The sequence below is a fragment of the Eretmochelys imbricata genome, chromosome 5 (assembly GCF_965152235.1).
Source record: "Eretmochelys imbricata isolate rEreImb1 chromosome 5, rEreImb1.hap1, whole genome shotgun sequence".
Classification (NCBI taxonomy): domain Eukaryota; kingdom Metazoa; phylum Chordata; order Testudines; family Cheloniidae; genus Eretmochelys; species Eretmochelys imbricata.
Window position 1 is genome coordinate 67,794,682 of NC_135576.1, and position 1,026,158 is coordinate 68,820,839.

The following is a 1,026,158-nucleotide window of genomic DNA, read 5'->3' on the forward strand; positions in this document are numbered from 1 at the left end:
TTAAAATGCAATGTAATTAAGGGTAATTACCTGGTTAAAGGGAACCTCAATTTTACTTTTAATAAGAATGATTTCACTTGTACAATATTGACAACAGAACAGCTGCTCTGATTTTCTCAGTATTAAGGGAGTTCCCTTGCTTAAATGAACTGTTCTGCTATAGACTGGTAGTTAATCCATTTGGGAATTGGATTATTCCCTTGTAAAGCAGAGGATTTCTCCTATTATCCCTTAAATACCTCCACAGTATTCCACTGTAAATCAGTAAATAAACCCTCCCCTCCCCCTGCAACACACCACACTCTGTGGTGAAAGGATCATCACAGAGAATTTATAATTATTAATGAAATGTTCTGAAAATGTCATTCAGAGAAAGATGTCTGTTTGAACTTATCTAGTTTGGAGTTTCCTGCATTGGGGTTTTGTTCTTCTAGCTGGTATTAATTTATTATAGCCAGTTTCAGTCAAATGTTATGTTTTTTTAATTTTTTTATTTAAGCTACCAGTCTCAGAGGGGAGAAATACTATCAGATGTCAATTTCAGGACAGCAAGGATTTTAATGTATTTACCTACTATTGATTTTATATTTAAATGGAAATGATGCTAAACCAAGACTCCTCTTCTTCCAATTTTTTAAACTTCTCTTTCTATAGAAAAGCATCTAGGGAATCAATATTTCACTGCAAGACTATATGCAAAACACAAAAGGTTAGAAGGCATGTGAATTATCGTTACATATGGTCTGGGATTTTGGCATTTTTTAGACGTAGAAATCTGAAGTATTTCATCTTGATTATAAACCCCCAAGGAACGCTCCAGGTGTCTCACCACGTGGTAGAAAAGATGGGAGAAACTGGCAAAAGTTCTCTCTTCCCACCCAGTTTAACTGATTCAGACAGGGCAATTTTGTTGGAAGAGTCTGCTGGCAATCAATATGTCTCAGCTTGCTCCTATATGCCTTGCAGAGAGTGAAAGGGCTGTTGGAAAAGAATCAAGGCATGAAACTTTTTCTACTCTAGTTTAAAGCTTATGAAAGCAAATGATCTCCAGGGCACTAATCCTTTCACCTTGGTAAACATGCAACGAATCTAAATGAAAGACAAATGGAAGGGCTCCTCCTACAGCAGCACAGATACCTACAGGCTTTAGACGGATACATGTCTTATGAGTCTCTGCTAGAGGTGTCCTATAAAACTCAAAGGCGAGTTTACAAAAGGAGAGAGATGAATTTCCCATAAAGAAAGCTGAATCTGTTTTCAGAAGAAACCCACTAGTTCTTCACCCCTGCAACAAAAGAAGAACAGCTTGACAAGGATGGATTGGGTCTGCCAGACACCTTGTTACATTTACTGAAACAGGGCACACGCTTTTACTGACACCAACTCTAGGACTATGTAAAACAGTTAGACTTTGAAAAGCAAACCACGGTACATTCCAGTAGTTTCTGAAGAGCTATTTAGCATTCTTAAGTTATTGACTGAATATTATTTGCACAAATTAAAAGTAAGCCCTATTAATTGAGGCTCATAAGGTATTACGAATGGTCATATTTTTGCTTGAGTCGGGCACTTATTTAATGATATTGTTATTAACTGTCAGTAAATTTAGTGAAAGTCAGCTTCTCAGATGGAAGCTTTCACCTCTGGAAATCCACTATCAGGTCAAACAAGAAAAAAATTAATTCCCTTAAGCAACAAGTGGTAGCCCAAAAAAAAAAAAAAATAGCATTTGATATATAGTCTCCTAAGGTTAAAAGCAAGGCAAACTAGCAATGAATTTTACAAAAGCTCTGATCAAACATGTTGTACCTGGACTTTAATCAACAATATTGTACCTTTTCCACTGCGGGTGGATCAGTTAGTGAACTGTCCCAGCATGTTTAGGAAACACTTTTCCAAGAAACAGGGCTCTGGCAGCTCATTCTGCCCTGCCCATATCTAACCCACACTGATTTCTTTTGAAAGCTGAATTCAGCGTGGGTCTAGCCAACTAGAGGGGGTAGACTTAAGGGCGAGCGTTAATCAACATAGCTCCACTAAAGTCCACGGAGACATGCTGATTTACAGAAGCTGAGGATGAGGCCCAAAATTCAGTGTATCCTATTTTGCCATGGGTGGAGAATGAAGGGTAAGAAGTGAGATTTTGATTGAAGGGAGAGAACGAGTTATTGTCCTACACTCTATGTGGAAGCTGAACTTTCAAGTCTTCCTATTTTGTCTTCTAGTGTTGGTCAGTGTTTTGCTGCTGATCCCTGTGGTTTAGGACGAATCTGTTTGGTCCAACCTTGTGTGTCTCTTATATTCCCTAAAGAATTGCATAGGGTTCTCTCATGAGGAGTAGTTATTCAGTGGGGGAAAGAGTGTAATCACTGTCCCATACAGCAGATTTTTCCACTATGCCTGATTTATGGGATGTGGTGTTTCTTTTCAATTTGTTTGCTTTGTCGGTTTCTATGGCAGCTGCTCTCTATTGAACAGTGTGCATGGTGAAACTGATAGAGGATCAACTTCAGCAAAACTGGCACAGGGTACTGGAAATTATGTAGTCCTGTACAATATTCACCCCAAAGGACAGAGTCCTTCTTGGGGTAGCCTCTGAAAGGCAGCTTCATTTCCCATAATTCAGTGGAAGCCTTTATGGGGAGATGCTGAATTAGGGCACAATCCAGCTGCCCTGTCCATGTCCTCTTCCCATTTATCAATGTCTGATATAAGCACCCACCACCATGGTATTTTGGGCATTAACACAAAATAAAAATAGATTTATTTTTTGCTAGAGCCACCAACTCTATGAGCTGTGCCAATCTCTCATAGCTTCCCCCCTAATTCAAAAGATAAATCTGACTGAATTGCACTGCCACTACCTGATCTCTCAGGGGAGTTTCCACCACTGGCAATTTCCTCAAAAGTTTGAATCGGTGCAAGAAATCTAGTCTGAGTGAATTATGCTGTTATAGCTACTCAGAGTGAAATTCACCTTGATGTGAAGAGTTGGTAGAAAGTCCTCCATGCCACTTAAGACATGCAATGGAGGAAAAAAGGCCACAGGGAAAGTGACAATAAAATGGGGTTTCTACCCTTGCCTGCATTGCCAATTTTGGGGGATGCCATATCGGTTCTGAATAGGCCAGCATGGAAAGGAGTTTACATAGGAACTGGGAGGCAGGGCTTTTGGATCCAAAATAATGCAGATTCAGTAGCAAAGAACCCCCATTTAGAGGCCACTAAATAGCTGGGGGCCGTATTGCAGGTCCATGGACTGCTCCCCTCTTCAGCTCTCCGAAGCCCCATATAGCACATCCATGTAAAAAACTCTATTCTGAAATTATTCCCTCATCATTGTCACCTATAACAAACATGCTCAAGAAAACCATATAAAACTCATAATAGCTTGAGCTGGTAAAGTATGTTTGTGGATGAAATAATAAAAACAAACCCTACACCCTATTTCAACAGATGTCAAACATTTTCTTTGCAATTCAGAGGCATGCAAGCATAACAAAAGTACTTAATTATGTAACCCCACCCATACACACATCTGAAACAGTCCCTGTAGCTGAAGTTTTGGAATCATGCTTGATATATCTTACAGGCTGCAGTACCAAGGCATGATGAGGCAAGTGAAGAATGCCAGTTAGGAATGACAAAAATTTCCTTGCTTTATTGAGTTGTCAAACACTTCATACAAATTTAACGCTAACCTTTGTTCAATTGCAAAATAGGTAAACAATCAAGCAAATCTGGCATGGGCTCGCCATAGAAAAGCTGACTAGTTCCACAAGCCACTCATACATGCCAGTTATCTAATCATCTACTTTCCTTTTATTATATACTCAAAGAATCAAATCTAAAAAAACAAAAACAAACAAAAACCACCAGAAATTTAGCAACATTTTCATCATATAACTGGTAGAACTTTCATCTGTTACTATTCTTAATTATTTGCATTACACTAGCACCTAGACAAGAGAGAAGATCAGGGCTGCATTGAACTAGTCCCCGACAAACAGAGAAAGTGCTTACAGTCTAATGGTAATTGGTTTTAACTATTTATTAGCAAAATGGGTTTTATGTTTTGTGTCACAGTATTTTTCCCACACGTCTTTGTATTAAGAATGACAAACTTGATTTGAGGGGGGTGGGTGAGAAAAAATTCTGTTCAAAGAAGTGTATGAAAAAAGTTGATAAATGCTTCTTTTGTGGAGATTATGGTTTACCATATAATCCAACTTTAGCTATGAAAGCTACAGTCTGATTGTTCTGTGTTTAGACAATCCAGTTTTCACCTAGTTTGGAAGGAAGAATGAATTTACCAGGCTGGATCAGCTCTTTGATCCAGCTAGTCCCATATCTTGTCTCTGAAAGTGGCCAGAATCAGATGCTAGATACCCTGAAATAGGCATATGTGGGGTTATCTGCCCTCCATGAAAGCCTCATCTTAATACCTAATATCAGATTTAAAATATTTCTTAGCAATAACTATAACAACTCTGGATATTTTTGATATCCATATAAATATCCCATCTCTCTTTGAATCTTGCTAAATTCTGGGCCTCAATGTCTTCCTGGGGCAGTGAGTTCCACAGTCTAACCACACATTCGGAAAATTCATTACATAAGAGGAAATACTGTTCACACACTTTCTATTTCACTGAATAACCCCTCATTCTTGTGTTTTCACTAGATCTGCCTAGATCTCTTGATTGATTGGGGAGTCAGGAATTTACCCAGGAATAATTGCTGCACACTGCTATATATCACTGCCGTCTAGTGGGCGGGGACAAAACGACAATCAATACAAGGGATCGTTGTGAGACTCCTAAAGGAAGTCACACACATAAACTCAGTAATAATACAGTGTCCCTAATATTTGAACAGAATAAATCCTAATTTACCTGACAAATAGCGCAAATTGCCATCCAGCCTCAGTCTCTGAGCATCCCAACAGGGCACCTCCTGCCTCTGGTAGTGATCACCAGTGCTTGGGTGCAGTATGAGCTCAGTATCATGAGTCCTAGTCTTCATAGTGTCTCCAGATGTCTCTTCCTGTATTCACTTTGCCAGTCCAAGCTTCCTCTGCTCATTCTGGACTATTCTTCACCTTGGCTACAGCTTTGCACCTGGACTCAGCCCTGGGTTCATATGTTCTCTGCCTAAGACATGCACTTTCTCCCAGCACTGTCTCTCTTGAAACTAAATTGACCTAGGAGGCCTACAAACAATCAGAGCCCCACTTGGGCAGGTTAAACTCCCACTCTGGAACAGCATTTGCCTCCTCTAATGGGCAGTAGGCTGGTGGGGACAGGAAGTCAGCAGTGGGATTTCCTATCAGTCCTCTAACCTGCAAATAGGAGTTAGTGGTGGCTCTTTCCTTTTGCTGACATGTGGAGTAGGAGTTCTACGAGAAATAATAAAATTTTCATGAATGGGTGATCAAAATTAGGCTCCAAACTGGGATTTTCAGTGGGATTTGTGCTCCTAAGTCACTTTAGGCTAGATTTTTTTTAAAAGTTGTTTAGGCAGCTAAAGATGCAGATGCCACCCAGTGAAATTCACAGCCCTGAGTAGGGTGCCCAGATTCCCTGTACAGTCAACAAGGAAAATCAGACACTTGAGAAATGGGATTCACAAGAGTCAGCATGCTGAGCAAGGAGCTGCCTAAGCTAGCCAATAGGAAATGCTGAGGAGGAATGTGACCGAAACACCATCCCTCAGAGTAAGTTAGGTGCCTCCCCCTGGGCTGCATGTAAACTCCACATGGAGCAGGGGGAATAGAAGCTGGACCTCCAACCTCTCAGGTGACTGCTCAAACCAGCAGGCTACAAAGTCACACTCTCTCACAGGCACAATGCATAGTTAAATTACTTAAACACAGTGAACAGCTTCAGTGGGAGAGATTTAGACACACCCATCCCAGAATATCTGATGGCCCAGTGGTTAGGGCACTCTCCTGGAAGTTGAGAGACCTAAAGTTAAATCCCTTCTGCACATCAAGCAAAGGGGAAGTGGGAACCTAGGTCTTGTAGCTCCTGGGTCAACCTCCTAACCACTGAACTAAAGTTTATAAGGCTGCACCTCTTCTAGGTGTTGTGTGTAGGGTTGCCAACTTTCTAATCTCAGAAAACCGAACATCCTTGCCCTGCCCCATGCTTTCCCCAAGGCCATGCCCCCACCCTGCCCCTTCTCCGAGGCCCTGCCCCCACTCACTCCATTCCCCCCTCCCTCACTCTCCCCCACCCTCACTCACTCGCTCATTTTCACCAGGTATGGGGTTGGAGTGCAGTAGGGGGTGAGGGCTCTGGGCTGGGGCAGCGTCAAGACTGAGGTGGTTGTGAACGTGCCCATGCACAGTCGCTAATATTTAGGCACATTGAAAACTAACTGCAGAAACATAGGTACATAGGATGCTTAAGTGCCTTCAGGATTAGGTGGCATCCGTGTGGGAGGGGGAGTGCTGAATGCCAATGGTACTTTAATGTTAGACTTAGGCACCTAGGATACTGGTGAAATCCTGGCCTTATTGAATCAATGACAAAAATCTCACTGACTCCAGTAGGGCCATGATTCTACCGTAAGTCCATTCTTGGGTGCTGAAATAAGAGGCCTGATTATTTAATACTAATGAGCACCTAGCATCTCCCATTCACTTTAGGTCACTTATATAAGTATCAAAATATAAATATAGAAGTCTAACTTTAGGCAACCATTTTGGAGACTCAGTGTACACATAGCAGTAAAACATTTTCTGTATCTTAGCCATTAAAAAAAAAGTCCATCTAAGAGAGATGTGCAAAGTTGCGTATATTTTATACATACACCCCATCTATTAATTTGGATATTTCAAGAATAAAGGTGAGTAAGTGATGCAGTGAAACCATTTCTGAAGGTGCTTTTTTGCATCTTATTTTAGGGCTTCATGAGTGAAAATGAGCTGGTTGTACAGTGTATCTGGAAGAAAGAAATCACAGGGCTGCACGCGTGTGTGTAAGTACGAGTGACCCATAATTGGAATGGCCTCGGTGTTGCGAGTCAGACTTTCAGTGCATTGACAGACTTGTATATGGAAACTTGGGCAACACTTGTCTTTCCTTTCCCTGGCTCTTGTTCCCCACCTCTACAGGATCTTAATACACTCCCAAAATTAAAAAAAATAAAAGACAAAACATTTAAAACAGTTAAACCTCACTATTAAATGGCTGACTTTTTTTAATGGTTGAATTTTTTTAAATACTTAGTTTTAAAGAGTGCTCTTGCACTAAGGCCTTTGTACACATTTCTGTCCAAACTGATTTTTACTGCTGAAATGGCCCCTGAAATACAGAGCTTATAGGGGGTCCAGTGATAGACCCTAAATAGCCAGGCTAGAAGGCAGCACAATAAAATAATAAAACCCCTAGGATTACAGCATTTTTCTTTGCTTGTGTGTGTGTGTGTGTGTGTGTGTGTGTGTGTACACATGCCCCTAAAGATAAATGCATCCCGGTTGCTCTCTTCCATTAATAAGTTTTAGAAATGAAATTGTTTTATTAATTTGATTAAGTCAAAGAAAAATCCAAGGATCCCATGAATAATTCTGATTTCCATCATATCCTCGAAAGTCATATGTAAAACATTGTTATACCTCAAAGGTCCCTTACAGTCTAATGTACATTTAATTTTCAATAATGTTGATTTATAGTTTTATAAAGCAAAATAATGTAATAAATTGCCCCTATATTTCCTGATCTGTCACAATAAAATAACTGCTGTAGTTTTATATTTCCAGTGTGAAATATTAAATGCATAAATCACAACAAGATTATTTTTCATCTGGAAATGGAGACTGGTTCCTGAGACCGACAAATTCATTTTAGTTAAAATGAATGTTTTAAGAAAGATCTCTACCAAGTCCCGACCAGCTCTAAGAAAAATAAGATTTTTGCATTCTAATATCCTGTCTTTGTTGGCTTCTCTATGACAGGTATTTTGTGTTTCACATGAACAGTTTAAAGGAATCCCAAAACTTAACGGGAGTGAAGGTATACGTTTCTACATTTTCCTTTTCCATTTTTCTTGTTCTTTACTTTCTTGTCCTTTTTCTTTTAATCTTCATCACCCACACAAAGATAGCTTTCACTACAACATACAGATGCAGTCCCACCAGGCTGGAATTCTTATTACTTGAATATTGTAGTTGTGGGGTTTGGGTTTTTTTACATCCATAAAAATAATTGTACACTGAGAAGAACATTATGGAATAATAAGAATAATTCAAGAGAGATGCAGAGTTTCTAATAGGCACAAGCAGATTCATTTATTGTTACATATCCTCTGTCTCAGCCAGAAGCTTCATTGGGAGCAAGAAACACTATTTTGCATACTTGATTAAAAAGAGTAAATCTAATTATAAGGATTCATTACACCATTTAAATACCTTTCAGCTCTCAGAGTGCTTAAACATTCAACCACAAGAAGCTTTCAGAAGGAGTGATGATGGCTGAATACTAAAGAATTTCAGGCCATATGAAGGAATGGATAGTACCACACTAATGACCCGGAAGAAAAATAGAATCCACCTGAAGTTCATGATATTGGAAATCTGAACCAAACCATCAGTTAAGGGCTCTCTCCATGATTTTGCTTAAAACCTGGGAAAGATTAAATCGGCAGCTTTTTTGCATGGAATTTAGTGCATGGCTCTATGCACATGGCTTTTGATTTTTAAACATTCACATTGTAGCACAGTCATGTGGTCAGAGATAGCAGACATTGTTGATGCAACTGAGAACCAATGTGTGAAAGCAGCCAGTCTATCAATTAATGTGTAGGCTTCAACCTGCTTAGCGTTCAGAAAACAAAGTGGCAGATGCTGAATCACCATCTGATTTTGGAGAGGTTGAGGAGGTCTCTCTTCTCTCTCCCCCCAGTCTTTTATTTAAAAAAAAAAAAACACATTAAGGTGATTGACAAAATGCTGTGATCACCCTTGTCCCTCCCACACGGTGAGATCAGCAGCAACTATAACACCAACTGGCCAATTACTGACTGATTTTAAAGGTTGGCAAATTGATGCATTACCCAAAGATGCAAAGATGGGCCTGCCGATTGACTTAGCCCTATAAATAACAGGGCAGCAACTCAAGGGCCCATTTTGCTGTCTCACTTACTCTAGCTAATAGTTTTTACACACTAATCCATGTGTTGGAGCAAAGGGATTGTGGGGGAAAATAAGAGAATTTGTTATTAAGATTAAGTTTGTTAGTTGAAGCAGCTATGTATGCACTGGTACGGTTACTAGCACCAAATGTTTATGTTTTCTTTCTTTGCAGTGACATTGGTTTTGTTATTGCTATGTACTTCCTTCGTCATTGCTTGGCAGTGACGTTTTAATGGTTTTACCCCTGACTGTATTCGGATTCTCAATTCTGTGTTCCTTTTTGCAATTGAGAACAGATCTTACTGAGAACTGAGTTTATATATACAGCCTTTTGGTGTATGGGAAGGTGATTAATCTCCAGTCTGAATCTGTGGGAGATTGTGACGTCAAGATTTCTCTGACATGCCATGAGATTCTTTAATGGGAACTAACTCTCTTCACTGACTCGGAGCCAAATCTTTATTTGGGCCTTATTGAGGCAAAACTCTACTAAAGTCAATAGGAATTTTGCCTGAACAAGGCCTAAGTAAGATTCAGGATCGGTCTCATCTGTGGTCCCAGCCAGATTGCCTATCCAGACTACCCAGGTCTGGGTAGACAATGAAGTCTTGAGGTCTTTGGAGTCTACCCAGTTTGGTTTGACTGAACCCAAAAGGTGGCCTGAAATCTGGCCTAGAATGCAGACGTGCATGTTCATTCTGGTTTCTGTTGTGTCTTTGTTCAGAAATGTGCTATCAAAGCACAATTTTAAAATTTTTTGTCCTTGACAGCCAAGTTCACCGAAGAGCTGAACAGTGTGCTTTTAGGAGATATTAAATGTGTAAATGGAGAAAAATATGCCAAAAATAGATGCTAACTATTGACTCTGGAAAACCCATTCTAAATTAACGATACTAGAAGCAGCAATTAACTTCCATTATTGCAGGTAGAATCCTGTCAGCTACCTCAAGGGAACGAATAGCATCTCAATGACTGAGTCAGTCAAGGGGCGATTACTGGTTGTGACATGCAGGCAAAGACACAGCATTTAGATGCCCAAGAGCTACCATATTTGGACCTACTTTCCCAGAAATCTTTGGTCTTCCTATATCCAGCAGTCAGTGTTCCCTGCTAATCCCACACCTCTGACCCCGACTTGCAGAGGAAATAGGCAGCCAAACTTAATGAGAACAGAACCCAGGGGTTATACCGAGAAAGTCATTTATGTATAAAAAGAGACTTCATCCTAGATTGGTGTCTCTCTCTCACACACAGAGTACATTTATTCACGAAGAACAGACAGATTTGTAACGGCTTTAGCATCCCAAAACAAGTTATGTGGCACTTTAGCTGGTAACCTTCGCTGGAACTTTAATCCCATGCATCCTTTTAAATTAACATTTGTACTCTGACTAGAAAGAGTGTAATAAACAAAATAATTGATATATACTGCTGAGAAATAGCTATAAAATGTTGACCTCAGACCAGTTACTATTTAATATTTTATGATTGTGTAATGAGTACTGTATCTGTTTATAAATATATGCATATATTACATATAGGTACAGACACTGATAGTAAGTGGACATAAATATAAAATTGCAACATCTGTTCCCTCGTCCAACATTTTGAGCAGCCCTAAGTAGTTCTCCATCTCCTTTTTATTTATTTATTTAGCTTTCAACTAATATCTTCTGCTGACTTTAATGGAAAGAAATAAGAGCAGAAAACTGAAAGCAGATTCTTTTCTGTATATCTACTTACCAGCTGTTTATGCATTAGACCATCCATACAACATGTTTATTTTTATCGTTCTGTTTGAATTGCTTTTCTTTTACATAAGACTATTATACCATACTTCAAAGCATTTTCCCACAAATTATTATTCTTTTTTCCTTTTCCCCTCTTTACAGGGGCTGCTTCATAGATTTAAAGGAATTGGGTTTCCAGCAAGACACATGATTAATATTTGAGATTTAATGTCCTCCTGTCATTTAGGAAAAATACATTAAAAGTAGAAGGGAACTGTAATAGAAAAGGAAACTCCAAGAAAAACAATATTAACTGTGACTTGAACAGGGACTCTTTTTTGGTGTTATACAAATCAAAATCAGATTCAGTCTCTCAAGCACAGGGAACTCAAAACGCTGTTAGAATGTGGTCTACAAAAAGGAGAGGGAAACTAGAACAAAGAAATTTAGAAAGCCTGGAAAAGTTAGCCAGACTCCTATGCTGAAGTGTTGGGAATGCAGTATGGCTACAATATTTTCTCTAGTACTGTGTCTCTGTACTCAAGTACTCATGGTGAGGAAGAGGGTAATGCATTGTACTGAAGAGAACAGTTATGATAAATTAAATGTGGGGGTCGGAATGAAGATAACAATGGGTTAGGAGTATTATATTAGAAACTATAATTAAATGTTGATCTTTTATCTGGACAAGGAGAAGTGAAAACTTTGAACAGACTCCACAGAATAGTTCCAATGCGGGGTAGGGGGGGGAGGAGAGGGAATATAGATGGAACAACTCCAGAAGACGTAAAGCTGTTCAGATGGGATGACTGCCAAAAGTAGGCCATTTTGGAGCCTTAACCCTTTCACCCACAGCATTCAGAGTCTCTCGTGTTTCTTCAACAACCATATTGTATAAATAGTAATGTTAGTCACAAAGCTAATCCCCTCTTCTAAACTGGCAGGGATCAAATATAACTGACATACATAACCACTTTACACCAGAAGAAAAACTTCCCAGAAGTTTCTCATTTGTGCATTTAAGGTAATGCAAGTTACTCTTCAGTAACGTAGTTAACCTTATAGTAAATCTTTGTGTGGATTCTGTCCATATGCATGGCTCAGCTAGCGAATAACCTGCTCTAATCACAAATCCACAATACCATCCTCGTAATTTTGAGACCACCACAGCAGGTTCTGCTAGATCATTCAGTGGCAGGATATGCTCTGTACACAGACTCCCATCATTCAAGTATACCATTTTTACTTCAAGAATTACTGACTATGCACCCTGGAAGTATCACAAAGTATTCTTAGAATGAAGTAAAAAAAGAAAAGTGATCATAACTAAACCAGGTTTCAAAGTAACAGCCGTGTTAGTCTGTATTCGCAAAAAGAAAAGGAGTACTTGTGGCACCTTAGAGATTAACCAATTTATTTGAGCATAAAATTTCATGAGCTACAGTTCCCTTCATTGGATGCATACTGTGGAAAGTGTAGAAGATCTTTTTATACACACAAAGCATGAAAAAAGCATGGACCAGACTGAGGTTGATGGTGGGATGGAAATTGTTGAAATCTTGGTGGAATTCCTCAAGGGCTTCTTTTCCAGGGGTCCAGATGATGAAGATGTCATCAATATAGTGCAAGTAGAGTAGAGGCGTTAGGGGACGAGAGCTGAGGAAGCGTTGTTCTAAGTCAGCCATAAAAATGTTGGCACACTGTGGGGGCATGCGGGTACCCATAGCAGTGCCGCTGATCTGAAGGTATACATTGTCCCCAAATGTGAAATAGTTATGGGTAAGGACAAAGTCACAAAGTTCAGCCACCAGGTTAGCCGTGACATTATCGGGGATAGTGTTCTTGACGGCTTGTAGTCCATCTTTGTGTGGAATGTTGGTGTAGAGGGCTTCTACATCCATAGTGGCCAGGATGGTGTTATCAGGAAGATCACCAATGGATTGTAGATTCCTCAGGAAGTCAGTGGTGTCTCGAAGGTAGCTGGGAGTGCTGGTAGCGTAGGGCCTGAGGAGGGAGTCTACATAGCCAGACAATCCTGCTGTCAGGGTGCCAATACCTAAGATGATGGGGTGCCCAGGATTTCCAGGTTTATGGATCTTGGGTAGTAGATAGAATATCCCAGGTCGGGGTTCCAGGGGTGTGTCTGTGCGGATTTGATCTTGTGCTTTTTCAGGGAGTTTCTTGAGCAAATGCTGTAGTTTCTTTTGGTAACTCTCACTGGGATCAGAGGGTAATGGCTTGTAGAAAGTGGTGTTGGAGAGCTGCCGAGCAGCCTCTTGTTTTTTCCTACCCCCCCTCAAATGTTCTTGTTTAAACCCTGGATTTGTGCTGGAAATGGCCCACCTTGATTATCATACACATTGTAAGGAGAGTGATCACTTTAGATAAGCTATTACCAGCAGGAGAGTGGGGTGGGGAGAGGTATTTTTTCATGCTTTGTGTGTATAAAAAGATCTTCTACACTTTCCACAGTATGCATCTGATGAAGTGAGCTGTAGCTCACCAAAGCTTATGCTCAAATAAATTGGTTAGTCTCTAAGGTGCCACAAGTACTCCTTTTCTTATAACTAAACCATAAAGTGAGTTTAAAAGTAAAGGCCCAACCCTGCAGCCCTAAACCATTTGTCAGAATCCAAGGGGAGTTTTGACTCTACAAAGGCTCCAGGAAATGACTCTAAATATTCAGCTTTACTCATCCAATATGGGAGATATAACCTCCATGATCCTAATGGAAACACATCAGATTAGCTTTTAAGGATTGAGAAAAAACAGTAACATTCTGTGTTAGGGCAGGGAAATAAAACATAAGGTCAGTAAAGGAGGAGTCAGTCACAACAGAAAACTAAATATGCTCAAAATTAAATAAGCAGAACTAAAAGTGAAAAATGTGAATAAATACACACAAAAATTACTGCATCAGCATACCAGTTTGGATTAGAGTTAAAATGGATTTAGCGTATTTACCATTGCATCATCTGATCCAAGATATTTCTTTGCAGTACAGGTCAATACCATATGATCATGACAAATATTCTATTAGATTTTGGTTCTTATACCATGCCCAGCAGATGAGAGCTTTTTGACAGACTGAGCAACTAACATAGTAGTAAACAGGTCATAGTAGTAAACAGGGGTTAGAGATTAGAAGAACATAGGAGAATGGTCATCCAATCTATTTCCACCAATCAGCCCTGGGAGAACTACAGATGAAAGCCTACAGTACTAGGTGACTATAAAGCAGAGTGATTCATTCCCCTTGTAGAATGTGTGTAACATCTTCTTCTAATCTTCCTGGCACAGCAAGAACCATTTTGTTCACCCAGGGTGACTGAACCACCACAGTTATACTCACAACTACACTGACAGAGGCCCAGATCCTTAATGAACTGGAGTACTTCAGGCACTAAAAAAGGTGGTTTTAAAAGGCTGTGAAGGTTTTAAAATAGCAAATGAGCATCATACTGGTCTTAGCCACATAATGAGTCATAATGAATCACTTGGAGAAGGCTGCAACTAAACTTCAAAGATAAAATACAGTCACTAGTGTTTTGGAAACTTTGGGTGGAGGAAACTATAAATGGATAGTATCAGAGGGGTAGCTGTGTTAGTCTGGATCTGTAAAAGCGGCAAAGAGTCCTGTGGCGCCTTATAGACTAACAGACGTATTGCAGCATAAGCTTTCGTGGGTGAATACTCACTTCGTCGGACATCTGACAAAGTGAGTATTCACCCACGAAAGCTTATGCTCCAATACGTCTGTTAGTCTATAAAGTGCCACAGGACTCTTTGCCGCTATAAAAGGATAAATATCAGCTGTTTTATATAAGAAACTCATTAGAAGTCTCACCATGAGACCACACTCACTATCTCACAATTCAAATCTACAGGCTCTTCCTATAGCAAATGGGGGCTTTTCTACCACCTTACTGTTTTTCCATGCCCACCTCATTTTAACTTCAAAGGTAAAGGTAGTATGGCATTAGGCAAGAGATTGTCTCTCTCTGCAGTTCTCACCTTTTCCTGCCCTATTCATCTCATTCTCCGAGGTCTCTCAGCAGCTTTTGGAAACTCTCTGTTTCTCCAGAATCCTGCAGCAGGTATTTCCACAAGGGGTTTATTGAAGTACACACTCTCAAATCACATTACTGACCTTCTCTGGAGTCTGTCTCTCCCACCACTCTTGATCAATGCTCACTGCACTCCGCTGTCCGCTATTCTGTAATCCTTCCAGCAGCAGTCAAAACACTAGGGGCCTGAGTCTCTTCTCAGTCACATGTGTATAAATTGTAAGTAATTGAACTGAAGTCAATGAAGTTACTGTAATGCCCAGGAGTCAGGCAGGTCACAGGGCAGACAGTGGGCAGAGTTCACACAAAGGGTCCAATCACCAGGAGATCCAATCCCAGGGGAAGGTACAATAAGGCAGCTGGTGGGTAGGTAGGACAGCAAGGCCAATTTGCCAGGAGGAGGGGTACAAGGCAGAGTCAGGTTGCTGCAATAACATGTTGCCCTAACAAAACCAGACTGGAAACAGGAAGTTTATATATAGTCACCAGCCAATCAGGGTCAAGATCATGTGGCCAATCAGGAAGTGGGTCGCAGAACCCTGGAAGTTGGCCCACCCAAGTCTGTGAATTTGCTAGTAATCTTGTATGTTGATGTGGAGCTACAGCCAAGGCTACCTCATGAAAGGACTGTGTTTGAGACCAGAGTCCTGAGAGTTACTCAGCATAGAACTGGTATGAGTGAGGAACTTCCTGTAAAATTCCCTAGAACATGAATCCCTTCTTCTCCCTGCTCCAACAGCAAGCTAGAAAACTGTAAAGCCATCCAGGAGCCGCTCAACAGATTTTAAAACTCCCCTAAATATCAAAGAAACCTAGATTCTTATTCATGCTCAGGTTTTCCCCAGCATGCTGGCAGTGTAAAAGAGTCATAAAGTGAATGTAAGTGACAGGTACAATGCCAAAGTTATGTAAAGAGGCCTCACTGTACTTAGGAATCAGGCCCATGATGCCTCAATCTTGTACAACTCAGCTAGACACATATCTGCAAAAACTAAGATTCAAATAAAAGTGAAACTGGATTAAGAAGAAGATAGCTAACCACTTAAAACCAATTTAACAAATGGAGATGACAATAAATCAGCTTGCCCACCTTAAAAGGCAGAGGGCTACACAGCTCACAAAGGAGAAACAGCCAAACTACTGCCATCCACCCTCCAGAGAATAAAGGAGGACATCTGTGAGGAATCCTCCCCTCCATTTCTACAGCGCACCAAGAGCAGGATTCCAGCTCTTAAAAAAGACATTAATCACAGTCTGTTCTTTGTACCTGAAAAAAATCATGATATGAAGGATAAATATAACTGAGGAAAAACACCTACCTTTGGGATCTGATTTCATGCTTAAAAGAGAGGAAAGCTTTTTTTATTTCTTGATTAAATATAACCATCCTTTTGCCATAAAAGAGCTTCTAAATTCTTAAATGTATGTAAGTGGGAAACAGACTATAGATCTGTATTCCACATGGTAGTGGGAAATAAATCAGAGAGACCCCCATTATCCCTTCCTATTTCTTGATATCCCACTGATATGAAGAACACACAAACTCCTCGCAGCTTCAATGTACTCTATAGCTATCACTTCCCCCACCACAGAAATGTATAGCTCCCATGATCAGCCCTGCTGTCCTGGCCAAATTCTAAGCTGGGTTATTAGATCTCACATATGTTGAGAGCCCCGTGTTGTAGTTTCAATTGACAATGATTTATACTCTTCACTTCCTGTCTCAAACTGTTTTGTTGTGTTGGTGTGCACAGTTAAGCAGCTGACACCTCAAGGTAGCTAAACTTCAAGCGGTGGGTGAAGTGATTCATATACCCTGTGTGTATAAAAACACTTTGGGTTTCTACAGGATAAAAGACACATTTATAAATGAAAGTCATCATTATCAATAAACTAGATGTTGGAGACACAATAACTGAATTCAGCAGCGTGAATATTTTTGTGGTTCATTTCTATCTAAAAATATGGGATAGCTATTCCACAGAGCTCATGAAATTCTTTTAACTGATTTTAATAACAGTCATTATGTTAAAAAATTAAATTTCTCCTGGTGACAGAGATGAACTGGGAAGAAACAAAGAAAAAGAGGTAACTAGTGCAGCACCCCTGTGCCCTTCCAGAATTGCAGCTCATCATTCTTTCTTTCAGCAGTTAGATTGCTCCTTTTGTGCAAAAGGTACCACTGTCTAATGAAACAATTAAGGCTTAACAGTTTAAATATGCTATTCTGTTCTTTTCAGGCATAAGTGCCAGCCATCAAGACAAACTATACCCACTCTTTCACTATCAGCAGAGTCATTGTTATCCCAGATAGAGTGCCCTAAAAATAAAAGCCATTCAGTATGTGCAGCTTCATCAAGTCAGGTCATGTCAGCCCCACTGGGCAGATTGAACTGTACTAATTTTATTATACTATTTTTAAACATGGCCTCCTTAGATCCTTAGTGTGTCCTACATAACAATACAGAATCGACAGTCTGTCCTCAAGATTTTAATCCTAACCACCCCCAACTCCTAAATATCCCAACCAGTCTGTAAGTCCTATCCACAGTAAGAACATAAGAACGGCCATACTGGGTCAGATCAATGGGGCATCTAGCCCAGGATTCTGTTTCTGATGCTAAGTGTCCAATGCTAGGTGTCTCAGTGAGACTGAACAGAACAGCGCAATTTCAAGTGATCTAGCCCTGGTCATCCAGACCCAGCTTTCTGTCAGCTGGAGGTGTAGGGACACCCAGAGCATGAGGATGTATCCCCGACCACCTTGGCTAATAGCCATCGATGGACCTATCTATTTCCTTTTTGAACCCATTTATAATTTTGGCCTTCACAACATACCATGGCAACGACTTCTACAGGTTGACTGAGTGAAGACGTACTTCCTTTGGTTTGTTTTAAACCAGCTACCTATTAATTTCATTGGGTGACCTCTGGTTCTTGTGTTATGTGAAGGGGTAAATACCATACCATTTTTTCCATGCCATTCATGACTTGTGGATTTCTATCATATCCCCACTTAGTCAACTCTTTTCTAAACTGAACAGTCCCAGTCTTTCTAATTTCTCCTCATATGGAAGCTGTTCCATACGCCTAATCATTTTTGTAGCCCTTCGCTGTATCTTTTCCAATTCTAATATATTTTTATGAGATGGGGTACCACAACTGCATGCAGAACTCAAGGTGTGGGCATACCATAGGTTAGTATAGTGGCATTATGATATTTTCTGCCTTTTTATCTATCTATCCTGTTCCTAACATTCTGTTAGCTTTTTTGACTTCTGCTGCACATTGAGCGGAGCCTTAAGTAAAATTATCATTACATTAGCTACCCTCCAATCATCTGCTACAGAGGCTGATTTAAGTGCTGGATTACATACCACACTTAGCAGTTCTGCAATTTCATATTTGATTTCCTTCTGAACACTTAGTGAATACCATCTGGTACTGGTGAGTTATTACTGTTTAATTTATCAATTTGTTCCAAAACCTCCTCTATTGATGCCTCAATCTGAGACAGTTCCTTCACATTTGTCATCTGAAAAGAATGGCTAAGTTGTGGAGTTCTCCCCCATATTCTCTGCAGTGAAGACGGATGCAAAATATTCATTTAGCTTCTCCACAATGGCCCTCTCTCTCTTCCTGGAGTGCTCCTTTATCACCTCGATTGTCCAGTGACCCCACTGACTGGCAGATTTCCTGCTTCTGTTTTTCTTTTAAAAAATGCTGTTATTTTTGTGTCCTTAGCTAGTTGCTTTTCAGATTCTTTCTGGGCCTGCCTTATTACACTTATTATACTTTTACACTTGTCTGGCCAGAGTTTATTCTATTTTCTATTTTCCTTAGTAGGATTTGACTTCCAATTTTTACAGGATGCCTTTTGCCTCTAACTGCTTCTTTTACTCTGCTGTTTAGCCATCATGGCCAATTTTTGGTCCTCTTAACATTTGTTTTTATTTTTTATTTGGGGTATACATTTAGTCTGAGCCTCTATGATAATATTTTTAAATAGTGTCCATGCAGTTTATAGGCATTTCACTGCATGACTGTTTCTTTTAATTTCTATTTAAATAGTTTCCTTATTTTTGTGTAGTTCCTCTTTTTGACATTAAATGCTGCTGTAGTGGGTTTCTTTGGCATTTTCCCCCTACTAGAGTGTTAAATTTAATTACATTATTGTTGCTATTAATGAGCAATTCAGCTATATTCACATCTTGGAGCAGATCCTGTGCTCCACTTAGGACTAAATCAAGAATTGCCTCTCCCCTCATGGGTTCCAGGGCAAGAAGCTCCAAGAAGCAGTCATGTATGGTGTCTGGAAATTTTATTTCTACGTCCCTTCCTACCTAGTCAATATGCGGATAGTTGAAATCCACCCTTATTATTGCCCAGTTTTCTACCTTTGTAGCCTCTCTAAGCTCCCTGAACATTTCACAATCACTGTCATCATCCTGGTCAGGTGGTCAGTAGTATATTCCTACTGCTTGCTGTTCAAGCATAAAACTTCCATCCACAGAGATTCTATGGTTATTTTTACTAAATTTAACTCTATGCTTTCTTTCACATATAGTGCTAACTGTAACAATGCAGTGGTTACACCTGGCTTGATGTCACTGCTTGTGCATTGCTTAAAGGTCACAAGATCAAATCAGAATTAGTATCCATAAGATCAGTTTTAACATATTTATAACTTTGGGCAATATTTCACTGATAGAAAGCCACCTCCAAAAACTAAATTGAGTTTTACAAGCTCTTGAACAGAATGTCAGTGGGAGGATTTTCATTCAGAATTATTTCAGTTGCACTCAGTTAGGAGACATAAATCCTCATGCCATCTTGGTATCTTTAAGGAATTTTGACTCTAAGCACTAGATCACTGCATCCCAACTGTGAATCACATTTTACAAGAGGGTATCAAAGTTGCTCAGAGAAAGTAAAATGCTAGGCAGGGAGCACACCATATATGTGAGCTGAGTCATTTATATTCTCCTCCATTGGTGTAAATCAGTGTAGCTCCAGTGGCTTCAGGTGAGGTACAGAGATTTACACCAGCAAATGTCTTTTAGTTTACATGCTAATATGTGAATCTGTTCTGACCATTCTTAAGCTATCTGAGCTATCTTAAATCCTTTGGATAGCTACTAAATGTAGAAGGATATAACATCCAAGATGGTGCTACTTGGATCCTTTCTTGACAAGAGATTTGAAGCAATTTCAATCCAGATGAAAGATGCAGCAATTGGTGCCATGGATCTTGTAAATTCTTCTGCATATGAGACACAGTTATTAAAGAAATAAAAAATGGTCAGTACTTGGCATGGACTTGTGAAGAAATTACAGTTCTCTGTATGGTGTGCCATAGATGGTCAAAAAAGGGGGACTGGGGTTGTTTTCATTAGCTCGGGTGAAAAAGTTTCTTGGATTGTAATTCTTTATGTTTAAATTTATGTTTTCATTTCCTCATATGATTACTATAGCCATATGGATTGACATGGTGAGTTTCCTGAGCACTTTGACCTGAAATCTCAGGGTGCTCAGCAGCTCTCATATGGTGTTCAACACCTTGCAACAACAGGCCCTAGGATGGTCATACTTTCCCATGTCATCCTACGTACTAAGATTAAAATCTTCTGAGCAGGTTTTGCAGGGGATGGTGATGTCACTGTGGATACTGGCCTCTAGAGGGGATCTGGAGATTGTTTTGTTACAGTCTTATTATATTTTGTTAGACTATCCTCAGCTAGACTTTTTCTAGAATGGAAGATCAGTAATAAGGCCTGTTCATTGTCCTTGATGATTAGTAGGTGCACTGATTCTTGTAACTTTTGTGTGTTTTACTTGCCTGAGTTTTGGCCTCTGTTGTGATGTTCATCCACTACTTTTATTGTAAATTACTAATTCTAGTTATTACTTAATCTAACCTTTCCCCACACACCCCACAGAATTGGGACCTAGACACCTCCCTCAGATGTAGGACATCATCTCTGACCCTGGTTGATCATATATGTTTTAATTAAAGACACAATACCATACCTGTCTGTCTACATATGATGATGATGAGCCCCAAGTGGGGAGATACAGGAGGTTTCCTAGTGGTAAGATTCACTCAAAGACTTTCTGCTGCAACAAAACTAATAGGGCAGTTCCAGATATTATAAAATCAATCCTGTCAACTAAAATGGACAACAAAATATCAGTGTCAATAAGTCAAATAGAGCCTGAAATGCTATTCTGCTCAGAAGCCATGCAAACTCATACTTGCCAAAAACTCTCTATTTCAATTATCTATTACCAGCTTTTTTTTTTTTTTTCTCTGTATCCTGGCTGTTTCCATTCTATCCATTTACAGGCTTTGCTATGAGACATAGTCCAAAAACTTTTCTTTTTACTAAATAGTACAACTACCTATGTAGGAAGAAACCCCAGTGCATGCTATGTGACATGTTGGATCAATCTGCCACTTTAACAGATATATTATTAAAAAAATCTCCTCCAAACTCTACTTTTCCAGAGTATATGCATACAATAAATGGGACACCAGGAACTTTTCAGAAGTGCGAGTACTACCTGTCCTTAAAGATGTCATCCAAATAGCCAGAGCAGCAATGCAGAAGAACAACATATCACTGACGTGGTAGTATTTCACTGTTGTGAAACATACATAAAAATCTATGTTAGTGATGAGCACATAGGATCAGTGAATGTTTGGCACCGGCTGATCCAGTTAAAACTTGTTTAAACCTCACTCACCAGGAGTGATAGTAGGAATGCATGCTTCTGTGTAATGCAATGATAAGATGAGACAGCTCCATGGGATTGTTTATGCAATATGAAGCCTCCACAGCCTCTGAGAATTTTGTTCAGGCAATCTCCAACCCAGCACAGTCTCAGTTGATGTAAGATTCAAACCTGTTGCTAAGTAGCAATTCCACTGTAAGGCAAAGACGTATCTGGGCCATTAGAGCTTAAAGCACTGAAAAATACAATGTGCAATAAAATGACCTTTTATCTAGTTTGCTCCATTGGTGCAGTCTCCTAATGCGGTGATTTTCAGGCCTGGTGACTGACTATTTTTGCAGGATATTAGCATTTGGTTTCTAGTTCTTTTTGATGAATATGGAAACGTCAAAGAGTATTGTGTTGTTTTAACTGATCTGCAGGTGGTCTTAATTCAAATATGTGATATGTGTGCATATTTTGTTCCTATCAGTCATTGCAAAAGGTTTTGCTTTGTTTAGTTAAGTGGGAAAAACAAGAGCATTGGCAAGTGAAGCTTCTAATTCAAGGAGGCTGGAATTATCATATCATACGGTGTTCTAAACATATGACATTACAATGTCTCTTCATCTCGTGTGCTCTTCTGGAACAAAAAATATATGACTTAGCCATGGTTTTCATACAAATCACATGCCCCAGTGAAAAACAAGCTTGATTGTTATGAAATGGCTATAAATCCAGCCAGTGAATTATAACAGTAAAATATGTTATGCAAATCATAGCTAATGTTAAAATAGCCCAAGCTGACTGCTTACAGTGCAGGGGAAGTAGTGTTGTTCAAATGTTCTGTTTATTTTTCCCCCCCATCAAATGAGTCTCATTTCTTGCGACCTTTTAGATTTAGCAAGCACTGAAAAAGGATTTACAGTACCACATTCAAAAAATGGGTAGCTCTGTGAAGCATTGTGTGTTAGAGAATTTATCGAATTAACATTTCTTATTTGCCCTAGCTGGCTAGGTAGCGAATGCTTCTCTTCATACACAGAGAGTTTCTGGTTTGTTTACTACATTAGAAGGAAAAATTTACAAAGATGCAGTTTGGCAGAATATTTTAAAGAGATTTGTTTTAAGATGAGTGTTGCTTGAGTGTGAGGTATCACAAGTGGTTTTCGCCTCCCAGCTGTGTTCCACAGTAGATGGAACTGGCAACTGCTACATGTGATGTGACAGCACAGAATTACGTTTGAAACAACACTTAAAGAAAAGGTTTGAAGAAGAAAATAAGGTCACTATCCATCTGATAGAAATCACATTGGATAAATATTTTTAGTGAGAGGTCAATGAATTCTACTTAAAAAAAAAAAAATCAAACCCAAACATTTGGACTGGCAAGAGAAAGTGCCTGGAAGCCATTTAAAGAGCATATTCTACTTTCCACTGTCCTTTTCTTGCTGAGTCTGTCCTCCACACTGTGCAACATGTTCTTATAAGGAGAGTTGTCAGAGCTGGGGAATAATCCATCTGCCAGGAAAAAGTTTCATTTCCTCCTACCCCTGCAACTCCTCCCTCCTTTAGAAAAAAAAAAAGGCGAGCCAAGTTTGAGAGCCAAGAGAGCGTTAAATTATAATAAATGGTGTGTTTCAAAGAAGATGAAGTGTGGGGGGAGAAGAACAAAGACACTGAAATTATATATTAAAACCCCTTTGAAAAGCAGCTACGAGTTATTCCAATCTCTGATCTGAAAGCTGATATCAATTAGTCATAGGGGGTCTTATTGGCCATCTGTTTCTGTTAGGGGAGGGGTGTCAAATAAGGTGCATCTGGGAAGGGATGGGGCATCGAAAGAAAAAAGTACCAGCTCAGCAGTGTGATCTTCCCCACCACACACACAAACATACACACACAGTAGAGCTGGGAGATCAGGGCTCTTTTTTTAATTTACGGGTAGGGCTAGATTGGGATGGCCCTGGGTAGTGGAGTAGTATTCACTTATGCTCCACACCTATATCTCCCTCAGAGAGAGAGAGAGAGAGAGAGAGAGAGGTTTTTTGTTGGTTCAGGATGATTGATGAATGCAAGATCCATCCAGGCAAGGGGTAGCAGGATCAGAGTGGCATCACTGCCTTCATGGGACTGGAGCTTCTTCTGCCTGTGGCTATGAAGGGTCTGGGGGGGTTGGAAGTCTGCAGTCCCTGCCTCTCCCACTTCTGAGCAGACCTCTCTTCTGGCTTGGGAGAAGATTTGTCAGAAACTCAATAAGCATCATGGAATTTTCTGGGCCCTCTGACCCTGTCCTACAAGCATTTTCATGGAAGGGTACAATATGACCTCCGAGATTGGGTGTGAATGCACCCTTCATTTAAAATAACTGTAAGAAACACTTAAGGCCTAATACACAGGGCCTAATAGGGTCTGTCTACACAGTAAAGAAAAACCCGCTGCTGGCCCATGCCAGCTGACTCAGGCTCAGGCTGCAGGGCTGTTTCACTGCTATGTAGTCTTCTGGGCTCGGGCTGGAGCCCAAGCTCTGGGACCCTCCCGCCCCGCAGGGTCCTAGAGCTCAGGCTCCAGCCTAAGCCTGGAAGTCTACACAGCAATGAAACAGCCCTGCAGGCTGAACCCTGCAAGCCCTAGTCAGCTGGTGCAGGTTTTCCTTTCCTGTGTAGACAGACCCATGGAGTATGCCGAGAAATTAGCAGCTGAGAACAGATAGAACAGAGACAGGCAAAAAGTAAGAAAAGCAAGCAGTAGCCTGTGAGCATGGTGTCTGACACTGAAAAAGCTAGAGAGAGAGCTTTCAGTTTGGTGTTGGCTAAAGAAGCTTGGGGAGCTAAGCTAAGAAACAACTCCATTTGTTCTTGGTTCCTCCTGCGTTCAGAGAAGGTGGTCTTTGTACATTCTTTGTAAATAAACAAGGCTGCATCAAAGAAATACCAGCCTTCATCAATGTCTACTTTCAACTGGAGCATCTCCATGGCCCAAAAGTTTTGATTAGCCACTCGGGTCAAAAAGGGGCAATAGTGTTGAGGCAAGTTGCTGGATGGCCATGTTTGTTATTGAACTCAGTGCAGCGTAATTATCTATTTAGAACATTCTTAGTCACTAGAGACCTGGCCCACGTTAAAACTTTTAACTGTGAATTTGTAACAGATAAGCGTCATGGTCACCTCAGCCTGTTACATATGACATGGCGCGTGGTTCGATTTGTGTCTCCGCAGCAGTTTTTCTGCCACCACAGGAGTTTTTGTGCACCTACCTAGCAACCTGCCTAAACATTTTTGTACCAGTGCATGGTCTCTAGACACCCATCCCATAGTATTAAAGTACACTAGTGGCACTGATTGAGGATCTCCTCTAGTCAATGGATAGACATTTATTCTCATTCTCCTGGACCTCTCTGCAGCATTCAGCATTGTTGACCATGAGATACTGTTGTCTCACCTGAAAGAGTGGCAGGGATCCAGGGTAATGTACAAAAATGGTTTGAGTCCTTCCTGGAGAGATGCACCCAAAAAATAGTGATAGGAAACTCTACCATGAACCCCCTCACTTGTCCCACAAGGAGCGGTTCTCTCTCCCGTCCTTTTCAACAGATACGTGCACCACTAGCTGAACAGGGAAGATGAAATGGATTCAAATGCCAGCTTTATGCAGATGATTCACAGCTCTGCCTAGCCTTCACTACATATGACCACACCACTACCACCAAGCTGGCCCAGTGCTTAGATGAGATCAGTTCATGGATGGAGTACTAGCTCAAGTTGAAGCCTCTCAAGACAGAGGTGATACTGGTAGGTGGAAGAAAGCATTCTGAAGAATTCACAGCCATGCTATAGCCTCTTTTGGTTGAAGATACACATCCACAACTGCTCAATTCAGTCCATAGTCTAGGAGAACTCTTGGATTCCTTGCTGATGCTAAGTACTCACCTAGCAGCAGCCATGAGTAATGCTTTCTAGCATCTGTGTTTAGCTAGAAGATTCTGTCCCAACCAGACAGATGGTAACCTGGCCTCAGGTATACACACTTTTGTCACCTGTCATCTGGACTACAGCAATGTGATAAGTCTTGGCGTTAAGCCTTCAGCAGTTAGGAAACATCACCTAGTCCAGAACACTGCAGAGCATCTCTTCAGCAACACAGGCTGCCATGAGCACATCAAACTGGTCATCCATTCTCCACAGTGGCTTCCCATATCAACTTCAAGGTTATTCTCCACAGTGGCTTCCCATATCAACTTCAAGGTTTCAGCCCTCATCTTCAGAGCACTCCATGGCCTAAGCACAGGGTATCTAAAAGACCTTCTGGTGCTCCAGGTGTCATAAATATAAAGGGAAGGGTAACCACCTTTATGTATACAGTGCTATAAAATCCCTCCTGGCCAGAGGCAAAATCCTCTGGTTAAAGGGTTAAGAGGCTAGGTTACCCCGCTGGCACTTGACCCAAGATGGCCAATGAGAGGACAAGATTCTTTCAAATCTGAAGGTGGGGGGACAAAGGGTTTGGGCTGTCTGAGTGATGCTTTTGTCAGGAACAGATCAGAAACGCAAGCCTTACAACTCCTGTAAAATTAGTAAGTAATCTCACTAGAAAATGTATTAGATTTTCTTTTGTTTAATGTCTTGTAAAATAAGCTGTGCTGAAGGGAATGTGTATTCCTGTCTTTTTGTAACTTAAGGTTTTGCCTAGAGGGATTCTCTATGTTTTGAATCGGATTACCCTGTAAGGTATTTACCATCCTGATTTTACAGAGGTGATTCTTTTACCTTTTCTTTAATTAAAATTCTTCTTTTAAGAACCTGATTCCTTTTTCATTGTTCTTAAGATCCAAGGGTTTGGGTCTGTGTTCACTTATGCAGATTGGTGAGGATTCTTATCAAGCCTTCCCCAGGACAGGGGGTGTAGTGCTTGGGGGGATATTTTGGGAGGAAGATGTCTCCAAGTGGGCTCTTTCCCTGTTCTTTGTTTAACACGCTTGCTGGTGGCAGCATAGGGTTCAAGGACAAGGCAAAGTTTGTACCTTGGGGAAGTTTTTAACCTAAGCTGGTAAGAATAAGCTTAGGGGGGTCTTTCATGCAGGTCCCCACATTTGTACCCTAGAGTTCAGAATGGGGAAGGAACATTGACAAGCACGCCAGGATGAAAATCACAGTTGTCAACTCTTCTCTTTAGGCACAATGAAACTCATTACAATAAAGTTCTGGGCCAGAAACAGATCCTTCTCTGGTGGCAGGCTGAGACAGTGGAATGAACCATCACAAGCCTCATAACTTTCCACACCAAGTGCAAGGTGTGTTTCTTTGATTTTGCCTACACAAATACATAACAACATATATATATATATATATATATATATATATATATATATATATATATATATTAAACAAACAACCCCCACCCTAACCCCCCCAGAAATAATAATAAAAAAAACCCTTCCCAAACAAGACACTCCACTGCACATACTTCTCACCCTGGGGAGAGGCTGAAAGAATAAACAACACCAGACAGTTAGTTGTCACATTGCTTAATGCATGACTGGAAGGTGCTCAGAAGCTATGGCGATGAGTGCTATATAAGAATCTATATAAATACAATGCAATGGAAATGTTTGCAAATCTAATTCTTTGAACATGACTAACTAAGGTCTCAAACAAAGCACATTCAACACCACGGCAGGAGGCAGAATGGACTGAGGAAATAGGACCCAAGAAGTGGCAATAAAAGAGGAGTAAAAGGAACCAAAATATTTTTCTTAATTGTACTATAGATTTGCTCATGATTTCTACTTCAAATCCACCAAACAGCCCTGCAGCCTGTAACTAATCTATCTGCCTAGGATTTTATGCCACACTCATCATACTAGTATTTGAACAGCTGTTTGAAAATAACCAAGAGGTGGACAAATTTTACAGCTATGTATGGATAGAGTGGCTATATGGCACAGTGGCATTTGACTATGTTTGTTAGTAAGGCAGCCAGTTGGAGCTGGAGTAAAAGCATAGTTCACATCATAAAATGAAGTTATTTAATTCATAACAGAATTGCAATGCACTTTAGGTTTTATTTCTAGGTCAGGACACTACTATTATCATCACAGGAGTTCTCAAACTGGGGGGTCATGACCCCTCAGGGGGTCGCGAGGTTATTACTTGGGGCAGAGGCGCCAACTTTGTGATTTGCCAGAAGGTGCTCAACCCCCCCGCTCTGCCCCAGGCACTGCCCCCACTCCGCCCCTTCCCTCCAAGCCCCCACGCCCCCCACGTCTTCCTACCCCTGCTCCACCCCCTTCCCCAAAGCACGCCCACCCCCATTCCTCCCCAGCACCTCCTGCACGCCGTTGAACAGCTGATCACTGGTGGCCAGGAGGTGGTGGGAGGTAGGGGAAGGAGCTGATCGGCGTGGGTGCTGAGCACCCACTATTTTTTTTCTGTGGGTTCTGCAACCCCAGAGCACCCACGGAGTCAGCACCTATGACATGGGGGGGTCATGAGCTGTCAGCTTCCACCCCCAAACCCAGCTTTACCTCCAGCATTTATACTAGTGTTAAATATAAAAAAGGTGTTTTTAATTTATAAGGGGGGGTTGCACTCAAAGGCTTGATGTGTAAAAGGGGTCACCAATACAAAAGCTTGAGACCCACTGATTTATCACTTGTGTTTTCAGACTGACTGGGGGCATGTATTATTGGTTACTGTGACTGTAGATGCACCATCATGGCTTCCTGGCTTCCCCTAGCTCACTAAATGCATGTCACAAATGGCCTTGGCTAGATCTATTGTGTTGATGTGGACAATCCCCAATGTTGCATGTTAATGACTTTCCGGTGACTTTTTCCATCAGGTGGAAGCTGCCCATCCAATGGGGTGACAGCATCATTAACCTGTTTTCTCTCTCTCCTTCAGATGATTTCTTTTAATTGCTATCACTCCCTTCTGGTCTTAAACGTGCATGGCTTTGTTTTCATCAGGAACACTTTTCTCTTCATCCTGAAGACCACCCCTTTTGTTTGTTTGTTTTTACTTCTTTGCAAGACCAAGAATGTCATGTCTTCTCTGCTGATAGCATCAGTTGTGCCTTAATCACAGATTTAGCATTTGGGGGTATATATTCGGCTGCCAAAATCTGAGCTGCATCTGTCACTGTTGCTGCAGAGTGCTTCAAATGGCTGTGGTACATGCTTTAGTTCTTATCTCCTCAGCAGCAACTCTTAGGTCTTCACATTTTATTCAGTAGAAAAAGAGGAAAGGGTAGTATAGTTTCATAGTATAACTAGTTTTCTATAGCAAAGGCAGTTGGCTGTTAGAATTACCCTTCACAAAAATGCTTTGCTATTCTTCAGTGTTCTTAAACTAGTCAGCTCTCCCAATAACACTTAGACATTTCCATGCCTTTCTAACTGAGCTCTCCTGTTGGCTGTACAGTTCAGGAGAGCAGGACCTAGGCCAGTGGTATGTCTATTAATTAATTCCTATGTCTGAGCTTGAGACCATGTAGCCTTTAACAGTGGGTTGGGGAGTCAACTTTGCATCAAAAGATAGAAAAAGAAAAATGTGTGCAAAATGACAGTGACAAGGTTTCTTAGGCACTTGTGATGGAGTTAAAGGGCATCGCTGCATAAGGCACATGTATAACACAGACAGAGCTTGCTATATTGTATGGACAGTGTATGCTTTGTGAGAAAACATAGCTGCAGCAGCTCATTATCAGCCACATTTGTTTTATGCACTCAGTTTGCTACATGTTACAAAAAATTAATGGAACCATTGGCATTTAAGCACTCCAAGATTTTTTGCTCCCCCTTAACTGGTATCAGGTATAATACAAAATAAACTTCCATGTGGAGGATGGGGAAGCAGTGACTTAAGCTCTGTGTTTCTTTATTTGATTTGGAGCCCAGGACTAAAGTCTCTCTTTTTTATTGCCCTGACTGGCCACCTGTATAAATTAAAACCTCTTTTTTAAGAATGCACCCTGCTGTGACCTTTTTCCATTCACTTCACGTTCACCCTTTTGTTTTACATTTTCTTCCCTGTTTTTTGGGGAGGAGGCAGGAAATGGTCTCACAGTATAACAACTGCTCCCTCAATCTTTTTGCCTTGTCTGCATTGTGTCCACACGCCCCTCCGCTCTGTTATAAAAAATTCCGAACCTCAGTAATCTCATTCTAACACTACCTACAGCTCTTCTAGCACTTGCTTTGGTAGAGAAGCTGCTCCCAGCGTCAGGGGCACAATTTCAGGCCCACTCTTCATCAAACGTCTAATGAGCTATGTCAGGCAGACTCACAATGAAGAGCAGAGCTGAATGTCAGCTTTGAGGGAGATTTGGCCAAAGGTGAAAACTCAGGCAAACAGTTTGTCATATTTCCAAGTAGAAGATTTGTGAACTGGATCGTCAGCGACTAATAAATTGAGAAATAATGGTCTCAGTTCATCCCTGGGGTACCTCCACTATCTGTAAAAGAATTAACCAGGGATGAATTTGGCCTGCCATAGCTCAGTAAGCTTACAAATCTTTTAAATACACTTTTAAAAGTGAGTATTTTTGGTGTTTGACTTTAGGTTCCTTAATGTAAAATCTATGTTGCCTACCTGCTTCCACATAATCAGGTCAGCACAACAGGCAGGATCAATACACAATCCTGATTCTAAAATGTGTCCTGAAAATAAAATGTTCCATTTTTCCCCACAGCATATCATTAATGTGGCCTTGGAGCAGCTCTCCATGATTCTAGAGAACTCAGCCCTTTGGCAGTTGAGGCTACAGATAGTTACAGTGAGTGTTGGAGTCCCCTGGAGTATGTCTACACTGCATCCGGAAGTGAGCCTCCCAGCCTGGGTTGGCAGACTTGTACTAGTGAAACTTGAGCTAGTGCATTAAAAAGAGCAGTGTAGACATTGCTTTTGACATTGTGGTTTGGACTGGCTCTCGGGCTTTGCTGCCGGGAGGGGTGGGCTTGAGAGCCCAAGCTCCAATCCAAGCTGCGATGTCCATACAGCTGTTTTTGAGTTTACAGTTTGAGCCTCACTAGTACAAGTCTGTCCACCCAGGCTCCTCATGCCCAGCTGCAGCGTAGACATACCCTAGCGGTTTCCTCATAGTAAACTACAAGGTGATTTTACACAAGACTGCTTTTTTACGGGTTGTTGAACTAAGAAGGGGAGCACTACCCCACCCCCAGAGAAAAAGTCTAACAATCCTCTACTTATGTGCTCCTCCTTTAACATGATCTGTTTGAGAGCAGCCTTCCCCTCTGACACCATATGACAATTGGTCTCCTTTGACTTTAGTTATGTACTCCAGTATCCTGCACCCTCAGCCTCTTGTAAACACTTTTCAGTTAGTTGCTCCTACAAAGACTGGAAAAGCAGCAGCCTCAGCCTGTACTCAAGATGTAAATGTCACCCTGAGAATATCTAGGATAAAAAGTTGAAGGTTACTTTATTGTTGAAAACCTTGAACTTCCTCAAATGAAGCATGCAGGAGCTGATGACTATGGCATAAAGAACAGATAAAGCGCCTGCTTTCTATGAAGCTATTTAAAAATCTGTGTCCCCCTTCTTAGTATTTTTTGGTTTGGGTTGCAGAGGAAGGGGGAGGGCCGAGAAGCTGAATAGCCCCTGCTGCTCTCAGTGGGGTCTCCGCACCAAGAGGTTCTTGTGTTAACCACTTCACTGTTTTGTATTGATCTTATCTGTTCTTGTTAAAAATCTTTATTATTCATGGATGCAAAAATCACATCATTAAACCATCATAAATATTCATAACACTTTGCCACTGTGTGCATTTCATTTAGCCACTTGGCAAAACTTCTCGAGAGCACAAGAGTTTGGAGGAAAGCTGGCTAATGAGACCAGAGTACAGGAAATGGGTTCAGGTTTTCCTTTTTACCTGAAAACAAATGCAGAATAAATATGTTTTTTTACATAATTAACCAAAAAAACCCCACCAGAGACCACATTCACTGGTGATGAAGATTCATGCCCTCACTAGCTTGCTTACTTTTTCCTGTGTGTTATAGGGAAGCAATAACACAAAACACTTTGCACTACAAGGGTATTATGGAGACCAGGAAGCTGTAAGACTAAGGGACTTAACGCCAGTGCTGCAAAGCCAGATCAACATCACTGCATCGGTTTACAGGGAACTGCTTCTCATTTGAAGTATAATTATTGACATCATGCATGATTTAAGATCAGAAAACCCCATTTTAAAGCAGAGCAGCCATCCTGTTCTTTGTAGTGTTCTTGGGTGCAACTTTAGCAGTTGTCTGACTCCTTTAAGCCAGTTTATCTATGCTCTGCATTCCTGCCTCAGCACTAAGGTCTTTTTAATGACACAAAAAGGACTAAACCTACTACGATGTTTGATGTGTAGAGTGCTCAGCAGCCAGGGGGCAGCTGTGCATTCCCTCATAAGGCTCTGATCCTGCAAAGATACTGAGTACGCACCCATGCCCTTAGCTCCAGGTGCAGCCTGAAAGAGGTGCTCAGCTCCTTGCAGATATTAAGAGTTAACAGCTGAGTGGTTCAGATTTTGCAGAAGGTGATCTTTTAAGCATGATGCATAACTAGAATATATCATTCTATACTGTACCCTCCTCCATACAAATCCCTGATAAAACCTAGTGCTCCAATATAATTCACAAGAAATGAATCGTCCTATTTTAAAAAAGGGTGGAGTGAATGAAATGGCATATTTTTGAGTAACCCGTGCTTATGGTATTCCTGGCCTCTCTTTACCCCATGGCTTATTGTTTGCAACTCGCTCCCTGAGCATTGTTTCACATGAGGCTGTTAGCTCCAGTGGTAAGCTATGGCTCTTCATTTGCTCTCTAAAGCACCTGGCATATTTTGGGCTCTTGTATAACTAATTAATACCTCGCATTTCTAAATGCATTGAGAGTGGGATTTTTCAAAATTGCTCCCGGTTGGCCTACGTCTGCTCTCTGTGACACAAATGATAGAACATCTATGGACTTCACAGGAATAGAGTTAGGCCAGTGATGAGCAATTTCAGAAATCCCAGCCTCACGTCTTTCTGGCTTATGACTTAGATTGTTATGCATCCTCACAATTAGAGGAAGACTTTTTTGCAGGGATAAACTTGAAAGAGAATGTTTTTACCAACAGTAATCTCCTTTGTTTGGAGTCTATCCCACCTTGCTCTTACTGATGACATTCCCGATTGAATGAAATCTGGCTTATAATAGTGGAAAAGTGGAAGCATTAGGATATACATAATGGTCCATGATGCACATCAATCCAAATTTCCCTTAGGCTTTCACACCAGGCCCGGGGCCTGATCCTGACCTTCCTCAGACAAAGGATAGCAGCTACAATATTTTTATTTCTAGTCACCATTAACATAAAGGGAACAGCTCGACAATTTCACTTCTGGCTTGCTAATCAGGGTAAAATATATTTTAATCACATGTTCTTCTTGCATTTGATTTTTGGTCATTTTTCTACTGCGCTGTTTCTTTGCCATGGGTGAAGTAAAAGTGCAGAGATAAAAACCCTTCTTTAACTGTTTGGACTAGGAGGCCGGTTATTAGCTGATCTCTCTGTGGAACCTTTAGTTAAGGTACTGCAAGTTACAGTACATGAGAACAAAGACACTACTGGTTCTCAACAGTAGGAGTAACAGAGGGATGCTTATATCTACAGTATGCTATTGATTTCTTTGACCTTTCCTTTTACAGATACTGTACAGACAAAAACTGAAACACATTTCTCCCCCCAGAGATAAAAGTACTGTGGGCAAAACTTCAATGTTAAAATCAGAACGAGTAAAGACAAATACAAGTCACTGAGGGGGCATGTGCGTGCCACAAAAGAGAACTTAGAGCAGATAGAGTAAACTTTGAACACGAGAATTGAAAGGCAGGAAGAATGCTCTTAAGATTAGAGGGAGAGAAAGAGGGATTAGCTTTCCTTTAGTAAATTATAAAATGTATGAGTTTGTAGGAACTACTCTGGCTACCTTATCTTAAATACTATGTACAGTCTAGCCATTCCTAGCAAAACATGGAAGCATTCCATTTCTTTTCCCCAGTGTATGTATCTAGTTTGTTTCTTGTTCTTCCTTAGTTTTCTTGTCAGGATTGACAAGCATCCTTGTGTAACCAAGTGACACCTGCACTTCCTGAAGTAATCATCACAGGAAAATCCGGATATTTCGAAGTGCATTATTGACTGTACAAATCACCCGTTAGTCTGAATTCTTCTCAATTAACCAGGACTGACAGTGTTTTACCTGAAAAAAATCTGTCTCTGCCTTTTATATTTCTGCAATAGTGCTGTGCTTTGGCTCACTTCACAGGGCTATATTAAACCATTTGAATTGGATTTGAAGTAACATACTGGCATTCTTTCATCTAGGAGACACTTTGTATGTTTTTTGTAGGTCCCTAGTTAGTCTAGAATAGTATTTTAATCATAGTATTACTACAGTGTGGCCCGATTCACTCTTGAAGGCCAAAATCATGTCAAAAACAAAGCTACACGATGAGCTCTCTAGAACAGGAACAGTGTTCATTTTACATGGTTGTAGTATAACAGGAGCCTTATTCCCAATTGTGGCTCCTAAGTGCCACGTAATATACTGTTTATTAGGAACTATGTTTAAACCAAGTTTCCTAACAAAGGCAAAACATAATGAAAATGGGACTAAGAAAAAACAGGGGGAAATTTATATTACACAAAATCTGGAAAAACACACACCCAACCACCCTATTTGGTTGCCGTGTCTCTAAATGAAACAAAATAACATGTTTTGTGTAATGTACAGCAAACTGCACCAACACTTTGCTGTATCAGAATGATGTGAGGAGTGTCAGAATATTCTCAGTAATGCCCACACTGGTATTCTGGGAATAAAATTATTCTTGGGGAAAATAATGCAGAGACATCTCGTGTAAAGCAGGGTCTAGAAATGAAATCAAAGGCCATTCTCAGCAAACGCAGAGTGACTTCTGAGCCAAGACTATTAGCTGCGTCAGACATGGCTATTATGTTAAGACATATTGAACATGTGTCACTTATAATCATGCCCTGGTTGTAAGATCACACATCCATGGGCAAACGTCCAGAGCACCAGTTCTTTGGACTAAGCACTCGCATACACCGCTCCTCTTCCCACAAAACTGTCACTCCTTATTTGTAAAAGAGGTTACGGTAAGTTGCAATTAGTACTTGCTGCCCTGTCAACTAATTGCATGTAATAAAAAGCTTTCAGTGAGTTTCATGCTAACATGGTGTAATTAAAGCTGAGTTTTGAAATGCATAGTGTGTATATTAGAGGTTTCAGTATGTATCCCCCACCTCCCACGTGACTTAATTTCTCAGGTTAAGCTGCTGTACCTATCATGCGATCCCAGAACAGGTACCATGAAAAACAGTTTCAGAGCTGAGTACAAATCTTTGCCAATCCAGTCTCACATAATTTTAGAGGCACTGCAAGAATGGCTGGGGGAAAAGGGAAAGAAGCAACTCGTCATTTCACTTCCCCTCCATCCCATGAGGAGGCACTACTGCTCAAACTCTCCCTATTTCCCATGAGGCTCCCACAGCTCTCACTCCTTTTTTATTAATAACATTTATTTTAAAGCCGCTAATACAAAGGGAGGGGGGGTAAGTCAGGGGGCATCATGGTTAAAGGGGGGCCATGTGTGACTGCCCTGTTTGTATGTCCCTTGCACCTGCTCGGATCCTCTGTAAGCAGAATACTTGCTTTGGAACTTGTGACCATCTTAGCAAGGGCCATAAAGGCGGCTATTAAAAAGGTCCAGCATGGGGCAAAAGCAACAACATTGAAATCTGGTCTTTTGTATACTATACAGATTTCACAAGGGAGACCAGCATTCCTCGAAATGGGGGTCCTGACTCAAAAGAGAATTGTGGGGGGTCACGGTATTGCCATCCTTACTTCTGCGCTGTCTTCAGAGCTGGGTGGCCAGAGAGCAGCGGCTGCTGGCCAGGCACCCAGCTCTGAAGACAACGTCCTACCAGCAGCAGCACAGAAGGATGGTAATACCATACCATGCCACCCTTATTTCTGCGCTGCTGCCTTCAGAATTGGGTCATGACCCCTATAGATATAACACTGTGAAATTTCAGATTTAAATAGCTCCAAGAATTATATTTGTGATTTTTAAAATCCTATGACTCTGAAATTGACCAAAATGGACCGTGAATTTGGTAGGGCCCTAAATATAAAGCCGGTAAGAATATTCTAGCACTTGGAGGACACAATTCCTTACTCTCCCAAGTACTCTGAAAAGCTATTAACACATACATTAGGGGTGAAAAATCTCACAGCTGCCAGAGTTTAGTACACCAGCCAGGATGTTGGGGGGTACAGATCCAGGCAGTTTGTCATTGCACACATGGCTTTCCTCACATTCCATAGCCTTTCCCTATTATACTCCTTACTGCCGTCCATTGCCCACAAATACGTAAGACGAAAGTCCCTGAAATAAAGGCATCATTCAGTGAACAAAAATGTAGCCTAAGAGAACCAATTAAAATGATGAAAATCTTTAATTTTTATTTAAGTATAATTGTACGGACACGTGTATATACAAATACAGATCTTATGGGTTGTTTTTTTTAACATTTTCTTTTAAGTTCATATAATGTAAGCATTTCAAAAACAGCACTCAATGAATAAGTGCAAAGAAACTGCAAAGCAGGGCAGTACAAGCACAGGACCACACTGAGCTGGACTTTCATACCCAGATGCACACACAATGAGTGGCTTCAATGGGGTGTCAAGAGTAAGCATGGAAAGCGGATTTTGCAGACTCATGGGTAACCTCCAACATGCCAGCATCTATTAAACTGTACAGACAATGGCAGCAAGCCTATTGTAGGGAGATTTGTCTCACATCCGAGAAGCTCAGGGGCGAATGCATGGGAAAAACTCAGTGATGCCAAACCAGAAACAGATCTGCCCATTCACTGTTCCAAATTAAAAGAACGAGGGAGAGGGGGAGGGGAGGGGGATGGGAGTAAAGTGAGGAGTTGTAAAGTAAAACTGGTGAGCACAAATCTGAGTGGATGGATGAAGGGGGAAAATTAAATTATTTTCTAATTTTCTGAAACTGAAAGAACAATTGCTCTCATGAGGCAACAGATAAAGTTCAGTTTCTAGGAAAAATCAACAGGTACAAATACAATCCCTTTCCTTCCACAAATATACAGGAAAGGAAATAATCCACATTTGACTCTCCCAAGTCTGTTGCTTGTTGTTTTGGAATCAAGTCCATGCACATGTCACACATGATACTGGCAAGATCCCTTCTGGGGGAAAAAAACTATCCATGAAGGGAGGGGAAGGAAAAGACAGAAGGAAAACAGAAAACAACAAAGAATAAAGAAAACAAAGGAATAGAAGAATTTTTCGATCCCCAAAGCCTTTTAGAAACCAACATGTTAAAAAACCCCAAAACAAAACAAAACAAAACAAAAAAACCAACACAAAAAACCACACGCTGTAACATCAGACCTTTAAACACTGAGGACAAAACATTGATCATCAAAAGTCATGTTGTTCCAGGTCTTGACATTGTGAAGTCTTGAGATCAGGTGAACAGTTTTCACAGATGAGTCCTGTATGATGCAGTGTCATGGCCCCTTATAACTCAGTTCTCAGCCATGATTACACTTGATGCTTCAAAGCTCTGTCTTATAATCAATGCATGTTTTTAATATCCTGAAAGTCTATTGTTCTCACTTACAAAAGACATAAGAATCAAATTAATACTTTATTATCAAACACTATATACAACAGAGGTTGCTAAATACAGAATTTAAAGAACATACCTTTTTTTTTAAGTTTTACTTGTCTTTCCTTTGCCATTCAAGAAAGTACAGTACAAAACAATATTCTAAACTAACACGAAATGTTACCTTGTCTATTAAAGGATACATAGTATCCACTAAACAGACTGATCCTTATTTCCCTGCTTCACGTTGCAAAGCCCTTGGCAACCAGGAGTGCAGGTCACAGGGGTGAACTATCTGGGCTGAGAGATGTCTGTTGCGGAATTAGTTAGTCCCTCAGACTTCACAGGGTGGGTGCATGTGTGTGTCTGGGGGGGGGGGGGAAGAGCTGCTTACACTTGCACCAACATCCTTCAAAGCTTCCAGAGTCTTGTAACTCTGCACAACAAAAACCAAAGATTCAATGGTTTGCAGCACTTGCTTACTTGATATGACTGGGATTGCCTGATGCCATCAAGTATCCAAGCTGATGTCTGGTAAGCTTGCAATTCACAGTTATATTGTTCTATGTAGTGTAGTAGTCTGTCCGTTAGCTGTGATAGTCTTGCTATTATTAATTTAGTTAGCGCTGATAATGTGGTAAAATAAAGGATTGAATTTCACTGTGGAAAACACTAGTGAAAAAAGAGTTTTCTGTTGATAAGTGTGGCTTTTGAGCATAGGCATAATTTGGAGATGGGGGGCCTTTCTCCGCCTCCGCCCCCTGCCAAACTGCAAGCCTGGGCAGGCATGGAATTTCCCCCCTGACATGCAATCCTATTGTCCTGACTGGAGTTGTCCCTCCCCAATACAGAAGTTAAACTACACCTACGGTTGTGAGAGTCCATTGTCATGGATAGACAAATGACAGAACATAATGAAATTCACTTCTGAAATAAAATCAGCACTATTAATATAAGTATGACTAAGTGCAGCCAATGTGAATCTTTTTAAATATGCTTACCTAGCAATATTATCTTTTTGCTGTCTATTATAAGGTGTGTTTTCATCCTTAAGCCCACCTCCCCCAAAGTTCTGTAATTCTTAGTTGAAGGAAACATTAGCATGTGCACCAACTATACATGCTGGAGAAAGAGAAATGTATTGACTATTTCGTAATGAAATGGTGAGTTTCTTCAGTGTCTAGACTGTGGTTTTTGATTTTGTGTGTTCAATATTAGTAGAAATTTCCTTGATTCTATCTCAAGGGCAGCTTCTGCATCAATATCCATACTGTATAGTATCAGGCAACCCCACAATTAAGTTTAACATGTGTACAATTTCCTTTTCTCTTTTTTGGATCATGGACTGTTCAAAATTCTAGGAAGCAGCTCTTTTTAATTTAATTTAATTTATAATCATTTTCACAAAATGAAGCCCATTAACAACCCCTATTAATTTTTAACTAATACATAAAATCCCTTGTTTTGTTGGAACGTGTTCCATTTTTTTCCACATTCAACATAATCATAATCATCAGTTTTTGTTTGAAAGGCTTTGTTTTGATATTGGCCTGACATATTTCAGATTTCAAAGATCATGGCAGCCTCACCAATAGAAACCCCAAGTCTTGCATTTCCTGGTGAATGATTTCTCAAGTCCTTTCCTGGCCATGCTCAGATTCCTTAAACAGGGTCACCCCCCAATTTCATCAAACAAAACAGTTCCCATATTCCTAATTGCATCAAGGGTTACCACTTTTCTCACGTTTAAATAGGACAAGCATATATACTCACTCTCAGCATAAAGTATATCTAAATAATGTATTTTCTATTCTAGTGGATTTTTAAAAAAATATTTTGTTAAAGTCTTTGGGAGCCCATCTGGTTTATCTCCTGCTGATAAACATATTTCCTCTACTGTTCAAACTGTGTTGGAAAGGGAGAAGATATAAAATCAACATTTCAATTTGTATTCCTTACTTTCAAACACTTTTCCTTACCCCCCGCCACCCCCAAACAATGCCGATTGGCTGTCCTGGCTTCTTCTGGCTTTTTTTATTCCCATGATGGTGGAACTTGCAAGGGAGACAAAGAAGTGAGCTATAGCTCACAAAAGCTTATGCTCAAATGAATTTGTTCGTCTCTAAGGTGCCACAAGTACTCCTTTTCTTTTTTCAAGAACACACTGGATATCCTGTGTCCCAAAAAATGTTTCCTCTGGCCACTGAAGTCCTCTCCTTAGAGCATATTGTCACCCAGAGCTGCATACAAAGCTACCAGCTACTAAGTCAGCCCTGGGGAAGGTCACTTTATTCACAAAAAAATGCCTCTTTGCATTTCAAGAAAAAAAAATTGTAGCACCATGGTGATTTGTTTTGAAAGAAAATAATCTGGTGTGCACTACCCACTTAAATGAAAATAACAGAGGCACTCGTACCCCCAGTGAAGTTTCCTAAATCTGACCTTGCTTGCTGTGTGCTAACATTCCTAAATATTAATATTTTTTTTTCTAAAGAGAGCTTCTATTATGGAGCACAGGTTTTTACTGTCAGTGATGTTTCAAGACAGTCTTATAAGAAACTGTGTCTCTTCCTTTTAAAAGCCTGTTCATTTAGAAACTCCTAGAGGAAATAGTGTTATATCTGTTCTTAATATTTCCCCTCCAGTCCTGACATGGTGACATGATGCCTTGCAGGATCATCTTACAGTACTGAATGAGAAGGCATAAATATTGTATTGGAGAGTAATACCCTGGTGGGCTTCCACTCGGGTTCCTTATCCTTCACTGACTGCATCTGCCACTATTCTTCCGTATCCACATACAGATGATACAGTGAGCTAGCAGAAGTGACTTCTTAAAGGAGAATGAAGAGGAAAATAAGAATCACTAGTATTACTGTTATAATTTGGCATTTTCATTTTGAGTCCTTTGATTTTTGGAGGGGTCAAGGAAAGTCATGGGGAAGGTTGGGAACTGAAACTAGTTATTCCCCTCAAATTCTTGCTCATAGTTCAGGCTGAAAAGAAAACAAACAAACAAACAACCAAACAACCCCTCCCGCCCTCCCCCCAAAATTTGACATCTGCAAAACCAATATAAAGTCCCTTTCCTGGGAGGAGCAGTTAGGTGGATCTTTGATGTTCCAAGACCCTGATGTTTTCTGTGAGAAGGTTACTGGAATATACTGTGCTATAATGTCAAAAGCATCGCCAGGAGGAACAATAGGGTTGCCAAAAGCCGGCTGGATATCCTCGGTGTCTGTGCTGCATTCTCACCGCGGGATGGCTCGGCTGACTCATGTACGGTATCATCTGTTCAAACAGAAAGCACACATTCCGATGAGGTTTTGCATCCTTAATAAGGTCTCTTTCAGCAGTCTGCAAGTAGATTTCAGTATCCTCTGTGAAGTAGGGCAGTGAACCTTGTGCTAGCAAATTGACTTCCACAAGCGTGTAATAACTCATTATGTAACAAACTTGGGGTCAAATCTTGTGTTCCTTACTCATTCCTTTTTCTGGCAAGACTCCTACTCAAGGCAATGGGAGCAAAAATGAGGGCCTTGGTGGTTTTGCCAAGGTAAGGAATGCAGTGTTCCCCTAAAATAAAACAGTATGGTGCACACTTACAGAAGGTCTGACTAGATCGGGGTGGGCAAACTATGGCCCATAGGCTGGATCTGGCATGCAGTTCCCAGAAGCAGTGGAGGGGCCCCCCTCTGGCTCCTCCATGTAGGGAAAGCCAGGGAGCTCTGCTCCGCATCTGCCACGGCAGGTCCCATTGGCTGGGAACTGCAGCCAATGGGAGCTGCAGGGGTGGTGCCAGAGGATGGGGCAGCATGCAGAGCTGCCTGGCCGCACCTCCATGTAGGAGCTGGAGAAGGGACATGCTGCTGATTCCGGGAGCTGCTTGAGGTAAGCACTGCCTGGAGCCTGCACCCCTGAACCTCTCCCCAGACCCCAACCCCCTGCCCCAGCCCTGATCCCCCTGCTGCCCTCCAAACCCCTCAATCCCAGCCCAAAGCACCCTCCAGCACCCCAAACCCCTCATCCCCAGCCCCATCATAGAGCCTGCACCCCCATCCGGAGCCTGCACCCCTTCCTGCACCCCAACCCCCTGCCGCAGCCCTGATTTCCCTCCCGCCCTCCGAACCCCTCGGTCCCAGCCTAGAGCCCCCTCCCACACCCTGAACTCCTCATTTTTGGCCCCACCCCGGAGCCCGCACCCCAAACCAGAGCTCCACCCCCTCCCACTCCCCAACCCCCATTCTTTGAGCCTTCATGGCCTGCCATACAATTTCTATTCCCAGATGTGGCCCTCGGACCTAAAAGTTTGCCCACCCCTGGACTAGATGATCACAATGGTTTCCCCTGGTCTTAGAATCTGTGAAAACTTGGGTATCTAACTTTAGCCACCTAAATCCATATTTAGACACCTAAATAAGAGTGCCTGATTTTCAAAGATGCTTCAATGGGAGTTGCAGGTGCTTAGCACATTTGAAGATCAGATCCCTTACTTAGCTACCTGAGTATAGATTTAGGAGTCTACCTTTAGGCTCCTAAGTTTGGAATGTTGGCCTATGAGTCCACTCCATGTGCAAAACTTCCAGTACAGTTAACTGGAGTTTGGGGTGCACAAGGAATGTATTTTTTCCCCCAGAAGTATGAATGAAAGAAAAAATGCTAACAGGTTACAATCAGTGATCTGAAAGAGAAAACATGCAAACCTTGATAACTCTTAGTAAATAGTTATTTGCTATCTATTGTATCTAGCAGATTACTCATATACTCTGCTAAATCTAAAACTAATGTAAATCCGCCAGCATCACTGGAAAAAACAGTTGCAAAGTACATGTATGTTAGTAGTAGAACATGATGGGCAGAACATTTTTCTCTCTTTATAAGCTTTTAAATTTCTGACACAATTTCGTATTAACACAATAAGACATCTTAAAGAAACTGTACACAGATCACATTAAACTATCTTTGATATACCTGTAGTTGTGGATGATTTTACCATTTCCATTACTATGTATCTCAGAGTTTAAGTTATCGAACTTAGATATTTTAATTTTCATCTCTCCTAAGGTGGGGATAAAAGCATCAGTCTTGGATGTGAATTTTCTTCCAAATAAATGGATTAAATCAGACATCTTTTTAAAACAACGAAGTGGTCTAAAAAAATGTACTGTTAACTTGAGACGTTTCTTCTGATCCACCCTAACTAAAAAAGAACAGGAGGACTGGTGGCACCTTAGAGATTAGCAAATTTACTTGAGCATAAGCTTTCGTGAGCTACAGCTCACTTCATCGGATGCTTATGCTCAAATAAACGTGTTAGTCTCTAAGGTGCCACAAGTACTCCTGTTCTTTTTGTGAATACAGAGTAACACGGCTGCTACTCTGAAACCTAGCTAAAAAAATTTCACAGAAAACTTCACAGCCACTTACAGCTTAGTGTAATAAACAACTACTGCATTTCATGCAAGATGTGTCCACATTTCCATGGTGAGTCAATTAATTCCTATGTATACAAATTACATTGCCAGGATTGTATACAATGTGAGCTGCACAACTCTCCTTAATGATGGGGGAAGTAGTGCTAAAAATGCCACACTGTTTTGAAAATGTACCCCTTAATGTTAGTTTAAAAGCAGTTTTTAAGAAACCCCTATATTTGCACTGTAATGGCACCCAACATGCAAGTGCACAGAATGTTAAAAGATAAAGGAAGTACGATTTTGGGTCCATGGGCTCTTCATACCCAATCTGAAATCACTGGAATCTGTATAGTAACTTTGACTAGCAATCTATCAAAGGTTTGACTCCAGGACAAATTGCCAATGGAACAGTCTCAAGTTTATCATGACATGTTTTCAGTGTTGTTTCAAGGTATAACTATGAAGAGCATGCACGCAGAGTAACTGAAATTCAAATATAAATATTTTATTATATTATTTATGTTACATGATAATGGGACAAACACAGTCTTTCATTCAAATGAAAGTCCCGCTGAAGTCAGAGTAATGACTTCAGGACTCGACTGAACGACCTACAGTTTATACATGGCAAAAGCTCCCACTGACTTAAATGGGTTCTGAATCAGGCCCACAGTATCTTTCTATCCAGCATCTTTCATTTCAAAACACCATACAAATTACACTATGTAACTGCAACAGATAATTAAAGAACTTCACTAGTTCCAGTGATAACAGAACTGGGTCAGAAGGGCATATGGCCCAAACGCAATGCACAATTTTTACTTATGATTTACACACTTATGTATTTCACGCTGTTACTTTATGAATGGAAGATTTCTTAAAAGAGCCTTTCATTGAGAAAATACTCTGAAAAGTTTCTGTGTAAGAATAGCATCTTCCTAATCATCAGATCTGCTCTCAGTGTCTATTCAGAGTCCCTATCTGCTCAATTCAGAGGAAAAGTTTACTTATTACTGTCAAACCAAAACTCCTGGGGAAATGAAACTGATTCTCTTCTATCTCATGTATCATCAATGAAATTGCAAACTAAGTTCCGTTTCCTGGGCCGCCTATAATTCCCTGTACAACCCTCACTGTCATGAAATTCTGGCCTCAATCACACACAGGCCTGCCTTGGTGTAAATAAAGGCAGAATTTGTGAGTGGTGATTATACAAATGGCAGCTTGAGTTACAGATCCCATGGTGAATGCAGCACTGGCAATTTGGTTAAAACAAAACTCAAATCCTTTTTACCTGTAAATGAACAAATCTGGTTTGGAAATCATGGAGACCTAATAGATGAAGGACCCTATGATGCCATTTTTATAAAGCCACTTTTCAAAGTAGAACTTCTTTTTTCATGTAAGATGAAGGGGTACTTTTTCAAAGCAGCATCTGGGCTTTTTGGCAAGATGATCCCAAGGTCTCTTTGCACTTGTACAGTAGAGCACACTTTTTATCCGTGGCTCCCATATTGCTTTATAAATATTATTATTAATTGCATTTGTGCAGTTAAAACCGTGCACAATCTTAAATACTTAGGGGAAAGAGGTTGGATTATTTTAGCAAAAAGGAAAGTTAAACTAGGAGACTAGGACCTCACTAGTAAAAACTAGAATGTCACTACCATCGTAGAAGGTAGGAAATGAAAAAAGACCACACTTTAGTACAACCGTCTCAAATATGAATTTTCTAGATACCATCACTTTAAATTATACCCTGGGGGTCTAATTCTGGCCTGAAATACACAGTCTCAATTTCATTTGAGGGAAGAATTTATTTTAACTTTGCCTTTTTGAATTTGATACATTTTATGGCTTCTGAAGTTTTTATGTGGTTTTATGGCTACAAACCCAAATTCTGAAATTAAGAAGTGACTTTTCACTTGTCGGTTTCCCGCCATTTCCCGATTATGAACAAACACTGTTTGAAACCAGGAAGGTCATCACATAAGTGCCCAATTTTTACAAGAATGATTTCTAGATAGAATGATTGGCAATTGTACAATGTGCCCCTGACCTGCCCCAACCCTCGTGTCCTTTATTGACAGAACATGGTGGCAGACAACGTGAGAAGACGCAAAACAGACAAATGCATTCCAAGGACAGGTAAATTAGTACACAGTGCAGACAGCATGCCACAAGATCCACTGTCTTACATCCTAACAATAAAGAAGCGCATCAGCAAACTGTCAGCTCCAGCAATGGTTAATTGTCAACTGGGGATTAGCTCAAATAATGTTGTGAATATGCAATGCTCGGGAGGGGGGTGGGGGGAAGAGTATTTTGGTAACTGATGTGTTCTAAATATAAACTTCTTATTAAGCCCAACTTTCATCCTCATGGCACCACTCCACTTCATCTCTGTCTGCAGGATGCCCACCATGTGGTTTAGTCTCCCCATTGCCTGATGTCTTAATGGTTTGCTTCTGTTACTGTGTTAAGTAGGCGCTACGGAGTCAATGGGAGCTGCAGGTGCTCAGCACTTTAGAAAATTTGACCCTCTATCTTTACTGAAAGCACTTCTTTGTTATTGGTCTCACCCAGACTAAAGTCTTTGCTGCAAACCATTAACAAAGGGTGTATGTATTAATTAGCCAGTATTCACTACATTTCATATCAGGAGAAAACACATAGGGCTTCTCGATTCTTAGGTTAATGAACAATTAGGGAGATATTGCCCTTATGGCCTCCTCTAGGAGTATGCTAAAATAATAAAACTACTACATTTATTGTGACAAAAATACATTGCTTGGAGTCAGCATGCATTTAGATGCTCATTTGTTTTGAGAATCTAGTCGGTTTCCAAAATCAATACATTTTAGAGAGCCCGGAATATCCTCTTGAGTAAAAAATAATGAAAGACAGTGTATGTCCACAGGCATATCATATAGACTAGTAAATTTCTTAAAGTCTTATTTATTTTGCTGCCTAATAACCTAGTTCAGCTGAAAGTATCAGCAAACATATTCCATTACAAAACAGAGCAAGGAAAAAATAATTTGTTGCTTCATATCAAAGGGAAGTTCCTTTTTCAAGTAACCTAAAAAAAGAGAGGTTCTTCTAGTGTGCTCTCTGAATTTGCATTAAAAATTGTGTCTGTGTAATTTTTTGGTATAGTGTGTTTAATTACCCATTTTCAATTAGCAGTGCATTACTATGTGTGCATGTTTCTTTCTATACAATACACATCTAGGCCCTGATTCTCCAGAGCCTTACACACATGCTTAATTTTAATCATGTGTAGACCCATTGAAGTCAGTGGGATTAATAATTTTCTTAAAGGTAAGCATGTGTCTAAATCTGTGCATGGTCTGAACCATATATAACCCCCCACACACACACACACACACTTTCATGGCTGACATTAATTTGACTTATTGCTGACTGTGCACTTGGGTGGCAGGGGCGGGGAGGAAGGGAAGGGGAAAGGAAATATTTGGTGATATAAGCATTCTCTCTGTTTTTAAGGCTACAACACTTGGATACAAAGAGAGGCCACAAGATTTTAGAATATATTTGCTCTCGTATTTGGACCAGAAGATGACATGATTACAATTCTCTTGTAAAAACTAGATGGGAAAATTTATAACACCACTTTGCCTAACTAAATGTACAAATGAATTATTTAGGAAAACACTAACTTTTATCAGTTACATGCCTTTGTCATGCATTAGTATTAAATAAGCAGTACCCAATTCCTTTTAAATGTGCATATAAACCACATGAAACCAGAGTATTTACAGTTCAGACATTTGCTATCTTTCTAAAACTCTGGACCCATTTAGAAGATAGAGTGGTTTGTCAGCATGCTTGGGGTGTGAGATGGAACAGAAAGTGGCTTCTGGACATGTCACTGGAGATTTTAAATTTGGGCACTGCATTTTATTAAACCATATGCCACAAAAAAGCAACATTTTGTCTCCCATGCATTACACAAGGATACTGGAAGAATGAGGTATACCATAAGCAATATTAGCACTGCTAGAAATGAGCCAAAGCAGAGCAATTATACCATGCAAAGCATGCAGAGAGAAAGAGAAGGAAAAAGGTACTGAAGCACCAGAGGGATAGACGCATTTGTTAAAAGAGATTCTCTAAGCATACTAACCTGCTGGTTCTAATGAATTTTCTACTTTGTCGTTAACATCGAAAACACGATCATGAACACCTATAGTTTTCATACAGCTGTCTATAACAAAAATAGAGATAACAGCCAAATATGTTAGTGAGACACCCTTAAACTCCCCACTTTCCTTTTTTTTTCTATCTTTTCTCTCTATTTTTTTTATATATATCTATATCTATATATATATTTATATTTTAAAGTCTCTGGCACTTGTCCAAATGCCAGTATAGTCGTCCATTTGTACAACAATTTAAGAAACAACAAGTTAGCAACTGCTAGGTAATAAAACAAAAAGCTTTATGAAGGATGATAAGAAAATATGGGGAAAACTGAAACACAAATGTTGCTATACAGAACAAATACCACACAAGATTTAACAGTAAAAAAAAAACAAAAAGGTTTATTGCTGTTTACCAGACCACACAATAAAGCATGCGCTATTAAGCCACCCTCTAAAGCTTGATCTAAAGAACTTACTTGCTGGCCGCACAAAGACTTTAAGCTTTAGACAGGACCTCCTTCCATTATCTGGGATTGCAGAAGCTGTAAAAGAAGAGAAAGAGAGAAAAATACAATTATTCTTTATCTTAAAGGCAAATATTCCAGATCTTCTGAAGGGAATATACATATTCCAGGCTCTGCCATACAAAGAAAGGAACAAAAAAGTCAAGTACCCGGGTTCCCTGGCTACGCAAGTGCATGAAGAGAATTGCAGGCCAGACTACATTAAACAAACACCTGTCAGGAATGGTCTAGTTATTATTTAGTCCTGCCTTGAGTGCAGGGGACCAGACTAGATGACTTACTGAGGTCCCTTCCAGTCCTACACTTCTATGAGTCTATGTCCCTATTTTAAAAATGGGAGAAACAAAGCACAGGATATTCTTGAAAGTTTCAATCTCCCCTCTCTCCCTTCCCAACCCTTGTTCTCAACAGCCTATTTAACATTAATTTGTATTCCAGGTGCTTACCTTGGAAAATGACACATTACAGTATTTTCCCCACACTCACAATGAAATGGATTCTCCTGAGTTCACCAAAGGAAAAGCTAGTCTTGATATTGGTCGGTTTTAGAATTAGTGCCACAAAATGGGGACCAAATGATAACAAAATGAAATGGTAGGGGATGACTTTAAAAGAATAATCAGAAGAAAATTAACATAACCTGACTTTACTAAGGTAACATAGTGCTTATGTTCCTAAAACTTGTTTGCCAGTGATACAGAGGATCTACTCAAAACTTCACCCCGCATCCTATACAACTAAACTAAAATAGCCACCTCCTACTTGCCATTCAAATTATGTCTTTATAGAGGTAATACCTGAAGAGAAAAATATGAAATTAATAACAGGGCCATAATACTAAATTTCATACTGTGCAAAAGATAATTTGGGGAAGACAGTGGTTAGTATCTACTTGTTTCCCCATGACAAATGCAGCTCTACACAGTTCTGTCAGTTAAGGGACTAGCCTGTCCTTAAAATGCATGGTGACTACTGTAAATTAAACATCCACAAGAAGAGAATATAGATCTCTCGAGGTAAATTTTCTACTAGTTTCAAATGATCTTTGGCACCTGCATAAATGTTTGCAACTACAAAATTGTAAGCACACCTGTATCTGTGCATGTAAACTGAGAGTCAAGTCACCTGCATTCAGTCCCCACGCAGACAGCACATTCTTTATGTGCAAACACTTTTGGGCACTTTTTTGTGGCCACAAATATCAGCGGTTGTAGCTGAAAGCACAGCCCATAGTGTTGCAAATAATTTTTATTTCAATACACAGAATCCACAGTGATTTAAAGAGCTATGTATTGGCTCATAGCAAGTGGTTCTGTGTTCCAGAAAATGACAACAACTGGGAGCTGTCTTGGTTTACAAGAAGATTTTTTGGGAAAAAAGTGATTCTGTCTCTTGCTCCTGTCTCATCTGTTTTTATTAACTGTGTCCTCCTCTGTGTAACAGATAACTAAAATGATTTACCCACGCAGACACAAACTCACACACTCTCTGTAAGGTAACAGTGTACTTGAAGCACTCTGAACTAACTTAAAACAAATTCTCCTCACTCCTAGATTCCTTGCTTCCTGGGCTGGCATCAGTGCGAAGAAACAGCAAATTCACCATGCAAACAAGAGAAAGAAATTAAGCAGAACTGGTGCTCTGATTCTGTGCCTGTTGGCAAGTGCAGGAGATTGTCTCCTCTTAATCACAAGACAAAAATATAGAGAAATGATGCTTTCCCTCTCTTGTGCACAATGACAAGTCGTTAAGAAGTGCTAACAGCTGGCTCTGCTGTAGGCTCTCACTAAATCAAACTCAGAAAAACTCCCCCTGCTGACATTTACAGTAACTGGTGTGTTATTTTTAGGGCACAATATTTGCACTCTGTGGTTACATCCAGGAAATTATGTCCTTCCTATGGCCCCGTGACTGTATACATGCAAGTACTGAATACTTTGCTTAGACTACACACATAGTCATGGATTATTCATAGAAAAAAAGCTATATCTATTCCTGCATTACTAATATAGATGTGGTGATACCATTGTACATATAACCATTTCCACTGCTAGCCTAAGCAAAGACCAACACATACTTGATTCACCACTTACAGTTCTATCTTGTGTAGAAAATGATTTTAGAAATGATTCAGCAAGGTACATATACTTATTCAAAGGCAGAATGTAGCCCGTACATTTTAAGTCTGGAAACTGTTATTCAGTTTCATAAATGAGATTGCATGGACTTGCATACATAACTGTTTTTTATTAGAGCGGTTTGCTAACTGTGATGAAAGTAGTCCTGTGATAAATAGGATTAATATTTCATCTGGGAAAATAGAAAAGTGATGCTTTGAATACACCTCCAATGTTGACTATATCCTGCACTGCCACAGCTAGAAGCAAAAACCTACAGACACAATTAATATTTGATGGTCTGCGTCTTTGGAAGAAAAAAAGGGGTATCCTATCTAGCCCTCCTTCCTCAGAAGAGCCTCACAAATGGTAACATGGGTGTGGTAAACAATTTTCTACTCCACCAGCTGATTGATATTTCCATGATAAAAATACAATGACTACTATGTAACAGCGATATTAAATTCCTCCTCCTAGGAACAGATGCACACTTTGATGATAGACATGAGGTAAGAGCTTCCCCCTCTCCTCTCCAAGGAGGTCATTTATTTTGTATGCTTACAGTAAAACAAATGCATAATACTCCTCATTCCCCATAATGTTTTATTACCTCAGGAGGACAAAAATTCAATTGAGTTATTGCCCTGCTCTTACATCTGCGTGAACTACCAAGAATAAGGTGATTAAGGGACACACTGTAATCTCTCTGCACTTCCGGAGAAATTAAGAATTGCCTGCCAAACTGGGCGACTGCAATCAGTTTTTATTTCTTCCCTTCCTTCTCTCTTTTCATCTTAAAGAAAACAAAAAAAGAAATCCCCAAAACCCAACGACCAGTTAGTATACACTTTAGATCCAGATGTATTACTCACAGGATGGACTTAAGGTGGCTCCTATCATCTGTCCTCTTTAAACGTACTGCAGCGGGCATGCTAGTGTCATTGCATCTTCCAAGACCTGTTTTCTTCTTCTTACTGTGAAATAGTTTGCCCACTCATCTCGTGAAACTCAGATACTGAAAATCTTTGGGATTATCTTAATCCTTTCATTAGGACACAGAAGTCTGGGCTGAGATGGTAACATATGACTGGCTGCCTCTGGATCCTCTCTTTCTGAATGGTGAATATTAGCACATCACAGATGTTGTCTTGACTAGGAAACACTATCAGAGTTTTTAGATTGAGTCTAGTTAACACTTGCTAGCTAAATCTGACCTAAACTTAGCCTGTTTCCCAATGCAAATGCATGGTACCACCCTGAAGTTCAATTTAGCTAGTTGAGTTGTTGCATAGGCTCCCATCCTGCTGTTTAAAAGTAGCTTTATTGAGAGTTTTTAGCTTCACATAACCTTCAGTCCTTGGGGTGATTTAGAAGTAGGCATTGCGAATCACAGCTACACAGAAGCTCTGCCAATGTGACCAAAGTCTACCGCAGAAGAGGAGAAGATGTACAACGCATACTGCTCAGATTAAAGTCTAAATACGCTCTTTATTTATGAAGAACACTGCTAATCAGATTTTACGATAACTTTCATGGGCAAGGGAGGAGGAATAGTATTTCAGCTAGGACTCCAATGAAGTTAAAATCTCAGAATGCCTCAATACACCCAAGAAGTTAACAATCCCTGAGCTCCAGGTGAGAAGCTTTAGGCACCGGTGATCAGGATTAACCAAAAAACCCTGTTGCACCAGGATTACTAGAATCATAGAATATCAGGGTTGGAAGGGACCTCAGGAGGTCATCTAGTCCAACCCCCTGCTGGAAGGATCTATTGTTTGACTTCCACATCTAACTGAGGAGAATAGGAAAGCCATAGTCATCAAAGTGCTACTGGAATGACCACTGCCTTGTCTTTGTATATTTTCCTGGCCATTTTTCCTTTCCAAGGGAAGGTGGAAAAACTTCAAGGAGACTCTTGCGCTTACTTGTGGACGATTGTGAAATAAGCAGAATCTCTGAACTCTGCAAAAGGAGAGAGTGAACTAGCCCCCATGTAGGAGAAAACTATTCAATTGGCATCTGTAGCATATCTTCAGGATAAGATGCCATTTGCCTGTTGCTAGCATCTATTGAAATTAGACATGCTGCTACAAAAAAAGTCTCTTGTCTGGACAGTACCTGGGAAAATACCATTCTCTTTGGTTGCAGAGAACCAAGTTCATCTCTCAGGCCTTGCTATAGGTCTTTTCTATTTGTACTCTGTACTATCAGAGATGTACAAATAGAGGCCAGTCCCAAGAGCAAGAAGCCTCTGATACGAATGGAATCTGTCCTCAGCAATGTCCCCCATTCCACATGGCAAAATTCCTGTGGGGGAGAGGGAAATGAAGAAAACTGTATTGCACAAGGAAAAGAATCCTTTGGAAAAGGATCTCTGACAAAGAGCAGAAGTTGTATCTTCTCCTCTCCATGTAGGTGAGAAAATGGGGAGAGTTTGGTCACCTGAGTAAATGTCAGCAAGAAGAGTTCTGATTGAAAAAAATAAAATAAAAAGGAAGAACTCTGCCTTGTTACCAGCTCTTGTGATTTTATTGCAATTTACATAATATTTGGTGTTTTTCTCTCAAGAGGCTGCATGATAATCTCAGTTTTCACTGAAAAAAACCCAATGGTTTACCTGTCATGGTTGCAGAGAAAAGCTTGAAAATGAGAAGCAAGTGTATCCTAAGGGCCCCAAAGTAAGAAGACACATAAAAAGAGCCAATAGGTTAGTTCATTTGTTTTCTTAATTTCTGCATTTCTAAAATAATCTCATGATTTTGGGGGGCCTGACTCTTGATTTTGAATGCTTGAGGCTGACAATACTCACTTTACCTCCTTTCAGCTACATTAGACAGAAATATCCATGGCAATAGATCCAACATGGGACATGAAATTATAGCCCAGAATGACAGAATGAGTGGGAAAACCTCTCTTGTGTGTATCATTTTGGCTGCCATTTTTTATGGCTTATAAGTAAAATTAAGTGAATGAGAAAAGATTCCACATTCTCAGCATCTAGAATCAAGCCACAATATACAGCACACATTTTCTGTTTGCTAGCCATACCTTCTTTTTCACCCCCAAAACAGTGAAATGTTAGTCTGTTAGTTCCTTTGGCAACGATGGAAATCATTGTCTCCAAAGAGAACAGTTAAAACTACCTGTGTGTGTGTGTGTGTGTGTACATATATACACATATGTAAATACACATGTACGTACACCTCCCCATCCTTTGTGTTCATACTGCCTTAAATAGAAAAAAACAACAACTTCCATTCCCCAACTGAGAAATTCAATCAGACCATATTACACAATGGATACAATTTAGTGGATACAATCATATAACAGATATAATACCACAGTTTAAATCCTAGTTGGCCAGGGTAATCTTATCAGACTTACTTTAGATCTGCAGTAAAGTCACAGAACGACAACAAATAGGAACAGGCACCAAAACATTTCTTCTAATAGATTTGTGGTTGAATCAGTGCATTAAGCTCCCCAAATCCCCTATGTGAGTTGCAGCAAGTCAGAGAATGGTCTTAATTAAAAGCAAAGGGAAAAGTTTTAAGAAAACAGGACTCGAAACTTTAAAAATAACTCACAGTTACTGCCGTAAGCTAAATGTATAGCACGAGCGGGGGCTACACTAACTTCTTTCTTCAGACAAGTAGCAGCACTTTAGCTCCTACCTATTTGAGTTTCCATTTCTAATTGAGCTGTACACTATTTACGACCATTTAAAAGTTTCTCTACAATTCTACCATCCAAAAGTATCTACTGACATTCATGTGTAATCAACAGTATTTACTGCTTTCCTCAGAGTTCAGCACTGGCTGTCTAATTATAACATTGCAACTTTTAGAAAAATGCAAGTCAGGGAACACCCTGATGTCAAAAAAATTCGTGACTGCAGTTTAAATCTGTATTTTGCATTACAAATTCATTTAATATTCAATGCACAATCCACCATGGGCCCTATTAGCCAGGCAGAGCAAAAGGACACTGAAACTGTTCGGTACACAAGTGGAGTCTCATATTTCAGTCACCTTCTTTTCAGAACAGGAGGGCAGTGACACAGAAGTATTCCTTATTTAAATAGAACGACATTCCTCCAACAAGTCTTCACAGCCCTGTCATACCATGCTGAGGAGGTACTAGGAACTACAAGATCTCTTACTACTCTGTAAGCTTCTATTACAAATCCACTTAGAATATTCCTTGAAGGTAGATAATTATAAGCTGCTGTCTATGAAACACTCCCAGAGACAAGTCTATTTGTTCTCACTACATTTTAAAAAAACTGTTATTTCATCTCTTTCCCCCTGTATCTGAACACTTGTGTTTTGCTAATATGGTCACCTGGACTATCTTGTTGCAGTGCAGACTTTTGTTTACTGTAGTTCAATTTAGAATTCCACAGTCCAGTTCATGACAGACCTCAAAAGAATAACTGCATATATGTGAAGTAAACCACAGAAACTGAACAGAGTGTCTGACCCATGAATACCTAACAGAAATATCAGATCAACCAAGTGGTCTCTCCTTGCTGAGAGACAGAAATCTAAACCTTAAAATGTCTTGTAATTTTAAATAGAAAAGCTGTCCAAAAGGCAGATGTAGCCACCCAGACATCACTAAGCCCAGTCAAAAGGGTTGTTATGAGCATCTTTTGTAATCACCTTTAAAAGTACCAAAAGAGGAGAACATGCAGCAATTATGCAGAACATGTATTAGAGGGGTAGCCGTGTTAGTCTGTATCCACAAAAACAACAAGGAGTCTGGTGCACTTTAAAGACTAACAAATTTATTTGGGCACAAGTTTTCATGGGTAAAAAACCCATTTATTCAGATGCATGGAGTGAAAATTACAGATGTAGGCATTATTATACTGACACATGAAGAGAAGGGAGTTACCTTACAAAACATGCAGAACACGGTAAATATGAAACTCAAGTTTAGGCAATCTTTCTGCTCTTTTAGTTTTGTAACTTATAGATAATCTTTGGGGGAAAAGTATGTATAGCTATGATTTTCCTTGAGACCTTTCAGGCACAATGCCACTCCCATTAGTCAAAAAATAACCCTCAAATCAAAATTCCCACAGCTAGAAGCATTTAGTTTCCAATACCCTGTATCACTCCAAGAGCTTTGGCAAGTTTTATTTTTTAAGAATAGTCATCTGCTTTCTTCTTTGTAAAGAAATGAGTATGTGTGGGAGCATTAAAAATGCAGTTTTCCATTATGTTTGCCACAGGCTATATTTCTCAATTTGTGCAAGTCTAAAGAAAAGATAGCCTATTAGTTGTCAGCAGAGCTGAGACTTTCCCCTGTAGGTTTTCATGTGATTTACCATACAACACAAATATATGGAAATTAGCCAGGTAAATGCAGAATTAGACATTAATATTTCTCTCACAATGCACATTGAAAAAAGTTTCAAATTTGCATAAACGGTACTACTGAAATAGTCTGCTGGAATTTAATAAATCAGTAGAACACCACTTTATGTGTGTGTGTGTGTAGAGTGGGGGCTATGTTGTAAAAAAGAAGTGAGAGTTTTATAAATTTATTAACTAAAATAAGAGACTTCTTAAAAGAATTTACAGATTTTTCTTTTCAGGATAAAATTTATAATCTATAAGAAAAAATAGCTGTGTTCTCTTCCTACAGAAATCTTAGCCTCTACCAATTTGAGTTGAGTCCTTTAAAAATATTTATGCAGATATGCTCTTTGACTCCATTTTCAATGCAAAAGTGAAATGTCACGTTCTGCGGTGGTCATATAAATATGATTTCTCTGCTCATGGAAACTTAAAGTTTTGTCCATTCATTGCTTGCTCTTTCTTGGTACCTGATTTATCAAGCATGCATCCTGAGTAAACTGCTTTGCTACGTAGCCAAATGTGGTGACTAAACTTTCTAGCACATTTGATCTCACTTAGCCTACCGTATCTCCACATTAATCATCGGTAGGATCAGGTCACACACAGAAAGTATAATCAAAAGAAAAGGAGTACTTGTGGCACCTTAGAGACTAACAAATTTATTTGAGCATAAGCTTTTGTGAGCTACAGCTCACTTTATCAGATGCATTGAAGTGAGCTGTAGCTCACGAAAGCTTATGCTCAAATAAATTTGTTAGTCTCTAAGGTGCCACAAGTACTCCTTTTCTTTTTGCGAATACAGACTAACATGGCTGCTATTCTGAAAAAAGTATAGTGCAAGCTGAGGACTTTGATGTCTGAAAGTATCAGACAGGAAGATTCCATTTGCTTTAACATTGCTGGGGGAAGTCAAAAACCATGTCATGATGCCTTTGTGTCTTAGAAGGACCAGTGAGAAGGAAAAAAAACAGATAAAAGAACCTCTCATATAGCCTATAGACTGGTATGAGACAAGGTACTGTGGGTACTAACTATTGTTTTCGGTCAGGGGACGGGTTCTTTTAATATAAAATATCAGAGGGTACCAAATCTAAACAGTGGATCAGATTCTCCATTGCTTCACACCCCGGGTAACCATTTATACTTGTGCAAAGTGCAAAATGGAACTAAAAGCATAATTCTCCACTCACTTACATGGGTGGTAGCAATTTGCACTCACTTTTCACAAATATAAGTGACTACACACAGTACAAAGCAATGGAGAGACAGGCTCATTAAACTAGATGTGCAAAATGGCACAGTGGATCTAAAATGCTACTATTTGGATTTTTATACCCAGTTTCCACTCACTTTGCATTGGTGTAAGACAGTGAATTATCAGGCTGTACATTATAAATGGCTATTTCCCCCTTATGAGCTAAAAATAGTCTAGTAAATGGAAATGGCTTGCCAGACATATGCAAGAATGAACTGTATTTCAGAGAGAGTTGTTGGAAGAAAGTAAAGGCATTTACTGTTTGTGCATTAGCACTTACTGGTGAACCAACTGTCCTATTTCCACTGCTTGGTCAGCAAGGATATAATTTATCTTGCAGACTCTAATCCACTGCAGCCTACAGATCTGGTTGAAAACGGAATGGATTGAAATTAAATTTCATATAAAAAGTCAAAATCAAACTATCTACATAGTGAGGGATGTAAACTGGGGCTTTCCACTGTAATTAGATCATTAGTCCAATATTTCCTCTATTAGGAATTTAGTGTGGTCTAGTCCTAGATTTCACTCAAGAAGGCCTCTTATCTGCTCTACGGGGTGACTTAATACCAAGGCTTCTCTGTTGTTAGATAACTGCCCTGCCAGTGCACTTCAGTCAGAGTTGTTTTTTTGTTTTATTTTATTGCGGGACAACTTAAAAGCACCCAATAGCCCAATCCTTCAAGCTGCAGAGCACCTCCTGATGTCAGTGGGAGCTGAGGGCTCTCAGAAGGCACTGAGTTTTATTGCAACCTCCCCACTTCCTGCCCCAAGACACAGAGTTCACTTGAGTAGGGAAGATACGAAATCATCCCAGTGCACCGTAGTCTGTTGCCTTCAGACCTCCTTCAAGAGAACAATAAATGGCAAACACATATCATCTATGAAAATAACCCTATTTGAACGGTTTTCCCAGACCCAACCTTGGCTACAACAGCCCAGTTCAGCTGTGCTTTGCAAAGTCTTCTTCACAAAAGAAAGAGCTCTTTTATTTGTTTGCAGACTGTGGTGAGGTCTTATTGCAGAGGAGGGATGCTAGTCACTAGTGTGCTCTCACTGCTTTACTTTGCCAGAGAAGCACATGCTAACCTGAACTTACCAGTGAATCTATCCTGTCTGGACAGTACTTCCCCTCTTTAAAAATAAAACCCAGTTAAAATTTAGACATACCACATTCTGGACAGGCTTACAGCTGTACATAGGCTCCTGTAAAAGATACCAAGGCCTGGTATAGAAGATGAAGGGGTCATATGGATGTTTCTATAAGAAATATACACAGGCAATTCACACAGACATCAGGTTCCCCCTGCATAAACAGACACAAGCTACATTATGTGTCACAAAACAAGGACACTTTTTTATTGCATGATACCAGCATTAGTGTTAACTAGAATGAAATGAAAGCCACAAATCTCATTACTGTTTCTGACAGTATTAACAGAAAAAAAAGTTATTTTACAACATTTTGATTGTTTTACAGTAAATTGCTAATAAAACAAGTTAATATTTTCAAACAGCACTTAGAGAAAATGCATCCCCTTTCTCCTTTTCATAAGCACTTTCATATGTTGCTTTTCCCTTGGTATCACTGGAAATAACTTGTTTTTTCTACAAGCAGGCTATCCATTTGGCTAATTTCCATCTCTAAGAACTAGGCATAAGTACATTCTTTGAAGAGACGGTATAGTCTTGTTAGTAATCACCATCTCTTTTGATCTTTGCAGATGTATATTCACCAGCATGGAATGTGTGGATACTGTATCATATTATTGTACCTCATATACATTAATGGACTTCACATTACCCATGTCTAGCATTACCAATACTGACACTATAATTCAGCTGAGAAGGGCATGTTCATGGCTCATAACTAGCTTTGAAATATTTCAGAAAAAATTTCTAGCATACTATGCCATGCTTCTAAATTTTGCTCGTTTATAAAAATAAACATACATTTTGTATTGTACCAAGTGTGTGATAAGTGCTTTGATTCTGCATAAAGATACAGTATTATTTCTATTGATGCATGCAACCAGATAAGTGTTATTAGCTACAAAACCCAGCATTGAATTCTCTATCTAGGGGAGAAAAGAACCAGAGGCAGGGACAGAGGATCCTGCAGGGGGAAGCCATAGGAAAAAGGGAAACTCAGGAGAAAACTTAGGCTGAGCTTTGTATTCGGTTGTTACTTAAGTTAAGAATAAAGGCAGACCCTGGGAATTGGGTGAGTGTTGAACTCTAATGTGTGTGTGCAAATGCACTGTGTTGAGAGAATACCATTGCTCACAAAGTATTGGTAAATGATTTCCATAAGTGAAAGTCTGAGAGTAGTTCAGTATATTTTATCCAAAATAATGCTTTTTTGCATAAAGATTACTTAGCCACCCTCACACAAGATTTTCCAAGGGTTTGCAGGATCAAGCCCTAAAATTAGGTTGAAATACAAAAGATAAACATATACCTGTCTAAAATCATGTGATAGATTCTCTCTTATCCCCAATCTCTAACACTGAAAATAAGAGACAGAGACTGTCTGCTTGTTCTGTGTTTGTACAGCACCTAGTACAATGGGGTTGTGGTTCATGACTGGTGCTCCTATGTTCTACTGCCATATAAATAATCAATTAATTAAATCAATAATACCCTTCAGCAGCCAAATTCCCAGTTTGCTATTCACTCCTGGGGAGGGCCAGCTGAGCCTTTAATCTAAATTTAATCACTATTCAGCCCTTCATTCTATTCGCCAGATGAGCCAGGGACTTTGCTTCCATTCCACATCAAGGATTCTCCCCCACTCCCAACTCCTTTTGTTGTACCAATAAAATAAAAACCAGCAGGATCTTATTAAAGGGAAAAAGGCAAAATACCACATTTATTGTGAATACAGAAAGAATCCTAGTAAGCAGTTAGTTATAGTTATAACATTCCATTCAATCTCATATTTATTCACACATTCATTCATTCATACACATACACACACACACACACACACACACAGGTTCTGCAAGGTTGTTATCATAGTTACCAGCCTTAGAGTTGCTCATGCCAAGCCACTGGCAAGGTGGCCTGGACATGAGGAGGGAGCAGGGCCTTGTCAGATGCTCATCTGATGCTCCTGGAAGTTGGTTTGCAGAATCAGACCCCCAAAGTTCTCATTTTTTAGAGTCTATTTTTATAGGAATTTCTTCCTATGCCAGTCTATGGGAATTGCTGCTTCATGCTGTTGCTGAATCAATCAGCAGATAGCACATTCCTGACGGCTCCAAGATGTTATCTTGTTCTTTGGTTCTCCCATTCTTGAGGCTGTTGGGTGGATTCCAGTCTGCCCTCCGGGGGGTCCTCTGGTTATTTCCACTTGACGCCTTCTTCAGCCGATGGACACTGGATTCTTAGGCTGGCACCTCCCTGATCATTCAGTTATTATCCACACCAAGCATCCATCCACATACATCCTCTATCTCTATTTTAATCACAATTGTTAATACAACAAAAGGGCGGGGAGTCTCTGGGTGCTGTTTCTGTTGTTAGAGTATTGCTTTGAGTCTCTCTCTCTGTGAATTGCTTTGAGAACAGACTCTGTCTTAGAATGTACTAACACAATTAGCAGCTTGCAAGTTTCACACATAGAGGGAGAGAAACAGTACCAAAAACCAAGAGACCTCTTAATTAGTAATACCCTGGAATTTAAACTCTGGGGAATCAAACTCATTTGTGATTTTAATACAGAACTTCTTTAATATGATCCAACACTTTAGCCAACTTGTCTTCCCTTCCTTGAAAACTATCCATCTAAATACGCATCCAAGGGCTAGTCTATACTGGCAATGTTAAAGCTCTGCTGTGGCAGCATGGTGGGAGAGAGCTTTCCCAACGCTCTTAAAAAACCTCACCTCGATGAGAGGCATAGCTTCCAGTGCTGGGAGTGCAGCTCCCAGTGCTTGTGCACGGTCTACACTGGTGCTGTACAGTGCTGAAACTTGTTGCTCTCAGGGGGGTGTTTTTTCACACCCCTGAGCAAGAAAGTTGCAGTGGTGTAAAGTGCCAGTGTAGACAAGCCCTAACTCCTAACTAATTCCTTTGAAATTCAGCAAGTGTAACATTCTTTGGCACCTTCTTTCTGGCAGCATTCCAGGCTACCTACAAGTCATCCTGTATATTTAAGGAAAAAGCCAATCTGCATGAGTGTTAATTATATTACTGCAGTACCATCAAGAATTGCTTTACCACAGTAGTCTCATTCATACAGTTTAACCCAAAAAGAGACTGTGGATTATCACAACTACCATTGAGAGAGAGTTTGGAATGCCTACACTATAGCAAGGCTTTCTCATGTGACACAAATAATTTCCCTCAGTACTAAATTTTTAGTAACATGCACCCCGGGATACTCATCCCTCTTCAAAATGATTGGTCTTAGCATAACTCAAAGTTAGATGCATTTGTGTGCACTTCACTCAAAAGCATGGGTGACTTTGCCAACCATTTCTTAAAGGCAATGAAAAACACTGATCACACTCTTGAGAGAGACAACTTCTCTGGCATTTGTCTTTTTATCAGATCCAAGATAAGGGCTGCAATGCTACCATAATGGCTCAGAAAACAGGAGTATTTCTTCATTATCTCCCCAGAAAAGCCCTTCTTTGTTGTGGAAGTGGGTCAAACTCTAACAACCTCCCTTTTTAGCAGACTCTGATTTTATTATCCCACTCCCCAAACTCCACCCTCACTAAAGGAATCCCCCCCATGCCTAGATAGCACTTTTTGGCCCTACTTGTTAAGGAAACGCAGTGGATCTAATTTACCTAGATTTCAGTAAGGCATTTACTATCGTTCCACATGGGGAATTATTAGCTAAATTGGAAAAGATGGGGATCAATATGAAAATTGAAAGGTGGATAAGGAACTGGTTAAAGGGGAGACTATAGCGGGTCACACTGAAAGGTGAACTGTCAGGCTGGAAGGCAGTTACCAGTGGAGTTCCTCAGGGCTCAGTTTTGGGATCAATCTTATTTAATCTTTTTATTACTGACCTTGGCACAAAAAGCAGGGATGTGCTAATAAAGTCTGCGGATGACACAAAGCTGGGAGGTATTGCCAATACAGAGAAGGACTGGGATATCATACAGGAAGATCTGGATGACCTTGTAAACTGGAGTAATAGTAATAGAATGAAATTTAATAGTGAAAAGTACAAGGTCATGCAATTAGGGATTAATAAGAATTTTTGTTGTAAACTGGGGATGCATCACTTGGAAGTAACAGAGGAGGAGAAGGACCTCAGAGTATTGGTCGATCACAGGATTAATATGAGCTGCCAACGTGATATGGCCATGAAAAAAGCTAATGCGGTCTTGGGATGCATCAGGCAAGGTATTTCCAGTAGAGATAAGGAGGTGTTAGTACCGTTACACAAGGCACTGGTGAGATCTCACCTGGAATACTGTGTGCAGTTCTGGTCTCCCATGTTTAAGAAAGATGAATTCAAACTGGAACAGATACAGAGAAGGGCTGCTAGGATGATCCGAGGAACGGAAAACCTGTCTTATGAAAGGAGACTCAAAGAGTTTGGCTTGTTTAGCCTAACCAAAAGAAGGCTGAGAGGAGATATGATTGCTCTCTATAAATATATTAGAGGGATAAATACCACAGAGGGAGCAGAATTATTTAAGCTCAGTACCAATGTGGACACAAGAACAAATGGATATAAACTGGCCATCAGGAAGTTTAGACTTGAAATTAGACAAAGGCTTCTAACCATCAGAGGAGCGAAGTTCTGGAACAGCCTTCCAAGGGAAGCAGTGGGGGCAAAAGACATATCTGGCTTCAAGACTAAGCTTGATAAGTTTATGGGAGGGATGATATGATGGGATAGCCTAATTTTGGCAATTAGTTGATCTTCGACTATTAGCGGTAGATATGCCCAATGGCCTGTGATAGGATGTTAGATGCGGTGGATCTGAGTTACTACAGAGAATCCATTCCTGGGTGTCCGGCTGGGGAGTCTTTCCCACATGCTCAGGGTTTAGCTGATCGCCAAATTTGGGGTCGGGAAGGAATTTTCCTCCAGGGCACATTGGCAGAGGCCCTGCGGGTTTTTCGCCTTCCACTGCAGCGTGGGGCACGTGTCACTTGCTGGAGGATTCTCTGCATCTTGAAGTCTTTAAACCACGATTTGAGGACTTAAATAGCACAGACATAGGTTAGGGGTTTGTTACAGGAGTGGGTGGGTGAGATTCTGTGGCCTGCATTGTGCAGGAGGTCAGACTAGATGATCATAATGGTCCGTGCTGACCTTAAAGTCTATGATTCTAAGTCTATTTGTAGTAACCTTGTAATTAGAATTTTTATACAGTCCAGGTAGTCCTCCCATGTCTAGTTGATGATTGTTATATTAACTATACGGGAGACTACAAAAATCACTTAGCCTTGATAATACTTTATTGACCATTCTTTAAAATTTGACTGATGCATTTTTCATTTCAAAGGAGAGCACAAAAAATCTGTCCATAGAATTAATCTTTATCTATGTATCTTATACAGCACCCATCACTGTTATATCTGAATGCCTCTGACTTGATATGTGGTCTTTTTAAGTTTCCTTGGATAAAAGATAAAAGTCTGATCAGAAGGCTTCAAACTTATTCAGGGATCCATTCAGATTCAGGATCCTACCCTCATATTCCATGGTAATGAAAATCCTCTAGAGGGACCAATTTTAATATCTGGCAACAGTAGATGTTATAGAAGTTGACCTATATAAATTATATGCCCAATAATATGGTTCTATTGGCTGCAGGGTGAGACATACCAGGTAAGTATGAGAGTTTTTTCTTTACTTCCCAGGCAAATTCCAAATAGATTTAGGGTTCTGTGCTTCCCATACAAGTGAGTGGATCAACCTCCAACTACGTTAGTCATGCAGGGAGAGCTGTATGAGATGGTTGTGCTTCCATCAGCTGTTGCAGCACATAACTAGAACTCTGAACTCTGGAACTGGCCAATGGACTTTAAAATATTTTGTTTTAAAAATCAATTGATGTGTAATTTTAAAATACTGTATGATTTGGGTTCTTAAACACTGTATTTAATTTTTAAAGCTTTGCATGCTGAAAGTTCACCTTCAAGGGGTCACTGTATAATTTGTGCTCTGGCCAAGAAGCAGCATTTGCTGTCCACTCCCACATTTTTGGAAAGTTTTTCTCTGTTTTTCCCTTTGCGAAATGTCCTGAGGAGCCAAAAATATTTTGTCTTGGGCCAAGTTGAATATTTTTTTCTGTACGTCCATAAGGTGTGTAGTCAAAGTTGGCTTTGGATCATCCTAATTATAAGACCCAGCAAGGATCTTATGAACACATTTTGCGTACCTCAGATTTGCAGTTCACAAAGTCAAGATATTTAGCATCTTTAAAAAGCTCAAAAACGGGATCTAAAGTAGTAGTATTTATACCAGTTTTCATTTCTGTCTTTAGTATTGAGATCATATGAAAGGGGAACCCCCACTCTCAGTCTGTAAACTGTGACTCCCCTTTTTGTTTCAGAAATAACATCATTCTGAACATCCCCACAGCAAGACTGCTACATAGAGAATATGGGGGGGTGTATCCTAAATATGTCATAAAAGGGTTTGTGCTAAAACTGAGCTGTAGGAAAAATAGCAGGTCTGAAGTGCTATCAGTGCTCACTGCTTTCTGCAGGGTTGAAGTGACCGCATTCAGATCCTTTCGTTCTGTGGTGAAAAGATCATTACCATGCTACTCCAGGGAAGTCAGCCCTCCTGTAAGTGAGCTCCTTTGTTATGAATATGGAACAGATGGAGCCAAATCTATCTGCTCCATAGGAACAAAAACACTTACAACCTAGCTCTCTCTATTAAAGACTCTACTTAGCTCCTTTATACCACTGGCTTTCTGTGCACTGCTGGGAGGTTTTGACTTTATAGAAAAAGGCACTTCATAAAAGCAATAGTTCTTACTCTTAAACCAAAGTGGCCTAAGAATGGCGGAAGATGAATGCACAGTTCAACCCGCATGGCTCCTTGGAGATATGCAAATATTCAATTACTATTTTTTTCAAAGCTAGAAAAAGGATTTTTTTTTAAAGGAGGAGAAATATCCATATGTTGTATAGACTTTGTACCAACAGTAGTAAAACATGTGGGTGATAATATGCTACTCACAGTAATAAAGATTGAATCTGACTATGCTGTTGCAAGAAGGAACAGGCATTTCATTTGTGTATATATTTGTATGTATCAAGATGACAGTCCTGCACAGAAATCTATATCAGACTCAAAAAAATATATAGAAGAGAAAGATGTGATTAGGTACCTATCAGGAAAACAAAGACCTAATGTACTGATTCATTTCCAAGTACCGCAATTTGCAGTGCCTATCTGTAGAAATTACACTCAGTATTGCACCAATTAATGTTACAAATTGAAAATATGCATATACTGTAGCTGAAACCAATAGATGTGCTTATTGACTGTTGATCTACTGTGCTCATTTGCAGTGGAGTGAGTACATGCAGAATATCTACCAAAGTATTTTAAAATGTGCATTTCTATATGTACATAGCTACACAGACACACATTGTACATGTCTATTTCTCACAAATGCCCAAACAACAAAAACCATTGGCCTCCTTTACTCACTACATTTATTATGTTGATACATTTACCATCTGGCTGCCTTTTCAGAGGTAATGGAAAAAGGATTTCTGTGGCAGGATGCTTTGATTCTGACTAAACCAAGTCTTCAGGCAAATTTCCCCCTGCCAGCGAAGGCACAGCTTGCCTGAAGTCGTAACCTTTGCTGGCGGAAGGGAACTGGCCTTGAAACAGATCATGAAGCAGATGTTTTATGCCAAATCAGAGTCTAGGGATACACAGGCTACCACAAATAAAACTCGTCTTATCTGTTCAATCATTTCAATTCCCTGCAGTGTGAAATATGAACTCGCCAACAAATGGCCAGTGTGCTACGCAGCGCAGCAGGGAGAGTGAGTGCCACAGCTGTGCCAAGGACCAGAAAACATCAGACGTTCCCAACGTTTTCACTAGGTCTCCTTTACAGTCTGGACTCCAGCAATGACACACTGCAGTAGCCATCTCTAGGGACGGTGCTGGGGTTCGTAAAGACAAGCTTCATTCATCTGATGAGTGGTAGGAAGCATTTAGAAAGAAGTATTGACTTGTAGCCATCTACTCTACGATTACATTCATTAGTAGCCAATGAGAGGTATTGCAAATGCAAAGACAAAAAAATTTAAACTTTGCCCATCCTCTAAAGAGGCTGAAAATAACATACTCACCTATTAAATTGCACAGAATCACACCAGCTTAGTTTCACGGATATATAATGTCATATGAAAACACCACCAAAAAAAATAAAGAAAAAGTACATATTAGTAGTGCAGTGGATCTGGGGTAGATGGGCTTGACAGACAGGATGGGGCACAATGCCTGCTTTCATCCCCTGACAAGAAACATGGAATAATACTCGCAGTGGTAGCACAGCAGGACAATCTGATGCTCCCACTCCACCCACCATTAGTTTTTGCCATCTACTAGATTGTTTTTTATCTCATTGAAGCATTACTGGAGCCACAAATCTGCATTTTAAGAGACAACTGTTCAAAACACGACTTAAATGTAGGTAAAACTCATATTTTAAAGTCAATGTCAGTTCACTGGGCTCAAATGGCACACTGGGCTAGATTAAAAAAACACAGGCATGTCATTTTAGCAGATCTACATGACATGCATACATCCATGGAATTTCTATTTATATCAATGATATACTAACCCTTTTATATATTTCTAAACTTGCTGTTGAACCTATGTACAACAAGGAAAGCAAATATAGTGATGCTATCATTATGCACAGCATCTCTGGCCCTCACACTGGAGCAGGGGGGTTTGGTCTAGAGATGCTAAGCTAAGGATAAATCACGATTGTATTTGCTCTTCTTTTTACAAGTATGTTCAACAGCAAGTCAGCTATGATATTTGCAAGACACAGAGCTATGCCACATTTTCCAAACAACTCCAGGACAAACTTTAGCATCCACAACTTGGGCTAAATTTTCAGAAGATCTCTGCACTCAGTGTGAATGTTGGACAGCTGCAGTTCTTTGGATCCCTAAATTAGAGCTGCATACTTCTGAAAATTAGGCTCTAATTGTGGGTACTGAGCACTTTTGAAAATCTGGCCCATAATGAAAGGCCCATCTACTTTACCAAGTTTTTGAGAAGGGAAAGTGGGGGAGTTTGAAGGAGCATGTGGTCCGAGATGCGATTATTTTGATAGGTGGATAGATTAATAGAATGTAATAGTCTATTTTTTTTGTTTTAGTCTTATTTGTTTTCCAATCTAAGAAAAAATGTATATGCTCTACATGCTTGATCCAATGCTCACTGAAGTCAGTGTGAGTTGCACCTACTTATACCAGGGCTGAATTTAGCTATCTTCGTTAATACTTGTTTTAGTAAACCAGTCACTAAAAAGGTTTCAAATCACATCATTCATAATTACATACACATACAAGGTTTCTGTACATTCACCTGCCCAAATCTTCATACAGAAGCCCAAACTGGACTTTCTTGTACAGTCATATAAAATACCCTGTTCCTCTGTGAAGAATGGAAAATAATTACATATATCTAATTATGTTTGCTCTCACAGGATACTGTCTTCTGTTTCATTTAAGAGTCCTCCTTTTACTTCACACTACTGGAGTCACTTTACAAGCTAAAACAAGTTTAAAAGCATTTCAATTGTTATGTATTCATTTTTATGAAAGCTTTCATTGCTGAGTTTTACATTTGAACTTACATGAAAATCTCCGTTGCTTCACCCACTTTTAATTTGGGGGGGAGTTTCCAGAAGTTGTGCAGATGTGCCTAAACATAGCTTCATTTGGTTTGGAAATATCATATCCTACACGTGGCCAGTTTATGGTTGGGAATGGCACACAACCTTGTGGACATCTAGGCCCCCATATTAAAATGCAATTTAATGCCAAGTTTTTAAAATATAATCATCGTGTTCTTTATAGACCATATAGTTCAGAATACTTTCTCTTCTTTTTCTCCTGAATTCTTAAATATAACAGTATGTTCTTTTTGGCTTACACTATTCGTGACTCAGGATAATTTTACAAAAATGAATAATCCTGGCCAGCATCATATCTTTTTGGAACAGCCTAGAGTATTCCGAAAGTTTCCCTCTAATAAACGATGGTCACATAAACACCACCCTATACCGGAAACCTACTGACCGCTATTCCTACCTACATGCCTCCAGCTTTCACCCTGACCACACCACACGATCCATTGTCTACAGCCAAGCTCTGCGATACAACCACATTTGCTCCAACCCCTCAGACAGAGACAAACACCTACAGGAGCTCTATCAAGCATTCTTACAACTACAATACCCACCTGCGGAAGTGAAGAAACAGATTGATAGAGCCAGAAGGGTTCCCAGAAGTCACCTACTACACGACAGGCCTAACAAAGAAAATAACAGAACGCCACTAGCCGTCACCTTCAGCCCCCAACTAAAACCCCTCCAGCGCATTATTAAGGATCTACAACCTATCCTGAAGGATGACCCAACACTCTCACAAATCTTGGGAGACAGGCCAGTCCTTGCCTACAGACAGCCCCCCAACCTGAAGCAAATACTCACCAGCAACCACATACCACACAACAGAACCACTAACCCAGGAACCTATCCTTGCAAGAAAGTCCTTTGCCAACTGTGCCCACATATCTATTCAGGGGACACCATCACAGGGCCTAATAACATCAGCCACACTATCAGAGGCTCATTCACCTGCACATCCACCAATGTGATATATGTTATCATGTGCCAGCAATGCCCCTCTGCCATGTACATTGGTCAAACTGGACAGTCTCTATGTAAAAGAATAAATGGACACAAATCAGACGTCAAGAATTATAACATTCATAAACCAGTCGGAGAATACTTCAATCTCTCTGGTCACGCGATTACAGACATGAAAGTTGCGATATTACAACAGAAAAACTTCAAAACCAGACTCCAGCGAGAGACTGTTGAATTGGAATTCATTTGCAGATTGTATACAATTAACTTAGGCTTGAATAGAGACTGAGAGTGGCTAAGTCATTATGCAAGGTAACCTATTTCCCCTTGTTTTTTCCTACCCCTCTCCCCCAGACGTTCTTGTTAAACCCTGGATTTGTGCTGGAAATGGCCCAACTTGATTTATCATACACATTGTAAGGAGAGTGATCACTTTAGATAAGCTATTAGCAGCAGGAGAATGGGGTGGGAGGAGGTATTTTTTCATGCTTTGTGTGTATATAAAAAGATCTTCTGCACTTTCCACAGTATGCATCTGATGAAGTGAGCTGTAGCTCACGAAAGCTCATGCTCAAATAAATTGGTTAGTCTCTAAGGTGCCACAAGTACTCCTTTCCTCCAGTCATTAGTTCATGTGGCCCTCATTGACCTCAGTGCAGTTACTCTGAATTTACACCAGTGTAACCAAGTCCGGGCCCCCTCAACTCCCAACGTAGAGGAAGTGCTCAGCACCTCACAGGATTGGGTCCTAAATCAACTGAAAAGCTGCTCTAAGCGGTAATTTTATATATTACATATTGGAGATGGTTTGAAAAAAATGTTTTTCTCCCATGAATAATTTCACTAAAAACAAAAAATTTGCATTTCTGAGAAAATTTAAAATCTGAACTACTTTGGTGGAAAAACTGAAATATTTCAATTCTGCGTCATGGAAGTTAAAGCTCAGGTGCCACACACATTCCCCTGGTCAGACTCCCTGATGAGACTATATCTCCCACAATGTACCCTGGTTTCTCATCATAGCCCAGGGAGAAGCAGCCCAGCTGGGGAGCCCAGCCCAGCCCAAAGAGAAGAATGGGCACCTGTCATAAATATAAAGGGAAGGGTAAACCCCTTTGAAATCCCTCCTGGCCAGGGGAAAGCTCCTCTCACCTGTAAAGGGTTAAGAAGCTAAAGGTAACCTCGCTGGCACCTGACCAAAATGACCAATGAGGAGACAAGATACTTTCAAAAGCTGGGAGGAGGGAGAGAAACAAAGGGTCTGTGTCTGTCTGTATGCTGGGTCTTTGCCGGGGATAGACCAGGAATGGAGTCTTAGAACTTTTAGTAAGTAATCTAGCTAGGTATGTGTTAGATTATGATTTCTTTAAATGGCTGAGAAAAGAATTGTGCTGAATAGAATAACTATTTCTGTCTGTGTATCTTTTTTGTAACTTAAGGTTTTGCCTAGAGGGGTTCTCTATGTTTTTGAATCTAATTACCCTGTAAGATATCTACCATCTTGATTTTACAGGGGGGATTTCTTTATTTCTGTTTACTTCTATTTTTTATTAAAAGTCTTCTTGTAAAAAACTGAATGCTTTTTCATTGTTCTCAGATCCAAGGGTCTGGGTCTGTAGTCACCTAGGCAAATTGGTGAGGCTTTTTACCAAACCTTGTCCAGGAAGTGGGGTGCAGGGTTTTGGGAAGTATTTTGGGGGGAAGGACGCGTCCAAACAGCTCTTCCCCAGTAACCAGTATTAGTTTGGTGGTGGTAGCGGCCAGTCCAAGGACAACGGGTGGAATATTTTGTACCTTGGGGAAGTTTTGACCTAAGCTGGTAAAGATAAGCTTAGGAGGTTTTTCATGCAGGTCCCCACATCTGTACCCTAGAGTTCAGAGTGGGGGAGGAACCTTGACAGCACCTGACCTACATCTCCCATGAGGCACCACGGTGGCATTTCAGAATCAAAGTAACTCAATTTTCAGCTGAAAAACCAAAAACCAAAAACAAACCAAAAAACCCCTTCCAAAATTGTTTGGGGGGAGGTTGGGTTTTCACTTTTTCAATAAAAAATGAAATTTCGCAGAAAGCAGACTCTTTCACACACAAAAAATTGTTTTGTGAAAAACTAATTTTCCATCAAACACAGTTTTGACTTAAAATTTAAACACACATTTAGAGACACAATTTGATGGAATGATATATACGAAGTCCTCAACAATTAAAGGTTACAAATATTTTGTAGTTTCTAAAAATGACACCATGGCTTTTAAATTAAAATCTTTAACTCAACATCCATCTTGAGACGTCATGTTTAAAAAGAAATCCCTCAATGAAGATTTCACTTATATTTATGTTAGTCAGTCCAGCATATCTGCTCAAACTGTCACACCCCACCACCACTAAATTCATCAACGTTCCAATACCAATCAAGAGAGGTTGCTAAACCTCTTGCCACTAGAGTATCAATTCTCTATGAAACAGAAGCCTTTTTACTCAAGCATCTAAATTTTGTGTTGAATAGGAGCCTCCTCTTATACAGTTCTAATATCAGACATAGTAGGTTTCTCTAGGGAATACCACCACCACTGCTGATTTTATCATGGCCTTTTCTTGTGAAATATTTCACTGAAAATAATTGGAACTTAATGATTCTTCAGTGGAGTTCCTAACTGAGAAAAAGAAATAGGAAGGAATGTTATGTTTGAGACTACACTTTCATTTCGCAGGGTCCTTAGATGTCCGAAGGGAACTGTCAGAGCCACCAATCAATTAATTTTCTAATCTCTTTATAATGAGCTTCTTTCCCCCTTATCGTTGTTTATGTCTTTTGTAGCAAGCAGTTGATTTTGTGTGTGTTTGTTTTGGTTTCCTTCCTTTTCTACCATCTTAAAACACAAGAGCACGGGGGAAGGGGAAGTTAACCCGAACAGAATAGGATACTGTATGTCTGTTCTTTAATTTGTTGGAACATGATAAGCCTCAAAAAGTAGTATGCTGGAAATTGATTTTGCCTGTACAAGATACATAAAGTGTGAAGGTCATATTGACAGTCTGCCCCACACTGGTCTTAGACCCTGCAGGATTCGTTCTATCCTTTTTCTTATCATTCTGGTCAGCTCCACATATTCTGTACCATTATTCATGGACAGTTCCTATAGTATTCTACAGGATTACTTGCAAATGTACAGAATATTAAATAGCTTCAGATGTTTTTTTTCCTGGAGCCATAAATTTGGCATCTGAAGCATTCTTAAGAAAAGAAGCCAGAAGGGAAGGGGGAAGAGGAGGGAAGAAAATGCATAAGCGTGAAGAGGAAATGATCCAGCAATTGCTGAAACAGCAACTAGATAGACATCTTGCTTCTCTTATCTGAATACTAGACTTGCCAAAAATTAAGAAATGTGGGTCTGGTTTGATTGTAGCTTTAGACTGCTCTATTGATTAATCTGTTTCTGTTCTTAAAATGAATTACACCATCTTGTTTCTCCACTGTATAATTTTATCAAAGAGCTGTCAAATAATGCCAGCAGTGATGCCCTGCGCTGAAGGGGAATGTATAGTAAAACACGGTTTTCCACAAATGAATTGTTGAAACGGTTAATCTTTATCTAAGAGACCATAATAAACTGGTTTGTTCTCAGTGGCAGTTTGGGGGGGAAACGTGTACTCCAGAAAGCACTTTGGCAGCCATTCTGCTTGTTAATAAACTTGGATAAACATTTGTGATTAATATAAATTACTAATTCCACTTTTAATGGCTAAATGTGACAGACACTAATTTATACAGTTTTGCTTGAGCTACCACTTAGTATTTCAAGTGGGACTGTGCACGATGTGCTATCATATCGCTGCACGTTTCTGAGGAAAGCTAACACAGGTACAGTGCTATGTATGAAGAATCCTATCAATGGCAATACTTTCGAACCACATCTTCATTGGTTTATCACTCTGCGTTGACAGGAGCGGAAGGTCGACATTCAAAACCACCTACTAGCTTCTCACTGATAACACCCTGGCATATGTTGCACATGCACAGGAGTCATTAAAGTACACCTGGGGTCAGTGAGGGTGCTGCTCTGCTTCCTCAGCAGCATCTTTTTAGTTCTGTGACTGTCATAACAATGGAGGCATCCATAGGCGACAGTTAAAACAAGGAGAAAATGGGGTGTTCTCCAAGTCAAGTGGAGGACACACATCACTGTTGGAAAAAGACAGGTGATAGTTCTTTAAAATTTGGGAGTGGGCTGGAATGTATACATTCCACAGGATGATACCATATAGTTGCCAAATAGTTGCTTAACTTGCCAGTTAAAGTTAAAATCCAAAGGAGATCCAGTGGCCTCTAGTTTACTCCATTAGTCCCTAGAGCTGGGTGAAAAGTGGAGATCACCAGTGTTCAAATAATAAACAATAATTAATACCCATGTCTCCAGAGATCAATGCAGACATCAAAGTTCAATATCTAATTGTTGCTCTACCATAAATGAACTTTAAAAGTATTCTTAAACAAACATTATTGATCTTAAGTTTTAACAGAATTATGTTTTCACATACATACTTTCCAATATGGTCCACTCCTCAACTGTCAAAAGAAAGCAAGTAAGGAAGAACTGACAATTTTTATACGTTTTATGACTTTTCATAACTAAGAGTTTTATTACACCAACATCCACCTGAGGTCAGGTGTTCAGGCCTCAGCCACAACTTACGGTCATCTTCCTCCTCAGAAGTTATTTTCATTTCTCTCTAAATATACCTTTTCTGTCTACATTTTTCTTTCTCAAGTCTTAAGGAAACTGACCTGTCAGTGTGCTGACATTTTTCTGGCTGGAATATGCTCCTATTGACTTTTGGCTAAGTCGTTCCTTCCTTTTATTTTGTTAGTATTATGAGAGGAGCCTAATGAAGTTAAGCACCCAACTCCCAGTGACTTTCAATGGGAATTGGGCACCTACCTCCTTTAGAAAACTTCAGCCCCTTTACATATACATTATTTTTGCCTATTCTGTATACAGGGGATCAGGCTGGGCCCAACCTATACATAGGCATTCAAGGGAAGGAGAGGGCAGAGGAAGCTTTTCTCCCCATTGTTCTCATGTGCAGGGGCCAGGCAGATGGTGTTCAGGGAATGCAAAGAACTCCAGGGGGCTACCGTTGTTAGGCACCCCAAGAGAGATGTGCGAGAAGGACAGGGAGCCAAGTCATGGTTTTACTCTCCTGTGTACTTAACTGCAATGCTGGCCAGTTGCAGAGAGAAGTAAATATGCACCTTTTCAAAGGATACAACAGTGGTCACATTCCTTCTGTGCTCTCGAGGGGCATTCTGTCTTGAGGCACAGTGTCTCCTCTAGCTCCTATTGGGGCAGTTTACCTCAACAGTACCGCCATAACGGTACATAATCCAGCCCACTCTTTAGTATTCCCTTTCACGCTCTACTTGCCAGTGTAACTAAAACGTTTCATAGAAAGAAAGCATATGCACCATTTTAATTCCACCCAGTGGCAGATTAGCCACTGGGCCAATGGGTCATGGCCTTCTGGGGGGCAGCCCCACAAAAATGGGCGCCCCGAGCCCTGACCTGCTCTGCCCGGCTCTCCTGCTGGGGGGAGAGGGGTCAGGCCGCAGGGGCTTGCCCCACTCCACCCAGCACTCCTGCTGGGAGAAGGAGGAGACCCCATGCCCAGACCCCATTTCCTTAGCAGGAGCACAGGGGACGGGGGTGGTGGGGGATAGAGGGGACTGCAGGCCAAAGGAGTGGGGAAGGACCCCCACTTGCTCTGGCCCAGGGCCACACAAAAGCATAATTCATCTCTGATTCCACCAGACCTGTAGTAAGAGTCATCTTAAGACATCAGGTTAAACAAGGAGGAGGAGGAGGGGTGGGAGCCACCACAAATGAAACAGACAAATAAAAAAAGTATGTAAAAATCCTACATGTTGACTTCTGCAGGATGTGCCCCTATAAATCTGTCCAAAATGTTGCAAGGTAAGCAGTTTCCCAACCTTTCCCCGAATAGATTGCTGGAAATATCACAATCCTGGATCATGTATATAGGCCAAGGTAATACTTATGCTAAACTAACTGAGTTTGGCCTAGTCTTTGCTTGACATCAGTGTTGTTGTGTGGACTTGATTAAATAATGCTTTTAGCTATGTAGGATAAAAGTAATGTTTTGTACTGTACTGAAGGACAGATTTCTTTATCATGATGATATTACAATGTGGTTTAAAGAATGAGAATGGTATTCCAGGCATTTTTTCCCATTGATGTATAGAACTGCAGAGAATGACCATGTAACTCTTGTGTGAGTATTGTGGCCAGGTTGATCCCAGAGAGACTAGGTGGGTGAGGTAACATTTTTTATTGGACCAGCTTCTGTTGGTGGGAGAGACAAGTGTTCGAGCCACACACAGCTATTCTTCAGGTCTGGGAAAGATACTTCTAGTGTCACAACACTTTCAAAAGACAAGCCCGTGAGCTTAAATTCATAGCTCTGCAAGACATTAAAAATCATGGACTGAACAGTCACACCAGATTTATGGCTTATTACAGTGGTTCTCAACCTATTTACTATAGTGGGCCACATCCAATACCACCTATATAGCCCTGAGGCTGTCACATGGGCCGCAGCTGTGCACTGACTGGGCCGCAGGTTGAGAACCACTGGCTTATTACAATCCGTAACCCACCAACCCCCTCTTAAAATAATCAGTATCCTCTTAATACACAAAACGTAATGCCAAAGAGCCTCTGTATTGGGGTGGGGAGGGGAAAGGAAAGTTCCTATATGGAGTAAGGTGACACAACATGAAAATAATGTGGACAGCAAAAGGTATGTAAACTGAAGTCTCTGCCTGTGTATTGTGCATGTTACTAAAACATAATGCTTAATGATTGATTTGATGGTCGTTATGTGGAAAGGTATAAATATGCTAGAGTGTACGGTATAGTTGAAGACTCGTAGAGGAAATCCATCATAACCCTGGAAGAAGGTCATTGATCGATACCTTTTTTGTATATCCGTCATTCACTGCTTTTATAGTAATTGTAAAATACAAGACTATGCTTTGCTTCAAATAAAGGTTTGAATTAACAAACCTGAGTGTTTCAGCCCCAGTTGTGTGGTAATCCTCATCCAGCAGCATTTTTATACTCCACTGCTACAATTAAATTACCAGTGCTCTTTTAACTGATCAGCATACTGCCATTTTGATTATCCTTCACATGATCAAGGTACCCCAGCAGATCAGCAACAACGAAGGCATTCACCATACCTACCACCAGTAGCCATGGAGGCCTAGTTAACTCTGTGAATGAAGGTCACTGTAGTAGGTATGCTGCACAGATTTCTATAGCCTTTCAAGCCATTCCTAATTCCCTAAAGAAGGACTGATGTCTAGCTGGCGACACTACTTCATACTTAGCGTTAATGATCTGCAATGCAAAGAAAGCCCTACAAATGTTTAGGGGTAGGGAAAGTTCCTTGGGCAATAAACTGGAAGTTTTGAGGGTGGCTTACATGGCACCTCCCCAAAGAGAAAGAAGTGTGAGACTTCTTGTAGCCTTGAAGATATTTTTCAGTATGCAAGCAGTCTTTCTACAAATTTTTGAATAATCCTGGCTGTAAAAAAATCTAATTTTGGGTGATTTATTTTGCCTTAAAGAACTTGAGAGATAATTTAAACCTGCCATGTGGCTGTATGACACCCTTTTAAGCCAAGAATTACATGAGAGACAAGGAGGATGAGATAATATCTTTTATTGTACCAACTTCAGTTGGTGAGAGAGACAAGTTTTGGAGCCATGCAGAGCTCTTCTTCGGGGCTGGGAAACGAACTCCCAGCATCACAGTAAAATGCATGGTGGAACAGATAGTTTAGCATAAGTACTTAGCACATACTGTAAGGGACCATTCAAGGCAGAGTGGCCCATTAAAATCTCTGCAGTCAAGGACGAAAAGAGGGGGTTGGTGGGTTACAGACTGTTGTAATAAGCCAGTGGTACTCAACTTGCAGCCCAGTCAGCACACAGCTGCAGCCCATGTGACATCCTCAGGGCCATATAGGTGGTATTGGATGTGGACCACTATGGTAAATAGGTTAAGAATCACTGTAATAAGCCATAAATCCGGTGTGTCTGTTCAGTCCATGATTTTTAATGTCTTGCAGAGCTATGAATTTAAGCTCACGGGCTTATCTTTTGAAAGTGTTGTGACACTAGTATCTTTCCCAGACCTGAAGAAGAGCTGTGTGTGGCTCGAACGCTTGTCTCTCTCACCAACAGAAGCTGGTCCAATAAAAGATATTACCTCACCCACCTACTCTCTCTGGGACCAACCTGGCCACAATACTCACACAAGAGGTTACATGGTCATTCTATGCGGTTCTATGCATTAATGGGAAAAAATGCCTGGAATATCATTCTCATTCTTTAAACCACATTGTAATATCATCATGATAGACAAGTTTGCTCAGTTTAAACCACTTGCATCTCCAAATCAAAGAAACCTATATGTTCATGTTTTTTAAAAACTCCAACAGCCAATTGTTCAGAACACAGAAATGTCTATTTATTGTTTGGAGGTTATTTAGTTTTTTTGGTCCTTCAATTGTAGGCATGCATATATATCATGTCTAACATGACACATCAACAATATCAACCTAGAATGAGCTGCCTCAATAAAGTTAGTCTGAGGAACTACGAGACTAACATGCTGATGACATGGAGGCAATGGAATATAAACACTGTTATTCCAAATGGCACTGGTGTGTTATTTCCATTTCTCCTGGCATCTGTTCCATGTTACAAAATACAAACATGCAATACAGAAGCTCATTAAACTGGCTTCAGTTAGCTCAGAAATCAAATTACCACAGCGATACAGGTTTATAAATCTGAGAGAAACAGCTTCCTTGAGATAATAATAAATAATACTCTCCAATTTTACAGTGCCTTTCATCCAAGGACTGTAAGTGTTTTATATACTTTATTAATCTCCTTACGTCTCTGAAGAGTAAGTAAGAGACAAAATATCACTACAAAATAACTTTACCAACAACTAAAATGCAGCCACCTCTGAAGTGAAAAGAGGTAGCTGTTTAACACCACACAGCAGCACCAAAACCTGTTTAAGCCAAGAAGTGATAAATGCTATATCAAAATAAAACTGCAGGAAGAATTTAGGTAGACAATGTAATCACTCAAGTTCTGAATTGGTCAGGACACCAATGTGATACTACACCCCCATATTCTTCATTGAAATATTGTTATAATATGATTGTAGCATAGCTAAGATATATTTTATGCAAGATGGGTCATGTGAGGTATCATTGGAAAGGTTATTACTTACTGAATATGATTATCCTATTCGTAGGCATGTATCCTTTTTGTATCTAAAGTTAGGAATGTTGACTATACATCTGTACTACAAAAGTGTTTGCACTTGGGGAATGCCCACCAGATAGAATATAAGAACATAAGAATGGCCATACTGGGTCAGACCAAAGGTCCATCCAGCCCAGTATCCTGTCTACTGACAGTGGCCAATGCCAGGTGCCCCAGAGGGAGTGAACCTAACAGGTAATGGATCAAGTGATCTCTCTCCTGCCATCCATCTCCACCTTCTGACAAACAGAGGCTAGGGACACCATTCCTTACCCATCCTGGCTAATAGCCGCCACAAATTTATCCAGTTCTCTTTTAAACCCTGTCCTAGCCTTCACAACCTCCTCAGACAAGAAGTTCCACCGATTGACTGTGTGCTGAGTGAAGAACTTCCTTTTATTTGTTTTAAACCTGCTGCCCTTTAATTTCATTTGGTAGCCCCTAGTTCTTATATTATGGGAATAATAACTTTTCCTTATTCACTTTCTCCACACCACTCATGATTTTATATATCTCTATCATATTCCCCCCTTAGTCTCCTCTTTTCCAAGCTTTTCCTAGCCTCTTTAATCTCTCCTCATATGGGACCTGTTCCAAACCCCTAATCATTTTAGTTGCCCTTTTCTGAACCTTTTCTAATGCCAGTATATCATTTTTGAGATGAGGGGACCGCATCTGTATGCAGTATTCAAGATATGGGCATACCATGGATTTATATAAGGGCAATAAGATATTCTCCGTCTTATTCTCTATTCCTTTTTTAATGATTCCTAACATCCCGTTTGCTTTTTTGACTGCCGCTGCACACTGCATGGACGTCTTCAGAGAACTATCCACGATGACTCCAAGATCTTTCTCCTGATTAGTTGTAGCTAAATTAGCCCCCATCATAATGTATGTATAGTTGGGGTTATTTTTTCCAATGTGCATTACTTTACATTTATCCACATTAAATTTCATTTGCCATTTTGTTGCCCAATCACTTCGTTTTGTGAGATCTTTTTGAAGTTCTTCACAGTCTGCTTTGATCTTAACTGTCTTGAGCAGTTTAGTATCATCTGCAAACTTTGCCACCTCACTGTTTACCCCTTTCCCCAGATCATTTATGAATAAGTTGAATAGGATTGGTCCTAGGACTGACCATTGGGGAATATCACTAGTTACCCATCTCCATTTTGAAAATTTACCATTTATTCCTACACTTTGTTCCCTGTCTTTTAACCAGTTTCAGAGTAACAGCCGTGTTAGTCTGTATTCGCAAAAAGAAAAGGAGTACTTGTGGCACCTTAGAGACTAACCAATTTATTTGAGCATGAGCTTTCGTGAGCTACAGCTCACTTCATCGGATGCATACCGTGGAAACTACAGAAGACATTATATACACACAGAGACCATGAAACAATACCTCCTCCCACCCCACTGTCCTGCTGGTAATAGCTTATCTAAAGTGATCATCAAGTTGGGCCATTTCCAGCACAAATCCAGGTTTTCTCACCCTCCGCCCCCCCCCCCCCCCCCAAACTCACTCTCCTGCTGGCAATAGCCCATCCAAAGTGATCACTCTCTTCACAATGTGTATGATAATCAAGGTGGGCCATTACCTGCACAAATCCAGGAGTGAGAGAACCTGGATTTGTGCTGGAAATGGCCCAACTTGATGATCACTTTAGATAAGCTATTACCAGCAGGACGGTGGGGTGGGAGGAGGTATTGTTTCATGGTCTCTGTGTGTATATAATGTCTTCTGTAGTTTCCACGGTATGCATCCGATGAAGTGAGCTGTAGCTCACGAAAGCTCATGCTCAAATAAATTGGTTAGTCTCTAAGGTGCCACAAGTACTCCTTTTCTTTTTGTCTTTTAACCAGTTCTCAATCCAAGAAAGGATCTTTCCTCTTATCCCATGACAATTTAATTTATGTAAGAGCCTTTGGTGAAGGACCTTGTCAAAGGCTTTCTGGAAATCTAAGTACGCTGTGTTCACTGGATCCCCCTTGTCCACATGTTTGTTGACTCCCTCAAAGAACTCTAATAGATTAGTAAGACATGATTTCCCTTTACAGAAACCATGTTGACTTTTGCACAACAATTTATGCTCTTCTATGTGTCTGACAATTTTATTCTTTACTATCGTTTCAACTGATTTGCCTGGTACTGATGTTAGACTTACAGGTCTATAATTGCCAGGATCACCTCTAGAACCCTTTTTAAATATTGGCATTACATTAGTTATCTTCCAGTCATTGGGTACAACAGCTGATTTAAAAGACAGGTTACAAACCATAGTTAATAGTGCCGCAATTTCACATTTGAGTTCTTTCAGAACTCTTGGGTGAATGCCATCTGCTCCCGGTGACTTGTTACTGTTAAGTTTCTCAGTTAATTCCAAACCTCCACTAGTGACACTTCAATCTGGGACAATTCCTCAGATTTGTCACCTACAAAAGACGGCTCAGGTTGGGGAATCTCCCTAACATCCTCAGCCGTGAAGACTGAAGCAAAGAGTTCATTTAGTTTCTCTGCAATAACTTTATCATCTTTAAGTGCTCCTTTTGTATCCCCGACGTCACATCCTTCTGTCAACCTGACTTTTAACTAGAGGCCTCCTGCTTCTGATGTATTTAAAAATCATTTTGTTATTACCTTTTGAGTTTTTGGCTAGCTGTTCTTCAAACTCCTTTTTGGCTCTTCTTATTACATTTTTACATTTAATTTGGCAGTGTTTATGCTCCTTTCTATTTGATTTGATTTCCTAGGATTTGATTTCCACTTTTTAAAAGATGCCTTTTTAGCTCTCATTGCTTCTTTTATATGGTTGTTAAGCTACGCTGGCTCTTTTTTAGTTCTTTTACTGTGTTTTTTAATTTGGGGTATACATTTAAGTTGAGCGTCTGTTATGGTGTCTTTGAAAAGTGTCCATGCAGCTTACAGTGATTTCACTCTAGTCACTGTACCTTTTAATTTCTGGGGTTTTTTTTTGCATAGTTCCTCTTTCTGAAATTAAATGCCACAGTGTTGGGCTGTTGAGGTGTTCTTCCCACCACAGGAATGTTAAATGTTATTATGTTATGATCACTATTTCCAAGCAGTCCTGTTATAGTTACCTCTTGGACCAGATCCTGCGCGCCACTCAGGACTAGATCGAGAGTTGCCTCTCCCGTTGTGGGCTCCTGTACCAGCTGCAATTGTCTAGCCGGCTAGCTGGGAACACATCAATGGATCTTACGGAGAACACTAGGTCTTTGAAGATGTTAATCTCCCACCTTCCTAAGAAGCTTTCCTGGGATGCTACAAACCATCTCTGACTCCTAGCTGCTTTGACACTGCAGGGTCATATGTTCAAGTCAACTGGTACTCACTCCATGATAGAACTCCCCTCTATTCGGCATGGGTGAGGCCACATCTGGAGTACTGTATCCAGGTTTGGGCCCCCCACTACAGAATGTGGACAAATTGGAGAGAGTCCAGCAGAGGGGAACAAAAATGATGATTGGGCTGGGGCACATGATTTATGAGGAGAGGCTGAGGGAAATGGGCTTGTTTAGTCTGCAGAGGGGAAGAGTGAGGGAGGATTTGATAGCAGCCTTCAACTACCTGAAGAGGGGTTCCAAAGAGGATGGAGCTTGGCTGTTCTTGGTGCTGGCAGATGACAGAACAAGGAGCAATGGTCTCAAGTTGCAGTGGGGGGAGGTCTAGGTTGGATATTAGGAAACACTATTTCACTAGGAGGGTGGTGAAGCACAGTCATACATGAAACCTAATTAAGACAGGGGAGTGACATAATCAGTGTTGGTTCTTCACTGAATCCCCGCCCAGGATGGCTGCTGTGAACATCTGAAACAAAGAAACAAAGACAAAAAGGGTGGGGGAAGGACTAAGCCCAGGCTGGGAAGGTATCTGGCCTGTGAAAGAAATACCTGGAAAATTTTAAGCTGCAAGCAAGAGCAGCTTGTCTTTAAGAACCTCTGCAATATGCCTAAAACAACATATAGAGTGAGAAATTACTACTTGTAACCAGTTTATTTAGAATCTTAAGCTTACATTGTGTTTTTGCTTTATTTGCTGGGTAATCTGCTTTGATCAGTTTGATATCCCTTATCACTTAAAATATATCTTTTGTAGTTAATAAACTTGTTTTTGTTTTCTCTAAGACCAGTTTGTAGAATTCATAACTGTGGGGAAGGGCTAAAAGCTGTACATATCTTCCTCCACATTGAGGAAGAGAGAGGAGGTGAATTTCAATCAGCTTATGCTGTACAGATCTCTGTGCAGTGCAAGATGGTACAATTTTGGGTTTACACTCCAGAGGGGGTGTGCACTTGAGTGCTGGGCAATTCTCTAGCTGAAGCCTTCCAATGCAGTGCTAATTTCAGTGTCTGTGTCTTTCTGCAGCTGTGTGTGTCCCTAGTTGTGTGTGTGCTGGAGGAGGCTTGAGGGCCTCGCTCAGCAGAACAGTGTAAGGGAGCCCAGGGTGGTGGAACAGGCAGGCTCAGTGGTATCCAAGTATATCCTATGGGATCTTTAATTACCATAAATATTAAGAACCTCAGTTTTACATATCTAAATGACATTACTCTTCAGAAATACCGTGCTCCCTAGCTCTATGTTGAGACTTTGGTTCAGTATTTTCACTGAGGCAAGAATGTCACCTACTGAATCACCGAGCACCTACGTGCTCCTTGGAGGTTTTTTATCCAGGTACTAATCAGTCCATCCCCTGTTAAGTCATGGGAGTTGATGGAATCACAGATATAACAAAATTCAACATGTGCTTTTCCCCCCCGAGACAGGCTGGCTTTCTTCCAACATTAGATGAAAAGAAAGAAAAAAGCTCCCCCTACACTCTCTTTTAATGTCCAGTATCAATGGAGCATATAACAGTGGAATGCAACATAATTCATTCATCCTCCTACAGGGGTCAAGACCTTCTACAATATGCTCATGAAACAGTTTTCAAAGTTGCAGATGTATTGTGTATCCTCCCCCTTTAAGTGTCTTAATAGCACTTGAATTTTTGAAGCGTATGAATCCAAATCATCTTCTTTCAACTTATCTGAAAGACATTCTCTTTGAAAACTCAAACAACAGCGACCAATACTTCTGTGGGTTCTCTCTTAATTTTCTTATATGGATTTCTCCTGAGTACCAAATTATTCACCAGCTTCTAATACACTCTTTGAGGATTCGAAGAACACTACCAACGTCAAAATCTGTTAGTCTCTGGCGACTGTTCCAGATTGATTTTTTTTTTAAAAACAGACCCAGAACTTAATTCTTCTGATGCTTTCTAATAGCCACTAGTCCTTTAATCTACACATGAAGCTAAGCATGAATTCCCTTGTAAAGGTAACCTTGCTCGTTTGTCTAATATTATCACACCAAAATAAAAAAATAATGTATTTTTTTAATGTACACATTTATCAAACCCTTCCAATTCACTCAGAACATCTCAAGCGCTTTGGGTGAACCAACTATCAAAGACAAGACTCCTACTCGTGCAGCATGTCTGGGCCCACTGCTGTCAAAGTAGCATCAGTGTTTATGCTGATCAGATCTTGACTGAAAGGTTAACAGGGCGCCTAGTAATAAACAACTGTTTCCCCAAAAGAAAAGTACTATTAACACATTTAAAATGTTTTAAATTCCCTCATATCCCTTCCTAACGCTCTTTAGTTAACCTTAATTTCTTAACTTTTTGAATACATTCATAATTCTTAAAAAGATGCCTGGGGAGAATTCTTCTGACATGACAGCTTTAAAAAGAAATTTAAAAACTCAAACAAGTGTAGTCTTCCTGGCTTAACTGTAGGACCTTTAAAATGAAGGAAATAAAGCCAACACTTTTATTATGCCCTGGTCTACACTAGGATTTTAGGTCGAATTTAGCAGCGTTAAATCGATGTAAACCTGCACCCGTCCACACGATGAAGCCCTTTATTTTGACTTAAAGGGCTCTTAAAATCGATTTCCTTACTCTACCCCTGACAAGTGGATAAGCGCTTAAATTGGCCTTGCAGGGTCGAATTTGGGGTACCGTGGACACAATTCGACGGTATCGGCCTCTGGGAGCTATCCCAGAGTGCTTCATTGTGACTGCTCTGGACAGCACTCTCAACTCAGATGCACGGTTGTTTGCCGTTGCTCTGACGCAGGGAGGGGCGACTGACGACACGGCTTACAGGGTTGCCTTCAGGGAGCTAAAATCAACAAAGGGGGTGGCTTTACATCAAGGAGTATTTCAGGCAGGACTTCATGGAGGGTTCCAATAAGAAATGGTGCACCTAAGTTATTGTTCTTATTGGAACAAGGAGGTTAGTCTGGCCTCTGATTGATACATGGCTAGATTTACCTCGCTGCACCTTCTCTGTGAGTGACTGCAGTGTGACCTAGAGGAATGAGTCTCCTAGACGGGGGGTGGGGTGGGGTGGGGGGATTTGCAAATGAGTACAAAACAAATCTGGTCTATTTCTTGTTTTGATACACTCCATCTATCTTTTACATCTTTGGCTGGCAGCAGACGGTGCAGAAGGACTGCAAGCCATCCACATCTCATGGCTGCTCGGCAGAAGATGGTACAATAGGACTGCTAGCCATCCTCATCTCTTGCCTGCCCGGCAGAAGATGATGCAATAGGACTGCTAGCAATCCGTATCGCCTGCCTGCTCACCATAAGATGGTTCAATAGGACTGACTGCAGGACTAAAGAGAATGACCTGATCAAGTCACTTCAAATTTACTCCCTGTGCCCATGTCTGCCCAGGCGCTCCTGATCGACCTCACAGAGGCGACCAGGAGCACCTCGGACATGACGATGACGGCTACCAGTCATATTGCACCGTCTGCTGCCACAAGGCAATGGGTTGCTGCTGCTGTGTAGCAATGCAGTACCGCGTCTGCCAGCACCCAGGAGACATACTGTGACGGTTACCTGAGCGGGCTCCATGCTTGCCATGGTATGGTGTCTGCACAGGTAACTCAGGAAAAAAGGCGCAAAACGATTGTCTGCCCTTGCTTTCATGGAGGGAGGGAGGGAACGGGGGCCTGACGATATGTACCCAGAACCACCCGCAACAATGTTTTAGCCCCATCAGGCATTGGGATCTCAACCCAGAATTCCAATGGGCAGCGGAGACTGCGGGAACTGTGGGATAGCTACCCACAGTGCAACACTCTGGAAGTCGACTTTAGCCTCGGTACTGTGGAAGCACTCCGCCGAGTTAGTGCACTTAATGCACTTAGAGCATTTTCTGTGGGGACACACACACTCGAATATATAAAACCGATTTCTAAAAAAACGACTTCTATAAATTCGACCTAATTTCGTAGTGTAGACATATCCTATGAAACTCTCACTGAACCATCAGACTAGTCTTCATTTCCAAAGTGAAGTAGCTGCTTTTTCAGGTTATAAATTTTCAACCTGAATTATACCAGATTTTAAACCTCATGACTAATGAGCTAAGAAAAGAAACTATAGAAAAAAAGTCTTCTTTTAGGTCTGTACAATACACAAAATTTACTGGTATTCGTATAGAAAGGATAATAGTTATTGTATAATACCCTCTCGTGACAGTTGTATTTTCTCATCAGTGGAGAAAGAAAGAAAGACAGTCCATCTTCATGTATGAATGCTGTTACAGGCATAAATATGCCTGTGATTCACTAGAGAGTATTGCTGTAAAACATTACAAACAAGCATCTCAAGAAAGGATGAGCACCTACAGAGGTCACAATGAAACTAAACTGCCTTTCAATTAATTTCTTACACATCACACTTCAAGACAAGGGAAACAATATGTACTGAAAAAAATATTTTAATTAATCAAAATTATCAGTGTCCTGCTGGATTTTGCGAGTTCCTATGTTTTCCAAGGTTTGGGTGCTGCTACTTCAGACAGGTGGGTTCTGAATATCAAGACTCTTAAAAAGAGAAAGACAGTCATCAAAACCTGAATACCCCACACACAGGTACACACAGATCTCCATGGGTAGACCTTCACTTAGCCATATTTTATCCTTCTTTCCGCTGTGTAAGCATCACTCTTCACAAGTGGAAAAGCCAGCCCTGATGGAGTGAATCCAGATTCCATTGGGACTAACAACCCCTTAAATCTTCCGCCTGCTCTGACATAAGTCTTTAGCCGTTTGGCAAGGATGACAAGGCCATAAACTTAATGCTCCTTTGTGGGGACCTCCAAAGGAAAGCCACTTGTGTGGAAGATTTGTTACTTAACAAAATAAAAAGGAATGGCTCTGTCGACATTAAAATAATGTCAAAAAGTCTTTATAATATGGAAGAATTATAACACTAGTGAAATTAATTTACCACCTAATGCTGTATTTGGACTCTAATTTGAGAAGTAGTGCCAGAAGACTGCAAAGTACCAGTTTTCCTCATGAAAAGCCACACAGAAATTGCTGAATGACGGAGTAGGCAATAGCTCCAGGACAGTTTAACGGAGAAACAGAGCCCAGTCATTCAAATGGAGGTTTATATTTTTACACAACCATGGTAAGGCTTCAGAGAAGAATTAATCATTATCTTACCTGAGTTCTAATGTTGGTCATATCTGTGAACATCAAGGGCCCATTCTCATCTACACTTAAGCTATTTTACACCATTCTGGAAGTGCAAAGGGGTCTAAAAGTGGATGCAAATGTAATTTATACCCACTACTAGGCCCCTTTACATTGCCAGAGTGGTGTAAAGTGGTCTTAGTGTAAATGAGAATTGGGTCCCAAGAGACCTGACTTTATAGGAATGAGAGATTATAGAGAAACCATGTTTTCTAAGGGCACTAGATGTGTAAAAATGTACTTCACTGATATTATTAGTTAGCTATTGCTTTGCCACTACTGCAAGAGTCTGAGAATATCGATCAACTGATTTCCTAAACAAAGACCTCATTATCTCTGCATTATGAAAAGATAGTGATCTAATCCAGTGGTTCCCAAAGCCGGTCCACCACTTGTTCAGGGAAAGCCCCTGGTGGGCCGGGCCAGTTTTTTTTACCTGCTGCGTCCACAGGTTCGGCCAATTGCGGCTCCTACTGGCCACAGTTTGCCGCTCCAGGTCAATGGGGTCTGCAGTAAGGGCAGCCAGCACATCCCTCGGCCTGCACCGCTTCCCGCAGCCCCCGTTGGCCTGGAGCGGCGAACCACAGCCAGTAGGAGCCACGATAGGCCGAACCTGCGGACGCAGCAGGTAAACAAACCAGCCTGGCCTGCCAGGGGCTTTCCGCAGCTTTGAGAACCACTGATCTAATCTACAGGAAGCCTGGGTTGACTTCCAATATTCTGCAAGGTGCAACAGAGTAGTCACACTAGCTTCTCTTTCGTATCTCACTTTCCAACAGGAGCTTGCTCATACAATTCAAACTCGGAGCTAGAGCAATTCTGGGCTGATCTCACCGCACAGTGCTTCACAGTCAGCAGATTTGTAAGTAGTGATATCAATAGTTGTTCTGGTGACTTTCAAACTAGCTCTGGAATCCTGGGACATATCAGGCCATAAATAATAACTCTAATTTGACCTGTCTTGATTGTTTTTACTAACTTGATTTCCTGGATTGAAAGAATAGTGTGTTCTCATGGAGTGCCACAGCTTTTAGTTTTGATTTAAATATTCTCCAAATAATCTCTGAAAGGACAAGATTGCAGTTCTAATCCTCCCTTTTTGTCCCCTCATCACACAAATCCAACCCTGTTCCAGAGCAAGCGGCGGTCCCTATCTACAATCAAAGAGTCCTATTTCATTAAATCCCGTACCTCATTATACAGAACATTTGCCCAGATACACTTTTAGTCTGTGCAGTGCATCTGTGAAAGTAGGGAGCTCTATGATCCTTCTAATATAGCATTTAAAATTAATATACAGTACAATAGACTCAGAGACCAAAATTTATTAGGAAACCACATAACCTACTAATATGCTGTAGGTTACGTGGTTTCCCAATAAATTTCTCTAGCATAGCTTTACAGTCCAATATACCACCTTGCCTCTCCACCCCTTCTAAAGGATCAAAAAACTCCTGCAATAGCTAAAACAATCCTAAGGGATAATGGCCACACTGGCAATTTGTGAAGCTTTGCCTGGTTTTTAGTCATGGAAAATTATTTTGCTCTTTGTGACTTAACTTTCCATGAGAACAGGACAATGCCCTTCTTGTTTTACTTGTTGGTCTGTGTTTGCACATACCAAGCTCTGGTAACAAGCAGATCACCGCCAGTTTTCTTGTTAGACTGTCCTGGACATTTCTAATGCCAACCTCATTCAGAGATTTGAGGATGCTTCTCGCCATGAAGGGTAAATCTTTTACAGTTTTGTATTTGTGGCACTTAGGGACTGGATTCTTGGCATAGTAGCCTCAAGGTCTAATTCAGCATTTGCATACTCTACAGCCTTCACTGGGGTTCTATCCACTTACACTAGGACTGAATTTGGGAATCTATCTTCCTGTTACATCTTTCACAACACCACCACCTTGAATGTCACTACCACATAGTGCTGTTTTTGGTCTCTCCTGCATCCCAACACTTACACAGAAAACATATTAATGGCTAATATTTCCTAAAAAATCGGGCACCCTAATCCCACTACCTTTCAATGAAACTTTAGACTTCTAAGTGCCTAAGTAATTTTTAACAATGGGGCTTAGGAGTTTTTGAAAATTTTGCCCTACAAATCTAACTTCACAGAGATATGGTTGTATTAATCTCCTTTACTTTACGACAGTAAATAGATTGGCAATCCAAAGAGGTATGTACAAGCTAGTGGGAAAGAAGCTATTAATATCATGCTAGGTAACTGACTTTTTACCTGTTTTTACCTGAGTGGGAATACCCATCAGTACAAACTAGTAGTAACAAGCTCAGAAAGAGTCCTAGATTAATAGTTATTAAGGACAGAAGGGACCATTAGATCATTTAGTAGGACCTCCTACATAAAACAGGTCATAGAGTATCAACCAGTTACCCCTCTAATGAGTCCAGTAACTTGTGTCTGATTAAAGCATATCTTTCAGAAAGTCATCCGGTCTTGATCTGAAGGCTTCAAAAGATGGAAAATCCACCACTTCCCTTAGTAATTTGTTCTAATGGTTAATTAACTTCATTGTTAAAATATATGCCTTATTTCTGATTTGAATTTGTCTGGTTATAACAACCAGGCCTTGGTTATATCTTTCTCCTCTAAGTTAAAGACGTCTTTAATACCTGGTATTTTCTCCCCATGAAGGTATTTATAAGTTATAATCAAGCCACCTCCCAGGCTACTTTTTCATAACTAAACTAAATTGAGCTCCTTATCCAGCCATCAAATCATTTCTGTGATTCTTTTTTGCACCTTCTCCAATTTTTTCAATATCTTTTAAAAAATGAAGGCACCAGAACTCAATGCAGTATCCCAGTACAGGTCCTGCCAGTGCTGTTTAAAGATGTAAAATGATCACCTTACTCCTACTCACTGCTCCCCTGTAAATCTAAATCCAAGGATCACATTAGAAATTCTTGCCACAGGGTCACAGGGACCAGCCACGCTGGTGTTTATACACTATGACCTCTCAATCCTTTTCAGAATTATTGCTTCAGAGTCTCAGTCCCCCATTTCCGTATGTGTGGCCTACATTCCTTATTCCTAGAGGTAAAATCTTCCATTTGGCTGTGCTGAAATGCATTTCATTTGAATGGACTCCGTTTACTGAGCAATCCACATCATTCCATATGAGTTTCCAGACCGTCTCATTTTTTGCCATTAGGCCAATCTTTGTGTCATCTGTAAATTTTTATCAGCAGTGATTTTATAGTTACTTCCACATCATTGATAAAAATACTGAAACGTATTCAAGACAAATCTGTACTCTGAACCATACAAAAATCCAAATGTTAAGGTCAGTTTGAAACTTCCCTCTTCCTTATGTTGTTTTTTCCCCCGTTTCTGCTATTAGACTGCATGCTCTCTCTGTTTCCCTCCTTAAAGAAGTTACTCAAAACATAAAAATTCCATGAAACATTCAAGTTCTTTGGGTACACCTCACTCTTTCAGTATGTTACATCTTCTTCTGTCTGCTTTTGCTTCAGTAGTAACAATAATAATAAAGGTCTAAATCCCATGATCTTTACTTGGTTTTTAGTCAGGCTAACACATTCTACCCTCCACAGATGGTAGTCTGAAGAAGGACTGAGCCCCATAATTTGATCCATTATTTTTTCCACTAAAATTACCCTAATAAACGCTGCTGTAAGCAGTTAGGTTTTTGGAACTAAACTCCAGTTAGTAAACTTTTCCCCTTCCAAAAGTAAACCTACTTAACTGATATTTTGCTGATATGCAGGTTTATATTATTGAAGTCATCTCTCAAGTGCAAATAGAGATGATCTAATACAAAACATGTAATAATCTAAGATTTCTAGATGGGGGAAATAAAGAACAAGGAGATCTGACTCCATTCCGTTGATACATGTTGTGTGCCAAATGCCAATGAGGACATGGAGCAATAAAGGGAAGCGATATTTCATAAAAAGGATAGTTCAGGTAGAAAGAAAATGATTGGTTTATGGTTATTACATTTCCTGAGACTGGTGGAAGTAGGAGGGACAAAAATTGTCCTTAAAGCATACGGCAGGAAGATTGATAATGGCTCTTATTTAAAAACTTTTGCAAATAAATACCAAGGAGTGTGAAATCTAGCCTAACACTACACCAACCCAGGCAATAGCTCAATTTCCTCTTACTTTCCAGGCTATCTAATCACTGGACAATTTGAATCCTGTTTCCCAGAATACACCAACCTGAAAGCCACTAGCCTTCTGTCCTTGGATAACATGTTTATAAATGTCAAAATTTTTGGATCTGATGGGTAGATGAAACATCCCCCTGCTGAGCAATGAGCATATTAACCATTCAGACAGTAAGGTAGCAATGCTTGTTTCTGCGGCCTGCAATGGAGGGCATGCTGATAACTTCAAGGAAGGAACAAGGAACTGTTTTACCATCTTGTTCATTCAGCCCATATTTGAAGAAAAAAAAAGATATGATGGACAACCTTCCTTTGAGAATCTTCATGTTTAATTGTTACCACAGTATATAATGCTTCTCTGGGATCACTGTATTAGCTACTCTGTGCTACTGCTCACAATGAGTGAAAGAATGAAGAGGAAGAAATATTCCAACTATAGCAAAGGAGAGAGAATGTTTTTGTGTCTCTGAAACATGGCTGAAAATCTAATTTAACTGACTACCAGGCCAATATACTACTGGTAAATGGACATCTCTTAGCTGCTAATTTTGTGCTCTTGCCTTTCATTAAAAAAAAAAGTAATTCCAGCTAAACTCAGTTGAACAGCATAAAACTCCTGATATTTTAACGCTCTTTGGAACAATTACTTTGATGGGAACCCTTGACAGTTAAATGACTTCGTTAAATGAATGTTATAGAAGACACAATGATTTTTAGTGAAATATTGAATTTAACCACAAACAAGGAAAACCAGTCATAAGCACAGTGGGTGCATTTGAATAATAATGTCTTGTTTATAAAGCTCAGTGGATTTTGTATTTTCTGATAATCAGGCTATTAACTAGTTAGACCAAGTTGAGATTTCTCTACATTCTTGTTTGGTTTTCACTTTTATTACTGTTTGTTAGTCTAGAAAGCAAATAAGGAGGTTTGAACAGTGTGTGTGGTATGGTTGTTGTACAGCATTTTATTGCAAAGCAATCACATGATGCAAATTAGAATTCATTCCTCATCTTATATATCCCTGCTTGTTTTCTCAGCAGGATTTTTAAGAAGGAAAAAATTCACTTAAAAGACAAACCTGATGCTTACATGGGGCCTGATTTTGTAATATTTAGTGACAGAAAACTCCTTCGGACGTTAATGGGCAGTTTTCATGTTTTCAATACAATGTGCATTATTTATTCTACAACATTCTCCACATAGCTATGATTCCCTTTTTTATTCACTTACAAGATGTGAAATGACATCAGGCTTTTACATGTTTTCTCATGACTATCTCATGGAACCAGTACTGAAATGATAAAACTTTTACAGTTCTTTTTTTTTTTATTGCACTGCAGCACGAGAGAGAGAACAAGGTAGTATTCTTATGATGCTGAAATCCCTCTTATTATAAAACTTTATTTGATGGGGAGGAAAGGAAGTTGAAAACAATTCACTATGAGTACACTTCCCTGAAGGTTTAAAAGGGAAAATGCTAAAGAAATGAGGCTGAAAAATAGGAATGCTATGTATTCAGTTTCTCTGCTGAAATGAGGTGGAATGACTGTTTCACAGTAGAAAGGCCATCTACAGACATGAAGGCAATATTTATTGAGAACTTCAGCCCTGTTTAAAGCTTTTAATTCCCTTGTCTGACAGTGAAAGCATGGGAAAATATTGCAGTTGTAATACTGGAAGCTTGTTAGGAAACAGGAGACTTCAGGTACATAATAAATGGATGAAATGAGATCTTTGGTGGAGTATTACCCAAACAAGATAACTGAAGGAGTGACAGCTATCCAGACCGGCTATGAGATCATGAAATTCCAGTTAGCTCAACTTTCCAGTTTTAGCATCCTGATATTTGTATTCCTTTATCCCCAGCAGTTATCCTGCCTCTCCTCTAGGTTTCTGCCCTCACTTCCTCATCTCTCTCTTGCCTAAATTGGTACAGATCTCCTTGGAACACAGCTTGCAGCACACAGCATTCACCATCACTTTTTACTGATGCATTCATTCATGCTAATTTACTTGGAACCCGCTTCCACCGCATTCCATATACCCCACACTTAAAGAAACAGCTGCTCTGAATAAAGTTCTCTTTGGCTTGGTGCAAGAAGTATTTACCCTGAGACATTATTACTTCAAACAATATTGGACCACTGGCATGTGCAGCTATAGCATCTTCAGGGTATACAGCATTTCCCCTCTGAAGATGACGACGATGATGGTGATGGCAGGGGTATTTCAGCCACACAAATAAGAACAGTTAGGGACTTATGTATACAAAGTTAATTATTTTCCCCTGAGAATTTTTAGAATGTTTGAAAAACTACAGTAGTATCTCTAGCTTTAAACATCAGCAAAGGTTCATTGAACAGGCTGACATGCTATTTCATGTGGGGAAAAGAAACTGCTTTTAATCTCATTTTTACTCTAGATTCCCAGCTAATGAATCTGGGGATCCTGAAGTCTGCATTTACTAAGAGGCATCTGCCGCCCATATAGGCTGGTCTTTTGCAGCTCCATAAAACATAGGTGAAAAAGTTAGCCTGGTTTCTTACAGCTGCTATGCAACAATGACAAATCTCTAGATACTCACAGATGTAGAAATATTCCCGGCCTGGCCTGAACTCAAATCCTAGTGAGAAGGGAGTGAAGAGCTGGAATTTTTCTGAGAACTTCAATGGTCCATTCGGGGAATGAGGCCGATTACATTCCCACCTCTTGAATCCTTTGGAGGTGTGATCGCAGGAGCTGTAGCCATCGAAGTTCACCATGTAAAGAACGTAGCGCTCAGTCTTATCTTCTGGCACCGAATCCTCATAGTGAGGGCAGAACACATCCAAATAATCATTGATGCAGACATCAATGTGGTAGTCACCCCTCTGGAATCTAAAATTAAACGAAACATGAAGACAAAAGATAGAGTTAACTCAGGATACTTAGCTACAGATTTTCTCTTTCGAGAATGATAATGTCATTACTTCCACTTCATTTCACTTCAGCCACATCATTCACTTTTCAAAATAATCCTGGCCAAATTCACTTCTGGTGTAAATGGATGCTACTCTGTTGACATCAGCAGAGTAGCACCTGCTTATGCAGTACCATGATCATTCACACTTTCATTCCTTCAGCATGTAGAATTATCTTCTTGCTAATGTACACTAAGTTAAAGTGTATTTTCTCCTGTGGTTTTCTGAACAGTGGGGTTTTTTTAATTTAAAATTAAGCAAAAAGAGGAAAAGAAAGAGAAAATGCACTAGGTTCACCAAATCAGTCTCACTGTACACATCAACACAGACACGCACAAAATCACCAATCCAGCAGTAAGCACGTATGTGCTGCAAGCTGATTGGGCTAAAAATACTTAAATTGACTACAACAGCACAACTACGTTTACTTTTTTCTTCATTACTGGCAACACTTTGTCAAGATGGAAGAAAAGCCTGGATTGCTTTTTAAAGGTATTTGAAAAGCAGTGTAACTCCACTGCCAAAGTACACAGAGGAGAAATTGCTACATTCAGATAAAAGGATACTGGGATATGAATTATCAGCACTCAGCCTAACCTGACAGTTCTGAATGAGAGCCAGATGAGAAATGTAGTGTAAGGCAGTGGCCCAGATGCACTCCTTTATATTATTATTATTACAGAAGATTCTTTAGACATTGAAAGGAGGAGGTTTAGCAAGTGTCACTTACTTTGACTTTCTAATGCCTGGCATGATTTGTGGAAGAAACTATAAGAAGGAATTCAACACCTTCACATGAGCCCACCCTGATTCATTTAAAGATTCCATAAACCAACATCTGTAAGTCTGTCAATGGATGTGAACTTCCCCTAGGGCAACTCGTGCAACCAAACATTGACCCATTCCACTGCAGGCTGACTGCTCATCACTACTTGTGGCTTCTTTCTTTGACTGTTACAGTTGTCAAGTGCACCACAGAATGATAAAGGGATAATGACAGGTTTAACTGTAATACTTCTTTTCAGCTGAAGGGCATATTTTAAATACCTGACGGGCTTGAAATCTGCCACCTGGGTCCTTCTACCTAATTTCAGAGAAAAGCAATGATCTGCTGGTCCTCCAAGGAAATATTCAGAGCAAACTATACATTTTCATATCCCTATAATAATTTTGCTTCAATAACAGATTTTTAAAGGAAAAAGCCTGATATAGCTGTAGAATTCTTGCCAACGCACAGCCCCATGGTTTCTTCCTGTAATACGGAAAACCCTTTTTGAACTACTGTCATTTCAGACAAAAACTCATTTATTTAAATTATTAGTTGTAACCTAGAGGTTACAAACAGGGATATCTTGTGTGTATACAGAAACCCAATTTTCCCAACAATCTCCTTACTTATATTTTTCTAAAATTCCATTTTTTAATTAGTAAAGAAGAGTGAGTATGTGCCCTACCTGGCTTTAATTATTGCGCATGTGTAACGTCAAAAGACCCCAGTTGTCAGTGGGTGGGATCGAACCAGGGAACTCTGGAGCTTAATGCATGAGCCTCTGCTGCACGAGCTAAAAGCCAACTGGCTGTTAGCTAAGCTATAGAGCAGACTCCTTTATCTCTCTCCTTAAGTGGTCTCAGTGCCACCAGATGGGACAGACCACCACACCCAGAAGGTGTGTGGGATACACATGCAGACACTGCAAACTTTCCTGCAGGGTTATTCACCGGGTTCCTTGGTACTAGACCTCTCCCAAATACAGAGGGACAATTATGGTTTAGGGATGGGAGCTATTGTGCTTAAGAACCAAGGCTATGGTAATGGGTATCATATAAATAAAGAGATAGACTAATAAAAAATCTGTGATCTAAACTTCATCTCTACTGGGAGTGAAAGAGCTGCTCCACCTAATATTATAAATGTTGAAATAGTCTAATCCCTTTCTAGTGGTGTCCTTCCATTTTATTCCTTTGAACAAAAATAAACAAATAAATAAATAAATCCATGACCTAACTTTTCTCCTCGACCGTTACTTTTTAACAGACATGACCTCAGTGCTTAATTTGTAATGAAAGAGGTGCTGGGGCTCAAGCTGGGTGGCCAAAGAGCAGTGGCTGCTGGTTGGGTATCCAGCTCAGAAGGCAGCACAGCCACCAGCAGCACTGCAGAAGGGTGGCATGGTACAGTGTATTCCAGTGCTGCCTTCAGAGCTGGGTGGCTGGAGAGCAGCGGCTGCCGGCCAGGAGCCCAGAGGTGCCAGGGCCATTAACTGCGAAGCCTAAAGGAGTCCAGGCTCAGGCCCGGCACAAATTAAGAACTGGCTGAACTTCCTTCTGCCTCTACAAGTCATGGACCTTATGGTCTTCTTCAAGCTCTTCAGTTTACTCCCATGTCACTAATATGGACAGCTGGAAACAGAAAGCCTTGAAGGAAACACTAACTGCAAAGCAGATTTGCAGCTGAAGTGCACAGCTAAGTCATTTTTTTCCTCTTGGTATTTTTTGTAATCACTTTTCCCTACAGTGTCTATACTTTCATTCCATAATCGTTTTCTATCACCAAAAAGCATTCACATTTAAATGTCTGAAAAAGGAAGAAGATGGTGCATATTTAAAGTGATGTAAATTGGTCTTTAGCTGATATTGCTGGCACAGCAGTGAACCTGCTTCAGGGAAAACATATACCAGATATTTTATCAAGCAACTCCATAAATATAGTAACAGCAATACTGAAAGGAGACAGAATGGATATCAGAGAGGAAGGAAGCAGACAGGACATTTATTCCCTCTCCTGTAATATTCTGAGGGATCCAGTAACCAAGTTAATGTGAGTCCAAGCTAAGTGGAACAGAGGCTTACTAGATTTTCAAAACTTATTTTATTTTTACCAAAGAAGTTACATAATTTCCAACATGCCTACCAGAGTATATTAAGACTACATTCTCCCCTCTTCAAGTGCCATATTATGCTCAGAAAGGGAAAACAAAAAGAGACAGGACACTTCTTGTATTAAAAAGTTAAGTATGCTGATTAGTAACTAGCTAAAAACTAGAAGATGAAACTGCCCCTAAAGCACCCTAAACTGAATCCAAAGGGAATATATTTGACATTTACCAGCTGCAAATCTAATATTATTAGTGTAAAACCAAATACTAGAGTGAGACAAAGCTTTGGCTTTAAATAAGTGCATATATCAGCCCCTGTTAGCCAACTGCTTGTAGAACGCGGCAACACAGAGAAGGGAAGTGGAATTAGTTTACAAATATGTTTTGAGAAAGGATGAGAAAAACAGCAGCCTGTGTTTATGTCATAACAAGCATCTTCCTCCTCCCCCACTTCTGTTGTTCCTTTCAGCTGAGAATGTAAACCTTATGCTCTCCTACTGTCTCTCCCAACACCAGAGATGCTCTTTTACTTTTCCTTACGTCAGCCCTGATCCTGTATTGGGATCCACTCACGTGGAAGAGGAAGAGGCATTAGAAGACACAAAAACAGATAGCTAAGTACCTTCTAATCCAAAATTTCTCCATAACCTACACATATCAGATCATTACACAAAACTTACACTGATACCACTATAGAATAGTTGGGAGAAACAACAAACATAAGGATACTTAATTTCTCAGATGCCTCCTGTTTTTGTTTTTTTAATTCTCAACACTAGGAATTCAGAACATGGTGAAAAAGCTGCATGACAATTTAAATGACAGAAACATCATGATGACAAAAATCTTTTGAACCTAATTCTGGTGCTCTGCTTATCCATTAATGCAAATTCAAGCACACAGTCTGTGCACATGCATTTTTTCACAATTATAAATTCTGGAGCATATGCAAGCCTCATCTTGAATTTAATAACTTTGTTGGCTACTGAAATAAGAAATGATTTATTTAACTAGGTATTTAGACTGAAATAATATTTTGCATGCTGCTCTACTTCACTTTCTTTTCTTTCTTTCCTTCTTTAAATAAATAATATAAAAACCTGGTTTAAAACATAGCGCAACTGACATTAATTGCCCATTATCATATAGATGAATAAAAAACTGCATTAGCTTCTCCTTGTTGCTTCTCCCATACAAATTATAGAAGTCATATCCTTTCTTAAGTACATATTCTACTAGCAGCTCCTCTATTTCAAACTGAGTGCACAGGAAACACTTCCTTCTGTAGCATCATTCCTTCCCTTACTCAAAGTTTGTTCTCTCAAATGGATGAAAGGTCTTTAATTTTAACAGGAATTTAGTTCAAGTAAGTGCTGTAACCATGAATGTTGAAATTCTAGTCTTGATTATAGCCCCAGAAGTAGTCAATTGCAGATGGTGGCCCTGATTCTTTGTTACCTATGCAAAGCGGATGTTACCAAATCAGAAGATTAAACACCCATTTGTCCTCGTGTTACTGATGATACAAAGTGCAGGGCAACAGTGAATCAGGCTCAATGAACCAACAAATTCTTAACATAAATTTAACAGGAGAGCGGAAAAGAAAGAAAGATGAAACGAATGAATTAGCTGGGCTTTGTCAGAAACAGAACAGTAGAAGGCTTTTGTTTTGAGAGTTGAATGTACATTTGGGTATTTCTGCATGAAATAATACAGTACAATCTCAGGCAAAATTAAATCCTTTTTGAAGAGATATTGATGTCTACTATGACAATGTTTTGATGTCCCTTCAGATGTATTTGATGTATGTATCTATCCTAAGCAGCACTGATCCCCTTTACAGGTGTGCTGTGTTACTTATAATGACACAATCAACACATTATCAGTGGCTTAATCAACTCATAAGAAACAGATTTATTCAAAGCCTTTTAACATCCAAAATTAAACTCCTACTTCCATTGAATCCTGATGGAAGCATGGTAACTCATAACAGGAAAACCTATGTCTATTTATTCTTTGTTCTTTTAAACAGTCCCCCCAAGACCCATATTTGATTAAAATTTCTATAATGTGATGGGGAAGGTTTCATGCTTGCTAATAACCTCAGGGGTTAAGTACATAATTTTACTGCTGTGAATTTATTTTAGAGCTGCTATTTTTGTGGCACCCATTAATGCTTTTCTGCTGCCTTTACTGGCTTTGTCACAACATTTAATAAACTCTGTTCATATAGCTGTGCTGACATCATCACTAATTCTGATGCACAAACAATGAAGTAATCAAAGAGCTTTTTTAATTTCAGCTCCATTCAAACCAGAAGAATATTCAGCATTTTCCAGATGCTAAGAAAAGTGTGTATAATGAAATAAGTGACATTTTAGGGCATCTAAAAGTGTATTCCCAACCTCAGAAAGCAAGCAAACAAACAAAAATGAAAGTAATAAAGAAGATTTTACCATCATCTTCTGGTCCTATATGTTACAATTTCACAAGTTAGGAGAAGTTCAAATATTATGAGAAAAGAATATTAGGAGACAAAATAATGACTGACAGAACAAACAAGGGAAATGACCATCAAGACTGTTCTTCAAGCAGCGCCACAAAAACATGCCTAGACAAAGAGGCAACTTAAGTACATGAAGCAAAGTGCAAGTTATTCTCTTGTCATTAAGTCCTCTATTAAATTATCATTTATCGGGGGTAATTAAACACTGGGAAAGGATGTCAGACTAATTGTTAGATTATGATAATTACATGTCTTTGCTATGACGCAGCTGATCAAAATAAGACATGGTCACAGGCATTCAGCTAAAGCTGCTCCGCAATTGTCAGGCTTCTGTGAGAAGATAGGCACCCAAAAGATTGTGCCCAAGCCTCTGCTTTCATTGGCTCATTTCCATCACAATTACGCAGCTGAGCAGAATCCAGTCCCTGCACTTGAGAGTTCATCAGACTTCAAATTACTGTTTTACAACAGACTGCAACAACCTATCGCCTTCGCAGTAAAACTGATACAGTCTTCCTGCCTTTTCACTTTGTACAAATGTACTAGGAACCTAACTTCACCTCTTATTCCTGCTGCCTTCCTGCACTGGCAGCAAAATATGACATACTCCTTGGAATGGGGGAAAGAGGAGAGAATCAAAGACGAGACAGCACAGTGGCATGGTACAGAACGGAATAGCATTAAGCGGGACTTGAAGAGCACAGGGCCAGTTTATATAGTTTGCCTTCCCTTTGGAATTCATCCTTTTCCCCCTGGTTATCAATTGCTCTGTTCATTGTAGACATTTTATTTTTTTGTTAAACAGCAAGTTTACCCTTCTTATAAACTGCCAACATATATGGAACATTATGCTACATGCTAAAACTGACAGACAACTTATTTAAAGTGAGGGGGAGTGGGAAGAAAGAAGAGAGCAAAGCTAACTTGACTTTTGGTTTTTAATCAAAGGAACGCATTTAGAACTGAGCAGTCCTGAGGGTTGAAACTGACCCTCCACACTGAGAAAACTATAGTCAGCAGGACGAGGTTTGTATTGATGGCATTACATCAGAGACACCACTAAATAAAAGAGAAAGGGGTGGATTTGAGCAGAAAAGTAATATATCCCTTTTTGTTTCCTCTTGTGTATAAGTATAATGTCTTCAGATAGCACATTCTATGCAAATTCCATTAAAAGCACTATGCCCTCAAAAAACTTTCCCAGTCTCAGTGCTGCATATGAAACTATAACTACATTAAAGCAACTACCAATGGCACCTGACTTAAAAATAAGGAGGACTTCTTTTTAAAGCTGTTTATTAACTATGCAAAAATGTGTCTGCTCCATTTACTATTAATATAGCCTCCTCACACTCATAACTATGTTTATTTGTACAGCTGGGTCCTACATTGTTTTTTTTATAGCCAGCTCTGCAGAAAGATATATATGCAATGATAATGTAATCATAAAAAATAGAAACTAATTGCTCTTTCCTGAGAAAACATAAGAGGGAAGGGGAAACAAAAATCAACGTTTATTTCCCATCTATAAATCTGAGTGCTCTAGGGATGCTCAAGTCCTGCAACACCTTTACCCACTTAACTTCACAGCCTTTCCAAACTGCCTATTGATGATGTGGACATTTTTCATTCCTTTTAATAACACTGTCCTCTCTCAAAGTCTGCATTTGAAAAAGAACTTCGGTTCAAAGTAAACACACATGCCCTCCTTTTCATCTCTAAGAATTTTTGTTCTGTTACAGCCTGTGAAGCGAAGCACTTGCCTGGTCTGTGGGGCTTCAGTGACACAGTCATGCCAAGACACAAGGACGATAAAGTAGGAGAGTGAAAAGGGACACCCTCATGCAGTGCGGAATGTCAGAATGGATCCCAAAGAGGTCGGACTCCTGTCCTCAGCTTCTCCCAGTTCTGATAGCTTTAATCCCTGAAGCTGCAGCCTCTACCTGTTTATTGATTTTTTCATTGCTGTGGGCATTTAACTTACTGAGCCAGATAGAGGGGGAAGGAGAAAGGGAGGGTAGAGGAGGAGTTATTATTCTGTCAAAGGAGTTACTTAGTCCTGTTCTACACTATGGGGTTAGGTTGAATTTAGCCACATTAGGTCGATTTTAAAATGAATGCATCCACACAACCAACCGCCTTCCATCGACATAAAGGGCTCTTCAAATTGACTTTGGTCTGGGAGTACTGCTAAAATCAACCTTGCTGAGTCGAATTTGGGTAGTGCGGACACAATTTGACAGTATTGGCCTCTGGGAGCTATCCCAGAGTGCTCCAACGTGACTGCTCTGGACAGCACTTTGAACTCCGATGCACTAGCCAGGTACACAGGAAAAGCCCTGGGAAATTTTGAATTTCATTTCCTGTTTGGTCAGCGTGGCGAGCTCAGCAGCACAGGTGACCATGCAGTCCCCCCCAGAATCACAAATGAGCTCTAGCATGGAGCAAACGGGAGACACTGGATCTGACTGCTGTATGGGGAGAAGAATGTGTGCAGCCAAACTCCGATCAAAAAGAAGAAATGCTAATATATATGCCAAAATCGCACAGGGCATGGTGGACAGAGGCTACAACATGGACACACAGCAGTGCCGCATGAAAGTTAAGGAGCTGAGGCAAGCCTACCAAAACACAAAGGAGGCAAACGGTCGCTTCAGGTCAGAGCCTCATACATGCCGCTTCTATGATCAGCTGCATGCCATTTTATGGGAGGACCCTACCACTACCGCACCACTGTCTGATTTTGTGGATGAGGAGGAGGAGGAGGAGAATGCGCAGCAGGCAAGCGGTGAATCTGTTCTCCCTGGCAGCCAGGACCTTTTCATCACCCTGGAGCCAATACCCTCCCAAGGCAGGATTCCCAACCCTGAAGACAGAGAAGGCACCTCTGGTGAGGGCACGTTTGTAACTACAGTACAGGGTTTAAAAGCAATAGTGTTTAATGTTTGATTTGCCCTGAAGAATTGAGATGCATTTGCAGCCAGTATAGCTACTGGAAAAGTCTGTTAACGTGTCTGAGGATGGAGCAGGAATCCTCCAGGGACATCTCCATGAAGCTCTCCTGGAGGTACTCTGAAAGCCTTTGCAAAAGGTTTCTGTGGAGGGCTGCCTTATTTTGTCCTCCACGGTAGGACACTTTACCACGCCAAGCCAGTAGCAAGTAGTCTGGAATCATTGCAGCACAAAGCACGGCAGCAAATGGTCCTGGGTTTTGGTCGCATTCAAGCAATATTGTGTCTAGATCTTTCTGTGTTAGTCTCAGGACAGTGATATCATTCATGGTCACCTGGTTGAAATAGGGGAATTTTTGTAAGGGAACAGCAAAAGGACCCCGTTCATGCTAGGCTGTTTGTGCTTGGCTAAAAGGGAGAATAGCCATGCAGTGGAGGGAAGGGACCATCCCAGAGAATAGCCACGCGGTGGGGTGGAGGGAGGTGTGTGCTGCACATCCACCCAAAAACTGCAGCCCTTTTAAATGTGAAACCCAACTGGCATTGCTTGCTATGGGAAAGGAGGGTGCTGTGGTTTGAAACCATTCCCACATGTTATGAAGGCGTAAGAAGCCAACCCCGCATACCCTTTGGCTTACCATGGCTGCCTGGAAACTTAATTCTGTTGCCCAGCCATGTGTCATGTGTCACCATACCGGCAGGCGCACAATATAAAAGGCAAAATGCGACCTTGTACCTAAAGCACATGTGCTGTCTAGTGTGAATTGCTTGATTCACTGTCAAAGAATCTCCCTTTTGTTCTCAGAAATGTATCATCTTAAATTTTATGCTCCCTTTTTATCCCCCCGCAGCTGCAAATGTTTCTATGCTCTCCCTGTCATCTCCGTCCCTGAGGTTATTGCAGATTAGAAGGTGAAAAAAATGCACTCGCGATGACATGTCTTCCGAGCTCATGCAGTCCTCCTGCACTAATAGGGCACAGCTTAATGCATGGAGGCATTCAGTGGCAGAGGCCAGGAAAGCATTAAGTGACTGCGATGAGCAGAGGCAGGAGGCGATGCTGAGGCTAATGTGGGAGCAAATGGACATGACGAGGCATCTGGTGAAGCTGTAGGAAAGCCAGCAAGAGCACAGACGCCCGTTGCATCCATTGTGTAAACTGCCTGGCCTCCCCCCTAGCTTCCATACTCTCCTGACCCAGACGCCCACGAACGCGGTGGGGGAGGGAGGAGAGGGGAGAGGAGGCTCCAGGCACCCAGCCACTCCACTCCAGAGGATGGCCCAAGCAACAGAAGGCTGTCATTCAAACAGTTTTGATTTGTAGTGTGGCTACAATAAGCAATGTGGCCTTGTCCTTCCCTCCTCCCCCACTCCACCCAGGCTACCTTGTCACTTATCTCAATTTTTTTAAATTAACAAAGAAAGAATGCACGGTTTCAAAACAATAGTTACTTTATTTCCTTTGCCAGCTGTGATCGAAGGAGGGAGGGTGGTTGGCTTACAGGGAATTAAAATCAACAAAGGGGGTGGGTTTGCAGCAAGGAGAAACACACACAACTGTCACACCGAAGCCTGGCCAGTCATGAAACTGGTTTTCAAGGCCTCTCTGATGCGCAGCGCACCTCCCTGTGCTCTTATAATCGCCCTGGTGTCTGGCTGCTCAAAATCGGCCACCAGACGATTTGCCTCAACCTCCCACCCTACCATAGATGTTTCCCCCTTACTCTCACAGATATTATGGAGCACACAGCAAGCAGCAATAATAATGGGAATGTTGGTTGCGCGGAGGTCTAACCTAGTCAGCAAACAGTGCCAGTGAGCTTTTAAACGTCCAAAGGCACATTCTACCACCATTCTGCACTTGCTCAGCCTATAGTTGAACTGCTCCTTACTACTGTCCAGGCTGCCTGTGTATGGCTTCATGAGCCATGGAAGCAAGGGGTAGGCTGCGTCCCCAAGGATAACTTTTGGTGTTTCAATATCCCCAATGGTCATTTTCTGGTTTGGGAAGTAAGTCCCTTCTTGCAGCTGTTCAAACAGCCCAGAGTTCCTAAAGATGCGAGCGTCATGCACCTTTCCTGGTCATCCCACCTTGATGTCGGTGAAACGGCCCTTGTGATCCACCAGTGGTTGCAGCACCATTGAGAAGCACCCCTTGCAGTTTACATACTGGTTGGCAAGGTGGTCTAGTACCAAGATAGGGATATGCATTCCGTCTATTGCCCCACCACAGTTAGGGAACCCCATTGCAGCAAAGCCATCCAGTATGACCTGCACATTTCCCAGAGTCACTACCCTTGATAACAGAACGTCAGTGATTGCATTGGCTACTTGGATCACAGCAGTCCCCACAGTAGATTTGCCCATTCCAAATTGATTCCCAACTGACAAGTAGCAGCCAGGCGTTGCAAGCTTCCACAGGGCTATCATCACTCGCTTCTCAACTGTCAGGGCAGCTCTCATCTTGGTATTCCTGTGCTTCAGGGTGGGGGAAAGCAACTCACAAAGTTCAAGGAAAGTGGCCTTATGCATGTGAAAGTTTCGCAGCCACTGGGAATCATCCCATACCTGCAACACTATGCGGTCCCACCAGTCTGTGCTTGTTTTCCGGGCCCAGAATTGGCGTTCCACTGTATCAATCAGCCCCACTGCCGCCATGATGTCTCAATTGCCACAGCCTGTGCTTTCAGGAACGCGTGTGCCCATGTTCTCCTCATAATCGTCCTCGCGCTGGCGTCTCTTAGCCAGGTACTGCACATACTGCAGGATAACACGCGAGGTGTTTACAATGCTCACGACAGCAGTGGTGAGCTGAGTGGGCTCTATGCTTGCCGTGCTAAGGCGTCTGCATGGGTAACCCAGGAAAAAAGATGCAAAATGATTGTCTGCTGTTGCTTTCAAGGAGGGAGGGAGGGGAGACCGACAACATGTACCCAAAACCACCTGCAACAATGTTTTTGCCCCATCAGGCATTTGGAGCTTAACCCAGAATTCCAATGGGCAGTGGAGACTGTGGGAACTGTGGGATAGCTACACACAGTGCACTGCTCCATGAGTCGATGCTAGCCACAGTATTGAGGACCCACTCCACCGACTTAATGCGCTTAGTGGGGACATACACAATGGACTGTATGAAATTGATTTTTAAAGATCGAGTTCTATAAAATCAACCTAATTTCAGAGTGTAGATATACCCTTAGACTTACACATTAAACTTCAGTGCTGATGACCTGAGTCACACAAACTGCAGGGAACCACACCCAAGAAGACACTCAAATCAGTCTGGGTTTCCACACAGACTCTTTATCCAGATTGTGGAACCATAATGCCTGAGACAATGCCAGCCGCTTTGCTAGGTTGATTTGTGGACATGTGCTCATGTGGATTTCCCAATTACTTTTGTTCATATTAGTTCTCTCCAGTAATGGTACTCGTGGCCTGGCACTCAACATTTACTCCAATTTATCTGAGGTGGATTGTGAAGCTGATAATTAACATCCACACATTTCTATACACTGCCTTCAAAATATTCACCACTCACAATATCCCCTCAGTCACACTCACTCCCCTACAGATGTTCACAGAAACTCTCAAGGTTTTCCTTTTATAGTATGTGTAATACAAACTTACCTGCAAACACAAGATCCACATCAATATTCATGCCCTAGCCTAGGCCATCTCAACAAACTTGTTTATTAACTGGCAGATTTTTTTTTTAAATGAACATCATGGTCTGCATCTCAGATTTCAGGCACACTAACATGCATGCTTTAGGATCAGCAGAGATTAGGGGGCAGAATTCCCCCATTCAAAGTTAAAATTGAGGAGGGTTTTAAATTAAACTGGGCAAATACAGGGCACTAATAATTATAAGTTAGTGTTAAACAGTCCAGATTTGCACTACATAACAACATATGTTGACCATGTGTCTAACCTAGAAGCCGCAGTCTATCAGGCTTGATAGAATGTGATTCCATGATTGGTATTGATTAATCCTGCCTGAGGCATGCACTGACGTCTATTAATGGATATGGAGAACAATGCCCCATTTGCCGAAAGGTCTTGTTTTTCACACTCAAAGCCAAAGAAAGAACACTTGCACGACAGGCGGGTTGATCTACAATGTGATTGATATACATAAAGTGGAGTCAATTTCCACCTTGAGGAGTACAGAATAAATAGTTCACTGACACTAATGCAGGTCATCTTTGCAAACAAATTTTCCCACTGATATATTAAAGTCAGACTAAAGAATTAGAGCCAGCTGGTGTAAATCGCCATAGCTCCATTGACTTCAATACTCTATGGGAAAATAGCTATGTCGATTTGTATCAGCTGAAGCCTTGGACAGTAAATGACAATGAATTTATATTTAAGCAAATATAGATAGTAGGGGTATAAAAAGTTCCAACTGTTTATATACCTGCTTATAATTAATCTCTGAAGTGATTAATAAACTTTTATTTTAAGTGTTTAGCGATCAATTTAGAATTTTTTTAAAAGCTACTAGGATTGCTAAAAGTTAGCTGGATCACATTAACTATTAATTTCCTTATCGGCAAACACAAAAGTTATACATTGTTCACCAAAAAATCCCCTTATTTTCATGTTTAACAAACTTATGTACTGCCATAATTTCACAACTTTTCACCTAAATGGTGTCAATGCCACATCCTATAACCAAGTGCAGTAAGATGAAAAACCACTTTTTAATAGCAACACCTAACACCACAAATGTTCCATGAACCAGCCTGGTTCCATTCAAGCAGCAACATGAACACCCAAAAAGCAACGTATAATATAAGCTCTCTTCCTTAGTCTATCATTTAGAACCTATGGGAGGTGCTGCAAAAATACAGAATACGTATGTCACCTTTTCTAGGTAAGTTAAGTATATTGTTAATTTCCAACTTAATTATGAAGTACCAGAGGGGTAGCCGTGTTAGTCTGTATCCACAAAAACAACACGGAGTCTGGTGGCACCTTAAAGACTAACAGATTGATTTGGGCATAAGCTTTTGTGGGTAAAAAAACCCCACTTCTTCAGATGCATTACCCACAAAAGCTTATGCCCAAATCAATCTGTTAGTCTTTAAGGTGCCACCGGACAACTCAGTTATGGACACTTTCCTTGTAATTTGTTAGTCTTGGGTACACTACTTTCACTTCTGGGACTAAACAATTTTTGTAACATACTTAAAATATTGTTACTGTGAAGGAAAAACAGTTATTTCAAGACCTATGCATCTTAAAATACAATATGGGTAGCACTCTCACAATTATTTGCAGAATATCCTGTAGGATCTCAACAACTGAATAGTAGCATGACCCTTGTTTCAAGTAGTTTTCAATGGGCTTTAACAAGTGCTTAAAGATAATGCAAATGATGAAATGCTGTCCTGAATACAGATGGTTTTGTGAATCAGGATCTATACAAGTGAGAGGATCAAATCAGAGAACGTAAGCTATACAATGTGACAGGAAACTAACTACTAAATCAGGGAAATCCTAATATCTAATACTCAAAGAGGTACTTGCTATGAACAAGTCATGAATAACACAAGTTCAAATACATTTGCCAAATCTATTTGAACCGTTAAGAATAACTAACAAAGGCGTAAAATGTCATTACCTATTCACAGACTATTTGATATCAGAAAAATGGGCCACAATCAATGAATAAATTGTTTGTAACAAAAAGTTCAACCATGTTTAGCTATGAGATCGTAAGAAAAAAAAAGATTGACCTTAATGACATCAAGAGAACAATTTTAGAGAGGGTTCCAGAGGGACATTTAATAATTTAAACTTCACTCTTTTTAACTTTCTATATTCGAGTCTTTTTAAAAGACACTCTTGCATTCCACACACACTGAAATTTAAAGAAAAAATAGAATTCTATATTAGAAATTACAGCATCAAGTAAAGCTATTATTAATGATAGAAATATTATTCTAATACTGTTATTTTTTCTAAAGACTTACAGTACAACTAATCTATTAAATTTGCTATCAGACTGAATGTTGGTACACACAGTCTCAGAACAAATGCACTTAAAACGTTTTTTCCAGAGAAATGTGCCTCTGTAAATTATCCAATTCAAACAAAATAGAAAGATACTGATTCAAGGGAGGGTTTTATGCTTACAAAAATGATTCAAATAGCTCTGCTTTGCTTTTTAAAATGGCAATTAGTTTGTAATACAATCTGTGTTTTGGTATCTCGCATAAGAAAATGTGCTGAGATATTGTATGCAGTGTTGTAGCCATGTTGGTCCCAGGATATTAGAGAGATACGGTGAGTGAGCTAATATTTTTTATTGGACCAAGCTTTCAAGCTTACACAGAGCTCTTCTTCAGGTCTCGGAAACATACTCAGAGTGTCACAGTTAAATAGAAGGTGGGAGAGATTATTTATCATACGTAGTTAACACATATTTCAAGCCCTATAAAGCAGATTGTAATCTTTGTAATATTTTGTCTGTTGGACAACAATTACAAATATTTTTTAACTGAATGAGGTCTAGTAAGTGATATAATTCTATACAATGGGCACACACAGAACTTTTACCATTTTGAAAATTTTTACTGTTTCTAATTGTATTCCCATTATGGGGATTATTTGATTCTGCATCTCTTATTCACATTCAATAGCACTTAACCCGCAAATGTATCCTTTCCATATGTATGACTTCCACTCAACATGAGTAAGAATCTGACCATTTTATTTTGAGAGAAAGAAAGACTCTTTCAAAAGCATAATTTTCAAAATGGTTAAAACTACCAAAATGCACCCTCAATCTCTTCATAGTACCTTCATCCCAAAGGGCTTCAGCAAAATATGTACACAATTTTAATCTTCAGCCTGCTCTATACAGAGATCACTTCTCCCACAGCTGAATCATGGCCACCTCATTGCCAGGACACCACAACTGTTTTAAGAACAGAGAATGCTACACTACAGTTTAGGATAAGTAATAGAGAATACTATAGACAAATTAAATTGTTTTCCTTATTTCTACGGTCAGTGTAACAGCAGTAAAGCACTCCCAAACATGCACCTTTGAGGCAGTATTTTCTGTAAACACATTACCTGTTTATTATTGGCTGCAATGATTGGGGCTCGTTCACCTGCACATCTACCAATGATTGGAGCCATGATTGTCTATCAGTAAGTTTACACTATTTTATAGATATTTATACTTATACATGAATGGTTTCTCCTTTAAAAAAATTATTACTAAACTATAGCCAGATATGTTATTGCTACATGGGTTTTCAAAGACAAAGGGGCTAAGGACAGAGGAAAGAACCTGTAACTTTTGATAAGACAGGTTTCAGAGTAACAGCCGTGTTAGTCTGTCTTTGCAAAAAGAAAAGGAGTACTTGTGGCACCTTAGAGACTAACCAATTTATTTGAGCATGAGCTTTCGTGAGCTACAGCTCACTTCATCGGATGCATACCGTGGAAACTGCAGGGGGTGAGGGAGTGAGAGAACCTGGATTTGTGCTGGAAATGACCAACCTTGATTATCATACACATTGTGAAGAGAGTGGTCACTTTGGATGGGCTATTACCAGCAGGAGAGTGAGTTTGTGTGTGTGTGGGGGGGGGGGGTCGGAGGGTGAGAAAACCTGGATTTGTGCTGGAAATGGCCCAACTTGATGACCACTTTAGATAAGCTATTACCAGCAGGACAGTGGGGTGGGAGGGGGTATTGTTTCATGGTCTCTGTGTGTATATAATGTCTACTGCAGTTTCCACGGTATGCATCCGATGAAGTGAGCTGTAGCTCAAATAAATTGGTTAGTCTCTAAGGTGCCACAAGTATTCCTTTTCTTTTTGATAAGACAGTTATAAGAAAGGAAAGATTTGGGAATGTGATGGGAAATCACAAGGGAGGGAGATAACACCTGCTTGGAATAAAGATCAGTTCACTAGATGTCTCCACTCAAGTGTTGTGTTGAGTCAAAAGGTTTGATGAACACCTGAACGGAACCTCTGAACCTCCCAAGGTTTCCCCATCACTAATTAAAACCTACCCATAATTAAGGATAAAACTTGATCTCTAATCAGCCCCAAGATAATGTGATTTTGCAGCATAGCTGGTATGTAAAATTATTTACTGTTGGGAGGAATATGCAGTAGTTTTAGATTTGATTTGCCATATTATCTCTGAATTTCCCATTTTGTAACATTTTAAGCCAGATACGTCACAATTTAATTGAAGACTTTAGAACACTGGGTCCAAATGGAAGTCACTGGCTTTCCAAGGATGTTTTCATATTTGCATAAAATGAGCTGAGGCAAAGTGGGGATTCCAGGTTTTCCTTATTTTTGATCAAATCCTCTGATCCAAACTCAGTCAAACTACCACTGACTACAATGGGAGTTTGGCCAAAGCAAGGACTGAGTAAAAACAGAGTGAGTACTTTAGTTTACCTTTATTTGTAAAATGTTAATGCACTTCATGGACAGTGGAGATTATTATTCTATTGTTCTCTTTATATAACTCCCATACATGTGCATACCTTACAATCAATAGTCAAACGTGTTGGATTAATAGCACAATCCTCTTATGCTCAATTCTGCAGATTGTCTCAATTTCTAAGGTTCTTGGGAAGTTATCTATGCTCCATAACACCTGCTGTGGGAATTTTTATGGTGCAGCACGCAAAATCAAACCTGTTTTACACCTGCTCCCCACTACAAAACAATGACAGCAAGAAACGTCTGTAGAGCACGCCTTTGAATGATAAATCTCCTCCTATTCCAAAGGCTTTAGGAAGGAAATTATGCTATCCAGGCTCCCAACAGGAAATGGTAATTTAAGGCTTTGGCCGTCACCAAATTTGCAGACAGTATGCTGGGCAGATGGAGGTCATTTTCTTTATTTCCCTAACTTTTCATTTCTTCTGTAAAGGGAAATATACTGAAAACCTCTTTGTTGTTATGTATATGTATGCATGTCCCAGCAGTGAGGCAAGCAATTTACTTTAAATGATTAATTATTTCACCAGTAAATTTGAGTTTATTATGATGAAAATTTAAGAAGAATTTTATATATGACTTAGTTTTTATGTCAAGGGAACAACATTGGTTAAAATTATTAAAAAAACCCAAACCTGTGCATTTTGATTCCATCATTCTATACTATTCCAGGGCATCTATATTTTCTGATCCATTCCAGAGCAGAAAAACAGTTTCTTCTAAATCCGAAAAAACCACCTTTGTAATTCTGAAACACAGACAAATCTGTCAAATGGAAAATTGTTGCCATTAGTTAGAGCAATGTATTGTTTTCACTGAGCTATGGGAACTGAGTTGTTCCACCACCATACCACTGGCTATTTTGTTTCTGTTTCCAAACTATTTATTCATTTATTAATAAGCACCTTTTGCTCTTTAGTTTTGGTATTTTCACACTTATTCACATCTTAACATGTTGAAATACTGAAATTCTGATGTACTTTGAAGCAATTTATAGGACACTGTCACTAGACAGAAGAATTATCTTGCTAATACTGGAATGAAATAGATTTCTATTTAAATTATAATGAGAACTAATAAAGCCTGACACACTGGTTCAAAGCTGTGGAGGCTACAACTAACCACAGTTTTTAAAAAGAGCTAAAGGTTAAAGCTATCTATCTAATTATTAAGGCCCCAATTCTGGAAAGTAGCCCTATGCAGGACTGCCCATATGCATGGGACTTAAGTACATTTTTAAAGAGACCGGGGCGGGGGGGAGGGCGAACAGAAGGGCAAAGGGAAGGTAATATGTTTTATTGGTTTAAGCTTACACAGAGCTCTTCTTCAGGCCTGGGAAAAGTACTCAGAGTGTCACAGCTAAATACAAGCGTGGAACAGACAAGGACAAGGAGTTAACATATGTTGCAAAAGATGATTCAAGGTGAAGTGGGCAGTTAACATCTCTACAGCTGTAGAACAAAGGCGGGTTAGTGGCTTAACGACTGTTGTAATGAGCCATATAGCCAGTGTCTTTATTAAGTCCATGATTTTTGGTGTCTAGCAGAGTTAGACCTTCTGAATCTGTTGTGCAAGTTTCCTTTGAGGACAAGGACAGAGAGGTCAGACAGAGTAATAACTTTGTGAAAAGTGTTCTCCCACGGGTGATACTGTGTTTTTGTCTTTATCATTTCTCTGCGTGAGTTCATTTGAGAGCATAGTGATTATTTCGTTTCACCAACATAGCTGTTATTGAGGCAGTTAGTGCGCTTTGGGCTTATCTACGCTTAAAATGTTGCAATGGCACAGTTGTGATGCTGTAGCACTTCAATAAAGACACTACCTATGCTAGCAGGAGGGCTTCTCCCATTGGCTTAGATACTCCACCTCCCTGAGAGGTGGCAGCTAAGTTGACAGGAAAAGTCTCCCATCAACCTAGCGCTATCTATACTGGGGGTTAGGTCAATTTAACTGCATTGCTGAGGGGTGTAGATTTTTCACACCCTTGAGTGACAGTTATACTGACCTAATTTGCTAATGCAGACCGGGACTGAATGATGTACACGCCATGTTGCGATAGGCATGTGTAGGACCCCCATGGATCTTGAAATGCATATTATGGGAGGGTATTGATCATTGTAGCAGTGGAGATATGTCTGCAAGTTTTGCATCTGTTATGGCAGGGACTGGTGCCACTTTGATTTGGTGTGTCCTATCTGTGGGGACCTTACCTTGCCTTGCCTTGGCAAGGTTGGGCGTTGTTTAATGGCCAGAAAAGGAGGTTTGGGAAAGATTTCTTTCAGGATGTGATCCCCATCAAATATGGGTTGTAATGGTTTACTGACACCCCATACGGGTTCCAGAGTGGGATGATAGGTAACAATTAGGGGTGTGCAGTCAGAGGCTTCCCCCACCTCCCATATTTAAGCAAGTTCTCTAGGGGTATTTGGGTGGCCTCTTCCACAATGCAATCTACTTCTCTGGTGTCTTGTTGTGGTTTGGTGAAGGCAGTTTTAAGCGTGTCAAAGTGATATCCCAGACCTTCACTATGGAGCAAATTCTGTGGTATCTGAGTGCCTCGGTGTAGATAATGGATTTCTTGGCGTATTTGGGGTGGTTACTAGATCTCTTAAGTGTGGTGATTTGTGGGTTTCTTGTATATACATATTTATATTACCTCATCCAGCTGGTCTGTCTAATATCCTGGGACCAATATGGTTACAATACCACTAAATGTTTTCCTGAATTGGGGCCTAACAGTTCAGGTGACAGTTCAACAAATTATCCCTTTATTTCCACAGGTGCCAAATACTGAATTGCTTGTTTTTCAGCCTGTATGCAATGTTTATTGTTGTTGACATCAGACAAAAGCACACAAGTGAGTGAACACATGCAGAATCAGTCCACCATCCTGACTAGCTTAGTCATTCACCTACTAGTGAGAAAAAGTGAACATACTAACAGAGCGAATTGTTTCATCTAAGGACAGGACAATCTGAAAGTTTGGCAAATATGTTGTATTTAATCTGAAGGCAATTCCAACATACAGTAGTAACTGGAACAGTTTCTACTACTGAACAAGCTCAAAACATATTCATACTTTAGTGCAAATTTTAATGTTAGACATACGCAATGGAGTTTACACGGATAATACCAAAAAAACCCAAAACATTGCAGCCTCTAAGGAAAAAAAAATGTTACAGATCATCTTACTTGGTGCAATCATCTGCCACTTCCTTCGTTTTCTTTCACATGCCTTAGCTACAGGGCTAATGCCCATTTTAAAAAAAGTCTATTTGTGGTTCATCTGTTTTCTCTTGTAACTATTGGCTTTATAAAGGGATTTACTGAATTAAACAGAGCTGGTGGAATAGTTTAAAGCTGGTTTACAAACAGTTTGACATATCAGAATGGATATCAATTCATCCTGTTTATACTCCTTTTATTATTCACCATTTGCAAATATTCAAAGTTTGTTTACATGAATATTTGCAGAATTCTGGGCTCATTTCAGAGTTTGTTTAATCAGGAAGTGAAATGGCTTTCATGTCAAAATAAAATTCATTTCAGGCCGAAAGAGTTTATAAAGCTTAGGTTATTCACTGAGCAAAGAGAATACTGTGTGACTTAGGTGATCAGTCAAACAGCTCCAATAGCAAATTCCAAATACTGGATACCTAACTGGATACTTGTGTGAACAGTTCACTGACAATTTGTAGCTCAAATAAGTTAATTGAAAAACATTAAATAATGGAAAAATCTGTAAAATCCATAATGTATTCACAATTTGTGAACATAAGAGAGCTAAACTTGTTGAATAGATTGTTTTTATCAAGTAGCTCAACCAGATACTCTTAAGTAGCAGTTGTCACAAACAAACTATATATTGCAAAAATCTCCAGCATACTTTTTACCTAAACTTTTGTGCACTATAAAAAGGTAAGCTGGTGCAAGTGAGTGAAGACAGAAGTATCACTGAGTCATCAAGGGTTTTGATATAGCTCATCTCAAATATATTGGCATTTGCTCCAATCATTCAGACAGAGACAAACACCTACAGGAGCTCTATCAAGTGTTCTTAAAACTACAATACCCACCTGGTGAAGTGAAGAAACAGACTGACAGAGCCAGAAGGGTACCCAGAAGTCATCTACTACAGGACAGGCCCAACAAAGAAAGTAACAGAACGCCACTAGCCATCTCCTACAGCCTCCAACTAAAACCTCTCCAGCGCATCATCAAGGATCTACAACCTATTCTGAAGAACGATCCCTCACTCTCACAGACCTTGGGAGACAGGCCAGTCCTCGCTTACAGACAGCTCCCCAACCTGAAGCAAATACTCACCAGCAACCACATACCACACAACAAAAACACTAACCTAGGAACCAATCCCTGCAACAAACCCTGTTGCCAACTCTGTCCGCATATCTATTCAAGGGACACCATCATAGGACCTAACCACATCATCAGGGGCTCGTTCACCGGCACGTCTACCAATGTGATATATGCCATCATGTTCCAGCAATGCCCCTCTGCCATGAAAAGTGGTCAAACTGGACAGTCTCTATACAAAAGAATAAATGGACACAAATCAGACCTCAAGAATTGTAACGTTCAAAAACCAGTAGAACACTTCAATCTCCTTGGACACTCAGTAACAGACTTAAAAGTGGCAATTATTCAACAAAAAAACTTCAAAAACAGACTCCAATGAGAAACTGCAGAACTGGAATTAATTTGCAAACTGGACACCATCAAATTAGGCCTGAATAAAGACTGAGAGTGGATGGGTCACTACAAAAAGTGATTTTCCCTCCGCTGATACTCACACCTTCTTGTCAGCTGTTTGGAAATGGGCCACCTTTATTGCATTGGCCTTGTTAGCACTATAAAAGTAATTTTCCCTCCCTTCATATTCACCCCTTCTTATCAACTGTCGAGAATAGGCCACTTCCACCTTAATTGAATTGGCTGGTTAGCACTGACCCCTCACTTGATGAGGCAACTCCCATCTTTTCATCTGCTATAATATATATTCTGCTTACTGTTTTTTTTACTCCATGCATCTGATGACGTCGGTTTTAGCCCACGAAAGCTTATGCCCAAATAAATTTGTTAGTCTCTAAGGTGCCACAAGGACTCCTCGTTGTTTGTACTGGCAGAGAAGTCTATCCCAACAGATACTGTAACTAATTCTGGTGTCCGTTATACCAGTATAATTCTGGAGTAGCTCTCATCTTTCGGTGCAGTTACTCCATATTTACACTGATGTAACTGAGAGCAGAATCACTCCCATTATCTAATATTTGATTCATTCAGCTATTAAGAAGGCCACTAGGTATGACAAATCCTACTAAGCAGAACAGCATCTGCTGTATGAAAAAATACTAATGGAAAACCAGAACCCATGACAGAAGGCGAATGCTGGGAGAAGGAGCACGCTGTGTTGCAAAAATCATTTACTAACACACACAGGTTCACTGCATGTATGACACATCCATGCTGTATATTTGATTACATATCTATTCTAAATATATATTTACTTTATGAACTAAAACGTATCTGTAATGGCAGAAATTCAGGGTTAGACACAAATACACGTAGTACAGTTTTATGCTGCAGACTAGATGCTTAAATTCTCCATTTGTTGGCAAGTTTTCTCCTTTGAAAGATGGCAATACCTTGCAGCCTCGATTTACTATAAATAAGTATGCCAAAAGTCCAGCACTTCAAGGAATGAAAAGAGGGTCCTAATGACAGCCGGTGGAGCAGAACAGGTATTACAGAAATACTTGTTGATATGATTCAAGCATGTTCAAAACCATCTGATGCTAAGGGCCACAGAGAAATCAGCAGAGAGATAACCTAGCTAATTGTCTCCCTTGATTATGATGGTTCTGATTAGAAGAATAATCAGCTCTCAGCAGCCTGTAGGCAAAAATGCCAACCGAGGGCTTTTTTTATGATGATGATGATGATAATGATGATGCACCGCAGAATGAATGCCAGATCACATAATTTACCCACTCATCAAACATAAAGGGGTTCCTATATGAACAAAGCCAATAATTCTCCTCATAATTAGTTTGGACATGTTCCTTCTGTGACTTTGACATTGCTTTCATATAGACTAAAGCAAATGCTGATCTCCAGCCTTTCTTGTAAGTGGGGATCCAATCATACTGTGTCACCGAAAAAACAAGAGCTACCAAATCCCTGAACCTCTGCTGAATGATACATGTCATTAAGAATTAACTGCATAAAACAGAAATTACTTTCAAGATATTTTAAGTAGACAACATTTTTCTCCAGTTTTATCTTAATTAACCCCTTCAAAACAGAATTATACATTTTTCTTTTTTACACTTGATAAAATGCTCATCTCTCCAGAGTTTCCTGTACAACTGTGATTCTCTGAAAATGTGGAATTAATATTATGATCATTAGGAAAACCTGCAATATTTAAAATAAACAGATTTTGTGTCATGCTGTCTCTGTACTGCTACGCTGTATTCTACCATTTTTACTATCTTGACTATAATGAATTCATGTTTCCATTAGTATTTGTCTTCTGGTGAAAATGATGAGTATTTATTTGAATGAGCAGTAATATACAATGACAAATTCTATTTCTAGGCTGATCATTTCAAAAAGCACATCATGTCAAGCAGTGTGGTAGCATTGTTTATTTGATATCTTCAAAAACTGTGAAGTTGATCACACATAAAAAGCTGAGAAGTAAAAGGACAGAGGAGCTAAAAATAGACCTTTGCTTTCATAATCCATATTTCATACATGTAGAGGAGATTCTTTAAATGGAACTTTTGGTGCTTTAGTTACATGAAATGTATGAAGGTGGTCTATATTTCCTTTCACCTGGCTGACTGAACATAATGGCATGTTTTTGATTAATGTCTTTTAAATGAGTTATCAAAAGGTTAATGCCAATAAGCCCACACTGTAGCAGGCCTTTGAGCCAATATCCCTGGTTGTATACGTTATGATCAGGTTAGAGAAGTTAAACACTTTGCACCACCAAATACTTCAATCTACATGTCCAAATTGCAACAGGAATCAAAGGAATTTCCAGCTAGTTTGCTTGTTGCTTGCAAATAGCTGCATTAATTAGATAAAATTTTGGTTTTTGAGACTGAAGACTTTCCCCCTTCCTCTGCTTTTGAGCATATTTACTGTGCAGACAATTCATTGAAAGAATGTGTCAAACTGTCTTTTAGAGGGACAATCAAAATACACATTAAACACATCCATATTTTAGCCTCTGACCCGCTAACCCTGGCACATTTTTAAAATTCTTCTTGTCAGGATAAGTAAAAGCCAGCTAACCATGTTTGTCTGTGCCCAGATCCTTTCATGCTCCTACCTGGTGTGTCCAGAAGGAGATCGGGAAACCCCCTTGCATTCAAAGGTGTCAAGTGCGTTGCCAGAAACCGTTTAACCAAGAAAGAATGAGTAAATGTGTGGGTGAGAAAGATTATTTAGCAGACCTGTTATATAGGCCAACACATGTCAAGAGATGCCAAATGAGGATTTTAAAGGAAGAATTGCCCTTTTGCTTCAAAAAAGCTGTTTAGGTATTTGAATGGGGGAAAGCCTGCTCTTTGCTATCCACCCACTCCACACAGTCAGCTATGGATTTAAGAAAATGGGTGGTGCCTCTCCATCTATACAGTCAGAACTCATAGCAATCTGGCAATGGAGAATTTTCTTCACTTGACCCAGTACAAATTGCTATTTTTCACAATATTCCCAGTGAACTGTAAAACCAACACTTTGGTCCAGTTAGTATCAGCATCCATTCAGAAGCCCTATAACCATGATGCTTTAGTGAAGCAGAACCTCCAATTGAAAGTTTTCAGCATACAAATTTCATTTACCAACAGAAAATAATGATTCTGAGTACCTATTGTATATGGCATGCTACTATTTTGATTTTATGTCCACGCATTGATATACATAGATGCACATGTATGGTATTCCTTATGTAGATATATTTATATTGCAAGAGTTTATTCTTTCAACAGGAAATGTAATACTTCACCCATAGCATAGTAACTAGAATCAGGATCCAATTCAAACAGATTTTGATCATACTGGCTCACATTTCACTTGTTAATTTTGTTGATGCATGTTGGTTTACGCTTGTATGGTTGATGGGGTAGCCAAGGAGACTCTCCTGTAAAAGATGGTTATAAATGGAGTCTGAATCTGCTCAACATCTGCTGATTAGTTTTTGTTTCTATTCTACGGATGCTCACTGTGATAGATACATTGGTGGAATCCTCACAGAGAAACCACCTGTAGCCCTTTCCTGACATACCAAAGTTTCCCTCTGGGCTAAAGTATTAAAAAAAAAAATGTATTGATTGTTTGGGTAACATCAGGACATTGCAGCATCTCAGGAACCAGCTGTTCACACACTGTAATCTAGCCAAGCAGGGCTTGTTTGAACATGCAAAGCAGGAGGATACAGTGTTTTGAGCATAGGTAAAGGTGAAGGTTATATCACGCAATGCCTGCTTCCGTCAGCAAACATATTCCAAATCCTTCACATTTGTTAAACCTCCAGAGAGCTCATACATCCCTTTTGGAGAATGAATATTGCAAATCAAAATGCAAACCAAGCAACGTAGTGTTGTGCCCAGGTTTTGTGTTTATCTGGATGTCATCAATAGTTTGTTGAGCAGGCTCATACCAGGTCAGTAAACGGGAGCTGCCCTCATCACTGATTTACTGTAACTTCAGGCAACACCAATAGAACACTTTGATTTACGCCACTGATTTGGGTGGTTCAGCACCACATGTGGTGTTTTTGTTTGGCTTGTGGGTTGCTGGGAGGTGGGGGTGGAGTCCATCATTATTAGATTTTGGGTCCATTCTAAGTATACTCTAGGTCAGCTCAAAGCACTGCAATAGGCACTCCTAATAGCCAAATGGCTGTATACATGGGCTGCCTATTTCATGTTCCTTTTGCAGACAGGGGGCTGTTCAAATGCTAACGCCTAACCCTATAATGGAAACATTACTTTCATACATTTCTCTGTTTTGATTTTAAGCTTTGACATCACAAGCTTTCTGTCCAGATTGCATCCTTCGGAGAAGAGCTCATTTGGTTCAGAATACAAGCTCTATGCACTGGGAGAAAAGAATGATGGGATACAGATTTAAAGACCCAACTCTTGGAACCAACTGACAAAATCTAAGGACATTCCACCCCTCCTCCACCCTGCAAACTACAGATCTCTTATCAAGGTATTGAATGCATTAAGGAATTCAACTCCCAGCTACTTATCATCTGATTAAGCAACATTACTCTGAGTTCCATCTCCTGATGAACTGTGGGAATGTCACAGCATAATTACTAAGAGGAGAAAACATAAGATTGTATCGTAAGATTTCTTTGTTACTCTGCTTTTGTACTTACAAAGAAGAGATTTGCTGCACAATATAATCATGGTGAAAGTATAGTATAAAAGAGCTTTGAGATACTGGGATAGTAGGATACAGTCAGAGGCCTAATATGAATCTCTTCATTGTTCCAGTTTATCTCCCTTATATTACTCGTTTTTTTTCTTTCTGTCATGTGAACTATTTCCACAATACTATAAAGTACAATAGGATGGAAAGATGGTCTAGGGCACAGACCAGTGGACAGAGACACAGGAGTTCTGGTTCAATTCCCAGTGACAGATTTCCTGTATGACCTTGAGCACACAGACCTGTTTCTTAGTTCCCCATCTGAAAAAAATGGGGATAGCATTTCCCCACTCTCTTGGTGTTGTGAGGAAATAAGTCATTAATGACTGTGAGGCACTTGGATTTGACAGCAATGAGGGCATGTATGTACCTAGAGCAGGGATGGGCAAACTTTTTGGCCTGAGGGCCGCATCGGGTTTCAGAAATTGTATGGAGGGCCGGTAGGGGAGGCTGTGCCTCCCCAAACAGCCAGGCGTGGCCTGGCCCCCGCCCCCTATCTGACCCCCCTGCTTCTCACCCCCTGACGCCCCCCCCCCGGGACTCCTGCCCCATCCACCCCCTCTGCTCTCTGTACTCTAACCGCCCTCGGACCCCGCCCCTAGTCCTGGGTCTGATACTATTCAATATTTTCATTAATAACTTGGATAATGAAGTGGAGAGTAAGCTTATAAAATGTGCAGATGACATCAAGTTGGGAGGGGTTGCAAGCACTTTGGAAAACAGGATTAATTTAGAACTCAAAATGACCTTGACAAATTGGACAATTAGTGTGAAATCAAGAAAATGAAATTCAATAAAGACAAGTGCAAAGTACTTCACTTAGGAAGGCAAAATCGAATGCACAACTACAAAATAGGGAACAACTGGTTAGGTGTTAGAACTGTTGAAAAGGACCTGGAGGTTACAGCGGATAACAAAGTGAATATGATAAGTTAACAATGTGAAGCCATTGTGAAAAAGGCTAATATGCTGAGGTGTATTAACAGCATTATGTATGTAAGGCACGGGAGATAACTGTCCCACTCTACTCAGCATTGGTGAGGTCTCAGCTGGTGTGCTGTGTCCAGTTCTGGGTGCCACACTTTAGGAAAGAGGTGGATAAATTGGAGACTATCCAGACAAGAGCAACAAAAATGATAAAAGATTTTAAAAAGCTGGGCATGTTTAGTCTTGAGAAAATAAGACTGAGGGGGGTGACTTGATAAAAGTCTTCAGATATGTTAAAGGCTATTAGATCACTTGTTCTCCATGTCTACTGAAGGTAGGACAAGAAATGATGTGTTTAATCTGCAGCAAGGGAGATTTAGCCTAGATATTAGGAAAAACGTTTTAACTGTAAAGGTAGCTCTGGAACAGGCTTCCACAGGGGATGTTGTGGAATCCCCACCATTGGAGGTTTTTAAGAACAAGCTGGACAAACACCTGTCAGGGGTGGTCTAGGTTTACTTGGTCGTGCCTAAGCACAGGAGACTGGACTTGACTTCGTGAGGATCCTTCCAGGCCTACATCTCTATGATTCTATGAATCAGTCAGTAGGAGGTGTTTGCATGTTTAGCCACTCCTTGTTGTCCAAACAATTTATTTACCCTCCTTTCTCCATCAAGTCCAACCAGCTAAGAGTAAGACAGTCTGCTTTTGTTCTCAAACCTGGATCTCCCAGCTCACACCATGCTGTTTCCATGCCATCTGGTGGGCTAGCACAGTTTTGAGAGCACCTATCTCTTTATTTTACTCTTGCACTAGGAAGAGATTCCCTCCCACTCACCCAGTTGAAAGGGAAGATGGAGCTCAGCATGAAGTTGTCTTTTATGGGCAGGAGAAGTCTCTTGGAATTCCCTCTTGAAATGAGAAGGGTTTCCCACATGCAGAGAGGCGAGAAAGAATTTAGTCCATTATAGGAATGAATGTTCAGGTCAATAGAGAATAAGAGGAGTCAGTGGAAGCTGAGGGGTGCAAGTTTTAAGTACACCCCTGGAACCCCGACCTGGGATATTCTATCTACTACCCAAAATCCATAAACCTGGAAATCCTGGGCGCCCCATCATTTCAGGCATTGGCACCCTGACAGCAGGATTGTCTGGCTATGTAGATTCCCTCCTCAGGCCCTACGCTACCAGCACTCCCAGCTACCTTCGAGACACCACTGACTTCCTGAGGAAACTTCAATCCATCGGTGATCTTCCTGATAACACCATCCTGGCCACTATGGATGTAGAAGCCCTCTACACCAACATTCCACACAAAGATGGACTACAAGCCATCAGGAACACTATCCCCGATAATGTCACGGCTAACCTGGTGGCTGAACTTTGCGACTTTGTCCTTACCCATAACTATTTCACATTTGGGGACAATGTATACCTTCAGATCAGCGGCACTGCTATGGGTACCCGCATGGCCCCACAGTATGCCAACATTTTTATGGCTGATTTAGAACAACGCTTCCTCAGCTCTCGTCCCCTAAAGCCCCTACTCTACTTGCGCTATATTGATGACATCTTCATCATCTGGACCCATGGAAAAGAAGCCCTTGAGGAATTCCACCATGATTTCAACAATTTCCATCCCACCACCAACCTCAGCCTGGTCCAGTCCACACAAGAGATCCACTTCCTGGACACTACAGTGCTAATAAACAATGGTCACATAAACACCACCCTATACCGGAAACCTACTGACCGCTATTCCTACCTGCATGCCTCCAGCTTTCACCCTGACCACACCACACGATCCATCGTCTACAGCCAAGCTCTGCGATACAACCGCATTTGCTCCAACCCCTCAGACAGAGACAAACACCTACAAGATCTCTGTCAAGCTTTCTTACAACTACAGTACCCACCTGCAGAAGTAAAGAAACAGATTGATAGAGCCAGAAGAGTTCCCAGAAGTTACCTACTACAGGACAGGCCTAACAAAGAAAATAACAGAACGCCACTAGCCGTCACCTTCAGCCCCCAACTAAAACCCCTCCAACGCATTATTAAGGATCTACAACCTATCCTAAAGGATGACCCAACACTCTCACAAATCTTGGGAGACAGGCCAGTCCTTGCCTACAGACAGCCCCGCAACCTGAAGCAAATACTCACCAACAACCACATACCACACAACAGAACCACTAACCCAGGAACCTATCCTTGCAACAAAGCCCGTTGCCAATTGTGCCCACATATCTATTCAGGGGACACCATCACAGGGCCTAATAACATCAGCCACACTATCAGAGGCTCGTTCACCTCCACATCCACCAATGTGATTTATGCCATCATGTGCCAGCAATGCCCCTCTGCCATGTACATTGGTCAAACTGGACAGTCTCTACGTAAAAGAATAAATGGACACAAATCAGATGTCAAGAATTATAACATTCATAAACCAGTCGGAGAACACTTCAATCTCTCTGGTCACGCAATCACAGACATGAAGGTCGCTATCTTAAAACAAAAAAACTTCAAATCCAGACTCCAGCGAGAAACTGCTGAATTGGAATTCATTTGCAAATTGGATACTATTAATTTAGGCTTAAATAGAGACTGGGAGTGGCTAAGTCATTATGCAAGGTAGCCTATTTCCTCTTGTTTTTTCCTACCCCCCCCCACCCCAGATGTTCTGGTTTAACTTGGATTTAAACTTGGAGAGTGGTCAGTTTGGATGAGCTATTACCAGCAGGAGAGTGAGTTTGTGTATGTATGGGGGTGGGTTTTTGGAGGGGGGTGAGGGAGTGAGAGAACCTGGATTTGTGCAGGAAATGGCCCAATTTGATTATCATGCACATCGTGTAAAGAGTTGTCACTTTGGATGGGCTATCACCAGCAGGAGAGTGAATTTGTGTGGGGGGGTGGAGGGTGAGAAAACCTGGATTTGTGCTGGAAATGGCCTAACCTGATGATCACTTTAGATAAGCTATTACCAGCAGGACAGTGGGGTGGGAGGAGGTATTGTTTCATATTCTCTGTGTATATATAAAGTCTGCTGCAGTTTCCACAGTATGCATCTGATGAAGTGAGCTGTAGCTCACGAAAGCTCATGCTCAAATAAATTGGTTAGTCTCTAAGGTGCCACAAGTACTCCTTTTCTTTTTGCGAATATGGACTCAGTTGATCGAGGGCTAGAGACAAGGGATTTGTTGGGAGGACAGGCAATTGGGCAATCAGAAGAGAGGGTGAAGAGTCTGGAGCAATACTGGGCCCTCACTTTATGATCACTACTAGCTGCTCCCCACTGTCATCACCTCCCCCTTTTGTATCTCCTCTGCACCTGCTGCACAGCCTCCTCACCCTCCCTGACGCTACCAGTGCCATCTCTGCCCCAATGCTCTCCCTGATTCTTACCTATGCCTCTTCAACCCCACAGCCCTGTGTGTCTGCTCTACTCCCTCCTCTCCTCTGCCCTCCATGGCTGCTGCTTCTCCATTATGGTGGCTGGGATCCAGCAGAAAGAATGGAGCCACCGAAGAGTGGAAGCAGAAAGACAGGAGGGTTACCGTCTCCACAAGAACCACTGTGGCCCCTGGTAGGAAGGATGAATCCCTGCCAGGGATAATTCTTGCTGCCCCCCTGCAGATTTGGATACATGACAACCCAGCAGGGCTGTGCAAAGGGGCTGCCAAATGCTTGTCATAAGAGATGCATGACACATAGCAGTGGTGCTGTGCATTCTAGCTATGCATCCTTTAAATCTGCTTTTTCTTGTATTTTGACTGTTTTTTTTTTTTTAATACTAACATTCAGGGTTTTTTAGACGCTTTCAGCCTTGTTGAGGAAAAGTGGGACTCAAGCGTGCACAATGATTAAATGCCCCAGGGAGCTAGTTTGTGGAGCCTGGAGACATGTACGATTTATAACTTAATTCCCAGTACACTTAGAACAATTGAGAATTAAAGATACAATCAAAGCAAGCTTCAGGGAGTGAGTTTCGTCAGGCAATGAAATGATGGTGGAGAAGAAGAGGAAGAAAAGACTTTTCGTCTTTCTAGTGACAGAGAGAATGAGTCCATTTCTGCAGAGGAATGCACCACCTGCAAGATGACATATCAGCATGCTGCATGACATATTAAGGTACTGGACAACTCTACTAGAATTCACTTCCAATGGTTACATTTATGTCATCACCTGCCAAAAACCAATAGGCACTACTGTTATATACTAAAACAAAAGCACACAAGGGATAAAATGGCAAAGGATTATAATTGGAACATTTTGAATTCCTATTGTTGTTTACATGTCTGTTATCTTTGATTTCACATACGGTCCTGTTTCTCATCTCTATTTCATTTTATTAAGCAGCATTTCTCAGATAGGCAAAGGAAAAAGGCTGGATAAGAGGAATGTGGCTGGATAGGAGAAACATGATGATACGTAATATCACAGTGTGTATAGTCTTAAACATAGATGTTTGATATATATGATACATACTTCTCCAGCAAATAAATTTTAAAGAGATTCCTTGACTTTTTCCTTATTTATCAAGTGAAATTTGTAAGAACAGATAGTTCATACCTGCTATGCACAGTACTGCAGCAACAAAAAATGATGCCCTCCGCTAGCCTTTCGGTTTATACCAGCCTAAGCACTGGCAAGACTGGCGTGCCAGTGTCTTTGAACAGAATTACATCCAATAAGCAATTACATTCAGGCATGGCCCTCTTCTGTCAATCAGACAATAGGGAGACCTTTCTCTACCCTCATTTAACTCTGTGCCTGTTACAATGTAAAAGGATTGATTTGTAAAGAGCTAGAGTGTATCTGCTTTTTGACTTAGCTGCTGCTCTGTACATATTGATGAGGCAAGAAAAAAAAAGACACTGAAAGTGGATGAAAGAAAGACCTAGTGCCACAAAGCAAAGGATTGTGGGCTCAATCCATTTCTGCTCCATGTCTCCCATTATTGCCTGCTGACTATTTCTGATCATAAGGGAGTGTGAACTATCCATGAGTACAAAATGGATACAGCACAAATTGATTCAGTCACATCACACAGACACGTATGAATAATGAGGTTCAGCAGCAGCCTGTCACCTAGCAAGCATATCAGTGTAAGTGATTTATTGAAAACTTGACTGAGTAAAATCTAATTCATCAAAGAGAAAATATATATATATAAAAATCTGCTCTTGATATCTCTTCTCCCTTACATTTTGTTAGTTTCTAAGGTGCCACAAGTACTCCTTTTATTTTTAAACTTGTTTGCTGGAAGAAAAATAATTTAAAAGGAAAAGGTAGGCCCCATTTCCCTACAAATAACTGGTAACTTCAGAAAAGGAAAGCTGAGATAATCTTGCCCACTTCCTCTGCTAAATACTTCTCCCCCATCCTATATTCCCAGATCACACTAAATAGCATGACCACCCATTTATGGTACAGATTGGTTTCAGATACTTTTGGGAATGTAGCAGCTCCCTAAAAGTCATCATTTCCATTGGAAGACACCCTGCCAGTGATTCCAGACATCTAGATTTGCCACATTTTTTTTAAAAACGTTCCATCTGGACAACCAGTGATCATAGGATGGGTCATAATGTGGTGAGAGGAAAAGGACAAATGCAGGTTCCTTCTCAACTTCCCCCACTCCTGTCCAATAAACAGACCAACCTCAGAGAGCATTTTCCTCTAAGTCACCTCAGCCCAAATCCTCAAAAGGGTATCTAACTCCCACTTCAATTCTTCAAGTCAAAAATACAGGTACCAATGAGATCCTCAAAACCCCTGCTAAGCTGCCACCTAACCTTGGAGTTGGCCTAAAAATCTCTCACCGCCTAAATTTTCAAAATAAAAGTCCCTGAGTTCCTAAGTGTCTTCCTTGGGGCACGTGCACTACTCTCTCAGTCCTGTCAGCCTGCACCTATCTCATGTCTAAGCCCCAGCAGGATCCTTGAACCAAGTGATCCTCAAACCATGTGAAGTCAGTGCCCTAACCAATGGACTATAGGATATTCTGATGTAAGTCTCTCCTATTGAAGCTGTTCCACTATATAAATAATTACATAGGCATTGGGCCAGCAAGAGAGTAAGAATGACTCTACTGACCAGTAGTTAGGACATTGACTTGAGAGGTGGGAAACCCAGGTTAAAATTGCTTCTCTGTGTCAAGCAGAGGGAGGAACTGAAAAAGGCTCTCTCACAACCTGAATAAGTCCCCTAATCACTGGGCTAATGGTTATAGGGGAAACCTCCTCCTTTCCCAGCCCATTCTGTGTGGAGTTTCTTGCAAGAAACATCTTAGATGCCTGACTCCTGGAGAACAGGTCTTGGTTAGGGATCCCAAGCAACAAAAGGCATCTCCCTCCAGCCCGGACTTAGGCACCAAGCTCCCTGAGACTGGTGGAACTTGGCACACACCACTGTCCTGGGGATCTGTTCCTGGCTAGCTTACGTGGCCCCCTGAGCAGCGTGCTGGCTTTTGTAGGTCCTATTCTCAGGCACTTATCTCTCCCAATGCACTATACAGGGAACCCGGGCATCTAACTCAGGGTTTGTGGATGCCACTTGGTGGCTAGGCACCTCAAAGTTGTGATGCTAAAGTCTCTTTATGGATGTGGACTCTCTAGCCTTCAAACATATGGTTATTTGTTTTTAAAAGTAGGCTGATTTCAAATGTAGACCAAATACAGATACAGGGCTAAAGCCAGCGGCACCACTTGCATGATCAAAGTAAAGGAACTACGCAGGTGACTATGGAAGAGTCACTTTAAGCACAGGAATAATAGTTACACTGACTGCAGTGGGGCTATGCGAGTGAGTAAGAGATGTGGGATTTGACCTAACACTGATACAATATTGATGGGGGGAAAAGACAATATTTTAACAACAAAAAAGGAATGTTGAAATTGTGCATCTCCTACTACACCTGACTTCGTGCTTGGAGTTCTCACATCAAGCAATTGCTTTGTGTAAGAAGTTAAATGTAAAAGGAAAGAAGACTGATAAAGAGAACACACTGGTGTATGATTTAAATAAGGTTTAAAGCTTTGAACAAGTGGGATCGAGAACATTTGATAACAAGATCCAACTTCACAGCTATTACTTTAACTGATCAGTGAGTGCAGTACCATTTTAGTGGAGGCAGACGGAACCAGTTTGCCTCTTTAAACAGTAAAACCAAAATTAAAAACGCACAAAATAAGTTAAGCAAATGCAGCAATAAGATGATTAACCTATTTAATCATGTTAGTTTGCAAATTGCAATTATTTAATATAGGCAATACCTAAATTAGATGGGGGAGAATGCATCTGTAATATCTGGGATGTCCTCAGAATCAAAGGCAGCTTCACAGAGTTCTGAAGTTCTCACCAAATGCTTATAGATGTTTTCAAAAAGGAACCTCCTACTGCAGGGTACATATTAACTATATTCCAATGTGCCCTACATGCAGTAACCTTTTGATCAATTATTTCCTGAAACTTCTTAAAAAAAAATTTAGATTTGCCTAGATAGGTCTTGTGATGTACAAAAATTGTACTTCATCATACTGAAAACCTTACTGCATGTAATTATCTTTTGACAGAGGGAGCGACACAGCTATATTTTACATGCACTTAGTTAGCTGTGTCCTAAACACCAGGCTTTGTACTGAAAAATGCAGCAAACAAACAGAAAATTAAACATCTGCTTCACTGTAGACATAGTGTTAGTATTTTTTAATTCAATGGCAAACTTTGTTCCAAGCAAACCACCCACACTGCTGAATAACTTAAAGATAAGACTCCAAGCACACTGTGCTTGTTGGCCAGAAAAAAGAAGTCCGCACCTGTGTGGCTGGAATTCTCATTCATATTTCTTATGTGCCTTTGAGAGCTCTCTTTCTTGCATGCTGAAACTCAGAGTGGCCTCTAGTCCTACTCGGTCAGATGAAAAAAAAAAAAACCACAAACCTGTTTCCACTTAACTGACTTTAAACAACTTATTCAAAACATTTGGATGTTGTGTTACATTTTGCTTCCAAAACACACAATTTTTTCCAACAGATATGAGGAAATGCATACACTGAACACATTCCCCTGAGAAATGTTCTTCTCTTTCTATATTTATGGAGACTGATTGTTGCTTTTAACTGTACTATCACAGCCTTCTTCTGAACAGTCACGGAGGTCTTTTCCTAGCCAAAACCAAGAGTAACATATTAAATGATTATTGGATTATCATATAGCAAGGAAATAAGTTAAGCAAAAACACACAAAAAACCCCCACTTTTCCTGAAAAATACCTAATCGTTGAATACAACAGCTAGATTTGTTTCCCTGTACAAAACTGTAAATATATGCAGAGAGAGAGAGAGAGTGCGCGTTCGCACATATTATCTTTTCTTTCCTCTTCTTGAGAACAGAAAAGGACTCCTCCATACTACATAGCCCTGATTTTACATGACTCATGATCAGCTTTAAAGATAGAAGGATGCAATTACTGAGCTATATATCTGGGACCAAAATGCCTAGCTGGCAGACCTCCCCTAAGTACAGCAGTAATTTTCTTGCACAGTGTCCACTTTCAGAAACTCTGGAAGCAGAATGGGTTTTAAGTGTGGAGGGAAGTTATTCAAAGGAACAGATAAAATTTAAAAGAGCATTTAAGAACCTTAAATATCAAAAGCTTTTAAGATACAATAGAAGTAATTACTTGCTGATACAGCATCAGTAGGAAATTTACTGCACACAATTTCACTAAAAGACAAATTCCAGGCACTCTTCCTCTGGATCCAGTTACCACAGAGTATTCTGGCCCCAGAACTCTCATTCTATATGGCACGCAGTTCCATCTCCTGACTGAAACTATTACAATGAGCTATCATAACTCAGCTCCCTGCAACACAGACAGCTTTATTGAACCCAGAGAGAAAGATTCAGCAAATATCATCCCTTAACATAAATGGAGTCACTCATAGGCTGAAACACAGTACCTAGCCCCAAGTCCCCAACCTTCAACTTAGTACAGTGAGAACTTTGAATAAAATATTTCATATGATAGAAATTAATCACACACACCAGGTGGGGGGAGCGAGGTTTTCAGGTAATCAGAGGAAAATACACAGCTGGAAAATGGTTTACTGCTTCCAGTTCGAAGCCCCATAGTGCAATAGAGATGGTTTTGATGGCAGCCTGGGTCCTTCTGACTAAAGACAGAAATTTGTTTAGAATGTAAAACTCTTTACTTTGTCCTCTGTGTCGTTCATGGAGCCACTGAGGAAGCAATGCCTAAGCATTCACACCTGTGACATGAACTTTTATTGCTTTCTAAAAAAAATATTTTATAGCATCATTTTAGAAACAGCTTTTTAATTGTGCCACTGTTGCTAATGCCTCAAGAAAATCCTCTCTCCAAAACATACCCTTCAACATTACCTACTTCACATCCCCACTTAAATCTAACCCCTCTTTCTCCAGGTAGTTAACTGATCCTCCTACACCTTCAGAGCTCAAGCCAAGTAGGGTGACCATATGTCCCTGAAATCTGGGAATGTCCTTGTCAGAGTGACTCTATTGATTTTGCTAAAAATGTGATTTCTGCTGTTGTTTTTAACCCCTTACGGGTCCCACAGTCAAATCCACAGAGTTCCAGGTTGGCTGAAAAAAGATAAAGGCAGAAATGAGTATCCTTTTCCTCTCTCTCAAACCCCTCCTCCCTCATGGTAAAAACCCTCTTGTGCATCATGTCATCCTTCTGCACCATATACTTCACAAAGAGTCTAAGGAGTTATTGCATTCTATTTAAGAATCTCTGGCCAGGTCATTAAAAGGTTTAGAATAAAGGGGCTCTGGAAAAGGAAAACTTCCTCTTCAAGGCAGGTCAAGAAAATTACATATATCAATGTGTTCTCCATCATAAATGTGGCTCATCTGGATTGCTAAGCATCCTGTCATGGAAATTTAGCTTATGAAAAGTTTAGTCCATCTTAATTAAAAGCCAAAAAAAACCCAGGTAGCCAAAATAAGTACTGGGCATTATTTCTAACCATATCCACCACAGGAGCCACAAGAAATGTCCTACAAATTTACAAATATCCAGTTTCCCCTCCCTTCCCACCCTTATTTTTCTAACAAAATGAGTTTGTCCAAGAGGGTCAGACTAATGGTTTTGGGATAGTAAATTATGCTGAAAACAAAAACAGGCAGAGGTCGAGAAGGTCATGGGGAAATGGAAGGGAATTCATAGCATTGTTCTCTTGACTCCTTACCTCCTCTCCACCAGACACTTACAGAAAACTCACAGTCTCGAGAAGACTTCATTACGTGTCTCTTGGCTATAAGGTTTGTGCTCATGGTGAAGTTGTGACTAAAGCATGGGATCTTTTTTTTAACAACAATAATACAGGAAACCTGGGCAGCTCAAATGGAAGAGTGGATGGGAGAGCATGCTGACACCAATATTATAACCGAAAGTCTATGTCTTAAGTGCAACACATACACTCTCTCTCTCTCTCTCTCTCTCTCTCTCTCACACACACACACACACACACACACAATCCCATGGCACATACCATAGGTAGGCATAGCAAAAGGAAGGTAGGCATAGCAAGAGCAAATCCCAACATCCAATTTGGATCCAGTGATACAAATATATAAAGTCGAAAACTCACATGTGATTTGAGTTTGGGAAGGAGGGGTATTCTTTTTGTTTGGAGTAAGGGGTTGGTATTGGTTTGGACATATTCCCCCCCCCCCCACAACCCCAAAAAATTGTTTCATGAAGGTGGAGTGACTGGCTGTGATAATAATCTGCACAGTTATGAACTTCCCATAACGCATAACAACATAGTGTTCTGGCTATCGGCATCATACTGCACAAAACAAAGAAAATTAGAGGAAGGGAAATAAACTTTTGCAGTGGTTCTTCCCTGAAATCAGCTTTCAAATTCTTCAGACTGCCTCCAAATGACTAGAATAGGTTACAGTGCTCAAGCATTTGAACTTGAAAGCCTAGGGGGTCTCTTACCATGCATGTGATTGACATGCCATCTCTCTCACAGATAGCATCTACTATTTTATTTTGTTTCTTTTGTCTCTGTGTTTTGGGAGGATTTGTTTGTTTGTTTGTTTGTTTTTGGCCTCTGTAGAACTCCAGTACCATGTTGTGCTTGAAATAGGAAGGCAGTATGCAGGTCAGGTGCACAGCTAGTATGCCTTGGATGTAACAAGTATATCTACATAAAATCTGTCTTGAATGATATGGAAAGCAGTGCTAAATCACAGATGCTTTTTTTTTTTTAATCTAAAACAGAGAACTATTGAAAGTCTTATGTTTTCCCAGAGCTTGGAAGACTGAAAATAAGTTTATCACCAAATAAAAAGGAATTATACCACAGCTTTAAACAGGCAGGACTCATATCTTCAAAAATGAACACACATTGTTTGGAATAGTCCTCCTAAGGCAGAAAAGACAAAATTGCTTCTAATGACAGAATTTTTTAGCTTCTAGTTAGAAGGCAGAAGGAGGAGGGAGAGGAAGGCATTTATGAGAAATAAAACTAATGAGTCACAGAGCAGAAGAAAATGAATCTTGTAGTTCCTCACTTGTCAGCACACAACTTGATAAGAAATCAACTCACACGAAGAGCAATCCTTCTACAGCCATTCCTGAACCATAATTGTGCCAGTTGGCCTTATTTAGAGGAGGGGCCTCACTTTTTAGAGGTGTTTTTGAAATATTCCAGAATTAAGCTATCACACTCCTACAAAATAAGGAGCTCCCCAGGGTATTCCAATGGTATATGAAAACCACTCTCTCACACACACTTATTTTTTTTTAAACAGCCCACTTTTGAATCAGCAGCCCTGACAGTTCTTTTGTGATAAAAGTCTATGTTAAAACAAGTATGACTAAAAAGATTAACCATTTCAATGCCAGCAAAAGGGAACATCGCTGCAGTTACTCTAGCTGGTCAATGAAAGTTGATCTAAAGGGAATCTGTTGAGATATAACTGCCGGCTACTCTAACTATTTGTATATGTACAAGAGCTATACATGTACAACCAGCTGGAGAGCTGTATACGTACAGCCAGCGGTCACAAGGTTTTTGATGAAGTGAAACATCACACTGTGATACCTAACACATCTCCACTTGACAGTGGAGGAAAACGAATGCACAAATGGCAGCAACTGCTGGTGAAAATAACGGGTAGCACAATTCTTATTCCTTTGTGCTCTCCCTTCACCTTCTGCTGTCTTTGGGGAGTGCTGCTTTACTTGTGTGCCTCCCCATCATTCTTGGATTGTTAGGTGAGGACTTACCAGCAGGAGGAATTTAAAGAGGGAGCAGGAGGTGGTGGTGTCTAGCTGAGCCCCATAAACTCCTTCTGTCCTTTCCAGGGCCGTCCCTAGCTATTCTGGGGCCCTATGCAGCCTCCCCAAAGGGTGTGTGTGTGGGGCCCCAGGCCTCTGCGGGGAGGGGGAGGAGGAGGCTGGCCCCAGACCTCCATGGGGGGAACTGCTCCCCCCCCCCCACTCACTGGTGGCGTGCCAGGGGCCGGGTCGCTGCACTTTCTGCCACCGGTGAGTACAGACCTGGCCCTGCAACAGTCCTCAGGGAAGTGGGGGGGAGGCAGGGCTGGGGCAGGGAAAGGGCAGGGGCCATGGGGAAGAGGCAGGGCAGGGCCTGGAGCAGCACACAGTTGCGCAGGGCACCAGGAAATTTGGTGCCCCAAATTTCCTGGTGCCATACGCAGCTGTGTACTTTGTGTATGGATAGGGACAACCCTGATCCTTTTCCACCACGATCCTTTTCCACCAATTGGTGGAGGAGCAGATTCACCCAGTAGGGAAAGAGGAAGAGTTCCAGCGAAGAATCTCCTATTCACTTACTTTCCTCTCATCCCACTGCATCTCCTCTTTGTTCCACATCACCGCCAGCTCCCTGTGCTGCCTCTGACTTTCTTTGGAGGGAAAGATGGATAACAGAGTCTTTATACAATTTCTTTGAAATGTCTTAACAGTTGGTAAAATGTAAGAAATTTGGGAGGGATTCCCCCATTTTTATTTGTTTTTTGATCATTACAGATTCTCCAATCTGATCAACTCTAAATGATGGCATTTCTAAGAACTGGCACAGGAGCCTCAGGAATGTGCTCAGCCACACCCATAAGCCTTTGTACCCACAAATTTTCCCATTGAGGATAAAGGACCTGTTTCAGATAGCGTATTCCCTTTGGATACATATAGTCAATTGTTCCCTGTCATGAGTCTTGACATTTGTGGTGATGCAGTTTTGTGTCGATCTTGTGGTGATGTCTTTTCAAGACTCGTGATGACAGCCATCAAAACTGGTGAGCTCCCCCTATTATACCGAACTGCTTTAATCACTGGAGGTATCAAGCCACTAATGCCTTAACAAGGTCAAATATTTGCTCATTATGATAAAAATGAGGCAATGCAATGACCATTTCCTATGTTTCTTCTAGAAATTTTACTGTATAAGTATCTGACAGTGCTGCTAAGTGGACAGTCTAGTTCATGCCTAATGGCTGTTTCTAAAAAGAACTTCAGTCAGGTGTAAAGGAATGAGTTACAGTCATCTGGATGTGGAAACTTGTAGACCACCATCATCTGGCTGACCTTGCCACAGTGGTGTCTTTCTGTTCTTGCTAATGTATCTTTCAGCACTTGGACAGGATGTCAGCCATGAGAAAGTTACTGCCCTTTTCCTACAATGAACACAAGCATAGTTTTCATGTCACACAGGAATCCCTGTTTCTCTCTGATGAACGATTGCTCAGTCTAGTTTAACCTCTGAGAGGAAGCAGATGTAGAGTACCTTAAAGGACAAGAGAAACATATCTCAGGAAAATAGAGATATATATCTGAATTCTGTCTTCCAAGCCAATGATATATCAGCTGCGCTTTTTCCCTTATTCAGTGGATTCAAATGCTCTTCTTTCAATTTCACAGTCTTTTCTGGCAATGAAATATGAAGAAGTGATGATTTCCTCCAAATTGGGAGGACATTAACAAGTAAGTGTTAATGTGAACACTGTTACAGTAATGCAATTATAATTGTATTCCACAAAGGGCAATAGGAAATAATTACTCTGATTCTCAAGTGATAGCTCTAAGAGAATGAGATTCTCAATCTTAAATTCATTAAGTGGGTTCTGGAACTCTGATTACAAGCCTAACTCTGTAACTGGTCGCTCGTTGTGGGAATGGTGTCTCCTGCCCCCTGACATTGAAGTGTGTGTCTCCTTCCTCACTTGGTCTGGTAATGGCTGATGGCCAGCCCAGATAAAATATTGAGGATATCCCCTCCTTTATGGGGACTGCCATGATACCCTCGCTCTCACACACACTTTTTCCAGACACCCCAAAATGAAAAGTTCATCCAGGACAAAGCCAGGCAATGTGGATGCCCCTAAAGCTCAGGACATTCTTCTCTAGCGTAAGTACCCTCCATAGCAAGTTATCCTACTCAGGTGGATGAAAAGCATCAGCATTGTGCAATACAATCAGTTTAATATCGTGGTACAGGACTATAACCCCCTACTATTCTCACTCCCATGCTGCGCCACCAGTGACATTTGCAGTAATGTTTAGCCTATGATAAAGTGAACGCCAGAGCATAGCCCTTCCAGTAGATTAATGGAGTTTAAATAAATAAGCAGATACATCTCATTTAAAGAGACAAGGTGGGTGAGGTAATATCTTTTATTGGATCAATTTCTGTTGGTGAAAGAGAAGATTTCAAGGAACACGGATGTCTGAAATGGACTGAAGATCACGGTGTAGCTTGAAAGCTTGTCTCTTTCACCAACAGAAGTTGGTCCAATAAAAGGTAGCCACCCTTGTCTCTGTAATAACCTGGGGTCAACATGGCTATATTGCAAACACTGCAAACATCTCATGTAAGACCTTAAGAATAAAACACACCTGGTTTTTGGTGCAATATATGAACAGAACTCTGCCAGATCTGAAAGCAGACCTAGTGACATCTTTTATATCAATAACCAAAAGTAGTTACTGGAATTTTTTTTCAAGTCCTGCATTCTTTGCTGACTCTTAGTCACTATCACTCCACATTCCCCATATTAAACACACGGGTATTTGATGGCTGTAATCACTAAGGAAGCTTGCCAAAAGGATGTTAGCATGAGGAATACATCAGGTGACAGGGTAGTGTCTCCAAGGACACTGAGACCTGTCAACCTCTGTAACTGTATCCTGTTGGCCTGTCACAGTAAAAGTTAATTAGAGACATCTGTAGTATAGAGATCAAGCATGGGGGGGGGGGAGGGGGAGTGGCAGCTTATTTGCACCAGAAAGGTACAACTCATGTAGGAGGTAAAGGGGGTAGAAACACAAACAGATACAGATCAGTAACATGAGGCTGATCAGTTATCTAAACCATACTCACTTCTGAAATAAAGCTGCTTGATAAAGTAAAGCAAATGTAAAGCTGATGAAAAGAGCGAAATATAATGTTTGCAAACTCATTGATATTCTGGAACCTTAACACTGTTAATAGAGTCTTGAACCATCTGCCAATGCTCTTTATCTACCTAAACGTTGTTATCTAGGCTGCGCTACACGTTTCTAAGAACTGAAACATGTTCTCCTACCCACTAAATATTTTAATAAGAGTCTTGAATTACTTAAATATACTAAACTTGCTTAATCATATCTTATTAAGCTACAGCCATTTATAGCGGAGAGAATGTCTACCAAACTGATGTAAAGACAAGTAGCTGATATTTTGAGATTGCTTCCTATTAAGAGTAATAACCGTGTGTTACACTAAAACTGTAAGGCTTATGGTTAAGGTGTGTACAGTCATTATTGTAGTCACCTTTACCGAATCCATGTGCTGCAAAAACCGGATACAGTTACTCAAAAAATCTCCAATACACTAGTAGATCTGGAACTGGAATTTTTATTTCTCCAGCTCTATTACCAAAGGGTTCTTCCATTAGAGCTAGTGGAGCTCTCTCCTAATTGGTCATGGTAGTAGAACAGTGGGTCCCTTATCCTTCCTGATATCTGTGCGCCAGCCACATAAATATGATATCACAAACACAGAAACATTAAGCCATATGCACATATAAACATCAGTCATCCATTGACAGCTGATGGCTATGAATGCAATGATACCATCTGGAATGATAGGCCTGGGTCCTATTAAAGTTCACATGGCATCACCACTTCTATCTCTTGGGTCCTGGATTGGCAGTTGATAAACACCTGCCAAGATCTTACTTTAAAGCAGTGCCTTCCACCCAATCCAGTAACCGAGTTCCACTTTTTGGGTAATCCACATGATTTAATACTATACGCTAAACAGAATTACAAATACTCAAATTTAACAAGGAAACAACATTTAAGGAAAAAGAAATCAGGGAAAGGGGACAGATCTGGATAAAAACAAATCAACAATATTTAAAGATCTCTACATTCATACCAACAGGTTTCAGAGTAACAGCCGTGTTAGTCTGTATTCGCAAAAACAAAAGGAGTACTTGTGGCACCTTAGAGACTAACCAATTTATTTGAGCATAAAATTTCGTGAGCTACGCTCAAATAAATTGGTTAGTCTCTAAGGTGCCACAAGTACTCCTTTTCTTTTTACATACCATAGAACTATTTTTCAATCATCCTGTTACATCACTATTAGAATTTAAGGATCGCCAGTGAATTAGCATGAGGCAGTTGTTATAACTAAGCTAATGCTTCTTTTTGTCCAAACAATACAGAATGTCTGTTTGGGCTTGGAAGGCCCAAACAATGGGCCTTCCAAACACTCATCTATCTCCAGGGGAAAGGGAGGTAATGAACAATTATATGTCTTGCAGAAGAGGCAACAATAATGCAAGAGATACAAAATTAATTGTTTTCGACATGATCATGAAGGGTTCCATTTGTGCATGAGTAAACCACATGATCAAAATACATGTCCCTAACTAACTAGCTGCAGAGACATCCTCTGGGAATACTCATTCTCTTTAATTGTAATTGGGTATAATACAGCCATTTCTCCAACAGGATTTTCATGCAGAACTCAATCTTACTATTTTTCATCTCTTGGGTCAGGGGTTTACCACGTCCAAGCTTCTGCACCAAGGCTCAATGCAACTGCAACTCTTGTTCTCCTCACTTTATATCCCTGAGGGCATTCTGTGCCAAAAAATAAAAATTCTGCACACAATATTTTAAAATTCTGCAAAATTCTGCAAATTTTATTTGTCAAATAAATGTGGAGGCTCAAGCATGGCATTGGGAAATGATTGTGCAGTTTTGCCTCCCTCCCCTGGGACATGGACTCAGCAGTAAGGCTGCACCCAATCCTGACGTAGCGCAATGACTGGGCTGCCCAGAAACACCCCAGGGCCCTGCCCCTCCATGCCTCGTGCACGAGGTGTGAGCAGGCAGGTTCAGCAAAGGCCTGAAGTGTGGGGGGATCCAGGTGTGGGTTGAGAGGGTTCTGTGTGGGGAAATCTGGGTACAGGCAGCTCAGAGGGGGGGAAATCTGGGTGCAACAGTAATAGGACTCTGCAGGGGAGTCCAGGTGAAGGTGGTTGGGGCTCAGCGGGGGGGGGGGGAAAGGAGGGTGTAGTGCTGGGCATGTGGGAGATAGAGCTCAGTCGGGTGGGGATCTGGGTGCAGGTGGCTCATTAGGGTGGTCCAGGTGCAGGGAGAATGGGACTCATTGGGAGGGGTGCAGTGGAGGGTGAGGCTCGACAGGAGGGTGTCCATATGGGGGGGTCTGGATGCCTGGGGTTGGGTGAATGGGTGAGAAGCTACCTTTACAGGGATCCCTCCCCCTGCAGCTGAGGAACGATGGGGGCAAGAAGTGGTGGGGGGAGGGGTGTTTGCAGAGCTTCTTGCAGCTGGGGGAGAAGTCTGGAGGTGGGTCTGATCTGGCCCTAGATACCATGCAGGGGAAGAGGAAGTCCCATCCTCCCCAGCTCAGCTGGAACTAGCAGCTGAGCCTGGCACAGAGTAGGAGCCACCAGCTGGGTCTTCCCCAGTTCCGCCCCTTGCCCCACAGTGATTTACCTCTCTGCCGGCTGCCTTGGGCACCCAAAACATACTGCTGGGGAGGGTCACATGACCACTTTTGTGGCTTCTTCTTGCTTCCCTGTCAGAAAGTCATTTTTCTGCGGGGAAGCATAGAAATCTGCAGGGGACATAAATTCTGCGCATGCACAGTGGTGCAGAATTCCCCCAGAAGTAATTCTATTTCTCAGATAACCCCCTTTCAATCAACTGACCTCTTCCATTATCAGAAGAAAGCATGATTCTGATTCATTCGTCCATCGTGATCCAACTATGTCCTATCTCTGCAACTCTATCACTCAGAAATATAGCCAGGATTATATTACCAGATTAAAAGGAAGTACTCAACCAATTTTTTATGATACTTAAATCTTTAATTTTAATCTCCAATATTTTAAAGACATAATTTTTTAAAAAATTATCTTAACTGAAAGAACAACTCTTAACAGCATAAAAAGAGAAGTGAAGTGGAGGTGGCCTTATTAGTTATTGAGTGGTGAATTAGTGACAGAGAAGAGAGGTCTGCCTACTCTTGGTACTGAAAACTACTTTAAAACTGTGAATCAGCAACTCACTCTTAAATACTGAATTCATTTCTACTTTAGTATAGAGAGAGGTGGCCAAAGTGGCCCATTGACCAATTGCGGTTCACAGAATTTTACAATATGGCCTGCAGGAACACACATCTTTAACATGGAGGGCAGCTTGCTAAGATCCTGGCATTCAGTGCTCCATTTTGATCCAAGCAATCACATTAGTAGCCTACACAGATAAAAGTGGCTGCAATCTGGTCAGTTTTATGGCAAATTATGAGGCGTGGCCCACAAGTTCCTGGCTGTCCGTCAGTGCAGACGTTAGCATTTGAACACTGTTTGTATAATATATGATATCCAATATATACTCAGAACACATCAAATAACTGTGTTGAAATGGAATAAACACTTATTTTCACAAATCTGGAACTCTACATAATATTCTAGTGCAGAGCACAGAAATCAGCAACAGAATCAGTATGTCACATAATAAGGTGCCTATGACAGACCCTAATAGGGAGATAGACTACTGATAACAATGCCATGTGAGAGCGGGAACAGACTTACAAATCTTTTGCCCCCTTTAGAAGTAGATTACAGTCCCCCCCGTATGGGACCAAAGTGTCTTGTTTCAAATGCTTCCAAGGCCAAGTGCCTGCATGAATGTGTAAGACAATTTGTTAGTCAGTCTGTTTTTTCTTCATATGAGACATTACAACTATGCATGTATGCAGGGGATTTTAAAAACGCATGGGATCCGTATATGTTCTTGACTTAAAGAGGAAGGGAAAAAAAGCCTCTAGATCTTCAATTACACAGATCTCTACTTATGAGAGGATTAGCTTTATTGCCTAACCCTTGCAAATCAATACTCCTTGTGTCAAGTTATGGCTGTGTCTGCACACTGTAAGTTGAGTTCCCCATGGCTTCCTAACTCATTTTAACAAGCCATCAATCAAAGGCGGATATTTAGAGGAAGCAAAACTGATTGGTTGCACTGGGATTTCTGGACATTTTAACTGATACCCACTGAAAACAGACAAGTAGGACTTCAACCTCTGAAAAAATTGCCTGACAAAAGCACTGACAGATATATAATTCCATGATAGAAATACTACTCATTATGTCATATCTAATAACCCACTTGTGCCACATTACACAGCTCTTTTTGTTATATAGTGGTGCCAAATACAGTTCTCTTTCTCTAAATTAACAAAGAACAAAATTACACAGGCAGCACTGTGGACCAGGTCTATGCAGGACACCAGTCTTGACCAAAAGTCACAACAGTAGGGGGAAAAAAACGAGGCATACTTGTGGCACCTTAAAGGCTAACAAATTTATCTGGGCATAAGCTTTCGTGGGCTAAAACCCACGTCATTGGATACATGCAGTGGAAAATACAGTAGGAAGATATATATACACAGAACATGAAAAAATGGATGTTGCCATACCAACTGTAACAAGACTAATCAATTAAGATGGGCTATTATCAGCAGGAGAAAAAAAACTTTTGCAGTGATAATCAGGATGGCCCATTTCAAACAGTTGACAAGAAGGTGTGAGTAACAGTAGGGGGAAAATTAGCATGGGGAAATAGTTTTTACTTTGTGTAATGACCCACCCACTCCCAGTCTTTATTCAAACCTAATTTAATGGTGTCCAGTTTGCAAATTAATTCCAATTCTTCAGTTTCTCACTGGAGTCTGTTTTTGAAGTTTTTTTGTTGGAGAATTGTGACTTTTAGGTCTGAAATTGAGTAGTAAATCTCCTTAAAATTACACAGGAATTTTTAGTCACTTGCCCAAACTCATTAAGAAAGGGCCTGATTCCCACAGGTTTACACTAAGTAATTAGCAGCAACAAACACTGGTAGAGATTTCAATGGGCAGCTCAGCCTATGGGATTACTTACAAAGGTTTTGTAAATTTCAGAAGATATCTACACAGATGTCTGGAAAAAATATAGGCGATATAATGGATGCAGCCAGAACCATTAAGTAGTTTAAGATTTGTGAGACTCAGCCAGCCAATAAATTTTATGGGAAAAGTCATAAAAGTCAGATGGAAAAATATATATAGCATAAAAGTTGCAAACTTCTAGACAGCTTGTAAAAAAAAATAGTAATGCAGGAGGGAAATGGTAAACACACTAACAAGAGTTCATCAGTCTTAATAAATAGGACAGGGTCACAGGGGCTTACTTCTGGAACCTATAAAGGCCCCTTAGTATCTAATTATTTTTGAAAAAAAGGACTGAGGTTTTATTCCTCCATTTACTTTTGTCAGTAGATTGGCTCATTTTTCATTAGTCAGCATTTTAAAATGAAGTTCATCCATTAAGAAGGCTAAAGGTTTCTTCTTATTGAAATGATACAATAGTGTATACACCATATGTCCTTCCAGGGGTATATAACTAAGTGATATTAAGCATTACATTTTAATGTAACTAATGCAAATTTTTCAGTCAGATGGAGTATTTAACAAAGTTAGTAATGGCAATGGGCCACATATTTCCATCAGATTTTGAACAGAACAACCATTAAAATCAATAGCTGCCATGCCTACATTTCTACTTTAATATGAGCTGCAAAGGTGTTTTGTCATTATTATTTTTTTTTAAAGGGAGTGGGGAAGAGATGGAACAATTACAATTTACCAGGAGGCAATCATCCTACCCAATAGGCACTGATTTTTGTAGTTCATTGGGATGTGCCGTAAAATTGACACGTGTTGCTGTTCATGTCTTTGTGACTAGTGACTTAAAAAGTATTGCTCAATTTGGTACCTCTCAAATCAGAAGTAAAAAGTGCTACCTTTGTGGCCAACAAAAATAATGAATAAAACATCTGTAACCTCAGGGTACATTTGTAAGCAAATACATTATAATGGGGAATAAAAATAGCACTAATAGTTCTGATTGTGGTGCTAATTAGAATCTGATTTGCCTATTTAAAAGTAATAATTGAGCAGTGCCCAGGCTACAATGATTTCCAGGCTGGATTCACTTTTTAGGCACTAATGCACTGACCTCAATAAAAGCAAAAATCAAGGTGGGGAAAGTAGTAAAAAAAAAAAAAAAATCTTAAAAATGTACAGCTGCACTCAGTTATTTAGGCCAAAATATGATTTGCGGTCATTAAAGAGCTTTGATGTCAAGGAGCTACTGAAGAATGTTGGGTAGTTACTGTCGCTGATGAAACGGGACATTACTGGAGTGCTCTAGGATACAGGAAGTGACAATTTAATTCACTCTGAAAGATAATGTCTTCTTTTCTCCTCACCCACAGCCTTTTTTTTTTTCCTTCCCCTTTTCAACAACTGGTTTGTTTCTTTGAGCAACAATACTCTACTGTATACCAGCATATTTCAACAACTCAAACACAGGCACAGATTACCTCCTAAAATATAAAGTTTGTAAAAGACTTGCTCTCTCTCTCTCTCTCTATATATATATATATATATTCACTAATAAAGCAAATACCGATAACTTGCAGATTCTGTACATGGTACAGAAAATATAGTGCTGAGTGTCTCAACATAAAGCAAAAGATTATTAGAAAACCTAGAGGGAAAAATCTTAACTCTTTTTTCCTCCACACAGGCAACTAAATGTATACCATGTCCTTTCTACTATGTCTCATTTGTATATTCAGCGCCCCGCAGATATTATTCGAAAACCCATGGGCTGTTATTTAAATTGAAAATGTTCACTTTATTAATATTTCAACACTATTAAGCAATGCACCCTAAAGTCAAAATTGGATTTTCCCTCCTCATTTCTTTCAAACCAAAACTATTATTGTACTTGTGCACACACTCTCTCCACTCCACCACATTGTGCATACATGTCTCCATATAAGCTATTATATTGTATACACATTTACAAAGAAACATGCAGAGCAAGAAAGAGAAGGGAAAAGGATATAATTGTAAGGGTTTGGGTTTTTTTAAGTTTATTGATGCAATCCTGCCTCCACTGACGTCAACAGGAGCTTTGTCATTTACTTCTCTGGGACCCTATAAATATGACAACAACATAATCATCGGATAAAAGTTCGGAGATCTGACAGCAGATGCAAACACAAATTTGGAAAGTGCCTTGAACCTGTGCATTGGTTGGCATGTTATCTGATAAATGTGTCAACTTAGGGCGAAGGGAAAAAATAAACAAAACAAAAAAAAAAGATGCCGAACACCTGTCCCCACTCCATTGCCATTGCCCTTCTGACTCTCCTCCTCCCCCAGAACATCCTGATACTGGGCAAACTAATTAATGATGTGTCAGCTCACTTGTGCTTAGCTTAGCTTGGAGCTGCCAAAGTGGCTCTGAGCAACAAGAGGAATTCCTTTGGGCCTTGTCATGACATCATTTGTGCAATGTAGCCTGTGATGGCAGAAAATAAAGCTGGTATTTATACAAGGATATCAGAAAAAAGCCCTCCTGCATCAGGCTTAAGATGACAAAATGTCAGCTTCAATCATTTGACAGGCATTGGTCTCCCTCTGTAACCTCTCTCTTTTTGGCTGCTCTTTTTTATATATATATACATATGACACTAACAGAAAAATAAATTGAAAAGAGCAGTGAGGCAGAGTGTATTTCATGCACTGGTGCCAATGTTTCATATCTCATGAACCTCGGGAAAACAATTCGTCGAACTAATTAGTTTACAGTGTTTAAGCAGCTTGTTTCCTGTCTTTAATCTTCTTTATGTAACACTGTGAACAAAGCCATATTATCTTCAGATTTTTTTTTATACAGTTTAACAAATATAATCTTTTTCTTTCTGGAGATTACTTCATATAGACATCAAACTGCACCTCTCCCTTTTTTTCCTCCTTCTCTGGGAGGGGGATATAAACAGGTTGGCATCAATCACTTGTGTTTCAATGGCCTCCCATATCAACCAATCCCTAATCTCTTATTGTTAAAGAATGCACCTCGTTAAATTTAATTTACATTTCCAGTTTTCAACCAGCCTATTAGCATACCACAATATATACCTTCCTAGGGAAACATGAACAAGAAGAATATTTTTCCCTCTGAAAATCTGAGTAATCTCAGAGCATCCCTCCCCTTTACAATTTTTTTTAAAGGAACCTTCTTTTAAGTTAAAACTACTTGGAAAACCAAATAACCGGCTAATATAAACTGAACAAACAAAAAAAAAATATAACAAAACCACCAAACCCCAAGATACATCTGTAATTACTAGGTTGAATTAGGAAACCTTGATTTTTGGGGAACCAGGGTTCCCTTTTTAATGAATATCTTCTGACTATGTAAGATCCTCCCTAGCACCCCTTTCCCACCTCCTCCCAGGTCATTTGTAACTTTAACCTTCTTGTGCTGCTCTTAACCACTAATCAGGGAATGAGCATTGGCTCTCATGATGTTTATTACAGTCATTCTCAGAAGAGACTGTTAGGACCAATAGTTTTCTGAAGATTGTGAAGCATGGAATAGACAAATCTAATGGTTGCAAGAATTTTTGACAGTGTCCCTACCTGATACAAGCTTCGATCCTGCAATGGTGAGTTTAGACATTTATTAATGCACTGCAATTTACATCATTAAAAGAAAGTCCATGCTGTCAGCAGTATTTTCTGTGCCGGCTCTTTACTTGCTTTAGAACTGTTTACTGTCCCACAGTGCCTATCTACATTAAAGTTCATTCTGTTCTTAATTGTCAAAGAGATTCATAGTAACTCTTAATTAGTAAAGAACAGGTAACACAGATGTGACTTTGTGACCCCAAAACACCTACAGGAGCCATATCCTGCTGTGCTTAAGGGACTACTCCATTCTCCCACAAGGCTAATGTCTGTAAGTCCTGTGAGAGCTAGCAAGCAGCAGGCTATTTAAATGAAGATACCTGAAATCACACAGCTACTCAGGGATTTCGTAGATTACAGACAGCTTGCATAGTTCTGAATGCATGAAAGATTATAGGAAAAATTTTGTAAGTGAGTGAAAAGCGTGAAAAATATTGCTACAGTATTAACTTTCATTAACCTTCAATTTACATGTTAAACTGTTGGCTTTAAACTTATGTCTAGTACATAGATGGAAGTTATGCTTAAAAACAGGTCCATTGTTCAAGAATACTTCATATATACTTTAACCAGTCCCAAAGTTGCCTAACAGTGAACACCCAAATTTTTCTGATCAACAAACACTGTTAGTAGTTTATAATTTTGGGAGAAAGTTTAAAGAAAATAAACTTGTTTTTTTTAAAACAGAAGATTCTTTGATTATATTCCTATGGAAAGTACAGTTAATTTTAGCTGAAAACAGAAAAAGACAAAACAGAACTATATTAACATATCTTTAATCCCTTAGCCACCAGAGTATTTGACTACTTTGCATGCCTTTACCTACTTTCCTATCTTCAATTCATAAAGTCCAGGATTTGGGGGAGTCCTTCATTTCCCTCTCCCACCCTCTCTCCTCTCCACCATGAAGGACAGAAAGTACTAATAAATTTGTTTATTTAGCCAAATACATTTTCCAAATACAGTGTACTAGATGTAGCTTCTTGAACGCAACCCCTTGAGGTATGTCCATATATTACACAATGTTTCAACTTTCTTAAATGACAGATAAACAGAAAAATCCATTTAAAAGCATTTAAATTTGTAGTGCACAAAATGTTTGTAGTCGCATCAGTACTCAAGAAAAAGTAGACAAGATAATGTGCTACTTTTATTGGACCTCTTTGCTAGTCCAGTAAAAGGTATCACTGTGTCTACTTTTCCATCTTTGAAATGTCACAATTCTCAGAGTTACAGTTATTTGTTTATTCCCTCTCCATGCAATGGCAGGATGGCCAGCATCCTTTGTTGCTTATTTTAAGATCAGCCTTAAGAACACAAGCATCAGTGGTCAAACGGGAGTTGATGAAATGTGTATGGTTTTGGGATCTACAGTGCATTTTCAGATAACGAATTTGGGTTTAGATCAGTCTGTTTCTTTTCCTGATCACATGAAGAATTCATTTTACAGTGCTAAAGAAAGTAATCTCTGCACATGCTTATGTTCAGAGTTGAATTTTAAATAAGTTTGTTTTTCACTAAACTTCACTAGTCTTTTTTTTTTCTTTTTTAGGGAGACTGAACTAAGATTGGGAAAATGCCACATTTAATAAAATCTAAAATATTTCTGAGTAGCACTGGTCAAATAATATTAAGGGCCAGTTTCCATCACCTTTACTCAAGCTGAGTAGCACTTTAGTCTGAAAATAGTCCCTATCATGTCAACGGGACTATTTGTAAGGTAAGATACTACTAGGCAATTTGATTTAATGGGACTACTTGTAAAATAGCAGTGCTACTCAGTACTCAGTGTGAATAATAAATATGTGACCCCAACTAGCGGAATCATTTTGTAATATATTGAAATAACATATTACTCTTTTAAACATTATTTGTTCATCTTAGAGAGCTGGGACTATATGACTATTCATGAACATATAAAAATTAAATACTCTGAATAAAATATTTGTATTCCTCGGCTTTGTTTTTTTTACCCATTTATATTCCTGATCAGTGTCCTGTTAAAGGTAAAAGCGCTGCATAATTTATATTAGGCAGGAAACATATATGAGGAATATACAGCTGAAATACAGTTTACCTAAGAGATTCCCCACAGAAAACAAATTCCACTGAAGGTCCAAATTAAATTTCACTTTGTTGGTGCAAAATGGCTTTCAAGTTAAATTACAAATAAATCCTGAAATCCTTAATGATACATAAACTTGTATGAGAAAACATGCTCTCTCTTCTCTTCACACAGACCACTTCTAGTCCAACAACTAGTCTTCTGACTAAATTGCCCCATGAGGGAACCCATTGAACCTGTGCTCCTGCTTAATGCAGATATGTAACTCTTAATCTACCTACTTTGTTTGCATCCTAAAACCTCCGTCAATATCTGGCTTACTTCCATGCTTTTTTCTCACCAGCCAAAGCCTGGCTAGATTGTTTGTGTATGTGTAATTTATCTCTGTCTTCTCTTGTTTTTGACACCGTCTGTTTTTTTGAAGCACAAATTTTACAACCAGTGACACTTTGCATCCAGGCACCACAAATGGAGTTCTCCCAGATCAGCATACAAGACCAGTGGTCAATCATGACTCACTCTTCCCTTCCTGATGGATACCGGTCTGCTCAAGCTTCTAGATTTCAATGAGCATTGCTGAGTGGAGAATTTATAATGCAAACCAAACCCAGAAATTACCTTTTAAAGACAAAGGTTCCTATAGGAGACTAATCCACTCCCAGCTCATTTTATTTACTACTATTATCCAAGTCCATAACTATCTGTGATAGTGGGGAACATAACATAATGCAGCCCTGAGATACACTTGCAAAAGTCAGCACATCCCCAGGGCAGCCTTCACACAGAGGCCCAGAAGTTGTGTAAAGTTGCCCTTCCCAGTGGAATCCATTACACACACAAGGAGGGAGACAGTTATAAACATTTCTTGTCCTGCCCCAGAGAACGCCCGTCTCCCCAAGGCACAGCGGGATCATTCCATCCTGTGCACCAGTAGGAGACACTCAGGCTTCACACTTTTGTTTTGAATAGTTTCTTTTTAAACTGAGGTTATATACACATGTCAAATAGTCTCCAAGTCATGCAGGTAACTTAACCCGACAGACCCTCAGATAATCTGTAAAGTAAGTTAATTGTGAGAGTTTGCAAGGAGCTCTCCTGCTGAAGCTTTATCTCAACGCAATGCCACTGGGTTTTGCATTCTTCATATTTATGGGCATCAAAACGTTAATTACTAGTCAAGTTGGTTCACAACACAGATGAGTGTTCAACCAACGCCTTCGAGTAATAAGAAACTCAAGTCTATTGCAGCTTTACCCAAAGGAAAAAACAAACATGCACAGCACACAATTTCCACCAAGGATTAAGGAGGTGGAAAAAATGTTGCAAGAACTTTCAAATCAAAAAGAAATTTAAACTTTATCTCCATTGTTGTTTTCTTCCATCCGCAGTCTTAATTCAACTTTTATTTTATGATTGAAAACTATTGGTTTTGTATTAGCAGAAGTATTACATTTCCACATGACGGTGGCTCTCTTTTCAAGTATATTTTGATCTTTAAAAACACTTTAAAACCAATCCCACAGATACTTTCAATAAAATATTTCTCTCTCTTTGCCACAGAGACCCATAAGCTTTAAAATCATCATGATCATGAAAAAAGTGCAAGATTTTATACATGAGAATTTTTTTTTAAATGCTCAGAGCCCACAAGCTAACAAATTAGATATATTATGTTAGGACAAATCATTGTTCTGGCTAAAATGATACTGTTAAATTTAGCTAGTCCACTGTGTTAGAAATGGCTGGTCTTCCTCATGTCTCTGTAGGTGGAAGGACTGTGAATTCACAGTGTCTATTAATATAGGGCTAATGTGTGAACCTGATCAGTAGCTATTACTGTAGCTGGGAAGATGCTATAGATCTCATGAACAAAAGGAATATAATCTAAAGTGAGTAAAGGGGCATAAGGAAGGATTAAAAAAAAATCTAAAAGCAGGTTTCCTCAGATGTTTACTTACATGAATAAGAGCATGGCCTGAAAATCTTTAATCTCAGTGTGAAGAAAACAATAAGAGTAAATTATGGTTTTCTTTACTTAAAAGCACTAAAATATGTAAGGCAACCAATCAATAACCATATGGAAAAAACGCTGCTATAATCCCTTATTTATTTTGTAAACAAATCACATGGACATCTGTATGCCTAGCTGCTAACTCTATCAATTTGTGTATTAGATGTGGCTTTGGTAAATGACACCTCTGATCTGGTAAAGACATCTAAAAATTAATTATGAGTCAAAACTCATACTGATGCAGTAAATGCTTATAAACAGATCAACCTTTTGAGTTTTGTTTTAAATAATCTCTCACTCCACCATCAAATACCCAGAAGTAAATAAATTCAATAAATTGGGCAGGCAAGGACATTATGAACAGACACATATGAGCAGACCTACCAGCTGAAAATGAGAATTGCCAATTCAGTGTAAAAATATTTGAGTAGAAAAACTGTGGGCTAATTATTTCAGGAAATTAAAAGTTGGTGAAGGTCTGTAATTCAAAATGGTAGACTCTTTAATTATTTCCTTGTTATCTTGAGCACAACTGGAAAAAGTTGGGGTATACTAGGGTTTCTACTTATTCTGCATTAGGTAACTCCCTGGTTTTGTGGGATTTAGTGGGTACTGTGTTTCCATTTTGAAACTAATTTTCCCTCTTCATGTCATCATGTGAATTGTGGTGTAATGTAGTTCTGCTCCAATATGCTGTCTTTCCTCTAGGATGTTGTGCAAATCAATATGAGCCATCTCTTATCTATATGAATGGAAAGGTGAAAGAATTTTCTTTAAAACAAACAAATGTTCTGCTTGGACAGTTTCACTTCAAAATTGCACTTCCAATTGTCTAGAGCAGTTCCCTCAAATAAATGCTAAAGACACAAACTTAAAATTTCCTTTTTCTAGATCTAGGAAGTGTGCTTTAAAAAGTGACTGTAAAAATGATCTTATGAAGTTCTAGATTTAGTGTATTTCAATGACTACTCGAGCAAATCTGCATAGTTTATATGCAAAAAGGGTGGCTTTTCTAACTGCTAGCCCTGCAACTCAATCTGGAACCTGGAAATCAAGATGTGTTCTTTCCAACTAAGCCATCATCACCAGTAATAAAAGATTCTATAAATGAAATTTTGTCCTCAGTTACACCTGTGCCAACTCATTGTCATTAGAGACATTGTACAGATGCAAATGGCAGCAGAATTTGGCTCAGAAATTTAATTAACAATTCTGTCAATGCTCAAATAAATTGGTTAGTCTCTAAGGTGCCATAAGTACTCCTTTTCTTTTTGCGAATACAGACTAACACGGCTGTTACTCTGAATTCTGTCAATGATGCGTGAATCAGAGTTCAGCTCTCTTCTATTCTTGGGTTGCGAATGCAGAATTGGGGAAAAATTTCAAGTACTTTAATAAGCTAAAATGGCCCAGAGTACACACTCGGAACAAATCTGTTGAGTAAAAGTGTATTCATTACACTTTTCCACAGTGTATTTTTTAAAACTACAACTGCACTTTACACTTCCTAAAAACAGAACTTATTACTATGGCAAACTTTCAAAGGGAAGATGTAGCAGTCCATCATTTGGTGGGACAAAAAACTAGAACACAACATACAAAAGAAACCTTCACATTTAAGAAGTTGGACTATGTCGCCAAACAGGTCTCCTTGCTGCTAAAAATCTGTAATGTCTTTGTAAAATCTACTGTTGTAAATTAATAAATTACCTAACTGCTTGTTAATTACATCCTTCCACCACTCATCATCCCAAGTACCCCGACTCTTTTATAAGTATCATCTTATGGTGTGAAAAAGGAAGATTACACGATCACTATAATCATTATTTTCTAACAACAGCAACAACAAAAAACTTGGTAAGAACTCTTATTTGAAGCTATCAACGTGCAGAGAATTGTAATTAATGCACACGTAGCACTGCAGGTTTTCCTTATAATAAAGATCCTCATAACCTCAGGTCCCAAATAGGAACCTCTTGGCTTCATTTAATGACTCTCTCATATGCTCCTCTCCCAAGACAAGACTTCAGTCTCAGAGGAAAGACATGTACAAAATTAAATGAATACAAATCAGAATGAGAGCAGGTCAAGTCCCTCTGACTTGCTGTGAAAGGAAAAAGGGGTTAACTGTAATTAGCATGTTCGGTGGACATGCTGTAAATGAAGACAATCATGGAGACAAGAAGAAAAAAATTGGAGGCCCCCAGTGATCAGGGAAAGGCAAATATATTCTAGTCATTATTTGCCCTGGCTTATAATTGTTACTTTTATTCATTTACTTTTTGTTACAGATCGAATAATATTGTGTTAATGTTTTATAACCAAACCCTCTTTAGTAAACCGATAAAGGCCAATAAAACCTCCATTTTTCCCCCTTTTCCTTGAAGGCCTACTTTATCTACAGGGTTGTTATCTGAAGTGAATTATTGATAAGAAAAATTAAAGAGCTCAGCAGCAGAATGTGTGAGGCAATTGGAGTCCAGATTCCCACACCTCCTTCTTTGTTCCTATGGAACCAACCCACTGTGAATATGAATCGCAGTCCAGACTGGCATCCACAGTTTTACAGAACAAGGTTGCAGGAGAATAATTTCTATAGCTCTCAAGCATAAAGTCCTTCACTCGCAGCTTTAATAAAACTTAATGAAACACAATAATCCCCTACAAAGCTCAGGTTATACTTGTCATATTATACTATTTTGGATCGACTCAAGTGTGAGTATTTGAGAATAACCTCTACAGTGGAGATCACAGAGCTGTGACAGAACTTGTATCTTTCTTTATCCAGGTTGGTTATTATACTAAGGAAATTAAGTCGCAAAGGTATGCCAATCTAATTATGCCACCGCAGTTCTACTGGCATAACTACCCATGTGGACACACTAATTCCGAATAAAAGGCCTTTTCCAAAACAGTTTAAACTGCTTCCAAAGCAATATAAACTAAACTAGAATAAATTTATTCTTATTCTGGAATAAGAGTGTCCATCCACCCAGGGAATTACACCAGTAGAACTACAGTAGCATAAACTCATACTGCCCTTATGCCACAATAACTTTCCATATACACAAGCCCTAAATGTATTGATCAGGAATAAGAGAACATTTTTCTAATTCCCAATGGCCATACTGATATGCGTTCTGTATAGGCTATGCCTCTGTCCAAACTGACCACTATTATGAACTCTCAACCCTCCGACCCTAATGAACACTCCAAAACAGACCAAAAATGTTAAAGGGGGGAGGAGGGAGGTTTTTTAATTGTACTGACTCTTAAAGAATCTGTTGATATGGAAAAGCAAGAAATACAGAATGTTTCCAAATTAGAACAGTTAATATCTTATAAGATTTACACCTGATTTTAGATTGCACATTTTCTTAATAACTAAAATTAGTTTTAATAATTTTGAACATTTCTGTATGGGCCTCTAATTAGAGACTTCCAACCCCTGTGAAAATCTTTATATAATTGTTTGAGAGAGAATGCTCCATGGATCCTTTTGTTTCTGGTTACTGCCACCACCTTTGTCCATCACATATTGTTAAATGGAAAGGGGTCTGGGAACCACTAGTTTGGTCCTCACAACCAGCATTATTCAAATGGTTATACTTGGGAACTATGAGTTCTCATCCAATCTGTACCTGGATCAATACTTAAAGTGTCTGTCCTGGATGAAAAATCCTGCACTCACATTTATGTATTCATAGATTTCTAGGCCAAAAGGGACCATTGTGATGATCTAGTCTGAGCTCCTGGCCTTAATACCATATAACTTCCCCAAAATAATTCTTAGAACATATTTTTTTAGAAAAACACCCAATCATGATTTTAAAATCATCTATGATGGAGACTCTACCACGACCCTTGGTAAATCGTTTCAACGATTAACTACCCTCACTGTTGAAAATGTACCCCTTAATTCCAATCTGAATTTGTCTAGATTCAACTTCCAGCCACTGGATCGTGCCGTATCTTTCTCTGCTACATTGAAGAGGCCTTTATTAAATATTTGTTCCCCATGTAGATACTTACAGACTGTGATCAAGTCACCCCTTAATTTTTGGTTTGTTAAGCCAAATAGATTGAACTTCTTGAGTCTATCCCTATAAAGCAAGTTTTATAATCCTTTAATCATTCTCCTTGCTCTTTTCTGAACCCTCTCCAATTATCAACATCCCTTTCTAATTGTGGGCACCAGAACTGGACACAGCATTACAGCAGAAGTCGCGCCAGTACCATATATAAAGACAAAATAACCTCTCTTCTCCTACTCAAGATTCCCTGGTTTATGCCTTTCAGGAGCACATGAGCAGTTTTGGCCACAGCATCACATTGACAGCTCATGTTCAGCCATTTATCCACCAAGACTCCAAAACTTTTTCAAAGTCACTGCTTCCCAGAATAGGAGTCCCCCGTCTTCTAAGTACAGCCAGCATTCTTTGTTCCTCAATGTATACATTTACATTTAGTTGTATTGAAATGCATATTTACAAGCAATTCAGATCACTGTGAATCAGTGACATGCCATCTTCATTATTTGCCACTCCCCGAATTTGTGTGTCATCTGCAAACTTTATCCAGGATGATTTTATGTTTTCTTCTAGGTCATTGATAAAAATATTAAGTAGCATAGGGCCAAGCACTGATCCCTGTGAGACCCCACTGGAAACACGCCCACTCAATGACAATTCCCCATTTACAATTACATTTTGAGACCTAACAGTTAGCCAGTTTTTAATCAATTTAATGTGTACCATGTTAATTTTATACTGTTCTAGTTTTTTAATTAAAATGTTATATTTTTATCAAAATATCTTCCTATTTGCATAGGTAAACTAAGCAGTTACTTCTAACTACCTAGGGCTTGTCTACATGGAGAAGTTATTCCAGAATAAGGGAGGATGTGAATTTAAAGAACAATAGCCCACATATAGAGCAACTTCAGAATACCTACTGCAGAACAGTTTAGTCCACAATAGCCATTCTGGTCAATTTTCCTGTGAAAACCAGCTCTCAGCTGAAGATGTGTGGGTGCTAAAATGTTCGTTCACTGAAGGTTCGTCACTCACCAGCATGCCTAGAATAATGAACTGTTATATCTGAAAGTATCAATTCCAGTGGTTAGTTCCAGATGTGCACCAACCAAGCAGTGACGGACACCAAAATGTAGTTTCCCAGTGCTCAGTTTCTGATCACGATAGATTTAGAAATAGTGTCCACTACACACCAAGAAACATGACATTGATCTACTAGGCTAATTGTTGGGAGCAAATTCTTTCAGTAATACCATCTTGTTAACAAGTAGCTTAGTGTTTTGTTTGGAGTTTTTGCACGTGTATTGTACCTATGCTTCTACTAGAAAAGGTCAGATCTAAGACTCAGTGTTGTCGGTTTCTCCACAGAAAATGTCATGACCACTATGACCCTAAGAGCCACTAAATACCAACTGGTGAAGAGGTCACTGTACTCTAACAGCAACTCCTATCAGCCTGACCAACTCACTACATCTAACACATTTCTTTCACAGTCTTTAGCCATGTAAAATCTTAAATGAAAACCAGGATCATGCCGGTTATCAATATCATTGTGTAATATATGGACTGGTGATATTTTAAAGTTTATCTCCATAGACTGGAAATAAGTCTTTATAGTTTGTATCAAAGTGTTACTCCTCAGCAGAAGTGAAAATCTGGTTTCCTGCAGGACCAGACACTGTGAGCCTAAGAGCTCCTCAATGCCAACTGGCAAAGGGTTTATCAATCTATCTGATTAACTATAAATTGAGTACTGTCTCATCAAAATCATCAATCTGAGCTAAATGCAGATGAAGAACTGTAAGATTTAATAAGAAGAGAAGATGCGCAGGGGGAAAAGAGCTTTGTTTGGGGCAGGGTGCAGCACCTCAAAGATTTATTGGACTATAACTGGGGGACTGGGACAGCAACCGCTCATCCATCACTGAGGGTACAAAAAGGACACTGCTTTTTGCATCCATGAACAGTGGATCCCAGCCATGTGGATTGGTGATGATGGGAGATTGCTTTAGGTGAGAAACTACTTTAGAAAAGGATTTTTGCCTGTTAAGGTTAAGTTTAGATTCTAGAAAGCATGTTTTACTTTTGTTTTATATGTAGCCATTTCTGTTCCCACTGTTATTGTTATTCTGTTCCCACAGTTATTGTTCTCACTCAAATCTTAGCCCTTGATAATAAACTTATGATTGCTTCACTATAAATATAGTTCCAGGCTGTGATGTTATGAAGGACCTGATCCTGAGTTGTACCAGTCAAACTGCATGCATACTGTTCCACTGGGAACAGCAAACCAGGTAATTACTGCGAGTGTCCAGTGGCAGGGGCTGGATACCACAAAGAATGCTTTCAGTTGGGATTGGGGTGCACCTTGTGTTAACCTGCAAAAGTAAAAGAAGGGCGGGCGGGCAGAACTCTGAGGAGACTGTTTAGTTGGCTAACAGAAATGTGGTGTCAGGGAGCTGACACCCAGTTAAGCAAGAGCATGTCTCTCGCTTTCCCTGGAAGCAGAGGGGGTATCAGGGTGATTCTCAGTCCTGGGCACCCAGAGATAGCATCACAGACACCACCTCCAGCTGTTTAACCTTCTACCCAGCATGTGTCTTCAGCCTATGGATCCTTCAATAACAGTCTGAAGATCAAATCTGCCTTTAAGAAATAAATTTACAGGTTATACATAAGAGTCTTTGCTGAACTGAAGTAGCACACAGATAGCCATTACTCTAGATCCCATGGCAAATCACTTGGGGAACTAAAGAGAGCTTGGTTCTTCACCCATCAACTGCCATTTACTTGTAGCGTTGATGATGCTGTCCATTAGGGAGGTCTTATCAACGTCCAGTTGAACTTGTTAAAAAACAAACAAACAAAACACTCTATATACATCTTCAGTCAACAGCTGAAATTTGGCAAGCATATTTAAGCCACCTTAATTACTTAATTACCAGTTCTCATTTATACTTCTCTTATTCAGAATCATTTTCTCCATATGTGCACAACACCTTTGCTTTTTGCCATTTGTGACACAAAAATCTTGATATATTTTCACCCTAAGTTGTGATCGCCTTTTTTTAAACTAACAGGCAGTGAATGAAAAATCATAAACCCAAACACTCATGCCATGGCTGAACTAGATTTCTTCTGGCAAAAGTCTTAGCCCAGATGTATAAGGAATATCCAGGTATCAGCTAATGACTAAACAGGACTAAAACATTTTTGTTGTTTTTAATTAAAGCTGCCATAACTGGGAGTTTTATTTCTTCCATACTCTTTTCCTGCCAGTAAAAGCCTTTTTTATTGTAATGCATTATTGCAACAGTGAGAAAACAAGATCTGAATGCCTTACAGTGGAAATATTACCCACACAGATGCATCAATTTTCCATGCAGAGAATGACACACACATCACAACGCAGGTAAACCAAACAGAATATTTGGGGGGAGGTTAAATAAACAAAACACAGTCAGTGTCTCAATGCTGTTGTGCTTTGCAGTTATCCTGGTAGGAATAATTTGCTTGGTGAAATCACACTGATCAATAGCTCGAAGGCAGCTGTGACTTGGCACTGTGACAGTCTCCTGACTAAAGCCTCATTTTTTATCCAAATGCCATACTTTTGCAGCCTGACCCCTGCTGCAGGGCCCCATCAACAGATGCTGATTACTTCCTTCCTATTGTATCAGCTCATCACAAACAAGTATTCTGCTATTTGAGCTCTGTTTTCATTTGGGTTCTTTGAAAAATGGCCACATAGTGGGAAAGAAATAAAAAGAGAGGCAGAAAGAAAAAAGAGATTCTCATTTACAACATGTAGAGAAAGGATGCTGATGCCTGTATAATCTTTTCCATTGTGATAAAAAAAAAAACCAAAAAACCAGTATTTATTATTAGTCTGCATTTTCTTGCTGGACAAAGTGCCCCACGATCTTGTCTTTGCATTACAATGTGCAACATCAGAAAAGCCTAAAAACAACCTTTTAAAAATGTTTTCTCTTTTCAATTTTTGTATCATTAAAAAGGGACACTGTCAGTTGTAAAGCCTAAAGCCAATACACTTCACCGACAGGAAATGTCATCACAGACAGGAAACAGTAACACAAGAACTGTTTGTTTACAATAAGTTGAACAGTTAAGCACTTGAAGAGAACTTCACAACTGCGATCTTTGAATATGTCAAGATAAGGTGCTTTGTTGTGCTCTACAAACCTGACATTATAATATCAAAAATAAGACTGAAAACAGTTCCTCATGCATCACCAAACCAGATACACAGGAATGCACTGCTTATGAAGCTCCCCTATAAACAGCCAGCAGCCATGACCTGGAAAGACCAATTTCTTCAGATGCTGTTCAAGCACTATTGAGTGTACAAAATTATTCAGATGGTTTTATCATGTAGATTATTGCCTACTGAAGTCTCCGTAAAGACTGCCCAGCATTACTGCATGAGGGCCATTACCTCAGTTTGAACATAAACCCGAGAGTTAAACACACAATGGGCACAGTCCTGCTCCTCCTGAACTCGGTGTGATTTTTTTTTTTTTACCAGTGGGAGAAGAATTGGGCCCAGCTAGGGTGACCAGATGTCCCTATTTTATAGGGACAGTTCCAATTTTGGGGTGTTTTTCTTATATAGGCTCCTATTACTCCCCACCCCCATCCCGATTTTTCATGCTTGCTGTCTGGTCACCCTAGGCCCAGCACATATGGGAGGGAACCAGACTGACACTCACACACACACAGTTTTTGCTTTGTTATCAGTTGGTAGCAGTCCAGTGAAAATCTAGTGCATTCAGTGAAGAAAGGAAAAGACTTGGAAAAGGAAAATCCCTAAGACTTGGATTACATGCCTGTTTTTCAAAGGGGCAGTCTGGCAGGCAAACGGCATGATCTAGGCCGCTAGATTGGGAGTCAGGAGATGCTGATTCTATTCCTCATTCAGCCACGGACATGCTCTGTGACCTTGGGCATACCACTTCACCTCTCTGTACCTCTGTTTTCCCTCTGATCCTTTGCCCGTCTAGTTTATTCAGATCAGAAACACTTCAGCGCAAGCACGGTTTCTTACTATGTGGTTTGTACAGTGCCTGCCAAAGTGGACCGTCAATCCTCCTTTGGGCCTCCTGTTACTGTTATACAAATAATACAAAATAATCCTATTTGAAGCCCAGGGTTTATTTTCTGAATCACTGGCTACTAGAAGCTAACAGATTACCAGCTCTAAGGTAAACCCTCTTCCCAGCATCACCTGCAGTATGTCCCTACATGTATGGTTTTGTATGGACTTATAGTTTTCACTGATCAGCTACCATGCTGCACTATCAGAGCTCACATACAATACATTTACTGCATTGGTAGCTTAGTGCAAACATTATGGCAGATTAAATCAACCTCATATTCATTAAACGGCTTTGCAATAAAATCAGACTGCCCTGGGTTGGTCAGAAATTCCCTGTATTTTTGTTTTCTTTTTCTTAAAGAATTAACACAGCTCATTAATCTTAATTCCATTGCCACATTCTTGCACTTTGTATCTAATATGCAATCATTATATTTTGTTATAAAACTAAAGTGAATTCACGATTAACCTAATCATGTGCTGAAATTACTACATCAAGATTCTCATAATCGTATAGCAGCACAAACTGTCACTTTTGTGATTCATTACCTTATGTGTCTCTGAACCAGGATACATGGACCTTTGAATAAATTTAAGTGGTGGGTGCACTATGTGAAATTTTGATGGACACACAATTTCCTGCCTATCTAGCTTCCACACCTTTCCTGGCTCACTGAAGATGAGAACTAATGAAAGTGCCTATGCAAATTGTATGGTTGCCCAACAGAAACCATAGTTCCAGTGAGGACTCCACAACAAACCTGTAATCTGAGTAGATTAACACTATCTGCATGGGTAAATTCTGTTTCCATACGAACAGAGTGAGGAGCAAACCTTAAGTGAGGCTCATAACTGTACCGTCTGGCATGCTGCTAGTTGTATCAAGTGTATCAAGCATACTGCTAGTTGTATCAAGTATTGTACACCACCTACCATAAAAAAATAACCAGTCATTTTACTTCACTGATCTTATTCAGTTTTTAGGTTCACAGAGTTAAACGGATAACTCATTACCCAATCGATCACACTATCTGTCCATCTCTCTCTCTTCCAACTGTTTCAAAACACAGGATGAAGCAGTTCATGCTATTTCACAAATGCCATCTTCTGAATCTTCCTGCAATAGGAAGCTGCTGCCTACGGTGAACTGAAAATATAGTACCAACCTTAGTCATGACTTTAATAGCTATAACATAAAAAAACCCAATCATTTAGACATTCTCCAACATGTCAAGGTCAGACTCAAAAATGGTCCCCTAAGATAGTGTACTGGTCTAGCGTCTTTTGATTTGATTTGATTTGATAAACTGGCAGTTGTGGAAACAAAATTAAAAATCATCCATTCCTGGAACTTTGGGATTTACTGTACCCTGTTGTTTCTAATACCAAATCTTTTAACAGTTCACTGTTGAAAAACATGCATATGTGGTTCATGTATAAGATAGGGAAGAGCAAAGAAAAATCAGACCATGTTTTCTGTTCTTGTATTAAACTATGCATTCATAATTCCTGTCCATCGAACACCAGCAGAAATACTTGATGAATGGGCCCTAAGAGAGCACTTCTCATTGCCTTAGGACAGACTAGCTTGCAGGCATACAACACTCCATCAATACAGGGACCTGGCAGATTGAAAGGCGGGAAGGATGCTCTATGATAGCATGCATCTGCTTTCTTATAGCATTGGTGCTCCAATACTTTTCCCATTCATCGCCTGCAGAAACTACTTCACAGAGAGATGCACTGTCAACAGATGGTCCACAGCTAAGGTGTAACCAGGAACAGCTTGATAAATCTACCCAAAACAAATAGAATTACTGGCTTTGCCTGAATTTAAACTGAATTGGGAACCTGCGTGGTAGATAAGAGGTGCTAACTCAAAGTGCACCACAGGATGGCTGTTCGTAAGGTTGTCATGTAAAATCGTATCTGCATTGAAGTTGCTTATTTATACTTACGTTGCTTATTGCATAAGCGTTCAAGATACATACTTCTATTAAGTGAATTTTAAGCCACATGCCAATTAAGGCTCTTACCTCCTACTAGTGTTTTTCCCTCTCAGGAAATACCCTGCTTAAATAAGATATACACTTTTTAATCATCTTTACCTCATGACTATTTCAAAGTACCAGTATTCTACACCATTAAGAATATAAAAAATCCCATTAAAATTGAATAGGCCTTTACAAGCATAGTAACACATATTTACAGTAGTGGATTGGAGGCTCTAAAGGTCTTGAAAGCATCATTAATTTGAAGTTATGTCTGTTTTGTTGAAAGCAACATTTAAGTTTGGAATTGTGCCCTGTTACTATTTGCTAATAGCAATGTTAAGCAGAAGGCAATAGAAGTAAAGAAGAAGAAAACAGTCAAGTTTCAAGGCAAAACAAGCTTTTCCCTAGTCAAGCCATATCCTTAATATTAATAGAACTTGGGTAAAAATGGCAGCTTCTTGGCTGTCGTATCTGTTTTCTGTGTGCATTCAGTCATATCTGTGGACTTCAGTGACAAAAATTAGCTTTTACTGCTTTTTACTCCTGTTAGCCCTGCAGAGCCAAAACAGTTGAGAAAAGTAATGAAAAGAAGATTCCATCTAATCATTTTCATCCATAGGAGTGTTTAGTAAATTGTACCTGTTAGAAGGGCAGGTGTGGACTTGCACAGATATACTAGGCATAATAAGAAGGCAGTTGGATTGCAAGAGTGTTAACTGTGGGCCTAATTTGGCCTGCAGAAGCTTTATTGTTGCAAAGGATGGAGTAATCGTTTAATCCCTGTTCGATTCTCAGTGGATCAGGCAGAGTTTGCAAGGAAAATAGTTACAAAACCGAACCAACCATGTTTTGACTTGTAAACTGAACATATTTGATGTGGAAGTCACTGAGAGACAATAAAGATGGAATCCCACCAAAGTCACTGTTACAGTTACTTCTCAAGGTAGAGCTGCATGGTTGTACTACTGCAAAGTGACACTAAATTAGGCATTATTATTAGGTATTATTACCACACCTGTGCAATCCTATGACCTTCAGCTTATGCTATTAGTGTCACCTTTGAAAGCCCACTGAAAGCTAATTCCTTTAATCTGTTTTAACAAAAACCCTGTGTGATACTTATCTAGTTCCATTTATCACAAAGTATTTACTTTATTTCACTGGATGCCAATGGGTCCTCAAGACATCTCAAGAAGTGCTCAGTACCTTTCAGGATTGTGTCCAAAGCGATTAACGACATTTGTTCCTTTGGAGTTAGCATGCTCATTTGAGCAATACCTTACTTAAGCACAAGTAAGTGCTTGCCTTCCCCAATTCCTTCAGTTATTGTTTCGGTCATGTAAATATCTAGGTCAAAGATTACTGCCTTGATGGACTGTGAATGCTCCTTTGGAGTAATTACAATCTATTAAGTCAGTTTGGCACCCATGCATGTGCACTAAGCCTGCCTAATGCAAATAACTGAAGCTATGGATTTAAAAATAAATAAATGTACACACAGATGGTTTTAAACCCTTTAAATCACTCCTGGGTTTTTTTGTTTGTTTTTTGTTGTTATATACCAAATGTGATAACACATTAGTTCTAAGCAAAACATTTGTCAATATGTACATTCCCCCTTTTAACTGCTTCACTGCTCTTTCTGTTTTCAATTCTGATGGTGGTTCAGTGCTGATATCCCTTCTGCCTTGTAAACTGCTCTGTTCATCTAGCACTGTGGTGGGTAACTTGCAGCTGGCGGGCCGCATGTGGCCAATCAGGGTAATCTGATTGCAAGCCACAAGACATTTTGCTGACGATGACCACGATTCGCCGTTTCCAGCCAATGGGAACTGTGGGAAGCGGCGGCCAGCACGTCCCTGCTGTTAAGACATCAGAAGGCTGGAGGAAGTAGAGATGAGATTTATGTGAAAGATGGCAGGCTTAAAGTGGAATGATTTTAAGACAAAGAAGAGTAGGATGTGAAATCAAGGTATGGGATTGTCTAGTCAAAAAGAGTACAATGCCAGGGACATTGCAGAAAACAAACAGATGACAGGATATCAAAGAAAATTATACAAACATAACCAATGTCTGTCTGACCTAGAGTCCAACCACCAATAGATGGTGTGAGTTTGTACACGGGGACATGACCAAGCTGGGCTTAATGGAGGAACAAGCAGGAAAAAATGGCGATGCTGAATTGCTCCCCCTGCCAGTAAAAATTCTTTGGGATGAAAAGAAGAAAAAGAATATATATGTTTAAATAAAATCAAAAAGAAAAAACCCATCACAAACATACAATACTTTCCTCCTCCATTTTAAACAAAATTTCAGGAGTAAAAAAAACCAAAAAAACACTAACATACCTAAAAAATCCAGCCACATCTTTTTTTAGTCATGATAAAAGAAACTGCTCCTATACCAAGAACAAGTTTTTATGATGGAGTTAAAAATAATCCTGAAAACAAGAGTTTATGTTGAAACTCTGGCAAACCCTTTGTGTTCCTGTACTTAAAGGTTTTGCTATAATACATGCTCCAAGTTTATCATACAGTTACAGCTACCTTAAGACTTTCTGTGTAAAAGAAAAAGAAGTTGTATATCTTTAATTCAAATTACTATGAGCTGTCGTGATTAACAGTAAAAGACAAGCACAGCTAAGTAAATGCAAAAAAAGAGCTAGAAAACAGATAGCAATGGTCTCAGTATTACAAGGGGAATATTCAAGTAAATCTTTCAAGAGCAAAGTGAACTACTCTGGAATATATTCAATACTCAACAAATACATTTGTATATAGTATTCATTGTTTACTTTTAGAAAAAAAACATTTATCTTAGGTGCAGAGAGGTAAATTTTTGAAATGTGACACTACTACAACTTGGAAACTTTGGGGAATGATTCTATATCTCATATGTTTTACTGAGAAAATGTAACTGTCCTACCCCAGATATGCATTTATGCAATATACTGTGTATACCATGTGTAGCACAAAACACACATTCAAAAGCTTAACAGAAGAGAGTAAAAATGAGAGACCATGATGGAAGTTCTATTATTTTCATAAAACAACAATAAAAAGTGTTAAACTATTTAAGTCAAGTTTCAAGACATGTATATTCCAAATCCTAAGACATATTGTGCCTAAATTGCAGATCATGTGAAAAATCTATTTGGAAATGTTAATGTTGTTAGGAAAACCCCAAACCTATGCATCCATCCACCTGATCACAGCATCTAGATGGTAAAGTTATTTTCAACTTAAATCCTAGCTATGACATAAAACTGAGTTTCCCATAACATGCTAAGTCAAAAACACACCCAAAATATCCCTTTCAACATCCACAAGTTTTGCTTTGAGTAATCTCACCTCCCTTCTACCTTTATAAATCTGCAAGGTTAGCAAGCTTATGTCACCTGCATGGAAGCCAAAAAGATGGAACCAGATGACCCAAAACCTTCTATTCTCCTGTTCAGGGCTTAGCCATCCTAGATACAGATGATCAACCTGAAATTTCTCAATTATGTTCTTGCAAATAAAACACAAAGTCTATTAATCTGAAGTTTCTTATTAGGAGAATACCTATGAAATGTAATCGTATTTATAACATGTGGATCTACCAACAAGGCTATTGGGGCCTCTGGCTGTTCAAAAGGACAGGATCCCCAGTATGGGTCCACTGGTTTTATCTCTGCCAAACTTTAAATCTGTGATAACTAGGTATTTAAAGGGGACACATCCCTTTTCTTGAGGAGACTGAAATCTCCTTTTCCTTAGCTGTGGAATCAGTCAGACATTTCTTAGTGCTGTAGATCTCTCCCTACTTTGTTCAATAAAGAATCCTTATTGTAACTGGACCCACAGTAAAGTGTGTTGGAAGAGGACAGAGTTTGCTCCTGAGGGGAGGAGTCTCTTTCTTCTCCCCTCTCTCTAAGTCTGGCCCTTTTTCTTCGCATGTTTTAATAAATGCTGTTTTCATAAACTTGCAGAATCTACACTGAAAACCTTCTGTAGGATTTTACTGAGCAGCTGGTTTCCTGACCAGGGATTACCCTACACCCTCTCCCCCAGAGGGTGCATACATCCCCTACCCCGAATTTCCCCAACATTCCTCCCAGTGGTCAACTAGTTATATGTAGTGTTGCCAATTTAGTCAGTAGTTGGAATTTTGAATTGAAACCGAAATATTAATACACACTTGAAAAGCATATACAGTGTATGATAAAATATTTGTACCTGAAAAAGCATAATAGGTTTGAGAAGTATGAACAAAGACTAGCTTCCTCACACAGCTGTTGTTTTTTTCTGACAATGTCAGTGCATTCGTTTCGGCAATGTTGGCAAACCTTACAATTTCACATTATGGTTTGTAAGCAAGATCTGAGTGAGCTCTCCCCTGACAGCTAGTGATGAGCCGGGGGGGGGGGGGGGTGAGGGGAAGGCTTCAGGACCACACTGTATTTACATGAACACACCTACTCTGCCTAGGTATCCAGCAGACAGAGCTGAGTTGCCCACGCGATCAATTTTGGCTGGTGTTGGGTTATAAATCACTTTAGTATTGAATGGTGGGGGTAATGAAATGTTGTTATCCTTATTATCAAGGGCAGCAGAGCTATACTTAGCCTGTCCTGATTGAAAGGGTCACCCTCTGTGCTTGATTTTTGCCAAGTCTGAGCCCCAGCACATCTAGGCTTGGTAGTTCATAGCCCCGGGACTTTCCACATCAGTTATGAAAGTCAAAAACTTGGTTGAGCCCTGGCACCTCTTTCATTACCAGTTAAGCACTGGTCACCCTCAACTGAACTGACCTTGCTAAGCAGGGTGTTTGGATGCCAGATCCCAATGGGGGGGGGGAGGGGAAGAGAGTGTGGAGACAGGGGTTTTGCCTGGTGGTGTGGGCTCTGCCCAAGAGTCACAGGCCCTATTTGTCCTGCCCCCTCGCCTGTTTAAAGATAGACCTGATTAGGCTCTCTGAGAGCTTTTTGTTTTGTTAAGTGACCACTACAGCTGAAATCACTGATAGTCAGGTCTAAGTGCTTAGCTATGCTGTGGGACAGCTTTTCTGTGGAAGACCCTGCCCCGCCTGCACTAGCAGTGAGGCTCTATCACAGACAGCTGAAATTACTGAGAGCTGGGTGGAGCCTCCAGAGAAAGATTCACAGAGGTCACAATGGCAGGTGGCAGCACAGGGCCATCGAGTGGTGGAGTGAATGGTGACATGACAAACAGCGACCGGAGCGAGCTGCCAGAACAAGTGGTGAGTGGCTAGAGGAACGAGCAAAGTGCCTTCTCCCTTCTCCTCCCCCCACGGTGGGAGGGGAACTCACTCAAAAGTACCTCTGAACTCTGGGTCTCCACTGACCAAGGACAACAACTGTGAGTGGGGTGCAATATATCTTTTGACATGGGGCGACCAGAACAGCATGCAGTATTCAAGATGTGGGTATGCCATGGATTTATATAGTAAAAAAGTGAGCAGCTTGGTTTGCCAGACCGATCAGCAAAGCCAATACTGACAACCTACATGAAAAGGCTGCACCAAGCCTCTGGACTGCATCGACACGCAGAAAGCCTTATAAGCCAGTCACTGTAAAAGCCAATATTAGAATTACTTAATGAGGCTGTTAAGAATGCTGGAGACACAACATAGTTTAGGCGAACAAACATGGCTGTCACATCATACTTTCTATTTAAGCAAGGATACCACAGACAACAAACTGGAGGCCAATGTTAAATGTATTGTGACTTGTTAATCCTGAAGTTGGACACTGGTTCCAACCAATATTGGCAAATGCTCACTATCTTTCTGCAAGAAACTCAACTGACTGGTTAGAAGCAAGCGGTGCAACAGTGAAAGACTCAGCAGTTGAAAAAGTGATGAACTCTCTCCCCACATTCAGAAAATGCGCATACATGGCTGATTAATGCAATGATGCAAATGGGGTCAAGTATTAAGTCACTGCATATGTTATCTTGATGTCAGTAAACGTCCAGCAGATGCATTCCTACATGTTCAGGTTATAGAAGACACATAGGCTACATCTGTGATAACCCACATCTTAGAAGAGATAAATGCTTGTAAATTGAACCTCAAAGAGATGGCTACTTGTGCATTTGATGGAGTTGCAAACTTCTCTGGAAGACATAGTGGAGTACAAGCTTTGTTCAGAGAAAAATATAACCCCAATCTCACACACTGCAGAGGCCATCTATTCCAACTAGCACTAGTACGAGCTGCAGAATCTTCAAAAGACATTAAAAAAGCCATAAATGTAATGTCTTCATAATACTCTTTTTTTTCAGCAAGAGTCCAAAAGGACTGAACATCTTGCAAAAAACAGAAGATACACTGGGACTGAATGTGGGAGTCCAATCTAGGAAAACATGCTGGGTTTTTCATGAGTGATCCTTGGTTGTTGTCTTAAAATTACTGCAACCGTTATTACTGACTTTGGAAAGTATCTCCCGCGATGGGATGGATCTTTGTAGTGAGGCTGGTGGACTACTTTTGCTACTAAGTTCAGAGAAGACTATTTCCATTCTCTCTTTTGTAAGTCTACTGTTGAAAGCACTTGGGTCATTAAACAATGCCATCCAGGCACCTGCTGCAACAGTAGTAGATCTTTGTCCAGAAATAGAAGCTACATTTGGATCAATCAGAGAGATATCCATTGAAAACATAGTGGAAGAAGCAAAGACTTCAGTTCAGAAGTTGACTAATTAAGGCACTTATATTGATTCTTTAAGTGAAGAGAACAGGAAGTGTTTGTTAAGTCACCGGAAAAAGTACACAAATGTGATTCTTACAAATCTACAGCAGCAACTTCTGGATTCTACTCAGCCTCTACATAGCTTTTACAGATGTATGTCTTATGAAACACTGACAGTTGAGTGGAGTGAGGCACTACCAGCAATGAGGCTGCTATGTGACAAGGACAAAATAGAGAATTTGAACACAGAGTGAAATATCATATGATAAATGAATGAAGATTTGACTTCAACTTCTTCTTCATCATCATCACTAGTGGTTCAACCCAATCTTTGTGCTCCATTTCCTGGTATGAAAGAAGTAGGAATTCATCTCTTGCTACTCCCAGTCACAACAGCTACTGTTGAGCATTCTTTTTCTTCATTGAATAGAATGTTGTTTTCTGAAAGCAGTCACCTTCTGCCTAATTATGAACATATCATGAAGGACTGGATGTACCGGACAAATTAGAAGACACCAAAGATGAACATGATTCATTCAAGAAAGTATTAAGAGATTTGTGCAAAATTACAACAAGAAACCAAGAAGGATGTAGATGTAGCGCTTCACAGTAGGCTTGAATAGTCAACTTTAATTTGTGTGATTTTTTTAAAAGACGAGTTAAATCTAATAAAATTGTTGTGAAACGTTTTAAAGTTTTTACTATCGTGCTATATAGCGCACTTTCGCCCTCATGGTCTCACCTCTCGTCAGCGGACACCCTTCCTGTATATTTGAACCCTCCCCCTCCCCCCCCCTCCAATTCCTGACTCTCTTGCTGTGCAGCCTGACAGCAGTTCCTTTGTGAGGGGAGAAAGGAGCTACTGCCCAGTAGGAGGAGCAAGAGTGGAACCTAGAAGAAGATGTGCCCTTGTGTAGCTGGAAAAGGAGTGGATAACAGCCTGCTGCTGACGCCATTAAAATTCCCAGCCAGATAGAACTGTGCAGCAGCCATCTTATTCTCAGACCTGCTTGTAGTCTGGCACAAAGCGAGTGACATATTCAGCACACTAAGTCTTCGAGCAGAGACTTTACTTTTGTTATTGCTTGGTTCCTGTCCTGCCTCTAATTTAAAATATAGGCAATTTAGATTAGGTATATGTTTTGATCTGTATATATGAATAAACACAAGAAGGAAGAAGTAGCAGCCTGGTTTTGGGCAGAGGCAATGGCACTGTGACAGAGACAAATTCTGTAGGCTGCCTAACATGGTCTTGTTAGCTAGACGCACTGACACCTCTGGGACCTCAGGCGCAAGGTGCCTAGAGAAAGAATGGGAACCCTCTTTAGCAACCACTTTCTACCTGGGTCCCACTGAAGGGATCTTTGTAAAAGGTAGTTACTCTTACTGTGGACCTTCCCCAATTTCCCCCTCCAGCCTCTCAGTACTCTACCCACTCCCTGGTGGAGAGAGGGGAAGAATCTACTATGGGGATCTGCTCTGTGAGAGACAGGGACTTGCTGGATCGGAGTTCAGGTCTTGAAGATTATAGGAACCTCACTTGGGTGCTGTAGGGGCAACTGCACACTAATGTGTGACCAGAAATACTAGTAGACCTCTGAGGTCTATTCATTTTCTTCTTTGTTCTGGCCTCTCCCCTAAATTCACAAATGCACTGATGTGTCATCTGGTGGTGACAGAAACAAGTGAACTTTGGGAGCCAGCAAGCAGGAAATGACATTACCCCAAAAGAGTCTCAATGTACTGTTCCGTCTCCATCTTCTGGCGGGTGGAGAACTATATCCTAAGAATCTGGACTGGCTCAGAGAATCAGAGAGAGAATGATGATAATCTCCCCTGTGATTAAAATATGTATGACAAGTTTCAGCCTGAAGCAAAATTTTTATATCCAAGTTATAAATCCCTCAAAATGGGTTTCATAATGAAAATGTGAATACTATTTTAATAGATGGCACCTTAACCTGATAAAAATCTGGTCTCTTGTTGCTCTTCCAAAACGGCCCGGAGACACAGAAATAAGTGTTCACCCTCCCAACTTGTTGGAAGAGAGTGCCTGATGAATGGTTAAAAGGAGAGAGGGAAGAGGAATAAACTGCAAATTGATCTGTGCAACCGATAAAGGCAGGATGTGGCAAGGTAGACCTGGGTCAGTGTTGCACAGGTGCAGGGTTTGGAATTAGTTTCCTGAACATCTGCAGTAAACATAAAAACAACAGCTAATACCAAGGGGGGGGGGAGGGGAAGGGGGAATACAAATCTCTCATTACATGAACCAAGCCAAATAAAAAAATAAAACAAAAGTCAAAAGAGTTATTTCTGTGACCATCACACTCGCTGGCTGTTCTGTTCCTGATTTCCTGGTTTTAGCTGTGTGTTTTGCCACATCATTAAAAACTATAATAATAATTCATCTTCCTTCTTTTTCTGGCACTAAGTTTGGAAACATCCCCCTGTTGAGGCCTAAACTGAGCTGGTTCTCTAGACCTAAACAAAAGAGCGCCAAAGGCTCCTGTCAAGAGATTATTTCCCCCCCCACTCCAAGTACTTTAGACTAAATACAGATTGGGATTTCCACCTGGGAATTCACAAAGATCCATCTTAACGGAATGTCTAAATACATGATAGGAAAGGAATCATTTGTGTGTTTTTCTTTGCCTATGAGAATGTCTGAAAGAAGAAAAGGTTACTGTTTTGTCTGTAATTATTTCTCCTCCTTCTTTCACCCTTCCTACCCCATGGTACGCAGACAAAATATCACACCACCACCATCCCATATTGGACTCATTTACGGAGCTCTATTTTTTCCACTTACCTGTGTACAATATGAAAGTCATGTTGAATGTCCAATCACTTGTGAAGAATTAGATTTGTCTGCCTGAGTAGGTGGACATTTCCAGTGTGGTCCTTGCAAAAACAGCTCACATAATGGAGAGTTGTTTACCGTCATTTATTTGACGAAAAGAAGTGGTTTAGGGGCAAAAACCCCAAACCTGCACAAGCTAAAAACACTGAAAAGTGATTAAGGAACCTGATGTTTTCCAAGTACTTTATCGCTCTTTAATTATCAGAGTTTGTTTGAACTATTTAGGTTTAAAACCCAATTTCAGTTATTATTTTTCTATCATGTAAGTGCTATTGCCCTCCTCAGGAGTCTGTAGTGAATGTGATATTTCACCTCAGCTGGAAACATCAAATAATAATAAATAACAATTTAACAAAATTTAAGGAAAAACAAACATTCCAGTGGCCTTGAATCTGGCTAAATGGATGCTTGTTATACAACTACATTTGCAAATGCAAGTTGCTTAGCCTGCCAGCAAAAATCATTAGGATAATGCAAACACAAAAGGGAAGAGAAATGGGATTATATTGGGAATATAGTTAAACTCATTACTTGGGGTGGGAGATCTTGGGAGGAAAACCATGAAGAGCCTTCACAGAGGTCATTCCATTTCCGTGTACGTGAATGGGTAGGGGGAAGAGGAAGATGTCAGGGTTTACACGTCTGTGGAAAAAGCAGATCATATCTGTGGTGCCAAGGAGATACTGACACCTGACCTGTGGCACAGATTCGGAGAGAACAATCACCCCCTGCATGACCGATTACACAAAATTTTACAGTGTTTCCTAAAGTGTATGAAATGTTCTTTTAGTGGACACTGAGAATGTCTCCCTGCCATGGGAGAGGAGGTGGGGAGGGGCACATGACCAATAAACACATGAAAAGATGTTAATCTGTCTACAAGAGGGACAAAGTCATAGATGGCATCATGTTATCTAACATGATGTCAACCTCAACACCTTTACCTAATCTAGACCAGGCCAGAGAATGTTTTCTCTCTCTCCCTACACCCAACTGAAAAGTGGAAGAAGGGAAACACAACCATGGCATGTGCACTCTCAGGGAAGCAGCTAAGGCTATGTCTAGTAGCACAGACCCAAACGTCAGCTAACAACCCAAGTACTGGGCAGACTTGCATAGCCCATGCCTACCACGTCTTAAAGGCTATTTTTGGTTGTGCTAGCAAGATGAACGCTACCTACACTAGAATCAACACCTCCGACTGCAGCATAGACATAGCCTAAAGGCCTGGGCTTGCAATACATGTGGATTTTATGGAAGATAGGCATGACTTGTGACATCTCCTTCTCGCTCTGCTGCAACTGATGCAGCCTGCTTGGGCTGCAACATAAGAACATGGCCTAGTCAGTAGAGCCAGGTATTGACAAGAAAGACAAAAGAAAATAGCAAAGAAGGCTTCTGAGTCTGTGAAGGCTGCATTCCCTCCATACATTTAAGCCTCAACTCAATCCTGTTGCTTATTCCTCATATATTTCTTAGTCCCTTTGATTTCTCTTAGTTTCCTTCCTCTCTGCTAAAACTCTTCCATTGGTAGAACAACAACAATGCAGAAAAAGGCTCTGTTAATTTGGCTGTTGCAACAGAGAGGCAGCACATAGACTGTTGGAACTGGGTGGAGATTATCTTTACGCAAGTTTGGATGACTAAGAAATCTTCTGTCTCCTGCTTCGTGGCAGGTGAAGCCAGGACAGTATTGTACCAAATACAAGCATGGCAAAGAGTTATCTACAGTGCAGTTTTGTCTTCTCTTTGGGTTTTTTGTCTTGTTATAGTTTAGAAGGACAGGACATATAGGGGTGTTTTTGTTTAATAAAATGTAACTAGCTGGAATGCAGAAAATATGTAGAACACAGATAAAGGGCTTTTTAATGAAGGCCCTGTAGAACGACATTTTTCTTCTGCTTTAGAATACTGCAAATAGCAAATTAGCATAGCTCAGAGTGTGGAATTTCTGCTACAGGAGTGATGAAAGGTTAACTGTCTAAAGAGTGAAGAATATGTTTGACATCTATTTAAAAGAGAAAGAGTTTCCTAATAAAAGCAGAGGCCCCACTTGATGCTCCTAATGCTCCTTCAGTGTTTGCATACACTTCCAAATAATTAGAGAACCCCACTCCAAAAAACCTGATTGAAAAATAAAAGGCCATTTCAAACCTCAGCGCCTTGTTTGCTGGGCTTGTTAGAGGCCCTTGGAGGTCACAGTGATTGACAAGCCTTTGGTTCCTGTATAAGGGTTGATAATACATACACATCTCTGGAGAGGCAAGCTCTGAGTACTGACCATGCTTAATAGGGGAAGGGCAGACAGTAGGCTGAACAATGAAGCAGGCAAAGCCTGGAAGGCTAGGGGGTGTCTCAAACTTTGCAAATTACATTCTTAGTCAATTAGTACCAACTAGAAAGCAAAAGGGTTCATCGTGGAAAAAAAAAATCCCTCCACTCTGAGATTGTCTTTCATAAAACTACCTTTGTAACCACTTTTTAGCATGCACCTTGCTGCTGTGTACTTATGTCTGGGCTCCCATGAGAAAATGTGCTATACGTGTTACTATAGCAGTAAAGTTGTTTAGAAAACTCATTTTAACCAGGTACACAGGCTTCAGTTTCTGTAATCTACAATAACCTAAATTTTAGGATTGGGATTTCATGAAGTGTGATAGAGATAGGAAACCACAGCCTCAAATCAGATGAAGACCTGCTCAACAGAAATTCCATGCTGAGTGCTTACTGCAGCCATAACGTGAAATCTTTTCAGTGCATCACAGGATTGCAAGCAATTCTTAACATTTTTGCTACTTGGATTCTGATCTTTGTTTCTGCAGTCAGATAGCCTTCACTAGAAGGTACACCATCTATACATCAGAAAAGCATGAAATTTCCATTCCTTTCATCTTTACAAACCAGTTTTCTTTGTTGGTTAATGCAGAGCAAATTGCTTTCATTGGCATGTTAATAAACTGGTTTACGATGTGACTGCATATGGGTAACTTTTCTTTCTTCCATGCCCTACCCATCTATTTTGGCTGTTACTTCCACTCCTCTTCTCCAGCTACTGCTCTGAAGGCCGACTTGTGAAATCATATCTCAAGTAGTATCTGTCTCCAACTAGCGTTTTAGAAAACAATCACATCTTTATATCAAGGGGAAAAAGTAATTCTATTCAGTGTTTAAATGTATAGCTTCAGTGAACAGAATTATCGACAAATTATTGATTACACGTTTCATGCTTTACTGTATTTCTTCACATAGGCTACAGGAGTAACATTTGATTCTATAAGTTGTGATTAAAATTTCAACAAGTGGTTAAAATTCTGTATTCTTTTGGTCTTACTGAAGCACCATCCTGTTAATAAATAATACCACCACCTAGCAATGATGATACATATTGCTTTTCATTGTTTCATTGCTTTACAAAGGTGGTCACCATCATTAGACACATTTTACAGATAGAGAAACTGTTAATCATAGAATCAGAGAATATCCGGGTTGGAAGGGACCTCAGGAGGTCATCTAGTCCAACCCCCCTGCTCAAAGCAGGACCAATCCCCAACTAAATCATCCCAGCCAGGGCTTTGTCAAGCCTGACCTTAAAAACTTCTAAGGAAGGAGATTCCACCACCTCCCTAGGTAATGCATTCCAGTGTTTCACCACCCTCCTAGTGAAAAAGTTTTTCCTTATATCCAACCTAAACCTTCCCCACTGCAACTTGAGACCATTACTCCTTGTTCTGTCATCAGCTACCACTGAGAACAGTCTAGATCCATCCCCTTTGGAACCCCCTTTCAGGTAATTGAAAGCAGCTATCAAATCCCCCCTCATTCTTCTTTTCCGTAGACTAAACAATCCCAGTTCCCTCAGCCTCTCCTCATAACTCATGTGTTCCAGTCCCCTAATCATTTTTGTTGCCCTCCCCTGGACTCCACATCCTTCTTGTAGAGTGGAGCCCAAAACTGGACACAGTACTCCAGATGAGGCCTCACCAATGTCGAATAGAGGAGAATGATCACGTCCCTCGATCTGCTGGCAATGCCCCTACATACACATCCCAAAATGCCATTGGCCTTCTTGGCAACAAGGGCACACTCTTGACTCATATCCAGCTTCTCGTCCACTCTAACCCCTAGGTCCTTTTCTGCAGAACTGTTGCCGAGCCATTCGGTCCCTAGTCTGTAGCGGTGCATTGGATTCTTCCGTCCTAAGTGCAGGACTCTGCACTTGTCCTTGTTGAACCTCATCAGATTTCTTTTGGCCCAATCCTCTAATTTGTCTAGGTCCCTCTGTATCCTATCCCTACCCTCCAGCATATCTACCTCTCCTCCCAGTTTAGTGTCATCTGCAAACTTGCTGAGGGTGCAATCCACACCATCCTCCAGATCATTTATGAAGATATTGAACACAACCGGCCCCAGGACCAACCCTCGGGGCACTCCACTTGATACCAGCTGCCAACTAGACATGGAGCCATTGATCACTACCTGTTGAACCCGACAATCTAGCCAACTTTCTATCCACCTTATAGTCCATTCATCCAGCCCATACTTCTTTAACTTGCTGGCAAGAATACTGTGGGAGACAGTGTCAAAAGCTTTGCTAACGTCAAGGAACAACATGTCCACTGCTTTCCCCTCATCCACAGAGCCAGTTGTCTCGTCATAGAAGGCAATTAGATTAGTCAGGCATGACTTGCCCTTGGTGAATCCATGCTGACTGTTCCTGATCACTTTCCTCTCCTCTAAGTGCTTCAGAATTGATTCCTTGAGGACCTCCATGATTTTTCCAGGGACTGAGGTGAGACTGACTGGCCTGTAGTTCCCAGGATCCTCCTTCTTCCCTTTTTTAAAGATGGGCACTACATTAGCCTTTTTCCAGTCGTCCGGGATTTCCCCCGATTGCCATGAGTTTTCAAAGATAATGGCCAATGGCTCTGCAATCACATCCGCCAACTCCTTTAGCACTCTCGGATGCAACGCATCTGGCCCCATGGACTTGTGCTCGTCCAGCTTTTCTAAATAGTCCCGAACCACTTCTTTCTCCACAGAGGGCTGGTCACCTCCTCCCCATGCGGTGCTGCCCAGTGCAGTAGTCTGGGAGCTGACCTTGTTTGTGAAGACAGAGGCAAAAAAAGCATTGAGTACATTAGCTTTTTCCACATCCTCTGTCACTTGGTTGCCTCCCTCATTCGGTAAGGGGCCCACAACTTTCCTTGACTTTCTTCTTGTTGCTAACATATCTGTTAATGTATAAGAAGCCAATGTTAATTTCTTTGCTCATGCACCTCTTGCAAGTATGATTGTAAATATTTCCCCTCAACAAAAATCTGATATAAGCTATTCTGTCTTGGCATGAGAACTCCAAATATTTTCATGGGGCTCCTCCTGCTCCCATTGAAGAAGTCCCACTAACATCAGTGGGAGCAGGCCCTTATCCTGGTCTGTGCGGAAAACATTTGGGGCATAATCCAGTTTGTACTGTAGACCTTGGGAATTTTGCTGTTGTTTTCCATGGGAACAGAATTAAGGCCTTGATCTATTTAATTCACCCCATTGTTCTGACAGCCTGGCACAGAATTCTAGTATGATACGGAAACAGTAAGAAATACAGCAGCAAAATTTGGAGGAAAAACGATATGCTCTAAAATACAAGAAAACTGATGCCAAAGAGCACCTGCAAAGTCTAGTCTTGCAAAATAAAATATCTTCTGAAAGCTTGTCTGGATGATTATTTCTGGCAAGGCAGACATTCCTTAAAAATCTTGCAACACACAGAAGCATAAAATATTGGTACGCATCTTAAGAGTGAAAATAAAATCTTAAACAAGTGCTATAGTTATTTCGCAAACTTCCATACAGCATTCAGGGTGAACGAAAAAACAGTACCACTTAAAACAGCTTCATTTAGGTATTTTCTTAAAATAAAATAAAAAATAAAGACACACTTTGGAAATATTTTAAGTTCGAAAGCCCTGGAACTGAGGCAAAATGATACCAGAGTAGGGCCTGGTTTTTCCCTTTGAACTCTGAGTACTGCTCAGTTTGTGTCAGGTGTGATGGAGTGAGTGTACCTGTGACAAAGCACAGTGACTCACTTTCCCATTCTTTCCTGATTTCTCATTCACTAGCTTTGTTTCCCCGGTGTAGACAGAAAAAAGAGGCCCTCCATTCATTTCAGCAGGGCCACAGAACTATTTCAGGAGCCTAGAGGGATACTGTGTCACCAGGACAACAGAAGTAAGCACAAAAGACAGATGTAAAGAAAGGATTTCTTCAAAGGAAACCTGGTTTGACGCTTCATAAATCATAGTGTCTCTGGTATAACAATAACTGTTCTCATGTACTGTACTCTAGGTTATCCCTCTTTATACAGGCGAGTTGATATGGTTAGCAAACAACACAGCTGGCTTGTCAGTAAATTCTACAAATGGAGTAAACCACTATAAACTGGAAGAGAAGCATTCTTCAGTTCTAGATATGCCACTCTGTTACATGACAAGGAACCACCCTCCACCCACACACAGACAGTTATATTAAAATCCCAGACTGTCAGCTTCAGGATACAATCCCCAAAGCACCAGTGTATTGTTAGTTTCATAGCTTTGTCTCCCCAAGATTCTCTTTCCAACACCACGTCAGCCATTTAGTAGGTGTTGGTCCTGCTTTGAGCAGGGGATTGGACTAGATGAACTCCTGAGGTCGCTTCCAACCCTAATATTCTATGATTCTATGATCAGAGAAGTAGTCAATTGAGCTACAATTATTAGCACACTAACAAGAGTGCTAGTTATTGTGCGTTTTTTCAATAGTTTTACTATACAATTTACTTCTACCTAATCCGGCCTGGATTGATAGTGATGTATAATGGGCAGGATATTTTTGCTACTCATGCTATAAATTAACTTTTATTGCAATACCATAGAGTGATTAGAGTAGTCAACAGTTATCAACTCTGAGCTATTTAGTCAAACATAATGTGTTATGGTATCATGTAAAATAATGAATCCTTCCCTCTTCCCTGACCTTCCAAGTTTCTAGTCTCAAGCAACACTTGTACATAAAAACTTACGGCCAATCCAGTAAACTGCAGTCCACAGGGAAATTTCAGCTAGCCATATATTGAGGAGGCAAAAGGAATCTTCTCCAAAATACTTGCCCTACAACAACATTAGGAAATATAGCCATATGGGGATCTGTGTATATATTATCGCTATTAATTATTTGTATTTCCATAGTGCCTATGTGTCCTTGTCATGGACCAGGACCCTTCAGCGAAGGAAATCCACTTATCTGTGGAAATCTCACCTTTCTAGTGAATCCTCCACTCCAACCACATGTCCAACAAGTCTGTTTTGGCTGTTTAGTACTCTCCTTCCCCCCTCCCCCCCCACACACTTGGTGGTCATGTCCACATGATAAATTGCATTTGTCTTGCCCTTTTGACCAGCTCTCTTTAGGCCTGCCCATTAATCCATCTCCCCTAGGACTTCCCCATGCTTTCCAAATTTCTGAACAGCTTTAAACCACCAATATATACATTTTTCAACCTCCTCCTCATTCCCAAATTACTCTGGTGTGGAGCCCAGCATTCAGATAATATCCCATCCTGGACAAGTGACAGATTTAAAGGTCTGATTTCTTGTAACCCTTCACAACTAGAAACAGAAGTTCTAGAACCTGAGAATTTCTCAGGTTTCTAATATGATAAACAGCCCTTATTTCCAGGCTTAGGAATTCCAGACAAACTGAACTTGAAAACTGTGACTTTTTGTACATGGAAGAGCTATCTTAGATTAAATTTTTAGAGGTTTTAGTAACCATGATTTCAACTGTATAGAACTCAGAGGAAGTCATAAAAACTTCTAAAAATGATTTATTTTCAATATCTAAAAGTTATGGCTTTAAACTTGATTACCTGAAATCCTTCCAGGGCTAGAATTCTCTTTAGTCCAACTGGGAATCATCTCCACTATCCAGTAGGATAGAGCTCCCCTTTCTAGACTTGCAGGGCCATGATTTTAAATTTATGACTTTTATATTTGGAAGAAATTTTACTGACTAAGGACTAAATCTTGACCTCTAGGGCTTTCAGCAAGGTACCAGAGAGTATAAACATTTCTTTGGAAGATTGATTTTTTTAAATAGTAGCAGTTTGAAATTTTAAAGCAAGTCCCAGAAAGATGCATTAGAGAGCAGATGAGGCAATCAAACTGATGATAAATGAATGTTTCACAATCCCCCTACAATTATGAAAAGGCTATCACCTCCAATATATAGTATACTCAAATACAGTTAAATACATACTGCATATACACACTCTATTCTATATTATAAAACCTTGATCATCAGAAATAGGTTACAAATATATCACCTTTAAAAGGTGACTGGGCATTACTCTTATGAAAAATAAAGCACTGTCAGATCACGCAATCCTTTAAATTAACCTGCTCAAATCACCTTACAAGATGTTGGGCAACTGAAACTATTTAAAAAACCCTCCATTTTGCCATCTTCTTAACCATTCAGATTCAAGAAATACACAGAACGGTGTAAATAAAAATATCTATTCCAACAAAATAAATGAACAAATAATTAAAACTCTCTGGGATATCTCTCAGGCTTGCAAAAGAGGTGTTTTGTGTTTTTAAACATCTTCTCTGTAAGTCATAGAGATAAACCAATTCTTCATTTGCTCAGTTCTTTGTGCTGAATAGATCCTCAATCTCTTTCACAAATAAGCTATATGTATACAAACACGTCAGTAAAAGTACCTTCGGTACGCCCTTGAACTTGATTGCAAAGTCTCATGACTTTTTAAAGTGTGTGTTGAATCATATAATAGTGTGGAATTAATCGTGTAGCCAAAGTCAGGCATAATGAGGTTTGCAATGGTCTACACAGCAGGGTAGTGTGCTCTAAAGCACACTAACATGTGGCACTGAAATTTGTACATGTAGACACTGCTGGTGCTCACTAAAAGTTCCCTTGCGCTTTAACATAGTGTATACTACCAAATGCACTAGGGAACTTTTCGTGCACAACACCAGATTCTACATGGACCAATAAGCGCACAAAACATCAGCGTGCTCTAGAAACCACACTTCAGTAGTGCACATTACCCAGTTGTGTAGACATGCTTCAGCTCTGATATTCTACCCCTGGACTGTACTTGAGAATAGACCCAAATGTTTCTCCATCTAGTAATGTTCTCATTCTGTCACCTGTTTCAGGAAAAAAGATCAGGAGGCAGCATTTCTCCAGGTCTCACTGGGCTTGAGTAGCCCTCTTGAACCACCATTATTCAGGAGTACTGTCTTTCCACTCAGAAGATGGCACCATTTTGCAGATGCAAAATGTTAAAGCTGTGATACTCTAACAGACACAGCAATTGTTCATCCTTTACCAGCTCTGCTGGCTATTAAAGGAGATAGGCCAAAAGCACGCGCAGGCCCTTTGGGGGCATCTACTCATCTTGGTGGTGCTGTGTTTTCCTTTCCTTTGCAGTGAACAAGGACTAGGATTACTGATGACTCCAGGCAGCGTGTGTAATGCCAAGGAGCCTACAGAAAGGCTCCTCATCCCCTTTCCTCTCCACCTGCACAAGTTGCAGTAGGTATCCCTTTTTGCCAAGGGCAATGAAACTCTACCTATGTTCTTAGACTAGGTCCATCACTGTTTGAGAGCAGAGTGAGAAGTGGTGGGCAGATGAGTAATGCTACTTGTTTTCATGAAGAATCAACAACCACACTTTTGAAGAAGATACATGTAAGCACATACTCTGGCCAAAGATGATCTCTGCTTCACCCCACACTGAGCAACAATGTATAAAATCCACACATATGCTTATATTTAAGAAAATACACACAGAGACAGACACACACAAGCGTCAAAAGGAATAACTTGCTCTTGCTTTCAGAGCCAGGCAGGGGAAAATCTTAGAAATGCACCTGCATATCCATATTTCTGCAAGGATTGATGCCTTCAGAGCAGCATAAAGAGAGATTATAGTCCAGACCACAACATTATTTTCTCTACAAGGCTATATCATTAAGGAAGAATGCAAAGCTTATCATGTTTGGTGTCCACATTCTACAAGCTTGACGTAACACTCAAAGGGTTTAAGTGTGCTTATCTGTCATCCCTCTGCTTTATTTCTTTATTTAAATAAACCCCTTTGTAAGACCTAATGAGAGTTTCCTACTTGTCCTGTATGCAGATGAGGAGGGACATGGCTGCTTTTATATTTGGTTAGCAAAAGACAAATCAATACAGGTAGCGGGAGCTGTTTGGGGATTATGGCATGCAGTTAGCAAAAGCAGACCTTTTTTGTTTCCCCAAGTGCTTTAACCATTCTTAATGCCATAAAGTAATTCAAATGCATAGCAATTTAAAGCAACAATTTTCTACACGTCATTCCGGTGATTATAATCTTACAATCAGAAGAGTTAATTTTTAAGCTAGTGGTTTTAAATCACCCTGTCAAAATCTTGACATTTTCTGGTTATTTATACAGAGTCAAATACAGCATTTCTTCCTTGGGCCTTACCCAGACATCAAAGTAAACGACAGGACAGTCCCACAGCTCATCTGTTTAGAAATGCTTAAAAAAAAAAAATTTGAGAGAAATACAGATGCTTACTTACAGGTAGCCAAAGAAAATAAGATCAAAAGTCTATTCTAGATAACAAAAGCACAAGAAATTATTTCCCAGAACTATTTACATATTTACGAGCCAGCAATTTATAAATTCTGTGTCATTTGGTAAACACGCAGACACACACACACAGAATTAGAAATATGTACATTTATACAGCTACAATTCTTTTAAAACATTTAGAAAAACTATGGATCAACCTGAGGTTTTGTTTTTCAAGGGCAGAGGGATATTGACTAGAGTCTGTGAAATATGTCATGTGGGGTGTGAAGTCAATAGGAACATTCAGATGAGTAAAGATGATAAAGAGTTAGTCCCAAAATGCTGCATTCTCCACTATAAAGCAAATCACCCAAGTTTTCCCTATAATTTAAAAAAGCCTTGTGTTTTACACACCAACACCTCAAAATTAGTAACTCAAAGCTGCACATGGTCTATAAAAGGTCACAATAAAAATATCTGTAATGTACAGTAACTACTAAGAAAAACTAATGCCCTGAAATTGTCTAGTAATGCATGGTTCTAGCACTCCCCATTTCAAACAAACATTGGAAAAATGTTTATAATTAATCACAAAGAACTTGACCTTGGGACACGTTCCCCTCACATAATTCATATTGAAGCCCATGAGAGTTATGTGTGAGAAACATTTCTCAGTCATGCCAAAAGAATTTTTTTTTAAAAAAAAATTCTTTGGGATTTTGTAAGTTGACCAAAACAATATATTTAGCCTACAGAATTTGAAGACCATTTGTTTGCGTGAGTATTGCTAAAGGTATGAAATTTTTGGCACTTTTTTCCACCCATTTCCTTTAAGATTTCTTTGGAGTTTATTTGTTAAATCGTGTTTGTGTAATGTTGCAACATGGCATTCTTCGTTAGTTCTCAGAGTTTACTAGTGGACTTTTTAGTGCACTTAGTGCAGCTCCCAGTGCAAACTCCACTGGAAAGGGAAAAAAGACACAGCTAAGAGACTTCAAGAGAAGCAAACATTTTTGAGTGTGTGTTTTTGTTTTTTTGTTAGGAGTGAAAAGTAGTTTAGTGTCCATGTCCAATTAGTCTTCCTTACTTCTTCGAGGAAGGTTGACAATTAGTGGCTTTTATTGTTATGGATACTGTGATATGAACTAGGAATTGACCAGTTTGGGGAAGAATCAAATAGGATGGGTGAAGAATTTTGATATATACCACTATTTAACAATATACCTGCACATACTAATTGTACATACTAATTGTACATACACCAAAATTCACAGTTATGAGTCTGCAAAAAATAAACGGGATAATGGAGTCTTAAGATGCTCTTCTATGTTTTCTATTGTAATTGTGAAACTAAAACAGATTCCTTCCTTAAAATCACAGAGCATTTTTACAGATGATTAGCTTTTCAAAGTGTAAGTTAATTGGTTTTATTGGTTTAATGCATCCAATGAAGTGAGCTGTAGCTCACGAAAGCTTATGCTCTAATAAATTTGTTAGTCTCTAAGGTGCCACAAGTACTCCTTTTCTTTTTATGGATACAGACTAACACGGCTACTACTCTGAAACTTATTGGTTTTGCTATCCTAATTTAAGAAACCTGAGTAATTCCATTTTACAAACAGATTATTGTGCATATACTTTTTTAAAGTTATAATGTCATAAAATTTTAGCAACACAGATTTTCTGGCACAACCCCAGCAGAAAGCCTTGTACTGACAGCATATATTCCTTTGTATTTACTTGACCATCTGTAAGAGCTCTAAGGGAACTGTTAGGGATTTTCAAGTAAAAGCCAAAGTAAATAACAGCCAATTTAAAAGTTCTTGTATTATGCGTTTTAAATTCTTATCACTTCAATGTGACAGATAACCACCAAAACTACTTTTTAAAAACATTAGTATGATACATACCGCAAAGTTTAACCATATTTTTAAAAATGTACGTTTTATGTAACATTAAGGACCTGATTTAATTCTACAAAGAGAAGAAAATGAACAGGTAAGTAGATTTACCTTCATGAATGATTTAAGACACATGCTTTTTTAACTTGTTACAATAACGTGAGTTAGAGGGCTTAATTGAACGCTGTTATATCAGACTGGATTTTCAGTTTTAACTGTGAATTTCCTTCCTTTTATGAGTTTAAGTCATACTTAAGCATAATTTTTAGTAGTGGATAGGGTAAACTCTGCACTTCTGCTTCCTAGAGCTGGATGCATTAAGATGTATCCTGCCATATGGTATGTCCTCCCTTTTATACATCTGCGATTTGCAAACCTTCATCCCAATCGATCAGATTTGCATTTTCTTAGTTTAGATATTTGCACTTGTAGAGTCAGATTGATCTGTTTGAATAGAGAATCTGAAAAAGCCTTTGGAGTATATCGTGACCATTTCCCCATATGAGCAACATAAAAGATGCAGAAAAACATTAATCCATCATAACCACTCAACATCTACCCCACCCTCCAATTCTACCACAACATTAAAAAAAAATCTTCTAGCTCAATTAGCATCATAAAGAAGTTTCTGGATTCTGCATTCTTGATGCCCATCAGAACTTTGAGTGTGTGAGGAATGCAGAATCATGCTGCTAACACAGGGATCAGCAACCTTTGGCAGGAGGCCTGGTGGGCCGGGCCAGTTTGTTTACCTACCGTATCCACAGGTTCAGCCGATCGCAGCTCCCACTGGCCACGGTTTGCCATTCCAGGTCAATGGGGGCTGTGGGAAGCGGAGGCCAGCATATCCCTCAGCCCGTGCCGCTTCCTGTGAACCTGTGGATGCGGCAGGTAAACAAACTGGCCCAGCCCACCGGGGGCTTACCCTGGCGGGCCACAGGCCAAAGGTTGCCGATCCCTGTGCTAACGTATCTATATACATATAATAAGAATAACGACATGCACCATGTTCAATATCCTTTTCATTACTGTTCAGATGTAAAAGTGCTTTTCAGTAAGACTAAGTAGATGATCTCCAAAGACATACTACCATGAAATTCCTACCCATCTTCACAAATACAAAATACTACTCCTTGACTTATACATGTATCTCCTTGAAAATACAATTAAAGTACTCTAGAGGCTAAAATCACAACAAATCTGCTTCAAGAATTAATTTTGCCTGTTACTCAACAGACACTGAAGCTTTGCATCTTTCTTCTCATGACTTTTTGAATAATTCGTTCAACTTTTCAGTCCTTGCAGTCTGCAGGGTGATTACTGGAGAAATGCAGATTACAGTGAACCACCTCAATTACAATCTTATAGTGCACAGATTTAGTAGCATGTATGAGAATTGCGTTCTTTGTCTTTAATCAAACTCAGATTGTTCACATTGTAAGAATTCATGTGTTTATATGCAGGTGAATTATGCCACTGAATTGTGCTTGTAACTATTAGCGTAGGAGTTACAGACAGATAATTTTTACGTGAAAATGTGCATTTCTAAAAGTATTAGACAGTTATTTTGTAGACTAGAAATATCTAATTAGAATGTGATGATATTTCCGAAGGTTCGGGACTGTCCTAGCATTTTTTATTTTTTTTTAAAAGAGTTTAGAAGTGTAAGCAATCAGGCACTTATTGACTTATAAATAGGGTCTCACGCTGAAGATCCTAACAGACTCTAAGCAATGGGGTCACAAATAGCTTACATATGTTCTAAAATATGACTCTTAGTCCACTTCTCTTGAAGAAAAAGGGGGGGGGGGAAATGTGGTCAGTGGACTTCACAAGATGAACCCAGGGCTGGGTTAAGGTAATCCAGGGCCTTACGTATATTATGACACAGGACCCTCTCTCCCGGAATGCAACAAAAAGCTACAGCTAGGGGAATTCTGAGCCAAAAAATTAAAAATTCTCTGCACAATATTTTAAAATTCTTTAAAATACTTTATTTATCAAAATAACACAATGTAATCACACTAGTTTCAATTATCTTGATACTTCATTTCTAAATACCTGTCAGAAAATATGTCTGTAACAATACAGACAACAAAAAAGTTTAACCTGAGGAGTAGAGAGTTAAAGAAACCCCTACGATAACCCAGTTCCTGTTTCTCTTTTATGCTTTGTTGGGCAGCTCAGTCTGGGTGTGTCACATGTGCCAGCTGAGCACATCTTGGGGGAAAAAATCTGCCCCTCTAGTCTCAGACACATCACCACTCCCCCCAGAGCCCAGCCGCAGGGCATCCCCGCCCAGAGCCCAGCTGCAGGGCACCCCCCAGCCCAGATACCTGTACCCCTCCCAGGAGATACGCCCCAGCCCAGACACCCACAGCTACTACCCTCTAGAGCCCAGCCGTGGGGTGCCCCCCCAGCCTAGACACCCACACCCTCCACTCCCCAGAGCCCAGACACTGGGCAACCCCCAGCAGACACCTGCACCCCAGAGTCCAGCCATTGGGCAACCCCAGCCCAGACACCTACACGCCCTTGCTTCAGGGCCCAGCCGTGGGGCACAGCCCAGTCCAGAAACCCATACCCCCTACCGCCCACAGCCCAGGGATGTAGAGAGAGAGAGAGAGAGAGAGAAACAGCCTGATGCTGAATCCTGCGCCTGTATGGTGTTTGCTGCATGCTGCCTCCTTCCTTCAGGACATGCTGGGAACCGTAGCTGCCATTCCAGCTTCCCTCCCCTCTCCCTCGACAATGTCCTCTATTTGTGAGCTGGAGAGGCAGGCTCTGCTGGGGTCCAGCAGCCCCTAGTGACAGCCAGCAGCTCTGCAGCATCAATTCTGCAGAGAAAAATGAAATTCTGCGGAAAATATTAGTTCTGAAGAAAATCTGGATTGCGCAGTGGTGCAGAATTCCCCCAGGAGTGAAAAGGGACGGCAGAGGTAGCAACAAGACAGCCCCTCGTACTTACCCCAGCATCTGTTGGGTAAATAGACTGGGTTCTCTACACTCTTCTCCACCCACCCACAGTAGCTCGTCTTGGAATTAACGTCTCATCGTTAAGATTAATGGGGCAGTTCATACCTCTGAGCTATTGTTTTGGCTCCACTGGAGACATGGCCACATCTACACTAGAAACTTCGGGCAGAAGAGCTATGTCGCGAATGGATGTGAAAAGGTGGGATCTCAGACCAACATAGCGGTTTCAACAGAAGCCCCTAGTGTAGACAGTTACACCAGCAAAACTGCACATTCACCAGGATAACTTATTTTGCTTCTGGGAGGAGGTTTATTATACTGGTACAAAGATTAGTTTTGCAGATATAGCTGTATCTTCATCAGGAGAGCTTTGTTGGTATACTACACCAGTATTCCTATACCAGTAAAGCATAATGTAGACATGGCTCTAGGCAGAGATCACTGCAACAATTAACTTTTTCAAGCTTTTCCTCACAAACGTGAAAACAGAAATTTCCTTTTAAAAATTAAAATTTAGATTCTGATTTAATCACATAACTCCAGAAGCTGGAGTACTAAGTGCCCCCAGGGTCGATAATGTCCCTATGCCTTAATCCAGCCCACAATAAACCTCATGAAGTTAACACAACATATACTTCTCAAAAAAGAGATTTTGCAGCCACACTAGAGGAGCAGAGGACTTGATGACTGTGGGGAAATCAGGCTCTAATCCCTCACAGATCCTGAGGCACTGGAGGGAAGAGTCAGACCCTCTGCACTGGTAGAACCACAGACCTTCTGGAGCCTCATTATCTATTTCCATGTCCTGATGTATCTGTGCCCTGAGAGAGTTAAAGAAGGCAGAGAGTGAAAAATGCTTTGAGAAACACAGCAGAGAGGATCAGCAGGCCCATGGCATAAAACAGCAACACTCAAGCACTGTGACAAGGAAATAGTGGATCACACATGTTGATCTGGAGTTTCTAGGAATAACATTTGGAAAAGTCATTAATCATTAGGATTGTCCTATGCATAGCAGATATATGCTTGTCAGATTCTGGAGGGAACTGCTGTTTGTCTCTATCAGAATGGATATCATCTTTCCTAGAACAGAGCCCCTCTCTCTGAGATGAGTGACCTCAAGTATATTATTCCAAACCGCCTAGACTTCCTGGTTACTAACATCAATCACTTTCCTAACACTAGGTGAACTGACAGCAGTTCTACCATACTTATTGCTGTTCAAGTTTTCCACATTTTTCTTTTTGCTTTCTCCTCAAAATTATTTCATACACGGCCAATGTTTCTGTAAACTTCAATAAAACTTCTAGTTAAAAATCTAAACATGTAAAGTAGAGCAATGTCCCTTATCAGGAGAGCAGAAATACACTGAAAAAAATGTATGTGGAATGAAAAGACTTGAATCAAAATGCAGATTTGTTCAATATTTACAGGAGAATGCTCATTTGCAAGAAGCATGACTGGCACTATTTTTTCTACCTGAAAAAATATATATAAATAAAACCATTCCAATGGGCAAAGCAGAGTTGCCAAAACATAAAAAAATACAGGCCCCATAACTGTCACATCACTATTGCAAGATGACTGCTCTGAAAGAGGAGTGCACAAGGTCTTTCTGAGGATAGCCCTGAATTTAAAAAAGAGTCTTCCCTTGTTGTTGGCTTTCCCAATTTCAAATATTACCTGTCAAAAAGTACAAACAAACACATGTAAAAAAAAAAAAGAGAGAGAGAGAGAGAGTTACAGCATCTTATAAATTACAGCAACTATGTGCAGTAAGGAAAGGCAAAAATACTGATCATTATGTCAATAGTTTTCATATTACATGCTATACAGAGCAAGCAGTAGCATGCTCTGAAAAAGCCATTTTTATTTACTCTGAAGTCAGAAGAACATAAGAATGCCCATTCTGGGTCAGGCCAATGGTCCATCTAGCCCAGTATCCTGTCTTCTGACAGTGGCCAGAGCTAGATGCTTCAGATGGAATGAACAGAACACGCCAATTATCAACGGGTCCATCCCTTGTTAACCAGTCCCAGCTTCCGGCAGTTGGAGGTTTAGGGACACCAAGAGCATGGGATTGGCTACAGACATTGATGAACCTATCCTCCATGAATTTATCTCATTCTTTTTTGAAGCCAGTTATAATTTTGGCCTTCCCAACATCCCATGAAACTTGATACAGCAGAATGTCCCTTCAGATTATGAAATCTGCTGTCAAATGTGATATGGTAAGGCTGCTGACAGCTAAGAATTATATCATCCATTTTTAGAGTTTTTCAACTTATTTAGTAAACAAGAAACCAAGAGTGAAGGTGGTGGCAACAGTAAGTTGGATGCCTCTCCAGACTTCCTGGAACTGGTGACCACACCTCTCAATCCGTCAAAACCACGTGTTACAAAGACCCAAAATGAAAGACCCAAAATTTGATTCATGCAGGAAACTTAAAATCCTAAGAGATTCATTCCTTTAGCATAATTCTTTCACTTTATTTTCATAATTCTTTGTTTCTGATGTAAATTATTTTTTAAAATGAAAGTGAGGGGATACCAAGTTTGTATAGGCAACTTTGGAATGAACGTGAGTGATGCCTCTCAGCAAGAAATATACTGGTGGTAACTTGGTACCCTTGGTTGAAAAAGCAAATATGTATATCAATTAGTTGCATGACAAGGAGGTTAATGGAGTATGGGAACAGTTTTGTTTTATGGGGCCTGCTGAAAATGGAGGAGTGTGGAGATGGGCACAAGGAATTATATCTAATCTAGAAGAAGGTCAGGGTAAAAGATGAAACAATGGAATGTGAACACTGCAGGAGACAATTATTAGTCAAGAGCTTTGACTAAAAGTGAGAGGCCTATTGGGATATGTAAGACATCTGATAGGTAACATCAGATTTGTCCCATAGGCCATGACCTCATTAATAGTTAAACAGCAGCGCTGAAAATTAGTGACCCACATCTGACCACCCAGTGAAACTCTACTCCACATAACAATGTTCACATTCAGGATTGAATCTGGTGGGTACCAGTTACTGGAGATTATTTGAGGCCAGCTAATTAAACAGAAAGCATTAACACAGATAAAGCAATGAACATTATATCCTGTATATTCCATACCGTGAGAGGCAGAAGACGGTGGAGTCTAGGGATGGAGAGTGAAAAACATGAATGCTTCCTCAATCTAAATATTTCAATGCAATACGTAGGGAATAATATTCAATGCCTCAGGTACACTAGCCTATTGCACCTAAACTGTAAAGCAAAACTCCCAACATTTTGCAGCATATCAATGCTAAATTTTACCAAAAACCAGACATTCTGCATCAAAATGAGAGTCCTAGAAAAAACATTAAGAAAGTTAGAGGGATTTACTATATTATATACAACAGTATTGACTATGCTATGAAACTATTTCAGCCAGAGCGCAGGGATCCTTGACAGTTACTGACCCATGACAAAACATTTTTGTACAGGGGTTCTCAAACTGGGGGGTCAGGACCCAACAGAGGGGTCGCAAGGTTCTTACGTGGGGGGGGGGTCGCAAGCTGTCAGCCTCCACCCCAAACCCTGCTTTGCCTCCAGCATTTACAATGGTGTTAAATATATTAAAAAAGCATTTTTAATTGATTGGTGGGTCACACTCAGAGGCTTGCTATGTGAAAGGGGTCACCAGTAAAAAAAGTTTGAGAATCACTGTTTTTGTAGCTATGAAATTCCCTTCATTTTGGTGGGCTGATGTTGTCTGCAATACACAATCACCATACAGTTATTTCTCAATAACCATAATGTAAATGCCCACATCTCTGTATTCTGATTGACTACTACACTTCTTCAGCTCCATTAGACCTCTACCCAGAACAGCCAAACGGCTGTTGGCCAAAAGGATCCCATCTTAGTTTCTCACTACCTTCAGCTGTAACAGACAAATGTCTGTGAATGAAGAAAAACTAAATACAAATAAGTAAAGAAATTGAGTCAGAAACTGAAACAGAAATAATTAAAATTTAAAACAACGGAACTATTTTCTCTGCTTCAAACTGCAACTTTATCCCATTGCCACTGACTACTACAGGAGTAGGATCAGTCCTTCTCATGCTTCCCTCCCTACAGGTCAGAAGGGCTTGTCTTCATAATAATTTGCATACACTTGTATTGTCTTTGTTTGACTACACTGCCTGCTTTGTTTGTGTGCAGTCTCTCCCTCTCGGGTCAGTTCTGACACAAAACATAAATAAAGATACACTGCAGCCTGGGGAGAAGCGTTAACCTGTTGCACAAGGAGTGATAAGAGAAAGGCAAGAAAGATGAAAATAAGGAGAGATAACAGGAAGAGAAAAGGAAGGAAGAGCTGAAGGACATTTTAACTTAAAAAAAAGCTTACCATTCAGTGGTTTCACAGCCCATTTTGGGTGCCCCTCTTTCATTTAACACATTTAAACATTTCCATATACAGTACCAACAATTTGAGAGGGTAACCTATTTGAGAGGGGGGAGGGATAGCTCAGTGGTTTGAGCACCTGGTAAACCCAGGGTTGTGAGCTCAATCCTTGAGGGGGCCATTTAGGGATCTGGGGCAAAATTGGGGACTGGTCCTGCTTTGAGCAGGGGGTTGGACTAGATGACCTCCTGAGGTCCCTTCCAACTCTGATATCTATGAAAACTCATTAATAACCTCATCCTAGATTAATAAATTCTTGGGCTTTTGGCCTGAGAGTTTATTTCATCTGTAGCTTAGAGTTTAATCAGCCCAGGAAATAGTTATTACCTCAAATAAAAAACTCCTTCAAAATATCATTGTAAGGTGAGATTTTCAAAAGTGCTCAGCATTACCCTAACTCTGCTCCCACTGAAGTTTACGATAAAATCCATTTTCTTGTTTAATTTCATTTCATTTTTTAAAATCTATTTCCTCTGCATTTTAGGCTGATTTCTAATTTCTACAGAAATTCTGCATTCTAATATGCCACAGGATCCACTGTCAACAAATCTCCCTGCTTTCTGTAGCTTTGCTGCTGAATTTAGAGTCAGTGAACCACATCCAGTTCTACTATTTACTGGATTTGGGAGTTTCCATCACTTGTTCTGTTTGCTGACAAAGAAAAAGAATAGGAGGGAGGACATTTCTACTTCACTCCTCCCAATTACTGGTATAGGAAGCAGCTGTGAGAGAGATGGTGCTGGAATACACCAACCCTGGATTTGAGACACAAGTAAAATGTGGTAGCACAATGATAGAAAGGGGTCCAGGCATGTGAAAGAGGATGATGGATGGAGCACATAGGAAAAAAAGCAATGGCTTTAGGAAAGAAAGCAATGGCTTTAAGAAAGAAAGGATGCAGCACTGAAGGAGGAAAGGGCAGGGAGAGGCAGCAAGTGGATGTGGCGAGAACTCTGGAGGTCTGGGACAAGAGGGGAAGTATGTACCAGGTAGCAGTGTGTGGAAGGGACTTGGTATTTAAAGGTGGGACAGGGAGGAAATGAGAGGAAGCAGTAGGCAAAAGGTATATAAAAAGGCACTCATGTGGTGGCAAAGTGAAGAGAGGCAAAGAGTAACATTTAATATTTTACCCTCTGAAGGTGAGGAAGCCACTAGCCTTCAGTATCCTGGTCAGAGAAGCCTCTCCAGGAAGTCCTCCTCCTCCATGGTCCTCAGACTTAGCAACTGCCAGTAACAGGAACATGTGCATTGAGAACAGTTCCCTTTCAGGAGAAGAAATGTAGCTAGCTGTTAAGGCAGAAGGTATCACGATAAGTGTACTTCCAGAAAATCTGGCCATCTACTGCTGGGGGAGGATTTATGTGGTGATGGCCACTTCAAAAGATAAATTATGATAAATTATAAATTATGGCCAACAACCCAGCTGCAGAATCAGGTATTTTACAAGGACAACTGTGATAAATGAACTGGCAACGTTGATTACCCTCTGGGTAGAATAAGAAACCTGTGTACTGGTTAGAGTCTCTCTTACCCAATGTCCCAGATATATGCTGTTAGTTCAAAAGTATTCATCAGCAATCTTCTTGACTCTGGGAATGGTAGTGGCTTTTTACCAAGGAGAAAGGAAAATGATTGAAGGGGATAACCATAACTTCTGATAAATAAAAATGTTCACAAAGATCTCCATACCCTGCACAATAAATATGTGGTCTTTTTCTACCAGAAATAAAAAAGCATTTTCTTTTTGGCTTTTTAAATAAATAGCTAATATATTTAGTGAATGTGTGCTTCTAACAGCTCAAAGATTGAGTTCCTGAGATTTACCTTTTATGTTAGGGGTACTTGGTAATGCTTCTTGTCTTGGACAGGTTATATACTTCGTAGACCGATGGGGACCCATCTCAGCTAATTTTTTAACAGCTGATATGACAGTGATGTCTATTACTCAAATGGACAGCACTCTATCGATCAGGGTTCCACTTAGCAACTCCATTTGTCATCCTACTGGTCTCTACCCCCATCTGGGGTGAAATTAATCAGGTGCTACAATAATCTACACCCTAGGTGCAACTGAGCAATTAAAAGGTGTAATGAGCAGAACACTTAGTGTTTCTACCACAAAATGCACATACTGGGTTTCTTTATAGTTCCACTATAATGGCCAAATAGGGTCAAGAAACAATTCACTCCCAAAGGGGCCAGAAACACACTATAATAGCATTTGAACTCTAGCTATGTCAGGTGTTCACCACTGCTGCTTTAAGACATGCTTCTTTTTTTCTTACATCAAGGAATACAGCAGGAACAAAGCCAAGCGCCCAACAAAACAACAGAAAGGCTACCTAATCAGCCCTGTAAAACCTTGGGGAAGTCCATAAGAAAAGCAATATTGAGACATTTAACGTTCTCCCCCATAGTACATGTAAGCATCCATGTCATGAGACAGAGGCTTTTTATTCCCTCACCAAATGCCAACAACAGAAATAATTAAACATCTTTCAGAGCTGAACTGCATAGTCATTAGCCAATAGTCAATGATTAGAAGTGCCACTGAGCTTGAACTGCACTTTACCCAGGCTTTTCTAACCATTTCCATTCGGAAAGCCTTCCATAACCAGATTTCCCCTGAGAACAGTTTTATGATGCTATAAAGACTCAACCAGAAATGGGAGCTCCGTGGCACCTGAGCCGCAGACAGAACAATCAAATAACATTTAATTGCTGGATGACACTGTGTGGCTGGGCTTGAATGCTGATCTCCAAATATTATCCATGCAACTGGCTGCGGAGATAAGGCTCTTATGATAGCAGCAGATAAAACCAATTAACAGCGAACAATTCAAAATCTTGACTTTCACCATAATTACAGTTAAAGGATGTGTAAACAGGGAGAGGTTTGATACTATCTCTACTACATCAAGAATATGACGCAGGACCTAGCTCCTGCTCTACATGGGCGAAGGAAGAGGGTATGCATATGTGCGCGAGAGTTTTAGAAAGAGTGAGCATGCTACATATTCAGAGAACTACAAGAGCTGTTAATTACTTTTGAAAGAACTGCTGGGTTGCAAATGCTGATAATTGCAAATGCTGAAAACCTAGTGAATTTTTAAAGGTAAAATGCTATTTATGGTTTAACTGTCAAGCACGAATATTTCATAATAAATAGACTACACACATTTTTCTTTCACCTTTTTACATCAGTCTCTTTTCTACCTTATGAAATCCCACTAGCATCTCTGTCTGGCGTTGTTCATACGCTAATCTACTTCATGATAAATTTCTCAGTGCTACTGCCAAAACCCTGAGATGAGACTCCAAACTTTAAGTCCTGAGCTGCCTTTTTTTTTTTCCTCACAAGCTTACAGCTAAGGAATACTATGGAGATGCGAAACATAAAAATGACAGCAAACATAAATTCCCCAGAGTGCTCATGGAAATTTCAACACCATGCTTCGTGGGGTTCTTTACAGAAATAGGGTTCTTAAAAGCTTCCCAGGTCACCTGAGTTGTTCAGGAAACAAATTCTAAAACCTAACACACACAGGATTTTTACTCTTGCCAATCTCTACAGTATCTGAGCATCTTCCACATAAAAACAGACTGACAATAGCAGAGTCTTTAGTAGAACACACAGTGTCTCTGGCTCTACTTCCTATTCACCCGTTCTTTTTACATTTCATTGCAACACTTTTAAAATGTTATTCTCCTCTGAAAAATTATTCTGTAAAAATGGACATTATGTGTTTCAATTTATATTTTGTTTGAATCAATTCTAGATCACATTTGCTCAGATTAGAGGTAAAAGAATGTCTTTTCTAACTGCCTTCCTTGTAAACTCAACCAGTATTCGCAAGTCAAGTTGTGTTCTGTCTGTATTGTGTATATCAACCTCACTAGTATTAAAGGTTCTGCATGCCAAATTCTGCCCTCGTTTACACATGTGGGACCCTTCAAATCTTTGTGAAACATCTTCAAATTCTGCCTCTCTCTTTGAAAGGAGAGAGGGGGGAACTGTCAGTTTAGTTCTAAGAAACCAATAGTGATGGAGAGAATGTTAGTCTTGAGGTTTTTTTTTTTTAAATTAAACAAAAAGGGGACATTGTCTTTGGAATCAGATAGTATTACTTAGAGATGAGATCCTACTCTTGACCTCTTCAAATCAAATCTCTGCCATCTCTTCTAGTAACGGCTTTACAAAGCCTTAGAGGAGCTTGGAGCACAAAAGTCCTTCATTCAGATCATCCACTGAGCACAAAAAATGATTGATGCAGAAAACTGTGCATTTCCTTTAAACCCAAAATGTTATTTAATCATCTATTCTGTTATTTTCTTATAAAAACTAAATCCAGGTAACCTCTACGAACACAGTAAGCTATGACACTCCTATTTCATACAATAGATTTAAGCATGATGTTTTCATGCAATCTTCATTCATTCCTAAAACTTTGTTCTTCCTTATGAACCTCCTATTTGACCTAGTGATTATCCCCATCCAAACTTTAGTGTGTGTTCCCAGATATCGTCATGCCTTGCACTTTTTCAGTCTGTTTTAGCAACGTCTTCCCACCTGGTTTGTCTGACTCTTACAACTATGGGGTCACTATTGGGTCACCAGTGTGGTGTCTTAGGAGAAAGACTGATGGCCTAATCCTCCCCAAAGGATTAAAATTAAGTCTTTTTTATTACAGAATAGGTGTATGGTGCATATTGGAGCAACACCCCGGTACCAAATGCACTTGGTGCAATGCGGGGCAACATCCCTCCCCCATCTGAATGCCTTCAGCATCCAAGCAGTAGTTCTGCATCTTAATGCCTTACTCTTCTTCCTCTCTTCAGAGCCCTTTAAATATTTCCTTCACAGAAAGATGTGTTTTAGAAATAGGGGAAGATTGGCTGTTACTATTTCCATATCATTCTCTCAGAGGAAAAAAACCCAATCCTTCTGTACAGCATTTTGCTGTCTGTGAACATATTTGTTTGGGGTTTTTGCACCTTTTTATTTACTGTTCACTTTGAAGTTTCCAGACTTTTCTCCCCTCTTATGTTCTCGCTTGTTTTGATATGGTTCGCACATTTCCTGCTATTACAATTAACAATGCACACACAGGAACAATAGCCACTGTCACAACATTCTCAGCTTCAAAGCTAGCTCCAACTTGCAAGGCATAATACACAGAGAGGACGCTAATGAAAAGGCTGAATTTAAAATCCCATTTATCCTGAAAAGGTCATGCCACATTGAGATGTCCTTGGCAGATTGCTGGGCTCTTTGAATGTTGTTGTGATCATTTTCTCGGCAAGATAACTATGCTTTACATGTCTGGACTGTTTAAGGGTGCAACATGTGCTAATTTAATTTATGTTTTTAAGGGAGCTGAACCTTTTACAGAGGAAATGCAAAAGGCTACAGCTTACACAAGGGATTTCACCCTCCTTTGAAGGGCTATAGGCAGAGCATGTAGACAACAATGACAACTTGGGTCAGTTTCCTGGTAGTGTATTTAATTCAGAAACCCTGCCTTGCAAAGAGACTACTACCAGATAAGAATGAAATTTAAGAAAAAAAATCCTCTTAGGCTTTATAAAGATCTTGAAATGATTTCAGACCATTTATATTCTAATTATACAAAATCATAGAAAATAGCAGTAGACTCCTGAAGGCAGTGGCTACACTACTGATGTTTTGTTATTTGAAGAGCTTTTGGCCACAGAATAGCCTGTGGCATCTAGTTTCTGACTATATTTTCAGCAGATACCAACCACAGCCACTACTGGTATTTCACACTAAAATGCTCATCAGCTTTCTTAGCACCATGGACTATTTTTTCCAGACTATTTTAAGAGCACGAGGGAACTCTATGAACTGAACAAACGACCTGTATAATACACTAAAAGAAAGATGAAACAATGTGGGGGGGATGTTTCAAAGAACTGAAAGTAAAAACCAATCTCAACCCCTTCTTAGGGCATGTGCTATTTTTTATATATATAAATATAATAGCTTTACATGTGCACATAGGTAGAATTATAACATCATACTATCAGTTGATTGGTCTTTTAAATTACACCCCCTTGGTTCACAAGTGCAGTGAGCATTTACAGATAATAATTCTTTTCAAACTGCAACTTTGCACAAAAGCTTTCTTCTGGGGGCTGGAGGATTTTCTTGCACTCTCGTTTATTTATTTGGCTTAGTTACTTGTAACCTTAAAGCAAATTATTGTATTTTTAGTAAGGTGAAATTTAAAAAGTAAGACAGAAAAGTAAAATATTCAACCCACATCTAAAAGGATCAGGCCCAGAGGACACCAAAAATGAAGGGCATAAAACATTCAACATCTAAGTACCATAGTGTCCCCTTCTCTACTTTCTTATATATTTACTGGACAAATCATATATGATCGATCTACGGCTACCATCTTCCTCTTTGGCATACTTAACACTTTTCTATTCCGTCCAGTACACGCAAAACATCGCTGCTCAAGTCATCTTCCCCTTCAGTCATTCACAACCATGTCAACATACCCCTTTAAATCCCTCATTTTCTGATTAAATACAGATTTCTCGTCTTCACCCTCAAGGTCATTTATACCTCTGCACATTCTTACCTCTACTTAACTGCCCTGGTCTCTTATTGCATCATGCCCCCTTGCCCTGTCCTCCGTTTTATTGTAACAGCAACTCATACCGTGGGCTTTATGCTTTCCTTCATATACCCCTCCCTGCATGGAATACCCTTTCTGAACTAGTCTGACACACCATTACCCTCTTCTCCTTCAAAACCTTCAAGGACCACTTGTACATGACAAGAAATTAACCAACTAGTCATGGCTAGAGAGCCAGTTCTATTTAAAATAATCTGTAATGTGTTTATTCTCTCTCCCTTCACCTGTTGTTGTCTAAGGATCCAATTCTGCAACCATATACAAGTTATGAGTTTGGGGTCTTTAGGATGTCTGCTTGTAGGGATTATGTCTACTTATGTGCCTAGTACATTTTGGGAGCTGCAGCAAATCAAATAATAATTAATAAGAAAAGTATTTGTATTTAGTGCAAAAGCATCATGGGATACATCTTGTACACAGATTAAAGTTGTATTTTAAATGTATTTTGAGGGACAGAAATTTCATATCTGCATTTTTCTATCTTCCTGGCGCCCCTTCCTATGTTGGGGAAGATTTATTCCATCTTCTATGTTTTATGTTTTGCAAGACCTTGTGGGAATGCAATGAGAAAAGAGTGACAAAGGCCTTCAGGAAATAAAAAAAAAAAAACCCTGACAGAAAAGTGCACTGACACTGGTGAAGAGAGAGGCATATAAAACATTCTTTTTGATCTGGTCCTATAGGCACAGCAAGAGCCTGCTGTGCAGAGGACAAGCCGTCTCTATGCCAAAGGGGAGGGAAAGAAGAAGGTGCAGATTACAGGAGCTTGTCCAGTGATGATGGGAATGATGAACTCTAGTATCTGTGAGGAACCTGACAGCTGAGCTGCTCATGCACCATCCACCATTAGGGGAGATACATACTACTTCTGCCAGCAAATAGCCCTAATGTGTGCTCCAGCAAGGAAAAGACTCCAGACACAGTGTTCTCCTGGTTACCAGATAATTTAATACAAAAACTTTTAACATTTGAAGATAACAAAGATTCAGACACTTTGGATGGCGTCTTGTCTTGGTAAATATCCTGCATACTGCATTTCACAATCAGTATGTAATATCTCTTTTGATCCACTTCATAATAAATTTGGTTTTATGTTAAAGAAAATATTTTCAGCTGCAAGAAAAGGAGGAAAAATTCTTTACTTGAAATACACGGAGATCTGTGTGATACAATGGATTAGTTAATAAGTATTTCACAACAGAAGAGCTGTATTCAAAACTTGTCCCCCATCTTGGAAACACTTACACTTGCTTGCAACTTTACTCTCTTAAAGATTCCTTTTGACTTCTATGGGACACCTTACAAAAAGAGAGTCTTGCCTGTGCAGAAGTATTTGTAGGATTAATGTTATAGGCAGCCACAAGCGTAAAACTGGTGGACAAATACTAGTTCCCATAAAAACACCACGCTGTTTGCCCCAAACCAACACAATGCAGCCGACAGTCTCTGCTCAGGAATTGCCCAGGAATAAAAGAGCAAAGGTGCTGCAGATCCGGACTGGAACGCACTAGCATGGGTGTCTCACACAAGTGTTCTCTGTCTCCGACTTGCCTGAGCATTAAATTAACTTACGCGTTTAAAAATAGAAGCAAGAGAAAAAGATCGTCCTCAGAGACAGAAATGATTTTAACAGTTGTGTTAGCAACTTCAGAATTTATTTTAAGATGGCATTTGAATTTAAGTGGCAATGCAGATCTTTTTCTGTTTAAAATATATTTCCCACCCTCACATTTAAAAAAAAAGGGGGGGGGGGTTAAACACAGTTATATAAAAGATTTTATTTGGAAAATTTTAAAAAAGTCAGATGTACTAAGTTCTACTATTTCTCCCCGGTTCTTTTAAGTTTAGGTACATATGCACCTATTTAATGCATGCTGCAAAGGAAGATGATGTTGGTAAATTACTATTAAAAGTGTCTACAAAGTGCCTATCAGTGAAACAGTATGTGGTGTATTGCCCAAACAGCCACAGCAACAAGATCTATAGTAGTCACACAGGAGGAAATGCAAGGAATCGTATTACTAGACGTTTGGGCTCCAAATATCACAGAAATTATAATTAAAAATGAATACAACTGTGTTAATTGATGCTATCCTAAACTGCATTAAGATGCAAAGTGATGATAAATGCCAGAAGTGGGATCAGAGCATTTGAAGTCACCACATGTGATACACAACTTTCAGGGCAGTGAAACCTGCCTGTATGCTGGGCAGAAGGGAGGATAAAAACAACCAGAGAGGCCATAGAATGGCATCTTTTGTGAATTTGCTAGTGGGATTTTCTCTACACTTTTCTCTGTGTATCTGCAGTTCACAAGGGAATTTCCTGAACACATCCATAGCCCCGTACAACAATTCTGGTACTGGGATGGAGCACCATGATGCAGAGCAAATTGTGTTCTTGTTACCTCACATGTTTTCAGCAGAAGCTCTTTATATTACTGGTGGAGCCATTATTGGTTGCCCGACACTTCCCAATATACAACCCTGTTGTCAGTTACTTATAACTTTTCCAAATTCTAACCACTTGGGCTGAAATTTTCCATGCTGGTATCTACCTCAGGATGAATTTTTCTGGAAAATTTCAGCCAGAATCTCAGCCAAAATGGTTCAGCCATTTCAGTGCTTTGGAGCAGAAGCTTGAAATTGGCAGGGAGTACCTTTATGTCTGGGATGTGCCTTTTACCATCCCTGTGAAAATCCACAACATTTGGCCAAACTATAACCCTTGAAAAATCACAATTTGCACATGCTCAGTAAAGGTTTCTTAGATTTTAGCAGCCAAATTCCTCAAAGATTCCAGCATTCTCTAGTCCAGGCCTGAACAGAACTTCCCTGCAATTGCTGCTCCTGGCTCGTACAGGCTATGCCAGGACCAGGTACTGCCTCCCAGTAGTCAGGCCTAGTGGTTAGAGCAGAGGTCAAAGCCCTGGGGTGAAAGTAATTTAAAGGACTTACCGGTACGCCGGAGTCCTGAGCAGGGGGCATGGCCTCAACCAGAAGAGGCAGGACCTTTAAATCAAGATTTACAGGCCCTGGAACTCTGGCAGCGGCGGCTGGGAACCCTGGGCCCTTTAAATCACCCCCAGAGCTACCAACAGCAGAGGTGGCTGGGAGCCCCAGGGCTCAAGGGCAATTTAAAGGGCCCGGGGCTCCCCGGGCCCTTTAAATTGCCAGAGTCCCAGAGGCTCCCGCCTGCCGCTGCTACCCCGGGGCTCAGGCGGAGATTTAAAGGGCCTGGGGTCCACTGCGGCAGCAGCTGCCAGAGCCCCTGGCCCTTTTAATCACTGCCAGAGCCCTGCCGCCGCTACCCCAGGGCTCCGGCAGCAGGGCTCCGGTGGCAATTTAAAGGGCCTGGGGCTGCTGCAGGGAGCCCCAGGCCCTTTAAATAGTCAGCATGGGGCTCCCTGCAGCAGCCGGAGCCCCAGGCCCTTCAAACTGCCAGGCCCTTTAAATCGCCAGCATGGGGAAGCTGGTCCAGTCCGGCGTATTGGCTCTTGCCGGTATGGCGGACCGGACCGGACCGGCTTGCTTTCACCTCTGCCAAAGCCAGATGCAGCGTGGCACTGGAACCGCGATCCGGGGACCAGCTAGGGTCATAACTGAGATCACAGTTCATAGACAAGCCTAGTGGCACTGGAACATTTTTAATAGTGGGGGTGCTCTAAGCCAGGCCCTTTACCCCGTCTACCCCATCTTTCCCCCCGCAAGAGCTGAGGTGCGGAGCCAGCAACCAAGACCCCAGGTGTGGAGCCGGCAGCCTGGGGGTACTGCAGCAACCCCCCGCCCCGCATCCCTAGTTCCCACACCTATGGACAAGCCAGAATTCGTACTGTAGCCAGAGTCCAGGTACAAGCCTGGGTTTAAAGCCTGGTGGTCAGAGCCCAGGGACAAGGCAAATCCGTATCGTAGCTGGGGTCCAGATACAGGCCATAGGTCAAAGCAGGGTAGTCAGAGTTTGAGGGTCCGGGAGGGGCAGGAAGTGGAGGCAAGGCTGGAGCGGGTCAGTAACAGGGCTAGAGCAAGTTTAGAGCAGGGCAGCGACAAGACTGGAACAGGGCCTGGGCAAGGCTAAGGCACAAACAGGAACAGGATCAAGAGCAGGCTGAGAGTCTCAAGACTCTGATACACTGTGAGACTCCCAGCATGCTACCACTTTTCAAACTCTACTCTAAATACAGAATTATTCATTTCCTCATGGGCTTTTCTATGGCTCTCATATTATGGCACTATAATATCTCAGCAGTTCACAAACATTAATTTATTCTCACAATACTCATATGTGGTGAGAGGGTGGTATTATCCCCAATTTTACAGGCCAATTTTTACAATCTGACTTGCCAAGGCCATATAGTGAATCAGCAGCAGAGCTGCGCCTAGGGTCCACTTAGAATAATTCACTCTTTACATTTAACATCATTACAGTTAGGAAAAGACAGCCAACTGTTGAAGAAAGCTTTAGAATGGAGCCTCTTTATTAAGCAACTAAGATCATTTAGGAAAGAAATGAAGAGGAGATTATAGAGAACAGAAGAACGCTAACTAGTATTCAATCAGCACAGTTCAGCCAATGCAGATGAAATTTGGTACTTGCTGAAGAAGAAAACAGGGGAAGGGAAGAACTGTAGTGCTTATATTTACAAGAGGCCTTTTTATCTCCTACAAGATCATCACTAAGCAGTACACAGCCCCTGAAATCTAGTGTCCACAGCAACCCTGAGCACCTGACAACCAGTCAGAACAAGGACGAGCTTTTCCTTGTGACTTCTGTAGGTACCAAATCACCTCTACCCCGCACTGACTGTGAAACAAGTTTGCTCCTGAGAGACTGGCTCTCTTGTGTATACTTGCAAAGCTCTAGGTTTTAAAGTACACAAGAGCAGGAAATATTGTGTCCTTGCAAACTCTGAAAATTATTTTTTAAACCTTACCAAAACTGGACGATAGGGAAAAAAAAAAAAACACACACACCACGGTGAAAAATCCTGTTGAGAAAAAAACCCAACCTACAACTCTTGCTGAAATTACACCCATTTTCCAGTTCCTAATATTGACAATCTCTTCCTTTAAATTTTTAATTAACTGAATCTTAGATATCCTACTAATTATATTTACACAGTTCCACCTCGCCAGCAATGAGCTTTTAAAAATACTGATGACTAGCATAACTGAGAGCATGAAGTGGCTACAAGTTGAATGACAGGTTTGAGACATATGTTACTCTCTGCCTTCTAAAAGCCCTACCTCAATCCCCACTAAATGGGGGAAATAAAATAATAAATGGGAAATAAAAGCTACATGTTGCCCCTCTCACTTTCCTTACTGCATCAAAACCACATCTTTCACAAACATTACCTACCTGTCAAGATATCAGATCCTGGAAAGCAAAATACTAAGTTGATTTTGTGATCTTGACTGCCACCGATACGTACTTAATCCATCAGCTGCAATTTCAAAAGGCCTTGTATTTATATGATCTTAAGCATAATATGACATATGCTAACTTTTATGAGTCTACTTAATTAAAAAAACATTATGAAATAATATACCCCATAGAAAAAGTTGTATTCATAAGCAGCAACATTGCGCAGAGAGCCTGCTATCTAATGAAAAAGAACTCCAGCTCCAATTAGGCATCTTGATTACATCAAATGTCTATCCATCCTCATATTTGTACAGCACCTACCATGAAAGGCTAACCAGCAGGACTAGGGCCTTTGGGTGCTACCACAATGCAAAGGGGGAAAAAAATAAATCCCATCCCCAAATCCCATAACGGATATCTATCCTTGTCCCCTGCATCTAAACCAGAAACAATGTGCATTTTCAAACCTTCCCATTTACTGAAGACGGGCAGGTATTTATTCTTAATGATTCATGTAGAACATTGCATCATTCCAGAGACAGTTGTTAATTACTTAAGGCTGGGGTCAGGAACCTCTGGTTTGAAAGCCACATGTAGCTCTTCAGCAACATGTGTTTAGCTCTTCAATCCTCTGGCATCAGATCACAATTTTCAACAGCACACAAGTGCAAAGGAGGGCTTTTTGGCAAGAAAGGCCTTCGATGGCTATGTAATCAACCCAGCTCCAGCAGTCTTTCCTGCACAAGCTAAAAGCAAATGAAACTTTTAAAAGTCAATCAGTTTTGTCAAATAGCTTGCGCTCTCTCACCTCCCATCACCTTCCCTCAAACCGGGATTTGTATGAAAGACAGACAACAATTAAAATAACTCCTCATGGTAACACAGCAAGTAATACTTGTGATCTTTTTTAATTGACATGTGGCACTACATGATGCCTTTCTGATGTCATTAAAGAGTGGTTTGCAGCAAAGTGATTTCACTCTGGGTGCAGTCTTTGTCTGCCTTGTCCTTCTCATTCACTGTACTGAAGTGTCTGTCTTCAAACAAAACAAAAAAAGCATTCTCTCCTTCCTCTCCTTGCAACTTGGAGGAGAGCTAATGGAAAATAACCTATGAAAAAGGGGAAAAAATAGGAAGGTAATACAATTTGTAAGAGCTGCCCTCCCAACACTGACACCACTGTTCTGTTCATCCTCACTGATCAATTTGGTTGTCTCCAGCACATCTGCTCATGAGCTAACAAATGATAAATTCCATCTCTGAATCCATAAGCAGAAAAACGGCAGGCTGATAAACAGCTAAGAGAGGAAAATATATGCACCTTTCATAAGCAAGACAAATCACTCATTCTCACCAAATGCTTCCAACAGGAACACTAATTCTGTATTTATTTGCAGAGCATATGTGCCGTGTCCAAAGCAGTGCATTAAAAAAGATCTCAGGCAGCCAATTGCTTTGATTACATTTATTCTTTCCTGAGCTACAAAGTCTCAGAGTTACTACTCTGAAATAAGAAACCGTGCAGACAGAAAACAGTTTATTAATGGTTTTGGGGGCAAGGGGCATGCTTATTATTTTGAACAATCCTCTCTGAGAAACAAGGAAGGAAAGGAATCTTTCCACAAAATATTGAGATCATGCAACAAAAGCTTTCATGTGCTTTCCTTTCAACACCAGTTATTTTAATTAATAATGCCGAGAACATATTGTGGGATTCCTTTTGTTTTTAGATCCGGTCATGTGACTTTTCTTACACCAGGGAACACTGGGTAAGCTGTAATGTTCTACCAGGCCAATGAATGGTCTCTTTTAAAGCTAGTGGGCTGATGAATGGTTATTTGCCAAGGCCTAAGCAAGTATTCTTCCTTCTGTGATCCCTGGAGTGATGGATGGAAGAATGAGGCAAGAAAGAAGATAGAGACAAGCCCAAACTGACAACCAAGCATCTCCAAACAGTATTGCTTTAATCAAGCCTCAAGAGAAGTAGCTTTTTGTATTATTACTATAGACTCATTCCCTTATTGCAAACATAGACCATGGATATACTGCGCTATGTTGCTCTATCTGAAAACTACAGTATAATGAAACTAACACAGAGAAAACCCTCCCCAGGACTCCAGGGAAAAGTTTTTTTCAGAAAGATAGCTTCATATAAATTCTGACATATGAGATGCACACCTCATCATGACCCCAGTCCTGAGACAGAATGATACCAGGGCACACCTCAAATGCACTGAGTATACTAGTGCAAAGTAATTTCTGCCTTTTTGAGCAGTTGAACTATCTGAATTCATAAACTCCATATAGTCTATATTTTTGTTCAAATGGCCAGGCAATAAGCAACAACATACAGTTAAACTAGATATATTCATATGCAGTACACTTGGATTTTTTTTTTAAATCAACATAACCTATGAACTGCACACACACACACCCCCCAAGAAGCCTTTACATACAATTAATGGAGGACAAGGCACAAAGGAGGACAGTTACCAATTATACAAGTTTACATGAATTTAATGGGTACTTGTTACAAGAACCAATTAACTGTTTCCTAGGAGATTTATTCCATTGTCCACTAACACCGTACACCATTGTAACCCAGCAGGGACCGGGATCACTGAGGCAGAAATACCTTCAGCAGCCCATGCTAGCAGACAGGAATGTAGAAAAAGAACCACTATTGAGCACAACGTAGAGGCTAGTTAGAGTAGCAGTGCCTTAAGGAAGGTGGTCAACCCTCTTCGGTATAGGTCCTAGGATTTGTGCTGCAATCCAGCTGCTGCACAGATGATGCCTAAAATGATGGCGCAGAATGAAGGTGTGCTACTTCCTGACTCAGCCTTGCTCCATATACGAAGTCAAGGGGGTAGGATCCACTTAGCATTTCTTAGGCTAGGGTTAGATGATCATAGTAAACTTCTGCTGCAATTCAAAGTCCCCTCCACCCCACATTCTCCCTAACACATACATATGCAGCCTGGGTATGGGGGAGAAGATGCTGCAAGTTTTGTGTTGTTAAACAGGATAAAAAGAAGAAATGAACTTCTTTATACAACTTAATGTAAGCACTATCATTGCAATACAATAATGGAATGATCTTCAGGGCATGCTGCAAGCCCTATCTATATTGTCAGGCTTTTCCAAGGGAGGAGGTGGGTACTGACTGACGTTTTAGAGCTGGCTATTAGGGAAGTCCTTTGCTGGCACTGAGCTAGTTTTCAAATATTTTTAATTACTGGTTTAAGTTTTGTATATGCACTGAGACTTGTGATAAGCACATTTTAAAAGTCTAAACACATCTAGATAACATTCTTAATCAACTATGTCTTGTTCCCAAAAAGAGAAGAAATGTACAATACAGAAACACAGTTAAGAAGGCACTGGATGACTCAGAGGTAGAAGTCTTTCATCTCCAGGTAAATGATTTAAGTGCAGACCAGGTAGCTAGTTAGTAACCAAATGATATTAACCTCCAAATACTCTTCTGTGGTCTATGTGAAGCTGGTTGGTGGTTTCAGTCATTTGACCAGTTTACAAGTGACTGACCATACTACAAAGAAGAAAACCAAAAAACAAACAAGAGGTATTTGGCATCTGGTGAAGCAGTCTCAGCAAAGGAGGAGACTGAACAACCTCCATGGGGAGGGCTATAGGGCCACTCACCCTTCCAAAGACCACTCCGGCAGGTATAGGCTTTGTCATGCGACACCACTGTTGCACAGATGGCATCTAAAATTGTGGCCCAGAAGTGAGGCAGGGCAGTGGGTCAGTTTGTCCCTATTGTGTACCCATTTCATGACTAACTAAAGCACTTCAGTCTGCACGATCATCAATCCAGCACCGTTCCCAAGTACTGAACTCACATGAACACATGTCAAAAAGAGCAAAAAGAAATAAAAATTGATGGATTTTTCCTGCAGAGGTTCTTCGTGGACAAACAAGGGCATAATATCGGCAATACCTGTGATTGCGAAAAGAAAACACTCTTCCCAGAATAATGTACCAAGATATTTTATGAAAATTACATGCTGCACAGACATTTCCTGAAATGTGGAACTGTAGCGAGACAAACTTCGGTGCTTTACTGCAGTAAATGTACTGACACCATATTACATGTCTGTGAATAAGCTCTTTGTGCATAGCGACAAAATGTGTAAAAAGCATTGCTATCAGACAGACTATTTGAAATGAGTTGGTGGTCTTCATCCAGTTCCTGCTGGACAGCTCTCCATGCCTCAAAAACCACTGTGATATATTGTAATAACTGGAACCCTTCCTGGCAGATAAGCCCAGGAATGAAGGAGCCATAGAGACTCAACTAACCTCTACCCCAGAACTGAGGCAAATGGGTAGGTAGAGTATGCAGAAGCCTGCACCACTATTGTTGTGCCCTATCTACACTGTAGATAAAAAGAGTAAATTAGCATCCTGGCATTTCAATCCAGTCCTTTCACAATCACTATAATAAGAGTGTAAATGTATGCCAAATATTAAAACACACAATCTGGGTAACTACATATGCAAATAGCCAGGTAGCATAGAACGCCATCTGCTCCTGTAATGATATAAATTGTGGGTACAAATTGGATACACAATTGCACAGCGCCAATTTTCAAAATCAGATCCTAACTGAGCACTGGCATTAGACAGCAAAGCAGTTACTTCACCTCTTTCGGTATTATTATTAATCATGTTTAATACAGTAGTACCTAAGGATCAACCAAGATCAGATCCCATCATGCTAGGCACTGTACAGACACAGAATAGCAGATCATCCCTGCCCCAAAGAGCTTACAATGAGATAAAAGATAGACATGGGATGGGAGAGAGAGGTATAACAACAAGCAGAGCAATCAATGTGATGGCAACAAACATCATGTTAGTTCCATGTTTACTATTTTCAGGTGGATTTAGTTAAGAGGGGATAAGCTAAATAGAAAGAAAAGTGAAGGGACAGGAGACAGTGAAGAAAAAGTGGGTGAGGGGGACATGGCAGGAGAGAAGAGGGTAAGAAAGGCAACAGCCCAGTGCACAAGCAGACCGTGTAATTGTTTACACAATCTACCTGTATATTTTAACTTTGTTCAATGCCAATTTAAGGTTATTAAAACAAATCTGTGTTACAGTGCAAAAGTATACCGGTATCTCCAATGACAAGTGGCATTTCCAGTGCATGGGTAATGTTTTAATAAGGTTACAATAGAACTTCCTATATTTCTCTTTCACCCTCCATGATGGAATGCCACCTTTTAGACTCTGAATATAAACTGTTTAGATTTCCCTAAATGAGAATTCTGTTCAGAAATTTCCCCTAAGACCTGCAAATTCCTCAAAGTCTAGGAACTGTGTGTATGTGTAAATAATATACTCACTAAGCAAGTTGATAAAAAATTCCTGTGATGCTCTACAGAATATACCACCCCCCACCCTTGTTTAAAATCCTCAAAAGTAGGCTATTTGGAGTTTTCTTTAACACACACATGTATGGGATTTTTTTTAAAATAAAAGAGCCGATTCTCACAATTATGCTATGTATGTGTATGAAACAAAAAATTTTAAAAAATTATTTTGCATTGATTCTGGACTGATCCTTGCTATTTTTTGTTAGTGCATTTCAGCATGGCGGAACCTGCACCACACAGGTGCTTGAAGGTATTACTTATTCTGTTAACCAGGGGGAACAAGGGTGAAAACCTTTTCACTTTACAGCCTCATACTCTTTTGGGGGGAGAGGGGGCAGGCAATAAGTGGTCCAATAAAGGGGAGTAAGTGTTAAATGCCCTCATTATAAAGTTTGAAACTTAAAAGTTATAAGATGTACTTTGATTCTGAACATCAGGTAATCTTGTGAGTTGCATTTTGCTTAGCCCGTTCTGCAGCTTTTCCACACACAGATGTAAGCAGTGTCAGGATGAGCTCCACCCTGACATCTGGTGGTGAGGTGTGGCAAGTTGTGGAAAAGAACTTCAGGGGCCGATCTCATTTGCATAGGCACACCCACCCCACCTAGAATTAGGCCATAGCTGCCCAAATGGACACTTTGGCTGCTGTGGGATCCCCAGTGTCTCTGTTATTGGGGCAGGAAGAATAAATTGTTATTACCCTGATTATGGGAACTGTGCTTGGAACTGTACTTGGCCTTTTGTTATGATGGAGGGACTCACCATCAACTAAATAGCACTCGCTAGGCAAGGGTCATGGGTTTTAAAACTCTATGACTGGAGACAAGTATTAATAGTTGGTGGCATGGGCCCCTTAGTGAGGGCCTTACATGCTAATTGCACTTCCTCCTCTCTCCACTGTGGAATATCAGAGATAATTTTGATTCCATTAGGAGTCTAGTTACAGGCTGCTGAGCTCACTTTGGGCTAATGGTGCACCAGCATTGAGGCTCCCCTACTGCAAGCTGAATTCACCAAAGAGCTGAACTGACTAAGAGCTGAAATTACTGAGTGTTGTGTTAAGTAGTGGGGGATCCTGAAGATATATTGTGGAGCAGTTTGTCGGACGGCTGGAGTGCCTTGTGGACAGGCCAGTGGAGCAGTTTGTGGGACGACGGGAGCTGCTTGTGGGCCGCGGAGCTGAGCGAAGGAGTTCGTGGGGCGGCTGGCAGAGAGGAGCGAAGCGAAGGCATATGGAGCTGTGGGGCGGTCAGCTTCAGATCATGTAAGGTGCTTCTTACCCCCGTCCTATCTCTACCCAGGTTGGGAGGTAAAGCTCCGCAGATAAACTTGCGAACTCTGGGGCTGCCCTGATCAGGGACAGAGACTTTGGGGTCATTGGACTTTTGGGACTTTGGGTGATTTGGGGTTGCTGGACTCAAGAACCAAAGGGAAAGGGGCATGCCCCAATTTGCTTGGGGTGGGTTTTTTTGCTCATGGGTTGTGTTACGAATCCTGTTGGTGGTGTTTCCCCAACATAATGCCACATTGTTTCTCTCTGTCATTAAAAGGCTTTTTGCTACGCTCAGACTATGTGCTTGCGAGAGGGGAAGTATTGCCTCTTGGAGGTGCCCAGCGGGGGTGGTATATATTTGTCCCAGGTCACTGGGTGGGGGCTTGAGCCGGTTTGCATTGTGTTATTAGAATGGATCCCCTAGATATTGAACCCGGCCCTTGTTGCTGCCAACTCTGACGGGCAGAAGGGTTACACAAAATTCCCATTGTCTTCATAGGGAAGTTATGTATGAGGAACGGCTACAGGGTAAGGCTATAAGTACCAAGAGCCAAATCTTGCTGGTCTTACTGAGGCAAATAGGCCCATTGACTTCAGCAGAATTATTCATGTGAGCAAGGCTAAAAGAATTTGAATTTAAGATACTAATTCAGGAAAAGTGCAGAATTCACAGAATATGAGACTTCCCCTTTTACCTTCCAAACATACATTAAAGTTAAAAGAAACACTCTAGAGAAAAACAGTGCCTGCATTTTAGATAAAAATTTCACTCATTGGAGAGAGAGACACCCTTTCCCCTTTGGCTTCAAGGCAGGTCACTGGGCTGGGAGCCAGGAGTTCTGGTGTTATCTCTTCCACTGAGAGATATTAATATTTCTGTACAGTTACCCTTATTACTGACAAAGGTTTCGCTCTCACATCCCAGAAGACAAGCAATTAACATTTCCTCCTTTTTTACAAATAAGGATATTAGTAGTTTGCACAAGTTCACTTCAGGAAGAGCTGAAAATATGGAACCCAGTTTCTTATATGACATGGCCAAGTCTCAGCCACAAGCACCTTCAGATGGAAGATGTCAAATCTATTTTCATGCATGTGCTCTAACTCTGCTCCAACAACTAGTCCACATTCTGCTATCACAGCCAGGGACAGAAACCAAGAATCTGAATAACATTCTGTTACTATCTCACAAATAGTCACAAAACCTACTGGCAAAGTGTATTTCATGTCCCTTCTAGAGGCTGCCCCACACAGAAGATAACTTACTTTTCTCACTGGTTCCTCCTTTAGTTCAAGTAGTCTGCTAGGTCCTGGGTGATGATTCTGATTTTACACTGCAAGATATTGCATTTAGAAGAGAACTTTGACATCAATATTTGTTTTATTGCTGTTTGGATTAATGATGGCTGTCTCTAAGAAACAGGTGAGGCACTAGATTGTAAAATGTATTTGCCAGAAACGAATAGTGCTGTGTAGATGATTTTGTTTGTGTATACATAAAGTGGAAGATCCTGCCTTTGTGGGCTCCTAAAAGGTCAGAACTTAATTTAATAAATTTATCTGTCAAGAAAGCAAGCCTCTGTCTCAAAGGTTTAACATTAGCACTTGTTGGGTGGCTGGAAGCCTTGGGGCATTGCTAATGAGTTACACAGACTTTCACCTATAGGTCACTAGTTTGAATCCAGCCCAGCTGAGCAGGGATTAAAAGCTGTTTCTGTGTAATGAATGTTTAGCAGCCCCTCGATGAGGTGAATTTTCATTCCAGCTGCTGCATTACAAATTCATTACCACAGTTTGCAGGCTCAGAGACCAAGAACTGTATGGGTCGTGGATGGGTGACTGAACTAGCCCTGTTGCCCCAAGAGGAAGCCTCCTCCCTGCTCCCAGATCAGCATGCAGGCAGGGTATGTGGAAAGCTTACTCTGCTGCAGCCCTGTAGATAAACAGAGGACTTCACCAGGGCTCCAATGCATTCATCAGCACTAAATCCACAGTGTTTTAAGCTGACATTTGTGGTTATATCCAAGTTATTTGGAAATATACAATTTGGATCATTTAATAACTAGCATAAAATATCACACAGTCCTGCGCAAAACCTTGCAGCAACATAAAGATCCTATTTAAAAAAACAGATCTCTTTTCTGTTGTGAAACTAGTCACAGTTTTTGGGCTGTTGCCAGGTGCCTTGTACTGGGCTGACACTGAAAGCCCCTACGGCACCCCACATCTGCCTAAGTAGGCATCTCTAGGATACAAATTGTGAGAGATAGTCCTTTTGGGTTGAAGGGGAAAGGGCTCTTGGCTCCCACTCCTAATCCCTTTAGTATTGTCTCAGATCCCCTAACCATGAAAAGGGTAGAGGATAGCAGCACCAACTGCCCAACTGGCTTGCTTTGAGGATTGCTGAACCTATCCGATCTGGGCAGTACACCAGACTCATTGTCTCTTTGAAGCCACAGGGGTACTGATAAATGGCCTTCCTGATGGCAATTCCCCTGAAGGTTTCCAGGAGTCTCTTTTGGAAGCTGTAGAGCTGTGGTCTGTTCTCTCCAGAGCCACCAAGCAACTAGTGGGAACTTCCTGTTCTAAGCTCAGAAAAAACCTGTTTCACTTTCTTGTTCTTTTGCCCTAGAACAAAGCTACAACGTTTGGATTGTAAACACTACAATACCTATGGGGGCGGGGGGGGGAGGGGAAATGTATTGAACATACACGAATTTATGAAAGCATTTCTACTGACCAGGGGTCATCTGACGAGTTTTGATTTTAGACTGAACTTTGACAAAGGCAAATTTTAGATTGAAATTCATGAAACAGTGTCTTAAGAGACGGTAATGTACCTAAGAAAGCCCCCAATTCTGCAAACACTTAAGCACATACATAATTTCATACATGTGTGTAGTCTTACTAACTTCCCTCAGTAAGACTAATTATGGGAGTAAAGTTATACACTTGCTTAAGTGTACGCAAAGCTGGGTCAAAATTGTGCAATTCTAAAACAGCCTGTCAAAAATAATAATTTATAGCTATAGTACTGTGAATTAAATGTGAATGTGAATTAAAGAGAAAAAATGAACATTTTTAAAATGTTCAAACTGGAAGAAAACTCATTTTACAAATACAGTAGAAATAAATAATATAATTGCAGCACCAGCATGTTTCCACCTTCAGAATGTTATATTAACTTTAAACAATTCATCTTCAGAACATTCCTGTAAGGTAAGAATATGATTAAACCCATTTTACAGGGCAAACTGCAAATTGTTCTGTGCAGATTAAAGTTAATAGAGTTTCTGGCTCACAGTCATGTGCTCCAACTATTCATGTATTTCCCCTCTCCCTCATGCCCCTTTTCCTGGTTCCCCCAACCCACCCAAAAAAAAAAAATCCCTTCTTTTTTCTTTAACTTATGACCTAGCAATTTGTGTATAGTGCTTTATTTAACTGCTTGTATATGGAGGACTGAAAACAATGCAGATTAAAGCTTTTTTTAAAAAAAGTGTATTATTGCTCTGACCATTTATTGTGAATAATATTTCAGTTCCTGTCATCGTCATGACTCATCCAAAAAGGAAATAAAAATATTCAAGTTACGCTTTTCCTATGGGATATGGTTGCTTGCTGTGATGTGTGTATTCTGTCATCACAATGCCGATGCACTGTTATGACAATCCACTGAGTGCAAGACTTATTTTGAGGCCTTTTTATAGTCCTTTATGTCCTACAAGCTAGGCTTACAATAGCCTTTGAGATATTTAACATGACAGAGTCCCTTTAAACTTCTACTCCCTCTGTCGGTTAGCTTGCTCTTCAGTACCCGAGAAAAACATATAGTACATCCTACATAAAAAAGGTCCGGGAGCAGGGAGTATTTTTGTTGGGGATATGAAAGGGAATTCATTTCCTAAGCAACAAAATATGAATTAAAAAAACAGAGAAAATTAACTGCTCTCACAGTTCTGTGCCTGAATTTCAGACACATCTGGAAGCACTAAAAGTAATCTAGCTACCAGACTTGTACTGGCAAACAACTATTTAGATAGTACTATCAGTTGTACCTGAACACAAAAATGTACACACAATTATTGGTGGGTACAAAACTTTGCCTTCAAAACTAAAGGCCAATGTTTAAAAATAGTTTGGGCTCAAACTATTTTATAGGGTCCAAAAAATACACTATTAGTATACTGGATCAATAACTGTAGTAATTGTTATTTAAATTTCAAACTCAAACAACAAAAAGCATCTTTATCCAAGATTGATATTTTTATATACCAAGTAAATAGTTATTAAAGTCATCGAGCAGTTTGGTTTAATAACACGAAGCAAGCAGTCTCATTGCAATGATATTATATAAAATCTCAGCATGCTGACATTACTCTAATATTGCATCCAATTTGTAGGGGGATCATTAACTTCTGTAGATTTAAAAAAAAAATAAGAATAATGTAACTCAGTAATACCAGTAAAGCTTTTATGGTAAGAATACAAAAAACCCCACTACCTTATACTGAACCTTCAAGCTGCCACTTTCGGAACCATTCAGAGCTCTGAAGCAGGGAAAAGAATAAAATAGGCATTGACAACAATGGAAACAGAGCACTCCTGCAAGGCCCCAAGTTGTTAAACAAAAACATATTAGGTAATGACAAGGCTTAGCAAGCCACTGACTTATTAGTCAACACGCTAGTTCATAGCTGACTGGAATTCTCAAAGCAGATTGTCTGTCAGACAGTCAGTTCCATTACCTTGTTCTGATAAAACCTTCAAAACCCTAAGACAGCTATGCTCCCCCATCATCTAGTCGGACATCCAGCAAACAAAGCTGTGTGGTCTCTGTGTGGAGCTGAAATTTATTTTCCATTAGCTTTCTAGCTGTTGTTATTGTGGCTTGTTTCTTTATTCATCTCCCACCACTACCCAATAAACTATACCTTAGATTGTATGGCTACTAGAGTTTGCCTCCTTGCCTTGTAAATAAAGTTGCAATTTGCAGTATTATTGTGATGTTTTATTTAAAGCAAGTTTCCACATTAACAGGCATAGTCACCTTAAACTATTTTGACTGCAAAGTACTTCGTCAATTCTAATGGAAACTGGCCATAGCTTTTGTTCAGTTAACTTGCCATAGAACTGGTGTGTACAAAGAACTGCCAATAGCAGAGGGTTAGATGTGAAATATATATATATATAAAATACTCAGTGTTTAATATTTTCCCTTGACAATGGAGAATACTGTTCTTTGCATTACAGATATAACGTCATTAGACCCCCAGCCAAGGCAAATGTTTAGTAAAACTCATCTTTATGCTATAATCTGCTGAGAAAGAGCTCATGCCCTTGAAGCTAAAAAGGTTAATACATTTTACATGCCTGATTTTTTTTTTTTTTTTAAAGCACCACCAACTGAATTACATCCTGATTATTTTCAGGTTTATAGGAGCATGTTGCCACCTGCTGTAGCATCTACAGAGGGGACAGCTACATCACTTTAGCTTGGGAAGTGCTGTTGAGGTTCCATGCAGCGAGGGGATACTGAACTTCAGACAGGCAGTTACGCTGAGAGCCCTGGACAACCCCAGATCAGGAGGCCACACTGGTTAGCTTTAAACTACCTTAGCCCCAAACTGAGAGTTCTCACCCTTTATTAATTATTATTTATATGACCATAGCACCCAGAGCCCCAAGCATAATTAGGCTCTCTCCATGCTAGGTGCTGCGCAAACACTGATGCAGACATGGGTCCCTGTCCCAAAAGGATACACAACCTTTACAAACCAGGATTCAGCCCTTAGTTTGGAATTATGGCTATTTCTGAGGAGACAAGCTCCAAATAAATTAATCTGTAAATACTGAGAGTTAGAAAGTAACTTCAAATCTGGCAAGCAATACTACAAACAGTATCACAGCTCTGCATTCAGATAGTATTTAACCTTGCTAAGTTTCATCTTTAATAAATTCTTATTAAAATGATGTCAAAATATTTGGAAGGGGGTTAAGAGAAAGTGAAAGCATCAAGTGCATAGTGATCTAAATTTTTTGGTACTGTAGACAATCTTGTTGTATATAGTTTTAACAACAAATAAATTTCAAGAGATTTCTGAAAACAACTATGGTAAATATTTATCTTCCTCTCCATCCATTGCTTACAGACTCACAATATGCACCGAAAAACAAAAAGGCAGGAATGGGAATGAGGGGGAGGAGGAAAAGGACAGTATTTCTGGCGGCATTTGTCATTTTTGGAGACTTGGTTCAGTGAATCCCCTTGTTCTGAAAACCAACTTAAAATAATCTGTAGTACTGCTGATCCATCTGTCTCTAACTGCAGAATGACCCTCTTTCAAGGTTTATGTCAGCATATTCACTGAGTTAAGCAATATCGAGAGGAAAAAGAATATTTTTTCTCAAGAGGAAAAATTAATTCTTGACAAGAAGTTCTTAAAACACTCTATGCCTCACTTGGGGAGGAAATTTCAGTAGTCATCTCTGCAGTATAATGAGTGGAATTATAGAGAGCGCGGTAGGTGCATCATTATGCAAAGACAAATGTATTGTTTACCTATATATATATATATATATATGTTTTAAAATTGACTATATAGACTAGCTATAGATATATGGTATTCATATTGGTTCTAATCACTAATTCATTATTGTGAGCACTGTGAGATATGAAGATGCTCTATAAAATTAGAGTTCGCTCAGATTCTTTCCTCTGAAGAGCTGATTTTCCTGTTCTTTACATTTGTTTTAAAACAAATATTTTTGACATTCATTCCATGGAATAAAATTACAATACAAACTCATTTATCAAAAATGTTGTATAGGCATCAGAAATATTTGCAGGTGTGCGGGGCTGGATAATCAGGCCACTGGTTGGATAAAGCCCCAATCCTGCAGTGGGACTACAAAGTAGACGCTTTTATAAATGCACAAAGTCCCATTGATTTCAAGGATATGTCAAGTGAAGATCTGGATCCTACCTCAAGATCTAAGTGAGCCAACTGAAGTGTTGGTTTAAATTTACTTTTGTAAGAACATAGATACTATCAATAGGTGTCTAAAATATAAATCAACAAACCAACTAACCAGCTTGCATTTGGGTAAGAGGGAATTTCAGATTCAAGCAGACTTTCAAAACTGTAATGAAATTGTACCAGGCCAGGCATAAAATCTACTTGCCTGCCCTTTACCACAATCACTGATAATTAAAAAGCTAAAGATATTTTACCTGCCTATCAAAATCAAAGATGAAAAAGCCCCGCACTTTAGTGAATGGGAAAATCAAGTTTTTCAAGGTTGGATTATGAGATTTGGAAAATGATTTTTTCTACTTACACTTTAGGGACAATGCTTTTCTGTTTCACAGCATTTACCACTAGAGATGTAGACTTGAGATTTCCATCTTGATAGAGAGAGGACAGCTGGACTTAGTTTATCACATACTATATTCTACATGATCCAACTTAAGTTCCTAGTAAGAAACTGAATGAAGAGGTGAGGCGTATTTTGTTTGGGCGATTGTCACTGATGAAGCTGTCTCCACTGGTATCTTTAATGTACAGATATTGGAAGTTTCTTTCGATCTGATCAACAATTTTTGGGGGCATTTTGACCTATCAGGTAGTTGAAAGCAGCTATCAAATCCCCCCTCATTCTTCTCTTCCGTAGACTAAACATCCCCAGTTCCCTCAGCCTCTCCTCATAACTCATGTGTTCCAGTCCCCTAAACATTTTTGTTGCCCTCCGCTGGACTCTTTCCAATTTTTCCATATCCTTCTTGTAGTGTGGGGCCCAAAACTGGACACAGTACTCCAGATGAGGCCTCACCAATGTCGAATAGAGGAGAATGATCACGTCCCTCGATCTGCTGGCAATGCCCCTACTTATACATCCCAAAATGCCATTGGCCTTCTTGGCAACAAGGGCACACTGTTGACTCATATCCAGCTTCTCGTCCACTCTAACCCCTAGGTCCTTTTCTGCAGAACTGCTGCCGAGCCATTCGGTCCCTAGTCTGTAGCGGTGCATTGGATTCTTCCGTCCTAAGTGCAGGACTCTGCACTTGTCCTTTTTGAACCTCATCAGATTTCTTTTGGCCCAATCCTCTAATTTGTCTAGGTCCCTCTGTATCCTATCCCTACCCTCCAGCGTATCTACCTCTCCTCCCAGTTTAGTGTCATCTGCAAACTTGCTGAGGGTGCAATCCACACCATCCTCCAGATCATTTATGAAGATACTGAACAAAACCGGCCCCAGGACCGACCCTTGGGGCACTCCACTTGATACCGGCTGCCAACTAGACATCGAGCCATTGATCACTACCCGTTGAACCCGACAATTTAGCCAGCTTTCTATCCACCTTATAGTCCATTCATTCAGCCCATACTTCTTTAACTTGCTGGCAAGAATACTGTGGGAGACAGTGTCAAAAGCTTTGCTAACGTCAAGGAACAACATGTCCACTGCTTTCCCTTCATCCACAGAACCAGTTATCTCGTCATAGAAGGCAATTAGATTAGTCAGGCATGACTTGCCCTTGGTGAATCCATGCTGACTGTTCCTGATCACTTTCCTCTCCTCTAAGTGCTTCCTTGATTTGATTCCTTGAGGACCTGCTCCATGGGACTGAGGTGAGGCTGACTGGCCTGTAGTTCCCAGGATCCTCCTTCTTCCCTTTTTTAAACATGGGCACAACATTAGCCTTTTTCCAGTCGTCCAGGACTTCCCCCGATCACCATGAGTTTTCAAAGATAACGGCCAAGGGCTCTGCAATCACATCCGCCAACTCCTTTAGCACTCTCGGATGCAACGCATCCGGCCCCATGGACTTGTGCACGTCCAGCTTTTCTAAATAGTCCCGAACCACTTCTTTCTCCACAGAGGGCTGGTCACCTCCTCCCCATGCTGTGCTGCCCAGTGCAGTAGTCTGGGAGCTGACCTTGTTTGTGAAGACAGAGGCAAAAAAAGCATTGAGTACATTAACTTTTTCCACATCCTCTGTCACTAGGTTGCCTCCCTCATTCAGTAAGGGGCCCACACTTTCCTTGACTTTCTTCTTGTTGCTAACATACCTGAAGAAACCCTTCCTGTTACTCTTAACATCTCTTGCTAGCTGCAACTCCAGGAGTGATTTGACATTCCTGATTTCACTCCTGCATGCCCGAGCAATATTTTTATACTCATCCCTGGTCATTTGTCCAATCTTCCACTTCTTGTAAGCTTCTTTTTTGTATTTAAGATCAGCAAGGATTTCAATGTTAAGCCACGCTGGTCGCCTGCCATATTTACTATTCTTTCTACACATCGGGATGGTTTGTCCCTGTAACCTCAATAAGGATTCTTTAAAATACAGCCAGCTCTCCTGGACTCCTTTCCCCCTCATGTTATTCTCCCAGGGGATCTTGCCCATCAGTTCCCTGAGGGAGTCAAAGTCTGCTTTTCTGAAAGTTTTAATTAACTGGCACAAGTAGGTTGCCTGTTTTCTGGATTTGTCTCCTAGTTTACTATTTTAAAGGCACCTGGATTGGCATAAATCAATGAACAAATAATTATTTCATACTTTTGGGGAAGTAGCAGGGTTCTGCCTTCTTCTGGATATTGGGATTTCTCAACAGGAACTTCTATCTATGTACAATAATGATGAGTTTGGGATTTGGGTGGGCCACAACCAGATCTGAATACAAAGCAAGTTTTAGCTGTTCCTAGGCTCTGAAGATGGTTGCAGCTGAGCTTGCTCTGTTGACTTTAAATGTCTGATGGTAGTTATAACCTTACTGTCCAACTCCATCCCAGGCTGCAGCTAGAGCCAGACAATTCAAGGGACTTGACAGGAAATGAGGTGTGGGGAAGGAACTAAAGTGTTTCCTTCTCTATGGATGTTTTATTTTAACTTGGATGAAAGTGCTGTGCCTGCCAGCAGAAAGCTGGGGGCTGACCTAGTCTCAAGAGCTGAAGTGTTTTGTTTTCCTCGAAATCATCAGAAAGGCAGCTTTTCAGTCTAAAAACGGTTCTCTAATTTCTATTCAAATTGGACTAATAATTAAGAGTCTGACTATGAATCTGACTGGATTCAGAGGTGTACTCAATCTTTTGACAGAGATATGAAGTACAACCGTCCTACTTAGTTACTTATATATGAGTTTCCCAAAATTCTCTTTGGATGCTGATAAGAGAGGAGTATCTAGCTAAAGTTTCTAAATAATGTGTATGAGTAATGATCTGCTGAGTCCCTACAAAATCCTCCTATCTATTCACTCCCCTGCCTCAACTTCCTGAAGAGTCTTTTGGTGGATATTGAGTTATAAATCTGATAGTGACAAAGAGTAATGTGAGCCAGCCATTTGTTTAACATGGCTATCCTCAAGCCGTTAGTGCTTTTACAAGCTGTTAAGCTTTATCAATATATTAGAGCCTTGCAGAGGCCAAGCTGAGGAGGGTCATCTCTTTGAGAAAAGGTACACCCTTACTTTGTTTTTTACCCTCTGAGGTTAGTTCTAGTGTGACCTTTGGCATGACTTGGGGCTGGAGGTTGGAAAAGTGTAGCTGCTCCAGCAGATTTGAAGGCCAATAATGGTGCTATAGTATTTCCAAGAGAAAGCCACAAAGAAAGTCCACGCTGGAACTAATTGGCACTGCACAGGAAGTGTGATACAAAGCTCTTTTTTCCACAGAAAGATCTATGCAGTTTCCATATGAGGAACAGAAGAATGGAGAAAAGTAAACATGACGTGGAATACAAACCACAGAAAGAATAAAAAAATCTTGCAGCCATAAGACCAAAAGCAGTATGTTAGGACCAACTTTCAATTTAATCAGGACGTGTTCAGGAATTTTTAAAAATGTATGCACATTTGATGGTTTTGTATTTATTATAATCGTTCTATAAATGCCAAGATTTCATTTATTTTCTTTAGCAATGTGATTTCTAGTCTTCCACAGTGCTCCATATGTTTGTTAAAAAGTACAATTTTTCTGCTGCATCTCAAGCTAAATATTTAAACACAAGACTAGGGAATGTGGCATATAATTCCAGTTGTTATTTCATGGGAGTTGACCACCACATTTTTAGTGCATCATTCCAAAAGTTTACCTTTAGGAGTAGTTTTATTTCAGTTTCATTTACACTATCATACTTTTAAACATAACCGAGAAAGAGAAGAGAGGATGGAGTGTTTAATGCAGGGTATTTATAGATGATTTTAAGGAACACTCAAGTGCACATGGGTTGGGGGGAAAGGGTTAATTATAAACGACACTGTATAATTTCCGCCCAAGAGAATCCTGAGGTTTGCAAAAGGAAAGGTTAGTCCGAAGTCTATGCTGGAATGTTCCTTTCTTATGTATAGAAGGGTGCTGCTATTGTGCTATGGCAGGCCAGGCAGCTGGCACTACACTTTGACCTCCAACCCTGCCTCAGCAAGGAGCTCATTTATGACCTCAGTAGCATCAATCAATCAGAGAAAATCATTTAGAAGAAAACCTCACAGACTGGTAGTCTTCCCACCCTGTACCTCCTCCTCCACCCCCCACCCCCACATGGTGGCATGCAGGTCCAGTCAAGCTGCACAATTCCCTGGCCTTCACAAACTCACCATTTTTCATGTACATTTGATAGGTTCTTTCCCTCCAACTCAAAGCTGCATTCAGAAACATGTAAGTGGGTGAGAGCTTTCTATTCTTGCCTTAGATCTGATTAATTTTGGGCATTCATGTGTCTAGTTCTCCACACACAATGGGAATGGACTGGCTCAGACTCCATCTATAAGCAATTCATGCCAGAGAAGTTCAAACCTAGATAAAAAAGGCATTTGACAGTAGCAACAGTTTCCAGCTTGTTAAGGGTGGCACTCAGTGAACTGCAATCAAATACATCTGTGAAAAGAAGATAGAACTATTACCATTACCAGCAATTATTATTAAAAACACAAAGACAGTATTTTTTCTCATTGCCACATGGACCATAATAAAATACATCACAAAAGCACAAACTGGGATTCTTGTGTTTCCTTTGGTAGTCCAGCAATCAATTCACACTAAGGATGTGGAATGCAAAAAACCCTAACAGCTGTTGTAACTCAGGCCTGGTCTACCCTACGAGTTTATGTTGAATTTAGCAGTGTTAAATCAAATTAACCCTGCACCCATCCACACAACAAAGCCATTTTTGTCTACTTAAAGGGCTCTTAAAACCGATTTCTGTACTCCTCTCCGACAAGGGGATTAGCGCTGAAATCGACATCGCCGTTTCGAATTAGGGTTAGTGGGGACGCAATTCGACAGTATTGGCCTCTGGGAGCTATCCCAGAGTGCACCATTGTGACTGCTCTGGACAGCACCCTGAACTTGGATGCACTGGCCAGGTGTACAGGAAAAGCCCCAGGAACTTTTGAATCTCATTGCCTGTTTGGCCAGGTGAACTCATCAGCACAGGTGACCATGCAGTCCCAGAATCGAAAAAGAGCTCCAGCATGGACCAAGCAGGAGGTACTGGATCTAATTGCTGTATGGGGAGATGAAGCCATGCTATCAGAACTACTTTCCAAAAGACAAAATGCCAAAACATTTCAAAAAAATCCCCACAGCCATGATGGACAGAGGCTACAGCAGGGATGCAACACAACGCCGCATGAAACTTAAGGAGCTCAGACAAACGTACCAGAAAACCAAAGAATCAAATGGACGCTCCAGGACAGAGCCCCAGACATGCCGCTTCTTGGCTGAGCTGCATGCAACTCAAGGGGGAGCCGCCACCACCACCCCACATCCCCAACAGTTTTTTCTGGTCTGGGAAGTAAATCTCTTCCTGCAGCCGTTTAAACAGACCAGAGTTCCTGAAGACACGAGTGTCATGAACCTTTCCCGGCCATCCCACGTTGATGTTGGTGAAACGTCCCTTGTGATCCACCAGTGCTTGCAGCACCATTGAAAAGTACCCCTTGCAGTTTATGTATTGGCTGCCAAGGTGGTCCAGTCCCAAGATAGGGATATGCATTCCGTCTGTCGCCCCACCACAGTTAGGGAATCCCATTGCAGCAAAGACATCTGCTATGACCTGCACATTTCCCCGTGTCACTACCTTTGATAGCAGCAGCTCAATGATTGTGTTGGCTACTTGTATCACAGCAAGCCCCACAGTAGATTTGCCCACTCCAAATTGATTCCCGACTGACCGGTAGCTGTCTCACTTTGCAAGCTTTCTCAGGGCTATTGCCACTCGCTTCTCAACTGTGAGGGCTGCTCTCATCTTGGTATTCTTGAGCTTCAAGGCAGGGGAAAGCAAGTCACAAAGTTCCATGAAAGTGCCCTTATGCATGTGAAAGTTTCGGAGCCACTGGGAATCATCCCAAGCTTGCAAAACTATGCGGTCCCACCAGTCTATGCTTGTTTCCCGGGCCCAGAATTGGCGTTCCATAGCATGAGCCTGCCCCATTAACACCATGATCTCCAAAATGCTGGGGACCGCGGTTTTAGAGAAATCTGTGTCCATGTCCTCATCAATCTCGTCACCGCTCTGCCGTCGCCTCCTCACCTGGTTTTTCAAGTTCTGGTTCTGCATAAACTGCACGATAACGCGCGAGGTGTGTACAAAGGTCATAACTGCCGCCATTAGCTGAACAGGCTCCATGCTTGCCGTGCTATGGTGTCTGCTCAGGCAATCCAGGGAAAAGGGCGCAAAATGATTATCTGCCGTTGCTTTCACAGAGCAAGGATTGACTGACGACATTTACCCATAACCACCCGCGACAAATTTTTGGCCCCATCAGGCATTGGGAGCTCAGCCCAGAATTCAAATGGGCAGCAGGGACTGCAGGAACTGTGGGATAGCTACCCACAGCGCACCACTCAGAATGTCGATGCTTGCCACAGCACTGTGGATGCACACCGCCAAATTAATGTGCTTAGTGTGGACGCGTGCACTCAACTTTATACAGCCTGTTCCCAAAAATCGACTTCTGTAAAATCGGAGTAATTTCGTAGTGCAGACATACCCTCAGAGACTCAGCTCTCCCTCCTGTACTTACAATTACAGTTGCAAAAGTGTAAAGTTAATAGCAGAAGGAATATTTATTGAATTCCCTTCTCTCGGTATATTCTTCTGGATATGGCCCTGAATGACAGTCCTGCATAATTCTGTAATCAATCTTAGCACATCTTTGATGGACCACGGTAATAAAAACTCAAGAGTATCAGCAATCATCTCCCCTGGGGAATACCAGCATTTTCTTCATTCCAGTTTCCTTTCTGTCACTGCAGTTAAGTGTTAGTTCATGATCACTAGCAATCTTGCCACTTTCCAGAGAAAGACCACTTGTACCATTTATATACACAATAAGCATGCATGGACATTCTCACACACACACACGTGTGAGAATGTCCATGCATGCTTATGTGTATATAATTATATACATATACACACGGGTTTGTGTGTTTACAGACAATTATATACATTATATACTTAACATATATTATAATGCATATTATACACAAAGTGATTAAACTGTACTGAAAAATAGCTTAGGTTAAGGGGATCTTCTATCAGAGTGTTTAACAAAAGTAGATCACATTCCACATCCTCCATAGTAATATCACATGATGCCCCTCACTATCTAAAGTTTGTTTCCAAAACAAAAATTTAAAAATCCCACTTTGGTAGAGTCTGAGAAAATACAGAAGTATGGAATCTGAAAAATAGGAAATTAAGTGATGCCTATCTAATTGCAGATTGACATGACATAACAAACCAGACAGAGCTGTAAAGAAATAACCAATGCACTGTGTTGCTATTCTGAGATGTGATGTCTGTAAATAGAAGGTCCTCTAATTTCTAGTAATTACCCCAGTACCTTTAAAGTCCGTAATTACATAGAGAAGCATGCCCTGCGCTGGCCTTGAGTTTGTTTCATAGCCAGTGCATATAATTAGTCTTGATTAATATCCTACGTTGCAGATCAGCAGTAATAGCAAACCAAAATGATCTGCATTCCTGCTGCCATAGGGAGCTTAATGGTTTGATCTATGCCTTTATCAAAACACACTGCTCAAATGGGATCGAGAACTGGTTTGGCACCCACTCCAGGCAACTTATTAAGAAAGAAACTGCATTGCCTCCCATGTAATAATCTTAATCCCTTGTATCAATTAATTAATATACGGAGAAAGATTTTACTTGTATGTGAGCAATTATAACAAGCTCCTGTTAGTGTTCAAATGGATTCATGACATTAATTAGTGAACAATGAAGCTCTCTGTAACAGGGAGCTTCAACAGGTGACTTTACAACTAAATGAAAATGTGCATACAGTGTGTAAACACAATAGGGACCAACAGGTGTTAGCCCTAAATCTGAGCTATGACAGACATGGTGGTATTTACAAGACTATTCCTAATGGGAAATAATTCAATCAAATAAATAGACCTATTGAAGTAAAAGAACACCCATAAACTGATAAATTCTTGATATACCAGAAAATCTGTAAAAAGAACTAATGGCTTTCTGCTTATTCATTTAAAATGATGATGTGTATACACATTTTCTTCTTGGGAAGATTTGTCTCAAAGTGAAAATGAGTAACTAACAGTAGAATTGGTAGCAGCTGTTATTGGGTACCATTCCCAGCTAAAGGTAAAGTGGCCAGCGCATGAACCTTCAAAATCTGTGCAACGTGCTGCATGGCTTCTGTTCTTTTAGTTTTGCCTGGGAAGCACCCCAGCATCAGGGATGCACTTAATCCAACACGGGGCATAGTGCATGGGAACCCACTGGGTCAGTCATTCAAGCCAAAGAGCTCAGTGATAAAGCACCACATTGTGATTACAATCTCTGACAATACAACCAGTGAACTTTTTTCACTGTGCAGCTGGCTCGCTGTCTGGGTACAGCATAACAGGTCTAAACCCAGTAAAAATTATGTGTCATCTGTACTTCATTAAAAACATTACTCACACTACACTTAGATGATGTTATACTGTGCTATCCATCTGAAGAATGATAAGGAAAGACATTATTGTTCATTAGGAATATCTAGTTGTGTCATTATTTCACTATCTGAATGAACTACCATGGCACCCAGCAACCCAGATTTCATCCTCCAGGCTACAAGAGCCAGAAATCACTCAGTGGAATGTTCCTGCTCAAATTTCTAACACTTTCCCTAACTTCAAATCCACAGAAAGACAGTGAGCAGCACCAGTAATGACAAGGGAACACACAGCTCTCCACCGAGATAGCAAAATAGGTTTTCTTTATTCTAGAAAGATTTGACATTCTTTAGCAACTACATAATGTAATTTGGGAATATTACTGTCTGAAAACTTGCTCCTGGTCCCTAAAGATGATGTTTGCCCCCTTTACTCTGTGGGAGAGGCTGACATAGAACTTTCCCTCTGAAAGACATTTTAAAGAAACAAGGAGGACTGGGTGTTGTCAGGGTTCTCTCCCCGCTCTGAACTCTAGGGTACAGACATGGGGACCTGCATGAAAGACCCCCTACTCTTACTTCTACCAGATTAGGTTAAAACCTCCCCAAGGCACAAATTATTTGCCCTTGGAGGGTATGCTGCGACCACCAAGTGATTTAATAAAGAATCAGGGAAAGGACCACTTGGAGTTCCTGTTCCCCCAAAATATCCCCCCAAGCTCTTACACCCCCTTTCCTGGGGAGGCTTGAGAATACTATCCTAAGCAATTGGGTTACAAAGTGATCATGGACCCAAACCCCTGGGTAATAGAGAAATCAGTCAGGTTCTTAAAAGAAGGATTTTATTTAAAAAAAAAAAGGTAAAAATCACCTCTGTAAAATCAGGATGGAAAATAACTGTACAGGGTTACAAAAGATTCAAAAACACAGCAGAACTTCCTCTAGGCTTAGTTTCAAAGTTACAAAAAACAGGAATAAACCTCCCTCCCGCAAAGGAAAAATTCACAAGCAGAACAAAAGATAATCTAACATGCCTTGCCTGGCTTTTACTTAAAATTTTTTGTAATATGAGAGACTTTTACGATGGCTTACAGGAGAAGGAGTTTTCTGACCTGATGCTTCTCTGCTTCCCAAGAAAACACACAAAACAAAGCCTCCCCCCTCCCCCTGACAAGATTTGAAAGTATCTTCTTTCCCCACTGGTCCTTTTGGTCAGGTGCCAACCAGGTTATTTGAGCTTCTTAACCCCTTACAGGTAAGGAGGAATTCTAGGCTGCCCTTAGCTGTATGGTTATGACAGGTGTTATAAAGAATGCTCAATTCCCAGGTTGCAGCCTACGCTGACTACAGCACCACCACAGAGGTGAAACAGTACAGATATATCTTTTTTTTGGGGGGGGGGGGGGGAGGGGGGAGAAACGGCAAGAGAATGAAGGGTATGAAATTGCTTTAGTGCTAGCTATTCAACCTAATAAAAGGGATGGAAGGCAGATTCAAATTGACTGCCTGAGCTCCTCCCCAGCCTCTCCCTCTCTCATGGTACTGTACTCTTCCATGTCTGCCTTTAACTGGTAAGGGCACCCCCTGCTGGCCCCTGCTCAGAACTTGCACAGTCTCTTGCTCTAGAGACATCAGATATTTTCAGCTAAACTCTGACAAAGGGTCACAAAACAATGAGAGTTCAATCCCTACTAAGGGACAGGAAAAGAAAATGGTTGTGTAAGCAACAGCCCCCAAATCACGATATATTTGCAATCTTAATTCTCTTGAGTCAGATTAATTCCAAGAGGGCAGTGGTGAATGACTACTAACCTGATGGCTGATCTGCAAGCGAGAGACTTAGGAAGAAAGAGAACAGTACTCGTCAACCACAAAAATACCTTTTGTCACTGGGGACTGAGAAGGCAAGATCATTTTGCAACAATTTTAATAAGCAAGCATTTATCACAGGAAGCTTTCATGCAATAATTTTAAATCCCTAATGTCCAACACTATGACACAGCACTGAAAATTATTTTAACACTAGAGCAGGATCTCTGTCTAACCCGTGAAAAGATAACAGCAAGATCAGTTTTGTATTCTTGTTTTTCTATCATGCCATAATACTTCATTCCATACTCTCACTTAATTCAGACCTCTCGTTTTGCAATTTTTTTTTTTGCTATTGCTATTTCACAGAATTACACTGACATTTTGTAGCAAGTTTTCCATACCACATCACCGCTATTGTAGTATCTCAGGGTTTTGATAGAAAATCCTGTGTAACACAGGCAATGTCTGCAAGCACATTCCCACCATCATCAACTGGAAACACTTACTTAAGAAAAAAGAAAAGGAGTACTTGTGGCACCTTAGAGACTAACCAATTTATTTGAGCATAAGCTTTCGTGAGCTACAGCTCACTTCATCGGATGCATACCGTGGGAAATACAGAAGATGTTTTTATACACGCAAACCATGAAAAAATGGGAGTTTATCACTATAAAAGGTTTTCTCTGTATTTTCCACAGTATGCATCCGATGAAGTGAGCTGTAGCTCACGAAAAGCTTATGCTCAAATAAATTGGTTAGTCTCTAAGGTGCCACAAGTACTCCTTTTCTTTTTGCGAATACAGACTAACACGGCTGTTACTCTGAAACCTGTCATTACTTAAGAAAAACTGCCAATATGTTCCACTCAGCTCCATACACACAGAGGACAAAGGCGCTGTTTACAGTACACATTACAAAGTGTGGACAAAGCCTTTGATCGTCCCTCCACAAGTCTCCTCTCTCTTTTTCCCCTCTACCAGATATGCCATCCCAAAGCTTCCTGAGCAAATTCCCTCCCTTTAGTCAGACTGGGGAGAACAAACTGCCCTGGCTGAGGCTGAACTGACTTCCCCTGGGACCTCAATCTTCTGCTTGTTCCCATCTCTCTACTTCAAACACAGGGGACAGAGGAGGAATCTAAAAGCGAGCAGAGAAATATAATGGATAGAACAAACAACAGTCAGACCCTTTGGTTATCTGGCCTCATTTTAGTGCTCTGGTTTAGACAATACACCAACAGAAAAGGGGGGCGGGGAAGACACATTGATCCCTAGTGGAGAGGTTTCTGGTCATCAAATAATAATGATTTTATAATATGAAAATATCAATCTTTATACTTTAATTCTGGTCACTTTCATCCTAATGGTCTTAGTAAGACTTGTGCAATAAAAGGATAGCTAGGGATGGAGAAACGGGAAACAAACTACTGTGCAAGTCACTACCAATCACATTTTACATTTTGGCAATGTATTCTGAGTATGCAGTATTTGGCAGGAAAACAATATGGTGTTGTTTTATTGGCCATTATTTCCAGCATGTAACATTAAAGGCTGTCTGCTAGAATAACAAGACATAGTGTGTTTCCTTGGTGTAGTTTACGTTGTTCAGCCCTTAGCTATCAAAAGGTCTAAAACCAACTTCATGGTTTCTTTTTTATTTGGGGGAAGGAAGAAGAATGAAAAGTTTCAGAAAAGAGGAAAAAAATCAATACACAACAACTTTGATAACAGCAGCTGTTGACAAGTGTTTCTTCGTCTTTGAACAAAGTTGTCAATATGTCCAAAAGCTATTTGGCCCAATTTCCACTGGAGGCTACATTTCTAGGCCTAGAGAATTAATGATTTTAAACAACCATTGTTCTGTTTTGCTCCTTTTTTTGGAGGGGGGAAGGTTTGCTGAAGATACTGACAATGCCAAAATGCCAGCATTATATTACATTACAAGGAAGATATCCGTATGACAGCATACCTATTCCCCCCACCCAAGTTCTCTGTTTAAAAAAAAAAAAAAGAAAAGAAAAGAAAATTCCACCACCACAAGGCATAAGTCCTCCAAGGAAAACAACATCTTAATTTGATTGAATTTGCTTAAGGTTCCATCAAGTCTCATCCCCAAATAGTTTCCACATTGGATGGTAGCACCTCTCCAGTAGTCTACAGTGCCAGGATTAAATATGGCATGTGACAGGCGATCTCATTGCACACAACAGTTATCCCTAGCTTCCTTTCAAGTTAATTAGCTGCAAAAGTCACTTAAGAAAACTCCAAAATTAAGTGGATTTCATTTAATGGAGTCTAACAAACACCATCACCTGCTAACAAAGGGGGCGGGGGTGGGGGGGAGGAAAGGAGGAAGCAAAAGGTAGGAAAATTCATATCCAAAAACAGGCAACAAATTTCTATCAAAGATCAGTCAATGATATTAAACTTTAATAGGAAACAACCAAAATATAAATCAATAAATTAGCTGTGGCTGATACAAACCTCATGGGTTTAACTCAATATGCCATTAATATGAAAAGAATTTGACAGTTTACATAAGGGATGTGACCCGATGCCAACAACCTCTGGCTTCTCCATTTTCCAGACGGCAAGAGATTAGCCTACAGCCTTTATTCTCATAAGAAGATTTTTCCCCCCGTGAAAAAGTATAAAGGACAATTCTGTTCCAAACTTCAAGTCTCCTTCACAAATGTCTACTTAATTCTGGGCCCTAACTAATGCCTATTAAAAAAGATGCCCTTGAGCTTGAAGCTGTGAAGAAGAAAAGAAGACTTAAGGCAAACTTAACTCTATTGCCTGCCTTTAAATGATCTATTCACAAAAGCAGTGGGGAGAGTTTGGACCAATGTTAACAAAGAAAAAGGCTGGTGCATTTCAATTGTGGATGTGAACGCTGCTTGAGTCTGATCTTGATAGGATTAAGACAGGAAAAGAAGTTAAGCCTACTTATATATTAAAAAATGCAGTAATGTTAAATTTACTATGTATCATTTTTCTTACTTTGATTTATACCCATCATTGACAAAGACTTAGAAGGACATTCCTTTGTAATATGGTAAAGAGCCACAGCACAGGGCACTAGCTCTGCTTTGCAAACATTAGTATGAAAAATTGTCCCTTGAGAAAGCATGACACTATTTCCAATTAATCCCTGAAATACAGCAAAGAGGGAAACTGGAGTGTTCCATTGCTTCCCATCCGGGAAAAGACACGGGTGGTTAATCAAAGTGGACCATAAGGGAAAATACACCATGTGAAATGTCTCTCTCACAGACAGAAATTTGTAACTAATTAATCAGATTAAACATGAATAAAAAAAATCAAAACATTCTTTCGCATCCAAGGTATCAAGAATAGCCATCTTCCAGAGTCGTTCATTTCACTTTCCAGCCACCACAACCTATTGCCTCATTTCTTGCTTTACTGGCATCACCATAGTAACCTTTCCCCTAGAAGAAATATTCCCTAGGGGCCACTTCCTTTAGGCACATGCCTTCAACACCTCATATGCTGTGCTACATAAATCAACTTGTCTCTAAAGACTCTTAGTAAATTCACCCATTTAATACACAACGGACTTCAGTCATTAAAGGATCATCTTCAAACGCAAGTCTAACAAGTGCTCTAAACCCAACTTATTTTAATGTGGCCAACATTTTGGCTGTGTCTGATGTGTAATAAAATGGAGCAATTGTTAATTTGATATCCTTCTAATGTTTTCCTCCCTTCAGCACAACCACTGAGGTGATTTTTCATTCCCAAATGTATAAACTGAAAAAGATATGTTTACACCAAGTCCCTACAAAGTAAATGTACTATCCTAAAACCCAGTAACTGGCATGATTATGACAATCAGGTAACAGGTTTAGAAAACTGTTTAAGGAAATGAGCTAGTAGTAGTACATCATTGTACCAGATATTTGTTGTGGATTTCTACACCACTTTTTATTACACTGTGCTTTATCAACTGACTGTTTTCCAGGCTATTTAAAGGGATGAAATCTGCAGCTTTATTTATAAAATTAAGTCGGGGGTATGCCAAATACTAGAAAAGTTGCAATCAGGAATTTGAAAACAGTATTTACCACAAAGCATACTCTCATGGTAGAAAGAAGCTTTTGTACCAATGAATTATCCTAGTGTGACCTAATCCAGGAGTTTCCCTTTATGTTTGTTAAGCAAGAGAAACTATGGGTTTGACACAGTCCTAACTTATAAGTTTCTTTTCTGTTTCACCACTGGTTAGGACTCTATAGCTATTTTGTTTACATCCAGCAGATGGACATAGTGAATCTTTTCCAAGATCCTCCTCTACCTGTTCTTCCCTCTTAAATCATTTAACTACCATAGGCACCACTGTTCACTGCATACTCTAAGGGCTAGATTCACAAAGGGATTTAGGAATGGCAACGCTGAGCAACGCCTAACTTTCAGGCCTCTAGCCACCTTCTGGAAACCACACAAGCTGACTTAGGTGCCCAGGCTCTCTATACAGTGCATACAAAGAGTTAGGCATGTAAGAATGGTTTCAGAGGGGTAGCCCTGTTAGTCTGTATCAGCAAAAACAACGAGGAGTCCTTGTGGCATCTTAGAGACTAACGAATATATTTGGGCATAAGCTTTTGTGGGCTATAACCCACTTCACCAGATGCATGGAGTAGAAAATACAGTAGGCAGTATAAATACACAGCACAGGAAAAGATGGGAGTTGCCTTAGCCAGAAAACTGAGCAGGAAGCCACCTAAACCAGCTAACAGGAAATTCTGACAGGGGTATGGCCTACACCCCACCCCTATTAGGGAGTCTGTCACCTAAATCCAGGTTGGAGAGAGGTGCCTAATTCCAACTGAGATTCACAGACAGGCACCCTCTCCTGGATTAAGCCATTTCTTACAAGAAAGGTACGTGCCTAACTTCACACAAAATGGGGGGCGGGGGAGAAGTGAGAGGGTTGCAGCCATGAGAAAAGGAGGAAAGACCTTGAGACTAGTAATTAGGGGACTCACATGGGGTGTGGGAGATTTCAGTTCCCCACCTCCCCCCATCTGATAATGGAGAAGGGATTTAACATGGGTCCCCCCCATCTCAGGTGAGTACCCTAACCACCAGACTATGGGATATTCTGATGTGGGTCTCTCTCACTATCCCCTGTTGAACCTGATCCACTGTACATGAAATACTTAAATATGCACTTAACCAGAGCACAAGTAAGGACGGTTTATAGCCCAGTGGTTAGGTCAGCAGCATTCAAGGATGGAAAGAAGGCCGTGTGCTATAGGTCTATCTGCCTTTTAATGAATATATTTGTGTTTGCAGCTCCTTTTTCTGCTTGAGGCAATTTGTCATCAAGCTATAGTGTTAAATCTCTTTAGGGTAGAGAATTTTTTCCTAAACACCATTCATACTTGGTCCTAGATTAGCTTCAGTTAATGCTCTGTTTGTTTTGAGCTTCTCCCCATCAAATATTTGTACCATCAACTTCCCATGTATCTCTCCATTTCTACATATCAGTTATGTCCCTTTTCGGTCACCTTTTTTCTAGACAACAGAAATCTAATTCATTCTAATTCTTCTACAAACTATAACCTTCCCAGATCCCGCACCTTACCATTATAGGCTATCACCAGTTGCCTATTTTTATTTCTATAGCATCCACATGACAGACGTTTTCCAAGCAGTAAAGGCACAATATCTGCCCCCAAAGGACTCACAATCTAAAAACCAAACAGATTAAGGGAAAGGGACACATAGTCTAAACTAGTGGTGCTCAAACTTTTCCTGTCATGCTCCCCCTTACCAGTAACAGAATCTATCACAACCCCTTCCCTTCATTTCTGCACAGCCAAGGCTTCCTCAGCAGAGGACCTTGCGCTGAAGGCGGAGCTGTGGGCACAATTGAGGATGGGGGAGGAGCTGGGGCTAGAGGCAGAACTTGCTGGGGGCGGAGAGGGAACAGAGCAGGGGGCGGAGCAGAGCTGTGGCTGGGCCCAGAGCTGGGCTAGGGGCAGAGCAGGGGGCGAAGTGGAGTTGCGGCTGGGGCTGGAGCTAGGTGGGAGGTGGAGTGGAGCTGGAGCTGGGTGTAGGAGCTGGCCGGAGGGTACTGTGAGGCTGGGCAGTGCTCCCTCTCTGCCCTTTCTGGGGACTAGCCTTGGCTCTGCCATGTGCCCCCCAAATATTCCTCCATGCCTCCCTAGGGAGGCATGCACCACACTTTGGGGACCACTGCTCTAAACCATAATCTTTTATTAGATCTCCTTGCAATAGGACATATAAGACTATGTACAATACTACAGGAATGGTCTGCAACATCTTCAAATAAGGCATTTTACCATAACTGTTGCTATACTAACATTGATGTTTGGTTGTCACTAGTGTGAAAAACTAGTAGACAAGAAATTCATGAGCAGAAACAAATTGCTCTTGAAGGAATGTTTCAATGTCAGTCTGGAGTTGGGGATTTTAAGAAGAGTTTCATCTTTGCTTCTTCATCTATGAAGCTTCATATGCCTGGATCTCTCTTCTGGGCTTGGCATGCCACTGCTTCCACCAACTCTTCCCTTAGAATATATTTCTTTCATGAAGTCTCACATACCCAGTTAACACAAAAAATGTTGTTATTCTTATTTATAAAAAGAAAACAAATGCTATGACACCCTTCAACCATCTGACTATGCAATCCAGTCACTGTATCTATCAAGATCACAATACAGAGGAAAGATGTGGGACTCGGATCCTTCTCATGATAGACAATCCTAACAGTTAAATTATCTTTAGGTTATAGAATCAACATTCAATTAAGATGACTGGGGCAGTTCACAACACTCACCTGTAACTTCATTTTGTCTTTCAGTTACAAGAAACTAGCACGCATTAGGGTTAAATTTAGAAGGTTCTTTTTTTCCAATCAGAAGGACTAGAAACTTAATTTTTTAAAAAAAGTTTAAATTTTACAGAAAGTGACAGTCGCACAACAGAAATTTTGGTATGGCACATTCTCACAAAGCAACTCAGACTGACTTCAGTTCATCTGAAGAGATTATAGATGTCTCAAGGTCAGGATCTACATTGCCTCTTTATTCTGTACAGCACCAAGCACTCCATCAGCACCCAATAAAAAAATAAAACAAAAGACATCAAGCATTGCTGCTGTTTACCTAGCTTGCAGAGTTATAATAAATAACTTCATATAAGTCCAAAACAAATAACTGCTTTATATATACACAAAGTTCTCAGAAGAAACAGCTTCAAAGGAATAGATTATAGTTAGGACCCTATCAAATGCATGGTCTATTCTGGTCAATTTCACGGTCATAGGAGTTTAATGATTTCAGCTATTTAAATCTGAAATTTCATGATTTTGTAATTGTAGGGGTCCAGACCCATGAAGGAGTTGTGGGGAGGCTGCAAGATTATTGTGTGGGGCGGGGGGGGTTGCGGTACTGCTACCCTTACTTCTGCACTGCTGTTGGCAGTGGTGCTGCCTTCAGAGCTGGGCAGCTGGAGATCAGTAGCTGCTGGCCAGGAGCCCAGCTTTAAGGCAGAGCTGCTGACAGCAGCAGCGCAGAAGTAAGGATGGCATGGTATGGTATTGCCAACCTTATTTCTGCACTGATGCCTGCAGAGCTGGGCCCTCAGTCAGCAGCTGCCACTCTCCAGCCACCCAGCTCTGAAGGTAGCAGCGCAGAAGTAAGCAGGTATAGTATGGTATTGCTACCGTTACTTCTGCACTGCTGATGGCAGGGCGGTGCCTTCAGAGCTGGGCGCCCAGCTAACAGCCACCCAACTCTGAAGGCAGCAGCACAGAAGGGTGGCAATAGCACAACCCCCAACCCCAATAACCTTCAGGACCTCCAATTTGAGAAAAGCTGGTCTCCCTCATGAATGTAGAGTATAGGCTAAAAGCAGACCGAAGACCAGATTTCACAGTCCGTGATGCGTTTTTCATGGCCGTGAATTTGGTAAGGCCCTAATTATAGTAGGAGAATGGTGTAATGTGTCCTGATCTTCAGCAGCCAAAATGGCTGCACACTGGACCTTGGAGGAGTGAAATTTCATGCCCTTCTCCAGTCCAGATGGAAGAAACTCAAGAACAGCAAAAATGGAAGTGTACTTGGGCAGCCATCTGATCCCTCTCCTTCAATGGGAAACATTCCCCCCCCAACAATACACTAAACTGTGTTCACAGATCAAAAAGACCACAGGCCAATCAAACAGGTTTTCAGCCTTCACTGCCAGCACTTCTTTTCAGTGCAAAATGTAAGCCAAAACCTCTTCACCTCCCAAAGAATCAAACAGCATTAGTTTTACTTTCTCAGGTCCTCTGGAGTCCTTCTGAAGCCATTATTCATCTTTGGTTTATTGTCATCGTGAACAAGTGAATCCTGGATATACACAACCTACACCTCTGGTATAAGGGTGGGTTTTTTGAGTTTATTTTCTCCTCAGATACTGCTTGTATAAAAGTGTTTTCAGTACATGCCTTTTTGTCTGTAGACATAGTGACCTATGAAAACCATAGTGGCTGTTACTGCCAGAATCTGAATTACTATATGTCTGATGGGACTTGGAAATGAGAACAGCGCTTTGCAATACGGGGGCTTTTTATAATATACTTGCTATTCCAGATGGATAATGCCCAAGACTCACCTGTCCAAAACAAAATTAGAAAAAATGTCATTATAAAAAAGGATAAGGTTGCTCTCTCCCTGCTTAGAAGAGAGTTGCCAAGGTTTGCCATCCAAAAACTGAGAAAAATCTCATTGGCCTGCTGGAGCTCAAAAAGACCTTAGGTCTCCTTCCCAAACCTCTGGATTATGCAGTTGGCATTTGGCAGGAGAGGAGAGTGGGGGAAGGCCTTTATTCTGACCACAGACTTCACAAATTATCTTCAGTTAGCAATAAGTGTTTTCTTTCTCCTCAGAAGTTGAATTTTAAAAGAAAAAAAGCTTCTAGCAACTATAAAATTCTACACTTTTAAATAGCTAGTATGCTAACTCTGTAGTTAAAAAGGTTGTAATTAAAAAGGTCAGACTCCTATATGGTCTTAAGAGAGAACAGCGAGCTAGTTCAGACAAAATAATATCCAGACCAAACTTTCAATTATTTCCAAAGCAAAATGTTCTCCCAAGATCAGCTAATTTCAGCCCTCTCCTTCCTTAAATGGGTCAGCAGCTTCTTGTCTACGCCTACCTTTAAAAGACTCCTGGGGTGAGGAGCAGAAGTTCTTTCAATCTCACTGACATACTGGATATCCACAATGCTGGGAAAGTGAAATAGAGAAACAGTAGGGCCCTGTGGACTGTTTGACCCCATAACTCAGTATTAGCTGCCTGTTATCTGTTTAATTGAAAGATGTACACAATTGTGTGAAAGATTGTATTAAACTATACTTCTCTGACTTCCACACTGTTTGGTAATTTCAGTTGTCATTCGCATTCCTCCCTGTTTACAGCATCTGTAACACGAGGAACAAGTGGAATGTCTATTCAATTAAAAACACAGAATACTTACAGTCAGAGTCTTTGTTAATAAATCTTTCATAAATTTATCGTAACCTGTTGATTATATAGGACATAAAGAGTGATTTCATGGGCTCTGGACAAAGACTGAAACAATAATGCAACCCCTTCATAAAGGCATTGTATTAGCCAGCTATGTAATGACACTCTTGAAGTTGCTAGGGAAGCCTATTTAACTAAATACAATTAAAATGTAACATGTTGCAGTTACACAGCAGCCATAGTGTAATTGATGCTGCTTACAGTTCAAGTTAAAGGCCCCGCTGATGGCTCATGAAAAACGTTGAGAGGTATTCTTGTTAGAGATTTTTCTTATACAGTCTATCATATACATTCTGTATTTTTGTTCCCCTGTTTTTGTTGATTGTGAAATATGCATGAAACCAGGATTTTCACTTTAATTTATTAATCTGCTTCTTCTGTTTCTTCCCCACTTGAAGACAGAACCCTCTGTTAGTGGTACAATAGAACCTCAAGAGGTACAAACAGCTTGGGAATGGAGGTTGTTCACAACTCTGAAATGTTTGTAACTCTGAACAAAACGTTATGGTGGTTATTTCAAAAGTTTACAACTGAACATTGACTTAATACAGCTTTGAAACTTTACTATGCAAAAGAAAAATGCTGCTTTTAATAATCTTGATTTAAATGAAACAGAAACAGTTTCCTTACCTTGTCAACTTTTTTTTAAACTTGCCTTTTTTTTTTTTTTTTTTTTTAGTAGTTTACATTTAACACAGTACTGTATTTGCTTTTGGGGGGGAAGAAGGGGTCTGTCTCTGCTACAGCCTGATTGTATATTTCCAGTTCCAAATGAGGTGTCTGATTGACCAGTCAGATCGTAACTGAGGTTCTACTGTATTATAATTGTTTCCTTCAGAAGTGATAGTGACATCACCGAGACGGATGATTCAAACAAACAAAAAAATTCCTGTCTCATTAAAATGTTCCTTGAAATAAAAAAAAATAAAAAGAAAGAAAAACATGATTAATAGTTTCAAATACTATACCACTTTTCATCCATAGATCTTTAAGTGCTTTGGCAAAATGGAAAAAAAAAATCTTTGCCCCATTTTATAGATAGGAAAACTGAGGCACAAAGAGGCACAAATGTTTTACAAAAGGTCTGGGGGTTGCGGGGGAGGGTCAGTGGTACATGTAGGAATAAAACCCAGTTCTAATTCCCAGCTAAATGCTCAATCCAAAGATGCATGAACTGCAAAAAGTTCAAAGTTTTGGTAACGCCCTATAATTTGGATCCTAATCCAACCAATTATCCTATCTATTAGGGATATTAATTAATCTGGGAATTCAAATTAATAAAATTAAGGCTATCACACTATTTCTAGTATTTTAAAATACCACAAGAATACTCTCAAGAAATATTTCCACATGGGGATGAAACCAGAGAGTACAAAGGTATACAAAAACTGTAACAAAGTTAAACTGCATCAAACATCAATCATCGGTTTTAAGTGGCAACTGAGTCAGTTCCCATTTTATCCAAACTAACTAATTTGTCCATCCCAAATATAAGCATGAATTGGTTCTCAGTAGAACATTCAATAGCATTTCTGTCATAGTCAATAACAGCTCCTTAACTTCTCTTCTTTTGTTGTTGCAAATTTACAAAATTCTACAGAAGCAGAGTGAGAGCCGAGATGCCAGGTGTACAGAGCAAAATTAGCAACAGAACACTAAGAATGCAACTGTTACAAATTTCTCCTATCACTGATTAACTTGAAGAAAAATATGCTCCTTTGAGCTCCTGCCAGACACCACAGTGATATCCGGCAACTTAAAAACACACAGTACTGCTGAGTATTTAAATTGGAACTTGCTCCCTGGCTCACTTCATCAGAGAAATTATTTACTATTGAATTGGAATTTTTATTGTATGTGGTGCACAGGCTTAGTTCTCAAACATGCATGGCAAATAAAGAGTGACACCAGGCATGAGTCGTAGAAAGCTTCACCTCTGAAAGCGTATTTTCTATAATACTCTCTTTTCTTCATATTACTACAGAGAATTACTTTCCAGTCAGCCTAGTGTGTAAAAAAAATCCTCATTCCATTTCAAACAACAGATGAAGAGAACTTTGGCTTTTTGAGGAAACAGCTGTAAATCACTGTAATCTAGTTACCTGGATTCCTTTATGGTTTGAAAGGTTATGACAATAAGGGCCCCAAATTTCCCCAATTTAAGCCTCCATCTACCCCCCAGAAGGAAACTACATGGTATCTCCTAAAGTGCAAAATAATCTCTTTCATATTAAAAAAAAAACAAGCAAGTATTCAAGGGTAAGTGGGGAGAAATTTGTCATGCTCAAAGCTTTACATTATTTAGGTACATATTTCTAAAAAATATAAGGGAAACAGCAGCTAAACCATAACATCTCAGTTTACCAAGGTCTGAATGTGAAACAGCAGCTTAAAAATAAAGGGGGGGGGCAATTTTACACAAGGAGAATAAAGCTGGAAGCTCAATGATGGCTAATTATTTCAGCATAAACCTCCATTTCATGATTTGATTCAAGTTTTCTGACAGAAGTGAGAACACCACGCTCTGTGGGACAGGGGAAATTTAAGTCTAAAATGAGGGAGGAAGCAAACTTTTCATGTTTAAATTAACTCAGGTCTTTGACAAAGTCTGTCTGAGTGAGTACAATGGGATGGATCTGATTACAAAATGCTCCAAATTAATGGAAGAGTGACACCCCAGAGAAAATTAGTGCTTTTCTGAAGAGAAAAAAAAGTTTCACCCCAAGAGAAAAGGTTGCCATCATCACCACAATTGAGCCTTAAAAGGTCCCTTCCCTCAAATTAGCAAGAAATGTGACATGGAAACACAACTCTTTAGAAGTGAAGTTATCTAGCAGCATTTGTCAGGTAATAAATCAATACAAGATACCATATGGTAAGAAATGGAATTACAATATTCTGAATGGGCTTTGGGCAGGTTGATTCATTGGTATATTTTATACTCTCTAATAACAGACTAAGTTAAATTGCTGCAAGGTGTGACTACCAAATAAAACAGATCGACCAGTGTAAATATCAAAGGGGCTTCAAAACTCCTGACAGTTCTGCCACCTACCTACTTATATTTCTGAGCATGCCCAACCTCAGCCATCACTTTGAACAATGAATTCACAATGTATGTATTTTTTCTTCTTCGTTATTTGAGATGTATGAGTCTTCAGCTTTTAACAGCTTCATGTTCAGCCAATTTTAACAGGCTGATTTACTATTTAAAACATTCACAACCTGAGCCACAAGACCCACCGAAAGAAACACTGAACAATGAACATACTGTCCATAACTCCGACACGTGACACTCATAGTGAATTGCAATTTTAACCTGTTTGTCTGATCACAATAATTTAAAAGGGAGTAAAATATTCAGATATATTGGAATTATTTGCAGCAAAGGAAAAGGGGCTCCGTTGAAACAATATCAAATACCAAGTTCCAAGGGAAACCTACTTAATCACACAATGCATTCTGTGCTGTAATAATGAGAGAGTACAAAGGGGATGGTCTCACTTCTGGCAAAGCATCCAAGAGTGTCGATTTGTCAATGTCAGCCCTAGGTTCCTCATCCAGCTCCATAGGACCAGACTTGCAGGGATACATCCAACTCCCCATCCACTAATGACTGGGCCCTTCAGCCTCTTTGTACCCATCTTAACCTTTTGTTTTTTGCCCCCTTCCTGCCTCTACCAGCCTGTGATTCATCAGGCTGTGGTAAACACACACTTAACACACCTGTTTATGAGACTCTATGGCTTCTCAGGACATTCTTACATGAACTGGGAAGCCAGGAAGTGGAACTTAAGTGTGACTTTCCAAATGGAGACTGGGATAATAGGGCAGAGCAATTAGGGAATAGCATCTCCATCTTCTGTGACCTACTGTAACCAGAGCCAAAGAGGCTCACAGCCACAGTAATCAAGAAAGGTGGAGTCAATGGTGGGTCACAAGTATAGTGTGGGGTCCCTGAGAAAGCAGAGCCTTATACAGTTGCACAGGTGGCCCAGATTTAAGACACCACTGCCATTTAGATGTCTAAGACTCACCTTCAAGTAGAGCACTATGTCCACTAGAAACTGCAGGACTTTCATTTAGCCTTGAAATACCATGGTGGTAGAATCCTGGCAACACCACCCTTGAGCTGAAAGCTACAGCTGATTAGTTAGTGATAGCTCTCTGCCACCAAATTTTGTTCTACTGCTCTCTGTGTTTGGGGGTTATTGGGGTGGAGGGTTGTTTGTTTTGTTTTGTTTTATGCCGCCTGCAGTTTTGAGAAGTGACAAGTAGTCTCCCTCCACTCTGAGGCTGGCCGTCCTGCTGGCTAGGAAAATAAACAAGGCCACGAAGGAAGCTGAGGGAGAAATGGGTCGGCTCCCGGAGTCTAAACTAGCAGGAACAGGCCTCATGAAGCCAGTCACCAGCGGGCAAACCACTGAGCACAACAAAAGTTAATCAAATCCAGACAAATTGAGAGGCCTAAACAATTTAACATGTGTGAAGATGAAGCCAAAAACTCACGGTGACCCACTACTTTGGCTTGGGAACAGACTCATTAAAAAGTATAGTTTGGTAAGAAATTAGACAAGCAAACCAAAGCATGCTCTGGGACGAATGTTAGGAAAATGTTTGCTGCTTACATGGGTCTGTGGTAACACTGAACATGCCAAGGCAATCTGCAGACCGGTATCATGAGCTGGCAGAATGTACGGAAGAACGTTGCCCTGCCACACATCTCTCTAGGCTTAAAGCATGGAAGAATCAAGAGGCAGGACATAATGTAGTCAACCAAAAATATTTTTGTGTCATAAATAAATAAAATAAAATAAAAAGTGATCTCATGCAGATTTTTTGCTCTTCAACTGATGTTCCTGCTATCCTTATATTCATACTTTCCTTATCCTGTTTTCATTGCCCAGACACTAATCTGCCTTGAAATTGGCTGATTCTGCTCAAGCCATGTTTACAGGGAAGCAAGTTTCATCTGGTTGTCCTCGTTCTGAGACCAGTTTATGCTCTATGGCAGGAAAGATTATTAAAAACTATATATTACGTGCACATGCTTTAAAGTGACTCATCTTGGAAAGATAACTGTATTACATTTGCTTTCCATTCCCTAAGTCGTAGAAAGGGAGAGGCAGCAGTTAAAATCTCAAATGGAAATTGCTTCCTAAATATATTATCCTCCATAAAAACCATTTAGCAACTGTTAGTACCCACAAGACAAAGGAAAAGGGTAAAAAGTATGTGTGATGGAATAGGAGAGGGAGGGGGAGTCAAGGACTCATTTACATTATCATGCTGAGCATTAACCACAAGTAGAGAAAAACAAATGTTCCCTGTTTTGCACAAACATCAATTACATCTAGTAATTTAGCTGATTCCTCTCACAGAGCAGGTGCTTTGGCTCTAGTGCAAAATGGGAATGTGTACACCATTCTGGCTCCTAAGGCACAGACAGCATTTGACCAACCTGCTCTGCATCAGCATTTCTCCCCCTGTTCAGCGGGAGGAAAAAACAAAAATCACTTCTCCCTTTATTCCTACAACACAGCTAAATAAGTGGCCAGAAATAGGGCCCTCAGGCCATACACTACACTTCAACTTGCAGCACTAAAGTTGAAAAATAATTCCAAATTATGTCACAGCATAGACAAAGATATATAGATATAGGCAGTCATACACATCCCCAGCCCCACCTCTACCAATTATGGTGCCCTACGCAGCCTGAGCACCTGCCTTCCCCCCTGCAGAGAGTCAGGGCTGTGCTCAAGGCCTGCGGGGCCGCGGAGGCAGGAGCTGTGGGGGGCCGCTTTTGGGGGCCCCACAGGCCCAGAGCAGACTGGGGGATTAGAGGGAGCCTGGCACTGGCAGCAGGAAGCGGAATGACCCGCGCCAGCCCACTTCACTCCCCCCCACCCCAGCCATGTCGCTCGTGGGAGGGGTCTTGGGAGAAGGGGTCCCCTCAGCCCCGCGCACTCACCGGCGGCAGGAAGCGAAGCGACACAGCAGGGAGCCAGCGGAGTGGAGCTGGGATGCTCTGCCTTCTGCCACCGCCAGTGAGTGCGGAGGTAGGCCTGACCCCTGCTGCCAGCGGCCAGGCCCCCCCGCTCATTTCCTGGGCCGCATCCGTCGCTGTGGGAGGGGACTTTGGAGAAGGGATGGGAAATGGGGGCGGGAAGAGGCGGGGCAGGGGCAGAGGGAGTTGTCCCGGGCCCCACACCCGCCTAGGAATGGCCCTTCCCCTTGCAGTGGGCACACCCCACAGGGGGACTAGCTGGGGGATGAGACTGGCCGCTGTCGCATACAGAGCACGCAGCTGTGTATTCTGTGTATGCCTAAGCACGGCCCTGCTCATCTCCCTCCCCACCCCCATGCCTAATCTTGCGGTGCAGAAACCTTTTCCACCATCCATTTCTGCAGCCCGCACCAGGGAACTCAGGCTGTGAGAGGGAGGGTCATTTCCTTCACTCCTTTCCATTTCATTTATAGGTTGTTTTTTGTTGTTGTTGCTGCTGTTTTACCACCATGATGCTAAAAAGATTCAAACAAGACCAGCTCTTAATTCCTCATTTATTCTCTGCTTCAGCTACTGCTGTGAATCCCAGAAGAAGAGAACAAAATTTTACTCTGAATGCCACTGCCTTAGACAGTAAAGTATATTTGCTTTGGACCTTTCCCTCTTCCCCACTAAGTAAACCAAAAATTATATTATTTTCTCCAAAACTGCTAATTCCTAAATTTCTAGTTCCTTGAGCTATGCCAGAAAAAGATCCTTATTGCCTTACTCCCCCTTCTTTCTCCTTACACACAAAATAAAAGTGGCCATCCAGCCAAGCTGAACTACTGCAAGATAGTACTAATCTAAGATTTCTCATACATGGAGGCTTGGATTTATTTATTTATTTATTTATTTTAAATGAGGCCTACCTTCTCTAGCATGACCCAGAAAGACAAACAGAATCCAAATGAAAACATGATCCACATCTATGTTTCCTCACTCCCTGGACTCAACAACCCTAACCTTCTGAACTCTGAAGCAAATAATTCTGACCCAAAATGTTAGACCAAATACACCAATATATAGCAATCACCGGAAAGAAATACCAAAACAGCAAAAAGCTAGATTGCTACACATACCTGCACCCACCCATTATACTAACAGGCTAGCCCATTCAAGGAAATGCACAAGTAGATTCCCACCAAAATACAGGAACTGTTACCATAACCTATAGATGGAAATTGAGCGGCAAAGAGCACAATCCAAACCTAGAGAAAAGCAACTGTGCAATCAATGCAACAGAGGACAGTCTTTCAGAGTAGCAGCCGTGTTAGTTTGTATCCGCAAAAAGAAAAGGAGGAATTGTGGCACCTTAGAGACTAATAAATGTGTTAGTCTCTAAGGTGCCACAAGTCCTCCTTTTCTTTTAGAGGACAATCAGAAGCAGAGAGGCACTTTCTACTCCAATACCCAAAACACGAGGGAGATATTTCCTCAAAATTATTATGAACCATAAAAGACTTCTCAAGAGCCACGAAGCAAAACTGTGCCTAATCCTAGAAGAAAGGTGGTGAAGATGGCACTGTATGTAGCAAACTGCCACCAAGTCAGCACTGAACACTGCTGACTAATAGACTCAGGGGATCAGACTCCAAACACAGTGTCCCTATGGTGGGCAGATCTCACCTACCCCGAACAGATACCTGAGAGGCCTGTCTTTAAAACCTATTTTAGCAACACTAACATACCTTGTCAAGCTAAAAAAGGCACACTGAATTGAACTGTGTTGTGCTATCAATACCTAAATACATGTTTCAGCTTAACAACCTATACAGTTTTGACCTCGGTCCTGGGATGTATTTCTTTCCCTAAATCCTGAACTCTCCTAAGGGCAGCACTGAGCAGGATGGAATTCTTGAAATGCCTGAGAACACATATAAAGGTCTGGTGGGAAAAGAATTTATAGCCTGTGTCAAATATCCCTGTCACAAAGCTCTAGTCACAAGTGTGATGTTATCTTGACTACAGTTTATACTATGCAAACAAATCTATTGAAGAGACACCCCCAGCACCTTTACCATGAGCAACGCACACTGAAATCTGTCACTAATAGCTAAAATTAAAAAGCAAACTTTTTAATCTCCCATAAAGACATAGCTACTCACTGAGTCCTTCTGAAATAGGCTTCTATATGCAAATTACACTGGTCGCTCATCCTCCCTCAGCAATAGCAAGAGTTAATTGAATAGTAACTGCTAAGACCACCTCTCTGCACTGATGCCTTATTCTTGAATGGATTGTTACTTCTGGTGTCCAAACTGGCTCAGACAGTGCACCAGACAGACAATACACTTTGTTTTTCTGTGTATGGATAACAATTACAATGTGTTTTAGTCAGTCTTTGTCAGCAACATGGTAGACTCCACAATGGGACAGCTAACTCAAAGTTAAAGACAATGATAAATTTAGGAAAATAAATTTGCAATCGTTTCACAATAGTTGTAATACTAATAATTAACATTTACATATCACCTTTCATTCCAACGGATCCTCAAGCAACTCTCAAACTATACACATACAGCACTGACAAACAAGAGCGTAGAACACAGCACAGGGTGTGGAAGACTCAGTGGCTCTCAGCACCCCACTATAAAAATTGTTTCAGCACCACTGTCTTGCATCCAAGAGCCACTCAACTACGCACATTTCCTCTTTATGTATTTTATGCTGAACGCCCTAGTTTATATGATGTGTACTGGACTACAGAAATATTTCTCTTCGCAGTGTGGCATGTTTTTAAGACCAGGCAATGGAGAGAGAATATGTAGAACCCTGTCCTGTATGATCCACTCCCCTACCATTAACTGCAGACAGTACCCTGGATAAAGCATAATGGAGAATCTTGGCTTTAAAATTGTTGTTAAAGTTCTCTTACACGGTTGGGCAGTTTTATGAATATGGTAATAACTATAACCTTTAGAATTCAAGACACTAACAGCAGATGGAACCTAATTAAGAGGGAAAAATTAATAATTTGTCTTCATAAAGGAGTGGGAAAGGCAGTGGCACTTTGCAAAGGGAGGTCTTTGTGTCACTTCATAAATGCAGAACCAGCTAACTAGAATACGAGGGGCTCATTAAGAAATAGATACATCTAACGTAGGAGATGAGGATCTACAAGTTGTGGCTCTAGAAATCAAATGTTCAGAGTTCCAGAAGCAAAGATAACAGAAAACAGATGAAGTGAGCTGTAGTTCACGAAAGCTTATGCTCAAATAAATTTGTTAGTCTAAGGTGCCACAAGTACTCTTTTTCTTTGAGAAAACAGAGACTTTCTTTTAAAAAAACAGATACATAAAATAAGACTTAAGTTGTCCCCACATCCCCTAAATGAAAAGGGGAGAGAACCCATGGATGGGGAAAATGCTAACTCTTCATCATTCACCCCCGCCCTTTACTTGAATTCCATGGAGAGGAGGAAATACATAATTTCTGCCCTCTCCCCAAATTCAGCAGAACATCAGTCAGTATTAACTTTTGTACATACCTCCTGCACATTCTGCACACCATCCCCTCTTACGGAAACTCCAGAGGAAATATTAGCGACAGAGTCCCCTGGCAGCTTGGCAGAGGGATACAGCAGGGGGGCCCAGAGGAAGTACAGAGGCAAATGGCTTCCACACAGATGGCTCTGTCCTTGGTTGTTGGGGTCTTTTCTGTTTCTTTGTTTGTTTTTGTGGTTAGTGGCACAAACACCGTCCTTCAATGAAAAGATCAAGGGGAAAATGAGGTGGACCTTGCTAAGGATAAGTCTACACTGCAGCTGTGAGCAAGCCTCCCAGACCCAGTAGACAGACTTGTGCTAGCTCAACCCGAGTCAGTGCGCGAGAATAGCAGTGTGGATGTTGCAGAACCAGCACAGGCTCAGGCTAACCACTCACGCTTGGACCAAGGGGATCTGGTAGGCTTTAGAGCCTGAACTGCCACCCAAGCCTCAGTGCCCACACTGCTATTTTTAGCACACTAGCTCAAGCCAAGCTAATGTGAATCTGACCACCCATGCTAGGAAGCTTATTTCCAATTGCGGTATAGACATTACCTAGGTGCCTTGTGCCCATCGTAGGTCTCTCCCACATTGGGGATGGCATATGCCCTAGGATTTATTTATAAAAATGTTAAGATAGTTCAAGAAGAAGATCACAAAGAGGAACATCTCATTCCGAACAGACCCTCTATGTTTATCATCCTGAAAGTTAGTCTTCAAAATCTGTACCTACTCTTTCACCTGAACAGCACTGAATTTGGCTTTAGGACAACCTGACAATCAACTCCTGCCCTCTCTTGCAGAGAATGTAATGATGCAGCTGAAGTAAGAGCATGTAAAAATAGGTCAGAGATTACAGCTCATACACATGACCTCCCTTCTCTCTAAACTTCCAGGAGAAAGTATTAGCTTTCTTCTAATTGCTATTTCACAAGAATGAGAGGCGGGGCTGACTACAATGAACAGTGAGGCTAAAGATATACACTCAGTATCCACTCAGCTTCTGTTTATGCATTTTTCAAGCCAATTAACAAGCATTCCCTACAACTCCAACTTGTTAATTGAAGCTAATGTTTTGCAATGTTTGTGATTTGCAAGAGACTGACTTATACCATAGGGCAAACTTAGTCCCAACTACATCAGCAATAAAACTCCCAAAGTCTATCTTGTTGATATTTATTTCACACACGCTCCTATAATGGTATACCTACATGTGTGTGTGTATTTATACACACTTTTGTTTGTGTGGGAGAGATGTAAATATCGATAAAATACACAATCTCTCTCAAAGGATTGTGGGAGTGTCTGGGAGTGGGAGTGCTTTGCTGTTCCCTCTGTGTTTCTAGTGGGAAATGGGGTTTCGGTTTTTTGTGCTTGTTTAGTTTTGTGGTTGTTATGGGTTTAATTTCAGGATTTCTTTAGTTTTCGCAAGCTTTGTCTGCCCACTGGCTCAGTTTCTTGTGGATCATGAAGGTTTAACCTGTTGCCATGGGTTGCGGATTTTGCCTCCAGACTCTGCTCCTTGGGAGGAGCATGTTCAAAGTATGTAGAAGATGACTGAATTTAAAAATGTGGTATGCCTCCCACATGAGCCATGCTGTTTTGTTTGTTGGCATGGCTAAGCAAACTGTTGTGGAGGAGACTGTTGTGCAGGATGTTTTTGTCCCTGTAGTGCCCCTCTCAACATCTGCTGTCACTATCTCTAAGGCTCTTCCTTTTTTTTTTTTTTTTTTTTAGGAAAGGAGCAACTGGCTAGAGACCTGGCAAGTTATGGTAAGATCACTAGCCCTATTAGATGGATTCCTTTGGGTTGTAATATCCTAGAGGTTTGGCATGTGTTATCCTGTTGTAGGCAGGTTTATACAATATTTAAACAATGCTTTCGAAGTTGAAAGTTTCCCTGAAGTAAGGATTGAGGAGTTTAACTACACTGTGTTTGTTGCCACTGAGGACATGGCCTGCTTTCATTGTGGGAGTCTGACACATTTGGTTGATAAGTGGCCTAAGAGGAGGCAGACTGCCCTGGGTATGGTGACCCTGTGCCTGGGCACGTGGAGGTTTCTGAGAGTAAAGCACAAGGGTGCTGGGTGGCTGGGACAGATACTGGGTCCCATCAGGCTCCAGTGTCTCTGGGGATGTTGGTTCGGGGGAGGTGGGGTAGTGCCCCCTTTATAACCTGAGGGAGATGGTATTACTGGTTCTGTGGCTCCTGACTCAGTGGCCTGAGTCTGACTGCAAAATGGAGGCTGAGCCTGTTGCTATGGAATCTGCAGCCTCAGCTGAGGAATCTGGCTTGCTGACAAAGCCCCAAAGCAAAAAGCATCTGTTGAAGGAGGCAGGAGCTCCATTTTTGGAGGGTGCTGCAAAGTGGGCTAGTTTTGTCAATGTAGTTGGGATGCCCCTTGCTGAGGGTGGTTCTTGGGGGCATGGAGAATTCCCCGGTATTAGTTTTGATCCCCACCCCACTCCCAGCAGCCCCTCTCCCTCCGGTCTCTAAGGTTTCCCTTCTTGAGGTTGGTAGTGACTCTAAGTCAGAATGTGGTGGATGACAAACTCACATATTCTTAAGTTACTGAACTCCCTGAGAGGGGATATACCCCAGATGCTATCAGTAGGTTTCTGGACGAGACAACAGGGAAACGTGGAGTAGAGGTAGCAGATTGGTTTCCTGGCCTTAATCGGTTGTTACTGTCTGCTCAGAATACTGTGAGACATGTCTGAGTTGGACAAAAAGAAGTTATACAGATTGACAAAACTGATGACAAAGTGCTTGTCTCCTTGACCAATGGAAGTCTGGGGATTAATGGATATAGAAAATTTGGTGATTTTGTTTGGGGTGGGGTTTCTGGATCTATTTCTTATTTTTTCTGATAAGTATTGGTCTGAGGGATAATTTTGTATGTGGCTCTCTGAATGTGATTGGGTACAGGGAAATTAAAAAATGCATGGCTCTTTTTGAGCACCTATCACAAAAAAAGGTGGACATTTCATTTTTGCAAGAGACAAACAGATGCAGGCAACCAAACTGGCTGGCTTGCTGATTGGCGAGGGAGAGATTTTCTGAGTCATGGTTCCACTGCAAGTGCAGGGGTTGCCATTCTCTTTGTGGACAGAGTCACAAGCAGAAGTTGTTGCAAGCTATTTATTGACAGTTCAAGCTACTTTTGAGCAGTCTCTCTGATTATTCTCTATGCTCCTACTGTAGGGAAAGACAGGGTGTGTTTTTTTCAGTGCTTGGGTGCTCTTTTGGCAAATTGTTTGACAAGTGATATTTTAATTTTGCAAGGTAATTTTAATTGTACTCTTAATGAGAGATTAGATAGGAATCATTTGAACAGCATCCACGGTCTGTTCAGTGACTTGCAACTCTTTTACAGGCTTCTGACCTTACTGACGCGTAGTGACATTTTCAACCTTATGTGCAGCATTACATTTGATTGAGTGCTACTGCCACCTCTTTCTCTATGGCGCACTGGGGCTGTTTTCACTCATTTGTCTCATTTGCTTTCTAGCTACACTGTCGCGACTGGGATTTCAGAAAATGGTTTGGGGTCTTATTTGTCTTTTCTCTCCCTTCTATTCAAGACACCCATACTGGTATTTTAACAGTCACCTTTTACAAGATGTTCATTTTTGGGGAGCCTGGGTTGCCTCAAAGGATGTTTTCCCCTCCTTGAGGCAATGGTGGGAGACGGATAAAATTAATATTAAATGTTTTGTCAGCAATACACGCAGCACAAAACCCTGGGCCTTTGCCAGAGTATGGAGAAGTTAGAGTGGGGGATTGTAGAACTTCAAGTCTTCCATGACAGTAATGATGCTGGATTGTACGAGGGCTTGAAATATACATATATGTATATATGTTTATTTATATTTAATTATTTATATTTATATTTAATTTATATATGTTTTTATATATATATGTATGTATGTATGAGGGCTTGAAATAAATGTATATTTCAAGCCCTCATACATACATACATACATATATATATAAAAACATATATAAACAAACAGTTCTGTTGGATAGCAAAGTTCAGGGTGCACTGGTTAGGGCCCAATTTCATGGCCTCTCTCAAGAGGATGAGCCTACTCACTTTCAATTCGACCTGGAAAAGAAACAGAAGATGATTGGCCGCTTCAAGACATCATAAGGCAAGAGTTTTCAGACCATGTAAGGATTAGGAAATTTGCAGTGACTTTTTTCTCAGACCTGTATGCCACAGAGCCAGTGTGTCCATCTGAGACTCAGCGGCTCTTTGAGGCTCTTCTTAGGATCTCAGTGTTGGACGTAGACAGACTTGAACAGGATCGGACAACCACAGAATTGACTTCTACCCTAAATGACTTTGCTCCAGTGAAGGCACGTGGTATTGATGGTTTGCCTATTGAGTTTTATAAGGCCTTTGGATCCTTCTTGGGCCTCACTTGTTCCAGATTTTTCAGGAGAGCGGAGAGAAGATATCGCCATTTGTTTCTTATCAAATGGTTCTTATATTGTTGTCTAAGAAAGGGGATCTTGGGGAGGTGAAGAATTGGAGACTCATGTCCCTGCTTTGCTCCAACTAGAAAAACTATTTTCAAAGGCCTTGGAAAAAACAGACTGATTGGTTTGGTCGTGCACCTTTATTGAGCCCATTATGTCCCCGAGTGGTCCACTTTCTGATTGCAGGATGTAATTTCAGCCTCAGAAATGTCTAAATTTGAATGTTGGGTTGATTTCCCTTAATCAAGAAAAAGCTTTTGATCATGTAGATCATGGATATTTGTTTTGCACACTTTGTGCTTTTGGGCCCAGATTTGTCTCCTACTTTCAGTCGCTGTTTAACAATACTTAAGGTGAACGGTGCTTTAAGAGTCCCCTTTCCAGTCTGCAGGGGAATCAGATAGGGTTGTTCCCTCTCTGGGTTACCGTAGGTTCTTTTTATCAAGCCTCTGTTATGCATGTTGCAAAAGAGCCTTCTGGCCTTTCTCTCCCTGTTCCAGCTTATACTCCGGTGCAAGTTTCTGCTGACGACGTGACTGTGTTACTCATTATTGTGATGGCCAGGTTTTGACAGAGTCTCAGCACTCTTTTATGAAGGCTTGCTCAGCTCATATAAAGTGGGAGAAGAGTGGCACACTCGTATTGGAGGCTTTGGTGATCTCCCGCCCCCGACTTTGCTAGAGTATAGAATCATAGAATCATAGAATATCAGGGTTGGAAGGGATCTCAGGAGGTCATCTAGTCCAACCCCCTGCTCAAAGCAGGACCAATCCCCAATTAAATCATCCCAGCCAGGGCTTTGTCAAGCCTGACCTTAAAAACTTCTAAGGAAGGAGATTCTACCACCTCCCTAGCTAACGCATTCCAGTGTTTCACCACCCTCTTAGTGAAAAAGTTTTTCCTCATATCCAACCTAAACCTCCCCCACTGCAACTTGAGACCATTACTCCTTGTCCTGTCCTCTTCTACCACTGAGAATAGTCTAGAACCATCCTCCCTGGAACCCCCTATCAGGTAGTTGAAAGCAGCTATCAAATCCCCCCTCATTCTTCTCTTCTGCAGACTAAACAATCCCAGTTCCCTCAGCCTCTCCTCATAAGTCATGTGTTCCAGACCCCTAATCATTTTTGTTGCCCTTCGCTGGACTCTCTCCAATTTATCCACATCCTTCTTGTAGTGTGGGGCCCAAAACTGGACACAGTACTCCAGATGAGGCCTCACCAATGTCGAATAGAGGAGGACGATCACGTCCCTCGATCTGCTCGCTATGCCCCTACTTATACATCCCAAAATGCCATTGGCCTTCTTGGCAACAAGGGCACACTGCTGACTCATATCCAGCTTCTCGTCCACTGTCACCCCTAGGTCCTTTTCCGCAGAACTGCTGCCTAGCCATTCGGTCCCTAGTCTGTAGCTGTGCATTAGGTTCTTCCGTCCTAAGTGCAGGGTCCTGCACATATCCTTATTGAACCTCATCAGATTTCTTTTGGCCCAATCCTCCAATTTGTCTAGGTCCCTCTGTATCCTATCCCTACCCTCCAGCGTATCTACCACTCCTCCCAGTTTAGTATTATCCGCAAATTTGCTGAGAGTGCAATCCACACCATCCTCCAGATCATTTATGAAGATATTGAACAAAACCGGCCCCAGGACCGACCCCTGGGGCACTCCACTTGACACCGGCTGCCAACTAGACATGGAGCCATTGATCACTACCCGTTGAGCCCGACAATCTAGCCAACTTTCTACCCACCTTATAGTCCATTCATCCAGCCCATACTTCTTTAACTTGCTGACAAGAATACTGTGGGAGACCGTGTCAAAAGCTTTGCTAAAGTCAAGAAACAATACATCCACTGCTTTCCCTTCATCCACAGAACCAGTAATCTCATCATAGAAGGCGATTAGATTAGTCAGGCATGAACTTCCTTTGGTGAATCCATGCTGACTGTTCCTGATCACTTTCCTCTCATGTAAGTGCTTCAGGATTGATTCTTTGAGGACCTGATCCATGATTTTTCCAGGGACTGAGGTGAGGCTGACTGGCCTGTAGTTCCCAGGATCCTCCTTCTTCCCTTTTTTAAAGATTGGCACTACATTAGCCTTTTTCCAGTCATCCGGGACTTCCCCCGTTCACCACGAGTTTTCAAAGATAATGGCCAATGGCTCTGCAACCACAGTCGCCAATTCCTTTAGCACTCTCGGATGCAACTCGTCCGGCCCCATGGACTTGTGCATGTCCAGCTTTTCTAAATAGTCCCTAACCACCTCTTTCTCCACAGAGGGCTGGCCATCTATTCCCCATGTTGTGATGCCCAGCGCAGCAGTCTGGGAGCTGACCTTGTTCGTGAAGACAGAGGCAAAAAAAGCATTGAGTACATTAGCTTTTTCCACATCCTCTGTCACTAGGTTGCCTCCCTCATTCATTAAGGGGCCCACACTTTCCTTGGCTTTCTTCTTGTTGCCAACATACCTGAAGAAACCCTTCTTGTTACTCTTGACATCTCTCGCTAGCTGCAGCTCCAGGTGCGATTTGGCCCTCCTGATTTCATTCCTACATGCCCAAGCAATATTTTTATACTCTTCTCTGGTCATATGTCCAACCTTCCACTTCTTGTAAGCTTCTTTTTTATGTTTAAGATCCACTAGGATTTCACCGTTAAGCCAAGCTGGTCGCCTGCCATATTTACTATTCTTTCGACACATCGGAGGCTACTGTGGAGCTGAAATGGCTTTAAGGCACTGGGAATTATGCTGGGACCAAATGATACTTTGGGTCAAAGTTGGGAGGGAGTTATGGAAAAGCTGGAGGGAAGGTTGCAAAAGTGGAAGTGGTGTTTGCCTCAATTCTCTTTCTAAGAGCGGGTGTTAATCATTAATCATTTCATAGAATATCAGGGCTGGAAGGGACCTCAGGAGGTCATCTAGTCCAACCCCCTGCTCAAAGCAGGGCCAATCCCCAATTTTTGCCGCAGATCCCTAAATGGCCCCCTCAGGGATTGAACTCACAACCCTGGGTTTAGGAGGCCAATGCTCAAACCACTGAGCTATCCCTCCCCCCAATTGCCTTTATGTTGTGGCATAATTCTATTATTTTGGATCCCCCTTCACACTTTAGAAAGGAGTTCAGAAGGTTCTTTTGGACTGCAGCAAAGTGAGACTCACCGGCATGGCACCTCCTGCTGGTCATCTTGGGAATTAGCTCTTGTCCAGCCCAGAGCGCCCTCTGCAGGCTGGTGTCTCACCTGCCTTAGGCCCCACGTCCCTCCCAGACCCTGGTGCCCAGTACCTTGGGGTGCTGCCCCACCACAGTAACCCCACACGCTGGGTCTCCCCTCCCAGGGGAACCCCCAACCCTCTACCCCCACCTGCCTCAGTGGCTACTGCCAGTTATTATCTAGCCCCCTGTCACTGGGGCAAACTGCAGTCTGTAAAGGCCACCCATCATCGGCAAGGGGGTCAGACCAGCTGCAAAATACTTAAAAAAACAACACTACTCTACTGTGTCAGTGTTGCATTAAATTCTAAATCAGGTATAAAAGTGAATCGATGCAGGTACTGTAAGTTTGCTCCCCTTTTTGGGTCTGCTCTGCCCCGTGCCTGTGCCTGCTAGGCATGCCTGCTATGCTGAAGAAAATGACAAAGGATTGAAAGTTTGGCTGTACTTTGGTAAGAGAAGCTCCAGGTTCCCACTGTTGGTTGGGACTGTTTGGTTCTATTAGTGCTGTAGTTAAAATTTAACCATTATGAAATTGTTAATTTCCATCTTCTTTACTCCATTTATTGGAGATGTAATGAAGCATCTGGCTTGTATTTTTACTCTAAGGCAGGGGTCCGTGCCTGCTCGGCTGCAACAGCAACTCTCCCCTAAGTTGGCTCCCCTTTTGGGGGGACACTGGCTCCCGGGGGCACTCACCCCTCCGCACAGCTCAGCTGAGCTACCCCCCGCCACCCGCGCAAGCTGCTGTCGGCAACCCCTCCCCCTGCCTGCTCCGCGTGCCTGCTCAGCTGCAGCCTGCCTGTTTGCTTCTCCCTGTACCTGCTCAGCTGCAGCATCAACTCTCCCCAAAGTTGGCTCCTCTTTTGGGGGGACACTGGCTCCCAGAGGCACTCACTCCTCTGCACAGCTCAGCTGTGCTGCCACCCCATGTGAGCTGCTGCCTGCGGCCCCTCCTCCTGCCTGCTCGGCGTGCCTACTCAGCTTCTCCCCTGTTGGTTGGAGGGCCGGACAAATGGAAGCCCCGGGCCAGATCCGGCCTGCTGGCCGTAGTTTGGAGACCCCTGCCCTAGACCTCAACTGAACAAAGACGAATGCACAGCCATAACCAGTCTGGCTCACCTGTGTGTTAGTGTTGTTAAAACAGGTATTAGAAATATAAAAACGTGCTTAGTGTTTAGACTTTATGAAACGCATGTAGGATGCTGCATGTATTCATCTTACTTACAACATCTGTACCCCATGTTATAAGGTGACAGTGAGTGTTTGTATCGTAATCCTCTGTGATTGTGTAAGTCAAACAAACAGGAAAGCAGCATTAATTCATGTAGAAATGTTGGCTTTCTACAGAAGATCCTGTCCACCAGGAAGGCCCATGGAAACCAAATGAGCCCTTGTGAAACAACAAAGAACAAAGACTTTATTAAATGCATTCCTCTCCCTCCCCCCATGAAGAGGAGATATGCTCACAAACTCATCTCATCTGCTTGAACTCTGGGGGGGGGGGGAAGGAATACAAATCCCTAATAAGAAAAATGGTATCTCTATGCTGCTTGGACTTTGGGATGTCAAGATTTCTATGCATAAGCAAGGGATCCCCAGCTGCTTAGCCTGGATTAGCCCTAAAGGACATAGAAGCTTCTGTATTATGCAAACTCTCTATCACCTGTTGAAACCTAAGACTGTAACTCGTGTGTCTGTGTGTGAACATGTTTATCTGCTTTAACCTTGTAAATAAATCTCATTTCTTTTTCTTTGTTAATAAATCTTTAGTTAATTTATTATAGGATTATCTTTGATGTAATAGCTGAAGTGCAATTGACCTGGGGTAAGTGACCAGTCCTTTGGGATTGGGAGTAACCTGAATATTATTGTGATTTTTTTTGGTGTAAGGGACTATCTACCCTAAAGGTAAGCTTGCCCAGTTGACAAGATAGAGGTATGCAAGGGGACTATATGTGATTGGCTGTTATAGGGCCTCAGGAGTTTACACTTGATACTTGGTGGTTGAAATCTAAGTATAGAACTCAAAACCAATTTGGGTCTTCCCCGAGGTTGGTACTAATGCATTTGAGCCAGTCCAAAACTCTTGACAGCCATCACTGACAAGGCAGAGTATTTTGTGTGCAGAAGGGTGTCAAGGTCTCATTGACTTTCTGAGCAGAGTCACTACTTTTCGGTTACAATCTCTGCAGCAGCTGCCGTTTGGGGATAACCTTCCTCCTTGGAAGCAACTGGCCTTTGCTTTTTTTAGGCAAGTGGGGGACCGTGGTTGAGTTTCGATTCTGAATTTTTGTTGTTGAGTGAGTGCCTCAATTTTGAGGTGTTACCTGATTTTTTGATTTTTAATCAAAGCCTTTTTAAAGCTTGGAGATTATAAACCACAGAATAGGAGGCTGGAATTCCCAGGGCTGCTTGCTGTACGCCTTTTTAATGACCCTGCCATGAGGATTCCAAGTGTTTGTTTCTAGGAGTCCTGTCTCTTCCCTTAATGCAGCAGGTGTAACAAAACAGGTTCATTTAATTGATTTTACTAATTTTACACGAGTCTCAGTGGATATCTTGGCTGTCAAGCTCTCAATTCACTGGGTTTCTCAGATTTTAATCAGAAGGAGGATTCTGCCCTTCCTAGGGACAGTATTGCCAGTCTGGACAGTTGCCTCCTTGAGCAAGCCATTTCTGATTATACTAAATGTTTCTATTTTTTTTGCCTGGTATTCCTACTGTGGATTGGAATGCTGACAAGCCTGGCAGCTTGCTTACCTTCAGTGTATCTTCTGAATTTACTTTTAACTTCTTAGCCCACAAGTCATTGTATGTGCTTGTGGTAAAGATTCATCATTTCTGAATGCTTGTTGATTATCCAATACAGTATGGAGAAGACCGCTTCTTGTGATGGACTCCACCCATCCACCCTGGTGAACTGTATACAAGCCTCCAATTGTAAAAAGGATGGGTGATCTCCAATAGAGAATTCTTCATGCCATGAATGTGTTTGTGCATAGTTTAATTCCAAAGGGGTCTGTGTCATGTCCTTTTTGTGACATGGAGGAGACAGTTTCTCATATGATTTTTTACTTGTTCCAAGTTAAAGCCACTATGTGTTTTACTTCAGGGTATTTGTCAGTTATTGTCCTTTGATTTTTTTCCTACTGCATTTATTTTTACTGTTTGATATAGATTCGTACATAGATCTGTACTATGCTTTGCAAACTTTACTTTGTGTCAAGCAAAGATGGCCATTTTAAAAAATAAAATGATGTAAATTATTTGGTATTGGGGTTGCCAATGTTCTTTGAATTTTAGTGGTTTTATGCCCTCATTTGCAGTTTAGATATTATATTCATATAAGCAATTTCGATCAATTTATTCAGTGGTGGGTTACTGGAAGTGTAGTTTGTACTGTTCGGGGCAGGCAATTATTTTTGAGTTTGTAATTTATTTTCTTGTTTTTACTGTGTTTTTGTACTTTAAAAATCACTCCCTCTCTCTCGTGTATGTACACACATGAGAACATAACCTAACCTATATGAGGCAGACAGACAGACAGACAATTTTCCTCTGGCTTCTCTTGTTCAGCATCCACCATGCAAAACTAGTAAACACCTTATGGCCAAAAGTTGCCTCTATCTACAAAGATATTTCCTTCCATTGGTATTGACACTTTCTAATTTCTTTAGTGAGCAGCTGAACCAGTATCTGGCCTAGGTGCTATGGTACTTATTGAAACAATATGCCATCTTATATTTCACAAAAAGCTTGTAAAATATTATTTTTTGAAAATGAAAAAAAAATGGCAAAACAAGAAGGGAAAACAGCTCTAAGTAATAGTAGTACTGCAAATGAATGGAAACAAAAGCCAGGCTGAGCAAGTCTGAGCCTCATGCTCTGTTGTTGCTCCCGCAAGATGAATATCGCATGTAACAAGCTTCACTTAAACAGATGCTTAACCAGAGATTTTCTATGGGATAAGAGGAAACCGATATATGGATTCCATTTTTACAAGTACTGAGTGAGCAGAAAAGTGGAGCTTCCTCAGCTGCTGATAAGGTGCTGATGTAGTGCATGCCTCGACGGAATTTTTAATGAAATGCCTTCAAAAAAGGCAAAGTAGTACGCATATAGACACACAATCTTCTCCAATACATAACTGCACTGCCATTTATTTTTCTTTTCCTTTTAAATTATAATTTTGGAAGGAAAGAGAGAGAAAAGGAGCCAACATATACATAATTCTGTGTTATTAAAAGTCACTACTGAGATGCTTACAAAAAAGGGGCACTTGGATAAGAATATAAAGTTTCTTTCTTGTGAGAAAATCTTTACTTTTCAGGAAATGTCACAAAAATCCTTCAGCTCCTTCTTTCACACAGACTACAGAAGTTTTCAAGTGACGTGATGAATTGCTTTCTTTAGTTTCACAGATCTGATAAGCAATTTATCCATAGCAGAGATTAACAGGATTGGACTGCAGTAAAACACTAGTCTTACCACTCTAGATATGTCTGATTTTAAAGCGAAGGTGGTTTTTTTCCTCCTACTAGCTATTTTCATACCGAACAGGCAAGACACATTTGTATCTAAAAAAAAATCTCATCTTAAACACCAGCAAATAAATGTGCAACTGCCATTACGTTTAGCAGCAGGGATGTTTGCATGTTTATTCCGGTCTCTGGGAAATGAGCCTGCAAATCTCACGAATTACCAGAAATGCACTGGGACATGTTTTCTGTTGAAGAGTAGCCTCTTCACCATATACCACATATGTATTTTTAATTTCTCGGGGTCCTACTGTGAAAGGGTACAACTTGCATTAACAAAAGAAAACCAGAAAGCCCAAAATTTCTCTCCAGGACATACTGTGATCTCATTGTCTTAAGCATACCTGACCTGGAGATTTTTTTCAGTTCTAAAAAAGCATCAGGTTTCAGTCCCGATTTCCCTCCTTGCCCCCAAAATAATGTGCCCTCTTTTTCCTGTCCATGACACCTGAAAGCTGATGGCCCATTGACAGCTGCCTGAATTGGTTTATTCTTCATTAACTGTTTGCTTTGGATCAAATGAAAGCATTGAGGAAACGGACAACAGCCCCGTTGGGAGAAGAGTCATGTGGGACAAATTAGGAGCTGCTGTAAGATTTAAGAGCCAGGGGGAAAAACAGGGCTAACTGGAGGCAGCTGTCAGGATGTGGTTTTTGTGTTTATATTCCTCTCCTTCCCTCCCTTAAACCCCTTATGAGAGAAAGTGTGTGTGACCCATAAGGGGATCAATTCCCTCCATCATACAGAAGGCATGAGAACATAACCTAACCTATATGAGACTAATGCCTAACCAGAAGCATAGGGGCAATGGGAAGAGACATTTATTTAACAAAACCTTCAACCTCTTCTTATCTAAATACCATAATTGGCATTAAATTGTAGTTTTAGCAGATATCAGTAATGATAACTGAGTGAGCCAACATCGGAGCAACAAAGTCAAGAGAACTGGAGATCGGAGGCTTAGTTTTCTTTTTCTGTGAATGGCAGATTCTGTTTCTGAGTTGACCTTCCACCACCTCTATCATGCTTCAAACTCTCAAACAACAGTATTTTAACATGGCATGCTGCCAGCACCTTTTGCTTTTTGGGTGAGGACAGGGTTTTGTTTATTCACACATATTCCAAATGGTTTAAAGTTTCAGCTTTAATTTAGAAGAGATGTTGCAAATGATTTAAAATAAAAACTAAAGTAGACATTTTTCTTGGGAGAGGTTTCCCTCTGCTTGCATTTCTCTCTGAATTCCCACACGCATGCACTTACCAACATGGTCTCTCCCTCTTCTTCGGGCTGCCAAAGGAACAACTTTGGGAGTGGTGTTCTTTTCTATTATAATGGAGGAAGTCCACTCCCTTGGGGATGCCTGTCCCAACCCTTTTCATCACAGCCCTCGACTCATGTAATATCAATTCAAGTAATTTTGGAGCAGGAAGGATATCAAAGACACAGATAATAAAAAAGGAGACGACATGGATGAATGAGACACAGCACAGTCTGCTTGTTCCAATTCACTGAATATGTGATAGCCTCCCGTTCAAAGTTTCCCCATAAGAAAGTCCCCCCCTCCCACTCCCAACTCTACCCAAGACGCCAACTAAACATCTGGATTTGCTGCCTCCCTAGACAATGGCATGCAGATCAGAGATGCAAGGAAATTGGATTGTTCCAGAGCCAAGAAGGTCCCTTAACTCTAACTGGCTTTCTGAAGAAACAGAAGTGGCAATAGATCCTTTTGAGACTTATCAAAAAGATGATATTTGCGGCCTTTGCTGTCCCAGTGCCAGGCCCTTTGCTGTCCATAAGCCTAAGGTCTGCTGTTACTGACTTTTTAATATGCTTTTTTATTAATTAAAAAATCATCTTATATTTAAACAAAACATTCTCATTCACTTTTAGTTCAGTCCTCATCTCTAAAAATAGTATTTGAAAGAGGGGAAAGTAGAAGACTATCTAATTTATGAAAGGTTCTGTTGCAACTTCATAATTACAGTAAAAACTTTGTTATCCGGCATGTTGGAGGAATGGGGGGGTAAGTCCAAAATTCCGGTTAACTAAGATGGAGGGAGTTTGGGTGCCGGAGGGGGCTCAGGGCTGGGGGTTGGAGCGCAGGAGGGGGTGCGGCGCACGGGCTCTGGGAGGGAGTTTGGGTGTGGGAGGGGGCTCAGGGCAGGGGGTTGGGGCATGGGAGGAATTTCAGGGTGCCGGATCTGGGCGGCGCTCACCTTGGGCAGCTCCCTGCAAGCAGCGACCTCTCCCTGCTGCTCCTAGGCGGAGGCACAACCAGGCAGCTCTACGCGCTGCCTCCACCCACAGATGCCGCCCCTGCAGCTCCCATTGGCTGTGGTTCCTGGCCAACGGGAGCTGCGGAGCCAGTGCTCAGGCGGGATAGGATGGGGGCAGTGCACAGAGCCCCCGTGGCCGTTCCTCCATGTAGGAGCAACAGGGACATGTTGCTGCTTCTGGAGAGCCACACGGCGCAAGGTAAGGAGCCTGCCAGCCCAGTGCCAACCTGATTCTTCATGGCTTGATCAGCGGTGCTGAACAGAGCAGCCAGGGTCCCTTTTCAACTGGACTTTCCAGTTGAAAATCGGATACCTGTCAACCCTATTGAAGATCAGAAATGCTGGTTTATAGAGCTTTCCAGTTGGTAAAGTGCTGGATAACACAGCGGTTACTGTAATATTAAATTAGTGCAACGTAAGTGGAAAGGGGAAGATTTTCAAAAGCTTCACTTTACACTGTGCTCCTAAATCCCTTAATGTTCTTGAAAACCTCCCCCAAAATGAATGTGCACATTTTCTTCCCCTAACTTCCATTTTGGGAGGGTTAATTAAACCCACGATCCTATTGTTCCCTTCAGGGATCTGCGTGTGAAATGCATGTTCTTAGCAAGGAGAAATATGTAATATAAAAGAGTGTTTCTGCACCAAATTAAGGGCTTCATTTTTACTACCCTGCATATCGTTACTCTCATGAAGCAAGAGGAATTTTACAAAATTTGGCCCTAATGTGTTTTTGAATCAAGAGTCTAAAGTCAAGAAAATGTGTCAGCTCTGTGCCCTATAAAGAGAAGGGAGAACTCTGGAAAAAAGAGCTTCAGATACTGGTTTTCACGTAAATATGCAGGGGGGAAAAAAGCTGCACTCCCACCTATCAGACCTAGGTATTTATATGGTGCCAATCACCATAGTATCTAGGTTTTACAAAGCACTTCACCACGCATTTAATTAAATATTGGATTGACTGAAGGGAGACAACAAGACCTGCCTACTGAGCTATGCCACAAGTTCACAAAATCTTAGTGGTTTGCAGATAACATCTATGCCATATTTATTTATTCACCCAAATGTTCACGGGGGAGCTGGGTACCTAGAGATCAATGCCTGCAAAAACATGTCTCAAGGCAAACTAAATATGTATTTTTCCCAGCCAATAATGCCTATTTATTTTAAAAAGACCGATAATTACTTCACCATGTAAAATGTAAAAAGAGAATTTGAGTTTACCAGCTTATAGTACCAAAACTGGAAATTTGGGAGAGTGGGGTTGGGGAAAGAAGAGGAGAAAGAGAAAAGGACAAATAAATCTTGTGTGTTAAATGGGAAGCCACCTTTACACATGCTAAAATGAACAGCTTTCACCTGAGAGCAAACTAGAGCAGGCTGCTATGTTACATATAGCCTGCCCCAAAAAAAAAGGACAAAAGCAGATTAATTGTCAGGCCTTGCAGTCCCAGTGATCCATCTTCCTCAGACCTTTAAGCTATATTGTTTTTGGGGGGAGACTTTATTTAAATAAAATGCGGCACAAGAAGAAACAGAGCATCACTGAGCCAAAACTGATCCCGATACTATTAAGTCAACAAAGCAACCAACACATGTATCGCTGCTGCTGCTACTTTGTAGGATGTAAGGCAAGATACACGCAGGCACACAGCAGTGAAAATTGAATTACTCTTAAAATTGAATTACTAACAAACAATCAGGCTTTAGTACACATGTGTCATTCACTAAATCTGTCTGGCTCGTTACAGAAAACTAATTTGGCAGGGATCCAAGGCTCAAGTAGTAAAGAGGGCTCTTTCCATATAGATCTGGTCAGAGCACTCTCTCTCTCTCTCTCTCTCCCTCGCTTATGAACATAGAACCATAGAATCATAGGGTTAGAAGGGACTGCAAGGGTCATCTAGTCTAACCCCCGGTCAAGATGCAGGATTTGTTGTCTCTAAGCCATCCAAGAGAGATGGCTATCCAGCCTCCTTTTGAAAACCTCCAGGGAAAGAGCTTCCAAAAGCTCCCTAGGCAGTCTGTTCCATTGTCCTACTGTTCTTACAGTTCGGAAGTTTTTTCTGAGATTTAATCTAAATCTACTTTCCTTTCTGAAGAGATTTCAGAGCCATTACTGAATCTGTGGTGTGCCGGACAATATCGGATTCTCATCCTTTGGCCTCCAATTACTATATGAAGTGTTGCCTCAAAAATGTGCTTCTCAAAACCTGAAACTTTTCCTATCTCATCCAGGAACACTTTCAAATTTTGTGGTGCATGTAATCTGGTCTCATCTGCCCAGTTAATAATGTGTTTTTATCAAAATTAATTTCTCTTGTATTGATTTACAATGGTATAAGGGCAGGGGGCCTGGTTTGGGGGAAGAGCAACATATCGATTCCCATTCCAGATGTGAAATTGAATCTTGGGGATCTCTTCACTAGCTGCTTATTTTTAGCAGGCAAAAACGCAAATCCAGGTTGTGATTGGAATACAGCTGCATCGTTTTGCTTTACTACCATGCTGTGAAAAATGTAGTAAAGCTTCCAAAGTTTGGCTTCTTTCTCCACAGTGTGGCAGTAAAGCGAAGCAGCACAATTATATTCAACTTGTAACCACTATCAAGGGCTCACAATGACTGGAGAATGTGGTCTATTTTTATAGCTCTGTAGAGGAGACATTTTTAGCTTTAAAGGGAACTAGCTGTGTCCCCTTGGCACTTACTGAAGGTGAGGAAGGATGAGGCCAGATCTGTCTGCACTGCTAGAAACAGGCACTGACCCTCCTATTCTTCCATGGGCACAGCTTTGCTCTGTCTCCTTGTGCTCTTAGCTCCTTCTCTTTGCATTTGGCTCTGATCAGCTAGTTCCCTCCATCCAGAGTGTGATTCTTACTCTATAAACTGTAACAATAAAGACAGTTCCTAATGAAAATTATGACTTTATCTTTAATCAAAACATGGCCTAATTGTGAAGAAGAAAAAAAAAAATTACCATCAGCTACAATTATATGTGCTGATACCTGCCAAGCATGGCTTCCTTTTCAAAATTTCCTGAGTCATGTTCCATACATTAAAGGCTGAACCATTTTATAAGCAGTTCCTATAGACCAAATCCCACAATGCTTACTACTGAGAATAGTGTGTACTAGCGTGAGTCTTCCTATTGACTTGGATGAGAAGGCTATTCGTAGTAAAACCACATTCATAAGTGTTTTCAGGATTGGGTTCTAAGTCTGCATACAATCTAAAACACAAATTTTGTTAAAAACAGTAATAATTCAACATTGAGAATATGTGCTTATTTAAAGCGATTCATTTTCCATTATTAAAGTTGCATCATAAAAGAACCTAATAATTAAAACTAATGGTCTTTTATGCCAACTAGAGCTACCCTACTTCCCTCTTCCTGGGGCTTTGTCTCCTTTGATCTGTCCGTCTGTGTTAATAACATGAGCTGCAGGAGTGGCAGGTTCAAGTTGAAGTGAGGTAAGTAATTCCTGAGCGGAACAAATCTGAACTGAGCAAGCAGCCAGAGACACCAAGACATTCCCCCAAAAAACCAACCACACATACCAAATATTCCCAACATGCAGCGTGACTGCTGCGCTGAATCACTGGAGGAACAGCTATCTGTCAGCATGTAGGCGACTGCAGCTAACCTTGAGTAGTATCATTTAGAATATTTTTTGATCACATTTCTTCCTCGTCCAGCACTTTATTCAAGGCTATGGGAGACTTACAAGTATGAAGCTTGTCTATATTCCACCTTTTTTTTCCATTCCTCCACCTACTGGTTGATTAACAGATGACTGAACTGAACACCTTGAAAGGTCATGATAACAAACCCAATTTATTATTTCCAAAAGGACAAAACCAAAAAGATGGAAGAATCTGAATAAGTAAAAAATTGTATTAGCTTTTGATTTTATTCATCAGCAAGATCACCTCTCATTTAAGAAGCAAGGATAGATAATACCCAACAGGATGGGAATAATAAATAATAATAATAATAAAAGTCTGCTCTTCAAAATAGAACCCTGTTCTATTATTTCCAGTTTTAATACAGACAGATAGCTAAGTGTTCCGATCACCACAAAGCACAATGGTATTATTTATAAAAGGATACGGCACAGTTTGGGTGAGCTCCTCTCACGGAAATCACGCCACTTTGTGCATCTATAAAGACATCAGTTTTTTTTGTTTTACTAACAATACTGTTACTATATTCTACAGTTTTCAGGCACATCAAGAGAACTCTATTTATTGTGAATTTCTGCTGATCGTAGTACCTTTGGGAGGTGCTTCCTTTCCTCCTCATGATGATCCGAGAGTGCAACAGTCAATTTAGAGGCGCTAATAAATGTGTTACATCATCCATGCCATGGTATTTTAAAGCTAGCTATTTGGGCTAGTCCCTTAAGTTGTTGGGCTACGGAGGTTACCTTTCCTGTATTACCACGAGAGATGCCACAATGATTCCCTTTCTTATTACTTTGTGGGTGAGTTTCTTCCTGATATAATTTCTTTTCTTTTTTTTCTTTTTTTTTTTTGAGAGGGATGGTTTAGGGCACTGGAAAAAATATGAGCCATTATCCAGTAGTTAGAGTCATACTGAAAACTTAAAAAAAAAAAAAAAAAAACCCACAACAACCAACAAAAAAAATCCACACACACAACCCTATCATTTTCAAGGCAACACACACAGCATTTTATACAAAATCTAAGACCATTAAGAGCAAAAAACAATTAACACAATTATGTGACCAACTGTTCGTGTTATTCACATTTTATTGCCGTACTGCCTGGCACTTCTACAGCAATCCTGCCACTTACTAAACTGATGGGGGAATTTCGGAAGTGAAGTTTGGGGGCTGTTTGAGGAGCAAGGAATTTTCTGGAAGTGCAGATTTTGATCCGTGCTCTCTCGATCTCATCTCCTCTGCGCATTGCGTGCCAAGAATACCAGAGGAGTTCTACAGAGACACTTCTGATGATGCAATGCACGGTCACAAGACCTGGGCACTTATCCATTTGCCCACTCCAACAATTTTCTGTCTCAAATCATTTCCATACTCACAGAAGCATGAAAGAGGGGCAGTGACAGACACGAAACCTAGCACGAAATACCATGGAAGAACTCCTGTCTCGTATTCACCGGAAATTAACTCTTTACCGACTTGATCTGCTTCTAGACAAAGCAAAATGCGGGGAAGGGAGGAAAGATTGGTGAAAACAATAAATCAAATCTGAAAATCCTTTTGTATTGAAATCGGGGGTGCGAACTAATATTGGCATGCACAAAAATATGAGGAAGTTATCTTGCTCTATTGATTTGACACAGAAATGAAATTATCTCTACTTGATGTCTCACTCCTCCTGAGCCAAGCCTTTGTGCAGGATTCCATCTTGATTCCAGGAAAGTAACAAAGGACACAACCACAACAACAATCAATTCATATTGCAAAACATTCAGCTATATCAGTAAGTGATATTTTTCTTAATTAAAGCAAAAACCCTCTTTCAATTTTTCCCTTTCACTCAGCATCTGCTTTCAATTGTGGGTATGATGAAGGGCAGGGCACAATCAAAATGAGGGCATTCTGAAAGACAAATTATGCTCTGTAAATGTTTCTGCCATCTTTTATCCCCTGAATTAAATCTAAAGGTGTAACTTTTATTTTTTTGAGTACTAAAAATTAGATGTAATATGAATTCAAGTTTGATTTCTTATTTACTAGTCTGTTAACAGAAAATAAAGGCAACTCCATATTGCAGCAGGCTTTATATTATGTTCAAATTACTAATTATACAGAAGTAAAAGAAAGAGGAGAGAAAATGACCAAGAGTCTGGAAAATCCTAACGTGAACTTAGTCACAAAAGTCACCAAAAGCTTTTCTTTTTTTTCTCTTCCCTAAGAAACATTTAATGGATTTTCAGATCATTCAAATACTTGGTTGCATATGTGCATTTTTATGTCATATCAAAAACTCAACTGGGCCTTATTACACAGACTTCTGCACTGTTCACGATCATTAACTTATTCATCTTTTTTGTCACGTCTGATATTTACTCAGAGCTAAGTGTCACATAGTTGTGCTAAGAATCAATTAATGAATGCAAATTACAACATAACTTGGAACTGAAAAAAATTCCACCTGGAATAATGCAATATATCCAATGGCAAAATAAGGGGATTACGCTACATCAATACCTGAGGTACAACATGTGAGTTACGGCTGAACAGCTCTTAGACAGTTTTTCCAAATTATTTGGTCTATTCCCAGACTGTTTGTTGAGATTAGGAGAAGGCTTCTTGTTATTAGAAAGTGCACATTACAGGGCAATGGTCCAAATAAATAGAAGGCAGGCAGGCATATGGTAAGGCAAAGTCAACCTTTGTTAGATAAATGATCTACGTTATTTTAAAAATCTGTTCCAGCATTTCCGCCTGGCAAGGACCTTTCACCTCCTCAGCACAGTCAAGTCTGAGCAAATCTACTCTGCAAGGATAGGTATTTGAGGGGGGGGAGGTCAGCGATGAAAAGAGAAGGAGACTTGTTTAAAAAATTGTGCAGCGGCACAAGACAAAAGTAAACCCACAGCATGGCAAAGCGAAGCGGTGCAGAGAAGGAGCGAATAGACATCCTTATGTGAAGGCACAACTTCTGATGTTCCTATCAGTCACTGTATTAATACACTGAAACCTACTTAATGAATAGCTGCTAAAGGAACAGAGCTGCTAAAAGAATACATTTTCTGTTTACCAGACTGTAAAATCTGCACTAAGATCCCAGAATCCTCTTAGAGGAATAACTGCTAAAGGATTGAACCTTCAAGCACACACCAAGAGGCAACGTGCAATGATGAACCCAACCCGGCCGAAACCGCTGAAGAACGCATTTCCTTGTTCACAAGCTGCAAAACAAGACTCATTTTCTTCAACAAGTCATAAAGGAACATAAAATAGGAAGAGGAATTTTTCATAATGCCTCAGACTATATAAACCTAACAATTTTCTTCTGCAATAAAAAAAATTAAATAGTAATAATGGAAAACCTTGGGAAATGTTCAGATTTTATTAGTTTTATTAACTCAACAATATAAACTTGAATTATCTCAGTTTATTTTCTAGCTACTCATTTCAAAGTGCCTCTCAGTGCTAATGAAAATAAAATCTCAAGTGCTTTATAAAAGCAATGGGGCTGGCTGAAATGACTAGAGATTTTTATTTTTATTTATGTTAAAATGTCTTTTCCCCATTTAGTAACTAAGTTGTTAATTTAGGATGTCATAGTTACATTTTTAAATCTCCAGTATTAGTAATGAGATCTGTATAATCAAAGCCACAAACAAATAAACAAAAATATTATTTGGGCTATTACTTATTATGTATTATCATTGGGTATTTATTAATGCAAATGTGCTATAAAGGAGGAAAAATGAACCTTCCCCCTGTTAAGTTTTGTGGCTGCATAGCACAGTGTGATATATTTTATACTTAGTCTCTTTTTTCCTGGCAGTTTGTGCTCCCAGTCTGAACTAAATTAAAAAACTATTTTCTACCAGTTCAGCACTATTTAAACTTATTATTCCTTCAAGGATATTTTTATTTGAAGCACTTCAGGAGTTAAATTGCTAAATTATAATCAAAGTAATGACCCCAAGCGGATATACTGAGTTATGGACTAAATTCATATAAATAAAACTGGAATGAAAGGCATTTCTCACTGAATGATACCATCTTGATTAAATTTTGTTTTGGCACTAAGAATGCCTTGTGGTTTTATCAGCCCACCACTTGCATTAAGAGTATCACAAAGAAAATGATTATCAAACAAACCCAATCAGAACTTTGCCCTCAGAGCTGTGAAAGCCTCCGATTTCTTAAGATTTCCAGATGACTTGACCGACTGTCTCATAAAACATAAGGATAATTAAACTGACATGAAACAACTGCCCTGTTCAAATTCTAGGGGCAGTTTGTCTAACCTTCTGATCCCTGGGGACCCGACAGCCGTTCCAACACCTGTCCATGGTCACTATCAGATAACCTTCATAAAAAGATTAACTGAAATCTCAGAGTAACTTGTGTACTACACAATCTACATGCGGACACAAACACATTCCATATTTCCTTCCCTTTTTAAAGCTTTACCTAAATGCTCACGTGTACAAAGCTGTAAATGCTCTATGATGAGTATTCCGAATGTCACTCAAGCGAGAGAAAAATCACATATTTGTTTTTAACATGTAGAAATACTTTAATTTATCTAGACAGAAATCATCCTAATCTCAAAACTCACAAAGGAAATTAAAATTGCCTACTCTTTACAATTTGACCATGTCTGTTTTTACTTCACATATGCTGAACAGAACATTTAAACATGTCTGGCACACTTATGTATTTATTAGAAATGTTTGACTCTCTTTGTTTTCAAAAGGGTCAAAATCATTGCAGTCAATGGCAATTTTATCATTGACTTAAATGGGACTATGATTTGGCCCTGAAATAACCAAAACGAATGACATGCTTAGATTTATTATCTCCAATGACTGCCATCGTATTTCCTTTCTTAAAAATAAAAGACTTTACAGTTATGCCTTGTAGATATTAGTCACTTTGTCAGCTCCACTTTTATGTGAAATTAACAATTCCAAATTAGTTATTTGTTCAAAATCATTTGTTCAAACATACTATTTGATTTCCCTATACTGTTTTGGATGTCCACACAAACCACACACAATAGTGTAAGGATTAGAAGTACTTAGTTTATCATAAAATTTGTAGGAAAATTAAGAAAAGGGCTACTGTTAAACTGTAAAATTACAAAGAGCTCTCTGTATTAAAACCTCAGTATATGAACATATTATGAGTACTAAAAGGCAAAGGGAAGTGGCAAGTTAGATGTCTGAACCACAGGAAAAGAAAATTTTGCAATACCTGTGGAAAGGAGATCTGCAGGTAGCATAACTTCTGTTTGTTTTAAAAGATTCTTCCTTCTCTTGATTTATTTTTTTGTTGTACCAAAACCAAATTAAGTTAGCTTTTCAGTTACCTCAATGATTCTGCACGTAGTTGGAATACGCGATCATAAAAAATTTGGGACTGATCCCACATGGTTGTTTTCAGGAGTCTCTCACTGAGGAGACCTGGACTATTCCTTTGAGTAAGAACAATTTATATGAGAAATGGCTTGGCCAAATTGTGCCCCGCGTTTGCTCCCAATATAAATAATATCCCCAAGTAGCCACATTTTGTTGTAATCAGCAATTCCATTGTAAAAAAAAAATTTTGAAACCTCATAATGACACTATAATCATAGCAAGGAGTTTTAAGGGGCACCTGACTTTCCTGTCAGAGTAAAGTGGCCTGTTAACTATATATAGCATGGCATCAAAGAGCTCAGTTTTATCATTCGATATACCCTCCTGAGTTTCATTTTCTTCCTCAGAGCTCAATCACAGTTTGTTACGCTCTGTTCCTGCCCAAGGACAGCACAGTTTACTTTCTTTTTCTTTTCTTTTTTAACTATATTCAGTGGGGTGTCAAGCACTGATTGAGAACACATTCCATGATGATCCCTATTTTCAGTTAAAATATGTACTTGCAGTTTTAGATTTAAACACCCTGCCTTTTCAGTCCGAGTCATTTAGCTGGAGCCAATCAAGCGTGTGATTAGAAATAACAACTCACAAGCAATGAATTCAAAAAGATTAGATCTTCACTGAACTGCACAAGTCTATATCTTTTCCTCTCAAATTTCTAAAGGAGGGACAACCTCCCTCCCCCCCTCACCAACTCTCCAGTACTTGGACTTTAAATGCTGTTCTTACATGAAATCTGACTAAATACTCTCCCAGCCCATCACTCAAAACCTCACTTTTCTTGAGATGCAATCAACAAAAGTGCACTATGCGGTTTATCTTTGCTGCATTATTCCTAGCTGTGGCAAGAGCTGTAAGTTCCACTAGACTAAGTCAAAAACAAAACAAAAAAAGGGAGGGGGGGAGGAGTATTTGTTTGGTTTTTTTTAAAGGTAAACTCTCCACTGTTTTGCCACCATTGAAAACAAACCACCATTTGTTTTCAAACAAACCATCTACCACACTTGCACAGAAATGTAATTTAATAAAGCTGATGAGAGCTTAATTGTCAACAGGAACTTTTTCACAAGAAGTCAGAGTTATCAAGTAAAGATGCTGAAAGTCATGGGCCAAATTTGACACAGCAATCTTCTGGGACGTGTGTTGCAGATTTCAGGAGAAAGGTTGATACCGGGCAATCTTGTTTGCATTAGCAGTCTCCAGACATCATTCAGATTTGGCCACAATCTACCCTACTCAACGGAGTCTGGGATTCAATTTTCACCATCCCCTTCCACATTAGTGACTCAGGACACAAAGACAATCATGAAGACATGAGGGATGGGGAGCTGGTGGTTAGGAAATAAAAGTAAAGATGCTCCATAATGTACATATTCAGTTACACACACATTTTGGAGGCAGCAAATTTATAACTGACTTTGGAATAACGCATCTTCGCTAGTCTCTGCTGACAGGTACTCGATAGGTGTACCTGTATGTGTGTATCTGAAAGAAAGTACCCATTTATAAAAAAAATGTTTACTAAATGTATTATGTTTATTGGCCTATTTTAATTTAGTCCTACATAAAGTATCACTTAATTATTTTTATCTGTAGCTCTCACAGCAGTTTACAAAGGTGGTTGTTTTTAATCCCAGTTTTATGAATGGGATCACAAAGAGAAGTTAAAGTTACTTGCATGACAGCATGCAGAAAGTTACTTGGTAGAGCAGAAATTGAGGGTTCCCTCACAGTACAATAATTTCTTAGTCAGTTAAAAGTACTAATATATGAACCTTTTAAATATCAGCCAGTAAAACATTAATTACTACTACTACTTGTCCTACCATAGGGTCTAGACACCCTAGCTTCATCTTGCACATACTCAGCAGTATCTCAGGTTTCACAGTGGTAGCCGTGTTAGTCTGTATCAGCAAAAAGAACGAGAAGTACTTGTGGCACCTTAGAGACTAAGAAATTTATTTGAGCATAAGCTTGCGTGGGCTAAAGCCCACTTCATCATATGTATGCAGTGGAAAATACAGTAGGAAGATATATATATATAGAGAGAGAAATATATATACACACACACACACCACGAAAAAATGGGGGTTGCCATACCAACTCTAACAAGAGTAATCAATTAAGGTGGGCTGTTATCAGCAGGAGATAAAAAAAACTTTTGTAGTGATAATCAGGATGGCCCATTTCAAATAGTTGACAAGAAGGTGTGAGTAACAGTAGCATAAAACTCTCTGAATATATTGGTGTGTTTCCACATCTGTCCTGCTCCATAAAAAATAATTGTACCCATTTTCCTTAGACCAGCAGTCTGACAAAACAAAACAAAAGAAAAGAAAAGGAGTACTTGTGGCACCTTAGAGACTAACGAATTTATTTGAGCATAAGCTTTTGTGAGCTACAGCTCACTACATCTGTATTTTCCACCGAATGCATCCGATGAATTTTCCACTGAATGCATCCGATGAAGTGAGCTGTAGCTCACGAAAGCTTATGCTCAAATAAATTCGTTAGTCTCTAAGGTGCCACAAGTACTCCTTTTCTTTTTGCGGATACAGACAAACACGGCTGCTACTCTGAAACCTGTCAAAAGAAAATAAGTAACTCTCAGTTTGAATAAACTATGAAATATATCTGAAAGTACATTTGGCATCATCTTTTGACATGTCAAATTTTGGGGGAAGACTAATATGTGTACAATATTCTTGTTAAGACTTTAGAACGTATAGCTAGCTCATCATAAACAATTACTAATTTTCCAATCTGAAAGGAGTTGCTGCATTTTGCAACATGTACCATACACCAATAAAGTGAAAGGCATGTCATACAGCTGATTCAACAGTAGTACAGTGTCTAACCTGTGCTGTTCCTCAATTTAACAGTGGTATTACACAGCACAGGTAGCATAAAACACACAGAAGGATGTATGTGACATGTCCTTCACATAATTAACATACATACTAGCAATTACAAAATTCCTAAACCTTATTTTTGTTTCAAACCTATTCTGAAGACAGTAAATATGACTTACTAGAGGGCACAGAAGCAGGAGGAATATATTTTGTGTGTATTTTGTGATATACAAAAACTTTAAAAATATTACCTGGGACAAGAACCACAGAGCATTTTCATTTCAATGGGACTATAAATATAACATAGTGCAAATCAGTAATCATAGTATTTTAACCATTAATTTCTGCTCCACATCCTCTACTAACGTTATTTGATAAATAATTATCAGGAATAAATTTACCTGCTATATATCCTATTTCCAAAGGTTACATCGTGTCTGTGATTCCATATCAGCTGCCCTGGGAAGTACATACAGGTCATGGAGGTAAATGGAGGGTCATGGCTGTAAGTATTAGTCCAGCAGCTCTGATGTATATCAGAGCTAAGAAACAAAAATGAAGTTAAAAACCATTCACACATTTTTAAATCTACTTCCATATGATGCATAGGGGATGGGAAGGGATGTGGGGGAGAACAGCAATTGGTGCAACATTATCAATATGCAAAAGAAGAGTTTCAAAATGGTATTCTTGGATCTCTGAAAAGGAAAAGTTCATCCCAAAAGCATCTCACTGTGGTAAATTTCAGAAGAAATTGTAATCTTTACTTTTACATTTAAAACCACAGCACTGTTCTTCAGAGGAAGGCTGATTTTGCAAATATCTCTACAGTTAAATACCACAGTGGTTTCACTGGTTTTCACTTGTAAACCTACAGCAATAAAGAATATTTACAAAATCGTTGTCACCAGGTGGTCTTCAATTATCATCTGACATAAATACAGGAGCGCACTCTTGCTACTCCTTAATTAAGTTGCCCATACGCACTTTTCATTCAGCACAAATTTGGTAGCAATCAATTTTCCAAAACTTTGTGCAGTTATTAAAACCAGTGGAAAGGAAAGAGTCTTTTGCAGGAGGAGTGGGGAAAACAAGAGCAATGGAGGTGGTAAAAATATCCTAAGAGGACAAATCCTTAACTGATACACAGTATAACTCATCTGAAATCCAAGGGTATACAAATCAGGGAATAATTTGCCATAAATGGTTTTTTTTTTTTAAATATACAATTTGGAGCCTAAATTAAATCAATGCATCTCTTTTTCCTACTTCCATCTTCTATCCAGGTCATCTGCACTTTCTCAACTCTCTTTTACATGTGGAAAAACACACATCTCTGTTCCAAAAAGATGGGACACTACATTTCCACCAGAAATTGTCCCTAAAACTCCAGCTGCAAACCACTTCTTGAGCTACAAGTGCCTGGGACCAACCCAGCAAACCCTTATTCACCTAAGCAACCCTTCTTCACATGAGTAGTAAATCTTAGTGAAGTCCCTGTGTAAGGACTATATGCACAAGTAGATATTTTGCAGAATTGAGCCCCTAGTTTGTGTTGGTTAATACCATTATTTATTTAGGAGAAACAGTAAATAACTACTGAGAATAAGAGTCATTGCCTCTTTTTATGCCTGTGATAAAAAATATTCTTATTTACTCTTATGATTGGGTACAGGGGTAATCTATTTTTTGTCAAGGTCCACATTTCTTGGTCAAGGTACAGTAAAGGTCCAGACTCCAGAGAAGATAATAAAAAAACCAACATTATTGATATTAAGTAAATAAAAAGATTTTGGGGTCTGTTCAAAAGCGTCTGGTGCTTCAGATATGACCCGCGACCCACCTATTGACACCCCAATTGGGTAGTACTATTAATTACAGAAATTATACTTACTCTAATTTGCTGGTTTGTAATGATTTCAATATTTTTTTAAAATGCTTCCTCAGAAAAATCCCCCAAAATAAAGAGGCTCATGCCAAAATTCACCAAAAAAGGGGGAATTTACGCTGTACATATAAACAGGAGTCACCACAGATGGTTGATAAATCCTCTCTCTTCATTTGTGGATTTCCAGTTCTGGGAGAAGAACCTTCCAGTTAAAGTAAATCAGTGAAATATATGGCAATGCACTCTGTTTCTTTCTGCTAATCTTTAATGGTAATTTATAGCTGCAGGACATTTGTAAATTTAACAGCCCATCAAAGCATTTGAGAGCACTCGGTCCTAAGTACTCATTAAGTGACATTAAACATAACTTTCCATAAAGTACTATGCAGCGTGAATGGGTGGGCAAGCCAGTGAGCAATGACCACTATAATAATTTATAGTTTGTAATCCTGCCTTATTACTTCCAAAAACATAAAAAAGAGCACTTGGCAGCTATGAAAAATACTTAGTCAATGCTATAAATTTCTCTGGCAGAAAAATCCTTTGTGCCCCTGAAGGATGCACTAATTCTTCCTTCTCCACCAGAAAAAGATAAGCTAAATACTGGGAAGAACCACCTCCCTGAATCTGCTGTGTAGTGTTCCCCAGATAATGATTATATATATTTATATTATGTATATTTTGGTGTCCAGTTATTTCTGTTCCTTTTCAAATGGCACAACATTCACAAAATAAAACCAAAAAGGATTCAGAAAAATTTCATGAAGTTTTTCTGAACATGAAGATGTCCAATTCCCGAAAAATTGTCTGCCTGGCTGCCACTTTTTTAAGCTGTCCTCTCTTTCTCCATAAGACACCTCCACCTAGACAGAATTAAGCACAGAACTATATGGTTGAACACAGAGGACAAGTGTGTAGGGACAAAAAAAATAGGTCAAGTAAACACATGAAAAGTGATAAAATATGTCCTGTTATCTATGCAAATACGTTTTTGAGGTATGAGCCTTTACATGGCTTTTATGATCTACATGGCAGAGTAAATATAAAGGCAACAAAGCAGGTGGCTGGCAACTTGTTTATACATTCAAACCTATATCTAGAAACATCCTTCCCTAACTTCTTTTTGTTTTAGAAATGAAACATCCTTAGATATCTGGACATTTATGGCATCGTGTACATAATAACTAGTATTTACACTGAAACACCTAATAGGTGATTAAATCAAAAAGTACAGCAGATAGTATTTAGTAAAAATTTAAGACCTGCTATAACTCTGAAGATGAAAAGAAAATAATTGAAATTATTGAACAAAATGAAGTGAACCATTGTTCTTGAAATCTCCCATCTCCTGCTCTGTGAGCTGGCTCATTTCAGGATGGGTAATGTCGGCTAAAAAATTTTTCCGTGCCAGCCATGCTCTCTCCCTGCACTGATAGCATATAGAGGGCAAGTCCCGCGATCGCGGAAAGATTTGATGCTCGAGTGAGTCAGAAGAGTTGAAATGGCAATCAGGAGGTGGAGACACCATCTCAGCAATATAAGTAAGCGCCTTCTAATTCGTTATGATAGATGTGTGGTTTGGACTTCATGTCGCAGGCCCATCTGGGCACGGCATCACAAGGTCTCATGTACTTGACTGTCATCCTTTAGACAGGTTTCAGAGTAGCAGCCGTGTTAGTCTGTATTCGCAAAAGAAAAGGAGTACTTGTGGTACCCTAGAGACTAACAAATGTACTTGAGCATAAGCTTTCGTGAGCTACAGCATCCGATGAATGCATCGGATGAAGTGAGCTGTAGCTCACGAAAGCTTATGCTCAAATACATTTGTTCATCTCTAAGGAGCCACAAGTACTCCTATCCTTTAGACAGTATATTCATTAGCCACCTACCAATGTCTCCAGAGGTTTCTCTTTTTAAAAAATTTAAAAAACAAAATCTCTCCCAACACATGCCTGCAGTGCAAGCTCTTCTGCAGAGCAAGAGGTTTGATACAAAGATGGTAGATTTCACAATATTCATTCACATTAATGCTTTTCACATTCAGTCACTAAACATTAAATACAACAAACTTTCTGATTTCGGGTCAATGAAAGATCTAATTTTAGAAAAATTCCACTGTAATTGAGCATTAATTAACACTTAGTTACTGCAAAGTATTACAGGATTATTGCTGTCCCTCCATATGCAAAACTGCCACTGAAATGAGGAATACATGAATGGAAGGGCTTCCAAAATCGAGCTTTAATTAGCATCAATACTCCTGCTCTTTATTGAGCAATAGCTTTAATTTCAAAGATTAATAATGACCATGTAGCTTATAAATATGAAAAATATATAGCAAAAAAGGAGACACTAATCTAGTTTCATAAATTTGGTTTCCTTTAAACAACATATTTTGAAAATTATGATTACAGTGAATGCGTAACACTATTCCATGGACATCACTTGCAATAATCTTTGTTTTAATGTGAGTGAAAGATCATGCCAAGCACACTTCAGTATTGATACATCCTGACTGAGATCCCTTTTTTCCCCCTTCATTAATTCTAAATCAATAATATTTACACTTCTATATAGCAGCTTCCATCCGCCTATCTCAGAGCACTTTATAAACATTAGTGAATTAAGACTCAACACCCCCGTGAGTTAGGCAAGTCATATCTCCATTTTACAAAAAAAGGAAACAGTCACAAATAGGTTGTGTGACTTACCCAAAGTCACGCTGCAAGTCCTTGACACAACTAGGAATAGAAGCTTGATTTCTGAACTTTCTATCCTATGCTTTCACCATTAAACATGGCCCCCTTCTTTAACATAAGAATGGCAGATTTTGACACAACAGGCATATGTTATGTTGATTATAGTTTCTTGTGGTTTTAATACAGAAAGTTAAATGGTCTGACTTTAAATCCCACAAAAGCAAGGAAAAATTCAGAGTTCAGGTCAAAAACTCAATTCCTTTCTCACCCTCTTGAAGTACGGCAACACAAATAAAATCACTTCCTGCCTGGAGAGGATTGCAAAAATTAAGCACAGTGAAGCAAGTGTCAGATGAAGTTTTGGGCATTAATTCAGTACATTACTGTTTTTGTAGATTTCAGTCAAATTCTACACAGGTTTCTATGGTTCAACTTAAATAATTTTTTCATATGTCTATAACTGGAAGAATAAAGTTAATGTTCAGCTTAAATTCATATTTTCAAAAGGAAGGGTCCCACATTCTTATGCATGCAATACTGCCACTGAACTTCATGGGATTTTTACCTGGACAAAGACTGCAGAATCAGAAGCAAAATTTTGTTAGTTTTGGCCTTCTTAAGCAGGAATCCACCTTTTAACCAAGTATCTCAAAGCAGTTTACAAACACTCCCGTTGTACTGGTAGGTTAACCACACCACAGAGAAACTGAGGGCCGGTCTACACTGGTATAGATACGTCTCTCAGGGGTGTGAAAAATCCACACCCTGAGACTTAGCTATGCTGACCTAACCCCCTGCATAGACAGAGGCACAATTCTTCTCTCTCCCTAGCTACGGCATCTCAGGGAAGTGGATTACTTATGCCAATGGGAGAACCCCTCCTGTTGACATACACAGTCTACACTGAAGCAGTGGATGAAACAGGAAAAAAATAAAATAAATAAGTAAAAATAATTAAAAGTGTTAATTCATTCCTTCATAAATATATTTTAACAAAAAAACTGTTTCTTAACAGCACTTCCATAGAGAGCTTGATAGCTGTAGCACTAGGAAAAAGCTGTTTGAGGTTTTCTTCCTTTCAGTGTCTACTTTCCTCTGTTTTTACCTTCTTAACATTGTGGCACGGGACTTTGCAACAGTCATTATTTTCAACAGGATGTAGGCTCCTTTCTTTATAGCTTATTAGGATATTTTATAGTACCAGCACCAAAGAAGTGGTAAGGATTTGTGTTGCTTCATTAAACGTTATGAGACTGCCTTTTCCTCTATGAGATATCATTTCATACCTTTTTTGTCATTTTTATTGTCATAATAATCTTTGTCTGATTTCCTTTATTTCTTTTTTTCTTTTCTTTTCTTATTTGTTTGTTTCTTTCATTGGCAGAATTAATATAGGAAATGTTAATGAGGCAGGGTTATTAAAGCATGGGTATGAATTGATTTGGGACCTCTGTACTATTCTTCCCAATGAATAGGAATGAAACATTCATTTTCTCTGCACAGAAATAATAATAAAAGTTATTAGCCACTTTATCACCTAAAGAATTGTCACAGAGGGAGTGTTTAGCATGCAAACGCCTGTATTTAGCGCTACCTCTGTATGAAGGTAATACAAGCAGAGGTTTAGTTAACTAGAGTGCGGACATTTACAACACGCACACAAACAACACTAGTGTTTGTTAGAATAAGAATACATAATTAGTTAAAGTGCATTAAACCATTGTGCTTGTGTCCAGATGCTCCAGTTCGTAGAAATGTATCTGTTTCTACTAGAAACAAAAGATAAACATGGAATGTTTCATTACTTCCATTGTGTGTCCCACATTACAGTATCTCCATTTCAATTACATCAGTAGTGTTTATACAAGCTGCAACACTTGTTTTCACAAGAGTTGAGAAAGTCCAATTCATTCGCACTATTCACTGCCAATTATGAAGAAGTTTTACCTTCAGCTACTGTACATAGCTGAACATCATTTGTTTTAAAGACAAATATTGTCACTGAAGAAAGAATTCCAGTGCTAAAAACCTGAAGAATGAAAATAATCATCCGCATCACATTTCCTCAACTGCCTGCCCTAACCTCCTGTTATCATCTCTGGCCAGTTCTAAAGGAACAAGGAGAAAAACAAGACTGTTTCATCCCTACTTTTTTCCCAGGATCTCAACCTGCCCACAAGCACTGCTAGTTTTCTGCACCTTAGGACGTTCACGCATAAGAACTGGAAGCAAAGAGCCTGCTCCTGCACCCACTGAAGTTAGTGCAAACTTCTATGCGCGTCAATAGATGCAAGTCCAGCCCAAAATGACAACCAGTTATTTATTTATTTATTTATTAAGAAAAAGCCTATTTCAGTTCTTACTGGGGAAAGCAACCCTATTTCCTAAATAGGCACCATCAGGAGGCAAGGTGCATTATCATACAAGACTCACATGCAGCCTATATAAAGTAGGCAGCAAAATAAAGTTGCTGATTCTTTCTTATAAATAAATGAAATAAAATTTAAAATGACTTCTATCCATCTAAATGGGATGTATTCTTTAGGAAAGACCTCCAGGTTAATTTCCAAACAGGGCATTACAAGTATTTTATTTATGCACAAAAATGATATCATCTGAAATCCATGCATGCAAGCTCTTTCTAAATACCACTTCATGTAATAATTCCAGCTAACTTAATTACTCTTTGATGTGTTCTATATGCATTTTCACCCAAGACGGCAACAATGTTACAAAGGATGCTCCTAAAATTTGAAGTATTTGGATTTTATTATGACAAAATTCTTGTGTAACATAAAATGGGCAAAACTTTTAACAGTTTTTAGCCGTGTTTCCAAGCCTCTTTATAAAATGTTCCTGTTATTGGAGTCCCTATAGTAAAAGTACTAGGGGATTAAACTCCCTTTTGCCATAAAGTGCATTCGTACCAGTCATCAATCCATTAGAAAAGCTTGCTAAGTCTCACTATAAACTGGCCCTGTCTGGGAATGCTGATCTCCAATTCCTTTGAAAGCTTCATGAAGGTGTTTTGTGACAAACCTTTACAACTTTTTAGCTCTATGTTAGTCACATGAGTTGGCTGAAGAAATCTGAAGGGCTGACTCCTTTCCCCACTCAACTCCTGAATAAAACTCCTGACAACATGCCAAGTCAAGACTTGTTACTTCTGATGTCTTCTCCTTGGTGGGCGTGTGCACGCCATCCTGTTCTGCCTCAGACTGTTCAGTCCCGATAGGCTGTGCCAGCTGGAGCTGCCTCACTGCACTTTCGCATCACATTACTTCCGCTTTTCTAACTTTTCCACTTCTGAGCACCATCAATTATGCACTAGAATAACAGAGGCTGGCTCGGCAATGTAACATAAAGGCCTATTATGAGTGTAAATAATTTAAACACCTGCGTGCCATGTTCCTTTTACTAGTGATATGAGGCTGGCAAAATCTAACGTACTGCTAGAGAAGGCTCAGATTCTTAATGTACTGACAACTCCCCAGTTTGCAGAAGGGGGTGGGGGACAATTAAAAAATATTTTTAATTATTAATTATTATTATTATTATTTTTAATTAGAAAAAAATATATTAGCATCACAAATGCTGGAATAGTTGGAGAGTTTCAAAGATCTATACTCAAGAGAAGTTGGAAGGCTCTGCTTAACTCTGAGCGTCTTAGGCTCCCTCCTCTACTGCTCAATCGAAGGAAAGGAGAAAAGGGGTCTTCAGACAGAAAAATTAGATTTTAAAGTTTTAAAAGACAGCCATAAAAAGCATTCTCTGGATACTTAATGGGGGACAGAAACTTACTTCTTTAAAGAACAGCATACTGGAAAATATTATTTGGTACTTTGACAACAGTAAGTTCACTTCCTTCCTCTCCACTCCAGTACCTGTCTCCTGCCACTTAGACACTGATGTAAAAAGTGACATTTTCCAATCTCTGCTCCGAACAGCTTTCATTTTGATTTTAATATGTGATTCAAAACAAGCTCGCAACCTGCCAAGGATCAAATGTGCAACACCAACCTTTCAAATGCATGACAAAGACTTAAAATGAGGGCTTTGCTCAGACAAAAACAGCAGAGGAACAAGTTCAAAACAGCACTGGATTAGTTTAAATATACACAAAGTTTTCTCTAACATCAGTTTCATGATTCAGCATTTGTAACACCAGCAGTTTATAGTTTTGGGGTTTTTTTCCTAAAGCATGCTAGGTCCAGCTCACACTGACTTAAAACAAGGGGATCTTCAAGATGAAGTGTAGACGACATGAATGGATCTAAATTACATTTTTTGTTTGCTTGGAAAATTCACTAATAATTTGGACACTGCAATAGAGGATACATGGAATGTTTCCACTTGATAGTCCACACTTCAGGAAATTAGTTTTGACACAATTCAAGTCAACACTGTTTCTATCTGAGATGTGACTGCAACACACAGAAATACTCCAAAATAACAGAGGGGGACACAATTAAGAAAAAAGGAAATATTGCATTTATAAATGTAATTTTTCAAGTTTGAAAATATTAAGTTTTCAAATTGTGGTTTCAAAAATGTGTTGGGATTTAGCATGGCAAATTAAAGAGGGTACAGGGAAGAGGGGGAAGTAGTTGCTCAAAAAAGCAAACCTACTTAAAAGCATCCATATGACTCAGCAAATCATGTGGCCAAATTCAACGACTAATCATTCAGTTATTTTCTGAAATGATTTCATTATTTGCTTCAAGCTAACCCTTTGTAATTGAGTACAAGAGTTTTTGTATTTCTTCATGTTAGGTGCATCTTTGCTAAATTCCCCTCAAATAAGAGGGGAATTTGCCCCTTTACTGTTATATGCAAAAAGAAAAGGAGTACTTGTGGCACCTTAGAGACTAACCAATTTATTTGAGCATGAGCTTTCGTGAGCTACAGCTCACTTCACCACGGTATGCATCTGATGAAGTGAGCTGTAGCTCACGAAAGCTCATGCTCAAATAAATTGGTTAGTCTCTAAGGTGCCACAAGTACTCCTTTTCTGATACTGTTATATGAACACTTCAAAACAACTTCTTTGGCAGGTTACGAGGTTCTTACTGTATTTTTTTCCAGTATTGATCTACTGAGAACAGCCTTGCTTAATCCCTCGTGAACAGTGCTCCCCCCAGAGCCATAGCTTTTATTGTAGTGGGGCCTACAGGCCTCTACAAGTGTCACTTTGCCCTCCATTTTAGTGCCCTGCTGATGAACTATGCTTTAAGTCACTACCAGGCCAAAGCCAGAGAATTTGGAGATATCTTTTACTGTATGATGCGCAAATGAAATAAAGTGCAGTGCTTTTTTTTTTTTTTTTTTTTAAATCCAGGAGTTTTATTTTATGCTGACGGGCACAGTGCAACCATCTCCACAAAGCGGTTCTCTGAAGCCAAGCATTTTATGTGCTGTAATGAGGGGCATTTTATAGACATGGTAATTATCATGGATTTTAAGCCCTTAGGTAACAGACATCCTCATAGTGAGAGGGTTCACTACACTTAAGACAAAGTTTCTCATTAAGTAACATGGATGCGTTTCCATTCAGTTCCACATAGACAGACTGACAGATAAGGCCAAACTTGTAAAACCAGCCATCCATGGGATGAAAGTTCTCAGCAGTGAGCCAATGTGCAAGGTAATTGTAATCAAGAAGGACTGCACTGGACAAAATCTCTACAGGACAATTACCACTTCTGTATTATTATAGAATATTAGAAGGATTAGCCAATGCTGCAAAAATCCTCCTCTCCTCATCATCCTTTAGATGAGATTTTATGTAAGTATATTATACTTTATGCACACGTTCCTGTAAACTAGATCCTGTTATTCATAGAATTTATTATAGTCTTCTGACGACTGACGGGTTCAGGAGCTGTGGTAAATCAGAGGATTAACAAATGTAGGTGGCCTAAGTACATTTAAAATAATAATGTAAAACATGCGCCATTGGTGTTAATCGCTTCCCTCCTTTCCAAAAGTGCATCAGAGGGAAATATTACCACCAAACACGGACAAACTGCCTATGCAGGTCTTGTTGCCTATGGATGTCTCAGCCGGGTTTTCTTTTTTCCTCCCCCTATGTGCGTGCGAAAGTTTGCCTGCCATAGTCATCTGTGAGATCGCAAACAGCTTTTAATATTTCATTCAGCCCAAAGCACAGAGCGTGCTCAAATTTAATACAAGGAAATGCTTTATCTTTGCCTTCACAGACTAATAATCCGTCAAAACCAGAAGCGCCAGGCAGCCATGGCAAGTTTTTAGGAAATGACGAGCAGATGCTTTTGAATGCTTTTATTGGTGTTTACTGACTGGGACACAGAGTAAATAAGACACTGATTAAGAGTCAACTGATCATTCATGCAGAGAGAGGTGTAGTCTGGCACCATGAGCTAGGTAGGGGAGTACAGGGAATGGTCTTCCAGTGAAGCCTCTGACCCAATCTAGCTCTTTGGCCCTGTACATGTCACTTAAAACTCTGTGTCTCAGTTTCTCATCTCATAACAACACTTACTTAACAGTACCTAATCTTCACAGCTCTCCTATTTGTAGAGGGCTTTGAGTGCAAGTCCAGTTTAATTACTATCCTGTTATCCATTTATCATTACTTTTACGGATTTCCATATTTACAGAGACTGACATGTCAGCTCATCTCATTGAAAGGCATCCTAGCCTGACATCAATGAATTTCTAGTGTATCATTACATCATGTTGTGTGATCCTATGTTGATGAGCCTGGACGGAGGATGGACAAACAGGGAGATAGGGAGGTAGCAGCAACATACTATTGTGTTAGCAGAAGCCTAGTAAAGATTGTCTCAAATGGGAAGCTAAAATATTTTTAAAGTTCTGAAGCAAGTCTCTAAAATTAAACAGGTTTAATATTATTTTAGCACTTATACAATATAATACCACAATTAGTAGAAGGAATTACATGTTTCTAACATAAATTATATTTGAATACAAGGCCATTAGTTCCACTAGAGCAGATTCAAAATTGCTGGTTCAGTTTTATAAGCATGTTCTACTAAATGCCACCTACAGATTACAGTAATATCTGTGTGCCACTTTATACATTTTTATTTTATCTAGCTGACCTTAAAACTATTGCAAATTTTCCGGGGCTGATTTATGCAACCATGTAACAGTGCAGACCATTTAGGTTTTTGTTAACAATCCAACTATAGCAAATGAGCTCATCATTTTCTCCTCTCCGCCCTAACTCTGCAACATTTGTAACCAACAATGTATAAAATAAATAATGAAAACCATTAGTAGTAACTAGGAAACTGTAAGTATTGTAGCTTGAGACTGTATCTCTAAAAAAAAAAAAAAAGAAAAAAAGCAAGAGTCTAATCAGGTTACAGAAGTCCTCTCAGTTCAAGATATCTAGAATGACAAGCACTGTAGTGCTGTTCCATGACTCCATCAGCCTTCTAGCATCTGGCAGTCGTAGACAGCATCAGGCAAATCACAGCTCATACTCAATTCACTGACGCAGAAATGAGAAAAATGTGAAGAGACTAAAATCATTTACATCCTTTTGGGGGAAATAAGGAATAAAAACTCCAGAGCCATACATTTAAAACAAACAGTTATTTTAAACAGGTTAATATCCAAGATCATGGTCTATTTCTCAGGTCTCACTTATTAATGAAGAATGCTACAGGCTCAGATAGGGACTAAGAATTCTTGGCAGAGGACAATGGAGGTGGGGGCGGGAGGATTCCGTGTGTTAAGTCAATGTAGTTAAAATATTTCCCTTAAAAGTGGGAGGGAACTGGGAAAAAAATCCTATCATAACATGGCAAGACCTGGAGCATTTGGGAATGGCCCCTCTCTGTAACTCAAACCACAGATGCCATTTAAGGCTAAAGGCTCCTGAGAGAATAAAGGTTGTGATACTGAGCTCAAGTTCTCCTCTCTGATATGCACTATAATCTCTTCTGTGCACCCTTTCTTTAGCAGCAATTAGATACCACAGAGGTGCTCACCTATCATGGTGATGCACATGGTATAAGTGTCTACAGAAATAGAGCAGAAATCTCCTTGAAAAGGCACCATCCTTAATATAAATTAGAATCCTTCAAAGGTATGGGAAAGCAGGATCATCCTGAAGAGATCCATCACGGTGATCAGAAAGAAGAACTGCCCTTGTCACAAACATAGATATATAATCAATCACAGAGAGAGAGAGAGAGAGCGCGCGCATCATGTTTATTTTATATATTTCTACATATGCTCTAAAAACACTCGCCTGATTCACCACTTTACTACATTAGCCAAGTTATATGCTAGCATAACTCTACTGAAATTAATGGACTTCATGGGTGGGGAACTGTATAGTTTTCATTATATATAACATTAAATGTATATTCTTACTACATTTTTGTGGTATTCTTAATTCAACTGTGAAAACAGACAAGAATTAAGTTTCCATATTTTATAAAATTGTTTTAAAATATTATATCTCCTGAGAGTTTAACCTGGAGAACTGAGAGAAAAGATAAGACTAAAGGAGATACTATTTCTATACAGGTTTCAGTGGTAGCCGTGTTAGTCTATATCAGCAAAAAACAAAACAAAAAAAATGAGGAGTCCTTATGGCACCTTAGAGACTAACAAATTAGAGTGGGCCAAATGCCACTCACTTTATTCACATAAATGATCCCACTGACTTTAGCAAGTCAACCCGTTCAAGCAAGGCAAGCTGGATTTCGCCCATTTAGAAACTGCCGTAAGATTTACATTGCCTGCACAGTTTACAATTCATACCAAGGTCAGCAAAACTTCGACTACTGATACCCACTAGTGGGTTAGGTCCTTCCTGCTTTATGAGATTTATTTATCCGTTTATTAACTTATTTCCCTAATAAAGCCAAAGGAGCAAGATTTTTATGGAAAATGACCTGTGAAAGCAATGCAGAAGAAAAACAAACCAGATCTTTCAGCTTCACAAGGGGAGCATATTCAAGCAGCTACACTTGTCAGTTTGAAAGAGGCTACTGAAACATTATCTGCAGGTGAACTGACTGTCTTGCTGTACTACTGTTCATATTACAAATGATTTCTTAACCTTATAAGTATCCTCAGTACAGGTAGTTTAAGAGACAGATGAAGGGTCAGGGGGTATTGACTACAGAGGGAGGGGAGACATGGGACGCAGCAGACAGGACAAAAGCCTCAAAATCAATACCTACAGAATTATCCTCATCCATCTAGACCAGAGGTTCTCAAACTGTGGTCTGCACACGAGAGAATGAAGGGTCACCCACCTAATTATTGGAGCCACACAGTCGTGGCTCCGCGAATTAGATGCATAGACCCTGGAGAAGACGCACATGTAAGGTGAGGTGCCAGCCTTGGGGGGGGAATAGGGGGTAGGTGGGGGGGGCAGTGGTGAGAAGAGGGGTTGGGAGGAATTTGGGACATGCAGGGCTGCAGCAGCCAGAGAAAGAGGCAACTTTCCCCAGCTCCAGGGTTGCAGCTGCCGGGGAGAGACAGCCCTCCTTCCCAGCCTCAGCTCTGTGGCGGAGGAGAGAAACCCCCGTCCTTCCCAGCCCCAACTCGGGGCTGCCACAGCCAGGGAGAGAGGGCATATCCATCACATTAGAAAAGACGACTGATATAAAAATAGGAGTTGTGTGTTTTTATTTGTAGAACAAAATAACATTAATTATTACTACTTTTTTTTTATACAGCGCATTTATCCAAAGCACTGACGGTACAAACAGCATTTGGAAAGATCATTAAGTGGTCCGCTAAGACGCTCAGCGATTTTCAAGTGGTCCGTGAAAAAAAAAGTTTGAGAACCACTGATCTAGATTTTTCAATCATGAGGCTTAGTCCAGATGTATACTTTTTATTAAGGCAAGTTCACTTTCTCTGTCATGATGTAATGATGCATTTTATTTATTGTAATTATTTTTATAGTTAAGTTTGATGTACAACAATAAAGGATACATTGTAAAAATCAAACACCAGTGGTCAGCAAATGGAATATCTGAACTCAGTACCGCAAATATTAACCTTAATCTAAAGAGGCATAAAAGGATTTTTCTGCCATCAGGGGATACAAGGATTAAAAAATTAATGTCTGTTCACACAGACAGAGAACAGCTGTTCAGCTAATAAGCCACTCCTCCCCACCCATTGTTAGGAACAGTAAGACCAAACTGATTTAATTGTAGCAAAGTCACCATCGAAGCCCTTTCATTGCTCAAATCAGAGGGTTTTGATAACCCAAACAAATTCCAAACTTTCTACCATCCCGCGTATTTCATATCAGCCCTGGGGCTAAAAATAGATTCTCTCTGGGAAATCCCTGCATGACAGGACTCTGAGATAGCAAACCACTTCTCTCCCATGGGCTCTGAATTACCCTATGGAAGCCATGCAGTATGTTAGGTAAAGGGAAACTGAAACAGTCAGTTCTTCCTGACTGGATATTTGCTCTATGTGGAAAAACTGCATTTTCCAGACTTTCCCCTCCAAAACACTCATAGCTAAAAATCTGTTATCGCCACAACCTTTGCTACCCACTCTCAGTATTGAAGTATTATGGGTAGCCACCTCATTATGGTCCTAACAAAAGGAATACTTAGTTATGCTTCTTTATCATCAGGAGTACTGTACATTTAAACTACGAAGAGCAGCTGCCCTACAGTTTACAGTGCCCTGTGCAAGTCAACCATAGGACTGTGGTAACCTAAAATTGCTGCTCTTAAGAGGTTACAGCTTTAAATCCAGTTAAGTACAGAATGAGTAAACTCTGCTTTGATTAGCTGGAAGGTGAGAGAACCCCCTTATTCCCTTCCCTTTCTCCCTCTCCTGCTCCCAGTTTTAACCAACAAAAAAAAAACCCTCTTTGCTCCAGTGATCTGTTGTTCTTGGAACGCTATCTCCCTGTGCACAGAACCCTGGCCATCTGGGCCACTGAAGGGTCCTCAATCCCCATCCTGAATGGTAATTGTCTCAGAGAGCACCCTTACAGGCATTTCAGGCATTGGGGCTTATTAAAATCCTGAAGGGCAGTAATCCCTAAATGCCACTAAAAAGACCTCCAGCTGTTACTGTTTATGAAGTGGGTTTGACAAGAGAGAGAAAAGGAGAGGAAGGAGGGGTGTAGAAAGGGAGACTAAGAATTTAGAAGAGGGCAAGTTATCCAAGCAGGGCCCCCATCAGAAGAGAGTCATGTTTTATCAGCTTAGGCTTTCTTGCCTCAGTTCCCAAAGGTATTTCCGCCCATTCCCCCCTCCCACCACTAAGTCTGCCTTTTAGTTGTCTTAAAAAAAAAAAAAAACCCACCACTCATCAACATATGGTTACAGAAAGTATAAAATTAGGTGAAAGAAAGAGGGAGAGAACAGCCAGATGAAAGAGTAAAAAGCAGAACTGAAACTTGTCTTCCCCCAACCTCTACGAAGAAAACTCCTACATGTTGTTTATGTAAAAGGATTCGAAAACAGTTTTCTGTATGTATGTCTCTCCCCATTCTTCTGAAAAGGTCTTTTCATTAGGATAAGCTGATTAATAAAAATTCAGCAGTTTGCCCATGGCTCCTTGAGAAGTGGTGAAGCAAATTGAAAGATGCAGGCGGAAGGTTTTTGTGTTGGAGACAATAAGTGGGATGACTTCTTAAATCCTTCGTTGTCATCCTCCATTAGAGATAGACAGACACCTTGGCTCAAATTCCTCAGACTAACACTACATTGCTACACTTCTTTATTTTCTATTAACCTTCATGAAAAGCTTTAACCCTTCCAAAGCGCGGGGGGGGGGGGTTGTGTGTGTGTGTTTTATAATTCACCAAGTAAGTGAATGCTTTCTCTCATTTCGACAATTATTTAGATAAGCTGTTGAAAAGGCGCTACTGGACACCTATCAGGAGAGAGGACGCTTAGGAAACCAAAGACTTTCAGCTATGAAATGTCATGTTTCAGTAGAGTTCAACAAAATGAATCCTAAAAATTGAAACTAAACATATCCTCATAATAATTTGTTCAATACCTTAAAATATTTCATACACTGATAAACAAAAAATGTTTTCTGGGCATAAAGAGATGTCAATAATTCTTCAGTAATAAAATCAGAAACAATGACACTATGTTTTTTTTAAAGTTAAGAGGCTTTCACTGCTTCAAAGATAAACCCACTTATGTTAATTGGACCCTTAACCTTAATTAGTATCTAAAAGTCTACCTCCGGATAACATGATACATACCAGACTGGATCTCAGGTCTTAATTTTTGTCATAATCTTTAAATAATTATACTGTACTTTTTAAGTGTCAGAGAATGATAAAATGTATATGCCAACATTTTCACAGTAAAGGTGTGAAGCTAGGCATTTAAGTAAAAGGCGGGGCCAGATTATTTTTACTGGGTTCCTAACTTCAAGCATCCAAGTGCAAAAATTTTGACATCTCAAATTATAAATATTAGAAATATGATCACTGAAAAGTATTCTAAGCATGTTCACAGTAATCTCTTAACTAACATACATAAAACCAGCCAAACTCTCTCCTTTTCAGGCTTTGTAAAATATTACTCTTTCACACACACACACTCTCTCTCTCTAGTATTTGTGTGTGTGTGTGTGTGTGTGTGTGTGTGTGTGTGTGTGTGTGTGTGTGTGTGTGTGTGTGTGTGTGAGAGAGAGAGAGAGAGAGAGAGAGAAGAGGGGTATATAGGCTAACGCATTAGATGTACTCAAAACAATTTTATGAACAGGAACAGGTTCACTTTTTTGATAGATAAGATATGCATGATAAGGGTTCCACAGCACAGATAAAATATATTCTAATAGCCTCAAAAGAAATCTTATAATTCATCAATTGAAAGATCCATGACCAGGTGCTTTAAGATACTGTAGAATTACACAAAATGTGTGAACTTATGTAACATTCACTGCAATACATAAGCATAATGGGTTGACTTAAGGACACTTTCCTAAGCACTGCTTGTTTTTTTGTTGGTGTGCATCACAACCACCTTTCTAAAAAAATGTAACACATTCACACATACACACTTTGTATGCACTCACATAGACTTGTACAGAGTGTAATACAAATTCTAGTAATCGTAACCAAGAATCAATTAAACACAAATGCATTCTAGGATTTAAAACTGTATTACGCAGCTATGTATTACATTCCACTTCCTATTCCTAGATCACGAATTATCCATTCTTTAAAACGGAATAATAATAATAATAAATGTTTGATCACTTGCACCATATATAAAATCCATCCTTGGTCATTCAAAATACTAAATCACCTACTTTATGTTTGTCTTTAAAAAACTGGAACGCACATAAAGAAAAACAAATGCCATTAGAAAACTAAAGCAAGGTCAGAGAGTGAGTCACTAAACTATTAGATAACATGGAAGTGAGGAACAGGAAAAGGCATAAAAACACATTCAACAAATTTCTGAATGCAAACACACAGGCAAACATGAATATATTCATCGGTTTGCAATGGCTAGGCTGCCGTGTGTGTTTCCTGATCAATCTACTTGAAGCAATGGCTGATTGAGAACAAACCCTAACCTCTAGGAGAACCATTCTTCATTGTGCTCTGTGATTTCGATCAGTTCATTAAAAATCCACGGTGCCACAGGAAATGTGTTGAATCAGTTCCAATCAACCAGGAAACTGATTAAGATGAATCTGATTTGGGAACAGCTAAGGGAAATGTATGCTGAAATGGGGCTTGGGGTCAGTAAATAAATTAGATTTTTTTCTCCCTTCCTCCTTAAGCAGGTCTATTTCAATGTGAAGCTGAGTAGATAGTTAACAGGTGCATTAGTGTTCAGTTACATAGCCTATTGTAACCTGCCTCTGCATACATTAGCACAATGTTCATGCAAACATGTTTAATAAGTGCTTAGATTATTTCATTTCTTTCCTTTGTTGACTCTCAGTCTATAAAGCTTAATTTAAAACATTATTTTAAAAGCTTAATTTAAAACATTATAAAATTTAAAAGTTTTCTTTGATAGGTTCAGCTCATCTAACTTTTCAGTTCTTGTTGTGAAATTCTTTCAAACTACAATGAATCCAGTAAAATAAGAAATCACTGAAAACATTTTCAAAGTTTATGGTAAACCCATTCAACTTTGGGATACTATTTACTTTTAAATTTCTATTATTTAAAAGGTGAGAAAAAATAAATAATGATGACAACAAGGTGGGTGACAACATCTAAGAAAAAATAGATATAATCAATTATACAAAAACAAACTTTAAATTTATATTGCATCTTCTAGGAACAATACTAATTTAGGATTAAATAAAGTTAAATACATGCATAAGTGTTTGCAGAACTGGGACATTAGAGTGGAAACTGAACAAAACATATATTACAGTGTAATCTGTTTTCTAAATTGGTGTCTTTTTAAAAATGAGGAGCTGGAGAGGCTGATAAGATATAACCAGTGCAGCAAAGGAGAAGGATGTATTAAGAATCTGTTAGACAAACAAATGTAATATAATTTATTAAAATTCCATTTGCTCATTTCTGAGTGACCCAATTGTCAGAAAGATGCACTTAAGCTTTAAGGTATTTTTCAAACACTTTTTTTTTTTAAAATAGATCATAAATTTGATCATACTTGTCAAATTTGAATATTCAAAATGAAACTATTTTTGAGTTGTAGTCCTCAGTTAGGAATGTGCCTTTACTAAGTTTGAATAGTAGACGAGAATTTAAAAAAAAAAAATCAATATATAAGGGAAACCACATTAGGTATGCCAATATGTTGGGTGAGGGAGTTCCCACCCCCCAAAGTTTGAGGGCCCAATCCTGCTCCTATCCATTCAGTGACAGGTGCACAATTTACTTTATTTGGATCATGATGGGCCCTTATGTATGCATCAAGATCCTGCTGCTACTGAAATTAGTGTCAAAACTCCCATTGATTTCCATGGTGCGGGATAAGGCTCCAAGTGTTATTCCAATATTTGCATGGGTGAGTGTGCATATACCAGTAAATAAATATCTGCTCAATGAAATAAAGCTCAATTTATTTCAAGGGTTACATATATAAAGAGAAGAGTGTGTTTTCACATGTGATGGCATGTGGATACGAGAACATTGAAATAAATGTGTCACAATCGCTATTTTTAATCAAGAAATACACCCCCAGCCCCCGAAAAAAATCACAAACTATTCCAGTAGAAAAATTATGTTTGAGGTTTTACCAACACAAGAGCAGGACATTCTAATTTTTGTATTTCATAGCAGCGGTAACTTGGCTCCACTTGCCTACTGCACATTAGGAAGAAAAATTACCCTCAATACACACACATTATATGGAAACAGAAAATATTACTTATAGTATTTTCAAGAGGGCTGAATACCAGTTGCTATGAGAACAATAACTCTGAATTTTTACATTTTTCTGCATATAAAATAATCGACCATAACACTGAAGTCATTGTATCCAGCAAGAAGCCAGGAGTTTGGGCATTCAGACTAAGTAAGACTGATATAAAAAGAAAAGGAAACTGGTCTGGATCCAATCCAATCATTTGGTTTCCTTATACTGTCGTTATTGAAAGTCACTTTGCATCTGAAGCACATGAGAAATTATTCTACGGATGTTTACTTTTATAAGTCAGTATATGAGGTTTTCACTAAAACATAAAAGAAAAGGAGTACTTGTGGCACCTTAGAGACTAACCAATTTATTTATTTCGTGAGCTACAGCTCACTTCATCTGATGCATACTGTGGAAAGTGTAGATCTTTTCACACACAAAAAGCATGAAAAAAAAAAAAAGCTTTGTGTATATAAAAAGATCTTCTACACTTTCCACAGTATGCATCTGATGAAGTGAGCTGTAGCTCACGAAAGCTTATGCTCAAATAAATTGGTTAGTCTCTAAGGTGCCACAAGTACTCCTTTTCTTTTTGTGAATACAGACTAACACGGCTGTTACTCTGAAACCTGTCACTAAAACACAAAAATTTCCAGCTGTTAAAAATACGAGTGATAGTTACTATTTATGGCACACACAAAAAATGTGATTTTAGATTATTGGTTTAAAGGGAAAAATATACATTTATGGAAAAAACATAAATCTGCCCTTTTTTGTCTCATTTCTAATTCTACATAGGTCTTGATTATTCTACTATTTGTGAACACAGACTAGCTAATGATACTGGACATAGATCTTCAGCACAGTGGTTGAGTATTCTTATACTATTGCAGTCAATTATATGAGTTTTGCATGAATCTCTCTGCTTGTTGAAAACCATCATTGTCAAACTTTAAAAAAAGTCATTAAATCAATATTCTATACTGAATTACTTTACAATCCTGTTTAGCCAGCCTCTGATTAACTGACACTCCTGGTTAACAGAAGGTTGGGCAAGTCCCCCCAACTGCAATGCACACCATGTGTTATTTCCACACTTATCTAAAGATCATGTATTCTGTATTCTTGGAAATACTATATTGCACAACATGGATTTAGAAAACTGTTTTCATGAGCTATAACCAACTTGGCATATTTACTGCACTTGTGAATGCATAACATTGAATACTTGCAGATCATCAGACAATTTTCACAGGATTCAGTAAAGGCTTTCTTCCATTCATCATACATACACCTCCGAAAGATTAGGATTCCACTTGCTATAGTCCTGTAGGAGACAACTAAAGTAAACTACAAGCTCATTTTTAGGAGCAGGCAATGTCATGCACTGTCCCTTCCTAAGGAAAGGGCCAATGCAGTAACAAGTTTAGACAACAGTTCTCTCCTAAGAGAAATAAAAAATTGTTTTTATACAGTGCCTTTCATACTTGAAGTATCCCAATATTCTTTACAGTAATGAGATAGACACCTCTTGGACACTGGCAAATATGGGAGCAGTTGAGCACTCAAAAATAGTTATTGCATTTGTTATCAGAACCCAAGAAAGACTATTAGCCAAGAATCCAGGCTCATTACCTAGTTGTTCCAAAACGTATTAGGGAATCTTTAACTACAACATGGGCAGCCACCAGAGACTGACAGAAGGGACCAATTTTAGGATTTCACTTAAGAGCCTTACCTAATCCTAGCCACATATTGTTAACTAACTGTTAGCCAAGGCAAGCAGCTACATGTATCTAACTTCTCCCACAGAGAGAGGGCAGCCAATGTTTGGCACTCCACTTCTGCAAAGTTTTCTGTAACCCAGAGTAAGCTCTTGCCCTCTTTGTTGTAGGTTTTCCGTTCCTCCACATTGAGCAGTTAGGAGATCAGCAGTGTTCCCTGTTTAATTTCCCCCACTGCTTTTCTTCTTTTTCTAACAGATGCATACTTTAGCCTTGGCTATGGAGTGCTGACTAAGGAGCAACAATAGGAGCTTTTCAAGTCTTCAGGGTAGGCTTTGAGAAGGGCTCAGCTCAGAGACCCAGTCAATATTTACTGCAGTTTAGAACCACTGTTTTAAGGCTCCTTCCAAGCAGAACTTACCAGTGGGGAACCCTAAGAGGTTGCCGGATTTTATTTTAACACGGAAGCAATGAGGAGGTAAACAGATCACAACCAAAACCACTTTTTCATGAAAATAATCACGGTGAGAGAAGGAACAAACAAAGAAAAGAGGAGGAGGAGGAAGACCATAAAGGTGCAGAAGATTCTAAACAATGAAACAATTTAGGTTTCAAGACTAATTAGCAATTTAGAATTAGGAAAATCCTCTTCCCCTTAAAGCTGATTAGAAGAGTTTGAAAATCACATATCAGACAGCTACAGTATGCAAATCCAGTTAAAGTGACCCAAGTTAACCACATATGCAAGGACACTGATCATGAATGTACCATTTTCTTTTAGCCTGACTAAACATATTGTTTGATGATGTTTTGAAATTATAATTAAAAATACACCTGAAATTTGCTAGCGGAACAGAACTAGAAAAAGGACACAGAATATTTTTTCCCCTCTATGACATTAAGGACCTAAGTTGTGTGCACAGAAGTAATTGTCACTGAAAACACATAAGTGACTTGTTTTAAATGGAAAAAGTAGGCAGTTACACATTTTCAACTTTTAGCTAAGCATTTTCCACATACACATTTCGTAGGTACAACTTCTGGATCAATTTTTTTAAAAATGGACACTAAAATGATTTCTTAGTACAGTATCTTAGGGAACAGCAATCATTAAAATAAAAACCAAATAAAATAGGACTGTCTTCTAGTAAACTAAAAAAAATTATGAAGGTTAGGTATAACCAGAGTCATAATGATCATCATTTACCTGTTCAAACTGATAGGTAACTGTATTTTTTAAAATGCTTAGAGACTTGTCCAAATGTAGCTTTCACATTTCCCCAGTTTACTTGTACTTTTCAACCAAAGACTCTGACAAACTGTAGTTTAGAATAGGAAAAATTACATCTTAAACTTCAGATGTGTCAAGACATATTGAAAATCATAGTTTATGACAGTCCTGGGGTTAAAGGGCATGCAACAGCAGTTCACTACTATTTTTTTGAAATGATGGAAAGTTGTGTTTTGTTTTTTACATTTCCCCCTCTTCCTGCTAGCACTTTTTTGATATTTTTTTTTAAATGGAGAATAGAAAGGATTCTAAGCTGCTTTCCTTTTTTCCATTTTACAGGTAAAACAGAAATGCTTATAAGCACAAAATAATAGCTACAAAGGATTAGCGCAATCAGATTACAGACTAAGGACAAGCAGGGCTAGGACGGAGAGGGATTCCAGAGTGAATGAAAGATGCTGTGAGTGTACTGCTTCTCCAAAGCAGAGTCTGAAAGGAAGAAGACTAGATGTTTTCAAGAAAGAAACTTGGAGTCATTTATCCAGGAATCACTTCACAGCCAGTTTCTCTTCCCCCACCCTTTTATATTGTACTCTCCCATTTCTCAAGCTAAACAGGAGTTTTAAGGGAGTGTTACATCATTCTTAAAACAATTCCCACAGGTCAAAGTTAGGAGGAAAATAGTTTTTAAAAGGGACAAAACATGCAGTGAAAACCAATGAAATACGAAAATAAAATAGACTTAAAACACCAGAACTGAAATATTAAGCACAAGAGTGAGGCATGGGAAATCTCTTTAGGGAACTCTTTCAATCATACCCTAACTTCTGAAATACATTGACACTACTAAAACTAGTTGAACTACTAGTTATACACTATTTCACTGTATTTAGAGATGCAAATCCTTCTGTGTTTAATCTTCACTGGTAGGATGTATGCAATGGGAGTTGTATGCAAATAGTTGTAGCATCTCGTCAGCATATCTGCGAGTATGCAACCAGTTCAGACTTTTACAATAGGTTCTTCAAATAAATATTACTATAATGTACTTACAGTATATACCCAGTGTTGATTTTATTAGCATCTCCACAACACTTAAATATCGATTAATACTCCCAGGCACAGTAAGGGTCATCTTCATATCCCCATATTATTGTCATGATTATGGATCCTTCATGCCACTCAGGTGCCTTTTGAATTGGCAGGATTATATTTTCCCCACATTTTTCCCTCACTGAGGAATATTTAATAATATCTGGCACAATTGTGATGTGGGCTATATAAGTGCTTAGAGCAGAAAATGTCCTCTTTTAAATTAGTAATTTTGATTAATTAACCTAGATGTTTTTCAAAATTAGATAGCCTGCTTGTACAGCCCAAGAACCTGATCCTGATTTTGATCTTTTGTCCTCTGACTGCTAACATGAGAATGTTGCTCATGCAGACACATTTAAGTGCAATGTCATTACTAGTGGTAACCATGAGGAAAAATACAAATCTCTAACATCTTTACCAAATATTAATTCCATTTTTAAACTGTTTCATCCAGGAACTCTGCCTTGATCTAGGTGTGTTACGGCTTCAGACCCTCCCAGCTTTGTCCCTGGGCATTTTGATTAACATGTGGAATGTAGAGGACATTTTTGTCTTAAGGGTGTAACTTTACTGATATGCAAGAAAACACACAGTTCAAAGACCTTAACCTACCTCATACTGATTCTAATCTAAAAATCAACAATCTTGTAGGCACCTAGAGCACCTGCTTTATAGAAAACAGAAACACACACACAGATTCAGACTTTCTTCCTTTGTATATGAGAACAAAAGTCCTAATTGGGTACTGCCTCAATGTCACTGCTAAGAAGCACAACGGTCTGATTTACCCAGAGAAGTTACGCTATAGTCTACAGGCAAACACACTTTCATCAATAAAATTATATTAGCTCCAAACCCAGCACCTAAAATAAAGTGCTTATGAAACTCTTCCAAATGTTTTGTTCTAAAGAAGGCCATTTTATCAGCAGTAAATCAAGATGGCTAATATGAAAATGAAAGGCTAGGAGTCCATTTTATATTGAACTATAAAATACAGTTCACTCAGTGACAGGGTCTGCTAAAGTAAAATAGAAAATAGACTGTAAAACACAAACCATTAAAAAAAAAAAAAAAACTAACCTGAATGGGACTAGAAACTAGGGCAGAAAATCTATCCATAAGCGCTTTTGGCACATAAATTTTGTACGTTTCAGACAGAGAGAGTTTGCTGATGGCTATCAAGTGGTAGGTAGTCATGAAAATAGTAATGGGAAGGAAAAGAACAACTCTCCCACTTTAGTTATTTTCCTCCCCTTTGCCCTATGCTGTCACTCCTTACCTGCTATGCTAATATACATCAAATGACATTCCAGGACACTTATGGATTTCCTATCACTTGGTTTATACTAAGAATATTTAACATAATGCCACTATTTTATTTAATAAATATTCTCTTTATGGTTCTCAAGCAAATGCTCAGCCTGCTTATGGTACATTTGCTAATGAAAGCAAAGAAACTATTTGCAAGACAACTTCTGTTCCAAGTTAATAAGAGACTTTGTCTGATTTATACTTCATGGATTTAAAGGACAATTATGCTATTAAATGTGTTACAAAATGATGCTCTGTGTAAGAAGTGTTCCTGGTATTTTTGTTTGGAGGTGGCTTCAGAAATTAATTTCTTAATACATCTGTAATAGGATCTTTTTAAAAGAGAGCCTGTGAAGTGATCAGAATAATGCCACTGGAAATCCATGGGATATTTTGCCAAATTCAAAGAAATTCACCTGAAAAACAAAGTTATACACACATTTTTCAAAAATGTGTTGGATTCTTTAAGACAAATTCAGCATGAATACATATAAAAAAATTATTTGGGCCTTGATCCTACAATGGGATCTGCTAACATGCCCCATAGAAGTAAATGAGACTCCACATAAGTGAAGGGCTGAATCGATTTACAAGATTGGAGCTTAGTTTTCAAATTATTTTATTTTACTCAGTAGTTATAAGTAAAATGGTCTTATTTCACCAAGTCTTGTCTTTTAAAATTAAATCAACATCTCAACTTCCGGAGATTTCAATCTCCCCTACATTTTCCCCACTACATCAGACCTCACAAGGGATCTTCCAGTCCACCTAAATTCAACAAAACCATCAAATACACGACAGCATATTAAATGACAATCTTTAAAATTTACACCCTCCTAACACCCTCAGCCCTAATTTAGTTAAACTTACAGTGCAGAACCCAGTGCTTGAGATTCTAGGCAATGGAAGAGGGATGACTGAATCATCTAATACAGAGCTCATACTGCAAGGAGAGTTGATGGCTAGAGCTATACTGCAGAAGTAGAAACCCACTTCTCAAAAGGAATGCAACAAGCTGGTCATGTAGATAGAACACCACATAATTTTATTCACACAAGTAAGTGTTCACAAGTTCCAGGTGGTCTTGAAAGAGTAACCTATCACATGATACTTCAAGGAGATGTCATCTGCTTTTACATTTTTTGCACTCTTACATCTGATTAATTATGGTCTTACCTTTTTAAACTTCTGACTTTATTCACCATAGTTATCATGTACTAAACTGGTCTGTATTGTGTAAGGCAGTGATTCTCAACCAGGGGTACACATACCCCTGGGGATACCCAGAGGTCTTCCATGGGGTACATCAACTTATCTAGATATTTACCTAGTTTTATAACATGCTACATAAAAAGAACTTGCCAAGTCAGTACAAACTAAAATTTCATACAGACAATGATTTGTTTATACTTGTCTATATACTATACACTGAAATGCAAGCATAATATTGACATTCCAATTGATTTATTTTATATTATATGGTGAAAATGAGAAAGTAAGCAGTTTTTTGTAATAGTGTACTGTGACACTTTTGTATTTTTATGTCTGATTTTGTAAGCGAGAAGTTTTTAAGGGAGGTGAAACTTGGGGGGCATGCAAGACCAATCAGACTCCCGAAAGGGGTACAGCCACTGGTGTAAAGTATCCAACACACATCATAATTTAACTACTCCCTATTTTGTTTACCTAATAAAATATTACCGTGCAAAATTCATTCTCAAGATTAACTCTATTGAAGCCAGAGCAACAATTGTTTAAAACCCACTTCCTTCCAGTTCCTCAAACAAGGAGGTTCCAGTTCTGTAAAAAACAAATTTAATAATGATTTGTACCCAATTCTACAAACGTAAATAACTCTATGCCTGAGTAGCCCCATTAACCTCACGACTCACATACATTAAGTGCGTCTTGCAGATATACATGGCCCACATTTAAGCTCACGCATAACTAGTGAAGTCTAGGGGACTATGTCCATAAATACAGTTATGTACGTAGAACCTAATCCAACGCCAACTAAAGTCAACTGAAAGGCTCCTATTGATTTTAACAGGAGCGGACTACGGCCTAGGCTTAAATGGTTGTGGAACAGGGATATCAAACCATGATTTTTAAAAGAAATGGGTGCCTAAAATTAGGCTCCTAAAATCCTCATTTAAACACATACTGAAAATAAGTGCCCCAATTTCCCAAACTGATTATCACCTCATACTGCCTCCAGCAATTTAAAAAAAAAAAAAACAAGGCATTTAAAGAACAGTAGGCACCTTCCTAAGGATTTAGGGACCCGACTGTAAATAGTATTTAGGCAGCTACATAGGCAGATATACAACAAATTAGATTTTCATAGCACATAGGCACCTAATTTCTATAGATTTAGGTATGTAGATACGCCTAAAAATCTCCCTTGGCATCTAGCTGCATATTTAGGTGTCTAAATACCTTTAAAAATCTGGCCCTAAGAACCTAACTTTACTCAGCCATTTTTTAAATTCTTGAGCTTAGTCAGTCAGTAAAGCAGAGTCTACATTTTGGTGGCTATGCAAGTAACAGTAATAACAAAAAAGTGGCATGATGTGCTGTCTCTCTCTTCCACTTTACTTACTGCTTGAAATGTTGATAAAATTTCAATTCTATCCTCATTTGTGTTTATAGCCTTATATTTGAAAGCAGACTTTTATATTAAAAAGAATTGGGCAAATGTTTGACGAAACCAAAACATCCCAAAGACATCCCAAAGCCCTATAGCCTGTCGATTTCATTGCAGATGGCTAAAATCCTTCATTTTCTTACCAAAAGATTCCTGGGTTTTACAAAAGCTATTATTTGGGGGTTTACCGATTTTCAACCAAATTTTGGACCATTCAAGTATATGAAAAAACAGATTATGTTAACAAAATCCAATACGTTACATTTAAGTATGTATGTTAATAACTTCACGTTTACACTAACTGTTTATCTGTTAAAGCAAGGCAATGTGTGTGCATGTGTGTACATACTGTTAATGAACAGTTCATTAAATAAACCACAATTAAACTGCTTTTACATTCAACACTCTTACTATTCTCTATTTGTTGCTTTTTTCTGTACTCCCATTCCTCCAGAAATAACCCTCAGATTTACCCAGAAAACTATGAAGTTAATTTTTGGCCCTAATTTTTACCCATTCTTTTAACAATCGTAATAACCACCAATAAATTCCTGGAAAATTTTAAAACAAAATAAAAACAGAAAACAAAGGGCCTTGCACATGGCCCACATCCCCAGATTGTAAACAGAAAAAAAAAAAAAAAAAACACCTGACTATACAGAGTAATTTGAAAATAACTGGCTGCATTTATTCAACTTCTTGATCAAGTTTACTATCCAGCCTGCAATCTAAAATTTACAATAGGACAGATGACTTGCACCCTTTCAATAAATGCAGGCAAATACAGCGTTGATCCCTGCAATTTTATTGGAAAGCTCAGTTCACAGAAAGCATGTGCAACAGAGAGAAAGGAAAAAGTGGGTGAACTGCAAGAGCAATAATATATATATGATTTGATCACAAATTGGAGGGGGGAAAATTCTGCAAGAATTCAAGTCTTTTGAAGGCAGAAATTATGAACAAACATGTAAATGGCACTTCAATATAACTAAGTTTCCAATAGTGTTAGTGTGTGTACACTAAATATATAATGCATGTGTTTATATATGAACATGTGTATGTAAATATAGATATATTGATAAATATAATTGTGAGTGTATGTAACTGAGTTTCCCCAATAGAGTCAGAATGTGTTATACACACCCATGCTATTGGGGAAACTCAGTTATACTGATAAATATAATTGTGTACATCTGTACACACAATTATTTATATATACACACACAGTAACTCTTGGGTAAATTCAGTTATATTGATAAATGTGTATATCTATCTAGATACACACACACATACATACATGCACATGCATTACACATTGTTATACACACACTTTCCATGTTCTTTCCCCCTAAAAGCAGCGCTGACAATGGTGACAGTACAGTATGTAATTAGTTTTTTTTGTTCCCCTGACAGTCACAGCTCTGCAAGGACCCCTTGCCTTTTCCATTTGAAATGTTATGGAAAAAATACACTAATGGCAGGCGTTTAATTAAAGGCACAGCAACTATGATGGGAGCTGTGCCAGAAGTGATTTGCAGCTTTGCATAGAAGATATTCACAAAAATAGGTCTTTCTTCCCTATTCTAGTGCCCAAATTACTGAAAATGTGGGCTTTTCAAATATATTTTCCCTGTGACTGTTTACTGACAATTAAAACTAATATTATACTGTATTACCACTTACTCTAGTGCTACACAGCTTCAAATGACCCCCACCTTAAAATTACTGGGGAATGCTCAATAGGGAAAACAATGTGTGTTCATTCAAAAAAAGTGACATGTTATTTAAGAAGCTCAAGCTATTGACAACATCAGGAACACCACCACCAAAATTTCCCACCAACTCAAATTTGTAGTTAACATTTTTAAAATAGTTTTAAAGAAAATACATATATTGTGATAGCAGCTAAAAGGGCAACATATCCCCTTACTTTGTTTTAAAATAGCTTTATTCAATATTTAGAGTACATTTTCCCAATATCAACTATGACAGCCTCTCTAGTTCTGTCCCTGGGAGGTTGGGGGTTTGTTTGTTTTTGTGGGTTTTTTTGCCTGATTAATTAGCAATTGGGAGACGCACTTTTTGGCAGCTTTCACATCCCTATTATTTCCTCGGCCTGGCACAAAAACTGTCTGACGGGAGCACCGCTATTTGTACTGTACCCCTCTTAGTGATGGATCACTAATTTTTAATAAACTAAGCCCTAAGAGAACTATAAAAAGATGTAAAGTGTATTGAAGTAATAATAGTAAACAAATACAAAAGGGCAGCATGTAAAATATTAGGTCTTTTCTATACTATCTATGCATGCAGTGGTTATCCAGGAGATCTCATGTAATCTGAAGGGGGGGGGGGGGGGCTGAACCTGTTCTTTGCTACTTGTTCCAAATCTCAGCCTACATCTTTAAAAAAGGCTCTAGTGACTAAATAACGTGGATGAGGATTTTACTTGCAGAAGAATGTTGATATGAACCTCCCGTCATTGTTTCTCATCCCTCCCCACCACCAGATGAACAAAATTACTTTGCGCAGCAGATCTCTATGAAGAATAACCACAGAATTCTGGACCAAATGGTAGTAAGTTTATGTAACAGTCACAAATCCCTGGCTAAACTGAACAAAGTAACATTATTCTTAAATGGTAAGTTTTGGAATTTAAAAGTTAAAGTATCTTGCAATAAAATGGAAATTTGCAAATAGCTGTGAAACCAATGGCAGAGCCTCCATCCCCCATTCAGCTGGCTCTCATATCAGTGACTTCAAAAATCAGTTTGCCATTCTGGTAGCTTAAGGCACTTTCTGTGCCAGTGCAATGACCATGCTGTGTGTGAGTGTCAGAAGGTCACCACTTTGAAATTCCAGCGTCTCTCTTTATTCCCTCCTTTCCTGAAAACACTAGGAGGGAAAGTAGGATTGAAAGCTTCTACTTTGTCAACTCCTACTTGCTAATGATAGGAGAATACATTTCCTCTCTCTAGGAGCATGTTTACTGTTCTTTTAAGTTGAATTATTTTTGTTTTTGTTCAACAGCAACTTTACAGTACAACTCAAAGAAAACCTCACTGATACCAATAAAACTGCAGGGAAAGACAAACTTCTAATGCTATCAAGGGCAGGCAAATAATAAATCTCCAAATTACCCAACCCCACTAACTCACCAACTAAGCTAAACTAAGGCACAACAAGTTTCTGTTGTCATAAGGAAAAAATGCTTTTTATTTACTTTCTCTTTCTGTTGTATTTTTATACAAGGAGCATAACAGTAGCTGCAGTTACAGGTTTGACAAACACTAATAATTTACAGGAAACTTAAAAATGTAAACCTCAAAAGCTTGGACCAGCAAATAAAGATTTTTTGCGTTTACCACATAACTAAATCAGAGGAAAAATATTTTGGCAACAGTGGCCTTTAGAGGCCTTTGTTGGTCAGTTAAGAACAAGTTATCTGTTCATTGTTAAAGCGCGTCATTTCTCCATTCCTTCTCCCTCCCCCACTATTTTAGGGCATATTTACTATTATAAAACATCTGTCACAAACATGTTGAGTGAATCAAAATAGAGAATGTCTATTTAATTTTTAAGGTTCTTTGGAGCCATTTTATTAATTCAAAGAAAGACAATGGCAGTTCTGGTAAAGCTGTTGCCAGCCCGGAGCCAATCACTAACCAATATTGCCAGTCCAAGACAGCAGATTGGCACAGTAAAGATTATCACCATATCAACAGATGGAATAAATTTTAAAGTTGGCATCAAACAAAAATCTACATGTTTGGTTACACAGCACCACAAAAGTTTTGTTTTTATTAAGTGATTTAGAATTTACTGAACCCTGATTCCACAGTAAAGATAAGCACTTGATATCTGGAGAAACATACTCAGCAGGGAAATTACACTTTAAGCAAAACAAAATACAAACCAAAACCACACAGTATAATAATGTGCATTATCAAAAAATCATTATGTCCCTCAATAATTCCCTACGAGATTATATAACTGTGGGGGCTGAGGAGTATGCAAGTATGTAGGAGGCAAGATGGTTCTTCATAACAAAGAACCTGAATATGTGGATTACTACTTTAAAATGTACAAAAAGCAAAAATGCAATGTTTCGTTACTAGCCACTAGGGAAGTGCTAAGGTATACAGCGTGTGTTTGTGGACCACTCGAGTGCAATGTGGATTTGCCAGCGGCTGACAAGCATTCACCCAACAGCAAAGAAATGAAAAAGAACTTTGGGGAGAAAAAAGAATATATTCTTCTAATGAACAACGGATGTCTTGCCACAAAGTAAAGATTAATTCTGGCACAGCGAGTGAGTTTTATACAAAAGCACGTGACGCAGAAATTTTAATCTTTAAAAAAAAAAGAAAAAGAAAAAAAAGAAACAGGCCAAATATTTGCTATAAAATAGAACACAGCATTTAGCAACATTTTAGCAAATTGAAGGGAGATAAAAGTAGAAACCTCACGCTTCTCCCAGTCCAGTTTTTACCTCACCAAATGACTCTCAAATGGTTTAGTCCTTCTCTACTCTCCATTTCCATTTCACTGCTCTCCTCAAGAGCCGAACAGGCTCAACTCAACCAAAAATGGCTCTTTGGAAAGTACTTGGTGTAACTGAAATGAAAGTAAAAAGTTAGCCAAGCAACCTACCAATAATAATGCAGCAAAGTAGTTTTTGTTGTGCAATTGTCTCCCGGACAAATATATTCACTTAATGAGCGAAAAGGAAATTTTTAAAAGTAAAAACACACTTCTGCTGTAAATATTGTATTCATAGATTTCACCTTATTGAAAGTTTTTGACATGCCTGAATCTTTGCCCATTCATGCTAACAGATTAGAAAGTAGTTGCAATAGAAATTAAAAAACAAACAGGCTTGAAGATTATAAATGAAAACTGCCGATCATGAAGAACTTGCTATCAAACATCAGTATTAGCAACTCAAGTATATACCTTGTCAGTTAGCAGAACGTTCACACATTTAGCTACTAGATGCTCTCTCACTGAAATGCATGTTATTGCTCCTTTATTTAACTGAAACAAATCATGGAAAAACTCTAGCATACGAAATAGTCAAACATGGGTATCAATTACAACATTTCTCTACGTTTTGCAGCAAGTATTGAAGAAAAATAAATTAGTTAAACCCATTTTTATTCCCAACTTAAATGAAAAATAAGGATTGACAGTTCATTTTCATCTACCTTTCAAATGTCAAATATATAAAGTATAATTCTTAAGACAAAGATTTTATTTTATTGGAACCTATAGAACTCTACCTGAGTGAAATCCAAGCTCATGATCACTGTAAAATAGTGTATTCTCTTTCAAATGGTTGATTTTAACATAGATTCTTTTTGTTTTAAATTTTGCCAATACCGGAATGTATCATTTCACTATTTTGCAATCGATCTTAGGATCCTTAAAAACCAGGGTTTCAACTATATGGAGGCTGGCACAGTAAAGAATACTACTATTCCATTTTAAATGGGCTCAACTATTGTAATCCATCATGTAGAGAGTACAATTAACAGAGACAATGCAAAAGTACCAGAAAGAATTCTGAGACCTGAAGATTTTTATTTTTATATTCAACTATGCTGAAGTACATTACCATAGGTTTACTCACAATAGCTGTAATAATCACCAGAAAGCAGTTTCAATAATATGCCTGTTTTAAACTAAACATGTCCATTTAATTATGTTAGTATGCTGCTGTCTACATCTTTATGCAGAAGTGTTAAGAAAATTTAAACAAAACAGAATCCTCTCTTCTCAATAATGAATACATCATTCAGCAACAGTAGAAGATTAGATTAATCATGAGCCCAAAGACATTTTTTCAAAGCAGTGCTCAGAAGTGGAGAGAAGGGCATGGAGTGAGTAGAAGAAGAAAAAAATTCTTGAGCTTCTCTGCATTTCAATTTTAAGACATTTCTTACATAAAACCCTTAACCTGTCAACCAAAACAAAAGGACACATATTGCTAACCAAGGAAGAATTTCACTCAACTCATAGTTTCTCAGACTGCAAGAGTGTCTTCTCCTCAATATTGTTTTCTCCAACATGAACTATTGCCTCACAGCAACATGAACTCCCCACAACCCTCCCACTTTATGTGCTCTTTTAATTAAATCACAATATTTAAGCAGTATAGCGTACTTCCTAATGTGGGATTATTTCAGGAAAAAAGCAGTAGCACTGTATTTTAATAAATGCAGAGAATTCTCAGTGGTTTGTTTTCTGAAGCAGATGCCTGTAATTTCATGTGTTTCATATTACATTTGTTTATATACATTGCTACTAAGGGACTACCAATGTGTGAAAGAAGTAGGGTAGTGGAGGGGAAGGCCAAGAACTAAAAACCACATTATTCAACATTTTTTTATTTTTAATCAAATAAGAAATTGTATTTTTTTTTATTGGAAGAGGATGGCTGGGAAACCGTTTGTACAACACACTGTTCATCCTGTGAGTTTAGCCATCTTTATTAATTAAAAAAACTTTCATATTTCCTTTCTTTTCTTGGTGGTTGTTACATTTATGCTATTCTCCCCCCCACCACCACTTTTTAAAGACACTTCTGTGTGTCTATGTACATGTATGTGTATGTATGTATGCCCCTCCCTAAGACTGCAAAGGCCAGGACTCCTGAAGGACTAATTGTATTCATTCATTTGCCCAGCCCAGCATGGCACTGGTAGATTGCTGGGCTCATAGCAACAAGGGAGAAAAAGAAAGGCTCATCTTTATCTGTCCTTCTCCAAGGAAATAGGGCCAGTGGGCAGAGTGTAATGAAATGCCCTCACTATGGGCATTTGCAAAAGTTTAAATGGGAAGAATTTCAGGAGAGTAATTTACCCCTTAACTAAATTTCCTCCCTGCAAAGATGTGGGCCTGTAAAACTATTGTGCAGGTTTCACAGAGGGACGCCATGACTAATTCAACCAAAAGGTATTTTTTCAGAGTCACAAAGGGAAGAGTAACATTATTAAAATCTGCTAAGCTAGGTGAAATGAACTACTGAAGCCTCTACTGCTGCACGTTTAATCATAAGAAATGTATTGGGCCAGAGATCTTATTGTCTTTCCGATTTGAGCTGCCAGATAAAACTATCCCTCCAAATACAAGACATATCGTACCCAAAGATGGAAAGACTGAATACTTCTGGTACTGAAAGCAGTATGTCCCTTCTGAAGTTTAACAAATTCTGAATGATCAATATCAAACACCTTGGTTCTCCCCACTTTGCTCCCAACACCGATTCAAACTGATCAGTTGAAATCTATACTCTCTGAGCTCCAACCCTTTCCATGTAATTTCCCTCATTTCTGCAGGAATATTTCATGGTTTTAAAAAATAAACCCATCCATACGACTTGTGCATTTGAAATCAACATATTATGGCCAAATTTTCAAACGCAGGTGCATAAAGACATGCTGAGGTACTTAGATGTAGGACACAGTTTTGAGAAGTCAACAGAAGCTGAGGGTGCTCATAAACTCTGAAAACGAATCTGAAAAATCAGTCCACTTCTTTCAGGCTCTGATACAGCAAATCACTTAAGTGAACACTTATCTGTTAGCATATACTTAAGTCCTGTTTATTATAATGGGACTTAAACAGGTACATAAGTGCTTTTGTGAACACAGATACTTCCCTGAATCAAGGGCTAAGTGCCTAACTATGGATTCAGCTTCCTAACTTTAGACACCTGCATTGGAAATTTTAATCTATTCATGGAATTTACAGGAACACGCTCATTTTTCTACTCTGTACTTGAGACCTCAAGCAACTGTCCTAATGAGAACTCTAATATTGATGAGTCAAATTATGGCATCACTTATGATTATTAGAACCATACAATTAGAGATTAAAATTATTTTGACTATATTGTTTCCAGTAGACCCTCATATATACACACATATCTATATCTAGAGCGATCAATCCATGAATACAAATAATTATATTGAATTTTAAATTACATATATTTTTACCTAAATTATTTATTACGGCCAACAGCATACACCCTTCTCATGTAAATACCGCTGATTTCAACAGAATTAGTTCCAAGTGAGACGAGCAAGATTTTGCCCTTTGTATTAGTGATAAGAGATTTGACCTAACTAGAAACACACACTATTTAAAATTCTTTAAAACCAGAATCAATTTATAAATTCTACATAACATGCAACTCTTGAAATAACTTATATAATTAAACAGAAATTGCAGTCTTGAAATGCAATCCTGCAATGAGTACAGCGCATAGCACTTACTACGGCAAGTCGTCCAATTTGACTGCAGTAATACTACTCACAATGGCAAGTGCTCAGTAGCTAGCAATTGCAGGATCTGGCCCTAAACGGGAGAAATGTCGGTGACCGAATCGTCATCATCAAGGTACTGATGAGTCAGATGAAATCAATATGTTGCATTCTGAATGAACTCTCAAAACTATGTTAAATGTTGCACACAGGAACGTGGCTATGACAAGAATCTTACTATTTCTCTACAGTGAAGTGGTACTTCTGCAGTCACAGATGTAAGACTAACATGTTTTAGGAGAAGATCAGAATTCACAAGCACTTTAACATCTACAAAACCACGTATAAAAATCACTTGCATAAAATTTTCAAGAATACCTATTGTAAAATATTCTATCCACAAATTTTTACACAGAGTTTCACCTGTAATAAAGCAACCTTATTTTACCACATTTTAGAAAAGCTTCACATTTATAGAAGTGGAACATATGTTTTTATTTGGAATCAGCATATGGAATTTATGAGGAGTCATATATTTTGTTAATTAAAGTGACATAATAGGAAGTAAGCAAAATGATACTTCTAAGTGATTTTTCTGAAAATATATTTGGATGATTTAAAAATAAATTACTTCGTTATATTACTAACCGTATTACAGAAGATATTTTAACTATTCTACCAGGATTTTGGCATCTATTCAAAAAATATCCAATACAAACCTTTGTAATATACTCATGGTGTTTTATTTAAGGAAGTGTGTTTCATACTGCAGGCACTAATCTATTTGCACCACTCATCAGATTGTTAATATGACTTTTTAATAATAATAATAATAGGAATTATTTCTGTTTTCATAAGTTGTTTAGTTAGGTTAGTAACTATAAAACCAAGATATAGCTGTACTTGTTAGAAGTACATGAAAAATCTATTCACTCAAAAGGTTTGAAGAAACTGTATTGTAGAGCATTTTTCTATTTTCTTACGCTTGAATTAAAATTTGAATTTTTAACTGAATAATTAGTTCACAATGGATTGGTAATTTTGGATAAATATTATAAAAAAGTAAGTTAAACTATTATGGCTACATTAGAGGTCAAAGAAATACAACATTATTTCACCTGCCAATTCAGATTGTTAATATCCAATTAGATATTGTTTTTGATTGCCACATGTTAGTAAAAACAAAATGCAGTCAATCCTCTGACATACAAAGAAAAATTACTGACAAGTTATGACTATTGAACAGCTGACTAGTTTTAAAATTTTGATAACCAGACTGAATGTTACCTTCTGAACTTAGATCCTGACAAAGGCAATACAAAATACAAAGCAAGTTTTCCTCCCATCCTCTTATGTATATTCAAACAGATGTTTGCCTGTTTTTATAGCACAAGATTGTGGAACTTGATAGGCATGAACAAAATACAGATTTTTACTGCCACTACTCTATAAAACAGAAGAGTAGCTCTTTATAACTTTACCATATTTTAACTCTTGAACAAACATGTAATATAGAAACAGATACTTTAAAAAAAAAGGCTGCTTCTTATTTTAAGATATCAAGAAAGTGTTTTTTGTTTAGTTTTGCTTTGTTTTTTAAGAAGAGATGGCTTAAAATAATTTTTAATGAACTCATGCTCCTCCTGTATTTGGAAGTTTAACAAAACAAAGTTTTCTTTGAAGATGTTGAAAGTTTAAGTTACAAAAGGTTATTTTACAGTGATGTAAATTTATAAAGTTTAATAAAAATCATTACAAAGCAACCCATTAAATACATACTACTTATTGTCACATTAAATATTATTTCAAGTATCTTCACCTTTTTACAAGCCATGCATAATAACTACACACAGAGAAGCAGAAAAGTTAAAATTATAGACTTTTTTTAAAAAAAAATCTCCATACTAGCAACATGTGCATATCATTTGGTCAAATTTACTCCCTTAAATATTTCTCTCTCTTTACAGTAGAGTAAGTAAACATTGTTTGTTTGAGGGTTGATTTTTTTTAAATGATTTTACTGTGTTTCATTTCAACTTTATTTTAAGAAAACTTTGTTTGATGACACAATTTTTTTTAAAGAGGCATATGCTTTAAAATATATCTAAGTGTGATGGGAGGTAGGACCTTCCTTAATTCTACTCTAGTAGTCCTTTAACATTATGCCCATGGTGACAGATTTTTTTAAAAAAAAGTATAGTTACTCATCACAACTAAAAAATTATCCAGATAAATCATTATTTTCTGTCACTCTTCTTTTACATGAGTTTAACTTTACTGAAAAGCTGCCATCAGAAGCATAACATTAAAGAACTAAGCTAACTAGCAAACTCCAGGCACTTGAAAATTCTGCCAGTTAACTTTGGCTTCAAAATAGGTGATACCAATGGTATACAGAGTACAAAGATATTCTGCAAACAATGCAGATGTATTAAAAAACATGACGTAACAAAAATCAATGTGCTAATCGCAAACCAAACAGCAGTATCAGAAACATAAAACAGAGATAACCTAAGGTCCTCAAATTTACTTTGACTAGGTTGACAGGTTTAAAAAAAAAATCTGCTCACATTTACTTTAACAAGGCAAAAATACAACAGGTGACTTTTTACCTAAACATATGGATACCATTTGGAACAGAACTGAAATATCATTATACTGAAGTAAAGGGGAAATAACAGGAACACTGATAGATGCTAAATAAAACCTCTTATTTCAAAGAAGGTTCATTTAACATTATGAATAGAAAGTTTTTAAATAAAAATCTTTCATTTATAGCTACACTATCCAAAAACGTGCAAAGATACAAAAAAAAAAATCTTTTAGCACAATCCCAACTGGAAAGCTTGCGGTCTATTTGTCTTGTCAGCTATAATTCAAGAACAGTTTGATTCTCACTAAGTGGCTCAGTGAACAACTGGTTCCTCCTCCCACACCAACATTTATAAATGTAGTTCTAAACCATCAGATGCCCCTTTCATTGTGAGTGCATCACTAACTATTGCACTTGAATTTGCTATGACAACTTGAGCAAGAGAAGCTGCCCTTTTTCATGGGAAACGTTCAGTCCAGGACTCATCTACAAGTGCTGAAGTTTTAGAAGCTGGAGGCTTCTTTGCTCCGTTAATGTGACTTAACCAGCTTACATAAATTCATGCAGAGGGACGCTGCTCCTTTACTCCATCTCTGAAGCCCTGATATGGAACAGCTGCTACATGTGGCTGCAAGGAAACCAGTTCCAGGCGCCTCTACCATCTCAATCCAGGCAAAACGTTTCCCTTCTCTCCCTAGCGAAACCCTCTTACAGAAAAGTAATTCCGCCCCCCCAGAACAAATCCACTATAAACAGGTTCACTATACCGGAGGCGGCAGTGCACTGGAACAGTTCAAGACTTTCATTTCACATCATTATAAAGAGTTTCCCTGCAGCAGAGGTCAGTATAATGGGTTTCACTACCTGTCTAGAATAGGGAATTAGATTTTAAAATGTTTATAAACGCATATGCTTACACATATGCCGATATATGTACAGACACACATACACAGAGTTCATTATTAACTGTAGATGCCGCACCTCCACTTTGATACACAAGTATCACTATTTGGCCCTCTAAGGAACCAGAGTGCCAAGCACCAGGGGGCAGTTAGCCTGATGCAATATTGCTTGCTATGGAGAACCGGGAAGACCCAAACTAAGAGTTCCCCCTCCTGCTGCACTTAACGCAGCCCGAAGAAGAAAGTTTTCGCCCCTCTTGCAGACAAGTAGGTTTCCAGGCACTGGTCGAGAGCCTCCTACTCCAGCCCCGAAGGGCGCTGCCCAGAAGCCCTTCTCTGTCGGCTACGTGAAGTAGGGGGACAGCCCCTTCCTCTCCTTCCCAGTCCTCGTCCCCTGTGCTCGGAGCACGTGTACAGCCGGAGGAGCGCTCCGATCTTCCCCCGGCGTGCGGCGCTGCTCACTCCGATGCCCGGCTCCTCACGCCGCCCGTGGGAGAAGAGCCCAGCACAGTGGGTGCTCGGGGATCGGCTCCCACGCCCGCCCCTCGCCCTTCTTACCTGGGGTTGGTGCTGTTCCAGTAGACGGCATAGCGATCGGCCACCGCCTTGGAGCCGGGATCCTGGCTGAACACACACATCCAGAGCACCAGAAACACCAGCGTCAACATCTCCACGTGCAACATCACTGAGTCCCGGCCCACACCGCCACCGGGGGGTGTCCACTCAGGCAGTCAAGTCACAGGAAAGGGCAGGGAGGGGGCCACACGGAGGCTGCACTGACAAGCCGCAGCAAGACGCCCCCCCGATAGGGTGTGGCCGGGGGGGGGGATCCTTAGGTCCCTTCAGGAGCCGCTGGAGCTTAGTCACCCCGGCAGGGGGATGTGGGAGCCGAGCCGGGCGGCGGCAGCCGGGAGTCCAGTGCGGAGCCCACGAGGAGACATACACCGGTGCCGGGAGGCTGCTAGCGCTAGGCTGGGGGCTCCTCTCAAGGCACCGCTCTCCGGCCTCTTGCAAAGTTACTTGGTGGCTGGTGGCACATGCGGGGAGGGGATTCAAGGTCCTTCCTTCCTTCGCAGCCCTCCGGCTCTGGAGGCAGCTGCAACCGGTTCAGGTAAGCGCGCGAGGATGGAGGGGCACCAGCAGCAACAAATCTTCCCCCTGGCGCCCTCCCCCCCGGGCTCCTGGGGATGTGTCCAGGCAGCTGGGCCGGGCGGGAGGCGAATCCGTGCAGCAAGTACAAAGTTTGCGGCTCTCCCCCCCCCCCCCCACACACACACACTGCAGAAGGGCAGCAAGCGAGCCCCGCGGAGTCCGGCTGCTGCGCGGATGGAGCTGGGGAGCCTGCTCTGCAGCAGAGAGCGTCTCGGGTGGAGGAGACTTCGTGGGGTGGCTTTCTTGTCCTTCCTGTTCCTGGGCGCTGGATGCACCACGGCCCGAGCCACAGCAAAGGCACAAAAAGCGGCCAATCCAAGCAGTACTGCGGCGCGGGACTCGAGCAGATGGAAATGAGGGTGTTTTAGGAGAGGCTGTAAAACCAGCCGAACCCCGCAGGCGCGGAAACTGAAAGCCCACAAACTCCTCTGGTGATGCTGGTGTCAAGCCGCCTCCTCTGCACAGGGAACGAGATGGAGCCGCAGGAATCTCCTCCCTCAGCTTCCCAAAGTGTCTGTGTTAGAATAAAGCAGGGTCCATCCCTGAACCATCGACTTGGGACGAAGGACGAAACAGTTTGAAGGAGCGAGGGAAGGGGGAGGAAAGCAAGCACCCCTCAGAGGACTACATCAGAAAACAAATCAAGCCTTCGTCTTGGTCTTGCCCGGCAGCTTTTCCCTCTGAAGAAAAAAATATTCCGCCCTAGCAAGCAAATACACTTGAATGCAGCGGCGGGGAGGGGGGGGGAGAGTCAGTTTTGAAAAAAAAATGTTTGGGGGGGGGGATATTTAAACTGTCACGCCCCCTTTTGCAACGCTGGTCCCTTCACTGCCTGTAAATCCGACATCAGCAGCCTAGGAAAATCTAGGAGGCTAGTGCTCTGGGCGTCTGTGTGCGTGTGCAACAGACAGCTGCATAGCTATAGACACGGTATATATATATTGTATATATACACACACACGCACATACATACACATGCGTGTGCGTCAGAAGAGAGATCTGGAAGCTGGTGTGTGCGAGGAGTAGCTGCACGGAGGAGGCGCAGACATCTAGCTCGGAGCACAGGCGCTGCTGGTTGATCATGTGGGATTTTTGCATGCAGTTTACTTGAGCAAGGGAGGGGGGGCTGTGCCGGCGCAGCCAGTCAGGGCACAGCCTGCTGTTTGCTTACAGACTGCTTTTTTTCCCCTTTTTTTTTTACTGCACGCGGATTGGTTTACGACGCGAGAAAAGGGGCGTTTCCTTCTTCTCCCCTACCCCATGCCAAAAAATTTACCCAGCCTCACCTTCCTGAAATCTGACTAATTGAATTACAAGGAGTTCCGAGTGGTCCCTATATGGCCTTACTGCTAAATGTAACCATTTCAACCCAGGTTCTGTCTAGGGGTCTTCTCTCACTCACATACACGCCCATAAACTCAATCTTAAGAGTGGACAGCAGTCACTGAAAAGAGTGTAGAAAATAATTCAATCGTGCAATAAAGCTCCTTCATCACTTAGTTTAGATTTAAATATATGATTTATACGCCACCGGGGATCTGACATCAGCTGTTACTGGATGAGATGCGACAGGATCAATTGAATTGGTTTGCAAAATTGCAACGCTAATCTTAAATATTACATAATCAAATTAAAACCGGACGGTTGTTTAGCAGTCTGGAAAACAGATTTAATCCTCTTCTTCCAACAATTGCATTTTGGCTTGCTAAACGGCTGTGTGTGTCTTTAAAGTAGTTTATTCAAGCGAGAGTTTATAATTGGGCGTGTCCTGCAAATATCTCATTGGACAATTATCAGACAAATGTAACCCCGCATCGGCGGAGCTGGTGTTAATGCGGCAAAATGAACCGCCAAAAAACACTGCAAGTTCTACGTGTAAACTATGAGGATGAGCTAATAATAATGGAACTACTCAGCTCTGTTTCGTTAACATCTCTCAAAGGGCAGAAATGCCATCACCATGCACCAGCTGTCCGTGCTATACTGCACTGGCAGGGAGCTTAGATCAGGTGAGCTTCTCCATCCCTAATTTGAAGGGGTGTGTTGTGTCTATACAGACACACGGTCTCTTACCTTCCATTTCTCCCCCCAAGCCACAAACCCGTTTAGCTCCGAAGTTTGCAAAAGCCTCAGGAAGAGGTTGCCTGAATGGGACAATAGTTGTGGACAAGGGCTTTGCTCTTTTTCTGTGGACAGAAGGCGGCATTGACTGCGAAGGGTCACAGCACGCAGGCTACAGTTACCAACGGGGATCCCCCTCCCAGGTCCCTCTCAAGTATTCCTGTCTCGTCTGACCCAAGCACCTTTAGTTTTGGACTGAAATCGTGCCGGCGCCGCTGTATTTTCTTTTGCTTCAGTAAAAACCTCTCTCACCGTGTCCTTCTCCCCCTGTGGCTCGCCGTTTTCCCGGTGCTTTTGAGCTGTTTGAAAGCTCCCAGACTCCCTCCAGTGGTAGATTATCATGCCGCACTTCATGTTGGTATTTCTTAAACAGACTAGAAAAGTGAGCCCGATAAAAGTCCCCACACTGGACTAGTCCGAAATACCAAATAAAATGAATAGGTCAAACACCACTTCAGTTTCTCTGTTTTGTTGTGTGTTTTCCTTTAAACGAGTAAAAATCCCTCATATAAATAGTATTCACAGCTGCTCTAGCTTTAGGCTTTGATCTCATTATGCATTTTTCTCTGCATCTAAAGTATATTTAAATGAATATTTTCTATTTGTATACACTCTACTACATAAAAATATTTTGAAGCTGTGAATGGATATTCAGCTTTGCCACAATTAAAAAAAACGTATTTCAATTACAAGGCAAGGACTAATAGCACCTGAACTATTTAAAAAAAAATCTAAACAAAAGTTACAACTTTAGTGTTTTTTGTTTTGTTTTTACTTCCTTATCATGGATTTAAAAGGATTTACCTAGTTGTTACTTACCAGGGTTACCTTCAGCCTCCTACTCTAACATGTTGCAGCCCATGAAATGTTCCTGGGGGAAAAAAAACCCATCTAAGACTCCAGAAGTAACAAATACCCCCCAAAAAGCTAAGTTATTTTATTTTCTAAAAAAAAAAAAAAAATAGCATTTCTAATTTTATGACCTTTATTATTTTTTGTCACTTTTGTAGGCTTCCCAAGTTTTGATAGCTTGGGCTGAGTTCTTTGTGCCTGAATGGATTCATCTTATGTTAAATTTCCTTTAGCTATTTTGATAATAGGAATATTATACACAGACATCCTTGCATTGCCTGGGCAAGAAATCTTCTTATTATAGACCCTTTCAAGGGATCTCCTTAACCACAGCTAAAAAGAAAAGTGGTTGGCTTTTGCTCCTTTAATTTATTTTTCCCTTGGTGTCTTGTAAGAAATATTGCAGGAAAAAGCTGACTTTTTAGTTAAGCCATTTTTGATAGATAGTCTGTTATATATTTCCACTGAGTTTCAATCCTGCACATCCAATACTCTGCAAGGTATACAGGAGCAGACCCTTTGTATACTAACAGCAACAGAGAGGTGCAGAACACAAGTAAAGTGAGTAAAATTAATACGGTCTGTAAACGTAAAAAAAGAGAATACTGGCTGAAGCAGAAAGACATAGCTGTCATGGTACTGTCTCCCTCTCGCCACCTTCTTTTGTTTAATAAACTATAGATGGCTGTATTTTATTTGTTTATAGACAATGCAGAGAATTAGAGAAACAAGCACTTTGAACCAAAACAAAACAAAAAGCATCTTTTAAAAAAATAATTCTTTAGTGACTGAAAGGTCTGTGCTCTTTGCAGATGTCACATCATGAGCAATTTATATGGGCATACTGAATATCTAACATCCAACAAGATGTCATCCACTGTCTTAATGCCTCCTTTTGTAGTTGCATGATTAAGCAATTATTGACATCAAAGATGTAAACTGCTACTGCATTCCAATGAGCACCTTGGCCTTGTATGCATTTTGTGGAATCATAAGGATTGTTAACTGGGAACTGTTCAGCATTAACTTCAGTTAAACTGTTTTGAATAAATATTTCCAAGTTTATAAGCAATAGATCTGAATTGGCTGATGAATGGCTTCCATAGCCACCACCTTATCCCCCGCTTGACAATCTTAACAAATGTTTAAATATGAATTATGTAATATGTGTTTTCTGGCAGTTACATAGCATTTTAACTGCCTTGGTTATACTGTGGTGCTGTTAAACATTAGGCTAACTGATTAGGTATCTTGAAATAATTTAAAGTACATAACTAAGAGTAGCTTTAGACTTACACTTATAATGGGTTTTCCTTTAATATACCTGAGAAAGCTGCAGAGAAATACTTGGCTTTTCATGGACTTTTAAGTAACTACACAGTGTTTTGAACCATTAATCAAGAGCAATAGTTGGTCATTTAAACAGATATGAATTACATACTGAGCCAAATCCTGCCTGTCTTATTCATGCAAGCAGTTCTGTTAAAATAACTTGTATATTTCATAAGTGCCAGATGAACTAGACTAAAGATAGTTTGGTGTCAGCTAAATGCACAAATATAAACAATAAGACAGAGCACCTTAAAACTTTTCCTGTAGCATATGTGTAGCATTTTTGGTTTGCAGTGTTGATTTTTGAGGTATAAATTTTGGATCCTATTTTAAGAGTAAACAACTGGGGCCCAATCCTGCTTCTACTGAAGCTGATGACTTCACTGGGGAAAGGATTGACCACTAGAATTTTATCTATAATTAAAAATATGGGGGAGTACAAAGAAGAGCTTTAAGAAATACTAACCCTCTGCAAAAACAGTTTAAAACTGCAAACAGTGTAAGTTTCAAGAATTTTCTGTGTATGTTTTGTAGAAAGGGAGGGAAATTTTTTCATTACATTTTTGTTTAAGCGGAATTTTATTGGGTTTAACCTAAAACAAGATCCTATTTATATAGCTGACTCTCTTAGTGGACTCTCTATAACTGATCTTATGTTCTTTATGAAGAACAATATATATTAAAAGCCGAGCTTTTGTTTATCTATTGCATACATTGAAATTTCTGTTTCAGAACTTCCAAACATCACATTTCCTTACATTTTTAAAATCCCTTCCTGTTGCCATAAAACTACTACTGAAATATGACTTTCAAAACTTGTAGTTCAGACTGTTTTTAAAATTAATAAGTGAACAGAATGATTAATAATTATAAATCCTCCTCTATTCTACTGTAACTCCTGACACTGTAGGCTATTAAAGAGTAATACAAAACAAAATCTTGAACATACTTTTCATACAACATGAGTAGTACCAAAGGCATACGTAATAATGTTAGCGAGAATAATTCAGAGAATAATTCAATATAATTATTGAATTATAATAATAATTCAATAATTCTTTACAGAGAAGTATATTCATTATTTGATTCAAGCATAGGCAAATATTCATGAGCCAGATAAAAGCCTTCCTTGCTGGGTGATTTTCTGACTTAAGGATTTGTTTTCTTTTTTTCTTTCCCCTCTTAGATATACATTTACCTAAGTGAGATAGCGTGTGTGTAACGTACACATGGATTTTTTATTTCCTTTTTTTTGAGTTTGTGTAATTTTGTGGAAAAGTAGAGAATCAAATGATCACAGATAAACTTGCCTCAAATATTTAATTACATTTTCTACTAATTAGAAGAGAGGATGAATGGAAGACTCAATTCTATTCGCAATTCTTTCAATGACACTGTGTGGCCTTGGCCACGTACTTAACCTCTCAGCCTCTGTACTAAAAGATGCTAATATAGATATACCTATTTCACCGGAATGTGTCGAGACTCAATTAATTAATGTTTGTAGATTTTCAGATGAATTACTTTGAGATCCTCAGTTGAAAGGAGCTGCGTAAATACAAACTGTCAATGATATTTTTTAAAATTTTCATTTGGTGCTGTTCTCAACAGCTGTCTGACACCCCCAGAAACCTTGCCTATTTTTTTGCCAAATTATTCTTGGAATTCATTTATACCTTTAATGAAAGTTATCAATAACCATCCACACTGTTTCTGTTTCAACGTCTCAGTACAAAATCTGTGTATCTGTCTGAGCACCCAGAGCACTTGAACTCACCAATTAGAAAAAGAACGGGGCTGTTGACAGACATCTTCTGCACATGTCTATTGGCTGCTAGCCTGGAAACTTTAGAGTTTAAATATTTCAAGAAAGACCTTTGAGAAGAAAGCAGAGGATTTCCCTGAACTTCAAACTGGCATCAAACATTTTTTTTCAGCAAAACTTGATATACAAAGCATTACAGGGAGAGATTTTCAAATCCATAAATGGGAGATAAGCACCTGATTGCTCTTTGGAAAATCTTCCCATACAATATGAAATTATATCGTCACAGAATATATGTAAAATTGGAAATAGCTATCAAATAAAAAGTGTAATTGCCTTCAGTATCATGGTTTTTACTCATAAGTGTTCTTGTTGGTCAGTTTCCTAATTTTGATATATTTATGAAGATGAACATTTAAATTAAAAATTCTGTTAAATTACAATATTCTGTATCCTACCATGCTGAAAATATTAAACTAACAGTTTGCTTCTCTATCCAGTCTAAATATTCAGATTAGTCTCTCTGGCCACCCAAGGAAGTCATGTTCAGCTGTCTTGATTTGTCATTAATGATGAATCAATGAGAATAATTATATGGTAAAACAGACCAGCTGATGCAGTTCAGGCAATTGTTGCTAAGTAACAGAAGCCATAGTTTTTAAGCAGTGCTCTAACTTCCTTTTGCCCATACATCCTACTTCTCCCCACATGCACTCTTTTTAAATTAAAAAGATTATTGAGAAATTTAAAAATACCTTCTTTGTGGGATTAATTGATTATGACTCACTACATTTAATGAAGACAGTTCTTACATTACAGACCTCTTAGGCTTAAGAAAGACTATGTTAAACTGAATTGTCTGGGTGGTAAAATAGATGTGTGAAAATAAATGAAAGTTAGACATCGGGAAACTTTTAGACAACTTGTTGTATATAGTCTTGATCCAGCAGGCAGCCCCATGAGTAAAGCTCCACTGAAGGTATGAAGCTGTGTGCAGGTGTGGAGTCATTTCAGGATCAAGGCTCAGCAACAAAGATAAACAAGCAGGTAAATAGTCAGAGATGCTGTTTGACAAAGTGATGTTTTTAAGGGATATCTTGTGTTCTCCAAGGGCCCACACAGAGAATCTGTTCCTTCAGAATTTACAAAGTAAGGAGAATTAGCTTTTCAGGATACATTTTAAGCCTTCAGAGGCTGGAGATGGTCCAGGCCAGTCCAGAGCATGAAAGGCAAGCAATGCCTGCCCTGCTTTTCAGAGGTGTGTACAAAACCCACCCAGTAAGACAAAATGTAAAGCAGTGGAAGAAAAGCAGTAGAGAAGCCTAACACAGACTAGGCATTTATATTATGCCCCGTTCGTCCATGCAACTTCAGATGTCACCAGCTGCTGCTGGGAAAGTTCAGTTAAAGGAAACAACATGCAAATTCACACATGCAAATAAATCATTATTTTCAGGTGTTTTTACCAAACTCAGGGAGAAATGCTTATGCTTGCAGTTGTACACTGATCAGTGACTTGTTCATGAACAGTATGGTCATATTTCTTCCTATACAGGCACGTAGTTGGGCAACAGCTCTGAAGGTGGAGATGCCTAACTGAGAGGTGGCCAATGTTAAGAAAATTACATGATCCCTTTTCTGCCTTGGGATATAGTCTCTTTCATATATTAGCAGCAAGACATTTGTTCAATCTGATTCTAGGTCTAAGCATGTTCATGTTACGGAGAAGGTCTGTCTGATTATGAACAGGATATGAAATAAATATAACATCAGTGACCAGGCAAATTCTAAAAATACCATGTGGTGCTGCAAGCTTGAGGGAATAGGGATGCAACAAAGAAAAATCAGAGGTTTAAGTGGTGAAATAAATCAATGGCCCCTTAGCAAATGGGAAGATATTTGCCGCATTGTCAAATATCACCATACTTGGTGGTGTGGGTTTTTTTGTTTTGTTTTGTTTTTTAAGCCCCAATTCCTGGAATCTCAGCTTTCATATATAGAAAAGTAATTTTCTAGCCCTCATGGTTGTAGGGAAAAGCTTGAAAAGTGCACCATAAAAGTTTAAAAAGCAGAAGATGATTAATAAGAACACAAAATTCATGATGTTTGGATGCTTGGGATTGGCAATACTGTTTATAAATTAATAAGACAGCTACCCAAGGAAAATAATTAGTGTACTAGGCCTGTTAAATCAGAAAGACACAGTAAATGTGACTGGCAGAACTTTTTTTCTCGCAGATTTTTCCATCTCAGTCAGAAAGTTCAACTGACATATCACTTAGCTACCTAGAGTTTTATGCAGGCTCTGCATGCCTTCCGCTGAGCTGGGTTGACTCTCCTGAGAACATAGATTGGGCCTGGCCAAATACAGGAACACTGATTAAATACTTGCCCCATGTTATCTATGCCAACAAAATGGGCTTAAACTTGAAAAATGCCACAAACAGCAAGCTAATAAAGTTCATGGAAATCCAGATAGGGAAAAGAAGCTTTCACTAAAATCTTTCATGAACAGCATACGGACACAAATAATATTCAAGTGCACTACTGATGGATTGTTGTTCAAAAGGCTGAGATGTGTTGCCTAAAATATACATTTAGATGCTGCACATTCTATTAAAGTTAAAATCTAAGGACATTTTCAAAAGTGACCTCTAATTTTGGGTGCCCGACTTGGGACTCCTGAAGTCCATTTTTCAGTGGTGCTGAACACTCACAGCTCCCACTGACTTGCATTGTAATTATGGGTGTCCAGGACTTCTGAAAATTATGTTCCAGGTGTCTAGGACATCCAAAATTACTTAATATTTCTTTTTTAAAAAATCTGGGCCGAAGTCTTTTATCCAAGATAGAGTTGCCACATACACTTCCAAAGCATGTGAATTAGGGTTCCATGGTTGGTTGGTTGTTTCCAACAGATACTTGTGCCTACCTGACTGATTTTTAAAAGGTGAGATGGTGCCCAGACCATTTGGTGCATAATCTTAGATAAAATTGCTGTGATATGAACATCCATTGAGTCATGTTTCCGAGGTTGCATAGCCAACTTGTTTATGATGAAATTTCTCCACAATATTTGCCTGAAATCAACTGTAAACTTGTTCCGGAATCCTGAGTGATGTTTAACATATATTCGAGGCTGCCATAATGTAGCTGGTCACTTGAATTAACATAGACCAGACAAAATGGACCTGAGGTAGAACTTCGATTTTCTGAGACACTGTGATTATATATTTCAAGTTGTATATAGTGTCCAAACCAGTCTTTGGGTAGGCTGTAATCTTGATGAGACTGTGAAAATGTTTTCATTAATTCATTTTCTAGGATATCACCAATGGTATGCATGCCATGGTATGCTTGCACCAATTCCAAACTAATATTGCTCCCCTGCCCATCTATAGTGGCATAAGCTACAAAGTGCTATAACTTGAGAGATCCAAATGGGTTAAATGTTAGAATGTTATATTTTACTAACCTCACAACTACAAGGTGGCTAGGGTCACTAAACTTTGTATGTGCCTTGGGGTAAGACAGGAGGTACTTCCTTTTGAAAAGTTAGCTCACAATTTCTCTTTCAAATGTTTCAACGTGAATTATTCTATACATATTAGACCCTTATGTAGCTTCTCCCCAGACAAATCTAGTATAAACTCATTGTTTGTTTACTGTAAATTAACGTAAGAAAATGCTGGTTCTTGAAAACAAAGTTATAGAAATCTTCATACATATGTAATAAATTAATCCCACACCTTTTCAAGATTTATTTTGATGTTTGTTTTGCATTTTGGATCTTTGTCACAAATATTTGAAAGGCACATGTCATCTATTTGAATTTTGAAAGGTGTTCTTGGAATCAAAATATATCAGACTTTAATTTCAAAGTGAGGAAGTCACCAAAGATTATAGAATTCAGCTATAAATGAATAAAGGATAGATGTGAAATATATTAATATCTTATAATTGAACAGAAGTCAAGAATTGAGTAATTACTGATAAGTCATAAAAGAGAAGAAATGTGATCATGAAGAGAATTCCGAAGTAAGATCTCTTAATGAAAGGTGATTATTACTATCTAACAAAATCTACTGTGTATTCTATTTGAATAACAGCATTTAGCATTTTTGCATAAACAAAAGAAAAGAAACTAATTATTTTACACTTCTAAAATCCTATGTCAACAGGGACATGGAGGAGGCACTTAGAGTAGAAAATCATGTCACTGTGGAGGTTGCCGATGAAATCAGCTAATCTGCTATCTCCTATGACAGCATAAAGGTTTTCATTTTGAGTGACAACCGATGTTATCTATTGTGCAAACATTGCCACTTTTCCCCTGAGCAATGAAACAGGAATATAACAATTCATTTTCCCCTATTACTAGACCCTACTTCGGAAAACATCAGGATGTGATGCTCTAGGGCAAAAACACATTTAAAATAAGAACATTTTTCAATGCAGTTAAGTTACTTAAGGTTTGACCAGTTCAATATTTCTCTAACGTATTAGAATATGATTTGTAGTTGAGTTTCATCAGAAGAGATTTACATGGTATATTATCATCATCACTTGGCATATTCACATACTTGTTATATGATGCAGGTTAAATTCTGCCCATGTCTACACAGGTTCATAAGCAGCAAAATGAGTGTACAATTTTTTATATTTATATTTTATTGACTTCCCCCCCAAAAAAAAAAAAATAAAGGGAGCAGACGGGGGGAAAGACATAATGATCAAAAAAGTAAAGGAATGGGCCTGGAGAGGAAGGAAAAGAAGAGCGGTCGGGAAAGGTTGAAGGAGAGCGACAGCTCAGTTTCCATCCATTAGGAATTAATCAAAAGTTTCTAAAATGTTAGACCAGATCTTTCATATTTGTCTGAGGTTCCTCTTCTCTGAAAATGCTACCTGCTCTTTAGCTGCCAGGTCAGCCAAGCTGCTGTGCCAACCTTCTATCCCTGGAGGCAGTCTGCTCTTCCAAGCAATATAAGTCATTTGACTACAAGCCATGGTCTAAAGAACCAAGCTTTCCGCGAGTTGGAGAGTTCCCAGGATGATTGGAAATATCCTTAAACACAGTTCTGGGAAGTAATTTTTAAGGAAATATCAATTATCATATTAATTCTCCTTCCTAAATAGTGTACTTTTTCCAAATATAGCGCACAAGCAGCATTGCACATGGTGTTGAGGTAAATCCGATATTCTACCACAACCTACAACAGTGTATAGTTAAACACAAATTGCCTGTTGCTGTAAGATGCTGAATGTGTCCAGTAAGGTGGATGCTAAGATGGAAAACTAGAAAAGTGTATGTGCAACCATGATGTAACTCTGTGCAAGAAGCCAACAAAGCAGCATGCAAGTCACTCATGACAGAGGCCATGGCAACAGCTACAAGATAGCAAATATAGAGTCAGATCAGCAAGTGGCATGCTAGCCTGCCACAGCAGGATTTCTCTTGCTATGCACGTACCTCACAATATATGGTCATTTGCTGCTGCACAAGCTTTAGGGCTTACTGCTAAAGATGGTGTTACCGTATATGTGTTGTATATTTACATATGTGTTTGAGAAATCATTATTGATTAAAAGCACAATAAATGGCTATTAACAATGTAAAGGGCTATGTGAAAAATCAAATGTTGCCTGTAAAATTATACCTGCCAACAGACATTTTATATGTTCTAAATCAAGAGAATATAGTTCATAATAGTTTAATGTAACTGGGCAGAAGAGCAAAGGATACCATCATAACACAATAGATAGCCTTACAATACAAAGCCTGATATGAACGTTTACTGGTAGGATAAATATGGAACTCTGAAACCTTTTCACAGTAAAGCCTCTATTTTATATGTGGAAGAAAACATATTTTTCCTGAAAAACTTAAAAGGTTATAATAGTGGTTTAAAATAAGTAACTCTCAATTTTTCCTTTGTGGTCATCAATTCTATTTCTCCAAAGAACCTCATAAACACAATAGGCGCAATGCCAGAACAAAAATTAAATGCTTGTGTGATCCCCAAGGGAAGACATACTTTAACTATGAAGTATTCTCACTTAAAACCTTGCAAACCTTACATGAAAGTGAATGATCTAGAGTTTGTGGCATTCACGTTTGCTGTTTTGACAGCACTGTTTATCAAAATAACTACAATTTTCAAAAAAAGACTACTTAATTTTGACTATATTGCTTTTCTGTCTGGTAGCAACTATAAATAATAAATTCAGTAAGTTTTTGGTTTAGTTGCAGTTGATCTAGTTTGTTCCGCAACAATCAGTTAATCCCTTCAAAGTATCATCGCTATTCAGTTCATTATTTTCTCTAAGCATAGTTGGATGGATGGAATATATTAAAGTTACTTGTAAGTATTTTAAAAAATGTTAGAACACAATAGAACCCCTGCAGACAAGCCTTTTAGAGAATCAAAAGACAGATGCCTTGTATCGTTTTCCCAAGAACCGTCCACTACCCTTTCTCCCTTTCCTCATCTCCTTGTCACTTATACTCATTTAAGTAACTGCACTAATAGCAAGTCAGGTTACACATGAGAGAGATTCTGATCCTTCTTAGCTTCTTTTTGATATTGTCACTGATTTATAATAAAGGCTGCCTGGATGTAATTTGGTAGCATGCGTTTAAAAAGAGCGCAGCTTAACTTCAAAAGATACAGAAGTAGTAAAAATCACAGCATTGCACAAAGTTTCTACATACATGGTATGCTGTTGTTTGTACTGCGTCTGCGTAAGTGTTGTTTTAAAGTGTTTGGTCCTAGTTACCAATAAGTCCTCTGTCCTGTTTAGGAGCCTAGACTCTTTATTTGGAGTATTTGATTTGGTCTGAAAAGACGATAAAATTATAGCCCCATTAAAGTCAATGGCAAAAGTCGCACTGACTCCAGTGGGGGAGGGATTTCACCCAGAGTGATTAACTGTTCTCTGCTGATATTGTACATCCTATTTAAAGTGTTAGCAAGTATTCTAGTCGCTTGGAAGAGAATGTTTAAAGTGTACAACTAAATAGCATTAAAACCTTAGTATTAAAATCCAGGACTTGCGTTCACCAAAGTAAACATGTTTTATTTGCAACAAATTGACACACAAAAATATTTTTCATGGATTTAAAGAGTCTGCAAATTTTACTCCAACGTATAAAAGAAAGTTCTATGATTTACTGAATGTGGTATGACCAGTAATAGATCCTGGTTAGTCAGGATGCATGGTGCAGAATATATGAAAAATATAGTTGGTCATGGACAAGAGAGATAACATATCCTGCTGATAGTGAGTTGGAATGCAATAGTGCATTATATTCAAAGCCTTATACTATCAATTTTGTTTGACATTATATGCAAATATGAGATGATTCCAACAGGCAAAGAAGTCTAACAATATAGAGGCAATAAACTGAGCACAAGCAAACAATGTGCATTTTAGTACAGCTAACTGTAAATGTATATATATCTAGAAACAGCGAATGTGGGTCATACTTACAGGATCGGGGACTCTATCCTAGGAAGCAGTGACTCTGAAAAAGATTTGGAGGTGGGGGTGTATAATAGCTGAACACAAACTCCCAGTGTGAGGCTGTAGCCAAAAGAGCTAATGAGATCCTGGGATGCATAAACAGGGGAATCTCAAGTCGGAGTAGAGAGGTTATTTTATCTTCTTATTTGGCACTGGTGCGACCACTGCTGGAATACGGTGGCTAGTCCTGGTGCCCACAATTCAAGAAAGATGTGGATAAATTGGAGAAAGTTCAGAGAAGAGCCACAAGAATCATAAAAGAATTAGAAAACATGATAGAACTCAAAAAGTTCAATCGATTTAGCTTAAGAAGAGAAGGTTAAGGGGTGACTTGATTACAGTATATAAGTATCTACCTGGGGAACAAATATTTCATAATGGACTCTTCAATCTAGCAGAGAAAAGTGTAACACTGGCTAGAAGTTGAAGGTAGGCAAATTCAGAATGGAAATAAAGTGTACATTTTTGAAGGTGAGGGCAATTTATTAGAACCATTTACCAAGTGTTGTGGTGGATTCTCCATCACTGAAAATTCTTAAACCAAGATTGGATTTTTTCTAAAAGATATGCTCTAGGACAGTGGTTCCCAAACTTGCTCCGCTGCTTGTGCAGGGAAAGCCCCTGGCGGGCCGGGCCAGTTTGTTTACCTGCTGCGTCCGCAGGTTCAGCCAATCGCGGCTCCCAGTGGCTGTGGTTCGCTGCTCCAGGCCAATGGGAGCTGCTGGAAGTGGCGCGGGCCGGGGGACGGACTAAATCACATGTTTTATGACTAATAATAATTAATAATCGTTAGGAAAGAGTGAACTCTTTTGATTAATTTCTAATCTATCCAAATACTATGGGTTTAAAATTAGACTCTAAAAACAAATCTTAAACCTGAATTCTGAAGGAGTTACCCCGGAACAGCAGCATACTGGGAGTCCCTGGTGTACATCTCCCCCTTATCCATGGTTTCAGATATCCGTAGCTCATCAATAGGGGAACGTGTTACAATTTATGTTGATCCTGATCTGCATATCCATCGTCTGCATGGATCGGGACCGACGTGAATTGGAACACGTTCCCCTATTGTACAGTACTATACTTGCGTACGCCGGCCACGTTCAAGGCTTATTACCTACTGAGGATGTTCTCCATGCTGATTAAGGAGATGGCAGGTGAAGGAAAGCCCAGTATAAAGGAGTTCTGGAAGTCCTACAACATCTTGAGTGGTGTGGAAAAATTGATGTGTCATGGGAAGAGGTCACTTCGCAATGTATGAACGGTGTTTGGTGCCATGCATGGCCAGATGCTGTCCTCAGCTTTACAGGATTTGATGCCGTTCGTGCTCTCAAGCAAGAAATTGTCAATTTGGATGTCGGCTTCAAGAAGGTGGAGGAGGAGGATGTACAGGAGTTGTTGGAGTCTCACGCTGAACAACTAACAAATTAGGAACTGATTGGGCTGGACCAACAACGGATATCTGAAGAAAGCAAGGACGATGCTGACGATGCTGTGGGGCAGGAAGCCAGGAGTCTGATGACAAAGAATCTCTCCCGTTTCTTTTGATTTTGGGATGAGATGACGGAAATCATACAGAACGGTGATCCTTTTCGTGAATGGTCTGCCAAAGTCTCCAGGGCTTTCAGTGATGCAGTGGCTTGCTACAGGAAGATCTATCTTTCAAAGATTCATGCAGGAGAGCAGACATCAATAAAATCCTTTTTAAGACTTCTGCAACCAAAAAGCCAGCCACGGAAAAGCCAGCCCAAGAAAACCCAGCCGGCAGAGTGTAATTGACACTGTTTTATACTCTATTACTGTATTAAAATGTTCTATGTGTTTGAATGGTGTTAGTAGGGTTCTACATTCTTTTATTTAATGTTTTATGTGTAAAATGTGTACTGTATAACCTGACATTGTAAAAACATACACTGTAAAGGTGAAAAGAGCATTATCATAGGCGAGTGTGGTGAAACTGTGAACACATCCCCCCCCTTATTCCATTATTTCTTATGGGGAAAAATTCCCCGGTTTACATCATTTCTGTATCCATTGCCCTTTTCAAGAACACAACCCCAATGTATACCAGGGACCCCCCATATTAAAACCTTCTTCTGAATGAAGGGCTTTAGAATGGAGGGGAAAATCAGAGATGATTCTTGAGCCTCCCTCCCACCCCACTCTGCTCCCTGCCAGAAAAAAATCTGACTTTATATGTTTAAATTATAATTGCCTGCTTTAGGATATTAAGAACCCCAAGCCAGATTAGTTTTGAGAGCCTCCATCCCACTAGAATCCCCATCACATTACTCCCTTTCCCCTACCCACCTTCTTTTTTCTCTCTCCTTCTTCTTCCCACCATGCACCCCTTTCAATTCTCCCAGAACCACCAGACCTCCCCCTTCTATCTCCTCTCCTAAGGACACTGTCTCTTTTTCTCTCATTGTTCTCCCGTACTCCTAGACCTCCCTCTCCCCACTTACCCAAACAATGAGTAAATGTTGCTTTGTCTGCCTATTTATTTTTATGCACGGTTCTCAATGCTGCATTAGTTAGATATCTGTAGCCTGATCTTCCAACTGGAAAAAGATTCTAGTAAAAAAAGACTAATGAAATGCATATTTTCAGCTAAGCTTTGACTTGTTTTTAAGATAATGGTAATAATGGTATCAGTGACAGCGAAAGAACCGAATCTTACAGTGAGAAAGCAGCATTGTACGAGCAAATGCAATAGCTTTAAAGTGAATTGCACAGAATCATGGAAAATGGAGGTGGAAATGCTCCCTACAGTATATTCTCCAGTGATTTGGACAGTGGAGTTTTAAATGCCTCAAATGATGAATCTTCCACTTCTCTGGGGAGAATAGTCTGCAGTCTTACAGACTTAACCATAAAGATTTTTATTCTGATATCTGAGCTACATTTTGCTTTGCTTTGCTCTCATCCCACTCCTGCTAGTTATAGCCCTAAACAATTCTTCTTCCTCCATGGTGTTTACATGCTTGTATTTGAATTTAATTAGAAGATGTTCCAAAGCAGAACGATCAAAACCAGTTTTGACTCTGTCTTATTGGACTAGGCTGATGTGACCTGACCTTTTGCAATTATGCAGTTATTCCCACAAAGAAAGGAGAAACAATTATGTTAAGATCCAGGCACTTCAGCTAATGCACTGGTGAGGTCATCGACAAAGAAAACAGTATAAATGACACAGGCAGTTACATCCATATCACACCATACTTAAGAATTGAATAGCATAATGAAAATACATTTGATACATGCATAAGGCCCAGTCCGTCTAACGCTGAATGCAGCAAACATTTTCCCATCAACTTCAGTAGGAACAGGATTGGGCCCATTAATTGGAATAAAGGAAAGAAGATTTCAACATCTTTTTAAAAGAATAGGAGTACTAACCAATTGGTTAGTCTCTAAGGTGCCACAAGTACTCCTTTTCTTTTTGCGAATACAGACTAACACGGCTGTTACTCTGAAACCTTTTAAAAGAATGAAATTCGTAAAAGGATTATGGACCCCTTTCTTTAATTATCATAAATAGAACTGGATAAAACAGGTTGGATATGCTTAAGGGCCTGCTAAGATCTGATATAGCTCCTCTCATCCAAGAATCTCAAAGCACTTTCACAAATAATAATTAGTTAGCAGGACATCCCTGGGAAATATTATTGGTTTTGTAAGTGTTGTTCTAATCATTTTACAAATACAGCAGTTGGTTACATAAATTACCTTAAGCCACTGTGCTATATTAACATGATTGTTTATGACATTGTGCATTAGTTCACAGAGGTCCCAGTCTGGAGTGGTGCCCTATTGCACTGGATGTTGTACAAACACAGAGATAGGCACAATTCCTGCCTCAAAGCAAGAACAATCTTGTAATGAGAAGACATATGTATGGGTGAGAACAAAATTGTCTTATACACAGAATGAATGAGAGTGGATTGAACTCACAGAAGCTAGAAGGGTCCCTCCAAAGAAAGATCACCCACAGGAACCCCAAGCTCTACAATGTTCCATTCTACCTGTAAATAGAGGTGTGACAAAGCACAGGGAAGCTGTAATAGAGTCTCCCATTCAGTCTTCCTGACAGCTGCTGGATCAGCTGCATTTAGGAGCACTAAAATTCCTCACACATAGATCCCATTGAGAAGCTGGTTTACAGCTGCAAGAGGGCTACAGTAATTGAATGTTAAACTGATTATCTGGAGCCCAATCAGGGCCAGATTAATGCTCAGGCACTATAGGCCCATGACTAGAACCCAGATCCTGGAGTCACATAATGAGGTCAAAATCACATGGGGGAAGGTTATTTTATTTTATTTTTCTAGCTTGAAGACATGACTTAAGTATAACTGATGCCTTCCTGAGTTTGCAAACAGCCTGAAACAATAACTCTCAGGGGTGTGAACTGCCCAATTCATTGTAGTTCTGAAATGTGCTGCTGCTCTGTGAAGAGATGTAGCCATGTCACAAGGATGAGGCCCTGTGTTGGGGGTGGGTGGGGTGCCTGGAGACTCAACGGTGGCATCACTGAAGGTGGTAGAGAGCAGTAATTAGCAGACAGGGCCCATCTACTCTTAACTTGCTTCTGAAGTCCTGTGCTGAAAGCTTCCGAGTTATTATCCATGAGGGAAGTAAGGGAAGAGAAGGGTCAATATACAGAAAAAGAGAGGGGAATATGTTCAGATCACACAGTTCCAAATCCCTTCTAAGGAAAAAGCTTAGTTATGTTCCAAGAAGAGCAGAGAGAATAAGCAAGCTGTCTTCACTGCAAGAGAAGCAAAATTCTGGGGAAGTACTGCAGTCTCAGCTCTCTATAGAGAGAGATCTTTGATTCCAGAACTTTCTAACAGAGCTACTTCCATACGTTGCTGTGGGCATGGCCATCCCACCAAATTTCAGGTCGTCTTCAGATTAATAGATTCCGCCCATGGGAATAGATTATTCAACAAATAATATTCTACCACCTCTACAAGCAAGGCTGGAGAGGATGAAAGGGGGAAAATAATGAAAAGAAGAAAAGAAACGCACGTGCAATTCTGCACCATGATTAACCATTCCATATACAATTACATAAAATGTTTGTACAGTCAAGGTGCACATGCAAATTATGCCTGCAGTTGCACAGACACATTGTGAGCCTATCTATTTTTAAAAGCAGGCTTTTTTAATATAGCTGCTAGCCAGTGGGGGAGCAGGCAGCAGATTCACTGCATCTGTACACCTTGCTGATTACACCCTGAAGTGATTACATGCTGTCTGAAGATGACTGTAAATCTAGTTTATGGAGGTAAAGTCCTCCAGGAAATAGCACAAATTTGCCTGATATCCAAGGGTGATTTTGGATTTGGATTTTTGATTTAGCTGAAAGACATGTAAAAAATACCTATTTCTCAGATAAGGAGAGAGCTCCATATTACCTACATATCTGAAGAGCAAGGTTTATTGCTTATGCCTCTCAGGTCAGGCCCCAAGGTCTGAAAGAAATCACACTGTCACGATAAGTGGATTTCCACTACCCTTAATTCCAATGGTAGCACATGAGTTTACATATTCTGCTAAATCTACCTCTTTTTAGCCAAACCACGGCGTTTTGGGGAATCTGCCATCACAAATGTGGAGAGTCCTGCTTTTTGGATGACAGCCACAGACTAGAAGATCAACAGTCTAGCAAAGAAGCTGCTGGCAGTTCCTCTGACAGATAAATTACTCCAAATTTCAGAGAACTCCAATGTGCATCTGCCAGTAGGACTGGGCACTACATAAACTAAAACTTTGCAATAAATTTTGAGGAGACTAAGGAATAAACCAGAACCAGAAAACTATCCCAACACTGCGTGGCAGATTGCCACGATGCTCCCAAACGGTTAAAAAGGGAACCGAGAAGAAAGAGAGCGATCATTGCTGAGTAATGTGAACAGCCAGAGGAAAAGAATTAAAGGCAAAGTATTTCAAGGTTATGGAAGAAATCAAATTAGCTTATAATTAACTAAGGGACAAAATCAGGCAATGTAGCCACTGGGTGCGAAGGCTTTAGCAAGTCATGGACACCCCATGATTACACCCTGAAGTGATCCTCTCCAGGGTGGCCAGATAGTTCCTAAGTGTCCCCTCAGCCCTCTCCCCGATTGCCATATATGGCAACCAGAGGACAGGAGATGATATTACTTCCTCCTAAATGTCTAAATGGGAGTGGACATGCTACTCTACACTTGATTGCCAGGGAGAATAAATTGCTCACCAGAGCCCAGAGCTATGAGTCCTAGTTGACAGTCCTGAAATAGAACCATTGGCTGAGAGAGAACAATCAGATAGGGTGAGTAATGAGAGAACAGACAACCCTGGCAACCCTCAGAATTATAATGGGTTAAGGTTGTTTGGGTAATCCCTTTTAGGGACCCTTGATTCTGATCTTTCTCTCTCCTACTGCAGCAGGTCTATGGGAGTTACTGCTGCCTTGAGGTGAAAAACAAAAACCTCAGTAGGTACAACCAGGATAGGGTGATCAGGATCTGTCAAGTGTCACTCAAGGTCCCTGTCTCTTAAGTAGCATCCCACACCACAGTCATGCAACAAGTGCAAGTCCCCTTTGCAGCCCTTCATTACTGGCCTAACCACTCTCAGGATTGGTTGGGCTGGTGAGGAGCTGGGTCTAAGTGATGCAGAAATAAAGGATGAACCTGCTCCTTACTCCCTTGTTATCATATTACCCTAGGTCAGGATCTGAGCCATAGAAATTATGAGGAAAGTGAGGTTTGGCTAACTGCAGTCTGGCAGCTGTAAATTTAATTGGAATGATGGCAGAATATCTAATATTAAGAACTGGCCAGCCTGATAGTGTTGGAACAACCAAAGGACTAGGAGGAATCACTAAACATTTTTATGATGGATCTAAAACTGGAAACAAATTCTATTAATGAATAATATGGTCCAGTGACAGATTACAATCTGAGCTTCATAAACCAGGGGACTAAAACCAGAGCAATGATACAAGCTACACACATGATCATTTTGTTTCATAACACAACTTCAAACAAATGACCAATCAGCAAGTCTGGCAAAGGCACTTTTTGAGCCGGAGATGGTAGCGTTAGGTCAACATGGAACGTCCCTGGCTCTCAGACAAAACAGAATGATGATCAATAAATGTAGTTGCTATGTGTCATGGGATGAGAACGGGAAGAGCTCTTGCAGAAATACTCAGCAACAGATCATTAGTAATGCTAAGTATATAAAATAAAATAACCAGTAAAAAGGAAGTAATAAACACTGGGATTTATCTGAGGTTTTCCCCAGTAAGGAACTGGCTAGTATATGTAGTGCTTTTCCCTTTTGCACAAGTGAGAAAGTCGATCCAGTGCTCCAGGCATTGCTATATTAAATATTGATGGGGATTCACTGTACAGTAGGTTTTCTTTCCAAGGAATTGATAAATAGTTAATGAGGAGTTGGGAGGCAGAGTACACCCTGAATGGGCAATTCCTTCAGTAACAAAAGTTGGCTTGCCCCCGAGGCCTTTTATTTTATTTTTTTACTTCAGATAATAAAATAGAATTTAGCTTGAATTATAACCGGAAGTATATATGCATTGATTGCTGGGTTCTCAGAACTTTGGAAATCTTTCATTTCTCATAAATAAGCAATGAATGGGTAACTAGTCAGCATCTGTCTGATGAATTACTGTGTTTGAAGCACTGCAGTCAGTGTCATCTAGTCAATAACAGGCAGCAGCAAAGTAGCAGCCTACCATGCACTAAATGAGCCTCTCTCTAACTTTTACTGGTTCCTGCCCACCCAATGTGAACAAATATACTCTCTAAAACATTCTAAACCAATGCTATTACCTCTCTGTAGTAAGAATCTCAATAGGGTGATCCAGCTGTTTGCCCACCATGTATTTATCTGCTATGAATTGGCTAAGGATGCTCGGCAGATGCTTCTTTGTTTAAGAAAATGCATTTTCTTTCATGAGGATTTAGTGCTCATAGAAGGTGCCAGCTGGAGACTGAAGTCTGCTCTTTATCCACAAAAGAAGAGAGAAGTAGTTCAAGCTTCCTCCACACCACCCTACCAATGTACCTCAATGCTGACTGGGAAATAGAGAGGTGACAGTGACTCTCTGGAGAGAAACTAGCATGTGGGCTGAGCAATCCTCAGGGAGAAATTCAAGGAACAGCGAAGGCTGGGAGAAGAAATATGTTTGACTTTGAGTTCCTCTTGTGAACAAAGCCAAACCCCAGGTAAGTTTTGACCCAGTGCAACCAATGCAGGATGGAGAAGCCATCTGTCAACAAACATGGGGGTTCAAATCTAGTTCATGTTCATGTCGGTTCTGATGGCTGCTCAGTGACACATGTGAAGTGAGTTTAAATGGTCCAGTTCCTAGTGGACAGCTGTTGAAATGAGAGGAACAAGGACTACAATGACATGGAGACTGAGTAGCCCTGCTGGTCCCTCTGTAACAAAATTGTGACATATGAGTGGGGCAGTATAATCAGGATGCATAAGGTGTATCAGTTCAGGGCACATTGTCCAGAGCTCCTAATCCAGCACTTTGCAAAACCCTCTCAACCTTTTTACAGATATTTTAAGCAAAGGCATTTTAAGGCTTGTTTGGTTTCTTTAATTTTGCCAAAATACATAAACACAGATAACAACATTATATCTAATAATGCAATGAGCCAAACTTGTGTTTCATAGATGGACCGACATCACACCACATTACAGCTAAATGAACCCAAGGATGATGAGATACCCCAGTGTATAGATATATTTAACAGTGCTCTAAAAGGCCAACCCTGAACCCAGTGCAAAACTTGAGTAATAAGGCTTTTCAATGGGGAGATCCCAGGGCACTGAAGAAGGGATGAATCTTCCCAGCCCCATGTCATAACCTTTTTGTAAAGCAAGGATTTAGAATGAAATTAAATGAGGATCTCACGGATTCAGAGCAACTTATTGTGTGTTTTTACAAATAGTCCTTCATTATGTACAAATATATTTGGATACTAGAAAAATCATTCGAGTACCTTTTGTCTGATCAATTAGCCAGAGAACCTTAGGGCCACGAGAAAGAGAGCACAAGCGAGACCATTTCACCACAGCTGGCACAGGGAAGTATAAAATACATCTTCCTATGACAGACTGGTCCTGTTCTCTCCAGGGGAGGTTACTCTGATGGAGGATAACTGGGGGTAAGTGTTAGCTTGTAGACTGCATGCCATAAGGGTTCTGCTAGTGGAGCGAGCTAAAGGGACTCGCTGCTCTGTCAGTCACCCCGATCATGCCCCTTTCCTAGCAAGAACTAATTTTCATGATATGCTGGCCTCCACCAGACCTCCCAGTGGAAGAAAATGGTAGCAATTTTCTGCTGCTTGAGTTCCTTCCCTATCTCGTGCTCTGTGCCACTTTCCTCTCACTGAGGCCCACTGCTTGGGTCTATGCCATCTTTAAATGGCATAATAAACATAATAAAAATGGATAAAATCTTAGAAAGTCTGGCTGGGAGAGCTCAGACTAGCATACACCAGCACTGGCTGTCCAATCTGACAGAGATTGTGCAGCAATGGAGGGCAACCTGGAGGCTGACCCACCAGAGTGAACGCCATGGCCATGACTAAACGCTAGAACTAAGCACCTGTCACTAGGGCAGGCAGCAAAACAAAGAGAGAAAAACAAAGAGACTGTGATGGAATTTGGAGACTGTGGCCTTGACAAAGAAGCACTAAAATACCATACCGATGGGCATGTCAGCCAGAGAACGGTAGGGAGGAACTGAAATAATTCAAGTACAGTAAATCACTAGGCACATATAAGACTTGTCCAAGAGTTCTAAAGGAAATAATGTGTGAAATAGCTGGCACACCACTGAGGATCTGTAATATAATGGCCAGTAAGCTTAGTTTTTTCCTTTCTTTTGCTTTATTTCACACAATGTGTAGTTAACCTATAAAGTTCACTGTCACAGGGGGTCACTGAGTTAAATACTATTGCAAGATAAAAAGGTCTGATTAATTTTGTGACCACTGATATCACTTATGGTTATTCAAGATATTGGTAATGTGGTCTCCTGCTTCAGGAGCAGAATTGGGCACAAGAGTGGAAAGAAGAAATAAAGCCCACCCATCCCTCAGTTATGTATAATATTGCACAATTGTGTAGGTGCATTATGGGGTGTTGACTTCCTCTTAATGATCAAGACTGGCCACTGCCAGAGAGAGGTAAACATTTTTGAAAGACAAATTCAGTCTGGTGTAACAGATTCTCTGTCCTTTTATAATGTATCTCTCTAACAAAAGCCACTAGTCCTTGGTCAGCTTCTTGAATAATTATCTTCCACAGTTGTACTGCAAACTGCATGTCTTTCTGAGATGGGCTCCATTGGCCAATTAATTAGTACTACCTCAAGGTCAAATAGATGAAGAAACTATGCTGCTTTTTGTCCTTTTAGACACTATAATCTTTTAATTCCCACTGAATAAAAATGGGTTTGTGGGCTCCTATGTTTAAGACTAAGTTCAGTAATTACTCTTCAGCTTGTTTTTTTACACATGCTCTGTTTAAAAAGGAAAGAATGTTTCTCCAGAGACCAGTGACAAATGTTTGCTGGAGAGCTATGTTTTTTAACCTGACAAAAGGCCTTCACCCTAGGAGGAGACCTATTTTCATACTAGTTTGTCCCACTTCACCTTGTGCCATAAGAACAGTGCACATTTTGCTGTACAGTGTTGCTTCATTTGAGAGGATAGCCTTGAGTTAGTAGCATCAGTGAAGGTCAGGAGATTAGAGAGGAAATCTAATTGTATGCTGTACACAAACCAAATACACTTCATTCTGCACCAAGGATTTTACCAACCCTTGCTTTATCAGAAATCAGTCCATTCCTGCACAGTTTATTTGTTCATGGGGTAAAGAATTAGAGTTTGCAATGGTAAATATGGAAAACAAAATAAGCATCATTCATCCCATTTTGTTTTTTCACTGATAAGCCTGCATTATTCACAACAGAAGCCCATCTATTTCTCATTTTACCAGAGAATGTGACGTTTATTTCTATGCAGCATTCAAATACAGCTGAGTATACGGTTATACCCTAGTGACTTCCAAGAATGGGTGCATTCAACAGAATTTGCGGATCAATCATACATGGCAGGTGATGGCTGATCCTGCTCTAGTTAAGAAACAAATCTTAAACTAGCCACACGTGTTTTCCTTTTTAGGGTTTACAGCTCAGCCAGCTTTAGTGCTATATTATGTCCAAATCCACACAGCTTCCTTTGCCTTCAGTAGGAAGGTCACACTCATAGAAGAATACAGTCTTTAGTTAGCAGTCTTCTGCTTACTACTTTAGCCATTTTAGCTGAAACCCGGGGGAGGGGGGACAGGAGAGGGAAGGTGTGATGAATAACAAAAAGAGGATTCATCCCTTCCTCATTCATCCACACTCCACAGGAGGGGTTTTCAGGAGATGATTATTTATGTATACAGCATCAAAGAGCATGCATGGTGTTCCAGAGATGTAGAAAAAAGGCAAGTCCCTGCTTTAAGGCTCTGATAAATTAAAGGGAAAGAAAACAATAAAAAGAATAGGTGAGGCATGAGTATGTTTGCAGTCAACCAGCAATGGAAGTCTAGGTGGGTTTCAGAAGAGATTTGAGGCACAGGCATTGGGAGGCTTTTCCATATATAGGAGCCATTGTACAAATAGGCATGGAATTCAGAGTGAGAGAAAGTGACAAAGGTAGCACTGAAGAGATGGAGCTGGCCAACGTATACAGTTAAAGGTAGGGTGCACGAGCAAATGACAGCTGAGAGGTGGGCAGTGAGAGAATTGTGCAGAGCCTTAAAGCATGAGGTTAAGGAGCTCCTAGAGACTTAAAGCCAAATTTTACTCTAAGGTACACTGCATGCAATCCCCATGATTTCAGTAGAGAAGCATGGGGTGTAAGTCAAGACAGAGTCTCTTTCTTTAGACATAGGGAGCCTGGCTGTCCACTCAGTCTAGTAACATACTGAAGTAGAACCAGTGTACTGGAGTGGAGATTCAGTCCCAGGCTTCATATTTCTCTCTTATTTCTAGGAGAAATCTCCTAAGGATTTATTCTGTTGCAGTCTCTGTCAGAGACCCCGTCTCCACCCTTTTGCAGACCACCTGGATGAGAGCAAGAGCAATCTCCCTGTTTCAGGAAAAGCCCAACTCCTTCCCAACCTCTAGACTTTGCATTGTTCTCTAGCCTTCAGCAACATGGAGCCAATCAGAGAAAGGATGGAAAAGAGCACAGAATGGTTGAAAGAAGGGAAGAGCAACTTGTCCTGTGGAAAGGGGGGCAGTGATGTGAGACAAGGGACTTCTAACCAGAGGCTGATTAGAGAAGGGGGAATCTCTTGTATAGGGAATAAAACTGGGGCTCAGAGTGGGGAGAAAGAAGGGAGAAGCCATTCTCCTCATGGCTGAAGATGAACCAGCGGAGAATGAACAAAGGAATATGAGTAAGATAATGGGGGGATAACACAGAAACAAAACAGAGAACACTGAAAAATGAGGGGCACAGAAGGGAGCAAACAAAAGATGGGAAAAGAGGAAGGACAGAGAGAGGGACAAAGATTAAAGAGCCAAATTCTTTGGTGGGTCAAGATCTGCTTAGCAGAGGGGAGCAAGGTACATGCATCTAGAAGCTACTTGCAGCTACCTAACTTTTGTGGGCTAGTTTGGTCCAAGACTGAGTTCACTCTAACATTCCAGCTGGGTATAGCCTCTTCTGGAACGATACACCAAATGAGATTCAGCAAAGAGTGACTATACCTTACCGTTTCCCCATTCCTCCCTGCCCACCACATGCCAGGGGTGGGTGTAAAGGATAGGGGTTGGCACAGGAGCCAGCTCCATTGTCTTTCTGCCATCTGAGAGCTCCACTTTCCCATTATGGGAATTCCCAGCTTAATAGCTATGGCCAGATTCAGCTGAGATGCAGAGTATGTACTGAAAAAGACCACCATCAGAATCATGGTGCATGGTGCAGGCCAGGCATATGCTGTGTTTAGTGTTTGTTACAGAATGGGGAGGGTAGAGAATGTGTCTCTGACTATCCCTGCTTTTCTGTTATTCATATTTTCCTCTGTCTGTCTCCTCCTACTGCTTTTTCTGATATTGCTTCTTTCTGTTTCATTTGACTCCTACATCTTTTTTCCTTCTGCCTTTATTTTTCCCTTTTTCTTTGGAGGTGATTAAAAGTGGCCCTTTCTTTCAGCTTCTTTGGCCTGGAGGGACAAACCAGGCTTGCTTACCCAATTCAGATGTTGCCAGCCTCCTCTGGACCCTGTGCAACTTGATTAGGTGCCACCTAGTAGCTCTCATGGTAGAAACATTTCTCAGCAATTTATCTCTGTCTCTGAGGGAGCACTGCATTTATTCCTGTTATAATCCTCTTTCTAAGGGCCTTTGCCCCTTACAGTGATAACTTATTAATAGATGGCTTAAGGGCTTTAAATAATTATTATTTGGGTATGGTTTTAGCAGGGGGAAAAATAAGCCCTAACTTTGTCAATGTGTTGCTTGTGATAGAATTAGTATATATTTGCAAACCAGTAAAGCACATATGATACCTTGCCTTCTGTCTCCTGCTTGCTGTCCGTGTCTTTTGACAACAACACACAGATAATGCTGGGGCTGCTAATTCTTTGCTTGTTATGCTTAATGTTCTTGCCAGTGCACTCATTACTAGGGAGAGACTGAAGATCAAACTCATCCCTGGAGTAATCTAGTGCATTTCTCACTGAAGTCAATAAGAGTTGTGCTTGCCAATAATATCAGGACTGTATTTCTCCCAGAGACTGTCTCCAACCCGTGGATGCCTGTTCTGTTTATTTTGTCCCACCATATTCAGTACTATCAGGAGACAAAGAGACAAGAAAAGTTAACATGTTGTTTTAACGTGCCAATAACAAGGCTGAACTTCACAGCATCTCAAGCCAATCAGTTTCAGAGAAGTGCTAAGCAACTGCACAAAGCACTCCATCTTAACATTACATCCAAATATGAATTATAAGAGATCTTCAGCATACTCTGCCGTGTTGTATTAGGGAAGTTAGTGACATGAAGCTTGCCTTATTTGTTCTGGTTTCTTTCCTCAACAAGTCCAAATCTCAGCTATTTTAGAGGTTGCTAACTTGTTCTTTGTGAAAAAATACTTTTGCATTTTGTGCCACCAAAAAAGAGATGCAGATACTTTATGCTTATATACACACACACACACAGCTGTACACGGCATAGGAGCACAAGGAGGGTTTTGTGACTGATAATCCAGTCAGAAAAATTATATGAAATATTATTTTTGTAGGCCTGGCACCTAACCCACCCCCATGCTAAATTAGCCTGGACCAGTGTTGGGTGAAACTCAGGGACTTCACCACTGAAATTTAAAAAAAAGAATTTTCTGCTGCTAATAAAGCTAATAAAGCTCCCTGCAAAAATGCCCCTAACAAAAGTTATAATCACCCCAAAGGTTGTAAAGTAAAGACACACAGGCACTGAGAAGTTTTAAAAAGAATACAACAAAACTCAAAAAGAAATGGTAGTAAATAAAATAAGCTCTGACCAGCAAATTTATGCTATCTGCACAAACAAAAAAAGATCATAAATAAGTTACAATTTGGGCAAAAAAATAAAAATGTAAAAAACTTTGGCAAAAAGAAAAACACATAGGTGCCAGTGCTTAATTTGTTAACTAGGCGTGGTGAACAATATAATAGGTTTAAAAGGTTTGCCTATATAATGTACATAAAAAACAAAGATTTCTTGGAAATCAACTCTGGACTGCAGTGCAAAAACAAGCTGCGAAACATCATACCCCCCTGCACAACCGTGATGTAAGGTCACCGGAACCCCATACAAGTGGAGACTGACTGTCCATTGGATAAAATAAGACTGTGTTTTAAAATTGGCAAGCATAATAGCTTTGCTGAGCATATGTATTCGGTGTGTGTTGCTAATAAACAGATGTTTAAAGCGCAGCTTTAGTGTGTAAGGCACTTTCACTGAAAAAGGTCCTGTGGACCCATAAAGCCCTAAGCCCCAAGGAAATGGGGTAAGGATGGGTACTTAAATTGACCAAATTTTGCTCTGAGCCCTGGACAGGAAAGGATGGGTGCCTCACATCCCAAGCCCACAAAAGAAAAAGGGCAGGGGTGCCTAAATTAACTGGGTCACACCTTGAGCCCTCCATAGCGGCATTAGAGAGTGTGAGTAACATGTTCTTGGTGAGCCTGGATCAAATCACTGCTCTGCTGACTAAGTTACTACTATTTTGGCCCAGCTCTGAAAGCTGAGCATTACCCTGTGATTGGAGTATAATCTTCTTCACAGTTCCCCTTCAGTTACAAAAAATACCAATCTGCCGAGTGAAGAGTGTGCTGGTATAGGATCAGCAGTATGCCTTCAGTTCATCACAAAGAGAGGGGCCCTGGGGAAGGATTTTTAGTATTTAGAGAAAGTGGTCATGGGGAAATCCTTGGATTTATTGGTGAACCCAGTGAAACAACTCCAATGAGTCAGCATTAAATAGTGCACCAGAAAAAAATCCACTAGCTCACTGCAGCTGCCATTCAGTTGGGTTCTGACAAAGCAAACACACAGATACTTAGCTTTTCATTTAGCTTAGGGTAAAGCTAACCTAAAAATTCCTCGTTCATTTTAAAATATCCAGATCTACCTGATTTGCATTCTTTTGGCAAACTGAAGGAGAATTACTTTCAGTACAGAACTTAGGACTTACTCTGGAGTGCAAGGTTATGTCACTGCTACAAAATTTTACCATGATTCAACCATTGAATTAGATGCCATGATACTGACAATGACCTAGTACATGATGTGCACTACTTCCATTGTTCACAACTGTGTTCAAACCTGCTGAAGTGTTGTACTGTGGATCAGGCTCAAGTAGCTAGCACATAAAGGAGATGCTGAATCAGTCCTCCGGCTAGGGGGTGTTAGGAATGTTTCTGAGATGGGGTGAGGATTTATATGTGGTATTCTTGGATAGCTGCCCTAGCAGACACAAAAGATTGCCCTAAAACCCAACTAAACCAAAGGGCAGTATCAGACTGTTATTATGATGGAGGAAATGGTAACATGGAATAAAAAGATGGATGACATCGTTTAAAAATCTCAACAGAGCAATGTTCATGGTATGCCTAGAGAGTGAGATTAGTGTTCAGGACGGCTATAGCTGTGCCTATGGCTTCAAGAGAAGGGTAGCTGGACATTTCCCCCAGTGCAGAAACAGGGCCTATTCTGAAGGCTTACGTTCAATTTAAGTAGTGTTTAGGCCCCATGCACGGGGCTGGATTCCACCTCTACAAAACTACAGTCCATCAGGCATTTAGCCTCTCAGTTTATTTAGTGGATGAATTGAGGTTTTCAGGTTCCAGGCTGCATAGAAACTGGAAAGTAACAACTTTGACAAACCATTGGGAGGGCAGGGAGGAAGTTAGATCAAGGTTCCCTGAATTTTATCATCACATTCTTCCCCTAAAGGCAGAAAACATATTCAGGCCTAACATTTTGAAAACTGGAATGAGGACATGTGTGAAGGAAAGAGGGCCGGGAAAGCAAAGCCTTTGATGTTGAAAATATGGTATATTTGGACATTCTATTTTGAACGGTTGGAATGAGACAGAACAGCCTTTCTATTTTTCTCTTTTGCTGGATCATTTCCAACAGGAAAAATTAGGAGTCATCTACTGAATATTAAATATTCATTTCTGAATGTTCAGTTCTGGCCATTTGTTTTTTGTCAAGTCCTAAAGGAAAAGAAAGAAAATAGAAAAAGTATTTCTTTCCCACTTTCCAAGGGCTTCTTGAGTCTCCTGGGAAAGGTCTATGCCTCCACAGAGAACTCAGTCCTATAGTCTAAGAAATGCTGAGGGAGGGGCTAGGTTTTGCGCTGGACACTTGTTCCCTAGGAGTTGTTGTGAAGACAGATCATTTGAAATCTTAGGAAAGGAAGCTCAGAGACAAGGTAGGTGAGGTAACATCTTCTATTGGACCAACTTCTGCTGGTGGAAGGGACAAGCTTTTGAGTTTCACAGAGCTCATCTTCAGGTCTAGGGAAGGTAACCAGACTAAAAGGATGCTCAGGAAGGAGACAATGAGTTGACCGATCAGGGACTAGATTAAGTCAAGAGATGACAGCAGACCATGCTAGTTCTTGTCTCATCAGTTTCTGCAGACTTTAAGCTTTTATTTAATAAAATGAAGTTTCTATCCCTTATGGCTGCAAAGAAATGTCTCTGAATGTGACCTGATGTAGAACAAAGACTGCAGACTTGGCAGTTCATATTCATAAGTCAAATTCTGCTCCAGTTCAAATGCTCTCTTAACCTGAATCATATATGTACCAAACAAACAAGTACCTATGAAAGCAGGAAAGAGAAAGAGACAGTGGAGAACTGTCAGTACACTTGTAAGGTGCTCAGATGTCATGCTGATGGCTGTGGGATAAGAATTTCGATTTATTGGCCTTGGGAGGCCTTAAACACAGACAGTTTGGGGTGTTGCGGGATTCTTTCCCTTCATTTACTCATGTTCTGCAAGCTTTCAAACCTAATGATGAAAATTTAAATGGCAACACTGTCAACTATTTCAGCACTCAGTACTTCACCACAATCATCCACCTACTCTGGGGATTGAAGGCAAAGCCTTAGTAGAGTATCAATCCTTTTTATCCCCAACCTAACCTCCTGGAAGTGGAGGATAAATGATAGCATTGTGGGTTTCATTTCCTAGAGTCTGAGTGCTTGTCAAATTTTGGGCCTAAACTACTGTTTTTGGCAATATGCCTTTAAAACAAAATCCCCTCCTCCAAACAACAAAAACCCAACAAATCAGCACTGTAACATTGCCTCTTCTTTTTACAGTTTTGTATGATCATATCACTTCTCTAGGGAGGGAGGAAAATCACATTCCAAACTCCTCTGCAGTAGAGTTTACTGTAGCATTGTCTGTGGTGGCTTTTTTGTTTTCTTGTTGTTTTTTAACTGTTTAATTTGGCAGACATGGTTTAATGGGAACTGAAACTAGGGGGAAAAGCCAGCAATTGGGAGAACATAATTCATGACTTTTCACAATGCAACAGCAGCAGAGTAGTTGATATGCACCTCCTTTGTGTTTTGTAACTGTAGCAGAAAACTGCAGACAGACATGCCTTTTTAATTAAAAAAAAAATGAAATACCATGGCTAGAGAAAGAGCAGTCATGTTAGAGAGCTCCTTATCTTCACATTCTGAAGTGGGAGCTGCAAAAAGATCAAGACTGGTTGGGTTCTAGAAGGCAACAGTTCAAGGACAAAAGGCATTAAACGGAAGCAGAACACTCCAGGCACCATGATAGAAATCAGCAGTGGAAGAAGAAGCCTTTTAAGAAAATAATTTCATATTTGTTAAATAATCTGTAAGATTTATTGAAATAGTCCTTAGTCCACTTCAGCCCCAGACCGCTCAGCTAGTGGTGAATACAGAAAGCTTTGTCCTGACTGGAGACTCCAAATTACACACTGATCATTAGGTCACTTTATCTCCCCTCCAGCTTTGTATCAGAATGAGTGCAAGCTGAGAGTCTGGTACCTAAATCTAATCCATAGAGAACATAACAAGTTTCTAATTAATTTATATTGCTTCTGTGGTGCTCTGCTCTTTGGTGTAACATCAAGGGAGGACAGTAGAGGGAAAATTATTATTTTGCTAAGTGAAATTTCCCCAAAATAGAGCCCAATGATGCAGATTCTTGGAACTTTAAAGACAAATTTTCAAAGATCAGTGCACTGGGCACTCCTGTAAAATGGCCATGCAAAAAACTTGCAGTCATTATCAAAGTGGGTGATTGTGACTGTAAATAAAATAGATGCACAATAGTTGAATTTACATGAACAAGTATGAGCATACTATGTATGCTTGAATTTTTGCTGGTGCACCCATTAGGCTCTCCTTGGAAAATATAACCTGCAGGGTTACAGATGAGCAATTATATATCAAATTTGTGTACATAAGTACCCAAGTACTTGTACAAAGTAAGTACTTGCACAGACTAGTGGCTAATTACAGATACCTTTGGGCACAGTTACTCCATTTGTGCATGCAGTTACATGACTAACTTTTGTAAGAATTAGGTCCTTACCATTTATTAAGGCTGCAGAACAAACGGCTCATGGAAGCTGTCATACTATAATTCCTTCCTAACTAGATCCTTGCGTGTAGCAGGATAATTGAAGATATTCCATTAGCCAACAAGGTGACCAGCTAGCCATCGGGGACCAGCAGCAAGGTAGGATCTTGGGGCATCAGAACATCAAGACGCAGACACATTATTTTTAAAAGTACTGTTCACTCTTGGGTTTGGTACAGTGTTTCCTTACTGGAAAAAAAATGTATGAATGTTGCTTTTTTAGTACAGAAAAATGTGGAGACAAATGGTAGAAATGTAGCATCCAAAGCAAAATGTACACCACCGTCAGTCTGCTGTGATGATTGAAATGATTTTAAAATGTAAATGAAATGGTGGATCTCCTTACCAGCGGCACTGTTAGCTATAGAAGATTTCTGTAGAGGCTGGAGATAACTAACCACTCCACCCTCACAATCCCTTCCTGTGACTGGCATGTGGGAATGATGGCAGTTTTAACCTGGAAACACTTCGTTGCAGGAAGCTGTTGATCTGTTTGAATAAAATCAGCAACTGCACAGCAATGTACTCCTAAACTGATCCATGAAGGAAAAAAAAATCAGTGAGGTGAACTATGATAATTAATGGAAAGCACATTCAAATGAAATATATTTGGGCAGCGTGGTAGTAGATATATAGTGTTTTTGATACAGGAATTGTTGAAGTAGTATTTTTGAAACTGGCTGTTTGAAACCTGAGGGGTGCAAAACATTCAGAAGTGATTATCTCTAATTCTGTGAGAAGTTTGCCTTTCAGACATGCAAAAGGCCAAAGGGCACTAACAATAACTCTGATCTGTTGTACCATGCCAAGGGTTAAAGGCCAGATTCTTTCCCGGTGTTGCTTAAAAAAGGAAGAGTTCTCTGAATACTAAGAAACCTCTTTAAAGCCTTGATTTAGCAACATAGGATTTGCTATACTGGATCAGACCATTGATTCCACAGAGCCCAGTTTCCTAGCTTATGCAATAGCCAACACCAGATGCTTCAGAGAAAGGCGGGGGGACGTAAAGGGAAGAGACACTTGATAATGCACCCAGCTAACTGGGCAACACACAGAGATAAAAGATTTAGTCCTGATCCACCAAAACATTATGGTTGTCACTATGATCCTTATTTGCAAAGCTATAAATATTATAAGTCATCATAAAATTATCAAGATTATTTAACTCAATGAGCTTCCATAGTAGAGATTTCACCGATGGAAATCTCAGAGGAAAGCAATCTTTCTTTTGTTTGGTCTGAATGTACTGCTTTTTAATTTCACTCCATACTTTCATACTATAGGACAGACTAAAAAAGGGAAAGGGATCAGTTTTTATTGCACCTTGCATATGTACGTTGCAATTATGTGAATATTTCCTTCAAGTTCCGTCTACTTTTTCCTCTTGTCCTGTTAAACAGTCCTACTTTATGCAATCTCCTGTCATGTCCACACCTCATTGTTGCCCTTCTCTGGATCTTTTTAATTTATGCTATATCTTTACTAAGGGCTTAATCCTCACTCAGCAACTGGGGGGGCTAGATTCATCCACGAATCTAAGTAGCACCAGCAAATGATGCCTTTCTGCCAGGAGTAGGATCAGCTCTGCTGGCTCTGTGGAGTCCATATAGAAGCATCCAGCTCAGGGGGCATGTCAAAGGCAGACCAGCTTTGAGCCAAAAGCACGAGGAGGTATAGGCAGGGCAGCCCTGAACCTTGACAATTCTCAGCTGCCACAAGTGGTAGCAGTAGCGGATGCAAGCTAGGAAAACCCATATGGTTGCCTTCGTCTCTGGGATTGGTTTAGCTGTTTAGAGCCCCTAAACAGGTCTGGCACAAACCACCTCCTCTTGGTCTCTCCATTAGCCCTAGTTCCAGCAGACATAGGAATACCTTCTGATTAGACCTCAGTTGGAGTAGAGTGTCTAGTTCTGGGAGCTACATTTCAGGAAATATGTTGACAAACTGGAGAAAGTCCAGAGAAAAGCAACAAAAATGATTAAAAGTCTAGAAAACATGACCTATGAGGGAAGATTGAAAAAATTGGGGTTGTTTGGTCTGGAGAAGAGAAGATTGACAGAGGACATAACAGTTTTCAAAACACAAAACATACAAGTTTGCTACAAGGAGGAGGGAGAAAAATTGTTGTTCTTAACCTCTGAAGATAGGACAGGAAACAATGGGCTTAAATTGAAGCAAGGGAGGTTTAGGTTGGACATTAGGAAAAACTTCCTAACAGTCAGGGTGGTTAAGCACTGAAATAAATTGCCGAGGGAGGATGTGGAATCTCCACCATTGGAGATTTTTAAGAGCAGGTTAGACAAACACCTGTCAGAAGTGGTCTAGATAATACTTAGTCCTGCCATGAGCACAGGGAACTGGACTAGATGACCTCTCAAGGTCCCTTCCAGTCTTATGATTCTGGGAGTCTTGCCTAAGTAAGTAAGATAGGATTGTTCTCCAAAACTGGGTACAATACTCTAGATAACAGAGTACCCTTTTTTGAAATAATGTCATTATACTTTTTTTCATATTATTTTCTATCCCATGAGTCTCTTGATTTTTAACTGCCGCCACTGAGTGGGCAAACAGTTGCAATGACTTAGCAACAATGACTCAAAGTCCTTTTCTGTGTATGATCCTGCAAATGGAGAAGTAATCAGCACATATATCTGGTGTAAGCTACTTTCACCACTGTGTTTTATCTTAGTGCTCAATTCTGCTGTCATTGAAATCAAGGGAAGCTTTGCCCCATTGACATCCATGGAAGCATGATCAGGCCCACTGCTTTTATTCAAGTTAATTTTCCTCAGCTATTGTGCTTCCTTATGTCTTTGGTGCACCCCACTATTAACTGCTGTCTACTCCCAGGAGCAGAGAGTCACTATGAATCTGTGTCATTCACAGCTTAATCAGGTTTTTCTTTACATCTGGTTATCAATTTTCCAATGAACAAATAAGAAAATGTAATGTAACATAAAGTTATTTAAATAATGTGCACCTGTGACACAAAACTGACCAACGCCAGGAAAATGAAAGTAAAGAGTGTCATTCCTCCTATCCTGAAAGCACACTGCTGGTGCCTTTTCTGTAACTGTGAGCTCACCAAGACAGCATGCCAGTCTGCACTTTGATGTTCCTGGCTTTTGAACCTTTGTATCAAACTCTTAAACCTTATTTAAATGTCCACATTTAGAGATATTTTTGTTTTAATTTAAAGAAAAGAAGAAAAGAAAACACTTAACGAGTTATATTTACCCGAGAGATCAGATCCAGTAAATACCTATCACACATTTTTATTAATTTAAGTATTAAACCATATTTATGATATTTTTAAAATACATTTACCCAATAAATTGAGAGAGCTCCTTGCTTGTTTTCCAGTCTGTGGAATATATATTTATTTTAATATAGGTAATGTTTGTGCAGTAATTAATAGGATTCTTAAGAAGAATATATTGCTTAATACATCACACAAATCACACTTTTCCTCTTTAAAAGCACTTTACCATGATTAATTAATTAATTATTTACAACATGTGTCTAAAGATTGCAGCAATCCATGGCACAATGACTCCCTTGGTATTCTTCTGAAAACTCAGGGCCATGGCATTCGACATTTCTATTTTCAGTGTACAGGGCATCTCTATGGTCTTGTATGAAAGCCTCTTCTTCATATAAGGCCTGATCCAACTTCCACAGAAGTCCATGAGATTTGGAGTGGGTCCATAATATACACTGTGGCTGAAGGCAACCAAGGGGTTAATGAATATATGTAGGAATAAAGAAAGAATTTGGGAGACAATTTGACCTTACATGAACTGGCTTGTTGGAATCTGTTGAACCAAATCCAAACCATTTGCGGTCCTCTTTGAGAGATAATTGTGTCTCAGAGTGTTCCTTGTGTCACCAGCACATACACATCATGTTACAGTAGCAACCCAGAAGAGCTGATGCTCCAAGTGTCCATCCCCAGAATTCAGAAAGGAGGAGAGATTCAGCTGGTGCCCTTTCCCCATGCCACCAGCCCTACTCTGCTATTTATAATGCTAGGGTGGTTTCCCACTGGAGTGCAGGCTCCTTTGGGCTGGCACCACACCATGATTAGATTGTATACAAATTAGATTGCAAACTATTCAGGGCCTCCTCTTACTATGTATTTGTACAGTTGCTAGCAAAATGGGACTCAATCCTGAACAGTGCTTCTGGCTGCTACCACAATACAGATAATTAGCAATAATGATACCTTCATGAAAATATCATTGTGACACAAACATTTCTTTGTTGCACTTCAGGTCAGGTTGGAGCGGGATTTGGGATACTTATACAAACCAAACCTAAATTTCTTCATGTCTGCCTTCAGGTGGAAAAATGGCTGTAAAATATTAAAGAGATAATATTAAAATAATAATAATGCTCTCTTCCAACCCAAGTTCTCAAAACATTTATGAATTCAGCCTCAGAACGGGTCTGATGAGGTAGGTTATAACATTTTACTGATGGGGAAGCTGAGGCAGACAGCGAGCTTGGCTGATGTAACAGGGTCACACAGTAAGTCAATGGGAGTTCTGGGAATAAAATCCAGAACATGCCATGTTTTACTCTAAGTACCATACTTCACCCATCTTGACATACTTGAGAATCTCTACTTTTTATTCATGCCCACTGTTCTACAAAAACACCCTTCTTACACTCTATTATAAATATTTTAAACTTCATTTATACTGTGAATAGTGTACATTTTTATACTACTGTACTTTGTTTTCACTCACTACCTGATCTATGGAAGCTAAAAGGTATAGTAACATTTCTAGTAACAAGCTTTCAGTTTATCAAATCTTCCTCCCCCTTCTGTATTAAAATCACTCTCATGATAACAATTAAAGAAGCAAGGATTTTTATGACAGTGCCTAAAATCAAGTTTTAGGCTTTTAAAATTCTCATTCTATGCTTACAGATCATATTACCTCTGGGAAAGCTCTTATTAATCTCAGTGTCAGAGCTGTTTCAACAAATCTACTGTAATAATGAAAAGTCATCTTATCACATTTTGCTCTCGGTGAATTTACTATTCTTTGATAAGGTTGCAAACAACTGGGAAGTAATTGATCTGTAATTAGTGTGGCAACTGCACAACACAGACTGCACGGGGATTTCATCATCTCTGCCCCGTACTGAGTGTCTTGGTTTGTAATATTAAATTATTTAGCTTCTCTTTCAAACACAAATGGTATCACGTACCCTCCATTATTTTAGCAACTCTCTGAAGATGAGAGTAACATTTTAACTTCTAATTATCTTTTACCAGTAGAATTTTTCACACATGACTCACCATGTACTTATTTAGCATGCTACTGCCTGCCCATGTCTATGAATGGAGAGGAAGAGAGGCCCTTTCATCTACACCCAACTTGCCCCATTTATCACTTGGCTGCACTAAGCCTCTTGGTAAATGTCATTTCTACAGCTGAATTCTTCAAAAAGCAGACTGACTAAGGAGCATAAGTTTCATTCAGTGGAATATACCATCCTCATCATCCTCACTGTTTCCAAAAGTCTGTCTCTACAAGAATAGGCTGCACATCGCAGTATACACTCATAGCAAAAAGACTGGCCTGCTGAGCTAGGCTTGGATTCACAAAAGTACTTAGGCATCTTGGGCTGGATCTCCAAAGGTACTTAGTTTTTAGTCACCATTGCAATCCACAGAACTCCCACTCAGCTAACCCTGGAGGCAACTAAACTGACTTAGAACCTAAGTTTTTTCCTCTGGGCATGCACACTGCAGCCTCCCTTTAAACACTTGGGCACCTGTCTCCTGCCTGAAGATGTGCACTACTGCCTCAGGATAGGCATACAGAGCCGTTTCCCACCTAAGCCCCAGAGCAATTCACAACCCAGGAAAGACAGGGATTTGGCTGCCCAAGGCACATGCAGGGACGTGATCTGGTAGGCAGCCTCTGAGCGCACCTACAGGATCAGAACTCTCAGGCAAGTTCGCATGCAGCAGCAGCACCACCATCTTTAGCCTATTGGATGGGGAAGTCACCCAAGATGTGGGAGACCCCCTGGTTCAGGTTGCCTCTCCCTCTACCAGTGCTGCTTTGTGTGGCGTTAGGCAGCCCCTGAGCATGCCTATCAGATCAGGCCCTGTATGCAACTTAGGCACGTCTATTTTCCCCCAGTTCATGGACCGCAAGCAGAGATAGGCACCTTCCTGTAGCCCAGACTTGGTGCTTATCTCTGTGAAGGGCTGGAGCTTAGGACTCATCATCATTTGCTAGCTCAGGTGGCTCCCACCTAGCATGGAGGTTTTGTCATTCACATTCAAAGGTGCCTCTCCTCCCCATTCATTGTATAGAAGCCTCTACCACTATTTCAGGATTTGTGGATCACATTGTTATTCCTGTGATTTTCTAGTCACCTAAAAGTTAGGTGTTGCAATGCTCAGCATCACAAGGCCTAAGTCCCTTTTGTAGAGCCGAGCTTTTCCAACACGACTTTCTATTACCAGACTAGTTGGCCACATGGCCTCTGTCATTCATTACTGTGAGCAACTCTCTGACTACTGTGATGGAGATTTAAAAGTTGACAGAGATATTAGTACCTTTGGTGTAGTCCAAAGGGATGCTGGTGTCTGTTTTCCATAGTCAGTTATATAACATTGTACAACAAATCAGGAAGACAAAGAACATTTTATCTTTGTGACATTCATTTCCATTTTGTTTTAATTATTAGTACATGGGTACATTTGATAAATTAGGAAGCAAGTTCACTGTGAAGGCTATGGAGAATCAACCACCTTTAATAGATCTTACATAAAAGATCTCAGAAATTCAGCCCAATACTCTTTCTCTTTAGACCACGCCCAAGCTATCAATCCCTTTTAATTTCTGCTGTAGCTTTTTTGATACAGGAGTGACCAGAACTGACCTCACCAGGGTGCACCATCAGTTTATGTGATGGCTTCATTATGTATACACAATTATTTTCCATCCCGTTCTTTATACATCCTGACACTAAGCTGTTTTGACCTCAGCAGTACATCAAGCAGAGTTTTTCAGTGAGCTGTCCAGAATGATGGGAAGGCCTCTCTTCCTGAGTAGCTACAGTTAATTTAGAACCTAACAATTTTATCATCAACACATTTTATTTGGTCTGGTGCTGCCCATTGCCCTAGCTTTGATAGGTGTCTCTGAATTTCCTCAGAGTCTTCTCTGCTTGTCTAATCTACATCATTTTATGTTGCCAGGTCATGCTTACCACTTTTTTCAGATAATTAATGCATGTAAGAAACAACCCCAGACAAACCACAGAATCTTAAAACTGACCATTTATCCCTACTTTATTTCCTGCCTCCAATCAGGTTTTAATACATGACTATTTTACCTCTCACCCTAGGAGTACTTAGTTGTCTTTTAGTCACCTGTGAAGGACTTTGTCAAAAACATCCTTAACTTCCTTTTGATATTTTCCTGCCTTTTTGTGAGGTATCTGGGGGAGAGTCCAGGCAGCCATCTATGTGCACCAGTAATGGGGCTTGGGTCAATTTGCCCTTTGCAGACTTTGACTGGTAGCAGATGTTACAACACTCCGTAGGTATGCCTACAGCTTGTTTTTTTTGGTCAGTGAAACCTGAATTTACCATGTGATAAAGAGCAGGCTTCTTTAAAAAATTTACACCAAGTACCTCCAGAGCTCTGCACCACAGAGACTCCCAGAAGGCAATTAGCTTAGTGGCAGATTCTCAGTAAATGTGCATGTATAAGTGGGTTTTTGAGTGCAAAGGGACTGTAAAATACTAGTCTAAACATAATATCCTGCAGTGTTAAAATACATTCCCCAGGGATTTACACCAGCTGAGGGTCTGTTCCAAAGTATTTTAAAAGTACATTGTACTTTTTTCAATAGCAAACATTTTTTCAGCAAGCTGGAATGCTTAAAGATCCAAGAACAAGCACTCCAGCTTGCTGAAAATATGTTTACTGTCTAACAACATAAAATGCCCTTTTAAAATACTTTGGAACAGACCTCAGCTGGTGTAAATCTCTGTAAATCTCAATTTATATTAGCTGGGAATGGCACTTTTTAAGACCCCATACTCCCACATTTGTCACTGTATACGTGATCCTGAAAGAGTGACTAAATACATAAAATAATAAAAACAATAAAATAGCCAGAGAAGGGCTGAGTCAGTAAAAAAACATCTGTGGCCTTCCATGTTGTAAAGAGCCCTTTGAGATTGTGGATCCTCGCTCTGCAGGAATCCAGCCTATCCAGAAACAACTCATTCAAAAAACCAAACAAACAAAAAAAAATCTCGTGTGTGTTATTTAAAATGGGGCAAAGATTCCCAGGTAGGAGAAAATTCGTGTTGTCCACACTACAGAATTCTTCTGAAAATGTAAAGTGCACTTCTACTCGAAAAGTGACTCAGTAAAACTGAATCATGGTTCATTGTTTATTGAGTCTTCTGATTTACCACCAACTGCATTCCATTTACAAATAAAAGATTTTTTCCTATCTGCCAGTTCTGCCTACTCAACTTGGGACCTTTAAAGTCAAGATTCTGCAGTTGGACCTTATTTTATATTTCTGTGGATGATACATACGTAGTAATGAAATCCAGCTCACTCTCTGAGTTGTTTGAGTTTAAAAGAATTTTGATATTGATACACTGGGACAATGCTAAATTAAATAAAATCCAAATCTTCTAAATTCTGTTATGCTCTTTTCTGCATTTTTTACCCTCTGTAATATTTATCATTTTCTCTTCCTGTAATACCTATAAATCTCTCCCTCACTGATCCTAATCCTCCTCTTCCTTTTTAATTTTGCAGCTAAGTAGGAATCACTAGTTGTGAATTTATACAGTGGCTTGTTCACTTGCACTCTGATATAAAACAAGAAGTTTCTTAAGTTGCAAAATTCCCTCTTTAGGAACTAACAAAAAAGGGTAAGAATTGTAGCCCTTTTACTAGGCTGTATTACATTTCCCAAGATTTAGTCTTCAAAGTCACCAGTACTTATTGAACTGTGCCCTACTTATTTGCTCTCTGTCTTTTCGACGACATATTGAGGAGACACACGCCGAAGTCCAGTTGAGTCACACTTCTCTGCAGGCTTTGGAGTCTCAGAATTAGTGAGATTTAAATTAAACATCAGTGAGAGAGAGAGAAAAAAAGGAAATGAAAAGAAGCTCTAATGACATCTGCTGTACATCTATTCCTGGGACCAAGATGTTTAGCATGTGGAATTAGAGACAAAGGAAGGAAAGCTTTTGGGTCTGAGCAGTACAAGCTGTTTTGCCATTTGCTGGTCCCTCCAGGTTTTGTTGAGATCAGCTCAGCCATATTTCAAAATCAGGCTGCACGGCCTTTATCTGACTGCAATTCCTGTGCAGAATTCGTTGTAAAAATGAAACCACAATTGAATGTCATTGATCTACCCTGTTGGGGGAATAGCAATGAGCCCCCAGGGGCAAGGCCTACTGGAGAACCCTCCATGCAAGCAATAGGAGAGCTGTGAACTCCGGGCTCTATGATGAGATTTCTTCACTAACTGTAGGTGTTCCCTATTTCTCCTCTTAGCCTGAGGGATAATAGGACCCAACTCTTACTGCTGCAGTGGCTGTTTTTTTTAAGCCACTATGCAAGTGACATGGTCAATAGCACCAACCACTGCAGGAAGATAATCAGAAAAGCTGTTGCTACTAGCCTGCTCTCCTTGTCTTCAACAGGAACTCTTCAGAGATTTATTTCCTTCTTTGTGCTATGTATATTGAACTCAGCTGCAAGTGAATGGACTATTTGCCTGCAATGCAACTCCAAATGTAGTTAGTAGGAGCTGCTGGTGCCAATTACCTCTGATAATCAGGTCACTTCTAGTTAGGTGCTTCATTTTAGGAACCCAAGTTTGAAAATAGAAAAGGAGTACTTGTGGCACCTTAGAGACTAACCAATTTATGTGAGCACGAGCTTTCGTGAGCTACAGCTCACTTCATCGGATGCATACCGTGGAAACTGCAGAAGACATTATATACACACAGAGACCATCAAGCTCATGCTCAGATAAATTGGTTAGTCTCTAAGGTGCCACAAGTACTCCTTTTCTTTTTGCGAATACAGACTAACACGGCTGTTACTCTGAAGTTTGAAAATGTTTGCCCATGTCAACAAGTGCATTTCAGACTTTCAGGGCATGATTCTTGGGCTCAAGAGTGGTCCAGGAAAGAAGTGTATAGTTAATGTGTTAGAAATATTAATGCATGAGTAAGGTAAATTAGGTACATAAATATATAAGCAAGACTGGCTGGCTCAGGAGGCTGATAATGAGGGTTGGAGTCTTTCATCTCTATCTTGCTGATTTAAATCCAGACTAGATTAGTAGTGACCAAAAGTTATGACCCTATGATGACTACTTGGCGCCTGCATGAAATGAGTTTGGTACTCTCAGGCCAGGCCACAGCAGTCAGGTGCCTCTATCACAAAATCACCACCTTGTTGCTTGGAAATCTCAGCAGGAAAGCTGAGCACTGCGTAAGCATGGTAAGGGATGCCCCTACAGGTGTATGTGAGAAGCTTGAATAGCCTGTTGTCTGAACAGAGAGACGGTTTCAGTTTCCAGGACTGTCAATCCATCACCTTTCATTAACAGTGAATTTGATCAAAGAGTAAAAATATAGATAAATAAAAAAGTTATTTTCATGCGCAAAAGAGTGGAAGTTTATTAAGCTGCATTAGAAGGGCTGAGTCTTCCTTTAAGGCTTTTTTGTATACACTTAATCCCAATGGAGCCACACAATGGTTATGTAATAGAATTGAAATAAATAAAAGCTCACCAGATATATAGAGAGAGTCTGCAAAACCAAGAAGGGATCACAGAAAAAAGAAGCAAACATATGGACAAGTTTTTACTGAGAGAGAAATGAAGCCAAGTTCACAGACGTATTTTAATTTTCTTTAGTTCTCAGCCTTGTGAGGAGCCCAGGAAATGGAATGTACTAATCCCAGCTGGCTACAGTCTCTGAGAAAGGTGCAAAATCTCCCCAAACTACAGAAAATTGAATGCAGCCAGAATTCTGTTTAATTTCCCCTACACCTCCCCTTTCCAATAATATTCCCCTGTTGCTCTGTCAGGGGCCACCAAAAGAGTTGACAAGGAACTGGCAATGCAGCAAAGATCTTGTTTTTTAAATATATAAATACAGCTCACAGAAGAGATGAGATCCATCAAATGAGATTTTATTTGAAACACTGCGGGATACTATTTAATATAACAAAGAGGAGCTTTTTATTTTTTTTTTTTTGCTCTGTTGCAAGTTCCTTGGTTTATTCTCACATCCTTCAATATCACCCAGCAAAGCAACAGGGGAATATTATTGGGAAATACACGGGATGGGGGATTTAACAGAGTCCTGGCAGAACTATGCTTATTTTTTATTTTGTGAGGTTTTCATCTTGCTGCTGATTAATATGAACATGGAATTAATATGAACACTCTAAAAATGGTCACATGAATATTACTACTTTGCATTTACATAGATCATCTGAGGATCTCAAAGCACGTTGCATAAATTAATCCTCACACATACTTTGTCTATTTATTGCACAACATAAAATTGATTAAAAAAATACTGCAAGCACTCAAAGGTTTGCATATTTTTAGTATGCAAAGTAACCTTTTTCTTTCCATAATATTATCAGCTGCATGGAAACTGAAAGCAAGGTAACATAAGCTGAGAAATACAGGCTTCACTGAGCAAAATAAGAGGTTGGGTGGTTTAAAAAAAACAGAAAAACCAAACCCACCGAGCTGTTTGATGTTTTTTTGACCAAAATTTTTTCTTGCCAAAAAATTGGGTTTAATCAAAAATGAATTTTTTATATCCATTTGATATTTTCCAATTTTCTTATGGGTAATTTCAAAACAAAATGAGGGTTGGGTTTTTTCATTTTTAGTTTCAATTTGAAATTTTTGTGCTGTTATAGTTTTCACAAATCAATTATTTTAAAATTTAATATTTTAATTTTTCTCCATTCTCCATTTCCCCCCAGTGAGTGCAAAAAAAGAAAAAGAAAAAGAAAAATGTTCAGAGGCTGAGTTCTTCACTTTTCTCTTGTTTGGTTTTTTACTTTTGCTGCATTGTAACTTTTCAAAAGTTATCAAACTGTGGAAAAGTTGCAGAGTGACAAAGTTCCAATGTTTCAGTTTTCTTTTTGCCATGTTGTAAGCTTCAAAATTGGAGACATTTTGAAAAATTACAGAGTAGGCGGGAAAAGGAGATTTAAAAAAAAGGAAAAAAGGGAAAATAAAACCCCAAACAGAATTCCTTCTTTTGCATTAAGTGGCTAAAAAAGGGAAAAGCAGGAGAAAGAGGAACGCAATAACAACAAAAACAAAAACAAAAAACACTTAATTTTGAAATTTCAAGTTTCCTTCAGTTTTTGAAAATGGAATTGAAATGAAGATTTTAATTTGAAATATTTTGATACTTTGCCACACAAAAGAAGATGGGGTTTTCTACCAGCTCTAGTTTTTAGTAGCATTTGACTATGTTAAAAAACCAATCTTCTCTAATTTCTTCTTATCTGCATTATCATAGTGCCTAGGATCCCATTGTGCTATGTACTGTACAAACACAGAACAAAAAGAGTTTATGAAACATATATTCCAAAGTACAGTATATTGTGTTAGTGTTGATACAATGTACAATATTGTATCGTTGTCTAATATTCTGTAGCTGCCTTTTTGCCATTCCTGTTTCAAATCTCTCTTCACCATCTGTCATCTTGGTATCTAAGTGCTGTGCAAATCCATTACAGTTAGAGACATCTAAACAATTTTGGATAATTAAGAACTATCACGACCCCACCTCGAACTTCTGCCCTTACTCAAAGTTGAACAACATAGAAACTTCTTTTAAAAATGTTTATGAATTTTGATAGGTACAGGACAGAAGAAAATAATGATAAGGACCTGCAACTTTGCAAGGAAGAAAATAGCAAATAATAATTTCAGAACCTTACACTTATAGTGTTCCAACAGTCCAACAACAAATTACCTTGGGATATTCCTATATCCCAAGGGAGGAGGAAATGGAACTGGGAAAGGGTGATGAACTAGAAAAATGTACTTTTTCAAGATATATTTCTAAGACACAAAAGGCTAAACTTTCAAATGGTTTCCTTTTGGTGTATGTTCACTCTCAGCCCCTTGCACATAAAATGACCACATGCAAATTAGCCCCTTACACATAAAATGACATGTGCAAATCTGCACACCTATCTGATCTGCACTCAGAAATGTGGCAATTTCACACACTAATGGGTGTTTGATTCTGCAAACAGAGACCATTTGAAAATGTGACTGGAAAGAGTCAGGTGTTTCCAAACTATGTTTATCCATTTTAATATCTCCACAAACCTTTTGCATTAAGATAATCATGTTCTTGTTTTCTTTGTTTAAGACAGAAAGAACACAAACATATCATACAAATTGCCTTGTTGGAGCTGACACATAGTTATACACAGCATTTACTACAACTACTGAAGCTTTAAACATCAAAGAGGAAAAGCAAAACTCATGGCGATCGGGGGAGGTCCCGGACGACTGGAAAAAGGCTAATGTAGTGCCCATCTTTTAAAAAGGGAAGAAGGAGGATCCTGGGAACTACAGGCCAGTCAGCCTCACCTCAGTCCCTGGAAAAATCATGGAGCAGGTCCTCAAGGAATCAATTCTGAAGCACTTAGAGGAGAGGAAAGTGATCAGGAACAGTCAGCATGGATTCACCAAGGGCAAGTCATGCTTGACTAATCTAATTGCCTTCTATGACGAGATAACTGGCTCTGTGGATGAGGGGAAAGCAGTGGACATGTTGTTCCTTGACTTTAGCAAAGCTTTTGACACGGTCTCCCACAGTATTCTTGCCAGCAAGTTAAAGGGGCTGAATGAATGGACTATAAGGTGGATAGAAAGCTGGCTAAATTGTTGGGTTCAACGGGTAGTGATCAATGGCTCGATGTCTAGTTGGCAGCCGGTATCAAGTGGAGTGCCCCACGGGTCGGTCCTGGGGCCGGTTTTGTTCAATATCTTCATTAATGATCTGGAGGATGGTGTGGATTGCACCCTCAGCAAGTTTGCAGATGACACTAAACTGGGAGGAGAGGTAGATACGCTGGAGGGTAGGGGAGAGGATACAGAGGGACCTAGACAAATTGGAGGATTGGACCAAAAGAAATCTGATGAGGTTCAACAAGGACAAGTGCAGAGTCCTTCACTTAGGATAGAAGAATCCAATGCACCGCTACAGACTAGGGACCGAATGGCTCGGCAGCAGTTCTGCAGAAAAGGACCTAGGGGTTAGAGTGGACGAGAAGCTGGATATGAGTCAACAGTGTGCCCTTGTTGCCAAGAAGGCCAATTGCATTTTGGGATGTTTAAGTAGGGGCATTGCCAGCAGATCGAGGGACGTGATCGTTCCCCTCTATTCGACACTGGTGAGGCCTCATCTGGAGTACTGTGTCCAGTTTTGGGCCCCACACTACAAGAAGGATGTGGAAAAATTGGAAAGAGTCCAGCGGAGGGCAACAAAAATGTTTAGGGGACTGGAACACATGAGTTATGAGGAGAGCCTGAGGGAACTGGGGATGTTTAGTCTACGGAAGAGAAGAATGAGGGGGGATTTGATAGCTGCTTTCAACTACTTGAAAGGGGGTTCCAAAGAGGATGGCTCTAGACTGTTCTCAGTGGTAGCAGATGACAGGACAAGGAGTAATGGTCTCAAGTTGCAGTGGGGAAGGCTTAGGTTGGATATTAGGAAAAACTTTTTCACTAGGAGGATGGTGAAATACTGGAATGCATTACCTAGGGAGGTGGTGGAATCTCCTTCCTTAGAAGTTTTTAAGGTCAGGCTTGACAAAGCCCTGGCTGGGATGATTTAACTGGGGATCGGTCCTGCTTTGAGCAAGGGGTAGGACTAGATGATCTCCTGAGGTCCCTTCCAACCCTGATATTCTATGATTCAAATTTGAACAATAAACCAAGGATGTGTGTGTCAGGGTTTAATAATTTTCCTGGCTGAAAGACAGGCAAAGTTCTCGGCATGACCCACAGGTCTAACAAGGTCTCATTCTAAATCTATATTTTTTCTGTTATTTAACTCTGGGAACTTTTGCTTTCGGAGACCCCCCGCCCACCATACATGCTATAAAAACTCCACAGCCCACCCATGCCACAATAACTGGTTTTCTGCGTATAAAAACCAGGGTCGGCGTTAGGGGGTAGCAAGCAGGGCAACTGCCGGGGTCCCCATGCCACAGGGGCCCCCACAAAGTTACATTGCTCAGGCTTCAGCTTCAGCCCAGGTGGCAGAGCTCAAGGCCCTGGGCTTCAGCCCCATGCAATGGGGCTTTGGCTTTCTGCCCTGGGCCCCAGTGAACCTAATGCTGGCCTTGCTTGGCAGCCCCTCTGAAACCTACTTGCAGCCCTCCAGGGGGTCTCTGACTCCTGATTGAGAACCACTGATTTAACTGTTCCAAAATAGGTTGAGTCAGAGTTAGGATTGCCAGCCCTCCCAGGGTTGTCCTATAGTGTTCAAGAATTAAAGATTAATCTTTAATTAAAGACTATGTTATGTGATAAAATCTCCAGGAATTTGTTCAACCAAATTTGGCAATCCTAGTCAAAGTTCCAAAATAGGTTGGTCCTCCTTAGTTTTTTCCCCTTCAGATGTCTCCATTTTCTTACCCAGAATTATCTCCCTGAGCAGGAGAAATATATATATATTATTTTTTTTTGCATAAGTCTGAAAACTTGTGTTGGAGAAACTCAAAATCCCCTTAGTATAGGAACATTCTCTCTATTTTCGACCAGGGTCTCACTCCTGGTTTTATCTGGGAAATTCATCAATCAAACAGCTGCTTTCTGTCTACCAGATTTGGGGATAATGTCTCCTGTTGTTTTGCAAGCTTTCCAGGTGAATTCACTCTTGTGCAGTGGGATACAGCAAAAGGCCTAAGCACCACTTAAGTCCCACCTAAGCCCTCAAAATAGGACATAAGTGTCCATAGGCCTTAGGCTGACCTTCTGTTTGGGGTGAATTTACCTTTCTGTGTGCAGGGAGTCATCCTCTGTGCTGATCCCAATCCATTAGCAGTTATTTTTCAGAGTTGTGGCACATTTCCTCCTCTCTGCCAGTCCCTCTGGGTCCGATATTTGTGAATATTCTGAGACTTGATTTGTTTTTTCAAGCAATTCATCTCTCAAACCTACTATTTTATGATGTCTCATTAATGAGTTTTACAGCTCAGATGTTTGCTTAACCTTCTCCTCACATGCTGTTAAATCCATGCTGTTTTAATAGCTTTGAGCTCACAACATCAGACCTCAACTCAAGAATATTTATCTGTGTGGTAAGATTATCCAGTTTGCCAACAAATGAGGTTACAGTACCTTGTAAGTCATTCACTCTGACGTTTATTTCCTCTGGAATTGCTCCCAGGAAGTAGATCCTCTTTTGTCACCAGGCTTTGCCTGCCCTCTCCACCAGCTGTTCCACCTTCCATCTCCATCGGTGAAGGTTTCCTGGCCTGAAATAAATCTAATTGTCCTGGGTTTTTAAATTATTATTATTTCCACCCGTGTCAACAGGATCAGAGTCTAGCCCAGTATTTTAAGTGAATGGGATTGAAGAAAGGGGAGGAATGATGCGAGGGAAGGGCAGAATTGGAGCAGTTTAATTTGCCTGTGTCCCCACTTCAGCTTTTCACACTGCATTAGCAGCCCCATATATTTGTAGGGGAGTGGGGGGCTTCTGGTGTGGGATTCCCATCACCTTGTTGGTCTGAACCTGAATCAGATTATTCAGTGTAAAACCTCATGGAAGTCTTACAGGGTTTTCAATAGCATCCTGTTATTCTAGCAACGTGTATTCTTTGTCCTTCCCCTTCTCTGTCTTCTGAGCTAGCCATTTCTTTTTTTGAGTAGTGACTCAAGATGCTTCCAGGCTCCAGTGGAGAAGGTAACAGGATTTCTAAAATTTCTCCAAAGCTCAGGTTCCTTTAGGATTGAGCAACGTATCTGTTACCTAAGTTGACCTGGCTACTTGTGCTGCTGATGCATGGGTCTTCTATCTACTCTGGACCAAATCCTGAGAGTCTAATTCAGTCCTTACTCAGGCAAAGCTCTCACCAAAGTTAATGTGTGACTAAGTAAGGATGTCAGGTTCTGGCCCTTTTGCAGTTTGAGTGCTGCTGCATTAAATTCTGAGACCTCAGCTACCGTGCCTTTGTACAGCTCTCTTTTTTCTTTAGGGCCTTCTTCTGCTAATGAAAACAGAAGTTGCAAAGCATGCATGTCTTGATAACTTAATAGGTTTTCAATTCTACCGGGACACCTTAGAATCTTGAAAGTTTAAAGTTGATATACAATGTAACAGTAAAAATTTAATTATTATTAAGGGTTAACTAAGGACCTGAGTGGTAGAAACCAATCCAGCTGTGTATAATTAGACAGTAGCTACCTTGTAATACTGAGGCTGTAAATAGCCCCAGAGGGGGCACTGACAGAAGGCTGAGGTGTTTACAAGGCACAAGAGATGTTTGCACCAAGTACATAATTCCTGTTGCCATAACTATTGCTGTTATAATGGATGTGTTCATTAAAACCAGAAAATTATTTGTTTATCCGTCTTTTTGCTATCATGAGCAGTTCCTGGGAAGAGGCAGGCAGTATGCTTTAAATATAGGTTTATTTGTGCTCCATTATTTTGCTAGGTCAGAGGGAAATTGAAGGGTAGATTTATAAATTGTTAACCAGCTATCTGTTCTCAGCTGGAAAAACCCACTTCTCAGAACTGCATCCAAGCAACTAACAACACAGCATAGTCCGACAGGGAGGGAAACACACATGGCACATTCACTTCTTAGATGCCTGTTTGGTCCATGTGTGCTGAGCTGACTCCTGTAAAATCTAAGCACAGTAGTGTGGTTCTATTGCATTGTTTTCCTGCATACTCATACTGCTGTCTGTCTGTCACATTATGTTCTCAGGTGGTCTGGGAGGTCAGGGAGCATACAAAATGTGTGTCTGGGTCATGCAAATTGGCATTAGATTGGAGGTAAGAAAGATGCTCAGAGAATGGAAGCAATTTTTATGTTTTCTAAAGTCTTTTTATTAAGCTAATCTTTTACAGTGTTGTTATAGCATTTAAATGAAAAGTCAGCAGTGATCTTGGTGGAAATAGAGCAGGAGTCAAGAGGCAGTGGAACAGCTAAAATGAATATAACCCAACCAGAGACATAACCCACCCAATACAGAACAGGAGCTCATTTGTGGGGAAACCAATGTCACCCACACAGAGTAAACAGCTTTGTACAAGAGATCTATGGATCTATCCCACATCAAACTTGCAAAGCTCTGATGTAGCCACTCCACAGTCTACTATGTTTCCCCTCTGTGAAGTTTTTAGCCAGGGGACCCACTAACCACAGCCCTGCTCTGCCCCTGGCCTGCCCACAGTCCTTTCCTTTGCACTGCTCCATGGCAAGTATGCAGTGACCTCTAGCCTGACAATGGCCAAGCAGGTGATGAGCTGTGATTACTACTCATGACTGGCTCAGCATTGTGAATATCCTATTCTTTTTCCTACCCATCTCCCCATTCTACCCTGACCCATAGGTTTGTCTGATCCACCTGTTATGCCTTGTTTTTTAGATTGTACGCATGGAGGGCAGGGACTGCCATTTATTTACTGTATGTTTGTACCACTCCCATTAGTATGGATTCTAGCACGTGGAAGCCTTTAGGTGCTATCACACATGTTGAATAATAATAATAATCTTTTGGAGGACAGCTTCTGATGATGCAAACAATTACTTAAATGTTGGGTAAGTGATGTTGCCACTCTGTCTCAGAAGCAGCATCCAGAGACATCATGTGCGTCCATCCACTATCAAGATAATAAAGACGGGAGTCCACAGCCAGATGGCATGCATGTTCGTTCCTGAGCTCCACAGGGGCAGGATGGAGAGCTCATGAAGCCCCAGTGGTACAGATATGAGTTAAACCACTTGTGAGCACAACATATCCTGTTGGTTCATGCGAGAGCAGATCTGACTTGTCAGTCTGCCAAGAAATGTGCCATTGATTCAAAATGTAGTCCCACACCACCTCTTGCCACTGTTCCTTAGACAAGTCATGTCGACTGTACCATCTGAGATGCTCAACTATTTCAGAAAAGGGGCATCTTGTCTTTATCTGGCATTTCTGATGTGACGTTGAGAGGGAATAGCGAAGTAAGCTGTCTTGATGGCCAGCTGTGTGCAGTAATGTAGCCAGGGCCCTGCCTTCACACCTAATTGCAAGGGGAACAATGCCAGCCAGGCCTGGAAGATTGGACACTGGACTTATCTGGGGCACAGTGATGATATGAAGGGCAGAGTTGATATCCAGCTTGCCACAAGACTGGAGACCCAAGCTGCCACACGGTATTCAGCAGGTGAAATAAGTAGGGCACTGGGAAATGTCCAGAAGGCACCTGGCCTGAGTTGCCAGCAAGCCTGCAGACAAGTGTGACTCTCAACTGGACTTCGGCGTGTGTCTTCTGAATGTGTTGTCAAAAGGACAGAGAGCAAATAAATAAGGCATGGTTCAGTAATGATTGGCTGATTGTTCAGAAGGACCTGCAGCTGTCCGTGAGCTAACCAGCAGGCGAGATGGAAACAAGATGATTCTGTCTTTAGGGCATTTAGCTTAAGTCATCACTTTGAAAAGTACTTGGCGAAGGTGACAAGGTCAGATGGCAGGCAGGACTCTAGCTCCTCAAAGATCCATCTGGCTTTTTCCAAGCGGATGTCATCAACGTACACGAACTTCTTTGCCAAGGTGAGCAGCAGGTCAGCTGTATATATTTAAGAGCATCAGACTGAGTACAGATCCCTGGAGAAGGCCATTGTTTAATGATAATAATGAATCAAAGGATGTGGAGTATTCTTGCAGAGCTTCTCCATGGTTTGTCCCAACTTGTGCAAAGGAACCACAGTTGTTCTGCTGTATTTTATGTGTTCATAAAAGGGATGCAGGATTTCTCCTTTGCTGTGTAAGTCTATAGACACTGAACAGGGATCAACTGGAGTCTGAGATGGAGTTAGGTGGAGTAACTACCATGCACAGTAGGGACAGTGACGTGCTCCTGTGCAGACAGAAGAAGGGTTGTGCCAAGTGGAAGATCAATGTCCATTTCTTATTGTGCATGTCAGAAAAGGATGAGGTTTTGGGAAGTTTCTGTTCCCCTGATTGCAGCAGAGAACCCCAGCACCAGGCAATGTGCTTGGCCTTGGTATGGGGTCAGGATTTGACCTTCTGCATGTAGTTTCTATAGTTTAGTTGCAAGGCCATCTTGCTCCATGCCTTTCCATAGTTCATGGATGGGCTGGGGCTTTTATTTCTCATATGGTGATCGAACCATCCAACTCTTCCTTATTATCACCCTTAAGCTTTCCTAGTTTACACACATTTAGCAAATATTTTATTGCATTTACATTATAGGGAGCCTTAAAGTTTTGCATAAAGAAATCTTTAAACCTGTCATTTAAGGTTTTAGAATGCAAGGCTGTTTGGTTGTTATTTTGGTTTGCTATTTGTCTATGCCTAAATGTTTCATCACTGCTGTTTGTAACATGAAAACTAGTTTTTCGTAATACTGATATTCCAGCATGAGCCGTTCTGCAGACTGGGTAACTGCTTCACCTAAATCTTTTTTCATTAATTTCTTGTGAGTTGCGAGATCAGGGCTTGGATTAAAAACATATTGTGCCTCTAGCTCTAAACGATGCTGCTCCAGGGTGTTGGTGCCTTCCTGCTGGCATTCTGCTGTTGCTGGCTGAGTGTGATCACTTTCTATTTTTTGAGATAGGAATTTGGGAAACAACTTTGGCTTTCTGGAGGTGGAGTTCTATCAAAAAAACCAGTGTGAACTGCACACACACATTATATGAAGAGAGAGACTCAAAATTATCCACTCCGCCTCTGATTTATACTCAAAAATTGGCCATCCATGAGCTCCATCTTACGAAAACAGTAAGTCCCCAACAGGCATCCATAAAAGATCTTGCTTAAACTGTTTGGTATCAGAGTTTCCATCTAGAACTTTATCTGAGAAAAGATTAATTCAGTAAAAGGATCTGTCTTCACTACTGCTTTGCCTATAAGGGATAAGAGTGTTTTTTCCAGACAATAGATTTTGTGATGTAGTTTAAATCTTTCACTTATCACTGCAGATATCCTCACCTGCCATGCCTTATTATGCCATTCTTCACACACCACTTCTGTCCCTGGTATGGGCCTTTTATCCCCTTATACACACACATCTATCTTAATCTAATCTTATTTTATATGTGGGATTTTCAAGGTGCCTACTTCATTCATGCCTAAGCATGGAACAAAATTGGGACACAGGAACTCTGTCCCCCACTATGCAAGGACAGCTTTACCTTCCCCCCCCCCCCATAATTTAGACCTGGTCAGGGAAACCTCTGCTCCAGTATGAAATGCTGCATGTTATGGCAGTACAAAACACAGAAATTCTGAACTCAAGTGAGACAGACACCAATACACACAAAGGTAGCTGCATAGCTCACAGATGTGTTGGGGTTTGAATGGGAAGAAATAGAAAGTCTTGGACATATTTTTGGGGACACTGAATTCTTTACTCTGAAGATTTTACTAAAATACACGAAGGGAAAATAAATCACATACTTTGGATGATAAGGTGATAAGACAATGTTTAGATGAAAATTAGCTCTCCATGATGTTGAACAGTATGAAAGCACAAAAGTAAATCATCTACTGACCAAGGGACTCAAAGGTCTAGTCCAGGGATCGGCAACCTTTGGCATGCGGCCCACCAGGGTAAGCCCCCTGATGGGCCGGGCCGGTTTGTTTACATGCCTAGTCCGCAGGTTCGGCCGATCGCAGCTCCCACTGGCCGTGGTTCACCGCTCCTGGCCAACGGAGGCTGCAGGAAGCATCGCGGGCCGAGGGATTGGTGCCTGGTGGGCTGCGTGCCAAAGGTTGCCGATCCCTGGTCTAGTCAACATAGTGGAAATTTCTAACCAGTTTTAAAATTGATTCAGCTGAACATATTTTAAAACAGGATGGAGATGTAGCATAGACCAGGGCCCCAGTGCCTAATCTGCTTTCACTGAATATTTTAACAGATACTGTACATAGATTTTAAGGTGAGATGGGTTTCAGAGCAACAGCCGTGTTAGTCTGTATTCGCAAAAAGAAAAGGAGTCCTTGTGGCACCTTAGAGACTAACCAATTTATTTGAGCATGAGCTTTCGTGAGCTACAGCTCACTTCATCAGATGCATACCGTGGAAACTGCAGCAGACTTTATATATACACAGAGAATATGAAACAATACCTCCTCCCACCCCACTGTCCTGCTGGTAATAGCTTATCTAAAGTAATCTTCAGGTTAGGCCATTTCCAGCACAAATCCAGGTTTTCTCACCCTCCACCCCCCCACACAAATTCACTCTCCTGCTGGTGATAGCCCATCCAAAGTGACAACTCTTTACACAATGTGCATGATAATGAAGTTAGGCCATTTCCTGCACAAATCCAGGTTCTCTCACTCCCTCACCCCCCTCCAAAAACCCACCCCCATACACACACAAACTCACTCTCCTGCTGGTAATAGCTCATCCAAACTGACCACTCTCCAAGTTTAAATCCAAGTTAAACCAGAACATCTGGGGGTGGGGGGTAGGAAAAAACAAGAGGAAATAGGCTACCTTGCATAATGACTTAGCCACTCCCAGTCTCTATTTAAGCCTAAATTAATAGTATCCAATTTGCAAATGAATTCCAATTCAGCAGTTTCTCGCTGGAGTCTGGATTTGAAGTTTTTTTGTTTTAAGATAGTGACCTTCATGTCTGTGATTGCGTGACCAGAGAGATTGAAGTGTTCTCCGACTGGTTTATGAATGTTATAATTCTTGACATCTGATTTGTGTCCATTTATTCTTTTACGTAGAGACTGTCCAGTTTGACCAATGCACATGGCAGAGGGGCATTGCTGGCACATGATGGCATAAATCACATTGGTGGATGTGCAGGTGAACGAGCCTCTGATAGTGTGGCTGATGTTATTAGGCCCTGTGATGGTGTCCTCTGAATAGATATGTGGGCACAATTGGCAACGGGCTTTGTTGCAAGGATAAGTTCCTGGGTTAGTGGTTCTGTTGTGTGGTATGTGGTTGTTGGTGAGTATTTGCTTCAGGTTGCGGGGCTGTCTGTAGGCAAGGACTGGCCTGTCTCCCAAGATTTGTGAGAGTGTTGGGTCATCCTTTAGGATAGGTTGTAGATCCTTAATAATGCGTTGGAGGGGTTTTAGTTGGGGGCTGAAGGTGATGGCTAGTGGCGTTCTGTTATTTTCTTTGTTAGGCCTGTCCTGTAGTAGGTAACTTCTGGGAACTCTTCTGGCTCTATCAATCTGTTTCTTTACTTCTGCAGGTGGGTATTGTAGTTGTAAGAAAGCTTGACAGAGATCTTGTAGGTGTTTGTCTCTGTCTGAGGGGTTGGAGCAAATGCGGTTGTATCGCAGAGCTTGGCTGTAGACGATGGATCGTGTGGTGTGGTCAGGGTGAAAGCTGGAGGCATGCAGGTAGGAATAGCGGTCAGTAGGTTTCCGGTATAGGGTGGTGTTTATGTGACCATTGTTTATTAGCACTGTAGTGTCCAGGAAGTGGATCTCTTGTGTGGACTGGACCAGGCTGAGGTTGGTGGTGGGATGGAAATTGTTGAAATCATGGTGGAATTCCTCAAGGGCTTCTTTTCCATGGGTTGGGACCATTAAGAACATTTAATCTGACCTTCTGCAAAGTACAGGCCAGTTATTCCTGTGTCTAGCCCAGCAACTTGTGACTGAATAAAGCATATCTGATAGAAAGACTGCCAAACTTGATTTCAAGACTGCAAATAATGAAGAATTTATCAAATCCCTTGGTAATCTGTTCTAATGCTTAATTACCCTGACTTTAAAATGTTTATCTTTTTTCCTGTTTGAACTTGACTTCCTTCAAATTCCAGCCAATGTATCCTTTTATATCTTTGCTAGATCCAAGACAATAAACAATTCTCCCTCTTCTGGGAGGATAAATTTTAATGAATTTGTTTTTCAGTACAAGAAAGTGCTTCACAAATAATGTTTCTTAAACAATTATTTAGATACAGAAAACTTAGCAAACAAACATCATCCACTGGATTGCATTCTCACCATTACATTGCTGAGTCATCCAGTTACTTGAAAGGGCATTAGACCTAGTGGGTGCCTTTTATCCTTGGAAGGCAAGAATAGGTCTGCTGTCCCCTGAGCCTAGACCTAGAATCTGAAAAAGACCAGGAGGAGAAAGGTCTAGCCCTGTGAGGTGCTGAGTTCCCTGAATTCCCACTGGCTCTAAAGGGAGGATTAAAAAAAGGTAGAAAGTCCTCCCTTTTGCCCTTTTCTTCACTAATTAAGGAGGGTCTGCCTGTTTCCTGGAAAGACAAGGCTTGATGGGCTATGCCTTGACTCCAATAGCTTTGGTGCTCCAAAAGCTTAGGCCCCGGGTTTTGGGGTGCTTTACTCACCACTGGAGTGCCTCCTTCTGGCCATGTCTTACTTAGCTTTGCCAGGACGACGCCCTTCCTGCAGTTGCACTCCATTAGTTTCCTTGTCTTGTTCTCTTTGCACTCAACTGCTCCCACTTGGTTTAGCCCTCCAGCCAGGTCACTGTAATCCTCCCCTTCCAGGGTATCAAAGTCTCTCAGGACCCACTGTCCCAGGCAGTCTTCCCATTCACTGACCCTGAATAGTGCCACTTCCCCAGTGGTCGGTAGGGGAACCCAGCCCCGGGACCCTACAACGAGCAATGTTTGCACAGTCCCAAACCTTACTGCTGTATCCCTGGGCTACTTCCTACCTGGCATTCTCTCCCTGACAGTGACTGCATGTTTCTCTCTTTGCAACCCCTAGTTGCTCTCAGCTCCTGAGCTTTATACAGGGCTTTCCTGGTCCTGTCCAGCTGATTCTCCTCCCTAATTAGTCCCCACTCCCTGGCTCCTCCTCCAGATGCAGACTAGGCAGTTAATTAGCCCACCTGCCACCTTAACCCCTGGCATGGTGTGGGGTGGACTCCCCATCACATACCCTCCTGCTCAATCCTGTAACCCTCAGGGGTAGGGATGCCTCCTGCCCTGCATTTGTCTGATATGGGCTTGCAGGTCATCCCTTTCCTGTTCCAGGTCCCCCACCATAAGGAGCAGTCTCTTCCATGGAGTCTTTGTATTCTCTTCGCTGCAATGATAGGTCCCTGCAGCTTCTTGCAAGGCCTGCTTCACTGCTACTAATTTCTCCTATAGCTCCTTTACTTGCCCCACAGGATCCCCCATCACCCTTTCACTCAGGGTCTGAGTGCTCACAGGAGCCAGCTCTACTTCTCTGTTTGTCTGGGCCCTGTATTTCCCAATCATTTTATCTGCTATTTCCTAACAACCCACGATTGGCATGTGGGTTGGCCACCTGCCAGGTCCATGTCATCACTGCCATGTCTACCCTGACAGTCTCCAGCACACTCTGGTCCCCAGACACCTCTTCCATTTTTTTATCTCAGTGGTGTCCATGGCTTCCCCTTTGCTACCCCACAATTTCTTAAGAAGGCAGTGCCTTTTTACATGGCCAGCTTCACAGAACCCAAAACAAACCCTTGTCCTTGACTTGTGGGTAGGCCGTACTCCAGCCTTCTGTTGTCTAGCCTGCTCTCCTGGCTTAGCCTTCCCCTAACAGTTCATGGGCATCTCCTTCTTAGGTACCCATGCTGAGCACAGACAAAACGTGTCTCTCCCTTTCCTGTTCTCCCCACAGGTTGGACTCTTTTGGGCTTTCTTGTTTTCCTGCCTTCTGAATAAGGCTTCTTTCCTCCATACAGGTAAGAGCACTCTCTTTTTTAGGTGTCCCCTTTGCCCACAGGTATAAAACATCTTTGGCCAGGCCTCTGGCCTCTTGGCCCCTCCTTTCCAATCTTGCAATCTGCAGCCTCTGCTAATTTCTTCCAGCATGAGTTTAAATAAATACAGCTTCTCTTCAGCCAGCTGTGTCAAATAGCTTTGCAGGGCCACATGTGCCTCCCACTATCTCAGCTGTTCTCTAGCACCTACCTCAGCAGAGCCTGGATCCATCCCTGCTGTTTGTTGGCCCCTTTCAACAGGGGCGGTGACTCTGGGGTCCAGCTTGGGAGGATAAAGACCCTCAGCAAAAAAGACATCTGCACTCTGCAGCTCCATTGTCTCTTTCCCTTTTTTCTCTGCTATGGCCTTTCACAGTCCCCTTGTATCTGGGTCACTGTCTGCCACAGTCTCTTACTCCCCTTTTATCCGGGGCAATCATCATGCACAGTCTTTCAACCCTCCCCTTGTATCAGGGGTAATTGCCTACACACATTCTCCACCAGGTTGTCCTGGGGTACTCTACTCACCAGTGGAGTGCCTCATTCTGGCCATGTCTTGTGATTAGCCTTGTCAGGCTGATGCCCCTTCCTGCAGTTGCACTCCATCACTCTGTCGTTCTACAGTGATGGTAAATAGGTTAAGCATGAACTTCTCAGATTAAAATACTGTTCAGGCAATTACTAGTTAAAGTCAAATACCAACAAAACTCTTGAAGCGTAAAAAAATTCATGTTATCCCAATACAAAGAGGGTTTGAAATCTGGAAAAGTTTAGTATATTTTTATGTGGTAAAGACATAGCACTGTTACTTTTGGTACTAGCCAACTCTCTTGAAATATTTTTTTTTAAGGTGGTAGCGACAGGACACAAATCTCGATGAAACTCACCATGGGATACATTTTCTAAGATCATTCTGGAGGTTTAGCTGCCACAACTCTTGTTAATTTTAATAGGAGTTGTGGTACTGAAACCTAGCACCACTGTCAATTTCAACCCCTAAGCCCACATTACAAATTGACCAAAAAACTCATTAGAGCTCCATTACATTTGCACTGCAATGGTAATCAGTAAACTACATCAGAAACTTGTTTATAAATCAACCAGTAAAAATCTGCTGCAGCTAGAAACTTGTAACACAAGAGTTCAGCCTGAGACCAAAATTAAAAAACAAATTGAATTGGGCCATTTTGCATAGTATTTTTTCCATAGAAAATATATGAATATATGGCTATAATAATGATTGTGCAATTTTATAGAATTTTACATCTATTAATAAATCATAAGTAAATTCTGTGCAGTTGGAAAACATTGTGATCCTTGTTTTTCAGGTTGGGAAAGAGGCACCAAGAGGGTGAGTGAGGGGGCTCAGGGAAGGGGGCTGGGGTTCAGGAAGGGTAGGGAGTGCAGGAGGGAGCTCAGGGCAGGGGGTTGGAGTACAGAAGGGGTGTGACAGGGGGCCCAGTATATCAGTGACAGCCAGGAAAAGAACCCAGTTTTCGAAACTCTTGAGTTCTCTGCTTCAATTTGACCTTGCACTTAAAACACACAAATGGCTAAACTGTTGCTCTTTTTTCTGCACTTGTCCCCTTTTTCTTACTTGTTTAACTCAACTATTACCTAGACATACCTATCTGACCAATATCATATCGGTGATACCCTTCTACATCAATTTTAACATATTACATCATAGTCTGATACTGTGCAGGTCAGAAACTATAATGAGGAATATTTGAAACATATCCTTACTCTTAGGAAAGTGCCCTGTAATTTTTAATGTCCACACAGGATTACAAAAAACTAAAACTAAAGCTTCTCCAAATTTATAAAACAAAATTCAGCTCATTCCATGTCCTGATGAAGCTTAATGGGTTTGTCTTGATTTTCAGGAACTAGCAAAGCTTTTAACAAAATACATAGTCATGTGAAAGTTAGACGGTAAGTCCATGACTTAATACAACTTGCAAGGTAGCAGAGGACAATTTCCATAGGATCGACGGCATCCTTTTAACCAATCCCAAAATTCCCTTTCCTTTTGAACTGTAATTTCCTCACTTGTAATAACAGGAATTTGGTTCCAAAAGCTTCACTTTAAGTGAAATCAAAAAGTTTTACAGAAAACATTTTTTAAAATATGGAAAATACTGCAAAAATAAGATAAACTGTTTTGTAATATTTCACAACATTATTTTATTTTATTTTATTAAATTAGACTCGAGCATATTACATTCCAGAATGGGCCTGATTCTCATTGACTCTATGGCCATTTTATACTGCTCTGGTAATATAAAGGAGCCCTAAAGAAGGCATAACAAGGCCCCTTTACATTGCCAGCACAGTGTAAATTGGGTTAGTGTAAATAAGAATCAGGCCCATTGGCCTGCACCTTGTGCAGACATTTACATCAGTGAGAAGTACATGTAAAATGCTCCCATTATGATCTGGTGGTGTTTTATACCTACTTTGCACAGGGGTAAATGACTACATTAGATGTAGGACAACAAAGAATCAGATCCCTGGGGTCTAAGATTCCTCTCTTAAGGTCAGATCCAGCTCTCATTCAAGTAAATGGCAGTCTTTCCACTGACTTTAGTGGAAACCTGATCAGGCCCTTGCACTGGTGTTAATCAGGATGTCCACTGAGGTCAGTGGAATTGCACTAGTATGCAACCACATGAGAATAGAATCAGGGCTTACGGACATGAGGACAAATTCTGCTCTTGGTTACACTGGTGTAAATCTAGAGTCGTTCCATTGTCACTTATGGCATTACTTCAGAATTACACAGTGTTTTTTTTTAGCAGCATTTGGCCACTGAGAAACAGGCTCTCCCTTTATTCCATGCATGTAATTTCCCTTAATATTAACAGGAGGGGAGAACAGACACTGAAATGTAAATAGACGTTAATAGGTTTTCTTGTGACCTTTTAGGGGGTACCATATTTTCTCAAGCTGACTCTTCATTATGCTGGAAATTGCAAAGGAAAATATGACTTCTGTCCACTTCTTTCTTCATAAAACAATGCTTCAGAAATTGGATACAGACAATTGCCTTAAGTAAATTGTTCATAATTATTAAAAATTTATTCAAAAACTCCACATCATATTGGAAAAGGGAGGAGTGGGGGGAAGAATTTAAAAAAAGAAACAGTGGGTGAATGCAATGTGCTACAGGGTAAACAGAGAGTTCCATTTCTGGAGCCTCCTGCCTTGATTGCCACTAAGAGATAAAAATCATTCCTCACACTTTGAGACAAAAGTAAACGGCAGTTTGCAATGTTAAGAACCCCTGTGGAAATAAGATGAAATGAGACGAGGCTTCCAGACCTGTGAGAAAAATCAATCTGATGGAAAATTGACAAACTTGTTTAACATGTCAGCACAGGATCCGAGAGTTGACCCGTAGAGACCTCCACTTAGACACACCGTGAAGTTACTGTCAGTTCTCTTAATCTGTTCAATTACACAACAGGATCTCAAAGGGGACTTTTTTCCAAACATCACTTTAAATTAACTTTTCTCCTTTGTGTTTTAAACTTCCAGTCCTTTCCCCCCCATCTCTCCAGCAACACGGATAAATTATTAAAAAGCCCAATTATCTGTGAATGAAAATGTTATAGGACGTTGGATTTAAAATTTTGATTGGATTGAAATGAGGTTCACAGTTAAAAAAGAAATTAGTTAATCTCATTACACTGAGCCAAATTCACCCCATGCGTAACTCCACTAGGTTTTGGCCCATTTTCTATTCAGGAATGGTAGGAAATGTTATTAAAGTCAACACACTTTTCCCAGAAAGAATAAAAACCAGTGTCCCTTGCCATACCTTTAAATCCATAACATGAAATCAGAGAAGGCTTTGAGATGGAAGAAAAACCTACTGTGTTAAGCTGATTCGAAACATCCCATTTTTCTCACTGTGTATATGTTTCCTCAATGAAGTGGAGTAGTAAAAGGTAGGAAGTAAGGAAAACCAGATGCCAGTGAATCTGACTGAGTCAACAAATTAATTTCGATAGGGCATTGAAAAGAAATGGATCTGATTTTACAGAGGCAGACTTAACTCCAGCTGGTATGTGAGGAGAACTTTGCATAAACATTACTTTTACAGTGTTCAGTTCCCTCAAAAACTTTTGTGCTCAGACTCCATAGTGATGGCTGCAGGCACAAAGAACTAAGACAGAGATCTGGAAGCACATCTTATCCATTAACTTAAACACCAAGGTTCGTCTAGAATAATTGCAGTAAATTCTCAGAGTTGCGCAACGTTCAGTAATATTATTTAGTAGGTTCATTCTCACAAAGCTCTTGTTGTCCTTTCTTCTTGTGCCAGCAGTGTTATAACTGTTTCCTTTAACCAGCAAGCCTCACAGATAATGTCCGAACCAGTAGAAAAGGGGCCAATGTATTACTACTTATGCTGCTTCTATAGATCACATGATAGTCATATGGTGTGGCTTTGAGCAGGGGATTGGACTAGATGACCTCCTGAGGTCCCTTCCAATCCTGATATTCTATGATAGAAAGTGTGGATGAAATCCTGGCCCTACTGACTTCAGTGGGGCCAGGATTTCACCCAGAGTATCTTTTTGTTTCTCTTTTGGAATAATTAAAATTGAGGTGAGTGAAATCTATCATTTAGTAAAAATAAATAGATGAATGAATGAATGCATGAATGAAGACAAGATCTCTGCTAGTGAGATTTTGGAAGAATTTGTTCATGAATCATTAAAACTCTGAAAAATGTTAGACTCCAGCTACAACAGTGCCATGCAAACGCCTGTTCTCACTTTCAGGTGACATTGTAAACAAGAAGTGGGCAGCATTATCTCCTGCAAATTGTAACCAAACTTGTTTGTCTGAGTGATTGGCTGAAGTAGGACTGAGTGGACTTGTAGGCTCTAAAGTTTTACATTGTTTTAAGTTCAAATTCAGTTATTATTTTGTACATAATTCTACATCTATAAGTTCAACTTTCATGATAAAAAGATTACACTACAGTTCTTGTATGAGGTGAATTGAAAAATACAATTTTTTTGTTTTTTACAGTGCAAATATTTGTAGTAAAAAATGAATATAAAGTGAGCACTATATACTTTGTATTCTGTGTTGTAATTGAAATCAATATATTTGAAAATGTAGAAAACATCCAAAAATATTTAAATAAATGGTATTCTATTATTTGTTTAACAGCGTGAGTAATCATGATTAATTTTTTTAATCGTTATTAATTTTTTTTAATCGCATGATTAATCGCGATTAATTTTTTTAATCATTTGACAGCCCTAGTATACATACATCCCATGCCTTCTTAGGTGTGCTGCCACAACAGACAGGCATTTTGCAAATACCCTGGATGTTGTAGACAACCTGAAAGAGAGGACCTTGTACTGAAAATGGTCTTCTCCACCAAAGAAATTCAGGTACTTCCAATGACATGGTCATATAGAAATGTGGAAGTCTGAATCTTTTAATTCCAGAGCTGCAAACCTTTCCTGGAGGGAAAGAGAAGTTAAAGTTTGAGACAACAGGTGGAAGTAAAATTTATTTATGTAAGTGTTTAATCTCCTTAAATCCAGAATAGGGTGAAGGTCCCTGTCTTTTTGGAGGATTAGGAAATAAAGTGAGTAAAACCACTTCCCTCTGTGATTTCACAGAACTACCTCCATTGCACCTAACTGCAGTAGCGAGGGAACCTCTTTTTTCAGCAAATTGAGATGGCTTTAATCCCTGCTCAGATATGAAGTAGATGGCTTGTGGGGTGGGGTGGGGGCACTTTTGAATTAAATTGTGTAGCCACATGAGAACTTCTAAATCCATCTTGTCCAATGTTATTAACTCCCATTGGTAATAACAATGGGACAACCAGTCCAAAAACTGTGCATAAATAATGTCCAGGTGGACTGGCTTTAAGCTCCATGTCCTCACGTCAACTGTCTTGGAGGAACTATAGAGGACTAAGAAGACACATTTTCTCTTTATTATTACGAGCTTTAAATTTCTTCCTCTGTTGTAGCTGGTGTTGCGGGGGGTGGTATAATGTTAAGGTTGGAAATGCCCTTCTCTGATAATTGTAATTAAATGAAGGAGAAGAAAAAGGAAGCTATTGCCTTTGATACTCATGAAATGGAGTAGAATATGGCCCCTTTCCTGTATTAAAGAAACCTAAAGAGCTAGCCGTAGATCTTACATTTTTCATCGTCTCTCGTACTTCATCAGTCTAAATACTAAACAGACCTGCTCCTTCAAATGGAAAGTCGTCAATCATCATTTTTGTCTTGGGAAGGAGTCCCACTGATCTTAGCCACATGTGTCTCCTTAGTGAGACTGCTGAAGCTATTGATCTTGCTGAAATATCTCAGGAGTCAAAAGCCTCTCTCAATTGTTGCTTAGCAACATTCAATCCTTCAGTCAAAATAACATTTTACAAGTTTTTTGTGTTCCCCTGGAAGTACTTTAATAAAAGAGGACATTTTGCTCCAGAGGTGGAATTGGTACCTAGCCATGACAGCTTCATAGCTGGATATATGTATGTTTAATGCAGCTGAAGAAGGTATTTTTCTTACTTGTACATCCAGCCTCTTCTCTTCCTTATCTGATGGAGTTGAGTGAGCTAGGAAACCTTTAGCTCATGAAGTGCCACTTTGACCACCAATGAATTAGGAAGAGGATTAGTATTAATCATTGCAAGTCCTTCTTGAGGGAATTTACATAATTTGTAAGCCTTCTTACATAGAGGGTGAATAGTTGAGGGAGTTTTCGAGATTTCCATTGCTGGTTGAAGCAATCCCTCTAAACAGTGAAGTGTAACTTATTGACTAGCCACTGTCCCCAAATACTGAAGACAGTAAGTGATGATTTCTCCACAGAAAGAGTAGGAACATCAAACATCTTTGACATTCTAGATACTAACTCATGAAAGGCTATAGCATCTTCCGATGGTGATGATATTGAAATGTCCCCCACATTTTCATCTGGAGAAGGCATATCCTTTAATTCTGAATCAGATTCTGCCAGCTCCAGTTCTTCCTTATCAGATAATATTTCACCTATTTCCATAGGTGACCTCTTCTGAGTAAGCGGCATTGGGTGGTCTTTACCCTTGGAACTGACAATTGAATTGTCCTCCTGATGCTGTCTTGCTGAAGCTCTGTCCCCATACATTGGTCCTTCCTGATAAGATGCCAGAAATGGCCAGTGAAACCACCTTATCCAAGGAGCTACATGCCACTGATGCCAAAACCCCATATGGATCTGGTTGGAAATATCTTTGTGCCTGCGGATCCTGTGGGGCTGCATTGAATTGATTATAAAAATTTTTTCCTGGTTCTAATCTGTGATCTGCATCTCTCTTCTCATCCCAATCCATTTACAGCTCAGATGGGACCATAGATAATAATCTTCTTAAAAAAGAAAGCAGAGAGAAGTTCTTCTTCAGAGATCCCCAAGTTGTCTGTGGAGAAGGCAGCAGCTGAGAGTTCCCGACCCTTTCCTGTTCGCTGCTGACTCCTGGAGAAGCAGTCAGCCTGATGGTTTGTAGTAACACACCTGACGTGTCCTTAGATGCCGTACCTGGTTCAACTATTACTGGAGTCATAGTACAATCTACCTGATGAACTACTGCTTTAACTGTAATTCTGTGAAGAGCCATGTTAACAAAAATCTTATCAGCTCTCTTATTTTGCTCCTTAGATCTCACCCTAAGGAAAGGCTCCTCTGGGTCTGATATTGTCAGATCCATAGGGGAATGGCTCCTAAATGTGTGCTGAGAGCTTGAATCATGGCCTGGCTTCACACTGAGATTGTGCTCCTGTAAATCCTTCTTTCTCACATTGGCTTGTTGTAATGAGACCAACACTGAGGAGGGCTGCAAAATTTTCCTCAGTGCCACACCTGAGTAAAATAAATATAGAGCAAATCATATGTAGATCTGGCTTCCTTTTAGAATGTCTGCAAAACAATCAATCTAACTTGCTGGCAGCTAACACGAGACAATTGTCTTCCTTTTTTATTTTTTGATTTGCCCTTGGCCACACCAAAAACTATTCTTTTTGTTATCACAAAACGTATTATTTAAGTTTCATTTAAGCTCTCTCTCTGGGAAAAACTATCTCTAATATGTTAGCATTTGCATATCATTTACCAGCTGCAACAGCATAACATAAGATGAGGGATTCTTTATGGTAGTTATGTTCAATAGGACAATGGCACAGACTGCTAGGGAAGTCATGGAATCTCCTTCACTGGAGATTTTCAAAAGGAGGCTGGATAGCCATCTGTCTTGGATGTTTTAGACACAACAAATCCTGCATCTTGGCCCTTGAGATCCTTTCCAACCCTATTGTCTATGATTCTGTGTTCAGTTACTGAATTAACTTGTGGTACTTAATTTTATAATGAGGTCCTGTTTTAGTTACCTTTGATTTTCTTGTCATTTTCTATTGTCTTCCTGACAAGTACTTAGTATTAAGAGTCTTCTTTGTGGGTGAAATAACAAATCATAAAGCCATGTCAAAAATCTTGGTAAAAGGGCATGATTGAACTGCTGCTTTCCTGATAGTGATAATGTTGAGCATGGTTTAACCAATGTTCTTTAAAAGGAAAAGCTTCTTTGGCTACACAGCAACCATCTCAAAAAATGGCTAAGGAGCGTTTGTTATAATTACCAAAATACCAAGTCTAAGAATGTCTAACTTACCTACTGAGGAGGCTAGAAGAAAAGGACCACCATATCCAAAACTGAGTAGAGAAGAACTATACACGGATAAGTGAAGTTTTTGGAGGGGCCATGAAAATGCAGTGTGATTGGAGAGGAATAACATTTACTCATTGACAAACAATAAGCTGCTGGCTTATTCGTTACTGAACATTCAGAGTGTGCTTGGTGCTACACAGAACAGAGTCCTGTCCAAAGCGCTTACAGGCCACACAGACAAAGAAAACAATGCAAAGAGATGACATATCAAATGACCAGAGTATGGCACTATCATAGTGCTTTGCATCCAAGGGGCAACAAAGGGTCTTCCTTCAAATGTGCTCTGCATATTCCTACTCATGGGAATACTCCAGCTGGTGTAGCCTGCATGGTAAAATTCTACTAGCAGTAGCCACTGGAGCATCCACACACCTCCTTACCCCCCCCGCCCAACTCTGGACGTTCTAGGGCAAGGGTTTAAAAGGAGCATGGTGCTCCACTGCCTCAGTTCCTTCAACTGCAACCAGCTGGATGGTTACATTGCTGCTGTCTGATCCTTTCAGGTCCCTAGTCAATCGATCACTTGTAGAGGCTAGTTGTTACATAAGTACATTGGTTGCATTGTTTTATTTGGATCAGCAGGCTATGAAACCTGGCTTCAGGAGATCTGTCTCATGCCCGGTGGTATTCGCAGCATCAGATGCATGTGCCTGCCATATGTCTGGAGGAAGGACATTCTCTCTATATCTGTCCAATATGCTTAACATTGATACCACAAGAGCAAAGAGACAAAGCAGGCTTCAGGCAACTTTACTGCAGGAATCACAGTCGGTACTCAGAGACTGGCTTTGGCACCACCTCCAACCAATTTAGCAGGGAAGAAGTAAAATTCAGCTTCCGTGTCAGGTGCACGATCCAAGAGAGCTAAGGATCCAGAAAAGAAGAAAAGGTTTGGATCAGTGACAGACTCTGTTTCCAGAGCTATCCCATAGCAGAGACTAAGAATTCAAGTTGTTAGATGTTGTGAAGCAAAAGGAAGGAGAGAAGAAGGTCAGAGGTCCATATTTCAGCATAATTGTTGGCTAGGTCAGCTTTGTTTTCATCTATGTTGATTCAGACTATTCCTGGATGCAGAAAGAGCAAAAGAGATAAATTTCTATGGCACCTATTGCCATGGTATGTGGGCATCTTGGGTAAAATTTTCAAAAGGCCCATGTGCATTAAGACCTATGTTATGTGGGTGTTTTTGCAAATGTTACTCTTAATCTAATGTCAATAATAGTTTGTGTTTCCTAGCATTTCCTAGGATTTCAACATATGAGCATTGTAACACTGAAAATTTGGAGAGAATTGCTCATTTCTGTTCTTAATGATTCTTGATTTCATCTGATTAATGTAGTTCCCTCCTCCCCTACTCATTCCTCTTCCCCAGATATAGTGGGCAAGTTCCCTGAATGGCAAAGGGCTGGTCTAGAAAAGCAGATGACTTTATTTAGAGAATTATAGCTACTGTAACCAACTGTCATCCTTTAGAGTTGCCCTTGGCCACTGCCTAAATGTATTCATTTTTGTTGTTAAAAAAGCTTGTGTTGAGATTCAGATAAGCTCTTTTACTCAGAAAACTGGCTGGTAGGTAAGTTTTTTTCCTATTAAGTACCAGCTCTTCTGCCTAGTTATAAAATAGTGTCTATATCACTCGTTTTATTAAAAAATGTCACGTGGCACCAATTTGTTTCATAATGGATTATGACGTAATGTTTTGTTCTCAAATTTCAGGAATCTCAATAGAACTTAATTAAAAGGTCTCAGAGTAACAGCCGTGTTAGTCTGTATTCGCAAAAAGAAAAGGAGTACTTGTGGCACCTTAGAGAATAACCAATTTATTTGAGCATGAGCTTTCGTGAGCTACAGCTCACGAAAGCTCATGCTCAAATAAATTGGTTAGTCTCTAAGGTGCCACAAGTACTCTTTTTCTTTTTAATTAAAAGGTCGTTACAGTTTAGGACTCCTATTGACCCACATATATATACATACAACATTCTGAAAAGAAAAAAAATGTGGGTTTTTGAGGGGCAGACAACTCCATGCTTAATTGATGACCTACCAGTTTTTGTCATCTTCTGGGTCCACTTCTGATGGAAGAGCCTCAAGAAGGGAAGGATTTAGTACAGCATCTACATTTTTCTGGTACTATTCTACAGAGCATGTATTTTTCTGAAGCAAATTTATTGAGTTTAATTTACTGCACAGCCTTCCTGGAGGAGCTAGTGCCTCGAGCCTTCACAGATGCCTAGTCAATAGGGAACTGTCTGGCTACATGTCATTTTACTTGTCTTTCAGCTAGCTCAGAGATGCAATGGCGAAATCTAGCACTCAGGGACAGCCTGGGGATATGTGACACTCCCTGAAGGACTTTGGGACCATAACCAATGAATGGATTACATTGATCCATAAATGCATTTTGCTTCTATCTGTAGCTGAGCTAATGCAAATATTCTTCATACACTTAACTGTTCCTGTGACCATGTGCAGGAGACTACAAATGGAAATTACTTTTATTGAAAACATGAAGGGGGTTATGGCATTTGTTCTTTATGTCAATTGTATTGAAAAGCCTGACTATATTCAGCATTTTGAATGTTGTAAGAACACAGAGTTCTACAGTTTCTGTTGTACAGAGGTGCTTGCTAAAAAAGCAATAATTCAGCTAGACTTCATGGTGGAATCATTGACAAGCTGTGTGCACAGAGCTACAAACAGAGGAAAAAGCAAAGAAACAGCTTTGCCTCAGTTAATCTGAGGCTATTCATGTAAACTCTTTGATTGCATAAATTTGGATTTTCTGTTTCAAAAGGCAATGGGCAGCCAAGATGGAAAATTTCCAGACTGGCCTAACTGGAACCTTGATGCAATGGTTTGGAAAGGCTAATGATCTTTTTCAATAGTAATTATTAATAATAAACCAATAATACTCTGGATATCTATTTTATCTGAAGATGTCAAAGCACTTCAGAAACATGAATGGATATAGCCAAATGGGAGGTACACAAAGTATTGCTATCCCTATTTAGTTTTTGGGAAAATTGAGGCACAGAGGGCTAAGTCACTTCCCTAAGTGCACCCAGCAACTCAGGGGCAGAACTAGTATCTGATCACCTCTTTCCAGGCTCTGAGTCCTGTGCCCTATCCTCCCAATTGTTTCTTAACATCCAATTTAAATGTACACTCAACTGAAGTGTCCAGTATTTCTATTAAATTTGGTAGTTCTATAGTTTTAAGGATATTTTCTTGATTCCGTCTTATTATTTTAAAGGTTCATACACTGGACAATGGCCTTTTAGTTTTGTAGTTAAAGTGCATCATAATTTTAACTCAAAATGAAAAGACTCTAAGTGGATCCACTTCCATGGCCTATTCTCCCTTTGGTAAGTTCATCCAGGTAGCTGAGCTTTGGGATTCAATTCAAACCTCTTTAAATGGCGTTAAAATAATATTTTAGGTGTAACCTTATTGATATCTCTTAAAGACCTCCAGATCCAGTCCCCATCCTACACAGATGTCATTCCCTTTTCATCCCTTCCCTTGAAATGTTATTAATCTAGTAGCTGTACACACACACACACACACACACACACACTTTCATATTTTACACAGCCATCCACACACATGTTGCTAAATGTTTGTTAGAGAAGGAAAGATAAAGAAATGTGCCTTGCACTTGGAGAGGTTTGTGATGGTCTTTAGGTTCTGGTGGAGTTTGGTCTTCGGCCAGCCCCTGACAAACTTTAGCCTTGTTGTAGAAAGTTCCAAGGTTCCTGTCATAAATATAAAGGGAAGGGTAAACACCTTTAAATCCCTCCTGGCCAGAGGAAAAACCCTTTCACCAGTAAAGGGTTAAGAAGTAGGATAACCTCGTTGGTACCTGACCAAAATGACCAATGAGGAGACAAGATACTTTCAAAGCTGGAGGGGGGAGAAACAAAGGTTCTCTCTGTCTGTGTGAGGCTTTTGCCAGGAACAGAAAAGGAATGGCATCTTAGAACTTAGTAAGCAATCTAGCTAGATATGAGTTAGATTCTGTTTTGTTTAAATGGCTGATAAAATAAGCTGTGCTGAATGGAATGTATATTCCTATTTTTGTATATTTTTGTAACTTAAGGTTTTGCCTAGAGGGATTCTCTATGTTTTGAATCTGATTACCCTGTAAGGTATTTACCATCCTGATTTTACAGAGGTGAGTCTTTTATTTTTTCTTCAATTAAAATTCTTCTTTTAAGAACCTGATTGCTTTTTCATTGTTCTTAAGATCCAAGGGTTTGGGTCTGTGTTCACCTATGTAAATTGGTGAGGATTTTTATCAAGCCTTCCCCAGGAAAGGGGGTGTAGGGTTTGTGAGGATTTTGGGGGGAAAGATGTTTCCAAGAGGGCGCTTTCCTGGTTATATATTTGTTAGATGCTTGGTGGTGGCAGCAATAAAGTCCAAGGGCAAAAGGTAAAATAGTTTGTACCTTGGGGAAGTTTTAACCTAAGCTGGTAAAAATAAGCTTAGGGGGTTTTTCATGCGGGTCCCCACATCTGTACCCTAGAGTTCAGAGTGCCAGAGGAGTGAAGTTGTCAATCACAGTCTTCATCCTGGAGCTTTCGTCTATCTTTTAGATATCTGGGGCCCAGGCTGTGGACCACTTGGAAGAGGAGGACCAAGACCTTGAACTTGCTTCAGTATTCTATGGGAAGCCAGCGTAGAGAGTGGAGGACAGCTGTGATATGTTCATGGTAGCTGATATTGCTGAGGAGATTATGAAGCATTATGTACTAGCTGGAGTTTCTGGTGCGCAGAAGGCATCATGCTCAGGCATATCACTTTGCTGTAGTCCAGCTGCAAGGTGATGAAAGTATTAAATGGTGACATTCTCTGTCCAAAGCTAAGTCTACAGCTTCTGCAGACTTCTTGAGTATTACACAATTATAGCAATTCATATGCCCAAGTAATCAAGTAACAAGCCAGTTTTCATTCCTAAGCTTTTTTACATACACTTGTTTCTCTAAAATATTAACCAACTGGGTTGAAATTGCCCATGATTGGTGTCTGAGTGAACATGGGGGCAGAGGTGAATGTAAGCCGGTATGCCCCGGTATGCCCCAGGCCCTTTAAATTGCCTCCAGAGCCCCGCTGCTGGAGCCCTGGGGTAGCGGCTGCAGGGATCCGGCAGCCATTTAAAGGGCCAGGGCGGTAGAATAGGGGAGCCCCGGGGACTTTAAATAGCCCACGGAGCCCCGGGCTGCTGCTGCTGCTGCTACCCCAGTGGGGGGGTACTTACCTTACAGGGTGGGATGGGGCTGGCTCTGACCCCCTCAACCCCACCCCTTCCACCCTAGGCCCCGCCCCTTCCGGGGGCCAGAGCTGGCCCCAGAGTACCGGTAAGTCGCTCGACTTACTTTCACCCCTGCATGGGGGAAGGAGGTTGTTTGGGGGTGGGGTGGGGTGGGGTGGAGAGAATTGTGAACAAAATCCCTTCAGGTTCTAAATTATGGAATTGTAGAAACATTTTTTTAATAGTGGGAAAAACATAACAACACATCTATGGCCAAAACAAGTAATGGTTGAATCTCTCCACTGCTCACTTACATTCTATATTGTTGTTCACATTTCACTTTTCATATTAAAAATAAATTAAGGTCAAGCTCTAAGACAAGAGAGGCCAAAATTTAGGCTCTTAAATCTAGATTTAGGCACCTAAATACTGTAACTAGAACAGATGATCAAAAGTGCTCCATACCCAGCAACTTCCACTAAATTTAATTCACCCATTTTTTAAAATCTCGGCCTAACTTTCCATCTTTATTATTTTAGCCTTACAGAAATGTCTCCAGCCAAGCAATAGCAACAGCAAGGTGGAAACTCACCTTACCCATTCACATTAGTGTGATATGAGCATCATCGCCTAATTCAGACAGAGGGTGGCCCAGAGGATTCTCTATGGGAAATGCCCTGCCACTAGCCCCCGCTATTTTAAACTAGGCGGCTGACAGCTATAACACCTTCAGTGATTGCAGTTATGGCAGTACAACACAGGGAGATGAACAGTGTCTCAAGCAGGCAAATCTCAAATCATTTAGGGCTTCATACTGCATGTTAAACAAAATACCTGAAACTCCATCCGAAAAGGTATAGGCACCCAGTGCAATGCACAGGACACGGGGTACGGTAAACGCAGTCTGAAGCATTGATTAATGAGCAACTGCATTCTGTACTAATTTTCTGAATGGGTTTAAGGTGAGTGCATTTTCTAGTAGTCTTTTACCACTTCAGGACCAGATTGTTCTTTAAAGCCCTGGCCTGCATTCTAGGACACTGAGGAGAGGCTGTGTTGCAAAGGATACCCTGGGCTTCTCCAGCTTAAAGTGTTGCAGAAGGTCTGAATGTAAGCAAACTTCCTAAAGCTTTGTTACATGGTGTATTTCATCCCTTTTGTCCCACCTTACTTTTTCTTTTCTGCACTGATGAACAATAGAGGTGGGGCAACTGATCAAGAACAGCTGCGGCAGTGGAAGAGAACAGGACTGTATGTGTTTAAATTCCTGAAATATTGAAGGCAAGAAAAGAGCAATGTAATAGCAAGGAATCCTCTCACTTAAGGCTTTTGGTTGAAGTTTGAATGTTTGGCAAATGCTTGTTTCTTACCTTGAGGTTACTGATGTCTGTTTTTTAATTGAAGACATTGGACAGGAAACAATCAGTCTGGCCCAGGCTTAACCAGCTCCGGAATAAACAACCTCAGAAATGGAATTCTAAAAAGCGTTCTCATTACCTTGCACCCTGATCCTTGGTTGTGCTACAGTATTTTCTCTTTTCTTGGGCTTAACCCATAAAAAGTGAAATACATAACGTTCCTAGTTCAAAACCATCACATAGCAAAACAAATCATTTTCTTCAACTCAAGCGTAATTCTAAAAGATACCAAATGAGACTAGTTTTCTTCTGCCCTGGACTAGTTCAGCATTAAATATTTTCTGTATTTTTTGTCACAAAATAGGAAAAGAAATTGTGTGTGTAATTTACTGATCAATAAATACCTGTCTGTAAAGCTCAGTATTTTGCTCTGCACACACCCAGTCATCAGCCCCATGCTACTTCTCAGTGTGACACTGACTAGAAGCAGAGAAAAGATGATATAGTACCTGGAGCACAATCGTGGCAGGAGAGATTACAGGGATTTGGGGGCTTAAACAAATATTTACCAGTAAGTCGTTAGCTTAATTTTGTCAGGCTTTTACAGTTAAAGCCCAACAGAAGCACCACTTAGTTTCATATACAGAACTGTGCAAAACATTCTGAACAAAACTCAAAAAGAAGCACACTTCAACCAATCCAAGTTTTGTTACAGACCTGAAAGAGGGCCTCAGTTTCTGTAGACATCTGAACCTGGGCTGAGTTTTGGGCAAACCTAAGCTCATTTTTAAGCAATCGTCTCTCCCATGAAGTCCAGGGAATAACCTTTTTTCCCGTTGATTATCTAGCTGAATTTAGGTTAAATTAACTGGGAATGAACCTACATAAACCAAAAGAGGAAAGAGGAAAAAAAATTGAACACTTCCGACAGATAGCCCCTTTTTACTCAGCTCCTCATATTAATCTAATGGTTTATGTTACTTTTTCCCCAACAGATGACTCAGTACAGGAGTTTTTCCAGTTATAATTTAGAAGACCAGCAGACTCTTGTCACCAGTAAAATTGTAAAAAAGAAAATAAATATAAATGTTTACATTTAGTATAATCTTACAGAGGAATATCATTTTTGGGATTAACCACCTGAATTCACCAAGGCAACATCTTTATTTAAAACAACCATAAAGGTTTCCACTTTAGTTTTTTTATAAATGCTCCACTTCTCTGTTAATCCTTAAAAAACAAAAAGCAAACAACCCCTCTCTAAAACTCCAAAGGGGAGGGGTGCAAAGAGAACCCCCAACTCTGTAACCAACCTGTCTGGTTCAGCAACATGCATACATCCACATCTGTTTATCAGCAACAGCTTGCTAAAGCATGTCACCCAATCGAATATTTTAAATGTTGCTGACCTATGGAAAATTGAATATTCAACGCTGGAGTATCTCGTGTGTGAGTGTGTGTCTGTGGATTGCAGAGCAGACTCAACAGTCCCAGATCCAAATTCACCAGTAACACTAAACTAAACAAAAAAACCCATGGTCTATGCTGCCAGAGGAGTGGGTGGGAGACATGGATAAGAATGTGAGCAAAATAGCATATACAGACCTAGCATAAATTTTAAATGGGCTATCCTGGTCAGCTTTAAAGTAACTTTCTGTTAAGATGGACATTTCCAAACAGACAAGCGGTATCACTTCTCACCCCATTTGAAATAAGAGAATTTTCCCAACTATCTTGTTTGCAAGAAAATCTATGACCTATCATAGGAGGTCTAAAGTTATTTTTAACAATTGCTGATGGATGCATGATTATCATTGGTTGCTGTTTTGTTTTTTCCTATTAGGATCTTTTGCAACCAGTTATTGCAAAAGTTTTGCAACCAGAAAAGGCTGAGCCCCCTTTATCTTTTGTTGGTAAGTTCAAGAGTGTTGTCACTTGGCTGAGACGCTGTCATCTTTCTCAAAAGTAATCTTGTGCCTCTTTTAGTTTTGATATTTTTTGGTGTTATGGACTCACAGTGCACATGGTACGCAACAAGAATGTTTTTAGAAGAACTGATGGCTTTAGTGTGACTCTTCCAAATCGATAGTATCCTAATAACTCCTCCATTCCAGTTTGATTGGACCACCATGTTGTTGGCATCCAAAGCATACATCACACTTGATTTGCCCAAAGGCATTGGTGGGAGGTTCTGAAAGTGGAGTAAGATAGAACTGTCAATATAAAGATTGAGGTAAAGGAAGACGGTCTGTGTGCCTTTCCAGGCAACAAGCCATCAAAAGAACCCTGAGTTCAATCATTTACGCAGTCAAATCATCAGTGACAGACCATGCCAGTTTTGACCAGTCTCCTTGCACCTGGAAAAGCCTGAATGAAATACTATGTCTGCAATGTCATCGTCTGGTTCCTTGACTGCTACTCCTCCTCGTATTCCATGTGAACCCAAAGATTGCAGTGCTGAAGAGTTTAACCCGCTGTTATTGTGAGTATCTTTCTAGTTTTGACTTTTGTTTTTATTAGTTGGGCAACATCCCAGGCGTTAATCATTTCAGGGTGTGAAAGTGTGGTTGTGTACGTGCCTGTGTGTACAAGTACCTGTAAAGTCCACATATGGAAGGCACCGGAAAGACACTCCCTTATAAAATCTTTGCTAAAAGTGTCCCTATTTTGTAGAAGTGTCCTAAGAAGCCTTTAAAACTATCAGTGGTAAATTGTAAAGTGAAGCTTCTGTTGATCAAAGAATCTTAGTAACGTCTGTATCAGCATTTGGGGAGAAGATAAGGTTAGCCATCACGTTAATTAGGGGTGCTGGAACAATTTGTATAGTGGGGGTGCTGAGAGCAATTGAACTAAACTGTTAGCCCTGTAAAAAATGGAATCCACTTCAAGCCAGAGGGTGTGACAGCATCCCCAACATCCCTAGTTTCAGCACCTATGCCTGTGATAGTAAAATCCAAGGAGGAATCTTTAATCAGCTTTGAGTTTGTGATTTAAGAGATAAACAATAATTTGATTGCAATATTAAAATATACAACCAGCTAAGTTTTGATTGCACACCATTGGCAAAATTCTTTAGTTGTGGTGTATAACCAAACTGACAGCCATCTCCTTGGATTCCTTTCTAGAATTTGTAAGGATTGATTATCTGCTGCATTAATCCAATTGTTTCACTAAATTGGTCTTAATTGCAATCCAATATGCTTATTTACTTGTTCACTTGAACTTAATATGATTTTGATTTGATGACTGTATTGTATATTTTGGCAGCATTTATGTAGTTTAGTAATGATTTTGTCTTGATTTTATTTTTAATAACTCTAATAAAATGTATAAAGAGGACACTGAGTGATATTTTTTAAAGTCAGCAACATAGGTCAGAACCTTTGAGAATCTAGGTGAACATCAGCGAGTTCACCTAGGAACCTATTCAGCTCCCTCTCTATAAACCCTATGTTCTCACAAAGTAAATTTCCCCATTTTGCAGGGATTCCACTCTATATGGCCATTTAAAAAGAAAAATCAGCTAGGTCATTATATATAAGACACCTTTAATAATATCTCTGAGTCAATCAACAAAGCATCTATCTCAATATTGTGATTTCAGGAGCAGAATGTGCTGTCTTTCAGTTCTGCTGTCATGAATGGCAGTTTCTTGGACTAGGCAGAGAAAGATTCTGCATCATGGAGGGGATAGAATGCCTGTGGGTGAAGGTTCTGTGAATGTTCAAAGAACATGTTTACTTTTTCTTAGGGAATTCACATTAGCTGTTGAACCCAGGAAGTTCACAGAACTTCTCTAAGTGGGGGAGGCAGAAAGGTGCGTGTACAGACACACACTCGCTCTCTCTCTCTCTCACACACACACACTTTTTCTTTCTTTTCCTTTTTTCTTTTATTTTGGGGGTGGTGGTGCTGAGAAAAAAAATGGTTATACAACCATTGCAAAGAGAGTGATTCAAAGGAGATTACAGAAGAATTAAAATCTGGAATTAGAGTGGCAAGTGATTGAAAATAAAGTCTGGTCCCCTAGGATTCTGTGTGTGCCTAGGGTTCTATGTTTGAAAACTCTCTATTGACTGTAAATTCTTCAGGGGGAGGGTCTATATTTGTATTATGTACTTTCAGAGTCAATCACAGTAGGGCCCTGATCCTTGATAGGAGTCTAGTTGCTTTCAAAATAGAGATAAATAAACTCGATGTATATGTTTGTGCGTGAATAGCTTGGGGCTATGAGTCATTGTTGATAGTGGAGTAAAGGCAGATTAAAGGTCTCGGACTACATAAATTGTGAGCAGTAAATGAGGATTTTGAAAGAGTTCTGAGAGGGAGAGGATAAAGTGTCTTAACAATGACAGGTACCAATAAATTGCTAGACTCCCTTGAAGAAATAAAATAATGGAGCATATAGAATGGGATTGAAGAAACCAAGACAATCCAGCTTGGAAGTTGTCTGGATTCCACTGCAAGCTGTTTTCCATTTTGAAAACAGAGGAAAGAATAGTGGGAGGGGTAAAGAAGCAGTGAACGCTTTTTCCTAGAGGGTGTTTAGAAAAGAATAGCAAAATTAATGAGGTCACGTGTCTTTCTAATCTGTCTATCATGTACCTATCATTGTAGTATCTAGGTAATTCTGATTTATTGAGGGGGAATTAAAAGGGCTAAATGAGTATAGCCTGGCTACACAATGAGTACTAGGACATGATAATAGGATAACAGTCTGCAAACATCTGAAAGTTGTAAATACCAAGGATGAAGAGGAATTATTTAAGCAGCTACATGTGGGTATAATGGTTAATGAAATAAGACAGATAAAATATAACCTGGATATTTTGATAGTACAATCGAGTAGATGATGGAATAATCTTCCAAGGGTGAAAGACTCATTGCTTGGGACATTTAAAACTAGACTGGAAAATGCATTAGCAAATGTACAACAGGGGAAAAATCCTGCATTGGCAGGGAGTTGACCTAACAGAAGATAAAAAAAAAAGTGGTGATGTAATAGGCCAATATTACATACAAAAACTTAAACAGAGTTAGTAATCTACATAACCAAACAAAAGACACACAGTTTTGCTTCTCTCTTTTATTGCAACCAATCTCAAAGTCAAAACTTTCACGGAAAAATAGAAACTTACAAATTGTGTGAATTGTCTTGTTGCACTCATAAAAAGACATTAAAGAGAAATGACTTGAGTTCTCCATTATATCTGCAATATTATTCACTGTCTTTATTCTGAAAATACTGTTGCCATTTTGGAGTCAATAAAAAGTCCAGCATAATATGTGTTCACATGTATTTATGACATTCCAAGCAAAACTCTACTTAATATTTTTTCCAGATAAATGTTTTCAGCTTCATTTTGAAGTGTCTAATAAGAAAACATTTAACAACTGTCACTGGACTTTGAGTTGATGCTTTCTGTAATTGTCAAGAATTAATGCTATGGGACTGGAATACAGTTTTGGCAGAATTGCACGGACATATGAAAACTGTTCTCCAGGTTATGCTGCATCAGTTCTTCTGGATTAGCAAAACACTTGGACAATAATGGCAATTTGTCAGCTGAAATTTGAGCATTTGATATTTTGGATTAAAAGAGTATAACCTTTAAAAAGCAAATACGCAGTGTTATACACCTCAAAGAATCATCCTTTCACCAAATTGCAACAGTCTAAAGGTTAATGCAACTTCAAACCAAAGCTGCAACATCTGTATGTTCAATGGCTGCTTATCAACACTTGTCAAATTTAACTCTTGCAACACATATAGAAAATTAAACTTTTTATGTATTCACTTCAACTATTTTCTGCATATATTATCTTATAAATCAGTTTTGGATTAAAAAACAGAGTACACAATTGCCAACCAAAGTAGTCTTCAAGAGCTTGGGAACAAATATGAAAAGCAGAGAGTACAAGGCTTAAAATACACGATTTAGAGGATGCCAGAATAATTTTTCTTCCAGAGCAATTATTCTCTTCTGGAGTAAGGCCCTGATCTTGCAAAGTGATGCATGTGGTTGGACCCTTATGCCCACATGGAGTCCCACTGAAGTCACCTATGCCACGCTCTTGCTTTGCAGGAGTGGAACCCACATTAGCAACCACACACTACATCGGTGAAAATCAGCGGTGTGGCTTTTATTAATTGAACTTTCCTTTTTACTTGAAATTTCAGAATTCGGTAACATGACAGCGTTGTGAAAGAAAACTGGTTCATTCAGAAAGTTTAATTAAAAAAAACAAAGAAAAAACAACAACATTATTTTAAGCTATATAAACATGGCCTTATAACTTATTTCCCACAGCGGGTGTCTTCTATGCAGCATTTGACCTCACAAGGTGGGAATTGGTTATCTGTGGTAAATTAAAGCGCTGTTAGCTCACCTATTACAAAAATGGCAAGGTGCAAAAATTGAGAAATCTATACAACATCTCCTACATGACTATTTAAGGAAAAATTACGTCTGCTGTTCTACAACATAAAACAAGTAAGATTGTCTACGTGAATAACCATTCAATAGTTACCATCATTTGTTAAGGTTTCCATTCAAAAATGAATTTCAAAATAATGATTTTTGTAATTAGCAAAATGTTTAGAAGAAAATCACAATTATTTGTGGATTCTTATATTACTGTGCATCCTAAAATACATGGGTGGTGTCAGTAATATATGGATTAAGAAATAATATGGATTAAGATTAGCTCCCAGTTTCAGCAGAGGCCTATACTGATCAGTTACACTGGTACTAGCATTGAGGTATCACTTACAAACCAAAGGAAACACGCATGACTGAGGCAAAGGGAATAGAACAAAAGAAAACAGGCTTAACATCTAATATAACTCAAGCCATCCACAGAACTAGAAGGAATCCACTTCAGGAAATCTGCCAAAGGCTTTTACATTGTGTTTATGCGTACAAAAAGGATACAATGCATTTCTTAAGATTTGTTTTCAACATTCGTACATAGTTTTACAGTACATCAAAGTCAGTGTATAGTCAACTCCATTTTACTGTAACTTGTGTAAACTCACAATTATATTGCAACATGAAAGGTTGTGAGCCCTCTTCAATGTCTTTGGGGATTTGCAGATTTTTAGGATGACAATTAACATTCAGAACAGTTACATGAGTCTAACTACAATTAGAGAGTCTAGTTTCTGTTCCAAAATTCCAGGAGGTACCACCAGACATAAAATGTTCACTGCTTTAAAAAACATTAATTTAAAACTTAAAAATAAAATAAAAACCTCTTTTAGAACGATGGACTCTTGAACATAATATTTCACAGAAAGCAAAATGACATTTAAAAACATGAAAAGGTTTAAAATATTCCTGCAACATTGTACAACCAAAATCTGCAGTCCCCATTAGACCTGCTGAATGCATTAGTCGAATTGTAGTATCACATAGGTCGTTATGAAGCAGAAGACATACTGGGTGTCCAGCCCATTTGATAAGCCCGTTCCAAGGTCCTCTTGCAATCTTGCAGTACAGTACTGAAGGTTATGTATGGATATTGCTGCACTAGCTGTTCCACTGTTGCTTCATTCACCTACAACCAAAGAAAAGATTCTATAACTCACACTAAGTAAATAAAACATGCAACCCAATATGGAGAACAAGACATATCAGGGTTTGGATTTCTGAATATGAAGCTGCATGACTCATCCTGCAAGTCTTTTTTATGCTGGAAGAGCTTGCAGCATTGGACCCTTGGTTTATAATTTGGGTTATCTGAATGTAATTAAGTGCGGTTGTTTTTTATGACAAAAATGAGAAAAATCACGGCTCCATCATGACAAAAAATGCAAGTCATAAGTTAATACCATTGTTTGTGGTGGAAAATGATAAGGAAAGTCAAACGCATAATCTTTATTTTGAAATAAGCATTCGTTTTAAACCATTTGATAATATTTACCAAACAGATTAAAACCTTTTAAGATCCCATGTGCCACTACCCTGGACACTCAGGGGAGCCAAAATTGTAAACATTCAAAGACTAGAGTATCTTGTTCACGACTGCACTGGTCAGAGTGACAAACACCTTTATTAGGAGTCTTTTCACAGAGCAGTATCCATTCAAACTCTACCAGCCAGACAGAAGCTTACCAAGTGTAAGATTTTCCTGGTGACAGAAAAATGAGAAATTGGCTTTAAGAGTACTGAATATAAGTGAAAAAAAAAAAACAACTTTGGGCATGATTCTGATACCCTTACTTACAGCAAGTAATAACTCCACAACTAGCACCTTTGAAATCGTACTAATCAACGTGAATAAGAGTATGGAAATCTGTTAATGAAGAACATAAAATCATATGATTACGTAAGGAGAAAACAATAAGAACAAATTGTATTGGATATGAACATCATATGGTAATATGGGTCAGCACTTCCAAAGATTAAAGAGTCCTCAAAAATACTTAAAAGCCCACACAGCTCTACATATATCTTTGGTGGCAGCTATTGTTTTTAGCCTTTCATTGTAAAGCTAACACAGAACTCAGGTCCTTGGTGAGACGGGCTGAAATGGTAGGAATCAATAATTAAAACGTACAAGACTGGCAGATCAGGGATGTCCCCGCTAGACCTTAACCATCAAAGGTACCACCTTTATTCTTGATTAGACAAGGCAATCAGACAGGCCTAATTAAACCTAACACCTTTACAATTGCAATGCTGTGAGGGGATTAATTTGTCAATTATTTTTAAGCTGATTGCAGTTCATATCACAGAAGTAGACAGCTTCCTTCATCCTTTAGATAAATAAAAGATTAACCTAAGAACCACAACTTTTAGGTACCTTTCTTTGAAATCTTTATTGAACACTCAGGCATTTTACAATGCATGAATATTTCATTTAAATACTGAGCAGCCTACACTGACAGGATGTACCGGTAATACAATCCTCCACTTTTCTAGTGTCCAACATTCAAGGAAAAAAATGAAAAATAATGTTTGTTTTCGTCATTGAGAGTTTTCTTGGAATATTTAAAGCTACAACATCTAATAAAGCTTTTTTCCCTCTCAAAAAACCCAAGAACTCTAGCAGGGATTGCAGAGATTGAACAGTGATTGCACTTTCTGTCAGGGATAAATGAAGACTTTAATCTCCAGTTCTTCTGCTTTGATAATAGAAACACTCAATCTTCATGGGAAGATTCATCTATCTGAGGCTGACTTGGATAGAAAACTGGTTTAACTTCTCCGCCATGTACACAGGAAAAATGCAAGCTCTGTACTCTTTTGGTAAACAGCTATGTTAAAGTAACACCCGTGGGTGCTGAAAAACAAGAAACATCTTTTAATAAATCCAAATGAAATTAGAGGTTGCATCAGACCTCCAAAATATTTGACACTCACTGGTGAATACAAACTTTTAAACTAACAGCAACATTCAGCAGAAATGCTTCTTGGAAGTAGAGTCTCCATAACTGTGTTTGTTACCATTTTGTCCTATTCAGAACAGTCAACAAACAGTTTTCTTTCAGCCAATACCTTTCAGGCTTTCTGCAGAGAGCAAAGATAGAGTACAGAACTCATCATGTTATCATCCCTCACCTCCCTCTCTGGAATACTAAACCTGAATCACTGGATTAAACCCCCCAAATTTCATGATTTTTACATTACATTAATGTAGACAGAATGAAGAAGCTCAGAAAGGAGAGTCAGCCATTTTGACCTTCCTAGCTGGGAACCCAGGAAGCAGAGTTTACACTCATCTAACTATCATTTAACTATCTTTAAACACTAATGTGTGGATGTTATTGCACTCACTCTCAAACAAGTTGGGGTTTCTTACTAGATGTCGTGGTTAGGATTTAGTGGAGCAATGTGTATAATAGTGCAAACAGATTTTCATATGATAGGGAACAGACAAATTCAACCTAGACACAAGGCACACAGTTTTTAACAGTGGGAATGTGTAACCACAAAGTGGTGGATCTTTTCAGGTCTTTCTATCAAGACTGCATGCTTTTCTGGGAGGCATGCTTTGTTAAACACAAATTACTGGGCTCAATACAGAAGTAACTGGGTGAAATATAATGGCTTACGATACACAGGTCAGATAGATGATCTAATTATCCCTTCTGGCCTTAAAAATCTATGAATCTATAAAAAAGCACTTAACGCTTAAGCCATTAATGCCATATGTGTCTTTATAGGCAGTTATACTTGCTGGCTTTTATGTGCCACAATATAGAAATATCTTATAAGTGGGGGGAAAAACACACAGGTTTGTTAGCAATTGTGGTTGCCAAATGGGCAGACTGTGGTCCAGTGAGTATCAAGAGGACACCCAACTAGGACCACTTGGGAGGGAGTGAAATTGAAGGTTATACAAATCTAGAGTCTGCAGGAACAGACAGTTCTTGAAGGTAAGACAGTAAAGCCAGGGGGCAAGCTCAAGCATAAATAGGTCATTACATGCAGTTGGCCTACAGGATAAACCTGAACAAGAAGGGGACAGGCAAAAACACCATGGAAGAAAGAGCAAGAAGTAAATCACCTGTCTCTCAATCAAAATCTGAACGTGGACAAAAACTTACAGACACAACTAGTTTCCAGGGCTGTCATGAGGATTTCTAGAGATTTGTTTTAAGGTCATTTGAAAACCTTAATTTTCTTATTCAGACTCTAGATATAAACCTTAGTTGCTACCGGTAAGATTGCAGTTAGAGTTTCTCTTATGTTCATATTTGGAACTTTTAAAAGTCCAGAAAGAAACCACTTTGAGCTTGAAAACTAGCAAGCTTACTCTCATGCCAGAGGAGAATTTTTTCCCCAGGTTTCATGATACATGATGAAATTGTTTGACTTAGTTAAATATTTAGTTGTTAAACACTTTAAAAATTCATTTTAATAAAAGTAATCATAAACATGACAAAATTATATTAGACAAGATAAATCAATCCAGTTTACATCATAGTAAAAAAAAAAGATTAAAAAAACTTTCAGCCATTATAAAAACCTATGTAAGTTCTAGGATGAGAAAAAAACTGTATTTGAAAAATAAGGCCGTAGACTATTCCCTCTGAAACCAAATGGAAATCTTGCTATTTACCACCAGAAAAACTCAGACCAAATCAGATACTAAATCATTAGCAGTTGTAAAGGTTCAGTATCCTACTCAAAGGGATAAATAGTACATTCTCCAAGAGGAGGTAATAGCTTTAAATCAAAAAGATGTCAATCATTTGGTCCTTGTCATCAGGTCCTCTAATGTTAAATTAAGATACCAACAAGCATTTTCATAATTAAAATCATAAAAAATTAAGCATCTGTATCTTTGATAAGATGTAATTTGCCTGGCAATAAAACAGAAACCTCCAAAAATAAGTTCAGCACTTAAAGAAAGCAATTTCCCCCTTCAAGCCTGTATGACATTGGACACCGAGGGAAAAATGTGAATGTTTACATCTTCATGTTAAATGTTATATTTTTTTCTCCAACCAACTTTCATTAATCTCCATCAATTGAAATGTCAAAAGAAAGGCTATTAGCTAAGATAAATCAATTACATTATCTAATACATTATCATTTATTTGTATTCCAATAGCACCTACAATGTGATAGGTGCTATCTGCACATAAGAAAAACACAGTCCTTGTCCCTAAAAGCAAGATCAATGAATTGATAGGCCATTCACAGCTGAACATGAGGGTTAAAAAGCTCCAAAGAACTTAAGAAATTAACAGTAAATTCAGGCAGGCCCTCCCCACTCAGGTGTCAAGGAAAATCCAAAAGCCCCTGACATTGTTAGATTTTCAGTAATTCTCAAAAGACTCACAGGTTTTTTAAAAAATGCTTCAGGCAGTGTTCTATATTGGACTCCAGAGAGAGTTTTAATACTATATTCTGTAACTTCTATATCAGGGAATTGTTTCTAGGTTTTTTTCCTCACTGCCTCCATTATGCCCTCAAGATAAAGTTGGTCAAATACATCATATTTTGATCCAAGAGAATCAATTTTTTATTTAAGCCCCTCATTAGCCTCAAGAATCTTCTTCAGTGAAATTAGGTGCTGCAGCTGAAATACAATCAGCTGAATCTAAAAGTTTTTCAGTGAAGTGGATAGCAACATTTGCCAAGAGCGGACTGCAGTGGGGACAGTGACAGAGGTAATGACAGACCATCTATACCTTTCTGGTGTCAAAGCTGTAATTGCTGAAATCTCTGTATCTATAGAAGTACTATGTTTCAGTATAATTTAGGAGTCATTATAAAATTAAACTAAGTCTCCAGGGACGATAACTTGCCTTTGCTCTGGACCCTTTATGCTGAGTAAAAGGGCAGAAGTGGTGTAAAGGGGTCCTATAAGCTCCAGTTCCAGAATGCAAGAGGATTCCTCTAGTGTACTGTAATAAAAAGCCATAAAGGCTGCCTTCAGAGGACACATTCAAAAAGCCCTGGTGTAAGGAGTATGTCAGGGGCAGGGCTGCAGCACACAACCCTGAAGAGATTCTGGTCCATGCTGTGGCTCACAGGGCAGCCTTGGGAGGCTACTGAAACTTAGACAGGCCCAAGGGCTCTCTAAGTTACACCAGGCTTGGTCTACACTACCAACTTATGTTGGTTTAACTACATTGCCCAGGGGTGTGGAAAATCCACAAAATCCAAAGCGCAGCTTAACCAGTAGAGCAGTCACGCTAGCACTCAGTGAAGATGCTACCTACGCTGATGGGAGAGGTGGTAGCTATGTTGATGGGAGAAGCTCTTCTGTCAACATAGCACTGTCTACACTGGGAGTTGGGTCAGTATAAGTGTGTCGCTCAGGGGAGTGGACTTTCCATGGAAATGGTACATGCAGCTTTCTCTCTGCATGCTTGATGGTATAATATGGAAGCCCATTTTTCCATGTTGTGAATGCAGAGGGAAGTTTGTCTTTATATTGTGGGGAGAAATATGCCATGAGTCCACAGTACAGAAAGAACTTTGGTTATTGAGTCATGGACTAGATTTTGTTAGACATATTTCACAAACACACAATCTCTCCCATGTTTTAAAGGTGAAATCCAAAATTTAGAGGGAAGGGAATTATAGAGTAGTCAAATTTATTCACTCTTCTTCTCCTTTCTCCAGCTTTAGTTTACTGTTTCCTCAATTCAAAGTTTTTTAAAAGTATACTTAACAACAAATGTTTGATTTTTTCCCCCCAGCTAACAGTCGAATGAGTAACATTCTCAAGTGGCTCAATTATAACTGTTGCCTATAGCCACAACAAAATGAAAGATTTCTGGAATCGTTTTGTGTGAAGTGCTATGCATTTGATCAGTTAAGGCAGATATGTTCCACAGAGTTTAAAAGACTGCCCTAATTCCCAGAAGCAGAACCCTTGCTTAGGACTACTTTAATAATAAAATAACAGCACTAACTATATTAGTACAACATTTTACAGTCTGAATAAATTCCCTTTTGGTTTAGACAAAGAACGCATTTTGGCTTAACTGATGTAGTTCTTTTACAAAATCATTATGTTTGTGGATTGATGATTAATGCAATTGACAAGTCCTGTCTCCTCCAAAATATTGATGTAATATGATTATCATGACATTCAAACCACTTAATTTTGTACTGCAAAGACCATAGCAATTTATTTCCCAGTTATGCGTGGGATAGGAAAAGGAGGAGGGGTAGAAACTATGTAGAAGTATAAATATGTCTGATATTTTTGTGCGCCAAAATTAAACAAATGAAATACACAAACTCCATAATTAGCTCAAGCACCTTTTGAGGTTTCAGAAAAGAACTGACATCATGAAACTCCAATTGAGAAGTTGTGGCAAATCTACTTGTGGAATATGTGTCCCCTTTTTCTATTTCTTTCAGCTCACACAGAGATGCACAACCCGGCAGGGACAAAGGCTTTGTTGAGAAGTTGCTCATACATTTGAATGCTATTGCCTCAAACAATCACTGTGGTCTCTTGGAGAGGACAAAGCTTATTGCAAATTAACAAAATAATCAATTTCAGGTTTCTGTAGCGTACTTAGTTCTTGAAGAGCCCACATCCCAAAGCTGGCCATGCTAACCATTATCTCTTACATCTCCTGCAATATCAAGTATTACATTCCCATAAATGACAAAGATGTTTCATTCTCAAGTCTCCAGGATCATTAGGAGCCTTTTACTTTTGTTATTTTGTAAGAGAAGCCTTTCCAAAGTGTTTTTGGTTGTTTGTTTTTGTATGTTTCAAACAAAGTAACTAATTGCTTCTAGACACAAATTGTACAGCACTTGAGAGTACAAACCTCAAAAATAGTATACAAAATTATTCACAATTATTTCAAATGAATAAACCCCGCAAACTCCGTAGGCTGTTTTGTCCTTATTTAGAAAAATATTTTGTAAGTGATGACTGCCCAGTGAAACGATGGTATTTATTTATAAACAATGGACCTTCTTTCAACTTCTTGAAATGTTCATACTGATAAGATAGTGATGGCTGTTTTGCTTTGTGGAAAACTATGGATTATCAAAGCTATCTCCTCCGTTCCGTGAGCATATTACTGTAATGTTTAATAAACTGGGAGACATTTAAAAGTAAGTGCAAAAATCAGTTAAAAAACTTCACAGTTAACAGACATCATTAAAAAGTTACTCCGACAATACTTCTAGAAAGTATTCCCTCACTTTTTGTGTTCCATACATAATATTGGTTAGTTCACATTGCTTTTCCCCTCAACAATGGCCTGACCCTGCAAATACTTACCAATGGGCTTTAGATTTGATCACATTGACATGAATAATCCTTTCGATGACTATACTAAGAACTGGATCAGGCCTTTGGTACATGAGTAGACCTATTGACTTGTGTATGCCCTGTAGTAAGTCTTTAAAGGACTGAGTCCTCAATGTATCCCATTGTCGAACTTTGCTGCCTACAACTTGCACACATTTTGGAAATGAAATAGTTAAACTAAAGATACAATAGCATACAGTTAACTTGAATTCTCTTCCCCTGCATTTTAGCAGACACTTTCAGTCATGCACTTAATGGGTAAGCTATTCCAGTTAGCTAAAAAAAGAATCATTTATTGTTCCGTTTTTTAAAATGCTCATATTGAAAATCAAAGGGCAAAATGAATACTTTAAAAGACAGTGGGGTCTTTATCAGGGGAGGGAGGATTGCTGTAATTTCATTCTAATAGGGTTCAGTGGTCTTATGCATCCGATATCTTCATTATTCATATACCTCACCCACCTTCTCTCTCTCATTATTCATAAACAGATATATCAATGGAAGCTCCTACATTTCACGTTACTTCAAAAATACAGAGAATCTTCTTAAATATGCAGCAATGTCATTTGAACAAATTACAGTGATTTAGGGAGAGAATAAGTGCTACAGACCTTTTTTTTAAATGGGAGAAAAACAGATTTTGCAGTTCTCAAGATCAAACCATAATTTAATTCTCAAAATGATTTTTTTTAAAGTGGAAGTAATTTGTCAGGCATTTTGCTCTATTTCAAGTTAGCTTCTATTAGCTTTTTAAAATGGTAAGGCCAATGGCTATGCTAATTATATTAAATCAAGACATGGCCCTATATTCTTGTAGTTGCATTGTTGACTAATAATGGTTTGGCCCGGATAAAGATCCAGCACCTGAGATCCTATCACCCTTCCACTCAGTTCATTTTCAAGCAATCTGTGTAAGTAGCAACAGACCTTGCACAAAAGGTTGAAAAATGTTGCACAGACCATGCTTATTAATATATACAAAAGCAGGAAATTCTTTATACACTGAGGCATCAACCTTGTTCATAAGTTGGTGTTTCTTTACAAATCACATTCTTCATGAAAAAAACACAGGTAGTGCATCCTCATCACACTAAGGATTTGCAGTTGAAATGTGACATCACCTAACCATATTGAAAAAACACTCTTAACAGACTTTTTCAATTTTAGGGATCAGTTTGACCTTTTTTTTCTCTTGTAGTTTCATAAAAGGGTTGGTCTTTTGTCAGTTGTATTGATTGGCACTTTATATGTCCTAAAATCTCAATAAAAGTATTGATGGAAAATATATTTTGCAGATGATCTAAGAAAGCCTCTGGGATAAGTTATATGGTTTCAGAAATATTCCTGTTGAAGATCAACTTAAATTTCTTAAAAACAGAAAGCTTGGAAGAGCCAAGACTATGGTGAATTTAATGAAAGAAATTGGTGTACTCCTTCACAGCCAACTCTGTCAAATTAACTTCACTTCAGCGTCAGACTGGAGGTGCTGAGTTCTGTCACTATTCCTGGGGGCTGGGTTTTTCAATGCCATTTTATGTATGTTTTCAAGAAATGTTTGCTGCATTTTAACACTAGTATTTCTGATAGCCATTTCAAATAACACCATAAGATTACACAAAGAATCCAGAGTTGTGAGAATCTGTGATAGGAAACTCACAACCTCTAACTGAAGATTATTATGACAGATAGTCCAACTAACCAAACCGTCAGTCAGGAAAATTAATGACGTTTTCATTCAATATTTCCTAGGCATCATGCAAGAGATTTTTTTAGGAAAGATAAGGGTTCAGATTGCCATAAGCCAAAAACTGATTGGGATGTTATAAAGGACACTATAGAAACCAAATAAAATCATTAAAACATGAGTTCCAGCAATAAATGAGTTAATTTAATGCGACCCAGTTTGTCACATTTCCCTCAGTTTGAATCATGTTGGATTTTTTAAAAATGAACTGGAATATCTACTTTGTAGGGAACCTCCTGTATCAGTCTAGATGACAATTTAGGGGTACAAGTTTAAATAATCGTGTTTACAAAAAGTAAACTAGAAAGCTGAAGACTTGGGTCTTTGCAGTCACCCTGACACGCTGCCGGAAATTTCAAATAAGGATATCCAAACTAAAGGTTAAAATGTCCAGCTCAAATCCTAAACAGTGAGTGTTGGTGTTTGAAATCCTATCTGTTATAATTTCCCAGAAAATATATTTGGGATCATGTGACTGAAATGACAAAAAAGCATAGAGCTGTTGGCGTAGCATTAAAAACAACTAAATATTAAGGACCTAAAATTGAGAAACCCTCAAAATGCATTCACAGGAAAATTTCTAATGAAGTTTCTTTGTAATGATTCACAAACAAAACTGGACTTTGAATGAAAAACCCTTGTTTAAAGAAGATAAGAAATGCTGACATTAAGGAAACATCGTATTCCCCCCACTCCTTTCTAATAGATTGAGGGTAGCACAAAATAACATGCACTGACTTATAATATTGAAATATACAATGAAGAATTGTTAATGGTAAGATGAAGAGTTTTGATAGCTATATTTTTAATAATTTGTATTTTAATAATTTTGTATAGTAAATGAGCAGATGAGGTAACACTTAGTCTAAGTCCTTGCTGGCATAATTGTAGTTTTCCCAATTATTTTATATAGAATTGCTAATCTGCTTAATATGTTACTGCTGACAGAACAAAAGTAACATGTTGAAAGATGTAAGTAAAAGATACACAAACATGTAATGATAAATAAAAGAAACCTTTTTCTGGGAAGACCCAGGGCGAGGTGACACAAAAACAACATGTTGTATGCAGTATTCTTGTAGGGAACTCCACAGACCTGGAGGGAATGGAATTCACCACTAGATACCATAGGTATGCCAGGGGGCTGCAATGCAGCCCATCCATGAGCACTATTTCTGCCTCTGGTCTGGAATTGTGACCATAGCTCAATTCTGCCTCCTATGTGTGTGTGTGGGGGGGGGTTGAATCATTGGAAGCTCATAAATGTTGCCCCTAAAATCTACCTGTTGGCCTCCCTGTTCCCTCTCTGCTGGTCTATCTGGGGCTGGCACAGAGCTCTTCTTAATGGCATGCAGGAGGTGCAGATCCCTCTGCCCTCACGTGGCCACTCTGCCCACAGAAGGGCTATGGGAAGCTGAAGTTGGCCTTGTGTGGACTCCTTTACACCTGGGAGAATTCCATCTTATTTCTGTCTTTAGTTTATTAGTGTCTGAACTCTTACCCTGTTAAACAATTAAAAGAGATGTGGGGAATGACTTAGGAGCCTAAATTACATTTTCAGTAGCTACTTAGACACTTAAAGGTATTTAGGTGACCAACTTCTGTGGGACTTAGGTGCCTAAATATCTTTAAAAATATGGCCATTAGGAGCTTATCTCTCATTGAAAATCAATGGGATTTAGGTGTCTAATTGCTATGTCACTTTTGAAAATTTTGGTACGTAAGTCATGTAGGTGCTTTTAAAAATCTTTACCCACTGGCAATAAAAGCCAAGTTTATCAGAAATGCCCCCTCCCCTTCCTCACCACTACAACTAAAAACCTGAAGAAATTCCTATTTCCAATATCTACTAATATATCTAGAGTTATATGTATCAGATTGTTAAGGGGAACAGTAGTTCCTTTAATGTAATTATTTTTCTAGAGAAATGTATGTCTGCTGAATATTTTTACATTACATTAAACATTTTTTTTTGTCTCAGCAAAAACCAAGAGCTGTACAGCACAACTACTACTGGTAGTTTTAAAGGGATTTCAGCATTATCTTAGTGGCCTTGGGCCTTATTCTTTTATTGATTTGACTAAATAATGAACTCTGATGTTTAGAAGATTGGGTTTAAAATGCTACAATACAAAAACCCAACCTAAATAATCTTCCTCATTACAAGGATATAATGTTAAGATTGACATTTCTCATGAGCCTCATGAAAACAATGACATTTATTTTAAAGCAGTGAATATTTTGCTCCTGAGCTGTGCATGTTAGGAGGCAGGCGCACAGGGGGAAAAGAAAAAGAAGGTCATGGCACTGGCAGTTTGATGAGAAATGAATTAATTTGATTATTTTCATGGTGTGGATCAATAACACTCTGGCTGAGACCCATTGCCCAAAGGCAGTTAGATAATCAATGGAATCAAACACAGCACGCCTTTACCCAGCCCTGCAGCTTCTCTGATCTTTTCTGGGAGGACGCTTGACGCCTGTGTAATTCTAATTTATGTCAATTGCATATCAAAGAAATTCCAAGGAGATTTAGTCATAGGGTATTTTAGTGGTAACCATTTAAAATCTATTTATATATGTTCCTTATGCAACTTTGTGTTTAAGAACGTCTCTCTTGAATGCATGGAAATTCCTAGAAAAGCATAACACACAGTACCTACCTAGTACTGATTTTGCTCTGGGGGTGGGGAAGCCTAGTCAGAAAGGGCAAATCTTCTCACCTCCCCCAGACTGCAAACTCATACAATATAAAGACATGGATTCCAATCAGAAAGACATGCAAATAAATCTTTCTCCACGCTCCAAGAATTTGCTTTAATGATGCCCCAGATACCCGGATGCTGGCATTTTCAACCTAAATGAGCAGTCATTGGAAAAAATTAGTTCTGCACAAAGCTGGAAAAAAAAGTGAAAGAAATTATTTTGTTCTGTAACATCTCTATTCAGTTGCTGTGGGAAAGGGCTTGTCATCTTATATCTGCCAATTTCACATTGCCTTTCAACACGTGAAATTCAGGGATGGTGCTTCTAAGATTCCTTACTTAGTTCACTCCTTCTCAGGCTGCTACTTTTCTTCACACCAAGGCTCCGCAAAGAAGTAAAAGGGTCCCCCCATGGTACTCCTAGCACCACAATGTTTGCTCTACAGAATTAATTCAATTCTCAGAAAGCTTTGGTTACCCAATACATTTTTTTTAATTAATCCTGAACACTGTTTTTCCATCTGTCCTGCAACTTTCTCAGAGATTTTTATTCCTTGCAGTTCAGTTGCCTTCCCAAATGTTGCACAATCTTTTTGAAAGAAACTAGGAAAACATAAGCCATCAATTACAGGAATACAGATTATGTAGTATATGTGGTTTAGCTGCTGTTTGATGTGGTAAAACTTGTTTTCAGCATCAAGGCAATTGATTGTCTATAGCCACTGAAGACCGGATAAACCTATTGCTCTTATTAGATCCCTGTTGATTGTACAAGCAGTTTTAACTAATCCACAAAATAAATATATGTAAAATTGATCAGGTGGTTCAGGGTTAGCTCTAATTCCCAAGGTCAAGTAACGCTTTGAACAATTTCTAAGTACATAATCTTAGCCCAATTCATCAAAGGCAACTCACACACTGTTTTCTTCTATTGGCTCTAACAAAACACTAAAGTTTAGGAGATTAAGTAGAGTCAGCTTCAAAAACCAGAGCAATTCTTCTAACATGCTTATCCTCCCCTCAATCTGGAAAACTATAAAAGCTGAGGCTGTGTGATGCTATTTAAAACTTTACAGTTGAGCTGGAATTTTTTATTCATTGCTGGCTGAAATACTTTTCTTCACTGCTCTCCACATCACAACAAATTCAAAGCATAGTTGTCGTGCACAGATTGTTTTATGATAAAAATGTGGTTCTAAAACTTGTACCCAATTAGGGCTGTGCTTGTTTCACAATGTGGTTCACAAGCTGAACTTTGGTTCACAGGGGACTGAAAGAAATAATCCCTGTATGTTCACTAGGAGATTTGAGATCAGAGGTCTTAAACCTCCAAGGACTCATAGTCATTTAATCTCTGGTCCCATGGACTCTGGCATAGGCTCCACTTCCCCTCTTTCCTGTGGATGCTCGATCCCCCCTCTGCCCCCAGCCCCACCCCCACTCCACCTGTTCCATGAGGCCCCGCCACTTCCCGACCCCCATTCACCACTTCCCCATCCTCATTCCAACCCCTTCCCCAAAGTCCCCATCCCAATTCCCCCTCCGCTCTGCCAATATTCCAACTCCTTCCCCAAATCCCTGCCCTGGCCCTGCCTCTTCCCCACCTCCTCCGCTGAGCACGCCACGTTCCTGCTCTTCCCCCACTCCCAGAGCGTGCTAACGCTGCCAAACAGCTGATTGGCGGCGGCTGGGCGGGAAATACTGGGAGGTAGGCAGAGGAGTGGGGATGCAGTGTGCTCGGGGGGCAGGGAGGAGGAAGAGGTGGTGAGGAGGTTGAGGGGAGCTTGGCTGCCGGTGGGTGCAGAGCACCCACTAAATTTTCCCCATGGGTGCTCCAGCCCTGGAGCACCCACAGAGTCAGTCCCTATGGACTCTGGAACCTTCTCCTCTTAACTGAGACTTCTTTGAGAATGGAGTGAAAAGGATTATGTGAAGGGAAGGAAGGGAGGATGGCTGTTGGAGGGAGGTTCATTATTTTTAACAGATGTGCAAACAACCTCTGCCCATGTTCACCAAACTTTTGTGAGTGTGAAATGAGCAGAGGTGGGTGAATTGTTTTCAACAATTTTTTGTGTGTGTGCTGAAAAATGCATTTTTCAGGTCCCAAAAATATTCACCAAATTCAGGTTGAATTTGACAAATAGTTTTGGTTGGGAATTTTTTTTGAAGAGTTGAAACATTTAGTTTCTTTTAAAAATTGATTTGAAACAGCGATTCAATTTCAAATTTGGCCAATTAAAAACAACAAGAGAAACAAAACAGGAAAAGCACCTGAAATGGCTGAATCAAAACAAAAACTTCAGAAAAATTAGTTTGAGTCAACTCAAAATGTTTACGCTGATTTGAAACACAACTTTTGGGTTTTTTTTGATTCAATGAAAAAATTAGGAAAATGCTGTTTTCAGTTCAAATCGAACCAGAAAGTTCCCCGCAGCCTGATTTTTCGGTTCATCCTCAAAACAAACAAAAAAAACCCTCAACAAACCCCATTATTCACTCATCTCTAGACCTGAAGACTCTGAAAGCAGGGGCCCAGTTTCAGGAAAATATAATTATTCAAGAAAACACTTGACCATGTGCTTTCCTTAGACACAAGCTTAAATGTGTTTCTGACCAGAGTGTGATTAAAGTGAGACCAGGTCTGATTTTGAGTACTTTTATAGACTTGAGCAGCTCACACAGCTCTGTATTCAATCGATGTATGTTTTAATTATGCTTTCTATCTCTTCTTTTTATAGAATGGACAGTGAAAAGGAGGAAAAAGGAGGAAGGAAAAGGAAGAGATTTTTTTTTTTGGATAAATAGGTTTCATTGTTCTTATTTCTGACTGAACCCAAGAGGTTGTAAATGAAGCTAAAACAGAAAAAGTCTCAGATTAAGAAAGTTTGCATTTTGATACAGTTTAAACATTCAACTAATCCTTGAAAATACATTTAGATAAATACATTATTTATATAAAGCAACATACATTTCAATTGAGACTAAAGAGAATTCAGATATGAATGCTGTAGCTTTTTTGTTTACCCTCTCTCCCTCTGATCAGTGTGCCTATTTTCCCAGCCTGTCCCACTAAACTCTGACATTTTGGGTCTGGACTTCCTGATGTGAAAATTCATTAGCTCTAGCACAGGATAATCCCAAAACCCTTCTTTCCCCAAAGTCTCCCACTGCACATACCATGAAGTTAACCTGACTAAACTCAAATTTGGGTGGAATGTTCATATCTTAGATTTACCAACTTTTGAATAATTGTAAAATTATAGCTGAACATTCTTTTTTACAAAATTCATCTTTACAATTATTTTTAATGGAAAAAGCAGTAAGTGCTGACAATTTTAAAATACTCCATGCGACTAAGTTTTTTACTCCAAAAGGTCATGAATTCAAATTCTCATAACCTTATCTCAACATCCACATTCTTGATTCATATGTTTATACAAAGGTGATCAAGAGAATGGAGCTACAGAAAATAATTTCCTTTGAAAGTAACACTACAGCATTTTTACAATTCTTCTACTTTTTTTTAAGACAGACTGTTATATTAATGATATGAGACATCAATCATATATCAAATCAGAAAAGGATAGCTTGTACACAATACTTGTGTTAGCACTCAGAGCCAGTAGCGTAAGGATGCATGTCAGAAATCTAGGTCAGCAAAAAGATATGCTCTCTTTCTCTCTGTGGCTAATTCCTATTTTAAACCTGCAAATACAACATGCTACAAGAGTTACCACCATAACAATGAAAGGCAAAAAAGGTTACTTACCTTTCCATAGCTGTTATGGAGTTGTGCTGTACATATCCATTCCATTATAGGTGTGTGAAGGCCTTGTGCTCAGATGTCGGAGAACTTTTCCCCTCAGCTGTACCCATTGGGGTGGCTTGAATGCCCTCTACCACCACACATCACTGCATGCTGGTACAAGAGGGCGGAGCTGCCCACATCCTCCCTCAGTTCCTTCTTAATAGATAGCACATAGCTATCTGATGTTTATGAGTCAGATCCTGCAAGAACCACAGCCCTTGAGTTTGTAGAGTTCTGATGTATGCCCCCAACCTAGGGATGAGGCATCTGTGACCAAAATGAGCTCTGGCTGCGGAGAAAGAAAGGGATACCCACACAAACATTCCAAGGATCCGTCCACCAGTCCAGAGAGGACAAAATTACCCCTGGAACATGAATCACTCTGTTTAGATGATGACGACAGGGGGTATACACTGACGTTAGACATCCTTGAAGCCGACTGAGGCATAGTCTCGCGTGTCACACCACGTAAGTACATGTGCTCATGTTCTCCAGAAGTCTGAGGCAAATGTGCATTGTAGTAATAGAATGTGCTTTCAGAACCAGATCTAGAAGTGTTTGGAACCTTGACTGAGGCAGAAATGCTCTGGTTTGCATAGCCTTCAGTAGTGCTCCAATAAACTCTTTGTACAGGTTTTCCAATTGATTTGTCTTGACTGAGTAACAGACCTAGGGCACTGAAGGTGGATTCAATGATGGCCCTGCTGGACAGCACTTGACAGCATCACCGGCTCCTCACCAACCAGTCATCCAGATAGGGGAACTCATGGATTCCCTATCTTCGCAGATACACTGCTACTGGCACCATGCACTTTGTGAAAATGTGAGGGGATGCTGATAGGCCGAATGAAAGTACTTTGACTTGGTAATGTGTTCCATTTGCTATGAACCTGAGGAACTTGGGGTGCTCTGGACACATCTCTATATGGAAGTAAGTGTCCTTGAAAGTTGAGAGCAGCACCCCAGTCGCCCTGTTCCAGGGAAGGAATTATGAAAGTCAGGATAACCAGGCAGAACTTAATTTTCTTCAGGTACTTGTTTAACTCTCTTAGATTTAAAATAGATCCAAGACTTTTCCAAAAGGAGGGACGGCCCCTCAAATGGCAAACCCTGGATGGTCTGCTGTACTTCAGGGGGGAGACCAGAAGTTTGCAGACACAAACACCTCCTCACAGAGATAACAGATGCCATGGAACAAGCTGCTAAGTCCGCCGCATCCAAACTGTCCTGAAGAGCTGTTCTTGCCACCAGCTTACCCTCCTCTATCATGAGAATGAACTCCTGCCCGGAGTCCTCCAGTAGCCTGTCTTTAAACTTCATTATGTTTTTCCACAAGGTGAAGTTATAGTGACTTAGTGGAGCTTGCTGGTTAGCAATTCTTAGCTGTAGACGTCCTGTTGAATAAAGTTTACGGCCAAACAGGCCAGCCTCTTTGATTCCTTATTCACTGGCACCAATGCTTGGCACCAATGCTTGCCTCTCCCACTCATTAGTTGCTGCCATCACTGAAGGGTCTGTGGGTGGGTGAGAGTAGAAGTGTTTGAAGCCCTTAGAAGGGACACAGTATCTCCTCTCTGCCCATTTTGCCATAGGCAGGTGGGAAGAAGGGGTCTGTCAAAGATTTTAACTGGTTCCAAAATTGCTTAGTTAATCAGAAGCACCACTCTGGAGAGTCCTGCAAAAGCTAAAATGTCCATTATCTTGTGGGATTTCTCGCAGACCTCTGCCACTTGAATGTCTAAAACAAGGCCACCCCTTTAAGCTGTTCTTGGTGAGCTTTGTTATCCTCTGGTGGTGAAGAATTGCTCACAATCTCTACAGCCTCATCTTGTGATGAGGAAGAAGCTGCACCAGGATGCTGAGGCAATGGCTGATCTGCCTCTTGTGGTGGAGGAGCTGTCTGAGCAACTTCCAGTTGCTTGGTGCCTGTACACTATCTGTGATGCCAATGATCTTGGTGAACCCTCAAGGAAGTCAACTCAGACAGGTGAGGAGAGGTCCTAACAGGGAGAGGGACACCCCATGATGTCCAGAATGACCATTAACATGTGGATGGTGGGCCCCATGGTTGCACATGCCATTGTCCCTTGTGATGTGCCCAGCGTTGGAACTGCTGGAATATCCATGGACCACACGCCTCTGATGGAGGGTAAGCTTTCTAGCTAGTATGGGACAAAACAAGCCCCAGTTCTGTATCTGACAAAGATGAGTGAGTCCTGCGAAAATGGTGGAGCAGAACCCATGTGGACAGGAGACAGGTAAGCCAAACCTAGAGATGGTGGTACAAGGGACGTTAATGGCGGCTTGCCCTTGGAGTGTACTGGCCTCCCAGGTACCAGAATTGGGATCAGTACCATATGCTCTTGCAGAGCCGGCATAGGTACTACAGTTATTGGTACGAGTGGAACACTTTCTGCATTGCCAGGGACACTGGTACCGAGAGGTTAAGTAATTCTCTGGCAGCAGTGTATGCTCCCGGCATCATCTGTACTGGGATTGGGTCTTGGGTCTGTGAATAGAAATTTCAGGGGATGGCCTTGGTGGACCTGGGATAGGTCCCAGAGTCGACAGAGTCTTTGCAGCAAAGGAGTGCTCCACTTCCTCTCTCCCAGAGATCTTGCTTTTAGCTGGCCTTGGTACCAAAGGTCTTCTTGGACAAGGTACCATGTCCTTGGCAGATCTGTCTCTCTTCTTTGGTACCAGACACACAGAGCATGGTGTTGAAGACATCTCAGTAGGGGAACTCTGCACTGATGGTGCCGCACTTGGAGTATACTCTGGACCCAAGGGCTCTGATGGAGGAGGTGTGCCGCCTCCATAAGGAGACACTTAAGTCTCGCTGCGCTGTCTTTTTTTGAGTGAGGCTTAAATCTTCTGCAAATGTGACACTTGTCACTGATGTGGAACTCCCCAAGATATTTCAGGCAGTTGAGGTGTGGGTCATTGGTCTGGCACATGACTGGCAAGACTTGAACCCCAGAGAGAGAGGCATGGCTCCAGTCCCAGTCTCAAAAATCAAATCTGGTCCAAAAGTGACCTAACTACTAAAACCTAACACTAACTATACATTATATCTAACTACGTACTAAACAAGAAACAGACTATATACAAAGAGTGAGGGAAATAAACTTGTGCTAGCCAGACTGGAGGCGCTCCAACAACCATCACTGGTGGTAAGCAGGAACTAAAGGGGATTGGAGGTGGCTCTTCCCTCTTACGCCGGCACACAGTGGTGCCCAGTGGCAGAGTGTGCTTAAGTCACTCCAATGGGTACCGCTGAGGGAAAAAGTTCTCCAACAACTGTGCATAAGGTGCACACACCTGCAGTGGAATGGACATGTGCAATCACTCGAAGAAGAAAGATATTTTTATAGGAAAAAATAAAAAAGTCTGTCTCACACATTCCATACATATACTCAGAAGCCTACATCCGCTTTTCACAGAAGCTGCTTACCTTATCGCATCTCATCAACCCTAAATATCTGAGAGACTTGCTGCTTTGTGCAATTTGGGTGGCTCCCTGATCTGTAATTTCTTTACACCATCCAACATCCACTGTCTCTATTGTCATGCTGTATCGTCCAATGGCTATCAGGGCTGTAAAAATAAGAAAGACAAAGTACAGAAGTTAATAGCAGAGATGGAGGAACTAGGTTAAATAGACACATGCACACACTTGAAATCATGCAATTGGAACTAAACTCCTCCTAGAGCATTTTTCATAATTTTTCCTGGGAGCTAAGTTTAAAATATCCCTTAGAAATATGCTGTACAGCACATAGCTTTCTCTACTCATCTGCATAATGTTTTCCTTCTGATAAACATTTTCTACATTAATACTTCACTTCTACGTAACAACCTGTATATTTCCAAATTAGGAATTAAAAGCATTAATTTAATATTTAAAAGTATATTCTAGTGAAAGAAAGGAAATGTGTTATGGTGAATTACAAACAATTAATTAGAACTCTTTCTCTGAATTATTTACAGAAAACAAATGTTAAAAATTATCAGAGTAACTCAATTCAGTTTCAGTTATTGGAGCATTTCCCCTCTAAACCACAAACAAACAAACAAACTTACTGTTATTTGTATTATATATTGTCAAAGGGCTACAAGATATATTATCCCACTAGATAAGACAGTAGATGTTTCTAGAGATCTGTTAGCAGAATTGTATACTGTATGGACTCCTTCAATTGATTTTCTGAAGGATCAATGCATCTGTGAAATAACTATAGAATACGAGACAATTCCACCAGACTCTCCTGCGAGAACAACTGAAATTATATTCCTTTTATGAGCAAACACTCTGCTACAGGGTTGCCAACCTGATAAACAATTACTACAGGAATATTCAGAGAATAATAGGGCATTTTCTGACTCATCAAAACAAGTTTTTAAAAAACTACAGGTAGCAGACGTTGTTCAGTGTGCATAAAGTTTTCTATAACAATATAGTCTATAGTACACCACTGTTGCTTTTCATAGCTTGTACTGATGCTGTAACAACAGTAGTTTGCCGCACCTTAGAATTGCCTCGTCAGTGACAATTTTTTAATAGAAATAAAAAAAATTGTGAACATTTTTTGTTACTCATGCTATGTCTAAGATTTATTGTTATTCACGGCTTCTGCTTGTTTTGAAATATAGATCTTTTTAAACTTAATACAAAATAATAGCTACAGTTTTTTGGAAAAGGAATTACAGTTGTGTCCATTGTTATAAACTGTGAAGTAAGTTTCTTGCTGTGCTTCCTATGGGCATATCAGCTTCTCCCATATAACATTCTTAATGATGAACATTTTTATTTACCAAACTCCACAACTGTTGCAGCGTATTTTCCCTCTTGCATTGCAGAACTGGTGCAAATATGTAATGGGCAGGAGCATGTTCTAGCCGGTGTGAGGAACCTGGGGATGCATGGGCAAAACAAGGCCGTATCTTGCAGGCCTTACTATATTTATGAGTAGCCTGTCTGCCTTGATCATCCTCCCAGCATCTCTAACCCACAAACTAGCAGATTGGTTATTTCCGATGCCATGCTGCCATTGCCCTGTTCTCTCCAAGTGTGTGTGGAAATGCTACAGTAATGTTATGCTGGGTATAGGGTCAAACCTTGTGAAGCTGATGGGTGTAACAGTCATCCTTCATTCAGGATAAATGTAAGAAGTGAAGCTCCTTTTGGAGTCAAATAGCGGAAACAATAGAAACCGCTGCCCAAAACACAGGCCTTATGCAGGACTGGTCAAGAGCTGTACTATGTGGGCAGAGTTGTTTTACTGAGGGTTAAACGCAAATGTAGAGGGCTGGTTATTGTTTTGGTGGAGTTGAGTGTGTGTTTGAGCAGATGCAGCCAGAAACACCACAGAAACAATCAAGAAAACAGCAGGAAGCCAAGGACAGCCAGAGAAGCACTTGCAGTATGACACTGATAGTAAACTAAGAGAAAGAGCTTTTTGGGAAGAGTGCCAGATGAGGCGGCTTTGGAATACTGAGAAATGAAACTTTCTTCTATTGTTTGATTCCTACTGTGTGAATGGTAACAGGACTTTTTATATATTCTTTGTAAATAAACAGGATTGCACCACAGAAATCCTGACTCTGTCGCCTCCTAATGGAAACAACCTGTCAAGACCCCGAAAACTGGCTATCCAACTGGGCGAAAAGGGATCACATTAATTTAATCCTTTAACTGGCATCATTAATTTATTCTGCAATTTGTTGCATACATTAAGACATGGTTTCATGGGCAGATGTGATGTAGAGCATCAGCACTCCAGTTCTATTCTGAACATTCCCCTGGGGCCATTCCTTCTGTTTCTCTATCATCTCCAAAAATTACTCCTGGGGGAATTCTGTGCTACTGTGCAATGCAGAATTTTGCAGAAATTAATATTGTCTGCACAGAATTTCCTTTTCCCCCACCACAGAAATGGGCTGCAGAGATGTTGCCTGCCACTGGACCTGACAGAGGCCAGCTCGCAAATAGAAGACAAGGATGGTGGAAGGGGGAGGGAACTGGAGGGTTTCCAGCAGTTGCTGTTCCTAGCATGTCCTGAAGGATGAAGGTGGCAGCATGTAGGAAACTGTGCAAGCCTGGTTCCCAGCATCAAGCTGTTTCTCCCTCTGAATCCCTGGACTCTAGGAGGGTAGGGTCTGTCATTATCTGGGCTGGGGGGGACCTGGCTGCTGGACTCATGGGGGGTGGTGTGAGGGTCTGGGCTTGGGGAGGGGTCCGCTGCTGGGCTCTGGGCGGGGGAAGGGGGGGCCTCTCAGGGAAAGGGGGTGTGAGTGTCTGCCCCCCTCCTCCCCAGCTGGGCTCTGGAGAGGAGGGGTCAAAGAAGCAGAAACTGGGTTGTTGTAGGGGTTTCTTTAACTCTCTACTCATGGGGGAATTTGTGTGTGTGTATGTATTGTTACAGACATACTTGCTGACAGGTATTTTGAAATAAATTACCAAAATAATTGAAACTGGTGTGATTATATAGTGTTATTTTGATAAATAAAATTTGCAGAATTTTGCAGAACTTTTAATTTTTTGGAGCAGAATTCCTTCAGGAGTAAAAAATGTACTGCTAACACAGAGTGGCTAATGGCAAGTGATGTGGTGGCAGGAGAGCACATAGCTTTGTTGCATTTCTCCTCTACACAGCCCTTTTATGTGTCATCCTTATGAAAACAGAACAGAAAATTATAAATTTTCTACAGAATTTTTAAACCAATCTAAAAAAAATATAGCAAGGATATACTTCTCTAAGAAATTCTATAGGTTGGTTTAAAACCCTACAGAAGGAATATCAATAAGACAAAAAGAACATTGTCAATTTGAAATCTAGTAATTTTCAAAAAATAAGTTACAAGTCATTTCAGGCACTACACCTGTCCTTGATTCTCCCTGCCAAATTTTGCAATATTATAATTAAGGCTGCATGTCTGTCATGGAAGTCACGGATTCTGTAACTTTCTGTGACTTCTAAAGTGTCCAATTGGGTGTGCGGGAGGGGACTCAGGGCTAGGGGATGGAGATTGGAGTGCAGGGCGGTGCTTACCTCAGGGTGGGGGGCTCCTACCCGTATGTCCCTGCAACTCCTAGGCAGAGAGGCCAGGGGGGGTCTGTGCACTGCCCACGCCCACGATCTGTTCTGCCTACCATATCCCTAGCCTCTTACCTCCCCATCCATCCACCAGCAAATGACACCTGGGTTAATTTTAACTTTAATTTGATTTCTAGGTTTGTCTTAGTAAATTGTCCTGATTTAACATAAAAATGGAGTTGCCTGTTGTAGCCCCACAGTTAAGGTGCAGATGAGTGTTGCACTTAAAATAAGGGTTCAGCTTCTTTTTTATGGCTGAAAAATACAGCATGTCTTCCCCAAAATTACAGAACTCATTCTTTCAGTAGAGAATGAATTTTCTAAGAATATACAAGTAAATTTGTTAAATACTTATGAGTTAACTTTATCTCTTCCCTGCAGGGATACCATCAGGGTAAATAAATGAAAAAAATCTAATGTGAAATCAGTTTGATTTAATACGGGACCACAAACACTGAAATGCCTTAATCATATGGTTACTGCCATGAGAGGGCAGAGTTAAGGTTTAAGAGTGCTCTAACTCTGTATTTCCATCCCTTAACATATTTGAAGTTATTTTAAATTTATTTCTTAACTCCAGGTTTAAAATATTGTTGTTAGAATAATTACATCTCTATAATTAGTGTTTAGCCTAAATTATCGATACGTTGTCCTAAGCTTAACTCCATTTTAACATAGTTTTTTACCTGGGAAAAATATAAGAAGAACACACTATGATTTGCATAATTTATCCAGGTAAAGTGACTGAATGTCTAGTGTAACTGAACATAATTAGATTTATTTAAAGAAATAATTTTATTAAAATGCACCTGGCCTATATCAACAAGACCTACTGCAGTTTAACTGAAAATAAACCGTTATGAAATCCAATTGTGCTGCTGTTCACTTCTTTCCATCAGCTACACATTGTATATGCAACAAGCACCACATTAGCCAACAACAGGACAGGATTTGAGAGAGATGTCTTCAAATATTGGTCATGTTTGACCAGAGAAAACCGTAGCACTATAAATATATATACATTCATTTAAAACAACCTCATGTTGGTTTATTAGATCTAATTAATCATTAAGCCTTTAAAAATATAAGAATTAAAAATTTTAAGCTCACTAAAGGCTTACATATCAAGTAGAAACCAATCTTTCCACTAAATCATACCAGGTAATGGTTTTCTTCTTATGGTACTTGCCATTACATTTTATTTACAGTATGTATATCTTGGCTCATGTACTATTAAAGGGTCTGTGATAACCATCTACAAGCAATTGAAGGGCTTAAGAACAAAGAAGGGTGAGGATTTTTTCAAGATGATCCAGGGGGAAATAACTAGATGAAATAGAATGAAAATGAGCAAAGGAAAATGTAGATTGAATATTAAGAAAATTTTGTAAGAGTCAAATCTGCTGGACTGTGGAATATTCTCCCAGGGTAAATTGTGGAAGTCTCTTTGCTTGAGTCATTTAAAAAGTGAGTGGACAAAGCTCTGGAGAGATTACAGAGAACAATGTTGTACTGGCAAGGATCAGACAAGAGGATTTGAAAGATCTTTTTCACTGTCAATTTCTATTCTATTAAATTAAAAGAAGAATGATATAAACTATGCAGATAAATTACAGAGACTTCAATGCAATAAACTGATATTACATATAATGTTTTTTGATATTGCATTTCCACTCATCTGTGGAATAGCATTCAGAAAATTAAGTAATTCCTTGATCTTAAAATAAACTCTATTCACTGGTGAAGTATACAGCTTAGTAAAAGGGATGACTTATTGCAGCTGAAGCTGATTTTAAGTTCACCATATACTAACATGTTTAACAATTAAAAGGATAAAAATAGCGTATCTATATTGCGTGCATGTATTATAAATATGTAGGAAACACTGAATATACATTTAATATAGAAAAACATTAGCTTACATAGGAAAAAGAGCCTTCCCTTATGATCAACTATTAGTGAAGCATAGTACTCCTGAATAATGCATTTTTCAGTCCTTCAGAAAATATAATTTTATTTATTTTCAGCTTCTAAAAATGAACCCACTGTAATCCTAAAGTCAGTGCTCAGGCAAAATCCTTCACTGACTGCAGATACTTTGTCTGAATAAGGCCAAGGACAACAGAATTTGGCGCTCTGGACCCAAACTGGATGCCATGTGCAAAAGCTCAATTAAAAAGGCTTTGCCTGTAGGATCCGTGTCCCCCAAGACTTGCGCTGAACTGCTGTGATAACCTACATGGATGTGGCAGGCTGCAGCTTGCCAACCAAACCCCTTGTGGCCTAATTGATCCATGTTGTGCAAAGACCCACTTGTGAACAAATTATAATAAGACCTCTTATAATATTTCAGTTGCTCCTGTACACATTGGCAGGTTTGAAGGTTGTCCATGATTAGACTAAAGATTGCTTCCCAACCTAGCAGACATAGACTTACCATCAGTAACCTAAGCATATGTGACCTCTAGGCTTAATTATTGCAACTCATATCTACAAACAAATCTGAACACTGTGAAAAAGTTCAAATTGGTAGACGTTTAGAACACAGCAGCCCTTCTGCTATTCAATACAGGTCACTGTGAGCATACCACCCAGCTATTCACCCTCTGCACTAGCTTTCCAAAGAATGAACAGTCCAGTTCAAGTCCTCTGTCCTGATAGTCACAGCCCTCCATGGCTACTATGGTCCTAGCTACATGAGAGATCTCTTCTCCTTCTGGGGTTATGATCTTCCACGACAGCTACATTTCAGTGGAATCACAGACCAGTTGACTAATACGGAGGCTGACGAACCCAGGAGCCAGAACTTTCACAGGAACTGGACCTCGAATATGGAGCTCACTAAAGCCCTGATCCAGCACACAACTTAAGCATATGCTTCCTTTTAAACATGAGTAATTCCTATGAAATAAAAAAAAATGACAATGGATTTCATCACTCAACTAAATGAAAACGCATCTGTTCAACTTGTTTTTCCCACAATACACACACACATCCATACAATAAAACATTTTTAAAAAATGAATTTCACCATTTCCCCCACAGCTTAGGAAAGAAAACAGAAAGAGAGAGATTAGTATTGTATTTCCAGTGTTTAATATTTAAAATGAGCTCATAAAATATGGTGATAAAGGGTGAGTGAATAGATAGGTAGGTAGGTAGATAGAAGGACAAGACAGAGAGATAATCAAGCTTTTGTCCACCTGGAAATATTTTTATAATGGAATGCTATACCATCTCTTTTTGGGTAGCAAACCTGCTTTTTAATAAAATATGTATGTTTTGTATTTTCTGTGGGCCTCACCTGCCTCAGGCTGCTTGAGGTCTCCTGTGATAATTTTATTGTTATACCTTTGTGCATTTGTGGCTCTGGCAACACTTCTTACGAATGACGTATGGGACTGCAATCAAATGCAAAAGGAATATGGGGCATGACCACATTGGGAAACCAATCTAATATGATGCCGTGAGGAAATGAAAAGGGAGAGAGTCAGACTGCTTCCTTAGAGCAAGTCTGTTTTCTCTATGAGTTTAGCAAATCTGGTTAAATTCCTTTTATCTGAATGCATATTTTGACCTTTGCTTGGAAACTAGGTGACAAATCACTCAACCAGTGGGAATGCAGTAATTTTTATTAAAAATCTGTTTGGAAAGGATACAGCATTTATACACCTTTAAAACAAAGAAAAATGTATCTAGTTAATTGTATTAGCAAAATATTCTATCTACTTAGGATACATTATGTTAGCTAAAATAACCTTCAGTTTCGATCAGAGTCAGAAGGAGAACCAGGGGACTAGAAAAGAGATATCTTCAAGAAATATGGAAGGGGAGACCATTGGCTGGGAATGGCGAAACGTGGCCACTGGGAGCTGTGAGCGGCTGTACCTGAGGAAACTCAGGTAAACAAAGTGTCTCGCAGGCCACCGGGGCTTACCCTGAACAAGCCGCACACCAAGTTTGGGAATTCCTGGTCTATGGTGACAGCTCAATTATTTCAAAGTTCAAAGCTGGTATTTATCCAGTTTCTTTCCTGAATTGATACAGTTAATTTTGAACTCTGCAAGGTGTATGAGTAGTTTACATTTTTCACTCTAATGTGCATTACTTCACCTAGCTTGTTGAGATCTCTCTGAAGTTCCTCACCACCCTCTTAGTTCCAACTACCTAAATACGTTTGTGCCACCAGCAAATTTTGCTTCCTCACTATTCATCCGCCATTCCAGATTATTGATATAACAAACAATACTGAACTTAGTTGGAACCCTGAGGTATTCCTTTGTTTACCTTTTGCCATGATGAAAACTAACTATTTAATTCTACTTTTTGTTTTCTGTCTCCTAGCCAGTTTTTCATCCATGACAATACTTTGCCTTACAGCCTGTAACTACTTAACTTCTTTAGTAGCCTTTGATGTGGGAAGTCAAAGGGCTTTTGGAAGCCTAAATAAATTATGTCAATTGGCTATCATTTATCTACTACTTTATTGATATATTCAGAGAATTCACACAGATTATAGATTTCTAGATTCCCAGGCCAGAAGGGAGCTGCAATCATCTAGTCTGCAATCATTTAGTCTGACCTCCTGTATAACACAGGCCATAAACTTGCCCAAAATAATTCCTACAGCAGATCTTTTAGAAAAACATCCAAACTTGATTTAACAATACTCAGTGATGGAGAATCCACCACAACCCTTGGTAAATTGTTAATTAATGAGACATGATTTTCTTTGGCAAAACCCATATTAGTTAGACCTGATCATATCATTATCTTCCTGGTGTTTTGTTATTTTGCTTTTAATTATCATTTCAACCAGTTAGCCAGGTACAGATGTAAAGTTTATTTGTGTATAATTCCCAGGATCACCACTACAGCCTTTAAAAAATATAGGTACAACATTTGCATTAGTACAATCCTCTAATCCTCTGTGGCTGTTTTTAACAAGAGATTGCATTTTTTTTAGCAGTTCAAGTCACTTTATCCTTGATTTCCTTCATACTTGGTCTTCCTGCAAAATGATTTGGAAAGACTGGAAAAGTGAGATGCATGCAACTGGATGAGATTCATTACTAAACTTGTAGAGTCATACAGCTAGGAAGAGGGAATGAGGGTCTGAACCAAAGTCCACTGAAGTTAATGGAAAGACTCCCAGTGAGTTTAACAGGCTTTAGATCAAGCTCTAGAGTAGCAAGTCTGAGAAAGAGTTAGGGATCCTTATACATAGCAAATTAAATAGGAGCTTCAAATGCAATGCAAATTGGAGGGGAAAAAAGGTGAAAACTAAACAGATACACAGGATTACATATAAAACTAAAATGATAAGTGAAAATATGCATAGCTCTGGAGTGACGTTGCTTAATTTACAATCTTCATGATTATGCTTTCTGCTATAAAAATTATTTAGATCATTTATTAAATTAAAAAAAAAAGCTACAAAGACCTCCATGGTTTGTAGCAGGACTTTGAAATTGGCAATGTGATACACGAAGGTGAAGGAGGTGTCTTTTGCTTGTCCCATGCAAATCTGTTAGGTTTGGCTTAGTTCTGAGCTGCTGAAAATCATCATTTCCACTAACGCAAATTCTGGCTTGCTGCCTAAATTCCTAGATATTATATTAGCACTGTGCATGTACTACTTTGTTTCACTGTGCCACACACTATGTATGATCTGTTGCTCAAAATCTTAAGCATTATTTTGCATGTATGCACAAAAGAGCAAAAATAAGAAAGTAAGGGCAACTTCTCTCTGGCATTTCCTAACTTTCAGTGCTCGACTTTGCACTGTAAACAACACTGAATTAATGTAGGTTTTTTAAAAAAAGAATATCTAGTACATATACTCTAGAAAGAGAAGAGTTAGGAGATATAAAAAGACAGTCTATAGAGATCTTCACGATTATAATGTAAATAAAAGACAAAGTATTCAGTTTCAGATGATGGTAGAAAAAAGAGCAATAGCTTGAAGCACAGGAAAGAAACGTTTAAGCTTGACATTAGGAAAATAGTCTTAACAGTAGTGGCAATTATAGGAAATGGAATACATCACCAAGAGATGTGATTGAGACATCACTATTGCATATTTCCAAAAAAAAAAAAAAAAAATTAAATCAGATGAAATGGGAATGATGAGGCTATATAATCCAAGGGAGGCAATTCTGAGCCTCCAATTGCTTATTGCTATCTATCATATTTTTAAATTTTTGTTTCATATTCCGCACAATTTGTAATATCCTTTTAACTTTGTGGAAAATAATGTGTCTTTACCCAACCACCAGTTTTGTTCCTTTTCTATCCTATCCCTAGCCCATTCTTTTTCATTAAAATGGAGCTAAAATTAACATAGCTATTTTGCTTAGAAAGTCTCTCTCAAGGTTCATAAATTAAAACAAAAATGTATAATCTACATAACTGAAAACTGTATGCCCACTTCTTTTGTTGCTCTAATGGGCATGCTGCATATATGCACAACATAAAGTTGCTCCCTAAGGTGGAGACCCGGTCACCGGCGACCTCCTTTACACACATAGAAGAGCTGGGGAGTAGGCAGACAGCAATTTCTCTGAAGACATCCAAGCAACTCCAGTGCAGTGGGATCATCAGCAGACCCCCTGATGATGGTGTGAGCTGCACTCAGAAGAGGACATTGCCAGGGACTGGTACGTAAATATGAAGTAAATGTGGACAGTGACAGCATTAATTTTGCAACATCTTATATTTATGCAGACACCTGACTAATCATGCCAAAACACGTTTCTACACCAGCAACATTCATTTATGCCAGGACAGCTCTGGGAATACTATTCACAGTTAACTGTTGTAGCATAATCAACAAGGGTAGGAACATTGTGTTTGTGGATTATGCACAAAAGGCTAAACAGAGGAGTTTAGAGATCGATGCACCATTATGTGCCTACATTTGCATGTAAAATTACAAAAACTGCAAATGCAAATCAAGGATTCATACTTGTAAATGGCTAGTTAAGTGTCATTAGCCATTTGGAAGTGTAATACTTGATTTAAATACACCCTAATGCAACTGCACGTGTATTTTCTACACTCATATTTTGAAATTTGGTACTTAAAATAAATCTGTTTCATAAGCCTTATTTAAAAAAACATAGAAATTTATATTTTATAAAGTGAACTTCACACTATGAGTGTTCCAAACGTGTTGATATTTTGATTCTTCCCTTTTTAAAAAAAATACTTTTGAATTTAACACATGCAAGTAAATTTTAGTTCCCTACACATGATAAAACGACACAATAAAATTAAAAGTTCTGGCTGGCAGTCTGTTCTGAATGTTTTCTATTGTGCCTACATGTTGCTCCTGGACTTCAGGAAAGCAGACTTCGACTCCCTCAGGGAACGGATGGGTAGGATCCCCTGGGGGACTAACATGAAGGGGAAAGGAGTCCAGGAGAGCTGGCTGTATTTCAAGGAATCCCTGTTGAGGTTACAGGGACAAACCATCCCGATGTGTCGAAAGAATAGTAAATATGGCAGGCGAAACGGTGAAATCCTAGAGGATCTCAAGCATAAAAAAGAAGCTTACAAGAAGTGGAAGGTTGGACATATGACCAGGGAGGAGTATAAAAATATTGCTCGGGCATGTAGGAATGAAATTAGGAGGGCCAAATCGCACCTGGAGCTGCAGCTAGCGAGAGATGTTAAGAGTAACAAGAAGGGTTTCTTCAGGTATGTTGGCAACAAGAAGAAAGCCAAGGAAAGTGTGGGCCCCTTAATGAATGAGGGAGGCAACCTAGTGACAGAGGATGTGGAAAAAGCTAATGTACTCAATGCTTTTTTTGCCTCTGTCTTCACGAACAAGGTCAGCTCCCAGACTGCTGCGCTGGGCATCACAACATGGGGAATAGATGACCAGCCCTCTGTGGAGAAAGAGGTGGTTAGGGACTATTTAGAAAAGCTGGACGTGCACAAGTCCATGGGGCCGGACGAGTTGCATCCGAGAGTGCTAAAGGAACTGGCGGCTGTGATTGCAGAGCCATTGGCCATTATCTTTGAAAACTCGTGGTGAACGGGGGAAGTCCCAGATGACTGGAAAAAGGCTAATGTAGTGCCAATCTTTAAAAAAGGGAAGAAGGAGGATCCTGGGAACTACAGGCCAGTCAGCCTCACCTCAGTCCCCGGAAAAATCATGGAGCAGGTCCTCAAAGAATCAATCCTGAAGCACTTACATGAGAGGAAAGTGATCAGGAACAGTCAGCATGGATTCACCAAGGGAAGGTCATGCCTGACTAATCTAATCACCTTCTATGATGAGATTACTGGTTCTGTGGATGAAGGGAAAGCAGTGGATGTATTGTATCTTGACTTTAGCAAAGCTTTTGACACAGTCTCCCACAGTATTCTTGTCAGCAAGTTAAAGAAGTACGGGCTGGATGAATGCACTATAAGGTGGGTAGAAAGTTGGCTAGATTGTCGGGCTCAACGGGTAGTGATCAATGGCTCCATGTCTAGTTGGCAGCCGGTGTCAAGTGGAGTGCCCCAGGGGTCGGTCCTGGGGCCGGTTTTGTTCAATATCTTCATAAATGATCTGGAGGATGGTGTGGATTGCACTCTCAGCAAATTTGCGGATGATACTAAACTGGGAGGAGTGGTAGATATGCTGGAGGGCAGGGATAGGATACAGAGGGACCTAGACAAATTGGAGGATTGGGCCAAAAGAAACCTGATGAGGTTCAATAAGGATAAGTGCAGGGTCCTGCACTTAGGACGGAAGAACCCAATGCACAGCTACAGACTAGGGACCGAATGGCTAAGCAGCAGTTCTGCGGAAAAGGACCTAGGGGTGACAGTGGACGAGAAGCTGGATATGAGTCAGCAGTGTGCCCTTGTTGCCAAGAAGGCCAATGGCATTTTGGGATGTATAAGTAGGGGCATAGCCAGCAGATCTAGGGACGTGATCGTCCCCCTCTATTCGACATTGGTGAGGCCTCATCTGGAGTACTGTGTCCAGTTTTGGGCCCCACACTACAAGAAGGATGTGGATAAATTGGAAAGAGTCCAGCGAAGGGCAACAAAAATGATTAGGGGTCTGGAACACATGACTTATGAGGAGAGGCTGAGGGAACTGGGATTGTTTAGTCTGCGGAAGAGAAGAATGAGGGGGGATTTGATAGCTGCTTTCAACTACCTGAGAGGTGGTTCCAGAGAGGATGGTTCTAGACTATTCTCAGTGGTGGAAGAGGACAGGACAAGGAGTAATGGTCTCAAGTTGCAGTGGGGGAGGTTTAGGTTGGATATTAGGAAAACTTTTTCACTAGGAGGGTGGTGAAACACTGGAATGTGTTGCCTAGGGAGGTGGTGGAATCTCTTTCCTTAGAAGTTTTTAAGGTCAGGCTTGACAAAGCCCTGGCTGGGATGATTTAATTGGGGATGGGTCCTGCTTTTGAGCAGGGGGTTGGACTAGATGACCTCCTGAGGTCCCTTCCAACCCTGATATTCTATGATTCTATGATTCTATGCTTAGGTCCCAGGTTACAGAATGAAGTTACATATTAGATGTGGCGCAACACACTTATACAATCAGGAAAGGTAAGCACAAACTGTCAGACTTAATTTTGAATTTTCCAACTTTTGTCAGTGTGTATCACTCCAAACCTCAACATGAATTAACTTTAGCAAGGTGTCTGTGTTCGTTAACCTTATGATTGGTCCATTTCAGTCGAGATACACAGTTTTGAATTGGGAGGGATAGCCAATGACCACAATATTGTATCTTGCCACTAAGTTAATTATGATTAACTAAACCTGTATTAATCTCACTTGCTCATATAAATCGGTGTAAATGGATGTTTAGAGTGAATACTACTGAGACTCAGGAAAAAATGAACAAAAATTTAAAATGGCTTCATACTGTGAATCATCACAGACAGACTCAAAACTTAATGAAGGAACTACTTTCAGACAACACAACTGAGAGACTCTATTAAATACTTTAGATGTGTCTTGGATACCCCAACAGAACAACTGTAGCCATGTTCCCATGAAAAGAAATAAACAGTTTATTACAGTGGGTGTGCAGTGGACTCATCAAATTTCTTTCAAATAATGACACCTACAGTACATATGCAAGATGTTTGTAGCTGAAGGGTTACACGTTATTTCCATCTTCCTTAGAATAATAACTCTTCCAACATTAATTAGCTGCAATGCATAATAAATGGGATAAAATTTCATGAAAGTAGCTTAGTGTAATCACCTCGGGAACTCTTTGAATAATAATTAACATGATGGAAATGCAAACAAAAATGTTAGTTCCTAAGGGCTTGAAAAACCCTGTTTTTCTTTAAGTATTTCTTCAGTGCACTTTGCATTCAATAGCATAATCTCAGTTTCCTCAGGATCTTCACTAGTAAGGGCCATTTCCTGAGGGACCCTATAGGAAAGCACTTTAATTTGGCTAAATCCTTCCTCAACAGAAGATCTATTAACAGCGAAACTGATAGCTTTATTGGGTTTACTGGGTATTTAGTCATTCAGCATGGCATTACTGTAACAGAGGACAATGCTTGAGTTCATTCCAACTAGATGTCCATTTACCAGTACCTACATTCTATGGGGACTATCAATATGATAGGTACTTTATAGATACTCAACTAGTTATAGTAACTGGCTAACTAGGGGGAGAGAAAGAGAGAAACAAGGTAGATGAGGTAATATCTTTTCTTGGACCAACTTCTGTAGGTGAGAGAGACGAGCTTTCAAGCCACATAGCTTGCCTCTCTCACCAACAGAAGTCGGTCCAATAAAATATATATAAAATATATTACCTCCCCCACCTTGTCTCTCTAATATCCTGAGACTGACACAGCTACAACTACACTGCAGAGAGAGAGAGAGAGAGATAAGAAACTGCATATACAGTTTTGGATTTGCAAGATACTTCAGACTGAGTTTTTTAGTTATTTGTTGAGGTACTTTGCGGTAAGCATTCAATGACCAAGAAAAAAGGTACTGGCCGTATTTGCAGTGGTTAGGACAATGCTAGGGACAGAAACATATCTAGGTTATTTCAAACACTGGAATTCATTGTGTAAAGGTTTTGCAGTAATCCAACCATATGTGGGAAAAGAGGGAGCTATGCAAACTGGAACTTGAGTCCAGGTTCACAAATCATTTGTGAACACAATAGAACTCTAACCCTCTCTGAACTGCGTGATTGATTTCAATGTGAATGTTTTGCACAGCTCTATTGTTACCCATTATATTGTGAATATCAGAAAGATTATCACTATAAAGAGAAGCTTTAGTAAAAATTGTGGGATCACACATGGGGCCCCCATTTTCTTTTTTAATATGGTGAGAAAGAAAGATTTGACCTTGAATGAAATATTAACTAAATCAAACTGATTATGAAAAATGATTGAGGATTATCTGCTATGTTACTTCAACGTTATGGACTACGAGCCAAAGCCTGCAGTCTGTTAATGGGCGTTTGAAGTGAGGATCACAGGATTTAAACTATATTGTTAACTGATATTGAAACAGTTTTAATACTCAACAAGTATTTAATTAAAATACAGTTACCTTATTAAACCAAAATTAAATGCATACGCTACTCAAGCATATTTAAGGTTTATAGTTGAAAGTTTTTACAAAATTCAAATCAATGGTGTTTTTCTAAAATGCAGAAGTTAAGCTTATCTGGCTAAGCTGGTCAACTGGAAATCATTTCCTTTTGCCAGTTAATATAAACATAGTTTTGTACCTTTGTGATCTTATCTGAGAATCTAATTTACTGGATCACTCACCTTATAACTTAATATTGGGCAACTGGCTCAACAGAGATCCAAGGCTAAATTGAAAATCATTTTTGGTAAAGGATGTCTGCTGGTTGAAGAGAGGACATGTGTGTATATATATACGTAGACACACTACATTAGAAGATAGATATGAAAAAAATCTTCAGTTTAATGTCAAGCTGTAAGCATTCAGAAAAACTGGCATTTAGAAAAGCAGAATGTATAAAATATTGAAAATGTAAAGTAAAAAATGAGTCCAAACTCTGCCATATAACCATTATACCACACACCACTATAACTCAGTGATGGTGTCTCTTTAATCTTTCCTTGACAGCTAATTATTTATTTTCTACATGTTTTGTATGCTGTGGTAATACACAAAGAATGTTTCCTTTTCTTGATAGCAAAGGACAACAGATAATGTTTCAAAATTATATTCGGCAGATGTTCCACATAAGTTGCAGGATATGGACTGGTGGATGTGAGGCATGCTGGGAGGTGGCTAGGAGGGGTTAAAGCAGTCTCAGATAAATACTGGCCTGTCATCACCCCGTGATGGATTGTCAATGTCTTGTAATGACAACGTATGGCCTGGACACCTAGTGACCAGCCTACATCACAACCACGTTAAGCTCTCTGTTTGTGTGGTTTCATGACCCAGCCTCTTGAAGTCTTGTGACTGCTTTCAAATTCTTCAAAACAAAGGCAAGAGAAGCCTTATCAACCTCTTCCTCCAAAATTAATAATAGCTAAATGGTACTGCTTACTTCTAAAGGAAACTAGGTTACCCACCAATAACTGAGATTCACTGAATATCTTGTCTCCACAGATCCACACTCTTGGAGTCATGTGTCCTGCTGTCTACTGTACAAAGACGGGAAGAAGGAAAGGTTCCCTTCACCTTCAGACACTAACAGTTTCAGACTTAAGGTCTAAAGCCAGTCCTGAGTAAATTTTTTTCATCCTACTTTTGAACCTCCTAGGAATTCTTTTTTCCATTTCCTTCTGGGAAAAGTGGCCTTCCATTTGGCATCCCTGTCAGTTAGATAAGTGAGCTCTTATGGTATCTTCTCCTTTCCTTATCTTCCAGAAGAACAAAGTAGTTCTCCATTTTTACGCCAAACTTTTCTAAAGCTTGAGTCTTAGGAGTCCTTTGAATCAATCTATTGTATACTAGTATTTTTGCCTCAGATTCACAACTCCCTAGCAGCTAAAATTCTTCAGAAATCATTATGTGAATGGACTTTTTGATACTGAGAAAGTTCCTTGTGGTCCATGGGAAAGGTCCCTCTATTCAAAGACTATCCAAATGGATAGTAGCATACACTGAAACTTGTTATAAGAAGGGATGTGTCCCTCTTCTATATAGGATTGCCAGGCGTCCAGTTTTTGACCAGAACGCGCAGTTGAAAAGGGACCCTGATGGGTGGTGACCAGGCCATTTAAAGTCCAGTTGGCAGTGCAGCCGGGCTAAGGCAGACTCCCTGCCTGCCCTGGCTCCTGGAAGAGGTGGTATGGCCCCATGGCCCCTATGTGCAGAGGAGGCCAGGGTGGCTCCGAGCACTGCCCCCCCCCGAGAGCCAGTTCTGCAGCTCCCATTGGCTGGGAACCCTGGCCAATGGGAGCTGCGGGGGTGGCGCCTGCAGGCAAGGGCAGCACGCAGAGCCCCCTAGCCACCTCTGTGCAGGGACATACTGGCTGTTTCCGGGAGCCACCTGAGGTAAGTGCTGCCTAGAGCCTGCACCCCACCCCATACACCAACTCCTTGCCCCCAGTCCTGAGCCCCCTCCCATACCCCCTCCCATACCTCCCAGAGCCCCCTCCCACATTCTGAACACCTCGGCCCCACCCCCGAGCCCCCTGCTAAACCCCAAGCCCCTCATGCCCAGCCCTACCCCAGAGCCCGCACCCCCAGCCCAGTGAAAATGAGCAAGCAAGCAATGGAGGGAGTGGGGATGGAGGGAACAGGGGTGGGGCCTTGGAGAAGGGGCAGGGTAGGGGTGGGGCAAGGATGTTCGGTTTTCTGCAATCAGAAAGTTGGCAACTCTATCTTAACATGGTACATTTCTTCTTACATTTTGTTTTACAATAGGTTTAAAAATAGTCCTTTTGTAAAAGCTATAATTCCTGTATGTTGTGGGGAAGGGAAGTACCTTGAATGTATGTGTTGCTTTGAATTAATCCTGCTCCTAAACATGGGTGAAATTAAACAGACAACAAAACCTAAATATATTTAACATAGTGATAAAAGTACTAGTTCTTGTGTCTTAGGTAAAATATGCAGTATAATTTTAGTGTTTTTTCCCAAGGGTGGTTATAAATAATAGCAAAATTACCTAAAATAAATCAGAGTAATGAGACAAATTGGCGTAGACTACATTTTCGTAGGTGGGGCGGGATCTGGGCCAGGGTGTTTGGTTTTCTGTAATCATAAAGTTGGCAACCCTACTTTTATATGGTTTAAAGACTCATTCGATCAGACCTATGGCAGCTTTGAATACTTACCTTGGTCAAGTTCCAATCTCTGAGGTCTCTAAGGCAGTTATAGGTGCTGGAGAAACACTTTAACTCCTTAAATAATTCCTTTAGTTAATTTACTCGTATTATTTGGGCATGAGTTTTAGAACTTCAAGAGGAAGAGTGCTGTTACGGACTGTGTTCCCAGCTCTCTAGTCTACAAGAATGAACAACGTAGAGCCATGGAAGAGAAAAAAACGTGTCACCAGTAACTGAAAATCTCCAAATATATGATCTCTGCAGATAAATTCACTCTTTCCTAGCATGTCTTCAGAGTTTCTGAATTCTGGATGGGAAGTAATGGGACTGAGCTGTTGTGCCTGCTATTACAGATGGCTTAGTGGGCATGGTGTCAAGACCCCAGTCTAGGCTCACAGTTCTGGGATATGAGATTCCAAGGGTGTGAATGTATGAAGGCAATTTTCTTGTAGAAGAACTAATGTTGAGAAGTTATTTCCAAGTTGCATATAATTTAGATGCCATCAAAAACCAAAACAGTGCATATTTAACTCAAGCTTGTGTTCTCAGAGACTACTGCCCAGGCATGAAAAACAAAAGGTCAGTAAGTACTTTTAAACTTAAATCCAGAGTTTCACTTTTCTTCAATAGCCAGGACAAAAATGTGAGACAAACTTTCTTCAGGAAGTTACAGAAGTAATTATTTTTTTCTGTCTGTTGGTCTGAAGTTTCAGTGAACATTGTTCACAGATAGCAACCATACTAGTGCAGATAATTTTCAGCACTGAATACACCTTTGCGCATGTAGTGTAAAAAATAATTTTGATCCCTGAAATGGATCAATACCTCTTTGTTTTTCTCAACTGTGAGCACAGTTTTTATTCTGAACATGTCTCCTGTCCTATTATATTGTAGAAGATACGTCCCCAAACCTGAAATGGACTTCCACCGCATTTTATTGTTATTGCTTTTGGCCTTACTTTATCGCTCTCTTTGTCTTCAATCATATTGACAATAATTGTTTCAGAAGTTCAACCTCCTTTTCATACAAAACAGTACTTGTGCCAAATCTCTGTCTTTACTTCTGTAAACCTTTATCCCTTGCACTTAAACTTTTTGGTCACTTTTGTAAAAAATAAAGCCGCATAGCACCTGCTTTGTAAAATCCATTGCTAGCTAAGACTTCAGTCAGGACACTAGCTAGCTAGCAGTGTCTGCCAGATGAGATGTCTACCCGTGATACCACTGGAAAGCCAGAATAAAATCTAACCATTTCAGGTATTTTCTCCAACTTCTGCTCCCCCATCCCCAGCCTTTTCTGCTGCTGGGATAATCTAAAACTCATGAACAGTGCCACTGCTAGCATAACAGGGAGGGTTTTTACAGGAGGGGAGCAGAGGCCCTAGGGAGAGGGGAGGAAGCAGAGTGTTGGGAGGGGGCAAGAGTAGTGGTGGTGGTAGTAAGCAGCAGGGAGTGGAGAGATGGGGCAGTGGTGGTGGGGTTAGCTGGAACTTGGATGGGAGGAAACAGCAGGGACTTAGGGGGTGTGGCAGGGGAGAAGCAGGGATGTGGAGGGGAAGAATTTGAATTGGGGATGGGGAGGGACCAAGAGGTGTGGGGAAATAGAAACCCTGAGGGGAGTGTTGGTGGTGGAAGAAGCAGGGACGGGGCGGGAGGGCACAATGAAGGATTTCTCAGCTCAACCTCTACAAATATCCACCCTGGAAGGAGAAAGGCCCTAGGGGTGGGAAGGGAGCAATTCCCAGCCAGGGCTTGAGGGGGCAAGTGGAAGGGGGATAATTCTGGTAGGGGATATTAATGAGTAATTGGAGGTAAAGGATAAAACAGCTCTCAGTGCAAGGGCTGGGGTCTGTAAGCCTCCATGATTCCTACCTCTGCCCATTCTCTTGGTCCCCATTATCCCTCCCCCATGCCCTACACATCCCCTCCTGTCATGAAATTGCTAAAGACAGAGGAGTCTCTGTGGCACCCCTTGCTACTGCCCACAGATATAACAGACAGCATCATCATCACATGCTGCGCTCTCTCACTGGGTGTATAGCTCTGCCTACAGAAGGTATGAAGTGCCTCTGGTTACCACATTCTAAAACTCTAGTTAAGACAAAGCAAGTGTACCCCAGGCTTTTATTCAACCAGTTTAGCACTTTCTAAAGTACAACTGTCTTCAAATTTTGAAAATCTCTACAGATCCTCAGGGTCAAGTCTTCTCTCTTGCAGAGAATAGGAGATGCAGGAAAGTGTGGCTCCCTGCTGTTGGTTTGTTAGTGTTTGAAGGGGCTCTCCTCCTGAGTTCATAGGGTTGCCAGACGTCCGATTTTTGACCAGAACGCCTGGTTGAAAAGGGACCCTGGCGGCTCCAGTCAGCACCACAGACCGGGCCGTTAAAAGTCCGGTCGGTAGCAAAGCGTGGCTAAGGCAAGCTCCCTGCCTGCCCTGGCTCCATATCGCTCCCGGAAGCGGAAGCATGTTCCCCCTCCAGCTCCTAGGTGCAGGGGCAGCCACTGGGGCTCTGTGTGCTTCCCCCGCCCTGAGCGCTGGCAGCGTGTGGAGTCACCTGGCCACACCTCTGGCTAGGAGCCGGAGCAGGGACATGCCGCCACCTGAAGTAAGCACTGCCCAGAGCCTGCACCCCTCACTCCCTCCTGCGCCCCAACCCCCTGCCCCAGTCTGGACCCCCCTCCCACCCTCCAAAGCCCTCGGCCTTAGCCTGGAGCACCCTCCTGCACCACAAAGCCCTCATCCTGGGCTCTACTCCAGAGCCCACACCCGCAGCCAGAGCCTTTACCCCCCCTCCCCGCACCCCAACCCAAAGACCCCTCCCACACTCTGAACCTCTCATTTCTGGCCCCACCCCAAAACTCACACCCCCAGTTAGAGCCCTCACCCCAAGCCTCTGCTCCAGCCCAGAGCCTCCTCCGACACTCTGCACCCCTCAGCCCCACCCCCCAGCCTGGATCCCTCTCATGCACCACAAACCCCTCATCCTCAGCCCCACTCCAGAGCCTGCACATCCAGCCGGAGCCCTCACACCCTCCTGCACCCCATCCCCCTGCCTCAGCCCAATGAAAATGAGCAAGTGAGGGAGGGTGGGGGAGAGTGAGCAATAGAGGGAGGGGGCATGGAGTAAGCAGGGGCGGGGCCTCGGAGCGTGTTCAGTTTTCTGCAATCAGAAAGTTGGCAACCCTGTGAGTTCAGCAGGAAGGAAGGAAAACTGATAGCTGGAAGCTTGAGGTTCAGCAGAATTATGGGAACAGTTCCCTATCAAGAGGTACGAGTATTAACCCCTTCCAGGCTCCCCCTGATATAGATACTCCAGATTTTTTTTTTAATGAAGGAAACCACAACTGATCAAATCCCCAAATTCTGAACCCTCCCTAATTTGGTCTTGTAAAGGAGAGTGAAAGAATTGAAGACTTCGTATAATTTCCAGTTTTCTGAGGTTAACAGATAAAAACCTTGTATTAACTTCTTTTCCCTGCAACATGCTAAGAACTTAGTCTTGGAGTGTGATGATAGGTATATCACAAAGTCATAGTCCCTTTTTTCTAAGAATTCATTTACTTTTCCAGGTCCCACTATCCTTTCCTTACAGTACTTCAGAGGAAGAAAAGGAACTCCATTTTAGAAAAGATACATTTTATATATACTACAAATAAATATATTATGTATAATAGTAACAATCAAAACAATTGTTTATATGAATTACAATATGGGAAAGCATGTAAACCAAATTGTTTTAAACAAACATTCCTTTTTCTAGGAAGTCAACATAAATAGTGCTAGAAAGCCAAAGAATTAATACTCTTAATTTTCTTAGCAGTAATAATACCAAAAGTTAGCAAACTGGTGGCTGGATTTATGAAAGGTGATAACTACTATGGCATAAAACAGATAAAAGATGAATAAATAGTGCAGCATGGAAAAGCATAATTCTTAATTGCAAGTACAGGCTGTCCAAGTTCAGGGTGCATATTTTTACACAGGTATGTTGCAACTGGAAAATTAGAGGAGCAGTAGTCTGAATTACACCAGGTACAAATTTTCACATGTATTCCAATATCTTGACATAATGACAAAACATGTACAGAACACAGTAGTGCCAAGAAAATTTAGAGCTTACCCAGAGTTATTCTGTAAGTCTGCAACTGCTTTGTTCCATTTTGCGTATGATGCAAAGTTATTTTACTTTGTTTTTAAATTTACAAATATATCCTTCAATGAGCAACTAACTTATTTTTCTGTTAATCCCACCCATTTTGTAATTGCTGGATTTGGGCTGGGGTGAAAGGAATGTTTACTTAAGAAAAAAAATAAAGACATTTGGACCTGATTCTCTCTCTAGTGCATTAATTTTATGCTGGTGTAAATCGAAGTTAATAGAGTTATGTTGTGTAAACCCAGTGCAATGGAGTGGAGAGTCAAGCCTCTTATTTGCAGAAAGTGTTTTCTTTTTGCAGACAATCCATTTAAAATGTGCATAAAAGCATTATCACATTAGGCCTTTGGAAAGGTCGGTTGCCCTTATGCAGTGTACGGATTACAAATTTTGCTATCTCATCTGAAATAGCAAATGGAAGGTCTGATCATTGTATTACAAAAAGCAAAGAACACTAAACTTATTTATTTGTCAAATGCATAAAATGCGCTTATCAAAATCTCTCAATGCATGGACCTTTTAAAATAATACATAACAATAGAAACTATAAATCAAACTGATTCAATGTCAGTTGAAAGACTCAAAGTTCCTAATTCAGGATAAAGCTGCCCCTGACCCCACACTAACTGTTGGATCAGTGGAGAAAGAGAATTCCAGAGTTCCCGAATTCTTGAAACCAAAAGCCTTTTAAAACTGTACACTGTAAACTTGAGTGCCTCTTAGATGACCTCAGCTCCTGGAATAGTTCAAGAGAAGGGAGGCTGTCTCTAAGGAAGTCAGGATGAAACCATATAGGGCTCAATAGGTAAAACCAACATCATGAACTGCATCTGGAAACCAGCTGGAAACTAGAGCATACTCTGGAGCGCATATTATATGGTCTCTGAATGAAACACCATTAAATTAGTTGGCAGCCACATTCTGTACTAGCTGGAATGTCTGAGTGGCCTTCAGATGTAGCTCCAAATACAGCACATTGCCTTCATCTGCTCTAAAGCTGACAGATGAAGAAAAAGTTTCATAGTTTCATAGAATTTAACGCCAGAGGGGACTATTAGATAATCTAGTCTTACCTACGGTATATCACAGGCCATTAATTTTCACCCAGATATACCTATACTGAGCCCAAAGACTTTAGTTAGACAAAAGCGTTTCAGTCTTCTAGAGACTAACCTATGTGCTATGCCACAGACAGATAACAGGAGAGATGAAGATGCCACCAACGGCGGGTAACTGATGGGAAATGGGACGCAGTAACGAGCAGACTCCAGTAAGAACTCCATTGCAATAAATGAGAGAGGAGAAAAGCTAGGATAGCAAAATACCATTGAGACCACAGAACATTTTTGTACTGATTTTACAATGAGAGGTTAAAAAGGTTTAGGAGCACACGCTAAACTTTGAGTGGATTTTTGTAGATTAACACAGATGTCAAATTTTAATATATTGAGTAGCAAACACAAAGTTTTGTATGGCACCACAAGATTCTGGGTGGATTTTTCTAGAGTTGAACTTTAATATAGTGAGAACCATAACTAAGAAGAAACCTTGCAATCTCCTAGCCAAATATATCATTCTTGATTACTTGCTACTATTTGATCAATTCAAAGCAGCCATCAAGCCAACAATACACTTACATTCAGCACTTTACTAACAAAGGGAGGAAAAAATGTACTATTTTCACCATCTGGGTGTTTCCTCAAAGCCAACTGGCTTCACTTTTGTCTAGTAAGGGCTAAGAATCAACCAGGGAGCCTTCTTTCGTATGTCTACACTGCACACTAATCCCAGGCTCTCACTCAGGTTTATGGCCAAGCTCCCTTTCTATTCACACACAAATCCTAGGACCCTGTGAGGGAAGTGGGTCAGAGCCAAGTCCCACTGTGACTCAGGTCTAAGCCCTGCCATTTTGGAATCTGAACACAGCTCAAGCTGCAGACCTGAGACAGAAGATCTGTGTAGTGCAGTATGGATGTGTTAGCACACTGTGAGACCCAGGTCCAGCAACTGTAAGTCCCGGTTTACAGTGCAGAATGGATGCTCAAATGCAGCCTCAGAAACACTGGGTACGATCACACTGCAATAAAAAAAAATGTAGCACCGAGTCTTAGAGCCCAGGTCAAACGACTTGGGCTTGGGCAGTGAGGCTAAAATAGCAGTGTAGACATTTGGTGCAGGCTTTCAGACCCTGCAAGGGGTGGGTGGGTCTCAGAGTCAGGGCTCAAGGCCACATCCAAAAGCACACTGCAAGTCTATAGTCCCATGAGCCTGAGTCAGATGTCCTAGACCAGCCCTGGCTGTGCTGCAAATCTTTTATTCCAGTACAGATGCACCCACTGAGTCCATAAGCTCAGGTTCCATAGACCTGGATTTACAATGCAGTGTAGACATACCCTTCCAGGCCCCAGTCTTGGCTAGACACCAGAAAAGTAGAGAAACTGCTCCATAGAGATTCATGAAAAGAAGATGCAGGTTCCATTGCAACCCAAAATGACTCATCCCTAGGGAATGCATATACACATTGAGCTGGAGGGATGGAAGAACAGAGCCTTGTGACACCCTACATGAAAGAGTTCTCAGGATAGAAGAGTAATGACCAACTACATTCAGGATCCCCTCAAGAAAAAAAAAAGAACCAGATCAAGGTGTGCTATGCTTTACTTATCTTATCTTCAGTGTTTCAATGAACATAAGAACATACCAAAGGTCCATCTAGCCCAATATCCTGTCTTCCAACAGTGACCAATGCCAGGTGCACCAGAGGGAATGAACAGAACAGGTAATCATCAAGTGATCCATTTCCTGTCTCCCATTCCCAGCTTCTGGCAAACAGAGGCTAGGGACACCATTCCTGCCCATCCTGGCTAATAGCCATTGATGGACCTATCCTCCATGAATTTATTTAGTTCTTTTCTGAACCCTGTTATGGTCTTGGCTTTCACAACATCCTCTGGCAAGGAGCTCCACAGGTTAACTGTATGTTGTGTGAAGAAATACTTCCTTTTATTTGTTTTAAACCTGCTGCCTATTAATTTCATTTCATGACCCCTAGTTATTGTGTTGTGAGAAGGAGTAAATGACACTTCCTTATCTACTTTCTCTACACAAGTCATGATTTTATAGACCTCAATCATATCTTCCCGTAGCCATCTCTTTTCCAAGCTGAAAAGTCCCAGTCTCATTAATCTCTCCTCATACGGAAGCTGTTCCATACCCCTAACCATTTTTGTTGCCCTTTTCTGAAGCTTTTCCAATTCCAATATATCTTTTTTGAGATGGGACGACCACATCTGCACACAGTATTCAAGATGTGGGCATACCATGGATTTACATAGAGGCAACATGATATTTTCTGTCCAATTTTCTATCCCTTTCTTAATTATTCCCAGCATTCTGTTCGCTTTTTTGACTGCTGCTGCACATTGTGTGGATGTTTTCAGAGAACTATCCACAATGACTACAAGATCTCTTTCTTGAGCGGTAACAGCTAGTTTAGACCCCATCATTTTATATGTATAGTTGGGATTATGCTTTCCAATGTGCATTACATATTACTTTACATTTATCAACATTAAATTTCATCTGCCATTTTGTTGCCCAGTCAACCAGTTTTGAAAGATCCTTTTGTAGCTCTTCACAGTCTGCCTGGGTCTTAACTATCTTTAGTAATTTTGTATCATCTGCAAATTTTGCCACCTCACTGTTTACCCCTTTTTCCAGATCATTTATGAATATGTTGAATAGGACTGGTCCCAGAACAGACTCCTGGGGGACACCACTATTTAGCTCTCTCCATTCTGAAAACTGACCATTTATTCCTATCCTTTATTTCCCATCTTTTAACCAGTTACTGATCCATGGAGAGCACCTTCCCTCACATCCCACGACAGCTTATTTTGCTTAAGAGCCTTTGGTGAGGGACTTTGTCAAAGGCTCTCTGAAAAAGTATCCTATATCCACTACTAGATCACCCTTGTCCACAGGTTTGTTGCCCTCTAAAAGAATTCTAGTAGATTGGTCAGGCATGATTTCCCTTAACAAAAGCCATGTTGACTCTTCCTCAACAAATTATGTTAACCTATATGTCTGACAATATTGTTCTTTATTATAGTTTCAACCAGTTTGTCTGGTACTGAAGTCAGGCTTACAGGCCTGTAATTGCTGGGATCACCTCTGGAGCCGTTTTTAAAAGTTGGCATCACATTAGCTATCTTCCAGTCATCTGGTACAGAAGCTGATTTAAATGATAGGTAACAGAATAAAGTTAGTAGTTCGGCAATTTCACATCTGAGTTCCTTCAGAACTCTTGGGTGAATACCATCTGGTCCTGGTGACTTATTGCTGTTTAATTTATCAATTTGTTCTAAAACCTCCTCCAATGATACCTCAATCTGGGACCGTTCCTTAGATCTGTCACCTAAAAAGAATGGCTCAGGTTTGGGAATCTTCCTCACATCCTCAGCCGTGAAGGAATTAATTTAGTTTCTCCACAATGGCCTTATCGTTCTTGAGTGCTCCTTTAGCACCTCGATTGTCCAGTGGCCCCACTGGTTGTTTAGGAGGCTTCCTGCTTCTCATATACTTTAAAAAAAATTGCTATTACTTTTTGAGTCTTTGGCTACCTGTTCCTCAAATTCTTTTTTGGCCTTCCTAATTATATTTTTTACATTTCATTTGCCAGTGTTTATGCTCCTTTCTATTTTCCTCACTAGGATTTAACTTCCACCTTTTTAAAGGATGCCTTTTTGCCTCTCTGCTTCTTTTACTTTGTTGTTTAGCCACAGTGGCTCTTTTTTGGTTCTCTTCCTATGTTTTTTAATTTGGGGTATACATTTAAGTTGAACCTCTATTATGGTGTCATTAAAAAGTTTCCATGCAGCTTGCAGAGATTTCACTTTTGGCACTGTACCCTTTAATTTCTGTTTAACTAACCTCCTCATTTTTGTGTAGTTCCTCTTTCTGAAATTAAATGCTTGTTTTGGGCCGCTGTGGTATTTTTTCTGCCACAGGGATATTGAATTTAATTATATTACGTTCACTATTACCAAGCAGTCCAACTATATGCACCTCTTGGACCAGATACTGTGTTCCACTTAGGACTAAATCAAGAATTGCCTCTCCTCTGGTGGGTTCCAGGATCTGCTCCAAGAAGCAGTCATTTAAGACGTGAAGAAACTTTATCTCTGCATCCTGTCCTGAACCCCTCCTCCCTACACCATCATCTCATCCACACATTGAGACTCTGCAGTTCTGCCTGTCTAACTGGCCCTGCACTTGGAATTGGGAGAATCTCAGAGAATGTTACCATGGAGGTCCTAGACTTCAATCTCTTACCTAGCAGCCTAAATTTGGCCTCCAGGACCTCTCTCCTATCCTTCCCTACGTCACTGGTACCTACATGTACCATGACCACTGGCTCCTCCCCAGCATTACACATAAGTCTATCTAGATGTCTTGTGAGATCCGCAACCTTCACACCAGGCAGGCAAGTCACCATGTGGTTCTCCTGATCATTGCAAACCCAGCTATCTGTGTTTCCAATGATTGAATCGCCCATTAATAATACCTGTCTCTTTCTAATAGCTGGAGTTTCTTCCCCCAGAGAGGTATCCTCAGAAGGAGGGTTGCAACTATAGGATTGTTGCCCTTTGCTCCAGTTAGATGCTCTCCTTCCATGGGACTTTCATCGTCCTCAACAGCACAGTGGCTGTCAGACCGGGGATGGAACCGTTCTACTGTGTCCCGGAAAGTCTCATCTATGTACCTCTCTGTCTCCTCAGCTACTCCAGTTCAGCCACTCTGGTCTCCAAAGCCCATACACGATCTCTGAGGGCCAGGTGCTCCTTGCACCGAATGCATACATATGCCACCTGCACATACGGCAGGTAATCATACATGCTGCATTGGGTGCAGTAAACTGGATAGCCCCCACTCTGTTGCTGGACTTCTGCCTGCATTCTCTTTTTACTCCTGCAGCCAGTTCCTTTGTTGTTGTTTTGTTTATATCAAGGGGGTGTTTTTGGCTTTTAAGTTTAAAGAATGTTGGGTTCTAGCTCCTGCTCACACTCCCCCTCTAAACTCCCTCGCCAAACTCCCCCGTTAGCTGCTCCCATTCCCTAGCTCCTCTGGTCACTTATGGTACATCTACAGTACGAAATTATTTCAAAATTATTCTATTCGAATTTTCGGAAGCTATTTTATACATTCGGTCTTCTGTGTCCCCACTAAAGCGAGTGAATTCGGCGGATTGTGTCCACTGTACCAAGGCGAGCATCAAATGTCGGAGTGGTGCACTGTGGGTAGCTATCCCACAGTTCCTGCAGTCCCCACCGCCCATTCGAATTCTGGGTTAAGCTCCCAGTGCATGACGGGGCAAAAACATTCTCGCGGGTGTTTCTGGGTGTGTGTCATCAGAAAGCTACGGCAGACAATTGTTTCACGCCTTTTTGGCATGCAGACGCCATACTGCTTTCAGCAGACGGTGCACCGCTGCTCTCCTGCTACTATGAATCCACCTCTCATTTCCTCTCATCTTCCTATGTAATCTCTACTACCCCTACTCTTTCTCTTCCTCATTGAACACCTCCGCTGCCAACTCTGCTCCGTCATTGTGAACCGAGCAGCACAGCTTCTGCCACCAACTCTGCTCTCCCGCTATTGCCATGCTTCCGAGCTTCTCCATGTTGTCTGTCCTGGCCTCCCACCTCCGTGAAAGCCACAGAAGACAACCATTTTCTGCCGTTGTTCGGCTACCGTGAACTGAACAGCACAGATTCCGCTGCCACTCTGCTCTCCTACGTTTCGCACCCTTTTTCCAGGATTACCCGTGCAGGCGCCATAGCCATGGAGCCCAATCAGATCTCTGCTTCAGTTTTGACCATTGTAAATACCTCACGCATTATCCAGCGGTATGTGCAGTACCTGCAAAACCGGGTGAGGAAGCGACGACACCGCGATTACTATACTGATGAGGACATGGACACAGACGGCATGGCATGTGGCAATTGGGAGATCATGGTGCAGTTGTGCCAGGTTCATGCCATGGAACGCTGATTCTGGACCCGGGAAACAAGCACAGACTGGTGGGACCGCATAGTGTTGCAGGTATGGGATGATTCCCGGTGGCTGAGAAACTTTCGTATGCATAGGGCTACTTTCATGGCACTTTGTGACTTGCTGTTCCCTGCCCTGAAGTGCAAAGACACCAGAATGAGAGCACCCCTCACAGTAAAGAAGCAAGTGGCCATAGCCCTGTGGAAGCTTGCAACGCCCGACAGCTACCAGTCAGTAGGGAATCAGTTTGCAGTGGGGAAATCTACTGTGGGGGCTGCTGTGCTGCAAGTAACCAACGCAATCATTTACCAGCTGCTATCAAGGGTAGTGACTCTGGGACATGTGCAGACCATTGTGGATGGCTTTAATGCGCTGGAGTTCCCCAACTGTGGCAGGGCGATAGACAGAACGCATATCCCTATCTTGGCCCCGGAACACCAGGGCGGCCAGTACATAAACCGCAAGGGGTACTTTTCCATAGTGCTGCAAGCACTGGTGGATCACAAGGGACGTTTCACTGACATCAACGTGGGATGGCCAGAAAAGGTGCATGACGCTCACATCTCCAGGAACTCTGGTCTGTTTGAACAGCTGCAGGAAGGAACTTACTTCCCAGACCAGAAAATTACTGTTGGGGATGTTGAAATGCCTATAGTTATCCTTGGGGACCCAGCCTACCCCTTAATGCCACGGCTCATGAAGCTGTACACAGGCACCCTGGACAGTAGTAAGGAGCAGTTCAACTACAGGCTGAGCAAGTGCAGAATGGTGGTAGAATGTGCTTTTGGATGTTTGACAGCTCGCTGGCGCAGTTTACTGTCTCGGTTAGATCTCAGCACAACCAATATTCCAGTTATAATTGCTGCTTATTGTGTGCTCCACAATATCTGTGAGAGTAAGGAGGAGACATTTATGGTGGGGTGGGAGGTTGAGGCAACCCACCTGGTGGCCAGTTTCGCACAACCAGACAACAGGGTGATTAGAAGAGCGCAGCAGGGCATGCTGCACATCAGAGAAGCTTTGAAAGCTAGTTTCATTGCTGGCCAGGGTACAATGTGAGAGTTGTGTTTGTTTCTCTTTAAGTTGCCTGCCCCCTATACATATATGAAAGGAAATAAAGTCACAATTGTTTAAAAACCATTCTTTATTATTTGTTGCACAAAACATTGAGCGAAATCAGAAGCTAGAAGGGGGATGGGGGGTATTGGGTTAGGAGGGTGGCGGAGGAGGGAAGGACAAGTCTAGAAACCAAATGAAAATTTAGGATACGCCAGCTTTCTGCTGCTTGTGCAATCCTCTGGGGTTGACTGTGTGGGTCCCCGTAGCCTCCCCACCCCGTGTTCTTGGGCGTCTGGGTGAGGAGGCTATGGAACTTGGGGAGGAGGGAGGGCGGTTTTTCAAGGGCTGCAGTGGCAGTCTGTGGTCTTGCTGCCTTTCCCGCATTTGATCCACCATACAGCGGAGCATGTCAGTTTGCTCCCCCATGAGCTTGACCATAGCATTTTGACTGCTCTCATCGCCCACGTCCCTCCTCTCTTCGTATTCATGTAACGCTTTACGCGACTCCGCAACTGTTTGCCTTCATGCATTCAACTGCGCCCTATCATTGCGGGAGGACTGCATGAGCTCGGCAAACATGTCGTCCTGAGTTCTTTTTTTCCGCCTTCTAATCCAGACCAGCCTCTGGGACGGAGTAGATAGGGGCCGCATTGAAACATTTGCACCTGCTGCAGGAGGAGAAAAAGGGAGGGTAGTATTTTAAAAGATACATTTTAGAGAACAAAGGGGACACTGTTTCTTAGTGAAACAGGCAATTCATACTACACAGCACATGTTCTTTCTGTACAAGGTCTCATTTTGCCTCTTATACTGAAGTGCCTGTCACTTTGGTGTGAGTAAGCCATCACATGCGGCCAGGCAACAGAATTCAGCTTGCAGGCAGTCTGCGGGCTCTCTGTGATGATCGCTTCACACAACACACCCGCCCCACACACCCACCCACTGCGGGGTTCCGATGAGGCTCTGAGCAGGAATGAGCCCTTTAAACTAAACGCGAACAGCCCAGCGCGGCTGGGTTACCCCCCACCCCCCATCGCGTGACTCTGATCAAGCTCTCACTCACCAGAAGTGCCTTCTCCAGGGTCATGATCCGGGAGCATGCTTGGGGTGGGGTGGGGAGGGAAGGCTATTGACTCCAGCATTAAGAATAGTTCCTGGCTAGGGAGGGAAACAGATTCCCCACTTGCCTCCTGTGCACTGTCCTCCTCCTCCTCCTCCTCTTCGTCTTCCAAAAACTCATCCTCCTCACTCTGTGCTACTCCCCCCTTGCAGGTGTTCACAGACAGTGGTGGGGTAGTGGTGTCGTCACCCCCCATAATTGCATGCAGCTCATGGTAGAAGCCTTCCTGGCTTTTTGGTATGCTTGCCTGAGCTCCTTGATTTTCGTACGACACTGTTCTGTGTCCCTGGAGTAGCCTCTTTCCGTCATGGCCCTGGAGACTTTAGCGTACGTATTTGCGTTTCTTTTTTTGGAACGTAGTTCTGCCATAACAGATTAGTCTCCCCAACATGCAATGAGATCCAGTACCTCTCATTCAGACCATGCTGGAGCTCGTCTGTGAGTCCGGGACTGCGTGGTCTCTTGAGATGGTGGACTCTGCATGGTCGCCTGTGACGGTGGACTGTGCTGATGGTCACCTGTGCTGATGGTGACCAAACAGGAAATTCAAAAGTTCACGGGGTTTTTACTGCCTACCTGGCTAGTGCATCGGAGTTCAGAGTGTTGTCCAGAGCGGTCACAAGGGAGCATTCTGGGATAGCTCCCAGATGCCAATATCGTTGAATTGCGTCCATGGTACCTGTAATCTGGAACTGCGATCTCGATTTTAGCGCTACTCCACTTCCCGAGGTGGAGTACAGAAATCGGAATAAAGAGCCCTTTAAATCGAAAAAACTGGTTTGGTTGTGTGGAAGGAATTAGTTTTATTTCGAGGTAACTCGGCTAATTCCGAAATAACCGTGTACTGTAGACCAGGCCTCAGGAACGGGCTTTTTAAAGCCCTGGTCTCCCTGAGTAGCCCCTCCCCCCGGTTAAGGGTTGATGGGTGCTAAAAGGCTTACGGATCACAGCGTCGTTAAGAAGTTCTCAGCCTTGCCTGGCAGGCTGTTAGGCTCAACACACACATGGTCAGCACACAGTCCCACAAACAAACAAACAAACAAAAATATTTCAGTCAAGCAGCAAGCACACCACAAACACAGATACACATGCTACAGACAACAAACTTACCCCAACTACAGGTGGAGTAATAAAATAATGCCACCAATTGCAGGTGGAGTAATAAAAATAAAACAGCTATATAAGCAAAATAACAGTAACAAATTTGGTGTTCAGTTTTAGTAAATGCCATATCATTGCTGCAAAATTTTCAGTTAATACTTTTAAAAGATCCTCTTTGTTAAATTAATAAATATTCCACATTGCAACATTTCAACATTTTTCAAAAATCAAATCCATAACATAAAGAAACCTATTATAAACCAGCTGTGCGCCTATTTACATCAATACATACATACAATGAAGTCCTCTGAAATAAGTACCTAATCTGGCAATAAACGTATTGCAGGGATATATTTAGTGTTCACCAAGGCTAAGTGTTTAACAGGTCTCCATGGTATAATCTGTCAGTGCTGGAAGATTTTGCTGTGACTATAAAGCCATGAAAATTACTGCATAGCTCCACTAGGAGCTGTATGAGTTCCTTGTATCTATTACCAGAGTGCTTTGCCATTTTCATAGGACATAAACACAGATTTCACAGATTTCCTGAATTTTATATTGGGTATTTAGCTGCATCTTATCTCCCCACCATATATTTACACTCACAATAAATTAAGATTGGAAGTTCAGATGTACTGCCAGCTTTATCTATTCTGTTCTAGTTTGCAAACTCTGTTTCCATTGGAGTTACAAACCATTCACATTAATAACTCCATTTAACATGCTATAAGGTTAACAACAACTGCAATCTTTTAGATGTCAAGACTAAATTCAGATAAATCTTACACAGACTAACTAGGTCTACTATATTTAGCAGTTCTAGTAAAAAAAAAAGTGTCTAGGGATGTTAGGAAACCATATTTGCATAGAGTATTTAATTGTTTTCTAAATGTATTTATCTAGTAGTAGAGTACAGCAATTCTGCTAAAACTGGAAAATCCATTTTTAATATAGTGCTATAGAAATCTCAGTGACGTAATATTCTTTAATAATAGTTGAGACATTATGTTTTTGCTTCTCTCTCTCTTTTTTATTAGTTTTTAATAAAGGTAAAAGACAATACTGTTGAAAAAAATACCTAGCACATCCTGGCATGTGGAAAATATGTTAGTTCTGAAGGAAATTAAGGGGGCATTTTCTCTGAATAATTATAGATCAGTTACGCTGCAGAATTCATATGCTGGTCACCAGGGTGGCGATGCCAGGTGCACAATTCCCACAGCAGCATCTGTCAGTTTGTATCCACGCAACCATCCTCGATATAATACATCATCAAGAAACCAATGTCCTCCAGCACTCAATAGGTATAAGAAACCTTTCAATTAGAATACTTTCTTAGACTATTGCTCATTTCAAACAACTTCACAGAGAGATAGGTGTCTGTTTTCATCTTCGTTAAGAGGCTGCAAAGATCTCAGAAAAGATAATCACGTCAAGGAATGCCCAGGTGGTCTGAATAGACCTTGAGAATTCAACAGACAACTTTGGTACTAATGTTCCCCAATGATGCACAGGCTAAAAATGAAACATCCCAGTGGCCGAATATTATGTAAAACAGTTCTGTCTACACGTTATCTCAATAAGTTGACACTCCTTTTCTTTGTATTGATGTTTTATGTCAATAGTTACTTGTTAAAGCAAAAATAAGTACACATCTCAGGAAACGTTAAAAAAATTGGCTATTCTATGTGAAAATTTTGAAAAGCGTAAATCTAAGAGCCCCATGCAGCGCTTTATATTCATACTAACATTTCCACTGATTTCAGTGAGAGTTTTGCCTGAGTAACAAGGCCTGATCCCACATGAGTATGGATGAGATATGAGAGAGAGCATCACTTGAGCCACTTATAGGGCTGCTGAATATGATGCTTGGTTACTTGCAGCATTATAGTTCAGTGAGAAAACTGTGTTTAGCCTATGTAATAAGTCATGTAAGACATAATGTTGATAGAAAACATCAAAAGCATTCTATGTCTGCAGCTGTTCCTTATGAGATCCTCTGTGCTCACTCTCACCTAAGATCAGTTCTTCCACACTGCCCATAAAGCAATACTTCAGAGTGGCAACAGAAGCATACTGAAATGAACGCTACAAACACGAGATAGATTCTAACCTGGAGTAATTTGGCATAGATCCACTGATTTCATTTACATAGCCAAGGATCTGGCCAATCTTCTGCATGCATAGGATTATACTGAAGCCATTACTTCTTGATCACACCCATCTCTACCTCTACCTCTGCCCTACCTCCCCCCTCCCCATTTCCCTCTCTCCAGTGTAGGCATATTATTTGCATTGAGGACTGTGCACATGTGCACTTATCCAGAAGCCTCTCTGTGCTGAGCATTGCGGGCTTCTTCACACCTGTTTAGTCAGAGCCTAGCAGCATAGTTTTTAATGGGTGGAAATGCAATGAGAAAATAACAGAAAATCAGTTCCAAGAGATACATTTTTAGTTTTATTGAAAAAGGATGACTTGGCTTTTAGTACTGGAATAATGAAGACAGTGGTATATCAAAGATTTAAGGAAGTATGTGACTGCTTGCCCAAGTGTGGAGAGTAGCTGTTTGGGCACCACTTACAGCCAGTCTTATCAGAGTTCCTAGCTAAAGGCTTTAAAAGTGATCTTCAAAGGGGGAAAATGGTGTGTGTGTTTTAGCTTCTTTCTGATGCATAAAGGCGGCCTGAACATTCTTGTCATAAAAGAACAAATGGTACACCCTCTCCTCCATCAGAAATTCACTAAAGAACTTAAGAAATCACAAGAATCAAGAACAGAAGGATGAACAACTGAGAGGGATTTTCAGTGAGATTATTTCAAATATGTTTTCTTATTACCTGCGTAGTGCCAGTGACTAATGAACATTCTGTAGAAAGGATGTTTTATTAAAGATTTAGAACCCCTGAACCTTTCAGTTAAAAGTACAGATGCTCTGAGACCCCCTACAGATATCCTACTGCAAAAACAGATGATTAGATTTGACATGTATGATATTTTAAAAGTAAAACTAACTACTAACTCTTTATACATCAAAGAATAAAAAAAGATAGCCCACTAAAAAAATATTTACTGCTCACCTTCAAAGGGTATCTTTACTGGTGTTTCTAATTTTATTTTTCTACAGTCTTATCCTTTTGATTCTGGTTTTAAATAAGTAATACTTTTAACAGTTCCTTCAATTGTGGTTCTCTACTGCCATGACTGTAGGACACTATTAAATTAAACTAAAAGGGCCTGTAATTTCCTCAGACTGGGGATTAGAAAGTACATATAAAATAAGTTTAAATTGCCTTAATGTAAATAATGGAAGCCATTTCAACAGGGGGGAATAAATCTGTTGTGTGTGAAACAACTTTCACAGATAAAAACCCTATTATTTATTATGCTTTTATGTGGAAAAGCACCAGTGCAACTTTTATTTTTAATTTTCACAAAATCCTGTTTTTGTTTGTTTTTATATACCAGATCTCTTTCACAGATACTCATATACCATGGTGATGACTGCAGTGTAAATGCCTAAATCTGATTAGATAAAACAGACAAAAAGTCATGAGAAGAATTAAATGGAACCTAAGGGTAGCTCAATACGCATAAATGCCTATAACTACCATGGATCAAGGAAGCTGCAGTACAAAAATAAGGGACATTCACATGGAAGCCACAGCTTGAAGTATATTTTGGGAAGCCAGCAGTTTTAGGGGACTAGAACTACCTACCTCTTCCACAAGGAGTAAACCTGCCTCCATGATGGAAGAATGCATAAAAATTCAATAAGCTGATACAACTCCTCTACATAGGTTACTCCAACATATAGGAGAATAGGACCTATATACAGTATCAAAGAGGCAGGATTTTAAAAGGAACCAACAGATTGAATTAATGATCAATTGAGAAAGTTTTACAATATTTGGGAAATTTTCCTGGAATATAAAAACAATTCAAATGTAGGAAAAAATTAAGAAAGTACAAAAGACAAGTGAAGATCTCAGACTTCTATATTGCCTTACTCTCTCTCTTCTTCTTCCTTCTACTATGGTCATCCCTCTCCTTCATTCCTTCTTTGGGCTGCCTATTGAAATTCCAAAGTTATACATATTGTGACAAATATATATAACGCCTCTGCCTTGGTGGGTCCTGCGCTTTTTGGCGGATGTACTCGTCTCAGAGGTTCACGGCAGCCCTCAGTTTGTTCGCTTCTGCTAGAGGCTGGAACCTGCTGTTCACTCAGCTAATCTCATCACTGGCCAGCATGTGGGAAATGGAGAACAATCCCCGCAGTCTTTGTGTCCCACCTAGAGGGTCGGGGACAGGCCAAAGCCCTTTCCAAATTAGACCTTCCCTTCTGGTGTTTCTCACAGACCAGGTCAACTCCTCCTGTGTCCAATCAGGGAATGGAGGGAACCCAAGCCCGCCCCCTACACATTGGTTTCCAGCCCAGGGCCCTGTGGATAGCAGCTGTTTACAATGTCCCCTGTATCAGCTGCATGACAGCTACAACTCCCTGCACTACTTCCCCATGGCCTTCCCCCAGCACCTTCTTTATCCTCACTGCAGGATCTTCCTCCTGAAACTGATCACGCTTGTACTCCTCAGTCCTCCAGCAGCACGCCTTCTCACTCCCTGCTCCTTGCGCCCTCCCTCCCCTTTTTAAACCAGGTGTCCTGATTAGCCTGCCTGCCATAATTGATTCTAGTAGGTTCTTACTTGGCTCCAGGTGTCTTAATTTGCTTGCCTGTCTTAATTGGTTTTAGCAGGTTCCTGATTGCCCTAGGGCAGCCTCTACTTCGGTCACTCAGGGAACAGAAAACTATTCATTCAGTGGCTAGTATATTTGCCTTCTACCAGACTCCTGTACCCCACTGGTCTGGGTCTGTCACATATCCCTCTCGCCTGCTCAACACCAAGGGTTGGGCAGCTTGGGATGCCAGACAGTAAACACATGACAAGCTATCAGCATTGCCGTGATGGCTCCCTGCTCTGTGTTTCACACAGAACTGGAAAGTTTGGTGGGATAAGAACGACCTGGTCACCCATGCATTCTTCTCCTTGTTCCACTGCCTCCATTGAAGAGGGGCATGGTTGGTTACGAGGAAAAATCTGTGCCCAAGCAGGTAGTAGCACAACGTTTCCATGGCCCATTTTACGGTGAAGCACTCTCTCTCCACCACGGAATATTTCTGTTCCCTCGGAAGGAGTTTCCTACTGAGGTAGAGAATTGGGTGTTCCTCCTCCCTGACCATCTGTGATAGGATGGCCCCCATCCCTACTTCTGATGCATCTGTCTGCAGGATAAGTTCCTTGGTGAAATCTGGCTATTAGTATGGGGTTACTTCAGAGGGCAGCCCGTAAGTCTGTGAACGCTCTCTCTGCTGCATCAGACCATCTCACCAGATCAGATCCATGGGCCTTCACTAGGTCTGTCAGAGGGCTTGCCCTTGTGGCAAAGTGGGGGATAAATCGTCGGAAATACCCCACCACACCTAGGAATGCCTAGACTTGTTTCTTGCAATTTGGATGGGGCCAATTTTGGATGGCCTCTAACTTATTCAGTTGGGGTTTTACCAAACCTTTTCCCAAAATGTAGCCAAGATATTTGGCCTCTGTAAACCCTACGGCACACTTGGCAGGGTTTGCTGTAAGGCCAGCTTGCCTGAAGGTATCGAGGACTGCCTCCACCTTCTCTCGGTGGGTTTCCCAGTCTGGGGTATGAATGACCACATTGTCCAGATAGGCAGCAGCATAATGATTATGAGGGCGTAACAGCTTGTCCATGAGGCACTGGAAGGTAGATGGGGCCCCATGTAGTCCAAGGGAGGACAGTATATTGGAAAAGACCCTCTGGTGTACAGAACAAAGTCTTTTCCTTTGCCTCTTCGGCAAGGGGAATCTGCCTGTACCCGTTTGTCAAGTCTAGGGTAGTCAAGTACTGGGCATTGCCCAGATGGTCCACTAGTTCATCTATGCAAGGTATGGGGTAGGAGTCCAACTGGGATACCTCGTTTAGTCGCCGGAAGTCTTTGCAAAACCTTGTGGTGCCATCAGGTTTGGGCACTAACATGACTGGGCTGGACTACTGTCTGGGGGATTCTTCAATGGTCCCCAACTCCAGCATTTTTTTTACTTCTGCTTTTATTTCCTCCTTTTTGGCTGCTGGCACCCAGTGGGGCCTCATTGTTACTCTGGCCTCCGGTGGTGATGTGTCTCGGTTATTCGACCTGGTTTTGTCGAGAACACATCTTGGTTCCGGAAGATCATCTTAGACACCTCATTCTTCTGGTCTGGCATTAAATCGGGAGACACCCTCACCTGTTCGGAAGGTTTGTTTTCATGGGGTAGGTCTTTCTGGACAGCTGCACATGATTCTTGTGCATGCCAGGGTTTCAGAAGATTGCCATGATATATTTGCTCTTGTTTCTGATGTCCTGGTTGTTGCACCTTGTAATTTACCTCCCCTACGGGTTCAACTATTTCGTAGGATCCTTGCCACTGGGCCAAAAGTTTACTTTTTGTTGTGGATACCAACACCATTACTCGGTCTCCAGGCTGGAACTGCCAAACTTTGGCTTGGCAACTGTACTGAACTCGTTGGGTCTCTTGCGCCTTCTTTAGGTGTTCCCGCACAATGGGAGTGACCTGTGCTATCCAGTCCCTCATTTGTAACACATGCTCAGTTACATTCTTCCCCTCATTGGGCTCCTCCTCCCAAATTTCCTTGGCTATGTCCAAGATGCTGTGGGGGTGGCACCCATATAATAGCTCAAAGGGAGAAAACCCAGTTGAGGCATCTCCCGGATGGCAAACATAAGGTATGGTAGTAGATTGTCCCAATCCTTCCCGTCTTGACTTACCACCTTCCTTATCATAGCCTTCAGGGTTCGGTTGAACCTTTCTACCAGCCTATCGGTCTGTGGATGATAGACCAAAGTCCTCAGGGTATGTATGTGGAGAAGGTTACATAGGTCCCTCTTTAGTTTTGACATAAATGGGGTTCCTTGCTCCGTCAGTATCTCCTTTGATAGCCCCACTTTGGCAAAGATCCCCATTAGCTCTTTGGCTATTGTTTTAGAGGCTGTGTTCCGCAAGGGGACGTCTTCTGGATACCAGAGTAACAGCCGTGTTAGTCTGTATTCGCAAAAAGAAAAGGAGTACTTGTGGCACCTTAGAGACTAACCAATTTATTTGAGCATGAGCTTTCGTGAGCTACAGATGAAGTGAGCTGTAGCTCACGAAAGCTCATGCTCAAATAAATTGGTTAGTCTCTAAGGTGCCACAAGTACTCCTTTTCTTCTGGATACTGTGTAGCATAGTCCAGAACGACAATTATATATTGGTGGCCCTGGGTAGACTGTCCCACTAAGTCCATGGCTATTCATTCAAACGGGACCTCTATGATGAGTAGGTGTAACAAAGGTGCCCTCAAGTGGGGACGGGGACTGTAGGTGCCACAAGTACTCCTCTTCTTCTGGATACCGTGTAGCATAGTCCAGAATGACAATTATACATTGGTGGCCCTGGGTAGATTGTCCCACTAAGTCCATGGCTATTCACTCAAACGGGACCTCTATGATGGGTAGGTGTAACAAAGGTGCCCTCAAGTGGGGATGGGGACTGTGCAGCTGACACTCTGGGCAGGAGGCGCAGTATCTCCGCACTTCTTCGTGCACCCCAGGCCAGAAGAACCGTTTTAGGACCATGCCAGGGTCTTTTCTACCCCCAAATGCCCCCCCCCGCAAAGATAACTATGGGCAAGTTAATACAGCGTTCTGGTGTTTTTGAGGTACTAGAAGCTGCTGTGCCTTCTGCCCCTGTACTGATGCAATCTGGTACAAGAGATTCTTTTCCATTATGAAGTAGGGTCCTGGTCCCTGGGTTTTCCCTTCCACAGGGACCCCATCGATTTCAGTCACCTCCTTCCTAACGTTGTCGTACCTTGGGTCTTCAGCTTGGTCCCATCCAAAATTTTCTCTCCCGGGGCTAATCTGCCCGTGCTCGAGGGGGCCAGTCTCTGTTGCCTCTCCTGGTTCAGAGACATTAGGATGGGCGTCAGGCTCGGGCGCCTCCTCCTCCGGGGCAGCCTCCTTTCCAGCTACCCTGGTCCGCCTGCCACAAGGGTGACCCTCTGTCCCTGGGCCACGATCCGGGTCCCCAAGGCCTTAGCTGCCTTTCTTTCCCTTTTCATCTTTCTACCCTGCCTGGGAGTAGAGAACAAATCATGGAGATATTTCAGAGAAGATTGGGGGTTGACAAACTACTGCAGATGTCTCACTAACTTCAAGGTTTCCCCCTTTCTCCAATCCCCCTACCGGGAGTAAGTCTCCAAACCCTGGAAAGTCCCTCCCTATGAGCACCGGGTATAGGGGTTTAGGGACTACACCTGCTGCTACCTCAGTGGTGTTCCCCTGGATTTCAATTTTTACTGGAATGGTGGGGTAGTAACTAACTGTCCCATGGACAGGTCACCCCTGTGCGCTTTGCCTGCAGCAGCTGACTACGCTTCACAAGCTTCCCTGAAATAAGCGTGATCGCACTCCCAGAATCAACCAGTGCCATGGTCTCTGACCCATTTAGTTTTACTGGTCTAGTGTACATATGCGGGGTTAGTGGATTAAGGAGCATGGGTCTGCCCAGTTCCCCAGGTTACACTGCATAGGCTCCTCGGCATTGGGACACTGCGCAGCTATGTGTCCCCACTCCCTACAGGTGTAACATCTGTATGGGGCCCTAGGCATTCCCCGGTCTCTTGGTTTGGGTAGTTTAGTGACACTATCCTCTTCCTCCTCAGTGCTCCGACTCTTTATGGCCTCCGATGGGCCTTCAGCCCCTCTCTTTTTCCATCTGGGACCTCCTGGCGGCCCCATTGCCCGAGCTCCGGGGCTTGGGGCTGCTAGTTTAACCCGGGGTGCTTCTTCCTTAGCTGGTCGGGTCAGCTCCCTCGCCGTCCTTCGCCTCTCTACCAGTGCGACAACCTCGTTGTAGGTGGAGGGTTTGTTCTGGCTTATCTAGGCACGAAGGTCTGGCGGCAGTGTTCCCATGTACCGGTCAATGATCAGAACCCCTAGTATCTCCTCCGGACTCTGGGACTCAGTTCGTAACTACTTTCATGCGAGATGGATGAGGTCATATAATTGAGACTGCGGGGTTTTGTTTTCCTGGTACCTCCACTCATGATATCGCTGGGCCTGCGCTATGGTTGTTACCCCAGATCTGGACAGGATCTCTGCTTTCAGCTGGGATAGTCTGCCGCAGCCTCTTCAGGCAAATCATAGTAGGCCTTCTGGACCTCCCCACACAGGAACGGGGTGAGGATGCCAGACCACTGTTCTTGGGGCCAAGCCTCCCGCAGGGCTGTCCTCTCAAATGCCAGGAAATATGCCTCTACGTCATTCTCCTGAGTAATTTTCTGCAGCCAATTGCTGGCCCGTATGATCTGCATCCCATCATGGCCACGGTTCAGCTCTGTAAGGGCCTTTACCTGGTTTACAAGTTCCCGCGACATAGCACGCTCTTGAGTGGCCTGGTCCATTAACAAGTGATTGGTCTCCTGCTGCAGCTTCACTGCCTCCTGTTGGGCAGCTGCCTGGACACGGGTAGCCTCCTGCTGGGCAGCTGCCTGGACACGGGTAGCCTCCTGCTGGGCAGCCGTGGCTTGTATTAGTGCCCACACTACATCATCCATTGTGGTGGTGGGAAGAAAAAAAAACCCTCTCTCTCTTTTTTTTTCTAAAAACTCTTTTTTTTTTTTTTAAAAAAAACACACCCTTCTTCTGCTGCACTGTGCACCTAAATCCCACCCCTGACACCAGCTGTGACAAAGTTCCTCCTCTGCCTTGGTGAGTCCTGCGCTTTTTGGTGGATTTACTCGCCTCAGAGGTTCACAGCAGCCCTCAGTTTGTCTGCTTCTGCTAGAGGCTCAAACCTGCCATTCACTCGGCTAACCTAATCACTGGCCAGCATGGGGGAAATGGAGAACAATCCCCGCAGTCTTTGTGTCCCACCTAGTGGGTCAGGGACAGGCCAGATCCCTTTCCAAATTAGACCTTCCCTTCTGGTGTTTCTCACAGACCAGGTCAACTCCTCCTGTGGACAATCAGGAGTTGGGGAGATGGGGGGAACCCGGGCCCACCCTCTGTACCAGGTTCCAGCCCGGGGCCCTGTGGATAGCAGCTATCTACAGTGTCCCCTGTATTAGCTGCGTGACAGCTTCAATGAAATGAATCAAAAATATAACTGTTGAAAAGTTCCCTTTGGCCATAGAGCTGATCACAGGGTAGCTATATTGAAGTGCTATGCTACAAGAAGTCCTTTTAGTTACATTCATACAATAGCAATAAAATGTCAAAGACTGAAAAATGAAGTTGATTTCCTTCTGCTTTGTGTTCATACTGTTTTATTACAGGGTTGGTCTGGATTGATGAATTACTGGCATAGAGTTTTGAAAATTGTTTTACAAATATACGACTGTGTTGGGGCCCAATTCTGCTCCAAAAGCCAGTTCCATAGATTCAATTTGCTCTAATGAGAGCAGGATCAGGTTCTTATTTTGGGAGTGGGGGAGAGAAGAAAAGGATGAATAATATCTTCTTTGTCAACAAAAATAAGAAAGATATGCCAGATTTGTGGTGTTGGTCTACAGTATTACCAACCTTAGCACTGTTCTTTTCCCTCTTATAATATGATATCGCAGACAAAACCCACAAGATGCTATTCCACAAAGTTCTTTAAAAGAAAATGATCCTTCAAAAACATGGGATAAATGTCAACTTACTATAAAATGCAGTTTCTCCTTAAATATTATAAAAGCAAAATTAAAAGCTACAATAATATTTTGATGTGATTATTTCAGGTGTTGTGTATGATATCTGAGTACCCTACTCCTCATGAAATGAAGTGTTTATCAAGTATGATTGTTTTGCCATGTTTTCATTGAGTGCACCATCTTCTGAAGTTCACTGACGTGTGTAACTGAGTATCCTCGTACACTTACAGTATATGACAGAGATAGTCTAGGAGTTACAGAAACACATTCTCACACAGGAAAAATTACTCCCCATTTTTAATTTGTAAATATAATACATAAATAATAGTATCTGGTACTTTGAGCCTGATCCTGACAGCTTTTACTCATCCAATTAGTCCCACTAAAATGCACACTACTTCCTTTCTTGTTCCCATTTTTCTTATTTATTCCCCTACTTCTGCCATGCCCCCTCATTTTACCTCTACCCACAAAAGAAGACCAACAATAAAACATAAAACTAATTATATTGTGTCAGTCCTCACCATGTTCATTTGCCTATGTTACATCACCATATACCACCCCTCATCTGTTCTTGTGTCTTTTAAAATTGTAAGCTCTCAGCAGCAGGGACTGTCTCTTTATCTGTATTAGCACAGCACCCAGCACGATGTGACCACAGTCTTTATTGGGGCCTTTGAATGCTACTCTAATATAAATGTTTAATTAGAATAATAACTGACTGAGTAATAAGGGCTTGCAGGGTTGGTCTTTTATGTAATGTCTTTCATCCATGGATTTCAAAGCACTTTACAAAGGTGACTTATCTTCATTTTTAACTGGAGAACTGAAGATGTTAAGTGGTTTGGCCAGAGTCAGGAAGAAATTGCAGGTTCCAACTTGCCACCATTTCAGCTAGTCACTAGTCAAGCTACCTCTCTTATAAGTGCTAAAACCTTCATATTGTATTTCATTTCCATGAATTATGCTCAGGTTACTAAACATTTTTCACAGCTCTTCATGATTCCTTATTTACTATCACATCGTTTTCTTCTGCATGTTTAATTTCAATGTGCTGACATATCAAGTTTTTCCAAAGAAAGCCCCAAAAGCATGGCAGGAATTACAAAATACTGCTTTTTTCTTCAAAGCTGAGCACTGCTGTTTTGCAAGTGTTATCACTCTTTCCATGTAGCAGCATGAATTATACTTTTTTCCACCTACTTATTTTTTTACTGACCTTCTTTGGCATTTAAGTGTAGAAAAGAAAGTATTTCAGGGTTGCATGTGTCACTCTCAGAGATGTGAGGTTCCGATTGCCTGCAGAGGCCATTTAAAAAACCGTTAGTGCTGTCCTGGGAAAAGCATCCCTTGGACATACTCTCTATCTTCCATAACAAAAGAGATTCTAAATAATAATAAGTGTGAGAAAATATTGTTTCTCTTTGACCACTGGTGTAGGAAACCTGGATGTATCATAAAGTCTGGTGAAGAGGGGAAGCATGTAGAGGCAAATAATGGGAAAATAGGACACCTATGGAGTATGTTCAAACTCTAGGGAGTAGCTTTTCATTAAGATTAAAAAGGGAAATGAAATGCAATCCTTTCACTAGCTTTGCAGGAAAGTAAGTATACAGTAGCAATCCGTTCCACCCTTGGTTCTAAAACGTTTATTCATTTAAACCTTTATTCACATAAGACAATTATGTTGTATAATTTGCTTTGGGAAGCAGCAAGTTTAACTGATTTTTAAAAGGTTTATTCTTACTATTGCATTTTATCTTTGGGCTTCAGATACTGTAGTTTCACCTTGCAACAATTTTATTTCTTAAAAAGTATTAATATTTACACAAGAATTTAAGAGTCAGAGACTAAAGGATGGAATATCTTTACAAAATAATTTCATCTCTGTTGATCAACAAGACTACAGCAGTTGGATGGAAAGTTCATATTTTCAGAAAATGGATCTCTTCTCACTAACAGGCTGACTGTTTATTCAATATCTGATTTCTACAAGAAGAGCAGAAAGCATTGTAGTTCAATGTACTCCTAATTTTAAAATGACTATGGCATTTCATACTTCATTAAGTTGCATGCCTCCTTCCAATTACACTAATTATTATAACTGCATACAGGTGCTGGTTTCAAATGTGGCATTTCAAAAAAAGTCCTCTAATTTTTTTTCCTACCAACATCTTCAGAGGGCTTCTTGCGCTGGCAAAATTCAGTTATGTGCAGAAACCACAGAATCTCTTTAGTTTTGCTGGACTGAATAATTCGAATCTTGCCTTGTTATGCACTGTCTTTTACAGTCTACCTTTCTGCACATAGTTCAATGGAGGGCAAATAATACAAGGCAATGAAAGGTGAAATTTCTAATATACAGTACCTCAAAGAGTCTTGCCATATCAGTGGTGAAAAGAAACTCAACTGTCAGTATTGAACACTGTGAAGGCTAAAAAGACTCAATACCCAGGGCCTTTAGATACTTGGTTCCTAAACGGCTTATCTTTCTATTTCTTTTCTGAGAACGATGGGAATTCAGAAAGTGTATATCAAATCATTTTATAGTCCCTCATTCCTGTCAGCCACGGCTTTGTGTATTTGACATAAATTATGTGCTGGATAGTTCTTCCTAAAAGCACAAGTGAATTAACTAGTTTGAGTGTTTCAATCAGATAGGTTTACCTTCCAATTTTATGCAGGTCCATCCTGTAAAGAAACACAAATTTTGAGGGTGTCTTTTACTATAATGCAAATGAATCAGGCAGATGCATATAGAGTGCACTTGTTGAGCAGCATGAAGTAATTCGTGCTTTGGACTGACACCTGATACAGGTTTCTTTAAGCAGCTGCTGGATATTTGGGACAAACATCCTGGCTAGTGCAAAAAATGTGGACCATACCTGCAGGACAAACCGTCGGACTCAGAATAACAGTTAAGAAACAGAATCTGATGTCTCATGCATCAACGGGATCAGCTGAGGAATATTTCCAATCATGCTAGGCAGATTGTAAAGTTGCAAGACCCACTGGCTTCCTTGGATGGTCTATTCGAGTCTATGACCATAGTGGTTTCAACAGAACGCAGTACAGAAATCAGCAAGGACCAAATAAAGGAAAATTATTGTAAAATATTATTATGGACAATGATCTGAAAGTTACATTGGGCTGAACAAACAGAAACAATTGGATAACAAATCTATCCCAAATCTCATGGGACTCCTGAATTAGAATGTACTGCAGAGGATTCAATATACATTGAGAAAAACTATCATAATGGAAGTTTGGAATGGCAGTAGAAGGTTAGAGGGAAATATGATTCTTACGATTTCAGATGTAACAGATTGCTGCTCTATTTTGATAACAAAAGCAAAGAATGTTCTTATTTGAGTCTAGCTATGCAAAAGGGGAGACTTGAGCCAGTGGTGATTAAAGGAGATTGGAAAGACTGCTTGATTAACCCCTTTTATGGGAGGAAGCTTGAGGGAGGAAAACCCCTGTGAGAATCTCCTTGCACGGGTCCCCAGAATCATTCATTTGGGGGGCTGTTGGGTTTTCCCTGACAAAAAGTGAACTTTATGGGACATCCAGAAACTATGAGAATTCCAGAGAATCTGTGGGAAGGGAGGGCTATTCATGGGGAAGCCCCATGGCTGTGCAGTACCTCTGACATTAAGCTGATGCTCGCTCTTCTCCTGGCAGTGCAGGTTCAGTGGAGCCAAACTGCTCCACTGGAGTAAAACCAACAGTGAAGTGACCAACAGTCTCCAATATAGGTTTAACATTATCTTAAAACATGTTAATCTCTCTTTTTTATAAAATGTAACTGTTTTTTAAAAAATGTTAGGGATCTCCAAAAGTACATTAATGCCACCACCTATTATCCCCACCCCCACCCCCCAACAAGCTTGTGCTAAGCACAGTTCAGCAACTCAGGAGAATCTGGGTCCACATGTGTGTATTCAAACACATATTTCACTTTCTTCAATTGACAAAAGTAAGTTTTACTGCTTTTCACTTCTGACAGCACCCAAGCTGGATTCTTTTCTGGTTCACACATGAACCAAATTATTTAACTAAGGTTGTGCCTATAGGAGAAAATTTGCACTGGTTTAATCCAGTTAAACCAGTGCAAACCTTTCATGTAAATCCACGTAGACCAATTAAGCCCTCACTTAAATTAGTTTAGCTTTATTCAGTAATTTACTAACTCCACCTAAGACCAGGTCTACACTACACACCTATATCGGTATAAGTGTGTTGCTCACGGGTGTGAAAAATCCACATCCCTGAGTGACATAGCTATACTGAGCTAACCCTCCATGTAGACAGTGCTATGTCGATGGGAGAGCTTCTCCCTTCTACACAGCTACCGTTTCTCAGGGAGGTGGATTAACTACACCGATAGAAGAAGCTCTCCCGCCAGCATAGGAGTGTCTTCACTAAAGCAATATAGTGGTGTAGCTACAATGGTGAAGACAAGCCCTAAAACATATTAAATGAGGGTTAAATGGTTTAAAAATATCTAACGAGCGATTCGCCCCATTTAATTGGATTGATTCAAAAATAATTCAGTTAAAGCAGTGTAACTTTTTTTTTTTCAGATAGGCATGGCTTAAGTTCCAACTACAGTCCCACTGTATCAAAACAAATTTTTCCTTCGCTTACTCTTGTGCAGCCCCACTGAAGGCAAGTACAGCATTTTGCCTGCAGAAAGCTTGCTCCACAAGCCTGGAAGAACCCAGCTTAACTTTCAGATCCCAGAAGACTTTGCAGGGCTGGCAGAAAAAAACACACCATTTTTTTTATTTGTAGACTGAGGAAATGTAGCATGGAAATAAATCAATACAAGTAGAACTCCATAATGCCATTTTTACAAAATTACTTCTCAGAGCAGAAGTACCTTTTACAGAGACAGTTAACGGGTCCTCCACAAAGGGATGTTTCTCTTATCTTTCAATGCAATCATCCTGGGAATTTTTACCCATTCCTTCACAGTTTACTTATTCCAAAGCCAACTCTATAGCCAGGGCTGTCCCCTGGTATACCACATTGTAACATGAACCTCTCACCGTATACAGGACTATAAAAAAGTTACCCACTCTCAGATTCTTTTGAGGAAGCTCTGGGAACACAACATCCCTGGCAGCCACACGGTCAGGACTGATTTTAACGTGTATACATTTGCCCATTTAAGATTTTAAAGCAGCATGCAACACCCAGAATACACAGGGTAACCACAATAGATAATTTCTAATTTCCATTAACTGGGGAGCGAGAATCCCAGAGTAGTCACTAAACTAACTCAGAGGGCAGCTGGTTTAGCCATATTTTCCACTTCAGCTGCTTTTGCTGACTTTCTAGGTGTTTGTTTCTTTTTGATTTGGCAGCTTCTTTTTCCTCTTCATAAAGTTTACTAGTCTCATAGCACAATTCCATGACTCCAGCTGAAAAAGTACTTAAATGTCTCTTTGCCTTTCTGACCACAATTCCACTAGATGTATCAGCTAAGACATTGTTACTGTGGTGTAGGTTTGTATCCCTCCCTGGGCACCTGGGATCATCACCCCAGCAATTTTCTCAGTCTTTGCTAGCCTAATGTCTGAACTTAGCTTTTCTAGACCTTAAAACTTCATAGCAAATGTACCATTAGGCTAGTGGCTGAATACACCTAAAATTGGAGCCTTAAGAGAAATTTAACTTAATAATATGTTCCAAATTGAACCAGATATTGTATTGCACTTCAGCTTTTATAAGGAAGAAAGAAATAACTCCAGTAAAATAAAAAATCCATTTCTGAAAGAAATTTGGAGTTGTTGAATTTTACTGCTACAGAAAATAAAAAGGCATAACAAAAGTCTATAAAAACATTCTACAGTTTAAGTTGGTCTGATTCTCTGATTTAGTAAGATTAAAACACATATCTCCAATTGTTTTCCTGGAGGAGAGACAGCGGGCAGCTATTTTAAATGATTTTTCACCAAGCAACCTTTTGAAATTCTGAAATATTCGTGCTATTATACTCTTCCCAGTGTTTTTGCTAGAGGCTAAATTATTGTCAAATTGTCAGGAGATCATGTGGTTAGGGTTAATGCTGTGGGCTACTGACTATATCAACCAGTATGAGGGACAGTACTGTAAATGCAGACAACTTCACTGATCCTTTCGCAAGCTTAAAAGTTTAGAATCATAGAATATCAGGGTTGGAAGGGACCTCAGGAGGTCATCTAGTCCAACCCCCTGCTCAAAAGTAGGACCAATCCCCAATTAAATCATCCCAGCCAGGGCTTTGTCAAGCCTGACCTTAAAAACTTTTAAGGAAGGAGATTCTACCACCTCCCTAGGTAACGCATTCCAGTGTTTCACCACCCTCCTAGTGAAAAAGTTTTTCCTAATATCCAACCTAAACCTCCCCCACTGCAACTTGAGACCATTACTCCTTGTCCTGTCCTCTTCTACCATTGAGAATAGTCTAGAACCATCCTCTCTGGAACCACCTCTCAGGTAGTTGAAAGCAGCTATCAAATCCCCCCTCATTCTTCTCTTCCGCAGACTAAACAATCCCAGTTCCCTCAGCCTCTCCTCATAAGTCATGTGTTCCAGACCCCTAATCATTTTTGTTGCCCTTCGCTGGACTCTTTCCAGTTTATCCACATCCTTCTTGTAGTGTGGGGCCCAAAACTGGACACAGTACTCCAGATGAGGCCTCACCAATATTGAATAGAGGGGATCGATCACGTTCCTCGATCTGCTCGCTATGCCCCTACTTATACTTGCCCCTATATACTTCCGTTTAGTATATAGGCAGTTTATCAAATTAGAAGTGTACAGAAATTCAGTTTCTAAATGTTTCTAAAACATTATTTTTAATGAGTGCTTTTTCCTCACTGAGGTATTATTATAGAATTTTAAAAATTGCTAGGTAATTGCAGGGGCTCACCAAGGGCAGGCAGGTTTAAGAAACTCCAAGAATTATCTATTGATCCTTAATTTTCTATTACTTTGATATGTAAACAATTACTGATACTTATATGAAATGGAGAACATTTATGCATCCTTTTTTTTAAAAAAAATCTTTCCTCCCCATATTTCCATGCATACTATTTGGATGTTTTGTTTTAATAAAGACCGTGGAGTTAAAAACTGACATTCGCTAACAATGCACTCACACAAACATCTAATGAAATCTTTCACAGGCTTACTGCCTTTCAAAAGAGAGGGATTATCAAAGGGTATGTCTACACTGTGAAATTAGGTCAAATTTACAGAAGTCGATTTTTTAGGAAGCAATTTTATACAGTCGATTGTTTGTGCCCCCACTAAGCGCATCAAGTTGGCGGAGTGCATCCACAGTACCGTGGCTAGTGTCGACTTTTGGAGCATTGCACTGTGGGTAACTAACCCACAGTTCCCGCAGTCTCCGCCACCCGTTGGAATATTGGGTTAAGCTCCCAATGCCTGATGGGCACCCTGAACAGTAGTCAGGAGCTGTTCAACTATAGACTGAGCAAGTGCAGAATGGTGGTAGAATGTGCATTTGGATGTTTAAAAGCACGCTGGCACAGTTTACTGATTCGGTTAGACCTCAGCGAAACAATACTCCCATTGTTATTATTGCTTGCTGTGTGCTCCACAATATCTGTGAGAGTAGGGAGGAGATGTTTATGGCAGAGTGGGAGGTTGAGGCAAATCACCTGGCCGCTAATTATGTGCAGCCAGACATCAGGGCGGTTAGAAGAGCACAGCAGGGTGAGCTGTGCATCAGAGAAGCTTTGAAAGCCAGTTTCATGACTGGCTAGGCTACGGTGTGACAGTTCTGTTTGTTCCTCCTTGATGAAAACCTGCCCCCTTGGTTCACTCTACTTCTCTGTAAGCCAACTGACCTCCCCCTTCCATCACCACTTGCAGAGGCAATAAAGTCATTCTTGTTTCAAATTCATATATTCTTTATTAATTCATCACACAAATAGGGGAATAACTACCAGGGTAGCTCAGGAGGGGTGGGGAAGGAGTGAAGCACTGGGTAGGGTGGTGGAGGAGGGAAGGACAGGTCCACACTGCACTTCCAAACTTATTGAATGCCAGCCTTCTGTTGCTTGGTCAGTCCTCTGGGGTGGAGTGGTTGGGTGCCTGGAGGGCCCCTCCCCCCCTGCATTCTTGGGCGTCTGGGTGAGGAGGCTATGGAACTTGGGGAGGAGGGCAGTTGGTTACACAGGGGCTGCAGCGGCGGTCTGTGCTCCTGCTATCTTTCCTGCAGCTCAACATATGCCGGTGCATATCAGTTTGATCCTCCAGTAGCCTCATCATTGAATCCTGCCTCCTGTCATCACGCTGCCGCCACCTCTGCTGTTGCTCCAGCCATCTGTCTTCGCATTCATTTTGTGCTTTCCTGGACTCTGCCATTTTCTGCCTCCACGCATTCTGATGAGCTCTTTCAGTGCGGGAGGACTGCATGAGCTCAGAGAACATTTCATCGCAAGTGCGATTTTTTTTGCCTTCTTATCTGTGCTAGCCTCTGGGATGGAGATGATAGGGGGAGCGTTGAAACATTTGCAGCTGTGGGAGGAGAAAAAGGGAGAGTAGTATTTAAAAAGACACATTTCAGAGAACAATGGGTAGACTCTTTCACAGTGAACTAAGCTGTTAACATTACAAAGCACATGTGCTTTTGGTAAAAGGTTGCGTGCCCCCCCCCCAGTTCTTTGGGATCATCTCTTCACCCCTCCCACTACCGCGTGGCTAACAGAGGGGATGATTTCTTCTCAGCCACAGGCAAACAACCCAGCAGGAACAACCACCTCTGAATGTCCCCTTAATAAAATTCCCCTATTTCAACCAGGTGACCATGAATGATATCACTCTCCTGAGGATAACACAGAGAGATAAAGAACGGATGTTGCTTAAATGCCAGCAAACACCGGGAACATACACTACCATGCTTTGTTATGCAATGATTCCAGACTACGTGCTACTGGCCTGGCATGGTAAAGTGTCCTACTATGGAGGACGGAATAAGGCTGCCCTCCCCAGAAACCTTTTGCAAAGGCTTCGGGAGTACCTCCAGGAGAGCTTCATTGAGATATCCATGGAGGATTTCTGCTCGATCCCTGGACATGTTAACAGACTTTTCCAGTAGTTGTACTGGCCGCGAATGCATCCCAAGTCTTCAGGGCAAATTAATCATTAAACACACTTGCTTTTAAACCATGTATTATGTTTACAAAGGTACACTCACCAGAGGTGCTTTCTCTGCCTTCAAGGTCCGGGAGCCCACCTTGGGAGGATTGGGAAGATATTGGTTCCAGGGTGATAAATAGTTCCTGGCTGTCGGGGAGAATGGTTTCATCCTCCTCTTCATCTTCCTCGTCCCCAAAATCCTCATCTCTGTTGTGTGAGACTCCCCCCTTGCAGGAGTCCACGTACAGGGTTGGGGTAGTGGTAGGGGCACCACCTAGAATTGCATGCAGCTCATCATAGAAGCAGCATGTCTGGGGGTCTGACCCGGAGCGGCTGTTTGCCTCTTTGGATTTTTGGTAGGCTTGCCTGAGCTCCTTAAGTTTCATGCGGCACTGCTGTGGGTCCCTGTTATACCCTCTGTTCTTCATGCCCTTGGAGATTTTTTCAAATATTTTGGCATTTCATCTTTTGGAACGGAGTTCTGTTAGCATGGATTCATCTCCCCATACAGCGATCAGATCTGGTACCTCCCGTTTGGTCCATGCTGGAGCTCTTTTGCGACTCTGGGACTGCATGGTCACCTGTGCTGATGAGCTCTGCATGATCACCTCTGCTGATGACCTCGCCATGCTGGCCAAACAGGAAATTAAATTAAAAAGTTCCTGGTGCTTTTCCTGTGTACCCGGCTAGTGCATCTGAGTTGAAAGTGCTGTCCAGAGCGGCCACAATGGAGCATTCTGGGATAGCTCCCGGAGGCCAATACCATCGAATTGCATCCACACTACCCCAAATTCAACCTGGTGATGTCGATTTCAGTGCTAATCCCCTCGTTGGGGAGGAGTACAGAAATCAATTTTAAGAGCCCTTTAAGTCGACAAAAATGGCTTCGTCGTGTGGACGGGAGCAGGGTTAAATTGATCTAACACTGCTAAATTTGACCTAAACTCGTAGTGTAGACCAGGGCTCAAAAGGATAAGTATATCTGTTGAAGTAATGTGCCATCTCTATCACTGGTTTTACATCTCTTTAACAGCAAATTTTTTCTAGCATGAATCTTGCATTAATGTTGTTTTCTGTGGCTTTATTTGGGACATACTCAAAATTTGCTTACTGATGAGTATTTTGCTACATTTCTGCTTCTCATTTATTCTAGGAAGAATATCTTTGATCTACTAGAAGGCTGTTCTGAAGTTGCAGTTTTTAAATTTATATTGATATGTCAGGACACTGCTTGGAATGAGACATCTTAAGGGCTGTTATGTGTGAATGACTGAAACCAGGTGCTCAGTTTAGCAGTAAGGGTGGGAAAAAGTGGGCTCAAGGACGACATGGTGACATCCAGAAAGGTTACCATGAAAGAACCTTGGGTTTTCTGTGCTAGTCTTTAATATTGGATTGAGTATAGCGTGCAACCGTATCACCCTAGGCTGTAATATCATAAGATTTAATTAGTTACACCTGTAGAAAAAAAGACCTCCAAAGAAAATCTATTAGTGTTTGTTTGTAAAACAAGGAGTGGGGATGGCTGTTGATATACCAAGTGTAAGGTGATTTTCACTACTACAAACTGATGTAACCAAGAAGGAAACATAAGCCACAGGGGAAAGAGGTTATAAATATAGGAGTTAAAGGCAGTCCTGTGGACTTAGTAGCTGATCCACACAAGATGTGGAGATGAGTCTGCTGTGAGGGCTGGGTCCCAATATACATACCACTTTGGATACAGGGTACATATTTCTTTCACCAGCAACTGAGGACCAGTGAACTATTAACCCAATGTCTTGAATGTTACTAGAGATCCCCAGATTGATTGTTTGGTGACAGGGTTCTGAAGTATTTTGAAAGGACTGAAATGCTGCCTTTCTGCTCAGGCTCTAAAGAGTCCAAGTGACGCACACTACATATTATGGCCACTCTATAAAGACCAAGAAATCATCTCCAAGAGAAGATCAAAGGGGAATGTGTTTATATGTGTGTAAATGTTATGTTGGAACCTTACATGCGAATATACGTAATGGCAACAAAGTGGGAAAATCTGTGTAAGGAACACTAGTTGATCTACTGCATATCAGTTTAAAAGTTATTCATATTGCAAATACTATTTACAATATTTTATACTATTTACAATGTTTTCTGTGGGTATTAAATATTTGTTTACTAAGAAACTGTATGGTATTTTCTCTTTGAAGCTGACTGGAAATGATTAACACCTATTGATCAGTATTTTATTTACAATAGCCCTGGAGTTTAACTCTGTGATACTTTCTGAAAAGTCATGAAAAGACAGAACTCTGATATGTTCTTCAGCAAAGAATTAAGGTGCAGTACAGGAAGAAGGTTGCTGTAATAGAGTTATACATAATATTGCCTCAGCATTCCCTTAATCCCATTAAAACTGCAGATTAGTCAGAGTGCCAGGTGGTGGAGCCAGTGAATTTCCTGCAGGTATTCATTTTTCCCCAGGCATGGATAAGAACGAATATATCTTGTTGTAAGCTCTTCAGGGTCTGTAAAACATACTGCTAATGCTATACCAAATAATAAATGAACACACAACAATAAACATTAGCCCCCCAAATCCCTATCCCTGGGGGCAAAAGCTCAGGAAATTCCATACTGATGCTGCCATAGTTGAATGTAAAGGAAATCCACATGCTCACACTTAAGCATGCCTGTAAAAATGCAGGTTTGTATACAGAAGAAAGTACTTGAGTACTTCCTGATGCTACTGTTTCCATGAAAAAACTGGGGTCAAAAAGTCACAACAGGAGAAAGAATGAGCACAAATAAGGCAGGAAAAATTCTGCTACATGACAGTTCCTGCTGCCTGTCAATTGTGAACACAGGGAGGAGCATGCCAAATTTCTGTACCAAAGACACAAAATAAGAGAAAATGCTTCATGAGTCACATTAAGAAATATAAAGTTATGGAGTCACTACAGAAATTCTATACAGTGTTTTAATAAAAGCGAGAAAAATGTATTCTTTAATGCAGAAAAGCACATTATTATTGACTTGCAACTTAGACATTTTGTGACTCTATTCCAATACACGATATTTTATAAATATATAATTTCTGACTTCACAAATACCTGGTCTACATTCTACCTTGCAGCTATAGAGAAGCACCTTGCATAACTACCAGTAACAATCAACAGGTGACCAAGGAACTGGGTTTTACAGCTGCTTAGTAGTGATATATTAGTCTAATCTCCAAAGCACTGCCAGGGCAATTCTTTCCCATATGGGTACCCATATGCTATATCACTATTAACATATCCTCTAGCAAACAGCCATATGCTTAGCTTTTATACCTGTATAATTTTAAGGCTTCATTATATTTTTATAGCCTTTCTTGCTGGGCTTTTGAAATATCTATAGGCAAGTAACAGGATAAGAATAATTAAAGTCATATTGGACACTGTACAGTGCCTTCCGTTGAAGTGCTACACATTTGTGGTCACTCTCAATACTCATTCAGAAGAGCAGGAGAAGTATTTCTCTTGCTTCCTTTTGAGACGCACTTTATAATCTTTTTTCAGTTTCTAAAAACAGTGAGATAGATAGTGCTATGATATTAAAAGGGCATTCAGATTGAAATTCAGTCCAAAAAAACAAGTTTCAGAGTAGCAGCCGTGTTAGTCTGTATCTGCAAAAAGAAAAGGAGTACTTGTGGCACCTTAGAGACTAACCAATTTATTTGAGCATAAGCTTTCGTGAGCTACAGCTCACTTCATCGGATGCACGAAGCTGTAGCTCACGAAAGCTTATGCTCAAATAAATTGGTTAGTCTCTAAGATGCCACAAGGACTCCTTTTCTTTTTGCAGAAAAAGAAGGAAATTCACAGGTAAGCCTGCATCTCCATGCAGTCACAGCGTTTTCCCAAAGTACTGCAGGAGCTTTAGAACAGAGAGAGGGTGATCTTGTATGTCAAAATCCCAGCCACTCTGTGATCCCAGGACTGCAGACTCCTCCTCCCTATGTCTCGAGGGTAATGGTGCTGGAAGAGGAATGGACCCCTGAGATATCTCTGCCTGCCCTGCCCCGGGGATTTGGCCTTAAGAGCATATTTACATTTTTTTTTTTTTTAGGGATCTGCAGAAGCCCCTCAGGCACAGAATGTCTAGAACAAGAGGGAGAAAACTACGGCTCACTGGCCACATCCGACCCGCCAGCCGATTTAATGTGGCCCTCAAGCTTGTGCTGGGGAGTGGGATCTGGGTCTTGCCCCGCTCCCACACTCCAGTGGGGAGCGGGGTCGAGAGCCACTCCGTGCGGTCAGGGGCTGCTCCACGCGTGTGTACCACAGCTCTGTGCAGCTCCTGGAAACAATAGCATGTCCCTCTTCTGGCTCCTATGCATAGGGGCAGCCAGGAGGCACCACGTGCTGCCCCTGCAGCTCCCATTGGCTGGGAGCATTCATAACCAGCCATATAATTTCCATACCCAGATGTGGCCCTCGGGCCAAAAACTAAACTACACTTACTGGCGTTTTCTAAGTCACATTTTTATTATGGTTGATCCAGCTACACCAGGGGTGGGCAAACTATGGCCCGTGGGCTGGATCTGTCCCCTCAGGGCTTTGGATCTGGCCAGTGGGATTGCCATCCTGGTGGCGCCGTGGGCCTCGCGCCACTCCAGAAAGCAGAAGGCACCACATCCCTGAGGCCCCTGGGGAAGGGGGGAAGAGGGCTCCACCTGCAGTTCTTGCCTGTGGGTACCTCCCCCGAAACTCCCATTGGCCAGGAACGGGGCACTGTGGTCAATGGGAGCTTCGGGGAAGGTACCCACAGACAAGGGCAGCATGCTCAGCTCTCTGGCCTCATCCCCCATGGGCCGCAGGGACATGGTGCCAGCCGCTTCCTGGAGCGGCACAGCGTGGGGCCAGGGCCAGGGCAGGCAGGCAGGCAGGCTGCCCTAGCCCCAGTGCGTGCTGCTGCCACCCCGTTGCCGCTCCAGGTAAGTGGTGCCGGGCCGGAGCTCACACCCTGAACCCCTCCTGCACCCCGCACCCCAACTTCCTGCCTTGAGCGCTCTGCCTGCACCCCAATCCACTGCCCTGAGCCCCCTCCCAAACTCTGCACCCCTCCCTGCACCCCAACCCCTTAAGCCCCCCTCCCGCACACCTGCACCACTGCCCTGAGCCCCCTCTTACACTCTGCACCCTTGCTCTGCCCCAGCCCCTTGCCCTGAGCCCCTTCCTGCACATTCCACCCCCTCCCACACCCCTCACTCCATCCTGCACCCCAACCCCCTGCCCAAGCCCTACATTCATGGTTCTGCATGCAATTTCCCCATTCAGATGTGGTCCTCAGGCCAAAAAGTTTGCCCACCCCGAGCTATACTGTGTAACTACAGATCAGTATAATCATTCATAAATATATCTGATTTGCCAGATATTGACTTTGCTAGATTGCCTTTTAAACTTTTCTTTTTTAGTTTTGCAACTGTTTTTCATAATATTAAAATTAATTTTCTCTTGTGAAAGGGACGTCTAGTTAGAAACTCTCTTTAACTACATAAGAGTTTATTTTATTGATCAGCAATTATATTTTCCTTGGTGTTTCAATATTACGTCACTAACTGTTTCTTGTTTTGTAGCTTGATTTGTTCCCAAAGGGATCAGAGTAAGTCTCTTTATTTGATGTTTATTTAATTTTCATTTATAAAGAGTTATAATCCCATGAAGATTTGTAGTTCCAATACTTCTTTATTTAGAGATGTTTAACAATTCTCATGGTGGGCGACATACTTAACTGTGCTGAGAAACAATTAAAACACTTTCTTCTGTATCAAAACTTGGATTTTTTTTTAAATGTCATAGATATTAACTTCTTGGTTGATTTATATCTTTATTTATCCAATTAGAGAACAAAATAGGCTGGAATATCAATCCTACTAAATCAAAAGCCCAGCTGGCTATCAGAAAATGTGCTTAATTTCCATTGCTGACACAGGGATAAAAAATTATATAAGGTCTAACATAAAACAGATAGGGATAACTTGAACTGATAACTCATGTTTTCTCCCTCAAAAAATTGCAACTGTAGACTACAGTCATGATTTCTAAGTATAACTAATGAATATAAAGGTTTTATATGTAGATAAGTAAAGAGAATTTACTTAATCAATTGATATAAACAAGTTTTGCACATAGATCACACAGGGAGCTTCAACAGGACTATTAATATCAATAGAGGTTTGCAAAACGGTGCCAGGTCAACAAATTAAATATATGCAACCCTGCAGTACAACAAACATGCCTGCATATTAATGCTACCAAAGCTAACTTTTCCCATTTCTTTCTGTCTTTTATTTATGATATAGGAGGAGTATTAACTATACTTAAAAAGGTCTATTTTGGGATTATTATTCTCAGGTCAGTGAGTGGGTATGTAGCCTAATTCATCATTATTTCATTACTCACAGAACTAGAATTTGTGTTATAAATATATTTTATGATTTCAAACATCTTTCTTTTTATCTGTTATGAGAACCACAGAAACCAAATAAAATAATAGCATCAAAACACAAAAATCTACATTAACAACCTAGCTGTTATATTACAATGACAATTTTCTGATTTAATACGTAACCTATATTATTTCAACTGACAGAAAAAATATTTATCGAAAATATATTGTCTCTTTTCTTTTTTACATAAATATAATCATATTGAATTTTTCGTTTAAATTTGTGATCAGTCTTCTTTGCACTATGTATTTGATGGTATTTCATTATAAAACTCACTATAAAATGGAAAAAAAAATCACATAATTAGAGCAGCAAAACCAGAAGTGTGCAAACCCTTTGCATTTTACTGTAGGAAGGCTCAAAAAGTAACACAGTCCGTGGCTTTCATTTTGCATGCTTAAAATACAATGTACATAACATAAAGCAAATCTATACTCTTGTCCTGCATGTTTCAATCATGTAACCTTGAAACATGACAACAGCATTCAGCTATACAAAAACAGAGCAAGATTGTTAATTTTTGCATCTCCATCACTGGAAACAATGTTTGTTTGCCCTTTATTGTTTTACATATTATATTATGCTTATAATGTAAATGTCACTAAATGCAATCCAGTTTCTAAATGAAATAAACATTACATCTTTTAAATGAAAAGGTAAATTGATTTACCATAGCTGAGGCCAGTACAGAAGTGCCTAAATTGATTTTCTTCCTGATTTACCAGAACAACAGAAGAGTACATCATAAGACCTTTATCATGATATATTACTTTTTGTATCTAAATAGTAATGTTACTGCAGAAAAAATGATAATTCACAGCACTGAAATCTGTCTTCATAACTCTCTGCAGTGAATCATGCTTCTGCATATCCTGTCAAGCATGGGCAACCACAAAGAAGCAAGGGCTAAAACTACCCCAGCAACAAGGGGCACTGTTAGTACTGTAACAACCATATGTGTATCAAACATAATTGAAAAATGTAACTCACGGGAACTAATGGTTTGAGTTTTCCTCTCATCATGTTTTAAGTGCCACAGAGACGAGTCATCTTCCACTCACATGTGGCATAAAACATCACCATGGGCATTGCTTTAAGAAATTCTGCTATTCTAACACTGAGAACAAGACGATGGCTCTTTGTTACAGTAAATTGAAATCTATCCTTCCTGATCTAATATCCTTAGTACATTCAGTGTTTTAATGTTATTGCTATTAGCCTGCATTTTATGTTGTTCCAATCACATCTAAGTTATAGGGCTTGATTCTGCTCCCATTGACGTCAATGGGAGTTTTTGCAATCACCTTTCATCTTTCTAAAATTCACAATTCTTGCATTTGCCCTGCTTGGAAGCAAAATAATATTTTTCAGGAGGGATGAGGGAGAAAAGGGTACAATTTCTATGTGTTGCCACGGAAGACATTTAATCACTTCTCTATACTTTTCATCATTCTAGCCTCTTTATGGATCATTTGGCAAGAAGGATCAGTGATATATTTACTACTGGACAGATTGTGCCTGGCCCTTACGGTGTTACACAGGAGGTTCACCTGTAAGAATAGTCCCTGTAATCAGGGGGCTCTAAACGATTTACCTTGCTCCCCTTGGGGCTCCTCAGTGCCTCAAAATAATAAATTAATAAAAGAGGAGGGCAAGGGCAAGGATTACAAAGACCATTAACACTCCTCTCTCCCTAACCTCTCCATGCCCACAAGCCGGGAGCATAACATTGGGGAACTCGTGGAGTAATTCTGCCCTGCTGATGTACAATTCCTCTGGGAGCATCCCACCAGTAGTGCTGCTCCACACCAGACCCAAAGAAGGGCTGTGTAATCGAGCTCTGTGTATGTCTTGTCAAATGGTCCACTAACTTCCATTGAGTGGTGCTAAGCAATCAAAAAGGTTTGGTAAAAATTAGAAAAGCATGACTCTGCAAGCTTAATGTGAACCAGAGGCTTTATTGTCTCCCACGATACTGCCCCTTTGCATTATTCTAGAGGCACAAAAGGGTCATAAATTAGTTGGCTTCCCTAAGCTAAAGATTTCCCCAATACGGAGGAACCTTCAATAGGCACAGATCACATTCCACACATCTGACGCTATAACAAATCTTATCATACTAATACTCAGTATTACCACTGGAGTTAACCAATTCCAAAATTCAGTATTTTGCGTTAAAAAAACAAAACAAAAAAATCCCCGCCAGCAGGGAAACTTTTTGACAGGAAAAAAAATCCCAGTTGTGCTGTATGCCAAACCCAAACATACGTATATAGAGTAAAGCATTTCTAAAATTTGAAAAATCAATCATTGCAGTCCCCATATTTCATAAATTATATGAAAGTAGTAACCGTGAGATATAACTTTTACTTTTGACACATTAAATGTATAATCATAATTCATCCATGACTTTGCCATCTGTTGTATTAAAAACCATACCTTATACAGAAAAAAAGATAATATACTACAGTAAGCCAATGCGGTTTTTAAAATTTATCACTGTATCATGTAGGACCTCATCTAAAACCATATTGTTACAGTTGTGATCAGCAAGGCACCCACACTGGAGGCCTGTGATTTACAATGGGGGGTGGGGAGCAGTCAGTAGAGCATTTCTGTAAGGAGCACTTGGCTGTGGAACAGGCTTCCCCCAGTCTAACACAGCCTTTCTATGGATCTTCAGAGCATGCTGAAATGTGTCTATTTACACTGGCTGCTGCAGAGGTTGGTTTTTGAGGGAAATCAGAATTGTGGGGTGAATAGGAGTTTGGTGTTTTGGTAATTTATGGCAAGAGCTTCAAGAGACTTGGATTTATTCTTTGTTTAAATAAATAGGTCAATGAAAGACTTTTCATTGACTTCACTGGGTTTTCGATCAGGCCCATGGGTCCTGTAAAAAAACTTCAATAAAAATATACTCACATATGATTATATAGTGTATTAGGAACATATAGCATGTACATCATATATTATACAATATAATTATAGTCCTAAATGAGTGAAGGCCCAGTTACCTCAGAAACTATCACTCCCTCTATCCTACCACACTGCATTTCTCCCAGACTCTTTAGTTAATTTGAGAGAGTCATCATAATCATCTCTGAAATTCACTTCTGCCAGAAGTATATCTAAATCCAAGCCCAGCTATATTCAGTAAACCGCAAGACGCACCACATGGCTTTTCACTCGTGTGGCCCTAGTATTTACTCTACTAGCAAGATTTTCATTATTCTTCTTAAAGTTAGGATGCTGTGTGGGATCATGATTATATTCTTCCTGCATTTGGGAAATATTTTTACTTTAAATCGAAGACACATAAAATGCACTCAGATACCGCCACATTGGTAGCTTATAAATGCTTTTATGTTTTATTTTAAATATAAATGAAATAAATGTATACAATGTATGAAGTATATAGAAAGCAATAAACATGGCAGTTATGGAGCACACATTATACAGTTAATAAGTTTGGGTACTTAAAATATATATTCATAATTTGGTCAGTCAATGGAACAAACTGAGATCCATAGTGTAATGATATGTGGGTTCGGTGGTCTGCTGTCTGCTATCTGTTTGTCAGTTACCACATGGAAAACAGGGATGCCAATTGATAAACGGTCATTGTAATTCCAGAAATAATACAGTATACCGATACTGGCAATTTTGGAATTCTAATAAGAAGTTTCAAAACGTTGCCTTTTTCTTTGTATGACAATATGTACATATTTGCAGGATGGACAGTCACTGAAGTCATCTTAAATAGCAGGAGAAGCTGGTGAGACCTGTGTCCTGCAACAAGCTGAACATGGATGATACTGCTAACACAATGGACTAGTTAGGTGTGAGGGGCACAGCATCTTTTGAGTACTCTAGCTCACTGTGCAAAACCATGTTTTGTACCCACAGTAATACACTTGTATTTAACTGCTCTACAGTTTCTCTACCTACTCCTCTGATGAAATAAAATCTGGACACTTTGGAAGGCAATATCAGACATTTTCTATATAGAAAAGTTATTTTTGATGCAGGACTGAATCTTGCCTTCCTAGATCTTGGGCTGTGTAATTCTGATGGAAAATTTCATATTGGGGGTGGGAGTTGAAGGGGAATAAACAGCAGCTGTTTGAGTTGCTCAGGAGTTTGGAATGTTACAATAAGTCCCTGGGCCATAGAATGAAAGTGAGAGAAATATTTCACATGGATATCACCTCCACATATGTGATGTATGCATATATATAGCACGACAGAGCTCTTAATCTTCCCTCCACCGCCTTTCTCAGTCGCTGTGGGCCACTCCACACTCCTGCCTGTCACTGAGGCCCATAACCGAGGCATCATCTTCAGCTGGGACCCCTCACATCCAGGCTATGTCTAAATCTCACCAATTCTTTCTGCATAACAGGTCTTAAGTACAAAGGGAGTTTAGCTATTTAGCCCACTTTCAAGTATATTAAGCCAAAAGGATCAAGGCACCCTTATAAGAGTGTCCACACAGAGTTATTTAAGAATAGCAGTCCCCGGTATTGAATAACTCCATGTGCAGACAAGCCCTAAAATGTGGCCTTTCCTCTCTATCCAGACAGCTAAACCTGTCGCCCAGGCTCTCAACATCTCGCATCTCAGTTATTGCAACCTCCTTTTCTCTGGCCTTGACAAATTCAATTTTGCTGTACTCATATCCATTCAGAATGATGCTGCAAAGATCATTTTTCTAGACTGTTGCTTTGACCATGTCACATTTCTTTTTGAATCCCTCCACTGGCTCCCCATCCTCTATCACATCAAACATGAGCTACTTGCTTCATTTTCAAGGCCGTTCCTGGTCTATCCCCACCCTACTGTCATCTCTTATTCACTATCAAGACATTGGCTCCTGCCTCCAACTGGAAAATGATGCCAGCCTCCATTGTCCATTTGTGAAATTTTCAAAGAAGCACCTCTGTTCTTTCCTGCTTCTCTTCTTGCTTTCCTGTTGCCCCTCACAGTTGGGAGGAGCTCACCTTAGATATCTGCCAAGCTATCTCATTATGCTCCTTCTGAACTCTGCTGAAAACTCCCTTTCCAAGATGCCTACAAAACCATGACAACAGTTAAGCTTCTGGGGCAATCTATCAGCAATCTATCATGCTGACCAATGTTGTCTCATTGTTTCCTTGTACTCTCCCATCTGTCTGTCTCCACCTGCTGTCTCTTGTTTTATATTTAGATTGTATCTCTGTGGGGGGTTATTCTGTGTTTACAGCATCTAGCACTATGGGGTTCTGCTCCTTGATGAGGACTCCCATGCGCTACTGCAATACAAATAATAAATAATGATAATGGATTTGGGGCAGCAGGAAGAAGAGTTCCTTTATGAATGGTCAGCCTACCATGTTGGACCATTTCTAGGGAATAAGGGAATCTCACCTATGGTGTCAAGCCCAGTGAATCACTGAAGCTGGCTCTGAATGGTGTGGGTTACCAATGCACATTGGTACAGCTTAGGCCCAATTAGAACTTCCAGTGTTGGCTTAGGTTCTCTGTAGTTCAATTGGTTGTGACTAAAAGCTGCAATAAATTTTCCCGTATGCCATGTGTGTCTTTACAAGTAGGCTACACCTAAGTGATTCAAATTCAAACAAACTAGTAGCTGAAAGTCCATGCTGTCACACAGGTGTAATCTGTAAAAAACATTGAAAAGGCTTAGAATTTAAAAATTGGATGATAATAGACCTCAAATCCCAGTAATGATTGAACCTGGTGATATTTTAAACAAAAAAGAGCTCTCAATGCTTCTGGCTATTTCCATCGCTTCACACTAACTCAACAGACATTCTAGGCTTCAGAGTGATGTTTTGGGGTTATTGTGCGGGCTGACTGTATTGCTGTGTAGATGGCTGTGTTGATTTGTGTGGAGTTGTGTTGTGCTAGGAGAACTGTGGATTTTTACAGGTGGCAAATGAAGGCCGTGCGCTATGTGCGTTTGGGGTTATTGTGCGTGCAGGTTGTGTTCATTTCTGTCGGGGGGGTTGTGGAGAAATTTGTGTTGATTTGCACAGGAAGTGGATGAGGATGTGTGCTGCAGAGAGGGGCTTTGTGAGTTTGGGGTTACTGTGTATGCTAGTTATGCTGTGTGGGTGGTTGTGTTGTGATGGCAGAGTTGTGTTGATTTGTATGGATGGCAAATGAGGGGTGTGTGCTGCAGTGAAGGGTTATGTGTGTTTGGGGTTATTGTGTATGATTGTTGTATTGTTGTATGGGTGGTTGTGTTGATTTGTCTGTAGGGAAGGTTGTGCTGGGAGATCTGTATTAATTGTTGTGGGTGGCAGTTAAGTGTACAGGTGTGGCAGCTGGCCCAAGTAATCCACCATATGTGCAGTCTCCCTCATACAACCAATGAAACTGTTGCATGCAAATCAGCTGTAGCGTAAAGGTGGCGATTGATATTAGAATGGTTTAGGGCTCTTGGCATAGCATAGATACTTGCCTTACTGCAGATGTATGCCGCACAGGTGTAACTCAAAATTCAAAATGGCTCAGAACTTAATAACTGAATGGTAACAGACCGTGAAACCCAATGATGATTCAACCTGGTGATATTCTGAACAAAAAGAGCTCTCACCTAAGCTTGTAGCTGTTTCCGTCATTTCACAATGACTATACAGACATAATAAGATTGTAAATTTGTCACTCTGTGTGTCTCTCTGAAGCCTATTATACAGATTTCACATTGACAGAGTGGGAGATTTAAAATAAAATGTTTATTGAGAAACTAAAGGTTTTTCCCCATTACTTTGTTCCTTTTGGTCTGAAATTGGTTTTAAAGAGTGAAAGCTCTTTTGGACTGTGTCTACTTGTGTGTTTATACAGTGCCTGGCACAATGTGGCCTTGCTCCTACCACAATACAAACAAACAAACAAACAAAACAACAATAATAATAAAGAACTGGTAAATTTTAAAAATGACCACACCGCTTGGAAAGTTAAGTAGTAGATCAAATATTTTACCAAATCATGGTAAGTCTAAACTCAAAAAGAGAACCTGAAGCAGGGAAATCAAATCAGTTAAATAGATTTTAATTCTATACCTGCATTTATTCACTATATTCCATAACACACTTGGCATAGATTATGTTAAAACAGTATTAATTTGATTGTTATTTATTTTTTGTATTATAGTAGCAGCTAGAGAGCCCACCAAAACTGAACCGATTGCTGGCATGTACATTTAAAAGCTTTGTAGAGGAGTATTTAAACTCAGAGCTGGGGGAAAGGCGACGGGTATGGAGGAGCACACAATTTGGAGAGAGACATCCATTAGAGGAGGATTTATTTAAGGGGATACTCTACATCCTAGTAAAGAAGAGAGGATAGAAGTTGAAAAAATACAGGTAGGAACTGAAGAGAAAAGTCAAACGAACAAGAGTCCCACTCAATTATATCACATGAAGGCAGACAACTAAATATTAACCCATTTTATAAGTGTTTGTATCCGAAAGGTAGAAGTCTAAATACTGAAATGGGTGAACTTGAGTGCCTGGTATTAAACTAGGACATTGATATAATAGGCATCACAGAAACTTGGTGGAATGATGATAAGTGGGACTCTGTAATACCAGTGTACAAAATATGTAGGGAAAACAGAATAGATCATGCTAATGGAGGGAGTGGCACTATATGTGGAAGAAAGCATGGAGTCAAATACAGTAAAATTCTTAAATGAATCAAACTGCACTACAGAATCTCTATGGATAGAAATTCCATGCTTGAATAATAAGAGTATAGCAGTAGGAATGTACTACTGACCACCTGACCAAGATGGTCAGACTGATTGTGAAATGCTCAGGGAACTGAGAAGTTATAAAAAATAGAAAATCCTATAATAATGGGGGATTTTGACTATCCTCATGATGACTGGGTATATGTCACCTCAGGCAGTGATGCAGAGATAAAATTTTTAGACATCATCAATGACTTTTTTTTGGAGCAGCTAGTCCTGGAACCCACAAGAGGAGAGGCAATTCTTGATTTAGTCTTAAGTGGCACACATGATCTAGTCCAAGAGGTGAATACAGCTGAACCACACAGTAATAATGAACATAATGTAATTAAATTTAACATCCTCGTAGGGGGGAAAATCCCAAAGAAACCCACCACAGTAACATTTAACGTTAAAAAGGGGAACCAAAATAAGGAAGTTAATTAAATAGAAATTAAAAGGAACAGTCAGAAGAGTGAAATACCTGCAAGCTGTATGGAAACTTTTTATAAAACACCAGAATAGGATCTCAAATTAAACGTATATCCATAGGCATTGACTTCTACATTTGGGGGGACAGCTCCCGTGAGCCAGTGGGGCCAGGTGTGGGGGGAGGCAAATTCCGCACCTGCCTGAGGCTTGCAGTTTGGAGGGGCAATGTCCCTGCCCTTCCCCAAACTAGGCCTATCATATATCCCAAATGAAAAAAAAAAACAAAAACAAACAAAAAACAGTAAGAGGACCAAAAAAAAAAATGCCACTATGGCTAGACAGTAGAGTAAAAGAGGCAATTAGACATAAAAAGACATTCTTCAAAAATTGGATGTCAAATCCTAGTGAGGAAAATAGAAAGGAACATAAATTCTGGCAAGTTATATGTAAAAGTATAATTAGGCAAGCCAGAAAAAAATTTGAAGAACAACTAGCAAAAGATACAAACTAACAGTAATTTTTTTTTAACTACATCAGAAATAGTACATCCTGCCAAACAATAAGTGGAGCTACAGGATGACTGAGGAAGGCACTCAAAGAAGACAAGACCATTGCAAAGAAGCTAGCTGAATTCTTTACATATGTCTTCATTGCAGAAGATGTTAGGGAGATTTTGGCAATTACAAGCTGTAAACCTAACCTCAATACCAGGCAAATTGTTGGAAACTATACTAAACAATAGAATGATCAGACACATAGATGAACACAAAATCTTGAGGGAAGAGCCAATACAGCTTTTGTAAGGGAAATAATGGATTACCAATCTATTAGAATTCTTTTGAGGGGGTCAACAAACATGTGGATAACGGTGATCCAGTGGATATAGTGTGCTTGGACTTTCAGAAAACCTTTGATGAGGTCTCTCACCAAAGACTCTTAAGCAAAGTAAATAGTCATGGGATAAAAGTGAAGATCCATTCATGGATTAGTAACTGGTTAAAAGACAGCAAACAAAGGATACAAATAAATGGTCAAAAAGAAAAGGAGTACTTGTGGCACCTTAGAGATTAACCAATTTATTTGAGCATAAGCTTTCGTGAGCTACAGCTCACTTCATCGGATGCATACTGTGGAAAGTGTAGAAGATCTTTTTTATATAGACATCTTCATCATCTGGACCCAAGGCAAAGAAACCCTTGAGGAATTCCACCATGATTTCAATAATTTCCATCCCACCATCAACCTCAGCCTGGTCCAGTCCACACAAGATATCCACTTCCTGGACACTACAGTGCTAATAAATGATGGTCACATAAACACCACCCTATATCGGAAACCTACTGATCGCTATTCCTACCTACATGCCTCCAGCTTTCACCCTGACCACACCACACGATCCATCGTCTACAGCCAAGCTCTGTGATACAACCACATTTGCTCCAACCCCTCATACAGAGACAAACACCTACAAGAGCTCTATCAAGCATTCTTACAACTACAATACCCACCTGCGGAAGTGAAGAAACAGATTGATAGAACCAGAAGAGTTCCCACAAGTCACCTACTACAGGACAGCCCTAACAAAGAAAATAAGAGAACGCCACTAGCCGTCACCTTCAGCCCCCAACTAAAACCCCTTCAACGCATTATTAAGGATCTACAACCTATCCTGAAGGATGACCCAACACTCTCACAAATCTTGGGAGACAGGCCAGTCCTTGCCTACAGACAGCCCCCTAACCTGAAGCAAATACTCACCAGCAACCACATACCACACAACAGAACCACTAACCCAGGAACCTATCCTTGCAACAAAGCCCCTTGCCAACTGTGCCCACATATCTATTCAGGGGACACCATCACAGGGCCTAATAACATCAGCCACACTATCAGAGGCTCGTTCACCTGCACATCCACCAATGTGATATATGCCATCATGTGCCAGCAATGCCCCTCTGCCATGTACATTGGTCAAACTGGACAGTCTCTACGTAAAAGAATAAATGGACACAAATCAGATGTCAAGAATTATAACATTCATAAACCAGTCGGAGAACACTTCAATCTCTCTGGTCATGCGATTACAGACATGAAAAACATGTGATATTACAGCAGAAAACCTTCAAATCTAGACTCCAGCGAGAAACTGTTGAATTGGAATTCATTTGCAAATTGGATACAATTAACTTAGGCTTGAATAGAGACTGGGAGTGGCTAAGTCATTATGCAAGGTAACCTATTTCCCCTTGTTTTTTCCTTACCCCCCCTCCCCCCAGACGTTCTTGTTAAACCCTGGATTTGTGCTGGAAATGGCCCACCTTGATTATCATACACATTGTAAGGAGAGTGGTCACTTTAGATAAGCTATTACCAGCAGGAGAGTGGGGTGGGAGGAGGTATTTTTTCATGCTTTGTGTGTATATAAAAAGGTCTTCTACACTTTCCACAGTATGCATCCAATGAAGTGAGCTGTAGCTCACGAAAGCTTATGCTCAAATAAATTGGTTAGTCTCTAAGGTGCCACAAGTACTCCTTTTCTTTTTGCGAATACAGACTAACACGGCTGTTACTCTGAAATAAATGGTCAGTTTTCACAGTGGAGAAAAGTAAATAGTGGGGTTTCCTCAAGAATTTGTACAGGGTCCAGGGCTGTTCAACATATTCATAAATACTCTGGAAAAATGGGCCAACAGTGAGGTGGCAAAGTTTGTAGATGATACAAAATTACTCAAGATAGTTAAATCCAAAGCTGATTGAGAAGAGCTACAAAGGGATCTCACTAAACTGGGTGACTGGGTAACAAAACAGCAATTAAATTAAATGTTGAAAATGCAAAGTTATGCACACAGAAAACATCATCCCAACTATACATACAAAACAATGGGGTCTTGTCACAGCGGGCATCACTCACAGCCAGCCCGAATGGCACTTCCTGCTAGCTGTCCTGCGGATTAGCGAGAGGCCAACACCCTCGTCCATGGTATGCACACCATCATGTCTTCCTGCTGCCTCTCTCATAGCCTCAGGAATTGCAGTGTCCTCTTCATGGCTCAGCCCTCTGGCAATGTCACTATCTATGTTCCCCCCTTCCAGGGGAATTTAGTTCCCACTCCAACCACTTCCACATGGCCACTGCAGTCACTTGTCCTGCCACTTCCCCAGTGGCGGGTGCGGGGGGGACGATCCAACCCTGCACACTACCCCAGGTCCCAGCCCAAGGGACCCTCCAGACCGCAGTCACTTACTGTATTCCTTTGCCTCTACCTATTGCTATGTTTCCCTGGGAGACATTCCTGCAGCCACAGCACCCTCCTCAGTCTCAGCAGCCCATCTAGAGCTTCTTCTCGTCTCCCCGGGTTCCTGCCTGCACTGCTCTGTCCAGGTGCTACAGGGTTGCAGCCTACTCCAGATACAGTCCCACCTCCTCGAGCTCCAGGCAATATTGACCCTGCTCTGCTCTAAGGCTTTTTTTATGTCGGCCTTCTGGGCCCTGATTGGCCGCTCCTCACAGCCCCTCTCCTATTGACTACTTTCTGCACAGCCTCCCTAGGGCTCCATTAACTCCTTCTTTGCCCGTGTTGGACAGATACCCCATCACAGGTCTAAATTAGCTATTACCACTCAAAAAAGAGATCTTAGAGTTATCGTGAATAGCTCTCTGAAAACATCCACTCAACGTGCAGTGGCAGTCAAAAAAAGCTAACAATGTTAGGAACCATTAGGAAAGAGATAGATAAGACAGAAAATATCATAATGCCACTATATAAAACCATGGTACACCCACACCTTGAATACTGTATGTAGTTTTGGTCACCCAATCTCAAAAAAGATATATTAGAATTGGAAGAACTATAGGCAAAGGCAACAAACATGATAAGGGATGTGGAACAGCCTCCATACAAAGAGCAATTTAAAAAACTGGGACAATTCAGTTTACAAAAGAGATAATGAAGGAGGAATATGGTAGAGGTCTATAAAGTCATGAATAGTATGGAGAAAGTCAAGAAGGAAGTATTATTTACCCCTTCACATAACACACGAACCAGGGATCACCCAATTAAATTAATAGTAGTAGGTTTAAAACAAACAAAAGGAAGTATTTCTTCACACAATGCACAGTCAAGCTGTGGAACTCCTTGCCAGAGGATGCTGTGACGGCCAAAGGCATAACTCGGTTAAAAAAAATTAGATAACAGGTCTGTCAATGGCTATTAGCCAACGTGGTCAGGGATGCAATCCCATGCTCCAGGTGTCTCTAAAGCCTTGACTGCCAGAAGCTGGGACTGGATGATAGGGGATGGATCACTCAATAATTGCCCTGTTCTGTTCATTCCCTCTGAAGCATTTGGCACCAGCCACCAGCAGAAGATAAGATATATGGATTATTGGTCTGACCCAGTATGGCCTTTCTTATGTTCTTAACTGATACCATGTTCTTACAAACACACTTTCTTATGTTCTTAACTGATACCATTGTGCTAGTACCTGTACAAATACATAGTGAAAGACAGTCCTTGCATCAAGAGTTTACAATCTAAATAAACAGAAGAGACAAAAGGTGGGAAGAAAATTAGAAGTACAGACAGGTGAAGTGACTTGTCAAAGATCACATAGTAAGTCAGCGTCAGGAGAGAACCAAGGTCTCCTGGCTCCCAATCCAGGGCCCTATCCACTATGCTGTAGTTTTCCTGCTAAAAAGCATTACTGTATGAAAATCAGACCTACTGCTCCAGTCGGGAAAGTTGCAAATTCCCCATGAGATATGTTATTACAAACACACTTTTTCTTGTCATAAAGTGGTAAACCACATGTGAAGTACCACCTTCAAACAATTCTTTAAGAAGAAATGCTAGAGGGTGCCAAAGAGTTACTTAAGTCTCACAGGAACTAATGAAAAATGTACTTTCTGTCAAGGCGTATTCCAGTTTTCTCTACTTCCTGACCAAATACCTACTTTCTAAAAAACTCTCCATTTCAGAATAAGAAATTTAACTTTAAAACTTCAAATACTCATGGATCTTCTTCTAAAAGCTATGAAACACGAAGATTTACAGGAGCCAAATAAGCAGTAGGTTTAGAAGCAGGCACAGACCTTACAGTTGTGTCTAGACACTACAGACAAGATTTTCAAACACAGATGCTTAAAGTTAGGCTTCTAAATCCACATTTAAGTGTTTAAAGCATGATTTTACAAATGTTCTTAGCCTCCAGCACCTTTTACTGACATCTCTGTGAAATGAGGAATGATGAGCACTTTTGAAAATAAGGCCACGTCTTTAGGTGACTATATGTAGATTTAAGAGCTAACTTTAGCTACCTGTTTCATTAAATTGTGGCTTAAAGTGACACATGTACATTAGAAATGCCTGGACTAGACAGATAGACAAGCCCTAAAATATTACAGCATCTATCTAAAGATTGTGCTAATCAATTAGTTTCACTCATATGGTCATCTTCAATTCAATACATTTTTTGGATATAAATATTCCACAATAGGTAGCACTGTAATGGCATGTAGACAGAGTTTGGTCTTTGTGCACTGAAGCTCCAATTTACACTGGGATCACATGTAATCCAGATATTTTCATTGTATATGATAAGTGTTGGATTTACATAAACAAAATATTATACAATATTCATTAAAATGGAGGAGAGGAACTCAAATAAGATAACAGAAGATTAAGAGAAGAAGTTACAAGGAAAAATGGCTTGGATCACAAATGAGCAGAAGGAGCAAATGAAAGAAACTGAAATCTCAGAGAAAGGGAGACAGACAGAAGAGAGCATTAATTTGAAAAGAATAAGTGAACATAGAACAATAAGTAAAATGGAGAAAATATTTTCCTTATTTTCATCAGTTTCTGTGCTTAACAAAATAATAAAATAGTAATAGTAACAATTGTTGCATATTAATTTTTCAGGGCAAGTTGTTTTCCAGAGATATATGGTATAGATAAATGAAATGTCTTAAAATAAGTCACAGACTGATGAAAGACACTGACCATTTTTCAAGTATAGGACTTAACAGAAGCCACATTTTTACAGCTCCAAAAGACCCTTTTTATTTTGCAGTAAAAAAAGCACATGGATGTAATCACTGAAAAAAGATTGCACATATGGAATTACACATCATTATTACGGCAAACAGACCACTATTCATTTGAAAATGTTCTAAAAGGGTACACTTTTTCTTCTATCAACGTGTATTTGATGACCTGTTTTTGGCATTGAACTATAAAACAGTTCATGTAAATACAATGGCAGCATCCCTTATTACCGCATCACAGCAGTAACCCTCCTGATCTTTTCAAGGTATTAGGAATGCCTTCTCTCCCCATGATACTTAGTGCTGATATCATGCTGTTGTCCCCACCCCTTCATCCCTCTATGTTAGTTCTCCTTGAAGAGCCAAGTTAACAGCAATGCTGATGTAGCAGAGGCTAATGCAGCAGCATTTTACAGAGTAACAGTTTGTCCGTCTGTCCGTCTCTTTCTCCTCGCTTTTATTATTTTATTTTGGTGGTGGCGGGGGAAGTTTTTAAAAGGAATTTACTTTCATTTTTTATTCCTAGGATTCAACTTTAGTTCATTCCTTTTGTCTGAAACCCAGGGAAAAGACACAAAACTAAACTGTAAAGTATATACATACATGGGTTTGCCTTAAAATTAACCAAAGAAGGGGACAGAAAAATGAACAGAACTGTATGCTTAAGGTGGCGATTGTATTCCCCACCTTGATTATTTGAAATGCTGCTGCAGTGATTTCCAGCATCACCACACTATTGTTAACTGTCACTCCATCAGAGCCCATATGAATGGGAAATCACAGCACGATGATACCAGGCATTATCTTAGTATCACAGCAGCACATTGCAGGCAAACACTGATCTTAGCAATCTGAGATGGTACCATAACGATAAACACTTCTAAACACAACAAACTTCCCATAGGATCTACTTACCATTACCCTGGGTCAAATCCTGGGCAACAGTGTACAGCCTAAGTAAACAGGTCCTCTGAGTGGAGGCTTGCAGGGGGATAGAATCCTCACTTCCAGGCCTAAGAGCTCCTCCACCACTGCAAAGTAATGGGAGCAGTGGGAGGGGAAGTACAGTATGAGGGCTGCAGTATGGCTAGTGGATATATGTTGCTGCGTGGTCCCGACCCTGACAAAGCCCTGGCTGGGATGATTTAGTTGGGGTTGGTCCTGCTTTGAGCAGGGGGTTGGACTAGATGACCTCCTGAGGTCTCTTCCAACCCTGATATTCTATGATTCTATGACCCAAAAACCCTATTCTCTGGTAGTGCTGATTCCGCTACCAAAGAGAGAAGTTCTGGTGTACACAGAAAGTGGCCCATTGCATGTATTCCCACTATCTGGCCACAGCTTGCGCAGCATAACCAGTATTTGTTCTTCTACCAATCCAGCCTTGTGTGTCTCCACAGGGGGCTGGAGAATTTGCTCCAATATATACATAAAATTACATCCAAACTGTATTAAAAGAATGGTAAGGTTGCAAAGACAAGTACTCAAAATTAGGAAATGCCACCGTTGTCCATACAACTTTAATTAAGGTCCCTTGTCTGTAAGCATTATGATAAAACATTTAACCACATGCTCCCATTTTTCCCCCATAGAACCCTTGCCTCACTCAGTACACTGACCTCAGTTCTACAGTATGGCATTCACCTGCCTTAATCATGAGACCATTCTTTCTTTTCCTGCAGATTCCTGTCTCATTCAAAACATGCCTTCCAACTTTTGGAACAAATGAGGCAGGGGTCCTAGAGACAACAGACTCATTCACTACACAACTCTGATTTGTTCTCAACAAATGAGGCTGGGGTCTTCTGGGGAAAAACAGGTTATGTAATTACAGGCTATACCATAATGCATACACCCCAGGGGGATGAATTAAGGTTGTACAAATAACCTTAATTCAGGCATTTACTAACTTTTCAGTGCTTGACTTTGCAATGTTAATATTCTATCAATGTTGGGGGGGTTTATGTCATTTCCTAAGTACTAAAAATCTTTACAAATGAAAAAACAAAAACTTCATCCTGTGAAACCAGATTGACACTCCCCAGTCCCATCCGTCATCAGTGGGGTTGGGAACTTTAGATACACAGTACAGTCCTCTGCCACTTGAGATAATGGAGAAACCATTAGCACCAGACTTGTGTGGACCTGCCATTTTCATGCTTTAAAAATGAGTCTCACAGCTGTTCGCTAGACAACAAAGGACTCCTGGGTTCAGTTCCAAGTTCTGCAGGGGAATATGCCCTAGTGATTATGAACCTTTCTGTCCCTGCCTCTGCAAGACTATCCCTGTCCCTTGTCCTGCTACTATCCATCCCCTGACTCCTGACCTATCGCCTCCCCACACTGGATTCCTGCCCCGTCCCTAATCTCTTCCTGTGGCTCCTGTCCATGTTTCCACCTCTGCTCTTATCCTCTTCCCTCCATTACTCCTGCTCTCCCCTGCTCTGTTCCTATCCTTCCCCTTCCTCTGCTCCTGCCCCTCCCCCAGTTTCCTGTACCCATCTGCTCTTACCTGTCTCCCTAGGGTTGCGATCTTTTTAATTGCTAGTAACTGGGCCCCTGAGGCCCTGCCCTTGCTCCACTTCTTCCCCCAAGGCTCCACCCCTGCTCCACCTCTTCCCCCCAACGCCCTGCTTCCATTGACCACTCCTCTGCCCCTCTTCCCCCTTTGCTTGCTGGATTGTCTCAAGGAGACTGCCTGCAGGTAGGAGGTGGGTAAATGACCTGGTGCCTCACCCAGCTTTGTGGTAACCAGACTTTTGGTTTGGGTGCCATTTAGCATTGCCAGGTTCCCTTTTTGACTGGACTTTCCAGTTGAAAACTGGGTGCTTGGCAACCCTAAATGGCACCCGGACACAGAAACCAAAAACCGGATTGTCCAGGTAAAATCTGAACTGGTGGCAACCCTACATGCTCTGCCAGCTCCTGGTCCTCTTCTCTTCCGAAGCTCCTGCTCCCATTTCCCTGCCAGTCATTCCTCTAAAAAGTCTCTACTGAGCATGTGTGAACAAATATTTTTCAGAGGTTATAACTTGGCAAAATTTGGGTACATTTTTACAAGGACAGCAAAAGGCACATCTATGACACCAAGGCAAATCCCCAATGCTAAATTGCAAGGTCCTGCTCCAAAGTATAGAGTGATGAGAGCTTCTCAGTGAAATGATTGTGATAATTTTTTAACATGGGCAAAATCATGTATTTCCCCTAATCTCATTCTCAGAAATGGCTGAAACTTTCCAAAAGTTTAGCTGGAGGCAGACACCAGTCATGGAAAAATTCAGTTCAGACTAAGTTTGCTAAGTTATAAGAAAATGAAATAGGGTACTATAATGGAAAGTGTTGTGAAACCTTAACTATAGCATGGGTTACCTCTGCCACCTGTGATCAGGAAATATTAATAAACTCTAAGTACTCTCCAATATATGGGGAAATTCATTAACTACAAATCTAGTATATTATGCAAAATATCTCTTCATCAGTGAAAACAAAACACTATTTGTCAGTCAGTCATAGAATTTACGATTTGATCAATTACATTTGTGCTTTCAGAACTTAATTTGATTGTTTTAGTGAAACTAGTGTCTTCATGAAATCTGGACAATGTTGTTTCACCTTGTGTGAGACCCATTTCAAAGCATTACTAAACGCTCTATCTTCTAACAGGAGTAACTTCAGCCTAAAGCTATTATAGTACAATGTGACAGCAGTCTGCTTAGCAGATGAATGAAACTATCCTATTGATAAGGTCGCAATCGATCTGAGGCAGACCTTTTTAAATTTGCAAAATGTTGCAGCACTTTAGTGAGTGTCACCAACAGCCCTTCTCCATGAAAAATGCACGGAGAGAATGACAGAATATGAGCTGGGCCTTATTTATTCCAAATCCTATTCTTTCAATGCAACTATGCTTTTTTCCCTCTGTTCACATAATCTTTGCATCCTTGTTCCTAATTTCCCTCTAAACTAACCTCTACAAAGACCAGTTGTTTAGTCGCCACATGTACTAATTAAAAATCAATGTTCATGTGTGTCAAAAAAAACACTAAACGCAGATGTACCCAAAAATAAAACTTCATCAGCCAATTATAATCACATCAAAATTAAAAAAGCAAATGAAAGGAGTACTCTAGTCTAAATGGCCTACATTTCAAGTCATCCAACAAATTTAAAAGGAAGGGAAGTGAGAGATCTCATGTAACTTGAAGAGAAAAGGGGATGTTCATCCTTAGGACCTTTCAGATAAAGATCTGTTCCTGGGAATTGCCGAGCATTTTCATTCCCCCCCCCCCCGCCCCAAGACCGACTTCACTGCATTCAGCAGGATCTGAAGTGTCGAGACTGGTATGGTAATAGTGGTTACATAAAGACTGAAACACCTGGATAATTTAAGAAGGAATAAGGTATAAAAGAAAGGAAAGCTTGAATCTTTTAATGCAAATTGCACTCACTTTTTTCGTAGACTTCAGAAGAAGAATTCCCCCGAAACACTAAAGCTCCAGTTAAGTTGGTGCTTTTCAAGTTTCCTTTAAATTTTTTTTAATTTTTGAACACAGAAAGGAGAAGGATGAACATGCCAATTGCCAAGGTCATGCGACATGATTTCTGACTGAACTCAACACAGTGATAGTGAGTAAACTGCACTTCAACACGTTAACTCATGTAAAGCTTTGATGCCAAGTATGTATTCTATAAAAGTAGAGAGTTAATTATTTACATATTAAAGAGCAGCATCAACTTTAAATGTAACGTGTTTCTGCTGTCTTAATTACATTTGAAATAATCTCTTGCTGATGTTGAAACTTTTCAGTTTTGATTCCTTGGGTTTTATGAGTATAACATGTGACTGTTGTCAGTCTCAACTCAGAAAAGACTTCAGGCTGAGTAAATATGAAGTCTGAATTATCTCTCTCTCTTCCCGCTAGATGATGTGGTCAAATCAGGTCAAGTCCCTTACTTGTGCATCATTTGAAAGCTTACACTGCAATTAATGATCCTATAATATTTGGTCTCAGGCCAAACAAAAGCTCTAAATCTTAAAATACATAAACAGGTATACCAATACACAATTTAAGTTTTTATATATATATATATATATATATATATATATATATATATATATATATATACACACAGAGAGAGAGAGAGAGAGAGTCTGGCTTCCTCAAAAGCTAGACAGATTACACAAAGACTATTTGGTGACAGAACAGAATGTATTTATAGTAAAACTGAGTCTGTTTAAATAATTTTCCTTATTAAATGCAGGAAACTATGTTAATGCAACAATAAGGTCACAAAATTTAACTATAGCATATTAACTCACTCAGGCTATGTTGCAAACTCTATTTTACTGTATACTTTTAACAATATAAACAGCAACATACATTTACTGCTTACAATAACTATAAGATATATAATTAACAAAACTCTTTCTTGGAATAGAAAATACTACTTAGAAGCAACTTGACCTGATTAACATTATTGTAGAGCTTTCACTTTCCCATTTCCTTTTTAAAATTTTATAAGCTCATTGCTTACACCCTGAGATTGGAATGAATCTTCCCCTCTGGACAAGTTATTCCATAAATGTCTATTTTGAAGATCTCTGCGCCTTCCTGTGAAGCATCTGGTACCAGTCACTGACAGAGGCATGGCACCAGAATTTGTTGGACCGCTGGTCTGATCTGGTATGACAATTCCTATATTTTTAATGATGCAATCTTAACATTTCATTAGCACTGTAGCATATTGTTTGAGCACAACAAAGGAAAAATGAAAAATACAGTAACATGCACACTTCTTGTACAACAAGATACATTTCTTATAAGTAGTCCCCCTCTGTCTCTATCAACACACTCCTTGAGCACTATTAAAGGTGACATGTACAGAATTATTTTTAAAACTAGGCTTTGGGATTCTTTTTATTCTTTATGATGATGATGTATATACATAATGCCTCATGAGCTTTTTTCTGCTAATTTTTTTACCTTGAAAATATCAGTAGTTAAAAGTTGTTCCTTGTATGGCTGGAGAACCTCTACAAGATCTCAAAAATCTTTGTTAGCTCTAACATTTTGCTTGAATTTTTAACAAAGGATTCCTTTACCCAAAGTGTAAATTAATCACTGAAGCAGAATAGGTACTTTGTCAAATCCATCATGTAGAGTACAGCCATAGAATACTTAGTAAACACCTGGGCCTGATTCACCATTGCATTACTCCAGTGCTATACTGATGTGAAACCAGAGTAACACAGCGGTGAATCTGGCCCTGGATCTTATCTACCTACCAAAAGCATAAGAAAAATATTTTAGATATTATGTACTTAATTCTGGAGGGATAGCATTAAGAAGAGACGCTTCTGCATAAGCTGTTATGGGATAAGAGGAAAGTCCTCTCATGGATCAGTAACTGGTTAAAAGATAGGAAACAAAGGGTAAGAATAAATGGTAGGTTTTCAGAATGGAGAGAAGTAAATAGTGGTGTCCTCCCGAGGGGTCTGTACTGGGACCAATGCTGTTCAACATATTCATAAATGATCTGGAAAAAGAGATAAACAGTGAGGTGGCAAAATCTGTAGAGGATACAAAACTACTCAAGCTAGTTAAGTCAAAAGCAGACTGAGAAGAGTTACAAAGGGATCTCACAAAACTGGGTGACTGGACAACAAAATGACAGATGAAATTCAATGTTGATAAATGCAAAGTAATTCACATTGGAAATATAATCCCTACTATACCTATCAAACGGCGGGGTCTAAATTAGCTGTACAACTCAAGAAAGAGATCTTGGAGTAATTGTGGACAGTTCTCTGAAAACATCCAGAAGTAGTCAAAAAAGCTAACAGAATGTTGGGAATCATTAGGAAAGGGATAGATAAGAAGACAAAATATCATATTGCCTTTATATAAATCCATGGTATGTCCACATCTTGAATACTGTGTGCAGATCTGGTCTCCCCATCTACAAAAAGATATATGGGAATTGGAAAAGGACAACAAAAATGATTGAGGATACGGAACAGTTTCCTTAGAAGGAGAGATTAATAAGACTGGGACTTTTCAGTTTGGAAAAGAGATGACTAAGGGGGGATACGATAGAATTGACTGGTGTGGAGAAAGTAAAGAAGGAAGTGTTATTTACCCCTGCACATAACACACAAACCAGGGATCACCAAATGAAATTAATAGGCAGCAGGTTTAAAATAAACAAAAGGAAGTATTAATTCACACAATGCACAGTCAACTTGTGGAACTCTTTCCCAGAGGATGTTGTGAAGGTGAGGATTATAACAGGGTTCAAAAAAGAACTAGATAAATACAAAGGCTATTAGTCAGGATGGGCAGGGATGGTGTCCCTAGCCTCTGTTTGCCAGAAGCTGGGAATGGGCGATGGGATGGTCACTTGATTACCTGTTCTGTTCATTCCCTCTGAAGCACCTGGCATTGGCTACTGTCGGAAGACCGGATACTGGGCTAGATGGAACATTGGTCTGACCAAGCATGGCCGTTCTTATGCATAGTGTGGAGAAATGTGCAGTTCTATATCCAAGCAATGTGAGCAAGATTGAGGAAGAGAGGACATGACAGAGTAGAGATGGTGAGCAGCCAAGGCTAAGTGCTTAACTGGAATACAGTGTATGTAAACTATGTGGGTAATAGCCATCTTTAGGTTTTTCAGTTACTCCTTCTACTGACCAAGAGCAGGCACTTAAAAATCAGAGCAGGGATAGCTATGATGATGGCCACCCACTGACAGACATGCTTCCAAAGATTCCCATGAAACATTAATGCTCACATCCAGCTGCTAAGACATGAGCCAGCAGTGGCTACTCCTTTCAACTTACTTCACCTTACTGAAACGTAAACTGCCGTGTTCAGAAGCACTACTGGTGGCTCATTCCTGCTGTTACATAACTCCCATCAACACTCCTGCAGGATCAGGACATTATTACTACGTATAAAACAGAGGAAAAATAGGCAACAAGAAAGAAATGTGTGTGCCTTATACATATGTTTATAAGCTTTAGTGAGCTGTTTTTCTAGCTATCTGTGTATATTTGTAAACAAATACTGTAGATATAGAGTTCTGTATTGCACGCAATGGTATGTCTGATTAATCTATTTTCCTTGACTGTTGCAAAACATGAAGGAGTGGTACTATGAAGGTTCTGCTATTTTCACAAATCACAGTAGTGAAGCCGCAGTCTTTTATAATATGACTTGACTCTCAAGAAGGAATTAAAGCCTCTAAAATCAATAAATGAGTTTCAAAGTTCAAGAGCAGTAGCTGTAACAGTAAAATAAAATAACTCAAAAACTTTAGAGTATGGAAAATGGATCTTCAATGGAATTCCTGCTTCAACGTTAGGCACATACTTAAGTACCTTACTAAAACATGGATATAGATGGAGACCCATGAAATCCCTGTTATATATATATTTTCATTTAATTTTTGGGGAATTTCTTATTTTGTTTTATTGTTTTTATCCACATGGGGGTGCAGGGGAAGAGAGGGTCCTGCCCCCTGGGGGGGGGGGCAATGGGGGTTAGGTGGGATGCCTGGCAGGTGGAGTTTGCAGAGTGATCCTGCCCCACATTCACCCTGCAGCAGCTGCTCCTGTCCTGCCAGGTCACAATGCCACACATTCAAATTTGTCTCAGTTCCTCTCCCCCTCCCCTGCCCCTATCATGATGATGGAGGAGTGGCCAGGCCAAACCTGAGAGATGCTGCCACCCTGTGTGCCACGTTGCAATACCACTCACTCAAATTTGGCTCTGCCACCCTTTCTGGATCATGATGGGGGGTGGCTGAGCCAAATTTCAGTGGCATTGTGAGCTGGCAGGACAGGGTTTATGATGGCGAGGTGACAGGCCAAACTTGAGTGGTGCTGCAACCCCACATGGGAGATTACAACGCCGGGAGCAGGGAACTTGGCCCAGCCCTAAGGCACAGGAGCAGCTGCTACAGGGTGACTTTTAAAATTTTATTCTGTTTTATAGGTTGTTTTTCATTTTTAATTTTCTGTTATTTTGTATTTGCAAAAGACACAGGTCTCTAGATATAGGCTCTGATTCAGCACTGCCTTGCAACACTGTAGCAGCACAAAGTAACCTTAAAGCTGGCCTAAGTGGCTATCTAAGTATTCCTTTGGCGTAGGAGAATCCCTGGGTGACAGAGATTCTGTAGCTGGCTCTTCACCACTCCCTCAGAACCCCAGGTACAAGGATATGTCAGGGAAGAGTGTGTTTGGAGCACACTGCTCTCCAGTAATCATAGAATCATAGAAATGTAGGGCTGGAAGGGACCTCAAGAAGTCATCAAGTCCAGCCCCCTGTGGTGTGGCAAGACCAAGTGAACCTAGATCATTTCTGACAAGTGTTTGTTCAACCTGTTTTTAAAAACCTCCAATGATGGGTATTCCACAACCTCCTTTAGAAGCCCATTTCAGAGCTTAACTACCCCTATAGTTAAAAGGTTTTTTTCTACTATCTAACCTAAATCTCCCTTGCTGCAGATTACACCCTTACTCCACTACTTCTTGTCCTACCTTCAGTGGACATGGAAAACAATTGTATGCAGTGTAGTTGAAGTGGTGTCGGTCCCAGGATACTAGAGAGACAAAATGGGGGGGGCCATGGAGAACAACTGATTACTGTCCTCCTTATAACAACCCTTAACATATCTGAAGACTGTTATCAGATTCCATCTCAGTGTTCTTTTCTAAACATAAACATGCTCAGGGCTTTTTTTTAACCTTTCCTCATAGGTCAGGTTTTCTAAAACTTTTACATTTTTTATGCTCTGCTCTGGACTTTCGCTAGCTTTTCCACATCTTTCCTAAAATGTGGCACCCAGAATTTGACACAGCACACCAGCTGAGGCCTCACCACTGCTGAGAACAGCAGGACAGTTACCCCCTACATCTTACATTCAACACTCCTGTTAATACATCCCAGAATTATATTTAGCCTTTTTCAGAGCTGCATCATATTGTTGACTCATATTCAATTTGTGGTCCACTATAACCCCAGATCATTTTCATCAGTACTACAACCTAGCCAGTTATTCCCCATTTTGTAGTTGTGCATTTGATTCTTCCTTCTTAACTGAAGTATTTTGCACTTGTCTTTATTGAATTTCATCTTGTTGAATTCAGACCAACTCTCCAATTTGTTAAGGTCATTTTGAATTCTAATCCTGTCCTCCAAAGTGCTTGCAACCCCTCCTAACTTGATGTTATCTGCAAATTTTATACACAGTCTCCACTCCATTATCTAAGTCATTAATGAAAATATTGAACAGTACCAGATTTAGGACTAATCCCTGTGTGACCCCACTAGATACGTCCTCCCAATTTGACAGTGAACCATTAATAACTACTTTTTGAGTCTTTCAACCAGATGTGCACCCACCTTATATAAACGTCATCTACATCACATTTCCCTAGTTTGCTTATGAGAATGTCATGTGGACTGTGTCAAAAGCCTTATTAATATCAGGATATATCACATCTACTGCTTCTCCCCTAGCCAGTAACCCTATTCAGTAACCCTGAATGAATTAAGCTGGTTTGGCATGATTTGTTCTTGACAAACCCATGCTTGCTATTCCTTATCCTCCAGATGCTCACAAACTGATGGTTTAATAATTTGTTCCAGTATCTTATCAAAGTTAGGCTGACTGGGCTATAATTCCCCAGTCCTCTTTCTTCCCCTTTTTAAAGATACTAAGTTTTCCCTTCTCCAGTTCTCCGGGACCTCACTCTCACTGGGAACTCAATAAGTTCTCAAAGATAATTGTTAACAGTTCTGATATTGCTTCAGCTAGTTCCTCAAATACCCTGGGATGAATGTCATCAGGCCCTACTGACTTGAATACATCTAATTTATCTAAATATTCTTTAACCTGTTCTTTTCGTATTTTGGCTGGAATTCCTTCCCCCGGTTGTTAATATTAATTGTGTTAAGTAACTGGTCACCATTAATCTTTTTAGTGAAGACTGAAGCAAAGTTGGCATTAAACACCTCGGCTTTCTTGATGTTATCAGTCATTAACTCTCATTCCCTGATAGATAGAAGACCTACACTTTCCTTTATCTTCCTCTTGCTCCTAATATATTTTAAGAACCTCATCTTGTTGCCTTTTAGGTCCATTGCTAGGTGTTACTGATTTTGTGCCTTAGCCTTTCTGATTTTGTTCCTACATGCTTGTGCTATTCTTTTGTACTCCTCCTTAGCAATTTATCCATGTTTTCACTTTTTGTAGGATTCCTTTTTGATTTTCAGGTCATTAAAGAGTTCCTGATGGAGTCATACTGTATGTCAGATACTGCAACAGTCTGGGGTGCTGTTAGCCTGCAGGCAGCCTACGTTAATAAATCCCTTACACAACTCCAGGAATCCGGGAAGTGCAAAGCCACCTACGGTTTTTGCAGCCTGCCTTGTATGTCCACCCTTATCTTTAGATCATCCACCAGGCACAGCTCAGCCTTCATATCAGCCAAAAGGAACCAAGAGAGAATACTGTGAAGTCCCAAGGTTGGAGCCTGTGGCCACACTTTGAAAAGGAAATATAAAAACCAATAAAGTGAGGTAGGGAGAACGTGTTTTGTCAAATCAGAAAGTAAAAGAATGGTGGGGGGGGGTTGGACCTTATCTCAAACCTTGTTTGAAATAAAGGTCTTTACATTGTTTATTTTCACAGCTTGTTCCTGGTTAAGTCAATTAACCACTTTAAAGTAATTATAGTGAAATTACTAAATAGAACAGTCTTACTTGTGTTGGTGTAGTTCCGATATTGTACACAGCTTCTCCTTTTAAAAATCTGTCTTCAGTAAAAAACATGGAAAAGTTTGATTAATAAGGAAAGAAGAGAGACCCCTCTCATAACCACGATGAGCCGATGGGAGGGCAGGATACCAGGAACCCTTTAGCAATTGGTTATTTGACACTTATCTGTTAGTGCTGTCAATTCTACCAACTGAGCACCTTATTTCAGGAAGATTACTGAGAAAATCATGGCATGACAGTTCAGGTGCCATTTGGAGTCCTCAGATTTTCCTGATTTCTTTCAGTCAGGTTTTGGCCTAGGTATTGCAGAGACTGAGCCTTGTTGGTTCACTTCCTAGCCTCTTCCTAGTGATGAACAATGGTCAGGTGTCCATCTGTCAAGTCTTAGGATATGTTTTCACTGCAGAGTTAACTCAGGCTCCTATTCTGTAGTCACCTCTAAATTCCCTCCCACCTACACACAAAAGCTTCTTACTAGAGTTTGGAGGTGCTTTAATCCCAAGTTAGCTGACCCAGAGGTGGTACAGGTGAGAGTTGGAGTGCCACTTTCACAAAGGGCTTAGCTACACTTGCAAGTTAGAGCGCATTAAAGCGGCCCCGGGAGCCCTAATTCCCGATGCGTCCACACTGGCAAGGCACATAGAGCACCCGGACCCTGAACTGGAGCGCTCCTGGTAATCCACCTCCACAAGAAGCATAATGCTTGCTGTGCTCCAGCTGAAATGCCCAGGTGTCAAGTCAAGTGGCCACTCTTCTCATTGTTTTGGAATTGGCTGTAGGAATGCGGATATCCCCCTTCAAAGCTCCATTTCTGACAGCCGGCATGCTTATCTGCTCCGGGACAAAACAAACCATTAGTATGGAATGCTGTTGTTGTGAGTGTGTGTGAGAGAGAGAGGGGCGGGGGGGAGGAGGGTCTGCTGCTGTCTGAACTTACAAGACAGCATGCTGACACTCTCTCTCAGTCCCCTCCAAACACACTGTCTCACCCTCCACATACACACAACACACTCCCTGTCACACTCCACCTCCCGCCCATTTGAAAAGTACGTTGCAGCCACTTGCACGCTGGGATAGCTACCACAATGCACTGCTCTTTGTGGTATTGCAAGAGCTGCTAATGTGGCCAAGCCAGTGCGCTTGAATCTGACAGTGTAAACACACGGCAGCATTTTCCCTGCTGCGGTCTCCGAAGGCTGGTTTAACTCCCAGCACTCTACATCTGCAAGTGTAGCCATGCCCTTAGGCTGGTAATCCACCCACTTTCGTATGAGGACACAGACCAAATGGCTTCAAGCTGACAGTCCTCTAATGCCTTCCCACAATTCTTCCTGTGTGCCCAGAAGGACAGATAAATTCTGTCACAAGTCACAGGGAAAGAATTAGAGCAGCTCAGCTTAGTGCAGCACAAAGAACCATGGAATATGCCCCCCCAGAAGTCCTAGTGACACACACAGGTAACCGCAGCACCAGTGAGCACACAGTAACTTGTGTACAGCTTTGGTGTATAGCTTCTCATACCCTAGGTAGACTCACCCGGGTGCCAATCACTCAAACTAACTCTACATTTATCATACTCATAGATATCACTGATGGAAAGGTTTTGTTGACTCCTCTGTGGACCCTGGCAGGAACAGGTGATATTGTTAGAATGGTTTGTCAGAGAAGTACTAATACAATGTTTGTGATCAATTATTGACCTGCCTCTAGGAATTTCTCTTGTGGAGTTCACATTGTGTCACTCTTCCTGTTCAATATGTATATGAAGTCACTGAAGGGAACAGCACGATGATTTGGGTTGCAGTGCCCAAATACTTGGATAAAACTCAGCTTTATGTCATACATTCAACAGATCTGTGTGGTGAACTGTCCGTGCTTTCCCAGATTTAGCTGAGTTAGAGGTTGGATGATGGCAAGTTATCTGAATCTGGATGAGGAGATGTATTGCTTGTAAGCTGGAGACGGAGTTTTAGGGTATGTTAAAGGTGATGCCTACAGCTTACTACTGAGGCAATTTCTCCACCCCTTGCCTAAAAGGTTCACAATTTGTAAATACTAGATAACTAACTTTTACTACTGACAAACTGGGTTTTTTTCCCAACTCTCTGAGGTTCATGAATTGCATTACTGGTGTCTTGACATCATATTTCTTGTATTTTCACATATGCATATAATGTTCGAACATTAATAACTTAATAAAGATTTAAAAAAAAAATAAAATAATTCTGTACAGTAGTTTTACATATGTCATAAAAATAAACTGAAGAATTTAAAAAATGCTTGGAAAAGTTTGCAAATATGTCTAAAAAATGAATACTAAAAATAAGCAATGCTAGTTCTATCATAATGAAAAATATAAAACACCGACAAAAATAAAAAACAATTCACTAAACACAGGAATTGCCCCAGGCATCAAAATCTCCCTTTTCAAAATGTGTATCAATAAACTAAGAAACATAAATATAAGGTTTAGCTGTAGCTTTTGTTTTCCTCCACTGATTTCTAGATGCCAGTTAACTATTTATTTACAGCATAGTATATTGTTGCTCTGCTCCATATCCATTCATTTCAAGCAAGCTAGTAACTGTGACCCAAACCCCCTCAATTTACATAGAAAGAAGGCACCATTCCTTCTACCCAATCAAAATCATGCAGACAAAAGCTTTAAAAACTCATAATCTCTTTTTATGTGGATTTGGTCAGGGATGACTGGTTAATTGGGGGAACACATGAAAGCACCTCAAAATCCAATTAGCACTTCAGTACAATTAAATAGTGGAGGCTTTGCTATTCTGCACAGACATGGCTTTGATCTTGCAGTGAAAAGTGTCCTTCCTTAAAGCTGCTGTTTTGATTTTTCTGCAGTAATTAGTGCTAATTGTAAACTCATGCCTGACCTGCTATAAACAGAGTGTTTTGCTGCATTTGACACAATGACCTTAAATCAATGTTCTCTTTTGTCTACATTGTTTTTGCTTATTATAGGCCTAGCTACTTTTCTCATTATTAGAAGCACAATATGTAGGAACATACTAAAGTTAGACTAAACAAATTATATGAGTTTAAGAGCTTGTGTGGCTCTTTTTACCCAGGTTTCTGAAACTTTGTTTCCATAGAAGAAGGGAAGGGAATTTAACGTAAGCAATACATTGTAGGGCTGCCTCCCCAGAACAAGAATAGACTAATTTGGCCTCAGGCCAAGGCTTTTCCTACATTTACAGAGTCTCCCCAGAGGATGTACTGATTTAACACATCCCATCTGCTTTGGCTTCCCTTCCTTCCAGCTAGCACTTCCTACTTTTAGAAATTCACTAGCTGGGTTGTATCACCTCTGTCTTTATCAGAGAAAAGGTTGTGACTGCCTTCTCTCTGCCACAATGTCCCCTCCAGTGGACTTTCCTTGTCCATAGGTTACACTAGCAAAAGAAGACCCAACACAGGGCTGGAACTAGCCCAAACAATATAATCAGCTGCAGTAAAGTCTACTGAAAAGAACAAGTGCCATAGGAGGATTATTTGAAATATTTTTTTAAATTCTCAATTAACAAAAGTATACATTCTGCGTATGGGATGTTCTGAATAAAATGGACTAAATCATATATATATATATATGAAACAATACCGTTCTCTTAAATAAAGCCTATTACGGGACCATAGCTCTTAACAGAATACGTTTTGGTCTCAAAGCTACTTTTTTTCCTACATATTTCCCTATATGCCCTCAAATTTCTCTTCATTTGAGAAATATTATTGGTTCTACTGGTTTTAAATATAAGGAATATCTCACACTGGTAGAATCTTTCAAAACAGAAGAAACTTTTGAAGTGCAACCACTGTAAAAGAGTATTTTGTAAAATCAGCTATACCATATGTGTACAGAAGTTAACACACACACAGTGCACCAGGCGATCTCTGAAAGGAAGATCAGGCTCAAATATATAGTTTTGATGTTCTTGCCCTGAAACTCACCTATTTCTCCTTTGTCTCACATCTTCACCTTAGGTATCAGTTGGAGGAGACAGATGCACTAATACAAGTCACTGTATTTATGTTATTACCACAGTGAGTGGCAACATTTAGAACAGAATTTGTTGGAGACGTATTTATAACTCACATTAAAAACAAATTGTTTGTTGACACCAACATCATAATCAGCAGCTACATATTTTTCTTCCAGTTCTTCTACATCTTACTAAAGGTGTTTGGCCTGACATTTTTAATGGCTCTGAGAAAGCTTTCATCCCATTGTGGTTATCCACTTTGATATTCCAATGAGACTATCCAAGTTATTTGTTCTTTGGATCTAGGTGCTAACTCTGCCGCAATAATAAATAGCAGAGTTGAAGAGCCTCAATGTCGCATTCAGCTTTTCACTTGGATTTCAGGTTCCATTATATCATCTTGGCCTTGCATCACTGGAGCATAATTAGATGTGGATGCATGTCAAAGTGGGCCAGGTAACTTCAGTGTAGTTCCCAGTGAATAATCTCAGTACAGAAAACAAAGGCTACTACAGTACGCTGATGCTGGTTAGAGCAATACAGTTCTCTCTCAAATGAAATGGCAATTTAAAATCTGCCAAAACATTATGATGTCTATCAGTTTTTATGAAAATCTCTATGCTAGCTCAGAAACATTTTCTCAGGAACAAGCACTGTACCAGCCACTCAATGGTTGGCTAAACAGTACTCTTGTAAGGAGATACAGTATTTTGCTATTGAGATTACTCACAACAAAGACAGATTTCAGAGTAACAGCCGTGTTAGTCTGTATTCGCAAAAAGAAAAGGAGTCCTTGTGGCACCTTAGAGACTAACCAATTTACTTGAGCATGAGCTTTCGTGAGCTACAGCTCACTTCATCAGATGCAACATCTGATGAAGTGAGCTGTAGCTCACGAAAGCTCATGCTCAAATAAATTGGTTAGTCTCTAAGGTGCCACAAGGACTCCTTTTCTTTTAACAAAGACAGAGACATTTAGGGCCTAATGCTGCAGTTTCTGACGTCAATGGGAGTTCTGCCATTGCCTTCATGGAAAAGAGAAAAGGCTATTAAAATGTAATTTTACTTTCAGTCAGTCTTAATTATACAGTAATGGAAGGACTCATTTAAATGTCCAATTTATAACATTTATAAACATCATTAAAACAGCTTTGAAATAATAATTAAATTTTAGAATCATCTTTATAAGTAATGTTTACCCTATGTGAACAGGAACTGGTCTTGGGAATGAACTCAAATGGAACTTTCTCTCTTAATTTTGAAGCTAAAAGTGCATCACTGCCAGTGACACTGATAAAACATATTTACGAAATTAAATGCTTTGGTAGAATACTGAATTAGACTTTTCCCAGATTTAAGAGCAATGAGCGCCATCTCATTAACAGTGTTCATTTTTCCATACCCTCCTATATTCAAAGCACACTGTTGTGCGAATACACAAATTTAATTGAGATTAAGGTAGAGTCCTAGAATAGAAAGTCCTTGCATGTGTGAAGAGAAGAAGAATGTTTTTTCTCCCATTGTATCACAGCAATGGGGAATCAGCAGGTCCCTGATCTAACCCCAATACTGATTCATGGTGGTTACCAGGCATGGCAAGCTGCTGACATATATCCACACTTGTTCTGACCTCCACTGATATCCCAAATTGCTGACTTGGTTACTACATACGTTATAATCTCCCACATCACGACAACTCCTATATCAGGAAACACTGAACTCCCATCTTCCTAAGTGTCTTTGAATAAATCAGATGTTAGCCCTCTTTTAAGGATTAACCAATGCAATCAAAAAGGCTAGAAAGTCCAATCTTGCTATAAAAACAACAAAGAACCAAACCAAACAAAAGAAATCCGACCTAAGATAGCCACCAATAATCTAATGCATTTTATTTTACTGTTAACAGAAAAGAAAGACATGCACATATACTGATTTACCCTTATAAATGGTATGACTCCCCCTGCCAATTCAAAAAGCTGTCTTTTACATATGTCCATGGTGGGTAATCTGGGGTCATACAGTTGCAAATACATGAAATTAAACTAAATCCATATGTTGGTATCAGTGGACAATCAGTGGGTTCCCTAGTGAAAAGTCATTCACCAAAAGGCCAGTGGGGTCCAGCAAAAGCTGCAGGAAGATATGGTCCCCATTGTGTGAACACAAGCAGGTGGCATCTCAGCCACTGGGCCAATTTTGTCAAAGAACAGACATGACTGCATCCATCTACAGAGGCAACAGAATCAACATTGTGAAAAGATTAAGGACTGTGGAGCCATACAGTATACTGCACACCTCCACTAGTCTGATCCACCTCTTCCCTCTCAGGAAGCCCCTATCCCAGAAGACAAGGAGGAGAAGAGGAAGAGGGAAAAGGTCACCACACTCACATAACACTCCAAAGTGAAGATGGGATATTGATGCAAGGGCTAAAGGGGTGAAAGGCCCTGTGGGGGCTTCCTGGATGAGTCATAGAGGATTGGAGCAAATGAAGAAGGGAGAGGGGGCTTAGTGCAACCAGGAGTTCAGGCCATTTGGACTGACCTGTATGGCAGATGGATTTGGGTGTTGTGGGAAGGAGAAGGGCCTTGTGGGCAGTAAGGAGCAGTGGAGCAGCCGTGGGCAAAGAGGGAGGTTGAGCAAGGGATTTGGCAGGGTGATGTTTTCTGGGCATGTTTATTTTGGGGGCTGTGCAACAAGGGATTGGGTTATTTGAGAAGATGGGGGCTGGTGTGGTGGGGAGGTGAGATGAGTGGGGACCATGGAAGGAGGAGGTTTTGTGGGGTTTGGGGCAGTGGGTTTATTTGCGGGGGTGGGAGATGGGTCCAGGTGTGTGTTTAAGCAGGGGCAGGGGGCTGAGTGGGGGTGTTATTTGTGGGTCTGGTAAGGGTTGTGGGATGGGGATTGAGGGGAGTCAGGTGAGAGCTGTGGGAAGGGTGCGAGGTCTATGGCAGAAAGCTGTGGAATGGGGGAGTGCAGAGAACTGCCTAGCTCCCTCCTCTGCAGCCCCTTCCCCTTCTCCTCCCCTCCCGTCTCACTCCCTCCCCCCTTCCATTGCTGACACTAGCCCCAGCTCCACTCCAAAGCAGCAGGAAGGGACAAGCAGGGAGGGGGCTGGGTGCTGTCTGCAGCATTGTGATGCAGTCCCCAGCAGACTTGCCTAACCACCAAGGTCTGGAGACTCTCCCTGCTCATCCTGCTGCTCTGATGTCCCTGGAGCCGGAGCTTCACCTGCCAAGCTGGGATGTGCAAGCAGGTGGCATGTGGTTCAGATTTAAGCGCCCTCTAGCTCAAACTATCTGATGCCTGTACCCCTTCAGCCACTCCCATCCACAACATCTCCCCAGGCAACCCAGTAATGGCACGTCAGGGAAGAGAATGAGACTCAGAGGGAGCCAATGGGAGAAGATGAGTGGGAAATTCTGAAGTGCCAGAGTGTCACCAAGTGCCAAATGACAGATTTCAGAGTAGCAGCCATGTTAGTCTGTATCCGCAAAAAGAACAGGAGTACTTGTGGCACCTTAGAGATTAACAAGTTTATTAGAGCATAAGCTTTCATGGGCTACAGCCCACTTCATCCGATGCATAGAATGGAACATATAGTAAGAAGATATATATATATACACACACACATACAGACAAGCTGGAAGTTGCCATACAAACTGTGAGAGGCTAATTCGTTAAGATGAGCTATTATCAGCAGGAGAAAAAACTTTTGTAGTGATAATCAAGAGAGCCCATTTACACAGTTGACAAGCAGGTGTGAGGATACTTAACTTAGGGAAATAGATTCAATATGTGTAATGACCCAGCCACTCCCAGTCTCTATTCAAACCCGAGTTAATGGTATCTAGTTTGCATATTATTTCAAGCTCAGCAGTTTCTCCTTGGAGTCTGTTTTTGAAGCTTTTCTGTTGCAAAATTGCCACCCTTAAATCTTTTACTGAGCGGCCAGAGAGGTTGAAGTGTTCTCCTACCGGTTTTTGAATGTTATGATTCCTGATGTCAGATTTGTGTCCATTTATTCTTTTGGGTAGAGACTGTCCGGTTTGGCCAATGTACACGGCAGAGGGGCATTGCTGGCACATATCACATTGGTAGATGTGCAGGTGAACGAGCCCCTGATGGCATGGCTAATGTGATTAGGTCCTATGATGGTGTCACTTGAATAAATATGTGGACAGAGTTGGCATTGGGCTTTGTTGCAAGGATAGGTTCCTGGGTTAGTGTTTTTGTTGTGTGGTTGCTGGAGAGTATTTGCTTCAGGTTGGGGGGCTGTCTGTAAGCGAGGACTGGTCTGTCTCCCAAGATCTGTGAGAGTGAGGGATCATTTTTAAGGATAGGTTGTAAATCTTTGATGATGCGCTGGAGAGATTTTAGTTGGGGGCTGAAGGTGACGGCTAGTGGCGTTCTGTTATTTTCTTTGTTGGGCCTGTCCTGTAGTAGGTGACTTCTGGGTACTCTTCTGGCTCTGTCAAACTGTTTTTTCACTTCAGCAGGTGGGTATTGTAGTTGTAAAAACGCTTGATAGAGATCTTGTAGGTGTTTGTCTCTGTCTGAGGGGTTGGAGCAAATGCGGTTGTATCATAGAGCTTGGCTGTACACAATAGATCGTGTGGTATGTCCTGGATGGAAGCTGGAGGCATGTAGGTAAGTATAGCGGTCAATAGGTTTCCGGTATAGGGTGGTGTTTATGTGACCATCACTTATTAGTATAGTAGTGTCCAGGAAATGGACCCCTTGTGTGAATTGGTCTAGGCTGAGATTGATGGTGGGATGGAAATTGTTGAAATCATGGCAGAATTCCTCAAGGGCTTCTTTTCCATGGGTCCAGATGATGAAGATGTCATCAATGTAGCACAAGTAGAGTAGCGCTGTTAGGGGACGAGAACTAAGGAAGCGTTGTTCTAAGTCAGCCATAAAAATGTTAGCATACTGTGGGGCCATGCGGGTACCCATAGCAGTGCTGCTGACTTGAAGGTATATATAGTGCCAAATGGTTGGGCCACGGCCCAGGTGGCTCCCCAGCTTTCTGGCCTATGGAAAAGATGCATTTGATAATATCTGCATGTAATAAAAAGTTAATTAATGCAATCATACCCTCTGTATTCCAGGAGGTGGAAGAAAAACCCACAAGCTGCACCAAATATAGAGACATACCCCCTCACCATGCCATGTGAGTTCCTGGGATCATCACCTACGCAGCCCTCAACAGGACCCTTCCTACTCTATCAACTGTAGACAGAGAGAAAAAGCAAATTAGAAGTTAGAATATATAGAAGAAGATGAAAAAGCCCACAAAGCAGTTTTGTGGGGTCAGTTTTGGGATCCTGAAGGCTAATTTTGCCTTCAAGATCCCAAAGCTGACGATCAGCCATGCCTTTGCATCACAGGAGATCCAGTAACTAATTTAAAGATGAGGCTGAAACAAAGATCCTGCAATGAAAACCCCTGCCTGTGAAGCAACCTGTATACATCCCCAACCCAAATTCTAACACTGATTAGTCGCCCACTCTATTAAACTGTAGCAACTCCTCCAGCCAAGGGCCTGGACTGTCTCAGATGTAACATGTAACTTCCTTCTTTTTCCTCCCCACACCATGCAGCATGGGGGCAAACAAGTAGTTTGGGGGAAGTGAAGCAGTAGGTCCCACCTGACAGAAGTGAAGGTTGGGGGAAGGAAGAGGCACCTGGAACACAGCCACAGCTGATCCTGGCTGAGATCTCCCTTCCCCACCCCCTGCAGGTGTCTTTGCTGTTCCTGGGCCCAGCTAGCAGGGTGTGCATTCACTAAGCATGAAACATGAACATTTCAAGGTATAATTCTGAATGTTACTGGCTTTTTACAGCAAAAGTAGAAACAACTTCGGGCTAAGAAACTAGTTTGCTGTATTTAAATATCCTTGTAGACAGAGAGAAAAAACAAATGAGAAATAAGAATCTATGAATCTTCAGAAACCAAACATCGGATTGTGGATCTTACTTGTGTCAGAGAGAAGAGAAAATACAATACACCATAAGGATTCTATGACTGATCTCTAATATGTTAATATTGTACAACTAGCCATTTATAAAACCAGCTGTGAGACATATGTGCACAAGCAGAGTACTGGACTTTACATAATACCTGTTGATAAATACATGCAGATTTGAAACTAAATTTACCTCAGTTTAGAAACACCATGAACACGTATTATGGGACATATGGTGGAAATATTCCTTACAGGAGCTCTCTTAGTTCCTGACATGTGTATGCACTTTCAAAAGAAACAGAAACCCTTTTGTAAATAAGAGTCTAGCATTCTGTGTTTCTAAGGTTACTGTTTGGTATCAATCTATCTTTTTGTACCTTTATAAGTGGCAGGAAGGACTCACCGAACCATAAATCCTTCCCAAGATATAGTATGGGTAGTTTGGTTGAATTGCAACTAATTGCATATTTTTGTTCAAATGAAACTCCCAAACTTTTTAGGAAAGGAAAGCTATATTTCTTGGCTTATATGGGTCTGACTACCCTATGTAGGTATGCAATGTAGCTGTAGCCATGTTGGCCCCAGGACATTGGAAAGACAAGTTGGGTGAGGTAATATCTTTTATTGGACCAACTTCTGTTGGTGGGAGAGACCAGCTTTTGAGTCACACAGCACTCTTATTCAAGTCTGGGAAATATACTCCCAGCATCACGACTAAATGCAAGGTGGAACAGATTGTTTAGCATAAGTAGTTAGTACATATTGTAAGGGACCACTCAAGGTAGAGTGGCTCAAAAGCCTGTCTTTCTCCCCAACAGAAGTTGGTCCAATTATCTCACCCACCTTGTCTCTCTAATACCTCACATAGATAGGTGTTAGTATAGTGAACTCCAGGGGCTGAGGGGATTGGGCCTAAGAAACCTCTTTAGTTATGCCTTCCATGTTTAGTTCGAAAAAAGAACAGTCTCTTTGGCCTTTATACAGTGTTTTCTTAATGTTATTTCTGGCTATGCACCAGATTTGTCATGCTAAAAGAGTTAGTTGGCCTATTTCTTAACCATTGCTCTATTCTAATACGAATAAGGCCTAGTACCAGATTCCCATAAATTACGTGTGAGAGAAATTATACTTGTATTAAGCATGTGAGTGATCATTTGTCTATGACAAAATAATCTAGTGCTGGCAGACAGAACAGTAGGGAGTTTACATTTGTTGTCATTATCATAAATGTGTCTGTTCATATAAAGGACTCATTTACATTTCTTTTTTTAAGTTTGGACTTCCATATCTACAGAAATAAGACGGTTGTTTTTCTAAAAGGTATGCTCTAGTACAGCAGTTCTCAAACTATGGGGCAGGCCTCCATCCTCCCTCAATAAATAACACAGCGTTAAAATATACAATGAGAACAGGGAAAGAGAAAAACTAAAAGGTACAAGTAAGGGAGTAAATATAGATGTTTGCAGATGAAATTTCAAAATAGATATAAATTTGAGAGGCAGAGAGCTATAAAAAGCTATTCCATGTTGTAGGAGCTGCAGGGGGTTTGCCCACTAATAGCGTCCAGACAGTGTGTGTAGGAAGAAACAGAAAGTGTCAGTCAGTCACTATGTGGAAGGAGCAGAAGGGTAATAAAGAGAGACAGGGTCCCTGTGGAAGGCTAGAGTAAGTCCCAAAGAAGGCAATTTTGTCCCCTTCATTTTAAAAAAGAGAACATTTTAAAGCATTAATTTTTAAGGCAGTCAATTATCTACATCTAAACAATTCTCTAGGAGCCCATCTGTTTTCCTTACTATTTTTTATGGTATGGGGAAAAAGAAAGGACAGCAAAAGACTATGTCAAAGATATGAAATTGCTTAAGTAAGTTAAGCAAGAGAAGAAGAAATCAGAAGTATGTGCTTCTTTCATCAGGTTCAAATAACCAAAGACAGGGTTATGGCATGATGAATGTCCCACAAAAGAAAAGATACAGTCAGGTTAGACTATATACGAGACAATAGAAAATAAGTGGTGTACAATTATAGTTTTTATAGTCTGCTTAATGCATTAACGCTTTCCCACAAAAAACGGGTGGGAAAATGAAAAACATGCCAATTTACTGATTAGGTCTAAAAGCTTCAGCTTTTTCCCCCCCTTTCCATTTTATTTCACAGTCACTCCTCTTCAGCAATACACAGTCACTCCTCTTCAGCACTACTGCTTGTTAAACCAGCCAAGGTAATGATTAGAGCTGGTTGGAAAAATTTCAACAAAACATTTTTTCGTCAGAATTAGACAATTCATCAACATTCTTTAGCATTGTGTGTGACCCAGGAACCTCTTGATGCTAAATGGACAGGTGCACAAGAGTTACAGAGATCCCCTGGGTCTGGAATTTATATTCTAGTTCACCAAAGAGTATCATGTAAAGTTTCTACTGAAAATATGTGTCACACTGGTCATCATAACCTTTGTGAAATGTATGTATAGATAATATGTAAGGAGATAGGCATATATATATATATATATATATATATAGGAAATTATGTTCTTAGAACATTGTAGTTAAAGGCAGGTTACCCAGAGCATGCCTTTGACAGGTTCCACCAAAGAGAAGGTAGGAGACATACCCTGGTTGCAGGGCTGGCCTTACCATGAGGCGAACTCAGGAGCCTCAGGTGCCAGACTTGGGGGAGAGGGAGAGCCACTAAGACCCAGAGTGTAGAAAATTGTGTCTGCTGCTGGTGCATATGTATTCTCTCTGCTCTAGATTATCCCTGGTTTTTGTAACTTGCAAGTTTTGCCTAGAGGGAAATCCTCTGTGTTTTGAATCTGATTGTCCTGTAAAATTATCTTCCATCCTGATTTTACAGAGGTGCTTCTTTTACTTTATTTTTTCTTTATAATAAAGTTCTGTTTTTTAAGAATCTGATTGGGGTTTTAGTGTCCTACAAACCCAAGGGTCTGGTTTGTGCTCACCTTGTTTATTTTTCAAGCCTCCCCAGGAAAGGGGGTGTAGGTTTGGGGGGATATTTTGTGGGAATAGGAACTCCAAGTGATGCTTTCCCTGATTCTTTATCTAAATCACTTGGTGATGGCAGCATACCTCAGTTCAGGGACAAACAGAGATTTGTGCCTTGGGGAAGTTTTAACCTAAGCTGGTAAAAATAAGCTTAGGGGGGTCTTTCATGCAGGTTCCCCCATCTGTACCCTAGAGTTCAGAGTGGGGAGGAAACCTTGACAGCTTCCTTCTCTATTTTCCCTGGGTGCCTGTAAAGGGTGATTAAGAGCATAAAAGACAGGCTCCCAGGGAAAATGGAGAAGGAACTTCTCAGTTCCAGTGCCCAGGTTTGACTCAGAGCAGCTGGAAGCAGCCATTACAAGGAAAGCCCTTCTGAAGCCCTACAGAGCTGTGATGGATCATGCTTAGTTGCTTTACCAAGATGGCATATACACAGTCCGGTCAGCACCAGGAGCTGGGGGATAGAGCATACTCAGCCAGTCTTTGGGGATGGACACCATGAGGGGTCACTGTGCCAGGAAAGAAGAAGGGGTCTATGACCCTGGAGGTTGGATTGGGAACCCTGGGAGGAGTAAGTTTTACCCAGGGCTCAGTGGCACTACCTAGCACAGAGAATGGGAGAACTGCTGAAGCCCAGGTTGTGGGAGGAGCAGGGAGGTTCAGTCCCAGCCTCCCATCATATTTAGGTCATTGGTCTGGTCACATACAGGAGCTGTGAGCATGCTCAGTTGTTCTGTGGAGATGGCGCACGCATAGTCCAGTCAACATTAGGAGTTGTGAGAAGCTCAAGCATGCTCACTGAGGAGATTTTAGCTGTTAGAGCTGAAAGTCCCTACTGAGCATGTGTAAAGTTAAATTTTTCAAATGAGTTCACTAAATTTGGGCAGATTTTCATAGGAACAACAAGAGGCACATCCCTGATAAAAAGACCACTCCCTTCCGAACTTCAAGTCCCTGCTCCAAAGCCTGGAGTCAGTAAAACGTTTCAAAGTATAGGTCTCAAAACAATTTTAACAAGGGCAAAACAATGTATTTTCCCCTAGCTTTGTTCTCAGAAATGGCGGAAATTTCCCAGCCAAATTAAGCCTGAGGATACCCAGTATGGAAAATTTCAGCTCAAACAGTTAAAGTCTGGCAAAGTTAAATCAACTGAAAACATGGTCTTATAATAGGAAATGTTGAGCAACCTTAATAATAGTCAATGCTATCAGCCTTGCCTATAATAAATAAGACAAAGTTCTTATAACTACTTTATCTGATTATCTGTAAGCTTTAATGAATGACATCACAATGATACGTAAGGATTTTTTTAATATTACTATTAATTCTATTAGCTTGCGTAACATAGAATTTGTTCTGTGTTTGTATAGTGCCAAGCACCATGGAGTCCTGGTCAATGACTGGGGCTTCTAGCCAAGAAATTTGTCTGATCATATATACAATAAATAAATAATAAATATAAATTTTATTCAAACTTCTTTTGTGCTCAGGACTTACAAAGCAAATGTGTTACTTTGGAACTTGTTTTCCTTCCAGGTCCATAATAGTCTAGTTTATCAATCTCTAGGGCATGCTGCAAGGCTCATTTATATTCTGTAGTGATGAGGGACTGGTAAGACTCGTATGGGAGACTGTCAAGATCTTAAATATGTTTTCAACTGCTGGGTTATTCTATATTTTCACTTTTGGGCAATGGCAGATAGTTGGGGAGTCTCTTTTTAAAGTGTGGAAGAAGCACCTGCAACAAAGGATGGGTGTTCATTTTTACAACATGAGTGTAAACATCTAAATAAATAAAAACTAAAAGCAAATTGTACGTACATCTGTGCCTTTTTATTGTGTGTCCATATGGAATATATATGAATGAGTAAATTCACACTCAATATGCCCTCATTTATGTATAGCTCACAATCTGTTAGGCCCAAATGTGTGTCAGAGATACAAAATTATGGACACATCAAAATAATGAAAAAGGAAAAGTGTGAAATAACATGGATTTAATTTACATAATAATAGAGTTTTTAATAAACATGGTTTAGTATTTCTGATGTTAAAAATTCAGAGTAAAGAAAGTGGTCTAACAGTAGGTCTGTGTTAGTTCTAAGATGAGTGGCGTTTCTTATAAGCAGACAGAGCACAGAAATATGTTGTAGTTTGATACTTGTTACAACTCCTGTAACTCTCCATTACTTGAATATGAAGGGAAGAAAAAATGCGGGCTCAAAGGTGTGTCAGTTTTAAGTGATGCTTATGGCATGTAATATACATGTGCTCTCATCTAAAAATAAAAACATGAATTTGTTTTGTTGCTTTGTTTGCAGAAGAGCACATTTAAAGACAGTAGAATCTGGTAACAGCAATACAATCTGTACCATTCAGTATCCACTCAAAAGATGTTAAAGTTAGGGTGTCAAGGAAATGGTACAAGTTAAATAGCAAGCTTGTCATTCAGGTTTTGTAGATGGATGTTTCATTTTATAAGACTGCAGCCCTTGGTTCAATGCATACTTAAAAGACAACAAAAACCATGGCAATTAACTTTAACTTCTTGTGAAAAAAGTTTAATATGTAAGTACAGAAATTCACTTCATCAAGAGTCTGAAAAAAATTGGTTGCATGCTGAATGTACTGTCAGTATTAAATAGTGCTTCTGAAATTACTAAATTTCACCCCCTCAGTTTATTGAACATTTCTGTTTAATTGATGGGAGTTGCAGACAACATTTCTGTAAGCCATTCTTAATTAGTGTATGTACCGATTATAATGCCATGTTTAGAAATAGATCTCAGTCTGTCTTCCTGTCATATTTAATAGATTTCCAATAAACAGTTTAAAAGCATTCCTTGTGAGAGATGAATTATACTGATGCTCTGTTGTGCCTTCATAGTTAAGGGTCTGTCAGTATGTCCATTATAAACTATTTTCACTATCTAAATCAGGCATAAACATTTCAGAGTTCAATTTATGAGTGTTACCTTTTAGATTGTAAGCACTTTGGGGCAGGGATGTGCTTTCCTTTGTGTGTATGCACCTCACACAAGGTGGGCACTAACAGAAGGTAGTAATAAATAATATGTGGAGGGTTAAATTAAAAAAAAACCCCTCTAAACAGTCTTCAACTAATCCCTGGCACTATCAAATAGCCTAGACATCAAGTAGGCCTTGATACAGAGTATGTATTCTCAAGGAGCTGTTACTGTACATCACGCCAGTGTTCTTCAGGCTCAGCGAATGTCTTGAGTAAGGAAATTAACACATGAAAACACAAGACTGAACTCTATGAGGTGCTGAGTTCTTGCATCTACAACTGAACTCATTGGGAGTCAAGAGATGACTTAGTGTTCTGATTAGTTAACAGAACTTGCAGGAGCTCAGCTGCTGCTAAGCATTTTTCTGGTTTACACATTTTAGGAGATAGATGTTTCTTCTAAATCAAATTACATATACAATAATTACAACCATATCTAAACATTGTGACTAATTCCTTTATTAAAGCCCAAAGAAACATACTGGAATTGATTACGTGTTTGACTTAAGATTCAAAAGCAAGAAAATTCTTAACTGAAGCTCACACATCATTCTGCTCGTATGGTAAGGCAGCACAATGGGTAGTGATAAATTTAGACTCTTCTGAGTCAAATATACTCTCTATGTACACTGAGATAATGTAAAGGAGTCCAGGCTGAAATGATACCATTAACAAACTTTTTTTCTGTGGGGTAAGAAACATAATATAAGATTCATATGCAATTTTAACTAGCGAGCATAAAGGGTTAGAAATAAAAGCCTTTCCATGGAAGCATTAACTGCAGTCTGACTTTTGTTATGGAACCTGAACAAATTAACATGGGGTCAGCTATAGCCCCACTATGTCATAATGCCAAAGATACAAACCAATTCCTTTTCATGGAGTTTTGCAAATGTCAAGTTCATTTTTAACCTCATGGTGACAAAATGGAAATGAGTAAAAATACAAGTTTTTGCAATCCACTTTCCTTAACATTTGATAGTTCATGTGAAACAGGCTTACTTTGTTACAGATCTTCATGAATAAAATTCATTGGAAAGAGATACTTCAGTCTTGTGTTCCAATTTCTGTTTTTAAAAGCATTATATGCAACTTTATAACAACTCTTGGGTAAAGATGATCAACCCTTGTATTTCTGAAAAAAGAAAAGGAGTACTTGTGGCACCTTAGCTCATGCTCAAATAAATTGGTTAGTCGCTAAGGTGCCACAAGTCCTCCTTTTCTTTTTGCGAATACAGACTAACACGGCTGCTACTCTGAAACCTTGTATTTCTGGTATCAGGTTGACATAGCATGTTGCCAAGTGCCTCAAGAGAAAGCTAAAAGCTCAATACAAGCGGCACAGATGGTGTACTTATTCCAGGATTACCAAAGAGAATATTCTAATGTTTCTCTTGAAAGCTCTTCATACTTTGATGTATGTTAGAGACCATCCTAGAAGCATCTCCTGAAATTAGCCTCTTGTGCTTTTTTTGTCTTTTACATTACAAATTAGTTGGTAATGCAGAAAAGAACACCACTGAGGGCTTGTCTTCAATGCATTGTTAGCCTGAGAATAACTCGAGTTGTGCACCTAACCCAACTCCAGTCCACACAAAAAGTCTCTAGCTCAAGTTAAGTTAAGCTTTACATTAGCTGGCCCATCAGGGAGGGTGGGTAGAAGCTGGAGTGCTGCTGATTCTGGATCTCATAATGCAATAGAGATACAGCAGCCTGATGGTATGTCTACACTTAAAACACAGCAATCGCACAGCTGCATCACTGTAGTGGTTCAGTGTAGACACTACCTACACTGATGGGAGGGATTCTCTCACCAGCATAGGTAATTCACCTCCCCACGTGGCAGTAGTTACGTTGATGGAAGAAATCTTCTGTTGACCTAGCACTATCTACACAGGGATTTAGGTCATTTTTCACACCCCTGACCAAGGTAGTTCTGCTGACCTAATTTTCTAATGTAGACCAGGCCTGAGTTACAACAACAACTCAGCTGCCAATCCAATCATTCTGCTAATTCAGTCACTCTGTGGTGCTAATCCAATCACTCTGTATAGCTCAGGAGTTTCTCAGTGTTGCTGCTTGCACTTGACCTAGGCTAGCTGAAATGAAGTAACTCAAGTTAACTGCTGCAGCAACGATTGTGTAGTATTTCTTATATAAAGAATGCCTTCTTCTCTGAGTTCATAAATAATCTCTCTCTATCTTACACTGTTTATGCACTTGATTCAGACAGCCAGTTAATGAGGTTCAATTGTTTTTGAATGAGAACTACTATGTGCAAATTTCACCTTAGACCATCAGATTACACAGAGAACCACCTAAGTAGAATGAATTGCCCTTACATTCAGAATAAGAGAATAGTAGACATGCTACACCCTGACAGTAATTGTGTACATTAAGACGTCAAATATATAATGGTTGTAAAACATTCATATCACACATAAGATGTTCAGATACTACTGCAGACTTGAAAAATACCTCTCCCTGTGATGGAAAAGAAAATTGCCCAGGTGAGCATGACTAATGCTGTCAACTTCTAGAGAATTTGAGCTTTCTTAAAAATGTGGACAAAGTGTATCAAGTGTTGCAGCTGTTGGTCAGTATGAGTGCAATTGAAACTGTTACACAGTCAGACTTATACTGGGAGCTCCACTCTAATGCAATTCAGCACTAGAGCAAGTGTGGAAACAGATAGCAAAGGCAAGGAAGTGAAGATCAACAACTCTTTGAGACTCCACCCCACCCACCCTTTTCCTTGACCAGATCTGTTCTTTCCTTTCCCCCCAAGATGGCTGAGGCAATAGACAGGACAATCCTGCTCTGCTGCCCCTTCTCACAGCTGACCCCAGCCTCCTCCCATAACCAGGGTCCATCAGGCCACTCCACACACCTTCCCGTCCAGGGAGGTTCCAAAGTTCCAGTGGAAATCTCTATAAGCAAGACAGGGGGCTGAGCAGAATTCCAGCTCATCTACTGTGACTAGGGAAACAATGCTACAAAATGACAGGTTTCAGAGTAACAGCCGTGTTAGTCTGTATTCGCAAAAAGAAAAGGAGTACTTGTGGCACCTTAGAGACTAACCAATTTATTTGAGCATAAGCTTTCGTGAGCTACAGCTCACTTCATCGGATGCATACTGTGGAAAGTTTAGAAGATCTTATTATATACACACAAAGCATGAAAAAATACCTCCTCCCACCCCACTCTCCTGCTGGTAATAGCTTATCTAAAGTGATCACTCTCCTTACAATTTGTATGATAATCAAGTTGGGCCATTTCCAGCACAAATCCAGGTTTTCTCACCCCGCCCCCCCCACAAACTCACTCTCCTGCTGGTAATAGGACAGGCCTAACAAAAAAAATAACAGAACGCCACTAGCCGTCACCTTCAGCCCCCAACTAAAACCCCTCCAACGCATTATTAAGGATCTACAACCTATCCTGAAGGATGACCCAACACTCCCACAAATCTTGGGAGACAGGCCAGTCCTTGCCTACAGATAGCCCCCTAACCTGAAGCAAATACTCACCAGCAACCACATACCACACAACAGAACCACTAACCCAGGAACCTATCCTTGCAACAAAGCCCCTTGCCAACTGTGCCCACATATCTATTCAGGGGACACCATCACAGGGCCTAATAACATCAGCCACACTATCAGAGGCTCGTTCACCTGCACATCCACCAATGTGATATATACCATCATGTGCCAGCAATGCCCCCTGCCATGTACATTGGACAAACTGGACAGTCTCTATGTAAAAGAATAAATGGACACAAATCAGATGTCAAGAATTATAACATTCTTAGACCAGTTGGAGAACACTTCAATCTCTCTGGTCATGCGATTACAGACATGAAAGTCGCTATTTTACAACAAAAAAACTTCAAATCCAGACTCCAGCGAGAAACTGCTGAATTGGAATTCATTTGCAAATTGGATACAATTAACTTAGGCTTGAATAGAGACTGGGAGTGGCTTAGTCATTATGCAAGGTAGCCTATTTCCCCTTGTTTTTTCCTACCCCCCCCCGCCCCGACGTTCCTGGATTTGTGCTGGAAATGGCCCAACTTGATTATCATACACATTGTAAGGAGAGTGATCACTTTAGATAAGCTATTATCAGCAGGAGAGTGGGGTGGGAGGAGGTATTTTTTCATGCTTTGTGTGTATATAATAAGATCTTCTAAACTTTCCACAGTATGCATCCGATGAAGTGACCTGTAGCTCACGCAAGCTTATGCTCAAATAAATTGGTTAGTCTCTAAGGTGCCACAAGTACTCCTTTTCTTTTAGTGCTACAAAAGGATCACTAGGAGGAGAGATAAGGCACCTGCCTTCAGGGGATTACTAGCAAACCAGCTGGGGGTAGCAGTGCTGAGAAAGCCACTGTAGGCATGAGAGGCTGACTGGACTGAGGAGACTGCTACAGCTCTGAAGTGAAGCAGAGAAGAGAATTGCTAAGTTGAGGATGCCAGAGGGCAAACTTTAGACACCTTTCAGTCTCTCTTGAGTGCATCCTCAGGTGACAGACCTGGCTTCCAGGTGCACTCACTCTGGGCACAACCAAGCAGTTCTACCATTCTTGGACTGGATCTGTGGGCTGCAACTCTATTAACTTGAAAGGCCCATCTGGATATGAGGCCTGTAAGTCTTTTCAGTCTGGGAGCCTGTGACAGCAACTAATTACAGTGATTCAAAAACAGCTTCGTCAAAGCAAAGGGTTATTTATTGCTTCATCCAAAGGTACAGAACACACAGAGCAAAAGGTTAAAACAAAAAAAGGCCTATATGCATGGTCTTATCTATACTTTAATATTTCCTTGCCAGCTTCTGAAAGTTCCTCTAGCCCAGTTTCCTCCATCTTTGGATTAGGTGGAGCAGACTGTCTTATAGCACTTCCATGTCTCTGGCATGATCTGCATTTAAAACTTAGGTATGGCGCTTAAGGGTGTGAAAACTCCACACAATGGAGTGCTGTAGTTAAGCCAACCTAATCCTCAGTTTAGACAGAGTTAGATCAATGGAAGAAAGCTAGCTACTGTTGCTCTGGGAGGTGGAGTTCCTATAGCAATGGAAAACCCCCTTCCCTTTCTGTAGTCTGCTTCTACACTATGGGGTTACTGTGGTATAGCTATGGTGCTGTAGCTATGCCACTGTAGTACCTGTAGTGTATAGTGTCAGCATCTATCTCACTGACAATCCACTCACTCCTCCCCCTGCTTTCTACAAAGTGAATCCTTTAACTAGACAATGTCTTTTGTCTCTCTCTCCTCTCAGCTTTGGCAAAACAACTGTTTTTATTTTGTTGGCACCAGAGAGATAACTTATTTACAGCTAATATCCTGGCTATTGTTTAAGTGTTTGCTTGGATGCTCCTTATCTAGATCACTCTTTTTGCCTTTCCTGTTTGGTTGCCTGTTGATCTCACCCAATAGCAAGTAGTCCATCATAAACAAACACACAAAGGTACGCATAGTATGCATAAGAAATAAGACAGCTATTTCTAGGTTTGTTATGGGAGAAAGAAAATTGCTGAGTTGGGGCCAAGTGAACCGTGAGTGAGTGTGATGTACAGCCTAAATAGGTTAGTGTGTGACAGAGTCAGGAACTGAGTAGTAAGTGATCAGTGGGATGGGCTGGTTGACTAGTTCTGAGAGAAATAAGTTTGAAATGTGTGTGTATAAGAGAGTATGCAATATGGTGTGAACTGCTGTGAAATATCAGTCTGAAGGGAAAAGTGTGTGCAGAAGTGTATGTTAATGAGAGAAAGTACGACCATCTCAGGTGGTGTGCATGGGAAAGATACCCAAGGGTGAGAACTTGCAGGCATGTTTGAGCACATTGGGAGAAAAGTACCACCGGTGTGTACCTACACGTACTGAGAGTGCTTGTATGAGGGGGGCCTTGTGCATATTTGTGTTTATTTTAAGGATAGGTTAGTAGATTTTTGCAATGGCTGGTATGTTTTTTTTGATAATTTTGGAAGACTATTACAATGATGAGTGTCATAGAAAAGTCTATAAAAATAAATGGAAATAAACATATTATAGAATGTATCTGATACAGTTTATATGGAAAGATATATAGCACATTAATTGAAACAAAGCCATTCCTCACTCGAAACAAATCTATTGAATCAATTTCCATAAATCGTTTGTTGACAACATTAATTGAAACAAATATCATGAAGTAGACTTGATATGTCAGCTATTGCACCAGATACATCAACTTCTAGCACAGACACGTATGTTTTGAACCTGATTCATCAACCTTCTTAACTTTCTAGGCAACTAAGAGGAAGATATTCTTAGAAAACATTGATGTGAACAATGACTCTAGAAGATGAGCCATGTTCTTACGTCTTCTGACCTATTGTGGGAAGTAAGCACTCTCAGTAACAGCTTTGTGCTTGGTTTGTCTTTTCAAAACAAAAAGCATAAAGCCCCAGGCAAAGTAGAAAAAAGCACTGCAACCAACACACTGAGGGTACACGTACACAGAACCACCCCCAGAGGACCAAGGCTCAGAGCCCTGGTCAACTGAGTGAGGCTCACAGGGCTTGCACTGCGGTGCTAAAAACAGCAGTACAGACATTCGGGCTCAGGCTGGAGCACGGGCTCTGAAATCCTCCTCCCTTACTGGGTTTCAGAGTTTGGGCTCCAGCTCAAACCCACACTGCTATTATTAGCCCCGCAGCACAAGCCTGAGTCAGTTGACCTGACCTTTGAGACTCGCTGCCGCAGGTCTTTTTTTGAAGTGTACACATACCCAAGAGACCTCGATAAAGCAACTGGAGCCTAAAATATAAGTGATTCAGATACATTCACTACCTTGCCTAGAAGCAAAGATGGAAACTAGCAAAATAACGAGTGTGACTTGTGATCAGTAAGATTCATGTCTCTATTCCAGTAGTCACATACAGGCTTTACTGGCTTTGGCCCTGACTTAGGTAAGCACATAAACATGTGTTTAAACCCATTCCTATTCAATGCTGCATTTAAGCATGTGATTAAGTATTTTTCTGAACTGGGATGCTTCCTTGTACTGGGTCATACTGAACACGAGTAGGAATGTTGATGTTGGCTGGTAATTGTATTTTATGAACTTTTATTAAATGCATTTTTTAAAAACATGAATGTTAAAAAGCATAAAAATAGCATGCTCTCTCCAATATGGAAGAGCTGTCACCTTAGTACAGATCATTTATTCATAAGAAAAATATTTTTCACAAAACTAGAAATGTGTCTTCTCTCTTGTAATTGAAGCAAGCTTTTTTAAATTTGTTAAATACATTTAGGTTTTATTTGTTTTTGTTATTTATTTATTTTTTATTTGTTACTATAACCCAGTAATGTTGAACCATCAGTTGAAGATACCTTTGCAAATTGTTCTGTTTGTAAATTTATCTCATGGTCGAGATTCCGGACCACTTAATGTGATATCATAATCACATTTTTCAAGTTAATATCTCTGTATCCCATTGAGACCCTAAATTGTCCCAGATATTACAGTGATGAATTCCAGACGTTACTGAGAGGTTACTTCACATTTCCACTCAAATAATATTTTGGGGGTGGGGGGATGGGGAGGGCTTGCTTAATAATCTTCTATTGGATAAAGTTTGCATTCTTGCAAAATTCCCCATGAGGAATTTTTATAAAAACTTGTGAGAAATCTTTTTAGCTATTTGTAATTAAGAGGGCAGAAATATCATGGAGATTTAAAAATAGGTTCTGTGCTTAATACACTAATTATTTTCTTTTAAAAAAAATCATACAGAACTAATAAGTCAAAAAGAATGATAACTAGCATCCATAAATACAGCAGATAACATATAATATCAAAGAATAGTATAGATATTATTAGTCCAGATATACAACAGACTTTGTTAGTAAGGTTTAGGGCTAAATGTGACCTTAGGCCATAACCATGCATGAGGGGCAGTACAGAGCTGCACCAGCCTAGTGGGAGTTCCAATGCACAGTGTCCTCCAAAGCTGCTGGCGGGTTGTGCAACTGTAAAAGAGTTCAACATTCTCTCCCATGAACTACTGACTGGTGCAGAAGTGACTGGGACCATGACCCTGTCTCCTGCTGTCCCCTTGGCATTGGCTACAGAAAGAAATGGCAATGCTGAGTCTTTATGCCCCAAGAGGGACTGAGGAGCTTCTAACCTCTACTTGTACACTATCTAGAGGCTGGCACAATCTGGGCCAGAGGGTGTCTTAATTTGAAAGGATTAAGAAGTATGGAAAGCAAGGATCAGAAATGAGGTAAAAACTACTTGTTACATTGTGAAAATCAGTCTGTCTTTTATGGTCCATGCAAATGAATCATAGGTAAATCTAACAAGCAATATGATAATACACACTGTAAAAGCACGGTAACAGCTGCACAAGGACTTAAAGCACTGTTTTAAAAATGCCTTGTAACCTTTGAAGCCCAAACAGAAGATATTTTTTAGTTAAGAAACAGAGTTGGAAATTTGGAGACATATTTTATTTCTGATCTGCAGTGTCATCTTGGATAAGCCACGTACCCTCTCTGTTCCTCATCTGAAAACTTAAGTGATTTACACTTGCCTACCTCACTGTCATGTTATGAACTTGTTAAGACAAGCTCATTAATGTTGATAAAGAACTTTGAGATCCTCCAATGGATGGTGCTATGCACATGGAAAGTATTAATATAATTGGCCTAGACATTTTCTTCTCTACAAGTTATATATATGATAAACGTAATCCAAAAACTGGAACTTCAATTTCTTACTTCTTTTTAAAAAAAAATTGGTCTTTTTTTGGGGGGGGGGCGGAGGAAAATGGAAGAATGGTGGCAGGGAATTTTGAAGTCAATCTCCCCAAATGAATAGCTTGTAAAGGAGAGGGATGGGATTTAAAAACCGGGAGGAGGGGAGAAAGGAAGAGCTTGCAATTCAAATTTTAATTATTCCCATTTTTCTACTCCTCTCCAGTCATCCATTCCTCCTGCTTCTCTCCTTCTTCCCCTTGTTTTTACTGCTCCTCTTACCTCCCCCAAGATATCCCCTCCCCTCTCTGATTGTGTTGTAGAAGCTCTCTCCTTATGTAGGTGTGGTACTCTCCTGCCTTTCCTACCTTTATTCCTTGCAAATCCAAAGATTGCCTTCCACTTCCAGAAAGGAAGAAGGGTAGAGGTGGTGGTAAAGTGAGCTGGGGCTAGCGTTAACAAAAAAGGTAAATTTCAACCCTTTCCCCAGCCAGCATGCTGCTGATTGGCTAAAGAGAAACCTAGTAACAATAAAACATTCTGATCAGTATAGACAACCACCATTCAAACAGGGCAGATTCTCATGTCAGGGGAGATTGGGGGCTTCAAAGTGAGGCTAAAGATCCAGCAAAACACGATTATTGGGGTGTTTCAGCTACTGCCATCTAATGCTATTTTATCTTCCAAACACACAATCTACAAGTGTTGATTCCATAGCTAATTTTGTTAAAAGTTTGTCTCCCCAAAGGGTTTTAGCCTCATCATTAATGCACAGCTTTGCAGGATATAACAGAGAGCCCTCTGTTCCCAGTAACATATAGAAATGCTTAAGTGGAATCAGCTCCTGCTGTTTTGCTTGGGTTGTTGGGCTGACACATTGGTCTAGGGAAATCCTGTTTTTGTACAAAACACTAGGTTTCTTTTCTTGCCATGAAAATTGTCTGTTCCTTTTTATAGGGTGTTCTAAAAATTACCAGGCTTGCTTCTGATAAAGAGTTATTTATTGCTGCCTGAGAGGGATTTGATAAACTTTCTCCAAATAAATAGAGTCATCTATGATAGCCAAAATCAAAACTTCAGGGAGCCATTTTCTACAAAGCAAACAGGGTGTTTCCCTTTGTTGCCCTCCAACAGACTTGCCAGCTGCACAATTTGTGTCTGCCATTTGTTTCCACATTTTCCAGTTTCTACTGCAGTGATGTTTTTCTTTCTTTGACTAATGCGAAAACCTTCTTCCATTAGTTTGCACTGACTTCTGCATGGATCATGCAACCCAAAACCATGTCCGGTCTTCCTTTTAAACAGGTCAGTTTATCTAATTTGGAGTCTAAAGCAGAGATGTCTTACGCGCATTGCCACTTTTCCTGAGGATTTTCTTTCTAAGTGATTTCACACTCAGGTTTACCTGAGTCCAGAGGAGTGCAGAAGAAATGCCTCCCTGGTGCCTCATCTCCCACTGAAGAATTGTTTGCAAGGCTCTTTTCAATATATAGTTTCTCCTCTGATTTTTCACATCTTCTCAAACTGAAGAAATCTCTGTCCATGGATCTAGCTAGCAAGCAGCTTTCAGTTCATCACCCATACAGGACATCAGATTAAATTGTGAACTTTCTTGATCACAGCACTTTTATTCCATTTATTTCCTTTTTCTTTTAAATTTTCACTCTTCATTTTCCCTTTAAAATGTCATATTAGTGTTTGCATTTTAAAAAGAGTAATCACATTTAACTAATAATATAGAATTGCTCTAACATAAAGAATGGCCATACTGGATCAGACCAATGGTACTTCTAGCCCAGTATCCTGACTTCCAGTAGCGGCCAGGGCCAGATGTCTCAGAGGGAACAAGAACAAGGTAGTCTATTGAGTGATCCATCCCCTGTCATGAAGTCTCAGCTTCTAGCAGTCAGAGGGACACCCAGAGTATGAGGTTGTATCCCTGACCATCTTGGCTAATAGCCATTGATGGACTTATCCTCCATGAACTTATCTAATTATTTTTAAACTCAGTTATATTTTTGGACTTCACAACATCCCCTGGGAATGAGTTCCACAGGTTGACTGTGTGTTGTATGGAGAAAAACTTTCTTTTCTTTGTTTCAAATTTGTGCCTATTAATTTCACTGGGTGAAGTTATGTAAAGGGGTAAATAACACTTCCTTAATTACTTTCTCTGATGAAGTGAACTGTAGCTCACAAAAGCTTGTGCTCAAATAAATTTGTTAGTCTCTAAGGTCCCATAGGTACTCCTTTTCTTTTTGCGGATACAGACTAACACGGCTACTACTCTGAAACCTTTCTCCTCACCATTCATAATTTTATAGACCTCTACCATATCTCCCCTCAGACATCTCTTTTCCAAGCTGAAGAGCCTCAGTCTTTCTAATCTCTCCTCATACCGAAGCTGTTCCATATCCCTAATCATTTGTGTTGCCCTTCTCTGTACTTTTTCTTATTCTAATACATCTTTTTTGGAGATGGGGCAACCAGAACGGTATGCAGTATTCAAGGTGTGGGCATACCATGGATTTATATAGTGTCATTATGATATTTTCTATTATCTATCCCTTTCTTAATTGTTCCAAACATTTTGTTAGCTTTTTTAACTGCCACTGCACAGTGAGCAGATGTTGTCACAGATCTACCCACGATGACTCCAAGACTTTTGTTCCTTTTTTCAATTTTATGTACAGCTTTAAAAAATGTTAATGGCTCAATGAGCATATTCTAGTGCACTTCATTTTCATTTTTTACCAAAAATCTCAGAAAAATCCCCAGGTTTTTAAAACTCCAGTATTTCAATTTTTTTTATTTCAACCTTTTTGTACATACCCAAATTCCCCTGCTCCAGCTCACCGCTCACAGACTCCCCAGTGGACAGCACATTGTGCCTGTGCAGGAAAGGGCAACTGCTGGCTGGTGGCTGCCCATTTCCTTCCCATGATAGCTCCTAAGAGCACGTAGGCTTAGAGATGAGTCACTGCCTCGAGAAGAGCCCCAGGGCACAGAGCCCTGTCTGCTTCACTCACCAGAGACCCCTCCTGCCCCCAGTGAACAGGTCGCTCCAATCCCCCTGTGACCCTGAGGAGCCGAGGGTGTGGGGAGGAGGGTAGTGGCAGCCTCTGTGCTGCTGGTGGGTCTGTGTCTCAGGGCTTGTCTACATGGCCCCACAGTTCAGACTACATAGTGTGAAATGCAGCATGCATCGCAGTTCTGTGCTGTAACTACCCCGTGTGGATGCTGCTGGTGCAGCCTAGAAAGCACCTAGTTTGCATTTGACAAGGATTATGTTAACATGAATTAGGTACTTTTTAGATTGCACCAGCAGCATCCACACGGGGCATGTACAGTGCAACACTTTGGAGCACAATGAAATTCATACTGAACTGAAGCACAGTGTAGACATAGCCTTAGTGACTGGGATCTGCTGCCAATCCATGTCCCATGCCTGTGAAAGGAAAGATGATGATTTTGGGGATCCTTGAGTATCAGGCACCTGCTCTTTCTGCTAGGCAAAACCTCCCCTCAACCACTGCCCCCCTTATAGCTCCTGTGAGTAGCTGAGCCCAGGGATGTGACCAAGTCTGCAGGAGGATGAGCCTTGGGAAAGACACTGTGAAAAAACTGCTGCAAGCCTGCGCTAGCTTGGACTTTTGAAATTCAGAATGAAGACCCTTTTGTCAAGTGTATGTGCAAGTCACCAACAGTAAACTTTTTGTTTTAAAAAGGTGCTTTACTTTTTCAATGGGAATTAAAGACAATGGTTTCATAAACAAACTTTTACTTTTCTCTATTTGTTGTTTTGTTTTTCTGTCCTTCTATGCCTACAATATTAACCCTGATATTTTCACGGAAAACTGTGATGTTAATTTTATGCACTGATTTTCACCTGCTTTTTAATTTTTGAAATAAACATTGAATAATCCCGGGGAAATTAAAAAAATAAAACAAAAACGAGAAACGAAGGGCCTTAGTTTATTCATCCTACTTGTATGGGTTACTCAGGGGAGGAAGGGCTACAGGAACAAAGGCATAAGTTATGGGTGGGTATAAACAGCAAACAGCCTTAATATTAAGTGTAGGGTAAACAAAAGGGGCTACAGCCGAAAAGGAACTTAGTTTTGGCAATGCTAAGGTGCCTAGAAAATCCCTAGGATTCACAAAGCCTGAGTTTGGTGCCTAGGATCCTTATACAATGACTGAGAAAAGACAGGGATCCTTTTTTAAATAAAATAAAACCATCTCTTGGAGTTAGGCACTTACACAATGTTTTTCTGCAAGAGGCTGTGGAGGGGAGGCTCCCTCATAACTTTTAGCCTAGTGTTTGGGTATTCACCATGGATATGGGAGACTCCTGATTCAAGTCCTTGCTCCACCTGAGGGCAAGAAGAGATCTGAACTGGCATCTCCCTCAGTCTCTCCTGTTGAAGCTATTCCACTGTGGATAAATACTTTAAAAGGCTTTGGGACACAGGGACTGGGTCCGGGTCTCCCACCTCCCAGGTGGGAGTTTTAACCACCAGGCTACAGAGTCACTCTTATACTTATTCTCTCTCTCTCTGGACCAATGACTCTTCCATTATATATCCAAACACTTTTTGCATTCAAAGCTACCTGGTTTATTAAATAAAGAAAGTATTATCTGTACTGAATGAATTGAACTGCTTGTTTCTGGTCTCCAGTCCTTCAAAGGTTTAGAACCAGTAGATCTCATTTTCTCATGCCTGGTCTTTATTCACAGTTTGGAAGAGAAAAAGCAGAAAAGCTTGTTTTCCTAACTTTGAACGGACTAGTCATTGAACTGAACTAGTTGAATAAACTGAAATGAAGAAAATACTTTATCTGAATCTGACGAAGAGGCTACTGCTGTCAAATGCTTGTTTAGCACTTCAAGAAATGCTGGTTCCAGGTGCTTAGTCAGTGACTTCCTGGTACTTTGACTTTCTTTAAAACTTGGCAGTAATAGTTTATACTATTTTTTGTATTTAATTTAAATGATTTTAATAGACTGTAAGTAGTTTAGGCTTTAACACAGGTTGTCAATTTTAAATGTAATTTTACACAGATTTTTTTTTAACATATACCTGTATTTAATTAAATACAAAAAATCTGTTTTTAATTTATTTTTATCTACCTTGTTTTTTAATGCTTAAACCCAATGGGATGGTTTCATGTAATCCAGACATTTCATTCTATTTTTTTAATCAATCAAGTCTGGGTCTGAAAAGTTTGCATATACATTTTTTAAATTAGTATACAATTCAAGGATTGATTTATAAATTATACTTCCTGGCCTTGGCACAAGCAGCTAAGTTTTCAATTGTAAGGCTGTAGCTAGGTATCAGAGAGAGGGAATTTCACTCATAAAAGCCATCTCCCTACCATTAGAGGCCTTCTTCATCTTAAAATCAAATCAAATTGTCTTTTGTATCAGTAGCAAGTAATCAAATTGTACTTATTTTATCCCAAACCCTACTCTGTTATAGTTAGCAAATTAAACTATTGCTTGTCTTTCTGGCAGAAATAATTGTCTTTGAAGTATCTGACTGGCCAAGAGCTTGCAAACTTTAATCTCCCTCTTAAAATCAAATAAAACCTTCTTTCAGCTGCTACGAAGTTTGCAGGCCTCTAAAGTTGCTACATAGACTACTCTAGCTTGGCTGAACATAAGAATGGCCATACTGGGTCAGACCAAAGGTCCATCCAGCCCAGTATCCTGTCTTCCGACAGTGGCCAATGCCAGGTGCCCCAAAGGGAGTGAACCTAACAGGTAATGATCAAGTGATCTCTCTCCTGCCATCCATCCCCACCCTCTGACAAACAGAGACTAGGGACACCATTCCTTACCCATCCTGGCTAATAGCTTAACCTCCATGAATTTATCCAGTTCTCTTTTAAACCCTGTTAGAGTCCTAGCCTTCACAACCTCCTCAGGCAAGGAGTTCCACAGGTTGACTGAATGCTGTGTGAAGAAGAACTTCCTTTTATTTGTTTTAAACCTGCTGCCCTTTAATTTCATTTGGTGGCCAAGTAAATAACTTTTCCTTATTCACTTTCTCCACACCACTCATGATTTTATATACCTCTATCATATCCCCCCTAAGTCTCCTCTTTTCCAAGAAAAGTCCTAGCCTCTTTAATCTCTCTTCATATGGGACCTGTTCCAAACCCCTAATCATTTTAATTGCCCTTTTCTGAACTTTTTCTAATGCCAGTGTATCTTTTTTGAGATGAGGGGGCCACATCTGTATGCAGTATTCAAGATGTGGGCGTACCATGGATTTATATAAGGGCAATAAGATATTGTCCATCTTATTCTCTATCCATTTTTTAATGATTCCTAACATCCCGTTTGCTTTTTTACTGCCGCTGCACACTGCATGGACGTCTTCAGAGAACTATCCACGATGACTCCAAGATCTTTCTCCTGATTAGTTGTAGCTAAATTAGCCCCCATCATAATGTATGTGTAGTTGGGGTTATTTTTTCCAATGTGCATTACTTAACATTTATCCACATTAAATTTCATTTGCCATTTTGTTGCCCAATCACTTTGTTTTGTGAGATCTTTTTTAAGTTCTTCACAGTCTGCTTTGGTCTTAACTATCTTGAGCAGTTTAGTATCATCTGCAAACTTTGCTACCTCACTGTTTATCCCTTTCTCCAGATCATTTACGAATAAGTTGAATAGGATTGGTCCTAGGACTGACCCTTGGGGAACACCACTAGTTACCCCTCTCCGTTCTGAAAATTTACCATTTATTCCTACCCTTTGTTCCCTGTCTTTTAACCAGTTCTCAATCCAAGAAAGGATCTTTCCTCTTATCCCATGACAACTTAATTTACATAAGAGCCTTTGGTGAAGGACCTTGTCAAAGGCTTTCTGGAAATCTAAGTACAGTATGTCCACTGGATTCCCCTTGTCCACGTTTGTTGAAAATCTAGCTGTTGACTGCATTATCTGCAAAACGAGGTGACCAGAGCTGAAAAGCCCTGATCCTCTCTTCCCACTACCCTGTCATAAGAGACCACTGATCAGGTTACTAGCAAACCACACCTTCAAATTGAGCCCAGGCAAAGAAAAAACATACAAGTGAGAGTCAGACACACTAAAAACAAGAGAATAAGAATAAGAAACCCTGGCTTACCAGTCTCAAATGGAACAAACAAAAGCAGAGCAGCAACAACAATAATTTTAATTTACTTGAAATCAGTGTTTAAAGTGGTCTGAAATAAAAGAGGGAGCTCTCACAGCACCAACTTAGGAGGTTAGGGAGCTGCATTTTTCCTCTATTTCCCCACACTTTAACCCCTGCTTGAGAGAGCGAGAACTCCAACACAAGTCAGAAATTGAGACAGCCATACCTTCTTGCTGGACAAGCAAACTGAAGTCTTAGTTGCCTGTGCACTCCCATGGCCATAAATCATAAACAAGTATGGAAAGAAAATGAATTGCAAAGGGAAAACACACCATTGTGAGGGATGTGATCCCAGTTTGGAGTCTCCATTAATTTCAAAATGCACTTGTGTATTTATTGATTAAAGAGGTTGTTAGTTTTTATTCTCCTAACAGCATTTGAACAGAGTGGTCTGTTAATTTTCCCCCTTTAATTGTCTGACAAGGTGCAACAACATGGCATGGAAGGAAGGGTAAGATCTGTTTACTGCAAAACTGATGGGCCTTGTTTAGGCAGAACAGAGAGTCCAGTTGTCCCTATCTCATCAAAGAGAGACAATGGAGATCTTTCTGTAGCTCCTAGTAAAATCAATGGCTGCTATCTTTTATCTCAATGAAAGATGTAGGTATTATTTTCAGAGTCTGAAGCAGAAAGGAGGTTGTATGAGTGGTAACATACTCCAAACTTTTCCACACTGGTTTAGGTCCCCCTTGAACATCAATCTAGGAAAATAAGCAAGTTGATCAATATGACAAAGTTAACTTCTTTAGAAGAAAAATAATTATAGATTAACTGGAAAGGTTTCCCTCCACTACCTCCTTCATACTCACTGGCCCAAAGAGGTACAAACTGCTGCTTTGAGGGAGTACTGGGGCGGTAGCCCTGAGGGGCAAAAGGAAGCCAGAACATACAGAGGGTACCTCTGGGTACCTGAGGCAGAGGGTACCTCAAGGATATGTTGCATCAGTGCATTCACTGATTGCTCAACCCATGGCCCTTCCTTCAGTCAGTATCACTCATTTTTCAGGCTACAGCGGTCCCCTCGCTGGAGAGGTTTTGTCTATCACTGGGACTCCATTCAACAGACTTTAAACTTTATGTTGCTAAACTTTATGATGGGTTCTTTGCTGGCAGAAGCTGGCACAGACTCTGGTTACAGTTAGACCCTGCTGTAACACGGTTTGATAACAAGGTTTGGTATTGTCTACATTAGCAAAACCAAAATGTGTTATGATCAATTCAGGGCACTACCATGTTATAACTTGATCTTTCAATATGGCACAATTTCCTGTGGAAGTGGGTTGTGCATAGATTTGCCTCGGAATATAGAAACTATCCCTCTAATGCTGAATATGGCCAGCATTAATATCTAGCCAATTAAAGCAGTTCTTAGTTTTTCATTGTTCCAGTGAGTTAAAACAAAGCAGCAGGCAGTAGTGTCAATGTGTTTTTAGTTTGTCTTTATGCAATTGCTCACTATGGGGCATATACAAGTAATTAATAAGATGTTTGTTTCTCCCTAGATAAACAGAAGAGCTAAAAGGAAATAGAGAAAAATCACTTATTTTCATATCATTCAGAAAAAATAAAAATGATACATTACAAAAATATGCAAAAAATAAAAAGGACACACTGACTATTAAAGGTCTGAAATATAAAAAAAATTAAAATAGGAAGTTCTTTAAGAACATTTAATTTTTATCATTTTATTAATATTTATTCATTTCCAAATGTCTGAATTGCAGCCTCATTTCAAATTAGCAAAAGAGCTAATTTTTGTTTTACCTGCAAACTGTGTTTCTGTGAGAGACACTGTTAGGAAAGGTACCAAGACTATGGCTCATGAGATGATGTAATTCTAGTATGGAATGACTACGCTAATACTGGCATTAAGCCTCTGAGCATTCACAGTGTGAGCTAGATACTTGCCAAAGCCTGACCCCATTGGGAACGAGCTGAGTGCTCATGCTATTGATAAAAAGCATTGTGTTTTCACTCCTAATATTCCAATCTCCTGAGTGCTTACTAAAATTTAAAGCCTAAACTTCAAAAGCATCTAGTGATTTTAGGTGCCCAACTTGAGATGCCCTATAGGGACTTGATTTTCAGAAAATGCTGAGCACATGTACTCTGAAAATCCTTTAACTTGAAGCTGTATACGTTTGGCCCGCAAAAATTGACACACACAAAATCACTAGTCACTTTGGCAAATGTAGGCTACAGGCTTTTACCAAAGAACTGATAGGTTGTTCCTCATGCCGTACTCCAAAGAGATAAAGGGACTGCTCTGCTGGTTGAATTTGGGGACCAACAGCGCTCCCTCTTAGGAGCAGCCTGACCTTACACTCTCCAGGTTAAAATGATTTAGCAGGAAGTTAAACACATTTAAAAAAAAAAAACACCAATGAACACCAACACCACTTTCGAAAATTGGTAATATATACAAGACAACTGAAAAAATGGTCAGATCTTCAGTGTCAGCTATTTTGTGGTGCACCCCAAAGTGGAAGAGCATCTTCAAGAAATATAATTTACAGGAAAGAAAAATTGCATTTTCTGTTCTAGGTTCCCCAAGCCTGGAACACGAGGCCACTGAATTCATGACACTTTGTGAACAGGCAGCACGGGAAGAAGTATTGACGTCTGTTTGGAGAATGTGTACATTGAGCACTAAGTATACACCTGTGCAAGCTGTTTTTTATTTTTTGTTTTTTAAACAGAGACCAATTCTAATACCAATCCTTTTCCCCTACATTAGTGGGCAAATTTAAGCATTCACAGTATTCCTTGAAAGTTATTAGTTTTGCAAGATATTATGCAAATGTTACAGAAAACATCAAAAATACTGGGATGCGCTGTTTCTTTCATAAGTGTGCAAAATTAGACATTGCTCCAATTTCTGTATGCATGAATACATCATTAAAGGGTTTTAACAGAAATGAAAAGACTAATCATGTTTCAAATTTAGACTGTATGCTCTTCAGGGCAGGGATTATCTCTTTCTTCTGTTTGTATGGTGCTCAGCCCAAAAGGGTCCTGGTCCATGACTGGGGCGCCTAGAGGTTCTGATCATACAAATAAAATAATATAAGATATTCCATTATATTTATATAAAATAATTGTTAAGCCTTCTGTTTGGATTCATCATAAAGATGATGAGCCTCACCTGATAATCACAAACGCTCCTGTTCACTTCAGGCTTAATTCCCTCCCCCCACCCAAAACAAGGCCTGAGTACCCCACTCGTTGTGGAGCACTGGGCTCACTGTTGGTACTATTTTCTTCGTACTTTCCCTTTATTCTGTTATAGCGCTGTCTGTCTGTTTTACATTAGTGATAACTAAGAATTTCCCCCATTGAAGAGAATGAGGGTATTCCTTTACTCATCTAAACAAAACTAATGTCCAGTCCCACGGCAGAGTGGAATCCTTATTTTGTAGTTAACTGGGACATATAGACATAGGAGCGCAACCTAAACCCTGAGTTAATCCGATAGAGTTACATGTTTAAGCTTGATGGAGGAGCTCAGCTGCATCATATTTAACAAACATGCGTTGTTCAAACATGGGCATAAGAGAGAGTTGCTTAGCTGCATAATATGTCCTACATATTATGTGGTAACATGACCATACACAAAGAATATTGATGACTTCGGGCTAATGAAAAAAATGGGAAGGGAATAATACTCAGTTACTATGTCTAGCACAAAATGTTCAGACAAGCTCAAAACCTTTTCTTGTAAAAATGTAAATAATTGAGGGCTATGGATTTATTACAGTTATCTGTTATAAAAAGATTTAAAAAATAAAATTAAAATCCACAAGCTGGATTTCAAAATGGTCAGGCTATGTATAATTTGTTGTCTTTCATAAATCAAGCACTTGTGTCTTTTAGGACTTTATTTATTTCCTTTACTTTATTCACTTTCAGATGTCCCCTACTGCAAGATTCTTTTTTGTTTGTTTGTTCTATTAAGACCCAGTGCTTACATATTTATGGATACCTTTTATTAAGCTTTTGGCATTTTGTAATTAGAAGTAATGTGGTTCAACATGTACAGTTAATAAATAAGCAACAATATGACACCGAATGAAAGAGAATTGCAAATCAAGTAATGTCGTTAGCTAAGCTAGGTTAAAAAGAACCTTGACATTTCAAAAGGTAGAATCATTCCACTTGACTTATGAGGAACTTAAATACATAAATTAAAAGCGACTTTGAACATTTTTTTTTTTTAAAGGCAAACTCTTTAAATCTTTAAGGCTGACCAGAGTAGGTCCTTGATGTCATTTTTATTACTGGAAGCACAAAGCCTTTCAGCTTTCTTATTAAATGAACTATGTCCTCTTCAGCAGTAGCAACATAGCGTCTACACTATTCTGCAGCTAGATCCTGGAAGAGTTCTATGGTTTACTGTGATGGCAACAGATTTTTTTAACTAGAGCGTATTTCATCATAGGGAAAATATGATCAAATATAGTTAAGAGTCAGACATAAAGCAAGTCCACAAAAATAAATAAATGCAGAGCTAAGGCTATCAGTTCTCTAACTTGATTAGATATCATAGCAAATATTTCGGTTTCCGCCACTGTTTTGAGGCAAGCAGTTGATGCACTATACACAATCTAGGAGTTAACATGTTAACCGAGGAAAAAAAGTTTTATATTATTTTTAAAAGGTCACATAAAACTGCAAAATGTATTGAAAGATCACACGAAAACAGAACACACATTCTGGGTCAAACTAAGGTTTAGTCTTAAATTATTATGTCCTAATACAGTAAATGTATAAAATGGAAATCCGAAAATATATTTGTGATTACATATAGTACTGAACAGAAACAGGTCACTGCCATTTTTTTTATTAGATGAGAAAAATACTGTCCTTTTAGTAGTCAAAAATGATGCACATTCAGAAAGCTGTTATATTGTATCTTTAGAAGGTTAACTGTGAAACTACTCTGTAATTTTGTGGATTTTTAAATTTTTTTTGCTATCATGTCCATTCTCTACTGCCTCTAGTTTCCCATCCGTTCAACACAACAAACCCTTAAACACTGTGAAAGTTCCTTTTAGAAGAATTTAAATGCAAGCCTCAGTAGCTGTGGATGTCTCTTACAGAGAGGAACTGGGAGGGAAATACAATATAACAGTCTTCTGAATTTAGAATGACCACCTCAGAAGAGATGGAATGCAAATCACAGGTGGGAGACTAATGCTCTGTGCATACTGATCCAAAAGTGCTTCTACATCAGGTTCCTCTAACTAGCCATTATATCGCACAGTGTTTTGGCGATGGCACAGACAAAGGGGTGCAGTTCACCAGCTAGCAAGACAAAAAACCCTTAAAAATTCAGTTTACCTCATTGCTCAAGGAGAAAATCCTTTATTATGTACTGAAGGACAAAGGATTTGCAACTATATAGTATTTGAAAAATATGTTATTGCTGTAATTTATCTCACTGTATGAGGCTTCAAGATGCTCAGTGGCACTGTAAACCAATTTTTAAAGAAAACTGCACAGAATTCTTGTCACATTAGGAATAGTCTTAAAAGTTAAGCAGAGAAAACAAATTTTTGATAGTTATGAATTACATATGAGACTGCCAGCGTGTAGAAAAGTTTTTTTTGTTTTTGTTGTTGCTTCAGCTGCTAAGATTAGTGTTGACAAAGTTTTAATTGACTTTTTAAAAAAAATAATGATTAATAATGAAACTCTACTTAGATGAATAAATATCAATCCACTGCTTGAGTACTACTGCTAAAAAGAAGGAGCTTTACAAATTGGATCTCTGATTCTGCAAACATTGACACTTGTGCATATGTTGAATTTTCCTCACATGAATAAACCTGTTGGCTTCCTGTGCATAAGTGTTTGCAAGATTGTACTCTCAATCAGTAAATAGTCAAATTCAGAACTTAGTTTTTTAGAAAATACATGGAAAATATAAAAATACATTAAATATATAAAAATGACCTAGCTACGGTATATAATATATAATTCATGTTTCTAGTTTCAAATTAAGGGGAACTTAAAAGGTTCTGAAATATGCTGTTAATTCTCCAGATTGCCACAGTCTCATTGAAAGGAAGAAAGATTTTACCTCTTATATGATTCTAAAACTAGAACATTCTAGTATTTTTTTAAACTTGTTAGTTGCTATATTTATTTTTCCAAGGGAAGTATCATTAATGAATATAAGATTATACAACTCTCTTTGAAGTTTACAGATCACTGTAGTAAAATTTGCAACCCATCAAGGCAAAATAACAAAAAAAAGTAATGGGCTCTCTACAGACCATCTGAGATACAGTTCATTTATTTGTGTGTCTTCAATAGGTGCTCACTATTGAGTTCCCAAATAAAAGGAGAACAAAAGAAGAATATAGAAACAAAATACTTTTTTGAAAAGAAAGACTCCTTGGAAAACAACAAATTTCAGAATTTAGAAAATTACAGAAAATAACATTGAAGATAAAAATATAGGCCCTGATCTTGCAAAGATTTATTCACATTTAATTTTATTCATGAGAGTAGTACTCATGTTTTTAATTTTTGCATGATCTAGGCCATAAAAAGGAGGAAAGAAACAGAGAAGAAAAGAATACTTATGTGTACAACTGTGAAGGAAAACAGAAATAGGGAAAGACCAGTTTTGAGAAGAAAACAAATAAGGGAAACTTGAAGCTCAATTGACAGTTTTCAGAGTAGCAGCCGTGTTAGTCTGTATTCGCAACAAGAAAAGGAGTACTTGACAATGTAGCAATTTAGTATTATTTTGAGAGAAGCAGTAAAAGCTACGTGTATTTAAATGATAGAAACTGAGGGAGAGCTTGCATAATCCGTAATACATAAAGAGAAAATATTTTTGACTAGCAAATATATTCTCTATTGATTCTCCTTTTTCAGCTCACATCTATTGGGAGTTTATCTCTGTTGACAATAACTGTGTGCCCTTTCCCAACAGGTACTGAGGCGCTGGGTGTTCTTCCACGACCCCAACATCCTTCTTTGGGGACCACTTCTTAGCGTGTGCGCAATGTGCCTTAGGTGGCACATGACCAAGATTCATCACCGAATTTGGTCTGCTGGTTGGATCATTAGTTTCCCTGTGGAGGAGACCCTCTCTCCCCGAAGCCCTCGCAGCAATCCCTCTGACCCTTTATAACCCAGATGCAGCCCTTCTCTCCTTAATTAGCTCAACTGGGAGCACCTACCTTGGCACAGGAAAGCTGGACCTATTTTTAATCACAGAGGCAAACTGCCCTGTGACAATTTCTTAATATTTAAATCAAGTTTACTCAGGCAATATTCAGTCCATGAGAAAGGATACATGCACACATACTGCTTTAGGCACTTTTTAACATAGAGGGCATTTATTCTTTAGGCAGAATTTATATGCAAGTTCCTTTAATACCAGTGATGATATAGTGTATATTGAATCTATAATGATATTATTCTAACATTACATTTTTTCATCAGCACTTATATTTTAATCTTGTTAATTATACTTCATTTTTTTTCTTTTAAATTTTTTCCTTCTAATTAGGAAGACAGAAGCTACTTGAAATAATGATTTCGCTTGTGACAGTGGAGCACCAGTCAGTACAAACATTATCATAGGGCCTTCCAGACAGGTATTTGTAAATAGAGCCTACATCCATGAAATTCTTGAATGAAACCTCTTCCCCCCGCCACTCACATTCAAAATTTCTTAGGAGCACTAAATGTATTGGAGGGCGTGAGGGGAAGAGGTGACGTAAGGGAGGAAGGACCCTAATCATTTTATGCATGAGCGACTAGCTAGAGAACAAAAAGGCCAGAAATCTGGAGTTCTTCAGCTCAGCTTCAGTATTCAGAATCTTAAGGGATCAAGAGAACATTACACTCGCGTTCACTGTGCCTGAGAAGTCCCGCGCAATTAACAGCTGGAAGTGGGGAATTCCTTAATTTTGCGAAGTCCAGAACTATTAGGGAATCAAAATGAAACAAGACAAGCACTCCAGCTCAGTTGTATCTTTTGCAGTGTACAAGTGACAATAAGTACACAGAAATGATGGGTGGAGTTCTTCAGGCATTTTTTTGGATGAAACTTTTTTTGTCCAAAAACACCAAGTCATCGAAACCAAAGCTTTTCATAAAAAGTTACTGGTTTTGACAAAACTTATTTCAAAAAGGTTTCTCAGGTCCAGGATTGAATTTTCTGGTGAAAGCGAGAGAGACTGACTCTAAAACCCAAGGTTATCTTTCCCCACAGCTGAGAAAGCCAAGCTTTCTCAGTAATTCTTAGTAACTGCCTGGGTAGCACAGCTGCGAGATCATGAGACCCTCCTACTCTCACACCAGCTCATTTCATCAAATCTTTTCATCTCTAAACATAAATCCCACCTTTGTGTTTTTCTCTGTACCAAGCACGATGCACCATCATTAACCTTGTAAGTAATATTTTACTCCTGGAAGTATTCCTTAGAAATAAATTCTCAATACCCAGGGAATCAATAAACTACAGAATTAGAATGGAAAACTGAAAAGACAGTTACACAATTGTGTATATGATTGCTGCTTTCTCTCACAGCTATACATCTTCACATTAATCTAATCCATTTGATAGTCTCCCTACAGCTAGAAAGTCCAACTTTTGTAAAAGATTAAATACAAAGCCCCTATGCGTAAATAAAGTTAAGGTTGAGACACAAATCAACAAAAGGCAGGAAATTCAAAGATAACTTTGACAGTCAATGCTTAATTCATAATTGTTTGTAAAAAGGCAAAATGGCATAAGGAAATAATGTGAGATTTGACTTCACTCTGTCAGTGGTCATGGGTAAACAGGTGTTTACTATAGAGATCATAGTGGTTCAGTCACTTATGTTGCAAGCAGCTTCTCTGGTAACTCTGTCTAGTAATTGTATGCCTCGCCAAATATTTAAAACACTTAGTACTTATCTAGTATGCCAGACTGAAAAGAATATTTAAATCCTTATTTAGTATCCTAATAATTTGTCTTATAATGTGGCATTATATTAATATGTATATAAAGATAAAAACATTATGAAATAAGTTAACATTCATAAATTTTAATACTGAATGGCAGACAAGTTTTATATATAAAGAACTAATTTTCACTAAGCATTTCAAAACAAACAAAAGAATCCCTAAATGAAGCTATTTTTTGGGTCAAAAAAGGACAGAGAAACAACAAACCAAAACACTTCATTTTTAGCATACAGAGTAAAACTGAATAACAGCTAAAATGATTTTGCTTTTTAAAACCAGACATATGTGTGTTTTTATAAAAGCCAAATAATTTTGGCCGTTTTTTTAATTATAATTATATATATAGTCATGTCCTTGTAATAAATGTATTTGTATGTGATTTTATATATATGCATTCATAAACACACAAATAAATTTATTAAGATTGAGACTTTATGTGGCAAGTGTTAACATGGGGAAAAATTTTACAGCTGTGCTATATACTTGTGAGAAGTTTATAATAGAAGTGCTGACACACTCTTAACAGTAGCAGTGCAATCAGCAACAATATATTTCTTTTTTCTTTGCAGTTAACAACTCTTAGCATCTGCTGCCTATTTCAAATCCATCTTGGTTTCCTTTTTTTGTTATTCTTTTTGTCTACTATAATTAAATGTTCCATATAAAGAAAAAAGTCCTGTGTGGCTATACTGAGAACAGAAGATCTACTAAAAGAGGTTTTGGAGATTTGTTGGTGTCTAAACACAGACCTAGAGAGTCTGCTGCCCTCCACTACAGTAATGTTTTTAATCTCATCGTTCTGTACTTCATTCCACCAAATTAAATTCCATGGTGGCAATGTGTCAGATAAACTAATGTTGCCTATGACCATATGTTACAGTTTAGAGAATTTTAATCGACTTCTAACTTTCAATATGAAGGCAAATCTTTCAGTGCACTGTATTTAGTAATATTTTTCAAATAATAATCAATTAGTATTACATTTTCAATATTCAGGGTAGCACCCGTGTTAGTCTGTATTCGCAAAAAAGAAAAGGAGGACTTGGGGCACCTTAGAGACTAACAAATTTATTTGAGCATAAGCTTTCGTGAGCTACAGCTCACTTCATCGGATGCATTCAGTGGAAAATACAGTGGGGGAGATTTATATACACAGAGAACATGAATGGGTGTTACCATGCACACTGTAACCAGAGTGATCACGTAAGGTGAGCTACTACCAGCGGGAGAGCAGGGGGTGGGGGTGGGAACCTTTTGTAGTGATAATCAAGGTGGGCCATTTCCAGCAGTTGACAAGAACGTCTCAGGAACAGTGGGGGATGGGAGGGGGAATAAACATGGTGTGTATGGTAACACCCATTGTTTCATGTTCTCTATGTATATAAATCTTCCCACTGTATTTTGCACTGAATGCATCCGATGAAGTGAGCTGTAGCTCACGAAAGCTTATGCTCAAATAAATTCGTTAGTCTCTAAGGTGCCACAAGTCCTCCTTTTCTTTTTGCAAATACAGACTAACACGGCTGCTACCCTGAAACCTATCATTATGCAAGGCACTGAATTTAGCTGTAGGGAGTGGAAATCTATCAACTTCATGAAAAAACTCGTACAGATACAGACAGACATCATCTTCCTTTCCAAATGCAAACAGATGGACATTGTACCAAAAGGACTGAAGGTAAAAAATCCATTACAATCTACATACCACACAGACTATGCTGACAGATTGTGCCACACACTCTCAAAGAAACTGCGGAACCACCTGATCAACATCCTCTACAGCGAACAGGGAAAGATTAAGAATGAGCTCTCAAAACTGGATACTCTCATAAAAAACCAACCTTCCACACAAACTTCCTTGTGGCTGGATTTTACAAAAACTAGACAAGCCATTTACAACACACACTTTGCTTCTCTACAAAAGAAAAAGGACACTAAACTATCTAAACTCCTACATGCCACAAGCGGCCACAACAGTGGTTCTCTCAACCCACCCAGCAATATTGTTAATGTATCCAACTATACTCTTAGCCCAGCAGAAGAATCTGTCCTATCTCGGGGCCTCTCCTTCTGCCCCTCCACCCCAACGAACATGATACAGTTCTGTGGTGATTTAGAATCCTATTTTTGACGTCTCCGACTCAAGCAATATTTCCAACACACCTCTGAACAACATACTAACCCACAGAGACCTTCCTACCAAGACTACAAAAAGAAGGATTCTGGGGGGACTCCTCCTGAAGCTCGAAACAACGGACTGGACTTCTACACAGAGTGCTTCCACCGACGTGCACGGGCTGAAATTGTGGAAAAGCAGCATCACTTGCCCCATAACCTCAGCTGTGCAGAACACAATGCCATCCACAGCCTCAGAAACAACTCTGACGTCATAATCAAAAAAGCTGACAAAGGAGGTGCTGTCGTCATCATGAATAGGTCGGAATATGAACAAGAGGCTGCTAGGCAGCTCTCCAACACCACTTTCCACAAGCCATTACCCTCTGATCCCACTGAGGGTTACCAAAAGAAACTACAGCATTTGCTCAAGAAACTCCCTGAAAAAGCACAAGAACAAATCCGCACAGACACACCTCTGGAACCCTGACCTGGGGTATTCTATCTGCTACCCAAGATCCATAAACCTGGAAATCCTGGACACCCCATCATCTCAGGCATTGGCACCCTGACAGCAGGACTGTCTGGCTATGTAGACTTCTTCCTCAGGCCCTACGCTACCAGCACTCCCAGCTATCTTCAAGACACTACTGACTTCCTGAGGAAACTACAATCCATTGGTGATCTTCCTGATAACACCATCCTGGCCACTATGGATGTAGAAGCCCTCTACACCAACATTCCACACAAAGATGGACTACAAGCCGTCAGGAACAGTATCCCCGATAATGTCACAGCAAACCTGGTGGCAGAACTTTGTGACTTTGTACTCACCCATAACTAGTTCACATTTGGGGACAATGTACACCTTCAAATCAGCGGCACTGCTATGGGTACCCTCATGGCCCCACAGTATGCCAACATTTTTATGGCTGACTTAGAACAATGCTTCCTCAGCTCTCGTCCCCTAAAGCCCCTACTCTACTTGCGCTACATTGATGACATCTTCATCATCTGGACCCATGGAAAAGAAGCCCTTGAGGAATTCCACCATGATTTCAACAATTTCCATCCCACCATCAACCTCAGCCTGGACCAGTCTACACAAGAGAGCCACTTCCTGGACACTAAGGTGCTAATAAGCGATGGTCATATAAACACCACCTTGTACCGGAAACCTACTGACCACTATTCCTACCTACAGGCCTCCAGCTTTCACCCAGATCACACCACACGATCCATTGTCTACAGCCAAGCTCTACGATACAACCGCATTTGCTCCAACCCCTCAGACAAACACCTACAAGATCTCTATCAAGCGTTCTTACAACTACAATACCCACCTTGCTGAAGTGAAGAAACAGATTGACAGAGCCAGAAGAGTACCCAGAAGTCACCTACTATAGGACAGGCCCAACAAAGAAAATAACAGAACGCCACTAGCCATCACCTTCAGCCCCCAACTAAAACCCCTCCAATGTATCATCAAGGATCTACAACCTATCCTGAAGGACGACCCATCACTCTCACAGATCTTGGGAGACAGGCCAGTCCTTGCTTACAGACAGCCCTCCAACCTGAAGCAAATACTCACCAGCAACCACACAACAGAACCACTAACCCAGGAACCTATCCTTGCAACAAAGCCCGTTGCCAACTGTGTCCACATATCTATGCAGGGGACACCATCATAGGGCCTAATCACATCAGCCACACTAGCAGAGGCTCGTTCACCTGCACATCCACCAATGTGATATGTGCCAGCAATGCCCCTCTGCCATGTACATTGGTCAAATTGGACAGTCTCTACACAAAAGAATAAATGGATACAAATCAGACGTCAAGAATTATAACATTCAAAAACCAGTCGGAGAACACTTCAATCTCTCTGGTGACTCGATTACAGATCTAAAAGTGGCAATTCTTCAACAAAAAACCTTCAAAAACAGACTCCAACGAGAGACTGCTGAATTGGAATTAATTTGCAAACTGGATACAAATAACTTAGGCTTGAATAGAGACTGGGAGTGGATGGGTCATTACACAAAGTAAAACTATTTCCCCATGTTTATTCCCCCACCACCCCCCACTGTTCCTCAAATGCTCTTGTCAACTGCTGGAAATGGCCCACCTTGATTATCACTACAAAAGATTTCCCCTCCCATCCCCGCTCTCCTGCTGGTAATAGCTCACCTTAAGTGATCACTCTGGTTACAGTGTGTATGATAACACCCATTTTTTTTCATGTTCTGTGTGTATATAAATCTCCTCACTGTATTTTCCACTGAATGCATCCGATGAAGTGAGCTGTAGCTCACGAAAGCTTATGCTCAAATAAATTTGTTAGTCTCTAAGGTGCCACAAGTACTCCTTTTCCATTTTCAATATTGCTTCTTTTATTTTCTCACAACATCTTATTGTCAAAATCAAATCAGGACTATGAAAACTGCTAAATCTGACATTTCATAGTCTAGCTTTCTTGGAGTACACATAATTATTTCACACATCTGTCCCTATATTAGGTATTAGTTATGAGTCAGCAATCACTATTAGCACTAATCTCTTTTTCTTGTCTGATGTCTCAAATTAAAGGTGTGCTTAAAACAGGTTGTTCTAACAACAATATTTTATTTAGCTATGGAATTTGCATTTTTGCTAACTGAACCTTGAGACAATTAGGCTCTTGAACCAGCAGTCACAATTCCACTAAGTTAATCACTAATGTATCAAGAAATGTGGACTGGGAGTTTCAAATGATATTAAGGGATTTATGCATCTGAATTCCAATGAACTTGAATGGAATATGGGTGCATAATTTCCTTGGTCTCTTTCTAAAAATCCTGGTTTTATCTTCAAAATTAGTTGGGAAAATAGAGTTGCTCAGGTGTCTTGCTAAATATGTATGGAAATCTGTACAGTCACAATTGGCAAATAATCAAATTTTAAATATAAAAAGCAGGCATTAATTGTGTGTTGAATCTACCAGACCAACATGGACCAAGTGCATATGCTAATATCCTCAATAGACTACCAGGTAGATTAAGCAGTAATGGATGTTCACATACAGTTATTCCCTCCCAGAACTTTGGTCAGTGTAATATGATACTAAAAATTTGGCTAAGACATTACTGTGTCTACATTTTGTATGACACCTATCCTGAAAATTTATAGAATAACATGCTTCCACTAAGAGAGAAGCATCTGCCATTTCGTGGGGCCTGAACAGTTATGCATGTGAAATCAACAGCATAATAAGACCATTGGGAAATTTCTTAAACCAGACCACAACAAACCATCCTACTAACCATTAGCAGATTTCTCCTACTTGCCAAATGTAGCATGATGTGCTCAGGGGAACGGGTTGGCTGGTTCTCTTTCCTCCCACATCCTGTTGTGGCGCTACAATACAGAGTTCTGCTGGTGAGAGGCTCCATTCCCCCTAAGGACCTCTGGAGCTTTGCAAGGAGAGTGGCACCTTCCTTCCCCACTTAAGTAAGAGTTCCTGAGTTGCTCACAATGGCTAAGTGGTGCTTATGAGCACTGCTTCTCTACAGCATTCATCACTCATGATTTTTAACACAAAACACAAGAATGGAACTGTCGGGGGCGCTGACATAACATTTATTTACTTAGTGGTGTTGAGGGCTATATGTTTGAGTGAACACTGATAATACACTAAGCCCTGGTCTACACTAGGACTTTAGGTCGAATTTAGCAGCGTTAAATCGATGTAAACCTGCACCCGTCCACACGATGAAGCCCTTTATTTCGACTTAAAGGGCTCTTAAAATCTATTTCCTTACTCCACCCCTGACAAGTGGATTAGCGCTTAAATTGGCCTTGCCGGCTCAAATTTGGGGTACTGTGGACACAATTCGACGGTATTGGCCTCTGGGAGCTATCCCAGAGTGCTCCAGTGTGACCGCTCTGGACAGCACTCTCAAATCAGATGCACTGGTCAGGTAGACAGGAAAAGAACTGCGAACTTTTGAATCTCATTTCCTGTTTGGCCAGCGTGGCAAGCTGCAGGTGACCATGCAGAGCTCATCAGCAGAGGTGACCATGATGGAGTCCCAGAATCGCAAAAGAGCTCCAGCATGGACCGAACGGGAGGTACGGGATCTGATCGCTGTATGGGGAGAGGAATCCTTGCTATCAGAACTCCGTTCCAGTTTTCGAAATGCCAAAACCTTTGTCAAAATCTCCCAGGGCATGAAGGACAGAGGCCATAACAGGGACCCGAAGCAGTGCCGCGCAAAACTTAAGGAGCTGAGGCAAGCCTACCAGAAAACCAGAGAGGCGAACGGCCGCTCCGGGTCAGAGCCCCAAACATGCCACTTCTATGATGAGCTGCATGCCATTTTAGGGGGTTCAGCCACCACCACCAGCCCAGCCATGTTGTTTGACTCCTTCAATGGAGATGGAGGCAACACGGAAGCAGGTTTTGGGGACGAAGAAGATGATGATGATGAGGTTGTAGATAGCTCACAGCAAGCAAGCGGACAAACCGGTTTTCCCGACAGCCAGGAACTGTTTCTCACCCTGGACCTGGAGCCTGTACCCCCCGAACCCACCCAAGGCTGCTTCCTGGACCCGGCAGGCAGAGAAGGGACCTCTGTGAGTGTACCTTTTAAAATACTATACATGGTTTAAAAGCAAGCATGTGAAAGGATTACTTTGCCCTGGCATTCGCTGCTCTCCTGGATGTACTCCCAAAGCCTTTGCAAAAGGTTTCTAGGGAGGGCAGCCTTATTGCGTCCTCCATGGTAGGACACTTTACCACTCCAGGCCAGTAACACGTACTCGGGAATCATTGTACAACAAAGCATTGCAGTGTATGTTTGCTGGCTTTCAAACAACATCCGTTCTTTATCTCTCTGTGTTATCCTCAGGAGAGTGAGATATCATTCATGGTCACCTGGTTGAAATAGGGTGCTTTTCTTCAGGGGACACTCAGAGGAGCCCGTTCCTGCTGGGCTGTTTACCTGTGGCTGAACAGAAATGTTCCCCGCTGTTAGCCATGGGGAGGGTTGAGGGGGTAGCCACGCGGTAGGGGGAGGCAAAATGCGACCTTGTAATGAAAGCACATGTGCTATGTATGTAATGTTAACAGCAAGGTTTACCCTGAAAGAGTGTAGCCACTGTTTTATAAAATGTGTCTTTTTAAATACCGCTGTCCCTTTTTTTTTTCTCCACCAGCTGCATGTGTTTCAATGATCACAGGATCTTCTCCTTCCCAGAGGCTAGTGAAGCTTAGAAAGAAAAAAAAACGCACTCGAGATTAAATGTTCTCCGAGCTCATGCTGTCCTCCCACACTGACAGAGCACAGACGAATGCGTGGAGACAAATAATGTCAGAGTGCAGGAAAGCACAAAATGACCGGGAGGAGAGGTGGTGGGCTGAAAACAGGGCTGAAGCTCAAATGTGGCAGCAGCGTGATGAGAGGAGGCAGGATTCAATGCTGAGGCTGTGGAGGACCAAACCAGTATGCTCCAGTGTATGGTTGAGCTGCAGCAAAGGCAGCTGGAGCACAGACTGCCACTACAGCCCCTGTGTAACCAACCGCCCTCCTCCCCAAGTTCCATAGCCTCCACACCCAGACGCCCAAGAACGCGGTGAGGGGGCCACCGGCCAACCAGCCACTCCGCTACAGAGGATTGCCCAAAAAAAAGAAGGCTGGCATTCAATAAATTTTAAAGTTGTAAACTTTTAAAGTGCTGTGTGGCATTTTCCTTCCCTCCTCCACCACCCCTCCTGGGCTACCTTGGTAGTCATCCCCCTATTTGTGTGATGAATGAATAAAGAATGCATGAATGTGAAGCAACAATGACTTTATTGCCTCTGCAAGCAATGATTAAAGGGAGGAGGGGAGGGTGGTTAGCTTGCAGGGAAGTAGAGCGAACCAAGGGGCGGGGGGTTTCATCAAGGAGAAACAAAGAGAACTTTCACACCATAGCCTGGCCAGTCATGAAACTGGTTTTCAAAGCTTCTCTGATGCGTACCGCGCCCTCCTGTGCTCTTCTAACCGCCCTGGTGTCTGGCTGCGCATAACCAGCAGCCAGGCGATTTGCCTCAACCTCCCACCCTGACATAAACATCTCCCCCTTACTCTCACAGATATTGTGGAGCACACAGCAAGCAGTAATAACAGTGGGAATATTGGTTTCGCTGAGGTCTAAGCGAGTCAGTAAACTGCGCCAGTGCGCCTTTAAATGTCCAAATGCACATTCTACCACCATTCTGCACTTGCTCAGCCTGTAGTTGAACAGCTCCTGACTACTGTCCAGGCTGCCTGTGTACGGCTTCATGAGCCATGGCATTAAGGGGTAGGCTGGGTCCCCAAGGATACATATAGGCATTTCAACGTCCCCAACAGTTATTTTCTGGTCTGGGAATAAAGTCCCTTCCTGCAGCTTTTGAAACAGACCAGAGTTCCTGAAGATGCGAGCGTCATGTACCTTTCCCGGCCATCCCACATTGATGTTGGTGAAACGTCCCTTGTGATCCACCAGAGCTTGCAGCACTATTGAAAAGTACCCCTTGCGGTTTATGTACTCGCCGGCTTGGTGCTCCGGTGCCAAGATAGGGATATGGGTTCCGTCTATGGCCCCACCACAGTTAGGGAATCCCACTGCAGCAAAGCCATCCACTATGACCTGCACATTTCCCAGGGTCACTACCCTTGATATCAGCAGATCTTTGATTGCGTGGGCTACTTGCATCACAGCAGCCCCAACAGTAGATTTGCCCACTCCAAATTGATTCCCAACTGACCGGTAGCTGTCTGGCATTGCAAGCTTCCACAGGGCTATCGCCACTCGCTTCTCAACTGTGAGGGCTGCTCTCATCTTGGTATTTATGCGCTTCAGGGCAGGGGAAAGCAAGTCACAAAGTTCCATGAAAGTGCCCTTACGCATGCGAAAGTTTCGCAGCCACTGGGAATCGTCCCAGACCTGCAACACTTTGCGGTCCCACCAGTCTGTGCTTGTTTCCCGAGCCCAGAATCGGCGTTCCACAGCATGAACCTGCCCCATTAGCACCATGATGCATGCATTGGCTGGGCCCATGTTTTCAGAGAAATCTGTGTCCATGTCCTGATCACTCACGTGACCGCGCTGATGTCACCTCCTCGCCTGGAATCGCTTTGCCAGGTTCTGGTGCTGCATATACTGCCGGATAATGCGTGTGGTGTTTAATGTGCTCCTAATTGCCAAAGTGAGCTGAGCGGCCTCCATGCTTGCCTTGGTATGGCGTCCGCACAGAAAAAAGGCGCGGAACGATTGTCTACCGTTGTTCTGGCAGAGGGAGGGGCTACTGACGACATGGCTTACAGGGTCGGCTTCAGGGAGCTAAAATCAACAAAGGGGGTGGCTTTACATCAAGGAGTATTTCAGGCAGGACTTCACGGAGGGTTCCAATAAGAAATGGTGCATCTAAGTTATTGTTCTTATTGGAACAATGAGGTTAGTCTGGCCTCTGAATCATACATGGCTAGATTTACCTTGCTGCACCTTCTCTATGAGTGACTGCAGTGTGACCTAGAGGAATGAGTCCCCTAGACAGGGGAGGGGGGAAAGCAAATGAGTACAAAACAAATCTGGTCTATTTCTTGTTTTGATCCACTCCATCTATCTTTTACATCTTTGGCTGGCAGCAGATGGTGCAGAAGGACTGCAAGCCATCCACATCTCATGGCTGCTCGGCAGAAGACGGTGCAATACGACTGCTAGCCATCCTCATCTCTTGCCTGCCCGGCAGAAGATGGTGCAATATGACTGCTAGCCATCCCTATCTCTTGCCTGCCCGGCAGAAGATGGTACAGTACAACTGCTAGCAATCTGTATTGCCTGCCTGTTCACCATAAGATGGTTCAATAGGACTGACTGCAGGACTAAAGAGAATGACCTGGTCAAGTCACTCCAAATTTAGTCCCTGCGCCCATGTCTGTCCAGGCGCTCCCGGCCGACGCGGCCAGGAGCACCTCGGACATGACGATGACAGCGACCAGTCATATTGCACCGTCTGCTGCCAAAAGGCAATGGGTTGCTGCTACTGTGTAGCAATGCAGTACCATGTCTGCCAGCACCCAGGAGACATACTGTGACGGTTACCTGAGCGGGCTCCATGCTTGCCATGGTATGGCGTCTGCACAGGTAACTCAGGAAAAAAGGTGCGAAATGATTGTCTGCCCTTGCTTTCACGGAGGGAGGGAGGGAACGGGGGCCTGACGATATGTACCCAGAACCACCCACGACAATGTTTTAGCCCCATCAGGCATTGGGATCTCACCCAGAATTCCAATGGGCAGTGGAGACTGCGGGAACTGTGGGATAGCTACCCACAGTGCAACGCTCCAGAAGTCGACTCTAGCCTCGGTGCTGTGGAAGCACTCCGCCGAGTTAATGCACTTAATGCACTTAGAGCATTTTCTGTGGGGACACACACACTCGAATATATAAAACCGATTTCTAAAAAACCGACGTCTATAAATTCGACCTGATTTCGTAGTGTAGACATACCCTAATTCAATAATAATGTTAAAAATTGTTCAGTGCCACAATTACTGTACTGAACAATTTACTAACACTATCACAAAAGTAATTAATTTATTAGTAGTATCAGCATGAGCATCTAGTATTAGTAGCACCTGCAAAAGTTGTTTGAAAAGTCCCAATGACTACAAGATCAAGAACACTGATGATGTGAAACGACTACAGAATCTTACAAATTAGTGATGGGCAAACCTTAAAATATTTGATGTAACAGTGCAGTTTGGATAATGATGGTATCTAACCAACCAAGCCTATGGAAATGCTCCCTATCCCCCCACCCAACGCTCTTCCCATGTCTCATCTATGCATAACCACTTCCTTTCACTTTCCATCAAATCCAGTACAATACATTCATCTGCCTTCCTTTCCCCACTACTTTGCTAGTCTTGTCATACTGCTTTTGAGGGAAACTACTGCTCCCTTGTCAGCCCCTTCAGCCGAAGAAGGCCCTTAGACGGTGATGTGAGTTCACTGGGTTGGGATGAGGGACAGGATGCCATGAACCCTATAGGAATTCCTTCCTTCCAAGGAAGAAAGGTTTGAGGATACGGCATGGCTAGCGGATCTGCAACTACATGAAGGGAGGGAGGGGGGTTTCAAGCAGAGCAGAGGCTACTACAACCCCAAAACTGCAGCAGTAGCCATAAAGTGACTTCATTGTCATTTTGCATCCTGAGAGGGATTCTTTTCCCAAAACCCAGGGTCACTGTTTCCCCTGCACCAAGCCACTGTTCTCAGGTTAGGTGTGCAGTGGATGTGATTTACCTCTTCATGAAGCATTGCACGGCCCTTCCTCTCTTCTGGGCCAAAAATAATCTCTGTTTTCAACTCTCAGATCCCAGAACAGTGCAAGATTTGAAAGGAAGAATCAGTCTGAGTTCATTAAAAAGACTAGATATCTACTAGACCCTGCAAATTTCCATTTAAACTGAGGGCAAAGAAAAAAGGAAGAGCACGAGGCAAATTAATTTAAATTTGAGTGTTTATCGATCAACACTCAAACTCTCATCACAGAGATCAATCAAATTTTTTTAGTCAATTCTATATGAAGGATAAATCTGCAGCTCTCTGAAATCTAACAGAGTGCCTGTCCTGTAGCTTCTTCATTCTAAATCTTCTCTGTCTAGTGTCACAGCAACATTTTTACAAGTATCACAAGGTAAATTTCACTTTTTAAGTCTCCATGTAAAGTTTCAACAGATCAGTCTTGACAAAGGGTGAAAAACAATAGCCATTTTACATACCATAGTCGGTAATCTTACAGGATACCAAATACAGCTCTTTCAGGTTCTGTCCTTCTTTAGCAATGACCTCCACACATCTGGAATACACATAAAATAAGAGTCACACTTGCAAGAATTCATTTCATATTAAATCAATAAGGACTCATCCACAACGGTAACACAACAAGGTAATTCTGAACGCATTATACAAAACTTTCTTCTTTTTGTGACCTTCCCTAGAACTCTTTCAATAGAATTTATTATTACCACACCTTTTAAACTCAGATGCTAAAAAATGTATGAGTTCAATTAGACACATTTTTGACTACTAAGATTTCCATGTCCCAAAAAGAGAGGCCGAAGAAAGAGACAGAGCAAGGTAAGCTTAAAAGTATACATGGTCTGACTTGTGTGGACCCAAACTCAACAGCCTGGTGGGACTGTGACAACCCTTATAAAAAGACACACTAATGCAGTTTCAATATACAATATCACATAGAGGTTATTTGAAAAAAAATGTTACAGAAATGTTTTGATTTCTGTTGTAAAATTCAGTGCAACTATCAGATACAAGATCTGCTTCATGCAATGTTTAAGCTTTGAGAGATTTTGCAGACAAAAAACGTAAGCTACATTACAATAGCGACACAGAATATACCAGCCATTATAAATGTCAGGCTGAAATTCAGTTTTATGTTTTTACTGTGATTATTGCAGAGATCAGCATTCATCAGGTCATGAAATAGCATGTACCATTTGTGTTCCAATATGTTCTTACAGAAGGTCTAATTTATGAAAATGGGGTTTGAATTTCTACATTTCTGTTTGGTTTGTCACAACTATATAATTGAAGAGTTCTTTATCTGTGAATTCTCTCATTCTTTAACTTGTAAGTACAAAAAAAAGGGGGAAAATGAACTAAATATATTGTAAAATATGTGTTTATCCTTTATAATTTAATTATAACTGAATCTGGATTAATATCTCTTTATATGTTATGTTTACAACTGTATTATTTACACAGTATCAATTGTGTACCATATAATGTCTTTTTGTTCTGCTAATTTTAAAATGTATTCCTTGCTCATTAGACGAGCTGTGATAGCCTGCTGAGTGGGTAACTTTCTACACAGACATATTTTTAAAAGAGGATTTTTTGCAAGATAGATTGTAACAATTCCTTTAGAGCCAGAATGGGTCCTCTTTAATTTGCAGGTCATTGACCCAATAGACTGCTACAGCTCCCAAGTCAATCGAACTGCATTACTCAGGATAAAAATATTTGCTAACTTTAAAGCGAAAATATGTATGCTTGAATTCTTCATAATCTTTTGGGGAAAATACATTTATACCCTCAGGAACACACTCCACACAGCAGCAGCGGGAGCAGCAGTATATTCCCCAACCTGATTTTATTGTTGATGCTGACAATTTGATTTCTTAAATCAGAAAACAGCTGTTAGAATTTACAGTGATAACAGCATCACATACTTTCGGTGTTATCTGTCCCCTTCCCTCTCCTCAAATCCTGAACCAAAACCTACTTTTTTAAAAAACTTCCTGTGGAGGTCACTTTGACCTTGATTTCCCTCACCAAATTTATATCATCCATCAGGTCACATTTTTAATAATTTTTTAATTTTCCTTTCTAAAATTGGGTGAACTTAGTCTGTGGAAAGTTGTTAGAGTGGCAGTACTGAAGAGTGAAGTCCTCTTTTCAACCAGATAGCAGACACAGCAAATGTAGAAAGACTGAAAACTTTCTTACCATTGCATCTCAACCTTGACTTTAAGTAAAAATTCTAGGGGACAGAGGACAATACAGTCTCCATGTCCATTCCAGTCCTTCTCTTCTCTACTGACACTGCCAACAAGGGCGCCTATTAGCATCAACTGTGATGGTGATTTTCACTCTGGGAACTGGACTGAGACCAACTCTTTTCACATTATCGATTCCTTCAGTCTTCACGGCTGAGGATGTTAGGGAGATTTCCCAACCTGAGCCGTCTTTTGTAGGTGACAAATCTGAGGAATTATCACAGACTGAAGCATCACTAGAGGAGGTTTTGGAATTAATTGAGAAACTTAACAGTAACAAGTCACCGGGACCAGATGGCATTCACCCAAGAGTTCTGAAAGAACTTAAATATGAAATTGCGGCACTGTTAACTATGGTTTGTAACCTGTCCTTTAAATCAGCTACTGTACCCAATGACTGGAAGATAACTAATGTAACACCAATATTTAAAAAGGGCTCTAGAGGTGATCCTGGCAATTACAGACCAGTAAGTCTAACGTCAGTACCAGGCAAATTAGTTGAAACAATAGTAAAGAATAAAATTGTCAGACACATAGAAGAGCATAAATTGTTGGGCAAAAGTCAACATGGTTTCTGTAAAGGGAAATCATTCTTACTAATTTATTAGAGTTCTTTGAGGGGGTCAACAAACATGTGGACAAGGGGGACCCAGTGGATATAGTGTACTTAGATTTCCAGAAAGCCTTTGACAAGGTCCTTCACCAAAGGCTCTTATGTAAATTAAATTGTCATGGGATAAGAGGAAAGATCCTTTCATGGATCGAGAACTGGTTAAAGACAGGGAACAAAGGGTAGGAATAAATGGTAAATTTTCAGAATGGAGAGGGGTAATTAGTGGTGTTCCCCAAGGGTCAGTCCTAGGACCAATCCTATTCAACTTATTCGTAAATGATCTGGAGAAAGGGGTAAACAGTGAGGTGGCAAAGTTTGCAGATGATATTCAACTGCTCAAGATAGGTTTCAGAGTAACAGCCATGTTAGTCTGTATTCGCAAAAAGAAAAGGAGTACTTGTGGCACCTTAGAGACTAATCAATTTATTTGAGCATAAGCTTTCGTGAGCTACAGCTCACTTCATCGGATGCATACTGTGGAAAGTATAGAAGATCTTTTTATACACACAAAGCATGAAAAAATGGGTGTTTACCACTACAAAAGGTTTTCTCTCCCCCCACCCCACTCTCCTGCTGGTAATAGCTTATCTAAAGGGATCACTCTCCTTACAATGTGCATGATAATCAAGTTGGGCCATTTCCAGCACAAATAACAGAACGCCACTAGCCGTCACCTTCAGCCCCCAACTAAAACCCCTCCAACGCATTATTAAGGATCTACAACCTATCCTGAAGGATGACCCAACACTCTCACAAATCTTGGGAGACAGGCCAGTCCTTGCCTACAGACAGCCCCCCAACCAGAAGCAAATACTCACCAGCAACCACATACCACACAACAGAACCACTAACCCAGGAACCTATCCTTGCAACAAAGCCCCTTGCCAACTGTGCCCACATATCTATTCAGGGGACACCATCACAGGGCCTAATAACATCAGCCACACTATCAGAGGCTCGTTCACCTGCACATCCACCAATGTGATATATGCCATCATGTGCCAGCAATGCCCCTCTGCCATGTACATTGGTCAAACTGGACAGTCTCTACGTAAAAGAATAAATGGACACAAATCAGATGTCAAGAATTATAACATTCTTAAACCAGTCGGAGAACACTTCAATCTCTCTGGTCACGCGATTACAGACATGAAAGTTGAGATATTACAACAAAAAAACTTCAAAACCAGACTCCAGCGAGAGACTGTTGAATTGGAATTCATTTGCAAATTGGATACAATTAACTTAGGCTTGAATAGAGACTGGGAGTGGCTAAGTCATTATGCAAGGAAACATATTTCCCCTTGCTTTTTCCTACCCCCGACCGATGTTCTTGAAAAAACCCTGGATTTGTGCTGGAAATGGTCCACCTTGATTATCATACACATTGTAAGGAGAGTGATCACTTTAGATAAGCTATTACCAACAGGAGCGTGGGTTTGTGTGTGTGGGGGGGGGGGGGGGGGAGGGAACCTGGATTTGTGCTGGAAATGGCCCAACTTGATTATCATACACATTGTAAGGAGAGTGATCACTTTAGATAAGCTATTACCAGCAGGAGAGTGGGGTGGGGGGAGAGAAAACCTTTTGTAGTGGTAAACACCCATTTTTTCATGCTTTGTGTGTATAAAAAGATCTTCTATACTTTCCACAGTATGCATCCGATGAAGTGAGCTGTAGCTCACGAAAGCTTATGCTCAAATAAATTGGTTAGTCTCTAAGGTGCCACAAGTACTCCTTTTCTTTCTGCTCAAGATAGTTCAGACCAAAGCAGACTGTGAAGAACTTAAAAAAGATCTCACAAAACGAAGTGATTGGGCAACAAAATGGCAAATGAAATTTAATGTGGATAAATGTAAAGTAATGCACATTGGAAAAAATAACCCCAACTATACATACAATTTGATGGGGGCTAATTTAGCTACCACTAATCAGGCGAAAGCTCTTGGAGTCATCGTGTATAATTCTCTGAAGACGTCCACGCTGCGTGCAGTGGCAGTCAAAAAACCAAACTGGATGTGAGGAATCATTAAAAAATGGACAGAGAATAAGACAGAGAATATCTTATTGCCCTTATATAAATCCATGGTACGCCCGCATCTTGAATACTGCATACAGATGTAGTCCCCTCATCTCAAAAAAGATATACGGGCATTAGAAAAGGTTCAGAAAAGGGCAACTAAAATGATTAGGGGTTTGGAACAGGTCCCATATGAGGAGAGATTAAAGAGGCTAGGACTTTGCATCTTGGAAAAGAGGAGACTAAGGGGGGATATGCTAGAGGTATATAAAATCAAGAGTGGTGTGGAGAAAGTGAATAAAGAAAAGTTATTTACTTGTTCCCATAATATAAGAACTAGGGGTCACCAAATGAAACTAAAGGGCAGCAGCTTTAAAACAAATAAAAGGAATTCTTCTTCATACAGCGCACAGTCAACCTGTGGAACTCCTTGCCTGAGGAGGTTGTGAAGGCTAAGACTCTAACAGGGTTTAAAAGAGAACTGGATAAATTCATGGAGGTTAAGTCCATTAATGGCTATTAGCCAGGATGGGTAAGGAATGGTGTCCCTAGCCTCCGTTTGTCAGAGGGTGAAGATGGATGGCAGGAGAGAGATCACAAGATCATTACCTGTTAGGTTCACTCCCTCTGGGGCACCTGCATTGGCCACTGTTGGTCTGACCCAGTATGGCCATTCTTACGTTCTAGAACTATGCAGGTTCATCAGGTTACTTTTATACAAATCAGAAACTATCTAGACAGTTAAACCCTCTTATTATATAAAATTTATTAAATGCATTTACATTTTTGGAGGACCTCATTTTGGCAGAGGAATTTGTTGCCTTTGTGAGGTGGCACAAAGTGATTATTTTTAAGACAAAAAATGTAAGACTTTATTTCTGTATTGTATTCCATGATAATACTGTTTTACTACGCACATCCATAATCTGAATAAAAAGAAAATTATCCTCCTACAAAATGAGACTAGATACATTTTAACAAGAACTACTTGCAGTCTACCATACATCTGCAAATTAGATAAATTAAAAGCTGAACAGCCCTTTTAATTAACAGGAACATTTTGATATGTTGCCTATTAATATTTATGAGGTAAGTCATGAGGCACAGAACTGAAGTTCCAATCCTAATTTGAAAATGTTTCTTACATACATTACACACTTTGGGCCAACTTCTAATCTTGGAAAAAATTATTTATATTATTGTGTCTAATGAGATGTATTCTATAAGGTTTAGAATTTTTTATAATTATGTCAGTGTTTACCAAGAGAAGGTTAACTTAGCAAGCACACAGCATTATAATTAATCCTGAACATTACTAACTGAAGAGAGTCAAACCAAAGAAACAACCTAGTTTTTCATTTTGTCGTCAATTATGAAACATTGCAAAGACACCATGTTCAGGGCCAGGTGAAGGCAATCCATTGCCCTAAATGGCTTCCCCTACCCATGTCATGGCCCCACACCTCTTAGGAATGGCATTAGGAGAGGTTTCTGGGGTTCAGGAGCACCCAACTCTGGAGGCAATTTATGTTTCTGAGAACTGTTTTTCAGGTTTGCTGAAGACTGAGACAGATGCACTGCACTGATTTACACTCAGTTTATATTTTACAACTTTTCTCCATGAGCATAAATACAAGATTGCATTATTTTTAATGAAAGCTTAAATTTTAACATAATCACGTGAGTTCACTAACTAGGACCCAAGGGACTATTCTTTAATTTTCCCAAATTGTGCTATTCTAATTGTGAGAGTTGAACCCCCATTGCATGGCTTGTGGAATCCTCTACAGTTTTCAGAGCAACTACACAGAATTTTCAAAATTGAAAACACGGTTCAACTTTCTACAATCCGAGTAAATTTTTCACAATTTTCAGCTGATTGCACTACATTTGAATACATGAAACCCATTGTCAAAATGTGACCATTTTTCATTTTATGAAAACACTGAATCACCTGTGGCATCCAAATAAATGAATTGATCACATATTTCTTTGAAAGCATGCAATTTTTAATATAGCTAGAACAATGCTATAGAAATGCCTGTGTTCACCTTCAGCTGCCTCTATGCTCCACCATTTAATTCTCACTTTTAGTTCCCTTCTGTAGCTCACCCGCATGTAAATTAATTTGTAGGGATATCAAAAACACTTTAGATTGCCTCCCCCACATACTAATAAACTTATATAGGAAAGAACACATATTAAAACTATTTTTGTGAACATGTCCCTTACAATATGAAAGGGAGAGGGGAAAGTAGTTGTATATTCATTACCTTTATTAATCATTGTTAAAAATGAAATCAAAGAAAAAGGGTAAAAGCATCAAATGATATTAACCTTTTCTACAAAGCAAGGACCAAGTCATATTTAGTCTGTTTGCTATAATCCATCAAAAAATTACCCCAAATTGTAGCCATATCTGTCTTTTTAAGACATTAAGTTTATACTGTGGCTGATTTGCACCCATTTTCATAAAATGTTAGATTTTTAAAAAATTATTATTTTGAACAATTCATTATTTAATGTCAATTTACCTATAGAAAGAGCAAACGTTTTTGCAGAAAGAAAGTTGGAAATAGGAGTGTGTCTTAGAATAATGATAAAAATAAATTTTGCTTTTCCCAGACTATGAAAATACACTTACATGTACATATTCTTTTGAGTCCTTCAATTTTATAATCAAAACAATGAATTATTCCTAATCAAAGGGCTAAAGAAATTCAATTAGTAGAGCTTGTAGAATAAAAACAAGATACTCAGGAACTGAGCTCACTAAAAATATAATCTTCTGACTTGATTTGTGACTTTTCTAAAGGAGGAGAACTCTTTAGAACCATCTAACAAAGGAAAAATTCCAAAGAAGAGCGAACTATAAATAGTGTATTTTATGGGAGGGATGTAATTACTCATTCACTCAGTCTGAAGATGCCAAAGGAAAAGCCCTTGTGCCATCTTGCCAAGCCTTTTCCACATCCACCATAAGTTTTATGAAGACTACTCTCTGACAGACTGATATGCAGTTAGTTATCATCAAATTTGATAGTTGGTAGCCTAAACAAGCAAATGTACAAAGCCCAGGAAAAGGCAAATAGCACAAAATTATTTTACAGTACAAAACCAATTAAATAATATTTCACAGAGGAAGAACATAACTAACTTAAATATGAAGTGTTACAATACGAAATGTGTTATGAATTTGTAAGCAACCAGAATCTGTTCAGTACTGTGATGATGAATGGAGTTTCAAACTCCCATAGTTCAGTGGTGTTCTGAGGATGACAGGATCAAAACTGCCTCTTACACCTATTAGTTAAAAATGTCTTAATATTTCTGAAAAGCATGACAACTTGACAAAAAACAACTGCAACATTGTTAAAATCTCAGCTTCCTAGGTTAGAAGGACCACTGTTGACAAACCCTGGAGATAGTGTGCAACAGTGCACCTCCATATTGTACTGTTCCTTTCCTCAGCCCTTCTCAGTTCTACATACACAAGCAGGCAGAGTAATGAAATGTTAAAAAAAATCATTCCTTTAGAGCATCTGCAAGGGCAAGAGTCTTCAAAAACTGTTATCCTCCCAAGAACTGCGCTGACAAGTGGAGCAGAAAAAAGCATGATCTGGACACACACAGACCATACCAAAAATTGAGGCCTATTGGTTTTGACGGTACCCATATAAAAGTACACACAACTTGGTTAAACACTTTATGTTTTTCTTATTTTGCTCATAGTTTGTGCAAAATTTAATTAAAAGACTAAAAATAATGTTAAAAAATCACAAATTTAGAAAATGAACCATCGGCCATGACAAAATATTTTTTCTCTTTTCCGAGGCAACAAATCACTAAATCCTCTGACTTTAGTGAGTGGTAATGGTTAATAAATTAAACTGTGTAAGCTTCAAAACTATCAAAGGCATTCAAAGGGGTCTTGAAATATGAAAAATAATTGTCTATTCTACACTGATACCTAGTTTTTCTGTTTTTGGTCTACTTCTCAAAAGCTTGGAACATGGCATTAGTGACAATTGAAAGGAACTAATGAGGAAATATGACTACAGTACTTGCAACAAAAGTGTTCCTGGGAGACCTTGTTACCGTTTGTGATGCACTTCAGGCCCAAGAGAAGCTAATTGGAACCGCCATACACTGGTTAGGAGATCTCACTTAAAAGGACTGAGTTTCAATCACCGTAGAGGTGTGAAAAGAAATCATACCATTAGAGACACATTAATACATGACTTGATGAGATTCAAAAAACATCAGAATGTGCATGCCAAGTCACTTTTGCATTTGATTAGCACAGATATCTTTGTGAGCAGAAAACCAAATGCCTGCTATCTTTTAAAACATAAGCAAGAACAGCACTGTAGTACATTGAGAAGAGAAGCAGATTTTGGAATGAACATGGAGCTCTAATATACAAACTGGTGGAGACAGAACACTTTTGTGAAAGAGATGCATCAGGGTTCTCAGAAAGGATGGCTTTGAAAGTAAGACAGAGGTAGTAGAGAGGAAAGGCTGCAGATAGGATAAGCATAAAATGAATGGGAAAAGGGATTAAATCAGTACTCAGTATCAGTAAATCAGAATCATCTAAAAACTCATAAAGAGGCAAATAATGCAGTTGTAGCTCAGAAAAATCTCCCATCAAGGCAAAGGGATCGGATATAGGATACTAAGGAACCGATGAACTCCTAGGAAATTTGTACTCAGGTTCAGAGGAACAATGGGAGAAGTAACAAAATGAAAGTAGCGTTGTATTATCCAGCATCTATAAAAACTATAATAAAATCAAATGAATCTTTCCAAAACACCATGTAAACAAAATCTATGACTCTTTATTTAAAAATGAGTGTGTATATTTGGACACAGGACAGCCTGTTATTGCTTATTTTGTATTTAAGGTATGTATAAATTTGTCCCTTTCTATATATTTGTTTGTGAATGCTCTATACCAATGAGAAACTGGCTTTTCACTTCTCTTTTCACTATCATAAGACACAATTAAATAATCTGCTGAATTAAATTTCAGTAGAAAATATATGCTTGTAAATTACTTTTCAGTTGAGCATTAGAGATGTTCTATAGCAACAGACATTAATTGCAAGCAAGAGAAAGCAGACTAAGACTTGCAATTAAAAGCATTAAATAGTGTGTGCAAAGCACGTTTTGAGCAGACTATGGTGTAGTCAGGGACTGATCTGCAAAATGTCACCACTTCCACGAGTTAACAACAATTATCGTAGGGCAGTCATTAAATTCTCACTAGCAAAGTTGTATTCTCTAGAAAGCCAATGTCATTAGAAAATCATTTTTACCAAGAAGCTTTGCTACTTAAAACAGCAGAAATTAATAAATGTTTTGTCATGCTAGAAGACACAAAAAGTGGACAGATATTTATTTTCAAATTTCTAGTAGTTTTTAAAATTAAATGTCTTTAGAATTTTTGCTACCCTAATGGTGTGGAACACTAGCAATTGATTTGTATTAATTTGGGGGACTGAAAAACAGAAAAGAAGGGGAGAATCAGCTAATTGTCTCATTCTCCTTGCAGGCCTACACATTAATAGTACTGGAGGTGGCTTTTGATGCACCAGGCTCCTCACTTGACTTACAACAGATTTACAGAATAACAGCAACTGTGGAAAATAATAAAGATTTAGGACTTGTTTGGACGAACCTTGAGGGAAAAGTCCACTACGAGGAATGCTAGAGACTGCAAGACAATTAAATGTTACATTTTATCCATTTTCTATAAGCTTTTGAAACGTGGATGACAGATGAAGAGAGGCCATCAACCTTTTTAATAGCAAGAACTTTGAGTGTAACATCTTAAATTCATAGGGCCAATATCTCCACTGAATAAACAAGAGCAATCAATTCCACTGACTACAACAGAGTTGGAAAATTTTTGCCAGCAGTGATTTTTGCCTATATTGAACAAATAAATAATGCCTTCCTTTTTAAACATTTTAGTTGTGCTATTGTATATTATTAGGTTAAACGACAAAGAAGCAACATGAGGCTAGGTTGGAGCTAGCCCTGTATGGACATACAGAAGAGGGAAGAGAGGAAGAGTGCATATGGGCCTCTCTTTCTACCCAGGGTACGTGATAGCCAACATCTCAGTCCTTACATTCCCAAAGTACGAGCATCAGGAGCATCCGATGAAGTGAGCTGTAGCTCACAAAAGCTTATGCTCAAATAAATTGGCTAGTCTCTAAGGTGCCACAAGTACTCCTTTTCTTTTTGCGAATACAGACTAACACGGCTGTTACTCTGAAACCAAGCATCAGGAGAGTCTCTAGAGTCACCAGTGCTAGAATTACCAAAGGGGCCAGAGTGGGACAGGGCATGGCCTGGCTCTTCATTCTACGCCAACCTGCAAAGCTCAGCCACTGTAGATAGAATGCACATTGCACACTTGGCTGCCCCTTAATCATTCATCAAGGTATTACGTCTCCATGAATGCTAGATGGCCTCATTGTCCTCTCACACTGATGTAAACCAAGAAGTAAATAAGAGTATGCTAGTGTAATGGTGTAAGCGACATGGAAATCAGGCCCTCAGGAACTGCTGCCAGGATGGTGCACTTCCCCACGCACATTCACAGACTATGTTTCAAAAAACACAATAAAACACTTAATTATTATGCCCTCTAAATGATTTTAAAAAGGAAAACAGGTTATTTTGCTCAAAGAGCCCCTCCTCCACCACGTCCCCTCCACTTTTTCTGTATGCCTGTTAATAACTGATTTAAACAAGATCTCCTTTTAAGTACAAGATTGCTCTTTAGTAACTCAGATTTATGTTACTTAAGGTCAGAACTAAGTGCTCTTTACTGCTTTCTTGAGAAACCTGCATATGACTTGCATTTTAGTCAATTTTATTTATGATTCAGATGGATGACTCTGTGTTACAGTCGTCACCACCCCAATCTGTACAAATGCCTTTGCAAATAATTCACACATTATGACACTCCCCATGCCTGAGTATAAGGAAAATGATGGTAATATTACCTATTTGAAACAGCAAAATTGTAAAAATTTCAGTGGTGAGCACTGTATAGGGATTAGAGTAGGGACTTGGGAGTCAGGATATCTGGATTGTATTTCTAGCTTTGCAAGCAACTGTGAATTTGGGTAAAACACTTCACCTCCCTGTGACTTGATTTAATTTGTAAAATGGGAATTATACAGAGAGGTGTTGTGAGGATAACTCATACTGAAAAGGGCTTTGAGATCTTCAGATGAAAGGCATTTTATAAGTGCCAAGTATAATTATTTGATCTCACACATGGAGAAAGATTCAGGGACCTCTTAACCATTGGTGCAGCAGCTCCTACGGGTGCAAACGAGATTCACTCCTGAGAATGCTGGACAGAACTCTCCCCTAATAAAGGTAGGGAAAGGCAGCTTTAAACTCTGGCCAGGCACAGCACCTCTGCTAGCAAGGCTGGTCCCACTTCCTTCTGCCTGTTACAGATTATTAGAGATACAAGGTGTGTGAGGTAATATCTTTTATTGGACCAACTTGTGTTGGTGAGAGAGACCAGGTTTCAAGAAAGAGCTCTGTGTGGCTCGAAAGCTTGTCTCTCTCACCAACACAAATTGGGTCAATAAAAAATATCACCCCATCCACCTTGTCTTTCTAATATCCTGGGACCAGCATGGCTACAACTCTGCATTTTAAGGATTATGACAGTTTACTTCAGAGTTAAAGAGGCCTTCATATATAATGATAATGTAGACTCAATGATGATGGGTTTTTATTTGTTTGTTAAATGCTTTTGTGTCATCTTGTTTCTGGCATATTAGTAAACAGAGTACTCAAAACCAGCTGTTCTCTACAGCAAGAAAATAGTCTTGTTTAATGTGCGGAAGCCCTTCTACATAAAGGGCACTGCATTATACTTGAACCTTTTGAAAATGCTTTTCTAAAACACATATCCTTCTAGAAGAGTTGGGTGCATTTTTTTAATGAAATAGGAATGAACAGAAACTTTCACCCAACACTTAACACTTTGAAGTTTTAAGAAAACTAACCAAAATGTTCAGTGTTCATATAGCTCAGGTCTCAGCAAGGACATGTATCTAAGTACCAGAGTACCATCCCACGTGCTACTTCTGGTCACACTGAACACTTTCATAGGTTCACACATTTTAGGGCCAGAAGTGACCATCTGACCTTCTGCATAACACAGGCCATAGGATTTCCCTGTATTAATTTCTGCTTCAATTCCAATAGCTGTGCTTGAACTAAAGGATCTCTTTTAGAAAAACATCCATTCATGATTTTAAAATTTCCTGTGATGCAGAATCCACCAAAGCCCTTGGTAAGTTGTTCCAATGGTCATTACCCTCACTGTTAAAAAATATGCACATTATTTCTAGGCTGAGTTTCACAAGAAACCCTGTTCTCACAAGATTCACAGCTCAATTTCCAGACCAAAGCAGTTAGAATAAATTTGGTGAAGCTTTTGAAGTTAAGCAACTAAAATTTTAAATCCTTATCTTAACTAATTCTATTGAGGTTCACCCATCAATACCTTTTGGTTGGTCTCTATTGTAAAATCATTACCATAATTGGGCCAATTACTGTTACTGATTGTGCCTCACAGAAATGGAACCCAAACCCCCAGAATTTTATTTCTTTTAACCCTTTTGGAAATAAATAGTGCAGAAGAACATAGCAGTCAATGTGGTGTAGTGGACTGAAAACAAAACTCCTGAGCTCTAATTCAGGTATTGACAATGACTCTCTGTGTGACTTTGGGCATATTACAAAATATCTGCATCTCAGTTCCCCCTTTTGTAAATGGAAGTAAATAATATTTCTCTAATTTACAGTGGTGTTTTGAAGATTGTTTATGTAATGTTTGTTCAGTAAGTTCTTTGAAATTATAAAAGCACTACTTAAGTGCTAAGTTTCAGAGAAGTAGCCGTGTTAGTCTGTATCCGATGTATTCATGCATCCGATGAAGTGAGCTGTAGCTCACGAACGCTTACGCTCTAATAAATTGGTTAGTCTCTAAGGTGTCACAAGTACTCCTTTTCTTTTTACTTAAGTGCTAAGTATTTCAATCCTATTGCCAGAAGTCATTAAAATCTATATAGCATGTGTCTGTAACTCTCTCTCTCTCCCTCTCTCTATATAGCTACTGCTTCTTACAAGTTCCTGCTTAAACACAATGGTTATAGGTAAAAAATAAGAACCAAGATAACTAAATAGAGAGGAATCACTACTCTCCTCAAATGAACTCATACAAAACCACAATAAAAGACAAAAACACCCTAGCACCCATGGGCAAACGCTTCTCGCAAAATGATCACTCATATCTGACTTTTCAGCCTTCATCCTCAATGAAAACCTGAACAACACCTTCAAAAGACGAGCATTTTAAAATCATAACTTTGATAGACCCAATAAATTATAGACTCAATAAAGACACAGGATTTATGCTCATTACAACAACGTGTAACCAAATAACCATCCTTTTCTTACAGCTGCAGAGGTGTTAACAGTCTACTTCACCTTTAATGATCTCTTGCAACTAGTGTTAACTTCTTCCGCTAAACACTCTGTTCCACTTGTATTTAGCTGTGACACTGAATACCTTTCCCCAATCTCAAGGCTATGTCTACACTACAATGTACGTTGGCAAAACTTATGTCACTCAAAGGTGTGTATATTCCAACCCCCTCGTGAGCACAGGGAGAGCTTCTCCCGCTGACACAGAGCATCTTCACCAGATGTGCTTCAGCTGCACCGCTGCAGTACAGTATGTATAGATATGGCCTCAGCCTCTACAAAGGGAACAGCACCTTTTGATTTGTGAACACTAAGTAAAATGGCATGTCACTAGTGTAAAATTTGTGCAAGTGAAACTCTAAAGCACCTAGTACAGGCTAATGCTCCATCATTATTTGCAAGACACTGACTTATTCAACAGAGTAATAAGACAGGTAAAATGCTAGCAAGGCTTACAAAACTTCCTTGGCAGAACTCTTATGTCATGCAATACTAACAAAGACATGGGAAATTTTCAGTATACAAATCGTATCTGAAGTTCAATACCCCACACCTAAAACTGATATGAAATTTCTGTATAATCTTAAGCCTCTTGATTGGACTGAAATATTGGTATAAATCTTGATGGGGTACACCACAGTTCTAAGATGTTTCACTCACTTTAAATCTAGAAATGATGCAGAGACAGACGGCTGTGACTCTTATAAAACGTTTAAAGGCAAGATTTCAGGACCTATTATTAAACGATTAGGAATTCCCTTCAACAAGGTTGCCTATCTAGCACTCCTATCACTGGTACATTACTTGAGAAAAATGCCTGATGACGCTGTCTCTGCTTATAGGAAATAAAATTACATCTGTAATTCAGAGGTGATCTAGCAAAATATTTTCTTCTGGACTGGGAAGGGAGAGTTTCCTTCTTTATATTATAATCTTAGTACACTGCCAATTGTGTTTTGCAAATACATATTTTAAATATTGCTTAGTATTTAAAAATGTCTGCTTTTTCCAAAATCCTAAAATGAATAATAAAATCTTGTTGGGAAATAGTCTAACTAGACAGAAAACCAAAGGATAAGGTTTTTTAAAGCTATATTTAGGTAGTGTGACTAATTTGCCCCAATTGGAAACTTTATCCTTGAGTAGTTGTAATAAGATACAGAAAAACACAGGTTACATCCCTGAATCAAAATAATTCCCATATATAAAATGTAAAAGTATAATTAGGCAGGCCAAAAAGATTTTGAAGAGCAATTAGTCAAAGATTATAAAAGTAACAGCAAACATTTTTTTAAGTACATCAGAAGCAGGAAGCCTGCTAAACAATCAATGGGGCCACTAGATGATTGAGGTGCTAAAGGAGCACTCAAGAAAGATAAGCCCTTTGCTGAGAAACTAAATGAATTCTTTGTATCAGTCTTCACTGCAGAGGAAGTGAGAGAGATCCTCACACCTGAAACATTCTTTTTAGGTGACAAATCTGAGGAACTGTCCAGATTGAGGTATCATTAGAGGAGGGTTTGGAACAAACGGATAAATTAAACAGTAATAAGTCACTAGGACCAGATGGTATTCACCCAAGAATTCTGAAGGAACTCAAATACAAAATTGCAGAATTACTAACTGTGCTATGTAACCTCTCATTTAAATCAGCTTCTATAGCAGATGACTGGAGAATAGCTAATGTGATACCAATTAGTAAAAAAGTCTCCAGAGGCAATCCCGGCAATTACAGGCCAATAACTTCAGTACCAGGCAAACTGGTTGAAACTATAGTAAAGAACAGACCTATCAGACCCATAGATTAACACAATATGTTGGGAAAGAGTCAACATGGCTTTTGTTAAGGGAAATTATGCCTCATCTATCTATTAGAATTCTTTTAGGGGCAACAAACGTGGACAAGGGTGATCTACTAGTGGATATACGATACTTGGATTTTCAGAGAGCCTTTGACAAAGTCCCTCACCAAAGGCTCTTAAGCAAAGTAAGCTGTCATGGGACATGAGGGAAGGTGCTCCCATAGATCAATTAATGGTTAAAAGATGGGAAATAAAGGATAGGAATAAATGGTCAGTTTTCAAAATGTGGTGAATAGTGGTAAATAGTGGTGTTCCTTGTGGGGTCTGTACTGGGACCAGTTCTGTTCAACATATTCATAAATGATCTGGAAAAATGGGTAAATAGTGAGGTGGTAAAATTTGCAGAGGACACAAAACTACTCAAGATGATTAAGTCCAAAGCAGACTGCAAAGAATTACAAAGGGAGCTCACAAAACTAGGTGACCGGGCAACAAAATGGCAGATGAAATTCAGTGTTGATAAATGCAACATAATGCACAATGGAAAACATACTCCCCAATGATACATACAAAATGATGAGGTCTAAATTAGCTGTTACCATTCAAGAAAGATATCTTGGAGTCATTGTGAAGAGTTCTTGGAAAACATCCACTCAATATGCAGTGGCAGTCAAAAAAGCTAACAGAATGTTGGGAATCATTAGCAAAGGGATAGATAAGAAGACATAAATCCATGCCTTTACATAAATCCATGGTATACCCACATCTTGAATACTGCATGCAAATCTGGTTGCCCCAACTAAAAAAAGATATATTGGAATTGGAAAAGCTACAGAAAAGAGCAACAAAAATTATTAGGAATATGGAACAGCTTCCATACAAGGAAAGATTAATAGGACTGGGACATTTCAGCTTGGAAAAGAGAGTGCTAAGGGGGGATATGATAGAGGTCTATAAAATCATGATTGGTATGGAGAAAGTAAATAAGGAAGTGTTATTTACTCCTTCACTTAACACAAGAACTAGGGGTTACCCAATGAAATTAATAGGCAGCAGGTTTAAAACAAATGAAAGGAAATACTTCTTTACACAAAGCACAGTCAACCTGTGGAACTCTTTGCCAGGAGATGTTGTGAAGGTCAAAATTACAACAGGGTTAAAAAAAAGGACTGGATGACTTTCTGGAGGATAGCCCCATCAATGGCTAATAGCCATGATGTGCAGGGATGCATACTCTGAGTATCCCTAGCCTCTATTTGACAGAAACTGGGAGTGGACGACAGGGGATGGATCACTGATGATTAGTTCTGTTCATTCCCTCTGAAGCATCTGGCATTGGCCACTGTTGGAAGACAGCATACTGAGCTGGATGGACCATTCTTATCTAAATCAGTTAAAATCTATGTGCTAGATAGGCAAACAAATTCTTGTGGATTCCACTTCTGCTCATTGGCAGGTAGACAATTTCAGTCAAGGACCCTGAGACTAAACACTGCCTATTTTGAGGGAATGTCAGCTTCCAAAGAATTATTAATAAAGCAGTCTAAGTCACTAAAATGGCAAACCCATCAATCCTCACTTTTCCTGTGGTAAAATGGTTTTGTTGGAGTCAAAGCAAGCTACGCTTTTTATTTTGATCACAATTTATTAACATATGAATTGTCCTTCCTAACCTTTTTATTAAATTAAGAAATATTACAGTTGATGCAAGCTTTCCAAAGGTAAGGACTGTATTATTGGCCTTAGCTTAGAAATTTGATAGTCACTAAAATCAGGTAGCCTTGGTTTGATTTGCCACTCAATTGGTATATAAGCAGTTTAGGCACACTTCTTTACTCACCAGGGAAGATGGTGGAAAACGAATGTAGCTAGTGTGAATGCTTAGGGTTAGAAGGTTAGAGGGGTTAGGGTTAGCTTAGGGTTAGGTTAGAATGCTTAGGGTTAGCTTGTTAGAAACAGTGTGTGGGGGGAGGGAGGGGACAGGAGGAATTACAGTTTCCACATGTACAAAGTTGTGAAATCAGAGAAGAAATAAGCACCAAGAAAACAAAAACGTATGCTTACTTTTCCCCCAGATGGTTAAACAACTCTGCTGATGTCTGGTAGTCAGTAGGCGCAAACAATACTCCCAACCTTCAACATGCTGCTTTATATTATTCAAAATCTAATTCAGAGTGGTTACTATTTACCAAGGCTAGTGGTTACTATTTACCTAGGCTATACCTAGGAAATACTGATTGGGATATTTGAGAAATATTAGTCTCTCTCTAAGTCCTAATGAAATTACTAGTTTATGCTGTTTAATTTGAAGCCCAAAACAGTTTGCTGATTATTTGCAGGACAGGTAGACAACCTTGTTGCTCAAAGATAGGGAAAACAGAACTCATTTTGGATGCGTAAGTAACCTCATTCTATTAAATTATAAATTCAAATTATTTTGCAGATAAGATCACTCAGATTCATAGGTTTCAGAGTAACAGCTGTGTTAGTCTGTATTTGCAAAAAGAAAAGGAGTACTTGTGGCACCTTAGAGACTAAACAATCTATTTGAGCATAAGCTTTCGTGAGCTACAGCTCACTTCATTGGATGCTCAAATAAACTGGTTAGTCGCTAAGATGCCACAAGTACTCAGATTCATACTGATCTATCTGTCTCCATGGTAGCAGAATCATGTCTATTGGTGACAATGCAGAGCTTCCTCAGCTTATGTTTCTATCAGTCTTTATATTGCAGTTTTTTACAAGGTGCTTAGTACATTGGTATCTGAGAGCTGGACCATATTATGATGAAAAGTAGCAGTCAAGAACAAATGGCATTTTCTCTGTTCATCTTTACCAGTTCATTAAGGGCTTTATAGGTTAGGACCAGATCTTTGAATTCTGTTCTGAAATGAATGGAGAACCAATGAATTCACAAAGCAGAGGCGATGTCTTGCACTGTTCTGATATATATGCTACCATATGCTGCACCAACTTCAGTTTTCTTTTGACACCTGTAATTTTCAGACTCTGGCATCACAGAATGAGTTTAGCATGAAGGATGCTGGTCCATTCCCGAGAAAAAAAGATGCAGTTTCCTGGTAAGTCATCCATCGAAAATTCCTCACTACAGTAGCAATTTTTGAGTCTATTACTCCTGAAGTGGCGATGAGTCCAGCAAAAGCCTAAGGCTTCACACCAACTTGATGATCTGTGGTCTAATGCCATTGGCCACTGGTGAGGTCTGAGTCTTGACAAGCTCTTCAAATATTTTCCCTTCTTATTAGCACCATTTCTGTTTTTGAAGAGGAATTTCAGTCGCTGTTACTCTCTGAGATTCTGGAGGTGCCAGAAGACATTCAGGTTGCAACATGCAAGTTGGATACTTGCCGGTCTTGTTTGGTGAAGGCATGTCTTTGGGGCATTTTTGGAATCAATCATCAATATTTTGCTGTTGGAAAGCAAGATTCCAGCATCAGTTAAATAATTATTACATCCTGGTTCAAGATGATTTCTTTCTGGCTGTGCACAATGATCAGGCATCAGTGCTGATTCTGTTATATGTGTCAGCTATCTTTAACATAACCATGTGGTTTTTTTGACAGAATGATGAGAGTAGCTCCATTCTCTTCTTTCTTAGCAAGATCCTAGATGATCTTGTTTATCTGCACCGAGAAATCTCTCTTGTTGGGTTTCACCAGTTTTAATTCTGCCATCCTCTCCTGTTTAGCTGGTGTATGAGGCTGCTAGCAGGCTAATAGGGAGGTATAAGCTGCAGTGTCTTCAGAATATGGATGACACAAAGCTCTACACCTCCATTTCATCTAATCCATCCAGTACTATTTACCTCAGTCATAACAGTGCCTAACCAGGACTGGGACACTGATGAGACTCAACCTAGATTTGAGTTAGCTAATGCTTATGTGCTGGGTGAGGTGACCAGAAGGCATTACAGAGATCATGTAACTATCTGGTGTGTGTTACAGGTCCCCTTCTGTCCCCAATCTTCAGAGGAGATGAATATGTTACAGCCCAAGTGAGTGAGCTTTAGACTTTTAGCTCTGGAGGTCCACAGTTTAATCCCTGGTCTGCCAAGATTTCAGCCATCATAATTACATGAGAAAACAAATAAGGGATATATCTAGCATTTGTTACTCAGATTCACAACATAGGTGCTTTGCTTGTTCTTAGCTGCTGTTCAGATAGCAATGGCTGCCAAGAATGTATTTTGTCATCTGTGTTCTGCAAAGAATTTATTGATATATTTATCTCATCAAGGTTAGACTATTCAAACTGTTTAGAAATTTCAATTAGGGCAGAATGTGACTGTTTATTATGTGGTATTTCCTGCAAGGGAGTGCTTGACATGATTTTTGGCTGCAATTTTTATTGTTGGGTTTCACCTGTAAAGTGCTAAATGGTTTGTGTCCTGGCAAATTTAGATATGTCCTCTTTCCTCATATCATATTGAGCCCAGGACTGTCCCATTAGTACTCAGCATGAAGGCAATTCTCAGATCTTGATTTGTTGTGCACCACTTTCCTGGAGGGTGGGAGACAAAGGAAATTCCCTACTGAGACATTTCCTTTTAGCCAGGTTACATTTTATCAATTTCACCTTAGTAATCACAATCTTCAACAGTCCTTTTCTTGCCAGTAGTCTATATCACTGATTTGGTGTGGGAGGTCTTCGTGGAAATTTTTTTGAGCACTGGACAACTTTGCCTTTCCTGTTGGCATTCTTTTCTCATCCATTTTATCCTCACTCAAAAGAATTTTACATTCAACAACAAAAACTTTGTCCAAACCACAGGAACAGCCATGGGTATTAGGATGGCTTCTTCAAGCTCATCATCAGAAGCAAGCTCCCCACAAACCAGGATTACCAACTCAAAGAGGCATCAGACCCTGAAAGAAGAAGAAATGCAAAACCTAAGAACATAAGTCTACTGCTATGATGCTCAACCCCCAGCAACACACCTTTCATGATCCCTGGGTCCTACACATGCCTATCACAACATACGGTGTACCTCATCTAGTGCACTCAATGCCCCAGTAACAACTATGTGAGTAAAACCAGACAATCACTATGATTTCAAAGGAACTCACACAGAAAAATGATAAAAGACAAACACCGTATCACCTGTAGATGAACACCTTTCACAAAGTGATCATTCCATATCTGACTTCTGAGTCATCATCCTCAAAGGACATGCACAACACCTTCAAAAGAAAAGTCTGGAATCTTAAATTTGTAACTTTGCTAGATACTAAAAATCATGGACTGAATAGACAAACTGGATTGACAGCTTATTACAACAATCTATAATCAACTAACAACGCCTGCCCCCAAGCTGCCTTCCACACTCCCACCTTTCTTTCCTCCCTATGACTGCAGGGGTGTTAATGGGCATTTCATCTTGAATGTTAACTACTTATGCTAAACTATCTGTTCCACCTTTTATTAGCTGTGACACTCTGTATGTTTCCCAGACATGAAGAGCTCTGTATAAGCTCATAGTTTATACTTAGAGAAGGACAGGGATACCCTACAGGAGGATCTGGATGACCTTGTAAACTGGAGTAATAGGAATAGGATGAAATTTAATAGTGAGAAGTGTAAGGTCATGCATTTAGGGATTAATAACAAGAATTTTAGTTATAAGCTAGGGACGCATCAACTAGAAGTAACGGAGGAGGAAAAGGACCTTGGAGTATTGGTTGATCATAGGATGACTATGAGCTGCCAATGTGATATGGCTGTGAAAAAAGCTAATGTCGTCTTGGGATGCATCAGGAGAGGTATTTCCAGTAGGGATAAGGAGGTTTTAGTACCGTTATATAAGGCACTGGTGAGACCTCACCTGGAGTACTGTGTGCAGTTCTGGTCTCCCATGTTTAAGAAGGATGAATTCAAACTGGAACAGGTACAGAGAAGGGCTACTAGGATGATCCGAGGAATGGAAAACTTGTCTTATGAAAGGAGACTCAGGGAGCTTGGCTTGTTTAGCCTAACTAAAAGAAGGCTGAGGGGAGATATGATTGCTCTCTATAAATATATCAGAGGGATAAATACCAGAGAGGGAGAGGAATTATTTAAACTCAGTACCAATGTGGACACAAGAACAAATGGATATAAACTGGCCACTAGGAAATTTAGATTAGAAATTAGACGAAGGTTTCTAACCATCAGAGGAGTGAAGTTTTGGAATAGCCTTCCGAGGGAAGTAGTGGGGGCAAAAGATCTATCTTGCTTTAAGATTAAACTCGATAAGTTTATGGAGGAGATGGTATGATGGGATAACATGGTTTTGGTAATTAAATATTCATGGTAAATAGGCCCAATGGCCTGTGATGGGTTTTAGATGGGGTAAGATCCAAGTTACCTGGGAAAGAATTTTCTGTAGTATCTGGCTGATGAATCTTGCCCATATGCTCAGGGTTTAGCTGATCGCCATATTTGGGGTCGGGAAGGAATTTTCCTCCAGGGCAGATTGGAAGAGGCCCTGGAGGTTTTTCGCCTTCCTCTGTAGCATGGGGCACGGGTCACTTGCTGGAGGATTCTCTGCTCCTTGAGGTCTTTAAACTACAATTTGAGGACTTCAATAGCACAGATATAGGTGTGAGGTTTTTTTTGTAGGAGTGGTGGGTGAAATTCTGTGGCCTGCGTTGTGCAGGAGGTCAGACTAGATGATCATAATGGTCCCTTCTGACCTAAATATCTATGAATCTATCTATGAATCTATAGTCATGTTTGTCTCACTAAAAGAAGTTTGTCCAATAAAAGATACTTCCTCACCCACCTTGTCTCTCTAGTATCCTGAGACCAACATGGCCACAACTCCACTGCATATGACATTTTTTTGGTCACTTCCCTTACAATTCTGGGCTTCGCATCCATAAGAAAGACAATTTAGCTAGATTTCTCTCCCTCTTTCTTAACCGACATATAATTTTACACATGGATGTGCCATATGAGCATGGTGTTTTGAATGGTTTACAGTACATCAGCTCCCACATATTGATGAATAATAATTCTATAACTTTAAGTATACTTTTTACCTAGAAGATCTGAGTCCAAACAGCATTTCACATACACTAGCTGAACAAGAGACCACAAGCTGAAATGCAACACAACTTTAAATAGTATCAGCAGCACCTAATAATAATTTAGGTTTGAAAAATGGTGAGTAACTTACAGCGTCAAATATAGGGAAACAACAGGTAATTTGCAATTTCAATGGCTAGCATGCCAATTTGCTGAGATACCAGTGCTGACACTGCTAGATAACTCCTAGTTAGAAGTGTCCTACATGCTCAGGGATCTGTGTAGTGGTTTTTTTCTTTTTAATTTTATCCAAAAGAAGACACTCTTATCACCACAGCTCCCCCTACCAAATAATCACCATGACTGCAGCACCTACACTGGGGATAGTTTCTAAAATTTTAAATAATTTTAGCGCTTGTGGACCGCCAGGCCGAGAGACTTACGCCATCTGTTTATCCATATAAGATGTACAGCACAGACAATGGCAGTGTGACTTAGACTCACGGCTCTATCAACCGTGCCTTAGCCTTAAACTGGAGGAAACACACCCTGTGAGACAGAACTTCAGTTTCCATGGCCAATCACTTCTGTCCTCCTTACTGAGAATGGCATTACTTGAGACACTTGTAGGCAATTATAAGGAAATTATGAACTCATTTTACTTAGGTCACCAACAGTCATGAAATGATCATGATTTCTGAGAACTTCTCATGTAGGTTATATCTGAACTGTGGTGAAAGACTAGTGATGAAAGATTCTGTATCCCCTTACCAATTCTCAGAAACATCCAGTTATACTAGTTTAACATTAAGAAAAGGAGGACTTGTGGCACCTTAGAGACTAACAAATTTATTTGAGCATACGCTTTCGTGAGCTACAGCTAACTTTGCTTTGTTTTTACTAGAACTAACTTTGCTTAATTTAGGACAGCTGACAAGATCACAGCCCATGACATATTTTTAGGCTCTGTGGGGTACCGTACCTAAATAGCAATGTTGACGTTTGTCCGAGATAATGGGAGGCATTATTAAGACATATCTTTACCCACTTAGAGGACTGATTCCTCATGCAATTTGGGAAATTTCCTCTATTTAGTAAGGCCAGGGGTGGGGGAAAGAACAAGAATAACTTTCTCTTTCTTAAGCAATAAAAAAAAAATTTATATCTACACATCCTTTAAAGAACATACAAGGCAGGTAGATAAAGGTCACAAACCTCTGTTGTTACTGGAATAAATCCATAGAATTAAAGTTGTTATTGAAACATTCTCAAACTACTGAAGTCGCCAAATAAATAAAAGAAAGATGTTTTGTAAAGATTGCAGAACTTTAAAAGCTTGTTTTTCTCTTATCATAATTAAATACAGGACAAAAAAGATCAAAGAAAAGGAATACACTGTCTGGTTAAGTTATCACTCTGTTTTAAATTTTGTTTATACCTCACATAAAATGATCCACCTATGATCTCAATGATTTGTATAAAACAGCCAAACCTCAGTCATTTAAATAATTCTTTGTAGGCATCTCTCCCCAACAAGATCAAGGAAAATAGAAGCGGTCAAAAATCTTTAAAAGCACTCAGTTAAGGGCCAAAGACATAGAAAGGTTGTTGATAACTGCTATTAAGGATTCTCAAGAGTTACGGTAGTGTACTTTGAAAAGACGAGGGAAGTAATGTAATTAACAACTATTACCATGCATTATAAACCACATTTACAATATGTCATATTATACAGGACAGGGTGGGGTGAAGGTACTTAGCAAAGTACTATAAACTCAGAATTACTATTTAGATAGATAAGAAAAGAAAGAAAGAAAGAAAGAAAGAAAGAAAGAAAGAAAGAAAGAAAGAAAGAAAGAAAGAAAGGGGGAAGGAATGCATGTAAAGTTCTTGAAAGTATAGACCAAATAAATAACATACTGTAATATATTTACCAAGTAATGATGCAAACTAAAGAAGAATACATTAGACATAAGGAAAGAGACATCATCTGGTATGGAAGTTGTTGAATTTTGAGCTAGAGAACGTTTAATTTAGAGAGAGGAATTTCCCTGACTTTCCCCACTACAAATAAATTTGTGGCACAAAAATCACTTGTGTAAAACACTTTGTATTCAAGAATCCCTGGGTAAATAGTAGCATTAAAACATCAGACAGAGATAAAACCTGACTTTTTAGGGGTGAGTGTGATCTAGTGGTTGAGACTCAAGACTGTTTTTTTTCTATTGCTATCTCTGCCACTACTGTACAACTGTATGCAACTTTGATCAAATCCCTCAGATTACCTATTAGTAACATAGATACACGTTGACAGGTTTCAGAGTAGCAGCCATGTTAGTCTGTATCCGCAAAAAGAAAAGGAGTACTTGTGGCACCGTAGAGACTAACAAATTTATTTGAGCATAAGCTTTCATGAGCTACAGCTCACTTCATTGGATGCATTCAGTGGAAAATACAGTGGGGAGATTTCTATACACAGAGAACATGAAACAATGGGTGTTATCATACACACTGTAACGAGAGTGATCAGGTAAGGTGAGCTATTACCAGCAGGAGAGTGGGGGGTGGGGTTTGACCCTTTTGTAGTGATAATCAAGGTGGGCCATTTCCAGGAGTTGACAAGAACATGTGAGGAACAGTAGGGGGGAAATAAACATGGAGAAATAGTTTTACTTTGTGTAATGACACATCCACTCCCAGGCTTTATTCAAGCCTAAGTTAATTGTATCCAGTTTGCAAATTAATTCCAATTCAGCAGTCTCTGATTGGAGTCTGTTTTTGAAGTTTTTTTGTTGAAGAATTGCCACTTTTAGGTCTGTAATCAAGTGACCAAAGAGATTGAAGTGTTCTCTGACGTCTGATTTGTGTCCATTTATTCTTTTATGTAGAGACTGTTACAGACCTAAAAGTGGCAATTCTTCAACAAAAAAACTTCAAAAACAGACTTCAACGAGAGACTGCTGAATTGGAATTAATTTGCAAACTGGATTCAATTAACTTAGGCTTGAATAAAGACTGGGAGTGGATGGGTCATTACACAAAGTAAAACTATTTCCCCATGTTTATTGCCCCCCCCCACTGTTCCTCAGATGTTCTTGTCCCCTCATAGGTCATTTTGGGTCAGGTGCCAGCGAGGTTATCCTAGCTTCTTAACCCTTTACAGGTGAAAGGGTTTTGCCTCTCACCAGGAGGGATTTTATAGCACTGTATACAGAAAGGTGGTTACCCTTCCCTTTATTTTTATGACAAACCCAGTTATACTTTTGGACTTCACAAGTTCTTCATGTTGACTGTGCCTATTAATTTCATTGGGTGACCCCTGTTTCCTGTGCTATGTGAAGAGGTGAATAATACTTCCTAATTCACTTTCTCCACACCATTCATGATTTTATAGACCTCTCATATCCCACCTTAATCATTTCTTTTCTAAAGGTGAACAGTCCCATTCTTTTTAATCTCTCCTCATATGGAAACTGTTACATATCCCTAATCATTTCTGTTGCTTTTCTCTGTACTTTCCCTAATTCTAACATATCTTTTTTGAGATGGGAAGAACTGCACACAGTATTCAAGGTGTGGGCATACCATGGATTTGTATAGTGGCATTATGATATTTTCTGTTTTATCATCTATCCTTTTCCTAACAATTGCTAACACTTGAGTGGATGTTTTCAAAGATCTATCCACAATGACCCCCAGATCTCATTCTTCAGTAGTAACTAATTTGGGCCTCATGATTTTGTATGTATACTTGGGAACATGTTTTCCAATGTATATTACTTTGCATTTATAAAAATTTAATTTAATCTACCATTTTGTTGCCCAGTCACCCAGCTTAGTGAGATCCCTTTGCAACTCTTCACAGTTAGCTTTGGACCTAATTATCCTGAATAATTTTGTATCATTCACAAATTTTGCCATATCACTTTAGTCTTATTTCAGTTTTGGGTTTAGTGTGTGGGTGCTGGGTGGTGTTGGTGGCCTGTGCTATACAGGAGGTCAGATCAGATGATCTAGTGGTCCCTTTTGGCCTTAAACTCTATGATTATCTATGAGTTCATTGTAACAAAAATGTTAATGTTTATGACTTCTTGAGGTTCCTTCCAGCCCTACATTTCAATGATTCTTTGTATTATTGTGGAATTGTAAGTAACATCTGTGAAAGTAGAATGAATTATAATTCATTAAAGAAATGCTACTTGAAGGGTTTGTTGAAATATAGTTGTCAGGAAGAGAAACATTAAGGAGTGTGAGACAATGGGTCCTCAAACTAATTAACTTAGAGCTCCTACTGAGCTCGGAGATTGGTAAATGTTAGTATGCAAATAAGATATGTATGTATATTTGTCAGTTTCTGCTTCCTTTTGTCTCTTATGTTAAATTGGCTTTGGCTTATTTGTATAAACAAGTTAGCTTGAGTCTCAGAGAGGGGCTCACATATCTGGGTGCATTGGCAAAGCGCTTTGCTAATAATCAGTGGTCTGACAAATTATGTGAGTCCTGAATCTGACTTTGACAATTTGGAGGTTCCACCGAGATGGCAACCGTCTTCACTGGGGCCGTGTGATTCCTGACTGTTCTTAGGACTGCCGTGGCAAGCTGGCACCTGGGCATTTGGCCCGAGCGGTCCTCCGCCAGAACGGAAGGGTGCATGACCACAGTGAAGTCTACGCCATTGAACCTGTTGGTTCCCACTCTGTTCTGGTAGGGATCCCGGGATCTGACATCAGGAATCTGGTCAGGTAATTATTTCTGTGTTTTGTCCGGACTGAGGACTGTCTTGTCTCTGTGTCTATCCATCCTCCCTATGGTGTGTTTGAGTCTGGGCGTCATCTCCGTCCGGGGATTGGCTGACCAAAGGGTCCCTGTCCCCACGATCTGAGTGAGTGAAATCTGCACAGTCGCAGCCGCACCGCGCCTTGGGTAAAACCCTTGTTGTGAAAACAAGGGCGATTGAGGCAGTAGCCTGTGGGCTCCTTTTGTGTGTTGCACCGGGCATCGCTCTGACAAACCCGACTTTCCTTCTTGTGTGATTGGTGTGTAAAGTCCTCCTGTATGGGTAACCAGATGTCTATGTCGGGACAGTTCCCTAAAGGAACACCGGCTCATTTTATGTATTTTAGGAAGGGTCTGGACTCCTGTAAATTTCTGGAAAAATGGTCTAGGCTAACTCAGGAGAATCCCAAAATTCAGTGGCCACTGTTAGGATCTTGGGACAAAGACCGAGTAGACGTCTTAAAAGCAAACTCGGCCAACCTAAAACTAAATTGGCAAAAGGAGAGGTTGATTGTTTCATGCAGTGGTGGGAAGAGGCAAACCATAGGTGGACAGAATCAAAACTTGCCTCTCTCAAAGATTCTGGCTTCTATCCCACCAGATGCAACTCATTTTACTGTTGTTGATTTGTGCTCTGCTTTCTTTTCCATCCCGGTTCACCCTGACTCCCAGTTCCTGTTTGCCTTTTCTTACAAGGGACAACAGTACACATGGACCACACTGCCCCAGGGGTATACTGAAAGCCCGTCATATTTTTCCCAAGCATTAGCCTGAGACCTTGCTGACCTTGTTTTCCCATCCAGGTCCACACTTGTCCAATATATAGATGATCTGCTCCTCTGTTCCCCTTCATTGTCTGCCTCTGAAACTGACTCTTTAGTGCTCCTTACTGCCCTAGCAAATAAGGGTCACAAAGCTTCTCGCTCTAAACTACAACTCTGTCAAGCTTCTGTCACATACCTTGGCTTTCTCCTCTCCCAGGGTTCCCATGCACTTTCTCCCACCCGCGTCCAAGCTATCCTTAGCTTTCCCCAACCCCGCTCCCCACGCCAGGTCCAGAAGTTTTTAGGCATGGCTGGATTTTGCAGACAATGAATTCCCCAATATGCTTCCCTTGCAAAACCTCTCCAGGAACTCACTCTTTTCTCTGTGCCTGACCCCATGCCGTGGCCCCCTGAGGCCAATTCTGCCTTTGTTTCCCTCAAACAGGGTTTGGCTTTTGCCCCTGCCTTAGGGCTGCCTGACTATTCTAAGCCTTTTACCCTTTTCTGCCACGAACAATCTGGGTGTGCACTTGGAGTTCTCACTCAGATGCACGGAGAAAAGAACTGTCCAGTGGCTTATTTCTCTGCCACTTTAGACCCTGTTGCCCAAGGCTTACCCCCCTGCCTGCGTGCTGTGGCTGCTGCAGCACACCTAGTCGAAATGTCTGATTCCCTTGTTCTCCGCTCTCCTCTTACCCTCCTGGTCCCTCACTGACCTCACCCTGCTCCAAGACTCTGCCCCAGAAACCGAGAAAGAATCCTGGGTTGCCCAAGGTTGCTCTCTACATCCCGATTCTTTTTGGCGCTCGCCTACTGGTGCCTTTGTAGCCCCTTTTTCACTCTACCCATCTCTGGCTGCCCTGCTACATGGTGTTTCGCATGTCGGAAAGGAGGGGTGGTCTCTGCTGTAACTAAGACAGGATGGTGGGCCCCCCCATTTTAGCTCTTTTGCAGCCTGCCACTGTGCAGCCTGTACCATTTGCCAAAGCCATAATATTGGTAAACCTGTAAAAGTGGCCCAGGGGTTCCGGGGTCTGCCTCAAGCACCATTCTTGCATTGGCAACTTGATTTTCTACAAATGCCTAAGTGTCAACAATATGAATTTATATTGGTTATGGTATGTTTATTCTCTGATTGGATTGAAGCCTTTCCTTGTTGCAAGGCTGACTCACTGTCTGTTGCCAAATGTTTGATAAATTATATTATGCCTGCCAAGGGAATTCCTGCTACTCTGTCCAGTGATCAGGATACACATTTTACTGGACAACTTGTTCAACACCTGGACTGTGTATTGCATATCAAACACCTGTTGCACTGTCCCTACCACCCACAGAGTGCAGGTGCAGTTGAAAGACGAAATGGTGTTGTCATAAATATAAAGGGAAGGGTAAACCCCTTTAAAATCCCTCCTGGCCAGAGGAAAAATCCTCTTACCTGTAAAGGGTTAAGAAGCTAAAGGTAACCTCGCTGGCACCTGACCAAAATGACCAATGAGGAGACAAGATACTTTCAAAAGCTGGGAGGAGGGAGAGAAACAAAGGGTCTGTGTCTGTCTATATGCTGCTTTTGGCAGGGATAGAACAGGAATGGAGTCTTAGAACTTTTAGTAAGTAATCTAGCTAGGTATGTGTTAGATTATGATTTCTTTAAATGGCTGAGAAAAGAACTGTGCTGAATAGAATGACTATTTCTGACTGTGTGTCTTTTTTGTAACTTAAGGTTTTGCCTAGAGGGATTCTCTATGTTTTGAATCTAATTACCCTGTAAGGTATCTACCATCCTGATTTTACAGAGGTGATTCCTTTACTTCTGTTTACTTCTATTTCTATTAAAAGTCTTCTTGTTAGAAAACTGAATGCTTTTTCATTGTTCTCAGATCCCAGGGTTTGGGTCTGTGGTCACCTATGCAAATTGGTGAGGATTTTTACCAAACCTTTACCAGGAAGTGGGGTGCAAGGGTTGGGAGGATTTTGGGGGGAAAGACGTGTCCAAACTACGTTTCCCAGTCAACCCAGTTAGAGTTTGGTGGTGGCAGCGGATATTCCAAGGACAAAGGATAAAATTAATTTGTACCTTGGGGAAGTTTTAATCTAAGCTGGTAAAAGTAAGCTTAGGAGGTTTTCATGCAGGTCCCCACATCTGTACCCTAGAGTTCAGAGTGGGGGAGGAACCTTGACAGGTGTACTTAAGAATAAGCTTGCTAAAATTTTTGACTCTACAGGATTAAGCTGGCCAGTAGCCTTATCATTAGCCCTTATGGACATGAGATCCACTCCATCCCAAAGGAATAAATTAAGTCCCTTTGAAATTGTTATGGGACGCCCTATGCGAGCTATGACTACCATTACTCCCGTTCCAGATTTGAACTTGACTCACAGTGCGCTTCTTCAGTATTGCAAGGGACTAATGCAACTGTAAGTCACTTCCATTCACAGGTTCGAGCCGCCTGGCCCACGGAACCCACCTCCGACGCTTGCCACAACCTCGAGCCAGGTGATTGGGTCTATGTACAGCACCATCATCGAAAGCACTCCTTGGAGCCCTGGTGGAAGGGTCCTCATCAGGTACTGCTTACTACACAGACGGCTGTTAAACTATCTGGCATCGCAGCATGGATACATGCTTCACAGTGTAAGAAGGCACCATCCCCAGAGAACCAATCATCACCTCAGGACAACGCAGAGTCAATTTTGACTCCAGAAGAAGACGTAGAGGAACAGTCTGCAATACCTTACAATCTATGCTCTCGTAAGGGTTGCCAGAAGCAGACGAGAAAAGAAAAAAACCCGGTGGGTGTAAAACCGCGGTTCCCTCAGTTGAGGTTGTCAGAACCAGAAGAGCCTTGCCTCCAACATGCGCCTCTGCCTGTTTCTCGGCTGCTGGTATCTTACGGTTTGGGGAGACCACGATGATAATTCTTTTATCCAGCAGCAGGTGTGGATACCTCAGACCCTTAATATTTCTAATTGCTGAGTCTGCAGCCACATCCCAGCCCACTCTCAAACTGGTGTTCCTGTCCTGGCTATCCCACTCAAGTCCCCAAACCTCACTGGAGGGCCTCGTCCGTTTAACAAAATATGGAACAGCAATGACATTTGGGAAGCGGTGGGAATAAATGCATCTAAATGGATAAGTGCGGTGGAGGGAAAAGGTCACTGGTGTTGGGTGTGTAATGGGACAGGGCTGGATCTGGGGAAAAGCCGTTGCCTTCAGCATATTGTGGCCAATGGTGTATGGGATTATTCAAACAAAACTAAAAAGTGGCGGGCCGGGTATGGAGATATGATTTTTTTTCTCAATCTGGGATCAAACAGAGAAATCAATCTCATGTTCCCCCTACAGTCATGCAAATAACACCACTCCTCATAAGGAGAATTACCCTGTACCCTGTGGGGGATACTCCTCCTCCTTTGCAAACACCTATATGACAAATGGGTGCAACCGACCCTTCCCGGCCTTAATAGGCCAACACTGGGTGTGTGGGACCAGAGCTTATACCGCACTACCAGCTAATTGGTCAGGAATCTGTTATCCCGCCCGACTCTTCCCCAATTCCGAGTGCTAGGAACCTTCCCTCGAGAACGCATCCGCAATTTCAGGTGAAAAAGAAGAGACTTAACAGATGCCCAATGGTATGTAAATAACATAAGCCCCTTAACCTGGGAAGAGGCCATTGGCGGTTCCTTCATACCATGAGGGGGAGTAATACACCATGCAAAAAGGCTCCTAAGGTTACAAGCAGTAGTTGAAATAATGGCAAATGAAACCGGAGAAAGTTTAAGAGCCCTGGCCAAAGAAACAGGGGCAATCCGACAGATGGCCCTCCAAAACCGTCAGGCATTGGACATAGTGCTGGCAGCAAAAGGAGGAACTTGTGCTCTCATTGGAAAAGACTGCTGTGTGTATATACCAGACAACACCAATGAGGTAATAGATCATGCTAGCCACTGAGAACAAATCGCATATCTTCCGCACGAACAGCCAAGTTCTTTATGGAAGTGGCTAAGTAACCTTTTCAATTTCTCTGGCATAGGAAACTGGTTGTTTCAGGGAGCCCTAACTCTCCTGTTTGGAATCCTAATAATTTTTGTATGTTTTCAGTTACTTTCCTGTTGTATCCAAAATTGTGTCAGGCATGCTGCACAGATAGCTGCCCCAAACCAGAGTGCTAATTTGATGATTTTAAATATCACTGATGAACAAAGAGATAAAGAACGATTGATATGTGGAACCCAGTCATTGTTGGTTATTGCGTAGCTTGACGAAAAGGAGGGATTGTGAAAGTAGAATGAATTATATTGAAATTATAATTCATTAAAGAAATGCTACTTGAAGGGTTTGTTGAAATATAGTTGTCAGAAAGAGAAACATTAAGGAGTGTGAGACAATGGGTCCTCAAACTAATTAACTTAGAGCTCCTACTGAGCTAGGAGATTGGTAAATGTTAGTATGCAAATAAGATATGTATGTATATTTGTCAGTTTCTGCTTCCTTTTGTCTCTTATGTTAAATTGGCTTTGGCTTATTTGTATAAATAAGTTAGCTTGAGTCTCAGAGAAGGGCTCATATATCTGGGTGCATTGGCAAAGCGCTTTGCTAATAAACAGAGTGGTCTGACAAATTATGTGAGTCCTGAATCTGACTTTGACACATCTCTAGAGAGAAGTTCTGACTAATGTAAAACCTGGGAAGCGTTATGAGCTTCAAAGGACTATATGAAACAATGTGAACTTTTAAAGTTAAGTGGGTTTCCCAGGAAATCTCTAGGGAGAAGTGTATGCAAATGAAAAATCCTACGGTTATGCAAAAACCCAGACTTTTGAAGCTATGCTCTGAGAAGAAACTCACAGTTTACAAATTACTTATCCCAGATTAAAGACCCAGGTTTTATAAAGAGGGGACTAAACTTTTCATGAATGTGCTTCTTCTGAGCTAACAGCTGTTGTGAACTTGTGACCATAGAAAAACCCCTTGGTGGGGTTTGAAGTACTGTTCACCTGCCAGAGGCCTTGGTTGGGAGTTGGGGTGATCTCTGGCAAGCTTATTAGCATGAATGTAGACTCTTTGACTGTTTTAAATATGTTTTCTATGTAATGCTTTTACCTTAAGAATAAATGTGCTTGCTTATAAAGAGCTCTGTGGTAACTTTACTGTGGGCAGTTATACTGTTTATATCCTGAAGTGGGAACATGAGAAATCTCATACTCTTTTACAGCTTTCAGGAAGGGTCAGCAGAAAGCATGATTCAGCTGTTCTTTAAAGGAAAAGCTTGTACATCATATATCCAGGCATGTGCCAGATCCAGCACTAATAAAACATTGCTTATTTCAGAAACCAATAATAAATACAGCAAACAGGATTTTGCTTCTATAGATTTTTTTTTTTTAAAACACAGCATCTACTGTCCATCAGTTCAATTAATTCTGCAGTTTTTAAAAAGAAAATCTTTGTTCTTTTTGTTATCAAAATATCAGTGTAATTCCCTTTAGTGTACTAAAAGCAGACCCTTTAAACATTTACCACAGATTTGATATGGGTATATGTTAATTTACCTATAATAATACGAATGCTTTACTTTTTTTTTCTTGTTCTTGGCCAGCACAATTAATTAGGCAAGTAACCCTGTCTTCAGAATAAAGCATCATTGTACATTAGCTTACATCAGCTAAATTGTCCTGTGCAATGATTTAAACAAACAAAAACCTTCAGCAAATTAGAAAGAACAATTCAAATATACATTGCCAAACAGAAAACACTCTTGAACAACTACAAGTTTTAACTCCTGAAATTTAGTGGAACAATCCACTATTTAAGTTCAAAGTCTGAAAAGTTAATGTTAAAAAAGGAAAGTGTGTTATGAATGTGATGAAACAAACAAATAATGTGAAAAGCAGCAATTGGAATTTCAATGGGAATGAACCCATTAAATGCAAAGTAATACAGTGAGGAAAAAATAAATCAAAACAAAGGTATACAATGTTAGGAAAATTTTGGAAAGCAGTAATGGCAGAACAGCATAACATTATAATGTTTGACTTAAGATGGGTGGGCAACCAGGAAGAGGTTGACACACTTGGTGTGAATTCAGAGAAGAGCAATAAAAATGATTGTCTAGTGGGATGACTTATCAAAAAAATGAAGATAAATAAATAGGTGTAGCTTGTCTAAATGATCACTAAGGAGGATTTAGGAGCCAGGATGGGTAGTAGTGTATACCTATTTGAGGGACAGAGAGAGAAGAATGATATTGTGGTTAAAGGCACTGCAGTGGGACTCAGGAAAATTGGTTTATTTGACTTTGGGCAATTCACTTCATTCCTCTGGGTGATAGTTCTGCATCAGTGAAATGGGAATAATGAAATTTTCCTACCTCATTGGGATGTGTGGAGGATAAATCCATAAATACTTGGGAGGTTATCAGGTGCTTCAGTGATATAAGTCTTCTAATTACCTAGACACTTAAGGCCAGATTTTTAGAGGTATTCAGGCATTACTGCATTCAGCATTGCAACACCTAACTCCTGTAGGAGCCTAAAGCTCATTCTCAAAAAGGATTTAGGCACATAGAAGCCTAAATTCCATTAACAGTCAATTCCTACATGCCTGAATACCTTTAAAAATCTGGGTCCAGGGTAATCAATAGGCAGATCACGGGTCAAATCCGGACACCAGATGCTTTTCAATGGATCACAAAATCTTTTTATTTATGTATTATTATTGCAATCATTATTATTACTATTTTTGTATTATTTTCTCTGGAGTCTAGACCTTGACTATACTTTGACCAAGAAATGTGGACTTTCAGAAAATAATTGATCTCTGTCTGGGTCTATAATGATACTCTAAGAGTTTATAAATAGGATGGGATGAAATTCAGCAAAGGAAAATTCAGGATGGTTATCAGGAAACATGCCGAGGAATAGTTTAAATAGTGGTCATTTAAAAACTACATTATAAAAAACACTTGAAAACAAGTTGGCAAAGGTAGGGCAATGGGCTATAACTAACAGAGAAATCTTTTCCATCTCTAATTTCAATGACTCCATAAATGCTATAAAAACTATAAACATATGAAGTATTTATTTAAAAATAAATAAATGGGCTTCTTGTCCCACCCACACCCATTTCATTCTCTGCTCCTTCAAGCAAGATCTGGCAGTCTTCATAAGGAGTGCTGTGGCTCCATGAATTAAAGCAATCTTTGCTACTTTGATGAAAGAGTTTTGAGAGTTTGACTCCCCATTCGGGTATTTTTTATTTTTAAACTTTTGTTTGTCAGGGAGAGGACTGTAACCCCCATGCAGCCACAGACAGTTCAGGAAGTATAGGGCTGCATACAAACAGGAGCAAGGATAATTGCAGAAATAACTGCTCTGATGGTATTCATCTAGCAAGTTCATGCATCCATGAAAATGGGTGCAAGCAATTAAATGTTCCATAGCTTTACTCAAAGAAAGCATGAGGAACATCTCTGAAGTTGGATCTGTTTTATAAGTTAACATAGGAACAAATATTCGCAAGAAATTGATAAAATGTTTGATATTAGTCGAGTTAAAAAACCTGTAAACCTCAAACAACTGGACTTCACAAAATTTTAATTTCCCTTTCAATTACTACAGAAACAATACAAAGCACCTCACTGGTTCTGGACTACATGTTAGAATGGCTGACATTCACAATTAGTGTAAACTTTCCCACTCTTACAGAAACCAGTATACTCCTGATGCTGGAGTTCCAGCGAGTTTATTAGTGGGTTATAATAAAAAGACTAGTTATAATATGACACATCAAGGATTGTCTAATTGTAGATAAATCCAAGACTTAGGCTTGTTTTGCTTCATGCAGTTATGATTCGAAAAACAGCAAAATTCTTTCACTAGATACTTCAGTTTTACTGTCATACCAAAATAGATTTTTAAAACTTTCAAAAACAAAAAACACCAGTGTTAGTTCTGATCAGTTTATCTAAAATGTTAACATAAGAAAAACATTAAGCAAGGGGGAACCAGTGACCAAATTGTGACTCTTCAGTCACAATTCTGTTTATGTTCTGCTTCTGGGGCAACACAACATTATTACGTTCTGCCCCTTACTCAGGGCTGATTTCAAGGTGGTAATCTTGTCCTAAAAGAATAATAGTTAATTCAGTGCTTTTCCTTCATATTTATCATAATCAAATAATGTCATTTACAAAGCACTCCCATTTGTTGTAGAGATGCAAAAATAAATAAAATAATAAAACAGCTATGAATTATTGAATATCATATATACTTACTAGTAATTAAATAAATAATACTAAAAACTGGCAAAACTAATAAAATAATGGCCAGTAAAGCTGAAAGTGTGGTAAACTTTTCCTGGGATACAATACTAAGCATATCTAAGATAATAAATAAACATATCTGAAATAGATGCCAGCGTGTAGAATTCGATAATCTGAATTCAAACAGCATTATATAAAAACAAATGGTACCACTAGTAGTTCAAGGGAAATATGTAAATCTACATGGGCTTTTATGTTACTGTTATGATATAAATCAACTTGAAACATTTAATAGTTCAGTTCTCTATTCTGCCACAAGAAAAATTATTTAGACCCCTGCCTTGTTAACCGTCACCACAAATCTCAAAACACAGCAGTAGAAAATCTACAAACCCATTCTTCATATATATGCTTTGCACACTGCTGGCTAAGACTTGGGACTCAGAAGTTGTCCCAGTGCATGTTGGTGTGAATTATGGGGGAAAACGCCACATAAAAAGCTAGAGGACACATGGGGAAGAAAATTAGACATACTAAAATACAACAATTTCTAGAGATCCGAGTTCACCAATATGTACAATGTTCCATATCAGCAGATTATATAATTGCACTCAAAACTTAAAACACTACTACTATTTTAAATGAAATTAAATATCAACAACAGAAACAAGAAGAAAAATTGAATATAAAATCCTACACAGTGAGAGTTAGGAATTCTTAATGTTCAAATTGTCCCCTTAGAGACACATCTTGATCATTTATGCAAAGGATTTATTGAGGAAAAAGGGGGAAATGCAAGCAAGCATGGTGTAAGAGAAGAGACTGAATGTCTCTCCTTGCTAAACAAAATAGATGTCATTTTAAAAACAGCTTGCACTAAAATATGGGAGTGGATTAAATTAGGATCAAGTGTTGGACATGCTGGATCTTCTGAAAAATGGGAAATGTAATCTTAGATGTTCATCCTAAATGTCTTGCTGCTGTTTAAATTTTTCAAAGAGAAAATTGGTGGTAATGTATTACTTGGTCATCAAGAAATGATTCAGTATGCAATAGCTAACAGGAACTGTTTTAAATCACTTAAAGTGCACCAACTGGAGAAGCAAAAAAAATTTTGTGCTCACGCTTACCAATTATAGGAATTTACAAGTTGGGTTTCTAAAAAAATTACAATTTTGGGACAAAAGGGTAGTAAACAATCTATGGACATATAACTAATTTGATCCTGCTGAATCTTCTCTAAAAAAAAAATCTTTGGACAGATGTATCATAGTATGGACGTGTTAAAAAAAAGTAAATATTGTCATTAAAATTATGTGGATTAGAAGGAAATCAACAAAACTTCGTAGACTGAATCAATGAGAGCCAATACAGAATTTCCACCAAACAGAAAAAATAATTTTTCACAGTGGGACTGAGTAATTTGGAGGGTTGGTAGTAGGTTATGGAGTTGTTCTCCATTAGATTACCAGCCTGAAACAATTTTATTGAATAGTGACAGAAAGTTGCTACCATCTGATCTTGTTTGATATATGTAATCAAAGTGAGTGAAATTAATCTTCTCCATATTGCTGATATTACCTGTCACGACTGTTGAGTTCTTGTGCAGTAAGAGGCTTCTAGACAGAAACGTAGACCTTTGGACTCTCTTACAAAGCTGTTGAAACCATTGAAAAAACCTTTGAAAGTTATGAAAGCATTTTATTGCCAGTAGGTACTGAAACACAGCAATATTTTGTTATTGAAAATCTTCCATAAAATTTTTTATCCACATGAGGTGGGATGGTCCCTGAGCCCAAACATCTACATCACAATTTTATAGCCCTGCAGTCCCCACAAGCTCGAGTCAACAGACATAGGCCAGCCATCAATGTTTAACTGCAGTGTAGACATACCCTATGAGGCTGAAACCCTCTAAACCCTTAAGAACCTTAAATCCTAAACAACCATAGAAATGTCTTTTTATTCCCCAGCTCGGAGTTGAGCTATCTTACAAGTAGTAATTGTCTAGAATTCTGTACTATAACTGTTCTATGGATGGAAGACTTCAGTCTTCAGTGATGTCAAGTAGGCACCCACTTTTCACAAGAATACTAGTTTGTGAATTTGACTTGTGAATAACAGACACACCCCCTCAATGGGAATCATATAATTCTTGCTATATCCTCTGGTTTTTTTCCCTACCAAATTAACATCCCTTCGGTCTTGTCTAGTCGAAGTCTCAGCCAGCTAATGCCCATTCTTTCCCAAATCTTACCCAGACATTGAATAAGATTGGGTGAGGGAGAGGTAAAGCCTTGTATCAAGACTCATCATAGTACTGAAAAACCATAGCCCAGTCTCCAGACTAATGCACTGAAAAACTCTCTATACACTTTACACAAGAGGGGTGATGGAATGGAACCCTGCAGAATTCCACATGACAGCAGCCTCAGAGGGGAGGAGCAGTTTCCCAATACTAATCTTGGAAAACAATCCACAAAAAAGAAACAGAGGCATCTTTTGGTTCAAAAGCCTTTGCATTAGAAGGCTCTCTCATGTCAGGCTTAAAGATGGCATAATGAGAGCTCTATTCATGGGAAAACAGCTTTCAGAACTAATGAACCTAAATCAGTAGTTTTCAACCTGTGGTCCATGGACCCCTGGGTCTGCAGACTATGTCTAAGGGCCCAGAAAAGGTTGTTGTTACCATAGAACAGTGGTTATCAACCTGTGGTCCACGGACCCCTGGGCATCCACAGACTATGTCTAAGATTTTCAAAAGGGTCCACACCTACATTTGAAATTTTTTAGGAGTCCACATTAGAAAAGGTTGACAACCACTGACCCAGCTACTACACGAGCTTCCTTAACTACACAGTGGCTGCTCTTTACCCCAAGTGGCACTTCAGTGCATCCACCTACTTTTAAATACCGCATGCGGCTGTTTCTGAGCTGACATGCAATCAGCTAAGGAGAAATTTTAAGTGGGACTGTACAACCTAAAAAGTAAATCTGCCGGGTTGACAGTCTTGCAGTGGAGCTGAGCCTGGAGAAGAGAAAATGCCCACTGGGATGAAAAATTCCTAGCTCCAGCCAAACAAGAATTGGGAAGCATCATATTGACTTCCTCTGGGTACATCTTGCTTCCCAATACATCAATCTGAAGTGGGAGCTGGAGACAGAAGAAAAGTTTTATATTTCATTATCACTTTTCTAAGCCATTGAGTGTCCTCTCTCCAACCTTTTTAATTTTTTTGTGTTTTAAGTTTAGTAACTTAAAACACCCGTGTTTTCTCATCCAGACTTTTTTTTGCAGGTGATTTATCTACAATGTAAAATAATTGTTTTTAATATCCCATTCCCCCCTCTTACCAAAAATGTTTTTCAACTTACATAATATGAGGAGTTAACAATTTAATATGGTTTGAGTATGCTCTTGAAATGGGAAGCAGATAAAGGAATTACAGGAATGCTTTACTCTAAATCATTATGGCATCTGTCATCAATATAATCTTGAACATTATTACATAGAGTAGTGCTTCACATAAGGTCCTATTTGGTAAATGAATAAAAGAAAAATATATTGTGGTAATATCAGATTAATTAAGCTTTTATGCCCACATTGCTAAGGCTCAAAATGTATGTGATCTTCCCTTTCCCTCTCTTCATGCAAATACAGTATTTGTTGGAAAACTCTGGGTAATTCTTTCTAATTTATCTCCTCAAAAGAAATGCCTCAATGCAGTGTTTCCTAAATTTTTCAGGAAACTGTACGAGATTGGGTCTGAGCCAATGCTGACTGAAATCAATGGGAAGGCTTTCAGATGACCTCTGTTTGTTTATGGGTAAAACCCCTAAATGACAGAAATTGTCTCAGAGAGGCCCGGCTCATCTTTGAAGTTATGGCATGAAGAGGAAATATAGAGTAGCAGTCACTAAAGCTGTAGCACCAGTAATAGCACCCCTACCGGTGGTTGGAAACCATGGTTTTAATGTTCTGTTTAATGTTACAAGGCTTTAGTCAGATCCCACTTGGCCAACAGCCAAGACTAAGAATGAACCCTAAAAAAAATAAAAGAGAATATTTTCAAAATTAGGATATTCAGTAAAATATATTTCAGCAAGGGGATTATGCTGATGATGGGTTCTACTCGATAACAATGCAAAGCAGTGTGGACCGATGCATATTCAATTTCATTATCTGAGTCAGATGCCACCCTCAGAAGGCTGATTTTCTTTTTTGGTGGTTCGGGTTCTGTAGTTTCCGCATCAGAGTGTTGCTCTTTTAAGATTTCTGACACCATGCTCCACACCTTGTCTCGATCAGATTTTGGAAGGCACTTCAGATTCTTAAATCTTGGGTCGAGTGTTGTAGTTGTCTTTAGAAATCTTACATTGCAGATTTGACAAAACGCAAAGAAGATACCAGTGAAATTGTTCTTAAAATGAACCACATGTGCTGGGTCAACAGCTGTGACTGCTACAAAATGAAATATATGGCAGAATGCAGGTAAAACAGAGCCGGGGATATACAATTCTCCCCCAAAGAATTCAGTCACAAATTTAATTAACACATTTTTTTTTAACGAGCATCATCAGCATGGAAGCATGTCCTCTGGAAAGGTGGCCAAAGTACAAAGATGCAAACGAATGTTTAGCATATATGGCACATAAATACCTTGCAATGCTGGCTACAAAAGTAGGAGTGTTGCCAGCAGATTGAGGGAAGTGATTATTCCCCTCTATTTGGCACTGGTGAAGCCACATCCGGAGTATTGCATCCAGTTTTGGGCCCCCCACTACAGAAATTGTGGACAAACTGGAGAAAGTCCAGTGGAGGACAACGAAAATGATTAGGGGGCTGGGGCACATGACTTATGAGGTGAGGCTGAGGGAACTGGGCTTATTTAGTCTGCAGAAGAGAAGAGTGAGGTGGGATTTGATAGCAGCTTGAAGTGGGGTTCCAAGGAGGATGGAGCTAGGCTGTTTTCAGTGGTGGCAGATGACAGAACAAAGAGCAGTGGTCTCAAGTTGCAGTGGGGGAGGGTTAGGTTGTATATCAGGAAAAACTATTTCACAAGGAGGATGGTGAAGCTCTGGAATGGGTTACCTAGTGAGGTGGTGGAATCTCCATCCTTAGAGGTTTTAAATGGCTGGTTTGACAAAGTCCTGGCTGGGATGATTTAGTTGGGATTGGTCCTGCTTGAGCAGGAGGTTGGACTGGATGACCTCTTGAGATCTCTTCCAACCCTAATGTTCTATGATTCTAAGAAGAGGGCAGCATTATCTCCTGTAAATTTACACAAACTTGTTTGGCTTAGCCATTCGCTGAATGAGGAGGACTGAGTGGACTTGTAGGCTCTGAAGTTTTACATAGGTTTGTTTTTGTGCTTTTTTTGAATTAGAACACAGAATAAAATACATATGAAAATGTACAAAAACATCCAAAATATTTAATAAATTTCAATTCTATTGTTTAACAGTGTGATTTAACCTGCAATTAATAGCGATTAATTTTTTTAATCGCGCTTAATTTTTTTGAGTTAAGTGTGTGAGTTAACTGCGATTAATTGACAGCCCTAATATATATTATAAACACATAACAATCATGTATAAATACATGCATAAGATGGAAATAACAAAAATAACATAATTCAGTGTTCATTATTTGCAAAACTTTTGAAAAAAACCATGGAGGCACATAGAGGTTGTGCAGGGCATCAATTATTAAATGACTAAATAGATAGGTAAGTGAGAACATAACCTCTGAGTATTGGGAACTAATATATACTAAATTTTAGAAGTATGCAATAGTTTTGTGTGCAACCAGACATCCTCCTATATTTTCCAGTTGTTTCTATTAGACAGTCATTTTCCCCCATTAATGTTGTAGTAAAGAGCTCACTAAGCCAGTCTATGTATGAGGGAGGAATTACAGATTTCATTTTCTTAAAATAATTCTTTGGGCTACTTGAATACTCACTGCCATGCATTTCTTAATGTTAAGTGGTAATACCAAGTCATCTAGCACTCCTAAAATACGCAAGTATGGAGATGGAAAAATAGTGACACTAAGTTTTTGAGAGAGCAATGAATATGGTTTTTCAGACCACATGCTTTTTTTTTTTTTTTTTTTTTGACAGATACACAGGATGTGCAAAAGTTTAGCATGTGGCTGTTTGCATTTCTAACATTCGCTGGGCATTGCCTATCTAGAAAAACAAATGTTCCATAGTTCAGTAGCACCTGTTAAATATCTTGCTCTGGAACAATCACAAGGATAAAGAGTATCTGATGTATCTTTACATTAAGCCAGATAGCCTTACTATCTCAACTGAAATGTGGAAGGGTCATTTCTTTTTCCCATTTTTCTTTGAGACTGAGACTGCTGCAAAGCATTAATTCACCTGTAAGCTATTCCTACAAAGAGACTTTCCCCCCATATTTCTTAACGTGTTCCTCAAGAGGTCAGAGAGTTGAAACAAATCAATTGTCCCCTAGCCTTGAATGAATCCTTGAGCATAGCCTCTGAAAGAAGGAACTGTGAGACAGTGGCAGCTTGTATTAGTTCCACATTACTCCTGGGGGAATTCTGCACACAGAATTTTATGTTTCTCTGAAGAACTGAGGCTGCAGGCCCCCACGCTCTGCAGAGCCTAGCTTTTCAGCTGACAGTGAGCGGAGCACCCAGTCTGGTGGGGGATGGAGGCTCTGCACGCTCTGGCTGACAGGCTTGATCCTCATCAAGGATCAAGGGATCCTTGATCCTCATCAGGGACAGTAGAGGGTCTGGGAGACCCGGCTCTGGTAAATGGTGAGGAAGGGCAGGGCGGCACCATACTTCGTCCCCTGATAGGACAGTAAAGAAGCTGTGGAGAGAGGATGCAAGTGTATGGGCCAGGAGTGCTCCATGGCTGGGTTCTTGGGGGAGGAGGATGCGGGTGTCTCAGCTAGGGGTACCTCATGACTGGGCTCTGGGAAGACAAGGTGCGGGTGTCTGGGCTGGGGAGTGCTCTGTGGCTGGGCTCTGATGGGAGAGAAGTATAGATGTTGGGCTCTGGGGGTGCCCCGCAGATGGGCTCTGGGGGTGATGGAGTGCAAGTGTCTGGGCTCTGGGGTGCCCTGCAGCTGGGATCTGGGGGGAGGAAGCGCAGATGTCTGGACTTGGGGGTGCCCCATAGCTGGGTTCTGGGGGGAGGGGGTTTGGGTGTCTTTGCTGGGGAATGTTCTGCAGCTGAGCTCTGGTGGGAGAAGGGTGCAGATATTTGGTCTCTGGGGGGCCCCATGCAGCCCCTCCAGTAGCACTGAACTGGAACTAGGCTGTTGTAGAGGTTTCTTTATACTCCCGGGGAAAATTTTTGTGTGTATGTCTGTATTGTTGATTACTTGTTGACAGGTACTTTGAAATAAATTACCCAAATAATTGAAGCTAGAGTGATACTTTTGTTATTTTGATTTAAAAAAAGCAGATTTTTGCAGAATTTTAAAATATTGTGCACAGAATTTTTGATTTTTTTGGCACAAAATTCTCCCAGGAATAACCAAAGGAGGCCAGTCTATCATCTTGCATTATATACTTAATTTCATTAATCCTTTTTCTATCCAAATTGTCTTAAGTGCAGAGTTGGCCTTGACTCTGAGACACAGGTAATCCTGCAATGGTATGAGAAATGAGAGAGTTCATTATTGTCTTGTCTTTTTTTTTTTTTTTAATCAGCATTCCAGGAAACAATCGTTAGTACTTATTTGTGACTGTGCAAAAGATCATCTATGATTCTATTAAGTGTCATATTCTGGTGTCTCTTACATACTGAAAATTTCTCACCTTCGATAATGATTTAAATGAAGTAATAAGGTGATAAGCGAGTATAAGAAGAACAAAGCTTAAGAAGGCCAGTGGTTTCTGAAAAATATTAGAAAGTTTGCATTTTTCTCCAAAACTTAATTTTCACTTGAAAAATATGATACTTCCTTTCTTTCCACTTATATGACTTCCCTCATAGACTTCTTAGCAACATGAAGCCCATGACAACAGCATGGTGTCTTTTAAAGCACTTGTACCATAGCAAATAATATTGCAAGATCTAACAGCTATCGCAGCCTCTTTGCTAGGACCGTACTGCCCCGTAAATCAAATTATACATACTCCTTCTTAAGAATGTTCCAAAATGCACTGTGTTATAGTATGTGCCAAGTTTCCAGTCAGATTCACCTTGGGTCTATCAGAAAGGCTGCCTTAATTGATGGGCTTGGAAAACTTTCTCAGCCAAAGTAAAGGAACACTTGTTGAAGGGAGACCCTTCATTTTCAGAACTTACACTTTTGAAAGTGTGGGTGCACTTTCAAGAAATGAGGATCTCTTATGGAGCTCTCATTAATGACAATGGGAGCTATGTGCAAAGAACAAAAAGGAGAATTCCTCACCCCCACTTTGTGAAATACTCCAAAGAAGGCACACTAGGGCAGATTGCGCCCTTAACAACATCTCCACTGTCATGAAAGAGAGGGATCAGGGTCAAAAAGTATCCAGTTGAGCTGCCTCCAGGAATGCTTGTAGGCTTGGCTACCAGCACTCTGTTCTGGACTGATGAATTCCCTGGGCACGAGACTGTATTTCAAATTCCATTACTGTGCATGTTCTTGACTAATGATGGACAAATTCCACAACATTCAGAGTCTGAGTTTGGTTTCAGAAAGCATCTTAAAAGTCAGATGCTTATCTGAACTTAACCAACTTTCTGACTCTACAAAATTCATTTGATCATCTCAAGAGACTAGTGTTTCTATGAGTTTTGCAGTGCTTCTTGCTTCTGTTGAGCTTGAAGTACCATTCAGACTTTCGGACCAACCTGGAAATTGGAGATGCATCACAGTTCAAATAAATGAATAAAAATAATAAAAATGTAACTGAACTTTTCAGACCTTTAAAAAAGGTTAAGTTTAGGTTTGATTCACATTTTGGCCAAAAGTTCAGGGCAGAAAATACTAAGTTATTCTAATTAGTTTGACCTTCCCTAATCTCACATAATTTTATCCTGAGAAACCAGTGATTTTATATTTTGGAAGAATAGGTTATAAATAACATGATTATAAGAGGTAGTATTTCTTGCCTGTGGTTCGTTGGTGTCTTATAAATTATTATTAAAAGTTTGTATCCAAAATGTTTTTTGATCTTTGTACTTTGTATCCTATATGTTGCAAACATTTTCCAAGCCTCTTTAACTGTGACATTGTAAAGGATCTTTTTGTTTTTTGTTTAATTGGATGCAAGATATAGTATAAATAAAATAAAACACTTTTCATTACAAAAGACAAGGAAACATTGCCATAAAAGTGTGGTGTTTACACAAATAAATATGTATTATGAGACCTGAATGTCAAAATAGTTTTAAACAGAAACTGGAGCTTGTTTGGGTTTGTTTTTTTTTAATAGAGTTTTCAAACAAGTCACAAACTTTTCGATTCAGTTTCACTATTCCTTACTCGAGTTAAAAATTGAATATTTTAAGCTTTGTCTCTTTGGTTATTTTTAAACAAAGCTTCATTCCGCTAGGAGTACTTTTTATTCTGAGCTTCCCATTTTCCATTGAAGTTTTCTTTAAGTAGTATTTTTTGCCTGTGGTTCATTGGTATCCTATAAATTATTTGAAAAAGTTTGTATCCCAAATTTTTTTTTTTACTCTCTGTAGTTTGTATCCTATGTTGTTGCTGACATTTTCCAAGTCTTTTTAACTGTAGCATTTGTAAAGGTTTTTTATTTTACATTAATATAGCATACCGTATATATCCTTTTTTTAAGTTGTAGTCACTTGTTTGATTTTCTTTTCTTAAAGTGTGTTGCATGGTACAGACATTGTGATACCATGTGGGAGGGTAAAGTTAGAAATTGTTCTCTCACTCCAGCTCATTCTTTCACTCCAAGCTGTGGGGTGGGGCACCGGGGAAATGATAAGGGAGGCTAGTTTAGAGTGGTTTTGTCTATTGACAGGTTTCAGAGTAGCAGCCGTGTTAGTCTGTATCTGCAAAAAGAAAAGGAGTAGTTGTGGCACCTTAGAGACTAACAAATTTATTTGAAAATAATCTTTCGTGAGTTACAGCTCACTTCATCGGATGCATTCAGTACTGTACCTTACTGTACTGAATGCATCCGATGAAGTGAGCTGTAGCTCACGAAAGCCTATGTTCAAATAAATTTGTTAGTCTCTAAGGTGCCACAACTACTCCTTTTCTTTTTGTCTATTGAGGTACTTCTACAGACTTGTGTTAGGCTATCAGAAGTCTATCGATGAATTTGTTGTGCTGATGTAGTGTTCTTAATGGAGAGGTGTGAGAGGCATTTAAGAGAAAAACAGAATCCCTGAAGATAGTGAGGGAAAGACTCCTCAGGTGCCTTCCTTGGACCAGTAGAGCAATATTTACAGCAATATATGAAGACTAATACAACACTTCTAAACCATGCTGCACAAGACTGTCTGCAAATGTAACTGTGAGCCACCATCTCTGTATTAGAACACCCCTTGTGGTTTATGCCCTCGTATAGCTCCTGTGAAACGCAATCCAGTTTGAATTTTGCTATCAGAACAAACCCCCAAACTATGTGTTTTACTACAAATGACAACAAGCACAGAAGGAATAGAAGAGGCTGGCCAGCCATTCCCAGATATTGAAGGAAAGGATGCTGAATGTCACATTGGCTCTCCCTTAGAATAGGAATCTGGTACCTATAGTTGATGAAAGTTGCCAGTTTCAGTATGAAAATGGAAACTTTTATCGGATTTCACTTAAGGATCATATGAACTCTATGCTCAGGATGCTAATCCGTGCTTACTAAATCCACTGGTTTATGATAACCCTGTGCTAGTATAAGACAGCATGTTTCACACAATTTTCTTTAAGTAGCTACCCAAAAAATGTGCATTTGAGTATTTTAGTTTTGGAAAGCTAAATTCAAAGAAGGCTCAGTTCTGATCCCAATTCATCCAACTTTCCAGAGTTGTGGGACAGTTCAGCTACATGGTTCTACATAGAGAGGGACTGACCTTGAGGGGATTTTGTTTTAGCAAAGCTTTGTTATGGTTTTTTGGTTTGTTTTTGCCAAGCCAAAACCAGGAAAGGTTGATATCCGGATCCCATTTATTTGAATAGTCAACATTTCATCTACAGGGGTATTCATTTAAATGTTTCCAGTTTTGGTCAGTTTCTCTTTGTCCTGAGTCTTAAATTTTGTTTTCAGAGTTCAAACTAAAAATAAAACCAAGTAAAATATCTGATATGAAACATTTCTTACAATAACACATTACAATGTATCTCACCATCACCATATTGCTGTAACTAAGATTAGGATTTCTGATGAGAGAACACGAACCAAGAAATGTAGCTTTATAGGCTCCAATACATTTTTGCCCCAACCAGCAACCTCTACTCCCTGCCCCTCCCAAATCTCATTAATCACATCTCTTCTCTCTAAAAGCCTAAAAATGAGTATAAAGTGTGCACCCTACATCACAAAAACTATAAATAAGCCTTTTTGGTCCTCCATATATCTCAGATGTACATATGTGATCTATGTCCAAGTCTAGGTAAGACTTAGATGCAAAGCATAGAGAAATTCCAAATATTTTATAGCTAGCAGCAATAGAACTTGAAAGAAATTTGTGAACTAAATACACACAGATTTCGTGTCTCAGCCTGAAATAAAACATGTAGAACCAAAGAGAGAGAGAGAGAGAAAAAAAACTGGGGCTGGGGAAGAGAGATTTAGCATTTTCACTTAATAAATTGACTTTAGAACAGGCAGAATCACATAAAAGAAAACTCTGTACAATATTTTATCTAATCATTATATTATTTCTATATACTTCTAATTACTACCCTCTCAAAAAGGGGCCACAGCACTATGCCTTCCTTCTTCTATAATGCAAAAGGAGACACAGTTGCAAAGATGTTTTGTAAATTTTATCAAACTGTAACATTCACAAACTCTCAACTTCAAATATAGGTAGCACAATAAGAAATGCATTACTTCTTCAACAATTATTGCAGTGGTTATCGAAATAAACTACCATTTGCTGTGCTCCTTCCCACTGCATTTGTTCCTACTCTAGATCAGAGTGGCATAAATGTATAGCAGGTTATTAATATGACATATTACATCAGTTTACCTTTTAAACACAGGATTGTCTTTAAATTTCTGACAGTCCTATTTTTCTTGGAATGGAAACTGGAATAAATTCAGATATTCAGCATTTAATTTTAAAAGTAACTTCTTTGTGTCTGAAGTTTTTAATAGATTAAGTGTCTGCAAAAACTTATATTATTTGAATTAATGAAGGATAGTTTAAACCTGTGGATATATTCTAGTACTCTCAGTTCCAATTTAAGTAAGTACTCACAATATCAATATAATATTCAGGTTTGTAAAATAAGATGTTTTAGCAAATGTATTTCACAAAAGTATAGCGTAATTGAAATAAGTAGTCTCTCTGGTGCTCAGATAAGTTAAAACTTTGTGCTCGTCAATGACCTCTGAAAATTAGGCTGTGATCAAAAATAAAAAAGTAGCTATCATTCTCAAAAAGTAAAAGCGCATACATTTGAAAGAATTAAAATTAAATATACACCTTTCCTTTTGCAAACAAACAAAAAAACCCACAGCTCCCTCATTGTCCAGCTATACTGAAAGAACAACAGAAGACACTAGATATGGATTTAATCAGGCCGCAACTTTATTATTAGATGTTTTGGCCTACCCGGCAGATAAAAGTGTACAGTGCAGGCAACTCCATGATCATTCAAATAGCTACCCAGAGCTTCCACCAGCCCCCGCTTCATTTTCCATCCAGCTTCCCCAGCCAATCCGTGGCTTGGACCTTACCATCCATCCCCCCTTGGAGGAGGATTAAAGTGGACTTTAAGAAAGGGGATTGGCACCCTGCTGTTCCAACCATAAGAGCCGCAAAATCTCCCACTGTTCCACTCCTTTAATCAGCACCTCCTTTTTAAGTCCTTTACTAGGCCATTTATCTGGGCACTGGATTCCTTTACCTGCACTGGACATCTGCCCCACATTTACAAAATAAGTTGTGATATACAGCCTAACCACTTTTTTCCTCACCATAATAGGTCTTCCCTGACACCTGCTGTGGGGAAGGTGAAAACCCCCCAACTCTACTGAAGCCAATATGGCGGTGAGGGAACAATTCCTTCCCAGCCCCCCTAAAAATGAACAACTAGCGCAATGCCCACAGCAAACACAACCTGATAAACGCATCTCTAGGGGAAGAAGGGTGGGTGCTGCCTTGCCTGCTGCATGAAGAAAGGGGTTTCCAACGCCAGGGCTTGCACCTTTAAAGCTTTCGGCCCTTCTCAGGGGGGTGAGTCAGCGCTGGAAAGCTGACCACCGCTAACCTTTTTTGCAGCAGTTTCTGACTTTGTTTCCCTCCCCCCTTCCCTGCTGCCATAAAGCACTGCTGCCTTTCTCCAGCAACACTGGACAACGCGCCCCCCCCCCCCCAGCCCCCCACTTTTAGATGCGGTGCAGTGATTGTGTAGCTTCATTTGGTATGCTTTATTAGGCTAAACTGCATCTAGAATCAGCTACAGAAGGAATATTCAAAAATACATGAATAAAAAATAGCCTTTAATTCCCTTTTTATAGCTTTTGCCCTTCCTATGTTATTATGATACATTATATTAAAAAATAAGTAAGCATATTAACACAAAAATCAAGCCAAAAATCAAGCAATCCATATGAAAACAAGTATACTTAGCATCAACATAAAAAAAAATTATCAGCTACAACAAAACTGCAACTTTGTAATAACACTGCTAATTCCAGGTCTTTTCTTCTGCCAATTGGTCTAAAGTGCTTTAAAAAGAAAATAAATTAGCTTCTTCCTCTGGATCTCCTGGTACACACTGTCTTGTCTTTGATGGAGACTAAGTTCTTGGGGGCTGACACTATTTTTATTTGTGTTTTGTACAACTTTGAGCAAACTGTCAGCACTTAAATAATTAATTATAACAACAACAACAACAACCTATGATAAGTGCACTCTGTGGATACTGACTCTCTTTCAGCATCCCCTGGAAGTCATTAGGTGTCTTCCACCATAAATATTTAATAGCAATTTGATTTTCTGGCACTTCCAGTGACTAAAATGTTATCTTGTAAAGCTTGTGGAAACGTAGGATTTTTAGATAAAGACCAAAGTGGGATATTGCTTATGTACTTTACAAAGTTTGAGCACTTTATGTCAAATGATACATGCTGTTATAGTTCTATCCTGAGTAATGGCTTTAATTTCATTTTTTGTCAAAGTAGACAGAATATTGCTTGGCTGGTATAGAGCTGGAAGTGTCTTAACTAGCTGATATATTGTAGAAGAGTGGCCATATTGCAACTCAGATATTAAAATTATAATTGACCTACCCAGAAGAACAATTAAAATAAGGGCCCAGAAGGTTACTGATAACCAAACACAATACCAATATTTTATACAAACTCTTGGAGTGAAATCCTGGTATCATTCAAAGTCAATGGCAAAGCTCCCACCATTTTATCGTTTCACAGGAATATGTTCAATAGTCTGTCAACACAGAGATAGACTTGTGTGCATAGTTAATGTGAAAGCCTCAGGAAATATAGGCAACGTATGGGGGATGTTCCTCTGAATGGCATTACTGCATTCTATTGGAGCAAATCTAATTTTTGCAGTTATTTTTCATAAGTGAATCAATTATGGAAGTGACAGTCATGGACATAGTTCTGATTGTGTTATTTTGTTTTGCTAACCCTATCTGAACACAATGCATGTATATACATTTACACTGTATATACACATTTCTCAGGTGTCCTCCTTACACCTTACAGGTAGGTTCCCACAAGGATTCCTGGGGCACTGTTATTACTGGAAGTAACACTGAGTCTCTTCACATTATTTACAGACTAGTTTTACTTCAATATGCATTAGAATCTGAAGGTCTTTCAGGTGAACAGCTCCCCAGATAGAATAGGATGTCTTCCATTAATAAAGAAAGCACATGGTTCGTAACCCTTAAATTAAAATCTTCTATGTAAAAATTGTACTTAACACAGTGTGCCATAGGTTCTGTGGAGATGTCAAACAATGGAGGGGGACAGAAGACAACCCTGTATCATTCACTGTGAGCTGAAGTCTCTGCAAATGGGTAGTTTTATTCTGCCTGTTGCTTTGGCTCTATGGCATGCATCTCCCAACCCAATGTGAGCCTTTCTATAAGTGCCCCACATGATCTGGCCCCTGCAGATTTGAAGAGGGATAACTAGGAGGAAGGCTGCTTTCTAGAACATTCCCTCAAAGCGTCAAAGAAAACCCTGGGATAAGTTCATGCTAATATAGTCAGCAATGAATTGTGTGCGTTTCCCCAGAAAGACTTGGATCCTCCCACAATGGGGGGCTGCAGGGCACCCGCTTACAAACTGGGGGAAGAGGAGGCTGGCAGACAGTCTGAAGGTGCAGGCCCTAGATTCTAGTGCATCCTTGAGAGCTGCATATATTTTGTGAAAATCACAAGTTCTGTGGGCCAAACACTCCTCCACTTCTGTGTGGGGCACAGCAGAACATCCACACTAGATGTGAGAATGAGGAGAAAACATTTAAAGTGTCAAAACATTTAAGGAAATGATTTTCCTTGCCACTGTACAGGAAGTATCTGTCCCTAAATTAATAAAATAGCATTACAGATACCTTCCTAACATATCCTGCGATTACTAACTTAAAGGCAATAAATAAATAAAACTTCGATGAAAACCTCTGCAAAACGTCTTATAATTAAAAAACAACCAAGTACAATGTATCCAGGCCTCCCTTTGAGGAGTCATCATTCATTTCCCCATTTCTTTTCCTTACAAATCCTGTTAAACCCTGGCAATGTTTAATTCAGGATAAGGAGGACTATATGTAACTCCTCTACTGCCAAGTCAACACTGGCTCACTTACCCAGAAAACCAAACAACCATGGCATATGTATGCTTCACAAAAATCACTTCCTCATACCTCCTCTTCCTTGTGTATGTTTTATCCTAAAGTCCATCATTCAAATTCTAAGCTCCCTTGATCATGAGCCGATCTTCTATGTGTTTCCTGTGAAGCTACCAGAAAACGTACGGGCACTACAAAATAATGCTCCACCTGTTAGCTACCAACGTTGCTGGAGAGCAACAGGAGGCATATGAATGATTCATTTACACTATTCTGTAGCACTCACAGTCCTTGCTAACCTGAATCCAGGACTGTGATCCTCTGCCATTGATATTGGTGCCAGGCCAGTGGTTCTCCAAAATTGTTATTCTGAGGAACATTTTGTAAGAGAAAGATCTTCTCATGGATGCAACTCTCCTTTAATTGATCTCCACTCTGCCAGGGCTGCTTCACAGGTTTCACTCTGCAGATAAATAGAAAGGGCTCAAAGACCAGTGGCTGTCCACTGACCACAGTTTGAGAACCAGCCACTGTCAAAGCAATTTTTTATGCTTTTTATTTTATATAAATTTTAGAAGGTTGGAAATCGTTAAAACTGGCAGAGAATAAAGTATCTGTTAATACATTCATATTCAGTGTTTTATTTGAGAGGGAAGACTAGTTCACTATATTATTTTAAATAGCTTATTTGAATTTTGAAACTCTATATACTATGTTCCCTAATTCCTTATTTTACTATAATAAATCTAAAGGAACTTTACATTATCTTAAATAATAAGACAAAAGAATTCTACACACTACCAAGTTATCATTTGAAATCCACATATAACTTAGTTAAAAACCACATACTGTTTCAAGGTTCAGCCATTTTGACCTGTTTGTTGGACAGATCAATGTTATTGTTTGACTAAAGCACATTATAATTGCTTAATTTTATTTTTAATTCAGTGATTTAAATAATACATACAGTACAACATTCGGAGAATGCTTTCTTTGTAACATACAGTCTCAAAATTCAAGCAAAATAACACCCACTCATCTCAGTCCTCTACTATAGGAACGCCCTCTGAGTAACAACATTTACCATTTAAGACCACTTGCATGGTACATGGGAGTACTGGAGAAAAATAATTTCTAAGATAAAAATAAAGATTTATTATAGGTTTGAGATAACATATACATGGAAAAATATTCTAAGTTTCAAAGACAAATAGCACTTCTTTTCCAAAAAGCCAAAATTTATTGCCCACAAAGGCTTCAAAATAGTTTCTTTTCAGAATAATGAATTATAGGTTAATAAAGTACTGTGAGAATTTTAGTCTCACCATCATAATAAAGCAAAAACAGTTTCACATAATGCTCTGTGTATTGTATGTTACGTTTCTGAACAGGCTAAGAAGTGTCAATAGTAGTCTTACTATGCAAGAATTTGTGTAAAAAGAAAAAATTATTCAAACCCTCTTCAGGAGACCAACCTCCCCACATTTTCTATTATTTATAAAAAAAAATCCTTCTATTCTAGATGAAAAAAATAATAAACAACATATAAACAAGCTACGTTAAAGATGAATGGCACTTTAAAAGTGTGAATTTGTCAGAAATCACTAATGATATATGCACACATATGGGTTGAATTCAACTTCATTGTTTAATTCTTTATTACAAAAAATATAAGGGTCAGTTTGTGACCACCCTCACTCTCGCTAGTGAGCACTTTTTTCATGAGTAGCTTCCACTGGCTGAAGTGGGTTCCAGTCACAGGAATAATTGCTCATTAATTTAAGTAACAGTTCACAATCTCTGAAGAGTCATAATAATTTTAATGGAAAGATTAACTATTAATTGTTATTTTTCATTGCTGATTGATTTAAGCATGCAAGAAAGAAGAGCAGCAAGTGTATTTCAAAGACATGCAAAATCTATTGCCAGTGTCATCTCAAGATGGCATCTCAAGCAGGCAGCGCCTAGGAGATTATCAACACTTACGTTTTCCAATTTGATCCATGTATATTATTAATTATGATTATGATATATTTGTTTCAGTGTAGTGCCTAAAATCTCTAGTCATGGACCAAGATACACTGTGCTAGGTGCTGTACAAACAGACAAAAAAAGTGGTCCCTGCCCAAAGAGCTTAGAATCTAAGTATAAGACAAAGGACAACACATGGATACAGACATACATACCAGGGAGTTAAAAGAAACAATTACTGTAGATTTTAAAATTACAAACAAGCATTTTACATTTTTAAATAAAATAGGTGTAATATTATGCTGATTTACACACAGGAGTGTAGGCTAATGCACAAATTGGACCATTATTTTAAAACTGATTTGCCTTCAGTTATGTGGTTTCCCTTCAATAGTTAACATCATAAACAGCTACGACCTGTAAAATAATGGTGACAACTCACTGAACCCAGATTGTTGCAGATAGTAGAAATGATTTTCAAAATAATTTGTTTGAGTATGTAACTATTTTTAATCCTTGATTTTTCAAGTATATTCTGTTAATGACTTGAATCTTAAAGAAACTGCTGTTTGCCTTTACAGTAATGCTCTAGTTTTGACAGAAACTAACTCATAAACAAATTGAAAGCAGAAAGTTGACTCTAATGATTGCTTGTGCTTCAGTATTGCAACGGATATGTTGCAACACTGCATATACGTTGTGTGGAACATCACACGGGGATCTATGATTCCTGCAATACCTTTTAATAATCAGTCAGGTTAAGTGGTGGTGCAAGCCATCTTTGACAAATGCAATTTTTTTTTGTGAAGTACAAGAAGGCAAAGTTTAGAACAAGGCACTCAGTCTGATTTGCATATAGGAACACGAAACCCAATGCAGTAAGATGTTAACTAATCACTTCCACACTATGATACTATTTAAAGATATTGAACAGGTAGTCATATCAAAAACAATGTTATCTATAAACAAGACTTTTCCTTTGTAACTCTCAGTTATACAAAAAATTTTTATTGTTGTTGTTATTTTATTTCTGGATCAAAGCCATCACAATCTAAAGAATGTCATATAAGTTGTACAGAATGTTATAAAGCTTCTGACCTCAACCACTGACACATTTGTAAAATCATTTTACATCAGCTCCATGGTACTGAAGACATTACAGAATTGCTGGAGGCAGTCCAGGCCTTATTCAATGCTGATTGTATCACTAAACTTGCAGTTGTTGTTGTTTAAAAAAAAATAGACAAATGTGAAACTGACAAATGCAAGAACTAAGCCAAAGAATAAAAGGGTAGGAAAACTATTTTCTTTACACAGAAATTCACATTGTATTAGTTCTTTTCATTTACACTTAGTACAACATTAAGAACAACTTGTGCATACCTCAGAATGATACTTTATTTTAGCACTATCCCACGTTACAAGTTAGAAATGATAACTGTACTAGGTATTTGTGCCCATAAACAACTCACTAAATGGCAGAGCAAATGAGAAAACATAGTCTTTAGATCTGTAGCAAGCAAGGGATTCTCCAGAAGAGTCCTCAGAATATACTACGATTGCAAAAGGAGGAGTTTGAAATTCGTAGTTTAAACAAATTTATGAAAATGTTTAACAAGAGGCCTGTGCACATAGTACACTATCTACTGAAAAGCCTAGAAACTGACAAAACGAACCAAAAGTTACATCAATAAACGTCTATGAAATATTTTGTACTATAAATAAAAAAAGAGTAAATGAGGATAAAGGTTGGTAAATTGGAAAACTGCTTATTAATGTGTAATTTGCTAACCTAGTTAGATCATACTTAAGTTTAAAAAGCAACATCAACCTAGTCTACACACACCATGCCTATTTTACAACTGTTTATGACCTGCCATAGCTATTCCTTTTGAAAAATGAGTGTATGGGCTTACACAGTTTCTACTTTCTAAAATCATAAGCAGTGATTGCTTACCAGTAGCATAACTGGTGTTGTTTCTTCTGTTCTTACTTTTCGATTATTGTGATTTGGTGGGATGAAGTTGAAAAGAGACAAGAAAAGTTTGAAACCCCAAATAAAGATGAGTGTAAGGAGAAAATATATTTGGGCTTTGGCTCTAAAAACTACCACTTACTCCATAAATAAATGCTAACCTTTGAATGACACTGTAAGCAAGAAGGGTAGGGTCAGCTTTATTACTTCTTTACTCTGACTTTTTAATGTATAGATAACATTTCAGAACCCTCAAATCAGCAGCAGGGGTTTAACCAACAAAAGAAACTAAATTTAGAGAGGACCATTTTTTTAATTATAGACCATCACTTGCATTTTTTTTCCAAAGATAAACTATATTTAGATCTGTGTATTCAGAAAAGAGATAATATTATGCTTGATTACTTTAAGATGGCAAGTTGGTGGTTTTGAAGGCCGACATTTTGAAAAGTGATTAGTGATTTTGACTGCCAATATAAGACACCTTAAAGAGGTCTGACTTTTATGATGTGGGTATACAGTATTATCTGAAAGTAAGACACCTCTAAGGAAATTCCCCTGAGAAGTTGCTTTTCAAAAGTCATAGTGAGCAACTGCTAAAGATTAAAATCTGGCAAAACAATTTATGGTTGGTTTAGTCATTGCTGCTGTGAGGGACTAAAGCAATATAAGAGATTCAATTCTCAAAGGCAGTGTTAATCAGAGACTGATACAAATGCTGGAGCAACTCGCTTCCATTTGTAGTCAACATCTGTGGTAGACCAGAAGAAAGGAAAGTGGATTATGTTGCTGCAGGTGAATTGGTTTGTGTGTTGCCTAGCCCTAACTACAGTATCTCAGATTCCACTGGGTGGTGACAATGGGAAAATATTGGCTTTTTAATGGTAACCTCTATAGGTATGGTGACCTTACAGCCAGCTCAAACACAGCTCTAAGCTATCTTTGTTCCTGTGGTCATCCAGGTACCAGTTTGGCTCAATGCAATTTACAACAGTTTTCAAGTTTCTCCAAAGAGAAGGATTGCCAAAGCTACTCTGGTCTGACACATCCTATACACTGGGGACTACAACAAGGGTTGGCAAGGAGGTGGTGTGGTTTTGTAATGGCCTAAACAATGTGATGTCTTAAGGTCTCCAACATGAAAAAAAGTGGCAACGTGATGTTCCTACTGGACTTCACTGAGATTTTGGCTTTTCTTTCCCCCTACAAGGAAGCTTGGCTTTGGGTAGGAGCAACTGAAGGAAGCTTTAAGGCCTCTTTACGCGCCCCAGGGCAGCACAAGATTTGCTGTAGTGGAGGCTGGACTCTGGCCATAGGTATCTAAATATTAATAAAAAGTACTACACATATATTTAACAGCAGAGCTGACTTCATCTTGTATTGTGAACTTGACTTTTTCATTTCCTGACATCTCATATTTCAAGTTACAACCATGATGCTCCATTAATATAGGTTTTGTTATTTACTTTCCTTTATTTTTATATACACCAAAGAGAATGCAGAAACAAAAAATAAAATCATATGTGAGCTGTGGCAATATGGATTTCAGCATGAATCTGTATTATTATAATTTGCATAGTTTAAATAATATTATATAATACATATATGCAAATAAATCTATTTTTTGTGCTGCAGGCAATTTAGAAACAAAGTCTAAGACAACGTTTATTGAACATTTGCAAAAACAAATTTTAAATTGCTTATAAATTTCATTATTTTAAAATATGTTTTCCAAACATAGCATTTGTCTCAGGGAAGAACAGCCATTGGCTGAGAAGACTGGCATTTTAAAATTAATCTGGTTTTTCTGAGTGCTATGCACAAATCAATCAGTTGTTTTAAAATACAAAACTGATATTTTCTCTTTTTGCATTATTCTAAATGGCATTTGATCATACTTTTACCAAAATAAATTCACCTTTTGTGAGAATTTAAGCATGGACATTTCAGCTGTAAACTAAAATTTGAGGAACAGTCATGATCATGTAAACATAGGAATTCATTTAAAAAAGCTGATTTTCAACCTTAGCTATAACTTTCAACACCACAAAGACTTTCAAGAACACAATATAAAGCTTATATAATATATAATTTGTATAGTTATGGAAAGATGTTGTCAATATTTTCCTCTTGATTTCTCTATGATAATATTTTTTTAATAATAAGTGGGGTCTGATCTTTGTCAGTGACAGTTCATCTCTTTCTTTTCAAAGCACATAGGCATGAACAGATTATCCAGTCTCCAGGTCCATTCAAACTTTGGCATCTTCAATGACACTGCCAACGAAACTGCTAATTTGCAACAACTCTGATGTGGACATATGTGGAGTATGACCACACTCATTACTCAGAGGTCACTGAATAGCCTGAACACAAAACTACTTTTGGTCAATGAGGACCTACCCTGAATTCAGAGCAGTGACCGAGAGGCGAAGAAGTGAAAAACCAGTGCACAAAATATGAGCCATCTAGTTCCCAGCAGGTTTCATCATTGTTTTATTTCCCTGAGAGGTGGGGGTGAGGTTGTTTTTCTTTGGTTGGTTTCTTTTTGCAAGTGCCTTTAGAGAAGTTTTTATGTCACAGCTAGTTAAAAGTAAACACTTCTTAACAACACTCTTCAATACTATACAGTGTACTAGACCCAGAGAACCTAATTAAAGGCATAACAATCTGTCTTTATGAACACCTGTTTGCAAGACTTAAATATGCAATTACAATGGGACTACATAATCATTGTGGTCATGGTTTCTATAACTATTTGGCGGGTGCAAACAATGAGGTTTTATGGATTATCTCACTAGGGGTTGAGAATTATCAAATGTATACTGCATTTAATCTGCATTGTAGCTGGCTCTCTTTTGTTTATTGTATAGCCATTGCAGTGGGACCTAATTTATACAACAGTTACTTAGAACTAACTATTTTGAAAGGTAGAGGGAGATTAATTGACTATACTCAAGGAATACAATGTTGTTTCTATATTGTTGTTCACTTCAGCCTAATGCCCTCTAGAGCACATATCCAATTAAAAAACAAAGTCAAGATACAGGTACTAAGCATAGGTTTCTATATTACTTAACACTTTGTGTATTGTAACTGAAAATATACTACCAACTACAGGTAAGCACTTGGTTTGGCTGGTGCATTCTTGAGATGTTGTGAGGAAACTGTAGTGGTTTTGAAAATGTGAATTAATACAATTTTATGACAAGATATTAAAAAGGACAAACTATTTATCCTGGTGAACCAAGGCCTGTAGATAGGGGTCTATTAAATTAGCAAGCCCATTGTTAGTGTGCAATAGAAGTTCTATGTGTAAACTTCAAAAGGGTTGCAGACACATGGGGGGAAATATCCTCCATGTATAATGTCTGTATGTAGTAAACACAGAAAAGACAGGTTCTCAAAACAGCTAGATATTGTCCATTCAAAATATTTAACTGAAGAGAAAGCCCCAAGCCCTGAGTTCCATATCAAACTGGGGTTTTAAACTTGTTCTGAAACAGAGATAAGAAATGCTCTGTTTTGGAAAAGCAGAGGAAGAGCTCTGCAGAGAGGAAGAAAGCATTATGCAGGTTCCAGTTGAGGCTCCATAGTTAGGGCTGAGTTCACCTTTGCACTTAAATTAGAATTCAATCTTTTTATTATTATTTGTATTACGAAAAATTCACCACATCCTCCCCAAAATTACAGCACTTACCCACTGACAGAATGTAGAAGTAAATCTATTAATAATTAGCTTTTGAGTTAAAATTAATTTTAAAAAACAATCCTTCAAGAAAATTGGGTTTACTCTTTTAGTAGGAATAGTCTAGTTTGCAGATTAATTCCAGTTCTGCTGTTTCTTGTTGGAGTCTGTTTTTGAAGTTTTTTTGTTGAATAATTGCGACTTTTAGGTCTGTAATTGAGTGTACAGGGAGGTTCTTGACGTCTGATTTGTGTCCATTTATTCTTTTCCATAGAGACTGTCCAGAGTTGGCAACGCGCTTTGTTGCAACTTTGCTTTGCTTTGTCTCTTGGTAGACAGGCCAGTCCTCGCTTACAGACAGCCCCCCAACCTGAAGCAAATACTCACCAGCAACCACACACCACACAACAAAAACACTATCCCAGGAACCTATCGTTGCAACAAAGTCCGTTGCCAACTCTGTCCACATATCTATTCAAGGGACACCATCATAGGACCTAATCACATTAGCCACACTATCAGAGGCTTGTTCACCTGCACATCTACCAATGTGATATATCCCATCATGTGCCATGTACATTGGCCAAACTGGACATTCTCTACGCAAAAGAATAAACGGACACAAATCAGACGTCAAGAATTATAACATTCAAAAACCAGTTGCAGAACACTTCAACCTCCCTGGACACTCAGTCGCAATTATTCAACAAAAATACTTCAAAAACAGACTCCAACGAAAAACTGCAGAACTGGAATTAATCTGCAAACTGGACACCATTAAATTAGGCTTGAATAAAGACTGGGAGTGGATGAGTCATTACACCAACTAAAAACTATTTCCCCATGCTAACTTTTCCCTCTACTGTTACTCACACCTTCTTGTCAACTGTTTGAAATGGGCCATCCTGATTATCACTACAAAAGTTTTTTTTCTCTTGCTGATAATAGCCCACATTAATCGACTGGTCTTGTTAAGAGTTGGTATGGCAACCCCCATTTTTTCATGTTCTCTGTGTGTGCATATAAATATATATATTCCTATTGTATTTTCCAGTGCATGCATCTGATGAAGTGGGTTTTAGCCCACGAAAGCTTATGCTCAAATAAATTTGTTAATCTCTAAAGTGCCACAAGTACTCCTCGTTCTTTCTGCTGATACAGACTAACACGGCTGCCATTCTGAAACCTCTCATTACTCAAAATTTTCATGTCTAAGCACAAACTATATGGTCCTAAACTATACTTTTGTGAAATATCATATACTGCAAAGACTTGAAAATACACACACAGTGCAGATGCTCTCCAGCATTATGAGTAATCAATGTTTGTAAACCAAATTAACATTAAAGGGTACATTTTTTCCCTAATGCTGCACAACTTGAATTAGGAATGAAAGGGGAAATCTATCTATAAGTGTGCACCTGAAATTTTGACCTTTCATTTCAGTCTGTATGCTAATACAGGTTAGGAATCAGTTCTCCAAATCGTCAATATGGACATTTTAAACAAAAGTCTGCACTGAGAGCTAAAGAAGCAACTTTGTAAACATAAAAGTTTTCACACTGATTTTCATAAAAACAGTTGAAAACTCATTGTTTTTAACAGTTTCTGCTCAGCACGGAATTTAACTTTTATATTCCTATAAAGTTGCTTTCCTTCTGTGTTATCAATAAAACTAACATTGACCTTCCTCCTAGAAGGTTAAACTTCTAGCTTCTGTTTGGAACACTAGAGTGCCTTTCCTCAAAAGAAATGCTACATAAACGTGCCGCCAGCAATGAGAAAGAATACACTATTGCTCCGACCCTTCGAAAGTCAGAGGAGCTTGGCAACAGCAATGCAGTTGTATACGGTCTCTGCATGAAAAGCTGTTTTCGAAGGTAACCTTGCCAAGGGCTATGTTCTGTCTTGGCAAAAGGAAGCAAACTTTACTTTTCTACCTATCAGTTCACTCTGCATGAGAAACAGGTGTTATGGTAGGAAATGAGACTTGGAGCAGGAACAAAATAAAATTTTCTAAAAAGAAGTTTGGTTTGAAAAAAATTGGAGATAATAAGCCTATGGGGCTTACGTGTTTTTGCAAAATGCAAATCATGAAAACTGGTTAAGGGATTAAATGCTCTTTTGCAAAAATGACCATGGAGATTATAATCATTAATTAAAATCATGTAAATAATATTCTGAAAGAACTCTTCCTTTTTATCTCATAGGTTTCAAATGGCCTAATGGTAAAAAGGTTCAGTCCCAGAAGAGCTACTCTAATTAAAACTAAAAATCCAGTATAATTAATAAGTGTGAGAAAGCTTGCAAATCTCATCCACTGAGCCAAAGCAAATTTTTTAACACAGAAATCAAATTATATACTTAAAAATCATTGTACCATTGTCTATCAGATTAAATACTTACATATATTATATATCTACATATGGTTTCAATCAGTCCAATAAGTATCCCTACCTGATAATTTTTTGTAGAAATGTATTACCACCAGTCCCTAAAGGTCTGTATATACTACTCTTCTTTCTATACATATTAAAGTATCTCCCAACATTTGACTGTACTGATGTGCTACAGGAAATAGACCAAGTGCAAAATAATTAGTAATATGTCTATATGTACCATATCTCTCTACAGTTCCTCACACAGAGATCTAATAATATGATAAACTATTCACTACTTATGAAGATAGATTTTGATTTCAGTTAGTCACATCACTTTTTAGCATTGCAGATAGATACTAAAAAGTTCTCATTTATCTTGGGAAAAGCAAGATGGGAAAACAATATAAATGATGTCTGATATTGTTTTCTCCAGGTGTCATTACTTAGCACTATCATTTATTTTATAATACTATTTTATATTATGTGAATACTTTTATCAGATTACCTATATTAACATTTATCAACTAAACTGAAGCAATACAAATGTATGAGTTTTAGTTAAGTTTATATTGTTTCATTTGTTATTTATATTAAATATTTTCAGTGTATTTAGAAACTCAGTGAAGTCACTTTTTATTTTTTTACTATTGACTAGATTATGATATAAACCAGTGACTCACACAGTAGAGAACACATAAAAAAGGAAAAAGTGTAAATACATGATGGGTTAAATTCTCGGTTCAATTACATACATGAATCTCTAAGGCTATGTCTATACTAGAAACACTACAGCAGCACAGTTGCAGTACTGCAACTGTGTTACTGTAGGACTTCAATGAAGACACTTACAACAGTGACAGGAGAGCTTCCCCCATCTCTGTAGGTAACCCACCTTCCGGAGAGGAAGTAGCTAGGTCAATGGAAGCACTGTCTATGTTGGGAGTTAGGTCAGATTAATTAGGTCTTCCACGGGTGTGGACTTTTTACACCCTTCAGCGAGATAGCTGGGCTCATCTAATTTTCTAGTGCAGCACAGCCTGTAGCCCTTTGCATGTGTAGAAAGAGGAAAGGTGAGAGAAAAGTTAATTTGTAATGCTATGGCAGAAATTCTGCCCTAATTTTATTCATTATCTTTTTACTTCAAAATATTCTATCAAACAAGAGAGGACCTCGACAATAACAGTATACGAGTCATTAAACCCTGATTCAAATATCTAGCCTGTTTTCATGTAAACATGAAGATTTTCACTGTGTGTATCTGTGCCTCCTTTGAATTTCAAAGGATATTTTTTAGGATACGTTAACTACTTTTTCCCTGCATATGTAACTGGACCCTTTTTGATTATGTTACTGGGGAATGTACAATTTTTAAAGGGAGAATTAACAGACCAGAAGGTACAGACAGTTCTTATCCAAATTATGTTCTCTAAAAGGACAGATTAAAGAATTTACTGAAAGGTTTATATTGAAAGCTTGTTTGCTGTTCCGATTTATGAAATTTCAATGTATATTGTCAAACTGATCCCTTCAAATTCTCAGCAGAAACTACTTTACTTGAATTTCAGTGGATTACATAAGAATACCACATGGAGGTGCCAGCAATTAGTTTGGCTGCCTTCCCACCAAAACCCAGTTGGGTTCCCAGACATCTCTTACTGCCCCCCTTTTATATCAGCCAAAACAAATCAGCTCCAAAGCTTGATGGGGGAACCCCAAACTCCAAGTAATTTTGGTTCCCCAGGATACCCAAACTGCCGAGCCTCTTATGAACCCAAGGAATTTGACCACCCCCATCAACATCTGTCGTGCCTTGTCCACCCAGGTAGCACCCCACAGCTCCCAGCCAGACCCTGCGTTTATGCGTGTCCGACAACATGAATCTGCATCAAGTCCCTTCATGTTCTGGCCAGTAATTGAACCCTTTTACACATTCCCAAATAGTGTTTTCCAAGAAGGGTGGATCTGTCTAACTGTACATATTGTTGAATAAGATTTAAAATCTTAAACTCTGTGGGGTTTAATATAAAATTTTATCTTAGAACGATGACAGTCAAAACAATACCATACAAGAGGTTATGGAAAAAGCAAATACAATTTTTGAAGTTACTGAATATTACTTGAGGTATAATAGAAAAAGTCTTTAAATGAACTCAGTAACACTGATCACTGTAAATCTTTACTAAAAACTACACAGGAATCATGAGGAAACTTTGTGATACAAGTGCAAATCTCTGACCTTGTTACAATCAGTATTTGAATTTCAATTCGTACCATGAGTGCTTAACTGTTAGCTGAAGGTCATTAACAGTAGCTGAACATCGAGTTTACCCCCTGAGTAAATACCAAGTCAATACATATCTGTTAAAATCAACATAAACAAACAACATAAACATTTCACCTGGACAAGTAAGTATAATAAAAAAACAAATTGTAGTCTTGTAAGGAATTTAAGGTATTGTACTATCCGTGTTACCATCAAGTCCTGGATATGTCAAAAATAAAGCTGCCTTACACCACTATAATACATGCACACAGCACAACCGGTGAAACTAAGCAACAACAATCAGACATGCTTTCCTTCAGTCATTACTCCATCCAAATTAAGTACCATGAGACTCATGAGTTAATCAAGAAACTGGGATAAACCACAGGTAAAACACTCTTCTACACAAACAAGTTACAAAGGTATCTCTATGTTTTTAAAATGCAAAATTAATTATGTATGTTTGATTGTTTATGCCCTTTACATACAAACCTGGTAAATATTTTGAAAGAGTATGAGAAAAAATAGCAATTCATGAACTACTTTTAAAAGGGTTTTGTATTATCAACAGTTTCTATCTAGGAATGCTGAGCAGTACATATCAGGCATAAATCTTGCCATTAGGGAGCTAATGCAGTCGGCAAACCTGAGTCATCATTGTCCCATGATGGGATAAGTATTTTCTTTTTGGAATACGACAATATTTCTAAACTATTAGTTGAGACTGTATTTATTTATTTACATCATGCCCAGGAGGGGACTGTTGAAACTCCCCTTGCAAAGAAGGAAATAAACAGACTTCCAGTGCTCTTACTAAGCTTCTCACTGGCTTTAAAAGCTAGACATAATGGCTTATATTTCTTATCATTATAAGGATCAAAACATATAGAAAAAGATCTCCTTGTCCTCATAAGCACACTGACATCAAATCAAGATGTCCGATACACTGTTTGCATTGATCTTCTGCAGCCATTTGGGTGACTTTAACCCTTAATTTGCCCTCTTTATTTTCTTCAATAACCCCATCATCCTATAAAATATCATGTCACGCCAAACATCCCTCCAGAGTCCATCAATATCACTCCAAGTGTCAGCCAGAAGAGGTTGTTCAAGAGCAATATGAGCCACCCGCTTTCTCTGTAGTACTTTGGCCCTGTTGGACCAGGAAGGTTAGGGTGAGTTTGAAACTTGAAGAATCCAGTCCCTTGTTCTCCTCCCAAATTAAGTCCCTGTCTACACTACCAATACAAACTTGTTTTTATAACCAGTCTGTGATATTCTCATCTGATGTAAGAAATATGGTTGAATTGTGTTTACAACACAACCAGGGATCAACCATGTTTGTACTTTAATGACACTGCCTAACTGTATTTGAATCAGTGCATCCTGAAAACACTGGGCCTTAATGCCTTAATGCTATGCCTTAATGCCTCAGTAGGGAACAGAATGTCCTGAAGACAAACACATAGCATCACCAGTACCAAATAGAGCAGTGTATTCTGTGAGGTCATTTGGAAGACCAGATTAACACAGGCACAAAATTGTGTGTGTGTGTCTTCTACTGTACTAAAAAACTGCATTGAACTTTTCCCTGTTGATTTCATTTGGGAGTTAAGGTTTGCTCCCCCATGGAACAGGCAGCAAGGCCTGAGCACAAAAATCACATATCTACCAGATCCACATGGATCTGGGGGAGAAATGGGTTGCTCAGGTCATCCACTCATGAGCTTTCTTCCTCTTTACACTCGCTTCTCTGTTCCCTGCAACCTGCTAATGTAACTCCAAAGGAGCTGTATTGACAGGGCTCTCAAATCTGACAGCTGCTGAAGGAACCCCCTTATTGCAATTTCTCATCATAGAGAATGGGTGAGTAGGTAGAGTGGCATAGAAAGATAATACAGTCTGGGGCTGTATTATATTTTACTCAGAACTTGTTCTGGTTCAAGAATGATGCTTGGCTCCAACAGGGTCACACCCCGCCCGCCAATCCTTCTCCTGCTTCCCCAGATCCAAAAAATACCACCTGCAGGTTCTCTGAGATGAGGGACATATGGACATGGCTGGTCACCCTACTGTGCATTTGAGAAGTGGAACCATGTGGGACAGTGACCTCTACAGAGGGTTCTTGGTGGAATGACTAGATGCATGAATATATCTTTTAGAGCACAATTCAGGGAGGGATGGATTCCACAGCAAATCACGTGACTGCAGAATCATGGAATACACAAGGCTCATAACACAAATGAAGCACTGCTGTACAAATTCCTATTCCTCAACACCCGCCTGCCTGGCTCCCTCAGTAATTCCTATTGTGATAGATTTTTGAATTGGGGAGGAAATGGAGTAGAAAGTGAAGTTTTAAAAAAGTTAGTAGTCTGATCAATTTTAATTAGGGTTGACGATTAATCGCAGTTAACTCACGTGATTAACTCAAAAATATTAATCGTGATTAATCGCAGTTTTAGTCGCACTGTTAAACCATAGAATACAAATTGAAATTTATTAAATATTTTTGGATGTTTTACTACAATTTTCAAATATATTGATTTAAATTACCACACAGAATTCAAAGTGTATGCTGCTCACTTTATATTATTTTTATTACAAATATTTGCACTGTAAAAATGATAACATGATAAAAATGATAAAAAGAAACAGTATTTTTCAATTCCCCTCAAACAAGTACTGTAGTGCAATCTCTATTGCGAAAGGGCAACTTACAAATGTAGATTTTTTTTGTTACATAACTGCACTCAAAAACAAATCAATGCAAAACTTCAGGGTCTACAAGTCCACTGAGTCCTACTTCTCGTTCAGCCAATCGCTAAAACAAACAAGTTTGTTTACATTTACAGAAAATAATGCTGCCCACTTCTTATTTACAATGTCACCAGAAAGTGAGAATAGGCATTCGCATGGGACTTTTGAGGCCGGCATTTCAAGGAATTTACGTGCCAGATATGCTAAACATTCATATGCCCCTTCATGCTTCAGCCACCATTCCAGAGGACATGCTTCCATGCTGATGGTGCTCATTAAAAAAATAATGTGTTAATTACATTTGTGACTGAACTCCTTGGGGGAAAATTGTATGTCTCCTGCTCTGTTTTACCCGCATTCTGCCATATATTTCATGTTAGAGTAGTCTTGGATGATGACTCAGTACATGCTGTTCATTTTAAGAACACTTTCACTGCAGATCTGACAAAACGCAAAGAAGGTACCAATGTGAGATTTCTAAAGATAGCTACAGCACTCGATCCAAGATTTAAGAATCTGAAGTGCTTTCCAAAATCTGAGAGGTGTGGAGGTGCTTTCAGAAGTTTTAAAAGAAAAACACTCTGATGCGGAAACTACAGAACCCGAACCCCTCCTCCCCCCCCCCCCAAAAAAAAAAAATCAACCTTCTGCTGGTGACATCTGACTCAGATGATGAAAATGAACATGCATCAATCCGCACTGCTTTGGATTGTTATCCAGCAGAACCCGTCATCACAGAATCATAGGACTAGAAGGGACTTCAAGAGGTCATCTAGTCCAGGCCCCTGCACTCATGGCAGGACTAAGTATTATCTAGACCATTTCTGACAGCTGTTTGTCTAACCTGCTCTCAAAAATCTCCAATGATGGAGATTTCACAACCTCCATAGACAATTTATTCCAGCGCTTAACCACCCTGACAGTCAGAAAGTTTTTTCTAATGTCCGACCTAAATCTCCCTTACTGCAATTTAAGCCCATTGCTTTTTGTCCTATTCTTAGAGGTTAAGAAGAACATTTTTTCTCCCTCCTCCTTGTAACAAACTTTTATATACAGCATGGACACAGGTCCTCTGGAATGGTGGTTGAAGCATGAAGGGACATATGAATCTTTAGTGCATCTGGCATCTAAATATCTTGCTACGCCAGATACAAAAGTGCCATGTGAACACCCATTCTCACTTTCAGGTGACATTGTACACAAGAAACGCGCAGCATTATCTCCTGCAAATGTATACAAACTTGTTTGTCTGAGCGATTGTCTGAACAAGAAATAGGACTGAGTGGACTTCTAGGCTCTAAAGTTTCATATTGTTTTACTTTTGAATGCAGTTATTTTTTGTACATAATTCTACATTTGTAAGTTCAACTTTCATGATAAAGAGATTGCACTATAGTACTCGTATTAGGTGACCTGAAAAAAACCTATTTAGTTTGTTTTTTACAGTGCAAATATTTTTAATCAAAATTAAATATAAAGTGAGCATTGTACACTTTGTATTGTGTGTTATGATTGAAATCAATATATTTGAAAATGTAGAAAACATCCAAAATATTTAAATAAATGGTATTCTATTATTGTTTAACAGTGCAATTAATCACAATTAATTTTTTTATCGCACGATTAATCACGATTAATATTTTTGATCACTTGACAGCCCTAATTTTAATGAGTTTGAATTAATACTTTAAATAATTATTTTACTTTCATATTTTTCTGCATGCAAACAGCAGGCATTTGTTAGAAAACAGATGGATTCTTTGACTTTAGATTTATTTTGAGACAAATATAGAAGTGCAACTGCAAATTCAGGAGGCATTCTAGATATAAAAGTACCATACATTATACATTCTATTGTAAATTTCATTTTACCATTGAGTTCAGAAGAATCATGTCCCCAACAGTCATAAATCTCTATGCTATTTTCCAGCTGTAACTATGACTAGAGCAAGAAGTTTGTTCTTAAGGTTTTTGATGTAAATTAAGGAATGTTACCAATTAAGAGAGAGAGGACTATGTCATCCTTACATCAACCACTTGTTTCAGGACATATTTGAAGGAGGTGGCATTCAAGAACCTCTTTAGAACTTTGCTTGAAATGTTTGATTATGAATGGAATACCACAGTAAGAAGACAAAGAAATTCAATTCAGATCTAATGTTCACTGGCCAAGATTTAATTTCCAAAAAAGACACAGAGGCTTCTCATTGAACAATGCCTGTGTTTAGCTCATCGTACTGAGACAGTACTTGTGCCAGCACACTTAAGCCTTTCGAAGTTCCACTATTCATTACAACACACATCAACATTCTCCAATTCCTGCCAAGGTTCAGACAGAGCTCATTCAGTGTAAGCTGAATGTTAGGTCCAATCAAAGGAGTTCAGGAAAACATGAACAAGTGTTTTGTATGCAGAGCTCAGCTGTTGGCAGGGTGTGTTAATGTAGTACTGTTCCCAGTTAATTCCTCTCATTTAGAAAGTGGCTTTTGAACTAAACTGAGTTACCTCTCTCTTGAATTTCAATATCAACCAATATAAATGGGGGAAAAGTTTTTAATTATTGAATAAAAAAAAAGTTTTATTTTTTAAAATTAACTTTCCCTTTAACATTTTCCTTGCACAGGATAGCATGCAGACAAGGAAAAGTAAGATAACATCTGCCCCTTTTATTTTTTTAAAGGGAAATAAGAGAACCCAAGAAATCATCTTGAGGATTTAAAACTAAATTATGCATAGAGTAAGTCAAAGGATCCAAAAACATTGCTCTAATACAAAACAATTTTTAAAAATGCATTAAATATAACATGAGTCAACTGTAGTGAAAATACCCATCATTCATCAATAATGTACGTCCAGTAACATGCACCAAGAAAGTAACAGGCTGCTGAATGACAATGAGGAACTGACAGAGGTAGCAACTACAGACTAGCAATTGCTAGTAATAACAATAAATAATAATAATTATTAGTAGTAGTATTATAGACGTGCCAGTCATGCTTCCGGAGTAAAGGATGAGTTGAGATTTATACTTAAAACACAGAGATTCCACCACTTGTTATGTATGATGAACAGAGTGGATCCTTCCCAAAACTAAAACACTTCGACACTTTGGGTACAGAATGAAATTTCTGAGAATTTTCAAGTAAAAGATTAATTAATTTATGAGTTAAAATTCATTAAAAATGGATACTTAATAAAATTTAGCTCTTGGTGTCAGACCACTTTTTGTGCCTAAAGAAGAGCTCAATGTGGCTTGAAATCTTGTCTCTTTCACCAGCGGATGCTGGTTCAGTAAAAGATATGAACCCGCACATTCACCTTACCATGCCAGCTGGCACATGTGTTCCAAGTCCTGCCCTTCACTTGGGCCGGGTGTCTCCACTAGGTGTTTCCTAACTGCTCCCTGGCAGCTGGGTCAATGTCGTGTGCAGCGGCTACTCCAGCCCCTCCTCTGGGCTCCACTCTCACCTCCACTCCTTCCCCATGTACATGGATGGGGGGAGCAAAAACATAGCCAGGTCTCCAAGAGATACTATGGGGGCAGACAACACTGGGGTGTGTGGAAACATACATCAGCCACCCACAATATTTCCATTGCAAGGATACAAGCCTCCCCGCCCCTCGGTTCCACTGCCCCTGCCTTTAAGTAATTGATATGCACACAATCTGAATGCCAGTTGATTGTAGTTTTTAATTTAGCAATAAAATTAATACATTAGTTTTATAAACATACTTTTATTTCATATATTATTGTTTATTATTTGTATTAGGAGCCTTAGTTATGGATCAGGACCCTGTTGTGTTAGGTGCTATACAAACATAACAAAAAGATGGTCCCTGACTGTACAGCTGTGGGAGAAGGATTTTTATAATTGTACTGTGAGAATTAATGTATGATTTGATTTCATCCTGCCAGTCACCCTTTTTAAAGAGCAGAAAGGAATGACCCTCTGGTACCATGGGATTCTGTTTCCCATACTCATTACAAATTGAACCCTTTTAGTTCTTTGTTTTAAGGTTTGGTTAGTAAGAGACAGGATCTTGCATTGTGTCTATGTTAAGTAGATTAGAGGAACGTTGAAGGGCTGGGCCTCAATGTGAATTGTTTTGGTTATAAAATTTAGCAAGGTTTAATTTACAATGTCTTTTCGCTCAATGTAAAATGCCGCTGTTTGCATTCTTAAAGGTCTCTGTAAAAGACTGTTTGTGTGAATGAAGAATGCATGCATCAGGAAAAGATAAGTTGTGAAGGCCATTGTTAACCAGATGGTCAAGAAAGGAGGAACGAAGACACTGATCAAGACTTATTGACACCAGAGAACCATCAACACGCATCTATGATTGAGGAAGGGCAGATTGACGACTCTGAGGTGAAGGCTGGCACCCCTAAAGACAATTGATTAAATCAAATCCAGGACAGGATGATCCTCTCGGAGGTGTTTTGGAACGTTAACACCAGAAGATAACATCGATTAAGGAGTAACCAGTCACAGACTGACACAGCAAAATCCATAGACTTCAACGGAGAAAAAAAGACTGTAAGAACAGGGTGCTTTGCCATGGGACTTTGGGTTCGTCTTGCCACGCTCCAGGAGCATTGGATCGCGACTGACAGAGCCCAGCTCCCCTCTGTGACCAATCTGGCTGGCCACTAGATTGATTCAGACTCTGGACTGGTAACTATAAACATCGACTGATGGGACTGTGTGCATGGTGTGTGTGTGTGTGTGTGACTGAAAAGCATATGCTAAGTGCTCTATTCTCAATAAATTTGGCGTTTTGCCTTCTCCCCTATAAAAGATCTTGTGTGCTTTGTATATCATAACACAGCTCCTAGCACAATAGGGTCCTGGTCTATGACTATGGCCCATAGGGGCTACAGTATGACAAATACATAATAAATTAAGTATAATACAAGAGACAAAAGATGGATAGAGCCAGGGAAAGCCAAGGAAACAATGAGACAATGTCTGTCAGCACAACAGGCAATGGTCTCAGCACACCAACAACCTAATCATTTTCAGGTTTTTCATAGGCATCACAGCAAAGGAGAGTTTTGAAAAGGGATTTGCAACTGGATAATGAGGTAGCGTTGTGGATATTTTTAAGGATAATTTGCCTTTGTGTTGGATTACTGACAATAAGGTATTAATAGTATAACTTTCCCAAAGTAAGCATTACAAGGGCATAAAAAAGTACTTCAAGGAAACTTTTGATTATTAATAGAGATATATCTGTTAATAATATACTTCCAGTCAAATTTTACACAAACTAGGTGAACCAGAGTCCTTAGTGTTGTAAATGACAAACAATCAGGGAGCTGCATTAAATGAAGTGAAATACCTCTTTTGACAGAGCCCTGAGCAATGCTCTGCCAAAAGGAACTGAGATTAATGGCATTTTATCAGAGGAACTTAAAAATGTGAGTGTGTCTCCTGAGTGGAGAATTTGTGGAGGAGGAGAAGATGGAGGAATGCCTAGAATAGAAAATCAGGAGGAAAGTGGTATTCCAGTGCAAATGTTTGAAGAAACATACTTCAATCTAGCTTTCTGATTTTAAGAAAAATAATTAATTGAGCACTGGTTGCAATCTATAAAGACAATCTGCAAAGACATAAATGAGAAGTAGCTGTAGGGGAGAAAGAGAGTGACTGTACACAGCAAGTAACACTCATACTTATTATTTTTGGCTTTTTGGCTTTTCCCTCACCTAGACAATTTTTACATTGTCAAAGGGACAACCAAGATAAAAACAGCTTGAACTTATACTAAAAATATAGGTAAGCAGCCAAGACAACTCCAATATTAACTTCAGAATCCAGAGTATCTAATCAGTACTATTAACATATAAGTGCTGAAAACAATTAATTACGCCAATTCCTTCCCCCAAACTGACAGAGCTACAATATCTGCAAAGGAAATACACTCCTCCCATCTTGTTCTCTCCTCTTTGTCCTTTTCCCATAGGTCATACCAAATACTGAACTACACAGAGCCCATTCTTGGAATACTACTAATTTAAAGAAATTTTCCCCAAACCTATTTTGTATTCCACATAGCAGCCTGGAATGAACCTTTATGGCTTGAAATGAAGTTTATTATAGAGAAGCAGATATCTTAGGGCTAAAAGTGGCACTGTTTTTAATACAACAGGGATGGGTTGCATTTAGTTAAGGTTTAGTTCTGATTACACTCTAGCCTACCTTTTAGATGCTCAGACCTCACTCAAAAAAATTTATTTTGAACTAAAAGTTTTTCTATTTTGAGCCACAGCTGAAAAGTGATTTAAAATAAAATATTTTTTGAGTCTTCTAGTTATGAAAAATATTTCCCCCATATGTTCAAATCAGGATTTCTTCCCTTGGCTAGCTCAAAACAGTAGAAACCAGAATGTTCAAAGTTGACTTGTCTGTAGATCTCGTTAAGACTTAAAAATGCAATGTTAAGATTGAAAGATCAAAGTCTAGAAGACAAGAAATTTCAAAATTAAAGTTTGACTTTAACTCTGAGTATGATGCATGAATTTATACTTTTTTTCATATTATGTCTTTATATTATGCATTATATGTTAGTTATATTATATAAGGTAAACTCCTATTTGCATTATTCACGCATGTAATTCCACTTAGTGGGACTATTCATATATAAGAACAGCAGGATTTGGACAACATTGTATTATTTGATAAATAATAATGATATAAAGCCCATATTTTAAAGCATGAACACAAGCAAGCAGATATAAGAGTTTTCAACTGTAACCTTTGGAATTTCCTGACTTTTGAATATTTGATTTCTAAATCCTTAATATGCTATTAATGCTGCTTTCTTATTAAATACATATATTTTATATAATAGTAGTGATGGACTAACAAAAAGGTCAGCAACCCATTTCATCCAAACTAGACTATAAACATCCAAAACTCTTTGGGGATTGACATGATTACCTCAATCTGCTTTTTTAATTTGAAGGAAAATAACTGTGCACTAGTTTCAACTTATAAAAGCACTAGACAAGAGTAGGGTCAATAGGAAAGTACAAAAGGGTGCCAATCCTGACTGGAGACTCTGGGTGTTACACTTACAGTAAGGAGACACCACTTCAAAAAGAAATATGCATTATATATTCAAAATACAAATGTGTAATTCTCTATTACTATGGGTTGTTTTTTTTTTAATTTTTAGTATCATTTGGCTATCAAATGATTGTTTTCTGGGGGAGGCAGCCACATCACTACTCACTATCATATATGAGCTTTTAAACAAACAGCAAAGTTAATTCTTTACAAGTGAGCAATATATTTGACAAGGGAATTATATTCTTCCATTACATAGAATTTCACAGTCAATTTCAGTAGCCCAAATAAGTAATCAAAATTGATAGAACTGAGTCTATTTTATATGCTTAATCAAAATAGGAAGAAAAATAGGTCAATCATTTTCTTTGTACATCTTGAAATAAAAATGTGGCTAATAATGTGTATTCCGGATTCATTTAGATGTCTTGTAATGCTTATTGTGTGGTTTAATTAATGTGCTGACAAAATAAGATTTTATTATAATGATATGGCTTTTGCCCTGTCACCTGTTTTATAGCATGTTTGCGGGCCAATGTGTCTCCTGAAACAAGCATCCCAATCAGAATCTGGAGATCAAATCTTTTAAATTAAACTCTTAGACTCTCCTCTCACCACAGTCCACAATCTGCTTTTGTCTTGCTGGTTTAGCGAGTGAGAGACTTGCATCTCCTGCACATAACAGTTTATAGGCCACAAGACTGGCCAACCATAAAGCATTCCAAGAAACACAGGATCTTCTATTTGAAATGGGTGAGAAATCTTCATCTAGGAAATATGAAATCATTTACTAAAGGAGAACAATCCATTTATATTAAAACAACAACAAGTCCAGTGGGATCTTAAAGACTAACAGATTTATTTGGGCATAAGCTTTTGTGGGTTAAAACTCCACTTCTTCCATGCATCTGAAAAAGTGGGTTTTTTAACCCACGAAAGCTTATGCCCAAATATATCTGTTAGTCTTTAAGGTGCCACCAGACTCCTCTTTGTTTTTGTGGATACTGACTAACACGGCAAATCCTCTGACATTTGTATTAAACTAATCTCTAATACAGATGATCAAATTACATTATTCTTGAACAAAACTGTTCGGGAAAACATAGGTTTAGCTAAAATGTGGAGGGTCATTATGACAAATTGCTACAAATGCAGGACTACAAGCAGCTAATCAAAGAATATATGGTTTATTGCTCACAGCACTTGGAGGCTGGGGAGAAGGATGCAGCGGCTTCAAACTGGTCTGGGACCATGAGACAATGGATAACTGATCTCCTTCAGCACAAGAAAGGGAAGATGCTTTTGGGAAATCAAAGAAAAGATGTTTTCCTGTAAAGGACTAAGATCCTCCCTGGCAAACAGAAACTTCATTGTCATACTCCTGCCTGGGGAAACGTGAGAGAAGCCGGCTGAATGTGTCTGAGAAAGAATTTTCTAAGATACATAGTTTAATTTTTCTTAACCAACATGCTGTGTACCTAAGTTTAGATCATGCATAGCTATGTTTTTCGTATTGCATTTGCCTATGTTTACATCGTTCTGTTTACAACGTAACTGTTTACCATTTTCTCTTTGATTTTCCATCCAATGACAAGTAACTACTCCCACCCCAAACACATGGAATGGTTGTGTAGAGATCTAGCGGGTATAATCTTTGGATTTATCTACACACTAATGGGAAATGAAATTACTTAACTTGGGTCTTCATTCACACCCTTTGCTATTTTGGTACAAACCTGAGTATGGATCATCTTAATGCAAAATAAGACGAAATCATCCAGATTTGTTCTGAAACAACAAAATGATTTAAAACCAGAGAGTTAGTTATTTCACTTCCAGTGGCTGTGTAGACAAGTCCTCTGTCAGGCACTTCAGAAAGATGCACACTGTCCTCTGACTCTAAGGGAGGCAGAAGCAGAAATGAGGGAATGGGCTTGAAGACTCAACTTAAAATGGACTGTGATACCTACAAAAGATGCTGCAAGGAAGCTGGCTATAATCACTGTGGCAGTGGGAGAGAACTAATAAACAGGAAGGGTGAAAATCCTGGTTACATATATATTGGTCTCAAATATTTGGCAAGCAGAATTAAAAAATGCAGTTCTAATGTGGATGACATTTTAGTAGATCTTCTAAAAAGTGATCTTAACCATTTTGGGCTACAGTGGCCTATTTTCTTATGGTAGCTATAGTGTTATTACTACAAATGCATGAAGAGACCATTCACTCTAGCATCAGGTCTCTTCTAACTGTGACAAGGTCAGAACATCTTTGCAACAGGTGCTAGCCTGACCCTTTTTTAACAGACCCTGCTGAGCAGCAAAAACTGCTTGAAATTCTGCAATCATTTTTCTTTCTGTTCCAGAATGACCCTTTTTTGCACTAGAGTGAACCAGTGAATTCATACATATTAACAACTAGCTGCAGATACTACTTTTCAAAACAGGAAAAAACAAGTAAAAGGGGGTTAAAAACTCAACACTTAATTGAAGAACACCTTAGCTGAAAACTGTTTGAAGTGAAAATTAAAAAACACGATAAAGCTTTGACACCCTTGTTTATTGATTCCATTTAAAAGGATCTAGTAAAAGTATTTTTAGAATAGCTTCAAAGGGGCCTATCACTGTCTTAAGCAATTAATATAACACTGATGAAAGTACAAAACCAAAATTCACTTAATTTTTATACAACTGTATGACCTTAATCTCCACTATAAACTACAGTACTCATTTAAACTAAAATATTAATATTTTATATTAAATAAATTAGAAGTATTTGTAAATAGCGGTGCTAAGCAATGCCTGGTTTTTCAGCTATAAAACCACTTCAGAGTAGATTGTTTCTTACTGATTTAATTTATTTCAAAAATATATTTTATATGACATAAATATTAACGTGGTAGATTATTTACAACCAAAAAATTGTTAAAGTAAATCTGGAAACTCTTATAGCAAACCTTCTCTATATATGAAAAAAACCTCACCTGAATACATTTAGAGTTAGATTCACAAAGAAATTTAGGAGGAGAAGGCGTTCCCTTATAACTTTTCACCCAGTGGTATTCCCCTGGCACATTGGAGACCACCAGTTCAACTCCCCCCTCCACCTGAGGGAGAGAAGAGATTTGAACTGGGATCTGCTACCTCTCAGGGGACAGATGTAGCCACTGGGATATAGGATATTGTTATGAGGGATTCCCTCAGTCTCTCTTGTTGAAGCTGTTGCACTGTGGATAAATAAATAAAAATTCATTGGAGACAGGGCCCTGGACCCTGGATCTCCCATTTCTTAGGTGAGTTCCCTACCACACTGCAGAATCATTCTCATGCATGCTTGATTGCTTGCTTGCTCACACTCACTCTCTCTCCCAGTGATTCTTTCATTATTTATCCACAGTGCAATGGCTTCAAAACTGGGTGAGTACCCTATCTAACCACTATCTTAAAGCAGCCTTTCACTCCCTTCCCCCCATTTTGTGTAAGCTTGTCTACATGGGCGCAATCCGGTAGGTGAGATCTGAGCATGCTTACTGGATTGGGCCTCACAGGTGAGTTAGGAGGAACACCTATTTTCCCAGGGTCCATGCCTCAGTCTGGAGCTTAGACATCTGGACACCTGATACGGGGCTGTGTGAGAGGCACAAAAATAGCTGCCTAGGGAGCTTTTACTGAAAAATTTAGGCGCTGAGCAAGTTTAGGTGCCAACAGGGTTTGTGGGCAGCAGAGCAAGGCCTGATTCTGGCCATTAGGTGCCTAGGTCCTTTTATAAATCCTTTATACCCACCCCAACTTTGTGGATCTGAATTTTACTTTGGCAAAAAATCTATAGCCTATGAACTTTGCACCTATTAATTTTGCTGGTTGGGTGCTGCTACACTCAGAACACAATACTGGCATGGTGAAATCATCTAGCTGCACACTGAACATTCCAAAAAATCTTTTATACCCAATTTAGGCAAGAGATTAGAATAATTTCTTTCATATCTACTGCACAATCAGAAATGTCTCCAGAGTTCAAGCTCACCTGGTAAAAAGGTGAAAAATAAGTCTACTATATTTCAATGGTAAAGAACTCAGCCTCCCTGCACTTTTCTTTTAATTGTCCTCCCGATCTCACCGCAACAACCTAACAGGCCTAACTAGCAGAAATTCAGCATAACTTGGAAAGCTATGCATTCTAGCCATGCTGAAGGTCAAACTAACCAGAACAGATGACTTGCTGCAAACAACAAATCTATGTATGTGCCACTGAGTTACACAGTTCTCCAGGGAAAGAAAAGAAGCAGTACTGTATGAAGATGAAATCAGCACTGCATGGAACTTTGGAGGCTGAACAGCCTAGGACAGTGATTTTCAAACGTTTTTTCTGGTGACCCAGTTGAAGAAAATTGTTGATGCCCATCACCCAACGGAGCTGGGGATGAGGGGTTTGCGGTGTGGAAGGGGGCTCAGGGTTGGGGCAGAGGGTTGGGGTGTGGGGGTGCAGGCTGTGGGGTGGGGCCGGGAACGAGGGGTTCAGGGTGTGGGAGGGGGCTCTGGGCTGGGGCAGGGTGTTGGATGCTGGAGGGGGGTCAGGGCTCTGGGGTGGGGCCAGGGATGAGGAATTTGGGGTGCAGGAGGGGGATCTGGGTTTGGGGGGGATCAGGGCTGGACAGGGGATTGGGGTGAGCAGTTGGGCACGGGTTTATCTCCGGCGGCTCCCGGTCAGCAGCACAGCCGGGGTGCAGAGGCAGGCTTCCCACTTGTCCTGGCACTGCGGACCTTGCTGTGCCCCGGAAGCAGCCAGCAGCAAGTCCAGCTCCTAGGTGGAGGCACGCAAGCAGCAACATGTGGCTCTCGCCCACAGGCACTGCCCCCCCAGCTCCCATTGGCTGGGAGTGCGGAGCTGGTGCTCAGAGCCCCATGGCCCCCCTGCCTAGGAGCTGGATCTGCTGCTTGCCGCTTCCAGTGCGCAGCGTGGTGTCAGAACAGGTAGGGACTACTAGTTTTTACTGGCCGGCTGCCAGGGTCCCTGGGTGCTGAGCAAGGCAACCCAGTGCCTGGGTCATGACCCGAGGTTTGAAAACCTCTGGCCTAGGAAACTCAAAGAATTGCTAAGGGTGAGCAGCCAAAAAGATCATTTTGGCTTGTGTATAATTAGCCCAAATTTGGATAAATTCTGGGTTGGATAGTTAGCATATGCCACTGTCTACTACATAGTAGAATGATTTAGGGCAACCTTCTATGGACACAATTCATGTAAAACAAAGGCATACAATATTTTTGAACTCTATAATTAAAATATATTTAGTGAGCAAAAACTTTGGGTTCCTAATTATGTAATTAAATCTCTTAGATTAAGATTTCAAATGGAAAAATGCAGAACTGCTAAAAATGAAATATCAAGAAATGCATTTTTGTTTCCTCCTCATTTCAACAATATATGATAAGAGGATATGCTGCTTTCATCAGCTATGATTACCAGTTAATGTAATTACAAAACAAGTTCTTCCCCTTAGCTATACACGACTCTTTTTCTGCAGAATTTGTATTGAGTACGAAAAGCAACCTTCTGCACAAAGTTATGCCAAATGTGAAGGCCACTATATTGACTTTCTGATTGTTTGTACTGTAATAAATACTCAAGGATAAATGTAACAGAAGAGTTGGCACTTCATGATGTGGTTACAAATTCATGATTTTTTGCCTATATCAACTCTAAGGAACTGCACAATTGCCTATTGATTTATTGTGCACAGTAACCTTTACAATTTGCTTACGCTTAAAACTACTTTTGATTTGTCAGTGATCAGTCAATCCCACTCATTATGTTCCCAATAAGTAAGAATCTTTGGTTTTAAAATTATTATAAATTTTTCATAACATCATATATTTTAATTGAGATTTACTGTTATGGACGCACAATTATACATATATCACTAAATGGCTGATTGAAGCAAATCAGGCAAGAAAATAATTGTATACAGGAAAAAAGGTGTTGTATATTCAAAAACCTAGCAATTTTAGTACATGCTGAAGTATGATAGTATGACCTTTATGTTATCGTCACATGTAGATTTTGTTCCTTGGAGTATACAAATTTAGAAAGGCATCTATGCAATAATGTATACTGATACCAAACACTGTATACATGCACAAACACGGTTTATATCTGTTGTAAATTTATCTAGATTTATTGAGCCCAAATATGGACTGATGTACCAACATTGGATGAAGTGAAGTGTGCCATCTCTAAACTAAAAAATGGATGTGCAGCCGGTGCTGATGGCATCCCCTCAGAGCTGCTAAAATGTGCTATTGATTCTGTAGCAGAATCACTTCTGGCCATCCTTTCGCTTGTGGAGAACTGGAACCCTGCCAATTGCCTGGAAGGATGGTATTGTGATCTCACTCAATAAGGGCAAGGGACTGTGCAGCGAATGTAAGAGCTACAGGCCGATCACCTTGCTCTCCGTTCCAGGGAAGGTGTTTGTGCATGTTTTGCTGGCACGCCTAGAGCCTTTGCTATATCGGAAGTGTCGTCCTCAACAGTCAGGCTTTACGAAGAACAGGTCCACATTAGATGCCATTTTGGCCCTTCTCTTGTTGTCAGAGATACATCGCGAGTTCAGGAAGCCCCTGCACATAGTGTATGTTGATCTTAAGGCTGCATTTGATTAAGGAGACCGTGTCACATTATGGAAGGCCTTAATGGATGAAGGTGTCCTACCACTCTGCTGGACTTGATTAGAGAGCTGCATAATGGAACCACTGTCTGTGTCCGTCTGGGGAACCGGATGTCAGAGCCTTTTAAATCAGTATCTGGTGTTAGGGTTGCATTCTGGCCCCTGCACTCTTTCGTCGGGAAATGGATTTCATACTGCAGCATTCCATCAGGTCCATAGGAATTGAGATCAGTGATCTCTTACTCACAGACCTTGACCACGCTGACGACATTGTTCTTTTAGTACGGAGCCCCAACAGGTTTCGTGAGGCACTCCAGCAGATGGAGGAGGAGTCAGTTAAAATTGGTCTCCATGTTTCATGGTCAAAGACAAAACTGCAAAATTTGAACCAGGTCCACTTGTGACTCCAGGCTCTTTGAGCAATGAAACCATTAAGTCAGTTTCCAGCTTTTACTATCTGGGTTCTATACTTACCATCTCCTTCAATTCTCACACAGAGGTTTCCCATTAGATTGGCATCGCAGCATCTGCCATGGGCCATTTATAACAGATATGGAATCAACATCATCTTAGTATGACAACCAAGTTCAGGATTTATTCGAGCTGTATCCTTCCCATACTGTTGTACGGCTGTGAAACATGGACACTACGCTGCGCAGACTAGATAAAGCTGGAGGCGTTACACACAAAATGTCAATGTCATATACTGGGCATAAAGTGGAATGACTTCATCTGTAATGCAGATGTTTATGGTCGTTTCGGTCTACAGACTACTGGGGCCATTGTCCGCAGGAGGGGCCTTATGCTTTTTGGACATGTTGCAGGGATGCCACAAGACGTTCCAGCAAACTCTGTTCTCCGGGTGGCTTGTAACATCTGGGATAAAATTCCACCAACCGAGGGGAGGAGGTGGCCCAAAGGCAGACCCCTTATTACATGGGTTCATCAAGTCTGTTCCGATGTTGGACTCCCAGGCCGTCAAGTCTTTGCGGCTGTGCAGGAATGGACCAAATGGTGAACAATTGCTACGGCCAAGTGTCTGGCTAAGCGTTGAAGAAGAAGAAGAAATATGGACTACTGAAAGACCACTGATTGATAATCCTATGGACGGAGCTATTCACAGTTAAACAGATTACACATGTGGTAGGTAGCAGAGAGGGCACAGGGAGCTGCTTCTACCTATGTACAGGCCCTAGCCTCCACCCCATACCTACCGTCAAGTGTGAGGAGAACAGCAGTGGGGAGTCTTTTTATAGGTCTTTTACATCTTTTGTGCAGGTACAGTAAATGCTGCTGTGGATCAAATTGCCTTCTGGGATCCTGGTTACCTTATGCCTTATACAGCTATAGCATACCATTCCTATTGCTCACATGCTCTCTTCTCCCTCCCCATTTCTTCAGTGTTACACTGGCTCTCAAAGCTATAATTTAGCTCAGTAATTACGGATGAAATTATTTACCATTGTGTTGTGATGGGTTTCAATTTATAAATCAATGTTCAACATTCAATCTCTTCCAGATTGAATTTCAGACAGAGAATCCACAGAAGCAGGACAAGATAATCGTGGTTGTTTACACATTTGGGTTATACAACCCATTTTTCTTCTTAATAGATTCATTGTAGGAAATAAACATATTCTAAACTTAAAACTTTGTATACAGTTATTCCTGCCACTTTCTACTAAGTAACTGAAACATGTAAATGGCAAGTATCTTTTAGTATTCAGACTTAAGAGTCCAGTTATTCTAAACTGATTTCCTTTTTGTAGTTTCTCAGTAGCACCATGAAAGAACCATGCATCCACTGTGTGCTAGACAACTAGCAACAGCCATCTGTTACAATGTAAACTTAAAATCTATACCCATCTTCACCAAGTTAAATAATAGCACAAAGTTGGAAGAGAACTAAACATTCCTGGTGACATTTATATTTCAATATTAATAAGAACAACATTGAGATTTCAGTGCTGGAAAGCAAACTGGGACCACCTCCATCTACAAGAAAAGTGTTAAAGCAGCTTCTGTTGATCGAATGTTTTAAATGTTTTTCTCTACCATCCACCTAAATACAGAGCTGCAGCTGCCATTGATACCCAAGAGCTGCCGATTAGCCCATTATATTGTTTTATATCTGAACATTCTATATATATAAAACCTTAATTGTATCATAATATCCAAATTCACCACTTAATGTTGTATCATTCTGCCCTATAACTGTCTAATCTATTTACATTATCTCTATTTACTTTCCTTTTGTTCCATCTTACTCCTTAAATGATATATTGTGTATTGTCATGATTCAAATTGAAAAACAAATAGAGATGAATCTTGGAACTCACTTAAAGCTATAGTAATCTCAAGGTCAAGGTACTGTGCTACATGCCTATGGGGAAACATTCAAAGAAGACAATCCCAAATTTTGATTATGGACAACTGATGAGCCACAGACCACTAGCTGGTGGTCCAGAGCTAACTGTTACATGGTGCTAACTTTATTTCTTTACTTATTTTTCCTTCTACATCCATAAAATTTAACTCTGTGGCTTTGTATAACATGGTTTCTTATGTTTTTTAGCATGTCCATTCCTCATTTGTATCACTCTGTCTTTTCCATTACATCATTCCCTCTCAAGTCAGCATGGGACAAATTATAAGAAGTGATCAAGTAAAAATGCATGCAAATCTCAGTTTGTGCTTGTGTCTCAGGGGTTTCACTTGGATACACTTTTAATATTGTGGTCCTAAATCCCCTCAGTCCATTCTATCCCTTATTAACTTCTGTCACAATTTTGTTTTTTAAAATACCCCTTTTCATGCTGTGCATGTATTTTACTGCGTATACATATTATTTTATATATAGTATTTGTGCTATAAAGCCAGATGATCCCCTTTATAGTAAAAACAAGGAGCAAGAAATTAGCAAAGAAATTAGCTACATACATATTGTACCTCCAACTCATGAGGAAAATGACAGCTTTGTAATAAACAGAAGTTGATGTGAGTAGAAAAATCAACTGTAGGTCACAAAACTGTGAACACTGTGCTGAGAATGATGCAAAGCCTGCACTATTACCTAGAGGATTGCATTAGTAGTAGCGGGAATATCATACAGAATATGCAGTGAGACTGTCATGGACATAGTGTCCCACATTCAAGTACATAAATTTGAACACCAAATGGTGAACACCCCAATGCGTTCGGGTTCCATGAGAACACTGGAAATGCATATAATAAATAGTCATCATTACAATTTGTACTGAACAATCCACCAAATATAATTTGAGCAACGACCCCACATCCTCTCCAATATTGGTTGCACTCTCCAGACATCATGGAGGCTGGAGGGGCTTCTCCATTCTTAATTGCTTTTGAAGGAAACAATATTGAGAAATGGATGTGGCCCTAACTGCAGGAATAAAGCATCAAATTATTAATATAGAAATTACTATGCAATTGAGATTATGTGATGTGTTTAAGGTTGTGAGTAGGCTAATGCATATGCTATGCATAAGTCTGCGAGTTTGTCATGGAGATCATGGAAGTCACGGATTTCTGTGACCTCTGCAGTGGCTGGGTGTGCCTGGCCTTAGGGCCACCTGAGCAGCTCAGGCAGCCTTGGGCCAGTCACACCTGCTGCTGTTGGGGCAGTCTCAGGCCATCCTACCCCCAGCAGCAGCAGGAGTTTGGGTGTGAGGGGGCAGGGAGTTGGGGCCCGGGATGGGGTGAGGCGGGCTCTGGGTGGCGCTTATCTCGGGGGGGGGGGGGGGGAAATCCCTGGAAGTGGGACATCCCCCTTCCTCAGCATCTAGGTGGAGGGGCCAGGGGGTTTTGCACACTGTCTCCACCTGCAGGCACCTCCTCCGCAGCTCCCATTGGCTGAAATTCCCGGACAGTGGGAAGTGTGGAGCCAGAGAGGAGGCAGTGCACAGAACTGCCTGGCCATGCCTCCACCTAGAGGGCTGAGGAAGAAGGATGTTACCACTTCTGGGGAGGCGTGGAACCAGGTAGGGAGCCTGCCGCACCCCCTCTCCTGAGCACCCACTGCGCCCCCGGGCCACCCCCCTGAGCATCTGTGGTACCCCTAGGCTGCCCTCCAGTCCTCTGGAATGGTGGTTGAAGCATGAAGGGACATATAAATCTTTAGCACATCTGGCACGTAAATATCTTGCGATGTCAGCTACAACAATGCCATGTAAATGCCTGTTCTCACTTTCAGGTGACATTGTAAAAAGAAGTGGGCAGCATTATTCTCCTGCAAATGTAAAAAAACTTGTTTGTCTGAGCGATTAGCTGAACAAGAAGTAGGACTGAGTGGACTTGTAGGCCTTAAAGTTTTACATTGTTTTACTTTTGAATGCAATTATTTTTTGTACATAATTCTATATTTGTAAGTTCAACTTCCACGATAAAGAGCTTGCACTACAGTACTTGTATTAAGTGAATTGAAAAAAACTATTTCTTTTCTTTTTTACAAATTGCAAATAGTGGCAATCAAAAATAAATATCAAGTGAGCGCTATACATGTTCTATTCTGTGTTGTAATTGAAATTAATATATTTGAAAATGTAGAAAACATCCAAAAATATTTAAATAAATGGTATTCTATTATTAACAGTGCCATTAATCGCAAATGATTTTTTAAATCACCTAACAGCCCTAATTTATAAACAAAAGTACTGCAAACTTCTTCACTTTGTCCCCCACATTATTGTACAACAATAAATGGACTATACAGCTAGTATTGAAAATGAATGGATTGAAAAATGTTTTAGTGTGTGTAAACAGCATTTGTATTATTTGCCCCGGAAAATAATTTTCTCTGTGTCATTCTTCTAGTCTATGTAACTGTGCCAATTTATAGGAGTATAAAATTCTAAATCTCCTCACTTGCATCAATTATAACTTATGTAGCTCCCTCAGCAGCATTTAAAAGACACAGAACTGAAAACAATATTCTGCTTGCTGACGGTACAAAAATCTAGCTAACATAGCTTTGGAACAATTTTGGTAGCTGTTAACAATTTTAAATACCCTTTTCCCCACAGGCCTGGCTGGTTCAGGGAACTGTCCCAGCTCACTGGTTTCTAATCAGCTGGAAGTGGTTCTAATCTATTCTCTTCCATGCCATGTTTATTCCAAACTGGCAAACTGAATGCAGCATTATTCCGTATCTCAGAAAAAAACGGTAGGAAATAAAATGGTGTGCATTATTCCTGGATATTATTCACTTCATAATAATTCATTCCTTCATCATCATCCTTTTATTCTTAAAGACCCCTCCTCTAATCAGATGCTTTTAGTGCTGTGCAGAACAGCAGGAACATTTAAACTACAATAAAATAATTATAATAAAAACTACTCATTAAAATTCAAAGCTAATTCAATGAATTTGAAATGGTCCATTACAGGAAAAAAGGGGGAATAAAGGAGGGAAGATCACTGAGGGGGAGCCAAAAAAACCCAACCACTAGAAGCAACAGTTATACAAGATCACAAAGGCATCCATAAAAGATTCCTGTGTGAATTGATGTAGCTACTATAACGGTGGGATATCTGGCTTCTAAGGAGGACAAGGAGAGGGCTCCCTAAAGAAGAGTGTCCCATCTGAACAATAGCAAGAAACTCAGAGACACGGGATTCATGTTCCTAGAACAATGCGTAATTACATTTTCCCGATGGCTGGACTTAAGAGTAAGGAGATTTTTCTAAGCATATGGGAAAAAAGAATAGAAAAATCCTCACATGGAGAAAAGAACTACTTTCCTTATACCATTCTGCACACCTAATCAGGGCCCCATATCACAAGCCTAGCCCCTGTGGTCACTATGAAGTAGTCAGGTTTCAGAGAGATCCATTTTAACAGGCACTACTAACCATCAGGATAGGGAACCTTTCACTGAAAGCTAATGTTTCAGGTGCATGGACTATGGAGAGGATTGGTCTGGAAGGTCTAGAATCTTTACGTAATAGACTCTGGGTGACTATCAAGAGGGTCCACTGGTCAAAGCACCACCACTAATTAAGAAACGCCATATGTCTGCCTCTTTTCCCCACAGCTTCTCAGTGGGGATGATTAATAGAACTGTATTTTCCCAACTCTCCCTTGAGTGAAGTTGGAATGAAACAACAAATTCCGTTGATAATTTCTCCACTATCAGTCCCTAAGTGATCCATTATAGAAGGAAAGTCAAAAATCAGTATGGACTTACTATATATATGGACTAGAAGAATTAGAGGACTTAAGTGTCTCCTAAGAAGATACATACCACCTCTGATTTCTGTAATGTCTCTAACAGCCTGATCCAAAGCCCACTGAAGTCCCAGAAAAAATCCCATTTTCTTCAATGGGAGTTTGATCAGGCCATTGGCATCTGGTCTAAGGATCTTTCAAAAAGTAACCATCATAATGTGCAAGGACCATGATCCAGAATTTTGCAGAATTCTTTCCTCCTGTACATGAATGTCACTATGGTGGTGCTTGCTACTGTAAGACATTTTTAAACAGTCTTGAGACATATCATGGACATAAGAGGACACGAGATTAGAGAGTCTTGACATATATAATAGGACTGAGACACAGCCCTGTTAGAGGAAGACAGAAATTCTTCCAACCATGCCACAATGAGCATGTCAGCCACAAACTCGTAAGATCTCTTAAGGGACCCACCAATTTTATTTCAAGGGGATCTTGAGGGTTGTAGCTCCTTCAAGAGAGATACAAAGCAATCAAGGAGACACAGGGCAGGACCAATAGTCATGCAATTTAAGTGATGCCTCTCTCTACCACTCACATCACAGCAATGAGCCAACAATTCCAAACTGGCGTATCAGGGCTACAGAAAGAAATTATGTAGGAAAATGCTTTCAGAAACATATCACATTAATGAGTTATATGGGCATTCCCATCAGAGCTGGATTTTCCACAAACTTACATTAATTTTCTTAAAAGAAAAACTCAAATGACTCTCACGCTGCTTTCCATGATAAGTAGAGGCTTAGTCTATGATTTTTAGTCAAAGTTTTCCTTTCCTCCTGTGTGCCAGTTAACTGCTGCCTTCCAATATAGAGATGACTGCATGTCAGTGATGTTGCATATATGTAAATATCTGTGAAGTATTTATAGATCTTTTAGCATAAAAACAACTATAAAATATTACTATTCGAAATCTAATACCAATGCATGGGGAAAAAAATTTCTATGAACTGTTTCATTTCCCTGTAAAATACCAGAATTCCTGTAATGTGGATTTAGGACCCCCACTACATGAATTTTGTGGAAAATAACCATCATTATGACTTAATTTAAAACTTTCAGGAAGCTGTTAACCTCTGTGGACTCCTAAAGGAGGAATTAAGCCCAGATAGATGTTTATGTACTCTACATTTAAATACTATGACACTTCCAAGGAATGCCATTTCAGGAATGTTAAAAGTTTATCTGCCAAATTTCAAGGGAGAATCATGTGTGAATGATATTTTTTTTAATCTATAATCTCTTCAAAAGAGGCTCATTACCTTCATCCCTAAAATGCGAAGACAGGGCTAATTCAGTCACTCTTCTCAAGTTTATTATCCATTGCTTCACATCTATCAGAAAGCTCACACAGCAAAAATATGCTTATTTACTCACAAACAGCTCTGGTATTTCTCTAGTTTATCATTTTTAACAGGAGATGCTTTCTACCTAAAATCTGCAGAGTCATACCGTTATGGTCTGTTAGCCTAACTAGTTTATGGCTTAATGGTAAAATATTGTTTTACAAGATCAACAGTGTTGTAAAATAAATGAAAAGTTAAAGGGTTAATGTCACATTGAGTGTAGTTGCCATCTTATTATAACTTGCCCTGCGGCAAGTAGTACTCTAAGATTATATATTTATTTATTTAAAAATCTTCTGATGGCTGTACCTAGCTCATAAAATTTCATATGCATTAGGAGACTACACAGCATAGATGAAAATTATGTGAAGTTCTGTACCACAGTTTTATTTCTGGGCATCTTTAAAATTTAATGTGATGTTGATCTCTCTTATCATTGTTAAAGAAAGTTAAAGGGGAACACTTTAGTATGCAGCTGATGATGATACCAATTATGAGGTTCAGCATGTAAAGCCACACATTCAGAAAAACAACTTCTAAAAAATCATAAGTGCTTTAAGGGGCTAAAATCATCAGGATTATTTTAACAAAGAAGCAACATCAAACAATGCCAAACCATTTCGAGGAGCATTATTACATTTATGTTTGATTAATATCTGAAAATTCAAATCTCTTCAGAAGGTGATTTAAACAATACACTTTTCTAATCTGATATTTAACAAGATATCGTTAGTTGCTTTTGAGAGTTTTTCTGAAAGGATTACGTCACATGGCTTTACCATAAAACTCAAAACCCCATTTTTTTGGTACACGGAAGGATTATTCTTCTTAATGCAAGCTATGAATCTTGCTACAAGAAAAAACTAGAATCATGAACTGGATTCTTATCCATTTAGGATTCACTCATTCATTGGGATTTGCTAACATAGACTTCTGCATCCAGGCAGAGTTCCATTGCTTTCAATGGGTCTCCCCACAGTTACAGGCATCCTTGCTAGAGGAATCTGATGTATCACTAATGCTTAACTGTAGCAGTGCAACTGATCTGCTATTAGGAAACTGCCTAACTCTTCTGACTTTGAGTATGCGCAATTTAAGGGCCTAATGCCGCAATCACTTATGTATGTACTTAAGTAGTATTTGCAGGTTTAGACCCTAAAATAGCCCTGGAAAGAAATAGATTGGAGGTTGGCCACAAAGACTGACATCCTTTGGATTGTCCTTCACATTACCACACTGTAACAATTACAAATGCAATCAAACTATCCGACTGCCATTTAGACATGATTTTCTTGGAAACACGTTTAGTAGAACCTGTTACTTGTTCCAACAGAAACAAAATATTGAATTGACTCATATTTTTTCATTAAATTTTTCCCCTCTCCAATCATCTCAGGATGTATACACACACACACACACACAAACACTCTACTACAATATAAGGGCAGAAAGAGAACCTTCATTTGTTTATCATAATTCAGTGCATATGCAAAAGGATTCCAGGGGCAGAGGTTCAAGAGTGTTTTTTTATCAGTGTTAATTATTATTATTATTATTTGTCAGCCTGCAGTTCCAGATCTCCAGTTTTCAATTACCCCTTCATTCTACACTTTCTTTATTTCCCTCTTTCAGATGCCTTTCTTCCTTTGCGCCCCTTCAGAATACATACCATCCTAGAGATTAGTTTGGCTGGAAAAGCAAAGCATCTGCCTCTTCCAAAACTAACCATAATGCCATCTCAAGACAGGGACATTGGGGTTCTGAGCTGAGGTATAATATCATGGTTTATCACCTGATAAAGTAGTCTGTAATTTCTCTCTACCTCCACTCTGGAAGTGAGAATCCAAAAATTAGGTTCTAGGAATATGAAGAAATACCATCCAGGTATAATTTTATCTGCATTTCTATTTGAAGTGATTGGTTTAAATGTAACATTAGTTTAATTCCCCACCACCACTCCCGAGGATATTTTATTAGTTGATCTCATGCTCTCTTTCTGAGAACAGAAAGCTAGAGATTGGTGCTCTTTGTTTCAGGGGTTCAATTAACCATCACTTTAAACCCTTCTAAAATTACAAATCCATGAACTCTGATGACCTAGAATTCTGATTGGCTAAAGCAAAGCTGTTGTAATGATTTTAATATTTATACTCAGTCTTGCTGTTACAAAACCAGCATGGATGGTTCACCATAGATATAGATTATAACTACTTTCAATTAGTTCCATTTCCTATAAGTTGGTCTCAGAGAGAAAAATAAAAACTCTTAAGTGAAAATATAAGTTTCATTGAGTTGGCATCTTGCCTAGCTCTTCTATGTTGAATACACCTCAGATCAAATACTTTGGGATTCAACAATACTTTTTAATGCACAATTTATCCTTTGATATACCTACAGCACAATTCCTAGAAACAATGTTTCAAACAGAAATGTCACAGGACTTTAATTGAAAATAATGTTAAATTATTGAAGATTATTGAAGATTAGCTATTGCTAATCAATTTATTGAAGATTAGCTATTGCTGCCGGTTTCCAATACTTTAATTTTGCTTACCAAAAAGGTATTAACCATAAATACATAGGATCTAAACTACAGCATTGTTAAATGTGTTCACAAAGATAAGTATAATTAATAGGGTGACCAGATGTCCCGATTTTATAGGGACAGTCCTGATATTTGGGGCTTTTTCTTATATAGGCTCCTATTACCCCTTGCCCCCTGTCCCAGTTTTTCACATTTGCTGTCTGGTCACCCTAATCATTAATAAATTACTGCTAATACCGTATCAAAGAGAAGATATCATCCCTATGCTGTGCTGACTCACACTTCTTCATGAGATAGTTTTTGAACTATGCAGACAAAAATCCCAACTGTGTTAACTAACCCAAGGAACTATGCTACTTCCAACTTCTGCAAACATGTGGTACTACACAATCTCATTTACAGGAAATACATACATACATACATACAAAAAAGCATACAAAAATCAAATAAAACTAGCACAGCCTCCAAATAAAAGATCACACCCAACGAAACTGCTCCAAAACTCTCTTCAAACTCCAAAGCAGTCTGCAAAGAGTTACAAAGGGATCTCAAAAAGAAAAGGAGTACTTGTGGCACCTTAGAGACTAACCAATTTATTTGAGCATAAGCTTTCGTGAGCTACAGCTCACTTCATCGGATGCATCCGATGAAGTGAGCTGTAGCTCACGAAAGCTTGTGCTCAAATAAATTGGTTAGTCTCTAAGGTGCCACAAGTACTCCTTTTCTTCTTGCGAATACAGACTAACATGGCTGTTACTCTGAAAAGGGATCTCACTAAACTGAGTGACAGGGAAACAAAACAGCACATGAAATTCAATGTTGATAAATGCAAAGTAATGCACCCTGGAAAACAGAATTCCAACTATACATATAAAATGATGGGCTCTAAATTAGCTGTTACAACTCAAGAAAGAGATTTTGGAGTCATTGTGGATAGTTCTCTGTAAACATCCACTCAATGCACAACGGCAGTCAAAAATGTTAATAGAATGTTAGGAACCATTAGGAAAAGACAGAAAATATCATACTGTCACGATGTAAATCCACAGTATACCCACACTTTGAATACTGTGCGCAGTTCTGGTCACCACATCTCAAAAAAGATATATTAGAAATGGGGAAGGTTCAAAGAGGGGCAACAAAAACGATTAAGGGTATGGAACAGCTTACACATGAGGAGAGATTAAAAAGACTGGTACTGTTCAGTTTAAATAAAAGAGGACTAAGGGGAGATATGACAGAGCTCTATAAAATCATGAATGGTGTGGAGGAAGTGTTCTATAACCCTTCACATAACACAAGAACCAGAGCTCACCCAATGAAATTAATAGGCAGCAGGTTTAAAACAAACAAAAAGAAGTACTTCTTCAGACAATGTACAGTCAACCTGTGGAACCTGTTGCCAGGCGATGTTGTGAAGGCCAAAAGTATATCTGGTTTAAAAAAAGAATTAGGTAAGTTCAGGCAGAATAGCTTCATTCACGGTTATTAGCTAAAGATGGTCAGGGATGCAACCCCATGCTCTGAGTGTCTCTAAACCTCTGACTGCTAGAAGCTGGGACTTGACGACAAGTGGTGGTCACTCAATAGCTTACCCTGCTCTGTTCATTCCCACTGAAGCATCCAGCTCTGGCCATTGTCAGAAGATAGGATAATGGGCTAGGTGGACCATTGCTCTGACCTAGAATGCTTGTTCTTACGTTCAAACAGAATAAGCACAGAAAACTGATCCACTGTGGAAAACAAAAACTTTACTGAAAAATTCACCCCCACTTTGATAATCTTTATGTGACAAATTCAAGAGAAAAGTAATCTAGAAGTAATCTGGGGGAAAGCAAAAGCACTCTCTGTGAACCTGCTTTTTCAGTTATCTAGAAAAATTTCTTTGGTCTCTTCAATATTTCCTGAAAGCAATAGAGAAAAAAGATAAATTGAACAAAGCCATTTTAATCCACTCCCCACCACAAAAGACGAACATTTTAACCCTTTTCTCTTGACAGTTTTAGGAATGATTTCAAACTCCTAACTTTACCAGAACTAAAAAGAGAAAAATGTTTGGCCAAAGAAAGAATAAGCACTAAAAATATAAATGGGCTATAAATAAAATGCACATGTTAAAAGATATTTTCCCATAGTCTGAATCAAAATTAATCATGCATTCATGTTGTATTACCTTTAATTTCATCCAGGCTAATTTAAAAGCAAACGACATTAACAATGTGAAAATCAGGTGTGCCCATAGCGGGTTTGTTTGTGTAGTTCGCATTTTTCATACTTTGGATATAAAACAGGACTGCCATATGTTCCAAATGTATATCAGAACAGTTGTGACAGTTTATTCTCTTTTAAAAGAATGTTTTATAACTTTATAAAAGAAAACAAAATAGACCACTATCATGCATGTCTGAGTATATAAGGTCATTTCTGTTACGTTGCTCACCTTCATATAATGAACCATAATCTAACATGCATTTTAAGTGAGTCTAAAAAGATAACTAACTAGAATTCAGACAACCTGAAATCTATATTGTCACAGGGAAGGGAGTAAATAAGATCTGAGGTATTAAGAGAGCGACCACTAGAAAGACCCAAGAACCTTTTACACTATGGATGACCAAAAAAACCCAACCCTGTTTAATATTAGTAGCTGTTTAACCCAGTTTAATATCAAAAGTGTTATAACAGGGTTTGGTCACTCTTGCAAGGATGGAATTAACCAAGTTTAAAAACAAAACAAAACAAAACCCCTTACCCCCATACTTTAGCCTTGAGGGATAATACATGTGGAGCTGTTGTTTGTTTTTAACCTTGATAGAATCATAAAATATTAGGGTTGGAAGAGACCTCAAGAGGTCATCTAGCCCTGCTCAAAGCAGGACCAACCCAAACTAAATCACCCCAGCCAGGGCTTTGTCAAGCCAGGCCTTAAAAATCTCTAAGGATGGAGATTCCACCACCTCACTAGGTAATCCATTCCAGTGCTTCACCACCCTCCTAGTGAAACAGTATTTCCTAATATCCAACCTAGACCACCCCCACTGCAACTTGAGATCATTGCTTCTTGTTCTGTCATCTGCCACCACTGAGAACAGCCTAGCTCCACCCTCTTTGGAACCCCTCTTCAGGTAGTTGAAGGCTGCTATCAAATCCCCCCTCACTCTTCTCTTCTGCAGACTAAATAAGCCCAGTTCCCTCAGCCTCTCCTCGTAAGTCATGCGCCCCAACCCTCTAATAATTTTCATTGCCCTCCGCTGGACTCTTTCCAATTTGTCCACATCCCTTCTGTAGTCGGGGGACCAAAACTGGAAGCAATACTCCAGGTGTGGCCTCACCAGTCCCAAATAGAGGGGAATAATCACTTCTCTTGACCTGCTGGCAATGCTCCTACTAATATAGCCCAATATGCCATTGGACTTCTTGGCAACAAGGGCACATCGCTGACTCATATCCAGCTTCTCGTCCACTGTAATCTCCAGGTCCTGTTCTGCAGAACTGCTGCTTACCCGGTCAGTACCCAGCCTGTAGTGGTAGACAGGATTCTTCCTTCCTAAGTGAAGGACTCTGCACATGTCCTTGTTGAACCTCATCAGATTTCTTTTGGCCCAATCCTACAATTTGTCTAGGTCACTCTGGACCCTATCGCTACCCTCCAGCGTACCTACATCTCCCCCCAGCTTAGTGTCATCTGAGAACAAGCTGAGGGTTCAATTAATCCCATCATCCAGATCATTAATAAAGACATTGAACAAAACTGGCCCCAGGACAGACCCCTGGGGCACTCCGCTTGATACCGGCTGCCAACTGGACATTGAGCCGTTGAACACTACCTGTTGAGCCTGACAATGTAGACAGCTTTCTATCTACTTTATAGTCCATTCATCCAGCCCATACTTCTTTAACTTGCTGGCAAGAACACTGTGGGAGACTGTATCAAAAGCTTTGCTAAAGTCAAAATATATCACATCCACTGCTTTCCCCATAACCACAGAGCCAGTTATCTCATCATAGAAGGCAATCAGGTTGGTCAGGCATGACTTGCCCTTGGTTACTGGTCCTGATCACCTTCCTCTCCCCCAAGTGCTTCAAAATGGAAACTCCCTCAGCACTCTTGGATGCATTAGATCTGGACCCATGGACTTATGCATGTCCAGCTTTGCTAAATAGTCCTTAACCTGTTCTTTCACCACCGAGGGCTGCTCAACTCCTCACCATACTGTGTTGCCCAGTGCAGCAGTCTGGGAGATGACCTTGTCTGTGAAGACCGAGGCAAAAAAAGCATTAAGTACTTCAGCTTTTTCCATATCATCTGTCACTATGTTGCCTCCCCCATTCAGTAAGGGTCCCAAACTTTCCCTGACCTTCTTCTTGTTGCTAACATACCTGTAGAACCCTTCTTGTTACCCTTCACATCCCTTGCTAGCTGCAACTCCAATTGTGCCTTGGCCTTCCTGATTACACCCCTGCACGCTCTAGCAATATTTTTATACTCCTCCCTAGTGAATGGGTTGGTCCTATCCCATCTCTGGATAAATGGTTTGGTCCTATCCCAACAGAGAAGACCAAATTGCACCAGAACACAACTCAAACTTAATTCTGCTAAATAGATATGCTTATACATAGGCAATTTCATATTGCAGATAACTCACACACCCAATACACAAAAGTGGTGTGCTTGCTAGGAAGAGTCTGTATTTATCACCTTTAAGCTCCTGTTTTTGGAGAAAAAATTGGCCTGTGTCTACAAAATGACTTCACAACAACTTTGTTAATGTATTGAAAATTGAAATAGCTTTCCACTGTTAACACTGAACCAAAGTTATTTTGAAGTGACAAAGATTTTATGCCACTAAGACAAAAGATTTAAGAGAAAAAAAAGAGAAAGATTTAGTCTCTGATGCTACATTTGCGTGCACATTTAACTTCAAGCACATGACAAGTTCCACTGAAGACACAGAAGTAAAGCTATGTACCTGCTTAAGTATTTGTAGATTCAGGGCCTTTCAATATTTTGTGTTTTTTTTGCTATAACAGCTTAGTAAAGTTCAAATAAGAACATCCTAAACTGAGGATAAAAACTGAGGATGGAGTGGAGGTCAAGGATAATCTAGGCATGGCCCAATATCTAAACAAATACTTTGCCTCAGTCTTTAATAAGACTAAAGAGGATCTTAGGGATAATGGTAGCATGATAAATGGGAATGAGGATATGGAGGTAGACATCACCATATCTGAGGTAGAAGCGAAACTCAAACAGCTTAATGGGACTAAATCGGGGGGCCCAGATAATCTTCATCCAAGAATATTAAAAGAATTGGCACAAGAAATTGCAAGCCCATTAGCAAGAATTTTTAATGAATCTGTAAGCTCAGGGGTTGTACCGTATGATTGGAGGATTGCTAACATAGTTCCTATTTTTAAGAAAGGGAAAAAAAGTGATGCAAGTAATTATAGGCCTGTTAGTTTGACATCTGTAGTATGCAAGGTCTTGGAAAAAATTTTGAAGGAGAAGGTAGTTAAGGACATTGAAGTCAATGGTAATTGGGACAAAATACAACATGGTTTTACAAAAGGTAGATCGTGCCAAACCAACCTGATCTCCTTCTTTGAGAAAGTAACAGATTTTTTAGATAAAGGAAACGCAGTGGATCTAATTTACTTAGATTTTAGTAAGGCGTTTGATACGGTGCCACATGGGGAATTATTAGTTAAATTGGATAAGATGGGCATCAATAGGAATATTGAAAGGTGGATAGGGAATTGGTTAAAGGGGAGACTACAACGGGTCCTACTGAAAGGTGAACTGTCAAGTTGGAGGGAGGTTACCAGTGGAGTTCCTCAGGGATCGGTTTTGGGACCAATCTTATTTAATCTTTTTATTACTGACCTGGGCACAAAAAGTGGGAGTGTGCTAATAAAGTTTGCAGATGATACAAAGCTGGGAGGTATTGCTAATTTAGAGAAGGACAGGGATACCCTACAGGAGGATCTGGATGACCTTGTAAACTGGAGTAATAGGAATAGGATGAAATTTAATAGTGAGAAGTGTAAGGTCATGCATTTAGGGATTAATAACAAGAATTTTAGTTATAAGCTAGGGACGCATCAACTAGAAGTAACGGAGGAGGAAAAGGACCTTGGAGTATTGGTTGATCATAGGATGACTATGAGCTGCCAATGTGATATGGCTGTGAAAAAAGCTAATGTCGTCTTGGGATGCATCAGGAGAGGTATTTCCAGTAGGGATAAGGAGGTTTTAGTACCGTTATATAAGGCACTGGTGAGACCTCACCTGGAGTACTGTGTGCAGTTCTGGTCTCCCATGTTTAAGAAGGATGAATTCAAACTGGAACAGGTACAGAGAAGGGCTACTAGGATGATCCGAGGAATGGAAAACTTGTCTTATGAAAGGAGACTCAGGGAGCTTGGCTTGTTTAGCCTAACTAAAAGAAGGCTGAGGGGAGATATGATTGCTCTCTATAAATATATCAGAGGGATAAATACCAGAGAGGGAGAGGAATTATTTAAACTCAGTACCAATGTGGACACAAGAACAAATGGATATAAACTGGCCACTAGGAAATTTAGATTAGAAATTAGACGAAGGTTTCTAACCATCAGAGGAGTGAAGTTTTGGAATAGCCTTCCGAGGGAAGTAGTGGGGGCAAAAGATCTATCTTGCTTTAAGATTAAACTCGATAAGTTTATGGAGGAGATGGTATGATGGGATAACATGGTTTTGGTAATTAAATATTCATGGTAAATAGGCCCAATGGCCTGTGATGGGTTTTAGATGGGGTAAGATCCAAGTTACCTGGGAAAGAATTTTCTGTAGTATCTGGCTGATGAATCTTGCCCATATGCTCAGGGTTTAGCTGATCGCCATATTTGGGGTCGGGAAGGAATTTTCCTCCAGGGCAGATTGGAAGAGGCCCTGGAGGTTTTTCGCCTTCCTCTGTAGCATGGGGCACGGGTCACTTGCTGGAGGATTCTCTGCTCCTTGAGGTCTTTAAACTACAATTTGAGGACTTCAATAGCACAGATATAGGTGTGAGGTTTTTTTTGTAGGAGTGGTGGGTGAAATTCTGTGGCCTGCGTTGTGCAGGAGGTCAGACTAGATGATCATAATGGTCCCTTCTGACCTAAATATCTATGAATCTATGAATCCTACCAACCGTGGCATTTAAAAACACTGCAGTTATTTAATTCATTATAAATTGTAATCAAAATTATAGCACACATTTTCAAATTAGTTGTACAAAGCGGCAACTTGATTTAAACCAATGATCTTTTAAAATCAAGTGATTTAAATAGATATCATGGTAAGCCAGGTTGTAGCAGAAAATAGCAGTCTTTGAGATAGCCTGGGTCAAGCCAATTGAGAGATTTCAAGATCACCACCAGATTCTTGAAATGATCCAGAATTCTATCAGCATCTGTTTAGTGCATGTACTTTGCTGATGAGAGAGAGAGAGAAAGAGAGAGAGCGATCAAGCCATGATCCATACAGTAAGTAGATGGACAGCTGCTTGCTACAACCTGGAGCATCAATATCTTCACATTCATTCCTCAATATCACAACTGCACGAATCATTATGGCCAAATGTGTTTATCTCAGGATATTGACTGAGACCACATAAGGACAGTAGTATGAGATATGGTTGTGTAAGTATTAAAAATGAATGTTTCTAACTACATTTAATAACTCTCTTCTTCAAATGTGTCTTGCTATTGATGACTGGCAACCCAAGCAGAGTGAAAATTATAGGAGAGACTGGTCAATTTTGCAAGCACATCAATAAAGCATGGAATCCCAACCAATGAAATCTAAACCGACGACTTGAATTTGTCACATAATCACTGTGCTACTCTTAGGATGACTGAGACAAGATGTCACCAGCTACAAGATTTGTAATGTCAAGGCATTTTGTCAATTTTCAAAGCAGGAGGCAGTAACACACAGGGGAAACAGGTGATCCAAGAGAACAAAAATAGACACAGCAGAGTAGCCGAACACCAATAATTGCTTACATTTGTAAGAATTACAGACGGCAGTTTGAAGTCAGGGGACTAGTCAGATTTGGAGAATGAGAGACCATGTTAGCCAAGTCTGGAATTCTGAATATGAAAAGTGTGGGAGTGACAGAAGAGGGTTGGGAAATGATTGGAAGTGTGCTTTTTGCCAGGTTCAGGTTAGAATTTTTAAGGTTCATCGTACTAAGATGAAACCACGTAAGCTGAAAACAGGGAACAACAGTAGCCCAAGGTCTGGGAAGTGGAAGTGATTACTGGAAGTGTAAGTAATGTTATTCAGGATTTAAGGGACAGCTTCAGGCATCAGGGACAACAAAGAGGAAACATGCTGCTGGTAGCATAATATCCACCAGCTTACCCAAGCATAGCGGGGCAGGGAATTCAGAGCCAACTGAAGAAATACAAGAGCAGCAAGCAAGACATCAGAGACCTAGGGTCAACCAAACAGGAGCAAAGACTTATAAGAAGAGCCAGCCTGAGCTCACCCAGCGGCAGTCTGAGTCAAGGTTAACCAAACAGTGGCAAAGATATAGGCATCGCACACTTGCATCAGTGAGTGAAAGTGCAAGCATGTTATGCAACTGCACTATATACAGTGTGGCATGGAATCTTTCTGTGGCTTTAGTTTGCAGAGAAACGATAAGTGGCCACCCTGAAGTACAGTGTAAGAATATTTTTTCCTGCTGTCATGGCACTAGGCTAGGTGACGCAGTGAGTTAAGTGTATGCACATCTGTCTGTGTGCATACACAAACTCACTGCATCACCTACAGACACACACACACACGTATCTATGAATGAGAGAAATGACACAAGGGAACTATTGTGGACTAATTATAATGCACACTGCATTTATTGTCATGACTATAGCAGAGTACTACAAACAAGCTAAAAGTACCTTTTTTAAAGTTTATAAAACTTAATAATACCACCCATGGGCCAGGTGCTGAGCTCTATCAGTGTCATTTTGGACTGCTGGTGTAGGTAAACTACAAGGTTTGAAGGAACCGAAATGGATTGGCAATACTACATTTTCCTCTTTCCTGTGTAAGGCAGATACCACATCTCTGTATGGAGGAATTCTGGGCCTGTGTAAAGCCAGCACAGAAAGCACAACGGGCAAAATGGGGTTTTATGCAAAGTGCTGCACCAATTCCCCAGCTGGTGGAATGTTCCTGAGGGGATCATTCTAGTTGCTGCACGTTAAAAATTATTTACTTTAATCTCACTCTGCTTTTCTCTGGTGCTTTCCACCTGCTGCTGTTTACTTGGTTTACCAATTATTGATGTTCATAATTCACTATTTCACATGCTATAAAACATAAATAAAAAAATTCCAAGGCCTTCTTTAAAAATGCATCTGTCAATTAAATAGGAAGGTGGGGGTAGGAGAAGCAGAATGTGTCAAAACACAACAATTATTAAACCCTTATGATACTTCTTTTGTAGACAGAAAGCTAATCTTGTGGCTCTGGTAGCCTCAGTATACCCACCTCTGTTCTGTCTATATGTTTTATCTCATCACCCCTCCTCTTCAAAGGATTTACAGTCTAATTATGCAGCTGGGCTTACGTTCCTCCTCTGATCCTCAATCCCCTCCCCTGCCTTCCCTCACTGCCATTGCTGACTTGTCCCTTTTAAGAGTGTGATACCTAAGAAAATTTATTTTCAAACACAGAAGCTTGGAACCAGCTGTTAATCAAACCTTGTCATAGAACACAGCAGCAGAAGTCAGCAGAAGTCAGGCTGCCGCCACTGCAACTTTTTAAAGGGCACGCAGCAGGGTAGCAGCAGTGGTGACCCAGAAGAAGGGAGAATGTAAAGTGGAATGATGCCACGACCACCACCATGTTCGCCAATCATACCGTATGTACTAGCACTGGACATAGTCATGTCTGTCAGCATACATGGGAATTCTAGAAATGTATCAAGTTTGTATGATTTCTGGATTGTCGCATGGATTACGCTGCTTGCTGCAACAGGGAAATAGATTGTCTAACTGCCTCTGGCTGTTTTAAAGAGGTCAGACATAGAACAGAGCATCATTTCATTGATTAGAGCTCCCCCTGCTGCTCACCACTAAGAAGACTCATTGCAAGGTTGGCTGATTTCTCTATGACAATATCCCAGCAGGGAGAGCTGTTCAGTAGCAGATGGGTCCAGGGAGTGGAGACAGACTGGAGCATGTGGTTGGCAGGAGTGCCCTTTTGTGACTTTACACTTTAAAACGATAAATGGAAAACATATGTTTCTATGGACATACGCACAGTTTCTTTTTGGATCTTTATAGGTCTTCACATGTCTGTTAGAGACTGATGAGAATGCTATTTTAGATGCCTAAATAGCCAGTAGTATGTACAATTGCCTGACTGCATGCCTGTATTTACACATACAATTACACATTTTTGTGCACAGAGTTTCCCCCACCAAAAAACTCAAGACTGCAACCAAGAACTGCAGCACCTGAGCTGACGCACAACAAAGCAACTACCCAACACTGTCAGCAGAGACTAACTAAAGCAAAAGTCTAAAACGTGTCTTGAAAGAGACCTCACTTGCTCTGCCTCTCCTCCTGTCTGTGTCAAAACATAAAATAACAACAATATATTGTTAAATGGAACTTTATATATTTTTGCTTGTTTGGAATTGGAATGTGAGACCTTTTTCTTACTAATTTCCAGGAAGCAATGAAAAGAAAGCAGACACCTTGTTCCAAATCATATAAGAATCTAAATCCAGTCACTAGTTGGCTGAAATACTCTGGGGAGCCTTGGAAATCTTCTAATCCTTAACACTTTACTGTCATCACATTCACTTCCAAATATTTTTCAGCTCCCTTTTAAAAACAGTCACCTCATCCAATATAACTACTATTCATGCTATTTAGCAAACTTATTATTTGATTTTCTCATTGTTAGGTGTTTATAGTTTAAGAAACACTGACCTAGACTCCAAATCAAAATGTTCTGTGATCCATATCATAGAATCGTAAGACTGGAAGGGACCTCAAGAGGTCATCATCCCTATAAATATTTAACATCTTCTCACAATGATAAGAAGATAGCAGCAGGAGGAATTAGAATTTTAATTACCCTAAATATTTGTGTTTATTTATTTGAATACATCTTCAAAATTACTTCTCTCATACACGTCTTATCACTTTTGCACTGGTACTTGAGAAACTGTGAAGCTGCACTCTAACTGTAATTACTTTGCATCCAATGTTTTGCTTCCCCTGTAATCTTTTTGCAAACAGTAATTTTTCAAAGACTGTTTTGGGAATTTTTTTCCCACTTTACTCCCAGCAGCAGGTGATTCTTAAAAGGTGTTTAATGAGCTAAATCTGTACTCAGACCCAGAATGATAAGGTAAAACTGTAAATAATTTGTGACTGAAACTTCCAGATGCTCATTTTTTTTTTTTTTTTTTGGTAAGTCAACTCAAAGCAACAACATTCTGACACTCAAGAGACAATCTCAGTCCTCAAAACAGTGGGCTATTATAAATAAACGCCAATTTGTTACAATATGTTAACTGCTTCGGTCTCTATAATCTACATAAATAACACTAATTGCAGCCTTTTAAAAATTAATTGCATGTTAAAAATCTAAAAGACAATGAAGAAAAACATTTAAATGAATGGCCCTTTTTTAACTTAGGAATTAAAGAGAGAAGCTCAGTAAGAAATAAGACAAAATGAAAATTTATGGAGTCAGCTTCCAGCAATATTCAAAATTCTAGCCAACTACTATTTTTTAGAAGTAAATATTAATATTTCTGACTTTTTCTGAAAGAATCAAGAACATATAAATCTAGAGGTGGGAATGTCAATTCTTGACTATTGAAGCCCCTTTTAGAATTATTTTTACTTCAAATATTTCCAGAATAGAAGGGTAGAGGTAATGGTCAGTTTTGTTAATATTTCAGGGATAACTCAGATACGGACAACAAAAACTCAGTCCACTGACTAGAGATTAGGTTTATATTTGCAAACATATGATTTGGTCTACATAAAGATTTTTTTCACCGCTTTACTTGCAGTTGTACAACTTTTAAACTCTTTTTGTCTATCAGGCTTCCAGCCTTTCCAATTGAGGCCTTTAATGACAAGTAACAATAAAACTGTTACCACAACCATGTTGCTTATACAGATTTGTTAATTTGCCTTGTTAATTTGCAGTGGAAGTTTTCATTGAGGAAATTACTTCACTCAAAACACTTGCCACTTACTTCTGTTATTTAAAAAAAAATAAAATCTGAACATTTAAGGTAGCACAGATGTGGGTGCTGCTCTTAGAGCAGCGGTGTCCAATATGTTCGCCACTAGCCACATGTGGCTAATAGGCTATTGAATTGTGGCTAATGCATGTGGCTTTTTTATAATGTGGCTAATAAGAAAAATTCAAAACCACAAGGGTGGCTAGCAGTGTGGCTAGCATCGAATTTCTACTGGACACCGCTGTCTTAGAGGATCAGAATGGGTCAGCTGATATAAAGTGTACTTTTGAACTTCACTGGAATCTGAACTTTTCCAAGAATCTGAGAATTTCCCATATTTACTTTTACCATATTTATTTTACAGTGTAGATGGCCATTTGTTCAGGAGAACAAACAAAGCTGATCAGGTACAGTATACAATGATTACAAATATCCACAATGAAAAACATCAGAAGCAATGTTTATGGTATGATCAGAGTTTGCGCTCAAGAAAAGTTAAGGGTCTGTCAGCTTCTCAGTCACACCTATTATAAATATTTACTCCAAGATGAAACCTGGCAAACCTATTCTCTTTATTCATTTTAAAAGTGATTATATGAAAAAAAGCTTCTCTGCTTTGAATGCTTTTTCGTGTCTGTAAAATTAAAATATAGCTTTAAGACAATACATTGTATTTAGCTAACAATTAGGTCATAACGTTCTATAATCAGTTTAGTATTTTTAAAATATTATTAGCAAATAAGATACAAATCCACTTTTGGTGACAAGTATTCTCTCCCTCACTGTCCATAGGCACAGTCATCCCCACACAAAGTGTAGCTGGCATAGTTCCACTGTACAGGGATATTAGAATTCTGAGCACATGTTTAAGTCTCATTGAAATTAATAGGATTTAAACACATGCAGAACAGGGATGGATTACTCACAAGCTTCATTTTAAGCACATACTTAAATCCTTTGGTGAATTGGGGCCTAATCCAGAGCAGAGGAGGTGAAGAAAGGAAACAGCATATTATTAATTACTTTGGAAATAGGTGCTGCTTCTGTTGCACCATTGCTGGGAAATAAAGGAGTGTTTAGTTATTTTTACTTATTTATACTTTTATTTATTTATAGTTTTTATTATTTTATTACAGTAATGTCTAGAGTCCCTAGTCCAACTGTGCTGGGCACTGTACAAAAAACAACAAAAAGAAAGTTACTACTCCAAAGAGCTTAAATCCTAAGTATAAGAGGGGCCGAAATTGGATACCACAAAGAGATGGGGGGAGTACAAGATAACACCAAGACTATTATAAGCATAATAGGCAGTGGTCACAGCACACCAACTCCTAGCCACTATCTAGTGATTTGTAGGTGTAATAGCTGAGGCTGCTTTTAAGGAGAAAGTGAAAGAACAGTAGTGTAGCGGAAATTTTTACAGGGAGCTCTTCCCAGGGGACAACAAGGGTAAAAGTGTAAAGGTGTTTGTTGGAGCACACCCTATATCTATATTTACCATCTTAAGCTACCATTCAAACATCAAATGTTTTACTGGAACCCAGATAAATCACACCCAGTGTCCTGCCTTCATCAATATTTTTGGTTATTCCATTGAAGATATCATATTGCCTTAGTAAACCTAAGTGTCTAACTCCTGTTTTTCGAGGAACAGAAGTCAAATTTACTCACCTGTAATTACCAGCTGCTATCTTTTAAAAATAAACAAACAGCCCTGTCCCCAAAACTGGTACTACTTACATCTTGGTTCAGTAATTGAGTAACCTCCCTATACTCAGTGACTTACAAAAAAAAAATCCCAGTGGTTCGCCTAGCCTCTTAATTTCCTAGGAATTCTGGGATGGATCCCATCAGTACTGGTGATTTGCCAGTGTCATAACTTTTTCAGTAAACAATGTATGCTATTTTTCTTGAATCTGGAAGAGATCTTGACTCACAAGCCCTGCCACAAGTGTTTACTCGTCATCAGTTTGATACTGACCGTCTCCCTCCTGCCCTGCACAAAGTACTTAAATTCCTCCACTTTTCTCATGGTGAAAGTCCAGATTTGAACTAGTTCAACAAAAGATGAGGAATGAGAAAAAAGATTAACTAAGCCATAGTTCACATAAAAGATGATATAGAACCAAGTAAAGCATACCCAATAAAAACAACAGAATCTCACATTTAAGTTGTTACAGCTATAAGACAGTACAAACATTTTAAGGAAACTCTTTAATAAAACATTAAGGGCTTATGCCACTTTGCCTGGCTCAATTTGTAATCCCCTAAAAACTCTTTAGGTTAATTATATCTAACTACTGATTACTTTTTTCTTTTTATAAGACATTACAGAAGCATTATACAATATGTAAAGAAAAAAACATGGTCAATTTAATGAACCGTTAACATCCTTTAGGTTTTTACAATAATTATATAGATATACTGTGAACCAGAATTTATGAGGCTAATCACTGCCTAAAGCATACATTTTATATGAGACTTAGTTTAAAGGTTACTTGAGATCATATTTTCTTTGAGTAACATTTGTAATATAGTGTTTCATTGCTATTACTGTTGCATCTAGTTTCTGATTTAAAAAGTCTACCATAACCAAGCTTACCCCATGTAGATCAACTTCCTTATTGTAAAGTATCATGAGAAATAACACCTTTTCTCAGGCATATTGTCATATTTAGGACGATGTGTGGTGATTCTAGGATATTTGTAGCAGTAACATGATACTACAAAATGATGGAGCGTGACTAGAATTTAATCTGGATTCATAGATCAGACTGGAGACTGTTTACAGAATAATATTTATATTTATAGAGTCAGATTCGCAAACACAGAAACATGATCCAGAGAGAAACTGTGGAACATTTTAAAAGGTTTAACAGAAAAGAGATTACAATGAAATGTGCCTCTTTCGTAAATCTAAACATATAAAGGACTAGGACAATTTTGAACTAATGCCATCTTCGAGTTAGCAGGTATACTGACAATCTTAAACCTATCTGAATTTCTCTTCCTTCCGCCAAGAGATAGAATTATGGGTCTCTGCATTAGCTGCCATTGTTCTGGGACTGTACTTCATGTGCACTGTTTGAGATATGCAGGACTGGCCTAACAAATTGGCACAATCACAGAAACCTTGTTATAGATATCATGAAGTCTTTGATCACCTTCTTCTCTGTCAAGCTATGACCTCTCTAGTACAACCATTATTACTGGTGGGTTTCAAACCTCAATTAGTTTAGAACACTAAAACAGTTACATTAAGTTTATTTGAGATTTATTAATGATCTCTCTGTCTTTGTAAGTGCATTCTAGCAGATTCTGATGGGGATAAAATTTTCTTTGATGTCTGAATAGTCAAAATACTTAGTTTCCTTGTTAAACAACTGGTGTTGGAAGTTCTTTGGTGTGATACAACTCTCTGCAAGGTAATCAGCCTAATACAAATGTATTTTCCCCCATACAAAGTTGACTGTAATTACTCCAAGTGATGGAGTGTACCTGACCTTCATGGCACCCTGCAGGAGGCCACACAGTCCTGTTACACCCTGCCCCAGAAAAGGAGCAGCAAAGATGGGTCCTCCAGGCCTGCCTAGAGAGGCTGCACAGAAGCAACTAATCAGAGCCCAGCAGGCTCAGACAAAAGGGCCTGCAGAAATTTAGCAAGTCAGTTCCTGGCTCAGACCAAAGGGACAAGGAGGAGTGCTCCTCTCTGGCCACAGGAGCTCAAGTAGCTGCATTTGCTTAAGCTGGGAGATATTGGATCTGAGAATTTTAACCCTAAGGTGAGGGTTGAAGATAAAGAGGCCAAGTGGAAAGAGGAAGTAGCAGCAACTAATTGAAAGGAACAATGTGTCTCTGCTGTTTATAGGTCCCTGGGTTAGAACCTGGAATAGTAGGTGGGTGGATGTTCCCCCAATGGCCACTGATGAAGTCCTGAGAAGGGGACAAGGCTTCTTTAGAAGTGACAGCAAAGGGCTGAATTTAAAGGGCCTGGTTTTGGGGCCGAAAACCCTAGTGAGAGCAAACAGACTATTTGTTGAACTCTTTGCTACCCCGGAAGGGGTTCGTTTTTGACAGTGCAACCCACACCAAGATCTGAAGATCTGCTAAGTGGAGTTGACAACCTACAGGGAGCACCAGGAACAGGAAGGGCCTGCTGTATCCCTTTACATTCCCAAACACAAACGCAATTAAAACCAGTTACCTCAAAATCATCATAGTCACACAGTCACAGGGCTTCAGGCCAGAAGGGTCCATTATATCATTTAGGACATCCTATATATCACAGGCCTTTAAATGTCACCCAATTTATTTGCCCCTATACTGAGCTCAATATTTCAGGTTTGACTAAAGCATGATTTGGCATTGGCTAAATCATATCTTCCAGAAAAGTATCCAGTCATGAAATGAAGACTTTAAGAGATGCATAATACACCATTTGCATTGGTAGTTTGTTTCACTGGTTAATCAACTTCACTGTTGTTAATTGTACCTTGTTTCTGATTTGAATTTGTCTGGTTTCAGTTTCCAGCTATGGGTTCTTGTTACTCTTTTTTCTGCTAGATTACAGAGTCCTTTAGTAGCCATTATTGCCTCTGTTGGGTCACCCTCAAAGTTATATAAGTATCATATAATTGTAATTATGTAGTAGTAGAAATAAAGATAGACAAAAGAGTATATAGGTATTGTAAAAGGGTATGAACATCAGTTCCATGCTGTTGAATTTCACTCTGTAACAAATGCAAGGCCAAAGTGCTCATTATTTCAGACCTGTACAGGATAAAGAGTCTGTACTGGAAAGTGATAAGAAGTTTGAGAAAACAATGCTGTTCTTTAAAACAACACCCTGATGCTTTCCCCCCGCGGGGGTGCCCCTTGTCATGCCTATGTAAATCTTGGTATCCAAAGAGGGGAAAAAAAGATAGTGGGGAAAAAAAAATTGTTAAATGAATCAAGAATCATAGATTGTGTTGTTAAGTAAAAGAATGAATGATGAGTGCATGGAATTGAGAGCCTGAAGCAGGGAGTTAATTGGTTAGTAAATGGTGCCAGCCTAATCCTAAAAATTTCAACCTTGGTATCGATGGGCCGAAGGATATGCAAAGTGGAGATAACTGGATAACCCCCGGAGGGCGAACCGGAATCCACCCAAAACGCATCAAGGAAGAACAAGAAGATAACACCTAGCCATCATGGATGTACCACCTGCTGATTGATGGTCATTTCAATTGTAAATTCAGCATGATAAAGCAACTTCCATAGACTTGTAAAAATTGGGTCCAGGGACTGTGTTCTTTGAGTCTGGTTCTATGACCACCCTCCAGGAGCATCGGATGTGCATCTGACAATGACTCGGCTCCACTCTCATGTCCAGGCCACCTGGCCAGTGACTTGGCACGAGCAAAGTCTAGGCTGGTAACTATAACAACCTTTTTGCAGAACCTCTGTGAATGTCTGTGTGTGTGAATGGATTTATATAGAAACTGCATATAGGAATATTTTGTTGTATTTACAATAAACGTGGCATTTTGCCTTGTCCCTCTTACAAGATCCTGTTGGCATCATTTTTATTTGTGTAACACCTCCTTTTGAAGGAGATTTATAAACTGTAATCAAGTCATCTTGAACAGTATTCCAGTATTGGTCTGACCCAATGCCATAGTTCAGAGGTAAACTCACTTCCTTCCTCCTACTCATTACTTCCCTGTTTATAAATCCAGGGATCAGATGAGCTCATTTTGCCATATCATTGCACTGGGAGCTCATGGTCAGTTGCTTCTCTACTATGACCCCTCTAAATCATTTTTAGTCATTGCTTTCCAGAATACAGTCCTTCAGTCTGTAGAGTATGGCCTGAATGGCTTGGATCCTTGATGTATAACTTTGCATTTGGAGGTATTACAATGTTTTGATGACCCATCACAAATGAAAAATGAATACACAAATTCACTGCACCACCTAGCCCCCAAGATGATATTTATAATATGAATACACAGGAATAATAAGTGACAGCATGGTGGACTTCATTTTATATTTTTTCAGTACATGAAAGGAATTCCTTAGAGCTATAAGTATACAACAAATCCAATCTAGAATGAAATTATGCAAAAATACACAGGCATGCTGTCAACGAAGATTGAAAATATTTTCATGTTTCTGTGGCAATGGCCATACCAGATTATACAATACTACTGGCAATTTGTAAGCAAGTCAAATGTCAGACATTAAAAAGTATACAGAGTGCTTTTTCCCTTTCATATACTTAAATTCATTGCCTATATTGTTCCTCACAGTATGTTTAATATATTCATATAGTCTTTCCTATCAGAAATTTGTCTTAATTCAAAATCTACTCCAGTCCTCAACTAAAATTAAAGAAGAGGAGGAAGGGACACCACAATGCAAAACATTCAGGTGTTATAGTGGTGGGGGCCATATCAGTAGATAAGAGAAAAGCAAGATATAGATAAATGGAAAAAGAAAGACAATATACTTCTGTGGTTCTGAAATATCTTTAGGAGTAGTGTGTGTATATATGTATATATTAGATTGCACACACAAAACTATGTTATAAGAGTATTATCAAGATTGAAAAGTCAAGAACTCAAAATTTAGGTGATGCCAATGGTAAGGTTGCCTGTGCAACTTTAATTTGCCTCTTTCTGCATGAGCCTTTTGATAGTCTTGCCCATAGGACCCCTACATCCTCCAGCACACAGGTTGTACCAACTGAAAATGGGCTTTTATAAAGGAAAATGTCAGGCAACATTGATGCTGCCAGCTCTCTCTACAATATGCAATGCAATATATACATTAACTATGATATATATGCACATAATATTACACATCTTATACACAATATTGTACAAATGCATATACACTACTTCTACAGATGACATATCAAAGCCACAAAAATTTGTCACAGTATCTCTTACTCTTTTTTTAATATCTCTCTCTCTCTCTTACTTTATCTTATTTGGTCCCCATCACAATAATACCTCACTGCTTGCATTGTGTTGTTCATTCCTGATGCAATTTCATTTTAGTTGAGGACTGGAGTAGATATATCTTCAAGCAACTAATAGAGTTGAACTTACAAAATGTGAATATCTGATACATTTCCTTTTCAGAAAACAGATTCACAGGAGCAAATTAAAATTTAAAAGAATAGTGTGTCAGAAAGTTTTGCCGAGGAGAAATCCATGAGATGTGAGAAATGTGGTATTAATAAGGCCCTACCTCAATTGCAGGACGATTGTCAAATATTGTGGCTCAGTTGAGGACAAGGCACGAAAAAATCACAGAAAAGTAATAATGGAGCTTTATTAATTGCAGTATTTGGAAAAGCCAGAGAAAACCTATTTGTTTAAGAACAATTTCCTGCAACAATATAAGCATTCAAGTATTATGTTATGCCTCCTACTTTTTTTGATAATCAGACATTTTGCGGCAACTATTTTATAGTCATTAATGCATGGGGCTGACAGCCTGAGCCCCAAACGCCTGGGGATGACAGCCCGAGCCCCAGATGCTGTCAACTCGGATAAAAGGGGTTCTACTGTACTAATGGAGAAAAAGTATGTGTTGCAAACCTCAAAATCTATGCAAAATTGTGGACTGTGCAAAATAAGCTAATTAAAATCAAAACTGCAGTGGAAGACTAATATGGTGGAATCCACAATTTTTGCAATTTCGCAAATGAAGTAGGGCTTTAGGTATTAAGTAATTGTCCAGCTAAAAAAGACTTAACAAGTGCAAGTTCATTCAGAAAAGCAGAACAGACATATTTTCCCATTTGCCATGCTAACTTATAGTCTTTTCACTTTCCAACAATATTCTATAAAAGAGGATAATATTGCTCCAAATCAAAACATTTGAATGTACCTACTTCTATTTTCAACCACCATGAATTACGGAAAGTAGATAATGAAGGACAACATTTAGGATCTCTTTACAAGGTAGAGCCCAGTATCAAGAATGCCTTGCCCTGGCTTGTGAAAGTTTCACAAGAGCTCCGCTCTATTCTATTCATATAGGTGTAGCTGCCAGCAATGGCTACAGTTAATGTTGTCTAACACTTACCACTATAAGACCCCGTTACCCTGTTGCTTATAACGTTGCCACTCTTGAACTGAATGGGTGAAGTTCTCTATGGGTGAAGTTCCGGTATGTGGGCCTCAGGCTGTTTTTTGTTTTAAACGTTTCAGCCATTCCTCAGAATTAAATTGGGGGAAAATACATTATTTTACCCTTGTTAAAAAATTTTCATAACCAACCATTTCATTGAGAAGCTCTAGGATCTCCATGCTTTGCATCAGGGAAATGAAATTTGGCAGGTGCATCAGACTGGATTCAGTGATGTGCTTTGTGCTCCCCCATGAAAATCTACCCAAATTTAGCAAAATTCAGCCAAATTCTAAGTCTCAGAAAAACTATAGTTTGCAAATGCTCAGTAGATGTTCATGTTCAAGAACAGCAGCTAAATTCTCCATAGATTCTATCTGTACTACGCATGCTCCATCCCAGGACTGCAGGGGCTGAGCAACATACTTTGCCGTTACTTCTGGAATCTAGGGACTATTGTGGTACGAGCCACAGGAACTGACAGCAGGGAGATTGACTCTCCAGTGCTCTCCAGGATCCCATTACTATTGTCCAGGAGAAGGAAGTTGCCTGACTGGAATAAAGAACAGAAGGATAGAGACAAGTGGGCAATGAAGGGGCATAGCAGAAGGGGATGGAGGCAAAGGGAGGGGCAGAGATAAGCTGTGGTGGGGGAGAGAGAAAAGTTGTCCATGAAACCTTGATTTAGCCCCCCTATGCATATGCATTATGATGTAATATTTAAATATATGATCACAAACTATTTTCCCCCACAAGATTGCTAGTGTACAGGACAGAACTAATCAGCATTATGTAATAAATAAGATTTATCTGCGGGAGGCCTGCCTCCTCTGTTGCAGAAGCTGAAAGCTGTATAGTGAATGAGGCAGGGAGCTACAAGAAAAGAAAGGATGGTCTTATGATTTAGGCAGTTGAGTGACATCCTGGAGAATTAGATTCTATCCAATGTCTGCCAAAGTTCCTATATGACCCTGGACAAGTTACGTAAATCAAAAATTCTCTCAGGGGTTGAACTTCAAATTATTGGGTGTTTCTTATTTTACAGGTGCTCAGAGTGAAACACATGGAGTCAAATTTGCAGAAGGTGCTCAGCACTTACATCTCTGCCTGAAATCAATTGCAACTTTACACATATTAAATGCTATAAACAAGGCCTGGAAAAGCAGGCCCTTGCATCTTAAATTGGGGACTCAAAATTAATGGACACTTGAAATATTGGCTTGAATCTTTCTTGGTCTCAAATCCCCATCTGTAAAATGAGGATTAAAATATCTTCAAAATTCCACAGGGAAATAAGGAGGTAAATTCAGAAATGTTTGTGAGGCACCCAGATATTATGGCGATGAGCTACAGAAAAGTCCTTGAGAAAATTAATAATTCTGTATTTAGAGGAGGGTTTGGATGATATGCAGTGAGTAAGGACTGGGTCACATATTGAATGATGAGTATCAGAAGAAATATTGTACAGCTATCCATTCAGGGAGTACCTCTGTCATGTGCACAGAATGAGGCAGGGGTCCAATGGAGTAAATAATATGTGATTATATAATTGTAGACTATTATAACACATACCCAAAAGGGAGCTCAATTAAGGATGCACATACACTCTTAATTCTAGCATTTCCTAACTTCTGAGTGCTTTGCAACCTTAATGTTCCTTTTAATGTAATTTTTTTCTGATATATTCTGTATTGATTTTTACATTCCCCCCATCAGTATAGTATCTGAATGCTATCCAACAATGTATTAAGCAATGTGACTAACATTTATCACATGTAATCAGTCCTTGCTTCCACCCTCTCCCCATGGGGCCAAGCATCAGCTAACAAGACCACATATTTAAATTTCAGTGGACAGATCCTTCTTGGGGAAGGATCCTTGACTTTGGAATTCACAGAACTGAAATTTACTGACTTTACAGGCACAGAGAAAAGATAATCTCTTCATAGGCTTTAGATGAGAGGTTGGGGAGGAGCTAATTATTTGACCTATTAAGGGATGTACACTGCAGCTTGGCACACGCCTCCAAACTCAGGCAGACACAGTTCTGCTAGCGGGGCTCAAGCAAGAATAACTGCGTGCATGTTGCGGCTCCAGTGGAGACTGAGGCTAGTCCTCAAAACTCAAGACTAGGACGCTGGGCGGGCTTGAGCTCAGGTGGCTAACCCTAGTCTCTGCAAAGTCCACACACAGCTATTTTAGCAGGCTAGCTCAAAGACTGCCAGCATGAGTCTTTTGATCTGGGCTAGGAGCCTTGCCCCAACTTCAGAATAGACATACAACACGTCGAAACTAAGGATATGTATGCTCAGAGACTTCAGCAGCAGGCACATTTTATAAACTGAAAGATAAATAAATAGATCAAGAAGGAAGGAACTGTACATGAAAATGTAGGAAAAGAGATTAACACAATCTCAGTAGAAAAACACTAAGAAAAATGAAGTCTTAAAAGTGCCAGTGGGAAGGAGGAGAAGATAACTTCCTCCAAAAGTCAGTGACTTTAAAGATTAAGCATTTCTTTCATTTGGATAAAACTACAAAAGACAAGGCAATTTTTTTATTTAAACTACAGAGAAATTTAATCTCCAGTATACTCACTCCAATTTACTCTAACTATGCAAAACAACCCCAACTAGATAGCATTCTCCTTATTTGCAGCATGTTAAATGTCATTACATTTTCTCTGATCACCGAAAGAAAATGGACATGTGGCCTGGCTCCACCATTATCAAAAATACAAAGGTACAGTCACGCCACAAGACAGTACTACCTACTTGTGCTGAAATCTGGTTTTAAAATAACTAACAACATAAGAATGGCCATACTGGGTCAGACCAAAGGTCCATGTAGCCCAGTGTCCTGTCTTCCAACAGTGGCCAATGCCAGGTGACCCAGAGGGAATGAACAGAACAGGTAATCATCAAGTGATCCATCCCCTGTCACCCATTCCCAGCTTCTAACAAACAGAGGATAGGGACGCCATCCCTGCCCATAACAGCCATCAATATTTAGTATTTATAAAGAGCCACATCAGTAGCTATCAAAGTGATATATAAAACTGAGTTATAGCATCATTACCCTCATTTTACAGAAGAAGAAATGAGGGCAGAGACAGGTTAAATGTTTTCTCAGTAGTCAGAAATGTAGTAAAAGAAATGCCTGGAATAATATCCAAATCTCTCAGTCCCCATCCAGTGGCCTACTTGCTGGACCAAATAGCTTCCCAAAATTTCCCAGTTCTGATTCTTTAGTTTAAACCTGATCTTTTTCCATTTCTTCTTCATTAGTGACCTGAGATTCAGAAATGCAGGGCATCCATAAATCTCATTGAAATTAATGGGAGTGGTGCAGACGTCCTGAAAATCAGGACATAAGATATTTTTTCTTTCCATTTTGCTAAACTGTTGAAGGGATTTGTGAGGTTACAAAATCCTGAATTCATGTCTGTCAAGCAAGTGAAGGTAAAATGTTTTAAAATGTTTCCAAAAGAATAAATTACATTTTGTTGTAGACTGGGGATGCTAATGGCTTGGGGACTTTTTAAACTCAAATCTTTGCCATTCACTGCTAAATGAATTTAAAGCTTTTAAACTAAGATTCTGCCAGTTCTCCCATCACTTATGGACATACCTCATGTAACAATAGTGTCCAGGAATAGAAAGATATGGGCCAAAGCTTGAATATAAACTGTTTAAAAAAATATTGTAACTATCCCCACTGCAGGATGATGCTGTGAGAGTAGTGGTACTTCCCAGTCCCCTGTGGAAGTTTGGTAGCCTGCTCTGTGGACCATGAGCTCAGACGCAAGCTCTATAGGAGATCCAAGCACAAAGCGGTACCGGCTGTAGTCCTTGGCAAGTTTCCATAAACACTTTCACATTATGAGTAACAGAAAATTATTTTGCCAAGGCTGCCATAAACAAAAACATGCAAATACCATACACACAATTTCCTTACCAGTTACAACAAAATAATCAACCCAACAGTTCTTAACTAAGTCTTTAGAGGCAGTGCTGTAGGAAGGCACATGGGTAACAGTGTCTCATAATGTCTGAACACTCTCCTCAATGAAGGCCACTGCTCAATATCTTTTATCTGCGGCTAATACAGATGGGCAAAAATGTTGACAAATTGTTTATTTGTAAAAAAATATAGTCTGGAGCCAACCAAAACTGTTCATCTAATAATTTCGGCCAGGGAAACAAACAAACAAACAAAAAACTTTCCAAAACAGTTGAAAAGTTTTTGAAACAAAACATTTGAACTCTGTTTCAAAATGACTTTTCACTTTGAAATTTAGTGAAATTTAGCTAAAACAGAATGAAAGTGCAGAGCACTCAACATTTAGGGCTAATCTACACATGAACCGCTAAAGTGGCGCAACTGTACCGATGTAGCTGCCGCTGTAGCTCTTCTAGTGCAGACGCTCGATGCTGACAGGAGAGAGCTCTCCCATCAGTATAATTATTCCACCTCCCCAAGTGGCAGTAGCTATGTCAGCGGGAGAGCTTCTCCCACTTACATCGTGCTGTCTGCACAGGCGCTTAGGTTGGTGTAACTTATGGCGCTAAGGGGGGTGGCTTTTCCACACCCCTGAGCAACTTAAGTTATAACAAGCCCTTAGTTTGACCAGAAACTACATGCTTTTGGTTTTTCATTTCAGCAAGAGAAACCAACAATTCGTTGTTTTAGGTCAACCTAAATCCCCCTCCTTTTTTTTTAATTTTTCAGTTTGGTGGCCCAGCTCAATAATTCACCGAGCTCTAGTGGCTATTGCTTGCCACCTGCCGGCAACAGGAGGTGTCTCCCCAGTTCTAATGCTTCTAGTCTCAGCTCTAAGGTTGTTGCTGCCAGCCTGCTGCTCATGCCGTCATGAAAACCTCTGTCTCTCTTCTGAGTCTGGCCTCTCTGACCTTAGGATATTACTTCTCTTTCCTGTATTCTAGGAATTATGAAGCCCTCTACTAGCTGACTCCTGTCCCGCTGCATCAGAAAGAAGGTACTTAAGTAATGACCAAGCATTCAACAACATTTATTACAATATGTTAATAAAAATGACCCCTTGCTTTAAAGGTTCTACAATGGAGGATTCTCCCAAAATGAGGTTTCTACCTAGATTATTCTTGATTCTGCCTGTATATAGTTATCTGATTTTCACTGTGTCAGGGACTGTACTGGCTTCCTATTAATTTCTGTGTTCAATTCAAGTGGGTGTAAATGTTGATGAATAATGCCCTCTCTACTTGGTCCTGGTTAGGAAAGAGACCATCCCATGGTTTGATATAGTATTTTGACCTTCATAGCATGGTGCAAGGCTCATCTTTCCTCTCAGGCCTGGTGAGTGGTTGGTGGGTTGAGATTCAGTTTATTTTGAGGGAATATCTGTTCTTTTTTATTATGACTGAAAATTATAGAACTTATGTCTTAATTCTTGTACTCAAGTTAATTCCCACTGAAGACAGTGAGGGAGAACTGGATAAGGACTCGGGATCTGTTTCAAAATATAGAAGTTTGCAACCACAGATTGTTAAACCATTTTTATATTATTTTGATGAAGGTTTCATCTTCCCATTCAAGAATTAAATTACAGAAGAATCTAATATCATCTGCAAGAGGAATTTCGTTTAGTTTAAGCAGTCTATATAAAATATCTTGACTATAACTAGAACTATCAAATACTAAATTGAGATCTCAAACTTTTTTCTATGAATTTGCTTCTCAACAGCCTATCCCTTTATGCACAACTACTTTGCAATTATTTCTAACTTTATAGATCATTCATTTTCCTTCTATTTGCTGAATACCTTGCCCAGACCACACCTCTTTATGGCTAATTATTTGATTTGCTTACTGCTCCCATAAATGAAACAATCAGCCTAACTCAGAGAACTTTATCTGATCAGAACTGCTCTGAGGAAGGAACACAATTTCAGAGCAAAAGAAGTGATTCAGACTAGCTTTTAACCTGAAGGAACAGTACCCATATTAAGTAACCAATTACACAGACACTCAGTTTTGCATTTTAACATGGCTCCCAGGAACACATTTAATACTTTCTGTGCATACTGATAATTTTTTTTTCCATCTCCTGACCTCTTTTTTAGTGGAAGGGAAGGAGCAGGAAGAATCTCTAGCACCACAGCTAAGAGATGTCTGCCAATTTTCCCACACAATTCCCTGACTAAAAATAAAACAAAAAAGTATTTTACCATATAAAATAATTAGATGAATTAGTCAAATTCTCTACTCTTTGTTTTTCTGAAAAAGCTTTGTTTCAGGATGCTGAGCTACTTGAAAAGCTCAATTTTTCTGGGAGTCACATTTTAATTACAATTTGAAATTAATATATTAAATATGAAGGTTAAATGAGGTGTGTCAAGTCTTAATAATTTCACTGAATATATAAAGTCTGAAAGAGGTGTAAACCTAGCCCAATGCTTTCCCTATATTTTGTAGAGTAACAAACTACCACAAAACCTCACATTTCTTCTTAATGCTTACACCTAAATCCAAAAATTATCCCATTTTGCCTAGGTTTTATAATGTGTGCTGTACAGGATCTCATCATCTCTTTTAAATGATCATGAAGGGAGATTGAGAGACTCAAGTGCCGGTACTTCTTCCCAACCAGTTTAGGAAATATGATCTTCCTTCTCTTCCAATACTTATGTAATACCAATGCATGAATGATAAGCAGCTGGCTGAACCTAAACCCAGGAAACTCATGTTGGTAGGAAGATGAAGCGGTTTTTGAAGAACTAGCTAGAAGAGTCTCTTCTCACTTCATTAAGGGAGTTTCTCTGTGTAGACCCAATTTATAACTAACACTATAAAAATCTTCTTCAAATGAGTCTGCTCCCACTATTGACTTAGGAATGATGATCCAAGTTTTTGGGACCTCAAGGCTGGATTATTATTGCACATGTCCTACATCTGAGAACAAGTGAGGATATCCTATCAGCAAAATGCGTAGGTGGGAGTAACAAAAATGATGAAAGGTCTAGAAAACACGATCTATGAGGGAAGTTTGAAAAAAATGGATTTGATTAGTCTGGAGAAGAGAAGACGACGGGGGACATAACAGTTTTCAAGTACATAAAAGGTATTACAAAGAGGAGGAAAAAATTGTTTTCTTTAACCTTTGAGCATAGGACAAGAAGCAATGGGCTTAAATTGCAGCAAGGGAGGTTTAGGTAGGACATTAGAGATTTTTAAAAACAGGTTAGACAAACAGCTGTCAGGGCTGGTCTAGCTAATACTTAGTCTTGCCTTGAATGCAGGGGACTGGACAAGAAGACCTCTCAAGGTCCCTTCCAGTCCTACAATTCTATGATTGTTTTTATTATTACACTTGTTCTCCACTAAATATCAAATCTACCTCCCCTCCAAGCCTACAATTTTTCACTTCAGTTACACTCCTTGAGGACAGTGTTGTCCACAGTAAAGGTAAGACATGAGAGAGCTGGGGCCAGAATTTTTCAGTAGGTAGCCCTCAACTGTGGAATTGTTGTTCTCAAGAAATCAAAGCAATCTCAACTCTCAACACCTTTTGATCCAAGTTAAGACAAAGGCCCCCAAAACAAACAAACTTAAATTCAAATACCCTTCCCTCCCATTCAGCAGGAGAGATGGGAACAGAGAAGTGACTAATTCTGTATAAACTACCCAATTCTGTTTTCTTGTAAGATGCTCAAATACCACAGTGACAAAGAAGGATTAGATTAATTAGATTCAACAACATGTGTTTAGGGCAAAGAACATTAACTTTTCACGGTTTCTTTTTGAACCAAATATATTATTTAAATAGTTTATTTTTCCTTATTTAGTTCCTTGGTTAATGAAGTTCCACATCCTTTTACCAACAACTGTCAAGTGTTAAGATTTCTTTATCTCTGCAGAGTGGTGTCTACAGAGTAAACGCATTCTATGTGCATCGTTTTTTGTTCCAGAGAAGCCTTCACCCTGTTCAGAGGCAATTGTGTCAATTCTACAAGTAGCCTTGAGAGTGTGGGTAAAGCTTGTAGTTATAACACGAAGATAGAGGGGTGACTTAGTTTATTGTTTTAATTATAATTAAGGCTACGAGTTGGTCATGGAGGTCACGGATTCCATAATTGTATGTGACCTCCGTGACTGTAGCCCTGGGTGGCGAGGCTCTAGCTGTCAGCGGCGGGGCTCGGGCTTCCATGATTTATTGTTTATTGCTTTCATCCTTCTGTGACTTTTACTAAAAATACCTGTGACAAAATCTTAGCCTTAATTCTAATAACTTGCTTTATACACAGACTAAGTAAATTTCTTCTCCCACCAGCCGTGATCTTTTAATCCATTCTATCTTGTGCCAGGCTCCTCTCCTGGAGTAAATAATAAGTATAGCAATGCCTAGTAAGGTTTGGATTTAACCAATTATTACATGAAATCAGAGAACAATAGATGGACATTTAGGCACAATAGTAAAGCAAATAAATAAGAATAATAATAGAGAAAGGAAGCTGAGCATCTATCTCCCACTGGCCTCAAAGGATTTAGCTCCAAATACGTACATTCATACACTTCATAAATAACATTCAGTAGTTATCACAGTCATGTTATATACATTGTAAAATAAACTTAAATACTTTCGAGCATACAGTAATGTATATTTCTGTATTCTTGAGATACAGTCCTAGATATTCTCTGAAAACATATTTTATAATAAAAATAGTATAAATGATTTTCATGAAGAAAGTTATCAATTGCATTGTCCACTAACATTACTTAGATTATATAGAAGCAACCACACCAGTACTAGGTTATCCATAAAAAGTTTTTTAAATCCCTGGGCATTACAATTAGTGATGATTCCATAAGAATACATAATTTAGATTCTGTTTCATGTTCCCCTTCCCTCCCAAAGATGAACTTTACCTGGATTCTAAGAACCAGATATGCTTCTTGTTAATTGTCCCGGACATCACAGGAAGACAGCAAAAATGTGTTTTAACTAGGCCACAACTTCATTAGCATATCTGGCATAACTTGTTCAGTGAAAGTCATCCTTCCTTTGTAACCCATTCCATATGGTGCAGGGCTTCAGCCCCCGGCTCCATTAACTGACCCCAGCACCATAGCTGCTGGAAGTAGGTGTGCTGGGGTTGCAGCAGCACCCCCTGGCTTTAAGTGGTTTCCATCATATACAGGATTTACAGTTTGGTTCAATGACTCGCAGCACCCCCACTACACAAATTGTTCCAGCACCATTTCTGGGGCACGTAAGACTGGCCATATTGAGCCAGATCAACTTTCAATCTAGCCCAGAACCCTGTCTTCCGACAGTGACTGGTGCCAGATGCTTCAGAAGCAATGAACAGAACAGGACATTTTATCAATTGACCCCATCACCTCCCCTTTATACAAGGGTATGGGCGTGGGGAAGATGGGTGTTTGTCTCACTGTACCAAACATTAGGATGCCCAACCCAATTCTTCACCTTCTTTAGGAGATGTCTTCTTTTAATCCTCTTCCAATTCTGGTTTATCAGAAAATATGACCACTTGTGGAACAAGTATCTGCACTGGGTACCTGCCAAGTTGCAACAAAATGGATTTTACAATCTAACCTACCCACCAGGTCCCTGGACTACCGAGAGTAAGGCCAACAAAAACCAAACCCACACTACACAAGCCAATCTGGCAGTAAGGGAAAAATTCCTTCCCAGCCCAAAACAGGCTACAAGCATAACATCCAGAGAAAGGCCCCCAAACCTGGTCCTACCCTAATCCCAAAAGAGGAGGGGGATTTTTCTTCCCTGTGCAGGGCTAGGGAAGGGCTTACAAAATCTACCCTTGGTTGCACAGGAGCCAATCGGCTGCCCAACCAATCAACCACAAAGGCCCCTTTCTCTCCCCTTCAAGCTCACAAGAAGGGGATGGGGTTTACAAATCTTAAAGAGGCCAAAAGCAAGTGTTGTCCCAGACAAAAAACCCTCACCTCTGAGGCTCTGGGGATTATAGATTATGATAAACTTCGTGTTGGGATTATGAAAACTCTAATGAAAATTAGAAAGAAGTCTATATGCCATGAAATCATGTACAAGAGATTGTTTCTCAGCAAATGCATTATAGTTACAGAATTTTGAACTAACTGAATGTACATAACAATAGACAGAAGAATAAGTGCTTTATGTTTTTCTTCCCCAGAAATCTCACTGAGATTTCCTAGGCATGATGTCTGAACTACAGTCATATTTAGTAATGTTTATGGGATATATGGTTCCTTTAGCAAAGAGCCTGAAAAACCCTATGTAGGTCCATTGCATTCAACTAATCTACAGGGTTTTTTGCATGAAAGCCTCACATCTGGAAATGCTAGATTAATTTGTGCTCTTATGAATAATGTTTCAGAAACTTTCCTTCAAGATTTTCTCTTTCCATGGGGGGGTGGGGGGGGGACTGAAAAAAAAAATCAAGCAAATCCTCTAACTTGGCACATTACTGTCCTACCAAAATGAGCTAATGGAAATGCTTAGGACTTTTGACCTACTCAGAAGTCCCAGAAATCACAAATTGTTTCTGAAGTACAGATATTGTACGTGCTAAGCCATCAAAAAATGCATTTGGAAATAAGGTCATATATTGCCATGATTACATGAAGCAGTACTGATTACTATACTTAGTACACAAAAACTAAATTATCCTTTTTTTCCAATTAGATAGTGGAATTTGTTAACACTTGATCTAAAACACGGACAACTAGAAAACAAAGAATGTGCAACATATTCACTACCATTCGCTAAGTAGAAAAGATTTTTTTTTAAATTTTGTTATTAAATTACACTAAAGAAGGAAGCTGTCCTGAAAACTGTTCAGAAGGAGTTTCAAATAAAAATAATAAAATGTGGAAAGACTTCTACACTGGACTTGTTTTGTCCGTTTTGTTTTTAATTAAAAATGAGCAGAGACAAAGGATCTACTCCAGATAAAAGATACAATAAGATTAAGCACAAAACATAGTAGCAGTTTTTGATGCATTTTATATTACAGTCAACGTGCTAATGTCAACCCCTTACAATAGCAATGAAAGAACCAATATACAATCATCATCAGCATCATGGCAAATCCCAAAGGGATGTAGCCTCCTTGCAGGTCGAGTGCTACCTAGATCAATCTGCAACTAAGTTTTTAAGACTGTCTATACAAATACATGATCAATAACTGTAATCCTAAGAAGTTTAGCTATTGCATTCTAGACTAGGAGCAGGGGGGAAACTGATAACACTAGGATCCATGCTGGTCTGATTACAGTAATCAAATCTATTTATTTTAAATAAGAGTATGGAAAAAGTTAAAAATTCCACACAAATATGAAAACATGTTGTCCATATATTTCCATTAACAGTCTGAAATGCCATTACTGTATTCTGTTTGTCTGAAACCTATGTTGGCCAATACTGAACAATTTATAACATGGTATGAAGCTTTTCTTTCTACTACACAAAATGCATCTGAGCTCAATTCAGTGACAGGAGGTACTTCATAGATTCCAAGGCCACAAGGCACCATTGTGACCACCAGTTTGACCTTCTGTATAGCACAGGCCAAAGAATATCCCCAGAATAATTCTTAGAGCATATCTTTTAGAAAAATATTCCATCTTGATTTTAAAATGGTCAGCAATGGAGAATCCACACTAAACCTGGTAAATTGTTCCAATGATTGATTAATCTCACCATGGAAAATGTACGCTATATTTCCAATCTGAATTTGTGTAGCTTCAACTTCCAGCCATTGGATATTGTTATGCCTTTCTCTGCTAGGCTGAAGAGCTGATTATCAAAAATTTGTACCCCATGTAGATATTTATAGACTGTATTCAATTCACCACTTAACCTTCTCTTTGTTAAACTAAATAGATTGATCTCGGAGTCTATCACTATAAGGCATGTTTTCTAATCCTTTAATTATTGTCATGGCTCTTTTCTGAACCTCCAATTTATCAATATCCTTTTTGAATTGTGGGCACCAAAACCGGGCACAGTATTCCAGCAGTGGCCACACCAGTGCTAAATACAAAGGTAAAATAGCCTCTCTACGGCTGCTCAAGATTCCCCTATTTATACATCCCAAGATCACATTAGGTCTTTTGGACACAGTATCATACTGGGGCTCATAATCATCTGATTATCCACCCTCACCTCCAAAAAAATTTTTCCAGAGTCATTGCTTCCCCGGATAGATCCCCCATCCTGTAAGTATGGCCTTCAATCTTTGTTTCTAGATGTATTCATTTAACTGTATTAAAACGCACAGTGTTTGCTTTCATGTGGTTTACCAAGTGATTGATTGTTCTGAATCCATAAGCTGTCCTCTTCATTATTTACCACTCCCTCAATTTTTGTGTCATCTCCAACCTTTATCAGTCATGATTTTATGTTTTCTTTCAGATCATTGAAAAAAACGTTAAATACCATAGGGCCTAGAACAGATCCCTGCAGGACCCCACTGGAAACAGACCCATTTTATGATGATTCACCATTTACAGTTACATTTTGAGACGTCTCAGTTATTAAATGGATTAAAAACTGGCTGAGTGCCATGTTAATTATATATTGCTCTAGTGCTTTAACCAAAATATTGTGCAGAAACAAGTCAAACACCTTATAGAAGTCTATTGCCTTAAATCAAGCAACTGTGTAGTCTCATAAAAGAAAAGCTATCAAGTTATTTTGACAGAATCTATTGTCCAGAAACTACATTGATTTGCACTAATTGCATTACCCTCTTTTAATTCTTTATTAATCAAGTCCTGTATCAGCTGTCCATTACCTTGCCCAGGATCGATGTCAGGCTTACAGACCTATAATTAGCTGGATCATCCATTCACCCTTTTTTTAAAATGGAGCATTGGGAGATATTCACTCTCTGTCAGTATGATCTCAGGAACTAAAACCTAAAAACCTAGCACAACTGAACATAAGATGTCAGTTTACAATAATACCATTATATTCACACTAGTTCTTTTCTACAATCTTTTCAAAGTGTTCACCTCTTTCACAGAAAACCAACCCTTACTTCATAGAAATTTAGTACAGATTCACAGAGGGGAAAAGAAGGTTAACTATCACATAAATACCTTCTCTGGCAACGTCCCAGAACCATTTTACAAAGAAATTAATCTCTCCAGGGCTTGTAATTGCTACAACGCTCTAAGTCTTCACAAAACAATAAGTCTCCCAAATAATGCTGAAAAGTTTAAAATACTACTGTATAATTCATTATTTTATTTTTCTACCTACAAAGGGCTGAAATATATTTTGACTGTGGTCTGACACTGTGTCAAACCTTTTCCAGCTGGGGAAGGAGAGGGGAGAGCGGGGAGGAGAGGGGGAGAGGAAGGAATGGGCAGGAAGAACACTTGTAAACGTGTGCTTATGTCAGAATCATAATAGATTTTTTTAAATTAGAAATATTAAACATACGCAAGTTTTAAGAAAGGTTAGATTTTCATTCTGTCTGCAAACTGCTACATCTATCTAAAATTGGACAAGATAATTAAACACCACCACATATCTCTTCTAAGTGTTCACAACATTTGGTTTGCTGTTGAAATGAAAGATACTGGGAGTTAAGGATTACTACATTATACAGAGAGCAAAAGCACCTCCTTTCTACAATGCTGGCTTTAGTACTTTGTAATGTCCTGATAAAGTCATTTTTGACCTGAAGCTTTCCAGGCCTTGTCTTTGTCTTAAGGAGATTTCTTTTTAAAATGATTGAGCCATTCTTTAAGCCAAATTGCAGGACAAGTTGAAAATATGTGTGAGAGTATGTGTGAGTGTATATATACACACAATGTTGGGAGAGATTTTCAAAAAGGACTTGTGCTTCTAAACCTCCTAAGCACTTTTTAAATGCTACCCATATTTATTAACAGCTCTAGTGGCAAAATGGCTGAGCATAGAAATTTCAAAACTGCTTTCTCTGAAGGGAAGTGTGTTTAAGCATTCTGGTGAAAAATAGTTTTGGTTTGACCAAACAATAAGTCTGAAAATTGCATTTCAGGAACCAGAAGAAGCCCTAGCCTCATTCACCACATATTTTCTAAGCATTCGCTGTGCACCTTAACTATTGTAAATAATTTTAAGTGGTTAGAAAAGGAATCCAGACATCAGGCGTCCTTGCAACATTCACTGTGCCTCTTGAAACATAAAAGCAGCCCCGTTCATAGAACTTAGTGAAGATTCTCATCTGCAAAATTCTTACATATAGCGTACACAATAGAGTATTCTGGCAAGATAGCACCAAACAGATCTAAACTATAGAATTTGTTTTTTCTGTTTAAAAAAAAACCTAAGAAATTATATTTTAAAGCTATGTTAAGAGAACATTAATAATATAGCATTAAGTGTTCCAAACTGAGAAAACAATGTAAAAGTTGTGCATGAAACTTTAACTTTGCCCCCTTGTATTTATGGATTACAATACAATCTTTAATTCTATCATCTCAAGTTATTGTCTCATATTATTTTCTCAAATAACCATATATACACCAGACCTTTTTCTACAAAAATCTTATATACATATCTAACTAGTATATCTTATAAGATCAATAACTATTTTTGAATTCTTGCTTACTTATACTACTTTCATTATGCACAGGTAACCAAAACTTTGCCTTTCTTAACATTTAAATCAACACTGGGCTTAATTAATGGAATTATATTGATTTTCCTTGCTCATGCCCATCCACCTACTTTAAAAAGAATCATTAAGAGGAATTTTTAATAAAACTGTAGTACACTGTCAAATTATTTTTTTTCCTAATTTGCTTTCCACCAGTTTTTACTTTCAGACACTCCTCTTGAAACGCAAGATGGCTTTGGCAGAGAAGCTGTAGTGAAAGTATGCCTTCACATTTAAATTTAATTTGTAGTGAAAGTGTAGTAATTTTTCACAGAAATTTTTAGCTGTTCAGTCTTCTGCTGAAAAGGAAATATTTGCCTCAAAATTCTTATGTTCCTAGGAAAAAAAATCACATACTTCATGACGACAGACATACAGTAATAAGTTTAGGGCATGGAGACATGGCCTCAGATTTAATTTTGTTAGCACTGGGGGCAAACAACAATTATATTTTAACTCAAACACATTCTGAAACATTTAGAAACTTATATTATAGCTTGTCAGAGACTAACCAATTTATTTGAGCATAAGCTTTCATGAGCTACAGCTCACTTCATCGGATGCATACTGTTTTTCCACAGTATGCATCCGATGAAGTTGAGCTGCAGCTCACGAAAGCTTATGCTCAAATAAATTGGTTAGTCTCTAAGGTGCCACAAGTACTCCTTTTCTTTTTGCGAATACAGACTAACACAGCTGTTACTCTGAAACCTTATATTATAGCTTGTATTTAATCTATTGCAGCAATCAGTAAGTCAAATGACTAAAAATGTAAGTTTAAATAATATAATATATGCCATCCACCATAATTGTGCTGTTCTATAGTTTCTTTAAAAGTACCTAATATTTGTGAGTTTCAAATATAATCTATTAAAATGTGGGGTTTTACTTGTTTCAAAATGTTAAGTAACTTTTTAAGATAAATATAGTGGGCCAATTTTATGATCACACCAGTTTTATAGTAATGTAATCCTATCCACATCAATGTAGCTACTCATGATTTTAACCAGAATGAGAGTAGAATCAGGTCAACTAAAATGAAGAACCAGAGAGAAAGCCCTTTGACCACACAGCAAAGACACATGAATAAGTAAGTTCTTGAATATCCCTTTAAGCTTTTGGTAATACTTTACATATTAAAGTTCCAGGGAGTACCTGCTATCATGTTAGGAACTGTGAAAACAGTCCCTTTAAAAATGTAGCCAATTCTAGAACTGAAGTCAATTAGTACTATCACTCACAGCCTTTAAGAAAAGGTTAGAAGACACAAGACTCCACAATTTCATTCTTCACATTGTTAAATATGTAAGAATAGGAGGTCAAATAGCAATCTGGAACATCCATTTCTACTCATTACAATTGCCAGGTTTAACAGTACATGAATCCTGAAAAACATGAGATACAATGAAAGGATGTGCAATTAACAGACGTTGCTCAGGGTTGCCTCTCCTCTACAGCACCAAATGCCTATAATGAAGTGAGTCTGCTACCAAGGAAGATTAGATTTATATATCCTAGAAAATGTGTTATACCCTGATGAACAGCATAAAATTGACATAATGGCTCTTCAGGGCTATAAATGTAGCTTTTTCCTACTTTAATTGGTGATGACTAGATTGACCTTTTCTCTATAATTGTAACTACAGTACAGCAATTAGACGAATCGCTATCTCTATCGTTTCACATACATATTAAATAAAAAGCAAAGGAAGTGGTTCTCAGTCACCAGATGTATGCTGGTGTTAAAGTACAACTGCATTTTACATTTGCACTCATGTGGGCAAGATTTAATTTCTAGAAAGAAATAATTAAGTTGGGGTGAGAAAATTCTATTACATCATATACGATAATGAAAAGTGACAAATATTTTAGGAACACTCTATATCATCTATCCCCCATTGATCCTGTAAAGGTGAACACTGCTGTCTGTCACTATTACCATATTAAAGATTTTTTTTTTTTATCATTTCAATTTTTCACACACCCTTTGGCTCATTGTAACTGATAGAAAAGGCAGAATCCACATAAAATCAAATGTCCCCATTATTCGGAGTACACATTGAACAAGGACTGTTTTAAAAAAGCATCTAAAAAAAGCTCAGATTTCTCATGGATTAGGCTGCATGTCTGACACTTCTATATTAAAAATCATTTCCCTCTCCTGTTAGAAAAGCAATTACCAAGTACTACTAAACACATAAGAGAGACGGTATCTGGCCATCAAGCTCTACTTTTTTATTAAATACTGTTTCATACAATTCTCTATTATAACACTGTAAAATAATAAAGATATGCAGCATTAAAAATATACACAAACATATAGATGGAGGTAGACTAGAATTGCTACCCTCAGTTTACAGATGGGGAAACAGAGAGGTTAAGTGACTTTCCTGTGAGGCTGTGTTTAACGGTAGACTGGATTTTCGTCCTCTTTATAAACTGACTTGCTATATGATCTTGGGAAATTCACGTAATTTCACTGAACAGAAGTTTCCCAATTTGGAAAACACAGCTTCTTTCATAATGATGTTATGAGCTGTAATCAAACAATACTTGCAAAGTGCTATGTAAAAGCAAAGTATAAATGTAAAGTCCTATCAGTGGCACAAGCAGCATGTGACTCAGGGGCTTACAGTCCTATGTTTTCTCTACACTAGGTATTCTCCATGGAATCTCCTCTTCAAAAAGTCACAATAAACCTCCTGAATAAAATATTGTGTAATAAGCCTTTTTAATTTATCATGTGCCTCAAAGTAAAAAATGTTCAGTCTCCTGAAATTTCACAACATACTGAAATATCTGGAGTACCAAATTATGTGAAACAATTTTACAAATACCACCTCTACTCATATATATAATCTTGAAGTGGGAAAAGCACCATCTTCGGAAGTATCTATGTATCAAAACGCTCTATATTTGATGAAACAATTATTTTTCCCTATAAACAAGAGATGTTGTTGCCTTGCCCCTTTTCACTCTATACAAGTAATTTATATGAGTATTGAAATTCAAATGGTATTTTGAATTGGGGGGCACAGGTGAGGAGGTCTCTCACCTAAACAATCTCAGAAAAGGATTTTAAAATATGGTAATCTGACACTTGATATTTATTTTTTTTAAATAGCTCGTTTCCTGAAATCCCTTTTACTTTGTAATATAGTCGTATATGTTTTACATATTGATGAGGTTACTCATGACCACATGATAGCGCAAGTTATTTAGATGAAGGAGCCTGTTTAACACCGTTACTCTCCTGCCCTTTGCTGGTAGAGACTAATCATGACCAGCAACACGTAGCATGCAGAGGAGAGTGCCAGCTATTAAAGCATTCTTTGCTGGCTGATACAGTGACTGGCATTATCAGCAGTCTCAAAAGAGGGTGTTTACTCTACCCTGCAGGCCAGAGGTACAGTACTCAATGCACCAGTTAAAAAGGAAAAACAAGGTGAAGGAAAGTTAGTGATAAAATCAGTTCCCAAAATAAAATGGAAAAGCCATTGAAGCTTTTTAGCTCAAATCTGATCAACAGAGAGTAAAAACTGCCCAGAGTTAAAACTGAAGAAAGCAGTATCTGATGGCACCACTTTTTCCACGAGGTTGAGCGGGTGAGGGCAGCCTGCGGGGCTCAACTGGGGACTGATTCTTCCCCCACAGCTCTCTGCTACTATCATGATTGGTTTCTACTCCTTGGAACTGTTTCCAAATGCAGAAGCACTGCTCTTTTTCTTCTAAACCAAACGGCCATGGCTTGCCCAGTGCCCTAGAAGGCACTAAATGCTTTCGTGCAAAATAATACATACAACTATCTCAAATACAGCACCATTCCATTCCAGACCTAATTATTTCATTCTTATTTACAGGATGTTTATTGTTTAAATGGTAACAACATACAGAGAAACCAAAAAGACTCAATGTCCATTAGTAGACTCTATTGGTCTGAGCATTGCTTTATATCCATATTAAGATCTCTGCTTCAAAAGACAGTCCCCTTAGCACACGTCTTTTTAACAATATGATTTTTATATCTCTACTGACTAAAACCTGTTTCAAAAATTCAGAGGTTACATTCTGCTACTTTTAGGCATGTCAATAACCAAATCTGGAAAGATGCCAATAAAAACTGAATAAACATACGATTATAATAAACCTGTAAGTCTCTGGGCCAAAAACTAGGGCAAGATCTAGTGAAGTAAAATTAGCACCTGTTATTGTTTCTTCCTGGCAGTTTGCCTTTTGGCTGTCAATATAAAAAAATCCCAGGGGAGTTTTTGACAAAGCTTATTCTTTTCTTTTTGGTATTTGTAATGCAAGATTATGGGAAGATACTGTATTACAAAAAGTGCAAAAAACCCCAACAATTTGGTAAAAATGCATTTTTAAAAGAGTGATTATCTTTTCATTTCTGAAAGGTAAGCACATTAAGTTACTATGCACCACAGTGTGATTTCATGCATTCACTAAATGGATCTAGATTACTCCCGGTGGAATTCTGAACCCCGCATTCCCCCCCCCAACACACACACAAAAATTCTGTGCACAATATTTTAAAATTCTGCAAGACGCTGAATATTTTATTTGTCAAAACAACACAATATAATCACACCAGTTTCAAATATTTATTGGAATATTATTGGAAATTTATTTCAAAATACTTGTCAGCAAGTATGTCCATAACAATACAAACAAACAACAAAAAAGATTCAGGAAATGTTTTTTGACAAATAGATTCCTTTCTAGGCATATTAATACAGAACTTTGAGTAAAAAGTCATTTAAACTACAATACAGAATGTTATTTCCTGCAGCCCTCAGAAGGAGTTCAAAGGCTTGGGGGAGTCAGGGGTAACTGAGGAGCTGAAGGAGAGGGAAGTAATTGCTGGGAAGGAGCCTGGGAGTTAACCTGGAGGCCTGTTGGGTGTGGGGGGCAGAAGCATGGAACAGTTGTTGCTTTTTTGGGGGTGGGGGAAGGATTGTTAGGGAATTGAAGAGCCAGCCCCATACAGACACAGTCTGACCCCTAGCCTCTCCCATTCAGTCAGCCTCATCTGCCCTTGTCTCCATTTGACCCTGAACCCCCACTCCCCATTCACCCAGGCATAGCTGCCCCTGCCCAATGTGTCTCTGCACCCCCACTCAGCCACCCACACTCCCTGCACCTCCCCTTCCCTGTCACCATGTGGCCCTGTACCCCCACTACCATTCAGCCCCTGGCTCAATGTCACCACACTAGCTCCTGGGCCTCCTTCCCTTCTGTTCCCCCCGCTGGCCCTTCTGAACCTCAGTCTGTGTGACACCCCCCACCCCAGCAATCCCATGTGCCTTGTTCTGTCCATCCCCCACATATCCCATGCCTCCGCACCTGACCCCATGGGGAGGGCACTGTGAGGAAGGCAGCCCCTGCCCCCTCCTTCTTCACAGCTTGCTGCTCCAGCCCATGAGTCAGCTAGCCTCTCTTCTGGAGCCATTTCAGACTGCGGTGGATGAAAGATGTAATTGCTGCTTCCCTTTGCCTCCCTTTCAGAATCAATTATTCTGGAGGAGAAAAAAAATTCTGTGGGGACAATAATTCTGCACTTATGCAGTGGTGCAGAATTCCCCCAGGAGTACTAGACGATGTCTGTGACTAAGAAGTGGTACTTGGAGCACATAATTATCCATAAAAATTGATCCTGAAATAAATGTTTTATATCTCTAATTTGTGTGTTATTAAATCATTATTTAAACTAGGGGTGGGGAACCTCTGGCCCACGGGATGGAACCAACCCGCTGCTTCATTTCATCCGACCCACGACAAGTCTCTGCACTGCTGGCCGGAAGGCTCGAGCCTCCATGCCAAGCTGCGAGCGCTGGCTCGCCCCACTGTAGTGGGAAGCTAAGGTTGCCGAGCCGTTATATTCCAGTCGACTCCGCACAGCTCCCAAAAGCAACCGGCATGTCCCTGTGGTCCCTAGGAGCAGGGGCAATCAGGGAAGCTCCGTGTGCTGCCCCGCCCCCAACGCTGGCTCTGCATCTCCCATTGGCCGGGAACTGTGACCAATGGGAGCTGTGGGTGCAACGCCTGCAGGAGCGGGCAGCACTTACCACACAGAGCCCTCTGGCCCCTCTGCCTAGAGGCCAGACATGCCGGCTACTTCAGGGAGCAATGCGTAGCCAGAGCAGACAGAGAGCCTGCCTTAGCCCTGCTGCGCCGCTGACCGGAAGCTGACTGAGGTAAGTGCCGCCTGGCTGGAGCCCACACCCCAAACCCCCTGCCCCAGGTCAGAACCCCCTCCTGAACCTTAATTCCTTCACAGACCTGGCACCCCCACCCCAACCCTAACCCCAACCCCCAGCCCTGAGCCCCCTCCTGCACCCAAACTCCCTCCTAGAGGCCGCACCCTGAACCTCCTCCCACACCCCAACCCCCTGCCCCAGCCCTGAACCCATTACTGCACTCCAAACCCCTTGGCCCCAGCCCAGAGCCCCCTACTGCACACCGAACCCGTCATCCCACCCCAACCCCAGAGCCCGTACACAGAGCCGTCACCGCCTCCCAGGTCCCAATCCCCTGCCCCAGCCCGGAGCCCGCTCCTGCACCCTGAACCCCTCATTTCTGGCCCCACCCCACTGTAGGATTCATACAGGTTCATGCGCTTGGCAACATTCAGGGCACACCCGGAGTGTTGTGTAGGAGCTGTGCACACACAGCTCCTCTCAAGGGCATGAACCTTGGAATCTCGCCCAGATGACATGAACCGTGGGAAGCCTCCCAGGACTGGGCTCAAGGCCCAAGAGCAAGGAATGCGGTACATAGAAATTGGTAAATAAGAATGTTAAACAAAGCCAGTGTATTCCTTTTATCTGTTGGAGAATGTAATGCGCGGGGGGAGAGAAAGAATAAAGGAGAGGGTGGAAAGCTGACAGGACCAGTCCGTTGGCAGACCAGCCTGTTTGCTTGCTTAAAGCTCTGTGCTGTCTTGTATTTGAACTGCAACACCCCAGAGCCTAGGGGAAGCCCCGAGTTTCTGTGCCCCCTTCTCTCCCCCCCCCACCCCCTGCAAACAGGGCTGTGTGTGGCCTGCAACTGATTTTTTCTGTGGGTCAATGGCCCTTGATTAAAAAAATGTTCCCCACCCCTGATTTAAACAAAAGGATGTAAATAGTGAAAATTACAAATCTTGCTTCAGTTTTATTTTTCTAAAATACCCAGTTTTGTCTTCACTTATCTTAATTCATATTACATTAAAGCATATAGGTTTATAGAACTTGAAAATAGAAGAGACCATTATAATCATCTAGTCTGACCTTCTATATAATATGGCCCATAGTATTCCATCCAGTAATTCCTGGATGAAGCCCCTAACTTCTGCTGAGCTAAAACATGGCTTTTAGGAAGATATCCAATCTTCATTTAAAACACCAAGTGATTGAGAAGTCACCACAGCCTTCAGTAAATTGTTCCAACAGTTAGTTACTATCACTGTGAAAAGTCTGCACCCTATTTTCACTCTGAATTTGTCAAGCTTCAGCTTCCTGATGGTGGATTTTATTATGTCTTTGTCTGCAAGTTTAGACGTTTTGAAAAAAATTCAGAACACACAAGCTGAAGATGAACTATTATCACAAAATGTTTTATAAAGACTAAGTGTTATAGAACTCGAGAGTACAGGAAATATAAAGCAGAAGCAATTGTTTACATAGACTCTATTTTAGGCTACTCAGTGCTATTAGCCTAACATTTAGTAGATACAAATGGAGGACTGTGGAACACAAATGAGAAAACAAGCCTTAAAAAGAACCATGCTTCAGCAGCACATGAATATCTCAGACACAAAAGCAACAGCAAGTACCATGAAAGAGCTGAATTAAAACGTCCACACCATTCTCAGTTTGCCCCGTGACACTGAAGTACAGAATTGCACAGGTATGAACACAGTGATGACAATGATGAGGATGATAATACTTAGCACTAATATTATGCATTACACTTTTAAATGCCCACAGAAATATTAAAAAGGTAAGTATAATCAACAGTTTTTTAAAAGTCTCAGTGAACGACTCACTGGCATAATCCAAAAATAGTTGATAAAACAGACTACTACAACTTCTACAGGATCAAGTGAGACATTTCTGTCAGTGCATATTTTCACAATTATTAATACAGATATAACTGACAGTATTCACTGTAATGGCTGAGAAGTATTTGCATATTGTATTTAAAAGCAATACACTGCACTAGCCAAATAATTTGTTATACACAATACACCTAGCAAATGTGTCTGCCACTGACAATCCTTATGAGGAATCCATTTTTAAAATTTTCAACCTCATGAATTTTAAATAACTAAATAAGTACACATTATACACCATTGAGCTTTAAAATTTGTATTCATTTTTTTAAATCAACTTTTTATTTACAAAAAGTGAAAATTTAAAGTATGCCACAAAACATCTTTGGTTTTGAGATTTGTACAAGTCTCTCAACACAATTATTAAACCAAGAACAAAAACACTGTACCCACTATACCCCATAATCTTGTATTTAAACTAACAATCCTGAATACATGTTTACTGCAAATTCATAGTAATAAAACCCCTGAAAGCAAGTTAATGACATTTTTACCATGTTAGCACATCTATTTATTTATTATCTATATTTGGCTTAGGGGAAATGAAAAAAGAGAACAGAACAACATCTCTTTCCGCCCAATTTTGTATTTTAGTAAATCTCATGCAGAATATTGTTAATCAGAATACTAGTGAAATCATTAGATCCAATTTGGGTCATACCATATCTTCCCATGACAAAATGTGAAAGAGGAGGAATGAAGTGTGTGGAAACTCCATGAATTTAAATGGTCACCCCCTGGGGTAAGGAGTTTCTGGACAAACAGAAGAGCAGGGGACATGGCCTCCACAACCCAGAAAACCCCTTTTTTTTTCTTCTTTTTTTTTTTAAAAAAACTTTGAGATATTGTGATGACATGTGCAGGATGTGCTTCTATAATCTGCTTAATCTTCAACTGTTCCCACATTTTGTGCATTTTGTGTAATTCATTGTAAAGTACAGGAGAAATATGATCTGTGCCAAATGTTTTATTGATAATGTCAATTGACAGTGATTAAAATCTTGATGCTGCAAAGAGCAGTGTAATTGAGTACTTAAAGTTGAAGAGCTGCATCCAGCACTATACACTGGAAAAACAAAACCTAAACTTCACAGAAATGCATGGAAGGCCAAGTCATTAATCAAAAACTAGCTTTCACATATGTGGAGATCCCTCTTTTAAAATCCAATTACTAAATTTCTGAAGGACTTTATCCTCAGCCTTATAAATAAGCAAAGGTATTATAATGAAAACATGTTTTCTTGGCCCAAATTGGTGAACTGAACCTATTCATTAGAAGAAAGCCTATTTATACATGTCTCAAAAAATACATCACAGTGTTGTCTTGGCCAAACCTATAAGAGGTTTACTGGCATTATGATCAGAACAGCATTAAGAGAAATACACTACATAAAGCTTTGTCTAATTCGGTAACTAATTGCTCTGCTTGACTTGAGTACATTTTGGCCAAGGATATTGTAATAGATTATAATTAATTTTTCTTTCCTCCTCTTTTCAAGAGTTCATTTATTGCTTTTGTAAATTCTCACAAATGTACGTCAGAGAGAAAAGAAATTATAACTATGAAGTAATTAGGTGAGGGAAAGCGCCAAGGACACACTGAACCTTACTTTCCTTTGAGTATGACAAAGCTATTCAAGATTTGCAAGGTTAAGCTGTCCAGGGAACAACCAGGCACGAAAGAATGGCAGGTAAACCAAAGGAAAAAATCTTTAAAGAATTTTCCAAAACTAGGACTCCTGACTCAAAGGCAAAGGGAAACACCATCTTGGAACACATAATTGAACCTGGTAAGCATACATTAAGCAACAACTTCAACCTAGAGAAACTGTAGCTTACGTTAAGCAAATACAAAAAAAGACAGTTTTCTAGACACTGCCTCTCAAACCTTTTGCTCTAATGAGTAGCAGCAAACCTAAGTATAGATAACCCATATAAAGATAGACATGAAATACTGGACCAGTTATTGAATAGTTGTAAAAGATCTGAGACTCAGCAAACAGTTATTACTCCTCACATCGGTTGCTCAACAATACAATTTTGTGTGGGCATACACTAGGGTGACCAGATGTCCCGATTTTATAGGGACAGTCCTGATTTTTGGGTCTTTTTTCTTATATAGGCACCTATTACCCCCACCCCCGTCCTGATTTTTCACACTTGCTGTCTGGTCTCCCTAGCATATACTGAGGTTAAGTACAATAGTGGATCTATCAGTATTTGGGTCTACCTCTTAGTGAATAGATTTAAGAAAACTAAAATTGTAGGACACATGCTTAAAGTCCACCATGAAGTTACCTCACGTGGATATTTAACTGGACCTTACTTTGATTTCAGCATGCTAATTATTCCATGCACACCAACAAAGTGATAAAAACTTATCTGAATAAGAAAGAAAAAGGATTCTCCAAATCACTGAGAACCCTGATAAGATCATCGCTGAGCATTTTTATTATTATATGAACTAGGAGAAGGTGAAGAAATTTCCAAGAAGTTTCAATGTCACCGAATTTTTGCAAGAGTTTAGTGCATCACTCCACACTTATTCCTGAAGCTTTTTCATTAGTATGGAAAACGATGGAAAGGGCAAACTCTCTTATCAAATATTTCAAACAGCAAAAAAACTTAGCTTAGCTGTGCCAAGTAAAACTAACGGGTATAAACCCAGGGCAACATATCACTGTCCATGCAACCGCAGCTTCATTACTACTTATATTCATACTACCTCTCGTACAGGAGCAGGGAATCACTTCCTAACTTGTGGTACAGACTGTGTTACTCTGAAGCCTAGAATGTCCATTGAGACAGTATGGAGAGATGGAAACAGCGATAAGTATGTCTGAGAGCTCTTTTTGTTTAGAATACCACCACATTCAATCATAACTGGAATTTGTGGTCTGTTAATTGTCCAGCTTTTAAGTTCTCAAGTTCTCAGTCACTCTGACTTTTCGAATTACACCCATGCAGTGTATAGATACACTAAGCCATGTATCTGTGCCATGCCAAGAGTTTCTAGACCATAATGATATCACAGATTAATTAACCTATCATCAACCTTACTTGACAGCTATTTTGCATGCAACAATTTAATTGGCTGTCTGAGGGAGACTGCACATATGGTATATTACTTGGCCCAATTGCCACATGTGCATGACAAAACGGGTTTTCATCTACTAGTGATAATGTAATATTCCAGATACATCATGAATGTAGACCTTCAAGGAGATGATTACATCATCTGTACTGCAAAGGGTTTCTACATTTCTAAATTCGGAACCATTTAATGAAATACTGGCCAATTTTATTCGACATAGACAGTATATGTCCTTCTTTACCCTCCCAATATTATAAAGGAGCACGCACACATTTTCTACTCCTTAGCTGTCCTCTGTGGCTTCTTTGTGCTGGGAGGGAATAAACACAAATTAAGATGATGCTATCAAATTCCCTTTCGGCAGAGAAAGAAGAACTGAAACAAATTTCACCTAACGTAATTGGGCTAATTCTTCTGCTACTCTGGGTGTCCTCCAGCCTGCTTGCTGGCATCTTCAGAAGCAGCAGCGTTGCCAAAACTTGTCACAATGTAGGTCAGATTTTGAGGGGACTCTCAATCCTGTACATTAACTGCTAGTAGCTCGGACATTTCATCTGAGCTCCTAGCAATTCCCCCTTTGGCCAACAGACAGTTACCGTGCCACTTTGTGCAGCAGACAGCATCGGACAGTTGCTGCCTGCAGTACATAACCGTGTGCTCTGAGCAGGACAGAACCGGAAGCAGGTCTAGTACAGCAGAGATCTCAAGTTTGGCAGCACCAGCCTCAGCACCCTCGCCCTGGACTCCTCATGCAGTACTGAAAGAAAAAGTTAATTGGGAGTAGAAGAGCAGGAAAGGCCTCCAGCATAGCACCTTCCCCTGTGGGTAGAGGGGGAAATAGGTTTGCTGGTTGGAGCATTCCAAAGAGAAGTGAGAGGCACTGCTTGTTTAGGAGTGTCTCAAAGGGTGGGAGGTGTCTATGTATGATCAAGGCCAATAACCTCCTCTCCTTCAAATCCTTCCTTGAGACCCATTTCTAACTGTGACACCTATAAAAAATCATGACAAATATTTATACTTAAAAAGTCATGTACTTATTTTACTTACACATTTTATGAAAAAATATCCTTCTTGCATATCATCCTTTGTTGAGGAACCTTGTAATCTTATTACAATAGTCTTTGTCTTTCCCCCCCATTCCTATTCCACTATTGTGTTTGCTCCTTAATTTTGCTTATATGTAATATTAGATTTTGTGCTCTTTGAGGAAGAGAGGAAAAGTATTCATGATTTTATGTAAAGTAACTTCTGATTTCATGAAGCGAACTGGCAACTGAATTCTAGGAAAGTAGTGTGCAGGTCCTCTTAAATTACGTAAAAATTGTATGAAAGGGAGAATATTTACCAAAATTGTTGCTTCAGAAAATAATTACTTTTTAAGTACTTGTGGGAACAGAAAACGGTAAAAGGAAGGTGGGGATCATATTTTGGTTATGGATGAGACCAAGTTAAAAATGTTTCAAGCTCATATAATTCTGGTGTATAAAATGACAAGTAAGCAAAAATACTTCAACGTATGCACATTTGTTATAGTAATAGGGTGACCTGATATCCTGACATTATCGAGACCATCCCGATATTAGGACTTTTGTCTTATATATGGAACTATTTCACTCTCTCACACATACACACACACACACCAAAAAAGAGTGTCCTGATTTTTCACACTTGCTATCTGGTAACCCTGTACAGTAAACAATAGTGGTACATCTGTCACTTACCTACTTCTGCTCCTGTAGGAATGAATTTGGGAAAGCTCATTAAAATTGTGGGGAAATAATGCATGAAATGCAAACAGTGTATCATACACTATGCAGTAACATTTTGTAGGCATTTAAATGGTCCTTAATTTTCTTCCAGAATGCAAATTATTCCAGGCTCACGATCAAAACTGTTTTAAATAAGAAGAGAATCCTCAAATCATGACTTTGCTATCTGAGAATCAAGATTCAAACATCACTAAAAGCATGTTTTGGATTATGTGGGTCAGAAGAAAGCAAAGAAATTCCCAAGAAGTTCTTTGAATGTATAAATCAGGGTATTAAGCACTGTGATGATTTTGGGGACTCTGTCTGTACAGTTTATGAATTGTCTATGATATTTGAACTCTATATGTATCTTTACCAAGCTGCAAACTCCATTTTGAATGTGAGGCACGCATCAAGCTAGCATGTGTATGTGTACATGAGCTATCCCTAGCTCATAGTGTGGATATATCCACAGACAGTGATATATTACTATAACTAAAACACAATAAAAAACTATTTTAAAAAACTTTACATGAAACATATTTAAACAGATTAATAAAAGTCACATATGTATATTCTATTAAAACACTCTGTAAACAATTTCAGATCCACAAAACTACATATCACAAAAAAAGTATGCAACTGTATCAGGTTCTCAAAATGTAAATTAAACAAAGAGTCATAACTTTGCATCATTCCTGAGATTTAAATTTTAATTAAAATTTCTACCACTTACATTGTATGTCTTGAAGTAGGAGACAACATTCACGTTAAATCAAAATTCCAGAAGTAGAATCCACTGTCTCCGATTTTTTCATGTGTGTAAATGTGTCCAAAAAGTGATGGCTTTTAAAATCGGAGATACAGTATTATACATTTGAAACTAAACAGTAAAGAAATTGGTGTACACCCAGAACTGAAAGAAACATGGGTATGCACAGAGTAAACAATAAGTCTATAACATTCTGAAGTTACGACCTTCCAGTTAAAGCAGTTGCTTTATTCACAGTGGGCAACCACTATCAAGAGCCTGCAATGACTTGCATGAATATTTGAATGTCATCTGACAAGACCTGCTTGGCAATACTTCATTCAGTCTTCGGTCTAACAAGTTCACTGTTATGTCCTATTGATGGATGGCTGCCATGATTCACCACAGAAAGGCAGTTCTCTACAATATAATGATGTTTAAACTTTGGGAATAAATTCCACTTGAAGATATTATGGCAAGTAAACAAATACATTTCAAGGGTGCACTTTGCTTTGAAGTCTAAAACTTTCTAAAGTCTCAGTTATAGTAAGCACGCCACTTATGATCCAAAACATTAGCCAAATTGAAAATATAATTATTAGATTCTCAAAAGCTGTATGCCTGTACAGATGGTTAATTTATCAATTTATACTTACGTGGAAAGAATTAAAAAAAACAGCTTTCTCTTCCTTTAGCCCTAGTTAATGGAGACTTATAAGAGAGCTTTTGTCTCATGTTGGCATTCTGCCAAATATAAATTTATTCCAGTATTTCCCCAGCCCACTTCTCTTTTTATACTTGTTCATATGTTTGATGTTTCTTAGTTGTGGTAAGCCATGCAACTTCAATAACACTGGCAACAGAGCTCCAAAGATAGTGTCATCTGTATGTAACAGAGCAACAACTCTTAACTTCTAAAAATATAGTTGTTAATAATTTGCTTTAGCAAAGTATAGGAAATGATCCAGGAACAAGAATTTGAACACCTCAAAGTGATGTAGAGCTTGAAACCCAGGTTTCAATGTCATAATTAGAGTTTCAATCTGCAACATGCCATAGCATCCTAAGCTTTGGGTTAAAATATGGAGTTGAATCTGTATCTGAATTTTGTAGTGTGGGCTCATCTCAAATAAAATCTTCTCCCCCCCACTTCACTCCTGAGAGCTGTAAAGATTTAACAGTAATTTTAAACTGTCAAGCAAGCAGGAAAACATTAATATCCTTAGCAGTTATTCAAATATAGAATATTTCCCCTGTCCCCCAAATATAACATAACTCAACAATGATCTCACACATGCGCACACCCACAATAGGAGGGAAAAAAGGACACACAAAAGCATAACAATTTTAAATATACAGTGAAGGAAAGTAATTACAAATAAGCACAATAGAAAATACACCAAAATACCACAGTAAATCAACGGAAACATCAGTTGCCAGTTCACTGTATTTAAATGCCAAATGCACCGAGTATGTCTGGCAGACACAAACCTCCTTTTTGTGCTCTCAGATATACCTGCAATGCCTTGCTGTTTTTGCTAACTTTTAAAGAAAGTCTGTTTAAAAGTAGTAGTACATCCTTTTATGGGCCAGAAGTAAAGCAGTCATAGATTAATGGCTTGACATTTCTATTTGTGAACATTTTTGTCTCAGAGGCCGGCAGAAAAGAAACCTATTGATTTTATTTAATTGTAAACTGACTATACCAATTCCAATATAATATTTTGGAAGACAGGTTGCCTAGTGGGTTAATGGTTCATTCCAGTCTTTTTTCATATCTCATGGACAGAAATTGAAGGTACCTCCATAGAGCTGAAAGTAAGGTCATCATGAAAACACTATGCAGAATCTGACTCTCTTTTAGGATGCTGCTACAAACTTCTTTCTCTCTCTTAGAAGCCTATATGCCTCACTATGGGGCAGAGCTAGCAAAGAACAGGTAGGTCCTGGCCAGACCTCCCCACTAATTGCAATGATGCCACAGGAGAAAGAATTATTTCTATCCACAATAGAAATGTAAGTATTAATATTGGAGGGTCTTATGTTTCTGAACAGAAAATGTCTTCCTTACCTTCATAATGGCTGTGGAAGTAAGTAGTAACACCTCATGGTCCTCAAGGTCAAAGATTGTTTACGACTATCTGCCTGAATCTCTTCCTCTTTTATTATTACGATAAGCACCTGTGCCCTTGATATAGCATCATTTTAAGAGGGTGACTGTATTCCAAATCAGCCCACCAATCTATGCAGACACAGATCTTATTAGGAGAGGGACAAGCCAGTACTGAGTGGCCTTCTTTAAGACACAAATGAGGGACAGACAAGCTTGCCAGTGAAAGGTGAGAGTTGAGAAACTATATTTGGTGAGGAGTCAGGGGTTCCATCTGCCTCCCCTAGGCATAGTCCTTCCCACTGTGCTGCTTTTCCTTAATCCTCTCCTACTTTCCACCACAACTAGTAGTGCTCACTACTGCTCCTAAATCCTCCCTCAGAACACCAGCCTTTCTCATAATTTTCCACACACGCTCCCAGAAGTCTGCTCTCTCACAAGCTTCAGAAGCCACTGCACCCCTCCCAACATGCATATATGTATACCTGTTGCTGGTTTTGCTAACACTTGCATTCCCCATTGCTTATCATAGAATCATAGAATCATAGAATATCAGGGTTGGAAGGGACCCCTGAAGGTCATCTAGTCCAACCCCCTGCTCGAAGCAGGACCAATTCCCAGTTAAATCATCCCAGCCAGGGCTTTGTCAAGCCTGACCTTAAAAACCTCTAAGGAAGGAGATTCTACCACCTCCCTAGGTAACACATTCCAGTGTTTCACCACCTTCGTAGTGAAAAAGTTTTTCCTAATATCCAATCTAAACCTCCCCCACTGCAACTTGAGACCATTACTCCTCGTTCTGTCATCTGCTACCATTGAGAACAGTCTAGAGCCATCCTCTTTGGAACCCCCTTTCAGGTAGTTGAAAGCAGCTATCAAATCCCCCCTCATTCTTCTCGTCTGCAGGCTAAACAATCCCAGCTCCCTCAGCCTCTCCTCATAAGTCATGTGTTCTAGACCCCTAATCATTTTTGTTGCCCTTCGCTGGACTCTCTCCAATTTATCCACATCCTTCTTGTAGTGTGGGGCCCAAAACTGGACACAGTACTCCAGATGAGGCCTCACCAATGTCGAATAGAGGGGGACGATCACGTCCCTCGATCTGCTCGCTATGCCCCTACTTATACATCTCAAAATGCCATTGGCCTTCTTGGCAACAAGGGCACACTGCTGACTCATATCCAGCTTCTCGTCCACTGTCACCCCTAGGTCCTTTTCTGCAGAACTGCTGCCTAGCCATTCAGTCCCTAGTCTGTAGCGGTGCATTGGATTCTTCCATCCTAAGTGCAGGACCCTGCACTTATCCTTATTGAACCTCATCAGATTTCTTTTGGCCCAATCCTCCAATTTGTCTAGGTCCTTCTGTATCCTATCCCTCCCCTCCAGCGTATCTACCACTCCTCCCAGTTTAGTACCATCCGCAAATTTGCTGAGAGTGCAATCCACACCATCCTCCAGATCATTTATGAAGATATTGAACAAAACCGGCCCCAGGACCGACCCTTGGGGCACTCCACTTGATACCGGCTGCCAACTAGACATGGAGCCATTGATCACTACCCGTTGAGCCCGACAATCTAGCCAACTTTCTACCCACCTTATAGTGCATTCATCCAGCCCATACTTCCTTAACTTTCTGACAAGAATACTGTGGGAGACCGTGTCAAAAGCTTTGCTAAAGTCAAGAAGCTTAATCTGTACCAGCTCTGATGCAGCCCTCACCTCACCATCCTAATGCTACTAAGCTCCCTCAGAGATTCATCATGTCCTGATAACCTCCTCCCCACAACCTTCCCTGGATCACTACCTCTGTAGAAGCAGAAGTTCACATCTCCTCTCCTGCACATCATCTTGGCCAGCCATGGATTCTAGTTGCATTGCATATGAGCATTTCGCCCTCTGTTCCCAGCGAATATCTGTCCATACGAAACCACCACAAAAATTCAGGACTATTAGCAATCTCTGCTAAAAGTGTTCCCAGACCTGGGATCACAGAGATACTATAAATGTGGACTCAAGGGATTTAGCAGAGTTGTCTGTGGCACCTTGCGTAGCTCCTGCCCACACTATGTCAGATTCCACTCAGTAATATTTATCACTCATTTATTATGAAAAGCAAATTCACGCACAAAAATTTTAAAAAGGAACAATCTACATTTGCGCTGATATCCCATGCACCAAGACAGACCCCAAGGCAAATTTAAAAGATGAGTTATTCACCCTTCAAAAATGGTGTTTATAACAGAAATACTGACAGACTCTAAACAATATAGTCCGTGCCGTAAATCATTAAGACAACCATCACTTTTTTCTCTTTCTTGTGTAAATAGAGCGTCCATGCTAGTTGCATGGTAAATTATAGGTGGTAGCCTCAAAATGAAACTATAATTGCAATAAAGATTGTGTCTTGTTTTCTATGTGTCAATAACTGGGTTTTTTTTACTGTTTTGTACTTTAAATTATACCACTGCAAATATTTTATCTGTAGAGGAATGATATCTATAAAACCTTTCAGTTTTCAGGTAGGTCTAAGGACTCATTTATAATATTCTGTCATTTTTCATACCTTCAGGGTCCATTGCACTCTGTTAATTTCTGTAAGGACTGTCATATAGAAAATAGCCAAGTCACACTTACGTCAAATCTGCCATTTTTAATTACTACCAATCAAGTCCAAACAACTTCTCCTTTGGTTTAACATGCATGTATCTAACTTCTAAATTTTTTTTTTATGCCACAATTCATAAAATAGTTTAGGCTGATGCTAAATCCCTTGCACTGAATTAATAACTAACCACAGGAGAGATTTATCATCTCAAGCTTCTTACATGAAAATTGTCGGAGTTAATCACCTTTAGCATATTTTCACTATTTACAGAGCTTCATTTATCATACATTTTAGCAGTTTGACAACACTGAGCTATTTAACTGCCTTTCCCAATTCTCAAGTATAGAAAGAAGAAAATAAAAAGGGTGGCAATGTGGCTTAAATATTTTAACACTTCTGGTAAAATCCATCTCCACCAGAAAATGGTTTCTAAGGAGACATTTATTTTAACACTGGTGGTATGTAAAAGTAGAATTAAGAAGGGTACAAACATACACTTCCACCTTAATCACTGAGAATATACTCTGAGTCTATGTCTGATAAAACTTTAAAAACAACTATGAGAAGGATCTGTTTCAATCAAATGCTTGATATTTAAAATCTGTCTCCTATAATAGAAATTGATGTAAAAATGCCAAAGGGCCTCAATTCACAAACACTTCTAATTGGATGTAGTGCTTACTACTATAAGCTGACTTCAGTGGGACTACTCACTATAGTAAGCACTTTGATTTATGAGAGGTGTTTGGGGAACTGGCCCTAGACTGTTTTTCAGTAAACATACTTAAGTGGCTGCTGTACTTCCATCATCCAAAGAAAGCTCTGTGGAATGGCACTTTAATATGTACACTGCTAGCTTGTACAGAAATTTCATCATGGATTACTAAGAATAATCAGATGAAGTTCCTTTTACCTATACATTATTGCTCAATGAGAACAAAAAGCAAATCATGCAAGAAATTACTTTACTGAAATAAAGAATGAGTGACAACTCCTAAATCTGTCAGTGGAGACATTGTGTGTATAAATGTTACATTACTGTTATAATGAACTATTGCAGAATATGTGCTTCGATATTCAGTAAGCAGAACAATGCAGCTTCACAATTTTAATTGATTTTAAAAGAAAACTGATATCGGAATTCCCTAAAACCACAATGGCGAGAACCTAAAGATGTGAACTTGCATTTTTATTTAAATTACAGATTGTTGGCAGAATATAACGTGGAGGAGATAGTGAATCAGACATAATAATTTTGTCCTTTTAGTTTCCCATAAATTCTTGTCAAAGACGCTACCATGAATCAATTTTATGAGTACAGTAAAATCAGGTTTTAGGTTACTGTTGAAAAACTCCTAATAGTCAACACCTTTAGGTACAGTCATGTGAAATCTGCAACAGATACAGCTGACTTGGAGAGACAACAGAATAAAGGGAATATAAACATCCGATGAAGTGAGCTGTAGCTCACGAAAGCTTATGCTCAGATAAATTGGTTAGTCTCTAAGGTGCCACAAGTACTCCTTTTCTTTTTGCGAATACAGACTAACACGGCTGTTACTCTGAAACCTATAAACAAGCAAACTTTTTTGGCTATAATTAATCTAACAGAAATACATCTGAAGTAGCAACCACAAAGAGCAATAAAACAATTGAAAGCCAACTTTTGTTTAATTACATATGTAAATACCTTATTAATATTTTTCCTGTTTACACTGCATCAGAATTATCCGATACTCCAAAATCCTCAGGCCCCCCACTCAATTAAATTCTATAATATACTGATTCACATAAAACTATTACTTGCAAAGAGAAAAATTAATCAAATCATCCAATAATGTACACATTTTAAAGCATAGAACCTATACACCATTAACAAAATAAAAGCTCCAAAAACTTATTCCATTTAATCAGGACAACTTCCAATGTTACCAAAATATATCTGAGAGAAAAATGAAGAAAAATGTGATACATGACACATCCTTATCTATTAACACACCTAACATTCACTGAAGTGAAACTATCAAAAATTCCAAGAATAAGAATTTGTAATCCATTTCCTCATAATCATAACACTATAACCAGAAAACAATAAAGAATATTCTGAATTCACTAAATACGTTTATTAGTAGTTTTAAAATGCTCTCTGACTAGAGCAATGCCAGTTGTAGAGGTTATTTACCTTCTTCAGAAACTGGAGTTTTTTTAAATGAGTGTTTGTATGGGTGCTCCACTTCAGGAGCACACGTGTCCCAAGAGCCTTGGATTGGAGACTTTTGGTAGGACTGCCTGTTCAACCCACGCATGTGCTCCAGACCTCCTCATGTCCCATACTGAGGATATACAAAGCTGCATGGATAAATCATCCTCAGTTCCTTCTGTACTTCAAAGTCCAATGAGTAAGCTAAAACTAAAGAAGTCTAAGATGTAAAAACTAAAGGGCTTAAAGCAGGTACGCAAGATGCTCTGTGTCGGGCCGTAGGGCAGTTGAGAAGGAACTGAGGTTGGTTTGCCTGTGCAGCTCGATATAGCCTTAGAACAAGGCAGAAGGAGATCCAAAGCACATGTGCGGGCCAAATGGGCACTTCTACTGAAAGTCTCCAACCAAAGATGCATGGAGGCATCTGACAGATATCACAACTTCCTGTTATATCCTTATTGAATTTAAGTTGAAGCATCTTTGGAGTCCATTGTATTAAATCAGTGGTTTATGTATGACTGTGTTCTACTTCATGAGGGAGGACTGCTACAGCTCCACCAGAAACTAAAAATAGTGGGCAGTGATTAAGCCCAATGACCCAAATTGTAATAACCCCAAAGAGAGAGATACTAGGGCAAATTAGATTCTTCAGAGATCAAGGGACAAAGAAAGGACTTTTGGATAAATAGCCTGATTCAACTGAATCAACAGATGGACAGCACTTTCTATTCAAAGGGGGGCGCCACACCTCACAGAAAGTTTGGAAAGATTTTAGCCTATTAGGTCCCTGTAAGATGAATAACATCTGATGAGCTGTTTGCATGTGCAAAGGAACGTCTGTTGTCTTTATGGTTTTTCTGCAATGCCTTTATCTTAAGAATAAATGTGCTTGCTTAGAAAGAGCTGTGTGGTAACTTGTAACTGCTGGCAATATGCTATTCATAGCCACTGAAGAAAAAGCACAGGCAGTGGTCTTTTAGGTTGACTGGTGTTCTGGGGAAGTTGTCCTTACTTCGTACTTACTTAACGTGCCTCATACTTTTCTGTTAACAGAAGTCAGGTTGACAAATTTCTCATCCAGCAATTTTATGTTTGCCAGAAAATGCTTGTGATAGTTTCCTGATTGATCCCTCTTGTCTCAGTGATCTTACATCTGTCTTAATTATATGAACACTTTTAACACTTGGCTTAAACTTCTGAGCCTGATCTTATGTCCACAGAATTCAATGGCAAAGCTCCGATTGTTTTTAATGGTGAAGGAACAAACACTTTGTGTCTTCCCCATTTACTTTAGCTTCTAGATTAATGCAACCTCTGTATTCATCACAAAGACACTGTTTTCACAGACAGTTTCAGTCTTCAAAATAAAACAGCTTCTGAATAAAACAATTTAAAGTAGGAGCTCATCCAAAGTATTCCAGTTCTATTGACTGGTCAGACTTTATCTCCAAATTTAAAAGTTTGAAATATTTTACACTCATCAACTAATTATGTTATGAAAGACTTAACTTTTAAAAGTTCTTCTAAATTTACTTCAATTAAGCACAATAGTATGATACTCTCAGAGAATAAGTAATTTTATGAATACACTGTCACATTTTCAGGTAACTGCACCTGTATTCCCCCTCAGTTCTCCCTCAAGGTTTCCACTTTCCATTCATTTAAGGTTTCCACTTTCCACTCATTTAAGGTTTCCAGCTCCCAGCAATCACCTCTATTGGGCAGAGATTCATGTTTCTCTCCCTTCTGATGTGGGGTGCGGGGCTTAAAGTTGCACAGCTCCTTTCCTTACACTGTGAAATCCCCAGCAAGCCAGTCTTCCCAAAAGTCAGTACCTGGGCTTTTTTCTCTCTCTCTCTGAGGGCTACTAACACTGTGTTGCCAGCAGTTAAAAGTTACCACACAGCTCTTTCCAAGCAAGCACATGCATTCATTACAGAGAAAACATATAAAAAACAACAAACATTCCCATATGCATGCTAAAAGTTCATTATTCATCAGCCCTATGGGGCCTTAGTAAGTTAAAGTATTTCCAAACCTTTATAAACCCCATACTAGTGACAAAGGGATTAAAGAGCTGCTGTGAGCAAGGCTGGCCCCTGTCCTTCCAGCCTTGTCTATCATGTTGGCGTGGAATAAGGGCTTAAAAGCAGGTAGTTCCCAGCAGCTGGGAGAGAGCAGACAGTGGTTCTATAGTTCCCAAGGGAGACATTTGGAAGCCTTCGGGGGAACTGCCCTAAGACAGACCATTCACTAGCATCACCACCACCCCGCCTATATGGAGAAAATGTCCCTGGTATACTGATCAGACAGGATAGATTGGGCAAGCTCCAAGGTAGAGGTTGGTACCTCTATCCCCTACCCCTTTTGGGGTTAGGGAATCTGAGACCATACTAAAGGGACTAGGGCAGTGGGATCCGAGAGCTTCATCCTCTTCAAACACAAGTGGACGGTATGACCCAATTTATATCACAGAGACTCCCATATAGGCAGATGGGGTGTCCAAAGCATTTTTCAGTATCCGTACAGTAGGAGGTGCCCATCAGCAGCCAGAGAACAATGACACCGTAATGCAAGGGTTGGGGCCCCTCCTGGACAGAATGCCCTGTTTGTCTGCTGGATCAGGAAGAAGAGCCCTGAGTTTAAACTCAGGCTATTTACCCAAAGTCCTTTCTTTGATCTCTGGAAAATCCAGTGTGTACCAGTATATGCAAGCCTTCCCAAAGGGCGGTGCCTTTCTGGAAGTGTTTACAACCTAAGCAATTCACCTTAATCAGCCCCACATACACTGTTTTTTGTTCCTGGACGAGTTCTGGTAACCATCCCCCGCCCCAGAGTTTCATACAATTTCTGGCCCACAGTGATACATAATACAATATGGTCCCCAAAGATATTGCAGAGGATTGCAATATCGGTCATATGTGCATTAATGTAAGTTGTATAACTTATTTAAGTAAGGTAAGTTGTATAACTTATTTTTTTAGTGGTGGAGTTTGAGCATTTTTTTAAACGTAGATGGTTGTAAACGTCTTACGAATATGTAGACAACAAAATGCATAATAGCAGACACAAGGGATATGATCTTTTAGACAACACCGAAAGAAGACAACTGAAAGAAGTGAATGCATTCAGAATTAAGAAATGCTAGGATTTACCTATAGTAATTCATGTCAGCTGTCATACAGTACAAAGTACATTTATTCTTCTGGAAGACTCTAAAATATCCCCAAGCACAAGTTATATTACATGATAGGAAGAAGAATAAATATCAATGCTCCTGAAGTACATTTCCACTTCAGTCAGATTAAAGATGATGGATCTGAACACGCACCATTTACTACTGTAGCTACCACCGATAAAGAGAGCGACCACCGATAAAGAGAGCGTACATTCTCTTTCTCATGTAAAAATACGGTGCAAGGAAGGCTATGTACATTTGAATTTAAAATGTGTTTTACTAAAATAATGCTTCAACATCATGATGTAGTAACTTATACTTTCTAAAGGAACAGCTTTAGTTTCATTACATGTAATGGACAAGCTTTAAAATGTACTAGACCATTTTTAGACATTTAAGATTGTTTCTAGCAACAACTGATTCTGCATTTTAGTAGACACCTGAGAGTAACAGCTTAGTTATTGTCCTAATGCCTCATTTTCCACCACTGCCAACACCATTTTAGCTGAACCCATCATTAGCAACTTTGGGAGCACTAGCAAAGGGAGCTAGTCAGCTGCTGACACCATTTTCAGCACTTTATCATCTAGCACTGGTTGCAACAAATGCAACTGGCAGTCTGAAAAGAAGCCTTATCTCCACTCAGGCTCCCAAAGTTGTTAACACTAGTTCAGATGAACCTGTGTGAGCAACAATAGGAAACTGTTCATATATTTCCCTATTGTAGTTATGGCTCTAATAACAATTTACTTTAGGTAATAACATGGTAGTACCCCCCACTGTGCTCTGACACTAGTTGGTTTTGCCTCTTTATATAGCACCAGCCAGTATTATCACCATGTTACCAAACTCTACTGATACATGATTATAATGCTATTTGATACCATCTACACAGGCAGGATCAAACTGTGTTCTAATTATAGCTGGGGCACTACTGTGTTGTAGTAGTGTCCCCGAATACTGACAATTTTGTCATGCAGATAGGTCCTCATATTTAATGGCTTGCAAAACTATATATGCAACTGCACACGATTTTCTTAAGAAGGAAGTACAAGACAGAACTAAAAACTTTATGTTTCAGCACTTGGTGGATTTACTGAAAATTCAGCTCTGCTGAGTTCTACCTCTTTGCTTCCATTTTCAGTTGTATCTTTTCAGTGGCTACTTTTCCCATGCCCACTGATTCTATCTTTTCTTATACAGTGGAAAAAGTACAACATGCTCTTGGCTAAGAGAAACAAAGTCACACCAATTAAAATTATTTGCCTCAATTCTCTAGTAATGATTTAAAAATAAAAACAAAAACCTGTACTGTTCCCTCTCCACTCAAAACTTATGTTGATCACAATAGACATAGACAGACCATCTGTGGTGCAAATACTACCAATAAAGTGTTTTAGCATGAAAGGCAATTTATGCAGCCCGTAATATGCCAAAGATTTCATTGCCATTCATGGAGAGGAAAAACAAAAATCGCTCAAGCCTTGTACCAAAAGTTGGAGTGAAAATTCCATCTCTCCTTTCCAGAGCACCCAAGTTTAAGATAAACTAGAAGTTCTGTAAAACAAAATCTACTTTGTGTGTGTGCCATATTTAGTATATAGTTTTGTTTCATTTGTATAGTTTTTAAACTTATCTCTAGGTGAATTAAATAATATTGAAATTGACATGGACTGCAATTCCAAGTGCACTGTGACATGACTTTTACAAAAGAATAATAGATTATCTACTGCCTGATCCTTGATCATTTATAGATACAACACATAGCACAAGTTCACAAAACCTTTCTTGGAAAATGACATACTATGGGGCACTCTGCAAACATTTGGTAAACCACCACTTGCTCAAATCCCCCATTAATTTTATTTCCAAATGTCACCATTTTTATTGAATCAACTGAAATTTGATGTAAAAAGAAAGCAAGCAGAAAATATTGGGGTCCACAGAAATATTTAAATACAGTGTCAAAGCGTGTTACAGCAGCTAGGGGTGTACAGAGATCTCCTGTTTGTACCCATCAGATGATAAAGTATGGATACAAAATGACTTAATAATCTATAATGACCATTTTCCCCAAGTCTGTCTATTAATGGAATTGACGACAGTTTTTGATTTCCTTCACATTTGAAACAGGTAGTAAGGAATTCTTTCCACATTTTGTTTTACCTAAGTGATACATATATTGTGCAAGTTCAGAGCGACTTTGAATACCTACTCAGGTATTCAACATATTTAGACTTTCCTAATAAGCCATTTTAAAATAAACTATTTTCAAGTTCCTATTTAGCCCTCAGCTTCTGACAGACTGGTTTATTTGTCATGACAAGAAACCTATTTTCTTTACATATTAAAACTAATTCACAGTTATCTTAAGTGAACATATTTTTCCTGCAGGTAAAAATGAAAATGAATTTATTTCTCTGTGCTTGCCTTGAAGACACAGACGTCTTATGACAAAATAGCTTTAATAAAACATGAAAAATAATCAATAGATCTTATGAGTTTCTGCATGTGGAGATGATTTACAGGGTATACAAGACATGTGAAAGTCTTGCACGCTGAAGGCTTAAATTCCTGAAAACAAGAAATGCCTCAGTTGCAGCATAATGGGAGATGGCACTGTGCAACCAGGAGGAATTAACATTGTAGATAGACTGGTGCATTGCCACAGTACTAGTGATTCCAGGTTAAGGTACTTTGCATCTGAAATGCAGTTTTACAAACTTTGATTACTTTTGCCAAAGAATCTGCAAATGCCACCCACTCACTCACCTCAACAGGTGGAGGAACTTTATGGGACTGGTGGTGAAAGGCCCAGCAGTGAGGGAGGGAGACACTCACTGTGGGACACCAGGTAACTCCTCTGACACACATTGATCATTTTGGGGAGAGGGGTGCTGATTGGCCAGAATTCCTCAGCTCCCAGGATTTAACCTGGCGCAGGAGCAATGGGGAGCGTCTTTCAACTCCGTCCCAGCAGTCCACCCTATCCACCCCAAACTAGGAATGGGAATCTGGCCTCACACATGCTGCAGGTCTAGTCAATTTTGGGGTCAGGAAGGAATTTTTTCTCCCATGAGCCAGGGAGTTTTACGCCTTTTCTGCACACACTGTCAAGCCACGGTAGGTTAAGTAACAATGCACTTGGTACTTAACTGAGGTACTTTGTTGAGTTCTTGATTCATCACAACTTGCATCTGCTTTCCTGTGCAGTTAAAATAATAAAATGAACAATTCCCAGAGGTGAAAGACCTGGGATTTTGGTGACGGGCCCTGGGCTCATGGGGTAAGGTAAGACTTTGTGGCTTTCATGGAGCTGAGGTCCCCACCCTTCCGCACCCTTTGTTCTCCTTGCAGGGGTATGTGTGTTGGATTCAGAGCAAGTTGAATCCTGGGGGTGCAGGCTGAGGAGAGCCTACCACACAAGTTATAGGTTATATGGTAGGAGCTCTGTAACACCTACACTGGAACTAAATGCCTAGCATAGGAGTGTATGGGTCATGGGTAGGTAGTGCCCCTCCCTTGTATTTAAGATTAATAAAAATTGTGGCCTGCCACATCCATGTGTCTGTCCTCATTTCACTGCTGTTCTACATCAAATGCATTTCATGGTTATTCACCATTATACCTTAAAGCTGAACAAAAAGTCTAGTTTTTCGTCAACCAGATTACATGTAACTTTACCAGTATGTTTGGTTTGCATGTTTTCAACACTTCCAGAGTTTCACTTTTAAGTTTTTGTTTTACACAAACAAATCCAAATCCTCAAAGTGAAATTCAGTACAAAAGCAGCAAAACTCACTGGTTTTGATACAAACTTGAAAAAACTCACCTAAATGACTTCTCCCATAGGACACTCCCTACCTCCAAAACAACAACAGCTCCTGCCCTTGTCTGCATACTTAGTGTTGTCTTCTAGAGGCATCTTGTAAGCCTCCATCCAAACACTTCAGAAAATTGCTGATTGTTCCTTTCTTGAACTTAAGGGAATGGTCAGTTTTCCCTATTCTCAGCCTCAAAAGGGCCATCAAACATGCAAGACCATTTCTTCTCCAGTCTACTAAAAGACAGGGAATATAATCCTACCTTCTTCTGCAACAGTGAGAGTGGGAAATGTTCCTCTGGATCCCAGGACTCCAACCACAAAAAGCCATTTTCTCAAGCTGAAACACTCCAGAAAGAAGCACAAGACAATAAGGATTCCTATTTTATAACATGGCACACTAAGGCTTCTTTTCCCTTGAGGAATTCCACCATTATTTCAACAATTTCCATCCCACCATCAACCTCAGTCTGAACCAGTCCACACAAGAGATCCACTTCCTGAACAATACAGTGCAAATAAGTGATGGTCACATAAACACCACCCTATATCGGAAACCTACTGACTGCTATACTTACCTACATGCCTCCAGCTTTCATCCAGACCACACCACACGATCCATTGTCTACAGCCAAGCTCTATGATACAATCGCATTTGCTCCAAACCCTCAGACAGAGACAAACACCTACAAAATCTCTATCAAGCATTCTTACAACTACAGTACCCACCTGCTGAAGTGAAGAAACAGATTGACAGAACCAGTAGAGTACCCAGAAGTCACCTACTACAGGACAGGCCCAGCAAAGAAAGTAACAGAAAGTCACTAGCCGTCAACTAAAACTTCTCCAGCGCATCATCAAGGGTCTCACAGATCTTGGGAGACAGGCCAGTCCTTGCTTATGGACAGCTCCCCAACCTGAAGCAAATACTCACCAGCAACCACACACCACACAACAAAAACACTACCCCAGGAACTTATCCTTACAACAAAGCCCGTTGCTAACTCTGTCCACATATCTATTCAAGGGACACCATCATTGGACCTAATCACATCGGCCACACTATCAGAGGTTCGTTCACCTGCACATCTACCAATGTGATACATGTCATCATGTGCCAGCAATGCCCCTCTGCCATGTACATTGGCCAAACTGAACAGTCTCTCCACAAAAGAATAAATGGACACAAATCAGACGTCAAGAATTATAACATTCAAAAACCAGTCGCAGAACACTTCAACCTCCCTGGACACTCAATTACAGACCTAAAAGTCACAATTATTCAACAAAAAAACTTCAAAAACAAACTCCAACGAGAAGCTGCAGAACTGGAATTAATTTGCAAACTGGACACCATTAATTAGGCTTGAATAAGACTGGGAGTCAATGAGTGATTACACAAACAAAAAACTATTTCCCCATGCTAATTTTTCCCCTACTGTTACTCACACCTTGTTGTCAACTGTTTGAAATGGGCCATCCTAATTATCACTACAAACGTTTTTTTTCTCCTACTGATAATAGCACACCTTAACTGATTACTCTCATTAGAGTTGGTATGGCAACCCCCATTTTTTCATGTTTTCTGTATATATATATATATATATATATATCTTCCTACTGTATTTTCTACTGCATGCATCTGATGAAGTGGGCTTTAGCCCATGAAAACTTATGCTCAAATAAATTTGTTAGTCTACTCTAAGGTGCCACAAGTACTCCTCATTCTTTTTGCTGATACAGACTAACACAGCTACCACTCTGAAACCTATAAGAAAGTATGTTACTATATCTGTTGTGCCCATTTAATTATCAAAGGAATTAACTATTCAGCCTAAGGATGACTGAATCTGTGGTATAATTGGTATTCATGTTAGTGGTCTATGATGGTACTGTACATCACAAACATATGTTAGGCATTTAAAAATAAAGACAAAGGGAGAGTGAGAAGACCTTTATCCAAAAAGGTTTTACCCATTTTCCCACAAAAATTCTAAAACAATATTGAATTGGTACTGGTGTGAATTAAAAAGAAAATATCAGTAAAACGTAATGAAGTTAAAAATAAATTTGTTGGCCATTTCAAGAAAAATCAGAAAACTAATTAAGGCAGTCATAGATATATAGATATGTAAAAGAGAGAGAGAGAGTGAATATTTCTTTAATCATATGCTTCAATACTTACTTCCCATTTTTATTTCAGGTATAATTTTTAATGGATAAAGAAAAAAGATTGTAAGAGGTTTAAAAATAAAATTGTGATTGTGATTAGGAAGAGGAATATATTATAACTGTTAAACAATGTCTTTATGGTTAGTATGAAATGCACTATGAACAACCACTGTAATTTAAGGATATCTCATGGCTTCTACTTAAGGCCTCTATTTTCAGCATTTATAAAACTCCTTCTGTAGAAATTCACTCAGAAGAATTTTTTGTTGCTTTTCACTTCAAAGAACTGGCTTTGAGATATTTTCAAATTGTTTTAAAAGACACTTCTAACTTTTTAGTCTCATGTTTTAACAATATTTTCCACCCCATGTAAGGTGTAAACTTAAATTTCCCATGAGATTTTTCTTAATTTTAAATACAAGATTAGTTTACAGACAGAAAGAAACAGGAACATGTAAACTCATAGCTAAAGTTAATCTAAGGATAATTCTTTACTGATACACACTATTTCTTTTGCCAAAAGCCTGGCAGTAATACAGTTCTCTAACTTTTAACAAATACAAGTTCCACAAACTGAACCTACAAATAAATTATCATTCCTTGCATACTCATGTTTTTGTTTGGATTTTATGTGCCCATGAGCAATGTTCAAATACTGCACACCTGTCTGCAGAAGTATTCAAAACAGGAATTCTATATCTCAAGCAACCAAATCAAGGAGCACATTCTGACTTTATCTACAAGAAAAACTGAATAATGCCCTCATTCATTTATAAGTGACTCACTCTCTACTGTTAAAAAATATGACGGACGCACCAGAAAATAAGGGTCTAGATGATTTACCCAACATAGACAGAAACATCAGTTTGAAAAACAGTTTGCTTGCTTTTAGGAGTTCTTTCCCTCCAAACTGCTATGAATCATCACTGACTCCAATTATTCAATACAATGGGTTAACTTTGCTTTTCTGAGATTTACTGCTGTTAGATGGTATAATTAAGTTACCTGTCATTAATGATCCAGTTCAGACAGAGATTGAGGGAGCTAAGGTTTTTGCATCTCTTCACTATTTCCATCACAGTTTCGTTATCCAGTTCTGTGATATGACGTAGATCCAGGCTGGAAAGGTTTCGTAGCTATTGAGAGAAATACAATAAAGAGGAAAGTGTCTGAAAAGGTACTAATATTCAGTAAGTACTGACACATTCTGTTATAAAAGCTTTTACACCTTTCTGGAATCATGTGCAGTATAGGACAGACAGGCAAGATGCATTACAGTTAATGAAAAGCCCTTCTCACTCAGAAACATAATACAGACATCAGCATGAGACAACCAGATTTTTCTTTGAGAAGAGTTTATTACTGAAAATGTAATACAATTAAAATGACAGAATAACTGTTGGCTAGTATTATATGGGCTCTCTAGCGTATCTATAGTTTAGAGTGTTTTAGCAGTTCTATTATGAATTTCCCCCCGCCCCAGGTTTAGTACCTGCAAAACTCTGCTCTGGCTTTTGGCTGTATGAAATCAGAGGCTTCCGGCATTTTCTTTTCCTGAAATACTAAAATGTTTCTTTGGTGGTGGTTTAGTTGAAGGCAAATAAAGTTAATGCTTTCAAAAACTTTTTACAACTTTAGAACTTAAATATGTGACTTTGACTTTTAAAGTTAATCTTTGCAGGACATCGCATTGCTTTTCCAGGATCCTGACGCAGGGAAGAAAGGTAAGCAGCAGGATACGGACCCTGGACTTCAGGAAAGCAGACTTCGACTCCCTCAGGGAACGGATGGCCAGGATCCCCTGGGGGACTAACTTGAAGGGGAAAGGAGTCCAGGAGAGCTGGCTGTATTTCAAGGAATCCCTGTTGAGGTTACAGGGACAAACCATCCCAATGAGTCAAAAGAATAGTAAATATGGCAGGCGACCAGCTTGGCTTAACGGTGAAATCCTAGCGGATCTTAAACATAAAAAAGAAGCTTACAAGAAGTGGAAGGTTGGACATATGACCAGGGAAGAGTATAAAAATATAGCTCGGGCATGTAGGAATGAAATCAGGAGGGCCAAATCGCACCTGGAGCTGCAGCTAGCGAGAGATGTCAAGAGTAACAAGAAGGGTTTCTTCAGGTATGTTGGCAACAAGAAGAAAGCCAAGGAAAGTGTGGGCCCCTTACTGAATGAGGGAGGCAACCTAGTGACAGAGGATGTGGAAAAAGCTAATGTACTCAATGCTTTTTTTGCCTCTGTTTTCACTCACAAGGTCAGCTCCCAGACTGCTGCGCTGGGCATCACAAAATGGGGAAGAGATGGCCAGCCCTCTGTGGAGATAGAGGTGGTTAGGGACTATTTAGAAAAGTTGGACGTGCACAAGTCCATGGGGCCGGACGAGTTGCATCCGAGAGTGCTGAAGGAATTGGCGGCTGTGATTGCAGAGCCATTGGCCATTATCTTTGAAAACTCGTGGCGAACCGGGGAAGTCCCGGATGACTGGAAAAAGGCTAATGTAGTGCCAATCTTTAAAAAAGGGAAGAAGGAGGATCCTGGGAACTACAGGCCAGTCAGCCTCACCTCAGTCCCTGGAAAAATCATGGAGCAGGTCCTCAAAGAATCAATCCTGAAGTACTTGCATGAGAGGAAAGTGATCAGGAACAGCCAGCATGGATTCACCAAGGGAAGGTCATGCCTGACTAATCTAATCGCCTTTTATCATGAGATTACTGGTTCTGTGGATGAAGGGAAAGCAGTGGATGTATTGTTTCTTGACTTTAGCAAAGCTTTTGACACGGTCTCCCACAGTATTCTTGTCAGCAAGTTAAGGAAGTATGGGCTGGATGAATGCACTATAAGGTGGGTAGAAAGCTGGCTAGATTGTCGGGCTCAACGGGTAGTGATCAATGGCTCCATGTCTAGTTGGCAGCCGGTGTCAAGTGGAGTGCCCCAGGGGTCGGTCCTGGGGCCGGTTTTGTTCAATATCTTCATAAATGATCTGGAGGATGGTGTGGATTGCACTCTCAGCAAATTTGCGGACGATACTAAACTGGGAGGAGTGGTAGATACGCTGGAGGGGAGGGATAGGATACAGAAGGACCTAGACAAATTGGAGGATTGGGCCAAAAGAAATCTGATGAGGTTCAATAAGGATAAGTGCAGGGTCCTGCACTTAGGAGGGAAGAATCCAATGCACCGCTACAGACTAGGGACCGAATGGCTAGGCAGCAGTTCCGCGGAAAAGGACCTAGGGGTGACAGTGGACGAGAAGCTGGATATGAGTCAGCAGTGTGCCCTTGTTGCCAAGAAGGCCAATGGCATTTTGGGATGTATAAGTAGGGGCATAGCGAGCAGATCGAGGGACGTGATCGTCCCCCTCTATTCGACATTGGTGAGGCCTCATCTGGAGTACTGTGTCCAGTTTTGGGCCCCACACTACAAGAAGGATGTGGATAAATTGGAGAGAGTCCAGCGAAGGGCAACAAAAATGATTAGGGGTCTAGAACACATGACTTATGAGGAGAGGCTGAGGGAGCTGGGATTGTTTAGCCTGCAGAAGAGAAGAATGAGGGGGGATTTGATAGCTGCTTTCAACTACCTGAAAGGGGGTTCCAAAGAGGATGGCTCTAGACTGTTCTCAATGGTAGCAGATGACAGAACGAGGAGTAATGGTCTCAAGTTGCAGTGGGGGAGGTTTAGATTGGATATTAGGAAAAACTTTTTCACTAAGAGGGTGGTGAAACACTGGAATGCGTTGCCTAGGGAGGTGGTGGAATCTCCTTCCTTGGAAGTTTTTCAGGTCAGGCTTGACAAAGCCCTGGCTGGGATGATTTAACTGGGAATTGGTCCTGCTTCGAGCAGGGGGTTGGACTAGATGACCTTCAGGGGTCCCTTCCAACCCTGATATTCTATGATTCTATGATACAGTTTCTACATCGAGTCCACAATTTCCAGCTGAACTCAAGTGTATCTTTTAGAAAGACATCTAAATTGATTTAAAGACTACATGATGGGGAATCCTCATATCCATTGTTAAGTAATCCAATGGTGAATATCCTCACAGCCACTGGTCTTCAGTATTGTCAACCAAAAGCAGTCAAAGTTAGACCCCCTCCAAAATTTTGAGATTGGCTTAAAAATAATGAGGTGTTTAAAAAAACTTGCCAAGGGAGGTATTTGCCTTCTGGTTTTTGAGCCATTTGAACAAACTTTAGATCACAATTTTCAAGCTTTTCTTTGCAACCACAAGTGCTGGAGACATTTAAAAAAAAAAGAAAAGAAAGAGCTGAGATGCAAATGTAATCACTTAACTCTGGGAGCCAAAGCTTTAAGAAAATTACAAGTAGTGTAAGTCTCATGATAAAAACGCAAGAGTTGGCAATACTGTATCTTGTTATATCTTTGGACTTGCCTAAACAGTGTAGTAATAAGCACTAGGGATGTGTGGTTTTTAACACCCACTAATGCGTCATGCATTAACTGGTCCTTGTAGACCTTACTGGTGTGCACTAAATGTTCCCTAGTGCATTTTACGTTAAAGCATGAGAACAAGGGAACAGTTAGTGCCTATGTTACTGAGCAGTAAAAATCAACACCCCCCTAGCGCGCAACCTCTATCCTACCATGTGGACAAGCCCGTTCTCTGCTGAAGAGGCCTGTACTATCTGAAAGCTTCTCTCCATGTAAGTATTTACAGAGAGTAATCAAGACACCTTCGCTTTGATCGACTTAATTTCTCTAATCTCTTTCAGTCACTTTGGGGTGACCTGTGATAGTTTTCATATGGAAATGTGATTTTCATATTGACAACTTCCCTTTAAATCAAAGCCTTTTTTCAAATTCATTGAGACAGGAAGGATACCCCTAAAATACTCAATCTTCCTATAAACAGTAGACATTACTATTACCAGAATAGTTAACTGAACCCTGATTACAGTAGTCAGACCTACATCAAAAATTGTGCTGTCTTTTTATTGTGTTCTCTCTCTCCAGGAACAGGCAGCTTCCAGCTCATTCTGGACAGAGTGATCTTGTATAAAGAGTACTATCTTATTAACCTAACAGTCTAAAATACTACATCTAACTATAGTTATATATGGAGAATTTAAACAAATATCTATCCACAGAGTAGGGTTACACAAAATTCAAAGGCACACAGAACACAATCCTGCCTTCCTGGGAGGAGCACAATATGACAAATGATATAGCCTGGGTAACTTTAACATTAACTTGATGTATTCCCATTTTTTAATATTTTTCAGTATTTCCCTGTAAAAATAAAAAAGGATGAACTCAGTATGCACGTAAGTGAAGGATGGATATAGCAGGAGGCATATTTTGAGTTAATGTACACAAGTTGCCACAAACTCCTCAGACAATAACTCTCAATCCTTTTCTTTCTAAATATACTTAGTCATAGTAACTTCCAGTGTTTAAAAAAAAAAAGCTGTCTGAAATAATCTCTGGCATACTCTAGGACAAATAATTGCATTTAGGTAATACTGACATTTTAATTAAATTTACCTTCTCTGTATGAAAGAATAGTAATCCTATTCAGTGATTTAAGTCACCACCACGGATTTGATTAAGTAAAGGCTTACAACTGAGATCATAAAAATTGTTCACTTCAGTAGTTAAACACTAAGTCAAGATATTTTAAAAGAAACTGGGGACTTAGAATGCAGGCAATCTTTAGAACTGGTGTAACCATGTTTTATTCCACAAGGTCTAACTTTCTCCAATTTAAAGTTAGAAAAGAAATTAAATAGATTTATTGCCTACAAAACTCTGCTGATTAAGAGTTAAATTCAGGGACCCAGTCCCCAGTAATGGGTTGGATGGAGGATATTTCCTCAAGGAGTGGGAAAAAGAATGCTACCCCCAGGTTGCAGAGCTGTTTTGTAGAGGTAGAGTGACCATATTTCCCAAAGGGAAAATAGGACCCCGCACGGGGCTGGCCTGAGCCGCTCGCCCAAACCCCCAGCGCGGGAATGACCTGAGCCCTCTCCCCGCACGGGGAGCAGGCAGTGCTTGGGTGAGCAGCAACGCACATACTAGATAGGGTGACCATATTTCCCAAAGGTTGGGGCTGGCATCCCTGCTCACCTGAGCCCACCTGCCACTTGTGTGAGGCTAGGGCTGACGTCGCTGCTTGCTAGAGCCATGCCTGCCCCCCACCAGAGCTCTGTCTTTCCCCCCATCCTCCCGCATGGGGCTGGCATCACTGCTCACCCCTCCGCATGTTCCTCTGCACCCTGCTTTTTCCAAAAAATTTCAGGACACTCTGGAGAGGGCTTACAAAGGGAGGGTCCCAGCCAAAATGAGACATAGGGCCACTTTATGTAGAGGCTACTCCAGTCCAATTGCTAAAAGGCTCTCTGTAACCCTAACTTATTCCTACTACTTTGTGCATGCATACTGGGAGGGGGAGAAGAATGGCAAATGGGGTTCGGATAGATTGGGGGACAATGGACTCATACAGCAGCAGCAGATCTTCTTGGCCCTTCCCCTGTCTAATACATGCACTTAGTTGGAAAGAGAGCCTCAGCAGCACTGGGCTCTACACAGCCCAGGGGAGAAACACTTTCAGTGTCCCCCACAAAGGCATCCCATCTCCCTTTGTATCTGTGCAGTGAAACTGCAATTACTCTGCTGCTATTGGGATGTGGATTCGCCTCAACTAAATGGTTATATTAAATAATCTGACACGTAGTAATAATTTTGGGAATAACAGGCCACATGACAGTCCACTGAAGTCTTACTTACGCTAGTCATGAATTTGGATGATAATCCTAATTAATGGTTCCCTTCAAAAATTTTCCGCAAGCAGTGCAACCCCTATTTAGTCAATCAACGGCATGCACAAACATCAAACAAATCATTACAATAATATTTTATATGTCAATCCAAATAAATGTACATCCTACAGCAATATTAGAAAAGATGTTCTCCTCTTTCACTTATAACTGAAGAATGGATCTATACATTATGAAAGACTGTTACCAGGGAATAGTTCACTGCTGTTTTCTGAATAAATGTTTTTGCATAGAATCACTCCAAATCCCAGAAAGACACAAGGTCTAAAGAATAATCAAAAACACACTTGCCCTAGCTCTCACTGTTGGAGGGCTGCTAATCAACGATGTACCAGAGTCTCTCAATGATTAATTTATTGAGGTTTTCATATGGTGCTCATCATCACTGTATCTAGGTGCCTCAGAACAGCTCTGCGAGGTAGACAACTATCCTCTTATCCTCACTTTACAGATGGGGAACTGAGATACAAAGTTTGCCCAAGTGAACACATGGAGTTTGTAGTGGAGAATTAAAGCCAGATCTCCTGAATCCCAGTCCATTGCCTTAGCCACAAGACCATCCCATGAAGGATGAGTGTCTTAAAAGGGCAGGAAATAATTCTGTTGGGCAATTCAGCAGAGCGTGTGCACCATACCACAATACCAAATATCCATCAGGGAACTCCTGGAGGTAATAAGGGACTACATATTACAAGAAGTGAAGGCCAGCCAAAAGCACTCTTTTTTCAAGCCCCATTATGTTTACTCACAGATACCAATGTTGCTGGCTCTTTTTTCCCTTCATGAGTTTTATTATTATTATTTATTGTTTTACAGTGTCCAACAAACGGCACCACTTAATAAAGATAAAAAGACTCAATGTCCGATTTTCAGAGGTGCTGAAAACTTCAACAGCTCCCAATGTTGCAGTTTCCACTGACTTAAACTGGAGATTTGCATGATCAGCACTTCTGAAAAATGAGGCCTCTGAGGCCTACTGCAAGTGGCTTACAAGTGGGGCACCAAAACGATAGGGTCAACTCAGGGAAGGAAGGATAGGGGGTGTCATAAATAAGAATACACAATTTCTCAGTAAAGGCTTTTTGCTCTGGATGGAGACACTCCCCAAAACTGGGTTTAAATTCTAGTCTCAGTGAAATCATTAACAAAATTGCCATTTAGTTCAATGAGGCCACGATGTCATCCCTTGTTTGCACAGTCACTCCATGGCCAATTCACATTTATAGTATGTCTACACAGCAACTAGTCACCCATGGCTAGCCCATGCTAGCTGACTCGGGCTCATGGGGCTTGGGCTGTTTCATTGCTGTGTAGACTTCCAGGCTTGGATTGGAGCCTGAGCGCTGGGACCTATTCCACAAGTGGCTGGCATGGGCCAGCTGCTGGTTTTCCTTTGTTGTGTAGACATATCTTTAGACATCACTCCACCATCCTATTCTATTTTATTCTATTCATTTTCTATTAATTGTCATATCCTCTTGTTCACAGGTAGCCTACCTAGTTCCCTGACCAGTGGAGAAGCTTAGACTTAATATTTATCATTGTTATTACTGTAAATACACAATGTACATTTCCTCACAAATCTTAAGGGATCCATTTAGCTAGTAGGAGTGGCTAGCTCCAGGCTCTTCAAGCATCATTTATTCCAAGCTACTTCACCATCACTATCTTTGGGGAACTTCAGGTGAGTGAACAGCCTGTAAGGACTAGAAGATGGGACACATCCAACACACTATAGTTAGGGGAACAAGTATATATTTTAGGATTGATTTGAGCCTCACAACCAGTTCTCACAGACAGACCAGAAGGAATATGAGCTATAGGTAAGATATTTAAAATGCACCTAAATAACTTAGGAGGCTAAGTCTCAATGACCTTCAATGAGACTTAAGTGCCTAAATTCCTAAACCACTTTGAAAATGGAATTTAGGTTTCTAAGTGACACACTTTGGAATATTTTGCCCTAGATCATCATCCTATAATGATTCATTACCAAGACAGCTCACAACAGTCAAGTTGTATCACTCCACCCCCATGGAAAGAGCTTTCTGTTCTGGGAATAGAGCTCTTCCTTATCCAGTACCAATTTCTGACAATCCACTGCAAGACCTTCTCTCTTGGGCTTTCCTTCGAGACAACATGTAACTTGAACCTTTGATATCAAGGACCCCACCTCAGCTGCTATAGATGATCCCTAGACCATGAAGTGAGAGCCATTGACAAATGGCAGTTGGAGAGATTTTTAGGGGTGCATCTGATGGTGTCGCAAAATTTCCTAGGATAGGCAGAAAGTTTGTATCTATCCTTCTTCCTACTATGTTCTAGAGGTGGTTGCTATCAAACACTCACGGAATACCTCTTTATTTCAAAACCATGTCAATGGTAAAAAGTGAGGCTCACAACTGGGATTTAACAGGAACTCAACCAAATTACATGAGAAGGTATCCGAGGCAGGTCCTTGTACCAACTAGTGATCCTTATCCATAACACGTAGCACAAGCACAACTGGCCAGAAGTAATTATTAGTCACCATGGGATCAAAGACCACAAAGGAAATGAGTGTGAAATGTTTGGTCTAATTACATCAAACTGAGGTGGATTTTTCTGGAAGGTGAGTAAGATCTGGTCAACATTCCTTTTACCTTAGGTATATCAGGGTGCCAATACTCCAGCTGCCACTAACCAGGAGTGGATGCAAATCTCAACTGTGATTCTCACTGGAAAGCCATCCCACACAATCATATTTGCTAAGGCTGTCCTGGTTTACAAATAAGCCAACCATTAGGGACTGTTTTGGGCTTGGGAGAGCCCAATAGTATACAAGATTTGAACTGCTCAGACATCAGTGGTGGGTCTATTGGCTTCATTAGTGCCTAGTTCAACTGAGCTACAGTGGAGCCTTGTGGTTTCTTGACAGTGGGTGCTATACAAATGAAAAGGAAAGGCCATATCCCTCCTGATCTAACTGGTAAGGACTACATGGCAGTGGCCATTAGCTACTAGTGAATTGTGTTAAATATATTTGCATCAATTTTCATCACGAATTAAATTAGAGGTGAGTGTATGCTCTCGTCATATGTTCATGGCATTCTCATTTGATTTCAAAGGAAGTATTTTGTAAAGCATAAGTGCACAGTGTTAAGTTCCCTGTAAGTCACGAATACTATAAATGTATGAATAATTGATAATCGCACTGCTACTACTACTTTGCATTTATGTAGCATCTTTAATCCCCGATCAAAAAGCACTTTGAAGTGTAAAGATTCAAAAAACTCTACAAAGTGGATATTATTGCAATTTTACAGATGGGGAAACTGAGACACTGAATTACAGTGGATGATATATTCACAGTCACACAATAAAGACAGTAGGAAAGATGGGAATAGAATCCAAGGTTCTTGGCTCCCAGTTCTCTACTCCAACCATCATATATGCTGCAACACATTATAAAGACTTAGTAAAGAAAAGCTGTATAGAATTTTCACAAACTTTGTTCAGTGTTCCTTCTTTGTTTCAAGTTTTACAAGTAGGGGAAAGAACCAAATAACTTTACAATGATCCTCAGGGAAACAAGGGACACAAAACTCCAAAGCACTAAGGAATTTTGTTTCTAGGCCTAAGTGGACCAGTAGATTTTTAGTTGCACAAGGTTGCAGAATATCTGGCAAAACATTTATTTATATTTGTACCTGAAATGTAGAAGAAAAAAATAATTGTCCATGAAAGATTTAGAAATATTGTCTTGAATCTTTTAAATAATATAACCATGCTGGAATCTAGGAATTAATCGTTTAAACTGGACTTTGAAGATCTGCATCTGAAATCTTTATGCAAAGTATGTATTCATTAATACACAATTAACTATAATACAAAAACAAACAAATTCCCATACCACTGATTTACAAACCACTCCAGCACCAAGACACATGATCATTTCACTATTTACATATTTGCTCTTAGAGCACAGAACACTAAAAAACCTTTGTAAACAGTTGGACTTTTCATCCGTCAGGCATGAATCTTGAGTGTCCTAAACATGCCAGACTTTTAATCACGGTCAGAAACAGACAATGCAGGAACAGAATATTCTATTAATTAAGTTTTGCATCTTAGATCATGAGAATGAGTATAATTCTCCTCTGCCTTCTGACAGGCAGCAATACCCTCTTACTGACTACTTTTAGGATGACTGTTCCTGCAATTAGTCCCTCTTTTCTCCAACACTTACTTCCAAAGCTCAAAACTGACTACCAGCAGCAGTCAAAGTGAAGCAGAAGCTGAGTTCTGCATTTTTTCCCCTAAGTACGAAACAACTCTCTCTTACTCTTTGGCTACTTCTACACTGCACACTACTGGTGGTGGCATGTTGGACATGTGTTTACACTGTTGTAGGCTGCATCTACAGTGTCATATATAGCTACATGTGTCATTGGAAGGCGCTGGTTGGGGGGAGACAGTGAGAAAGGGTCAGCAGCAGGTAAATCCCAGAGCCTTTCCTTGCTGCCTTCCCCCAGCAGAGCTTTTCCTGTTGCCAGAGTCTTTCGTTGCAGGGGAGAAAGCTCTGGCTGCTCCCCACTGCTGGAGTCTTTCAGGGTACTACTGGAGCCTTTCCCCACCTGTGGCAGGGAAAGACTCCAGCAGAGCGAGGTAGCAGGACATTATACTGCTAAAAATCACAGTGTAGATGGGGAGACACTGCTTGGTTGAGTAGAGAACCCAGTGGGGTACACACCCATGGGATACAGGAGTGTCTACTCACCTAACCAGAGCCTCACCATCTACACTGCTATATATACTTGGGCTTGGAAGGCGTGTTGTGTATGTACTCTAAACACCACCAAACGGAGCGTGCAGTGTAAACATACCCTTTCTCTTGAAACAGAAAGAATTGTACAAATAGAAGAATTAAAAATATGAAAGTAAAAAGAAAAAGAAAAAGCTAGAAAAGAAGGAAATAGCAGCTAATTCAATTCCATTTACACCCTCCTTCCCCCTTCGGCCCCTGAACTAGATGGCTGATGCAGGCACGGTGTCTGTGGTGGCTCTGCTGGAGAAAGTTGTTGCAGGTGCATCAGCTATCAAGGCCACAACGGCCACAATAATATTGACTGTTACCTCGATTAACTCCTCTCTACAAATTCTGACAGGACAGGTGAATGAAGCAGAAAGGAAAATATCCTCAGTGGAAGATCTGGTACAAGGGCTCTCTACCCAGGTGAAGAGAAGCCTAACAGACTTACCTTCTCCTAAATCTAAAGTGGCAGACTTCGAGGAAAGGGCTCACTGCAGTAATTTAAGAATTACAGGAATACCGGAAGAAGCAGAGAAAGGCAAACCACAAGAATTGGTTCCCTGGCTTCTTGCAGAAGTGCTCCATCTGCTGGATGATTTTAAATATAATTTAGAAACACACAAAGGTCCCAGGCTCCTAAGATGACTTGACAAGCCAAAGCCTCATGCACTGATTGTTAAATTTCTCAGATTTACTTCAAAAGGAAAAATAATGCAGCTAGCTCATGAAGAGAGAGAACTGTTTTGGGGGGATGTCACAAAATACTATAATGATTTCCTCAAGATTTAGCAAAAGATGTGATTGAGTAGAGATCAGCCTTTAGAAGAGCAAGGGAACTTGCGAAGCAGCAAGGGCTCCAATATTTTAAGAAGTTTGCAGCACAGTTCTACATCAAGGTTGGGGGATGAAGTGTATCTGTTCCAAAAGCAATCAGAAGCAGAAATATTTTTAAATTGCCTGCAATGAATTAAGCATCTATTCTAGTTTATGCCAAGTTTACTTCCCAATCGGTATGTCTACCCTACTTGCACATCCAAACTTATCCAGTGACTGGGACTAACTAACTTATTTGGACTCTCTCTTCTACGCCAAGCATTTATTTTATTAACTTTTGGGACATAAATATCACATCTCATCAAATGGCTAAAGTGAAGTCCCCCAGAAGGGTTGTTAAGGGGAACACCTCATCCTAAACTGATCTCATGGGAGAGAATTGACTGTGAAAATGATTTATTTAAATGTGTATTAACAATACTTAGTGCCTTTGTGCCCGTATTTGTGTTGGGAAGTCAATGAAATATTTGACAACATCCCTAACTGGATAGATCAACATGAAATATTTGTTTGTGATTATACAAGATCTATGTGTTACCTCAGCACAGAAGTATATCAAAGAGATCACAGCAGCAGTTCAGCTGCCTGTTGCTCTGTAGGAACCTGAGAGCTCTGATTCCATCTTTTAAAATTTCATCTCAGTGAGAGACCTTACTGTGTCACCACAACTAGCTACTGGTGGGTCCTCAAAGCCTGGTGACGGGACATTTGATGTGCTGGAAGGATGAGAAGTAGCTTTCCTCCTCGCATGATGCACAGGGGCCGAGTAATGCAGCTGTACCCCATGTGGGCTAACGGAGCAGGAGAAAATAGCGGTTGCTGAGCTACATGGACTAGTGATTTCTGCCATCCCTATCAGCTCCTACTTCCTCTCTATTTCACTGCTTATCTCTTTCTCCACCTCCCCTGCCTTACTCTCCCTCCATGCCTCCCTGGCTCCTCTTATTCCATCTTCTATTTCCCCAATTTTTCCCCCTCTTGCTTCATTCCCTCTCCCACTAAAGCCTCCTGTCAAGGCCAGCTCTAGGCACCAGCAAACCAAGTATGCACGTGGGGCAGCACTTTTCAAGGGGCGGCACTCTGGCCCTTTTTTTTTTTTTTTTTTTTTTTTTGGCACTTGGGGTGTCAAAAATCCTAGAGCCGGCCCTGCCTCCTGTCAACTTCTTCAGTCCCTTTCCCCAAACTAACATTTTCTATAAGCTCAGTCCTGAGTCCTGGGTCCATGGACATGGAGTATGAAAATAGTATGGAAGAGTCACTGGCTGAATTGGACTGAGAGTTGTGCTATTTGGTGCATAAATTTACAATTTGTAAAGCAGATGAATTTCTCCCATCAGTTATATGTTCATTAATATGGAGAATGGAAATAGAACGTTTGGTTGTAAAACAAAGGGAGGGGAGCATGTGGCCCTGGGAAAATAATCCCCACAACATACATCATCTCTCACAGTGCTCCAACCTGCACTACCAGTTCTTTGGTGTTTGGTTTGGCAAACTGAAAAGATGACAATTAGGGGATAACACACGGGCATATACTTGACATTCCAGGTGAAGAAAATATCACATTTGTGGACTGTATACTCCCTTTCTATCTCCTTACAACGTGCTTATTTCTTTGCTGTCTGGGAAATATAGGATAGCCTGTTTTTAAATAGTGGGTATTGATGAAGCTCCTGGCCTTGAACTCTCTCTAGAACTGATGATTGGTTTAATTTAGTTTACAGCATTACATGTTGGACAATTGCTGCTTTTTCATTATGATTTACCTTTTAAGTGGAGTTATCACTCAGGAGAGAATGGGAAAATATGACACACCAAAGAGAGCCCATTCATGTTTGGTAATAGGTCAAGTCGTTATGTATCCTGATGTTTTTACTTTAACCTGTCTTTTTGGGCTCTTCCTTCCCCCTCTCCAGAGCCCTTATTACACTCACTCTTCCACACCCGCTTTCACCTCTCTCTCTAACACTAGCACTCAAGAAAATTACAACCTACATGAATGTGATTTGCATCAAGCTCCTGCAGGCGGCTCCAAATAACGTTGGTGTATCAACCCAATCCTCCTGCACCTACCCTATTCCCTGGAGGTTGGCAAGTGGCAATCATCTGGCAAGAAGTATGGGCTGGATGAATGGACTACAAGGTGGATAGAAAGCTGGCTAGATTGTCGGGCTCAACGGGTAGTGATCAATGGCTCCATGTCTAGTTGGCAGCCGGTATCAAGTGGAGTGCCCCAAGGGTCGGTCCTGGGGCCGGTTTTGTTCAGTATCTTCATAAATGATCTGGAGGATGGTGTGGATTGCACCCTCAGCAAGTTTGCAGATGACACTAAACTGGGAGGAGAGGTAGATATGCTGGAGGGTAGGCAGAGGATACAGAGGGACCTAGACAAATTGGAGGATTGGGCCAAAAGAAATCTGATGAGGTTCAACAAGGACAAGTGGAGAGTCCTGCACTTAGGAAGGAAGAATCCAATGCACCGCTGCGGACTAGGGACCGAATGGCTAGGCAGCAGTTCTGCAGAAAAGGACCTAGGGGTTACAGTGGATGAGAAGCTGGATATGAGTCAACAGTGTGCCCTTGTTGCCAAGAAGGCCAATGGCATTTTAGGATGTATAAGTAGGGGCACTGCCAGCAGATCGAGGGACGTGATCGTTCCCCTCTATTCGACACTGGTGAGGCCTCATCTGGAGTACTGTGTCCAGTTTTGGGCCCCACACTAAAAGAAGGATGTGGAAAAATTGGAAAGAGTCCAGCGGAGGGCAACAAAAATGATTAGGGGACTGGAATACATGAGTTACAAGGAGAGGCTGAGGGAACTGGGGATGTTTAGTCTACGGAAGAGAAGAATGAGAGGGGATTTGATAGCTGCTTTCAACTACCTGAAAGGGGGTTCCAAAGAGGATGGATCTAGACTGTTCTCAGTGGTAGCAGATGACAGAACGAGGAGTAATGGTCTCAAGTTGCAGTGGGGGAGATTTAGGTTGGATATTAGGAAAAACTTTTTCACTAGGAGGGTGGTGAAACACTGGAACGCGTTACCTAGGGAGGTGGTGGAATCTCCTTCCTTAGAAGTTTTTAAGGTCAGGCTTGACAAAGCCCCGGCTGGGATGATTTAATTGGGGATTGGTCCTGCTTTGAGCAGGGAGTTGGACTAGATGACCTCCTGAGGTCCCTTCCAACCCTGATATTCTATGATTCTATGACAATCCAAAAATTGTGGAACAAACATGTGCAGCATTTTAGCCATAGATTCTTGCTCCTCCCTCTCCCCTTCTCTGTGGGGAGTGTTAAAAGAAAAAAGTGTACTAGTTATAGAAAGCAACAGTAGACGTAGTGCTTTTTGCAGGAGATACACTTGACCGCAGATGAGGCTGCTAAATTAGAATGTGACTCAGTAGAAGAAGCAGTGTCTTGCTGCTTCTCATCCAAATACAGAGGAGCAGCCGTACTCTTCCAAAAAGTGCTGGCAGTAACAATGTCAAAGTCAACTTCAGATGATCAGGGGCAGATTTTTAACCCATAAAGTCATGGTAAATGAATCTGAAATAATAATTGCTGTATGGACTTAATCTAGATGATTCCAAAATCTTTCATATACTATTTACTAAATTATATGGAGAACCCCACACCCCCTGTCATGATTTCTGGGGATTTTAATTAAGGGCTCGATCCTTTTGTCATAAGGGTCATAAACTAACCAAAAATAGAATGGCCTGGAATTGCACATTAAAGTCCTGGGACTATGTGATATTTGACAGCTCATGCAAATAAGTAGGAAATATTCATGCTTTTCCCCAGTACGAGTCCTACTCCCATATAGATTACCTTTGATCTCCAGGGACTTGGTTAATTCTGTAATTGATTCTTCCATCGATACCAATTGTTCTCTCTGATTATGCCCCTGTAAAACTCTTCAACTATCAAAAGAGCCGGGTAAGAAATGGCCATGTAGATGGACATTTATTACTTCACTTTTATTATATCTCCATTTCAAAGTTCTTATTGAAAAAGAAATTGGTCTGTTCCTGGAGATAAATGAACCTTCAACAGCTTCTAGCAGGCTATTGTGGGAGATGCTCAAGGCCTATTGAGAGGTAGAATTATTGGTTTTGCATCTGCCTAGAAGAAGGAACATGGAGAAAATATGATGGCCCTTGAGAAAAAAGTAAATGAGCTTTATTTTTCTTATGCCACAGTCCCATCTCCAGATAGGTTATGATCCCTGATCAATTGTAGATATAAATTCAACAAGATATACTTGGCACACACTGAATTCACCCTATTTCAATTTAGGCAGGATTTCTGGGTATCAGATGAAAAAGCAGGCAAGCTGTTAGCATGCCACATAAGAGAGAACGCATCTGCATGTAGAATCACAACCAGCCATGACAAATATGGTAAATTATATTCATCACAAAGATATTAATAAAGAGTTCTTTAATTTCTATAAATATCTGTACAAATTAGACACAAACCCCTCCACAAGAGTTTTGGATCAATTTTTCAAAATATTACTGCAACCTAGTGTTGAAACCTTGACACCCCCCTAACATAAGATGAGTTAATTGGGCAATTAAGAATATAAAAGTACAGAAAGCCCCTGGGCCCAATGGCTTCTCAGTTAAATGCCATAGACACTTCCTTGAACTTCTGTCTGACAAGATGCTTGAAATATTTAATTAGTCACTTATAGAGGGTACCCTTCTGCCTATGATAAGAGAAGCCTTAATATCAGTTATTCCTAAACAAGGAAGAGATGCTACTATACTCCAATTACAGGTCAATTTCACTTACTAATAGTGATGTCAACATATTGCCAAGAGTCCTGGCAAGGAGACTGGAGGGTGGTGAAGCACTGGAATGTGTTACCTAGGGAGGTGGTAGAATCGCCTTCCTTTGAGGTTTTTAAGGTCAGGTTTGACAAAGCCCTGGCTGGGATGATTTAGTTGGGGATTGGTCCTGCTTTGAGCAGGGGGTTGGACTAGATGACTTCCTGAGGTCCCTTCCAACCCTGATATTCTATGATCTATTAAAAGGTTTTGGGCTCTATCATACATCCAAATCAAGTCAGGTTTGTCAGAGGCTGCCATGGTTCTGTTAAGCTTCGCCAACTTATTGCAGGAATCAGCAACCTTTGGCATGTGTAAGGCCCTTGGCGGGCCGGGCCGGTTTGTTTACCTGCCTCATCTGCAGGTTCGGCCGATCACAGCTCCCACTGGCCGCGGTTCACCACTGCAGGCCAACAGGAAGCAGTGTGGGCCGAGGGATGTGCTGGCTGCCACTTCTCGCAGGCCCCATTGGCCTGGAATGGCGAATCGCGGCCAGCGGAAGCTGCGATTGGCCGAAGCTGCAGACGCTGCAAGTAAACTGGCGGGCTGTGTGCCAAAGGTTGCCTATGCCTGACTAATTGATATTATAGCAATAAAATATGACAATCCCAAACCATATACCATTTTAGTCTTAAATGCAGGGAAGTCTTTTGATACAGTGGGCTACAGGTATGTTCTATACTGTACAAAAAATTGGATTTGGAGCTGTATTTAGTTCCTGGATCCAAGTGTTATGATCTCACCTCACCTTCCACAACATAACCAACAATGTGATTTCGGCTACTTTCAGCCTCTTCAGGAAAGTTGTTTCCATTACTGTTTGATTTGGCTCTTGAGCCCTGGCAATAGCCATATAGGCTCTTCCAACATGGTTCCATGGTAAATAAACTGATGTTACATGCAAGTCAGAAATCACAATTCCAGCCCTCTTAGCACTAATTCAAAAACTTCTATCAATATCTGGATACAAAATAAAATGGGGGGGGAGGAGCAGAACCATTGGAAATCTCCCAGTTGGCATGTAGTAGGGCACTCTTTAGTGGAATTTTCATAGGCAAACGGATGCAGTTATGAATCTATCTATAAAAGTTCCAAGAAATATTAATAAACTAGTGATAATAAATTTAGATCCTGTACTCTCTCAAACAGTTAGTGACACAGATAGGTGGCATCCTCTCTTCCTGAGTCTATGGGAAAGTACTATCACAATAAAAATGAATATTCTGCTTAGGCTCCTCTACATTCTGAGTGGCCTATCTGCATATATTCCTTTGTCTTATTTAAGAAAATTTAATAGCATTATCAGAGCCTTCCGGTGGGACCCTGGTCAACGTTCACAACTATCATTTAATAAAACTCCAACTCCCAAGAGGCAAAGGGGAAGCGGGTTGTGTTCAGAGGCCTACAAAATAAATCATATGCTTTTATGATGTCTCAGATGTTAGATTGGTTCCAACATGCTAACACTGTTATAATCATGAGGATGGAAATGGAACGTGTATTAATGCATCCAATTCCCCCCGAACCTGTTCTGCCCCCATGGGTTCCTTGGCTCCTCTTTTTGTCCGATGAAGAAAAAAATAAGCTGCATACTGTGGTGGCTGCACAAAGGATTTGGGCTATCCAAGCAGAGATGCAGCAATTTAATCCTTGCCAGTGTGCAAAAGCACCTATTTGGGGCAACCCAGACTTGCAAATTAGGAACAAACCCATGATTTGGAAGAACTGCCTGAGCAGGGGCATCATACACGTTTCTCGATTAGTCAGTGATTTTCTAACACTAAAGCATCATTATGGCCTGCCATCCTCAGTGGAGTGGCAGTACTTACAACTAAGAGAACCGGTGAAAGTAAAGCACTGGTTTGTGTACTCACTTAATTCCTCGGGCCTCAGAGAGTGTTTATATTAGCAGCACTTCCATTCCCGATGACAGCAGCGCTCTAGGGCAGCTATCCCACAGTGAAGCTCTCTCCATTTTGATGACAGGTTGGGGCGGTGCGGGGCGAAGAGCTGTCCATCTCTCTTGCAGGTGGTTTCATTTTTGCGGTGAAACTTCTGAGTTTCAATGCAAAAAGTCATTGACAAATGTAGACACTTCCACGGTTTTGCGTATAAAAAAGGGACTTTTTCCGCTTTAAATGTATCAATTAATCCAGATGCCCTAAGACTGCCAGAGGCCACAACTACTGGGAACCTAGTTTGGACAAAGGATTTGTCACATCCCTTAAAAAGAATCCCAGTGGCAAAGTATATAATTTAATGTTAAAAGTGCATCTGTGGATCTCAGCCTATGCTTAATACAACAAAAAAAGAAAAAAGAACCCTGATGCACGGATTGGACTGTCCAATAGTCAGGCAGCTGTGGAAAGAGGTGGACTCTAGAGTTAAAATAAAGCTCCGCTTCAGGAGTCAAACCGCAGATGAAAGTTATATCATAGGACATTTACCTGGTAAAATGGGATTAACTCTGCCACACAGACTTTGGTTCTTTAGGGCTGCAATGATCACGAAGCGCATGTGTGACACTCCGTACCTCAAAGTACCAATCTGGAATCCCCACATTCACCATGGTGATATTTTTATGATATGTTTTGTACAAAGTATACCTTTTAAGGTATCATTTTAAAAGTCTTGATCTGCTGAACATCAATATCCTATTGAATTGCATGGTGCTATCATAATTTGTGAAGTTATGAAGCATTGCTACATGTGTTACTGAAGTATGTTGTAAGGTTGGGAGACGCTCATAACCAACCGCTCGAAGAAAATATAAAAGAGGTGAAGTGATGTCATCACTTGGCCTCTCTCCCACACATCTCAACACCTGGAAAAAGGATCTGTTTGGAAGACAAAGACTTTGAACTGGGATGAGTGGTCCCAGGTTAGAAAGGGAGTCTAGTCGGTACATTAAGGAACTTAACCTGCTGTACCATCTGTCAGGCTGAGACAGTGTTTGATTCAACTCTTGCTTAGACTACAATTTTAGTTTTTAGAATGCATGTTTATTTTTCATTTTCTTAAGGTAACTATCTCTGACCTTTATGACTAGCATGTATAATCACTTAAAATCAACCTTTCAGTAGTTAATGCATCTGTTTTATATTTTACCTAAAACTGTGTTTTGGTTGAAGTGTTTGCAAAAACTCAGCTTAGGTTAACAAGAGCTATTGCATGTCCACTACCCTTTTGTCAGACTGGTGTACCAGTGAGCTTATACCAGGCTTCTGACCAGTGCAAATCGGCAAAGTTCTGGTGGTGCAAGGCTGGAGAGCTGGGGGAATTGGCTGGAGTCTCTCTATTAATGGTTCTTGAGTGGCTGGGAGATCATTCATGTAACACAGTTGGGTGTGGACCTGCCTAAGGATGTCTGTGTAAGTACAGTGCCTGTCAGAGGTTTGTAGCTTGACATCAGCATCACAGGCTGGTGGGTTTTGGAGGGCTCAGCAGTCCCATAGTCCAGGTTGCACCGCGGGGACCCTGTCACAGCATAATTTTGCAAATATGGAAGAGTAGACTTATGCCCAGAACACAACAGTGGAATTCAAACCTGTCTGAGTTACAGCCAAAGAAAGGTTTCAGAGTAACAGCCATGTTAGTCTGTCTTTGCAAAAAGAAAAGGAGTACTTGTGGCACCTTAGAGACTAACCAATTTATTTGAGCATGAGCTTTCGTGAGCTACAGCTCACTTCATCGGATGCATACCGTGGAAACTGCAGTAGACATTATATACACACAGAGACCATGAAACAACTTGATGATCACTTTAGATAAGCTATTACCAGCAGGACAGGGGGGTGGGAGGGGGTATTGTTTCGTGGTCTGTGTGTGTATATAATGTCTACTGCAGTGTCCACGGTATGCATCCGATGAAGTGAGCTGTAGCTCGCGAAAGCTCATGCTCAAATAAATTGGTTAGTCTCTAAGGTGCCACAAGTACTCCTTTTCTTTTAGCCAAAGAAAGAACAGTTTATTGCCATAGAAAACAATTATTTGAATACAAAGAAATTTTAGATACCTTTGGATAAAAAATATTGAGAAGGTTCAAACAAGGCCAGATCTCCATTCCACCTAACTCCTCTTCACTGCCCCCACATCTTCTCCTTCTCTATTCATGTATATATTCTCCCATTTTATTACTATTATACCCCTCCCTAACATGTTGTGTCTACATAGTATTGTCCAGTCTTGCAGCCTTGACAGAGGCAAAATTGCCTCATTTGCATATTTCTACTGGAGATTCCATGAAGTGTGCAGTATTTGGAAACAGACAACCTGTAAGTCATTGACCTTTTTTACTTTTCATTGTTTCTTTAAGAAAATCAATAAAGTCAGGCACAGAAACAATGTGCAAGGGCATGTCTACAAAGGTACACTTAGGAAAGTTAAGACAAATTAACTGAAGGCATGCATTTATAGTGGATTAGTTAACAACACTGTAAACCCAAGTTTCAGAGTAGCAGCCGTGTTAGTCTGTAATTGCAAAAAGAAAAGGAGGACTTGTGGCACCTTAGAGACTAACCAATTTATTTGAGCATAAGCTTTCGTGAGCTACAGCTCACTTCATCGGACGCATTCAGCTGTAGCTCACAAAAGCTTATGCTCAAATAAAATTGTTAGTCTCTAAGGCGCCACAAGTACTCCTTTTCTTTTTGTAAACCCAAGTGTGGATGCTCTCATTCAGAAGCAAAGTGCCTTAGTTTGCTTTAGCTTAATACCCTGTAGGAACTAAAGCCACTTTCCTTCTGAATGAGAGCATCCATACAGGGGCTTAATGCACTCTAAATTCACATTAATTCAGCTTAACTTTCCTGTGTGTCTCCTTGTAGGCATTCCCTAAAACAGTGGTATCCAGACTTTTTTCATCACGCACCCCTATCAGTAAAAAATTTTTGAGCACGCACCCCCAATATATGTATATTTATTTATGTATAAATTATATACATGTACTACTGTACTAATATATTATGTAAATTATAAAACATACACAAAAATAGAAATTAAAAATGATGAGATAAAGATGAAATAAACAATATTTAAAAAACATTTTATTTTATTAACAGTACAAAAAACCTTTTTGCTCTCACTAAAAAAAATTATTAATAATAATATTTTTAGTGAGAGCAATGTGATTGAATATGCTTTATTATTTTTGAAAATCTTGGCTTAACACTTTGTGATACAGCGGGCGCTCAGGGTGGGGTGCGGGGTCTGGGAGGGAGCTAGGGTGTGGGAGGGTGCTCAGGGCTGGGGCAGGCAGGAGGTGCAGAGCACTTACCTGGGGCAGCTCCTGTTTGGTGCAGGGGGTGCGTAGGTGGCTCTCCGCAACGCAGCACCACCCCCATGGGCACCATTCTGGGAGCTGCCCTCCCTCCACCCCCCCGGAACGCAGGGGGGTTAGGGGCTTCGGGGCCCCGGGGCCCTGGCCTGCAGCGCTAAAGACCCTTTCGGAATGCGGCCCTGCGAGCACGGGCCGGGGGACTCAGGAGGAGCAGGGGCAAACACGCAGCCAGCGATCAGAGAGAAACACCGCTTCTCTCCGGCCGGCTTTGAAGGGGAAAGTGCCGCTTCTTTCCGGCCGCTGGCTGCGCAGCTGCTCCTCCACGGGCTGGAGGACTCAAGACCGCCCCCCCACCCCCCCTTTTATTTCCCTCCCCCCTCCGGCGGTGCTCCTCCTGCCGCGCCGCCCTTTTGCTCTGGCAGCGCTCCTCCTGCTGCGCCCCCCACTCGATCGTCTTGCGCACCCCACTTTGCAGACCACTGCCCTAAGAGAGCAAAATCAAGCCCTGTCACTTTAAAGCATTTCTAAAGAACTGCCATTAAAAACTTGAGGTCACCAAGAAGATATGAATGGAATCTCACATTCTAAAATGCTGGGTACAAATATTAGACTTTACTAAAGATGGAGGTAAATGGCTTCTTTTTACATTCAGTGATTAACTTCAGTTATACTACTCATATTTATGGCTGTCATTAAATAGTAATCATCCCTGGTTTTTAAAAAAATAAGGAAAGATGATTGAGTAGGTCAGGAAGAAATTGTTTTCTCACAGAGTACTTTAATGATCCAGATGTCTACAAGTTTTATTTTAAAACATTTTTAAAGTCAAATCCTGCAACATGTTGCATTCTCTTAACTCCCACTGATTACAATGAGAAGTATGCTCAACACCATGTATGATCAGTAAGGCTAAGATTTAGTCATTGGTAATTTTAGTAAAGGTCAGGGATGGGTCACGGGCAATAAATAAAAATTCATGGCCCGTGACCTGTCCATGACTTGTAGTATATACCCATGACTAAATCTTGAGTGTCCTGGGGGGATTCTGGAAGAGCAGCTGCTGCTCAGGAGGGGGGGCTCTGGGGCTCGGCGGAGTGGGTGGTCCCTGTTGGGGGGAAAAGGAGTGGCCTGGGACCTCCACTGTTGAGGATGGGCCAGTGTGGCAAGTCTTGGGGCCACCCTAGCTGCTCCAATGGCCCTGGGGTCAGTCGCACCAGCCGGCTGCAGAATACATAGAGGTCCCCGAAAGTCACGGAATCTGTGACTTCCTTGACCTCCGTGACAGACTTGCACCCTTAATGATCAGACCCCTAGCAAGCACAGTAGAGACTACATTTTAAGAGTTTACGTAATGAGAGAATCTAGCATCATTTATCGATCTCAAAGTGTTTTATATATTCAGTGTTTTGTATATTCACTAGGGAGAAATAGTATGACTACTGATGAGATATATTGAATAAAGCAATAATGTTATGCATACATCCTTTTCACAACAACAGACTCTGCAGTGCAGTGACAAAATGAAGGACATTTGTATTCAAATTGCTGCTCCATGACAGCAGGTTGAAAATATTAACCAAAAAAACCCCAACTCATATTTTTCAAATTTCTGTGTATGTGTATTTAAAAGTTGAGCTGCATGTATAGTTGCCCAAAATAGTTAAGGGATTATGAGCTGAAAATGGAAAATTGCTGCTATGTTCTATGTTGCTCTTTTCATATTAATTACTAAAGTGTCATGTATAATTCACCACCTGTGGTTTTGGAAACTAATCATATACCTAAGAGGTTCATTCAGTCCTAATAGAGCCCTGAAATCCCTTCATCCCTTGTGGCCAACTCTGCAACACCTCCCATCTCCCCTCATAGAACCAGCCATTCTCACACACGCACACACACACACACAGTGGCATGCAGCACCTTCTTTGTGTCAAGTTGTGCAGGACATTTCTTGGCAACATAGCATAGTTGCAGCTATTATCAGAATATGGCTAGGCAGATATTATGACAACTTTATTCTGTAAAAGGTTTCTTAGATGAAGAATCACCTGATACATTGGTGATGAGAAAAATAAGACATGCCCAATTAGGATTAATGCAAAAGGAATACTTTAAACCAAATCATGCACTCAACTTCACCCATACAGGCATTAGGGGAAGTGTTCATAAAATGATAAGCTATTAGGCTACAATATGAATACAAGGAAGTAGGCTTCAATATGAATACAAATCTATCTTGGCTTTATTAAATGTATTAGACAGAAGATTAACCTCTAAAGGTTGAAACTCACTGACACCAACTCTAAAGAGAGTATATCTGCTAGAAATGTATCTGTTAAAGACCTGAGAAGCAGCCAGCACAGAATCATGGGAGGGAAAATGCAGACTTGATGGGGGACAAAGCAGCACATGTTGGCAATGAGACAGGCAGCTGACTAAACATCTTTGGGTTACTCTGGAAAACCAAATTAAACAGGAAAACCAAATTAAAATCCTTGATTTTACTAAAAACAGCTGGGACCCTCTATCTTTCTATCCAAACTGGGTCAAACCCAGTAAAATGGAATGTCAGGTCATCCCCTATTCCCAGCACAACTATTTGAGCTACTGCAGTACACAAGACACTGTTACGGACTGGGTAGTGGGCAGTCTTATCTAATGGTCAAGGTGGTTGCCTGGCCTCGTGATTGGAGCAGAGGTGACCAGGCCCAGTGGCAAAAGACCAAATCAGGAGCTGACATATTAAGTCCAGGGAGTGAGATGGAGCCAAGATCCAGGAATCAGGAGCCAAGGGTCAGAGCCAGAGTATCAACTGCAGCAGAAACAGGAACCAGCAGCGGGAGCCTGGAATAAGGAGCAAGGGTCAGGAGCAATCTGCCTCCATCGACCCCCAAAACCTGCTACACTCCCCCAAAACACAGAGCACATAGTTGCGAGGATGGATTCTCTGAGAAAATCTGACAGCTGAAAAGGACATCTCACGAAGAAGAATGTTTCTGGCTCACAGTATGGAGAAGCCTGTCAGGCTCCAAGTGAACATGTAGCAGCCAAATCAAGCAGAAATGCCAGGGCTCAAGAAAATCAAATAGCTACCAAAGCAGACATGAGTTCTCGGAGTATAAGGCCATGAGAGATGATCTGATGACCAGGCTTCTCGCAGTAAAGAAAGAAGGTGCTGACTTAGAAGATACAGTCACAGTGTTGGAGACCTAAGAAAAGCAAGTGAGAAAAAGTGCTGCAGTGCTGCCTGGCTGCGGTGGAGCAAAGAGACAGAAATGCTGCCTTAAATTGGAGAATATAGAAAAAAAGATCAAGAAGCAGCAATTTCAGAATTATGGGACTGACTGACAACGCTGAAGGAGGACACCCAATTTGGTATGTAAAAACTTTAATTGCGCAGTTATTACATCTGAACTCTCTGGAAAAGGGGAGAGAGCAAACAGGGTGCTGCTCCCCTTACTTGGGTCTCATAATACTAATAAACCCAGAGATCTCATTGTGAAATTTCATGACTATCAGCAAAAAAATGTAGTTATGAAAAAAGCCAGAGAGTATTGAGAGCTCATACTCAAAAGCCACAAGCTGCAAAATTTCCATGACCTCTCTGCCCTAACTTTAAAAAAGAGAGGAGAGCCGGGGGGAATTACAGCAGCATTCAAGAAGGAAGATATCCACTATAAACAGGGATTCCCATTTAAAATCTGATTCATCTTCCAAAAATCAGTATTATACAATAAGAGACAGTAAATAAGGAAAAAATACACTCCAGTCACTTGGGATACAAATCCAAATCTCAAGAAATACAAGAAGATTCTCCAGAGATAGTAACTACAACTAAGCTACTTAAAAAAATCTCTTGGTGAATGTTGAAACCCAGGAAAAAGAAGACAGGAAAAAAAAAGAAGAGAGACCATACACTAGTAATGGCAGAAGTGAAGCTGAACAAGAGAACTCAGATACCTGAGCAATAATCCAAAAACTAATCAGAAGGGACTTCTTGTGAGTCACCGGGAATGAACAACTGGACAGTGACTATGCTAATGTTATAAGCAAAACAGTATGAAGCTTACTTTAATAGTTGTGTTCTGTACTTTAAAACGTAGAGGAAATAAAGAACAATACGAAGGGAGTCAGGGGAAGGGGAGATTTCAAGGTTGGAGGAGATTAGAGAAGATAGAGAGGAGTTGGGAAGGAGTCTTTACGGGTTCTGTGTAAACCCTCCCCATAACTCAAATGATCAGATAGAAATATATCCCTAAACGTGAGGGTCAAGGTCCTATAGGTGGAGAATGTACCTCCTTTGGATTGCAAGAGAAGCAATCCAAGTGCTTATGGGGAGAGTACAGGGATGAGGCTTCAGCAAAGCATAGTCGTTTTGGGACTGTTTTACATGTTACGTTGGTATTTCATTTGTCAATTTAGAGTGAAGGGAATGCAAAAGGGGGAAGAGAATTGGGGATGCCAGGCAGAATTAATACAAGAAGTAAATATGGAAGTTTACAAACAGAAACTAAGCCATATTCAGGCACACAATAGTGAATGCAACATAATTAAAAACAAGAGAGTCACTGGCAACACAAGGGTTCATTTTATCAAACAGCTGAAGAATCACAATAATTTCAGGTTTTTCAATAAGCTGAACAGTTACTTTAAAAGGAAGACACATTGAGAGTAACATCTTTGAATATCAAAGGGCTATATCATGTTGTTAAAAGGAAAAAAGCCCTGGTAGAACTTAAAACCGACTCTCAAATTATTCTACTTCAAGAAACTCATTTTCAGGAGGAGCAAATTATAGACATGAAAGGTAACTGGTTTCAACAGACATTTTGTCTAAAGAAAAGAAAAGAGGAGTAGGAATAATATTTGCTAAACATGTACTTTTCAGATTAAAGATCAATTTAAGGATAAGGAAGGATGATTTATACTCTTGAAGGGCACAATTGCTAGGTTATTAAAAACAGTGGGCTCACTGTATGCTCCCAACCAAAAGCAAAAAAAATTTTTTAAAAGGACTTATTTAAAACACTGCAACACTATGGGGAGGGGGAAATTCTACTTGGAGGAGACTTCAATTCCACACCGACTCCTTACTGGGAGGGATCTGATAAAAAAAAGACATGGGGGACAGGGAAGCAGATACAGAATTGACTTCTCTGTACCAACAACTCAATCTTTCAGACTTCTGGAGAAAACTGTACCCAGGGGAAAAAGACTGCATATATTATTCACATCCTTATCGGTTATATACTAGAAGAGATTTAATGTTAATCTCTAAGTCATTAACGAAGCAGACAAGGTCTGTGGAAATCGGCAACATTACATGGTCAGATCATGCACCAGTGGAAGCAATATTTGATATCTGGGTTGGTCCTAAAAATCACTGTATTGGAAACTGAACTGCTTGCTTCTCCAAGAGAAAGACTGGGTTGCAGCAATTGAAGAGTGAATTGTTCAATACTTCCAAATAAATTATATGGACAATATAAAAAAATAAAAAATAAAAAAAAAGAGGGCTTCTCTGGGAGGCAGGTAAAGCATATTTAGGGGTCAGTTGAAAAGCAGAGGTTCTCAATTGAAAAAAGGAGCTGAAGAAAAAATAAAACTAGAACAGGAAATGAAAAGGTTACAAGACATTAATAAAAACCCAGGTTCAGAAAAAAAAGATAACAGTTACTAATACTAGAGGACAGTTGCATATGTTAATGGACAGACACCTCTGGAAAAGCCCGCAGGTATACAAAGCAGTTTAATGAAAAAGAAATAAAATTGATAGGCAATTTGCTCGAAAGCTTAAATTTGCGGGAACACATCAGAAAATAGCATTACATGCTGATAATGTAATAGTATTTTTATCTAAACCAACTATTTTCCCTAAAATTAGTTTCTAAAGAAATCCAGGACTTTGGGAAAGTGTCTGGATTTAAAGTAAATTATGCCAAATCTGAAACATTAGCTATAAATTTGCTAGACTCTGAAAAGTCACTCCTCCAGAAAACACTTGGATACAAATGAGCAACAAATTCTATAAGATATCTCAGAATTCAAATCTCAAACAACCCTAGAAGAGCTCTATGATTTAAATGTCAAAACACCACTTCAGCAAATGAAAAAAAGGTCTGGAGTGCTAGCGGAAGAATGCCAATTTTTGGTGGTGAAGAATAGCCACAGTCAAAATGAATATTCACCCAAGGATCTCTTTCTTATTTAAAAATCCTTCTGTGATCATCCCACCCTAGCAGGAATACAGAGGATGATGGTAGAATTTATATTGAATAAGACAAGTCCAAGAGAGATAGCAGATACTTTGTACAGACCCATTAAACAGAGTGGACTAGCTGTTCCAAATGTTCTATTGTACTAACATGCCAGACAGCTCTAAACTGTAGGGGAGTGGGGGTGCTCTAACCTAGCCACAAGAAGATTGCAAAAGTGTAAATATCACTAGGCTACCACAGATTACTAAAAAAATCATACCCACCAGAAATTTACACACATCCTTCAGCAGTGGGTTTGGATTTGGGATAGAACTAGAGATATCAGTTCTTTTCCCTCACCAATGACACCCATTGCAGATAATCCAGATTTTAACCCAAATCAAGAACTAGAGAGCTTCAAAGATGGGAGAAATGTGGAATATACATGGTTGGCTAGCTATTCAATAAAGAAACTTTTCTAATTTATTTAGAGATCAGAACTAACTTTAACTGGCCCACTGTCCCCTGGTACCAGTACTTTCAAGCCAGGCACTATGTTTCTCAACTTTCTAGAAACACTGTTTTATACAGAAAGCTAACTTTCATAGAAGCAATAGTGTCTGGTCAATTAGGAAACAAAAAAATTATAAAGACAGGTTTCAGAGTAGAGGTTTCAGAGTAGCAGCCATGTTAGTCTGTATGCGTAAAAAGAAAAGGAGTACTTATGGCACCTTAGAGACTAACAAATTTATTAGAGCAGAAGCTTTCAAGCTGTAGCTCACGAAAGCAAATGCTCTAATAAATTTGTTAGTCTCTAAGGTACCACAAGTACTCCTTTTCTTTTTAAAAAACTTATAACTAGCGGATATAAATCTTTGCAGACAAAAAGGTGTCCATATATGACACACGGGAAGAAGGCTGTGGCTAGACAAATTAGCTCAGACGAATCGAGTTTGATCTGGAAAAGAGGACCAGCAACCTCAGTCTGTAGCACTACAAAAGAAAACTTCTTTAAGGTATTATTTCAATGATACCTTACACCAGTCAGATTAAAAATATAGAGACAGGATAGGGACAAATGTTAGAGAAATCATGATGAAAGAGGAGATTTTATTCATACATGGTGGACATGCCCAATCATTAGAGTATTGGGATGCAATCCATAACCAAATCTCACACATTGATGGATATTTATTACCAAATGATCCTTTGGTAATCTCCCTGTGGCTTCCTAGTGGAAACAGCCACACAAAAGGAAATGAACTGATCTCTTATCTACTACTAGCTGCTTGGCTCTTGGTAGACTCTTACTGGGAAAAGAAAAATAACCATTGAGGAATGTTTAAAAAAAATATGGAAGGTTGTGATTACGGAAAAATTAACACACCAATTTGTACCCAGCAAAACAGACAGCGAATAGATATATAACTATTTGGTTATCTTTTATTCAGTACTCAGACAAGTACATTCACCTGCAAAAAAACCCAGCACACCTGTCCCTTTTTTTAAAATTAATATTTGATAGACATACCTGGTCTATTAAATATGTATAGATAAAGATTTCACTCAGTTTAATAAAATCACTAGAAACAACATAGGGGTTGTAATGATACTCCTTCTGTAATAGAGTAACACCCTATTAAGCAAAAATATCTGATTACTTTAATCCTGTATAATGTCTCTTTAAACAAAAACTAACTCTTGTAATAATGGTTTTGTTTCTGATATTTACATAGCAAGGATGTGTAAACTTGAAGATTTCTAAAGAAATAGTTAAAAAAGAAATCCCCATAGCGCATTACTGTGTATACAAGTGTGTAATCACCCAATCCTTCACTAAGTGTGCTTCCTCCACCCCAAAAGAGTGCAGAACCACTGACCAAATCCTTTTGGCATCACAGAGAACTGTCAAGCTGTTTTGTGGCACTATTTTTAAAATGACATTACAGCTATGAAACTGACAATGGTAACAATATTTTAAGTTATGATTGAGAGGAAACGGAAGACTCTGCTGGTTACAGTTAAAGAATGGAGTCCTAGGATTACCTACACCTATTTGTCTCATTACTGTGATTTATTTTAGGTCTAAGATTATAAGTATTTTACCTAAGACACAAGAACAAATACTTCTATCTTTGTAAAATGTATTTAGTTTTTGTTTGTTTGATTGTATAATTTCATCATGTTTAGGAGCAGAAAACATTCAAAGAAACACATACATTCAAGGTACTTCTCTTCCCCACAACATACAGGAATTATAGTTTTTGTAAAAGGACTATTTTTAAACCTAACGTAAAACATAACATAAGAAATATATCATGTTAAGAGCAATGGATTGAGAATCAAGAAATCTGGATTCCGAAGCTGTATCTGCTACTTCCTTGCTGTATGGCCTTCAGCAAATCAATTAACCTCTCGGTACCTGTTTACTCTTTAATAAAACATGGATTGCAATACTTATGTCGCACACATATTTATTAAAGAGTCCTCAAATGAAAGATGCTATAGAGGTGCAAAATATTATCATGAAACATGGAAAAAAACTCTTATGGGAAGAATTTTCAGTAAACCTTCCATAAAAAGGTACAGCATGGAAAACATAGAGAATCTAGTAGAAAAGTTTTGTTAAAGAAGGAAATTGGAAACCAGTTTTCCATTTAACCTAACATACAGAAGAACTGATTAACCCTACTTCCTTTAAACATGAAAGGTGTCCTCTTACAACGAATTCTGAAATTCAGCTGCCAGAGTGCAGTGAGCCCATTTTTATATACCGTACAATAGCCTTACATCCCATTGTATGAGATATCTGGACTCTTTCTTGAACTACATGGCTCAAAGGTAGAATAATTCTGACATTTTTCATAGCCTCAGGGGCAAGCCAGCAAGAAAGGGATTTACTCAGCAATACCAACCACTTCACAGCTGGTGTATTTAGTGCAGCACAGTGGCTACAGTTTGCAGTGACACTTATTTCATTGCCATCATTTCAGGTGCTAGTAAACACTGTGATTGTTTCAACTGCTCAATGATGGCACTGTCTTATATGACTTGGTCATAACTTGTCCTATTTTAAGAGCACAAATTTTTACCCATTATCTTTGTGACGTTGCATTCCATATACTTTATGTAATATGCTTATGAATGTGAATATGATGTAACTGGATTATGCTTTATGCAAAAGGTCTCTTGTAAGGTATCATTACAAATCTTATAGTCTCAAGAGTGTGTTCATCCTATTTGTTTGCATTTATTATTTCTATGTCTGAAGTTAGGAGAATAAGATTTAAACTTGTATTACTGATGTAAACATATTAAGTGGAAGCCATTAAGGGTACTTCAGAGTCAATGAACTGTAAATGGCTGTTTACTTGCAAATCTTCCTGTTTACATGTGGGTTAACCCAGGAAGAATGGAGACTAGGAGTCTTACAATGACATGTGACCATGTCACCTGATAATGAAATCCATCTTAAATCTGGTACTTTTCCATTTAGAAGGAGGGGTGGGGACCCAGAGAGACAAAAGTTTCCCACCCTGTGCCAAAGCTATAAAAGTGGGTGGAGCAGGACAAAAGGGTGGCCAGTCATGAGAACCCCTAGTTACCACCTAATATGTCTGCTGAAACTAACAAGGACTGTACCAGGGGAAAGGATTGGGCCCAGACTAGGAAGGAGTCTAGTCTGTGAAAGCAGCTTATTGGAACATCTCTGAGGGTGAGATATTACCTGTACTCAACTATCAGAGGGTAGCTGTGTTAGTCTGTATCCACAAAAACAACAAAGAGTCTGGTGGCATCTTAAAGACTAACAGATTTATATGAGCATAAGCTTCCGTGGGTAAAAACCCCACTTCTTCAGATGCAAGAAACTGTAATCAGTTTCTTAATGTATTAGGTTAGACTTGCGTGTTTTTGCTTTATTTTGCTTGACTTACTTTGTTCTGTCTGTTATTACTTGAAACCGCTTAAACCCTACTTTTTATATTTAATAAAATCACTTTTGTTTATTATGAACCCAGAGTAAGTTATTAACACCTGGGGGAGCAAAAAGCTGTGCATATCTCTCTATCAGTGTTATAGAGGGCGGACAATTTATAAGTTTACCCTGTATAAGTTTTATACAATGTAAAATGGATATATTTGGGGTTTGGATCCCATTGGGAACTGGGTGTCTGGTGCTGGAGAGGTAATCTGCTGAGCAGTTTTTGGTTAAAGTCTCCAGCTTTGGGGGCATGGCCCAGACCCTGAGTCTGTGTTGCAGCAGGCTAGAGTGTCTGGCTCAACAAGGCAGGGTTTCCTGGGAAGGAAAACGGGCTCAGAGGTAATTTCAGCACTTCAGGTGACAGTCCCAAGGGGATCTCTGTGACCGAACCCATCACAATCTTTATCTTTAAAAGTAAAACATTAGGGAAAAGATAGGAAAGGAGTATGACAAGCGAAACAAAGTCCTTGATGAGATAAATAATTAGCCATTTGGTAAAGCCACTCTCTCCCATTAGGATAGGAAGAGCTCTACACCTCATTATGGAATCAGACATTTCCCACATGTATCTCACAATTTAAAAAATAAAACTGATATTTAATGGAACCAATCATAGGTGCTGAAACTAATACCTGGTAACCCAGAAGTAATCACTTATGAATTACTAGTAAAAATAACTGTAAAACCACCTGGAAACAAAGGCAAATTTATATTTAGGAGCTGGATATTATATATTCCAATACCATTAATTCATAACTTAACAGAGTTTACACACTTGTATGTACATTCGGAGTCAGATGCATGAATTTCCAAAAATCCAGATGAAAATGTACCTATACACATTCTGAACGAAAAAGTAGCCGCAATTCTTTCAAAATTATTTGAAGCACTGTATTTTGTATATATAAAATTATTATAAGCACTTTTGTCTACTTTTCCTTTATGTAATGGCGTTCCTTATTTTTAATTTTTATATATATTGGTTATGTTCCACAGCAAATCCTAGTTAAGTAAATTCTGCTACTGTTTAGAAAAATTATTTCATGTAAACATATTTGGTATTGTAGATTCCATAATAGAATATGATTATTGTATTCTGAATGCCAAAATGAATATGACAGCTACTAATGCAGACGAAGTGAGCTGTAGCTCACGAAAGCTTATGCTCAAATAAATTGGTTAGTCTCTAAGGTGCCACAAGTACTCCTTTTCTTTTTGCGAATACAGACTAACACGTCTGTTACCCTGAAACTAATCAGAATATTGACTATTCATAGATTCATAAACTTTAAGGTCAGAAAGGACCATTATGATTGTTTAGTCTGACCTCTTGCACAATGCAGGCTTCGGAATCTCACCCACCCACTCCTGTAATAAACCCCTAACCTATGTCTGAGTTACTGAAGACCTCAAATCCTGGTTTAAAGACTTCAAGGTGCAGAGACTCCTTCAGCAAGTGACCCATGCCTCGTGCTCCAGAAGAATGCAAAAAACCCCGAGGGCCTCTGCCAATCTGCCCTGGAGGAAAATTCCTTCCTGACACCAAATATGGCGATCAACTAAACCCTGAGCATGTGGGCAAGACTCACCAGCCAGACACCCAGGAAAGAATTCTCTGTAGTAACACAGATCCCACCCCATCTAACATCCCATCATAGGCCATTGGGCATATTTACCGCTAAAAGTCAAAGATCAATTAATTGCCAAAATTAGGCTATCCCATCATCTCATCCCCTCTATAAACTTATCAAGCTTAGTCTTGAAGCCAGATATGTCTTTTGCCCCCACTATTCCCACTGAAAGGCTGTTCCAGAACTTCGCTCCTCTGATGGTTCGAAACCTTTGTCTAATTTCAAGTCTAAACTTCCTGATGGCCAGTTTATATCCATTTGTTCTTGTGTCCACACTAGTACTGAGCTTAAATAATTCCTCTTCCTCCTTGGTATTTATCCCTCTGATATATTTACAGAGAGAAATTATATCTGCCCTCAGCCTTCTTTTGTTTAGGCTAAACAAGCCAAGCTCTTTGAGTCTCCTTTCATAAGACAGGTTTTCCATTCCTCAGATCATCGTACTAGCCCTTCTCTGTACCTGTTCCAGTTTGAATTCATCCTTCTTAAACATAGGAGACCAGAACTGCACACAGTATTCCAGATGAGGTCTCACCAGTGCCGTGTATAATGGTACTAACACCTCCTTAGCTCTACTGGAAATACCTCGCCTGATGCATCCCAAGACCGCATTAGCTTTTTTCACAGCCATATCACATTGGCAGCTCATAGTCATCCTGTGGTCAACCAATACTTTGAGGTCCTTCTCCTCCTCTGTTACTTCCAAGTGATGCATCCCCACTTTATAACAAAAATTCTTATTAATCCCTAAATGGATGACCTTGTACTTTTCACTATTAAATTTCATGCTATTACTATTACTTCAGTTTACAAGGTCATCCAGATCTTCCTGTATGATATACCGATCCTTCTCTGTATTGGCAATACCTCCCAGCTTTGTGTCAAACTTTATTAGCACACTCCCACTTTTTGTGCCGAGGTCAGTAATAAAAAGATTAAACAAAATTGGTCCCAAAACTGATCCCTGAGGAACTCCACTGGTAACCTCACTCCAGCCTGACAGTTCACCTTTCAGTATGACCCATTGTAGTCTCCCCTTTAACCAGTTCCTTATCCACCTTTCAATTTTCATATTGATCCCCATCTTTTCCAATTTAAGTAATAATTCCCCATGTGGAAACGTATCAAATGCCTTACTGAAATCTAGGTAAATTAGATCCACTGCGTTTCCTTTGTCTAAAAAATCTGTTACTTTCTCAAAGAAGGCGATCAGGTTGGTTTGGCACGATCTACCTTTTCTAAAACCATGTTGTATTTTGTCCCATTTACCATTGACCTCAATGTCCCTAACTACTTTCTCCTTCAAAATTTTTTTCAAGACCTTGCATACTACAGATGTCAAACTAACAGGCCTGTAGTTACCCAGATCACTTTTTTTTTCCCTTTCTTAAAAATAGGAACTATGTTAGCAATTCTCCAGTCATACGGTACAACCCCTGAGTTTACAGATTCATTAAAAATTCTTGCTAATGGGCTTGCAATTTCATGTGCCAGTTCCTTTAATATTCTTGGATGAAGATTATCTGGGCCCCCCATTTAGTCCCATTAAACTGTTCAAGTTTGGTTTCTACCTCGGATGTGGCAATATCTACCTCCATATCCTCATTCCCATTTGTCATCCTGCCATTATCCCTAAGCTCCTCATTAGCCTCACTAAAGACTGAGGCAAAGTATTTGTATAGATATTGGGCCATGCCTAGATTATCCTTAACCTCCACTCCATCCTCAGTGTTAAGCGGTTCCACTTCTTCTTTCTTTGTTTTCTTCTTATTTATATGGCTATCAAACCTTTTACTATTGTTTTTAATTCCCTTTGCAAGGTCCAACTCTACGTGGCTTTTGGCCTTTCTCGCTTTATTCTTACACGTTCTGACCTCAATAAGGTAGCTTTCCTTGCTGATCCCTCCCATCTTCCACTCCTTGTAGGCTTTCTGCTTTTTCTTAATCACCTCTCCGAGATGCTTGCTCATCCAGCTTGGTCTACAACTCCTACCTATGAATTTTTTCCCCTTTCTTGGGATGCAGGCTTCTGATAGTTTCTGCAAATTTGATCTGAAGTAATTCCAGGCCTCCTCCACCTTTAGATCCACAGGTTCTTCAGTCCAATCCACTTCCCTGACTAATTTCCTTAATTTTTTTAAGTTAACCCTTTTGAAATCAAAAACCCTAGTCACAGATCTATTTTTGTTTATCCTTCCATTTAGTTTGAACTGAATTCGCTCATGATTGCTCAAACCAAGGTTATTCCCCTACAACCATTTCTTCTATGAGTTCTTCACTACTAACCAAAACCAAATCTAAAATGGATCCCCTCTTGTTAGTTCAGCAACTACTTGGTGAAGGAATCCATCAGCTATCGCATCCAGGAAACTCTGAGCCCTATTATTATTACTAGCACTTGTCCTCCAGTCTATATCTGGGAAGTTAAAGATTCCCATGATCACACAATTCCCATTAGTATTTAACTTCATTAAAAACATTAAAGAGGTCTCTATCCATATCCAAATCAGATTCCGGTGGTCTATAGCACACCCCAAGCACTATCCCAGGGGAGGCTCCAGTAGCTTTCTTCCCCAGTGTGATTTTTGCCCAGACAGACTCTGTCTTATCCATTCCATCACTTCTTATTTCTTTACAGTCTACCTCATCATTGATGTACAATGCTACTCCACCACCTTTGCCTTTATTTCTGTCTTTCCTAAACAGCACATACCCTTCAAGATCCGTACTCTGGTCATGACTACTATTCCACCATGTTTCTGTTATCCCTGTAATATCTGGTTTCACTTCCTGCACCAGTAGCTCTAGTTTCTCCATTTTGTTATCTAGGCTCCTTGCATTGGTGTACAAACATCTTAATTTTTGCTGTTTGGCTTCGCTCACATTCTTTACCTGATTAAGCACAGACATTCTACCGCCAGTATCAGACTGGTATCTAAACTTCCCTTCCTCCTTATGTCCATTCTCCTACCCACGGCTGTATCCTTTCTTACTTCTGAATGTTAAAATCCGGCATGGAGATTACTTGGACATCTCCCAACCATCTCCCCCAAATTCCTAGTTTAAAGCTCTCTTAATCAGTTGTGCCAGCCTCCATCCTAGAAGTCTATTTCCATCCCTACTCAGGTGAAGTCCATCCTGAGAGAACAGTCCTCTGTCCAGGAATGCCTCCCAGTGGCCATACATCCCAAAGCCCTCCTTATAGCACCACTGCTTGAGCCAACTGTTGATCATCATAATCTTGTCACACCTTTGTTGCCCTTCTCTAGGAAAAGGCAGAATCCCACTGAAGATCACCTGAGCCTCAGTTTCCTTAAGCGTCTTCCCCAGCCTGGCATAGTCTTCCTTGATACATTCCAGCGAGAATCTAGCCATATCATTTGTTCCCAAATGAAGGACAATCAGTGGATTCCTTCCCGCTCCTGTTAAGATCCTCTTCAACCTCAGGTCCACATCCCGTATCTTTGCACCCGGCAGACAGCATACCCTTCTGTTCTCTGGATCAGCTCTTGTTACAGGGCTGTCTATTCTTCTCAGTAAGGAGTCCCCAATCATGTAGACCTGCCTTTTCCTGGTGATGGTGCGATTCTCCGGTCTATCCCATTCCCTCTGGCTGCAAGTCCTCTCGATTCCTATCCTCCCTTTGCAATCCTTTGCAACCCATCCTATATCCTCCTGGGGCTCATATTTGGTGTTATCTCCATTGATTCTTCGTCTCTTCCTATAGAACTAGCTGCTCTTCTCTTCTTCCTTGCCCTCCCACCTTCAGTGACCACCTGCTGTGCCCCTTCTTCATTTTCCAACTCCACAAACCTGTTCTTCAGCTCTGTTTTTCCTTCACTAGCCCATCTTTTTCTCTGCCTGGTTCTCTTAGTCACATGCTTCCACTGTCCACTTTCCTCACCCACCCAGCAGTCTCCCCTCATGTCTTTGCTCCATCATCTGCTCAAACCCGCTTCTAAACTCAATCAGAGTTTCCACCTGCATCTCCAATCCTCTGATCTTTTCTTCCATCAGCTCTATCAGGCAGCACTTCATGCAGATGAAACTCTTTTCAGATACTCCCTCTAGGATCCTGCACATACCACAGCTTCCACATCCAGTCATCTTCATTGTATCTTCCACTGCTTGGGTCACCACCACTGCTGCCTCTGTATCTGTCATAGCCTTCACACCTAAGTCCTGTTAGTCCAGGAAACACAAACCAAACCAACACACCACCACCCACAGCAAAACAAACCCCCCAGCGAGCACCACAACACTTCCAGAACACCACACACTCCCTTCACTAGCCTGTCGGTTCCTCTGGCTGGTTCTCCTAGTCTTCCCCTAGTCTATATTTCACCGAGTGCCAGTTTGAACTCTGGCGTGCAGATATGACAAAACCTCATTTATTAAAGAAAAAATCACATTGAAAATATTAAGAAAAATGAATTAATATTAATCAGAGGAAGAAACCTAATATTTTCTTAATATTAACAAATATTTGTATATTTTAAGATCACTTGGTGAAAGGAGATGATGTAATCGTCTTAAATAATAGATAACGCTAGATTAGAATAAGGGAAAGGATGGTCCTGCATCAAAAGCATGCGAGGTCATCTCTCCAGGACCTTAGACAGATTACTTAACCTCTCTGTTTCTTAGTAAATTATAGGTTAGATTAAATGAAGTCAATGCAACCTGAATGTGGTGAGGCTTTGTCTGGCCAGCAAGAAGAAAAGGAGTTGTGGCACTGCTCCAGCACAACAGCGACAGTCCCAGCCCATCCCTTGCCCCCCAAGCATCAGCAGGCACGCTGGAGTGCTGCCCCCACAAGCACCAGCAGGTGCCCCAGAGCCCCCTATGCAGACCAGCAGCTGTGCCCCCAGAGTCCCCCAGAACTCCCAAGATTTGGTCAGGGTTATATAGGACAAGTTAGAGACAGGTCACAGGGCCATTAATTTTTGTTTATTGCCCGTGACCTGTCCATGACTTTTTCTAAAATTACCCATAACTAAATCTTAGCTTTACCCATCAGGAAATATTGTATGGGGTATCCAAGTTATTTAGGGATAACGGGGTATACCTGTCTGACCACAGCATGGATATATTTTTTGCCAGAGGGTGGGAACTGTTAGCTATCGGGAAATTGTTAGCTGACGATAGAATGAGGCAACCAAACTAGCTGCTGCCTTCTTTGGCAGGTTCTCATTCCATAGGGGGTCCAGTTCCCTGATAAACCAGTCAGAAGTGGACTTACAGGAAGGCATCCCCTAAAGAAGCTGGCGAAAGTGAATTGGCGCTCCTAATATATAGTATAGTGCCCAACCCCCTTTAACCGTCCTGTAAGAGGAAGGTGGCAGAATTCCAACAACAAGCAGGAACCAGGCTGGGAAGGGGGAGAGCTGGCAGCAGCCCTCCCATACCAATGGGAATGATAAAGGAAAGAATGATGACCTGCACTATACAAATTATCGTCAGGGTATTTCTCAGACAAGTTTATAAAGTCTCAGCCTAATCAAACCATATTCCTTACATCTTCTCTTTCTTCCTGCATACCCAGGACAATACTTACATATCAGTTAAGACACTGAAGGTTAGTCCTATTTGTCCCACTTAAGTAATTCCTCTCTCCTAATGTTGTTTACACCTTTCAGATGCTAGGACATGATTTCAGTATCCAACACGGTCATGTATCCAAACTAGACATAATTAATTCTTTTTAATTTTTCAAGTAAATTAGTCCCTCCAGCCACTTTATTATTTTTGTGACTTTTCTGTGAATTCTTCCCAGTTCAATAACATTTTCAAGTACTGAGGTGATCTGAACTTAACAGAATAGTCTAGAGATGTTCTGACCAGTACAGAGAGTCTATAATTAACCACTATCATGACAAGAGGCCGACACAATTGCATCACAAAATTGTATTTGTATTTTTTGCAGCCATATTACATTACAAATTCTTATCTCATATGCTCTCTGATGTCACCTGCCACCCATAGGTCTCTTTGGTCACTATTGCTTACCAGTTTTCTCTCTCACATTTAAGGTAGGATCCTATCCCACAGCACTAACCTGCATGGCATGGTCTTGATATAACCTGCACTCAGTTCCCTCCTGGTTTTCCCAATAGCTTATCCACAGCCTGGAGTTCTTAAAGTAACACCCCCCTTAATTTAGTAAGTATACAATGTAGTCTCCTTTGACCCTTCATAGCCATACTTGTTCACCCCCTTGTGGCTTCTAATTTAAGCTTGTAGGGAACTCAGTTCCTTCCCATAGGTTAAAGGGATTCCACACTCCTCCTCAGCTGTGAAGCAGGCAGGTAGGCTTCCCCCTGCAATGCTCCTCTCCAGGCTGTCTGTCCTCTCTTCTCCCTTGGCTTGCCACCCCCAAAGCCTGATTTTAGGCATATAAACAAAGTCACATGACAAGCAGGAGAAGTAACCTAAGTGTCACAAGTTGGGCTGCACCTCTCATCCCTTAAAGGCCCAGTCACCCTGTGACATCCCTATTCCTGGTTATTTCTACTAGTTGTACTAGACTGCATTTTCCTATTTGAATGTCATTGTTATTTCCCAGCTATATTGCTAATCTTGCATTTTTCTCTGTCCTTCCTGTTGTTTTGCATCATCTCCCAATTTAATATCATCTATGAATTTAATTAATATGTTTATCCCCTCTTCCACATCATTAATGAAGATATTAAATAAGACCAGTCCCAAAACCAATTTCTGGAGCCTGGCATATTTCTCTCATGTTCCCACACTGATTAAAAAGGAAATAAGGAAACATAAAAGATAATTATCAAGAGTGATTTACATTATATATTACATAATACAGATATCCATATACATAGTATATGTATGCATATACATACACATGTAAAATATATGCTGGTGCACACAGGCAGGTGTTTAAAGTCTTATTTGCATCCACAATTTTATGTCTGCAATTAACTGAGGGCACGGAACTTCAGAAAGTTTTTCTATTGAATCTATACATCTAATCTGACTGATTGCCTACAAGACATTTGACATTTACACTATTTTTTCTGTGGGAAGATTTTTTACACAACATGTTTATGGTATACACTTGAAGAGGGAAAGCCCACTTTTTACTTTTCAAAGACTTTTTTTTTCTTATGACCACAAAAAAAATCTTTTTCCGTTCTACTCAGTTCTAGTTATTTTATTATACGTACAAGCATAATACTGTTGATGCCAACAGTTTTGGTGGTAATTAAGTACTGTAGCTACTGTACTTACATTGGTGAGGTGAATGACTCCTTTAGATGTAACAGAGCAGCCCATAAACCCAACATACTGCAGCTCAGGACAGTGTTCAGCAAATGCTTTTACCGAGTGATCTGTCACCTACACAAAGAGATAGAGAGAAAGCAGTTGAAGATGACACTCTTATCTACTCAATTCAATGAAATCTAGCAAGCATCTCAGCAACAGTGGTGAACTGTTGGTTCAATAGTTCTCTTTGTCTTGACAGTATGAGCGTGAAAGTATAGCGTGCCTACAGGTCTGCAGATATATATGTATGGGATAAAAAAGAATCATCTCCCCCAGCAAAAGAGAAAGACAGTAACTACTAGATGATGGACAGTGAATTTCAAATTTTACTACTGAATTTATCTGCAGGGGAAAAACAATCCATTTCATCTGTTTTTCACATAACTTTGCACAACATCAGAACATCAACAAATGAAAATTATTGCCAGCTCCTGCAGACTCTCACGGTCCCCATTACTGGCTGTGCAGACAGTACTAGAACTATGTTATATTTCAAGAAGATTTTTTACTTCATCTTTCAAACAACTTCCACTAAATCTAAGCCATCTAGAATGAATAAGGTTTTTTCATCTTAAAACACAATCCTAATTTCTTGTCAATGAGTAAATCTTTGACTAACAGAAGTGAATGTATTATACATAGGCTAGCAGTTGTAAATAATGCTTTGTCCTCACTTTCCATACGAGAGACTAATTTTCCAATTTAATCTCTGCTCCTTCCCCTTCTCCCCCCACCTCCCATTATAAGCCAGGTGTACAGGCTGCGTGTTTTGTTATTCTGGAATATTACTTTTTCTACATCTATATCTATCTATATAGAAAGCTTTATAATTAAGTCTATATCTGCAACAAAACTTAATAAAATGTAACATGAGCAATGTGCTGCACTCAATTTGATGCTTAAATATTCTAATATTAGATTTTCTGCACAAAAATGTTCTCTCATTGGAAGAACAATAGTCTGAACTCCTTTCCTTAAACTTTTAGTTGTCTTAAATTTTCAACTCCTTTATATTTTTCCATATTTTACTGTATTTCTCCCAATGGTTTATTAAGGCATGGCTTAAATCAACCAAACCCAATTTTCTCCATCACAGTTTGGAATTCAATTTTACTATCCAGACAATTACATATTTTTATTAGATTTTCTATTCTTCACTACAAATACCTATTTCACACTGGCTTTACTTGTTAAGAATGTCAGCTTAGAACTTTATCTACTTTAAGCAGACATTGAAAACTCACCATCCTTAAGTACAGTATATTAAAAGCATAATATAAAAACAAATCAAAAGGGGTACTTTTTAAAAGAAATGAAGCCACTGGCATCAACATTCATCTGTTGAAATATTAAGCTCACCTTCAAATGTAATACGTGCCTGAAGCATATTTAAGCTAAGGGTTGTATTAATAAATGCAAAATAGGCATTGTTGCCACTTGTGGTTTTGGGGTTTGTTTGTTTTTTTGAGTTTGCATTGTTTTGTATTGTATTTTCTCCTGAAGACTTGTTTAAAGCAAAGAATATACAACGTACCATAAACAAATCAAGTCTATGCTTTTATTGTCATGAAACCTCTTCATCATGTTTCCCTTCTCATTTTCCACTTTCCTGAGGTTGAATCAAAAGGATGTTCATCATATATAAAGTTATATGCTCAGTTAAAGATAGCAAAGTGCACAAAAGCCTGCTGCCTTAAAGTCATAGATAGTTTTGCCATTGGCCTCAATGGGAATAGGACTGGACCGCCAATGTATATATGCTGAAAAAGTTACCGTGCTACAAAAGTTAGCTGATTCTAAGTGCAGTAAAACATACATCTAGATACATCTTGTTTCCTGTCCCTTGGAAGTAGGAGGCTACTTTGTTTTACACTATAATATTTATCTGCAATAGTAAGAAGAATGATTACTGTATACAGCATTGCAACCTCATGTACAGCTCTACAGTACATGTTCTAATTCTGATACAATAAATAACTTTTCCAATACATTCTAACATGTTCTAAACTTCACTTGTCTCAAGTTTTTCTCTTGAAACACTGTGAGCATTATGACACTATTTCTAGTCTGCAACATTACTTTAAAGAGAGCTCAGAAGCCCTCATTTTTCTTTTCACCTTCTTTCGATTGATCTTCTTTTTCAGTACCATTTTGTTATCTGCCATTCACAGGATGTTTTTGTTCCTCATTAACACATGAGCAACATTTCATCATTCAAAACTGTGCATTCAAAACAGTGCTGAACCACAAACAAATCAACTGGAAAATATTCAAGGTTATGAGAATTAAAATCATATATTTAAAATTTATTTTTATAATCAGTAAAATATAAAAAGAAAATTAAAATGAATGTTATCAAGAGCATTTTTTCTTCACTAACAGTTACTTAGAATATTTTTTGAAGGTTAACTTCTGACATGTGAAAATGAATGTTCATTTGGGTAAATCTTCCTTTCCATGCACAGTATGCATGTAACGCTCTTAATACAACTAAATGTTGGGTGCATGCACCATGTCCTCTTTGCTGACAAGCACCTTAGAAAAGAATGCTGCTGGGTCCCCACAGGAAGATAGGACTAATTTTAGGCTTCTTGGATCACGAGACAAATTTAAATTCATGACATTTCTATGTGTAGAAAAGCCATTATTGACCTTAGACCAGGATAATTCTGGAGGGAAATTCCACATTTTGGAGTAGAAGGAAAAGTAGAACAATGTGGGAAACAACAAAGAATTTTTTAAAGCTTTTAAGGAGCTTGAAAAGTTAAAAAAAATTCTGGAGGAGATTGATCAAGACACTCAGGAATGATCAGCAAGCCTGCCTCAGTTTTCCCTTTCTTGACAGGGTCCCCAGTAACTCTACACCATAGCTTTTCACATATAAACAGCCTTTCATGTGCTTAATTTATTACCCAAAATCCCACAACCATAGTCCAAAATTCTCCAGTCCAACAGTCCATCAACACGCCACCTCACCATGCTCTGGCTCTTAGGTATAGCTGCAGTGTTCCTCAGTGTGCCTGACCCAGGCCCCTCCAGCAGGGGTGCTTCTCTGCCTTGTTTCCTTTCCTGGTATAGTTCCAACTCTTGCCTGGAGAGATCCGTGGGCTCACTCCTCCATTATTCCCCAGCCTTCAGCCCTTTCTAGCCTTCCTACTTCAGCTCTCTGGCTTAGAGAGCCAGCAGGCATCTCCCGCTGATGCTCTCAGCCTTCATCCCTCACCAGCCCGCTCTGCCTGTGGTTGTCTGGCCTGGAGAAGGTTTGTAGCTGACCCCTAGCTGCCATCTGCTTTCACCAGCTCGATGTGCCCCCAGTGCCCAACTAGGGAATTCTCACTGCTCCCTTCTTCAGGAGCATCCCCTCTCTGAAGCTCATAGCACAGCTATGCTCTTGTTCTGAGCTCTCTCTATTCTCAGGACTCTCCCATCTCACCCATCCCCCACTCTGGACACTGGGATCTGAACTCTCCCTTCTCTGGGTTCTGGACTTTCATTTATAATTCCCAGAGATAGCCCTACCCTCCCTCATTATACCAAACCATAGCACATCTGGACTGGAACAGGAGAGCTGGGTCCAATTTCATTTGAGGGGCCATCTACCCTGTTATAGATGGATTTCAGTAGCAGTCTGCAACTTTATTAACTTGAGAACTTTGCACACATTCCTTCCAGATCAGGGCAGCAACAAAAGCAGCACTGGCGGGGTTTGGCTCCCCAAGGGTCCGGTCACTGGAAATAGGACTGTTAGGGGACCTATGTTCACTCTAGTGATGGGTTACTGGGGTAGACAAAGAACGTAAGATTGGGCTACTGAAAGCCTGGGGACATTTGAAATGGGGGAGGGGGGGATGATAGCCAACTGGCTGCTCTACTCCCCCCTTTAGCCAGCCAATGGAAGGCAGAGAAATCACCTCCCCCACACCCGCCCAACGCACATTCCTCCATTCACTGATATGGGAGGAGAGGCTAGCTCTGACGCTCCCTCCTCCACCTCATCTTGGAGTATGAGCATCATTTCTTTCAGTGTGGCGTAACATTCCCTCCCCCGTGCTGATATGGAGTGGGCAAATAGTGGGTTAGATGGTCAAATACCATAGATTTATAATAAGGCTCTGCAGTTTCTCACATTAATATTAAATATATGACTAATATTAAATACATGACAAATATGTCAAATATTTGACTCGTTTGCAAATAATAAAATTACTAAACTTCACAATGCTTTCCTGCTAATACATGAATGTACTCAACAAAACATTTTACATACCAAGTAATCTTTGCACAAAGGATATTTTACTGGTAAAATAGGTTATTACTTGAGTGGACCTTTTCAATGTCATATATAATTTTAGTATACACCCAATCAAATATGGTCTCTCACTCCTTTTCTACAGTATGCAAGTCATATGTTTTCCGGTCTCATAGAAATTATTTACATTATGCATGAACTGATTAAATTTTAGACAGACATCAATAGGGTATTGCTAACATACACAAGTGCTGTTAAATATTGACTTGCAAAAACCAGTACTGCACTGAAACAGTTTAACAACAGTGGACTCAGTTCAATAATAGATAGCCTCCTTGGCTGCCAGTCAGCAGAAATTCCACTAACTGTGGAGGCTAATTTAAATTTTCAAGGGAAAATTATAAAATTTCTTTGGTCAGCACTGTAATTTCCTAGTTAACATTCCTCACCATACTTGTACTCAGGAGTTCCTGAATTTTTTCAGCCCAAATGCTATACATGGCAAATGGATATTTTAATGTTGCAGTGTCCAGGGAGTATGCAACAGATGTCACCAGACATTTTAATAATCAGAAATTCTAACACATGGCTGCTCTTTTCCCTGGCTGCGATAAAAAATGGGAATCAGCTGGGACATGATTAAAGAGACAGACTTCTATGGAAAAATGGATATAAGTCCTTCAGTGTCTGGCCAGATATTTAGTGTTAGATGTGTTTAGGGTAGCTGTTTTGATTTGATATTTTGGGAGGTGGAAGAGATGGATTGGGAGGGGTTTTCTTTTTTTTTTTTCAAACAAACAAAAAATATCTTTGTGGTCAAATACTTCAGCATTGCATCCAGCCAGAATCACTGATAACAGTATCCCATTACCAAACCTAACTTGGACATTACTTTTCCTTGCAAAGAGTCAACATGCCTACAGAAAATGCAATGTTTTCATCTGGAGAGAAGTGTTTCAAAAATTTTGAGAGTTATTCAAATGGAGGTATATGCATCTTTAAAAAAACAAAACAAAATTACTTTAACCACAAGACCACACTTCTTGCCTCATTCACTACACACCTTCCAACTTCTGCAACAAATGAACCAAAGGTCACTACACATCCCTGATTCATCCTGAGAGTAGGTCCATCCTGTGCACTGAATGAGGCAGGGGTTTTGTGGAAAAAATAGTATGTGATCATGTAATTAAAAACTGTATCAAAATGCAAATGCTCAAGGAGGCCAAATTAAGATTGCACAGACAAGCTTAATGCTAGCATCTTCTAAACTTTGAGTGCTTAACTTTGTATTCGTAATGTTCTTTTATTAGTATTTTGTGTTTGCTATTTATATAGAGATTTATATATAAATAGAACATGTATATAAATAGACAGACATCAATACATAAGAACAGACAATGTACATATATAACAAGTGTAAGATTTCAGCTCAGAAAACAAAACGTGTGTGTGTGTGTGAGTGTGTGAGAGAGAGAGAGAGAGAATGAATTATAATATTTTATAGGAGGAGCTGGTAACATTCAGGTTGCACTTTACATTATAAAAACCTTTTACAGTCTTTTATTTGAGAAGCTTCCCCAACTCCACAGCTTGCAGAAGACCTTTGATATTCAGCAAAGAGAACGCCCTCAAATTACAGAAGTTCCCTTTCTTTGTCCCAAGAAATTCCATTCAACTTTTGCTAAGATACAAAGTGTAAAAATCGCCATTTCCTTTCTTTCACAAATGGGCCTAAGGAAAACACTGGCAAAATAATAATGGAACATGAAAATTCTAGGCCAAGTACACGCTGCTGCCAAAGCAGCAGCAGCAGCTGTACTGGGAAATCCCCAGCTCTAATCCTTATACCACACTAAATCAGACCTGCCTATCTTTGGTGTTTAAAACCTTCATCCAGGTAAGAAGAGATCAGAGAGAAAGAGGAAGACTGGCCAGCTGGACCAAGTTGGGCTCTCCAACTTTCTGATTCCCCCCCAGAGGCACCCTCTATACCCAGCTAACATAGTTAGTTCTGTAGCTCAAGTAAGAACAGTCTGCATTGCAATGGTGAAAGTTTAGGGCGCCAATCCTGATGATGATGCAATATATGAAGGCTATTTACAGTTGCAGATAATGGAATTTTCTTTCATTTCCTTTAAAAAAGCAACTAAGAAATTACACAAAGTTTGTGTTAAAATGTTATTTAGGTTGCAAAATCAAGCACTTGAAAGTTAGGAAATGTCAGATTTAGTGACTGTACAATCTTAATTCTGTGCCTTTGTATGTGTGCATTATGATAATCATTACTTACATGATCACATAATTTGTTTTTAGTGAACCCCTGCATCATTCAGTCCACAGTATGGAAGCACAAGAGTCAGAAATAAGGTTGCAGAGGCATCTGTAAATTTGGGATTTCCTAATTTCTGAGTGCTTGACTTTGCAACCAAAATAACTTTCTTTTCCTTATCTTTCTTTGCATGTAAATACACACAGGTTAGTCAGTGCAACTCAAAGCAAAACAAAGAATATACTATAGTTCTACTAAAAATGACCCCTTGTCAACAAGGGCACAGAAATTCGCAACTAATCACATTACAAAAGTACATTAGTGCTCATTGAGGAATCTGTAATAATTTGATTGCCTGTTCGACCTTCATTGACTTTCGCTCATTCTGTCTTGCTCAATGCTAGTCTTGCTTTGAAATAGTCATATAAGCTGATGAGCAGAGATTTATAAGTTATGCACTAAAGCATTGTGAATGGGAAAGACATTGGCCTGGAACTAATGGCACAGATATTTTTCACCTATTAAAATGATCTATGATAAGTTAGGCCTGGCTTAACCATTTTCCTTTAATTTATTGGACTAGTTTCTATTATTGCAGTTCTGCATTATTTTATTCAGATTCACTATTTTGGATATTCTGAATTAAATTCACTAAATATTAGCCTATTTGGTATTCTATTCAAGTTTCAAGTCTGCAAAAAAAAGATTATCTCTGAAGCAAAGGTGATAATTCTAAACAAAAATGAAAAATAACACAAGCTACTTAAATTTCAACAAAAAATACTGAAAATAACTGATTAACAAAGTTAAAGAGAAGCTGAAACAGAAATAATTGGAAATACATAAAAGGAGATAATGTTATAAATAAAGCTTGGATTAAAATAGGAATTGTGTTCCCTAACTTATACATGCATATTAGAAATTGACGTTAATGTGCAACATGCAATTCTTATTTTTCCAGATTTTCTTTCTCCATACAGAAAGATTTTCAGGGCTCATATAAGCCAGACTGAATTTCTGTTGTTGTTGTCTCTTTTAGTTGAATTCAGCTTTATGTTTAAAGAAAGTTAGTGTTTTTAATGGTCACAAATTGACAAATGCAAGGAAATCCAAAATTCAAACCAAAACACTTTTACTTAACTGGTGCACAGGCACTAAACCACACATTACCCAGTATGAACTCACCTGAAACTCATACATTACTGTACATAATCTCAGCTTTAATATCAAGGACCACATTTTTAAAAATGGAACCCAATGCATACAAACAAAATAGGTCTCTGTCAGCTCACCCTGAAATCTTTCCTGCACAACAACATGTTGGTGTGCAGCCCCCATCTAGTTGTGTTCTGTGTCACACAAGGTGTGCGCACCCTAGCTTAGCCTTCACAGTATGGTAGTATTAGGACCCAGGTGGTGCCTCCCCCATCCTTACGCCTACCATGTGTGCTTGGGAGAAAGTAGCAACGTAGAGCTGGATTCCTGTGGATGGAGGGTGTTCTTTGTTATGCAGGACAGTGAGTTAACCCACTGGCTTACAGGAACTATAATAGAGCCACTGGATTTTGGGACATCCATGCCTGCAGAGGAAGGCAGTATTTGTCCCTTTAGCTGTACTAAGGGCTATTTTTAAGGATCACCTGCAAAGAAAAAATTGTTTGAGCCCTTTTCTGCTTCTTTATAATGGATAAAGGGAGATACCTCTTGTCTTCAGTGGGAACAAGATTGGCCACTCATGTGAATTCATGCGCACCCACCCACTGACCCTCACTGGTTGATTGAAATATAATTTTCTAAAAGAAACTACAAGGGTATGCTTTCATAGAAATTAGAAGTGGAAAAAACCTATTCTGTCATCTCAATGACCACTTGCCAGCATGACGATCCCCTTAAGAGTATTCTTTCCAGGGCTTTCTTCACCTTTTATTACGAAGGCTATGCCACAAACCAAGAGAAATCACTGTTAGAAACCTTTTTTCTGATCATTAGTCTAACATTTCCCTTTTCTTTTTCTTGGTACACTTATAAAAAGGTTATATAAAGCAACAGTTAAAACGAAACCATAACATTTTGAACAGACTGTGTGTGTAATTACTTTTTTTTAAAAAGGAAATGAAAGCAAATTCCATATCTGCGAATTAAACAGCCCTCATATCATACATCATCTTCAGGATTGGAGGCCTAAATTTTCACCATGTCACTGCAGACCGTTATCACTTGAGCTACAAAGGTGCCTTTTGGAGGGAACTCAGAAGGTTGGACAGCCCAACTTGATCCATCCTGGCCACTCTTCCTCTTTCTCGGTTCGCTTCTAACCTGGATATATAAGTATATGAAGAATTTCTGTCTATCCTTGGTGTTTAAATCTTTCAAGTACCTGTGAATTTATTTCCTGTGTAGTCATCATTTAGCTAACCTAAAAGTACGTATATTTTAATCTTAAATAAAACTACCAGCCCCTTAACTATTTCCAGATCTCGTTCCTAAAATGCCTCCAATTTTTCCATCTTTCTGATAATGAAGAGCCCAGGAGGCATCTCAATATCACAGAGGCTGTCACACCAGAATAATAAGAGAGTGGGATTATCATAGTCCTGTCCCATGACATGATACTTCTGCATCCCTAGCTGCATGGCTGTTTTTAGTTCTAGAATATTTAATCTAGTGTAAAGACACACTGCCAAAATGAATAATTTTAAGATAAGAAATCAATCTTTTCCAAGAATTGCCAACACACTGGTATCTGAGATACCAAAGTTATCTTCTTGCAGCTTCTTTTATCTTGAAGTCTTAAGTGCACCCACAAGTTTGTGTAATCGATACTTATTACACAGATTCAGATTCTCAATGGCTCCTTACCCCCTTCTTTAAACTATGGACCAGTGGTTCTCAACCAGGGATACATGTACCCCTGGGGGTACACAGAGATCTTCCAGGGGTACATCAACTCATCTAGATCAGTGTTTCTCAAACTGTGGGGTTTGACTCCCAGGGAAGTTGCAAGGTGAGTTTAGGGGGGTTGCAAGTGCAGGGCTGGCATTAGAGGGTGGCAAGCAGGGCAACTCTCTGGGGCCCCACACCAAAAGGGCCCCCGTGAAGCTAAGTTACATGTTTCAGCCCCAGGCAGCGAAGCTCAGGCTTCAGCCCTCTCATTCAGAGCTCCAGCTTCAGACAAGACTCAAGTGAAAAACAGGCTCGAATATCACACTGAAATCTAAGTACAATATTTATATTCCAATCAGTTTATTTTATAATTATATGGTAAAAATGAGAAAGTAAGCAATTTTTCAGTAATGGTGTTCTATAATACTTCTGTATTTTTGTGTCTGACTTTGTAAGCAAGTAGTTTTTAAGTGAGGTGAAACTTGGGTACACACGACAAATCAAACTCCTGAAAGGGATACAGTAGTCTGGAAAGGTTGAGAACCACTGCTCTAGACCATATTTCTTTCCAAATATTTCAATGGCTTCCACTAATCTATTCATTAAGGAGAAAAAGAATAATTAGTATAAATTAGTATTTTCGGATTATAAACTGTAAGAATATAATTTGTCATCTGATTTGTACAAATACCTTTCAATATACTAACTTCAGCCACGCTACTGCTCTTAATCTTCAAATGTTGTTAGAAACTTCTGAAAATGATTTATAAGAGCAATAGTCCTTAAGATCAGTGATTCCCACATTTAATGCTAAAGACTTTACTTTCAGAACATTCAGATCAGCCAAATAATAGTTAGCCAATTGGTAATTGATTATAATAACATGTGCTAACATGGTATTTATCGGCTACTGTTCAGGCAATGACATGGTTGGATTTGGTAAAACTACTTCAAGCATATCACAACAGCTATACACAAACACACATTTTTAAAAATTTATATTTACAATCATATATAACTACAACAAATCTGAGGACATAAAACTATAACAATGAAAATCTACACAATTTTCCCTACAGAATTCACTACTGTGAACTTTAGAATAAATACATTTATAAATATGCCAGAGGAGAAATTTGGGGGAAATGGTTTTACCAGCTTTTATTGCAACATGGGAGTAGGCTCCTTTATAACACAGAAGAAATGAAAATGTTTAAAGTTATGACAACTACTTGCATGTTATAAGGCAAGAGGTAAGGAAAACTGTTCCTATTTCTGTGTACCCTTCTTGCGAATACAGACAAAAGCAAAAGTACTATTGTAAACGGAGATTACTGTAAATGTACTACTAAAAATCAGTTCAGAAAAGAAATCTGGTTACCACATTGCTAAAGCATGTCAAATTACAAAAGCATAATTAAAGATGAGACTTACTCTGCCATTTTGTCTAAAAGGATAAGGCAGTTGTGACAATTGCTTCAATGCAAGCGATTGATCCACTTAATCGGAGAGGTTTATGGTCAATCCCTTATTATAGAATAGCACTGAAAACATTTAGATCATTTAAAGTCAGATTAAAGAGCACTTGGGGAAAGTATTGCCTTCTGAGTAATAAACTGTGAGCATGGTGATATTATTTTAGAGGAATTTTTAGTAAACGTACTCAACATTACAATGACCGTCACCAAAGAGATTTTAACAAATGAATTAGTTGCTGTCATTTTGTAGTTCATATCTGAGGGTTTGTCTGAGGAATGTAGAAAAATTACCTTGGAAATGTATGAGTAATTATATTATACAATTCTGCATACAGTCCAACCTCAGTAATCCGAGCCCCAATTAACAGAGTTTCAGGTATGAGAATGCCAACTAAAGCCCAAGAGATTTGTCTGAAGCCTCAGCCAAAAGCTAAGCTCTGCATACCAGAGCTCTTGTTCCGCTCAGCCCTGAAAAGCTCTTAAAAAGCCATAGGAGCCAGCAAGTTTGGGAAAAGTAGCCTTTGACCTTTCTGTCATCCCTAGATGCATACTTCAGGGCCCAGCTTTTGGGTGTCATACTGCCACCACCAGCACTGTCAGTATCTTTGCATAATTAGGGATGTTTTGTATTAAATCAAGCTATATGGCTGGGAAAATAAGAGGTAAACTAATTTGTAAATAGAAAAGGAGTACTTGTGGCACCTTAGAGACTAACCAATTTATTTGAGCATAAATTTGTTAGTCTCTAAGGTGCCACAAGTACTCCTTTTCTTTTTGCGAATACAGACTAACACGGCTGTTACTCTGAAACCTATAATTTGTAAATGAGCACTGGCACAGTAATCAATCAAAATGTTTCTTTTACTATAATCGATTCAAAGTTTTTCTATGAAGACATCAGAGCCTATCAGAAGAGGAGATACAATTGTGATACTGTCCTTCAAAAGGAAAGAGGAGGGAAAAAAGCAATACATTGCTTTACAATAAGGCACAATGAATCTACCTTGTCACTGTCAAGTTAAGCATATACAAAACAGCCTAATTCAAAAATTTGCAGTTATCTAGTACTTTTTCTATACCAGACAGAGGAGTTGTATTTTTCACTTGTACATAACGTGAAAGCAAGTACCCGTCTTACACATCTGCCAAACATGGCTAACTGTTATTCACGATTCCTGTGACAGTCCCTCTACACTATTATCTTACAGAGCATTTATGACAAACGATTAATTTGCAAAACAAATTCCTTCACTTTTTACATGTGAAGAGCTATGGACAGAGGCTTCCTGATTCAGAGAAACTAAGATAGAGGCAGTTGCTCAACAAGGCAAGATGGCTGAACAGAGTGGGGATGAGTGCTACGCAACGCAACTTAAGAGCCCCTAGGGATGGAAGCTTTTGAGGGCTTTTGCCTTTCACAGCTGCTGTTGCTATTACCACCCTGTCCTACAAGGAGGATAGGAAGGAAGCAGAGAATTCACTGTTAAGGACTCTCTGCCCCTGGTTTTCTATTTTCCCGGCACACTCTCGTTTCTTTTCCTCACTCTTTTTCCAGGATTGGGAAGAGAAGAACTTAGGCATGAGAACAAAGGCATGCTTCATGCTTCCAGGAACAGGAGGCAAAGAAAAAAAAACTGTTAAATATAGTATGACAGATGTGCCGGGACCTTATATACAGGGCGTGCACACCGATTCGTCTATTCACCTCCTCATAGGTGAAGCTATAACACTGTATATTCTGGAATGTCCCTATTGGTTGAGTAAGGAAAGAGGAACATACATCAAAGACTAAATGTAACTTGCAATCACAGATGAGCTTGAAAGAAGCCTGAAAGAGATGCCTCCCTAGAAATGAGTATTCATTATTACGTTTTTAATCTGAACTGTTAAATTGTTCAGTTTCACTGAAATCCATTTCTACATCAGGCTGCAGCAACCATTTTTGGGTATAGAGGCAATTAAAGGCACCTTCCCCTAGCATGCCAGGGGCACTCATTAACATTTATTTCTAACCTTTATTAATAAAGAAAGTTTAATAGAAATTGACCATGCTACCTTAAAGTGCACAAATATAAAACTCAGAATTTAAAGTGGTAGTATTGAGTTAGTTGGGACTATGGCTCTCTCTCGCTCTCTCTCTCTGTCACACACACACGGTATGGGGGCACATTTCCACACAGACAAAATTGCTGGAAAACAGCTTCAATATAAATACATAAAAAAGGACTTATCTAAAATTTAGTGAAAGGTTCTCACAGAATTTAAAAGAAATGGTACAGATGCTTACTTTTTACAAATGGCATACTGTATTTAAATGATAATTGGAGCAAACATTCTGGGAAAGCAACCAGTGCTGAAGTGACTATTTTAATTCACAAATCCCTACAGTAATTACAAAACATCTGCAAAAGATAAGATGATGATAATTTATCATTATTCTTCAATGTACAAGACATCCAAATTTCATTAATGGTTCAGTACTATGCCCACCTTATCTAAATGCTTTTGGTCACATTACTGATTTCTTAAGGCTCAGTACAATAGCTGGATAGCTGTGGATTTATTCAAAAAGGCAACTCAAGAGCTCTGGGTTAAATCTGCAGTAATATAGAGAGCTTTCAGGTTTATTGCCAACTCAGTATTATAAACATGGGGGGAAGCGGGAGTGGCAGGGGGATAACAGACTCCTGTGCTCTAGTCTCAGCAGGTAAGGAAATTATCCAATTTTCTTTTTTCTTTTTAATTATTTGTAATATTTACAGTTATACATTCTCTTCATAATATGGCTTTATAAAACTTTTCTAGGTTTTTTTTTACCCTATAAAAGAGAAATAATCTTATAGTTGCTCAAGTGAGCTATATTACCATATGACAATAAAAGTTCTAGATTATTAACCAAAAAATGAATGTTCATGTCTTAATTTAGTTGATTGTTTCAAAACATGTGGAAAGTTATGTTGCCAAAATTGCAAGTCCAATTTTTGAACATCAACAATAAAATGAACATTTTACTACAGTGGACATTTTCAATAATGAATTTTACAGAAGACCTACACATGTTCTAGTCATAGGACACATGAAATATACATTAGTGTTTAAAGCTGAAATCTAAACATGGAATATAACAAAGCTCTAACAAGATCCAGTGGCTGGAAGTTGAAGCTAGACAAATTCAGACTGGAAATAAGGCATACATTTTTAATAGTGAGGGTAATTTACCATAGTGTTGTGGTGAATTGTGCATCACTGACAATTTTACACCAGGATTGGATGTTTTTTACAAAAAGATATGCTCTAGTTCAAACAGGAATTAATTCAGCGAAATCCAATGGCCTCTATTACACAGGAGGTCAGACTAACGAGTCTGCAATGGCCCGTCCTGGCCTTATAGTATATTATTTCTAATACAGAGCCAAAACCTGGAACGCAGGTGAACCTTACGAATGGGAATAATCCCACGGAAGTCAGGGAAGCTACTCACGTGCATAATGACTAGTTCTATGACTATGGGCTTGTCTACTTGAGGTGGTTAAATCAGATTAGTTCAAATTAATCTGGTCTGAAAATGCTTGTGTTCACACAACACAATTCACTATAGTGCACTAACTCTGCATTTATCACAAACCCTGCAGTCCTCTTTCAAAATGGAAGATGTTTTATGCAAACCAAGTGAGTTTGGTCCATAGTTAATGTGTACACTATGATGCTGAGCACAACTTTGGCAGTCCTCCAACTGCTATCCCATACTGCTTTTGTGGGCATTCGTTTACATGCACGTGTCCACTGCTCCAGCATCAAGGTTACCGGACGTCCCCTTCCCTGTCTAAAAACTGGTGCATAGCCAGGAATTACCCGTTTGTCCTAGATTCAAGTATATCAGCATTGCTGTGATATTACTCCAGAAGCCCTACAATACATCTCAAGCAGCCGCCTTGAGTTGAGCTAAGATTCTAGATCTGACTGTCATCTGGGGAGAAGGGTTGGTGCTGGAAGCTGCCATCAGAACCAGGATCTTTTGTGGACATTGCTAAGCAAATGGCCATGAGGGGCCACAACTAGGATGCCTATCAGTGCAAGATAAAGAGCAAACAGCTCACAAAAATGTACTTTAAAAACCAAGGATACTAGGAAAAGCTCCAGCAGTGGACATGTGACCTGTCCATTTTCTGAGGCACTGGACAGGGTTTTGATCAACTGCACAACTACCCAACCCAAGAAGGTTGTGGACCCTGCTGCCGGCTCTGCTTCTCCCCTCCCCAGAGGCCAAAAAGCAAGTCATTGGAGCATGTACACCAGGAGGCCAGTGAAGAGCTGCCCCAGAATTAGCTCTCTTAGCTCTACCCTGACACTGGTCAGTTCACAGGCAAGCTAAATTCCTGCCATGCAGGAAATGAGCCCAATTCCCAGCCAGAAACACAGGCCAGGAATAAGAAGGCCGATCCTATCAAGGGAAACTCATCATATGAGTATCTCTAGTTAAAATTTAATATTATTTGTATGCTATACTGCCCTGTTAGTTTCTGTTCCGGATGTTCCACAGCTAAGGCCATTTGAGGCAGATGTGAGTTAGGAGACTTTGAGAGTCTCTGGCTCCCCTCCCTCCCATAGCCCACACTCTCCGTTTTGCCCCCGTTCATATTTTTTAAATGGCAGCTGCTCCAGCCAGGCAAATCGGCCTCTGTGTCATGTTAAAGCCCTGACCATTGACCATTTTCAAGCCAACAACTCAGAGGGTATACGCTCATCTACCTATTTTCCTTTCCCCACCCCGCCTCTGTCCTGCCCAGCAAACTCTGCCCGCACCTGGTTCTCCAGCTCAAAATGGCAGTCAGGCAACGTGGCACAGCCACAGCATCCTCCCTCCCCACCTTCCACAGCAGATTCAGATAATGAAACATTCAATTGTGGAAAATTCAACAGTTTGCTCAGACAGTGGTTACAGGAAAAGAAATTTGTTTCATGTTGTCAGTTTACAAGAAGTAGATGTGGCACTGCATGCCCATAAAGGTACAAAGACTACAGCTCCCCACTTAGGCTTAAATGCCCTATAACACTCATTCTTCCAGGAAAAGAGCTTTATGTTAGGGATGGCAAAGCTCGTGATGGCTTTTTACAGGCTTCCACCAAGAAAAACTGGGAACACTGAATGGTTCAGATAATCATTGCAGAACCCTATCTATTTTTCTCGGCACTTTCACCATGTCTGCAGGGGAGATAAAGCAGAATTTAAGACAGAGAAATTGCTCTGTTTTGCTCCAGCCGTTATGAGGGGAAGCTGCATGGTCATTTCCGCAGTATAGCTCCAACTCCCTTCCACTCCTGCAGCACTTCTGGAGGAATATGCTGATGATTAACTTCACAGCATCTCTTAATGGTCTCCCCTTTTCCTTTTTGAATTATGGCCATTCTCTGCCTTCTAGTTACTTACCTCTGAGTAAGTAAGTGGGACAGCCTAAAGGAGACGTAAGGAGATTACTACCCAATTCAGTCCCAGATGCCCCTGCTAAGCCCTCCGACACCAAATAAGCAAAACTGCAAACTGAAACCAGTATCGTATTTCCCATTACCCCTTCCCCACCCTCCAAGGCACAAAGTCAAACCCAAAGAGCATATACTCTGCAAACAGAAATCCCAATACAGCCCTCATGCACACACCATTTACCCTCTCTCAAGTTCTCCCAATACAGGGAAGACTCTCCAGAAGGGAAAGTCAGAAATGCATATAAAAATGCTAACTTAGCCTCTCTATGAACAATATGAATATGAACAATAACTACTTGTGGTTTTTCCCTACTCCCAGCCACAGCACCTGCAGCAGCCAGCAACACCTGCAGGACCTTCACCAACGTCTGAGTGGCTGGCTACCCTGGGGGGGGACGGGCAAAAAGGAAAACTCAGGATGAAATATTTGCAAACCTCATTACAGACTCCTCCCCTCCCCCACCGCCACCCCCAAACAATAGCCCAAAAGAACAGAGAGGTGCTGGTTGCAGTTGAGGACAGAGAGAGAAAAAGAAATGGAGTTTTCCAGAAAGATTGTTTTAGTGGCCAAAGGCAGCATTGCAGTGGCCAAGCACAGTGTTGCCATGACACAATTGAAAAACAGAGGGAAATGCAGAGGCAACTCCTGGAGACAATATAGAGCCAGAGTGCTCTGCTGCAAGCCAGGGTCTTGTTAGGGCACCAGGAAGGAAATGTAATGCTGTAAACCAGGACCCAGTCATGTCCTGCAGCGCCTTGACTATACAGTGTGTTGAGAACACCAGCAACTCATCCCCACTGTACCCCATCAGCTCTGCTCCCATGGGTCATTCCCTTCACAGACCCCTGCTCAGAGCAGCAAGAAGAAGTTTGGGAGCCAAGCTCTTCTGAGCCATCCAACACCCCTGATACCTTCAAGCATCACCAGTCAACACAAGAATGCCCAATAGGGTGACCAGACAGCAAATGTGAAAAATCGGGACATGGGTGGGGGGTAATAGGAGCCTATATAAGAAAGACCCCAAAATCGGGACTGACCCTATAAAATCAGGACATCTGGTCACCCTAACGCCCAAGAACAAGAGGCAGAGAGGCAAGGCATATATTTGCTTGTGACCTGAATCCCTCCCTCCCCTTGCATTGTTCTGCCGTCCTCTGCACTGTGTCACTTGGAATGTTTATTTCATATAGTTTTTATTAAAGGTTTATTTCTGGTGTTAAATCATAGATTGTTTAATAATAACCATTTAAAATTCCTTCATAAAGATGCATCAATGCATTTTACACAGAAAGTCTGTGCATTTTAATTAATTCATAGGGTTTTACAAAAAGTATCTAGGCACTGACAAGATAAAATAAGGACTGCCACAACATGCCACATCCACCACCCAAAAATGAAACTGCATTGCTCACAATCCATCCCAACGCCCCTCCATGGGCTAACAGCTGGGATGTACAGTTGCACATTTTCAGACCTGAGAGTCAATATAAGAGCAATAGTAGGCATCCCTTCCAATACTGCCTTGGAGGTTTCCATTTTCTACTGGATGTCTTCTTGGCTGTTCAAACTGCTGAGCAAGTCTCCGCACCTCAGTATCCCACCCTCACTAAGGCTTTCTCCTTAATCCTCACAAATATTGTGCAAAATACAACATGCAGCTACAATCTTAGGTACTCTTTTTCTCAAGCTACCAACCTTTTCCACAAAGAGTACAACCTTCCTTTCAAATGGCCAAATGAACACTTCACTGCCATTCTGCAACTACTGAGGTGACAGTTAAACAGTTCCTTCCTTCTGTCCAAGCGGCCTCTGAATGGCTTCATTAACCAGGGAAGCAAAAGATAAGCCAGGTTTCCCAGGGTAACTGGAGCAATCTCCACCCTTTAATGTCCATCATGACCATGTGGGTAAGCTATCCTGTAACCATGAAAGTAAACAGAGCTGAGTTCCAAAAGATCAAGCATTGTGGAACCTCCCAGACCATTCTGCATATATGTTTATAAACCTGCCACAGTGGTCAACCAGGCCTTGGAGCACCATGGAGCAATACCCCTTTCTGTTATAAATTCTGAGCTCTGGGGGAGCAGGCACGGCAGAAGGAAGGTAGATAATAGGCACATGGGTCCCATCAATTGCCCCACTATAGTTTAGAAACCCCATGAGTGCAAAGTCATCAATAATCTCCTGAGCATTACCAAATTTTACAACCCGGTGCAACAGTACTTTTTTCACGGCATTACACACTTGCATGGCAAAGGCCCTAACATTCAGTCTTCCGTTGCTGAATCAGTTGGCTATGGACCACTAGCATTCTGGGGTGACCAGCTTCCAGATGGCAATGGCAACTCCCTTCTCCATGGGCATGGGGTATTGTGTGTTGGTGTACTGTCACTGCAGCTCCAAGGCTAGTTCAGCTCATATCTCAAAAAAGATTGCCTTTGCCATCCTGAAATTATCTCATCCCTGCTAGTCATCCCACGTCTGCAGACCAATCCTTTCCCAACAATCCATGCTGGTTTCTCAAGCCCAGAAACCTTGTTGCATGATCTGAAGCTGCTCCAGGAATCGTCCCTCTCTAGTACCAGTTGTTCAATATCCTCCACTTCTTTGATGAAGTTATTTCAGAACAATTTATGAATTTATAATGACATTTTAAGAGTTGAAAATACTGCACAATCCAACCTATGTTTCAAGTATTCAATAGTGTAATTTCAGTTTATGTAATGTATGTTAATTTCTGATGAAGATTTTCAATAGGAGATGGTTAAAAAAAGGAAGACATAGTGCCATTTTATAGCTACAATACCTAAAATAATTTCTGTACTGCTTCATTAGTATTTCTGTAACAGGTCTCAGAATGATTTACATACTGCTTAATGGGAAATACTAGGCAAAGGCTCATCAATTCTCTCATCATTTGTTACAATAGGCCATCTCAAATTTTGCTACTGATTATTGCAATCTAGTTAAGTTTTTATCAGGTCTTTCTTCTGGCCAAGGGCAAGGAACATTCAAAGGATTTCTTCTGTTACATATATCCAGCCTCTAACAAAAGCTACCAAGATTCAATTCCGGTTCCTGTAGCTAAGATCAAAGCATTTGAATTACCATAATTCTCTATCCATTAGAGTTTTGTTAAAATAAGTTATAAATATAAACACTTTTGCACCCTGAGATAGCCTCATGTGATGCATCTTTTTTTCATGAAGGTCCAGACACTATGGGTCTGTTACACAACAAAAAAAAAACAACCTGTGGCTGGTCCATGCCATGGGGCTCAGGCAGCAGGGCTGTTTCCTTGCTATGTAGACTTTTAGGCTCCACCTGGAGACGAGCTCTATGGCCCTCCCACCCTGCAAAGTCGTGGGGCCTGGGCTCCATCCCAAGGCCAGAAGTCTACACAGCAATTAAACAGCTCCACAGCTGAGAGACTGAGTTGGCTGGCACAGGCCAGACACGAGTTTTCCTTTGCTGTGAAGACATACCCTAGAAGACAACAATGAACACTTACATTTTCAGTACATTTTACTGACTGGGTTTGCTTCAATGGAACACAAAACTTATAGCATCCCCAAAAGTCTGCTTAGCATAGTCAAACTGTTTGTTGCACAGGGCACATTTGTTTAATCACAAATATTTCCAAAAGATAAAAATATGCTGGTGTTCAACTGTGAGAACATTTACTTAACGTAGTAAAGTAATATTGTTGTCTTTACTCAGATGTGAGTTTTAAGATAGTTTACATTATTTCCTAGAACTGAAGTCATTCACTCTGAGAGAGAACATATATAATGTAAAAGTCAAGCCTACTGCAGTTGCTATAGATATAATCTTATAATTCAAGATTTGGTCTGGTAAAAGAGTTTCCTGTCCCTTTCTTTAAAGGCTAACATTAAACAAACACTACAAGTTTTCTTGATAGAAAACTTGTCAAACTGACTTTTATACAGAGCACCTGGCACAATACAGATCTCACTAATAATCCAACTTTCAAGACTGTAACAAAAGTAGTTTACAGGTTTCAGAGTAGCAGCTGTGTTAGTCTGTATCTGCAAGAAGAAAAGGAGTGCTTGTGGCACCTTAGAGGCTGGAATTTATTTGAGCATAAGCTTTCATGAGCTACAGCTCACTTCATCGGGTGCATGCAGTGGAAAATACAGTGGGGAGATTTTATATACACAGAGAACATGAAACAATTGGTGTTACCATACACACTATAACGAGATCAGGTAAGGTGAACTATTACCAGCAGGAGAGAGAGAGAAAAAAACACCTTTTGTAGTGATAATCGGGGGGGGGGGAAATAAACATGGGAAAATAGATTTACTTTGTGTAATGACACATCCACTCCCAGTCTTCATTCAAGCCTAAGCTAATGCTGTCCAGTTTGCAAATTAATTCCAATTCAGCAGTCTCTCGTTGGAATCTGTTTTTGAAGTTTTTTTGTTGAAGAATTGCCACTTTTAGGTCTGTAATCGAGTGACCAGAGAGATTGAAGTGTTCTCCAACTGGTTTTTAATGTTGTAATTCTTGACATCTGATTTGTCTTTTACGTAGAGACTGTCCAGTTTGACCAATGTACATGGCAGAGGGGCATTGCTGGCACATGATGGCATATATCACATTGGTAGATGTGCAGGTGAACGAGCCTCTGATAGCGTGGCTGATGTAATTAGGCCCTATTATGGTGTCCCCTGAATAGATATGTGGACACAGTTGGCAACGGGCTTTGTTGTAAGGATAGGTCCCTGAGTTAGTGGTTCTGTTGTGTGGTGTGTGGTTGCTGGTGAGTATTTGCTTCAGGTTGAGGGGCTGTCTGTAAGCAAGGACTGGCCTGTCTCCCAAGATCTGTGAGAGGGATGGGTCATCCTTCAGGATAGGTTGTAGATCCTTGATGATGAGTTGGAGAGCTTTTAGTTGGGGGCTTAAGGTAACGGCTAGTGGCGTTCTGTTTTTTTTTTCGTTGGGCCTGTCCTGAAGTAGGTAACTTTGGGTACTCTTCTGGCTCTGTCAATCTGTTTCTTCACTTCAGCAGGTGGGTATTGTAGTTGTAAGAACACTTGATAGAGATCCTGTAGGTGTTTATCTCTGTCTGAGCGGTTGGAGCAAATGCGGTTGTATCGTAGAGCTTGGCTGTAGATAATCGATCATGTGGTGTGGTCTGGATGAAAGCTAGAGGCATGTAGGTAAGTATAGTGGTCAGTAGGGTTCCGGTTCAGGGTGGTGTTTATGTGACCATCACTTATTAGCACTGTAGTGTCCAGGAAGTGGATCTCTTGTATGGACACATCCAGGCTGAGGTTGATGGTGGGATGGAAATTGTTGAAATCATGGTGGAATTCCTGAAGGGCTTCTTTTCCATAGGTCCAGATGATGAAGATGTCATCAATGTAGTGCAAGTAAAGTAGAGGCATTAGCGGACAAGAGCTGAGGAAGCGTTGTTCTAAGTCCGCCATAAAAATGTTGGCATACTGTGGGGCCATGTGCGTATCCACAGCAGTGCCGCTGATTTGAAGGTATACATTGTCCCCAAATGTGAAATAGTTGTGGGTGAGGACAAAGTCACAAAGTTCAGCCACCAGGTTTGCCGTGACATTATCGGGGATACTGTTCCTGATGGCTGATAGTCCATCTTTGTGTGGAATGTTGGTGTAGAGGGCTTCTACATCCATAGTGGCCAGGATGGTGTTTTCAGGAAGATCACCGATGGATTGTAGTTTCCTCAGGAAGTCAGTGGTGTCTCAAAGATAGCGGTGAGTGCTGGTAGCGTAGGAGCCTGAGGAGGGAGTTTACATAGCCAGACAATCCTGCTGTCAGGGTGCCAATGCTTGAGATGATGGGGTGTCCAGGATTTCCAGGTTTATGGATCTTGGGTAGCAGATTCTAGGGGTGTGTCTATGCGGATTAGTTCTTGTGCTTTTTCAGGGAGTTTCTTGAGCCGATGGTGTAGTTTCTTTTGGTAACCCTCAGTGGAATCAGAGGGTAATCGCTTGTAGAAAGTGGTGTTGGAGAGCTGCCTAGCAGCCTCTTGTTCATATTCCGACCTATTCATGATGACGACAGCACCTCCTTTGTCAGCCTTTTTGATTATGATGTCAGAGTTGTTTCTGAGGCTGTGCATGGCACTGTGTTCTGCATGGCTGAGGTTATGGGGCAAGTGATGCTGGTTTTTCCACAATTTCAGCCCATGCACGTCGGTGGAAGCACTCTATGTAGAAGTCCAGTCCGTTGTTTCGACCTTCAGGAGGAATCCACCCAGAATCCTTCTTTTTGTAGTCTTGGTAGGAAGGTCTCTGTGGGTTAGTATGTTGTTCAGAGGTGTGTTGGAAATATTCCTTGAGTCGGAGGCGTCGAAAATAGGATTCTAGGTCACCACAGAACTGTATCATGTTTGTGAAGGTGGAGGGGCAGAAGGAGAGGCCCCGAGATAGGACAGATTCTTCTGCTGGAATAAGAGTATAGCTGGATAGATTAACAATATTGCTGGGTGGGTTGAGGGAACCACTGTTGTGGCCCCTTGTGGCATGTAGTAGTTTAGATAGTTTAGTGTCCTTTTTCTTTTGTAGAGAAGTAAAGTGTGTGTTGTAAATGGCTTGTCTAGTTTTTGTAAAGCCCAGCCACGAGGAAGTTTGTGTGGAAGGTTGGTTTTTTATGAGAGTATCCAGTTTTGAGAGCTCATTCTTAATCTTTCCCTGTTTGCTGTAGAGAATGTTGAACAGGTGGTTCCGCAGTTTCTTTGAGAGTGTGTGGCACAATCTGTCAGCATAGTCTGTGTGGTATGTAGACTGTAATGGATTTTTTACCTTCAGTCCTTTTGGTATGATGTCCATCCGTTTGCATTTGGAAAGGAAGATGATGTCTGTCTGTATCTGTACGAGCTACAAAGTAGTTTAATAATTCAAGTGGCCAGCTATGCCCATTGCACTCACACTTGTTTGCTGGGTAGGGTCCTGCATACACAAACCTCCTCCTTTTGGAATATCTCTTCTTTTGGTCCTATTCTCTCCGCCTGGATGCACCCAGTCATTAAATCATCACATCACATCACTTCACATAGAGATTTGTGATGATAGCCACCAAAATTGGTGAGTTTCCCTTCCTATTTTGATCTACTTTAACTGCTGACCTAGTCAGAGGCTAAATCTCAGCAAATAAAGAGCATAGGAAATTTGAAAAATTATATGTACAGTCATCTCGCATGCCTTCAGAATTTAATTATGACTTAAAGAAATACCAGTATTACAGTAAAATTATCTTTGATTCAACATTAATAATCCCCACCATTTAATAAAGCACTATTTGACTGCCGTTATATTGAACAGGACTATCAAAAAGTTTGAACTTATTTCTTGTGAAACTGAAATAAAGTTCTAAAACTAATAAGTATTTTCTTTAGCTTATTAAAATATTGCTTTCATGCTAAAATGTTATTCATTTCAAGATGTTGTTTACTCTGGATTGTTAAAAATACTGCTTCCAAAGCACAGCGTTTAATCTTCCCTTAGAGTGCAATTATATAAGATCCTGCTAACGTTTAGAATGCAGAGAACTCTCTAAATGTTTTTTGCAGAATACATAGCACAATTGCACTGAAAATGATCTACAGAGATTTGTAAACCAGATACATAGTTTATTCACTAAGGATTTTAGAAATCTATACTGTCTTTATTACATACTTTATTTCCTACAGCATGCTTTAATATATATTAAAATTGTTGGGAAAAGAGTAAACATTGTTCTGCTTATTTTGATGAATTTTACATTATTATTTTTACAAGAATAGAAGAGTTTTAAGAAAGAAAAATACAAGAATTTCCAAATCCTAAGAAGTTATCCCTAAAATTTATTACCCCAATTTGTTTACTCTTACATCATCTTCTGTCATTCATATATGACACCACCACAGTTAGCATCTTTAGTCCCAGTTGTACCAAGGTGCCGACACACTAGCCTGGACACAGAACTATCCCATCTCCCCCCTAAATATGTTCCTTTCAGGACAGAAGTTAAACTACACTGACCAAGCAGCGTGGAGAAGATTACGATTTTATTTGTCTTGTACGTACGCTGCACAAAGAAGATACCAGTCACCAGGGCTGTCAATCACATGTTAAATTCATAAGTTAAATTAATATTTTTAAATGCCTTCAGTAATCCAAGACAGGCAATCATTTATTTTACTCTGAAATCTCCTCCAATTACTGGATGAAGAATTTCTGTTTTATCATTTATTATCTTATTGTTAAAATCCAGGATTGCTGTATGTGTCTAAATAAGAAGTTGGAGACTTAGAATATACCCACAAATTCTGCATCACAGAATTTTCTTCCACTGGGAAGTCTGTCTGCAATGCACTGGACATTTGCCAAGATCAGTCTCAAAAAGGGGACACTAGTGTTGGAAGAATGGGAAACAAGTGCAATGTTTTATATGATGATCCTCTCCCCTACATAACACAGGGCAGAGAATTCCAAATTGTTTATTTTTCATTTCTGGAAGTGAGAATCCCCTCAGTCAGTCTGGGAGCAAGAATAATCTTTTTTTTTCCCTCCCATTTACTCCACCCTCCCTAAATGCCTTTATGTCTCAATGATCCTTTCTCCAAAGGCTGGGTGAGGCTCACTCAAAATCCCAGAAATAACACATTCAAAATGACCAAAGTGGCCAGTGCAAAGCAACATCCGATTTTTAAATCCTCCTTGACACAATAGTTGACTGTACAGTCTTAGCAGCACCCAAGACCCTGCCTTTGTAATTAGTACTAAGCTAGATTACCTATCACTGGTCCCCACATGACATTTTGTTACCATTATATACCCTTGCCAACCTAATCTAAGTTTTTTTCACTGGTATTACAAAATTAGAGAAATAGGCTTTAATTATTCAAATCTTTATTTCTCTTCCTTCTTCCAACAATTTGTGTAGAAAGGCCACTTATAATTTATAACAAAAGACTACAGAAACAAGGAGATTCTCATTGTGTGACCTTAGGTAAGTGTGAGAGTCAGTTATTGTAGGTAGCAAAAAAGAAATTCATATAACACATACACGAGGAAGTTCTCTTTCTGGCACTGAATCCTCCTTGAATTATTTTGATTTCTATTTCTCCTACATCGATTCAATCAAGCTCTACGTACAGAAACCTGACCTTATCTAAGTGACTTTAGAGACCATCTGCTTGCCATCAAATTTTCAGATTTGTTAAAACTATACAAGGAATGACTCCTTTCAATTCAATAATATTTCACGCTAGAATTGTTTGTCAAAGTCTTGTACAGCTTCTGTCAATTCATTTAGTAGCAGCACCAGCTTTTCATTTGGTCTCCCAACTGTTTTCCTCTAGTTTGAATAGCTCGCCATGCCAGGAACTTTGACAATGCCAGCTAAGTCAAATTCCCACTAGTGCATGGCTGAACTATATAATTCTTTGCATAATCTGGATCATTAAGATACCTTGGTGGTGAACACAGTATAAGATCCTAAGGAGAACAGGATCCCACTTTATTTCAAAAGTATATATATGAATAGTTGGCAAACAATTAATAAATAATGTATGTTAGAAGCCTGTTGCAGCTATTGTATGGGGAGACTTTGGCAAAATAGTAAAGTGCTGGAAACCACTATGGCTTATTGCTAAAAGCAGCCAAGTCAGCAGGCTGTAAATTCGTCAAGTCAGCAGGCTTAGCTTAACCAAGGCAGGAAGGGAGGGTCTTTGGGTGCCACAGAGAGGGCAATTTGACCCCACGTCCTTCCTGATAAGAACTGTGTTGAAGTGGCTGATACATACGTTTTAGAAGAGCAGGATATACCCCAGGAATGTCTATTGGGGGCCTCAAGGCTGCAAACTCTGGAAAACCTCCCACCTGGTTAATCGATAATCAGAAGGAACCTCTTGCTTGACTATTGAAACTGCTTACTTAACACATTTTCTTTAAGGGACATGTCATTCTATTACTAATGTATAAATAAGCGGAAAAAGTTTGAGGTAGTTAGACTTTTTTTGGACTCTCCCTCAGGATACATCTTGCAGTCCTCACCGGCAGATGGAAGATTTGGCCACTGGAAGCATGCCGCTGTGTCACTCGAGAGCCACACTCAGCTTTGGTAATTATCAAGGGTTGGGGTGTTTTACTAACCTGTTGCAGACGTGTGTATAAGTGCTTGAGACTAAGTAAAGTTTAGCTTTAAGTGAAAGCACTCTTGTGTTGTCCTGTTTGTGCCAGCCATCTATCGGTCGGACGGCCGTGTCTCCCCTGATTTATTTCCTGACACCACCTCACACAGAGTAAAAGTTACCAAGAGCTTTGGGTTGAAAGAACTTCAGGTAAAACTATGACCGGTGTGTGTTGCAGATGGTTTTTCAGCATATTGACCTGCTGAAATCAACAATTAACTATTAAAACATTTATCATGTATTATCCCTTTATAAACTATATATAAAATGTACACTTAATATAAAAGCGTGACCAAAAATAAAACAGAACTTGTATAGCTAAGGTTTCTCAAGGATCCACAATAATTGGTGAGTGCCCACATTAAAAAAATGTTTATTAAGTGAAGAACTACCTCCTTAAGGGAAGTGGATATCTACTGAATACTGTAATTAAGATTCGCATTGAGCTAGCCATACTAGACTCTATTAGTGGACTCTGCTGTTTGCCATTACCTGTCATAAGTTAAGCAACTTCGTTTAGAGTGTTCTTTCTCCTTCTCTTCTCCCCCGATCTCTTTCATTGTTATAATTCTTTGTCTTCAGTTATCATTGGTTGGCTTTAGCTTTATACTTAGGAATGTGAAGCCTCTAGTAACTAGGGCTTGGACGACATTTAGTCATGTTGCAATATGGTTCAACAAGTGGATTGGAGATGGATTTTTCTATTACATTACACTCATGTGTCAATGTCTTCTTTCAAGCAAGAACAAAACTTCCATAAGTCCGACTCTATGGTTATGCCTCCATTATTAACAGCTCACAACAGTTTCCACCTAATAGCCTGTGATGACTGGCCAATTACACAATCATAGCTTCATATAGATTCCAAGGATCATCCAGTCTGATCTCCTGTATAACATGGGCCATAGAACTTCCCCAAAATAATTCCTAGAGCATATCTTTCAGAAAAACATCCATTCTTGTACTTACACTGCACAGAGATCAAGATTCCACTACAACCCTGGGTAAATTGTTACAATGGTTAATTAGCCTTACCGTTGAAAATTTACGCCTTACTTAATAGTCTGAATTTGTCTAAATAAAGTACATTTATTTTTATTTCAACTTGTTTCTTTTAACCTATTCTCTTCTCACCCTTAAGTTTAAAAACAAAACCAAGAAGTAAAGAGATGCTTTTTCTCTACTGTAAGTACCCTTTAAAACAACACAGACAATTTATTTGTATACTTTAAAACCGTAGTTTTGTATTTTAGCAGCAAAATTTAAAGCAACTGGAATAAACTGAAACATCTCCTCTGAAATTCAAAGAGGATCATATGTTCACTTGGTTTTAACACTGGCTTTATGGCAAGTCCATGTTTTTCAACCCCAGTGCACAGTGTCAAATAGTGGCAAATATCTCTTCTGAGAGATTTTTACACATCGACCCAACTCATTAATGAGTTGCAATCAAACAGTGTGAATTTACTAAAAATTCTCTTCATACAATTTATGTGGAAAGCACCTGTGATATTCTTGGTACACTTGTGTGACAAATACTTACCAGATTTTTCCCCATGTGCAAAAACTTACCTATCACTGAAAATAATGTAACAAAACCAAAAAGGAGAGCTGAAGCAGGACCAAAACCAAATTAATTGTTATATATGCCTCAAAAAAAGCCAAAACCAAAAAAATCTCACAAGCTGACAATGCCCAAGCATCTATCTGACTGGAAATCTGGTTATTAATGTAGGGTTATTTTTATAAACCTACTCCAGCATTAAATTAAAAAGTATGAGCCCTGGCAACACTGGCACTGTAAACATCATCTAAAAAAATATAATGAAGTATAATGTGCAAGCTCTTAGCTATAGCATTGTTCTATAAGAACAGACCCTAGGTGGTGTATAAAATATATTCCACTCTATTTTGTGCTCATTTTAGCATATTTTACAACAAAATTTGTCATTTAAAAATGTGTTAAAAGAGTAAAGGATTAAACAGAGTGCAATTAATTTTTATGAAATGAACAAAACACTTAGGTTAAAGAGAACTAAGATTATATACCTCCTGACAATTCTTCATTTACGTCTTTGCTTTCATTATCACAGATATATCAGGCAAATTCACATGGGAGGGGAGGCAGTGCAACTGTGAATGGGAAGGAATGTGTTCACAATGCACTCCCTATATTATGACATGTGCCACACTATGAAAATCTTAGAACTCCAGAAATAAACTAATAACGGGGCTTACTTTACAGGGAACTAACCAGGGTTATGGAAATTAAATTAACAGCTCTTAACTGTAAGAAAGGCCACACAACTGAAATACAGCCATTTATTTCAGCCTACACACTGGAAAAGACAATAACTATCCATTCACAAACTTCATTTGTGGGTTTTGTGACCCACAAATACTGGATGGTGGATCAGCCTAGTAATAGATATCAGGGCCTCTCATAGCCCTCCTCCATCCCCACTTTCTATTATCCTATTCAGATCTGTTGGCAACCTCCTTCTCTCCATGGTATGCACAGAAGGAAAAAGAAACTCCACACACATCTCCATTATAGGGCTTATGTGGAGCAGAAGCTCTTTGTCAGCCCAATGTAAAAAAAGAGTACATTTTATCCATAGAGCTCAGCACTGTGAGTGGGCAATGTTTACTTGGAATTGGACATCAGCCAGATGTTACTAATAAGGAGATTAATGAACAGATAAAAGGGAAATCATACCCTTTCAATTTCTATTCCTCAACTTTGAGGGGCAGGCCTTATGACTGGATCTGAGGGAATTCTTTGCAACAAACTGGCTAGTGACTTCCTTCTCTCATGTAGGGGAGGAAAACAAAAAGTTCTCCCAGAAGGGGAGATTGTAAAAAATAAATGTGAAAATGGAAGAGCTATTTTATTGAGCACTATTGAATAGGTCACACACAAATAATGTCGTAAACAACTTGTGTTTGCAAGTGTATTTTAAATTAAACTGTGGGGAGGGAGGTCTTTGGCAGATAATTTTAAAAATATTCCACAGAATTTGGTGTAAAAACTCTGTAGAGTTATCAGCCTTTTCCTATAGATCAGGGGTGGCCAACCTGAGCCTGAGAAGGAGCTAGAATTTACCAATGTACATTGCCAAAGAGCCACAGTAATAGGTCAGCAGCCCCACACCAGCTCCCCCCAACCCAGCGGCCCCTGCCCACCAGCAGCTCCTCCAATCAGCGCCTCCCCTCCCTCCCCACACCTCCCAATCAGCTGTTTTGTGGCGTGCAGGAGGCTGGGAGTGGGAGGAGTGAGGGCATGGCAGGCTCAGGGGAGGGCACGGGAAGGGGTGGAGTGGGGGCAGGGCCTGTGGCAGAGCCAGGGGCTGAGCAGTGAGCACCCCCCGGAACACTGGGAAGTTGGCGCCTGTAGCTCCAGCCCCGGAGTCGGTGCCTGTACAAGGAGCCGCATGTTAACTTCCGAAGAGCCGCATGTGGCTCCGGAGCCCCAGGCTGGCCACCCCTGCTACAGATTGTCAGCTGTCCTACGGATATCGCCATTAAGACTTAAGTAACACTAACTTCGGCTTCATGCTACAGAACCCAATTTGTCTTACTGCTTACATGAATCTCTGTGTTATATCCAACGTGCAACATACACAGTACTGTGTCTGAAAAGTTGTTTTCTTTATTCATGTTTATTATTTAAATCAGTATGAATCATATTTCTTTCCATTAAAATACATAATTTACTTAAAGAGCCACTACATCCATGGAAAAAATTTAAGCATTGACACTATTAATCATTCAATCAGTTTGGTTTTTTGTTTCGTAAATGAGCTCCAACTTTGTGTAAATATAATGAATAGAAAAATACCTACTGCTTTACACAAGCAATAAATCTTCAAGATCCTGGTTTTCTTGAAAAGCAACCAATTCAGTCAACTCTCAATGAATAAACACTATTCCATCAGCAGTGAATAATTCTGGGTCATTTTACAATGTTAGTAGTTCTTCAGCTGTGTAACAGTAGAAGAAGAAGAATTTTCTCCATTAGCTGTAGTCATAGGTAGAATAGCAAATATGTGATGATCTACGCTGTGCAAACATAGCAGGGTCTGAGAAGAAGCTGGCAATCCCTGTCCTCTCTTGCCTCTTTCCATCCTTAGTTCTATTTAACATCCTGTAGCCCCTTTGTCCACTTCCACTTCCTTTGGCCCCTTCTCCCTTCATTCTGTACTCTTGTATTCTACTCAGCAGGCCCAGATTAAAGAATTTTGGAGCCCTGTGCAAAATGCAAACTGGGGACCCCCACCTTCCTTAAAGTTCCCGCATCCCACACAAATACCAAAATTCACCTCTTCCCACACCACAAACCCCAACAACCCTCCACTCTGACAGCTACCACGCACATCCCAGCAGCACTCACCTGTATGCCACTCCCCAGAGCCCCACTGGCCAAGCCCCCAACATCCTGGACCCCAACCCACATCATCTCCACTCACCTCCAATTCCACACTCCACAGCCCACCAACACTCCCACTTACGCCATAGCACACCAACAACTTACCCCCAGCCTCTCACCCACCATCCCTGTGACCTTTGTGGCCACTCATTAGTACCCCCCAGCTCGGTGCTCTGCACTTCTCCAAGGCTAAGGCAGATCCACTCACTTCCATCGTCCTCCCCACAGTCTCACAGCCCTGTGCCACTCAGTTTGGCCTGAACATCCCTCGGTCATGACGGAGAGGAGGCCAGGCCACATATGAGTTAGTTGCATTGTGACCTGGTGCATGGGGTCACAGCAGAACTCAGTTTTATTTTTGTTTTTATCCAGTGGTCAGGGAACTCCCCTCCCCTGAGATGAAGCACTGTACAAGTGCTTTGAGTACACATTGGTTAATCCAGGCCTGCTACTCAGGTTCTTATACAACACCCTCCACAACAGTCTGCTTCGATTATTCCCTTCCTTTGTCTTTGGCCCCCAGCTATGCCCATCTACTTGGTCATCCTTCTCTCCTGCCTTTAATGGAGAACACTTATATAGTTTCTCTGGCTCTGCATGGGTTTCCATAGGTTTCCTGTTCTCATGCCGCCTGGGATTTGGAGAGAATGACATCCCTCCCAATTCTGATTTTAAAATAAATAACTGAAAACGTTTTAAAAATGTCTTCCAGAGACAGTCTGTTAGCATTAACAGACCACTAAAATTAATAAGGGGATGTCAAGGTTCCTCCCCCACTCTGAACTCTACGGTACAGATGTGGGGACCTGCATGAAAAGCCTCCTAAGCTTATCTTTACCAGCTTAGGTCAAAACTTCCCCAAGGTACAAAATATTCCCCCCGTTGTCCTTGGACTGGCCGCTACCACCACCAAACTAATACTGGTTACTGGGGAAGAGCTGTTTGGATGCGTCCTTCCCCCCAAAATACTTCCCAAAACCTTGCACCCCACTTCCTGGACAAGGTTTGGTAAAAAGCCTCACCAATTTGCATAGGTGACCACAGACCCAAACCCTTGGATCTGAGAACAATGAAAAAGCATTCAGTTTTTTACAAGAAGACTTTTAATAAAAAATAGAAGTAAATAGAAATAAAGAAATCCCCCCTGTAAAATCAGGATGGTAGATATCTTACAGGGTAATTAGATTCAAAAACATAGAGAACCCCTCTAGGCAAAACCTTAAGTTACAAAAAAGATACACAGACAGAAACAGTTATTCTATTCAGCACAATTCTTTTCTCAGCCATTTAAAGAAATCATAATCTAACACATACCTAGCTAGATTACTTACTAGAAGTTCTAAGACTCCATTCCTGGTCTATCCCTGGCAAAGACCAGCATACAGACAGACACAGACCCTTTGTTTCTCTCCCTCCTCCCAGCTTTTGAAAGTATCTTGTCTCCTCATTGGTCATTTTGGTCAGGTGCCAGCGAGGTTACCTTTAGCTTCTTAACCCTTTACAGGTGAGAGGAGCTTTCCCCTGGCCAGGAGGGATTTCAAAGGGGTTTACCCTTCCCTTTATATTTATGACAGGGGAGTACACTCTTTTACTGCAATAGTTTTGGGTTCTCTGTCAATAGCAGACTCAGCACTTTTAGAAGGTTTTCTTTGCAACCTTTAAGGGTAGATATGTTGTTTTTTTGTTTTTTGTTTTTTTTTTCAATTAAAGCTTGATTGTGATCAATCTCTTAGGGATAGGAGGTACTCCCCCTGATGTACTACTGTTTGAGCTGCTTGCAACTCAACTAAACAAATCTAGGATTGTAACATGAAGAGAAATATTCCCAGTTTGAACTGTACAGCAAGGAATTTTATATTTCTTTATTATAGATTACTTTTATATCTTACCATCTATGTCCATTTTTAATTATAAATAGAAGCCTAAGAAGTAGTTTTTCTATTCTGTATTAATTCTGTTGTTGCTTTGACCAAGCAGTAGTTCTTTTTCAGGCCTTGCAGCAAGTCAGATTGAGTTGTTAAAGAAATCTGTGACCCTAAGTCAGGTGTACTGCAATTTATTGACATATTTCCACTATGTACATGAGTCTTGTTGATCTTTCACTGAAGTAATCCAAACCATACACAAAATTTCCAGAAATTATACCCAGCCACCCACCAACAGTGACAGTTATAGAACACTGTCCTCGTCTCATGACCAGATCCCTGGGCTCTCTCTCAGGTCCTGGGAAATGCCTAGTCCTAAACTTTTGCCATTACAATATGAATACACAAATTTAATTTCTTTTTAAACTTAAATATTTGGAAAAAATATTTTATACCTGTTAATTTACTTCTGTGTAACACACACAGTAGTGCTAAAAACAAAGTTCATTGCCAATTCCTATTCTAGTCATGGCAATTATTACTGCAGTATTGCCCACTGCAAGTATTCAATCATCATGAGCTAGGCCCCAAAAAGTAATGAGATTTATAATTTTTAAGCCACAATTCAAAACAAATAAAGTTTTGATTTTCATTTGCCTTTTTCATTTTGACATTTCACTTTTTCAGGCTTTTTTCTGTGCACTGGGATCTTAGCTTCTGTGCACTGGGATCTTAGCACCCCACTCTATTCCACTTTCATTTTAAAAAATGAAAGCTGAGATTCTCAGATAATCACATTACTCCAAGAGCTGGGACCTGGCACAAAACATCACATTTTGTAAAACTTAGCAACACTGCTACTGAAAAAGTCCATCAAGAACAGCTTCAGGAAGACTAAAGGAAAGCACACATGCACCTCAACCCAGTTTTATCTTTAACATAGGCACCAGTGACCCAATCTTCAAAATAAAAATAAAAAGATGAGAATTGCTCAAATTTGAGCATATGCAGAACAGAACCTATTGAATTCCTTTTTATTTTACCATAAAGGCAACTGATTGCATATAGTAAGGAACTATCAGACCACAAAGTCAGGATAACAGGTATAACTGGGGTCAACACTATAGTCTAAGATTACATAATGGGTGTGTCTAGGTTAGGAAATCGGTTTGCTTTTAGCTGGGCTATCTTCATTCAAAACCTCACTCAATACCTAGTCTGCATGAGATTCAACACCATGTTAGCTGGTAATAATCAGTCCTAGGCTGCAAACTTGATGCTCTTTGGACAGTCTCCTAGAGTGAGAGAAAGATTACCATTATATACTCAAACTAAATATTCTGTAAAACTTGACATTACATTGAAGCTGACATGAAGATAGGAAAGACCTATTATTGATCCGGTCCACGGAGAAAAATATTGTGGGGAGAAGACAGGGAAAAACTTGAATATACAAGTCTAGACCCAAATTAGGAAATTTCTTGTTGGTTCAAGTAAATATGCCTGAATATGGGCCCCTCAGGCCTACCCCGAAATGGAGAAAAATATCTTGGGAAAAAGAAAGACTGGCCATTACTCATATGTTTCCTAATGTTCCTGCACATTACTTTCTGCTCTAGCTCTTGCACAGTCTAGCAAAAAATTGTTGTATAATGAGTGAGCCATTTAAGCAACGTGGTGTATTTCCCAGTGGGCACATAAGCAAATACTCCCTGCCAAACTTAGATCTGTTATAAAATAAATTTGTCTCCCTAGAGTTGTGCTCATATACATCCAGTCTGCATTTGGTGCTCCATAAAGGAACCTCATGTAGTTTCCTGCATATCGGCACAATACATCCAAGTCCTTACATAAATATTTTCTCATATTTCTTCCTTTTTATGACTATGTACAAAAATATACAAATATGGAAGTATAACAGTCTCTCAATCAATGACAGGGAAAAACAGGATCTGCTAAACCTGCAATCAAGCCAAAACTGCAATTTGATGGCATTAGAGAAGCTCTGAACAAGATGAGAGGACACAGAATTCTTAGAGATTTAATTTTTGTCTGTGATGAAAATAAAGTGAGAATTACACAGCTCATGTGCACTGGTAGCAACCAATTACAATAACCATATATTCAGAACTTAAATACAATACTTTGCACAACTAAAACTATCAATATTTGCAATGTTACAAGTGTCTGTTTAAATAATATGTAAACTATTTCAAGCATACCAGCAATATCTTCAAAACATATCTAAAAAGTAAGTTGTCATATTAAGAATCAACCCATGCATAAGAACTTATGGAGACTAATTAGCAATGCAAATAAGAATTGAAAGTAAACTTGAATTCAATTCAACTAGTAGAACACAACATTTATTTATTTTTGCACTTCAAACTTCTGATAAAAAACATGAAAGGAGAACAGATTAAATCCAGTTCTAGAATGTAAGTTTCTGTAATATACTACAATACTTTTGTTATACATTCCATTAAGGATTGAGATGAGTTTGAGTAAGTAAGTTATTTCTATACTTTGTTGAAACATATGTCAGTCCATTTTATTTACCAACACTGTCAGACTGCAACTCCTTGTCATCCAGTGGATTCCAAGCAGAGCAATGGGTGAAATCATGGCCCCACTGAAGTCAATGGCCAAGCTCTCATTCACTTTAACAGAGTCATGATTTCATGCAATGTATTTAAAGGTAAATTATGCCTCGCAGCTGTGCGGGCACACTAATTCTGCTGTAATGGAAGGGAGAAACAAGATTTGAGGAGCCAGCATTGGGGTGTGGAGTTCAGTGAGGACTCAGAGGGAAAATCTGGAGCAGAGCAAAGGCTGTACTGATTCACCAGCCATTTGCTACTACAGAGCAGAAGTACACGAGCCAGGGTTGGTACTAATGTCTCATGGCTGCTGAGTAGATTTACTGCCACTCCATACCATAGAGTAGGATTCTCTTCTCCCTGTCTCTTCCCTCCTGGAATTTTCAGAAGGCGAATGCACATCTAGCTACTAGAAACTCTATGCTGTAGAAGGGATTCAGAGTCATAGTGTTTAAGGCCAGAAAGGCCCACCAGATCAGTCTGACCCCCTGTATCTCACAGACCATGAATACCCCCAACACCCATGCACTAAACCCAACAACAGATATTAGACCAAAGTATTACAACCCACAGGAAGCTGGACTATTGTGTGTCACTGACAGAGAACAGGAGGGAAATGAGGTTCACCAAGGCCCTAGGCATCTGCAATGGCAGGGAAATAAGTTAAATGATATATCCAGATAATCTTTGCAAGTAACCCACATCCCATGCTGCAGAGGAAGGCAAAAAAACCCTTAAGGTCACTGCCAATCTCACCTGGGGGAAAACTGCTTTCCAAACCCACACACAGATATAAGTGGTTCTCAAACTTTTTGTATTGGTGACCCCTTTTGAACACCAAGCATCTGAGTGCGACCCCCCCCCTTAGAAATTAAGAACACATTTTGGATATTTAACACTATGTTAAATACTAAATTTAAACCCTATTACTTAAAATGAATTTACCTTTCTCACTGCTTTTAAATTAAGACTAAAACACTTTTTTGTCAAACTAAAAATAAGTGGAAAAGTTATTTTTAAGTAGAATTTTACTTTAATACTTGACAGCAATTAATGACCTGAAGCTGCCAAAAATCAGTGAGGTGGATGATGCGGTTTATTTGACACAAGTAGTTTTATTCTTGGTGTTGTTTTAGAAAGGGTACATCTGATGTCATACTTCACATGAAGCCAGTTTCGAGATTTCATCTTTATTGTGAGAAGGCTGGAGAATCCACTCTCGCATTTGTAGGTAGTGGGAAGCGGCAGAAGGACTCTCAGGGCCATTTCAGACACCAGTGGGTATTCACTTGCAACTGAGCACCAGAACTGGTTTGGAGGCAGCTGTGTGAATTTTGCTTTCACTTCATCATCATTGATCAGGTCGACAAACTGTTCCTGTGTGTGAATATCTTCAGTAGGTAACTGCTCAGCTGTCACACTGAAAGGGTTCTTCACCAGGGAATGAAGAGCTTCTCGTAGTGCTGGGAAGTAGTGTGAGAACTCTTCATGAAGGGCTCTCAAATGTTCACTGATCGCTGACTTGAGAGCACTATCAATGTTAACTTCCTCCTCTTCCTCACTGAATGAGGAAAGTGTCAGAAACATGCCGTATCTGTCTGTGTCCAGCTTCCTGCATCACAGATCCAACTTCATCTGGAAGGCTTTGATTTTATTAGTCAGGTCTATTAATGTTGAACGTTTTCCCTGAAGTGACAGATTGAGATCATTAAGGCTACCAAAGATATCAACTAGGTATGCCAAGCAGAGAAGCCATTTCTTGTCAATATTTTGTTCAGCTCTTGTTTCTGTTTTCGCAGGAAAAACTCTACCATCTCTTCACGGAGTATAAAAACGCGCTTTAATGCGCGTCCCCTAGAAAGCCATCGGACTTGAGTATGGAAAAGCAGAACTTCACATTCACCACACATTTCATTGCAGAGCTCTCGAAAGAGACTACTATTCAGAGCATGAGCTTTAATGTAGTTCACTGCTCATGTAACAACATCCACCACAGCACTAAGGCATATTGGCAATGTCTTTGCAGCTAGGATTTGACGATGGATTCCACACAATCACATTAGTGAGTGACAATCACATTAGGTGAGACGCACTTTACCTTCTGCTGAAAGCCAGACCATGCACCCATCATTGCTGGAGCACCATCAGTACAGATACCACAAAGATTTTTCCATTCAATGCCATTGCTTTTGAAAAAAGGCATTCACCTTATTGAAAATGTCCTGTGCTGTTGTGGTTGTTTCAAGTTGTTCACAGAATCAGAACTCATCCTTAATATCCCCGGCATTAACATACTGGACAAATGCAATCAGGTGCGCACAGTGAGTAACATCAGTAGTTTTCATCAAGTTGCAGGTTGAACATACTGAAAGCAGAATTTTGTGTACAACTTGTTTTTTTTATATCGTCAGGCATCTCACATATTCTGTGTTTCATGGTATCATTAGACATAGAGAGCATATTCTCTTTTCTGGCAGTATCCTTGCCAACCATAAGTGCCACAAGCTCTTTGCATGCTGACAGAATAAACTCCTCACCTATTGTATGCGGCACTTTGGTACGGGCAGCTCGTAGTGACACAACAAAAGAGGCCTCCACAGCTGAGGACGTTTGCGGTCGGACACGTCCACCAGCATCAAGCCTGGCCGCCTTTTGTTGCTTCTTGTCTGCGTTTGAAAAAAATCCACGTTTCGATTTTTATGCTCAGGATGTTTAGTTTCAAGATGTCGCTGTACTTTGCATGGTTTCATTGATTCAGCAGACAAAACTTCACAGCAAATTACACATTACAGTTTTTCAATATCAGAGGTGATGATACTGGTAAAACCAAGTATAATGTAAGACTCGAGATACTTTTGTTTTTTAGCAGTTTTAGCAATACAACTGGCCATTGTTTTCAGGAGAAAGTTTGCACTTGTGTGTCTGACTGTTAATTAATAAAGTACTTGTTCAGCTGCGAATCAAGCCCTCTAATGTTGTGTCCGTACCAGGGCCAGCCATAGGAAAAATGGCGCCCTGGGCAAACTTCTATTTGGTGCCCTTTCTTTGGAGGTGGAGCAGCGCTGGAGGTGGAGTTGGGGGTGGAGCCAAGTTTGGGGTGGATCTGGGCTGGAGGAGCTTGGGGCTCTGAGGTCAGCACATGGTGATGATGGTGGCTCATCATCAAGTGCCTGGCCGGGCTCACAGCAGGTAGCAAGGCTCGGGGCTGACAACCCTGTGTGTGGCAGGGCTGGAGGTTAACCTTGTGCCTGGCAGATCACCTGGCTGATAACCCTCAGCATGACCGGGCTCCCCCTGACAACCCAGTACAGGGGTTGGGGCTCACAGCGTCCTGGATGCCCCACCTCAGGGCTCAAAGCCCCGCTCCTGGCCAGGGTTGGGGTCTAGGCCCACAGTCCCATGGGGGGGTCAGAGTCAGGGTTCGCAGCCCCATGCCTGGACAGAGCTAGAGCCCCGGTCCTGGCCAGGGTTGGGGTCGGGGCTCGCAGCACCGCATCCCTGTCGGGGTCAGGGCTCGCAGCTCCGCAGCTGTGTGCCCAGGTCGGGGCTCATAGCCCCGCAGCTCCACACAGGAGCCGGGCTCGCAGCCATGCGTCACAGTCGGGGCTCACAGCCTGGTGCAGGTTTCAGGGCTCGCGTGCTGGTGTCAGGGCTCGCGACCCCCAGTTTGAGAACCAATGAGTTAGATCCTCAGCCAGCCAAGCACCTGAGAGAGAGAATGCTCAGTGCCACCTCAGAGCCCGGTCCACTCCGCCCTATGTCCCAAATCCAGCAACACCCATCCCTGATGTTTCAGAAGGAAGAGATTAAAAAAAAACAACCCAGAACATAGTGGCCGGCTGAAACCTTGAAATATGAGTGTTAGCAACGTAAGACAAACTAGAAGTGAGGCCCTCTATCATCACAAGCGACCCCATCATACAATTCTACTGTTAAATTTGTCCAGTTCTCTCAAAACTATTTAAGTTATTTGCCGGCACAACTCCTATTGGGAGGCTGCTCTAGAACCTCACCCCTCTCATGGTTAGAAACTTTCTTCTAATTTCCAGCCTAAATTTGTTCATGTTCAGTTTATAACTATTTAAGCTTGTGCCAAGATTAACACTTTGCCTTTAAAGATATGAATAGAAGTGGAGGAGACAGGCTAGGAATAACATCCAGAAGCCTGGCTGAATATAAACATGTACTAGTAAATGGCTACCCCAGGATACTTCTTAATGAAAAAGAGAAAAAGTATAGTTAAATGCTTGCTACCCAAGTTTTAATATCTCCCAAAATCTTCCACTGAAATCAACAGAGAAGAATCTTCCACTGAATGAATGTAAGAATGTTTTATTGTGTAGAGGTTTTCAATGAAACTACCCAAGTTTTCCATACCTCACAATACTGAACTTTTTCCTTTTGGGATCCTTAAAGGAAGAGAATATTCTCAAAACTAACTTACATGAATCCCTGTAATAATCACCTAGTACTCTGAATAAAACCCTTTTTCTTGTCAGACTGGCATGGATTCAATCACATATACTGTGAGGAGGCCTGACTGAACCTTTTAACTGTACATTAAGGCAGCTTTAGATTTGTTCCATCTCTAACACAAATCTGGTATTATCTTCCTCATGATAAAGAAATGTATTTATGCCCTACACAAATTATGTTTGGAGGATACACCTCAGCGCAACCTTTCCCAAGTCTATAAAGTGTGTTTCCCATCTCTGCCCCTACCATTGAGTTTTTATTACAAGAGCAAAGGAGCATTAAAGACAGCAGGCAAAAACTAAAAGGAAGGAAAACACATCTGCTCAGGTTATCAGAATTCTGGTCAAACATAGGTCTTTTGCTTCTACTGGAAATGTTTTTTGCCTGGGCACCAGCCATTTATTAGGGACTAAGAAGAGAGGAGGATCTGTACTAAAAACTGCTTATTACAAAAAATACTAGAACTATTACTTTGAAGTGATTGTCTCATTTTGCAGCTGTCTTATTTCCTATCTCATTGCTTCACTGTGCTGAGGAAACTCCAAGGAATTGGACATGGCAGTATATTCAAAACACCGGTATTGTAATGATATGAAAAGGGTATCTCGGGAACACTATCAAATGACCTCGATGGTATGTACAACATTTGTTATAAACTAGGAAAATTTGTAAAAATACTTGCTGATAGGATTGATTGTATTATTCACTGCTCCACCTACCCCAAACAAAATTGCCAGTTATTAAAATGACAACTTCTGTACATGCAAAAAGAAAAGGAGTACTTGTATGCATCCGATGAAGTGAGCTATAGCTCACGAAAGCTTATGCTCAAATAAATTGGTTAGTCTCTAAGGTGCCACAAGTACTCCTTTTCTTTTTGCGAATACAGACTAACACGGCTGTTACTCTGAAATCTGTACACGCAGTTTCTTAATTCTTTCCTCGGTCCCCTATAGCAATAGCAATCTTAGAATAATACATTGTAAGTCTTTATGGATCAATAACGTGCAAGGATAAAACACTGCCATCTAACTACCGGTATTTTTATCTCCCTATTCATAATGCTCTTTGACAAGCACACTGGCAGTATAATTTCTAAATAAGGTGGGAGAAGAGAGGGGGAAGAACTATCTAGCACTCATGTTTTTCACACACACAGCACCATAAATACCATGAAAATCTTAAATAAGGTAATGATTCTGAACAGCACAGGATATTGGTGAACTATGTCTATCCCAATGCAGTTAATGTCATTTGCAGAGTATTCCAGAAAAACGTGATTCAAGAATCTACTCAGACACCTTGGAACTATTTATGAAGTTATTTATGAGAAGAGCCTTCTTCACACTGTCAGGCTTACGATATCTCCACTTGAACGAAGATGTATTTTGTGTCTTTTAAAGTTTAAAGACTTAGTCAATAGTTATTACTTTGCAAGATGTTTTCCTGTGAACATTTAAAGAACATATTTTTATTTGAACATTACAATTTTGATTTGCCTTGATTTAAACCAAACATTGCTCATACTAAAATATACGACATTCTGTCACTCAAAACCTACTCATGACATTGCTTCCTATAAGAGTCCTGTTATTTTTATTTAAAGAACTATATTCTGTAAAACCATTTAGAAAATCTATTTCTGCATCATATTTTGTCATCTACTTTTAGCAACCTGTATATAAACTTCTACATCATTTACTGTCAAAACAAACTGATGAGAAAGCTGTTCAGCTTCAATGTTCCTCTAAAATATTCAACTCCTGACAGTGCAGTAAAAGATTCTTACAAAATAAGATTAAAAAAAAATAGTTTTGCTCACTGAAATTTAGAGTGCAACAACAACAAAACAAAGATTATTTTTACTTGAATTTATCTTGATGCAGGCATTATAAAATCAACTATGCCTTGCAGAGCCTCACAGCCCCAGTAGCAAGGTAGTAGGCACTGGGCCTCATGGAGAACTTTGAAGCACAGCACTGCTGGAGCCTGCTGGGAGCCCTGAGCCAACCCACGGACGTGCACCCCTCTGAACAAGCCCAGCCAATGCAATGACATGGACAATCAAGCTGTACGTCATAGAATCATAGAATATCAGAATTGGAAGGGACCTCTGGAGGTCATCTACTCCAACCCCCTGCCCAGAGCAGGACCAATCCCCAACTAAATCATCCCAGCCAGGGCTTTGTCAAGCCTGACCTTAAAAACTTCTAAGGAAGGAGATTCCACCACCTCCCTAGGTAACGCATTCCAGTGTTTCACCACCCTCCTAGTGAAAAAGTTTTTCCTAATATCCAACCTAAACCTACCCCACTGCAACTTGAGACTATTATTACTCCTTGTCCTGTCATCTGCCATCACTGAGAATAGTCTAGATCCATCCTCTTTGGATCCACCTTTCAGGTAGTTGAAAGCAGCTATCAAATCCCCCCTCATTCTTCTCTTCCGTAGACTAAACAATCCTAGTTCCCTCAGCCTCTCCTCATAAGTCGTGTGTTCCAGACCCCTAATCATTTTTGTTGCCCTTCGTTGGACTTTCTCCAATTTTTCCACATCCTTCTTGTTGTGTGGGGCCCAAAACTGGACACAGTACTCCAGATGAGGCCTCACCGATGTCGAATAGAGGGGAACGATCACGTCCCTCGATCTGCTGGCAATGCCCCTACTTATACATCCCAAAATGCCACTGGCCTTCTTGGTAACAAGGGCACACTGTTGACTCATATCCAGCTTCTCGTCCACTGTCACCCATAGGTCCTTCTCTGCTGAACTGCTGCCGAGCCATTCGGTCCCTAGTCTGTAGCGGTGCTTTGGATTCTTCCTTCTTAAGTGCAGGACTCTGAACTTGTCCTTGTTGAACCTCCTCAGATTTCTTTTGGCTCAATCCTCCAATTTGTCTAGGTCCCTCTGTATCCTATCCCTACCCTCCAGCGTTGTTAAGTATTGGGATTTTTCTAGTCAGTTATGCTTCAGAAATAGTGTATAGGGTAAAGCACCTTCTTTGCTTCAATATAGATATTCTAGCTGTACAATTAAAAGACAATCTAGGCCAACTTTTCTGAAATGAAAAGTCTGGGGTGTTAAATATATGCACCATCCTTTGGAACCTCTTCAGTGGGCCTTTAGGCATCTCTGCAATACAAGTAAATAAACAGTAGGGGGAACAATTGCCAGTTTAGTTTAAATGCAATCAAAGAACAAAATAAATATAGTTTAAGTGCTCTATGCCAAAACATCTACTCCACAGTCAAAGGAATCTTTTTTATTGCCTGTTTTCAAGTCACGTAGGAATATGTGGGATATAATTCCTGCTTGGTCACATACGTTACACTATTTTAAGAGCAAATTATCAACTCTTCAGGGCACTAATTATGTGTCTGTGTGTTTGGAAATTACTAACCACATTGTTGGCATTTCCAGAATACAAAAGGCAGCAGCAATAATACAGATACTGTATACTGGAAGTCAAGAGTAAATCTGAACAGAAAACAGAAGTTACTTAAACAAAGAAAAACTAAGTGGAACAAAATGAAGTTGCAATTTTTGCTCAGAAACATTATTGATGTTAAGAGATTTCTCTACTACATGCTTTTATTAAAAATTTTCAGTATCTTAAGAAAATAAATTTTCATATCGTGAGTCATGTCTGAGCTCACAATCTAGGGACAGTCCAACAGAGTTGAGGAGAATGGGAACAAGAGGCAATTTAAATACAGGCCTAAGAGAACTAACTATCTGCTCTCAGTATTGTTAACTCCAAGCATTCAAAAATCTGACCTTGACTTAAAAATCGCGAGATTGTTAAAAATAGTAAATTAGGTTTCTTTTACTAAGGGTTCGTTTTTTGTTTTTAGTCCTTCATTCATGGTTGTAGGCTTTACTTTCCAACCATAAGAGGTAGAAGTTTACTTTTTTTAAAAAAGCTGATATTCTAACACTGTCACATGACTCCAGCAGCTGGGACTTTAAGAAAAACACCAATCACGAGACTCTGAATGAAGCCATGGGAGCTGAAAAAACTGATTCCCCCCCCCCCCCCACCCTTACAAAATTCAAGTTCAGTTTCTGTTTTTCTCATCTACTATTTGGTAAATTTCTCAACAGCAGGGAGCAGAATCCCCTGTTTTTCTTATTTTGAGGTTTGATTTGTCATCTATAATAGAAACCTAAACTCGTGTCTTGACAAGTACAGAAAGGAACAACAGATTTTCAAGTACTTTATTTTAAAGTTTATCTATCTGTACAATTATATTTATAGGCTAATTCTACTTTAAAAGTATTGTTTCACTTTTAAACATCTCTTAATTCAATCACAGAATCTCATTCAAAAAATATTATCCTATTAGCTATGCTTTCATATATCTCAATTAAGCTACTCTGATTAAGGGCTAATGCAACTTATTTAAAGGTTAACTGCAAACCAAAAAAGAAAACTGAGTTAAGTATAGATCTGTGTGTCAAATATTCACACTAATCAAATTGTTTGGACAGGACAGAAAAGGAATCATTTTTAAAAATAAATAAATCTCTTCCCCCAAAAAATATTACCAGCACTTTGCTATTCACTTGAACATATCATTGTATGACATCACTAAAAGGACAAATCTAATTCCAAACTTGCAATCAATCCATAGTGTATGTTCACATTTAAGAAACACATTCATGCTACGATATTTATATTCCAGGACAGTCTTATTTTATGTAATTTTTATATTTCGGGCCACAAGCCTGGGATGGGGGAATAATTTTCAGACTCAAAAGAACCCATTGTTGTAATTTCGCTGCTATGTTGAGGGATCTACACAGACTCTCCTAATCAATATGTGTATGTAAATATGTATATCAAAAAATGAGAGAGAGACTTGAAAAGCCATGGACCAACTGTGTGGTACTGCTAAGTGCGCAGCACTTTTGAAAATCAGGCTACTTATTTAAGAGAGTGTAACTTTGGACACTCATTTTTAAAAAAAGTCTTAGCCATAATAATCATTTGCAATTATATAAAGTGTGTAAAGCAGGAAGAGTATAAACATAAAGGAGAGGAATTATTTAGGTTGCTACAAATTTATATAATTAGGAATTATGGAAGAAAAATATTTGGCTGAATATCAGCAAACAAATGGACACTGACATTAGATTGTGGAATAATTTCACTGATAAAGTGACATAAGTTTCATTGTCTCAGACCATTAAAACTACGCTGGACAAAGAAGTAGAAACATACTGTAGGTTCCAGTGCTGTACTGGGAGCACTTAGATGGTGATGGGCACCATCAAAACATAAGTCATATGGACTAGATGATTTAATAGTATTTTCCCATTTCTAATTTGTGAGATTAATAAAAATATCAGCAAGAAGCTGATATCCAAAATTTCCCCAGTTGTTTTTCTGAAATTAGAATGAGAAATAGATAACCTGAGTTCTTCTGTACGCACATCCTGTCTGTAGGATTCACAACACAGATGATATTAACAACTCACCCACATCCTCTGCCCTGCTCTCTCTGGGTCTACTCTGGATAACAAGATGAAGACTGGGTGGGTGAGAATGCAAATGGCCCCACTTCTAACCTCGTAGAATTTATCCAGAAAAGATAATATACCTTCCATATAATCATGTGTGGTCAGGGAACCCCTAGTAATGCGGCATTAATGGGATCTGCCAGGTCTGAATGAGGTCTCTGCACCACTTTACCTTGAGAGAAAAACTTTGCTTTTCCCTATTTCCACTAGGATAATTTGAAAGAATTTCCATGAAGCAATCTTGAGAGAGGTTTTTTCCAAAAGAACCCACTACCATGTCTTTTCACAAGGAGGAAGCAATTTAGCCCATGGTATTGAAAAAAACCACAAATTCTAAGGCCCTGTTTTCAAGCACATGTAAATTACCAGGAAAATGGCCCTCTGTGCCCAATTTTTTCATGCATGTTCTGAGTTCAAAGGCTGTATTCTCTTTGTGGGGGAAGTTTGACAAACTTCAATCCAGCCATTAGCCAGTAATCAGGTAATGAAAAAAAATTCACACCTTAGTTATTAAAGACATTTTTGTACTCAAACACATTTGTCTGAATTTCAACTTCTGATTGTATAACAGTTCTCAAGCTTTTCCAAGTTTGAAAAAACTGTGGTTAAAAATTATGAAACAAATGAAAACCAACATATATATTGTCTGTTTAGAACCTGTACTGCGCTTATCAGTCTCAGTGTGCATCAGAAGCTTGTATATACTTGGACAACAAAGCACTGAAATAATTCATGTAGCGATTATACATTCATATAAATGCAGTATGTTGAATGTGTGATCCCACGCATATTTGCTAATATTGTAATAAACTCTGTGCATTAATATCACTGTGCAACTATTCCCATAGACTTCCTTTAAAAACCAAATGTGGCAAATGCAAAAAATTACACTGGTATAGTCATAACATTAAGATTTTGCACACAAAAAAATTACAAAAAACACAATTTTCACATAAAACAATCTTCTTCAAATATTGCATAGACACAAATACTGGCTAATGGCTTGAATCAAGGAAGAAAGCAGGAGACCTATGTGGATACAAGTATTTACACATAAATGTTTTAACTGGACACAGATTAAATTAAATATTTGTTGACCAATTTGTCTTAACACAACAGTATATCTTAAAAAAAAAATCTCAAAATGACTCACGGAGAGGAGGAAAGGATAAAGCAGAAACCTGTCTCTAATAAAACTGTCCAATAGCCATATAACATTATGCCGCAAATTCCATATTATTTCTAATTGACCAGTCACCTTTACAGGAATAATAGATGTATATGATTTGTTGCATTCGATATTAATAAGATTATGATAATCAATAAAGTCAACCAAGTATAATAGCTCTCTTTTCAATTAGCTTTGATTTCTTTTCTAAAATGAAAAGTAAAGTGAAAACTATTTCAGTTATTGGAAACTGCTACATGATATGCACCTGATTATAGATGGCAAAGCCAAAAGTGTAAAATAAGATTTATTGATTAAGAGAAAAGATTTGAACAAGGTTACACACAAGGTATTTATATGGATGCTATTAGAAAGAATAAAAAACTTGACTTTTACTATACTGTACTCTCAGAAAGTATACAAACTCTCAGATTTACCAACCCAAAAAGTCAATATCAATAGTAGATAGCTCTCAAAGGACACTATTCATTTTTTTAAATGAATAATCAAAAGTAAAATATCCAAGGGCATGCATTAAAATGGCTGTTTTGAGCACCACTTATGCTCTCTTTGAATTCAACAAGAGTTTTGCCATGGACTTCAAAAGACAGCAGGATGGATCCTTCACCTCTCAATTTCATGGATTGGGCTAAATGGAATATATAAAATTTCTAATTTTAAGGAAATTTTACTCAAAATTATACAGTATTCTTAAAAAAAAAATCTGTATATACCTTACTATAGAAAAAGGTAGGGGAGGGAGAAAGTGTGGTGGTGCCTTTTCTACTGCCCTTTATGATGAACAAAGAAAGCTAAAAAATTCCCCTAAAAAGAATGGGAGTTCCTGATGATTTTTTCTCCATAACGAATTCAGACTTTGTTTACTTTGTTCTCCCCTGCACACTCTGTGGATGATTTGAGAACTACACTAGGAAGATTATGACATAACAAGTATTTAGGAAGTGATATCTGAGGAAGAAGTTTAAGTTTTTGTCTATACTAGAAAAAAACATCAGTTTAGCTTAAGTGATTGAAAAGTTGATCTAGTTAAATCAACAAACTCCTGACACACATACAAATGTGTTTAAGCTTTGCTTAAATTGGTTAAGCTTGCATTGGTTCTTTACTGACTTAAATCTAAACTGAGTTACACTGATTTAAGTGTGTCTCCATGAGGGGCTTGCATCAGTTTAACCAGACTGATTTTTTTCCCAACGATTTAGTTTAAAGTGGTGCAATTTTCTAGCCTCTGTTTAAAATCCTGGGATTTTTTGTTTGTTTATTTTTATATTTGTTAACACCCACATAACTCAAATGTGTGACAAGCCCTTTGGTGAAAATATTTTTTTAACAGTTCAACATGCACCAATTAAATTAGGCTGGGAAAGTTTACAGTTCTTTAGACCTCTAAATAGACCATGCCCCACCATGCCATTCCCAAATAGGAAATAATATTCCTTATATTTCTAAGGTAAAACAAGAAGAAAAAAATATTAAAAAAAGAACCAAAACCAATTTCTGCATCTTTAGATACCATACACACAAAAAACAGAATAGAAAAAAGGGGGACAAACCCAATCTAATTTTCCTTTGTTGGTCACATTTAATGATGGAAAAGGAACAATTACACTAGGTTTACTACAGAAAATGAACAGTTTAACAGAAAAAATTATTGATATAATACTAGTAAAATAGTTGATTGTTTTAATAAGTGCCATATCAAGTGCAAATTACCATTAATGCAACTTCAAAGTACATTTCAAAAACAAAGGAAATATAAAATTTTACGTTCCAACTGTACCATATGTTGTTTCTCTGGATAAATGCATAGCTTAGTAAATCACTGATTAAAGATCCAATCCTGAAAATCTTATATATGCACGAAGTACTTAAATGAGAAGCCTCATGCAGATGAATGAGACTGCTCACATGAGTAAGCACTACCTCTATGAGTAAGGGTTTTGCAGGATTGGGATCAAAGCTATAAAACGTACGCCATAAAACACAGGATGTGCAACGCCACTGACCTAATGTTGCTGAAGGAAACTTTGGCTTTTGAAATTCCTGCCATTTTGTGATTTTAAGTGTTAAACGTCAATGCCATATTAGTTTTTCATTCCATTTTTATAAAAGAAGGGGGGCAGGAAAGAGATGCCTGTGCTTAATATGTTACCATTCAAATGGTTCCAATTAGAATTTGCAGTTCATATCTCTTTGAGATGAGGAGGTTGGGGAGGGCTGAGTTCACACCATTGATGCTGCAATTCGGCAATTAGATATTCCCCATTTTTATATATCTGTATCTTAGCAAGTAAGAAAGATAGAATTTTTTTAAATGAAAGCAGAACGTTGGAGAATTAAGCAAAAATTGTAGGGAAATCACAAAATCATGGGATATGCAGTTTTCAGAGGCCCACAATTTTCTCCTTTCCTGATGTTAATATGGTAAAGAGCTTGGAGGATTTTTCTCTCTATTTCAATGAGAAAGTTATAATTTTTTCATACAATTATTCCAGCAACAACCTTCTGTGCTATCAAAATGATCAGGAAAAAAAATTGTGCGCGCTTATTTTCAATAGGGGGGGAATATTTCTTCTGCCTCACACAACTCAAAAATCGCTTGACCATTTTCCTTCAAATATTAAAAAAAAAAATTACCTTTCATCTGAGAACATGCATGGAAAGTTTCAGCAGAAAATTGTTTATTCAGAAAGTTATGAGTAAGTGAAAGCAAGTTTATAACGTTGCAAAATACTTTCACTTAGCTACTGTATTCACTACTAAGGAACTTATGTATGTGCAAATTGGTCAACGTTAAAAACAAGTATTTTAAGATTTCTGTTAATTATAGTTAGACACGTAATAAAAGACTGAACATAATTCAGAAAAAATGTACCATACATTTAATCAAGCTATTAATTTCGCAATTAAGCTCATTTTGACTATTAAACAGTATTTATCCAGTCCATAAAATATTTAGGTCCTTTCTGTTCATCAGTATTTTAGGTACTTACCTGCTTCAGTCAGTTGTCATTACAATTACACAAGGTTCAGAGTTAATAATCTTGCCTTACTCTGTGAGAAGTCAACTTTAACTTTAAAACACCCTATTTCTTCATTTTCTTAACTTTTCTGTCATTTACTTTTCTTTTGAGAGTGTTATTGTTTATGTGTTTATGACTTATTTTCATTTCTGAAAATATTTTTCCTACCACACTAATCTTTTTTTAAAACATGCTTGAAATATTTTGAAATTTTAATTCAAGTATTCAAATAATTTTATTATAACTCAGATGGAATACAACAGAAGATGAATTATGACACTATGTCCTGGCCATGAAGCTTGTGTTCAATGTGTTCTACTTTAATTTTTGTTTAGATTAAAAATGCATTTAGTGCAAACACACACACAGACTTCTTGCTAACAATCCATAACCGCTTAATCATATACTTGATTGCTGGACATCAAGGCTGAAGATAACATCTCTTGAATTATATATCAATGCAAATGTAGAGTCACGAAACAGCTTTATATTAACAGCAAGTAAAATGATTTTTCTACAAATACCACAAGTCAAAACCAGGAAAAATTGTTAATCTTCTGTGTGGAAGCTTATGTCAAAATAGCCATAAAATATAAAATAATATAAAATAATTTTATAAAATAATTTCTTTCACCATTTCTTCTTATTTCAACTTTTGAAAACTTTAAATTTCTACTATTCTCATTGCTGAACATTATTTGTTATTTTTTACACTGACTTAAAACCAGATGTCCTATTTAATACACTAAACAAAATGAAGAGTTATGACTGTAAAAGTTCTATATTTTTGTTTTACTAAATGAAGCATTTTAACTGACTTTACTCAAGGGAAATGGTAAATTTCCTATTTAGATTTTTTAAATGTTCATTATGCTAACCTGAACATTCATAAAAGGCCTAGTAAAAATCTTTACATAAAAGAAGAACGGCACATAAACCATAATTACTTTATAAACCACAATAGGTTTTGTTTGTTTTAAAGTAAAACACATTAGTCCATAGTACAGATTAATAGCCAGCACACTCTTTCAAAGAAACAGCACCAGGCAAAATTTTAAATAAAATATTTGTGCCATATTATTTATTAAAAACATATTTAACTCACTTTGGTCTGAGAGTACAGCTCTGTATGTACAATATACCAAATTTCAGGTGAAAGTGAATTTTTTACAAGCAATTTGCAAACAAGTTCTCAAAGTCCATTGAAAAACAGAAAGATCTTCTTAAAAGAAAACACTTACTTTCATGATAACAAAGAATGTACATGTGACGAATGGAGAGTTTTGTTCAGGGTTTTGTGGGGGGAAAGGTTGTGTACTTTATGCAGTACTTCATTTCTAACTTCCTGTTTTATTAAAGATATTTTATTAATAGGAGATCACTATGCTAGGAATACTTGCTATTTAAGAAATACAACCTAAAAGAAAAAAGACTAACCTCTCAGAGACCCAAAAGCACGGATTTATTTACCGTACATTACTAATATATAAGGGTTCAGATTTTGATACAGTCCTAGCACTCTCTTTGATGTCTCAGTAGAAAAAACATACAGATCCTTTTGTGCCTCATTTTAAAGAGCAACATATATTTTTAATGCCTTTTTGACAGACGCAAATGTCAGTTCAGACTTATTGCATGCTGCCCTATGGATAAGATATGGGATGCCTGTAAATATATTTGATATCTATTATCAGTCACAGACTTCCTAATTCAACGTTAAAAATAAATAAAAGCATTCAATGGAAATCCATATTTAATAAAAGAAATCATAACTATATTAAGAAGGGAGCCATTTTCAAAGCAATGTGCTCGATTTTAACTCCTGACACCTATTGACTTTATAGAAAGAGAGACAAGCTACAAAAGCTTGAAAGATATAATCAGGCATGGTATAGATAGAGGATGATCAGATATATGCAAAGATAAAAAATACAGTGAAGGCTTTAAACAGTTTCTGTCTCTCATTTTCTTCTGTCCATCAAAACAGCAGCAGAGAATTTAGTCTGCCTCTGCTACTTCTGATCGTGTTCCCAACTAGCAAAACAGTGCCATTTATAAGAATGCATCACAAAACCAATGATATACGTGAGATACATAAATAATATTTTCATTGTCTAGACAGAGGACAAACTCCCTCATACATTTCTACCACAACTTCAACAACCATCACCCATCTATTAAAAACTCTCCCTGGAACACTCCCACTCTAGCATCAACTTCCTGGACACCAGAATCAGCTTCAACAATGGAACCAAACAGATAACTATATATAAGAAACCCATGCATCACCACCATATTATTCATAGATCCAGTAACCACCCCAAACACACATCAAGAAATCTTATCTACAGCCAGGCATTCAGATACCACCAAGTATGCTCCAGGGAGAACATCCACGATATACACCTTAACACACTCAAAACTGCCTTCATCAAACAAGGACACTCCATCAGAGAAGTAGATTGCATCATGGAATGGCCCACCCAAATATCCCAAGAGAATCTGCTTCAATAAAGAAACAACCTCCCCCGCCCCCACCAACTGCACACCATAGTTGTCACCTACCACCCCACACTGGAACCTATACAGGGTATCATCAAACAACTAGAACCCATACTCAGTGGAGATCCTAACCTGAAAGAAAACTTTCTTGAACCCCCTCTTCCAGCCTTCAAACAACCTTCCAACCTCTCCAAGCTCACTATCAGAAGCAAGCTCCCCACAGACCAGAACACACCAATTCAAAGCGGCACCAGACCCTGCCAGAACAACAGATGCAAAACCTGCAGACATATCTCCATTGCTACGATGATCAACACCCCATGCAACATTTTCAAGATACATGGGTTCAACACATGCCTATCACAACATATGGTGTACCTCAATGTCCCAACAACTATGTGGGTGAAAGCACATTATTATGCTCTCGAATGAACACACAAAGGAAAATGATAAAAGACAAAAACTGTGTTACCTGTGGATGAAGACTTTTCACAAAGCAATCAGTCTATATCTGACTTATCGGTCCTCCTCCTCAAAAGGAAACCTGCACAAGACTTTCAAAAGACAACCTTGGGAGGCTACATTCATAACTTTGTAAGACGCTAAAAATCACAACTTCAACAATGGATTTAGAGCTTATTACAACAAATCTATAACCCAATAACAACACCCCCCCACACACACACACACACAGCGGCCTTTTCCCACACCTTCTTTCCCCCCTATGACTCTAGGGGTGTTAATGGGCCACTTCCGTTGAATGGTCCCTTGAAATATGCGTTAACTACTTATCCTAAAACATCTGCTCCACCTTGTATTTAGCTGTGACTCTGAAAACGTTTCTCAGACCTGAAGAAGAGCTCTGTGTAAGCTCAAAAGCTTGTCTCTCGCTCTCTCTCAAACAGAAGTTCGTCCAATAAAAGATACTTACCTTGTATCTCTAACACCCTAGGACCAACATGGCTACAACACTGCACACTACAAGAATATAGTCAGCTTGATTGCTGGCTAGAAATGCTAGCCTCACTCAAAATGACCACATTCCTGTAAATTTCACACTGTTTCTATCCTGGACTCAAGTTCTACTCCTAGTTCTTCCACTGACCTGTTGCACGACATCATACAAGTCACACTCTATACCTCAGTTTCTCCATAAATGAAGATGACATTAATGTATTTCATAAGCTTGTTATAAGAATTAATGATTACACAGCAATGAAAAATATAAAGTTTTATAATTTGTATTAATCCATCATTAAAAAAAAATCAACACACCAACACATTATAATCCCATTCCACGTGCAATAAAACTAAAGAGTTTCCAGTATTCAAAATGTCTTTGAATGCTTTGAAGAAAATCTGATAACACTCTAAGTAAGTTTATTCATATCCTATGGAAAACTACCTGTTCCACAAATTTAAGAACAAACATTTTTAAAATCTCAAACTAGATAGAATTTAGCAGTATGAATTGCTAGCAACCACTCTTTAGCATAAACCTTATTTTCTCTTTATTCTCCTTCACTATGAGCCTATGTCATGGACCCTGAATTAGAGACAAGGTCACATTTCAGGATCTCATTCACTCATGCCCTCATATTAGTCAGCACTGATACTGAGAACATTCCAGTTTATGGCCTGCAGGACAATGCCTAACATTTGTGATAACGTTACATGAAATGTTGGGCAGTAGTGATTGTTTATTCACTTTTCTTAGGTAGTGTTATGTTTACATAGAACAGATTTTCCTTACCGTTACATTACTTAAGATTCACAGTCTTTCCCACAAAAGTCCAGAATCTAGTAATTCATTTTAAAAAGCCTGCTAGTATTCAAAGCTTTCAGATCCATTTCAGTATGTGAATTATGTTTGAATTGTTTTCTACTGGGAAAAACTAAAACAGTAAGCATCAGGAATTAATTTCACTCATTCATCTAAATGAGCTGTTAACTTTGAAGTCTACTTATGAACACTTAATGTCAACACTGCTTATTATATTAGGAACATTCCAACGACTGCTTTATCTAGCACAGTTCGCAATCAATCCATTCCATCCTTCGGAAGATTCCAAGATTTGAATATCCAAATTGGCAAATATTCTCCTAATTATTCTGTTAAATGAGGTGTTTGACAGGGCCTTAGATATTACTGCAAAATTATCATTATACTTCCATTAATTAAAAATTATTGGACACCAACAGTGTGGTGGCTTGCTGAGTTCTGTGACTTCTATAGAGCACTCGTTGCAACAGCAGAGGTTGTTCAATTCACTTTTCATCTGTTTGTAATTATCCCAACACATTAAAATTGAGTAGGGAGTGGTGGAGAGGAGGCATCATTTTGTGTTTTAAATTGTAAGTTCTTTGGGGGAAGGATAATACCTGCTTTTATGTTTATACAATACCTAGCTTCTTCTAGGTGCTGCTGGAAACAATAACCCACCAACAACATACAAACAATAACATGAGAAAATAGAAATAGAACCAGTTCACACAAATTTCTAACAATCCTTGCCATTAGTTTTTCCTGCCTAAAAGGCAAATATGCTTTTATAGTTCCTATCGTTTCAGCTGTTTGAGGATATATAGATAGAAGTATACTCCAAAAACGTAGCCAAGGGGCTATTAAAGAAAATCCTAACATTACCACCTATACTAATATATATATTGTACACACACCTTATTTATGTTTGCATTTCAACTTCATCAGTCAAAACAGAAAATGGGACAATGCATACAGATGTTCCTGAAACAACTTTGCATAAAGCCTTTTAATATATTAACTGAATATTTATCTGTGGTTTGTTTTCTAAGCCATCACAAAAAAAAAATCCCAACTATTTTATATCACCCTCAAGTGTGCTAGACACCTCACAGAAAACATATAAAGAATAGGTCCTGTCCCATAATGTTTATAAACTAATGGATGGATTTGAAACAAACAAGACTATAACATATACCAGGAAGGGGAGCAGTAAGGAAAGACATGGATTTCAGATACACAATTATGATGTTGGGTGTTCATATGTCTTGATAGTCCTTTTGTCTAGTGAAAACACAAACATACGTATATTAGTGTGTGTGCACACTGTTTCTGTAGAAGCAAATCTATAGTCATAATTTGAATGAGGCAGACGGAGGCTTGACTAACAGATTCTGAAGGACCATTCCACACATAATAGGCTAAGAGAGATTTGCAAAGATAACAGATTAAAGAGGTCTGTCCTTTTTTTTTTCCATGATTTCTACTGGATTTTAGTTAAACTCTTGGCCCTAGGTTCTAAGGTAGACTTGCATGACCTATTTGAAAAATTAGGTCCGTGATTAAACATTTTCAAGGAACTAAAGAGGTATTTGGCCCATGTCACACCTATAAAAAAAGGTACCATCTACCCAAAACCCTCATCATCTCTCGAATCAATTAAGATCTTTTGAATTTAATATTCATGATTAACTCGATGTTATGGAACATTTTTCTTACATTAAATATCTGGGGGTAGTGCTGAAATCAATCACCTACCAGCGTATGAAGAAACGGATCTTGAAATTCATCACAAAACTGTGACACTTGAGTGATTAGTTGTCATAGTTTTGTGACCACTTTCAAGGTTTGTTCCCTCATGCCCAACTAGATAACAGCACAGCTTGAAAGATTATATCTTTATCAAAATGCCATCCAAAAAGGAGAAAATATGCACTTCTAATGACTAAAGGGAAGCAATACTCACTATTCACATGCTCACAAAAAAGTGTAGTTGTAGATAATTCAAAAGAACTCGTTCACAAATGAAAGTGTCTGTTCTATTAATAACACCTCAAACACACTTTGGTATGATTTCCTGATCGTGAAGTACAGCTAAGCATCCCCCAGATCTAAGGCATTAAATCCTCTATGTTTCTGGAAGCTGTCTAAAAATCCAGGGACTCCATCCTGCATCTCATATTTGTTAAAACATATGAGGTTAAGAATGATTCTCCATTTGCTGGTATTGTTTAAAAATATTGTAAATATAAAGTAACTGATGTGAAACCTCAGTGGTAATCACTTCATGTTTGAGGGCACTGCTGGATTTTGATCATTGGAAAAACTTTGGTTGAGGCATCTCTTTCTATCCCAGAGCATATTACTCCTACAAGATCTCCAAGGTGCAAGTTGTCTGACAGTCTTTTACTGTTCAGAAGAACTTTCTCCCTTATTGTGGCTAGCCTTGGAAATTGAATTATAAAGATGTAGTTGCATTGTTAATGAAGGTCTTCTGCCTAGAACCTTTGTGACTGACTCTTGTGCTATACTTAGACTGGGTTCCATCCTTAGAAAAACCAATCGCTTGTTTCCTTGTCTGTAGAAAAAAGTATCTAATAATTTGACCACTTCAGGTTATCTGAACACCTCGGGTCGTTGTTTTTTTGTAAGACTTACCCTGTGAGTTACTCACCAAATAGACCATACATTTGGAAAAAAAAATTAGAGGAAGTAATTCCTGTGCTTGACCATCAGGTTTCTACATTACCAGCCATAAGTGCTTTCTGGTTCCTATGTTCATATTCATGGCTCTCTCAAAAAAATTTACATACCCATTCCTTTAACTAACAATTTATTAAGCACTATGCACAATTCCAGGAATAAGTTAGACTGTGCTGCTATTTTAAAAACTGTTTGTAATAATCAGTCAAAAGTTGATGACATTTATAAAGACATTTATTTGTTCATTGACTACTCCAGTATTTTCATACAGTGCTAAATTCCAAACAATACTAGCAAATGAATAATTCTTAACCTTGTATCTTTTAAGTTCAAGTAAGCCCCTTTTCTCTTTAGTTGGAACTTGTGCAAACAGCAGCCTGCCTCTCTCACCAATTCTTTCCTGTTCAAACAAATATCAAAGAGCATCAATAAGTTGCTTGAATAAATTATATCAAGAAACACTACACTGAAAAAGTGCCTTGAACAAGCTAAAATACTTCATTTTATATCCTTACAGGAAGAATTATGGGGTTTGCAGGGTTTATGGTTTTCCAGAAGCCTTACTCTCTTTTTCTAAATGGCCTATGTTCTATTAGATGCTTGTTTCAATTCACCATATATATCTATATATAATCCCATTTCTTCACGTAGAACATGCTCTGTGTACCACCACCTATTAAGGTTGCCTGACAGTGGGGGGATGTGAGACAGATGTGATGCAGAGAGAACTGGGACTGGCTGGACAAAGACTGGACAAGATACTGGGAAAGGCAAGGACAGTGCAAAGGGGATAGGGAATATGGGGCAGGAAGGACGACAACTTGGAGGCCAGGAGTGAGAGAGAGATCGGGGTGTGTGAAGGAAGGAACTGGGACTTACTGAGCAAGAAGACAGAGGCGCAGGCAAAAGATCTTGATGAAGGATCAGAATCTGGGGAAGATGGGGAACATATGGGTAATCATAGCAGGGGCAAAGGAAACAAAAAATAATGTAGAAGGAACCCCAAATGAACATCTTAGATGTCTGTATACGAATGCAAGAAGTATAAGAAACAAGAAGAACTAGAAATTGTAGTGAATAATCACAATTACAACATAATTGCCATCACAGAGACTTGGTGAGATAATTCACATGACTGGAAACATGGTATAGATGGGTACAGCTTGTTCAGGAAAGACAGGCAGGGGGAAAAAGGGAGGAGGTGTTGCTTTTTATATCAAAGATATATACACTTGAACTGAGGTTGAGACAAAAGTGGGAGGCAGATCTGTAGAAAGTCTTTGGGTAAGGATAAAAGAGGTATATAACAAAGGTGATGTCATGGTGGGAGTCCTACTACAGACTACCAAACCAAGAAGAAGAGATGGATGAAGATTTTTAAAAACAACTAACAAAATCATCCAACGCACAGGACTTGGTGATGATGGGAGACTTCAACTATTCAGACATCTATTGGGAAAATACAGCATGGCACAGATTATCCAACAAGTTCTTGGAATGCATTGGAGACAACTTTTTATTTCAGAAGGTGGAGAAAGCAACGAGGGGAGAGGCAAGATTTGATTCTGACAAATAGGAAGGATCTGGCTGAGAATTTGAAGGTATCTCGGGTGAAAGCTGTAAATAAATGAACCAAGATCTGAATTATAAATGTTATTGAACATAACAGTACAAATTTAAATCTAGTGCCAACTTAAACCAAAAATGCAAGCAAAGGTGAGAGGCTCCTAGCTCACATCTGCCCAATATGGCAGTGCCTTGACAGTACCCAGCACAAAGTTATTTAAATCCCCCACGACAACTGCATTGTAATATAGCACCCAACATTTACTGGAAGAGGTCCCATCCTCCTGGGATGGGGGTGGGGATCTCACCTGCATCTCAGGGTTTTGTGGATCAAATTAATCCTACATGGATAGTCAATCTGCCTAATCAGCATCCACTGGGGTGTCTTCAGTGCTGTCCAGAAAATGTCAGGGTTTGATGATGGCCTCCACTGCAAAAATCCAGTCCAGCTCCTCACAGCAGGCTCAGGACCATACAAACCTTCTCTCCTCCCGAACAGTCGTCATAATCTTCTGTTTTTATATCCCAGCTGGAACATCTTTCTTTTGTTGTGGCACTAGACCAGGGCCCTAGAGTGCCCCCGTCCTCCATTTGGTTTGATATCCTATCATATATCTTGGCATTTTAGTACCTGGGGCTATGAGGGAACTGGACTGTTTCCTCTCCCCAGAGGGAAAGGAAGTCCAAGTCCTCAGCAGGGAACAACTGAGAAGTACAGAGCACAGTTGCTGAATACAGCTGCTGTATAACCAGTATGTGACTCTGGGTGCATGAACTCTCCAGAAGCTGCAATCACAAAGGGCTGTGCATGAGAATTTAAATAGCAAAACAACATTAGGTCAAGATGACTGCAATAGAAGGCACACAGACAAACAGACAGGCTTAAGCAGGTGTGCAGCAATGCAGTAAAGGACAGCAGCCAGAGTACTGCCAGAACGGGAATAGCTTATCTGAATCCACACCGACATTATGGCAGAATAACTTCTTCTGAATTTGAGTAAATTCACTTCCATAGTAGATCAATGAATGTGGAATGTGATGCCAGAAAATTTCTGGGGAAAAGTTTATCTGGACACAAGGCAATTGATTCTGAAAAATACCTGAGTTAACCTGAAATAAACTTTCAAGCATAGACCAGCCCTACATTCTGTTGTCGGAAACTTGCTGGCTTTTATTTCAAATTGTGTTACATTTGAAAAACTAGAAGGTATTTTCAAAAACAGCCAAAATCATGATGAATTCCAACACATTTTTAAGCTAAGGCCTTTAGTGGCTTCTATTCATGGTAAAACTGATATGCCAGTGAGACCTGGATCTCTAAATAAGCTCTCCTCTCCAGAACGAGGTTTGAAGCATTGTATGTAGAAATTCCAGTCAGAAGCAAACACTAAATAGCATCGGTACACCACAGACCCTGTTCCACAACTCTAACCATTACTCCCTCTGCTCTTAACAGCCCTCCTGCAAAACCCATTTACCAATCACTACATCAAACATTCACAATTCCTAGTGATGAGGAAAGAAATAACGCAAAGAGCTCACAGTGCAGTGCGAGAGACAGAGAGCGCGAGCATTCAACTCAAGAGACAATGTGCTCTGCTCCCTTGATCCTGAGGCAGCTCCCAGTGTAATTTAAGCAACCTGACGTCTGTTCCAAGTCACAACATCTCCCAGTGCCCCAAAAGCTCTATAGTGCAGTTGGTAATCAGCCGGTCATTTGGAAACACAAGCCATGCACCTTTACGCCAACCATGTCTTTATGCCAGAACTAGTGTGAAAGGAGAAGATATTGCAGCCCTGAAGCACTGACAGATCTCTCTACACTGGGGTGATTTTCTCATGACAGAATGTGCCACTGGTGCAGTGTAAAGCTGCCACACAATATCCAAGGATCTGGACCAGCATTTCAATGTTTTCTTATGGTTCAGCTTTTTTCCTGTCTGTCATCATTCTCTGTCCACATATATAACTGTAGTCTGCAATATTTACATCCAGAGCTCAAGAACTCTAGACATGTAGGTAATCAGATATATGTAGGATAAAAGTGGAGAGAAAGGAATTTTCAGAATATAAATTAATGAATGGAGTTCTGAAAATATCACAATTATTAGGAACATTTGTCATTTAAGTACATACAATGTGATCAAGAAAATTTTTTTCCCAAAAGTTAGAAGACATCTCAATTTCTTATAGGCCCAAGGACCTGAGGTGTTGTATGAAACGTTAAATTGTTAAATTCTTATGCCCTCAATGAGGACTAATTACTCAATATTTTTAGAGTGGTTTGAAAACAGGGAGCTATATAAGAGCAAAGTCTTATTATTCAAAGTATCAGAGTAACAGCCGTGTTAGTCTGTATTCGCAAAAAGAAAAAGGAGTACTTGTGGCACCTTAGAGACTAACCAATTTATTTGAGCATGAGCTTTCGTGAGCTACAGCTCACTTCATCAGATACATCTATCTGATGAAGTGAGCTGTAGCTCACGAAAGCTCATGCTCAAATAAATTGGTTAGTCTCTAAGGTGCCACAAGTACTCCTTTTCTTTATTCAAAGTATATTGACCAAACCGATAAAGACAAGGTATTTATTTTTGCAAACGTCAGGTGCATTAAAGAAGTATTTCAGAGAGAGAGTACTGAAATGCAACTCCTGGAATCATTATCTTAAAAATTTTAATTTTGCTTTTCTTTAATTTAGTAAAACTTCTATGGAAGTCATGACAGACTGTATGAATTCTGGTCACTACATGTTTTATATAAAACTAATGGTATTTATAAAAAAAAAATGTACCTTCCAACTAAAGACCAAGTAGAAAATGCCAGCATAACTTTGATGCGTTGTATCTTTATATACTGGCAATTAAATCTTTTATATGTGTTCAATATATAAACTGCAAATTTAACAGAATTTTTATAAACCTACAGTATTTATTTTTTGACTTCAAGTAACTTTTTAACATACATATACATTACCATGAACTAGACAGATTTAATTAGACAAGCTGATGTGAAGTGTTTTCCTTACACACATACAACTTCCCAATATTAAAACTCTGACGTGTATTAAACACTTGCCTCTATCAGTATTCTTTCCTTTCCCTTTCACTTTCAGAATCTCTCCCTCTCCTCTTACCATCTTTCTTCTTCATCTATCCACAATGCACCTCCACAATGCATAGTATGTAGAAGCACAATCAACTTAAATATTTGAGAATAGTAGTCCACAGGTTCTGTTTCTCCGAGTGCAGCCTCAAGAAGCAGTGGGCCATCACACTAGTGATTTAGGGTATGATTATACTGCAAGTGAAAATGTGACTGTATCACCGGTATGCCTATCCATGCTAGTTCAAACTAGCTAGCATAGATGTGGTGGCACCGGCTAGCAACCAAACTACGTACCCTGGGTCCCTGGCAGGCTTGGTTGCTAGTCCAGGTTGAAGACTGTAGCATGACCTCTAGATTACTATTGTTACCCACGCTAGCTAGATTAAACCTAACACCGGTATGCCTACCAATGCTTTACTCACCTCTTTACTTCAAATGTAGATATATCCTTAGTTCTTCTTGATCCTCACCTTGTTTGAGTTGTTCTTTATTTCAGTCAGAGGTCACATTCACTCCCATCTGCAAATAGCTAGTGGGCAGATATGACCCAAAAACCCCTCAATGGCAACGGTCAAGTAGGTTAGAAGAATATCCTGATTCTGGTGTGTACATTCTGATTCATCAAAGAATGTCACGTGAGGTCTTAAATGAAACCTAGGGTCACATTAGTCATTGTTGTGAAATGTTGGACCGATATTAGGTAAGGATTATGGAGCTATACTGAAAATATGTTCTTAGATTCTGTATCACACCACAGGGGGAGAAACACGTTTCTTGTTAGACAAAACGGTTTATTCACTTGTCTCTCTGTTGGCATGTAAACTGTAAGCTATCACAATGGAGGCACATTTATGCATACCAAGTCAGAGAGAGATCAAGTCAACAAGGAAGAGCACACAATGGGGGAAGAGAACCTTATTTTGCAATACACTTCAAAGGTTTGCTGGCCTATATTTGGGGAACAAAAAAGACACCCCATCAAGAAGTAAAGAGGCAGTGTGTTTACTCTCATGAAAATAGGACCACAACCAGCTTTGGTTCAAGATGCTGCAAAAGGCTTTTGGTGAAAAACTTCACTTGACAGGAGGTCAACCTAACACTTAAGTTTAGTCTCTAGAAAGCATGTGAAGCTTTTGTTTTATATGTAACCCTTTGGTTTCCATTATCCTTATTCTTGCATCTTTGGTAATAAATATATCCTTCATTTCACTATAAATATATCTAAATGCCGTGATATTAAGCTGATTCATACAAGCTGGGATGTACACTGTTCCCTTGGAGACAGCAGACCTGGTATTTCTAGGAGCATTCAGTAGTAAGGGGCTGGATACTACAGGGGAATGCTTCAAAGGGCTTCAGGAACTCGGGTACACCTATTGTTAACCCATAAGCCTATGTAAAGGCTGGCATAGCCACCCAAGCACTCTCCTCTGGCCTAACAGGCTGGTGGTTTCAACAAGCCGATCCCCAGTTAAGCACAAGTAAGTCTCTCTCATGCTGAAGGCAGGAAGGTAAAAAGGTGATTCTCAATCCTGGGTACTTGGAGAACAGTCACAGCATAAAAGGCTGGATAAATGACATCTCAGTTGCCCTGTCTTCAAATTATTGCTAAATTTTGATGGGACAGAAGGGGCTCTCTAGCCTTATTTTTCTGATTCCCCAATGCAATTTAAGTATTCCTATGCTCTAAGATTCAAACCACATAAAACAATTTGAACTTTCATAGCACCTTCCCAACACAGGATTTCAAAGCACACTGAAAACATTATTCTTCCCACCCCCTATGAGGTAGACATTATTATCCCCATTTTACAGATTGAGAAATCAAGGCACAGAAGAGTTAAGTAATTTACTGAAGGTAACACAGGAAGTTCATTAATCTATCTCCTCACAGGGTGCCAAGTAGTATAGTGTCTGAGCACATCTCAAGTATTTAACAACAGAAATAACTAATTCTCTCTTCCCCTTCCCAGCCTGCAGGCCTTTAGGCTGTTGCTGTCGGGAAGAAAGAGGAATAAAAATGAAGTCCCATAATCAGGCAGAGCTAGGAATATAGCGCAGATTTCTTGACCTCTAATCCTGTGCTTTAGGCACAAGACCATCCTTCATATAATGAAAGATTAAAGTACTTCACTACACTGATTGCAACAATATTTTTTGTGATCTTGCAGTGATAGCAAACACAAATCTGAAAACTAGGAGAGAAAGGAAACTAGGTTTCATTCCAGTCAAGTCACTTTCAGACGTCCTAAAAGCACCAGAGTTATAGTACCACTACCATGATGCTGCATTAACACATGCAAAAAGCGAAAATGAGTTACACTTTCTAGTAACATATTACTTCTCTGCTGTGTCAAGAACTAAGTGTTTTTCACAAAATGTAGTATAAGCAGATCATTTCAAGGACATATTAAAAGAAATTGACGCATGTTTAAATTCTGTAAGTTGTAAATATATCACTATCGACAGAAGACAAAGTCATACATTATGTACACTATGACAAGGTTCTCTAATAATCAATTCAGAATGGCAGATAGATTAATTACTTTCTAGTTTTGTCAAACTACACTGAATAATGTGGCTCTTACGTGCAAAAGATCAAAACCTAGGCAGTCTAGTCAAACAATAAAGATCCAAAAATCCATTCGCACTAACTATTGGCATTTTATGAACCCCTACCTCAGTGAACCCTTTCTGACAGTTTAGGGTTTTATTTGTTTTCATCTTTTCTTATAATTTATGTTCTTTTATTTTCAGATTTTCTATTATTCATGTTCAGCAATAAAGAATTTCCAAAAAGAGTTGCCAGCATCATATTAGCTCCCCCTTCTTCTTGTGACATATCTAGAATACCAATCAAATACAGAGACAAAAAATTAAGGGCTCTTGGTCTTAAAAAAAATTATTATTAATAGCAAAAAGTATCTACTTTCAAATGATCATTTAGCAGATCTGCAAATCTAAGAGGAAACAGAAGGCCAATATACAATTATTACTTTAAACCATTGTGTTCAACTTATCGTAATAAAAACAAAAATACTTTTAAAATATTTTTCAAAAAGCAACATTCATAAACTAAGTAAAATAAATGTACCATCTTAAAAAATAAATCAAGAAACCACGCTTTAGCAAAAATGGCACTTACAAGAGCTACGCTACTGCCAAAATAAAATATTACAAACTATTAAAGCTCATAAGGTAGGGATAACAATAGCCTATCAGAACAGGTTACCTTAAAATGTAGTGGCTTTTAAAATATTCACAGTGATAGAAGCAGAGCACACTTCATTAAGAAAAAAAAAAGGACCTTGAAAACATATTACAATATTATTGCACAGGAAAGAGCAGCCACCTAAAAAAGATTTAAAAAACACTTCCAAAGTTATCTGTCATCCACATATAGTCTCCATTCAGACAAATATTGCAAGATGTTAAGTTATTGTATATCTGATATTCTTCACAGTGGTTAATATTTCTAGCAAAATAAAACCCTATTTATAGATACAATATTTTTAATCATAATTTAACATGAATAAAATACTCTCTTTTTATAAACATTGAAGTCTCCACAGTATCAAACCTAACATTTTAAGTTTATAATACAATTCAAGAATACTTCTACAATTTAGAAAGATAAAATGTAAAGTACTGAGTACGTTCAGGTTAGCCTGTGTGCCACAACCTAAACTTTCCACTAAACGCTACCAAGTAAAGTACTACTACTAGAACACTAAGATACTACTAGCAAACAAATTACTTTTACAGTGTGGTAACAGTACACAGAAGCTGTCAATAAGAAACCATTCCACAATTTCTGAGAGCCCTCATGTTATCTATGCAAACTAAAAATCCTACTATGCATTTTAGATTGATTACATTTGCTATCAATAAAGCAAAATTACAGCTTTGATAACAGCTAGATAATGGCTAGTCACGTTAAAATGTCAAGAACTAAATCCAAATTATGAGTCACATATTATGTTTTTCTACTATTGCATTAAGCAATCAGAATTTAGACATTTCCTAAAAAAGGACAAATTAGCTTTCTCGGCATAATAAATGGGTTGGCACTACGTATTAAACTGTTCAAATCTTATTGGTTAGCTACGTTCTACCTATAGTTGTATTTTAAAAATTCAAATAAATATTCATGTAGATGCCACTGGTTTTCTTAGTGAAGCCGTGTTACTGAAAATGTCTGATCTTAAGTGGAAAAATCTGTTTAATTTTAGAGTATATAGCATACAATTTCTTTGAGTTTAAAACTTAGCTGCATATGTGAATTTTTTAAATTTATTTTGTTTTCCAGTTATTAAAAATTATGCAGGCATAAATATATATCAGTGTCTGCATGTACGCTTGTGCATAAATATAATTTATTTACACATGTGCATTTTAGAAAGGGAAGATATGCCTTGAACTAGCTTTCAAAATCTCTTGCTTTGTTTACTACCGGAATTCTCAACATGCTTAGCCATCAAAATTAAACTTCTTTTTAAAAAATTATGTGGCTTAGGGGAATAAAACACAACATGTTCATAGTGCTTTTGGGTAAAATTAAATATATTGCAAGAATCATTAAGTAAAAACAAACCAACAAACCCATCCGTGGTACTAATAGGTACTACAGAAACAAAGAGATATATAACCATATCTTCACAAATTTCATGTTTGCAAGCACTTTTATTTATTCTTGGAACCTACACTGTGTGCCATACTTTTCTGTTTAGTCTCATTTTTTAAATTGTTCAGCCTTTTGGAACAATTAGATGAAAACAATTAATTAAAAAAAAATCACATTTTAATTTATAATATCCCATACAATTTAAAGATACTTTAAATTTAAGGCCTGTCTTAATATTATCACTTTAAATATGTATCAAGACCACTGCATATATCCAAATCTTTCAAGACTACAGATAGTATAAATGTGAGCATTTAATTTGCATAGTGTATTTTACTGAAATGCAGATTTTATATATAAGTTACAAATGGCAATGTTCTTTAATAAAGCAATGGAACCTAACCTATAATGAAGGCATACAAATATGAGCCAGGTGCCTACAGGTCTATTGTTTTTAAACACAACAGATGCTTAAGTCTGGTTTGTTTTATTGGAAGTGTTCACTACTCTTTTCCGTTGACAGTCTTGTGTAGTTTTCATTCACTAGCATATAAAACACAAAAGTAGAGTAAGCCTCGGTAAATTAATTTGATTATACTTTACCACGATGTTAAGAATATGGTATAATCAATTATGTACCCTATAAAATTATTCTGAACATTAAAAGAATATACATTAAATATACATTTTAAAAGCACATTGATCAAGCCTCTATATATAGAAGGCAAGATTCAAAATATTGGAGTAATTTGCAAACTGACACTTATTTCTATGAAAGGAAACCAATATGCTTGCCCAAAAAATACCAAAAAAAAACCCCATCCAGCAGCTGTGCTGTAATCTACAATTGTTAATCTCCTTTACATAAAGAGAGAGTGCAAAAATGCTCACACTGTTACTAATGATCTTCTCCATTACCAAGAGTGGATGTGCTTTTACTAATGTAACATAAAAAGAAAACAATTTAACCCAGGACTAAAATGTAGATAATACACAAAACCATTAGCTAAAGTGCTTTTACATGATCAATAATTTATTTATTCCAATTTTAAAAATAAAACACTGAAGCATTTTCGAGAAATATTGATACAAGCAGAGTATGAAAATGGACAAATAGTATGTAGAACCAGTTTCTTGCATGTTTAGCTTTTGTCAAATGCATATTTCCTAGTTAAATTTGAAATAAAAATGAACATTCACACTTCCTAAATAAAAGGTAAAACATAGAAGGCTATACCTATGATGTTAAAAAGCAGCTCAATGTGCTCAGCATTTCAGAGGATTGGGTCCTAAAACAATATCATTACTGCCTTCCTCTTAATCTGATGAGCCTAGTTATCCCTCCCAATTTCTCCCAGGTAAACCCTATTTTTATGAAAAAGAGTAATGGACAAGCAGAGGTGATGAAAAAAGGCAGGATTTAGTTTACATTTTTACATATATATTTTTTCCAATGCTGTGAACATTGTTAGTAATATTTTAAGCAAACATTCCTTCCTTAAGCTACTTACCTTCATTAATGCTCATTAGATTTATGAAATACTGTGATCCTTAATATGATAGAGTACAGAAAATGCCTCATTTGTTCAAATCCTCTACATTTTGTCCTATATGCTACCAAATAAATAGTGAAGAAGACTACAGAAAATATATTCAAATAACTACTGTGCGAGCTGAGGGAACTGGAAATATATAACTGGGCACAGAGGCCTATTAGATTTATTTACTTATTTAAAACAAAAGAGTAATTAGAACTGAAAGCACATATCCCAAAGATGGTCCGTGTCCAAAAACAGTCAGTAGAACCTCATTAATAACTAGGAAACCCATTAAATATTGCTCAACTTTGTAAAGTAGCAAGTAAATGAAAAAAATAAAAAATCAAGGCTAGAGCATCACAAAACATAGCTTAATTTATTTTGACAAATGTAACTTACTTTTAATTATTTAGAATAAAGTCATTATGTTCTCTCTCTATCTTTTTTTTTTTTTTTTTGAATAATGAAATCTTGGTAATCTGAGACCTCATTACAGCCCTATGATACGAAATCTTTGCTGAGACGTGAGAATTGTTGATGCTTTTTATTTGCAAGTCGGAAAAATGCTTTTGTAACAGCACAGAAGTTACTAGATTGCCTTGAATAGTAATTAGGTATTTGCAATGGCTTTTCCATAAGGCTGAAATAGACTGGCAGCCGTGTTACAGCCGATTTCTATTATTACACTCTAATATCCAGGTTATTTCATTTACTTTGGGGTAAGAGAGAGAACAAACACAATAGAATACAGGATGCAAAGGTGAGCTGCGCTTTACTAATGACTTTCTCCACACACATTTTCCACCATCCCCAATTTTTACAGAGGGTTTTAATTTGGTGGGTACTGCCCTATCCTTTGCAATATTTCCAAAATTTTGAATTCCCTTCAAGAGGAACTCCTTCCCAAATCCCATGTATGCTGTGACATAATGTCTCCATGTTACAATTCAGTGCTATCCCCACACAGGATAAAATCCTACAAAAATAGAAACTGGTTATTTTCACTTTGTGCATGTAGTTGAAAAGTAAGACTTTGGCTGTAATAGATAACTTTACACCATGGATCATGGTTGGCAAAGGAATGATAGGACCCCCAAGTACAGAATTAAAAATCCTACTACTTTAGAACAGAGCTTTTGAGGCAAAGATAGAAAACAAGATCCTGGCCCCAAGGAGCTTCCAATCTAAATTGCTTTCCACATTGTAACTAAGTTACTTAAGTAACAAAAATAGTTCACATTATTTTCAGCTTGAAAAGTCATTATTTTTCAAGTTATCGATTTCTTTAACTTGAACATTGAGCAACAGCCACTGAAAAAAGGAAGGACAAAAAACTAAGAAAAAAAATGCAAGACATTAATGTGTTGGTTACTATATTTGGAAAAAAGCCCTGAAATTTTAATTGTTCTTATAGAAAACAAAAATGCAGAACAAATTCGGTAATATGATTTTCTAACTGTTCCTTAGAAAATTACATATATGGCAGAAGTATCAAAATAAATATCCTAGTAATGTGAAAATTTAAATAGCTTGGTAGCTTTTTAATATTATACACAACCAGCAACAGCAGTCATCATTTTAATCAACTAATATTAAATTGCATCACCAATTTCTAGCAATTTACTTAAAGGGTACACTGCTACTACCATCATAAGAAGAAAACTTCCTTCTGAGAGCATATTCAGACTATGAAAAACAGACAGTAAATTGGAACAAAATGTTTGAGCCTTCAAGTGCAACTTTTATATTTCCTGATTTATCAAAGCTTTAAATTTGGCATTTCTATTTATATTAGCATATGAATTTAAAATATCTCACTGCTGCCAAGGTTTGTGAACCTTGTATTCAGCAGATGGTCAATTTAAGTATGGGACTGGATGAGATGGTTTCTTGTTTTGTTTTCTAAATAAGGTATTTAACAATCACCTTCTTGCAAACCTTTAGGATGTACAACAGATTCCTGTCACTTAAACATGTTTGACATTTATACATATCTGGGACTTTTGCAGATTTATTAGGTTTTTATGTCTACAAGTCCAATTATAAACTACCCACTGAATGTAGCAATACATTTTTTAAATACCAGTAACAAAAAACATATTTATACAGTCATACCTAAGACTTCCCAGAAATGACACTTTATTTACATTTTAAAATGCACGTGGTGCTGTATAATAGTTTAGACCTCAAAATGCTCAATTAATTATAAGGACTGCCATAAACAATTCAGGGATTCTGATGGCAGAGATGTTATTGCTTAAGAGCATTACAGCTGCTAAAAAAATACTAGATTTTAATTAGATTTCAGAGTAGCAGCCGTGTTAGTCTGTATTCGCAAAAAGAAAAGGAGTACTTGTGGCACCTTAGAGACTAACATTTATTTGAGCATAAGCTTTCGTGAGCTACAGCTCACTTCATCGGATGCATTCAGTGGAAAATACAGTGGGAAGATTTATATACACAGAGAACATGAAACAATGGGTGTTACCATACACACTGTAAGGAGAGTGATCACTTAAGGTGAGCTATTACCAGCCGGGGGGGGAGGGGGGAGACATTTTGTAGTGATAATCAAGGTGGGCCATTTCCAGCAGTTGACAAGAACATCTGAGGAACAGCGGGGGATGGTTTCAGAGTAACAGCCGTGTTAGTCTGTATTCGCAAAAAGAAAAGGAGTACTTGTGGCACCTTAGAGACTAACCAATTTATTTGAGCGTAAGCTTTCGTGAGCTACAGCTCACTTCATCGGATGCACACTGTGGAAACTGCAGAAGACATTATATACACATAGACCATGAAACAATACCTCCTCCCACCCCACTCTCCACAAAGTAAAACTATTTCTCCATGTTTATTTACCCCCCTCCACCTCCCACTGTTCCTCAGATGTTCTTGTCAACTGCTGGAAATGGCCCACCTTGATTATCACTACGAAAGGTCCCCTCCCCCGGCTCGTAATAGCTCACCTTAAGTGATCACTCTCCTTATAGTGTGTATGGTAACACCATTGTTTCATGTTCTCTATGTATATAAATCTCCCCACTGTATTTTCCGCTGAATGCATCCGATGAAGTGAGTTGTAGCTCACGAAAGCTTATGCTCAAATAAATTTGTTAGTCGCTAAGGTGCCACAAGTACTCCTTTTCTTTTTGCGAATACAGACTAACACGGCTGCTACTCTGAAACCTGTAAAGAGTTAGTAAGCAATCTAGTTAGATATGCGTTAGATTCTGTTTTAATTTTAATTTTTCAGGAGAGTATTAGATTTTACTGAATTAGACCAATACTGTTACTCTTGAAATAATTGCCAAGACTCCCATTGGACTCACTGGTCCCTTTTAAGTTCTGTAAAAGAGGTTCAGAATTATTTTACAGCAGTTCAAACAAAATTCAGTTGAGCTCTCATGTTCCTTTGGCTATTTTAAAAATAACATTCTACGTTATTTTTATTTTACAACACTAAAAAGTACTCTAGAGTGGAAGTAGTTTAAAATAGTTAGTTAAAAATAATAAATATATAATTTCAAGTGTGGAATTCTTTAGAATTCATTTTCTAACACCTAAGGCCCATATATTTTTGTAATTTTTTCCTTTACTAGAAATCTGTTCTGTTTATTGGTATTCACTATGCAAATGATAAGTTTCTCTAGACAATTAAATCAAAGGGCAGTTCTAACCAGTAATAGTAGGTAAATACAGAGATCAGATTATATAAACCAATTTCAAATATATTTCTAACCTGCTACACTCGAAAAATGGTTCTAAAAAAGACTCAAAACCCCCCGGCCTTACCTAAAAAGACCATTGAAATATCTTGCAAACTTTGCTGATAACATTCCATTTCACTATTACTGAGCACTAGATTACCTCATAGGTAAGATCATCAAATCTTCACTGTATCCTTAATTGCAAAGGGCATATTTTTACTCCTGTAATAAATTTTTGAAGTCCTGAAACTTGCTGGAGCTCATTATTTACCTCTGTTTTTTATTTCCTCATTTTTCCCCAATGTCCATCTCCCTTTTCTTTATATTCATACCTTTTGTTTTCTCTTTTCTTCTTCCTCTCTCTTACTATACCAGTCTGTTTTGTCATCTGTTCTCATTTGTCACTTTCTTTCAGTTGGCAGCATGTGAACCCTACAGTGGATGCCCCATTTAGTTAGGTCTGAGAATGTCAAGTAATTCTTGTTATAAAAGCCAGTTACCATCTGGGAAGGGATAGAGGGGGGCTTTAACCCACCAGAAAAGCCTGCCCAGTAAAACTCAGACTTCACAGCCAGAAATCATAACTTCTCATACACATAGACTGTGGTCTTGGAAAGCTTCCAAACTCTCCCTGCCCGCCTGCCCCCCTTGTTAGCTCAAAGCAGTCGAGAGAAAAAGATACCAATGTTAAGTAGGATTCTATAATTTAGTGCATCTCAAGGGTCTTTGGAATTCTAATGGATTTAAATTAAGTCTTCCTCCAAGAAAATATCCTCCGACCTCCAAAATACTACTTGAAATGTCGCGCTCGCTCTCTTCTCTCTCTCTTAAAAAAAAAAAAAAAAAAAAAAACCACATCACACCCACACCAAACCAAAAAAAAAAAAAAACCCCCACCTTTTAGAATTTCTACAATTATTTTTTACTCACTTGCTTCTAAGCCACTCTCTTGGAAGTTCAAGGTGCAGTTTGGTTTGGTCAATGTGCAGACTTCTCCCCCTCTTAATGTAAAGATTTTATAAATATGAGACTGTTTTATTTTATTATACCTCAGCAGTCAAAACAACTTTAAGACACAACTAGTTGTAAATTCCTTAATGCAACAGTGACAATTCAAGACTTACCTTTTATAAAGCTGATCATTAGAATTTTACAGGCTACAGTATATACATTTTTCTAAAATGCTCATCAAGGCACAGTTTGGATATTCATATCCAAGGTGCTTATACCATTTTCGGACACAATATTTTAATTGTTCATTATTTTAATGTTCCAGGCACAATACACTAGCCATGCTGAATATACCAGACATCCTAATATTCCGGTGGTACTAATGGCATGTTAATGACGGATAGCACAGCAGATGTGACAGAAAGGTTTCAGCATTTAAAACATACCTGAAGTATCTGCCATGTTAAATTGAAATAAAGTTACTTTTGCTATTTGAAATTCCCTGGTTTTCTGAAAAGTTGAGCTATTTAGTAGTCAGCTCTGTGCACTGTTAGCAAAACTAAACATTTTGGTAAAAATGCATTTTACAGCAACATAGGAGAATTAAGTGATTGAGGGCAGTTAAAGAAAAAAAAAAAACTGATTCATACACAGCTTTCTCCAAAACCCCTCAAAATCAAGACAGAGATAGAGATGTACACAAGTATAAAATGCTGGGGGTTTTCTCCAGGCACGCTTTATGGAGACTCACAAGATTAATATCCTTAAAAAAGCAGGAGAATTTGAGGGTGAACCAATACCCCCTTCAATACCTGGGGCTAGGGAAGTAATAGTTCAGACAAAATCATCCAATGGTATGACAAAATCAGTATTATTTAGTACCATACAGTATTCTACTAAATTATTTGAGTAACTGAATTTAAATATTAGTATAAATTTATGCTGCATCCAAACTGTCCATTTCAAATCCAGTAAACTTCTTTTACGAAGGAGTCCCAATGCACACAAAACGAGCATCTATTACTTTAAGTACTTGGTAGTTTAATTTACAAAATTAGTGCCAGTTTTCTTAGTGGGATACTATAAAGGTATTTAGTTTCCAATTTAACTTACATTTACTACTTTTTAAAATATTTTACTATGAATCAACTTTTTCTTATTTTAATTTCTTCTTGAAGCAGTAGTTTAAAGAGGAATGCACAAATTCTTGTAACCACAAAACAAAAAGAGCTAGGTGCATTACTTGTGATACCTGACAGCACATGTACACATTTGTTTGATAGACACCACACAAAGTTGGGATTGTTGGGTTGTTTTCTGAATTTTTGGGGTGGGGGGTGGGGGGGTTGTTAGGAGGTATGTTCAAAAAGAGAAGCATGTTAACTGAATCTACACATTAAATGATAAACATTTTAAGAGGAGTCAAACTGAATGCAAAGCTCTTGATGATAATCCTCTAAATCTTTAAGACAAACTGAATACTATGAAAACACTAATGGGGGCTCCTAGTTAAAGCTGCATCATTGCTTTGCATTTCACTGAGACCTTAAGCATTTAACCCCTCTGGAGCTTACACAGTGAGTTGCTTCAGTAAAAAAAAAAAAAAAAAAAAAAAAAAATGTATAATGGTCACTTCATCATTTTATCTGTATAGTTCTCCTCCTCCCAGTATACTCAGGGCACCATACAAGAGGATGAAAACAATTGTAACAGGTCACCCTCCTAAAAAACTTTAAAAAATTTAAAGCACTGTCCTACCAAAGTATTGATATATTCTCTTTCAAAAAGCTGATATTAATAAACAGCCACAGATGGAAAAGTTAATTTGTGTGCTTGTGTTTATAAGTAACTGACCATATGGGAAACCTGAACTGGAAGAGTAGCCTGAGGTTAATTCCCAGGTTAATTAAACAATGTAATATTTATTAGTAATTAATAAAAATAGCGCTAAGTAATTTTAAAAAATTAATCACGAGTAATTGCTCTGTTAATAGAATGCCATTTATTTAAATATTTTGGATGTTTTCTACATCTTCATATATATTGATTTCAATTGCAACACAGAATACAAAGTGTACACTGCTCACTTTATATTTATTTATTACAAGTATTTGCACAGTAAAAAACAAAAGAAATAGCATTTTTCAATTCACCCAATACAAGTACTGTAGTGAAATCTCTGTCATGAAAGTGCAAATTACAAATGTAGATTTTTTTTGCTACAAAACTGCACTCAAAAATAAAACAAAGTCCACTCAGTCCAACCTTTTGTTCAGCCAAATCACTAAGACAAACAAGTCTGTTTACATTTGCAGGAGAAACTGCTGCCCGCTTCTTGTTTACAAAATCAACTGAAAGTGAGAACAGGCGTTCTCATGGCAGTGTTGTAGCCAGCATCGGAAGATATTTACATGCCAGATGCGCTAAAGAGTCATATGTCCCTTCATGCTTCAGCCACCATTCCAGAGGACATTTCCATGCTGATGACGCTCATTAAAAAAATTATGCGTTAATTAAATGTGACTAAACTACTTGGGGGAGAATTGTATATCCCCTGCTCTGTTTTACCCACATTCTGCCATATATTTCATGTTATAGCAGTCTTGGATGATGACCCAGCACACACTGTTCCTTTTAAGAACACTTTCATTGCAGATCTGACAAAACGCAAAGAATGTACCAGTGTGAGATTTCTACAGCACTTGACCCAAGTTTTAAAAATCTGAAGTGTCTTCCAAAATCTGAGAGGGACGAGGTATGTAGCATGCTTTCAGTAGTCTTAAAAGAGCAGCACTCCAATGCAGAAACTACAGAACCCAAACCACCAAAAAAGAAAATCAAACCTTCTGCTGGTGGCACCCGACTCAGATGATGAAAATGAACGTGCGTTGGTCTGCACTGCTTTGGACTGTTATCAAGCAGAACCTATCATCGGCATGGACCCACATCCTCTGGAATGGTGGTTGAAGCATGAAGGGACATATGAATCTTTAATGCATCTGACACAAATATCTTGCGATGCCTTGCGATGAAAACGCCTGTTCTTACTTTCAGGTGACATTGTAAACAAGAAGCGGGCAGCATTTTCTCCTGCAAATATAAACAAACTTGTTTGTCTTAGCAATTGGCTGAACAAGAAGTAGGACTGAGTGGACTTGTAGGCGCTAAAGTTTTACATTGTTTTGTTTTTGAGTGCAGTTATGTAACAACAACAAAATCCACATTTGTAAATTGTACTTTCACGATGAAGAGATTACACTACAGTACTTGTATTAGGTGAATTCAAAAACACTATTTCTTTTGTTTCTCATTTTTACAGTGCAAATATTTGTAATAAAAAATAATATACACATTATATTGTGTTGTAATTGAAATCAATATATATGAAAATGTAGAAAAACATCCAAAATATTTAATACATTTCAATTGATACTCTATTGTTTAACAGTGCAATTAAAACTGTGATTAATCTTTTCAGTCGCAATTAATTTTTTTGAGTTAAGCTCGTGAACTAACTGCAACTAATTGACAGCCCTAAATAAATAAAAATTAAGAGACCACCTGAAGGCCAAATTACTCTTTTAATAGGAATCTCAGACCTACTACAGAAACAAAATTTACAGTTGTAGAAAGAAAGAGAGAGAAAGATTTCCTCTGCATGTTGTCAAGTGTGACTGTTTTAATGATGTTTACAGTCAATTCTGTGATCTTTCAAATTTGAACTTTGGAATGTTAAGAACTGCACAAGCATTTCAGCATTGCTTAGAAAAGATGGTAACAATTAGAGTTTCCATTATTTTAATTAAAATTGGTAGGTTTATCTCTAACTTAACCTAACTTAAATATTTTATTTTTAAAAATAAAAGAAATATTGAGGAGGCCCAATACTGACTAAAATTTATGGGAAATCCATATTGTCAAATTTCCAGTTTAACTACAAAAACATATAGAAACACGTGGAAACAGATCTATCATCTTTAAAAAAAAACAGACCATAATTAGCAGTAATATAGAATATTTCATTTAAAATACAGCTTCTTTAAGATTATATCAAACAGTTCTTCTTTCAAATGCTTTTCTTTTTTAAAGTACCTGTCTCTTTTTAAATTTTCAATATTTTTGCACGTGTGTTTGTATACCCGATATACTTTTGCAAAGAGGAAAACAAAAATATAGTTGTGATGTGATGTGCAATACTTAGAGGTATGAGAATATGAGACTTATTTAATTTCAGTACGTATCTGTGAACATGTTACAGTTAACACCACGCTTTATGAGCGGACTGAATTTCTTTTCCATAGAATTTTTGTACAATATTTCCTATTACAAATATTAAGACATCCATCCATCAGAAATATGAAAATATTGTAAGAAATATTGAACTAGAGATCAAAAAGGATGCAAAGAAATGAGGCAGAAATTATCCTAATTGTGGGATCCAATGAAGTTCACTGAAACTACAGTAGCTTATACAATCATGTATTCAATGGAATGCATGGAGAGCCTAAAATTAAACTCTAGGCAACTATAAAATTCATTTTCTATTTATAATATTTGTATATTTAGCCCTTACATAATATATTTCTATTTGCTGAACAGACTACATGTTTAGTTGTTAGGTTTAGAACCCCAGTAAGTGCTATCAATACATTTGAACTGGCAATAAGCGATTTATACAAATCCTTTGGGTGCTTTCTATAGACATGCTTCATTTGAAAGTATTCAATATTTTACACTTTATTTTATTAATGATACAAGCAAAAGTACTTTTTGTGGGTAAATTTTCTTACTTTTTAAAAAAAGTATTATTTTCTACCAAAATGTAGAAATCAAGATTGAAAGGCAAGAGAGAGACATTACTGTGTGAGTATACTAACAGCAGAGACATTTTCCAAATCCTGCAATTTTCAAAGTAACTCCACAAAATAGAAGAGTTTTCTCCCAACAGTAGCACATATTAATCATAATTTTAAACAAGTTATTCTAGAAAGATTGAGTGTTTTAAACCACGAGTTGATTCTTTTCTGAAAAGTGTATCTTAAATACTAATACACCAGATTGTTTTTTCACTAAGCACAATTTGTGCTACTTCAAATTTAATTAGCAAGACTAAGGCACCTAAAATACAATACCCCAAGACTGAACATTTTATTTCATACACAGGACATGCAGTTGTATAGCCAAATGTCAGTGTCACATAACAAAGCACCTTTAATTGACCCGAAAGAAAAGGGAAACCAAAATCTTCCATTCTCCAGTTCAGTTTCCATCTTCACTCATTCACTGTACATCAAAGAGAATCAACTCAACCTGACACAGAAGGACTGTTCCCCTCAATGATCAGGCAGGTGTCAAGGCCAGAAAAAAAAGCCTGTTTTCCACAGCCCTTCACCTTGTTTGATCACTGGTTACTTTTGATCTGACACTGCCCTCACTCTAGTAATGACTTCCCCTTCATAGAACTTACCTCACATCTGTCAGATAGAATAAAGGGTATCAAACTGAGACCTGACAAGGCCTATGGGCCATGAGATGTGCTGCCAACAGAACATTCCCTAGCTCCCACAATTTCCAATTCAGTTTCTTTTGTTCTGGTGGGTACTGGGGTTAGGGTACCAATGACAGCAGAAAGGATTATACGCCAACTGTGAAGCCAAGCCTTCATGAATTTACATCTTTTCATCTCAGCTTCGTCGTCTCCTTAAATGCTGTGAACTTCATGGTGGTTACTATGAAATACACATTCAACAAATGTAATAGAAAGTTTGTTTAAATCCTCTTTCCTCAGAAAACAAAAGCTACTGAATGTCCTGTAGTTAAACTAAGGACTTTTTTAAAAAAAGGTTTCCAACTGATATTGTATGAGGTCACTGCAGGCCAGCTGGCAAGCGGCAATGAAAGGGCGGGGAGGGAAAAGGGTTGGAGAAAGGTTTTTTTTTTTTAATTTTTGTTTTTTACATACATAAAAACAGCAATAAAAGCATGCAGCTTTTAGCAGTTACATAGAAATTTCATATAAGAGGACTATGATCAACTTATAACCTATAAAAGAACAGATACATGGGATAATTACAAATTTTGATTTTTTAATTCAGAGTTTAGTAAGGCTATGTATTTTAGCAATAATTTCATTTTCAGGAAGTCTTACAGCACAGAATAAGACTACTACATATTATATATGATCTTTTCAAAGATCACTGAAACACACAGTATTTGGACACTATATCAAAGCAAAGAAGAAAAATGAAAACACTATATGCAGCATGTTTAAAATCATTCTCAGACTCTTACTGTAATTATATAATAGTATCTTGGACACTCAACTGTAAATATTCAGATATTACATTTGAAAATGGTGGTATTCTTCAGTCTGGAAGAACAGATTAAAAGGTCTTATTCAGAGTACAAGCATAGCCCAGTAGATTTCATACAGTTCCCATTTTATCATCGTGTGAAGAATGTGTCAATTTACAAATTTCAGTAGCTATAATCCATGAAATAAAGGTGGCCTGATTTCAAAGGAATCTATTGATACTCAACACTTTTGAAAGGTAATGGGAGCTGAGTATGCTCAATGCCTTTGAAACTCTGGCCATATTTTACTCAGGAGACTAAAAATAAATGTATAGACCATATTTTCAAAAGTGCTCAACATGCAAAACTTTTCTAAGAGCTCAGCTCCTGGTCTGGCACTTAAATGACGGGGGCAGATTTTCAGAAGGGTGCAGCAACCAGCAGCTCCTAACAGATATTTGAATGGGAGCCAAACTCAACTGAAAAGCCAACAACTTATTTAAAGGAGCTGCTGGTTGCTGCTAATCTGGCTCCAGAATCTAACTTTTGGCACATTTGAAGATCTGGGCCAGAACTCCTCAAGACACACAGACTGCCACATGGCCAGATCATCAACTAGGTAAGCAGGGGTCACAGTCCACTGCTTGATCTGCAACCCACAGCATTCCTGGAGAGAGAGGAAGGAAAATACGGAAAAGAGGCATCAATTCAGATTCTCATCCCAGCCATCAAGACACTCTAATACAGTGCACAATCACCACTTTAACATGGTGAATTTTGAACCAGGCCCTTGCAAGATCCATACCAGAAAAGTAGTAAGGGGCAAGGGACAAACTGCCAGGCCACAACAGATTGCTTGTGTCAGTTTTGTGCAGAGGAGACAATTTGGAAAGTAGCAGCACAGTGATCACATATATATTTGTAAGGAAAGCACAGATCTTCACTGATCTAAATATAAGAAACCAGTACAGATTCATAACTGTGTGAAATGACCAGAAAGGGTTAAACATCCTGCAGAACAAATTACTCAAATTTAACCCGTAAAAACATATGGGGAGATAATGTTTGTGTTTTTGTGTATTTACATACACATTGGAGGAGGTCAACGATATAATCCAACAGTCACTGTCTATGCTGTATTCTGTTATTCAGAGATCAAAATAACTTCTTAACATTTAAATGAACTGTAAACATAGGATATCGCTCTATTCATCTCTCTTTGAAATGTATAGTAAATCTGCAAATGGTGGAACAACAGGCAACTGCCCTATGTTAATTAATGTAGCTAAGTACTGGTGATGGACCTACTTCAAAGTCACCCTGATTGCCTACTGTAAGCTAACAGACTCCGATCTGTCAAAGAAGGCCTTGAAATTTAATAAAAGATCCTTGGGTCCTGATCCTGTCATCTCAGATCTGCTTAAGCTTCATCAGGGGAAGTTTGAGTCACAAGATTGAGATTGAGTTCCAGTTAAACTGGAACACCCTGAATATGATATTGGACATTAGACTATAATCTATGGACTAAATTCAAAAAGAACTTTTGGCAAGTACAAAGCTCACCATCTCTGCTATGAATCTGAACCTCAAGAATTGAACTCATGTCTGTATGTATATTGATCTTTTCACCATACTCTCTCTCTCCTCTTTTTAATAAAATTTTAGTTTAGTTAATAAGAATTGGCTGTAAGTGGGTATTTGACTAAGATCTGGAATACTCATTAACATGGGAGGTAATGTGTCTGATCCTTTGGGATTGGTAAAACCTTTTTTGTATGATAATAAGATTTTCATTAATCCTCATTGTCATAAAGGGAAGGGTAACAACCTTCCTGTATACAGTACTGTAAAATCCCTCCTGGCCAGAGGCACAAAATCCTTTTACCTGTAAAGGGTTAAGAAGCTCAGGTAACCTGGCTGGCACCTGACCAAAAGGACCAATAAGCGCACAAGATACTTTCATATTGGGGGATGAGGGGGAGAGGTGGTTTTGGTCTGTCTGTTCTGTGTGCTTGCACACATCAAGGAAGCAAGCAATCCAACGCCATTAGAATTAGTAAGTACTAGCAAGGGAATGCATTAGCTTATTTTTGTTTTGGCTTGTGGTTTTCTCTGTATAAGGTGTATTCCTGATTTTCTTTTTGTAACTTTAAAGTTTGGCCAACAGGGAAATCCTCTGTGTTTTTGAATCTGATTGCCCTGTAAGATTATCTTCCATTCTAATTTTACAGAGGTGCTTCTTTTACCTTTTTTCTTTATTATGAAGTTTCTTTTAGAATCTGATTGGGTTTTGTTTTTGTTTTTTTAGTGTCCTAAAAAAGCCCAAGGTTGGTCAATGCTCATCTTATTTATTCTCAAGCCTCCCCGGGAAAGGGAGCGTGGAGGCTTGGGGGAATTTTAGGGAGTAGAAACTGGTCCTTTCCCTGAGTTTGTCTAAATCACTTGGTGGTGGCAGCATTACCTAATCCAAGGTACAAGGAAGAATTTGTGCCTTGGGAAGTTTTTAACTTAAGCTAGTAGAAATAAGTTTAGGGGGTCTCTCATGTGGGTCCCCACATCTGTACCCTAGAGTTCAGAGTGGGGAGGGAACCCTGACACTCATCATATCTGACTTGGGTGCCTATGTGGAGGCCTGAGGCTGGGTTATTTTAAGGGAACTGTGGTGTTGACTTCTGAGTAACCAGTGAGGTAGTAAAGCAGCTGTTTTGTGCTGGCTTGGTAAACCTAAATATTGGAATATCCACCATCTTTGGGGATTATCTGCACCATTCTTTCCAGTTCACCCTAACTGAGTGGCCTCAGCTGGCTCCCCTGGGACTCAGGTCATAAACTAGTTTAATCCAGTTGTATTATTTGTTAATCCATGATCTACGTAAATATGAAATCTGGAGGCTGATTTCCCATTTTCAGCAAAATTAAGCCAACCTTTTTCTGAAATAAGTATATTTTAAATATGTGCAGTACTATTCATTTTTTATATACAGTGTTAGCTTATTGGCAAAAAACTGTTCATAGCAAAACAAAAAGCAAAAAAAAAAAGAAAAGACCACAGGGTGCCAATACATGAAAATCCTTGAAATGGAATCAAAATAGATCAACAAAGCTGCATAACACAAAACTGATCAGTGTACAAAATATTGAGAATTAACTTAGAAAAGATGGTACATTTTTCTCTCGCTTGAAATTAGTTTCTGATTTTAAGTTCTTGCAAACAAACCACAGAAAAGCATGTTTTATTTAATAAACCATACATCTATAAACCCTGGACAAAGAAGATAAATTATTTGCATAACATAATAAAAACATGCTGAAGAGATGGAGATATACACCTTGTGATTTCTGCATCTGACAACATGGGTGATCTAAAGAAAGGCATCCTAGAAACAAAATATCACTCTGGAAGGAAAAAAGGGCTAAAAGGAAATGACTCTCAAATGAAAAAAGTGACAGTTTTTGCAGGACAAACAATGAAACAATTATAAAGCGAGATGGCATCCCACAGAAGGTAGCAGTTTTACTGCTAGACAAACAGTTCTACAAACTGACCTTGGACAAACATGGCACCAACATCTGTAAGCAGAAAATAAACGGTGAAGATACAACAAGCAGAGAAAATAAGCAGTCAAGAGAAAGTGTGCTCGAGGGGAAAAAACATCACTACTGACATCATAAAGTATCTCAAGAGCATAGCGGAAGAACAACAATGGGGGAAAAAATAAGTGTTCATGTCATAAAATGGAGAGAAAGAACCTGTAACACACAAATTATTTATTTTTTTTAAAGAAAGAAAGCCTTGTATGACTTCAGGCTCGTCAGCCTCCTTCATGTATTTTTTAAGACAACACTAATATAAAGAGGCAAAATATATTTTGAGTAACCAAGGCACAATGAAGGTTTTATATAAGCAGACCACTTGCTCACAATGAAAAAAAAATGGTGACAGCCATTATGAAACTGTTACAGGCTAGGAAACCCTGAGCCAGACCTGTCATGCCAGCTCCAATCCAGAAAGGGAAATTGGACCTGGCTGAGTAGGCCCAGGCCTAAGTGGCAAATAGAGAACAACTGCAGGCCTTGTTAGCCAAGGGCTGCATAAAGGCTGGCAGGAAGGAAGCCATGGGGGGAGAGGAAAGGGAGGAGCCAGGGAGTTAGAGGCTGCTCTCCCATGCTGGCTGCAGAAGCTAGCAGTCCCTGAGGCTGTAAGCTGGACGCTGTCTGTAGTTACAAGGTGGTGGGAGCTTATACTGTAAATAAAGAGCATGGGTGAATGCACCAAAGCAGAGGTCTCTGGCTGGTTTGTGGGTGCAGAACTGGCCAAAGATAGAGGGGCCCACCTGCGCCCTGTTACAGAAACGTCTTATGAATGAGACATTTCTTACACACTTTTGATTCAGTGGGAAAGATATTAAAATCTCTGCAGACACAATTACATTTAGCCTCCAGGGAGGGATGGTGGATAAAGAGATGAAAATGTGATCTTCACAATATGATGAATAGAATATAAAAAAGGGCTGTTGATAATTCAGAAATACAGAAAGAAGTCCAAATCTTTATGTGGTTTCTCTAGGAACTCAGTAACACTAGAAACTGTAAAGGAAACAATATTATGAGCAAAAAGAAAGAACGTGTCAGATTAGAGAAGAAACAAAGAGAAACTCAATACCAAAAAAACCCTTCCAGAACATGACAATTAAAAGTCAACTTGTTTAACAGAACACACAAAAACCCCACATCATCATGAAGATAGAACAATATTAATTTAACGTAGGCAATTGAACAGAAAAGACGACGACATTACAAGCTGATGAAAAGAAACCACTGTCGACACAGGCTGCATTAAATTTGTGAACATGAACCATAATGAGATCACTCTATTAGCCCTACCCTTTTCCAAATAAGAGTTGAGTGGGGTGGGGTATTAAATTTTCATGAGGGGAAGGTACTCAAAACATTTAAGAGGAATGGGGAAAGAGGTTAGTTCTGAAACTATCTGAAAAATTCAATCTAGTTAAAGGTGATAGTTAATTGTAAAAGTAACCAAAAGAAATGAAGATATAAAACCTCTCAAAATTAAGCAGTTTGCTTCTATTTTTCTCTTTTATTCCCACATCTTGAAGTTTTCTTAAATTTTTTTTTTTAAGACAGACACATGGATGAGAAGAGACGCTCAAGCCATTCCCCACCCACCCCCGCAGTCGGTTAAACTAGTAAGTGAGTGGGTTATGGCAATGAGACCCATGTTCAGAAACACAAGATATGCCTCCCCTGACAAGAGCTTGCAACAACAGAGCTAAGCAAGGGCCAATTCAGGAGCATTCCTCCTCCTTTCTTATGGAGCTCAGACTGGCTGGGAAACAGCTCAGAGAATGAGGATAGAGGTGGAGCTTTGAGGCTCAGTCCTTGCAAGAACATAATGAGCCAATGACTTGTCAAATATTCACCAATGCACTGCCAAAAATTAAACACCAAAAACCTACAGTTAGAAAAGCAAGTACTTTAAAACACATGCAGACAGATTTTAAATGTATATTTTACATAATTTTAAAGGGAAAATAAAAGAATTCAAACAGTATAACTGAATGTAGTACTCAAATTAAAATAGTATAAAAAACTTCTGCTACAGTTCCCAGAGCCACTTTAACCAGCCACACTGTTTACAAATTAAGGCATAAATGTAACAAATAAATGTAGTCATCAAAATACTTAATGGGACAAACTGTCAACGATAATACCGCATTTTGGAGGGGGCACTTCTTTTTGGGCTAAGTATCACACAGCTTTAATATCTATATAGAATATCCAGAAGATTCACTGTAAGCTACCTCTAACATCAGAGCTCAGAATAGAAATTTTTTATGATGCCTGACTCTCCTTCAGCAAATGTAGGTGGTGCCTACAAGATGTGAAGTTACCACGTTTGACAAATGTGGTAAAGTCTGGAAAACTCAGGAAATTAGAGAATCAAAAGAATGTACAGAAACACCTAGACTAAAAAGTTTTCACAAATGTTGTCAGCTGCAGTTGTTTGGTATATCCCCACATTAGAGCTCATGCTTCCAGCTACCAATTATGACTATTATTGGATAAAGTTGTACTTGGAACCTTTCAAACAATCAGGGCTGTGGTGCACAGAGGTAGAGCTGGAATGCAATTAGCTAGGAGAGAGAAAGATCATTCAAAGACTCTTAAAAAAACAAAACCTATCCATAATTAGTATTTGTATATGCAAGAACCTTGTTAAGACGGGCTCATTCTTAAGGTTGTGAGTTATTCCCTAGTCAGAAGACACTTAGGCTATATCTGCACTACCACTTATGTCGATATAATTTATGTTGCTCAGAAGCGTGAATAAGCCACTCTCCTGAGTGACATAAGTTACACCGACCTAAGCACCAGTGTGGAAAATGCTATGTTGGTAGGAGAGCTTCTCCAATGCAATTGCGCCACTGTAAGTTCTTTAGTGAGGCTACACAGCCTGGGTCTCTACACCTAGCTCAAAGGGGCCCATACAACTGAGGTAGAGACCAGTAGTCCTGAACATCCATTCTTGGAAGGATTGATTAACCTTCAGCATCGATCCTTATCATTGCTAACTGGCTCTAAGTGCCTTTGCAAATGGAAAGAAAGTGCAACAGGTTGTTAAAGAAAGGAGTGGAATTTACTATAGAATAGTACATCTCTAATTCCATAAACCAGCATGGAAACCAATATATTCTCAGGAAAGTGCTAAATTAACAGCATATTGCAGCAATAAAAATTTTCATACACTGTCTTGCTTATCCACCAGCTGCCAGAAGGGAACAACATTTAAGAAGACTGGTGGTAGAACTAAAATATAAAAAAATAATAGTTAAAGAGGCAGCACACACACACACCACCCCACCCCACCTTAATTTGGAAACACGGACAAAATCTATATCAAAGGTCTACAATTTTTTATGGCTCATTTTGAAGCATGGATCTAGTGATACAATTTCTTTGTGTATGTACAGGATCTGACTGCATTTATACATAAACCAATGAGATTTCAGGAGTATTTCATTCAATTAATTCACATATTATTCCGTGTTTATGGCCTGAAACCTGATATCCAATGTACATTAGATGAAAGATTTACTTACACAGGGTTTTGTTTCACTGTGCTTCAGTGTTTTCAATAGACCAGATTTTTGTTTAAACTGTTTAAACATTCTATACATAGTTTTGTGTGCGCACACACTGTTGGGGGCGGGGGGGGGGGGAGTAATTAAATGTATGTTAGAAGAAAGTTAACATTGCAAAATCAAACACTCAAAAAAGTTGGGAAATGCGAGAACTGAGGTTGGCAACATCAATTTCTTATATCTGAGTGCTTGATTTTGCAAACATAATATTCTAACATAGGAAATTATATAAAAAACTGCTAAGTTTTTATAAAAACAAACTGGGGAAAAAAATTCCATCATGCAGAAGCATTCGGACCACCCCCACATTATGAACAAGATTAGGACTTTTAGAGTCACAGATTGATAGGAGTAGTAGATTGTTATCCTGATTGGGAATCAATAAGAAAAAGAGGAGACATTTTGCTAGTGGGTTTCACAGCCATTGGCTAGGCATCTGAGGAATGTTGAGATTCAAGGTTCTCCAACTCAGTTCTAGGCCCAGAAAAGGAGTGTACATTAGTTGTTTACACAGGCTTCAGTTTCTCACTCTGCTCCTAACTCTTCCCGTCTCTGCTCCTCAACCCTTTGTATTTGAGTCAGGTAGTTCCTACTGGGTGCTCGTAGAGGGACCCAGTTCAGACTCCTAGATCTTAGTTCAGGTTACTAGGACTATAGCAGCTCCTCGCACCCGGGAGGAGCAATTGCTTTGTAGCCCCTTCCAACCCGGAATAGAACATGCTTTGTCACTCTGTGCACGCACAGTCCGGCTGGAACATAGGAGCTGTGTGGGAATGGGGCATGCTCAAAGCAGACAGACAATTTTCAAAGAATAGTGCTGCCAGCCAACAACAAATCTTGGCTGAACATGTTCAAATTGCATTTTTCAGAGGATTATACACTGACTCACTTTATGGTGATTTTCTTCACAGGGACAGCAAATGGCATTTCCCTGACACTAGGATTTCACATTGGCAAAACAACTTATTTTTCTCTAACCTTAAGGGTTTTCAAAAACAGTTGAACCTTTATTGCTGAAGCATCACACAATCACCCTGAGACAGACACCCTACATGGAAAATTTCAGCCCAAACAAACAGTAAAAGTTTGGCAAAGTTATAAGCAACTGAAAATAGGGTCTTATAGAATTTGGCAACATTAACTAGAGGCGTTAAACTAAATTATCATCATCAATTATTCAGTAATGTCCCAATTTTAAAATAGTTTAATAAATAATAAATAAATAATAATAGTAAACGGTCCCTTGCAATATATGTATCAACCGAAACCAGTTTCCTTTATGAACATGCTGCTTTTGTAGGTTATGAGAGTAATAATACCTACTACTTTAATTCATGAATCTGCCTAATTATCCTAGGTGGTAAATATAAGTCCAGAGTAAAACAAAAATCATGAAGTGTGGAATTTGTCCCCAAATGGGCAAAAGCAATTAAAAAAAGAAATAAAATCTCCCCTGCTTCCCACCCCCAACCAGTACTGCAAAGAAAATTATTTAGGGTAATTCCTTCCCTAAAGAAATCTGAAGGAAAATAAAAATTACTAAAAAGGACACCGTTTAAAAAACTAATTTTAACTTTTAGGATGGTGTAATCCAGTTTTAGTTATAAAATAATAAAATTTGTCAGAAGTAAGCAATGGAATAATCTAGTATTCGGTACAAAGAATAGGAATTAAACTCCAATTTGATGAACAGTTTAAGTACTGCAAAAGCCAAATGTTCTAGAAAACACAGTCTCAGCATACTAATGACTTCAGCAGGGTAGATTTGATCCATAAAGAATGACATCGTTAACACAGCTACCAGATAAAAGGAACACATTCATTTTGGGTGCAAGGTCTTGAACCACTGGATTTAAATCTTTAATCTGTCTTTTGCCTTTCATTTATGCATCTAAATTTATCTTCTTTCAAACCAATGTTTCCTAAAAATACTAGAAGCAGAAAGATAAATAGCATGGTTAAATTCAAGATGAACCCGTTAAAATTTCTGTTTGAACTACTGGACAAAAATGAACTCCTACATTTTTGGATCCAAATTTTATTAAAAATAATTTTTTTAAAAGCAGGTAATGAAATCTTCGAATTCTTGTTATTCAAACAGCATGCTAAAAAAATCACTTATGTTTAGTTACATTGATTCCTTTGTAGGGTAATATAGTGTAGCTAATATCCTCTGCAGAACAGAAACCAGCTGTAATCAAGCACACACTTTCCGGGCCACAAATATCAGGTCTTAAACATTCCTGGAGGGATAACTAGTCTATGTGCATTTTCCTTTAATAGCTCTCATATGCTCAGGTACCCTGTCCATCTTTAATCACTTGACCAATATTAAACAACAAATGAGAATAAGCCAAAATGTATATTACCATCTTAATAGCACTGTTCCCATGCCCTAAAGTAGAAAAATTAGGCATTCCTCAAACCTCACACACATATGTAGTTAAAATAAATATATATTTCAAATTAAATTACTAGGAATTTCCTAGCAGACACAATGGTCAATAACAGCAAGCAGTTTTCCATATTTTATTTATTTTTTATTTTTTTTGCAAACTATACATTTTTTAAAATTAGGAGTACACTTTTGAACTAAAACTTGATATCTAAATACCTACATTAAAACCCTCAGTCCCAATCTTCCAAACAGTTACCTTTATGCACAAATAGTACCAAAGACGTAAGTTTTTCCAGAATTAGTGCCTTATTTCATAGCGATTAGGATTCAATTTTTAAATTAACACTGCCATTAGAGTGTTTTTGGATACCAAGATGACCCCACCCTAGTTTAATTACATCCCTTAAAAAATAAAAGAAGAAAGTTAGGGAAAACTCCTTAAAAGCTCTGAATTCACAGTTATAGTAAACAGCTTGCATCCATCTAGCTCCTAAACTACAAAATTCTGTTGATGGAAGGTGAAGGGATATTAAAAAAGACAAACTAAGGCAGCAGCATCCGATTATACTAGTCAATGAATACTGCATGGCCTCTTATAAAATTCCTTACTATTCCTGCGGGTGTAGAAGTGATCCGCAAATAGACGGCTTCAAAGGAAAAGGAGACAGTATTTACATTTGCATGATACGTTAACAATTAATTCCCTACTTCCATTTGCAGGAAAGATACTGACAGCAGTAGCCTACTTTTGATTCAGGTAGGCTACTGCTGTCAGAGATGGCCATGCTGTCCTTCCAGATTTGTCATATGTGTGGCAAAAATGCCAGTACTTTTCTGCAGAGCCAACCAAAATTTAGGCTTGGAGGTACCCTCACACACACCACAGATGAGCTTTCAAAAGAAGCTGGGGTGCAGAACCATTCCCACTCCCACATCAGTAAAGAGATATTGTACCATCTGATATGTATATTCACTAAAACTATTACCTCATAACAAATTGCTGTTTCCTCAAAAGCACTAAAATCTCTCTTGGCTTTCAGTTTGCCAGGCTATGGAGAACCAGTAGTGGGAGCATTGTCATTGCAGTTCAGCAACATGTAGCTGCAGACCTACTATTCTCCCCCTCGTCCTCTCACTTCCCCCAGATTCTAAACCCCCCGTTCCACAATCTTAAGACATGTACAGGATTCTGAAAAGATGCAGTGGATTTTAGAGGGGGGCGCAAAAAAAAAATCCATACCACAGGCCTAAATATAGAGAAATCAACTTTAACCAGGACAGAGATTAATTCTGCTCCACAATAAATGAAAAAGGTGCTGTAGATAAGCTTTTCATCCTGAAAAGTCTGTCAAAATGTTCTACCAGCATCCCTTTATGTAATCCGGAACAAAATTCTGCCAAAAGCTTTCACTAGAGAGAGACAAGAGAAAGGAGACCCAATATACACATATTGTACAAACTTGATCATGTGAACTTTCTTAACAATCCAAAACGGTTTTACCCTCCAAGAGTGACATTAGTATGGGTCATGTGTGCATCTGAGATTCTTCACATCCCATCCACCAAGCAGAAGTGGAGAAGGGATTGCCTGGGGAGAATTTGGAGAGGGGGGTTGATTTTAACCTTTAATGTTCTGCAGTAGCAAGCTCTTCACAGCTGAAATTCTGAAAAACGTTTGGTTTATTCACCAAAAATAAGTTTTCCTTCAGACATGGACCTATTTCTTTTTCAGTATTGTTGGACTGTGATAGATAAACTAATTGCAACAATGCAACTAAAAGACACCAGCACTTTTGATTTATACTCGCACTACAATGGAGCAGAACAACCTGCTGAAGCAGTGGTGAGCCTTGTGCACCACTGAAACAACTTATAACTGTATAAAAGGAGTTTTGAACACAGCAGACTTCGGTAGTGCAAAAAGACCTGTCTTAAGAGGTTTATACGTTGGCTAGCCCTACACGGATATAAAAGGAAGGCTGTGGGAAGAAAGAGGCACAAGCAATATCAATGCAGAGTGGCCTAGAAGCAATCCTACTGTTCCGTGAAAAAGACACTGGCACCCGCATTTACAAACGGAGCAGGAAGCGGTGATAGTGGAGTTATGACTACACCGCCCTTAGCACTGGTAAGAATCATTTTAAAAAGAGTGAGAGTTACCACTGCAGTTTATACTCCCTGGAAGCTGCAAGAGGAGGTCTGGATGAGACAATCAAAATTGCTGCTGCTGTAGTATTGTCTTCTCCACAACCTTCTCAGTGCTGAGCTGTCTATATCCTTGTACCTATCAGTGATTGCACTATAGATCAATCATCATAGTAGCTAAAAAGTTACAAACTCTAATGCTCTTCAGTCTGGATCAACTATTCCATACTATTTTAGAGATGTAAAGTCAAATATACCAAAGTTTGTATATTTTATGCTGACTAAACATCTACTGAGGGACAAGACTGACCATTAAATTTAACCAGTCTGACCAACATCTGAATCCAGGCCAGAAGAAGAAAAAAGCATAATGAATTGTATAACCTGGAAACTATTAATATTTTGTGTTTCACCTTTGTCAGTCATGAATTCAAATTAATTTAAAAATAATTTGACAATAGCCTTTTTGTTTTATTCTCAACCAATCATTTAAAGGCTAAAAAAGTACCATAAATTTGGTTATTGTTACTTCTACTGCTATTAGCCCTCCAATACCAGTACTATAGTAATAAAATAATTAGTTGTCACATCAAACTAAATATTTTGGAGCTTCACAAAAATATTAACAGCAGCAAGTTTTCACTGACCCTTCCAATGTCTTAATTGCTCTTTTCATCTGGATTTCTGTACAGCTCGTAAATTGTTAACATACTTTTTTTTTTTTTTGGTTAGGCACATAGAACACAAGTAAAGTTCACACAAGACCAAGAAACAAATGAGTAAATTAAAAAGCAACTTTTGTTTCCCCTTTGATCATTTTCATTGCATTTTACTGCAACAGTAGTTCACTCTTTTCAAACAAACATTTAAGTCGTCTAGGGACAGATATTTAACCAGTTCTGCACAGTAAACAAGTATTTCTTCTATTAAACAGAGTTGGTCTCCTGATTTATCTACAAAATAAGTGGAGCACGGGACAGTGGCAATGCAATCTTTCCCCCAATCCCCTACTAACGGGTCTTATTATTTGGCATGCATTATCATGTTCTAATGCTGCACAAGATAAGTACAGAATCTCTACACCTCAAGAGTTTATAAAGGTAAACAATCAAAACAAATCTCAATATGAAACCCAGAAGATAATAATTTTTATATATGAAGCGTGAGTATCCCTCTTCTACAATATTGGAGTGGAGAGGACATCAGACTGACACAGATTAGTATTCAAAGACTTCACACCAAAAGAGTCTGTAGGAGGTATGTGAAAACAGCAAAAAGGGTAATGCACCTGGCATGTTGATGCTGGCATGGGGGTACCATGGACGAAGGCAAAAGACAGGAGTGGAAGAAATCAGCAAAGGAGGCAAAGATAGAATCATTGAGCAATGGCATGGTAAGAAATGGAATCTGACATGGAAGCCAGAATGAAGTTGTGCATAGCTTTGCAGACAAGGACAAGAACTTTGAAATGACAAGTAAAGGTAAGTCTGTAAAGGGATTTGAAGAATGAAGCAACAAGACCTGATTAACAGAAGATAATTTTAGCAGCTGTATTTTTGGGCAAACTAAACAGGACTAATGTGGGGAGAAAGGCCAAAGTAGAGGTTACAGTAATTAAAGCAGGGTTTGACTGTGGTTTTGATCTGTACAGCACAGGAAAGATTTTACGTTGCTGACGTGGCAAAACATGGTGACAACCAGGAAGCCTGGCAAGAAGGAAAGTGAAGCATGAAATAGGAACCCAAGATTGTAAACATGGGTGACAGATGGTTCTGTTGTTCATAACAATGGAGGAAAAAAAGCAAAAAGGCTTAACCTTGATTTAGGAGTAACTACCTCTAAACACTGATAGAATAGTTCAGTCTCCATGCCCATTCAGTCTGTGGCCTCTATTGTGCATATGCCAACAATGTTACCTGTGTCCAACCATGCAGTAGTAACTGTGCTAAAATCAGCTCAAAACATAAAATCAAAAGGTCATGATTACACATGGTGCTTAGCTATTACGGTGATAGGTGCACTATACTGGCATGGATGAAGAGAATTTGTAGAAGTTTCTTGCACTAAAAAAGGCATTTGATAGACTATGGAACATGAGGTAGCACTGTTATACTCCCAAACTTTGAACTACTTATGGTGATAATCAATATCTCCTTTGAGGGAACAGAAATCGCTGAAGTCCTGCTTAAAACTGAGAACAAGGACGAACATATGATCATTTAACCTAGCTTCACAAAGCTAAAAGGATGTTTACTGGTATTTGTTAGAGCTGCTTGATTTAAATAGGAAGGCTTGTTTGGCATTTTATTTTTGCATAATCTTGTCTGTGTTCTGTTGATATAAAAAGTCTATTTTATATTATCTTTGATGGATGCAAATCGCTACCATTTTAAAGAAATGATACCAACAGTTATGAGGACTCACTTCATAGCATCATAACTGTGATCTCTTTTCAACAGAAGGCACTACAGCTCACAGGAAGTAACAACTGTTTTGATTCATTGCTCACTTTTAAGTGAGTGGCTGAGAAATTTTAGCAACACAAAAGAGGTCAAGATTATGACTATGTAAATGGAGAATCGCATATAATTAGAGTTTTTCAGTGCTCTCTTCAACTAAAAGATGTTGTTACACTAAAAGGAAATATCTGAATAGTTCTTTATTTAATTTAGTTGTGACATAAGGAGCTAGCATCAAGTTTTTCACGCTTGGAAGTCGAGAGACACTAAAGTAAAAATGGATTGATTTTCAGAATCATTCTTGTCCCACAGTGGTGGGTGGAATTTTTTTGTTTGTTTGTTTAAATTATTGTAGTGGAAACTCTGGGTGCTGACCAACTCTGAATTGCCAGGTCATTTTTATGTAGGTGCCTAACTTTGGGCTCCCGAGTTAGAAAAAATTTGCTCCTAGCTTTTTACAGGTAGGTAAATGCTCCAATGGACTGGACACAGGCCAGGATAGAATGAAATCACGATTTCTAGCCCCAGCTCTGCCACTGATTCACTGTGTGGCTTCTGACAGGTCTCAACCTCTATGTTTCATTTCCCCCTCATCCATAAAATGGAGATAACACTTAGCTAGGTCACACGGGTTTATTCAGAGGTTTACTATTTGTACAGTGCTTTAAAGATATCAAGTACTTCAGAAATGCTAAAACATTCTGTTTCTTCTCACCTAACCATATGTACCTGCGGAAACCCCTTTTCGGTCACTCTAACACTACAGAATTCTCATTTTATAGAAGTATAAAATGTAATGGCTTGATCATCACTGACCTGGGTTATAATATAATGCATATGTTCAAGCAATCAAAGGGGCTCCATATCCAGCTCAGGGCAGATTTTTTGATTGTTTTTAAATATAAATATCAGGTACATATACTTCAGATTAACCAAAGATTTATGATGTCCACTACATAATACACGAACCTGATAAACAACATTGAATTATCCTGCTCAGACAGTTTGGAGTTTTTTCTAATAAATTCTTTCTGCTCATTTTGGTAAAAAATTTGAAGCATAATAAATCTCACAAAAAAGGTGATTGTGGCTCTTCAGGATAAATACCTTGCACTTTATAAATATCCTTCAGTAAAATATTTAGCTTCTGTAAAATAATTTTTCTGAACTATAGCGATATCCTGGTTTGGAGCAGATTTGCTTAACGCAACCTTTCTATTGGTTTAATTTTGCTAAGATTTCTCCTTGATCCATAAAAGCCAACAGTTCAAATTACCAAAAAACCACAGCAATAATGAAATTTTAGGATTTTATTTTTAAATAACTACTAATTACAATAAAGATCAATAGGATATTTAATAAAAATAAAACGTATGTTCTATAAAAACAGGGACAAACCTCTTCCACCTTACGCACTTGATTAGTCCCATTACCTGCAGTATTAATTTAAATTACAATATAGGACTCCATTAGATTACTCAGGTCAAAGCGGGATTTAGCTCTCATTCAGCTTTAAATTTCGTATTTTCCATTTGAACTCCACTCATTACGCTATGATTGATATAGTAAGATTTAAAGAATTTTAAAACTAGAATCCATTAATATACACTGTAAATTCAATGTACAAGTTTACGTAGTGCTAATGTGCCTGCATTTTAATGACTGGCAAGTCTCCTGTCAACAATAATTAATAAAAGCATTGAATCCATACAACTGTATGCAAAATATATTAATATGTTGTTTATGGAAGAATAGTCAGGATCATACCACATTTACGCTTTGACCAGAATCATAGACACAGCTTTTACCAGTGCTTTGTATCCATCACTTTTTAATTTCCATCTTATCTAAACCATAAAACCAGCTCTACTGAATGTAATCTTTTCTGTTATATTCATTTGCAATTTGCACAGCTCCTGTGTATCCACCAAGTTTTTCACGTATATCTGAAATATTTATAGCAGGAATGTTATAACAAGTTAACACCTGAATAAATATCACAAATGATATTCAATAACCTATTTACATTTATGTTTTATTAATAAATATCAAATGTCCAAATTATAAATTTATACAAAAATGTGTCTGATAACTTAAAATTAGCAATTGGAAAATTATAAAAATTTGTTATTCAATTTATCTCCCATTTATTACCTAACAGAGCACTGAAAACATAATTCATGTAGTAAAAAGAATAGATATACAATGCACAAGCTGATACATATTACAATTTAAATTGCTTAGTGCCTAAAAATACTGTATGTAACATAGTATAATGACAAAGTCATATAAACCATTTTAAAAAAATCGCTAACTTAAAGGCAGTGTCTGCAGTGTACAGAGTAGTACAATTATGTAACTGAAGTTTTGTTTTGTTTTTTTTTAAATTATGGCCCTTAATCTTAAGGAGGTAGCCATTTAAAAATTGTACGACATTAACTTTACAAAATAATTATAATTTGTACACTTTTTTGTACAGTATAACAAAGTAGTGATCATAATTAATGTTTATATATTTGATTAGACTTGGAGGATTGGCAAAGGGACATGGAGCCTTTCACTTTTCTATCAATGGTCCAGGTCTGCTGTAACTGAAGTTATTACCATGGACAGATGTTCGGTGGTTAATGTAAAATGAGCTGGTGGTTTCAGTCCAGTTCTTGATGCTATCAACTATCACAAATGGGGACTCTCGTTGGCAGCCACAGTAACGATTGAACAAGCATGGAGACTGAACTACTCTCTTACCCATCCTAGAGGAATCCTCTAGGTCAGGGTTTGCAGCACAGGGTGGGGCAGTGTGGAGAAGCTTGCACTGCTGCTGCTCACGTTGTACCTGTTCAGTGGACAAAAAGAGGACTTCAGTTTCCAATGCTGTCAATCTGGCATGTTTCAAAAGCACTAAATTTATTTTAAAGCTGAATATATATTTAACTTTATTTAAGTACTGTTTGCTTGATAAAGTTATTAGAATTCTGAAAAGTAATAATGGGCCTAAGTACTAAGTTAATTTATTAAAGATGGTGAAAAACAAACAGTGACTATGTACATAAAAAGATTTGCTCCACTCTAAGCGGTATCTTCCTCCTGCACATACCAAAATGCCTTTTGAACAAACTATGCAATAAGAAAAAAATGTTAATATAACATTAGAGGAGGAGGCACCTGAGATGCAACAGTGCTAACTGATAAGGAGCTATTGACTTACCTGACAGCAAGGAGTTAAATAGGATTTGTTTAAGTCATACTCAGAAGTAATAAAATATATTAGACTTGAAAATAACTAAACATAGCTCTTCAGATACATTTTCAAAGAGCTTTAGTATTTTTATTTTGTATTATACAGGGCACGTAATATGATACATAAAAAATACACAGTATCAGAGAGAAATGTGCATGCACACAGAAATAAGTAAAATAAAATTAATTTTATTTTGAACATGAACAATACAGTTCGAGTCAGAATTTCCTCCAATTTCCGGAGGTACCACCTTACGCTAGCTGTTGATTATTGACAGCATGTCAGTACTTAGATGGAGACTTCCATCCTCTTTAGGTTGAATTCCCAAATACACCACATCCTGAGAAGATGGGGTCTTTGTGCTCTATGAGCAACCACCAACCTCTCACCTTTCACAACTCACAATACAGACATACGACCTTAAGACAGGGCAAAAGTCTAATCGAGGAACAATAGTTGTTTCTCTCCAACATTTCCCTAAGGATGCATGATGTTTAGCCTCAGCACATTTATTTTCTACTCCATATATTCCTTGCCCTGGATATGTTTGCTGTCCTACACGATTAACTAACTTTACTTTCTAAAAGAAAGGGTTTAATATACTCCTCAAACACCACAACTCATGTCAGTTGCCCCCCATTCTTTGCTAACATTTTTGGAAACAAAGCAATGACCTATACTTAAAAAGCAAAGCTTTTAAAAAAGTTGCAACTAAAATATGCATATCTGTATTGTAAGATTTAAATATGTAGGCTAAATTGCCTGTTATGTGCTCGCTGTCAACATATTTTGAAATGGCTTTTAAAAGAAAAACCAACAAACAGATAGTCATCCAGTGACTTGTATATGACAGGAAAAAAGGATACTGCAACATACAGTACCAGTACTGTATTTAAAAACAGCCTGCATACTGGCATTTCATTATTGTTATACCAAGGACACAAAGGCCTGTTACTGCCATCTACAAAGTCAATACTGCCACCTAAAGGCCAATACACAAAGTAAAGATGTGTATTTAGTACTAGGATATTTACAGAGAACTGTCATAAAAATTAAACATTAAACATTTATATAGCAGTTCAAGTGCTTTTAACCAAATACATTTAACCAAAAATCTGAAGAACACTGATATTTCTCTGAGATATTGACAAGAAGGTTTTTTTCCCCCTTAAAACGTATTTCAAAATAGAAACTTCTTAACTGGATCAAAAGGCAAGGATTTTCATGCATAGTAATAAGCAAAGGATCAGACTGTAGCTAGGAAGAAAGCTTTGCTGGCCTTTGAGTATTCTTCTAATACACTTAACTATTTCACATCTTTGCACCGTAGGTATCTATACTAGTCATAGATTCACAACAATGCACCACAAAACAAAACACTAATCTCTTGACCCTCATCAGCACCTTGCAAAAAAAAAAGAAAATTAAAAAAAAAAACCTTAAAAAGAGAACACTATGAATAAGAGATTTTTATTACTGCAGATAACTTTAACCATTAGTTACCTTTTTCAGGGAGGGCTGGATCTATGGTCCTATCCTGTCAAATAAGGGAATTTTTTCAGGTGCGCAACCACAAATTCTCCCAATCTCTTTCAGCGCTAGGACCACAGATCCTCAGTGTGAGATCTTATCAGGGAACAAAATAACATCATTGAGATAAAGTACTCCCTTACCCTAAGCAGTCACACCACACTGAGCAGGGCCTGCCTGCCAAAGGCTGCATTAGCTGAAAACCAAGTAAAATTACTTGTAAAACTTGGTAAACTATGCAAGGATGACCAAGTCGCAGCTTTACAGATTTCATTACAAGAGTTCTCATACTTTCTCAGCCCATGATGCTGCCACTACTTGTACTGAGTGAGCTCTTGTGCCTATTTGGAGGATTGACTCCTTTTGCTCTATATGCCTCAGCAATGAACCAGCATATCCACCATAAGACAGATGGTTTAGATGCCTTTGCACCTCTTTTCCTTATGCTCTCAGTTCTTTTAATATAAAGCTTTAAGGCTTACCTTACAATCGGCAAATGCCATAGATTCTCCTTTGGATGAAAAGGACTTGGACAAAAATGAAGGCAATGAGATCTCCTGAGTTTGATTGGGGGGGGGGGGGGGGGAGGGGCGCGAGGGGAAAAGCAACTTTACTTTTGGAATAAAAGCTGGGATCCATTCTCAAAACCACCTTATCTTTGTGGAAAATGCAGCAAGACAGATTAGCTGTTAATGCTTCCAGCTCAGATACCCTGGGTGCTGAGGTGATAGAGATCACAAAGGTCATTTTGATAGTCAAATATTACAATAAAACTGATTTCAAAGCTTCAAAAGGTGCCTGCGTTCAAATCCCAAGACAGAGTTCTATGAGCTGTAGGGCGACACAGTATCTCAATTGTTCTAATGAAGCAACATATGTCCTAATGGCAGGAAATGGAAGATTTTCTGGCTACACTCAAAATTGTTGACAGTGCAGAAACATACTTTCAAGTGATTAGCTTGTAACCTGAGAACAAAAATATCCTGTAAAAATTCCCGAACATGAGACACTTTGGCTACATGATGCTGAACAAATCTCCCTGTGAACAAAGCTTTCAAGTTAGACCGCATCCTAAAATAAGCCCCATTTATTGATTTTCTCCTAGATGCCAACAGAGTTTCAATGCAACAAGCCGTGCAACCCTTTCATTTTAGAAACTTGCTTGCAAATGCCAGCCTGCTATATATAATCTTTTTGGATCCTGGGGAAAAACTGGACCGCCAGATGATAAATCCAGCCTTGGATTCAGGAACAACACGTCAGTGGAGGCACCATTATTAATGGCCTGGATGTAGGTATAGAGAGCATACTGATCAAATTTGCAGATGACAAAGCCAGTGGGGGTTGCCAATCCTTTGGAGGATAGAGCTACAACTCAGAGGGATCTTGATAAATTGGAGGAGAACTGGGCTATAGCCAACAAAATGAAATTCAACAAAGAAATGTGAGGTGCTACACCTAAGGAAGAAAAACCAAAATGCACAAATACTGAATGCAGGGTAACCGGCTAGGAAGCACTGCTGGGAAGGATCTGGGAGTTGTGGTAGGTCATGACCTCAAACATGAATCAACAATGTGATGCTATTGCAAAAAAAATTTAAAAAAAAAAAAGCAACCAAATGCAATTTAACATTGCATTAACAGAGGCATAGCATACAAGTCATAAGATGTGATCGTACTGCTCTACTTGGCACTGGTTATGCCTCATTTGGAGTAGCGTGTCCAATTTTGGTCACCAATGTATAGAAAGGATGCAAAGAAACTGGAAAGGATCCAGAAGTGACGACAAAGATGATCAAAGAAATGGAATGTAAGTCATATGAGCAGAGGCTAAAGGGAACTGGGTATGTTTAGTTTGGAAAAGAGTGGATTAAAGGGGGGACATGATAGCTGTCTTCAAATACTTGAAAGGTTGCCATAAAAAAGATGGAGTAAAGTTTTTTCTCTCTTACCCCAAAGGGCAGGACAAGACGCAATGTGTTCAAACTACAGCATAGCATATTTAAATTAAATCTCAGGGAAAACTTCCTAACTGTAAAAACAGTAGGACAATAGCGCAGACTGCCTCGGGAAGTTACAGAAGCTCCTTCACTGGAGTTTTGAAATCGGAGGCTGGATAGCCACCTGTCTTGAATGGTTAAGACACAACAACAAATCATGCACCTTGGCAGGGGGTTAGACTACATGACCCTTGTGGTCCCTTCTAACCGTACAATTCTACGTTCATGAGGTCAGGAAACCAAGACTTCCCAGGCTAATGGAGAGCCATTAAAATCACTTCTGTTCCTCCTTCCTGACTTGTAGGAATCCTTTCCTTGGCAATGATGGGCATTGCGGGGAAAAGCATAAAGTAAGCCCTTTCGCCATTTGAATGGCAGGGCATATGTGCCTAAGGCTCCTGGCTCTCTCTCACTTGAAAAGTATTGGTGACCCTTCCAGTTTGCCTTACACAGAAAAATATCCAGAATCAGAGTGCTGAAAGTTTTGGGGATCAACCAGAAGGATTAATTGTGAAGACTCCATTCTGCCAAACTGATTCTTCTCCTTCTGCTCAGCCAATTGGCTTTCATATTGCTGGCACCCTTTATGTGCGAGACCCTGACAGATGGTAGATGAGCCTTCTGTCCACTGCATCAATGATGCCATTTCCTTCTGTAGATCCTTTGACCCTGTACCCACCCCCGATAGTTTACGCTGGCCACGGTTGGTGTGCTGTCCATCATTACCAGGATGTGACCATTCAGCAATGCTTCAGCCATTTGTTGAAGAGCATACTTTATTGTCCTCACTTTGAGACAATGTGTGCTTTTCTTTCATTCTGAGAAGAACCAAATCCTCTGAATCACTGACTTTCAGGAAACGATCCCCAGCCTTTCAAAGTCATGTCAGTTATGACAGACCTCTCTGGCTCCACCATGACCAGCCCTCCCTGGAATCTCTCTGGACACATCCAGCAAACCAGTGAATTCAAACAAGTACTGTACTGTTCACCTTCTGAAATGGAAAGTATCAGAAGATAGCAGTGGAAGGATAGAAGAATCCCTGGAGAGTCCTCTGACACATTTTTGCCCAAAGCACTGTCCCTATGCAGGACACAATCATCCTTAGAATATTCATTAGGGTGCCTACCAACATCCTCAGGCATTTCACAGGGGTAATCGCCAATCTGATCTCCTAGCTGATGAAAAGATTTTGAGGTCCTCTCTGTCTATCAACACTTCACAGTGAAGCAGGCACTGAGATGGCCGCAGATGGTTTATCAAAATTTACTATAAATTCATGATGTTGCACTGTGGTCTGAGTTTCTTGTGTCGACCCCCCGTTGGACATGCTCTGCCTGAGAGGAGCCAACAGAACAACAAGAACGTTTGCAAACATTTGAGGCATGGGTGGCAATCCAAAAGGCAGTGCTTTGAAAATGGATGGCAGTCCAAAAGGCAGTATTGAAAAGATTGGTCCTATGAATAAATCATAGAATATTCCTGTGTGCTGGTGAATTTGCACACGACGATAGGCCTCCTTCAAATCAAAGGCCATAAGGTAATCTCCCTGGAAGACCACCTTATTGACTTCAAGGTGTCTATTTTGAATCTGTTTCTCCTTATGAATTTGTTCAAGTGTTTTAAGTCCAACACAGTGCTGTCTTCCCCGGATCTCCCGGATACCAAAAACAAGACCAAGTACTGGTCAGAGAACCTCTCTGTCTCAGGAACTCTATCATGCCAATTCACAAAGGACAATCTATAGGCTTTTACATATTTTGCCTCTTTTGCAGATTTGAGGATACTGGAAGAAGGAGAAAATTATTTGGAATCTTTGAAAATTCTACAATGTAACCCTGTCAAACCATATCCTGGACCCATCTGCCTAATGTGGAGAAAGACTGCAATTAAACAGCCCCTGAGCCTGAGCCCCACACACCAAAGTCAGCTGGCACAGGCTAGCTGCAAGTTTTCAACTGCAACTGCAGTGTTGACATACCCTTTGGATCAATGATCAAGTTACTTCACAGTAACTATGTGGAAGAAGTTAGAAGCAAATTTATTTTCTCCTATAGGTTTTAAGTACCACTAAGGAGAGAGAGGAGGGTTTCACTTAGTGTATAAATATGTTTTTAAGTTAGTGTTTCTACATACATACATACATACATACATGTATTCAATAGAGAGATAGAAACATTTATACTGAAATGTCTTGAACTGACCTTGCCTAGTGTCTCCTTTATATAGGGACTATAATGATTGCCCACTTTACATCCACTCTTAATTTTATAGCTACATTTAATCATTATGGCATGAGATTTTACAATCCATTTCTACTCTGTTAAAAGATACAAACCTAAAACAGCATGGGGAAAAGCAAAGATTATAAATATGGAACAACTTGTTGCAGATTCTGCTATCAAGTACACATGGACAAACTTACGTTATAGATCAGCATGGTGTCTTTAAAAGACAGAATACTCTGAAGTAACTCTCTTTAAAACACTTCAAAATGCTCTCACAAACCAAAGTATCAAAACCAAGGTTTTCAAATGTCAAGTGGTTAATACAAACAGAAGTTGGTCTTCTTAAAATGGAAGTTGTCCACTACTAATGGTTGTAAGCATCAATCCAATTATTCTAGACACCACACAAAGACAAGACAAAACACCAGGAATGTGGTTGAACTAGGCCGCAACTTTATTAACTAATTCATTAGGAACCATCTGGCAACAAGTCACCCAGTACAGGTCATGCTTACTTTGTAATCTGTTTTGCTTGGTGGAGGACTGCTGTCTCCCTCCCCACCCCATTCTCACACCATTTCTGGGACCCCATTGCCTTTCCCTCTTACTAGAGTTAAGTGGATCAGGAAGCATGGACCTGTTGTCTTGTTGTATCAGACATTAGGTGCCCCAACCTTACTCCTCTTCTTTTAGTAGATGCCTTCTTTTAAGATGCTTCCAATTCTGTTTTATCAGGGAACCTGGCTACCTATGGAACAAGTACCTGCACTAGGCACCTGCAAAGTTGCAACAAACCTGAATTTTATAACCTAACCTACCCACTGAGTCCCTGGGCTGCTGTGGGGAAGGTGAAGGGGTGGGGGTAGGGGGAAAAAAAAACACACACATACACAACACCCTTCCCAGTCCAATCTGGTAAGAGCAGAGAGTTTCTCAAACTGGGGGTCCCAGCCCAAAAGGGAATCAACAAGGCTATTGTAGGACAGTCACTGGATCAGAAAAAAAAAATGTGATAACCTTTAGATTTTGTGCTCAGGTTACCATATTTCAAGTTCCCTAATAGAGCAGGGGTTCTCAACCATTTTCTTTCTGAGGCTCCCTAACATGCTATAAAAACTCCATGGCCCACCTGTACCACAACAACTGTCCTTCTGCACAGAAAAGCCAGGGCCGCCATTAGGGGGTAGCAAGCAGGGCAAAGGCCAAACCCCATGCCACAGAGGGTTCCACAAAGGTAAGTTGCTCAGGCTTCAGCACCAGATGGCAGGGCTCAGGGTGATGGGGCTTTGGCTGCCCTGGGCCCCAGTGCGTCTAATGTTGGTCCTGCTTGGCAGACCCCCTAAAACATACTGTGGGCTCACAGGGGTCTCAAACCCAGTTGAGAACTGCTGAAGTAGAGACTGCTGCTGCAGAGAGGGGAGGTAGCCTGGGGAGGTCTCCAACTATTAGGGTGACCACATGTCCCGATTTTATAGGAACAGTCCCGATTTTGGGGTCTTTTTCTTATATAGGCTCCTATTACCCTCACTCCCGTCCCGATTGTTTAACATTTGCTGTCTGGTCACCCTACCAACTACCCACCTCTGAAGACAATGCAACTGCCAGCAGCATTGCAGAAATAAGGGTGGCAATACCATACTGTTGCTTTACACTTTTTGAGAGGTTTCAGTGCCTCTGAATGCAGGACAAGGATTACGTGCTTCATTTAGTGAGTATGTACAGTAATTTACTAATCACCTTTTTTGGAGGGATAGGGTGAGGAATATTAACCAATTTATCTCCTACCATCTTGATCTACATTACTATTTCATTTGAAATATATTTAATATTTGCCTTGCAGAAGTTAGCTCCAGCCAGACAAATAATAGCAGCAGCAGCAGCTAAGTAAAAACCATATCCTCACACCAATATGTTAAACTTGAAAGCCTGGTTCTAAAACAGTTTTTCCATTTATGTTCGGCTACTGTAAAGTAGTTAGATGTAAGTTTTTACCCTATTATAAAATCAGAAACTGTCAGAGCAATTATAAAAATCAAACCAAATCAACAAGCTTGCAAAGTGGAATGTTTGTTACTTTTTACTATGTTATCAGACTGAACAATTGCCCAATGGGGGGTGGGGGGGAGGGGGAGAACACCCTGCTTTGCCTGTATTTTCTCTCCTGTTTAGAGAAAATATAAAATCAAGCAAGCATGACATTCTAATGGGATAGAAACAAAACAGTCCACATGTAATAAGACATGTACACAAAGTAACCAAGTGACAGTATAACTTCTCCCATCTTCTTTCTCTGTCTATTGTTTGTAACTTACACTTAATGCAGCAGAACCTCTGAGTTATGAACACCTCATGAGTGGAGGTCATATTCGTAACTCTGAAATATTCGTACCTTTGAACAAAACGTTATGGTTGTTCTTTCAAAAGTCTACAACCAAACACTGACTTAATACAACTTTGAAACCTTACTATGCAGAAGAAAAAACATCTTAATTTAAATTAAACAAGGACAGAAACAGTTTTCTGACCTTGTCAAATCTTTTTTTTAAAACTTTCCTTTATAGTAGTTTAACACAGTACTATACTTGCTTTTTTGGGGGGGGTGGACGGGGTGTCTCTGCTGCTGATTGCATACTTCCAGTTCCAAGTGAGGTGTATGGTTGACCGATCAGTTCGTAGCTCTGAGGTTCTATGGTACACCATTTCCACCATTCAACAGTCAGCAGTTCAAAGCAAGGAATGCGTCTGTCTATTTTGTAAGGTGCATCGCATGCTTTTGGTGCTATGAACAGCCAGTTACCAAAAAAACAAAAGGTTCTGCTTTCCCTGTTCTTACCCACCAGCCTCATAATGGAGTTACTCTGCAATATAAGAGGCAACTGAAGTGTATTCACTAATCTATATTTCATTGCAAAGCAATCCTCTCTCTAAAAGACATCATTTTGCTGCTGGATGGCTCTGTAATAGCATGGGTTGTTCCAAACCATTTGTTATAAGCAAAAGTGTATTTACTCTACAGCAAGCTGGACCTAAACTACACCGCAACAGTGCTGCAAAGGGAAGATTTTAAGACTTACTTTGAATAAAAAAAAAGAAAGGACGTGTTTACATATGAAAATGAATAATGAAGAAATTACAGAACATCTGGTGTTACTTTGATATCAAATATAATTTTAAGACATTTTCGTTTGATATGCACCGATTTTTGAACTGGCAACTTACAACTACATTACAAAAGCTGTTGGGAGCAACGGAGGTTTTGGCTGCTGGGTCAGAAGCAGTTGGAATTTGTATGGAGATCATGGAATAAGCACTTTACCTAGCTGTTTAAAGCGGTGGTTCTCAATCTTATCTGATCAGGTCCCCTTCTTTGTGTCAGTTGTTGTTTATTCTTCCCCTCCCCAAGTACATATACCACCACCCATTTCTGAAGGCAGAGCAGAGAGGAGGGGCTGCTGGCCAGGCGCCCAGGTCTGAAGGCAGCAGGCACCAGCAGCAGCACAGAAGTAAGAGTGGCTAAGTGATATTTGTAAATATTTTTCACAGCAGACTTAGCACTTACTTCTGCACTGCTGATGCCACCCAGCCACCTCCAGGTGAGGGATGGGGTGGGCGAAGGAGAGATTGAGCCCAGTGGTGGGGCTCCAGCTGCCTCCTTTATACCCACCACCAGGTGTGCACAGCCTTTCTGCACAAGTCCCAGCCACTTGGGGCTGACAAAGCTCTTAAAAACCACACCGCTCGCACCTCCCTTGACATGCTCCCACACCTCCCTTGCAAGATCCGCCCCATAGTTTGAGAAATGCCAGTTTAAAGTGATCTGCAATGAAACCATTAACAATGCTGACATTTATACTATAATCATTGGGTTTCAGACGCAATCCAGTGAGAAAAACAGGGCAATTTGCCACTTTCAGGTGTTTTTTCAGGCTGCCTGCAGGTCTGAGGTAGCTTCACTGGTCCACTACAACTACTATGCACTACTGAGGTGATGCAAAGTGGCCATAGGATTCTGACTAGAGGTGGCCAGCAAAGAATTCCCCGTGTACAGAAATTAGCTGCTCACCTAAAGCTAGTGGAGGCAGCACAGCGGCTCCTGTGCCAGCCTCCCCCTGGCCACAGCTCTGTGATACGAGATCCATGTGACATATCCCAGGGTAGAATCTGGACTGTTGCATTGTGCCGTCCCCTTAACTCACCAGTCCGGTGTGCACTATGCCCTGTTTTGCCATTTGAGCTGCCACTATGGCCACGCACCCTAGTCTCTAGCATGCAAGTCACTCCTGGACAAATACCAGAGTGCTATGCCCAGCCATTCTTGAATTACAGATGGGATATTCAGGTGTCACCCTTAGTCCTACACTCTGTGTCTTACACTGTTCAAGATCCCCCAGACAGAATAAGCTCATTAATTAGTTTGTGATTCCTTCACAGGGTATGAACATGCACCAACCTTTGTAACATGAGTAGATTCCTCAAACTTCAGTCAAAAGCACACTTGCTTAGATAAAACACTAAAATAAGTTTATTAACTACAGAAAGATAGATTTTAAGTGTATATAAGTTATATAGGCATAGAAGATCAGAACTGGTTAAATATAGAATTAAAGATAAAATTGCAGCTTAATTCCTAAACTTTATCAAGCTAAATCAAATTTGAAGCAGTAAGATTTTTCTTACACGAAAGCCTACAACAGTCTGTGCTAACTAGAAAGTTTTCCAGTTATGACCACTCCCCCCAGTTCAATGATGTATCTGTCTTCTAAATGATCTTGTTGCCTTCAGTATATGTGGTGGAGGAGATGTGGCCTGATGATGTCACTGTCCCTTATTTTATACTCTCCTGCAGGTGATAGAAAAAAAATCCTTGTTGTGTCATAGGGTTAGACAGCCCTGCATTCAGTCCTTCATATGAAATGCATTTCCTTGCTTACACCTTTTGTGTACATGAGGCTTGACATGTAAGTCTTGTGTTCACAGTTCCTTTGTTATTTCTAAGGAGCTGATCTCTGGGCATTTCCGAGACTCACAAGTTTCAGTCACAGACTTATAGCAGAATCTCATAACTTCATATACCATGATGATACATACATTTCAATAGGACACTAATTGTCAACAGATTAGGACTTTTACAAGGCATACTTAGTACAAATATATATCATAACCATATACAAGTGGTGAATATGGGGGTACAGGTTGTTATTTTGAGGTACAGCCTGTCATGAGAAAGGGGTGTTTAGAGTGGAGTGGAGCTCCACTATGCCTATCCGCCACTAGTTTAAGGTCAGCAAGGGATTTTATGCCACTGGCATAAGTAAGAACAGCTCCAATTTATGTCAGGGCTGGATTGCAACCAGCTCCTTGATGTTCCCCCCACCTTCCGTGCATCAAGCTGAGCTCTGGAGCAGAGAAGAAACTCAGCCCTCTGACTAAGCACAGTAACACTTCACCTATATTCTCAACTGTTATTTTAGCAAATGAAAAGGCTAATTTTGGGGTTTTAAAATGACACCTCTGATTCTGGAGTACAATTCTGAAAGAAGGAGTAGATCCCACAGAAGCAGAATCACAGATTAAACAGGGACCTAATTATACTGTTATGCATTTGATAGAAAAGCTGAATTTTTACTGATGAGTTTGTTTTCACTGTAAACTTGAAGCTTCCTAGTTTTGTTTGTTCATTTTTTAATATAACAAACTCTGAGATGAGTCCACATGCAAACTCAGCCACCAGGGAGCACTCTATGCTGCACTGCTACAGTTTCCTATTACCAGAAATAGTGAAATGTACATATTTTCAACTCCTTAGAGAGAGAAGGGAGTTGCTCTGCAATCTTATAGACTGAAGCCACAACAGAACGTTTAGAATAAAAACAGCTTTTCTATAGGATGTTATTAGTCCATAAAACAAATTACAAAGAAAAAAAAAGAATATATTTATACAAATTATATGTCAGGCCTTTTTTTAAAATTATTTTGCTAGAGAATGTGTGATTTGAGGGAAGTAGTCCATGGATAAATCTGTTTCATGTATCTCAGTTTAAATGAAATCTGACAAGATGCTAGAACAATCTGCACAGCGAACATAATTTCAAAGGAGCAATAAACTAAGCACAACCAGCAATATATGGTGTTTTATAAAGCTAAGTCTACAAAATTATGACTTGCTTAAAGCAAACCATAGATCAGCACATATTTGCCACTTACTATCACTCTGTTTTCAGACAACCCCATGGCATCAAATGATTCTGAACCTTTTCCTTCAGATTTCTAAACTGTAAATTACCACCACACAACTGTGACACAGTTTAAAACTCACAACCTACTGTCCTGACCCATAGCAGATGAGGTTTTTGCATTAGGGGGCTGGAAAACGTAGGGCTTGGAGTTTTTAAATAACCTAGCAGCTTTTTGAAAGCTTTGCTACCAATAAGTATCGTCACTGAATATTACAGTATTTCCATTAACTAAATATCCTGTGTCATTTAGTTCTCTCAGTCTCACAATTCATTTCTAGTTTCAAGATTCTAGAGAAGGAATACTTTGTGACAAATTCAGTTTCTTTTGTGATAGTTAGAGCTGAAATTTTTTTAATTCGCTGCAAAACACAATTCAAACTGAAACTTTCTGCAGGAACAGGTCAGTTTGGACAAATTTCTCAACTCTAAAAAAATGCTAAAAAAAGTTTTGAAGTTGTCAAAACAGAGTGTTTCGACATTTCCTAAAATGAAAGCTTTTGAGTTTCCAGTTCAAAACAATATTTCATTTGGAAATTTAAAATTACAGTTTTAAAAAAAAAAAAAAAACCTATAAATAGTTGAGATTTGAAATCTCAAAAGAAATAATTTCAGTTTTCATCCCATTTTCTGCTCAGCTTTAGTGATAATACATTATAAGTGAAGATAAAGACAAAACTTCAAATTACAACTTAAACCAGCATACTACTTACAGGAAATGTTTAAAAAAAAAAGTTTTTCTACCTTCTGTATTTTCATAACAAGAATTTTGCTACACAGCAATTCAACTCATTTCTGAAAATATAATTTTATATTAGGGTCATTGCAGAATACTCATTTCTGACTACAGTGTCCCTAAAAGGGGGTTATAATTTCTGAACTAATTTCTGAAATGAGTATTCTACAATGACCCTAATAAAAATAATTTCAGAAATAAGTTGAATTGTTGTGAAGCAAAATCCTTGTTATGAAAATTCTCTAATGCAAATAGTTAGGATGTCACAAATCAAGGACTATGACTTCAGGTGAGAAATATGAAAATACAGTGGGTAAAGACAGATGCCATAATTAAAATAAAACAGGTACACAGAGGGTCAAATTACACAAGAAACTGCATAACCATATATTTATAGTGATTATGCCAATAGCAGCTAGTTCCACTCTTTAGCAGCCACAAATACATAAAATAACTTGGTATGCACAACTGCAGTTATTACTTATTGAAATCTACATATGCTATTATGCACAAATCGTGGGTCTTCACATCTGGCAGAGATTGTTTTTCTGCCTTTCCTTGGAGTACCATTAAATCTAACTAAGCAAAAAACAGCCTTTTCAAAAGAAAAAAAAAATTTCTTCACCAATGTATTCTGTAGTGTGTATTATTTCTCCTGATCTTTGGAAACTTATACTACTATAAATCTGGTTTTGTTTTAATATTTTCAGGCACTTAGAGTCAATATTATTTACCATCATTTTAGTCTCTCTTGTACTGAAAAATGCCATTTTTTCACCATGAAGAAGTGACCTTTCCATGTTCTTCTGGGCTACATTTGGCAATCACATTAATTTTTGCTGCACCCCATACTTCTCTGCAAATACAAAGTATTCTTTCGTGTCTATCATTCACCACAAAGTGTAGCTCATTTTTCATTAGATACAACACACAGACAGCCATTCTGCTTTAGTATCTGTACTGTGAAACTATCTAATTGAGATTAAAGATCAACTGGCTAAGAACCATTTAAACAAACATACACTTATAGTATGCAGCTCACCTACATACATGACACTCACTTGTTCTAACCTATTGCTTTCAGCAGTTGCTGGCTTTGATGGTAACAACTTGTCACTTCAGAAATGGCCTCCAATATCTAGGTCACAAAAGGCGCTGTATTACTCTTCAATAAATTACTTGCACAGTTATAGCTTCCTTTTATCTAAAGAAGATTGCTCTACTGGAACCTGATTGAGAAATGGTTTCACATTTCCAGATTAGACTACTAAATTGTTGTACTTGCAAGCATTTCTGATCAGGCATTACAAAAACTACACATCTGAAAGTTCAGAGAAAGTGGCACTGACTTCCTATTAAACAATGTATTGGTAAGAGTGTAATTATTGCATAAGATTGTGCATGGACTTGACGTGTTCTTATTTATCTATCTACCTGACGCCTGAACATATTTTATAAGAAATCTATTTCTAGACTGAAGCAGTTTAAAAAAAAAAAAAAAAGTCTGTAGGGTAGATCATGCAACAAGTGCAAAAACATACACTTACCTGGAGTGGTATTAGATATGCTGTCCTCCAAGAGGATTAATCAGTACATACCAAAAGAGTTTTGACATTCAGTTTGTCAGTCAGCTGTGTTATCTATAGAGAACTGAAAATCTCAAATTGAGGAGAAGTTGTTTTAGCAACTTCAAAAAAAGTATTTAGAAATAGCATTAAGAACTAAAATCTAGAGAAAATATTGATGCTGAAAAGTTGGAAACAGAACAACAAAGGACAGCATGAGCATTTTTAAAACTTCATATATTTCAACATGTACTTACTAATTTGTTTTCCTGCATGTATATTCTTTGCAACTTCAGACATCCTTTAGCTATAATGATCATTCCTTCATCGGAGATCTTGTAACACTGGCCAAAATGAATGTCTTTCAGTTCTCTGCACTTTGAGCCCAGCTGCAAGTAAGTAAATTAATGTTAATACTTAAAGAAAAACAGCAAACATACAAGAATATAAACTTATTTGTAGCATGTTTTTGAAGCATATGCTCATCTGAAAGATACTTTTTCTTGTTTGTGAATAACACTAGTGTGATTGTTGTGTTCCTATAGTATGACGAAATTGAAGAACCTGTAAGAAGTTTACAACATTGCCTAGGAAAATCAGATTTCTGACAGGACAACTTTGAGCAGTCCAGGAGGACTGTGCCCCACGCCAGTTCCAACACATTTGTTTTAATATATAATTGTGTTGTAAATACCAGTTTAAAATATATGTTCATTAATTCTAATTCTCCTTAAATTTTGAGGGGCATACCTAATAAGAATAAAAGCAGTCAGAATCAAGTAACTCTCTCTTTCATTCTGCAAGTTAGATACTCAAACCTTAGTTCCAAATGGCAGTCAAGCCTTGAAAAACTCAGGCATAATAGCCAAAAATTTGTAATACAATTAATCTCCAGACTGACACATTAGAGATAATTTAATCAATTGACAAGTAATTTTAAAAGCTAGGTACCAAAGTAACCACTGAAAAAAAAAATTGGGGGTTTATAGGCAGCAGTTGGGAAAAAGAGCAACTAACTGCAGACCTAGCAACCAATGGCAAATAAAAACAACTTTCTGAAAGCCAAGACGACCTCAAAAAGTTCAGAGATAACAAGCAGTTTTTCCAGAGCCCCCTTCATTGACTGACCAGGAAACTTGGTTCAATACACTATCATGCAGACACTTGTAAAGAAAATTGAGAGGCAATAGCCATACTGACCATACTTACACTTGATGTAAGTAAATAAATATATTTGATCCTAAACTGATTTTCAGAGTAATCAAGTAAGCTGAAGAAAACTATACAAATTATTTTAGAGTATTCTCTTATACCCTTTTAATTGTAGTTTCCCTCATTGATGAAAATGAGCCAAACAGTATTAAATGACCCAGATAATGCACTTGTATTTCCTGCATGACAAGCCAAAAAATGCTCACATTGATTCAGAGTAACAGCCGCGTTAGTCTGTATTCGCAAAAAGAAAAGGAGTACTTGTGGCACCTTAGAGACTAACCAATTTATTTGAGCATGAGCTTTCGTGAGCTACAGCTCACTTCATCAGATGCATACCGTGGAAACTGCAGCAGACTTTATATATACACAGAGAATATCAAACAATACCTCCTCCCACCCCACTGTCCTGCTGGTAATAGCTTATCTAAAGTAATCGTCAGGTTAGGCCATTTCCAGCACAAATCCAGGTTTTCTCACCCTCCACCCCCCCACACAAATTCACTCTCCTGCTGGTGATAGCCCATCCAAAGTGACAACTCTTTACACAATGTGCATGATAATGAAGTTAGGCCATTTCCTGCACAAATCCAGGTTCTCTCACTCCCTCACCCCCCTCCAAAAACCCACCCCCATACACACACAGACTCACTCTCCTGCTGGTAATAGCTCGTCCAAACTGACCACTCTCCAAGTTTAAATCCAAGTTAAACCAGAACATCTGGGGGGGGGGGTAGGAAAAAACAAGAGGAAATAGGCTACCTTGCATAATGACTTAGCCACTCCCAGTCTCTATTTAAGCCTAAATTAATAGTATCCAATTTGCAAATGAATTCCAATTCAGCAGTTTCTCGCTGGAGTCTGGATTTGAAGTTTTTTTGTTTTAAGATAGAGACCTTCATGTCTGTGATTGCGTGACCAGAGAGACTGAAGTGTTCTCACGAAAGCTCATGCTCAAATAAATTGGTTAGTCTCTAAGGTGCCACAAGTACTCCTTTTCTTTTTTCACATTGATTCGTTTGTTTTCTAAGACGACACGTGGAATAATCTGAACAAAACTCTTGTTCATTTGTTTTAGAAGCTCCTGAGATATGGAAGGAAAGAAGTTGTTCAGTGCCATTCAGGACTGCACCTACGTGTCTATATATTTTATAGATATGCAGTAGTGCCGCTATTAAGGCCAAGATCAGTTTTTCCCCTTTAATAAGGATTCGACTTCTTTATTTCATACACACAATAAAGTACATCTTCCCCAAACTTGTAGCACTTTGAGCTGTGGACAAAAAAAAATGTGGGGATTTTAAAATAAAATCTGTTAATTTTTTTAAAATGTGAGAAACATTGTAAAAGATCTGGCTTGCTGTCCTTCAATTCAGTTAAGTCATTAGCCACATTCAACCAGTGTATATATTTAAAAAACTAGGTTGTAATTAGGAACGTTAACACCTGTAGCGAACTTTGGAAATATTATAAGTCTCCCGATATTTAATATTTTACTTAAAGCCACAGCTTCTGGAGCTAAGACTATCAGTAGCTTTACTTAGGTAGCATGAGAAATAGAGCTACATAAAACAACACATACATATATTTATGCATGTCCCAGCCTCAGGTTCCTCACCACTCTGGAAAGTTCTTTGGGCTTGGGGAAAGAGTCCTCTGGGGCATCCATGGTCTTTCTCCAGCAACTCATGGCTTCGCTTCAAAACACGAAGCTTTCTAGGTCAGTTAGCTTTCTTTGACCTTGGCTGTCCTGCAGTTAAGCCAGACCTCTTCTGCTACCAGGGAAAATATGCCCATCTCTTCCTCTCTCCTGCCAATAGCTTCTTGAATGTCTCTGAAAGTCTCTCAAGTTTATATATTCCCCCACCAACACCAGGTTGTTTGTTTCTTTGCGCTGCTCCTGGTGATTTCCCACTCTCTTTGTTCACCATCCCCCTTCAGGGAAACTTGGTCAAACTTGGTGCATCCAATAAAGTGAGCTGTAGCTCAGGAAAGTTTATGCTCTAATAAATTTGTTAGTCTCTAAGGTGCCACAAGTACTCCTTTTCTTTTTTTGGTCAAACTAGTTTCCCCACTAAAGAAACCTCGTTAGCATATCTATTGTTTGGTCAGAGCACAGTCATTATGGTTAACAATTCTCCATTGTCCTGGTCTGGTAGATAGGGGCTATAGCCCCTATCAGCAAATGGTGGATTCCATAAGCAGAAAAAGGCCCCCTATAATACAACAAATTCCATAACAGCAATCTGAACTCATAAATTGTAAATATACACATTTCCCAAATCATCACACCTTCATCTATCATGCAGTCCTCAAACAGTTAAACGACAATTCAGAATGCACACAAGGATGGAGCTCAGGGGAGAGCATGCATTAGCTACTGGGGAGGCATGAAAAAAAGGAGTACTTGTGGCACCTTAGAGACTAAAAAATTTATTTAAGCATAAGCTTTCCTGAGCTACAGCTCACTTCATCGGATGCATGCCATGGAGGCATGGGGGATTTCAGCACTAGTTTCAGAGCTGAAGACAGTTGGACTACAGGATCCAAGCAGAGGTACCAGACAGGGAGTCTGCAACCTGAAAGTGTGCCAGAGAAACCAGAACTGCAGAAGTGTCTGGATACTACACAGACTCAGGTGGCTTGAGAGCACAGGGAATCCAAAGGATTGGTCCAGTACAGTAGACTGGTGATATCCACAAGTGAGAATGCTGCCTGGGCTGTAAAAGACAGATTCTAGGCTGCCTCTCTATGATAGTTGCCATAAGCAGTATCTCTATGGCAAGGGTGGCCAACCTGAGCCTGAGAAGGAGCCAGAATTTACCAGTGAACATTACCAAAGAGCCACAGTTATAGGTCAGCAGCCCCTCATCTGCTGTCTCCCTCCAGCCCCCAGCACCTCCCGTCCACCAGCAGCCGCCAATCAGCGCCTTCCCATCCCTCCCCACGCCTCCCGCCTGCCGCAATCAGCTGTTTTGCAGTGCACAGGAGGCTCTTGTTGGGAAGGGGGAAAAGCGAGGGCATAGCAGGCTCGGGGGAAGGGGCGGAGTGGTGGCAGGACCTAGGGCAGAGCAGGGGGTTGAGCAGTGAGCACCCCACAGCACATTGGAAAGTTAGCATCTGTTGCTCCAGCCTCAGAGTCAGCGCCTATGCAGGAGCCGCATATTAAGCTCTGAAGAGCCGCATGCGGCTCCGGAGCCACAGGTTGGCCACCCCTGCTCTACAGTTATAATCCTAAAGAATCCAATCAGGAGTCGTCTAATCGGAATGTAACCTGCAGCATTGTCCCCCAAACCCACCCATGACCACAGACTTGTAACTATGCCTGAAGTCACTCTGGGAAATGCTCTATCCATCTTTTCCTGGGTGCCAGAGCTTGGAAATATCAACTACAGATCACAAGCCAGAGGCCCCCCAACTCCTCCAGCCAGGGAACAGGGCAGCCCTAACCCCCCTCCTACCATGCAATGGGATAGGAGATGATGCAGCACTTGGCAAGCTCCACCAATACCAGTAACAAGGGCACCATTGTGCTGGAGTTAAGGAGAGTAAAGATAGATCCCACAACACACTGTTCTGACAAAAATCTGAATTCAGTTACCCTGTCTTCCAGATCTTCTCCAATCTGTTTGCAAAGGAGATTTCCACCATTGTTCCATAATGTGAACTTTCATCTCCCTTCTTACATCCTTTGATTAGAACTGATATAGGTAACAATGTTGATATTAAAATCATCAGGATATCTCACTGAGGGAAACAAGATAGCTCTAAAATAATAAGAACTATTGTTTCAGGTCTCTGCAAACACAGATCAATATTGCTGCATTGGTTACACTCAAAATTAAAGCTTAGATTCTGGGGCACAACCTGGCAGCTTAAGAGAGGTGCCAATACACTGTACTGCCATGTACTTAATGAAAGACCAGGGGTCAAATTGGGGAAGGGCTAGGAAAGAGCATCTAGAGCTAAGGTCTTTTGTAATTTTGCCTGACAAAAAAGTCTGCAGCTAGATAGCCAAATCTCTACCAACAGAGAGAGTGACAAAAAAGCCAGTGTTGTGCAAGTGCCATTTCAACAGGTCACTTTTTGTCTGCTATGAAAAAAAGACCTTTCTTATGAAAGTTCCCAAATGGAGGGAAGAGTTTCTCTAACAAACATAAGCTTTCGTGAGCTACAGCTCACTTCATCTGATGTAGTCCACGAAAGGTATGCTCAAATAAATTTGTTAGTCTCTAAGATGCCACAAGTACTCCTTTTCTTTTTGCAAATACAGACTAACACAGCTGCTACTCTGAAATCTAACAAACATAGAATTCAATTTCCTCATATAGGGAAGGTGACTGTTTTCCTTGCCTGTTCACACAGACATGGCTATGGTGTTTTCACTAATGATAGAATGGGGCAACCTTTTACTGAAATTATTGCCCAATAAGTTAATCAGGTTGCTCAGTGATCTAGACAATTGATACACCTGTGACATTCCTGTGGAGACCACGGATCCTGAACTAACTTGTCCGAGGAATCAAAGTCCACAGTCAAAAAGTCCATTTGTTGTGATAACCATTCCCTCTGGTTCTGAGATAAGTTGCCCACATCAGAACCTGAACTTAGATTACTACCAGCTTCAGTATTTCATTAGTTCATGGGTGACCCATTTTGGTGGATAAATAAAATAAGACTCTCGGCAGAGATTCTCATGAAACCTTGCCCAGATCACAATGTCTATGCAGAAGGCTGTCATTCCTGAAAAACTCAGACTGCACTCAGTCTGAGAAAATTAAAGCATAATGAATGGATGACTAAGACCACTTCGGGATACATATTTTGTGAAGTTTGTAATTCATAATCACTCCCAGTTGCAGGTGCAGGATGGAATGTGATAGTGATAAGGGCTCCATTGTACTGAAGAAAAAATGTAGCTATTTGGCGGTACACTATTACCTGATCTTTAATGGAAGTAGTCAAGAAATGGAAATTCTCTGGGGTACAAGAATAACCAGTATTTTAATGCACATCTTTGTACAAAAGTGACCTTTTGTAAAGGAAATCCCTTTATGGGAAATGTCTGTGGCCAAAGGCAAAATCAGAGGTATCTGCTACACTGTCTGCATTGGGAAAAACAGACAGACTGAGGAAAAGTTACCTCAGAGACAGATACATCAATTCTGTTAAGCATCTCCATTTTGCAACAAAACTTCCTAGTGTATTTGTTTTAACAAGTTGAACTTCTAGTTGCCAGATCACTAAAGTCCTGTCTACAGTAAGAAAATGAACTACTAAAAATGGTTCATGGGCTACATTCTTCAAATCATGAATAGGCATTTGAGCATGGACAGCTACTACCATACCCCTGAAATTTTCAAAAGTAACTAGCTATTTTAACTTCACCACTTTTGATTGCCTAACCTGAGGAACCTTAAAGGGGCCTTATTTTCATTGGCTAAGTGCTCTATATTTCTGAAAAACAGGCCACTCTGTCACATGGACAAGCAAAAAAAAAAAAAAGGGGGGGGGGGGGGAGGGGGTAGATCATCAAAAAAAAAATCACTAGACACTTTTTAAAAATCTTGGCTTATAAAAACGTTTCACCTCTTTTCTTTATATAAGAAGTTGTGCCAGTGGTCAGCCTGAACTGAACTGGGTTGCCACATAACAACTGTAATAGGAAGGCTGAATACTTACAGTACCCTTTGAAATAAGACTATACTCTCAGCTTTTATCCTAATTTACAGTTCATAGATGTGCAGCAAGATATATGCGTGCCTAAAATGAAGGTGATTCAATAGTCACAGTGCCTGATGTACAGCTCATAATGAAAAATGCAAAAACTCAGGTAGATATTACAATTCTGGAACAATCCAAAGAATTTCATTTTTCCTCACAGCCTCCATGTTAACCTATTAAATGCCAACAAGTGGTTCAATTACACAGTCACTGTGTAAGGAGGATTGTTTTCTCTCACTTGTTTTTGTAGGTTAATTGCTCCCACCAAAACAACATTATGCTACAAAACTGAGAACAGGTAGTTCCATACGCTCAACTTTTAAAAATGGGCAAGCACTGAATGTACAATTAAATCATTATGATACTCAGTTGACTGACAATACATTATGTACTAGTTCACTGACGCTTAACTCCCTCCTCAAAGTCAGCACACACCTCACTTCAGTGCTGCTCCTAGAGGCTCTTCTGAGCAACAGAGACATTGAGATTTAAGAGTCAAGCCACAACAGTGGTCCAGGAAGAGCTTGAATTGAAGGGTACACCAAAAACCCAGTAAAGCCAAAAATTCAAGATGACTTTCTTTGCTTAAGACTCCAGCATCAATGTGCCCAGTTACATAGACTCTGTCCCACATAGTAGCTGTGTATAAAAATTAGACATGCTTGTAGTTTCACTTGTTCGTTTTAATATCAAGCTTTATATGTACAATCAACATTTCTTACTAACTGCACTGTTCAAAAAATCTGAAAATTCATTTCACTTGACTAAACCGGCCAGACTCCAGAATCTTTCCTGACACAGATGATATCACAAACAGTAGTACTGGAAACTTGAATTCATATAGTCTTTTAGGCATCTGTGATCTCAAAGTGTAGTTGGGGAAATAAACTTCTTTTGATAAGATCAGTGTGTTGTGTTTTGTTGAAGCTGAATATTGACTTACTCTTCAACATTCAATTTTTCCATCTTCTTCAAAGGACTGCTGATGCCTGGGTGAGCTTTGAAAAAAGTGATTGAATTTACATGATCTAGTCTGTATTTTTTATTATTAAAACACTAGGTAATTGTGTGAATATAGGATCTGTGTTCCTTAATAATTCATCTGTTCCTGTTGCTTACCCTTATTGCAGAGGATATAATCAGAATGGGGTACAGATAGAGTCATCCAGGAATTGTCCTTGCTCAGGCAAATAAGGCAAGTAGTACTGGGGAGGTCTATAGAAAGAGTTGGGGGAGGGCTATTAAGAGGTGGAAGGAAAAATTACAACACATTAATTTCCCAGCAAACTAAACTCCTCACCACCAACACACTAACCAGAAATCGTTAGAGGAGGGTAGGGAGAACTGAGACAAAACTAGAGATGTTTCTTCCCTCATTGGTGTTTCCTATCCCTACACGCACTTCTAAACTCTATGGTTTTTCTCTTCCTTGTCACCATTGGTGTATTATAAGATGAAAATTCGTAACAATCTTGATTTTGAAAACAACATAAAACAAATGAATAATCGTTCTAAAAAAACCCAGAGGTTTTTGAAGACTTATTTCATATTAAAATAAATGACTTAAAAAACATTCATGGAAATTTCAACTTTCCACACAATATGAAAAATCAAGATATAACTTGAAAGACACCCACCAAGTCTCCCATTAATTAGCCAAGTTCTATTTTGAAGGTCTATTTTGCTTTAAATAGATTTTAGTTTCAGGAGTCTCCCAATCTTTGTTCTTTTAACTGTGATTTCAGAAGCAGAAATTTAAAAAAAAAAATTCAGATGGAAGGAGGGGGAAAAAAAAGTAAAAACTAGAAGTTACTTTTTAAAGTAGAACAGCTTTCTATGTCCATTTAATAGAAGAATATGTCTTTAACCTGCAGAAGGGAAATCAGAAACCACTGTATTTAGGGTGAAAGAATACAGAGCAAGAGAAAATAATTCAAATACTGAGGCAAAGTTCAGAATTCCTGCATCCTGACCAAAGGCAAAAAACTAAGGTATCAGCTTCATATTCGTATAATCCTATTTCCAGGGAGAACTCACCAAAAAATGCCCTCAAATAGAGGCTCAACTTTAATGTACATCCCAAATTAAAAAACACAGTAAGAGAACCAAAGAAGTGCCACTGTGGCTAAACAAGTAAAAATAAAAAGCATGGAGAGGCAAAAAGGCATCCTTTAAAAAGTGGAAGTTAAATCCTAGTAAGGAAAATAGAAAGGAGCATAAACTCTGGCAAATGAAATGTAAAAATATAATTAGGAAGGTCCCAAAACAATCTGAAGAACAGCTAGCCAAAGACTCAAAGTAATAGCAAAAAGAATTTTAAGTACATCAGAAGCAGGAAGCCTACTACACAACCAGCGGGGCCACTGGACAATGGAGATGCTAAAGGAGCACTCAAGGATGATAAAGCCGTTGCAGAGAAACTAAATGAATTCTTTGCATTGGTCTTCACGGCTGAGGATGAGAAGGAGATTCCCAAACCTGAGCCGTTCTTTATAGGAGACAAATCTGAGGGACTGTCCCAGATTGAGGTATCATTAGAGGAGATTTTGGAACAAACTGATAAACTAAACAGTAATAAGTCATCCAGACCAGATGGTATTCACCCAAGAGTTCTGAAGGAACTCAAATGTGAAATTGCAGAACTACTAACTGTGGTTGGTAACCTATCATTTAAATCAGCTTTGGTGACTGGAGGATAGCTAATGTGACGCCAATTATTAAAAAGAGCTCTAGAAGCGATACTGGCAATTACAGACCAGTGAGGTTGACTTCAGTACCAGTCGAACTGGTTGAAACTATAGTACAAAACAAAATTGGCAGAAACATAGATCAACATAATTTGTTGGGGGGGAGAGGTTGGGGGGTTGGAAGAGTCAACATGGTTTTTGTAAAGGGAAGTCACGCCTCACCAATCTACTAGAATTCTTTGAGGGGGTCAACAACCATGTGGACAAGGGGGATCCAGTGGATACAGTGTACATTACAGTACTTAGATTTTCAGAAACCCTATGACAAGGTCCCTCACCAGAGGCTCTTAAGCAAAGTAAGCTGTCATGGGATAAGAGGGAAGGTCCTCTCATATATTGTTTCCTGTCTTTTAACCCGTTACCAAAGGATAGGAATAAATGGTCAGTTTTCAGAATGGGGAGAGGTAAATAGTGGTTCCCTTAGGGCTCTGTACTGGGACCTCTCCTGTTCAACATATTCATAAATGATCTGGAAAAAGGGGTAAACAGTGAGGTGGCAAAATTTGCTGATGATACAAAACTACTGAAGATAGTTAAGTCCCAGGCAGACTGTGAAGAGCTACAAAAGGATCTCTCAAAACTAGCTAACTGGGCAACAAAATGGCAGATGAAATTCAATGTTGATAAATGCAAAGTAATGCATATTGGAAAACAATCCCAACTATATATATAAAACAATGGGTCTAAATTAGCTGTTACCACTCAAGAAAGAGATCTTGGAGTCCTTGTAGATAGTTCTATGAAAACACCCACTCCATGTGCAGCGGCAGTCAAAAAAGCAAACAGAATGTTGGGAATCATTAACAAAGGGATAAATGATAATAAGACAGAAAATATATTACCTATATAAATCTATGGTATGCTCACGACTTTAATACTGCGTGCAGATGTCGTTGTCCTATCTCAATAAAGATGTACTGAAATTGGAAAAGGTTCAGAAAAGGGCACAAAAATAATTAGGGGTAGGAGGAAAGTAATAAGACTGAGACTTTTCAGGTTGGAAAAGAGACATCGGGGGGGAGGGAGGAGAGTATGATAGAGGTCTATAAAATTATGACTGGTGTGGAGAAAGTAAATAAGGAAGTGTTATTTACTCCTTCTCATAACACAATAACTAGGGGTCACCAAATGACATTAATAGGCAGCAGGTTTCAAACAAACAAAAGGAAGTATTTCTTCACACAATGCACAGTCAGCCTGTGGAACTCTTTACCAGAAGATGTTGTAAAGGCCAAAACTATAACAGGGTTCAAAAAAGAACTAGATAAATTCATGAAGGATAGATCCATCAATGGTTATTAGCCAGGATAAGCAGGGATGGTTTCCCTAGCCTCTGTTTGCCAGAAGCTGGGAATGGGAGACAGGAAATGGATCACTTGATGATTACCTGTTCTGTTCATTCCCTCTGGTGCACCTAGCATTGGTCACTGTTGGAAGACAGGATATTGGGCTAGATGGATCTTTGGTCTGACCCAGTAGGGCCATTCTTATGTTAAGAGCAAGCATCGGGGGAAAACTTACTGGTCTAAAAGATTAACTTTTTCTAAACCATAACAAAACAGAGCAAAAGGTTACTTTTTTTCGTATTTTGCAAGATATGTATTTACACTACACCAGACCAGGCACTCCAAGTAATATTTCTTTTATGGAAGGTCTGTATGGAAAATCCTCAGTTTCCTGACCTCTTTATGTACCCCTTTAATAACAATGTTAATACAGCTGAAAAGGACTAGCCTGATTTTAGAAGAAAGTCTGTCATCACAACCTAATATCACTGCAAAAGACAGTATCAAGTTTGGTATCTCTGACAAAAATTTAAGGTTACCTGTTTGAGTCCTTCATCAGTGAGCCTGTCTTGGTTGCCTACATGTACTTTCTGAAGTAGAGGACACTGGGAGGCTACTGCAATGATAGATGTGTCTGAAAGTTGTTTACATCTGTAGGCAGTATACCTTTGAAGTCCAGGACATTTAAATGCTAGCACACACACTCCTGTATCTGACACATTGCGACAATCAGAAATATTGATTTCAGATATGTTCTGGCTTCTTGATGCAATTTTTTCCAGTAATTCATCAGTGACCTGTCAACAAAATTCAAATTCTCAATTTAATATTCTCATAGTCATCTGATTCTTTAGATTAAAAACATGTATATAGAGCGAATAATGAAGGAGATATCATATGTGAATACACGAGTACTATGACTTGGTAGCAGGAAGCATTTGCACAAAGGAGGGAAGGAAAAAGTTCTGTTTTTTACAGATTCCAAGCATGAATTACTGTAATCAACTTGACAGTTACCTTTGTATGAGTCCTGTCCCAATCCCTGATGACAATTAAAGCTATAGTTTTAAATGGCCTGCTCACACCCTCAAAAGGGGACCACCGTCTTTCATGGGGAAAAAACTAAGCACTTGTCTACACTTGAAACACTTACAGCTACACCACTGTAACTCTTCAGCATATACACTCAGTCCAGCAACAGGAGGGGATAGTTAATCCATCTCCCATCAGTATAGTTAATCCATCTCCCCAGGAGGCGGTGCCTGGGTCAATGGAAGAATTCTTCTATCAACCTAGCATGGTCTGTGTTGGTGGTTAGGTCATCTTAATGACATTGCTCATGGACTGGGATTTTTCATACCCTTGTGTGATGTAGCTTAACTTCCAAGTGTAGACCTGGCCTTAATCTCACTCCTGCTGTGGTACTTTTCTATGAACACAGTAGAGAGCTATTGTGCTCGTGCTTCTTGGAATTACTCGATATTGCTCTTCACTTAAGAAGCTATGTATTGGATAGCTTTTGGCAGCCATCCAATAGCTGTTACCATCTCAACATTACAGTGATGTCAGTGATACCCGGTTTTTTAATGACAGCAGCAGCTTGGAGAGTCTGATGATAACTGGAAATCCAATATGTTGACAGGGGAAAAAAAAAAACAGGAGTAGAAAGTCTCTTAAAAAATAATGTTCTCATTTTAAAAAAAAATAGAAAATTTGATTTTTTTAAAAATGTCAGCCCACGCTCAGTCATCATTAACCAGGAATTGTTATACAATGCCTTTCACAGTAGTTGCTTTGTAACAGCACTCATCTCCTTGGCACCTAAACACATTTCATCAATTCAAACCAATAATATATTAGCATAATATAAGTCTTTTAAAGTAGAAATGACAGCCAAATTCCAGCTGTTTAAGCCTATGAATCAATTCAAAGCTTTACCATATTGGACAGAGTACAGTACAAAACCTATCCAAATGAAGAAACAGAAAATTCCTAACAGTAAGGAAGAAAAGTTTACTTTTAAAAATAGAGGTAAAGCAAACCCAGCTAAATTGACAAAATTGTTCATCACTCAACAGTTACATTGTATGAGATCTTGGTTTTGCTATGGGCAGATGAAAATAAAAACTTTTTGCCTCCATTTCTTGTACAGTACAGGAATAAACAATCGGTTTGCCGTTAATGGTCCTCAAGCCTCCACCCTTATTTAATCAGCCAATGGCTATTTGTAAAACCATAGTGACTTCTAAAAACACACACACACCCCACCCATAAGGATGGAGGATATGACTGTGCATTTTAAAAAACTGGTTTAGTATCCTATTAAATAATCAACCAAATGGACCAGTGGTCAAATATCATACTTGGAAACTCCACAAGGAACCTCCTACATCAGAGCATTAGACCAATGGTCGTAGGGCAGACCATAAGACCAATACCTCCACTTTATCAGAAGTAAGGCTAAGCCCTGACCTCAGCCTAAAGCAGGGGTGGGCAAACTACACGAGCCGTTCCCACTGGGGAGCGGGGTCTGCAGCTTGGCCCCGCCCTGGCGCTCTGCCTGGGCATTGGGTCGGGGGCCACACCACGCGGCTCAGCCCCACTCCAGCCGGGGCGCTGGGTCAAGAGCCGCACTACGGGCTCCCAGAAGCCACGGCATGGCCCCGCTACAGCTCCTACATGCTCCAATGGGAGCTGCCGGGGCAGTGGCTGCAGATGGGGCAGCGTTCAGAGCCATCTGGCCGCGCCTCCACGTAGGAGCTGGAGGAGGAACATGACGCTGCTTCAAGGAACCGCTTGAGGTAAGCGCCACTCAGAGCCTGCACCCCTGAGCCTCTCCCCACACCCCAATGCCCTGCCCCAGCCCTGATATCCTCTCGCTCTCCAAACCCCTCGATCCCAGCCCGGAGCACACTCCTGCACTCCAAACCTCTCATCCGCAGCCCTGCCCCAGAGCCCGCACCCCCAGCCAGAACCTGCACCCCTTCCCTCACCTGTGCCCCAGCCCTGATTCCCCTCCCGCCCTCCAAACCCCTCAGTCCCAGCCCAGAGCACCCTCCTACACCCTAAATTCCTCATCCCCTAACCCCACCCCAGAGCCCGCACCCCCGCCCACATCCCAACCCCACTTTTGTGAGCATTCATGGCCCACCGTACAATTTATATTCCCCGATGTGGCTCTCAGGCCAAAATGTTTGCCCACCCTGGTCTAAAGGAAGGGCTCATCTGACCATGACCAATGTATTACCTTCATATTTTCAATCTCCAGGTCTATCCCAAAGATAAACTACAGTGTGTAACCACTGTTTTGAGTGGATTCTCAAGTCACTTTGATAATCACATAGGCTGTTACAGAATAAGAATCCAGCATTTAAAAATAACCATATACAACTCCAACACCAGGCCCAATAAGATTCCTGTCACACACTGTAAGGAATCTAAGGGAGGAGCAAAATGGACTTTATGCTCTGTGAATCCTAGATAGGTTTAATTCTGGACTTGGTTCACCCAGGGGACACACAGACTCCATGTTTAAGTGGTGCACCCTCTACTGATGAAGAGGGTCATTTAAAAAAAAAAAAAAAAATACGCCCACAAAACACCACAGATACGCCTCTCCCTAAGATTATGCTGAACCAATTACCAGCTGGACAAAGATCACAAAAACTAGATCTAGTAGCAACCAATTCTCAACAATTTAAGCAAAGGCAGACCTCTTCTCCAAGATCAGCTATTAAACAGTGGTAGTCTTATTTTCATAAGTATTCAATGAATAGATGACAGGTAACACACCACTTGATTTAAATAGAACAGAATGAAGGTGTGCTCTAACAGACTTCAAAGTAAAGCAAAAGTGCATTTAGAAAATCTAAATTAAGACATAATTCACTCATCTTCTGCTTCTAACAGGAAAAGTAAAGTTGAAAAGTGAAGAAACAAAGATCACCAACTACCAGCATGTACTTCACAATTTTGATTTTAGTTTTAACAAATTTTGAATTGTCCAAATGTACTCAATTTTTCATAATTATGTCTTCATACCTGCTGACGATTACTGAGATCCAACTGCTTCCAGAACTGGAAGTCTAAACAGAGGTCACGCCAGTATTTACAAACTAATGATGCTGAAAGGCAGCGCTCATTCAAGGATAAATTGGAAAATATCTGTAAAAGAAGAAAAACTTTGTCAGATATGGTTACCATATATGAGAGACAGAATTAAATGCTTTCCTTATTAGTTGACCATGAAAACCTGTGTATAAGACAGACAGAAAAAATATTCATATAGTTGTAATTTCCACTTGTTTCTATTCTTTGTCTCCAACTTGTTCAGCCAAGGATGAAAAACGGGACTAACAAAACAGCTTTGTTGAGATATTTATCTCAGTCATATAAACCATATGGTATAGAGCATGGATTCTACTTAAACATTTAGTTCAGGCACAGTGTTACATCTGATGTTCTGCGTGTGCCTGAGACATGGCACACCTTTTAAACACTGCGACAATGCTTTATTAACAAACATGTTCATTAATTTTTTAAAAAGCATCCTCAGAGATCACATACAAGGATAGCCCAGAGCTTCAACAATACAAATCACTGCAATGCAAGGGATCCAAGTGCAGGATTAGCATTTTATCCTTATCCCAATTTGAGGCTTTGAATGCTAGAGAGACACACCATGATCTTCAAAGATGGAATGATCCGTGTCACTCTAGAGAGGGTATATAGGAGCGGAGGTGCTGGGAAAGGAGTCACACCCAGTCCTCTTTCAGAGGTACGGCTGTAATGCGAAAAAAGAAGGTTGCGACTACAGATAAGACTGAAGAAAAAATGCTGGAAGCTTTCATGGCACTTGGAGACAATGAGTGGGAGATGAAAAGTCAGCCAAAAGTCCTTGGTCCAAAATGAAGTGAAAGAAGTTGCTACCAGAGCTTTAGGAAAAAAGGTACTAGGTATACAATTACTACTCTAAGTTGCTAGCCCGGCTGCTGTTGCCAGACAAGGCCCCTCCAGCCTATGTCCTGCAGATGCTGCCACCTATTAATAATAATATACTGTTGCTACTATTTACTCTTAGGGAACTCCTAAATATGTTTAAAAGAAAGTAAAAACAGACACAATGGCAGAAAGCTCAGAGACAGTAAATCCTTTATAGCAGTGTTTTTCAAAGTTCAGGTAGAGACCCAGTACCGGAACCAGCCAGCAGCGGGTCCGGCTTCTAGGCAGTGGGACCACGGGGCTCTGCGTGCTGCCCCCACCCCAAGCATGGGCCCCACACTTCTGGTGTGGTGCCCATGGCATTTGAGGGTAACAGCTTGGAGGTGCTGTTCGACCCAGCCTGCTGAGTCCAGGAACATATAAGGGGTCTGCCTGGGAGTGCTGCTAAGATGTGCTCTGTTAATGTGTGCGTTTGTCTGATGCTGGGGCTGGAAAAACCCAGCCCTGGGGAACCTAGGTCCTGCAAGATAGCTCCATTGGGAGGGAACTTGAAGCAGGGAGAAGTAGAGCTCCGTATGACAACACAAGTGATACAAGCAGTACATTGATAGAATTACACACACACACACACACACACACACACCCCAGAAGAGTAACCCTAATCAATTAGCACACCCCAAATATTGGGCAAATCTGGTAACAACAATCGACAGAAAAATATTTTCTCTGAAACACTTCTCCCAGGAAAAAGTTACGGAAAAAAAGCAAATATATTCAGCTGTCAGGTACCTCAAAGAAAGGAACACAACTGAAGTCTGTGTTAGATAAATTACATAGCACTCATATAATATAGTGCTTTTCATCTTCAAAGTTCATTCTGAACACAAAACTGTATTAACACTTGAACATCGGATACAGGCATGGTCCCATGTGTACTCAGTAGGACAAGGGCTCAAATTCTGTAACAAACATCACTAAGTTACACAGTAATATTTTATTCTATCCCATCTCCTCCCTCACTTACTACTACAGCTCATAATGAGCATGTTCAACTGAGAAATTCATCAATTATATTCAGCAATGATTATTTTTTGATGGTGTTATTCATTATGCTCTCCAGGCAGCTCCATAAATCTTGACTGTTGTAGTGCTGTTCAGTCAGTCCATCTCGGAACCTACTTCCCCACCATGCATGTCAGGGAAAGGAGGCTGGTAGCCAGCCTCCAACAGCTCATCTCTTCAGCCTTTGGCTCTGTGCTGTTCACAAGGCAGCCCAAGTACCCAGCCTGCCCTTTTGGTTCCCCACCCTGCACTGGCTGCAAGCTTGACTTCCTGATCCACAATTGTCTGGCTCTACAAATCAGCTCAGGAACACATACGACAATCCAATTAACCCCCAACCAATTTTATGAAAAGCTTTGGAGAGCAAGAGGCAGCTACAGGCTGACTCCAGCAGGGCAGAGACAGAAGGCACATGACTGCAGCAAAATGCATAGCATTTTTGCAGTGGGAGGTGTTCCACAACATCTTGGGAAAAGTCCATGGGTGCTTCCAAAGAAAGTGAATGAGAGTTCACATCTCTCATAACTATTGTTTCATGCTGACTGCAAAATCAGGCAGGTGATGCTCGATTACTTTACAGCATTCAAATATTTAAGGTTGCCCTTCATAAGTCTGCCACCAAAAATTAATGAAAAAAGAAAAGGAGTACTTGTGGCACCTTAGAGACTAACCAATTTATTTCAGCATAAGCTTTCCACAGTATGCATCCGAGGAAGTGAGCTGTAGCTCACGAAAGCTTATGCTCAAATAAATTGGTTAGTCTCTAAGGTGCCACAAGTACTCCTTTTCTTTTTGCGAATACAGACTAACATGGCTGTTACTCTGAAACCTGTCAAAAATTAATGTTGATTCATACAGCATCTGAACCAGTCCCACCTCTTCTTTCCCGTTGCCAGTCTATTTCTTTCCCTTCACAAATATGCCTCCTCTCTTCTCCCAATCCCCCAGTCATTTTTCCTATGATCTGTTCTCCCATGCTGTTCTATACCATTGTGCAGCAATTTAAATCGAGACACTTACTGAACTCTTTGTAAATTCATCTTTATAGTACATAGCATGCTTACAACAGAACACTGATAAGTCAGAAGTTTTTAATGACAAGTGCAAAAGCCCAAGCCATCAATTTCTGCAGAATTTAAGATGTTAAAAAAAAGTTTCTAAACATTATGGTTGCAAAGATAGCCTTCAAAACGTGAACCAAAACATCTTTCTGATAATAACAGTGCCTCTGATGCTACTCCTAGCTTCACCCAGAAGCAGCATGATGAGGTTAACAAGACCAGTCAGTTTCAGACTGTTTTTTTGGAATGCTATGGGCAGCAGTGAACTTTCCAAAACAAAACAAAGACACCCCACCAAGTCAGTTTCATGCTTGGAAAAATTTGTGCACAACTGTAGGAAAAAATTGGAATTAATTGGAGAGAATAATGCTAACTTATTTTCTACCTACTGCCTTGCAGTAGCCAGGAGGCTACAAAGTTAGGAAGAAGATATGGAAAGGTCTTTCCCAAACCTAGAGAGAGGTAGAGCTTCAAGTCTGTCAAATGCCTACTAGCTAAAGAAAAATATTTAAGATAGAGCCCTAAGCAAGGTCCAGAGAGAGCACCTGTGATGGGGTGTATTCCCCAAACTGGCTCTGAGAAAGTAAATTAGCGAAGCACACCTAATTAACCAATTAAGCAGCAAATCAGGGAGAGATGTAGGCTACAAAGAGGCCACTAATTAGAGGAAATAAACATACAGCTTTTAAGTTTTGTAAACTAATTAGTAGCAGGCTCAGCTGGGCAAGAACAGGTTGGGCCTGTATAAAGCCCAGAAGCTGAGAGCAACAAGAGACAGCAGGAAGGCAGGCTGCTGTTACTTCCTGAGAGAAGGGAGTTGGGAGGCTGGCATACCCAGAGAAGATGGAAGCCAGTTATATAGGTAGAAGCCCAGGGAAACAGCAGTAAGGACTAGGTCAGTACAGTACATGTTATAGGGTCCCTAGTCTGGAACCCAGTGCAGGGAGCGGGCCTGGGTTCCCCTATTAGCTACTGGTGTTGGAGACATCAGATGGACAGCTGGTCTAGAAGAACTGTGATTTCCCCAACAGTCAAAGAGACTGCAAATTGTGGGGGCAGTCAGCAGACAAGGATCGGGGGGGATTGGATGATGGTAAAGGAGAGATGGGGGGCATGAGGATTTGAGGGTTTCTTGAAAATTAAAAAAGGGGCGTGATGCAGAAAAGTTTGGGAACCACTGGGCTAGTGGGCTCACCAAGCTGCTATTTTGAGAAGTCCTGGGGATCTGGGGAAGTACTGCAAGACCAAAGAAAAGCAAATGTGCCAATGATCTTAAAAAAAGTAATCCTGGGAATTAATAGGAATAGAAGTTATTGACAGTAAGATAATAGAACAAATATTAAGAAGAAAAACACAAACACTTAACATCCCTAGAGAATACTGTGACCATGAGCAACATAGGCTTATAAAGAATTAATATTGCCAGACCAAAGCAATTGTTTTCACAGCATTATGAAGATCCCAATCCTGCAAACATTTAAAGCACATCAACTCAATGAAGCTGCTCCTATAAATTATGCAAATACTTAAGTGTCAGCAGGATTGGGACCTTAGTAGATGAGGAAATATGATGCATGCTTGAGTATTAGTATAGCATTCAATAGTCTCTCACAACAGCTGAATTGTATGAGTAGGACTGGCTTGGGGAATGTATGTAAGGAAAATAAACAGGTAAAGAAACAATGTTTTAAGTTATGGAAGAGGTAACAAGTATCCATCTTTGGATCCAGTAATATTTCATTTAATATCTTGGTTAGCAACACAAAAACAAGGGTAACAAAATGAGAAAGCACTCTGATCACTAGTGAGGACAAAAGTAATACTAAGGGACCAAGAAATTAGCAAAATGGGGAAAACCACATCAATTTGTACTTGGAAAGACAGTAAACAGAGTATGTTAAGAAAAATAATCCAGGAAAGATGCTAATATTCAGGTTGGGAGAAATGTGGAAAGCAGTCCTGCTAAAAGAAACCCATGTAATGGATACCAAAACAGACAAGTTTGCAATGCAATATGCCAACATAAAAAACTTAATGCAGTTTTAAGCTGCAAATAAGCATCATGGAATACGAAGGATAGGGAAGCAGTTATCCCAATGTGTACAACTCCAGTGTAATTCTTTATCAGAATGCTCAACCAAAGCAAATATGGAACTGGAGAGTTTGATGCATAAGGAAAGATTAAGAGCTAAACATGAAAAGCATGGCTAAAAAATAGCTAGTGAGGAGACATAACAGTCTACAAGTATCTGAAGACTAAACACTAAGGGTGGAACAAGAAGTGAACAGAACAAATAGAATTTTATACATGAATAGAATCAAAGGAAAATAGATAGAAACTGATGGCAAAACGTTAAGCACTTTTCTGTAAATTTGTAACACAAGTCCACATGAATTATTTTATTTTACTTCCCACACTGAACCATACATTAAAAGGCGTTATTGTAATATATGCCTAAGGAAGAGTATTACAATTGTTGTACAGAGTCAGATTTGCCTAATACGTACAACTAATTTCAAATAAATTTTGAACAGCACTTCCTCTGAAGTGTGATCCAAGAGTTGGGTCACAATCTAGTCAAATGAAAATCCTTTCCATTTTATCAGCATCTCTTATTCTGCCATCAGTGGTCACCCATGTGTCTCCCTCAATCACACACAACTCCAACAGCCTAGCACTTGTCAGCTGTAACAAACAGGTGTATTTACATGATAGAGAAAATTTTGGCAAGGAAAGGTTAAATCTGAAGTTCACCTGAGATTATGCCTTAGGGGCTCAGGGGGTGGAGAGAACACATTAGAATATTCTTTAAATTAACCTTGAGCTAAGTCTTGAAACTGAACTCATTACCTACCACTAAGAGCTCAGTCACTCCACATCCCATGGTGAGACTCTCAGAAAGGAACAAAGTCCTATTGGGTTTCGGGAACCGGGTGGGCAAAAGCCCATCCATTGCTTAAGGACATTCCCCCAGCCTTAGGGGAGATTCCACAAGGTCCAGGAATGCAAATAATTAAGGGGGACAACCAAAAATGTAACTGGGGCAGGTACGAGCGTTAAAGGGTCAAACAAAGGGAACCCTAGGGAGACACCAAGCAGAGACCCCCGGACAGTGCCCACTGCTCCTCGAAGGTGCCAAGGGAGCCAGTGGACACCGCCCAGAGGAACTCTGAAGGGAACAAGGTAGAAGGTAGGCAAGGTTACCCTCACTAAATGTCTTCCAGATTATTCTGTAAAGCTACTGAAGTAATCACATGCCTTTTCCCTTCCCACCCAACTCCGGAACGCCCATTATCTTCATAAGCAGACCCCATCAACCTCCATGCATGGATCCACATCCTGCAAGGTCCTAGAGGAAAAGGGATGCAGCAGAGAGGAGAAGTGGCATTGTTGAGGCAGCTAAGGCTTATCTACACTACAGAGTTAGGCCGATGTAAGGCAACTTATGTTGACCTAACTCTGTAAACATCTACACTATAACATTGCTCCCACCGATGTAAGTTGCCCACTACACCAACCTAATAACTTCACCTCTGTGAGAGGTTGATGTAATTAGGGTGTTGCAATGTCTGTGTAGATACTGTATTACTTACATCATCTCTTAGCTGTCCGCCCCACCCCAGGGCTCACAGCTAGAGCTCTGCCACCCCTGACTGTCAGCCCTGTCCCAAGCTCACTGCTGGAGCCTCCCCACTTCGACTCCTGCTATCAGACCCCAGGATGGGGAAGGAGAGACTCCTGCTGTCACCCCCAACACTGGTCCACTTAACGGTCCACTTAAGTCGGTGCAAGCACTCCTGATGACGACAGACACCATCATCAGCAGAAGGAGTTTGAAGCACTTTCAACTCCGGCTCCCGCTTAGCCGCTGGCGAGGAATCAGCCCCCTCTGGCGGGGCCTCCCCCGCACCCGGACCCACCTTGAGAAGGATGGAGGGCGGCAGCTGATTGATGTCAGGGGTCGGCGGCTGCAGAGACTCTCGGCAGCACTCGCTGGGGTTCTCCAGCGGCTCCTGGCGGTCCGGCTCGTTGCTTTCCTCCTCCTCCTCCTCCTGCGGCGGCAGCTCAGCGGCCAGTTCCCCCCTGCCGCCACTTTCCCCGGCGGAACCCCTGGGCAGCGGCCCCCCGCCGCCAGCAGCGCGGTCTGAGGCGCAGGGCAGGGGAGAGAGCTGTTGCTCGCTCGGGCACTCGCAAACGGCGGCCTCTGGCTCCGGCGGGGCGGTGGCGCCGCAGCGGGGCTGCTTGCAGGGGGGGCAGGCGGGCAGGCCGGCCCCTTTGCGCTTACACACCATGTCGGGGGCCGGCTCGCCGGGCGGCCGCGCCGAGCCCAGGAAGGCCCGCACGGGCGGAGGCAGCAGGCCCGAGAGGAGCAGGCGCTGGCACGGGCCCCGCTGCTCCCAGGCGGCGGGCGAGAGCTGCAGGAGGCGGCGGGCGGCGCGCTGCTCCGGGGAACTCAGGGCCGCGCAGAGAGGCGGCGAGTCCCGGCCAGGCAGGGGCTGCTCCGGGGCGGGCGGGCTGGCGCCGTGCACGATGAAGCAGAGCATGCAGGGCCCGCGCAGGAAGCAGCTCCGGCTCCGCAGCGGCACCTTGCTCCCGCAACGGCGGCGACTCCTCTCCCGGCTTAGGCTGGTTCCCTCCCTCGAGAGCAGGTGGCCCATATAGGAAGCTCCAGAGCGGGGATTTGCGGGGGCCCGGCCGCCGCCCCCAGGCAGGTCCCGTCGCGGTGTCAACTGCGGCCGGTGGCAGGGGCGGCGGGTGTCATGGTGCCCGGGCGGGGGCCGGTCGCTGGGCGCGGCAGCAGGTGGCAGCGAGCGGGAGGCGGCGCCGGTTGTTCCGGGACATTGAACCGGCAGAAGCTTCCGCTACCGCCGCCCTGACCTTACCCAGGCGCCGCTCGCGGCCCAGCAAGAGGGGCCGCCTCGGGGCCAGCACTCTGCGCTGCTGCTGCCGCCTGCGGCCGGGCTGGGCTCGGGCCGCCAACCCGCAACGGCTGTTGGGGCCGAGGATGCTCAGCGAGACGCCTGGAAAGGAGCCCGGAGCCCGCCCTCCGCGAAGTCACTCCCCGGGCTCACGGCGAGGGGCTGTCCTCACCCCCCCGCCCAACAGCCCCACTCCTCCAGGACACACCCCACAACAGCCCCATTCCCCGGAAGCAGACACAGCAGCCCCACTCCCCTTACATGCACACACCATCAGCCCCACTCTCCGCCTACACACATCCCCACAATAGCTCCACTCGCTCGGATGACCAGATGTCCCGTTTTTATAGGGACAGTCCCGGTTTGGGGGACTTTTTCTTATGTAGGCGCCTATTACGCGCCACCCCCTATCCCGTTTATTCACAGTTGCTGTCTGGTTATCCTACCACTCCCCCACATCCACAATTCCTCCTCTTATCGCCATCCCCACAACAACTCCACTCTCCACACATACATCTCTACAACAGCCCCTCTCCCTCCCTCCATACACCTACAACAACCCTTCTCCCCCCTCCACATACACGCAAAAACAGCCTCACTCCTGCCTCCCCTGCCCCACACAAAGTAACTGCTTCTCCTTTTACAAGCATGGTTGCTAGGTACTGCACCAACTGACACTGCATTATACCTATGTTCAGGCCCACTCCTGCAGACACTCAAGCATGGGACTAACTTGATTTATGTGTATAGTTCCTATTGAACTAAATAGGGCCACCAAGGTGAGTCAAGTTATACATGTATTTTTCAAGATCCTACTTAGGGTATGTCTACGCTGCAATTAGACATCTATGACTTGCCTGTGACAGCTGACTCCAGCTTGGGCTGTGCGGCTGTTTAATTGCCTTGTAGACATTCCAGCTCAGGCTGCAACATTCCAACTTGGGCTGCAGCCTGAATTCTGGGACTCTCCCACCTATCAGCATCCTAGAGCCCAAGCTCCAGACCAAACCGTGATGTCTACACTCCATTTAAAAAGCCCCACACTGCAATTAAACAGGCCCGAGTCAGCTGGTCCGTGCCATCCATGGGTTTTTAATTGCAGTGTAGACACCTTAGTCTTCAGCAATGATGGGCTAAGACTTAACAAGACTCAAAACCAACAAGAGTTTGGCTTCCCACAAAGTACCTCCCAGAGACAGAGTAAGGTTTGCTGGGGCCCGGGGCCAGAGCAAGTGGGAGACCCCTCCCCACCCCTTCTGCCTGCGGCCCCACCCCTTTCTGTCCCTTCCCCAGGGCCTGCCCCTGTTCCACCCAGGGTCTTTCGCCCACTTCGCTCCCCCAGAACTGCCGCCCTGCAACCCCTTTGCTCCTTTCTGCCACACACATACCATGCCCTCCCCCCACCCCCCGCAGCCCCAAGACTGGAGGAGCTCTCTCCCTGCACCCCGGTCCCGGGGTCACAGCAGGGAGTGAGAGCTCCTCCAGTCCCAGGGCCGCAGTGGGGGTCTGGGTGCTGGGGCTTCCCCTGCCATCCCCCCTACACTTCTGTAGGGGACCGGGGTCAGGGCACTGGGGCTTCTCCCACCCCACCTGCTCAGAGCTGCTGCCACAGAGCAGGGTCGGGGCACGGGGGCTTCCCCCACCCTGCCCGCCTGGTGGCCGGGGCTCCAGGCTTCTGTTGCCAGTAGTGGATTTTTTCCAGGGGGCCACCAGCTGGTCGGGGCCTCTGAGCACGGGGCCAAGTGGCTAATCCACCACTGCCTGCAGTAAACTAGGAATGACTAGGTGGGGGGGAAAGCTGAAGTTGAGGTTTATGTTCCTTGAGTGTTACCTGAGTGTGACCCAGGGACTTCTTGGTGCCAAATGGCAGAGGGAACTGAAGGGTGACACATGCTGGCTCTACTGCAAGCCCGCAGCCCACTGGTCACCATGATCATCGTGAAATGTATGCACAAATAATATTTAAGGAATTACATGTCTATACTTAAAATTATGTTCCTGAGGCAAGTAACAAGGAGGTGTCATGTCTGGGATGGATTCCTTTCAGGCCAGGGGTAACAGACGCTTATCTCCCTGTCTGGTCATTGTGTATTGTATGCATCACAATGCAGGCCTATTTCCATACTGAGCCAGATGCTGATTAAAGGATTGTGAATCTACAATAAAAAAGTATACAGGAAAAACAGCCCACACAGAAGTATCTTGTGATGAATAAGGACAAAGGATTGTTCTGATATATTTGGGGGTGCAAACATAGGCATGGGAACTGAGGGTGCGGGGGGTATTGCACCACCCCCAAACTCCCGGCTGCCAGCCCCACGCACCCAGGATCCTGGCCTCAGCTCTCGGGTGGGGTGGATAGTGGCTTTCAGCACCCCAACTCTTAAAAATTTTCCAGCGCCCCAGGGTGCAAACAGAAACATTGGAGCATTCACTGAGGAGGAAAGCTGACAGCGTGACTTGTCTCGTAAAATGATGGAAGGCTTTGAGAGAGCATTGCTTTATAAAACATGAAAGTGCTTAGTTAAATAACTCTGGGTTATAGAATGTATGTTATGATTTTATTTTAGATGTTATCATTCGTGTCTAATACTCCTTGGTATCACGTGAAACTCTGTACTTTGTTAAATAAACTTTTACATGTTTTCACTATAAACATATGTAAGTACTGCGTGTTAAATGGAGTAATGATCTGAGGTGAAACTGGTAAGCTGGAGTGTACTGTTCCTTTGGGAGCAGTGAATCTGTGAATTCTGTGAATGTCCAGTAGAACAGGGGCTGGAAACCCAGGGAGATGATTACAGGGCTCGGGAGTTGATATGTGCCTATCACTAATCTGGAAAGAGAGAGCAGGCCTGTGGAGGTCTGGAAGGCAGTGCTTGTATTGCCTATGGCCAGTGGAGCTGGGGAGCTGACTCACAGCAGGCACAGACAACACTTCCTCACACTAAGCTGGTAGCGAGGTGCCTCACAACTCTGTGTGTCCCCAGGAAGCATCACAGTGAATTACCAGTAAAGCCTCTCCTTTTGACTGGTATAGAACTACTTATTCTAAGAAGTAGTCATATGTCTACAAATAGCTTCTGTAAACCTTGTCTTCACATGATATACAATCAGATTATATACAGATAGTTGAAGTCACTGTGCATTACTGCTGTATTAGATTTAGTTATCTATTTCATCTCCCTCAGCAGTGTGCACACAATATCCTTTTCCTGAATAGGAATCCATTAGTATAAGAACTCAACAGTGGCCATGCTGGGTCAGACCAAAGGTCCATCTAGCCCAGTATCCTGTCTTCCAACAGTGGCCAATGCCAGGTGCCCCAGAGGGAGCTAACAGAACAGATAATCATCAAGTGATCCATCCCCTGTTGCCCATTCCCAGTATATGGCAAACAGAGCTAGGGACACTATCCCTCCCCATCCTGGCTAATAGCCATCGATGGACCTATCCTCCATGGATTTATCTAGTTCTTTTTTGAAACCCATTATAGTCTTGGCCTTCACAACATCCTCTGGCAATGAGTTCCACAGCTTGACTATGTGTTGTGTGAAGAAAGACTTCCTTTTGTTTGTTTTAAACCTGCTGCTTATTAATTTGCGATAGGGCAACCACATCTGCATGCAGTATTCAAGATGTGGGTGTACTAGGGATTAATATAGAGACAATAGGATATTTTATCTTATTATCAATCCCTTTTTTAAATTATTCCTAACATTCTGTTTGCTTTTTTTGACTGCCACTGCACATTGAGTGGATGTTCTCAGAGAACTACCCCCAAGGACTCCAAGATCTCTTTCTTGAGTGGTAACAGCTAATTTATACCCCATCATTTTATATGTATAGTTGGGATTATGTTTTCCGATGTGCATTACTTTGCATTTATCAACATTGAATTTCATCTGCCATTTTGTTGCCCAGTCACTCAGTTTTGTGAGATCCTTTCGTAGCTCTTCGCAGTCTGCTTTGGACTTAAGTATCTTGAATAGTTTTGTATCATCTGCAGATTTTGCCACTTCACTGTTTACCCCTTTTTCGAGAATGAATATGAATATGTTGAACAGTATTGGTCCCAGTACAGACGTCTGGGGGACACCACTATTTAGCGCTCTCTATTCTGAAAACTGACCATTTATTCCTACCTGTTTTTTTCCTATCTTTTTACCCAGTTACTTATCCATGAGAGGACCTTCCCTCTTATCCCATTACAGCTTACTTTGCTTATGAGCCTTTCGTGATGGACCTTGTCGAAAGCTTTCTGAAAAATCTAAGTACACAATATCCGCTGGATCCCTTTTGTCCACATGCTTATTGACCCCCTCAAAGGATTCTAATAGATTGGGGAGGCATGATTTCCATTTACAAAAACCATGTTGACTCTTCCACAATAAATTATAGAATAATAGAACTGGAAGGGACCTCGAGCGACCATCCAGTCCAGTCTCCTGCAGTCATGACAGGACTAATTATCTAGACCATCCCTGACAGTTGTTTGTCTAACCTGCTCTTAAAAACCTCCAGTGATGGAGATTCCACAACCTCCCTAGGCAATTTATTATAGTGCAAAACCACCCTGACAGCAGTTTTTTCCTAATGTCCAACCTAGGCCTCCCTTGCTGCAATTTAAGCCCATTGCTTCTTGTCCTATCCTCAGAGGTTAAGAAACACAGTTTTTCTTCCTCCTCCTTGTAACAACCTTTTAATACTTGAAAACTATTATCATGTCCCCTTTCAGTCTTCTCTTTTCCAGACTAAACAAACCCAGTTTTTTCAATCTTCCCTCATAGGTCATGTTTTCTAGACCTTTAATCATTTTCGTTGCTCTTTTCTGGATTCTCTCCAATTTGTCCACATTCTTCCTGAAATGTGGTGCCCAGAACTGGACACAATACTCCAGTTGAGGCCTAATCAGAGCTGAGTAGAGCGGAAGAATTACTTCTTGTGTCTTGCTTACAACAATGTTAATTTGTGTCTGACAATTTTGTTCTGTGTTATAGTTTCAGCTAGTTTGCCCGGTACTGAAATCAGGCTTACCAGCCTCTAATTGCCAGGATCACTTCTAGCCCTTTTTAAAAATGGGCATCACATTAGCTATCCTCCAGTCATCTGGTACAGAAGCTGATTTAAATGATAGGGTACAGACTACAGTCAGTAGTTCTGCAATTTCACATTTGAGTTCCTTCAGAACTCTTGGGTGAATACCATCTGGTCCTGAAGACTTATTACTCTTTACCTCTTCTAATGACATCTCAATCTGGGACAGTTGTTCAGATTTGTCACCTAAAAAGAATGACTCAGGTTTGGGAATCTCCTTAACCCATGAAGACTGATGCAAAGAATTCATTTAGTTTCTCCACAATGGCCTTATCATCCTTGAGTGCTCCTTTAGCATTTCGATCATCCAGTGGCTCCAGTGGTTGTTTAGCAGGCTTCCTCCTTCTGATGTACTTAAAAAAATTGCTATTACTTTTTGAGTCTTTGGCTAACTGTTCTTCAAATTCTTCTGGGGCCTCCTAATTATATTTTTACACTTCACTTGCAAGAGTTTATGCTCCTTTCTATTTTCTTCACTAGGATTTAACTTCCACTTTTTAAAGGATGCCTTTTTGTCTTTCACTTCTTCTTTTACGTTGTTGTTTAGCCACGGTGGTACTTTTTTGGGTCTCTTACTATGTTTTTATACTAAAAAATATAACCATATTAATATTTTGGAATTCAGATGCCTTGGAATTTGTATCAGTACAGGTTTTACTGTAAGGTCCTTTCCTACAGAAATTTCATCTAATTAGATTACATGGTATCTTTCAAGTATAATGCTACTTTCCAATTTCTGTGACCTAATCTGTCCTTCCTATATAGATTATACTCACGTGATTCTGTATCCTATGGACTTTTGTAAAACCACCAGGGTTGATCCTCAGTTGGTGTAACTTGTCATCTTTCCACTGACAGTAGAATCTCCATTTTACAAATACCAATCTTACAAATGACCAGTTATACAAGTTATTATTCCTGATGGGGGGGAAGGAGGGAATCACATAACAGAAGTGATGTAATTGAAGAACAAGTTGACATCCGTTCACATTGATGCCTTCAGTGCATTAGAAATCACTTTGCATGGTTTGAAGGACAAGAAGAAAGCAATGCAGTGAATCATACTGCAATTTATGTATAGTGCCTACTGTACTTTTGAGATGTTCAATTTTAAGACTGCCTCAATTGGCGCATAAAATAGGGGTTCAACTGCATGACAGCTGAGGATCTGCCCCACCAAGTTTTAATAATGTCCATTATGTTACAGTCCTCTTCCATTGCCAAGCATTCTAGGTTTTGTTCTATTTTTGTTTTTAGGTTTATTGCATTGGCGCTGAACATAGATATTTCTCAGGCTCTATTTCCACAAGTGATGACCACCCACCCAATTCTAGCTAAAATCAGTAGGAGTTGCTGAGCAAAGTTAGGTTCATAGTTTTATTTTGACCATTCACCTATTTAACTCCTTTATCTTTCACTCTTTCAATATATGTGTAGCAACAACCCACACACGGGCATTGGCAGCAGGGATCAAAACTGGGACCTCTGGAGCTAAATGCATTAGCTTCTACTGCACAAGCTAAGAGACACCTGTCTATTAGCCAAGACTGTAACAGGCTCAGCATTCTCTAGGACAGGTGTTTTCAAACTACATTGCACTGCAACCCCCTCTGACAACAAAAATTATTACCCATCTCCAGGAGGCGGGACCGAAGTCTGAGCCGCCTGAGCCCCAACCCCTCGGGCAGGAGGGCCAAAGCCTGAACCCCACTACCTCCAGTGGAGGGGCCTAAAGCTGAATTCCAAGGGCTTGAGCCCCAGGCAGCGGGCCTGTAACCTGAGTCCTGCTGCCTGGGAGGTGGGCCTCGGGGTTCAGCTTCAGTCCCAGGAGGTGGGGCTCGGGATTCAGCTTTGGCCCCAGCAAGACTAATGCAAGCCCTGGCCACCCCATTAAAATGGGGTCGCGACCCACTTTGGGGTCCCAACCCACAGTCTGAGAACTGCTGCTCTAGAGGGCCTAGCCACCACTACATGAGTGCCCCTCAGAGAAAGCAGGTGATTACATACTCCCCCTGGGCAGGGAAACATGTTCCCAAGCTTCCGAGGCTGTTTCCCAGTTGAATTGCCTGAAATCCCTGTTTGGGCCACCACTTGTAAAGCCTACCCACACATGGGCATGAGCAGCAGGGATCAACCCTGGGACCTCTGGAAGACGCATCTCTGTTAGCCAAGGCTGTAGCAAGCTCATAATTTTCTACAGGGCCTAGCCAACACTACAGGGGGACAAAGCACCACTCCAAACACGCAGGGCATTACATCTGTAAAATGTATTTATTTGTTTTTGTATTATTTTTAACTTGACTGTCCTTTTTAAAATATATGGTGAATGTACTGACTTACAGTCATCACTTTACACACATGAGATTTACTAAATCTTCTGATGCCAGCAGCTTTTTCTCAATATGAATTCCTATTTTTGTAGTTCATTATGAAGCTTCTGTTTTAATGTGCTTAAATTCAATTTTTTAATATTTAGTATACTGGAATAATAGTTAATCTCTATGAAAGGAGCTCTGAAACAGTTATAACTGCTCAAGTATTAAAGCTGCTCAGTTTTAGGAATTGAAGTTTCATTTTCAGGGATTTTGTATTTTACAGAATAAATCTAAAGAGATACATGCAAATATTGGATTTCTGAGTCTGATGATGAGTCAGTTTTTGGAACACTATCCAGTCTGAAATTGCTACCCTGAAAAAAATTCATTATCTTCTGGGTTTATGCAGCCGGACTGAGTAGTATGAACATTTCTAGTCCTCTATTGCTGCAACAAAGATTGACCCTTGCAGTGAACATTGCATTTCAAAATGCTCCTATCTTCCCAGAACTTTTAGGAATGCCTTATACTAAGTTTAAAAGTCACTGTGTCTCACCGGTCTTGGAATCAATGAATTCCTTAGTACAGTTCAAAGAATCAGAGCAGGATCCATCACTTCATTGTTCCATGATCACACAGCATGTGACCTGGGTTGCCTTCTGATTCCAGCTGATTTAACCTTAGAGCATTTTATCAACTTACAGTAAAATTACAGAGCACTAAAACTTGATGTTCTTAAATATAAAATTACCTAAACTTATTTTAAGCTATTAAAAATGTTATTGTGGAACCTGTTCTTTTTTAATCAAAGCTCTGACGAGTTCTTTTATTATGTGCATGTTGAATTATGTTTCAGAGGAAAGTTGGTGTGTCCTGGGTTAACAGAAAGTTTTCTTTTAGAGGCTTTGTGATGAATTTATGCAGTGTATATTGTTCCTTAAGAAATGCAATGTTTTTCATGGAAGATTATGTTTTTAAGTTAACAATTCAGCTTGACAAAATCAAAGAGATAATTCAGGTATTAAACAAGTTCAATTTTATCACACATCTCTCTTCAATATTCAAAACAAATCACTTGTATTTGGTGATGCTTAAATTTAAGATTTAAGGCTAGTTCCATTTATGCAAGGAGAACCAAGTATAGGAAATTCATTTTATAAATATTCTAATATGTTTATTTAAGAAAGAAATAGTAAACTTCTTTTTAAATTATTCTTTTGGTAGGGATATTTTTGCTGTCAATATGATTGGCTTGAATGTTATGGACAAGTCTATTCAATATCACTTTAAAAATTATAACAGTATTGTTCCTTCTCCAGACACCAGCATCTCATACTAACACCAGAATCACCCATCTCCTGAAAGTTCGTAAATGCTGGGGTCTTGAAGGCTGCCTTCCCAGAGAAGAGAAGTCAGTGATGTGGAGTCTGAGTATATTCTAAGTGTAACTTGTTTTATTTACACATGTAAACCACTCTTAGAACAGAGGTGGTCAAACAGCATGCTGGCAATCTCATCTTTCAATAATCCCAGTCCAACATCAATGCCTGGTTCCCACAGAGCAACTTTACTTCAGGAACTGATTCTAATCAAGGATTGAGGCAGACAGCAAATGCTCCTGCTGCTTGCACAACTGCCTCTCCAAGGACCACAACAGCTACACAGAACCTTGCATAACAAAACTAACAACAACACACATCATGTCTTTCCAAGGCTTATCATTTGTTTTCACTCAAAGAAAAATAAATTTGAAGATTATGTATACCAGTGCTACCTGACGATACCTGCCATAGCAGGTGCTTGTGTAATGCATACACTAATGCAGTATAATGACGTGTCTTCCTCTAGCATGTAGAGGTTTATGACTCTGCTCCTACTTCCATAGTAAGAGAACTGCCCAAACAAGGTGGTTACATTTAGACATTCTGTCTGTGATGTGATTTTAAAACGATTGTTCTATCAAAATCAAATTATCAAACGCACAACTGTGATTTATATTTTTTGTAAGAAATGTTCCCACATTTTCTTTAAGACTGTGTTGAAGACACATTTCTTTCAAGATTCCTACAAGCCTGTCTACAAATGATTGATTATTGTTTGTGTTGAACCCACAATTTGCTAGGCACTTTACAAACTTATAAAAGACAGACTCTGCCCCAAGGAGCTTTACATTAGAGTAGGCAACACAAAATCAAGGAAGGGAAAAAAAGAGAACATAACACACTGAATGAGTATGTAACATGTCAATTGAAAAAAAAATTACACCCTGGCCCAAAAGACCCTCCCTAATTTAGATTACCTGGACCAAGCCTGGAAAAAAGATTTATGGATATATTGGAAACCTAGCCAATGTAGAAGTGCCTCACAAAACGTTAAAAACCATACTATTGATCTATGATTAAGGCTAATCCAAGAGAAAATTGTATTTTGTTTACACTGATCCCTACACAGGTTGCAGTGCATGGGCCTTGGTAAAACAGACTGCTTCTGGAGATGTGATTCTCCCAGAGCCACACTGGCTCATATGTTTTGGGACCGTCCCAGGGTACTACCCTCTTTGCTAGAAGTCGGCAGGAGAATTAATATGATAATGGATACCGACTGTAAAATTACTTACTTCTCAGCAGCTTGGAAACTCTCCAACTCATAGAAAATTTGGTTCTGCAGAGCTGTGCTTGTAGCCAAATGATTTATATTGCTTAGCTGGAACAGCAGACTGCCTCCACGGATAGAAGTTTGGCACAGCAACTTGACTGACTTGGTAGCTAAAGAGTGAGAAATGTTTTGGAGACGAGGGACCTCAATACAAATTTGAAAAGATTTGCTCTAACATTTTAGAAACCTTTGATTAATTCCTGGCAGATGGAAACTGAGATGTGGCATTCCTTTCTTCCTACCAGTCCCCCTTCCTTCCCTTTTCCTTCCCTTCCCCTTCCTTTTTTGTTTGTTTGTTTTGTTCTCCCCTTATTTTTTGAGGGAAAAAATTAATAAAATATAAATTTAAAAAATTGAAAGGGGGCTGTGCTATAGAGTGAGTCCTCAGGAGGAGCAGAGATGCCACAGTTCCTGTACATTCTATAAGCAGTTCTGTGTTTTTTTCTGTGAGGCACTACATACTAGGGAGGAGATAAACGAAAGAGCACAGGGCAAGGCATTCACAGGCTACAGTTCAAGATTAGCAGGAAGTGTTGTTATCTTATTCCATAAATATTTTTTGTTCTTAATGGAGGATTTGTCTTGAGAGTAGGGCTGTCAAGTGATTAAAAAAATTAATCACGATTAAAAAATTAATCACGCTGTTAAACAATAATAGAATACCATTTATTTAAATATTTTGGATGTTTTGTACATTTTCAAATATATTGATTTCAATTACAACACAGAATACAAAGTGTAAAGTGCTCACTTTATATTTATTTTTATTACAAATATTTGCATTGTAAAAACCAAAAGAAATAGTATTTTTCAATTCACTTAATGCAAGTACTGTAGTGTAATCTCTTTGTCATGAAAGTTGAACTTACAAATGTAGAATTATGTAAAAAAAATGACTGCATTCAAAAATAAAATGTAAAACTTTAGAGCCCACAAGTCCACTCAGTCCTACTTCTTGTTCAGCCAATTGCTCAGACAAACAAGTTTTGTTATATTTCCAGGAGATAATATTGCCCGCTTCTTGTTTACAATGTCACCTGAAAGTGAGAACAGATGTTCGCATGGCACTGTCGTAGCTGGTGTCGCAAGGTATTTATGTGCCAGATGTGCTCAAGATCTATATACTCCTTCATGCTTCGACCACCATTTCATTGGACATGCGTCGATGCTGATGACTGCTTCTGCTCCGTAACGATCCAAAGCAGTACAGAGCGACGCATGTTCATTTTCATCATCTGAGGCAGATGCCACCAGGGGAAGGTTGATTTTCTTTTTTGGTGGTTCGGGTTCTGTAGTTTCGGCATAGGAGTGTTGCTCTTTTAAGACTACTGAAAGCATGCTTCACATCTCGTCCCTCTCAGATTTTGGAAGGCACTTCAGATTCTTAAACCTTGGGTCAAGTGCTGTAGCTATCATTAGAAATCTCACATTTGTACCTTCTTTGTGTTTTGTCAAATCTGCAGTGAAAGTGTTCTTAAAATGAACAATGTGTGCTGGGTCATCATTCAAGACTGCTATATGAAGTACATGGCAGAATGTGGGTAAAACAGAGGAGGAGACATAAAATTCTCCCCCTGAGTTCAGTCACAAATTTAAATAATACATTTTTTTTAAACGAGCACCATCAGCATTGAAGCATGTCCTCTGGAATGGTGGCCAAAGCATGAAGGGGCATATGAAAGTTTAGGGTATGTGGCATGTAAATGCCTTGCAATGCCGGCTACAAAAGTGCCATGTGAATGCCTCTTCTCACTTTCAGGTGACATTGTAAATAAGAAGCAGGAAGCATTATCTCCCATAAATGTAAACAAACTTGTTTGTCTTAGTGATTGGCTGAACAAGAAGATGTACTGAGTGGACTTGTAGGCTCTAAAATTTTACATTGTTTTGAGTGCAGTTATGTAACAAAAAAAAATCTACATTTGTAAGTTGGACTTTCATGATAGAGATTGCACTACAGTACTTGTATGAGCTGAATTTAAAAATACTATTTCTTTTATCATTTTTACAGTGCAAATATTTGTAATAAAAATGATAATATAAAGTGAGCACTGTACATTTGTATTCTGTGTTCTAATTGAAATCAATATATTTGAAAATGTAGAAAAACATCCACAAATGTTTAATAAATTTCAATTGGTATTCTGTTTAACAGTGAGATTAAAACTGCGATTAATCGCAATTAATTTTTTTATTTGATTAATTTTTTTGAGTTAATTGTGTGAGTTAACTGTTTAATTGACAACCCTACTTGAAAGCTATCAATAAGCTATTAAAGGGGATTTGAGCACTTCACTGCGGGGAAGTGTACAACTTATAGCTTTGTTTGAAGTCTCCTAAGGAGACATTTGAAGGAGGAGAAGGATGGGGAAAGGTGGGCTAGCTTTGGAAGTAAGTTATAGGTGTAGGAAATATTTTAGCAGAGGAAAACACTGAGCCACAAATAGGAGGAGACAAAGAAAAGGTTGAGATAGACAGAGTTGAAGAGGATGGGAGTAATAGACAAAAGCAGAGAGCAAGGTTTTCCTTAAGCAGTATACACGCACCATTGCGTACCCTCTGGCAGCTACTGTGCAATGAACCTTGCCCTAACTTGCAGTAGCCTTTCCCCAGCTGCCTATTAGCTGCACTGCACAGAATCATAGATTAGGGTTGGATGAGGCCTCAGGAGGTCATCTAGTTCAACCCGCTGCTCAAAGCGGAACCAACCCCAACTAAACCATTCCAGTTAGGGCTTTGTCAAGCTGGGCCTTAAAACCCTCTAAGGATGGAGATTCCACCACCTTACTAGGTAACCCATTCCAGTGCTTCACCACCCTCCCAGTGAAATAGTTTTTCCTAATATCCAACCTAGACCTCCCCCACTGCAACTTGAGACCATTGCTTCTTATTCTGTCATCTTCCACCACTGAGAAAAGCCATGCTCCATCCTCTTTGGAACCCCCCCTTCAGGTAGTTGAAGGCTGCTATAAAATCCACCCTCACTCTTCTCTTCTGCAGACTAAAGAAGCCCAGTTCCCTCAGCCTCTCCTCATAAGTCATGTGCCCCAGCCCCTAATAATTTCCGTTGCCCTCCGCTGGACTCTCTCCAATTTGTCCACATCCTTTCTGTAGTGGGGGCCCCAAAACTGGACACAGTACTCCAGTGCTGAATAGAGGGGAATAATCATTTCCCTCTATCTGCTGGCAATGCTCCTACAAATGCAGCCCAATATGTCATTAGCATTCTTGGCAACAAGGGCACTGTTGACTCATACCCAGCTTAAGAACATAAGAATGGCCATCCTGGATCAGACCAAAAGGTCCATCTAGCCTAGTATCCTGTCTTCCAACAGTGGTCAATGCCAGGTGCCCCAGAGTGAATGAACAGAACAGGTAATCATCAAGTGATCCATCCCCTGTCGCTCATTCCCAGCTTCTGGCAAACCATCCCTGCCCATCCTGGCTAATAGCCATTGATGGACAATGGCTTCTCATCCACTGTAATCCCTAGGTCCTTTTCTGCAGAACTGCCACTTAGCCAGTTGGTCCCCAACCTGTAGCGGTGCTTGAGATTCTTCTGTCCTAAGTGCAGGACTCTGCACTTGTCCTTGTTGAACCTCATCAGATTACTTTTGGTCCAATCCTCCAATTTGTCTAGGTCACTCTAGACACTATCCCTACTCTCCAGAATATCTACCTCTCCCCCCAGCTTAGTGTCATCTACGAACTTGCTGAGGGAGCAATCCATCCCATCATCTGGATCATTAATGAAGATGTTGAACAAAACCCTGGGGCACTCCGCTTGATACCGACTGCCAACTAGACATCGAGCCGTTGATCACTACCCATTGAGCCCGATGATCTAGCCAGCTTTCTATCCATTTTATAGTCCATTCATCCAATCCATACTTCTTTGACTTGCTGGCAAGAATACTGTGGTAGACTATATCAAAAGCTTTGCTAAAGTCAAGATATATCACGTCCACTGCTTTCCCCATATCCACAGAGCCAGTTATCTCATCATAGAAGGCAATCAGGTTGGTCAGGCATGACTTGCCCTTGGTGAATCCATGCTGACTGTTCCTGATCACCTTCCTCTCCTCCAATGCTTCAAAATGGATTCCTTGAGGACCTGCTCCATGATTTTTCCAGGGACTGAGGTGAGGCTGACTGGTCTGTGCGGTGAGGCTGACCGGTCTGTAGTTCCCCGGGTTCTTCTTCTTCCCTTTTTTAAAGATGGGCGCTATATTTGCCTTTTTCCAATCGTCCGGGACCTCCTCCGATCACACAAATTTTCAAAGATAATGGCCAATGAAGCCCAGAATCTCCCTTATGCTGAGTGCTATGGCTACTTTTACTTATATCTGTGGTGTTGTTCTTATTGAGGCATAGAAAGACTGATTAACAATTATTATTATTTAAGCATTATGTAACACAGCAGTGAGAGCCTGCTGAAAGATTCAGTCTGCCACAGTTTGTTTTGCTGCTTGCAGTCCAGAACCCCATCTTTCAAAAGGGAGAATGACTATTGGTCTCTGCAGCCACACAATCTTATGCAACAATTAGAGAGACGGTGAAGGAGATAACATCTTTTATTGGTCCAAAGTTTGCTAGGAGAGGGAAGCATATAGCCTCTTGCAGTGGCCCAGTGTTTCTTCTCTGGTGGGGAAGGGGGAGAAATTGCAAGTCATTCACAGCCCCTATACATTGCTGAAGTACCATACTGGCGTCGGAATCAGCCCCTAATTACACTGGGTAATGAACTACCAAACTTAACTAACTAGTTATGACAAACCATAAATTAAGTCCTTGTCTATGCTACACAATTAAGTCAACCTATGTTAGGTCAACTTACAGCCACTGCAGTAATTACCACAGTTTTTCATATCCACACTATCCTTCTGCAGTGGTTAGCGTCCACACCAGGAACACCTGCACCAACTTAAGAGGGACAGTGAAGGGGCTGAGAGCCTGGGCTCTCAGAACCCTGCAGAGCACCCTGCTGGAAGCCTGGCGTTGAGAGCCTGGGGTCTCAGCTCCCCACGGAGCTCTGTGCTGGGAGCCCGGCTGCCAGGTGCTGAGAGGCTGGGCTTTGAGTTCCCCACAGAACTCCCTGCAGGGAGCTGGGCAGGGTGTGGAGCTGACAGACGATGTAAGTAATGCGGTGTCTATACAGACACTGACCTGATTACATCAACCTAAGCGCTACACCTCTTGTGGAGGTGGAGTTATTAGGTCAGCATAATGGGGGCCTTACACTGGCAGGAGCAATGCTGTAGTGTAGACACTTACAGAGTTAGGTTGACGAAAACTGCCTTACGTCAACCTATCTCTGTAGTCTAGACTACACACCCAGAAATCACTCCAGATACAAACTGAAGGGCCCTATAATCACTACTGGCTGCATAAAGGAAAGAGTTTAGCTCCAAACATTTAGAGCAGTGAGAGGGCATTTTTGTGGCCCCAGCGGGCACTGCTTTCCAGAAAGTCCTTGAAACTCAATAGCACTTGAGGTGGAATGCAGTGGGAATATTCAGGGGCCAATTCACATAACAAAAGACTATTTACACACAGTAAATATGAAACATATGAATCAGTATTTGGACCTAAGGATGGAAGCTTTACCCAATTACTAATTAACATATTATGTTCAATTGCTCTGTTACTTATTTACAAATAGATATTTGTCTCAGGCAATCTGGATTTTTCTAGCAGTTAGTCTTCAGAGTTCCCTCTGGCTTTGCAAGTTCTATGGGATTCTCAGATTGCCAATATTCTTTTTACAGCATTGATTAACTGAAGACAAGACCCAGCCTGCTCAAGACAGGATCCTATAAACTTCAACGACTGTAAAGCTTTGTTGCAAAATCAGAGAAGCCCCCTTAATTCATAGATTGAAAAGATCACTGTGATCATCTAGTTTGACCTCCTGCAGAATACAGGCTATACAACTTTACTGAAAAAAATCCTAGAGCATCTCTTTTAGAAAAATATCCAACCTTGATTTAAAAATTGCCATTGACAGAGAATCAACCACAACTTAAGAAGAAAAAGGAGTACTTGTGGCACCTTGGAGACTCACCAATTTATTTGAGTATAAGCTTTCGTGAGCTACAGCTCACTTCATCGGATGCATACTGTGGAAAGTATAGAAGATCTTTTTATACACACAAAGCATGAAAAAAATACCTCCCCCTACCCCACTCTCCTGCTGGTAATAGCTTATCTAAAGTGATCATTCTCCTTACAATGTGTATGATAATCAAGGTGGGCCATTTCCAGCACAAATCCAGGGTTTAACAAGAACGTCTGAGGAACGGGGGAGGGGGGTAGGAATAAACAAGGGGAAATAGGTTACCTTGCATAATGAATTAGCCACTCCCAGTCTCTATTCAAGCCTAAGTTAATTGTATCCAATTTGCAAATGAATTCCAATTCAGCAGTCTCTCGCTGGAGTCTGGATTTGAAGTTTTTTTGTTGTAATATCGCAACTTTCATATCTGTAATCGCGTGACCAGAGAGATTGAAGTGTTCTCCGACTGGTTTATGAATGTTATAATTCTTGACATCTGATTTGTGTCCATTTATTCTTTTACATAGAGACTGTCCAGTTTGACCAATGTACATGGCAGAGGGGCATTGCTGGCACATGATGGCATATATCACATTGGTGGATGTGCAGGTGAACGAGCCTCTGATAGTGTGGCTGATGTTATTAGGCCCTGTGATGGTGTCCCCTGAATAGATATGTGGGCACAGTTGGCAACGGGCTTTGTTGCAAGGATAGGTTCCTGGGTTAGTGGTTCTGTTGTGTGGTATGTGGTTGCTGGTGAGTATTTGCTTCAGGTTGGGGGGCTGTCTGTAGGCAAGGACTGGCCTGTCTCCCAAGATTTGTGAGAGTGTTGGGTCATCCTTCAGGATAGGTTGTAGATCCTTAATAATGCATTGGAGGGGTTTTAGTTGGGGGCTGAAGGTGACGGCTAGTGGCGTTCTGTTATTTTCTGTGTTAGGCCTGTCCTGTAGTAGGTGACTTCTGGGAACTCTTCTGGCTCTATCAATCTGTTTCTTCACTTCTTCAGGTGGGTATTTTAGTTTTAAGAATGCTTGATAGAGATCTTATAGGTGTTTGTCTCTGTCTGAGGGGTTGGAGCAAATGCGGTTGTATCGCAGAGCTTGGCTGTAGACGATGGATCGTGTGGTGTGGTCAGGGTTAAAGCTGGAGGCATGTAGGTAGGAATAGCGGTCAGTAGGTTTCCGGTATAGGGTGATGTTTATGTGACCATCGTTTATTAGCACTGTAGTGTCCAGGAAGTGGATCTCTTGTGTGGACTGGACCAGGCCGAGGTTGATGGTGGGATGGAAAATGTTGAAATCATGGTGGAATTCCTCAAGGGCTTCTTTTCCATGGGTCCAGATGATGAAGATGTCATCAATATAGCGCAAGTAGAGTAGGGGCGTTAGGGGACGAGAGCTGAGGAAGTGTTGTTCTAAGTCAGCCATAAAAATGTTGGCATACTGTGGGGCCATGCGGGTACCCATAGCAGTGCCGCTGATTTGAAGGTATACATTGTCCCCAAATATAAAATAGTTATGGGTAAGGACAAAGTCACAAAGTTCAGCCACCAGGTTAGCCGTGACATTATCGGGGATAGTGTTCTTGACGGCTTGTAGTCCATCTTTGTGTGGAATGTTGGTGTAGAGGGCTTCTACATCCATAGTGGCCAGGACGGAGTTATCAGGAAGATCACCAATGGACTGTAGTTTCAGTTCAAGTGGCATTGTGTTCCGCACGGTGGAGGTTATGGGGCAAGTGATGCTGCTTTTCCACAATTTCAGCACATGCACATCAGCGGAAGCACTCTATGTAGAAGTCCAGTCTGCTGTCTCGACCTTCAGGAGGAGTCCACCTAGAATCCTTCTTTTTGTAGTGTTGGTAGGGAGGTCTCTGTGGATTAGTATGTTGTTCAGAGGTATGTTGGAAATATTCCTTGAGTCAGAGACGTCAAAAATACCTCTGAACAACATACTAATCCACAGAGACCTCCCTACCAACACTATAAAAAGAAGGATTCTAGGTGGACTCCTCCTGAAGGTCGAGACAGCAGACTGGACTTCTACATAGAGTGCTTCCGCCGACGTGCATGGGCTGAAATTGTGGAAAAGCAGCATCACTTGCCCCATGACCTCAGCCGTGCGGAACACAATGCCATCCACAGCCTCAGAAACAACTCTGACATCATAATCAAAAAGGCTGACAAAGGAGGTGCTGTTGTCATCATGAATAGGTCGGAATATGAACAAGAGGCTGCTCGGCAGCTCTCCAACACCACTTTCTACAAGCCATTACCCTCTGATCCCACTGAGAGTTACAAAAAGAAACTACAACATTTGCTCAAGAAACTCCCTGAAAAAGCACAAGGTCAAATCCACACAGACACACCCCTGGAACCCCGACCTGGGATATTCTATCTACTAGCCAAGATCCATAAACCTGGAAATCCTGGGTGCCCTGTCATCTCAGGCATTGGCACCCTGACAGCAGGATTGTCTGGCTATGTAGACTCCTTCAGGGAGGGAGTCCTCCTACGCTACCAGCACTCCCAGCTACCTTCGAGACACCACGGACTTCTTGAGAACCTACAGTCCATCGGTGATCTTCCTGATAACACCATCCTGGCCACTATGGATGTAGAAGCCCTCTACACCAACATTCCACACAAAGATGGACTACAAGCCGTCAAGAATACAGACTAACACGGCTGTTACTCTGAAACCACAACTTAGTAAATTGTTCCAATGGTTAATTACCTTTACTGTTAAAAATTTACATCTTATTTCTAGTCTGAATTTGTCTAGCTTCATCTTCTAGCTATTAGATCATGTTACACCTTTCTCTGCTAGATTGAGTCCATTATTAAATATTTGTTCCCTGTGTAGTTACTTTTAGACAATAATCAAGTCACCTCTTAACCTTCTCTTTATTAAGCTAAATAGAATGAGCCCTAGGATATATCATTATAAGGCATGATCTCTCATCTTTGGTCATTCTTGTAGCTCTTCTCTGAGCCCTCTCCAATCAACATCCTTCTTGGACTATAGATGCCACAACTGGACACAGTATTCTAGTTGCAGCCACACCAATGCCAAATACAGAGGTAAAATAATCTTTCTACTCCTACTCGAGATTCCCCTGTTTATGCATCCCAGGACCACATTAGACCCTTTGGCCACAGTGTCTCATTGGGAGCTCATGTTCACATGATTATCCACCATAACCCTCAAATCTTTTTCAGAGTCACTGTTTCCCAGGATAGAGTCCCCCATCTTGTAAGTATGACCTACATTCTTTGTTCCCAGATATAAATATCAAATACCATAGGCTAAATGAATTAATTATTAACTTCAGTGTAAATTAGATCCAAATCTGGTCATATATATCTTCTATGATCAGGTAGAGCAAGTTTGGTCCTATAATCTTTTGTAAAATGGTGATCTAATAATCTATGAGTACTTCAGATTTTTTCCCAGTAAATTTGTATTGAGACTAAAGTAATTGTAATTCTTCAAGCAACATTTTTAAATGTTGCTTACTGTTAAACATCTACACAGCTAGCCAATTAGGGTTGCACTGGTGTAGCTGAGAGGAGAATTTGGCCTATTAGAAGCTGTAAACCCATAAAGTTTCAATTATGGAATTTTTGTCCTGAGGGATACATAGAAGTCAATGGGCATAGATGCTGGTGATTAATATATATATTTAGTCACTGGATGTCACTATTGCTTCATGCAAGAAGAGCACCATGTGAAGGTTTGCTGTGGCAGCGGGATGAGACAGAAATATTAGATAATGGAGTAATCAAGCAATCTGATCAGCTGTGAAGTCTTAACTACCTTAATTTAAGCAAGAGGACATAACTAGCAGTGCATTTCTGAATGATTATTGCATATATTAGCTGAGATTAAAAGGCATAAAATCAAAAGCTGAATAACTAACTATCCAAGAAATTCAATTAAATGCACTACCTGGACACTGAAAAAATTATCTATCCCACCTAGTTTATGCTGCTAAAGATTTACTGGATATACTACAATCAAGTTTTCTGAATGTATAACATTTATCAAAGTTATCTCCTTGCAAATTTGATCAGGATACATGTAGTTAATGGTGAGCTAAAGGTAGGACTAAACAATTCTGGGCTGCTAAAAGAAATGAAGCTATTCTATTTTTCTCTCTCGTGCATCACAACTGTGTATTTGACAGAGATCACCTGCTTATCCTGCAAGATGCTGAGAACCCTGGCCCTGATCCAGCAAAGAATTTAAGCAATGCTTAACTTTGAGTGGGGCTACTCCTATGTTGAAAGTTAAACATGTACTTAAATGTTTGGCTATATTAGGGTCAGACTGCTGAGCACTTCATTTGCTGAGCCCACAAATAGGTGCTCAAGGGGTGAAATTATCTGTTCATGTAAACACGTTCTCAAAAGGGAAGATCATTGTTTAATTTATCCATGATTGGAAGTACCAGTACAAAGGGGACACAAGGATCATTCCCTGCCTCCAATTTTCAGACAGGGAGGGACGACAAAAGTAGTCAACACAAAAAGTTCAAAAGTAATGAGTCAGACCCCCTGTCAAGGTTCCTTCCCCACTCTGAACTCTAGGGTACAGATGTGGGGACCTGCATGAAAAACCCCCAAAGCTTATTTTTACCAGCTTAGGTTAAAACTTCCCCAAGGTACAAAGTAGTTTTCCTTTTGTCCCTGGACTTTATTGCTGCCACCACCAAGCGTCTAACAAATATAACAGGGAAAGAGCCCACTTGGAAACATCTTTTCCCCCAAAATCCCCCTAAGCCCTACACCCCCTTTCCTGGGGAAGGCTTGATAAAAATCCTCACCAATTTGCATAGGTGAACACAGACCCAAACCCTTGGATCTTAAGAACAATGAAAAAGCAATCAGGTTCTTAAAAGAAGAATTTTAATTGAAGAAAAAGTAAAAGAATCACCTCTGTAAAATCAGGATGGTAAATACCTTACAGGGTAATCAGATTCCAAACATAGAGAATCCCTCTAGGCAAAAGCTTAAGTTACAAAAAGACACAAAAACAGGAATATACATTCCATTCAGCACAACTTATTTTATCAGCCATTTAAACAAAACAGAATCTAACACATATCTAACTAGATTGCTGACTGACTTTTTACAGGAGTTCTGACCTGCATTCCTGCTCTGGGCCCGGCAAAAACCAACACACACACAGACAGAGAGAACCCTTTGCCCCCCCCCCCCCAAGCTTTGAAAGTATCTTGTCTCCTTATTGGTCATGTGCCGGCGAGGTTGTCTTAGCTTCTTAACCCTTTACAGGTGAACGGGTTTTTTCCTCTGGCCAGGAGGGATTTAAAGGTGTTTACCCTTCCCTTTATATTTATGACACCCCCAAACACCATGAAGTTGGCCCCCAAATCATCAGATTTTAAAAGATGAAATCATATTTTAGCTCTGTGATTTTTGCAATATAAAATCATTTCAGCATCCTTACACTAATTTCTATACATAAATGTATTTTACCCTCACATGGCTCATTAGTGCGGAGATAAAGGAAGAAGGAGGCACACCTTGGGGCCCTATTTCACCCCGGGGTGTTCGCTACTTCCCACCACGCAACACAGATGTAATGAGGTTAAGTGGTGTCCTTATAACTACTAATTATTCCTCAGGAAAGGCTTTTAATGATTTTCGATGACAATAACAGCATAAACAAAACAAGAAAAGGAAAACCAAAGACCAGCACTGAATAAGAATTAATACAAAAGGCAGATTATATTGAAGACAAGCGTAAGTACATGTAATATTGTGGCAACACAACTATACGTATAAGGAGCTAGTGAACGACAGCACTACATGCATCTGCTCAGACTACTTAAAAAAGAAGCACAAATACATGCAAAGCTGTTATGCATCAGCCACCTACTATTGATTTTATACTACAGTATCGATACAACTATGATCAATTCAGCTTGAGTGACCAGACATCGTTACGCCATAGACTTACCCTGCACTCGTCCAAAAATACGTTACCCTTCAGTCAGCCATTTTCCGCATTGGCCAGTTACAGACAGTCGAGAAGTGCATGTCCCTTCGGTTCAGGGGGTGTGGGTACCAAAAACACACACATACACACAGTCCCATGCCTTTGTTCTTTTTATCTGATTTGACGGCCGTGTTTTAGAACAGACCAACCAATCAGGGTGGGCCACATTGTTTATGTGGTCGCCCTACTTGTATAATTGATGCTGTCAAGGTTCCTTCCCCACTCTGAACTCTAGGGTACAGATGTGGGGACCTGCATGAAAACCTCCTAAGCTTACTTTTACCAGCTTAGGTTAAAACTTCCCCAAGGTACAAATTAATTTTACCCTTTGCCCTTGGATTTCCACTGCCACCACCAAACTTTATCTGGGTTCCTGAAAAAAATGGAGTTTGGACACGTTTTTCCCACCAAAATACTTCCAACCCTTGCATCCCACTTCCTGGGGAAGGTTTGGTAAAAATCCTCACCAATTTGCATAGATGACCACAGACCCAAACCCTTGGATCTTAGAACAATGAAAAAGCATTCAGTTTTCTTACAAGAAGACTTTTAATAGAAGTAAAAAGAAAAGAATTACCTCTAAAATCAGGATGGTAAATACCTTACAGGGTAATTAGATTCAAAACATAGAGAATCCCTCTAGGCAAAACCTTAAGTTACAAAAAAGACACACAGACAGGAATAGTCATTCTATTCAGCACAGCTCTTTTCTCAGCCATTTAAAGAAATCATAATCTAACACATACCTAGCTAGATTACTTACTAAAAGTTCTAAGACTCCATTCCTGTTCTGTCCCCGGCAAAAGCAGCATACAGACAGACACAGACCCTTTGTTTTTCTCCCTCCTCCCAGCTTTTGAAAGTATCTTGTCTCCTCATTGGTCATTTTGGTCAGGTGCCAGCGAGGTTACCTTTAGCTTCTTAACCCTTTACAGGTAAGAGGATTTTTCCTCTGGCCAGGAGGGATTTTAAAGGGGTTTACCCTTCCCTTTATATTTATGACAGATACATATTTAATTTTTATGTCCAATTGTTAGTTGTTCATATAATTTAGGCCTGTTTATTTTCTGTAGCCAATTAGATCTTGAATGTGGGTAATTTGGGGTTGATAAGTACATAGGAGTCAGCATAAATTGTTATCTGGTTGCAGCACGTCCTGACCACAAGCCACAAGCTTAGGCTTTGTTTTTGCAAGGCTTACATTTTAAAGTAAACAGAAGTTTGAGGCCTAACATTTGCAATACTTCTATTCCATTTAAGCTTGACAAGACAGTTGCTCAATTTATTCACAGTTAGAAAGGTTTGAAACCACAAAATTCAGATCTATAGCATCCACTCCACCTACAAGAGGAGCCGTAGAGAGTGAAAGCATGCTGTTATCTGATATGTGAACCATCCCCTACAATACACACAGTGATAGTGGGTTACAGTATTTGTAAGATAGCAGTGGAACACTGAGCACCAGGATTCTTCTCCTGGCACTGGGAGCAGATTATTGTTTAGTGATTACAGACAGCATGTCCAAATGTAACAACTATGCTGTCTGGTTAGTCTGTTGAGACTGGGACCCTGCATGTGAAAGCATGAGCATTTACCACTGCAGATAGAAAACAAGCTCTCTCAGTGTGGAAGTAGTAGCAGAGCCATAAATCTCTACATGTGCTGTAGGTAGACAGTGACAGAGTCACACTGCCTTAGTAAGAGTTAAACAAACACCTACGTTCACAAATTCTTCTCAAAAGACTGTGGCAAAGACTTAGGTCTATTATTAGAGAGCTCACTTCTGTTGTGAGCTCTGTCTGAAGTGATTTTGTGCAAGCTCTTGTTGATCTTATCTGTGAAATAGGTTTATGAAAATTACCAGAAAAGGAATGAAATTGCTCATAATAAGGGTGGTTAAGTGCACAGAAATTTTAACAGCAGTCAGTGGAAGAGCTGAGACTAGAGCTCATGGTTTATAAACTCTCAGTTAAAGCTTCTGCTACAGGGGCATTGCTGGGTGTGGGGATGCGTCTTTCTCTCTAGTTTTACTTCTAAAAAATTGCATGAGGGCCATAGCTTTTCACATCATTGCAAGACTGTCTGCAGCAGGGGCCAAAATAACATTACTTGTGAGACTTCACAACCCCTGTCTTTTCTCACCCAACTTTGAGCTTGTGTTGGAGGGGAAGCAAATGGGGATGAGTTCCACCAGCAGTGGGCTCAGCATTCTTGCTTCCATCCCCTGCTGAGTCTACTAATAGATGATGAGTGAGGATAAGAGCTGCTTACAATCTGACAGGCAGAGCAGAGGCAGCACCATACAGATCCAGCAGGGAAAACCAGAGGGAAAAGTCAAACTTCCTACCTTCTGGTTATATTCACAGGGGCAGGGAGGAAGAGCCCCTCCCTCGTGCCCCCACAAGCTGCAACTTATGAGAGGAAGAAGAGAACACCAGCAGTGACTTTCCCAATGGAAAGGAAGAAGGTACTGCTTGGAAGGAAGCAGATACTGCCTGGATCCAAAAGATGGGTGAGGGAAACAGAGAACATGGGGGAGTGCAGAAGGGACAAAGAACAAAGGCTGGTGGGGAACAAAACACAAAGGGAGAGAATGAAGGGAACAGAATAATGGGGTGAAGGGGGTGACAAATCACTGGGTATACACATATGTACACAAAAGATAGTCACACACATACCTTTATGGTGTAAATATAGGTTTTGGAGTTACTGGGGAGACCTTTGGGAAGAGTAGAACTAAGCTTTTCTGTGAAGCTAGCTTGTTGCCCCTCCCCCTCAACTTGTGAGTCCAAATAAGTCTACTGATTCCCTCACCATCCACGCAACCTTTTTTGTGCTTGCATCTATGTCCATGAGTTAAACATAGAGGTGACCTGGACCCTAGGAGACTGGTTGCTGATAATATTATTTCTCTTGCAATGTTCCCATGCTGGCTGCAACTTTGAGTGCAACTGGGTCTAGCTTAGGAAGAGGTTATTTGACAAAGCATCATGTCAGCAGCTGTCAGAGGGAAAGGATAGGAAGAAAATAAAATGATAAATTGATAAAATAAATTGATAAAATAAAATGATAAAGAAAAAATGATGAGATGAATGAGAAGGTGCCTTCTCTCCTGTGCTGAACAGGAAGAGTAAGAGGCAAGGGAGGAAAAAAGCTATATTCTACTTTCAGTTATCAATGTAAATCTAGAGTAACTCCAACAACAATGGAGTTATTCCAGATTTACAGAGGTGTAAATGAGAGCAGAATTTGGCTCTAGTATAAATTAAAATATATTCTGTACAGTGTATTTATGCATACATAGAAGCCAACAGACTCTTTTAGAAAGTGATTTGAGGTCTATCTGCAAAATGTATGGGCAGTCATGTGCCTACATATGCCCATGAAATTACAGTGACTGTTCCTGCAAATGATAGTCACCTAACTCTTTATTTTCATGTGAAATTATGGAAATTGCATTTGGACATCTAGGCAGCATATACACTTTTACACAGTGACTCTGGGTTACTTTTAAAAAGTTGGTTAATAATGTACTTATATAGGGCATATACAGATATTAATATACTCACCAAGGAGGATAGCTGGGTTGAAGGAGAACTGGTCTACTTTCAACTTTCAGTTATCTTCATTCCCAGCAACTGGCTGCATTACATTTTGTAAAACGATCGTTACGAGGAATAGAAGGTTGGCATTTCACAAGAATAGTTTTGGCCAAGGACTTTTCCTTTTCTAAGTGAGATTTTTCTCATATTGAAAGTCATTGATGATCAGAGAAGGTTTTTATTCCTTTAATCATTTTATCTATGGTACTGATATGGCCATTATTATCATAGTATCTGATCTCCTGAATCTCACAAACTTTCATATATCTGTTTCCACAAGATCAGTCTCTTATCCTATCATAGTTGACACAAGGGAAACGGAGAAATGACCCCAAAGCTTTAACTGAAGCGCTCCAAAGAATTTAATTTAAACTCCCTCAACTCCTCTGTTCATCACTATCACCAAATTTAAAATGTTTATTCTCACTGGATTTGGGTTGTGAAAATAAATCACAAAGAGGAAAATGTCAGTGACATTACTAACCTCGGGATCCAGAAGAAACATGTTGCTCTACTATATGGGGGAGACAGACTCAGCAATGATCTCGGGGCTCTTGCTCATGAGGCTCGTGGAAGTCACAACTGGAAGAGATATGTTCCAGTTCCCAATATCAGGTACATAAAGTTTAGGAAATCCCAAAAGATTAAGTAATTTCCATAATATTAACTCACCCATGCTATCCTGAATATTTTACATTTAACAAATAAAACAGTAGTAGAAAATAGAACATAATACATATAATGTGACTGAATATGTCCATGGGAATAATAATTTGAATTTCTGACTTTTAAAGTTTGTGATATTTCAACTTTAAAAGTATGTTAACTGTTTTTTTTAATTTAATTGAATGATCTGGGTTAGTGTTTGTCCATAAATATGCTTCAGGATCAAGCTGGTACTGATTTCTTTTGCTTTTTGGAATCCTGATCTATTTATGGATGGCATACATAAGATCATATTTATAGAGCGAGTATGATGGTTTCTGTGTGCCACATTAAACAAAAATCTTTGGAAAAATGGTAATCTGAAAATTCCTATCTTTATATTACTGTATATCATCAGGGGTATATAGTACTAAAAAGGAAACCATGTCATAAATTTTAAATGAAAAAAATCTACTATGTTATCAGAGCTTTTATAGATCCAGTCTTCACTCCAGCCGTGCTTCTTTCTGCTGCATTATGTGATCACTTTGCTAAGCACAATTAGCCAGGGCAATGTGAGGAAGGAAAAGGAAAGTTAATGTAATTGTTGATGTGCTGAATGCCTTGTAGCCTGCTTAATGCAGTTCATCTGAAATGTCTGCTGCAATAAATGACGTTTGCCAGTTTCATTTTCACATACATTCGTATAACATCCTAAAGATTATGTCAGAGATTTTTTTCTTAGACAGTATAACTTCAGAATCTGTCAGTACCTGATTCATCACTAAAACTTAGGCTCTGATCCTGCAAAGACTTGCACATGTGGTTATGTGCATAAAGTTAAGCACATAGAATCACAGAAATGTAAGATTGGAATGGACCTCCATAGGTCATCTAGTCCAGTCTGCTGAGGACTACACTGAGGCAGGTCTAAGTATTATGTAGAACATCCGTGACAGGTGTTTGTTTTTGCAGGATTCGGGCATATGAGTGTGTACACCTGTTAAATGAAGTAATATTTCCATTAATTGATTGGCTATAAAAGTAGCTGCTTCTTTTGAGCTGAAGAACTTTTCAATATTTTTTTTAAAAATCCACATTTATGAATACTTCATGAAGTGTAGGGGAAAAAATAGAAGTTTTTTGTTTGTTTGTTTTAATTAAGACAGCCTCAAGATGGCAGCATTTTACTCAGAAAACAAACATTTAAGAAATACAGCTCAGGTGCTAAGGTACAATTAAAAGAAAACTAGAACCTAAGTGGCAGGCTGTCAATAAGAGGAGGGAGGATGGGGAAAGAGGTGGCACATGTTTCAAAATATTCTGATCTGCCATAATTTTCTTAAAATCGCTGTCATCTGTAAAAGCCTGTATAATTGAGATTGCAGTGAAACAGCATATTTACACTGATTACCAAAAAGGTGTATTCTGGTCTCCCATAATACTGCTATAAGTACATGTCTGCTGTCTATGGTGTCATTAAAATCCTTATTGTTAGGTTAGCCTTTGTCATTGGTCAATAAAACTTTATTTAATACAGAAACTTAGGTGCAAAAGGTCTCAGCTCTGCACCACTTCCTTTTAGTTTACAAAGGTTTTTTTAAAATTACAAGTTTCAAATTTTGAGTGAAAAATATACAGAATTACCAGTATTAGACAAAAATATGCATCCTGAAATTTAAAAAAGCAGTGAAATTAATTTTGAATTAAAATTAGCTCAAAATTTGAAATAAATTATCCTGTAACTTTTAAAAGTAGAAACTGCCTTTTAAAGAAGAATATTACTTTATTACCAAAATACTACTTTCCAAGCATTCAGTATAGATTTTTTCAAGAAAACTACAGAGTGTCTCATTTGGAATCATTGTAGTTTCCTCACTGCAACTTTTTGTCTTTTAAGTAACATGGAGAAAATAAATTCACACACACAAAAATTGTTAAAGATAACATTAAGACTTTTTTAAATTGACATAATCCAGGAAATTCAATGTTAAGGCTAAAAAGTGCATCCTTAACATCCTTTGCCTACTATACTGCATTATATTTTATACTTACAAGAAGAGTGCATTTTTTGCAATAGGTTATAAAAATCTGGCTAAACCCAATGACATATTTGCTTCAAAGGGCTTTACTTTAAGCAAAATTAAACTCTTCTCTTTCTAAAATAAGGCCATAAATGTCATTGCTTTCTGAAGATCCTTGTTGGCAGATCAGACCAGATCGGACTCTGTGCATTTGGCTACACACATACTGTCCTGTGTTAACTCATTCATTTAGCCTTATTGAAATCTACAGGAGTTTTTCCCACTGACTTCAGTGGGGCCACGATTTCACCTACAGTGCTTTACTTACAATTTTTCATTTCTATGTGTCTCACTGTGACTTTTAAGTGCAAAATGGACTTCCTAGTAATTTCTTTTTCTCCTACTAAATCAATTGTGACTGGTGTTACCTCTTTCGACCTGAGTGATCAACAGGGACAACTGAGTACTTTTCATTGTACCCGATGGAAGTAAGACTACTCTCCTTACCTCACCTGGACAATCAACACAGGCAAGAATTGACTATAAGCAGTGTATTGAAAAACTTTCCATATGGTCAACATTGTCGGATCCTTACCAAAGTCAAAGTAATCATGCTTATTTTGAGCACTAATAAAAACACTCTCTAGAACTATCAGAAAGCAAACTGGCCCAGATTTGCTCAATTCACTCACCACCACATCACTTGTATCCCACACAACAACTCTATTGAAGAAGCTTACATGCGGATCACCAAAACTATTTGCAAACTTACCACCAAGTCAATTCCAAGATGCTGTTATAATATGTTCCCTGCCCAGATGAGGAGAGTACAGAACTCTTCAAGAAATATGAAGAGAGTGGCAATCCAGTCATTGGCACACATCTTTTAGACAGATTGAACATTTGTAGAAGAGCAAGGTGTAATCAGGCTACCCTGGACCTAAACATGTCAAGATCCTACCACAAGGCCTGCACTCATCAGATAACTTAATGCTTCTCGGAAGCTTCCAGTACAGCCCCATTACCCTGTCTCTCCAAACAGGATTGCTACCCACCTGATAAATGTTGCTAAGATGAATAAGGACAAAAGGGTTAAAGGAGAGGTAAAGAAGAAATGGCAGCAATGTAAACAGTGCATATCAAAGAAGTCTTCCAGCCTTTCACTGCAGAAGAAATAGAAATGGCAATGAAACCTTTGAAAAATGGTAAAGCCTGTGGGCTTGATAACAACTCCCCTAAATTCCTGAAGAACCTGGGAAAAATTAGCAGACAAAAGCTAGCCACCTTTCCATCTAGAGCCATTCAGGAGAATAAAATACCTAAATTCTGGCATAGAGCAAAAGTAATAGCCCTGCCAAAACCTGAGAGAGAGATCACCAGCTTGCAATAAATTACCAACCCATCTCTTTGCTAAGCTGCGTGTACAAATTACTTGAAAAGCTTATCTTTCAAAGAAATGCCCCCACCTTGGATGATGTCCTGAGTGTAGCTAAATATCTGTGTTCAAGTGCTGACACTCACCATTTACAATGAGAATTCCTTCCAGACCAGGCAGAAGACAGTACTCCTAGATCCTACTGTTGCATATGACACGATCTGACATACAGGCCTACTGTACAAACTGTCATTGGTCCTAATGAAGTGGGTTCTCATGGTTGTGGAACTGTTGCTGAGAGGCCATCTTTTCCAAGTTTTACCTGGAAAAAAACACATTAAAACAACACACACACAAACTAGCTCCTGGAGGTCCCATAACAATGCTCTGCCTCAGGGCTAAAGTCTAGCATTGACACTTTTTAAACTTTTACAAATGATTTTCATAACACTACTGCCAGATGTTTTATCAAAACCACTGCCTGGTGTTTTATCTGTCTGGGAGTACAGGACCAGGATGTCAGTCACCTGAAAGAAGTCCTTAATGATAACATCAGAGATCTGGTTTCAGAGTAACAGCCATGTTAGTCTGTATTCGCAAAAAGAAAAGGAGTACTTGTGGCACCTTAGAGACTAACCAATTTATTTGAGCATGAGCTGTAGCTCACGAAAGCTCATGCTCAAATAAATTGGTTAGTCTCTAAGGTGCCACAAGTACTCCTTTTCTTATCAGAGATCTGACCCACTATTGTGAAAGTTACTTAAATATAGTACCAAAAAGAGACATTCCAGCTGATTCCATCTATACCACACAAAGACCAACAAACAGCTCAGCATCTTCCTGAATTGTCATAGGCTGGACCACAACCCAAAGACTTTCAGGTGTTACACTGAAATATACCTTGACTTTCAAGGAACATCTTACCAAGACCTTACAGAAAATAAGGACAAGAAACAACCTGATCAGCAAATTAGCTGGTTCTACCTGGGGAGCCAATGTGCAGACATTAAGATACTCTTGGCATGTCTTGTGCTATTTTGTGGCAGAGTATTGCTCCCCGGTGTGGCTCAGCCTCCTCCTTCTCCCCCACCCCTCCGGACTAATAGATACTCAGCTGAATGGAACCATGTGTATAATGGGTACCATGATACTGATCAACCTGGCCTGGTTGCCAGTCCTGTTCAACATCCCCACTCCTGACATCAGGTGCAAGCCACCTTGTGGAATATGCTCCTTTAGATGCAAGACATATCACACCTATCCCTGTTTTAAGATGTATTTAATCCACTGAGCCATCATCTCAGCTCAAGTCACCCCCATTTGGACAATTTGCCAAAGGAACCTTGATATCACCTGCATGCGGTGTGGTAGGTGGCAAGAACAACCTACAAACATAGCCAATGCCTATCTCGTGACAGATCCAACAGTCCAGGCCTCTGGTTTTGACCTTCCATGCCATTTTGGGGAAAGTTTGATTGCTTCAGAAGTGGTGTGATCAGATGCACTGATAATGACTATAAGTGGGGCCTTTGGCTGCAGTGGCAAAGTGTGAAGTCAAAATCAAAGATTTAGGCCACATATTTGCAGGCTGCACCCATCAGCAAGGCTGCCTGGTTCTCTCATGGACTTATATAATGCCCTTCTCACAGCTGTTAAATGGTTAAGACATTTACAGTAACACACAAGATTTGATCATCTATATAGATGCAATCACAATATATAAACCTGAGCAATTAGCCACATTGCAGGGTCTTCTGGGTTGTTTCCATCTGGGGGAGAAACAGACGATGGAGTCAGGTATTTCTTTGCTACAATCTTGTTTAATTACAAAGAATGTAAAAATGTCCTGTTTCTCTGAACACAATAGGAATCAAACATCAGGAGACAGATTCTTTATTCACAGTTCTAAGTCCCTTTACAGACAGAACTTCTCCCAGAAATCTGTCTCTTACCTTTTTCTCAGGGACACATAACTAGTGCTTCTATGACTGTGGTTCATACTTCCTTGCTACCATAAAATTTAAACTATAGATTCTGTATTCTAAGGTATCATATAGTGATCTTAACTACACAGGGGGTAAAATAAATAACTGTGGCATAAAATATACAGTAGTCTGGATTCTCCAGTTTGCTAATGCCACATGGCCTTAAAATGGCCTGAGACAGACAGTAGAGAATTCTTCTTCTGTAGGGGAACTCTACACTGGTTTCTGCACCAGCTACCTCTTTGCCACTAGCATCAGGGAAGAGGGGGGTCATTCCAAGGAATAAAGGGGGTGTGGAGGAGCAGAGCTCCATAGCGATTGATCCTCCAATGGCTGTTGTAGACCTTCAGCTAGTTATAGAAGTCAGGAGGCTCCCCCTTCTGCTCCAACTTCAAAAAGTCAACTGAGGACCAGGGAGCTGTCTCACTATGGCTGCCATTCTCCTAGTGGAAGACCAGGGCCAGTGCTCCTTATGTACCTATCCATAATGTATAGGAAAAAAAGCTGTGTGATCATGGGGGACTCCAGTTTGAGTGACACATGCTGGAGTCTCATGCTGCCTGTACTGAAACATCCTTGGAATTTCTAAATATTATAGATGACAATCTCCTAAGCCAAAAAGCGTTGCCTTCAACACAGGGGAATTCAATATCTGAGCTCTTCTTGACAGATAAAGAAGAACTGATAACAGAACTAAAAATTAATGGTAGCCTAGGCACAAGCAGTCATGACCTGATCACGTTTATAATGTGCACAAAGAATAAAGTCTAGACCAGTAATATAGGTACTTGATACTTTCACAGAGTTGAAAACAATTATTAGCCAAATCAGCTGACAGAAAAAATTTAATCAGAAAAATGTTGAATGATAATTGGGAATTATTTAAGAATTCTTTACTAGATGCCCAAAAAGTCACAATCCACATTTGAGGAAGAAGGCTATATTGGATAAAAAAACTGACCTGGTTTAGAGGGGAAGTGAGGGTAAGTATTAAAAAAGATAACAAATGGAAGAAAGGGGAAGCTGACAGTAATGAATACAAATCAGAAGCTAGGAACTGTAAAAAATTGATCAGGGATACAAAGGGACACAAGGAGAAATCTATGGCTAGTAGAGTCAAGGATGAGGAGGAGTATTTACAGGAGTATTCTGTATTTGCGGGGGGGCGGGGGAGAACAGATGATGTAGTCATAGCATATGATAACACTTTTTCCATTCCACTAGTATTCCATTCCATTCCACTTCTCAGGAGGATGCTAAAGAGCAGCTACTAAAGTTAGACATTTTTAAATCAGCAGCCCAAGATAACTTGCATCCAAGAGTTTTAAAAGAGCTGGCTGAGGAACTCACTAGATTGTTAATGTTGATTTTCTATAAGTCTTGAAGTTGCAGAAGAATGGAAGAAAGTTAATGTTGTTTCAATATTTTAAAAGGGTAAATGGGATGACCCAGGTAATTATAGGGCTTTCTGTCCGATGTCAATCCTGGGCAAGTTAATGAAGCAGGACTTCATTAAAAGGATAATAATATAATTAATACCAGTCAACATGGCTTTATAGAAAATAGATCATATCAAACTAATTTGATATCTTTTTTTTATGAGATTAGAAGTTTGGTTGATAAAGGTAATAGTGTTGATGTAATAGACAGACTTTTGTAAAATCAAGATTGGATGTTTTTCTAAAAGATATGCTCTAGCAAATATTTTGGTGAAACTCTATGACCTGTGTTTTATACTAGGTCACATGAGATGATCACAATGATCCTCATGACCTTGGTATCTATGCAACATTTTTTAGAACCAATTTCTTATTTATTATGTCTTTTTTCACATGGGCCCATATTGTGCTCTGAAAAATTATATTATTTATCCCATATTCTCAATCTGAAGATCACAAACTGAGTGCTGTACATAATGGGCCTAATTTTTCCATGAACATTCAGAATGCCTGATGAATGCAAAGTGAGTTTTGGTTTGTAAGGAATGTAGGATCAGATTCTAATGCAACTGTACATTTTATTAGGTCAGGTCTATATACAAGAGTGTACTCAGTGACAGTGGATCTCCTATTCTGTACAAAGGCGTTTAAAAGTATATGAGTCTGAGTGTCATTTACACTATAACCATTTTACATTACTCTGGCAGCACAGAGGTCTTTGTGCAAATGAGAATGGGACACTGTATATCTAGACTGCTCCTTATTTGTTATACATCTGAGAAGTGTTACTGACAGATTGTATGTCATATAGAATGCTTTTTGAAAGTTTCATTGTTTCTTCCACTCTAAGTACCAAACGGAGAGAAGGGATTATCCTTTTTCAGGAAAGCCCCAATAACCTTCAAGGGAAAAAAAAAAATTGTTGATGCCACACAGAGGTGTGACAATGCATACAACAGTGCCTGTTTCTTGAGGAACAAGGTATTAACCTCAGTTTCCTCTCCCCTTGTACTCAGAGGAAGATCATTAGTGTAGCTCTGCTGACTCACTGTTTAAACTAGTTTACTCTGTAATAAATACTGAAAATAGAGGAGAAGATCTGGCTGACTTTGATGGCTTTTTTCCCCTGCTTACCGAAAGGAAAGGAGAAGCTGCATGAAACACTTCCTAATTAACATGCACAAGCCATTTAACTGGTTGCTGTTTTTTAAACTGGCATTTTTGTTATTTTTAATAAGTGGTTTTAAATGGGTTACATTTTGTTTAATATGCTTTAGAAAGTTGTCTTTGGAAGGATTTATCATTAAATTAGTTGCAATAACTTATAAAATGCTACAACAGGGGTGGCCAACCTGAGCCTGAGAAGTAGCCAGAATTTACCAATGTACATTGCCAAAGAGCCCAGTAATATGTCAGCAGCCCCCCCCCCCATCAGCTCCCCCTGCTCCCAGTGTCTCCTGCCCACCGGCAGCCCCACCGATCAGCACCTTGTCCTCCCTCTCTGCATCTCCAGATCAGCTGTTTTGTGGCATGCAGGAGGCGGGGGGGCAGGGGGGGAATGAGCGAGGGCATGGCAGGTTCAGGGGAGGGGGTGGGAAGAGGTGGACTGGGGGCAGGACCTATGGCAGAGCCAGGGATTGAGCAGTGAGCACCCCCAGCACATTGGAAAGTTGGCACCTGTAGCTCCAGCCCCAGAGTCGGTGCTTATACAAGGAGCCGCATATTAACTTCTGAAGAGCCACAGGTGGCTCCGGAGCCACGGGTTGGCCACTCCGTGCTACAAGATGATGAAAGGAATTTGAAAACTTGAGTGAGCCAATCCCAAAAATACCTGACCAATATCTGGGGGTTACCAAGTGATGGGACGCCAGAGAATGAGCAAGTCCAGACCAAGATGAAGGTTGCCCCCAAAAGAGATACAGGACTGAACACAAAAGCTGTCTTGAGAAAAACCTTACTAGGTATGTGCCTGAAATTCTGTCAGAAACAGGTGACGCAAGCCAAAGGGCAATGTGGCTGAAAACCTTTGTGGTAACAGACTTGCCAGGAGACTTTTTACCTTTATTTAGGAAAAGTTTATATTTAAAGAGTAATCTGGAAACTAATAGTTTTGAAGAGGGAGTTAAGACTGAATGTGTGTTTCCGGGAAGCTCAGCTAACACCAAAAATATACTTTCTTTTCAAAAATTCTGCTTCTTTGAAAAAGCCAAATGATAAAATGTCTGTAAATGAACAGTCTGTAATCTTTCACTTTGCCCAGTTTACTCTATCAACATAACCTGTACATTGCCTCATAAAAGTGACAAAAATATATATGGCTAGAAAATTATCAAATCCCATTTCCTATTTCAGGGAGCCATTTATGATAATCCATTAGAAATGTTTCGAGCAGAGCTGAGTCCCTACAGTCTCTCCATGGAAATGAGGTTGTGGTCTTTGCCAGGGTTTATGCCAGCATAAACCTACATGGAACCTGGCCCTTTATCTTGTAGCAGCAGCCATGGCAGAACCTTTCAGAGAAAATACAGATCTCAATATTCCTTGAAGCTTTGTCAGTCTAGTCCCCAATGGGCAACAAAGTTAAACATTTTCACTCCTTCTAACAATTGCAGATCCCCAAACTGAAGGTATACATAACCCTTATGCAAACATAACAAAGCCAGAAAAGCTGTGAAATCTTCAGTAACTTAAGAGATCTGCAGTGGTAAAACCTATATTAAAATGGTACAGCATCTTATCTCATATCCCTCTATTTCACACATTTTCTAATGGAGATCCTGAAGGGCACTGTAGTGAGGCGGAGTGGCCTCCCTCTGGGCTAGAGAGAGGCTATTTTCCTGTCCTGCCCTGCCTCACTTGCCGGAAGTATCCGGGCAGGACAGGAAGTATAAAAGTGAGGGCTCTGTAGCTCAGTTGGGGCTGGAACAGACAGACATCTTTTCTGGGGAACTGAGCTTTCTGCGGAATCCCGGACGAGAAACTGAGCAGACTAGCGCCCTACTGACCGAAGAGGCAGAGGACTCTGAGGAGTTGCCTGAAAGGACGCCATCTGACTGTGAAGCGGTGAGAAGGAGCCTGGGGCCAATAGAGCAAAGCTGTCTGAGCTGGGTAGGAAGTAGTCCAGCAGAACTAGACTTTGGTCTGGTTGTGCTGGTAGGAAGCAAAGCAGTGTATTTTTGTTTCTTTGCTGACCTAATGAAGGGACCACCTTCCACTAACAAAACCCTTGGCTGGGACTCAGTGGAGTGGGGTGGGCCTGGGCCCCTGTACCCCTGTTGCCATACCCACACTTGGGGTTGGCTGTACACTTCCTCTCTGGCTGTTGACGGCTGTCTGCCCCAGCCAGAAGGGTTAGGATTAAGGACTGCTTGTTGCTCTGCCTCGGCCAGCGGTGCTAGCTGGGGCAACGCATGCGGGGGGCATGCGGGGTCAAATGCTCCCTCATATTGGCCTGTTGGGGGGGGGGTGGGAGAGGGGCTCTGTCCTCCCGCTGTACCTGCTCCCCCACACCCCACAAGCAGCTGGGCTCAGGCAGGGAGTGGAAGGGGTGGGACTAGCCACTTCTTATGTCAGCTGCCTGAGGTGGCGGGGCGGCCCGTCCCTTCTGCCCCCAACACGGGCCCAGCTACCAGGGACAGGGGCCGAGTGAGCTGGAGTCCCCCCACCTGCTCCAGCATGTTTCCAGCTTGCTTGGCTCCTGTCCCTGGCAGCCAGACCTGGGGCGGGCCACCACTGCTGCCCCAGCCAGGCTCTCAGCGACCCAGAGCGGCCAGCTTCAGTCACGTGAGAAGCAGCACTGTCCTGCTCCCTGCCCAGGCCCACCTGCGTGGGAGAACAGTCAAACGTGCTGTGGTGGGTGGGAGGTCACGGTGCAGCAGACGAAGGACAAAGCCGCCCCTCCTCGCAGGTAACATGGGGAGGGGAGAGCACGGCGGGCCCAGACTGGGCGCAGGGGGTGTTGCTGGTCAGAGGAGACACATGGGGTGGTCACATGTCCTCCCTTTTAGATTGCCCAGTTTGGGGAGGCACCAGTCGTCTATGGGGGCCAGTAAGCCCAGCTATTGTTGCCTGCAGTAGTGAGGTGGAGTGGCCTCCCTCCTCGCTTGTGAGTGAGGGACCACTACAGGTACACCCATAATGTGTGGCACCAATGGATACCATCTATCTTCTGCCAAGTATTTCTTGGCAAAATAGCAAGCCCCGCTTAAACTATAAAACACATACAATAATTATGTACACATAACTTTCTTGCATTTCTAGTTTTTCTACCATTATACTACTTTTTCATATATATATATTTTTTTCTCTTTTAGGATTAATATTTTATTGTAATATTTTGTCATGGTTAATTACTAAATTGATACAATCTTATCCAAATAGTTATGCCATCCTGCATTCCGATCACTGAATGTGGTCTTGTTCCTGCAATTTTTACTCATGAGTAGTCTCAATGTAGTCTACATAAGTGTGTAGAAGTTGTAGGATCAGGTCCTCTACTGGATTTGTCAACATTTCTATTGCACCAGATCAGTAGGCGAAAAGACCCTTACTACAAAAGGCAAATATAGAGGGCTTGAAGGCACAGTCCCATGTATGAGCTGGTGATAAGGTACATCACCCTCACAGGAACTATGAGAGATGTTGAGCTAGTTTTTCAAAAGATTTCGCCTTCCATTTATATATCAAAATAGAAGGCAGATTTCTGAAAAGCTCAGCATGTTGCATGCACAGCTCTTTAGAAAATCTGCAATAGTGCCAACCTTAAGAGATCAAAAATCATGAGGCAGACCCTTGGAGGTGCCTCTATTTTAAAGTTTAAATAAATGTCAGTGGTCAGATAGGAGTGGTCAGTGATCCTAGGGGCTTAGTCCTGCTCCCAGAAAGTCAATAGCAAAACTCCCATTTACTGCAATGCGTGCAAGAACTGGAACATATGGCACCTATTCCCATTGAATGACATACAATTTTATTCCTTAATAAAGTTTCATATTTACACAGCTTCATGCTTCCCAATCCCCCCACCCAAGCTTTCTTGTAATAAAGTGGATTTATTTAGAAATGCAACTGTACAAAGCTGTTGTATGAGACATATAAAGTACTTTACACTGCTAGATAAATGCATTCTGAGCTGCAATTAAGTTGAGCAGTAGTGATACCTAATGATGGTTAATTATAGGTCTGCATTCCCTATGGGTTAGCCTGAGGTTACAATCTGGGCCTGCTTTCTCTCTCTATGCATTGGCATTAATTTGAAATAGGTAAAACGGCTTACTATGTTTTGCCCACGTTTAAATTGAAATTACTTAACTGAAATAGCCTAGATCTGTTTCTAAAGATTTTGCTGTTTGAAGTAACTTAAATGAGTCCTGCAGCACCCCATTATTCTATCCCCATAGAACCAACCATTATTTAGATGGCTTTTTGACTGAATCTCTGTCCCTACAGACAGGAACATGTGTGATGTGGCTAATGCTACTAAAAGTTGCATCTTTAAAGCTGCACAAGTGGGGTATGGGAGGAGGGCATGGAGGCAGGTTAGGTAAAAAAGCTCCCACTAATGTTCCTGGGATTTGAGCATGTAAATTGTAAATCTCCATTCATCATTTTGAAAGTTCTCACTTTAGTTACTGGCTGACAGAAAGAATGACACTGAATAATACTTGCATTCTTCCTAGAGCCCAAACATTTCTATCCACTGGCTCAAAGACTGAGATTCCTCCTAAATTTGTGTCTTTATCACTTCAATAAAGAGTGTTACTGTGAAGCCACTGGCTTGACCCTAGTTACAGATGTAACCCCCGTGGGCCACCCATGGGTTTTTCTTTGCTCTGTAGCCATACTGGTAGATGCTATTGTAATACAAATAATAAAAAGAGCTCAGGCAGCCTCTGCTGCCTGTTTGAGATTTGTAGAGCACTAAATGGAGCTCAAACACATTTACAATACATTATTAATTAACAGAGATTTCCAGATCGGATGCCAGTTTTAGTAAGGCTGATTTGTAGTCTAATTAAGTAGGACTCATGTTGCCCACCTCCAAGCAATAGACAACTGCTTGTTAGTCATCAAGAGTGGAATCTGTGTGGACAACCACTTGGAGGGGGGAAAAACCAGTATTATTCTGGAGTGATTTGGTTTTTTAAATGTGTTTTTCACACGGGGAAAGAGGGTGGGTCATGGAATCAACTACTATGGAGTACTGCTCCTATGGGCTTCTGTATTGGCAAAGGTGCTGATGGGTGATTGGGACTGCTCCATCCTTTATGCCCTCAAGTGGGAGGGCACCTCAGGCCCAGGCATGGTTTCATTTTGACTCTGCTGGCCAAAAGAATCAGATTTTGTATATCATCAAGAGTGGAATCCATGTGGAGAACACATCTTGCAGAAAACAATAGCATTATAATGGAGACACTTCAGTTTGCAAGTATTTGTTACAGCAGAACATACCACCTGTTAGGATCCAATACTGTCATCTTAATAGCAAATAAACCCAGAGCTTTTATGAGCAGAACTGATTTGAGGGTCTCAGAACCAGCAGATAATCTATCTTGCTTACCTCCCAATTTATGGACGTGGACAAGTGGGATATTTCATTCTTAAGCCCCTCTTCCTCTTTTCTCCCCAGCCACTGTCCCAAATGAACTGATCCTAAGGGATGTGCATGTGAGCCCTCCAGCGACACGGGCTGTTTCCACAAAAATCTTGAATGATATGGTTTGTGACTATCGCAGAACAGCTTATAGCAAAGAACAAGAAAGCAGCATAAAGACTGGGGTCCACTGCCACTTAGAGCCATAGTAAACAGCAGGTACTGAATTGGCACTGGTAGAAGATTCTTTTGGTTTGTGTTTATGTTGGATTTTGACTTGAGGACTCTGCACCTCTGAAAGGAGTTGAATTCTCGCAGTGACTTGGCTGGTGTCATCAGTAACCAAAGTGTGCTGAAGACTCCATTGGGTGAAACTCCATTGGGGGAGGCAGTGCTCCTGCAATCCTATGCCATTAGGGCGTGTACAGGGATAGCACCTTTGCTGCAAGGCAACAACCTATAGTTCCAACAAGCTGTAATTCTAGGCACTTCTTGCAAAGCCCACAGCTATGCACACTAGTAACTGCTACTTTCCTGTTAGGTTTTTGTCTGTTTTTATAGATGAGACACTTTGAGTCAGAGTACGTGTTAAACCCTCTAGACCTCAGAAAATAAGCTGCAAATAACTATATAGAGACACATTTAGACAAAGAATACTGCAGTTCTGTGAAACGGAAGATGACTTAGCATAGAAACAGCTAGTATAGCAATGTACAAAAATAGATAAATACTTAAAAAGAATTAGTGACTAGTGGGTTCAGCTTTCAGCTCTCTTCCTTTTAGGCAGGCCCCAGCTGCAGTGGCTTGCCTTATCACCCACCAACAGGTTCCTGGTAGTTGATAACAAATCAAAATAACAGTTGGTGTCAGGTCTACCCTTGCACAAGGAGGTCCTGCAAGATCACATACTTCAGTTAGCTCCTTGACCCATGCAGATTTCTCATGCAACGTGGTAGCTCCTTGTCTGCTTTCCTTCCCAATCAGTCTCCAACTGAGAAAAAGTGCAACTCAGAGCCCTTCCAGTGACAGTGCTGCAGGGATCTGTACAATTTAATGTGCCTTCTATGTATTAGGATTACAAAGTACTTTACAAAGATTAATTGTTTGACATTATCCTATATTTACAGATGGGGAAAGTAAGGCTCAAGGAAGTTAATGACTTGCCCAAGATCACACAGGAAACTTGTTGCAGAAATGGAAATAGAATGCACAACACTCATTTCCCTATCTTTTGCGATAGCCTCACGACCATCCTTTCTTTTCCCACAATGAAAATCAGAAGATAGTTCCTCTTCCACTTTCTCACTACACAGACTGAGCACCCTTCATACCTGACAGCTCTTGCACATGAAGTGTGCTGGGGCTGATTGGCTACTGTGGGATTTGTATGCCCCACCATATGCCCATAGTTGAATCGCATATGTTCTATATAGACCCATTCCCAAGTATCATTTATAAAGGGTTACCAATTGATTAAATATATGTTTTGGGTGCTTACAGATAAGTGACTATTGCCAATGGTTTTTAAATATATATATATATACACACACACACACACACACACTTTCTAGAAGAAAAAGAGGTAGAGCTCAAGTTTAATAAAAGAAATTAAGTACATAAAAGCATTCCTCTAGGTTTGTTATAATGTACATCATTCATTCAGTGATCAACCCCCCAAAAACAATCCAGCAGGGCTGGCTGATAAATATTTGTAATGAAAAATAGTCTTCTGGATAACTCCATCAACTTTTGCAGGAAACAGAAGTGATATCTGTAATGGAATGCTATACTGTATTATACTTTTCAGTCACTAGGTGATACTGTGCATAAAATACCTTATTTACCTGAGCCATAGCTGGAAGAGCATTAAAGGGTTTTATGAACACATCTGGTGTGCATAAGCAAGTTCTGTGACCAGCCCATATCTGGTACAGAAGTACATAAAATATCCTTTTGAAATAGTTATTAAAACTGACAAATCTTTTCCTTATATTTTGCAGTCGTTCATGCTGATGGATCACAAATTATATGGCAGGAAGTAAAAGAAAGTTGTCTGAAGACTCAAAATAAAGCTCTTCAAGTTAGACACTACTTGCTTTTCATCTTCAAAGATGAAAATTATTTCACACACTTTGCAAAGTGAAGTTCTTAAAATACTTATTCCTAATGGAGTTGAATCATTTCAGACATTTTAAAACACTTCAGAGGCAATGACTTGTCTGACAGATCTTGATATTCAAGAAGTGAATTTTTTGCATTTTGGGGATCTGTGCATTTGCTCAGAATCAAAAGTGGCTCATTACTAGAGAACAAATAGGATGAAGAAATCAGCTGATATTCACTGACCATGATGTCCTGCTCATCCTATTATTTATAGGTGTCTAATTAATAGGGATAAAAGTAATGTTCCATCTGCTGCTATACCGAGACATAACAGAGAGTTAGACCATTTTAGTATTTTTTGCTTTTGTCATAATAAACCCTCCTCTTTACTTTTATTGTAGCTTGAAAATTTTTTTAATTTCCACCCTATTACAAAGCAAGGAAGAAAAAGAAAAGAGGAGAAAGGAAACAAAACCTTACTAGGGCCTAGGTCAGGACAGGATTAAGGCAATGTAGGACTTCACCCTTTAGGCCGTTAACAACACTGGACTTCACTCCGGAAGGTCCACTCATTCAGCAGGGATTCCCTTAGCCTCTCTCCTGGAGAGGCAGTGGTAGCAGCAGAGGGGGGCCTCAATAATTACCTCAGCAGCTGCGGTGTATATGTTTGCATGGATGGACCTGGCCAACTGGGCTCTTCTCCTCCTGCTATACATGGTCTTCGGTGGGGATGGAACAGTTAACATCCTATTAAGATGCATAGGGTAGTTCACACCCTGTAGAGCTTTTATGTCAGGCTGCCTACATGCTCAAGTAGACAGAGTCATAGAGTCAGAATTTAAGGCCAGAGGGATCATCACACAGTCTGGCCACCTGTGTATCATAGAACACCAACACCAGCCAATACCTGCACACTAAACCCAACAACTGAAATTAGACCAATGTATTACAGCCCTCAGGGACTAAACTATTATGTGCCACAGGCAGAGAATAGGAGGGACCGAGCTGCACCAATACTTAAGGCCCCTGCAATGGCAAGAAATTGATTAAATAAGATATTCAGATGATCCTGACAAGTGACCTGAGGAGTAAATAACACTTCCTTATTTACTTTCTCTACACCAGTCATGATTTTATAGACCTCTATCATATGCCCCGTTAGTCGTCTCTTTTCCAAGCTGAAAAGTCCCAGTCATTAATCTCTCCTCATCCATTCCATACCCCTAATCATTATGTTACCCTCTTCTGAACCTTTTCAAATTCTAATATATCTTTTTTTGAGATGGGGTGACCACATCTGCATGCAGTATTAAAGATGTGGGCATGCCATGGATTTATATAGCGGCAACATGATATTTTCTGTCTTATTATCTATCCCTTTCTTGATGATTCCCAACATTCTGTTTACTTTTTTGACTGCTGCTGCACATTGAGTGGATGTTTTCAGAGAACTATCCACAATGACTCCAAGATCTCCTTCTTGAGTGCTAACAGCTAATTTAGACCCCATCGTATTATATGTATAGTTAGAATTATGTTTTCCAGTGTGCATTACTTTTGCATTTATCTACATTGAATTTCACCTGTCATTTTGTTGCCCAGTCACCCAGTTTTGTGAGATCCTTTCGTAGCTCTGTGAAGTCTGCTTGGGACTTAACTATCTTGAGTAGTTTTGTATCATCTTCAAATTTTGTCATCTCACTGTTTACCCGTTTTCCAGATCATTTATGAATATGTTGAACAGCACTAGTACAGTACAGACCCCCCAAGGAACACCACTATTTACCTCTCCATTCTGAAAACTGACCATTTAGTGTGTTGCAAATTAATTACAAGAGCAACATATAAATATTAACAGATTTGAGTCACTTGCCTCCAGGGTAACTCATAATCAAGAATTTCCATAGGAAAAACAATACAAGTGACAATATAACCTGCTAACAGCTAGTTTTTAAAATTGAGCCACAGGAATGTTCATCTACTGCAACTGTGTGGATTTTTTCTTCCCCCTTTAAACCATGTCAAATGCGAAACATTTATAAGGAGGATAAGATCTGACTCGAAAACAAGCTAGTGCAGACCTTTTCTGTTGGTATAACAAGTACCTTTCTGAAAGAACATGCAATACAGAGGCTATATTCATGCAAATAAAACAAAATTTGCCACTTCAGTAAGCTCAGGAGGTTTTAATGGGAAAAATATTCAGTAACTACTCATGTGTAATATTCAGCATTATAAGTTAAAACTAATTGGTCCCAGAAGAGCCTAGAACTCCAGCCAATACCAAATGGTTCAAATTATGTTATGGTGGTGGTAGATTTTGCTAAAATTAATAAATCCAAGCACACACGAGTAAAGTCTGGCTGCATAGCCAGACAGGGGATGATCACAACCGTAAAGATGTTTTGCAGTAGTACTGACTTGATAAAGAGGCTGCTGTACCAATTTTCTTCCTCGGTGTTGATGCAGAGGGCATTTTTGGGCCTCCGTATGCCCACCCCACTGATCCACAGCAGCCATAGTGACTACTTGGGCAATTGATAGCTGGCATAATTTGGGGAAACTTTGGAGAGGCTCCAATAAATTATGTGGGGAGGTGGGCTTGGCAAACCCACAGCACAGGATTAGGGGAGCACAAAGGTCACGCTTGTACTATTACCCTCTCCTGAGTTGCCTTGTGAGCCCCTTAGCCAAGCTAAAGATCTAGGATAGTATCTTTTAAATATGAGTTGGATTGTGTTTTTAAACTGTAAATAATTTTATTGCCTAGATGTCAGATTTTTAGCACTGGAGTTGTATTCTTACCTTATGGCATATATTGATACTTATAACTTCACAGGACTGAATCTTACAAATATAAGATCAGACATGAGGGCAAGGAAAGAAATTATGGAAAATGCTAATTTTAAACTAGACTGTCAGCTCATGAGGATGTCCAGCTGTAAAGCATAACTGTATATTCATAAACTTTCTGGCGTTGGGCCAGGTTTTGACCTCAATTACATCATTCTGAATCCAGAGTAACTCCACTGAAGATAATGAAGTTACTTCAGATTTACACCAGTGTAACAGTTCAGTCTGTTGCACTGAAGATTAGCATGAAGGATGTGAGCCTCTGCAGAACATTTTCAGACCTACTACACACAGACCTCCTAAAGTTTCCATGTAACTCAACTACATGAGCATTCAATAAAACTCCACTGAAGAAACCAGCAGTAGTAGTTCTGGAAGTACAGGAGCTATAGATCCACCAGCTGAAAAAAGAAAACAGTATTAGAATCATAGAAATTTAGAGCTGGAAGAAACCTTGAGAAGGCATCAAGTCCAACTCCCTGTGCTGTAGCAGGACCAAGTAACTGATAGGTGTTTGTCCAACCTGTCAAAACCTCCAATGGTGGGGATTCCACAATATCCTTTGGAAGCCTATTTAAGAGCGTAACTAGCTCTATAGTTAGAAAAATGTTCCTAATATCTAATCTAAATCTCCCTTCCTGTAGATTAAGACCATTACTTCTTGTCCTACCTTCAGTGGAGGTGAGCAGCCCTCAGTGGTGAAAGAACAGGTGAAGGACTATTTAGAAAAGCTGGACATGCACAAGTCCATGGGTCCAGATCTAATGTGTCTTAGGGTGATGAGGGAGTTGGCTGATGTGATTGCAGAGCCACTGGCCATTATCTTTGAAAATTCGTGGCGATCGGGGGAGGTCCCAGACCATTGGAAAAAGGCAAATATAATGCCCATATTTAAAAAAGGGAAGAAAGAGAACCCGGGGAACTACAGTCCGGTCAGCCTCACTTCAGTCCCCAGCAAAATCATGGAGCAGGTCCTCAAGGAATCAATTTTGAAGCACTTACAGGAGAGGAAAGTGATCGGGAACAGTCAGCATGGATTCAGCAAGGGCAAGTCATGCCTGACTAATCTAATCACCTTCTGTGACAAGATAACTGGCTCTGTGGATGAGGGGAAAGTGGTGGATGTGTTGTTCCTTCACTTTAGCAAAGCTTTTGATACGGTCTCCCACAGTATACTTGTCAGCAAGTTAAAGAAGTATGGATTGGATGAATGGACTATAAGGTGGATAGAAAGCTGGCTAGATTGTCGGGCTCAACGGGTCATGATCAACGGGTCGATGTCCAGTTGGCAGCTGTTATCAAGCGGAGTGCCCCAAGGGTCAGTCCTGGGGCCAGTTTTGTTCAACATCTTCATTAATGATCTGGATGATGGGATTAATTGAATCCTCAGCTAGTTCTCAGATGACACTAAGCTGCGGGACAGAGATAGATATGCTGGAGGGTAGGGATGGGGTCCAAAGTGACCTAGACAAATTGGAGGATTGGGCCAAAAGAAATCTGATGAGGTTCAACAAGGACAAGTGCAGAGTCCTGCACTTAGGAAGGAAGAATCCCGTGCACTGCTACAGGCTGGGGACCGACTGGCTAAGCAGCAGTTCTGCAGAAAAGGACCTGGGAATTACAGTGGACAAGAAGCTGGATATGAGTCAGCAATGTGCCCTCATTGCCTAGAAGGCCAACGGCATATTGGGCTGTAGCTAGTAGGAGCATTGCCAGCAGATCGAGGGAAGTGATTATTCCCCTCTATTCGGCACTGGTAAGGCCACACCTGGAGTATTGCGTCCAATTTTGGTCCCCCATTACAGAAGGGATGTGGATAAATTGGAAAGAGTCCAGTGGAGGGCAACGAAAATTATTAGGGGGCTGGGGCACATGACTTATGAGGAGAGGCAGAGGGAACTGGGGTTATTTAGTCTGCAGAAGACGAGAGTGAGGGGGGATTTGATAGCAGCCTTCAACTACCTGGAAGGGGGTTCCAAAGAGGATGGAGCTTGGCTGTTCTCAATGGTGGCAGATGACAGAATAAGAAGCAATGGTCTCAAGTTGCAGTGAGGGAGGTCTAGATTGGATATTAGGAAACACTATTTCACTAGGAGGGAGGTAACACACTGGAATATGTTACCTATGGAGGTGGTGGAATCTCCATCCTTAGAGGTTTTTAAGTCCCAACTTGACAAAGCCTTGGCTGGGATGATTTAGTTGGTGTTGGTCTTGGTTTGAGCAGGGGATTGGACTAGATGACCTCCTGAGGTCTCTTTGAACCCTAATAATCTATGATTCTATGTATTCAACTCAGGAGGGCTTGATGACATTCATGCTAGGGTACTTGAAGAACTAGCTGAAGCAATCTCAGAACTGTTGCAATTATTTTTGAGAACTCATGGAGGATGGATGAGTATCCAGAGAACTGAAGATGGGCAAACTTAGTACCTATCTTTAAAAAGGGGAACAAAGAGGACCCAGGAAATTATAGATCAATCAGCCTATCTTTGATACCTGGAAAGAAACTTGAACAAATCATTAAACAATCGATTGGTAAGCACCCAGAGGATATTTGGGTGATACGAAATAGCCAGCAAGAACAACTCATGCCAAACCAACCTAATATCCTTCTTTAACAGGGTTACTGACCTAGTGGAGAAGAGGGAAGCAGTAGATGTGATATATCTTGATTTTAATAAGGCTTTTCACACCATCCCACATGGTGTTCTCATAAGAAAATTAAGGAAATGTGGTCCAGAAGAAATTACTATAAGGTGTGTGTACAACTGGTTGAAAGACTGTGCTCAAAGAGTAGTTATCAATTGTTTGTTGTCAAAATGGGAAGACGTATCTCGTGGGGTCTGGCAAGCATCAGTCCTGAGTCCGGTACTAGTCAATATTTCATTAATGACTTGGATAGTGGAGTGGAGAGTATGCTTATAAAATGTGCAGATGACACCAAGCTTGGCTGGGTTGTAAGCACTTTGTTTGGAGGACAGCATTGGAATTCAAAACGACCTGAAATGAAAAAACTGGTTTGAATTCAACAAGATAAAATTCAATACAGACAAGTGCGAAGAATTTCATTTAGGAAGGGAAAATATCCAATTCGCAAGTACAAAATGGGGAATAACTGACTAAGTGCTAGTACTGCTGAAAAAGGATGTTACCGGATCACAAACTAAATGAGTCAATGTGATGCATCTGCGAAAAAGGCTAGTATCATTCTGCATTGTATTAACAGTGTGCCGTATTTAACACACGGAGGGTAATTGCCCCACTCTACTTGGCACTGGTGAGGCCTCCACTAGAATATGGTGTCCAATTCTGGGTGCCATACTTCTGTAAAGATCTTGAAAAATTGGGGAGTCCAGAGGAGAACAACAAAAATGATAAAAGGGTTAGGAAACCTCATCTATGAGAAAAAGTTAAAAAATGGGCATGTTTAGTCTTGAGAACTAGACTGAGAAGGGACTTGATAACAGTTTTCAAATATGTGAAGGGCTGTTGTAAAGGGGACTGTGAACAACTGTTCTCCAAGTCTACTGAAGTCCACCTCCTCCCCATACTTTGTGGCCCAGTGCAGCAGTCTGAGAGCTGCCCTTGTCTGTGAAGACTGAGGCAAAAAAAGCATTGAGTACTTCAGCTTTATCCACATCATCTGTCACTGTGTTGCTGCCCCCATTGAGTAAGGGTCCCACACGTTCTGTGACCTTCTTCTTGTTGCTAACATACCTGTAGAAACCCTTCTTCTTACCCTTCACATCCCTTGCCAGCTGCGACGCCAAGCGTGCCTTGACCTTCCTTATTATACCCCTGCATGCTCTAGCAATATTTTTATACTTGTCCCTAGTTATCTGTCTTATACATCTAACTTATCTAAATATTCTTTAACCTCCCTCCCCCATTTTGGCTTACATTCCTTCCCCCTTCATTGTTTTGAGTATCTGCTCACCATTAACCTTTTTCGTGAAAACTGAAGCAAAATAGGCATTAAACCCATCAGCTTTCTTGATTTCGCCAATTATTAGCTCTCCTTCCCTGGTATGTTGAGGGCCTACACTTTCCTTTGTCTTTCTCTTCCTCCTAATGTATTTAAAGAACCTCTTGAGTCTATGAGTCTTCTTATTGCCTTTTATGTCCCTTGCTAGGTGTAACTTATTTTATGCCTTTACCTCTCTGCTTTTATTCCTACATACTTGTGTTATTCTTTTGTACTCCTCCTTAGCAATTTGTCCCACTTTTTGGAGGATTCCTTTATGATTTTCAATTCATTAAAAAGCTCCTGCTGGAGCTAGATTGGCTCTTTTTCCTTTCCTTTGCATAGGGATAGTATGCAATCGTGCCTTTAATATTGTCTCCTTGAGAAACTGCCAGGTCTCCTGGACTCCTTTTTCCCTTCGATTTTCTTCCCATGGGACATTACCTACCAGTTCTAAGTTTGTTAAAGTCTGCTTTTTTGAAATCCATTGTCCTTATTATGCTGCTCTCATTCCTTCCTTTCTTTGGAATCATGACATGTATCATTTCATGCTCACTTTCACCCAAATTGCCTTCACCTTCAGATTCGCAACCAATTCCTCCCTGCTGGTCAGAATCAAGTCTAAAATGGCTGTATCCCTGGTTACTTCCTCCCAGTGCTTAATTTGTGCCAGGGCTTGCCAGGGCTGAGCCCAAGCACCTCTAGGCTTTGCAGTTCATAGCCCCAGCACCTCTGGGGTTGCCCCATCATATATGAAAGTAAAAAAATTGCTTGAGCCCCAGCAACTCTTTCATTACAAATTAATCACTGCTTCCTCCACTTCCTGAAACAAAAAGTTGTCCCCAATACATTCCAAGAACTTTTTGGAAATTTTGTGTTTTGCCATATTACTTTTCCAACAGAAAAGTCTGGGTAGTTCTCCCATTACTACCAGGTCTTGTGTTTTGGATATTTCTGTTATTTATTCTAGAAATGACTCTTCCTTCTCCTCTTCCTGAGTTGGTCTATAATAAACCCCTACTATGACATCACCCTATTTTTTTACCCCTTTTATCTTTTACACAGAGCCTCTCAACTGGTCTTCCTCCTACTTCCTTATGTACCTCAGAACTAGTGTATATATATTCTTGATGTACAGTGCAACATTTCCTCCCTTTTTATCCTGCCTGGCCTTCATGAACAAGCTATATCCCTCTTTGCCAATATTCCAGTCCATGAGACTTACCTCACCAAGTCTCTGTGATGCCAAATACATCATAATTTGGCTTATACACTAATACTTCCAGTTCTTCCTGTTCATTCTCCATACTCCTTGCATTTGTTCTATAGACAAGCGTCAGAGTGGTGCTTGTATTCTGCTTAGGCCTGAATGACATGAATGACGCTGCATCCGAGAGTGCTAAAGGAGTTGGTGGATGTGATTGCAGAGCCATTGGCCTTTATCTTTGAAACATCAAGGTGATCGAGGGAGGTCCCGGACGACTGAAAAAAGGCTAATGTAGTGCCCATCTTTCAAAAAGGGAAGAAGGAGTATCCTGGGAACTGCAGGCCAGTCGGCCTCACCTCAGTCCCTGGAAAAATCATGGAGCAGGTCCTCAAGGAATCAATTCTGAACCACTTAGAGGAGAGGAAAATGATCAGGAACAGTCAGCATGGATTCACCAACGGCAAGTCATGCCTGACTAATCTAATTGCCTTCTATGACGAGATAACTGGCTCTGTGGATGAGGGGAAAGCAGTCGACATGTTGTTCCTTGACTTTAGCAAAGCTTTTGACACGGTTTCCCACAGTATTCTTGCCAGCAAGTTAAAGAAGTATGGGCTGGAGGAATGGACTATAAGGTGGATAGAAAGCTGGCTAGATTGTCAGGCTCAACGAGTAGTGATCAACGGATCCATGTCTAGTTGGCAGCCTGTATCAAGTGGAGAGTCCCAAGGGTCGGTCTTCGGGCCGATTTTGTTCAATATATTCATTAATGATCTGGAGGATGGCGTGGATTGCACCCTCAGCAAGTTTGCAGATGACACTAAACTGGGAGGAGAGGTAGATATGCTGGAGGGTAGGGATAGGATTCAGAGGGACCTAGACAAATTAGAGGATTGGGCCAAAAGAAATCTGATGAGGTTCAACAAGGACAAGTGCAGAGTCCTACACTTAGGAAGGAAGAATCCCATGCACCGCTACAGGCTGGGGACAGACTGGCTAAACAGCAGTTCTGCAGAAAAGTACCTAGGGGTTACAGTGGACGAGAAGCTGGATATGAGTCAACAGTGTGCTGTTGTTGCCAAGAAAGCCAATGGCATTTTGGGATGTATAAGTAGGGGCATTGCCAGCAGATCAAGGGACCTGTTCGTTCCCCTCTCTTCGACATTGGTGAGGCCTCATCTGGAGTACTGTGTCCAGTTTTGGGCCCCACACTACAAGAAGGATGTGGAAAAATTGGAAAGAGTCCAGTGGAGGGCAACAAAAATGATTAGGGGACTGGAACACATGACTTATGAGGAGAGGCTGAGGGAACTGGGATTGTTTAGTCTGCGGAAGAGAAGAATGAGGGGGGATTTGGTAGTTGCTTTCAACTACCTGAAAGAGGGTTCCAAAGAGGGTGGATCTAGACTGTTCTCAGTGGTAGCAGATGACAGAACAAGGAGTAATGGTCTCAAGTTGCAGTGGGGTAGGTTTAGGTTGGATATTAGGAAAAACTTTTTCACTAGGAGAGTGATGAAACACTGGAATGTGTTACCTTGAGAGATCTCCTTCCTTGGAAGTTTTTAAAGTCAGGCTTGACAAAGCCCTGGCTGGGATGATTTAATTGGGGATTGGTCCTGCTTTGAGCAGGGGGTTGGACTACATGACCTCCTGAGGTCCCTTCCAACACTGATATTCTATGATTCTATGACATCAAGTGGCAAGAACTGTCAGGAAGTTATTCATACAATTATTACTGGTATTTTAACAATATAGTATGCTAATAGTCATACTGACTGGCTGAGAGCCATTGCAGCCAGAGATGGGACATATGCCTAATAACTACACAGTTACAGCCACACATTGATTATGTAAATCCCTCTGCTTTGACTGGTTACTGTCCTCAGGATTATTATTATTTAATATTCATATTGTGCCACAAATCTGCAAGATTCCTTGCAGAAAACAAACTGGCACAGTCCCTTCCCTGAAGAGCTAACAGAAGGGAGCCTAGGTATAGAGCTCACAGCTGGCAGGGGATGTCTCCTCCATGGTATGCTCCAGGGAGTCACAGCTCAATGGATGTGGACAGATAGGCAAATTTCTGCCACATTTTTACACACACATGTGTGCCAAAGCAGAGTAAATTACTGTACAGAGGCTGCAACAATTTACATTGCTTGACGCTCTGTGATGTGGATCCCATCCCTCGAGGGAAGTTTTGTAGAAGCTGGAGGTTGAAGGAGGAATTTGTAGCATGGTTCCTGAAGATTATTCCCACATAAAGTGGAATGGGGAGCATAAATTAGACCAATACAGAAATAACAGTGAAGGAAGAGGAACAGAAAGGCAAGAGAAGAATTATAAAAACCAAAGATGTGACATTGTGTAGGAAGCTTAAACGATCATGTTTTTTACTTTGTGATTAGCATAGGGGAAGAGAGAAAAGACAGCAGTAGAGATCAGCAAAATTCCCCATCCATAAGCCTGTAGTGTTCTTTGTGATGGTAATGAGACAGGATCCAGGTGCAGTAAGTACAGAGTACAGCTACCATATGCAGGTGACAGGACAAGCAGATATTCTGTATGTAGGAATATAGGCCCAGATTAAACCTGTGTGAACTATGGTTTTAAATTGCGTTAGGATATTAGCATGAGCAACAGACCCAAAGCCCATGACCAAAAAAGAATGAAATCATGAGAAAGAAGAGTTGTTGTGCTAAACTTGTAGAGGCCTTTTGAAATACCAGTGTTATCTTATTTCAGGTTTGGGCTGAATTAATAGAAATAAAACATGGTTAACTGGGTATCAGGTGCAGAATATAATTAGCTATATAAGAAACTCCTTCATCTGGACTTAGCTAAAATCTGATAATTGGCAAAGACATCACTTGTTTGTTAAAGGGTATAAAAACAAACTCTTAAAGGGTTCATTGCTAATATCTGCCTAACCAAGTTAGAGCTGATTAATATGGGTCTAAGCACCCCAGAGTTTAGCCAGTTGATAATGCTTATAAATATTTTGTTCCTGTTTGGATGTAGTGAATTGCTCTAAACAAGCCTAAAAGCCTAAATAATAAGCAATTGTATAAATACCATTCAGCCTTTGGATTTAATAAAGGATTTTATGGTTAAATTACTGTTATGGTAATACCCTGCATAAATAATAATAATTCCAACACTGTAGTGCACAGACTGAAGAATATAGCTTGTGCTGCAGGGTTAACCCCCAGGTGCTGCCTCGATCCAGGCTCAGACTGATCAATCGTGGAATAAACTGCTTTATTGCAATACACTGCTTACAACACGTATGGTCACCTCTTCTCCTTTCCCCTTCCTACTCTATCACACAATTTAACAATAAATATTAAGTACAATGGGCCTGAGTATAAATGAGAATTAGAGTTAGTGTAACTAAAAATAGAATTAATCTTAGTTCAAGAAGTAAAAGGGGCAAGGAAACCTTCCTCAGGAGGTACGGATCATCAAAGGGTAGATTTTGAGAAGATGGGGGTCAGAGGGATGATTGGATAAGAAGTCAATGCATCCTTATCTGTATGGGCATATGGTCCTGAGGGCTATAGACTATCGGAGCAGAAGGATTTATAGCAGCCAGAGTGCAGAGCTGAGATGATGGAGAGTACATTTGAGTATCATAATACATTCAGTATAACAGTTGACCACTTTCCCTGTTAAGTTGGTAGTAACCATTTCATTGGCTAAAACTCAGAGGATAAAAACAAGAAGTCCTGGAGCTTATTAGCTCAGGAGAAGTACTGCTTCATAATCTAAAAAAGTAGCACCCAAAGTAATTGGAAGATGGAAAGAAGAGGGAAATCCCAGAGATGACATCTTCAGAAAGAAGTAAATTTCTATGTCTTCTCCATATCTAAGCTGTAAGTCTGTAAACAATTTAAATTGTAAGCAGATAAAGTAGAAACTCAGGATCTGCTATTGCCACAGGTATTGGCTTTCTCTGGGACCAAGGGGTGCTCAACCCCCTGCTCTGCCCAGGCCCCACCCCTACTGACCCCCTTCCCCCAAGTCCCCACCCATACCCCGCCTCTTCCCACCCCTACTCTGCCCCATGCCCCACCCCACTCTTTTTCCCAAGCCCCCACCTCTTCCAGCCCCTGCTCCACCACTTTCCTTCCCTCGAGCATGCTCCATCCCCGCTTCTCCCCTCCCTCCCAGCAACTCCTGCAAGCCACGGAACAGCTGATTGTGGTGGGTGGGAGGCACTGGGAGGGAGGGAGAGGAAGTGATCAGCGTGGCCACTGGCGGACCGGAGGCACTGGGGCCGGGGAGGGGGGAAACTGGCTGCTGATGGGTGCTAAGCACCCACTAATGTTTGCTCCAGGGCTGGAGCACCCATGGAGTCGGCACCTATGACTATTACATTTGTTGACCTCTCTCTTTTGGGGCGGGGGGGTTGGGGGGGAGGAGAGAAGAAACAAATCTCATTTTTACTGGGGCCTTTTAAGCAATTTACTTAGTAGGTCAGTCTTTTTCATTTACTAGGAATGCAGTAAATATCATTGGCATGTGTTGTTTTCCAGGAGATAACACCCCCGGCCCCCGCTAAAGAGATGATCATGTCTCACTCAGTACACACTGCACTTTGAACACAGTGGATTATATTCTGGCTAGGACCAAGTTAAAAAAAATTTCAGACAAATGGTTTATTTGCCCAAAAAATGCAGTCTCAGGTTGACTAAAACTATTCTCATATTTGACAGTTTAAGACAAAATAATTCAGACTAGATTCACAAAGGGATTTAGCAGCAGCAGTACTCATGGCCCCTCATACCCAATGAGTTAACCTACAGAGTAAGTCATTTACCTGGGATGTTGAAGATTCATGTTTGATTCTTTGCTCTGCAACATAGACTTGAACCCAGGTCTCCCTCTTTGCAGGGGAGTGCCCCCAAACTGTCATGTACCGGAGGGTGGGTCTCCCTCAGTCTCTTCTGTTAAAGCTTTATATCAATACTTGGAACAGGAATTTGAACTTGGGTCTCCTGTATCCCACATGAGTACCCAAAAAATAAAACAATGATTCATCCAGTTCTCGCACTGACCTCTATTCCTCCAAATCAATATGACTAAGAGTTAATTTCTCCAAATGGAAAAACTGTGGGGCTACAGCAAGTTACCTGGCATCTTTGGCTGAGTTTCTACTTGTATCTTGCCAGCTTCAGTGTTCCTTCCCCTTAGACAGAAACACCGTCTAACACACTATTTACACGCTATGCTGATTAGCCAAAGGGTGCTTTCTTGGAGGAAAAAATGGATTTTTCTCCTTCCAGCAGTAACGCTTATCCTATTTTCATAACAGCCAACAGCAATAGGACTTAAAAAGCAAAACACTGTAAAATTTAATTAAAGGATGTTTTGAGAAGCATATTTCAGCTAAGCTAGGTGAGGGAGTCACTGAATTTCTCATTAACTTTAGATATGGTAAGAATTACTTTGAAAGCATCGCATTTTACTATACAAATAATGATATTTTTCTAGTCTGGTTTGGGTTAGTGTGGAGACATAGTTTTACTCTATGGACAGGAATGCCAAGTGAATGCCTAGCAGACAGAGGCATCCTCCAAAACATTCAGAACACATACATATATAACAAAAATTAAATATTTTAACATAAGCCATTCTGAACTGAACATAATGGATGAGGGCAGAAACAGATTAATAAAGTTAACTCTATGTTTTCTTCATGGATAGTGCCTACATTTCTAATGTGTGCTATGGAAACATATTGATACATACACAAGTATGCTTTCACATTGCACTTAGGCACCACACACTTTTTGTCAATACAGTGCAGAAAATATTAAGAGTGATACTTTAAATCTATTACTACTGTAAATAAGAAAAAAGTTCACAAGTGCCAAAATTTGTCAGATCTTCAGTTAAAGCAGAACACTACACAATCGGAGATTACAGAGGTGGGAGCAGCACCTTTGCCAAGCGAGAAACAGTCTATACTATACATAAAGTGATCTAACCTTGACTTGAATTGCTTTTAGTTTGCTCTAACTCCTCTGTTAAGCAAACCAATCTGCTGTCTGCTTGTCCTTAATGTCATCAAAAAAGACTTTCCTATTTTCCAAGTTGAATTTGTCTTCCCCACTTGTTGTGTTACTAGTATTATCAGTTCTAAATAGTATTTCCCTCCCTTGTATAATTTACCTTTTATGTTTTTCTATGAAGATACCACCTTCTTCCTTAGCTTTATTTAAACAAATTTAATTATTGAAACTGTTCTGAAATCCTTTCATTGCTCTAGTTACCATTCTTTAGGTTTATTTTATCATACTAATGTCTTTTTAAAGCTGTTGGCACCAAAACGATCTCCAGCATTATATCACAGGTTCATTCTTACCAATGCAGTGTGAAGAGCTCCCTCTATGTTTTCTACACATCCCAGAACAGTATTGGCCCTTCACAACACTATGCTGTGAACTCATCTAGTGTGTTTCCCAACGTTACTCCTCAATCTCTTCTGAGGGCTGATCATCTGTTTCCCTAGCCCACAAAGGATTGGCACCACACCCTGAGTCTGGATCAGGCCCTTTTCCTCTGGACTTCATTTATCAGAGGCACCAATAATCTTCAGCAAAACCCAACAGTTCAACATAAATCCAACAGCTAAACCATATTTCCCCTGATCCAGGGGTTACCTTGCCAGAGTCTCTCTGTTCCTAGCAGCTCTTCCCCAGACCATCTGCTTGGACATCCCCCTACTCTAGCAACTGCCATATGAGCCAACCTGCTTTCTGTACTCTGCACCCCATTCCTTCAGTGGTTATAGGAATCAAGTGCTCATCGAGGAGTCACCCAAGCCCTTCCCACAAGTGTCTGATAATCCCCTCTCCCAGGCCCAAATACCTAATCTTAAAGGTGCTCTGTCTCAGAATAAGGGTGGCTGGCCTGAGGTCCCCTAGCTCTTAAAGGAGCAGACCACTCAGTTACATCTCTCTTCATGACTGATTTCTAAATAATCCATGAATATATATCTTTGCTGAATTAGTTCCCCAGTTGTATTATGTTGAAGGCTTTTATAAACACACACCTGCCAACATCCTCTGCAACAAAGCGTTAGATTTGCAAGTTAACTAAGTTTTCATACATTTGTATAAATTCAGGCATAGATCATCAGAAGCATCACCCTTCCTTTTTTAAAGTTATGCTGTAACAAACCCCACTATGAGGGTATAATTGCACACATTTACTCAATCGTTTGTTTGTCACATACTGTATATAAATCCATTAAATAAATTAAAAGCATTCATACCACATTTCCAGTTTGGCAAGCAGTAACTTGGGGAGGATTCCCTGAGAGTACTATCCCTTGCTTCATTACAACAACCGCAAAAATGTCAAAAGGACTGCACTGGTGCTCTTATAAGAACTGGTAGTTATATTTTAAGATCATGGATTCAAAAGTCAGGGATGAACTTCTTTCAAAAATGCAAAAGTGATGACTCTCTGACTTCAGAGCCACTTGTAAAATTCCATGGTAGCGCCAATAAGTTCTCATAGTAAATTTTAAATAGGATGAAGTGAGAAATTTGGACATTAAAAAAATGAAAGAAAGATACCTGCTTGTGAGAGAACCCGGGATATATGGATTTGACTAATCTAAATTGAGAGAAATCAAGAAAGCAGATGACTGAAATATTTTAATACCAAGGGTATTTACCCCCACACCACTTTCTAATTTCATATAAAATCCCCCTCACTGAGCCTTTACCATTACATCAGTGGGCACAAGACCAGCAGTGTACATGAGCTTTCCTGCAGACAAAAACCTGTAGTCTATATTGGAAAATAGTCTTGGCAGGTCTGTTAATACTTAACTTCATCTCACTTTGTTCTGCCCAGTGTTTCAGATAATCCAGACCCTCTGCACATTTAATATATCAGCTTTTATATTTGCTGTACCTTCTATTTGTCTCATCACCAAACTGAATTCATGTTGAATTAACATTTTTCTCGAGGTCATTAATGACTATGGTGAATAATGCTTGTTCCCATATTGACTTATCCCATTTTACACATCCTCGCACAGTAATTTGGTCTGATCGGGATAAATAGTATTTTTCTTAAGTAACTAGATTACCCATTTTACTGTATACTAGCCCAACAATATTTCTCCAGCCACTCACTGAGTTTTCTGTGTAATATTATAAATTGTTAAAATACAGATAAATTGTAGTCTTTTCATTCACCAACACTTATGTCAAAAAAGAGTGATCATGTTAGTTTGGCATGGTCTTTGCACCACAAACTTAGCTGTTCTATGTAGATACTTATATAGTTTCCCCTCAGTGGAGCATGATCACTTCCTAATGATTTAAAAATAAAAATGCTATTAACAGTCAGTCTCTCTCTCTCTCTTCCCTCCTCCTCCCACCTTCCTGTCCGAAGTGAACAGGATGTGTTGTGAGAATATGACCTGCAGGGGCAAAATGGGCAGGGGCAGACAGGGGAGCTGGATCCTCTGATGGGGACATTGAATGTGAATTGTGTTAGAGCACCAACGACACGAGAGTGGAAGATGGGATTGTTACAAGACCTGATTCGGAAAACCAGATTACACTCTGAAATGGAGTATGAAAAGGCTACCACTTCCCCCCTGTCCACAAGGCTTGTTACTCAGTCAAAGAAAGCTATTAGGGTAGTTCGACATGATTTGTTCTTGACAAATCCATGCTGACTGTTACTTATCTTCTAGGTGTCGGCAAATTGATTGCTTTAATTATTTGCTCCATTATCTTCCTGGTACTGAAGTTAAGATGTCTGGTCTGTAATTCCCTGGGTTGTCCTTATTCCCCTTTTTATAGATTGGCACTATATTTGCCCTTTTCCAGTCCTCTGGAATCTCTCCTGTCTAATGGTGGACATGCTGGGATGAGATGAGAGGAGGACAGACCAGATAGGGGACGTACCAGCAGGTGTTGGAGGCTAAGGTATATGAGCCTTTACAGCCAGCTGGTGGTCCAGATGATAGTCATTGAAGGACCAAACAGACACTGTGTAGAATCAAGCATGTGGGTTTGTTACACACAGCGCTGGCGGAGTGTCAACTTGCTTATTAGGCTCAGAGACAATGCCAAACAATTGATTACAGTGGATTATATGGATTTTCCATGGGCAGAGGAAATGACGGGGTAGGCAGTCCCAAACCCCTGGATAGGTCTAGCAGCAAGACAAGATAAGCACAGTAGCCAATAGTAAAAAGATAATGTCTTCACCCATGGTTTCAGGTTAACAAGTAACATACAATTAGTACACAGGTGTTTTCCTTTAAAAAATGTATAAACTGTGTTAGTATAAAATATATATGTTGAATTCTGATTTGGGGTCCATAGGAATGAAGTAGCTCCTCTGATTGTCCACAGGTACATACCTAGGGGTTAAAGCAAAGAGACAAATGAAAAGTACATGGCAATAAAGATTACTTTTTAGTTGCTCATTTGTGTTTCTAAGGCAGGCATTGGTAGTGGCTTGGAGGAGGGGTGTACATCTGTGAGAAGGAGGATGTCATATCTCATACTAACATGTTTGAACCTCTTCCATAAACTCAAGGTTGGTGTGTGGAAAGGCACCTCTTCCTACAGAAGAAACAGGGCCCCTTTCATTCCTTAGGTCTGTTTGCAACTTTTAGATAAAACCACCAATTATAATTCTTCACCTGACATCTTGCTGACCAAGCTTATCTCAGCAATAAGCAAGGTTGTCTTTTGTTTATTGCTTCTTAGCTAATACTGTTCACTATTTGCTAGGCCTCTGGCCTCTTGACCAAACTCTGGACTTTGGGCCTGTAAAAAGAGCTGACATGGTCTATATTTCAGGTTGTTACATAAATAGCATATAGATTTTAGCCCTTCAGTCATTTTGGGGGCTTTGAGACTTCTAAGGTTCCAGAGGGTCCCCTTTAAATATAAAGAGATGGCCTGGAGGCTTTGCCTTGATAAAGTGGCCGTGCGGGAAGTATAGATAACCTGGCAAAAACAAGACTGGGCACGTCCCAGGCAACAGCTGTGTTCAGGGGGGTGTGGTGGTCCAGAAGGCTCTGGCGTATTTGTTGGGGAATACCTGTGGGCTCAGAAGGTTCAGGTGGGATTAGCAAGGATGCTGAAAGTGCTAGTTATTTTAGGACAAGAGAGGGCCCAATGGGGATATGGGGATTTTTCAAGGCTGGTATATCACGTCTGGTATAGTGGGAAGGAGAGACCTTCTATCTCATCAGCATGGTCCTGTGTACAAGGCAAGGTGTGAGGTGGTGGTTTCAGAAGAAACCTATGACCTACTAGGAAATAAGGATAGCTCAATGGTTTGAGCATTGGCCTGCTAAACCCAGGGTTGTGAGTTCAGTCCTTGAGGGGGCCATTTAGGGATCTGGGGCAGAAATTGGGGATTGGTCCTGCTTTGAGCAGGGGGTTGGACTAGATGACCTCCTGAGGTCCCTTCCAACCCTGATATTCTATGATTCTAATGTGGGAATCTGTGAAGGAGTTGATGCACACAATCCCGAAGGAGCTGGGGGTGTTGGGGCATGCAGAGAGGAAATGCAGCCTAGAGAAGGAGAGGACGTGGTGGAGTTTAACATGGGTTGAGTTTGGGTTGGGCTGCTCTCCTTTGAGGGAGAAAAGCCCAGTGTATAGGCACAAAGGCCTTTGGAAGTAAATTTGGGACAAAAGTGTGAAGGAGAAAGAGGATGTTGGAATGTGTTTTAGCTCATGATATAGTGGGAATTGGAAAAGGATTACTGTATAAGGTGGGGGAAATTACATTGGACCAAGAGTATAGTTAACTGATTAATATGTCGGGGCACAGAGTATCAGTATTATGTAATGACTGAGGATTTTGTTATAGCTGTAGGCTGATTGTCTTTCTCTATCCTTTGGTTTTTATGGAACGATGTGTTTCTGTGTATCAAGGAGCTGTGTTTGCACCCACATTTTGGAAGGATGCCAGAAGCAGAATTTTCAGCATATGTATGGGGCTTTCTATGGAGGGATGTAGCACCTGTTATGGTATTGAGCAAGGACAACTGATCAAGGTTGATTTCTTCTTGGATTGGACTTTGGACACCAAATGGATGGTATTTGGAGGATGGGCACAAACCTTTAGTGTTGAGGTTCTCCTGTCAAGGGAATATCAGACAGAAAGAAGAGGACGGTTAGGTTGTCTTGCATGAGTATGGTCTCTATTTTTGACCCTTTATGTTGTTTTTTTATGTCTGTTTTTGCTGTGTTGTTTTAGTGGTTGGAGTGTTTAATAAAAGATTGCAGAGGGCCAGCTACTCTCAGACAAGCAAGTTCAAGGAAACTCTTTATTTAATGTCCTTATGACAGGCTTGTCCCTCACAGTTTCCAGTTTCCTGTCCCTATACTCACAATTGTTTGCTAATTCATACAAGTTCATGTACATGTTTCATTTGTTCTCCTCATGTTTTGGGGTCCTCCTGTGGGAACATGCCCTCTCATGATTTGTATTTTGAAATGTGTCCAAGATATGGTAATTACCTATCTAGGTAAGGTATTTTAAGGCATCTAACACAAAAGGAAGCACATTTAATAGGAATAATTTTCCAGTTAGTTATATTGAAAATGTCCACATTAACTATTCAAATCCTTAAGAAAAAAATGAATAATTTTTTTTTAAAGCTGCTTCTTTCCAATTCAAAAGACTACTTGGGATTCTCCCCATATAAGCAGACACTCTAATCACAAATATCTGACAGGTAGTCTGAGGAGAAATGCCTTGTTAACTTATAGTGAAGTAAGTGGGAGAAGATGAGATGAGAAGACAGGGAAGAAAACAAAATACAAAAAACTTAAAAACCCCACTTTCTGTCTGGTAGCTTCACTATTTACTCTGCTTTTTATTATTCCCCCCCACACACACACTTCTGTTACTTGTAAATTTTTGAGTTTTGCTTCAGCAGGAGAAGGTGAGGCACTGAGGCAGTGAGTTTCAAACCAAATGGCACATGACAAGGGAATTTATTTTTCGGAAGTGCTAAACACGGAAAGCCAGGTTAAGTCAGTGGAAACTGCTGGTGTTGATTACATCTGAAAATCAGACCCAATGTTGTTATGCCTTATTCTAAAAGCAATTTTGTCTCATATTCAATTTCAATACGAATTTACTGAAGAAGACTATCAGAAAAAAAATCCTCAAAGCCTTTATGAAAAACATGCTTCAGCTGGTTTTCTGGTCATGACTAAAGGTCTACATTAGCTGTTACCACTCAAGAAAGAGATCTTGGAGTCACTGGTTTCAGAGCAACAGCCATGTTAGTCTGTATTCGCAAAAAGAAAAGGAGTACTTGTGGCACCTTAGAGACTAACCAATTTATCTGAGCATAAGCTTTCGTGAGCTACAGCTCACTTCATCGGATGCATACTGTGGAAAGTGTTGAAGATCTTTTTATACACACAAAGCATGAAAAAATACCTTCCCCCACCCCACTCTCCTGCTGGTAATAGCTTATCTAAAGTGATCACTCTCCTTACAATGTGTATGATAATCAAGTTGGGCCATTTCCAGCACAAATCCAGGTTTTCTCACGCCCCCCCGCACACTCCCGCACTCTGAACTCTAGGGTACAGATATGGGGACCTGCATGAAAACCTCCTAAGCTTACTTTCACCAGCTTAGGTTAAAACTTCCCCAAGGTACAAATTAATTTTATCCTTTGTCCCTGGATCTCCACTGCCACCACCAAACTCTAACTGGGTTTACTGGGAAACGTAGTTTGGGCACGTCTTTCCCCCTAAAATCCTCCCAAACCTTGCACCCCACTTCCTGGGGAAGGTTTGGTAAAAATCCTCACCAATTTGCATAGGTGACCACAGACCCAAACCCTTGGATCTGAGAACAATGAAAAAGCATTCATACACATTGTAAGGAGAGTGATCACTTTAGATAAGCTATTACCAGCAGGAGAGTGGGGGAGGTATTTTTTCATGCTTTGTGTGTATAAAAAGATCTTCCACACTTTCCACAGTATGCATCCGATGAAGTGAGCTGTAGCTCACGAAAGCTTATGCTCAAATAAATTAGTTAGTCTCTAATGCCACAAGTACTTCTTTTCTTCTTGGAGTCACTGTGGATAGTTCTCTGAAAACACCCACTCCATGTGTGGTGGAGGTCAAAAAAGCAAAGAGAATATTGGGAGTCATTAAGAAACGGATAGATAATAAGACAGAAAATATCATATTGCCGTTATATAAATCCATGGTACACCCACATCTTGAATACGGTGTGCAGATGTGGTCACCCCATCTCAAAAAAATATATATTGGATATTGGAATTGGAAAAGATTCAGGAAATTACAACAAAAATGATATGGGGTATGGAACGGTTGCCGTATGAGGAGAGATTAATAAGACTGGGATTTTTCAGCTTGGAAAAGAGATGACTAAGAGGGGATATGATAGAGGTCTATAAAATCATGACTGGTGTGGAGAAAGTAAATAAGGAAGTGTTATTTACTCCTCATAACACAAGAACTAGGGTCACCAAATGAAATTAACAGACAGCAAATTTAAAACAAACAAAAGGAAGTATTTCTTTACACAATGCACAGTCAACCTGTGGAACTCCTTGCCAGAGGATGTTGTGAAGGCCAACACTATAACGGGGTTCAAAAAAGAACGAGTTACGTTCATGGAGGATAGGTCCATCAGTGGCTATTAGCCAAGGTGAACAGGGATGGTGTCCCTAGCCTCTGTTTGCCAGAAGCTGGGAATGGGCGATGAGATGGATCACTTGATGATTACCTGTTCTGTTCATTCCCTCTGAAGCACCTGACATTGGCCACTGTCAGAAGACAGGATACTAGGCTAGATGGACCTTTGATCTTACCCAGTATGGCAATTTTTATGTTTTTATGGTCTCCATCTGTGACTGTTATTGTATTATGCATGACATTAAAATGCTGTAGTAAACTAAGGGCATGTCTACACTAGAAACTTTAGTCAAGCTATGGTAGGTTGCCCTACAACCACCGCAGTAAATTACCATCCAGGCTCTCAGCTCCACACACAACTCTGCATGCGGGAGCTCAGCTGCCCACCCTGCCCCAGCAAGGAGCTCCGTACCCTAAGTCCAGGAGGCTCCTGGGCTCCAGCCCAGCAGAGAGCAGGGAATCCAGGGTGAATCCAGTGGAGAGCATGGAGCCTGAGCAGCAGCCAGGCTGGGGACCCAGGACCCGGGGCGCAGCCCAGCTCCACGTAGGGCAGGCGCAGCCGGTATGGGAGCAGGGAGCCTCGGGGGCAGCTGGGCTCTAGCTAGAGCCCCATCAGCCCCAGGCTGACAGCCTGACTTTCTTGTCAATTTCATGGCTCTATGCCAATATAAGTAACATAGTGTCTATACAGACACTTCGTCGCTCTAACTACACCAACGTAAGCCCTACGCCTCTTGTGGAGGTGGAGTTATTATGTCGGTGTACTAGAACACTTACATCCACAGGGGCAAGGCTATAGTGTGTACACTGACATAAGTAGGTCAGTGTCAGCTGGCTTGTCAGCCTAACTCTGTAGTATAGACCAAGCATACATAATCATTCAAAAACCACTCGTTTTCAATTAGGGTTTTAATTAGGCTTTCTCCAAGGTGAGAAGTGAATGTGATCAAGCAAGTAATGCCAGACCCCCCTCCAAAAAGCTGGTCATCTCCAGTCTGTAACATGAGGGTTGGTATGACCTTTAAAAATTCAGCAGGCCAAATTTCCTGGCCTGCCAAGTTCACATTGCACTATATAAGCAGCACAAAGGTAACCTAAACCAGCCAGAGATACCCACAGGTGAATTTTCCCACTAGAGAGGCAATTTCCACGGTCATAAGTCTGGTCCTTCAAGCCCTAGCACAAGGGTAAAGAATGTGCATGTTGTGGGTAGTAAATGCCACTCTCCACCATGTCCTAGTACAACTTGAGTACATTGGAGAACTAGGGCCAGTCTCTGTATAAATAGTTTTATATATCTAGTATAATTCACAAAAGTGAAAGTAAATAAAATTCAGTCCAGTCCTTTGGTTTTTCCTCTCTTTTTCTTCAGCCTACTTCTTTTTACTTGGCCTTCTCTTGAGAGAGGATTATCTCTTCTGTACCAGACATCTGTTATTCCTGAGCTAGTGAAATAAAACTGGTTTGTGCTCATACAGCCTGCAGCAGCACAGTGCATCTCCTTAGTTAGATCATGATACAAAGGTTTATGTACATTTATTTACACTCCTGATTTCAAATATGAAATGTCAAGTCACCTGTTTTATTTGTGTTTGTTTGTTGGTTTTATAAATGCAAAGCTTGTGGTGCCAATAACTTTATTGTCTACTGAGGTTATTAGAAGACTCACTCCAGCAGTAAAGGTTTTTACTGTTTTAGCCCTAAGTTCACATTTTCAGGAATTTAGGGTTTAGACTTATGTGTTGCTGTACATAATTACAATGGGCTCTGCTCATCTAAAGACTAGACAAGCCTGCTGTACACAATACTGTATCACATATCAGCCAACAGTAAGTTCAAGAGACCTGTGTATATTGATAACCAAAATAAAAATAAATTAAAAGCAGATATTTAAAGAAGACAATTTATTTGATGCAATAGCAAATATGGGCCACTTTCTCTCCTACAGAGTTTATTACCACTAGGGCATGAGAAAACAGCATACGTTTCGGCTCACAATGGTTATGTTTACACTACAATAGTGGGGTGTGATAACAGCTCATGTATACATACCCTAGGTAGTTTGAGTACTAGAGCAGTGAAGCTTCAGGACAATGGGCTTCAGTGCAGGCTAGCCAGCAAAGCAATATCCAGTGTTCTGGGTGGGCTTGTGGAACCTGCCCTGCTGCAGCTTCACTGCGACTGCTAACCAAACTAGCTAGATTTAAGCTAGCTCAGGTGTGCATACATGAACAGCAATCACACCTTGTGATTGCAGTGTAGACAAACCCTAGGTAAAGAGGATTAAGGGCAGGTCTATACTTAAAATGCTACAGTGGCGCAGCTGAGCCACTGTAGTGCTTCAGTGAAGACTCTGCTAAACCGCGTTAATCCATCTCCATGAGAGATGGTAGCTATATTGAGGGGAGAAGCCCACCCGTCAATGCAGTGCTGTCTACTCAGGGGATTAGGTCGCTACAAACGCATCACTCAGGGGTGTGGATTTTTCATACCCCTGAGCGACGTTGTTATACGAATATAAATTACAGTGAACACAGACCACTTCATTCCTGAATTACAGTATCCTTGATAGAGAGAGGATTAAACACACTTTAATTTATGCACATTGATTTCACACCTTTAGTTGATTAGTCAACTTTCCTGGGTTTCCTTTGTGGACATGCCCTAAATTTCCTTCAAATTCCTGTCAGGAAGTGAAATTCCCTTATATGGGAGCCCCTATGGGCTGAATTCAAACCAGGTGAAATTCATGTCTTTGCAGAGAGTCACCACATGACCTATGCACCGCTTCATGAGGTATGCATTTTCCCAGGTGTAAGCAGATGCAACTTATTTAAGGTAGGTAGCACAGCATAAATAAATAGTCTGATTTAATATGACTGGTGGTATAGATTTTTTAGGAATTGTTTCATTTATAGACAATCCCTAACATCAACTAGTCCTGTCCATGCTCTGGTACCGGCTCAACACCCTGGTCCCAGCCCCAGGTTTCCTGACCAACCTCCAGACATCGGTTCTGGGGTTCTTTTGGTCAGGAACGCACTGGGCCCCTGTAGGGGTTCTTCATCTACCCCTGAAGGAAGGAGGACAGGGCCTGAAGTGTCTACACACTCAGGTCCGTGTCTTCCGCCTCCAGGCCCTATAGAGGCTCCTCTATGGTGCAGGCAGTTCGGCGTGGAGCATACTGGCGCACACCATCCTGCGCCGCATCCAAGGGCTCCAATATGACCGGCAGCTCTTTTATCTCCGTCCGGGAGGTCTTCCGCGAGACCTCTCCAGGCTGCTGGTCTTCTACCAGGACCTCCTCCGGACTTGGAAACTGTTTTTAATGATCAGGTCCGTGGCGGCCACCGAGGGGGTAGATCTCCTCACAGAGCCCCTGCTACACAACCCCCAGCTCCGTGTGCAGGTGGCGGAGTCCCGCTCGGTGCGCCAGGGCTTGATCCTGGCAGAAGTCACGAGAGTCAGAGACCTCCTGGACTACAACTGGGGAGACTGGCTGGATCCCCTGATGCTCGCCCGGCACATGGGACTCTCCAGACCTCATACCTCCCGGTGTGTACTTCAGGAGGTGAAGGCCGCTTTGCCGCCCTGTGCTCGAGCTTACCTCAACCAGGTCCTGCTTGAGGGCACGCCCCACCCACCCTCTACCCCAGGCCTGCCGGACTTTTTAATTGGACCCCTGCCCCACAGATCCAATCGACCCCCCGCACCCTTCACTGTGAGCCGGCTGCATGAACTGCAGCCGGTACACTTCCAAACCGCACCAAAGAAACATCTATACACGCTCGTGCTCCACACCCTTCACGCCCTCACCCTAGTGTCCCGCCCCAACACAAAGTGGCGAGACCTTCTGCCACCTTTGGAGGGTGAGCAGCCCCGGTGGGCCAGCCTATATTCCATCTTGGTTCCGAGGCCCGTCGGGGACATCAGTTGGCGGCTCCTTCACGGAGCTGTGAGCACAGGCACGTACTTGGCGCGGTTCACCCCCGTCCCAGATACTTGTCCCTTTTGTGGTGTGAGGGAAACCCTGGCGCACATATATTTGGAGTGCACCAGGCTGCAGCCCCTGTTCCGGCTCCTCACAAATCTCCTATTACGTTTTTAGTTGCATTTTTCCCCTCACCTTTTTATTTATGCACTCCCCATCCGTGGCCTCACAAAGTTGTGGGATCTCCTAGTTAACTTCCTCCTGGCCCTGGCTAAAACGGCCATCTATAAAACCAGTGCGAGGAAGTTGGCCGATGGAGTTTCCTGTGACTGTGGGGCCGTTTTCCGATCCTCGGTCCGTTCACGTATCTGGGCGGAGTTCCTCTGGGTGGCGTCCACCAACTCCCTTGATGCTTTTGAGGAGCGGTGGGCGCTGTCCGAGGTTCTCTGCTCGGTGTCCCCATCCGGGTCCCTTTGTCTGACCCTTTGATTGGGGGAGAGAGTAAGGGACCCCAGCCCCAGCCATTGCTGCTGTGGACACCACCACCCTAGAGGGGTCCTTTCACACGTGGGTGCTTCCCCCCCCCCCGGATTGTCCACCCCACAGCCTGCCCCTCTTGTTGGGTGCTTTCAGAGGAGGGAATTGTTGGCACCAGGTAACTTGAGGGGGTGGAAGACCACGAGAGTCAATGAAGCCCCCTCGCTCTGGGCCACCAGGTAACTCGGAAGGGTGGAAGACCACGAGAGTCGAGGAAGCCCCCCGCTCTGGGCCCAGGCAAGTTTGAACACTTCCCTCCCCTGAAGCTAATGAGAAAACAATTGTGATTGGTTGCTGTGTTACACATTGCATATGCTGCTGTTTTTACTTTGTAAGTGTGTTATGCAAATAAAAACATCTTTTGCTTCCAAAAAAAAAAATTACTCTTCTGTAGCCATCTGGCCTGACCCTGTCACATCTGGTATTTATTTATTCATTTCCTCAGACTTCTGGCTGTTGCAATACTTCTCCAGAGCCTTTTGATACACATTATACAAACTATTGAAAGTTAGCCAGCAAGTAAGCAAATTTGCTGTCACAGTGGCTCTAGTTGTGGCTAGATGTATACAAAACTTTGTTTCATGGAGCAACAAATGCATCTTTAAAGAATCCAATTGGTCACATAATAGGAGTTGCTATGAAAAGGATATGAAGCACACTCCAAGGCACAAAATACCATTAGTCTCTTATATTGATAAATCCTGATGTCTCTCTCTCTCTCTTAGTGTCAGCTTTCTTTGACTTAATTACTCTTCTTTTCCAAACTAGAAGTTATAATAGCATTATAAATGTACGTTGGGTGAAACTTTGGAACAGGGGAGGAAGATTCTCAACTCCACTCTATCCCCTTTGCTCTTCTGTGGTGGTGCAATATTGACAGAAAGATGTGCTCAACAGCCAGTTCAGGAATCCCTTCAAAGGGGGCTTGAGTGGTATAAAGCCAGCATAGCTCATTCTACACCACCCACTCCTGGCCTCCACAGTGGAGGGAGGGTCCATGTTCAGGGTGATTTATGCTCCAGCAATCCTCAAAGGCATATGAGCTCCCAGCTGTCATTTGAACGAGGGTTGAACGGACCAGTGGTTGTCTCCAAGAAAGATAGTGGGATCATCTTCCCCTTTCTTTCTAGTGTGTCAGGAACTGCTCTAGCACACCCAAGGATTTGTTTCAGGGGCTTTGTTTCAAAGATGCACGTCACAGTTCCTCATTTTAAGGGGCAGAGGCATTTAAATGAAGATTTGGATTGAGATTTAGTTTCAGAGAACTACACAAAAATCTGTTTTACTTGGCACAAAGAAGGAAAGTTCCAAAAATCTGCCAGATTCAAGGGATATGTTGTCACGCACGTAGAAATTAGGTTATTTTACATACAAGTCCCATTTGTTTCATTCAGAAATGGACTGGAATACTCAGGTAGATGAGACAGTATGATCCATAAGCATACTTTTTAATGCCTTTCCCTTAGGAATAGTCTTCTAGGAGGGAGAATTGTATTTCTTCCAGAGAATGGAAAACTACTACCCAGGGAAAATGAATTAATTTCTTAATGTCCCAAGGACACTTTATAATATTCTTTCAGAGATCTCCTTGTCTCAGATGGATATTGCCTCTAGGATACAAGAATTTTATCAGGTATTTAGCAGATTATGACTACACTAAAATATTTTTGCGAAATACAAGCCATTTGTCTCTATATTTTGGGCCTACTACCATTTCTTGGAACATCAGAAAAAGCCTAATAGTAATCCCAACACAATATTTCTGTAGAGGGTTTCACTCGTGGGCTGGAAGGCCTGTGAGCAGGCCATGACTAGAGAGTCTTACTACCCTCAAAGTCCTGGGGCAAAGGGGAAGGCTGGAGAACCTTGGACCTCTCTCTCTACTCTCTCAACCCAAAGCCCAGGGGGGAGTGTTGATTTTCCTCTTCCTAATGCATCTGACCAGCTTCCCCTGGGCCACTTCCTACCTCCCTGCTCTCTCAAGCTTGGAGCATGGTCACAGGTCCTTAGTCCCCCACAGCAGGGAGTTCCCAATCAGTCTCATCAGCTCAGTCAGTCAAATAAGCATTCTCCAGCTCTCTTCCTAGTGTCAAGTTACTTTCCCTCAGCATTGCAGGGCCGGGGAGAGGAAGAGGGTCAGGCCCCTACTAGGGTCCAGGAATTAAAGATTAACATTCAATTAAATATTATGTCATGTGATGAAACCTCCAGAAATATGTCCAACCAGAATTGGCAATCCTAGCCCCTACCCTTCCACCTGGGTCTTACCCACAGACCTACCTTCTCCTGTAGATTGCTTCACCCCCAGATGTTGCAAACTGGCTTCCCCACTTTGGACAGCCTCTCACTCACTTTCCCTCTGCTCCCCACTTCCTCCTCCTCTTCCTCTTATCCTTTACAAAAAAGCAGGCTCATCTACTGTGTGTGTCACTGCCACATACTATATTCCTCATACATTTATGCCACTCCATTTTTACCATGCTCTATATCCTTTTTTAATGTTTCCCCACTTTTCCAATACTTTTATTAAACTCCTCATAGTATATTCTGTCATCTCAAAACAAATAAATTCTTTATAAAGAGACTTTTTCCCACACTGGGAACATTCCCTGCATTCCCATATCAGGTGATCAGCTGTTTCTTTAACCTTACAGGGGTTACATAACCCAGCTTTGGGTCTATTCAATAAATATAAATTATTATTCAAACACAGTGACCAGCTAACAGTCTAAACATTAGTACAGGAGTGGTGCATTATCCTCTATTTTGGGGCATACTTCATAGACTTGTCCTCCTCTTGTCTCCTTGGTCCTCAGTTCTTGCCATTCCCTTTTAAATCCTTTTTAAACTAAACTTTTACATTTCTGCTCACTCAAAGAATTTTTATATCAATTTCTCCATTTTTAAAGCATTTTTTGCTTTTTTTTTTATCTGCCATTTCATTGCCAGGTATCCCAGGAACACATGCAAGTGCTATGTTCATGTCTGAGCATATTAACTGTTGTCAAAAACAATATTTCATTCATTAGGTCACTCCTGCTTTGAGGTACTTCTTTTAATTGCCAATATACCTGATAATGAATCAAAAAAGATAACAGCTGCAGTCATCTGCACATTATTCCTACCAATTCAGCTGTCAGGCTGGCTACAAACTTAGATATTCTTTTAGATTTCTTTACTCCAATTTCAAGGATGCAAAATGCTACTCCTATTCTACCTGATTTTTCATCTTTAGATTTGTCAGTCTATATTCAGCAATGGTGACTCCATTTAGTATGTATAAACTCAAACTTTATCTGTCATATAAGATGGCTCTTTCTTTCCCCTTACTTTATTAGATAATTCTAAGTCCACATTCAGAGAGATGATTTTCCAGGTATACATTTTCTGCCTCATAGCCATAGATTTTAATCTCGTCTAATCCTTCCTTTTCACTTAACTCTTTTACCTACATTTTAACCCCAAGAGCATGATGAAGTTTACTGTGTCAGGCTACATTTAGTTCACTTAATTCCCAACATGCCTCATATATTTGTCCAGTGTTCTTATCTGTGCCATTTCCCTTAACTTTAGCCCAAAGTGTCAGATCTAACATTTTCACCCTTAAATCAACAGGCATTTCTCTAGTTAGTAGCTACCTACATTAGACATTGTGTTATTAAGAAATGCACCACATTGAGTTTGTAGTGCTTGAGCTTGAATTGACTAACTTTTTAAGCTCCTCTCCAAATGCAGAACTGAAGGCTGGACACCCATAACATATGGCTGATCTTATTAATGCTCTGTATAGCATCATCACCAATTTTTTATCTGTTCCGCCACTTAATCTCAGCAATACTTTTAAATAGATTAATCCTACCTTTACATGTGTTTGTAATACTTTCTATATGACCCTTTCAAGTAAATTTATTGTCACACCGCACCCCTGACCAAGTATCCTTTTAAGCAGATCCTCCCCCTGAAGCATGCTTTGCAACTTTTGGCCCAGTACTGCTCCTTCTTTTTGTTAGGCTCTGTGTGGGATCTGTAAACACCATCACAACTGCACAGATTTACTGCTTTTTAATATTGGACATTCTATATACAGGAGAAGTGGGGATGATTACAGGAAAAAACACCTATATGAACTGAAGGCAAAAGGGAAGTTTACAAGTCCTTGGTAATAATTTGATTGTGTCATGGACAGAGCAGCTTTGACCGGAACAAACCCCACATCTGTAGTAGCATATTTCAGTCAACAGGGAGAGAATAGCTCATTCCAACAAACAGAATGCTTCACTGGGCAGAGTATCACCCATAGGGTATGTCTACACTATGGAATAAGGTCGAATTTATAGAAGTCGGTTTTTTAGAAATCGGTTTTATATATTCGAGTGTGTGTCCCCCCACAGAAAATGCTCTAAGTGCATTAAGTGCATTAACTCGGCGGAGTGCTTCCACAGTACCGAGGCTAGAGTCAACTTCCAGAGCATTGCACTGTGGATAGCTATCCCACAGTTCCCGCAGTCTCCGCTGCCCATTGGAATTCTGGGTTGAGATCCCAATGCCTGATGGGGCTAAAACATTGTCGCGGGTGGTTCTGGGTACATATCATCAGGCCCCCGTTCCCTCCCTCCCTCCGTGAAAGCAAGGGCAGACAATCGTTTCGCACCTTTTTTCCTGAGTTACCTGTGTAGACGCCATACCATGGCAAGCATGGAGCCCGCTCAGGTAACCCTCACCGTATGTCTCCTGGGTGCTGGCAGACGCGGTACGGCATTGCTACACAGTAGCAGCAACCCCTTGCCTTGTGGCAGCAGATGGTACAGTACGACTGGTAGCCGTCATCGTCATGTCCGAGGTGCTCCTGGCCACGTCGGCTGGGAGCGCCTGGGCAGACATGGGCGCAGGGACTAAATTTGGAGTGACTTGACCAGGTCATTCTCTTTAGTCCTGCAGTCAGTCCTATTGAACCGTCTTATAGCGAGCAGGCAGGCGATACGGATTGCTAGCAGTCGTACTGTACCATCTTCAGCCGGGCAGGCAAGAGATGAGGATGGCTAGCTGTCGTACTGTACCATCTTCTGCCGAGCAGCCATGAGATGTGGATTGCATGCAGTGCTTCTGCACCGTCTGCTGCCAGCCAAAGATGTAAAAGATAGATGGAGTGGATCAAAACAAGAAATAGACCAGATTTGTTTTGTACTCATTTGCCTCCTCCCCTGTCTAGGGGACTCATTCCTCTAGGTCACACTGCAGTCACTCACAGAGAAGGTGCAGCGAGGTAAATCTAGCCATGTATCAATCAGAGGCCAGGCTAACCTCCTTGTTCCAATAAGAACAATAACTTAGGTGCACCATTTCTTATTGGAACCCTCCGTGAAGTCCTGCCTGAAATACTCCTTGATGTAAAGACACCCCCTTCGTTGATTTTAGCTCCCTGAAGCCAACCCTGTAAGCCATGTCGTCAGTCGCCCCTCCCTCTGTCAGAGCAACGGCAGACAATCATTCCGCACCTTTTTTCTGTGCGGACGCCATACCAAGGCAAGCATGGAGGCCACTCAGCTCACTTTGGCAATTAGGAGCACATTAAACACCACATGCGTTATCCAGCAGTATATGCAGCACCAGAACCTGGCAAAACGATACCGGGTGAGGAGGCGACGTCAGCGCGGTCACGTGAGTGATCAGGACATGGACACAGATTTCTCTGAAAGCATGGGCCCAGCCAATGAATGCATCATGGTGCTAATGGGGCAGGTTCATGCTGTGGAACGCCGATTCTGGGCTCGGGAAACAAGTACAGACTGGTGGGACCGCATAGTGTTGCAGGTGTGGGACAATTCCCAGTGGCTGCGAAACTTTCGCATGTGTAAGGGCTCTTTCATGGAACTTTGTGACTTGCTTTCCCCTGCCCGGAGGCGCATGAATACCAAGATGAGAGCAGCCCTCACAGTTGAGAAGCGAGTGGCGATAGCCCTGTGGAAGCTTGCAACGCCAGACAGCTACCGGTCAGTTGGGAATCAATTTGGAGTGGGCAAATCTACTGTTGGGGCTGCTGTGATGCAAGTAGCCCACGCAATCAAAGATCTGCTGATATCAAGGGTAGTGACCCTGGGAAATGTGCAGGTCATAGTGGATGGCTTTGCTGCAATGGGATTCCCTAACTGTGGTGGGGCCATAAACGGAACCCATATCCCTATCTTGGCACCGGAGCACCAAGCCGCCAAGTACATAAACCGCAAGGGGTACTTTTCAATAGTGCTGCAAGCTCTGGTGGATCACAAGGGACATCAACATCAACGTGGGATGGCCGGGAAAGGTACATGACGCTCGCATCTTCAGGAACTCTGGTCTGTTTCAAAAGCTGCAGGAAGGGACTTTATTCCCAGACCAGAAAATAACTGTTGGGGATGTTGAAATGCCTATATGTATCCTTGGGGACCCAGCCTACCCCTTAATGCCATGGCTCATGAAGCCGTACACAGGCAGCCTGGACAGTAGTCAGGAGCTGTTCAACTACAGGCTGAGCAAGTGCAGAATGGTGGTAGAATGTGCATTTGGACGTTTAAAGGCGCGCTGGCGCAGTTTACTGACTCACTTAGACCTCAGCGAAACCAATATTCCCACTGTTATTACTGCTTGCTGTGTGCTCCACAATATCTGTGAGAGTAAGGGGGAGACGTTTATGGCGGGGTGGGAGGTTGAGGCAAATCGCCTGGCTGCTGGTTATGCACAGCCAGACACCAGGGCGGTTAGAAGAGCACAGGAGGGCGCGGTACGCATCAGAGAAGGTTTGAAAACCAGTTTCATGACTGGCCAGGCTACGGTGTGAAAGTTCTGTTTGTTTCTCCTTGATGAAACCCCCCGCCCCTTGGTTCACTCTACTTCCCTGTAAGCTAATCACCCTCCCCTCCTCCCTTCAATCACCGCTTGCAGAGGCAATAAAGTCATTGTTGCTTCACATTCATGCATTCTTTATTCATTCATCACACAAATAGGGGGATGACTACCAAGGTAGCCCAGGAGGGGTGGTGGAGGAGGGAAGGAAAATGCCACACAGCACTTTAAAAGTTTACAACTTTAAAATTTATTGAATGCCAGCCTTCTTTTTTTTGGGCAATCCTCTGTGGCGGAGTGGCTGGTTGGCCGGAGGCCCCCCCACCGAGTTCTTGGGCGTCTGGGTGTGGAGGCTATGGAACTTGGGGAGGAGGGCGGTTGGTTACACAGGGGCTGTAGTGGCAGCCTGTGCTCCAGCTGCCTTTGCTGCAGCTCAACCATACACTGGAGCATACTGGTTTGATCCTCCAGCAGCCTCAGCATTGAATCCTGCCTCCTCTCATCACGCTGCCACCACATTTGAGCTTCAGCCCTGTCTTCAGCCCGCCACTTACTCTCTTCAGCCCGCCACCTCTCCTCCCGGTCATTTTGTGCTTTCCTGCACTCTGACATTATTTGCCTCCACACATTCGTCTGTTCTCTGTCAGTGTGGGAGGACAGCATGAGCTCGGAGAACATTTCATCGCGAGTGAGTTTTTTTTTCTTTCTAATCTTCACTAGCCTCTGGGAAGGAGAAGATCCTGTGATCATTGAAACACATGCAGCTGGTGGAGAAAAAAAAAGGGACAGTGGTATTTAAAAAGACACATTTTATAAAACAGTGGCTACACTCTTTCAGGGTAAACCTTGCTGTTTACATTACATACATAGCACATGTACTTTCGTTACAAGGTCGCATTTTGCCTCCCCGCACCGCGTGGCTACCCCCTCAACCTTCCCCCCTCCCTGTGGCTAACAGCGGGGAACATTTCTGTTTAGCCACAGGCAAACAGCCCAGCAGGAATGGGCTCCTCTGAGTGTCTGCTGAAGAAAAGCACTCTATTTCAACCAGGTGACCATGAATTATATCTCACTCTCCTGAGGATAACACAGAGAGATAAAGAACGGATGTTGTTTGAACGCCAGCAAACATACACTGCAATGCTTTGTTGTACAATGATTCCCGAGTACGTGTTACTGGCCTAGAGTGGTAAAGTGTCCTACCATGAAGGACGCAATAAGGCTGCCCTCCCCAGAAACCTTTTGCAAAGGCTTTGGGAGTACATCCAGGAGAACCGCGAATGGCAGGGCAAAGTAATCCTTTCACATGCTTGCTTTTAAACCATGTATAGTATTTTAAAAGGTACACTCACTGGAGGTCCCTTCTCCACCTGCTGGGTCCAGGAGGCAGCCTTGGGTGGGTTCGGGGGGTACTGGCTCCAGGTCCAGGGTGAGAAACAGTTCCTGGCTGTCGGGAAAACCGGTTTCTCCGCTTGCTTGCTGTGAGCTATCTACAACCTCATCATCATCATCATCTTCTTCGTCCCCAAAACCTGCTTCCGTATTGCCTCCATCTCCATTGAAGGAGTCAAACAACACGGCTGGGGTAGTGGTGGCTGAACCCCCTAAACTCATCATAGAAGCGGCATGTTTGGGGCTCTGACCCGGAGCGGCCGTTCGCCTCTCTGGTTTTCTGGTAGGCTTGCCTCAGCTCCTTCAGTTTCATGCGGCACTGCTTCGGGTCCCTGTTATGGCCTCTGTCCTTCATGCCCTGGGAGATTTTGACAAAGGTTTTGGCATTTCGAAAACTGGAACGGAGTTCTGATAGCATGGATTCCTCTCCCCAAACAGCGATCAGATCCCGTACCTCCCGTTCAGTCCATGCTGGAGCTCTTTTGCGATTCTGGGACTCCATCATGGTCACCTCTGCTGATGAGCTCTGCATGGTCACCTGCAGCTTGCCACGCTGGCCAAACAGGAAATGAGATTCAAAAGTTCGCGGTTCTTTTCCTGTCTACCTGGCCAGTGCATCTGAGTTGAGAGTGCTGTCCAGGGCGGTCACACTGGAGCACTCTGGGATAGCTCCTGGAGGCCAATACCGTCGAATTGTGTCCACAGTACCCCAAATTCGAGCCGGCAAGGTCGATTTAAGCGCTAATCCACTTGTCAGGGGTGGAGTAAGGAAATCGATTTTAAGAGCACTTTAAGTCGAAATAAAGGGCTTCATCGTGTGGACGGGTGCAGGTTTACATCGATTTAATGCTGCTAAATTCGACCTAAAGTCCTAGTGTAGACCAGGGCATAGAGTATAGGCACAGTTCACATAACTGATAAGTGTAGACAGCATAGTGGTTGATCTTGGAGTCTGTCCAATGTGATGAAAGCGCCCTGGGCTTGCAGGTTTTACTATATCTGTCAAAAATAGGGAATAATGATTATGGACCTGTTTGCCACCAGAGAAAAGGCAGTTTTGTCAAAATGTGACAAAATCCCAAAGTAACCACAATAGGCAACAACAGATGTACTTTCAAATTCTTTTTGTCCCATGAAATGCTGTGCAATATTTTCCCCCTTTCATTTGACTTACCGAGGTCACTAGGCCTGTTTCCAGGAATGAACCAAAGGGAATCCTAATAGCTTCAACGTGAGCAAACAGCTCAAAAGCTTAAAGGTGAACAGCACAGTTAACATGAAAATTGAACTAGTCCAAAAAAAAATATGCTGAGTGGGTGCAGGGCCCTTGTCACCTCACCCTGGTCTGTAAAGAGACCAGCAATATTGTTGACTAATTAATAAAAACGCTGCCCACAGTACCAGACTATGGCTGACATGGAACACACATAAATGGATCATTTACTTTTTAAATAATTATTTCTCCATTTCTGTTCGATTGTCTGATACTGTCTGCTGAATTACATCATTTTGTGAGCTCCCAGATCCCATTGGTCCCACACACTCCCAGAGACGAGTTAAGGGAGACATTCAGCACACATTTCTGGGCTTAATTCAATTTTCATGTAAGGTTTGCATTCATCTTTGAAGACCTCCTATTCCTTTTAGCCCCAAAGCATTTGCTATTCCCTCTAGAGCCATATACAGTGTCATTCCCTCTTTTCCATAACAATGTAGAAAAGTTCAGTATAAAGGCTTGGCTGTTGAAATGATTTCTGGGGAGAAAGCTCAGGGTTTCATAAAGAGAAATAGTTACTGTCCTCTATATATGAACTTCACCCTGTGCAGAGGGTGCAAGCTCCTAGGTATCACTTAACAACCCCTTAAGAATCTAGGGCTAGATTCACAAAGGAACTTAGACATTACAGTGCTCAGAGACAGATTTTTAAAACTATTTAGGCTCCTAGTGGGATCTTCAAAAGCACCTAGGCTAAAACACATTCATTTGAATGGGTGTTAGGTACCTAGATGTTTTGAAATTCTCACTAGATGCCTAAATATACGTAAAGATCCGGCCTTCAGCACCTAAATCTGTGCTGATGCCTATCTCTGCCTGCAATCCACAGCTGGGAATTGTCTTCTGGAGTCAGATAGGCTTAGACACCGAAGGCATTTCTTGCAAGAATGGCTTTGGCACCTGCCTAACTCCACACAAAACAGGGAGAAGGATAACCAGCCTTTAGCCCTGTGGTTTGGAAACTCACCTGGATGTGGGAGACTCTGGTCCAATTCCCCCCATGTGCCTGATAAGGAGAAAGGATTGGAATTGGGGTTTCCTACCTCCCAGGCAAAACATCCTAACCACGGGCCTGTGGCCTATTCTGATGCAAGTCTCCTGTTTTCAAGCTGTCCTGCTTTGTAATAAATATTAATTGAGCCAGAGAAAAGGTGAAAATGATTCTTTAGTCTCTCCCTGAGAAGGGTGGGGCTTAAGATACACCCCTCTTGTTGCCATCTCTCAAACTTGTAGTTTAGCTGGCTCCCTGCCTACTGTGCTGTTTTTTGTGGATCTCATTCATAGGGGCCTCTCTCTCTCCCTGTGCATTGTATATAGCCTGAGCACCCAACTCAGACTTTATGGATTCCAGTGATTTTTAAGGCGCCTTTAGGCAATGGTCAGCATCACAATGCTTACGTTTGTGTGGATCTAGGCCCTAGGGCCCAAATTCTCAGCGGAACCCAACAGAGCGGCACTATTTTACACCAGCAGGGAATTTGGGCCATAGAGGGACATTTTATTCACCTCAGTACAGAGAACCCACACAAGACCTTTATGCTGTTTAAGATCTTACCATGGAGCATAAGTGTGCGGAATGAGTTTTGTGTGGACACTGCACAGGAATGAATGGCACCTTTTTCTCACAACCCAGGTACCTTCAACTTTTATGACAAAAAAAGAAGATAGTCTCAAATCACAGCTCCCTTAAGCAAACCCTCCTAGATTTCCCATCTTTATAATTGAGGATTTCTTACAAAAAGAGCTAGATTAAGGTTTAAGTTTCAGTACACTGAAGATCCATGTTTTAGTAATTAAACACCAGGAAATGCTACAGAGGTTTTCAGTGGATTTTCATGAAGCTATTTCCTATTTCTTCCAATGAAAGGTTAGAATCAAAATTACTATTCAGAAGTTGTTCTGGCACTGTGTACGGTGCTTAATAAGCTCCAATGTCCTTTGCGTCCTTGACCTCTATTCTCTTAGTCTTAATAAATAAAATTAATATCCAGGGTAATTCCATTGGGTAAAACAGTGATGATTTTAGCCAGTTATAAATTTTGTATTCACTTTTATCTTAGTCATTGTTCAGCACTCCTAGATAATCATAACCCAGTCTGGAAAAGTGACATTTAATTTCTCATTGTGCTACAGTAAACTTGTTGACATCTACCTAAAATCCTGGATGATAAAAAAGCAAAAAAAAAAACATCCAACATGAGGCTGAAAAGAACATTGGTATTCTGCTTCAGTTGTGATGTGAGTACCATTGAATGTGAGACTCACTTGACACATGAGCAATGAAAGTAGCTTGCAGAGTAGCCTCTCTTTTTGGGAGGCCCACATCCCCTGCCAGCTCTCAGTTCATGAGGTACTGTTTCTTTGTAGTTTAGTATGGAAACTTGATGATGAGAAAACAATTCACTGCCAAACTTTATTCTCACTGAGCTGCTCGTAGCAGGACCAGCAAGGAAAGCAACTCATCGTCTGGCTACCCTCAAACGTGCTTCCAGTATGCTGGTGTCTCGTTCTTGCTTGGGAATCCAATAATCAAAAAGGTGAATGAAATACAGAAGGAACTAATGATTTGCACCTCCTGGTTCCCTACTTTAAGTTCCTTCTTTAGCTTTGCTCGTATCCATGCTGAAAGAAGCGGAGAGGTACTGTCCCTTTGTTAGTTGGGCTTGTCAATACCTCTGTGCTGCTGCCTTTTCCCCCTCCAACTGAGATAAAATAGACTCTAGTCAATCATGTGTGTCAGGTGCAGAGACACTATCTTTTTTCCAGACAGTAAGGAGTTAATATGTTTAGTTCTTACGCCGGTGGACAAGGTGAAGTAATGAAACGGAGCTGAGAACTGAAGGCCTAATCAGGCTCTCAGAGAGAACACAGCAAATTTCTATGAAGAACATCTACATGGTCATCGGAAGTTAGGTCTCTGAGGTTGACCTTTATACTTGTTTGTTCAAGAGCTGGGTTGTTGGCTTGAGTATGACTTTTTCTTGCTCTTGGATCTGTGTTTATATTAAAAACACTTGTGGGTTTTTTCCCATAACTAATGCACACAATGGCTCAAAATAAAGCCTGAAAGGAAAACAGCTTGGTGAAAGAATTGCAACTGGACCAACTAGTCCACTCCACAGCCTCCCTGTGGGAAGATGGATGGCCAGCTTCTCTCAAACCAATGGTTGTTTGACCTTTAATCATAAAACCATTTCTGAATGCTGGCAATGTTGCTAATGATCTCTGTCTCTTTAATCTTCCCTTGAGAAAGATTTGGATTTTTATGATAAAATAACTTTGGCATCAGCTGTAGGCCTCAGACTTCCTTGGTCCCTTTTGAGCTGACTTTACGTATGGATATGGGATGGAGGCTGCTCTAGTCTCATTGGCTGATTTGTTAGAGGATATCATGTTTAGAAGTTCATACTAATTCTTTCAGATTTGCCAGCATTCTTTGATATAGTTGACTTGAAGTTTTGTTAACCTGCCTACCAACCCAGCCAAGGTGGATGGTGTTGCTCTTGATTGATTCTACTGTTTCTTCCACAAGAAGTCACAAAGGGTGCTTTTTTGCACGGTAGCCTGCCTGGAAGGATTTTTTGTGGCACCTTCCACAAGGCTCAATTTTGTAATTTCTCCTTTTCAAGTTCAATGAAGCCACTGAAGAAGATTGCAAGACAATTTGTATGAAGATGACCTGCAGCTTTGTCTCATTTTCATCACACTTGGATGGTGTAAAATCTGTGCTTTCCCAGTGCCTAGCTGCTTAGATTGGATTAGATTAGAGCAGTGGCTTTAAGACCAAGCCAGGCCGGGATGATATTAGTGTGGTGTGCAGATAGAGGATATACGATGGAGTGGTTCCTGGGGAACAGTCTGGTAGGTCGCCCTCGCGTACATCCTCAAAATGACCGTTTGGCCCCTTGCTTGGCATGGGTCGAGCCCGACTGGGCAGAGGATGCCAGCACTGAACTTGACAATGGGATCTGTCACCAAGACAACAATGGTGGCAAAGGGTGCACCAGCAATGGCCTCAATTCCATGGTCTGTGGCCTGGGCAGTGTGAGCTGTGGTATGGCTTCACTTGCCAGGTCTGAAGGGGACTGCTCATACACACCTACATGGAATACATGGCTGCATCTACTTACAGCACTATTGCTTTTTGGGTTGTTATATTGCCAATGTCACTTTTCAGCAAGACGGGAATGACCAACATGGGCCCAGAAATGTCAAATGTATTTGAAACGCATTAGTGTTTTCACTGTGAAAATTGTTTCTTCCTTTCTGAACGATAAGGGGAAAAGGTAAAGGAAAATGGGTGCAGTGTTCTTTCAGTGGTACCATTGTAAAATTACTTGTGAAAAGTGGTGAGGTTGTTGATTCACCCGCATCACAGATTTAGTGGGCAGATACTCTCTTTCACTGTTTTTGTGCCTCTTAAATTCACTTGATCAGGCTAAGCAACAGAGAATAATTACATAATTACTTTGGATTCCTCATTCACACTAAGCTCTCACCTAGCAGCATTCATGAATTACACTTTCTATAATCTCTGGGTGGCTAGGAGACTCTGTCCCATCCTGTCAGATGATGACTTGGCCTCAGCTATTCATGCTTTTGTTACCTCTCAGCTGGGCTACAGTAATGCAGTATACCTGGGCATGAAAGCTTCAATGCTTAAGAACTCAAACAAGTATAGAAACACTGCAGCGTGTCTCCTCAGCAACCAAGGCTAGTGTGAGCATGTCACGCCTGCCTTTTGCTCTCTCCATTGATTTCCCCATAACATTTTAAATCAAGTTCAAGGTCTTACACTTTATGTTCAAGGTGCTTCATGTTCCAGGGTATCTGGCCCAGGATATCTAAAAGACTACTAAGGATTCTGAATGAACACTATGGTCGACATCTTCTCTCCTCTGGCACAATGGAACTGTTCACAGTAAGGGTAAAACTCATCTGTGTGGGAGACAGAGGCTCCCAGAGGCTCCTGTCTCAGAGGCTGACCCAAAATTCTGGAACAAAATCCCACAAGAACTAAGGACCATCACAGATCTCACCATCTCTTCTCCAAGTGTGAGGTGCATTTCTTTAACCTTGCAGCCTCTAACACATACATAGCAACATGTATATTTAAAAAGCAAATAAAACACAAAATGAATCCCACCCAACCCCATGCTCGCAAAAAGCACATTTACAAACCAAGACAATCTACAGCACATGCTTCTCCCCCTGGGGTGAGGAAACGTGTCAGATTTTAGAAGTCATGTTATTTATGTCCTACCGGAAGGTGCTCAGATACTACTGTGATGAGCACACTATAAGGATCTATCTAGACTAGAACATATCTTGCTGAGTGTCCTTAATCCCAACTAGGCTAAATCATGTGCAGTGGAATCTGTGATGAGAATTTTCTAAAGGAAACCTCAGGTAATCAGAAATGTCATTCGTAAACTTTTATGACTCTTTACATTGTATTTCATCATTATGGTGTGGGCTGAGGGTGAACTCAGACTGGAAAATAAAAAAATCTTTCTCTTTTGAAGGCATGTGATACTCTGGAGAGGGAGATTATAGGGAAATAAACTTGCTAAAATTAGCTATACCCTATCAAACTTGGCAAGGAAATGCTAGTTTTAGCAAGGCTTTAAATACCTTCTAAGTTGCAATGTTCTTCTGTTCCTGTCTCTTGCTCTTTCTTCATATGGAACTTACAGAGTCAGCTGGCCTGCTGCCATGACTTTTAAACAGATCTAGGAATTTTGAAAGGTTCTACATGATTCATAAAAATACTTCAAACTTTCTTGTGCATGACCCTTACATAATTAATAGAAATTAACCCTTGCATCTTAAGTGCACCCTGCTACTGTTCCATTTGTTTTATCAGACTGCCATGCCACATGACATTTTTGGTGATCAGAGTGGTGCAACTTGATGTATGACATATCCCAGCAGAAATAGTGACAAAGGATTTTGTCTTTACCAGTGATGAACAAACCACAAAGATTTTGGGGTTCTGAGAGGTCCCTGTCAGAGAAGAGCTGAGTAGATTACCTGAAGTTTACTGGGGGGAGAAACTGGAAATACTGGTGGAAATACCAGAAAAATGGCTCCGCTTTAGGTATTTTTGCTTTCAGGTGCAGCCCAAACAAGAACGTGGAGAGGTGTAGGAGAACTAAAAAATGACAACTGGAATTGGGGCCAAGCTGCTGAGTTTCAGTGTGTTTGGATGTGGAGTCGAGGCTTCCTCAGACAGCAGCTACTCCAGGACAATCCTTAATGAGGTATCACCATCACGTACGGGGAGAGATAATACAACCTGGTACTGTATTACTTTCTCTACCACATTCCACAAGGCACAGAAGGGGACAACCCCATCAGTACTCCTCCCCCCTTAGCCCTCATCCCCTTTTTGCTCCACAGGCTCTGGGGAACAGAGCTAGCTGCTGCCATGGAGGTTGCTGCCTCTCTTTGCTTCCTCTCTCTCTCCTCCAATTTTCATGAAGCATGGATGTGATCTGTGCAATAAAGATTCTCCTTACATACAGATCTTTGGGGGCACAATCAGCCCTCGTTGGTACATCTCTGAAATCCATCAATTTTCTCCTTCCAGGTCATGCTAATCCTCCCTCAAAAATCTCTTGATGTGACAAAAACCTTTCCCCTCTTCCAGTAATGTTAGATGTTGCTTCCTTCTGCAGTCAGTCAATGAGCACTTTCATTTGACCAGAAGTGGTCAAGGGTTCTATCTCCTCCCAAACTCTGCCAACCAGAAGAATATCCTAACTTTATTTCTCTTCTTGCCTCTTCCCAGGAACAAGAAATCAAGATGAGAAGCTAATCCAGATTTCCTTGTCGTACCATATTGCATGCCTGTAGCTTAATCTATGCAGTTTTAATTTTTAGTTAGAACAACAAAATGTCCTAAATCAGAATTGTTCTGATAGCAAACCACAAAGATCAAAGTTCATTACAGAAACGATGGAGACTTATCTTGCATCTGGAGCCAATACAGATAAATAGAAAGTAACACACCATACAATAACTGCTGTCTTTTAATCTTTCTAATTTTCTTAAATGAAAAATTTTCATGCATAGAAAAATAGTAGAAGTTTATTTACTGTAGGTACTGAGATAACTAAAATGAGCAAACCCAGAGACTGACATGTATTTTACTAGACAGAGCCTAAAATAAAGCAGGTTTCAGAGTAGCAGCCGTGTTAGTCTGTATCCGCAAAAAAAAAACCCCAAAAAACCATAATAATTGTGGCACCTTAGAGACGAACAAATTTTTTAGAGCATAAGCTTTTGTGGCTACAGCCCACTTCATCAGCAAAACAGACTCCAAAAAGAAACTGCTGAGCTTGAATTAATATGCAAACTAGATACCATTAACTTGGGTTTGAATAGAGACTGGGAGTGGCTGGGTCATTCTACATATTGAATCTATTTCCACATGTTAAGTATCCTCACACCTTCTTGTCAACTGTCTAAATGGGCCATCTTGATTATCACTACAAAAGTTTTTGTTTTTGTTTTTCTGCTGATGATGAAGTGGGCTGTAGCCCACAAAAGCTTATGCTCTAATAAATTTGTTAGTCTCTAAGGTGCCACAAGTACTCTTGTTCTTTTAAAATAAAGCAGAACTTTTCAAGTAATCCTACAGCTTCATAATATGGTATGTAATTGAATCAGAAATATCATTAGTTGCAGTGTTACAGTAGTGCCCTAGATACCCAAAACAAGGTAGGGACCCTATTCTGCTATGCATTGTACAAACACACAGTGAGAGACAATCGCCACCCTGAGGAGTTTACATTCTGAATAGACAGGATGGATCTCACCACCTTCCACTCCAAATGCAAGGCGTACTACTTTGACCTGGCCTTCTTTAACAGATACTTAAGGCATGTCTACACTTACCGATAGATTGGCACTGCTGCAATCAATACAGTAAGTGTCGATTTAGAGGGTCTGATGAAGACACGCTAAATCGATGGGAGAGCACTCTATCACTTTATGTACTCCACCTTCCCAAGAAGCATAAGGGAAGTCAATGGGAGATGCTCTCCCATCTACACAGCGCAATGTAGCCACCACAATAAGTGGATCTAACTACATCGACTTCAGTTATGTTATTCATGTAACTGTAGTTGCGTAAGTTAGATTGATTTACCGCGGTAGAATAGCCCAATCCTTAGCAACATGGGGTTTTTTTTAATTAAAAAAATCCTTACCAAGACAAGACATTCAGCTTTACATATTTTTCTGCCTGGGAAGAGGATGAGAGAACAAACAACACGGGACAGATGTTATATCATTTAATGCACTGCTGGGAGGTGCTCAGATATTACAGAGATAAGAATGGTGTACGAACCTACACAGCAGAGTAGAAAGGCTAGGAGGTGAAAAAAAGACACTGATAAGATATTATCTGGAATACCATGTACAAGTCTGGTCACCCCTATTCAAGAAAGATTAATTCATACTAGAACAGGTGCAGAGAAGGGCTACTAGGATGGGGAAACTAAAAGAGCTTGTCTTGTTTAGCTTAGCAAACTGAAGGCTGTGAGGGGAGATGATTGCCCCCTATCAGTACACCAGGACTGTAAACAGCAGGGAGGGTGAAGAGCTATTTAAGTGAAAGGACAATGTTAACACACACACAAATAGATATAAACTGGCCATGAATAAATTTAATCTGGAAATTACAAAGTTTCTAAGCATCAGAGGAGTGAGGTTCTGGAACAGCAGGGCAAGAGGAATAGTGTGTGTGCAGGAAACAACTTAATTAGTGTTAAGATGGAGCTTGATAAATTTATGAATGCACTTATGTGACATGGTTGCCTGCAATGACAAGGGACTGAACTTGGTTTCCCAGGAGGTCCCTTCCTATCCTATGTTCCTAAGTGTCATGGAGTCTAAGTAGGGTGACCATACATTCCATTTTGGCTGGGACAATCCCGTTGTTAATCCCTGTTTTTGACATAAGTGGCCATTTGTTCCATTTGCTCTTTCTGACTTAATCAGTTGGCAAGAGCAAACAAGAGCAAATGGGACAAATCCCCACTTTTGTCAAAAAAGTGGGGTGCGGTGCAGAGGAATGTTTGTGGGGGGAGCTATGATGCCAGCCTTATGCAATGGGGGAGGCAGGGCTCTGGCAGGGGCACGTAGGGTGCCAGCATGCACGGGGCAGGCAGGGCTTGTGTGTGTGTGGGGGGGAAACAGAGTTCCACCAACCAGCCACAGCCTTGCACAGGGGATAGGCTGGGTTCCAGTGGCAGCCTAGTGGGGTGGGGCGGGTGGGGTGGGGGCAGTGTCCTGTTTTCCCTTTGAGAAATATGGTCATCCTACTATTTAAGCTAAAAACCTTAAAATACGGGTGTGGTACTACAGTGAGGGGAGGGAAAAAGGAGTTGTATCAGAAGCCAGAGCACAGAGTTTGAGGGAAACATGAGAGCTACTAGTATGGTTTGTGCTTTCTGAGGAAGGGATTTCGAGTTTGCTGCTTGTGAAAGTGCATGTAAGGAATGCAGTTAATTAGCCAAACTTGTGTTAAAATCTCAAACCCTGCAATAAAATGCTACCTGGAGAGGTAACTTTATGTTCAGAGTTGAACCTCAAGTGAACTTTTCTCTCTCTCCATTGCACAGCTAGCACAGCAGCAAAATCATTCTAACAAGATTTTTATAGTTCACAAATAGCATAAAATGGAACTACTATTCCAGGTGTGGAACACACCTCTCCATGTTCAGAGAGTAACTGGACTCTGACCAAAACCCTTCCGTTAATGAAACATGATCATCTTCCCAGCACATAACTCTACACATTTGAGCACAAACAATTAAAATACTGAAGTTTATGTTCTCTAGCCTCTGATGCAGATGTACAAGATAATTTGAGGTGCTTTTCATACTGACTCACTTAGCATATGGACCCACCAAGGGCATCTTAATTTCTAAGCTTTTTTTCCCTGTGATTCTGTTTTATTAAGCTATATGGGAAATTTATTTGTTAATGAATTTCTGCATTATATCCAGGTTTAACATCTGTGTATCAAGAATATAAAGCAGATAAGTAAAATGTTCAAATTGGAATTGCTACACAATGTGAATAAGTTTTCCTTTCTACATTTACATGAATTGGAATGATCATCATGTGCACATTCTGGTCAGTGATGACAGCTTCCCAACAGAAAACCAATTTACTTGCAAACGAATTCAAGCTTAAAAAAAAGCAAAATGTAATTTTCAGGTACTAGTGTCTGTCTCACCATTACAAACATAGGTTGAAATATAGAAGACCTTAGATTTCCCTTTTGGCAAAGTCCCAGGTTTTAAATGCAAAGTGCCTATCTGTTAGTGACTTGTCACCTTTCAGGGCAATTGACTCAAAATCGAGAACAACTAATTCCATCCATGTCTACTGTATTAAAAAACCTTTTAGGTTTGATGATATTCCTGCCTGACATTTGAGGTTTAGCAGGAGGTTAATTAGATACTGTTTCAACTCTTGTGTTGCTTTAGGGCATAGCACAATAGGTCAGTTATTACATTCCTGTAAGTTAAAAACCCTAAGAGATACTAGCTTGAAACTTACGGCAGGTTTAAATGAGTTTCCTCTCTGCTAATTTAGAAAGTATAGTAGAATTTTGCTCCACAGCATAAACTAATTGGACAAAGTTTTGTTAATGATGTGCTGCTCAAGGGCATAATGAAAAACAATCAGCCTTTATGTGTGTGCGTCTTTTTTACATGATGGCTCTTAAGCACAATGCAAATGCTAACATCCAGCTGTCCATACTCAACAGGAATCAAAGAGTTTCTTACTGAATGCAGAATACTGGTCATCTTTGGTCTCTACGAGCCTGTTAAGCCATTTACATTTGAAAACACAAAAATAAAAAGAATAACAGTATGAAATTACTTTGTCATGTTAATTTCTTGTAAATTATTAAAAATTAGCATTTTCCCCTCAAAGACAGAACAACAACAAACAAATAAAACTAGTACTGTCCTGAGAATGATTAACAATGTGTGGTATTTAAGAAAACTGATAAGACTGAGAATGAACTCACATTTATATATTATTACTTTCATACAGAAGGATCTCAAAGTCTTTTACAAACTTTGGACCCAATTATTTCATTTGTTTTTAGGTGGGAAGAGTACAAGAGGGGGACAAATACCAGCCCCAAATGTCCATTAAGTAAGTAAAGAGAGGCAAAGGAACCTATGTGGTTTCATTTCCTTCCTTAGAAAACATGGAAGTCCCGCTGCGTGAACGCCACAAAGGTGAAGTTTGGGGAGGTAAGGCTGGGCAGAGAGCCAGAGCTTTGAGACAGCTGCTTTGTGTTGCATCATCCCCTGCAACTCACTGAACTGAATGCTGCCCTTTTCAACTCTTAAACTTTGACACAATCCTGGCTCTACATTGTCATATGCCTTTAGAGATGGGGATTGGCCCAGGCACCTAGCTGTTCTTGCAAGTCTCTAAGTGAAGTGTTAGCACTGCCCAATCCTACTTAGTTTAAGAGAGTTTACGTGGGTTTAGGGTAAGAAAAGAGTGGTTCCTGAAGATTTCTACTTCTTTTTCAGCAGCCTATGGTATCAATATCATGTTCATCTCCATTTCTGCTAGAACTATTTGCATGAGAGCAAGTTTATGGAAAGATGGGCTAAGTCAGGTGAATCTGAGACAGGTATCTTTAGGGGCCACAGTGCAGAGGTACTTGGTCCACAAAACCCTGTTCAGTAGGGCTACTGTATCCTTCCACCCTATTTTGGGCCAATAGACGAAGAAGGTATGGGGGACACCTAAGATCACTGCTCTGACTTGAAAGGCATCAAAAATATGTCCTCTCTGAGGGTGCTGCTGGCTATGTCTTCCACCCACTCACCAGAGAACTCAGGATCTGTAGTGCCCATGGGCAGAACAAAGACCAGTTGTAAACACATGGTACCTATACACCACAACCCTGAGCTTTGGTACTGGGATTTCTTGAACAAAATTCAGTGTGCAGCTGCTACCCTTCACAATTTAGATAACCAAGCCTTCATAGTCAAAAGGTACAAGCTCTGGAAAAATTTATTTGCCCTTATTGAATCTCTTTCACAGGACAAATATCAGGAATTTAAAAAGCTAGTGCCTGAAAGTCTGGCTGTGATACAACATCAGGTACAGAAGTCCTGTGATTTAGGCATATGGTAGCAAGAGCCCTGTTTCAGGGGTGAATGTTCACACAGCTGACTTGCTGCAGATCTCAACATTCCACCAAGAGGCATGGAATAGGATCTACTCTATACCAGCAAGAACCTATCTAGAGAAGATAAAGGAGTTAAGAGTCACTCTGCCTTCCTTTAGATGTGTGTCTTATCAAATGCCCCCCCCCTTCCAATAGCCATGAAGTGAAATACTCAATTTACAAAACTTTCAAATCAATGATTGACTTAAAAGGGCTTAGTTTCCCCCAACACAGGGCATTTGGCCACAGCATCATCATCAACATAAGCTAAGCAAGCCTAACTTCCCTCTCCAAAACATCAAAAACCCAAAGCTTTTGAAAGCTTCCAAAGATAGTTTCTTTAGATAACATGGAATTACTTTCCTTGTAATTCTGCGGACAGAACTCTGGTACGATTTGCACTCACCTACCTCCCTTTTGTGTTCAGAAGGGAACCTTTTTGGTTTGTTTGCCCGGTTTTACCTTTCAAAGATGTTGTTCTAACTTTTTGAGGCACTGATTTTGTTTAATGATTTACTGATTTTTCTTTGCTGAACCTTTATGTCCTGGTCAAATCTGGAACTAACTGGAAGGGTTCCAAATGTGACTTTTAAATCTAAAAGGTGACATGCACCACCATTGTAGTAGGGAGTGGCTGTGCCTTAACCCACACGGATCAAACAAATCCTTAGAGCTTGAGGAGTTCCTTCTACCTTGTGCACAAGCCCAAGGAATGAGAATCCTGACAAAATATCTTCAGAGGTTCTGTTGCTTTGATATAATAAGAAAAACTTCAGAAGTAGAACAGATGGAGTAACTTGAATCCAGGGAAGATAGTCCAACCACTGTATTACTGTGGTGGAATGAACCCCTGTATTCACACCCTACACCCCACTGTAATAATATTTGTACAAAATATCTCGTGTAAAGTATCATTAGAAAACTAATAACTTGCTGGTCAATAATATGGTGACATGTATGTAGTAACATTATATATAAAATTATGAAGATAAGCTGAAATCATGACTGAAGTGTGTTTACCAGAGCAGTCCAGAAAGTGGGTAAGCCTATATCTCAAAGTCAAAGGACAAGCTGACGCTTCTACCCAGGTGTCAAAGCTGATGGGCCATCATGTATCAAGCAGCCATTCATTGGCATGGAAAGAAAGGAAGGCAAGAAACAAGGCAAATCTTTGTTTCAGCATATGCAGGTGTAAAGAAAAAGCATGGAACATCCTCCACCAGAGTCAATGTCTCTTTGGTCACAGTTGGAAAGAAATTTATGTAGGAGATCACTTTCAGGAAAATGCATTTCAAAGGGTGACAACTATAAACGTGAGGAAACAGCCCTAGTTCTCTCTCTCTCTTTCACCTAAGGACAAAAAAAAAAGTTGAAGCTTGGAAACAGATCCTGGCCTGAGAGTTTAGTCAGCAAAGTTACTGGAACATGTGGTAAGGGACTTTTCTTGAACCATGTCTAGTTTGTTAAGTTTAGAAAGCATTTTTTCTTTTTTTCTCTTGTAGCCATTTCTGATTTTATGCCTCAATACTTGTATTTGCTTAAAACAGCTCTTAATTAAATACACTTTTTTGTTCTTTAATTAAAAAAGTGTTGTGAATTGTGTGGGTAATTCCATTTGAGGTGACAAACTGTTTTATCTTGATCCCCTTCAAGGGGCAATGGACATAATATACTTGGACGGTTTAAGGGAGGGCTTCCTAGTACAGATCATAGGTTTTGGGGGGGAAATCCAGGACTGGCAATATGTTGGGGTCACCTTCTGTGTAGTAACCGAGGCTGGTGGAAGCCTGAGTGCACCTGGAGTGTGCTGGAAGATTGCAGCTATACACAGACATTCAGGGTGTGACCTGCATGCTGGCAGGCTGTTTGGAGCAACCCAGATGGGAATACAGCAGCAAAACATTGTGAGGCACTCAAGGTTTCAGGGCAGGTGGTGATATAGCCCCTTCCCGGGTCTGGATTGCACCCTGGAATGTCATAATTACCTTCAGGCATATAAAAGATAAGTATACAGTACAATAAATCATTTGAAAATTAGAAAAATAAGAACCTAATCAGTGGTTTTCTTTTTGCTCCTCAAAAGAATAGCAGAAAAGCTTATTTTTCTGACACCATCAAAGTTCCTTTTACACAGAGAAGTTTAGATCAGAATTACATGTGGTTATTCCATGTATTTCTTTTAAGATATTTTCAAATATACAATAAAGTAATGCAAGCAGACCAAAAACAATGTCCCTAAGGGCATATTATCTTCAGTTTTTATTAAATAATGCATATCAATTCAAATTGTAGGCTCTATTAGTTATGCTTGACACAAAGACATAGTTATAGCACTGTGTTGTACAGAGTTTGCAGGAAGGGACTATATAATTTTGAAATATAAAAACCTTCAACCAGAAATATAACATGTTAAATTACTTTATTCTCTTATTTAAACTATGACTTCAAAAATTGTTGGTTTAAAAACAATCTGGAAAAAGTAAACTTGGCCTATGCATATATTAAATAACGTTTTCTCTAATTTTTTTTTAGGAGCTCAACAATGGATGATCCATGTGAGTGTTGTTCTTGGTAGCTGAGCAAAAAAATTCCTAAAAATTTCACCTGTTTTTTTTTAAACACAATTAAACTATGTCTATCTTAGATCAAAAACTATAAATACATTGAAAGCATTGCAGAGGCCATTATTAACTTTAAACCCCCAGAGTCAGAAATGTTTTAAAGTCCTTGCCATTATGCCATAATAGAAATGCTTGGGCATGAAGCTTAATTTGCTAAAGGCTTTGAATCTCAATAGGAGAACAAGTTCTGGAATCCTCCACATGTATATTTTTTCAAAAGTGCTCTAAAAGTCTATTTGAAAGTTATTCTAAGACATATGAGGCTCCCTTCCCTTCTCCTATCCCCTAGTGGTCTTTCCAAAATATTTTAATTAAAAAAAAATCACATAATGCATAGATCAGATTATTTAAACTTCCCCTACAGGTACCAACAGTTTCAGGCTGCTTTTCCTGCCAATGAGTAATGTGTCACTACCTTTTCTGTCTTTCGCTCTCCTCTACTTTTCTCTTATTTTCTTTGAATTAGTATCTCCTCTTGTGGTCTGTTTCCTCTTTATCCCTCAAGTTTTGTCTTATCTCCAGGCTTCCTAAAAAGCTTGCTTTTATCTTTTGTCATCTCTTTCCTCATGTAACACTTCTAAATATTATAGCATCCAGAAATAATTAAGCTTACTTCACTGTTAACCAGCAATTTCACCATAAGGACAGCCATAATACATCTATAGTAATAACATTTCTTCGAGGTCATAGTTTATTACTGGGACCTAGAAGAAGAGCAGCAGCTGAATTACCTACACCAACATCTGTTCCTTAATTAAATACTCTTATTAACTCTTTATATGAAATATAATCAGTGTATTGAAGTAGAATCACCTATTTCACCAAAATTCTATTAAATGAACAGCAGCAATAGTTCTTCACAATGGATATAAAAGCAAATAGTGCATCACTCTCATGGTACTTCTGCATCAGTCTGCAACCTGTTAGTGTGTGGTACTAGCCCTCTGAGTGTGTACAAAGATCTGGAAGGCTGTTCATGTATTCATGTGCTCTGTGGCTGAATGAATATTATTAATTAAAAAAACCCTAACCTAATTTTCCCTTTTTTATTGAAGACAAACACCAAGAAGATGGTGGTCCCCAGGGTGAAGGCACCAACTGGCCCAACGCTGTGAACAACCGTTTAATCCATTCAACTTTCAGAGAAGATGACTGGTGTTGTCATGAGAGCAGCAGAGCCATGCTAAGTATCCACAATTACTGCTACCATCTTCACCTACTGTCATGAAATGAATCAATGCAGGTAACTTAGTAATACTAGTTGTGCTCACAATTTCTCTCTTCCATTTTTCATGTTAATTAGGTTACCCACATCAATCTGACACACTTTCTGGGAAAGGATTAGGCAAGTGTACTCTCCCCATAACACATAACTTTAGCTACACTAAGACATTTCCGACCCAGATCATTCATGTCCAAGGTAAAACCCACAGGAGAGGGATGTGGGGGAGAAAATCTTACAGAGATTCACCTTTACTGTTCTGTCTCAGAAACGGGCAGTTCCCCAAGATCCAAAGAGGCCTTTCCTTGTCCCTTTGCACTGCATCTCTGGTGCCTTTGCATTGGTACCCCAGCAGTGTGGCTCCACTTTGTTCATTATGTCTCCTGTCTTCTTCCTTTGCAAATTCAATGCTACAGCATGTAAATCACAGGGAGACCAAGACCAAAGTGATAACTCCAATGGGTGTTTTGATGAGTCACTTTGCCACACATGTTCAATACCTGTGCTCCAGTCTCGTGTAAGATGACTTTGTGCCACTGAGGAGAGGGGAATATTCATGTTTGGCACCAGTACAAGGCATTGTGTTTTCCTAGTCTTCTGTATGTCACCTAGAGCAACAGGACCCTGATCCTGAATTGGGCCTCTGGGCCGTACTGCAATACAAATAGTACTAGTAATAGCCTGGAGCAAGAACACATGGCCAAATCTAGCCCTGGCTAAAAGACTATAGGCTGAACACCAAATACAGTATGGTCGCAGGTATTATGGATCTGGAAAATTTTACTACTACTTGAGCTGTATGCTAGGAAGAAAGGGGTTAAAATTAATCTTTACTGCTCCCTTTGTAAGCAGAAACCTGGGAGATCTTCCTATGATCCTTTATGCTAAGAGGAGTTTCCTTCCCCTCCTCAAGTATTGGCTACAATTTGAAGCATCCCCAATGCAAGGAAGACATTTTTATTTAGGTGCCTAACTTTAGTTATCCAAATATGAAAATTTTGGCCATTTTTTAATAGGGAGATGTCAAACGTAACTTGCTGAAAATGTAAGTTTTGTCTTACTACGGCCCACAAGAATTCTCCTAATTGCTTTCACTGTGTATGCACTGCCATTGTGATACAGCTATACACAATTATAACAGAAGAAGGGGAAAAAGCATTCCATTGATGGATAGACAGTAAATCCATCTGCAATAGAATAAGATGTCTGGCAACTAAGGGTATGTCTGCAGTTTGAGCTGGGGGCGTGATTCCCAGCTCAGGGAAACATGTACTACCTCTGGATTTAGCTAACTATGTTAAAAATAGAATGTAGCTGCAACAGTGCGAGAAGCTAGAGGGATTAGCCATCCTGAATGTGTACCCATCCAAGACCCTAAGCATATACTCTGTTGGCTTTTCTTGCTTTTCATGCCCCTGTGGCTATTTTTAGTATGCTAGCTAAATGAGAGTGCGAGCAGAGGTATGGCTCCTTGAGCTAGGAATCATACCCCCAGCTCAAAGTGTAGACACACCCTAAAGTAAAAATTCTCTTATTTGCAGTAATTACTATTTAAACATTAGCCCTTTCTCCTCTGATAATTCAGCTGAGCTAGATCAGTTGGCTTTAAGGATCTTTTCCAGCAGGGCTTTAGCTGAACTAATGAGCCAAGAGATTATCTGCAATTTTGCTAAGAATAATGTAGCTGTTTCTAATCCTGACTCTTTCTATGGCCTTTCTAAGACATACAAACTATTGAATGAACCTGCGTGACAGGGGTTTGACCAGAGAAAAATAATATGTTAACTCTGGTAAGTGATTCCCCTTATGGGTTTAGCTGCTTTCAGCAATCCCTTTCTGTCACGTTTTACACAAGGTAGTAGTTGTGCTTCCTCCATTGTACACTTTGTTTTTACATGTAGGGGCTCTATAATTCCTCTTTTTATTATAATATATATATGGGATCATTTGGAGTGTCCACAAGTGATTTGCTTTGCTATGGCTTGGGGTTCAAAAAAAACCAAGCTGATGTTCCAAGAATATGCATATTTCAAACCCTAATTTAATTCCCAAGTGCTTCCAAGTTTTGTTCCAGCCCAAGGTTGTTTTTTTAGGAGTGTTTTGCAAGTTTAGACATTTATTTCATAGTTTCCTTTGTTTCTTCAAACTCTGATTCCACGGGGTCTTTTCTCTACTCTTTACTGGAAACTCTTGAACACCAGGCAGCTTCCCAAAAACCAGTTCACTTTCTCTTCTTCCGAGGGCACACGTTTCTGAAGAGACTCCACTTTAGGATGTGGGGTCAAAATTGGTTCAATCAAAGAGCTTTCTTTTCAGCCAATATTTCAGAGTGGCAAGATAGTGCAAGCACACTCCATTGCCTCTCTACTCCTGAGGGTATTCTGCACCAATTAAAAACTCTGTGCACAATATTTTAAAATTCTGCAGCGAGGTCTGAGGGTCGTGGAGGTCTGGATGTGGGTTTCAGTGCAGGGAGCTCAGTGGGGGGTGGTCTGTGTGTAGGGGTGGAGGTCTGGATGCAGGGAGGTTCCAGATGGAGGAGTTGAGGTTCAGAGGGGTGGGGTTTGGGTGCTACATGAGTTCTGGGTGTGTAGGGTGAGGCTTAGCAGTCATATCTGGGTATGGGAAGTCCAGCTGCATGGGGGTTGGGCAGATGGGGGAGCAGTTCCCAATACAGTGACTCCTCCCTCCACAGCTGATGAGTGATGGAGGTAGAAAGCAGGGGAGGATGCTGAGCTTCCTGTAGCTGGGGGTGGGTCTGACAAAGCCCCAGCCACTCCTTGCAGGGGAAGAGGAAGTCCAATCCTCTCCTACCTAGTCCCCAGCTGGGACTAGCAACTGATCCTGCCTCAGGATAGGAGCCACTAGGTCTCTGTCGGCTGCTCCAGGTGCCTGAAACTATGTACCTGGCCTGCTAGGGGGTGGTGCATGACTGCTCTTGCAGGTTCTCTTTGCTTCCCTGTCAGAAAGTCATTTTTCTGCAAGGAAGCAAAGAAATCTGCAAGGGACATGAATTCTGGGCACACGCAGAATTCCCCCAGGAGTACCATTCAGACCTTTGTGGATTGGTAGAGTCTGACCAGACTGATTACCCCTTAATTTTTCACATTTTCTAATTACCTCTAAAAAGTGGAGCTGACATGGTCCTCACCTGTTTTGGAGAGCAAAATGTTTGTTTTTGTTCTGGTGAGTTTTTCTACTTCTGCTGTAGTTGATACCAGAGGCTCTCCCTTCCCAGTAACATCATCACATTATGAAAAAAAAAAAATCACAAGAAAAACACAGCTGGGCTAAAGACACTGACAGTTGAGCTATATAATTAGGCAACTTCCAAACTCCATTTCAAAATATCTGCATCATCCCCTACAGGTCTGCTTCATGGCTCCAAGTCTCTTCTTCCCATGGAAGCTTTTTAAGCGTGCAGTGCAATAGTGTATGTTGTTTGCACATTACAGCCCAGTCACATTCTCCTTCGGAGCATCATCACAAGCAAAGAGTGCCTTTGGGAGTAAGTCTCCAAAACCTATTTCAGAGTAGCAGCCGTGTTAGTCTGTATTCACAGAAAGAAAAGGAGGACTTGTGGCACCTTAGAGACTCACGAACCTAGCACTGCTAGTGCTTTGATATAAAGCTGATGGTAAACTCTACACACCCCGGGGCATAAAGAAAACTGAACCTTTATCAGCAAGCCCCACCCTTCAATTATTTTAAAGTTTCATTCTAGCCCCATTACAAAATGTGTATGGGATGGTAATACTAACCAATGTTTAACAACATTCAGACACATTCACAACTGTTCTAACAGCTGAGTGCCTGTAAGCTAAATTGATTTCAGTCCTTAGATACCCATTAACAGCTCTGTTTCCCATTTAGATAATGGAGTACAGTTGTTTAGGGGTGTTTATGAAATGACATTGATTTGATTTATAAGTGACCTTCATTGAGCAAGGCTTTGTGCATGTTGGAATTTAAATGATCACCTCCCCTTTTGATTACTATGTCCTAGATAACAATTTCACAGCTCCAGAGAGACTGCATAGGTCTATCATTGAAGTAAATATCAAGGTGATATTTCTCTCTGCCCACAAGTGTGTTTGGGAGAATTAGATTTTAACTAATATGTAATTTCCACACATAAGTATCTTACGTGGTGGGTGTGATGGGGAAAAAAAAAAAAAAGCCCACAGCATTTAAACTACAAAACCAAATAACTAACCTATTTGGGGGTGGGGGGTGCAAGGAGGGAGAACACTTTGGCCAAGTGGCTTAATATATGGTTAATTTATTATTAATATAAATAAGGGCATAACACCTAACTCACTTAACCCAATTAGGATTAGTTAAGAAAACTGGAAAAGTCTCACTTCAGCATAAAAATAATGCTTCTTTAGCAATGTATGTGATAATTTTTCAATAATAGATTAAACTATGGAGTAAATGTCATTTGTTTGAAATCAGAACATTCTCCTCAGATTTCTCCACTACACCCTGTGATGGCCAGGATTTGTCCTCCAGATCTGAATGAAAAGGACCCTGTTTGTACAGCTCTCCTTTGTACTACACGCATAATGACAGGCCAAAATTTTTAAAAATGAGCACTACAGTTAGGTTGTAGTCTTTAGGGTGATCCTAAATAAGAATTATGGGATGGAATTTTTAGAATACTTCTTGAAACTGTAGCGTGCCGACCCATACTCTAGGTCTTTCACTGCACTACAACAGTGTCCTCATGGGATGTTACTGCACAGCAAGCTGGTGCACTGTAGATTCACAAACTAGCTGTGTAGATAAGGCCTAATAAATATCTAAATTTATGCACACAATATTTTGGTGAAGACTACCTGGTCCTGCTCCTGGAAAGGTAATTGTTGGCTGACCCTGCCTAATTTTCTATATGTGCAAATATCCAGTGCATCCGCACACCCTATTGGGTTACAAGGGGCATAAACCAGGATTTATACTGCCCCTAGGAGGCATCACCTGTATACCAATCCCATAGGTCCCCTGATGAGGTCAGTGTGGTTCCCATTCAAAAAGCTCAAATTAGGTGCCAGCATATCTTTCAGAATTTTTCCTCATTTCCCATTAGACATAGAATTTTTACAACTTATTTGTCCCCAGAAATATGCCAGTAAGACCTGATTCATGCTTATCCCCCCTTCTGAAAATGGCACAGGTAACTAGAAGGACCTTAGACACTATGTTAGATGCCTAACAGACAGCCATTGCATACCTTTGAAAGTCTTGGCTTCGAAGCCTTATTTTAGGAAGGTATTTTTCGAAGTCTTAGTCATAATTTGCTAGTTACTATAGTTAGTTTTTCTATTCTATAAAACAGTTGATGCACAATCTCATTTAAATGACACAAATGGAGACAGACATGCCACAGTAGATTATATAAATGACAGTTTCCTATTTTAAGAGATATGTCATGAATACTACATCTTTTTCAGCATTATTCCTTTTCCTTTCCCTAAAGGATCAAAAGTGCATATGTAGCACTCATAAGGGAATATGAGCGTTTGATTTACCTGTACTCTGTCCCTTTAAGGATTGACAGTCTCCTGAAAGGATCAATGGGGGTAGCTCTGGTTTGCAGCAGCAAAGTTGCATGTGTTCTAAAAGGACTGAGCAGCAATGGGGCATGTGTTGGTTATTTTGCAGCAAGTGTCATAAAATTCCAGTTCTAAAACTGTCCCTCATCAGGGAGTGTAACAGAACATACATGCTTAGAACATGGATTATGCAAAAGTGTCCTTAATTTATGTTTGCATTAAATCAAGGCCTTGTATAGTTCACAGTCTAGCACACACCCTATCTAACACAATCCACCCCTTGCTACTGAATTTTGCACTGGCATCTAAGCTTTCTTTTTAAAAAAAATAAGAGTTATGTTGATAGTTTGTTTTAAGGTTTTTATACATAATGGCTAAGTGTAAAATGGATATAGTCTTATCTTTTTTACTCTGCTGACAGTTAGATGTAATTATCCTATTTCAATGTGGCATTCATTCTGATGTATGACAACCACTTTAATGTCAACACTTATTTTATTGATGTTTATTTTAGCAGAAATATGAAGCTAATGGCTTATCTCCCAGGCCCAAACTTCTTGCTACTCCATTGTTAAAGGCCCACTTGCCCCCTCCACAGCTGCTAAAGCCTCCAGCTTCTTCTGGCAATCCTATAGATGGGTAGGAATCATTAGTACAAAAAACAAATCTGTGCCTCAAGGAAGAGGTAAAATAAACTAAATTCAATATAAAAAGGGATATTTCTGATGATTGTATTAAATATAAAATTCATCACAATCTTCCTGTTTAAAACTTTAAATTTTGAACTGGTATGTTAAAGAAACCATAGGACCTTGCCACAGGATCTAGGCTGATAGTGCCCTTGAGTACACAGGGCCTTTCATTAAACCTATAATCAATCATCCTCACATGATTCTGGTACTTTTGCCAGTATGGATAGGAGAATGAAGTTAGATTAGTCACTGGCAGAAATGAGAGTAAGAGGATCAGTCTACATTATGACTCCTACAGGTGGGAGCAAAATAGAATCATTTATTCTGGGTTATTGTTTGTATGTTTTCTTTTCCTTGATCACCAAGCCTGCAGGCAGTTTTAAATACCAGAAGGCATCCTCTCTTTGCAAAAATAGAAAAATGGTGACAGTCAATAGCTTAATTTGTAATGATCAGATGTGGTAAAATACTGATGGATAATTGGGTAGCCATCCAATCACATTGGTTCCTAATCTGTCATGTGAACACTCTGGTGGCCCTGCTTAGATCAAGTATGAATAATTTAGAGTCACTGCCCAATAAATGAAGCAATAGCTCTATCCAATCCAACAACAGATAACACTGCCTTTAAATTTTAGTTGGCACAAATTTTGTGTCATACTTGCTCTGAGTGGAGCATCTAAATTAAGGATACTGTGATAGAAGTGCTGGCATCTTGATAGTGTCCTGACGTAGTATCCTGCAAAACTTAAACTGTTTATTGCAAAGTGAGAAAAAAAATCAAACATATAAGCTCTACCTAATTATCTGTGCCCCTGCTGTGAGAGCTGTTCCAGGGTTTTCTGCATAATGTCTCCCTTGAAATGACAGGTTTCAGAGTAACAGCCGTGTTAGTCTGTGTTCGCAAAAAGAAAAGGAGTACTTATGGCACCTTAGAGACTAACCAATTTATTTGAGCATGAGCTTTCGTGAGCCACAGCTCACTTCATCTGATGAAGTGAGCTGTGGCTCACGAAAGCTCATGCTCAAATAAATTGGTTAGTCTCTAAGGTGCCACAAGTACTCCTTTTCTTCTTTTTCCCTTGAAATAGACTCTTCAGTCATCCTCAAGTGACAAGCAAGAGCTAAATCCTGTCTTCAGTTACATCTAGGCTTTTATAGCCTAGACTGCTTCCTACAATTCCTTGCATCGGAAACTAGTGAAAACTTCCTAAAAAAAAAAAAGTATTTACACCTGGTAAGGAGTCTTCACCAGCTCCAAGCCTGCAAAGCAACAGACAATTAAAGGAAGGCTTGTCTCAGCTCATTGGCATTTTGTTCTCTCAGCTATGTTGCTTTCCTATCTGGTATCTATTTTCAGTGCAGGATAAGGCTTTAAAGAACCAGAATCCTTGTGAAGCAGTGTGAACTTCCTCTGGAAGCCCTCACTAAGGCCAAAAACATTAACTCCCTCTTGGATATGTTGCCTTGTCTGTCTCTTCCAGGAGCGAAAGGAGATGGGGTGGAGGAGGACAGAAAGCGTCTGGCAATAGCTGACCCACTGAGTTCTGGATTTTAGGGCATCAGTCCTGGAGACGGGCAGAACACAGGCCCATCTGAGGCCCATCACTTATTTGGTCAAAGAAAAAATTCAAAATAGGGTTTTGTTTTAAACAGGAGAGCAGAATATCAACCTTGAAAATTGTTGTCACAGATGCACCCTGTACTTGACACATACCTCATATGTCTAATACTGTAACACTATCACCAATTTGAGTTGGTGTTGGCACTGTCCAATTTTACAAAATGCTTGACGATTACCATATATTTACACAGTGGAGTATGGGTGTTCCTTTACCAACTTATCAAGGAAGAGATCCAAGATTCAGACCACCCCATGAGCAGGGTAATGGAGTCATTAGGGTTCAAGAGAACTATTCAGCATCCTGGAAACAATTGGAATACATATATGTGAGACATCTCAAAGCTTTCCTGACTGAGACTGGCATCCAGACCATTGAACAACAGGTGAAAAAGGACTTGCCAGAACCAGAAGCTATAAGACAGGTCCATGATAGGAGGGATTAACAATAATCATAGTTTCAAAGGCATTAGACAACCTCAGGATTCTGAGGTCCAAGTGGCCACAATGTACACAAAGACTTCATATCTCAAATGGACCTCCAAACTTTTCTGGCGTGGTGGAAATGCAGGGACTGCTAAATTGTAACTGTAACCATGATGTATCCTACCTAGGATGGGCAGCTCATGGGGATGAATTCTTCACCCAGAGTTCTCAATTTCTCCAGGAACTACAGGTTTATTTATTGTTATGGAGAGAAGTAGCCCCGAAAGCACTAATGTAATGGGTCTCAAAAGGTTCTGTGCTGTCCACCATTTAAGACCTAGAGCCTCTTTTGGGCCATCTGCTTTACCAGTCTTCATTCAAAATTCTGGAGACTGGATATTCCATAACAGCAATCAGTCCACTGCGTAGACTGTCGGTCCTTTATCGGTTGAGACTGAGCCGATCACAACACAACACATCTTCCAATCTTCTCTTGCTCTAGACATCCTTCACCATGCTTGTCCATATCTCCTTGTTATGAGGAAGTCATCCCACCTCTTTGGAGGCCGACAGCATGGCCATTTCTGTTCTCGCGGATACCACTCTGATATAGCTGCAGTCCGTCTGTTGTCACTGAGTTGGGCCACGTCCTGCCTGCCGCATTTTGCTGAGCCTGCTTTCAACAACATCTCGCACTCTAGACTGCTGCCTAATTATTTCATTGGGGATGTGATTGTGGAGCGCAATGCCCAAAAATGGTTTGTTCCATTGCCCTCTGTGTGACAGCTGATGTTCAATCTTTGACAGCGACCATTTTTTGCTGCCCTAACACAGCTCTCAACAGGCTCGCTCTCAATAAGCGATGATCACTGCCAATATTGAATGATGGCACTACTGAAATATCCTGCACAATGCATTGTCTGTTGGTCAGAAAATAATCTCTCTTTTTTGCCTGTGTTTGGTAACACCTGGTTCCAAAAGAAGGCCAACAGAAGATGGACCTGGATCATACCAATGAACATTCTCCTAGTCTCTGCCAATATAGCTAGTTGTTCTCCTCACACCTTTCATTCTCCGATACTGTACCTTCCTATGAACTTTTTGCTCTCTCGCCCTCTTCCAACCTTAGTGTTAAAATCTCCCATCACAATCATATATGTGGAACTCGGGGCAAGGGTTCCCTCCCGTTCCTGATAGAATCCTTCCACATCATCTTTGCATACACTTGTGGGAGCATAGATCTGGATGATTTGAGGGTACTATTTCAGTTCAGTTGGAGGTAAAGCACCCTGATATGCAATGACTTAAAATGTAATGAGAATTTTTGAAGACCATTCCTTGTTTATGATGAATCTGACTCCAACTGTCCTCCTGCCTTCTCCTTTTCCTAGAAGGACCATGCTTCCATCCCTCCAGCTGACTTCTATCTCCTTCTTTCATCATGTTTCACAAACACCCAGCACATTGCAGGTTGTTTTTGCCTTTTCCTCCATGAGATGGTTTAATAGATTCCTCCCTTGTCAGTATTCTGCAGTTATAAGTGCACACTGAGAGAGTTGTCTGGTTTCCTTTTGGCAACCTGGCACCAGAGATTCTTTGCAGCCTCTTGTCATTCGAATGCCTCACTGCCTCCGGAGTGGGGAAATCGAGGAACGTGCAGACAACTAAGACTTGGTTTTCCCATGTTGTTTTCGCCATTGTTTGCAGCCACCACTCAGTCCACTAAGTTTTACATATAAAGCAAGGTCTGTTAGGGGCTTGTCTCCTGTTTCAAGAAACCCTGCAGGCTTGGGATTAGTCCAACAAGAAATATCTAGTGGGCATCTACCAGCCAAGAAAGAAAAAAAAAAACAAGACAGTATGTCTATGGAAAGTATTAGTATCTGCAAAAACTGTTTGTGGTCTAGTGCAAAAAAGCTCTAATTAATCCATTTACATGCTTCATACCAAAAAAAACAAAAACAAAAAAAACCACAAAGAAAAAACTACTTGAGTGCCTCCTGCAGGTGTCAGAGATGGAGGATAAAGGGAAGTTTCCCTAAGAGTTCATCTGACAGCTGTCTTAGCCTATCATTAAGATGTTGGGTCATATGTCTTAGATTAGAATGTTAAACTAAAGGATGTCCTGCCAAATCCACATGAAGTTCCATAGACACAAGAGTGATACTTAGATGAAATGGGTATTTCCATCAAATAATTATTGGAAAGTAATTCTATTAGTGATACAAAATTCAACTTCTTAATACCAATGGTGGCTGATTTACATCAGTGTTCTGAAACAGCATGTTGGAGGATTCTACAAACAGAAAAAAGAATCTTAATTCCTCAAGCAGGATCGGCTCTAGGCACCAGCAAAGCAAGCATGTGTTTGGGGTGGCACAATTCTGGGGCAGCATTCCGGCCACCCTTTTTTTTGTGGGGGGGGGGGGGGGAGAGGAGGAGGGGCTTGGACAGTTGCGCTCTCGTAGCTTGGGGCAGCAAAAAACCTAGAGCCAACCCTGTCCTCAAGTCTTTGTTTATCTTCATATTAGAGATATATTTATTGCCAAGCTAAGAGAGCCTCCTAGGAAGGCTTGATCCTAAAAATACACAGTGAGTCTGAAGAAGGATTGAGGTAGTGGGTAATGGAGCTTAACCATATAAGAACAACTTTGTGTCATGTTTAAAAATAAACTTGGAAAAATAGATTTTCAGCAGCTGTGAACTTTCCCTTAAGTATCTGTCCCAGGAAATAGTGAAATCCTTCACAGCACTGGCATATGGATGTATTTATGTGAGATTGTGAAAGACTAGAGCTCAATTGATCATGACCCAGTTGAAAAGGAGATCCTATCTCAAGATTTAATTTAGATATAAATGGAAAAGTACAAAATGAAATTAAGAGCTGCACCAATACAGCTGTGTTGCTGTAAGATCACTTGTGTAGCCACATTATGTCAACAGGAGTGAGCTCTGTCAATATAATAGAACTAGCTCAATGAGCAGCGGAAACTATGTTGGTGAGATAGCATCATACTCCAATAGATTCACCTCCTGATTCCAAGCCCAAAAGTACTTTCACTCACACCCTGCTTTGCTGCCCAGATCCCCACCCATACCTGTTACATGGAGATAAAAGCTGACAAATCAAAGCAGCCCAAGTCTGCTCTAATTTATGCTAGGGCCCAGGGCCAGGTCAGCCTGTGAATCGCTATAACCAGCTCTTTGACTTGTTCCCCACCCCAGCAACCTCTCTGGGTGGATCTTGACTCAGAATCTGGGCCTGGGACTATAAACAGAGTGTCCATGGCAACAATTAAGTTTGCATCAGAAATTACTTTAAAAATGAGCTTTATTTCTTAAACCATAAAAATATTTTAAAAAATTAACAGGCATAAGGACCATCTAGAAGATCATTTCCTGCCAGTTAATGCCTTGGATCTTTAACTCAACAACTCCAGCTGGTCAGTAACTGCCAGGAAATACCAGACAGGGGTTATGATTGCTTAGATAAAGAGGTGGGGTTTTTTGTTTGTTTTTAATTACAATTGACACTTCTCAAGCTAATCCTGGCATACAACCATCTGCCTATAAAGTATAACATTTCTGACACTAGCAGAGAAATTCCAATGTCAGTTTGTAAAATAGTCTCCAGCCAGCTTTCATATTGGTTTAACAAGAGTTAGAAGAGCTTCTATCGTTAAACTTAATTGAATTAAAAAATTCTTTAAGGATAGATGCTCCTCTTAATTATTAAGCCAGTATGAAAGTAGGCTAGAGCTGGTTTTACAAGTTCTGAAAGAGTGCAATGCCTATGTCTGTCACAAACAGTGTAATTTTTCCAAGAAGAATGGCCAGCATAATCTGTAGATTTAGAAAAGCCATTTTTAATTAAAACCTTTAATTTTAGTTACCTTCCACAGCTTATTCCTACTGGACTGTCCTTCTTAGCTTATTTACTTTCAGATTGTTGTGCTGTGCAAAAAGAGCTCAGTTATTCTTTAAAGGTGAACTGCAAATCAAAAGTTAAATCTATGATTAATTAAAATTAAAGTGCTAAACAGTTTTCATTACTCAGCATGAAGAACAGGGTAAGAACATAAGAATGGCCATACTGGGTCAGATCAATGGTCCATCTAGCCCAGTATTCTGTCTTCTGACAATGGCTAGTACCAGATGCTTCAGAGGAAGCGAACAGGGTACTTTATCAAGCAATCCACTCCCTTGTCCACTTCCAATTTCTGGCAATCGGAGTTTAAGGACACAGAGCATGGGATTGCATCCCTGATCATTGTGACTAATAGCCAGGGCTGTCCCTAGTGGGGTGCAGGGCCTGGGGTGAAAGAGACGAACCTGTCACTTCTGGGACCAATCATGCCAGCCAATTGCATTGGCCTGTTGAGCCTCCCAAAGAGCAGGGCCAGGAGTGGTCACCCTGATTTGCTGTACCCAAGGGACAACTCCGCTAATATAGTCACTAATGACTATTCGGGTAAGGCCATGAAACAAACACTGAACTCACTTTTAAAATATTTTTCCCTCTGTAAACCACTTGGTACTTCCTGGTTCTCTGAAAATAAGTATCCCAGATAGTATCAGTGTCATACTGTGACAGCAAATACCAAAAGTCTAGTTGTAACCCATAGGCCAAATTCTGCAGTCCTTGATTGAACAAAAGACTCCCCTGAACACAATAGCAGTTGTGCTTGAGTAAGGACCACAGAGTTTACTGTAGAATCACTGATTCTACAGTAAAGGGGGAGGTATCTTAAAAGAGGAAGTTAAAAAAGTGTTTTTGTGCTGAATGCTTCCTACAGTGAGAAGATTGAGCATCAGCTAAGTTTATATGCTTTGTGTCTTTTGATTTGTACTTCATCTTTAAAGGGTATCAGTTAGCTGTATACAGGAATTTGGTGGTATCCCTAGAAATGATTTGACACCTTCTAGTGGCTTCATTGTCCTCTGTTTCAGAAGCCACCAGAACCCTCCCAGAACTGCAGTGTAGCTAGGCTTTGTAAGTTGTACAGGATCCAGGAAGTAAAAAACGTTATTTGGACTGCCTTGTGCCCATGTTGTTCCTTCATATTACATTTGTTATGTAAAAAGCAAAACAGGTACAATATCATAAAAACAGTTGTATAAAACTAGACAGCAGTATCTACAAACCATAATGGTCCCATTACTGACTGAGTTAAAGGGACTCCTATGCAGACCTCAGAAAATGCCTGAGGACAGATACCTATAGATTTTTAGGACACTAGAATACCAGTCAGGCAAACACTTATGCATGTGCAAAGCTTTGTATGCTGCCACTTATCTATAGCACAAGAGGTGGGGGAGGAACCCACCAAAAAACAAAGATTAAAAAAAGTACCAGTATTTCTAGCAACAGAAACAAATACTAGTCTGTAGTAGAGGTAAAGGAAGAGATTTTCAGTGCGAGTAGGAGCACAATACCTGACAAATAGAGTATTCCTGAGAGTAGAAACTACACCTTATGGAGGAAGGGGGAATGACAGTGACCTCAGACATTGCACACTAAGTAGTAGATACTTAAGTAGAAACTACATCATTAGAGCTAGTTATACAAATTTTGATGGAATAGTTGGTCAAAATATACAGTTTTGTCCAAAATCCAAATGTTTTGCAGAAACATGATTTTGACAAGGTTTTTAGGGGAAGGGGTCAAAGTCATTTTCACTTATAGCTTCCTTTCAATATCAGATTAACACCAAACAAAAGCCAAAACAAAATGAAACACTGACACTCAAAATGTTTTGTTGGTCTGGAGTCAAAATTTCAGAATTTTGATTTCATAAGAAATGTTGATGTTTCTGATTCAGAACTAAATTTAAATGTCGGAATTTCCTACAGAATGGAAATGCCAGTTCCCAACAACCTCTAGTCATTATGTTGAAAGAGAGATGCACATTAAGCAAGAACCTCCTGTACTTTAACTGTTAAAATTTTTATTTCAAAAAAATATATTGTTAGATCCCTGATCGAGCAAATACTTTCATATATGCTTGAAGTGAAGTAGGTAAATGAGTCCCATTAGGCTTGTGTAGGTGTTTTGAGTTGGGTTGAATACAAATTGTTGTGATAAAATACAGTAGATATAGAAGGGAGAGAACAAAAAACAAAAAAACACCCCCAACAGAGGGGACTTGTGATGGGGTGAACCTGGAGACAGGGTGGTGTTACTCCCAACAGCAAACTCTAAACTACTGGCCCAGTAGCAAGGGCCATTTGAAGCAGTGAGGGTAGGGCCTGTAGACTGGGAGATCCATCTTCCTGGAAAATGGAGAGATGCAAACATATCATTTCAACCTCTTAAAGGCCTGAAATCTCAGGAGGACTCACTGGTAGCACCGTACCCACCGTAGCCAAAGTGGGGGGGGCCTCAAGCCATGACATCTCTGAACCCAGGCTCCATGCCAATGGAGACAGAGCTCTACCTGATGCAATGAGCACAAATGCTGCCACTGACTCAGGCATTCCCCAGGCTGTTGTTGGCCCTCCTGGGGAAAGCTCTAACCCACCATCACTTTGCGACAGCACCAGAGCCAAGAGTATGCCAGCGTCATCTACCCTTGCCGAGGAATGTGGTCCACAAACTACAAGCTCTGCTAACCTGGAGTTGTTAACATGTCCCACAGTAAAAGGAGGAATTGGATTGTGCTGGTTCCAAAAGCTGATGGCTTGATGTGATTCTGCCCTGACTTTTGGAAAGTCAATGAGATATTGACGTTCAGCACATACCCAATGCCCCAGGTGGGTGAGCTACCCGAGAGACTGGGAAAGGCTGAGTCCACTCTGGCCACCTTTCAGCAGTGGATGGACTAGGTGCTGTGGCCCTGTGATCAGTACACAGCCACATTCATTGATGACAGTCACCTATAGCTGTAATGGGGAAGACCACATACTGCATGTCACCACAATTGTTTGAGCCCTTGAGAGGGCAGGACTTATAGTGAACCCTGCCAAATGCTACTTCAGACAGATTGGTGACATACCTCAGATACACTATGGGGCAGAGCTGGCTGCTCCCCCGGCAGACAAGGACCAAGTGCTGGGAAATTGCCTGATGCAGTCAGCCAAAAAAACCAGGTATGACATTGTCAGGCTCAATGAGTGGTAATCAACATCTTGATCTCTAGTTGCCAGCCGGTATCAAGCAGAGTGCCCCAGGAGTTGGTCCTGGGGCTGGTTTTGTACAACATCTTCATTAATGATCTGGACGATGGGATAGATTGCACCCTCAGCAAATTTGCTGACGACACTAAGCTTGGGGGAGAGGTTGACATGCTGGAGGGTAGGGATAGGGTCCAGAGTGACCTAGACAAATTGGAGGATTGGGCCAAAAGAAATCTGATGAGATTCAACAAAGGACAAGTGCAGAGTTCTGCATTTACATAGGAAAAATCCCATGCACTGCTACAGGCTGGGGACCAACTGGCTAAGCAGCAGTTCTGCAGAAAGGGACCTGGGGATTACAGTGGATGATAAGATGGATATGAGTCAGCAATGTGCCCTTGTTGCCAAGAAGGGAAACAGCATATTGGGCTGCATTTGTAGCCTTGCCAGCAGATAGAGGGAAGTGATTATTCCCCTCTATTTGGCACTGGTGAGGTCACACCTGGAGAATTACATCCAGTTTTGGGGGGCCCCCCACTACAGAAAGTATGTGAACAAATTGGAGAGAGAGTCCAGTGGAGGGCAATAAAAATCAGGGGGTTGGGCACATGACTTATGAGGAGAGGCTGAGGGAACTGGGCTTGTTTAGTCTGCAGAAAAGAGGGTGGATCTGATAGCAGCCTTCAACTATGTTAAGGGGGGTTCCAAAGAGGATGGAGTTCAGCTGTTCAGTAGTGGCAGAGGATAAACAAGGAGTAAGTCTCAAGTTGCAGTGGGAGGTCTAGGTTGGATATTAGGAAACACTATTTCACTAGGAGAGTGGTGAAGCACTGGAATGGGTTACTGAGGGAGGTGGTGGAATCTCCATTCTTAGAGGTTTTTAAGAACTGGCTTGGCAAAGTCCTGGATAGGGTGATTTAGTTGGTGTTGGTCCTGCTTTGAGCACGGGGTTGGACTACATGACCTCCTGAGGTCTCTTCCAACTCTAATCTTCTAGGATTCCTAGGCTTGGCTGGCTATTACAGGCCAACTTTGCCACAGTAGCCACCCCTCTTACCAACTGTGGTAAGGCACCAGCCCTGAAGGAGGAGCAGTGGATGGAGGCTGGTGACAGGGCCTTCAGAAGTCTAAAGAACCAGTTAATCCAGGGGCCAGTTCTCTTCCACCCTGACTTCATGAAACAATCCATTCCACAAATGGACGTCAGATGTGGTCCTGAGAGGTCGAGGGCAAAGAATATCTGATCCTATTCACAAGTAAACAGATGTTCCCTCCAGAGGTGGGCTACTTGATGATCAAGAAAGAAGCCCTGGCTGTAAAATGGGCCAGAGATATTTCTCCTAAAGAACTCTGTTCTATACACTACAGACCATGGCCCACCTCCACTGGCTAAACTCCATGAAGGACACCAATGCCCAGATCACAAAATGGTACCTTTCTCTGCAGTCCTATGACTTGCAGGTACTCCATCATCTGGGAAAGGCACACAAACACTAATTTCTTTTCTTGGGATGGAGGAGGTGACAGGAGGAAGACCTGCCTCTGGGTCCTAGCCAGAGAGGGAAGGTATGTGATGGGTATATAAGCCCCACACTAGGGAACCAAGGGTTAAAGAGCAAGTCTTTGGATAAATAGTCACTGGGCCAATGATTCTATACCATGATGGTTAGGGCACTCACCTGGGATTCCCTCTGTGATAATGGCTATTTGGTATTTTAGTTGATCTCTAGCAATTCTCAGTACAGTTGCTGATCATGCCCCTGATGGAAGATCTTCCATCTCAAAATCAAGGTCACTCTGTATCCAGATTTACAGAGCCTTCATCTCATCTCTGGCTGATCAATGATTTAGCTCATCTCACAGGACTCACAGCACTAGAGAGGACTCAATGAGAGTTATATTCAGCTCAAAGGAAAAGGTTCAGTCTAGGCTCAGTCTCATGGTTTCTCAGCTTCTCACACTGAAGTTACGCATATGCTGGACCATTCATTCCATCTGAAACCTGCACATCTCTCAACTAGTTTGGTGTTAATTCATTTGATGGCCATTTCAACTTTTCACCCACCCATCAATAGTTCCTCAGTTCTCACACCCAATGGTAACAAAAATTCCTTAGAAGTCTTGTCTAAGATGATCCTCATGTCATTTCCAGTTCCCCCCTGAACTTAGTTCTGTCTTGCTCAGTAGGACCCCCATTTGAACTAATGGTGACAGTCTGTCAAGCTGTGTGGAGTGGCTCATGGCTGTGAGTACCAACCTCAGGGTAGACTGTTACAAACCAGAGCATAAACCCTGAATTTGTTGTGTTCTATACTTAGATTTCACCAACCCAGTATCAAGTGTGAATCCCTCAGGCATTCCAACAGCCTTAATGTGGAGTCACAGACAGTCCGACAGTCTATTTTGCCACCTAGACAGGTCTCCCTTGTCATAGTTGGTCCCTTACACCAAAAATCATAATATTCAGATTACTCCCAGTCCTAAAGGGCCAGTCACTTACCCCAGGTCAAGTGCACCCTAGATCTCTCAGAGACAATGCTTGTAGCCAATCCTATAATAAAAACTCACTCAAGGTTTATTAACTAGGAAAAAAAAATGAGTTATTTACAAGGTTAAAGCAAGTAAACATATGAGTTAGACTGAGGTTCCAAAAAGTCGTATGCAATGTACAAGCTCTGTGTCCTTTAGGGCTAAACTAAGTTAAGCAGCTTGGAGATTCCTTGCTTATTCTTAGAAATATTGCCCTCTCCAAATTCCAAGCAACATTCTGATAGTTTCTTCTTGATAGGGATTTTTATTTCCTTCTCCATGAGTTCAAGCCATGATGGGACAAGCATTTGTGCACATCCCTTCTTAATTGGTGTGGGGAAAACAAAACCTGTTGAACATCAGTGGACAAAAACAGTTTGTCTGGTATAGCCCTTCTTTTGTTGGGCAGGAGATGACATCTCATCAGAAACTAGTATTTCACAGTTGGTAATGCTTCTCTGACTATGGGGGTTTCTGGTTTCATAGAAAATGCTTTAATAATTAGAGCAAAAACCCTTAACTAGTGTCTTATAACATGGGATACAGATTTTAAAAGTGAGATTAATGCATGCAGCATCCTACAAACATTTCATAAAGTTCAAACACACCTCTATAAATCTAATAGCAAACAGGCTTCTACCTATGCATTTGTCACTATTCAGTGAGGCCTAGGGGCGTGGCATAAGCTGCCACCTGGTCTGCCAGCATCACAGTCTTTATCAGTCCTGTCAATGGAAACTGCTTTTTTGATAGCAGTTACCGCTGTTAGAGTTTCAGAGCTGCAGGATCTCTTAGCGAACCAACCATTCATGGTATTTCATAAACAAAGTTACTCAGAGGCCCCATCCTGAAATTATGTCCAAATAATTTCAGCTTTTCATTTGAATCAGATTTAGCTGCCCATCTCTTGTCCTGAGCCTCATGCAAATAAAAGTGAAGTGAGCTTTCATACCTTGTATGGCTGTAGAGCATTATCTTCTATCAATTGGACCAAAGTGTTCAGAGCATCGTCTTGGTGGATTGTAGCATATGCTTAGAGAGTTAAAAGACAACCTGTCTCACTCAAAGACTGTCTCCTTTGGGTATTTGAATTTATAAAAATATTGCCATGACCTTGCTAAACTCATTCCTCCAACAAGGATAATGGCTTATTCCAGAATGCCTCAAGCTATGTCTCTTGTAGACATCTGCAGGGCTGCTACATGATCTAGGCAAACCTTCTCAAGGTGCTAAGCCATTATCCAGACTTCCTGAGCTAATGCAAACTTCAGCATGTTGGTGTTTAGGTTATTATTCAATGGTTCTGAAGTCCAGCCATCGACATGGGAATTGCTGGTGAGTCACCTGAAGTGAATATATGTTCATCACCACGTAACTTTTTTTCTTTCACTAAAATGGTATGGTAACTATTGTTCAAAATGTGTTCTGCACATACACATTCCCTGATTCTCCCTTCTACTTTAGGATCGTGATAATGTGGTGCAAAGGAGCAGAGAGCAAGTTAGGTGGCAACAGCCCCTTACACCTTTGGCTCTCTGCATACACCTTTGACTCTAACTATAGCAGCTATTTAACATCCTGAGTTATTGTTGGAATTGAAAGTATTTCATTATCATAGGGGAAGAGTGATGTATTCATAGCTTATCCCTAACTACAAAACAAGTATTTATTGAACATTGATGGAAATGGTACAATTTGTCAGTAATGCAGAAAAGGCAAATAATGGTAGGATACTATTTTTAGAATTCCTTCTGTTTCTAATACACTTAAGAAACTCCTTACTCTGCTAGCCATTGATTTCTCTTGGTATCTTTGTTTTCCATTTTATTTTCTACAATTCTTTAGCTTCCAGTTTATGTACATTGCTATCAACTTCCCCCTTTTTCCATTTGTTATATATTTAAATTTTATAGTTGCTTTCATTTCCACTCTAAGCCATGTTAACTTTTTAATCATTGTAGTATTCTTCCTTGATTGAGGATTCTCAGGTATCTAGTAAAATATTCTTAGCAGTTGCCAATTATTCACATTTTTCTGTTGATTTTTTTTTCTCCCAGATAATTTGGTTATAATTGTTTTCAACTTTGTGAAATTGGCTCTTTTAAATTCCTAAATGCTGGTTTGGACTTTATCCTGTTTGCACACAACAAATGAAATCAAGTCAAGCTCAAATGCACCAAAGCAACCACTAATTTTTAGTTCTGTGATCAATTCCTCTTAACTTATCAAAATGAGGACTAATATAGGTTTCCCCTATGTTGGATGCAACACTGAGTTAGGAAATCTATAGTTTTCTGATGTTTTACTATTGCACCCTGAGGCTTCCAGTTGGTCACCCAGATTGAAGTCCCACATAACACAGCTTTTCCCCCCCACCCCCGATACACATTACAGATGTGTTCTTAAATAAGTTGGTCAAGCTGTTTTCTAGTGTGATTTAATGATCTGTGACAGACACCAACTAATACCCCATCTTGTGCTTTGATAGCACATTGCTAATTCAGAAGCAAATAATCTTGAATGCTTATGGATCAGTGACTCAAACAAGTAATGCTGTTTTTGAAGTAGAGTGCTACTTCCCTCCCTTTTTGTACATTTCATCCTTCCTAAATAGATAACCATTTATTTTAACATTCCAATCATTCAAAGCTTCATCACCAGTTTTAATAATACACTGAAATCAATGGGACCCAGGTGACTAGTGTGATTTTCAAGAGTGCCTATGCAGGCTAGGCACCTATCAGCAACTTTGGCCACCTAAGTATCTTTGAATATCTGACCCTAAGTGCCCAAGTCATTTTTGAAAATGGGACATAGAAGGTAAAATGTTTGTAAGTGCCTATAAATAAACCCAAGTGAATTGTCGGTACCATCTAGCCTCCTTTATTTGTGAGGAGCTTTGTCAGAAGAATGAGGAATCACTCTGTGACCATCTGAGTTATGATGATGTGATACTAATCTTTTCAGTATTCTGTATTTGCCTTGGCTACTGTCCCAAAATCCAGAGAGGAAAGGGGTGGCCATGTGGCCAGAACATAGTATTTTAAAAAGGTCACTTCAATTCACAAAATATTAGCTGTCAAAATTTTGACAACCCTTGAATGTCGGGGGGGGGGGGGGGGTGTCACAGAATGGAACAAGTTACTCACTCTTCATTCAAGAAGAAAAAAAAAGCTATCAAGAACAGAACAGTGCCAGACTGACCAGCTTGCATTACAAAGAAATGGGATCTAGTCTGTAACATCACCAGATGTATCCCTTAAAATACTGCAGACTCAACTTCATCTTTAGTGTAGTTCAGTGAATATACTGCTCTGGAATCTGACCTGAACAACTCTTCTATGGAATCCTCCTACAATTCCTTCTCTGAAAAGCTCTCCTTCTCCCTCCTTTCCCCCCAGCAATCCTCTTCCAACTGTTGAGTAAAGCAACTCTAACCCACTCCTGACTGCTGAACACTCCCCCATCTGCTCAACAAATCACCCACCCCTCACTCAGCCACAGCCAGCTGGTTTCAGTCCAGTTTCTATTCAGAAACAATTGGTATGCTTGTTGCCAGTTGGAGCAGAAAGGTCAAGAAGTGAATGATGGGGTAATTCAGCATCCCCCTCTCAAACACTAAATGCATTTTATAGTCAGTATTTAAAAACTGCGAAGTAATGTAAGACATCTATTACTGTATCCTGATTTCTGGTCCATGAGATTTATAATGAAAAATATTTTCCAGTCAGAACAACCAACAATGGCATGTAAGACCTAAACAAGTAATTGTTGTCAATGTAATCTTTCAAAACACAAAAGATAGTTGTTTTCAGGGGTGGGTGAGAATAGTATATAGAGCCAACAGACAGCATCTACTACTAAAGAAAAATGGTTCCGTTCTTTCTAGGGTTAGGAGTTTGAATTAAAACTACTCTAATATTTAAAATAGAATTCCAGAATCAAGCACCCTCACAAAATGCTGCTGCTGAGACAGCCCCCTCGTTTATAATAAAAGCAATACTTAATCACAAAGTGCCTTTCATTCAAGGTTTTGAAGTACCTTATGAAGGGGATCATCAAATACTATTGTTGCTATTTTGCAGATGGGGAAACTGAGGTATGATGTGGTTAAGTGATTTGCCCAATATCAACCAGCTAAGAATAGATCCCAGGTCCTCTGATTCCAGTCGTGTTTATAAAGGGGCTTGAGCACAAATGCTGGTCACAACTGAGGCATTATTGCCTAATGAGAGATGCAGTCTCTCAAACCAACAGGTCTCAAGACTTCTATTATTGTTTATTCGTATTATTATAGTGCCTAGGAGCCCCAGTCGTGAACTTGTATCTCACTGTGTCAGGCGCTGTACCAACACAGAACAAAGACAGTCCCTGCCCCAAAGATCTTACAACCTAAGTAAGAGACAAGAGATGGATACAGACAGAAGGGGAAATACGAGTGAACAATGAGACAATATTGGTTAGCATGGTAGGCAGTGGTCTCTGCACACAAGCAGCCTAACCACTATCCAGTTCTACATAGGCATCATGGCAAAGGATTTGAAGATGAGGTAGCTTTGTGGATGTTTACAGGCAATGCCTTCCAAGTGCGTGGGGCAGCATGGGAGAAAGCATGAAGATGCTGGTTTTAAAATTTAGCAAGTCGTCAGTGGAGTCTGGCACCTGGGCAATCAAAAGTGAGCCTTGTCAGCTCAATGAGAAATGATGGATACCATGGTGATTGACTGTGAAGGACCTTGACAGTGAATACAAGCAGTTTATGTTTGATGTGATAAAGGAGAAGGTGGCTTAGAAGGTCAAGCCAGCACCATATAATCAGAAACATTCCACCAATGTAGATACCAGAGTACAGATTTCACATGCTCATACTCTACAATTTGGCAGCTGTATTTTGCCCTAGCTTCCATTTTCAAATGGATTTTGTGGTGAAAATAGAGTGCACTGTAGTAATCTAATATTGAGCCAACAAAGGATTCAATCATAATAGTGAGATCCCCACCAAGAGAGTATCTTGACTTGTTGCAGATGGAAGGAAGCCATCCTGGTCCCTGCAGCTATTTTTTGTCTAAAAGCACTAGGGAATCTAACAAGATTCTCCCAAATTAGGAACTCAAGTGAACTCATGGATGCACACTGTCAAAGGGGCCCGATGTAACTTTTTCATAATCTCTCATCACCTTAGCATAGGCTGAACTTCAATCAACTTGCTGTCATCCATGACCCAATACCTACCAAGCTTTTGAAAGCATGCTTTACCACACTGTCTGTATGGGATGAAGTGGCGATAAAAAGCTGGGTGTCATCAACATACTGAAAGAGTTTCTATAGGTATCTTCTAGCTAACTCTCCAAATTGCCTGATCCTCGTCTTAAAGAGGAGAGTGACAGGATGCAACACCGGGAGGGGGGGGAGCAGCTTTCAGGACAAAAGACCAACAAATACTCAAAAAAAAAATCCAGTGCTGAATCCTCCCCTCCCCTCTCCCCCATAAGAATGCTTTGTCTTTCCAACTCTAAGTCTCAGCTCCTTTTTCCTTCTGCTATGCATGGTCCTTGCATCCTAATTTATTAAAATAGGATTATAGAATTTAATCTCTTATGGTGAAAGATAAGGCAGGCCCACACAGCCAAAGACAAAATAGCATTGCTTCTTCCTGTAGGGTTCTAGAAGCATAATCAGTATTTTTACACTGTAATTTATATCTTATTTCTCATTGAGTGGGATGGTGCAATCAGTGCCTTTCCTCTTGCTAAAAGCACAGGAAAAAAAACACCAAACTACATGTACAGAGAAAAGAAATGCTACTGTGTGGTATGTTTCATCTGCTCATCTCACTTTTTCCTGTGCTTCCCATAGCCTCAATGGTTCATTTTATGAATCACCATGCTTGCTGCTGCTGCTGCGGCTATGTCCACTGTCAGTCAAAAGTACTGCCTTTTCAAAATTGAACCATATTTCTCAAATAAAATACAATTAGTACAACGATAATGGGATTTCTTTTGTATTTTTTTTAAATACCAATAGTCATTTGCTGCAATAATAGTGATAAACATATGTATAATACAGCACATGGTGTATTGACCATACCTCCCCTACTTTTTGAATCACTACACACTGACTTCCTCTTTTCTTCCAAGAGAAGTTCAAGCTTCTTCTTTACACCTTCATGGTCATGACTTATCTCCCTCCACTTGGAATATCACATCGCTCCCAGCTGTGCCTTCATACACTCCTAATTTTGTATATGCTTTCATGTCAGGCGCTCAGATGGTACAGTATTGAGGGCCAGGCCGAGATCAAGGGATTCTCAAAGGTACATAGGTTCTTAACTGCCAGTTTATGTGGCAAAGTCCACTATATAAATCCACCTGGGATCCTCAAATCCCACTCCACTGCTGCTTATACCTGTGGGCACCCAGAAAAGTTCAAACTATCTACATTGCCACTCCTGAGTCTGTGCAAAAGTGCCCAAGTCCTAATGCTACCAAGCTGCTTGCCACCCACCCTCACACATGAGCCTTGGCAGGCTCCTTAAATCAGGCTCTCTGCCTCCTATCTTCTGTGGGGCTCAATCCAGGACACCTGTCTACTGAATCAGGCCTCACCCCAAGACAACTGGGGTGACTAGATTAGGAATTTTTCGGGCAAGTGTGAAAGTGTCAGAATACCAAATAGACAAGCTGTTCAGGCATTCACTTGGTATATCAGAAACCTGTTGTTTTCAAATCCCCATTCTACCTGATTTGCAGCAGGGGCATGAACCATTTTATACTTCAAACAGGAATCCAACCCCTTATTAATGTATGAAAGGTAGAGTACAATTCCCAAAGTTACAGCCCTTTCTCATAAAATTCATTCTAGAAATCAGGGTATTTCCAATTAAATCCACTAATTAGTTTGAGTTAAATAAAAAGAAAATCAGCTGCATTGATATCTTTGTTCCAAGTGATTATAAATCTAGGACAACAAAAACTCTAAGCTTTCCTTATAGAGAAAATTAACTGAAACCTTGTATCTGATTGTCATGACTATTATACAGGCTACAGATAGGGTCACATCATAGCTCAGGTAATGCTTTAAGTATGACTATCGTGACAAAGGCAAACCATTCTACAACTACTTTGCAAGCAATAATTCTATTGTTGTGAGTCACGTGTCTATACTTTCATATGCCACTGTCAAAAGTTCTCATTGTTGATTGCGTGGCCTAACTATCCCTGTTTTTAAAAGTTTTGTGTCTACGTGCTATTTTGGGCTTGAGTGCTTGAAAGACTCCCCATGGCAATGCTACCTTGGCACCACTATATACGAAGACAACATGGCTAGGGAAACTGAGGCAGAAACATAGGGAGAACCCTTTAAAGGGCAGACATATTAGGATTCAAGAACTAGACTCTCCCTCTACTTAGCAATGGTCTCACTAACAGTCATCTAAGTCAACCAGTCAATTGCAAATAAAGGCCAGACCCACTCGTATACACTGGTTGTTTTTTGCTGCTTTAGCATTTCAGTGAATTTGCTGTTAAATTATTTCTAAAATTTCCATTTTTAAGACTGTTATTTCATATTTTCAGATCATTAGAAATATGAACACATTATTTTTGGGTGGATTGGCAGCAGGAATTAAACATACGAATGGCCACACTGGATCAGACTAATGATCTATCTAGCTCAGTACCCTGTCTTCCAACAGTGGCCAGTGCCAGATGCTTCAGAGGGAATGAACAGAATAGGGCAATTTCAAATGATCCATCCCCTGATATACAGTCCCAGGTCCTGACAGATGGAGGTTTAGAGACACCTGAAGCATGGGGTTGTGGCCTTGACAGACCTATCCTCCATAAGCTTAGGTAATTCTTTTTTGAACCCAGTTTACTTTTGGCATTCACAACATGCCCTGGCAACAGATTCCACAGGTTAACTCTGTGAAGTCGTACATTCTTTGTTTTAAACCCCCTGCCTCTTAATGTCATTAGTAACCTCTGGTTTCTGTAGTATGTGGAGGGATAATTAACACTTCCCTGTTCACTTGCTTCACACCATTAATGATTGTATAGACATCTAACATATCCCTCCTGCCCCCCAGTCACCTCTTTGCTTAGATGAACAGTCCCAGTCTTTTTAGTCTCTCCTCCTCTGAAAGCTGTACCATAACTCTAACCATTTTTGTTTCCCATCTCTGTACTTTTCCTAGTTCTAATAGAACTTTTGAAACAGGGCAACCAGAACTGTATGCAGTATTCACAGTTTAATCATACCATAGATGTATACAGTGGCATTGTGAGGTTCACTCACCACTAGTGGATTAGCTCTTTCCAAGGTCCAACACCTCCTTCAGCTGCTTGCTGCATATACTACCACCATCCACCCTCACTCTGCTTGACTCAGGGTGCTTCCTGTCATAGCCCTCTTGCCAAATCACTGTGTTTTTTTTCCCCTTCTGGAAACTTTTTTCCAAGAGAAGAGTTTTACCTCCTCTACCCAAATCATGCCACTTCCCCAGTAGAACCCAGGCCCATCCTCTATTCTGGGTTCTACCTCAGGGACCCTCTAATCAGCAGCCAAGTCTGCATCCTGTTAAACCTTACCGCCTTTTCCTATGCTAGCTCCAACTTGATTTTTCTTCTTTTCTGCTGTACTATCCTAAGAATGGCTATAGGTGTTCACTGCAATTCCAGTCTGCTACCAGCTTCCTGGCTTTATCCTAGCCCCACCTATTGCTTCCAAGCTGAGTTCTATCATTATTCAGGGGGTTACTTAGGCCAGCTAATTTCCCTCAGCTGTGGCCTATCTGGTTAATTGGTCTCTCCTCAGCCTCATTAAGCCCTTCTAGGTGGGTATGGGGTGAATATCCCATCACAAGTGGCATTATGATATTTTCTGTTTTATTATCTATCCCTTTCATAATAGCCCCTATAATTTTGTTAGCTTTTTTGACTGCCACTACACACATTGAGTGGATCTTTTCAGAGAACTATCCACGATGATGCCAAACTCTCTTTCTTGAGTGGTAACAACTAATTTAGACCCCATCATTTTTTATGTATAGTCAGGATTATGTTTTCCAATGTGCATTATTTTGTACTTATCAATATTGATCAATTTTGTTGCCCAGTCACCCAGTTCAGTAAGATCCCTTAGTAACTCTTCACAGTCAGCTTTGGATTTAACCATATTGAGTAATTTTGCATTGTCTGCAAATTTTGCCACCTCACTGTTCATGTTCTTTTTCAGATCATTTATGAATATGTTGAGCAGCACTGGTCCCAGTACAGACCCCTGGGGGACACCACTATTTACTTCTCTCCATTCTGAAAACTAACCATTTGTTCTTACCCTTTGTTTCCTTCTTTTAACCACTGATTCATGAGATGACCTTCTGTCTTATCCCATGACGGCTTATCCAAGACCTCTGGATCTGTTAGATCAAAGGCTCTACTTACTCAAATATCTATAGGGTTCAGCCACTTAGGCAGGGAAAGTGACACCAAGAGGGGAGAAAAAAATGAAAAAAGCTGAAAAATCTAACTGTTTAAAAATCAGTTTAATCTAAGTACAAATACTAAAATTTTTAAATAAAAAATTCACTTGGTTATTGCATGGAATCATTTCAGGGCAAAGTTAAAGTTGTTAGGGTGTCTTAACTGTTAATGTTTGCATTTTTAAATGTAACCTTAACTTTGAATTTCCTGGGTTTGTTATATTTGGTTTTGAGATGATTACAATGTCCCTGTAAAGATTTTTTACCCTTATGTTATTCATACTTACTCTCAACCTTAACTCCATTTTAGTGTCAGCATTTGGCTTGGAATATCAATAGATTTCCTTGTTCTTTGTTTCCTTTCTATATAACATGTAGAGTAAATATTGCCTAATCACTGTGCTTTTTATTTTATATTCTGAGCCCTGGTCTACACTACGAGTTTAGGTTGAATTTAGCAGCACCAGATCGATTTAACCCTGTATCCATCCACACAACGAAGCCATTTTTGTCGACTTAATGGGCTGTTAAAATTGATTTCTGTGCTCCTCTCCGACAAGGGGATTAGTGCTGAAATTGACATCGCTGGATCGAATTTGGGTTAGTATGGACGCAATTCAACGGTATTGGCTTCCGGGAGCAATCCCACAGTGCTCCATTGTGACCACTCTGGACAGCACTCTCAACTTGGATGCATTGGCCAGGTACACAGGAAAAGTCTCGCAAAATTTTGAATTTCTTTTCCTGTTTGGCCACCGTGGCGTGACCACGCAGAGCTCATCAGCAGAGATGACCATGGAGTCCCAGAATCGCAAAAGAGCTCCAGCATGGACCAAATGGGAGGTACTGGATCTGATTGCTGTGTGGGGAGACAAATCCGTGCTATCAGAACTCCGTTCCAAAAGACGAAATGCCAAAATAGTTGAAAAAATCTCCAAGGGCATGAAGGACAGAGGCTATCACAGGGACCCGCAGCAGTGCCGCGTGAAACTTAAGGAACTTAGGCAAGCCTACCAAAAAACCCAAGAGGCAAACGCCTGCTCGGGGTCAGAGCCCAGGCATGCCACTTCTATGATGAGCTGCATGCAATTCTAGGGGGCGCCCCTACAACTACCCCACACCTGTACATAGACTCCTGCAAGGGAGTCTTACTCAACAGGGATGAGGATTTTGGGGATGAGGAAGATGATGAGGAGGCAGAGGTTGAAGATAGCGCACACCAGGCAAGAGGAGAAACCGTTCTCCCCAACAGCCAGGAACTGTTTATCACCCCGGAGACAGTACTGTCCCAACCTGGGCTCCCGGACCTTGAAGGCAGAGGAGACACCTCTGGTGAGTGTACCTTTGTAAATATAATTCACGGTTTAAAAGCTAGCATGTTTAATGATTAATTTGCCCTGAAGACTTGGGATGCATTCACGGCCAGTACAGCTACTGGAAAAGTCTGTTAACATGTCTGGGGATGGAGCAGAAATCCTCCAGGGACATCTCAATGAAGCTCTCCTGGAGGTACTCCCAAAGCCTTTGCAAAAGGTTTCTGGGGAGGGCAGCCTTATTGCATCCTCCATGGTAGGACACTTTACCACAGCAGGCCAGTAGCACATAGTCTGGAATCATTGCATAAGAAAGCATGGCAGTGTGTGGTCCCAGTGTTTGCTGGCATTCAAACAACATCTATTCTTCATGTCTCTGTGTTATCCTCAGGAGAGTGATATCATTCATGGTCACCTGGTTGAAATAGGGGAATTTTATTCAGAGGACATAAGAGGTGCCCGTTCCTGCTGGAATGTTTGCCTGTGGCTGAAAAGAAATCATCCCCCGTGTTAGCCACGCAGATCTGGAAGCGATCATCCCAGAGAATTGGGTGTGTGCGGAGGTTTAGTTGGGTTTGTGCTGCACGTTAACCCGAAAACATCAGCCCCTCCTTTTAAATGGCCAATGTGTCTTTTTCAATTTTAATCTCCCTTTTTTTCCTCCTGCAGCTGCAAATGTTTCAACGCTGTGACTAGCATCTCCGTCCCAGAGGCTAGCGCAGATGAGAAGGTGAAAAAATCGCATTCTCGTTGAAATGTTCTCTGAGCTCATGCAATCCACCCAAACTGAATGCATGGAGGCAGACAATGGCAGAGTCCAGGCAAGCACAAAATGAATGTGAGGACAAATGGCGGAAGCAACAGGAGAGGTGGCGGGGTCAAGAGGAAAGGTGGCAGCAGCATGATGAAAGGAGGCAGGATGCAATGCTGAGGCTACTGGAGGATCAAACTGATATGCTCTGGTGTATGGTTGAGGTGCAGGAAAGGCACAGACCGCCACTGCAGCTCCTGTGCAACCAACTGCCCTCCTCCCCAAGTTCCATAGCTTCCTCCCCCAGATGCCCAAAAACGCGGGGGGCAGGGGCAGCTCCGGGCACCCAACCACTCCACCTCAAAGGACTGCCCAAGCAACAGAAGGCTAGCATTCAATAAGTTTTGAAGTGCAGTGTGGCCTTGTCCTTCCCTCCTCCCCCACCCCACCTGAGCTACCTTGGCAGTTATCCCCCTATTTGTGTGACAAATTAATAAAGAATGCATGAATTTGAAACAACAATGACTTTATTGCCTCTGCAAGCGGTGATCGAAGCAGGGAGGGGAGGGCGGTTGCCTTACAGGGAATTTAGAGGCAACTAAGGGGGCGGGTTTTCATCAAGGAGAAACAAACAGAAGTGTCACACAGTACCTTGGCCAGTCATGAAACTGGTTTTCAAAGCTTCTCTGATGTGCAGCGCACCCTGCTGTGCTCTTCTAATCACCCAGGTGTCAGCCTGTGTGTAATCAGCGGCCAGGTGATTTGCCTCAACTTCCCACCCCATGATAAACGTCTCCCCCTTACTCTCACTGATTTTGTGGAGCACGCAGCAAGCAGTAATAACAATGGGAATATTGGTTTCACTGAGGTCTAACCGAGTCAGTGAACTGCACCAGCGCACTTTTAAATGTCCAGATGCACATTCTACCACCATTCTGCACTTTCTCAGCCTATAGTTGAACAGCTCCTGACTACTGTCCAGGGTGCCTGTGTATGGCTTCATGAGCCATGGCATTAAGGGGTAGGCTGGGTCCCCAAGGATAACTTTAGGCATTTCAACATCGCCAACGGTTATTTTCTGGTCTGGAAAGTAAGTCCCTTCCTGCAGCTGTTCATACAGACCAGAGTTCCTGAAGATGCAAGCATCATGTTCCTTTCCTGGCCATCCTGTGTTGATGTTCGTGAAATGTCCCTTGTCCCACCAGTGCCTGCAGCACCATTGAAAAGTACCCCTTTCGGTTTATGCCTGGCTGCCAAGGTGGTCTGGTCCCAAGATAATGATATGGGTTCTGTCTATCACCCCACCACAGTTATGGAATCCCATTGCAGCAAAGCCATCCACTATGACCTGCACATTTCCCAGAGTCACTACCCTTGATAGCAGCAGCTCAGTGATTGCGTTGGCTACTTGGATCACAGCAGCCCCCACAGTAGATTTGCCCACTCCAAATTGATTCCCAACTGACTGGGAGCTGTCTGGCATTGCAAGCTTCCAGAGGGCTATCGCCACTCGTTTGTGAACTGTGAGGGCTGCTCTCATCTTGGTATTCTTGCGCTTCAGAGCAGGGGAAAGCAAGTCACAAAGTTCCATGAAAGTGCCCTTACGCATGCAAAAGTTTCGCAGCCACAGGGAATCATCCCAGACCGGCAACACTATGCAGTCCACCAGTCTGTGCTTGTTTCCTGGGCCCAGAATTGGCATTCCACAGCATGAGCCTGCCCCATTGCAACCAGGATGGCCAAATTGCCGGGGCCTGTGCTTTGAGAGAAGTCTGTGTCCATGTTCTCATCACTCTCGTCATCATGCTGCCATCACCTCCTCATCTGCTTTTGCAGGTTCTGGTTCTGCATATACTGTATGATAATGCGTGAGGTGTTTACAATGCTCATAACTGCCACGGTGATTTGAGCGGGCTCCATACTTGCTGTGGTATGGCGTCTGCAGGAGAGCAGAGTTGCAGGAGAAGCGGTGGTTGGATGACCGTTTTTGCAGACCTACTGCACCGACTGCTGCCAGGACACAATAGCTGAGCAGGCTGCACGCTTGCCGTGGTATGGTGAGACAATAGCAGCTGAGCAGAGCTGCAGCGGAAGTGGCCCTGCGAGATCACCAGGAGAGCAGAGTGGCAGCAGAAGCAGTGGATGACGACGGTCATATAGAGGACCTGCAGGTGGATTCATAGCATCAGGAGAGCAGGAGAGCAGAGTGGCAGCGGAAGCGGTCGTTTGATGACAATGGTTTGCCGTCCTATTGCACCCTCTGCTGAAAGCAGTCTGATGCCCGCACGGAAAAAAGGCGCAAAATGATTGTCTGCTGTCGCTTTCACGGAGGGAGGGGCAACTGACGACGTACCCAAAACCACCCGCAACAATATTTTTGCCCCATCAGGCATTGGGAGCTTAACGCAGAATTCCAATGAGCAACGGAGCCTGCGGGAACTGTGGGATAGCTTACCCACAGTGCAACGTTCTGAAAGTCGATGCTAGCCGTGGTACTCTGGATGCACTCCGCCGACTTAATGTGCTTAGTGGGACACACACAATTGACTGTATAAAATCCCTTTCTAAAAAATCGACTTCTATAAATTCGACCTAATTTCATAGTGTAGTGTAGGGTCCTAAAACTGCCAATCAAAGAAAAAGTACTTCTTCTGACACCACTCACATCTTGAAAAATAGCTGGTAAAAACCTGAAGTATAACAACACTGGTCAGGAGAGCACTTTTCTAAAGAACAGTAGATGTAAAAGTAAATCCAAAAAAATAAATAAAGTGCAACTATCAGCCAGAAATATAGCTAGAGGTCAAAGAAAACCAGCAGGAATTTAGTGCAGACATCAGGGTTATAAGAAACGAATTAGGAGGTAAAAAATTTCCAATGAAGTACAGAAATCAAGCAAGGGAAGAAAAAGTTCCAGACAGGGGTCCAAAACAATAGGGGATACAATAAGCATAAAGTGACAGATGCTTGGCAGAATAAACCAACTGAGATAGCTTTGTGGTATGCTGTTAGAATGAGAAGGCACTCACCATCAGTCTACACAGATGAACTGACGCATAATGTAACAGGATGTTCAGACATCAGTGAAGCTGGTGCTGTCTGTATCATTCTCTGATCTTTCTTGGTTTTGCTAGGAATTTCTTTGTTGGTCTTAAAGGCATTTCTGTTGAATCAAAATAAAATATCCTGTCACTACTCTACAGCAATATCCACTCTGGATAGGCGGCCCAAATTAAGAAATCCAAGGAGTGAACAGGCCCAGCCTAATAGAAATAAAACATGTTACTCTTCAAGTGCCTCAGCATAGTCTTCAGACAGAAATGAGGTTCTGGGGTGCACTCTTTAGAATGAGACATAAACCAATCCCCTTGTAAATATTAAATCCATTGTCCAGCTACACTGGAAAGTGGACAGGAAAAACTGGAAAAAGAAAAGGAGTACTTGTGGCACCTTAGAGACTAACAAATTTATTAGCGCATAAGCTTTCGTGAGCTACAGCTCAAAAACTGGATACGTTTAATTAGACCACAACTTTTATATTACTGTCTGGGAGTACCCAGCAGATAAAAGTGTACAGTGCAGGTAATTCTATGATCATTTCAATATCTACCTGGAGGGCTTCCATCAGGCCCTCCTGCTTTTTTTTCATCCTGGTCCCCAGCCAACCCCATGCTGGGATCTTACCATCTCCCCAACCCTTGAATGAGAGTTAGGTAGGCTATAAAGAAGGAGGGGTGGCTCCCTGCCGTGCCAGTCATAGGAACCCTGAATCCCACCCTGTTTCCGCTACTTTAACAAACACCTCCTTCAAATCCTTTACCAAACCATTTGTCTGATCACTGTATCCCTTCCCTGGAGTACCTACACTGGACATCTGTCACAAGGAGGTGCCAGCAATTAGCTAGGCGGCCACTCCCCTGCATACCCAGCCAGGTTCCCAGGCGTCTCCTAATGTTCCCTTTAATATCAGCCAAAAAAGTGTCAGCCACCGCGTCTGAGAGGTGAACCCCATCTTCCCTGAATAATTCTCGTATCCTGTATGCTATATCAGGATACAAACTTACTGAGCCCCATATGACCCCCATGAATTTGGCCACCTCCCTACTCACATACCTCTTAGCCTGTCAACCCAAGGGGACCTTCACAGTTCCCCACCACACCCTGTGTTGCAGCACGTCCAACCACACAATTTTTACTCCTGGAAAAAGTTCCAAGAGCTCCCCCAGGTCCCTCTTCACTCTAAGCATTGAGGCTACTCCTTTACACACTCCCAAATCATTTCCCCCAAGGTGCATCACAATTATATGTGGTTCCCACTTATGAGCCCCCACAACATACAGAAGGGGCATCAGCTGATCACATAACATGCCCTTCCTTCCATGCCTGCTCAGGATTGCTTAATCAGTGAGCCCCAGCTGCGAACCCTCAGACAACATGGAAGCCCACCTGTGCACCCAGTACAATACTGTGCCTACAGATCCATACCACTGCCTGCCTGGCCCATCTTCCCACATCTGGAATGAAAACACAACAGAAAATGAACATTGATTCCTCCACCTGGGGTCTCACATAGGTTCCTTATGATTCCGAATGCCAACACCCAATTGCCTGAATTGGCCTAGCCCCCAAACCCAGCTGTGTCACTGCTGTTGCTGCCCTAATCCTGAATGAGTGGGAACCAAATTCATAGCCTGGGAGCCCCAGGCTCACCAGTCCCCATCTCAACACTGTAATGAACTGGTATGTTGTGAGGCAATTCCTGTCACCATGCACAAAAAGGAGATCATCACTCTTCGGTCTTATTGCCATGTATGCCCTCAAAGACTCCACAGGACAGCCCCCAGGGTTGCTTCCCTCCCAAAGGACTATTGATTCACCCCAGCCTCCTTGATCCTTCTTTGACTTCTGCAAGTTCCTTTGACTTCCACTTGCCCCTCCCAGTGTATATCCTCTGGTTCCAAAGCCCTTCCAGAAGAATCTGAGTGAAAGATGTCTTCTCCTGCCTAGCTTGCATCTATCTACTCTCCCCCCTCTTAGCAGTCTCCTGGGGGGAATGAGTCAGTGTCCTCATGCTGATCCACTCGGCAGCCGCAACAACATCCATGCCTCTGCCCTCAGAGAGGTATACCCCTGTCCCCCAGACATACAGACAATGCCCTCCCCCCACCCCGCTTAAGATACAGCACGGTCATTCTGTTTGAGAAGTGGCTGCACACAGGTGTGGGTGAAGTATTTCCTAAGCATAGACCTCAATCCTGCAATCATAACACAAGCAGCACTTCCAAAGTCTGATCACAATCTCTGTTGAGACATTTAGTGCCTCTCTGGTAGCAAGCAGCAGACTTATATTTGCCTTAACCAGCTATCTGAAGTGCTACGCCACCTCTTCTCTGCACCCCCCACCCCGATACTCCTGCAACCGAGGGCAATGTAGCCAGGAAAAGGGGATGAGAGTGTTGCCGCAGACCAGCAATCACTAGCTGCTGCAATAGCCCTGAAAGGGTCACTACAAGTGGCTGAAGTTAGAGTGGCTATAAGAGACTCTAAAAATGCTTTAGGACTAGACCAGAACTTGGAAGCCTGAGGATCAATGAGCAGTAAGAGTGATCTTTGCAGCTGCCCCTCAAAAGTTGCACTTGGTTGCATGTGGCTGGTTCCAAAGATCTAGACCCTGTTATTTTCAGCATGAACCTGGACTGTAAGATCAGGTTCACAGTTTGTAAGGCACTTTTGGATTCTTAGGGCTGGACAGTACTATACAAATACAATAAATTTTATTATTAGACACTGCATTCTCAAAAACTTTCTAGAAGTCATTCAGTGCTTTATGCCACCTTAATCAGAGATTTATTCCAAAATTCACAGGCGCTTGTAAAGCATGGTAAAAGATTAAACACACAGTGGGAATGTGAGACTCTGATCCTACTAAAGTAAGAAGATGATTCTGAGCTAAATTTCATCTTCTGTCTCTTTTTTCAGGAAAATTATAGGACTGTTTTATGTGAAAAATAAAAGAATGATTACTAATTAAATCAGCATAAGAAATTAAGGAAGTGAACAGTCAGGTTTTGATAGAAATCTGGAGCTGGTGACCATTTGACACTTTTTATAGTCTTTCCGACAATTAAATCTGTACTCACACTGAAATTCCTAGGCTGCAGTTAGGCTACACACGTATGCTTCTGATTATTTTTAGTCATGATCATAAGATATGACATTTCAGTGATAGCAGCCCACAGATCTCTTTCAGGGGCTGCAAAGTATTAAGAAAAAAGCAACCAAAAACCCTGAAAGGCTTGGGGAGGGGAGGGAGAATCAGAGGTCTTTGGAAAGACTTTAAGAGTTCTGCAACTGAGACTGTACTTTGCAACTTTATCACTGATGAGCTTCAACATCTATTATATAATTAAAATAATTTAAGCCAAGTAAATGATGAGACTCAAGATAAAAGCAATGAAGGATTTGTTTCCAGGTCTGATGATAACTATGTCCCTTATAAACCATCAAGTGAATTTTAGATTTATGGATGATGTGACTCTGCAGCTTGTACTAAAATTATACTGGATTCCCTATAGTGCCATCCTGTGACAGCTGGCCACATGCTAATATGAGACTGAGCTACTAATTATGCATACAGCCTATGAAGATGAATGTGGGAAACAATTTTGAGAGAGCTGTATTGTTTTTAAAAAACTGAACAATGAGAAAATGGAAAAAACACAATTATTATAAGCTAAATTTCAAGAAGTTCTGCAATTGATTTCCTGGTGTTTTGCCTGTAGCTGAGAAAAGAAAGAGTTCAGTGGAAACTATATATTTATATACAAAAACCTACATTAAAAGAACATTGTTAAGGTCGCAAAGTCAAGCATTCAACTTAGGAAATGCCAGAATTAAGGTTGCCTGTGCAAAGTTTTGAAAAACTTGTTTTAACTGAGTTGCTTAGCATCACATAGGAACTTTGTGGCAGAGGCTAGGATAGAATCTAACTCCCCTGGGCAACATTTAAGTATCTTAATCATGACATCATCTTTTCTCTTCCTGAAATCCCCTGCCTCATTCACAACACGCCTTCCAACTTTTTCACGGAGGAAGCAGGGGTTTGTGGATAAAAATCTCCTTTTGTTACACAACACTGATTTACCCATATAGCAGGTCCATTCTGTGCACTTAAAGAGGCAGGGGTATTGTGGAGAAAATAGTATGTGATCATGTAATTTAAAACTGTATCATAAAGCAGATGCACAAGAAGGAAAAATTAAGTTTGCATAGGAAATCTTAATTGTAGCATTTACTAACTTTTGGGTACTTGAGTTTACAACCTTAATAATGTTCTTTTAATATAATTTTTGTGAGTAATTTGCTAGGTTTTTTAAAATCAAACTAAACAGACCCTAGAAATTCCATCATTTGGCATCATACTGTCACCCATGTTTCATCAGTAAGATTGGAACCTTTAGATCCGCCACCCAAACTTCAGCCACTTGAGCTAATGGAGTTAATGCTAGCCACTGTAAATTGTAATATGTAATCCTCTATGTGGATCAACCTTGATGGGGATGAGGCACTTTGTCACAGCGCTCCAGAGACATTTGCTAACCAGAGAGGAATGGTAAGACTCAGGAATCTTGGGTTCCATTCAAGGCTCTGGAGGGGAGCATGCTTTAGGGAGCACAGAAGCTTCTGCACTTTTGCTCCAAGTTTGATTCCTTCTGCCTCATCCACTTCAACCTGCCTTTGTGCCAGTCCTGTTTCTTTATCCTAATCCCATTCTCCTCAGATACCAGTAACAATCTCCGCTCCTCAGGCCTCTTATCTCAGTCCAGGCTCCTTGCCTAGCCAGTCCCATTCTCCCCATACAACTCTCTGTCCAAGTCCATTCCACCCATATGGCAAGAAGTTGGCGGCCTGGTGAATCACTACCATTCTAAACTGGCTTCTACCACTTACATGTTAGCCCCAAAATTGCCCCTTACTCCTCACACCCACACAAATCTCCCTGTTTTTTTTAAAAGAAAAGGAGTACTTGTGGCACCTTTGAGAGTAACAAATTTATTTGAGCATAAGCTTTCGTGAGTGAGCTGTAGCTCACGAAAGCTTATGCTCAAATAAATTTGTTACTCTCAAAGGTGCCACAAGTACTCCTTTCTTTTTGCGGATACAGACTAACACGGCAGCTACTCTGAAACCTGGGTTTTTTTTGACACCCTGCACTGGACAAGTAGAGATGAGTGGAGACTCCAGCACTGATGGCAGGAAACAAAGGATGATTCAGACAGGATGAAATGTAACAAATTCTTCAAAGCCTAGCTATATTACAGACCAAGAGAACCTTCTAATCAGCCTGCACTGAGGCTGTCAAATCTCTCCTCAAGGAGTTATTCAGGGTGATGAATGGATTAATCCATCCTGAATGCCTACAACCTGCACCTGAGCCAAGCACCAACCTCTGAGAAGAACTATCACACACATTTGGGAAGTCTTTTCAGACAGCATGGATCCAGCCCACCTATATCCACTAATCAATAATCACTTGCAGTCCCAGATTTCACTACATTCACTCATCAAGATGTTCTGGACATCCTAAAGGAGTCCTGGCCCAAGATTTGTGAATCCAACCCATGGCCTTCCTGACTTGTGAAAGAGTCAGGAACAACCACTGTCACTCCTGACTGAAATAACCAACAAACACATCATTCAGAGAAAGAATCTTCCCTTCCTCCTTGTCAGGGACCACAGGTCTGAGTCCCTGCTCCACAGGGCTCTTAGGAACCAGTAGTTTCCAAATGCAAGTGAAGTTCTTCTTTACCCCAGGCTGGAGCATGCCAAAGTTGGGTTAATTTTTCACAGGGATGGCAAAAGGCTCAAAGCTGACACAAAGGCCACTTCTGCCAGATTTCAAGACCCTCCTCCAAAACTTGGGAGCACTAGAGCTTCTCAAAGAAAAAGTTGCTGGAAGTTTTTAACGTGGGCAAAATGATGCATTTTTCCTAACCTTGTTCTCGGAAATAGCAGTAGCATTTTGGTTGAAATTTCCTTTTTAAGGCTCCTTCTCCACGACCGGCATGCCTTGTGGGTCCAAAGCTGCTCTTTAACCCCTTCTTGCCTGGTGAGTTACACTCCTAGATTAAGAAATTTCTGTGGCAGTGTGGTGCAGTCTGTGCTACTTTTCAAGTTCAGGCAAGCCTTTGCATTCATACAGTATGTAAAAAGGACAAAGGGACATAAAAGGATGAAAAAGAAACAAATAGTATGTTCTTGATGTATTGGCATGAATATCTAAAAGAAACCAAAAAAGACGTAGAGATGTTAAGGTAGTTTTTGCAAAAAAACAACAACTTTGTACATAAACACAAACATTGTCCCAAGTACCAGATAGTTAATGAAAGGCAGCCAAGCAACTTCTGTGTTTAATAAAAATCAATATAGTGATGAGTGCCTATAAAATAAACTACATACAGTAACGCTATACAACATCCTAGTCAAATACATTAATGGTGTTTTTGGTTTTAGGTTTTTTTTAAATTATATCAAAGTAGTCCTGCAAATACAATCATCTACATTAAATAACAGCTATCAGTGAAGGAGAACAGAGTCTTGACTTAAAAAAACCTTTTTTTTTCAATCTTCTAGGAAGCACACTGTTTGCACTTGATGTACAATTATGATACAATCAGGACTGAAATAGAGATAAAGACAAAATAGATATTTTTGAAACAGATCAATTATTATATTTGCAACCGGGAAGACAGTTCCTATTTTAATATTTTCTGCTGATTTTTCCCTTTAAATACCGAAGTTGAAGAGGCTAATTCAGAAAGTATTTCTCATGTAGAAACCTACGTCAGAATTTAGAGGGCACAGTTTTTTTACTGTAGTACTGTGGTACGTGTACTACTGGTGGTATATGAGCTTGTTGGAAGTGGTCTGATATAACAGGATGGTCTGTCCCCTTTAAGGGATAGTGGTGCCTTGGGCCAGCCGAACCCTGCTCCAAGGAAACAGGTATTCAAGGGTATTCAAACAAACTGGTTTAGCCACTCTGAAATAGGGTAACCATATTTTCCCAAATGGAAAATGGTACACCCCTGGGCCGGCCTGAGCCCTGCACCGTGTGGGGCCAGCCCATGCCCCACCTGTCTCCTGCCCATGCAGGCTGGACTGAGGTCCCTCCCCCCACCAGGGCTGGCCCCAGACCTCCTGCTGCTTCCCCATGCTTGGGGCTGCCTGAATCCCACCGCTCACCCACGCAACCCCTCCGACACACAAGGCCGGGCCAAGCCCTCCCTGCCTCCTGCCCATCTGAGGACACCCTGAGGTCCCCCTCCACACTGGTGCCTAGGGTTGCCAACTTTCTGACTGAACAAAACTGAACACCCTTCTCCCACCCCTTCTCCGAGGCCCTGCCCTGCTCACTCCATCCCCCGCTTCCTCTGTCGCTCACTCTCCCCCACCTCACTCAATCGCTCATTTTCACTGGACTGGGGGGAGGGTCCCTTCTTGACCGGGTGTTCAGTTGAAAATTGGACACCTGGGAACCCCCTGGGGCCAGCTGAGCACCGGTCATCGGAGTCCCTCCGCCGCATGCCCATGCATGGGGCTGCCCAAGGCCCCCCTCTGATGATCAGTTGAAAAGAGCAAACAGGACAAATACCCAGTTTTGTCAAAAAAGTCGTGACGCCTGGGACAGGGCCTAAAAAAAGGGACAGTCCCGACCAAAGCAGGACGTATGGTCACCCTACTCTGAAAGGCACTGTGGAGACTGAGGCATCAAACTGCCACATTTGGTGCCCAAGCACAATATTTAGATCCTCAAGATGCCTGGTTTGTTGCTGCCTAACCCTCGAGGTGCCTAAACTTTTTAGACATCTAATGTTCCAATGGTAAAGTCCCCTAGGTGGCTAAATTTTTGCTCATGGCCATGCCCATGGCCATGCCCAGAGCCATGTCAATCCTACACAACTAAGCATCTCTGTGCCTCAACTCGTACTGTGTGAGTCACAAACTAGGCATCCCTACCTCCCTATATCTCCACAGCAGATGTGTTCAGAGACTGCCTTAGAGCATAGCTACCAGTTCCCTCCGCCCCTACTATAAAAAACAGCCAAAGAAGAAGATAGTGGTGCTGTTCTTTTCTTCACATATCCATTAGTCCAGGGCTGTGGCAAAGGCAAGTTCAAAATCCTCACTCTGTCTGACTCAGAATAATTCAAAACTGGGTTTTCTACATTTCACATGAGTGCCATAACTACTGGGCTATAGAGATAATCTTTTTCTTTTTTTTTTTTTTTGGTACTAAAAGTATATTAAACCAAGCTGATCATCTTTAAAAGGAGAGATTGAGAGCTACCCTCCCCAGAATACCTAATAGCCCAGTGGTTAGGGCTGTCACAGGGGGTTTGTGGGACCTGAATTCAAGTTTCTGTTCCACTTCAACCAAAATGGAGAGTTGAAGCCGCTTCTCCCATATCCTGGATTAGTGCTCTGACTTCTGGATAGAGGACAGCAGCTCCCCCTCAGCTTTTCTTGAAAAATTACTGACCTGGTGTTTAGGTGCCTAACTCTGGGAAAGGGTTCAAGGCTGTGAATCCTTAGTGGAGCGAGACACCTCCCTCTGGCCTGGAGTTAGGTGCCTAACTCCCTCTGAGTGATGAGACTTAGTCCCCATCTCTTTCCTCAGCATTTCCTATTGATTAGCTTACGCAGCTCAGCACTCAGAATGCTAGCATCTGTGAATCCCTGTTCTAGACGCTTAACTCTCTCCAGGCATTATATAGGGAGCCTGTGTGCCTCAGAGCTGGGAATTCGACTTTGTGGCATTGCCCCTAAAAGTTAGGTTGACCATTGCAGCACCTAAGTCACCCTGTGATGTACTGGATAATATTTCAGAGTAACAGCCGTGTTAGTCTGTATTCGCAAAAAGAAAAGGAGTCCTTGTGGCACCTTAGAGACTAACCAATTTATTTGAGCATGAGCTTTCGTGAGCTACAGCTCACTTCATCAGATGCATACTGCAGTTTCCACGGTATGCATCTGATGAAGTGAGCTGTAGCTCACGAAAGCTCATGCTCAAATAAATTGGTTAGTCTCTAAGGTGCCACAAGGACTCCTTTTCTTTTTGGATAATATTGGTTTTGTTTATGTGAGACTCGGGATCTGTGCCTGCAGTGACCTCGCATAAGCTCTCTACTAAGTTGTTTTAAAATGGAAATGTTTAGCAGCTCTTGTCTTCTACACTGTGGCTAATTGTTGCAGTCAATAATAAGGGTTGTAAATTGTATGGGAGTTTAGACAACATTAGGAGAGGCGAGAGTTGAACTGTTGAATTGTAACTAATGACTGCAACTGGCACCTCCATAGCATGTATTTTTCTACCTTTCTATACAGATTAGCATTATTAGTTCTTTAAAAAAAAAATGATGATCCCCACAACAATCTCACCTCCCTGTACTTCTTCGGAAGTTCCCTACCCTGTGAAACCTGTCCCATGTACACTGGGCACCACAGGACTCTCAAAATTATTCTTCTTTCCCTGCTCCTGTCCAGGGGCCAGGGAAGGGTCCCTGAAAGTGACAGCTACAGGAGAGCAGAAAGTCCATTGATCAGTTATGAAGCATATACGCTGATGTCATTACAGCCCGGAGCTGTGAAGAATCCACTGTGGCCTACCTATTACCTACATTGGCCCTCCCCAACAGTCAGTCTCTTCCCAAAGCCCACATAGCAGCTTGGAGTTTGGTGATATCATGAGGCTTTTGAGGATATAACTATGTCATACCCTGGGGCCAGATGCCCCAAAGTCCTGACTCTCTGGGAGTGGACTGAGTTGACTACTTCTTCCTGGTTTGTAGAGATTAAGGGAGCTTGGTATCTCCTTCCCACTCTTCTCTGGTGCTGATGGTAGCAGCTGGTGGATTCTGGGGTCAATCTCTCTGGAAAATTTTGCCTAGGGGTTCCAGTTCACATGTTGCTTCCTGAAGGAAAGTGGGATGACAGTGTTGCTAGGTATATAGTATATATTCCACATCCATCCTCACCAGTTCAGATTTAGCCAGCATGGCCTGGAGAAACAATTCTTCAAAGTAATTTATGCCTGGGGATAGGAATCAACAGTAGGTGTTAGGAATCACGAACGTGTGTCTGCAGCATAGCTTCTGATAGGGAAAAGCTTATCAGGTTGTTCTGAGGAAATCTCCAGGCACCTTTAACAGAAAATGTGTAGTTTTAAATAGCACAGCATAGACTGGAAAACACTCAGAAAGCAGCTCCAGTCAGATCATGATGTTGTCATGGCAACACACATTGAAATTCAAAATACTAACTACAAAAGAAGGGAGAGGGGAGGAAGGATAAAACATTCGTAGAAAAATATAGCAAGCAATCATGTAACTCTATATGCAGTGAGTGTAAAAGAATTTAAAATTTTACACTTTGGGATCAACAGGTTTGCAATGTAAATCGTTAAAATGTTATTCATCAACTAATACTGTCATCGAGGTTCCCATTATCTTGAATCCTGGTTACTGCGACATCCTTTTCTCTGGACATAACAAATGCCCTGCTAATATTTATTCAGAATGCTGCTTCAAAGATCATTTTCCTACCCATTGGCTTGACAATGTCACCCTTCTCTTTCAATCCCCGCATGGGCTCCCGCTTGTCTATCGTATCAAACATAAGCCACTTGTCTTCACTTTCAAGGCCCTTTATGACCTATCTCTGCCCTACCTATCATTTCTCATTCAGTATTTAAAAGTTGATTCCCACCTCGAATCTGCCCTTGATTCCAGCCTCTACTGCCCACTTGTTTAATTTTCAAACAAGCACCTTTGTACTTCCTCCCATGCTGCCCTTCATGTTTGGGAGAGGCTCCCTATAAACATCCGCAGAGCTACCATGCTATCCTCCTTCAAAACCCTCCTTAAAATTCTACTCTGCTGTGAGACCTACCAAAAAACTTGGAAACAGTTAGACAGCCACTGTGTTGAGACCACTGACTGTCATTCTGTTGCCTTATTGTTTCCCATCTGTCTGCATCCATCAGTTGTCCCTTGTCTTATACTTAGCTTGTAAGGTCTTTGAGGCAGGATCTGTCTTTTTGTTCAACACCTATCACAATGAGGTCCTGATCAATGACTGGGATTTCTATGCCCTATGATGATAAAAATAAAGAATAAAATAAAAATAAAAATAAAATAAACAAATTTGTATAGCATCTTCCATCCGAGGATCTGAAAGGCATTTGTTAATGCCCTCGGCCCAGATCCTAGAAAGGTATTTAGGCACTTACTCCCATAGATACCAGAGTATCCAGGCATTACTCCTTGTAATGTTCATGGTGGAAAGTACTGTTGTCCCTTTTGACCTGAGTGGCTAGTCAAAGTTAAGGCCCTGTGGGTGCTCCAGCTGGGTATTGATGGAATCAGGCATTTCTTGGATGCAGCTTTCTTTATTCACAAAGAATGTACAAAGTCTTGTGTCTCTGAACGCAGAAGGAAACAGCTTCTTATGCTCACAGCACCAAGAATGCTATTTTCAGCCTCCATCCCGACCCAAATGTCATCCGCACCAGCTTTCTTCTAGGGGAAGCAATCAACCCTGCTGTAATTTAGGCTGCCTATTTAAGCACTTGCTCTCTTGTCTGTTCTCAATTTCTTTTTGTTCTGCTTTCTCACTCACTTACATCTGCCTAAAATGATCCTCAGCTCCTGGATGGGTTCACACACTTCCTTTGTCTTAGGAGGAGCTTATGCTTACCATTATGTTAATTGAAGGGTGAGTTCACACCTATCAGTGTCAATACCATAAAAAAGTTTTACCCAGCTTATAACAGTATTGTTATCCCTGTTTTACATATGATAAAACTGAAGTACACAGAAAATGGCCTACTCAAGGTCAGACTGATAGGAAGTCTGTGGCAGAGTGGGGAAGAGAACTCCTGACTCCCAGTTCTGTTTCTTACCCACAGGTTCATCATTCCACTACATGTTAACATATGATTGTTATTCACTATGTAAAAGAAATTGAAGAGCACAAGTCCCTTACACAGCAATAACAGTTCTCCATTCCTGGTGTCAGGGTTCCCACCCCACTCTGAACTCTAGGGTACAGACATGGGGACCTGCATGAAAGACCCCCTAAGATTATTTCTACCAGCTTAGGTTAAAACTTCCCCCAGGCGCAAATTCTTTGCCCTTGGAAGGTACGCTGCCACCACCAAGTGATTTAACAAAGAATCAGGGAAAGGACCACTTGGAGTTCCTATTCCCCCAAAATATCCCCCCTAAGCCCTTACACCCCCTTTTCTGGGGAGGCTTGAGAATACTATCCTAACCACTTGGTTACAAAGTGATCACAGACCCAAACCCCTGTGAAATCAGAAAGGTTCTTAAAAGAAGGATTTTATTTAAAAAAAAAAGATAAAAATCACCTCTGTAAAATCAGGATGAAAAATAACTTTACAGGGTAACAAAAGATTCAAAAACACAGAGGACTGCCCTCTGGGCCAGACTTTGAAATTACAAAAAGAAAACCAGGAATACACCTTCCTTTCAGCACAGAGAAAATCACAAGCCAAAACAAAAATAAGCTTACACATTCCCTTGCTAGTACTTACCAATTCTAATGGAGCTGGATTGCTTGCTTCCTTGATCTGTGTCTGGCAAGCACACAGAACAGACAGACCAAAACCTCCCCCCCACCCCCCCCCGATTTGAAAGTATCTTGTCCCCTTATTGGTCCTTTTGGTCAGGTGCCAACCAGGTTACCTGAGCTTCTTAACCCTTTACAGGTAAAAGGATTTTGTGCCTCTGGCCAGGAGGGATTTTACAGTACTGTATACAGGAAGGTTGTTACCCTTCCTTTTATATTTATGACACCTGGTATAAAAGTTCAAGTGCTTTTTTCACTAGTTTGTGTTTTTTTTAACTCCTTTGCCATATTTCTCCTATCTTGCAGTAGTAGCAAATCGAAGAAGGGGTGGAGGAAAGAGAGTGAAACCGTGGATGTGCACCACTGGCAGTTGCAAATCTTTCCAAGAATATACAGTACATTATTGATACATACTTTCATGCATGGCTCAGCAAAGACCTGTAGCAAATCTAAGTGAACTAGAAGAGTTTATATCACTTGACTGGCTGAGTACTCCAAGGAATGCAATTTCTGCTCAAAAGTCTGAGAGCTGACTACTTCAGGATATTTATTAATGAGCTTATTATTTTTTATCCCTCACAGAAATCTGCCTCTGCAATTTCTTACTCTTAATGTCCCTCTCTAATAACTTTCCCATATTATTGCTGTGTGCATAATAGCATTTTTAGTATATCCAAGAGATTTATTTTTTATTTTTTTAAATTTACAATTACTTGAATTTTGTTTTAGCTGCTTAGAGGAGCAATAATGAGGTACTCTCCCTCTTACATTTATACTCCCCTTCTAGGCATGTAATTTCATTTAAAATTTGATATTGTTCTCTGTGCTGTTCTTTCTAATAATGGAACACAAAGTAGTGATCTGTCCCCTAAGTACAACTTTAAGGTTTCTCAGCACAAGGATTAGCACTGTGCAGCACACACTCCAAATTTCATTTGGGAATTTAAGACTATGTATAAGAAAGCAGAAGAAACTAGACAAAGGTGGAGAAAGAAGATTCAAAATTAAGAGAAAGCATTGAAATATAGGTCTGGTAGTGAACTTGAAGGGATAGCAGACAGAAGAGCAAAAAGGAAAGGATTCTGGATAGCTGGAGCTTAATCGAACAGGACTAGAAAAGCTGTTATGAAAGGAGAAAATCACATGGGATTTCCAGGGCCATAGGGACAGTCAAATAGAGTGTGAAAGAAAGGTTGGAACTTATTTGATGGGTAAGAAACTGGCAAAGGATATAGCAGATGATGTTATAGAGGTTGGTTGTCTTGAGACAAAGTGATTTCTGTTTTTACCTCCTCTTATTGCATAAACATTAGCAAGGCTTGAAATAGAGCATGCTGTAGCGGCAGTCTCAAATTAACTAATTAAACATCTTTAATGGAAAAAATGTTTGGCTTTTAAGATTAAACTGTTTCAACTTCTCCCACAAAACTGGAGGGAGAAATACTACCCTAACCTTGAAACAGCTTCTAAATAATCAAGGTCAGCTAGATTATCTAAACCATGGACTAGGTCCTACAAACCCTACCTTACTCATATTTGTCCTTCCGATTCATTTGAGCAATTTCTCTTGGGTAAGGACTATTTATGCAAGCAAGCTTCCACAGTAAGGTCTAACCTGGTCTACACTTGCAGTTAAGCCATGACCCGCAATGTGTCAGTTGCTTCTTTAGACAATTTAACCCTTTGTTTATTCAGCATTTTTGCAATTAAATTAAGACTTCTCAAATTCAATGTAGCTGAAAAAAAGTCCAACCTAAAAAAATGGCATCTTAACAAACATCTCCTCTTACAATTAGAAAAATAGCTATTGGTTATTTTCTTTCCATTGCATACATATTTGGTTTTATGCAAGCTAGTTACTAATTTTAAGTCCCAGTCTTGCAATAAACTCAACATGGAGAACTGTACAGGATTCATTGCAGTATCAGGCCCTAATTACTATTTTTTAAATTAAAAAAGAATTGTTGACACTACAAATTATTTTCACCTAAAAGAGAGGGTATCTGAAATCCAAGATAAGGGTCTAGGCTCAGATTTTCAAAGTTTAGGCATTGCTTCACCCAGTGCTGCAAAGCCTAAGTGACTTAGACAGCTAGGTCCTATTTTCAAAAGTGAATTAGGCACATAGGATACCAACTTCCATTGACTTTCAATGAGACTTAGGCCCTGGGTATATCTGGATTGCAATGTAAACCAAGAGTCTGTGGGACTCAAGCCTGCAGCCTCAGTGTTTGTAAGCCCAGATGTGGGCCTCCACACTGAATATTTATCTGAGGTTTAGAATTTCTTAACACAGGTCTCACACCTGTGCTCAGGCATCTACACTGCATGATGCATACCCAAGTAAACCCAAGTCACTGTAGCCCTTTGTTCATGAGGCACTATGGGAAAACGTGACTGTCTTCCCCAGCACCTAACAGGAAGTTGTTGCAGCCTGCCACAACATCCAGCTGAGCCATCTTTTGGGTCTGTATGCTGCCAGCAACATGGAAGAGTCACCATTTGAAGAATTTGTCCTGTGTGGACTTTCACTCCTGTTTCAGGAAACAGGCAGCGCACCCATGAGATACTGGTGGACATTTTGGAAGCCTTTTCTGACCTATCAAAGGTACCTGTCAGATATGGAGAACAAACAGACATGGCGGACTTGAACTGGCTGCTGCTGCTTACGACTCTCAGTGTAACCACTGATGACCTCCACATAGACTGGTACTTCTGGAGCAAGGCCACAGGCACAGACTGGTGGAATCACATAGTCATGCAGACCTGGAATAACCAGCAGTGGGTCAAGAACTTTAGCATAAAGAAACCTACAGTTCTCAAGGGGTAGGGAAATCAACTGTTGCTATAACAATCTTAACAAAGCTGTAACTACTCCTATCCGAGCATCAGCCTTGCTTCCTGTTGCAACCTGCACACTTTTTCTGCGCGTCCTTTTAATCTATTCCTCCAGTGAGAGCATGCCCTGCACCTGCTGAGGGGTGGGGTTTCCCTAGACCAGTTTTGCTCTATTGCTTGCCTTGGTTCAGCATAAGGTCTGTAGACCCCCATCTCAATGCCCTGTTAAAATGAGAACACTGTAGCTGAAATTCAGAATTGTGGAAATGTTGGTCTCGACCCAGTATTAAAGTCTGAGTGTAGGCTTCCATTTCTATTCCCATCTAACTTCTGATGGCTATTGTGATGGTTCTCAGGATACCCAGGACTGTGAGTCACCTTGTTACTCCCTGCCTTCAGTGAGAGGGGACCTGCCTTCAGTGAGAGGGGAGTCTTTCTTGTGGTAGTTGGGTGTCAGCTTATGACAGACTGCTAGGACCTAGCACTCTGATCACTAAGATATTAGTTAGCTGTTTCCTCCCTGGAGAGGGGTCAGTTGTGGGGAAAGGTTTTCATTCACTTTATTAGGCAGCAGACTGAAAAGCTAATGAGAGTAATCAATCTGTCAGCTTGGAACTGCTAAAAACAGGAAGAAAGTGCAAGGAGGAAGGCTGGCAGGGGTCGGGGATACAGGATCTCAGAATTGCAAGAACTTGTCCTCTTCCTTCTTATACTTCTGAAGGAATTCTGCGCCACTGCATAAGTGCAGAAACCAGGTTCCCCTCCCAGATTTTTTCAACCCATAGAATAATAGATTCTGCCAGGGCGGTGCTACAGTTATACCTTTTTCCCACCAGGGGCTGCTGTGGTGCCAGAAGAGAGAGAGCAGCTGGCTCACTGCCATGGAAAGGGAGGGGGGAGAGGCTACCTTCCTCAAGTATCAGAGGGATAGCTGTGTTAGTCTGTATCCACAAAAACAACAAGGAGTCCGGTGGCACCTTAAAGACTAACAGATTTATTTGGGCATAAGCTTTCATGGGTAAAAACCCACTTCTTCAGATGCATGGAGTGAAAATTACAGATACAAACATAAATATACTGGCATATGAAGAGAAGGGAGTTACCTTACAAGTGGAGAAAAAGTGATGACAAGGCCAATTCAGTCGGGGTGGATGTGGTCCACTCCCAATAATTGATAAGGAGGTGTCAATACCAAGAGAGGGAAAATTTCTTTTCTAGTGAGCCAGCCACACCTACTTCCTATTCAAGCCCAAATTGATGGTGTTAAGTGTGCAAATGAACTGTAGCTTTGCAGTTTCTCTTTGAAGTCTGTTTTTGAAAGTTTTTTTTTGTTGAAGAATGGCTATTTTTAAATCTATTGAGTGTCCAGGGAGATTGAAGTATTCTCCTACTGGCTTTTGTATGTTACCATTCCTGATGTTTGATTTGTGTTCATTTATTCTTTTACGTAGAGACTGTCTGGTTTGACCAATGTACATGGCAGAGGGGCACTGCTGACGCATGATGGCATATATCACATTAGTAGATGTACAGGTGAATGAACCTCTGATGGTGTGGCTGATGTGGTTGGGTCCTATGATGATATCGCTAGAGTAGATATTGGGACAGAGTAGTCAATGGTGTTTGTAACAGGGATTGGTTCCTGGGTTAGTGTTTCTGTGGTATGGTGTGTAGTTGCTGGTGAGTATTTGCTTCAGGTTGGGAGCCTGTCTGTAAGCGAGGACTGGCCTCCTACCCAAGGTCTGTGAGAGTGAGGCATCAGTCTCCAGGATAGATTGTAGATCACTGATGATACGCTGAAGAGGTTTTAGCTGGGGGCTGTACGTGATGGCCAGTGGTGTTCTGTTATTTTCTTTGTAGGGCCTGTCCTGTAGTTGGTGACTTCTGGGTACCCATCTCGCTCTGTCAATCTGTTTCCTCATTTCCCAGGTGGGTATTGTAGTTTTAAGAATGCTTGATAGAGGTCTTGTACATGTTTGTCTCTGTTTTCGGGACTGGAGCAAATGCGGTTGTATCTTAGAGCTTGGCTGCAGACAATGGATCGTGTGATGTATCCTGGATGGAAGCTGGAGGCATGTAGATAAGTACAGCTGTCAGTAGGTTTCCGGTATGGGGTGGTGTTTATGTGACCGTCACTAATTTTCACTTTAATGTCCAGGAAGTGGATCTCTTGTGTGGACTGGTCCAGGCTGAGGTTGATGGTGGGGTGGAAATTGTTGAAATCCAGGTGGAATTCTTCAAGGGCCTCCTTCTCGTGTGTCCATATGATGATGATGTCATTAATGTAGTGCAAGTAGAGGAGGGGTGTTAGGGGACGAGAGCTGAGGAAGTGTTGTTCTAAGTCAGCTATAAAGATGTTGGCAAACTGTGGGGCCATGCTGGGTACCAATAGCAGTGTTGCTGACTTGAAGGTATAAGTTGTCCCCAGATCTGAAATTGTTGTGGGTGAGGACAAATTTACAAAGCTCAGCCACCAGGTGTGCCATGGCCTCATCAGGGATACTGTTCCTGACAGCCTGTAGTCCATCCTCGTGTGCGATATTGGTGTAAAGAGCTTCTACATTCATGGTGGATAGGATGGTGTTTTCAGGAAGATCACCAATGCATTGTTGTTTCCTCAGGAAGTTGGTGGTGTCCCAAAGATAGTTAGGAGTGCTGGTAGCGTAGGGTCTGAGGAGAGAGTCCAAATAGCCAGATGATCCTGTTGTAAGAGTGCCAATGCCTGAGATGATGGGGCATCCAGGATTTCCAGGTTTATGGGTCTTGGATAGCAGATAGAATACCCCTAGTCAGGGCTCTAGGGGTGTGTCTATGGAGATTTGTTCCCGTGCTTTAGCAGGGAGTTTCTTGAGCAGATGTTGTAGTTTCTTTTGGTACTCCTCAGTGGGATTGGAGGATAGTGTCCTGTAGAATGTGGTGTTGGAGAGTTGCCTGGCAGCCTCCTCTTCATAATCCGACCTGTTCATGATGACTACAGCACCTCCTTTGTCAGCCCCTTTGATTATAATGTCAGAGTTGTTTCTGAGGCTGCGGATGGTGTTGCGTTCTGTACAGCTGAGGATATGGTGCAAATGATGCTGTTTGTTCACAATTTCAGCCTGTGCACATCTGCGGAAGCCCTCTATGTAGAAGTCCAGTCTGCCATTTTGACTGTCAGGAGGAGTCCACGCAGAATTCTTCTTCTTGTAATGTTGGTAGGATGGTTCCTGTAGGTCAGTGCTCGTGTGTTCAGTGGTGTGTTGAAAATATTCCT

The 1,026,158-nt window shown here is 40.1% G+C and overlaps 2 protein-coding genes across 14 annotated transcripts; both read right to left on the reverse strand.

Moving 5' to 3' along the window:
- Window positions 1–40,546: 40,546 nt before the first annotated feature.
- Window positions 40,547–311,612, reverse strand: EFNA5 (ephrin A5). 2 transcript variants are annotated; one of them, XM_077816341.1, is made up of 5 exons: window positions 311,488–311,612; window positions 92,775–93,067; window positions 47,440–47,505; window positions 46,945–47,025; window positions 40,547–40,668 (listed from the first exon to the last, which is right to left on the reverse strand). In XM_077816341.1, the coding sequence occupies exons 1-5, from the start codon at window positions 311,610–311,612 to the stop codon at window positions 40,547–40,549; spliced, it is 687 nt and encodes a 228-aa protein (XP_077672467.1). The 2 variants fall into 2 exon arrangements, with proteins under 2 accessions (XP_077672467.1, XP_077672468.1); XM_077816342.1 differs by lacking the exon at window positions 46,945–47,025.
- Window positions 311,613–391,308: 79,696 nt separating this feature from the next.
- FBXL17 (F-box and leucine rich repeat protein 17) lies at window positions 391,309–881,340 on the reverse strand. 12 transcript variants are annotated; one of them, XM_077817277.1, is made up of 9 exons: window positions 880,288–881,337; window positions 873,344–873,466; window positions 869,842–870,099; window positions 858,591–858,722; window positions 748,205–748,312; window positions 707,612–707,742; window positions 550,325–550,401; window positions 412,688–412,830; window positions 391,309–393,788 (listed from the first exon to the last, which is right to left on the reverse strand). In XM_077817277.1, the coding sequence occupies exons 1-9, from the start codon at window positions 881,023–881,025 to the stop codon at window positions 393,651–393,653; spliced, it is 1,848 nt and encodes a 615-aa protein (XP_077673403.1). In that variant the 5' UTR covers window positions 881,026–881,337; the 3' UTR covers window positions 391,309–393,650. The 12 variants fall into 12 exon arrangements, with proteins under 12 accessions (XP_077673403.1, XP_077673402.1, XP_077673404.1 ...); XM_077817276.1 differs by lacking the exon at window positions 391,309–393,788 and adding an exon at window positions 393,821–394,526 and having other exon boundaries at window positions 880,288–881,340; XM_077817280.1 differs by lacking the exons at window positions 391,309–393,788; window positions 412,688–412,830 and adding exons at window positions 477,092–477,137; window positions 506,652–506,718 and having other exon boundaries at window positions 880,288–881,338.
- Window positions 881,341–1,026,158: the final 144,818 nt, after the last annotated feature.

Coding starts and splice junctions, on each gene's coding strand:
- EFNA5 (XM_077816341.1), bottom strand. CDS start 311,612: ATGTTGCACGTGGAGATGTTGACGCTGGTGTTTCTGGTGCTCTGGATG. Junction 47,506..92,774: donor CCGGGAATATTTCTACATCT/GTGAGTATCTAG, acceptor CTTCTTTTACAG/CTTCTGCAATCCCAGATAAT. Junction 47,026..47,439: donor AGTCTTTGTGCGGCCAGCAA/GTAAGTTCTTTA, acceptor TTTTTGTTATAG/ACAGCTGTATGAAAACTATA.
- FBXL17 (XM_077817276.1), bottom strand. CDS start 881,025: ATGGGCCACCTGCTCTCGAGGGAGGGAACCAGCCTAAGCCGGGAGAGG. Junction 870,100..873,343: donor ATCTCAGTAATCGTCAGCAG/GTATGAAGACAT, acceptor TTTTGTTGACAG/GTCACTGATGAATTACTGGA. Junction 550,402..707,611: donor AACTGGATCATTAATGACAG/GTAACTTAATTA, acceptor TGTGTATTCCAG/ATGTGTGGAGGTCATTGCTA.